The sequence below is a fragment of the Sordaria macrospora genome, chromosome 1 (genome assembly GCF_033870435.1).
Source record: "Sordaria macrospora chromosome 1, complete sequence".
NCBI classification, from domain to species: Eukaryota; Fungi; Ascomycota; class Sordariomycetes; order Sordariales; family Sordariaceae; genus Sordaria; species Sordaria macrospora.
In genome coordinates, this window is record NC_089371.1 from 3,140,521 (window position 1) to 4,096,215 (window position 955,695).

Here is a 955,695-nt window from a genome sequence, read left to right on the forward strand (position 1 = left end):
CGTCTCAGGTGGACATATAGTATCGCGTGGGTTCTCAGAGAAATTTGCCCGATGTACGGTAGCTGTCAGGCCAAACTCGGAAGAGAAAGTGATGAATAGGCTTCGAGGAGATCGAATGCCATCCAATTCACGTGTTCGTGTCTAGCAGCGTGTCTTTACTTCCCCACAGACACCCCTGTGGGAAGGAGCGGCTAGGCTGCAGGTGCAGGTGCCCCTTGCAAATTTGGATTATTGGCGCAGTTGGGGACCGGCCGGCGATATTTGAAGAAGCCATTTTTTTTTTTCCTTCCTCGGTCTTGTCTCGTCGCGTACCTCGAGCTTTCAACTTTTGTCGCAGAGGTATTCTTCCTTGCATCAAATTTAAGTTGCAGAATTAGAAGCAAGACTCAAATCTACCTCCAGGACCATCGGGATTAAGCGCGCATCTATTCTATCGAGCCATCGCCCTCGGCCTCTCCGCCTTTTTCATACAAACTTCCAGACTGCCAGACTCGCACCAGGCAAAGTGAAAGGATAAACCTAGCCAGCGTTGTGCTTCCACTCCCAACCAACAACGCTCAACTTCCTGGCTTCAACTAGCATTTCCAGGAATCTTCTGCAGGTACGTGATGTCAGTTGTGACAAAATTCCATTGCGATGGCATGTCCCGGCTGCTGTGCCTCTTTCTGTGTTCCGCCTGCCACTGCGGTGTTGTTTCCTACCCGAACTCTATATGCGCCCGGGCGCATCTTACACTATCCCACCATTCCCAACGCTCCAATTGCGCACTCCCGTCTTCACTCGTCGTCCAGACACGACCTGGAACCTGGCTGTGCTTTTAGACGCCATTCCCGTGGCGTTTCTCCAGGCTCGGCGGCATGATGCTTGTCCCCAACCCTAATCCCGGCCCGCCTGCCATGCCGTTCCGCAAGCACCCCGTCGATAGCCCGGAAGCCCCAACACCAGGTACCCAGCTTGGCTACAGCCTGCGTACATCGCGATAAATTCAACACCCATGCTTTGCTCATTCATGTGGGCCTGTTTCTTATATCTTCTTCATGGATTAGACCATCGCTTTAGGCCTCCGGAACCCAGGCCGTGTTTATAAACACGTCTTGTTCAGCATAATGATTTCTAACTGCCGTGTAACCTACAGAGCTACCAGCCCTGCGCCTCTACGATCATCCTTGCTCCGCCCACGAACGGCCTCCATCCGAATTTGCTTTCGACGCCAACCCGTTGTCCGTAGTGACAGGTCTATAGCGTCGGTCGGTCAAAACAATATCAGCTCTACAAAATATCGCTTGATTACGTTCGCTCGGAATTCGTCCCCTCACCTCGCGCTATACCACAAAATCCCTTTGAGGCGGCCTCTTTCGGGAAGAGTTACACCACATCATCCGGTTCTTTGCCCGGGCCTTCCACCTGAGAATTGGTATGTCATTCTTTTCATCGTCCATCCAGGTACATGCTGGTACAAGCTGCTCGCCATCGACACCTGTACCTCTACACCTGCGCATAAGCGTGTGGCTGTCCACCGAATCCACGGTCGATCCCTTCACTTGAGCCGGTCCAAAGAGTTCGATTTCGAACAATTGCATGACTGCATCTTGAAGCCAAGAACATACCTGGATTTCGCTGACACTATGTTCTGGATCAGGGATTCCACGCTCCCATTCGGTACAGGTAATGCAAACCCACAGCGGCCCCAACTCATCTAATACTCAGACAAGGAGCCGGCACAGTTCTGATCATCAATGTTCTAATATCAAACGTTTTCGGCGTTGATATCGAACGGTGACGTATTTGCAGATACTAACATAAGCGTGTCCAGCGCGTCACAGCCGAGTACAGACCCCGGCTATCCCCAAAATTTCGTTGAAAGGTAAGGTACGACGTACCTGTATGTAACAAAGCTCAGCGTCCACCTGCATGATAACCCTTCTGCCCTCGCACGTGGCTGCAGCAGGGGCTGTCCACCACCACTCGCCCTGGCAGATTGCCCCTGAATTGGTTCCTCAGGTCGAGGCACGAATTGAGGATTGCATTCAACCAAAATCGAAGCAAAACAGACACTGACCTCTTCGTTATAGCCACAGAGCATTTACTTTGGGCGCCCATTTTCGACACAGAGTCGCAAACCCGAGACTTACGGCATTGGTATGTGTGTGCGTGTGTGTGTGTGTGTGTGTGTGTTTTTTGTTTTTCACTCCGCGCTTCTACACCGGCTTTGCGGTGGTCCCCAGATTGCCGTACCGTTTTCTTGCAGGGGCTGCGCAATCCAAGGCAAAGCCGTTTCAATCTCGGCAACGTTCCAGTCTAGTGCCGCCCTTGGACATTGCATTGAGCTTGGAAATTTCGGTCTAATGTCCAATGCCGCTGCCACTTGATTACTATTTTTAATAGTCGAGAAACCCGCTCTTCAAAGCGCATTCACAACAGACTGTTTGCTAATGTCTTTCTTTCCCCAGCTTTGCTAATCCTCACGCCAAAGTGTAAGAGTCGTCTCCTCTCTCTCCTTGTCAACAAGTATTACCATCCGTGCATCCCGCTGAGCCAAGGTTCACTGCAAAGAAACAACTAGAGAACTGCCCAGGCTGCCCCTACATTACCTTGAGGTATCCGTTCGCCGTCGCGTCCTCCCGTATCTACAATCAGGATCCCTTCAGCTGCCCAAGGCAAGACAAAGCTTTGTGAGTACTCAAGAAATCAAGAAATCCACCACCATACGCGGTCCAGCTGTCACCAGGCCGGTCGCTCAACGTTCCCGCCTTCACACATCCGTTTGGCAAGGATATCCGTCTGTCAACAGAGCACAGCGTCCAGGATGGCGTCCGACGACTGGCAGGGCCACATGTTTGGTTTTGTCTCTCTTGCTAACTGTTCCCATTTCTAGACGCATTTACCGTTGTCCTTTTACGCAAAGGATAAATCACTAGTCATGGGATTGTCAATGGCTCATCGTCAGGCCCCGGGCCAGTATAAGGAAGATCCCGGCCATGATTCGGTAAGTCATACTTTACTTCGTCTTCACACATTTTCCGTCACAAAACATTGCACTATCCACCAGATCTCGTAAAACGTGGCGCGACTGGGAAGATGCCGTATTTCATGATCAAGTGTCAGGCGTCTAGTGACGCTGTTTTGCGGTAGACTCTGCACCCCGACGTGCCCGTGGCAGGGGCTTCATGCTGCACTCCCAGTATCATCATGTCGGATATGTGCGCAAGAACCGCCATCATCATGATAGACGTCGACATCGAAACATCAACGTTTGAACTTCCAACACACCCCTTATTGTTTTATTCCTTGTTACCTACATCGTTGCAAAGTTGCCGCATTTGGACAGGGGTCCTGGTCCAAGTCAGGTACCCAGGATCACAAATGTTCCAGAAAAATCGGGTGTCTGTCGAAAGCCTGCTAGGTGCGGGTGCCATTGACTGCTGGGCAGGGCTTCTGGGAATTGCAGGGGGTGACCTGTTTCACCACCAGCCAGGGCGTCGGGAAGTATGCGACAAGGGCTGTGCGTCGATGTCGGTTGCGCAGTGCGCTATCATCAACACCGTGCATCTCTGGCCTCAGGCTCGGGTCTCACGTTTAGCTTTTGCACTCCCATAACTTCCCATCACGAAGCATCATGCTCTGCCGGTTTGGCCTGACGGAGGTGATTTGGACGAGTGCGGCGGTGGAACACGAGCCAGCGAGTCACCGCAGGAGGTCCTGAGCCGATGGTGGAAGCAGTACGCAAAACACATAGGGCCGAGCTGGACAGCTGTCGGAAAACTGCAGAATAGCGCAAATGTCCTTGGACAATTTAGCGATCATTTTGCTGATTCTTGTCGGCTGTCCGCCTATCTGCACCCTGCCCACAAGCAACGCATGCGATTTTGCACCATGCGCATTTGCCGGGTGCTCACAGCGGATTCGCTGCTTGCTGAGTGGTACCTAGAAACCCCAAAGAGCAGCCTTCCCGGTGGGGGTACCGGCCAGTGTGCAGAGTCGCAAACGCAGTATCGCAGTCTGCTCGAGATTGACTGGAAGTCTTCAGCTGCTTCCTCCATAACGGCGGTGTGGTGGCTGGGAATCTCCAGCGCACAATGGCCGCCCACTGCCCAGTGTCATTCACTCTCTGACGACATGGCGGCCGCCTATCATCAGTTGGCTTTCTGCTCGGGCACGTGGTCAATCAATTTACAATCCTACAAGTTGAGGGAAAAGAAGGTCCAGCGATCCGCTTCCCGAGACGCAGGCTGCGCCATCGCGTTCATTTCAAACACCTACGGATTAGTCAGTTCTCACACGTCTCGAGAAGCCTCGTGCGACGGTCTCGCCATGTCAAGCGTGTCACGAGTGATAGCGCTTGGCCGTGATCGAGTCTGTTCAGAGTCATTTGAGTTCTTGGCTGGTGGAGCCTAGCGGCGATACACGGCCGAGTGGTCCCGGCGCTCTAACTTTCACACTAAAGCCTCTAGAGAGGTGGGGCCGGAGGAGAGCGGGCTAGCCAACCGTTGACAAGTCGACGCGCGACGTCGGGTCTTTTCATCGTGTTTTTTTCCACCCTAGAGAGGTCCCACCGAAAAATCTGACAGGGGGCGTGATGGTTAACGGCGACCGACTGAGCGCGATGGACCACAATGGCACCAGCAGCCAGAGTTGCGACTCGTGCACCCGAGTCACGGTCAGTATCTGCCGCACATGGTGGACATCAGAGTCTTTTTTTCCGCGTGCGGCTGCAAGCGCAAAGCGTGGTCTGTATGCTGTACGGCGGTAAAGCAGATGAGGCGGCTGGTATCGAGAGTTTGGTTCGCATTGGTGTTTCGCTGCCAAACATGGGCTTTCGCTCCAAGGCGACACCAATTCCGTTCCTTTGTGGCTAGTGGCTTTCCAATGTTCTCGAAGCCATCCAGGCCGATTCATCAGGACAAGGGCCCTCTGAGGGTGACTGGGGAAAATCGGGAGGTGCATGGATTCTCCAAATGGCCAGTCGGGGCAGGGATCCGCGCGTGGGATACGGGACCCGCATGCACACCGCCCATCCTTGCCCATGCAACCGAAAAACGATGGAAGCAACGTCGAGAGACACGCCAAAGACACCTCCAGTGAGGAACTCCAGTGAGGGAGCGCCAAAGTCACCAGATTCCTTCACCACAAGAGCCAAAGAGCCGAGTCGCATCCATCGAAAGCCATCAAAGTCGGTTCTGCCAGAGCGCCGCTAGGGGTTTGCCTCCAATGGCAGAGAGTGGCTAGCTCCGGTCACCGATACTTTGTTGGGCAAAGAGTGGTGCTACTCGGCCTCTGCAGTCTTTTGTATCCTCGCCATCATTGGCCACTTCATTAAAAAAACACTCGCCCCCTGCTCACGTTTTCAGACCATGCGTTGTCCTACCTCATCCATGATCCATACACACCTTGCCGATGTCCTCTTCACCTCACCGGACGGCCTCTGGCACTGGGAGTGATATGGGCCGGTGCGCTTGTGTCTCGTTCGGGGCCGTCAACGGCCTAGTTCGCTGAAGAATGACCGAAAAGGGAAGTTTTCCAATAGCTCTTACGCTTCGACCGTGTGTCTATATACCAGGCGCGAGCAGTCAAGCCCAAGCGGCGCAGAGTGAATGGGCGGGAAAAATAAGAGCCGCTATGCACACAATGCTGTACCTTACACGCCGTCGGTACGAAACGGATGAAACGCTACGGTACATCTGTCAGTTACAAGTGTGTCTCCAATGCACCCACCGTCTTGCACTTAATTTTTTTTTTCCAAGCGCAAAATTAGACGGTGTCTGTCCATCAATTTCCCGCAATCTTCACTCGTCCATTCCTTTTCCTCCGGCCTTCACCTTAGGCTGTGGCCCACCTGCCTTTTCCTCGACATCGATTCTGATCCTTCATCCTGGATCCCCACAGTCGCCAGCATTTTTTGCAATTTCCCCCCTCACATCAACAGGCAGCGGTGTGAGTTCGCAGAACAAAACCATTTGGCGCATCCTTGCCTGATCCAGTGGACAAACACGCTCACCTTTCCTTTTTGCGACCTCCGTCACAACAGTTCGGGTTAGTGTTTACTTTGGCTTCTGCACTCCTGTCCGTCGGTCAGCCCGGGGTATTGTTCCTGGGTTTGCGCAATACGACGCTGCCACTGAGAGAAACCCAGTGGGAATCTCGAAACTTCGGGTGTTGATTCCGATACCTCGTCACTCCACTCGTGGTTGCGTTGATCCTGGGAGCTGTGGGCTGCAAGTTCGCTGCCAGTTGCGGTGCCAGCCAGAGGCCCCCCGTCACGGTCGCAGAGACGGTCCCAGACAGTCCCCGTCAGTCCCAGTCGCCCCCCCCCTCCCTCCAGCCAGAAAGCGTTCGGTTCGGATGCCGTATGGAAGGAGGGCCTTGTCCTACTACAAATCCCACACCAAATTCCCGAGGCTAGCCCGCCTCACCCGTTGATCCTCGTCGTCGCTTTTTTTTCTGACGGGGCCCCTGAAAAACACCAACATCCCCAGTCCTTGCAGCTTTCTTCTGGTCCTCGCAAAGAAAAAAAAAATATCCCGAGACGCGTCACCGTGCTCCAGGACACATGGTTGTTTTTCCAACATATGACCTTGTATTCTGAAATCTAATGGTTGTCTCCTCTATGCAGCATCACCCCCATCACCAACAGCAGGGTCCTGTTCCTCCCCATCTACAACACTCGAGACCCTCGAGCATTGTGCACCAGCAGCATCACAACCAGGCACCTCAGCAACCGCCTCAACACCAGAGTGCCTATTCTTCGGGTCACTCTGTCTATCAGCAGCCGCCTCAGGCCAACAACACTCAGGATCATCTGCCTTACTACCCGCATCCCAGTCCCTACAGCACCCCTGGCGCGACAAGCGGATATACATCCGCAGGTAAGTTTCTTCGCCGTCCTGGCCCTGGCTTCCCCCCTTCTCTCTTTCACGATGCTTACGCGATCGCGCAGACACCGGAGACATGATGGCTACGTCGATAAGGCCCCCCTACCCGCCCATGACCTCGTACCATACCCCTCAGTCGAACTCGCCAGCATCCGTCGCGTCGCCTTCCGGGCATGATCAGCAAAGGAGCATTTACGGACAAGCCCCCTCGCAGCTACACCAGCAGTCCATGTACTATGGCGCTCCTCAGCACCCGCAGTACTCGTCGATGCCGGCGCAAACTGCGCCCTCGCCGTATGCGCAACACCCCCAGCAGTCCCACCAGTCGATAGCCTCCCAGCCCAGCATGATGATGTCTCACACCGCGCCGCAGCACCAGACAAGCCACCAGGCGACGCTGAATGCTCAGACAGGAATGGCAACGGTCAGCCCTCGCCAGGGCAAGATTGAGACTCAGCACGGTATGAACCATCAGATGCAGAGAAACAATGCCCCCGTACCGCTCGCGGGCGGCGCGCCGTCGACTTCTCCCCAGAACGGCACGACACCCACTGGTTCGGCATCTGGCGTGAACCCTAACGCTGCTCCCGGCCCGATTCCCGCCACAACACCACTCGTCGTTAGACAGGATCAAAACGGTGTTCAGTGGATTGCTTTCGAGTACTCTCGCGACAGGGTCAAGATGGAATACACAATCCGCTGCGATGTGGAATCGGTCAATCAGGATGAGCTGTCTTCCGAGTTCAAGACGGAGAACTGCGTTTACCCTCGCGCGTGCTGCCCCAAGGAGCAGTACCGCGGCAACCGTCTGCAGTACGAGACTGAGTGCAATACCGTCGGCTGGGCGTTGGCTCAGTTGAACCCGCCCCTCAGAGGCAAGAGAGGACTCATTCAAAGGGCGGTGGACAGCTGGCGCAACAGCAACCAAGATCCGCGACTCAGATCCCGCCGCGTGCGGCGAATGGCCAAGATGAACCACCGCAACAAGGCCGGTTCAGCAACCCCCCATCCTGCCCACATGGCCGGTCCCACCGGCGCTGCTGGCATCTCGACACCGGCAGCAATGGGCTCCAGCGGCGCTGCTGCCATCAACAAGCCCGGAATTAATAATATGGGTACGTCGATGCACCATCACCATGCCCACGATAATGGAAACGCTCAGGGAGGAGGAGACGAAGTCGGTATGTTTCACCAGATGGCCTAATGCGCGAGTTGTTGCGATTCAGTGTGATACCTCATTTTCAAACCGATTGTTTAAAACTGCGCCTGCCTTGTTTGGTTTATGTTATGGGTCTTGGGATATTCTGTTTTTGTCTTTCTCTTTCAGACTTGTTATATACCGGCTCGCCAACGCAAGTTGGCGAGCTCTGCACTTGGGCGATACTGGAGATCTCTGGTATAAAGAAAGATCTGTACATTACGATAGTTGCGCGTTTGCTGTTGTTTAGTTTGTTTTGCTGGTTTTCGGTCGTCGTTCAGTCGTCTGGCTTCTGGCAAACGTTTTGCATTGCATTTTACTTGCAATCGCATACCCATCAGCATCGCTTGTCACATATTAACCAACACCATCATCACCCACACATCTACTTGGCCCTCTGCGAAACAGGGGGGCATTCCCGAGTGGCTGGAAAGCCCCGAAATTGCTGTTACTTTGTCTTTACCGCGCGCATTGCCTGGGGGTTGTTACAGATCTGCGAGTTGACGTTGCCGCGCTGGCTTTCGGTTTGAAACAGCATCACACTCAATCGCACTCTCAAGTTGCAAGGCTAACTGGTCCATGCCGTCGGGTCTGGCCTATCCAACACTGGGATCAATACGCTAACTCGTATTTCTTTGCTTTTTTTAGGCGATGGTGAGTACGGTGACGACCAACAGCACCACCACCACCATCATCACCAGGCTCCCTCCCAGGGTAGCTCGGACGAAAGACCAGCCCAGGTTTTCTCCAACCACGGCTCGTATCCCAACGGTGCGCCATACGGTTCGTCCGCAATGCCTTCGATCCACGACACCCTCAGTGGCTCTCCGCATGCCAGCGGTGCCGGTCCTGTCACCGCTCGTCGCACAACGACCCCCGGCCGCGGCACCGCCCGTGATGATGAGCCCGAGGATCTCTTCCCCGACATTCCCGAAGCCAAGAAGCGCAAGTTCATCCTGGTCGAGGACAGCGACAGGCATAGCCGCCTCCGCGTGAGAGTCACTCTCGACGGCGTCGACACTCGCGAGATTCCCGACAGTTTCCGCAAGGGCGCCAGCGTCTACCCTCGCTCTTACTTCCCTCGTGAGATGCAAAGCCCTCCTCCGAGCGCCACTGGCAGCAAGTTCTTTACCGATGACTTGAGCGACGTGGAGGATGACGGTACCACCGACACGGAGGGCCGTCGCGCAGCAAGGGGTGCCAAGCGGAACGGCAGAGTCATGGTCAAGGTCCCGATGGGCGAAAGCCAGGAGGGCGAGATTGCCATCCCCCGTATGAGGAAAGCGTTCCGTGGAAAGGAGGTTCGGCTCAATGACTTGGGCTATCGCATGGCCTGGCTCCAGAGTAGAGTATTTGCCGGAAGGACGGTATTCTTGCAGCGTGCTTGTGAGTCTTTCCCTTTTACGTTCCCCTTTCATTCCATCTACAAGAAAGTTTACTAATATTCGCCACCCTGCAACACAGTGGACTGCTACCGCAACAAGACCCGAACCGCCATCGAAGGCATGATGCAAGACGTCAAGACGGCTGCGCCGCACTACGAGACCCGCGTTGGAAAGCGCAAGTGGAACGAGCGTATGCGATATGGCGAGAAGAAGGAGGAGGAGCCTTAAAACGCCATCACCCTCGACAAAATCGCCTGCACCGCATTGGCATCGCACAAACATGACCTTTTTCAACATCGATCAAACAACACCACTCTCAAAGACAATATTTACACACAAACAACGTTTCATGATGAAGAAGAAGAAGAAGATTAAGATCAAAGCGAAGGATGGAAATGGATATGGAATGGAATGGAATTGATGTATGGATGGATGGACGGATGGGATCAGTCGATCGATCGATGATACGATCGATTCCGATTGATTCTTCGACGCAACCTGACAATCACCGACAACTTATATTATGTATATGACAAAAAAGGCAAAAGTACAAGAATTCATGTAAAGCAAAGAATCGAATTGATGGTATAAATTTGGAATTATGTCTATCTACTGTGGTCTATCTATAAGGGGAGATAGAAAAAAAAAGGCAAGGGTACGATGTGTGTTTGGCATCGTTTTGTTTAGAATGAATGTTTGTATCATCAACATCTGGATGCGATTGCGGTTGCTTGTTTCCATGCCTTGGCTACCTCATCAACTTCTGTACATACCTACCTACCTGTCGGTTGATTTGTTGATTAGTGAACCAAGGTAATCCGTCGTCCTTGTAGGTCGGGTGTTAGTTATACTGTACATTAAGTATTGTTCCTGCTGTTCGGGATCAGAGTTCCGAGTACTTGATTAATGGTGTCGTGATTGGAGCTTGTCAACCTGGAAATGCACATGTAGATTCTGTTACCTACCTAGCCTATGGTAAAGGGTACCTAGGTAGGTACTCTCATGTACTCCGTATTCCTTTCCCCTTTCTACTATTCATATGTCTTGCCCTTCCGAACTCGTTCGTCTTGCTTCTCACTCCTTTCAGGTACCTAAACATTCATGGTGTTGGCATGTCGTCCGTCCACCTTCGCTTCTTAGTACTCGTTTGTAACTAAGTAAGTAGAATCTTTGTTCCCGCCTTCCGATTTCTTTCCTCAATCGTCGCCAGGTCCCTGAAATCTACATACTTACAGCCCCAGCCGATTTGTAGCGTGCGTACGGCCGATACCGCACCTCCCTTTTCGCTGCCTTTGATGTTTCAACGCGTAAGAAGGAAGTGGAAGTGGAAGTGGGTGAACCGAAACCGGGACGGCCCGTCCGTGCCTGCCTGTCTGCCTGTCCGCTTTGTTGGTGGTGGTTCCTGTTGGTTCCAGTTCCAGGCTGGCGCAGAAAAGAACCGAAGCGCCTATTTGTACCTGCCTGTGCAGTGCTCCAAAATAGACAAAGGACGGGAGGAAGGTGCGGCTCAAGGGAGAGAAGGTGCGGCTCGTTCGGCCGGTGCGCGGTTGAGAAAGTGGATGCCTAGAGGGAGATAAGTAGGCATGGAAGTAGTTGTACCTGCCCTGTACGGCAGTGAGAAAGAAAGGGTTACAACAAGAGTGATCGATTGATTGTGAAACATGTTAGTTTTTCATGACGAATTGTGCAAAGCGAAGGAGGATGAAAAAAGAAAAGTGCCACGGCACCGACGCCAACTGAATATAGAACTGCGGAAGACTTTTGCTGCTGTGGTAGCATGTCGGCGATGTCCCAGAAAATGTTTTGCTATGCTTCCCTATGGCCATGTAGGTGCCGTTATGTCCATGGTCCATGTGGTCTGTCGTAATGTTCATGCTTGTGATGGGCATGTCTTTAAAACTTCCCCATGATATCATCAAGCATAGCATTAGTTGACTCGAATTACTAAGGTAGCTACCAAGGAACTGCGTACGTAAAGGGTATATATAATATTTCTATTGGGGGTGAGGGAGGCGAAGTTCTGGTCGTGGTGATGTGACCAGAGACAAGAGTCCGAGGAATGTCTGGAAACACCATTACCTCATCCATCTGTCAAGCCAATCTTGGGGATCTTTCTCTACTGGTCCGCTGCTCCCCTCCCTACTCTCCTCGGCATCTCCTTTCAAAATTGAAGTTGTCTTCATGTTCCTCCAACCACAGGGTATCCTTCAAATGTCCATGAGAAAAAGAAAATGAGAACTGAAAACTCAAAACCCCTACTAATACTGGCTGAAAAACGTCCGCCAAGCACAACTCCTTGACTTGCTTCTCTCAATATCCCATATGGCTCGCTGGGGCTTTTCACTTAGCCTCCTGATCCTCCAACTTCAGTTCCTCAACCTTGAGCTGCTCCTCAAGAGCATCTGTTGTAGGAGCTTCGACCTCGGCCGCGGTGGTAACATCAGTGACAGCGGCAGGAGTAGCAGGAGCAGCGGCAACAGCAGCGGCAGAAGAATTATTCTCCTCCACTAGGTCAGGCCGCCATACGGCCTCGATGATGCTCATCCGGCATCCCTTGGGTCTTGTGACCCCCTGTGTGACGAATTGCAAATCAGTAATCATTCCGAGGAAAGCAACCCAGCAAGTATACTCATGCAGGATGTGATGTTTTGAGCTGTGACATACCTTGAAAACAAACCCATCACTAGCAGACTTAAACAACTCCCTGAATTCAACCTCGGTACGCTCCTGCGCGTTGAGCAGCGCCAACATGACCAAGTCCATACGACGCATGACGGTCTCATCCCAAGGGTTTTCCTGACCGGGCTCGAGCAGGCAGTGATCGTTGATGATGACGCGGGCACCAGGCTTGAGGGCGGGAATCAAGTTCTTGAGGAGCTTGACGGCGTAGGGGGTCGAGTAGTTGTGCATGATCCAGCGGAAGAAGTAGACTATAGCTGTGAGTTAGTGAAAGGGGCTTGGCAAGAGCGTAAAAAAAGAGGCCACTCACCATCAGCATCCTTGATAACCTGCTCCTGGAAGAAATCATGAGCCATCAACTCAATCCTCCCAGCAACCTGCCCATCCTCGGAGATTGGCTTGGGCGCGCTTTCCACCGTCTTGGCCGTATCCTGCACCACAAACTTCATGTTCTTGTACTTCTTGGCCAAGTCCACGCACACAAATCCGTGCGAGCCACCGACGTCCACGAACGTGCCTCCCTTGGCATCGATCTCGCTAAAGTCGTAGCCGCCACCTTCAACATCGAGCAGGTACGAGACCTCGTAACCCTCGCCGCCGGTAAGACTGACCATAGCCTTGCCCATGCGCCGCGCGCGCGCCGGGTCCTTGCCGAAAGTGACGAACATAGGCTCCTTATCGACCGTGTCGAAGGCGAACTGGAAGCCGGCGCGGGTGAGCGAGGTAGCTTCCGGGTGGGTTTTGAGCGCCTCGAGCACGTGGGCGGCAGCCGGGAAGATGTCCTCGCCGTTGAAGGCGACCCAGGCGTGCAGATCGCCATCCTCGGCAAGCACGCGGGAGGCAGCTGTGTGGGCGATGACGCCCGGGGTGGGCTCGCGGAAGATGCCCTTGGTCATGGCGAGGCGGAGTACGCGGGCCAGGTTGATGGGATCCAGTGACGTCTTGGATTGGAGCTCCGAGAGGGCGATGGTCTCGGTGGCAGGGAAGAGTTTAGCTGAAAGATGTTAGATATTTGGAACAAGGAAAACGATGTACTTTAACCGTAGACTTACCAATGTCATAGTGAGTGATTACTTGCAAGGCAAGGACATCAAGGAACTAGGGAGCCTGTTAGTCAAACTTGATTACCACCGGTGAAAACAGCTCTCGCCAACTTACCTCCCAAACACCCCATCTCAGCGACTCTCGAGGTCCATGTGCAAGCAAACCCAGCTCCCTGGTAGCGAAAATAATTTCCTGTCTGCTTTTTGAAATCTCGGCGGGGAGCTTAGGGAAGTCCGCGGGAGCATCAACGTCGAAACCTGGCATGGGGAGGTTGTTCTCCTTCATGTACGCCTCCAACTTTTCCGTTTCCTTTGCGATCTTTTGCGCGAGCGTGATCATCCGCGAGGTTGACGTCTGCTGCCCCTGCTCATCAGGAGGAGGTGTATGGATTCCCGTGGTAGCGGGCTGAGGCTCCTTGGGCTTGGAGGATAGTGATGAAGAAAGAGCCGAAAACGATAAACGGTTTTGCTTCTTTCCGTCATCGTCGGAGCCGGGCGACGGGCTGCGGTTCAGCCAAGAGCCAATCTTGAATTTTCCCATGATTGTAGTTTGGTTGCCTTTCGATGTACGTGGTGTCGCTTCAAAGCCGAAGTTGAAGAAAGGTCGAAGTGACACACGTAGTGCTCCAACGGCAATAAGTGGATATAAGTATTAACGAGGAAAAGGTTTCGCCAGCACGCCGACCCTGGTTCAAAAACCGCAGCTTGACAAGTGAAGTGCCTGAGATCATAAAGTCAGCCATTCACTTCTCTCAAGTGGATAAACGTGAATGGAAGAGAGGCCCATTGAAGCCACACGTCCGTAGGAGGTTGAGACGGAATAAGCGGGCCAGATCACACCATGGACTAGTTCCCCCCAGGCCGTACATGACAAGAAGCACGGTTAAGGCCATAGGTATGAAGAGACATGTCTTTGTTATTCCGCAATTGCATGGGTTTGAGATCCAGATGCTGCCCGGCTCAAGCAGGGGATGACATAAAACAACCAGGGGCTGCCGAGTGGTGGTATAGAAATGCAACACGGTATTGGATCAAACAGGGCAACAAAACAGAAACGGGAAGGTAGAATACCTCTGAATAAAAACCAACAGGTTGAGGAGCAAGAGATATTACTCTTGACTAACTATATTGAGAAGAATGGCGTTGTGTTGAGGCCGTGGTTGAGTGTGCAGTAACCTCGGTGCAGCCGTGGTATGTACCGTGAGGACTGCTGCTGTATGTCTGATGGCTGTCTTCTGGCTGTCGGATTCTGCTTGGGTTCGGGCTTGGCCAGGATATCGACGTCGAGTAACACTTTGACTGGCTTGGGTTACACCGAGGTCACCGGCTCCGTCTCGTTGGGAAGCTGATTGCCTACCGGGCCGGTCGCACGGCCGTATGACTTGTCTGTCAAACCGCACTGCTGGTATCAAGTCCCGGGACGTTGGGGACGTGTTCGGTTGGCGTGGTGTTTGTCGAAGCGATGGAGAGGGAGGGAGGCGTGGAGTAATAACTGGGCTGGTCCCAGGCTGTCGGTGTTGATCCGGCGTCACTATGCGTATCCGGGAAGGAAGAGAAGGAGAGCCAGTGAAGTTTGCCGGCGAGACTGCGGGTATAAGTCACACAGCAGGGCAAGCTCCAGTTCTTGTTATGATGAAGGCAAAGGCGAATAGGATCAGACGGCAATGAACAGGGCAGACCCAGGCTATAGAGACGGGCTTCTACATGGCTAGAGGCTAGCTAGCGGAAAGGAGAGGAGTCGCTCCGGGAGGAGTCCGGAGGAGGGGGGAGTCCATGAGGAGCCGTGGTCCGTGGTCCGTGGTCCGTGGTCCGTTACCCATGGAGGAGGCAGGTGGGAGGACCGAGAGAAGCATGGTGTATGAATGGAGGACCCAGAGAGTTCCCAAAGATTGCAAAGCTGCATCGATCGATGGATGGCGGTCCTGCACGACACGACAAGGCCATGCCCTCCATGTGAGCAAACCATCCCTTGTAGTTATTACCAACGGGGGAGCGCATGCAAGCGGGCGGCTCCATCAGACCCATTCTCCCGGCTTGTAAGTCTCCATTCGCCATCCTCTGGTATATCCATCTCCATCTCATCTGCATCCAAATTCGTAGCCGTAGGACCGGACTCCGGAGAGTTGGAAGGGTACTGTAGATACGGAGTTGCTGCCATGGGCCGAGGTGATGTTGTATCTCCCGCGTCCAGGGACTCGTATTACAGACTCTGGAAACATAGCCGAGGGGGAAGCCGAAGGATGGCATTGGCGTTGCTCGAGCCGAGTGTGGGAGAGGTATGTAAGAGGGGTTGCTTTAGACGGCCACTGGCTATCCAAATCGTCGGAACAGCGCCCTCCCAGCCCTTGAGCTACAGCGACTGGGTACAGGCTACCTAGTACAGTCCTGGGTGCAGCCTGTGAGGAACCTCGAAAATCAGAGGTGGTGGACACTGGCGGCCCGTGGCAGAAACGTGGGGAGTGAAACCTCGCTGGCCCCTGGAGATGGTTCTTGTGGTTCCTGTGGTTCCTGTGCCTGGGACCTGGCGTCTGGGATTTGCGGACATTGGACCGGCTTTGGATCTGGGACCTGGAGGTGAGACCTGGAGGGAGTGTCTTGACGTCTCTAGGGACTTTGGCAACCTGACCCGATGACGAGCCAAATGGACGACATGTTGTGGCAGATGAGCTCTCACATTGTTGAAATTTGAAGCAGGACAAGAGAAACACGCATCGTTGGACACAAACGGTGCCAAGGTGAACAAGAGCACTTTGCAATGTGCAGCGATATGATGATTGACGCCGAGATGCTTTTCCTTCCCAATTGCTGAGGTCGGGAAAACACAAGAGCGACCAAGCAGGTCGGAGATGGCTGCAAAGAAACAAGATATTTGATTGGTCAATCAGCTCTGATAACCCCCACAGCCCTGAAATTGGCAGTCCACTCGACACCATTTTGGTCCGCCAAGCGTGATGCCCCGCATAACCACACATCTTCCTCCTTCCTTCCTTTCCCCTGTGCCCTGGCGTGCCTGGACAACAAGGTTCTCGCTGTTTGTGTCGTTTTAACTCCTTCCTTGATGCCATTTCTACCTATGGAAATCAATGGGAGTGAATCGCTGTTCAGTGATTTTGATTTTGGCAGGGACCTCCAGGACTGCGTTCCTCAGCTTTCGGGCAATGACCGACAACACTCAGAGCAGTGTTGGGCGTTGGTGGTCGCCTCTTCATTGTATTATTTATTGACCACGAATACCCCTACGGACCATCTCTTTCGGCAATGGATCTTACTGGGCGGCCGCTTCGTGTGACCACACCAGCGGGATTCCCTCCATTATGGTCGACGTTATCAGATTTTTGCAGTGAATCTTTGGGACGTTTGGCGGGTGGCCCCCTCAGTACGCCGCAAATGTTCACGTTACGGCAGTCAAAACCGCCATCAAGCCATCAAGCCATGTCTCAGCCATCTGCTCTGCTTGACAGCTGTCAGCACGGCATTAAAGGCAGCTTTCCGTCTCCATGATAAACGTCCAGCCATGAATGTTGAGTTGTGGTGGCTTAAGGCAAGTCAAGTCGGAAACATCAAATAACCTACAATGGTGAACCACAAGGACATCTTCGCTACATTCTATCTGTAATACCTCCGTCCTATCACACAAACACATTACCGCCGTCCTCTCATCATCCAAAAAGCCCGCATCGGACAAACATATCACAGCACACCAAAGTACGGTCCAAATACCACAAGGGAAAAACAGGAACAAAGACACCATCACATAAGGTGGGATGAAGGATTCTTCCTTCTGTTGTTCCCGCTTTTTGTCACGGCTGCTTCCGGCCCAGTGCCATGGAGAGGGAACCGCCTATCGAAATCGGCCTGCTATCCTATATTCGCTGGATACTGGCCATTTTCCATCTCCCATCTTCTGTTGGAATCAAGTGAAACTGGAGACCAAGAACAACAGGATAGACTCTCGGTCAAATTTCCAGTCATGAGCTGAAATGCTGTTCCACAACCGAGCAAAGAGCATCGCCTGTTCCAATCGCTCGAAACAGGCCATCAAGGGCAGTCAGTGTAGACTACACGTGGAAGAGAGATCGCTAAATACACTAGTGTCCAGTCCCATGTGGGCTCGTAGGGAAAAGAGATATCCATTCCCAAAACAGAAAGGAAGAGCTTGCCCACAGACACGGCGCTCATCCATCCATCCATCCATCCATCCATTTCACCCACTTCATCTCCGTTAGGTTCTGGTAAGTATCCGTTTTCTTCTTTCTCAAGTACCTACTGTAATCAACCACGCTGGCGATGTGAAATCGCCGATAATCATTCCCATTACCTAGTGTACATGTGCCCATCAGGGTGTACACTCCATAAAAGATGTATGCCGTCCACCGGCACCGGAAATTTCCAAGGTAACGGTGGAATATTACCCAGGCACCAGGACGACCAGAAGATCAATGACAACCGAACGGCGTGAGAAATGGGAGAATGAACAGCAGCAGTAACAGGTACACGTTCGTCCACATCCCGCAACCGTCTAACAGTAGGTAGACTCTCAAGTCCCGGGAAATCTCCCCTACCCGAACCCCTAGCCTCAAGTCCACATGTCGTCAACAACTTCCACTTCGGCGACGATGAGAGCTGAAGGCCTGAAGCGATCCCCGGGCCCGGGGAGGGAGGGAAGGGGGGGGGGGGGGGGGGGGGGGGGGGTCTATAAAATCTTCCATCTCTCAGAGGCTAGTCTCAACGCTACTGCTCCTGTTGTGGGGAAACGAATGAGCCGAACAGAACTAAAAGAATTTGCATTTTATGATCGTGTTCAGCGTAGCCGAGCGGCTGGCCGGGGCCCCCGGCGATCACGGCAACCACGGCATTGGTCAGACGGAGATCCCTCCTTTTCTTTTTTGACGAATTGGTCAGTTCGTCATGATCTCGAACCGAACGACTCGACCGTTCGACTACGCAAGCCATACCTTTGTGACCGTGACTTCTTTCTTTTGCAAGCGAACCTCACAACCTACAGGGGGCCTTGCCCTGAATGAGTGCCCTTCGCTCCTTCCCAATCTGTTTCCACACACCACACCACTGTCTGCTGACCTACACGATGGGGGCGTGCTCGGGCTCGCATGATACGAAAATGCGGTGTTTTCAACCCCGACTTGGTATTGTCCAGGTCTGGGAGGTGTCTTAGCTAAGGTCAACATATATACCTCTCCGGCTGCATTTTGTAGAGCTGATATATAACGTAGAGATATGAAGAGGTTAATACACTAGAAAGTCAAAGTGATGTTTATGTACACTACCCAAGGAGAGCAGAAAGAGGGATGATGGGACCGATGGGTACCTAGGTCTAAGCGATGACACCCTCTACCTAGTCGTGGTAGTGTACAGGGGCTTTACAATATGCTCGGCGTTCACGCTAGTTTCAGAAAAGGGGGGAAGGGGGAGCGAGGGGTGTTGGAGCTGATGACGAACGACCAGTCCAGTCTCTCGGTAGTTAATCATGGGTGGTGGTGCTGGGTACCGTAGGTAGGTCATGTACCGGTAGATCGTGAAATGCGAGTGTAGAATGTGGCAGGAAGAAGAAGAAGAAGAAGAAGAAGAAGAAGAAGAAGAAAAGAAAAAAAAGGAAGAAGAGGGAGAAGAATAAGGAATGAGAATGTCACTGACACTGTTTTGGTCTTGAGCCTTACTGACTTCCATCAAAGTCGGATCTCTGGCCTACTAGGTTTCCTTTATTTGGTTTTCTCGTTTCCTTTCCACTTTGTTGTCACTCACCAACAGTCAAATAGCAAGAGAGTGCGAATGATATATGGGCCTTTTAGGGATGAAAATGCAATCCGCAAAAATGGAATTTTTTGACCGGAAAAAAACGTCGCCAGTGGTATCTTGAACTTAGGAGAGAGGCTGCACAAGATAACGGGGAAGAGAACATCAACCAAAGAGGAAAAGGCCACCTGTCCTAGTGTAATCCGGATCCCCATCCGACATATCCATCCGTCCAGTCCAGACCATTTCCAATCCCATCATCGTCAAACTTGAGCCACCCAAGCCATTCATCCATCCATCCATCCAGCCATTCGACGAACCTACCATAGGTATCAAAATACTCCTTTCAACTTCCCAAACCCTTCATGCATCCCAATCCCAATCCCATGTCCCATCCCATCCCATCCCATCCCATCCCGATAATCCCATCCCGCCCCATCCCGATAATTCTCACACGCCTTTTCCCTCAATAACCGCCCACCGTAGGCTTCTGCCCGTAAATAATATGCAGCGGCATATACAACAATGCCGAATTATCATGATACGCTTTCCTGACCTGGATCAGAAACATCTCAACTTGCTCTCTACTCCACCTCAGGCCCCTGGTCAGGGGGCCCAGGGCAATAGCCTGGATACCATCCAACAGAATCGTGCGCCAGTACAAGCCCACCGTCTTCAGGACTTTGTTCTTGGGCCAGGTGCCGATGGGGATCTGCAGGATGCGCTCGGTCACGTTGATGAAGCCGGCCTCGCGCATCATCTGCGCTAGATTACCACCAGCCGCGGCGTGGAAGTCGACGCCGAGGGCAGCGAGTCCTTCGCGCACTAAGGCCCAGTATTGGGCCATGGGGTGGTCGGCGGGCATGGGGCCGCTCATGGATACGGGGAAGTGCACGACTTCTTGCATTTCGAACCAGCCGCCTGGTCGGAGGTGTCTGTGGTAAGTGTCGAGGTTAGCAAAGCTATTTATGGGGAAAGAGCCAAGGAAGGGAACGGACGCACTCTAATGTTCGCCTCATTAGACGAGGCCAGTCCTTGATGCCCATCACCGTGTGGCGAGCGTGGATATAGTCGAAGTAGTTTCGTGGGTGTAGCCATCTTTAACTTGCTGTTAGTTCAGAATCACTTGTCATGCATGATCTCTACTGAAGATGGTTTCGTTGACTTACGGGCTTCTGTGATATTGGTTAGTAACGTCCCTGTAGTAGTGAAAGATGGTCTAGGGTAACCTACTCGATATCATCCACCATAAACCGCACATTAGGCGGCACCCACTCTGGTTGTATTGGACTTAGGTCTACGCCGAGGATGTTTGCGCTCTCGAAGATGTCACCCACTGTTGGAGAATACGCGTGTCAGCCTTTTGCCTCGTAGTCAGATGGAGATGCCTAACATTGGTTAACTCACTCTCAATGCACCAAATTCCTGTCCCCGTTCCAATGTCCAGAATTTCTTGGGGATGGTTCCCGATCGGTGCGTAATACAGCCTTCCGCATAACATCTTCACCATGGCGTGTTTCATGTCTTCTCGTTGTTGTCTGTTCAGTCTGCGTTAGCTGAGCTGAGCCGTATTCAGACTATCTCGTAAGAACATTTCCACAGCAGATTTTCTCGACACTTGTCTGATATCTGCAGAGAATCAGGAAAAAAAGACATACTCAACATCATCATTAGGAAAGTTATATCGTCCCTCACGGAACCTGTGATAGCGCCTCCCATTCTCATAAACATAATCGCGAATACTCTCGGCCAGCGACGTCGAACATGTCGTGTTGGCGTCTGATTCGTAACCCGCGTCCGAAGCCATATCGTCATGGTCGATGATGATATTCCCGTCCTCGGCCGCTTGCTCTACAGCTGCTCGTTCTTCTTGCTCAACGTCAAACCCTTCGTTACCATCTTCTTCTCCCGCTGCCTCTTCTCGGCCCCGTTTCGTCGCTCTCAGTGCCGTGTGGTATGGTGACGGTGACAGTAGTAATCTCGACGCCCGGTCGGCTGGCGAGCTGGGTTCACCTGAGGGAAATGGAGATGCGCCATAAAGTGAAGGGGAGTTTGTCGTCGATTTGGAAAAGACCGTGTCCGCACGAGATATGACGGAATCGGTGCTCTCCTCCAGATCTGGATTATGGCTCGTTATTGGAGCATCGTCGGCTCGAGGAGACTCTGGTGCTGTGGTTTCACTGGAGGCGAGGATGACTGCTGTGTCCGCTTGCGCAACCGTGTAAGCGGGGGACTCGTCCACCAACGCCTGCTGGGCTTTCGTCGAGCCTTTGTCGACTCGTGACGAGATCGATTGGAAATCTGGCTGGGCCAAGGTGGCATCGTCGCTGGCTGATGAGCTACACTCGTTCTGCGTTCGGTTCTTTTTGGGGGTCGAGACACCAACAGGCACAACCGGATCACCCTGTATGCGCGCCATCCTGGACGCCGAGTACACAGCAGACTGCGAACCTGGGAAAAGTTCCTCTCCTTTCTCGTTTCAAGGGCGGCGAAGGGGACTGGTGGGTTTGGACTGCAGGACGGGGATAAACCCAAGACAGCAGCGACGGGCTACCTTTTGGGCCAAATGAGGTTGCAGCCCGTTATATTCGCCTTGACCCTGGCAGAAGCAGAAGCAGAAACAGAAACAAGCAGCAACAGCAACCGCTCCTCAACGTCCGTTATGTCTGTGGGTCTCAAGTGCGGGCTATGTGGTCTCGAGTAACACGCGGACCAAACGGGAAGCGTTGATTGCTCAGCCGGGACTTGTGTATCGCTGTTAGGACAGAAGAGCCTGTGTCCCGCCAACGGCCAGCAGCATGCACAACAAATCCGTCCTCTGAAGGGGTCCGAAATGTTGTCTGGCGTACTGTGTAATGGTTCTGTACCTTGGCACGCCTAGCCACGGTTATACGAGCAGTCGTCAGGGAAGACTGGTAAGGAGGAAGAGAGAAGCTCTCAGGATATGAGAGACCACTTCTCACTGTGAAACAGACCTAAAAATCGGATTTCTGGGGACGAGATTTGCAAAGTGTGGTGAAGACTATTTGAGTGTAGGATAGGTAGGCCGTGGCTTGTGATCTGGAAACGGGAAGCAAATCGTGATTGCTGCGGCAGGATGAAGGGTCGTTCAGACCGAGATCCAAGGTTCGTACGGTTGGTGGCCAGTGGTCTCAGCGTATGTTCCACACAAGGGAAGCCCAAGTATGTGACCCAGTATGTTGACCAGGATGTGAGCACTGATTTGCTGTCCAGAAAGCAATCAAAGCCAGTTAATGAAAGTGGCAATCGAGGAATTCGTCGCGAATGAAGCTGTATGAGCTCAGATCGTAGAATACCGCCAGGGCGAGCGAGGAATCTGTGATGATGAATGAGTTTGGACTCGAATTCGAGAATGGTCAACTGCCGATGAGCTTTGTCGTCCGCGTGGTGGTTGGGATGAAGCCGAACAGCTGCCTAAAAGCTTGCACTCTGCTCAATGGCAAGCAAGATGTGAAGGGGTGAAGTTGGCAACAAAAACCAAAAGGGCAAACAAGATGAGTGTTGTGGAAGTTCCAAGATCAGTGGACCTCTCTGATGACTTCCTAGTCCTTGGTTAGTATGTGGTCTGGACCCCCCTTGTGTTTTACGGCCAAAGCTTAGCAGCCGGGTACAGAATACACAGTACCAGGCTGTTAAGGGAGGGTGAAAACTGAAGATAATGAATCGATCCCTGACATATAGGTATGTAGCGTTGTAGAGGCGGCCGGGAGGGTGTGGGGGGAAGGCCAGGATAAGGGGGGTTTAGCAATTCTTTCAATCTTCAACTCGTCAAACCCCCCCACTCATTCTTCAGAGAAAGCTTGTCGTTGTCTGTTTCTTCGTCCGTTTAAGGTGCTTATGAACCATCAGTACGGTTTCATCCCGGTGTAATTCTCCGTCGTGTGGATCTGACGTGAAAGATAATGGTGTAGAGGTGTGCCTCAAATACGGCGATGCGGTAGGCGGATGAGGTGGCCCGGACAAGCCACAGCGCACTACCAAAAAAAAAGCCCCCAAAATGGAAGAAAGAGAAACACGACAGAGGAAAGAGGAAAGCCACAGAAAAGGGCCTCTTGATACTGGCTAGAGGTGAAATCCAACAGCCAGTCAGACACTCTGAGTTCAAGGGCCGCATGCTCAGTTGCTTGGAATTTCAGTTATGGCCGTGGATGGCAGAACTAAAGTCAATTCGATATCGTGTTACCCCAGGCTAACTTCAAGTTACCTTTGGGACGCACTGAAAATGGAATGGCCGGCACCGCTAATTGCTCTCTTCAGAGGTGCTGTTAGTCGAAATCAACCGCCAACGACATCCTCGCTGAATGATGGTGAGGAGGATTCGCAACAGTGAGACATCCGGAGGACCAAGCAGAACATGTTCCAACAGTCAAGTCCTTGACCTTGGGCATTGCAGGCATATGTATTCTTCACCTCGAAGCGGAAAATGCCGGCCTCCAATGATGAACGAGAATGAGAACTCTGGAAGCGGGTTAGCACTTGGCGTCGCCCTTTGTGAGCAAACCACTGGATTAGGTAGGCCATTCCGCTTTGCAGGTCCAGAGAGTTTGCTTGTCGACCCGAAGACGAGAGGACGAGAGGACGAGAGATCATGGCCAGTCGCGAACCCAACGCAGTCGCATTCGAAGTCTGGGAAGGACTTGGAGGAACGCGTGCCGCCGTCACAGTCTTCCATCTACCTACCCGATTCCTATCCTGATCTCTTGCAATGCTGAAGATGCCATCCAAAGGTGCAATGGAGACCATGAAGTTTCGGGGCCTCGAGACCCTGCCAAGCTCGATCTCTTTACGGCCATGTAACTTGTGGAACGCTCTCGACTTAATGGTGTATACTCTCTGGGGTACAAAGATTGAGGTGTACTTTAGCGTTAGTGTGTAATCCGGAAGAGCAGGATCTCACAGAAGGGGTCCATGTGGATGCCGGCGGAATCCATCCAGGTCTTGTTCCGCGCACCTGCTCTGGTATTCTCGGGAGTGGCACGGCCATGACAGGTCAACGGTAGGTTGTGATTCAACAGGCAGTTCGTTATCGGAAGAAACGGCGTCGCTGTTCTGTGACGGTCATTTGGTGGGGGGGAGTTAAAAGAAAGGCAAGAGTCAGCAGTCTTACACAATTGTAAATAGCTGGACTTGGATGCGCCTGCTAAAGTTGTAGTACTGTAGTCAAGCCACAGCGTTCCTGAGCCTGCCTCCTCTCCTTCGCTCAGGCCAATCCCAGCTCGAGAAAGCGGGGCCTTGTTTAGCTTCAGCCTCACTCCAGCCCCAGCTTCCCTTCGTCGTTCGTCACTTGCATTCGCTGGACTGGAGCCGTGCCCCACCCGACAGGCAGAGCAAACTGACGTGGAGCTGGAGCCTTGTTCCTACGTACCGCTGTGGTTGGGTTGCTAGCAGTGACAGGTCCCGCTCCAGCAGCAGCTACCGTGACGAACCACAGCACTACGCCAACCGTTGGGGACTGACGACACTGAGAATACCAAGAGTATCCTCCAAACAACAAACTGCCCCTCAATCACCACCACATCAGCAACACGAAACCCCGTCGCGAACCAAGTCGCCGCCGAACCCACGATACCCAAGAGTTTGATAGCCCATCCACACATCACAGATACTACACATCATGGCGGACGCTGCGTTCAAGCCGGAGAAGGACTTCTCCAAGGAAGTCGACAAGCAGCTCCCCGAGGCCGAGCAGTTGGCCCAGGTAATTACAGATTCCCATGTTTTCCACCGCCGTCTTCCGATCGCATACTGATGATGATGATGAAACAACCGTGCAGACAGACATCCAAGCCGCTATCGAGCAGCTCTCTGTCCTCGAAAAGAAGACGCGCCAGGTAAGCACCCTTAGCCACATATTCAAGTCCCCGCCTCCTCCAAGCTGACCACGCGCCCACGAACGACAGGCTTCCGACCTCGCATCGACATCCCGTATCCTGATCGCTATCATCAGCCTTTGCAAGAATGCAGGCGACTGGAGCTTGCTCAACGACCAGACCCTCGTTCTCTCCAAGAAACATGGCCAACTCAAACAAGCCATCACCAAGATGGTACAGACCGTCATCGACTTCCTCCCCGAGACCCCGAACCTGGAGACTAAGCTCTCCGTCATCGAGACTTTGCGCACGGTTACCGAGGGCAAGATCTTTGTCGAAGTTGAACGCGCCCGCGTGACCAAGATTCTCTCCGATATCAAGAAGGAACAGGGCGATCTGAAGGCTGCGACCGACATCCTGTGCGAGCTTCAGGTCGAGACGTTTGGCTCCATGGACAGGAGGGAAAAGACGGAATTCATTCTGGCTCAGGTGGCGCTTTGCATAGAGAGCAAGGACTGGACACAGGCGGGCATTCTCAGCAGAAAGATCAGCACCAAGTACCTTTCGCGCAGGCCCAAGAAGACGCAAGAGCAGCTCGACAAGGAACAGAAGGACAGGGAGGCCAAGAAGGCCAAGGGTGAGGAGGTTTCCGAGGAGAAGGAGGATGATGTCACCGACCTCAAGTTGCGATACTACGAACAACAGATCATTTTGGCCAAGCACGACTCAAAGTACCTTGACGTCTGCAAGCACTACCGCCAAGTGCTGGATACCGAGGCGGTAGAGGAGGACCCCGCGAAGCTACAGGCCGTAAGTTTATCTGATCACCTCGTATTGCAATACTCGTGTACTAACATGTCTTTTTTCCAGGTCCTGCAAAGAATCATCTACTTCATCATTCTCTCTCCCCACGACAACGAGCAACACGATCTCCTCCACAGAATCCACAAGGACGCACGAAACGCACAGATTCCCCAGGATGCCGAGCTATTGAAGCTGTTCACCGTTCACGAGCTCATGCGCTGGCCCGAGGTTTCCAAAATCTTTGGCCCACACCTGTGCAGCACCGAGATCTTCGATTCCGAGCCCAACCAGTCGGCCGACGATAAGGCTTTCCAGCGTTGGCAGGACTTGCGCAAGCGTGTCATCGAACATAACGTGCGTGTGGTAGCCAAGTATTACACGCGCATCCGCGTGGAGCGTCTTACCAAGCTTTTGGACTTGACTGAGGAGGAGACGGAGAAGTACATCAGCGAGCTCGTAACGTCCAAGACGGTCTATGCCAAGATCGACCGTCCGGCGCGCATCGTGAGCTTTGCTAAGCCGCGGGATGCGGACGACATCCTGAACGAGTGGAGCTTCAACATGAAGAGCTTGCTCGGCCACCTGGAGAGGATCGACCACCTGATTACCAAGGAGGAAATGATGGCAAGAATCCAACCGGGAGCAAAGTCGTCAAAGAAGAGTACCAAGGAGAAAGCTGCGGCGCGCTAGAGAAGCTCAAGCCTCCTTAGTCCTCTAACCCCTATTGTCGTCAGAAACGGATACTGATCCTAGGGCGAGGCGAGAGGCCGCCGAGCCATATCACCCCCTCGCCGCCATCTTCACGGCAGAGACTCCGTCGGCACCTACCAAGGCTGGGTGCATTACAGCATAAAACAATCAGCTTTGTATGAATAGACATGACTACTATGGAACAAAGGGGCATAATTATACGTCACTTATATCAAGATGGCTAGGAGCAGAGTCCTACTACCAGCTAGAACCAGTTCTTCAGCATGCCAAAAGGTCCAGTTGATTCTTACCGAACGATGCCGTACGTTGTTGTATGTCATAGAAGATAATGAAAGATGTGAAAGTGCTTCATCCTCCACGATTATCGGACGCACAGCGAACTGTGAAAAATACTTGAGTGGCTGCCTTGAGGCTCTGCGTGATCTCTCGTTGTGAAACTGGATGCGTGCAGAGCTGACCGGGCCGCTGACATCAGGCCGGCCGAGCCACGTGCCCGGGCCCCCGCCCCGAACCCCCGGCAAGATCGGCATGTATGTTGGCCAAGACATTAACCAATAACCAAGGCAGTACCATAGTCGGCGCTGCCATGTCATGCCATGCCAGGACGGGATCAATGGATTCCTCCAAATGCACATCATGGCCACTGCCGACTGACGGTTTTGAACCTTCCGATGTTGTGATCTGAAGGGCTTCTCTACGGTCGTTACTTCTGTCGAGGTTCATCTATCCGTAAGTGCAGTCTTCACATTCAGAGATCGGAACACACTAACACCATCACAGCATATCCGCTTCCTCATATTGATAATCCGAGGTGTCACCCAAAAAGCAAATAAACAGCCTACGGTGTCACAAAAGTCCACGTTGACGTTGCCCAAGATGGTCATGACAGTGACAACATCAACCGGAAAGCGGGTGACCATGTACTGCCTAGGCAGCCTCACGTTCGTCCCCAGCGAGGCAGTCAAAGACGAGGAGACGCATAAGCAGGTACTACAGCGGCTGGCCGAAACAAATGACTTTGCGACAGCCATCCGGACGTGGTTCCACCTAGCCGACGACGTCAACGTCCCTGAAGCCGATGAGTACGTGTACCATGCCATTGCCAGCGTGAAGCTGTCACAGGTCCAGAGGGCGGTGGATGTTGGCGGGGCGAAAGGGATGCATGGTTGGTACAAGCTGGAAGGTGGTGATTTGGTATGTGTTGCTGATGCTGATTTTCCATCGGGGAGCCCCTTTTTCTTTGTTTACTTCCATTCCAGTACATCTTTTCTCTCCTCGATGTCTCCATTATTTCCATGCAAAACACGTACTCACTGCTAACTCTCACCTCACTCCAACTCTCCAGCTTTCTCCACCACCACAAGCAGACATAGAATCTTACATCTCCATCTTCCATCCCTCAACAGCCACAGCCTCGGCCCTCACCGCGTTCCAGTCCAACGCCAAACGCTCCTCCATCCGCCTGCGCTCCGCCACCTACCTGCTCTCCAAGCGCTACATTGCCTCCGACTGGCATCCCCTCGGCAACCAGCTCATCATTCCCAAGACCAAAAAGGACAGCAAGACCCCGTTGCCATGTAACCCCTACTTTGATTTCTGGGCCTGGTCATGTCGGAACTTGGAGTGGTGCGGGCCGATACCTATTTCTTCTTCTTCTTCTTCTTCTTCTTCTTCTTCTTCTTCCTCCAGTAACAGCAATGGGAAGGAAGAGACGCTGCAAAATGAGAACGACAACAACAAAATTATCCTTACCAACCCGCGCATGTCCCACCACGTCCTGCCCATCTTCATGCACCACTTCGGCTGCGCCGTCCCTTCCCACGAATCTTTATGTCTCCTCAAACTTTTCGCGAGGGGACGTTCCATAATCGACATGGGCTCCGGCAACGGGTACTGGACGTTCATGCTGCGACAGTATCTCTCTTCCTCTTCTTCTTCTTCCTCCTCCTCCTCCTCTTCGCCATCGTCAGAACAAAATGTCTACGCAGTAGACAACAACCAATCCGAGTGGCGCGTAATGTGGATAGACGACACCATCGTCGCCGACGGAATTAAATGGCTTCGATCCACCGCCCAAAACGGCGGCGGGCAGGATATGGTTCTACTTTTGGTGTACCCCATTGTGGGAGGCGACGGGAGCGCAGCGGGTGGAAAGGAAGGGGGGTTCACGAGGGAACTGATGAAGGCTTACAGAGGGGATACGATTGCCGTGGTGGGCACGCAGAATGGGAATGGGTATACGGGGTTTAAGACGGAGACGATGGATGAGTATATGGAGCGCGAGTGGAAAGGGGAGGGGTGGAGGAAGGTGGTGCAATGCCCTTTGCCGAGTTTTGCGGGGAAGGATGAGGCGTTGTTTGTTTTTCAGAGGGGGGAGGCGTTGGGTGCTGGCGGTAATGGTGCTAATGGAAGTGTTGTTGGGGTTGGGGCTTCTGGGGGGACGGAGGGGACTGGGAGTAAGCCGAAGAAAAGAAAGAAGAAGAGTGGAAAGAAGAAGAACAACAACAACAACGGGGTGGAGGCGGAGAATAAGGGTGGGGAAAATGGAGAGGAGGGGAAGGAGGAAGTGGAAGTGGAAGGTGGTGATGAGTGAGCGAGCGAGTATCCGTGGATGACGGACTGCGGCTATAGAAGTTGAAATATCAGCTGAGACAACAACAACAACAACAACAACAACAACAACAACAGAGAACACAGATACAAAGGGAAAGATATTTCCTAGCGAATAAAACAAATTAAAGGGGATATGTCTGGTTCACGCACTACTATTATTACTATTCGTGGTTGCCTGCAATGGTGGTCCCCCAATATCTCTCAATTACACTCACAGCGAGATATTGATTTCCCCTCTTCCTGAAACTATGCCTTCGTATCTCACGATTACTCTCCCCTCCCCTCGACCCTCTCTGCCCTCTTCTTCAACCCGTCCATCCACACATCAAAGCCCCTAATAACCTGACTCCCCGCCGCGGTCTTCACCACCGGCGCCAACACTCCGTAAAACGTCTCCCAGCACTGATACGCCGTCTCGGGTTCATCGTCTGCGGCAAAGGGCGGGTAAACCTCAACAAACTCCTGCACGCGCTCGCAATGGAGCATCCAGCTCGGCATGAAGAGACTGGGGCGGGTCTTCCAGGCGATGCGGAAGCCGGTGCGGCGGAGTTGGAGCTTGTTTTCGGCTGCGACATTTTTGCCTTTGCCTTTGCCTTTCGTGTCGGTAAGCTTCTTTTCTTTCTTGGCGGTAGTAGCAGAAGTGTCGTCTTTATCGACTGCATCTTCTTCGACAGAGGGAGCAGCAGCGACAGCGACAGTACCATCACCACCCTCGTGGGATTTATCCTCTGCAACTACCATCGTAGCCTCAGTAGTCGCAGTCTTACTCCCAGTCCCATTCCCATTCCCACTTCCACCAGCACTGGGAAAACGCGCAGCTGACCCGGAAACCTCCGAGACATCCACCTCAATAACCTCGTCAATCCTCTCGAGACGACTGACTTCCAGCGCAGTATTGCGGGGGCTGCTGTCCTCTGAAAAAGGATCCATATGGACGTGGAAAGTGAATTTGGTCCCTAGGCGAAGAAACTCCGGGCCAACAAGGTTGGGGAGGGCCTGGTGGTCAGAGGAGGCGGAAGATGCCCCCGAGGAAGAGTGGGAGTTGGTGGTGGAGAGGGTTCCGGGAGCAGCAGCAGGAGCAGCAGCAACAGCAGCAGGAGCAGACTCAGCCTCAGGCACGGGCACAGGAACGGGTATGTCTACCGGCTCCCGGGGTTTGCCGGCCTTGGGTTTGTTGGACTTGTCCTTATCCTTCTCGGACTTTGACTTAGCCTTTTTGTCCTTGGGTTGGGCGCCGTCATCTGGCTGAGCGTCTATGATGCATTTCCTGCAGTAGCGGTTCCATGATGGGTACTCTGATGCTTTGAGAAGAACTTCAAGACAGGCACGCGGCGAGGCCTTGATGTGCGCCGAGCAGGCTATGGTGAAGGAGTTGGCTCCGAGCTGCCCGTGGGTGGGAGTGGGAAAGGGGCCGAGGGACCCGGTGGCGGCCGTGTTAGGCGGGATTGAGGGTGAAGGTGAAGCCATGTTGAAGTTGGGAGGTTGAAGGGATTAGATTTGAGGCGTCAACAGTCAGCGCCGTTAACTTGGCGTCAGGTTCGTGACGTTCGATGAAGCAGAAGACAGTCTCTTAACTGGGAGTTGTCAGAATATGTACCTGGCTTGCTGGAATACTAGCAACATACCAATGAAGCAAGGACCTCTGATGATATCGAGTTTGCTGGTTATGTAGTCTACCTCTAACAAACCAGGCGAGGTCGTACCCAAGGGAAGGGGGTTGTTTGATGTTTAGACCATCCAGGGAGCTTCAGCGCGCGGAAGCCGTCAGTGCAATCAGTGTTCGTAACGGCAAGCCTCGGTTCTTTGAAGGTGTTTTGTACGAGTTCGGCTACCTATGCCACCAAGCAGAGATTGTCTGATTCCGAGAATGTGCAGCAAGATACGAGCGGCCGTGCATGAGAGGGGCTAAAATCGTCATCCCCAAAGTCCTGATCACATCCTCTGGGCTTGTGAAGGTTGTCGTCTGTTGTTAGGTTGTGTGGGAGTTGAGTGGTTGGATGCACTAACAATTACACGTGCCAAGCGGAGGTGTATGGTGTTGTTACGCAAGAACAACGCTAACAAACACTAACAAACCAACTAGCGTACAAGGCCACTGCAGAACAACGTCCAAAATGAAACGGAATGGAAACGGAAACAGGTATCAAATGCGTTGACTACGGCGATTCCGTTCGCGAAGAAACAAGAAGGAAACAAAAAGACAGGAAGATCAAATCGAAAGCGTGAGCCTGGATTTGGACCTGAGCTTCAATGCCTGGGCCACCTGCAAGATGCATCAACCGGACCACCATCACCGTTACTGGTGCACCGGAACCCGTGGACCAGCGTCCCACTGACTGTCTGTAAAAGATACAGTCAATGGAAATGCTGGTTTGTTTTGTTAGTTAACTACCCCTAGCAGACTGGACTATCCCCAAACCTCACAAAGACAAAGCGTATTGGGTAAGTACGAACCAAAAAGGCATTAACAGCATTCAAACTGGCATATACAATGTAATATTGTGCGTTTATTGTAGAAGGGAAGGGCTCAGTTAGACATGTAAACGCCTAGGACAGTTGACTAGAGGTCTCGAGCTAACAGACAGACCAGTATTGGACTGTGGCTAACACCTTCCCTATATAACCATAACAGAAAGCGTTAACAAGTGGTATCTCCTTGTTTTAGTGGAGGGCGTCCCTGCCCAAGGATTCAGTGGCACCGGCGCCAAGTTCTCTGCTTTTGTGTTCCTTTGACGAAACAACAACAAAAATGACCACGGCGAACCTTCCAAAATGGCCGTTCTACGACATCGCCAGACGACCATGGATACCTTCGCAAGCGAACGGTGAGGCTTGGGGGCTGACAGAACAGACAAAAACGCAGATAATTAATTGCTATCAACAACAAAAACAAACACCACCAAGCTTCGGAACCATGCCCTGGCCCAGCAAGCGACACGACCTCTTCCCTTAATACACATAGCGGAAGTTTGGGTTCTCCTTGTCCGTCAGATCCTCAAACGCATGAACCATCTTTGCGTCGGCAGCCTCTTGCACGCCGGCAGCAGCGAGCTCATCCCGCTTCTTGTTCTGGTGCTTGAGATAGAACCGCAGACCGATAATGACCACGACAAGCAGGCTGTAGCAGCCCAAGTGCGTTGCAAAGGCAATGAAGTACCGTGGCTTGTCAGAGTCCAGGAAAACTTGGGGTCCTATTCGGTTCGAATCACAGTCAGCAAAGGATCTTCACCCTACTAGGAGAGGAGACAAAAACAAAACTTACCAATGGCATTTCCGGTGGCCCAGATGATAAAGTTCAAGGCCACGGCAACAGACTTCTTGGTCTGCCCACCCACGTTCCGCGAGAGCATGGACAAAGCCAGTGTCTGAGCGGACCAGAAGGACAGGGTGATGTAATAACAGATGACCAGTCCGATCTCCTGCGTTCTGGTCACCCTCGGCACCGTCATGAGACAGATGGTGCCGATGAAGGACGGAATGCAGAAGCCCAGCATGGTCAGCAAGTTCTGGTTCGTCTTCTTGACAATCCACACGGAACCCAGCAACACCATGATGATATAGAAGCCCAACACCATGGCCAACAACTGCGTCTCGAGAACAGAGAACCCAAAGCTCTTGATGATGAGGCCCTGGAAGCTACCGAGGCCGCTAGTCGGGAGCGTTGTGCACAGCTGGACGAGGGCATATCCCCAGACCTGGGGGTCCTTTAACGCTTCATAGACCTGCTCCTTCTTGAACTTGCGGTTCTGCACGCCTGTCTGGTTGGACCGCACGCGCTCGACCATCAGCCGCTTGTCCTCCTCGGTGAAGCACTTTGCGCGCATGGGCGAATCCGGCATCCACCAGCCGACAAAGAGGCCGTAGAGGACCGAGACGATGCCGTACGACAGGAACAGCCATTGCCAGGACTTGAGGGGGCCGGTCTTGATCAGCGAGAAGCAGTAGGCCAGGAGACCCCCGACAATCTGCTGGGCGCCGTTCATCATGTACCAGTACGTCACCCGCGAGGCTTGCTCCTCGCGCTTGTACCAGATCGAGGACAAGATGACAAAGGCCGGCTGGCAGGCGGATTCGAAGAGACCCAGCAGCGTGCGGACGACCACTAGACCGAGGAAGTTCTTGCAGAGGGCCGTGCAGGCCAGGACAGTACCCCAGGCTATGATCATGAAGCTGAGATACTTGGCGATGGGTACGCGGGCGATGATGTAGTTCTGGGGATACTCGACGACGAGGATGGTAATATAGATACACGTGGTAAGCCATGAGTACTGAAGGAGTAACGATCTTGTTAGTGGCAATGATCACTGGTTGAGACAAGGGGTTTTGGAACGAGAAAGCTGCGTCAACACACCTGCGGACCATGGAGACCAGTGTCATCGATGATGCCCATGATGGAGGAGAAACTCAAGGTCCCTTTGTCGATGGCCTGAATGAAGTAGGTGGTGATCATGATGGCGAGCACTCGTTTGTCGATCAGCCTGCGCAGACGACTATTCTCCTCTTCCGAGATCTCGAAGGCTTCTTCGGCGACATACTTCGCCAATTCTTTGTCGACCTTGTCGTATCTTTGCTGATTCCCCTTATCCAGGTCTGGAGAAAGAGTCCTTTCAACCTCGTCCAAGTCGTGCTTGTCGTCGACTTGCTGGATGTCCCTGTCTGGACTGACCGCGTTTGGTTCGTCGTGTTTCGACATATTGAACTTTGAATCTGTGGTGTCTTGAGGATGAAGCGAGTCTCGACGTCCAAGACAGGTCAGCATAGGGATAAAGAAGAGGAGACGGAGGATAAAGCAACGGTAACATCGTGGAGAGACAGAATCTGGGGTCTTATCAGTCTTGCTGATCCGGCTTATACCCTATGGGGAAGCCTGTCCTAACTGCAGACCAACAGACCCTGACCATGCGATTCCTGGTGTTCATGATCATCCTTCATCCTGTTCATTGTCGACCTTTTCCTTCTTACTGGACAGTCCCCTTCGATACACACCGGTGATATGGGCTAAACCTACCCCGAGTAGGGGTTTACTTGGAAGTTGGCTGGGTCGCTTCCAGCCCCCAAGGACAGTGGTCTCGCCATCGTGGGGGTAGGGCTGGATGGGGGGAAATAGTACCGGTCTCACTACCGCAACGTTGCTTTCACAGCGGTCATCTTTCGAATATTGGGGTTTCTTATTGAACTCAATGGCTCATGTCTTTCATAACTTGTTCCCCAACACATTCTTTTAGATGTTGACTATTAGGGAAGTCTCTGAGGTCAATTATCCCTCCCTTCGCAAGCCTGTTCTGCGGCCCTCAAGTTATGATGGACAGGATGTGTCAGCCACGAAAGGTATCACCTCCTCGACACAAGCCCAGCAGACACTCCTGTTCCCGGTCTGAAAAGGGGCTGCCCTCGAGTCTCGGTCCGTTGTGCCCCGGACAGCACCCTCTAGCACCCTTCCCCGCAAACAGCCAGGCGACTTCCCCAGCCTTCCCCGCACGCCATGAAGCCCCTGCCGACACTGCTTCCTCTAGCGTAGCGGCTGACGAGTCACCTGTGGTGATCTCGGGGTCGTTTTCACCGAGCTCCTCCAACCCTCTCAGTGCAACTCTCTGCCATGATATCCGATAGCGAGACCTCACTGTCATGGAGATTCTCCACCAAGCAGAAAAGATCTCGAGAATAAGAAGTGAATGGGTCGCTCTGGCAACTCGTGGGTATCCGGTGATTTGCATGAAGACCCTGTCGACCTGTCTGAAAGCTAAACACCATCCAACCATCACGGCTCGCAGTTCTTGATCCCACCACTACACCGGCACGACATTGTCACTACATATCAAACAGTGCAGACAATCTAAACACCAAACTCCTCCAATATGCCAACAGAACTTCACGGAGTCAAGTCTGCGGACATCGACTCCAACATCAGGTTGTTAATCGACGCTCTGGTCAACATCAAAGACAAGACAGGCGAGTTCCTGCTCACTCTCGAAGATGGCCGTGTAATCGACACCAAGGGATGGAACGACTGGGAGTGGACGCACGGCATCGGTCTCTACGGCATCTGGCAATACTACGAGCTCAAAGGCGACCCGGACTGCTTGCAGATCATCGAGGACTGGTTCGCCGACCGGTTCGCCGCGGGGGGTACCACCAAGAACATCAACACCATGGCCGTATTCCTCACGCTGGCCTATGTGTACGAGCGCACGGGGAACCACACCTACCTCCCCTGGCTCGACAGCTGGGCCGAGTGGGCCTACCACGACCTTGAGCGGACCAAGTACGGCGGCATGCAGCACATTACTTATCTCGAGGTCAACGACCAGCAGCTGTGGGACGACACGCTCATGATGACGGTCATGCCGCTGGCCAAGATTGGTCTAGTGCTCAACCGGCCGCACTACGTCGAGGAGGCCAAACGCCAGTTCCTCCTGCATATCCAGTATCTCTTCGACGCCACGTCCGGCCTGTTCTTCCACGGCTGGGAGTTCAATGACGAGAAGAAGGGCGGCGGGGGCGGCCACAACTTTGCCAACGCTCGCTGGGCCCGCGGTAACAGCTGGCTGACCATCGTCATCCCCGAGTTCATCGAGCTGCTGGACCTCGGTCCCAGCGAAACCATCGGTTCCATTCTGCGGAGCACGCTCGAGGCGCAATGCGAAGCCCTCAAGTCTCTGCAAGACGCAAAGTCCGGCTTGTGGCGAACACTGCTAGACGTGCCGGAGAGCGAAGGGTCGTATCTCGAGGCGAGCGCCACGGCCGGGTTCGCGTTTGGCATCCTCAAGGCGCTGCGGAAGAAGTACATTGTTGGCAAGGAGTACGAGGACGTGGCGGTGCGCGCGCTGAAGGGGGTCTTGGATAATGTTAGCGAGAAGGGTGAGCTCCTGAATACGTCGTTTGGGACGGGCATGGGCAGGGATTTGCAGCATTATAAGGATATCCCGATCACTAGTATGCCGTATGGTCAGGCGATGGCGATCATGGCGCTGGTGGAGTTTTCGAGGAGGTTCATCTAGGGAGAGAGAGGCAAAACAAAATAGAAGGTCATCGATAGAGACGACCGGTTTGCGTCGTTGTCTATGCAGCTCCAAAAGGTGGTTGAAGGAAGGCGTTCGTTGCGACAAAGGGGTTGGTCAGTGTGATAGATACAGACAGAACACCACTTTATTTGTGTATCACAACGACCATCGGAGGCTTTCTCGACCTGGGACGCAAACACCAATCACGAACGGCATCACAAAAAGAAAAGGAAAAAAGGAGAAGGGAAGATATGGGCGCTGATAAATGTTCGGGCGCCAACTGCCCTGGATCGAACCTGGGGCCTGTCGTTCCAACTCAAGCTACCGGCCCTGCCGTACAAAGACCGAGCGAGCCTTACTAAACGTGTGCTACCACTACACCACGCGACCATCTACTAGCTGTTAGGTTGTTGATTACCATTCGCAAGAGGATGGTTATATACCTATTTATTGGTTGTCGTCATACCTTTCCTTGGTATGGTAGCTGGGAGATGTGAAGGAACAATCCATTCGGCAATGATACGAACGAGAGATTATCGCTCCTGCCTTGATCCGGCACGCTGGGTCATGACATCTTGTAACGGCGTGTGGAAGGTGCACTTCCATTTGCAGAGCGAGACGCGTATTTATCTGCCCAACGGACCTGACATGCCTCCTTTTCCTCTTCTCCTCCACAAGCCGTAACTCAAGCATGTCGCCATCACTGGAATCACTTCGTCCCGCTGCAATCTGCATCCGTCTGACAATCCCCCGGTCTCTCTAGCAGGCTGCAAGACCTTCGGTTTGCGCTTTCTGCCCCATCCGCATCTCTATCGGCCGAACCGAGTCCCACCGTGTGCGGTACCCGTCCGGGAATTGCCGCCGCCTGGTTCTGAGAGGGCACTTGAATACTACGACTTATCTCTTTCTCCTTGTTCACCTCTTTTGTTTCTCCGTCTTACTCCAGACCTTTTCCTCCTTCCTTCATCTTTTCGCCAGGAAGTAGAGAAGAAAAGGCGAACGACCAAAGAGTCCGTCTTTGCCCTCCAATCGGGATTACGCACACCTGGGATGTATTTGGACTAAGGCCGCTTTATCTGTGGAGCATAAATGATTTCGACTTTGAGGTCGGAAAGATCATGATAGGTATTCGCTGGGGGTTGGAAAAGGCGACTTTTCGATTCGATGTTCTGCCAGTAACCCTTGGAGAATGGAGACGACTGGCCCTAGCTCCGGGATGAGTCCCCGTTGAGTCCAAGGCCGGACTTAGACGAGCCAAGACGGCCACTACGACCTTAAACTACGATCCTAGGCTACTACTGTGTCACAGGGTGTACGAAGTGAGCGTCTGTTTGACGACGAGGATTTGTTGGGGGATTTGCGAGCATCTAGGGGATTCCCTGGGGGGATTCTCAAGTATCTGGGGGATTTTCACCTGTCAGTCCCACAGGTTCCGCAAGCTTTACCACTTCAAGCAAACTGATGTTCTGATGCCTGGCTATAGCACGCTTGTTAATTGCATGCTTACTGGTGATCAGAGTGTCCCTCAGATATCTTGAGATATCTTGGTTCGATTTGGTAATTTGGATGCATTGCGGGTGGTACGACAAGAGGTCAAGAGCGAACCAGACACTCCAGGACGCCTAGGATGTTAACAGGGTCTACGGGGGCAATGGTGCCTTCTAATATGTAAAAACCCAACAACCCACGGTTGTTTATGTTGCATTACATAAAGAGTCAGCACTAGACCATTCTCGAACCTGGCTCCTGGGAACTTCCACTTCATATGCACAAACTCGGGGCACGATTTTAGAGGGACAGAACGGACGAACTTCCCGGTATCCCGGTCTCCTTCCCGTGGCGGGAGATTGGAGGAGCAAAACATGGGGTGTTCCATGCTCCTCTTTAACACAATCCCTTTAAGCCTGAAGAGTGTTTCCGCTACGGCCGAGGTGGTATTAGGCGGCCAAAGCACATGACGAAGAGGCAGAACGTCGTGGATAATTTCGGAGGAGTTGACCAAAAATAAACAAAAAGACACTGAGTTTCCCACCTACCAACTCGTCAATTCAAACTCTGCAGTAGTTATTCAAAGCTAACCACGTCGTTAGCACAGTAACACCCCAAGAAAGGAGAAAATGGACCCCACAAGCGGTCGAATGATAGGCCATGTTCTCTGTTCGAGCGTCTGTTCCCAACCTCCATCGTCTGTGTAACTGTAAGGTATGCCTCCAAGGCCAAATATCTCTCCGAATATCCCTTGGGGTGTGTTTTCCCCATCCCTTACTATGAGAATGTGACTAACATAAACAAGTCAATACAGTTCCATGCCGTCCTCGGACTCGTGAGGCTCGGGTTCTTAATTCAATGACATCTTTCGGACTCTGAAGAAAATTAATTGCTTTGCGTTCAATGGTCGCCGAGTTCATTGGTCTCAACTCCTCTCGCCAGGAACCAACCGCATGTCCTGGGACTCCTTGGCGAGCTTGGGTAGCAAAGAAGCAAAAGACTGCAGGGATCATAACACTTGCCGTTCCAGAACCGATACTCCTATGCAGAGTATCATTGTCTATGTCTCGGTACCGCGGCCTATACCTTCTGGAAGCCCGAGCAGCCAATACGCTCCGTACGCCACGCGGTCATTGCCGTTATCAAGTGCGCTTAGACCTTCGCCAACTTCGCTTCCTGTTCCTACGCTTAGCTAAACATAGGATAGAGGCGTTTCCATGAGGTAAAACCGGCAAGACGGTTTCAACGGCAGGTATGTTTTTGGGTCTAGGAAACGTGGAAGTATGCAAAATTCGGCAGAGTGGCCTTCGCTCGGACCTTCAGGAATCGGAAGAGGCCGTGAAGCGAGTACGAGCCGAGAACCCGCAGCATGAATACATGATCAAAGGTGAGAATGTAATGGGCTCGAAGGACAAGATGTAATTGTATAAAGGTTTTGGAAGACCGTCTGTCTGTTGATCTTGCCTTTATCAGTGTTCCCCTCACCTCCCCAGTAATCTCAAGTCGATATCCTCGGAAGAGATCAGGCCCGCCATCATGCATCTTACATCCGCTCTTGCCCTTTCGGGAGTTCTTGCCAGCACGGCATCTGCCCTGAACCTTCCCACCTTCAACCAGCAAGCTATCGACTCCGGCGCGGCTCTCGCTACTCTCAACAAGCTTGCCAGCGCAAACGCCTACAAGAACTTCAAGGGGTCATGCAAGGCGAACAAGGTCAAAGTTAGACAGGAATGGTATGTATCCACGCATGGAAAGAAGCTGCCAAAGAAAAACCACACTAACAGCATTCTAGGCGTACTCTCCCTCCTGGTCAGCGCCGCCAGTTTATCAAGGCTGTTCAGTGCATTCAAAAATCGCCCAGTGTCTTCCCCGACATCGAGGGAGCTGTAACAGGCTACGATGACTTCACATGGATCCATCTGATCAACACCGTCAACGTCCACTACTCCGGCTTGTTCCTTTCCTGGCATCGTCTCTTTATCCACCAATATGAGAAGAAGCTAGAAGCCTGTGGCTGGAAGGGTACGTTCACTTCCTACCATTCCCCTTTACTACCACGCACGCACAACCAATACTAACATTCCAATCAACAGGTGGTCTCCCCTACTGGGAATGGGGAATGGACACCAAAGACGTCACCAAATCCCCCGTCTTCGACGGCTCCGACACCTCCCTCGGCGGCAACGGCGAGTACATCGCCCACGAGGGTCTCACGATGCCCATCTGGCCCGACCGTGGTCCCACCAACCTTCCGGCCGGCAACGGCTCCGGCTGTGTAACCAAGGGTCCCTTCGGCGGCATGCAGACGCATCTCGGCCCCGTCGCTCTTCCGGACTACGGCTCGCCGACATACTCCTCGGCCGCAAATCCCACGGCCAAAAACACGCGCTGCCTCAAGCGCGACCTGAACACGGCCGTGCTCCGCACCGAGAATACTTTCCGCAACTCGACGAACCTGATCCTGTCCTCGCCCGACATCGAGATCTTCCGCGCCGCCATCGAGGGCGACCTCCGTTACAACAACGACACGCGCTACGCGCCCTTCAAGGACGCCAAGAGCGTGCATTTTGGCGGCCACTTCACCATCGGCGGCGACCCGGGCTCTGACGCCTTTATCAGCTGCGGCGACCCGGCCTTCTGGCTGCATCACTCGCAGATCGATCGCATGTGGTGGATCTGGCAGAACCTGGATTTCGCGAACCGCCAGGGCGTGTTCGGGACGCACACCATCTTGGACCAGCCGCCTAGTGACAACGTGACGGTGGAGGAGTTTTTGGATATCCATCCTGACTTCCCGTCGATCCAGATCAAGAAGTTGATGAACACTGTCGGGGATGAGCCATTGTGCTATGTTTACGCTTGAAGAGAGGGACTCGGAAGGAAATGAGGAGGATTGGAAGACGATGATGATGGAGATACCCGTTGTAATGATGAAATAGACCGACCAGAGATTGCTGTGTCTGACCGCCACATACGAACTATAGAAGCAAAGTACATACATAACCATAACCTTGAATATGATGATCGATTAATGACTAAACATACGTCCTCCGGGCTTTGCCAACCTTGGAATAATTGTGAGATTATACTTGTGCTTTGATGGACCATACCTGCTGCAATGCACACGCAAGGTTGTCTTCAGCCAGCACGACAAATCGTCCAGAGAATTTACAGTGGCGTAGCTTAACTACGTCAGTGGAATGGATCTTCCACGCGGTTTACTGTATACTCATCATTCCTTACACATTCATGAAGGCAAGAACCCGGCAGTAATTTTCAGCTGCCTTCGGAGATGGTTATCTTCCTCCTCCGAAACAGACCACCAGTAACATGTACCTGACATCCATGAGCAAACTCCAAATTGGGTGTGTTACACCACCATCTTTCTATATCAGTTAGGGAATGTCTCAACGCCTCCTTATGATTCCGATCCGGTCCTATGTAGGCCACTATTAACGGCCGCATCAAAATTTGCAAATGTATCTCGGTATAACCCATTCAGCCATACCATAGGGGAAATTACACGCTTTACATATCATCGTCACATTCAATGTTAGCAGCTCAGGTTCAGCCAAAGAAGTATGGTCTGACCTTGTCGTCAGTTCTATTCGCGCGACATCCGAGTTGGCCTCGTTCCATTCTCAGGTTTGGCCATTTGTTCCGGTAGTACATGGCCTCATGACTAGATATTTTACACCCCCCCAATGGCACACACGAGCTCCCACAAATCAATAAAATGAAAGCGAACCTACTTAGACACTAACACACAGGTAAAAAGAAAATACGCCCCGAGGTAGATGATCATAACGAAACCTAGGCATCATTGCGTCAACATAAGACCAAACCCCGCAAAGAAATCCCATCTAGTAACTGTATAGAGTGTACGACGCACGCTGAATGTAGGGCAGAATATTGTCCAATGGAACTGTTACCGATGATGCACCAGGCACCAAAACCTAGAAAGTAGAAAGACAAAACTGAAGCAGAAGAGAAAGGGTGAAAGAACAGAACCGAAGAATGTGCGAATCACTCAGCTGACTCCACGAACCAGTGAGCGGACACTACTCGCGCTTTCCAACTCGGTGTCGCTAGGTCGTGCCGCCAACTCCTTGTGGTGGATCATCGTATCAACAACAGCGGGCGGTTTCGACCTATATGTTCCCAAGCTAGCCAAAACGGCCACCGCCGCCACTGCCACCATCAGGAGCATCTGAAACCTGAACGCGTCCGAGTATACCGTCTTGACCAAAGCTTGCTGCTCAGGGGGAAGCATGAACACGGCCAGCGGGCTCCTGTGAAGCTGGTCGAGGACAGTCGCAGGAAATCTGCCAGCCTCCGTGGCAGGACCGAGAGATCTCTGCAATATGTCGTTAAAAATAATGGTGCAGATGCCTAGACCCAGCGAGCCGCCAAGCACTCGTACCTGCGCAACGGCTCCTTGTGCAGCGGCTAAGTCTCCGTGGCGAGCCTCGATAGCCGCGATCATGGTACAGGCGGCGAAGCACAAGCCGACGCCAAACCCATATATGGCCGTAAACCCCAGTATATATCGGATATCACCTCGCTCCGTCGTGTGCGAAAACCCATATACCAGTCCCAGCCCTATCACCTGGAGCGAATTCCCGGCCGCAAGAGTGTGGCTTGTGAGGTTTCGTTTCTTGGAGATGCTTCCGGCTAGGGTAGATCCGAAGGCACAGGAGCCCAACATCGGGAGGAGATGAATACCAGCTCGAAGGGCGCTGTCGCCGTAGATGACTTGGAATCGTTCGGGAATTTTGATGACTAGGGAAATATAGACAAGACCTGTAAGAAACGTGACTCTACACCGTTTAGTTAGCGCAAATTGCATACGACCAAAGTGTTGTCGTGATGTGTTAAAAAAGAACACCGGGAGCCAAGACATACATGATGGTTGATAGATAGACGCGGCCTGTCGCCAATCGCACGGGGAAGATCGGCTGAATGTGATGGTTTCGTCCGTAAAACAGATACGTCTCCCAGACTCCCAAAAGAATCCAGCTCAACCCAGCTATCACCAGAGACCAGATGATGACTGGGCTAGACCACTTCCACACGTACGAGCCAGCTTCTTGTACACCAAATACCAGAAGAATCGAGGCTACAATGAGGAGAAAGTTGCCGAGAAAGTCGATTTTGCGGATGCCCGTCCATCCTTCGTATTGTTGTCGTCGGTCGTCCGGCCAGAGCGAGTAGATACCTATGAGGGCGAGCGCGCCGCATGGGACACTGTGATGAACCCGGTTAGAAAAAAGAAATGTCTCAGGTTGTCATCAACTTGGAGAAGGAAGACCAACTTAATCCAGAAGATGCCTCTCCAAGTCCATCCAGCCGAAATTCCGCCTCCTAGCAATGGACCCAGGACGTATGAGATGGAAAGGGTAATGCCGACCAGCGCGCCCACCATCTCGGGCTTACTGGGCCCTTGCTCGAGAAGACAGACTTGCGCTAAGCTGTAGAGTCCCGAGCCACCAATCCCTTGAAGCGCTCGTGCTGCGATTCTAAAAGGCAAGTAGATTGTGTTAATGGTGAAGCGTCTGGGACTGAGTAATTCGGGATCTAGCCTACAGTTGCTTCATAGACCCGGCAAGGGCACACCAGACCGAGAACCCAGAAAAGAAAACCCAGGCAATGGCGAGAAGGTTTCTTCGACCGTAAATATCGCTCAATTTGGAGAAACCGACGGCGAAGCCTATGTTTTTTTGGAATACAATCAGCAATATTCTCAGCAATTGCTTACTCCGCCCATTAAAAGCAATGTGGCAGCAAGAATCTCACGTGGAGCAAGTCCGGAGAGGTACTCACTCATGTATGTTAAGAGATATCCTAGAATGGTCCAAGGAGCATCTTGAGTATCACCTAAATCCAGCGATATTGAAACCAAGGCAGTCGAGACGATGGATGTGTCCAGGCACGAGAACATGAGACCGGCGCATATGCTGTGAGTGGTAGGTGTCAGCCAATCTCATGTCACTGGCAATGGAGGCGGATACTAACGTGAAGGTGAGAAGAACCCGGCGAACTGGCGACCTTGATGCATGTTGATCTATGCCCGAGTGTTCCTCCTGTGTTTGTTGATGTTTTTGTTTGCTTTCATTGGACACTGTTCGATCAGTCCTGTGAATCTCCTCGGTGATGTCTGAAAGGGAATGGACGTCATTGTTCTCGTTGCTGTCATGGCGATATGATGGAAGAGTCATGCTGAGAAATGTAGAAAAACAAAGGAAAAGACTTTCGAGGTTATCTCTGCGAAAAGAGTCAACGAAGAGACAGGTTCGGTATACTCCTCCGAGTTGTTGTGAATTCCTGAGGCGATGGGTTTCGCTGACTGGCTGGAGAGCAGGGAGAACAGTTGGTCATCCCGCGAACCGGAGGTGATGTCAAGCAGGAAGACTACTTGGGTGGGCGTCAAGCACTTGGGAAGACTCTTTTTCGAGATGGAGCAAAATTCGTGTCTATGGGGTAGGATGCGCGTGTATGGTGCCTTCCTCGTCAAGGTAGGTTTGATTTGCTCAGAGTAGAATTGTGGAAGGAGCAAGAGAGCAGTAGCAGCCCGAAACGACCGACTGTGAGGAAACTTAGAGTTAGCGCTTCCGTGTTGAGGTCCAGCCCGTTCAAACCCTTTGACATCTGTCATGAATGCCCAAGCCTAGGATGCCAAGTCAAATAGGAGCAGTTGGACACCACATAACTAGCCCGTAGTTATTGTACTGAGTCATCTTTGTCGTCCGATGTCCCGATCGTTGTCCTGCGCCATCATGTCGACAGGCATCACCAGTGCAAAAATAACAAGCTATGTAAGAACGGAAAAGGGTCTGAGACATACCTGGGTTATATGATGGACTTGGTTCAGGGTGGTAAAGTGTAAGATGATGATTTGGGTGTGGTGTTGAAGCTTGAATGGGTTGAATTTCTCCGTCTTCCAGCTATGCCGTCGTCGCTTGTTGAATCTGCCCTGTGTTTAAGAGAATTCGTTCGAGGAAAGCTTGACGAATCACGAAAGGAGTTACGTGTACATCACAGAAGAAGGAAAAGAGAAACGAAGGAAGCCCGACCGTACTCCCAACGGTTGGTTTCGCTTCGCCTCACCCTAGGCTGACTGAGTGACTGGACTGGCTTTCCCTCTTCAAACCAAAAATGACTGACCTCAAAGTAGTCACACAGATGATAACCGGCCGATGACGGGTGTCGTGCAATGTGTGACGGCACATGTATAGACAGGCTGGGAAACCCCCTCCTTTTTCGTTTCTCTTAGATGAAACTTTCCTTGTTGACTTTGCCCCGATGTGTGTGCAAAATGTGAAAGTTCCCGTTCTGGCCCTGACGAACTCCCCTGGTTGATTTCCCTTTCTGAGTTGGGAGAATTTCCTCTGCACTTTCCTTTCCATAAAGCCTTCCCGTCCAACGACATGGGATTTACTCAGCTGTTGGACCTTCCAATTATGAAAGTCAGCTTCCTCGGCTGAACCTTTATGGCACAAGAGCTCTTTCCCCAGGAATCAGTAAAAGTCCAACACCAAATCTTACTGCCCACCATCACTCGTCCGTTGCCAGCACAACACAATCCCGGGATCAATAAAACCCCGAGCCGCCACTCGACCGAACGGAAGAATCTTTCACTTCGCACTCTTCTCCGCTCATATTCCCTCTGCCTCCAGGCGCCCGAGTCATTGTAACATGAGAAGTGTTTCCAAGTGCTACATGCCCAACTCACACCAAGTAGGACGGCCAGCCGGCAGCGGACTGGACTAGCGAGCAATGTCTGGACAAGAACAAGCGAGACACTTGTCTCCTCTCTGTGCAAATAGGGAAACGGGCGCGCCCAGGTCGTACGGCAGGCTGAGGAAGGGTTAGTGAGGCAAGATTTGATACCAAAGCGTGTAATGTGTGCCAGTGTATGCGACCTGGATGCATGTCTCGATCATGGTGTTGGGTGCGGACCACCCACCAGGAAGGATTAGCTCAAGCTCTGAAAGCTGTGTAGCAGACGACTGGAATGGACTGGTATGGGATACACTCACCTTAGGGAGCCCTGGAATGGTTTTGATCCCCGGATTTCTCTTTCTCACTTCTCGACTGGGGCTGAACGGACTGGTCTGGTCTGTCTGGTCGGTGGCTGACAAACCCCTACCTTGCTGTATGCGTGCGACCCAAGACCTGCATGTCTTGCAGCGTCAAGAAACGGGTCAAGGCGGGTAGATGCAGGATTTGTGTATGTGATATGCAGAGAGTAAGCCTGGCAAAGAGCCGTTGAGCGGGACTGCGGGATGACGAGGGTGGAGAGCGGCCAGCAGAGGTTCAGGGAGGCCAAACAGGACGGTTCCGGTCCACTCAACCCTTTTCACTCAAGCCTCAAGCATGCGTACCCGATTTCGGTATCAAAGAGAGAGAGCACAGCAAGCAAGTCTTCCCCCTTAAAGCTCGTCAAAGCCCGATACTGTACTACAATGCCCAAGCTTCAGACACGCATTTGTCTATGCGCGTACATCAGCCATTAGAAACATCCTCATATCGATTGCGCTCCCCAGTGTCAGAGGTAGTACGGAGGATAGCACGAGGGATACAACAACAGATACAACCCCATCTGCTACACCTAATCGCCCTAGTATTCGTACCGGCTGACAAACAAGAGAATAGACACAACATCGAAGAAGTCAAAGCAAGCTTCCGGCTACAACGAAGAAAAAAACAATTCCATAGAACCATTTCACGACAGGAGAAACATGCTGCTAAAACCGTCAAAAAGGCAGGCCTAAACACCACAAGATCCAGCAGGAACCCCTTTAGCTCTACCGTCTTATATTCCTCATGTATGTTTGGCTCGCCCTACCATATTCTAACCTCTATCATTTTGTTCCGGTCTGGAACCTACGCCAGACAACGTTGCATCCATCTTTTCTCTTTTTGCCTCCCGTCTCTCTTCTCTCCCTCCCTCTTTTCCGCCCTTCTTGCACTTTGGGCCGAACTTGGTGAGTGAGTACCAATACTGAGACCTGTGGAACAAAGAATGGGGGGTTGGCGTTGGGATCAACCCTTATTCGCACACATACACACCTAAAGAGTAGAGACAGAATCAGCCTATCAGGTAGACCACCCAGCTAGTATGTATCAAGAGAGCAGCGATGGTCTGTTGAAGGTTGAGTAAGGGTCAGCAGTAATGAGCGCTCTTCTCCTTCCTACCTTACCGCTGGTGCTAGCGCGGCCACATTGTTGCCGGTATGTAGGTAGGTATCGTCGTAGTCGCACAAACAAACAACATTGCCCAATCTCGCATAGAAGAACGTTTTAGAATTCTTCCAATTTTTCATGGCACCTTTCTTTACCCTGGCATGTATCATGCTACTTCTTTGTGACCTCTCTCTCCTCTCTCCTCTCTGGTCTCTCCGGGTGCTTCGGAATTACATACAGGTTCTAGCCTTTCACCGGTCTCAGGACACTCACTCACCCACTCACTGCTGCTCCCCTGCCCTCCCGAGACGCCGAGAGCACTCACTACACTACACTAGGTACTCACAAGCGTTACTCAACACCTAACCTAACCTAACATAACCTAAAACCAATCTAAGGTAGGTAAATAGGTACAAATGCCCGAGCATGTAGGAATGAAACCCATATCTTACCTACCTACCTACCTACCTACCTACCTTTCCAAAAAGGTAATCACGCCCATTGACCACCTCTACCCGCCAACAACACCTTGTCTAGCACACGCAAACGAACGGGTAAAAAAAAGCAAGACAGCTCACATAAGGACCAACGGCGCACCACACCACACCACTGCTGACTTTGACCTGCTTTATCGATCGTTTCGAGTTTGATCGAGTTTACGAAGTATGTTTGTTTGTTTCTTTGTTTGAGACACCAGATTCGGTCCACGCACGCATAGACGGACAGAATAGACGCCCGACGTTATCCGGTTGGAGTTGTAGGTAGGTACTTTCCATTGCCTGTGTGATGCAAACAAACATTGTATGGTTCTCCGTTCGATTAATACACCCATCTCAAGTCCTCATAACCTCTCACTCACACCCTCAAGCCTCACCATGCCTTACATCATCACATCAGCATACCTTACTACCCTTCCCTTCTGATTTCCTCTTCCACTTCCTCCTCCCATCTCAAAAGACTGGAACACGAAGACTGTCTGTCATAGTAGTAGGTAGGATAGAAACTCTTGTTAGATTTCTTCTTACTGAGAGAGGGAAAAAATGGGGTATCGAAAATAGTACATGAATCGAAAAAAAAGGCATGATACATGTAAGTAGGTAGGTAGGTAGCCTGGTAGCTCCACACACAAGATGTTAATACAGATAACGGCAAAAAGAAGACAAGGACCAAAAAAGAAAAAAAAATTCAAGAAACAAAATAAAATAACACCTCGCTCAAATCCCCCCCTTAAATGGGGTCGGTAACCTGTCGTTGACCCTCCAAAAATCGCCTTTTCAAAACCCTCACTGCACCAACCGGCTAGCTATTGAAGCCTTCCACCCCTTATCTTTCAATCCTCCGAGTTGCCATACTTCTCGCTTTCCATCCATTTGAAGGTTCGCTGAACCAACCCTTGACCAACTGAACCGACTTGCCTGCTCGACCGAAAACTCAGTAGGTATTAGAAACCATTAAGTATCTGATCAATATCGAAAAAAATGGGTATAAATGATTTGTTTTTCGTGCCCGGTCGTTCGATGCTTGCGCCACCGCCCTGCCCCCCACCCACCAAGAAACCAAGAAAAAAACCAAGATGCATTTAGAAGAAGAAAAAAGCAGAGAGAGAGGATCGGTTACTGCTGTCCATCCTCAAACCCTTCCAAAATCTTCCTCGCCATATCGATCCTCCGCCTGTACATCCGACTCTCCACACTGGCCCTCCCATTCTCCGTCAATCCCAACACACACTTGCCCAGGCTGGCCACCAGTCTCTCGACAAGGTACTTATCCTCGCGCAAAAGAGCCTGCAGAGCCGCCGAGTTGCTGTTGGGATGATTGTTGAGACTAATACTGTTGCTGGTCAAGCTCGAATCCGATCGCTGATTCTGATTCTGATTCTCCGATTCCGGTTCCTGTTGCTGTTGGTCGGATACACTCGCCGTCTCGCTCAACAGCACACTCGAGATACTCCTGAGCTCCTGGTCCGGCGTCAAGTAAACGGTTTCGGGGGTCGAAACGGCGGTATTAGTAGCCGGCACAACGGTGCTGGCGGTATTCCCCCTGTTCTGCTGCTTGTTCGGCACCAAGGGGAAACTGCGATTTGTCCCACTCCCAGCTGAGCCGATGGAGGAGACAGAAGGACGGTGTTCGAGGGTGGGAGTGCTGGCGGCAGCTGAAATCGCACCCCGGCGTATGAAGAGTCCACTGTTGCGGTTGTCGTTCTGCTGAGTATCTGGACCACTTCCTCCTTCGTGGACCGAAAGGTACGATTCGCGGTTGCTGCAGATGGTGCCGGTGCTGGAGCTTTTGATGTTTGATATTGTTGAGCCGCGGGCACGGCTGTTGGTCCTCGAGTTACCGGTCCCGGCGCTGAAGGAGGCGCTTTTGCGTTTGCTTGTACTCTCCAGCTCGGGGTTGAATTCGTCCTCGTAGGGATACTCTTCGTACACCTCCTCGCTGATGGCATCATCGGCTTCGTTGTAACATCTCCTGGGGCGCCCTTCTTGAGCCGTTCGGAATGTTTCGATGGTCGAAATTGAGTTGACGCTTCCTCGCCTGCTTCGAGAGTGGAAGTTGATGCTCCTACTATCACTGCCACCACCGTTCATCCGTGTGTTTTCGTCGGTAACAGGCCCACGGGTGGTTTCGACCGAGTCCTCTGACGTGTAGCTGGTTTCACTGCCTCGCCTGGCCATGCGTTGTTGGCTCAGGGTTCCCATAGCGCTGTGCAAGAAGAAATGTTCGTAATCAAATGCATCCTCACGGTCTTCATGAGAGACTTGGTGTTGAACAGTATCGTGATAGAGCGATTCGCCACCAATGCTCATCTGATCGTCATCCAGCTCTTGCGCATCCTCGAATTCCTCGTCCCCGTTTTCTGTAAATGCGTCATAGTTGTCTTCCTCTTCCAAAAACATTTTCTTGTTAACAGTTGCCGAGGCCGGTTCAGGGAAATGGTCGATGGCTGACTCGAAGCTGCCCGATATATCGCCCTCCTCCTCCGCGTAGGAATCCTCTTCGCTATCCAAATTTCCTCGCAGATGGCCATAGCTTCCTGGGTGCTCGCCATCAAGACTCGAGTCTTGCTCGCCGTTCCATGGGTTTCGTTCCAGAGTATCAGGCGTGAAGATTTCCGAGTTCCTGGCCGAGGGCGTCTCAGTAAACCATTGATCGACTTGAGCATGGGTGAACGGGCTAGGCGTCCTAAGGCTTTGTACGCTCCGTCTCTTGATGCTATCGACCCGAGCCTGTTCCCGTAGACTAGATATTTTGCCCTTAAGATCTTTCATCTGATGTTTGATGTCTCGCATTTGGCTCGTCGGAGCGGGGGTCGAAAGTATGTCCCTCGAGCTTCCGCTACTATGGTCACTACCGTAAGCGGTCCCATGGTAGGAATGAATGGGGCTCTCGTTCTCGTCATCTGGAGCGGTTCCATCCGGTCGCAGGGCCTTCCCCGTTAGTATATTGTACGTCTGACGGTGGGCGTCGTCTTCCCAGTCTCCTCGGATGGCCTCTGCGCTTTTCGACGCCGTTATTGATTGCCTGTTATTTCCTCCGTGAGAACTCATGGCACTATGTGACCTTTGGATAGATATCCGATATGGCAACCCGTTCCGCATCGCGATATCGCTAGTCATTCGCGTATGACCAGAGTAGTTGGCCGAAGATGAACGGTGCCCGGTGATTCGGTTAGAGGCAGACGCTGCTCGCTGAGGAGGTGAGGGTGTGCCATCGGATGAAAGGGAGGGAGCAGTGTAGTGAAGCGAACTCCGCGCGCGGCTCAGGTTACCCTCCATAGTCTAGACGAAAGAGTCAGTTTACACATCCGATATATGGGACGAAATTACAAGTAGTGACGTACGGTTAACCTCTTCTTCGCATTGGCCAGAATCGCCTCTGCTCTTCGGCTCAAGGCAGTCGTCGAGTACGTCGACAGCCTGTCACCATTTTCACTTTCCACAACTCCCAAGCGATTCCGATCTCGAGGTATCGTCCCCTCAACATACGAGGATGCCATGCTTTCCTCATCGTCACCCTGGAAAACACTATCATCTACACTAGCCGCATCATCTATGTTGATGTCGGCAAGGAAGGCTGGTCGGTCCTCCATAGTTATGGTTGTTATCGTGCTGGTACTCTCGGTGCTCATCCTCCTCTCTTTTTGGGCGGTCAAACTAGGCTTCAGCCTCTTGGCCAATCCCGACTGGCCCGTCACGGGTGAAGTTGCCCGCAGCACGGCATCGATACTGTCGTTCCTCCTATGCGTAGCTGGACCTCTGCGGCGAGTTGGCGAGGGTCGCCCGATAGTGCTCTCCACCTCGGTAACTTCCCCGATATCCGAGAGGATGGTTCCATTTCCGTATATTATGGGCGTGGTGGGTGTCAAAGGAGCCGACGATCCGTATCCGTTTTGCTGCTGGTCGTATCCCAGTTGCGCCGAGTTGACGGCGAACATCTTGTGCAAGTCTGAAGTGGCCGTGACAGCAGCCTGAGCACTCTTCCACATCCTGAACTTGGACCTGATGCGGGCATCGATCTCGGAGTCGGGGGAGTTGCCGTGGCCGTAGTACGGGTCGTCGGGCAATATCATGTCCGGGTTGGAGAGCGTGGGCGATGCCGGAACAGACGACGAGGGGGAGGTCTGGGACTGGGATTGTGGCTGGGATCGTTGTTGTCGGAGCTGCCCACGACCGGGGGTGTGAAGGTTCGCCGTTTCCATGGTGGCCGGCCGAGCTGTTATAGCGGCCATGGCGTACCTATGTACAGCTGGTCGGATCGGGGATATCGACGGTGCAGGTGCTGTGCGTTTAGGGCGCTGCTGCTGCAAGTAACAGCCTGCGGGATCACGGCAGTGGTGGATTCAACGGCAGCGCCTTCTGGGCCGTCGAAAATGTCAAGATCCACCTCCACCAAGAACGGCGCATACACTGGGCACGCCCACGTCACTCCGCTCGGAATCCCTCAGTCAACCGATTGTCTCTCCAACACTGTTTGTTGACTTGTCACCACTCAAACGCTTCTTTTCTGTTTTGTCACTTCTTCTTGGCCTCCGGAGGTTAGTCCCGTATGTTGTGGCTGATCGCGTGTGTCGTACGGGAAAGCCGGGTGCGGTGCAGGCGCAACGCAGGCGCACTATGCGTTTGTTTGTTTGGCGAAAAATAGGCCCGTTGTTCACTTCTCTTTGGTGGATTTGATGGTTTGTTGCGTCTGTCCAAGCAGCAAAGGGCAGGTGGCAATCGGAGAGGCGCCGCCGAGTGCTGCGATATGCGGTAGGTAGGTAGAGGTACGTTTTAAGGCCCTATCCGAGAAGGCGCATAAAAGGGAAGTTCCAGCTGATAAAAGTTGACTCAGGTGCAACTCGCGATCCCATCAAAGTTCCAGCTCTTCAGTTTATCCAAACAAGAAATCGATACCAAGGTCAAGCTGCAAGGCACTGTACGATGAACGAGTGAAAGGAACAGTCGGTGATTCGGTGTTCGATATTCGAAGTTCGAAGTTCGACATTGGGCGTTCGTCAAAAGTGAGCCATCCTGCGACGGCTGCGTGGGTGAGACCGTTGATCGAGAAAGAGTAGAGGGTAGAAAGGTATTGAAATTGGATCAATGAAAAGGACCACGGAGCAGATGCCCGGACTTTGCAAGTGTCACCAGTCCACCACCGACACGTACGTCAGGTCTTTTGCGACAGAAAAAAAGCTGGAATGGCGAATCAGGGCAACGACAACAACAACTGAACGGGTGCGGCTTGAGCAAATCGGTAGAAATTGGATTTTGCAAAATCCTCTCTCCCGTCACCCACATGGAAGGAACTCGACAAACTCCCCCCAGCACAAGCAAAATGGTTAGCCTCTCTTCCCCCTTCTGGACCGTACCCTCCTTAACTTTTGGGCTCTCTGTCACGGGAGATTGGATAGTCGGCGGGAACCACTCTTTGACTTTCAACACTCTACGAAATGGCAAGGATAGGGGCTAATACAGGGGTTTATCTAACGGAAGAACCAGGGGGGTCCGAAGAAAACGTGGGCGGCGTCATCCATCCAACCCCAGTCCCAAAGTCTTAATCCAGTCGGATTCATCGAGTACCTGAATGACAAGCACATTTGACCGTGGGCGCGGTGACATCCTTCGTGGGGCTAATAATTTCTAGGGGAAAACTAGGCTCGGGGAAGGAATTTCACACACCTTTAGCACACTTATGAACCGACCAACCAGATGAAAGGGACTGTGGGATTCGGCCATATTGGTGCACCACCCGTCACCTATTGTCACCATGGGATGGGATGGGAAGGAGAAGAAAATTGAAGGCAAAGAAAGAGCGGGTGAGTCGTCAAGGATCACTGGGCCCAACGGCCAATGACAATAATTGCCAGCTGAGCTGAAGAGCCGCTGAAGAGAACATGACAATGGGGTAAAGACTCCGTAGAGAAGATCTGGACTCTCTTCACCAACAACCAAGTTCCTGGTTTCAAAACCTTCCATGATCAAATTGGAACATTCTATTTGCAGATTGGCTTGCCTCGGTAGTTGGTAGATTCTGTGCACCAGGCTCAAGCCACTTCTTCATCATCTTTCTCTGTTCACGATCGACCATTACCACGTTTTCCGTCCATCGGGTCGGTCCCGTCGCCCCCTTGACCGCGATGTCGAGTTGCGCAACATCAAGCAGTATCACCACCGCAATCACATACCTGCCGGCGATCCTCCTCTCTCGTATGCAAGTCAACGATAACATCATCTGTCGTGGTTGTAGACCCGGCCGTGGTAACCTAGTTAATTGATGTGGAGTCGGTCCCTACTCACAGGCACTTCACAGAACGGAATTCCAGATGAACACCCTCGGGGACACCATCGCCAACGCCTCGGCGCCCAATTGGCCAAGCTTCCACTTGCGCAACAGCGCTTCGGCACGATCCCGTTCTGCTGTCAGCGTTCTGCTGTCAGCGTTCTGCGCCTAGGCTGCCCCGGGGAACTCTTCTAGCGTATGTGTGGAAGCACACAAAGGGGGCAGCCGTTGAAGAACCCCTTCAAGTGCTCTATGGGATGATAAAAACGCCGGTGCGAACTGATAGAGGTAGTGTACAGTAGAACATGTAAAACATCACTGACAATTAGTACGCTACACAAACAGGACACTTTCCCTTTCAGGTCATCTCCCAAGGCCTAAGAACAAATGTCTCCGAGATTCGAACTTGTACAGAAAACAACCCGGACCAGACATATCAAAACCGACCCCAACTATGTACAAAATTAAGCATGCCTCCATTTCTTGGACCCTCCAACTGATCTTCTTTGTACAAAGCCACGAAAACGAAAAGAAAGCAGAAGGGAAAAAAAGGCAGAGTCGATTCCTTTTGTCCCATCCTTGGACCTTGCGGCCGATGTACCACAGCATGGATTCGTCGAATCATGGATCAGGGGTTTTCACGCCATTTGCCTACCAGCCACTGCGTCGAGACAGAAAACTTGAGACCATTCCAGGCATGAATGATGAAGCTCGGGGGTCTCAGCTTTTCTGTTTGTAGGGGTGTCTAGATACTCTCACTTGCTCCAGCTCCAGGGACACCTCCCAAAGATTTGACACACCTGAACTCCCAAGTCCCGAGACTCCCAAGACTCCAAAAGAAGAACACAAGAGAATAGCAAGAAGAAGATCGTTCGGGCCCCGCCTGCCCGCTCAAAACAAAGATCGGCAGAAAGAAGTTTCCACACGCCTATTTCCAGATTTCATTTCCATCGCTTCTTAGTATCCACGGGTTCGAGATTGTTGGGAGATCGTCGGGAAGATCGAAGACTGAATGGAATGGAAAGTGAAGAGCGTGCAAATGGAATTTGACTTAACTCTGAGTCTTGAAACATGCATGGCAATTCTGATCAGGGATACATCGACATTCTCGAGCCCGAGCAACATAAACTTAGGTACACCTCTGCATGGATATAAAAGGGTAGCGTGGTTTTTGGCAAGTGGCAAGAACTTTATTTTTCTCACAAGAAAAAGCTGGTTTTGTCCCCTTTCGCCCCTTGTTTCCTGTAGACATCTTGTACCACGCTACCCTTTTACATCCATGCAGAGGTGTACACGCGGATGTGTTCATAGATCATCAGCCTGCACCGGTGGCGTGGCTAGAGGTAATGTATGTTTCTGCTCCAGCCTCCGGCTACTGGGAGCAGTGTCGTGAATCTGGAACGGATGATGGGATGTCCTTGCTACAAACTCAACGGCAGAGATTAGTTTAATGCGGACAAGGTTGCCACGAGTCGAATCCGATTCGCTCATTGAGGGCAAGCAGCCGCAAGACAATAGTAGCGACGCTGTTGTACATTCTTTTGTTGTCGACTCCATTTTCCTCTTTGTTTTCGAGGGAGGAATTCAATCCCGGGATGATAATTGGCAGGCGACGCTAAAAGTCAACACCAAGGAGAAGAAGCCAAGTAAACGGATGAGAGCTGTCAAAAATCCTGTGTCCTCAAATGGGTCTTCATTCATATTAACGCCCAGTAACGCTTCAGACGCTAAATACCTCAAAATCTAAAGGCATCATCCTTTTTCCACGATCCAAACCCCATAGAGCTCCATACATTTTCTTTTTCTTTTGCCTGTCCTACAGAGACCTCTCTGTCTCCCGTCCTCCACTGCCGAGCCAATGGCCAATTACCGGCGTCTAAGGATATAGGATAGGAAACGAAAAGATGTTGAAGTTCTTTTGTTTTCCCCTGAACGCCGATGCTGTTTTCCTCAAATGTTCGTCACCCTTCGGGTATCGCAAAACGTCATGAATTAGGCCTTCCTGGCTCATGCAAGTCTTTGTTGAAAGACGCCTACCACCCACCGGTCTGACCACCTCTTTATGAAATGTCTCTTTTTATTCATAAACTCCGAGGCAAACAAGACCAGATGAAACACGTTGGATATGTCTAAACCCAACCGTACGCCCATTGAAAATGCCAAAATGAAAAGAATCTAAAAAAAGATAGCCAACAAATTCATGAGACTATATCAGCAGGGGCAACCAAGCCACCTGCGAAAATAGTTGTCCCAGTTTAGAACTTGAGAGCCTTAGGCTTCTCCCAGCTGAAGGTCTGGTTGGTGCCGAAGTGGCCGTTCTTGGCGGTCTGGAGGTAGATGGGCTTGGCAAGGTCGAGCTCCTTGACGATGACACCGGGGCGGAGGTCGAAGTTGTTGCGGATGATCTGGACAAGCTCATCAGAGGTCTTGTCGGAGGTGCCGTAGGTATCGACGTAGATGGAGAGGGGCTCAGCGACACCGATAGCGTAGGAGAGCTGGACGAGGGCACGGCGGGCAAGACCGGCGGCGACGAGGGACTTGGCGATCCAGCGACCGACGTAGGCAGCAGAACGATCAACCTTGGAGAAGTCCTTGCCGGAGAAGGCACCACCACCGTGGGCACCCCAGCCACCGTAGGTGTCGACGATGATCTTACGGCCAGTGAGACCGGCATCACCCTGGGGACCACCGATGACGAAGAGACCGGAAGGCTGGATCTGTAGTAGGGATAATGTGTCAGCGACACTGCCACGGTGGCTAGATCAACAGTTGTTTTAACTTACGTGGTAGACGGTCTTCTCATCGAGGTACTTGGCGGGGATGGTGGCCTTGATGATCTTCTCAAGGATCTCCTTGCGGAGCTCCTCGGTGGTGATCTCGGGAGCGTGCTGAGCGGAGATGACGACGGTGTCAACGCGGAGGGGAACAACGGCGCCATTGTCGTGCTTGTACTCAATGGTGACCTGGGTCTTGGTGTCGGGGCGGAGCCAAGGGAGGGAGCCATCGCGGCGGGCAGCGGACATGGCAGCGTTGAGCTTGTGGGCGAAGAGGAGGGTCAAGGGGAAGAGCTCGGGAGTCTCGTCAGTGGCATAACCGAACATGATACCCTGATCACCGGCACCGAGGTTCTCGAGACGGTCGTCAAGGTGAAGACCCTGAGCGATATCGGGAGACTGCTCCTCAATGGCAACGAGGAGGTTGCAGGTCTTGTAGTCGAAGCCCTTGGAGGAGTCATCGTAGCCGATGTCCTTGATGGTGTTGCGGACAACCTTCTGGTAGTCGAGCTTGGCCTTGGTGGTGATCTCACCGAAGACCATGATCATACCGGTCTTGGTGGCGGTCTCGCAAGCGACCTTGGAGAGGGGGTCCTCAGCCAAGCAGGCATCGAGAATGGCATCGGAAACCTGATCGGCGATCTTGTCGGGATGACCCTCACCGACGGACTCGGACTGTAAGAGGCTGGGTTAGCGATTGGCCCGGTCATCGGCATATGCAGAGTGTCGGCAAAGACTTACGGTGAAGAGGAAGGTTCCCTCGTTGTAGTGCTTCGCACCGTTAACACCGTTGGTGGCCATTGTGTCTGATGTGGTTTCTGGGAAGAGTTAGCAAAGTGCGCGTAAAAAAAGAGAAACAAGCGCTGAACGAGTGTACCTCGAAGAGGAAAGGTGTTAAATAGACAATATGTGGATGCGGCTGCAGGAGATGCAAGAGGACACGGTCAACCAACTGGTCTCCCGAGGGCAAGGTAATGGGTAATGTATGGTATAATAAGTTCGGATGGCAGAGAGAAAAGAGGTGGTAAAGACTACAATCGCGACACTTCACGTTCAGACCAGATGGTGTTTTGACCAAGTAGCCTGCACAATGGAGCTGCAATTGCCTTGTCCAGTATGTGGAAGATGCCTCAACTTTTTTTTTTTTTTTTTTTTTTTTAGAGGACGCGAGTTTGACACGTGGGGAAAGGGCTCTTTGGGTTAGGATTGTTGGAGTTCGTCTTGACTGAAAGTGACTCACCTTCTGGTTGCGACGAAGCAATTGGCAGAGGAAGCAAAACCTACAAGAGGGAATGAAGAGAGAAGAGGAGGAAGGAGGTTGAAGACTAGGAAGGAGCGGAGTTTATGTGAAAGAGAACGGGGGAGGTGCGGGAGTATTTGAGGAATTTTGCATCCAGTCGCGGGACCCTGATGGAAAGGAGGCCGGGTCTCGGGCGCCAGAGACGGGATGGCGGGGTAACGAGAAACTTCAACTCCGAATTGTTGTACAAAAATACAGATTGTGTCAGGGCTACTAGGAAGAAACAGGCAGGAGCTGGGCGGGGCTCCCTACAATGGCGAATTATGCGCGGGGATCACGGCAAGAAAGATGGACCATCTCTCCATTTTACACTTTCACGTGTAGGCACTAGCATCATTTAGCAATTAGCCATGATAAGTGACAGCGGGGAGCGGGCAGGAGGAGGATGGATCATGATCTTGGGTTGGGCTCTCAGGCTGGCGGTTGAACCCAAGGTGCACTACAGACAAATGTCCGGTATCACGAGCTTGATCCGACTGTTTGGATATGCCCGAATCCGTAGAGGTTCTTTCCATCCATTGTGAGGCATCTGAACATTTTGCGGCGGCACGCAACGGCTCAGCGGCCGAACACACGTCGGCCGACCCGAATATTTTGTAGCGCACCCCGTGCTGTCTTCAGCCGGCCGGGTATCGTGTACCTTTGTCAGAAGTCTGGATGCAACATCGGACCCGCTCTTTTGGAGAAGGAGAAATTGCGCCATCGCAGCCCTCTCGTCCGACGACTCTGGTGCCTTTTTGGTGCCTTGCCCTGCCAGCCCTGCCCGCGCATAGCTCCCAAACTCACCGCATTTAACGCCATTGACATGCTGTGACCCCACTGCGGGGCAGATGCCGCAAAAAATTGTCGAGGCGCGCTTCACCCGGCAGGCATGTTCCGTGGCAACGGTGCCTGCAGCGCGGCGGCAGCGCTATCAGTATCCGTATCAGAAGTGGAAAGTTTGGCGATCGAGCATCGAGGCAACCTTTTCGTCACCAGTCGTATCATTTTCCATTGACGGGCTTTTCCTTGTCACACAGCACACAGCATCCCGAACCCGAAGAGACATCGACGACTATTCCACAAAGCTCCGTTCCAGATTTCAACATCCGAACATCCAATCCTTCCACCAGATCACCCCCCCGGTATCACCGTCGTACATCCATTTCCCGTCAGTAGGGCTGCAGCTCAGAGTTGACAAGCAACCCCTCCTACTCTCCACCATCCGTATACGAACATCCTAGACGTCGGGGCATTATCGCAGCCATGAGCAAGTACGGCGTGATGGTGATGGGCCCCGCGGGTGCGGGAAAGGTAGGCTAAACTTCTACTCAACGGCAATTTCCCCATCTGCACTCTCCACAGGATCTCTAACACGGCTCGGTGTACCAGTCCACCTTTTGCGCATCGCTTATCACACATCTCCAACTCAACCGACGCTCTGCCTTCTACGTGAACCTCGATCCCGCCGCCGAATCGTTCGAACACACACCCGATCTCGACATCAAGGACCTGATATCGCTGGAGGATGTGATGGACGAGATGAAGCTCGGTCCCAACGGCGGCCTGATCTACTGCTTCGAGTTCCTCATGGAGAACCTCGACTTCCTGACTGAAGCGCTGGACTCGCTGACGGAGGAGTACCTCATTATCTTCGACATGCCCGGACAGATCGAACTCTACACGCACATTCCGATCCTTCCTACCCTCGTCAAGTTCCTCACAACGCCCGGCGCCCTGGATATCCGATTGTGCGCCGCATACCTGCTCGAAGCCACCTTTGTCGTCGATCGTGCGAAATACTTTGCGGGTTCCTTGAGCGCGATGAGTGCCATGATCATGCTGGAAGTCCCACACATCAACATCCTCAGCAAGATGGACCTGGTGAAGAATCAAGTGAGGAAGAAGGACCTCAAGAAGTTCATTACACCGGATACCTCGTTGCTGCTTGACGATCCGGCGGACCTGGCCAGGAAAAAGGCCGGCGAGGACATCCCGGATGAGCAGTACGCCGATCCCCAGGACAAGAATGCTATGATGTCTGGCGCCTCGTTCAAGCGCCTCAACACAGCTGTTGCGCAGCTGCTCGAAAGCTTCGCCATGGTCAGCTACCTCAAGCTGGATTGCACCGACGAGGACAGTGTCGGGTCGATCCTCAGCTACATTGATGACTGCATACAGTACCACGAAGCGCAAGAACCACGGGAGCTGAAGGACGAAGAGTTCGATGAGCCTGAGGAATAGTTGGAAAAAAGTGACAATCAGGAATGCTTGGAACGGAGAGAGTATCCAGACTGGAGCCGAGCAGTATATGGATATATGATCACCACATGGGCAAAATGGACAGGAATTCTGCATAGCGATGGCGTCGGGAAGAAAATACAAGCTTGGCTCACCAGAGAATGATTGGGATAATGGAGGAAAAGCAATAACGATCTATATGTTCTTTCCCACTTGACTACCAAAAGGTCATGAAACGGTTTTCCAACGCGAGATCACCACCTGTAACATTTATGCCCTTGATCCCATGTACCTTCGAGGTCGTAGTTCTCGGACTTTGCCTGACAGGAAACGCCGTAACGCCATGGCATATGCGATATTCCAACAGTCAGCCACCCTCCAACTTTTATCGTCGTATCGTCGTCATCTCGTCCGTAAAGCCAAAAATCCAACCCTGCTTTTCCTCCTCCATCTCTCCTTTTTCTCGGTCGTCCGTCGTCGTCGTCATAGTCATCATCCAAGGTATCGCCATCGCCTCCTATTCCTCTTTCCCATCCCCCTTCCACTCTATCATGACACCCTCCTCTCCGCCACCCCTTTGTCGTTCTCCCCACTACCATATTTCTCATCCTCTCTTCAAGCGCTTAAGGGCGATCATACTTGGCATGACCCCTCGCCTTATCCTGCGCCTCATACCTCTGCCACTCCGTCATGAAGAAGTTCCAAATGCCCAATCCGTACCCGCTCGCTTTGCTCGCCCAGAACATGGCATCGCTCGCGCTCTGCTCCACGCCGCGTCTGTACACCCAGCTCGCAACCGCCGCCATGCCCGCCCAGAACACCAGCGTGAACGCCAGCCTCGTGAAGAACATGAGCACCCGCCGCATCCAGCTCAGCACCTGCAGCACCATGACCAGCAGCAGCAAGACGCCCGCGAGAATGACCACGTCGGGAGAGGCGTAGATGTAAGCTGTCAACCGCTCGACGAGAGGCTGCAGGATCGGAATCAAGGTGGAGATGAAGGCTTCGATCGTCGACATTATGTGGCGCTTGCAAGATTGGAGGGTGGAGTCCGGGGAGAGGAGGTGCTGGCGGGCGAGGGAGAGATAAGGGTCGGGGAGGACGCCTGTGGTAAAGAGGAAGGGTCGTGGTTAGCGGACGGGACTGGTGAAAGAAGTAGGAGCGAGAGGTGGCAAGGGATGGCTTTTGTGGTTATTTGCGCTTGCGCTTTCGACTCTTTGAGAGAAGAAGAAGAACAGTGCGCGCGCGGAGCGGGACGGGGTTATAATGAGGTTGGACGGGAGCGCAAAGGCTCCTCTTAACGAAGCGCAACGTGGGACTTTGGGCTGTTTTGCATCTTGGGCTGGTGAAGATGGAGCCTGGGGATGTGCGACAGGTTGGAGCAAAGGCATGACGGGCGCAAAACTTACCAGTAAGAAGCTGGAGAGCCCACTCAATGGGGAGGTTGAACGGATCCATAATGTCTGATGCAATGATCTTGCTGTGTGGCCTGTAGAGATTGGTTTGGTGGTCGCGCGAAGCTTATGAAGCTCTAGCAAATTGATATGGAAGCAAAAGAAAAATGTGAATGCGATTTGCGATTTGCGATATGTTGTTGTTTTGGAAAGGAAAACGTGGAGGGGCAGTTGTGGTGACTTAGTGTCTGGGAAGTGAAAAAGAGCTGCGACGGCATCGTTAGCGATTTCGTGGAGCGGAGGCGGGGGGCTTTATCTTATCAATTGACCAGGCAACGGAGGAGAGTGTGGGGCTTGGGTTGTCACTCCCTTCCCCCTCTTCTTGTCATTCTCTCGCGGGCACGACTTATTATCTAGTTTTGGTAGAACGTAGTCGAAAAATTCATCATTCATTCAATCAATCATTCATTCACTCGCCAGGCTGCCCAAACAGGCTGTGAAGAGAGATGTATGGCGGAAACAGCGTTTGAAGCCCAACTTGCCAACTGAGGATGAAGGTAACCCCTCAATTCATGGTGGGACCTGAGTACTACGTGTGCGCTTCTAATGGGACTATGGGAGCTTCGTGGAAGAACATTTGTGCCTAATTGCGGCTTTCCTAACTCAGCTCTTCAAGGTAACTTGTGAATGTAAATCCGATGGTTTGTTCGATCCAACTTCCATGCGACCTCTTTTAGGCCCTTGAGTTTGGGGTAGTCCGCGGGAGGTAGATAGACGGGAGTGCTTACATTACACAAAAACCAGCCTGGCAAAGGAGCAATGCCAATGCATCCGCTATGGCTCTCAGCTGAAATCCATAATACTTTATAGTGCAGACATGCCGTCGACTATCATTACTTCATCTTCATTGCTTTCGTCCATTGTCTGCTCTTAGCAACTTCGTTGTTGGGGTATCTCCGCTCTCCATGCCCTAAGAACGACTGTAGAGCATCTACAGTGGTCCAGTCAGTTCCTCAGTTCATGTCGGCATGTCATGTTGTTGTAGCTTCTTGGTGACTCATTAATATCTATTGTACAGTAAAGTCCATCGACTATCAAAACTCCCCTCTTGAATCAGATGCAAACCACCTCGAGCAACTATTCCGCATCTCAACCATTGTCTCATACAGTTAACAAGCAAATCTTGCGCTAAACGGCCGTGAGGAAAATACAGACCATCTCAAATCCAGCCAAGGCACACTGCCCACGATTTCGTCAACCCATGGGGCATCGAGCTCGAACAAGTTCGAACTATAGCTGCTCATGCATATCGTAGATAGTCGCCCCTGACCTCCTCGCCCCTAAAACCGTCCCTTAACATAACAAAAATCCAACTCTTCACATCGGGGTATCCTCCTCATCTGCCAGCTGGACGGTGAAGGGTGCCTGGTTTCCCTTATTGTGCCTTCTTCGCGTTCCTGCTCTCTCGGAACTTGGCGATCTCAACCGCCACAGCCTTATCCACTCGCGTCTTGAGCTCCGGGCGGTAGCCAAGGATAAACAAGAGTTCGAGCCACACAAATAGAGGAGCGAGGAAGATGGCCTGAAAGAGGTTGTCCAGGAGAGCCGGGGCACGGCCTTCGAACTTGCCGTGGCCGAGGAACTGCGCCAGCCAGCTCACGATGTGGACGACAATGGCGACCTTGGTGGTGGAGACCGGGTCGGCAATGCGGAGGTAGTTGGTGAAGGCGCACGAAGCGAGGCAGATGAACGCCAACGCGGTGCCGGCGACCGGCTCGAGGAGGACGTAGAGTCCGCCCCATGTCAGGGCCGCGAAGGTGCCCAGGTTTGGCTCAAGGTAGGGGACCTGAAGAAAGGAGGGGAGGGTGAAGAACGGTCCATAGTTGGAGGCCTAGGTTTGGCGTGTGAGAACGGATGAATGACGGCGAGAAGGGAGGCTAGGGGCGAGGATTCATACAATTTCAAAGGCCGAGAAGAGGATTAAAGGCACACATATCATGTGGATGATCACGTTAACATGATTAGAGTGGTAAGCACCATACTGCAGGCGGGGAGAACAAGTTAGCAGGAAGCTCCAATCTGCGGTTTTTCAGACAAGGTGAAGAGCAAGGTGAAGTGAATGAGACAAGCAAGGGTTGCCCAAGCAGGCCGAAGAAGAGCATGTAAGTAGAGGTTTGGATCTCAGGTAACAAAGCTTACAAAGGTGAGCTGTTTTTCTAGGTTGAGGGACATGATGGGTTTGATGTCTCGGAATTGCCCAGTATGATTAGGCTGGTTCTGTAGACAGTCTTAGAGGGCTTGAGGTTTTATATGTGAATGGATGGCGAGATCTCCCTCAGTTCCGTGAGACCCGAGACAGAAGATTGTGAGTGGATTGTCAAGACGAAATGAGTCGATGGCGACCAGTAACGGAGGGAATGAATCAATGCCACATGTATATGAACGAGCAACAAGCGGAATTCGCAGTGTTCTAGAAGCAGAGCGTGCAACTAATGAAGACCAAAGTCTGGAAAGAACGGGATCTGGTGATGTCGGAGTCTGGTGTTCCACGTTGAGGTTGCATAGGTACGTAGCCATCTTCTTATTCTCAGAGGGCTAAAAGCTATGCCTCGGATGTGGAGTCGCCATAACAAAACAAGTTAAGATACCGGCCCACCCCCGCAACTCGATGGCCACAGCGCTATCGAGTGTTGACAGGCGGGGGACGTACCTGTCAGTGTTCCTACAGATGGTGAGGTCAAGGCCAACTCTGAAGAAGAGGAAAGCCAACAGCCGATGAAGATGGCGAGTGTAGAATTAGGGTGTTTTTGTGAGTCAATGACTTCAAAGTTCTTGTTTCACTGCTTGAACCGCCAAGTTGTTTGTGCGGGTGCGATTCATAAGGTAGCTTCGCCCTCACCAATCCTTGAGGTCTCTCTTCGTCCGTCACATGCTAGAACGGCAAGAGCCACACTACATACCTCTCTAATCAAGCTTCCTTCCAGCTACAAAGGCAACCAAAACGCCGGGGGTTGAACATGTTTGACGCTTCTTCTGTTTAACTCATTACAAACCCGTAGCACAGAAAAACTGACCGTCTAAGCATCTTGCGCCTGTGATATGATGGAATCAAGCTCAGCTAAGACCGCTTCCGTGTGGTCAGTGCTGTTCCTTGCAGATCGTGCACGAGCCATACAATGGTAAACGTCAAGGGACGGGTGGCAGGCAAGGCATGGAAGTCCCGAACCGCGTCCGCGGCGGTCACTGTGTTCGAGGCTACCGCTTCCAGAACCTCCAACCTTTGTTCCATCATAATCTTTATCCATTTCGTCAGCCTTGCTCTTCCCATCACCAAGTTATTTCCACGAAAGCGAGTATCCATTCGACAACTCCTAACCATTACCGCAGCAATACACTAGCATCCTTGCTGTCGATTTCGCCCCCACCATCGTCCCATCCCGACACGCGACTCCAATTGCCCACGTCTCGACAACACTGCCGCCGCCGTCGCACTTCGACACGAGAGCCGCGCGAAGGCGTCCCGAGGCGCATAATCCCTCCCTAGGGCTTCGAATTATTGACGTCCATTTTCTACCGACGACACACCGAATTCAATAGCACCAAACCGTCACAATGTTCTTCCTCCATAACCTCGAACGCCGGGTTACCCTGCATCCATCCTATTTCGGCAGGAACATGCACGAGCTTGTGACGACGAAGTTGGTCAAGGACGTGGAAGGTACATGTGCCGGTGATTACTACATCATCGCCATCATGGATGCGTTCGACGTTAGTGAGGGTCGCATCCTCCCCGGAAACGGCCTGGCCGAATTCACTGTCAAATACCGTGCTGTGGTTTGGAGGCCGTTCAAGGGCGAAGTGGTTCGTTACCTATAGCCAGAACTCTCCGTGTTCTCTCTGTTCGGGTTTTCTAACAGAAACCGTGGCTACAGGTCGATGCCATTGTCTTCTCGATCAACCCTCACGGTTTCTTCTGCCAAGCTGGCCCGCTTTCCATCTTTGTTTCCTCTCACGTACGATGAAGCCCTCGTTCTCTTCTACTGTGCCCATGCGGTGCCTTAGACAGGAGCTTTATTGCTGACACAAAGATTATAGTTGATGCCCGAAGAAATTCACTTCGATCCTAATGCGACGCCTCCTCAATTCACCAACAACGCCGATATGGTTATCGAGCCCGGTACACACGTGCGCGTAAAGATTGGCGGCTTGAGAACCGAGTTGGGCGAGATGTATGCCATCGGCAGCATCAATGGAGACTTCCTCGGGTCAGTATCATTCCTACAGTGGAGGTTTTGATTGTTACTGACCAGTTCTTCTTCAGATGTCTGCAAGCATAAACGACTTGCAAGATGCAACGAGATTATCTCAATACAAAGGGTATGGAGTCCCTCAACTATTTTGAAGTACTCGTTCAGCAGAGTCCGGTCGAACCCGGGGGCAAAAGCTCTCTGGGGTTTATATCGACGCACGTGGTCGGCTACTGCAGTACTTTGCCCGGTCAAGAAGAAACTCTGTTGGGCAAAGCTGAAAGCCACCCATACCGAGGGCCGTTTCAGAATTCTTGCGGCGGTTTTCGAAGGATCATGTTTGCCCGTGGCTGCGCGTGGGCGGCAGTATGATCGAGCCCCATGTTGGATTACACGGAGGGAGTGTGGCGGTAACATGCCTAAGGGTTTCCAAGGAGATGTTGATGTTTCATCTGAAAGAGACTCAACGGGGTGGGTATTTTTGTCACGGTTTACACGGGGTGCGTAAACCCTTTGTCTGTGGCGTTTTGAGGCATTATTGGGGCCACAAGCGGCGCCTGGAGTCTATTGACGTTTTTGTCTTTTTTGCAGCATGCTGTGTTTGAGTGTGAAAACCGGTACTTGGACGAACTGATGTTATAGAAAGGCTGGGCGATATGAAGGCAACGCCGCCATTGAGAAACAGGTATAGAATAATGTCTTCAGAGGTTTGCGAATCTCGTACCTCAAATCTTCTCGAGAAAGAGTTGACTTTAGGCTACTCGTCAGGGCTTGTATAGCCTTCCACTTCCCGCCCGAATGTGGTCGTGCTGGAACACCACAGAGAGCATCACTTGCGATGGGACACTTGACTTAATACGCGGGCACGACGTTCAGTATCACAAGCGAGGACTCAACACGACGCCTCGGTTTGTCCCGGACATCTTGACTCGGAACCATCCGGTCCCGGGCGGTTATGCCATGCGAATACGCGATGATACCAACGAGGTGGGATGTGGTGATGGCTCACTTACCGTGGGGGGGTTATTTCCCATGTCAAGCTGACAACTCTGCGCATGCCATTCGTGATCTCATTCAGTATTCACGAGGACCCTTAGACACCATGAGCTTAACGTCTCCATGATCTTCACTGAAGCACAGAGGTTGCGTAGCGGTGAAGCCGTGGGAAAAGAAAAAATGGAAGAAAGAAAGAAAGGGTAAAGAATTTGGGGGAGGCCCATTCACCAAGGCACCGAGCTATCGCTACCTCTCCATCATGAAGTTGCGATATCTCTTGACTATTCTGGTTTAAGAATACTATGCCCGAAAAACAGCGGGTAAACCCGAACAGATGAAGGTAACAGTGGGGGCCATGTTGGCAAGAAAAGTCTCCATCAACAAGCAGACCTGAGACAGGAAGTTGAATGGGAGTGCGGGCATTGCACCCAAAAGAAACCAAACGTTGAAGCCCAGCAGATCTTCTTTCGCGACCGAGTTGTCGATACCCATATCCTTACCCAGACCGTCCGACACCTCCACCTTTCCCTCTATCTCGCGCAAAAAATCGATAACCATATTAATATCCAGATCTTGGAAAACTTGCGCAAAGATAACTTGAGAGGTGTCTTATCAACACTGCAACGCCGAGGCTCAGGCATCATCACAGATCACACATTTCACATTCTACCCAAGCGGAGTGGCTTCCGTGCCGTCCATGTGCCGCCGCCTTTTCTACCCCATAGTTTCCTCTCTATCACACGTTTTAAGACATCGCTACACTTACTACCGTGATGGTAACACAGCAGGAAAGCCATCGATATTGTGTTACCACCACTTTTCTGTTGTTTTGAATGAGGACGGGAGGGATGTGGGAGGATCCGTTCGGTAATCATACATATGTCTCTTTGACGGCTGGCGCCTGTTATTGCTGTCATTGCTGCCAGGACCCGAAGAGGGGCTTGAGGGGGTGTAGGTAGATCGTGCTGATAGGCGTTGACTTCATGTTGCCGAGTTGAAGACAAGTATGTAGGTAGGTATTTTCGTTATGGTTTGGTTCTTTGATCAATGGCTCAGGCCTCAGGGTGTCTTACAACAAACATCCCTTCGTTGTGCTTTTCGCATATCTACATACCTTATGTATACACTTACACGATATACCCCTAATTCCTTATATTGGTGTACCCGACGTCCGCATCCAGGCTAAGTACATCAATACTTGGTACATACAGTGCATCTCAACCACCCGCCCGGCCCAGATCCCGCGTCCCCAATGGGAATAGCTTCCAAACCCCCAGCGCAGCGTAGCAACCTCCCCTGCTCCCCAACTCCTCCGAAAGTACATGATTTCCCATCCCGGCCACGCGATTGACTGTGCTTTCCCATCCGCATCATCATCGACAATGAGAGCGACGATTATTGGGTGTGCCTCGTTCCCATCCTCTCAATCAACGCGGGGGTCTTCACACTACATGGAGGAGGCGGAACTTACGGAGGGTCGATACCAGTCCCCATTCGATTCGACTGCGAACTTGGACATTAATGAAAAGCGAAATACGGGATACCACGTATAATTCGTCGGTATATCACACTGCACTACACACCCTCTTTTCCTCAGGTGTCACAAAGCGGACTTCAAGAAAGGGATATTGATACATACAAGCCGTAGCGGCTTGATGAGAGGGGCACGGGCACGGGCGATATCAAGACGGAAATCTGGATGCAGTCGACTTTAACCTTCGCGCGATCTAACCCAGTCTTTCTTCGTTTGAGGCTTCATGATTTCGCTATCTATTCTGGAGACGGCAACACCACCCGCCCCCCCTCCAGTCGACAACATCATGTCGGCAAGCCTACTAGTGGTTTCCGGTTTCTGTTTCGACCTCTCCGAGTTTCTATCAATTCCATTTCGGATGGACATTTCATCCACTCAGATTTGTTGCCAGCGCCCGGCAAAGAATGATTCCGGTGCCGAGATGCTAGGTATTGTAACCAAGCTCCGTTCTCATTGCTTTTCATCCTTTTCCCACCTGGCTATTTAGTGTGTATTTGGTGCGATCGATCCGGTCCCGAAGGAGCAACAATTCTCTTTAGAAGACATTCTAGCGCCAACAAGTGTTGTTGGTCTGCTGTATCGGTATCGGTATCGATCGAAATTGAATCGGAAACCTGCTATTCCAAACTCCTCATGGCATGGCATAACCAGGCTCTTGGGCCACCTACCTATCGGAGATCACCCACTCACGATTCATGACGAAGAAGAACAGAAAGAAGAAGAAAAGGCTGTCACAGGCCGCAAAAGCGGAGAATACTACCATATCAAGGAAGGAACACGACGAGATCAAGATCAAGATCATGAAAAAAAAATACCACCATACTCATCACAAATTTCAGAAAATGTCGGGCAGGTCGAAGCAAGGATCACCACGTGAAGGAAGTGATATGTCAAATTCACTGTGCGTGCTGCCCGACACTGTTACTGGGATGGTAGGTAGTACCTACCATTGCGCAACAAATGCGTAGGTAAAAACGTGCTGGCGAGGCGAGAGGCAACCGAATCGAGAATGAACGTAAAAATCTGAATTTGGATAGACATCTCCCAAATACTATCATGGACGACTTTACCCCAAGTATGACCTGGAGTTGCGAATGCGGAAGCAAAGCCGCCATCTCCCAGATGCTCCAGGCTTCGGACCTCAACAAAGTCATATCGCACTGTTCCCCGTGTAAATTCTCGGGATACCACCCCTTTAAGACCCCCCAAGCTGTCTAATCCACCAAGCTGAATGAGCCGAATGAACCGCCTACCCGGGCCGGCAATAATGGCGAAGCGCCGCGAGGATATCTCTGTCACACTCATTGCTCACTCCATGCATGCTTATTTAGACCAAGCACAAAGCACAAGGCTCTGGGGTAAGCCAAACATGGAAGCCACAAGCCATAAACCATCCTCATTCGACCCGCCAGCCGCCAACCAGAATATGGGGATAGGTGGTATCTACTGATGATGTTGACATTGGTCGGAGTGATCTCCCAAGTACCGGTACAGTGTGTTCGACACTATCTCTTACAGCTCTTACAGTTCCACGCAACTACAGCTCTACGTGAGTTCAGCTTCATTACGACGAGTGATCAAGGTGACTTGTCAAGCTGAATGGTGGCTGGTGACTATTGATCACTGACCGATTCTCGAGTACCGAGAACCAGATACGACAGACAGATAGACAATGTTCTCTATTCATGTTTATGGGTTATGCAAGCAAGCTAAGTGAAGCAACATCAACCTTGACACCAGACTCCAAGAAGTGAAGTGTCCCAAGTCACGCGGACATCCGTCACTCAGTCAGTATACGCAGCATCTAATCGTTTGCCCCCACCAAACATGAATCACAAAACTAGCCGCCAAGGTTATCATCTCCCCCTTCTCTCCTCGCCTCTCCTTCAAGCGAGGGAGAGAAAAGAAAGAAAGAAGGAATGATCGACACTGTCGACAAATCACATATGAGATATTACAGTTGCCGTTCTTCAGATCTTTCGTATCAAGATCCTCTTGCCTCCTTGAATCACGAACTTCAGGCTAAACATGCAGGCAAGACCGAGGACCAACACTCCTGCAAGGAATGCCACGAGGGCCCTGGAGCCGTGTTTCGAGAGTATGGCCTCTGGGGCGGGGTTTCCCACTAGTGTTGCAAAGCTGGAAAACATGTATACGAAACCAAGCCAGGTGCCAATTGTCCTGGAGGAACACAGACCCCTGACGCATTGCACTGTAAAAGAGACAGAGAGGAGTGTCTGTCAGCCATGTGAAATCCAAAGTACTTTGCATCGCAGACAAACCCGTGCTTAGATAAGCAAGATACCCCCGTTTCATTGTATAAACGGAACAGGAGGAAAAGATGGTGACTTGACTGGGCTGGACTGGGCTGGACTTACCGCCAAGAGGCACAAAGCTTCCAGTGCCAACTCCCATCAACACAGTCACGACAAACAAGGCCGGCACTGCCTTTGCCCCAAAGGGCAACCAAACGACCAATACCACGAGCATCGTAAAGATGTTCATGATGATGATAGTGTTTACTGGGCCTAGCTTCCGATCGGATAACCATGGAGGTATCGTTCTCCCAATAATAGCACCGCTGTTCGTTCGGGTGAAGAAGCCGTTTTTAGGTTAGCCACAGTACTTTTCCAATTATTCACGACCAGGAAAATTTCGACCAATCGGATTGCAGCACTTACAAGTTGTAAGTCATCATCAGGTAGAACTGTTTATCGCCAAAATTGGTGGAGACGGCGTATGAGGGAATCGATCCCCACTGGCTGAACAAAACCATTTCATATGCTACGCAACAATGGTGATTGTTTCGTTAGCTATGGTATGGCTCTCGGTAAGAGAGAAGAGAGAAACACCAAGCTGGTGTTGGTCAGAGTGTCTACCAGGTAGTAGACGGGGGGGACATACCGAACATGCTAACGCAAATTAGCCAGAATTTCGGGGACTTGCTCATCTCCCTGAACGCTGAAAAGTCCCAATCACTGTCGGCCTCTGCGCCTGTTTGTTGTGATTCATTTCTCTCCACAAGCAAGTTCCCAACAGTCATGAAGGCCATTATAATGCCGGCGAGAATGAGGACGCCCGTCCTCCACTCATATCTGTTGAAGAGCTCTTGGAAGACTAGTGAGAAGAAGATGCCCCCAATCGCAGAGCCTACTGTGACACATCCCGTGGCAAGACCTTCTCGTACCTTGAACCACTGGCTTACGACAGTGAATCCTACCGTGGTAGGGGCAGCTGACAAACGGGTGTACGTTAGCTGACATGATGAGGAAGAAGGGGGTGACCCCCAATTTTTGTAGAAGAAGAGTACATACCGGCTGATATTCCAGCGACTACGAAGCAAGCCATGAACTGGCTATACGTGGTCGAAAAGGCCAGACCGACGAAAGAGGCAACATAGATCGTGCTGCCCACAAATAAGAGTATACGCGGTCCGAATTGGTCGTAAAGGATCCCGCATGGTGCGGCGAAGAAACAGTCAAAAAATCCGAAAATGGAGATGATCCAGGAAATTTTGCTCTTGGAGTACCCTCGAAGTTGATTTTGTTCCCACTCCGTCTGGAACAGCCCGATGCTGCTGAGCAGCCCGTAGGTGGGAAGGATCAGGCAGAAACACCCGATCACTACTTTCCAGGGTCTCCAGCCATGGTCGAGGTTGGTGATGGCTTTTTCCTCGTTCGCTTCGCCTGCAAGGGTGCTTCCACCTGGGGTGCTCGGAATCCAGGAACCTGGTTGTTCCTTCGAGATCGTTGGTGCTGCGCCGCGGGGAGCCAAGATATCCGAGGTCTGTAGTCTGAATCGAGTTTCCGAGATCGTGGTCAGATATCACATTTTGAATCGACATTTCTTCAGAAACATGTGGGATCACAACAGATTCGGCGCCGAAATCTTACTCACTCTGGATCGAAATCGTCTCGGGCGTAAACCTCAGAGGTTGCACCCTTCTTGGAGGACCAGTCGGAGCCCGACATTCCTGTGGAGGTATAAAGATGACTCACAGGATGTCCACGTTTGATGAGATGAAGATGGCTCACTTCGTGTTGTGTGTGCTTGTTTGTTGAGTGTTGTCTTCTAAACTCTTTGCAACGAACCGAGCTAAAGACGACGGAGTGTCAGGCACCCGATGAACACAGGACCGTAAAGCGCTTTTGAGGAAGAACATCTTGCACGATAGTCGGCGTTATTTCTGGAAAGACTACATTAACAAGAGGCAGTGCGCAGCACAGAAAACAGGTAAGAATACCCCGTGCCTGCATTATAGCCCCACTGACCACTGAAATGAAAAGGAAGTTGGAAGGAACGAAATTACAAAGAAGTTCAGTCAACATACTAATCTGTGACTGGACTCCAAAATCCGAGTTTCGTGGGCAGTCTTTGACAGTCTCTCCAGTGAGTTTGATTCCGTTCTGACCGACGGCAGCCTCCGAGATGATGGGATAAGATGGCGATAATGGTAATCTTATGGAATTTTTGGACCATGAGACTTATTTCCTGTGCGTCAAGTTATCAAGTTTGATTGTATAACTGCCTACCGGATTTCCCCGTCAAAGTACAAAGTACCCCCGGACTATCGGCAAACATCAAATGTGAGCGAGCGACAGGTTACCGGCACTTCGGGCGCGTTCCAGGACGGATGGAGGCTAATTCGCAGATTCTTCCAGATTCTTGATCTTTGTTGCAGAAGCAAAAAGGATTGTCGGTCCTCCTCGAATCTCGCACGGAGTCAACAACCTCTTCGAGTCTCAGAACCTGAAAACCAGCAGGATATCCTTGATACCGCAAGACTCCCCTGCTTTTAGCTGGCTGGAAGGTTGGTCTTGAGACGCATGTAAAGAGTCCCAACCCAGAGCGTCAAAGATTCAGTTGGTAGACTTGAGCCAGGAAGTTCTCAGTACACCCTGGGAGTGGAACAAATTCCAATCTGCTCGTCTCAACCCTGACTTTTCCTTGAGGTGACAGGGCTCTGTCTGTATCAGCTACAAACTTGGGTGTGTGGATGAGACGGCCAACCCCGTGGTAAGTGACTGAAAGTGGCTGTTCGAGGGTGAATAGGAGACGGGATCATCAACCATTGCCCCCCCCCCCCCCCCGGGCCCATTCACTTCCTCAGGTTCGAAGAGGAATTCCGAAGATAACCTTGAAAATCTTAAATTCAGAAGGAATCTGCACCTCGTGACCCTCCTCTTCATTTTTACTCGAACATAAAAAGCAGAGTGTCCACCGCCTCCAGCAATCCAATCTCAACTCTTCAGTAGCGGTTCCTCAACACAAGGACCACTTCTACTTGGTGTTTTCAACCAAGCAGCGCTCACCGCAACCCTCACGTCCTCGGTTTTTCAATCATATCCAGAATCACAATGCTTTCCAGAATCGTCCGACCCAACCGGGTTGTTCGTGGCCCAGCATTTCGGCCGACGCCCGTCTTATCGCGAATGACCGGCTCCTCTCCACGTCTTCAAGCCCAGGTAGCCGATATCAGCAAGGGCATCGACACGGCTGGCCGCCCTCTCCCGGCCTTCGTCGGTAACCCCAAACCCCAGACGGAGCCGTCTGCTGTCGGATCGACGATCGACACCCCGCCGCTAGTTACCCCAGGTGCCGTCAGACTCGAGAACATTCTCGCAACTCCTGTCACCTTTCAAATCCAGAGGGATCGTGATGAGTTTTGGCGCAAGGTGCCTGTTTGGGCACATGTAACAGCCAAGGACTTCCTTTCATATCGCTGGAGTGTAAGTAACATGTGATGTACACTGTCCCAGCTGCATAAGCCAGCTGCCCACGAGTCTTCCTTGCATTCATCGGTCGGAGATGCCCTCCTGCTAACTCTCACAAACTAACAGATCGCCAACACCGTACAGGGCACAGCCAAGCTCTTCAAGTTCTTGCAAGCCGTAGTCCCAGAGGAGGTGCCTCTGGACAAGCTAGGCATGCAGATGCAGTCCCGTGACAAATTTATCAAGGACGTTCTCGATGGTGTGACTGCTGCGACTATGGCAATCCGGATGACGTGAGCTCCATTCAGCCCTTGCATATCGGGAATTTCTTCTTTTGCATCAAGCTAACCACACGTGGGACAGACCATACATCCTGAGCCGCGTCAACTGGCAAGATCCTCGCCACGACCCCATTGTCCGGCAGTTCTTGCCAATGAAGTCAATCATGCTTCCCGATCACCCAAAGCTCACGCTCGACTCCCTCCACGAGACTGCCGACTCGCCCGTCAAGGGTCTAGTCCATCGGTACACAGACAAAGCCCTATTTCTGCGTAGGTCTTCCCGTGTTTGGTGCCGCCCCCGCCAAATAACGCCCATTCTGATAGCGAACTTTGACAGCAACTTCGGTTTGTCCCACATACTGCATGTTCTGCACCCGCTCTTACGCGGTTGGAGCCGACACCGACACCGTAACAAAGGCATCTCTGAAGCCGACCCGCCGACGCTGGGAAGAGGCTTTTGCCTACATCGAGAGCCGACCGGAACTTCAAGATATTGTGGTGTCTGGCGGTGACGCGTACTACCTTCAGCCGGAGCAGCTGACCCTCATCGGCGAGCGCTTGATTAGCATGCCCAACATCAAGCGGTTCCGGTTTGCTTCCAAAGGACTAGCTGTAGCGCCGACCCGGATTCTGGACGAGTCAGATGGCTGGGTGAATGCCCTCATTGACATCTCCAACAAGGCCAAGAAGGCCGGAAAGTCGATGGCGCTACACACCCACTTCAACAATCCCAACGAAATTTCGTGGGTCAGCTCCGATGCCACCCAGAAGCTCTTTGAGAATGGTGTCATGGTCCGTAACCAGACCGTCTTGCTTCGCGGCGTCAACGATGACTACGAGACCATGTCAACCCTCATCCGCCAGCTTGCTGACAACAACATCACTCCGGTAAGTCATCCCTTTAACCAACGTTGTGCGAGTGTCTGTCTGCCGGATTCTAACGTCAAAGTCAGTACTACGTTTATCAGTGCGATATGGTTGAGAGGGTGGAGCATCTTCGCACGCCCCTCCAAACCATCTTGGACCTAGAGGCCAAAATCCGCGGGTCAATTGCAGGTTTCATGACCCCCTCCTTTGTCGTTGACCTTCCTGGTGGAGGAGGGAAGCGGCTGGCGTGCTCCCATCAGAACTACGACCGCAAGACGGGCGTGTCAACCTTCATGGCTCCCGCTGTCACGAGCCGGGACAAAGCCAACAAGGTCTATGAGTACTATGACCCGGTAGAGTAGACATGCTGCCGGGAGTCTCGGGAGGGGTAACCACGCCCTCAATATGGAATGGGCGATTTGACTGGTCATAGTTCAAGGGGGGGGGGGGGGGGGGGGGGGGGGGGGGGGGGGGGGGCATATGGCGTAAGGGATTGGAGTTTTTGGCTTCTAACTGCCACGGTCACGGAGGTTTATTGATAGCGTAATCAGGTTGCCGGATCTTTCTTGCCATGTTGGGAAGATTCTAACTTGCAGGTGACACAGTCCATCGTGGGTTATCGATGAGAGTTCTAAGCGATGGAGGGTATGCCTTGTCATCGAAGCTTGATGAAGGCAAGGGAGGAATTCGTCGATTTTTGGAATAGTGGCTGGAGGATATTGTGCATTCTCGGCAAGCACCACAACTAGACAATATGTGCTAGTAGAATGCGGCTTTGCAATTCGATAAGAAATCCTTGATAGCGAAATAGTAGCGCATACTGTGCTGTAAGGTGTTCTGACAAGAACTGAGGTGTGGTGTTGTCTGACAAGGTAAAGCTGTTGTCGTTTTAGACTCGGCGGCTCAAGAGGCCCGCCCGTTGGTCTAATGCCGCGTGGTGTTCGATTCCAGCTCAAGCATTTGAGGTTGTTTGCCATGACCCCCATCCCCAGCCTGCAGCCTATTGCTTCTGAAACAGAAACAAAATGCGCCTTGTTCATGCTTGCACAATGACCGGTCGCTCTTTTATGGGGGTTATGTCAGTAAGCGTTTTCATCTTTTGTTGAGGGCAGCATTTCTTGCACCACCCCTTTTGTCTTCGCGCACCTCGGTTTGACTCCAAGCACCGGCCTCCGAAAGGTATACTAATGTTCGCGATGTCGAAATTCTGGAAACATGGTGCCAAAAGCCAATCGATAGGTTACTTTCATTGGGAGTAGCCTTTGGAGCTATTTCTTATGCACCATCGACGGATCATGCTTGCAAAACTGGTAAATTTGCGAAGTTGCCGAAGCCCAGTCGGACACTATAAGTTTTGGACGCCTTTTCAAGGGCGCATTGCTCTGGAAAAAGTTTTGAAGTCGTACTATGAAGCAATAAGTGCTCTGAAATGGATCTGGAAGATCACACGGCACTGGCGTTGATGTGTTTACAGTCTTGAATGTGTTGGAAGGCGGTGCATGGAGTAAAAACGAGGTGTGTAAAAGCCAAAAGTGTCAGTGCGTCAAGCAACGCTTTTGCTTGAACTGCTCCCCTCGGTATTTCGGGGTAAGTGGATCGATTTGTGATCTGGAACCATCGGCTTTCGGCCGAGTCTCTTTCAAGCTGTTGTGAAATGTGATTGCTCGACGATGATGCAGTTCAATGTTTGTGTGTTCAACCCGCAATACAGTCGTTCAGACTGCCTACCACCGCTAGTCTGCGGAGATTTTGTATCCCTGACAAGTAGCAAACAAGGAGATGATTCTGCCTCGGCGTTCTGATTTCCCAAAAGTTGGTCAATCAGACGTGGACCACGCCAGTGGGAAGGTATGCATGCTGTTGTTCCTCAAGATTCGGTCGTTTCTTGATACAGGCCCTGGCAGAAGTCAAAGAGGCGAGGCATGTGCTGATGTTCATCTACGGAACTGACGTCGGAACAGTTTTTCTGGTCGTACTCCAACAACAGAATGATCCGACAGCTCTGTCACTGTGCCCTCTCCTGTCTTTCGACGGAAGTGACAAGATATTTCGTCGACGATGTGTTATCATGACAATGCTCCCGTTTCGATTACCTCAGCAAACAAGGGTTTTGTAAACCCTGTTCGAGAGACAGCATGTCCCAAGCCATCTGGAAGCAAGAACTTTGGCGGTCTGTTGGCGCAAAAAAAGGAGGGTTCTGGTAAGTCTTTGCGAGGACCGGCGTTTACGAAAGGAGCCGCTCGCATGACTTCTCCCATCAGCCAGGCAGTGAGACTGCCAGTGATTCGAAGCAGGTATGAACATTATGCAAACTCCATCTTGTTGGCAATGCTGACAATCGGGTTTGCATGGTCTGAACATCGATGGAGGTATCAGATGGGAAAGAGAGGGAATGGTGACTGATGGATGATCCCTTCTTGTCTCTCTCTCTCTCTCTCTTGTTGTGTTTGTTGTGCTGTGTTCCGTGCTCTGGACCACGCCGTTAAGCAAGCCTTGATCCGGTTTCCGTAAGACGTGAGAGCTGATCTGTGTGTGTCCGATATAGAGATTAGAGCTAAACATCATCCACATTCTTGACATTGTCAACATGTCAACAGGGGCCCTCAATTGCATGGGTGATTGATGATGACTGAACCGTTTGGTACAACCGAACCATGGATTGCTGCTTGATCGACCTCCGAATGATGCATGGGTGCGACCTTGAAGCCGAAGTTCGCCGCTCTCTTCAATAAGAGAATGCTCCCACGGGCTTTGTGTAACTTGTTATGGCCGCCAGCCGAGTCTGCAAGGGCCCGGGATATGGACAAGCCAGTGTATCCGATATGGTGCTTCAGTTCTCGAAGGCGATGTACCGGATCTCTGAAGGCGGCAATGCAACGGCGATAATCATTCGGAAACCAATGACGGGAAATAGCGCTGAGAGTTGAAACGGACGTGCCTTATACATCTCAGCCTAAAGTCGCCAGACCTAGGCTACTGGCGCCGCTGGTCTCGTCCCATGGTTCACATGAAAAAAGGAATGTCGATAGGCCATACTGAATGACAACAAAGGTCGAACACGTTAGGCCTGGGTAACCCGACGATGCGGTTGCCGTTCTTGACCACCCGCCTGCCGTGTCACTATTCTCCGTCCCTATCAGAATCCACGTGTTGTTGCTCTTGGTTCTGTGGTTCCGTGCTGGACCGTCATTGTGTGTTGATTTGTTGCGTACGGTGTTATTGATTCGGCTCGTCAAGTCCTGCCTTGACTCCTGAAAGGCTCGCTTCGCGGTGGTTACCAGGGACCCTGATCTGTGCACCGACCAGCGGAAATGGCGAGAACAAAACCAGGGGAAGGGAAGTCACAACAGCTGCAGCCACCCCCAAGCGATCTGTTTGAGATAAACACGACAGCGCCCGAGAAGCCTGGATTTGCCCTCTTGGTTTGCTGAACCCTTATTTTGCAGACCCCGATCTGTCAGCGGCACCCGAGATCGCACGCTAGGGCAAAATGCGAGACCCGATTGCGGGAACCACCGAACGGGAACGGAATGAGACGGGATGTCAAACAGCGACGGCGTCAACTCGTTAGATGCTCTTCTCTGTGGTCTGGGGAAAGGGAGGAAGGACCCGGGCAATTGCTGGTTTCTGGAATCGCGAGCGGCCGCTTGAGAGAAGGGACAGCAGAGACCACAGTGTCTGCGTCTTGTGATGAGCGGGTTTAACCGTGTCTTTCCACTGGCGTCTTTCATTAGTCAATTGAAGTGGAAGAAGTAAGAATGTTTCAGGGACAAACTTTGGGGCGTCACCGTCATGTTGATCCAAACCGTACGTCAGGCGCGAAGACGGTGAGGACGGTGAGGAGAAGGCGCATTGACGACCTGGATGTTGCTAAAGTCCATGGCATCTGCTGGCACAGCCTGTCTTGCAGCTTGTAAGAGCGAACTGAGGTGCGAAGCTTGGGTTGAAGGAAGAGACAGGAGTCGAAGACGAAATCTGTGTTGGATTGTCCAAACTTCTTTCCCTCTCTAAAAATTGTCGCCCACGTCAAATCATTCCTTCATTTCTCATTCAGCATTTGATACACTGCAGCCCACGCCGCATACCTAACCCTACGTGTCTTCCTCGAGCTGAGCTCAACTTGGAGTCGTCGACGAGCTCCTTCCAAACACGCCATTTCTGTTGATTGCTTGGTCCCGAACACTGGCACCGAATCACCGCATGATATTTACGTTTGAGACCCTCAGACTCTCAGAGGACCCCCTTGGGTGACATCCGCCCACCTGTTTCGAACTTGAACCCGAGAGTTTGGAAACGAGGAGTCCTAGACAAAAGAGGAAGGGTGGATTCAGGACGAGCTCATCTCTCATCGCAGAATAATCTCAAAGTGTTCTTTCTTTCTTTCTTTCCATTTCTCTTCGTCCTCCGAGTCCACGCAATCATCCTAGACCCACTACTATCGCTGTCGCGCTCTCCCTGGGCCATCCAAAGTCAGCTGCACCCGAGTAAAGCGAACGACTGGGACCTCGACCAGAACCCGACTCCAGATCAATAACGACAAGACCCTTGAAGAGGAAACGATCATCGACGGCAACTGCCTCTCTTCATCACATCCATCACATATCGGCCTGTGGACGGATAATACCGTGGCGGTTTGGATCATTGGATGCGATAGAGGTATTGCTCCATTAACAAATTACGAGCAGAAGCCTGAAGCGATCCCCTCCCCATTTTCTCCACTATCGCCAGTCCTCCACAACCTGAAGCGATCTACCTGGCCACTGCTCCCACCACTGAATGCACACAGCGCCCGCATCCGCCGCCATCACGTCCGCCATCCGCCATCCACTGCGGCGCCAGAGAGACTTTACCCGCCTCTGTCACAAGTGAAGCAGCAACTCAGCGGTCTCCAAGCACTGGACCACGTATCGAGGCGCCGATTCTCCTTTCAACCTATTCAGGAAACATCAACTGTCATCATTTTCGCCGCCGTCTTCAACGATCAACGACGACAGCATCTTTCATTGAGCGGACAGAACCGACACATCAGCGGAAACATCGGTTAGAAGCCCAGTCCAGCAAATTGGACTGATCGCAGTGACGAGTAACCTGCCTGTCTCCCCGTATCTGGGCTCGCTGAAGTGTGCTGTTTTCGTATCTTCTTTTTATTATTTTTGCGGAGTGCGGAGTCCATCTGCGCTATCTGATCCGGGGACAAGCCGACAGTGTCATCGGCCGACCCAGAAGATTGACGACGAGCCAGTTCATCTCGAGGCTTCTGCTTGTCTAGCCTCTTCTATTCTGAGATTGCCGTTTGCGGTTTCGCTTCCTCTTGGCCTGGCAGCCCACCTTGATCCTAAAACTGGGAGCAGCCCACACAGAAGCTAGGAGGGCTAGGAGGGCTAGGAGGGCTAGGAGAGCTAGGAGAGCTGTGGGAGAGCTAAAAAGGTCTGAAAAAAGGGACCTGGACCCTGCAGGAGGAATAACGACGGACGTGGAGAAGAAGAGTTAGGGAACATTTCAACGTCTCATCCGGTGCCGCCGTCAGGATACCCATCACATTAAATCACAGCCTCGGTCTTACGCTGTTCAGGCTCAATTGGCCGTGGTTACTACGCTCGCGACGTGATTAAGCTGGCTGGGTGGTAGCGAGGTAGCGAGATGGGCAGCCTTGCAGTTGGGCGGGAGTCTCAGGGCGCTATTTCCGCGGCCGCCTTCGTGGTGCCAGATGGCCAGCAAGATGTGCTACACGTGCCTGCGAATGGCATTGGTGCCCTTGACGCCCTGCTGGACCTCGATGACATGTCTGTCGACCGCAGCTTCTTCATGCCCCTGTCTCTCCTGGAGCCAGAGGATGGTCCGGCACGGTGTCCGCCAGGGGATCCGACCCCGTTCGCTGGGGCAGCGACACCGACTCCGCCAGATCATCATGCTCGCCAGCGCCTAGAACAGCTAGACGATGAGCCCCTTGTTGAACCATGGGCGTACGTTCCTCAGACACCTTTGTCGATAGACAGCAGGAGCCCGCGAGATTTTGCCTTCCACCTTCCCTTCAGGTTTCTCCCCAATACAAAGCAAGATCAAAACACCAACATCGGCACTTTCCTCGACGACTATTCATATCCTCATAGCGGCAGTAGCGAGCGCCATCTACCCAACCTGGGCCTAGACGAGTTCGGTCCATTTCACCTTGGCGTCGATCTTCCAAGGAGTCCTGTCTACCGCTCATTCTACTTGTCTCCCTCAGCTTCGACAACAAGTCTCGCCTCCGAACCTTGCACATATCACCATTATTTCGATAATTCCGGCAGCGGCATCTCGAGCATCGAACACGGTGCCATAATGCCTGGTCCTACGGCTGTGGCTTCGGGTGATGGAGCTGGGCCCTCGGAACCCTCTGCCCGGCCTAACTATACTACCAAAACTATCGCTCAACGGCGGCTGCGCCGGCCGCACTCGGCTCACAGCGAGCAGTTGGCCCGGCTTCCCAGTCCCTTCTTCTCTCTGTGGTCAAAACGACACCATCATCAGCATATGGACCATAACGGCAAGCCGCAGCAGCCGTTCGAGTATCCGGGACAGAGTTTCACGGACACCAAGCCGACGATACACAAGCGATTTACCCATTCCAGATCTAGCAGCATTGGGACACGACAAAATCAGGCCAATGCGGTTCCACAGATGACCCGGGAAGAGTTTGAGGCTCTACCATTGGCAATACAGCGCAAGGTGCGTACCCGAAACTTTCACTGAGAAAAAAAATCCTCAAACTCTATATCTGATGCTGGCATGGAGACTTGATGTTCAATGCGTTTTGAGCCAAGTCCTTTCCCAGTTTCATTGTTTTTTTTTCTCTGGGCATCACCCCTCTCTCGCCTGCCCCCTCCCGCTATTGGTTCCTGCAGCAAGTGCTAGATCCTGCATATTTCATACAAGGCATGTCCAATTGGAAGCCCCCTCGCCTTTGCTTCTGTCTGGCAATGACACCCACCCGCGTGCACCACCATCAAAGCATCACAGCCGCCCCGTTAGTGATTGGGGAACACGGCAGGACGGCGGCCCTGAAAAGGTGGGGAGCTAGCGCCTCGAGGCGTTGAAGCCATCTGAGCTACCCCAGAGATTGGCAGAATTGGCAGACCGATGGCATGACCGTCCCCGCCAATAGTTGATATTACCGGGCCTGGATGGCCTGGTCCAGCTCTTCTATGAGCGCTTCTCGCGCCTCAGTAAGCACCTGAGATTTTGCTTCTTTGGGGCTTCTCATGCCGCATTGGTTGATGAGCAAGTGCCTGTCAACAAGGGCAAATCTCGGTTGGCTTTCATTTGGCCAACAAGACTGCTTTCAACGACGGCGGTACTTTCCCAGATCGCATACTCTTTCGGTCTTTCTCCGGCTACTGAAGCGAACAGCGCAAGCGTCGGCTCCATAGGATATTCTCTTTGGCAGCTTGACCTCAAAGCAATGCTTGCCGGGATTGAGCAATGTTCGACAGAGAAGGTGGTGCAGCGTCTCGTATCGTTCAGTGAACACGGGGCGTCTTGTACCTGGACAGGGATCATATTCCAACTCACTTCCGCGCACTTGCAGCTTCATTTGGCTCTCAAGCATGCAGGTCCAACGCCTGCTGGCCAAAGCTGCTCAGGGACCCCTTGCCATTGCCCATGCAACCTGGCCGGCTTCGTCGTGTCCCTCCCGCTCAAGCTCCCAAAACTGCCCGTCATATGCCGGTGATCCCTACACGTTATATTAGACGGCTTGATCAACTTTCCTTATGATTTGGTTTCTCGAACCTGCTCTTGTTTCTTGAAGCCCTCGCTAAAACAAAGACCTTAACAGTACTTCTCAACACTCGAAAGGCTGCGCTTTGCTCGCGAGTCTTACCTCATCGACGGTATCACACGACACTACGACGACATATCCAACTACAAACGGCAAAAGGGTCATAAACAACAAAGCCGCTCGGAGCAGATTGTCAGCCGTAACGGGCGGGGACCATTAGGAGGAGAATCAAGCCTGCCATCTCCTGTTCTCGAAATACCACAGGAATCTATCGAAAACATGCGTCAACAAGAGTTAACACGGGAAGAGCAGGTTGCTCTTGCAAGGCGTCTCCGCGCCAGCGTCATTCTGGATGCAGCAGACGAGGCTATTTACAAGATGAACAGGAGGACCAGTGGTCACCCGACTGTGAATAGGGAGGGCCTCACGTCGTCACATTCATCTCAGCAAACTACTTCGGAGCCCAGAGACGGCGTTCAAAGCCGTGTTGAGCAACCCACCAGCGAAGAACTTCCTCAATCGTTTTATGATAGCTTTCGATGGCTGGAGGAAGAAGACGATCTGGACTTGCGTCTTTTCCTAGACGACTACCATGCCAACCTGAGGGACAGCCTTCCATCCCCAAAACAAGCGCGACCGTCTTTCCGCAGGCAAATGTCTGTATCCAAGCTTCCATTCGGCCTATCTTCCATGCCTACCCCGACAAGCAGACCAGGAAGCCATAACGCCGTGGTAACTGGGTCGCCAGCACCTACCTCGGCAGGCAGTGTTGCTAACTCAGAAGGACATACAACCCGGAAGTCGCGCACTCTATCGCTCATCACACCAAAGCAAAGCCCACATGAATCGGTCTTCGACCCAGCTGCAGCCCATTACCAAGACCCTGAAGCTCGACTGAAATTACGCGTTTATCTGGCCTCTCCTCAAAAGTTCGACGAGGCTATCGAGTTTGGCTTCCCGTCCATGGACGCGCATGGTGCAGGGCCTATAGTCCGTACCGAGTTTATGGAAACGCCCCTCGGTCATGTTCGAAGGAAGGTCCAATCGACGCAAAAAGGAGAAGATGCCTGGGCCATAGGTACTTTCTTGGCTGATGACGACGACGAGCATGTTTCTCTCAACAGCGATCAACCATCGCTTGCGGATCCTGAGTCGCCCAAGACACCCCATGCATTTGAAAGCAGACCCCATCCTCAACGCGCTACGTCGAGTGATCCAACATTTCTAAGGGACTCATGCGGCGTGTTTGCGGAGGGAGCTGGAGGATATGCTCAGGCGCCCGCAAACTCTCGCGAGATGACACTGCGCATGACGCTAACACGTCCCGATTTGCGGGCGCATGAGAACGAGATCTACGGATGGCAACAAAAGCCTGTGTATCGAAATACCCGCAAGTCGATGTCCTTGGGCGGGTTCGAAAACAAGGGCATGTTTTACGGGGAACCGATACTCAATGAAAGCTTGGAGAACCAAGCAAGCACCACCTCGGAGAAGGGAGTCATGAAGCGAATCTGGAAGCGGGTTCGACGGACGTAAGAGGAGGACAACCAAAACAAAAGTTTCTCGCCACGACTCTTTCTTAGATACATACTAATAGGTTCTACGAGAGGTTGAAGAGAAGGGGTGAACCACATCGCAGGAAACCGACTGCAACTTTTTTTTATCTACTTTTTTCGAATGCATCAATGGCCACTGTACTGCGAGGCGTTCCAATGGGTATTTGGCTTTGTATTGATGAGCATTTCAAAGGCTGGCGAGGAGTTCTTGGTGTTTTGCTTTATTCATGGTTATAATTTTACACGACGCGTCCATTCATCGCGTGCCTGGATCACCCTCATGGTCCTTACGGTTGAAACTACAATATTCTAGCTGGCGACAGCATCAACAACCAAGCTTGACAATGTCCAAGCCAATCCCCCTTTGAATATATCTCTGTGGCTTCATATATTTCTATTTCAGATGTATCCAAGCCGCTTACTTTGTCGAGTCTCCCGCTTTTACCGAACCTTCTTTTTGCCCCAACCCTGACGGCGCGGATGGAAAGACGGGAAGGGAAGGGAAGAGAAATTGAGGCTGAGTAGTACTCGACTACGTACGAGACATTCTAGAATAACACGGGACGCACGGACGAGCGATACACGGGACGGGAAGGGAAGTTTAAAGGGCGACACGGGATAGAAAGTGAGAGAAGAGATGGAAGCGAGCTGCCCAAACGTCAGTGCGTTGCGGACGTACCATACATATCACACGGTGATATTCCTCAGCACTGTATTGATTCCATACAAGTGCGACTGATGAACAAAATTCAACCCAAATTTTGGTTCCTTACTTTACTTTACTAAGTCGCTCAGTTCGCGGGTAAAAGTTGAGGTGTGTTCTGAAACGGGCCGTTTAGGTTGTTTCGAACCAAGTAAGTTGAATGCTTGGGCGGATGATTAGTGGTGAAGTTTAACGACTACGCAGTAGGTATGTTGACGGAGACGCCGAAACGTCCGTCATGTCTGTTATGGGAGTCTGGTTAGGCGGGTAGTATTGCATTTGTGTCATTTGTGCATTTGTGCATTTGTGCATTCACGCATGTCCTTTCCGTTACGAACGAACGAAATGTTTCCTTCCGCTTTTGATATTCGGTGGTTATTTGGTTGATATTAATTACTACTAGACTAACAGGCGACGATCTCTCATGCATTCATAGTTCGTATCACACAGCCAGCCAGCCAGCCAGCCGTTGCAACTAACTCTTCGGGTTCATACCACTCACTCACTCACTTCAGACGACTTCTCAGAACTTGTTTACTACCTGGTATCAGTAAGGCATTGAGTTAATGGGTTATCACTGGTTGGTAGTAGCGTAGTGGTGGTTTATGCAAGGGAGACGAGCTGGACCAAGACATGATGAACATTGGCCGATGCGATCTTCGAGAACTAAACTTTCGTTTTTTTCCGTGTTTTTTTTTTGACCCGTTGGGGAAAGGGAAAGTACCCAGGTATCTCTCGACTTTCCTTCCATTTGTCATTCATCATTCATTGTAGACACTCGGTTCTCGTTCCTCACTCCTTCCTCGGATCTTCCGAAATGTGACATATAATAAAGAAATGGGGAAGGAGCAAGGAATAGATAGAAACAGTCACGAACAGTTAGTTATCCATGGGAGGCCCTAATCAAAGAGCACGGCAGGTAATCAATCGATCGGAAGAATGAATGATTTCTCGTCGTCACAGTTATCATCCCACGGCAAGCTATTTCATTCTCGTGTTGATCTTGAAACTTTGGCTCTACCACTGCAAGTATTCCGAGACCGAGCGGTTGTCAGTGAGAAAGAATAAAAAAGATTGTGATCGTCATTGAGTCTATGTGCCTACCCACCTTGAGGGATAAAGACACGAAAAGAGAGGGAAAAAACAAAAGAAAAAAGAAAAAAGAAAAAAGAAGGCAAAAAAAGACGACAACCACCTGATGGTCGATATAACGCTACTAAGACGATAACGACACCATGAAGTTTGGCTATTCCATCTTCCACATCTCCTCCACTGGTACCTACCATAATCCGTTATATCTTCTAAGAACCGAACCACGTTGAAAGCTACCTCTACCTACTACCGGTACCTCTCTACCTCTACCTCTATCCAACGCGCACAAAAACAAAAGTACTAAAATCAACGCTCGAGAGACGTGATCGCGTCGTTGTTGTGATACACAGAATAACGCAATACCTAACTACAGTAGGTACTTCAGCCTCTTCCCCTCGTTCTCCTCGTTCTCCTCGTTCTCCTCGTTCTCCTCGTTCTCCTCGTTCTCCTCGTTCTCCTCGTTCTCCTCGTTCTCCTCGTTCTCATCCCGCTCCTCGTTCTTCCCGATCTCACATCCTCTTTCCCCCGTTCCCCTCGCAAGACACCACCAACCAACCAACCAACTAACGTAACCCACACACAGCTTTTTAACATTTTCTCTTGTATCCATCAATTATCCGCCGTACCACCCTACTTACTTCTCATATTCTGAATATATCGTTAATTGCACATAGTAGGTAGGTAGGTAGGTAGGTAGGTAGGTACCATACACATGGCCCATTTACCTATTCACCGTTTATCCGAGTTCGGAGGAGGTCCAACGTCCAATCCTTACCAAAAGTCCTCGATTCCATCCCATGTTGGATTAAAAACAACATTTAGCGCACTTATTTCATCTCTCATTTCCCGAGCTCCCAAGCACTCGGGTCCCCTAGCACCAGGTCCCCGGGTCCGTGGTCTCGGGCGACCCGACGGGAACATATATTGGCCGGTCGTCACAGATTGGGAATAAAACTAGGGGCTTGCTGCTGGTATAGTTAAGTTGATTTTGCACCGTAGGGGTGCTCGAGTGGCTTTCATCACTGACAAACAACATCCTGTCATCGCGCACACTCCAAGATCCGACTGAACTTTGGAGTGGTTTCCGTGTCAAAAAGATGTGTATGCGCAATTGTGAAGTTATGAGGGATCTTCGCTAAGAGATGACGCAGTTCAAGATTCCAACTGAACATGTGAAAATGCCTGGGTGAGTTTATATCAGTGGACCTAACAAACATGCGTATTTTTAGACGATTACTCCATCTTGTAATTTCACCAAAATCATATCCTCTTCCCCGCATGATAATATAAGATATGTCCGCCCCTTGTCATAGTAAATAGTAAAATTGTCATGACCATCCATTGCACTAGCCCCTTATCCGGCCCTTTTCAATGAATGTGGAATCCATACGGTGTCGACTTGCCTCCCTTTCCTTCCTCAACCACCACCACCTCTCCCTTATCCACTCTAAAGTCCTACTTCAGAATCTGCATCTCCTCGCTTCTTTCTGGGGCGAACCCCTCCTTGTAGCGCTCCCACATCTTCTCCAGTTCCTTCGCGTACAGAGCGTGCAGCGAATCAATCTCGCTTGTCTCCAGCTCGCTCTCGGCCCTCTTTGTGACCCTGATCGGCTTGCCGACGACAATGTTGAGGGGCCGGCGATAAGGCATGAGACCCACATCGTAGTTGAAGATTCCTCTTCCGTGCAAGAACGGCAGAGTGAACTTGAGAGTCCGGAGCACAAACATCTGGAGCTTGTGCAAGCTCGGATGGCTCTTGGGACTGACCTGATCGTATAAGTCGTTCTCGCCGAATGCGAGCACGGGGACGATGTCGGCGCCAGTCCGCATGGCCACCTTGACAAAGCCCTTCCGCTCACCGAGCACGAGGTGCAGTGTGCCAGGTTGAGCCTCCAGCGATTCCCGAGCACCGCCAATAACGATGGTCACAGCACGGCCCGCACCGTGACCGTCACGCCCGCCGCGGCTGAGAATATTGGTGATTGACTCCTTCGAAACCGAGCGAAGACCCATGCTAAGAATGTAATCACGGTAAACCGGGATGCGGAAGTTATTGTCCAGGGTAAGCAGGCTGTTGGTGATACCAGGGAATTTCTCCGAGAAACCTAGGGCCTCCGTGGCAAATGCGGCGAAGGCGCCATGTGAGATGATGCCGTGAGGGTGATAACCAAAGATGTACTTCCTGTCAGCAGGAAGATCGTACGTCTTGTGCAGCTTAGCTGGGAAGTAATCCGCAAAGAAGTGCCAGATTCGCGAGTGTCGGAGCCGCTCTGAGCGGAAGCGCAGCTTTCCATCAGTTGCTGCTTTGCTAAGCAGCATATGAAGAAGATACGGAATGACCAATGGCCAGAAAAGAGGAATGGCGCACAGGAAAAAGAAGAAAGAGACGGTTGTGGCGATACTCAGCGAGTGTAGCAGAACCGCCAGGGTCTGGAGTCGTCGCTGTAAAGGAATGTTGAATGGTGCAAATCTGATACCGGCGGCCTGGTAGGCGTTGGCTCTATCACGCTCCAGTTGGGCCAGCTCGTTGTCGTCGCCCTCAAAGTACAATGAAGGATATTCGTCCCATATGGCTTGTTTCTCTCGTTCGGCATCGCCATCTGCGTTGCTGGGCCTCTCTCGAGCTGTATTGTCATGGAATGGGAGGATGGTCATCCTGGTAGGCTTCTCGGCTGGCTCCTCAGGGGTGCCCTCGACCGGAAGATCGTCAACGTTTTCCTCTGTTCCCTCCTTCAGACCACCTTCCTTCAGGCCATCCTTGAGTGCATCAGCGTAATCGATACAGGTGCTCGGTGCTGTTCCTGCCTTCTGCGAAACCTCTGTCCGCGGAGTGTCCGTCCCGAGGAGACCATCGACTTGAGTGGACGAAGGCGAGGTTGGGTTGGTAGTTGCTGGCTCCGAGATCGAAAAGTCGGCGGACTCATCCGTCACTCCCTTGTTGCCATTGTTTGACATGTTGGCCGGTTTTTCGTTGGAGACTGTAGTGTGCAGTGAACCCGACGATGTGCTGCCGGTGGCAGTGGCAGTAGAAACGACACTGGTTAGAGGCTTCAGGTCGGGTATCTTTACAGTCATTAGCGGGTGCGTCATGGGAGCATGGATTGTGGTGAACCGAAAAAGTGAGGTCACTTACAGAAGTCTTGGTGTGTAGCCTTTTCTCCTTCTTGTCTGCCGAGGGGCCGGAAGCCTGGCCAGCAGCGGCTAAGGCCGGATCGTGACGAGCTGCGTTTCCATCGACCACTTTTAGCACCGGTATCTCACTGCGAGCCGCTTTCTGGCTGTTCTTCTTGTTCTTCTTGCCCGACTTCTTCTTGGAAGAGGAGCCGCTCGGCGGAGGAAGGGATCCCGAGACGTCTGCCATGGCGAGATATGTGTGAAGGGAGTTCGAGTAGTTGATTACTCACCTCGGTAGAAAGAAAATCAAGGGGCGGTCCTTGACTGAAGGATGGACCAGACGGGTTTTAATGAGGCGTGGTCAGACTCCCCCTCGATCTTAGCTGAGAAGTACCCACAGGCAGGCGCGGTGGCAGGAGACGGTCAGATGTTTAGAGTTGGCGACTGCGAACGCTGTCAGGCTTAACGTATGGCGAGAAATGGTGACGCGCCTTCCTTGCTCATAGAGTTCATACAGTCGACATGGGGCATTAAGCATGCAGGAAACACTGGGCAGGTGGCAGGTGCAAGGACTTGGATGGCCGGACAAGAAAGAAGCGGAAGTGCGAGTGCGAGTGCGGCGAGGGATTCTCCTGATTTAGCAGCCATGGTCCATAAAACAGACAGGAGACAAGGAGCACAGGAGTCATGAGGAAGCTATGATGGGAAAGGTGGAAGGTGCTATGAATCGGTCCTCTCACATCTGAAGCGGAAAAGCAGGAGTGAGATGAGGCGCATGTTGAGAGCTCATGATTGTACACAAGTACAGCAACGCACATACCTTTCTTTAAAATTTGGAACTTGGCGGGGCAATGTTCACATTTCACCAGTCTCTCTTGTAGTCGAACAGATGGGACCAGCCGAGGTGAGCGATGAGATGCTCGAGTCCGTCTGGTGGTTTCACAAAATGCATGGGCATCAATGAATGGCTTGGTGTCCGGCAGCTGCGAGGGGTTGATGTCCATGACGCCCTTGGAGCCCTACCGGCAAGTGCAACTGTAGCTTTTGCAGGTGCCACTAACTGCTACACTAGCTTTTGCAGGTGCTTTATTGTTAGTGTTATACTTGTCAGGTGCCTATGACGTTTTCGTTGTGGGGTGGCTTCGGCAGGGGCCAGGGTCCCGAAGGCTCCCGTCTCTGCTGCTCGTTCCTACCGCGAATTGCCCGGAGACCTGCACGACATCAAGCACCCCGGAGCCGAACAGAGTGGAACCATTCTTCGGCCTCGAAGAGAGCTTTCAGATCGTTTCATATGTTTATTCACAGCTCTCTTCATGGTCATTGTACGCAAAGGATGCATTCGAGGGTTCGAAGTAAATTAGATGGAATACTGGGTCTACCCAGAACCTCAGGAAAAACATGACCATGGCTCATCTGTCTCAACGATGACACCTCAAATCTCAACCGTAGGTGACCAAGTGCAGTGAGCTTATAGGTGACCTGGAACATGATCGAGTGCATGCCTGCCTTCCATCCTGACATGCAGTGCGCCTGAAATCAGACATCATTCATACGATTGTTACTTATATCTCTCTTGCCTTTCGACACTCGCTCGTTTCGTTGTCCCATGTTTTTTATAACTTAACTCTGTTCGTGAACTGTTTCTCATTCCGTTTATCCACCCCATAAACTGTTTGACATGGCAAGGCAACACGTGTTTGTCAGACAGACAGACGAACTGTCATAACGACATCATACTTCACCTTGGCCTGAACTCAACGTGGATAAGTACCATCAAACCACGGTTATGTTGGTTGACCGCCGCTCACTTGGAGCCGCCGGTGCTACCATTTAGTGATACGAAACACCAAAAGACGAAGATCCAAAAGCAACACATGCGCAGCAATCCTAGATTCCCTACCAGACGCCGCCTGAACTACGTCAAACCTATCAAAACGCCGTGCCGGCCTCCTGCTCTCCCGACGTTAAAAGATGAGTCCTTTTTGCCGATAAAGGTCCCGCCGGTGTCGAAAAGCCAACATGTCCCGACAGGACAATCACCTTATTCTCCACTACATTACCCCCACCAACCTCCATCCATGTTCCATAAAAAATGGATTGTTACTTTCCAGCAACTCCCATCATGTGCTGAATCCATGCCTCACTCGCCCAAGCAGCGACCTCCGGAGCGAGTTCGCGTTCCTATTGCTGTGCTGCAGGTGGGGGTTCTTGGGTCTCGGTAGGGACATGTTGTTGCTGATGTTCTGGTTGATGTTGCTGATGTTCTTGCTGGTGCTCTGGCTGATGCCCTGGCTGATGCCCAGGTTGATGGTCTGGCTGGGGCTGGGGCTCGGGCGGGTGCACAGGCTGATGCTCAGATGGGTGCTCAGGTTGGTGTTCCTGCTGATGCTGGAGTTGGTGCACTTGATGGTTTGCTTGCTGGTTTTCCTGAAGATGGTGTTCTTGTTGATGCTGGTGAAGTGGGTGTTGTTGCTGATGCTGCTGATGCTGTTGCTGTTGCCGAAGCGTCGTGACCTCGGCAGTCAGGACAGAAATATGCTGCTCATGATTGGTACACTTGGCCGTCAAGTTCGTAAGAGTCTGGTTCAAAGAAGAAATATGTTGCTCATACGCGTTGACCTTGGCCGCCAGCTCTGTAGTGTTTTGATTCAAAACAGAAATATGTTGCTCGTGTGTGTTGAGCTTAGCTGTCAGCTCGGCATTGGTTTGGCTCGTTGCCTCCACCATAGACTGCAAGTGTTTGAATTTGTCCTCCATGTGCTGTACGTAAGACCATACACCTTGCTCACCAGCGGCAAAGAGGTTGTTGCCGTCGACCACACCGGACCTATTAGGTCCAGGAGGTCCGCCCGAAGCACGACTCCGTCCACGAGCTGCCGTTTGTTGGGTTGCCGGAGAAGTGGGCGCACTAGTGTTGCCTTGGGTCGGATCTCGGTCAGCAGGAGGGTATTGGGAGCGCCAGGCTTCTTCAACTGTTGGTGACATACCGTGAGATGGCAGTGATAACCCGGAAGCAGCTTGTTCCGCTGGTCTGAAATGGGGCTGCTGAGGTGCTGGTGGCCGTTGACGTGCGAGGGCATCGTGACTAAGAGCCGTGGGCGGAGCTGCCCCCGGGCTTAGAGGTTTAGGGCTCTCCGTCATCCCGGTCTGCGAATACATGGTCGTGCCAGCTGCGCTAAGGGGCATGGTCGATATACTGGTGTGAGGAGTGTGGTTATTAGGCACGCTCGGAGAAGCAGGCGGGCCAGCGGACCCGCGATCGACGTTTGGAGGATAGAGACCGCCCGGTCGAGGGCCTGCTGGGGGATAAGTGCTCGAGTGAGCAGCATAACCTTCAGGGGCTGTTTGGCCCGGTACATGCTGGGCTTTGATGGCCGGCAAACTTAGACGACGGCGTTCCTCCTCCGCCGCAGCAAGTTCACCCTCAGCAGCACCCTCATACATAACATTCGACAGCCCCGACTCATCAGCTCCGGTCGGGTTCACACCATCGTAATCCCCATCTTCGAAGTTTCCCATACTGGGCCTGCGACCGGCACAACCACCAGCGCCTTTACTGTGTCTCGCTAACGCATCCCCACGGGCAAACTTCCTATCACACTTGGGGCATATGTGCGGCTTCTCGCCTGTGTGCAGTTTGCTGTGGCGCTTGAGATCGTGTAATCTTCGGAACCTCATCTGGCACGTAGAACAAACATAGGGCTTTTCTTGGCTATGCGTGAGCAGATGGCTTTTGAGGTTGTGGTGTCTGGTGAACTCGGTGGAACAGTAGGGGCACTTGTGCTTCTTTGATGAGCCTGGTGACCGGGGCGTCACATCCGCACCCTGAGCATTCGGTATCGGCATACTCATTCCTCGAGAAGGAGGGGCCGGCGCTGACATAGGAGCGCCGTGCGGAAGGACTCCGGGATAAGACAGTGATGATGGAGGTTTGTCTTGAGGTTCCATCTGCGCATCAGGCTGTGGCGCATAAAGCCGCTGATCCTCGCGGGAGTCAACGTCCATGGGCACAGGACTGTTGACCACGTCGCCTGACGGGTTGGCAAGGCTTGAGGCGCTCGGTGCGCTTGGCTGGTTGACATCCTTGAGCTCATTAGGAACTGCACTTGGTGCTGGGATAGTAACGGCGCTCAGTGCCCTAGCAGCAGCATCGGCGGCGGCATCCAGACTCGACATTGACGGAGCGCTTGGCGCGTCGGGTGGTCGGGCCAGCCCCGACGGCGCTCCGGACATGAGGTCGGCCAGAGGGCTATGGGTCAGGTTTTCAGATGCCGCCACGGATTCGGCGTGGTGCTCCTCATCTCGTCGGCGTCTCTCCTCATCGTGGTCGGCGGTACCATTTAGAGAGGGCGGAGGTGACCTAGCGAAGCCGACCAAGCGGGCGATTTTCGAAGGGGACAGATCGCCAGGAGAAGAGGATTCTACGGAATCCGGCGATGGCGGGGTCTCCTCACGGGACCTCTTGAGCGACTTGGCCCGGGAGATCTCGGCGGCGAGGGCAAAGGCGGCGTCGGCAGATGTGGCTGTCGGCGGTGCTTCTGGGGCGGACGAGGCTGCCGCGACCTGGAGCTGTGAGGGAGCGGGCGTCGCGAGAGGAGTCTCGGTCGCCACGAGATGCCCTTTTTCTGAAGCCATGAGGTCGCCTGAAGCTCTAGACGACGTCGCTTGAAGCCGACCAATCGAAGGGTAAGATGGTCCAAATAATTATATGGATACACTGCTATCACGTCTTAAAGCTCACCGTCGTCGAGGCAGCATCACCAGGCGATGATGTGTTGGAGGCTTTGATGTGTGGCTGGAGAGCGTGGCGAGAGCTCCAGGTTGGAGACTCGCGGCGCGGCTTGTTGGAGGAGTCGTGGATAGTGATCAGTGGCGGCTCGTTAGTCGTGTGCGAATAAAAAGCACCAACTGGAATTTTGGATGCTGGGGCCACGTCAATGTGCGGGATGGAGAGCTAGACAGAGAATGCAATGTCTACGGCTAGCAGTCGAGTGAAGCTCAAAGCTCGATCGTATTGACGGCAAGAGCACGCTGTGTTAGGGAGGCGGAGGTGGAGGTGGAATCCAGAGCTGGGGGTGCTTCCAAAGTGGTGAGCCTCAAATGCCAGCGGTTGAGAGGAAAGGCTGTGCCGGGGGACCGTGGGGAGGAAGGGAAAAAAATGGGCTGGGTTGTGTGGACTGTGGAGGTGCACAGCTGACAGGCCGCCAAGACGAAGGGAGTGGCCGAGGTGGCCCCACAAGAACTCTTTTCCGTCCAATTGTACCTGACTACCAGCTGCTGTACTGATCTGACAGCTGGTGTTCGCAGCCTGGCGTGTCTGTCTACAATGTGTGCACCTTCAAGTTCCGTCACCTCAGCACCCCATCGTTGTTCAGCTCTTCAACCACCGATCATCAAGCCAATCGGTCTCAGATGGAAAGCTTACCTATAGCCATCTCATTTACTCGAATACGGCTTCCTCCTGTACGATATTGATCGGACATGATCATACGTCTTTGACTGGCCTCTTGGCGCTTTATCAGCAAAATGCCCTTCAATCTCTCCAAGTTATCGATCTCATCAACTACCACTCGGCGCTCCACTAGCTCAAGTGGGCCCGTTGAATGAGAAGCCATTGAACGCAGCACTGGACTTCACTCATTGTGCAAACGACGACATAAAGCTTTGAGCGAACCTCACGGCCGACAAGAAGTTCCATTGACAAAGATTGTTCGGGCCTTCTTTCCCAATACGCATTCATGGCACATCCCCGGGAGCATCAGAGGCCAAGATCATTCATCGCTTACGGCTCAGCAGTGGCTGTGTTGTTTCGTGTTTGAATCCTCAGCTGAACACCACCACCAATTCCATCACAGCGCCGAGGCGCCACTAGGAGGTATCGCGAGATCAAGTGGCGCAGGCATCCAGTAACGTAATCTCTTTGCTTAATGTGGAATTACGTCAATTTTGAAGTTTCCCTCCCCCGTCTCGATGACACCGACTACAGTCGAGCTTTCTGTGTCAAGATAGACCCTCTTACTGATAATCTTCAGTTGTAGGCCGTCATGGGATGTCCGTGAACGAGGCCGTCTCCCGTATACGCAGTTCACTGACACTTTCCGCGGTGCGGCGACAGGAAGGCTTTCGGGGATTCGCTTGGTGAAGAGCCGTTTTCTTATTTGCTTGATCCGAGCATCATGCAGACCCAGTCGCCTTCTTGCTCGTCAGAAGGTAGACGTTGGGAATGACTTCGCTACATCAGTCAGTATTGAAGATGATGGCACGCGTGGTGTTTGGCAACTCTCGGTCATGTCCTTGAGTAACGCTTCGACACCATTTGCATTAGATGCGTTGTTTGGCCCACATAGCTGATCAAGTCTACAAACCCAACCACGACTTTATAGACCTGATTAGTACTCATACGCTCCAGGTTTCCGCATCAACTAACATGAATCCTAGATGCCATGTCGGCACGACCATACTTATCCTGTAGACTAACACTTGAATCAGGTCCCTAGGGCTCCTCGTTGATGACATGAGGCTTGGACTACTTTGAAGAAAGCCCAAACTGGCTCACCCTGAAGGCAGATCCGGAGTAGAGACAGAGACCAGAGATGATGGTGTGTTATCCATACAGCTGTCAGTCTGAATACGTTTGATGTGAAGAAGCAGGAACCGAAAGGAACGCGTATTTTCTTCCATGCTTATGATTTGGAATATCCACTTATGCCCTTGAGCCTCTGACCGAGGAAGTTCAGCTATGGATTCCAAATGTATCAGAACTGATCGGCATTTGTCAACGGATCAGAGGGACCAAGTTTTTTTTTACAAGTGGTAGCTCCTTCTGAGTACTGTGAGTACTGTCAAATGTTGCGCCCGGCCCCAATACCGAGTGCACAGAGATGATGATCGGCAAACACCAAGACTGGCCAGACTCCGGGCGATTGTTGAACATGTCGGACAACAATGCGGGATGTGTCCGATGCCAACCTGGGGTTTAGATATCTTCACGAGGTCGATCACTCTTGGGTCTTCATCGCTTCGACGATCAAATCTTGTTCTTAACTCTCGTTCATGCGAATGCCAAAGGCATCAAACCAGCAAAGACACTCCTCACGCTATTGATAGTCAATGATATTCAGAACTGTGGACAACTCCTCATCTTCCCTGCTAGCACGATCGTGTTCTTCGATCCATCGTACGGGGCTCGGGCGCCTTCTAGCATTCCTGACGATCTGGGGATTGTTTTGTTGGACATCATCTGGGCCATCATCTATAGCGTTCCAGCACCTCGACCTGTCGAAACTTGGCGTAACTTTTTGATTTCCAGTGAATGCCAAGTCGGCACGATACAGTGGAATGTTCCCGGGTCGTATGGATGTATTTCAACGGTTGCTATAACAATGCCAGTGAGCCGCTTTCATGAGCTGGCATTCAGCCGAGATTAGGTGTCTAATCAACCTAAAGCTGGAGCGAGAGATGGCTCGCAGGGTATGTAAGAGGTCGATTAGATGACGGTAGGTTCTTCAACTCGATGGTGTTGAGTTTCCAGCCAAGCTTGACACCCATCCACCGAAGGATACCTATACATAGTATACTCCAGGATGTGTTGGACCGTGCGATTTGAGGACAAGGAAAACGCTTGAAGAAGTGCATGAAAGAGAAGCCCTTCATAAAAGAGAAGGAGAAAAAACAGCGCAACATCCAGCAGAACGTCGTCATTAGGCAAAATTTGATGTTACGACTTAAGGCAAGATAAAGAAACAAACAAGAATACAAACCGAACTTTATGATGATCGTACCTGGATTCGTCCGATGTCACGTCGTCGGGTTTCCCGCAATGTGCCTGTCATCCGAGCGTTTCTCATGCAGTTGAATGCTGGAAAGTCGGACGCAAGCAGCGCATGTTGTCAACCGAACTGACCGCTGTCATCTCTCCTTTCCGACAACCACCCAACATCGACAGGTCTGTAACGACAAGTGACGGAGACCTCTCGCCAGAAGTCTTGGAAACTCGTACAGCAACACCGTCTATTATCAGTAAAATGTCCCAAGAAAAGGGAGGCGAAAAGACAAGCTGATGAGGTTGTTGTTGGATCGTAAGTCGACCCACCATTCCCACCCTGCCCACAAAGGCGGAGCCAGCTTGCGAATGCACACTAAGTCATAGTAGGTTAGTCAGGAACAGAAGCCCTTTTGACACTATTCAACAGGGATTCAATTGACGATGAACGGGATCAGGCCAAACCGTGCAGGCTATCCGGGCTGTACCTACTCCTGCTATGGACAGTCACCCACCTTTTTGGAGCATGTGAAAGAAGGCCGAGAGAAGCATTGATTGACACAATTTCCGGGGCCGCCTTTCTCATGGAGACAAGCATGGGGACGGTCAATGCTATCGGAAAACAGCCCAGAGAGGATGGCTCTCTCGGCTGTCACAGTCACCGCCGGGAAAGACAGACAGAAACACATTTCTCGGCACTTCAAGCGACGGGGAGATGGGTCGGCAAGGTCTTGTCTTGGTACAACTGGGGGAGAACCGGGAAGCCCTGACTTTATACGAAGCATAGTTACGTAGACTTTGCGTATCGAAGAGTTGGCGTGAGGGAAACTCACTGCTGAAGACGGTATTCCAAGGGATGTCCACTTCATCATCGTGCTTGCGCGGCCGCAGGGCAGTGGCACAGCGTAATGAAACAAACATCGAAGGGGTGGAAAGTTGCTGATGGATGGATGGCGTCGTCTCTTCCGTCGTGATGGAAAAATAGAAGCCTCTGAGTCTGGCCAATCTTGGCCAGTCTCCAATCTCAGTTTCCCCCATTTCCCTTCGCCCATGCAGCCCATGATGGAGGGTGGTCTTTGCTCATCTCCTCCCCTGTTGATAAAGTGAGACCCCAGCTCGCCCAGCAACACTCAACAGAGCTCCGGCCAATCACAGCGAACGGTTCCTGATTTCTCTCTCGCCAAAATCCAATGCCTGCGGGTGCGTTCTTGCTGAAGTTCCCGGTTCCTGTGCCTTGCAGTAGCCGCTCTGGTTGGGTTGGCACACCAGGCACGCCTTCCACACAGACAATGGGACATTGTTGTTGTGCTGGGCCGCTGCCACCCTCCTCCTCTCGTGGCATTCAATCCACCCCCCGGCTTCCTGGAAGCGCAATCTCGCCAAGGAAGAAGGGATCTCCACTGGCTGCCCAGCGGTCCGGTGGGAGACCGTGGGAGGAGGGCAGGCGCGTCCAGGGCAGGTGGCCCGAACTGACAGACGAACAGGAGCCAGACCACCAACACGGGAAGTTCAGTTGGCGAGAGGCCCTGGTTGTGGTTCCCCAGACACTGCCTGTTCCTTGTTCCTGGCAGGAAAGCGCCTAGGGGGTGCCCTGTCACGGTCTTCATTTCGCTCGAGTCACTTTCCTTTTCCGCCCGGCGAATGGAGCCCTTTGGAGCCCATTGACAGAAAGAGTCTTCTCCCGTCCCACCACAGCCCACCGCTCGCTTCGCACGCCTTCGTACCACGCCGGTTAGGGTTCTAGGTCTGTCCAAGAAGGGGGTACAGCAGTCGCTAGTACCTGGCCTAGTGGTGTGTACTCACGTCGAGGTACTACTTGAGCCCGCCTCCTCCACTTTCTCGTGCTCCGGATCTTTCATTCCCTTGGACGGTTCCTTCAACTTGCTTGTTTCCACCTCCCACATCATCGGCGCCCTTTCGCTTTTTTTCGCGATCAGGATTTCCATCCAACAGAGAGTCCTCGATTCTCTACCACATTCCTTTGGAACAACAGCGGTGTCACTATTTTAGAAACTCGGATTAGGTTGTTGTCTAGTCTAGACGCCCATCCAGACCAGCTGGTAAGCAGCTCTTGTCAAGAACCCACTCTTCGGCGCGGGCGGGATCTGGTGTGTCTGGTTGAATGATCCCAGACAATGGCGATTTTTCAGCGCGATCAGCCCTTTTTGTTCGCCTCAAAGAGATCCACGAAGGGTCCAGCGCCAGCCAAGTATCCAAGTTGGAAAACAAAGACTGACATGGACGGGTTGAATAGTTAGCAAGCATTCAGTTTTCTGTAAATAAAACCCGTTACACAAACCCGAGAAACCCTGTCCTCGACAACATCATCCCGCTTCAAAATCAGTGAAAATGAAGGGAATTATTGGACTCGCCCTCGCGGTCGCCGTTTCCGGTGTCGTCGCCCAGCCTCACAACCACCACGGCCACCATCACGCCAAGAAGCACACTCACGCCGGAGTCGACAAGCGCGCTGATGCCGCCGCCGCCGGTACTGTCGTGGTCACCAAGGTCGTTCAGGGTCCTACTGTCGTTGAGTATGTCCTAGACGGAAAGAAGGTCGATGCCAAAGAGGCGGAGCAGGGCATCAAGCAGGGTGGTTACGTCGTCCTTGGCTCCTCCAAGCCTTCGTTCGTCGCTCCTCCGCCCGTTGTCTCGACCTCCATCGCCAGCGTTCCCGGCGGTGCCCAGTTCTTTGAGCAAAAGACTAGCAGCACTATCTCCAGCTCCACGTCCACCTCGTCGTCCACCACTTCGAGCATCCCGACCACTTCGTCGAGCCCTATTCCCAGCTCGACCTCCAGCGAGCCACCCGCTGCCACCTCGTCGGCGGCTCCTGAGAACCCCTCTGGCGGCGGACTTGACAGCAAGTTCCCCAGCGGCAAGATCAGATGCGACCATTTCCCCAGCGATTATGGCGCCCTCGGCGTCGACTGGGTTGGCTTGTCCGGATGGACCACTCTTGCCAAGGTTGGTAAGCTCATGAAGGGCGTTGCCATCAACAACTACGAGCAGCCCATCACCGGCCCTTGCCAGCCGGGCATGCTGTGCTCTTACGCCTGCCCTGCGGGCTACCAGAAGACTCAGTGGCCCGAGGAGTCCCAGGGTGCCACTGGTCAGTCTATCGGTGGTCTCTACTGCAACAGCGACGGCTACCTTGAGCTTACCCGCGAGAGCCACCCTACCCTTTGCGAGCAGGGTGCCGGCGGTGTTTATGTCAAGAACATGCTCCCCAAGAGCGCTGCCATCTGCCGTACCGACTATCCCGGCAACGAGGCCATGGTCATTCCTCTCGAGACCACCCCCGGCGGCCAGTACCCTCTCACCAACCCTGTCTCGTCTACCTACTACAAGTGGAAGGGCCAGTCCACCACCGCTCAGTACTACGTCAACAACATGGACATTCCTGTCGATGATGCCTGCACCTGGAACTCCAAGACTTGCCCCGACTGTGCTGGTAACTGGGCCCCTGTCAACGTCGGTGTTGGCAAGAGCGACGACGGCATTACTTATATCTCTATCTTCCCCAACGCCCCTACTTCCACCGCCGTCCTCAACTTCGACATGGAGATCAAGGGTGATATCTCTGGAGAGTGCTGGCTTAAGAACGGCCAATACTCTGGCAACAACGGCTGCACGGTATGCTCTGCAATGTTTCTGTCCCCTGTGTTATCGCAAACCGCTAACAAGATGAATAGGTCGGCCTCAGGGAGGGTGGCACTGCTACCATTGTCCTTAAGCCCCGTGGCGAGTAAATGTGGTTGGAATGAAGATGTGATAAGACGTGAAATGGGAATGGGTGGTTTACATGTACATGCTGGATTTCTTTACCTCGTCCTTCTGTGCCGGCCTAGGCAGCAGAGTGGGCGGGGTCCTTTTATGTCGCTTTGGGGGTCTTTCTTTGCTCGGCCAGCTTTGACAATCTAAAGAAGGAGGCAGAGCTATGGAAAGGCTCGTCGCATTTGGGTGACAGTTCTTTTATAATCTTAGATGTGTATATTTGCTATCTGCTGTTTGGGCATTTTGGATGGAGATGTGGGACTCGGGTACGTAGTTAGAAGATGAGAGGCTTTTGACGACCGGGCTCGGTTCCACGAAGCGTACGATGTAGTGTACCTAAGGGAGGCGAAGCAATGGATTTTCTGACTTTGAGCGCGATTCTGCATTTCTTTGGAGTGTTGGACATTGATGAAGTCTTTGTTGTTCTTTGTTGTATATGTCCTGCTATTGTGTTATTGTGTAACAGCACGAGTCCTATGGAAGAGCGGCAACAACCGAATGGACTGAACGGGAACACAAAAAAGTAGGGTAAAGACTGTGAATTGTGAATGTATGCCAGAGGCTCTGTGTCAACCGATGATATGGTTGCTGGAGGTGTATACGACCCATCTCCATGAGGTGTGCTTTAGACTGAGCGATACAACCTGGAAGTCCGCCGTGTGATGGTTGTTAAGACACTCCCCTGGAGGCCCGGAGTGTCCGGATCGTGGCACAGCTCCTGGGGCTGTTCCAAAAGACGGGATCTCAATGTTGGACCTGAACGAACGCCCTTGTGCGGGCTGTTGGAGCTTCCCTTGCTTTGCTTCTGACAATTCCAATGCACTGATGGCAGTGGAATTCGAGATGCCCGATGGAGAAGCGTTCCGCTGGGCGATCTGCGACAGGGAACCAACAAAAAGGCTGACGCGGAGCTCAAAGTGGCGCGACCGGTGATGGGGCCAACTGCTATCCGAACTTGCTTCGTCATTGGCGGGTCCCTCCCCCTAAACTGACAGGCGTCTCAGCTTGCGGCACAGGCAACAGGGCAGCATTGCGGCTATCAGACAAGTTGCTTCAGACTGCAACTCCATGTCAGAATTGCATTCTCGTCCTGTTCCGTTGTCTTCTTCCTCCATGTCATATGCAGTATCCGCAATCAACAATTACCATTAGAGCTTCGTATAGCTTTTCCATCCCATATCCAAGTGTCGACCTCCGTTTGCTATTCGTAAGTACCAGCCAGCACCACGGCCCGATAACCTGACAACATCACGTCCCCACGCGCCGCCCGATGCCCCTCTCCCGCCAGCCCGCCTTAGCTAGCTTGGTTGTTGACTTTTGCGCACGCAACAGATATCTCGACGACTGCATCGCCAGCTACTTCTCTAACCACACACTCGTTCGCTTGACCCGTCGACACTCACCCCACGATAAACACGCTTGGCGAAGCTCTCCCCGAATACAGTCAACAAGTTTCCGCTTCATGATTGCCGGACTTAGAAGCCCCGAATCATGAGGGTCAGGGGAGCTCTGCAGGCAGCGGCCTTGCTGGCGTCTGCCCTTTGGGCATCACCCCTCCTAGCCAAGGACCACCCAGACTTCAAGACAACCAAGCTTGATACACAGCCCAACAATCTCAACTACTTCCAAGGCTCCGATACCATTCTTTTCCATGACCCTCACAAGGCCAACCTCTGGCGCTCCGATGACGCCGGCGCAACATGGTCCGTGGTCAAGGATATCCCCGACGGCAAGGTCGCCCGGCTATACATGCACGACTTCGATCCGAAGCGGGCTTTCGCAATCACCGATGGTCGTAAACACTACCGCACCACGGACCAGGGCAAGACGTGGAAGAAGTTCGAAATCAATGCCGAATGGGACACGGAGCGGTACGATATCCTGCACTTCCATGCTACGGATCCCGACCGCATCATCTTCAATGGTCTGAACTGCCTCGGCTTCCTCTGCGAGGAAGTGTCTCTCTATACAATCGATGGCTTCGACACTCCTGCCAAACCTCTTCGCCCTGATACTCTTGGCTGTTGGTGGGCCAAGTCTAACGCCCTATTTACGACTGGTGACTCCGACCTCGACAAGGATCGCATCCTTTGCATCATTATGGGCGTCGATTCGATTTTCACAGAGGACCGCCGTCTGGTCATCTCGGACGACTTCTTCAAGGCGGATAAGGAGGGGAATATCCAAGAGTTCGAGCCAAACCTAGCAGGTGATAAGCCCGTACGTGGTGTCGTCAATGTCGCCGCTGTGAAGAGGTACTTCATGGTGGCTACGACATCCGCCAACACCGACGAGATGGCGCTCTTCATCTCCACCGACACCAAGAAGTGGCAGCGGGCCATGTTCCCCAATGCACACGATGACCACGATCACAAGATTGTCCAGGAAGCCTATACTGTTCTGGAAAGCACAAACTACAGCATCCAGCTGAACGTGATGACGGGCTCAAAGTCGCAACCGATGGGCATTATGTTCACCAGCAACTACGATGGCACCTATTTCACCGAGAACCTTGAGTATACCAACCTCAACATGTACGGCCATGTCGATTTCGAGAAGATTGCCGGCATTCAGGGCATCTTCCTGGTCAACAAGGTGGATAACGGCAAGGACGTGGACGAGAAGCCTAGCACAAAGAAGAAGCTCGTGTCGGAGATTACCTTCGATGATGGTCGGACTTTCGAAAAGGTTACTGCGGACGGCAAAAGGATTCATCTTCACTCGGTTACCGAACTCAACAATGTCGGCCGTGTCTTTTCAAGTCCCGCACCTGGTCTGGTCATGGCCAACGGAAACACCGGTGATTACCTCGAGGATTACTGGGATGCCAATCTTTATGTCTCCGATGATGCCGGTAAGACGTGGAAGAAGGCATTGAAGGGGCCACACAAGTACGAGTTTGGAGATCAAGGGTCTATTCTTGTGGCCGTCCGCGATTCAAAGGAGGAAGACGTGTCGGAAATCAGCTACTCGCTTGACCATGGAGAGAATTGGGTCGAGGAGAAGCTGCCCGACGATCTGAAGATTCAGCCTTGGATCCTTACAACCACTCCTGATTCGACTACCCTTCAGTTCGTGCTTATTGGCAAGGCTAAGGGTGCCTGGCAAGTCATCCATATCGATTTCGAGGCGCTTCACGAAGCCACCTGCAAGGACAGCGATATGGAGGAGTGGCATGCCCGGGTTGACAAGGATGGAGAGTCTACCTGCATCATGGGACACACGCAGACCTTTCCCCGCCGCAAAAAGGATGCCAAGTGCTTCCTCAAAAAAGAGTTCAAGCTCGCCGAGGTGGAGACCAAAGACTGCGACTGCACAGACCAGGATTACGAGTGCGACTACAGCTTCGAGCGAAATGACAAGGGCAATTGTGTGTCTAAGGGACCCATTCCTATCCCAGAAGGTGCTTGCAAGGATGGTGATAAGAACGGTAAATTCATGGGTACTTCCGGCTACCGCAAGATTCCCGGCAACACCTGCAAGGATACCAAGGACACAAAGGACAAGTATAAGGATGTCGAGCGGTCATGTGGTGATGGTATCGGAGCCCCACCAGAGGAGGCTACAGGTGAGCTCCAGCAGGTTGACACCAAGGGCAAATTCGGCCACTGGACCCAATGGGAGAAGCACTATCTCGAGAGAGGCGAGTCTAGCAGCGACTCCAGTGAGACCATCATCATGAGAGGCAAGAACCGCACAGTTGATGATTCAGGGCCAAAGGCTGGTCCGATCTGGAGGACCACGGACCACGGCAAGACATGGGAGAAGATAGACTTCTTCAAGGACGAAGAGGTTATCAGCATTGTTCCCCACCCTACAGTCAAGGATTGGGTCTTCTTCCTTACTGAAGGCAAGAAGCTGATCTACACCCCTGATCGTGGCAAACGCTTCCGCACCTTTGACGTGCCGCAACCCGCCGATCTTGAGGCTGCCGCCAACGGTATCTTCCCGCTTATCTTCCATCCTGACAAGCCAAACTGGCTCATTTGGTTGGGTAAGAAGTGTGAAAGCAAGAACGACTGCTACCGGGTTGCGTACGGCACCAAAGACGGAGAACGTTGGGAGACCCTTGCCCGCGACGTCTACCGGTGTGAGTTTACGGGAGCGGAGGCCTATGGGCGCAAGTACGCAAACCGCGCTTTGGAGCAGATTCTCTGCCTCAAGCACGAGAAGGAAGGTGCCAGTGACAGTGCCCTGCAGCTTGTCTCATCCAACGACTGGTTCAACAAGGATGAGAAAGTACGCCTTAAGGATGCCAAAGAATTCGCCACCATGGCAGAGTTCATTGTTGTTGCGACCGAAGATACGGAAAAGAAGACGTTGCGGGCGCATGCGTCTCTTGACGGCGGCCTATACTCCGAGGCAAAGTTCCCCTTCGGATTTGAAGTTCCTCACCAGCACGCATATACTGTCTTGGACAGCTCAACCCATGCCGTCAATCTCTTTGTGGCTACTAAGATGGAGGGCGACAAGAGTCTCGGCACAATCCTGAAGAGTAACTCCAACGGTACATCGTACGTTGTCAGCGTGAAGAACGTCAACTGCGACCAGTATTTCTACGTCGATTTCGAAAAGATGGTTGGCTTGGAAGGTGTTGCTCTCGTCAACGTGGTCGCCAATCCAGACGCCAAGAGCAGCGCGCCTCAAAAACTTCAGACCAAGATCACGCACAACGACGGCGCCCAGTGGGCGTACCTCCCTACCCCTAGCAAGGACGAATTCGGCAGGTTCCCGTGCTCGTCCAGTGGCACTGAGAAGTGCGCACTCCATATTCAAGGTTACACCCAGCGCAGGGATCGTGGTAAGACGTACTCATCTGAGGGCGCCGTGGGCGTCATGTTTGGATGGGGTAATGTGGGTGACTCCCTTGGCCCGCTTAAGGATGCCGACACTTTCATGACTACAGATGCTGGCATCACCTGGAAGCGGGTCAAGAAGGGCAGATGGAACTGGGCTTTGGGTGACCAGGGCTCCATCATCGTTATGGTTCCTATCAGGGGACAGAAGACGGACACTCTCGAGTACTCACTTGACCAGGGTGCTACTTGGAAGAAGCACACTTTTTCCAAAGAGAAGGTTGATATCTGGGACCTAACCACCACGCGCTCTGGCAACTCCCAGAATTTCTTGATCTGGGGCGAGAACAGCGACGGTTTGTTCACCACCAAGATCGACTTCACCAAGTTCACCGACCATGTTTGCAAGTACGATCCAGAGAACCTGGGCAAGTCCGATTACCAGATCTTCTCCCCCAAGCATCCTCTCCAGCCGGATGGATGTTTGTTTGGACACGTTTCTCAGTATCTCCGCAAGAAGCCTGGCTTGAAGTGCTTCAACGATTTCAGACTCGATCCGCTGTACAGCAAGCAAAACTGCACCTGCACCAGGTCTGACTTTGAATGGTTAGTATTTCTGTTCCTTGCTTTTTCCCCCTTTTAAATCCATCAGATCATTAACATGACAAACCCCTACAGTGACTTCAACTACGAACTCGACAACCACGGCCAATGTGCCCTCGTGAAGGGCCTCAAGCCCCAAGACCCCAAGCTCTGGTGCAAAGAACATCCAGACGAGATCGAGTACTACGAGCCCACCGGCTACCGCCGCATCCCACTCACCACCTGCCAAGGAGGTGCCGACTTCGAGAAGCAAGCCGCCGTCCACCCATGTCCAGGCCACGAGGACGACTTTGAGCGCAAACACCGCATCTCGGGCATCGCCATCTTCTTCGCCGTCGTCCTCCCCGTTGCCGCCGCCTCCGCCATCGGCTGGTGGGTCTACCGCAACTGGGACGGCAAGTTCGGCCAGATCCGTCTCGGCGAGCAAGGCGCGTCTACCATGGAGTTCTTTGATGCCGATCGACCCTGGGTCAAGTACCCCGTCATTGCGCTTAGTGCCGTTGTGGCGCTGGCGGGTGCCATGCCGCTTGTGCTTGCTGCCATCTGGAGGACGGCCAAGAACACGGCGCAGAGATTCGGTGTCGGAGGCGGAGGGAGAGGTGGGTGGAGCCGTCTGGATGGCGGTGGTGCGTCGAGGACGTTCAGGACGCGGGATAGCTTTGCGAGGGGGAGAGGAGATTATACGATTGTGGATGAGGATGAGGGGGAGTTGTTGGGGGAAGAGAGTGATGAGGAAGTTTGAGGTGTGACATGTCGAAGACATGAAGTGAACTTCTTTGGTGGAAACGCGGTGGATGGATGGTTTGCGTTAGTGAGAGAGAGATGGTGAGATGGATGACTGGTCAAGTGGTGGCGGTGGTTTGGCTGAGTGTTTATGTACGGATACGATGCGATGTGATGTGATGTGATACGATGCGCAACATGTAGATTATGGAACTGGATTCTTTTCGTTTCGTTTATTTTACTACGACTGCTCACCTAGCCGAAGGACAGCAGCGCTGGCCTCCTTCTGTCCTCTTTCAAGGTTCATTCCGGCACGTTGGAGCTAGCTACTGGTTTGACAAGTCTGTCTATGTCTGAAAGCGAATTGGGATGGATTAAGAGAGAAAAGGGATGAATGGCCACGGTGGCCCGGTGAGTGAATGGGATTAGAGTAGACGTTTGCTGGATAAAAGTTGAGTAGAAAGACATCACACTATTCGAACCGATAAAACACCTGGAAGTCTTTATATCTATCACATATCTGTTTCAGCAGTTACATAGACTGGTGAACTGACATGTGACATAGACATGTACATAACTTGATGTGCTAAGAACTTGTCTGGCTCTTTCTCAACCCGATATGGAAGATATTACGGGAAATCATTCATTAGCGTCGAAGTGGCTGAACTGAAGCGTATTGGGCGAGATGTCATATTTATTTTTATGTTCATGTTCTTGTTCATGTGTTTATGTTGCCTGTATCTTTCCTGAGCCTTCCCCCCCCCCCCGAGTGTCTCTTTTCACTGATGTGACTGTGGCTATACCAAAGGAACTGGACATCTGATATATTGAAACCCAGATATCACTTCATGGTTTCAGCGTTCTTGTTACTTCTTCTACCGGTCTTTGTATGATTTACGTTAATTGGTTGCTCAAGTCTCTTTGCTTTTATTATCGTTCCTCTCTTCTTACGTTATTCTGCAATCTTATCATGCCCCCAATGTTCTCTTCACTTCTTCCTGAAGGTACTTCAGGCCTCATTTGCTGTGGCCTTTTTGAGGTAGGTACATGGCTACCTAATACTTTGCAGTCATATCTATTCAATCGTGATATTCTCTTTACCAGAGTGTATACCTTAGCTTCCAGATCCTCAACCGCCGCCGTCCTTCCAGATTTAAGATTGCCATATCTGTTAGTACCACCATACATACTGCCACGAGCAAGTCAAGACAACAATCAGCAGTGACCACCATTTACCAGAGAACTCTAGTTTGCATACGGACATAGCATCCTCACAAACCTTCCTTCCTACCTACCTACCTACCCTCGTGCCTACCTAACTACCTATGGTAGTCGCCACAATCATGCTCCGTGCTCACCTTGTCTTGCCTTGCCTGTCCACAAGCAATTTACCACGGTCTATCACGGGACCTACAGCTTTACAAGGTATATCTATACTGAGTTTCTTACACTAGGTACATCTGTCCATCCATCCATCCCACCGCCCAGCTCACCGTCAAATTCTCGGAAGCAGACGAGCCAGGCCGGACAAGCTAGGCCACACAAAAAATCACGTGGCCGAACTTTCCGAACCTTCCTTCCTTCCTTCCTTTCTTGGGTGACGGGTCCAGTCTTTTCCCTTTTCCAAGCCTCTCTAGGAGTTTTTCCGTCACCGTAGGTTTCAAGCGAGAATTTGCGAAGAGTGTTTAACCCTGGTCTGGCGAGTCTGGCGAGTCTGGCTAGCCCCAGGGTATGCTACCCAGGTATGTAGCCAGGTAGCCAGGGCTCCCACCGCCCAGTTGAGCCCTTGACTTAACCCAGGTCCCCGGGAACTCCGAGAACTCCGCTCCATGGATGGATTGTGGATTGTGGATTGTGGATTGTGGATTTTCTTTTAACTTTGTGAGGTGAGGTGAGGTGAGGTGAGGTGGTTTTAAATGGTGGTTTCGCCAGTCGGGACTTCCTCCGATTTTTTTCACTAGTGTATTCTAGGGGTCTGTTTGTCTGTCCTACTGTGTAGTGTGGTGTAGTGGTATGGTGTAGTGGTATGGTAGGGTCCAAGACAGACAGGCATGGCCCGCGGTTACCGATTCTTTGGGTGAAGTGGATGAAGTGGATGATGAAGTGAGTCCAGGCAGGCCTTCTTTGGTATGGTGGAATGGTGGAATGGTGAAATGATGATTGGCGGCGGCGGATGGAGTAGGGCGGATCACGGATTCGAACGGATTATGAACAGGTAGGGCATAGCCATATGGCACGGAACGGAACATTGTGGGAGAGAGAGTGAGACTGTTCCCAAGAGGTGGAATATGAACAATACACATGGTAGTATGTATGAAGGGTGAAGCATTATGCATGAAAGACCATGCAGTAGGTTGGTCAAGACTTGGAGGTGAAGAGACATGTCGGGCTGAAGCTTTAGTTGACTTGATATCCATCATTCTCATCCTCATCATCGTCGTCGTCGTCACCATCTCCATCAATACCATACCATACCATATTTGGCAATCCGGGTACCAGACACAGATACAGCTCGAGGATTGTCGGACAGTACTTAGTGTAAAGCAGAATCACCACACAATACCACATCACAAACCCCATCCGCCATGATCTGGTTGGTAGGGAATAGTACCCAGCAATGCGAGAAGTGGAGAGTAGAGATGGCAATCTTCCACGGCTCCACGACACTACGAACGACGGTAGATGGATGATGCACTGCTTAATCCGAAATGTGGAATCGACACTGTTGATTCGAGCGGTTTTCATCCGGCCTTCCTGCCTGCCGGTGGAGAGGATGTAAGTAGGTAGGCAGGCCTACGTAGTAATCAACTTGCAAGGCATGTTTTGCTCACCGCGATTCCCATTTTTCTGTATGCATGCATTGTGCATGGCCGGGTCGGCAGTATGCAAGCATCACTCGACGACGACGACGACGACGACGTCGGTGTCGCTAGGGACTCATGCTACGCTATGCTACAAAGGGCCGGTTCGTTTCCGGGTGTCCAATTCGTTCTCGAGTCGGTGTCGGGTCCATGTCTGTTGGGCGGTGGGTGTCGTCGCTGTTGGACCGCAGATGAAGAATGAATGAATGAATGGCAGTGGCAGGGAGCTAGGGTCCGGGAGGCCGCGCCCGGAGACCGGGGTCCGGGTTGGTTCAAAGGGCACTTCGGGATCCACACTGAATTTGACGAAAGTTCGGCGGCGCGGCGGCGTATGTGTGGGTGCCCGGGGTTATTAGCAGGCCCGCTAAGACGTCGCTAACAGAGCGGTGGGTTGAACGCTTAACCTATTCCCAGCTAGCTTCTAGCTGTTGGGGTGGTGGGGGACAGGCGCCAGGCACACATAGACTCTGGGCCTTGGGGCTCTGGGAGCCTGAGGAGGAAAGAGGAAAGTAAAAAAGGGAAGAAAAAAAAGAGTGGTGGCCGGCTGGCTGGTCAGCCTCCTCCAGCTGATACGGTAGTTATGTTGGACTTCCCCGGGCTTCCGGGCATCCTCTCGCCGGCTGGCAATGGGCCTGGCCACCGGATGAATTCCATGTGCCCCGTTGAGTGGTGCTGCTGGTTGGGATGAAAGGGCCCACTCTCACCACTCCTCTGAGGCTCTCTCACAGAGTGGGATTGTACTGTGTAGAGGTAGGGTGAGCTGTTAATGGAGTGATGGTGTGTTGTCGCTGCAGTAGCAAAGTTGTAGGTTGAAACCGTCCAAGTGACCTACCGAGTACGGTTTGGTTATCATTGATGGTAAACATGTTGACTGGTTACTCGATCACGCACGCATCTCACTGCGTGAGGGAAGTGGGTTGAAGTTTGTTGTCGAAAGGCTTGATGGTTTGCTAGTTCTAGATGATGCGCGCCAACAGTGCCGCGGATGCAAGAAGACGAGCTACCAGTTGTCCCAACGCCGATACCACACAACTATTTGCGGGGTAGGAAATCCGGTGTTTGATAGCCTGGTTCAAACACATTGTAAGCGTGCTGATTCGGGGAGTAGTTGCCGCGAGTCCAGTCTCTGGGAGGTTTTGATGTTGGTGTAGAGGCATGTCGTTGAATAGATTGATATGCTGATGAAACTGAATTGGGATCGTCATCAGCTACCTTAGGAGACCCGGCAATTGTCTACAGCTCCTACGGCTTTGAATAGAACTAAACTTATCATAGGGCCAGAGTGATCAGGGGAAGTTCGGACTGAAGATGTTTGGCAACTTCCGTTGACTTACACGGACAAAAAAAAAAGCTCATGGCTTTGAGCAGTGACAGAATGGAAGCCAGAGAGTTGTGTTTGGCAAACAATCTGATAGCACAACTTGGTCAAAACTGATGACTCTCTTTCTTCAGTTCTTTGGCGTATTTGCCTCTAACTTGCCCAGTATATCTTTGAAAATCTCGATCAAAACTATCAACAATTCCAACAGCGCTTTCGCAACCTGTCCAAGCACCAGACACTGGACAGTCAGCAAGGCGTTCTCGTGTAAAAAGTGCCCTTGCCGCGACAGTATCAGATATCTTTTCTTCTGTGCTTCAGAGTTTTCGCCATTATTTGCTTCTTTCAACTGATCAGTCCTATCTCCCACAATTTCTCCGGTCCCGAAAAGTAAAATCGAACTCCGACTTTTTGTGAAAGGCGCCAAGCAAGTTTGCAAAAGGGCAAAAAAAGGGAAACAGCAACCACATCACGAACCATCATTGGGCGCCAAGACTCGCCACTATACACAACAATCACAAACTACGTAAGACAGACATGCAACTTTGCAAGAACAAAAATATCTTACTACTACTACCTTGAAAGAAAAAGTGAGGTCAGACAGATATAACTGATCGGCGTTTTGTCGTAATTGTCCGGCGGAGTGTCTGAGTGTGTGAGTGGAAGGAAGGAATCAGACTGTATATACACAGTAGTGTACCTACCATAATATCTAGACGCGCCTGTCCGCCATACATACATACACTACATGCGCGGCAGAACAACAAGGTTGCGGCACGGAAAGCGCCACAGACACGCATAATTAACCTTGATTTGATTTCTCGCCGACAAGCGACCATGTCTGATGGATGGTACCATGGAAACAGAATATCCAAAGTTTGGGAGGGTGTTACTGTACATAGAAAAAAAAGCTGTTGACGTTTGCTCACTTGCATTCTACCATACACTACACGTGCATTTGCTGCTGGGCCGCAAGCTCACATACCTACCTACCTACCTACCTAGAAATGGGTTTTTAGATGAACTCTTCCATCTTTTCCATCGGCCATTGACAACTTCATCCGGCTTTTCTGACTTGCATTAGGTATTCCATCTATGCATGCATGTGAGATGAGACGACCAGCGAGCAGCGACGCTCACGCACGGCCTCCTCCAAACTACCTCGCAGCCCATACGATCCCGCGTTTTCTTTCTACGTCTTTGGTTTTTTGTTTCCCTCCCGAGAGGGGCAGGTAGGTAAGAGGGCAAGGAGGGTCTAGAGGGACAACAAGAGGGTAAAACACGAAAAGGAAAAAAAAAAAAAGGGGGGTGACATTTGACAGCAGTGTACACTAACACAGAGCAAAAGAGATGGAGGGGTGGAAATGATGGTAAGAGGTTGAGAGGCTCCGGCTTTTGGGGAGGCTTGATGGAGAGAGGGGCATGACAATCGGAACACACAAGCCACGGAACGGCCAATGACAGATAACAGGAAACCTGCAGGTACGCTCACGGACTGTGAGGGATCTGCAATGGTAGATGAGAAGAAGAAGAAGAAGAAGGGAAAATGAGACTTGTTTATATGGGCAGTTACATGACCTATCTAGTATCTATCAATCCGTGTACATGTCATCTTTGTTGTGTATATTGCGTCGTAGTCAGCGTTCTTCTAAGGATATGAACGATCGAGGAGTAAAGATGGAATACGGTCAAAAGTAAAAAAAAAAAGATGTGTAACATCACATACTATACGAACCTGAAGCAGAAAAGGAAAAAAAAAAGTGAAGCCACCATCAACACAGTCGCAGTCACATCTGTTGTTTCAAAGGCGGTCAACAACCCAAAAGAAAGGTAAATCAACGCCAGCAACGCAGGTACGGTTACCAAACAGGCAGGTAGGCACGTATTGCAGTAGATACCTGAACCGGTCTCCGTCCGGCGTCCCCCGTTCCCCGTCCCCCGTTGTGTCCGTGCTGCCCGTGCTGCCCGATGTCTGTGATGCGGCGAGAGGGTAGTACTGTAAATGCAGGCACCGCAGGATAAATATGCACACTAAAACAGAACTGTCACCTGCATCCGCATTTTGTTTGGTCCCTGTGAAAAAGCCTGTGAATGAACGACGGAATACGGGGACCGTCGCCCGAGCAGACCACCGCCTGCATGACAGAGAGACACAGGCACTGTTCACGACACACCCCCAGAGAGAGTGAGTGGTTGAAGTGCAAAAGCGGGGTGTTTGGATAAATCAAACAAGAAACACAAAGAAAATAAAAAAATTTAATCGTTCCAAAATCAAAATCGAATTGCTCGTTTCCATTGGACCGCCGTATTGCTCACGGTGGGTGGTACTTGATAGGTAGGCTGGTAGGTTAGACTGACCTGTTCAGGGCTTTGTTGGGGCTTTGGGCGGGGGAAACATCCAAACAACACACAAGAGAGAATAGGTACTGTAGGTATGACTTACGATGCCATCATAATGGGGCAGATGCAATCCCAATTTGTCCGTCCGTGACGTCTTCTGTCCACTCCCACGCCGGGCTCGAAAGCCCAAACAGCCAAGTGGCCACATATGGAAAGCAATAGTTCGAAAAAAGGGACGCCATTGTCAGTGCCTTTTCTCATGTCTTGCGGCCTCGTCGACCTTGATGCTATTGGGTGCAGTCATCTGAATGGAGATGCTGTCAAACTCAATACCGTAGCCGAACAACTCGCCGAATCCTTCGATGCCATATCGTCATTTTCCATCAATCTTTCTTGGAAATGGCCACTGTCAGCATCACCGTACAGTATCTCTCCGTAGTGCTGTACATAGTGGTGGTATAGTCCAGCTAGCAAAAATGCCTTCATTCACACAAATGGATAATCTTAATGCTCTTTAATCCATTCGCCCCTTCGTTTCTTCTTCTCCCACAACGCCATACACAATGTTTCTCGTCTCCCACTTGGTGCACCCTACCGTCCAGCTTACCTAGGCAGATACTCCCACCCAAACTCCGTCGCATCGTCGAAACAGTCCCAGTCCTAAGAATGGAAACATGGAATATTCTTTCCCCCCACCGAGTGCACCACTACGGCGTAGACTCGTAAGTAGACATTTCACAAAAGTCGGAGGTCAAACCGATTCCGGTAGCGAAGCCCGTGAGTGGGCGTTTTCCGCTTCTTTTCCTTCTCAGGCATCATTCGGCCGACTGATGGCCGGGGCAAGAATGGCAGAAATGGAAGGGTTGGTGGGGTGTCCGCTGTTTTTTCCAGGATCCATTGCTGTGTGCCAAGTTCTTCCAGAAGGCCGAGAGAAGGACCTGCGACGCTGATGAGCCCTGTTCGGCTGCCCTGCCTTTGTGGCGCGAGACCGTACTGCTGTGAACTGGAATTGTAAGCGCAAACTTGCCCATGTTTTAATCCACTGTAAACCCTTCCTAGGGTAGGTTTTCGTATCCAGCAGAGTTACAATTCATTTCCCGCGATATTGGAAGCGAACCCGACCTGGTCAACTGGTCTCCGTTCCCCCCAAAAAGCGTTGTTGTGCGGAGATGGATTGCCGAAACCGAACGAATGGACGGCAAAAACTCGAAATCCCGTGGCTTGAAAGGCTAGCAAAGGGCAGACCCCATTGCGTATGTATGTGTGTGTATCCGAGGGGAAAATCGTCGATTAATTTGGCATAAAGTATTTCGCGTGTTTCTCTGTTATGCCCAACTATGCGGTTTCCACCGGCCGGGGAAATATGATGCGAGTGATACGCTCCGATTGACAATTCTGAGACTGTTGTTGTTGCGGCGTACGTCCTTGATGTACCTTCTCCTTCCATGTTCCGGACCGATAATCAGTTCCGTTTCCTCTGTTGTGTCTCCAAACTTGGGGATTACGAGCATTACGTAACCGATCAACAAGTTGATGAAACGGAACAGAAACAGCAATGACGAGATGATATGTTGCTGTTGCGTGGAGTCAAAATGATCCCGAGATGTTTTGGCTCCCAATGACCCAATCTTACACAGGTAACCACGCAAGTGTAAATAAACAAGTGAAGGTATCCTTGACCCAGCGTATGTAAGGTACGGCGTTTTGTATAGCCAATGCTGACAGGATGTTCCCAGGAGCAGGGAGATGGTGGTACTCGCCTGATTGCGTATCGTAAGGTACCGTTCGTCTGAAGTGGAATATCAAGCCCACACCGATTGCCTTGTTGCATCCTTTGGTACTTCTTTGCAGTATTCAGTCGCGCCTGTTCTCCATGCCACTGCCGATTTCGCATCGAGTCATTGTTGGAACTCGAGCTACCCCATAGCTCCTTAGCAGATCTCAAGCTTCCCGAATTGACCGGCGTGCATTCTATCACCACTCTTATCTTTATCAGCGGGTTCTTTGAGAGCTGGATCGCCGGAAAACGTGGATGAAGTGGGCGACCCGCAAAGGTCGGTTGAATTCAGAAGACCTTGACCAACCTAATTCAGGTGCCCAGACCCTTGAAATCTTCCAGAAGACCCATCGCCAGGGCCCGGGGAAATGGCTACGGAATGCCTATTGGTCAGATCAGGAAAGCGTTCCTGCGCTAGTGGAAACGTTCGCGATGGCATCTGGGACACGCACAATGCAACAGCGCCGGAGAACAGTCGTCCTTAATGCTTTACCGTTAACCGAGTGTGTTACTACGGTGGAATTGCAGCGACACCTGGGGTTTCATCCAATTCCTCCAGAAGCACATTGCCTGAACTTATCATGAGTTTGATATAACATTTACCGGCCTTATCCCTTCGAGGGCCGAGGCGAGCAGCCCGCATGTACGGTCGCTGCCGTGAGGACCGTATCGGAATCCCTGCCCTTATTCCAGTTCCTGATTGCTCAATGGCTCGGTTCGTATGGGTCCATACTCCGTCGTGGTCTCAGTGCGGACAGGATAGAGACTGTGCTATGCACGGTAAAAGGTTGCGTGATATCTTCCCCGCCCATCATGCGATCCAACTGGAGATACCAGAGCGAATTGTCCACTGATTATTCTCTCAATTGTTCGCCAGGCCGGTAACTGCTGGCAAAGCCTGTGCTCTGAGCATTGCTCCACGTTGACCGCTCCACTGACAGACCGCCGGCTCACCGTAGAGGTATTTGAACTGTCGGCCTTTAAACTCGTGCGGACCGCATCGAGGAACGGACCATATGTGGAGGCTGTTCGGGCCGTATCCCGGACCGCTCACTCCATCTTTGCCATGCTTCAATCTGGAAGCAATACTGGGCAAACCTGGAGACCGGACGCTGATGAACAGCCATGGACTAGCTATTTTGGCAATTACGATGCGGCTCGGGATTTGAATTGGTCTCATGCTCGACGTGATACGCAGCTGGCTCACATGGCCTGCCTACGCCTCCCATTCTCGCCCCGGTCACCCGATATTACAGACTGGTCCGGGGTCTTCCACCTCGATGTATATCCGCGGCCCGTTGGTAACGGTCCGGGGCAGGCTTGTCCATGGACACCGGCTGCCGCAAGGGTCCGCCGAACACACCGTATGTTTATAGGGCTTGCTATGGCCTGTATACCGGTAGTTGAGCAGCTGTAGCCTGTAAGTAATTGCTGCCGTCCCACATGCAAATAAGTTGATGAACAGACTTTGAAATGAGGGTAGCGGTGGACCCTGGAACCCGTAATCGGTCATGGCGATGTTGATCCGAATAGCCTTTGAAGGGTAAAAGCCCGATCCATCAAAGAAGGGCATTTCTACCTTGGTATCGTGCGCTGTGCCTCCAAGCTGTAGTGGGTTTGGGCGACGCAGTTCGCCTCAGTTGTGATTGAAGACGTCAGGAATGTTTGAAGCGATTCAGAGCCTCACTTTCCAGGCTGGCGTGTAAATCCCAATGTCCAACTGGCGAGCCTGCTAGTTCAGGTAGATCAAGCAGCTTGCACAGTTTATGTCGGCGGTGGCAAACAAAGCTGATGATCCGATTCGACACAGTCATGATTTCAGACCAGGTTGGTTATGCCCATGTGTCTTTGAGCGGGGGATTTGTTTGACGAGCGTTCTCGGCGTACTTTGCCTACGATAGACGCCAGTGCAGGCGAGGTCGGTAAAATAACTTGACTGTAGATATGCCGTCTGATTGCGTGAGTTGCTATGCGTCGAGAGCAATCATGAGACAAGTGGCCTCAAATGTCGTCCCTTCTCCGTCACTGCGGGCCAATGGTCGAGTTTGGCATCGCATTGACATTGTTTACGACACCGGGTACATTCACAATGGTCAGGAAATGTCCCAGGCAACGTCTGTGGGGGAGAGGGTAGCATCGCTTTGGATGATGGAGGGTGTAGATGATAGGACCAGCCTATCACAACAGTGAGAGACGGCAAACCAACCTTATCACAAGCTTGCGTGAAAACCCTGCCTCTGTACCTGCAGATTAGTGCGTCTGTTCTTTGCAGTAGCGCATGTGCAGATGCAGACCGCCTGCAAGGTACAGAAACCATCACCAGTTCTGGCTGCGAGTGAGATCAAACACCAGAACTTTGACAATCCATCCAGACCACAATCTAGCTATACGCAGTGTCGTAGAAGAGCTCCTGGACTTGACTTTGTGAGTTGGGATGCGAGGAGCATCCTTTCGTTCATGAATAGTCTCCCTCAAGCAAATCTCATAATGGAGCAGGTCGTATGGGAAACAAAAGTCCTGATGACCGGTGTCAAGCACGCAAGCCACGCAAAGCACAGCGAGTCGGGCTAATGCGATCATACCGTCCCATGCATTGAAGACAGTGAAGGCTGGGAGATTAATCCGGGGTAAAATAATGGAGTCCGGCCGATGCTACCGAGAATGTCGAAGAAGTCTGTTTCGGGTCCGAGCGAGACCGTGGGCAGCGAGTCCAAAGTCGGCCGTGGGTGTGGAAGGAAGGCAAGCAAATGACTTCTAGAAGGCGGAAATCCGACCGGCAGCACTTCCGCCAACTGCTTCACCTCTGGAAGACTGGCCTCTGGGTGTGAGCGGGGACCCAAAAAGCCAGCCGTCAGCGGCCAGGCGAGCCAGGCTCCCAAGGTCCCCGGGCTAGCAGATACCTATCTAGGTTAGCCTTCATGTACTGTGTAGCAGGCGGTCAAGGCGGTGTGAAGATGGAACCTGGTCTGAAATACGAGGGTAGCAATTGGGGCTTTGGGGGTGCGCTTGATGAAGCGACTGGACTCGAAGTTGAAGTTTCTGTGAAGTTGTGGATGTGATGACGGCGTTGCTACCCACTGGTGCTTGCCTCGAAAATGGCATTTCAGAAGTTTGAAAGACTCGGAAGGCTTGAAAGGCGTGAAGGGCTTGCAGAAGCCTCGTGGTTTGCGAGGTAGGCTGTGGGCAAACCTCGGGGAATGTTTGGCATGATTGCCATGTTGATTGTCAGATTTGCAGTTTGAGGTCCGATTTTGAAGAATTTGAAATGCTGCTCGGGCGGATGGCCAGCAAGGTGCGCACATGCTTTGCGGTGCTGCTCCGAGTGCTGGGTGCCTGAGTTGTTTCTCTCGCTAGATTTGCATGTCGATCGCAGTCCCGGCGTCCCACCATTCCACTTGCAGAGGATTCGCGGGGTTGTTAGGGAAATGAACCTCTCTTTCCCATCCAGTCCGCCTCGCACACTCGCCGCCGATACCTTGAGAGGAAGTCGCGACTCACGAACCCTACCGTCCGGACCGGACCTCTGGCAAAGATCCAGAAGTCAGTTTCCCGTCAAACCCGTGTTCGCATCAGAACTTTTGGACAGCTCGAGTTTTGGTGGTGGGAGGAAAGTGCTAACACTGCAGTGCTGAATGGTCGACATGTGCAATCTCGAGTAAGATGCTGCTTCTGATTTGACGACACCAATCGAGTTTGCCACCGTGACTGCCCAGTAAAGTTAATAGCGTTGTGGTCCAATGTGATGGAAAACTGCCTGACACCACAATCATAAAAAATCAAAGACACGAGATGCGGAGGGCCGGCTACGTACCGCGCGGCGCTCACCTCTTTTTGTCACAATCACCGGCCTCAATTGGTGACGGCGCGTCTTGACTGGCGGCAGCAAATAGCAATACATTATCGACCGGGTGATGATGCATCGGAGGGGCAAGTCTGGCGAGCTATTCGTGACGGCCCCGTCGTCCGTGTCACTGCTGCTATGAGCCTGTGCTGCCGATACCCTCGAGATCCCGTAGTCGACGGTCACTACTGGTTCCCTCGTCGGTGCTTATGTGGCCACATCCGTCATCTCTGTCCATCATCACGCCCGATCAATATGCTGGGTTACAGCGTACCTGCGTGAGGTCTCCCGGTCGTTTCATGTGTTTTCCATCGCTGCGACCACTTGGGAACGGCGGCCGCGGGGGACAGTCTCTGTTTGGCTGCCAATCGCACACACCTTAGCGCTGAGACGTGCATTATCACTGCCCCGCGCGCGAGCATCAGGGTCGTCGTGGTTGCAGCATGAGGCGATTTTTAAATTTCAATTGAACCTCAAAAAGGTGCAAGAGCGTATGTCTCGAGTTTGGGTTTGCTTCTTCTGATGAGTGATGACGGATGGTTGATGCGTGGCCGGAAGGCAGACCCCGCTCAAATATAACAGACCGGGCAGCTACGGGGACGGAACCGGGTCGCAGCTGAGGGTCCATTTTGCGGGAATCCACACATCATATTTCAGGCACGCCGACCCGATTTGCTTTCAAGCGAAGCCAAATGAACGGGAGATCCGACGGCGGAGCAGCAGCACCGTCATTCTTTCTTTTGTGTACTTGTCACTCTGCCACAATCATCTCTGAAAAGTCTTCACGTAGCTATCACTTGATTCAACACATCTGTCAGAGGCAGCCATTTTAGCGCGGCAGCTGCTCAGTGACCATGCACCAAACAAAACACTTGCTTGAGTTTCAGCTACTGCGTATCAAAAAGTCGTAGAGTATAGGGCATGGTACATTACACTACGGCTTCATTGGTCTAGAGGTCATCAACCCAATCAACCTCAATTATCCCACCTCACCCCACCTCATCCACACCATCCGACACACGGCGACACCACCGCATCTCTGTGTCGTCGTCGCTGCTTCCTTGCTGGCCCGCCTTTTGCCCGCGTCCATCATTTCGCTGAAGCAGTGGCGGGGACAGGTGGGAGTTGTCTCGCAGGCCCTGGTGCTAGCAGTAGGTATCTTTGCCTGGCTCCCCGGCTCTGGCCTTGGGATCCGTATGGACCCATTAACCTAGCAGCCCATTTCCCTTCTCGCCCATTTTACTCCAGAGCTCTGTTACCGACAATACGACCCATGTATGGCTCCGGCCGGGATCATTCAGGCTCAAATTTCGGTAATCTACACAGTACAGGCCATGTTCCCAAGCCCTTGGGCCTTCTAGACAGAAGTGGTGGACGGCGACAACTTATTCGGCGTGGGATGAGCGTGATCCATCAGAAGCCCGTTGCGTGAGCGTTGTCGAGTGTCCTTCTCTTGGGCTTGACCGCAGAATCAAGAGGAGCCTTGACCTACCTGTACAGCTCTGCAGCTCTCTGCTACCACACAGTAATTCCTAGCTGCTCCACCAAGCTACACTTCTGCAGGCATCGTGAAGCTCACTGTCCAGACTGTGAAGATGCTCGCACCCCGGGTCTCGTCTTGCCACAACAACCCCCCAGTTACCGGAATACTCCCGTCTGCCGTTGGCTTGGACCCTATTTGCTCTGCTTGGAGGTACCATGCTAACCTATAAGGCCCTGTAGACCTGTGTCATGGCCAATCCCAGCTCCGTCTGGACCAATTCTCGGCCAGACAGCCAGACGCACAATCACCGTATTAAACACAGTGCGGATGCTCACGGTTCGCTGAGAATCGGACGAACTTGGGTGGGTGCTCATCTGAACTCATTGTGTACGCTTCGCTCCCAGTTGCCCGGATGAGGACGGGAACCCAGAGCCTGGTGAAACTGGAGCGACACAATCGTTGTAAACATCGGAGCCATGATGGCAACCACAGCAAGAAAAGCACGCACGTACTGGATGGGAGCCGAGCCTCTCAACGGGCTCTACGGCCTCCGTGCCTTCTCGTTGCTCAACCTCGGTCCTCACTCCGAGACAACCGGAGCAGTCAACACAGCGAACCAGGCCCTCAGCACCCGGACTGGAGGTGAGGTGACCGGCGCAGGTGGTGTGGTGGTGGTTCGGAGTGTGCGAGCACCACAGCGAGCTGCTGGCTTTCACTGGGGCCGCTCAATGTCGTCGGCGACACTAGAGAGCACTCGGGCCTGCAAGATCGCTGTTCACGGTCCACTGGGAAGCTTGGGTCGAGGTACCCGTGTTGTGGTTCGCTCTGTGGTACCCTTACTCAGGCCGCTGGAGGTGGTGCTGCTGCTTGCTCGAGTCCAGAATTAGAATAGTACCAGAAGTGGACTGGCGGCTGTGCCTTTCCTCTCATCCAGACAAGCTAGAGTCCACCCACACCCACCAGTCGTCTCTCATGTTGCCGTCCACCGTCCACCTCTCACCCCCAGACATGAGGACATGGGTCGGGTGGGCACGGTGGGTTCCTGAACTTCCCAGTCTGTCCAGTCCAAGGTGCCTGTCACCTCCAAGCGAGGCCAGCCAGTATGCATTCCGACTAGTGTCGAGTGTACGTAGGTACATGGCCCTCTGGTACGCACCCACATGTACACCTCCCAGCCAAAAGTGCGCATAGACCGTACCCGGACAGTACATCCCGGGTGGTGTGCTGGGCCCTGGTTGTCCTGGGGTGCGGTGTCGACCATCCCGGCTTGCCCAGTCTCACCAGTCGAAGCCGGTTCCTGTCCAGCGCCGTTGCATCGTCTTTTGCCCGCTGATCTCGGTGGGACTTACTTATCCTCCCAGGGTCCCCGTCTCCACGCTTCCTCTTCCTACTCTCGAGATCGGCATATCTTGTTCTTGGACGTGTGGTGTATTTATTCCTTTACTTATCGGTCTCTGCCCTCTTTTTGGATTTCGATATTTTGGATAACACTCCTTCGTTTCCATCTCATATTTACATCACCACTTGGTCTCAGTCAATCACTTCACCATTGGCACCAGCTCGACGACAATTCAAGCTCTCGATCCGGTTTATGTACAACGACCTATTAATCTAGACTGCCAGCCTGTCTTTTTCCCGGAGGAAATCAGTCAACACCATCATTAGCCCTTGACGGCACGAAGCAATAGCAACAAGACGACGCGACATCTATATATACATACATATTCAACTACTTTAATATATAAAAACCCAAACGTCAAAGGCATCCATCGACCGCCTCAGTTACAAAAGCTACTACCTCTTACCTGGTTGGTACCAGCGCTTAACAACTTGGAAGGAACAAGAAGCTAACGGCAGGAACAGCACACTATAATAAAACAGTCAAGATGGAAGACATCATGGCCCAGCCCTTCATCTTCTACGAGTCAGACGCCAGCCCCGAGAGGCAACAACGGCAGCACATCTTCAACCCTTTCCCCTACCAGATGAACATGCTCCCCGTTGTGCCCCCGGTGCCCTCGACGCCCATCTACTCCAGACGCAACTCGGGCTGCCTCCAGTCACCAATGCAGCACAAGCCGTTCCTCAACCTCGATGCCATCACTAGCATGCCTATTCCTCAGGTGCTCACGCCAATGGCTTCTCCCCAGCCCATTCACGCCAGACCCGCCATCAAGCTGCAAACCGAGATGGGCGATTATTGCGGCATGCCGCCTAGCCCTCCTCTGACGCGTTCCAACAGTGCCGCCAGCAGCCCACGCAGCTGTGACCTGCTCCAGACTCCGTGCAACCCAATGGTGTCGGGAATGGACGGCTTCGAGGTCAAGCCTGCTGGTCACGAAATGAAGCCCTACTCTCCTCCTCTTACGCCTGGTATGTATTTGTCTCCATTTTTTTGCGCTTCTATTTGAGTCTGTGCAGCACAATTGGAAAGAGAAGGAAGCGAACTGGGAAGTTGCAAGCTGGGCTCCGGTGGGTCGGGGTGGAAAGCGGTGACGGGATGAATGAAATGTTGGCTGCAACTAAAAATGCCGGGCCTGATAACGTGTTTCAAGAGGAAGCGGGATGTGGAGGCCGCTGCAGCAGGCACGACCGCGGCGGACGACTCGGATTGCGCAACTGCTGGTCCAAGCAATTTTCGGGGGCTGAGCTGACCAGGAACCCCAAATTTTTAGTGTACCTTCCCGACCAGGCCCGCATCCAGGTTCCCATGCTCCCCTCCAATGACCTGAACCTTAACACGCCAAACACCACGGCCAGCGGCCTCCTTACTCCCACTCCCACCTACAGCACCTTGCTCTCGCCTGCCGCATCGCCGCTCGTCCAGCCGGCCTCCATCTTCCCGGTTCCCGTCGACGGCGTCTGCGATCCCCGCGAGCTTACCGTCGGCACTGTCAATTCCACCCTTGCTCCCGAGTACTTCCCCACCATCTACTCGCCCGACGAGGAGGACCGCGACTACTTCTCCCAAGGCATTGCCCCGCAGAGACTCGCTACCCCCTTCGACTACTCGTTCAACCCCCAGCTCACTGCTGGCCTCCCTGTCTTTGACATCCTCTCCGTCTTGACCGACATCGACTCGGAGGACGAGTCTCCCTTCACCAGCGGTGCTTGCTCCCTGGTTGAGAGCTCCCCCAGCATCAGCAGCCGCTCGCGCTCCAGCTCCGGCGCTGCCTCGCTTGACCAGTCCAGCCTCTTCTGCGACGAGCTTGAGGACATGCACGACGTCGAGTCTGTTGAGGACGACTGCTGCTCTGACAACGAGTCCCGCCCCAGCAAGAGGGCAAGGCACGCACGCAAGCCCACCATGGACGTCGCTGCCGACAACCAGACCGCCAGCGCCGAGAAGCAGACCCAGGCCGGCGAGCACGCCCAGCAGGCTGCCAGCGCCGAGCCTGAGAGCAACAACACGTCCAACGCGACCACCGAATCCTCGGTCGAGGCCGGTGAGCAGGCGTCGACGCCCCTCCCCGTGCCTACCAACCGCCGCGGCCGCAAGCAGTCCTTGACCGAAGACCCTTCCAAGACCTTCAAGTGCGACATCTGCAACCGTCGTTTCCGCCGCCAGGAGCACCTCAAGCGCCACCACCGTTCTCTGCATACTCACGATAAGCCTTTCGAGTGCAACGAGTGCGGTAAGAAGTTCTCTCGCTCCGACAACTTGTCCCAGCATGCCCGTACGCACGGCTCTGGCTCGCTTGTCATGGACTTGATCAACGATCCCGAGCTCATGGGCATGCACCACCCCGGTTTCATCCATCATCCGATGATGGGTCCCGCCCTTACCAGCGAGGACTGCCACACTTTTGGCAAGGTTCTCTTCCAGGTTGCCTCCGAGGTTCCTGGCAGCGGCAGCGACTCTTCGGATGACGGCGAGTCCAACAAGAAGAAGCGGAGGAGAGGCGAGTGAATAGCCTTCACTGCGCTAATCTAAACCCCGCTTGTTCACTTCTTCGCACACTCTTCCCCATTAATGACGGTCTTCGCAGTGGAACGGAGCCGTCCTTATTGATGTTAGTCATGAACCATTACGAGATTCATTGGCCGAAATACCCCCAACCACAGGCGCTTTTAAGGATCAAAAGAATTATAGAGAGAGAGAGGGAATACTCCTCGATGTTTGTTACGAACGATGGATGCGCAATATCGGACGCCCATTCACCACACCTTTGGAAAAGGTTGGATTATAAAAGGGCGTTTATAGGTATTGCAAGATTCCCCCGGTCATTTTGGGTTTTGGTGGATTGGAGGAGAACAGCAGTCTCTCTGTCTCAAGGCGCACACAGCAAGTTGTTTTTTGGAGTCAATACTCCTTATTATTTTTGTTACAACTTCCGATGTTTTCAGACATTTTTAATCGTTCGGTGGACGGGGCAGCTGGCTCAGCCGTCTATCGCAACACTTTTCTTCATACTTTTCTTCTTCTTCTTCTTCTCTCAACAAAAAGGCTGTTGTCTCCCTCCTCCACATCATACTCATGGCATCCTCGGTTTGCAGGATATCGTCGTTAGCTTAGCATCAAAGACTCGGGCCAGGCGGTCTGGGAAAAGAATAAAGGCATACAAAATGCACATTGAAATAACTTTTGCTTCCTCTTGCATTCTTGGTGAATCTGAATCTCGCAGATTGAACAATATTTTGCTGGTCTTCACGTTTTAAAGGTTCTTGTGTCGAGCTCGTTAGTGCGCTCAGCATGACCTGTAGAGGTAGGTAGGGGAAATGCCCGCTGTTAATGCTGTACTTATCAGGTTGTCCTCGATACGCCAAAATTCCGGTTTCAGTAAGTATCTTGCTAGCGCAACGCTGCGCGAGTGTTATCCCCACTGGAGTTGCAGCGTGTGAATTTTTGATAGTTGACCAGACGATGGACAACAATTTATCAAAACATTATTGACAGTCACTCCAGGTGAGCATGTCTCTACCCCGTGCTCAGTCACAGTGCTAACTAGCCGTAGTGTCATCTGTATTGGTGGGGCCTATAGTAGAGCCACGATACCCTCCAAAGTCGCACATTCCAGGGTCTTGGGCTGTCGTCACCTCACCTGGTGATATCCGAGCACTGGACGGAAAGATCACGAGAAGAAGGGGCACCCGCGGAGTCAGATTTGTCGTCAAATCTCTGCCCATGATGGCCAATCCTGCTGCTGCTCCTTCCCCTCCAGCTCAAGGAGGAGAAGGGCTGAACGTCATCGCCCTCATCTCCGGCGGCAAAGACAGTTTCTTCTCCCTCCTCCACTGTCTCGCCCACGGCCATCGCGTGGTAGCACTGGCAAATCTACACCCACCAGAAACAAACCAACATGGAGAACTGGAACCGAATGATGAAGAAGAAGGGACGGCGGAAGAAGAGGAGGATCTGAACAGCTTCATGTACCAAACCGTCGGCCACCAAGTAATCCCCCTGTACGCCGAGGCCACAGGCATCCCGCTGTACCGTCAGCCCATTATCGGGGGAGCTACGCAGGGGAAGGATTACTCGCATTTTTCAGGGGTATCAGTATCAAAGATCGGACCAGGAGGATCAGGAGGATCTGAGGCTGCCGTCAAAGTCGAGAACAATGACAACACAGAAGAAGCAAAGGCAAAAGGGAAGGGCGATGATGAAACAGAATCCATGATCCCCCTCCTCCTCGCCATCAAGCGCGCCCACCCCGAAGCAAACGCCATCTGCGCCGGCGCCATCCTCAGCACCTACCAGCGCACCCGCGTCGAGTCGGTAGCTACGCGCTTGGGCTTGACGCCTTTGGCGTTCTTGTGGAAGTTCCCCTTTTTGCCCGTCCCGTCTCATTCTATGGATGCGGACGCGCAGCTGCTAGATGACATGGCTGTCGCAGGCATGGAGGCGCGCATTATCAAGGTCGCCAGCGGCGGGCTGGATGACTCGTTCCTCTGGACTAACGTCGCGGACCCGATGGGCAAGGCGAGGATCACGAGGAGCATGCGAAGGTTTGGCACGGCGTCGGAGAAGGGGGCGGTGATTGGTGAGGGGGGGGAGTTTGAGACGTTGGTGTTGGATGGACCAGGAACGCTATTTCGGAAGAGGATTGTGGTGGAGGAGAAGGATAGACGGATTGTGAGGGAGGGAGGAGGGTGTGCTTGGTTGAGTTTTGGAGGTGCGAGGTTGGAGGAGAAGGATGTCACTGATGAGAAGAATGAGGCTGTTGAGGTCAGGATCCCGGATTTGCTGGATGCTAGGTTTGTGAGGGTGTTGGAGGGTTTGAACAAGAGTGCTGGCGAGGAAGAAGCTGAGAAGCTTCTCGCTCTCCTCAGCTTGGATCCCAAGCAAGGCTTGTCGAAGCAAGAGGGTACGTCTTTGCTAGGACTGCCTCAGAGTCTCAAGGACAGCAAACTCCAAAAATGGTGTTTCTTCGTCAACCCTCCTTCCTCTGCCGGTAACAGCCGCACAATCGAGACAGAAACCTACTCACTAGTTTCCCAAATCCGCCAACAACTCCAGCAGCTCAACCTGCCTCCATTCGCCATACTCACCTCCACCATCCTCTTGCGAAACATGGCCGACTTCCCCGCCGTCAACACCATCTACGGCGCCCTCTTTGACGCACCTAACCCTCCATCCAGAGTCTGCGTCGCCTGCGGTGACTCCCTATCTGCCCTTGCCGGCGGCAATGACAGCAACATCAACATCAACATCGCCATCTACCTCACCGTCCACACCGGCTTCACCAACAAGTCCTCCAAGCCCGACCAACGGCGTCAAGGTCTCCACGTGCAATCCCGCTCATACTGGGCTCCCGCCAACATCGGCCCTTACAGCCAAGCCATTTCGATTCCTCTCGCCAGTCTCTCATCTTCTTCACAGGCCTCCTCCTCCTCTTATAACAATGATGACGGTCCAAAATTAGTCTCCATCGCGGGCCAAATCCCCTTGGTACCCGCCACCATGACCTTGCCTCCCTCGGCCCTGCCGTCCTCTTCAGACGTGGAGTCGCAGCAGCAGAGACAGGCGCTAAACACCCAACTCGCCCTCTCCCTTCAACACCTCTGGCGCATCGGCGTCGAAGTGGGTGTGCAGTGGTGGACTAGCGCCGTGGCTTATTTCCCTGCCGACCCTTCCACCACCTCCTCCTCAGACTCTGCTTCAATGCTAATGAGCGAAAAAGCCAGACTGGCTTACAAAACCTGGCAATCTGCCCATCAGTGGCGGTTTGCCAAAGTCTCATCCGACGGCGATAACTCCAACTCCGACTCAGATGGAGAATCGGATTCAGAGGATGAAGACTCCGACGCAGGCGGCCCTGATCTCTGGGACAGAAAGTTCAACCCCTTATACAAATCCTTTGCCGTCAGCAACTCTTCAGGACAAGCGTCTTCTTCCTCTGGGGAACCCAAGCTGCCTGATTGGAGTATTTTATCGAACAAGACCACGACCAACAAAACCAACAAAAAGAAGAAGGGGGTAATCCCGCCTTTTTTCGCCGCGCAGGTTTCTGAACTCCCCCGCTCCGCGGGCGTGGAGTGGCACGCGCATTTGGGGATTGCCAAGGCCAGCTCCAAAAATGTGGAAGTTTTGGAAAGTTTCCTGGTGGATGGTGATGGTGGTGGTGATGGTGATGGTGGTGATAATGACGATGAGGGGAGGAGAGTGGTGGTGGAGGTCCATCAGACTGTTATTCGCTCTCCGGCTTCCACTTCTTCTACTTCTACTTCTTCTTCATATGAAGATGATAGTGACGACGAGGAGGACAACGTTGATGGATCCAAAAAAGCTACGACGGGACCTGCTATTCTCCAGACTATGCTGGTCGAGAGACACACGACAACGTCATCGTCATCTTCGGCTCCGTTCAAGGGACTCGATGAAATTGCGCGGTTGGCCGCTCGTCGGTTGATGAGTTCAGAACAAGGAGAGGCAGAGAAGGGGAACCCGTCAGTGTCGGTACGTTACGTGGATACTGGGGTATACTCCTCCGCCGGGCCTGACGGTGGTGTACATGTACCTGTCGTGCCGTGCGCGTCGCTCTGGAGCGGAAATGGGGATAAGCTTGCTTCTGTGACTATCTATCAGAGTGTGTTTGAATGAGTACGGGGTGAAGATGACTTGGAGCAAAACAGAACGGGAAAAGCAGTATGATTAGAGTACTACATAGGCACGCACTTGTATGGGTGAAACTTGGTGCTTGTTTTAGTTTTCTTGAACGTAGGCGTGGGTATATCGTACCAAGGGTCAACCTCGTTGTGTTCACTTTTCTCCTCAAAATGACAACTCGCCAGGCAGGGCCCGAAGAAAAAGTACTGACGGCACCAAATTCAATGTCATCATCTCGCTGAACACATCAGGTACCATACAGCAATACGTTCACATATCTTTCTCTATTCAAAACACACACCATACATACATCACCGACATATGTCCCAAGAGTTGTGATGATGATGAAGAGTGGGGTATGTGCCTTGAAAAGAAGAGAAAGAAAGCTACAACATATGGGTATGACACCGTAGAAGATTGAATGATTAGATAGGATGAAAATTTCGTCCCGTGCTGACATATCAACAACATCTAAACAGCAAAGAAGAAAGAAAAATGTTCCAAGCAAATGAACAAACAAGAACTAACACCGGTTCCTTCCCGCTTATAGAGACATCCACATGGAGATCCAAAACCCTTCCACAACCAAACGCCCTTTTTATGAGTTGTTGAAAATGACTTTTGACACCCCCCATGCGTGATTTTTCTTTTTTGAACACGTCTTCAAAAAACTTAAAAAGAAAAACAATCAAACAGAATGGTATCATGTCATTTACAAAGGCTTGCCGCCAATGAACTCGGACCACCTGCGGACCTCAGAGGGGATACCCTCGGGGCGGGGCAGCTTCTCGGCCATGCACTGGGCGAAAAGCATAGCGGTCTAAAGAGAGAAGGGAAACGTTAGCTTCAGTCGCCAGGAAACGAAGGGTCAGTAGTGAGGCTTACCTGGGGCTCCATGAAGAGAGGAACGCCGAAGTCGACGGCGTTACGACGCATGACGTAGTCAACGTCGAAGATGGTCTTGCCACGGGCCTGGGCAAGGTTGAAGACACCACGGATGTTGTTCTTGGCGAAGACCTCACGAAGGGCACGCTTGTCATCGGTGGGGAACTCAATGACCTCAACGTCGATCTTGTTCTTGGCAGAGGACTCGAGGAACTGCTTGACCTCGTTGTCGGCGGCGTAGAGCTTGTAGCCGAGCGGGCTAAGGTAGTCGACGATGGTGGTCAACCAGCTCTTGTTGAGCTCACCACCGAAGAGGAGACCCTCACCGGGCTCAGGAACGCGGAAGTTCATGGCGGACTGGAGAGAGGCCCAGTAGGCATCAACGAGATCCTTACCGAAGCAGGCCATCTCACCAGTAGAGGCCATCTCGACGCCGAGGAAGGGGTCGGCACCGGCAAGACGGGTCCAGGAGAACTGGGGAACCTTGGTAGCGAGGTAGTCACGCTTGACAGCCATGAGATCAGTGGGCTCAGGGACGTTCTTGCCGACAAGGGCCTTGGTAGCAGCATCGATGAAGTTGACGCCGAGGACCTTGGAGACGAAGGGGAACGAACGAGAGGCACGGAGGTTGCACTCAATGACCTTGAGGGCCGGGAGGCCACCCTCGGGATCATCAGCCTTGATGATCTGCATGTTGAAGGGACCAGTGATCCTCCAGGCCTTGGCGACCTTCTGGGCGATCTCCTTGACGCGGTCCATGGTGGTCTGGTCAAGGCTGGCGGGAGGGAGGACGAGGGTGGCATCACCGGAGTGGACACCAGCCTGCTCAACGTGCTCAGAGACAGCGTGGAGGATGAGGTTACCCTCGGAGGCAACACCATCAACATCAATCTCCTGGGCGCCCTCGATGAACTTGGTGATAACAACGGGGTGCTCGGGGGAAACGTTGGCGGCAGCCTCAAGCTTGTCCTTGAGGTCCTCCTTGCTGCGGATGACGGTCATGGCAGCACCGGACAGGACGTACGAGGGACGAACAAGGACAGGGTAGCCAACCTCCTCAGCGAACTTCTCAGCAGCCTCAACGGAGGTGAGCTCCTTCCAGGCGGGCTGATCGACACCAATGCTATCGAGGATCTCAGAGAACTTCTGTCTGTCCTCAGCACGGTCGATATCGCGGGGATCAGTGCCGAGAACGCGGGCCTTGCCAGTCTCCTGGAGACGGAGGGCAATGTTCTGGGGGAGCTGACCACCGACAGAGACGACAACACCAGAGGCGCTCTCGAGCTCATAGATATCCATGACACGCTCGTAGCTAAGCTCCTCGAAGTAGAGCTTATCGGCGGTATCGAAATCGGTAGAGTAGGTCTCGGGGTTGTAGTTGATCATGACGGTCTTCTCGCCCATGGCCCTGAGGGCCTGAGTGGCGCTGACAGCGCACCAATCGAACTCGACCGAGGAACCGATACGGTAGACGCCGCTGCCGAGAATGACGGTACCCTTATCCTCGAATGTGACGTCGTGGGTAGAGGCGTTGTAGGTGGTGTAGAGGTAGTTGGTGTCAGCGGGGAACTCAGCGGCCAGAGTATCAATCTTCTTGACCCAGGGCCTGATGCCGAACTCCTTTCTAGCAGCGCGGACAAGGTCCTCAGTGCTGTTAACAGCCATGGCGATCTGCTTGTCGGAGAAACCGAGCTTCTTGGCCTTGAGGATGTGCTCCTTCTTGAGGGCCTCGAGGCTGCCAAGCTGCTGCATCTCCTTCTGGCAGTCAACAATGTTCTGGAGCTTGTAGAGGAACCACTTGTCGATCTTGGTAAGCTCATGGACCTTGTCAACAGAGTAGTTCTCGTGGATCATGGCCTGGCCAACAGCCAACCAGCGGCGGTCGGTAGGGTTCTGGAGCTCAAAGTCGAGATCCTCGAACTTGTCGCCCTGGAACCCGACAAAGCGGGGGTCAACCTGGCGGATAGCCTTCTGGAAAGACTCCTCAAAGGTACGACCGATGGCCATAACCTCACCAACCGACTTCATGGCAGAGCCAATGTCGCGCTTGACGTGCTGGAACTTAGACAGATCCCATCTGGGAATCTTGGTGACGATGTAGTCAAGCGAAGGTTCGAAGTTGGCGGTGGTGGTCTTGGTGACAGCGTTGGGGAGCTCAGGAAGGGAGTGGCCGAGACCGATCTTGGCGGCAGTGTAGGCCAGAGGGTAGCCGGTAGCCTTGGAGGCGAGGGCAGAAGAGCGGGAAAGACGAGCGTTGACCTCAATGACACGGTAGTCAAGGCCATCGGGCTGAAGGGCGTACTGGACGTTGCATTCACCAACGACGCCCAAGTGACGGACGATCTTGATGGCAGCGGAACGGAGCATGTGGTACTCCTCGTCGCTGAGGGTCTGGGAAGGAGCAACGACGATAGAGTCACCAGTGTGGATACCGAGGGGGTCGAAGTTCTCCATGTTGCAGACAGTAATGCAGTTGTTGTTGGCATCACGGACGACCTCGTACTCGACCTCCTTCCAGCCCTTGAGGGACTTCTCGACCAAGATCTGGGGGGAGAGTGTGAGAGAGCGAGCAGCCATGTTGCGGAGCTCCTCCTCGTTGTTGGCGAAACCGGAACCGAGACCACCAAGGGCGTAGGCAGCACGGACAATGATGGGGTAGCCAATCTTGTTGGCAGCATCGAGGGCCTCATCGACGGTGTTCACGGCGATGGACTTGGCGATGGGGATGTTGATCTCCTCAAGGGCCTTGGCGAAGAGATCTCTGTCCTCAGAAAGCTCCAATGTCCTGACACTGGTACCGAGAACCTTGACACCGTACTTCTCGAAGAGGCCGAGCTTCTGCATCTGGACACCCAAATTGAGGGCGGTCTGACCACCGAAGGACAGGAAGATACCATCGGGCTTCTCCCTCTGGATGACGTACTCGACGTACTCGGGGGTGACGGGGAGGTAGTAGACCTCGTCGGCGAGGGAGTGGTTGGTCTGGATGGTAGCGATGTTGGGGTTGATCAGCACGGAAGCAACACCGGCCTCCTTGAGGGCCTTGAGCGCCTGAGAACCTGGATGGGTAGAGTATGGTCAGTACCTCGGGCTGTCTATTTGTTTGTTTGTTTGTTTAATCGTGTAGCGAGTGAACATACCCGAGTAATCGAACTCGCCGGCCTGGCCAATGGCAAGACCACCGGAGCCGATAACAAGCACCTTCTTGACATCAACATGGTCGCGGGGCTTGATAACGCCGCTCTGGATGTAAGCCTTCGCATCGGGGGCGGGCTGGGAGGCAGTAGCCGCGGAGGCAGAGAGCCACCTCTTCTGGGAGGACAGCCTCTGGGCGGCGTTGGCCTGTGTCTGGAAGATGGAGGTGTTCTGGGCGCCGGAGGTGAAAGCCCTCAGCTGGGACGCCTGGACGGGGACCCGCCGACCATGGCGGAGGAGAGCAGGAGCTCGGCCAGCCTTGTGCACGGTCGACAGCATTATGTCCGATATGGGGGGGGAGGTGTTTGTAGAAAGGGGAGAAAAAAAAAAAAGACTAAGAAAGGCCTCGTGAGAGCGGCGGGGGGCCCGATGTCTTGTATATCAACAAACAACCTTCGTGGGCAATGATAAGCTGCTAAACCCCGGATTCTGGCCAATTGACTCAATCTCGGGTCTCCCGTCCGTGTTTTCGGATTTTCGCGCTTTTAATTTTGGCGGAGGAGGAGCTGGAGAGGTGGGACGGAAGGAGGGACGGAGCGCGGTGACTGGTTCTGGTGGCCGGCGGCAGAGACGAGAGAGACAAATAATTCCCAGAACCGGCCGCTGTGGGGAGGGCCGATAAGAGATAAGGCCGGCGGCAGGGTGGATTGTTGGTGGACGGGTGTGACTCTTTCACCAAACAGAATCGACGATGAGGCCCCAAATATCCACCATGCTCTGCCGGGCAATGGCGGGCAATGGCGGCATGACGGGCTGGGAACAAGTGAAAATTTTGGAAAATTTTCAAAACGGGCCGCGTGCCAGCTCGGTGGGTGGCTTCCGACAACGGAAGCGGAGATCTCAGGCCTGCAGTGCTTCATGGATCATGCCCGGCGCGGTTATCGCATTTTGCTAAATTCCCATTCTTGTCCCGAATTTAAGCTCACCCACCCGGGCCAGACTAGTCCAGTAGATATCTTGCGACAAACATGAGACTCGCTCGTCAACCGTTATGCCTGTTCAAAAAGACATCGCATTCGAGAGGGTGAGGTCTGTCTATCTCAATGCCATCCCAAGTATAAACTGGAGGCTGCATGTGTCATCTGAAGTCGCTTGTGCTTTTTGTCCGATGTTCGCTTATGCACGCCATGCCCTGCGTCGCTCTCCCAGGCAAGCCCCTAAACAGGCACAGGCTCGGGACGGCACTGAGACGGCTAGTACCGAGTCAATGGTTACAACGACCTCCAGCTCCAACCTCCAAAATTGACTCGACGACACCCAAACCCTGCGAAAAAAGTTGAACTACCTTGGCGGTGAAACTGGCTGAATTGGGTGTAACAGAAATATCATTGGCCAATTGCCCGTTGCTTGAGAACTTTTTGGCGGGAGAGGAAATTCCCGCGTGTTATGTGATTGGTTTGAGTTATTGCGGCCCCACCCTAGTCTATTCGGCGATAGTTTGATGCCTCCATTCCGGACTTGTTGGCGATCCTCAGAATCCCCTCGCTTTTGACGTGACTCTGCGGCTGACTCAACTTGAAGCGCCTTGCTGATACTCCTGCTCTTGATTTTAATTCCTCAACCAGCCGCCAAAGTTCTCCTAGGGCGCATTCTTGTCTGTAAATCGCCGGTGAACAGAAGGCTTTGACTCACACAGAGCGGATTTCGACGGCTGTAGCACGGGAACCCTACTGATATCAATTTTGCTAGCTCACAAGCCAACCCCATCCTATGATCTCACAGTACTTCGGGGGTCCATACTATTCCGGAAGCTTATTCCATATTCACTCACGTCCCTGGGGGAACATGGATGTGACCGGCGCACATGGAAGTTGGAGGTGTGGTTGCCGGTTGGTGGACTCCTGAGGCTTCCACTTGGTGTAAGTCAAGACCTCTCATTGGGGAAATGCAACCCATTCTGAGCTGTGACTCAGAAACAAAACTGGACATCGAGTGCGAGTCCATCTCCAAAAGCTGATGCCAAATTCCCCTTTCTGGAGACACCCATGATGTCAAGCCCGTCACCCCAAGACGTTGGCACATGGCCAAATCCATCACATCGCGTTGTTGTTCCAGTGCGTGGAGGATTCCCAAATCGCCCAGGCCGGGCTCAATGGGAGCAAGGGTAACCCCACTGAAGTTCACGGTTGCAACAAGGCCGGGCCCGTCCTCACCCCGCCCGCGGCTTCCGGGGCACATGCTTAGCCGGCCGACGGTGGGGACCAGAGGTCTGCCAGCTGGCAGGTCTTGGCATTACCAAAATGCTAAGCTCACTGAGCACAGACCATCCCCCTCGCTGTTTCTGGTCCCTTCATTGCTGAGCCTGGCACTGACAGCTCAGGCAGGGAGCACCACCGCATCCTTGGCGACGTCGATGATAGCTGCCCATCGAATGCATCGCGCATTCTCGACTCGTTGCTTTCTCTGTGATCATCATCTTGCTTCTTCTTCTTCTTCTTCTTCTACTTTGATGGATACCCTGTTTGTTGACATTCTCCAAATCAATCATCCATACACCCAGATATGTGAGGCTTAAACAGCTGTTGAAGCTTTAATACCCACAGCTCTTTAATGCGCCAGCCATCACACCCCTCCCTCTCACACCACGGCGAGCTATGAACGATGATTCCGAGCCGAGCTTCGCGGCCCGGCAGCAGCAGCGCATCCCGCCACACAATTCCGATGGGGAAAGCAGCCGGCGCAATCCTATCGACGAGCAATCGCCCGAGCTGAACAGCAGCGGTCGAGATGATGGTGATGATGACCAGACGTCACGGCAGGAGAGGCGCAAAGCGGGCCTCAAGAAGAAGCTTCAGTTCATGAGCCACCTGCAGAGAAACCTCGACATGATCTTCTTTGCCTATCTCTGCACATTATACTATATGGAGTACGAAAAGAACCTATATCTACCTGGCCACATTAAAAGCATGACGGTGATCGCTGACGATAATCTTGATTTCTCTTTCCGTTACAGATGTTCCTTTCTCCGCCTGTTCGTACGCATCATCCCACACTTCATGTTCATCACCCCGAAAGAGGGTCCCGTCCTCTTACCCGCCGAACGTCCTCATGTCTTTGCCATCCTCGGGCCGAACTTGGTATGCATACTCGCACATATCATCTCCGCCCTACCGACCGCCGGCGAAGCGACGCGCGGGTATTTACACGGGGGCGTGATCGTCGACTTTGTCGGGCAGAAGCCACCAGCCACGAGGCTATGTCTGTTATTCTTTGATGCGATGATACTGGCTGTTCAGTGCTTGATGTTGGCAATACATACGGAGCGGGAGAAGCTGCGCAAGATTGTGAACCCCTCGTTACAACCTCTCTGGCCTGGGCCCGGCCAAGCTGGACAGCAGGCGGGGACGCCAGGCACCCAGCCGGAGGCAACCCAAACTTTGGATGCGGAAGAACGCGGAGTGAATAGGGAAGACGAGATTGCTATCGGTGATGGAGATGGGAACGAAAGAGGTCCCCTAGTGGGAAATAACCGTGGTGGTGAAGAGCAGGATGATGAACAGCGACTGGGGGCCAACTACTCGCCAGCATCTGCCGGCATAGACTTGTTTGACGTTATGAGGTCAGGCAATGCCAGTGTCGGCAGCTTTCATCCAATACACGCCGTACGGACGGTAGGGAATGATTACCAGACTGCTGCGGCGTACTCGCTCCAAAGCTTTGGGTATCATGCGGCCACCGTTGCTGGTAACCGGGGAGTTAGAGGAATTGCTAGGATTGCAAGTAGAGCAGCCGGAAGGGGGACATGATGAGACAGCATTTGTACAGACTAATACTTAGTGCCGAGACCAACCAAAGCGTGCATGAAAATAATGAACTGAGCTTGGACAAGCAACAACAAAGAAAGCATCCGGTTTATAAATTCTTCACGCTACCTTCCTTCCCACATTACCAACGCCCGTACCCTTGACTGAGACTACTAGATCGGTCGTCTCACCGTCATCATCAACATCCCTTATGCCCCAGCTAGCCGCTCCGAACTTCTTCAAGTCCCGTGCTAGCCCTATTGTCTCCTCTCTGGCTAATACTTCCCTGCCTAACCTTAGGCGACCCACATCTTCCGATCCCATCGCCATCAGTGTAAGCAACGTCGGTGCCGACACATTGCTGACGCAACCTCCCTGTGCAATAACCTCCAGCAGCTGGTACGCGCACCTCGCGCCGATGTCTTCGGGCACAACGCCACCCTCGGGCGGCGCCACCACGTCGGCCGAGTAGAGCACGCCGTCCGCGCTCGACTCCGCCACAAGACTAAGGCCGAAACCGATACCAATCTTCTTCTTGGCGCCGCTCTTGTCGCCGACCAGCGGCGCCGGGTCGTACTGCGCCGCCACGTGCACGTCCGAGACCAGCTGGTTGAGCACGCCGCGCGCCGCCGTGATCATGCGGTTGTTGTGGGACGCCGACACGCCCGTGCAGTACGCCACGCCGCGGATCCTCCTTATCCTTCCTGGGCGACGGTTGAGGTGCAGTGTCTTGGGCAGGCGAACCTGGCTGGCGAAGCGGAGCTCGACGACACCACCACCGCCGCGGCCTCCGGGACCGGAGCACGAGCGCGAGAGCACGCGCAGCTCGATGCGCGCTGGAGGGATGCCGAACATGCCGTACAGCGGGAGCACGGCCGTGCGGAAGGAGTCGATCGAGATGTCGCCGGTGAGATGGGTGGCCGAGGTGATGACGCCGGGGCCAGTGAAGCGGACGTTCATGTGGGCTTTGGAGAAGGGCGCGAGCAGGGCGAGCGGGAGGAGGAAGTAGGTGATTCCTCGCGTGTTGTTGGCGGGAAGGCTGTGCTCGACTACATCGCCGACGGCGCCGGCGTTGACGCCCGCGACGGTGCCGGTGATCAGACCGGGCTGGTATGTGATGGTGGTGCCCGAGTACGAGACATCGATGACGGAACCGTTGGTAATGGCCTCGATCAGACGCAGGAACGAGACTTCGTGGGGGGCGAGACCCGGGTGTGTGGCACTGCTGCTGCGGATCTTGGAGATGTGCACCGGGCGGCCGGTGAGGGTCGAGAGAACGATCCGTTCCGTGAAGGCGCGGTGGCCCGTGAAGCGAATGAATTCGGTTTTCTCGCCCGACATGGTAGGCGGTTGTCGAGGGTGTTTGAGTTTACGCTGTCCCGGGTTGTTTCATGTGAAAGGTGTAAATCCTAGACTCGTGTAATTTTTCGTAGGCGATCGCGCCCCAAATTCGTTGGACGGATGTCGGTGGTGATGGAGTAAATGGGTATGTCGCGGTTTTGATGGAATTTGGTTATTGACTGGAAAGCTCCTAGTTGGGAGCGCCTGCAAGTGTCCCGTTCCAATTCGTTTTTCTCCAGAATTTTTGGAGGATCCCGCTGTTTCTGCCTGGCGGTGAGACAGTACTTTACGCTTATCAACCCTCTGCAGAGCCGATAAGAAAAAGTCACAGCGGCAGCAAGCGCATGGTGGGGCCGAATGATGGCCACTGTTTCTAGGGCGTGCTGCTGTAGGACAAAGTGGAAGTGCCGCCGGCTTTCCATCACGAAAAGTTGACGAAACATCTCCAAGCTCTAGTTCATCACAACCTTCAACCTCCCGCTGTCCTAGCGTCCACTTCTCCAATTTTCTCACTGTCTCTCGTGATTACCTTCATTCATTCTTGTATATTATCTTGAACCACTCGACGCACGAAGCCACCTCACCACACCACCGATGCCTCCCCGAACATTTGCGCTTGACTTGAGTCGAACGAGCAGCTATGTTTGCCAGTCCTGCATCGCCAGTATAGGACGAGCCCGCCCGAATCCACAGCCATGGCTGGCAAGAAACGCTTCGAGTGCGGCCCGCACCGCTCGCCGACAACGTGCGCCGATGACAACTAAACAGATGGAAGAAGAGCAACAACAAAGGTTCCAGGAAGCCCTCATACGGGAGGCGCAGAAGGAGCCAGCCGACACCGACGAAGGCCCGACCGAACCCCTCTCGGTAAACTACTTCAATGAAGAAACTGAGGGGCAATATCGACAGCTACGCGATGGTGCCGAGTTCGGCGCCGTCAGTGGCGGAATCGACAGCGAGATTTCCGAGGCCATCAACGACTTGGAGCAGAAGATGGTCCAGACGATACAAATGCTCAACAGCTTGGAGAAAGTTGGGGGCTCCGAACAGGACAAGGCCGAGGAGCTACGAAAACAGTTTAAGAAGATTCTCAGGGACAAATACAAGGGGAAGACGGGTCCGGAAGGCGAGTCATACGGCGTTCTGCGCATTCCAGGCTTCAGCGGCGTGCGGCAGCGAGCCGTCGCCAACCTAAACTCCTTCCTTGCGCGCGACAGCGTTGTCAAGGGCGGCGTACCCAAGCCAAAGGATCTGTTCGACTGCTGGAAGTACTACTCTGCAGCACGGAGTTCATTAGCCACCCAATGGAGCAACGTGCCGCGGGAGGTCTGGGATTTTCTGTGGATGATTTTGTCCCACGAAGGGGAAGGCGTAGAAAACCCAAACCGGATGCATCACATCTACGTTCTGGCGAAGGACATGCAAGCTGCGGGGGTGGTGCTGAGAGACTCTCAACAGCTTCTTGCGATCGAGGCCATGTTCCTTGAAGGCTGGCAGGAGGAGGCGATCGAAGCCTGGAAGAAAGCCGTGGTTACCATTGGCTCCAAACCAGAAACATTCAAAGGGTACTACGAGTTGGGAGTACGCATGTGCAGTCTCCACGGAGATACCGACCGTGCGATGAGGGCTGCGGATACTCTCCTCAGGTCCTCGGAATCACCCAATCCTCGCATAATGATACCCATCGTCCGGGCTTTGGCAGCAAAGGAGGAAAGTGCCGAGGAAGCATGGGAAGTGTACAGGGATATGCGAGCGCTTCTCGGAGACACCATGCAGATCGAGGACTACGATGAAGTTATCGCAGCCTTCTTGGCGGTAAATCACGTTGAACATGCCCTGCAGGCCTTTGTCGACATGATGTTCTCCGGCCCTATGGATATTCGCGGCAAGACAAGACTACCGACTATCGTTGGCAACCATTTCTTCCTTGGCAAGTGGCTGAAGAGGTTAATAGGAGCAGGAGATCTCGACGGAGCGTACAAGGTGGTTACATTCTTACAGAATAAGGGAGTCGCTGCGTCGCCCATTCAGCTCAACGGCCTGATCGGCGCTTGGCTCAGGACAGAAACTGCTGATAACGTGGAGAAGGCTGACCAGTTGGCTTGGGCCATGATCAAAGCCCGTCTGGACTTTGTCGACCTGCGTCGGCGAGCTGCCGCGATGGATCGGCCAATTCGTCTCGTACCCCGTGACGGAGAACCGACACCGGATGAGTACGTTTGCACTACAAGAGCCACGGTCGAGACCTTCTCTCTTCTTGCCGAGAACTACAGCGCTCGTGGCCTACACGACGACCTTGCAGAACTCTGGACAGCGTTCGAGATGGCGGAGCTTGGACCGAACAGTTTCATGATTAACCAAATCATCAAATCGTATACCGAGAGCAAGGGGCCACAGGCGGCAATCGACTTCTACGAGCAAATGACCAAGATACGGCACGTGCGTCCCGATGCGCACACTTTCATCGCGCTCTACAACACGCTCTCGGTGAACCGGGTGGTAAAGCGAGATAACCAGCTGGCGGCAGACGACGCCGTCATTGGCAGGCAGTTCTTCCAGGACATGGTCAGGATGGACTGGAAGTTCGACTCGGTCGACGAGTACACCTACCTCCCCCGTTCCGTTCTCTTCTCCATGCTCAAGGCCAAGGATCATGCCGGCATGATTATCGCCGCCCGAACCATGAAGGAGCTTTTCAACTACTCGCCACCCGAGCAGCTTCTCATCGAGCTGGCGGCAGGAACCGCTACGCTCCGGGTGCAAAGCAAGCGTAACGTGGAACGCATCATGGAGGCCAGCAGGCTCATCGAAAGCTTGATCCGGAAACACTCGCAAGTTTTTGCCGACCTTGGAGGAGACCCTGCCAAGATGACGACACAGGAGAAGGACAACCAGCTTTGTGCGGTATTCGAGGAGCTGGTCTTGATCAAGGCGCATGCCGCGAACGCGGAGAGGAGTGCCGTGAACAAGATCCTTGCCCAAGCTGCTGAGGAGATGAGCGTGTTTGATATTGTGTTTACGAGGGATCCGGCGGTGATTCAGAGGCACAAGAAGCTGATGAAGAATAAGGATGTTCAAGATGATGTCGACTGAGAACAGTCTCATGTACAACAGAAATGTAACAATGTAACATAAAGTACAATACAATATACCCCCCCCCCCCGAAAGCGCTCATCGCTTCATTGGATACTCACAGTACAACCATTATATGATAACAACTTGTCAGTGCGTATAATATTACCCTGTCTGATTTCTTTGCAAGACGGGATAGAGCCGTGTATGCAACCTGTTTGTTTTAATCATGGTCCTCCTCGGTCAACCCAGGACACCCATCCATCTCCGCATCCTCATACTTAGCCTTACACCAAAAGCAATAATGATGCTTGTCGCGCATGTACAGCACCAAGCGCCGTAGCCGCTCGTCAGGGCTAAGAGCGTTGAACTCATCCAGTTCCGGATCCTCTTCGTCGAGGTCCTCTGCCATCACGTACGTGTTCCATGGCTTATGAACGGCGCCAATATCCTTACCAAGAGCATGTTTATCGTCCATATCCAGCTCATCGTCCACATATGTAGGCAATCGCGTAGAGGAAAGCATACTGCTCTGCTCCAGGTCATACGGCATCCTGCGCTCGCGCTCGGCCTCCTCGCGGGAGCGGACGAGACCGCGGTAGACTACCGGGATGGCCCGTAAGGGCCGGGACGAACTGGCACCAGTCTTCTTCTTCCTCCTCTTCTTTTCGCGAGAGTCACTGCCATTTTCGCTCCCATCCTCCCTATCATCATCATCCCGCTCCTCAATTTTCTGGATTCCCCCCTCTTCACCACCCACCTCATCCCCATAATCCTCATCCATCCCCTCCGCCACCTTCTGCGCCGCGTGTACCTGCCTCTCCAGCCTGGCTTCCTCCCTCTCCCTCCTCACCCGTTCACGGTACCCTTCCTCATCCACCTTCGCCTTCTTGGCCATCTCCCCGGCCGCCTCCGCCGCCTCCCGCATTTTGCGCTTCCGCTCGCTCTCCAGCCCAATGCCTTCGCGCCCATCTTTGATGCTGATCTTGATAGGCTCCGTTCGCGCTTCCGAGTCAGTTGACTTGGCGCCGAGCGCTGTACCGGGGACGAAACCCATTTTGGCCATCATTGCTAAACCTTTGCTTTTTGCTGTGACTCCAATCACTGGTGCTGCAGCTGCAGGCGCCGGTGAAGCTGATGCTGATGCTGATGATGAAGAGGGAGCTGCTTTTGGTGAAGGAGCGACAAGTTTGTCAAATAGAGAGGTTGACAAAGCGGCTTCCCGACGGGCTTCCTCTTCGGCTGCTAACTCGGCTTTGGATTTGACGCGGCCGCGGATTTCTCCTTCGCGTTGGAGACGGAGGCGACGCTGGAGGGAGGTTTCGATTGGTTTCCCACTTTTGCTTTTGCTGCTGGAGGCTGTGGTAAAGGTGGGTTCGTCGGTGAAGGTCATTTTCATGTAGTCGTCTTCCGAGTCGGAGTCCGCTGCCGCTGCCGCTGCCGCGCCGTTGGTGGAGGGGTCTTTGGTTGTTGATGACATTTTGGGTGGTTGGCGAAGTGGGTGTGTATATTCCAGAGGCTTTAAGATTTGTGCTTGTACAAGGTGGGGTGACTTTTGGTTGTGAGTTTTGACGGAAAGATGAGGTTGGTCTGGAATGTTGACGTCTTTGGTGAGTGTGATATGTTGGGTGCAAGTTTGGGTGAATGGCAGCTACAAAAAATTGGTGGTAAATAATTGCCAATGCCGTCCCGCATTGAGCACGCTCGAACCATCCGATCTTGAACTTTATCTCCCTCAATTCCAAGTATGCACCACGGCATATATCGAACACACCATGGTTTTTACTCATTCGCATTTCGTTTACCATTCAAGACCACGAAATGACTGAACTTGTCTTAGCTTGATACTTAACACATAATTGGCCGCTGTTTCTCCCAGTTTGACAATTGGCGACTCCGCACAGGCAGGCCAGACGCAAAACAACAACGCCCTTTTTCTCCGTGGTTTTCCTTTGGTTTTTTTTGTTCCTATATATCTCGAGTTCACCATTATGCAAATGAGCATGCCGATACTGGCTATTCATCTTATGATCATTCTAAAGCTTCCGAGTGCTGGTGGCCGCCATAGACACGCAGATCGCCTCGTGGTTCGCTCGTTCCGATACAGTATATAAACTTCCCGATACCCCGCCCGTTCCCTTTCTTTTATAAACATCACCATCTCTCGAACATGTTATACCAAGCAGCGCATTCTTATGACTCGAAAACGATAGAGCGAGATGCTTGAGTAAGATGACCGGATCTCAAGAGGAAAATGTCGATGAACGAGCTCCGTTGCTTAGTACCATTCAGCCAAGTCACAACAGAACAAGTGAGCCAACCTCCAGGGTCTCCGCAAAAGCAGCATGGTTTTCTCGTTCGAGAAAGAAATCCATCGCTCTAATTTTATCGACAACGTTCGCTTCTTTCATCACTATTGGTGTCTTGCTCTCCGTCATTGTTTTCCGAGAGGGAAAGGTAAGCATACCTGACCCCCCGAATCATAAGCCACTTCACCACTTGTTAATTCCCAAAGTCGACTAACAACTCATTTTTAAATGAGAACAATAAACTTCACCTACCAAGCGTCAACCTCACCTACACGAGTTACGAGGGCATCCATCTCTCTAATGGCGTCAACGCTTTCCTAGGGATGCGTTACGCTGCCCCTCCGCTTGGAGACCTACGTTGGCGAGCACCAGTAGAGCCAAAGAGGACCGATACCGTCGAGAAGGCTAACCAGTTCGGCCCAATCTGTCTCAGAGCTGGTGCTGGCGCGCCTTTCCCCGGTCAGGATGAGGATTGTCTTTATGTGAACGTGTGGGCTCCAGCGAATGCTACGGAAAAGTCGAAGTTGCCTGTTTGGGTGTTTATTGGGGGAGGCGGTAAGTCGTTGGAATTAAGATGCTTGGATCTAGGGAGGAGGGAAGAGATACATGTTGCTGACTTTTTCTCTAAGGTTACAATGCCCTCACCAACGCTAATTGGAACGGAAGCGAGGTTGTTGAGAAGTCTCGCCACAACATCGTCATGCTAGACTTCAACTATCGTGTTGGGATGTGGGGGTTTCTCGCCAGCCAAAAGGTGAAAAATGACGGTGACTTGAATGTCGGCTTGCTCGACCAGCGAATGCTGCTTACTTGGGTGAAGAAGCATATCTCTGCGGTATGTTATGACGTGGATTTCCTCCCGTACGACTTATCACCCGCAGTCTAGACTGACCTCACACATCGACAGTTCGGCGGAGACCCCGACCATGTAGTCATCCACGGTGCATCAGCAGGAGCAGGCTCAGTGGCGATGCATTTGTTGGCATATGGAGGTCGTAACGATAATCTCTTCGTAGGTGCCATGTCCGAGTCGCTCTTCTTCCCGGCACAGCCATATGTAAACGAGCTCGAATATCAGTTCGACCGTTTAACACAGCAGGTTGGCTGTTTGAGTGTCGAACCAGAAGAGCAGCTCGCTTGTTTACGGAACCAGGACGTCATCTCCCTGCAAGCAGCTAACCACGCCCAACATTTCCCTGGCCACGAAGGGCCGCTCTTACCCATATTCTACTGGACTCCGTGCGTGGACGGTGACTTCTTGCAGGACCTCCCGTACCGGCTTATGCGAAGGGGTCAGTTCCTGAATGTGCCGATTCTTTTCGGCACCAATACGGATGGTATGTGCTCCCATGTTATCTATCCAATAGTCCAAAACTCTGCTCTGTCTTCGAGTTTGAGTACAATCTCACTAATACCACCCTCCCAAAACAGAAGGCTCAGTATTCGCCCACAACTCCCTCACCCCCTCCGACTTCACCAACTTCTTCACAACCAACTACCCCCGCCTCACCCGCTCCGACGTCGCCAGCATCATCTCCCTCTACCCACAGCTCCCTCCCCTTCCAAACCGCAACCCCTGGTATCCAACCACCAGCCTCGCCTACGGCGAAGCCACTTTCATCTGTCCCTCCAATAACTTCCTCGACGCTTTTGTTTCATCATCCTTCTCCTCTTTCAACCTGTCCAACCAAGGAAAGGCCAAGTCAAAAAAAGCCTTTGCCTACCGCTTCAACGTCCATGACCACGCCCTCCAGACCGCGGGTCTCGGCGTCCCTCACCTCTTTGACGCGGCAGCCATTTTTGGGCCAGATAACATCAGCGGGTTTGGGGCCGGAGAGGAGAGTTCTTACAAGACGTATAACAAGCCTGTGGTGAGCATGTTTATGGCGTACTGGATTAGCTTTGTGAGGACGTTGGATCCGAATATGTTTAGCGAAAAGGGAAGTCCGCAGTGGGAGGGGTGGGATTCTCATGTGCATGGGGATGACGACAAAAGTAGGAAACGGCTGTTGGTAGAACTGGGGAATACGAGGATGGGGAAAGTAGGGGATGGGGAGAGTGATAGATGTCGGTTTTGGGAGGCGCTGGGGGACCGGTTGGAGCAACTTGGACGAGGCTCGTGAGGTATTCTTGTGACTTTATTGGCAAATTCCCGAATGGGTTGAAATTCGATATCTTCGGAAGGTCTTAATACAACTAGTTTGGATATAATCATAAGTGCCATATGTGGTCATTTCCGAGTGAAGAGCAACTGAAATAAACACAGGATGAAGAGCTAATCAAAGATTGACAAGTGGATGAGGAAAATATGAAGAGAGGAAAGGAACAGCGAGGAGAACGGGGAAAAGGAGGAAAAGGAAAAAATAACAACTGAAAGGGGCAAATCGGGCAAGAAAAAAAGAGGGGCAAATAAATCAACAAGAGGACGGAATCCCTCGTTTTTGGCAAAATGTGCAAAAGGAAAACGAAATGCGCCAGCCGCGAATCGAACGCGGGGCCCATCGATGGCAACGATGGATTTTACCACTAAACCACTGGCGCTTTTTGTTGTTGTAATTAAAATAAAAGCCAAGAAGTTGTATTCAAGAATCACACGCGAAAGAAACAGGATCTTTTGCAATGCTATACTTGGATATCTTTTCCCATTTACAAACCCCGTTCGTCTTAGTTCATGCTCAGTTGATCTCTATTTTCCTTCACAGCGCCCAAAAAAACGCCAATGCGTCCATTCTATGTTCTCCATGTTCTTCATATACTCCACGAATGTGGGTCAAGAACGACTATCGCCGCAATGGGAACCAAGCTCTGTGATCTATTTCGATCAAACCCCGAAAATGGTATTGCCTTCCTAGCAGCCGGAACTGTTCGTGACATTAACTGGCCACACGTCTCCTCAATCCACGTCCATCGAGTCCTATTCGGGAGGTGGAGGCGGTGGTGGGCGATGTTCGTTCAGCCTGACAGCAGCAAAACGCTTAGCAAGTGGTTCATCCGTCGAGTTGTGGTTCCTTTGCATCAATGGGTGGTGGCTGAGGTGGGATCTGTCAACCGAGGGGGAAATAGCATCCTCAGTTCTGGGGCGCTTGGGAAGTCTCTCACCAGTGGATTCCAAAATCATGTGCAGAGTCCTCCACCCCTCTGTGGCCCGAAGTTGGAAGGCATCGGCAAGGTCATGTTGTGTTGCTACGCGGCAGAGGAGTGCCTCTTCATCCTACAAGAATGGATCAGTATCTTGTCTGCAAACAAGCAGAAATGTGGTGAACTAACCTTGGATAGCACGCTCATTTGGTGGATGAAGCAGAGCAAGTGGAAGTTGCTAACGTCGAACTGGTCGGACTTTTGGTTCACCTTAAGAATCTTTGCTACTGCCGAGGCTTCCTGGGCTTCCCCAACAAATTCGCGGTTGGCGATAGGGAAGCCGTCGTTCGTAAACACCGGCTTCGGACTTTCCGGGAAACCGTGAGTCAAGGTGACGAACAAATACTCGACCGGGAATGCGGGCTTCGCATTCTCCTGGACGTTCGCTCCGTACTCGTTGATCTTGCGATAGAACACTTCGGGGATGTATCGTGTCCTGCTGACCGACCCATCGTCCTCCTCCTCTTCGCGCACCAACATTTGACCAGGGTCCGTGGAAGGTTCAATGATGTCAGCCCTGACCATCTCAACCGCATCATTCGACATTTGATATGCTGAAATTGAGATTTCACCCTCCTCGTTGCCAGAGATGACACAGGTCACAAAGTTGGAGCCGAACCGGCCTGTATCGCTCCACTTGGTAGCCTTCGGATGCTGTGCCTGGAACCTCGCCGCAAAACAGATCTCCTGAGCTGCGAGGAAGTAGGAATCGGTGTGTCTCTTGCAAATGGCGCTTCCGTCACCCTTGCCAGAATCGAGGAGATCCGTCCAGATTACGCCCACGGGTTCCAAACCGCACAGCCTCGCGACCTCGTTAACATCCTTCTCGTTTTCCCAGACATTGAGAGTAACACCATCGATTTCATCAACCTGCGGCGGCTCATAGATGGCTTCCACGACAGCCTTAACACCGAGCGGAACAACGTCGTACTCAAGATATTTGCCGTAGAGGATACCAAGCCGTTGGCATCCGGTCATACGCCAGGGGTTGAGGAACTTGTCGATAATCTGGGGCGTCGCAAACTCGACGTGGTCCACCATTCTGAATGCCTGGGGCTGGAGAGTGATGGCGCTGGGCTGGCATTTTGTGCAGATACCTTCAGGCCACTGAGGATGACCGGATGGGCAGTCTCGCTTGACTCTGTAGTAGGGTTCGACAAGAGGAGGAATAAACGAAGCACCAAGCTCGGGTCTGTTTGTTGCGCCGTTGATTTTGCGAAGGTATGCGTGTACTGACATATACTTGATCTTCTTCTCTTCGAGGTACTTGGCGTTAAATGGATCGAGGGGCATGCAGTAATCACACATGCCCTTGGGTCCATGGCGACACATCTTGTGATCGCGCCCCCTTGGGATCTTGCCGCCGCGCTTGTCTAGCCGATCATCCAAAGGTGACTGCCTCACCGTCTCCCACGGGTTCTTGATATGTTCATTCGGAGACGGCAGCACAGGCGGGTCGATGGGCAGGTCTTCTGCAGGTAGGATCGGTTTGCCGTTGAGGCGGTTTGTAGATGATAAAACGCTGGATTTGGCGGCTTCGCCGCCGTTGCCTGGACCGTCGGCCGCGGCATCGTTGTGCTTGTATGTGACGAAGATAAGATCGCCATGGCTGTTTTCGAGGTCGCTAGTCAGTGGTCTGACACACACATGGCAAGATTAACGGGAGAGATTCAAGGGGAAAGCTTACTTGAGTCCAACCTGGCCGACCTTGAACTTTGCTACCTCGCTGAGATTCTTGGCGTCGCTGCCGGTCGGATGGTTTGAAAGTGTAACTGTTTTCGGGTCAACGGTCGGGGGAAGTTTGGGAAGAAGTTGACGCCCAAGATCCGCAAAGGTGTCATCTTTCTCGACCGTCAGGCGGAACATGCCATCGGGGCCGCGTAACCTCAACAACATGGTGGGCGGGCTGGGTTGGGAAAAAGGTGACGTCGGGGCGGGTATAGGGTCCGAGGGATGCGATCTAGTTTGTTGTTGTTGTTGTTGTTGTTGTTCGGCTTAAGATTCCAGAATATGGATTTAAATGTGTCGCAGGCGAGATGTGGAACTGTATGGATATGACTATTTGCGCAAGACCTTTATACAATGTTACGCCAGGTTCTCAGACTCGGGGTGAAGACGTAACTGGTGACGGGAACTGGGTGCCGTGGTGATCGGGAAATGCAAGTGCTGGTGGATTGTTTAGCAGGCGGGAACGGGATCGAATGGCGGGGAGCTCCAACGCAACGCTGCACAGATAGCTTCAGGCGTTCGTCATACGTTGTGCCTGGGCGGCGGGAGTGCTGGGGCGTGCTGGGAAGTGCTGAGCAATCGAGGCATGGGTTTCCAGAAGAGCCAAGAACTCCCGGTCCCACTGCACGTCGAAGAGAGAGAGGGAGATGGAAATGCCGGCCGGCAAGCCCCTCCCCCCACATGAGTGACGGAAGCGGGAAAGGGGCTGCCGCGGCAGGCACTGGAGGCATGGGCCCCTGCCATTCAGATGAAGCCAGCGCGCGCCAAGGCCAGAAGTTCCATTGTCAAGCTCCCCTGCCGCGGTGCACCGCTGCAGTTGTCAAGGTGTTCTTTCCAGGCACGGGCACGGCACTTTTGATAAGGGAAGCTCGATTACATTGCCGTGACCAACACTCATTCATACAACCGCAAAGGCAACTCATCCACCATCAACCCTGCACGACGACAGTCTCCACGCCGTCGCCTCCTGGTTTCACTCTAGTCGCTCGATTCCTTCTAGAGTAGAGAATACAGACTTCATTTCTCGTCAGTCAATTGACACACACTCCATCCCGAAACATGTTCAGCCTCGACTGGCTTCCCGACTGGCGGGGGCTTGTGCTCCCCTTCGCCTACCTGATTGTCCTAACGGGCACCTTTATGACTTTTTCCACCATCTACCGCAAGAGGAAATTTCGTATGTAACTCCCTTTCCCGTAAAGTCGTATGCTTCCCTGGCCGGAAATCTAACGTTGTTGATTCTTCCAGAACAAAGCGCAAACCTCGCACCATGGTTCGGTCCTCACCTCCAGCGCAACGTCTACCTGTCACTCCTCCACATGGAGCCCGAGAACGGATCAGAGAAGGCACCTAAAGTTCCCGAAAGCGTGCTGCGGGCGGCTCTCCTGCGCCGCGCCGTCGAAGACATCCACCGCATTATCCAGATTCGCGCCGCCAAGGCCGCCTGCAGCTCTCTTTTGCAGCGTGGAAGCATTGGCGACGACCTGTGGCAAAGGTTCCAGCGCGCCGAGAAGGAGATGGAGGAAGAGCTTCGTGATGTTGTTATGGAGGTATGTGCTTCTTTGCAGAGGGTTACAATGTGGATATTGGAATCAGAAATGCCATGCTAACACCAAACTCTTTCAGGCCAACGCACTCGCTCCCAACTGGGGACAGAGCATCTTTCAAACCGCCAACGAGATTGCTGCCAACACCGTGCTACGCGAGCGCCTCGACGAGATCCAGGCTCAAGTGGACCAGGAGAAGGAGTGGTGGGAGAAGCGCAGGGCGACCGTCAGGAGCGAGTTCATGAAGGAACTGGAAGGAGAGGAGACCGGTACTGGCACCCCTCTTGACTCCAGCTCGGTCGCCTCATCGCCGTCGAAGAAGAAGGGCAAGAACTAGAAGTCACGTCCTAGCGATCGGTGTATGAGAGCGACGTGAGCATCTCTCAGAGTGATCCGGAGGTAGCTGTACAATATGGTTTGTGAGGTACGGGAGGGCAGGGCAGCGTGGGGTTTGTTAGGCAAGCAATTGCATTCTTCCATGGCGTTTATGGGGTTGGGACCTGCAGCAAAATATTCGAGGTTACACTTTTTTGCTTCTTCAGGTCGTTTGCGGGTCTTGGTCGAGATACACTACAGCCCACAGCGTCCTCGGGTTTGGGATGATTACGTAGAATTCAATACGTATGTTGATCAATACAGGGATCGAAGCGGCCAGGTCCCAACTTGGATGGTTTGAATGTGGTGTATTGCGCTGTTCTGCGGTCTAGGTATGTATCGATATCACCAAGCACCAGTGCCTGTTTGGTAGCTGACATTCCTAGAAGTAGCCATCTAGACCTTTCCCAAGCGAATCATTCGGAAACAATCTTGCCCGTCTTAATATTCCTATCCCTCAGCCATTGCAAACACCCACTGTCAACCTAAAAATACCAGCCCATCTTCCTCCTGATCTCATCCAACTCATCCTCCGCTCTTCTGATCCTCCTCTCCGTTTCCGCAATATCCTCGTCCGTCGTCCCTGTTGTCGACCTCAACAACTCCGAAATGTATGCCGATATACCCGGTCCTTCGTTTCCCATGGCCATAGTAGGCGAGCTCATGACCTTCGAGAGCGCCTCTTGCTGATCTTTTTGTTGTCCTTTTCCTTGCCGTTCCCACTGCCCACCCGTATCCAAATCCGTGTCAATCTCCATAGCATCCTCATCATCCTCATCCTCATCCTCATCATCGTCAACGTCAACGTGACCACTCTCCCTCTCTTTCAGCCCCCTACCCATCTCGCCGATGTTCAAATCCAATCCCATGATACTCAACGAAGCCGCCGAAGGCAACGGACTCTCGCACCCCCTCAACCCAATGAACCGTCCAATCCGCCTCCTCTTCTCCTCGACCCCCATGCCCGCGGGCCACGACACCGGGCAAGGGTAGTGCGCCGTCCACTGACATGGCGTGCGCTGGTGGTAGAAGCTCGCGAGGCGGTCGAGCTGGTCGTCGGTTAAAAGCCAGAAGTTCAGGAGAGTCTGGGGAAACTCGGGGTGGACGGTGCCGGAGGTTAGTTGGACTAAGGGGGCGAGGGGGAGGGCGAGTTGTTGGAGTTTGCGGGCGAAGATTGGGGAGAGGTGGGAGTGGCGGGTTGTCAGGGTTGGGTTTGGCTGTGGAAGATGGGAAGAAGAGGGTTGTTGTTGTGAGGTCTGTACAGGCTGGGTTTGTGACGTTTGCGGCTGTGTTCCTGTCGAGTCGTGGGGAGGCGGTCGGTGGCGACGATGACCCTGGGGATTGGATTTTTGGCTTGGGCGTTGTTGGTTAGACATCGTTGGTTGTTGCTGTTGTATATGATCCTTCTTTCCTCGAGGGAGGAGTAAAACGGGCTTGATTACCACCGTTCCGTTCTTGTTGCGAGGCAAAATTATTATCGAAGATTGGTGGCTCGGTTGACTTGCCCCCCCAGATCGTGATTTCCGGTTCAGTGACTTTTGACTTTTGGTCGAGGGCCCAAGTCAAGAGGAGGAGCCCAAGGGGTTTAAATACTATGTATGACAAGTAAAACCTGAAGAGAGGATATGCGAGATGACAAGTAGCCGGTGAATGACCCTCTCTTGACTAACAGGTCTGCCCAACGTCGACGCTCGTTTGCGAGGAGGGGAGTGACTGCGATCCGACTGAAGGTTTGAGGAGAACAGAAGAGGGGCGGGGGTTTGTAATGAGTAAATAGGTAGGCAGGTAGGTAGGTATGTATCGAAGAGCATACAATAACTGCCGTAAAGTGGAGGCCTTTTTCTCTCTCGTCTCTTTCGTCGGTTCGGTTCGTGCACCCGTCGTTATCGCGGCAGAGGAGGATAAAGAATAGATAATCGCGAGCAGCAGACTGTAAGTATAATGGTTTCTTTTCTTTTTGGCTACTTGGTATGGTATGGTTCTCCCACAATGGACGTTTGTGAAGAGGAAGGTCTACGGGATAATTGATGTCCTGCTGTTTCTCGCTGTAGTGGAAAACCGACGACGACGGACCTTTGGACACAACGAACGAAAGGAAAAACGAACGAGAAGCAACTTGGCAGGATGTTGATGAAACTGCCCAGCCAAGGTAACCGCAGCCCTCTTGTAGATAATACGCACGAAAGCATGTCATTCATGCCTTTGGCGAGAAGGCAGCCGCTGGGGACTACCAGAAGCAGCAAAGGTAGGCGGCAACACTGAAAGCTGGGATGCCGCCCATCTTCTTTGTTTGCTTTTTTTTTGTGAATCGATGGCCTTGGTCAAGTCGTTCAATTCACGCTAGCCGCCTGTCCTCCACTTTGTCTCTCATATCAGACTTGAATGAGGTATCGGTATTATCTAGAGGGCATATAAGAAAGGCGCCAATCTAAGACATTGTTCGGGCTTCTCGTCGAAAACAACGTGAATGAGATGAATGCCAGTGACGGTAACAATGCTTTCTATTTCCCCTTTCCCCACGCAGCCACGGAAATTGCCAAACATAGCTTCTCATTCCATGCACGGCCAAATATGAAACATTCGAGACAACAAAGAACGCGAACGAAAAATTACCCAGACGCTCTCGGCTTCCACGCTTTTCTTCCATCCATCTAGCCGCTTTCCAGCCACACCTGCCTTTTTCCCGGTGGGAAATCACAATAACCACTTCACCTTAGCAACATGATCCGCCTTCTTCCTGCTCTGCTTGACAAAGCCCATTAACCTCAGTTCCGCCAGTCCGCGATAGAACCGCACCAGCGCCTCCCTCTCACCCAGTCCCACATCTGAATCCTCGCCCACCAGCGCATAATACGCCGACCAGAGATCCGCCACGTTAACCAACGATCCCGTCTCAAGGTACAGTTGATACAGAATACACGTCGTCGGCAGCGTAGCCGACAGCGTCCCTGTGGTTTTGCTGCAGCATTCACACCCGAGATATCCATGCGGCCTCGTCAAAGCCCGCTCAAAGGTGGTCCCCGGCCGCGGAACAAAGACGTCCCGGTAAGGAGCCTCGGCGTCGTACGCCCATGCTTGGTGCAGAAACAGGCTGTCGATGGGCTCGCTGTAGATGTGGTGGGTGAGTAAATCGACGAGGGAGTCGATGGTCTTGCCAAAGGCCTTGTCTTCTTCCGTTAGCTTGGCCGTGTCCTGGCTGAGCTGGACCTTTTGGGCGACGACGGTTGTGCGTAGGATTTTGCTCTGGGCGGTGAATTTGCTCTTGAGGGATTGTTGGCCCTTCTCTCGGGCTTGCTCAGCTAGGGCCTCGATCTCGTCGCGGATTTCGGTGAGGGAGCTGATGAGATCCTCGGCTTCGTCCTCCCAGCCGGGCAGGTCGAGGTCGGGATTACCGGTTTGGATGGCAGCCAGTAGGCGGTTAATAAGGGCGGGGACGTCGTCTGCTCCTAGTCTTTTTATGGCGTCGATGGTGGGAGTTAGATCAAGCCCGCCGGCGAGAGCAGATACGTAGAGGTCGGTGAAACGGCTGGGAACGAGGTCCATGCTTGTCAAGAGGTGTAGAGAACGCAATAGCTGCATCAGGTAGTCCTGCTTTTTCTGCCGCTGCTCAACCATTTGCTTGACGAGGTAGCCGTCATCTTCGACGAGTGACTGTGCATGGTTGAGCTGTCTCGCGTCCACAGCGGCCTCGACATGTGCCTTGAACGAGTCAAGCGTCCGTACAGCCTGGAGGTGCTCAGGTTGGAGGAGCTGACGAGTGAGAGATTTTTCATCCGCAAGCAGGACACTTAAAGGGTTTGCGTAAAAATGGCACATGTAGGCGTACTGAACACCACAATGTCAGCCATGGTAAAAGTTGCAAGGAAACTATCAACCAGACTGACCTTAATAGAGCTGATAAACACCCGGATACCAGCAACCTGATCCCGCTGGCGATCCAGCAGATTCCTCAATAACGCGGGCCCTAGTCGAAGCGTCGCCTGCGTCCCAGCAATGGCGCTCTTGAAGACATTATCAAGTACCAAGTCTGCCTGGACGACATCGAACTTGGCACCGAACAGTTGTCGGGCAGTAGATTTGAGGAGTCGCGCCTGAAACAACTCGACCGAGGTAGCGATGCCGAAGAGTACGGAGAACTGGATGCGCCCCTGCCATGAACTGTATCGTCCAAACCTAATTAGCTACGCTGCCCCTTCGAGAAAAGCAACCGAGCAAGAAGAGTGTCAGTTTAACTTACTGGAAAAGAGCAAGCAAATCAGTCAACAGCGAGCTCTCAAACGCCTCGCTATCCTCGAACGCCACAATAACTCGCTTCAATGGATCCTGCTGTGAGCTAAGAAAAGCGTGTAATCCCTCCAGGTCATAGTCGAGGTACTTCCTGCCATCCCGACCAAAGGTAACCTTGGCGTCTTCGTCCCCATCGCCGCCGCCGCCGCCGTCACTAGACACTTGCGCAGTGGCGTCTCTTATCACCTTTTTCAGCGCTGCCTTGAGGTTCGGCACCCCGGCCGCTCGTAAACGGACGAATCGGGCTTGTGTGGCTTTGCCGAGAGCTTCGGAGAGTTGCTCGAAGAGCAAGTCTTGGGAGGCAATGTTGGGGCCGGTGATGATGAAGCCGGCTGGGATTCTTGTTCCTCTTGTTCTGTTCTGTGTCAGTGCCAGATTCTCTTCAACTAAGTATGGGGTTGGAAAGGGGTCATGGCCACTTACGTATCACCCTCAGCATCGCGGATAAACGAGCTGACATCCTCTAATGTCGTCCGGTTTGCCTCTCTCAGGACATTCTTCACTCGTAAAAACTCAACGTTAGCAATCTTACCCAACAACACAGCACAGCGCAATTCAACTCCGTTTTACCCATCAAACCTCCTTCCCGAGAAATGAAACTCCTCGATAAAACAACTCATCCCCATCACAACCCCCAACAGGACCCAAAGAATCACACAAAAAAGACAAGAGAAATAAAACCCACCTTAATCCGTCCATCAAGAACCGGCCATGCCGTATCAAACACCTGCCTCCTCAACGCCGCAGCTTCCACACTCTCCTTCCCGCCAAACAGTGGAGGAAAGGCAGCAGCAGCAGCAGTGGTCGTCTGCGCCCTCTCCATCTCCGCCTCACCCTCTCGTACCACTTCCGCGGCTGCGGCAGCAGATGAAGAAGAAGCGCGTTTGCTGGTAAATTTCCGCCTCTTCACTGGCCGTGCTTTCTCTTGCTGTGGAGAGCCACCGTGACCTGCCGGGGCGAAGATGTAGACTGCCTGTTTTTGATGAGTGTGAGTAAGTGCTGGCAAGAGGGGTGTTAAGTAAGGAGACATTAAACCTACTCGGTTATCATCGTCCTCGAAGAGAGCTGGGTTGTCGTCGTGTGATTCTGCCATTGTTGTGAATGGCGACAGAGTTCAGTTGGTTCACTGAAATCTACCTGGAATTGTGTGTGAAATGTGAACGTGATTGTACCTATTCAAAGTGTACAATGCGGAAGATGGACAGAGCTACTATTCCCGTGCAGTTTTCGAGCAGGTAGAGGCAGGCAGGGTACCTATACTGGAAGCTACTCGATGGGTAGCTTCTGGTATAGTTACGATCATGAAGGAACCAAAAATAATGGAAGGAAGTTCAGGGATGTTTGTTCATGTAAAATGGCGTTGTCAACATCTGCCACGAACTGGGTGAAGGAACGCGTCTCAAACAATCCCCGTCAACCGTTCTGGAGGGAAGCTGCGAGGGCCATGATCCCAGGGCAGGCCAGGGCGGTCGTTCTTACTGCTGGAGGAGCGCTAAACGTACAAGCCACAGCACCTCATGCGCCACTAACAATCATGCTCTATAGGTATCAATAACAACCCCTGTGGCTTCCCCCGCGAGCCCAGCAATTCGCCGTCCGTGACAGAACTCGTTTGGGTTGTTTACATCATGATCAAAACATTGAGCAACGGGAGTAATGTTTCTAATTAAGATATTCCATGTCGTTGTCAAATCACGTCTGTTACCATTCAGCAAAAGCGTTGAAGATGGCTCTCGTTAAGTATACTCACTGATTCAATTGGTAATACTACTGTATTTCATTAAGCAAGTAATCTTAACTATACCCTCACAAATCTCGTCATCAAAACCAGCCGAGCCCTCGCGAACCGGGACAACCGCACTCCATCCCTGTCTCGAAAGATTTGACCAAATGGCTATTTAGCATCAGATCGATCTTTGCCTTGTTCTCGTGCCTTCTTCATTAAGGAGCGGGCCGTAGCCAAATATAGAAACATGGAATCAAAGAAGCCAAGGAGCAAAGCTCAAACAAAGTACCAAAGTAGTAACTGTATGGTCTCGAGACGCCTTCCTCTTTCCTCATTTTCTCCGTCCCCCGTAAGTGACCAAGAAAGACAGACCCCGACAGAGATTTGTTGAAGAAAGTCCAAATGAATCGTAATCGTTGAAGTGCCTGTCTGTGCCCTGCTCATCATCTTTTGTTCCAACACATCTCGCATAATAACCTAGGTTTTCTTTCCCCTTTAGTGATACCGTTCGTTGAGAACCATCATCGTCATCATCGTCGTCTTTCTTCGCGTTTCCAGACATTTGTAAACAACCAGACACATGAATGCAAAAAAAAAGAGGCATGAAGGAGAAAACCCCAAAGGAGAATAATAAGGCATGCCTGTATTTTCGTAACAACGAACCAAGCCCCCAACGAAGAACAAACCTAAACAAGAACACCCCCAGATAGTGATTTGATGATGACGAATGATTTCGGCACGGATGTTGCGAGAGAGACCAAAGAACAGAAATGAGATAGACACCAGACAGACGTACGGAATCAAAAGGGGAAAAAAGAAACGCGCAAAACCCCCACCAACTAGTTAAACAGAAACATCATCTTCTTTCTTTCTTTCGCTGACTTTCTCTCTCTCTCTCTCTCTCTTTTTCTCACTTCCACATGACCATGACCTGAATGCTTATCAGCACTCCCATCGACACCTAATTCCAAAAAAGAGAACATCATTGCGCCCACTTTTCCACCTTCTCTTGAGTATTTCCGTATTTCCTACTAGAGCCTTCCTACTCGATAGCATATTCAAAGCGGCCGACTATAGACAGTTCCGCAACAGAGTCCTTATCGCTATTTCGGACACAGACAAAAAACTCGGAGCTTGAATGTTTCCTCGTCTTTGCGGATCGTAAAAGTCGGAATTGTCGGGGACCGGGGCGCACTCGAGAGACATTTTGATACAGCGACCGCACCGGCCGCCGTCTAAGGGATGCCGTTCACACTTTGCCCTTTTCTCTCGGCACCAGCGGCATGGTATCGGCCTCCCAAAGGCATTCAGTTGTACAGGCTGTCCGAAAACACCGACCACTAGCCCTCCTCAGGCAGATGCTTCAACCGCCTCAGAAGACTTTGCCTGTATTACCTCCCTCATTAGCTCATGTCTCGGTGTCAGATGACTCGGACATTTTTGGGGACAGATGCAACATACCTCTTCGGTCTCTGGCTTCTCGGTCTTCTCGTCCGCATCCTTCTTCTCATCCGCATCCTTCTTCTCATCCTTCTGCTCGACCTTTGCTTCGGCCTCCTCCATCTTGGAGTCGCCATCCTTGTCCTTGGGGGCCTCCTCAGCCTTGTCAGACGTGGAAGGCTCTTCGCTCTTGCCCTTGGCGCCGTTGGTCTTGCTGGTTTCCTCCTTGACCTCCTTCTCGGCCTCCTTCGCCTTTCCATTGACGCCATTAGTAGTGGCTTCCTTGTCGGCTGCGGGAGCGGCGGCGGCGGAGGCAGCTTCACCGGCTAGAAGCTTGTTCCACTTGTCCAAAAGTGTTTGCGAGCGGGGCTTGAACTTGAACTCCTCCTCCTTGGGAATGTTTTCGAGCTTAAGGATGGCCTTGAGCACCTTGTTAATCTTGGTGGCCCGGATGATGCTGACTTCAAGATCTGGGAACGCTTCCAGCTTGGTTAGGAACTCAGACATGACCTTCATCTCCTCGGGCTTGGGCTCCTGATCCCTGGTGAGCAGGCCCTTTTGAAGCTTGTGGCGGAGGAACAACACCTCACGCTGTTCAATCGTGACATGTCAGCAATCTGCACCCTTTCCAAAACCAAATATCCCATGCGTCAACGTACCTCCTTGCGGGTATGCTTCTCCTCAGGCGTGAGTTCTTGCTCCTTGGGAGTAGCAGCTTCCTTCTCACCCTTCTTCTCCTCCGTCTCCTTGGTCTTCTTGGCCGGCTTAGCCTTCGCGGTCTTCGCTTCCGCTGCGGGCTTAGCAGTCTTGGGGGTGGCGGCGGCACCGTTCGCGGTCTTCGCGGTCGAATTGGTCGTCAACTTTATCTTGGGCTTCTTGACCGACTCTGACCGCTGAGGAGTTTCCTGTTCCAGTTTTCCAATAGTTAGCACATGTCAGCCACCTCTTGCACAAACGCAGCTGTGGCTCACCTCTACGGGCTCCTCCGCCTTTCTCTTCTTGGCCTTCTTCTTGTCGGTCTGGGGCTGCTCGTCGCTCGCATCGGCCATCTCGACGTCCTCATCCTCGCTGACAGCGGCCTTGGACTTCTTGCCCTTGGGAGTGGCAGCAGCCTTGGCGGCCCTGGCCTTCTCCTGCTCAATCAGCTCCTCCTGGAAGCGCTGCAGAACCTCCTTGTAGAAAGATAGGGGATGGGTCTCGGCAGCCAAGTGGTACGCTGCAGCAAGGTCCTTGCGCATCTTGTCCATCTTCATATCCTTGATGGCCTCGGGATCAAGCTCGATGAGCTCTGTGTTAACCACCCAGCCGCTATAATTCGAAGCAAAATCGCTTTGGTTAGCTGGGAATCCAAAGTAGAAGCTAGGTAGACCGGATGAAGAAGGTCGCGCGGCGACTGCCAGTCCAAAACTTACAATTCGTTGGTATGAAGATACATGACGGGATACGTGCGATCGTGTGCTCTCTTGCCGCCGTCGGCAAAGTCTTCGCGGTAGGTACCATCGGGACGCATGGCGGAGACGGGTCGCGACTTGATGAGCGACTGGGGAAGCATGTCCTCATCGCAGATGATAACGGGCCATTGAGGGAAGCCCTTCAGCTTGACATAGTAGTGATCGCCGGGCTGCGCGTCGAGGTGAAGCAGCTTCGCCTTGGAAGCCTTCTTGTTGAGCTTGGAGCCACCGCCGACGGACTTGCGACGGCTGTTCGAAGACTTGTTGCTCTTGGACGTGGCGGCCGCGGAAGCAGCAGGGCTGGCATCGTCGGTCTGCTGGGTTTGCTCTGCCGACTCGGGAGCAGGAGTCTGGGCGGCGCTGGCATCGGCCATTTCGACGTCGGATTTTTCTGTTTGGTCTTGTTCGGGCTTGTCGGTGGCCTTGTCGTCGGACTTATCGGCAGGCTTGTCCTCGGTGTCTAATGGATAGGCGAAGGTGATGATTAGTTAAGATGTTTCCGAAGGGATGATCGCGGATGGGCGGTTGGGTGGATGGATGGATGACGACGGACGGTGAATGGATGCCTGGGTGACCGGGCGGATGGGTGAATGGGTGAAGAGTGGTGGATTCTTAGATACCTTGGGCAGCCTTGTCCGACTCTTGTTCGGCCGGCGCTTCACTAGTAGGCGCAGGCGCCGCAGTCTCAGTAGCACTGGCCGCCTTCTCCTCGGCAGCGTTGGTAGCGGCAGCAGCTTCCTCCTTCTTTGTCTCGCCGGCTTGGGTGGTCGCAGGGGCAGGCACGGCCTCCTTCTCAGCGGCGGGTGTTGGCGACGCGGCCGCAGTAGCCGGCGCGTTGGTCGTGGAGTCGTCAGACATGGTAGAGGAGGTAGGTATGTGATAGGGCGGCGGGTGATGGTAGAATAATCCGGGTGCAGCGGGTGGCGACGTGATGTCAGAGAGAGCTAGTATAGACGGGGCCGTGGGTGATGGTGATGGATGCCGCGATGGTTCAAAGTCTGATTCTTTCCCTAGAAGAAATAAAAGACAAGGAAAGGGACACGACGCGTGGTTGCGCGTGGGGAATTGGATTATGGATGGCGGAGTCGAGGCTACCGAAAGCTTGTGGTTCGGCTTGTTGGTGGCTATCTACGTCAACGCGCGCGTGACTTTTTGTTGATGATGCGATAAGCTTCCCAAGGTAGCGCTGTTGCTGTTGCTGTTGAGTTGCAGGTTGATGGATGACGATGAATAGGTATGGATGGGCAACGGCAACCGTGGACAGTAATGATAAATGGAGGGACGGGGCGGGTCACAATGCGCAGAAGCTTGGACAATGGAGAGAGGATGGTCGAAGGGAAGCTTCGCAGTTAGTGACAAGTCCTTGGTTCTCTTTTGTCTTCGCGAAAGAGAGAAATTATTTGAAGGTGACCCGGGACCTGGTCCGAGCGTCGCCTGCCTTCTATGGAACTCTAGTGATGTCTGTCTTGCGGCTTGCCCGCGGGAGGAGCAAGGAGCCGAACGGCCGGAGCTGGACGCTGTATGGAGGGATTGGCAATGCCATCGGTTCTGCCTGGCCGACCGAATGTCACTTTGCCTTCCTTCGCTCCATCACCACCGTCACCGTCACCCACTCACAGCATGTATAGAGATATACGTGGAAGAGAGCTATACATCATCACATCATAGTAGCAGGCAGGTAGGGGTTAGAAGTATACAAGAAGAACCCATGTTCCCGCCCGCCACCTCCTCATGCATCAGACCAGATATTCGCCGAGATCCCAAGACTCGACGCCAACACAACCACCATCCACCGCGACCTGCCTGAGTGATCCCTATAGATGTTGCCCATCCGAGTTGACCCAGTCAACCATGAATCCACAGTTGAACTGTTGTCCCCAGATCGTCATCCTTCATTCCCCTTTCCATCCAAGCACAACCCGGAACCCCCATCCCAGCCCAGCCCCAAACATTCCCAGACAGGCCTCTCCCCGACACCCTCACGCAGCAGCGGTCGTGAAACCCCGCACCACTCCGGACTTGGGCCCTGAAGCTGACGCCCTGAGCACCACTCGGCCTGCCAAAACCGCCCAGCACATGTATCCGCGAATCGATGTCGTGACGACCTGGGTTGCTAGAATAAGTAGCATAAGATAATACATTCTTGTTGAACTATTGCGTCTGTCCCATTCCATCCACATCCACTTACACCACACCGCCTCAATTAGCAGAGAGAGGGGTTCACCAAACACTTGCCTTGCATTTGCCATACATAACACACGTAATCAGTCTCGCCCCCATCACTCGTCATCCTCCTCCTCCTCCTCGCTCTCGTCCACATCCATTCCCTCCTCCACCATGACCGAGAACGCAGGATCTTGATCAACACCCACATAGCTGTCGCTCATCAACATCAGCTTCAAGTCGTGGCGACCAGGCGTAGGCACCGTGAATTCCAGCCTGACGTTGAGTTTCTTGCCAATGGTGACGCGCTTGATTGCCAACAGAGTCTTGGAGCTCTCCTCGCCAACCACCAACCACCAGTTCTCCGTCTTCTTGCCGGGGTAGAACGGAGCGTGCACCGTAGGATCGAACTCCTCATCCTCGTCGACCTCGCGCTCGATGTTGATCTTGAGGTAGGCAGGCTCGTTCGCCCGGATGTTGTCCTCGTCCTCAAGCGCGAACTCCAACGAGACGTCGGGGTACTTGTTGTTGGTGAACTCGGCAGCCTGGGCCAGCTGGGCCTGGGAGAGACCGAGCTCCCTGACCAGAGAGGCGTAGTCGGGGTTCTCCTCGGGGTTCATCTTCTCCATAAAGTCGAAGATGTCCCGGATGTCGTACTTGTTGGCCGTCTTGATCACCTCCGTCGTGAAGTTGGGAATCTGCTTGAGCGGGCTGTCCCGATCCCACATCGCTTGCACCACCATCTGAGACATCTCCATGGCGTTCATGGCGTTGAGATGGCCATCCGACGACAGAATGTCAACAGTAGCGCTCAACAAGCTGAGCACCTTGGTGAGGATGATCTCCTGATCCTTTGCAAGATCGATGGGGAGGTTCATCCTGGAGAAGTGGGCCTGCAAGAGAACGAAGGCCTTGAAGTGAGGGGAATCGAAGACAGGCTCGGCCATCTTGACGGGAACGCTTTCGTAGATGCGACGCAGAATGACCTCTTCGTGTCTTCTGATCTGGATCGCTTCGAACTCGGTGGCCGACGTCACGATCTCGAGGATACCCTTCAGCTTTGTCTTTGCAGTCAACGAAAGAAGGAATGTCTGCATCGTAATGTACGAGATGTTGTAGTAAGCAGCAATCATAGCAGCGTTCTGAGGGGCAACAGTGCCGTCATCCTCGTCAAAGTCGACAATCTTGGATTCGGCCAGGTCCTTGAGGGTAGCCTCAACCATGTCGGAGAGATACTGACTGAGACCGTCGTGCGTGGGATCTGTCAAGCTGTAGTAGCTTGGGTTGGCGAGCAGGCGGCGGTAGAAGTAGGTAAAGGTGGCCCAGTTGATAGCATCTTCACCTGACTCGATCATCTTGGTGCTGATTTCCGTCACAAAGGCATCGTGAAGGAAGTTGTGCAGATGAGACTCGACAGGGAGGGCTTCGTTGAGGAACTTCTTGTAATACTCCCGCTTGACCGCAGGAACCATCAAGACACCGCAACCGCGCCCGGCCTTGTTTTGCAGGAGAGCCTTGCCAAACATTTGCAAGACCTCGCTTAGAGGGTAATCAACATAGCGATGCTCCCTGCCCTCAAAATACTGGGTGCCCATGACAATTACCAAATGAGCCGAGCAATCAAGCTCCCAGCACACATCACGAGAGGCGATCAGCACCTGGATGGCCCCATTGTTGTATAGATGCTTGACGATGCGCTTGTCATTGAGGCTCAGGGCTTCGTGGTAGTAGCCAACACCGTGCTTGAGTGCCTCCGCCAATGCCGCCTCCTGGACGCGGTCGAGGAGCTTCTGGATCTGCTCAACCTCGACATGAAGGAAACGATCCTCGTCGTCATCAGCCAAGCAGGCGGTGAGGATGTCTCGTGCCGTAGCTCTTGTTTGCTTCCGGCTGGGTACGAAGATGAGAGCGGGCTGATCGGGAGAAAGCTGAGTTACGGCCAGGTAAGTAGGCTTCGCCATCGCCAGCATGAGGGACGGGAAATGGGGAATCGTGTATGACTGGATGTGCAATTCCAAAGGAATGGGTCGCACATGCGGGCTGAAGTTGTAAATATCATGCTTCTTCGCGTCGATCCACTCGCCGACATCACGAGCATTGGCAAGAGACACACTGAGACCGACAATCCTCAACGGCAATTCGGTTTGCGTCCTGATGTAGTGCATCCGCGAGACGATGATCTCGTAGACGTAGCCCATCTGACCACCAAGCAAGTGCAGCTCGTCAGCGATAAAGAGTTCTACCGTCTGAACATTCTTTCTCCTCTTCCACTGCCGAGACAAAACGTCCCACTGAAGCGGTGTGGCCATGATCAGGTCGCCCTGCTCCAAGAGCCTAAGGTCAGTGGTCGTCTCTCCCGTGAGCTTCACAATGTCCTTGCCACCCCGAAGGTTACCAAATCGCTTCTGCCAATCCGCGAACCGCAAGTCCACGAGCTCCTGGAAGGGTGCAATGTAGACGGCACGGCCCTGTTCCTTCTTTGCCCAGTGGCGCAGCAGAGCAAACTCGGCGCAAACAGTCTTGCCACTGCCCGTTGGTGAGCAGATGAGGACGTTGTTGTCGGTCTCGTACAGGGACTTGAAGGTCTGCGTCTGCACCTTGTTGAATTGTTGCCAATCGGGATACAGCGCAGCATAGTCCTTGGCCTTCAAAGCATTGACCAGGAGTGGCTGCAGGTCAAGCAGTTCGGTGTGAGGGGGAAATCTCTCTGGGAGAATGAGCTTCCTGAATGACACAGGCAGCCGAGTCTCGGAATGCATCCATCTGTCGGAGATCACAGAGATGAAATAATTGGGGGGCATGGGCTCAGTAATGGGCACGGTGAACTCAACAATGTGTTCGTTGGACTCGGACTCCGCATAGTCCTTGCGCAGGATAAACTGATCGTGGAAAAGGATGTCTTCACCATCGCAGTCTTCGACGACAACCCAAAAGCTTTCGGAAAGGCCATGGATATCGACATCCCATTCGAAGTTGGGTGTGATCGCAAGCTCAATGCGCAGCATCGACCTAGTCATGGGCTGCACTTGGGCCTGGACCTCGACCCGGGGGAATTTGGCCACCAGGCTGCAAACAGTCTTGCCTGCCTTAGGAAGTCCGAGAAGCTCGCCCATCCGAGGAGGGTCCAGGTCGAAGTAGCTGGTAAACGGCACGTCGATCCTTTCAGCCTTCCTCACGATCTCAATAGGGCAGTTAGGGAACTGTCTTAGCGGCGACATTGTTGGCCACATCCTCTTCTCGGCCATCTTGCACAGGTTCAGGGCCAGCTTAGCAACTGATGCCCATCCCTTCTTGATAGTAATCTCGAAGATAGCCCGAAGAATACGACCGGCGGATTGTGTGACGTAAACCATGTCGGCCATAAGAGCGAGACCGTCCAGCTTCAGACGAGAGATGTACGCTTGTAGCAATACGTTGATCTTTGCGGTAGGTTCTTCGATGCTCTCCTTGACTGGGATGGGTACCTTTGCAAGGAGTTTGGCCAATTCCAGCTTCTCTTCTTGACGAACGGGAATGTACTTGAACTCGGCGCTCTGGGCGAAAACACGGAACAGTTCGACATCGGTGATGGAGGGTTGAATCAGCTTGTTGTAGGTGTCCATCGAACCATAGGTAATGTAGTAGTGCGAAGCGATGCGGCCGAGTTCAGTGGACTGAAGCTTTCCAGTCTTCTCGTCGTACTTGATGAGATTTGACTTCTTCAGCACTGTAGCAGCGGAATGTATCAGGTCAACACGTTTCTGCTCCAAGGCTTCATCATCCTCGTACTCCGCTCCAACTTGATACAGACCAGGAGAACGGAGCATACGGACAAAGAGATAGGTATAGCCTAGCCATTCTACACCTTCGTCACGGCTCCTGACGTTGCCCAGCACGATTTCGGCATTGAGGTTATCAACCAGCTTGCTAGCGAATTGACTCTCAATAGGCAACTGCTGGTTAAGGAGCGAGAGGTAGTACTGCATCTCTCCCTGGGTGGTAATGATAATGCCTTCGCCATAGGTGTCGAACTGAGGGCGACCGGCTCGACCAAGCATCTGCAGCACATCCTGAGGGCTGAGCTCAACCCAACTACCCTTTTCGGGGGAGTATACTTGTGTGCCTTTGATGATGACGGTATGGGCTGGAAGGTTGACACCCCAAGCAAGGGTGGCTGTGCACACAAGGACCTGGATATGACCACTAGCAAACAAATCTTCGACATCGGTACGATCAGCACGGCTCATACCAGCATGATGGATACCGAAGCCATAGGGCAAGATATCCTTCAGATCGGTGTTGTTGACAGAGTTGGAGGCTTCGCTCAAGACCTCCCTAGTTCCGGCGTCGTGCTTCAATATCTGATTGATGGTGTCCATTTCAAGCGCCTTGTCCCGGATGTACTTGGCGGTTTTCGCTGTCTCCTTTCTGGAATGGACGAAGATGAGCATCTGGTTGCGATTCTGACCCACGTGTTCCAAGACCTTCTGATAAGTGATGTCATTCATGGTCTTGAGCTGCTTGATGGCCTTTCTTTCCGTAACGCCGATGAATTCCTGGCGGAGAGGGCAAGGACGGAAGGTTCCGTCGAAATGGAACAGACCAGTGTTGGTGTCAACGCGGAGGAAGCTCGCTACGTCGCGGTAGTTGGGCAGGGTGGCAGACAAGCCCACTATGCGAACCGGCTCACCAGTCTGCTCTGTCTTACGGATGGTTCTGCTGACGATGCTTTCAAGCACAGGACCACGGTCATCGTGGAGAAGATGGATTTCGTCGATAATAATCAGGCGGACGAGGTTGGTGTAGGAAAGGTCGGTAGCCTTTCTCGTGATGACATCCCATTTTTCAGGGGTCGTAACGATGATCTGCGTTTCCGAGATCTGCTGCTTGGTGAGTTGGCGGTCACCAGTGAGCTCGGCCACCCTGATGCCGAATGGTTCGAGACGCTTCCCAAAGTTGCCGACCTGTTCTTGGACCAAGGCTTTCAAGGGCGCGATATAGACGATCTTGAAGGCGTCCAGATCGATCTCGCCAGCTTCGTTTCTGTTCTTGCCGATCTCACGGAGGATGGTAAGCATGGCCACGTTGGTCTTGCCAGAACCCGTAGGAGCGCAGACAAGCATGTTCCCATCGTCACCAAAGGCAGTAGGATAGCACGCTGACTGGATCTTGTTCAACGACTTGGCCGTGCTGAAAGGAATCTGGGCCCACTCAGGCATTTCCGAAATCGGGACATGAGCGTCGCTGGGATCGTTGCGCTTCTTTGGTGGGGGCACATGGATTTCTTCATAGCCCTTGAAGGTGCGCTTTGTCGAACCCTCGGGAAGTCGCACTTTGGGATTGGTCATAAGGTGGTTGCCCTGGTCGAATATGAGGTTCTCCAGGTTTATCAACTTGCGCGGCTGCAGGCCTCCGACCAGCTGTCCCTCAGGACGCTCAGGCTTTTGGCCTTCCTTATCAGCAAAGGCTCCTGAGTCGATATCCATCTTGATGTCCATCTTGATCTTCTTCTGGCCGTCGTCGGTCTTGCCTTCCAGCTCGTCAAGAATCCAGCGCAAACCCTCCGAAGCCATCTCCCGCTTGATGGTATTCTTCTCCTCCTCGTTCTCAGCTCTGGCCAGCCGAGTAAGCCATACAACCTTCTCCCGGTTGGCAATGAGTTTTTGCACAAGCTCGTGGTGTTCGTAATCGAAGAGTTCCATCAAGTCGTTTTCAATGTCGCGAAGCTGCTTTTCTTCACCACCTGGCTCGTCGGGCTCTCCGGACAGAGTCTTGAGCGCGGACATTGTTTTGTCGTGCTGAATATGTGCGTCGGGATATAGCCGACCAATCTGACGTTGTAACCAGAAGGCATCGATATCTCTAGCTGGGATCGAGTTGTCGTCGGATTTGCTCTTCTTTCCTTCCGGTGCTGAGTCGATAACCATGGCCTCACCGCTTAGAATATCTTCCACGGCCTCCTCCTGACCTCCCTCACCATCGACCACTTCGTTGCTGTCAGGACGCTCTTCATCCTCTGCAAAATCCTCCTCGTCGGAAGACTCCTCCCGAACAACATCAACCATGCCATCGTCATCCTCGTCGTTCTCGAAGTTGACCGCAACACCCTGGCGTCCGTCGATCTCGTCATCTCCTTCTTGCCTGGCATCGCCCGCATCCTCGTCTTCGTCTTGGGCGTCATAATCCGTGATCTTCTTGCCGAGATTTATGAGCTCGTTGAACTGCTTGGGTCCCATCGAGACGCCAAGAATATCATCAACCTCCTTCTTCTTGTCGAAATCTTTCAGATCATCGTCCTTGAGATACTCGAGTACCGCATCAGCCGCACTGCGGACGACCTCATGGGGCACGTCGCCCAAGTGCTCGGCCACGATGGTGAGGATAAGGTTGAAGGCATCGCGGGTCGGCTGCGTTCGAGGGCGGTAACGAAGACCTTCGATGAGCGCATCGGCGCCAGTGAGAATACCTCCAGCTCTTGAAGTGGACTCGAGTTTGCCCTTCTTCTTCTCTCGTTGAAGGATATCAGCACCTTCTCTTAGACTGCCCCGCTCGACATCGGGCATGGCGCCCGCCTTCTTGGGCTTTGGTGCTGAGTCGCGGGCAACTCTGGAGCCCATATCCTTGATGGACAGACGCCCGGCTAGGGACTCGGGGTCTCCTGTGGCCTCATCGGTTCGCCTCGTGACGAAACGACGGTCCGCCTGGAGGACCAGGTTGGACATGGCCGAATATTTGTATTGCGATACATCGCGGTGGTGGTCCGTCATCTTGTCGGTTTGGCGGAGGAAAATCTATAAAAATGTTCCGGGGTGTATATCGAGGTCGAAATGGAAGTCGTGACGGATAAAAAAGAGATTCAATCTATGATATCTTCGACTCTGTCGTTGGGGTAAAAACGTGCTTGTTCTGGCGTGCACGCTGTGGCGATAAATTAGCCCGATCCCGCCCCAAACCAAGCGTTGGTTTTGCTGGCTGATAAATAGGGTTTCGCCAGGCGCATCGATGGACGGAATAAGAATCGGGGTTCGGCGGAAACAGAGATGGTGGGTTTCCGACAGAAATGCTGTCGCGGTTGTCGCGAAAGGAAAGTTGGAGTTTGGCGTCGGGAAAGGTTGAGAGGCGTGCGAGGCGTGCTTGCCAGCAGCAGGCAGGAACTTGGCTTGGTAGGTGCGGCAGAGGTGTGGCTCCAGTCATGACGGCTGGATATTTTTATGCAACGCTGTATCGTCTCTCATTGGCTGTGCGCACAGTATGTAAACACCCTGAAGCTGGAGCTTGACATTGCTGTCAGAGTGCTGTTAGTGCATAAGTGGAGACACCGCAGAGGATATAAAGGTGCACTAACAGCATGGAGGTCGGTAGGCACAATCATCAACACAACCTCAACCCGGTACCGAGCGACTTGAGATGGCAGGAGCGGTTTGATCCTCCTATGGTCTTGAACTCCAATCTACAGCCTCTTTTACTCCAATACAAGGGGTGGAATGCGTTTACTTGTGCGCCAGTTGAACAGTCATCTCAATGCCAGATGCGGAAACACCTCAGCCCACCCACACTCTTTTATGCCCGTACTCCTGACATCACGCCAAGCTCGTCGATGATCACAGTCGTTTACATACTGAATCGAGGGTTGTGTGATGACTTCCTATGAAGTGGAAGCTAACAAATTCGACCTGAGACAAGGCTGAGACCATTTACAAGATGGATTCCACTCAAGAGACGCTGGAAGCTGTCCAGAAGGTCTTACAGCCATACGTCCGGCCTCGCGATGAAGTCGCCCATATCAGACGGATGTTGACACTTCACCTCAGTCCGGCCTTGAAAGACGGAGCATCGCTAACAGAGCCCTTGTCTCTCGTCGATTCAAGTGAACCACCCTCGTATCCACAAGAGATTAGAGGTCCATATAGGGAATATCTCGAAGCATTGTGCGCGAACATCAAAGTCCGTAAAGAATACCAGGCACTCTCACAAAAACACAGTCATCCTGAGGTTCCCACCCTTGAAAGCACAGAAACTCAACCTAGTTATCTCCTCAACCACCTTACCAGCCTCAAAATCCAAAAGAAGCAACAAAAACTTCTGGTAGTTGAGAAGAACCTTGACTGCTTGAGACAGAAGCCGGCAGCATCACCGGACTTCCTAGACCACCAAAGACTCTTCAGAGATTGCAGACCTCTTACCGAGGTTCCAGCTGAGGTCGTCAACTCGCTAGCACTGGAACAAACATCTGAGGACATCACTACGTCAAACAGTGTCCAGCTCAAGGGCCTCATAGACACTCTGGAGCATCGAACTTTCCGAACAAAACTATCACTCAAGCAGGAAGAAGATCTGCTCGAGAAGGCAAAAGTTCCCTTTTCCGCCATCCAACCCGAAAACATCAGTCCACAAGCAAAGCTCCAAGCATTGAATGCTAGTCGTTCCGAGCTGATCAACTGGATCGAGACCGAACTAGGGAAAGCATCAGCAGGAGATGACCGAGATGGAGGAGGATCTCCTGCCGGAAAAGATGTCCTTCAAGCCAAACGGGACCGAGATCTCGCAGAGAGAACCAACCTTCTCAGCCAGCAACTCGCCAGCATCAAAGACAAATACACCAAGTACCTCGCCGAACGCAAAGCCCTCCTAGAGCTCATCACCACTCAACTCCACTCCCTGCCGCCATCCTTCAACTTCCCAGCGATTACTACTTCCTCCTTCCCTCCTAGGACGATATCCCCTGAACGATCCTCCTCAACACCAGCAGCAGGAACAGCAACAGACACGCCGCCAACTCCAGTCCCTATAATCGACCACCTCCTCACTCCAACCCTCACCTCCCTCCTACGCCTCTCGCACGAACACAAAGGTCTCCTGGCCCACAAATCCCACATCGCCACCTTACTCTCCAAACAACTGAAGGAAAACGCCCAAGTGCTGGATCACTTGGCGGAAGAAAGCCAGTTGCTGCCTGCTCAGGCCATGGCAGCAGCTGCACAGAAGAAAGATCACAATGCTTCCAGCATGATGGCGGATTTGGTTAGGCCATGGGTATCAGCCGCCGACGCAGCCAAGTTCTCAACGTTCGAAGTGGTGGCGGAGAAAATCGAGGAAGGGCAGATGGCGCTGGAGGGCTCGATTCGCATGCTGGGGGAGGCTGATCGGTTATTGGGTCATGAGCCTAAGGGGCAACAGCAACAGCAGCATGAGTTGGTTGAAGCAGGTGCTAGTGGAGGGGAGGAAGAGGATGATGAGGTGGGCGACGAATCGGATATATGGCTGGTCGAGGGACAGAAGTCTTTGGAAAGGATAAAAACAAGTGGAGTTGAGAAGAGACATGATGAGGGCGGTAGGAGAGGAGAGAGGAGCACTGGCCAGCTCAAAGGGGGTAGTAAGAGTATATGGGATATGTTGGACGTGGATATTGGCTTGGAGAAGGGTGGGTAGTCGGAGACATGAAAATCATGTGGTGCTGCTGCAGATATTACGGAAGACACTTGTGGGCGAAGTGAGAATAGTAGTGGTGAAGGCCTGTGTCAAGCATTCGACAAAAAAGTCTAGGACTAAAAAACACCGAAACATGACCTAGTGAAATGTAAATGACCTGCCATTTTCTGTTGCCCAAACCGGAACTCCGAACCCAGTGATGTCGCCTATCTTTGAATTATCTGCTTTATCATACCCTTCTTAACCCCTTTAAATCTAGCCGTTACCTGCCAGCCAGGATGCCCGATATCCGTAGCGAGAGGTCCAGTATAGATAAGTGTTCGTCTGCACCGTCCACCAACCTCTTATCCACCTCCGAGAACACCATGACGATCTTATTCTTCTGTACGTCTGGAATCATCTCGTCGTAGACCACCGCTTGGTAGAGCTGCGTCATGGTCTGTCCAGCACTCCACCCATCCGCCACCATCTCCTCGACCACCTTGGCGACCGCCCGGTACGTATCCGCCCCAGCACGGGGCCGCATCGCCTTGAGTAGCCTCTGGATGGTATCGTCAGGGATGACACCGGCAATATCCTCCACGACCTTGACGGTGACCAGCTTGGCGTCCACCTCCATCTCATCGCCCCCTTCTCCCTCTTTTTGTTCCCCGTCTTTAGCTGTAGCTGCAACGGCACCGACTAACCTCGCCGCACTCTGCAAGTACGTGATCGCCTTTCTCAAATCGCCCTCGCTGCACTTGATCAGCGCATCTACGGCACCCTCTTCTAACCCGACTCCCTCGAGCTGCGCAATCTCCTCCAGCCTCTTCTTGGCGTTCCCCTGGTCGAGACTCTTGAACCGGAACTTGCTGCAACGACTCGCCAACGGATCAATGATGCGGGTGACGTAGTTGCAAATGAGGCAGAACCGCGTGATCTTCGAGTATGTCTCCATGGTGCGGCGCAGCGCGCTCTGGGCGTCTTGCGTCATGCTGTCGGCCTCGTCGAGGATGATAATCTTGAAGGGCGGGCATGGGTAGCGCGCCTTGTAGGCCGCCGAGGGGTTGGTGAGCTGCATACGGGCAAAGTCTTTGACTTTTTCGCGGACAATGGAGATGCCGCGCTCGTCGGAGGCGTTGAGCTCAAGAACGCGGGACTTGATGAGTTCGGGGCCATAGAGCTCCTTGGCGAGGGCGAGGATGGTCGAGGTCTTGCCCGTTCCTGGAGGGCCGTAGAAGAGCATGTGTGGGAGCTGTAGGGTTTTTGAAACACATGTCAGTGGCTGAAAATTCCGCCATTGTGACAAGAGATGGAAATTAGCAGGTTGGACAAACGTTGGTAGCTTGTAATGTCCTTTGGAGAACGGTAATAGTGTGGTCTTGGGCTGTGACATCGCTAAGGGTCTTTGGGCGGCTGTGACGTCGTCATTAGCTACATTAACCACAGGTGTTGAGTTTGATAGCTCTCGCATACTATTTCTCTACCCAAGGTTGTGCCCTAGGAGTTTCCTTTGTCTGTTTCTCTGGGTTGGAAGTGCCATTCGCAGCAGCCGCCTTCCTGGCCTTGAGGTCGAAAAAGCTAGCCATGATAGATCTTGGCCAGTAGAGTTGTGAAAGTTATCCCACTGTACGTCTAGAATTATACGAAGATGTCGGATTATTGTCTTTCTGTCGGCAGTCGAGATATCGTGACAAGGTATTGCTGAAGGGAGCTCGTGGTGGTGATAGTAGGAACTCCAAGCAGCACTTTACGCGATCACTGGAAGAGAAACCGCGTTCGGGCGCGTCACATTATATGGGTCCTTCACAATTAAAGTGGAGTCCTTAAGACTCCCACCCCCGGCCGTCCGCTAGAGCTCCGAATGTTGGGGTTGCGTCGGTGCCTGGAGCTTCTCCACGTCAGCGGGGCGGGACCGGGGACGGAGACGGGACGGGGGAGTGAGGGATCCACCCGGGCCCTGCACTGCAGTCTGTTTGACCCCTCATCCAAGGACCCTTCGGACTTTGGTTGTTTCTGTATTCGCGTGTAATCAAAAGTTTACCGCACACGGAACCTCAAGAGAGGTAAATACAATCCAGCCCCGGTTTGTTTGTTGGTTTGGTACAAGAAGCCAAAGCTTAACTGATATAGGAAAGTGTTCGGCTTTCTATCGGGTACCTGTATTGTATGCGCCGCCGTAGGGTCAGATTTTCTATCCTATTGGGTGCTTCCAATCGGCACCAAATATCTACAAACGAAAGTTACAGGGTTTCCATTCTCCTTTTTTCAGGTACTAAATTTTGTGTTTGTAGAGGATCAGTCACATCAGGCATTCCCGACAGCTTGGAGGACTCAAACTCTTAACGGGGAACGATAGGAGTTGGTGGTGGACTCTGGTAAAAATACGTATAAGGGCTTCCTGTTACAGGCCGGGACGATGCCTTACTGCACGATACCGTGCAATTCAATACTGGGGCCGTTTGTTAATCTGGCTCTCCGATCATGGGCCGAACAGGCAAGTTTTGGAGCTCTGATGGGGCTTTCAGAGACGGGAGGAACTGCCCTCCGTTTGAAGCGTCATGGAAACAATGGCAAGCGCTTTAGGACTCTAGATATGCCCTTCTCCGTCTCCTTCAAAGCTTTAAGACTGGAAGTTATCAGCCTACAAAGACGCTCTCATCTTTTTGGTTGCCCGCTGGCAAGTGAAACTGCCCTGCCCATGATGCCTCCTGAGAAAAGCAAGTGCAAGTTTGAGCAGCAATGGAAAAGCTGTAATTACACATGACCGTCGCACGTCTAGGTGCCTTACAATTTTACGTCGTGCATTACTGCACCACCCGCTTCCCGTCGTTGACAAGTTCCTTCTTTTCGTTCGAACTCGTCCCTGCCCCGCACTCAACCTTCTTGCCTGAACTGGTGTTGTCTCGCTCGCTGCTTCTCAGTTCAACCACCGATTGCTACCTGAATTGGTAGGAACAGAGAAAACAAACCATCACGCATCGTCGCTCCAACAAGACATTCGGATAACAAAGACTTGGCCTTGCACCTAATAGGCAGCTACCCGGCCATTTAATCTCAATTTCGCATAATACCATCATCGACCACTTCGCACGACGTGAACTACCTGTCCGCCAGTGTTTTCTTCACGTCCAATCGCGGTCCCCATCAACCACCTACCATACTGTTTACTACCACTCAGCTTGCCCGTGGGTTCAAGGGTTCGCGATTTCGAGTGGCCCATCCCACTCTCCATCTTTTACCACCTTGCCACCTCGATGATAGCTAAGACTTGGTGAGCTCCAAGTCAAACAGCAACCATGGACCAGTCTGTATTTCGCATCACCAAGGTAACATTAGTCGACGTATCCCACCACTCCTAGTCGCGACACCAGGGATCAGGTTCACCATAGGAGAGCTTCCATACTGGTGTATGCTAACTTGACTGTTGTCAACGATAGGAGCTTAGCGACCTCCAGAAAGACTCGGATTTGTGTAAGAGCCTGCAAAATGTCTCCGGCTCCGTCAGTCAGTAGCTAACATCATGTTGTGGTAGCTCTTGCGGTCGCCTGCCGCGATGTCGATGTTCGCAATGTTAAAGCCCTAATCATCGGGCCGCACGAGACACCCTACGAGTTCGGCTTCTTCGAGGTACTGGTGATCACATATGCCTTGGAGGGATTCAAGTCTCGCTGACTGCCCGATAGTTTGCTTTCGTCTTCAACAAAGAGTACCCTCGCAAATCTCCCCAGGTTCAAGCTACAACTACGAACGAGGGCCGCACCCGCTTCAACCCAAACATCTACGCCAATGGCAAGGTCTGCCTGTAAGTCAATCATCTTCTGACTTGGCCGAAGCCTTTGGACACTAACCAGACATTAGTTCGATATTGGGGTAAAATCACTGTCCCTCTGACAGCCATCCGTTTGATCTGGTTTTGGGACTAACATGGCACAGAACATGGCGCGGGGAGCGTGGAGAACAGTGGTCTGCTGCCCAAGGCCTCGAGTCCATTCTACTGTCTATTCAAAGCCTGATGTCCATGAACCCCTACGAAAACGAGCCGGGCTTTGAAGATGCAAAGGAGGCTCACGACAAGAAGAACCAGAAGAATTACGTACAAAAGGTAACTAGAGTTTTTCGCGCTGTTGAAGTGTAAGCTAATATGCGCCCAGATCCGCCACGAGACAATCCGCATCTCGGTCGTTCATCGACTGGAAGAATACCTAGGCATCAACCCCGACGGCACAGTTACGCCAGATAATGCCACCGGGGAGATCGTTTCAGCGGCCTCAACCGAGAGTGATATGGACACGTTGGACGAGGAATCTTGTGTCCCATTCGAGCCTTTCAAGGACCTTTGCAAGCGACGGTTTCTCTGGTATTACGACTCCTACATGGCCGCCGTCGAGAAGGGAAAGTTGGAGGTGAAGGACAACGAGTCGTTCGCCAGAATGCCCTTTGAAAGTCACGGCAACGGCATGGAGGGTAAATTCAACTACACGGAGCTGGAGAAGAGACTCAAGGCTATCAAAGCAGCCCTCGACGTCGAGACAGAGAGTTGGGCCGCAGAAGGATTACAGGCTAAGGCTCAGGAAACCACTGTCGCCGTTAATCTGCAGAGGCAATTCGAGCAGGTCGTGGAGCATTTCAAGCGCAGGGATCTGGCGCACAGCATCGAACTCGTGGGTGGCAATCCCTTTGTCTGGCTTGTGACCTACTTCGGGAAGCCTATGACAAACCTGGACGGTGGCCTGTTCAGAATCAAGCTTTGCTTCAGCCCACGATTTCCCGAGGAGCAACCTCGGGCGAGGTTCGAAACCAAGATCTTCCATCATCGCATTGCCGCGGACGGTACACCCTGCTACTATGCGCCACCGAGCCGCCGTGAGGATGTTAGGACGCACCTCGAAGCCATCATCGATGCTCTCGAGGAGGAGAGCCCCCCTTATGACCCACGCACTTTGGTCAACCCCGAGGCATTCAAGTTGTTCTGGGGCTCCGTGGATGACCGCAGGATGTACAATCGGCGTCTTCGCCGGTCTGTTCAACAGTCAATGGAGTAAGACCCCTCTTTGGTGGTTAGACCAAACAGCATGTCAGGCACTAACACTGTTACCAGAGATTTCTAGGACAACAGTTGACGGCAGCGTTAAGAGGATCCGAGGGGTGTTTGAATTTATCCGCACATACTTTGCATGGCTGGCATGGTTTCTGGTTTCTCTCTCAAAGAACTTTCTGTGGCGTTGGTAAACCAATAAGGGTGTGGAAATATCCGGGGTTCAAAGGAACGGACAAGGTGTCTAGCAGAGAGGGTCAATTTCACGCATGATTAATCCCGGATGCAAACAGGTATTCGATGTGCGGTAGGGCAAATACGAGGAACAAGCCTACCAAATAATGTTAGTTCGGTAGAGAAGTGAAGCGTGAGATAGCGAACATGGGTTAGATACGAGAGTTGTGTAAGAATGGAAGTTCGAATAATTTGCAAATTGTGCAGACCGAATATGAGCAAGATACGACGGACAATTGTGACAAAATCTACGTAAATGAATTGACAGCTTGTCCCGGCGGGAAGTATCTAACAGAAGCATCCATATCTTAATCGCTCGCTGAAGTTCAATATCTTAAGAATCCCATACACCATGATACCCTAACGCCGTGCTATACCATTCCAACCGTCAAATTCCTTCAAAGTCTTTCACGACCCAAAATTTACCGCTTGGACCCTTTCCTACCTGTCCCCCTATCAATTTTGTCTCTTCCAGGTGTATACGGCGCTGCAATGCCAACCAACCTCTGCGGTTGCTGATGTCGTGGTAACTGTGGTCCTTGTCCTTGTCCTTGTCCCTGCGTATCCCCTGGTGTCTGTTGCTGGCCTGATGATGTATTGGCATATCCTTCTATCCCGGTTACCGTCGTCGGTGGCGTGGTGGTCCTATCCGCTGCTGTGCCTGTAGAACTACTACCCATGGTAGTATCTCCCATAGTATAACCAGTTCCACTTCCACTTGTACTTCCACTGCCGATATTCCCTCCTCCTCCTCCTCCTCCTCCTCCTGGTTTCGTTGTTGCGGTTGCGGTCCCTCGGAATTCATACACCCCTCCGGGACTAACAACCGCAGGTACCCCCAGCGTAGGCGCCATCAGCTGCTCCTGGTGCAGCTTATCAAGCGACTCGCCCACGACGGCGTACTGAGCCCAGTTGATAGGCGGGCAGCGCACGACGGTTTGCGGCTTGGGGAGGGTGCGCCATGTTTTGGAGAGGTCCTGTGGTTGTTGTTTTGCTGTTTTCTTGCTGACGCGTTCTTTCTTCCTTGCTGCTGTTGCCATCTTTCGTCGGTTGCTGTTGTTGTTGTTGCTGTTGATATTGTTGTTATTAGAGGTAGGTGTAGATGAAGTGTTCCCAGCGCCGGTGCCGGACATGGAAATATCACCGTCTTGGTCGTGCCGTGGTTCTGAGCTTGATGAGGTTTCTTCTTCATCACCTTCATCACTGTTGTCATCACTGCCTTCCGATTTCATATCCTCATCTGCATCCTCGTCTTCATTCGCATCCTCATCATTGTCACCATCGTCGTCATCATCACTACTCCCATCGCCATTAGCTCCAGGTCCGTTAAGCAATGGGTCACCATCCATCCCAATTCTCCCCGCCGACAAGTCAGCAACGAAGGCCCCCGGATCCGAAAGCGCAGCAACCTTGGCCCGGTTCAGCGCCTGTATGTCGACCGTGGCTCGCTGGCGCTGCAGCTGCAAGATGGTGATGGCACTCTTAAGTGCTAACACGTCCGGGTTGTCGTCGAAGGCTATGGGCTGCGGTGGCGGCGGCTGGATGCCAATTTGGTCTGGTTGTGAATGAGTGAAAGTGGGTCGGCCTTGTGCAAAGATGGGAATGTTTGTGTTGTTGTTATTATTATCATGATTGTTATTGCTTGACAAGGGTGGCGTTGGTGAATGTGATGATGCTGATGCTAATGCTGATGATGAGAAGGCCGTATGGTGTTGTTGACGATGTTGATGCTGTTGGTTCGGACCATCTCCGTGACCGGGACTGGACAACCGTGCCGATTCCTGAGTCGGGGTAATGGGGCTAACGGGAGGGCGGGTCGGCGAGGGCGCATCATTTTGTGGGGCCTCCGCATCAGGGGCCCCTCCGATAACCCCGGAAGTCCTGCCGCTTGAGCCGATCGAGCCGGTGGTGGCCCCGGCGTCCGACGGGACGCGGCCTGTGGTTATTGTGAGACCCGGCATGAAACCTATTGGATGGGTGCACGATTTGCGCCCCGGAGAAAGATATGTTTGTTTGGCTGTGAATCCGCCCCTTTTCTTTGTCGTATAGGATAGGGGAAAAGGGGCCGGCCTCGAGCGGAACCGCAATGGTCAATCAGTCTGCTGCGGCTAGATAAGTAGCCTGGCTGCCTGGAGATTTCAGTCCTTGTACCTAAAACACCAAAGAGAAAGTCGCTGGATGTCGTGTAAGTTGTTCTGTCAGGTCCTTTGCTGTAAATTACGGAGCGACTGGTTCAAGTTGGATCATCCCATCATCATTGCAGTAACGGAGGCAGCTGTACCCTTGTCGACGGGCGTGATGATGTTCAGGCTACAGTGGCCAATCCCTGCGTAGAGAGGAGTGAAGTCGGGAGGTTGATGGAGAAGATGCCAAAACCGCCATCTGATTATGTAATCCACACACTCCAGAAAGGAGCCCGTTGTTTTTGCCCCGCTATGACTCTGTCTTGGCGGGACGGGAATGTCTTGGACGTCGTTGTTTGGTTGCCGATGGACATTCTCCAGTTTATAGATTATTCAACAATCACAAAGATGGCCACTATCTACAACACAGCCTACATCGTCTGATCCAGTCGAAACTCGGCAGACAGCGTCGCAGAATGCAATGCTCGAGTGGCCATTCCCTTTTCCGAGACGGGCCGCATGAGACATTTTGACCGTTGGTATCCATCTGTAAATGCAATGGAAGCTTCGTGGACTGCAGCCAGTATGTCTTCTCTTTCCCATCGTCTTTTTCCTTTCTTTGCTTTTTCTCCCTCTTTTTTCAGGAAGCTTGACCTCATCCTGCCAGCTGAACACCCCCCAGTCTCCGACTGCATACGGACAGTCGTAAGCCTCCTTCAATTCTGGCACCCTACCCTCACTTACCTGTGAGCCCGTCTCTCTCGACTCGAAAGGTCATCGACCATCCACGCAATTAAGGATCATGTTTGGGGCCTCCATCCAACATCAACCACTTGGCCAGACGCCACAAACGGTAAAGAGGTTGGGCGAGTTACTGGTTTTAAAAAATCAATGTTCCAGAGCCTTGTGTGATCCTGTTCCGGAGGAATGGGCAGACTTCCCGTCCAAGTGCTGCACCAACGACGCCAACTTGGACTGCGTTACGAATCGGGGCTTTTGTCTGGCTTGAGGAGAGGCCAGTAAGAAGGCGCCTCGGCTGCATCCAGGTCGGCTTGCATTCATGTTATCATTTCCAAGCGGGATGGTGGTCTTAGGGCTTTTCTTAAAAGTCAAACGTCGTAAGTCGCTTGTGTTCTGGTCGCTTTTCATAATAGTACCCTCAGTATTGAAAGCGCTGGGTAAGGCGTTGTTTCACGATTAACAATAGGAGAAACTACCTGCTGATCACCGATACAACCCACATGGCTTCCATGTTCAAAATACACGGAACACAACCCTTTCGGGCAGCCCCCGATCCCGCGGCCCTCAAGCCGAGTACGGTTACTGGCTGTCAGAAGTCGACGAGATAGTCAGTCTCATATCAATTCGCACATGCAACCGCTCTCACCACCATGCAGCGGCTTGCTTTTGACTCGCTAAAGCGCATGCTGTCTTGCGCCATTCAAACGTGGAGCTTAAGTCTGTATAATTCGTACACACTGCGTAGCACTGCGTTTTAACGTAGTGTACTCGGTAACAGGGCACTTTGGCCAGACCCGCTTCAGCCTTCTAGCCATCGGGATTTCTTCTAGACCATCGGTTGTTTCTGCGGACACGATCTGATAAGCATGATTCTTTTTCTTCCAGCACGTTCATTTCTGCTTCTATTCGTGTCTATAGTCCGGACTTTGTCGTCATATCTTTGGTGGTAGTCGCCAATAGTGTCTTCGCAGATATCGTATCTTTCATCTGCCTTGACGGCCGCATTTATTTTCCGACTTGAAAATCTCGGCGTAATATTTTCAGAACTACATCAACACTGAACACTCCAACTCACCAAGATCGTGAACCACCGTTCCCACAGAACTTTGACTTGCCTTGCATCAAATCAGGTCTGTTGATACCGCATGAGATCATACCCCAGTCGATGTTTCTTCACTGACCCACACGACAGGATCTTCACACTTTCGCAAAAACGTCCTCCGAGGGTTAGTCACTCGAATTTTCAGTCCATCCGAGTAGCCAAAAGGCAATATAGCGACGAGATAGTACGATGCCCTCGTGTTAATGATGGACTTCATCCTATCCTTCCCGATCTCGGATACAGGCCGATTTCTTCACGCAATTCCCTGATGCCGCCCTGACGACTCAGCTTTTTCCAGATACGGGCAGCCAATGTTTCTGATATAGGCTTCTCCGGTGTCTGTCTTGTGGAACCAAACCTACTGTTGCTGCGGTCTCGGTTTTAAACTGAGCTTGCCAGATTGTCCTTGCAAGTGGGTGGCCGGGCGTGGCCTAAATCCTTTTTGTGGGCTGAACGGCCGGTCGATTGGACATATTTTTACACCACCAGGAGGAAAACTTCCGTACCTTGAGAGGCACTTAGACAGGAACGCTTGTCAGTGAAGCCGGCCATACAAACCATCGACTGGGTGCACCTTGGCACTTGAGACAGTGTCAGATACTCCAACGAAAAAAGTTCCAAAGATGTCCAAACCCGGTAGTGGCAGCTTCCCAAGACGGGACGACGACGACAACAACATCCGCTCCATCCAGAAAACAGCCACAAGCCGCAGCGGCAGTACCTCCGTCTCCTCCATGTCGAAAACCACTACCCGCAACACCACCGTTACCACAAAACCCACCAAATCCGGAGGAGGAGGAGGCAAAACCAGCGGCAAGTTCTTCGGTGGACTCCTCCACAAAGTAGCCGACTGGGCCTCGACCAGCGAACCTTCCATGCAAGCCCTTAACCAATACAAGCAAGAAGCCTTCCAACGTGCCGGCGTTTCACCCAACGACACCGATCCTCACACGAAACTTCACGCGCCCATCGGCGAGATCCCCGAGGACGCGATAAGGCCGACCACGGGGCCGACGCCGGAGGAGGTGCTTATGCGGAAGAAAGCAGAGAGGAAGAGGAGACAGATGGAGGAAGAGCAACGGAGGGGGAGTATAGCTGGAAGTGGGAGTACAGGTGGCGGTGGGAGAGGATCTATTAGGTCGGGTTCAATATCGTCGTCGACTATGTCTGGTGGTCTGGGGTTCGGGGCTGGGACTGGGACCGGGACTGGGACTGCTTCGTCGACGGTTGGGTCGGGGTCAAGTAGGAAGGGATCGGTTTCAGGAGGGAATAGTGCTGTTCCGTGGGACACGAGTGGGTGGTGAATGGGTGTATCGATGGCTGTGGCATATTCGGGGATAAGGTGTGACGGGCTATGACCATGCATAGGTATGTTCGGTTATGGGAAAGGTATGGATTTCGTTTTCACTATAACTACATTAGTTGACATCGGTAATTTGCAAGAGAGGCGTCGAGATCGTCATGGTTGTCTGGATACCCTTGGAAAATAAAATGCTATGCAGAACATCGACCAGGTCTGGGTCGATCATGCAACCACCTCAAGTCGGTGATTTACTCCCGGGGCCCCGAGTAGTGTACCGAGCCTCCATCGCCCGCTGTGCGACCAACTGCATCGTCACATCCTCAAGAAACCTACCTTGAGAGTGATCGATAAGCCTCAAATATCCTTCTGTAAGCGCTTGCGTCTATACTACAGTAAGTAGTATAGGTATATCAGAAACCTTTCATGAACCGCCACTGCGTACGTATTAGTAACACGGTCCTACCATACCTTCCATGAAAAAAAATGCCCGATCGAATATCGATCCCAGCAACATGGCTCTGCCCCAGCGTTTCTCACCACGCGACGAGACAACCCCATGACCCCGATCTGAACAATCAGGTGCTTAGATGAATTTTGGAACAATGCGCAAGATTGTAGGCAACCGACTTTCGTTTTAGTTCTGCGGAAAGTTGGTTCGAGACGCACAGAAGCACCCTCTAAGACCATGGGTGATTGACCAATCGGGTATGAGCGTGGAGTTGGGATCATGACGTAGTTGGTTTTTTGTCCACTCCTGCTTTCCATCCCTTGTCGTTCCTTTCACTTTGGAGAACTGGAAAGACTTAATGGAATCGAGACCTACCCCAGTCCATCTTTGATGATATTGCAACTCTCCAGCTCTTGGATCCTGCAATCACTGCCAGAAATAAGCTTGTAACTTGTTCGGCATTAGACTCGGACATTGCATCTACCTATCTACTCCAACCCGCTCACCATCATGCAAATGCTTGGTTGCTGATCCATTTACTTACATCCTCACTTTCCTTACACTGCATACCTATCAATGTGTGTGGTAGGTTGTAGTAGTTTGTAAGACGCTACATCTACACTTCTGAGACGGACCTGCAATTTTTCATCCGAATATCAATACTTGAGAGGTCAATACCACCTTCTACACACCCCGATCAAAACGTAACTTGGATTGATACCAACGAACGCTACCTTGCCTGCGGGTTGCTACCTCACCACGATGAGCACCAAGAACTGGCCTCATAACGGCCACGGCGCCGAGCCCCGGGACCGGGATGACTTCGCCGGCCGCTCCTCCGTCGACCACCACCACGAACCCGACGAGCACACCCGCCTCCTCCCCAACCGGGTAGACAGCACCGGCATCCCCTACCTCTCGCCCGACGACCCCGCCGTCTCGCCCTACAACCTCTGGACCGTCCGTCTCGTTCGCGCCGTCACCGTTGTGCTTACCTGCCTGACCTTCATCTGGTGGGTGCTGATGCTGGTGTCGGTCTTCGTGACGCCTCCCGGTTTGCACGCGCGGGGGTCGCCCTTTTTTGCGTTTAGCTATACTACGGTTGCTCTGATCACGCTGATTACGAGCTTGCTGTTCTTTGCGGTGCCGAGTAAACCCGCGCGGGTGGTCAGCATTGTTACGGCGGTGTTGTTGCTGGTGGATGTGGTCATCATGTTGGCGGTGGAGAAGACAAGACATGAGGAGTTGTGGGTGGGCGTGGCGAGCGTGATTTGGGCGACGCTGATGGCGGTTTGGGCGGTGGCTGCTGATCGGACTGTGCAGGTAAGTCTGTTTTCTTTTGGGGGGTCCTCTCTTTCCCCCTTTTAGAATCTCTCAGAAAGAGAAAGCCCTTGGGTTCGTTGATAGACTGACACTCGACCGACATCACAGTGGGGAAAGACTGAGGAAGAAGAACGGCTCACCGGCCGCCCGGAGACAAGGCGTACACTGTTCGAATGGGTACAGGTGCTTTTGTCCAGCATCATGTTGACGCTTGTGTCGATCGTGGTATTGCTCACCACTTGCACCCTCACGCTTCGTGCTCTGGACGCGAGGGTGGCGCCACCGGGCGAACGGTACTGGGTTGACGAGGACAAGTACCAGATCCATCTGTTCTGTTCCGGTCCCAAGTTGGATGCTCATGGAAACAGGACGACCACCGTGCTCTTCGAGGGCGGCGAGGATGCAGTTGAGCATGGGCTCTGGCAGTTTGCTGAGAACGCGGTCAAGAACGGTTCCATTGCCAGATATTGCTTTGCTGACCGGCCGGGTATCGCCTGGGTATGTTAACCGAAGTGTCTTTCTCCTTTCTTCGACTCACGGACTGACCAATTTGACTTGATAGAGTGACGCGGCCCCTTCACCACTCTCTGTGAGCATGGCATCTGATGTTTTGAGCGAAGCGTTGTCTCGCGCAGGGGAGGATGGACCGTATGTTATCCCCCATAGACCCTCTTTCTTGCTTTATTACTGACAACATTCTTTGCAGTTGGGTACTCGCCAGCGCCGGCATCGGTTCCTTGTATTCCCGAGTCTTCAGCTCGCGACACGGCCAAGAAGTGCGCGGCCTTCTGATGATCGATCCCTTGCACGAAGACCTTCTTTACCGGGTCGGAGCCCCCGGTCGCGGCTTCCGTCTCTGGTTGCAAGGCGTCCTCTCCCCATGCGGCCTGGACCGCATCCCCGCCGCCATCCTCCGAGGCCGAAGCGCCAGGGACCGGATTTACGGCGGGTCTGCCTATCAGTCCGGAGGAGTAATCTTTGCAAAGCTGCAGGAAAGTCTGGTTGCCAACTCGCTCACCCGGCGTGATGTGGTGTCAAGCAGAACCATCCAGTACAAGACCACACCCGTGGTGGTGGTGACGTCTGGTGTGCAGATGCGGAAGGACAGCGAATGGGAGAGCAAGGTATGTCATGATGCCCCAATAACCCGAGGCATTTTCCCAACGAGCATTGCTGACGTCAACGTTTACCATGCACAGCAACGAGATCTAACCCATCTTACATCGAATCTGGAGGATTGGGACATTGTTGACCAGGCACCTCACCAAGTCTGGCGGACTTTAGAGGGACGTGAGATGATTGAGAAGAGACTGAGGAAGTTGGTTCGCTTGTAGGGCGATGCCGGCCAGTGCTGATATTTCTTTGTTATTTTGTTGTCGCTATAATGGCACCGCATTTGTTTCATTTTCGGTTGAGGTTGGCTTGGTTCGGTAGCTGGGTTGGCGATAGGGGAAACTCTTAGGTTGCTTTTATTTCAGGGTCGTTCCTAACGTCTTGGCCGGACTCTTAGCACCATCGTCGAGCCTATTTAGTGGAGATTATATGAACAGCGCAAGCGTACTGGGCGGACCTGTACAAGATAATAAACACAGTCCATCTCTGTTTTCTTTCTTCTTTCGAAAAACCACCTCTACTCCCAGCTTCCATCAGGGATACTATAGGGACACACAGCGAATAACACGGCCAATAGGTAGTGAGCCATGAGTTCTGATAATTTCACGAGCCAAACATGCGCAGGTTTATTGCCAAGACTCTGACGAAGAGGGGTTCCATGTGGTGTGGAAGGGGGACAGAAACATCAAGGGGCCTCTCATATTGTCCAATATTCTTTGTCCACTCTCGGGTCCTCACGCCATGAGGATGGTCTCCACTCGTTAACTGAATGTCTCCCCCATGGAGGAGTGTTCGATGCTCTCAGCCGCTGTCCATGATCTTCCTCTGCTGCTCCTTGACAATTACAAAAATATCAAGCATGCATATGCGGAGAAGAGGGCTGGTAGTACAACAGGCAGGGACCTCTAGATAAGTCGAGCTTTGTCTGGAAGAGGTCCTGGCCCCTTCCGATATATTGAGAGAAGTGGGCTTGTGGGGGACGACTATGTCTAGTATACACATACAGTATGTGTGTATGGATGCCATTCCCCGTGTGTGCGCAAATGCTGTGTTCAAGCGCCTCGAACTAACCTTCGTCCCATATGATGTGGAGGCTGTTGTGTACAAAGCTTCCACATCCCTTCCGTCCTCGTTCCTGACGAGGGTCCCAAACATATCCAAGTGACGGGGCACACGTGTTATTTGGATGCAAGCCGCGGCCGGGCCCCTTCCGTTCGTAGGTAGCCCAGCAGCAACCAGCTTCCTTGTGTCGGGCTGTTCCGTGCAGAAGTCCTTGCTCTTTTCCCGTCTCTGAACTGCTGTGCCTGACACTTCCCCTCGACGTACATACCGTGAGACATGAGAAGGATCTCCGCTGCTTCTTTTTTTCTGCAGGCGCCCTGGCAGTGATCTTTTTTTACTTTGATTTAACGTTGCCGGGTAGCCCAGGCCTCATGCCAGTAGGAGAATGCTAGGGAAATGCTAGCCCAGTCCCATCCATACCTTATTGTTAGAAGCAGGTCTGGAAATTGCACTCCGTCGTCGTGGCGGGGCCCGTAGATCGCTGTTGTCCGCTGTTGTTGCTGCTGCTTCCATTCCATGTTCAGTTATTGCTGTTAGGGTCCAGTTGTTTTATCCCACCCGACCCAGGTACGTACCAGACAAAAAGTGCAGGGACAGATTACCTGCACCTTACTTGGGCGGTGGCCCTGGAAGCCCAAACTTACAAGCCCAGCAAACACCCAGGGACACCTGCCTACCCGACGCACCGGGCCGCTGGCATTGAGGTGACTGGTCCCGTCTTTGGACACCCGACCGCACTTCCACCGCTGCGGACAATGACCGCCCAAGCACAGGCGACACCACGCCCGACCGCAAGCCCAGGTTCCCTTCTCCAGTGCTACCAATCGACCCGTCCTGCCCCCGGCCACCTCCACGCCCTTGTGGCCGCCGCCTCTCCAAACCCCGACAATAGCGCCCCGACATCTTGATACACCTCTTGTACACCCACGCAGCAGAGAGGCACTCAGTCGGGTCCCGTCGTCTCGAGCGTCAGCCATCGTAATCCCGTCCCACGTCCACCGTCGTTACGTCCACTACCTTACTTGTCCACCGACACCGACCGTCACCGTCCACCGTCCACCGCTTATACCACGGCCGCCGACTGATTGGCGCCGACTGCAGCGCGCACGCCGTGATCGTGATTCCAAGTTCGACCAGCTCGACCCATTCATCATCATCCCGTGGCATTCGACGTCCTTTCCCCGACCGACTGAGACGATTGCCCGATCCTTGCCCTGCCTGGCCTGACCGAACAATCTGGCCAGCCCCCGAGTTCCCAAGCAACACAACCAACGACCGCGAAACGCATTCCAAGCCCCTGTCCGCTACACCGGCCCGGATCATCACACTATCCCTCCTGCCGCTTGACACACGATTGAGTCCACGTCAACAACCATCTACGCCCGTCTTCCCATTGAGGCGGCCAACTCCAAAGTCCTTTGTTCGTCCGTCGCAACTAACCCCCTAACTGTCGAGCTCGCCCGAGCGCGCTGGGCAGTTACGCGCACGACTACAGACCCGACTGGCGAACCATCGCCTTGTCGCCGTTGCGGTGTCGTTTTACGGCATCTGGCAATAGGAGGAGCAGCTTGCGGTATCCCTTTCGTCTCGACCAAGTGGGCTCGAGCCCCCGCTTGATGTTGACGTACGCGCCTTTGTCCGCCAATCTACATCCATAATTCGCCGCGATCGTGATCGCAGCCCACCTATCTTTGGAAATACATCGGAACATCAAGAGCCTGGGTTTTTCTGAACTCCGTCAAGGAATCAAGGGTCAAAGAACAACATCGAAATGGCAAGCTCAGACTACGGCGGCGGCCCCGTGGGCGACCGCGAATTCACCCATGGACATCCACAGGGGCACCCCCAAGGCGAAGCTGCGCAACGGAGAGAGGACGAGCATCTGGATATTACGCAAACGATATCACAAAACGGCGCCCCTACAAATGCCCACTTGGCTCGTATTCCAGGATCGCCTGCGCTGAGCGCCACCGATGCTACAGACCTCGAATCGAGACGCAGTGGAGACAAGAACAGGTCAAAGCCAAAGGGGTCGAGGACAGCTAGCGGACAAGTGCGAGTGTGCAAGAAATGTGGCGAACCCTTGACGGGCCAGTTTGTTCGCGCGCTCGATGGGACATTTCATTTGGATTGCTTCAAGTGTCGCGTGAGTCCCTGAATTAGCCGCCCGGTGTGGACTTTCTAGCTAACCATCCGATTGCAGGACTGCGGCCAAATTGTTGCCTCCAAGTTCTTCCCCGCAGACGACAATAACGGCGAGGGTCAGTATCCCCTTTGCGAGACGGATTACTTTCGCAGGTTAGGACTGCTGTGTTACCAGTGTGGCGGAGCTCTCCGGGGGTCTTACATCACAGCACTCGATCGCAAATACCACGTCGACCACTTTACCTGCTCGCTATGCCCGACTGTCTTCGGCGCTCAGGATAGCTACTACGAGCACGATGGACATGTCTACTGCCACTACCATTATTCGACGCAGTACGCCCAACGTTGTAGTGGCTGCCAGACTGCCATTCTCAAGCAGTTTGTCGAGATATTCCGAAACGGCCAAAATCAACACTGGCATCCCGAGTGCTACATGATACACAAGTTCTGGAATGTCAGGTTAAATCCCCCACAAAAGGCTCTTGGGCCGGTGCCGGATGACCCTGCTGGTCGTGAACTTGTCCGGGACGAAGAGGAACGCATGGAAGAGAAGGTCTACCGTATTTGGAGCGTGCTTTCGACTTTCGAAGAGTCGTCGGCAGCTTGTATATCGGATATGCTTCTCCATGTGAGCAATGGGGCGTATGTCGACGGTGTCATGGTAGCTAAAAAGTTCATATGGCACGTTGACATACTGTTCCATTCAGCGGATAGGCTTGATGCTACCATGGCAAGGCTGGATATGACAGGTGAGAAATATTCCACGGTGCATGAGCACATCCCCGGAAACTGATGATGTTGGCTGATGAATAATAGGCCTAATGTATGGAAGAGAAGCCAAGCTTCTGTGCAAGAAAATCGTGGCATTCTTTTCGCTACTTTCCAAGACACAGGATAAGGGCACCCGAAAGCTTGGCGTTACCCAAGAATTGTTAACACTCGTCACCGGCCTAGCTCATTACCTAAAGCTCCTTATTCGAATCTGCCTACAAGGAGCGTTGCGGATCGAGAAGGAGCGCGACACCGCCGAGGGCCTTTACGGTTTTCTCGACGAGCTCAATGATCTTGAGGCGCTGAAGACCGAGGATAATTCAACGACGACGCTTCAGCTGACCTCCGGCATGGCTCGCCTATCGGCTTCCGACTCGGACTCGTGTACCCTCTGCAAAAAGCCGATTGAGGACGAGTGCGCAAAGAGCGGCGAGAAGAGGTGGCATATCACGTGTGTCAACTGCTCACGTTGCCAGAGAGAACTCGGCCGGAGTCTACAGGATGCCCGGCTGAACCTTTATGATTCCAAGATATTTTGCAACAACTGCGAAACATACAGCTCGGATAAGGCGCCGCCGTTCGAGCGTGTGTCCAAGCTGCAGCAGTATATGTTCCTGCTGCAGGTAGCACTGGCCAGATTATTGGAAATCCTGCGAATGCACGGTGCCCTTCCGTCTGCGGCCGAATCAAGGGGCCATAATGGGAATGATGCCGGTGAAGGCCGCCCATCACTGGATGGTAGACAGAGAGGCTTTCCCGGGGGTGATCAGTCACAACATCATCGAGAATCGTCCTATGAGAGCGCTCTTAATGATGTCAAGAGGCTGAAGAGCACCCGCTTGGATAAGCACCTTTCGTCAAGCTTTAGGAAAGCCCGGACGTCCCGAATCATGGATGGACCCGAGAGTAGCAGTGCACAGCCCGGGTCCGGGCCTGGTTCGGGCATCAATGGCGGACCGGCCAATGGCAGAAGAATGCGGATCGAGGAGGATATGGGAACCGGTGGCGAGGACCACGATATGATGTTGCCTAACCAGGACGCCCTGACCCTTGCGGATATCCCTCGGATCGTCGCTGCTGAGCAGGCAAGAGAACAACGGGCAGGTCCGCCTAGTAGGCAGGAGCTACTGCGTTCTCCCGCCACCGAGCCTTCATTTGGCGGTGCGTCCTCGGGCAGTGGACACAAGCGAAGCTATTCCGACAGCAAGGGTGGGGACCCGCGCGCTGCTGGCGAACCATCGCCTCAGCGTGTTGGTAGGAGATACTTCTCCGAACTCTCGGCTTTGGAGTACTTCATCGTTCGACATCTTGCCGTTGTTACCATGGCCCCGATGGTGGAGGGTGAGTTTACCCTGGTAGAACTGATCGGACTGATCGAGACGAGGAAAACGCCCAATTTCTGGAAGAACATCGGCAAAGCTTTCCAAAAAGACGGACGGAAGAAGAAGGGTGTGTTCGGCGTACCACTGGAAGCTATTATCGAACGGGATGGAGCCGAGTCCACAGACGGCGTGGGGCCCGGGACATTGAGAATCCCGGCAGTCGTTGACGATATCCTATCTCTCATGAGGCAAATGGATCTTTCGGTTGAAGGTGTCTTCCGGAAGAACGGCAATATCAAGAAGCTGGGCGAGCTTGTTGAGAAGATCGACAAGGAAGGGAACGTGGACCTCAGCGGTAACAACGTCGTCCAGGTGGCCGCCCTGCTAAAACGATACCTCCGAGAATTGCCTGATCCGCTCATGACCCAGAAGCTCTATCGACTCTGGCTGGCAGCCGCGAAGATCGCAGACGAGGACAAGAAGAGGCAGTGTCTCCACCTGATATGCTGTCTCATGCCCAAGTGTCACCGCGACTCGATGGAGATACTGTTCTGCTTCCTTAAGTGGGCCGGATCGTTCCACCAGGTCGACGAGGAATCAGGTTCCAAGATGGACATCAAGAATCTGGCGACTGTCATAGCGCCCAACGTTCTGTTTGATAGAACCACGACGTCCACGTTGGGTAGCGACCCGATGTATGCGATTGAAGCAGTCGAAGTTCTAATAGCCAACATTGAAGAGATGTGCTTGGTGAGTTTTTGTTTTCTCAATGGTCCGGTTCATGCAGCATTTGCTAACACGCGTCCTTTTTACAGGTCCCTGATGAACTCGTACAATACATCAGCGACCCTGCTTTCCTAGACGGAGAGCTCACCACAAAGGAAATTCTCAAGCGATACTCTGAGCGAAACACGGGCGGTTTCGGCTCGCGACAGTACGCCGATGTCGTCGAGATCGTCGGCCGGCACGAGAACCCCAGTCGCCCACCACCACGCAGGGTTGAGTCCGACCCGACGTCGTGGCAGCAGGAGACCAGCGTCCGGACGGTAACCGAGAACGCGGCATACCTCGGCCCTGGTCCCGCTGATCGTGGTGGCAACAACAACGGAGGAGGAATGGCGGATCGGATGGGAGGCCCCGGAGGAGCCATATCACCACAAAAGCGTGGAGGACCCGGGCCGATGGGACCACATCCACTCTCACAGTCACATGGAGATGGTGGTCCCGGTGGGTTCAGCAATCATCCTCCAGGGCCGCCTGGTGGACCACAACAGCCTATCCCGTACGGTCCCGCACCTGAACACGCGGCGCCCGCCGGTGGTGGTGGTGGCCCTGGTGGTCCAGGAGGGCCAGGTGGAAACGCGATAGGAGGCGGAGGGGATGGGGTCGCAGGCGGCGGCGACTATAATCGTAATGGGCCGGTGAATGGACAGCAGCAGCAACAACAGGGAGGAGGAGGGCCGAGGAAGGAATGGCGGAATTCTGGCTGGGGCAGGCCAAACAACGGGGTGACTACTGGCACTGCATGAGCAATGCATGAGCTCATACCTCACCTGTCATTGTTTTGGTTGTTTTTTGGGAGAAAGAGGAGGAGAGGGCTTTAGTAAAATTCCGGTAGCTGGAGGAGGAGGGAAGTGGTGATGGATGTTCCTTTTTTGGTTTTTGTGTGTGTCGGGTATCGTTGTTTGATATCAATCTCAGAGGGTCTTGATTCTCTTTCTTGGTTGGCTGGTGACGTCCAAAGACGGAGGAGGAAGAGGAGGTTTAGTACTCGGTCTTTTTTTTTTTTTTCTTTATCAAGGGGTTTTACTACTACTTTTTATCTACTTAACTATAGGGAGAGAGCGACTTTTTCTGTTTGGCTTCTCGGGTTTTTCTTAAAACTTTTATTCATGATCCTTCTCATCCCTAACCAGACTTGGTCTTTTCGTCGCCCAATTTTCTACTCGGTGTGAAACGACATCATTTCTGGTTGGAGTCTTATTTGAAACACAAATACGTTTGTGGGGAGGAGATACCTAAGTGTAAACGGAAAATTCGTAGTAGGAGCCAGATATCGTACATACGCAATGGCGTGCGAAATATCAAATCTGGACTTGCTCACAGGCACCAGTATCAAGCCTTCTGGCTTGAAGATTCACGAAAGGTATGTACGCAGTTCCCTCATATGCCGGGTTCACCACGTCTGGATCATTTCCCAGCATGCTACCCAGAAAATATTGGCCATATATATATACTTGAATGTCATTCAACTATTGTCATTAGAAATTATATACGCCGACGCAGATAGCACGCTGCGTTCAAAAGGCAAGGCCTGACACTATCAGCCTCAACAGGCGCTTGTCCAACCTTTCATACACAGTTTTCATGTCTTCCATCAAGATTTGCCTGCAAAGTTCACCCTCACCACCCTTGAACCCTCTCCACACGCCTCTCTCTATTGCAACTTCTCCCCCTTCTGCTGGTCCAACGTCCACTTAACCGACCGCCTCACCGCCTCATCCAGCGGCACCAGCGGCTTATACCCCAACCTCTTCTTCGCCTTGGAAATATCGTAGTACCGCGTCATACAGCTATAGATGATTCTTTGCCTGTTGAACGTCGGCGGCTTACGGATGATCCCGAAGAACACCTCGCTCAAAAAGCCCAGCACGATACCGACGTCCCTCGGCAAAACCCACACGTGCTCAGTGCCGTGCGGGCTACCGGCAGCGTTCCACACGGCCCGGCAAAAGTCCCAAAAGTACACGGGCGAGTCGTTGGTGATGATGAAGGCCTCGCCGTCGACGCGCTCGTGGTCGAGGGGCGCGATCTTCAGCTTGGAAGTCTGCAAAAGGGCGACGGCGGCCAGCAGGTGGCCGTGCGCCACGTTCTCGACGTAGGTGAAGTCGAAGAGGTTGTCGTTGTCGCCGACCTGAACCGAGGTCTTGCCGTTCTGGTAGAGCTTGATGAGGTGGTACAGCGTCATGGTGTCGCCTTCGCCCATGATGCCCGAGGGACGGATGGAGCAGGTGAGCAGGTTGGGGGCGGCGGCGGAGCGGTTGGCTTGGAGGACGAGCTCTTCAGCGGCGGCCTAGAGAAATGCGGGAGGTTAGTCTCGGGAGAGGTTTCTGGTAGCTGGAGGGGGGTGGTAAGAAAAAAAAAAAAAAGCACCTTTGTCTCGGAGTAATACTCGCTCTGCTGAGCTCCGCGGATTACGGGCCAGCGCTCGTCGGCGTTAATGAGATCGGACTTGTTGTCGCTCATCACACTGGCGGAACTGGTGTAGACGAGGGCGGTAACGCCCGTCTGCTGGCACGCCTTGATGATGGCGGCAGTGCCGTTGACGTTGACCTTCTTGAAAAGCGCATGGGAGACGCTGTCGTTGGACTGGGCGGGAGGCGACGCGGTGTGGACGACGACCTGAGGCTTGACCTGGTTGAAGATCTCTTCGAGTCTGGCGGCGTCGGTGATGTCGGCTTCGAAGTATTGAACACCATCCGACTCGGGGCGCCGGTTGCGCGTGCAGCGAAGGTCGATGACGCAAACGGAGCAGATGTAGTCGCGGAGGAGCACGCGGACAACGTGGTGGCCGAGGAAGCCACAGCCGCCAATCACCAGGACGGAGCCAAGCTCCGGTTTCTTTTCTGAGGCCATCGTGGGAGGTGTGTGGGTGTATCAAGAAAGGCAAAGCAATGAATAAAACTTTGGGAAGGAAGAAGAGATGGACTGAAAAAAGTCAATTGGAAGAGTCTCTACCTAGTTCTAGAGCAGGGGAACGTTGGGCACTCCGGATGTAGTGTTGTCCTTGAAGATGGGGGGACAAGGATGCTAGTGTCAACAACTGGGAGCTTGAATGGCAACCTATCAGGGGTGCCATAGTGTCTTGGCCAGCCAGCGAGGTACCAACACGGCGACATCTATGAGAAAACACCATGACCCCTTTTCGGAGGCTGGATTTTAGGCGGAACCAAAGGGCAAAATAAACGACCCTTGTTGTCCATCAGGGTGGTCGACGGGATGCGGCACGCGGTGGATCTGAGTGGACAGTTAGCAAATGGGACCTTGCCGAAAGGTGGAGCCCTACCCCGCCTGTCATCCAATGCGACGCGTGAGACACCCGATTTCTCCAATTACTTTGTCGCGCCGCAAGTCAACAATGCTCCTTTGTCCTCCCACACTCTTTTTATTTCCATTTCATCACAACCTGAACCACTTCAGTGCCAGGCAACAACCCCCCATCCTCGGCGCACCACTCCTCATAAGCTCATGAGACGGCGCAATCCAAATCCACCTCTCAACTTGTCCACAGTCCAACCCATTCCATGGCACCCGACAACCACAGCCTAAACTGGTGCCCTGATGCGGTGCGATGAGTAAAAAACCCGCGACCGAGATACTAGTCCATATCACAGCTCCTAGCAGGTCAATAGATGACGTGAAATACAGAGCGCTCGCCAATGCATATCACGACTTTGAGCCCACCACTCGAACATCAGTGTTCAGCAAGACGATCTCACCAAATGTCGTCCCTGACCAGGCCGTCGTACGGCTTCAGCCCGTTGGAAATAGGTCCCTAGGGCCTTCGACCCAGCTACACCAAATCATTCGGTCGTCTGGAGTAGCAGGATCCGTCGAAACCCCAGTGCTATCATGGCGCGACGCCGCGAACAATTTTGGATCGCCCAGATTGCGGATGAGGCGTGATCAGCCTAGCCAAATTTCACAGCCCAGCCAACACTCACAGCCTACTCAAAATTCGCAGCTTTCATGGCAACCGCCGCCAAGTGTTGTCCAAGATTCACTGCCAGACAACAATGTGACTTTGTCTCAGTTTTGCACTCCGACAAGGCTGTTGGAGGACTATTTGCATCCAAGCGATTCCAGTCAATCTCTAGTCGCGTCGCCAGTCGTTGAAAGGGCACCGAGGGTACAAGAGTCAACAGCTGCGCGGGTCCAGAGTCAGTATGAAGGTGACTCTACATTCCCTACCATCAGTCCTGTCTCGCAGCGCCGGCAGATGGGCGGTCACCAGTCTCGCGTAGCACCTCCACCACCGGATTCTTCTCTCCAAAGGAACAGCCAGGGACCTCCTGCGGACAACATCCAAAGGACCTCCAGTCCGCCGGTCAGGGCTGCCGAGGAGCCTCACGTTTCAGCGCCATCCGAAAGGAATTTATCATGTCAACAAGTCGGCAGGCCCATATCAACGACACGAGGTCCCCCCATACGTCAAGCACCAGCCGATCCTCGAGCAAAGATTATACCTCTCTCCCCAGTCGTAAACGCCAACAGAAAACGCCGCCGACCCTCTCGAGACAGCGAGTTGATGATAGCATCATCACAGCCTGCTGCCCAAGAGCGAGTTCTACCGGCTGATACTATAATTACCAAAGGACCGTCCAAGCCATCTTTATCTTCCCCCCGTAGTGATTCCGAGCCACCGCCCAAGAAGCGACGCCTTACATCTCCCGAGCCAGCATCAGCGCCAACGCCATCGTCACGAGCTGCAGCTGCACCCGCCTCATTGACATCTTTGCACGCCCCCTCGTCCTCTGCAACCCCAATCTCAGGCTCAAGCACCGGCAAGCACCTTGCCCGATCAACCAGCGACATCGGTCCCCGACAAGACGCCGTCAAGTCCCACCAACTCGCCGAACGAAGCGCCCGCCTCTCCTCCGTCCTCGAGCTCTACTCGCCATGTCCCCCGACTTCCGATCTCGCATTTGATCTCTCGAAAGTCGAAGGAGAAGAAATACGAGTAGACAACACCTCCCTAATAACCCCCGTGCTCGCTAAGCTCGCCGCGGACCTAAACCTCCCCAAGCGCTTCCAGCCCTCTCTCCAGACTCGCGACTTGCGCCCCTACGAGCGGGGCTACTGGCTGGTGGACTGCATGTCGTGGGACCGTGAGCTCAAGGAGTCGTGCTGGTCTTTTCTGGCCGACTACCTGGGCGGCGGGGCGGCGGGGTGGGGAATCTGGTGCACGCGGGACGAAGGGTTCACTCGTTTGCGCATGTATTGCTGGGGCGCGGTGGTGGGGCATATGCACCTTGTCTTGTACATTATGAGCAAGCGCGAGGTGCTGTATACGGGGATGGAATGGGTAGATGCGGACGGGGAGGTGGTTATTCGGATGGAGCCTAGGCCAAGGCCTGTGAAAGCTACGGGGGTGGGCATGCTGAGCGCGAGGTCGAGCTCTTTTTCGGGGGTTGTTTTGGCAGGTTTAAATGGGCGTTGTATCTGATCCTGGTCTTAAGTGAGCTTGAGTCGGGTGTTGCGGGTTCGAGAAAGTTGAGGGAGTTTTTGGATCCTGTAGTTAGCTGCAGTAGTGATATTGGAAAGAACCGAACTTGACATTGGCACATAAATGCTTTTTGCATATACGTGAACTCGAGTCCCTGCCGTGTAGTGAGCTTCTGACATAGTCTCTAGTTGGTCCTATGGATACCTAGGCTCCATTACCCTTATTTATCCATAAAGTACCTATTCTGGCATTGCTTCCCTTCCCAAACAACCCTTATAAGTACATTTCTGTGGACGGCTCAAACAATAAAACCAACTGCGACGGAGCCTCTGCACCGGACGCCCTGCTAATTGTGTGATGGATGAAAGCTCATAGAGGTCTCTCCAAGCCCATACAAGTTCACATGAACCGAACCGGAAACGGGGCGTCGGAGGGCGCGATAATCACGCCTAAGCAGCATATTGAGCAGCAGTAGCCTTGGTCTCACTGTAGTATCTCTGCTGGTCGACTGCGCAGTTATCGATGTAAGGCTGGGTGATTCAAACATTTGTTAGCACGACGGTCCAGTCTGGCAAGAAGGCCGTTGCGAACGGCGGACAAGAGCCCTGTCACAGTGTACGACAGGTAAAAAGGAGGGATGCAACGACTTACCTGTTTCGCCGCAGCATCCATAGACCTCCACTCCTCGCCCAAAGCCTTCATTACTTCCGTTGGCGTGCCGCCGGACTGGAAGACGCCCTCCTTGTTCTTTGTCATGACAAACCACGAGAAGGGAGTCCTTGGGCGCTTGGGAGCGCGATCATCGGGGATAAGGTGGACGGCCTTAATGGCACCGAGGCGCTTCAAGCGTTGACGGGCATGGTTGGCGGCAGTGATCTCCATGGGCGTCTTGGTGCGCACCCACGCTTCCCGCGCGGCCACGGCGTCGTCGTGATGCTTGACGGCTCTGGCTTCAAGGACCTGTGTTTATGAAATGGACCGCAGTTAGCAAAGATAAAACAGGAAAGAGCGTGGTATAAAAACTCGGGAACTAGCAGAAGGGGGCGGCAGAGGAGAAACAAAACGGCATGGAGCTACAGAGGGGCAAGCTTTACCTCCTTCTCAGCGGCCGACAACGCATTGTAACCGACAGCGGCCTTTCTCATATACTCATTCCGAGCCGCGCGATCATCGTCTGGCTTACTGATGGTGCTCAGGTGATCCCTGAGGTACAGGGCCCAAGCGCTACTGAAATGAACTTTAGGCTCCTCCTTCAAGAACGCCCGCTGCTTCAACAGCTTGATTGTGAGCTTCTGCTTCTGCTCCTCCGTCAGCACTGGCTTCTTCCTGACCGGACCGGGCTTCTTCTTGGGCGCAGCCTCCTTCTTGGCGGCAGGCTTCTTGGTCTTCTTCGCGGCGGCACCCGTAGCGGCCTTCTTGGCGGCGGGCTTCTTGGTGGCGGGCTTCTTGGACTTTGCGGCGGCGGCGGTGGAACGAGTCGACTTCTTGGTCTTGGTGGCCGTAGCAGCAGTGTCGTCCGATTCGGCGGCGGATTGCCTGGAGAAGGCTGAGCTGTAACCGCGCTGCTGGAAGACAACGGCGCCGCGGCGAAGGAAGCTGGGAGCAGCGGAGGTGGCAGTGGCAGTACGAACGACCAGCGTGGTACCAGCGCGCAGCTGACGAGCTGTCGCGAGCGCGATTTGCGAGAACATGTTGGGCTGTAGCAGCGACGGTGAGGTCGGAGTGAGAAGTGGTGGAAGGGGGGGAAGCTGTCGCGGTGCGGCCCAAGCAGGAATTTGTCTTGTTGCAGGGCCAATTGCACAACGAAGTGGATGACGGGAGTGAAGCGAGAATGACAGACGAGAGAGTCCGGCTGGCAAGTGGAAGGCCCCGTTTCAAGCGGGAATGGAAGCTGCCCTGGGGTGGGACGCGAAGATCAATTTTAAGCAGGAATGGAGCCCACACGGCAGATGGAGGGGGAGGGCTCGTGCCCAGGCACTTGTATCAACACTTGCAGGTGTGCCTGTTTGGAGCGGTACGTAAGGAGGCAGGTACCGTGGACGTTGTTTCAGTTCCTCACCCGGGATGTGATTCGATATCGTGGGAATTCTTGAAAGAAATTCTCAGATCACGAAGAATTGGAGTGTTTTTGGTCGATTGGAACGGTGTATCTCCGTTCGTTCACTCAATATGTGTATCTCTCTACCTCTAGGTACTTGAAGGTTATGCCATCGTCAAGGTGGACATACGATAAGACAGCAGAGTTACAGGTAATATACGTCACATACCCTGACCAAGCTCCACATGTTTGACCTCAACGGCACCAGTCCCCTGCCTCAGCTTGAGCGTCGTCCTCCAGCTTCAAGTAATCGGCGGGGGTGAAGCTTCCGCGAGAGCTAGGTGTAGCAGCACCCGAGATTCAGTTCACCATATACGACACACGTACATACACAAAGACAGAGTCGAGCAGTAGACGTGGATGTACCTAGCAGTAAGTAGGCTCGATATCTTCGCCGGGCCTCTCTATACATGTTGATAGTCACCTCTACCCGACTGTTTTGAGTTGCGTATAGGTCGTGTACTTGCACAGGTTTGTAAATCAAAACTGGAAGCTGTCAAGACTCAAGAAGAGCAAGGACTAAAAAATGGATCATGGAAGTGCACGGTTCCTCTGTAGTGTGCCTATGGAGTCAAAGCCTTGGCGTTTGGGCAAATGGAACCACAAGCAATGGAAGTCCTGGCTGGGCCTGCTGGGCTCGCGCTGGGGTGGCCACTCAGTAGGGGTAGGTTCCCGGCTCCCGCAAAGTTTCATCATCCAACTGGAACTTCCGCCTCGACGGAACCCAACGCTTCTTTCATCTTCGTTCCCTTCTCCACAGCCCGTCTCACGTCTTTTCAGTTTCTGACCAAAGGTCACCGCACCACCACACAACGCCTTTCCGACCTTGGAACTGACGCCCATCGATACTACCGACCGAATCATACACGACGGAGGGTAGCCGAATGCGCAAAGACCCTTTGATACACTAACTGTGCATACCACGCGACTCGAAGTACATCTCACCATCAGTGACATTGCTGAGCCAACGTTACTACCAGCAGTATGGCTCGGCTCAGGGACTCGCGCTCACCATCTCCTGCAGGAAGTCTCTCTGCGAGAAAACGAAAAGATGACGACCGCCGTGACCGCGACCGTCGCGATGGCCCTGTCGACCACCGCCGCCGTTCTCGCAGCCCCATAGACGTAAGTCATCCGTTTCCCCGACCCGCATTGCCCGGCTGCCCTCAAGAACCCCAATGGCTGACACGTTTGATATCCATGCAGCGCCGATATCGCGACCGTGGACGAGATGGAAGGGACCGCGACTCTTATCGCCGTAGGGATCGATCTATAGACCGCCGAGACGACGACTATTATCGCGGCTCACGTCGGGATGGCGACCGCCGTCGATCACGCGATAGGGGCCCGGACAGACTCCGTTCTCCAGACCGGCGTAGAAATCGGAGTAGGGACCCGGACAGGGAGTACCGCCCCCGGCGAGACGACTCTCGGGATCGGGTTCGAGCTCGTCGCGAAGGCACTGCTGAATCTTCCTCACACCGTCGTGATGACGTTCGAGTACGCGACCAGCCCAAGACAGGCAGCGCAGCAGTCCAAGAAACCGAGGTGAGTTGCGGAAACCTCTCCGAATAAGTGACACCTTGTCCGAACTCTTACTGACACAGCCGCATTCTGTAGCCAGCTAAGTCCACACCAACCCAACCGCAAACAGAGGCGGAGAAAAAGGCTGAACGACTACGCAAGCTTCAAGCGATGAAGCAAAAGCATGCGCTTAAGGAGGCAAAGGAGGCAGACGTAACCGCTGGGCTCACTAGGAAACTCTTCTTAGAGATGGATCAGAGGGCTAGTGGCGCCGTAGTCGGCAGCGGTGCTAACAGCCCTGCGCCTGCCAGTCCGGCAGCCGCCGAGTCCCCGGCAACCCCTGCTCCCTATGTCGGCAAGTTTGATCCTAAAGCCATTGCCCGGAATGCTAAGCCAGCGCGTGCCAGTTCCCCGGTGAGGTTAGGCGACGTAAAGCTGGGTGATGTGAAAGTAGGTGTTCCGGCGGTGGTGGCGAGTACAGCCGCCCCTGGCAAAGTTGCTGCATCAGGGAAAGCAGGCTTACTGCAAACTGGAAGGCCCATCAGCACATTCGGCTTCAACAAAGCTGCCGATGCTCTCAAAGCGACGGCCAAGCGGAAAATCGACATGGGCGATGAAGAGATCATCAAGCGCAAGCTTGTCAAACTCCCTGATCTGGCCCTCGAGAATGCTGACGATACCCCATATGCGGACGACGATGTGACCGAAGAGGCGGAGAAGGATTTCGACGTACTTCTTGCCGGCACCGAGGAAGACCGCGCTGAGGCTCAAAGGCTGCTACGCGAGCGGCGTGAAGAGCAGATACAGAAAGAGAGCATGGCAATGGAAATTGACAGTGTCCCTCCCAAAGTGGAGGCTACAGCCGAGCCTGTGGCGCAAGATTCGACAGCGATGGATGTAGACGACGAAGTTGACCCCCTCGATGCCTTTATGGCTGGACTTGAGCAGACAGCCTCTAGCGAGGAGGTGCAAACCAAGATCGATACGCTGGCGGAGAAGAAGGGCAACACCCCGCCCGAGGCCTACTTCAGTGATGACGACTACGGCTACGAGGCAGATGGGACCGACCCTACTTCCATTCTCGCTATGGCTTCCAAGAAGAAGAAGAAGGATATCCCCACGATCGACTACAGCAAGCTCGACCTAAATCCTATCCGGAAGAACTTTTGGGTTGAGCCGTATGAGCTAAGTCAAATGAGCGAAGAAGAACTGGCCGAGTTGCGATTGGAGCTTGATGGCATCAAAGTGTCCGGGAAGAACATCCCCAAGCCCGTTCAGAAGTGGTCTCAGTGCGGCCTCACCCGCCCCATTCTCGACACTATCGAGAGCCTTGGGTATGAAAAGCCTACGCCAATTCAAATGCAAGCCCTGCCTGTAATTATGTCAGGGCGTGACGTGATCGGTGTTGCAAAGACGGGATCTGGTAAGACAATGGCTTTCGCCCTGCCGTTGCTCCGCCATGTCAAGGATCAAGACCCTGTTACCGGCGATGATGGTGCTATTGCGCTTATCATGACCCCGACCAGAGAGCTCTGTACGCAAATCTACTCGGACTTGCAACCGTTTGCAAAGGCTCTTAAGCTTCGCGTTGTCGCTGCGTATGGTGGAAACGCCATTAAGGATCAGATTGCTGAGTTGAAGCGCGGTGCTGAGATCATCGTAGCCACACCAGGTCGTCTCATCGACCTTCTTGCGGCCAACGGAGGACGTGTAACAAACCTCAAGCGCGCTACTTATCTAGTCCTTGATGAGGCTGATCGAATGTTCGACATGGGTTTTGAACCCCAGGTCATGAAAATCTTCAACAACGTCCGCCCGGATCGCCAGACTATTCTCTTTTCTGCCACCATGCCCAGGATTATCGACTCGCTAACCAAGAAGGTGCTGCGTGACCCTGTCGAGATCACCGTGGGTGGACGCAGTGTCGTAGCACCTGAGATCACACAGATCGTTGAGGTCATGGACGAGGGTAAGAAGTTCAACCGTCTGCTGGAACTCCTGGGAGAGCTCTATGCGGATGACGACGATGTCCGTTCTTTGATCTTCGTGGAGAGACAAGAAAAGGCTGACGATCTCTTACGCGAACTCTTACGGCGTGGCTACGGTTGCATGTCTATCCATGGAGGTAAAGACCAAGAGGACCGAAACTCGACCATTTCTGATTTCAAAAAGGGTGTGTGTCCCATCCTCATTGCAACCTCGATTGCAGCCCGTGGCCTGGATGTCAAGCAGCTAAAGCTCGTCATCAATTACGATGCTCCTAATCACTTGGAAGACTACGTTCACCGCGCCGGTCGTACTGGACGCGCCGGTAACACGGGCACGGCAGTCACCTTTATCACCGAAGAACAGGAGAATTGCGCATCTGGCATTGCCAAAGCGTTGGAGCAGAGCGGCCAACCCGTTCCAGACCGTCTGAATGAAATGCGCAAGGCATGGAAGGAGAAGGTCAAGGCTGGCAAAGCGAAGGATGCTAGTGGGTTTGGCGGCAAGGGTCTTGAGAAGCTCGATAAAGACCGTGAGGCCGCTCGCATGCGTGAACGCAAGACCCACAAGGCGGAAGGCGAAGAGGACGATGTTAAGGAAGACGCCCCTGCAGAAGATGGCGAGAAGAAGGACAAAACCAAGGTTGCCATCCAGTCCGCCGTATCTGCCATTGTCTCGCGCGATGCCTCCAAGGCCGAGACGGAGGACAAGACCAAGATTGCCATCCCCGTGGGTGCCGTTAAGGCCGGACATCACGCAAGCAGCGGAAAGAGCGGAGGAGCTCTCGACAAGGCTGCGTCCGCCATCAGCGAGATCAACGCTCGTCTTGCCCGGGCCGGTCAGCTCCGGCCTGGTCAGCCCATTGACAACAAGGGTCCCGACGCGGGTGCGTTCCACGCCACTCTCGAAATCAACGACTTCCCTCAGAAGGCTCGTTGGGCCGTCACCAACCGCACGAACGTTGCCAAGATCCTCGAAGCCACGGGAACCTCGATCACCACGAAGGGCAATTATTACCCGCCTGGAAAGGAGCCAGCTACTGGGCAAGAGCCGAAGCTGTACATTCTTATTGAAGGTGATACCGAGGTCGTCGTTGGCAACGCGCTGTCAGAGCTTACTCGTCTGCTTAGGGAGGGCACGATGGCGGCAGCTGACGCTGAGAGCCGTGCTCCCGCCAGCGGTAGATATACGGTTACGTGATAATCTGGAAGAACGGTGGACGTTGGAAGTGTATAGATCAACTTTTCAAACTGGGACAAGTATTACGATGTGCATTTGTCCCAATGATGGTTTGTTTGGACATGATGGTACATGGCTACTTTGATACTTACACATGATGCGAAGAGGTGATAGTTGCCCACATACATAGTATATACCTAGTACCACCACTCAGTTTATCATAGATGCGAAATAAATTGATGCCTCTCGTATTCAACGCTCAACCTTCCTCAATAACCAACCCTTCTGGCCAAACGAACAAAATGCTCTGCAGCCCATGCCTACAGAAACACGAAAAAGCTCTTGATAATGAAATATATACTAACGAAATAGAAAAGGAACAAGATATACGAAACCGCGAGAGAACCACTTCGCCAAAACATCACACCCCGCCCCCTCGTCAAGCGTCCGGAACGACCCACCATGAGGTAGGTAGGTATGTTTGTCAATCATCAAATCAGCCCAAAGCACCACGCACCCATTGCCTGCCAACTTTCAAAGCCCCAAATAATCATCGAGCAAGCAGACAAACAACAGACAGACAGACTTCCTACCTAGTTGTAATTCCTCGCCTCCAAAGCCTGGTCAGCAGCCCTCCTCGCCCTCTCCTGGTCACTCTCCTCTTTAAGCAGCGCGTCGCGCGTCATGGCCTTTTGTGCTCGCAGCTTTTTGGAGAGGTCGGCTCCTGACCCTTGATCTTTTTGGAATCGAGCCTGTTTGTGTTGTTGTGTCAGTGTGTCAGTGTGTCAAGTCAATGGAGTTGGTGAGTGAATGAGTGCAGTGGTGGGTGAGTGGGTTTGTAGCTTCCATCCCGCGATATCAACGAAAAGAAGAAGGGATCACGGAACGATATGGGATGGGATGGGATGGGATGTGATGTGTTGGGAGTTGGTGAGTTGGTGGGTTGGTGAGTTGGGGGAAGGTGAGTTGGGGGAAGGTGAGTTGGGGGAAGGTGCGAACGAACCATGGCTGCTTGAGCGGCTTTGCTCTTTGGGTCCTCGGCTCCGGCTCCTCCTCCTTTTGTTTCTGATCCTCCGAGAGTCCTGCCGCCGGTCGCCGTCCTCGTGGTTGTTGCCGCTGGTGGTACCGGAGCGGATGTTTTGGGCGCGTTGACGGTTCCGTAACCACCACCACCACCACCACCACCGGCCATTGATGATGCTGGTGCCGGACGTGCTGCCGCCGCCGGTGTACTGCCGCTGCCACCTAGAACGCGGCCTTCGCCTCGGAAGTTACCGGAGCTCTTGCTGAAGCAATTCCCCATTTTTGATTGTTTTGGTTTCTGGTTCCTGTTGACGATTGGTATTACTTTGAAGTCGGGAATGTAAATAGGTCAGGTGCTCGAGTTGTACTCGCGGTTCGGAATCGCCCGGGAAATGAGGTTGAAACTCCTGATTATAAGCTATAGGTAATTGATTTTTCGCAGTGTAATGAAGAGTCCAAGTATATATATGGGTCACGGTATTTGTTTGGGGATCGTGGTTGAAGGTGAGATCACGAAGTGTGGATGAGTGAGGTTGGAAACGGTCGAGGTCGGTGGGTCTTCGGTAGCGGTCTTGGTGGTCTTGGTGGTCTTAGACCCCTAGAATAGTATCCCGAGCGTCACACGGCCCTGAGCCAAGAATGGGATGGAATTAGCGGGCTAGTCAGTACTGGAGCAACACGACAGACTGTACTTTGTGTGGGCAAGCGACGGTGGCTTTCGGTCGGTGGTGATGTTATAGAGATGTCTGGATTCCAGATTTGGGAAGCTGTTCAAGGTCCAGCGGTTTGGTCAAATAACAGGCGAACCCTTAACAACAGTCGCTATCGAAGCCGTATCGGTTTGATGGAGGACGTGAGCGATGATGCTAGGGGAAGAAGTAATGGCGAGGCTCACATGTTTGGTTGAGATGAAAAGAAGAAGGTAGACCCTCGATCATCTTACCACGTGGTAAGAGAATGGAAAAGAATGCCGGGACGGACCGTGAAGCGTGGTCATGAATTTAGATGATGGCCCGGGGCCGGCGGAGCTTCGAGGGCCGGGTGGTGCCCGCTGCACGGCATACAGTTGACATCGATGCTGACCCAGAGTAGCCGGCTAAGAGCGTGTTCAGCAGCTCCTGAAGTTGGGCTTCTGAATCGATTTTGGTACTTCGGGGATGCGGCTACCCTGGCGTGGTTTTCCGAATTAGTCCTCCTTGGCATTGAATTCAGAAAGCATTGGCCACTTTTTCAGGATCCTGAAATTCTTCCAGCCAAATCCATTCATCAACCCTTTGCGATCCTGAAAAATTGCACGAACCATTTCAGAGCCAAGAAATTTTTGGACCAACCACAAAGCGTGCATCATCCCAAAGTGGGTATTTGGAGTTCAGGAAAGTTCAGAAGCCATTCAGGACTCGGAAAGGTACTTCGAACGAGTGACTTCGTTCAAAAATTAGCCCATCTCGAAAGGAAGTACCTGGCACGGACCACAACCGTTCAGAAACCAAGTTCAGGAGCGAGTGAACAACGCTCTAAGAATATTGCCACATGAAGATAGTAAATCGAGGGCCGCCGAGATTCAATTCGTTCCAAGTTTCCAAAGGCCTTCTGCGCACGAACGCTGGTTCCCCCACCTCATGTGGTGGGTCCCCGCTTGCAGGATCCCAGCCAGAAAGGTGCTGAGGTACTGTACGTTTTGCAGGACAGGCTGAGCCGCGGGAGGCATTCTGCAATCCGATATGGGATGATTTTATGAGCTTATAGGTACTGTATCCGTTCAGGTTCTCATTGGGCGGAGAGTTTATATATGCTCGGCACAGTATCTTGATACCGGACGAGCTACTGCATGCTGTGGTCCTGGGACTACCTATCAGTATCCCCATGTACTGTATCCATCTTCAAGACGACTGACGAGGTCTCTGGTGCTTGCCCTGTGAGCACCAGTTAGGAGCCGGTAGTGTAGTGTAGAAGCATATGGTCCTCTCCTTTGGTTGGTGCATCATCCGCGCAAGAGATGGATTGGAACAATGGAAACCGTTCGCCAATGCCCTGGAGCCGCGAGGACCTCCCGTCGCCGTCGGAACCTGCCGTGACAAGTGGAAGCAGCCAGTCAGCGAGGATGCAGGATGGTGAATGCAAAAGGCAAGGGCAGGGTGCGCACTTTGGAAGGAAGGTCGAGAAGGGAGCCCCACGTTGGTGACAGCATTTTTCTGGGCCGAACTCCGCTCCCAGCGCGAAAAAAAATTGATGCAGCAAAAAAGCTGACCAGGACAGAGCAATTGAGCATCACAGGCTGCGCCTTCCACATTGTCCACCACTTCCATTCAGGTTTCGACTCCGTCCCCTCACTGCGGTACCTTGATGGTGCCCTTCGTTCAATTTGCGCCCGAGCTCAAGAATTGTCTGTCGCCTGCCCTGCGCACCAACCTGAACCCTAGGTCGTCGACCCCCAAAAAAATAACCCAGAGGACGTAAAGACGCACGCACCCTTCGCCGGTTGCCCCAGCCAGAAGCAGGGCCCAAAAACCCAAGGCCATCAAGGTTCTCACCCACCACGAGCAGCTTTCAATCCACTGTCACCTTCCATCCAGCCATTCCCACTCGATAGACCACCCCATCACCCGTCTGAGTCTCGACCCGCCAATATTCCAGACTTGCGAGCCCGGGCACTGCTTTCCGCTCAATTCTCTCCGGGCACTTGTCCACAAAAGCCCGTTCTTCTTCCGTCAGATCGCCGTGTCCGCCGCTCAAACTCGGGGCTGGCCAAGCTTTCGACCATCCGGACCCGAGCCGCTCTCTCGTTCTCTCACAGGCCTCTCAGCGTCTCCATACCCGAACCCCATATGGTAGCCGCTAGCCGCTAGCCAGTCTCGTCCTCGCTACTACCAACACGGTCGGATTATCTTGCCGTACAGTACTTGATTTTCCAACTGTCTTCAGTTTCACGCGCCCATCACGTCGCCTTGTTTTTTTTTCCCCTTCTAGGTGACGAGGGTAGAAAGACACCAAACCTTGGTGCGAGTGACCACCGGAGTGACAGTTTCTTCGACACTCTGATTCTGATGTCGATGACGTCTCCCGGGCTCCCCTAACTTTACCAAATCCCGAAGCACGCCGCTATGCGCCCTGACCATCACGATTCTCGGAGCGACATGGACGGCCACTTCGGCCACCGGCCCGCGAATCACAGCCAGAGTCAGAGTCAGAGTCAAAGCCAGAGCCAGAACAATAACCATGGCCATCACGGTTCTCTCGACCTTCGCTTTCAGTACTTGATGGACTCCTCCCGTCAACGACACACACCGCTCTCCTCCAATCCGACACCCCAGATATCTCCAACGGCCCACGATGGTTCTCGCATACCCACAAACAACACCGTCGGCTACGAATCCCACGATGATCTATGTGTTGATCACTGCGAGGTCCTTGGCCTCTATCAAGGTGGCTCTCAGTTCCCAAACCACCGTGGAGTTACGGCCAATTCACTCGGCCACTGGTCACGGAGATACATAAATGGCCAGGATGCTTTGCTTGATACTCCTCATGTCGACCTTTTCGCCCACAACATCACATCAAACGACTTCATGCCCATGCAGCAATTCGGTGCCTGGTCCCAATGGCAGGGCCATCAGAGTCAGCGATCAATGCAGGAGTGCGGAGATGATTGCCAGTCTAACGCCGAGGACAGTTGTTGCGACAGCGAGTGTGCCATGACTGGCAAGTGCACTAACGTTGCATGTGCCAACGGCGAGGACGTCTGCGTAGACCAAAGCTGCCCTGAACGTTCCATGGCTTTCCCCTCCGATCTTGTCGACGGCGCCGCCGCGCTCTTATCCATTAATCATGGATCTGACATGCTCGTCCAGAGCTTCAACTTTAGCAGCATGGGCGGCATGAACAGTATGGGTGGCATGGGCAGTATGGCGAATATGGGTAACATGAACCATATGAACAACATCGGCAGCATGGGTAACATGAACGGCATGGGTGGCATGAGCAACATGGGCAACATGAACAACATGAACAACATGAGTGGCATGAACAATCTCAACCACATGAACAGCCTCAATGGTCTCAATCAGAATAGTAAGCCGCCATTGCTGCCCGTTTTTTTCTCTTCTTTGTCTGTGTTTTAACTCACAAGCGCTGATTTAGTGAATCAAGTCATGAACGGCATGAACCAAAGCCTTTCTCGAAACACACAGCAGACATCTCTGTTGTCTCCTAGCTGGCTTCCGAACCCGTTAGCTAATATCACGAGTCATCTGCTGTCAGCTCACGGAGACGGAGAGTCGTCGAACTGCACCCGGCCGTGTCTGTTAGACGATCCCCAGAACTATCCCAACTGTCATATTCCTGTGGCTTTTAACGCCGCCCAGTTTGGACAGTACAGCTCTGTGGCTAGCGATTTTCAGGCAAGCCAAGCCTTGCAGCAATGTGGGTTTGAGGCGAATGATCCTGCGGCGTATATCAGGCACTTCAACACACAACACAGGCAGTATTTTACGAATACCGAGCCAAACAAGAGCAACAACAGTAATGGCCAGCTCGCTCTGTCTAACTCGACCTCTGGCTCCGGAGGTGTGCGGAGTAGCGGAACGTTGGCAGCAGCCGAGGCATTATCCTCATCTCCGGCCACTCCTCTTGATACATCTGATTCGGGGGCATCCATGAACACGCCTTCTCCCCTCACACCGGTGTCGGAGGCAAAGACCCGGGCTCAGTCGCCCTCTCATACACGCAGCTCATCGGCAGATACGTCGGAAACCAGCTACAGTGACAAGATGGATGGGGATAATGACGAGCACAAGTGCCTATGGCGGGAGGATAATGGGAAACTTTGTGCCCAAACTTTCACAGAGGCAGGGGATCTCTTTGATCACGTCTCGAATGTACACATCAAGCATGCATCCAAGGGTATTTATGGGTTCCTCTGCGCCTGGGACGACTGTCCGCGGAGCCACCCTGGCGTGCACGGCTTTCCACAGAGGAGCAAGATCGAGAGGCATATGCAGACACATATTGGTCGTAAGTGGTTGTACGCTTTACTATTCGTGATCAACTCTAACGTGTACAGATAAACCGCATGTTTGCAAGATCTGCCACAAAGGGTTCTCGGCGAAGCAGGCTTTGACTCAGCACATGTACATCCACTCTGATCAAAAGCCGCTGGAATGCAACATCTGCTTCAAAACCTTTAGATATCCTAGTGCCCTCAGTAAGTTCTATCACAGGAGTAGTCTTTCTTGTATACCCGTAATTCTGACCAGCACTCTTTTAGCAATGCACATGCGCGTCCATTCAGGCGAGAAGCCGCTCCAATGCCCCATCTGCGGCAAGAAATTCAGCGAGTCTTCCAACTTATCCAAGCATAAGCGTACCCACGAGGTCAAGGGCCGTTTCAACTGCAATGTGCGCGGTTGCTGTCGCAACTTTCACCGCCAAGATCAACTACGCCGCCACATGAAGACGCACCAGAAGGATATCGTCGATGGCCGAGTGGTCGACATGTACGCTAACCAACTGCCACTGCCCGCTGACTTTGACTTCCCATCAAAGGAGGGATCAGTAGATCCTACAGTATTCAGAGACGAGTCTGTCGAGGTTGGTGACGAGGGGAGCCATTGAGAACACGACCAGGAGAATGGTATCACATTTTCTGCGGCTCCGGTGCTCCCGGCGTCCAGGCGTACCCAACCGAATCTTTTCTTTTCGTGGTGGATGAAGTCGGATGGAGGGTGACGGGTGCTAAACTCTTAGGCTCATTTGAGCAAGGCGCATTGGCGAACGGACAACAAAGCGGCGTGGGAAAATTCTGTTTCTTTTGCATTTCCTTTCTTTTCTCCTTCTTCTTTCTTCTTTTCGCTTTTTTGGCATTGCCCTACTCGAGGGCTTTTTTGACACTGGTCATTTAGGGGGCTATTATGAGGGTTTGTTTCGTTTTCAAGACAAGTTTAACCGGGCTCGTGGTAAAGCATACGACGAGCACCGAAGCAATGAGCGGAGGAGAGATGTGGTGTCCCTCGTACACCGCGGACTACAAGCTTGCGGAGGATCCGCTATGAAGAGATCTGCTTGCTTGCATCTTACGCAGAGAGTAAGGTGTAGTATCGCGGTGACGAAGCAAGAATGGGACAGAAGTGGATGATCGGGAGGATTTGAGAGAAAGATACCCCAAAACAATCAATCGTTTCTCCCGTGCTTGTCAAGGATCGTTTTGCTCATCAGTGGCAATCGTCTTCGAACTTATTTGCTGAATATTCATTGCAAAAAACTTACGCTATGTTGACCTTGTACTTTAGTCGGATACTGTTCTGTTATGTGATCAAACTCTCATTCATTGTATGGATCTTGACGGTCAGATAAGTATACCAACCAAATGACAACTTCAACATCATGTTTGATAGTACTGTGGTAGTCATTTAGCGCCGAGCTTCGATAGTTCGACTTCGTTCTAGTCAATCTGGACGTTCTAGACAGCCGTGATACCTTACGCATACTGCTCATGGGTCTTCGAGGTGACCACCTCACGCTCTTCCAAAATCGAAAAATATATTATATAAAACTGACCGATTCCAGTGGTATTATATCCTCTCCAGCACCAACAACACTCACTTCTCCTCACCGTCCAACGAGAAAGAAGAGCGACAACACTCACATTATACAATCTGTCCAGATATCCAGAGACCCTCAGATCCAACAAACGAAAGAAATCCTCAACTCAAGATGTGCGGCCAATTGAAAACCAAGTTCGAATGCCCCCAATGCGGCACCCAAATGTCTACCAGCAGCGAGAAGCTGACGTGCGCAACGGCAAGTTCCTATGGCGGCTGCGGCAGCACCAGCTCCAGCAACAGGGAGGTGACCAAGAAAGCCGACAATGTATGCTCGAGCTGCCGGTCGAAGAATGTTAGGGAGTTTATTGCGAATGCTCTTGGTCCAGTCTATGGAAAATCGAGTTAGGTTGGTTCGTTAGGGTGATGGGCAGACTGGAAAATATTAAAGAGAATTGAGTTTGGTAAGTTATCGGGACATCATGGAAAGGGTGGAAGGAATTGATGAGCATGGAGACATGGAAGTAAAAAGAAGGAAGGGAAGGAATTAAAGATATTGGGATTAAGAGGGAAGGTGTTGTACTGGTAAAGTAGGATACGATGGTACATCGAAGGTAGTAGGTACGACAGACACTAATGGAAAGAACAATCAATATAACTGGTCTACCTGCCCCATACATGCTAGGCACTTCTAAAGGAAATTATGGAAGAATGACGCAATGATAGCCACCTACCTGGGAACACCAGTAGTATCACCATTTGATTTGTGTTGGCTGTGTCTTCGAATCCTGAAACTTGATCACCAACCAAGCAGAAATACTCGAGTAGAATGCAAGGTACTCGCCCCTCTGTTACATTTTGAGTACGCTTTTCATTCCATTTCCCCTTGAACAACAACATGATCGGCTAGGTCGGCATTCTTCTGAGCCTCCTTACAAGTGAAGTTGAAACAATTCACACTCGCACTACAATGGTGTACTGTAATTGTGGCTTGGAAACCATCACAGCTGATGATCAGCAGGCTCATGATCAACCACACAGCCAGGCAGCCAGACTGAGCAGCTTCAGGGAGAGACCACTGCCGATTTATTCCCGGAATTGGCACTCGATTCTACGGCGCTGCGGCACGGCCCCGGTTTCCCGTGCGTTGCCTTGCCTCCCGTTCCGGTACCCGTAACCAAACAACTGACCATGCCAAGACTGGGGAATAAACAAGCATATAAGTGTCGCGGTCCACCCATCCATCTCGTCCGTAAAGTAAATCTGTAAGTGACACTTACTTACCCATCACCCAAACAAACAAATCGCCTTCCCAAATTCCATGAAGAACCTCCTCCATCAACACCAACAATGTCCATCGCAGGCTTCCCCTACCCCTTCGTCACCGGCGGTCCCGCCTACCGCTCCAAGGTGCTAGTTCCATCCGAAGAGATGGACGCTAGAAACTCACGAGAGCCGGATTCACACACCAACCTGATCGGTTCCGACTCCGGCTCCGGCTCCGGCTTCGGTGCCGCGGCTGCTCCGGTCATGGTGAAAGCCGCTGAACTAGGCGCTCCCTTCCTTCGTCTACGGGGCATATCATCCGCTCATCTCCCGCCCTCCGCCGGTCCTCAAGAAGAGTTGATCCCCTTTCTGGCTACCCTCTTGAGGGAGTCAGTCCCCTTTATCGATTCCGTGGCGCCCAAGTCGGCCAAGAGACCTCAACCTAGTACCGATCTTGGCACCGCAAAAAGCGAATGGAAACCACTGAAGACAAAGTCATCAAAGGTAGACAATGATGGCAGCACGACAGTATCTCTCTACGAACGCACCCTCTCTGCGCCTGAACTGCGCGCCATTGAGCGTTCAGCCGGCATGGCAACCAGCAACACCGACGACTCGGAGACGTGGGCTTGTCGGCGCAGCGTGCACCGCGACTCAAACGTTCCGAGGGATGGGTCAGCCAGCTGGGGAGAGTTCGTCACTTGCTTCAAGGACAAGCATGTTGAGTGCGAGGAGGCGTTTACACCGAGTATTGTGGGGACAAGGATGTTGCGGGACTACGATGTTTCTGGCTTACAAGTGGATGATGAGCACGGGGATAGGTATGGAAGCTTTAAGATGAAAGTGGTGGAGGCGAGACACAAGATTGGGGTTAAGCCGTTGCTCAAGGACCGGGCGTTTACGGTGTTGCAGGTTACTTGTTCGCTACTTCCTCCGGGACGTGGAAGTGCCGCCGGTGTGGGGAGCAAGTGTGAAGACAGCAGCGAGATTTTGGTCATGAATATCCCGGTGTCGGACGTTGAGAGCCTTGCCACTACTACCACTTCTTCGGTCGAAGGCAAGACCGGCAACAAGGAAGACCCGTTTCGAAAGGATGCTGTAAAGGGATCGTTTGTCAGTGTCGAGCGAATCAGGAAACTACCGACAACAGAGAATGACGGCCAAGCACAGATCGAGTGGATTATGGCCACGGCCTCTGACGCTCGAGGCTCGCTTCCTGGATGGGTACAGACCATGGCGGTACCGGGACAGATAGCCAAAGATGTGACGCTGTTCCTTGGATGGGTTGCAAAGGAGAGGGAAAACAAGGGGGGATTGGTGGCGTGAAGGGCGGCATTTCAAGTTCTTTCGGCTGTAGGTACAGGATTGTCAAGTGATGCATGTCAATGCATACGAGTTTGTTTGCAATAGATTTTCCAATGGGTATACCAGGCAAAGGACGGCTTACAACTTTTTATTGGTATCCTGTCAACGCTCAAGCTGCACTTGCTTGATCACAACAGTGCCTTGACCCTATCCACAGAACCATGTAGTTACTCTCTATCCGCCCAGCTCTGAATGATACCCTCAGGGGTGGCATCGTAGTGCTTGAGCGTGACCTTGCCAGTGGCCTCGTCAAGATAAGTGTTGGCCTGGACGAACACCTTTCTGGGCTGCTTGTTCTTCAGGACGACATCGCGAACCTTGGTGCCCCAGTATTCCAAGCCGACGCCGGACATATCAGTGAAGAACTTGGTACCGACCTCAACATCAGCGGTCGACTTGTAGATGTGGATCTTTTGGAGCATGTCTCCCACAGCTGTCCCGAAAGTTAGCTAATACTGTCAGTTATCGCATTGCAATGGGAGCTAACATACCCTTTCTACCGGCGGTCAGAATCTTGGAGCGATCAAGCTTGATCTCCAGATCGGAGAGGTCCTCCTTCTTATAATCAAGCTTGCAGAAGTCATCCTCGGCCTCAAGGAAGGCCTTGAGAATGGCGAAGCGAGCCTGGCAATGAGGCTGTCCCCACTTCTGGCTCTTGGGATCCCAAAACTCGACCGAGCAGAGGCCAGCGCGTGCCATGCTGAGGTAGGACGCATACAGAACATCACCAGCCTCGCCATCCATATCAGTGGTTCCGTCACCGAAACCAAAGATCTTGAGAGCTTGAAACTCGCAGCTCAGGTGCATGGCAACGAGCTCAGCACGGCATTCTTCGTAAGCGCCAGCAAGACCACCGAACACGGAACCCCATGTCTGACCGGGCTTGTACCAGGTCGTCACGGGCTTACCAGTCAAGGGGCTAATGGGCGGGTTAGTATGGTCGAAGTTATACTCTCCAGGAGAGGTCTCCTGCAAAAGCTTGCCACAGCCATGGCCTTGTATTCTGTCAGTCATCCACTCTCAGCGGCAAAAGGACAGGTGGCACCATACCAGTAAGCTCGTGAAGGCCAACCTGGACCTCAAAGGCGGCGTCACGATACTTCTTGTAAATCTCGAGATCACTATCGGCGATGAAGGGAATCTTCTCATCAGGGGCCTTGGCGCTCAAGACATTACCTAGAACTTGGTTAGACGATGCGGGTGCCACAATTGAGGTGAGATCGTGAACGTACCCAAGCTGACGTTCTTGAAGCCTTCCTGTTGCCTGATATCGTCATAGTTGGGGCTACAAGCGTGTTAGTATCATTCTAGGGTTAGAAAACTCCTGTGTACACATACATGTTGATACCAGCAGGGATCCCAGATCCTGTTCCAATTGTTAGTGCTCCGTCGTTTCATGGCCATTCCTCTCGTCAAGTACTACTTACCGCAGAAGGTCAAAACTTCGAGAGAGGTGAAATCAGGAGAGAGGAACTTGTCCTTCTCGAACTCCTTCGACCACGGCAACAGGGGAATCAAGCTGGGCGCAGACCTAACCAGCTCTCCAAAAGCACGTGTCCTCTCCTGGTTAACAACGGCAGCGAAACCCTCCCACTCGCCACGAACACCGGCCGGGTCGCGGTAGGTCTCGATGAAGCCAATGTTGCACTCCACCATGGGACCTTGGTCGCGGATCCAGTATCTCTGGGAGTCCTTGAAGGCCTCAAGAGAACCCTCCTCAAAGGACTTGGCATAAGCGGTATGCATCTTTTGTTGAGTCTCATTCTCGGCGTTTTCAGCCGCCTTCTTGGTGTACTCGGTAATGGCCTTCATCTCGGCCGCATAGTCGCCATAGACCAAATTGATGGTCTTGCCCTCAAGAGGGCCCTCGGTAACCTTGTACTCGGTATCCTTGCCAATGTCACCACCCTCGCTGGGGATGGAAGTAACGGCGGAGGCAATCAAAAGCTCAAAGACACCGTCCTTGGTCTTACGCAACCTGGTGTTCTCAGGGAGCAAACCGGTCTTCTGCATCCACTTGGCAACAGCGTCAATCTCATCCTTGGTAATGCCAGGAGAGTCAGGGTAGTAAGTGGTGAGGTGACCCTCGTCAGTGAAGCCAAGGTGCAGAAGACCGGGCTTGTCGGTCGAGAAGATGGCACCGTTGGTAGCCTTGTAGTGCTTCTCGGCCTCGGGAGAAGTTGAAGCCAAGGAAGCAAAGACCTTCTCATCGCAGCGTGGGATGAACTTGGAGTCACCAAAGCTCTTGTAGTTTCCGCTGTTGCCGAGGAACTGGGCAGCATACTGGAGGAAGGCATTCAAGCCGGCTTCATCAACGCCGGCCTTCTCGGCCAGACCCTTCCAGTCACCTCCGGAAGCCTTGTGCAGAGCAATGATGAAGTCATAGATGGGCTCAGACTCGGGAGAGACCTGGCGCAGAACGATGCGGTTACCAGCAAAGGAAGCTCTAAATTCAAGTAGACTTGGGTTAGCAAGACAGGCGGGCGAAGATGATGTGGAGGGTGTAGGGGTCCAAGATCGTGGGAAGGGGGTTTTGTTAAGAGGACCACATCAACTTCCACGAGTCCACTTTAAAGTTCTATGCAGTGTGTAATTGAAGCATACATGCACTTACTTGCTGATAAAGTGGGCGTAGCGCTTCTGCTTGTCTGCCAGGGCGTCAAAGTGCTTCTCGACCTCGAGCCTGACGACCGAAGGCGGGGCATCGGCCAGGTACTGGGAGAGTTCTTGGGCGTTCATGGTGAGGGGACTGCGGAGACTGACACCGAGACTGAAGTTGCGATTCAGGTACAGCTGAGAGCTAGAGCTACCGTAGCTTGTAGCGGTGGTGTTGAGTCTATTCCTGGGAAAGGCAAATGCACGTCGGGCTGGCTGGGCCAAAATCGACGATAATCTCAGACTTTGAGATCTGAAGGGTTGAGAGAAACGCATCTGATTTGAGGCCAGCTAGCAAAATAAGACAAGATGACTGACTGTCCGATCTCTCCAGTGCAGTTACGCCGGCTTCTCCAGCAGCCCAGCGTTCGTTATGCACCTTCCGTCTACAAACAAGCCTCTCTTTCGTTATCGTTCGATAGGACGGCCGATAAACTTCCCCGCGCACTTGCCTGAACCGTTTCCAGCCGACTCTCCAACTGGCTGGTCGTCCCTTCCCCACGCTGTACGAATAGCCAGTTCACTTCCGTTTGAAGCGGGGTATGTAAAAAGCTGAAGCAGCGAGAATAGCAGGTTCCAGCCTCAGTCTTCTGTGATTGTAGGATTTCAATCTCCCCCGTCACTTCCTCACCAGCCACAAATGCTAACCAAAACTGGAACAACTTGGCGGATCAGACCGTGGCCGCCGCGGGGCTCCGGACGACGGAGGCAATCGAGCCAACGACCCATCCTGTTGTCAGGTTGAGGTTGGATCGAAGAGAGGATTTTATAGAGCTAGCAAATCCCCACAGCGTAGGTACGGTAGTCAACAGGGACTTCGTCCGAGCATCGAGACACCGATGACCCCCACGTAGGCTGTACAAGAGTTTAGCGTGCGAGTTCAGCACGGTAACATTCTGTGACTCCTGGTGAAAGTTTTCCGGTCCTGGAGGGGCAGATGGGCAGATGTTTCGAAGCAAGTGGGAAACGTCAACGTCGATCACCGTTCTTGCATCACCCAAGAGGGTCTCGGAGGGGATCTGCTGCGCCTTTAAACGCAGTCTTGTCCTCTCGGCGGCGGGCGTGATGACACCAAAATCCCCACGTCAGGTACAAACTGTTACATACCTGCACTACAGCTTGCCTACTCACAACCTTAAGCGGAATTCCGGAACGGGACGGGTCGTTGGGCTTTGCTTGAAACTGCGGATGCCTTCAGTGCCATGCTTTTCGAGACGAAAACCAACAATTTCTTCGGGACAGGCTTCCGTCGAGCTTCACATCAGCTGCCGAGAGTGCCCAATCTTGACAAGGGTTAGGTGTATGTCTACGGCGCTGCAGAGGGGTGTACAGTATCACCATCCAAATCCCATCTCTGTCCAGCCACCAGCCGGTGAAAGGATGGACATTGACAACAGCTCCCACCAGGCCCCGAGCTCAATTTCTAAGCTCACGGCTTGAGTGGCGGGAACTGCGAAACCTTAAACTCATGGTCCTCGCACAGTTTGAGAGGCGTGAGTTACTGCAAGGGCAAACTGTCTTCGAGTGTCTGCGAGCCGCCGCGACGTCGGCGGTTGGGAGATCGTGATATAGCAGGCCGGTAAGCAGGAGACATCCAAAAGGGCAAGTTACGCGAAACTCGCTACGCGGCAAAATTAAGAACTTGCTTTTTGGTGTTGCTGAATTTGCTTTATTCGAACATCGGGATACGACTGTGCCCCTGGGGAGAATGTAATGGGCAAGGCATCCGTGATCAATCTCTGTAACGGGTAGGCTGTACGTCCATTACTGTCCGATGTCGCGAACGATGTAAAAGGTCCAAACCCGTACTGTTCAGTGAACCATACGACGGAGGTGAGTCTAGTTCTACTGCTTGGACAGTGACACTGACAACCCCACGTGCTCCTCTATCGTTGCATGCTCCTGCACTACAGCGCAGTGTAGCAAGCGGCTCCAGACCAGACCCGCGTGACCATTGAGCAACCGCACTTCCTTGAGACATGTCCAGATCTCGGGCACTAACTCCTGGGTCAAGATGCTACCATGGTGGGCGAGTGAGAATCCGAGCCCGGCTTCATTTTCAGCCAATCCTTCGCATCCCGCATGACTGTTTGGGAAGGACATTGCTTCCATCCTGGCATGTGTTTGTGCTACTTGTGCAGTGTGGTACTGTCGGCGGTTTTCTGAGGCTCACAAGCGCAAACAGTAACACCTCAGATCGCCAGCATTCCTCAACCACTGATCAGTGTCGTGATACAAGACCGACAGCTTAGCAGCGTGGTTGCTACCCAGTGATCACGGCAACTCAATCTAGCTATGTTACTACAGTGATCGGGAGAGATTTCGCTTTTGGGTTTCCAGCTCCGCAGCATGAGAGCAGCCAGTGACCAACGCCATGCGGAGGGCATATGGCTGTACCCAGGTTCGAAACCTTTCATCAAGACGACCGGGCCAAATTCTTGTCGACGAAGAGATAGCCGCGGTGGTGATACTGAGTTGTTGGTTCGATGCCATTCCCAACACTCGTGGCCCTTGTTTGCTCCTGTCGCGGAGACTAACATGGGCTTCCGGGACATCCTATTTTTCACTAGCTGTTCACTAGCAGCAGCCTGGATCTCGGGAAGCCGCTCGGAGTCGGGTGCGACTTTGGCTACACTGTATACGTGTAGGTAGTACACTGAAGCCCAAGTGGATCTTGATCCCGAGTAAACTTTGAAAGGAATCCGCTCTAGCAAAGTTAGCAGCGCTAAGATTTGGGGGGCACGTCGGATACTTTTCTGTCTCCTTTTGGTGACAGATCAGGACCCCTGCAGTACGTTGTTATACTTTTTAAAAGACCCTAAGGGGTAAAAACTGCACCTTGATGAAGACCCGTTTCCAGGGCACCCCTTCGGCCCCCTTCCAGTCTTGGAGAGAGTCCTGCGTGCTTGTAGCGGAGTCCAAAATGAGGAAAAGCCAGCCGAGTCCCACAGCAGTATTTTGGAGCCGTCATCAAACCCGAGCAGTTTGAGCAGGGATGCGGTAAATCATCGTCACATCACGAGGGCAAAGAGAAATAGGATCAGGGGATATATCTAGAATACGGATCGTTAATACTACACTTTGCCGACCACTGACCGCCTTTCACAGTTGCTGCGGATTGCTGTTTGATGGCATGTTGAAGTATGAATCCGATGGACCTCAATGGTTCGATTTTCCTTTCTTCTGGTGTTTGCGTTTGTTCGGTGAAGTCGGAGAGGCAACTCAGCAAAGGAAGCTCTGAACGAAGCCAGAGGTCGGTAAGAGCAAATGGAGAAACGATTGGCCCGCCTGCCGAGCAATGATGTAACCGGAGCTGCTGGGTTCGTTTGATGTTTCCAATTCCATGTTTGCACAAGGGACGGGGTTTCTGGGGATGTTCCCCGAACCTCGAAAGACAGCCACGATTGCCAGGATCAGAACCCTCAAAAGGAAAACCACATACTGTAAGTGAGGGATCCAGATTTACATCTTGACCAATGTGCCTCTAGAGACCTTTGATTGGCCGTTCCCACAGATTTTTCACTGAAAACCACGACAGTCAACGTTAATAGCTTGGACTTTCCAAGCACAACATGATTGTTTCTTAACAGGGCAAGTGTTTGGTGATTCTTGCCATTCGGCAACACAAGCAGGAGCTATGCAAGGATGCTCGATGTGTCTTCCGTAGCTGGCTTACATGAAGCATACTGCCTCCCTGTACCGGTAACTTACACTCAATACCCCAGGACTGTAAGTGGACAACGGTGTTCAACTTCTCAGCAAACTTGTACGCGCACCATCCGTCCATCACGATTTTGTCTTGGGGCTAGGAGGCTTGTTTTCCCTTTTTATCAACATTTTCAAATTCTGTATGGAGCTTTTGAAACAGTTCCCACTGGCCAATGTCATCGGTTCCTGTTTTGCGTGAACCCCCAACTTCATCGACCGAATCTCGCGAGTGTTACCCCCACGCTAGGGCAACTGCGTGGAGAAATTTTCCCAAGCGTACCCCAGTTCCATGTCCGTCCCGCAAGCACTGGCATCCACCGCCAGCAGCTGATCCGTCAACGCGGGTATGTCGTAGGTATGTACCTTCCATACACTCCCCCCGTTCTCTTTGGTCACCTGGTCCAATCGTGCTTTCCACTTTGAATTCCTTGCATTCTTGCAGATGTTGTTTCTTTTCGCCGCTGGCCCACCCTTTCGTAGTGGTTATTGCCCGTCGTCAAGGCTGCAATTTCTTCCAGATGAGGTTCTTGGTTTGACCATCGACGCATCATTCAATCCCCCAGTATCGAAACAACCAACAACCCAGCAACAAGCACGGCATGGCCACTGGATCGCACAAATTGCCTGTGACGTTACGGGACTCCAACGTTTCGACGGCAGATGATGATCACCTCCATCCTTCCGCCATGATCCATCCACTTGATCAGCTTCTTTAAACAGCTGGACCCCGTCACCGACCACACCCCGGCATGCCCGGGCCCGTCCCGCCGTGAGCATTTTAAACACCAAAACAACATCGAATACGGCAACCCCTTTCCGGGCACACTGCAAGCACATGGGCATCTGATCGTGACCAACGTGTTCTCAAAGCTCCCGGCTCCGCCATCCCGGCCCGTCCATGTCTTTTGGGTTCCGACTTCCGGTCGGGAGGGAGCCGCCGTAGGTACCTTTGCACAATGGGTTGCTGAGTTCGCCAACATTCCGTGCTTGGGGCTTGTCATCATGGATCACCCCGCTGATTGACGCTTGGCAGGTAGCTGTCTCTGATTCCAGGGCGGCGGGCAGGTTGCCTGATGCCCAGTTTTGCCAACGTGCCTCTCCTCCAGTGGTTGGCTGCCCTGGACTGCTAGCCGATGCCCCGGATTTCGTCCCCAAAATCCCACGATGTCCTTGTTCATAGAGGGATGAACTGACCGTAACCCCCGGGTCTGTCTCTTCTACACTTCTCAAGATGACAGAAACATAGAGATAGCCACTTGCAAACTCCTGTAGATACAAGGGAATTTCGCACCGTCGGGGTGACCGAGCATCAACTGTGCAAAGGGTCAATATCAAACGTTTCAATGACAGGCTTCGTCGCCGGCATCGGTATCCCAGCTTGCAAGATTGCTATGGGCCAGAATAGAAGCAGCGAAAAAATGCTGCGCTGCTTCTAGAAGTCGGCCGTCTTGCATTCTTCCCCACAACACACCCACCAATTTCATCCCACGCTTCTCTCCAGCAGAGCCTGCGCCCGAATTCCAGACGAGCACGCGAGGTACATGCTGCTGAGACCTCAGCTACATTACAAGTACCATAGACTCACCCCCTCCCATGCTCTGGTGGAGTGTCGCCGCCATGCTTTGGCAGCAAGTTCACGCAGTCACTGATGGTGTCAGCTAGAGAACCAATAGGATGAATCTCTTAGTGAGCCTTTTCAAAGTGCCAAGGGGCCCTCGAGTTAGATGAGCAAGCAACAAGAGGAACATGTACTCCAAGTACTCGCATGTACCTTTCTCTTCCTAGCCTTGTACCTTGTTGAACTCCCACTTGCTGCCGCCGCCAGTTAGGTTTTTGGGGGTGGGATGAAGTCCTTTGTCCGCTTGCAGTCCCAGCCCAGAGGGCCACTCGCCCAGCGGAAGTTGAGGATTTGCGTTACAGTAGGTTCTTCTCATCATGTACAGTGTACCCCAGCCCAGCCCGTCACCTGGCCAGTTTTACAGCCAGGGTGGAATATGTTGGGGGATGATGGCTACAGGGTATGTATGACTTACACTCTTGTGTCTCGCTACACTCCGGTGTATATAAACTCACGCACCGGCATCTGTCCGTCCCCCTTTCTGGCTGATGCTCTTTGTCTCTTGAAATCTCTTGATCTTCACTTCTTGCATTTGTCACTTATCACACATAGCATGGCATTATTCCACTTCAAGCTGTAACTCCAAAGACGTTGGCTTGCACCCTGAAGCATCGACATTGTATCGATACTACCATCGCCGGCAGTTACATACCCAACTCGACGCCCCATTTTGTCACATTCAACTATTACAAATAACAAGTCATTTACTCTCGGTCACCCCCAACAATACATATCCAAAATGCTTTCGTACAATACCCCTATGTCGGTTAACGGTCAGAACGCTGGACCGACCGGCGGCATGTCAGCGCGACTCCCAGTAAAGAATGTCGGAAACATCGCCTCTGTCAATGGAGTGTCATCCAATGATGCAGTGTCAGGAACGGGACGGCACAGTCCCAAGGAGCAGCATATCTGGCTGGTCACCGGACCTGCTGGATGCGGCAAGAGCACGGTGGCAAGGTATCTTGCGGAATCTCTACATTGGCCCTATATTGAGGGTGACGAGGTATGTAGTGATGCGCTTTCCTCTGTTGTGTTATTCCAACTAACAAAGTCAAAAAGTTTCATCCATCAGCCAACATCGAGAAGATGAGCGCCGGTATCCCCCTTACCGATGCGGACCGGTGGGATTGGCTCACGGCTCTCCGCGAGGCTTCAATCCGGGCTCTTGATCAGGGCAATGACGGCGTAGTTTTGACGTGCTCTGCGTTGAAGCGCAAGTACCGTGATGTCATCCGAGTGGCTCCCTACTTCACCCCGAATCTCCACCTTCACTTCATCTACCTCGATGCGTCTGAGGAGATCCTCCTTCAGCGAGTCCTTGCGCGCCAAAACCATTACATGGGTGCCAACATGGTTCACAGCCAGTTTGAGGCTCTTGAGCCACCAACGTCCGCCGAGACGGACGTGATCCCCATTGACGTGAGCCGTCCTGCCGAGGTGGTTATGGCAGATGCTCTAAACCAGGTTCTCCATACGATTGATGGAATCCAGATCCAGAAGGACCAATCGCAATGAAGGCTTCGATGACCTGCATTGGGGGTCCAAGGGATGGGAAAAGGAGATACAATGCACAACACCTGCATATGGCGCTAGGCCCTTGAGGTTCTTGAGCGGCCTGTTTGCCCCACCGTGGCACGGCATTATCTTGGGAGTTTGCTTTTTCACGTTGGAATCTTTTTGGGGGGGGTTTTTTTTATTCGGGAGTCATCTGTTTCATCGGGCGTATTTGCTTTGGATGGGATCAAAGGGATATGGAAGGGGAGATTCGCGCACTGGAAGCGGACCTGGATATTTTTACTAGCATTGTAGGGCACGGCAGTTCGCCAAAAGCTTTGGACTTTTTGGGTTGGCGTTCATGGGATGCTTTGCACGCAAGGAAGCCGGAGCAGTTGGATCATCGTTATCATGGAGGGATAGCAATATTTTGGGGGCGAGTGCGTTGCCTATGCATCTTAGGCAAGCGATGGCGAAGAGTATCGCAAAGATATGGCTTGGCTTAAGGAAGTAAACAAGCACAAAATGAATAAATATCAGTTCATGAACAGTGGATTTGCTGTCGAGCTCCCCGTATGTTCCTTTTACTGCTTCTCGTACATCGGATCGGTCCACACGCAAACCCATTACCTTGATCATCGCAGGTGTGTCACTTTCGCATGTGCAGATACATGCAACCAACAGACGATACACTCTTGCCAAAGGGACTGTTGGTGAGGATACAGTGTGTATACGTGATGCGCATATACAACATGACCTCACAGAGTTCATCGTTTTCTTGCATTTAGCGATGGATCTTTGTACTCTGCCTTCTTGTTCTCTACGAATTCAAACGACCTAGTTAACATCCTTTTGAACCATATTGCGTTCACTTGAACATTCCGAGAAAGCCAGGATACTGGCCCGCCTCATGGCTGACAACATGTGCTTCTGAGTCCGAGAACAGTTCATCATAGTCAATTTTTGGCGGGATGTGGTCTAAGCCTTGGATTGAATGCCATCCCTTATCCAAATTGGGCTGATTTGTAAGTTTAGCGGTGCAGTCAAGTGCATATATCTCATTGATGCTCGTTGGACTGGAACAGTAATACGACATGAGATGGAATACAGTATGATAATACAGAGTATGGTATATTACAAAAATCTTATCGGTAATCTTTGGTTTCCATACTCTAAATGTCTGTCGTTAGACGATACCATAAACATTCACACCAGAAGCCATTCCTGATTCTCATAAACAGTAGGGTATCCGTCTCAAAACACCATCCCTCTTGATGCCGAACCGCTAACCAAGTAAGCCACTCCAGTATTACTCAAAAGCAAAACATTATCGACTTCCAAGCTCTATACCAATCACTCGTATCCATAATCTTCACCTTACATCACCACCCCAGTCTACATGCCTTTACTGACCCTCACACCTTTTACCCATCTAATCATGGGTGATAAGCAGGCTTAGGATCAGCCACATACGGCGGCGGCGGCTCAACCCAACCGCCATCCCCATCCGGCACCGTCATATTGTCCATTGGAATTGCCTCGCCTCCCTGTCTCTGTGGACCAACCCCAGCATTATTGGAGCCGCCTCCTGTCCTGCTTCGTCCAGCAGTACTAGCACCAGCACCAGCACTAGCACGAGAAGCAGCCCGTTCCTCGGCCGTCAACATCTCCCGTAGCACCTGCTGGCGGTCCTTAAGCTCCTTTTGTCGTCTATAGCGAGGTAGAAAAACGCCGAAGAAGAGGATGATGAAGAGGAGGAGGACGAGGAAGACAGCTAGGGTTATTATGTTGGTTCTAGTGAGCGTTTTGCGTTTTGTGAGGGAGTGGAGGTCGTGGTTGAGGTTGAGGTTGAGGTTGCGAGAGACGGAGGTGAAGGTGAGGAGGTTTTTTGCCCTTCGCAACCTTGGGGCGAGTGCGATTGGTGGCATTTTTGTTTTCTTTTTTGCTCTTTGCACTACTATTTTCTTCTCTTCTGTTGGCTGATTTGATGGTTCGTTTGTGTTATCGTCCCCCTGACGACGTCATTCGTGTTTTATCGCTCGTTCCTTCTCGGGGAAGTTGGCGATGATGGGATTGAGAAGATGTCGTTTGATTGAAGTGTTCCGGGGTCCCTTCGAGATCTGCATGTGTCGAGTGATACACCGTTGAAACAAGACGTGGGAGTAAGTAAGTTAATCGGTTGAAAGCGGTTGTTGTTGGTTTTGTTCTTCCCACGGTTAGCTTCTTGCTGCCTTTCGCACCCATCCGTAGTATCCGACTAACGTAAGACTACCATTGTCCGGGCTATGCTGTTGTTCTTGCCTCCTTTTCTGGCGTTTTCATTTTCCGAAGATGACGTTGCTGGCGAACAGCCGATCGCCAGCCAGTAAGTCAGGCAAAAAGAGGCTGAGGGAGAGTCTCCAGACTAGAGCATGTGATTGTTGGTAAGCACAGCCTCACTTGGGCACCATTCAGTTACCTGTTTCACTGTTTCACGATGACTGATCTGGGTGCCAAGAGTTTTTTTTCCCTTTTCTTTACGCCCCTCTCATTGCTGTTGCCTACCTATATGACCCGAATACAGACACTGCTCTTACCTATGCAGTGAGACGGTGAATGGGCAGCCGAGCCGTCATTGGGAGAGAGAATGGATGCGATTGGGTAAGTCGGATTCGGAGTTATAGAACAGCCCTTCCAGATGTACGGACATTGCGAATACCGAGCAAGACATTGAAGCGTTCATCAACGCTATTTTGCTGATGCTCACTCCCAGGGGGCAAATGGCCCGAGACAACATGGCGAGTTACAACCGTCCATCGTGAGCGAAGAATGAATGCCGAGAAGCTTGTGTGACTTAAGAGACGGTCCGGGGGCTTGCGGGTAAGATGTGAGTGCGGGTCGAGTTACACAAAGTTCGCTTATGTTCATATTGTCGGCAAAGGATACCTTTCTCTTGGCCTTGATGAGTGATGATGAATCGGACAACTTTGTGAGCTATTCCATACATACCCTGGATCGAACACTGTATAAGCCATCGGAACTGCGCAGCCGAGAGATCTTCCACCCATCATTAATGAACTCCAGTCGCACTCACCATGGCTTCATCAAAAGCTGTTGAAGTTACATTTAGCGAACTCGAGAAAGAACCAAAGAAAAGGACGAACCCCCCCCCCCCGCGCATGTTTCCTTGGAATAATTTTGGACAATATGATGCTACCCCCCGGAACCCGTCCATTTTGTCTTGGTTGTGTTCTTGGTTCCCCCGCATTTTTCTCACCCAACCATCACCACCCCTCCTCGCCCGAACCCAATTCCGCCCATCCATCCACATCCAGATATGGACGCCGAGACATAAGAATAACTTCCCGCTCAAGCTGACCTGACTAGCTGGCAAGTCCACAACAAAAAGGGCCTAACATCTTGGCCAATGTATTCTTGGCTTGACATCAGCTGTATCTCATAGCTAAGAGCAGGGGATACCTTACCAGTAACCTGTGAATAAGCAGGACGTAGCGGCCCTTTTCCTCCTCATTCTGCGCTTTAAGAAGCTGGAAGGGCTTTGATCGGTGCAAATGATCAGAGGAAGAAGCATGGTTACCTGCAGGAGAAACAGATTCCAGATTTCTTCCAGCATACGTATGTAGGTATGTCGGACATACCTAGCGCAAAAGCATCATCAATCTGAAGCTTCACTGTCGGTACGACGTACGTGAGGTTGGTGAGGTACAAAGAGGTACTTGGCAACCGAGACAGTGTTACCCTTCGGTACATCTTCCATGTCTCCTGCAATACCTTCCAAGTATCGGTTGTTTGATCCGGCGTGCCGTATTGTTTAAAGTTGCGGAGTGCACGAGGGCCGACGGAGATCGGGGTTCTTCCTACGCAGCTTCGTACTGTTATGGAAAAGTAGCAATTGTGATGGCAGCCTTGCAGTTGTGCCTCTCGACTGCTATCACAACTATATAAGACCACTTGAGCGACCGAATTGCCAGCTTCGGTTACTTATATCCTTTTGGAACATAGCCTAGTGATGTAGTGGTCCGCCAGCGCCATGACAGCAATTAACAAAGAAAAAGAAAACAAAAATGGGGGACAGTGATATTGCAACATTGATCCCGATACACATCCGAGGTGAACGGCTCAAGAGTTCGTCATGCGCTTGCTGTCTCGGCGTTTACTCTGTATGTGTGTAGCTGAAACTTTAGCGCAGATATGAGAGGGAACGACTGGATGCGCCGAAACACAAACATCGACCAACTTAGCAGGCTGCTCGCGATTATGCCTCTAAGGAGTTGCGAACACTGTATGCGTGACTGGCCTGACAAACATCTTCAACAAGTCGGTGCATGGGACATAGTGGTTGAAAAGGGAGTCGGACACTGGAGTATTTGAAACTGATTTCTCTTGAGCAAAACTTGTCTAGGTAAAACAATGTATGCAATGTGTAGAATACGCCAAGGGGTAATCGGATGATGCAAGCAAAACAGTGACAAATGACTATAAACGCTGGGTTCTAATGACTTTTTTTTCCTCAGTTGACTGCCAAACAACTTCACCTGAGATGCATGACCATAACATCAGGCTCTTCAACAATCGACCTCACCACGTCCGCCGCCCTGGCCATGGTTGCCCCATCAATCACACGATGGTCAGCACTCCAGCTGAAGTTGCAGATCTGCCTTCGCAAGATCTTGTCTTCCTCCCCAGGCACCGTCGAGAATGCCGGGACAGTACGCATGCGACCGATGCCGAGAATGGCCACCTCCTTCTCCACTATTACCGGGGACAGGTAGGTGCCTCCAATGCTACCAATGTTGCTGACGGTGATTGTACCGCCAGACATGTCCTGTGGCGACAGCTTACCGGTTACGGCTAATGACTGCAGGCGGGCCAGCTCGGCGGCGATGCTCAGAATATTGAGGCTGCCGACGTTTTTAACGACGGGCACGAGCAGGCCGGAAGGAGTGTCCATTGCCACACCGATGTTGTGCTGGCTGCGCATGATGAGGGATGGCTTACCATTGCTGTTGCTGTCGAGGTCGACACGAGCATTGAGGACGGGGTATTTGTAAAGCGCCATGCTGACGGCCTTAATGACGAAGGGGAGATAAGAGAGCTTCTTAACCTCGCCCTCGGGAAGGCCAGACTTGGAGAGAACCTTGTTGAGGCGTGCACGCAACTCGACAAGGGAGGTAAAGTCGACTTCGTCGGCGTAGAGGAAGTGCGGGATGGTTAGCGACCGAGTCATGGACTTGAACATCATCTCCTGCGTCCTCGTGAGAGGCACCGTAGTTTCTGTTTGAGGGCCTGAAGCTGTGGCGGCTGGGGATGAGAACGCGCTCGCGGCGGCAGCGGCAGCGCTCACACCTGGCGTGGTTGGCGTAGCACCAGAGGGGGACGGTATTGACGCAGAGGCCTTGACTTGCACAAACTTGTAGACATCCTCCTTGAGCACCCGTCCATCCTTGCCTGTCCCAGTTATTTCAGTGATGTCGACGTTCAGGTCCTTCGCCAAGTGCCTAACAGCTGGAGTCGCCAATGAGGCGTGCTTGCCCGTCTGCTTGGTCACTGGCGAGTGCGAGGGTGCTGGCGTTTCCTGTGCCCACGGTGCCTCGATAAATGCCTGTTTGAGTTCGGGAGCAATAGCTTGCGGCGTAGATGTTGAGATAGCCTCCCCCTTGATGGCCTGCTGTCCTTCTGGGGTAGAAACAGGCTCGGGCGGTGTCAAAGCTTCCGCCTCCTTGTTCTCCGGATCGCCCTCGATGTCGATATCGACAAACGGCTTTCCGACCTTAGCCATCTCGCCCGCATCGTAGTAGAGCTTCTTGACTACACCGGCAAAGCGACTGGTGATTTCGACCGAAGCCTTGTCACTCTGGACTTCGCACAGCGGCGAGAACTCCTCGACTCGCGCGCCGGGCTCGACGAACCATTGGATGACTTCGCATTCGACAATTCCTGGGAATAAGTTAGCGCACGGTTACAGACAAGGTAGACCAGGCGCAGTTAGATCTAGACATACCCTCTCCAATATCGGCAAGGAGGACCGGCTTGACGACTTGAAGCTCCCTTGTGGCATGGAACTGTCTTCTTGTGGAGGGCTGTTGGGCTAGAGCAGACGACCTCGAGTTCGGGGCAAGGGGACGAGTAGCAGACGAAGTCGTGGATGGTGTTGTCGTGGCTGTCGCAGTCGGCGCAAGTCTGCTCAACCCCCTCCGACTAAGACGCCACAATTCTTGCCGGCCGACGGCGCGGGAGCTCTGTCGCAAAAACATGTTCTTCATGTTGCAGACAAGTCGTTTGAGACGAAAGACCCAAGCGCAAAAGTTTGTTTACTTTGAACAGAGACCGGAGGGGATCTCGCAACTTGAGGGATCACATCTCGCTCGAGACCAGAAAAAAAGAAAACATTGTCCCCAACACTCTCCAATGCTCTACCGCGGCTTGCCGCTCTCGGTGTCCAATAATTTAGCAAAGGGAAGGATATGACGGGTGTCGTTACCCCAATCAACGTCCTCAATCGATCTGGCGGGGTGGCTTGCTACGGCTTACAACCCTCGAGTGACGTTCGGCCGAGAGAACCTTGAAGGCTTGGCCAGGAACATCCCCCGTGGATAACCGAACCCCAGCTTTTATCAGATTTTATCTGCGGCAGGCACAATGCAGGCTCCATTGTGTTCCTGGTTCGGCTTGTGCCCCAGAAAGCCGCACGGGCTTGACCCCAACTGTGTGGTCCAGGGCGCGGGGTCCATCAAAGCTCTTGGTGGGGTAGCAATGCTTGGCGCGTGGAAATTTCTAGGGACGGCGCGCTGGACAGACTGATCTGACATCAGAAGGACCGTGACAGGAGCTTCCGGGAGAACCTTGAGAGCCAGAAACATCACGAATCGACCCGTTCCCGCTACACATCATGCTTAGCCGCGCAACAATAAGAGCTAGGACGACAGCTAGCGCCTGCCTCCTATGCCAATGGAGATCCTTCAGTGTATCATACCAGAGACTTGCCGATAAGACCCCATCACCACAGCAAACCAAACCGACGACACCAGCATCGACACCAGCTCCAGCCCCTGATGCTGCTTCGAAAGATACCGCTCCGGCGGCTTCCACCGTCTCACCCATCGAGGTCCTCAGGGAAGCTGGCCCTCTAGCCAATGCTCCCAGAGCCTACGGCAAGGCGCTCGATACCTTCACGCCAACCCACCTGTCGAGGCCCATTGGCATGCACAATCCCCCAAACACCGGAGAGAACACAGGCATTGACACGCGCACACTTCAGCAGAAGAGGGACGACTTTGTCAACTATGAGAAACATCTGAAGAAGCGGGAGATGCTGTGAGAAACCCCGTCCCAACCTTAGCTTTCCATCTACGTTATGCCCTCAGCTTGACTGACCATGCGCGCTCTATGACAGCAAATCCAAAATCTCCCGCCCCTATTTCCGCGACTGGCGCAACATGCAATTCCATAAGGGCAAGACCTTCCTCGCGCCGCCACGTCTTTTCAAGGCCGACCTCTCCCTCTACTTCCCTAACTTGCACGGCCGAACCCTCGCCAAGGACGCTGCTGCCAAGGTCGCCGACACCACACCCCTTCTCGAAGGCCACTGCTCCGTCGTCACCGTCTTCAGCAGCATGTGGGCCGAGAACCAGATCCGTACCTTTGTCTCCCCCGAAGCCAACCCGGCCCTCCAGTCGGTCTTGCAGCAGAGCGGTGGGCGCGCGCAGCTGGTGCAGGTCAACATTGAGGAGGACGCCATGAAGGCGTGGTTGGTCAGGTTGTTCATGGGCTCGCTGCGCAAGAAGGTGAACCAGGACGACTGGAAGAGGTATTTTTTGGTAACAAAAGGCATCACGGACGAGATCCGGGAGTCGATTGGCTTGCTGAACAGCAAGGTCGGCTATACGTATCTGGTTGATCATAACTGCCGGATCCGATGGGCGGGCAGTGGTGATGCGGAGGGTGATGAGAAGGAAGGCCTGGTCAAGGGTGTCCAGAGGATCCTGGATGAAATGACTAAGGAGGGTGTTGGGAAGAACTATGTGAGGAAAACAGCGGCTGTTCCCGAGTTGAAGACACAGGAGACTGTTACGATGCAATAGGCAAATCGGTATACCTAGGCGTATACACGCGTTTAGATCATACGGATGTCATGATCCATTGCCCAGCTAACCATATCAATACAGCTCTTGGTGGTAGGGATATGGACTTGATATGCTCGAACAACAATCTTCAACTACAAAGGGGATATTGAGCTCGTGAGCAACCATACCGGCTCATCCGGCAACGAGACTGTCATGTCCAGAATGCCATGGAATGCCATGGACAAAACACAGCGGACAGTCTTGATCTGTTCTGGCTAAACCAGGCACACCTATACGCCACGGTTATATTGGCAAGAATACCCAGGACTTTCTCCTGAATCTGTACATTGTATTATTATTCTGTAAAACCACTTCCACACCTGCTTGCCTCGTAACGCCCCTGAACGCCGTATTCCCGCCATGCTTTACCAACACAATACGAAAGCCCAAGACTGAAACGGTTGGTCATGTACAGCCGCTTTGCAATATGGGTCTGGGAAGATGTGATCCTGTCACAACTTCCAGAATCCGTAGCCAGCGCCTACCATGGAATGAGTCGCAAGAACCATCCCTCTGGAGTCACTTTCTGCCCATGCACCCAATTCTTCGTTACCAAGCTCTTACACTTTCTGGCGTTCTTCATCCTGCTCCGTCCGCCCTCCGCCGCTCCGTGCCGCCGCCAACCTTATGAGAAGAACCAAAACATCAAAAAGCAAAACGCAATAAACGACCCCATGATGATCCCATCCCTCCTCTTCCTCGCCGAGATCCTCGTAATCAGCGTATTGATCCCCGGCACCTGGCTCGCCGCAAGAGTAATCCGCCTGTTGATGTGCGCCAATCTTTCCCTCTGCGAAGCGAACGAGTCCTGCACCGCGTACGCCTGGCTCAGCACGCTGTCGGCCACGTCGTGGCTGCGGTCCAGCCTGCCCCGCTCGTCCAGCATGTAGTCGGCTTCGCCCTGTTCCGGGTTGGCGGCGCGGTATGCCGAAATATCGTCGCGCACGCTGCCCAGCAGGTTGGCGCGCGTGCGGGCCGACTCGAGCGTCGACCGCAGTCGGGAGAGGTCCCGCCGGTGGTCCAAGAGCTTGTCGCGCAGGAGGGAGAGGTTGTTTTGTTTCATTGCGGAAGGGGACGGGTCCGAGGTTAGGATGCGGGTGAGGTGGGAAATTACGGATTCGCGCTGAGTGAGGCAAGGGGTCAGTGGTTTTGGGATTCATGTGAGCCAGCTCCAAGGGGCATGTGAAGCGTACCTTGTCCAGAAGCTCCTGTAACCTCGTTTCCGTCTGTCTTTCCTCATCTGTCGGTTTCGGTGGGATGTTGGTCTGGTTCGAGAACTGGGCGTATGTGTGGAGGACCATTTCGGTCTGTCCAAAAGCGTTAGTCTCATGCCCTTCCCAATTCCCAGCGCCTATTGCCAGTCCAGTCGTACCTGTGTTTCGAGCGAGCGGGCTTGTTGTCGTAGTTGGGCCCAGCCCTGGTTTGAGGATGTTGTCGCCGCCATGATGTAGTGCTGCTCCTAAGCTATTGGGGAAAGACTGATAATTTTCGGGACATGCAATTCGCTTTGGTTTTGTGCAAGCAACGGGTTTGGAAGAATTAAAGGCGGCGCAGTTCAGATCTACAAAAATTGTCTTGGTAGTGTTGAGCTTCGTTGTTCAGGAGAGATCAACACCTAGGTAGCCGAGGGTCCTCAGCCAGAATGGAAGTGGTCGTGATGACGATGTTAAGGAAAGACATGTGGCTTTGTTAGTAGGCGAAGTTCAACCCCCTAATGGAAGGCGCCACAGTTACATACTCACTGTATCGTAGCCGCGTGGACCGACTGTTCAGCTGAGCTGCAGCAGGACAATAGAGCTGAAGATAGGGCTTGCAGCGCATATGACCCAGCGGCAATTGTCACCTTGAGCCAGGTGTCAATGCCCCGGCTCTGGCAAGCTGATGCACATCTATTGGTAGGGGTCTAGGCCAAGCGTGACATCAAGGTTCATACAATCAACACGCCAGATGTCTCCGGACCACACCTTTCGCCCGTCTGAACAGTGACAGACATCGATAATATCTGAGGCCAAGGGAACTGATTTATACCCTTGACAGTTGGGGTGATGTTGTCATCCTGCATAACTTGGTCGTGAGCGGGACAGCGCAAATAGAGACAGGAAGGACAAGATATCCCAGGGTTCAAGGGAAAAGAAGCCGGGTAAGGGTAACGATCATATGGGACCCATATAGAGTGAAAAGGGCGGTAACTAAATGGGCTCGTATAGTCGTCATATAGGTTTACTGGTATGTGCGTAGAATGTGCGATAAACATCGACGCAATGGAGAGCGCAGTCGCACAAATCACACATAAATATCAAGGGTCGAACATGCGGCAGGCGCAACGAATAGCATCCGTAGGTATTGATCTTCCGCTCTTTGGACGGATCCCTAATCGCGTGGTTTGGTGCGATATCAGGAGTAACAGGCTATCTGCGAGAGTCGAGTGCCTTCACGAGCCCCTTGTACATTGCCATGGGACGTCCCCAATGTCGTTCATGAGATCGAGTTTCGCTCGTGGCCCGTATCCTCTGCAAAACCTAAAGCCGTATTTTATCTTCCTGATGACTGTAAAACCCTCATTACAGACGCCGTAATGGACCCGAGAACCGTTAACGTCCAAATGCAACTGGCCGAGCCATACCGCGAACCGCTCCCGTATGCACTCCCCTAGCACCCAAGCTCATAATCTACCACTTCATCTCGTGGGGCTTGTCACCCTTGCGGAGGGTGAAAGAAGAGGCGAGGTAGCTGGCGAGGAACTCGACCTTCTTGATGTTGGCGATGAGGGCCTTGTCGATGGCCTTCTGGTCGGCAACGCGGCTGCTGGAAACCTCCTTCTTCTGGATCACAATGTCAGCATTTTGCGCCCCGTCTTCCAGCCTCTCGGACATGTGTGGTCGTACCTGGGGCTTCTCGCCCTGCTTGAAGAAAGCCTCCTCACCGGCCTTCTCCTTGGACTTTTCAGCGGTGAAGTACTTGGGCTGAGCAATCTCGTTGATCTTGGCCTCGTCGATGCCAGCGAGATCAACCTTCTGGGAAGTGGCGATGACGTAGCGGGCGTTGACGCGACGAAGGGGAACACCGTTGATCTTGAAGGGGCCGGTGACGAGAAGGACACCCTGGTCGAGAGCCTTGAGGAGGACGACGCGCTTGCCACGGAAACGGCCAGCGAGGAGGATCAGGACGGTGCCGGGCACGAGGGTGCTGCGGGGAGACCACTGGCGGATGGCCTTGCGGACCTGTAGAGAATGCGTGTTAGAGCTTGTCGTTTTCGCAGAGTTTGGAGTTTTGGCAGCCTGTCTGCCTCTTGTCGCCGCCTCCATAAGATGCACTTGGTGGCCCCAAAGTCCAAAATCGCAGCATGTGCTGCTGCCCTCCACTCGCGCCCCAGTTGCCCCCATCTCGGCCGCCAAATCGATAACCGCCAATTCGGCCGCAATTCCACTAAGTGCATCTCGCGATACTTCGCCAAAATCGTCGCAGGTCGCCTGGAAAACTTGTGCATGCACGTACCTTGCGAGGCTGGGCCTCATCCTCAGCAGGGTACCATTTCTGGGCCTTCTCGGACGAGTGAGGGACCGTCCGGGTCGCCTTGCCAAAGGTCTTCGTCTGGGGAGCTGCCGCGGACGACATTGTGTGGACTTTGGCTGGGTGGTGAGGTTAGTGCAGAATCGTCGTCAACTTCCTGACTGCTGCTCGAGATTTTAGAAATGTTGGAGTGGCCCCGGTTGTGTGCATGTTACGAAAAGACCCAAACCCCAAGCTAACCGCATTGGGAATTTGCGGGACCGGCCACCTTTGGCAGGCGGCAGCGCACGGACCACCTCGGAAACGGTAGGGTTTTCCGCCCTCCCTGCGATTTTGCGCATCCACACCTCTCAGATTTTGTTGGATAGCGAGAGCCTGAAGACCGCGATCCTCTGATACTTGTCGTGGTCAAGCCCTACTCACCCAACGTCCTTCAAGCTCGACGTCAATCACATTCAAGATGGTACGTACGGCCCTACATGTCCGACGGTGGTTTGGGCACTGTTATGCTGTCAATTTCATCGATGTCATCTTTGGCAATTGCTGCTCGTCGCAGATGATCCTATCTGCAGCGATGTCGCAGTCGCCAACTGGTGGCAGTCTTTGAGATTTTTGGCGACGAAGTGCACTGGCTAACTTCAAAATGTTGCAGTCTTCTGGAAAGGTCAAGGCCGGCGCTCTCTGGTCCAAGAACAAGGACGAGCTCACCAAGCAGCTCGGTGAGCTGAAGACTGAGTTGGGTCAGCTTCGCATCCAGAAGATCGTCTCTTCTGGCACCAAGCTCAACAAGATGTACGTCGATTCCGCACCCGCCGATCTACCGCGAACCACGACCACACCGAGAACGTGATATGGGGGACTTGGACGAATCTCTTGGGGAATATTCGGGACGAATGAACGGGTTCGCTGACAGGCGCATCTCTTTACAGCCACGACCTCCGCAAGTCGATCGCTCGTGTCCTCACCATCATCAACGCCAAGCAGAGGGCTCAGCTCCGTCTCTTCTACAAGAACAAGAAGTACCTCCCTCTTGACCTCCGCGCCAAGCAGACCCGCGCCATCCGCCGCCGTCTTTCCAAGGAGGACGCTTCCCGCACTCTTGAGAAGACTAAGAAGCGCGCCACCCACTTCCCCCTCCGCAAGTTCGCCGTCAAGGTACGATATACAATGCGCCGGCTGTGGTGGACGGGAGACGCACAAAGTCCCCCTCCAATCTCAGCGGTTGCCGAATGCCGATCCGAGTAGGAAGGACAGGAGCCAACGCTAACATGTGTGTTCCTAGGCCGCTTAAATATGTTTCTTCTGGGGTTAAGGGGTTGGTTGTGGGTATCTAAACAGGCGGCGCGGTTTTGAAAAAGGATTTCGCACTCGACACACTGCATCATCAATGGAGCATGCTTGAACGGGTTTTTGGGTGCTATCAACGAGGTCAACGAAATCTTGATCCGGCTAGGTAGCTCCATAGCTGCCGAAAATGAATGCCACGGGCTGAACCACCACCATCACCACCACCGCGGACGGACCGTCCTGATGATACCCACGTTGGATGCCTGACGATTCCCCCGGCCGGATGCTGTTCTGTTCGAAGATTGCACGAAGGGGGCTCATGGTTCGGGTTCCACTGTGCCACACAACGGCTCCTTTTGGGGATGATCGTTGTAGCCAGATACACATAGTTGCCTAGAAAAGAGCACGGTTATCTGGATGGGAATCTTTCAGGGTTGCTTCGAGAACGAATCTGTCCTTGGTCCTGTGGCTGCATGTGATGATGTCCTGCCGTTCTTACGGTCTCGGAGTGAAGATCGTATTGCTATTATTGCCTTTTGTCGGCCTTGCATGGATTGTGATGCATTCCGGTCATTTTTGTGATGCCCATTGTATACCTCACGTTGAGACGTATCTACTTGAATTCCGTGCCTTTCCAGGCTCTTTGCTATCTGTCCATCTCATGTCATGTTTGTTGACACACCCCTGAGTCCCCTTTCATGGACATTGTCAATTGTCTTGTTCAAAGTGTAGAAGCACCACGCCACATCTCACACAACAAATTGCATACTAGCAGCCATGTTAAGATAATATGTACTACATGGAAGAGGATTGACACTTGTTTTCCATCTGAAGTCTTACTAGAAAGTGTTTTGGACCAATTTATGAACATTTGACAGCGAAGGACAAGTCAAATGGACTATTATTTGACTCTGACCGCCCGGCAGAATGGCAATGGGATGGCACTAGCGAGTCTTAGCGTGATGCGTGCCAAGCATGGACCAGGTCTGTGTCTCTTGTGATGAGGTGGTGGAAGCTCCAACTGTCCTCTTGTCGCGGGCGCATTGGGATTGGACCTCCACCAGTCCGTCAATGACAGCGAACCTCTCCAACAACCTGCACCATCGCGAGGAAGCACAAACCACCAGATCAAGGCCACCATGTCGGCCGATTCCCTAGAACGTCTCGCTGTCGCGGGCAAGGGAGATAGCACTCGCACATTGTTGCGGGTGATTATCCTCTTGCTTATCGCCGGTGCTGCTATTTCAAGCCGCCTGTTTTCTGTTATTCGTAAGCTTCCCGGTCCCCAGCTTCCTTGACATGGAACATGCGTGGCAGAGTGAAGCTCCGGACGAGCTGGGCAGCGACATCACGAAGACCCTCAACGCCGTCCTTCGAAGCTATCATTTCTCCAAAATGTTCAATGGGCTCCAGCATTTGGACTCCTTGACTTTATTTATGCTCATGAATGCTAATCGCTTGCTTGCAACCAGGTTTCGAATCTATCATCCACGAATGTCAGTTCCCGAGCTTACAAGCTTGCTTCCTCCCCCATCCACAACACCAACTACCACTCCGGCGCCGCAACAATATCGACATCTTTACGAAATCGCATTACTAACACCCATACAGTCGATCCTTGGTTCAACTTCAGAGCGACAAAATACCTGGTCGCAAATGGATTCTACAAGTTTTGGGACTGGTTTGATGACCGGACATGGCATCCCCTGGGCCGCGTCACCGGAGGCACTCTCTATCCCGGCCTCATGGTTACCAGCGGTGTCATTTACCACGCCCTGAGGGCCCTCTCGATCCCCGTCGACATCCGGAATGTCTGCGTCCTCCTCGCGCCTGCCTTCTCAGGTCTTACTGCCTACGCCGCTTACCTCCTCACCAACGAGATGACCCCGTCTTCGTCCGCCGGTCTCCTTGCCGCCATCTTCATGGGCATTGCCCCCGGCTACATCTCTCGCTCGGTTGCTGGCAGCTACGACAACGAAGCCATTGCCATTTTCCTTCTGGTCTTCACCTTCTACCTGTGGATTAAGGCTCTGAAGCTCGGATCCATGCTCTGGGGAGCTCTTTGCGCCCTCTTTTACGGTTACATGGTTGCTTCCTGGGGTGGTTATGCCTTCATCACCTGTCTCCTTCCTCTTCACGCCTTTGTTCTCATCTGCATGGGCCGCTACAGCACTCGGCTTTACGTTTCGTATACCAGTTGGTATGCATTGGGAACATTGGCCAGCATGCAGATTCCCTTTGTCGGTTTCCTGCCCGTCAAGACCAGCGAGCACATGCCTGCTTTGGGTACGTTAACTTGATTAGCCATCTTTTCGAGTCTATGACTAACACTTGGCAGGTATCTTTGGCTTCCTCCAGCTTTTGGCTTTCCTCGACTACGTTCGCTCGGCCATTCCCAGCCGCCAGTTCCAGACCTTCTTGTGGGTCTTTGCTGGAAGTGTCTTTGGCGTTGGCCTTACCGGTCTTGTCGTTGCCACCAGCGCTGGTTACATTGCTCCCTGGGGTGGTCGTTTCTACTCCCTGTGGGATACGGGATATGCCAAGATTCACATCCCCATCATTGCCTCAGTCTCCGAGCATCAGCCCACAGCATGGCCCGCCTTCTTCTTTGATCTCAACATGCTCATCTGGCTCTTGCCCGCTGGTGTCTATCTGTGCTTCCAGAAGCTGGCTGATGAGCACGTCTTCGTCATTGTTTACGCCTTGTTTGGCAGCTACTTCGCCGGTGTCATGGTTCGTCTCATGTTGACGCTCACCCCGGTTGTTTGCGTTGCGGCGGCCATTGCGCTCTCCACTATCCTCGATACGTATCTCAAGGCTAAATCCCCCATCCCGGAGGAGCATCTCGTTGAGGAGTCTAGCGACAGTACCCCCAAGAAGGCATCAAAGTCGGGTCTTAGGGCGTCGAGCAAGCCGTACATTGGAATCTATGCGACCTTCTCCAAGGTCACCGTTGCTGGTGCCATGACCGCATACCTGTTGCTGTTTGTCGCTCACTGCACATGGGTCACCTCGAACGCCTACTCGTCACCTTCGGTCGTCTTGGCCAGCAGGATGCCTGATGGTAGCCAGCATATCATTGACGACTATCGCGAGGCGTATCAATGGTTGCGCCAGAACACGAAGGATGATGCCAAGATCATGTCTTGGTGGGATTATGGCTACCAGATTGGTGGCATGGCCGACCGTCCCACACTTGTCGACAACAACACATGGAACAACACACATATCGCGACTGTCGGCAAAGCCATGGCCTCCCGTGAAGAAGTCAGTTATCCCATCATGCGCCAACACGAAGTCGATTATATCTTGGTTGTTTTCGGCGGCCTTTTGGGATACTCTGGCGATGATATCAACAAGTTCCTCTGGATGGTTCGCATTGCTGAGGGGATATGGCCTGACGAGGTTAAGGAGCGCGAGTTCTTCACGCCTCGCGGTGAATACCGTGTCGATGCTGGGGCTACTGATACCATGAAGAACAGCTTGATGTGAGTACAAGCCCTTTTCCATAGTCGCCTCATATACTAACTATTTCACAGGTACAAGATGTCGTATCATAACTACAACAATCTCTTCCCCCCTGGACAGGCTCAAGATCGCGTCCGTGGTGTCCGCCTTCCCGATGACGGCGGCCCGGTCCTCAACAGCATCGAGGAGGCTTTCACGAGTGAAAACTGGATTATCCGTATCTACAAGGTCAAGGACCTCGATAACCTGGGCCGTGACCACGCTTCTGCTTCCGCATTTGAGCGCGGTCAGAAGAAGAAGAAGGTGATTAAGAAGGGACCTCGCGTCTTGCGTGTGGACTGAGAGAGTCTCATGGACGGCGCATTTGCAGATCTATAGATGATTTTAAAGTTACTTACTGTTTTAAATCGGATGGGTGAAAAGAAAAAGCCGGGGTGGCATTGTACAAACTAGCGTGTGCATTGGAGTGAATATGGATCCTTTATATTGACTTCATTGTGAGTCATCTAGTCCTCCCCTTCTGTGAAACGAAGATGAATACTTTTATGTGATAGGGACTCTTCAGCAAACACTTTGGACGCGACTCAAGTCATTTCCCCTTTCCGTCGGCGGGCTCACTGTTTTCTGTGTTGTTGCGTGTATTGACCGGCCAAGTGATCCTCTGGGTTTTCGTCCGAACCAGATTTACAGACCATCATTCTAGACCATTGTCGCGTCACTATCTTTCCGAGAGTATCAGCTATCAACGCGTCCTGCTTGAAGTCAAAAAGATTACTTTCAGTCGCGTCTACCCCCGCCTGGTCGTGAACTCACAACGTGACCTCTTTGCTCTCCAATTTTCAAAACCGTCTTCCTACCCTCACATCTCTGCTGTCTGCAATACACGGACAAGTCTTTGGAATCACAATCTTTTTAACCGCCCGATGTACTTTTTTCTCATCATTCCAGAGGATTTCAGATCGTTACAATTAAGGTACACCCTGTAAGTACGCGGTGGAGTCCCCCAACGGTTATTGACATCCTACGCACCTTCCGTTGCCCTCGCCGTCCCCTCTACTCCTTCGCTTTCCCTTCACATCATCTCGTTTCTACCTCGACTCTTGCAAAAAAGGCAGTTGAGCCATTTCTTTGACTTCTGTGTCAGGTCCCCTCTGTTACGTCATTCTTGTTATTTCCCTTCGCCTTCCTAATACCTATTCATTTGCACGCTTCTTTGCGTATACGTTTTCGCAGAACTAACTCCGCGACAGAACAATCATATTTGCATTGTCCAGTTTGAGATATTTGGCGCGTAGAACGTTGTGAACCAAGATCACTGCCCGGTCAGACGTGTGGCGCGGTTGACACGCGACGAGGTGAGTAATCCGGGCCGCACTTTTAATCTAGAGTCGTTCCTCTCGCGAAACACGACCGCATCGACACTCAAAATTGTGTGTGCCGTGCGTCTTTCACAACTCGTTGAACAATTTGAATTGGCCCACGTTACTTCTTGGTGTCGGTGGACATTATTGGCCGGTGTCATCGGTCAAGAAGCTCACAACTGCCGCCAGGAGGCCCAGGCTTGACCCTTCACTTGCCGTTTCGATCACCTCCTACACGAAATCGTCCACTTTGGTGCCAAATTGCAAGCTAACAACACAAATCGGCATTACCAGCAACGGCATAACTCGCAACCACAGCAATCTTCGCGGCGCCACCATGCCTCGCAAGAAGCGCGCGTCCATCGTGGACACCCTGCTCAGCGTCAAGGGCGTAGCCAGATTACTCCGGAACATCAAGCTGCAAGATCCTTTGGGGACGGACACTACTGTGGCTAGTGGCTCCAACAGCATTGAGGAGTGGTCTTCCACCGATCGCCGCTCGCGACGCACCTCAGAATCCCCAGGGCGCAAGCATCGTCATCAGCGAGGGGGAACGCGTCCCAAATCACACCACCCGGGTACCTGGCCTGAGAGCCCTGAGCCCCGGGATTTCGAAGATGTTTTCCAAGACGACAAGTCCGAGTACTAGGATTACGAGGACGACACATCTTTGGAATATCCCTCTTCAGATCGACACGGCCACACAAGCAGAGCGGTTCTCGAGTCCGATAGTCGCTATGCCCTCTTCCAAGACAGTCGCAATGACTTCGCTGAACCTTCCACCGGCAGCCAATCCACTCATCGTACGCGAACCACCGTCCAGTCTCCCACCCAGCGGGCTGCTAGATCTGTTGCCTCCTCTTCTCGAAGCGCCGCCAAATTGGAGTCACTACGCAATCATAGGGGCCATAGACACAAGGTCATGCGCGAAGATACCGATCTTGAGTCTTCCGACTCGGAAAGGTCGGCCACAGGCCAGAAGACGTCTCAGAGTAGACAAAAGGACGACGATAGATTCATTCACGAGTCTGTGCCTGCTTCTGCAGCGGAGACGACCAACACCAAGAAGGGGCCGCTGAAAAATTATGACAGCAATTCAGATGACAATGAACACCCCACAAAGACAGCCCACGACGGTCGTTCTTCCATCCGCCAGTTCACAAAGCAGCTGCCGCGCCGACAGGTTCGCTTCGTCAAATCCAATGCTCATCTTCGTGGGTTGGTTAACGACAAGCTGCCACCGCCGAAGTACGAAAAGTTTGAGGCCCATTACCAGAAGATCTTGGCCCAAAAACAAAACCAGGGATCGAGTGCTTCAGAGAAATCTGAGTTCCGATCTCCGAAAACGTCTTCTGGTGCACACCCAATGTCATCTCAGTCCGCAGTGGCTCAGTTGCTTACAGCTCCTTCATTGCCTACTTCACCAGTCTCCGCGGAATCCCGTGCACCTTCTCAGGCCACTGCGCCCAAATCTAAGGCGGGGTCTGAAGTATCAGTCTCCGCGAGATTACCTTCCGCGTTGCGCACAAATACTTCCACTACGGCTGGTACCATTTCGTCGCCATGGGCTTCTACTGCTTCTTCGCCCACGGTGTCTAGAGCGCCTTCTTATACATCGACTAGGGCGCCATCTCATACGGCTTCTAGAGAACCATCCCGTGCTTCTTCTAGGGCTTCTTCTCTTACAGTGTCCAAGGCTCCTTCTCATATAGCCTTTAGAGCTCCTTGTCGTACAGATTCAAGTGTTCATTCTCGCACAACTTCCAGGGCACCAGAAGCCCAACAAGGCGGCCATTATTCCTTCATTGCTACTTCAGCCGCTTCTTCTGAGAAACCAAAGCCTAGTGCTCGGAAGAGTACTTTAAAGCCCCCGGATTCTGCCAAGTCCCCTCATCCAGACTCTACTAAGGCTGCATCCATGTACAAGAGTCCGGCAAACGAGAAGCATCCGCACAAGCAGTACAACCCGCAGGTTAACGAGGAACCGAGTGAGCTGGCCGGTGAACATGCTGATGAGCATGTTGACGAGCAGCTCGGTCAGCACGCCGACAAACAAGCCAATGAGCAGGGAAGCAAACAACGTGGCCACCAGGCCAAGTTTTTTAAATCAACGAGCAGGGAGACTACACTTGGCGGGCATGAAACTGTCCCAGACGTTGCCAGCAACGGGAACAGCGAGGTCCGTTCCAATCAATGTCACTTACAGGGACTTCTTCCTGAGGTCTATGATTGCAAGTACAAAACTCGACATTGCTACGCCTGCAGTCGTCCCAGGGACATGCGGTATGTTGAGTTCAGAAACAGGTTCTTGCGGGGAGAGGAACCGCAGCGTAGCCTTTGCCGCACCTGTCGTCGGTGCCTTGAACGGAACGAGGAATTCAGCCTGGTCCCTTACAGCACCAACAAGAGGACGCTCAAGGATATCAAGGGCTTTCACTGGTGTGCGCAATGTGGCACTATACGATCCCATAAATTCCATGAGCATTACCCTTCAGGAATCGACGTCCCTCCTCGTCATCAGCTGTGCCATCCATGCTGCAACTTCGCCAAGTTACCTCCTAAGAACATGTCTTCCACTTACAAGCCGCGTAAGCCCGGCGACGACGCCAGTAACGATAGCAAGAAGCGAGCAGGTGGTGATCAGAAAAGCGAGACCGGAAAACCCCTGGTAAGTTCAGTAACGTCTTGTCGAAGCGAACTTCACTAACAATACAGCAGCATCGGCGTCAGGACATCGGATCAGCTAGTGAAAATGGCCCTGCTGTGGCCACGTCCCTGTCTTCAAACATCCCAGCTGAGGAAGCGCATCCCACGAAATCTTCGACACGTGTCATTAGCCCTGGTCCAGGTCATCAGCATCATCCCTCGAAGTCTCACGCAACCAGCGAAACATCTGCGGCGCAAACCGGAGCTGAACGCTTATCGCAGGCCCAAACCCCGAGACCTGCCGTCGATTCTACATCTGTCAAGTACGAATCTTTTGGTGGCCTAGGTGGCTTCAATGCAGAGTCATGGAAGATTCCAGCTGATGACTCTCCTCCCCCTCAGTGCAAGAGGTTTACCACCCACTCTAATGGTGGCCAAAGTGACGAGGGGCTGTTCTACGAGGATATACATGTGAACTATCATGAGATCCTTCGCCAGAATCGCAACAAGCATCATCGTAACCGCTATGATGTCAGCTTACCGGAGATATGGCTCACATCTCCCACTGAGGAAGCCCATATCACGCAGCCAACCGTGATCTTGGAGGAGCAATGCCCTGGAAGATCCCTCCACGATAATCTTCCTCGGTTCTCTGTGAATGATTGTCCCGCGCGTGATCGTTCAAAGTATCAGCGTCAGCCATCAATGCAATCAGAGGCAAGCAATCTAACCGTACGCCCCTTGGATAATGACTTCTCATCCTGCCGCAACAAAGAGAACTACCCAGATTACCCTCCTCAGTATACTACGCCAAGACAGTTCCATTGGCCGACTGAGCGGGAAGAGGTAGACGAAAACCAGCCCAAAGGGCTTTCCGACATGTTTTACGAAACAGATGAGGGCAAATGCACCGATGCCTGGTTTGCCTCCATGAGCAGCTGGTCAGAACCGAAACGCAACGCGAAATCTCAGGTTGAATCGACAGACAACTACAAAACTTGGCCTCCCGGCTCCTATGATACAACGGAGCGAGCGGCTCATGAGTACCTAGGAAAGCGTCGGTCCATAAGACAAAGTGTCATTCCCGGTTCACCTCCCCATAGCCATGTGCGCAAGGCCAGCGACTCCTTGTCGGTTGAGACGGTCGCTCTGTGGCAGGGCGTTACTCCAGGAGCGCCTACCGCGGAGGTTACAGAGCCAGAATCCCCAGCTGGCGAAGAGGTGAGTGAAATTGCTTGTTGCATTCATCATCCTCGTAAAAAGGGAGCGAAGAAGGGCAGCGGCTCAGCTGCGACGAATTGCTAAATTCTCATTTGTCACTTTTCCCAATCATTCCCTCCACCACTTCTTGCACGTCACTTCCTAGCTGAGTATCCTATTTGTCATTTTCACTCGTCTTCCCAAGTTCTTCCACTTCTCATAACCCGTAGCCATGCGGCTACTATAATGTTTAATTCTGTCTAATAATGTACACCCGACTTCCACCCCTAATCCTTTTCCTTCACCCTTTGCTACACGTACCCTTTATGTTGGACGGTCATTGCACTCTGTTGTACCGAGTGGTGGGACACCATTCTTGTTGTGCACTACTTTCACATATTTTCCTTGCTGTTTCCGGCACGGGTGATGCGACACGATGGTACATCCATCCGAGCTCCATGCCCTTATGAGGTATGTCCGTGAGGGAAGTAGCGGAGATGTACCAACCTTTTACTGAGCTGGTAGGGAAATCAAGGGACCGTCACAACAGTGGCATTGAGTCTATTATATTGATGAGAGAGGCACAAGGAGGGGTCCTAGGGTTTGGCAACCCAATGTAGTAGTCGCGGAACTACTGAGTCTTGTATATGGCAGAGTACTACTACGTCGAATGGTTCTTAGAACATCCCTCATTGATAGACACGAAACAAAATGACAATGTGGCAATTGTCATTATCGGACTCTCCATCAAGTACTTGGGAAACTAGCGAGTGGCGAGCGCTATAGACCTCCAGTTCACATTCGAAGCAGAATAAGTATCCTAGCAACGCTAACCAATCAGTCGACTCGTAAGCCGTAGCATGGCTTATAACAATGCGTTACGTGACCCCTGACGATACCAACGAAAGAACAACCCAAATCGTTCTCGTCGTTGTAAACTTTGCGCAATCGTAGAGTCAAGAGTAGTATTGTCATATACTGACTTTGTTGCCTTCTAGTTTTTGCCTAAATTCGCAGCCCCGGAGCCACTTGGCCCCAGAGCCCGGGAGCCGCTTGGAACCATAACCGAGGAGCCATCTAGTAAGAGAACCCGGGAGCCACTTAAGATTGGGGCCTGGGAGCGCCGCCATGGCCCCTACTTTGCAAAGAGAACGGGCAGGTTCTGGTAGAAGTGCCAATCAGAATGTCACAGTGTCAGAGCGTAAGTTTCAATTCTTAATCACGAGTGGCCTTGTTTCCCTTTCAGTGTTTGATAACTGACTTTTGATAGATATTATATTGGCGGTTCGGATCAAGGGATGAGGAAGCGCTTACGCATTGAAAGGAATAGGAGAGTGAATATTGAGGAAGGAAAAGGGAAAAGAGAAAAGAACAAGATCAGGAGAACCCAAATTGGGTTCAGAGTTTAACTGGTCTTGAGTAGGTATCCCGGTACGCGGATGTTGCTTTATTTATTTGCTTTCTTACACATGGCTTGAAGGACAGGTAGGTAGAGCCCGATTACGTACCATAACCTCCCTTGCTAATCAGGTTTCGCTATTTGTTGCTGGCATAGTGACAGAGACAAGAGACTGTGAATGGCGGGCGTAGTAGGATGGAAGAGCAGGATGAAAGCCCATAACGCGACAACGTATGTAGAACTAGGAAACATGCTTTTTTTTTTACCTCTTCACAATAGCAGCTGGGAAAGAAGGAGATAGTGTTTATTGCTGAATTGCCTGTTTAAAGAGCAAATAGTTGATGACCCAGCCCACGCTTTGGTTTGGAATACCACAACACCCTTTTTCCACCATCCATATCATTGACCGGTTGCTATGAGTAATGTGATGTCTGATCCATCGATTCCCTTCGGCCCAAATGATGATAACTAACAAAATAACTGACAACAGAAAACGCTCTCAAAAACGCTAGAGGTCAGTTGGTGTAATTACCAAAGCCCTGCTCTCGAATAGATAAAAAAAATATATATAAAAAATATCCATAACCGAAACTCGCTTTTGTTTTGAAGACCACAACACCCCAACCCCTACGCCATCCCTATCATTTTCTCTCGTACCTAATACTTTGTAATATCTGAAACAGCCATGTACTTCCATCGCCTGCAATGATACAAACTAACCAAACCACTGACAGATGCACATTCATCATGTATCCATGCCATGCATGAACTGACCATCTTTGTTGCCGTGTCATGACCCCATCTCTTCCTAGACATCGGCACCTGTTCCTGTTTGCGTTTGTGCTGCTGTCCTACTACTAGTTTCTGCAAATGTCGATGGTGGACCTTGTGGCTGGGTTCGAGATAAGGAGAGAAGGGCTTGCTCGGGAGTTGGGAGGTCCACGGCTTGAAAGAGTTGTTCGAAGCGAGCTTCTTGTGGTACCTGTTGCTGTTGTAGTCCTTGTTGCTGCTGCTGTTGTACCTGCTTCTGTGGTTGTCCCGAGTGCAGTGATATTAGCGGTAGCTCCTTTTGCCCGAGCGGTAGACTCCGCGGCTGTAGCTGTTGTTGTTGTTGTTGTTGTTGTTGTTGTTGTTGTTGTTGTTGTTGTTGTTGTTGTTGTTGTTGTTGTTGTTGTTGTTGTTGTTGTTGTTGTTGTTGTTGTTGTTGTTGTTGTTGTTGGAGATGCCCTGATCCTTGTTGTGGCTGTTGCTGATCCTGTTGCTGTTGTCCTTGCCGTTTCTCTTCTTGTGATTGCAATTCACCGACGGTGCTATCTCTATCCACGCTGGCAGTCACACTCCGCGAAGTGGAACGAGCAGTGGTGAAGTCAAAGTTACGGCCCTCGGCCGCCCTCTTGGCCCGGGCCTTCAGACGCTTGACGCGGCCCAGCTGCCTGTTCTCTTTGGTAGCTTTATTCAGCTGTCTGCTGATAGTGGCCTTGCTGACGTTGCAGTTGCAGGCCTCCTTGAGGAACTTTTGCATGTCCTCTATCAATGCATCGTCATTGTCCTTGAGCCACTCGACAAGTTTCTGTTTTGAAGAGTTTGCAAATGTTAGCTTGACAAGCCCATGTTTCTTAAGGCAACCCTACAATGGTAGCAGAGGATAGCTAGCACACTCTCTCGGACGAGAGACATTACGCACCTCGAGGTTTTCGGCCTTAAGTTTCTCGGCATTCTTGCTGACATCGGGTGGTGGTGCGATCTTGCCGTTGGCATCAAATTCATATCTTCTTCGCCGAATGGTACGCTCATCAAAGCCCAGAATAAAGGCGATGTCATGGTTGCTCAGTTTGTCCTTGAGAGTCAGCATCCTTTCGAGAAGGACCCTCTGGTCCTCTGTGAATCGTTTGCCCGTCATAATGGCATAACCATGCAAGGAATTGATAGCTTGTAATCAAACTCGGCTGGAATTTCAATGGACATGCCGATTGCGAAGTGCGTTGTCGTCTGGTAGCGCGATGCTCGTGGTAGCCGTGAGAGTGACACCCAATAAAGTCAAGCAACGAACCGAGCGACAGACGTTGAAGTGCTTATCCCCGGACAGACATTCAGTGGGACGGGCTTTGGACGGGCTTGAACGGGGTTTGCCCAGTTGGATCGTGCGGCGGCCTGTCCGCACTTGCAGATGTGGAGGGTTTGAACACATCAGTGGAGTGGCTGTCGTACACTCCATTTTAGGGTTAGGGTTTATCACCAGCCCATTCCGTGACGAGCATTGCACCCCAACCCTGAATTGTTCCTGTCAAAGGAGCCAAGGAATTCCGTAGGCACGTACTCCTATATCATCTCTTGGACAAGGGAAGGGACTGAACAGCATACTAAATCCTGCTTCTACCAACAGATAGTCAGTAGTGGTCTTCATCTATGACCGGGCCAGGCAGCACCATTAGACCTTTGGACCATCAAACCGGGGAATCTACCACTCACCCGGCGCGACTTTACGAGACGCTTACAAGTCGCTCACTACTGGTGCTTTCTGAGTCTTGAAATAAGATAGTCGAGACAAATGCACCGAATTCATAACTTCCGAGGCGGAAATCGGTCTGTGAAGTCTACTGATTGTCTCCTGTCGACTTATGAGTATGTTATTAGGTGGTAAGATATTCAACATTGTATCACGGCATGTGAGCCAAGACAGCTTACCACGTCCCACCTTCTAGACCCCAGATGACCAGTTGAAGTTGTGCAACACAGTACTATGTAGTAGATGTCGACAGCCCGTCGAAGCCCAACCTGTCAGTGCCCCCACCGGACAACGACCCACACAACCCTTAATCGCCGCCATGTAAGGGGAGTATCCAAGAAGAGCGGGGTACTCCGAAAAGAGCTCCTGAGTGGTATGTGCTGCTTAGTCCAAGGCGAGTGCAAGGGAGAGACTGATAAAGACGTTTGTTGGTTAGGTGCTTGAGCTGTTGGTTTCGTGAGAGCTCCTCCTCTACCGCATACATTTGGGCATGACAGACTATATACTGCCGAGTTGGTACAGTTACCGGATCGAAGAAAATGATTGTCTCGTGGATTGCAGGATAATTTGATAATAAGCTTAAAAAGGTAAAAGCATCTCATGTCAAAAGTCAAAGCCTGGGGGTGAGGTGGAGCTAAACTAAAATAAAGCAATGAGACGAACCGCCTGGGCGGGTAGGGCTGCACTAACAGAAGCACTGACCCCTGATTTGGCTGATGTCAACCAGAAATTTGGTGCGGGGAACGGCACAGAATTCTCCACTTTCTCCGCATGAGTCTCCAAAACTCACGGCCAAGCCCGTCGACGTCATGCAACTTTCAGACAGAAGACGGTCAGCTATCAGACCACTTTACTTACCCCACCACACCCAACCCCGGCCCTTCATACCCCTCGTCTGATAGTTCAGCATAAGGTGCCCAACAGCGATCTGTCGGCCCCTTTATGCCACCTTCATCCAATCATGGAGAAGGCCAGAGAAGCCAAAGATCATGACTTGTTAGGCCGGGGCAGCTGGTGTAGCGGGCCGTCAATCTTTCCTCTATCTAGACTTCCGAGCCAAGCACTATGACATGTCGTCGAGGTCCGGCAGACAAGGAAGACGGGCCGCCAGGGAGGGCTCTTCAGCTCTCAAATAAAGGCTGAAATAAGAGGCCATCCTCACTCACCGGGCTAATCCTATTGTCACCATGTCTCTCAACCCGTCTCACCATCCTCACGTGTCCCTCTTCCTTGGCGACACCACAACGACCTCATCAAGCACCTAGAAACTAGAAAAGGCAGCAGGCTCTGCATCATCCAAGTAGCCCATTATGAAGGACGTCGATGATATTCACCGTCCCATGCTTAACAGCCTCCAGAGTACCTCAGCCAAGATGAAGAAGGTTGTCCTCTCAGTCAATGCTGGGTCCTCTTCCGTCAAGATCTCAGCCTACAGCGCCCTCTTCGGCCAAGCACCCATCCAGCTTGCCGAGGCCCAAATAAGCGGCCTGACCGCACCACCCGCCACCCTTCGGTATACACGGCACGGTGAGAAGGTGATTAAGGACGAAGAAGTCAAAGACCAAAAGGTGTCTACCCAGGCAGACGCCTTTGACATCCTTCTCAAGACCTTGATCGACGACGACGGCGTGCCCGAGATCAGCAGCAAGGAGGATATCGCCTACGTCTGCCACCGCATCGTCCACGGCGGCGACTTTGTCCGCCCAAAACTGATCTCGGACGAGACCTACCACAACCTCGAGAAGCTCAATGACCTGGCGCCGTTGCACAACTCTACATCCCTCGTCATCGTCCACCGCTGCATGGGCGATCTGCCCAAGACGACCCTCAACATCGCCTGCTTCGACAGCCAGTTCCACCACACCATCCCCGAGCACATCCGGACGTACCCCATCAACCAGGACATCGCGCGGAGCAACCACCTGAGGAAGTACGGCTTCCACGGTATCAGCTATGCCTTCATCACCCGCGCCACCGCCGAGTTTCTGGGGAAGAAGGTCGAAGACGTCAACATCATTGCTCTCCATCTCGGCTCCGGAGCCAGCGCGTGTGCCATCAAGGACGGAAAGAGCCTGGATACTAGCATGGGACTGACTCCCCTAGCTGGACTTCCAGGCGCGACAAGAAGCGGGAGTGTCGATCCTAGGTTAGTTTCCTTCTTTCTTTCTCCATAACCTCCATGTCACATGCATACTAAACTCTACCTCCCTTCTTTCCCCTCTTCAGTCTCGTCTTCCACTATGCCAGTGACGTAGGCAAGCTCTCCCCGGCTTCCACAAAGGAACTGCACATCTCCCGCGCCGAAGAGATCCTCAACAAGGAATCCGGCTGGAAAGCCCTAACAGGCACCACCAACTTTGGCACCATTACCGCCGCCTTGGACCCCTCTGCTTCTTCCCAAAACTTGTCACGAGAAGAAGTCGCCAAAATGCGTCTAGCCTTCAATCTCTTTGTCGACCGCATTTGCGGCTTCATCGGCTCCTACTACGTCTCTCTCGGCGGCCAAGTCGATGCGCTTGTGTTTGCTGGCGGGATCGGCGAGAAGAGCGATCGACTAAGGGCGGCTGTCGTCGAGCAAGTGGGCTGTCTCGGGTTTGGACTGGTCGATAAGGAGGCGAATGAGACGAGGGTGGGACAGGAGCTGGATGATGATCATGCTGTTATTGAGATTGCTCCACAAACCAAAAAGGGAGGTCATAGGGTCTTGGTGTGCAAGACTGATGAGCAGTTCGAGATGGCGAGGGCGTGTGCGGAGGATGGCGAGTTTTGGCGATGAAAGGCGAAGTTCAAGTCGAGGGGTGGTAAACAGTGACGCGGTTGGAAGAGAGAGAGACTGGTTTTTTGACATCAGATCGTTTGGACAAGCTTAAGCATGCCGGCAAGCAAGCACAGATGCCGGCATTAACCGCACGTGCTCCGAGATCCGTTTTTTTGTGGAAAAAGAAGGTTCAGACGAAACAAAACGAGACGAAACGCCTAGTGCACTTACTTACCTGCGTCCTATCCTCTGCGAGGCATGTTTACCTAAGAACCAGCTCCGGTCCGGGAGGAAGTACCCACCTCATACATCTGTGCAACTACTAGTGTGGTGTGGGCGCAGGACCCTTTACGAGCGACAGACGGGAAAACGACGACACACATCCCTCCATACTTTGATGCACGGTCGCCGTCTTATACGCGAAAAGGGTTGAAGGGCAGCTTATCTCTACATTAACATCCTTCCTGCGTCATTTCCTATATATTATGACCTTGGTAGACATCATTTCAGAAACTGGTTAGTTCAGTAGCAGTTTTCCCGAGGTTGTTGTTGAGAAAAGACTACTACATGCGGCACGAGTGTTCGGGGGACAGGCAAGCTGCCCACCCTTCCCCGAGCAATGAAAGGTTGGATCCTGGGATGCTTAAGAGAAAAGTGCAAATAAATGTCAGGCCTAACAATTAATTTCGCAGACGCTGCGGTGGACGCACATACCGTGCACTAACGTATTGTTAGTGTGTAGGGAGCTTTGTATGTATTCTGCGGGCAGAAGACACTATGACACTAACCGCACTTTTTAGCGTGAGCCTTGCTGTAGGGAGAGAGAGATGTTCACGATGTGTTGGCTCATTAATGATCAATCCCGCGTCATTTTGGCTTTGACCGCGGTTTTTTTTGGGGGTTTTTTTTTTCCCGCTGTCTGTGTGCTACAATGCTACGCTTTTTGAATATGTCCCCTGTAGCCAGAAGTCTCATCGGATGTCTGCATACCAGCATCTTTCTACGATGAGATGACAAAAGAAGCAGTGTGTATATGGACAATTCGTAAAGTTTGATATCGGCCTTTGCACTATATAAGACGGTCGTGTGTATTGTATCACCAAGAAGAGGATATCATTGCCAAGCAACCCCTAGAATGGATCAAGAACCTGAACAGTAAAACACCAAGCCACTCACTCCATACACCACGGCCACCATCCCAACCGGTTTGTTTTCGGATAGATGACAAGAAAAAGAAAACAAATCGCCCCCACATTGCGCCGTACCCTAAACAAATATGCCTCTGACCGTTTCCCGTGTTTCCCAGTCCCAGTCCCAGTTCATGTTGATGATTGAATGCAAGAAATAAAAAAAGGTCTCCCCCATGCGTGTACGTGACCTCTAGATAGTAAGTGTATGATCCCAGACAGAAAAGCTTTTCGACAGGTACCGGCCCCAATATGACAGTGCATGCTGCGGCAACACAAGAGCATAAAATAAGGGTTGTTTTGTACCATTCCCCATAAGATCCAAGACAACGGAAATGTGAGAACCCGCGTCAAAAAAGTATCGCGCGCAGCGGGAACGTCATGTGTGACATCAAACACGCCTGTCAGCTGGCAGTGGCGAGACACACGATGCTCAATCCTCCGAGAAACACCGACGCAGAGCTAAAAGAAGAACAGGGTGATATTAAGATGCAGACTTGACTAAGAAGACCCTTCTTGGCAGGCGACTGCCATAGCTAGAGCGTCCAGCCCGCTACTCGGTGTTGGCACGCCGATCGAAGGGCTCAGAAGAGGGAGGTTGAGTCCACGCATGTCCCAGGCACTGCCAACCCCAGGTGTGAGTGGTAGTGCGGCTGGGCTAGCGGCACTGGCGACGGTCGTTACTGAAGTTGTTGACTTGGATCGGGAGGACTTTCCGGAGGAGGAAGACTTGCGCTCGCCAGCCAGAGATGGCCGGGTAGATGAGCGCGACTTGTCCTTGTAGTGTGTTTCCAAATGCTGCTTCATGTTGTCGGCCCGTGTGAACTTCTTGGTGCAACCTTGGAAGGAGCAGGGGACCGCCTTTTCGGCAGTGTGGATCTTGGAATGCCTCGAGGCGTGGCCAGACGTGGTGAAAGTCTTCTCGCAGCCGTGGCTGTCCCGATACCTGCACGGATACCTCTTGCCGGTCCTTTCGGTGGCAGCCGGGCTCGCGGCATCGTCCTCATAAGACATGGATCTGCTGTCGCTCATGGTGCGCGGCCTCTTGGCACCGATGTAGCTGTGTGCGTCCGAGTGGTCCTCATAGTGCCGAGTATCGATAGGGTATCCCCGGCTATAGTCATAGATGGGGGTCATGGGAGAGATGGGCTCGTTGCTCATCTGAGAGTCATAGGAGTCGGATCGAAGCAGCTCTGGGGTGTTTGGCGACGACGAGAGACTCCTGGTCAAGGTGGGATGATAAGGTTGTCCAAAGCTGGATGGCGCACGGTAAGGCATCGGCTGGTATTGGACCTGGGGGGCTTTTTGAGGCTCATCATCGTTGAGGAGCTGGACAGTGTGTCCATTGGCGTCCCTGGCGAACATGATGGCGGTGGTGGTAGCGTGCAAAGCAAAAAGTCGGATGACGAGGATAAAGATGGGGCGGAGACGGCCCAATAATGTCGACTCGGCGGAAGGCGGAGGATCGACGTCGGTGGAAAAGAGCCGGATGGATCGCAGGAGACCAAACAGTTATAAGCTGATGGGGAAAATAGTGCTCTAGCCGAAAGCGGGCGCAGCACGCAACTTCGAAATGACCCTAGCAGATTTCGGGTCGGTGTTTGGTTTGCTTCCGTGAGGCTTACTGGAAAGGCGGTGCAATGAAGCTAAACGCTTAGGTAAGAAAGCCCGCGCTGAAAACTCTTCTCTGTCGGTTGCCGAATGTTGGGCAAAAAAAGCTCAAAGCTCTGACCACAGATGGTTTCCCTGGTAATGGATGGTTGGTGCAGTTGGTCGGTAAAGCTAGGACCGATGTCTGTTATATCGCATGTCTTGTGTGTTGTTGTTGTTGTTGTTGACTGGATTGGGTAACTGTATACCTCCTGAGGGGATGGGGCGGAGAAGTCGGCGGCGTCTGTGGACGGATGAGACGGACGGTGAGGATACGTGAATTCTTTGTAATGGGGTACTGTAGCGAGCGGAAGGTGAAGAAGGCAGGAATAAAGAGGAGGAGAGGCTGGATAATAAACCCTTTTTCATGAAGCGAAGGAAGGCACGGAAGGCAGGGGACAACGGGAGTTAATAAAGGGAGGCACGATGAGCTGCTCGGTCGGTCGCTCAGGCGGGCTGGCGGGACATCCGACATGGGAAAGTGACCGGGCGCGCTCAAACCCCATTCTCAATCCGTCCTGCATCCTGGGAACCCACTTGGCAGTCCATCGCGCAGGGGGGTGTTTCCTAGATTGTGCTATTGTTTCCTTTGGCGGACGGCCAGCGAGCGTCGCGAGGGGTGCGAGGGGCTGCAGGTTGAGCAGCCGCCAGGCGTGAAGATCCCTGCCAAGTGGGCAGCTACGAGCGACGGTACCTTCCAGTGTGTTCCTCAGACCGTGAAAAGTCAGGTATTCGGGCAGGTACCGGACAGGTACCTCCCATCTCCCTCCACTGAGTGCTCCAGCGCTGATGGGTAGCACAGTACGAGGGCGCATCCCGCTAAACCACCGTCTTCAGGGCAAGAAGTTGGCACTGTCCGGCCATCGTCCAGGCATCGCATCGCCGGTCCATCGCATCGACCATCATCGCCTGTCTCTCCACTCGTCGCTTTTCCTAGCAGCACCTTGGCTTGCGAGACGGTCGATGACCTGGGCGAAAAAACGAACGCGAGTACCCAGGTCAAGAAATATTGAGTGATGACCCCGGTAGAAAGGGACTGGAAGCGTACAGTCCCAAGTAGCACGGAGGCATGTCTACATTACACGCAGCAGCGCTATTTTGCAGGGCTTTGTGCGAATACAGACATCACACTCAAGGCTGCGTTTGGAAATATGCAGAAAAAAAGGAACGATGACTGTCTGTTTTGTTTTTGTGTAATTGATCATGTCAACTCCAAGTACTAACAGAGTGAGGGTCTTCCCGGCGGTAATGGAGTGCTCTTGTCACAGTTGGGTGCCGTAACATAATCATTACGCTTTTATTCCCGTTTCTGACAACAGCCAACCTTTGAAAAAAAAAAAAAAAAAAAAAAAAAAAAAGCTTGCCCACCCCGCTTACGCCTACAGTATTCCTCCAATACTCTAGTCTTCAACCCCTGGCTGATATCCCGGCGGCATGCGTCGCCCTAGAGACCTATTCAGCCTAGCCTCGTACTGCAAAATTATACGTTGCCCCAGGATATACGAACTGGGAACGATGACGAAATTCTTGCTACGTCTTCCCCACGACCGTTTATCCTCTCCGGCGCGGCAATCGTTAGTAGGGCCCTGTGGACGTGGTCCTCTTCATCTCCCACGGCAGCGCCATATGGATACCAGCCAGGTACTATTTCCCAGATAGTACGTATGTTCCGCCCACATTCCAGGGTCCTTGGAGTTGGAGTTGAGGAGGCCGTCCAATGTGGGTGGGATACGGAACTTGTTCGGGTTGGATGGCTGTTGGGGATGGGATCGAAATCGAAGAAGAACCTCTTTCTGGTTGAGTTGCAAAAGACAGCTCCACGGGTAAGGGAAATCGCATTTTTCGCACTGGCACTGGTATATTGCTAACTCACTGTATCGGCTCCGGAGACACGGATGGGTGTGGCTTTGATTTGCACATCATCGTGGGGAGCGTCTAGGGGAGGAGCAGATCAGGAACATCAGGAACACGAGACCGCAAGGCCAACCCGCCTGTAGCACCTCAGAATACTGTGGCCTTGGTAGCAGACACACGCACGCACGCACGCACGCACGGGGGCCCGGCGCCCGGGGGAAGGTAGTTGTATGATCTCCCGTGGGATGCCCGATTGATTGGCTCCTGGCTTGCGGCTTTGGGTATCGCCAGGAAACCAGAGATGCGAGTCGGTATCTCTTTTTTGCTGGAATCCGGATCACCTCCGTGCCCTCCCCCCAGTTCAACCCCCCCAATATCACAACTGACATGGCACCGCCTGGACGGCCATGGTTGACAGGGTGTTGGACGATCATCATGGACATTTCCAAACCGAGTCAGCATCTCCTCGACAACGCCTTGTTTAGGTGCCAATGCACGCTTCACGCGTGCAGGGATAGCTTCCAACGAAACTAGGCTGCGGCAGCTTGAAATTTCGGAGGGAAAGCCCGTTCAGCATAGTGCAATTCCTGTATTGGGCCCATCTGGTACAATATCACATTTCAAGTTACCTTGAATGTAGATAGTCCAAGAGCCCCTATTGCAGTCGCCAAGGGTATCCCAGACCTTGCTGTCAAGACGACTTGGGGCTCAAAGAAGCATGCGGCTAGCGTGTCGCGCTCCGTCCCCTCCGCTCCCCATCCACGGCAGCCGACAACGACGCTACAGCTGGCGCAAAAGGCCAATGTTGGGAAAGAAGATGGGATGACGTCAGCGGCGGCAGGGCAAGGATCTCAGCGTTACTGTATATCTCCTTGCGACCCTGGTGACCGTTGATCGGTGTGGATGATACGCAGTCGGCAGCTTCAGCAGGCTCGGCCGCCTCCAAAGTCAGGCACGAGACCCGTAGGGGCTACATGCACCGTTATCATACAGACCAAAAGCGGACACACTTGACAATGCGGTATCTCATCCCGTAAATATCGTCAATTTCCGTCTTTTCTATACTGACACCTCTCTAGTGATAGTGGGATTGGGGAAGCTTCGCCTGCTTGCTACCTTGGCGTGACCATCAAGCTCCTTCTGCACAGCACACGTAGGACCCCTGATAATGGAGGGGCAGGCCACACATGTTATCAATGCAGGGTTCCGTTGCTCGGAAGACAGGATGTTTGGTTACCTACCCTCAGATTCAGAAATCGCACAGTTACAAGTAGGTGAATATGCACGAAGGGAGACGGACAAAGGCAGGGATAGACGCAGTCAAACCCAGGGCCCGGAGCTGCCAGCCAGATGTTCCCGCTTGTGTGTATCTCGCAAGTAGACCTCACAAAAATCACTGGCCTGCCCGGGACCTACATACCAGACCTACATAGCCGCATCAAGCTTCCGAACCCATTTACCCCTGAGTTGGGAGGCAGTATCCTTGGAATTTTGACTCTTGATCCCTTGTTGTTGCCCAACGATAGGGGGAATCGCCATTATGCATAATAAAAGGGATGGGAAAGTGGCTGTTGGTGCTGAGACAGATAGGCACAAGGGGAAAATCACGAGGAGCACAGCAAAGACAAAGCTTGGTAGACGGATGGATTCATGGATGCTCGGGATCGAGCGATTTGGTAACGTGACAGTGACAATCCCGGGATCACACGGTGTTGGTTGTCACGGTGGTGCCAAAGAAATAAATTTGTTTATCTCTCTAGCGGTGTAATGCATCATATTTTTCCCGGCCTACATATATATGTATAATATACTAAGGCTATCCAAGGCTACTCAAATACGTACTCTTGTGTAAATATTATTTGCTTAGAGAAGGATAGGTTTTACTATATAAAATTAATTAAATTCTGATTGCTTCATATTACTTTATTATATTTATAACTAATCTACATTAATTACCTTATACGCTACCATAATTAATATTGATTCTTAAATAATAGAAGAAATAAATAACAGTTATATTAAATTTAAAGATATTAAAAAAGAGTATTAGCGCCTTAATTATACAATCTTTTAGTAATATATTAGGGAATTCCTTACTAAATTCCCTACTCAAATCTTTAGCCTTGTAGACGACGAGCTCTTTAAAGCTACTAAAGTAAGGTAAACTTTGCTTGATAGTAAAAATCCTCTCTTTTCATTGTTTAAGAAGTTATTTAACTTATTATATAGATTTAGAAAATAACATACTATACAAGCTATCAAACTTATAATAGTACAAACCTAATGCAATGAATAACAATTCTTTAGTACTATTCAAACTTTTATTTAATAATTACCTTTCATTTTAAATTCAATATAACCTTACAATTATCTTATAACTATTTCTAAATTCTTTTCCGTAATATAGTTGAATAGTAGGTGACTTGGACTAATAAACAGCGGATAATATTATAAAATTGCGGCCAAAATCCTTATTCCTACAATAAGCACTAGGTCTTTTGCTACGTTAACAAACTCCATATGACAGGCTGGGGTACATATGCTCAGACGGCCAAACCTACAAAAGATAGAACGATGTTCTGCTTGCAAGGCAGAACTTGGAATGCACACTATGTAGCCAATGCCAACTTGTGACACTCTATATAATAATAGTAGTTATCCTTTATATTAGCTTTTATATTAAATTGAACCTTTATTTGTATTGGTAATAAAACCTCGGCTACTTTACGTACTCTATTATGAAATAGGAAACCTTTAATAAGTTCAAAATATTAATACGCTGCTTCTATTATTAGGGGTTTAATAGGTATAACAATCTTATAAATTTGCAGGAAAGATTTTATATATTTAACAAGTACTGTCATGGCGCTGGCAGACCCGTACATCACTAGGCTATGTTCCAAAAGAATACAAGTAACCGAAGCTGGCAATTCGGTCGCTCAAGTGGTCTTATATAGTCGTGATGGCAGTCGAGAGGCACAACTGCAAGGCTGCTATCACAAGTACATTATGAAAGTATATTACAGTTAACGAAAAGGTTATATATTATATAAGGAGGAGTGCTATTATTAGTTATTTTTCTTAATAAATTAACCAATAAAATGATGAAGTTGTTGTGATGGCAGCCTTGCAGTTGTGCCTCTCAACTGCTATCACAGCTATATAAGACCACTTGAGCGACCGAATTGCCAGCTTCGGTTACTTGTATCCTTTTGGAATATAGCCTAGTGATGTAGTGGTCCGCCAGCGCTATAACAGTTATTAATAATTACTTTTAGAGAGTATTTTTTCAATTAGCTATTTTATAAAAGTGGGAAAGGCCTTATTGATTTAAAGTAATATATAAATACTTTAGATTAAATTATATTGAATAATATTATTTAATATTCATATTAACAGGAAGATTTAATTAAGATTTAAATTTTCGTAGATTAGTTTATTTTAAAATTCTTTCTTCCGCCCTTCTTATTAATTTATTACGTTATTATCAATATTTTCTCTATTACTGTTAAATTCGTTCATCATGTTTGAGTTTATAATATTACTATCATTAATATAGTTTGCAATAATTGTATTTCTTTTAAGTTTAAAGTTGAAAGAACTTCCATATTTCAAATCAAAAGATTTTATATAAATATATTTATTAGAAGGTTAATAACAACGTAGTATTTTAGTTTGTAAAAGACCATTAAATTATACAGTTTTTATATACGTAGTAAGATTCCTATAGTAATAGTATAGCTATAGTAGAAAGTAAACGACGATACTCAACTAAGAAGAGTACAATAAAGTATACTTTTTAGCAATTTAAACGTTATAGTAATTAAAGTTTGAAAACTTATTTAAATATATAGTATATATATGAATGGCGTAGATATTAGTAATTAACTGTACGCTAGTAATATGTATAGATATTGCTATCGAAAGGGTTGATGAATAGTCTTGTTTTATGATTTTTATTTAAAAATTATTATTATTAGTATTTTCCTAATTTAGTAGGAGATTCGTTTCAGAATTACTTTTAAAGATATGAAACGGTTAGAATATTAAGACTTTTATATATAATTGATTGACAAACTTTAGTACGCTTTTAGTATTCAAGTTACTTTGTGGCAGCTTTCAAAAATAAAAGTTGAGAATATTAAATATTTTATTAAAAAGGATATAAGAAAGTAGTATCGCACGAGGATCGAGAAGTTAATATAATATAGAATGTATACTAGCGTTATAGTTTGTAAGGTGAGAATTTATTAAATAGGAGAAGCTATTTCTAAGTTTAAAGAACTATTTTGTGTACGTATGATTTATAAATATGAGTATTACAAGGTTAGAATTATAATGTAGTAGCCTACTTCAAGCGCATATGCTATCGCTAGTTATAATTTAGAACCATACCTCAACGCATATTACTATTACGTATAAAGTTACGTATACGCTCACGGACTAGCGCTATAGGTTCGCGCCTATATGGCTAGTCCGCTATGTATATTAATTTTCTTCTCGTTCGTATAACAACGTATATTTTACTATACCGCTAACGGTACCTTCTTATCGCGTAATAAATTATTATATTTCATTATTGCGCTACGTGCGTAATACTATTAGTAGGAGAAAAGTTAACTATATCGTTTCAATTGTATTAATCAATGAATTAATCCAAAAGAATTCGTCCTTATATATTTAAAATTCCAATTGTGATTCTAATTGGCGAAATAAGTAATTATTCAACTAAATTTTAATAAAAAGCCGCTCGTACTCTCTTACTCTCTTACTTATTTATAAGTGTTTAATCTAGTAATTAATACCTACCTATTAAATTATTTATTGAATTTAACTTGCAATTAAGGGTTTTATTACTATTATAGTTATTAATACCATTATAATAGTTATTGGTCCCAAATATTAAAATGATTTAATTACCTTCCCTTAAGCACTCGAAAGCTTTTATTACAAAGTATAGAAAGCTTTAATACCTATTAGTTAAACTTATATATTTGCTAGCTTTCTAATATTTGAAATTTCTTTACTAATTTTCTACTACTTATTTTGCAATGATGTAATTTTAATCAAAACTGACGCTCGTAACTTCAAAGAAGACTTCATTATCATTAAAAAAGAAGTTGTTTACTTTTAAACTTATATTAAGATTTTGAATTATAAATTTACCTATAGAGAAAAATATATCATGATTATTTGTACTTTAAATTTACTTGTAACATGAATTACTACAAAGGATTATATGTAATAAATCAAAGTATTTAACAATTAAATTGCTACTTTCAAAACAAGAGTTTAATGACTATTATATTTCGTTTACTACCGTTCCCTAATTATAAAAAGACTATTCTTAAAAAATCTTCTAAATTCATTTATTTCATTTTAAAAATGCCTACTTTACGTCCAATAAGTTCACTTTTATTTAAATTGCCTCCCAGGTTTACTTACTCTTTATTTCCTTCTAACGTACTTAATAATTGTAATATATTTAGTAATAATACTTCTAATTTAAATCTTAATAATATTAATAATAGTAATAATAGTTATAGAGTAATATTATATATTATAGTTATCCTTACTTTTTATAGTAACACATTGTTGATCGAACGCACTGTAAAATATTATACTTAATATATATAAATAAAACTTACTTAAGTAAATAAATTCAAAACTTTCTATCAACAAGTGTCCTAGATTCTCCTTTATTACCCACTCTATTAAAAGTAGCCTCTTTAAAGCTATCAAGACTGAATTAAAAAAAATAATCTTCGGCAAAATTTATAAGTAGTTTATTAATTTCCCAATATTTGATAAATTGAATAAAAAGTATAATAATATTAACGTCGTTGTTGAATTCCGCTACGTTTTTAAAGATTTTTTAAAACAAAATCGTTACTTTTGTTAATGAGTATAAGTTAAATAACAGTATAAAAGTTTGCTACTTATATTAAAGAATTGACAACTATATTCGGCTCGGTTTTACTTACTAATTGCTCTAATTAATCAATACTAAATTTGATATGTAATTTGAAACTTCCTACAATTCAATTAAAGTCCTAAAAAGTAAAAAGTAATATAAAAAGCAAACTAACTCCTTTTACAAAACTAATACTACGAACGCTGTTTCCGCTTCTACTAATACCTCTATATTTAAGCTCACTGTAAACTAAAGCGGCAACGCTATAGATTTTAAAAGTTATAGTCGAAATAAATATCAAATATTTCATATAATTAAAGCCAGCGTTTTCGAATACTATATAAAAACAAGTGTGATAGCAGCCTTGCCGTTGTGCCTCCTGACTGCTATCGTAACTATATAAGACCACTTGAGCGACCGAATTGCCAGCTTTGGTTACTTATATTCTTTTGAAACATAGCTTAGTGATGTAGTAGTCCGCCAGCGCCGTGACAAAGATAAAATAGAGGATTTGTAAAAAGCTTTATTTCTATACTGTTTTAGAATTATTACTTCAGAATTTGATAAAGAAAATGCAATTTTAAATTGTTATTTTATTTGGATGATATTTGCTAAATAACTAGATATTATGAAAAAGTAAATTTTTTTTAAGTATGAAATCCGATTGGGTTATGCCTCCTGTCGGGGAAAAAAATAGCGCATTACACCGCTAAAGAGATAATCTTAATATTCTAATCCACTATGAGCTAACATAGTAGGTAGGAGACAGCAAAACGACGCTACGGGATAATAAGGACCGCAACTGACCCATTTCTTCCACTTCAGCTTCCTCAATTCGCGGCTGTCGGTCTTCGTTGCACCACAAACGCCGCGGGCTGTCCACAGAGCTACCTACCATGAATCCTGAATGCAGTGCCGATGAGACGAGCCAATAATCGGAAAGTTACCGATCGAGGTACCTGAACCCTGCGCCTCATATGGAAAAGCAGCAGAGGGATGTGGTGGTCCCTGTCCGAAATGGACTCCATCGGAGCCTCAGCAACGTCTCTGCACACAGACGGATCAACTTTTCTTGGCAGACTGTAACTGGACTGTACATCACGATGGCTTCAAGATGGGCACGGTACTTGGGGTCCATCCGACACAGTATGCATGCGTTGATGTGCTATGGAAGCATGGGGTAGGCTACTGTTCAAACAGCAAGCTGGCGATACATTTGAACTACACGTGTATTGCCGCCCCCAACAAGCTATTCACACTTCACGGGGCTTGGTTGATACTGTACGCAGACCAACTTCAATAGCATGTTATGTAAAAGCAATCGAACCACGGCCGCCGCGGATCTCCAAAGGAGGAATTGGCTGTCGTTGAATTGACAGTGCGTAGGAAACCAGGAACGAAAGACCCGACCATCCAAGATATATCAACAACAACATCCGGGCGCAACGACCACAAACAGGAAGCGAAGTGTCATGTAAATACATTCCTTACAAACAGCCAAGAGATCATCATCATTTGATTCAACCTCGGACCACCCGGCTTCCTCGAGGTTGAGGATGCGCTGCAGTCAAGGTTCGCGTAGAAGTAGCCAAGGAGGAGTTACCCTCCGGCAAAAAGCTGAAATAACTACGTCGGCTATGGCTCCATTCGTACCGACATTACACAGCTGAAAACGCCCCGCAGTAGGCTTGAGTATCTGAGTGGTGGACGCCATTGTTGTAGCAACCATTGTTTTGTTGTCTTCATTTCCCCTCTTCTACAAGTGGTGGTTGGTGCCAAAAGACAAAAGCACAGTCCGCCGTCCCCTTCCCCGTCCGCGCCCCGTCAAATGTCTGTCCCCACCTACATATTCTCCGCACCTGAAAACCCCAACTCCTGGTAGAAACGGTCGTATCTGCTAGCGCCTTGACTACTGTACACATCACCTCTTAAAAGTTTGTTAGTCTGGCTCTTGCCCCATATTTTCTTACAGGGGGGTGACAGGGGAGTTTGCAAGGCAGGACAGGTCTATCTACGTGATCTAATTGGCTGAAATTGCCTGATCTCAAAGTGAGAAAGAATTGACAGATAAGATCTGACTGCCCACGTACAAACTTCTTATTTTAGCTCACGACTGCTGATTACTTAAAAAATTACTAAATTATCTAAATCTACCTACTATAATAAATAAAGTTAGAGAGTATTTACAAAGTATTTGCAAAGTAGTTGCAAATACCTAATAGTATCAACTAATTATGTTTCAAGATCATAACCTATAATAAAAAAGTAAATTACAATTTTTAATTAAATTAGAAAAATTCCCTAAATTACCTAGCTAGGCTCCCATACTTAAAAAGGCTTGCAAATACTAGATTTTGGATAGAATCTAAATCTAAAATCTTCAAACTGAAAACTTATTCGCTGTATAAACTACTTTCTTACATGTACGCTCTTATTAAAAAGCTTATTATAATATCACTCTTCACCTTTTTATATATAACCCTTCTTCTTCCTTTATATACTCTTTTAATTTTACCTACTTTTATACTTTTTGAATTTCATCTACTTTAATACTCTTGCAATCTAACTTACTTTTATACTCTTTTATAACACAATTTACTAGTCACTCTTTAAATACTCTGCCAGCTCCTTTAAATTATTAACTCTTCTCAATTGTAGTAAGAAGATTAATAGTACAATTAAAATAGTAATACTAATATTAATAACAACAAAAACTTCGTTTATATTAGCGATTTAAATTACAATTATAGTATATACAGTAGTAAAATAGTAATTTTACTATGTAGCACCCAAATTATATTGTCACAGAGTCACGTGTAACTAGCACATCATGTGCGTAAGCACGTGCGCTGATCCCAGCTCCGAGTATGGCCTTCGTGCCTTGCCCTATAATGCCAGACCTGCGCACACCTCTCTTCTTTCGTCCTCGTACAACTACGCATATCTATTCTAACCTCTAACCTTGGCCTTGCTCCGTGATATATACGGCCTTTACAACAATAATTCAATTCTTTATAAGTAGGTTGGATACGTTGCGCTTGATTTACTATACTTGGTAAATCATATAGTCTACTATTTAGCGTTACTTATAATTAATCTACTACTACTGCAGCTTCATTGTTATTTGTAACTATGATTCTCCGCCATCAAAAGTTTAACCCCGCTTTTATTGAATTATTATTGACTATAAGGCAACTGCGCGCCGCTTTTGTTACTATTGTAAAAACTTCTATTATGATTTTTTCTTAATACTCTTATATTAATAAATACGTTCTTTTTATTATTGATTAATTTTACTAAAAAGATCCGCGTAATTGGAAACGCTGGTTTCTGATTAAGGGGTGCTCCAAAACGAAAATTAACAACGGCAATCGACTCGTAAGAGGTTTTTACCCCTCTCATAATATCCTACGACGTGCGTAGCAATAGCGTTAAACCGTCATTACTAATAATGTCACAGGTTGGCATTGGCTATATAGTGTGCATTCCGAGTTCTGCCTTGCAAGTAAAACATCGTCCTATCTTTTGTAGGTTTGGCTGTCTGGGCATATGTACCCTAGCCTGTCATAAATGACAATTAATAAAAGTACTTATAAGTTCCAAAATAACATCTACTACCCTTTTCTAGGCTTTTCTAATTATAATAACCCTAATACAATACATATCTCTCAAATGCAAAAGAAAACTTTACAAAAACAATAAAATATTGAAGAAGTATATTACCCATATAAATGAAGCTACGAATTACGTTGCTGAAGTGGAGGAAAACCGTTGTTAGATTCGAAAATTGCTTCTCGAATTTACAAAAGTTTTCTTCGCGTAGAAAAGTAGGCCTTTAATACTCAAAGGAAATAAAATTAAAAACTAGCTTGTTATTAGGAGGAGTTTTACTAATTTTAACAAGATTCTTTAGAATTTAAAAAAGGTGTTATACTATTTCTAAAAGAAACAAATATAATCGTTAAGGTAGTTGCCCCTAATAAAGTTATTATTATTACTATTTAATCTTTCACTACCCCTCTTTAGTTTATTCCATTTAAATTGGAACACTAATTTATAATTAAGAAAATTAATTTCTCAACTATCAAAGCTTTAAAGTCGAATAACAATACTAAATAGTATATTATTAATATTTTAATTTATTTGAAAATATTTGTTAAGGCTGCTATTAAAATAAGATAAAATAGTGATTACGTAATCGTTTTCTATGAAGAAATATAAAATCAGTATTCAAAGAATGAAGTATAAGTATTAAAGGTTTTTAGTAACAGAATAAACTATTATTACTACTATCCTAATTTTAATTAAAGAAATCTTTTAAGTCAATTTCGACGAATTAAATGAAGAACCCATTATTTGATTTATGAAAAGAATTATGAAATATTCAAGGCTGTACTTTGAAAGAAAAGAATTAAAGAGAAAGGAATATTTTTTTTAGAAAATAATAATAGTAAAAGTTACTATCTACTTCTAAGAAAACTTATTCTTTTAAAATAAAAACGTATGTTATTACAAACTGTTTAATATTACAATACTTATTTAATAATACTTTGAATATTAAAGCTTTTATTATATTAGCTGTTGGAGGAATAGCTCAGTTAGAAAGATCTGAGCTTAGTTTACCTTTGATGTCATTTGAAAGGCCGTGGGTTCGAATCCTGCTCCTCTCACTTTTATCCAGTTTTTAAAAAATCAAATAGAATTCTCCCCGCCTTCCTAGTCATAAGAGGCGTTAAAAATAATGCCAGGCTTACTTTAGTTCTTAGTTTACGCATGAGTACATGTGATTAGGCTCGTGTACAAAATTACATCCTTGGGCTTGGTAATATTAGTCACGATATTACTAATCCAACCAATAGTAATATTAGTCACGATATTACTAATCCAACCAATAAGGATTCTTAATATTAGAATCCTAATAAAATCCAATTGACTAATCGCTATCTCTCTTACTAAAAATCCCGGCCTTACAACGCCTTACAGGCAGCCTACCAGCCAATTGACGAAAAACTCCAGTACTACAAGTAAGACTCCTCCTCCACCACCCTTGAACCCTGAAGATAGGATAAAGAAAGAATCACCTGGCGCATACTCTAGGCAACCAAAGCGTAAGGTGGGAAGAAGGAAGGGGGGTGGGGAGGGGGAGAAGAGAAGACGGGATCTTAGTATACTAACTAATCAGAAGTAACGAAGTTCACTGGAGCGAAAAGGAGATAACGATAAGAACGGACGACAAACATTAAAGCAACCACGGCTCCCCGGGCTCCCATGGTGAGATGGGATGAAACTTCGAACTTAAGGTTACGGTTGGAAATGGAGAAGCTGAGAGTTTTCATCCAGTACTCAATAATACAGTTTTTCTCTAGACTAAGAAAAGAGGTAGCACCGCTTACTCATTGTAGACTATATAAATAGTTCAAGCGTGATAAGACAATATATATATATATATAATCTCAAAATATTATGCAAAAAAAGAAAAAGAAAATAATAAATTATTCATAACTTTTTTACAATATTAATATGCAATACTAAGGAGCATAACAGTACTAACAAACCGATTCGGCCTATTAACGTTAGGAAATTTAGATTTATATAAATAACAAGAATAGTATAGTAACAAAATGAGAAACTATAATTAAAATCTTATAGATGTAATAAAAATTACAGAAGAAATAGTCAAAAGAATTTCAATCCTCCAAAATATTAAAATTATAAAAAATACTAAAATAACTTTTGACTAATTTAATAGGGAATGATTAAATATTATAAAGAAATCATCCCATACCAGAAAAAGAATTAAAACAAGAAAACGGATTAATAAAATATAAAATATAAAATACTAACAAAAGACGCACAACGAACGTAGTAAATTTAATTTAGTAATTAAATACTATATTAATGAAAGAAATGGTTGGAAGTTATAGAACAAAAACTGAGACTTATTTCGAAAATATAGTAAATATTATAGTATAATTATATTAATAGAATTTTAGAAGGCTTTAGCTAATTATAGTTACTAAAACAGTCAATTCGTCTTCGGAGCTACTATTCAATAAACTCTTTAAAATTCCCTATTTTAAGATTTAATGAAAGAATGCGAAAAAACCTTATAACTACTAAAGCAAAGTAAATTTCGTTTATAAAGTAGGGTTTTGTTAATAATAATTATTTCATTATATTATTTACTAAACTGACTATAGTTATTAGATAGTGAACCACTTATTATTATTAGTAATTAAACTTTGAAAAAGATGTAAAAGATATCTTATCAAAAATAGCGCTAAATAAAGCACTAAGATTAAACTAATACACGAATGAATTTCTAAAAATATATAAAGAACTATTCCAATAATAATTGTCACGGCGCTGGCGGACCACTACATCACTAGGCTATGTTCCAAAAGGATACAAGTAACCGAAGCTGGCAATTCGGTCGCTCAAGTGGTCTTATATAGTTGTGATAGCAGTCGAGAGGCACAACTGCAAGGCTGCCATCACAATAATAACAACTTTCGCTACAACAAACCTCCGGTTTGAATGCTTCCTTTAACAATTTAAAAAAGCTAAAATCATTATTTTTAAAAACTCTCAAAAAATAACCGCCTAATAAAAATTTAGTGGATGTATAGTGGCTGTTTTTACTTGTAAATAATATTAATAAAAATTTCAAAGCTTTTATAGCTGAAAAAACTAATAAAAATAATGAAATTCTTATATTTATTTTTCAAAAATTAAATATATATATTGTCTTATTACGCTAAACTATTTACATAGTCTACCCAGTGGGTATGCGGTGCTGCTTCCGTTCGTAGTCAGTGAGAAAAACCGTACCGTAGCCGGATGAAAACCCTCCGCTTCTCTATTGCAACAACGCCGTGTCAACACCGTGCCTTCGATGTTTATCTTCCTCTCGGTATGACCTCACTATCATTCCCTAGGCCCGATCTTTGATTCCGCTGCGTGGTCCCCCGACCGTACTCCCGCTCTCCAGAATCAAAGATCAATCTGAACTGCCCAGTAGCCCTTCTGCTTCCTTCGCTTGTTCGATCTCCACTGCCAGCTTGTACTCCTGCAGTCGTCCCAGTCGCAAAGCCCAGCGAAGGATTCGTTCCGTCCCCGCCACTGTCTCGAGTTCGTCGAGGAGTTGTTCAATGTTTGTCGGTCACGTTAGGTCTCCCCATAACTATGTGTCTTTCGTTTCTCTACATTCTAAGACAATATGTTCCAACGTCTCATTCGCTAATTAAAAATGTATAGTTGTAGATAAAATATTAGATTGAATGTAATTATTTAGTATGTCTAATTAGAAATGCTTTTGAAAATGCGATTAAGAGAAGATGGGGGGTAGTGCTAGAGAACTATCTTCTACAGTTGGTATATTTAATACATAGTGTGACGGCGCTAGCAGCCAGCGACCCACATGTGGGTCCCGCTGTCGCTGGTACGACCAGGGTATTTATTTGAGTTTGAACGCTTGTATCTAGTTCTTTTCCTTTTTTCTTCTTCCTATCTGAAATCTTCTATCATAGATGAAATCTTAGCTTTGCCTTCGACTCTTTCATACTGTGCTCTTGCACATAGAACACTAGAGGCGGTTATTAAAGTTAATAGTGGGTATACTAGCTTTTTACTAGTTTACTCAAAGTTACAATTACAAAATAATATATAGGATATTTAGATTTTAGTATGGGAAACTAATTGATTTACTATAATTATACTGTCTCTGTTCTTAGCTCTGTAGGCTTCAAATGCGTAATTTTATTAGTTTTTACCCCTGTTACCTCCTCTGTCCTTCCCTCCAGCTTTGTACTAAGTTAACGAACTTACTAAGAGTGATGTGTATGTAGTCTTAAAAAAAGACAAGGACCACATATCTTGATACCGCTGTATTCTTTTTGATACTAGGGTGAATTTTTAGTCCAACGGCTGAATTATGCGAAGGCTCTCCAACAAATTTTCCCCGATGAAATGAATCGAGATGGACATGTGAAGAAAGAACTCGAAGCACAATGAACAACCTTACCTACACCCAAACTCGACTCATGAGACCGAGATATCGGTTCGTTCATAATAGCCCATCACCAAAGACGGATATAGTCAAGCATTTACACCCAGAGTTCAGGGACAAAAGCTCCGGCCGTGTGTGAGGGGTCGTGCCGGTGGTCCAACTCCGCTGAAAAAGGTCCCAATCACACGGGAGTAATGCGATATCGCGATCATGATGAGGGTGCAAGAGCCTTTTTTTTTGTACTGTGCAAATATGGTACACCCCAATCCGCTACAAAAGGAACGGACAGGGAGTGCCTTCCGGGAATGCAACCAAGAGTCCTTTTTTCCCTTTCTCATGACCTACCCTTTCGCGGCGCCTTCCACTGCAGCCGCCACGTCTCTTTGGCTCCCGTTTTAGGCGAGGGGAAGGGTTCAAGGGATCGCAACCCCGAAAAGCCCGGACACAAGCACAGGCACATATCGATATATGGACGCGACACATACCTTACATATATGCGCACACTTGTGTTAAAAGGTGGTCACGGTCGCCGGTCCCGGTCCCGGTCCATCAAGCACCGACTGGGCAAGGTAACATCCATGCCGTGTCTGCGCGTCTTTCTTACATGGCAAAGTTGGGGAGAGCAGATACCGATACCGCATTAGAGGTAGTCGATGCGAAAAAAATGCTATGTTCTCAAAATGTGCGGAATGCGAGCGTTCTTTGGGTCCCTTTTTGCGTGCGCGGTTTCAAGTTTCCTTGGAACAAAACTGGGGCATCGCACATGGGCGGAAATGACAAAAAGGCTTTGGGAATCGGGATCCAGGGTCTTCCATCGAAGTCTGACACAGGCGGTCCCGTCAGTGTGAGTGAAGGATGAACGCTACCACTATGACGACAGATCGAGATTTTGGGCCTGGATCGAGACCTTTTGCATCAAGACCCTGATTGACCGGATCCTGCCAAGTAAGCGAAATGCGGGAAGCCCCACTTGGCCTGCGAACCGTCGGGGGCCGTGGCAGTGTGGCACACTGGCACACACTTTTTTTTTTCCAGTGCGTTTGCAACCCGAGCAGCAGGCTCACTCCCCACAAACTGATTGGATTGGGCGGCCATTTGGGGGCAGGCACACCAGGGCACCACAATTGGCACCAAATCTCACATAACAACCCATGACGAGGAAGGAACCTTCAACTTTGGGAGGGAGGAAATACCGCTGTCACCTTGTCACCATAGCCGGGAGACACGACACTGCGGCGGGCCACACACTGAAAGCAACGATCCAATAGGCCGAGCAGTCGGAGACTGCACCGGAATATTTCTCAATGGTTTTCTGGAACAAACCATCCATCCATTCAGGCCCCATGGTGCCATGCCTCCACTGCCCTGCCTCTTCCTCCTTCTTCCCATCCACGACGATAGCACCCGGCCGACACACACCCATCCTCATCCCGACCGACACTTTGATGCCACCCTACCGCACCGGCTCGGCCAACAGCCTCGGGTAGACAGGTGGGAAAAGGGACCAAGGGATCCGAAGCCGTCGCAAGCGATCCCGTAAGCGGTTACCCAATGCGGAATTGAAAACGCGCCTTTTGTTGAGATATCGAGATCTACTGTGCGTACATAGTATATGACCCGTTAAAGTGGCTTTTGTGGAAAGAAGGGTTCAGCTCAAAGTACTGCGTGTGTCAATGGCGTCCATCAACGCGCCTTAGCATTTCATCCCTTTTTTTGTGAGATTGATGAGGACGGCACTGCTAGCTAACCCTTACAGCACATATGGATCGCCGAGGAACTGATGGTACAGATAGCTCTATTGTAGATATGCGCCCACACATCGGCGCCGTTGACATCGGCCTAGCTGTCAACTTAAGACCCTGACGCCAACACGACGACAGGACCCTGAAAGCTCGTTCAGATCTCAAGATAAAAGTCTAACAGCACAATAAGTGCACCCATCGTGCCTGGCTGGCCGTTAGACCATTGGCCGTTAGTCATGAACAGGTACGTTCTAGTGAGTCTTAAGTCAGCCGCGCTACATATACTGTAGGTCCGGGTATGTTACCTACCCCATACAGTATATCCGCCTCATACATACATCCAGAAGTGGAGTTGAATCGCGATTCTCCAAAAATCCAGAATGTTTACTTTGGATTGGGCCGAGGGACAAGCCAGCTGAACTTACCAGCCTCTTACGCTCGCTTATCTCGATGCGAAGCGCAAAGAGAGCGTCTTTGAAGCTTAGCGTAGCTTACAGAAAGGTCTTTTTGGGTAGTGGGCTCATATCGCAAAGAGATCGTAAGATCACAACCCGTAGTGTACACTAACGACCGCGTGCAAACGAGCAGCACCCGACATGGAATCAGTCATGAATACGGTATGTATGACATGTACCGTACTCGGTATCTTCACCTGTAACATGGGGCCCAATCGTTGCCTTGTTGCCCTGGATATACAATATGTAAACAGCAACGGGCCCCATGAGGGGCGGGCACTTGGCAAAAATCAGGGACGGCGCCGGAGCAGCCTCTCCGGTTGCACCTTACCCATTCCAGCCGTTGCCGGATACCTGTAAGGTACCTACAGTGGATGTGGATGGTGCTGACAGCCTCTCAGCTGTTGGCTTCCAAATGCTTACCATCATCAATCTCGCTGGCGATGCGATATGCTGCAAGTTCCCTGCTGCACTCCTTGACTCCTATGCACTGCACTAGGAAATCTACGCCAACTTCTCCAGGCAGGAGGGGTACCTACACATCTGGGGACATCTCATCTGCACGTTACACGGCTGGTCCCTGGAAACGGAGAGGAATGTTTAGATTCACGGTTTTGTGAAATCAAGGAGACGGGAAGCCGGAAGTGTCAGGCGGGACTGGCTTGATGGTTACCTCTGTTCAATCAATTTCCCTTTCTATCCTCCGAGAACGATCCTGATATCAGGAGTTCACCATGGTGTGCTCGCACAAAACAAGGCTGCATTCCCGAACAAGGACAACACCAGCTCCAGCATCAGCATCAATCAGCATACACGATACATCGCACGTTCGTTCATCATGGCACATCATCATCATGAAAGTGCGGTCGACGCAAGATTATCTGAGGGTCCTTTCCCATCGCCGAGCAACGCCTCCGGCCGATATTAGCTCTCCCAAGATGAAGGGGAGCTGCGCCCAGATTCAGCCTGAAGTAGCACAAAGCGATGACGAACCGCCACGCCTTATTGCGCCCATCATGGCTTGAACAGAATCGTTGCGCAAATGGGCAGGCAGGGTGGTGCGTAAAGCGTCGACACTTCGGTACGTACCGCACCCCTTGCAACTCCATCAGTGGCGCGCGCGTGGCTCGTGACGTATATATATTACTCAAAGTAGTTAGGACTCAAAAATGTGTTCTTTTCCGTTTTTGGCAGTATTTTACACGTAATATAAACGCGTAATGTACGCAATATGGGAAATATTTGTGTTGTGAATATGTTGTAAAAAAAAGGTACATAGTGTAATATTTTTAATAATAGTATATTTAGAAGTATAAGAAAATAGAAAGGAGGAGGAAGTAGATAGGATAAAGTATTAGTTTTGATCTTCAACAAATAATATAGCTTAAGAGTAAGCGTATTGCATTAGATTAGTAAAAGTTATAAAATTGATTCTTATCGATACTATTTCCTTTTTTTATAAAAGATTTTTTCAGAAGGTATTTTTTATTTTTCTTAAATTAAAATAATATATAAGATTGTTTTCCGCTTTCAATTTTAGAAATAATACTTAAAAAAACATATTGCTAAATTTATTGTTATTATTATTTATATATAAACATAAAATGATGTAAGTTTAGAAATATATAATATATAAATATTAATAATGTTAAAAGAGTAGAAATATAATTTTTCTTATAAGTCTAGATGCTCAGTGGTGAGCCTTAGCTGTGTACCAAAGTATATTAAAATACTAATACCTACCGATAAGAATGCAGGCGGTTTGGTTTGCCAGATCCTTATATTTGCCGTTCGTATGCAAGCTTAGCATAGAAGCAAATAAAACTTTCTTTCAATTACACCTGTGATAGCAGCCTTGCAGTTGTGCCTCTCGACTGCTATTACAACTATATAAGATCACTTAAGCGACCGAATTGCCAGCTTCGGTTACTTGTATCCTTTTAGAATATAGCCTAGTAATGTAGTGGTCCGCCAGCGCCATGACAGTAATAGTAGTAATAGTAGTAATAGTAGTAATAGTAGTAATAGTAGTAATAGTAGTAATAGTAGTAATAGTAGTAATAGTAGTAATAGTAGTAATAGTAGTAATAGTAGTAATAGTAGTAATAGTAGTAATAGTAGTAATAGTAGTAATAGTAGTAATAGTAGTAATAGTAGTAATAGTAGTAATAGTAGTAATAGTAGTAATAGTAGTAATAGTAGTAATAGTAGTAATAGTAGTAATAGTAGTAATAGTAGTAATAGTAGTAATAGTAGTAATAGTAGTAATAGTAGTAATAGTAGTAATAGTAGTAATAGTAGTAATAGTAGTAATAGTAGTAATAGTAGTAATAGTAATAATACTAATAATATAAAAATGTTTATTTAAAAGAAGTTTAAAAGTGTGTAGGAGAAACGCAAGTAAACAAAAGTATAAATATTCTAATTTTTTAATTATTTTTTGGTTTAATAATTCTACTAGTAGTAATAGATATGATCGAAATTAAGTAGTATCCAATAACTCTAGAGTCTAGCGTATAATACTTATATTTCTTTATAAATTACATCTAATTCTATTACAAATAACAGAAATCGTTTTTCTAAATAACTTTAAGTAAAAATTAATGTTGCACAAAATTATATAAATAAATAATAATATTATTATATAGTATTATATCAATACATTTGTCTTTATTCGGTATTGTATTTGATTGCCAGTCGCTAATAGACTCTATATTACGCAAAATCTTTTCCAACATTTTAAATATTTTATCGAACGGGAGCGGAGAGCCGTGAAAACGAACCTGGCGCTTGGCGTTGCAGGGGGTGTGGTACGTACTAAAGTGTCGACGCTTTACGCAAAGCCGCAGGCAGGGCAGGTAAGGGACGATACGATGCCCTGGATGATCAAGGGCAGCAGATCTTTGGCCTTGATCTAATCCAGCAGATCACCCCTTCTCTGAGCCTTCTTCAGCGGGGCCTGGAATATCGGGCCCGCCGATCTTTGGAAAACCCGTACCGAGAAAGCAGAACATGCGAATCTGTCAAACAAAAAAACGGCACTTCGCTCATCGTGTTTCCTCAAAACCACCTGAATCCGATTTTGCAGGAGCTGATGTTAGTAGACATCGAACATGTTATTGATCAAGCAGTCAGTATCTTATCATCTCTCACTAAGGGTGAGCTTCTCACTCACCTCAGCCTGATGCAGAAACAAAACAAAGGCTTCGATCATTGTTGCATGCAGCGTTATCCAAGCGGCTAAGGTTCGCAAAGGCCAAGGTGGCAATCTCATCTGATCACAGTCACAGTCTATCAATGATACTATCAGGGTCAACCGGTGAGGTTAATCGCTGTGAGTGAACGCGTATTCCCTGGTGGGAAAATGTGATAGCCAGTCAGTTGTAAAAGTACTCGCCCTAAAGCCAATGCTATTTTCAAACCAGATCCTTTCACAGCAGTATTACTGACACTGCAGTTCAACAGAAAATTGGTGCGCCCTCCTCTTTCACCGAACGCAGTCGCTGAGATGGAGATCATTAAGATGGCTCCCTGCGTGCGCTTCTTGGGGGAGTCATCAACACCCACTACACCCTTGGCGGCAACACAGCATAATGGAAGGAGAACCGTGATGACCTGCTGTTGAAATATCGCCTCTCAAAAGTCTGCACAAATTCCTGGTGCAAGTAGTGTGCTTACCGAACCAGAAACTCTCGTCTCACTACACTACACTAGCTTCGATGCAACAGATATCCAGCCCGATATCTATCGGGGTCGTTCAATTCCCTTTATTGCCGGTGACCGGCAAAACGGAGAAAGGGCAGGACGAGCAAAAGATCGCTTTTCATTAAGATTACCATGTGCGAGCCATATTCCCCATGTCATGCACACTGGCATGCGACGAAACGGATAGGTATGTCTTTTTCCTCCTTCTCTTTCTTCTCCTCTTCTGTTTCCTGGGCAGACCATACAACATGCTTGTATGCTGTGCATATACACCACCAACACTGCTACCCCCTCTACCTACTAACTCTCGTCTCCGCTTCGCCAGACATTACTGGCAAAGCAGTGAAAGATTTGTAAAAAAGAGGGTTGTCTCGGTTGCTCATCCAATAAATTGTGCGGGAGAGATGTCCGGGACCAGTCTCAACAGAAAAAAGAAGGGAAAAAAAGGCAGAAAAGCATAACATACCTAGCGTTCTGGTTGACCCCTTTTTTTTTCTTACCCCTCTTTCTAAGTTCTTTCTTGGTGGATGACATTTATGTTTCTACGATAACGACAGCAGCTCGGCAGGTGCTCGGCTAGCCAATGCTATAAGCGCATTTGCGCCTTTTGTCCTCCATAAACTAGATGCGGAAAAAAGGGTGTGATTGAAGGAAAAGTATTCAATGGCGCAGAATGGAATGAATGGGGTGTTCGGGATGCCAGACTTGGCTTTCCAGGGACCTCCTGTAGTAAGATCCCGTTTTTGTAAGTGTAGTGCAGTCCAGGAAAAATAGGTAAGGGTTGCAAACCATCATGTAAGGGTTATCTTGGCAGTGAGCGTCTGATAGGGAACAGAACGGATGAAACGGATAGAATATTGGATGGGGAATCTCCAAATGTTGACACTCGAATGTCGGATTGGCATGCTTGCATCTAGTGTACGTATCCCGTCCAACCCATAGGAAAGCCCAGGTAACTTTTGCTACCTGCTTACAAGTTTTTAGAAGAGAGTTCTCGATCTACAATTGAGGAACCCTTCGTGCAGACTTTACGAACACATCAGAAACACTTCGCTCGGCATAGCCATAGCCATGGCTATAGGAAAGGTCCAAGAGACGGGAACTGCGTAGAAGAAGATAACTTCTATTCTACGGCAGGCAAAAAAGAGGTACAGTAGGTGTGATGACGCTCCCCTGGCTCCCTTGGTTTTCCGCTACATGTAACGCCCCACGTAGATCTCGATGATGGAGTGACAGTGAAACGAAACTTGTTCGCAGGAGCCGAGCCGAACAGATAGTTTACACAACAAGCGAAAAAAAAAAAAAAAAAAAAAGAGAACCAGTTGTTACGGGGAACGGCTCGGCTTGGGCGGCTTCGTTGCAAAGAGACAAGCAGGGGAGGACGGCAGGAATTGTGCACCTTCCTTCTACTAGAATACTTGCTCGGTACTTACTAATGTCAAGTCAAATGTAATGTGGGAAAGAGCGAAAAAGGCCATGCCTTGCAAAAAGAGAGCAAAAAGAAGGAAAGGGATCCATCAGAGATCGAGATGAGCTTCTCGAAGAAGAACCAGTCAGTCCGGTCAGTCCCCGCTTCCCAATTCCCCAAAAGGATCATCGGCCGCACAAGGCACAAGGCACACGGCACACGCAACTAAACTACAAGGAACCCGGAATGCATCAAAATATGTACCCTCCTGCTGGCCTGCTGCACACTTGACCCCTTCTGACCCTTTTTCCCCCCTTCTCTTGTCTCCAACCCTTTTGACCCCTTCGTTTGACACCCTTGGACAAATGCTGTGAGACTTTTACGAGAGAAAATTTGCGAACACCGGGCAGCACACCACTTATTCATCGGGGTACCCAAGCTGACCGAGCAGGATGGTATTCTTGCGCTATGGCTCCTGTGGAACATGGCAATTTTCAAGAATACCATATGGACCTGCCGGCCTATGGGGAGTCTATGCACCAATATGGAAGATGATCAACCATTTTTTCGTTCAACAACTTCCCGTCCCGCAAAGCTCAAGAGCAAGGCGAGCAAGGTAAAAAAAGCAGGGTCAATGCGGGGCCCCTACTTATTCTATGGCAGTTTGTTTTTCGGTTTTTTGGGGTTTGCTTTCTATCTTTTTTTCCATCCTATTTTTTACCTTGTGTTTTTCCCTTTGTTGCTGGCAGTGGACTGTCATTTCTCGTTACAGGGACTTCAGGGACTATAGATAAGAGATAAGAGAAGCTCCCCTCTGAGTCCATTTGCCCTTTCCTCTCAATCATGTATGTGTTGCAGGCCAACGACACCCTTACCACTTCGTAAGAGACCCCCTGAACCTACATGGCACGATAAGATGATTCCTTACTTTCTACGTTCGTGGTCATACTGACCGATAAATATGTCGTGACACAACCGGTCTGGGGTCTGCAGCTTACTGGATTAAAAGACAACAAGACAAGCAGCGGCAGGCGCAACTGTTGTTTAGGTAAGGACCGCCGGTACTTCTGCGTGTCTTTGCTTTTGTGTGTGCTTGAAAAACATGCCAGGTGAGTGAGTGTCAGACGCACACACGCACGCACGCCCGATTGTCAGACATGATCATGCCGAGGGGAACCATACCGTATACCTACATATCTCAACTCGGGCCGTTCGTTCTTCGGGATCCAGGTGTGCCGAGTTAAATGAGACGGGTACCGTTCTTGTTCAAGGACATAATATGGGAATGCGAAAGTCCCCGGGTTTTCGCGTAGATTCGCCACCAGTTGTGGTGCATGAGGCAGATGGCTCATCCCATCTCCTATGCTTTGGTTGAGGTTGACAGCAGGACATCAACTGCAAGACGATCAGATCGTGAATGCACAGCAACATTGTCAGAAACACGGAGGAAAGGCGTGGCCACGAATGGAATGGGATGACTTCCCTGAACATTTTCCTAGCAAAATAGCTCCCCAAACGCCCAATCCGCGATATAACAATGATCTAAAATGACATGAGTTGTGAAGCTCAGCCGAGCCGTTCTTGGCTCAGATCTCACTTCAGCGTGAATGAGTGATCAATCACCCGTCCCGACGTATTGAGATTGGAAACAGGGTTTGATTGCCGGTGTGTGCGCTTTCATCCACCGGTTTGTTCACCTTCTCTGAGTACGACGATCACTTCGTCGCTCCGGTATCTTGTCTCTTGGCTGCGGGCAATGCAGGCTTCTTGAATTCACCACCACCACCCGAGTTGCCAACCTGGGTAAATGTACCACCCTTGAACCAGCGATCCTCATCTGCTTTGCGCTTCCTGCTCAGCTCGGACTGAACCTTTGGATCAACGAGTTCCAGGCCTTGCATGGGTGTAAACGCCAACGACGATACCGTACCGGCCGTGGCACTGCCGACCGTGGTACCGACGCCTGATGTCCGCAAGCCCTTGCTGGCAGCCAGACTGATGTTACCGATGCCGCTGCCGCCGGCGGTAAGTCCTCTGAGAGATGATGCAGCGCCGCCATTGAGCGAGCTGGCACCACCCCAGCCCTTGCTCTTCGCACTGAGCTTGGCACGCGTGCGCTGGTCGATTTGCGTGACCCGCAGACGTCCATCGTCGCGCTGACCGATCATGCCCATGCCGGCAGTGGAATCGCCTTGACCATAACCAACTTCATTTTCCTCCTTGCCAAATGCCATGCGGTTCTGAGCCTTGCGCAGCTCCGTCATGGCCGTAGCCTCCTTGGCTTTACGAGCTCGTCGGCCACCACGCTTCCTGCTCGGCTTGTCGTCGGGTGCCGGGAGAGCGCGCGCGCCCTTGCTGTTCGGCTTTTGCTGCAGCTTATCCAGGCGGTCCAGGCACTCGTCCTTCAGTCGCTCGCCTTCTGATCCATCCCTGAACTGGTGGAAGCAGTCGGTGCGCGCGCACATGACAATCTTGTTGGCAAACATCTTCATCGCCTGCTTCTTCAGGTCTGTTGGGATCCCACGAACGATGTCTGACTGATAGATGAAACCCTGCTGTCTGATACCGACGTTGGTAGCGAGAGCAGAGCTTGTCTGCTTCTTAGAACCCCAAGCCGGGAGGTTGCAGGCCGGGGTTTTGGAAAGACCAGTAAGACCACCAGCCTGGTTGAGGAGCTGTGCTGCTGTGAGGGACCCAATGAGAGCCGTCAAGTTCGGCGCGAAAATGTTCATGCGAGACTGTACGTACTCAGTGAGGGTCTTCTTGGCCTTGTCAAGCTCGACCACCATCAAGCACGCTTCTGTGACGCGCTGAACCTCCTCCTCGCCCAGAAATTGGCCTTTGGAAACCGTAGCTTCCACCGTGACAATCATCAGTGTTGGCCCATCCAGAACCGACTTGAGACTTAAACCCAAGGGGTTGTCGGTGGAAAGTTGGAGCGCCTTCATGCTCTCCGAGTCCATCGGAGAATTGCCCAGGATTGCAACGACCTTGCAGTATTCGATAGGGTTCGGTAATAGCGACTCGAGCGCGGCGAATCTGGCGGAGAAGTGGTCCCTCACAAACTTGTGGACAAGCGCCACCTCGCTGTCTATCAAAGTAGACAGCCTATTGGCGTTCGTCAAGAGGTTGTATTCCGGGTGGTCTTCGACATGGCCAAAATCGTTGGCCTGCGCGGGTTGTGCTTGGTAATGTGCGATTTTCTGCAACGTTCGATCCAGACTGTCAGGGCTATTGCTCAGAAAAGATGTAAACGCTTTTCCATGTTCAAAGGGAGCACCGCGAAGGGGTATTAGGGGACTAACCTCGAGTACTGGCTTCAGAGAATTCATAAGAGTAGCGACAGTTCGGACGTCCCGCACTCCTCCTAAGTGCATCTTCTCAACCTTCGCCTTTGCTTCCTCGGGATCTTCAACAGCATTTGAGTCGTCGGCTCCGACGCCACCCATAGCCTCGTCTTTATCTTCACCCTCACCCATGCCTTCATCCACGTCCTCATCGTTGAGTGGTACGTGTGCGTCGTCCACGCCTGAGTTTCCAGCCGGAACAACACCATCGTCTAGAAGACCATCGCCATACTCCTCGCCGCCGGCCTCGGAGCCAGAGTCCTCGAAGTCCTGGAGGAGCTCGTCGAGAGTAGAGGACATGTTCGCAAAACTGCTATCTGGGCAGGATATTCGGCGCTCGCTCGGATGGTTATCGGTTGATTTCGAAGAAAACAGATTGGATGTTGATATAAGCTGTCGTGCGCTTACGAAACGGGTGGGAAACGTTTCGCTGTGTTGTCGACTTGGGTTGTTTTTGGAAAGATTGGAGGCAAGAGACCGCGGCGTTGCATCACGGCCTAGACCTGCGCGAGTGGCTTCTTGCCTGCCCGTTGCCCCTGTACACAGTGCGCTTTGACTCTCTTGCGCTGAGATGTACTTCTAGTTTGCTTGACATTGCCCCCTCGGCAGATATTATACAGCCTTATCCAGCGGCTTCTATGGGTCTTACAGGGCAATCTGCCCGCTAAAGCAAGGAAAAGGGCTTAACTTGGAGCAAGTGCCTACACTGTGCAACTTTCAGCCACGGTCCATCAATCGCAACGCGTCCTTGTCCTGGCTGGCTGTTGTTGCGTCAAGGTCCGAAATCTCATCAAGAACTAGACCCTACAACACCACACCAGCTTCGTCAGTTCGTCACTTGTTACGCCCATCACCACAATGGAGTCATCACGCGGCCCGCCAAGGGTGAAAAACAAGGCCCCGGCGCCTGTGCAGATTTCGGCCGAGCAGCTGTTGCGCGAGGCCGTCGACCGCCAGGAAGTCAACCTTCAGACTCCCACCCAGCGCTTCGCCGACCTCGAGGAGCTCAAGGAATACCAGGGTCGCAAGCGCAAGGAGTTTGAGGATTATGTGCGACGCAACCGAGTTCGTCTTTCGAATTGGCTCCAATATGCCCAATGGGAGCTAGAACAGAAGGAGTTTGCGAGAGCCCGATCTGTGTTCGAGCGCGCTCTGGACGTACATCCCAATAACACCCGTATGTTCATCCACTTGAGCTGTCTATGTGCGTCGTGGAAGCATCAGTTACTAACTCGAGTACTTTCACAGAACTCTGGATCAGATACGTCCAAGCAGAGATCAAGAACCGCAACATCAACCATGCCCGCAATCTCCTGGACCGCGCCGTCACGCGGCTGCCCAGAGTCACATCTCTCTGGTACCAGTATCTCTACGTCATGGAGATGCTCGGCGACATTCCGGGCACCAGACAAGTCTTTGACCGATGGATGAAGTGGCACCCAGATGAGCAGGCGTGGAGTGCTTATATCCGTCTAGAGAAACGCTACGGCGAGTTCGACAGGGCAAGGGAGATCTTCAGGGCCTTTACCGCCGTCCATCCCGAACCGAGGACGTGGCTTAAATGGGCCAAGTTCGAGGAGGAATACGGAACCAGCGACACGGTCCGCGAGGTCTTCCAGACCGCTATCCAGATGATTGCCGAAACACTGGGCGACGATGCCGTGGACGAAAGGATATTTATCGCCTTTGCCAGGTACGAGGCCCGTCTACGGGAGTATGAGCGGGCCCGTGCCATCTACAAGTTCGGCCTCGACAACCTGCCTCGGTCCAAGTCGATGACGCTACATGCCCACTACACCACATTCGAAAAGCAGTTTGGCGACAAAGAGGGCGTGGAGGACGTTATTCTCACCAAGAGGAGGAGGCTATACGAGGAGCAAGTGAAGAAGAACCCAAAGAACTACGACGTCTGGTTTGACTTTGCGCGGCTGGAGGAGAGCGGAGGAGACGTCGACCGGACCCGGGAAGTCTACGAGCGAGCCATTGCCCAAGTACCGCCAACCCAAGAGAAGCGACACTGGAGGCGATACATCTTCCTCTTCCTCTTCTACGCGATATGGGAGGAGAGAGAAACGAAGGATATCGAGCGAGCCCGCCAGATCTACGACACCTGTCTGAGCCTGATCCCCCACAAGAAGTTCACCTTTGCCAAGGTATGGGTTGCCAAGGCGCACTTCGAGATTCGCCAGGGCCAGCTAACGACAGCCCGCAAAACCCTCGGCCGCGCCATCGGCATGTGTCCCAAGGACAAGATCTTCAAGGAGTACATCCTCCTCGAACAGAAGCTCTACGAGTTTGAGCGCTGCCGCACCCTCTACGAGAAGCACGTCATGTACAACCCGGCCAACTGCCAAACATGGATCAAGTGGGCCGAGCTGGAGCGCGGTCTCGACGACCTCGAGCGCACCCGCGCCATCTTCGAGCTCGCTGCCTCACAGCCGATCCTGGACATGCCCGAGGTGGTATGGAAGGCGTACATCGACTTTGAGGAAGAAGAGGGCGAGTACGAGCGGACGCGCGCCCTGTATGAGCGCCTCCTCGAGAAGGCCGACCACCCCAAGGTCTGGATCAGCTACGCCCAGTTCGAAATCAACATTCCCGACGAATTGGAAGAAGAAGAAGAAGAAGAAGAAGAGACGGAGGAAGAGAAGCCGGTCAGCGAGGAGGCCAAGGCACGCGCGCGCAAGATCTTCGAGAGGGCGCACAAGAGCATGAAAGAGCGCGAGCTCAAGGCCGAGCGGGTGTCGCTGCTCAATGCCTGGTTGGCGTTTGAGAAGACGCACGGGTCGGCGGAGGATATCGAGAAGATTCAGAAACAGATGCCGAGGAAGACTAAGAAGAAGCGCAAATTGGAGGATGATACTTGGGAGGAATATGTCGACTACATCTTCCCGGCTGATGATCAGCAGACCAAGAACTTGTCGACCCTGTTGGCCATGGCGAATGCCTGGAAACAGCAAGCCGCAGGGGGTGCTGCTGGTGGCGGTGCTGGTGGTGATGAAGGGGCTCAGTGAGCGGGTGCTTTAGTGTAGGAGATAACAATACTATTTCCGTCTGTGGACAAAACGTCCGTGTTTTTTTTTTTTTGGAATATAAAAGCCCATATGTCACGAGTGCTTATCTCTACAAGGATGCTTACCTCTTATGTCCCTCTAAACTCCCGCCGCGTAGGACAACCAGACCATACTAGACAAGACGAAACGCCATATGCAATGACGAAACCTTGAGCGCCTTTCACTAACTGCTTGGCAGGTGATGTATTGTTGTGCACGATTGATTGCGACTTCGTATACGTTGGCTTACCTTCGGAAGGATTGGTTCCTCCTCGGTCGTCGAGTTTCACGGGGTCCTTAGCGTTAGTATTCTTTGCATCGCCGGCTCATTAGACATGGACGGTCTGCCCCGGTAGGTTAGAAGAGTTCAGAATTCAGGTTCCTTGTATATATCCAAGAACATGGAGGTAACTCTCTTTCTTCTCTCTCTATATATAGTATGGCCATATCTCATCATCAGAGGTATACATTTCGTTCATTTCGTTGTTTTTATATCATCATCCTTCTCGTTAAAAAAATCAGAAAATTCGTCGGGAAACATCATGAAACCCAACCACCCTCTTGTCATCATCATCGTAAGCAAGGAAATACAAACAAATTGGAAAAGAATCAGAAGAGGAATGGAAAACATCCAGCAGCCACGAACCGCCCCCTCCAGTGCTCTTCCGCTGACAAAGTATGGGGAAGAGGGTATTGAATGAGACAAATAGGGAGTGAACGATGGTAATAAGCGGCGAAGAATAAATGCCGAAGCCCGAACCGTGCGAGTGTAGGTTACCGACCTGCCGACGTAACCACAGGCGCATGCTTGATACCCAGCGAGCCCGCCAGCCAACCACACGCCAAGCATCGTGAGATCCAAAATCCGTGTGTGTGACTTGGGAACCAACCAACAACCCGTGCGGCGTATCTCCGTTTCCTGTACCATAGAAAGACCGCAAAACCCGAGCTGGCACCGGCAAGTCGGCCGTTCTCGGCATTGACCAACAACCGTTTTCCGATCGATTGTTTCGTTGTTGCAGTGCTTCGAGTGCGCGTCATTCTCACAGCTTCTGTCTGTCCGGCGACATTCCGACATCCGTGCCCGTTCAGTCGCACAACGCAAAAACCTGCTTACAACCCATGCCAAGGATCGCCACATTTCCCTGCATTCGGGCCTTTCCGTCTCTTTTTCGGTTCAGCTACGCAGCGGGGACTGCGGGCCGGACAGCAAGCATCTCGTGTATTTTCTTAGCGGCGGTGATCTGTTTTTCGCAAAAGCGGGAATTAGTCAACTGGTTAAAGCAATAGATTGGTAACTTTCATGTATGTGATAAAAAAGGGAAGTTTCGTGTCATCGTAACCAAAACGTGTTTGAAGTAACACAGCAGCAGCAGCACCACCGTAAGTAAGGCATCAGATCGAAAGCTCCCCCCGCCCTCTCCGATCCGTTTTTGCAACGCTCAGTGGTGGCCAGATCTCATGTCGGTACTTGAGGTACCAGGTAGTGAGATAGCAGAAGAAAGCGGAGTTGGATGTCGCGCAAGTGTAGGAAGCGCAAGTAACAGACGACAAAGCGGACAATGGCAAGTCTCGCCCCTCTCAAGTCCTGCCAGGAGTGTTTCCCGACGGAGGAGAGGGAGCGCGAGGCATGACGGCGCCGTATGGATTCCCATCAGTGTAATGGGGACCATCCTCCAGGTGTGTCGCCTTGGGCGGCGCTGAAGAGGACCAGTTGTCAGCCTTGCGTCTGCCGAAGTCGACAATGTCACCACGGCCGTCCCCGTCAAAGTCATTTGCCTGGTTTGCCATTGCCCGCAGTCTTTCGAGCCGTTTGCGGTGCCTCTCCTCTTTCTTCCTCTTCCACTCGCGCGTCTCGTGCATCACCTCGCGAGCCTCCTTCATCTCCGAGATGGCGCCCTTGATGCCCAGAGCCGCGATGCTGGCTGATGCGGCATCCTGCAGCACCGCTCTTTGCTTCAGCTTCTTGGCATCTTCCGGACTCAACTTCCCTTCCCTCACTGCCTTCTTACGTACGCCGTGCTTCTCCACGCTCTGGTAGATGTTGTAGGCAGCGTGGATGGTCGCCACAGCTGCCAAACCTGTAGTGATCATTTGCTTACCTCTCATTTTCTTGGTCCTCTTTCTGTCCTCATCTGAATCTCCCAGGTCGGATGAGGAGACTGATCCATCGCGTCTTCTCGCCACCGTTCCTCCTCCCCTTGAGTGACTGCGGCTACGACCGCTTCTGGAGCGCTCGTCGTCTGAGTAGTCTCGGTGCCGGCGTCCGCTTCGAGAAGAGTCTGCGTAGTCGTCGTAGTGTCTGCGGTCGTGGCGGTCGCGCTCATCGTCGTCTGGTCCGTTTCCAAGGCCTAGCTTGGCAAGGCCCTTGCGCGCTGAGTCGACGACGCTGCGGCTGCGACTGCGATGGCGTCTATCGCGTGAGCCATCGCGGCTGTCATACGAGTCCGTGCTCCGGCGTCGGGATCTAGATCGGTCGCTGAGCTTCTTGGCAGCGTATGTCCCGAGGCCGGCAGTCGCGATAGCGGCAAGCCCACCGGGACCCTTGGAGCCTGAGCGGGCACGAGATCGCGATCGAGAGCGACCGGTCTTCTCATCCTCCTCAATGTTCTTCTTTGAACCATTCAGCACACGGTTGCCAAGCAGGCCACCGATGACAGATTCGGCCAAACCAAGCTTGCTGCCCGCCTTGTCGCCCTTCATGGCAGCATCCACAGTAGCAGCACCCGCTGCGGCTGTAAGGATGCGCTTGGCCTTTTCTCCCTTCCATCCACCTGGCTCCTTAGAGACACGGAAGGCTTCGGTGGCACCAGCGATGAGGGAAGCCATGGCAGCCTTCTGGATCTTCTTGGCGGGATCGCCCCCGCGGGAGCGAGATCGCGAACGGCTGCTGCGACGACTCCTGACACTTCTAGTATCAGATCTATCATCTCTGCCGCTGCTGCCTCCCGCCAAGGCCTTCAAGGTGCTGCCAATACCAGCAGCGGCAAGGGCACTCTCGAGGAAGTTCTTGTGGCCCTTGTTGTCCTTGGCACTGACTTCGTCGTCGTTACGATACTCTAGTCTGCCATCACGTCCTCTAAGAACCAATGGGGCCTTCTTTTCCTTATGCTTGTTGTAGAAGTCCGCGCCTTGATAGCCCGCAAAAGCTCCAGCAGCACCGATAGCGGCCGAGGCAAGAACGTTGCGATGGACATCGGAACCATGGTCCTTGGCTTCCTTGCGGTCGTAGAGCTCCTTTCCACCAATGGCGATGGCGGCGCCGGCCAGCGCAGCGATAAGCTGCTCCTTGTTGCCCAACCGGGACTTCTTCTTCTCCTCTCGGTGGTCGTAGTCGTAGTCATAATCCCGGCCGGAACGGGACCGGTGATCATCGTGGTCGTCATAGTAGCCGGGATCGGCAGAGCGGGCGCGGCGCATATCCCGAGTAGAGTATCCGGGCGGAGGGAAGTCACGACGGATCTCCTCGACGGAATCCTCACGGGGGCGAGGAATCAAATCGTGGTTGACGTTGAGGTATTGGTCGGCAGCGCCGCCGGTGTACCGAGGGTCTCTGTCATCGCCGCGGCGCTCCTCGCGGTAGTAGCGTCTTGTGGAACGGGAGCGCTCCCGGGCCGGGTGATCATACGGGTCGTATGATGCCATGTCGAAGTATGTGGTGTTTTTGATCAGTGAGACAGTTGTCGTTTGTTTTTTTCTAGATGATTGTTCACAGATATGTTGGCGTTTTCTTGAAGTGGTGAAGAGCGGGGAAAGTGTTGGGAAGAGGAAGTAAGAGAAAAAAGTGGCGGGAATCCTGCGAGCTGGGCGACAGTAGTAGGGCCAAGCAATATATGGGAATGATGTAGATCCTCTTACTCGTCAGGTATGCCGGGCTGGTCAGGTCATATTCTTGGTAGGGCCCCGCGCAAAGTGGTATGGTAGAAGTGGGTGTACTGAGTACCTTTACGTAGCAGTCAACGATGGGCTGGCCCCGCTCCAGCTTCCTTGGAAACCTGACCTGCTGATGGTGTGGGTTTGACCTCGAGGCTCAGTACCTAACTTTTCCTCGTATCACACGACTTCAGGCGTTGTCTAACTTTTTGGCGTACATACGGCAATCAGACTGGTGATGTCTTTTGAGAAGTGAGAAGTCCAAAGTGACTCTTCAACTGAAATGAGATGAAAGCACAAACCAACCGGGGAAACGCCTTGGACATGAGATGAACATGTCGGCCTCCCCTCCTCAACCGAGGCAGTCGAGCCCTCTTCGGGCGCAGTCCGCAGACTGTGTGGTTGACTCGCTGGATGTGGGCGCCATGCTGTGCGACTGGGCAACGACGTGGGCGGACTGAATTCCTAGGGCGCGGCTTTCATGGCCTTGACGGCACTCTGTCGCACATCGAGCCCTGTCCTGCCAGTGATGCCCGTCTGCACCCAGCACCACCTTCTTGACCTTGTCGGTGGGACCGGGGCCCTATCGTCATCAGGGTCCAGAGTGGGCGGTCCTCGCCTTGTGGTTGGTGAGAAGAGCACGAGAGAAGACTGCGGATGGGCGGCTGAGCAGATGGCAGGCCCCACAGAAGACCAGGGGAGGAAACCGTCCAAGCCGACCTGACATGTTGAGACATCTATCTCAGGGCCGATGAGAAGATTGAATAAGAATCTTCATTCCTCTTTCGACGGAGACGTTGAAGTCAGAGTCATTCGCTCGGGTAGTCCGCTCATAGGTGTCCCCAAACATGACGACGATCGTTCGGATCTTTTTCCATGGCGAATGTCGATTCCTTCTTTGGGTGGGCCACCAACATTCCAAACTCCAAAGCTACCCCGCCATCGCACAAAGTCTCTGAGCTGACCGTATGGTAGTCTTACACTCAACCCTGACTCCGAACCACTGTCTCGCTGGGATAATCTTGCGCGCCATTTGTGGAAGACCTTTGACAGCTGGAAATATAACTGCCGTGCAATGGTTGGACTGACTCTCTCTCTCTCTGTCTCTGTCTCGAACTGCCAAGACCAAGCAAAAGTCAGCCAGCTGCCTCTCGGAACGAAGCGGGGCGAGGCAACGAGGAGGGACAAACTTTGAAGGCAATGACGCAGTGCCCTGGTGCTAGTGGTAGTGGTAGTATCAAGTACCTCGATGGCCCGAGTGGTTGGTGGGGTGGCGCAGTGTGTCCCCTGTGACAGCCCGTGATCAAGCAGACTCAAAGAGGTACACTACATGTTGAAAAGGTCGGGCAGCAATTGGTTGTATATCGATAAAAATACAGAATATAGACTTGGCAACTGAATAGACCGAATTTGATGCATTTGAGAAAGCTTCGGGCTCAAAGGAGTCACGTTTCCCGGATGGTTAGCAAAAGGTTCGCTTTGGCAGTGTTGTGGTTTGCGCTTTGTTCGTCAGTGAGATGATGTAATGCCCCGCTGACCCTTGCATATGCTACTGCGCGTTAGTGAGCTCTATGATGTTTCGTATTGTCAGGTACCGATCACTAACAGTGCCCTTCTGATGCTGGGCGTATCAAGACGTGGCCTCCTGTCAAACCTGCAAAGGAAACAACGCTCTTGAGGCTGCGGCAAGAACATCTTGCTTCGTGAGATTTGATATGCTACCTGCCTGTAAAGAAGGGACGAAGCTGGTGATGTTCGCGTTTGAAGACGCCATCAACTACTCTAGCCCTATCCATGCATCGAGGATGGCTAGTCGTTAGCAAAAGTCGACTTAATGGGGGCACATAACATTTTCAAAAGTCAGTCAACATCAGTCCAGGGCTGCTGGCGAGAAGTCAAACAGCCTCCCATAGTATCCAATTCTCCCTGGGGTGGTTGCTGAAAGTCTATGGTAGTAATTCAAACACAAAAAAAGGTCCATGGGTATATACTTAATGCTTTCCACCCCCTGCCCCCTTTCCAATACACACTGGGGCTGGCCGCATCGCACCAATAACCTAACCTAACCGCTTCCTCCCGATGTGGTTCATCGTCAGATCGACCGTTCCAAGCATCGAAGGATATTCTTCAGGTCCTTGGGTTTAGTAGTCCACTTCCCCACTCAATACCCAGCATGCGAATCATCCCCTTCCTCTTGGTCCCCCGGCTGCTGTCCCGGTTCCTTCGTCGGCGACCTCGAAGCCGACATCTCGCCTTCCTCCGGCTTACTCCTGTTCTTGTGGTAGTCATCCAAGTTTCTCAGACACCTAGTCGTATCACAAAACAGAGGGAGAAGAATGTTAGCCAGGCGGAAGCTCTGCCAACCGGTCTCCCAAGAAAGAAAGAAAGGAAGAAAGGAGAGAGAGGCAACTCACACTTTCATCTGAGGATCAACCTCCTCCCCCAACTTCTCCAGCTCCTCAATCATCTTCTGTCTCTCCTCCATGTGGACTGCCATGAACTCAACCAGCTTGTGTAGCAGCACGCCCTCGGACCGTTGCAGGTTTTCGCAGCCGGGTACAATCTTACTGACGGCTTCGAGGCCATTGCGGATTTGCGTTCGTCGCTTGTGCTCTGTTTTTGATGGGTCTTGTCAGTCTACTGCTGACCTTTTCTTAATTTCGAGCCATGCGCCAAGTCGAGTTTCGAGGTTGTTGGTAGAGCTATGATATGATGTGATATGGCATGCGGTAAGTAGGGGGTATGGAATTTGTTTGTAGTCTTGGAGGTGTTCATAAGTCTAAGTAGTAGGTTGTTCCTTTCCCCCAAGATGTAGCACGTACCGGATTGAATATGATTCTGTTTCTTTTCCTCCTCCGTCAACCGGGGTCTGTCATCGACCGTAACCATGGTAGCTGTTGAAGTCCAAGTCTCTGTAATCGATGATCCTGCTGTCTGTCGCAAATAAAACTTCGTGCTTTTTGCGAATATTGTTGGCAGCGCCTTTACGGAAATATTGCGATCGATTCCGAGCGCTCTGGGAACGGAATACAGCGAGCGTGTTGGCGATAACAAGGTACCTTACTAGAAGGAGGTGCGTAGTGTAGTAGTTCGGTCGAGGAGAGACGACATGGCTAGCGTAGGCGATTTCGTGACATGTGATCACGTTTTAAAAGTCCCTGGCCCCTGTTTGGAAGGACTGGTCGTCAGGGGAGGGGATGCCTTGCCCTATGATGTGTTCCGATGCTCAAGCACCTTGTCAGTCTTGGCGAGAGGGGGCGCCACCACCCACACGCACACATAGAGCAAATCCATATTTTAGCGATTTGGCTATTTTATATCGCTTTGTACAATGTAAATTCATTGTTTGACATTGAAATCTGGCCAAATCTAGTGCAAAACGTTGATATTATCATGATTTTAATTGTATATTTGTTTATTCAAGCGTTTATATTATGTACTCAGCTGTCGATATAAAGTATTATTTTAATACCCGCTAGAAGGTATTGATTGTAATGATGATTATAAATGGCGAGTACTTATGCGATATTAGTGGGATTGCTAAAGTCATTAAGAGGAGTGTTTGAAGATATAAATGTACTTTTAGCAGTGTTGGTAAGGTATTTTAATTGTTGCGGACCTTCTAAAATTCGCGAAAGTTTTGGATATAAGCACTGGAGGTATGTTTATATTATGTTACTCTTTTTATTATTATATAGGTAATTGATATCGCGAAGGAAATTATAAAGTTGTTTGTATTAAAATCTGATTTATACTTTGACGAAATTTGTATTTTAAAAAAAAAGCTTTCTAAACTTCGTTTTACTTATCGGACAATAACAATAACAGTAATGTAGCCTCCTCTATTAAATTGAATGCTTCCAAACCCACGGCCGTAGTTAAACCCCGCACCAGTTAAGCTGGCGTCGCTCTGATACCGCTTTAAACTTTAACTTCTACTCCTAAGCACACCTATTCTCAATTTATATAAATATAATTTACTATTATAGGATCGTATATAATCATCGGCTGTAACAACAGGCTTCCTACTATTAAAACCGCAGGTTATTAATAAAAGTAAAACTCGAGTAAAATAATAATAATAGCGAATTTAGCTCATAGCGGTTTATAACTAGCCTAATTACTAAAATCAGAAACCAGTAAGCAGGTTATGTATAAGAAATAATCAAATATATTACTATAAAAACGAAGCACCCTATCTCTCTTCATAGTATTACGTATATCGCCACTGTAAATTATAATCGTCTTATTAAAACTATAGTCTATAATAAGACGATCTCTGATAGCGAATATTTTAATACATTTAGTAGTATTAACAACAAAGAGGTAATAAAATTGTGCCTTTACTACCCTACCTAATATTATACTTTTATTATCTTGCTCAAATTTCAAATAATTAAACTACCCACAGCCGCGACCATATCTACAAAGTCGCTACTATCCTATTGCTATAGAGTAATAGTATACCTACTACTCTCTTCCGCAATCTTATAAATACCTTCATTACCAATCGAACCGCTATACGCTTCTAAACTCCTATTCTAATTAACACTTTTATTACTACTGCCCTAAAAATCCAATTATTGCAAAGGTCACAGACTCCCGGCAATAAAGAGCTCAAATATATTATGATCAATACTATATTTGAAGAGATTGAAAATAATATTGAAGAAGACCGTAACCAGGAAAGGCGTACCGGACACAAATCTTGTAGCACCGCGTACTAGAAACTCGCGCAAATATCAATATATAGTTTTGGTTTTAAATTCAAGAATTATGATAGAGCTATCGGATATCAAATATATTATACTCTAAGTAGCAGTAATACTTATTATAATTTTACAATTAAAACATTGGTAAGTAAATACGAACAATATTATTAAGGAAGATTATAATTACTAACTTATTGAGTAAAATGATACGAAAAATACTTAGTAATAAAGCTGCTACTTCTAGCTCTAACTCCAGTAATAATACTAGTAGCAGATATAAAGAAACCGGTAGTATACTAATTTATATTGGTATTATTAATCATATTAATAATAGTTATAGGAGTATTAATATAGAAAGTTTTCTGTACGTAATAACAAGAAGTCTATTATACTTCTACTCCTATTAATTATACTGATACTATGACAAGGACAGTGTTTTGAGCTTGGAACAGTAGTTCAATTCCGCTGATAAACTACTTTGGTCTCGAAGGCCTTCTTGATCCTTTCAACCTCTAGGGAAAGGCTGGGCTTTAAGGCCTTCTTATGCTAAAGGGAAACGGTACCTATTCAGTACGTACGGGTCCTTGTTACCTGAGGCTCCAAAGCACCTAGCGATCTGCATACATGTAGGTCTTTCTTATATGACACCAGGAGTATAGCATATTCCCGTATGACACCAGGAGTGTAGCATATGTCCGTGTGATACTAGGAGTGTGGCATATGTTCGTGTGACAGATACCCTCTATACTTACTACACTAATAGTATTTCCCTAGCTACTTATACTTTTTACTCTTCTACCCTCTTTCCTACTTAGTAAATAGTTCTATAGCTAATACAGCTGTAATGAATAATCATAACGTAATTACTCTCCCACTAATAAATAGGGTAATAACTATTAATTCAATGGTGAGCCCGCTTTTTAAATATTTTACTACCGCCTTCTATAAGTAATTGACTAACTGCAAAATTCTAATTACGTAGCGTACTAACACTCTTCTAATCTCCTTTATTATTACTACTACTACGTCTATTATACTCTTCGAAAAGCGAATAATTGTGCTACCATCGATTGCACTACTATCGATTGTACCACTGTCAATAACTCATAAAAAGAACGTCTCATGCCCTACGGAAGGCGGAAGTAGACGTTAAAAATAACAACAAAAAAATAACTCATAAAAAGAATGAAAAGCACAAATATAAAGAAAATAATAATATATATAAAGAAGCTATAAAATGATAAATCTTTCGTCTCCTTATATTATTAATTACTAAATTACATTCGTTGCTACCACCTCTCTTACCTTCCAGCCAATTAGTACAGAAGCTTATTGCTGAGTTCTTTAAAACCTTTTATAAAATTTACTATATTAAGAAATTTCTAATAATAATAGTATTAATAATATACAGAACTATCGCCACTTTAAAAAAGAATTTCACAATACGGCTATATCTACGGATATACTATCGCTCAAAAAGCAATTACCAAAATAATTCCAGCAGCTAAACTTCTTTACAAAACTTCCTCAAAAAAGAGCACAGAATACTAGCAACGTAATTAAACTATAGTAAATATACCTTCTCTCCCCTACATCTGAAAACCTAATTAAATAATATATTACTTAATGCTCTAAATTTACAATTTAATACTACTTTTAAAATAAGCATCGCTAAAATTTTCACTTCCATAGCGGGTAGTACTACTACTAGCGATTCTAGCGAGCAATGACCTGCCGAATAATTGAATTGGTTTATAAGTAAAAAGGAAGAGCTATAACATAATAATATTATTAAATAAATTAATCTATTTAATAGGTTTTATATCATTTACCATATTTCTAGCATTTTTAATATTCGTAATACTTACAATACATTTAATATTGCTGTATAGATAAATATACTTTTTATTATTCAATATAATCACTACTTCCCACCACTTCCTACTATCTCCTACTACTTCTCTTCTTATTGTTGGCCGGTTACATTACCTATCGCTTTATATTCAGCTATTTCATTAACTTATAATCTATTATAACTTTTATTTACATCGTTAACATACTCTATCGCCAACTTCAAATTTTTAAAGTAGCTACAAATCTATTACACCCTATACCTAATATCCTACGATAATTGCTTAAAAAAGATAGCGAACTCGTCGTTTAATAAGCTATTGCTACCCTCATTACAGTACACTCTTTTAAATTGCTGCTTCAAGTTGCTAAAGTATACTTCAATAGAATTAAACTCAGGATAATACAGTAGCAAATACTGTAATAAAACCCTCTTTTAACTATATATATATTAGAATTCAATACAAAAGTACTAATTGTCACAGTGCTAGCGGACCACTACACCACTAGGTCATGCTCCAAAAGGATACAAGTAACCAAAGCTAGCAGTTCGGTTGCTCAAGTGGTCTTATATAGTTTGTCCCGGAAGAGGCACCCAAGTGCATTCTGTGACACTAATTAGCGTTATCTATTATTAAAATAGGAAGGATAGCTCAGTTGGAAAGATCTGAGCTTAGTTTACCTTTAATGTCATCTGAAAGGTTGTAGGTTCGAATTCTGCCCCCCTCCCCCCCACTTCTATTCAGTTTTTAAAAAATCAGATAGACTCTTCTCCGCTTTCCTAGTTATAAGAGGCGTTAAAGATGATGTTGGTCTCACTTTAGTCCTTAGCTTATCTATAAGTACACGTGACTAGGCACGTGTAGAAATCTCTTCTTTGAGCTTAGTAATATGAGCTGCGGTATTACTAAGCTAACTAATAGAGGTTCTCGGAATTAGAACCTTAATAAATTCAATTGACCAATCGCTATTTCTTTTACCAAAAATTCTCAGCCTTACAACGTCTTACAGACAGCCGACCGGCCAATTAGCGGAGAAATCCAGTACCACGAGCAAGACCTCTCCTCTTCCACCTTTAAACCTCAAAGATAGGATAAAAGAAGAATCACTCGGCACATACTCGAGACAACTGAAGCGTAAGGTGGAAGGAGAAGGGGAGGGCAAGAGTCTTAGTATACCAGCCAATCAGAAGTAACGAAGTTTATTGGGACGAAAAAATGAGATATTGATAAGAACGGACGACAAACATTGAAGCAACCACGGCTCCCCGGGCTCCCCGGGCTCCCAAGGTAAGACGGGATGAAAGTTTAGATTTAGGATTACGGTTGAAAATGAAGAAGCTGAGGGTTTTCATCCAGTATTTAACACGGTTTTTCTCTTTGACTAAGAAAGGAAGCAGCACCACTTTCCCATCGGGTAGACTATATAAATAGTTCTAGCGTGATAAGACAATATATATATACCGATGCCCAGCCGTCGTCGCCGGTACGACTTATTATTTGATATAGGTGGAACGTAGTTGAAAAAATCATCATTCGTTCATTCAAGCCAATACCACTCGCTGCGGGTGATGGGTCAGTAATTACGTATATATAATAATTCTGTACATACCGATTTTTAAAAGTACGAAAAAATAGTGATGCTTTAAATTGTGTATGTAGGTCAGGCTAGATGCCAATTAATATGAGGTAGACAGGAACACCGTATCAATCAAAGGATACATTTACAAATACATAAGTACTCATGTTGCGTCAGGGAAATACCTAAAGTACGCTTTTAAACTCTAATGATACACAAGGTCCAGAAAACCGCCCAAACAAGAAAGAAGTGATAATGTACGCAGGGAGTCCAAAGATCGAAGATAACCCATCGCCCCTAGTTAGCTCCCTCAAAAATGCAAAATGAAGCATGTCACTATCCCTGTTTTTCTTTTCTTGTCGCACCACCTATGAACCCATGCCACGATCTTATCCCGGACCATTTTGTTCTAGGAACGAAAACAAAACGCTGGTCTGCTTCGCTCAAGTATGTCAGCGATGATTTTGCAGGTTAACGTCGGTCCATCACAGTAAAGAAATATCTGGTGTAAAACAAAACTTTTTCATGTTGATAAAAGAAGAGAAATTTAGAAAATGAAGAACCCCGCCGCTTTTCCCTTTTTTGAGTACCCGCGTGCAAGTATCGTTGACGTCTTTTAGAGATCCGAGAACGGAGTAAAAATACTACTCCCAAATTGGTGATGCAGAGCCACCAAGTGAATTCGCCCGAGGACACACAAGTTGAGCCCCCAGCCACATAAAGGTGAAGGGTTCCTCGCGACCGAAAAAAGGGAGAGCTGACTACCCAACCTCCTTTAGAGGCCATATTGGCATCGCGTAGACAGCGAAATTGAAAGAACCAGTGGCAGCATGTTCCTTTGTCGACGCTTCATCGCCAATCAAGCGACTTCAGAGATGGTACCCCAACTGAGTCGACAGAAACTCGCTTCCTATGTTCGTCGTGTTTTTCTTCTGCCGTATAAAATGTTCCACACCTCCCTTCGCTGTCGTCGTGGAAAAAAACAAAAACAAAACAAAACGCCATTTCCCAATGTTGAAATACGCATGTACCGACGAGTGTATCATTCGATTGTAGGATGAGCCAATGGAAGATGGACGGAACGGGAAAGGCATAGTATCCTCTTCGTGAGAGGCAGATGGTAGGCACTGTATGAGTAGTTTTATCAGCGGTCAAAAGCTGACCAGGACTGGAGAGCCATTTTCTCTTGGCAGAGGGAGAAGCCACGATCTAGAATCACCCTCAGCCCTGTACCCGACATGGCATCAGATCAGGTTTCGGCCTTGTACCCAACAAAGGCAAATTTAGGCAGACCCAGAGCGATCAGCCCTCAGTGCGTCCTGGAAATGGTGCTGGAGGAGCTCGGGGGCGGCGCGATCTTGAGGCCAAAGCTTCGGGATATCGTTGTTGAGCAGGATATTGTTGTAGTACTCAAGAAGATACTTCAGGCCCTGCTTGTTCGAGACCTCCTTTGACGCATCCTCAAGCGCCAGAGTACGGAACTCCGAGTACACCTTTTCATTGAAGTTCTTGAGGAGCAACTTCGACCAGAATTCGTAAAGGGTCTGCATCTCCTTGGGAGTCTCGCCACCGGTAGCCTTTTGATGCTGAGCAAGAGCAGCTTCGCGAACGGCGGGGTAGGGCTGGCGATCCATACGAACATTGGCAGACTCTGGGCTGTACTGATCAAGCCAGACCACAGTGTTCGCGCCATTCTCAACGGCCGCACCATTGGTGCCATTGCTTTGCTCGTGACCCGAACCACTGGACTCATAACCGGCCACAGCGGAGGCTTCGGAGGAGCTCTGACCTTCCTTGTCGTCATATGCAAGAATAACGACCATCTTCTCAACAGCGTTATCGGGAAGGTTGGTCAAGCTCTCGAGTGTAAGCGCAGCCACGGGGGGCGCGAACTCAGGAACACCCGCCGACAACTGCTGATGACCATTGACAGCAGAGCCGTTGGTGGCAGGGTGGTAGTGCGCGGGATTCACGTATCCGGCCTGGAACATATGACCCTCGGGGTAGCCGGCGTACGGGGCTGCCGCAGGGTAGTTCTGGGGAATTACGGGAGCACCGTAAGCGGCCATCGGATGATACGGGCTTTGGTAAGGAGTATAGTTCGTCGGTCCGTTGTGGCGGAGATGCTCGACGCGGTCTTCTTCCCGCAGAACAAACTTGGACCATGAATCCTTGCTGCGAAGTCGTTCAACGCCGTCTTCGCCAACGACATACTCAACCTTGTCGGAGAGAGAGCACGCGAAACGAAGAGACTCCTGATCCTGGCTAAGCTCGCGCATGCGCCTGAAGCTCGCAATCACGTCCAAGAACACCCAGCCGGAACCATCCATGTGTTTGCGAAGGTAGGTGTCCTTGCAAAGGTTCTCGAGCGAGAGATAGTACTCGACCTGGGCCTTGATAACAGGGATCATGGGATCGTAGACCGGATAGTACATATACGGCACAGGGTACTGAGGAACCGAGTATTCGTTGGGCTGAGCCATCCTCGGGGCGAAAGCGGGAGCAGATCCGTTGCGGCCAGCATTCTGGTTCGAGCCAGTCCACTTGCCTCTGCCTCTAGACGACTGACCGTAAGAGCCGGAGAACTGACCGGTATGCTGGGGCGGGGAGTTATGCTGGCGTGACTGGTAAGATGAGTGGCCATATTGACCGTTGCCGTTATAGCCAGACTGGTGAGAGCCAGAGGTGCCATTGTGACCGCCGCGACCGCGATATCCACCACGACCACGCTCGGGACGGCCTTCGCGGCCAGGGTACTGCTGGCCATTCACACCGTGATGAGCTGAGTCCTTGGCGAAGTCGGATCCCTTGTGATGACGCTCATGAGAACGGGAAGACGACGACGGTCCTGCCTCGGAGGTTGCCCCAGCCTCATTCTGTCCTTCCTTGACGGATGATCCCTTCTTGGTGGCATTCTGAAGGGATGTTAGGTTCTGACTACCATGAAGGGGGTGCGATGTGCGATGCACAGCAGAGTGGTGACGATTTGGACTTACAGTGGATGTCTCAGCTCCCGACTCGCGAGCTTGCTCGTTGTTCGCGGAAACCGACAGCTTGCGTGCATCCTTCGAGGAGGCTGCGTCGGCAGAGGTACGCTTGGAAGTATGAGATTGGTTGTTCGCGCGTGGGGGCATGTTGCCCTCACGAGGGCGGGATCCAGCACGCTTGTGTCCGTTGGGACCGCCGGTTGCTGGCGCCCTTTCGCTCTGCGAAGTGGCGTTTGAGCCATTGGTGGCGTTGGTATTATGCGGCCTTGTAGACCCTTGCTCACGACCACCCCGAGCTCCGCCTCGAGTCTTGGAACCGCGCGGTGGCAGCGGCGTGTTGAAGACGACGGTAGGCTGAATGTCAACAGCAACCCACGTCTTCTTCTTAGAAGATCCCGAATCCTCCTGAGATTCCTTTTCGGCAGTCTTTTCCTGAACCTTTTCCTTGGGGGCTTCGGTGCTGGTGCTGGCCGCAGACTTGGGGTCAGGCCACGAGGCGGCATCGGCCACTGGAGGCAAAGCAACCGCATTCTTGTCATCCTTATCCACACGCGCGCCCCGGGGACCATTCCTGCGCTGATGTTGATCGGCAGCTCTTGGGAGGTCGGCGGTCTTCTTGTGAGGCTTGTCTCCGTTCACGCCATTCACGGGCGTGCTTTGGCTCTCGCCGTCTTGCTTCTTGGCATCGGCGGAAGCATCATCGGAAGTAGGAGCAGGCGAGGTCTTCAGCTTGGCGGCCTGTGCTTCCTGTCGCTGCGCCCAAATGTTGACAGCGGGCAATGGAGCTTCAGAGAGAACGACCTTGGGCGCCTCCTTGACCTCCTTCTCCTCCTCGGCTTGTTGCTCATTCTGAGAATCTTTCTCACTGGCCCGGGCCTTCTTGCTCTTCCGGCCTTTCCTGCCGTCTGTGCTTTCATTTGACCGGGAGTGGCGGCTTACAGACCTGGAAATCTTGTCCTCCGACTTCTGCTGAGGCTGTGCTGGTGCCGCTTCATTCTCGCGAACGGTCTTAGTGGTCTCTTCGGTTGCTGGCGCGGCAGCGGACAAGGGCTCGGCATCCTGCTTCGACTGTTCGGCAGAGGGTTGAGTGGTCTTGCCGGCTTCGGAAGCCTCGGTGACCTCGGCCTCATTGGGGGTTACTGACGGTACGGCAGCGGCTGATGGCACATCGTCCTTGGTGCCCGGCTGAGTAGCAGCCTTACCCTTCGCGGCTTGCGCGTAGGAGAATGTTGTGGCCGACATTTTGGTTTTGGCGGGTGCGGGGCGTCAAGAAGTTGCAAGACGATGGATTGATCGAGGGGAAGCTCGGTCGATCGCGGGGAAACTTGGTGTCGGTCGCCTCGGCTAGACTGCTCACTGAGGCTGTCTGCGTTAATCGGATGTCCGGAGAAGGGCGAGATTTACCTCTCCTCTCTGACAATCTGCTGACGGCGCTGAGGCCTTTGACGATCTTGAGCGGCTACTCGATGTCGAGTTCTGCGGGGCAGTTGTTGCTAGAGTTGGACTCGGTTGGACGTTTTTGTCCCGATCGAAGTCTGAGAGAATGTAGAGGTTGCCGAAAACAAGGAGGGCGACCTTTGGTGAAGGTGTTTGGTGACTCGACAGCAAAATTCTTGCCGAATGCGCACGGGTACACGTTCGGAAGAGATCTCGCTTGCGGGGCGTCCAACAGATGTCAGAGCTGTCTGGGCCTCGAGAAGATGTTTCGAAGGTGCAGGCTGTTGACGATGGCGACCAAGGATGCAGACGAGGGCGAATCAACCAGGAGGGGAAGGAGAGCAGAGGAGAGCAGGTGATGGCACGCCTGGTGTCGAATGCGAAGGTGAATGTCTGCAGTCCTGCGGGCGTCCAATAACAGGTTGCTGGGTCCACAGAGAGATTTGAGATATAACCCTAAAGATGGCAGCCTCGGGATGCTGTCTGTAGGAGTAAGATTGGTAAGAAATGGGGTTGGGTTGCGCGGGGAGGGGAGAGGGTTGGTTAAGGGAAAAAAAACAAAAAGGAAAAAAAGTATTGGAGGGGGACTGCGGTGCCTTGCCAAATCGGACCGGCAACTGAGATTTGTGTGTGGAATAAATTTTTCTTCGGCTGCTGGGTGAAGTTCTGCAGTAGTAGTGGGGATGGACAAGGAAGGCCCGCCGCGTACCCGTACCGTTTATAACCCACGAGCAATGCTGCAATTGAAGTGCCAACCTATCCACTCACGCCGTCGTACGAGTCCTAATCGATTAGGTAGGTTTCGATCGGGTTACTGTGTTGCCTGAACATGGAAGAGTGAGCGAGGAGAATTGCCCGCAGCTGCTTGCCCTGGTGCCAAAATAACAGACGGGAGGGTTTGTGCGGGGAGGGGAAGGACGGGACGGAGGGGAATTGGAGGGGAGTCGTGCCACGGTTAATGCAGGCCCGTGTACAGGTACCAGCCACCGGCAACAAGCGATGTTGTGAGCCACCCAAGCACGGGGCAGCCCGGACCCGGACCAGAGGGATCCGGCACCCTGTAGGTAGAGGGGCACTTCAGTCAGTTTACAAGTGAAGGGGTTCGCGGGTTCGATGTTTCAAACTTCCAGCTTCCTCTTTCGAGTCATGGACACTGGTCGGGATTCCGATGAGCCATATCAAGGTATATATACCTCCGCAGTCGACGCCGCCCGGGGTACCAAGCCGTCGCGGTTGAGCCACTCCGTCAGCCTGAAATGTCCAGATGGTACCGAACAAACTTCCATCAATCACGTTGATCCTGTGAGGTGACGCTAGTCCCGCGCAAATCACCAAGATACTTAATCCCAGGTTAGTCGCGAGGTGAACATAAAACAGCTATATATAAAGATGATGAGTTAAGCGTTCACCCTTTTCTTATGACCCGAGTCTAACGACACCTGTTGATGATAACTCTTTTACTTATGCCATGCAAAATAGCGAGTCTACTTTGAGCAACTAGTAACGGCTTCGATCAACGCAACCTCTGGCACTTCGTGCAGAAAGCGTGCACGAATCACTCGCGGGCGGTTGCAAACGCAGGACACGCCGTTCACTGGCCTCTGCTTTTGCTGGATGTTCAAACGGTTGCCGAGGCCTACACGCAGCTCCATTCTCGACGGATGGCCCCAGCCCTTCCGTGAGAAGGGAAACCTGGCCGGGCCGAACGGGTGACAGCCACTGTCCTTGACTCGACGCTTTTACAAACGCAACATGCCGACAACGGGCGGTAAAGAAAGGAGTGTTCGCTTGATGATTTTAGACGCGGTACTCTCAACTGATGGAGTACCACTGGCGATCACTTCACATATCGAGCTACTGTAGCCCAAAAGTCTCTGATAAACCACAAACTCTGCTATCCCCATGGTTACAAAGTTTCAACTCCAGGGCCAGGGCTACTGTGTCCAATGGGTGAGCGAAGCCCACCATCTTGTCAACACCCGTCTATCTCACATATAAGCAGTGGGACTCATATCCGATGTCTTTGTTTCTAACTTGTGGGTAATTTTTTCTGGTCAAGCATTCATATACCGAAAGAAAATAAGTACTCTACAAAAGGTGAAAATCGAATATTGCAGGAAGGTAGTTAGCCAAGGACATAATAAATCATCAATATGTGATTAGAAACTACAAAACCACCGGGTACACAATTTACACTAGGTACATGACGCACCGTGCCCTTAAATAAAGTAAACAGACAATCCATATAAATTGCTCATAGGTTTGAAAGTCTAATTCAAATCGTACAACCTCTATGGAATTTCAATATGGTTTGCTTCCATGTAGTGGCCCAAAAGCACGGCGGGATGTCGGATCTTCCAAACGTCACGAGGTGGGTTAGGGTTATGCTGCCCGTGCCCCTGCTCCCAACTGCCCACTCTCTGACACGACAACGATCTACAAGATGGCAAATGGGCATCGAGGTTCTCCATACGTGTGATTCCAGAACTCATAGAGAGACACGACATACCAATCGGCCAGTGTTGCCTCACTACGTAACGGATCTACCCCAACGTGAACCATGAACTGACTATACCGTAACTTGGTACGAGTCCAGAGTGATTTGTCCCTCTAGCAATGCTGCTCCATGTCATAAAGGAGGCAATAGATTGAAGGATGCCTCATCTTATTCCTTGATATCTCTGAGAGCAAGAAGATCATCTCGTCCCTAGGTACATACAGGGCTCTCTCTACTTGGTACGGCACATGCTGCCGTTGCGGACGAAGCGGAGTGGACGGAGCTTGGCGAGGACAAAGCGAGAAACCGAAATCTCCGATTCCCAATGACCCCTGCCGCGCCCTTCTCCTCCTCGTCTCAAAGACCTCGCCCTGCTGGGTATGCCGCTTGCAAACTTTCCGGTGGTGTTTTTGGCTCATGGCAACGGTAACTTCCAATCCTTTGATTCCTTTCGCAAGACGAAATGCCAAGCTTGCAAACCGCATATGTAACTGCCACTGGAGTTGAGTCGCTGACTGAATTCCCTCCTTTACCCCGGACTCCACGTGGCTTCCGTGGATGCTCTGCCGGCCCGGGGCCCTGGCGCTAGCGGGACTGGAACCAATGACGGCGGGTGCGTGACCCCCGCGAACCCCCGCCCCGCCCCGCCCCGCTCAACTCGACTCTCGTCACATCTTCATCCCGCTCCCCGCCAGCCACGACAACAAGCCCTCCATAACGCCTTGCTACCCGACTGTGTACATTCTACGTTGCTCGCCGCCGCGTCGCGCGTGCACATATGCCCGTAAAAATGTCGTGTACAACCCACTACGCGAAGCGATCGACCGATGGAGGCAGAAGACACAACGAGAAGCTGGAGTCTGGAGAGGTGCGATGGGATCGGATTGGATCGGCCTGGATCGGATCTGATGTCGGAGTGGTAGTGTAGTGCAGATCTGCCAGATTTGTTATACCATCCACTAGCAGCAACGGCGTAGACCCGCGATCTGGAGACTGGATGGGGGAGATCATCGTTCGGTGATTCGCTGGGAGAAGATGTTGGCAAAACGACGTCCGTCTGTCTACATATATTCTATGCTGAAGGCGCTTTGAGACGTGGTTAGCAGACCAGGGAATTACTTCGGCCCAGGGATTCGCACTAATCGTGACGTGAATGTTGGAAGTATGAAGCTTGCAACGACAGCATTTGGACAAACTTGTGAGCTCACCATACCACTGGGACTGTGGCTCGGATTCCATTTCCATTAGGTTTCCGAATGCGCGGAGAGGGTGCAAATGACAGCCAATCGGATGACCCCATTCCTACGACATGCTGATGGCCACGATCATCCCCAGGAATCTTTAACAACTCGCCGGAGACTTTGGTGACTGACATGTGTTTCACTGCGGTTCATGGTGCCGTGACGAGGTGTTGCTGCTGGTCGTTCTGCGAATAACCGGACCGCTCGATGAGTGTTCGCGGCATTGGTCCATTGGCTTTGGCACCCCGCATTTCCAGTCATGGGACAGCGTGGGTGTAGGTAAGAGAGTATGGCAAAGCCTTGCCCTATACGCCTGTTTTTTCAAGTTGTTTATCAGTTTTGCTGCCGCAATCCATCTATGTCTGGTTTTCGTTTACGGCAAATGTTGGGATAGAGCGGAGAAAGCGGGTGAACCAACAGCGGGCGAAAATGATATAATGTTAAATAGGGTATCGTCAATAGTTGTCGAGGGGGTTTCGCACGAGGCTGGGCATTGCTTCGTTCGTCAGAAAGAATCCTTCGGCAATTTGATTGGTGTCCATAGAGGTCAAGGTTTGATCGGACTTGTGGTGTCATTGGGCCATAGCCTAACAATTTGTTATTGCGTCACTCTTTCAGAAAATGGGCGAAAATTTGCTGCAACTAGCTGGCTGGCAAAGAACTGTCTCGTATCGTCCGTGAGACCTCCTTGGCCTTTGTATTTAGGTGTTGATGACGAGGAGCTGCTGCATCGGCGGAAGAGCTAGTTGGTGGAAGCCCAAGGTTGTTGTCGGATATCATTACGGCGGTACATGCACCGGTTAAGGGTCAGGGTTTTGGAGGGGGCGCGCTTATCCGTTACTTCGAGGAGAAGTCGACATTTGAAGGACCTGACGGTGTCGAGAACTGAAAACAGAGTTGTCGTCGTACGATGAGCGTAGCCGTCGTTCGCCGGAGCAGGATGTGGGTATGGAATGGCTAATTGTTCGGTATCTGCCTGTACGTCAGTGTCTCTGCCTTGATGAAGGGTAAAGCTCGAAGGAATTTCATCGTGGAAGCATTACATTCAAGAGAACATACCTTGTCAATGTCTGCATTTGCACAACCGTCTTGGAGGAGGCATCACCACAAGATCGGACAACACCATCAACTGCCCTGCAGACGGAGATCATTTCTGCGCCTGTAAACAATGCCAATTTTGGCCTAGAGGTAGTATATTCAATCCCAGAACTACTGCCATCAAAGACATATCAAGTATCATGTATGCACCTGCTTATAGGGAAGCGGTGGTTCCTGTGGGGGCAACATGACAAGGGTTGGACGCCACTTCAGCAAGCAGGAACCATTAACCGAAACATCGGTGCGCGGATCCACAAATAGGGCTGACCAATGACATATTATACAATCGCCAAGCTTAACTTCACGGCACATAAAAGTTGATATTCAGATAAAAGTTCAAAGTGATGAGAGATGTGGTCTTTGCCGAGCCGTTTTCAATGATCGTCGTGATGACTTCATTCGCCCCCTCGGACGATGCCCTCACACCACACCCGCTGAAGGGTTCAAATTACCTTCTGAGAGAGCCGTTGGAGCTTCTGGCGTTGGGACCTGGGAATCCAACTTCCAGTGATCAGAACTACCGTAACCAGACTTCATCGGGCGACTGACGACCCTCCTTTCAGGCTTCCCTCTTGCTAGGGCAGTGATGATCATCTCAGCCTCTTGGAATTTTCCGCTGGAGCTTTCCCCCTCAGGTAGCTGTCCCACTTGCCCTAACGATCACTTGCCTTATGTATTTCTTCTCTCTCCAGGTGCATACGTGCCCATGTATCTCCCCGCCAGACCCCGATCAGAGGCGAAGCCTCCCGAATCTCCAGCCCAAACGCGTCCGAGACGCGTCTTACAGACCGCGTCCACAGGTACGCGTCACGACCAGGGCGCGCCTTCCTCAAACGCGTCCATCAGCAGGGCGCTCCTTCCCTAAGCGTGTCTGCGGAGAGGGTGCTCCTTCCCTAAACGCGTCTTTGGGTAATCAACCCCAACCCACGAACGATTGTGGGGCCCAGGTAAACACCTTCTCTCGTGCGCGCCTCTCTCCCATTCTTCTCCTCTTCTCTTTCTCTTTTCATCTTCAATCAACCACAATTTTGTCGCTAGACTCAACAACTTTTTGTCGCAAGACTCATCTGATTCACCAACAACAACTGCTCTTTCTCTGCTTAGCCAGATACCACTTCTCAACAATCAACATTTCAGCAACATGCACAACTCAAGCAAGAAGGAGTTTTCTCTGCTGGGCGCCTTCCTCATGGAGCTGCTCTGGCTTCTCAGCACTTTGACTTTGCGCGCCATCGAGCTTCTCGACTCAACTCTGTTGGGTCCCGCTCAGAAGGTCATCGTCAAGTGCGTCGCTCAGTTTTTTCGTCGGTCCGCTCATCTCCATTGTTGACGCCGTGACTGGCACTCACCGTCGCTCGGCAATCAGGCCGCACGAAACTCTGACGACACTCGCCACTTTCCTGTGAACAACCATCATCGACCGGCTGCACACGATCACAGCGCCATCAATCCACGACACGGAATCTAGTTGCAGCTACGTCAGCTGCGCCACTCAGACCTCTGACGACGACTTCCCCACCTGGACTATGCTTGAGTTCCTCAGTGATGGCCTAAACCACCTCGCTGAGTTCTTCAACGCTGGTCTCAAGTCTGTCACGTCACCCTTCGAAGGCAACATTCTCACGACTTTAACTCACTCTCTCGTCGCTCTGCCAAGCACACCTGTGCGGAAGCAGTGCTCGCCTACCTACCAGCAGAAGAGCACGAGCCCCTCGATTTTGGATTGTTCCGACGATGACGCGGCCTAGAGCCCTGCTGATTCTGATGGCCCCAATCTCGACAGCCTTTCTGTCTGCTCGTCGTTCCATGCAACTGAGGAAGAAGACTGGTTATCTGACCGCTCCTTTTTCAACAGCCCAAGTCCCGCTGGTAGAAAGGAGAAGGAAGCACGCGTCGCAAAGCGCGGGTCAGATTGCGGCTCCGACATATCCATGCTTTCGGATAGAGAGAGGCGTCAGCGATGGCGCCGGGAAAACGACGAGCGTGTACGTTAGTACGCGGCCGATCGTCGTGACCGGGAGGAAAAGCAGCGCAAGGCTCGGGTCGCATTGGAGGCCCACTTGCAGCGTCAACGAGACGCTCGACAGGCTCCTCGGGGCCCTAGAGTGATTCGAGACTCGATCTCGGGCCGGATCTACACGAACTAGCCAGGTAGTGTAGTTTTCCGCGACGGAGAGTGTAGCATGGTCCCGCACGCCGGGTGCAGACTGTGCGCGCTATGAAGGGGCAAGAGTGTGGAGTTGGGTACCCAGCGCATGGTGAGGCGTAAGGAGTGAGTTCTTTCAATCCCCAATCCGGTCTGTGACAAATTACTAACAAATCTTTTCAGCCGCCAGTGGAGGAAAACGACTTCAAGATCGGACCGCATCGGAGGAGCTGGAAGGGCGGGGCGGAGGACTTATACTGTGAGGTGGAGAAGCCGGGCGACAACAAAGGCAAGTCCCCCTTCCCCAGAAAAAAATAAAGCACAAAAAAAAAGATCCCGCATACTTAATAGAGGAGTTTGGAGTTTTGGCGTACTAACCATAGATGGGTTGTGGGTTCCGAAGTCGCGCTCATTTTCCCTCCCGATCACAAGTGTGGGGTAAAAAGGGTAGTGAAGTCGGACGTCTATGCCTCCACGTGGCACTACCTGGAAACCTAGGTGGCCTTTGCTGCCTAGGGCCAAATAGACGACGCATGGTGAGACTTGGTGGGCGGCGAGGGTGAGGAGAGGGGGCAATGATGTCGTGCTGGAAGGGCTTGAGGGTGGGAAGGGAGGGTGTCCGGGTGCCCGGGACTTGGGCGTTGGGCAATGGGCGATGGGATTTGGCTTGATAGATCGATAGATAGCACAGACGAATAAAATAACCTTCCCACATCTTCCTCCCTGTGTGCAAAGGTGCCTTGCCTTGCTCGCGACGACTGACAGCAGAGTGATGTGGGCATCATGGTTGGAGTGGTGTGGCAGAGAACAAGATAGGTAGGCAGCGAGCGGTATGACGCAGGATATCTACTGGTGGCAGCAGGATATAGACAGCAGATGTCCATGATACAACGCTTTCCCTATACTCGCCAGCTCTCCATCCTAGATGAAGTTTCCACGTCTAGGAATCAGGCTTGGTTCGGCGATGATGGGCATAGGCATGGGCATGGGACAGCCATCCGCTCGTAGAGGCGTAGGTCGTGTCACTACTACTCTGGACTCCCATGGAAGTTTTCGTTCCAGCGGTTGCTATGCCAACGCCCTAGGCTGTGGATGTGGATGTGGCTTCGAGCTTGTAATATGCTTCACCAAGTTCCGAACGAGGTTCCCTCCCTCCCACTCGTCCGGTCCGGTGCCAGCAAGCACAGTTGCTTGGAGGCTCCATGCCAGCAGCGTAAAGTAAGGTATGTTCCACTTGGAACAAGGCTGCTTGGCCTCAAGCCGTCCGTCCCCATGCTAGAGCGACTCAAGCACGGGAACATAGGGAGCGTAGGTAGTCAACTGACTTGGTGATGACGTGTAAGAAATGCAGCAACTGCACTGAAAAGGGGTAGAGACGGAGGGCAATGTAGAAGCGGCGGCCGGAGAGGGAAAGGCGGGAGAATAGGCAGGGGGGGGCCTTGGGGATATGGCCCAACAGTAGTCTCTATGTCGCTGTCGGGTGTCCCCAGTATTTCCGTCGAGTGTACACTTAGATGGAGGCTTGTGTAACGCCCGTGTCCGTCAGGGACACAAGAAGGCCATCTGCTGAATCGTGAGCTATGTTGGTTGTTGAGCAAGGCTTGTTGGAAGTCGTATGTGTGCGGGTGTCGAAGACAATGGCGATGGGAATAGAGACTGCGAGTCTTCTTGACGAGAACGACTTGTATTATTTACGGCACTATCCACAACCCATACTTGACAAAGCCTGCTTTTAGGTATACACGCAATCCGAAGACGCATTGTCGGGGCACGAACAAGTCGTGAATGCGCTACAACACTGGAGAAACATACAACCAAGCGGGCTACCGCAGGCGTTACGCCCACCATATCCCGTCCCCTTTGACCATCTACCCAGACATCCAGGCGGCGGCTCTGCGGGCACCGAAAGACGTCGCGACGCGAAGACCATCCGCCCCCATAGGGAAGTAACTGACTAGGTACCAGATCAGAGCCGCCATCTGGACGAGGGCGGAAAGAAGGGTGAGGATCGTGCTGTGCAGCTATTTCGAAACGCCATGTTAGTCAACCATTGGACCCCGGACAGCGGCCAAGGCCAACTTACGCTAAGAGCAAAGTACATGGTAAGAATCAAGGAACCAAAGTAGGCCGAAGTAAAGGGCAACCTTGATCCAGAGGTCAGGTGCTTAAGGTACGCCCATGGTCCCATCATAGCCGCAAAGGACGTGATGAAGAGTATCGAGCCGAGTGTCCATCTGTGGAGTGGGTACCGCACACGTTAGCTAAACATCCATAGGTGACAATCCGATCTGCCCCTTAAAGTGTCGATGATGCCTGAGTCATCCAAGTGCCGGATGATCAGCCTCGTAGAGTCATCGGGCCGCCAACGTGGTTAGAGCATCATGCGAATGTTGTGCATACGCACCATCCAACGGATGGAGCGACGGGTTCGAGCGTATATTGCTGAGTCAAGTCAAGCAACGGGATGGGAAGAAGGGGGGGGGTCAGACTTCCAGGAGGGGGAGGCAGGGCTTGGAGAAACAACTTGGTGGAGGGGAGGGGGAAGGCTGTGAATAGCACAAGGACAAGCACTTACAGGATCACGAGTTTGCGCGGCTTAAGCGATAACACTGGAAACAAGGCGAAGGCCAGGACGAAGCAGGCCAGCGCGCCCAGATTGCAAGCAGCGAAAATCAACATGCGGTCCCACCGACTCACTATTGGGCACGAGTTAGCCTTGCTGTTGTGACGGCGATTTCCCAACTGGACGTGAACAGGTATAGCCAGGAATATGAAACCGCTATGCCATCCCCATCCCTCTCAAATGCTCTGCAACCTGGTAACTAAGACACGGAGACGCAAAAGCGGCACATGTCCTGCAGTGCAGATCTTGTCTGCAGGGTTACGGAGGGCAAATGCTGCAAAGCACAGCAGGCAACATGGGACAGACGAGCAACTGAGCCAGGCAGAATGGGGGTAGACTCACAAACAAACCAGCCTTCTTCCTCTTCCCGACGGGTAGGTGCTGGGAGAGCAGCACCGGGGCCTTCAGTCGTTGGTAGTTGAACATAGCCACCATTGCCAAAGGGGTTGAGAGACTTGATGGATGATAGTAGACCGCGCTGTTGGGACGTGTTGATAGGAATATCCGGTTCTCGGCGGGACCATCCTAGAGAGCCCAGAGAGTCCCGGAAAGATGCCGAAGCCATGATGCCGAGAAGAGGGGATGTCTAGGGTGTCGGTAGTATGAGGGAGTGGGGGTGGAGCCTCTGTGAGATGCGAGAGATGCGGTCTCGTTTCGTCCAGGACCGCAAGTTGGCCAGTACTATAAACCGATGTAAAGATAGAGTGTCCAGTGACCGTCTTTACGAGAACGGTTACTGACAAACAAGGCCGGAGCTGACTTGTGATAGATCGGATGGAAAAGGGGGGTGTAGATGGTCGAGCAAGCGGTGCTATTGGATAACGGTGCCGGTGAGGGTGGTGCGGTAAAGTGAGATACGCTCGCAGCGGGTAGGGCGACTGACAGAAGCGACCGCAGGCTGTATCCGAGAAGGAAGAGTTAGCTGAGTCTTGATGTTTGATATCAGGGAAGAGGCAATCAGGCGACCACCAGGCGGCCGGAGGTTGACAAGATCAAGACCCACGTTTGGTGTTCAGATGATACCGCAGTCAAGCTCGCGGCACCAGCTCTGGAGGCTATCGGCCGCAAAAATAGCAGGTTTTGGCGATCTGTTTCAGGCCCTTGGCTCCCAAGTGGAAATGCTGGAAACGCCTGGGGGTCGTCTGGGGGGAGAGTTCCGTGTTTGTCGCCGCCTTCCGACGCGGTGTGCGTGTTTGACAGTGTCGCTAGCTAGGGATGTGATGCCTGGCACACGCTGTCGGCAACTCGGGTATCTTGGAGGGCTGGCTGGCTGGCTGGCCGATTAGTGCAATAGCGGTAGGGTGCGCGGATGTGTGAAGGTGCAAATATTAAGAGAATATGGATGGTAGATAGGATGGTCGCGTATTGGGCAGGCGGTGGATGGGACAGCTCAAATGCGCGTGTTGGGGCGTGTCGCAATGGTGACAGGTTGATGCCCTACACAATAATGCTGAGGTTGCCCGGAGTGGAAGCTTGCTGGCTCTAGCCAAGTGGAAGTTGGCCAGCTCTCCGCCAGCTAGCGGCGGCAGTGAGGTGGGACTGAATGCGCATGCAACGGCCTGATCGGACGCAACCACAGGCTTGACATCTGTCTTCTGATTGGCCCGTATACACCATCCTTGCTCCACAAGGTGATCACGAACCCAGCTCGTAGGGTGGCATCCAAAGCGACATGGGAAGGCATCCACTCACCTCACGCCGGGCTGCTCTAGCGATAGCATCTCTCCAAAAGTTGAACCCCTTCGTATGGAGGGGCAGTCCTCCGCCATAGGTCGCCATGAGGGGAAGCAGTCCTACAGGGGCAACCAATGTCGAGAATGTTGCACAACTTGCTCCAGAGAGACAACCTTCAGTCGACATGACTTCCGATGTGATTTGCGGCAATCAATCGTGCTCGACAGACGGCAAAGGGAAGCATGGAATTCATATGAATTGCATGGGCGTCTCCTTATTGACGGTCTTGCTTCTCTTGACCTTCGACGTCAGCAAGGGTGAGGGGTCCATGGGCCAACGTCAGATCTCCGAGACTACCTACCTAACCTACAGTACACTACAACTTCACCACCACGCCTCGCTTGCCTAGCGCAGTCTTACTAGGTATGGGAACTGGAAAGCAGGCTCTGATCCTGATAGCGACGATGGCTCAACGTCTCAGATGACACTTGGCGCGATAAGACGGCGATGGGGATGGAGAGGGCCATGGCTTTGATCTGTCGCTAAGCCTCCCCTTGCTGTTCAAGAGTCCTACATCGGCTGGCTCCCTCGCCTGCTGGACGACGGTCTGACCCCGGGTTTCTCGGTGAGTGGCCCTTTCTGCCTCGGAATTATCGTGCCGGTTGTTATCCGCCTGAAGGGAGACATCTTCTTGGAGGAGTTAACGGTTACGGCCGAAATATACTCGATAGGACGCGACGTGCATGGCATATTGATGGTTTATTGGTATGTGTATTGCCGAGCTCACAAAACACGTTCGTATATGGTAGCTCTAAGCGCAGCATTATGCACTAGGAGATTCTGTGTTTCTAATCCTGAAAGTTTAGATACCACCCAGAGTCTTGATAACTCAGATCGGATAAAACAGTCCGGGTCTGGAGTAGATGTAGACCGTGGGAGCATGGGTCGTGAACTGGGTGTGAGGTTGCCATGATCAACGTTTTCGGATTGGTGTGCCTTAGTGTCTCACCCGCCGAGTCACGCTGATAGACAGATGCCCTCCATCATGGCAGGATGCTCTTCGCCCATCTTACCTTTACAAAATCTCCCATCTCCTCCGATGCTCCCGATCAGCTAAATCACCCCGAAAGATGTCGAAGGAAATCCACAGAAAAACCGGGCAATGTTGAGTCGCTTGCATCTTGATTTCTGCCATGATTCCAGCCCACCCTTTTTGACCGATAAGGTCAGCAGTTATTGTCGACAAGCCATCGGTATTGGAATGTGTGGGTGGCCTCGTATACACATCTTTGCCCTCTCCTCGGTCAGGATCAGTATATAAGATGTTGATGAGCCGCTTGGATATCATGGGCTTTCCGTAAACCTTCGTCGTAACCCGAACTATTCTTCCACTGTAATTCTTGACCTTTTGTTGCGCGGTCGCATAGATTTTGGTCATCCATCTCTAACTACCCGGCAGCGCTCACCTTGTCACTGTCCAGTTACTTCAGACGCCACCTTCATTCTCCCATATCTCAAGTTGCACGAGCCTCAACCAGATTCAGCCAGGCGAACATCAGTGCTCCACTGTACGCCCTCTCCACAATCACAAGGAAACAAGAGACATCAGACATCGGGCAATTAACCAACCGAGACCGGCATCCATTTGAACAGTTTTTATGCGGGACAAGAAGGCCGTGGTGTCTCAGAGAGCATTCCGGATCTGGAACATATCAACAAGTATACACAGGCAGATTGAGAGGACACAGCGGACTCACAGGGCAGGACACAAGGCCACGCAACCGCCCCCATATTCAACAGCCTGGAGACTATCTCGCTTATACAGGGTTCCGTGGGTTGCTCCAATCAGTAATCGAACCTGGGCTGGGCAGTCAGCTTATAGGGACTCACACCCGTCATCAATTCTTGGGGGCCAGCCTTGTTAACCTCAACGACAAAACAGTCAGTTGTGAGCATTGGAGGTCGATTAATCAACAACAACATTGTCAGCAACCGTCACCTGGCGGAGAGGCAGCGGTCGACAGCGGTCGACAGAGTACGAGGTCCAGACCGTGAAAGGAGATTAGGACCCGCGGACGGCCCGGGGATCACCTTGACTAAGACCCACTTTGGATCGGTAGTGTAAGTCCGAGTCTGGGGATGCAGCATCCGGATTCAAGCAAGTACTTACCCCAAAGGCATTGCACAGAGGTTGACGGTTGATGGATCAGTTACGGCGCACGCTTTGAGATCTCGTTACAACCCACCCACAAGACACTCCCCAAACCCTACACAAGACGGTCGGAAAGACCAAGCGAGATAGTTACCCCCAAGCACGAACTCCTATTGTCCGGTGGATCATTGTTTTGCGTCTTAGTTATTCATCGCCGACACGCCGGCATCTCTTATACATCAGGAAGAGTTACCACAACTCTCGCCTCACAATACTGGCACAGCACAGTGTGACACCCTTTGGCGGAACACAGGCAACAAGCGTCTTCGGGTGGTGAGCATTAGGAATTGCGGAATACGGATCGAGCCTCCACACACTATCTGAGGATATCCTCTTCTCCAAGCTCTTGGCCCTGGTATTTTCCCCCGTTCTCATCACATCTCAGGTCTTTCTTCTCCGTTCCCTATTGCCTACCTCTCCCCACTCTGTACCCCGCCTCTTTCTCTGCTCAAGACCATCATCCTGCAGGGCGCTCGAGTTTTCACCTCTTTTGATAAATCACCACCATCTCCAACTGCATACATCTCAAGACTCGTCTTCTCGAACAGCGAGCCAAAAACATCATTCTTGGGCAATCCTGTAATCGTCAGAAGTTGACTCACGCCTTACGCAGAAGTACGTGCAACTCAGCCTGCCTCAGCCGCCGCTTCCGCGCTGTATTCCGCTCAAACAGCCCGCAGCCAGCCAGCCAAGTTACCGCTCGAAGCGCATACAAATTGTGCTCGAAAAGGACAGGCTCCTCTTTTTGAGGTCGATGCGCTTGGCCTTCTAACGCCTTCCATTCGCCTACCTAGCACTGTGTGCACAGACTTGGTTGAACAGCCATTTTCACAACGCCTCTCGAACCGACGGAATTCTCAACGCGCAAACCTTCTCGTCTGGTTGCGAATTCCACCCACTTCAGCCCCCTCGACCCCCTCCCTCACACTCTCCTACACCTCGCGTCAGCATTTGTTGCCTCCTGGGGCCTCTTGGAAGTGCTAGGGTTGCGCAAACCACTATTACCGCAGAGGACGGATTACGATTACCGATATACGAGTACATTCCATCTTTGTGGCTGTACGTACAATACAAGTTTATACCGGCCGGCCGCCATTACACAGCCTGTAATAGGACATCCAGTGCCTCCGCTTTACCGCCTTTCTGTTAGTCCCCACCTTCACCCCAAAAGTTTCCCCTCTCGCAGACGGCGGCGCTTTCCACTTCTTCGCCCATCGCACACAACTTTAACCCAAGACGGAGTTGATTCCTTCCTCTCCTAACTCATTCTCCTCCTCCCTTCACCTCGCTTCTCCCTGCCTACCGCTGTCTGCCGTCTGCTGTGATGCCTCGCGCCTGCTTTAAAACATCCACTACGAGTTAGCAACTTGCCGCTTCCTGGTGTGCTGCCGTGTACTTAAACGGGACGTTCTGCTGACTCATCCCAGTCATTGCCCAACAGAAAAGGCCGATTGAACTGAAACTCTGAATCTCAACCGCGAACCACTCACTGCAATCACTGCAACCTGCAACCACTTCGCACCCCTTGTCGCTTTCGCTCTCCGTTCCTATTCGGCGACCGAAGCGTAGGCAAGATCCGACAAAAGAAGGCTGCGTTTTGACAATCGCTTGGCCCTTTCTTCCTCTTTCATTGCATTGCATTGCCTTTGTTGTCCTTCTCGGCGACTCGGCTCCCTTGTCTTCACGGGCACCCGTTGCAAACTTCTCCGAACATTGCCAAAGACAGTTAGGCGGCTACACACCCAACCCGACATTCACCCACATTCGCCCACAACAAACCGTTCACCAACCGCCGACTTCGACAAACCTCGACGATACGGTTTTTTATTCCTACGCAATCCTTGCAAGCGCTTTCGAATGAACTGGACGTCATTAATCCCCAGTTCCAACCCAATATCTTGTCCTCAGACCACCGCGACTTAGCGGCACGTCAGCCTTAGCAGCTTGCTCTCTCCTGACATCTTCCGGCATCGCTCTGAGCCAGCCTACCATCCCTACTGCCGCACCGAGTCACGCTCAACCTCGCTGTTGTTCGGTTGATTTCCATCTCCACTGTATGGCTGGCTGATTGCCAAGGTAAGCTCTTCATACGTACAATATTTGGTGCGATGCTGGGGCATGTTGCTGACGCTTCTGGCATTCTAGAGCCTGCGTTACTTACAAACTCGTTTACGCGCCACATCGTTGGCGTTGAAAATCATAGACATCCAAGCCTCCACCAATACCCCTCCGAACAATATGGCACAACACGGATTCCCAATGGGCGGGCATAGCGGAGGAGGCATCGACCCAAACGACCTGGCTATGGGAGGCAACTTTCATGGCTCGTTCCAAAACAACTACCTTAACCACACCAACAACCCAACTAGCGGGTACTCCAGCGGCTCAGCTCTGTTCGGAGACGACGAGCTCCTCGATGGTTTGAACAGTCCCAGTGACCCTCACGTCGGAATGCAGGCTCATGGGCAGGACTTCGGCGGAATGAACGATGTTCATGGCATGAACTTCCCGGACTCTTATCATCAAAGCTTGCCCATCAGCCAAGCCCACACGAACGGCTACTCGAGCACACCCGATGGCGATCCGATAGCCTCGCCATTTGTCCACAACTTCTCCCATTTCCGCCAAATGCAGCACCCGCAATCCTTCGGCACATCGCTTCAGTCGCCCATGTCATACGCCGGGTCACCATTAGCGAATAATGACATGAACAGCGATGGGACTGACCCGAACTTTTTAAGTGCGAAAGCACGTACCAGAATACCGCAAACTATGCAGCGCAAGTCGTCTACCACACGCAGCCCACTTACACCCAAGGCGATAGATATGGCCGGACTTTCGGTGAACTCGGGATCATTTGGCCCTCAGCCCATCAGGACATCAGGCCCCCACCATGAGAAGTCCCACTCCGCGCAGTGGATGCAAACCCCACAGAGCCTGTCCTCGTTTCCTGGGTCCGGTTTCTCATCGCCTCTTCAGGCAGGCCTTCATGGGCCCCATGCGCAAATCAACGACATTCTGTTGAAGGGCGGCACATCCATGCCCGCCAAGCTTGGCACCACGACCTCATCTGTGTCAACACAAGAAGCCAAACGGAAGAGGAGGCGCGAGTCACACAACCTCGTCGAGAGACGAAGACGTGACAATATCAACGAGCGCATTCAAGACCTTAGCAAGCTGGTTCCTGCCCATCGTCTGGAGGATGAGAAAATTCGCAAGGCAATCCAGAATGGAACGCCCCTTTCACCCACGCTTGCGGGCATCTCAAGTCCTTCTCAAGCCACATCAGCCCTAGCTGGGCCTGGAGCAAGACGAGCTGCTGGCAGCACGGCTGGAAACATCACAACAGGCCTGCCGATCGAGGAGAAGGACAAGGGCCCCAACAAGGGCGACATTTTGAATGGTGCGGTGAGCTGGACCCGAGATCTCATGTGGATGGCCTACCTCAAGATTCAACAACAAGAAGAGCTCATCAATGCCTTGTTGGAGCGTGGGGGTTCGGTACCCTTTGAGATCACCGATGATGAGAAGCGGATGCAGACGGAGCTCATGGAGGCCATTGCCAGAGGAGAGGACGGCAGCGGGAAATCCCGGGGATTCTCGTACTCTCGAACGGCTGGCACTGGCCTTCGTGTTCCCCATCATACGGACTACAAGGGTGAGCCCTTGAACACCAACGGTGTGAATGGCGAACACCTTTCCACCAGTCCCGCCCACGGTGGTGCCGAAGGAAAGTTCAACGACGGGCTCGATGCCGGCGACTTCCTCGATTATGAGGACGACGGTGCTGATATGGAGTTCAAAGAGGAGGATGAGTATGGAATGGACTTGACTCAATAATCGTAGGAATCAGATTTGTTTGATCGCAATGATGGTGTGGATTTTCGGTTTTTTCTTTTATGCGAACGCAGGGGGGTCTTTCTCATCTCTTTACCATCTCTTGGAAGCTTATGGATATATCATTTATTATCTCCGGCCGTGATCATCATTTGACAGGCTTTTACATCCCTGATTTGCATTTTCATCGCAGCGGCACATGGGGAACGGGGTCTAGGTACTTAGCATTTCACTGGTCGTTCAGGGATTGAGCACGAATGTGGTTTGGCACATGGGCGTACAGACTGGGTCTTGTTTTTTTGTTTCGGGTTTTCGCTTCTATTCTTTCAAGTGTTTTCTTTTCGTCGGGCGGAGCATCGTGTGTACACGGAGGGCATATATGGCCCTAATCACTCAGCGTGGTGCAACTTGATAGCGCAGAGGGATTGGGTGTGCGTGATTTCATTGAAGTATCATTCTTACCATTAGCCTCTTCGGCTCCATCTCTTCTGGTGTTATGTCTGCTCTCGTTTGTTTTTACGGTGCTGGTCACTCTGGCGTACTACCCGGTTTTCTCCTGCTTATGACGATTATACCTCGGGCGCCTTGGGGATTCCATCGCGGTAGCATGAAGGAGGAGTTGACTCTGTTTCTCAACAATTATATCCAGCACAATCATGACAATCACCGCTCTATTCCATCGGTTCATTACATTATCCTTTTGCCCGAGCTTGATGACTGCCTATGATGATATAGATCACTGCAGTGTGCCTCCAATTTTGACAAAGCCGAGCATTGCATATCCGGAGCTGTCGGGCAGTCCATTCAGAGGACCGATTGCCAATGATCCTGCTGGTGCCCGGGTACGTATCATAAGGGGACCTCTGTTGAGTGCCCGGATACGGATGGGCTGTGGCAGTTGCTTCCTACCTAGAGATACCAAAGTCGAGGAAGGAACGAGGTTGCCTAACAAGGCAAGAACGTCAGCGGTCGCTCCATGACATACTATCACGCGATGGCAATAACCAACGCATCTTCCATTTCATAAACAGCAAGTGTAGGCTATGAATTGGCACTGCCAAAAACCTTTCGCTTTCGAAATTATTTTGTTCCATCACAAGTACTCTCTACCACTCAGCAATCAGCTATCTTACCGGCATGGCAGCAAAAGTATGTGTACATACTACAGAGCTATTCTCCTCCCCTTCCTTGTCGATTTTCTTACCAGTGTCTAGTACACAACAAATACTCGCTCATGGCCGTCAACAACGACCACGCCTCCTTCCGCTTCATGTCCTCCTGCAAGGCAATCCGCTCCAGCGCCGACCGCCCGTTGAAGTACTTCCAGAACTGAGGCCACGTGTTGGCTACCCGCTCGTCCCAGTCTTTGGTCCCTCGCTGAGCGGTGCCTGATCCGGAGACGGTACGTGCTCCTGCCAATCCTCCGGGTCTGCCAGTTGTAGTTGTTGTTGTGCCGGTGCCGACGGCGGCAGTGGTGTTGTTCGCGGGGGATGGGATGGTTGTGGAGTCATTGCCTGTGGCGGTATTTGCACCGCTAGGAACATTAAGATTGTTGTTGTTGTTGTTAACATTGCCAGCCCCAGCAGCAGCAGCAGCAGCATCCTCCGTCCCTGTGCCTGTCCCTTCCGCGCCAGCAGCATCAGCAGCTCCGGCCTCAGACGCAGCAGCAGCAGCAGCAGCAGCAGCAGCCGCCACCGCCGCCGCCGCCGCCATCTCACCACTCCGCCCCCTCAACCTCCTCTCGATAGCACTCAAATACAAGCTCTCCTTCCCCGTGGCCTTTTTGGCATCCAGGATAATATGCGGGCTCATACCCAGCAGGTACTTAGCTTGGTTCACGCTCGGGTGTCTCGTCGCCTGCGGCACGGCCTTTCTGGCATGCGCCATGGCCCGCTCCGCGAGCTCGCGCGCCGCTTTGTCGGCTATACGCTCCAGTCGGGCTTTTTCTGCGGCCTGCTCGGCGGGGGTGGGCTGGTGGTGCGTGGAGGAAGTGCCGGTAGAGGCGTTGGTGTCTTCGGATATGGTGCGGGTGAGCTGGAGGGTGGGGCGGGGTGGGTTGAGCGTGTTGAGCGTGTTGGTGGAGGTGTATGAGGCCGTGGGCGAGGAGGAACGGTCATTGCTGTTGTGGCTGTTTTCCTTGTGGGGGTTATTGGTCATGTAATCGCTGGTTCCGAGGATGAGGGTCGAGAGCGAGGTGGTGGACATGGGCGAGATTAGAGTAGGGAGGAATTCGTTGATAGGGGTAGAAGCTGGTTGGTTTCGGGAAAGGGTGGGTGAATGCGAGATCGACAGGTCACGGAGAGTTGCGGACGAGGAATCGAGGTCCGAAACCGATGTCGAATCGGCCGTGAGAGAGAGGAACCCAGATCCGGCGAAACCTGCTAGGGGACCCTCGCTGAGTGCCGCTGCCAACACGCTGTTACCAGACCCTCCCATATCACCACTGTTGTCCGCCGTTGTTGGAGACAGCATGTCATCGTGGTTGTGGCCTCGATCCGCTTCCCGGCCCCTATTCTGTGCTTTCGCCTTCTCATGTGCAATCTCCTCTGCCTCGAGTTCATATTCAACCTCATATATGATCTCCGGCCAGACCACAACGTAAGCGAAGGTGCAGAGCTGGGTGACCCATCCGCCACGCATCAACCACGCCAGCATAGCCATATAAAGAGGCCGGTGAGCCTTACTCGGACAGTGCAGTTTATATGGCCGCGGTGCAACGCTCAGCTCGGCCAGGAAGTTGGGCAGCAGTGGCGAAAGTGGGAACTGTCTCGCCCACTGGGCAGCTGCTTGAGGAAGCCTGCGCAGGTCGCAGTTGGGGCTCACGATGTACATGTCGCGGCCGTGCAGAGGCGGGATAGCGATGGCTCGTCGCCAGAAGATGAAATGCTGGGCAAACCTCCGCACCTGAGCGGGCGAGAGGATACTGCTTGCCTGTTGTTGCACTTGATGGAAGGACAAATTAGGCTTGCACCGACGTACAAACTCGATCATGGCCTGTGTGGTAGGGTCAGATTCGGGCCCCAGCAGTTCGTTGATGACCTTTTTCTCTTCCGCCATCAGGAGGAGCGCAAACGTCTTGTCCAGATATTCGGGCTCCTCCACGCTCTCGTCGGCTTGCAACGAGTTTGCTGTCGTCAACCACAGACCAAGCTGTTCCTCCCCTTGGCCGTCCTGAGGCAGATCGGACACATGAAATGGCACAGGAATCTGCACGGAGTGAGTGACCACACCTTCGATGGTCTCAAGCTGGATGGCAGCAATTCTGTTTCGTGATATGGCGTCGTATATGTCCTGCATAGAAGCTGCCAGTGAAGAGGTCGATAGGATCTCTTCCCATAACTGGCTCATCCTTCTCTCTGGTTCACAGACAGGCGTATTAGCAGAGTCCAGCGATGGAGCTGATGAATGCACTCACTGTCTTCCCGACCCTTGTCCTTCAAGGCTAGAATCTTCTTAGATTCTTTCCATATGAAATCACTCCTCTGCTGGCAGTACTTATATGCCTTGTTGACTTTTTTGATGATATGCGTGTAGAGTATGTCGACAAGGTCGGCAACCTCATGCCTCTTGGGGTTCAAGATGAAGACAAGGTTGAACATGGTCATGGAACTCTTCTTGTCTTCGGCCTCTTCGGTTGGTTTGACATCAGGCTGGTCTACATCCGAGGGGCCTTTGTCACTGGTCTTCGTGGGACCGTCCGTATCTGTTGGGCCGGAGTCATCATGGTCTCGCTGTTTTTGCTGCTTCTTGCTCTTCTTCCGCCAGACCCCATTCTCTGGCACGTATATGGGATACGAAACGCAGTAGAGAGAATCCAGGGAAACCTGGAACAAGCGTTTGTGATAGGCCCTGGCCGGAGTCAAAATGTTTTCCAGATCCTTCGTTGGAAAACCAGCAACGTGCTCCCAAGGAACGATTTGAGTGCCGCTCTCGGTAATGAGATGGTCGTCGTGGTTCCATTGTGCCAGCTCGGACTCCTTTAACGGCGACGAAGAGGTGGCATCGATGCCAACGGCATGGGAAACTGGATGCAGAAGGGCCTCGTCTTCTTCGTCCAGATCGTCCAGATCATCGCCATCTCTTGCGGCTGCTGTAGCCTGTGGTGGCAAGACGTGGGGAGGATAGTGGAAAACAAATCGCGGACCGTCCCGAGAACGGTTGATGACGAGAGCAACAGCGAGGAAGTTGTCGGGGCTAGGCAAGACGGGGTACGCCATTGTGAAGCTTTTCGAAGGTTGTCTTTTTTCCTCGTCGTTTTCCCCCTCAGTGATGGCCCGGTGATTCGATTTGATTACAGCCTATAGCACCTGATTGCACACAACTGGAGACCTCGTGCAAAGTGGATGTGCCTATTTAAAACCACATCGATCTGAAAGGCCAAACTATGTCATTTCTCAATGCTGTCTGTGTCTGTTCTAGTTGATATCCTTTGCTCATTCTCAGACCATGGTCGCTGAACGGTACTTGGCGTGTCTCTCTTACTGCCGGACGTGAGTGAGTTGTGAACTGTGCAGCACAAGATGGAATATTCCGATTGCCGTAGTCGCAGCTGTTTGGTGAAACAATGATAGCTGAATCTGATGCCTACTACCCCCAGCGCAACTCGACTGGACTGAATGGTGGGCAAGGTGACTCGAGTGAGGGGCAGATGGGATGACGGCCAAAGCGACGTCAGACGGAAGGAAAGCCGAGGCGGTTTGTGACACCAAAAGCTGCAAATGACGCGAGGGGCGCAATGACAATCCGCGATGGAAAATCAGGGTTGAAACTCCAAGGGATGGCTCGTTTGCGATTCGACCGTTTCGACCTTGTGGTGATACTGATGGGGGTCCAGGGTGGCGGTAGTTGTTGGGTCTTGGCCAACCGCAATCCACTCCTCTCTTTCGTTGAATCGTTCGCGACTTCACGTGCTGTGCAACCCCATGCAGTGCCCGTGGGCGGACAGCGCGGGCTGGCGAGAATCCATGACATTGATAGGAAGGTACGTACCACTAGGGACCATTGACAGCACTAGCCAAACACGGTTAAGCGATCCAGACTAGTCCAGTCAGGAACGTCCTTGAAGGGACCACCAGGCACAAGGGACCGCGGGGGTTTTGGCGTCAGTTGGGGTCAGCGTGGTTGGCAAGGTTGACTCGTCGTAATTGGGGCGGCAAGCGGCCCCATGTGTTTGTTTGAAGAACTGGGGCCCGGCTTTGTTGGTGGGGATGGCGACTTTTGATGAATAAACCCGAACGGGCAGCCACAGCCAAAGGGCAAGTGATCGTGTGAGGAAAGCCCAACGGACGGGATTTGATCATCGTCTTTACCGGCTTTACCAAACTGGCCTCACACCGACGCATCATCCAAGGTCAAGTGTTTCGATAACCCTCCTGCCTGTCCAGTCTTTGACGAAGCCAATCCCTCTTCATTTTCCCATCTGCAGTGCCAATCCTTCCCCCATTGACCGTCCTGAATCGGCCTAGAGAGATACAATAGGTACATACATAGAAAGAATTACTGGCCTGTAAACAACCCCCTCCCCTTTTTTTTATCTCCGTGGTCCTCCTTTTCTTGACATCCAACCTGCTGCTCTTGCTCCTGCATACCCCTACGCGCATAACGTCTGTCAACATTTCCTACTGCATTGCTACATCATCTAACGCAAGAAAACTTGAGCAGATTTGTCCATTGAACCGAAACGCGAATTCCATCACAGCCCTCTGCAGCCAATCTCCCAAAGAGGACACACACATACAATCCCCAGCAAGCCCGAGTCGGCCTTGCGATTCCTACTGCCACCATGGCTGTCACAACAGAGAACGGCACCCAGACAGCCAACGGGCCTGTTGAGCATCACATTCGGTACATCCCCTTGGCCTACTTAAGCGAGGACTCGGAAGCCACCGCCCGCCGCCTCGTTCTTGCCATTCGCCCCGACTGGGAGAGCGCCGATTCCAACGTCGAGTTCGTGCGCTTCACAGATGGCATCACCAACACACTCCTCAAGGCAGTCAACAAGAAGACCGGCCTCTCCAAGGATGAGGTAGACAAGGAGGCCATCTTGCTCCGCGCTTACGGAAACGGCACCGACCTGATCATCGACCGCCACCGCGAAACCCAGAACCACGAGCTGCTCATGCGCTACGGCCTCGCCCCCGAGCTTCTCGCCCGTTTCAAGAACGGCATGATGTACCGCTTCGTTCAGGGCTCCATGACCCACCCTGAGGATTTGCGCAAGCCCGTCATCTACAAGGCCGTGGCCAAGAGGCTTGCCCAGTGGCATGCCGTGGTACCTTGCATTGCTGCCCGCACCGGTCACAGCCGCAGAAACTCCAAGAACACCGACTTCGTTGTACCATCCGAGGCCCTTGGAGATGCCGAGTTCCAGCATGTCATTGACAATGTCGCGCCTGGAAAGCCTCCCCCGAACGTCTGGACTGTCATGCAAAAGTGGATCTTTGCCCTGCCAACAGATACGGAGGCGCAAAGAGAGCGTCAAGCTGAGTTGCAGAAGGAGCTTACCAGAACTGTTGCCGAGCTGAGTCAGCGGCCAGGCTTGGGTCAGAATGAGGTGAGTACCATGTTTTCTCTCTATGTCTTCCCGTCTCAACGTGACGGATTAGTTTGGCTAACACACTTCACGCAACAGCTCGTGTTTGCGCACTGCGATCTCCTCAGTGGCAACGTCATCGTCCTTCCCAAACCCCAACAGACACCCGCCGAGAACAACGGCGTCACCGCTAAAGACACGACCACGGACGTGACCTTTATCGATTACGAATACGCTACTCCCTCACCAGCCGCCTTCGATCTTGCGAACCATTTCGCTGAATGGGGTGGCTTCGACTGCGACTTCAGCGTCCTTCCCACCCGCTCCCAGCGCCGCGAATTCATCACCGAGTACATTCGCGCCTACTATGCTTATAAGAACGAGCAGAACGGCACCGCGGCCGATTTTGACGAGGCGGCTGAGGTTGACCGTCTACTAAACGAGGTGGACGTCTTCCGGGGCTTGCCCGGATTCTACTGGGGCATTTGGGCGCTCATCCAGGCGACCATCTCCCAGATCGACTTTGACTACGCCTCCTACGCCGAGACGAGACTGGGCGAGTACTGGGCTTGGCGCGCCGAGATCTCGGGTGATCGTCAGCGCGCAGGCAAGGAGATCCCATTGAGGGAGAAGAGGTGGGCTCAGGAAGAATGAGTGCAAATCGGCAGAAAGATAAATAAGATCTCACGACATCTGTTTGCATACACAGAAAAAGGAGGAAAATAGCGTGGGTGGGCAGGCATGGCGTGTCAGGAGTCGGGCTGATCACAATCGCCTATACATGCGTGCATGCATTCTTTTTCGGTTCTATCTCACAAATTCTTCCCTTCATGTATTTACTACGGGAGGGCTCTGTATGGGAATAGGGGCGAGCATTCAACATTGGGCTCACGGAGTTGTTTTTGTTTAGCATGGATTAGATACCTCATCTCAACAGTCGGTCAGTAGCTTTAGTTAGCGCGTTGAACATAATCATATTTACCAAAGAGACAAGCTTTGGTGCTTGAATATTTGTCAGTTCGTGATTCATACTGACAACTTGGAAGACGGCCAACCCAAGCGGGAAGAGTACTCACGAAGAAACGACAGTGGATTGAACTTTGATATTTGATTTATCTACGCCAAAACCCATAATGGGTGAACGGGCAGTAGCTTCCAGACGCCCATTAGCTGTCCTGTTCTATCCAGTTGTTGAAAACAATATACAACATCGCCGTGCCCGGTTTGACGCCATTCATGACCCTATAGTACCCTTTTTATTCCTGCCGCAGAAATTCATTGTTGTTGAAGCAATTAACTCCTCTGACCACGCATTGTAGCCAGCCCCTGCCACTTAAATTATAGGCTTTCTGCTCCTCCTTTGCCACCCTTCATAACCTAACCTATTCGTCCTCAAGCACTTTAAGCAGACTTGTAATATTTGCTGGGCACAAACGGCATCTTGGTCACCACAGCCGGCCTGGCCTTTCCTCTCACAAGAACCTCCACCTCGGTCCCGCTCTTGTGCTGGCCATCCTTGATGTACCCCATCGCAATGTTCTTCCCCAGAGTGGGGCTCGGGCACCCGCTCGTAATCCTGCCAAATTTCGTGGTCGGGTCTCCCTTGGCCACAATCTCCGCGCCTTCTCTGGCGGGAGCACCGGTGACAATAAAGCCCACACGACGACGGGTGACGCCCTTTCCTCCCTTGCTCTTGGGCGTCAGCTGGGCGGCGATGGTCTCGGCGCCGTAGTAACCGGCATCCGCCTTGCGGCGGTTGGGCGGGATGATCCAGCTCAGCGCGGCCTCAACGGGCGACACGCTCTCGTCCAGGTCGTGTCCGTACAGGCACATCCCCGCTTCCAGACGGAGGGAGTCGCGCGCGCCGAGACCGGCGAACTGGACCCGCTCGGCGCCGCCCACGCTAAGCAGCTTCTCGGTCACGGCAACGGTCTCGGATGGCGGGATGGAGATCTCGAATCCGTCCTCGCCAGTATAGCCGCCGCGGCTAATGAGCAGCGGGGCGCTGGTCTTGCCATCGAGTTTGACCTTGCCGTAGACCGACTGGCCAAAGTACAGCTGCTTGAGATCGGTGGTGCCGTCGAGCGCATCAGCCAAAACGGCCTCCGCCTCGGGTCCCTGCAGGGCTACGAGGCCCCAGCCGTCCAGCTGCTCCTGGCTAACCTCCAACCCGGACTCCTTGGCCTTGGCCAGCTCCTGGTCAAAGTACTCGTTATCCTTCTCGCGGCAGCCGGCGTTGGTGACGACGTAGAACTTGTCCTCGGCCAGCTTGGTGACGATGGTGTCGTCGACGATACCACCGGACCCGTCCGCCTTGAGGAGGACCGAGAGGGTGCTGTGGTGGACGCCGAGCGAGGCCAAGTCGGAGGGCGTGACGCGCTCGAGGAACTCGCAGGCACCAGGGCCGGAGAAGATGCGCTGCACCATGTGGCTGACATCGAAAATGGAGGCGTGTTCGCGCGTGAAGGCGTGCGAGGCGCTCACGGACAGGCCCTTGTACTGGACGGGCATGTGGAAGCCGCCGAAGGGAACCATCTGGGCGCCGTGGGCGAGGTGAAGGTCGTAGAGGGGGGTCTTCTGGAGGGCCTCCGATGAGGCGGATGAGGAGCCATGACGGGCTTGCTGGGTCTTGGACGAGAGAAGGGTTGCGTTGACGGCTGTGGTGCGGGAGACGTTGTTGCGAGTGGTGGTCTGGGGACGGAGAGTGTTGAGAGCGCGGGTCGTGCGCGATACTGAGCGCTGGGAGACGCGGGTAGCGCTTCTGATGGCGTTAGCCACCGACGCCGACTTTAAGCTCTGCATTGTTGATGAATTGGTGCCTTGTTTGGACAGGCGCTCTTGTTAGCAGTGCAGTTGTTGTCTTTGGTGTTGTCGTCGTGTCTCGTGTGACGTCCAAGTTGGGATCTTGGGGATTCGAATGCAACCAAGCTAATGAACACAGAAAGTGAAGTAACGTAAACAATCTACACAGGAAAAGAAAAGTTGCAATGCAAACTGGGAAAGTACAGTCATAAGAAGTTCAGTCACTGGATTGAATCGTGGTCTGTCATCGTTGCCGATCCTGGCCGAGACCGGGGGTCGAACACCCGAACATGCCCCACTCGGCTAATAGCCCGGCTACCGTTGCTATGGGGTTCCCTTTTGTTTACTCATGCGGGTTGGCCCCTTTTTATAGGGCATTCCTGTCCATTTGCCTATTCATTACGTACTGCTCCAGGAAATGACTCGGGCTCCAACTCGAAGGCCTAAGTATCCAAAACGATCTACTAGAACCCCCTTCCAGCGCGTTTTCTGGCCGGTTTTACCACAGCACCCGACTTGACCACTTTCTTGTCCTTCGATGGGGCCGCCTTCTTCACAAGCTGAAGCTCTTCTTCCTCGTGCAGCTGGTCCTCTTGTCGCTTCTTGTCCGCTGCCATCTGTGCCTCAATCTCCATTTTCCTGTTGAACTCCGTCTCCGTGATCCTCTTCTCCCGTGCCGAATATCCTTTCTCCTTGACCGAATAGAACACACCACCGAGATCCGCCAACCAGTGAGGGTCCACCGAGGTGACCGTTGACATGTACTCTTTACTTGTGAGGATAAGCTCGTGGTACACCACATAGTCTGGCAAGAAGCCCAGTCCATAGAGTGCACTGGTCGGGTGCAGTTGGACGGTGACACTCGTCCTCAGGTTGATGTACTCGCCGATGCCCTTGACCTTTGCTGCCTGGTGGTAGTAGCCAGAGCAAATGCACTTGCGAATGACATCCCAGTCGGTGCCGCAGCTCATCATCTTCATATTCTGCATCTTCATAATATCCAGAAGCTGTTCGCGAACTTCCTTGGCCCGACGAAGCGACTTGGAGTGCAAAAAGTGTCGCACGCACCAACCGTCGTTATACCCGTTGGCCTTCCACTGTGTGTAGACGTGCAGATAGGTCAAGTGGTCCGATTCCGGTACAAAGAACTTCTCGCGAGCCGCATCTGACTCTTCTTGTCGTTCCTTTGGCCGGTAAAACACGTTGGGAACGGAGAGCATCGAAACAATGGTGACCATTTCCTCGCTGCATCCGTATTCCTCCGACGTGATGAGCAGTTTGGCAAGAGGCGGATCCATTGGGAAGGCGTTCATCTTGCGCCCTAGGTCGGTGAGCTCTCCAAGGTTGTCTAGTGCGCCCAACGCCCACAAATCGAACAGCGATGTGCTGATGGTATCCTGAGGTGGAGGATCCATAAAGTCGAAATCAAGGAGGTCTTTGACACCGAGCGACTTGAGGAGCAGAACGGTATTGCTCAAGTTCGTTCTCTGAATCTCCGGGATGGTCTGCATGTACATCTCATCTTTGAAGGCCTTCTCGGTGAACAGATGATATGCTTGACCAGGTCCAGTGCGACCGGCGCGACCAGCACGCTGCATGGCGTTCGCTTGTGAAATAGGCGTAATCTGAAGGGTATCCATACCCATTCGTGGGTTGTATACCTTGAGCTTGGAATATCCTGCATCAACCACGTACATGATACCATCCACAGTCAAACTGGTTTCCGCAATATTCGTGGCCACGATGACCTTTCGGACTCCCGGAGCGGCCCTGTCGAATATCTTGGCCTGCAAGTCTGCGGGCATTTGACTGTAAATGGGAAGAATACTGAGTTTCGGCGGATCGTTGAGAGCATCTAGCCGCTCGCGGATGAGCTCGCAGGTGACCTCAATATCTTCCTGGCCGGTCATGAAGACGAGGATATCGCCTGCTGGTTTTCCCACATGAATCGCTAGAACTTGCTGCACAGCCTGGTCCACGTAATCCTCCACAGGTGACCGATGGTACATGATGTCCACGGGGAAGGTTCTTCCGGGGATGGTGAACTCGGGTGCGCCGCCATAGAAGTCGGAAAATCTCTTCGCGTTCATCGTCGCAGACGTGACAATTAGCTTCAAATCACGGCGCCTTTGGAGGATTTTCTTGAACAATCCCATCAAAACATCCGTATTTAAAGCTCTTTCGTGGGCTTCGTCCATGATAACGCAGGAGTAGCGGTCCAGGTCTGGTTCATTCAGCGATTCGCGTAGAAGAACACCATCCGTCATGTACTTAATAACCGTATCCTTGCTGGTACAGTCCTCGAAGCGGATGGCATAGCCTACCGTGCTGCCAAGCTTCACCTCCATCTCCTCGGCAACACGCTTCGCTACACTCATAGCCGCGACTCTCCTGGGCTGGGTGCAACCGATCATGCCCGTCTTGCCGTAACCGTCCTCGTAGAGAAACTGGGTAAGTTGTGTCGTTTTACCAGAGCCTGTTTCTCCAATTACAATGACAACCTGATTGTCACGGATGACGCGCAGCAGGTCTTCTCGTACAGCAAAAGCAGGAAGGAATTCGCGCTGCTCTCTCAAGGACTTGGTTTGGCTGAAATTGCTGGCACCCTCTTCCTTCTTCATATGCTCACTGAACTTGTTCATGTTTTTGCTCTTGCCGACCTCCTCCACCGCGATAGGGAGGGCGCTGTCGGTATCTTCCTCCTTGACTCCCATCAAGTTGCCTAGAGCAGTTCCCGCTACCTTGGTGGCCTCCTGCGCCTGTCTTTGGCGCTCGCGTTGCGTCCTCCTTTCCCTGACCACCTTACTTCCTTTTCGAGCGAAGACAGCCATATCACTCTGAGAATCGCGCACGGCGGGGACAGGGTCCAACTGCTTTGTGAAGATGGTTCGTCCATCCAGGAAAGGAGGTCGTAGGTCGTGCACTAGGAGATGCACTCTGGTACCCTCCTGGTCGTCCTCGAAATCTTGCCCCAGATCCCTCCTTTGCGCGACGCCTGAAGTGAGCATTCGGTTTGTCTCCCAGGCGTCGACATCCTTTTGCTTCTGTATCTGCCGTGCGCTCATACCGCGCGCCATCTGCCCGATCTTCTTTTCCGCCAGGGCCGCCTCCCTTTCCTGAGCCGCCCAAGCGCCTTCATCGCCGAAGGGGTTGTGGCTGTCATCACCAAACGTGTGACCGCCGAGGTCATCGTCACCGCCGTACCAATCTCGGTCGAGGGCATTGGTTGCGTCGTCGTCGTTTACGCCGGGTTTGGGGCCGTCAAACTCGTTCTGCCGAGGTGTCTCTCCGCCACCATATTTGGACCCGACACGAGGGGTGGAAGCTCGGGAGTTCAAGGACCCATTGTTGCCATTGGTACCCCTAGAGCCCTTGTGTGGCGCGCGCGACGGGAGATCGGAGAAACGGTCATCGGAGCGAAGTGGGTTGAAATCGATCTTTCGTCGTTTAAAGGACCGGTCGTCATCATCGTCGTGACCCATCGTAGCTGAGTTGTAGATGTGCGGGATGCCAGCAGCCCAAAGTGTTGCGTGGAAGAGTCGGTTTGCGATGGTTTGTTGACATGGGAAAACTTCCCGAGTACCTCGCTAACAACAGGACAGCGACCAGAGTCCAGACAGCAGCACCTTGCTTGGCGTGGACCACTGCAACGGTGGACTCTGTGTCTACGATAAGATAAGCCCCGCCATACGGCCCCACTAAAAAGTCCAATTTCACTGGCAAAATCGGTCAGGTCGCGTAACTAAAATTTGCCCGTAACTTTCGCTGTCTCGTCCTGTTACTGCCGCCCCGTCGCAACACTCAGCACCTGGAGAGTTGGACCTGTGGCCCGCAGCACCACTTTTTACCTTGGTTCTTTTTTTACCGGCAGAATTTTGCTGCTTTCCTCCCGCAAACCGTGCTCGACATATCGCCCTTACTGTCGCGACAATGTCTATGATCACGACCACCGCCTGGGTGCCGCGAGGCTTTGCGGCGCCCTTCCCCACGAAGTACACCTTCGACGAGGAGGAGTTCGAGCGCATTGCTGCCCTGGCCAAGCTTCAGCTTGACGATGCCCAGGAAGACTTGGACGAGGCCAAGGCGAAGGAGGATGAGGATGCCATGAAGGTCGACACTCGTGACGAGTATGTGCCGGCGGCTATTTATCCCGATCTAAGGCGCAACGCTAACTGGACCTTGTAGGATCGAGATCGACGACGACCTTAAGGAGTACGACTTGGAGCACTACGACGATGACGATGACAACGCGGCCGAGGCGCAACAAATGGGCATGTTCGGCAACGTGAAGTCGCTCGCCTACTACGAGTCTAACAAGGAGGATCCGTACATCACGCTGAAGGAGGAGGAAGAGGACGACGAGGAACGCGAAGATCTCCAGATTCTGGCCACCGACAACCTCTTGCTGGCCGCCAAGATCGAAGACGAACTCGCCCATCTCGAGGTCTACGTTTACGAAGACGCCAACGACAACCTTTACGTTCACCACGACATCATGCTTCCCGCGATACCACTATGCCTCGAATGGCTCGATATCCCCGTCAGCAAGCCGAGCGTCGACAAGGATTCTACTGGCAACTTTGTCGCCATCGGCACGTTCGACCCCGATATTGAGATCTGGGATCTCGACACCGTGGATTGCATGTACCCCAACGCCATCCTGGGTCAGGGCGGCAACCCCGAGGACGAGAAGAAGAAGAAGAAGAAGAAGAAGTCCAAGAAGGCCAACGACGAGTACCACGTCGATGCTGTCTTGGCCCTCGCTGCCAACAGGAAGCATCGCAACTTGCTAGCGTCCGCCTCTGCCGACAAGACGGTCAAGTTGTGGGATCTCCACACCACTAAGTGCGCCAAGTCCTACAGCTACCATACCGACAAGGTGTGCTCGCTAGCCTGGCACGCGGTTGAGTCGACAGTGCTGTTGTCCGGTTCTTACGACCGCACCTGCGCCATTGCTGACATGCGCGCGCCCAATGAGGCGCCCATGCGTGTGGGTGTTGAGAGCGACGTCGAGAACGTCAGGTGGGATCCTCATAACCCGAACTTCTTCTACGTCTCAACCGAGAACGGTATCATCCACTACTTCGATGCCCGTAACGCCACCAAGGATCCTGCGGTTAGCAAGTCTGTCTGGAAGCTCCAGGCTCACGACGAGTCTGTCTCTTCGTTCGATCTCAACCCCGTCATTCCCGGATACATGGCTACGGGATCTACTGACAAGACCGTCAAGCTGTGGAACATCAGTGCTGAGGGTCCTTCGCTCGTGGTGTCCCGCGACTTTGACGTCGGCAAGGTCTTCTCGACAACATTCGGTCCCGATCCCGAGGTTGCCTTTAGACTTGCGGTTGCCGGTAGCAAGGGAACCGTTTCCGTCTGGGATACCTCCACCAACGCTGGTGTCCGCAAGTTCTTCGCTCAGAAGGTGCCTACCAAGACCACTGAGGAGGAAGTTGAGGACAAGCTTGTTGGCGTCAACGACGTTGAGGACAGCAGCAGCGAGGACGGCGAGGATGATGATGACGAGGATGACGAGTCCGGTTCTGATCAGGACTCGATGGAGGAGGATGAGGAGTAAAGTGCGGGATGTATGTGTAGCTTAGGTTTGGAAAAACTGGTGTTACGGGATATGAAAAAGGGTGTCTGTCGCATACCATCAGCTGCCTTCTCACTGTCTGTTGACTTTTCTTTTTCTTTTGGCGGTTATGGGATCTTGGTGGCGTACCGGTTACTATATACAAGAAGGGTAGAAAGTTCAATCTTCCTATGATAACAACTGTCCGTGGAACTACTCACGCTGCAGCCATGTGTGACTTCAGAATCCGTTTAAAATAATGGCCTTGTGAGTTACGGAGGGAGATGTTGAGTAACTCGATAGTGACTGCAAACCGCATGTTATTCTTAGCAACGTGCTGGGGTTAGATCATTGACCCCGGGCGCCGTTGTTCCGCCCTTCTCGAGGGATGCCTTGGAATTTGCAGAATAACGCCGTGTACGAGATGATTTCTTAGGCCGTCGAGAACCATTGGAAGTTCGAGTCCCAACAAGCAGCAGCAACAAGAGGCCGACAAACACTTTCCGATCCCCAACATCGATTTCCGCCATATCAACCTGAGTCTCAGTCGGTACTTCTCCCACATCCGTAAACGGGTATATAAGGTAGCCAACGCTATTTGGCCGACTTCCAACAACCCCCAGCTGTTGGTTCCACCGTTGGATTCCTATCTGATCCAACCGGCCGGGGCTACCGGGTCGGTAAAGGCACTTCTCCCGCGTTGGTCTTTCCGGTATTCAATCATGGCTCGTCATTCCTTGAACAAGCGTCGCAGGGAACATATGCTGCCCGGATATCATGCTGTTTCCGGCAACATCTTTTCAAGCGATTTTTTTCCCACGATAGGAAGACCTGTTCAGTACTTTTGCGTTCTCGCTTTTCAAAGACCGTAGGCCATACGTGTAGCATAAGTCACTTCAGCTCGGCACAAGCTGAGTGCGCCGTATGTGACACAAAACCGGGAGGTATCTTGCATTATGCTGTGGACATTATCTGCACAGCTAGCCAGCTGCTCATGTCTCTCGATCCGACCCGATTTACCAAAGAAGAAATATGCTTGCGGAATAGAGGGCATGTTTTCATATCTGTCGACAGTCCGTTTGACGATGGTCGTTGTCGAAGATGATGAATCCACAGTTCACCGACGAGGACAAGGGTAGGCTGTCTATGCAAACGTATAAGCTACCTACATTTGAGGTCCTTTAAAAACCCCAAGAAGCAGCAGCCGAACATAAAATGCCCTTTCTACACTAACCATCACCAAGAACTTTACTGTCTGGACAACCTCAAAAGGCAAAACGAAGGCCGTTCTCGAAGCAAAAGTATTCCAATGCGGAGAGAAACAAGACTCCAATCAAGACCCTGTCCATCATCTTTAGCGTCGTTTCAAATGCAAGGAACAGGCATCGCCTTGAAGTTTCCACTGGATCCCTCGCCATCGCTGAGTGGACGGAAGCGCGTGGGGCGTTCCTAGTGTTGCATGGACCTGGGGTCCTTGGTGGGCCATCCGCAATGTCCGCGGGGCGTTGACGATTTCCCGTTTTTGCTCTTTCGGGGATGAACGACCGCTGGACTTGCTCCGAGTCCGTTGACTGATGGGTGGATGGACGGAACTCGTCTTCTGACGGGAGCGAGGGGAGGTGGTCAGTAGACACGGCATGAGTGTTTGAAACATGCGGCAGTGCACAAGAGGAAGGTTGGTTCTATGCAACCCTCGCTGTTGCCTCACACACTGATCAAATCACAGATGACATTGAATGAACAAGAAACCATTAGATCTGATGTGGTTTCAAACAATCATCGTCGCTCTTCAATAATATGAAAGGACTCCCCCAACAAATGCATAACGTTAGGGTCGAATTAAAATTTCGATCTAGGGTAAATGGTCCTTTCTGAGCGGGGGCTAGCTTGGTCTCGTGGAGATGGGTGAGGATGACGGACAGAAACCTTGTTGATGGGTCCAACCAGCAAGCCCGGCCGGGATGGAGCAATCTACCGCGAAGCGACAGAGACAACTTTTCGGTGAAGCACACGGGTACTGCAACAAAGCTGTCTAAATCCCGTCAACGTGAGCGTCCATCATCTGTGCATAGTGTGCTTGCGAACGTTCCCATTCGCTCTGGAAGTTTCCTAGTGCTGCCTCTGGCTCCGATTCTCGTTGAAAACTCTAAAAACCTACCATCTTCCGACGTCCAAAAAAAGGGGTCGGCCGGCGGCACTCCAGGGTGGCACGGGTGGTTGAAGCGACCTTCCGGATTCCCATTGGTGGGTTGCAGGGAGCTCTGACCAAATGGCCAACAAGAGACCGCAAATAAAGTTTGTTGACCCACTGGCCAAGACACGAGCATGGTTCCTGGATGGACACCTTGTCGCTGGATGGGTCTCTCTGGGGCCTCTTGGACTCTTTAGAGGCCACATGGGGGCAACCAATCCGCTCAATCAGCATCCTTTTGTGCCTTTTTGCCGGCATCGAGACTGCATTTTCGAACAAGAAAGAGAGACGAACGAATCCTCCAACATTCCTGGCCGATCACTGCGACGCCCGTCGTGGTAGCGCACCTGTCTGTAAGGTAGAGATGTAAGTACCACCACGCAGGAACGGCATGTTTCAATGCGTATCTTCACGTAAGAGTGACATGAAGAACCGTGCTCAAAAACGGCTTATACACAGGTAGGAGATACTTCCAAGAAATCATCATCTCTGGCAGCCGGATCCAGGTAACCTGACGTTACAATCGACGGCGTCTGGCCCCCGCAGTTTGTTCTTTTCCTGGCCTTTTTCCCCGTCCCGCCAGTTCAGGCGTTGCAATCCTTTTATTGACGAGCCATTTTGGGAAGACGTTTGTCCGCTCCTTGCTTTTCTCTTCGTCCCTTCCCTTTTCTGCCCTTTCTCTCCACGCAACTTCCTTCCTTTGAGAGAACTTGTGTCCTCATCACGCTCCTTCGTTGACGGGATATCCTTTCGAGAGTGAGAGCCTCATCTTAGATCAGGTGTCCTTGTTCGGACTCGAGAAGCGGATTCTATCCCACCACATTCATTTCCCTCATTTGGTTTGCAGTTTCGTACCATCACGCCTTCCTTTCCCAACAGCAACAGTATATCCTGTTTAGGAAGACACTCCCTACTTCCAACAGGACTGCCCATACATCGGGCCGCACTACGTGCCACTGACAAACGGACGAGTTCGACGCATAAAGAACTCGAGTTTCCAACGACACGGAATATCTACAAAGACCATAAAGGACAAGGACTTGGATCTACGACGTACCCTAGGCTGTACAGAACAATACATGCTCTACATAGCAGCATTTTGAATCACGCACATACAACGACCCGTACTCCCGGATTGATTCCGTTTCCGCCTTTCTTATAGCAAATACCGATCTTTATCCCTGGTTGACATCACATCTGTTGTTCATCCGAGCTTTTAAACACCATCAGGTCGCAGCAGCTACCAACGTTGGGTTTTGGAACATTCAGTCTCATATTCATTTCTGCATCGATCAGGCATCGTTGCAATCGGCTTCACTTTTCGATCACCGGTACCCTTCACCGCGGTTCAAACCAGTCATCTGAGCTCGAGCCGAGACACCCCAGAGAGGCAAACGTCACACCTTCGCCCACCACTTGTTGGACAAGCTACCCTGGAGTTATCCGTCCTTCACTAATAACCACCCGACCGTTTTTTGGGTTGGCCTTACGCCTTCCCTTTTTCAGAAGGCCTCGACAGAAATCCTCTGAAGGACACGATATTCACCTGGATCTCAGCACTGCCTCTTATTCCTTCAAGTCCGTGAATTGAACCAGTTTTCGAGATGGCTTCATCTATCTCACGAGCGTTCACGACCCGGCGGATCAAGCAATTTTCCCAGTCGTCCGAGCCCGACCACCCGATCCAGCCAAGAAGCAACCTCCAGAAAGTGTCGATGGCCAACTTGCGCCATAAGATCTCGGCCCCTGTCAAGCTCATCCACACCACCAACGTGCTGGCATACAATGCGCCAGATCTTTACCCCCAGTCTGCTACTTCAACCAAGTCATCATTCCTCAAGTCCGACGACGACCTGTCCGACAGCGCAAATACTCAAGCTTCATCTCCTCCCACCAGCCCGGATATCGACCAGGCCCCGGATCGCTGCCTGTCTCCAGAGCCGAATCACCTCTCATGCTACTTCACAACTGAGAACTCGACGACATCTCCAGTTGCCACTCACAAGCCATCACCGTTGACCGAGGCCCCTTTCGTCCCCTCGCGCGCGCCTTCCCACACCAAGAAGTCCTACGATTCGCGAGTACGTGAGCAGTCAGTCGCAGGAAGGAGCTCGGTACAGTCGCAGCGCACAATTTCGACGAAAGCAAGCTTCAATTTCTCCCAGTCGCGATCAAGGAGCACCTCGGTGTCATCAGTCAGCACCCCGGCATCTCCTTCATCCTACCAAAAGAAGCGGCCTCAAATCTCGGTCCCTCCCACCGTCAGCCAATACTCGGTTCCCTCTGCTACAGCTTCGCCCGCTTCACCGCCGAGGCAAAGGTCCCAACGACAAGCCGAGATCGTCGAGTCGCCAGCTCGCAGCCACAGGGCAGAGTTCTCGCAGTCTCACCACCCATTCGGACAGGAATTGGCCCAGGTGACCGAGATCGCCGAGGAGTATGGTGTGAAGGAAAAGCTGAACGAGTTTGCGGTGGAGGAGCAGGAGATGGCGGCTATGGGACTGTGCAGGTTCAGCGCCGATGATTACCTGAAGGAGATCAAGGGGTTCTTCGTCACTTTCTATGACGTCGAGCCTATCGAGCCTGTCACCCCGGTGGCTGCCTCAGCTGCGGCTCCGGCTACTGCGTGGATATGATGCGCTTGGTGAAGTACGTTTATGACGATTCTGGGTGTTATCATGAGGACACCTCAAATCAGGAAAGGTGTCGAGCTACGATAGACCTCCTCAGCCACTATATGGGCCAGTTCCAAGATCAGCCTCATTCGCAAACGAACAGTGTCCCTTGGGCCTGTCATACTCAGGGCTAGTCGTTATACTTCATGTCACTCTTTTCAAAACCATTACCCACAAGGGCTTTTCAAGAGAAGGTGACGACAGATGGATGGATGCATGGAAAACGGCGAAACGGCCATGGGAAGGAAGATGCTATGTCATGTTACTTTTTATGTTTTTTCTATGTTGTACATTATGTGGAATCGGGGGTTTGGGGCGGTTGGCGGTCCAGCTTTGGTTTGATGTTTGATACCTCTTTTGCTCGTGCGCCGGATAGTTGATCTTAAGGCGTGGGAATATTCTATTCTTTCTCTTCTTTTCGAAACTTGAGACCATATTGATCAATGAACTAGTGTCATATTGGTATAAGTAATGTACGTTCAACGCGTGGAATCAAATGCAGGGGAAATACGCTTGCGTATACGGCACTCGTACCCAGGTCATCGTCACTGTTTCGTTCGTCATAATCATACCTTGGATACTTTCTAGAACACAGCTCTTACGCATAATGAGGCATAACTCGAGTAAAGATCTTGAAACAGATGCATATGGCCCTGATCGCAGTCGAACAGCCAGGCCGGCTTGGACCACAACCTTCAAAAGCCCCCGGAGCAGCGGAAGAGGTCCACATGACACCGGAGGGCCGGCTCGGGCCTGGACTGACAGGATTCGCGCTGTCACTGCACAGGTCCCGTTCATGCATGACGATCCGTCATAGTCTTCATTCTTGGCTGTTGGTCAATGTCCACGGCGTATTTTGTCTTTGGCCGAGAAGTATTTGAATGGCTATGATTTGGTCGGCTATCTGCAGATAATCATACACAATGCCAAATCAAAGTTGAGGTAGACAACACGCAGTGTCGATTCTGTTCTCGTCTTTCAGTGACGATGTTTGTGGGCTTGGACTTGTGTGCATTCCTCTGAAGGGTTAGGGTTGTGTACCGGTAAGCTCCCGACTTGGCAATTCCATTACATACAGCGCCTTCGCCACCGCAAAGGAAATGTCAAGGGAAGTTAATTCTTCTTTATCCATCCAACAACATCACGTCATACCGATTTCAAACCCGGCATTCGCGTTTTCCCCTTTGCGAACGACATTAGAATTACGCGAAATACCAATTTCACTATGGACGACACCTCTGCGCCCCCACCAGAATCGACCACCGCGCCAACAGCAGAACCCGCCGCTGCTGCACCACCTCCAGTTTTCTTCCGTGCCGGCAAGAAGAAGAGAGCCTTCCGTCAGCGAGCCGATGAGACGGACGCGGAGCCAACAGTGCAGACAGATTCATCGGCGACCATCAATACCAGCAACGATTCGACAGCCACAGGCCAGGCTGCTACTTCATCAACCGAGCCGGCAGTTTCTGGGACAGTTGCCACGACGACGACTACAACGATAACAGCAGCAGCGAAACGCGATGAAGATGTTAAAGAAGGCGGCGGTCTGTCCGTAGCGGAAGTGCTACGGCTTCGGAACGCGAAGAAACACAGACTAGGCGGCGTCGCCTTCCGAGCTGGTGACGAGTCCAGCCCGACACCGCAGAATGCCGAGCAAGCGATGGTTCTACACGACGGCGCCGGAAATGGAGGAGGAGAAGTGCAAAAGGCTGCGATTCTCGGAGGAGTCGCCGAGCGCTTTGCGCCGCAGACCGGTATGGTCGGCGAGCTAGTCAACAAACACATGTGAGTACTACCATTACATTGTTGGGAAACTACGTCCTTTTCCGAAGGCAGCGGCTGATCAAGCAAGGGAGGAATACATAGAATCCGAGCTGGCTAGACGAAAGCGGCTCGCCGCAGAACACCGGGCACAGCAAGAAGGAGGACAGAACGGCGGCGGCAGCAGCAGCAGTAATGCGACGACGACTGGCATGACGAATCTCCTTGCGGCCGATCCGACGCTGAGCATGGGCGGCGGAAAGGTCGAGTCTCAGCGAGCTCTCCATGGCAAGCTGATGGAGATCGATCTCGGCGAGGAAGCGCGCGCTCGCAATATTGCGGAGACGGAACGCGCGAGACGCCGGCTCGAAGGCCAGATCCTGGAGGAGGAAGAGGATGCGGATGGGCGTCGCAAGAAGGTCCGCCTTGGCCCTGACGGAAAGCCGTGGCGGTCGAGGAATCGCAGGGATAGCGACGCCCTGAAGCGGGATCAGCAAGTGGAGGAGTTTCTACGCGAGAACAGACGTGAGTTTATGCCTTTGCTATCATCTGTTAATCAACTGCGAATGCTAACTGCGGCTATAGTGGACGTTTACGACGTGCCCTCCGACCAGCCCGAATATGCCACCAACATGGACGACGACGAGATGGCCGCCGACGATCGCATTGCCGAAGAGTTCCGGCGCGACTTCATGGACGCCATGTCGCAGAGACACCGGCGCAGAAGACCGGCTGTCAACGCCACCGCCAGGCCTTCGGCCAGGAACCAGGACGCCGAGATCCTCAAGGGTCCCAAGCTGGGCGGTAGTCGCAATGCCAGAGCGGCTATGCGGGAGAAGTTGCTCAGGGAGCAGGAGCAGTCGAAGAGGCGCTGATGATTTTCTTCTTCAAGACTGGTACTATGAATATGCTTACGCGAGTTCTGGAAGACGAAGAAAAGAGTATGCTTACCATCCAACACACAAAGAGTTCAGGCTTCACATACGATTCATGGCCGGAGAGCCTGCAAAAGGAAGAGAGAGCATAGGTAGTCTGGCACTCTGGAATCTGTAGCTCCGGTCCTAGCGGGCACTTCAGGTATGTATTATGTATCGTGGAAGCAGCGGCAGCGGTTACGAGCAAGCAAGCGTCGTCAACATTAGCGCCCGGCGCTTGGGTGGAGGAGGTTTAATAGTTTGTTATCATGGGTTCACACCCGCGACATCTCAGTTATCGTTCTGCAGGAGTTTGGCCTACTCGGTCACTGCATGTGTAACGAGGCGGCGTCGACTTGGTGAACATGGGCTCAGTCATGATCCCGTCCTGTCTCTTCCGTCACACAACCACCTGCTCAGCGGCTGTGTTATCTTCCCTTTCACGGATGGAGGAAGCGGCGGGAAGGTGCAGTATCTTGGCTGCAAATTTCATAAGTTCCACGTGTTGGTTTGTAGTAGCCAGCTAATCAATAAAGCCGATGGCAGTTATGAAGGCAATGATCACAAAATGGTGATGGTGAAGCCCACACTGCGTGTCCACGACATGAAATGAATAGGATCAGCAAAACCACAACACCCCACCTCCACTCTTAAACATAAACTCGAACCCCGACGGTGACCAGTCAGCCGCACTCCTTGGTGCAGTTGACAGTGCTCACAAGCCTCCTTCACGGTGCTTCAAGCCATCCCTTTTGCACTGGCCTCGGATGCTAGTACATAGCCGTTTTACTACAGTGTAAGGATCTTCACAGCCGGTTCTCGTCTGCCTGGCCTACGGCGCGTTCAGTACTCGGAACAGTCTCTTCTGCTCTGTCCTGTTCACATCTGCTTTTGCTTCCTCTCTCAACTTTCCGTAGGTACATCTTCGACTGTGGTACGGATAGGTATGTCATACTAGTTAATCAATCGATTAATCAATCCATCTCTCTGTTGTGGAAAACACTGAAGTAAGTAATAAGAACTAGACACGCAGTTCGCAGTCTATGTCATCGAAACGGAGTCGGACAACGAATCGCTTTCTCTCTTGGCGCCAACAGTCCTCCTGCGGCGGTTGAGGTTAAGGTTGCGGTTGCGACTCGACGTGCTACTTGCTACTTTGCGAATGGAGGGGCACAGCCGAACTGAACGGCGGGAAAGGATACTAAATCGGGTGCTGGATGTGTGTGTGCTTCTCTCTCTCTGCTGTGTCGGCTATCACAAACCGAGGAGATAGCCGGTGTTTGTGTAAGACTGCTTGATCCTGTCAAACAGAATGAGTGAGTGTCGGTTATATTCGATAGCTGAAGACCGTTCGTCGACTCTAACAGCCCACCAAGGCTAAAGTCGCAATGAATTCCCAATCCAGCTAAGCACTGGTGGGGGAATGTTGTCGATCACTAGGAAACAGCGTTTCATGGGTTATGGATATGTGAGTGATACCTACCTACCTTACGATTTTTATGTGAGATTGGGGAACGACGAAAGAGAGAGAAAGGAAACTACCAGGCTGCTGCGCCCACATACATACCCTAGGTATGGTAAAGAAAGGAAGGAGAGGAGGAAGAAACGAAAGCGCAATCCTGGCAGTGCCTCTTGCCAAAGGTCATCATCTGTCGGGCAAGTGGCACACACATTTCACGCTCGTCGCCCGAGTGTTGATGCAGTGTACCGAAAATTGAGACCTCTTCTCATGAAGCAGACCGAAACAAACATGGCAGGCACAGTGGCACAAGGGGGATAAGAGCGAAAGCTAAACGGGTAGGTAACTGGCTCAAGTGACCGAGAAAGAGAAGACAAGGGGAAAGAGGGCAAACGGTACTCTCGAGAGAGGATCTCTGAATCCTTCTCATATCCCACGGAAGACTGGCATTGGGTGAATCGATCTGACACTTGTTGTCCCCATTGATTCAGCTGAGTGGCCTTCCATCCCACCATTTTTATCATTTTGATGACTTTCCTTAGTTTTCTTCCTTCCCCTCCTCCTCAACCCCTTGCGAGTGTCGGGGTGTGCTTGATGTACAATCCAAGCCACTGCACCAACAGGCTACACTAAGCAACAGCCCGTCCCAGCCCAGCCCAATCCATCCCGACTTTTCGTTGGCCCCCCGCCGCGTTTGTGGCCTGGCCTGGTGGTGTTTCCTCTTGGGAGTTCTCGTTTTCCTATCATATCATCCTATCCTGCCTATCCTTTGCTTTGCTTGCCCCCCTGTGGCCCTGTCCCACACATTATTTGTCTGTGGATGGGAGGTGTTGTACTGTTGTACATACATCCAATCCATCCAATCCTCCTATACGGATAGTTGCTCCTATCCCAAGTTGGTATTGGTGCTTACTCCCGGGCCTCGTTCGCTCTTGCTGCTGCTCCACAAACCCCGTCCTTCTGTCTTACTTACGCACGCCTTCGCATCCTTTCCTTCGTGCGCGGTTCTGCGTGGGTTGTCCACTTTCTCTCACTTCTTTCTTTCTTTCCATCTGGCATCTTTTCAGCTGCTGGCTGTTCTCTTGACGGTGTCAATATTTCTGTCTCTAACCGGGGCCGGCATCAACGAAGACGGAAACGACAAATAGTGATGCGTACATCGATAACTACGAGGCGCCTTTCCTGAAGAAGCGACAATTCCCACGAGAGGCTCTGAGACTCGGAACCGATCAGGAAGGAAAGTCCTGGAGAAGAAGAAGTCGGTATATCATGCGAATAAGTGCGGTCAAGAGCTGGCTGCTAGCCGCACTCTCGTTGGCGAGGCCCGCTGCTTCACAAGATCCTCAAGCTGGTGCAGCTAGGGGTGTGTTTACGTTTAATCCATATCGAGGCTTCATCGACCCCAGAACTACAAACCTACCTGGAAAACCCGCGGTAATTGCACCTCCGGCAGATGGCATCGAATTCCAATGGAACATTACGGACAACGCCGAACTCAACGTCATCACTCTATATCACACCCCGAAAGCGACAAAAGACGAAATTAAGACGATGTCGATGCCGCTGGCGAGTAGCCCTGGTGTGAAGGATGAAACGCCTGATGGGTCTGCTCGAACCGGAGGTAACCCCTTGTCGTCAAATATTCCGCGTGACTCTCTCGGTCTTACAGGTAAGTCATACAAAACCCACTGCAGGAGTCTCCAAGATCCAGTCTATCATTACGTGTGAACTGGGCAAGGTGGAAATTGGATATTGATGCTGATCCAAGGGGATGCATGAACAGTCACTCGAACGTCTGCAGCAGGAGGCACATTATCAATCGATTTTATGTATCAACTTGTTGAAAAATCCCCGTATGGTAATTATTTGTATTTTGAAGCTGCTTGGACGCGGAACGGGAGGAACGGCAGGAGTTACAGTCGCCTTTTCAAAGTATTTTCAACCGATGGCAGTCAATCGGCCGCACTAACGGCAGCATACAATGATACTTTGCTCCAGGAGGGAAATCAGGGACCGGCCTTGGCTGAAGAACAGGACAAGAAAGACCCGACAGGAACAACTGGGACAAGCAAACCAACTAAGGCATCTTCTACCGATTCAGGGCCGGCCTTAGCCACCTCTACCAACACCAGCGGCGAAATCAGCGCCACCGCAACGTCCACCAGCTCCAACAGCGACAAGAAAGGTCTCACCATTGGTGCCATCGTCGGAATCGCCATAGCCTGCGGTCTCATCGGCCTCGCCCTCATCGGCGGCATCGTTTTCTTCTGCCTTCGCCGACGCCAGAAGCAAAACGCTCTCGGCGGGGGTGCCAACCGCGGCGTGCCTTACGGAGGTTTCGCCAGCGGCGTCGGTCGAAACGGTGGCGACGAGCTCATGTCCGAGAAGGAAGCTAACGCGGGCGTGATCCACGATGTGACGAGCTCGCCTAACTCGCCTTACTCTGATGATGGAAACCACCAACAACACCTCATAGGAATGGGAGGTATCGGCGCTGGTACCAGCAGCAGGAATAGCGGTAGTGTCGTTATTCCTAGCACTGGTTCCGGCATTGCCCCTCATGCTGTTCTGCCTGGAGTAGATTCAAGATTAGACGGGGATGGAGGTAGCCCGGTTTCGAACACCCCGTCCCACCACATGCAACAGCACGATCATCAATCTGGAAAGTCGTATACCATGTACTCTGATCATCAGTCCGGTGGAGGAGGAGGGTCGCCGACTACTTTGCACAGCGGTGCTGGCGGCGCACCATCGCTCACACATGGGGGAGCAGGCACTGAAAGCAACCGGGGTAGTCTGATCAGCCAGCAGCAGCAGGGCAGGAGCTCGTTGACGCCGTATGCTCACTTGATTGAGGAGGGGATGACGGAGGAGCAGATCAGGACATTGGAGGAGGAGGAACGTCAGCTTGATGCGGCGATTGAACAGCATGTAGGAGGGCAGCGGGGGTCTAGGAACCTATGAACGAACGCCTTGGAAGGGAAAAGATGGAGAGAAATGGCGGCTCGAGGAGGGGGTTGATATGACGAATCTTTGACGGTTTTATTCTTCATTGTTTATCTTGAGAAGTTGCATATATCCAGATCAATGATGGGTGATGCTAAATACCTGATGCTGACGAATGATCAAAATCTTTGATCGGTAACTCGAGTGTTAAGATGCCCAGGAGTGACTCGAAGAATGGGAATGCAACAAGGAAACTGAGAAAACATACCGTATCGTATCATCAGAGCACGAACTGGTTTTTTTTCTTAACGATCTCCGTAAAACAAGACAATGGACGGGCAACATGCGTTCTGAACACAAGATCCCAGATTTCGAAATAAGTATTTTGTGTCTTGTTCAGACGACAATCTTGCTGGCACTGAAACTAGAAGATCATCAACGGCAGACTGATGTGCCTGAGTTCCCTTCGCTGACGCCATTCCCGAAGCCTAACCTGTAATGCACATGAAACCCGGAGATAACGATAAATGGCCATTAAACATCCCCAAAGTGCGAATCTTCTACATGTTCCTGGTGTGAATAGTTCTTTTTTGAAAACTCGCTCAACCTAAACCCCGCTCCTGACTCCCGCATCACTCTTTCCGGTTACTCTCTACCTCGAGAAGAACCTCCCAACCATGTTGCTCGCGATATTACCAGCAATGTTGCCCGAGCTGAACGCAGTTCCAGCAATGTTGGAAGCCTGGCTGAACTTGTCGCACCTCGAGAACGCAAGCGAGTTGGTAATGGTCAGAACCAACGCAATAGCTATATCACCCCCCATCAACAACTGATCAGCATGATGCCCATAGAAACATAAAACCCGCAGCAACAACAGCCCTAGTACGCCAGTTAGATGTGAGGAAGAGAGAGGAACATACCAACAAGAGGCAGCCAAATGAACTTCAAGCTAAACAGCGCCACAATAGCCAGCACCACCCACAGCAGCGGCTGCGCATAGATGGCCAGCCAAAAGAAGCGGCTATCGGTCGCGTTGATGATCTTGGTCCCCGGCTCGCTGCTCTCAAATACCCAGTGCGAGTCGCCCGAGTTAGGGTCGACCTCGTTCCACCAGCGCAGGCCCACGAGTCGGCGGCCGGCAATGTTCTTGAGGTAGTAAAAGTCGCCGGCGAGGAGGAGGATGGTGATGATGAAGATCATGACGCTGTTGTAGATGGACCGTGGTTAGCTACCCGTTTCGTTTGTATGTTCTCATAGTCGATGGTCGTGGCACTTCAGGGACTCTTGGGTTCGCGCTCCTCCTTCGTCTGTGATTGTGTGGATGGGCAAGGGGGGCAAGTTGAAGATCAGACGCGATGGGCGTTTAAGCGGGCAGACGGGGTTGCTCTTACAGATTGTCGGTAAATAAGAGGCCAAAGAGGTAGACGAGAAGACTAGCTGTTGTTCGCGATCGAGGTTGTTAGCAATCGTCTCTTGCAAGCAGATATCGTGTACTCCGTCCTCCGTCTTCTCTTTGTATTCTTCCATTCGTCGTTCCCCCGTAGACCAAATCTTCCTATCAATCCTGACCGTAACGGCGGGTTGCTTCTCGACACAGACCTCGAGCTGTCGACAAAAGGAGCTAGGGAGAGGAACCGAGTGCACCTACAAGATCGGAAGGCGAGGAACGTCAGGAGCGTAATGGGATGTGAGCTCAAGCGCCAGCTCAAAGAGCCGGGGGTCGGCGTTGCTTCCATCATCGGTAGATAAGGAGGTGACCTGGTTCGGGTTCGAAGGTCGTTCGTCACAGTGTTTGTCGTCGTGAGGTTGTTTGGAGAGAGATCGATAAAGCCGTTCACACGATGCGTAACTGCGCATGGAGGTCAGAACACCTAAGCTCCACGCTGACAGACCGTATCAAACAGGAGCTAGGGTGCAGTAACAGAACCAACTACAGTTGGTAGCGCTACGAAGTACTGGACACCCGGCTTTGTCTGCAAAATTACTGTAACAGGGATGTACCTTTTACCCGGACCCCTGACTTGTCTGTTAATGCACTATCGTTGCCGCGTTTCCACTACGACAGGACTGATGCCGTACTGTTCTTGCGTACAAGGACAAAGCTTCCTGGACTCGAACACTGAAGAATATGATGTCTTCTTCCATATAGCTGTTCATGAGCCTTCCAAGCTACTTCTATGGATGCCGATGAGGCTCTCCGCGAATAGCCTCCAAGCTGCATCGGGAAGTACGGAGGCCGGTTAAGTTTAGTGGATATAGCGCCCCAGCCGACAGCGGCCCGAAGCTACAGCTCCGCGCCGGTGCTACGTCACATGCCACAATTTGACTACCATTGAGCTCAACTCCCCCTTCTGTTGACATTCTCCCCTTTTCATGAGTAAACGGGCTGTGGTCACTAATTGAGATATCGTCGGCTCGATTATTTCACGCATTAACTTTTTTGAAAGTATTCTACATTGGAAAACCTGGTTGAGCCGGCACAACTCAAGAATCACCAAGTCGGGCAGTTCCGCTCGCAACAACATCCAGGCATACGACAGAGTCCACCCGTTAACTTGAACTAGATATCATGGCTACTTCTTCCGTCCTCCGTAGGGCGTTGCTATACGGTGTGGTCTATCTAAGAAAGAAAGCAAAAAGACTCTGTCACATACGGTCACTAACTCAGACGGTCTAGTTCCCGCGTCTTCCCAGAAGTTTATGACCAAGTCACTCTCCTTGGCTAGTGACAATATCACATATGATCTTGAGGACTCAGTGACTCCTGCAAACAAGCAGACCGCTCGCACACAACTGCGCGACCACCTGTCTTCACTTTCGAACAAGCCGGCTTCCATTGGAGAGCTTGCTGTACGCATCAATGCTGTTTCGACCCCCTATGCGCTTGATGATCTAACCACTCTCGCAAGCGCTCCGAACCTCGACGCCATTGTTATCCCAAAGGTCAACAGTGCTAGCGACTTGTCCTTCGTCACCGATGTCATCCGTCACGCAGCACCCCAGCGGCATGCTTCAGATCCCACGGCACACCCTCTCAAGTTGATTGCCCTGATCGAGTCAGCCAGAGCGGTGATGGATCTGCGCTCCATCTGTGCTGCGTCGCCGTATCTGAGTGGCCTAATTTTTGCTGCTGAGGACTTTGCCTTGGACCTCTCCATTACGCGAACACCAAGTTTGGCCGAGTTCCTGTACGCCAGAAGTGCCATTGTGACTGCAGCCAGAGCATATGATCTCCCAAGTGCCATTGATCTTGTCTGTACCTCGTACAAGGGCCCAGAGGGTGTAAAGCGGCTAGAAGAGGAGTCTCAGAATGGCAAAGAAATGGGCTTTAATGGAAAACGTGAGTTACCCATTCTGAAGTCCCTTTCCTCATGGCGACTGTACTTATGTAATGGGTATTCCTCACTAACACTTTGGCATAACAACAGAATGTATCCATCCTAGCCAGGTAGAAGTGGCCCAGAGATTGTTCGCCCCAGGAGAGGCCGAGGTTGAGTGGTATGTTCGTGTCCTTATTGGCGATGACAAGGCCTCTGCAGAGGGTCGAGGTGCTTGGACCTTGGATGGAAAGATGATTGATGCTCCTGTGGTTGGAAAGGCTCGGGCCGTAGTTGACAAGGCCGCAAAGTGTGGAATGGACATTGAAAGCATCAAGGCGAAGTGGAAGAATCAGAAGCCGGAATGATGGCTTCTACAGGGACGGGCCACATCTCAGAACCCGCTCGGATCATTCCACATCCTCGGTAGCCGGGCATCTTGATCCCCTATACCCTGCTCGTAATGGTCTAGTTCGAAATATTCAGGGTCCTGGACCTGGATATGTGCGGTGTGGGTTGGAAGTGGGTGCTGACCGTACCACGCGGTGTCCGGAAGAAGCATATCATTGCCATCGGGATATGAACCAAGGCCGAGCTGCTGCTGCTCCACACTTTCAGTCAGGTCAGGATTACAAGGCTGTAATTCATCCATTTTTTCATTGTTGGTGGGATTTTGCAAGGCTTCTTGCTCGATCCTGTTGATGTAATCTTCCATGCTCTCACGAGACGGTTCCTGTGTAGGAGCGTGCAAAGGCTGGGTTGAAAGGCATCCAGGAAATCCAGGAATATTATCAGCAGCAGGCCGCAAGGGGGTTAGCCGGTGAGAAGGCATCGCAGCCTGAATTCTGGAAGGAGGGAGGAGTTGCGTATAACGGCCGACCGCTTGCCGAGCAGAAGGCTCCTGGTATGTTTGCCAGCTTTCTTGGATAAGCAAGTTATTCGCTACTACAAATGGTTGAGAGATGAGCCTATCCTCCGCATTGCAAGTAGCCCAGGCTTGTGGTGGAGGCTGGGAATGTGGCCGCGGTGGTGGACCCATTGACCTTGCTGCTGTAGTATTGGGAAGAGGCTGCCGCTGCTCATCCACAGGCCTTTTGTTCATATCCGCCGACGTCATTGATTCTTCGGCCAGCATGGACACACGTTGTTTGAGGTTTCGGTTGTCATCCGCTGTCATAACTGCAGAATCTCTATACTGGGGTATTGGCCTTTTTGCGTGTTGGCGATTTTGAGCAGTTTCTGCATCAAAAGATGTTTGGACCTGAGCATCCTTGTATACTATTCGTTTCCGTGGATGATGCTCTACTCTCGAAGTTGGTCTGATTTTTAAATCCTCCAAAACCACATTAGGGCTCTGCATTTTCCGCTCTAGGAGGACATCCTTCCTAGCAGAACTCTGCAAGTTTCTCTGTGGTCTCTCCGATGTGGAATAGTCGGATGCTGGCGCCCTAGGGTTTGGATCTCTGTCACTTATTGACCATGTGAAGTACGTCGTGGATCTGCTGCTCGGATGGGTCGGTAGGATATCTCTTCGATCATCACGTCGTGATGAAATACTAGAGCCTGGCTGGTGGAAAGACGCGTGCGAAGGCTGTCTGGTGGAGGCGATGCTTCTACTAGGCTGGAGTGAAGTGGTAGGGGAATTATGTATTTGTTGCTGGCGGGCAACAGAAGGAACGTGTCTGGCCGCAATCTCATGGCGCGGTTCTCGACGAGTCCGGTGGCGTATTTTTTCAGCTTCGGCTCTTCCACTGTCGGCCCTCCGTGTGAAGAATGCAGACAACTCCTCCAGTTCCTTATCCTCCGCCTGTTGTTTTCGGCTTCTTAATCTCGGCTCCACAGCTCTTGGGTTATGGTCAAGGTGTCTCGGTAAAGTTTTGATCTCCCTCGCTTTGGAGCTTTGATGATGGGGAGGGCTGTGGTCGGCTCGATGGACATGATTGTTTGACCGTTGCTGTGACTGAACAATATCAGTATATCAACATAACTAACGATCATACAGTCACCCACCACATGTTGATATTCACCCTGCTTGGGTATTTGAACACCTTCTAAAGACCGATTGCTGTCCTCGCGGCAATGTTCTTTAGTCTTCGTCCATCTCTTGTTTCGGTCTACCTCTGGCTTGTATTCGTATTTGTCAGGTCTCGTTTTGTGTCGAGATCTCTTTTCAAAGCGAAGAGCAACTGGGCTATGGGCTTCTCTTGGGTGCGCTGGCTCAGGCGACTCTGACCGTGTTCTCTTTTTCTTTTGACTAGCCTGCTTGACCATGTGCACTCGCGGCGAGATCTTTTCAGGTCTGTCCTCTGCAATCGGTTCTGGGGGACGGGCGCGAGTTGCTTGTGACCGCTGCAGCCATGACTGGACATAATCTGTCTTTCCAGGTTGGCTAGCGGGCACATCGAATTCGTCTTGATGGCGATGGCCTTCTTTGCTTCGCATCCTAGCAGACGTGTGGTGGTAATGATCGCTTCTCCCTTCGTGTCGATGACGAGCATGGTCCGATGTTCGACGTGATTCGTGTGGGTACTCGTCTCGGTCATGGTATCGGAAATCCATATGGCAGGTCGAGATTAACAAGAAAAGACGCCTGAAAGGCTTTAGCGATGGTGAAATACGGCGGGTAGAGTCCTGGTGAGCAAATGAAAGAGTTTGGAGAGCTGTACTCGGGTGAACATGTCCTAACCCCGAAGACAGGAAAGGACGGCGAGCGCCATCCAGGCCAGTGAGCCAGACGTGTGGCCTCTGAAGGAAGTACCTTTCATTTACGACGCAACTACGATGGAGATGTCTCTCGGCAGAATCAATCCCTGTCCTTGCAATTTCAGATAGCTAATATGTAATGTTGTATTTCCTTACTGTTCAACTCTTTGTGACACTGGAGGATTGAAGCTCACACAAGCAAATTTCGGTCATGATTGTGTCACGAAAGCAATGTTTTCCAATGGAGTGCGTTCCTGACCAAGATTGTATGAGTAATTTGGAAGGTGCTCACCAGTCGAGGTGTACCTATGGATCTGGAGGAATGAGCATTTATCCATATCTAAAAGCGCACCAGCGGTCAGATGTTTTGTCGTCTCTGAGTCGAGCTTGAACCGTATTCCCCTGGACATTTTGACAAACTTCAGTCATCGCGATAACTTTGAGTTAAGAAGACAGTGAAGAAAAGAGTCCTCGACAAAGTGTGAAAGAGTGCAAAAGGGTCCGGTATCCGCGTACTCTGTTGAATCCAATCGCATACCGGCCCCCTTTGACAAGCTCCTTCCCACGATATGATGGATCCGGATACAGTTACTTCCTGCAGGTATAATTAGAACAATCCGTTTACTAAGTTCTTGAATCGATTTAAGTGGAAGTCGACGCAATTGAAGCCTGCAAGATCTTGATGTCATGCACAGCACAATGCTCGCCGCATCAACGGTGTTGACGTTGTTGGTGGAGACCGGCAGGGCATCTTGCGACTCCACGAGATGAATCATGCAGCTGTTCAGTTGAGGCAGATCAGCCAGTAGGAAATGAGACCGAAGTGGATCTCACAGCTGACAACCCCGGCTGGCAAGGGAAGAGAATCTTGGCTTTGCCCCAGACCTCCACCTCCAGATCTCACTGGCGCGTCCGTTGGTTGTTGATGTTGATGCTATTCCCACCGTACCACCGAGGTTCTCACGATTTCTTCATGATATAATAGTGCCAGTGTGGCCAGATTATACGGTCAAAGGGGTCAATCAAGGACTTCCGGTATCATAGTCGAATAGAAGTCACCATGACTCCAGGACTCTGCAGTGAGCAACCTGCAGGTTGACAGCCGAGGACCCATCGTTGAGGCGAGGTTGAGCTCTGGGAAAGTCGACTGGAAATCCTCAGAAGCCTCGAGGTGAAAGACGCGAAAACCCGATAGCTCGGCCGGGTGTCTTATAAAGGAGCCCTGGAGTATCTCACGATTCACGTATCACCCAGCTCGTCAAAACACATATCGACTTATGAGCACCTGTAAAGAGTCTGTGTGCAGGATCGGTGTACGGAGTTAGAGGAGATGAGCACTTCTTTTCTCACCGGCCCTGAAGATAGACATTACTTTACACCCTGCCACATGCCTCTAGCGTCGCCGTAGTTCAGATCATGGTGTCGACGAGGTAGACCAGACATTCTCCGACTACAACGTGTAGACAACCCCGAAGTTCCTTTGCGCAAAAGCGTCGAATCTCATCCCATTTCTCCTTTAGGCACACCCTGCAGGCGACGAAACCGCAGTCTGACTGTCTTCCATCTCACGAGTATCAGAAATCCAAAGGAAGAGGAACAGAAAGCCATGGCCTGTTGGTCAGTTTGCTATACTGGGTTCTGTTGAGCGATTGCGGTTTGGAAGACTTCATCCGGTGTTGTCAAGCGGTCTCGATGTACCAGCAAAGTACTCTATCTCCATCTTGCCTCTGTCCCCACCGTTCCTTTCTGCCAGACCGGCCATAAAACACATTATCAAACTTCAATCTCTTCATCTCCATCATCAGACCACAGGCTCGGAATCCCTTCGCCAGCTGATGCTACTGTTTGCCTTCATGAACAGTCACAGCCCCCAATCTCAGGGACTTCTGCGATACCCACATGTTGCGTCACAGGGAAATCTTGGCAGCAAATTGGCAGTCCAAAGTCCCATTTGCAAAACCCCCCGTTTGTGTGTTGAGGCTGAATACAGTTTAGCGGGGAAATCTGGAGACTTCAGGGATCAAACAAGGGCCGGGCCCCTTTGTTGGACAGTCAATCGTTATCGATAAGATTTCCCCCACTTTTCCGGTGGACCGCTGTCCGCAGAATCAGGCTGCCCTGGTGACGGGATAAGGCGCTTGACCCCTCGATTTTGTTGAGAGTGGAGACCTGCATGACCATAGCCGTAGAGGTGTCTGCCGTCTGCCATTGACGGTCAGCAAGATGGCTTCAAGAGCCGAGAGGAAAACAGGAGGCCGTTTAGAGGAAGCTGAGTCGGTCTAGACGGGTTTGAGCGTTAGAAAACTGCTTTATCTTTGTTCCATCCCAACTCGGTCAAACACGGGCGAGGCAGGCTTGCAAGGGCGCCATTCCCATTGAATCGAGGGGTGAGGGGCGGGGGCCAAAGATGACGAAATGTGACCACGATGGCTGCCAGGGACGCGCTGTTCCTACAGGAACCCATGCACATTGCAACACCGATGAAGGTACCCATCAACTCAAGAAGGGGCAAAAGAGGCAGAGAGGGCAAATGGTTGAGACCTGAAGGGCATGAAGAGCTTTTCGGAGCTACCTAACTCTGCGTCCCCTAGCTAGAATTACCATCTGGGTTTAACAAAGCAAGCCAGCAAGTAGCCGTAGTCGGCGCAGCCTGCCCCCCGAGCCCCCAGTCAAAAACACGGGCATGCTGCTGAAGTTGACGAATTCTCTGTTTGATGGCTGTTTGGGCGCCTAACCGCGTTACCAAAGGTCACCTACCATCGCCATGCTGGTCGAAACAGGTCCTTGACATCAAGAACCCCGTCTCAGAGGGCCTCTGTTGTGTTGGGACAGAATGGCGGAGGGAGCGTGTTCGCGCCATCTCAAAAACATGGGACAAACAAAGACGGAGGCCATCAAGGTGACGTTATCTTGCTTTTTCAAATAGGGAACAACTGGTAGTCTCAATAGGTAAATGGGACGACTGACGCAAATCCCTGCGGGCTGTGTACTGGAGAACTTTCCTTCGATCTGCTTGGTTCCTCCTGCAATATAAACGATGTGGATATCCCGCCAACCAGCGCACCCTTACCAAGCAATCGTCCCAATACTACCAGCCTTGACCGACCAGCAGATTTACCTTGCCCCGCTGTTTACGGGGCGTTGTTGGTTTTCTTTTTCTTCCCCTACTTATTTTTCAAGAAGAACACGGGTCTGATTCCAATCTTCTTCCTTTCTCACAACTTTCACCATCTTCATTCACCTATCTGTGCCTATCCAAGCTCAGATCTACCATTCGTAAGTCGCGACTCCCATCTCTACTTCTATCAAATCATCGCCACGAGCGCGAATCACAGACTGTTGTTCAAATCAATCGCTTCGACCTGACCTCGCCTCGTACCTTCCGTCTTGCGGTCACGGCTGCCTCAGCAGGAACCGCGCTTCATTGCAATGATGTCGTGCGGCAGCTGCGCTCGAGGCAGTAGAGGCCTCGCCCGGATGCATCTCATTTGCGCTCTTCTGCTTCCTTAGAAGCATCAAGCAGGATCACGACGTCTAACCATTCGCAGATCTTCAAACCAAACTTCATACCACATCAACTCAGCAAAAATGGCTAAGCTTTTCGTCGGGTATGTATTCCATGCGCTGTGTCTTTCCATGGCACATCTTCCACATGCCATCATAGCTAACAATTCGCAGCGGTCTGTCTTGGAACACGGATGATAACATGCTCCGTGCCAAGTTCGAGGAGTTCGGTGCTGTTGAGGAGGCTGTAAGTTCATTCACCATACCCGCACTACAGCACGTGCTTGCCGACTCCGCCATGCAAACCATTACTAGTCATAACACAAGTAAGGATGCCCATGTACTAATTAAACCTTTTCGCTTCACTCAGGTTGTCGTCAAGGACCGTGATACCGGTCGCAGCCGTGGCTTCGGCTTTGTCCGTTACGCCAACGATGCCGATGCCGAGAACGCCATCGCCAACATGGATGGCCAAGAGTAAGTCCCCATCCGGAACATGAACATTGTGCGGGCGCTGACACTCCAAACTAGGTTCGATGGCCGCAGAGTCCGCGTCGATAAGGCCTCTGACCGCGCCGGCGGTGGCGGTGGTGGTGGCTTCCGTCAGGGTGGCGGTGGCTACGGTGGTGGCCGCGGCGGTTACCAGGGTGGCGGCGGTAGCTACCAGGGCGGCGGTAGCTATGGCGGCCAGCAGTACGGTGGTGGCCAGGGCGGCTACGGCGGCCAGCAGTCTTACGGCCAGCGTAGCTATGGCCAGGCTCCCCAGCAGGGCTACCAGGGCGGCCAGCAGCAGGGTAAGCAAGACACTCAACCTTCAACAAAACCTAACGAGAACATGATACTGATGAGATAAAGGATATGCAGCTCCCTATGGCTCCGGCTACCCTGCCGACCCCTCCCAGCAGGGCCAGCAGTACCCTCCTCAGGGACAGTACTAAGCGGCGATTCGCGCCAAACCTCGTGCTAGCTTAAGATGGGAGAGTGCAGCGACCTGAACCAACAGGCGGCACATGACGCATCATTGCTGATCCTCAACTGTGGGTCAATGATTTAGAGCTTGTCTTCCACGGAAGCACATCTCGTGCGCCATCTCCCGACGGACCGAAACCGATACCCTACAGCATGTCTTCTCCAGATCAGAGAGCTGCTGAGCGACTTCTTGAACGCCGATACCGTCCGATTTTCATTTTCCTTTGGCATTGATTAATACCCCTTCTTCGTTCCCGACAAACGTGGGAACTAGTAATCTTGATTCCCATAGACGGCGAGGACGAAGCAAAAGAGCAAGCGGATGAAGATGGAGATGGAGGCTGAATTACCGGGTGGATAGGAACTTGTGTGGCTGGTAACGACGATATGACTTTGAATGATCTCGAAAGGCATGGGCATGAGCGAGGTATCGAAACAGAGCGATTTGCGGGCTAATAGAGCCAAATTTGCCAAAGAGTAGCGCGGGGAAAAGCTAGAGTGGTTGATGGAGGAGAAAGCATCTTCCCATATTTTTTCCTTTCAAAAAAGAGTTTGCGGACTTCCTTCCGGGGATCTCTTCACACTACTTCCTTCTATGATGTCTTCTCGGTTTCCTCCTGCTCATCTACGCTGCCAGCTCTTCTGAATCGGTGGTGGTCTTCGTTGTCGTGTGTTGGTCCGTTTACCTTGACAACCCCGGTCGCGGTATGAATCTCATCGGTCGCGTCGGCCTTTCCCTCACTCTTATACCTCGCGGCCACCGCCCTCACCCGGTTCGACAGGTCCTTCACATGCTCGTCGCCGCTCTCGGGACTCAGCTCATCCAACGCCTTCTCTAACCCCCACAGATAATCCCGGTTCAGACCGCTCGGCCCTTTGCTCCGATAGATGTGTTCGGCAAGCTCCTGCGGATCTTGCGGCCCCGTAAACTGGGCGTTGTCAGGCGTGCCGATATAAACTAAGGTTTGGATGGGACCCTTGTGCTCTGCTGGTGGCAGCAGCGCAGGGTCTACGTCGGAGGCCGGGTGGAACGGGGTCCAGTGAATCGTGTACCCGTTGATCTCCCGGATGTCGAGGTACTCTTTCACTTCGGCAACGCGGTCGGCCTTGATTCGGTAGGCCACGCCCCAGACCTTGGCGGGTGCCGAGTCGTGGTGATCGGCGAGCGAGGCCCAGTAAGAGCGCTCGATCAGTGTAACGACGCGGCCCGGTGCGGAGGGTGTGCCGCGGTGGTCTTCACTGTAAGAAGGAGAGAAGGAGAGGGAATGGTTAGCGGTCTGATGGACACGTTCGGGCGAGATTAGAATAGGGCATGTGAAGAAGCGAAGACGGAAAGGTTAAAGGTGAGGATTGTGTGTGTAGGTATGTGCTCTGGGATGTGTCTATCACTCGAGGAGGGGAGATGAATTCTCAACATCACGACAGGAGGTTGGTCTCGGGTGTTCGGGTGGTTATGAAAGTATTTACCTGGCCTATACATAGTTAGCGTACGAAGTTAATGTGACAAAGAGCAGAAGTCACTCATAGTCACCGAGAGAAACCTTGAACTAGAACACAGAGGCCAAAGACGTACCTGCCAAAACCGGCGTACGTAACCTTCTACCCATCCAGGAATCCTTCTATCTACACCATATTTGACACTCGGTTAGTCTCCATCTACCTTGGACGCCAGCACAACGCTGCTCTGGGGTGTCACATGAGATTGATCTGAACTGAGGTTGCGGTATGGGGACCGGGCAAGGGGGAAGTATGTACCAAAATGTGGAGGCGGCTTCCAGATCAAACTCCTGTAAGACTCGGTTAGTTACCGTGACTAGAAAGAGACCCCAAGAGTCTCAAGGCGGTATGATCGGTGAGGCGGGTTTACCCATAGCCAAATATCCAGAACTCATCTTGCTTGCTTGGAGGTTCTTGGGCCGACATTTTTGCTTCTCCTGGAGGAAAGTTCTTGGGCGAGTGGGATCTACGAGCAACGGAGACAAACAGCTTTTGACCGAGCTCTTAAGAAGTTTCTGTTATCAAACTCTCTGGTGCCTACACGTGGTCGTTCATGAAGATCAAGTCTAAGTGAAGGGAAGCGTCGGAGTTGTGTGTTTCGGAGACGGAATAAAACCAATATCAAGGGTTAGGGGAATAGCTGTGTCACAGAGCTATCATCAAAGTAAGCCGCAAGATAGCATTGGCGGCATTCGGCACCCAAATCTCCGCATATAAAGCTCTTGCACTAACAAGCTGATCTACTATGCGATAGCTACCGATAACTGTATCTGGAGAAGGATCCTCCATCTCAATCGGGTCCTCTCTGTTTCATATTTCATTCACGAGCCAGCGATAAATCTAGTGACGTTTGACGAATACCTTTCCGTCTTCCGTCTTCTCAAATGACACCGGCTCGCGCGGCAGACGCTGATGTCGTTTTCTCCCTTGAGACCCTCATTGAGTGGTTTCCGTTCGAACCAAAGGCACGGAAAGTTATTCTGTGTCTTGATCGGCAGGCACCCGCTTCACGAAACGTGAGGTTCGGAAGTTGCACGGCTCCAAACACCTCAACACCTGTCAGCAACAATCCTCCGGCCTGAACTCGCGGTTCCGTTCGGTATAGCACCGCCCTGCTGCGCTCCCATCGGACTCCTCGCGCATGTGGACCTATGGTAACTCTGGATGGACCCAAGGGAGCGTTTGGACCAGCATTATGTAAAACACAACAGAGAGTTGTGTTCTTGAAAGGTCACAGTGCCATGTTGCAAGCACCGCTTCATGGCCCATGGTGACATTGCTGTGCTACACAGATTCAGCTACAACTAGATTCTCAGGATTAAGTGTAGCATTCACCGCGCCATACGCATTCAGGAAGACTGGTCATCATACAACTGCTAGCGACACCCAAGAGAAAGACGCTCCAACGCCCAGCCGTCCAAGCCTTCCTCGATGTTACGAATACCAGTGCGGACCATACACGATACGGACGGATACACCGCACAACGAGCAAACTCCACAGAGGACCCTTAGCTAGCCCGATGAGGCACGATAGCGTTGAACCACGTTGGACGGGTCAACAGACCCATGTGGACTTGTGGAATGGGGCTAAATTGGAGGACTGGAGAAGGGGAAAGTTGAGCTCTCAGAAGCTCGTTCCTTTTCCCGACCGACAGATCCAGAGATCCTCCAGAACAAATCCGGGATCCTCCCGCTCTTCTCTCGGATTCTGACCATCGGACCCTGAATCGTGAAAGCCGTCTAGCGTAACCAGCATTGGGGTTGCGGTCTGGCGTTGCGGCTGAGGCGATTGGGCACGTAACTACCTAAATTACGGATTGCCTAGTACATCCCCATACTTCATACGTGGATAACGTAGGTGTCAAGGAAAATAAGGTAATCTGCTTTCTTGTAATCTGGGAACTGGGTCTGATCCAGCGACCGAACTACTCTGCCCATCACCGACTCCTTTACTCCTTTTTAAGTTCTTTGCCCTGCTACCAACACTACATAATCCTTGATACCCTCAACGGCCGGTGCCTCTCTTTCCCAGACGCTCGCTCCCTTTGCTGTCCTCCCGCCCTCGTGTTCCATACCCCAGCATCCCCCCGCCTTCACCTACGACAAACACATCCTGGACTTGTTTGCGACGGCGACCAACGATTTGTGTCGACAACTTCAAGCTCCCGTCTTGATTGACAGCAACCATGGCCTACAACAGATCTTATAACCCCGACGAGCTTCCCAGGTGTGTATGCCCTTTTTCCTGCGACATAAACCGCGTAAACGTCCCCCTACATTCTGCATGTCCCCTCGAGAAGGCCGGAGAGCCCCGCACCCGTCCGCCAAATCATACAGCACCTTCTTAGCCTGTATACGTGTAAGTTGATCGTCTGCTGACATTCTGCTCCCAAGATTCGCCGAGCCAGAACCAAGAGTGAGCAACCCATATCTCTATCCAGCTCCATCGCGACGAGTTCGATGGAGTCCAGCTGGGTCGCATACTAATATCCCCATCAACGGTTGACAGAAAGGAGGTACCTCGCCTGCTCCGCCTCAACAGGCTCCTCAAACAGCGCGATACGAGACCAAGCCACCACCTCCCCGCCCCGTCGAACATCGCAACACCGGTTTCGACCAGCGTCAGAACACCGCCTACGATCAACGCCAGAACAACTACGTAGAGCCCCAGCGTCAAAACACATATCACCAACCTCAAAACGCATACAACCAAAACCACTACGCTCCCGGCCCCTCAGCAGACCCGCACCGACTATCACCGAGAATGCAGCAAGGACCGCCACCAGACCGCTACGGTATGAGCCCGCCTCCCTCGGCGACCGGAGGCCGGCCCACTCATCATAACCTTCCTCCTGTCTCCTCGCGACCGCCCCCAAGCCCGACGACCCGAGATGGCGCCGACCCTACTCTTCTTCCCCTGTTCAGGGCCGTCGATAAGGATGGTGAGTTGTTCCGATACCATATGCACCCTTCCGTCGTATGTAATGGCCGCATTCTAACCGCAACTTGCGCCTCTTCTCCAGGTACCGGCCAGCTCTCCGAAAGAGAACTCTCCGCGGCACTCGTCAACGGCGACTGGACCGCCTTCGACCCGCACACCGTCCGGATGATGATCCGCATGTTCGACAGCGACCGCAGCGGCACGATCGGGTTCGAGGAGTTCTGCGGGCTCTGGTCCTTTTTGGCCTCGTGGCGGACGCTGTTCGACCGCTTCGACATGGACAAGTCGGGCAACATCAGCCTTGACGAGTTCAACAACGCGCTGGTGGCGTTCCGCTACCGGCTCAGCCCGCGCTTCGTCGAGCTTCTGTTCCGCACGTACGACAAGCGCGGCGACGGCGTCATGAGCTTCGACTTGTTTGTGCAGGCTTGCATCAGCCTGAAGCGCATGACGGATGTGTTCAAGAAGTACGACGATGATCGCGATGGATATATCACGCTGAGCTTTGAGGACTTCTTGACGGAAATCTTGCGCCAGCTGAAGTAAAAAGGGCAAGTTGGTCGGCTGTTTGGATGACGGTTCTCTAGCCTCTTTACTCTAATGCATTTGGTTAGGCCATTTTGTACCATGACTCCCCTCTGAGTTGATGTTTTGTTTCCGGCGCACTACCAGCCCTGTTGTTGATGAACGCGAAAAAAAAATCCATGTTGAAGGCTTACCTGACTGCTGGGGCAGCTCGAGCACATCACTGTTGTTGCATCGCTTTGTCATCCTCTGTTTTGAATTGGTTTTGCATAGCAGGAGAGGACATGATCACAGCCTGCTGCGCAGACAGCGTTGTGAAGCTCGATACCCTGCGATTCATGTTTATCTACAAAGTCGTCCGGCATCTTTTCAGCTTGCATCAATATCGCATAGTTCTACGGTTCATATCATTACCCCTTATCATGAAAATATTGTGTTGAATGTCCACCTCCAAAGCTCCTCTAAGCCTATGCGCCGTTTATCATGCTTTCCAAGCCCTCTTCGGCAGTAATACGATACACTTATTCCATTCTCCAGGTATGTCACGATGCCCAACTTAAGCTACAACACCTGACATAATGGGAGCTCGGAGTAACACCGAGCTGGAATACACAAAACCGTACCGGGTAAATTACCCGCGTAACAAACCTACAGTACTGCCGACGACATAGCTGCATGGGATGGCCCCGAGACCGATCCGAGCCAGACCCGAGAATGGACAGCAAATGGTGCAGAGGTGCAAGGATAGCTCTCTCACCATGCCCTTCATCGTCGTTGGCGACAAGGACAAGAGGTACCGTAACAGAGCACAATACCTGCCTGTCCCTTTTCTCGTTTACTAGTAGTATGTAACGCTCGTTACGTGGAAGCTAGAATTTTCCAGCGGAAATAGAAGACGGGCAGGATGTGACGAAAGTGGACAAGCAGACCGAACGGGAGCTACCTGGTAGCGCACTTCTTTAGCTTTGAATTTGATCGATGGACCGGAGGACCGGAGGTGAAAAGGTCGGCTGAGCTTTTTCAAGTAAGAAAGCCGCCACAGCAGAGGGACAAACTGCTGCAGGTAGAAAGAAGGCTTTGGAAGGGTGACTCAAAGTTTTGGCTGAGTCTTCTCCTTGTATGTATATCCACCCTACCCTGCGTTCTTCGGTGCCAGTTTTGTTGATGACGGTCACAGGAGTCAGATGACTCACAGAATGTCTTGGTTGCAGTTGAGTTTTAGGGTCATAAATGATGTTCGAGAAGCTTGCAAAGTAATGTCGCCATGTCGCCTTGGAAAGCTCCGGTTTTGCTAAATTTGGTCGCTCGCATAACCTTTCCCTCTCAAAGAGCTCTCTCTTCCGAATTTCGCAATCAAAAGAGCTCTTTGACAGAGCTAGCATCTGGATTTGAGGTCGTTGTTCGCAGGGTCAAGGTCAGGTACATGGACAGGCTGGTACCTACAGGAAAAGAAAGCAGGCGATAGAAATTTTATCGAAGACGCTTCCATGCATTGCGACTCTGCTTGCTGCAGTGTCATCCGACTAAGCGGGGCTGCGCGAAGCATGATGATGCAACGACAAAGTTTAGATGGGGCTGCCGGGCAGGCAAGGTTGACCGACCGTTAACGTAAGGTAGGGTACCTTATGTATGAGTATTGTGCGTACATAGCCGTACTGTACATGCTGCGGTAGGTTGATAGCGGGTTCCCACGCGGATATCCAACTGCCATGTTACTGTGCTACCGCTAAAAAGCTGTGCAGTAGCCGATCGAGACTGGAGGTTGTCAATATCCAAGATCCAAGGAGGGTCGGGTGTTCGACGACGGATACACTAAGGTAAGTAGTATACACTACACCAGGACTATCAGAAGGAAACTGCTGGAAAAGAGAGAAAAAAGTAAACTAACCTTTAACTTTTGAAGCCCGAGTTTCGTTTTATGCTGTGAAGTTGTTTTCAAGAGCCTGATTAGCTCGCGTGCATGCAATATACGTAATAAAGACTACTAAAGTTATACACCATTAAAACGTAACTAAATTTTGCCTACTCTATAACCATACTCAATTTGGTATAATTGAATAAGGTTGATATAAAAACTATTAAAGATTACTAAAAATTACTATATTATATAAAACTCTATTTTGTACTTTTGTAATAAGTATACAAAATTACGTAAGTAAGAATAAGCTATACCCTATGAAGTATAGCAAACTACTTATCACAGGTTGGCATTGGCTATATAGTGTGCATTCTAAGTTCTACTTTGCAAGCAGAACATTGTCCTATCTTTTGTAGGTTTAGCCGTCTGGGTATATGCATTCCAGCCTGTCATAGTATGTTCTGCTTAAACGGTGGGTTTGATTCCCGACCGTGGCAATTTTGAGAGCGATTTTAGAATACTCTTATGGCACTTAGTCGAGCGCAGCTCTTAAGAATGCAATGACAATTGAGAACTATGTATGCAAATTGAAGAGTACTGAAATGCCACGTATTGGCCCATTGAAAAATGTCCAACTTAGCGGAAATTTGCATTTTCAGATAGTGCTATATAAGCCGTCGTATTGCGATAAATCCTCCGCAACATTGTTGTCCTTGGAAATAGGGCTGGGGCCGGGGCCTTATCTTGAAGATTATTGAAAGATAACTTCGCTTTAAGGAAAGGTAGTATCACAAGTTGGCATTGGCTATATAGTGTGCATTTTGAGTTCTGCTTTACAAGCAGAAAATTGTCCTATCTTTTGTAGGTTTGGCTGTCTGGGCATATGCACCCCAGCTTGTCATAATAGAAGTAAGGGGAGCAGGATTCAAATAAACAACCTTTTAGATGACACTGAAGGTAAACCAAGCTCAAATCTTCATAACTGAACTATCTTTCTTATAAATTATATAAATATATAAATATATAAAGGAAGAGTAATTAGTAAAAAGAATGAGTTAATTTTTAAAATACGTAGAAGAAGAAAAATATCAAAGTATCAATAATTTAATGGACTAAAAGAAATACGAAGCTTAAAAAAGAATTAAAAAATGAAGTTTAAAGCATTTTATATTTACTTAATTAAATTCAATTATATTTGTTCCAATTTTTAAAATAATTCTAAAAAAGAATCTTTACTTCTAAGTTTTCTATCCCTAATTAATTCCCAAATAACTTCTTTAAATGACTATCTTGAAGAACCGCGCTTTTATATTCTATTTATTTATGAATTTTAGACTCATATGGATCGTTGCTGCAAAGTTAGTATTTACCATTGGATTTCTTATATTTTACTTTTTTCAAGAATCCTATTATTATAATTATACGTTCCATTGCTTCGTATTTGCTTAATATAAATTATTTTTATAAATTGATGTACGATAGTTCTTTTTGAGAAGTAGTTTTGTAAAGTGCTAATTAGCGTTAGTAGTTTTTTACTCATTGCTTAAGCTCTTCTTTTTATTATGGGGCTAGTGCCCGTAGCTGAAATGCCTGGCAATCTTGCCAGGCGAGTGCTCCACTCTCGCGGCAGGCAACATTGGCCTGTGCGCGCGTACGTCTCTTCTTTAAGACAGCCGGCCAGACTGCCCAGACGGCCAAACCTACAAAAGATAGGACGATGTTCTGCTTTAAGGCAGAACTTAAAATGCACACTATATAGCCAATGCTAACTTGTGACACTTCCTCCCCTTAAAGCGAAGTTATCTTTCGATAATATTCAAGATAAGACCCCAGCCCCGGCCCTATTTCCAAGGACAACAATGTCGCGGAGGATTTATCGCAATGCGACGGCTTATATAGCACTATCTGAAAATGCAACTTCCCGCTAAGTTGGACATTTTCCAATGGGCCAATACGTGGCATTTCGGTACTCTTTGATTTACATATATGGTCCTCAATTGTCATTGCATTCTTAGGAGCTGCGCTCGACTAAGTGCCAACAAGAGTATTTTAAAATCGTTCTCGAAATTGCCACAGTCGGGAATCGAACCCACCGTTTAAGCAGAACATACTATGACAGGCTGGAATGCATATACCCAGACGGCTAAACCTACAAAAGATAGGACGATGTTCTGCTTGTAAGGCAGAACTCGGAATGCATATTATATAGCCAATGTCAACCTGTGACAGTGTTCTTTTCTCTCCTTCTTTCTTTGTAGAACTTTATCGATTCTTTTGGCCAGCATCTATGTCAACTATGCTGTACCTTTTACTCTTTTTTTGAAGTAGTGTGTTCGCTCCATTTGAATAGTTTAATAGTATTAGAAAATATAAGTATACTTACGAAGTTGTCATTTGCGTAGTCGTAGATAGCCTCCTATACGGTTCATAAAGAGAAAGTGGAATGAAGTATACTAGCTAGCGTAAGTATAAGAAATATAAATAAATTACTAGTATTAGTATTGCTAGTAGTAGAAGGAGAGCTAGCAATAGGAGCCAATTGTAGTTAAAAATCTCTATATTGTGACGGCGCGGCTCAACCGCTGGTTAGCATTGCTCCTATAGCTGCATGATTCTTGGTAGTGCATAGTATATTCTTTGCGCCGCAGCCATCCTTTGTATTCTAGTTCTTCTTTTTCCTCATCTTTGGATCTTCATTCAATAATAGGGTCATTGTCGCTTTGCCGCATTCCTTCTCTCTATTCGCCATGACATATATTACTAAGAATCACTATATTATTAAGAATCTCTATATTACTAAGAATATTTCTAAGATTAGCTATACTACTTATTACTATATTGAGTAGTCTTATATTAAAAGAGTAGTAGTTGTGATGGCAGCCTTGCAGTTGTGCTTCTCGACTGCCATCACAACTATATAAGACCACTTGAGCGACTAAATTGCCAGCTTCAGTTACTTGTATCCTTTTGGAACATAGCCTAGTGATGTAGTAGTCCGCCAGCGCCGTGACAGTAGTAGTTATTAGTTTAATTAAGTTAGCATTATATCAATATATTAGTAATAATACAGTTATAAATATTAAAAGGGATTATACTAAGAACTATTTAGTAGTTTAGTAAATAATAAACTATTATTTGGGTACTAACTTATTATCAACTTGGTTATCATTATTTGTTATTATTATTTATTGTTTGCTGCAATGCTTTAACTGGCCTATAATAATAGCACCAGTATAGAGATGCTATCGTGAACTATGCACTTGTAGCAGAGCGGAGCGGAAGCGGTAGGAAGTACAACGCCAGTGCTGAAGGAAGCAGCGTAGTACCAAAGACAATATAGGAATGTTATAAAAGAGGTCTTAAGAGAGAATTCTGCTTTTAAGACAGAAGAGCACAGTAGACTTTGCATTGTGAGAAACAACTATTATGATGAGCTCTGTACTATAGAAGTAGATTGTATTATATTGCTTTAATTGTGCTTGCTTGCTTGCTTAAGAAGTGACTAACTAAAAGAGAGAAGTTTTTATATACACAAACGTTAAGTATTTAAAACCTTCCAGAGTGTAGGAGCTTCTGTAAGTTCATAGGAGTACTTGTAGGAACACTATACCATAAAAGAAATAAACTGAATCTATGAGCTTCTGGTACATTCCATGGTGATAAATTAGTCTAAAAGGAATGCTAAACAAGTTAGAGAATCCCAGAATACAGTGACAAAATCTTTGTATTCTAGTACGTTCTGTGGAGGCTAAGTAGACTAATTCTATAAAAGAAATAGTTCAATTAGCTTTCTATACTACAAGGTAGTACAAGGCAGTTACAAGGCACAGTACTAGCTACACGTAAACATTTATAATACATATTGTAGTTATAATATAAAAAGCTTTTAATACTATATTAAAAAACTATATTATTATTATTCTTATTCATAATAATTATATAGTCCTATATAAAATAGCTTGAAGCTTCCACTATACTATATTCCATTGAAAATAAGCCAGTTTTTTTTTAGTTTTATATACTAAAATTTCAGTATAAAGGCCATATTCTTGCAACGAACGACCTACCCTCCCAGGCATTTTTTTCCAATAGACTTGCACATATTTTACACACGATACACGCGAGCCGATCAGGCCCCAAGCCCCGCCGCGTATGTGTATCATCCCTTCTAACGATGCGCGAACAGACAGAATGTAAGGTACATATCGTTTCGTCGTCGAGAAGCAGCTGAGGATAGCCTTCATAGCGAGACTGCGCGCCGTTTTGTATACTCGAGTCAGGTTGTGACCGGTTGTAACAACCGGGATACATATCCCGTACTCATCATGCGAGAGATATATTGGATCAGGGTATGTCATGGATCTCAAGTCATGTCTCTGGAACTGGCTTGTCACGAGCCTTTCGTAATCAACTTGTATTTCTGACACATGGAGTACACTACTGTATAGGTTGCTGAGCGTTGTTCAACCGTTTGAGTGTACCCACCGTAGATAGGTAAGTAGAGGTTTCTATTGTTACACAAGTAGTCAGTTCTCTTCAATTCCAACCCGCAAACTCGGTCCTTTGTTGTTCGGCCTGGCATAATACAGATGTCGATACCACACCTGGTGCAAACTGGAGAAGACTTCATCGGCGGTCGTCACAGCACTTTTCACCCCCTTCGCTTAGTGATTTGGTACTGTGCGGAAAACGACATTGTCCTTGAGAGATGAGGGCAAAGCCTGGCTCAGCTGGTGCCTTGGAGGTCTCATCTGAGAAATGCAGCTTTCCCTGGTTTTGGTGACCGTGATGTGCTTCCCAAAGCTCTGGCTGCTGCCCATATCCTGGGCTTTCACATCACGGTGCTCCACCCGGGCGGCAGAACGAAACATTCTAGACTCGCAGGTCGAGATGTAGGGCGAGCGAACGAATCGCGGCAGACCAAAGGAGGAGAAAGCTGGACCCAGACAGGAAAGACAGAAGAATGTACCTTCTAGAGGTTGTTTCGGATTGTTTGGTCCTATCATTCTTGCCAACTTCGGAGGAGCAACTAGTTGTAAGGTAGTGTACTTCCAGAACTTGAACTGAGCTCCCATATCGCAGGAACGGCTCGCTGAAAAGCTTGTCGATTCAGGAAGCTACATCTGCGTAGCAAGGGGACAAGGATCGCCGAATGGACGGCAAGGAGAAAATGACTCGCCTGGATTGGAGCTGCTGCTTTTGCCATGCTGGAGGTGCAGTTTTGTAGGTGCTATCACTGTACATCCAGTGCCGTCTAACCCTTGAAGGCCCCGCAATTTGTAACGCTGGACTAATCCCCGTCCACGTCGTTCGCGGGAACCCTTGACCCCACAAACCCACCGTCAAGGAAGGATCCACCCCTCAGTTGCTTCAGCTTCAGGCAAGAGCAGTGCAAAGTGCCAAAAGTGCGTGCAGCTTCTCAGTCATCGCTGCTTGGACCATCCTCTGTCAACTCCGTCGACCTTGCATCTGCTCGGAATGAAAGTCCTGTCTCAATTCTTTTTATCAAATCCAAGTCAGCCGTTTCCAATACACCAGTCCAGAGGTGTTTATCATGGACCCCGATGACACTTGAGATCTTCATACTGTCTTCCCGAAGCTCTACGGAGTGGCTTGACCTCACCCCGGGGTCAATGCTCTTGTTGTCGACATTGGAAGGAATGGAACAGCATTGACGAGCAAGGGAAGCTCGAGTTCCCAGCTACCCCCAGCTCCGGTTGCTCCATCAGCTCCATCAACCCCATCCAGAACCCGGCGCCCAATCATCGCCATCTGTCCGTCTCGATTGACCGATTCCCCTTCTGGCAATGCTTCTGACAGACACCCCCAGCAACCCCCCTCCCTCGACCGGGACTCTGCCCATCCGACGCTCAATCGAGTCAAGCAACTCGAGACATGCCCCAGCCATCAACTGGCAGGCCGTTCCTCATCCAGCTCCTGGACATCACTCCGTCACCTTTCCAGCGCATAGCAGCGCCATACATAGCCACCGCTGCGGCCATCTGCTTTCATGGGGGCCAAGGCAGTTCGCGACCTCCCGACGGCCAGGTGCTGTCAGTCACTACCTACTACGACAGCTCCGTGTGGGTGGGAGACGGCTATAGTGACTGACTCAGCGCAGACCCCTTAAAAGGCAGCCCGAGGTACGGTAGCATTGTTCCTGCTACAAGCTCCCGTCACCTTTAATCGGCCAGGGAGTTACTTTTTGGCTGAAGTTGGGATGCTTGGATCTACCTGCGATGTACCGTCTCGCGAGCCTTTCAGCCCGTTCTGGCCGCTGGGAAATCAGGGACAGTCAAGCCAGTTCTTGACACAGCATTTGGGCGCTCATCCAGGCACCCGTGGCACCAAGGCAGCTTCGAGTCGCTAGGAAACGCCGGATGCCCATCCAACATTGCCAACGTGGGCTGGAGGTCCCAAACAGGAGGTTCGCCATGATCGTTCAAGTCCCCCAACTGGTCGAAGGCGGCACCCTTGAAAGCCCCACTCCAGCTCGAGCCTAGGCTTGGTCATTGGTCTCCTTTGTCCCCCGTCCAGTCGAGCAAGTGCCCGCTGACGCTTTCTTCTGTTCCCTCTCCCCTTGCCTCTGTTGTCCCTGACGACATGCCAAAGCTGTCACTCCATGTTCCTTTTCCCTTCAAGCCCGTGGCTATCCCGGCTATCTCACACTTATCGTTATAGCATTTTGATCATTACAATACCTCGAGTCTCTTCCACTGGGAACTCGAGAAACTCTGTGGGTCCTTGGTATCATGGTGAGCCATCGGGGGCGATCCCGCTCCGGCATACTTTGGTAGTAGGACAATGACAACGGAGCGAGGCGCCCGCTGGCTGCCCCGTCTTTCTGAGTTGCCAACTGGGCGTCATATTTGGGGTATCGGTGAGGTCGGTAGCTAGCGGTACAGCGCTGGGTGAGAACATGGCCAAGTACCGCAGCTACAGTACATATGGTACACCACCGTTTTCTGATAGGAAAGCGTCCAGGTGATCCATTGTCCTTTTACTGCCCCGTCTCCCCGTTTCCTCCGTCTGAGACCCCATCTCGATTAGTCGAGATACCGTCAACAGCTTTGCGGTAGGGACAAGCAAAGGTATCCCCAAGATAGGTTCGAATGGGATGCGGGCTGCTTCCGGTCAAACCTAACAACCCAAGTACTCTTCGGTGCTTCTTCCTTGTTGCCCCCATTGCCTCTCGAGCCTCTCTGGCATCCCATATCAAACTCGCCCATCTCATACACGCATACCCTTACCTGACCAGACTTGGAGCTCCAGATACCTACCTCCTGGTCCTTTTCGCACACCCCCCATCCCTTCAATCTACGCTGCATGTCAGGATTGAATCGTTTCCATACCCTTTCCATACCAGGACCTGGGTTTCTGTTCTCGTTATATGGACGGCGGTTGTTGTTAGCCCCCGTCCCGTGCCCATCCATTCGAGTCGATCCCGCTGCCCTGCTTTGGTTTCATTCCTTTATTGTTAAAGGCTCTTACAACCACCGCCACCACCACACCTCACCGTCTCCCACCTTTCCTCGAACATCTTCTTGTTACACACCTACAACGACTCATAGCTTGAAGCCTCTTGTTCCCATGATCAATACCTGAGAGCAATCCACCCATACCACCGTCAATTCCGTGGGCGACAGTTGCGAAAGAGAGTCGCATCATAGAATCCGATTCCAAAACACCGATTGAGTAGCATTACTACAATACGATACGATACGTCGCGATACATACGTATAAGCCTTATCAGCAGTTATCGCTCATCATCCGCCGTCCCAAACACTCTCGACGACATCGTATGGTGGGGTATCACGGTATTCAATATGCCACCTAGGACATCCCTAACTTCTTCGTTCTCGATCACCGACGCCAATAATGAGGTTGTCTGTCCGTTGCGCAACCAAGATGGCTCAAGCTGTCGCAAGCGCTGCATAGGTGTAAGTTGCTCACGTTCAGCCTATCCAAGCTTACACCGCCTACACCGCTATCAATCAAAACATCACCCGTCACTTACAACCCTTTTGGTCATTATCGTTGCACTTGGCATGCCATAGATAGATGGGATCAGCTGACGGGTATCATGATATCTAGGAGAAGAGATATCGCTCTATGCAGGAGCACATTCGTCGAGCGCACCCGGAGCACTACATCTCCAAACTTCCTGCGACCGAGGAGAGCTTTTTGCTCATGATCAAGACCCAGCCAAACGACCGACCTCAAAACCAGCCAACTTCAGGCCCTTCAGCGCATCCAGGCCAAGCAAAGGGGCTTTCGCATGCCTATCATGGAGATGGCTCGAGTGCTCCGGGGACACCTCGAAATGGCGAGGAGCAGTATACAGGAGCTGCACTGCTCCCTGCTGCAACCGCCCTTGCACAGCTACACAACCACAAAATGGAGCAAGGCTGGGAATCAGATAATGTAAGTTGGATGATTTGGGTTTCACTTTTGTATCAAGCTGTCTCCTTCCAAGTCATCTTCGCTCTGCTAAACGATGTCTTGTGCCACAGGACTGGCATTCGGATCACGAAGGGAAGAGAAGGCCGAGGTCATCGATTGAGCTGCCCCCAATACACCTCACAAACGCCGATGTGACGAGCGCACCTTACTCCGGTTATGACTCGGGAAGACCAAGAGAAATTTTACCTTCAATCTTATCAAACTCGCCCCCCGGTCGATCATCAACCCTTCCGCCACTGCATCGGTCATTAGGACCCACTCGCACTCGAAGACAGTCGATATCCAAACGAGGCCGCCAAGGCAAGAGATCCAAAGGTGCTACATCGGAATGGCTTCGTCGTTTACAAAATGATAGCCAACATGAACTTCTGCGGCCTGGAGGAAGCGATAGGAAAGCTTTGTCCGCCGAGCCTTCGGCCGACTTTGGCAAGCGCTGGGAAGATCTCATCGATGCAGCCACTTCAGCTACGGAAGACATAGACGAGGATAGGACACCTGTGAGTTCACAAGGCCCTTTAAGATTCAGTCCATATCTGACGAGTCAGATTCCCCGTTCACCTGTGTCGATCCATCGATCATCTTTGCCTCCTCTCCAGCAGCACCACAACTATACAAGTTATCAAGCATCGCCGCTGCAGCAGGCGCTCACCCCGCCATCGTACAATCCTGAGGCTACCGATGCCTTCCCATCGGTCGAAAGTGGTGAAAGCGGGGAGAACTTCCATATTGGATCCCGAGGATTATCAAATTCATCCCCAAGCTACTCTTCGCAGAATACGCAAATTTACTGCGCTGCGTGCCGGGAAGTATCTTTACTTCGGGAGTCATATGCGTGCACCGAATGCATATGCGGCTTGTGCCGGGCATGCGTCGATGTCTTGATGCTTGAACAAGGAGCCCGTCGGAAGTGTCCGAACTGCGCTACGATAGGGGGCCGCTTCAAGCCGTTCCAACTTGATATTAGGTAAAGACATTCAGATTCTCAGCTGGCGACCAGGTGCGATAGTCGCCTTCCTATCTCATACCACTTCTAGGACTGCACAAGCTCGGTGTCATGAGAGGGAGCTTTCATATGGTTGGCACCAGCTCTCCAACGGATCGAATTCATTCGGATATTTCTTAACGGTAAGGGTTTTGACTTCACATCCATCACTCGGCAGAAGTATTCATCGACTTCTTAGCGCAGCGTATGATGGCCGCGTCGCCGGACGCTCCCCAGGCGATATACTTCCTTCTCTACTTTCTCCCAGGATACCCATCGGACGTTCTGTTCCGCACAGCCTTGCATATATCACCACGAGGCTTCTCTCACCCACGCATTCATCATATGGAGTAACAGGGGGCGCTTTTTTGGGGTTTCCTAGGGGTGGTTATCAGGCGCGTTTTTGACATCCTTTTGTTTTCCTTCATGCTTTCATAATGAGATTTCATTGCATTCAGTCGCTTTGGAGGTTGCTTTTTCACGGTAGTACAGGACAAGGTTGCAAGCTATTTTGGCATGAATACCGCCATTTGTCTAAATGGGGTATACTGGGGCTTTTATGTCTCGAAGTCAAGGAGACGATTGGCAGTAGTACAATCTGGTCAAGGGTACTTGCTTTCTAATGCTTTTGATGACTGCTTTGTTTCTTGTAGGTTACTGAAACAATACCAGTTGGTTTTGATTTATGTTATGGGTGTATTGCTTTTCAAGTCCATGCTGATGCCAGTCGTATGGCACATGATTGTGTTCCTACTTCTTTCTGTGCTTCTGGTAACGTGACAAGATGCTTCCTTCAAGTCCGGCCAGCTTCCTAAGCTATATGCCTGGACAAAGAATGTGCCAACGCTTTCTCATGATGTTCAAGCCGCAGCCCTTTTATACTCAAAGAGATACGAATGGTGGTGTCCCTTTCTGTCCCGTATTCGTCCAGTTCAAAGAAAAGAAAGGCGTGATTCCACCACCACTGACTGCCAACTCAACAACATTAATGAAGGCCTGAAAAATCCCGCGTTCCATGACGCTACATTCAAATTACAGGTCGAGCCCCTACTCAATAATCGAACATTTCTGGCAGCAGGTCGGTATATATACCAAACATCCAGCTCCTTACATCCGAGGAACTCATGGGCTCCCATATGAGTTGCAGGTGTAGTGGTTCATACCACTGCCTTGGAACCTGTAATCCGGGAGCACATGGGTTCACTCCTCAATTCTAGCAGGTAACAACCCTTTTCCACTTTCCGCCTCATCGTCCTCCCCTATCCTTTTTTTTTTTTGAACCCTGTTGAGTATGTTCCTAGCTGGGCAATGATCTGGCTGGTATCTTTCTTTTGTTGAGCTACACGATCAATTTCTGGTGTGCCGTTTGTTCAGATGTGCTTTGGCTTGGCAGTATCACCCAAGATGTTGTCTACTGGTTTTTGGATGGGCTATTTGTCTTTCTTTTCTTTGCGGGCGCTCTCTCAGTTTCAAGTATGGAATCAACATTGCAGCTTGCTCTGTTTAAAATGCTGTTGTCAAATGGAATTTGGCCGTTTCAGCTTTTCGCCTTTGACGGGCTTCTTCCGTAGAATGACTCCTTCCCTAGAGTGCGTATTGAGCTACGAGGAAGGCACGACTGCTGTTCAGTGTCCACAAGGAAGGAGTCTGGAGCATCGCCTTGTCCGCCCCTCCCGTCTGAAGTGACCGCTTCACTTCGTTATCTTCTTCTAATTCGAATCAACAACATCGTCAGGATCTCGAATTTTATCATATTTCCCAAATAGAACATTTTCTATTATATCCTTCAGTAATTCGTTTGAGCAGACCCATTCTCGCCACACTAGCACTCGCATTGAAAGACAATAGCATCATTTTCAAGTGGTCATCAGATCTCAAGGTTGTCCATGTTCTCAACGCAAGAATCTTAGCGCACTGTTGCACAAAGGAGTTCTATCTAACCGTACCCCAAAATCCAATGTGGGAATGGTGTGCTTCGACATTCTTTCTTTTCTACGCTTTCCTTAACCATGAGAATTTGCCGGTTAGTACCACGCGAGAATCCGGGGCAGACGAGCCTGCCCGCAATATGGGTAAATTCCAGGCAAAATAGCATGCTGAGACTGGGTCAAGGTTCCATCAGACTTCGGACCGCGTTTATATCTTTGAACCGAATGCAATATACTTTATCAGTCCTATGGCTTGCTCTTTTCTCCGGAAATTCAAGCCCATCGGCTTTTCCGTGTTACCATCGATACCACGTTTTCACTTCCATACTATACACAACCCAGTTTCCACACCACATGACTTGGAAGGTATTTTGAAGTGCAAAGCTGTTTCTATGAATCTTATTGTTGTTACCGACCATCGCTCTTTAAGTGTTCCAGCCCAAAGGCCCGCCTTCCCGGTTCCAGCGGCCCATCGACCTGCCTCTCGGTCGATCGGGGTCCCAAGATCACGTACTGCCTGGACCATCTTGTTCCCAACATTTTCTTTCTGGACACTCTTGAAAGATTCCCGGTTGCGTCGTCAGCTCAGTCATTTAGCCTGGATATTTTTTGACTGCCGTTTGCAAGGCACGGCGTACCCTACGACCCTAGACTGTGAGCAAGTGTCCATTGTAGAAGCCTTAACGGGGTCTGTCATGGTCTAGGTAGATCAAGCTCTGCGATCTAGCCCTGGCTATTATTGCTCGCTCGTCATAAATGCCATGGCAGATCTCATAGCTGGGGGAATGAGCATACCTAGGTAATCTTCAACCTAACCAGCGATGTCGGTAGGGTAGGGTCACTTCCTCCCGACCTGGCGTGTCGTGCTATTCCTATCCGTGGGTGTATGCTCGTACAAAAAGTCTCTGGGCCCGTCCCGAACGGAAGTGGATGTGATAAGGAATTGCTTGTTTTCATTTAACTTTCGACTTCAATCCTCGTGTTCGTCCATTGCCCTCCACCACTCCCCAAAGTCGTCGATAAATCCAACTCCAAGCCACCCGTGGGTGCTGCAAGGAACACCTCTACGATCTTACCGCTTTCGTGGGCCTTCAAGTTGGTTTGAGAAACCACTTCCACACATCAACCACGTTGACAAAATCCTCGAGGCCTTTTCAGACTTGGTACCCCTTGGATCCATGTTGCACACCATGTGTTGGTGACAACATCAGCCTTGCTAATGCAGGCATCCGAGCCGAACAAGGGGCTTTAGGAAAGTTGTGTTGAGACTGAAGCGCCGTCACCCGTTACACGCTCTTCGTATTTGCCCCGACTAGCTCTTTGAGAACACCCATTGCTGGCCTTCTATTCCCTGTGTATCCCGAGAGTTCAAGTTTATTTTCTTGACCGCCAGGTTCCGAACCCCTGGAAAGGGAAAGAGTATGAACTCATAAGACGATAATACGGCATTTATCCCCATCTTTTTTTTTTTTCTTTTTCGGCAAGCGCTTGGTTCCTTTTGGAGTATTGGACACTACTCTGGGACACCCAAAGTTTACCAGTCGGCCATTTCAGCAACGCCAACACATTTCGAGGTTTCTTGCCGTATGAAGAGTCTTGAGACTGTATCTTCTGATTCCCTGGAATACCCACAAAGGCGGCGAAGGGGGATCAACAGACGCCGAAAACCTGACCTGCCATGTTCCGAACCAAAGACGGGGCATTTTTGACAATTATCAACAAACACCTTCATCCTTACCAGTCGGACCATCACCCAGCGAGAATACTTCCAGTACACCTTGGGTTAACCGCCAGAACCGGCCTGGAGAACTCAAGACAACGCTGCAACCTCCCGAAACCGAACGAAGTGCGGTTTGTTTCGCTCCCGCAAAACATCTGTTTTTGCCAGCCGAATCTTAAAACTCAACCAAGTGACGTGGCAAAGACCGTTTGCTCACGTTTCTTTTCTCTCTTTTCGGTTGACCAGGAGGCTGGCGGTGTCAACCTTATCAAACCACAACGACCTCAACTTGGATACTAAAAGTACCACGACTTGATTGCAGTCCCGAAACTTCCAACAACGTCGCAGCAAATCAGCTGAGACAGCAAGATGGCCAAGGGAATTTTCTTCATGTCATGGGAGCTGTGGCAGCAGATGACCTTTGTAAGTGAAGACACCATCACCACGCTTGCCCCTCCCCTTTCCTGAAAATCCCTATTCAGAAAATGCTAGTTTGCTAACAATCATCTCAAGGCACTTGCCGTAGCAATAGTGGCCGTATTCTGTGCCGGACTAGTCAAGCTATGGTGGACGAACCGCATCGTACGAAAACAGGAGATCTTGGACGAAGAAAAGAAGGCGAGGATCGATGACATGCGCAGCACGGGGCTCCGGCCTACCTCCTCCAAGCGCTTAACCAGCTCCATCCCCTTCGGAGTCCGGGCAATCCAGAGCGGCGTCCAAGTTGACGGCATATGGATCTCGAGACCGGCCACTCCTACCGAAACAACAAAGCTTACCTCAGCGGTGACGCTGGTAAAATTGGATACGGAGCAACAGAGGAGGGAAAAGACGAAGGCGGTAGGTGTCACGACAACGACACAAAGGGCTGCCACACCCGACGGTACATCACTCCTGCAGAGACTCACGGATTCCGAGTCATTGGAGAGTAACTCGTCAGGGGCAATCCTCCAACCCATCTCGCGAGAACAGAGGCACTATTATCCCCATCGCCACGCTCCGCGAGCTCCCCATGCTTTGAGCGAGGACACCCTCAGAAGACTCGAGGGTCAAGATAGAGGAGCACAGGCGCAAAGACTAGCAGCCTATGACACATACGTGGCAACCTCCTCCTCCCAACGACGGCGAGAGATCCGTGGCGGTGGTGATAGCCATCAGCAAAGCACCGGTTCTGAATCAGGCGCCTCATCCTCTGGTTCCGCTCAACAGGGATTTACGAGAAGCGGGAGTGGAAGATCTTATAGCTCATCTAGCGGTGGCGGCGGCGGAGGAGGAAGAAGACTGTATGAGCCAAGAGGAGTCGAAAGGAGAGATACGGCCGCCGTCCGTAATCCCTTTGGCACTTCCCCTTCGCATATGACGTATCAGCAGCAGCAACAGCCACAACAACACCAGCAGAATGATGAGGCAGAGTCTATTATCCCAACCCCCAAGCCGACGTTCGGGCCTGGAGATTTGCATTTCACCAACAACAGGTCTGCTGCTCGGAGGGTCAATGATGGGTTTGAGGTCTTGCCTGTTGGAAGGCTTGGTACACCGGGCACCGAGCGCAGAGCGAATCAGTATCATTTCAACGATCTGGAAGCGGAGGAGGGCGTTGAGGAAATTGGCTATGCACGGGGAAGTAGTGTGCCTGGTTATGGGCGGAGGTAGTGAAGAGCACGTTGGCCTCTCCAGCAAATTGCAACAACACTGGATATGTAATCATGAGGTTTTTTTTGCTGGGTGTCTCCCTGATCGAAAGAGAATGGACGGTTGTTGATTTTGGATGGTCATATATATGACGGCGACGGAAGGGAAGAGGCGTCAGGGGATCGGGGGTGAGCAAGAATTGTACTTCTTTTTTTTTTTTTTTTTTTTTGGATAGTTGTTGTCATTGGAAACGTTGTTTGGACCAAAAGCCTGTTCCGCAGTCTCTCATGCGATCTGACCGAAGAGTCGCTATTTTGTGGTCGAAAATCGGGATGGAAACCGGTGATCTAGGCGAGTATGTAGGGTCAAGAAATCGAAGTCCATATGATCGAAGGGCCACGGTTACAAACATCGTCGAAGAGCTTCGTTACTGTCAGGTTCGACGAAGAAGATTGTGATGGGGGTTTAAATAGCAATAACATGTTGTCTCTGTATCAGTATACAGTTGGTTCAAAGAGATTAAAAGGATGAAAAGAGGTCAAAGTGGTGAGTGTGAGAGATGTCACGATATTGACGGGGAGTACGGAATTGGCATGAATTGACGAACCCCCAGGGGTAGCGTTGGAGAATGGACCCCACCGTGGGGCCCATTCTCCAGTGCTCCACTGAATCTAGGCACCGGCTGCGGGGCCTAGCACCCCCATGCTGGGCTGAATTGGTCATCTAGGTCACATGTTAGCGTGTCGCTCTTCCCCAATTTGTAGGACGCGGGTCGCGCTCTTGCCTTCTGGTTTTCGCCTCTGTCAACATTTCTCGTATCTTTAGCTCCAGTTCACGTCGGGTTTTTCTGTTTCGCCATTTCTGCCTTGTATTTTTGTGGCCTTCTCCAAACTTTCCCGCTCGCTGCCGGCCCTGCCATCGTTACCCCCCAAGAAGCCCAGAAACTGGTGCACCGGATATCACGATGTCGAACAACGAGGAGTACGATGAGTCCGCCAATATGGAGGACGATAGTGGGATGCCAAACCCAGGCGCCCCAACACCACTTTCTGCTCTAGAGGTAAATATACATTTCTCAAATATGCGATTTCAGCCTGCAAATTACTAACTGGGTTTCTTAGGGTGTTGCCGGACTTACAAAGCGTGACATTCAGTTGATTGTTGATGGAGGCTTCAACACCGTTGAATCTGTTGCCTACACCCCCCGTAGGGTACTGGAGCAGATCAAGGGCATTTCGGAGCAGAAGGCAGGGAAGATCTTGGCAGAAGGTAAGTCGTTTGGATTCGAGATACTTGCGATTTTATTTTAGGAATTGCCGATGTACTGACATTTCTATCAAGCGTCTAAACTTGTGCCTATGGGTTTTACCACTGCGACTGAGATGCACCAACGCCGCAGCGAACTTATTTCCATTACGACTGGCTCCAAGAACTTGGACACACTATTGGCTGGTGGTATCGAGACCGGCAGTGTTACCGAAATCTTTGGAGAGTTCAGAACAGGAAAATCGCAGATCTGCCACACTCTGGCGGTGACATGCCAGCTCCCTTTCGACATGGGAGGTGGCGAGGGAAAATGTCTCTACATCGACACCGAAGGCACCTTCCGCCCTGTCCGTCTCCTCGCAGTAGCCAACCGATACGGTCTCTCAGGAGAAGAGGTTCTCGACAACGTCGCCTATGCAAGAGCTTATAACTCGGACCATCAGCTGCAGCTCCTCAACCAGGCCGCAGCCATGATGTGTGAAACCCGCTTCAGTCTGTTGATTGTCGACTCGGCGACGTCACTCTACAGAACGGACTTCTTGGGCCGTGGCGAACTCAGTTCTCGTCAAACCCATCTCGCAAAGTTTATGCGCACTCTTCAGCGTCTTGCCGACGAGTTTGGTATCGCGGTAGTGATCACGAACCAGGTCGTGGCACAGGTCGACGGTGGCCCGTCTGCCATGTTCAACCCAGACCCCAAGAAACCAATCGGTGGCAACATCATTGCGCACGCCAGTACCACTCGTATCAGCCTAAAGAAGGGTCGCGGAGAGACGAGAATCGCAAAGATCTACGACAGCCCCTGTTTACCAGAGAGCGACTGCTTGTTTGCTATCCAAGAGGACGGTATTGGGGACCCCACCCCGAAGGATATGGAGAAGATGGGGCAATAGTCCCCAAGTGTGATGGCGACACCGAATCAAACCAACACGAGATTCATACGATAATGTAGGAACACAGGGGACTGATGATATGGCTATACGAGGGCGGATGTGTGCAAAAGGTAATGGGAGTTTCAATGGACATAGCGCGTTTTTATTGTTTGCATGGGAGGATAGCCTGGCGTTACACATGTCTGATAGGACTGGTAGAAGTTTGGAGTTTTTAGTTAAGTTATCATCAACAAGGGAACTTAATTTTTTCCAAGCTGGTGCGCGGACTCTGAAGCTGTCATAAGTCTGTTCGCCTACCAGCCACTGACCAGACCAGAAGGCGCTTCTCGATGCTGGGGTCGAGCAATACAGGTGTGGTGTTCCTAAAATCATAGGACTGTAAAGCTGAAGTTGCTGTCGTCCATATTGGCGAGACACCCTGCCACGAACCACATAATTTCGTGAATACAGGAAGAGAGAGTGAAATTTATGATCTGTTGTTTGAAGGTGCAGCTTGAGCGTTATCATCCATTGAGCATTGTCAAGTGCGGTGGAAGTAGTGGTTGTCAAGAGATCGGAGTGAAAGCTTTCACTTCCAACCTCCTTTGGTGTGACGTACCTTGTCCCCTATCCACCTAGTCACACTAGTGGTTGAGGTTTCCATAGCATAGAGCTCCCCACCAACCAACGCCAGCGATTGAACGACCCGCTGCAACTTCGCTTGTAGCGTTGCGCTGTGTTTGGGAACTTGAACTTGCCGGGCGGCCAGAAATTCTGCCCTGGGCATCACAGCAAAAGCAACAACCGCGTTTGCATCTTCAAAAAGCGCGACAGCAACCCCTCGGCCTCCCCATACCACACCGAATGATACCCATGGGAACAAGATGAGCGCAAGGGATTTCGAGATTCTCTATAAAGAGACGCGCCTCAACCTCGAGCCGTCCACGTCGTCGTCGATTGTCCAGATCCGCGTCGGATCGCACAACCAGAGCTCCTTCAGCAGGTCGACAACAGCAAGCGCGCGCGCGATCAACGCCGCCGACGACGAGAAGGCCTACCGAGTCCGTAATCTAGCCACCACCTCATCAGTATACTACCGAAAGCACCATGCCTCGCCCCGTGGATTCCATTGGCGGGTCCTTGAGAACGACACTGTCCTGAGCATCCGCGCCGCCGATGTCTGCAAGCCAAACCACCACCAACACAACGATACCGACGCGCCCTTGGTCCTGAACCTGCGCTTCCCCTCGCCGATACGAACCTCTTGCATTGGCTTCTCTGATCCAGAGGCCCTCGATGCCCTTTGCGTCCATGTCGTGGACCAGTCCAATCAGCTCCACACCATCACCATTCGCCCAGATCACTTCAGGAAGAGGCTAGCAACCGATGGCGGGCTCGGCGAGTTGTGCAAGTCGTACTCGCCGTCCGGCTTTGGCTTCAAACAGCCACACCGGCTCGTGGTTGTGAGTCATGAGCAGATACTTGTCACAATGCATGATGGAGGAATAATCAGATTTGACAGAAATAGCAGACCAAACGGTGGTGAGCACATCTGCATCCGCATTGTTGGACAAAACAACTGCTGACGAAAGTTCTATAGCAAACGGCAACCCATGGAAGGAGACCATCTACAACGTTGCTGGATGGGGACAGAGCTTGCAGAAGCTGGTTCCTTTCAAGCGAGATCCGACAGTGCGGTACGGCAACACCAACATGGAGCTAACAGCAGCTACGTCAACAGCCATCACGAATGTGGGCATCGATGGCGCCGCCTTTTTGTTTACCATTTGTCTGGATCACCGTATGCGCGTGTGGGATGTGCGGACGGGCCAGATCATGTACACGGGCGACATTTTGAACGCTAAGCGCGATCCCCAGGATATTGCCCGATGGACCATCGACCCTTCTCAAACCAACCTCATCCGTATTATGGACAACGGCCCTGGCCAATGTCTGGTCGTTACATACTCGCCAATAGGGTCTGGCGAATTCAAGTTCTGGAAAGTCAAAGCCAACGCCCAAGGATCGATCCATGTTGCCGACTGCTTCCCCGAACAAAAGCTGGTCCCGGCTAGCCCATCCTCTCTCGATATCTGGACCTTGGCCGACTTCGCTGTCGCGCAACAAGCAGAGGGGCCTGAGCTTTGGACACTGTGGAAGAACAACATCACCTACCGGGTCCAGAAGCTCCAGGTACACCCAAGCAGCGTCAGCGGACCTTTCGATGATGGTTGGAAATCGGTCAATATCGAATCTTCGACAGCATCTGCGCAGACCTCGGGGCCGTGTGACCCCGTTGATTCGAGCGAGAAATGGTTGGAGCTTATCTTCTTCCCGGGCAGGTTTTCCAAATCGACGCTCGAGACAGCACTACTGATGTATGAAAAGGGCCTCGGAACTTACAAAGAAGGCAATTCGAGATCCAACAAAAGCATCGCAGAGTCGATCTGCTCCGTCCTTGGAGCCACCACAACACTCGATCGAAGCTCCGTCGGAGGGCTGGATTATGAACAGTTCAGGGGTACGAGCGAGACCCAGTGGACACGGTTTTGGCGTTTGCTACTTGAATTGGACAAGCAAAGGGGCGAAGCACTATCCTTGGTTCTCGATTCTGTGGATGGAATGATCTGGGTTGCGTGTGCCGATCTCTTGTCTGCTGTCAGGCAATGCAGCGACCTTGACCGAATCTATCACAATATCGAAACTCCCAGCCAGAAGGATCAGGACGTCGCCGCCTTGGTCTCAGCTGGTCTAAACTTTGTCGACGTCTTCTCGGACAGCATGTTGGAGTTGAGCAGGGCGGCTCTACGGGCTGAGCTTTTCGAAGAATCATCACTCTCGGATGCCGATCGTATGCAGCAGTTTGCCGACAAGGCAGGGTTCTGGCGTCAAGTTACCGAAGAGGATGTGGCTCAAGTGGCGGAAGCCCTGGGCCAAAACTTCCAAATGGTTACTCCTAGGTTGTACGAAGATTTGTTCGAGCTGATCACAGCGGCCGGTGATGGAAACTCGCAGGAATTGCGAGCACCATTCACAGCCTTCGGGCGGAAACTGGTTATTCGAACAGTGCAGGAGACGATTGAGCTTCATTGGAGGATACTCTTCAGCCAACTCATCCTTCTGGTTCACATGGAGGAAGAGATCGAAGACGAGAAGATTGCACTACACGCGAGGTTCGACGTAGGCCTAGTCTACCGCAAACTGGTTGATGCTCTTAAGCGGCTCGAGCATCTCCGGTGGATGGTCAAGACAGAGCTTACGATCCCCGTACCAACGGCCGATCAGTCTGGCTCAGCATCACCCGTGGCGAACCGTGGTAAGCAGGAGACATATGCCATCACTGCCTTAGAGGGACTGATTGGACACCTCCTGGGACTACCAGAAAGCCATGGCGAGCCTCTGTTGTCTAGCATCACTGATGTTGTTCTTGACATCTGTGCTCCGACCAGCTCGACCGAGCTCGACAACGGTATTATGCAATGCTGGCTCTTGAAGCAGGGCCGCCCTGACCTCGCGAAGGAGCTTAACCCATTCGCTCAGCTAGACCCCTTTGCTACTTACATCCAGGGTCGTGTGTTCCTTGCCCTCAACGAACACAGCACTGCCGCTCAGTGCTTCAAGAAGACATCAGTCGGCCTAAGCACAGAGCGCACGAATGTGCACCGGCATAGCGCTGGCCTTCTCGACGACACCGAGTGGAGGTTGCTTTACAGCGGACTTCCCAACTACTACGCTCACGTTGTGAACCTCTTCGAACGTCAAAAGGCCTATTCATACGTCGTTGAATTCTCCAAGCTTGCTCTGCAGTTCATCCAGGACAACCAGGATGCTGAGAATACCAGCAGCCAGCGGACTAAGCACAATGATATCAAGACCGAAATGCTTTCCCGCCTCTTTACCGCCTCCACGGCCATCTCTCAGTTCGACGTCGCGCACTCCACTCTGCTTTCCATGACTGACGACGAGGTGCTGCAAAAGTCGTACCTCCGCAGGCTCGTCGAGAAGATGTGCGAAGCCGGCCAGAACACGGAGTTGGTCAACCTGCCCTTCTCCGGTCTGCAAACCATGGTCGACGACACCCTGGTCGAAAAGTGCCGTCAAGTCCGCGACGTGCTCAACGGCGTTCCCTACCACCAAATCCTGTACGCCTGGCGCGTCAGCCACAACGACTACCGCGGCGCCGCCTCCGTCTTGCTCGACCGGCTGCAGAAGCTCAGGCAGATGGGCGAAGGCGACAAGGTCGGTGTCAGCGGGGAGGACGCGCTAGATACGCAGGTGACGAGACAGTACCTGTTGCTCATCAACGCGCTGAGCTGCGTCCAGACCAAGGGAGAGGCTTACATCCTCGAGGACATCCTTTCCGACGATGATGAGGACGACCAAGACGTGAAGCCTAACGGAAAGAGCGGTGGGGATAACCTAGAAGACCATCTCGACGACCTAATGGAACGCCTCGACACCGCTGATGATATTCCCGAGCAGCAACAGCAACAGCAGCAACAGCCCTCCAAGAAGAAGACTGGTGGAAGGACCACCAGGGCCTCGGCAGCGGCTGCTTCTTCGACTTCGTCCGAAGCTCAGCAGGAGGAGGACCGTGTCCTCGCCCAGAAGTTGAGGCAGTTTGAGTCCGCTTCCGAATCCTTTTCTGGCGAGTCCCGCAGGAGGCTGCTTACACTGGCCGACATCCGGAAGCAGTATCAGCAGGAGCTGGACAGGATCGTGGCGATCCAGAACAATCAGTTTGGATTCACGGATGGGTTTGACGGAGAAGATGGGGACGTTTTCATGTCGTGAGCGGCTCCTTATGGGAGGGACCGAGTTGATCTAGCATGTTTGGCTTGCCCCTAGTTGCTTGGCTGCTTCATTGTAATGCTAGAATATGAGAATTTATCGAAATCATGGAGAAAAAAAGGGCGGAAAAGGAACAGCCGGTTACGAATTCTATGCCTTTGTTATGTCTCAATCACATTGTTGGGAGTATCGGTTTTATTTGTGGTATGAGCTGAGTTTTTATGGTGATGTTGAGCTACATGTTTGTCTAAAGTTGACTTGAGGGCGCCAGCCAGGAGCAAAGGGGTCTCATTCGCATAATGAGTAGCATAGGATAGCATGTACAGGTTCGACTAACCAAGTCTTTGCCCACCGTATTCACCAACAGATTATATTGAGGTTCCTTCTGTTTCGAAAAGCCAACGCCGTGCAATGCTAGATAACAAAATATTTACGTTAAGCAATGGGACCTTGAGACTCCGTATTCGCAGACAGTCTCAAAGATTCCCGCTAAAGCCTCCCTTCCTCCCCCCAACCAAACAACAACCAAATGAACCGCTACCGTCTTGCGCGCGCGCATTCGCTGTTACCATTTCGACACTTCTTGTCTGTTCGTTCCGTTGATCCTCCCAGTCATACCCGCATTCTCCTCCCCAATATCATTACTATTTCATCATCGGCCATTGTATATAAGCCACACTCAGGTTGATTCTTCATTCAGCTTGGTTTCGCTCGGCCGCTCGTTCCATTTGGGAAGTTCCATTGAGGTAACCTAAGCCGCAGATATCCCCGCAAGCCTGTTATCGTTGGGAGGCGGCGCTGGTAGAGCGTTTTGGCCGGGAGGGGCAGCTGCCGCAGCAGCCGCGATCTCGGGGGCTTGTCGGTAGAGGATGATCTCCGACTGTTTGAAGTACCGCCGGGCATCTGCAAGCTGTTAGCACTTGTAAAGGTATATGCGTGGGGAATACCGGTAAACAATTACCTTCGTCTATGAGGACCAGGCTGAGGTAGTATCTTGTGGAAAACTTCTTGTTGACGTCACGGAAGGTGGGTGTGAGGTCGAAACCGCCTAGGAACAGTCGGATGGGAATGGTCTCTCCTCTTGATGGCGAGCCGTCCATGATCTACACATCCAGTTGGTCAGCATTTTGTCGAGGGAAGGTCAAAGATTAGGGGGTGAGATAGGGGAACACATACCTCAAACCGCACCAAGGTCTCGCTCTCGTTGTACTGGTTCGGCGCAACACCCGTTGTTTCGCGGCGAATGATGCTGAGCTCCATGTGCTTGATCTTGAGCCGCACAAGCAAGAAGTAGATGCGGCCCACGATGACATCCTTAAGATGGTACTTGCTCTTGCTGTACTCGAACTCGATGTGCAGACAATCCTCGATACCAACATCCATCTTGATGCTGCTGTTCATCTCGGGCGGGATGCGGTAGCTGTAGACCCAGATGTCCTTCTCGCGGATGACATCGGCCATGCGGCGCGAGACGGTGACACGCACAAAGTAGCGCAGCTTGACGTTGATACCGTTGTACGACTCGTATTGCTTCTCGACGTTTTTGAAGTTGAAGTCGAAGGTCTGGGGATGTTGCAGCTCGCCCGGGGCCGCAAGCTCCTGCACTAGCGACAGGAACTCGTAGTGGTTCCCGCGATCGAAGAACATCTCTATTGTGCCGATAAACTGGACCTTGATGCCCGTGTGCTCCAGCCTCTTGCCGTCCTTGGGCCGCACCGTCACGGCGCCCTTGACAGACTCGCCGTCCATATACAGCGGAGCCTTCTCGCGCCGGTTCTTGTCTAGCTTGACATCCACCATGGATCGTTCGTCGGCATCGTCAAGGACAATGTCGATATCGACCGGCGTTGCAAAGAAGTACGACATAGTAGGCTATGATGCTTCGTGTGATTATGGTCGGGTGGCTATAGTCCTGGCGCGCTGTGTTGCGGATAGGAAGGGGACGTCTTGGTCGGGAATCAGACTGCGCGATGCCAATGGTCCTGTAAGTTGGACCGGCTGGTGGGTAGCTTCGGGTTGGACAGGCGACACTTTAGACAATTGATGCAATTAGTGACAGGAACCGCACGAGGATATTATAACTTCAGCATTTGTTAATTGCTGACATACGAAATGCTGACGACAGACTGAAGCTCCAGGCTCACTCGTGATGTTCGGTGTAGTGTCGGTGGTCTCTGGGAACAAGTTAGCTGTTACTGATGCAGTGGTTCAGATGAACCGGCGGCAGCTTGTAGGTCGTCGTCAGCGGCACTGCTTGGTCGGTCCCTCCTTGTCCGGGGGGCGGTGTCTGTCCAGTGCCCACTAAGCGATCCGGACTAGAGTGGGGTGTGATTGCCGGCTGAGCGCCAACTGAGCATCTTCCGGCAACTGGAGCTGTGCAAGTGCAGCTCGACTTACTTTTCGCTCTCAACGGCATCTGAGCTCAACTCACGGTCCGTCCTCACCACATGGCTGCTGGCTTTCAATCCACCTTGGCGATCAACCACCAGCAGGGGGTTGCAGAAGACTTTTGGTTCAAGGGTCGCAGCATCATGATATCAAGAATGATGATGAGATGTGTATAATTTTGTCCGTGATGCCAATTGAGTTGTGAGGTAATTAGAATATGCCTCTGTCAGTTGACCATACCGAATATACAACTAGACCGATACTCTACGTGCAACCTATGAATAGCCTCTAGCACCCGCTGCTGGCTTTTGTAGTGATGAATGTCGCAAATCCACCATGACGGGCCTGAACAAACGCGTTGCTGGACGAGATGCACGCGAACACAGTGCAGGTGAGGAAAGGTGAGGCTGGAGCAGGACCAAGAGGCTGACCGGTACCTGCACGGGCCAGGTTTACCCCACTTTGGCCTGTTCCGCCCCGATTTCGACCAATGGTAGCATTCACCAGCCCCTCTGCCCTAAGGCAGGCAGCGCGGGCGGTCGGCACACACAAGTTGAATTATTCCGGGCGCCCCAAAATCGACATTTTTCTTTGGGTTTTGCAACCTCCCAGTCCACCTCGACGACGAACTGACCACCCTCACCTCCTCACCCTCCGACCGACGCCAAAATGCGCTACATCCACAGTGAGGAGACCCTGGAGGTCCCTGAGAACGGTACGTTTGCGCTTGATTGACGTTATGCTGCGATATCTACGGCCCGAGCGAAAAGAAGACGGCTGAGGCGCGGGCTTGGCCAGGCGAAAAGCGAGCGACCGACAGACGGCAACCACCAGAGCGGAATTGGCATGGGAATGGGTTGATGGAAACAAGGACTTTGGGTTGGCTGGTCGCAACGTGGAGGATGGACGATTTTCGCCCGCCGGCCGAGCTTCGAAACCGAAACGACAATGTTTGGGCCTGTCGCGTATAAGCTGCAGTATCACTAACGCCACTTTTTCCGGTTCACAGTCAAGGTCTCGATCAAGTCCAGGATCGTTACCGTCGAGGGCCCCCGCGGCAAGCTCGTTAAGGACCTCAGCCACATTGCCGTCAACTTCTCCGTCATCAAGAAGGGCATCATCGGCCTCGAGATTCACCATGGCAACCGCAAGAACGTCGCCGCTCTCCGTACCGTCCGCACCCTTATCAACAACTTGATCATCGGTGTCACCAAGGGCTTCAAGTACAAGATGCGCTACGTCTATGCCCATTTCCCCATCAACGTCAACGTTGAGAAGAACGCCGAGACTGGCAACTTCGAGGTCGAGATCCGGTATGTCGCGGAACGAATTCTACACGCGGAGGGATGGTGATAAAAAGGCGTTGCATATGCGCCGAGGAGGAACAGAGGTGCTGACTAGAGTGTTTGTGCAGCAACTTCATCGGCGAGAAGATCGTCCGCCGCGTCGTTATGCAGCCCGGTGTCGATGTCGAGATCTCCAAGTCCCAGAAGGATGAGCTTGTCCTCTCCGGCAACTCCCTCGAGGGTGTCTCCCAGTCCGCTGCTGATATCCAGCAGATCTGCCGGGTGCGCAACAAGGATATCCGTAAGGTACGTTGCAAAAGCTATATCCCCGGGGCTATATGGGCTGGTTGAGCAAAGCCAGCAAACGATGGCCTTGTTTTGCTAATACGGCTTGCAGTTCCTTGACGGTATCTACGTCTCCGAGAAGGGCAACATTGTCGAGGACCAGTAAACGTGCGGCTCGGCATGGGTTTCTTTGTGCTTTATGGGTCTCACCGGAGTGGCAAGGGTCTTTGGCATTTGCATGTTTTGTAGCGTAAGGGAAAAAATTCGCTACGGGCAAAATGGGCAAATCTTTTGAAGAATCACCCCCCTTTCTCGGGTTCTCGCCAATTACCTAGCATCAACGTCTTGGGAGGCGCCCTCCTCTTCCAGCGGGTGACTGGAGAGGAGAGACGGGCATGTCACATGTGTTCTCCTTGGACCAGGAAAACGCAACAGCAGAACATAACGAGAGAATACCCAAACACAACAACAAAACCGAGCATCGAGTGTGTGACGACCGTACATGTCTGGGAAAATGGGCATCACGAGAGCGCCAAAGAAAGATGTTGGGGATGATTCTGTTTGCTAGGCTGATGGTCATATTATACCCAGACTAACTCAGTAGATGAGCCAGTCGAAGAGTCTCCCAGAGACCAATCTATAATGATCTACAACTTTGGATAGCCTCTCAACATGTGTGGTCTCCGTGCCGAGGGAACCATGTTATAAAGACATAGGACGTGATAACGACCACTTCTGCACAATTCAGGGGTTGTTGCACGACCCTTGTGACTATGCCCGAGTTCACAATTTTCTATCATCATCGTGGACATATCACCTCTTCATTTCAACCAGATCTTTCTCCTTTCATTCTTTCAGTTCATGCCATACATACATACATCAAGTCATTCATTACACATATCCGCATCCTGATTCTCACCATCCTCATAATCCTCATCCCGGCCACTGCTACTTCTTCCCTTCACTTCCCTTTTCTCTCTCCCTCTCCCTCTCCCTCTCCTTCAAATCAGACCTTGCTCGCTCAAAGAACTCGCTCGCTGAATTCATGGAGGAAAAAAACCTCCACATCCTCCACTTGCCCCATCATTCCGCATCGCAGGGAGACCATCCATCCTATATACCAAGGAGCTTTGAAAAAGAAAAAGCCTTTGAGAAAATCCTCCTTGAACCGCGCCTAAACCCGAGATCATAACGCCGTGAAACACAAAAGCATGGGGTAATCGTTGGGAGGGGGCATGAGAACGTTGTGTGGATGATGCTGAGAAACCCACACAAGCGCTCGGGGTCCCTGAGGAAGTGGATGGATGAGTGGTGATGGCGTGCGTTATATAGTAAAGAACCGAAAAAAAGAGATGAACACAGAAATGGGAAAGTTGAGAGTTGGCGGTTGCTCGTCACTTTTGTCATCTGTCAGGGCATGCCGCATAGATGCTGTATTTAAGTCCGTAGACAAGTTGAAGTGCGTCGGCTGCAGGGGGCAATCAGTCAAGGCTGGGGGACCGAGTTCTTCATCCCCTCATAGGGCCCGGAGATCTCGAAATGCGGCGCTGACCAGGAGGCGGCGGAGGCACGGAACTAACGCGCGACACGCGGGTCGTCGTCCTCGTCACTCTGCTGGCTGTCCTGGTCCTACCAGCACCGCCAGCGCCGTGAGCAGAGGCAGAGCGCGCAGAGCGCCGAGTTCGTCTATCGCTACTGAACGAGCCTATTGTGTTTCCAAGGTCAGTATTTCGATTTGCGACTCATTTCATGCTGCGTTGGTCGAAACTTACTAGGGCTTCCGCTGGAGGTATAGTCGGAATAGTAATAGCTGCTATTCTCGCTCCTGGACTTGCGTCTCGACGGCTCCTTCTTCTTGTCCTTCTTCATTCCGAGCAGGAGCCAGAGCGTACCGAGCGCGGCTCCGGCGCCCATAAGGCCTTTACCGCTGCTCTCCTTGCGCACAGCCGCTCCGCTGGGACGACCACCGCCGGCGCCGGTATACCAAGAGCCGTGGGAGTCTCTCCGGCCGCTGTGGCGAGCATACCGCTCCTCCTCGACGACCGTCTCTTTAGTCCGCTTGTTGCCTGCTCCGATGCCGAATATGGCCAGAAAACCGTGCCAGAGACCGCGCACGATGCAGCATGCGCACAGTAGAAGAAGCAGAACAACACCGGCGAGTGTGCCAATAACAATACCCGCAATCGCTCCTCCGCTCAGACCGGTATCAGCCGTGCTGCCACCGGCCGCTCCGCCAGCCGCTCCGCCTGTGCTGCTAGCTGTAGCACTGGCTGCGGTTCCCGTCGCGCCGCTGGTAGGACGGTAGGGGGCGCTGTACTGGGTCGTGTAAGTGTGACCGGCCAAGGTGCTGCCCAAGAAGGGGGCGTCGTTGGCACCCTTATCAATACATTGTCCGGCGTATTGACACTTCTGCGATGCGGCGCAGCAAATGGTGCCGCATGCTGATTCTCCGAGACCAGTGTTAGGAACGCAGTCGGGACCGCCCGTGGGTACAGCTGCAAGCAGAGTACTGTAGATGCTGGTGTGGGTCTGCGTCAAGGTGTCGGTCCAGATGGAGGTCACCCATTGAACATTTGCCTGTGGCTCTGGCTGTGGGTAGGGAGCTGCAGACGCATACTGCGGTAGCGATGCGCAGGCCAGTAAAAGAGCTGAAAATAGACCCAGCGGCGATTTCCGGGACGCCATGGTGAGGATTGCTATTTGAGTGACAGGCTGTTAAAAGTCGCGGGATTCCAGTACGCAAGTGGAGATGCGCCGTCGCCGATTGTCGGTCGGTGTGAATATCCCGGTCTGCCGGAACGGGGCCCGCTTTTGAAGGTCCGGGCCGGGGCTGGATCGGGTGGACCGTGCAAAGTTCCTGCCGATCGGATCGTGCTAGCTGCTTAGCTTCGAAGGGCTGCTGCTTCTTTCGCGTGTCGGACTGTCGGTACGGCGGTGAGCGGGGTGGAGCTTCAACAGTGGTATGCAGATGCACTCAGCGGCGCAGCGGTCGCTCCCGTCGTCTGGCGTGAATCTGAGAATGTGCGTGTGTCGGGTGCTGTAACTTGAAAACGGCTTTCAACCTGGGCGTTGTTGTGTTGTGTTGCGCTTTTCGACTGATTTGCTGCTCGTCAGGCTTCTCCGGTCTCTTCTGGGTGAATCCAACAGTACCACTGATTGCAATCAGGCCCTTCTGGTTCTCGTTTCCTTGTTCTGCTGGGTTGCGCGGGTGCGCCCTAAAAGCAGTGTAAGCTCAAGATGAGCCACAACTGAGTTAGGTCGGTGATGAAGGTTCAGCGACGGGAAACCGACTGAGTGAGACCGAAATTCGCGAACCAGTTCCAGACTCCAGTGACGAGACTAGGAGAACGGAAAAGGAAGAAAAAGAGGGAAGAGGGAAAACGGGAAGATGCAGCAAGATGCAGCCTTCGTCACTGCAGATTTTAATACCTACCCTAGCCTTGGTCAAGGTCCACGGAGGGCCTGTTCGGGGTGGTCGGGCGGAGGATGGTAGTTTGCAAGTGGGCGGGACGAGCGAAGAGCCAAGCACTTGTGGGCGGCCAGGGCGGGTTGTGTGCAAGGTGCGGTGCCATCGTTTTTGGCTTCCCAACCTCCTCGCAAAAAAAAGTCCGTCGACGGCACCACTCGTCCACTCCAGCCAGGCACACTTCTCGATCCCGCCCGCGCTGAGAGGGCTGACCTAGACTTCTCAGCACAGCACCGTAGCACCCAACCCCTCGATTTCCTGGAGCGACGGCTAGTATTCCCTGGAAGAGCAACTGCTATTCGTCACAATCCTTTTCTTTCCTTTCAGGTCCATCTATCAATCAGCGCTAGCGAATGTCTTCACTGACGCTGCTTCTGCCCTGGAGATCCAAGGGTTCTCGCAAGGGAATGTCCGGATGAAGATAAAAAAACAAACTTGGTTGTTCCGATTGACTGGATCTTGTTCGTATCGAAACATCCCATGTTATATTCTTCTTGCATGAGAGGGTGGATATAGAAGCTGTAGGGTTGTCTTGGGTCGGTCTGCCTCGTACATATGGGTGGAATCGCGGTGTTTTTTTGGCGGTCATGTTTCGACCTCTTTGCCCTTGTTAAGGGAGGTCCAACTTGCTGGGACGTGATTCCACTCCGCGAGTCCCGTTGACGGTCCCATCACCCACTCGATGACCGACGGCGTCTTTGCCCTGTCAATCATGCTTGTTCCTGCGTAAGCAGTACCGCTTATTTTGGCGGCGTGCAAGTACCCTGCGCCCTCCCAGGACAATCTTCTGAAGTCTTCTCAGTAATAACGGGCCGTCGTTCGAAGCATGGCTGGCCATGTGCAGGTTATCGGACTATGTGCGAATATTGCATGAGCTTATCCGTCCAAGCTATCAGATACCTATGCAGAAGAAACATGGCATCATCAACCGGCAGCTGGATAGGCACATACAGTAGGGCGGTGCGACAGTCAGTGGTGCCAAGAGATGCGTCTTGGCATCATTCATGATGGCATCTTTCCAAAGCCTCATCACTTGCCCGAGTCGGCGTTAGCCAAGATGAAGTTGTGAATCGAATTCTGGTGATAAGCTGTAGCAGGCTGTATATAGGTAGGTGGAGCTATTGGCCATTTGTGAGGCTGGCTGACGGGTTCGTATGGAGAGACCAGACATCTTGAACAATATTGTTCAAAGTTTGGTGACGAAACTCAATACATGTGCCAGTGGATGAGTCTACGACTAGGTAAGAAGAGAAAGATAAAGTGCAACAAGGGGCTCCCAGGAAAGGCGACCAATATATATACTAGAGACTGAGGTACCACTATCCTCTAAGAGTGACGAGAGCGTGGTGCAAGACCCGATGGATGACTGGAAGTGATTGCTTCCAACGTAGTTCGTTGTGAGCTGGTGGGTTCCAAGTTCGTCACTAAAAAAGCTGGGGCTGATGGGGAAATGGAAGCTGCAGGGAGCTCTCCTTGTTGCGCATCATCGAGGTTCCCTTGCCCGCCCGCACCGCTGGAAGTGGCCGCTGCGGCTACGAAACGCCTGCGCATTCCCAACACCTCGCATGCTGGAACCTGCCGCCAACATCAATGCTTCCTACACCTCAGACCAGCCCGTCATTTCGCCCGCCTTGCCAAGAAGCTCCATCGTCAACTACACCACTCATAACCTACAACATCCCCGCGTCGAACCGACAAGGACAGTCCTCAACCACGCAGAAGCTGTCTTGAGCTCTCCGACCGGGCGCATCAGCTTCGACACCTATTCATCATGTCCCTCGACCCTCCAACCTATCTCGCGTCGCTGCAAAGCAATATCCGCCAAAGGCCAATCCCGTGGGATGGCGCCGTCCGCGCCGGCACTCTGACGGAGGAGCAGTTGGCAAAAATCCGGGCTGTCGATAAAGTCAAGCGGGATGTGCGCAAACAAGTCATCGAGGCCGACCTGGATGGATACAAGACACTTTTCGCTGGCAAGAATGATAAGAGGAGCGTGCTAGAATTAGCGTCCAAGCGACCAGACGTGTGCCAGTACCTCCTCGTCTTGCTCAGCGACTTGCTAGACAGTTGGTTTCCCTTCGTTTCCTACTACCCGTGGCGGGATGCTCGTACACCACCACTATGCTCCTTCCACTCGTTCACTTCTTTCAATGTTTCCCGTAGCAACTGCCAGAAGAGGTGATCACTTTGGCAGTGACGTCGCATAGCGATGTATATACCCATCACTCCATTTCACGTACCACCATTTGGCGACCGTCGTCTAATATGATGTATCACAGATGTTCCCGCTCTGTCGAAAGCCTTTTTCGCCTCTGAAGATTCCAACCCCTACAAGAACATCCTGCCGCTGCTTGCGCATTCGAACAACACCGAAGACCCGATCCCTCTTCTTACCTCTATAGTTCTCGTCCGTCTCATGGCTTGCTCCAGAGATGAATCCACACCTACAGCCGAGAAGGCTTTGCCTATGCTATACAGTTATCTCGCTTCCCTAACCAAGAACTCGGACGCCGGACTGCAGGATATTGGCGTCCAAGAGTACTCGCAACTCCTCTACAGCCGCGTCTGCAGACAGCAATTCTGGAAGCAACGCAGCGAAACCGTCGGGCCGCTGATCGACATCCTACGTGCTGCCGCTGGTGTTTCCGGCGGTGATGCCTCAGCCAGTCTGTGGAGTGGTACTACCAACCCCATAAGGAGCGGTTTTGAACCTTCGGTTGGTGGGGGAGTCGGTCTACAGCTCCTTTACCATGTCCTTCTTGTCCTGTGGCAGATGAGTTTCGAGGCTGCGGATATTGGTGATGAACTGAACGAGTAGGAAGGCCCGTTTGAGAAGAATGAGTGAACAAAGGCTAACAGATATTCTACCACAGCGAATACGACATTGTGCTGCTTTATACCCACCTCCTCCGACTCTCGCCAAAGGAAAAGACGACGCGACTCCTCATCGCGACGCTTTACAACTTGCTGTCGAAGAACCAGAACTCCCTCCTCCCTATCGCCGTGCTTGCTCGCCTCCCTCAGTTGCTGCAGAACCTTTCAAGCCGACAGTTTACGGATCCAGATCTCGTCGAGGACCGAGACCAGCTGCGGGAGCTTGTTGAAGAATACACCAAGACCAAGACAACATTCGATGAGTATGTCGCCGAGGTCAACTCGGGCCACCTGAGATGGTCACCTCCTCACCGCAGCACTGTCTTCTGGGCGGAAAATGCTCGCAAGATTCTGGATTACGAGAATGGCGAGATTGTGCGCAAGCTGGCCGAGATTATGCAGAAGCCCTGGGAGAACGACAAGGCGGTGCTGGCGATTGCGTGCAATGATGTTGGTTTCTTGGTTCGCGAAGTGCCCGAGAAGCGAAGCCAGCTGGAGAGATATGGTCTCAAAACACGAATCATGGAGCTCATGGGCGAAGCTGATGAGAATGTCCGGTGGGAAAGCCTGCGTGCCCTTGGTGGATGGTTGCAGTACAGCTTTGACACCAAGTGATGGGTGGGCATCAATGTTTCAGGGATTGGGATGGATGGATGCATTGCATGAGAGCTTTTATGTTTACTACGACTACCGCATTCCTATTAGTGCAAGAATGGTTTCATGACGAGTTCAATGATCGATGGAATGGCTGGGAGGTGAGTTGCTACGAGGCAGACGAGTCTTGGAAGACTACAGAGTCATCAGCTCATGGCTTGTGTACTTTGCTTACTCCCAACATCGTCTAATCTGTGTTACCTATGTACCCCTCTTGTTCTGTTCGAGTTTTCCACTTTGAACTTATTAGTTATGTCAAACTTGTAATTGCTGCCAAAATATTTGACCATCGAGGTCGTTAATACGATACCATACCCTCGAGACCAGCATATCACCCTATTACGTAACCCCCATACAGTAAAGGCATGAGCTACCCCACTATACACCTTTCCTTATCTTATCAGTCAACATCGACCCCGGGCCTTGTGACATCACACTGCTAGCTGAGCTTCAAGTCGCGAACACGCAAAAGAGGCAGCAACACGCGACCAACAAAAACAAATCACAAACCGAGCATCTCGAAACTGTCACTATGGGAAGCAAACGAGTAAGTCCTTGGATCCTTGATGTTTATATATCGCCCTGCATGGACGAATTTGGCGAGTGTACAGACTCCCGTCAGCTCTCCACATTTGAGCTTGTCACACAAGCTTAAGCTTTTGGCAGCTAGCTGTCATATAAACGAAGTGTTTTGTTGGTTGTATACACTCTGAACACCATTCTGCTAACTTGAGTCATCAACTGGCAATTGGCTGACAATCCTTATTAAAGGTTTACTTTCTTGCCCATGGCAGGGTTCAAGGTACGATAGCCTAGATACGTGATACCTAGGTCTACTTGCCATTTCATCTCGGCGGCCATTTAAAAGCAACCAACAACACTGATTGGTTCGGGGTTGAAAAGCCTCTCGGGATATCGTTGACTTCCCTTAATGATATTTTCTAACACTGAATATGACAAAAGGTGTTTTCTACCGGTAAGTTGAGTTTGGACTGGTCATTCTATCTCTGTTTTTGGTTATATGTTTGTTTATTTTCTGCCTGGTTTCGTTCATTTTGTCGCTGCTTGTTCCCATGTTGTTCCCATGTTGTTGCTTTACTGACTTGTACATCTCGGCTCTTACATTTTCTGATACCTCCGCAAGTCTTTATCAAAATGGGTTTCGGTGTCACTCACTTCATCATTCTTCTATTTACAAAACTACCATAACTAACACTTACATACCTACCTACCCACGAAAAAGAAAATTCACGGCCAACAGAGCCCAAGAACTCAATCTAACAGGATGGGTCCGTAACCGGTCTGACGACAAGGCAAGTTACCACCGACCGGCATCTACATTCTACATTCTACATCTATAACCTGGACTTCTCTCTCTCTCTCTCTCTCTCTCTCTCTCTCTCTCTCTCTCTCTCTCTCTCTCTCTCTCTCTCTCTCTCTCTCTCTCTCTCTCTCTCTCTCTCTCTCTCTCTCTCTCTCTCTCTCTCTCTCTCTCTCTCTCTCTCTCTCTCTCTCTCTCTCTCTCTCTCTCTCTCTCTCTCTCTCTCTCTCTCTCTCTCTCTCTCTCTCTCTCTCTCTCTCTCTCTCTCTCTCTACTTTCACCATTCTCTACTACCTACCCTTATAAATTTTAATTACTCCGATCATTCTATGGGCTCAGGTCTGGGTCCCAAATCGATCCCGTGATTTATCCGGAAGTTTGAATAACCGACCAAAACACTAACTAACTGAGCGTTTCGCCTTGTTTTCAATCATTACAGGTCGAAGGAGAAGCCCAAGGAGACGAAACTTCTGTCTCCCAGCTCATCAAGGACTTGAAAAAGGGACCGACTCACGCGCTTGTTTCGAAGCTTGATGTGGAGGACAAAGAATTGGTGGATGGAGAGTCGGAGTTTGAGGTTAGGAGGGGTTAAGATGATTTGATTGAGGAGCAGAGATGGGCCATGTGCTTTGACACTGGGAGTGGGAGTTGATGACTTGAAGAACAAGAGGTGTCTTGAAACTTGATGATGGCGAAGTAATGAAGGAAACAAACATATCAATGCTGCGGAAGACAGCAGCAACTGGCTAAACGTAGGCTCCCGTGGACCTGATGTGTGAAAAGAACACGGGGCACAAAATTTAACACATTGCTTCATAACTACCCAGTTAAGCTGATTCATCTACCTTGTCAAATCCAAAAACAAAGATAAATACGAACATCATTATGCTCCATATGCTATCCACAACACCACAACCACACACCTAGTGTGTTCCAAACTCAAGCAGTCTACCCGTCAGACGGTCGGTCCTTTTCATAACGTGATACTAACAAAACAGCTCCCCTGACACCTATAAATTCCTAAAAGTAGTTCCTCCGCCACAGCTATTACTTTTCCTCAGTCCTTGGCTCTTGCGCTGTAGTGGTTCTCCTTTCCCTATGCGTGTTATCTCGTGCTTTTTTCCCACTTTCTCTCGCCTCTATAAAACCAAGGCTGATTATTGATAATACTGTTGAGTGGATATTATGCTTTTTCTTTCTTTCTGCTTTTAATGCGCTGTCTCTGTTCATCTCTTGTCTCTTTCACTGACTCTCCGACTGTCTTGCCGCCACAAATACAACCATCTAAGCAAACGTCATGGAAATCTCCTTCTCCTTTCCAAAGTTGTCGTCATCATCAAAGTCCGCCCAAGGATTATTAGCCGCCGGGAGAACCGGTACCGTCTGCGCTGACTTGATCTCCGGTCTCGCCGGGGCTGATGCCGAAGCCGAAGCCGAAGAAGCCCCATAACCCGTTGAGCTTGCTGTATTTCCATATGACGACTGCCTGTCGCTGGCAGCACTTGGCTTGGAGTGAGGGGGAGGAGACGCTTCAAATGCCGTGTCAAAAGTCATTTGGATCTCGGCGTCATCGTCATGTTTACCAGCACTGTAACCGTAATCATCCGCTCCGAACCCGCCTCCCCCGAACCCGCCCTTCGTATAGCCAGCGCTGTAATCGTACTGACGGGAGGAGCTTATTGATGGTTTGGGTGATGAGTTCCAAGCATTTTCCTCTTTGCGATCGTTCGACAACGAAACGGTAGACTGGTGCCTATTGTTGTATTCAACACTAGAGAACCCTCGATACGGCGGGACCGCCCCGAGGCTGGCACTCCTGGTCTCCCTCAGGTGGTCTCGCGTGCCCTTTATTACCGGCGCCGGCGGGCCGAGAGGAGGCGGCACGTCCAGCTTCATGGGCGGCAGGGTGCTCTTGATCTCCTTAAACTGAAGGATATCCTCATTAATGCCGCCACCGTTTTGGGAGCCGTTCTTTCCTTGCTGTTCCTTGGCCTCCTTGGCCAGCTCGGCGCGGATGGCGTCGACGTCGAACAGCACGCCGTGATTATTACCATCCCTATCCTCCGTCTTTCCGCCGCTCCCGGACGCGCCACTGCCTCCCGCTTTGGTCGAATCCTCGTAAACCTCCCATTCCTGCCTCTTTGGCTTCTTCTTGAAGAAGCTGAAAGCGCCGCCGCTCTTACTGCCCGATCTTTCTCTCCCCTCCCTTTCGAGCTCCTTTCTCGCCTCTTCGATTTCATTAATGAGTTCACGCTGCCTCTCCTGGTGGTTCTCCGGATCTGGCTCCTCGATCTCGACGAACTCGTCGTTTTCGATCATCCAACCGCATTCACGAAGCAACCGCGGCATCGCCGTACGGTAATCCATGTGACCCACCACGAACTCGGTGACGTCAAAGTTTTCTACCCCGGCAATCCCCTCGATGGGGGCAAGACCGCCAATCCGCCTGATACCGCCGTTGGTCAAACGGAAAAGGTACCCCAAGATCCAGTCGTTGCGGTTATATCCGTTGACAAAGCGCCCAGAGACCACGGCGCGCGCACGGAGGTATTCATCCGTCTTTACGACGATGGGGCTGCCGAAAAGATAAACGTTCTGGACGAGACCAAAAGCGCCCTTCCTGGCGAGTTCCTGAAGGCAGGAGTAGATAACGCGGCTACCCAGGGAGTATCCCACAAGGGTGACGGGGCGGGTACCCAAGTTGCGGTCAATAAGTGAGTCCGCGAGAATGAGACCAGCTGCCGTGGCACGGTCGAGGGATACAGCCCAAGGGTTATCAATTAGATAGGAGAGCTTGGTAAGCACGACTGGCAGCTGAATGGCAGACATCAAGCCCATTAGGATGGTGCTGCCCAGGAGCTGCTGGAGACCTTGGGTGAGGGCCTACGAACGAGTCAATACCACTTCCCTCCGTCATGACTAGTTCGGAAAACGAGCGCTTACCTCTGTGGCCAAAATATTAATGGTATCTCCCATACTCGTCAACATTTCCGGCTCCCAGAGAACGGAGTAAATATCACCCATCAGCGGATCCACCGTACTGAACGGCAACCGGACGTCATCCACCTTTCCCGTCATCCATCCAGACACCGTCACGATTAAATTAACCCGCTTATTGTTGTGTAGAGGCCTATACTCGAACGTCTTGACGGCGCCCGTTCGCCTATTTGCCGCACGGACACCGATGATGCTACCAGATGCCGCGGCCGAGGACGTGATGATGGCAGCACCTCCGGCGCCAGCAAGGAAGCCGGTTGTTCCACCAACACCAATCGTTGTGAAGCCGGCAGCCAGGCCAGCACCGATCACAGGGGCAAGCAGACCGGCAGACAAGCCGATAACCAAGCCGCCGCCGACAGTTGCCAGGCCCATCATGATGTAGCGTTTCTTGAGGGCCATCTTGCGTCGGTTCTCCTTGTGCTCTTCTTCGTTCCAGTTCTCCTTCTCGACAGCCTGTTGCATCTCCAGGGCGTCTGTCACTTTCTTTTCGAACCGGCAGATGTCAACCCAGGGAATCTCCAGATCCTTGGCGACTCTCTCGAGTAGAGTTCTTGACCTAGCGTCGTAGATGGAATCCGCAACAAGGACGAGGAACAAGTCGCACAGTACCGTCCACCTTAAATCGATATCAATCTTTTGCGAGGTTGGCATCTGCGACGGCATCCTGACGTCCTCGGTCAACTCTGACTTGTCTTCCATCGAGTAGGGTGGTGGGGGCTCCGCGGGCGATTCCGAGTCAGGAGACTGGGGCATCGAGTTGGGACGTGATGATTTCGCCGTAGATGTTGTCGAATCTCTTTTGCTAGCTTCGTCGGCCATGGGATTCTTGACCCTTGCGTTTGCCATGAGCACTGGGGTCAAATCCTGAGGCATGACGCCGTGCGCAGCAAGCTGCTCAATCATGATTTGCTCGTCCGGGCTGATGTCCATGTGCGAGTACAAGCGCATCATCATCTTCTGACTCCACATCTTCATGCTTTCGGCGGCGAAAGTGACTTCCTTCTTTGGCTTGCTCCTCCCTTGCTGAAGATGGTCCACCTCCTTTACCATGACTGACAGTTCCAGCCTCGTCAAGCCGACATACGCAATCCTTTGGCCCTCTGTAAGTAGCTCCTTGGTAGCCTGAAGTTGGCTGACGGCGTCACGCTGTACGTCGTCTTCCTCTGCCACGCCTGTGCCTCCCCCCGGGTCTTTAAATAGATACTGAGTGTTCTCATCCATGCTCGTCTGGGACTCGGCGTCGTCGTCGAGGAGGACCCTGGTGTATCCCTTGCCTGCACCGCCCAGTCCCGCGTATTGGACCTTCTCTTCCTCCGAGTCCTCGTGTTCTCGTGCAATCAGCTTGTTGTCGTCATCGTAGATATCATAGGGCGCATATGCCGGCATTTCCTGCCATTCGTCGTCCTCGTCCTTCTTCTTCTCCTCCGGGGGCTGGTTCAGAGTCAGCTGTTGATGGGAGAAGCCAGACGTGCCAGCTACGCCAAGAGCCCCGGCGCCCCCCATGGCGACAGTGCTAATCTCGCGGCGATGGCCCGGAGGTAACTCTTGATCTTTCCTGACTTCGGCTATGGCCAAATCTTCATACACGGGTGGCTCATCCGCAGCTGCTGGTTTCTTCACCGACGCGACTGTATGTTCTTGGGTGTTTGTTGTCTTGGTATCCGTGGTTAAAGGCTCGGACGGCATCTCCGGAGCTTTCGAAGTGGATATGCTCGGATTCCGAGAAGCCGGTAGGGCTGTCGAGGATCCGCCTTGTTGGCCATCGTGTTCGCGTTGAGCATCTGAAGAGAGTTGCGGCGCCCGCGCATCGCTGGTTCTGTTTTCGCAGTCCAGATCGGGCTTGTCGGATCCGTTCTTATCGTGGCTGCTGTGGGCGGCGATGTTTGATTCCTGCTTGTCTGAACCCTTATCTGTGGTCGTCGTCTGTTCGATACCTTGCGCGCCATTGTTCGTGGGCTTCGCATCCTTGACCGAGGCCGTCGTTTCCGGGATCGCGTCTGGTCGTGGTGTTGCAATCACAGGGGCTTGGTATTTCCTAATGGGCAAGCCGAAGTCGTCGAGCTCAGGCGGTTCTTGGACGGGCGCGGCATCGTTGCCAGGTTGTGACATGGCTGTGGCATTCTTTTGTTGTTGCGTAGAGTCAACCCCGGCGTTGACCCCAGTTACCGCGGCTTGTTGGTGGTCGTCGCCAGCCGGGCCTGCACCGAGTCCCGGCATGGCGTGTATCTCTATCGAACTCGGTCACTGTGATGAATTGGTGGCGGCCCAAACACGCGTGTTGGGCTGTTCCTTTGGCCGAAGTCCAAAGACCAAGTTCGGATCGAATTGGGAGTAACCGTCGGGCTGGATTGGCGCAATAAGTCGGATGATGCGAGAGGAAAGTTGAGACTGGCGGGGTCTGGACTCTGGACGGGATGGCGTTCTGTCACGGTAGTACACTAAGGTACAGACGGAAGCGTAGGTGTGTCGGGCTGATGCGGTCCCGGGTGCGTTTCAAAGGATGGAATGAGGTGCAGTGGGCAGCAACTGGACGCAATCACCTGCCTGCACACATCCATCGACATTTTGGCCTGTCACTTCCGCTTTGGAGTGGAGATAACGTACCTGCTGCCCGCTGCAGTCTCCCCACCATTACCCCTGTCTCAGGTTTAAGTTCAGGGGGCAAGGGTTCGTTGACGGGAGACATTTCCTAACGCGCGTCGCCTAAAATCTCCAGAGCATCAACAACACAGATGCCAACCTCGGTCAAGATATACCGAGATGTTGAAATATCCATCAGTTTTACGTAATGTCGAACCAGGGTTTCCTTACGGCTCGCTCTCAGGTACATATTGTCCGAATTGTCAGTTCTTCGCTCCGGACCTTCATAGAGCATGGCCGGGTTCGAACTCCGAAGACAACAGGAAGCAGGTCGACAACGTCGTTGTCTGGTCCGCTAGGTGTCAACTCAGGTAGTTTCGTTAGACGCTCAAAGTTGTGACAATGAAAAGCCGACCGCTTTGTATGGCAGGTGGGCTACATTGTGTTGGATTCGGCTTATTGTTCTCACAGGCTCGACGATCACATATTAACGGCTCTTGTCTTGGGAACTTTTTTGGTTCTCTCGATTTTAAGTTTTATGTTCATCACATCATGAGCTTATACGATGGCCAACTATCTATGTACAGCCGGGTTGGTTTGTTCTCATCATCTCCTGCTCCCAAACACCCACATACTTTTTCTTACCCGTTAATTTTCACTGACACCTTTTAGATATAGACGTAGCACAGCGGATCTCCGGTAAGGGTATTCATGATATCCTTGATAACCACCGGCGGGAAGTCAGGGTGGACGACGATGGATTCGTCTACCGTAACATCCGGGGTGGGTGGGCTGTTAAGGAAGGTATGGGTTCCAGAAACGTTGAACAAGCGGTTGGCGGGATCCAAATTCTGCCAGATCCACCATACGCGGTCGATTTGGCCGTGGTGGAGATAGAAAGCCGGGTCGCCGTTGGAGAGGAACACATCACCAGCGGGATCACCGCCAATGGACATGTGGCCACCAAAGTGCACGCCTTGATCGCCGACGAAAGGGGCAAAGCGCGGGTCATTATCGAAGCGAACATCGTTTGCCTATAAGGAAAGGAAAGCGACGAGTTAGCCAGTGGTCTTCTGACCATATAAGTGAGTGACTGCTTGGAGAGAGAGGCCGGACGCACCAAAGCAGCCTGGAAGATATCAAGCTCGTTGCTCTGCAGAATCAGGTTCGTGGTGTTGCGGAAGTTGGCGTGTTTATGAAGAAGAACGCTGTTCAGATCACGCTTGAGACAGCGCGTGTTCTTGAGGTTAGGGTTTTCCACGCTTGTGTAAGTGGACGTTCCCCAGTCGGTAAGCAACACGGGGCCGAGGTGAGTCTCCAGACCCCCGAAAGGGCCCTTGGTGACGCAGCCACTACCGTTGCCAGGAGGATATGTCACAGCCGGGTACTGGTCGGGCCAGAGGGTCATGTTGTAGCCCTCATGAGGAACGCGGTCACCGTCAGCGCCAAGGGAAGCGTCCGAATCGTCGAATACGGGCGACTTGCTAAGGTCTCCTTCGGTATCAAAACCCCATTCCCAGTAAGGGATGGGACCTGCGAAGTTACGGTTCATGATTAGTATATATGGGAAAGGTTACTGTGGTTTGGACGAAAAGGAAGTAGACATACCCTTGTACCCACAGGCTGCTAGTTGCTGCTCATAGGTGTGGAGGAGGTAGCGATGCCAGGGAAGGAATAAAGCCTGTCACATATACGATTAGAGACCGATCGGTTGCGCCGTGAGGAAGGTTATTTACCGAAAAGTGAACCTCAAAAGTTCTGTTTAGATGGATCCATTGGAGGTCTTCATAGGCCGAGGTAGTTCCCTCAACTTCTTGGAAAACACTTGGTTTCTTCTGTAAGCACTGAACGGCGGCCACGTACTTTCTCCGCTGGCCAGGAGGGATTGTGCGCCTATGTTCTCAACCGTGAGTATTTTTATTTTAGGCAAATCCGCTGTTGCGGCTTTGGTTGAGAATACTGATTATAGTACATACCATTCTTGCCTAACTTTGTAGTCAGACTTCTTGCACTTTCCCTTGAAGGCCTTCATGGCATTCTGGGTAGCAATCTTGTTGAGAGCAGCGAGAGCCGACCCCGAGTCAATGTCATGCTGACTGAACTTTGGCAGATTCAAAGCAGAGGCAGCTCCGGCAAGAGCTGCCGAAACGCAGATGACGGACTTGATGTGCATGATGGGCGACCTCACCTCTCTCGTGAGTTAAATCTTGGAGGTGATGGGAGAGGCGAAGGAAGATACTGGCTGACAGAAATCATCTCTCACGGGTGCTTATATACTTTCAACAGAAATTGTTTTTAACTATTTATTTCTGTCAAAGTCGGTATGGCCCCGTTGAGGTCGGCCCGGCCCCGTCTCGTACTCGTTCGCGACCTGAGGCGATAGGACGCCAGAAGGCATTCGCGTGTGGACAGATACCATGGTACTGTGTAAATGCGAAGCTATTTCTGCATGATCTTACCACCTACTGGTAGCCTATTCTCACGCTCGAGACTTGGCTTGTATGATCCTCGCCGTGTTATTGCTGGGGAATAGCTCAACTAGTGAGAAAAAGGAAGAAAATGTGGGTAGGTTGGCATCTGGACTGTCTAGAGGCGTGGGTAGCGATGGCAAGCGAATCCCAAAAGAGTTGGTATTGTGTGGTTGAAAGTCTGTGCATACAATCGGCCGTATGTTGCTACCACCATCAAGTTGGCTGCGGCCGCTCTACCAAACTATTTGAACTTCTCATGTAAAAATTCGTACTCATAGTAACCTTGAGCGGCCTTTTCATAAGAGTCTGATATCCTTTTCTCCTTCAGTCAGAATGCTTCTTCATTAAAAGGTCTTCACGTAGTCAAGGGGCTGGTCTTCGACACTGTTCATGATGAGGTTCTTACACATAACACTGAATATGGCAGCTCGGCAGCTAGTCGAAAAGACAATAGCTTCCTTTGAGGAAGAGGAACTTGCCGGCGATGGTCCTTTGGGTTATCTGCTCCGAGCAACTCATCCAGTGTCAGCCAGTCCTGTTCATGACAACACCAGCAGGGGTTTCTGGGCTTACTCAACAACTACCACCTCGGCTGTGATGGACTACCCTTTTCAAGTTTGGAGGATAGGAAAACACACAAAACAAAGTAGCGCCCCGGGATTTGCCCCCCTGCAGCGGGAGCGCGAGTCCGGGACCTAACCGCCCGCGCGCCCACATCGTCCCTCGTCGGGCCACGGACCCGGGTTCGAGAATGGCTTAGTGCTATGCAACGTCACCAAACGATATGTCTTGGAGGAGACAAGCAAGTACCGTTGTGGCGTTTTCTCAGGTACTGCATATACCAATTGGTGCATATTTATTTAGCTACAGAGTCCTACAAGACTGCTGGGAGAGCGGTACGGGTTCTGCATATCTTCTGTTTAGTGCACAGTACTCCAACGGCTTGAATTACATGCAAAATTCGGGGTAGGAATTCACTTACCAGCACCATGTTCCGAGTTCCTGCCGGGACAGCTGCATACAGTTCACACCGCACATCTGGCTATCGCATCCTCCCATCGCTGCTTCTAACTTAAGTCACAGCATACATCCTGAACTGGTACTGTAGAAATAGCAACCAAAAATTCGTGGGAGAGCAGAGCCAGGAATCGAACCCAGATACTTGTACCCCATCGGGACCTTGGGCCACATGGCTGAGATTTATCCACCAAGATCGCTCATCATGTCCTCGACCACCGTACCGTTCCTGCCGTCCTAATGAACAATCTTGTCTGCCTCGAATGTACTTCCACTCATACACGCTGGTCATCTTTGAATTCTCCTTGTATTCTACTAGATCACGCCTTATCTAACGAAAGGCGCCTTTGAGAAACGAGTAAAGGTATATACACATAACGTACCATGCAATGTACCCCCTCTCACGCTTCAACTGAGAGGACCCCCAAGATGGAAATCCACAAGATTCCCATTACCACATGCCAGCAGGTGCCAGGTAGCTATCCACCTTCCTCTTCTTGGCCCACTTTCGGCAGTGCCAGGCCTGCCGTCTTTTTTAATGATCATGGTACCGGTATCCGTGAACCGAACAGTGGTGACAAGATACCGCCTTGGCATATATATCCGTATGTCGGTATTACAGGAGCGGGCAATGGTGGCGCACGGGTTGATAAAAGCCGTTCCCAATGGTCATTGTTGCAGCCCTATCACCCGCACCCATAATAACTCCATTTATTCGACCCCTAACCGGACGATTCACTCCTCCTTGGCAGCCGCCTCCCCTTGACCCTGACCCTCGCCGGCCGCACCATCTCCACCCTCCGCGGCGCCGCCGGCGGTTTTCTTGCGCCTCTTCCGCTTAGCCTTGCCCTCCGCCGTCGATTCCGCATTTACGTCTGAGGGTTTCTTCGGTTTTTGTTGCTGGTCTGATGGCGATTTCTTCTGCTTCTTGTCGTCTCCCTCGTTCTTGGCCTTCTTCCTAGCCAGGGGATTTGGCTGTTTGGGGCCGTAGTTCTTCTTTTTCTTCTTCTTCTCCGGTGCCGCGGAACCTGCGTCTGGAGCAGCAGCATCTCTCAATGACTTTTCCTTCTTGGCTCCCTCGCCCTCGGCCTCGCTGTCGGAATCACCGCCTTCGGAGGCTTCTTCCTCTTCGCCGTCTTCTATCTTTCTCTTCAGTGGCCTTCTGATGATACCATCCTTGAACCTGTAGAGCGTGTTAGTATTGGAGAAGGTCGGGAAGGTGTGCGTGGTTGACGGTTGGTGAAAACTTACTTTTGACGCTCCTCCCTGTCTCTGATTTGCTGTGATGCGTCCGACATGGGCTCGAGGATCATGACACTCCTGCGGCAGTACATCAGTGGCGTAGGAACCACCGACCTCAACCTGTGCCTCTGTTGAAACGAATAAGTCAAGTTAGCAAACGCTCTTTATGTTCATAGAAAGTTCCATTTTTCTTTCCCGGAACAATGACTTACCAACCACTCATCATTGCTCGCCACCACATAACGGAACTTGTTCTCCCCTTTACCCTTGGGGTCGACAACCGAAAGCATGCACTCGCGCTCGGTCAAAGGGTCCTGGTCCATCATATGGCCGCAGCGTCTCCTCTCAAAGGTCTTGGCGCGCTCGATGGCAGCGGGCACGTTCGGGTCCCGGTCGGGGCCGGGCTTGTTCTTTGCGTACAGGGCGCGGATGCAGCACTGGGTGATCATGGGCTTGATGTCCTTGGTGTTGAGCGTCTTCTGGAACAGGTTCATGACATCAAGCTTGACCGTATCGAGCACGATGTCGCTAGTCAGGAGCAGCTGATAGGGCTGACGGAAGCCAAGCTGCTCGAACGAGCGCATCAGCTTCTTGTAGGCCTTCCTGCTCTTGCCCATTGTGAGACTGTTGGCGGGGTTGTAGTCGACTGGGGTACTCTAAAAATGTGTGTTTGGTGGTCGTCGAGAAGGATGGACGGCCAAATCGAATTGGGGAATAGGTGAAAAAGTGAGGTGGTTGTATGGGCAGTGAAGTGAGGTCAGATCGATGTTTCCTCTGATGAAGGAGGCCCACCCTCGTCTGTCGGTTTGATGTGGAAGGAAAAACCGAGAAGGAGACAAGAGGTGATCTGAGGAAATGACCCAAATCTCTCAAGAAGACACAAAAATGAATGACCAGATAGTCTCTAGTCAAAGATCAGAGTCGTTTATGAAAAAGGACACGAAAAGTCGGTCCAATTGTCGTTGTCTGCTCCCAACTTCCGTTCACAACCAGATCTTCATAAAACTTTCAAATTGACTTCCTAGAAAAATTTCCAGGCAGGCAATTGGCCCAGGATGTTTTGGCAGCTTGGGTGGTCCGAGCGTAGCGCAACCCCCCATCGTGGAAAAGCATCGAAATGCCCCACATCCCGCTCCCAGCTGCAGCCCCGAACCTGCGCTGAGCAGAAGCCCCTGCGTGCGCTGGAAGCCAGAACATGTCCACTTGTCAGCCGCATTGGACCCTTGACTTTGGAGATCTTCCTCCCACGTGCAAAACATCACCCCGTTTCCGTTTCCGAATGCAGTGCAAGATAACTCGGCTGTTGCAATAGACGTACGTATAGATCGATGTCTTTGTTTCGATATGGGCTGTATTGTCTGCGTTCAACAAGACGGTCGGTACCAGCTGTACCTATCGGACACACAATCCGCTGTTGCAGGGGCAAGCCTATCTAGAGTAGAGAGACACAATGGTACCTCTGCGGATAGTTCTCTCTTTTGTCTGGACAATACCAGCTTTCCCAGGGAAGCAAGAAGTGCAATGTTGCCTCTTATAGAGTTAAGCTGCCACTGATAACCCACACCAAACGCCGTCTCGCTAACTCATGGCTCGATCCTCACTGCCTGCCGCTTGCTTTCCATCCACCTCGCCTCTCTGTCTACCATGAGGTTCCCGCTTTGAAAACCAACACCTTGAAATGTATTCCTCAGAAAACCAATATGTAAGTGTGGAAATTGCAAGATAATATGAACGTACAACCCAAGAGAAGCCGCTCAAAAAGTAGTAGTAAGCAAACCAAAACCTATCTGGAAACTCCATGCTGTGTAGGTCATCTCCGGTAAAAACAGCAGCCATCTTTCCTTTTGTCCCGAAGCCCACCCCTCCAAAGAAACCCAACAAAAGAAAACCCATATCTATAATTCTGCTTCGAAAACGAAGAAAGGCAACGGAGAATGTTCAAACAGTAACTGGTCGTCAATCGTTCCTTTTGCAAATAGCTGCAACGACGCTGATATCGTCTGGCTTGCCTGTCAAAATTTCCCATGTTAGTCATACCGTACGATCCTGTGTGGCTTGGGGGGAGGAATCAAACTTACCACCTTCACTGGCAAGACCTTCTTCAATAGCATGTTCCATAAATGGACTCTCCGCGTACGGATCCAGAGCAATGGCCTTTGCCGCTTCCATCAATTCCTCCGCCACGAAGCCCATCATGCCAGCATCGGTGTCTAGCACGGTCCCCCGTAGAGCGCTCTTGGTCACCTTCACTTCACCCGCCCTCCATTTGTCTATGCACTCGCATACCTTCTCCGAGATTTCATGGGACCAAAGGTTGTCGATAACGCCATCCGACATGGCGAGTACAACATCTCCTTCCTGTATTGGCACCTCGTCCACCACCGCAATCGTACGGGGGGTATCTGGACTGTTGGTGCCCAGTTGACGCGGGCAATCGAACCAATGCCACTGCTCGGTCGACTTGTAGACGATTTCCCGTGTTGACGGCCGCACAACCATCACCTGCGAATCGCCAAGGTTGGTGACGTAAAGCAACGGCTCCACATCGCTTCTTCCGCTGTTGTCCGTTTTCTTAGTCTCCCCCTGCTCTTTAGCGTCGCCAGTGCTATCGGCGCTCTGATAAGACGACCGATCCCCATCTGTCAGCTTCGTGACACCTCCACTTGCGGGACCCTTGTCAGACTCAGCAGCGTCCTGACCGGGTTCTCCCAGCTTGCGACGGTAATGTAGCTGTGCGCCCGCGACCGTCGTCGTGCCTTGCCAGTCGTTCGGTGATGCCGTCGCTTCCATTGTTTGTTCGTACGCTTTTTGCAAAGATGCGATCGGGTCGGGGCGGTAGGCGTCTCCTTGCCGTACGGCGTCCTCGAAAACGGCGCTGGCCCAAAAGTGTAATATCAGTCGGGACCAGAGGCTGTAGGCGCAACCGGGTTCATGTCGGTTAGCAATCTGTAAGTGACTCTCCAACCCCGGACGACCGGGACGGCAAGTGACGTAAAAGAATTCCCAGCACCGTCAACGGGAGAAAAGGGCCGAAAGAAAACTTTGACAAGAGGAAAGGGGCGGTAATCGAGGAATAGGACTCACCCAGCATGCCCTCGGGGTCGTGTACTCCATGCGCCCACGCCGTCGTTTGCGCAAACGAAGTATTTGCTAGCAAATACAGCATCGTCGCCATTGGTATAACCTCGTATCAACTTCCCATTGACATAGGCTGCGCGGCGGTCTCGACTGCGATCGTGCGTACTGAGAGGGTCGCTGAAAGAACCAGAGGGTGGCGAGAGAAATGGTGGTGGGAAAGGACGTGGTGGTCGCTTGGCGTATAGACCAATGCCGGTGTCGAAGCGGAACGGAAGCTTGGGGAGCTCTTCCTCGGCGATGCCGTCCTCATGTAGTCCAACAGGTGACTGCTCGTCATGGCCAGCTTCTTCAAGGCCAGGAAGTGTTTCGGTTGGCGCCGTAGAGGATTCCTGAGCGATCGTGGGAGAGGGACTGGCGCGGGTTGTGTCATTGTCGCTGGGACGAAGCGTTGCCAGCCCTGAAAAGAAGCCGGCACGCTGTTGCTGCCATTGAGGGTGGCATGGCCATTCCACAATGACTCGTGATCGTGGTCCCTCCCTTAGGTTCCGAAGGCTGGTTTTCGCGATAGAAGACGATAGTAAGACGGGCACAGCGCCCCGCGGGCTTGCGTGTGGTATCGAGGCCAGCAGTCGGGGAGGTAGTCTCCTCATTCCAGTGGCGCGCGATCGAAGTGATTTATGGTGATGCTGAGGGGCAGCATCCGAGGAGAGAGGAAGAGGCCCTGTGGAGGGGTATCGTAAGGTAGTAGTACGTAAAGAAGGAGGGAAACGAAGGGCTCCAAGCAAAGTGCGCACGGCGTTGGTTCTATGTCAAGGAAGACTCCTGACCTGACAAGTCCAGAAACGACAGTAAAGAAGGGAAAAGAGTCTCCGGGTCAGAAGGCATTGGATGGAAACTTTCAGGTTGGTGACTGGTGGTCCTTCCCAGATTTCTTGCCCTTTTGGGGCGCCTGGAGGGACGGTTACAGGCTCGGCAGGCAGGGCTCTGCACTACACTACCGCAACAGCACAGGGGCCCCTTATCTTATCGCACATGAATAGGTGCCCGCCTCTCGACGCTACTGCGTGAGCATATGTAGCTAAAAACCTACTAAGAATCTCGCCCTGCTAATAATACCACCGAACGGCATTATTCACCGGAACATCGGGAATCTTTCCAGGGGCTCCAAGGTTGGTAACCATGCAATCCAAATCTGTACGGAGCGTGGGCCGTCGCCGTGTACTGCGCGTAGCATGCAAGTGTAGGCACGAGCGGATCGTTTCTGACGGGATTACCCCACTGTTAACGTTACCTGCCCTGCCGCATCTGGTGATGCCTCTTCGTGTCCAGGAACACTGGTCAGTCTGGTACTGTGATAAGCTCGAGTAGTAAGCTGAAACTGCTCAAAACATCGTTCGATTGTGAATGGTAGCATCATAGAAAACGCGTTTGAAACATTTCAGTCAGGGTCGTCCATCTTGTTGTGCCTGAGAATGTACAAAGTCAAGTTAGCTTCATACGAGATGGAATCCCCATTTTTTGCACCTAGGATCGGGAACGCCCGTTAGCCTGACTCGTCTGATCGACATGAGACGAAAGGCATATTCACGACTTCTTCCGACTATAAAATTTGACATTGGATACCTCCAATTCCCGGATGGTGGCCGCGCCTTATGGTACCCAAAAGTCTAAGATTGAGTTTCCTTGATCACCCCCACCAAGATAACTAGACGCTATCCAAGAACAGCTTGCAAAGCCTAAAAGGCTTCTGGTGATGCTAACCCAAACTTATCCAAGAGAGCAAGTCGAAAAGGAGACAGCATATGACAGATAACAGGAACGAATTATTAATGTATTCAACACAGCTTTATCAAGGGTTTTAAACCCGCACCTATCCAACACGCCATGACTTATGCAAATCTGCCACCGATACCAACAGCCAAGGATTCCTCCAACATGTAAATAAACCAATGACTTATACAATCCCCATGCCATCTATCACTATCCAAAAACCCCATGCGTATTCTGGCAAATAGTATTCCTAAACAACCGTACGCCAAACAATGCACCCAAAAACATTTAACTTCGAACAAGTACTCGCCTCTGTTGTTTCTGAGCCCAGATATGATTTCATCTGCCCCCCTCAAATCCTTAATTGTCCTCCCAGCATGAAAGATCTGGCCTTAGTATTGCATGCGCCCTGGTGTTGCCGGCCTGCCGGGCATCCCGCCTGGCGCATATTGACCGTTCGATGTCGACTGAAGCATAGAATATTGAGCCTGACTGTTTTGAACACCGACATTGTAGCTCGAAGGAGACTGAAGGGGGTGAGAACCATGTGACATATCCATGGGGGAACTTGCCCACACGGCGCTGCCTGCTCCGTATCCTGTGGCAGTGGGGTCACCGAGGGTGTATGAGCTTTGCTGCGCCAGGAGCTGGGACCGAGGTCTGGGCTGGAGGGATCCGTAACCAATGTTGGGCTGTAGAGGCTGATTATACCCCATATGATTCATGTGCCCATTATCCAAGCCATTCATGCCGAATCCGTACACAGAAGCAGCACCGTTGCTCACCACTCCTGGGTTGAAATGCCCAGAAACACGATGTGCCTGCTTCTGGGCGTATGCGGCCTGCGCTGCCCGTTGTGCTTGTTGATTTTGCTCTCGTTGTCGTTGGTCAATGGCGAGCGCAACAGCTTGACCACTTACTCCTTGCCGCATCTGCGCTCTTTCTCTTTCCCTATGCTGTATCGCACCTACGAGGCCGGCTTTCGGTTGGGGACCATCCTTATTCCCAGCCATCGCAATCAATGGAGTTCCAGTGACACGAGCGACATATTCTTGCTCACGAGCAGAGAGATGAGACGAACCCTCAGCACCTGACAAGATGGCTGCCGATCCACGACTTGCCGGGCGCGCCGGTGTAAGCAGTTCGGCAGGGCCACGACTTGCTGGGCGTCCTGACGAGAGTAGGTCGGCGGAACTGTGCCTCGAGTGGCTACCACCGTAGGCACCAGGTCGTCTCAAGGGAGATGAGGGGGTCGCTGCTCTAAAGTCGGTGATTGTTTGAGACGACGGGCTGCGCTGATGTACAAGGACGGGAGTAGAAGGAGCGGCCGCGCGTTGTTGAACAAACTGTTCCGGGGAAACAGCATTGTGGGCTACAGTAGCCTTCAGACCAGAACTAGGCTGCCACGGAACAGTTCGGCGGATAGTATCATCCGAGTCTTGGCGGAAGTGAGAATACGAAGCACCAGGTCCCGGTGACTTTCTACCGGTATTAGGAGAAAAGGACCGGTTTGGCTGTGCGCTGGATCCCGTGGGCTTACCGGAAGAAGTCTTCATGGCCGAATAGTTGAAAGTCGGCCCAAAATTGATGTCAATCCCAAGATCAGTCTTCCCACCGTTGCTGGTATTTCCGTCATCTAGAGAAACCGAGCTATCACCAACGACTTTCAAAACTCCAGCACGTGGTCGTTCTCGGTCTGCCGATTCCTGCGTGTCCACGGATCTGTGGGTGCTAGCGTAGTCCGGGCTCGCTGTAGATGCGGCATCAATGGACCGGCTGTCCGAATAACTTTGCATGCTGTTTTGTCGTTCAAGCATACTTAACCACAGACTGGCATCTTCAATCTGCTGGTCAAAGCCTCCGGCCCCCCGCCCCGACCGAACTTGCAGTGACGAGGCAGAGTCTTCAGATAAGCGACGGAGGACTGGCGATCCTGGTGGGAGAGGTTTCCTAGTTACCGGTGGGGATCTTCCTGGCATATTGGATCGCGGTGGTCCTTGGTTATGGGGTGGGGTACGTCTGCTCTCAGTTGTTGTTCCTTGGTAACTCGTCATCGGGGGAGTACTATCGGAAGAACGGATAAGGGAAGCCGTGGAAGGGTGTTGGGGTGATCTCATGTGTGGCGATGTAAGCCCTGGGGAGGGACCGGATGGGCCGTTGTTCGTCGGCGAAGGCGATGTTAGAGCTTGACGAGTTCCAATAAAATTAGCATTCATCCTCATGGGTTTGACGCTGGCTTGTGGCTGTACCGCTGGTTGCCCTTGTGATTGGCCTCTGCCTTGTTCAGGGTATCTGTCAAAATCGTTTGGGACCGCATCCGAAGGCAAACCGCCTTGTGTGGCTATCTGCGATAACGTCGTGTTTGACAAACGATTGTGTGCTCTGCGCATCTCGGGTGAGTGGTAAGGCTTTTGTTGCGGTCGAGAGCCTGCACTATGCGCGAAGGCTGGTGGAGCGTTGACCGGCTCTGGTGTCTGCATCCGTTGAATTTCCTGGAGGTCGTTGGTTACCTGGCTCCTCGCGGGGCTTTCGTCCTCTGAGCTGACTCTCTCGGGAGTAGACGCCAAATCACTAGCAAAAGTCCTGGCACGCTCGGGGCCTCGCATATTGGGCTGCGGGGCTCCGGGACCATCCAATCCATTGGCAGATGCAGCGTTAGCAAGTTGTGTATCAGAAATGTTGCGGGAATGGCGAGCATGTCCAGCCATTGTCGATGATACGGGCTCCCGGTTGGGGTCCGGCGGCGCCGAGTCCGTCCTTTGGGTGGGCCTGGACAGTGAGAGAGACCGAGATGATCTGACGGAACTGCCCTCCTCCGCAAAACCTACACGTGGTTTAGAAGAGGACGCTGGGTTCTGGCCAAAGCTTAGCCGCTTGCTGCTGCGACTCGCGCTTCGACTGTGACTCCTAGGCGCATCTTCAACGGCATTCATGCGCGTTCCTGTCAGTTCCTTCATTTTCTTCTTCCACTGCTGCTCGGTCCACGCCGAACTGCCCTCTGTCAGAATCAGGCTGCTGACATCGAGAAGTTCCAAATACCCATATCGCTTGTGCTTGGGCATGGCAAACATCAGAGAGCGTGGGTCAAGCACGCTAGCGACTAGGCGGCCAGGGCGGCCATATAGTGCGAAAGTATCCCAGGTAGGAAACAAGAACCGGAGTAGCATCTCGAAGCCGGAGACAGCGGGGTGAACCTCAGGCATGATGAAGACGAAGCCTTCTGTCGACGATGGCGGTTCCGAGTGGATGGTGATACTTCCCTCAATCTTGACAAGTGTCGAACCATCAATCAACGCCTTTGCCTGTGGGTAAATGGCATACGCTGCATAAGCGTCGGTAATGGAGGCGATCGGTTTCGAGTGCTTCTTCTTCTTTTCTGCGTCCTTCCTCGAGTCGTAAAATTTGATCTGACCTTTCAAAACCGGACCGTGAGAACGATCATACGGGGAGCGCTTCTTGAACTCCTTCTGGGCCTTTTGGACTTCTTTCTCGCTTGGAGGCTCGATGACACACCAGCAGCGTCTCCAGGGGACACCAGCTCCAAATCTGACCCGCACCCATTCTTGGATAGGTGCTTTCGCTCGTTCCATGATGACGCCGATGTTGTTAAGGGATTTGCCCTTTCCAGCAATCAGAGCCCCCGTATAGGCTTCCTGGAGGGTCGAGTGCTCGAAGATGGCCAACCGTATGCCGGACGTCCATTGGATCAAGGAATGATGCGAGTTGAAATGAAGCAAATATCGGTTTCTCCCAGCAGTGCTGATGCTGAGAATGTTCTGGAGGGGTTGTTCGTCGCTTGATCTCGTCGGAAGTGACTCGATCTACATACTTGGTTAGGATGACAATATAGGCAGGGAAACATCAGCAAAACTCCACATACCATTTTGATGGAAGCGTCTGTGAGGTTGATGAACTTGGGGAGGACCTCGCCGTCTTCTCCAGCGGCATCAAGCTCGGCAGCATCCCAAAGAGAGAGTACTGTGCCCACCAACTGGGCAAAGCACTCTGTCCATGTTCGGTCCGGATTAGGTCTCCCCTCTGATTGGGGTTAGTTAGGGTTAGACAGAGTATGGGACGAAGGTGAAGAAGACGCACTTATATCCTGGTCATCCAGCTTCAGGAAGTATCCTTCCTGATACAACTTGTTCGCATGACTGCTGAGCAAAGCGAAGATGGGCTGGAGCTCCGGAATGATCTCTTCGTTGCTTTCCATGAGGGGCCGCTGTGAAGGCAATACCATAGACAAGGGTCGTGAATTGCTCCGTTGTCTCCCCGTAGGACTTTGTGTGAAGGAATCGTTAACAGGCACGGTAGAGCTGACGACGGCAGGCTCTGGTCCTTTATCGAAGGTAGGCGACGGTCTATCGGGTGAGGGATCGCGAGAGTCTCGAAGTTGAGGTGGTGATGGAGCGGGAGTTGGGAGAGAAACGGTCGGGGAATCCGGTTTGGGGTCAGGGTCGTCACGGACACGGAGATCGTTAGGGGGTGTCGGGGTCTTTGAATCCCTGTGGGGTGCCGAGAATTGGGATATAAACGAGAGGACTTTGAATGACGTGCCAGTAGTCAGCATTAATAACGTACGAGATTTGCACATCCAGACACCCATGTACAGTTGTAGTAATGGCTGGGGAGCGGAAATCAGCCCTGACGCAAACGCCGTGGGATGTTCAGAGCACAGCGGCGATCCAGCGAGTTTGGGTAGTAGGTAGGGCAAAGAGGGAAGAGTAGCCAAGTCTAACCAAGTCTACCAAGGTGCCCAGCCCTCTTTACGGGTGACCGGGTTCCAGATTGGCGCTGACCAACGTGGACACGCGCCCTCTTGTACTCCCGCCTCTCTTCCACCGTAGGTGCAAGTCGTAGGGAGCTAACGACGAGACATTTGATGGATGTGTGTGACCGCTAGGAACGACACGGGCAGCGGTGCCGGAGGCCGAAGGAGGTAGGTGGTGGTGGGTGCGGTGACGATAGGAATAGCATGGGCATGATGGACAACAGGAGGTCCGGGAGCTGCGTAGAGGTACCTCTAGCGAGCAGGTGACGGGGTATCATTACCATGCGAAGGTCGAAATGGTGCTGTGATGGTGGTGGTGGAGGCCGCAGCAGATGAAGGGAGAGCAGCTGAGGGGCTGCTGTTGGGGGTGCTGAATCAGGACAATTTGGGGAACGTATACACACCTCGATTTCGACCCATCTTGTGGCCTCGGGACGAAGCTGGTACCTAAGACAACTTCAAACTTTGTACCGGCTGCTCCGTCGTATAATTTTAAACTTCCGATTGCGATGGCCGTGCGACACGGGCCTCCAAAAAGTTAAGAGTGCAACTGGATTTCTTCTCCAGGTAATATGCTGGGGTCGTCGTGAAGCCGATATGGCGAGCAAGGTGATCTGGTAATCGTAGTCGGGAATAACTCTGGCTAGTAAGGACAAGAGGAGCTGGAGATCTCGGGGTAGTGGGGAACACGCGGCCACAAAGATGAAACAAGAGGAAAATCGAAGCAGTTGAAGAAGTTGAGACGGAAGTCGAAGGAGCAGAGGTGGAACGGAATTTCTTTGTTTTGGACTTTTGGTGGCCCTGGTTGCTAAAAGTTGTATGGATGGATGCTTTATGAGCTTCGTATCGAGAAAAAAAGGCGTGCTGCGCCAAGGGTCCAATATACGGAGAGATTCAATGCTTGTGGATGGAGGAGGAGGCTCGGTATTCTTAGGTCATTGATTGTTCTGCTTCCACTGTAACTCCATTGGCAATGTTGGCGGGTGGGGATGCGGGATCGTCGGATGGAGATGGTGCTTGCCCTGATTCCGTACACACTCTGGGCACTTTGTCTTCGGTTGGTGCTGTGCACTCTGTGGTGCCCGTCCAGTTCCGGTCGCCCTGACGTCTGTCAGCAACGAGAGGTCTCCCGTCCCACGTTGTCTGTTTCTGTGCTTCCGCTTTCTGCTTCACGGGCTCGTCTCCGAGTTTAGGAGCACTGAGATGGAGAACCCTGGTAAGTGTGTCCAGGGTATAAAGCTCGTCGGCGGCTACTTTGACAGCTTGATTGCGTATCGATTGTCCGCACTCGAAACTGCAGGACCCGACTATCCGGGTATTGACTGTTGAGGTCCGTGTTGAGGCCCTGCTTTGCTCCTGTTGCCGCTTTCAGGGTCGCTGCTCGGCCTCGTCTTCGAAACGTCGGCGCTTCGGTTCAGTCAGCTCAGGTCAGCATAGACTTGTCGTCGTTTTCGTCGAAGACTTTTTTCCTCGCAAACACTGAATGCGTCCCTGTAGAGCCTGTATAGTTCGATTACAGTCTCAGCAAGCAACTCCTCGAATTTGGTCTCCGGGGTCTGGTGGATGATGTCGTCGTCGTCACATGGCGGCTTGGCGATGCGAAGTGGATAAAGACCAGCCAAGTCTGGCCGGTTCTCTTCGCAGCTGGGGACTGGGGTACGTACCGGGCAGGGAATGCTTCAGTTGGCGTCAGTGCACCGGAAACGATCCCCTAGGCGATTAGAGTTGTTGATAACGGACACCGACTCTCTGAGTCCTCCGCATCTGCCGAATTTTCTGCGGTAACCAAGGCTCTTGAATTTCCTACCAAAAAGAACTAGACGGGAGTCAAGGAGAGCAGATGGTGATTTGGAAGACAGTTAGAACTGCTTGGTATGCAGTGGTGGAAGGAAAGAGAGAGAGGATGGTGCCTTGCTGGAAGAAAGTGCCTGGCTGCATCACTCACAAAGCGAACGGAATGTATCGGGGGAGGCCCGGGCAAGAACGAACAGTAAGAAGCAGGGACCTGACTACCTCTACAAACAGCCTCGACGACAAAAGCGCCCGCTATCAAATCCACCGTGATTTCACAGGTCATACTTCTACCCAAACCTCCCGTCTCGGTAAACTTTCAGCGTCCGAGTACATGGAGCATGCTGCGCTGCGCAAGCATGCATAACCACAAGCACTCTGCGGCAATTGCATATGGCTCATGATTTGGTAAAGTTCAACCCCGAGTCTGAAGGCTCAGAGTCTTGAATTCTTCACAAACTCCAGAACCCCTCTCTCATCGGTACAGCACAACTGCCTATTCCGTACCTACCACTCACTCTCTCGGCAAACCCCCAGAGACCGAATGCGATACGTGTGGGCAGGTCGCTCATCGGAATCCAGCAGGCTTTTCCCCCATCTAGATTTTGACGGGGAGCCTCAAGTCTGCTAACATCGCCAAGTACACCGTCCTGCAAGCCAAGTGATCGACTCATGTGCCGGTCCAGTACATTGAAGCTCATCACATGAATCCATGTACCGAAGCTACTGTACAGAATCCGATTACGGACCTTTCTGCTTGGTTTACTGGCATCGTGTACTGCTTATTTGACCGTCTCCTCCAGGGCAGAGAACAGTGTTGAGCATCGAGCTCTAAAGGACACAAATCGATATGTCCATAGAGTTGTGATAACAAGGTAAACTTATGTGTCGGAGGCGCTTGGCGCTTCATCGGTGACGCCGTAAAGACTTGGCGATTGAACAACGCCTAACCGCTACAAGGAGGATACCTAGACGTTTCCAAGCCTTCCAAGCACGGCATCTGTCTTGTTGACTCCAATGATTAACTACACCCAAGAGACTCAAGAGTGGCTGTGCAACCCTCTTATTAACATCTGTACGCGGGCTGGTCTTCTTGGAGGTTTCAGCCCGTTGCATGTTTCGCAGGTGATGTGAATTCTGAGCAACAGAAGCTAAAGAGAATACGAGGCTTCGATGAAACAGGTGATGCTTCACAGTACATATGTTAGGGCTTATTAAGGTACGGTTGCAGCACTAACCAACTTCGTAACGACTAGACCTAAGTGATGTGTGTAAGACAACAAATACGATTCTATAATACCACTATATGGCTCCATAGAGGTAGTGTAGGTGCTAAATTGCGTCGGGAGATTCGACAGTCAACTGATCTTGCTCGCCTAAAGAAAAACTATTTCTCACCAAGATTTCGGGTTGCAGACGGCGTCACTAGAACAGTCCAGTCTTCGGACGACTATTTATTGGACATCCTTGGACATGCTTGGACCAAGCACATGTTTACAAAACACTACCTATAATTAGTTCTATGAGAAGAGCTCATGTTGAACATTAGTGAGAAGACATGGTTGAGCGCATCAAGACGGGGGAATTCTCAATGTTCAGTGGTATGCGAATTCACCCAAGCTAAAGACAATGAAACACTGGAAGGATTTCATGTTAGTTCGAGACCTCTAATCAACGTCAGTGATTATTTCTTAGCCCGGTTGATGTTTTGATTCCATGACCAAACCCTTAATTTTGATATGAGTATAGCGCTCAAGATCTCGACGATGTATCTCGGTTGATAACTGGGAATTCAACGTCTTGTTGCTCTGACTAACAAGCCAAGCTGGATATGTCTTATTCGGGGTGTACCTAGGTTATAATTCAGCCAATCTTGAAGGAAGTCTCTGAAAACTACTCTAGAAGGCCGTACACTAGTATGTACGTCATATAAAAGGTGATGTTCAAACTTGCACGCAGAGACAAAGATCGATCCTCGACATATCTTAAAGTGACCGATGTCAAGAGAAAAGGCCTGGCGCATGACACAGACACTACCTATTCATCTGTTCCTTGGTCAGGCCGCGTTTGCTGTCATAGGCTCATAGCAAAGGTAATTGGCCCGTCCTGGCAAACCATTCATCGTGATGGCACTCACGCTGTCTGGATCGCAGACAGGTTGAATCCTGCTTTCGGACAGTGAGGTTTTCAAAAGTGATTCAAGACATCATGGCAGATTCAAGTTCCCATGATTCAGCGTCCATGTACACTCCATTCAACCCAGTAGACGGGACGGGTGATCCGCACATGGTTCACAGAGGTGTTCCTACCTACTTGACCACACTCCATGGCTGAAGCGGATGAGACCCAGATCTTTGCCCAGTGGGTGTACATACATACTCCCGCTGATGGCGGGACACTCGGGGTGAGGTAGCACCCCAGAGGCTGAAGAGTAGGTAGGTACCGAACTTGAGAGATCCTGTGTAAGTCGTGTAACACGAGCCCGGAAAGTTAATTTTGCGATTTTGAGCCTTTTCGTTGACGTTGGAAGCTTGATTGAGCCGTGTCCACCAGCTGCAGTGTCACAACCGATCACACTTGGGATTGCCCAATCCTTCAAAGGCTTGTAAGAACCCAATCGCAACTTTCGGGAAGCAGTTATGACGATATATACTCAAAATCTTACTCTTCTGCATTCGACCCTTGGTATAACCCGAACAAGGCCACTTGCCTTGGGACGAGCTACTTCGACGCCTGTGGTGTCTTTGGGGAATCTGACAACGGAGTGAGAGCTGAACGTGGGTAAGTTAGGCAAGTGGTGAATACATACCTTACGGCGAGTCAAATGCAGGCACAAGAGCGGATGTGTTCTCACGGTAGGATGAAGATTACTGTGAGGTATTAATATCAGAACAATACTGACAGGATACGGTTTGGGGGGCACCGCTTGTGCAATAAATAGTATGGTTTCACACTCACTCGACATACCAAGCTCTCTAAGCTGCAGTGAAAAACAGCAAACGGTTCTTGATCCTTTGATTCGTTCACAAGAAGCTTCCTAGGGTTAAATCCCTACCAAATTGACGCGGCGCAAACAAACATCCAGGCTTTCGCTCGTCGGCATCCAAGGACTTAGGACTGTTGAGATGAGATTCTGCACTTGCTGGACGAAGGACCTGTCTGCTCATGGCGAGCCCAACGGTGACGAGTACTGTACGTATATTGACCGGGAGGCCACCGATGTTCCTCCTTCAAAAATCGGCATAACGTTTTTGAACGACAACGAGGTCCATGCTCTGTCACTGGTGACAAGCCGAACCATCGCGACAGGACTGATGGCAGTGCCTCCAAGCCTTCTTCCATTAGCTATAGCCAAAGCCACACCCGGAAAGAACCACAACCTCCCGAATCGGACGCAGGTTTTCTGTGAAAATGGGCGGGCTGCGACGACCGCCTTCTCTTTCGTGCCGAAGCAGAGGTCAAGCACGCAGTTAAGCAAGGGATGATGGTGACCTTTGTGCTAGTCCCGATATGGTGTTTCGTTCTCTGCCGACTCTTCACTGACCGATCACCATTGGGGAGCGAATTGCCCAGGAAGGCGCGATGAAATGCAGATGACTCGCTCAATATCCAGTGAGTACACTTAGGAAAAGCAATAAATGGCTTTGCGTTGCTGTTTGCTCAGTGGTTCTCAAGGGAGGGCTTACATAGAAGAAGGCATTCGGCGGCTGGTCAGAGATATCTGGCTTGTTAGGCCCGAACAATGGTCAGCGGGCAAGAAAGTGAGACGGGCGGAATGCTGGTGTCTGGACCAAATGAACAAGCGCATGCGCACGCCCCCCCCCCCCCCCCCCCCCCCCCCCCCCCATGGCCGATTCTCACGCGACCATTGCAAACGAACCTTGCGGTTCCTCGCTGAGAAGAAGAAGAAGGAAAATGTTGACTACAGTATTGATCGAGTCAATTTTGATAGGTCTCGAGAACCCCCCTCAAGCGTCTTCCCCTCAGCAGATCCCCTATATGCTCCCTTTCTTTTTCTCGAGGGCTCCTCCCCGCCCTGTCTGTGGTGGCGGGCCAAGCAGGCGATTGTCACTGTGTATTTACAGCACAGTCTAGATGTCAAACCCGGGCAACAAACGAACGGATCAATGCGGCCGTGCTATTAGCGGCTTCATTCTTCGGCCTGGCAGGCTCTCCATGGTTTCCGTTTGTTTCTTGAGATGATATGTCTCCCGGGTCCCATGCATGGATGTCTTTGTGATTTTTCGGTTTTGGGAGAGTTGAGGGCGTGATGAGTGTTGAGAAGTGTTTGTTCGCCGCGGTGGCCGGAACGTGAACCGGCAGGACTCCGTTCGAGTCCCGTGTCGTGTTGCTCCACCTGTCCAGTCTGAAGTGGACCCGAGCATATGTACCTCCACAGTATCGGCATGCACGTCTGGTACGGTGGTACGCTACTAGGTACATCTCCCCGCTGCGCGCCGTACACTTTTTGTCATTAACGCGTCTTGTCACGCACTTTCCCTTGCACTGCACCGCACCGCACCGCATTTGTGAACTTCGTTACGCTGCACTGCACTGCACGACGCACGACGCATATGCGATTATTGTACACTTTTAACGTTACGCTAGAGTTAATACTGCACCACACCTGGTTCAATTTCTGTACTATCGCATGCCTTAGTACGCTTGCCCCCCTAGCAACCGTCGTCACGACTGGCTATTATTTTTTTCCTCTCCCCAATTTCGTTCCTTTTCTTAGACGCGCCACACGAGTTCCGTCAGAGAGCCGTTTGGCCAAAACCATTGTCGTTGCCATTGCCCGTGGAAAGCTGTCCGCGCTACATTCATACTGCCCGCACAACCTGACGCCCTCGACGGTCCCGTGGCGAAGACACACCCGGAGAACCGAACGTTTACTCACGCCCGCTAGCTAGTCTAGTCTATTCCCAGACATTCCCAGTTCCCTCGGCCTGCCCCGATCCTTCGCATATCTCACACTTCTTGACGACTTTCGCGACCGCTCTGCACAGCTTCTTGATCGGAAACACCACTCTAGCTTTCCCAACCACTTGCCTTCTCCATGATCGAATGAAGAAACAGAACAACCACACTACCTTCTCGCAGTAGTATCGAATATATGCTATTACGATAGCGGCGATCGCCTTCAAGAGCTCCCCTCCTCTTCAGATATCGCCATCGGCCCAGGGCCCTTGCCGATTCATTGGCAACCAGCTGGGTTGTCCACGCTCAAGTGTGCCGGGACATTGGCCTTGGATGCTTTCCCAAAACTATCATGATGGACGATATTTCAGACTCCCAGCTGGATGCTACCCAAGACGCTACCCAAGATTCTACCCAAGGTGAGCTTCTTCCCGTAATCCCTACCCTCTGGCATGTGTGATTCTGTATCTCCTTGAACTAACCATCGGGACTTGTTCTGGCAGCCACTCAACCGATCCTCGACCCTCGCCGGCGTGGGGAGCAACACTCGGGCTTTTCTGACGAGACCCTAGCTGATATAATATGCATCCTTATCCCGTATACCGCTGCCGCAAGGGAAGTGGTGGCCAATGCCCCTCCCGAATTCGTCATGGGGCAGAATGATACACGCCAAATCCACATGGACTTCGGCAACGACGACGAACACACGTACGCTCTTCCGGCTACAAACACCTCGGAGCAGCATCTCGCCTTTCGATTCTCGTCTAAACTCAAACAACCGCTCGAAGGCTTTGTTTTTGGACGGAATATCGCAACGTGTGATGTCACCGTCGACCAAGAGCTGAAAAGTGTCAGCAACAAGCACTTCAAGATATACTTCAACGAGCATGGCATTCTCATGATTGAAGACATGTCATTGATTGGCACGTATGTAAACGGGAAATTGGTCCATTCAGGAAAAAAGCGTCAGGAACCGGATCAATATCCTAAAATGTGGACACTGGGGAGCGGATCGGTGATCGAGATTTACAGTTCCCACGCAAAGAAGATTGACGCGGAAAGGCGTCGCGAAGACATTCAATTCCTGGTTAGGGTTCCAAACCGTCATGGCAGACACGCTGAGGCCTACAACGAAAACTTGATCAGATACTTGCAACGAACAGAGGTGGAAGAGGTGGATGTGAACAAGACGATCGTGCCTGGACCAGGGGGGCGGGTAAGGCAATGTCCAAATCCGAGTCTCGGTGCATCTTCTGACACTACACAATGCAGGTTGATATTTTCAGAGACTCTCCGCAGAAACCCAGAGCCCCTGTCATTGTCACGCGTCAGCTGTCGCCATCATTCATGTTTGGGTACGGCGGCGTGAGGACATGGAAGGGGTCCGACAAGTACAACTTTGTAGGCAAAATTGGACAGGGTGCCTTCGCTACAGTGTATATGATTGCCGACAGGATGAATGGACGTCTGTATGCCGCCAAAGAGCTCGAAAAACGGAGGTTCATGAAAAATGGTGTGCTCGACCAAAAGGTCGAGAATGAGATGAAGATCATGCAAACAGTTTCTCATGTAAGTCATCATATCGACTGGATGCTAGAGCTGACACTCCATTTGCATCAAACCGATTTAACATGGCTAACGTCCCAATCTAATCCACAGAAAAACATTGTGCAGTTCAAGGAGCACCTGAATCCCGATGATAAACACCTTTACATAATCATGGAGTTCGTCGCTCAAGGTGACCTGGCAAAGTACATCGGCGCAGAAGGTTTCTTATCCGAGCCAGATACCAAGGAGATAGCGACGCAGTTGGTGGACGCTCTTGCATATCTGCATGCTATGAACATCACTCACCGCGATGTTAAGCCTGACAATATCCTGATGCAATCCCGGGATCCGCTAGTCGTCAAGCTCACAGATTTTGGGCTTTCCAAAATGATCGACGACCACGAGGCAACATTCCTTCGGACGTTCTGCGGTACGTTGCTCTACTGTGCGCCCGAGGTTTATGCAGAGTTTGATGAGTACGACGTATTTGGCCGGCGACAACGGCGTCCAAGCTACCCGCGTCCACCTCGTCGGAATCCGCGATACGATCATAAGGTCGATATCTGGTCCTTGGGTGGTGTTCTATACTTCGCCTTGACCACTCAACCACCATTCCCTGCTACAAATGGTGTCTCTCACACTGAGTTCCTGCACCAGGTCATGACAACTGTACCCAACTTCGACCCACTCATGGACGGGAATGAGCGCGAGACTGTTTCACCCAAGTGCATCGACTTCTTGTCGCAGATGCTCCGTCGGAGGCCTGAAAACCGAGCTAAGGCAAAGGATTTGCTGAAGCATGAATGGCTTTGCACCTCAGATGTCGCGCTGTCCTGCTCACAAGACGGCGGAGTAGATGAACAACTGGAAGCTGGAGCGTCTCAGCTGAGTCTGAGAGACGAATCGGCGGCTACACCAAGAGAAGACGCAGAAGGGGATGTCACCGTTCCGAGTGATGGCGACTGGCTTCAAGAAGAGCTGATCGATGACGAAGGGCATGTCAACGACTTCGAGCATGACAAAGTGAACTATGTCCACAGACCTGCCACCCAAACCGAGCGTTTTTTCGGTGAAGTTGGCCAGTCGGCGCTGGGGAGCCAGGGGGTTGTGGCCCCAGAACGCTTGAACCTGCCCACTACGCCAACTATGCCAACAAACGTAGAAACTCCCAAGCGGTTCAGGTCCAAGATGGAGATACCGGACAGTCAGGCCAACTCTGACGATGAGGAAGAAGAGACTCCGAAGCAAAGTTATCCAAACATGCAGGGGTCACAGCCGCTTCTGGCTGGTTTACGTTCTTCCGTCTCGTCCCACGCGAGCAGGTCAGCCGACGCGGTGAACGACGTCAACTTGGGGGGCAATTCGCAAAGTCTGGAAGGTGCTGAGAGCAGAATGGGCCTACTCGATATGAAGTCCCGCCATGTTACACCGTCGACTGACTCGACGAGAAGCAAACGGAAATCTTCCTTCGCAACAAACACCAATTCACGGTCGTCGATTGAAAACGAGCCCGTATCTAAGAAGCGTCGATCTAACAGGAGGATCAGTTCGATTCTGAACCGGAAGGAAGCGCCCATCGAGAACGAAGATGAGTTGCTCGCCGAGATGCCCAGGGTCCAATCTCATACACTCCAACCACAGGGAAAGTCAATATACTGGCACAATGAGGACTCCTCTACCGCTCATCTGAACTATCCTGAGATGACAATTGCACAATGGAAAGCCTTCGAGACGGCGGCTGAGAACAGGAGCAAGAAATATGGGAAGAAAGAAAAGTTTACGCCAGGGGAAACCCCATTGTGGGCTCTGGCCGAGAAATACTTTCCGCCCATGAGCAAGATCCAGGCAGAACAACCTTCTTTATGGGAATTGGCAAAGGAGATGGGCATTGTGACAGATATATCTCAACCAATTATGGGACCGTTACAGAATGGGGGCGACTTGCAATCATTAAACGAGTCCATACTACCTGGCATTTCGGTCAAACTAAGCAAGTCGATAGTCACCTGGGGTAGGTCGCCAGAGAACACCGAAAGCTATCCCGACGAGCCGAGGATACCAGAATGCGCGTTGAAGATCATGGTTTGGAGGGAAAATTTCAATCCCTCCAAGCACCTTCGGCCCTGGGTTCCTCACTTCGGCGACCACATGGACTTGTATTTCTACGTAGCCACCAAGGCACCCGATGGAATCTTTGTTAACGGCAAACACTTGGCTTCGAACGAGCCCAAAAACCGAAACAGCATCTGCAAGAATTGGATGCGGCTCTACAACGGCGACAGGATTATCGTTCATGTCGACCCCGACGACGACGGCACTCTCGACGACAAGATTGAGCTTATCTTCAACTGCAACTATGGGGGCAGCAGTGTCAGCCGACAAGACGCTTCTGAACACCACAAAACGCCAGAGCTGGTGAGTACAGAGACAGCCAATAAGCTGGACACGGCGTGCGTCAAAGCCGAGAAGAACAGCGAGAAGTGTCGTCCCTTCCTGGAGATGTACCCGCTGGATACCGCGGATTGCGAAGAGCGCGAGGCGCGCCTCGAGTGGGAAGTAAAGTTGTCGGAGAACTTTCAGAAGCAGATTCGAAAGGCCCAGAGGGCCATGTCGCTGACCGGAAGCTATTCCTCTTCTAGTGGCTCCTCTTCCGGCTCGCGGCGGTCCCCACAGATGTCATGGATCGGAGGTCGTATTTGACTGGAGTTTTGGTGGTTTTCTTCGTCTTTGGATATATAAAGGTGGCTGTCATCTGGGGATGGAAAAAATAAATGATCAATTTGTAGGTGTATGGTGTATCCATCTTTATCTACCTTTGCCTTAAGTTGCTGCCCTAAGGAGTTAGTTGTCTTGGTGTCTGGGTTTCGCATCGTGCAGTGCTACATCTATAAATTGAGGTTCTTTTGTAGCGGGAGCAAGACTGATGCCAAACTGGCAGAATTATATCCCAGGAATATAACCGGCCGCCGAAGCGTACATGCCGAGTGAATCGAAATACTATGACTGACAGTTAGAAGTAAGTACCTAGATGCCATCATTTCCACCATTCCCCCTCGTAATACCACAACATGTGAGAACGTTTCAAACACCAAGTCGTGAACAGCAACAAGTCATGCGACAAGCAGGTACAGTCCATCACCACTTCCGGAAGTAAAACACTCCGAGCCCTGACTCCATCCAGACAAGCCAGCAGCTGCCGGACCGTACCCTCTTCCCTTGCTTGCTTGCCACGGCTACCATGCCACTCTCACTCCTTCATCCGATCTCAAGCCCAACCCTTCCGTGATGACGATACGCAAATAAGGGACCTGGTTAATCCCTTTGTTCCTAGTAACAACAACAACAACAACAACAACAACAAGCTTGGTCAGACGGCACAGTGGTCTGTCTATCCACAAGGGTGCTCATATGTTCATAGAATAGACAGTTATATAAAGAAGGCTCGCTTGCTACTAACATAACATGGAGGTGAATGAAAAACACCAAAACAAGAAAGAAAGATTCATGATCAACCGCTATATGGACATTATGGACTTCCTTGCTCCTAAGAGAGTGATCCAACAGTAGGTAGAAGAGGTAAGATGAAGACGACCAACCGAAAAGGGAACGAACACGTGGAAGAATATTGAGAAGAAGTTATAAAAATAAGAATAGTAAAAATAAACCGCCGACGATGTCATATCCGTGCTTTTTAACCAAGACGGCCAAAATGCCAACCCGTTCGTTACCTGGAGTCATGTGTGCCTACTTTGGACACTCCCGTTCCTTCCATTCCTTCCTTCGGAGAAATGGGCTGCTCACACCCTCCACCCAATAGCCCCTTCTTCTCAACTCACGTCATAGGTCATTCTCAACGAGGCAATCTCAAAGTCGCCGGTACCGGATCAAAGACTCCCGCCATGTCCATGGCCGCCGTGACCATGACCATTTCCGTGGCCGCCAGTAAGGCCATCATCCCCCCACCCCAAATCCATTCCACACGCCTCTATACCTTCTATACCATCCATGTTCCCCATCGCCATGATCGACTGTAGCACACTATCGGGCGTCATACCATCACCACTGCCCACGCCAATGTTCATACCCATCCCGTGGGTACCATTATTGTTGGGGTCACTCCCAGTGTGGTGGTGATGGTGGTGGTGGTGACGCTGTGGCTGCTGTTGACCGTCAGACATCGTCCTCGCCAACGCCGGGTTCGTCCTATTGCCCGGCGCTATCCCGACGCCAGGCATTCCGAAGATGGTGGGGTCGAGGAAAAACCCGACGGCTGCGGCGGGGTCTGGATTGGTGTCTAGAGCAGTGCTGGTGGCGGTGGTGGTGGTGGTTGTAGTGACAGTAATGGGGACAGTGGTAGCGGTGGTTGTAGTAGGATGCGAAGAAGAGCCAGGCGTCACGGGACTGGTGCTGTTGTTATGGTTGTTCTCAAACAACATGGAGGAGGACCCTCCTGATCCGCTCATGTGTCTACTGCTGTTGTTGTTGGGCGCCAGTCCATGCCCTTGTCCTTGTCCTTGTGCTTGTCCGTGTCCGTGTCCCTGTCCATGCCCTTGCTGGTGATGATGAGGATGGTGGTGTGGTTGTTGATGCATTTGGTGATACATATGTTGATGATGGTCCGAAGAAGACGTGCTGGAATTGGGCGTGTGCTGGTTAGAGTTTGGTGAAGGAGTGGACAGCGGGACGCCGTTGCTGCTTCCGCCGGTGTCCCTATCGAGAGGAGGGTGGGCATGGTAATTTGGAGGTAGCGATATGTTGTTGGGCACCATGCCGTGAAGAGACGTGGCAAAGGGTAAACCGTCTGTCCTGGCAGGACCATCCCCGTGTTGGCCGCCGGCTGGAGGAATGGGATTTCGTTGCTCGGCTGACGATGACCAATCTGAGGCGGTATTCCTGCTTGAGCCTGGGAGCTGAACGAGAGGGTCGTTCAGATCAACGGGTTCGACTAGGTTGGGAGCGTTGGCGGGGTTTCCGTCGTCTTCAACGGTTCGGAGAAATTGACATTCCTGGCGGTAGATGTTATCCTGTGTTGTCTGCGTCCCGAGTCCAGTCCCCGGATTCACGTGAGCTCGTGATGACTGCGGATGTTGACGGGTCTCGTTAGTATGTCTAAATCTAGGGACATGTGGAGGATACAGCTCGCAATACTCACACCATCGCTACTTCTGCAAAAGGCGTTTTTGAGCTTGGGAACCTTGGCACCCAGAGCTTCAAGGTCTACATCAAGCTGTACTACAAAGGACTCGGTGAGAGGATTCTTTCGCTTCAATGCGTTCATGGCTGATAGCAGAAACCGAAGTGAGTCGGCTACCTGGCTATCGTCCGGCCGGCTTTTGAGAAACTGGACGAATACTCTTGCTGCAACATAAAGACAAAAGGAGATAAACGGATTCAACTGTTCGAGAAAAGAAAAAAAAGTCAGTCCAACGACGGATAATGACCAGGGGGAATGAAACGTACCCTATCCAGGTCAAGGTGAGAGGCCATCTTCATGATGCTTGCAATCTCGTGGGCTGAGGTGATACATCTCATCTTACACTCAGTACCGACGCTGGCAGGCAGGTTGTTTGTCTCTGCCTTGAATATAGCTGCCTGATGCAGACAGATAGTCGACGTGTGAATGCACATATTCGTGAAGACGACGTTTGGATTTCCCAGGCCCTGCGGCAGTCTAAGGGAAGATGGTATACAAAGCGAGACGTTAAGGAGGATGTTGTCCATGTTTCTGTGTCTCTTCCAAAATTCGCCATTGAGGTCATGATCTCGGTCGTCTTGGTCCGGCCGGTGGAGGTGGATGAGGTTCCTGCCAAAGAGGTACGCCAGGAGGATGACACCGCCAAAAGACGATAACTTACCAGGACCTGTGTTGACTGTCACGTCATGCAGGCTCTGGGTCTCCTCAGGACGACTCAAGTCGTAAGCCTCGTCGGAGGCTGGAAGGTCAGTAAGAATGTCTTTTTCGTCAATGATCATCGGCCAACCCGTCCCGATGCTGGCGTAACGGTCCTGACAGAAGGCCATCCAAAAGGTCCGTCGACGCTCTTCCTTTTCTGTCCAATCTCGGGCGGGCGGTAAGCACTGTTTTACCTGCAAGCCAGCACCATCAACTCGATGGAGGTCCATCCTAAAAGAGAGTGAGTACGTGATACAAGCTGGGGCAGGGGCTTGTGTTGAAACTTGACCTACATCTGGCATAATCGTACGGCTGAGCCTGTACTCATCCACGCTCGCGGGAAATACATCCATTTGAACTCGTAGGATGCCAGCAGCACATGAGTCTGGCAGTGTGACACAGTTATCATGTGCTCTCCAAAGCCCTTGATGGTATCCAACTCCAAATACTTCCTGGCCCTTCGGTAGAACAATTCCTTGAGACCGAGGAACCGCTCTGTGACGGCGCAGGCAAGTGTCCACATAGCATAGCGTAAACACACTGGTGGTCGCTGATTTGGGGCCCTGCGATATAACGCGTGGTCAGCAAGCCCATGTCTAACTTTGCACTGTGCGAAGAAACAAAACATAGTTGCTGGATGCCCCTGATGGTTGGCCAAAGACTTGAAGAGTTGGGCAAGTTGTCTTACAGATTCATCGCATGGAAGTAGCGGGCGCGATGTATCATGGGAAGGGAAGGATGTATCTTGTCAAAGTAGACTTGGTGCCTATTCCAAAGTTCGTTAGCAGGATTAGCAAGATAACGGGGCACTCACTCCTCGTAAACATCGTGAGAGTGACTTACAACTCGTCGATGGTCTCCTGGGACGGTAGCGGTTCCTCAAGTTCCAGGCCTATCATTTCCCAGGTAAAGTCGCCGCCCATACTGTTCATGCCCAGTCCCAAGTTGTTGCCCAAGTTGAAGTCATCCAATCCTCCGCTGGCCGAATCGCCATGAAACTGCCACTGATCCATACCGCCCCCAGTTGCCATCCCACGCGAACGGTCCGGAACGTTAAAGTTGGCGGCGGCAGCAGCATGTTGACTTGGTTGGCTGGGTCCACCACCATCGATGATATTGGGTGCTATTGAGGTACCCTCCGCAGCCAGTCTCGACGCTTCCTGCGTCTTCACCAAAGCCTCAACTTGCTCTGCGAGCAAAAAAAGACGAGTCAGCAAACGTGCTCTCATAACTGAAGCCACGGGACGGACAAGACGGTTTGTAAAACAGCGCACTTAGTTTTTCCGCCAAGGCCTTGAGATGACCCTTCTTCGGGCCACTCTTCTTTCTCCTCTCATCGTAGGCGCACACATGGCCGAGACGCGAGCAAGTACTGCAACTTGGCTTTGTGCCATCGCACTTGAGTTTCCTCCTTCGGCATATCTCGCATGCCAGTCTTTTTTGCTTTGGGGTACTAGAGTTCGCCCCAGCAGTCGCACCCCCTGCAGTCCCTTCCATGTCGGTGAGCTTGTCGTTGTGGGCGTTCGATGCCATTATCGTATCCGTGGAGTTGGAGGATGAGGATGCCATGTCGAAATTACGTGATATGAGGCGAACAAAGGACTTAGGTCGTCCAAAGAGCAGCGAATTTCTTAACGTTCTGCTTGACGGCTAAGAGAAGCTCATTGCTGACTGCGGAAGATGTACAGTAAGTGCACCTGCTTCTGTCCAGGCAGCCAGACGAATACGCAATGGTGAGAATCGAGGCAGCCCGAAGTTTGAAGTTTAAAGGTTCAAGTCAATCGAACGAATGATACTGTTGCTGCTGTCTTGAGCCACTTTCTGAGGTATAGAGCTTTCGGTGACACTGAATAGTCCTGCCTCTGAGCGGGATGGTGTTGGAGCTGTGGGTCAAGTAAGCAAACGAAGACAGGTCGACAAGTGGACGGCTGATCTGATGTGGGTTGAGAGGGCAGGAATTAGGGTCTGGAGTACGAGAAGCTTACCTACCTTGGGTAGCTACGTCGAGTCTACCTATCGTTTGTCCGGATTGATAAAGTAGTCGAAGCGGCTTGTGAATGTTGGTTCAACAGAGGAAGGATGTTTCCCCACCGATTAACTTACAAACAAAACGTTCCGTCGTTTGAGTGGATGGTTGGCCGCGGCGGCCGTTGACCATGAGGGAGCGTAAACTCCTAGGCCACCTAGACCCAGGCACGTCAGGGCCAATCTAGAGCCAGATAATGGTAGTATTCCGGCTACTTCCGTTCCCTTGTACACTACAGAATACCTTGCCTACTGGACCTGTGGAACGCTCTGGCTGATGTGAATGGGTACCTCAACTGCTACCCTGTCTATAGACTAAAATGTGGATGACTGTTAGGGAACGGGATCTAGAAGCTTGGCAACACGTTAACATCAGTCCCCGAAGCCATGCCCAGCTGGTATGCGCCTTTGGCTACTGCTACCTACTATAAAGTAGTCTGTGGTCTCCTCGTCGCCATGCCTTTGCCAAGGTCAGCGTTATTCTGACAGAGTGTCGTACAAGGCGTGGAAGTGGCTCAGCTGGTCACTGGCACTTCCTGTTCAGGCTGGTTGACCACGGGAAGTCGGGTTTGGTCCCTTATAGAAATGAACAGTGGCCCGAAGGGTAAAGCGCTGGGCTCTGCTACTGTTGATGGCAGTGTTTTTGTGCTTGATGGATACTCGCAGACGAGATCATCCAATAACTCCAAGGGTATATAAAACTCGCGGTATGTGAGGGACGCTCGTCGCGTGTAGCCTGAAGGCGTGCTTTGCTGGAATTGTGTACTTGACACCTGAACCCCTGATATTAGCGCACTGCGTATCCAGTCTGATCATCCCTGTTGTGGCTAGATTATTAATAGCTCTGCCCAATCCAATTCGACGGAGTTCCCCCCTTACCTGTCGAAATCCGGACTTGGATCCGCTGCGGCTTACCCTTTCTCTTACCTACCATATAGCCTCTGAGAACTCTGGAAGCTTTCTCTAAAGACACTGGAATAATTCGCGATCGCTTGAGAAAACAGAAAGTCAAAGCACGGAAACGATAATTCTTTAGCTATCTGAATCATGAAAGTCACCAAAGACCGGTGGGTTTGCACCCACGGTGTAGATCCGGGGACCCGTCTCTGTTCTCCCGTCTTGATAGCTGTCAACGTGCAGCCATATGTATATTTCCCTGGTTCCCCCCGGACGGAACTGCCTTGACTCTTCCATCATTGAGATTTGGCGGTCCGGTGGTCTTCCATCACGGTTTCCGCTTGGCAGGAAGAACCTCGTTGTAACTGCCTATTGCGGTATGTCTCCCAACAAAGCCTCTGGATCAACTCAGCCGAGACCGACTGGATCCGGTAAGTTGGACACCCATTGATCACTCTCGTTGCATGCGTGGGGTATGGCATAGTCCATCAGCTGTATGCTACTGATGCGATCAATCCGACAAGGCATGGCCAAGGACGAGTTTTGGCCTTTTGCTGTTGGACGGCGCCCATAGCGCGCTCATTCTACTGTTAAGCGCCGGAAAACTTGTAGAGCATTACGCTCTGCAGAGACTGCTCACTTCCTATCAGTGTCCACGCCGATGATGCGGAGTACGCCTAGATCACTGTAAGCAAGGCAGTATCTAGTAGGTGCCCATGCCACTGCCTCACAAGCACCGGCTGTCTTGAAGGTGTGGACATGCTCGCCCGTCTCTGTATGAGTAACTTCCAAGCTACCACCTATTGAGCGAGTTAGCATTCTCACTCATGAGTGGATGGCCAAAGAGTAGCTGACATACCTTCTTCGCAGCCACCAACCACATAACTACCATCAAATGTGAAGCCTATGGATGTGGTTAGCAAACGAAACAACTCGGGCGAGCAAACTGGGTAAGGTACTTATGCTCTTGACGGGCCCAACCATGCGGGTTACTGTCCGCTGGCAGATCCAGTCTTTGGTATCAAACAAGGCAATGATGGAATCGGCGCCTCCCGTTGCCAGGTATTTGCCGGTGGGAGAGAGCTCAGCCGTTAGGCAAGAAGCCGTATGGCCTTTGAGCGTGAATTCGGTTGGCTCGCCCTCTGGGACGGCGTGATTAACATGCAGGACAGGTTCAAAGTCAGGGTAGGACAAAATGCGTATCCTTCCTTCGCTGGTGGGCAGGAACACCTTGTCGCCACTCCAACAGAAGGCCATCTGGTTTGTACCGACCGGTTGATGGTGGGTCGAAACGATGGAAGACTGAGAGGGCAGGATGTGGAACAGATCGCCATTCTGAACAAATGGGTCAGCCTGTGGACTTCTTCTGGGAACTCTGAAAACACCTACCTTGCTACCAACGAGTAACGAGGATCCATCAGGAGCCCAGGCCAGGGACGTGGCGTGTCCAGAAACCTTGACCTCGTTGACACATGCCTTGGTCCTTACGTCCCAGATCTTGACAGCGCCATCGCTGCTGACGCTGCAGAGCTCTGCATCCTTGACGGGATTGAAGGCGACTTTTTCAATTGGAGCAGCATGACCTTTGAGTTCAGTTGAGAATTTGACATTGGGCTTCTCGGGATTCCAGACGCGAAGTGTCTTGTCAATAGCACCAGTGGCAATAAGAGTTCCCAACGGGTTCCATGCTATTGTGCTTAGGCTAGGTAGTAACCACTGTTAGCCATGAGGATACATTAACATGGATGAGGTGTAATCAAGATAGGCGAAGTACCTGTGATGGCTTCCACCACCGCCCCGAGGCCCAGAGGTGGTGTCGTTGTAGGACTGGCTCTTCAAAGGTCCAAAGTATGCCGGGAACTTATCCTTGGACAAGCTATATCTGGGGCGTAGGAGCGGCGCCATGCTTTCGTCCTAACTGTTTGTCTTCAAGATGAGCTGTCAATTTAGTGCAGCCTTTTGGGTACGTCCGAAAGACCAAGATGGTGGAGGTGGCTATAAATGTGGTTAGCTGCCTTCGTACTGGGTGAGGCTAAAGTCGATTGTTTCAAGTCACAGATCGAAGAAAATGATTTGTGGGCAGGTAAGTGCAAATGGTATGTGCCGCACAGGTCGGTGGACGAGAACAATGGCCTCAAAGGATACCTAGTGAGAAAGGTGTGGAGGGAGGGGCATGCCTGGATGGATGTTGAGTGAAGAAGTTGAAGTTGAGATGCCCGCTGCTCTGTTGTTTATCCAGTCGTTAGGTCGGTGATGGATTGCATCGCAATTTGCTGTTTATGCACTAACGCAAGGTACATTTGATACCTGGGGGTAGCTGTTTGCAGGGAGCTGAAAGCTGCGATGCCGGACGCTGGGGCCCTCAACCGACACTAGCGCGGCGCCTATAGCCGCCGCTTACAGCATGTACAACGTGGAGGTACTTCCCCACTCGATACCTACACAGCAGGTACCTTATGTATTGCTCCCCTGTTCGCGGAACGCCCCGTCCCCAACTTAAACGTCCACCAGAACACCAACATCCAATCCCGTCCCGACGACCTCACTCGGCACACCACCACCACTACCTCCACTACGGGACTCGGAGCCCACGAGCACACCTTCTGCCCAGAGTGCCATTCCAGGCTCGACATGATTTGACTCTACGATCGACAACAAGCACCGAGGCTGTTGATGCGCATGAGGCCGCCGTGAAGGCATCGGCTTCAGAAAGCCATGTACTGGCCCATTGGAACTCCCCGGATATATGCGACAAGCGCCAGCTGCCCGCCATCCTACCCTCACCTCTACTCTCACGATGGGTCACCAGCCCCCGACCAAAGACCTACCCGGGACTCTTTGTTGTTCCCAGGTGCTGCCGCCGACGGTTACGATTCCTCGAGTGTCCCCCCTACGCCGATCACTCCGGTGACACCCTTCACACCGGCCATCAAGTCCGTCGAGCACGACTATTACGATGACGGACAGTCCGAACCACCATCACCGCCTCCTCCAGAACCTTCTCACTCCAATGCTCCTCCCAGGGAGCCGATACTGGCTCTCCGCGTTGCTAGAGCTGGCCACCTGTTCGCCGTCATCACCTCAACATCAATGACCATCTGGCAGACAAAGGTATACTCGTGTGACTATGCCCTTATCCTTCCCTCGGCTTCCCACCCCGCTAACATATATGTTAGCCAACGGTAGTTCTCGCTGTGGTTGTTCGATCCGAGGCGTCACTAAAATCCTACGGTACCAATACGAGCTTGATGCTGCGTCCGGACGCCGCCATATTTGTCGTGCGCACTAGCCTGGGCTATCTGATCACCTACTCTTTGGCTACCGACGCCGACTCTCGAGTCTACAAACCCCATTTTTCCAGTCATACCAATGTTCAGAAACGGCGGCAAACCCATGCAGGCGGCCCAGGAGCGGTAGCTCCAGATCAAATACTCTGGGGCCCCGGTGAGGGATCGGGAGTAAGGGATGTCAGCGTTCGTTTCCGCATGGTTATCAAAGTTGACGCAGGCATTGAGAGTGCTTTGGCTTTGGACGACGAGTTGGTGGTGGCTACACGGAAACCTGCGGCAATTCAATGCATCCGATGGACCCCGGACAGCTCCGGAAATCAAACCACCACAGAGCTATTGAGCCGCATGGGCTGGGTCGACAAAAAATTCATGGTTTGCAAGATGACACATGACCGCCGCATGAACTTGTCCACATGGGTCACCAGCGACGGCAAAGCGTACGCTGTCCAGCGCATCACTACCAGCCAACAGGATCCCGATACGAACCAGCTGGCCGACCCCAAGAAGCTTTTCAAAGGCTATTGCTTCTATACACCTCAGACGCCTGGTGAACAAGCCATACGTTGCGTCGTCAACGCCGTCTTTTCCCTAATTGCTGTAGGCTGCGCAGATGGCAACATTCGCGTGTTTTCAGCAAAAGATTACTCCGGAAACATTCCGCCTTCTCACGTCCACAATCTCCCTGCTTCAACCAACACATGTGGCAGGCTTACAACCCTGAGCTACTCCCCTGATGGTTATTGTCTTTTTGCTGGCTATGAAAAGGGATGGGCAACATGGAGTGTGTATGGCAAGCCACTGAGTAACAGTTTCGGGGCCGATCATTCCATTGCTAGTACAGCCGGGGAAGAATGGATATCCGGAGTCCTCGACGCAGCCTGGATCGGAGGTGGCTGTGAACTGCTGCTTGTAGGCCGAGCCCATGAATCAATTTGGCTGCTAGAGATGGCACGAAGCGCAGTAACCGGATGCTACAACTCTGCGAATCTCTTCAGAACCGTGCTTCAGAGCAATTCCAGCGTCATGGTCTATAGGGGATATGACCTACCGGATCTTACATCTATCTCGGCCGAGCCTGGGCTGTGGCATACAGCCAGGATACCAGCTAGCTATCTGATGAACAACTGGCCAATTAGGTGTACCGCCATCTCCAGTGATGGTAGATATGTTGCGGTTGCTGGCAGGAGGGGTCTGGCTCACTATAGCGTTAACAGCGGTCGCTGGAAGACGTTCGCGAATGCGGATGCGGAGAACGAGTTCCATGTTAAGGGCGGCATGTGTTGGTACCAGAATATCCTGGTTGCTGCCGTGGAGGCTAATAGGAGCTTCGAACTCCGTCTCTACTCGCGGGAGGCATCGCTCGATAGCCCGAATGTGCTACATACTCAGGAGATGTCAGCGCCCATTGTCCTGATCACTCCCTCTGGCGAAGACTCGCTGCTCGTTTATACTTACGACAACCTCCTCTACCATTTTATCTTTGCGCCATTCGGTGGCACCGTTAGGCTGGTGGAAGTTGGTCACATAGCCTTCCATGGCATCATCCGATCACCCGCGCGAGTTCGCGGCCTAAGCTGGATCCTGCCCGAGAGCCAGTTGTTAGACGGAGACCCATCCCAAGACGTGGCTCATGCCTCTGTATTGTTCTTGGTAGATGGCAAGCTGGTACTTCTTCGACCCTCGTACAATGAAGGCGGTCTTAAATATGACATGCGCGTCATTGCGAACAACCTCGAATTCTACGTTAGCATGAGGGACCAGCCATTTACGGGCAGCGTCCTAACGCAGCACGAAAAGCAGATCTTCACTGCTGCGGCTGATGACAGTTTACGCAATTCGCTCTGGATTTTTGACGGTAATGAAATCAAGGCCTGGACAGATGTCGAACCAGTTTTGAGGGCCATCTCTGGAGAAGCCACGAGAGAGCTTCCACCCATGACATCCATCCCTATCGACTTCTATCCCTTATCCGCTCTTCTCAGCAAAGCTATAGTACTTGGCGTCGAGTCCGATCTCATCCAACGCCGTGATGTCAGCTTCTCCTTCTTCCGTTTCTCAATACGGGTAAGCCCCCAGATATCACTTCAAAAGATGAGCAAGATCCTGCTAACACCAATAGACACACCTCTTTTTACCAGATATACTACGGTTCTACCTGAGTAATAACAGACCGGTTGAGGCGTTGCGATTGGCTCAGCAATATGAACACCTCGAGTACTTTGCACATGGACTGGAAATTCTTCTGCACCACGTCCTGGACGAAGAGGTAGATGTCCATCCTCCACCCGCTCCAGAGCATGCCATCCTCCCTCGCGTGCTGTCGCTCCTCTCATCGTTCAAGCAGTACTTGGACATTGTAGTGCAGTGTACCCGCAAGACGGAAGTGCGTTCCTGGCGTACTCTGTTTGCCTATCTCCCTCCACCGCAGGAGCTGTTTGAGGAGAGCTTACAGCGTGGCAGCCTTAAGACTGCTGGCGGCTACTTGCTCATCCTCCACACCTTTGACGAACTCGCGACAGCAAGTGAGCAGAGCGTGCGTCTCCTAAGCAGAGCTATGCGCGAGGGCGACTGGGAGCTGTGCAAAGAATTGGCACGGTTTTTGGCCGCGCTCGATGAAACGGGGGACACGCTGCGTGAAGCAATGGAGCTGGCAAAGCTACGAGTGAAGCAGGAAAGTGACTTGGAGGATGGGCATGGCAGCGTAGGCAGCGGGCTGGGCACGATGCTTGGAGTTCCTCAGGGCGGCGGCGTGAACGGTGCTTCCAGCACCAGCTCGTTGACTTCCAAAGGGATCACGGGTAGTGACTGGGATGCTGACAGGCGAACAATCAGCGATGCCGGCAGCGTTGTCAGTGCTAATCGGCATGAAAGCTGATGAGCGTGGCCATACGAAAGCCGGGTTCATGGGAGTTGGAAAGCGGGTAGTTGATTTTATTTTGGATTATTGGATATCCTGGCTGAGGCGCTCAAGATCCTCCTACAAGAATATCAGCTTATGGTAGAATGGGTTCTGAGCGCGAGACAAAGGAACACGATCTGTCTCACGAGAAGACACAGACAGTATGACAACACAGACTTTACAGAAGCCGGGAGGTTTCAAGATAATTTAGAACAGCTATAATCACAGGCGACTGAGGTTGCCTTTTTTCAAGCATATACTATTCCATAATCAGGCACAAACTCTATCAGTGACCATCATGGCGTCTAACTAAGTAAGCTGAGAGTAACGGGAACAGATCCGGATGCTTCCCCAACTGTATATAGGTAGGTACCTTACGTTCAAGTACTTCTATAATTTCATACGCTGTGTCGTTGGGCTGACTGGAGGCCGACGATAGGGACTGCTGATAATGAAGAGCAGGGGCCCTACAACCCGCCCTGTGGAGACTACTGCAACGGCGATGAACCCCCCCCCCCCCCCCCCCCACCACCAAAAAGAGTCCCTTGTTAGGCGCCAGAGTCCAGACCCCCCACCTGCACTGCCCTGCACAGGCGGCCGGCTTTGAACCCCATTCCACCTGAACTCCCGTCGTCAAACCGTCGCAAAAAGCATCACAATTCCTCTTCTGCCTCCAACATCTTGTCGTCATTGTGCCTTGTGCCAGCTCAATCCCAACCTCCCACTCCCCCCATCTACGGCCCGGCGCTCTCCCAGTTCGGTCCAACAAAAGTTTCAAACGCCGTGACCCCACCCCCCGGCACCCGGAATTTTGGCACTCGTTGATTCGAAGCGCCAGCCGACGGTCGTTTCGCGCGCCCGCACTTCCTTCCTCCCACCAACCCTCCCTTCCTGGAGGTTTATGCGCCGAGCATAGACTTGGTTGTCGCCGGCCATGGATGACTTTGTGAGCGAGTCTGAGAGTGACTATGCCAGCTATTGGCGCGACTGGGTATGCTTTTCTTTTCTAGCAATCGTTGTTGTTGTTGTGATCGTTCGTTACTACTACAGCCAGTCAAAAAGTTCCCAATTGTCATGCTAACACATTGGTTGCGCGTCTGGCTGCATAGTTCATCTCCTCGCGAGGCAATGAATACTTTTGCGAAATCGACGAGGACTACATCACCGATCGGTTCAACTTGACCGGGCTCAACACCGAGGTCCAGTACTACCAATACGCCCTCGACCTCATCACGGATGTCTTCGACCTTGACTGCGACGATGACATGCGGGAAACAATAGAGAAGTCTGCTAGGCACCTGTACGGTCTCGTCCATGCTCGATACATTGTCACAACCCGGGGTCTTCAGAAGATGGTTAGTAGTAGTAGTCTGCTCTTATTCCTATTCCCATGTGTATCCATGACTAACAAAATCTACTCAATCAACAGTTCGAAAAGTACAAGAAAGCCGACTTCGGCAAGTGCCCGCGCGTTATGTGTTCCTCGCACCCGCTCCTGCCCATGGGCCTCTCAGACGTGCCCAACTCCAAGCCCGTCAAGCTCTACTGCGCGCGGTGCGAGGACATCTACAACCCCAAGTCGTCGCGCCACGCCGCCATCGACGGCGCCTACTTTGGCACCTCGTTCCACAACATCTTCTTCCAGGTGTACCCTACTTTGGTACCCGGAAAGAGCGTGGAGCGCTACATCCCGCGCTGTTACGGCTTCAAGGTGCACGCCGCCGCCGCCCTGGTGCGCTGGCAGAACGGCCAGCGGGACGAGATGCGCAGGCGGCTGAGGAAGCTCGAGGTCGAGAGCGGGTTTAAGGACGCCGAGGACGAGGCTGAGCTTGATGATGAGGAGGAAGACGAGGAAGAGGAGGAGCTGGTCGCTATGGAAGAGGTTGAGGGAGGAGCCCAACAGCAACATGCGGCCGCGGCAGCGGCAGGTGCGCTAGGTGCAGGTGCGGCGACAGGAGGCGTTGCTGCCGGTGGTGAAGGTGTCCATTAGAGAGGGGTTGCTGATTGGGTTGATGGAGAGTATTGGAACTCGGAAGCCACGATGGGAGCGCGCGACGAAGCCGAGGACAAACCTGACCGGCATGGCGATCCAGTTCACTGGCTGGACCTTGGCAGACCTATCAACTACGTGGCTGGAATGCTGCCTGAAGGGCTGCGACATACTTTCGGGCTAGGAGAGGATTCTGAACAGCAGGTTAAAGTGGAATTTGTTGATGATGATGATGATGAGGAGACGGATTAGGCGAGAGACGGACGGAACGGGATGTTTTGAGTGGGTGGTGGGTGGAATGCATATACCATACAGTATTGAGTAACAAAGTATGAGTACAGGATGTTTCTTTTTTTTTCTTCTCTACCCAGTTTCTGCATCCCAAGGGGCAATTACTCAATAGCGGACTTCGGAAACGATGTGAATAAGGTTGGGAGAGAAAGAGCCATTGATAGAGAGTTTTTATATTCTTTGGAATACCTTAGCTATTTGTTTTCCTGCTTCCGTCCGTACGGTCGTCTTTCAACCCGCATGAATTGCTTCTCTTCGTTTATGCCGAACTGCTCCCCCGTAACGGCCAATAAACCCGGCCTTCCTCTCTTTCAAGGGGTATGAAATCATTACTCGCGATGAATGAACATCAAGATCACCTACATACCGTAGTAATTCGCGAAATAGGCAAACGCTCCATCCCCTTTTGAGCGCCTGCAGAGGGCAGAAACCTGTACAGGTCAAGTCGGAGCCTGTACATTGGAACGCACGTAAGTTAGAGTTTTAGGCGTTGTCCCCGAGTCTTCACTACCGTGACAGATGCGTATGCTGGTGTAGCTGGCTTACGGAGCGCCGACATATGTCCTCTGTAGGCGCTCAAAGGGGGATGGGACGCTTGCATATTTCGCGAATTAATACGGTATACAGTATCTGGGGGACAACCTGTCTCATGGAGCATTGGAAACCCAGAAAGACCAGACCGTCTGTCCAAGCGTACGGTTGAGTAAATATCCATACAAAAGCGTCACACGGCTACATGCACTCACTCTATGCATCGATTGTTACTAGAAAAGTCCGTAAAACTTTTTGGAGAATCTCAATCGATGTGCACAGGCTTCCCTCGAGAAGTTAAAAATATGTATGATGGGATAGGTTCCTCATTCCCGTGCTGCAAAACGCCGCCCTGAACTTTATGAAGAAACTGTTCCAAAACCCTATGTAGGTAACTGTTCTAACATAACCCTGTGTTGTTTTCCCCAGAATCCCTTCCCTGAAACAGAGGAGTAACCGCTTTTTTGTCATCAAGCCCAGCCGCCCGGGCCAGGTCCTCCTTTCCGGAAATGCATTTCTCAACTGCCACCGCAAGCCCAACTACTCACTCATATCTGATTGTCATGGACCCCCCCATAAGCCGTATCAACCCGTTCTCGTTCATCAGCATCAAGCGATGGTGGTTTCCTCCCCGTAATACCAGGCTGGTCCGGTCCCACATTACTTTCCAGACCGGTGCCATTACCCCGGTGTACCACGGGGCGTCCATAACCGCTCCCATGGTCCAAGGAATCAGGACCCAGCGCCTCCTCCTCGTCTCGGGCGCGATAGTACTCGCCAACGTTATGGTCAGTCGAGTAGCTGTAACTACCAACACCCGCCCAGAACGCCTTGTCGCGGCTGCGCGGACCCCAAGCCCAGCCAGCACCTTGCGAAATAGGCAGGTGGTAGTAGCGGAAGGCGAAGAAGGCGGAGACGAGCCCGATGATGTAGCCGAAGAGGATATCGAAACCGTGATGGCGGAAGTCGAACCAGCGGGAGGATGCGATGAAGATGGACGCGAACCACGGGATGATGCAGATCAGCAGCAGATAGAGTGGTGGCGCGGCGGCCTGGCGGCGCACGGCGGCCACCGCGCGCGTGTGCTGCGCAAGACGCTTCTCCTCGACTACGCCGCCGCTGCCGCCCGTGTAGGTGCGCCCGCTTCCTGACCCTGCGGGACCCCGCGAAGCCATCTCGTACGATTCGGCCCCGCCCATGGCGGCCATGGCGGTGTTGTGGCGGGTCCGCGAAGGGAAGGCGGAGAAAGAGGCGGCGTCGACGTTTGTGCCGGAGGGGAGGAAGGGAATCGTGATGGCGAACTTGCTGGCGATGAAGAGCGAGAGGTAGACGAGACCTGGTGGGATTTGGTCAGTCAGTCATGTACTAAAATCACCAAATATTGCAGAAACCGTTAGTACTCACCAGCTGCTGCCGAGCTGGAGTGACCGCTGGGGTAGCTCCTGAACCCATCATCCAAAATGGCCTTGTTCTTGTTCGTGCAAATATTTGCGCTGACCAACTGCCCATTCATGGTGGCATTGGCAAACCCTCCAACGACATACTTGGCCGCATTGGCGAGATCGGGCTTGCATCTCGAGAGAAGATCCGGTCGCGGCTTTCCGTAAAGGTTCTTCATGCAATTCGTGATCAACCAGGCTGACGCTATCGACAGAGCCAACCCCAGGATGCCAATATGCAATTCCCATAGCTTTCGCTTCCAGATCATGGCCTTCGGCGTGCCCCGAGGGACAGTGGAGCCGGGGACGAATATCAGCGAAATGATGGCGATGAATAAGATGGGAGCGAGCACACTGATGACTGAGGCCAACCAGACGGGTACCGTTTCGTTTTCTGTAAAGGGGAATCTGGAGGGTTCGTACGTCTTAGCATCACAACCATAAAAAAAATGGCCAAGCGAAAACTGGCCGAGAGAAATCTTTCTGGTTTTACATACGAGATATTGGGATCGTGTAGCGAAAACGGTCTCTTGTTCGGGGTTTTCTCCCCAAGAACATAGCCAATGGCTGCGGCAACAGCGATAATGACCCAGTCAAAGACGTATGAGACCACCACCACCCATCCTCCTTTCTTCCTCTTTGGCCCGCCACCCCGGGCATGTCGTAGATCGTCCATCATCAGCGTCGTCGAGGTTGGTGTATAGGCGCCGGTGTGTGTTGGTGAGAACGAGCGTGCGTGTGCTGGAGGAATAAGGAGGTCTTCTGAATCGTCGGGCATGAGGACCTGAGGATGATCCGAGGGGTAGTCGGATGGGAAAGGGAACCTCAACGGGGAGCAAAAAGGGACGGCAGGATGAAAGGTCGGGTCGGGTAGTGCGTCCAGTGACTGCGCAGTCCAGCTGAGTGAGCGAGTCTAGCGGTCTGCCGGGTCGCGTTTGCCAGCCGGAAAGAGCGTAGGTAAGCAATAAGGGGATGTTTCAATAGGCGCAAACCGCAGCTGAATGTAAGGATGAAGCGACAATGAGAGGCGACCAGGCTATAGAAACCTAGGGCTGTCCGTAGTGTGGTTGGGAACCGAGATGATACTTTGGGAAAGTAGTACCTGGCTTGGCCGGAGAGGTACAGGCACCGCCGCTCAGTCTAGCGTGAAGATCGGGAAGCCGTGACGGTAGTACGCACTCAGTCAGTATACCTCTACGGTAAAGATCTGATCTGGCGCGTGCACGTAATTCGTATGAATGTGCAGTGGACGGCAGAGCAGGTTGAACAGCCGGTGATCAGTCTTGTATCGAACCTGTCCGACAAGAAAAACAGTTTCGCCCAGAGATCAACGTCCACGATGGTCCGCCCAAGACTTCTAAGCCTCTTTCCAAGACCGCGCGTGTAACGCCAACAAAGAATCCCACGCCTGTTTCCACTTGCTGGTTGGTCGCCGCACTTCTGCCGTCAAACCGTCTGCGTGAGGTCAGTTGACAGGTCAGTACTACTTACTCCCAGAAACAATGCAGTAGGGTAAGAAATAATAAACGAAATTGTGGGCGTTGAATGAACTTAGTATGGTCAAGAGCGGGTGGGAAATAAGAGAATGGCAGCAGCTTCCTCGTGTGAGATTCAATGCTCGAGGAAAGTTAAAACAGAAACCAACGATTCTGTAACAACCGATCATTCAAGGGGGCATTGGCGGGCCTGGCCACCCCCGGTCCAGCGTAACGCTGCATGGAGAACGCCCATTGGGGAACCATGCTGCGGCCCAATAAGCAGGTACTTCTCCCCAGCTATTTGTTAGAGAAGGGGTTCAATCTTTGCTGAAAGTACTGCAGCGAAGTGCGATGCATTTATCACGGTCAAAGCCCGAGGCACTTGTCATGGTGGAGCAGTTTTCTTAACTGTCGCGTGGATCCCTTCCCATTCAATCTCCAAAAATATCAGACGGCCCTGGCCCCTGGACGGCCGAAACGCTGGAAACAGTAAAAGAATGACGCAAAGTAACCTCACCTTATTAAACTCTACCGAGACTACGGGAGATACTCTTCAGATACTCTTCACCAAGGGCTCGACAAATTCAAGCCACCTACCTTACGGGCTATATGGTCATTTTCTCTCCCTTGATCTTGTAATATAGAGAGATGAGACGGAACCTCCTTCTCAAAAGTTGAGCCTCATCCCTTCGGGGCGTTTTGATGCTAGGCATGTTCGGCCGAATTGCGGGCGCATACCGAGACGCTGTCATGATGTGTGCCCTTGCGCAGTTGGTAATCACTGCAAAGATGCCACCGCTGGAATGCGTAAAAGAATTCCCATTGCGCTGCAATCTGCACTATCTTATACACTTCCCTTTCTCTTGACCATCCCGCAATATTCAAAAGGCGGCGTTTACAGGACCGGTGACAAATCTGAAAGGGCGAAGGAGGTCGGCATTATTGTCTTGCTCCTTGCATAAGGAATAAACGCGAAATATGATTGGACGACTCGTCCGATTTCCAGACGGTTTCTTTCATCCCATTGTTCCCAGCCATAAAAACAAAGCACATTCTGTCAGTTCGTGGTCAGCACATAGCGACCGAGTCGAGCGAACATTAAGTCTAGAGGTAGTCTTTCATACATCCCTGAGGTCATGTCCCGGTTGATAGACAGAGCTGCGGTCCTAGCCAGGTCCCGGAACTGATCACCATCAAGCGAGTATCGCTCGGTCGGGAGTGAAGGTATAAACTAGGCAGCACGGCTGATCTTCAACAGCCGATGCTATCAGGCCAAGTGACCCCGTATGACATCCTTCCAGTACATAAACTGAGCCCTCGAACTGCCGGCCTGCGAACAAATGAATACGTTTTACTACATAGTGTACAAGATGGTGGGTATATAGCCCAAGTTGAGCACAGCAGGTTATTGTGTTTATGTAGTCTTCTTGTTCCTCCGGACACCCATGTTGCGGACCCGGGGAGTAACCACCCACTTGTTGATGTTGGACTTTCTGCGTGTCTTGAAACCACCTTTGGCCTAGAGAAGAATAAACAGGTAAGGCGTCTGTTCTGGGCAAGGAGAGGATATAAGGGGGCCAAACTTACGGGTGTGCCCCAAGGAGAGACAGGATGCCTGTTACCCTTCGACTTACCACGACCACCACCGTGAGGATGATCATCTACCGAGCCGTTAGTTGCTTCTGCTCGCTTGACAAACTAATGTTTCCGGGGGTCTACTCACTTGCGTTCATGGCCAAACCTCTCACGGTAGGCCTGATGTTGAGCCAACGGCTTCTACCGGCCTTACCCAACTGTCTGTAGTGATGCATGATGTTGCTGGCAATACCAACGGTGGCGCAAGCGTCCTTGCTGACCCTTCTGATTTCTCCACTCTGCAGTCTAACGTTGACGAATCTGCCCGTCATAACCTTTGTACCATCCTCACGAGTCTCCTCCTCCTTGGAAATAATGGTCGCGTATGTTCCGGCACTGCGGCAGAAAACAGCCTTGCCGTCCGAACGGGACCCAACGCAGAAGATCTGGGTTCCGACCGGAATCATGGATATGGGCAAGCAGTTGCCTCTCCAGCATGTTTTCGCAGCCAGAATACCGGGATCAACGACACCGCCCATGGAATCGAGCAGGTCCTGGGGAAGACCGGACCGGTAGCTCTGCACCACGTCTCCAGCCCTCATGCCATCCGCCGCAACGATATAGCTCTTCTTCCCTGTGGCCTCCTCCTTCACCAGCGCGATATGCGCGCTGCGACCGGGATCGTACTCGATGCGCAAGACTGTGTGCGGACCCGGAGTCCATCGTTCAAAGTCGACCATACGGATTCTTCGCTTGTGACCACCACCGCGGTGTCTGACGGTAATGCGACCGCTGTGGTTACGACCACCCTTCGACTGGCCCTTCTTGGGGAAGGTAAGAGGCAGATACGGCCGGCCCTTCCACAGATGATCGTTGATCGGGCGCTTCAAGTGACGGATACCGGGCGTGTGCGGCTTGTAGGTCCTCATCATGCCGGCGTCCCGGACGTAGGGAGTTACTTTCTTGGCCTTGGCATCCTTTTTGCTGGTGCTGATGGTGGTGGTGGTGCCGGTGCCGGTGCTTCCTGATGGGGTGACGGCCTTGGTGGCATAGCATCTGGCGAGGGTGCGGCCCAGCACGGTTTGGGCAAATGAAGCTGTCCCCCCGAGGAGAGGTCGGAATTGAGGCTGCAGCATGGCTGCTTGATCGCTGTCGGATATCCCAAGCTCCTGGCGATGAGCTCTGGGAAGGTGGGGGTGCTGGAGGGGACGATTGCTGCGATATCCAGCAACCGGAGTGCGACGTCCTCGCAGGCTGCTCGTCGAGGTTCCCGTCGTCGGCTTGTCGAATGGATAACTGCTTGTGGAAAATTGCTCGGCTGATGCGCCAATCACAGCATCGCATTGGTCGCAACCCCGGACTGTTGTGGCTGTTGACAGTGTGGCTTGTGTGTTGCAGCCACGAAACTTTAGTGAAAGAGCTTTGTTTCTTACCAGGGCACTGCAGGGGAACAAGAGCTGCAAACAGCGCGCCAAAACGCGGGCGCGGGAGGAAGCGACCAGTCACCAGCGCGTGAATGTTCGTTGCAGGGGCCTGGTGGCCTGAAAGAAAGCGCGGCGCGGGGAAAGAGCGTGCATCGTGCTCCGTTCCTTCCCAAGGTTTGCGGTCTTGACAGAAGTGGCCAATCAGAAGCCGGCTTTGACCGGTTGCCCTGCGGTTGCCAGTGTTGACGGTGGATTGACGGCAAGGGAGGGGACGTGGCCGGCGCTGGCCCTGCCTTCCTTCACTGCGTGTTTGAGGTGCGCCTTTGTAGGTACCTCCTGCTTGCTGCAAAACACAGGCCCAAGTATTTCCTGGCCGCTTTCTCGACTCCGGATTCTGCAACTCGACAACTAGCACCCATTTTCCTGGACGCACAACAACAATCGACATTCAGCAACAACAGCAACAACAGCAACTTTCGACTCCGGTCATTGAAGTCCGCATTTCTTTGGCAATACAACCTTTTCCGACTTTTGCTTATTCGACAGCACGGCATCCTAACCATTCGGCGATTTAACGACGCAGAAAGCAGCAGCAAGAGGTGCGTCTGACAAGCTCAACTGCACGGCGCGTCATCACTTTGTTGTGGTGTTTTTGTTTCCGGTGTTTTGGACTTTACGGTTCAGAAGCATCACTGCACTAGTGAAGGGTACTTTTGTCCCAGCCCCAGCACGTCCGATCAGGTACCTGGGTCGGTGTCCACACGCCCGCTCCGTCCACTGGCACTCCAGCCCCATCCACTGGGCTGCACTGGCACTGGCACCTCCACCAAGACCTTCGCAAAAACAAGACTTCCACTCTTCTCTGCACGCACCTCGTAAACATTACATATCTCCCTTTCCCGTCCGCCAACTAGCCTTCCCACTCCGCATCACCAGGACCCGCAAGGCCACTGCCATCACGGAGGCAACCCTCGGCCTCGATCAGTCAAACTTCCGGACGTCGCCATCGCGTGTTTACTTCTCGACCGTCGTCGCCAATTGGGCAACATCCCGATTAACAACAGCACACATCGTTCACGGTCACAGCCAGCCTCCTGTCGCGGGACCCAGGGTTGATCTCCGGCTTCAACAACGTGCCGACAGCGACATCACTGCCGACCGCCGGTGTCAATCCTTCCCGACATCTTTGGGTTTTGCAGTCGGTACGTCTACTCCCATTGCTGTCCGTGTTCACAATTCCCTCGTCGTTCGCGTGAATCCTTCCTCCGTGGCAGGGATCGATCCTTCGATAAGACCCGGCCTCTCCACCTTGAACTTTACCAATAACGAACAAGCCAAACAGCTAGCTGACCTCAGTCAGTAGACACACTTCACATCAATTCCTGTACCAGCATAGGATCAGGCAAGAATGCCGAATCTTGTAAGTTCTCCTGCGCAGTGTGGCATTGTCGTTCATTGATGCAATTGGCTGTCCACACCTTGGTTGTTTGTACTAATACAACCCCAACCCTGCAGCGTACGAGAAACCCGCGTTCACTCGCGAACGAAAATGACGAGAACAGCACAGCAGCTACGACACGTATGACGAGGGCCAAGGCGGCCACTCTCCACGTCGACGAACTGTCCATGCCCGCGAAAACCATGCAGACCAAGAAGACGACAACTTCGACAACCACCGCCGCCACTACCACTCGTACTGTTGGCGGTAAGCGGAACGCACTGGGCGATGTCAGCAATGTCACCAAGGTCGAAGTTGCGGGAGCGAAGAAAGCGATTGCGAAGCCCGGTCTAGTTTCGAAGGCGGCCCAGCCGAGTGGTATCCAGAAGAAGACCACGACTGCTACGAGCCGTACTGCGACTGCCGCCCGCCGTGCGCTATCCAACAAAGAGCCCAACAAGACTGGCCCCAGTGCCGGTGCTGGCGCTATTCCGGCCAAGCGCAAGCCTCCTCCGTCTACGACCAAGCTCGGCTCTACCAAGGAATCAGTACCCGTCGAAAGTGAGCCGGCCCGCAAGAAGCTTCACGTCGAAGAGCCCGAGAAGAAGAAGGCCATCAAGACTGAGGTCAAGGAAAATACTGCTCCCACCAAGGCTGCGAAGCCGATCGCCGAGCCCCCCGCTCCTGTCGTTCGCGATGTCGTCCTTGCTCAGCCAGTGTATCCGCCAGGTGTTAAGGACCTTGACACTGAAGACCTCGAGGACCCCCTTATGGTTGCCGAGTATGCGACGGAAATCTTCGAGTACCTCCGTGACCTCGAATGCAAATCCGTGCCGAACCCTCAGTACATGAACCACCAGGACGACCTCGAGTGGAAGACTCGCGGTATTCTCATCGACTGGCTCATTGAGGTCCATACTCGATTCCACTTGCTGCCCGAGACGCTGTTCCTTGCCGTCAACATCATCGATCGTTTCTTGAGTGCAAAGGTCGTCCAACTCGATCGTCTTCAGCTTGTCGGTATTACCGCAATGTTCGTTGCCTCCAAGTATGAGGAGGTTCTCTCCCCTCACATCGCCAATTTCCGCCACGTCGCCGATGATGGCTTCACTGAGACCGAGATCCTCAGCGCGGAGCGCTTCATCCTGTCGACCCTCAACTACGACCTTAGCTACCCCAACCCCATGAACTTTCTTCGCCGCATCTCCAAGGCCGACAACTACGATATTCAGTCCCGTACCCTTGGCAAGTATCTGATGGAGATCAGCTTGCTGGACCATCGCTTTATGTCTTACCGCCCCAGTCACCTCGCTGCTGCTGCTATGTACTTGGCACGCCTAATCCTGGACCGCGGAGAATGGGTAAGTTATATGTGGATTCCTCACTGTCATATTATCATGTGGCTGACACTTGTGATGACAGGACGAGACCATCGCGTACTATGCTGGCTACACCGAGGAAGAGATCGAGCCCGTTTTCCAACTCATGGTCGACTATTTGGCCCGCCCTGTTATTCACGAAGCATTCTTCAAGAAGTATGCCAGTAAGAAATTCCTCAAGGGTATGTCGAACCAACCGGCTTTAGCTTGTCTCGTAATCTTATTCTGACATCTTTGTAGCATCCATCCTTACTCGCCAATGGGCCAAGAAGAACGCCGTTCTGTATGGCGTTGTTGACGCCGAGATTCCCCTTGACCAGCTCAAGGACAGCCCTGTTGACAAGCTTCCTTAAGCTTATCTGGGTGCATCCTGCGTCCACGGGCTAGCATTTGGGTTCTGACCTATGCAATATCCTCAGGATAGGCTACGACGCGGTTGGATCTCGCTGGCGTTTGACGACACATCATGAAGCTATAGATGACGGTATGCCTTTTGTCTCTGAATTCAATGGAGACTGCGTTCGTCCAACTTTTCTATTCTCACCCAAAAAGCATTCTTTCACCTGCTTGGTGCACAGGGAGCTGGTTTCAGGAAACGCGGCGAGGGATATTCACCTGGCCCGCACTTACGGGCCGGCTTTTGTTTTACCTTCATATTATTCGGCATGGCAGGTTTTTGTTTTTGCGCTCCTCCTTATTCACACACACAAACTTTTCTTTGCGGTGGCGCTAGGTGTCAAGGGAAATCAGGGGGAGGCGTAGAGGTATCTCTTTATTTTATGGTCCCTCGTGCAGAGAGGGGCTTCAAAGGCATGGTCAGGTTGCGGTTTCTCATTATTTACCCCCCATGGTTCGGCACGGAAGTTATCATCACCGTTCTGTTGCTGCTGCTCTTTCCAGACATGGGATTCTGTGCGCGATCAAGCTCGGTGCATGGTATGGTTAGTCCACGAGGGAAGATGCTTGTCATACATTGTGTGATAGATATATGAAGAAACGGCTTTAGCGAAAGATAAAACAACGAAAATGGTGCTCCACTGGGAGGCAATGAATGCATGGCATGGGAAGGTTCCTGGTGGTAACAAGGGGGGCAAGCACTACTGTACATACATACACTCTGTCGGATTACCAAGCCCTCATTTGTATGGACTGTTATTACAGTCCGAGGCACATGGAATGGAAAGCATAAGCATAGAGCAAGTGCCTTGGCAGATATGATCCTTCGTTGTGTTTGTATTAGTTATGAGTATGGTGTTCTCGGGATGGAATGGATCAAGGTTCTGGACAGTAGCGATACCCATGACATTATGGATGGAAAACGATGATGACAGGACAACAATGTTAGCGTATTCCTACTTCCCTTGGTGGAAAAGGTCTCCATATGCCCGGTTGAGACTGTGGACGCGAGTGTCACCTCCTGTTGGAGGCGTGACATTCCAGTCCATTCCACAGCCTGGCTTTAACCTGGAACTGCGCAGTTTGGTTCGGAAAATTATCTCATTCCAACGTGAGGGTGATATTCATGTTTATCCTAAGACTGCTGGGCTGGTTACTGTACACATTCCTGAGGAGTATCTTGAGTGGCGCCGGATACTGCGCTCTTCGCACATTGCCCTAGTTCTTGAGCGAGTCGGACAAATTACAACCCATGAAGGTCATGTCCGTAGGTTCATGGGCGAAGGCATCACAATCGATGTTTGGGGTGGACAGTGACCTCAATTAGATGTATGGACTTGGTCAACAATCCACTGGATATCAGAGCCGACCTTTCTCAGCTAGTATTCAACCTCTTTTCCTTTCCCTTCTCCAACTGATAATAACTCCGTCCCGTCAACTTACCCCTCGGTGATGGAAACATGTTTACGACAATTCTTCAACTCAACGACCACCCACCTCCTCCAGGCCTCTACAGGTCCCCTTCATTTCCAGCCTCTGGATATATGTCATCCCCCATCTCATTTCCTCATACTACCCACAGCAGAACATCCATATCTTCTTTCATCTTCGTTCCTGCCATCTTCGTTCCTTCCACCTACCTCTACTTCCCCACCCATCCATCACTTCCCCTCGCCCCTTCCAGCTTTAATACCCTTCACACACTCCCCAACAACCCCCTCTAATAACCCAACCCTTACCCCCTTCCCCCTCAACCATTTCAGATTTTCTCTCTTCCTTCTCTCCTTCTCCTCCTTCCCTCTTTCCTTCTCCTCCTTCTTTCCCACCTTTCCTTCCTTATTCTTTTGCCCCGCTGCTTCCTTTTGCGCCTCGAGTTCAGCTTCTTTACGAAGGCGGCAATCGGCCATGCGAGCAAAGCGGGCTGCGGTGGGCGGTGCTGGTGGATTGTTGTTGGACTTGCGATTGGGTTTGGGGTTTAACTTGTGGTTTAGGTGGCCGCCGCCTGTGAGGAACCAGATGAGGATTGGGAGGGTTTCTTCTGAGTCTTTTTCTGGAGACTTGTCGTCGTCCTTTGGCGGAGGGGGAGGGGGGTTGGGTGTTTTAGGTAGTTTCTTGGTCATGGCGCCGTCTTTGGCTTGGACCTTGGGTTTATTGTGGGAAGGGGGTTGAGGACTTGAAGTCCCTTCCACATTATTGTCGTCGCCAGGTGGGGGAGGTGGTGCTGTGGTTGGTGGAGTTGGAGGGGGCTGGGGCCATGGATCATCATCATCCAGAGGTAGAGGCGTTGATGGACGTGGGCTTTCTGGGAGGTGGGCTTTTGTTTCGTGACAGTTGTTCTTCGACTGGCTATCGTCCTCGGGAGAAGGAGAAGCTGGCGAGGCAGTTGGTGATATGGACCTGGATAGCGGTGAGGGTTGCGGAGTGTCTCCAGTTGTCTCGATCAAGGCCGTTGTGGCTTGGGCCTCAATATCTCTGGTTGAAGTCTCATGGGACACTGTCCCTTCAGGTCTGATTTGTTCCTCCAAAATGTTTGGCTTTTTAGTCTCTTGGCTTTTGGCTTCCTGGTCTTCAACCTCCTGGTCTTTGACTTCGCGCTCCGAAACCTGTTGGCCCTCGACCGCCTTGTCTTCAACCTCCTGATTATCCGCGTCGTTGTCTGCGGAATCCTGGTCTATCGTATCCTGGTCCTTTACCTCGTTGTCTGGAGACTCCTGCTCTAAAGACTCGGCATCCGCAGCCGTCTGAGCCAGATTCTCTAGCCCACTGTCTACAGTTGAGGTATTGCTGGCTGTTGTTTCTCCCACTGAAAGATCCTGGGCTGTGGCATCTGTGGCCTTAGTTCCGTCTTGTTGAGCAGTGCCAGATTCGCATTTAGGTTTGTTATCTTTAGGCTCTTTAGACTCAGCTTCGACCTGCTCATCTTCCGGGTCCTCAGCTTTGGAATCCTCAGGCTTGTCCTTGTGGTGCTCATCATCTTCGACTTTGTGATCGTTTGCCTCTTGACCTTCCGCCTCTTTATCTTTTGCGTCCTGGTCTTCAGCCTCTTGGTCATTGACTTCCTTGTCTGTGTATTTTCGGTAGGTAAACTTCTGGTCTGAAGACCCGTCGTTCGCAATCCCGTGAGCAGTGTCTCCTCCACTATCCTGAGTTGCGGCTGCCTCGGCTGTTATATCTTTAATTGTAGAATCCTCGGCTGTCTTATTTTTGTCAATACTTTCTTCCGGTACAAGAACTCCAGTCTCGGCATCTTCCGATTCGGAACCATCGAGCTTCGCTGGCTCCGCCTGGAGACCCTCATGTCCCGGGCCTTCGAGGTTGGCATTATGGGATCCATCGTCTTGGTCCTTGGCCTCGTCGGACTCGACCCCTTCTTTTCCAGCATCATCTGGTTCCAAGTCTTCGGGTTCGGGCTCGGGCTTGGTATCGTTTCTGTTGGTATCCCCGGGTTTGGTATTGTCAGGTTGAACAGCATCGGGCTCAGCAACCTCCGCTTTATTGTCCTCGGGCTTGAGACTTTCAGGTTCAGCATCCTTATTTCCCACTTGTTCGTGCTTGAGATCCTCAGATTTGGCGTCTTGGCCTCCGATATGATCCGGCTCATTATCTGCTTGTCCAGCATTCTTTGGTTTCAAGTCTTCAGGTTTGGGGTTGGCATCCTCTTTGCTATTCCCCTCGCTGATATCCTCGTTGGTTCCTCTGGAACTGGTATCGTCAAGTTCATTGTTGGAGGCCGTTGCATCATGCGGCGCTGTTGAAGTGTCCCTTGCCGGGTCTCCTGTGGTGGTAGCGGCACTTGTGTTGCCGTCGATTGCAGGCATAGCCTCCCCATTTATGTCCTCTTGGGTTTCGCTGGCCATTGTGTGCTCTTTTGACAAGATGATAGTAAGATAACAAACAATGGTGTTGCTAATACACTCTATCGTGAACGACTCTCCATAGACTCGAGGCAGGCGTGGATTTGGGCGAGCTTTTAAGGAAGAAATCCAACGCATGGTCCGACTCATGAGCTTATATTAACGAAGGTGTAAACATGGTGAAGTGAATCATTGTCATATTCTTCGACGTTGTTTGCTGTATGTGGGGGACATAAAAACCTCAAGTTGATCCCTTAGCAGCAGACCGGTGTAACCTGCTCCATACCCGATGCCGTATGCAGTTGTCTATATAAAATGGATGACACATCTCTCTCGAGACTATCTTTGCCCACGTATAGTGTTCATCCCACTGACCACTGGATTGTTTGCATCCTTCGTTTTCCCTCGTCGGTATCATCAATCATTTATACATGCTGCCATCTAAAAGCCGACCTGATCCATTTCAAACTCCCCAATTAGTGTACTGCACCAACAGAAACACGCTGGCCAGCAGTCATGTCCGTCAAACTGAGCCGACATGAGTGCCGTCGAGAAGTCATCATCATCCTCCGCTTGGCCGCCCTACACCTCGAGACAAAGCTCCTGACAATAGCCTGATGAATCGGCTGCTTCATGACATCGCTCGGTCCATAGGTCGGGATCATGGATGCGTCGGCAATGACGGACCACTCGTCTGACCCGAATCCTGCCGAGTCGGTAGCAACCACCATGTCCACCACACTTCTCCTTACCCCGCGTGTATGCTGATAGGAAAAGGGCATGCGCATGGTCGACATGTTGGCGTCGAAGTTGATGGGCCCGCTACCCCGTCTCCGATCATTCCAGGAAACCATTTCCGTGTCCTCAAACTCTTCCAGGTTCGAAAAGGCAACGTCGACTAGGTCGAAGCCTGGGGAGAGGGGGGTTGCCGCGAAGCTCTCGCTCCCGTCTTCGTCGGAGGGAACGATCAAGATGCTGCTGGGTATCATGATAACCTTCGTAGACGTGGTTGGTGTGTATCCGTTTTCGTCTTCTTGCCGGCTTCGTTTGCGGGATCGTAGTGTCCGCGAACTGACCCTGAAGGTAGCGCGGAGGGGTGTGGGTGGTGCCTCGCCAGGTCTTCCCAATGATCGCTCAACCGCCACACATCCGTTAGATGCCTTTGGGGTTGTTGTTGTTGTTGTTGTTGTTGTTGTTGTTGTTGTCGTCGTCGCCAGATGGTTGGCCGCGTAGTAACCAAGCTCAGGGCCGAGTTCTGCGTCGGAGAGCCGGGTCCTGAAAGAGCAGGGGTCGTGTCTTTTGGCGAGAGCCACGATGGGAGTAATGGGTGCCGGCGAGTCTAGAGGTACTGCCCTTCCCTTTTCCTGCTTCTTGCTTCTAATCCTTTTCCGGGACATGAGACGCCTCAGTCTGCTGTTGATACTGTCGGGGTCTGTGGAGGGGCTGAAGGAGAGTGCCATGGTTGCTGAAGTTGGATGAATGCAATCCCAGAGAAATCTGAGGATCTCGTGGACTTGTTCTGTCGAGGTGATGGTGCCGGTGGGCTGACGTGATGAATAATGTCCAGCGAGGTATTGACCTTGCTTTCGCTGGCTGCAAGAAGGGGTATATTGCATTAACTCAAAGGTTTGAAAATGTGCTGAAGACGTGGTGAAAGGTGCCGGCACCTGTACTTTGGAGCTGTTGTTGTCTCGGTGTTTGCTTGCTGCGTGACTGTCTAATTTGAAAGGAGGACCGGTAGGAAATGGGAGAGGAGAAACTGTATCCTTTATGCACAGGCAATAATGTATGGGGATGAAATCCAAATAGTTTGGTTCTGGGTATCGTCGTATCCAGATTTCTGCGGCGCGCGTGGCTCAGCAAGCACAGCTGAGGGCGGATAGCGTAATCGTACGTCTCCAGTTGCCTTATGCTGCAGATGAGGTTTGTGCCGTTGAAAGTTCGTGACCAACGCCCAGTGTGCGACCAGCGCTCCTTATGGGTAGAGGTTCAGGTTTGTTCCTTCCTTCGGCTGAGATGATGTGTCTGGTGAATGGAATGATGGAGAGTGGGAAGGAGAAGTGTAAGTGCAACCAACTGTCGATTTTGAGGTTGTTTCTCTAATTCACTCTTTCTTTAGGGCCGGACGACGTCATGGAACGTCAGACAAAACGTTCCACTGGTGGCAGCTGTCTCTCAAGCAGTCAAGCTCAGCTCCGCGCGACGGAAGACGGAAGTCAAATGGAAGGAGGAGGGCGGAAGAAGAAGCAGAAGGTGAAGCTGCACAGAAGCTTTCCAGACATGATGTCTATCCCATGAGGGGCATACTGCTTGCTTCGTGCTTACACGCGTCTCTCTTTAAATAACAAGGCGACATGGGCACTTGTAACCCACTCGTGTAAAGTGCACCCCACATAGGAACGTCTGGGCCAGTATCCGACGCTTTTGGCCTTTGGGACGCAGGTTCACCTGACGAGGATACATAGGGAGGAGGGTGTAGGTATGTTGCGTTGTTGAGCAAGGCGTCGGAGTAAAGACAAGAAAGTGGAATGACACGAACCATGCTGAGCTTCAGTTGGTGCCCGACACATACAACCAAAGTGACCACTCGGTTTACAGTGTGAGATGGGCTATTGAAAGCATCCTCAGCAACGAGGCGGCGGACCAAACAGAGGCGGCAAAGGCGCTCAGGAAGTTGCAAAAAGTTGTAACATTCAGCTTGACAAGCTGAGGTGTAATCACACGTTCCTCCCTTGACCTTCTGGATGGACAGGAAATCCACAGAAAATCAAAAAGTCTGAAAGCCCGCCGGGCCGGGCCCTTCGCGTCACCGCCTTGCTGTCGTTGGCCCCCGCAGCCCCCCAAGGCTGGGCAACTCTGTAGCGAATCCAAGACGGCCACATGTATCTGGACCAAATGCTAGCTTGCAAACTAGCACTACAGTAGTCAGCAAACCCGCGTGCGTGTTGAACTGGCGAATGTCAATCATGTGGCTCATCGTGATCGTGCAAAGACAGAACAGACCTTCGTAAGTTTTCTTGCTGCTCCGTGCTTTCCCGGCCAAGCCAAGAGATACCGGAGCACGAAGCGGAGATCGGGACCGAATAGAAGGGTCTAACCAGCCGGGAGTCAGTACGTTCCGAGACCCACACCGGGCCCCGCATCGGGGTAGTTCAGCCCCACACCCCCACAGTCGACGGGAACACATAAGGGAACAAGATATCTGAAACAGTTTTGAGACATCACAAGCATAAACACAGCATGAGTTAGCAAGAGACAGCATCAAAGTTCTCAGCATGACATTGAGGCTTTTTTTTATTACTCGAGATAAATTATTGTAAGTAAGTTGTCACCCTTAATTGACATCATGATTATGTAGACTCCGACCACACCGGACATATCATGATATCACCACCCAAAAAAAAAATAGAGCAGTCCAAAATCAGTAAGGATAAGACACCGCTCGAGAAATATACGCTTCCAGTTCCAACAATGAAGGGAGTCTGATAATCCCATGCCGCTTTTTAATAGTTCCAGCAAGAGAGAGACGAGAAACAAAACCCCAACCAAAAGATATACCCCCAAGCGCCGGGTTGGTTCGCGAACGACAAGCCGCCGTTGAGTTCCCAATTCCTAATTCCCATTTCCGATTCCCAATTCCATTACTCCTCCGTCTTGACATGTCCTCATTTTCCTCCCTTCTGTCTTCCAGAGCTCGCGAGGGTCGGGGTTCTTCCTTTTTTTCATGAACATCAAAGTCGTCCCTTCTTGGCCGTCAATGCCCCGGTAGTAGGTATGCAGGCAGGTAGGTCTCAAACCACACACACTCCTTTTCCTTGCTTCACAGCACCTTCTCAAAAGGACCGCATCTGCATCTTCTCCTCCAGACTGCAAAAGTACATATCGTCCGTCGGTCTCGGCTCCAAGACATTGGCGAGCTCCTGGCGGCCGGCCTCCTCATCCTCCTCCTCGGGTTCCGATGGCACCAATCGGATGCCGAACAAGGAGCTGACGCTGCTTCCCGCGCGGTTGAGCGTGCTGCGGCGGCTGGCCGTCGAGCTGGCTGGCGATACGAGCCTTTCCACCTCGCCGTCTGAGCTGCTAGCCCGGGACGAGGTCGACGATGAGCGGGACCGGCGGCTGCGCAGCGAGGTCCGCAGACCGTGAGGAGTGAGGCGGGCGGCGAGAGACTGGAAGCGTGAGTTGTGCATTTTGGGCTGTGATGTGCGGTTGGTTTTGGTGTTGCGAGTCGGTATCGTCGTAAAGAGTGTGGAGTAACTCCGGTGGTGTGTAGTGAATGGCAGTGTCTACTGACGGCAAGGCGTAGAACGAGTGATAGATGTGTATGACTTGGAGCAAAATCGGTTCTCTCAAGTGTTCAAAAGTCGTTCAAGACCAGGGTTTCTTTGCTGCTGATAATGACTGGACTGGATGGAGGTAAAACCAAAAGAGAGTAAGGTGACAGAGACAGAGACGAAACAACAAGAAGCCTGCTCTTGGATCGTTCTTTTATTCAGTCAATGCACCGGAGATGGGAAGGTTGAGAAAACTCGACGGACGGCGAGCTCGAGCTGACGAGATAAAAGAACAAAAGCAGGACTCGGAGCAGAGAAGTGTGCGAGACTGGCTTTAAGTAAACCAACTTTGGTAACCGTCTCGATGGCAAGTGCAAGGGTACCTTGACTCTCAACTCTCTTCGATCCGCCCTGGAGCCGGGGAGTCGCTCCCAGGGGGTTCTGTTCGGAGTCGTAAAAATGCAGCTCCTTGCCTGGCTAAAACGGTGCGCAGAGGGAAGGGATGATGGATGGCAGAACAGGAGGAAGTGCGAGTCCAGGAACGACGAGGCAAGCAAATGGAGACCGCTACGACCCTGCCTTTGTGACTATCGCATGGAACCCGAGGAACTCTCCTCTACTAAAGTCAGGCAAGGGGATATGGGAAAATTTGAATCGGTCATGCATTCCATGAAACAGGACGGACTGGACCAACGGGTCCCGGGATGGAAGAAAGTGATTGTTATGCAGGGAGAAAGAAACCAATCGTCAACCAAGCCAACAGTCCAAACTCTATTCTTCAAGGGCACGCACAGAACGCCAACACAAATCATGATACCAACGCGAATCATATTTGCGAAATCGTGATATCATCGGGAGAATTCACTTGTCTGCCCTTTGCAATGCAGTGCTCGTATCGAGAAATAGTACATGAGCACGGGTACGGGGATGAGGACGGGGACGGAGGACAACGTCGGGGATAGCCTCAAAGAACGATGCAATCATGCATAAGATGGAAGGAAGTCTGGCCAGACTCCTCGCCCAGACCACCAATGCATCCCAAGTGGTGAAACAAGTTCCGAATCTTCGCCCTTTCCCTTCCTTTGCCCTGTTCTAAGCGGGACCTCTTTGAAACCAGCACAAATCGCCAGGGTGACTTACGCACATGATTACCAACAGATTAACGAGAGGGATGCACGAGGAGATGTTAGTGCTTCCCACACATCAAGTGGGGACGGCGCACGTTTGAGCGGTTTCAGTGGTGTTGACAGAGCGACGCTAGCATGTGTTTCACAAGGGACATCACGAACGACCTCACCCTCGCCTCTGTCAGTGCTACCCATCCACGCTCACCTTTTTCCCTCAGTTCTTTTCAAAGTTTTCTTGCCATCTGATCAGAGCCTTAATTCGTGACGGTAGAACATTAGAAACTCGGTGTCGGACATGTTTCCGAAGGCATAACCTAAGCCACCTCCCTCGTGCGTGTGCATCACTGCGTAACATCACAACCTTGAGCAACCCCACGGTTTATTGTTTAGCATTACTGAACATTGTTTCTCTTACAGCCCGTGACTCCATGTTTTCCACCCCATCAATATCTATCTGAAATATTCAAAATGTTCCCTTCCATGTCTACCGTCAATAACAATGTAACAATAGTATGTATGGCAACGGGAAGGAGGAAGAGCATTGAAGTCGTCAAATGACAAAAGAAAAAGCGTCTTGAGTTGCAACAAAAGGAAATCAAGAAACAACTACGCAACGCCTCGGCTTGCTTGATCATAAGAAGACGCAACATGTATGCACAAATGGAAATAATAATAGTCAGAGATCTTCTTTCCCCATAACCTCTCGTCGTCTTTCAGATATTCAAGTCATTCAATAAGCCCCCGAGTATCCTCCCCCAGAACTTCTCCCTGTCCCCCCTCCTCCCCAATCCGTATTATTCTGGCCCCGTCTCATCGTCGCGCTCCTTCGAATGCTGGCCACCCATACAGAATCATCCAACATCGAGCTGAGCTGCGCGGGACTGACGGAGCTTCCGCGCTTCGAATTACCGCCAGGACTTATTCCGCCGTTGTTATCATCAAGAGCACCACCTGGGCTCAGTCCCATGCTGCCCATCGTCCCTGACCCGCCGCCCCAGCCACCAGGCGAAGGCGCGTTTCCTCCTCCGACGCCTAGAGAGTCGTGCAATTCGAAGCTGTAGGCGTGCGTGTTGCGATGTGATGCAGAGTTGGATGACTTATTCGCCCGGGGGCCCGCGAGTGGATGGCCGTACGAGGTATCGAAAGACGAGAGATCAGCGCTCACCCCGGACCAGCTGCGGTGATGAGCGCGAGCGTCGTCTGCCGACAAGAAGGATGCGGCCCCGCCGGGACTTAGTGCAGTGGAACCAGAGCCGAATGGATTCGTGGAGCTGGATTCGAAAGGATTCGTACCGCCAGCTGCACCGCTGCCGCTGGCCCTCGCGCTGTTGTTACCGTTGCTCTCCCTGTTTTGCTGTTCATTGTCTGATTGTTGATCATTATCAACGTATATTTCTGGCACGCCAAGCTGTGGAATCGCCGTGAGCCGAGCTGACCGCTTGACCTCCATGTGGCGTTTGAACTTGCGAGAGTAGTAAATCATGTCGAAGAAACCGAGGACGATGCGGCGCTGTACTGCTTCATCAACGCGCTGGAGACGTGCGCGGCGACGAAGGAATTCCTCGAGACTGTAAAAAGAAGCATTTGTCAGCAACTCGTTGGGTATTTTGCTCGCCTTATGGAGTCAAATACATACCGTAAGCTCTTGCTGTCGTTAATGATCTTGTAATGTGCGAGAATCATAAGAACAGCGGTAAAGGAGATGCCCCTCTCCGAATCCGCAGATACCATAACTTCCTCAAAGAAGATGTTATACCGTCGTCTGCGTTCCTTCACCTTGGAGACATCGATTTGTGATATTCTCTCGTTCAGCTTTTTGAGATCCAAGCTGGTTTGAAACTGCGTGGTACTGATGATAGAGGCATGTCTGATGCTTGACGTATCCTCACCACGAACGTCTTCGAGGATTTGGCGCACCGAGTCACGGCTGTCATAAATGCGCATCTCGAACACGCCGGATAGCTCACCGAGGAGGCGGGGGAACGCCTCCTTACTGATGAACCCAGTTCCTGCAGGGTCAACACTGCGCCAGGCTTCCTTGAAGCGTCGAATTTCGTCCCGATCCACCATGGCAAGCCCGCTTGTCCGCTGGTACACGTACGAGAAACTTTCGTAAATCAGCGAAACGAACAAGTTCACAAAGATGTACATGCTGATGATGTTCCACGCGATGAAAAGAGCACGCGCCCACGCGGTGCTACCGCAATCGCTGTCGGAGAACTCAACGCCCTCAACACAAAGCGGCGGTTTGATCTTTGCAAAGTCTTCCATAACCGCATTCCAACCCTCTCCGCAACTGAACCGGAAGAGTAGGATGAGGGCATTCGGCACCGTGCGGAGGTTGATATTGTAATCAGTTTCCTCTCCGAAGCGGGTGAGACTGAACGTCTGTGTAAGTGCAATCGCAAACACCAGGAAGAAGACGAGCCATGTGGCCAACAGGCTTCCGATAGTTGTCAGGCTGGCGGCAGCTGTCTTGAACAGCTGGTCGAGAGCATCATTCCGGGGAATGAGCATTAGGACAATCGCCACCAGAAAGAATTTGTGTAACTGAATGTACGTGTCCAGCTTCGTGTTGGTCATGAAGAGAATCGTTGTGGCGAATGCACCCGTAACAGTGACGAGGGAGAACATGTCCCAAGAACTCTTGCGGAAGCGGCTCCAGCCAAGCCCCACGATCCGAATCACGATGTTGGCGATGTAGATGAGAGTGAAGAGTAAGAACACGGCGTCTCTGGTGTTTGTCCACCAATCTGGCTCGCTGTAGAATTCGGCGAGAAGGAGGACGAGATGGAAGACCAGAACGCTTGTGATGGCTACATACCATTTCCCGCGCTTCTCGATGGCACGTTTGTGACACCATATCTTCCACTTGTTCTTGCTCTCGTCGTATGAGCTTTTTGACGGCGAGATTTGGCGGAGAAGCTTCCGCAGCTCGAGCCAGGATCTTTGCTCGGCAGTCAGAAAAGCAACACCTGTCTGTTCAGTATAGTTTCTCATGAAGACGGAGATAAAAAGCGTCAACACAAAGACTGTCGCCAATAGGTTGAAGACGACCAGGAACAACGCATTTCCCTGGCCATTGAAGGGAGCCTCGGACTGTGGCTGCAAACCCCTGTCGGTAATGGCTTGAAGAGCGAAGGACACGTCGACCCAGCCCTCCTGGCTCACAATCTGGAAAAGAATGAACAGAGACGAGCCGAAATCGTCAAAGCTGAAGTATGGGTTCGAGACTGATCTCGGAGCCAGAACGGGCCAGTCGTTGTTGTAAGGAGTGCTGTTCCATTCACCAAAGCAGTCATCCAGTCTGACTATTCCCTCCGAGCTGTCGTTGCATGAAAGCAGTTTACCGTGGAAAAGGTTGACACCGTAAATAGCAAAGGGAATAAGGAGGGAAATGGAAACGAAAGCAGCGCTCAAGATCTTCCACCCGCCGACAATAAGGAGAGAGTGGAAAGTGTCCCTTGCACTTTCGCTGATGTTGAGCAGGCGCAGGGCCCTTAGTGCTTTAAAGGCGCCCACAGCTCTAGACACGGCTCCATTTCGGGTAAATAGAGTGATGACGTTGATCCAAAGAGTGATTAGCACAATGGCGTCAATCACACCCCAAGTGCTGCGGAAGTACGCATTTGGTGTCCAAAGGAAGCCATCTGCGATGACTTTGATGAGAGCTTCAACGGTGAAGACAATAGCAAACCCCGTGTCTGCCCAGACGAACCAGTTGAACGCCGTTTTGCCGTACTTTTCGAAATATTCCTTTTGGTACAGGGGTGTGGTAATGCAAGCCAGCACCACCATGGCCACAATGGCCGCATAGATAAGAGTCGAGAAGGTGTACCACGCATACGTATTAGGGGCGTCTCCCTCAGCTCGCTCAGTTCCCCGACCAGGGCCGACCAGGCGTTGGCAAAGACGTCGTATGGGATTTTTGGGTGTGAAAATGAATAGCGATTTGTTGTAGTTGGGGTGGCGCATCAGGTACTCTCTCTGTGCCCTCGCGCGGCGCTTTGTGGCATTCATCGCCTGGGCTGCCATAGTCCGTGGATCGAGATTCTCACCTAGCCCATCTAGATTGACGTTTGAGTAGAAAGGGTTGGGCTCACGGCTAGTGAACAGCGACACGAATTTTCCCCAAGCAGCGGAGAGTATCCCGGGGGTGACGCCATCATATTGCATGGTTTTACTACTACCCAGCTGGGAAGTTGGCTGACCATCGGGGCCGCTTTGCTGGAGAGGGTCAATGTCGTCGTCAAGGAAGTCGTGTACCACAGCCTCTTTCAGAAGCATCTCCATCATAGCAGGGCCATAGTCGAGCGGGTCCCTCTGTTTTTTTGACCGGCCAAAATTCAAAACTTTTGATAATGCTAGGTTGCTCGAAGCAGAATGACCCAGCTCTTTGCGCTGGAGGAATGCCTTGACCTGTTCAAGACGCTTGACATCCTCTCCGACGTCAAAGTTTTCTTGAATAACGGCAATGAACATATTGATGAGAATGAAGTAAGCGAGAATGAACCAGCCGACGAGGAAAATGGCGCCAATCCAAGCAGTGTGCAGATGGTGGGTGGCGGCAGTGACGCTGTAAAGAATGTCGGTCCAGTTCTCACTGGATAGAACCTGATACATTCCGAGGAAACAGTTGTAAATGGTGTTAAACGGAATCCTGATCGGCTCCCCGTCATCATCATATCTCGGCAACTCTCCACGGAACAATTGCGCCGCGAAGATGGCCATCAAAAAAGTGATGAGAAAGACAAAAGACATCAGGTTACCGATACCAGTCACGTTTCCGAGAACAAGCCGAATCAATTTCCTTGTCATGGGAATGACCATGACCACGCGGTAGACTCGCAGGATCTGGAATGCGGTAAGCCAATTGTAGACTTGGCCAGAATTCCGGATAGGGGGGATGAGGATAATCGAGGTGGCCACAGCAAGCCCAAGGTCAACAAGGTTCCGTTTCCTACGGTGGAAGCCTCGGATGTCCGCAGCCAAGCGGATGATGATTTCGACGTCTAGCAGAAGGGTGACCACAGGCTCTGCTATATTGACGAAACGCTCTCGGCCTGACCTCATCCTGGCGCTGCGGAGAGACTGTGCCAGAAGTCCAAAAGCAACGATCAAAATCCACAAAGGCTTTGTCCTATTGTATATCCTTTGCAGCAATGTCGGTCTACGCATGGCATCGTCAACTCGAGATGCAACCATGCCAGGAGGTTCATCCGCAGTAAAAGCGCTAGCCTTGGACTCTTCTCGGATGACTTGAAACGACGACGTGATGACGGCAATTAGCAAATTGGTCATCCAAAGCATCATGATGATAATGCCAGCACCATAAAAGAGGGCGGACGGGAGGAAATCCGAGCTAATGGTGTAGTACATCAGGTCCGAAAAAGTGTTGGCGCTCATGATGACAAACACAAGCTCAAGAGAATGGCCGATGTCATCGAAGTTGACCGTTCCATTGAAGGGATTTTCTTGCCGGATACATATGGACCCTCTCGGACATATGAAGCCCTTGGCACGCAAAGTCCCGTTCTTCAAATCAGTTAACGACTCCTTTTCGTCGCTATAAACCCAAGGCATGGTTTCACCAGTGGCGTTGTCGATATGGCCTCCGCAGAAAGCAGAGTCGGGCGTATAGGCTGCTTGAAAGTCGGTAGGATGATCTGGATCTATCCAAAGACATTGACGACTCAGACTAGACTTAAAACTCTGAACGCCAATGATGGCGAAGAGAAGCCAGAAGAACCCCATCAAGAAGGACACTCGAACGAGCAAAGGCGCGGCCTTCTTTAAACTTCGCAAAATGATCAAATTGCCCTTCGTAAGAGCAAGTAATCGAATGATGCGCAAGCAGCTCAGCATGCGGAAGACGTACATATGGTGCTTGCTCTCAAGACCAGTGACGCCTAACACGAATGATATCCAGAAGGAGACAACGGCTACGAAGTCTAACCTGTTGAAGCCATGGCGTAGGAATGCACGGCGAGCCAGATGGCGACGCTGTTGATCTTCCAGCGTTTGGATTTGACTTTGGGCCATGGTAAAGGATCTTGTAAACGGAGCAGGCTCAAAATGTTCTGGTCGGGGTTGGGGTTGACGGACCGATCTTTGACGCTGAGGCCGGAAGATGACGCGATACTGTTCGGCCATCCTTTCGCGAAAGCGGCGTTTGTTCTTGGCTTCTTCATATTCAGGGGCGTTGATGATGAAGCCAGACACAATAATTCTTGCTATGAGTTCGATCGTGAAGATGACAAACAGGACAAATATGGCCCAGTCTATCCTGGTGCTACCCCAGCGCTCAGGGCGGCCGTTTCCATCAGAGAACACATCGGGTGCGGCCTCGACAGCAAGTAGGACGGCTTGAAGGACGATTAAGACAAGAATAAATGGCTCGGCCCATGGGTTGACCAACAGATCGCAGAGCCATAAGCGCAGTGGATTATCAGGTGGGAATATTCCCAGCGACTTGCCCTTGAGCGGATTGTTCCTAGGATCGCGTGACCGAGGCCTGAAGGCTGGGTGCTGCTCTGGATAAGCATGATGCGATTCGGGCCGCTTTTCGGTGGGAGTTTGTCCTGTTTGTGACGGATATGAGGTGTCAACCAGCATGGGGCCTGATGCGTGGCCCGGCCGTGGGCGTTCCATACTCGGCGAGCGTGAGCGGTCCCGTTGTGTTTGCTGGTCAATCAAGTCACCCTCTCCACTGATCATGACTACACGCTGAGACATGGCCCTCATAATGGAACCTGCCCTCGACAAAGCGCCGCTTGTTGATAGGGACCGAGATCGGCGTCTATCATCGGGAACCAAACTGTCTCCAAAGCTCCGGTGACGGTCCGCGGTGAAGTTGTTTTCCAGATCAAAACCAAGCATGGTATTGCGAGGTCGCGAGGAACCATTACCCAGATCAGAGACAGTCTGGAAACTATCCCTTGGTGCTGCATCTCCTTCCGGGGCGTCCAAGCGACCGATGGGCTGGGCTGCCGGCTTCAGAGGAACACTATCCGACTCTAAGGAATCCGTATCGGTACGCTCCTCATAATAGGGGTGAGGTACACTGTAAGGATCACTGGCACTAGGCATATAGGAAGCTGAAGGGGGCAGCTCATGACCATGGCCAGAAATATTCGGAGGTAGGGCGAACTGAAGTGCCATATGGTCGATTGGCGAATCAGCGGCGCTTCGGTCGTCGCGGCCGGACGGATAGGGGTGCTCCCAATATGTTGAGAGCCCAGGAAGGTTGGCGGACATGGGAGCAGTTGAAGGTGAGGGCATCTGAAGTCCGGCTTCCGAGTTGCGGACGTTATCGTTGGTTTCGCTAGTCCTTCCACCGCCGCCCTCTTGTCCCTCTGGAACCGGCCGTAGATCGCGTAATGGAATGGACTGCTGGTGGGAAGTAGAGGACACCGAACCCCGTCGGGGCGAAGTTGATTTATGGTCGCTCATTTTGACAGATCAGAGTTTCTGTATGATTTCTGGGCAGCCTCTGAGTAGAACACCCCCTTTTGTAAAGCTCAGCGCAACACGCCACGGCACTTGGAACATGTAATGTCAAGACTTTTGAGCCAGCATTATATGAGAACCGAGGGACCTTGAGCTGGCGTGGCAGCCATGGACCTGCGCGCTTGAAGTCGGACGAAGCTGACGGCTACGTAGCAATGGCAAGGCGCACTGGTCGGGGCGATATCGAATGTAGCAATGTTCCCGTCTCCCGACAACTGCCGTAGGTCTTGAAGGATCGGCTTAACGGTATGGGTTCCCTTGGGGAGGACGGCGGCCCGGGAAAACGAATGTAATAATTGCTCGACGGCTCGGTGGATATTCTCGATTGCTCGGTCGATCGTTCGGTTGCTCGTGGGCTAGTCAAAGGCGTAGTTCGACAAGATATGCGCAGAGGTCGAGGAATTGAGTATCGCGGAAAGCAGGGCAACGAGGGGCGCAGTCAGGGGGCACCAGCTGGATGTGGCAGTTGGAATCGCAGGAATCGCAGAAATAGTATGAAAGCGGAAGTGTAGACCACCAGGTATAGAGTAAATGTAACGAGCGACAAGTAGGATAAATAGGATGGTGAGCGCGGGGCTCTCTCTTTTTCCTCTCTATGTGTTATGCGACTAAGCTGGTTTGAGGGTCCGGGTTGTGACTGAACGTGGATATTGTTGGAGTGTGTTTAAACAAAAAAAGAACGGGCAAATAACAAGGCCAAAGCAATGCTTGCGACGACAGGGTCCGTAGTTGTGCGGCTGTTTGCGGGGATGATGTCCTGACGATGTTGATTGGGAGGGTGTGAGGTCAGCCTGGCTGAGGATACTTTTTAGATGTCGAGGGGAAGACGATGTTCATCGATTCTAGAAGTCCATGTTCAGCGTCGAAGTGGTGGAAGTGGAAGCTCCTCTGTCACGTTCTCGCCCCGGGGATTCCAAACAGTGGACGCTGCCTGGGGTTCCCGTCGGTGGGCCACTGTCCAGCCGCAGTCTCTGGGCAACCTTAGCACTCGTCAAGTCAAATTCCACTTTGACCCGCGTCCTGTTCCTGGCGGTCATTCTCAATCCATCCTAGCGTGCTGCGCGGCCACAGGCGCAGCCCAGGTACAGAGCCGGTGATAGGCAGGTTCGGCAGGTACCGTCGTGGAGTGCTTGTATCAGGGGATTTGCCGTCTTTTTTAACGGGCAGCAAAGTGGAATCAGCAGCGACCAGTTTACGAACTGCCAAGGTAATTTACAATACGCGTACAGCATGCGGTGCAAAAGTTCGAGAATCGCTAAAGTCAGTAAGGCCCCACCTGCCGAACGTGAAACATGAACGATGGTGGCATCCCTGAGAAATCATGGATGACATAAGCAAAGTGGAAGTGATCTCTCAGCCCTGCGCCTGGCAGGTTGAAATCCACCCTCTGCCTGCCGCAGCGGGTGGCCCAGCTATCAAATGCCGGCCCCGTTGCTTGATGTATGGTTACAAGAAAAGGTACGTACCTCCACTAGTGTACATAGGTACGCACTGCACGTCAAGCGCGCCCCTAGTTCCCGGTCCCGCGTAGTAGCAGGCCACGGCAGCGCAGCATACTACCCAGCACTTCAATTCTATTACGCAGTAGACGCGCCGCGACGGGAACTTGAACTTGGTCGTCAGTTCAACCGGTGCTTATCACCAAGCCCACCGCCACAAGAGTTTCCCGGCTCTCTTGTCAGGCGACCAATTCATCTCCATCATCAAGTCGACCGAACATTCAATTCCAATCACCCCGACTCCAGATTCATCTCCATAGCAAAAGCTCTGCAACTAGCTTCGACGCCGATCCGACTTCCCAACGAGTCGACGTTAACCTTCGACTTGGTCTTCGAGACCACGCCTCGCTTCCGTCTCCTCGACCACGAAACCAAATTATCGCCGTACCCATTGACGCACATTCGAGACCCATCTTCACGATGCCGATATCGCGGAAGCGGGCCCTCCAAGAGGCCGACACCAGCAACAATGCGCAACCTCCAAAGGAACCATCTGTACTCCATCGCATAAGGAACATGTGGCAGTTTGCCAATCTTTTCCAGTTCATTCTCTTATTCGGAAAGGCGCTCAAGCTGGACGACAGTCTTGATATCGAGGTATGGCAGGAGATCCAACATATTGGCAGGTGTTCCGAGCTGACATGTTCATTGCGACAGGACCTCGAGGCCGAATGTCTAAAGCCAGGCTCAATGGTCCTCCAGGACATTGGCCTCGGTACCCTCAAGTTCCTCTCGTCCCATCGAGGCCTCACGTACGTCGACGGAATCTCCACACTCCGATATCTGTCCCACCGAGTTTGCTTACAGACAAAATTAGCCACGACGTGTTCGAAGAATACACCCGAAGACAGTTTCTCGCCAAAGCTCCTGAAAAGAACCCTTTCGGAACTGAGGATCTGCCTACCAAGTTTGCCGACTTCGACGTCTTTACAAAGGTATGAAATAGTGTATAACGACAGCTCCCAAGATACCACTCTCCTCGCCGTTCAAGATGATACTAATGATGGGCTATCTCTAGATCCGTGTACTCCAGCAGATGAGCCAGCTTGTCATGTGTACCCCCGAGCGACTTCGCGAGAGGACAGAGGAGCAAAAAGATATGGACCAGACCAATTGGGTGCGCAGTCTTCCCTTTCTCGACAAGCGCTTTTTTGCTAACGAGATCTCTAGCGAATCGAACCATATGGATGGGACAGCGAAGATCGTACCTACTTCGTATTAGATGATAACCGCATCTATCGATTGACCGAGGCCCCGGCCCCCGCTCCCAAACCCAAGAAGAATACCAAAAAGGCCAAGGCCGTCTCCCGAAGCAGCAAAAGACGTCGCGTCTCGGCAGCGGTCAGTGAGGATGGCGATGCTGGCGACGAGGACTCTGTGACAGGGCAACCAGATAAGCCTGAAGACGACGGCCTTGGCGGAATGAAATGGGAATGCCTCGCGGTCTCCTTGGACGAGGTCCGTCAATTCCTTGCCACTATCCAGAGATCCAAGGATCCAAATGAGAAGATCCTGCGCGAACAAATCCAGGACCATCTCGTCCCCATCCTCGAGAAACAAGAAGAGTCCAAAAAGCGGAAACAGCTGCAACGAGAGAAGGAGCTCCAGGCACTGGAGAAGATGGCGCACGCCAAACGATCCAGCCGTATTGCCGGCAAGCTAGAGCAACAGAAGGCGGAAGAGCAGGCCCGGGAAGAGGAACGCAAGCGCCGAGAAGAGGAGGCTGCCAGGCGAAAAGAAGAGCAACGGCAAGCCAAGATGGAGAGGGAGAGAGAGCGCCGACTCATGTCAAGAGAACAACGACTGAAAGAGCGAGAAGTTCGCCGTCTTCAGGCCGAAGAAGAGCTGGCGCAATTGTCCGAGGACAGCAAATCCGTCGGCTCAGGGCCCGGTCGCATGTCGGAGCGGCACCGACAAGCAGCGATTGAAAAGAATCGGAGAGCTCTACAGGAGCTGCAAGATGAGGAAGATGATTGGATCTTCGATTGCATTTGCGGTGTATATGGGCAGGTCGACGACGGGACACATAGCGTTGCCTGTGAGAGGTGCAATGTCTGGCAGCACAGCAAATGCCTGGGTATTGCCGAACAGGACGCCGAGCAAGAAGACTTCCATTTCATCTGCAGCTCTTGCCGCCGAAGTGAGGCAGAGAAATCCCAACAACCCCGGGTCATCAAGCTGAAGGTCAACCGCCATGCTTCATCGTCCCCTCCTCCTCACCAGGCGGCCAGTGACATCTCCCGGTCTCAAGCTGACCGGCCAGAGCTTGTTGTCGAGCTAAAAGCTCGGGCGGTGTCTGGATCGTCTACCGATCGTAGTAGCGAGGAGAAACCCCGCTCTGGGTCTCAGGATAGCCCATCGGAGCAACAAGAGGCAGGCACCGAACCCACCACTCTTCCCGGTGAGAAGAAGGGTACGGCCAGGCCGGTCACTGCGGCGAGGTCTGTTGGGAAATCGCCAGGGCGACGGGAGATGAACCCATTTTCATCGCCGCATCCCACTCTGTCTCCTCCTAACCAGTCACCCGGCAAGTTGAGAGCATATGACAGCATATTTGACCATTCTGCACCCTTTCCTGCTGTTGGTCGCGAAAACTCGGCGCATCTCAGAGAGGAGGGCTCACTGCCTGTGTTGCCGCCCCCTGCCGGAAACGGTCGTTGGACCTCTCCGTCAAAGCAACCGCAACGGCCATCTTCGCCTCTGGGAACAAAAAGCTCTCCTGCCGCTGGCGCCAGAATAGTGAGCACGCCATTGCCACAACTTACCCCTGTGCAACCCGATCCCCACGCCCGGAATGGAGCCATGGACCGGTCATCACCCTTACCGCCTTCCCGTGGAGGGCTATCGCCAACCAAACATTCGCCGCCTGTACCGCCGCGCCATCAGGTGAACGGCTCTGTCAGTGCTGGAGCTTCCCCGTCAGGGACTGGTCGCGCCACCCCAGTCTTCCCCCCTTCAGCAGCTTTTGCCCCTACCCCTCAACAGCAAAATCTGGCACCGCCGGTGAAGCCGGTGAAGCCCGATGAGCCGGCGAAAGCGCAGCCACAGCCGTAGAATGTGCTGGTGCGTTAAGTCGTATTCATCGTCAGCTAAAGGACGAATGACTGCCTTCGCGGCCACATGTTAAAAGAAAAAGTATCAGATGAACATAACACAAGCTAGTGGCTGGTTTTGCCCTGCCATTCGTGCCAAGTCATGGAAGCCATAAAATAGTAGCGTTCGACATTCGGCAATTGTTTTCCTTTGGAGGGACGCCCGATAACCACACAAAGAAGCGATCGAGGGCCCAGCAAAGCCTCCCGCAGACTGAGGGTCCGCGGTGACCTCTCGGGCCCTTGGGTCGGGACCGATAGAGGTCAGTCTTCTTTGACAGTGTTTGTCAGAGTCGAAATCGAGGGATTGGCCCATCAGGGTTGAAATCTTGCATAGTATTTGCATCTTGTATCTGAACAGGCAGTCATTCTCTGTAGATCACAGGTCAGCAGCATTAGTGTAGATGGATAGATACAAAAATGAATTGGACGTCATGAGAAGAGGATGATGGCAGTCCTTGGGATTACCAAACTACCTGTCATGTTGGGTCCCAGACACCGGAATTACCGGCAAGTGGAACTCATCAGGATGATGGTCTCGCTGAGGATGTAGAGTTCGTCGTGAGACCACGTATGAAAATTGCTGAAACTGTCGTGAAGAGGATGATGAGAAGTGATAGATTGTCCCCATAGCCGACAGCTCGCACGAGCAGCTGCCTTGGGCTGGGTGTGGATTTCAGGGGTCCTGGTCGGCTGGGATGATGAGATCTCCAAAGATATTTGTTTTGTCGATATTTCTCAAGGGCTTCACGATACCACTGCCGTCCCTAGTCCAGCGCCACTCCACCTGTAGCTGGGAGGTATGTGATAGACACTTGCCGTGATGTTTATCGTCCGACTTCACGATGCCGTGTATCTCAAACTTGGGTTCCTTTTGTTGAATCACTTATTTCCCGTTCCCCTTATTTTTCTTTTCTGGAATGCATCTAGAGTTAGACGAAAGGGACCGCCCTTGAAATCCTACGTGCTTCCACCTCCATTGAGTTTGTGCCAGGCCGGGCATCTTTCTGAGATGGAAAAGAGATGCTCACCTTACCCTATTCACATGTGCTTATGCTATTGGCTAGCTACCGTATAATCATCCCTTTTGGCTCCATTCAGAAACAGATTCATGATTAGTTTCCCTTTTATCTGTCGCGTGCTCCCCCTCCCTTTCCGCCTTTTCAGTTCCTCACTTAGGTTTCAAAGCCAAGTCTCTGGCTTCAAGGTTAGCCTTGCCCCAATGATGGACGTTCGCTCCAAACAGAAGCGAGTTAGAATCCGGTGCCTTAGACATGGGCAAGGGGGTTGGAAGGGAAATGCTAGTGATGCAGCTACCCGACGCCATCTTTGGAGTTTATCGACATCCCTCCAGTGAAATTGCCTACCAAGTTTTCCTTTGCTTGCTTCCGTGCCTCCCCTCGACAGGGGTCGGTAGCAGAGCGGCCCAGAGATATTTCAGATTCCGCACTGCCCAACATGCGCTGTTAGTTGAAGATTTATTTGTGCACGTTGGAAGGGAGGGTGGACTAGAATGCATATCCAACATGTTCCGTGCCTTCGCCACCAACCGCGGGAAAGCAGAGCAGCAGGTTCATCATCTATGCAGCCCGCCTACACACCAGGGCTACACACCTCATCTACACCGTAGTTTATGGCATGCATACTAACTACCCTGTATGCCAGATCTGGGATGCAAACTTGGCTTACATGGCTTGCCCGGCTTGCATACACAGCATAGCGGGAAGGATCAAAAAATAATTATAATACCACAAATTCTGGTATTCTTCTCAGCCTCCATCCCTGGGGTTCTAGGGCGTATAGAACCATCCCTCCCTTCCCTGATCTTGACCTTGGCAAAAAGAGCTGCAACTGATGACCGCGCCCAACGCCAGTCATGTGCCAACCACGGGACGTAGATTGGGGAGTCGACACTCAAGAAGAGAGATAGCAGCAACCTTGTTAGCCCGCTCCCCGGATCTGGATGTAACACTTTCTCCGATGAAAGAAAGCCGCAACGCCATGAAGGTCCCTTAGCGACAGGTCACTAAGTACCTGCTCATGCCGTTTCCGGGAGTTGCCGGCACATTCCAGTCGAAACACTTTTGGACCCTCAACCAAGCAAGCCCGCCCTCTCTTTTCGGTGAACACTCTCAGTTTTCCCACTTGCCGCACCTGCGAGCGTACTGTAGTTTGTAGAAGCCGCACCGTATTCAAGCCCCTCTTCCGACCACTGTATGCCACTTTAAAAATTGGGACACTCTCAGTTCCCTAGGACGGAAAAGCCCTGTAGATGGTTGCGGCGTTCGTTTCGTCGGCTGGGTGCTTGAACCCGTGGAGCAGAACCAAACAGTCGATGGCCAGGGACCCCAGAGAGACTGTAGGATCTAGAGCTTCACTGGCACGAAAAGGGTTCTCTCCCCAAATCTGCCATCACATCCCTCCCCTTGGAAGTTTTTGCTGCCGGCTCACTAACCCTACAGCTTGTCTGCTCCCCGGAATCCGGGACCGGCCAAGAACAGTTGGTCGAGGCTCTGCGATCCCTGTGACACAACGGCTCAGTGCCTCTGGAAATAGACATGACCATGGATCATTCCCAGGTAGCTACCGCTTCTTCTCATTCAGATCCCTTCCCTGGGCACGGGTACGTCAGGTTTGCCAGGTCTCCGTAAGAGCAACTCGCTCCCACACGGCAGCCGCACCCCCGTTAGCCCCCCATCCCCATGATGCTGCCCGTGGTTGCTCTCCCAGCAGAGTTCCCTGGACTTCGCCCAGGTGGCTCTTCCGAAAGCAGCGTTCTCCTGGATGCGGCAACAAGTACGATCGTAGACCAACCGCACCTCCAGCAACTAACAATGTCTAATAAAGAAGTCATGAATAAATACATGCTCTTGGTCTCCCCGCCTTTCTTCTTTCTCCTCGTGTGTGCCCCATCAAAAGAGTGCTGCTCTGTCCAAGCCAACAAAGGTAGTCTCTCCTTGCAACCCCTTTTTCCTCCCATATCATCCAGAGCGCGGGAGACCCAGATCACAGCCGGTCAACAAGCATCCGGCCACTTCTCTCCCATACGCACCGACCTGTGTCTGTCCTGCGGTCGAGCTCTCACAAACAAAGAAAGGAGGATAGGTACCGCAATCTCTTCCAGCACACAACGCGAACCACCCCAGAGACAACATCCCAGACAGCTTTTGCATCTGCATCGTCCTGCAAGACCGGGTAGGAGTTCCGGGAGTGGTTGGAAAACAGCGGTAAAGGTGTTCGAACAGACGGACGCACCACATCGACATCTCCTTCTCCATCGGCATCCAAGAAGCCCGACATTTCTTCCAACCTGAGAGAGAATTCCGATTGGGAAAAACAGGGCTTGTTTGTAAAGAGAACAGAGAAGAGACAGATAGGAAAGGCATCTCATCCTTGCCAGGAAACGAGCAGTTGCAACAACTCTTCGCTTTGCTCATGTCAAAAAGCCCGAAACAGCTCGATATATATCACTCCTGTTCCGGTACCAAAGTAACGGGATCACTTCCTCTTTGGTCATCCACTCCACGAGTCATCCACTAGGACAACAACAACAACAACAACAACAACAACAACAACAACAACAACAACAACAACAACAACAACAACAACAACAACAACAACGACAACAAGCCTTGATATCAACAAGAGCAAGCTGGTCTCAGATAGTCCCTTGCTTCAGAAGAAGAAGAAGAAGACGGCGACGGCATAATCGACCCCGGAAACGAGACGTCCTCATGAACCAAGAGTACCAAACAACGACATCGACCCTCGCAATGGATAGGCGCACACCACCTTCCCCTGCCCCTTCGGGGATAAGTCTTCATCATGACTATGTTCAACAACATCACCCAATGACCTTTCCCTCACAATTGTTGGACAACATGGCGCCAACAGTGCCCTTCCAGACACACTCGCAACCAGGGACGAGATACGGAACACCAGTTCCCCATCCTTTATCACACTCTCAAAGCTTCGACACCGGGCTTCAACAACAGTACCAGCGTGCCATCAGTGTCCAGCCTGTAAGATAGACATCACATCTCCCCGCCCCTCGTGGCGGTCCTGTATCCATGATAAGCTGACATGATGTTGGGAAATCCAGCAATATCACAACCAGTTGTACGGGCAGGGCAACAGCCCATATGGCCCCATCCCCGAGGTAAACTCTTTCCCGATCTGGCTTGAACTGGGGTTGTGAGTGGACGCTAACGTGGTATCGTACCCCCTTTCAGCCCTACAGCACTCCGGCGACGTCCCCACCAACACCGGCACGACATGCCGAGCTTATGAACAGCAAAATCAGGAATTCCCCCCTCAGGAATCTGACCCGCAGCTCCAAGATCGAGAAGAAGGCGCCAAGGAAAAAGAAGTCGACAGCGGAATCGAAGAAGCTCGAAGGTAAAGTGGCAGCCCTGTTGCTCGACAAGCCCCTAAGCCAGCAAAAGGTTCCCGAAGACCTGGTGATCACCAATATGGAGGAATACGTGAACCGAGCGAAGGAGGCGCGACAACGGGAGGTGGAAAGCGGCAAGAACCCGGGCAAAGTCAAGCGGCCGATGAACGCATTCATGCTGTACCGCAAGACGTACCAGGGCGTGGCCAAGGGCTGGGCGGACGAGCACAATCACCAGGTGGTGTCTCGGGTGTGCGGCATGAGCTGGCCGATGGAGCCGGAGCAGGTGCGGGAGCAGTTCAAGGCGTGGGCGGAGAAGGAACGCGAGAACCACCAACTGGCCTTTCCCGACTACAAGTTCACGCCCACCAAGCCGTCCAAGGCGCCCAAGTACAAGGACGGCAACGAGAGCGAGTGTTCGGACCCCGAATGGGACCCAACAGGCAACATGCGGTCGCGAGCGCTCACGCGCGCTCGCTCGATGACCAGGGCGTCCAGCGATGACTTTGACGATCATCCGCAGTATGTCATGGGCCGCTTGACCTATCCGCCTTATGGGTACCCGGCGAGCAACTATAACACCATGGCCGCTTTCGCCGGGCACCGGTCCGCCTTTGAGTATTCCAACCCGGGCAAGGCCATGCCGGCGCCGTATGAGCCGCACACCGGGGCGCTGCGGGACGGGTCGTACTATGAGGCGCAGGTGCACACGCCGCCGAGACATCTCCATCATGGCATGTCGGTTGAGGATATTGTAATGCGTAGGACGCCATCGCCGACCATGGCCTACTCTGGAGGACACTCCCACGGGTTATCGATGTCCAAGGCCGAGGCGCACAGCCTGAGCCAGTACAGCTACCAGCCCATGTTTACCGATCACTTCACGGCCAGTCCGCCGCAGTACGACCTCCCAGCGCAGCAATCACAGCTGTTGAAGCAGGAGCACTACGACCACCAGCATGAGCAGAAGTATGATGCGCATCTGGAGCAAAAGTACCACCATCATAGTCAAGACTCGCAACACGAGCAGAAGTACGATCCCTACCACCACGAGCACAAGTACCATATGCTCGACGAGCCGCGCATCGACCCATCGCTAGAGAATGTGTACACGACCTCGGCCGGAGCGGGCATTCACAGCATGATTGGCAATGACGGCGGCGGCGGCGGTGATAACAAAAAAAGCGTCATGACGCAGGTAACCACCTCATCGACACAGAGCGCATGGCAACCCAACGCATCGGGATCATCCGGGGGAGCCGGGCCCATGGCTTCGGGGGCTGATAGCGACAATGGCAGCAGTAGCCAGTTTGTTGACAGCTTCAACATGTACGAGGACGACCCAAACCCATTGGATGGACTGAGCAAGGGCGACTGGCATGTGACAAGCGTAGACCCTCCGCTTCCGGACAGCAGCCACTTTGACATGAGCTGGATGACGGACCAGCCTGCTGTAGCTGACGCAATCACGGTGAAGACGGAGCTGGTCAGCCATACGCCGTGAAAGGATGGTCGCGGGTACAGTAACCTGGACGACCCATGTCAGTTAATGTTTTTAGACGATGATAATGCTATCTTGGGAAAAAGGGGCCATAGCCACAATGGCGTGGTTAAGGGAGGCCGAACAAGTCCTTTTTCACATCTCCCTCTCTCTCTCCCTCGTCAGGAGTAATGAACTGGAACGAGAACAGGACACGGGACAGGATCTAGGATGAATTTACAATCAATCATGGGTACAGGACACGGAACGGGCACAGGAAACGGGGTTTGGGGTTTGGGGTCTTGGGATTGGAATTTCTGAAATTTGGAATTGCGAATAGGCATTGGATGGATCATGGATTGGATAAAGATACCTTGGATACCACAACCACACACACCCTCTTGGATAGAGAACCCTTGTATGTTTACCACATGGCGGCGCAAACACACCATTGTATTTTGAGGCTTTTGAGGCTTGAGGCTTGTATGTGCTCGGGACCGAAGCATGCAAGCCAAGCATCTCTCGATCTGGGATTTCTTATTGTACTAGTAGACCCTATCATTTGATCTGAATGTAGACAAAACTCACCGACTTGGAGCCACGGCAGCAAACAGTCTATACCAAGTAAAGGTATGTGTACTGTATCTCGTGCGCCTTATCTTCAAACATGCTCATCTGTAGGGTTTCCCGTCCAGCTGCCGTCTAAGCCGCCCTACCGTCGTGGTGGTGGTGCCTTGCATTCAGAATCAATCTCCAGTCATGATTTGTCAATTGAATAGAAAGTAAATAAATAACATGATGCGGTGGAGGTGGCTGTGGTGTTGAGCGGGAGGCTCCGTGTTGAACGTCGGTGACGATGACGAGCACGGCGGCCGCGACGTTTCCGGCATGTGGTTGTAACGATCAAGGGTTGTGACTTGGAGAGTTGAAGTCATCTTCTCCCTGCGAATCCATGGAGCCGCAGTTGGCACCCTAGCACCGGCTGACGTGCGATACCACCCTACAGCCCCGCTTCGTCGGCTGAGCTCGATACTAGCATACCTTCAAGCTAGTACTGGATATCTGCAACTTCTTCCTACTTTTTGCAGACAGTTATGCGACCAAGCAAATAGCCCATCATGACCCTATTACCAGTTACACACGGTACCTTGTAGCTTTGGACGTCAACATCGAGCACTTGACATCGACAATCCATCATCTACATTCCAGACACCTCTACGGCCAAACCGCCTGCAACCGAATCTGCCCCATCCCATACGACCCAAATCCCGACACCTCTTACGCTACGATTGTATACTTGAAATATCGTCAATATGACGTGGATATCCAAAACCATCACCGTCTTTGGCGGCCTTCTCCTCGCCCATGCGTAAGCACTCCTCCCTTCGTTTCCCTAATCGCGTCGGACCCTGGTCTTCTAAATACCATGTTCTACGCTACTCTGACCGGTTGAAATCTGACAATCTGGCGCACAATACAGATGCTACTCGGCCCAAGAGCACGCAGCACTGCAATCCTTCAAGGCAGCGGCCACGAGCACACTCACCTCGTCCACCCCGGTCGCATCGTCGCTACCTGTGGACATTGCCATCGAGACCATCGTTGCGACCCTAGTTACCGTGCTTGGTCTGGTTCTGGGAACGCGCCCGCTTCGGCCGATTCAGTGGCGCGTCTGGGCCGGCAAGATTGAGCGGGAAGGCGAGGAAGGGTTCTTGGGCAACAACGGAGAGGTGGAAAAGGACTACATGGGCAACCCCTTCAGCTATCTGGAGAGTAGACCCAGCTTTGTCGACATTCGAAAGCAGCGCAAAGAGTTTGCCGATTTTGTTGTGAAGCAGTGAGGAAGGTGCCCGCGGATGGATGGGATGCCATCGGAGCCTCACTACCTACGCCAAGTTGGTGCTTTATATTATTACAGACCATGGGGTATTTACATTGTTGCGGTTTAATTGGAAGAGGATATTTTTATGACATTGATAGGGTACTTACCCGGAGGTATGTTCGTTATCTGGGCTCTGCGATGGTCACGTGGAGCAGATGCTTCAATAGAGGTATCTTGATCCACGGTTGTTCAAACTGCTCCTTCCCAAGTTGTCAGGCGTGCACCAGTATGATGGTAGGATGGCTGCTGCCTTGAGAGGAGGCTCCTGTCGGAACATGAAAAGTCATGCGCACCGAGGCGTCCACTCTCGTTTGCACAAAATGCTTTTCTGATGGAATGACGTGGAATCCAACTAAACTTGAACGCACGCACTTTCAAAATCCCTTCAAGTAGTGATTCTATTTACTTGGTGCTGACCGCCCCCATCCTCATCCAGCAGCTATCACCAGCATCTGGTATCCCGTCTATTATTTGTTTCCTTCCGCCGTCCCCCTAGCCCCATATCTTCACCCTCTCTCTCGTCGATACCACCAATGAGAGTGTGAGAGTGTCAACCTCTTGACCATGAGTTCCTCCATTCGGGTCAGTAGTGACCCTTCGGGCCGCTCTACTGCTTCACCAGCGCCCACCCCTTCAAGCTTGGTAGCATCCACAACTGCTTCACGCCGTCCACCTTCGAGTTTGTCTCGGGCCTCTCTGCATCGGCGAAGTGTCACTTCGTCTTCACGTAGAGATGTTAGCGGCTCCTCTTTGGCCCGCCGCAGAGGAAGTGCTACTAGACCATATTCTACGCCATCTGGAACCCCACGGCCTCGGGCAGCATCATCCCGTCAAAGCCGGTATCAAATACAAAACACCTTTAGACATACTGCCTCCGTAGCCTCTGAGAGACCATCGACAATATCTTCGTCATCATTCCGGTCTACCCCGCCTGGCTTGAATTTTAGATCTCCCAGACCCGTGGAGCCTCTTTTCTCATCTACCTCTTCACCGCGACGCGAACTCCAAAGCTCTCCAACATTGCCCACTTTACCAAGAGCACCGATGAGAGATCTTCATCCATCCTCTTCTGCTACGCCGACGACCGCGAGATCTTCGACTTCTCACCGTCCTACCTATACTGCCACTCTTTCTTGTCACGACGAGGCAGAAGAGGAGAGGTACAGAGAGCAGACCTCCGATGCTCTGAACGAAGTCATTATGGCTGTCGATATGAACAGAGATGGAAAGGTCGGATGCGCATACTATGTCGTCCTTGATGAGACTTTGGTCATCGAAGAAGACGTCTCTATGGGTGGGATCGAAACTGTGGCCACTTTGGTGCTCCAAGCGCAGCCAACGACTATCATGGTGCCAAACAGGGCTCCCCAAAAACTTACCGAGTTCCTTGAGAAGGATGCGCAAAAGCTTGACGAGGACGATGCCACCGAAATTCGAGGGCTCTATATCCTTCGCCATCTTGTCAGCGCAGAGTTTGACTATGACGCAAACAAAGAAGCGCTTTTGGGGCTTTACAACGATGCGTGTTCCGGAGATGGGATGTCGCCAGGGGCAGAAGACGAAGACGCCATGCATTGCATTGGTGGTTCAAGCCACAGGCGACTGATGCGCTTAGAGAAGACAGTCAATCTCGGTAGCCATCTTTCGATTGGTTGTGCTGGGGCCGTGTTGAGTGACCTTGAGCGTCGCCGCAGCACTGAATATCTCGCCCCTGGTGCCGAGGCACCAATCTCTTTCAGAGTCAAGGCAATCACCATGAGTTCACAGTCAGATGTGATGCTCATAAGTGCAGACGCCTTGTTGTCGCTACAGATAATGCGAACAGAGCTTCACCCAAACCCGCAACTCCAGTGCCTTGGAGGCTCCGAGAACAAAGTCAAGGAAAGCCTTTCCATTTCCGGGCTTCTCCAAGCTCTAGCAGGAACGGTCCAAGGAAAAGCAAGACTCCGTCAAATGCTCTTTCAACCGAGCCTTGATGCCGATGTTATCGAAGAGAGACAGACGAGCATTGCGGTCTTTCTCCGCCCCGAGAACAGTGATATTGTAGCAAGCATACGGAGACAGTTGAAGAAAGTCAAGAACATCAAGGCCGCATTGCACCATGTCAGAGGCGGTGTTGACAGAATCAGAGGGCAGTTGTCCCTTCGGATCAACGACTGGAGGGCGCTTTTGCGGTTCACAATGATCGCAACCCAACTACGGGAGGACATACGATCCCTTGCGGGAGGCCAAGATTTGAGCATCTACGCAAAGGTAAGTCAACATGCCACCAGTGGGGTTGGTTGGATAACCTGCTAACACACATGAATTCTACCAGCTCCAAGACGATATTGACACCCAGGCAATTCTCCAGGCTGGAGAAATGATAGTGAACACTATCGACTTCAAATTGTCACAAGACACGGGCCGAACGGAAATCTTACCAGGCGCCAGTGAAAGATTAGACGAGCTTAAGGACGACTACACGCAGGTGTTCCAAGAGCTTTCCGATATCAAACGAGAGGTATTGGCGCAAGTCCCAAGATGGGCTGTCCAATATGTCCAGGAATGTACTATAGTGCCCCGGCTTGGGTTTCTCATTGCAGTGACCCTAAACCCTGATACGGGAGAAGGTGCTTTCAACGGAAGGGGAGTTGCAGATGACGAGTGGCACCAGGTCGTGACGGACCATCAACGGGCCTACTACAAGAACAAGACAATGGTCGAGCTGGACGGCATATATGGCGATTTAACTGCAGAGATTGCCGGTGAGTTTCCACGAGAGCAAGCAGTTTAATCCAACTCCATTACTGACAGTCATCCAGATGAAGAAATTGAGGTTGTAATCAAGCTGGCAGCGGCTGTTTTTGAGCACGAAAATGCTCTGATTCGCGCCTCGGAAATCCTGGGGGAGCTTGACAGCCTGCTTGCGTTGGCTTTGGCTGCAGAGAAGTTCAATTGGGCGCGACCAAAGATGACAAGCGAGAACGTCCTTGACATTGAGGGCGGACGTCACCCTCTCCAAGAGCTTCTCGTCCCGTCTTTCATCCCCAACGACTGCTTTCTCAAAGGTGGTCGCGGATCGGAAGACAACGACGAGGTTGATATCGCAGGTGTCGAGTGCGAACCGAAAGAGTCGTCCGTCTTGATCTTGACTGGCCCAAACAGCTCGGGAAAGAGCATCTACATGAAACAGGTTGCCCTAATCGTCTATCTGGCACACATTGGGAGCTACGTGCCCGTCACACGTGCGACGATCGGAATAACGGATCGGATCTTCACACGGGTCGCTACCCGAGAAACTGCCATGGACGACGAAAGCGCATTCATGACCGATCTCAAACAAGCAGCCTTCTCCACCAACTTTGCAACCCGGCAAAGTCTCGTACTCGCAGACGAGTTCGGGAAAGGCACCAGTATGGACGCCGGTGCGGCCATCTTGGGAGCCTATATTTACCACTTCCTCGAGATGGGGGCAGATCGCCCTAGGGTGCTCGCGAGCACACACTTTCACGATGTGTTCAAGAAAGGATTCCTAAAGCCCGAGGAGGGCGTGGCGTATGCTCACATGGAAGTTCGACTGGACCCCGAGGCCAAAGATGTTGAAGATCGAATCACGTATTTGTACCGCCTTGTCCCCGGACGCTCTGAACACAGCCTGGGACTTATGTGTGCGGCGATCAACGGCATTGAGGATCGTGTGTTGAAGAGAGCCCAGGAGATTCTAGACATGCTTGAAGGAGACAAAGACATTGATGAGGTCTTTTCGAAACCCAGTGATGAGGATATCAAGGAATTGAAGAATGCGGAGATCGTTGCTAGGCGGTTTCTTGCCATGGAATTGCCAGAAGAAGGGAGTACTACCGTGAATGGTCGTTCGGTTCGGGACATGGTTCGGGACATCTTGGTGATCGAGGAGGATGAGGGAGAAGTAGGCGATGCTGGATCCGAGAAGTGAATAATCCGGTGTAAGGTAAGGTAAATGTGAATCTGTAATAATAGTGTAGTTGTGCATTTAGATGAACGAGTCACCTAATATAAAATATAATTTTTTTTTTAAGATTTTCAACTAATAAGCAACTCCACACAACTCGTGCAGAAAAATCTTGAACCGAGTTCTGGAAGTATCCCGATTCCTATCATTTTGAAGATACCTAGATTCTGCCACCATCCATCGTCTACTATACAACTATCAAGGCAATCGCATGCTCGCTACTCTTCTCACTCGGGTATCATAAATGCCACGCTAATGCTCCGTCCTCATCCCGCTCTCTAACATATCCACCATGTTTCCCCGTAACAAGCCATAGAAGCCCGCTTCTTGCTTGCTGTTCTTTCCTCATAAACACATAACTCATACATTATGTCCTGCCTGCCCGCCGCGCAGTGCAAAGCGTCCGCTTGCCTCTCTCTCCGCTCTATCTCTCCTCCCTTATATACACCGTCAAGACCTTCCTCCAAGCCAACATAGCGCATCAAATCACCTACGCAAATACCACCCCAGCGACAGCCAAACACACAAATGCCGATACCCAATGCAAAAAGGGTAACGATACCATCACGCTCTTCCCACCAGAACTGAGGATCGGCCCCGGGCCATACGGACTCGAATCCGGACGTGGTTTGTTGGAGGCCGGAGCGGAGGTAGCCGCCTCATCGGCTGGCTTGGTTGATGAGGACTGCGGCTGGAGCGTAGTGACGCTGCTTATGCTGGTGCTGCTGCTTTCTGGCGCGGAAGTGAACGCATCTGACGGGGAAGCAGTGGTGCTTGGCGCTGATGAAGACGATTCGAGCGTAGTTTGTATGCTCGTTGACTTTGTCGTAGATGCTGGTGGAGGAGGCACATCTGCGGTAGTCGCCGTCACCGGCGGCGGCTGTACCGTAACCAGCGTCGTAGGCAAAGGCTGGTGATGGACCGTGGTGGTCACAATAATAGTCGGCGAAGGCGGAGGAAGGTTCTTGACCAGCCTGCTAGCCCACGCCTCGGCGATCTCAATCTTCTCCTCGGGTATCGGCTGCCGAATGGATCTGCAACCGGCTTCCATGATGTTGATCAGAGTGTCGTCGGCGCGGCGGAGCTCGGCTTCGCAGTAGTAGGACATGCAGGTCAAGGCCAGCTCGAGGAAGATGCCCCTGCCTGAGAACTTGCACATGCATTGCGGGTTGTCGGTGCCGCAGCCGGACACGTTGACGCAGCTCTCGACGCAGGAGGGGAAGACGAATGCTGCTGGCGATGTTGAGGATGATGATGTGGGTGATGCTCGCCCTGGAGTTGTGTAAAGGAGTGACGAGCTGGCGCATAAGAGCGCAAAACGAATGATGCTGTTGTTTGAGATCATGGTTGTTGTTTGGTTTGGCTTCACGAACGGATGAAAGAGCGTGTGTTTGATGTGGTCGCGAGTGAGCTCCTCAGACGGGAGCGGATGAGAAGGAGTGAGGTTAAGTAATACCTCTCAAAGAACATGCATGGTGCCTGGAGGGCGCAGACAGACGAGAGACGACGAGGTTGGTGATAAACAGTGAAGGAGAGACAGACTCCGCAAGCGGAAGAGACAGATCAAGAGGAGGCTAGGAGAAGAAACCGCCAGGTGGTTGGAATCGGTTGGAATTCTCGGTGACATTCCAATGCCGCTGGCACTCTTCACGATGGCTTGGATAGGCGGGAAACATACTTGGCCGCCCGTTGGCATGGAAGACGGAAGACTTGTCTCACTTGGTCAAGCCCCCGAGGGTTCTTCCATCTGCGCGATCGCTTGCCGTGGAGGGGCGCGTTGCCCAAGATAGTGGTGCTGGTGATGGCGCTCCCATTCTGAAACATGAAAGAGCAGGGTCCGGATCTTGATGTTGCCGTTTCGAGAAAGGGCAGCCAATCATTCAGGTTTTCCAATGCAACGTCGTTAAGGTCGGCTAAGGACTTGAGAGCCTTGAGCGCGCTCATTTGAGTGAGACGTATTGGCGTCATAGTGTGTTATATGAGGTCGTCTTATGCACTTTTAAAAGGTAGGTCAGTCGCTCAGCATATTTGTCCAAATAGGGAACGAAACGAGGGTATTCAGAAGCCTTGGATGGTGATTTGAGAATCAAACATGGAGTACAGTCTTTCAAGTATGTAGTGTATTGATCTGTATCCGTGTAAGTGACCGTATTGGAGTTTGTACGCGGATGACATGCCCCGGATCCGCGTGGGGTGTGGGGAATTCCCTTCTAGTCTAGGCCTCGGACCCGGACACTGTGTACCGCGCTAGCCACAGTGCTGTGAACCTCGTTCCTGACGGTATCGTGGGGAATTTTTCTTATCGTGGGTTACGATAAGCCCAAAATTTCCCCGTTCCAAACACCACTGATCCCGTCATCTTGCTAGGACCGCAAGCTGGTAGGAAACAACAAACCGCCCATTTTCAACCTCCACCCACTCCTTCCTTACCTCGGACCGGCCTCAGATTTCCCGACGACATGGCGCCCACGAAGCCGAAGAATAAGTCTCAGAAAGACAAGGCGAAGGCTCGCGCCAGAGGCGCCGCTCAACCCTCGAACGTTAACGCCAGAGAATTGCTCAACAATGCGAGCGCGATGCTCGAGGTCGGCGACATTGAAAATGCGGCACAGACAGCAAAGAACGCATACAAGGCTATTGGTGAAGACGGAAAACTGGCTGGCGCCGCTCTCTCCCTCCTGGGCCATATCTACGTCGAGCTCGGCGAGATCGACGCTGCTCGCCAGTTCTTCCTTGCTGCAGTCAAGACAGATGAGGATGGAACGCTCCCCGAGGATGTTGCTGGCGGCCCCGAGAAGTTCCTATGGCTCGCGCAGCTCAGCGAAGAAGGCGGACAGGACAGTGTTTCCTGGTACGGCCGGGGTGCCTCTGCTTTGCGCCTCCAGATCCAGACTCTAAGCGACGAGCTCGAGAAGAGGCCCCACGGAAAGGAGCAACAAGAGGCGCTCATTACTGAGAAGAAGAGACGACTAGCGGCAATCCTCTGCGCCGTAGCGGAGGTATACATGACCGATCTGAGTTGGGAGGAGGACGCCGAGCAGCGATGCGAAGCTCTCATCACCGAGGCTATCATGCTAGCACCCGAGCTGGCCGATACCTGGCAAACCGTCGCCAACGTTCGCATTTCTCAAACAAGGGTGGATGAGGCCAAGGAGGCTTTGAGGAGGAGTATGGCGCTGTGGGAACACCTTGACCCCGAGGACCCCAACGTGCCACAGTTCCCTACCCGGGTGAGCTTGGTCCGACTACTGATTGAGGTTGGAATGGAGGAGAAGGCGATCGACGTCGCAGAGCGCTTGATCATTGAAGATGACCAGGCCGTGGAGGTCTGGTATCTAAGTGGTTACGGCAGATATCTTCTGGGCGAAAAGATCAAGAAGGGAGAACTGCGAGCCCCTGAAGGCGAGACGTGGCAAGATATCTGGCGCTATTCACGCAAGTACCTCGCCCAGTGCCTCCGGACATATGCGGCCATCGAGTACGAAGATGAGAGGCTCGGAGCACACGCCCAAGAATTGGTGGACTCTATCAGGGGTGAGCTTGGTGTCATTGGTGCTGAGGACGATGATGTTTGGGAGGATACAGATGTTGAGGAGGACGAAGATGAGGAGATGAACTAAAAGGGCTTTGTCTCGTTTGTTTTCCAACTATACCGCGTTTAAGTTGAGGCGTGTTTTTCCATGCGAATTGTTTACGGCATATCCTGGAGTCTGGGTAAAAGGGGAAAAAAGTAATGTTCGGGATTGGCTTTTGAATGGGTTAGGCAACGCGTATACTTGAAGCGAAATAGAGCGTATACCAGCCAACAAACAATTAGATAATTTGGCGAACAAGATGCTGGGCTTTGCGATTTGTCCAACTTTCCTAAACCGTAAGTTTCTGGACCTCCTCCACAGGCATGTCATCATCGCCTTCCAAGTCCTCATCACCACCCTTAGCCAAGCCCCTCTCCCAGAGTTGTTTTCCCGTGAGCTTGACGGGCTCCTTTATCCTCGCCTTCTTCATCTCGGCCGCCTTTTCATCCTCCTCCCTGATCCTCTGCTCTTCCAGCTCCTGCATAAAGTCGTTCCTCCACTTCAAAAAGGTTTCGCGATTGACAGGAGTGCCCTGAAACTTCTTGTTCTCTTCGCGCTCCGCAGCCTGCGCGGCCTCCTCTTGCGCCTTGATGGCAGCATCCCTCCGCTCTACTGCAAGTTGCTCCGCGGCATCCTTCAACGTCGACACAACGGTAAAGATCATGGCCATCCCCAGGTTCTCCTCAATTGTCTCTTGGACGCCTTCGAGCAGCTGGAGCCTATCTTCGGCAATGTTTATGAATTCGTGGGGCGGCGCATTTGGGGCAGGCGCAAGCTCGAGGGAAGGTGGCTTGTCGGGATAGTCTTCGGGGTACCGCACGGTAAGGACCATGCTTGGTGGTTCTTCGGCTTTGTCATCGGGGATATCCAGGGCGATAGTGATCCTGTACTCAGTATCTGAGATATCTAGACGAGTCGAGCTTGGATTAGAACAGACCCATGCCTGGACGGCAGCCGAAGTGGGCGAGCAATCGAACCTTGGATCTCATCTGGGAAGATGGAGTCGAGGACTTCCCTCTCCTCAATTTGTTCTTCGCGGCCCATTATGCGTAGTTCGGTATGGGGCTTCCAAATCTTGAATGTATGGAAGACAGAAAGCGTGAAAGGGCTCCTTCTAGAATGGATGCTGGCAATGTTGACTTTCAGGCGTTTAGCGACGAGGAGGGGCACTCAGACGGCAGTGACTGCAGCGTGCAGGCCAAACTCCAAAATGCGAGCGCGGCTCAATCCATGGTGGGGTCAGCTTGGGTTCCTTGTTATCAATGGACAGTTCCAGACAGTGTCAATCCAGCCGCCCCACCACAGGACCCCGGTAGAGCTCCTCACCGCCCGGCAGTTGCTAGGATGCGGATCCAGAAATTTTCAGCGGAAACATGCTGCAGAATTTCCAATTCAGAGGCTTCAGATACAGGGCCCTCCAAAGTTTTGGTTTCTGAATACCTGCACTTCCCTCCATCCATTCCTGCTCGACCATTACAACCTTCGAACCAGCACCCACCCGGAAACCAAATCAACACAACCCCCAAATCGAGAACAACCCTTCATACCCCGGAACAACACATACATCCCACATCAACAATGGCGACTAAGTCGTCTTCAGCTGCCGCTGCCAGCGGAAAGAGAAAGGCGTTCGGCAAGCACAAAGACGATGGCCGCACGAAGGCCGCAAAGACCAGCTCTGGCAAGAAGCACATCAAACCCGAAGTCGAAGACAACGAGTCCTCCGATGAGGGATCAGACCTCGAGTTCCACACCGGAGAGAACACAGAATCCACGCCCAAAGAGTCTGGCAATGACTCCAACCAGGCCAAGTCTGGTACGTCGCCTCTCTTTACCATATCTGGTCCATGACAACCGAACCTCACTCTGTTCATCGACTAACACAACGCAGGCACAAGCTCCAGAGAGGCGCACGCGAAGCAAAAACAAATCGCCCTCGAACGCAGAAACGCGAAGCCTCTGGCCGATGAGGTGCACCGTACCAAGAAGCTGTGGGAGAAGCTCCGTCGCAAGTCGCATGTACCCAAGGAGGAACGCACACAGCTCGTCGAGGAGTTGTTTACCATCATCACTGGCCGCGTCAAGGACTTTGTCCTGAAGCACGATGCTGTCCGTGCTGTCCAGACCGCCGTCAAGTACGCCACCCCGGCTCAGCGCAGGCAGATTGCGAAGGAGCTTCAAGGAACCTATGCCCAGCTCGCCGAGAGCAGGTACGCCAAGTTCCTGATCGGCAAGCTTCTGGTGCAGAACGACAAGGAGATTCGTGACCTTATCGTCCCCGAGTTTTACGGCAAAGTTCGCAAGCTCATCAATCATGCTGAGGGTTCGTGGATTCTGGATGATGTCTACCGCGGTGTTGCGACCAAGGAACAAAAGGCCAACCTCCTTCGCGAGTGGTACGGTCCCGAATATTCTCTGTTCAGGCAACCCAAGGGCACCGAGGTCATCGGCGATCTCTCCCAGATTTTGGCCGACGACCCCGCTAAGAGGACAACGGCGATGAAGTACCTTTTCGACATGGCCAACGGCCTTATTCAGAAGAAGATGACTGGTTTCACCATGCTCCACGACGCCTTGCTGCAGTACTTCCTCAACCTTAAGCCCGAGACCGACGAGTTCAAGGAGTTCTTCGAGACTATCAAGGAGGACGAGGGTGGCGATTTGCTCAAGAACATGGCTTTCACCAAGTCGGGTGCTCGTCTCGTGTGCTTGCTCCTTGCGCATGGAACCGCCAAGGACCGTAAGCAGCTGCTCAAGGCCTACAAGGATACCTACCAGCTCATGAGCGGTGACACCAACGCCCACACCATCATCCTCGCCGCCTACGACCTTCTCGACGACACAGTCCTTACATCCAAGACGATCTTCTCCGAAATTCTCGGTAAGAACGACGAGAACGAGCACATTGCTTTCCTCGCCAATGACCTTAACGCGCGCACGACGGTACTATATCTCCTTGAGGGCATGTCAAAAGCAGTGTTCCCCGCCAGCCACGCTACCGACCTCGAGATTCTGAAGGAGATTCACAAGATCCGCACCAAGACCAGTAAGAAGGACCCTGAGGTTAGGCGCAAGGAGTTGGTGACGGCCATGTCGCCTCAGCTGCTTTCGGCCGTCGCGAGCCATGCCGCTGATCTGGTATCCACCTCTTTTGGCTGCCAGTTTGTTACTGATGTTTTGCTGTCGGCGACGGGCGACAAGAAGGCCGCGTTGGAGGCTATTGCCTCTACTGCTGGTGGCGATCCCAACGCCGAGGCGGACGAGGATGCCTACCAGGCCCTCCCCCCTCACATCTCGACGACCATTCACGGTGGCCGCATGTTCAAGACTCTGATTGCTGGGGGCCGCTTCGACAAGGCCTCGGGTAGCATCCAGAAGTGCGACCCCCCGCTCAACTTCGCCGATCTTCTCTACCCCGTCATCAAGGAGCACATTGTACAATGGGCTACCGGCCCCAGCTCCTGGACGGTGCTGGCCATGCTCGAGGCTTCTGACTTCTCCTCGAAGAAGGAGCTTCTCAAGACCCTCAAGTCTAACAAGAAGGAACTTACCAAGGCCGCCACCGAGGCACCAGCGCCGAAGAAGGAGGAGACCGAGGAGAAGCCAAAGGCCAAGAAGGGCAAGAATGCCTCTGCCCCCAAGGGCAACCAGGGTTCCAAGCTTCTCTTGGAGAAGCTTGAGGCTTAGGTGTGGAGGAAATTGTAGGAGTCTCATGGTTATAGTGACAAAAGTGGACGGTGGGCCACAGGTTGACTAAATACCCCTTTTCATGTTATTTCCTTTGCCAAAATGCGACTTTGTTGGGCCCCGCGTAATTTGCGAATGATTGATAGCCCTGTTTACATATCTCGACATGATATTTCTGATTGTATAGAGAAAAGCTTGTTTTGGAACCTCCCTAATTGCTAAAATGTGACACATGATACAGCTCGAGAGGGTGTTGAAGCGTGATAAGTGCATTCAAGGCTCAACTAAGCCTCACGCCAAATTTTGAAACGCCATGCCGGATCTTGAAGGCCTTCTAAGCCTAAGGATCATCCTCTCAACTACTTATACCGAAAATTTCGAGTGTCCGCGACACCTCTCCATACCACAACACGGCGTTGCGAGAGGCAAAAGTGCTGTGCAACATTTTGACTGCGGTACCAGGACAAACATGTTGTCGAGTTCATCATCACTTGAGAGCCAAGTGGCGTTTGGAAATCGGAGTAGAGAAGGAAGCCGTCTGGTGGCTACACCCGTGCAAGGCCGCGTCCACCGTGGTGCGTCGGCCAGCTCATCGGCCAGCCATTGAGAAACGGCCTTGCGAAGTCTGGTGTTCTTGTAGGTTAGACGAGAGTTTCTGAACGGGCCACCAGCGGTTGGGTGTCCTCGGTTTGCGTTTCGCCAAATTCCAAAACCTCTCTTCCTTCTCTCTAAAGATCAGACGAGACGGAAGACTTGAAGCCGGCATCAACTCTCGCTGACCAGGTTCAACTTGACGGAGGTATGAAATTACCACCTAGTGTCCGTAACGCCTTTCATCCCAACAGTCGGACCATGGGGGGGTACCTGCGCTCCCTGAACGTCTCCCGATTTCCCGGGCACCAGTGGGGAGACCACGGCCGAGGCTACACGCGAGTGTCCCGTCGCTCCTTCCCAGGTTGGCCTCAGGTTGCCTTCACTTGCTCTTTCCACTTTGGCAGCTCGTCCCCCCCCCCCCATTGCTGGCCGTCCACGGGTGCCACTTCATCTTGCTGTTTGCTCTCCGCTCGTCCTTTCCTTCCACGTTTCCTTTCCATTTCCTCCTCATCCTCCAGGGAACACTTTTCAGGTCGCAACAGACTTCAGCTTGACTGTAGCTGTCGCTGGTTCCAACGTGGCTTCGACTCTAGCTTCGCCCTGGACCTCGACCTCGGACTATCTTGTACCCCAACGCCTTCCTCACCAAACATCAACGACAATTTTCAGGCACGACCAGCCTCTCGCAACCGACCGAGTAGCAAGAAGCCATGGACTCGAACCTGTCCAGAAAGCCTCCTCCCTTGCGCCTCTCAGAACAAGCAGTCCCAATGGTCGCTCAAAGGGGCATCAGTGGCGGAGACTGCCCGAGGGGATACCAGTGGTACACTTGCAATGCGATCGACGGCCCTCCCTATGCGGGCTGCTGCGCGATGGATCCCTGCCGTCCGGAGATGGCCTACGAGTGCCCAGATCAGTACCAACCTGGTGGTGGTGCTATCACGTCCTCAACCATCGTCATTACCAGTACGGCAGATCATGGCACTAGCACAGTGACTCAAATCACCACCATCAGGTCCTCTGCCGACTCGGACCCCGCCCCAACTCTGACTTCCCAAGCGTCATCAACAAGCACCGCTGTGAGAGCTTCATCAACCGCCAGCGCAACAGCCACTGTTACCCCTGATGCGCCGCCCACTGTAATCCACAAAGACCTTTCAGTCGGCGCGATAGTGGGAATCGCAGTAGGATGCTCCCTCGCCTTCATTTTCTTCGCTATTTCCGTTTGTATATGGTGGGGTCGTCGTCGCACAAAGAAAGATGAGAAGAAGGACAGCGCGGACACTGCGAACGTTTCGTCGTTTCTCGGACCAACCGACCTGAATAACCCAGCCGGGAGGGGACAAGATAAGAACATGTCCCAGTCTGGCTCCCGTTTCCCAGGTGGGAGCTACCAACCGGTTCCCACAGGTACTCCTTACGAGTACAGAGGTCAAGGTGAGTGAGCCCTATCCTCCAAACCGCCAACCCAGCCCAGTGAGCCAGTAGGAGTTTCCTATACTAACCATAAATCCTTAGACCTGCCGAGCTCGGGATCCACGACCAACACGAACTGGCCAGGCTCGCCGATGGACTACGAGAGTCATCGTTTCAGCGGAGCGACCACAGCGAGCCACAACAGCGGAAGCTCTCCGGCCAGCCCCAACTTCCCATCGCGAGGTGCGTCGGAGCTCGACATCAACCAGGGGCACCAGCAGGGTGGATGGGCGAGGTTCGAGCCCATGCACGAAATCCCCGAGCTGGACGGCAACGGTATACCACCGCAACACTCCTAAGGCCCGAACAACTAGCGAGGACTCGCTCTATTGAAGTGAGCAGGGAGACACTATAATTTGGCCTTGAAGTCGGTAAAGGGACGGGTTTCTCTCGTCTCCCCAAGGATGAAAGTAAGATGCAGAGGATGAAGGCCCTAATGGGCCTGGCTGGGTTGGCAAGCATTTGCATTTCGGTTGCGGCGTGCTCGGGAGTCATGCCATATGCATGATATGCAGTCAGGTCAATTCAGACCCAGTTCTTCGTATCCCCTCACCGCGCGCGATTCAGGATCATCAGCACAAGGGTGCCTCTTGAAGCCGATGCCTCTGTTTTCGTATCCACGAATAACAAGCAAGGGCGCGAATCTAGGGAACCGGTTGCAGGCCATGGCTCGTGGTGGAGTTTCTCAGGGGCCCATTGTGTGCTGCCACACAGGAAACGGTCAAGAATGCGAGACTTCCACGAGAGAAGAACGAGACGATATTGAAGGAAAGGGCTATGGCTGAGCATCGGGGGTGAATTGGGCTGTCAGTCCAGGCGTATTAATGGCGCAGGTGAGGGTAGGTACACTTACTCCGACTCATCAGGATAGTGCCCTGGCCCTAACCTCGCCTGGAATGCAAACCAACCGTTTCAAGGGAATCACCCGAAGGACTGGAAGAATGTAGTGAACAAAAAATAAAAATCATAGACGGTCTATTGATGAAAACTCGGCCCTTGGACGCCGAACCATGCATTTTTCCCCCTTCCGTGACGAGTCCTGACAACGATGATGATCCATTCAGCTAGTGGCCCGCAAGTCTTTTTCAAAACAAATAACCGGTTTCCCACACACACGCTGTTCGATCATCTTCCCGAGAGGACAGTCATGTAATAGTATCGTAAAAGTCGTTTTAGCAGAAATAGAAACAGTGAGGACAAGAACAACAAAGAAAGCAAAAAGCCTAACCCACATTACCAAAATTGCCGTGACTACAAAAGCACTCTTTCAGGTGTGCCCTCCTAGGTGCTCATGAGTTTGGCCATCTCGTCCAGCAATTCTTGTAGGTTCTCGTCATCAATCTTGTCCGCCAGCGAGGGGATCAGCGTCTTGCACTCGTCGGCACTATCGCAACAGAGTGATCCTATATTATATCCACAAATGTCAGTCAGTCATATCGTTTCGTTCACTCAACAAACAAATCCAACCCGCTCGCTTCCCCCCCTCAAAAGGAGCAGAAAGAAAAAGAAAGGACATACCAATCTGCGCCCTCTCAAACTTGGTCAGCTCCTTACGCGCGCTCAACAAGCGCTCCACAGCCTCGACGTTCTCCTTCTGCTTGAACCGAGCAAACGCGTCCAGGTAGTCGAGCGTCTTGTTGAGCACGTCCGTCTCGTTGCGGTCCTTGCGGTCCTTGCGACGCTTAGTCATGAGCGCGTTGATGACGAGCGAGGCCTCCGACAACGTGAGCGTGTCCACGTCGTTGAACTCGCCCAGCTTGAGCACCGCCGAAGCCTCCTCCTCGCCGGGCGGGGGAGGCTTGGAACGCGAGGTGGGGGCGTGGTGTTGGTCCGACATCGTCCTGGTTCTGAGGGTGTTCGTTCACTTGTAGGTGTGTGTGTGTTTGTTTGATTTGTCGTCTGGGGACGGGAGTGCGCGCGCCGCTCTGGCTGGTTGGCTGGCTGGCTGGCTGATCTGGCGTTCCGGAGAGAGAGACGGTATTGCGGATTGATGATTGCTACCTGAATGGAATCTGCTCCAAGTTGCCGGTACGTTTTGGCCGGCAGTGATCCCCCTTGTGTTTCTTCTCTTGCTCGTCACGCCTTCGACGTTGGGGTTGCGGTGTCTTGTCCTACTGAATCTTCTAATTCCAACTTCCACGCTATAGTTCTCGCGGTCGGGCGCTGCTGCTGGTACCGGATGCGCTGTTCGAAAATCGATGATTTGATGGTATTGCAAGGCGACTGATATAATCTCTTTCGGGCGCTGAAGTGGTTGTCGGTTCGTCCTTCTGGCTGTTTTTACAGATATGATCTGGTGTTAAATGGTAGAGGTTGTTGCGGACATGGCATTGTCACTGGGAGGTTCCAGGTTGGGGTCGTAGTTTGCCGGCCTGTGCGGCCACCGCATTCTTTATGCAAATGGAACCGACAGTCACAGAACAGCGACATGTTAATACACACGGTGTAAGATACCGAGATGCATATTTCACAATTTACCGGTATCATTACCACTAACGGCCTATACATATAAAGCACAGCGAAAAAGGTGTTTACAACTATTCTCGTTTGTAAATCAACCCAGCTCGCATCAGTATTGATCTAAAACTTGCACTTAGCCATGATTTCGTATTTATATCTTTTGTCATCTACGTTGTGTGCGGAATATCTGGGACCTCGTGGGTATTCCATGCCGAGCCAAGCGTTTACACCTCATCCCATCATGACATAACACTCGGCGCTCTGTCCTGCAGACGGAATGAGAAGGACATGATGGTTGTTCAACATACGAGTTACTCTCCCCTCTTTGCCCAAGGCTGCCCTGTTTCACTTCCGCTTTGTCCCGCCGCCCGGACTGTCTTCTTCATGAGGTCTTGGACAAGTCGATGTGCCGAACCGGGCGTAGCTTTTTATAGCTGCTACTCTCCCCGCAAAACTGCCTCCCAATGCATCCACGACCTATACGTGCCGTCCTCTTTCAACCCGACTATCCGCCTCGCTCTTCCTAAAGACGCCACCATGCCCCAAGCCCGGACAGATCGAGGGTGAACAACCCAGAATCGCGAACGCTCCCAGCCAGACTGTGGAACCAGAGGCATAATAGCCTCGGCAGTTGTGTGAAGGGAATCCCAATCTCATCCATCCTCTCGCCTTCGTCATCCTGCCTACAACGCGGAAAAGACAAAAAGCTATGCAAAAAATGGTTAGCAATCAGCCGGGCCCAAGTGAGGATGAGATCAACAACTGGCGGGGCAAGAACTTAGGGGCAAGAACTTACGTTGTTGGTTGCTGCGATGGCGATGCTGTCCTCGAACGGATGCCAGCTCATATGGAGAATCTTCTTATTGAAGTCGATTTGGTCGGCGTCTGTCTCCTTACGCATCCTTTGACCCTGGCCTGCCGCTGCCGGGCTTCCAGCCCGTGAATTTCCCTTCTTACCACCGTTAGCTGTAGGACTTGTCGATGAGTTAATGGGTGTCGGCACCCCAACTTTCTTGGCTTTGAACGCCGACTTATCCGCTTGCAGAACAACCTCCACCTCCTTGTCGGGATCCGATGGGTAGATCATGAAGTTGTTGTTGTAGCTTCCCGTCATTACGTTCTTGGCGTCTCCGGAGAACACAACCTCGAATTTGTCAAAGATGCTGTCGTTTTCGTAAGTGTCGCAGAGTCTCGGCCTAAGGTGTTCGTGAATGGGGATCGTCTTGACTGGCTGTCGCTCCATGTTGACGTCCCAAATCTTGACTGTCAAGTAGTCGCGAGAAAGGATATACCGGCCGTCGTGGGAGAATCGAACGTCGGAGATGGAAGAAATGATTTCAGAGAAGAAAGACCGGGACGATGGGTCCTCTTCTTGCTCGAACACTGTATTTGAAAAACGAGTTGTAAGCGATGGTCAGCGGCAGTTAGAGGAGAAAACTTTCTCCAGATACGGTTCACCAAAGTTCAACGTACTCTTTGCATGCTGGTCGCACAACGCCCTTTCGCGCATGTCTGCCAGCTTGATTGTGCCCTTGGAGCTGGCATACATGAACCAGTTGCAGCTCAGAGGGTGGAATTCTGCGGCCGTAATGACCTCTGTCAATTCCTCCATGTTCGCCGGCTTGATGTCCACTATGTTGAAGCTCTGGTCCTGGATGTTCAGGTTCCATAGGTTGATCCGCAAATCATCGCTGCTGATGAACGTCTCACCATCGCTGTTGACGGAAATGCTGTTGATGTGGTACGCATGGGCATTGGCATATGTTCTCCTGGGGACGGCGGCAACGACTGTGTCGTGGTGGGTAAGTCTGGGGAGCTTGAGATCGGCGGGACTGCGAAAATGGGTATGAGGTAAGGCACGGGGTGCGCCTCCACCGCCAGCTGCGTTGGCAGGCGTCAAATCGTGGGATAGGTTGTTCTCGGCGACCACCTTAAGCGACTTCTCGAACACCTTCCATAGCTTGATCGTCTTGTCGTTTGTCGAGAGAAGGTAGTGGGAGGCATTTTGTCTCCTGCACCACTTGATTTTGTTGATCTTTTCCTCGATTTCAAGAGACTTGAGGTAGTCGAACTCGGGCTCGTGGGACTGGAATTCGGTATGGAACTTGTATTCGCAGGTTTTTTTCTGCCGACAGGTAAGCAAGATGTAGACGAGTGACGGGCCAGCAGGTAGGCCGAAGGGGAAAGGGGGGGTTCTGCGACTCCACTAACCGTCTCGTTCCGTTCGAATAGCACGACTCGTCCACCCTTATCACCAGTCGCCAAGTAGTTTCCAGTGTGGTCAAATTCTACCGTGGAGATGATATCGGCTGGAGAAGGCGGGTCAGCATGGCTGAGTATATTGATGACGTGAGGAGGGGCATTGACGGGCTCCTGGTCGAGGGACCCGTCGTGGGATGAGGGGTGGGTCGTACCTTCGGTGATATCTTCAACATCTCCCTTGTCGCCGAAGCATCTGTAACAAAATCTCAGCACGGTGAAGTGGGGCAAGCACAGGAAGACGAGGCGATGTCTCGTGCAAAGAAAACCGATGACGGGGGAAGGCGTAGGCAAACGTGCAGCGGAGATCGGACCCAGACGCGGGCGCGGGTGCGGGCACAGGAACAGGCACGAGCGCAATCGCACAAAGACGGACGCTCGCGAGGCGGAAATCGACGGGGATGGAAAACAAGAGGGGAGGATTCAGGGAGGAGTTGGACTTACTGGGTGAACTTCCATGTCGGAGAATTGGTATCTGTTTCCACCATCTTCAACGATTCCCGGGGCCGTGGGCGATTAGATCCCCACCTCTACCAGATATTGGACAAGGGCGACGAGCGGACGGAGGGACGGACGGGCGACGATGGCAAGGGACTGCGTTGCCAATGGCGACGATGGACAAGAAGAGATTTCGCGAGCTCGAGGCGCGAAATCAAGGGATGGCGGAGAGACGGGAGTTGGAGATCTGAACTGGAGAAGAGGTGCCCAACAGAGCCCCGGGTCAATACAAGTAGGTACGCTGGGTAGGTATGGATGTTGTTGCAGGGAGCGTATGTATGGATGAAGGTAGGTAAGGGTCGGGCAGGGAAGGACGAGGAGGGTAATAAGCAGGCAGTTGTTTGTTTGGTGGGTGGGTAGGTAGGCACGGTAGGTAGGAGTAGAAGTTAAGGTATGTATGTACCTGGCTAGGTGGTGGCCGATCGGGTGTGGTGGAAGCAGAGCCCGACCCGAGTGGTAGTAAGACGTAGGGCGACGGGAGCAAGGCGACGGGAGGTAGAACGAAGGTACGGTAGCGCAGCGAGGGCAGCTGGGCGGAGGAGGACCTGGAGGGACCGGGATGATGGAGGGTGTGAGGCTCAAGGGCCAGACGTATAACAAGGTAGAGGTACTGAAGCGATTGAGGTGCAAACCCAACTGAACTGAAGGACGTGTTTTGTCGCAGCGATGGGGCACCGACCGAGCGATAATCTGACGTTGCTTCCTGGGGGAGCTGACTACTAGTAGACGTGGGCCAGCTTCGTGCTGCAGGTGCGCAAAGCCAAGTGAAGATGCGGGGTATGTCAGGTCGAGAGCTGTATGCGTAAAATGTTGTTGTTGAAGGTCAGGTTGTTGCCTTTGCGAGATTGAGCAAAAGATGGTGGATGGAGATGGAGATGGATGGGCCGAGACGTGGGAAGGAGCAGCGAGAACGACGGACGACCTCTTCCTGCCGGGCAGTCAAGAGCTTTGATTGAAGGGAATGACGAGCTAGTTAGCGAGGTACAAAGTGGGCACTAGGTAGGTAGGCGGGCGTTGAGGTACCTTTTACTGTGGTGGTGGTCAGGCTGGCCCCTCCCTCCCGTCTTCAACATGGGGTCAGCCCATGCCCTGGGCTCAGTTTCACGGTCATCCAGCCAGGCCTGCTGCCCGGTGGAGGGTCCCGTTCAACAGGGCAGCTTCCGCCAGTGAGCAATTGCGGGGTCCATTCCATCCCGGCGACGGTAGGTATCTACAACTACAACACATGTTACCTTTGCACTATCTGAGGGTATTACACACATATCAATTACTGGAGAGGCGTCCTTTCTCTGAACCAGCTGGCTATTTACTAATCGTGCACGAGGTAAGGTATGGATCAATATATCCCAGCTCACAGCGATGGTCGATGGTCTCTCAACGGCATCATGGGGTTATCGTGTCCATGGCCTGTGTTGGTGTTGCCCTGTATGGTAGTGCCGTCGTTTGTTTGTTCAATTGCCTTTGGAGCCTTTGTTATCATCCAATCGAATGACAGCTTCCGTCATTTTGTTCACAACTGCCAACTTATCTCGGGACCGGGCTTGACGGGGTGAGACGGGTACTTAATCCACTAAGAGATATCCGGCTGTTTGATTTCGCAACTGGACACCAAAACGTGTCGGATTTGATTGATATATCTATCTCCGAGATGTCGTCTGAATATAAAAAGCCTGAAATCTCCAACCGCTGCTGTAGCCGCACGGCCAATGCCGAAAGACACATGTTGCATGAATCATCGGAAAAAAGCACGTGTAATGAACCGGGCCTGCCTTGAAACTTCGGGCCTAGGTATCTTGGACGTTGCGGATCCTCCCCGGGAGCCGGGACTATATAAGTTGCTTGATACCCACCCTCCCCCCGTCCGCATCATGGCTCCGGACCGGGCCAGGACATCCTTCGTCTTCTTGGACTTTCGACAGGTGACAAGGGCCTCCACATATTGCAGTGGTGTTGGGCAGCACGTTGCTGCTTCTTGGTTTCCTTTCTTTTCTTCCTTATTGCTATCTCATTGATACACATCTTTCTTTCTCAACTCTCCCGCTTGCACCTACATCTATCTCAAAACTTGGTACCGGATACATACAGCCACCGGCCATCACGCTTTACGGTCAAAGATGGAAAGCAAAGGGGCCATGCCTGAAAAGGCCAAGGGCAAAGGAAAGGATGTTGGGACGTCGGAGGAAACAGGCGTTGCGAGTGATGCTGGGGGCGGGGACAATCTGCTTTCTCGCATCGGCAAGTCAGCAGCATCACTACCTTCAGCTTTGTTTTCAAAAGAGAACATGGCCGGCGCAGTTTCAGGGCTAGGCAATGGTGAGAAGGGAGAAGGCTCACGAACGGCGGCAGCAGCAGCAGCGGCAAGGGCCACGGAAAGTCTTGAACGCGTCGGTGAGAGTTCTGCCCAGCTTCACTCTGCCTCTCATGGTGCCGAGGCCATCAGGTCAGCCCAAACACAAGAACATATTGCCACGCAAGAAGCTTCTTTCGCCGCCTTTCTCAACACCACCGAGCCACTTACGGCACCCGAAGGATCAGTTGGATTGGAAGGGGGTTGGCATATGAGAAGCAGTGATCCGAGCTCAACAGTACCAACCATGAACGACCAATGGACTCATTCTCTTCCGGCATCCACTGTCGCCGAACAGGAAGCTCGCGATGGCATGGAGGTCGTAGCATTGCTCTCGGGCGATCTGAATCTGGATGCGGAGCTCGCAGGGCCGGAAGAGGATACGATATCACCGGAAGACATGGCTAGCTTGCGCAAGGCTTTATTCGGGAACGATCTCGACAGCAGCACATCACCCATAGCGTGGGATCATGCGCTCAACTTCATCCCGCCCTCCTTGCTAGGGTTTGATGGTGTTCCAACGGCGCCAGATACGAGGGATTTGATGGGCACGGAAGACATGGGCGAAGGCTGGGAAGCATGGATCAATCAGTGGTCTCGTGTGTTGACCGGCTATCACGACGAGGTTTGGGGAGATCTGGGCGCTCTGGTGGAGGAAGCAAAGAAGGAAGTGAAACAGCTAGAGGAAGTTAAGCCGGGCGAAAGGCCGCCGGAGCCAACAGCTCTCTTGCGGCTCCGCGCCATTCTCGGACATTTGCGGGGAGCATAGGAACCTCGTGTGCCCTCCATCTCGGTTGCCGGGAGTTGAGGTACAAGTAGTCGGCGTGCCATCGAGCCCCACGAAGAACAACAAGCATGATAAATTCATATGAGAATGCCGGCGGTGGGGTTCCAGCTGAAAAAAAGAAACAAGGATCATGGGCAAGGGGATCTTGGACTCTTGTGGTCTCTGCTGCAAACCTTTCGAACGAAACCCTTTTGCTCATTAGTATGGGCGACAGGCAGCCTGGCAGGATATGGAGCGTATGGATCGTAAGGATCGTATGTATTTTACATACCCGCGGGGCGACCCCGTACTGTGTGTGTGGTGGTTGCTGTGGCAGCGGTGTTGAGTGCTTCACTGATTCGGCCAACAAATGACATCACTGAATGTTACACAAGTGGTGGAGATATAGGAGCTGTGAAGCTATCGTCTAGTTCAACCATTCCAGGTACCCTTACACGAACCAGACAAATGCCTTTTTGAAGGCTTTTGTTACTACATTTCAACACCCGATCGGCTTTCAAGGACTGACAACGTACACTGAAAATTATGCTCACACCTTTCAATTACTCACTTCACGCGATCCTTGCTGGCTCCATTCAATGCAGAGAACATTCAGCTCTGTTAGCTTACACACAAATATAGCCTGTATTAAAGACACATCATTGGTCAATACGGGCTTTTCTCAGAAGCTCTTGTCCTACAAGTTTTCAGTGACAGTACGGGAATACCGACCGGTCTCGCGGGCACCAACAAGCGCTTGCTCGTAGCTGAGAAGATGTGCCAGCGCAACCAGCACCCAGTCAGCCCGCCCGCGATGGTGGGCTCGCCAAGTCCTATCACGCCGTACCAACCACGATTTCCAGCCTCCCGGGTTCTAAAATGCGCAGGGTTGCATCTCAGCTTTGCATATAGGCTTCCCACCTGGATGCTCTGGAACTCGTTCGCACTCCTCCTCAGAACTTTCATCTGTGGCTGATCTGAGCTGCTGCTGCTGCTGCTGCTGACCGACTTCATCCGGAAAGCCTCATAAAAAAAAAGATCGGACGACGGGGGCTGGTACCAGACTCATCCCAGGCTCAGCTCTTATCAAACCATTTCTAACCGCATCCTTCTTACCGACTTTTACAGTTTGGTTCACCTTCCAAGCAATACAGATTTGCCGTCATGGATAATCAGCAGTCGCATTCCCGTTTTGAGACATGGCAAGCCTTTGTGCTTTCCTTCCTGGTCTTGTCCGTCCACGCTCAACAACCGTTCCTGCCCGTTGAAACAGCGAGGGCAATTAGCATCAACGACGGCAGCAGCAACGTACTCGAAAAGCGGCAGGGATGCATCTCCAACTTCTTCAGCTGCTCAGGAGTGGGAGCTGCCTTCAGCGACGTATGTTGCCAGTACGGCTACACCTGCGCCCTTGATCAGAGCAACCAGCCGGCCTGCTGTCCTGTAAAGTATGTAAACAACAATATTATAGTCATACCGAACTCACTTCAAGGTTGAGTGATGAACACCTCATGTCGAAGTCCTCACTAACACCTCCCGCCCAGTGCCGTCTGCACCGGCACCGCCCCCGCCGGCTTCGCCGCCCCAAGCCCGACTGCACCTGTCTCCTTCGTCGTCAACCCCTACTTTTCCTTCCCCTACGTCGCCACGTACTTCCCGGACGCCGAGCAGTGCTCTTCGGCCGTCAGCCAATGCAGCGCCAACTACGTTGCCTGCAGCGACAAGCTGGACGGTCTGGGCGGTCAGTACGGCGTCACGATTGTGGTACCCGGCGGCGAGGGAACGACCGTGGGTGCTAATGTCGGGACTACGGTCGGGCCTGAGAGTGCTTCTAGGATTTGTAAGTCTCACCTGGCTCTCACCTCCCCTGCTGGTCTTCGGACAAAAAAACTTTTAATTCATTTTCTTCGTGATCTGGAGCCGGACGTGTCGCTGACTGTTTCTTTTTTTTCAACGTCAAAGGCAGCAGCTTGTCAAGCGTAGCTTGCCACGGTCTAGAGAACAACATGTGCTCAATGACGGCCACAACCGCCAGCGGCTTCTACTTTGGCACGGGTGCGCCTAACCGCGCGTCCTCGAAGAGAGGCTTTACCGGTCTTCTGGTTGCTGCTGTTGTGGTAGCGACGGTGTCAGGTCTTCTCTGATTCTGCACTCTCGGGAAGGCGCTTCCCCCTATCGGTATTGAGATGATCGGTGATGGACACTTGAGAGGGAAAGTAACGAACGAATGGAGTGATGATGAGGAAGTGCGAAAGAGGTGCCTTCAACGAGGCCAGTACCTTTCTTTTCTCATTTTGTGGGTTACGATATCAACGAAGTCATGAATAAATCCAAGGAGTCATGAGATCAGATACTTTACTACCTTCATCTGTACGTATGCAATCATGATTAGCAAGATTTCAAAGTTTGTACAAAAAACGATCACAAAATGCGAAGGTGATGGAGACGTTAAGTGAATGCCAAGTCAAAGCGCAAGTTCACGTAAAGATGAAGAGTGAGTGACCAAAACTGGATGGGCGAAAAGACATATATATATCGCAAGGCACAAAATCAAAGCCAGCAAGGAAAAGAGGGACATTATGAAATCTCCAAAACATAGCAGATTTTTGTAGCCGCTTGTGTACGCCATCGCTAAAACTCTCAGAACCCCAAGTAAGCTATATAACCGTTTTCCGATATCCATCTAGACTGACAACGAAAAGGGCAACAAAAACCAAAAAAAAAAAAAAAAAAAAAAAAAGAGCAAAAGGTAAACAAAAGGGAACTTGTTATACCCGAGCTAGCTCCCCATTACTTCTTTTCCTTTTCATTTCACATCCCTGAGTACCTGGAGGTGTTTCCCGTTTGACTGCTGCCTCGGGAATTGTCACGACCAATTAGTCCAACCTCCGCCACGCTTCCTAACAAATCAGGCTCGTGGCCCTGCTCAACCCTATTTACGTTCCCCTGGTTCACGAACCCGTAACTTTCGTTCAACCCCGATCCCGTCCTGGATCCCGTATAGGCGTCGCCGGAACTCAGATCTTCGCTTACACCAATTGAGGAGCTAGAGAGTCTCTTTTGCGAATTAGTGCGTTCGAAGGGGAGGCGTGCAGACACGGCCAGTGATGAGGCGGGCCTGGTCTGGTGCTGTTGTTGTTGTTGTTGTTGCGGGCCCCCGGATTCTAGGACTGGCAGACCCGGCGGTGGTGTGTTACTAATAGGGCCGGAGCCGCTGCGTGTGTGATGGTAAGAATTGCGCTTGGAACTTCTCCGCGGCGGCGAAAGAAGAGGGGACGGATCGTTGTCGGCCTCATTCGAAGTCCGGTTACCGCGGCGGGTCACTGTCTGAGCCCTACTTGACTGGCTAACTGTTGCGAGGCCCGGTTCAGCAGGCAAATTTTCCGAATCGTGGTATGCTTCCGTTTCGTCTCGTGCGTCATCGTTGGTACCCTCTGCTGCCCTAAGAGGCACCGCTTCTGCTGCTGCACGATCTGCTGTGTCCCGGTCTGCATTGGTCTGTCGCACATTATCCTCTTCGTCGGATTCAATCGGCCCATTACGGATCACGCCCATCGCCACTGGTATCCCTTCTGGCGGCGACTCATCCTCATAGTCGACCGCTCCGGTACGCATGGCTGGTGGCATACGCGCACTCCTCACCACCTCGAAGCCCTTGCCCTTCTCCTTGCTACTTCTGCCGAGAATGTTTCGAAGCCATCCAGCTGCCGAAGCCATTGGCCCGGTTGGGTCAGCCGGTCCAGTTCCGAGCTTGCGGCTAGGCGCGTCCGAGTTGAGTCTTTCTCCCCTGAGACCGTAATAATAATCAACTTCACGTGTGGTGTAATCGGTCCTTGGAGGATAGGCAATCATGTAAGGACCAGGGGTGGCACTTCTCGACATTTGAGGATCAAACTCCGCGGCGTCGTTGAGCGGGGCTCCTGACTGGCTAAGGCGTTTCTGTGACCAGTCGGCGCTAGTCCATGAACCACCTGGTTTGGCACCGGGAGAATACGCGCTTTCAATGGTTGTGCGTCTTCGAGGTGGCCTGAAGTAAGGGTCGACAGTCGGCATGCCAAATGCGCTAGGAGACCGCCCTTGGGCTTGGGCAGAAGCCGCAAACGAGAACGTGCTGGCCTCTCCAGGCGTAGTCGGCGTAAACGACCCATTGTCGAGATTTCGAACGGCCGTGTTAAGGCTGACATCCTCAAGCCCAGACGAGCTATGGCGATGATGCTTCGTCATAAGCCCTATGCTCCCCGCCGACTCGCTCCGTATGCGGCCTGGGTTCATAACATAACCGGTCTTGAAGGTCTCATCCGTGTCGAGCATCGCCGCACTAGAGAGTTGACTATGTCTGATGGGGCCACCAGCAGGCCTGGCCATACGGCGTGACAACTGGCGCATTCCAAAGATCTTTGAGAGCCCGCCCCTAGACTGCCCTCGAACGTCATCTCCACCAGCTCCCAGCAGCCGTGCTACAACTTCGACGATGGTTTGGACTGCGTTCAAGAAGAATCCTAGAACGAGAACGCCGGCGTGGATAACAAGTATCGCGTAGCCGACCCAGCCCTTTGGCCCTTCCTGAACCTCCAGCGACGGCACAAAGGCCACCATCATGAGTATACTGACAAGACGAAGCCCAGAGAAGAGGGTATGATATGCGTTCATCGAGGTTGGTGAATGGAAAGGGCGGAAGGCATGCAAGGTCAGTATCTGAATAATCTCGCAGATGGCAAGGAGGACCACCTGTGCTACACCAGCAGGCTGGACAGCTCCGATGGCAATGCCTCGAAGAAAACTCAGGAAAACCGGTATAAGCGCGAACGCCGCCGCCTCATCAGAGTAAGTGTTGTAAAGGGGCCCATAGAGAAGCACCGTAGGGAGGTCATCGAAGAGAAACGCTCTTGGCCTCGAGGTAGCAATGAGGTGAAGCAACCATGCGGCAAAGCCAATGATGAGAACCAAAGTGACAACTGCCAGTGCGACTGTGTAAGCTGGAGAGTGGGTTGCCACCACTAGTTGAAAGGTAGATAGAGCAACGATGGGTAGCAGGAAGTAATTCAAAACAAGTCTGACGATGTTGCCCAGGGTAAAGGGGAGGTTCTTGTGTCGGAGATCTTCCTCGGGAACGTGCCTAAGGGAACGATACAGCCACTTGACCAAGAAGGCACCCTGGGTAAGGACAAAAACGGCTCCGATGATGGCCATGAGCCACACCATCATGCCGGCCCAAATGTCTTCGACCTCACCCACTCCCACCAAGTGAGCAAGCCGCTGAAGTCCGTACTTGCCCTCGGTAAAATAGATGCCATCTCGGAGGCCTATCCACCCAGGACTGTCGCTCACAAAGCTTTGATTAAACATTAGTGCTGACCATGAGCCCTGGCTGACGATCGGTTGGTAAAAACCCGGATAATTGAGGGTCAGGCCGCCGGTGAGCACGACGAACTGTATGTACTGGAGGCAATCTCCAAAACCTGGCGTGACCAGGCGCAGCAGGTCGGGGTCACGGCCGTAGTTGGATGTCCAGTGGAAAACATCGCTGGTGCCCCATGGACTGAAGATGGCAGCGAAGATGGTGGCGACTCCGACGAAGATGAGGACTATTAGAGGCAGGAACTTGAGCATCCAGGCCAGATTGCCTAGGTCAGGCGTCACGGTGGCCGATACACAGCCGATCTGTGTACTTCCAGAATCTCCGTAGACGATGGAGAACTCGGAGGCAAATGAGCTGAAGGCATAGGATGAATAGAAGTCTTTGATGTACGTCACATAGGGAAGATCATCCCGATTCGTTCCATTCGTGCTGAGAGCATAGTCAGCTAATGAAGTCACAAAGGGGACAAGGACAAACAAGGCCAAGTAACGGGGTCCTTTGGCCATTGAAGGACGAGCGAGGTTGAACCTACCTGTTAAAGTCCCACACAGGACCTAAAGGACAAACTCCGTGCTTCAACGATTGGTTGCAAAAGTCGGTGCGTTCCGTGGCCTCATTATACGTGAGAACATTGATGTTTGTGAAAAGAGTGGTGACCTTTGGGTTGCTCGACTCCGGTTCTGGCACGGCGACAATCTTGCCATCGTGTTTGGATGTGTCGTTCCAGTCCGGACTGCCGGGGGCGGGGAGCATGATGTTTCCAGAACTAGCCACGCCGGTTACGTTCCCCCACATGGTCAGCTTCAGTGTGTGTCTGTCGTCGTGGTCATCGAACGAGGCATCGACAAAGAGGGGCACCCATTGTAGACGTGTCGGCTTGTCCATCTGGTAGGACTTATCCAGGCAATTGTCAAACGGGATCAGAACCGCCGTAGCGGACTGTACCCAGAGCAACTGCAAAGCCAAGAGAAACAGGCATCTCAACCTGCCTGATAGCCGCAGCAGGAGGCGGCTAGAGGTATGTGAGCCAGGGGTTATGCGTGCACTTGGCCTTGGGCCGTCCTCGTCCGTGCGTCCCGTCCTCCATGACTTTGGGACCGTCAACAATGGTCCCGACGGCCGTTCGCAACGGACATCGGAACGGCTTGAGGCAGGATTGGATGAGGCGCCTGAGGACGTCATTTTCTGAGATGTCATGTCGGCGCAGACGACGCAGCAGCCGGCCGGCATGTGAGCATCGCAGACAGCGGAACCTGGACAAAGACTATCCAGAACCTGAACACTTCCATCATCCAGTTCCAATTTTCGATTTGGCGCAAGAGCTGCGGATGGCGCAAACCAAAGGTCGAAGGGAGAAGCCACCGGCATGGTTGACGATGACAGACAGCAGTACGGCGGCAATTGTCTACATGCTGTACATATTGAGGAATATTGGAGTCCTTGGGAATCGCGGCAGTCGTCGTCGTGTTTCGCTTTTCTTTCCCGCCTTGGTCCTCGTCCTCGCCCTGGTCCTTGTTCTTCCCGTCCCCGCCGTCCCCGCCGCCGATGTTGATCGTGAGGCTGGTGCTGCTGCCGTGGTTGCGATTGCCGTTGTTGGAGTTGCGATCGAATGTATTGGCTCTTTCTTTGACGTCGTCGCAAAGGCGGTAGCCGGAGACTATGTCGTTGTAATTGATCTGGTGTTTGTCGCGATTGCCGTTGTGGTGGTAGCGATTGCTCTAGTAGGAGCACCTCAGTGCTGGAAATGTGCCCAAACGATGCGCCACCGTGGGGCGCTGAGCTGGAATCCAATGGAAATCGCTCTGGTCGGGTGCAGGAAGACGGTGAGGCCCAGATTTGGTCCATCAGATGCCCGCTGATAGAAAGGATAGATACGAAAGAAGCTTCAAATCTCGATGTTGGAACGAAGTAAAATGGGTCTGGAAAGTAGGTAAGGAACAGGCATACCGCAGTTGGCAACCTAGGTCGAAGGAACCTAACTGAAGAAACCCAAGCGGTATCGATTATCGGTAGAGGTATCCATTCAACAAGTTCCAACCCCGGCACACCACTCCACGGCTCCAGCGGCAGCGGACGGTCAGCCGCTTATAGGTAGCACTGCTACATAATGTAGGTGTTGAGGTTCCATGAGAAGCTTCCGGCCTGCCACTCAGTCAGTGCCTGCGTACCTTGGCCAACTTCCACTTCACTGTTCAATGCGTCTTATCGTCGCTGATACTGTGTACATTGGCAGAGCGAAAGTGGAACACCGAGGTGGGCAGCCACGCAGAGGATCACCACACCATGGCCGAAAGAGGCAGTGCCCCCAGGGGGCCGCAGCAGCTACTGTACTAGCCAGCCAGCACAGCGGGGCCTGTCCGCCATCATCTCGATGTTTGGCCGTCAGGGACCATGCTTTAAACATCTCTTCCTTCAGGAAAAACAAAAAAGTATGCTGGCATCAATGGACACCAAAATGAGGGATCTAAGTCTTTACTACCTTGGGAGCCATATTTCAGGCTCACAGTCACTTTTCTCGACGCCGATATTCGAGCTCCTTAAGGTATTAGGACAAAGAGAAATGAGCACAAGAAGAGGAACTTGACGCCCAGATAACCCGCCGGGCCAGAGGCTGACGAAGGACACCATGTACCCGCTAAATAAACTCGGAAAATCATTCGCACGGTATGCATCACACTGGGTCCGTCTCGTACCCTAATGACGTTCTTTTCCGATTGGAAGAACAGCGAACACCATCTTGACTCTTTAAAAACAATGTCTACGTCTTTCGAGACATTCTGCCATCTGGATTGTGCTGTGAGTACATATATCCGTTATTAAAGATTCTAACCACCTTCTTGATGAGTTGAACCAACTGCATGGTGTAAGCAGCCACTCAAATCTCAAGCTTATGCACACTACTAAATTGTGGAGGTGGAGTTTCAACCAGTTGGTGCGCGCTTCCAAGCTCGCCAAGGTACTTACGTACCGTACCTATCATCACTCCCGCCTGCAAAATTCACGACCTTCAAAAGTGAAGCTTTTTGAATACGAACTTGCAGCTTGACAATCATCTTCACTATGTCGTGCCGCTGAACTGTCATGTCAGTCATTCAGTCATATTCACACTCAATGGGGCACCCTCAACCGTGTGACACATACAAGGGAGTCTCATGCGAAACGTTACAGTCTATGTCGAGATGACCTCAACTACGTCCCGTTACACTATGCTTTCGTCCAGCCATGTTCAACCTTCTCCCAAACACACTTCCCAACACGGCAGTATATGTCCATCATTAAGCCTATTCCTTCCTCGAAATATCAACCATCCCCCTGCTGGGATACACCTTCATGGCGACATTTGACAAGGACCTGGCCAAGCATTCCCTTACTGTTCGTTTCACCATCTTCCTCAAATGTCACCTAGGTTTTCGGCACCTCTCCGAACCAATATCCGACCGCATCCTTCTCTCCTTAAGCCCTCAGGTAGTTAACTTCCTTCTTCCTCTTTCGTTCCCATACGGACGTCCTAACAGTTGAGATATTACACAATGATACTGACTAGCCTATATACATATGCGGGTCTGTCGTGTGCTAGATATTACTGCTTTCCCCACTATCGACGAGGACGGGTTACGACTGCTGTCTCGTTTGTGACAAAAGAAGCTTAATTCGCCTTTCCAGTGAAGTTACTTCCTCGGGACTGATACCACCGTCTTCCAACTGGTCCTCCAGCGCGCCTTCGACTACGTAGTTGTCGAGCAAAGATGCCTTTCCCATCCTTCTGGCTAGTGTCTGCGGGTTAACGTGAAGCTTCAGCGTCAGCCTATGAGTTTCGCAGCCCAGAGGCGTACTTTCCAGTGGTAAGAGGTTCGTCTTGAGGCGTTGGATCTTTCTCCTCTGAGGCTTATCCGCAAGTGACCGTTGTCTCCGTATTAAGTAACCTTTAGGATCATTCTTCGGCAAAGCTGCCTCAGTGCCCTTCTCATCGTCCATAATAGATGATAAGTCGTCATCAGTCCTCGGGTTGACAGGCTTTCCGCCGCTCAGCATATCAGTCAGACTATCTGCTCTGGGTTGAGCTATAGTTCTCCGCAGTGCGTCGTCGTTGTTGGCTCTTCTGGCGGTATGCTGGCTGGGTAACCCTATGAGTGGCTGGTTGGGCCTGGAAAAACCACCGTAAGCATTCAGGCCCGTGCTTTCGGGTTGTTCAAGCTCGTGGATATCATTCGTCTGTCTTTTTCGTTGCCGTTTAGAGCTGCCTCCGCCAAAAGAAAGTTTGGACTGTACCATCCCAGGGCCTCGCCCAGCATGAGTTGGATATGAGCGCCTACCCACTGGTCGTCTACTATGGCCTTGTGTTGTATACGAATATTGTTCCACCGCCATTGTTGGGGTGTTGTTGGGTTGATTGGTAGGTTTGGAAGGTGATTGCCCGACATTCAGCAGCGGATTGCGGAATGGGGTCCTTGTGGCCGTGTAGTTGTTCTCAATCGCCGGCAGGGTACTTCGGGGAGGTTGATATTGTGTGTTGCCTTGCCATCCTGACACTTCCACTGGCGGTCCTTCTGAAGGCGGTTCTTCATCTGGGATAGCATACCCAGTTCTCCGAGTAGGGCTGCCTAGGTTTTGCTGTGTCTGCCGCCGAGGGGCCACCAATTTAGCAATCGTCCACGGATTAAGGCCCTCTTTTGAGTGATCAACAAGTTCGTCATCAGTTGGGGGTGTTGTGAGAGCCGTTCCTCTACCAGGCTGTGTTTGGACGTCGAAATCATCGTCTCCATCGCTAAGGGCACCATCACCCGCAGGCATGTCGACAGACCATGTCTGCACTAAGGGCGCAGTACTGGCAGTGGATGGTCTCCTGTTGTTGCTCGATGGGGTAACTGGATGGTTGCTTTGGGATCCGGCCTCAGGCCCCTTTGCTCGTGTAGTCTCAACCTAATATCTTGTTAGTACATTAGCAGTTTTGTATGTGTCATGTAGTGTTCACCTGGGGGGTTGAAACGTGCTGATCAGCCATCCTGTTATTGCATACATCTACACCCGCTTCCCTTGTTCTGTCCCCGCAAGAACGGCCGGTCTCACTGTGGTTGGTGGGATAGATTGACGATAAGAATTCCTCAAACTCTCGAAGAACTAAGTCTTCGTCATAGAAGAGAACGTCGTATTTGGATGGTTCCACATTGGGATCATAGGACCCAAGAGGGCATCTGATATTTAGTCGTATGAACGGGCTTCCAGAAAGCTTTGATAGGTCTTCAGAGGTCAAGGATCCTTTGAAAAGCTTCTCGAAGACGGCCTTCAACCTCTTGGCGGTCCCTTGAGTGAATGAAAGAGGTCGAGAATCTACCGAGATGAAAGAACCCTTGCAAATCTTTCGGGTATCAGCCGCGGAGGAGGGGATATAGGCTTCAAATACAAATTTGGATGGCTGCTCAGTCGGGGGAAGACTACCGTCCTGTGTGTTTCTCGTCTCATTGTCGGATACAGGGAACGATGAAGTCCGAAGCATGCATTGAGCTGCCAGTTCCCGGCCCATTACCTGAACAATAGCGTCTTTGAGGGTGGCACCAGAGGATGGAACATAGGACCACCATTGCTTTCCTCCAAGGACCTTGAAAGACAACTTGACCTGCGGTCTTGCTAGAGCGTAGCACTCCAAGAGGCCTTTGATCTTGAAGATGGTCGCAGTCGCTTCACTGATGTCTCTCTTGTGCCTCACTGGAAACCCACGGAACACATTGGTGACGCAAACAGAAGTGCCGACAGGAGCAGATTTATGTCCACGAGCAGCTGCGACACCTTCTCTCGAGAGTTGTAAGATGGTTGCCACGGGCTCAGCAGATGTTCTGGTGCAGATTGCAATTTCTGCCAGAGCAGCGGCGCTGGCCAAGGCTACGCCGCGAAACCCAAGGCTCTTGCAACCGACAGTCTCAAGGTCTTGGAGTGATATGAGCTTGCTGGTATGTCCTGATCGTCCAACAAGGTCGAAATCGCTTGGACTGATGCCAGCGCCGTTGTCTCTGACTTCAACCTTGTCCAAGGTGTTTGGAGAAATCAAGATATCGACAGCTGTTGCTCCGGCGTCGATTGCGTTATCCAGCAACTCCTTGACGAGAAATATGGGCGAGGTTATGACCAGACTCGAGCCGAGTAAGCGACTGGTGTCTTCGGGAAGGCGGGATATGGGCATCGCGGAAACTCCAGGGACAATTCTAAGGATGGATCTAAGGATAAGGGGTGGAACTGACCACCTGAGTGCCACAAAACAAATAATACGGCATGAAGGAATGGAGGGGTTACGGGAAAATCACGAGGTAAGTAGTCAATAGCATCAGCCAGTTCAGTCGGGGGAGTGGTGCTCCCTATCTTCCTACTAGCAGTGTTGTACTGAGGAAAAGGTGGTCGCAGACAGATGATGATGATGCTAGTGAAACCGACTCGAATGTAAAGGAACTTTGAAAGGACAGCAAAATTTGCAAGCAGCGTAACGTGGAAATTTCATAGGATTTGACCCAAAACAGAAGGAGCGACTGCTCAAATATCTGAAAAGGGAAGTTACGAGACGGGATGTGAATTAGTATTAGGTAGTAGGTAGTGACACATAAGCTCCATGCAAAGGTTGCTCCTTCCTCACAAACTCTAGCACACACAGGAAATTCGTCTTCTGCCTCCTTCCACTCCTCGCTTGAGGTTCATGATCCCCACTGGGAGTGATGCGTACATCCATGACATCTTTACCTAGTGTTGACCCCTCAGGTATGCACCATGGACATGCATTTAGCAGTCATCCTTGCGGACGACAACGTTCCAGTTGCCCTCGACGAAGACCTGGCCCTTGACGCCGTCGTCAACGGGGGTTTCGCCCCAAATATCCTTGCAGGCTTTGTCCTTGGAGTCCAGAGTAAACTGAGCAGCCCAACCGATGGAGCTGTACGAGTCGAGTGACTTGACCTCCGGGTTCTATAAGGCGATGAGAAAGGTCAGCAACCGTGTCGAAGATTGGAGAGTCATCTCCATCACCGTGAAGACAAAGATACCACCTACATCGTTGCACCAATAGATAGCGCTGTCATACGAGCAGCTAACGCGACCGCAGTTGCCGGGGCCGGGTCCGTTGGCAGGCGCACCAGGGACACTGTTGAGGTGTTTGATGCCATCCTGGGTAGCATCCTTCCGGGCATAATCAAACCCAGTGCAGACGACCTTCTCGACCTCGTAAGAGCTGGAGGACTCAGCGGTCGCAGGGAGCACAGACTTGTTGGCGATGCCAAAGTCATGGCGGAAGTTGGGGTTGGCCTTGTCGAGAGCATCGAAAACCTGCTGAATGGTGCCGGTAACGTTCATGGTAGGGCCATCTGGACGGGCCTTGACTTGCCAGGTGATATCCTCGATGCGGTAGCCGGGAATGGGGCCCTGGGCCGATTTGGCATCAGCAGCCGGCAGGGCGCTCGAAGGAATAGCCTAACATCCGAGTATCAGTATGGCTGTGTGCGAAAGGAGCCACAAGCCTGCCAACGGGAGCTCGTACCTGAAGAATGGCCAGAATGGCTCCGGAGATGAAAACCGAGGATCGCATTGTGACGATATTGACAGTAGGGCTGTGTTGGAGGTGGGAGTAAGGAAGCAAGATGGTAGTGGATGGCTAGTACAGGAGCAGGGAAGATGATGAGGAAAGAAATTCCAGTGCCTCGAAAACCAGGGCAGGCCCTATCTTTTATACCTGAATGGCGACGAGTCTGTGGATGATCCTCAGCACTTCCACTCACTTGTATTTGGTTCAGACGACCCTTCCGTCATGGAATTACCGTCCCAACAAAGTTCTAGATCCATCATACTCGGCAGGACGAGCAAACAAATCACGTCCATCTATCCCGCTGTTTTTCTATTTCATCCACTCAGTTTCCACTTTTGAATGACCGAACGCATTCATCTTGCGTTCTGGCCCAGGGCCATCACTTTGAAATGGGATAACATTGGTTCTAGGGCCGTCTTCCTCGGCTTGTTGGGGCCTAGATGCAAATTTCATCTGGTCTCGGGGAGATGGACGTAGGCAAACCAGTCTTCGTCAGCCCGTAGGTGTAAAGCGAGCACCGGCCAGGATCCAAAACGTAGAATTAATCCCCAACTGGCAGTGACCAACAGATATTACTCCAATCCTCGACGACGCAAGGGCAGCAATCATTCTGGAATTCATCTCCATCTTCAGCGGCTCAGTGTACTCAGCAGTATGATGGTAAACCGTGGAAGGCCCGGGAACTCCACTGGACGAGATATATGTGATGAAAGCCAGAGCCGCCTCTCATTCCTTCTGATACTTCTGATTCTTTGCCGTGTATTTCCGCCCTGTGGTCTCTTGAAGCTTAATTCATCCTTCCCCAGGGTTCGTGACGGATCGGATTGCAACACCTGACTTGACTGGTTAGCACACCGTCTCTCAAGATAGATGAATGCGCATACCTCTAGTCCACGGCATACCCGTCTTCCCAATGGCAAGGTGGACCACAAATGGTCGGCATATGAATACTTTACTCAGAATGGTGTTTGTACTTTGTTTGGGTCGTCGTTGGCTGTTGTCTGCTTCTAGTACTATGATTTACACTAACATTACTGTGTAGCCAAGACATAGGCCAGGCACCTTTGTCCGCTGGTTACGCTAACGCAATGTTACGGAGATCATGAGTTCCTGTGTTGGACATGGATGTGACTGACACTAACGCACTAACACCACCCCTAAGGAAGCTGACCTGCTATCGCATTTACGGTACCACGTGCCTACATGTACACTAGTTACATAGTAGGGTTGAACGAGACTGTCTTGACTCTTGAGCCTCATTAACGACCTCAAGACTAGAGTATGCAGGATGACGGGGACAACATGAGAATACGACCTGAAGGTGAAAGGAGGTTGTTCATCCTCGCTTACAAACTCTCAGAGACAGTAAGTAGAGTTCATCCTTACCTAAGTTGATACATACCTACGCGGCTCATTGGAAGTGTCATCGGGAGGAAGACCTGTTCTCGTCATCCGTCCTGTCACGGCAAGCGTTGGCATAGAAGAGCCACAGATAAGATATGTAGATAATATCCGGGAAGTCTTCGTATAGGTTCGGTTACCGCAAGGCGTTGAGAACGGTACCACGATAGATAGGTGTCGCCATTCGTGAAAGGTAAGCCCTGCCTTGCCTTCCACGGGAAACTAACCGCTCCGCATTGGGGTGGGACCAGCCGCTGACTCTCTTCCAACGTTATGCTTATTCAGATGTGAGACCCCCATGTTTACCGCGGCGTGAATGCCGCTCCTCTGTACCGGGCAATGTGAAAGTTGTGAACCATCTAGCAAATACATCCCTGCTAGAGGTGTACATGTACGGTTGGGAGCTATGGTATGTACACTGCGGTGCTGTAAATGCCCCGTACCTGACTCCGTAGCGTCCGTACCAAGCAGGGCAGCCAGCCCACTTGAGTTCATGCTCCAGGTTCCCCTCCTCCCCGGATATCACAAGCTCTAGACAAAACACCAACTCCCAAGCTCGTCATTAAAGGAAAGCTCCGAAGCGCAACTCATCGCAAGAACCGCCGATCCCCTCGTATATACCAGACCAGATTTTCGAGCACAAAACCAAACACACATACACACAATGGTACATACCAAGGGACCCGCCCCGCAGCACCACGACGGCAGTGGCCTGCGCATCGGTATCATCCACGCCCGCTGGAACGACACCATCATTGAGCCTCTTCTCGCCGGAACCAAGGCCAAGTTGCTCGAGTGCGGCGTCAAGGAGTCCAACATCGTGGTCCAGTCGGTTCCTGGTTCATGGGAGCTTCCAATTGCTGTCCAAAGGTGCGTCACAGTCCAGCTCTCCTTCCCTTCACCCCGCCCCCGCATTGCTTGCTGCTTGCCAGCTACCTCTTCTTCTCTCCCTCCTTCCTTCCCTCTACACCACCCCTTGCGCCCGCGACTTGGCGGAGAAAGGCGCTGCCACACGTACAGCTTTTATGAAGAGCGGCTAACGGGAACCCACTTCACGACAACAACAGACTCTACTCCGCCTCACAAGTCCAATCTTCCTCGTCCGGCAGCGGCACATCCGCCGGCGACCTCCTCGGCAGCTCCACGGCGGACCTCGCCTCGCTCTCCAACACCGCGTCGTCCGCCGTGTCGACACAGCCCTTCGACGCCCTGATTGCCATTGGCGTGCTGATCAAGGGCGAGACGATGCACTTCGAGTACATTGCCGACACGGTGTCGCAGGGCCTGATGCGCGTGTCGCTCGACACGGGCGTGCCCGTCATCTTTGGTGTCCTGACCGTGCTCACCGAGGAGCAGGCGCAGGCGAGGGCCGGTCTCATCCCGGGGAGCCATAACCACGGCGAGGACTGGGGTCTCGCTGCTGTCGAGATGGCTGTCAAGCGCAAGGATTGGGCTAATGGCAAGATTGAGTAACGGTCGATCATGCATGCGGGTCCCGAAAAGGGATTTAAAAAGATATATATATACAAACAAACGATACAGAGACAGCTATACCGGTCATATAAGCTTCATATAAAGGAAGAGATATCACATCGAGCATATATGGGGGAAACTAGCACTGATACCTACTGGACGCGGGGAAAGGGAACCGACCAAGAGAACTTTTGTGACACGATCTTTGTGACACGATCGATGCTTCCCGTAACTTTTTACTTTGCAATATCGGAAGACAGATCTGGTCTCGTCCCAATGGGAGGATACGGCGCTTCCACAAAGGGTGGAACATCAAGCCTGTTCAAGGTACGCTCAATGACAACGAAGACGAGCGATAATGTATTTGACCATACGTGACATTTGGAATTACTAGATTACTGATGGGCTGTATATGTCTATCGTGAATCGTCCCCCAAGCAGTTCGAATGAATAAAAGTAGCAAAGACAATTGAACTCCCATCTCGCCCGGTTATACAAAATCTCCCCTTTTTAAAGTGATGCTGCATATACAAATATGTTCGAACCTACAACTTACATCCCCCCGTCCGTCCTTCCTTTGTCTTGTCACGCGGAGCCCGAGTATCCAAGAAACAAACTGCCCAATCACCCACTATCCAACTTCGGTCCCAGAAACCTTAACCAAACGGTCCATGGCAGACGGCATATCACTTTTACATGATTAGTGTGCCGGCATCACCGCTCACTGACTTCTTCCTCTTCCACAGGGACCTCTTCTTCTCACGCTTGGCCTTCATGGCTTCCCATCCCTGCTCATCGTCGTCGTCATCCGAGGCACTGCCAGACTGCTTCACGGTAACAGTAGGCTGGTTGGCCCCCGACATGGTCGAGGACTTGCGCATATGGCTCGCCCCCAACGGCTGCACGACCGGCATCGGTGGTAGAGCTGGAGCTGCCATTTGGGATACGGGTCGGTAGCGGCCAGGAAGGCCAACGTTGCTGCGTTCCGACGGCGCAATTGACGGCGCGTAGCCTCCTGTGACCCGGATGGATGGGGCAAAGCCAGCAGGCTGTTGAGGATGGATCCAAGATGCCGAGCTGGGCTGAACCATGCTCATGGTACGCATCTGGGCATCACCCCGGGGGGGAGGCACATCAAGCATCGACTCGTTGCCCATGAAAGAGTGACGCATATCAGGTCCGCCCAGTCCTAGGCCACCAGGAACACCAGACATTCCAGGCATTTGCGGCAATCCGGCGAACCCAGGCATGCCGGCGGCGGAGCCTATGCTTCCGATGGAACCTGTGGCCATATGCCCTTCTGGGCGCGGTGCTCCAGTGCCGTTCTGACCCGCCATCATCTGCATGAATTGCATCTGCATTTGCATGAACTGCTGCATCTGCTGGGTCATTTGAATCTGGGCTTGGTCCCCAGGCGTCATCAGGTTGGGCTTGTTGGGGTACATCATGTGCGGAGGAATGCCGGCAATCGGGTCAAAGGTGGCAGCACCAGAAATGGGCCGTTGATCTGGTATATGAGGGCTGCCCCGTCTCATCGCCCTCGCTCTTTCTTCGCTTGCAATGACACCAATTAGACCACCAGGAGGACCACCCGGGTTCATATTAATAGGAGCAGGGCTTCCTCCTCCCAGGCCAAAATTCTCCCGCGGATTGTTGCGAGCGAGACCGGCACCGATGAAGGGGTCTTGAGGCAAGTTCCTGGCAAAAGCTGGGAGGTGGCCGCCTGCCGCCATTGCTCCGCCAGCTGCAGACCCTGGCCGTTGATAGCTAGGTTCCTGGGCGGCGCGGAGGTTAGGGTTCGACATCATGGTGCTCAGACGGGTCGGAGGTCGGTTCTTGCCCGGAAAGCCATGGGCGGCGAGAATGGCCAATGGAACTTCCTCGTCTTCATCCGAGTTATCAGACGTGGCTGGCCCAGTCGCAGGGTTCTGCAGATTTGGAGTGCTGAAAGACATCTGGAGGTTAGGCCGTGGCATGGGTGCGTTTGCCGACTCTCCAGTTACTTTCATCATCTGCTGTCGGTAAACGGCCATGTGGGCTTCCTGCTTCTTCCTTTGCTTTGCTTGCTGCTTTGCCTTTTCCAAATCATCCTCCTCATCATCATAGTTGTCCTCTTCGTCTTCCTCGCCCGCAGCGCTCTGGTCTTGGTTTCTGGCAGACTCCATTTGTCGCTCCCTGTCCTGACGTTCCTTGTCCTTGCGATACTTTTCGAACTCGGCCGGAGTCATGACCTTGTTGGCCCCTTGCGACTGCGAGTTTTGGGCACGATTGCGGCTCACTGTTGTTTCGTATGCGTAGCTGTGGTTGGTATCGAAAAGGCTGTCGTCGTCACCCAGAGCGGTGTCCTTGAACCCAGAGGGCAGACCGTTTCCACCCCTGCGGTACCGTGAACCAGAAGAAGGGCCAGATGTAGATCCCGCAGCCCTTTCAGGGGCATCCATATACTTGCTCACAGTAGATAACGAATCCATCAAAAGCCTTGCCTCCTCATCTTCACCCTCACCCAGTTCTGCGTCCGAGTTCCGATGTGCGAGCAACGGCTTTCTTGGGTTTGATTCCGGGGATGCGCTTGGTCGGATTGCCTCGCGAGCCAAGGGCGACATGTGACGAGACAGAGGAGAGGCCACCTCTTTGTTTCGGGGCGAATGGGGAGGGCTGGTCGGTGAGAGGAGCTGGTCGTTGGAGTGCTGGCTAGTCCACGACGGTTGCGCGGGCTCAACCTTTGCGGTTCTGTCAACCTGAATAGGCGACGGCTGGCTGAGACGGTTTCCAGTCAAGGATCTCGGTCCCAAGCCGGGTTGTGTAGCATGGCTGTTCTGGTAGTTCTGGCTGTTCTGGTTGTCCTGATTGTTCTGGTTGCCCACCATGGAGGCCCTTTTTTCGTTTCCAAGCACCATCTTCCCAAAGTCACCCCCCAAGTCCATACCAAGGTCGTCGTCCACTCTGGGTGGTGTCACGGTCGTCGAGGTTGAAGTAGTTGTAGCCCTTGGTCTAGTAGGCGCCAAGACGTGATTATAGTCCTGGGCTTCGGAACTCAGGTGCGGAACTGGCTCTTGTTGGGCCGGTACGATGGGTAGAGGCTTCTTTCCTCCCCCGAAAGAAAATGTTCGGCCGGCAGCCTTCAAGAATCCACCCGATGAAGACTTGGGAATAGGCGGGACCGGTACATCACCAGAATCAGCGGATGATGGGGCAGTGGAAGAGTTGCTATGGCGCGAGGAGTTGTCAGTCGAGGTGGCCTTGGTGGTGCTCGAGGATGCGCTTCCCCTTTAGGCAGTTAGCCGGTTGACTCGGTAGGTAACAGGAAGGGACGTGAGGGTGTAGAGCAGGGCAACGAGGGAAAGGACCAAGGTTGCGCGGGTGTCAGCGGGAGGAAAGCAATGACTCTGCTCTTACCTGTTGATGCCGGCGAACAAGTTGTCGTGATGTATGTCGCTGCCACTCGTTTTGGGCCTGGAAGGGGTCTTGCCTCCCAACCTTATGGTCCCATCGAAAGACTTGCCAGCCTCGTGGAACTTGTTCCCGGCGTCGGGGCGCTCCAGGACACGAAAGGACGACTCAGCCGGAGCATTGTCAGCGTTTTCAGCGGTCGACTTCCGCCTTCCGAACGCGACCGAAAACCTAGGCATATAGATGTCCGGGGGCGGTTTTCTGAACCGGCTATACAACAAACAAACGCCCTTTTAAATCCGCCCAGTCAAGGTCCGTTAAAGAGGGGTATAGCCTCTTTTTTGTTGTTCCGGCGTGCGAACTGCGATTTGGCAGTGGGGCTTGACGGGCTGTGGGTATCGTAGAAGGCGCCGGTGACGAACGCTGCTGGCCTGGGAAAGCGATATCTTTCTCTATAGGTCACAATTCGGGTTTCTCCTCCTCGATGGCGGAGCGCACTAGGGATGAAAGATATCGGCAACCTGCAGGATAAAGAGGGCCCAAGGTTAGCAGCGGACGACAAAAGGTGAGTGCATCAATGCGAGTGCCCGAACTGTCGCATGAAAGCTTGACTGTCGTGGTAGAGTCTTGTGTGTCCAGTAGGGGAAACCGACGAGCGGTGCTGGAGTCTATGGAGGTCGGGAAGGAGGACAATTCCGTCAATTTCTATCGCCAATCGCTAATCCCCCCAATCCCGGGGCTGGCTTGGACTCTTCAGGTGATAGGGTGACATCCGTTGGCACTGGCGCAACCCAAATCAAGGAGGGAGCGCAGCAGGTACGAGCAGACATGGTGGCGCGTCCTTGTACCTGAGGTAGGCTGGCTGCCCTGCCGGCCTGTCCTGATCCCAGGCGCATTCAAAGGGGGCATGGGGTGGGAAAATCCCAGGTAGTCCAGGCACTCCAGGCACTCCAGGCACTCCAGGTGCATAATTGGTGGGATGTTAAGTAATGCGTACCGGCAGCAAACTACAGCCGCCGTCAGACCCAACGAGAGACAAAAAGTTTGCACTTACGAAAACTAGGGGAAATGCCACCGATTAAGACAGATTTGTGGCATATGTCTCGTGCTCTGTCGGTATTTTCTTTGAACTCGACAATTCTTTTCTGTATGTGTCGGTATGGCAGTCGTCGGTGGTTTTGCTGCTTGGATCTGCACTTCTGACAGCACCCAAAGGCGAGCAGTGTTGGCGAAGGGGGTTCTCCGGAAATCGAAAAAATTGTTTGGGTGATGCTGGGCGAGCCGAGCCGGCGTCAACGAGAGTCTCGAATCGGGGGGAGGCGTCGATCAAAGTGGAGAGAGGTCGGGGCGAGTGAAGAGGTCTGGTGATGCACGGCGAAAAGGGAAGACGGATTCCCAAAAGTGAAAGAAAAAGTCAAAATCCCAAAAAGGAGGTCCAAAGAATGAGGAAGGGGAAAACAGAACTAAAGAGACAGGATGGGATGGATCAGGTACAGAGTGAGTTCGGGTGACGGAGTGCTATGTACAAAATAGGGGAGATTGGCCGATTGACACGATTGGTGGGGCGGCGTGGTGCGTAAACGCAGTTGGTAATTTGGGGCAGTGTTCTCTGTTATTGTCCTCCGTCCAGGTCGTGTTGTTTTGCTGGTGGGCTGTCAGGTTCTGGTCGTTGCCGTTGCTGTGGAAGTTGGTGAAGCACTCTTCACAACTGATGTGTGCGACACGGTAGAGCAGTTTTAGAGAAGAGGAAAAAAGAGGCAGAGACAGAGGTTGAAGTTTTCACAAGGAGAATGAAACCGAGAGAGCAGAAACAATGGGCTGGATGACTGGATGGAACGATGGAAATGGAGATCAAAGCACAAACTGAAGAGTAACCCCAGTAGCGAAAAGAGTGGAACGGCCCGAGTTAGCATAGCAGGCAGAAGCTGGAAAAGCAACTGGAGACTTTTTTTCTCTCTCATTTTTTTTTTACCTTTCTATTTTACCCGTTTTCCTTCTACACCATCTACAGCATACCCGCTCATGTGTAGGGAAGCACACACTACACGCGTCCCGGCAACCTCTACCTAGTGTACATTACCTTACACTACAATTTCAACACCAAAAATCAATGGTCATGGGTTGGGATGGATGCCGTGACATGGGTTAATGGATCTTGGACAATTACGAAGTGGGGAGTCGGAGGACTTTCACAGGCACTAAACTGGCGATGGCGAGGTGACGGCGAGGATAGCGCCCTTCTGTTGGCGACTCGCCTGACAGCGCTTCTCACCTACTTGTTACCACTCACCCCCTTGTTGACCTGATCATCTATTTTTTCTTCCTTCTCTTTTACTCTCTCTCCCTTCAAGATCCCTTTCAGCTTTTTCTGTGTTTCTGCTTTTGGCATGCTGGCCCAATTTGTTTGGAACTGGCGGTCATCCATTAGGGTCATCACCTCAGCAGAGCGGGCTCAGCTGCTCATCAGCGGCTTTGTCCCCTTTGGTGGAATCGGGTTCCAGGTCGCTATACTTGGCAGTCGTCCGTCCATCACCACTCACCAGTCCGGTCCCGCCCTCTCCCTTGTCGAGCTGTCAGGCCCAATGGGTCTGGTTATGGATCTGGATGGATCTGGATGGGTCCCATCCCACCCGCATCCACAGAGGAAACCTCGTTCCCTTTCAGTGTGTTCCCTCGGAACATCTTGGCGAGCATCAAATAGTGTTTTGGAGGTCCTGCTGTGAACTCGGAACACGCAGAAGTTGGGAGGGAACCATTAAACGACAAAACGCAAGCACATGGCCTGCTTCACGGCAGTCAACACTCGAGAGGCACCGCAAGAAGCCGGCGACGATCTTTACCAAGCAACACGTGCATGACGTCCACGAGAATGTGTGGATGCATGAGCGGCATGGGCCTGCTGGGCCACCTTAGCAAATTGGTGGGTATCCAAAATTGGGTAGCCCCGTTGTGGTGACTGCTCCGTTGTTGAATTCTTCGTTTTCAGCGGGCGCGCTGCTAGCTGCCATGTGCCTGGACTGGGGATGCGGAGAGGATCTCCCAAGGCCTACGTATCGCACTCACATCCTTTGCTCTTTTGGGTATTTAACAAGACTGCTTTGCAGCCATTAGTTAGTGGCTCTGGAGGATGCTGTTTCTATCAGGCCGGCATTTGTTTACACGTGATGCATCGTGTAAACCAGTCTCGTCAGTGCACATGTTAATGGTCCATCATTTCTATTCGCTGGACTTGACGCACGTCCATAAGAAAGGTGTGTAGTGTCTGTTACCTGGCCTTGGAACATGGAGGGGTGAGTCCAAGTACCGGTAGGTATTAAATTATTACGTCTCGATATATTAGCATCATATTCGTTCTTCACCGCGACTGTCCATGGCGAGATCCCAGCCGAGCTGTGTAATTCAACACGCCAAGTAAAGGGAGCACTGGTCAAAAGGCTTATTTGTAAGGGACAAGGAGGGAGTTCAGTTCACGTGCGCATAGTCCTATCGGAGTAAATGGGAATTGTCCTTCGCTTGTGAGATTTCGCTCGACATGATGTCTTCTGTTGTCTCCCAACGACAGGGGCTGTTGTCTCACTCTTTCGTCGTTGCCCGCTCATGGATGATGGGCCGAACCACCAGCTGTTTCCCCACGGCCGTCCCACAGACAGAATCTTTATACGGGTTTTGAGCCCGAGCGCCTCGTATATACACCACTTGATTCCGCAGGAACACGTTTTCTTGTGTTGTGGATGTGTGTTGTGACTGGTAACACTATATGGCTGCGACCTCCTTCCTCTTGGCTTTTAAGCCTTAAAACTCTCCTGCCACGGAGGATGAAAACGGTGAACAAGCTGGCCCACCAGCTGGCTAGGTAATCTTCCAAAGTATGGAGCATATACCTATATATTCCTTGCACATGCGAACATGGTCTTGCGGTAACGACACCTTTTTTCCCTGGAATTCGGCCGTGCTGCCAGCCAAATGCCCCTAAGACAGCCTCCCTCCCCGGCATCCGGGACAATTTGCAGGAACATGACCCCAGACATGTGTGGTACGGTGTGGTGCAGTGCAGTACAGTGCAGCGCGTGGATGTACAGTACCTACCTGTGTTGGAGAGACTGTCAGCAGCAGCGCGGAAGGCTCGTCGACGGACATCTAACCTCTAGCATTATCCTCGCAACGCCGACCAGATTGATGTCATGAATATTGAAGGTCGCCTTGGAATGGCGAACACCCGTTTGGAAATATGAAATATGAAATTCACTACCCTCATTAGGGGCAGAACGAAGGCGCATCTGTCAACCCAGGAGACTTCCATGATGGGACGAACTTGCGGGAGCGGGAAGCCAGGAACGATGGCTCTAATGTAGGTAGTATGGTACTGTGTAGCTGCGTATAAGCCGCCGAAGAGGGCTCCTCGTCCGGCCTGGCCCCACCCGTTCCGGCGTGCAGTGATTCAGCAATGCTGATTCACCGGGACGGGAGCACAATACGATGGCAGAGAGAAATAGTACTATTTCCACTCGGCAGGCACTAATGTACAATACAGAACCTAGGCAGTGTACATACTCTCATTGCCTGACGCTGACGTCGGCGGTTTCCCAAAAGGCGGCAAGGAGTGTAGTGTAGGTTGGTGCACAGTGTGTATAGTAGCGTGACGGTGCAGTGCCTGGCGCGAGCTGCAGATCGGGAGTTTTAAATTCCATTCCGATTATGGACATGGCTGTACTTGGCGGTTAAAGGAAAAGTGAGACTTTTTACCAACCCCCTCTTATAAAAGAAGGGGAAATTTTCAATAGGACAGCGAAATATTATAGAACATTGCTAATTGATTGCATATTAAATCACCTATTAACTGTAAGCAAAATCTCTTATTGGTGTTGTAATTTTAGATCTTTTAATGTAATATAATATAGTACTTTCTATTGTAAATCTATAGAAAAAAATTAAGTAATCTGTATATGTATGAATTATTTAATAGGTAGTTAATTTATTGTATAATACAGATCAATTTCAATAAATATTTTAAAACCCAAAAGAAGTATTTGATAGGTATAGAAGTACCCGTATATATTTCGCTACTCATAATCAATTTAATACCTTTTGTAATAAAAGTACGAAGCTACTATTTATTAGAAATACTACTACTACTACGGGAGAGTTGCGTATATTAATAAATTATTATATAAAGTTCTTACGCGAGTTTGAAAAATTTATTATATTAAAGCGCTCGTCGAAAAGGTTATATTTATTAACTAGCGCTGAAGAAATCGCTACTATTACTTACGTAATGTTTCATTTCTAAAGTAAATTCCTCGTATTATATAAAATAATTATAGCGGCAGTAAATCAATTGTATTCGTTATAGGGCGTTCCAACTACTTATAATTCATAATAACTAATATAATTCTTTAAAGACTATTTACAATTCAAAATAATAATTTACTATATTATTAATATTAAGTAATAGTTTCAGAAATTTATTAACGTGTGGCTAGTACTGTGCCTTGTAACTGCCTTATACTATCTTGTAGTATAAAAGGCTGATTGAACTATTCCTTTTATAGAATCAGTCAACTCAGCCCTCACAGAACGTACTAGAATACAGAGATTTTGCTACTGTATTCTGGGATTCTCTAACATAAAAGTAGCTGACTCTTTATTAATAATACTAACGATTTTAAGTTATAGCCAAATTAATTAGCTACTTTTCTTATATAAATTACTTATAACTAATTTACTATTTACTTCGTTATTCTTTTAATACAATTACTTTTATATAATAATCCGCTATATACTTTGATTGTATTTTCATTTTATTATAATTTTAAATACTGCTTTTATCAATATTATACTTTTTAATCATAATTTCTTATTAATTAAACTATTCGTTAACAGACTTTTTATTTAATTCTGTTTGCTACCATGCCCTAACTAGCCTATAATAATAGCACTAGTATAGAGATATTACAGAGGACTATGTACTTGTAGTACAGCGGAGCAGAAGCGGTAGGAAGTACGACAGCAGTACTGAAGAAAGCAGCGTAGTTGCAAATACAATAGAGGAATGTTGTAAAAGAGGTCTTAGAAAGAACTCTGCTCTCAAGACAGAAGAGTACAATAGACCCTGCACTGTGAGAAACAACTATTATAGTGAACTCTGCACTATAAGAGTAGACTGTATTATATTGCTTGGACTGTGCTTGCTTGCTTAAGAAGTGACTAACTAAAGGAGAGAAGAGGCTTTTATATACACGAACGTTAAGTATCTAGAAGCTTTTGGAGTGTAGAAGCTTCTGTAAGTTAATAAATATGACAAGGGCTGTATTCAGGGCTTGGAACAGTAGTTCAAATCAGCTAATAAACTACTTTAGTCTCAAAGGCCTTGTTGATTCTCTCAACCTCTAGGAGAAGGCTGGGCTTCGAGGCCTTCTTATGTCAAAGGAAAATGGTACGTACTGGGGTACGTACCAGTCCTTATCACCTAAGGCTCCAAAGCATTTATCTAGCGACCTGTATACATGTGGATCTTTCTGAATGCCTTTATCCATTTTCCTTCTTCCTTCTGGCGTCAGCCTCTGCCCGGGCGTCCTGCTTCTGCTTATTTAGCGTGATTGCTCCTGTGATGATGGGGTAGCTTTGTGATGATGTTTAGCGCCGTCAGCAGTTCTGAGGTTGGCTCGTTTAGCCTAGTAGCGTTGCGAGGGTTTGAATAAGCCGTGCCTGTTGGCTGAATAGTCTGGCCGAGGCAAGGCTGGCAATGTATAGCGAGGCTGGGTTGATGCCAAGCATTGAGGCTCTATTGAACTTCAAACCCCAGAGTGTAGGCAATGTCCGTGTGACAATAGAAGTGCTTGTAGGAGTACTATATTATGAAAGAAATGAACTGAATCTATGAGCTTCTGGTGCATTCCATGATGACAAATTAGTCTAGAAGGAATGCTAAACAAGTTAGAGAATTCTAGAATACAATGGCAAAACTTCTGTATTCTAGCACGTTCTGTGGGAGCTGAGTTAACTAATTCCATAGAAGGAATAGTTCAATCAGCTTTCTATAGTATAAGATAGTATAAGGTAGTTACAAGGCACAGTACTAGCTATATATTAACAAATACATAAGTTATTGCTTCTATAAATAAACTTATTCTTAAATTTACTACTTCCATTCTTTGCTATTTTAGTATGCAAATAGTTACATTATTATTCAAAAACGAAAGTACGCTTATTGATAATAACGATAACGAAAATAATAATGTTATTATTAAAATAAAATATAATAAGAAAAATAACAGGGAAGAGAAAAAAAAAAGAGAAAGAAGAAAGTAATTAAATATTACTACTACTCTTATATATTAGCCGCCGCTTATTCAACTCGCTTACCATTCTTAAACCTACTACTAAACTATCAAAACTACCACTATCTATTATATTAGCAACTACTCTATTTATACCATTTCACGCAACCCTCACTTTCGCATTTATTATATCACAGTTGAAAGTTCTAAATAAAATACTATTTTAAGATATTATAAAATTCGTAAAAAAAAAAGGCTATAAAACTGTACATAGAGTAAGAAAAGCAGTTATAAATACTTTAGTAAAAAAAGAAAAGGTATTCATACTCACACTTATACCTATACTAAAGAAGGCATTAAAATAGGTACTTATACTAAATTAATAATGCGATTCGTCAGTGTATTTACTTTTTACTTAATTGAATAATACTCTAAACTCTACGATTGCATTATAGGAATAAATATCGCTATATAGTATAATAATTATTATGGCGCTGGCGGACCGCTACATCACTAGGCTATGTTCCAAAAGGATACAAGTAACTGAAGCTGGCAATTCAGTCGCTCAAGTGGTCTTATATAGTTCTAATAGCAGTCAAGAGGCATAACTGCAAGGCTGCCATCACAATAATGTAAATACGTATTGGTCAATTTAGTAATATAATACTATAGAATCTATCCTATAATATTTCACTATCCTATTAAACAATTTCCTCATCTTTTATAAGAGGGGATTGGCAAAAAGTCCCACTTTTCCCTTGACCGCCAAGTACACTACAGAACTCTCGAACGCATCGCGACTCAAACACCCTTCTCCAAGAACGGTACAGATGACCTTTTCTGCAGCACGGAAGGCGTTTTCGCGGGGTGCAAGGAGGCAAGGGGGTTGCTTCTAGCTACTCGGGTATCATGGAAGGAGCACTTTAATAATGTTACCAGTTGGTGAACCCCCATGCCTTGTTTATACCCAAAGTGTTTCACCCTCCGACCGTGCAGAGTGCCATGGATCCACGCACTTGATCTGGGACAACCACTCCTCTCAGGGCTTCGAGCTCGTTGTTGATGAAAGTCAACATACCTCCCTCTATCTGCTACCGTACCTGCCGAGCCTTGCTTATTGTTCCATACCCATGTTCGGCATGCTACCATATTCGGAGCACCAATCCCTTCTTCTGTTCCCTGCTTCTTTAAGGTACCTCGGGGTGCTCCGGGCCATGACGGCATGAGACTGCCAATCTGAGAACATCGACATTGCCGTCAGAAGCCACCACGCCGGCGTCCAACATTTCGGGCTGTAGGCCGTCCGGAAAAGATGGAGGGTGTGTATCAGACAGGTCACCCCATCTTCAAGGACAAAGAATAGGCCCGACCGGGGCCCGGAGCGCGGCCGAGAATCCGATGCACCGTCACCGGTCGCTGACTCGATAACGACCTCCAGTTCGCCGCAATGGACCTGGATAACACGGATCCATCTGAGGCGCCATGGGGACAACCACAACAAAATCCAGCCAACAAAAAAAAAAAAAAGGTAACATGAGTGAAAAAGTGAATACCCTCAACTGCTCGAGTGCGCAGAGTTTTTGATTCGCCAACAAATATCGATTTTTTCATCCACCTTGCCCATTGATCGACCCCAAGCGGGTTTGTTTACTTTGGCTTGGGATCCATTGTTGTTTCATCTTCTCTTCAAGGACCCTTGTCTCTCAGCCTTATCTCTCTCCGATTCTGATTTTATGTTTTGACTCGGAGCTCCTTCCTTCGGTCTTTTTTTTTTTTTTTTTTCCCTTCCACCATTGGACTCTTCAACCTTCAACGACGACTCCGGTGGAAATGGCATCTCCAAACTACACACATCCACACCCAAGCAGTCGCAGCGGCCCGTTTCTCTGTCTGCAAGAGCCACAACCACCGGCACCTAAAGGACATAGCGCGCTAGCATTGCTCATCAGAAACCGGCCTGTCGTATCACTACCAAACCCTCTGAACCCTTTCCGTGACGATGAAGAGGCTCTTGTAGGTCTTGGGGTGGAACGGAGATTAACGGACGATGAACCTCCACGCCGGGATGAGCGGCGCATGAGCGCTGTTCTTAACGCGCCTCATATGCGCAGTATGCGCCTGATCGGAAACAGCAATCCTCGATATCGATGGGAAAGATATTGGAAAACCGAAGATGAGCTGGCGATTATGAAAAAGCCCATGTTAGTGTTGCCCGCAAAAATCCTTGCTCAAGCCGGTAGACGCTGACGCCCTGTTGTAGCCGTGAATATTATGAGCGTTGCAACTACCTTGTTCAGCAGTATCTATACATTGATAAACTTCTGGATTCATCCTTGCCTCATGACCTACTCAATGAGTACAACGACCTCCCGCCATGGGCTTTCCGCGGAGGTCTTGAGGCTCCTGCTACCACGCCGCCGACCAACGGTGTCACTGCAGAGCCCGCCCCAACTGTCTCCAAGACTCGCAAGATCAAGCGAACGCCCAAGGACATCTACCGACCGACCGAGACCACTCCCCTATTCAGTGACGATAGCAACGCCGTCGACGACGAGGATGGTGATCAAGTCGCTAGCCAGGGTACACGACCTGAGATCCCATGGCTTGAGGATGACGATGTTGACAGCTCCGCCTCCATCGTGACTTTGGCTATTTACATCAACTTTGCAGCCAACGCTATCCTTCTGGCTGGCAAGCTTGCGGTGGTCCTGTCCGTCCCGTCTGTCTCAGTGTTGGCAAGTTTGGTGGACGCGATCCTGGACTTTTTGTCGACTGCCATTGTATGGATCACTACATGGTTAATCAGCCGGCAAGATCAGTATCGGTATCCCATCGGGCGAAGAAGGCTGGAGCCTATTGGCGTGCTTGTCTTCTCCGTCATCATGATCACGTCGTTTGCCCAGGTTGCTCTTGAGGCCATTCAACGTCTTATGTCAAATGACCGAGAGGTTATTCAACTGTATGCATCCTCAGCCCCTATCCACCTACCTATTCAAGATTGTTTTCGTTATGATGCTAACACGCGTTTTCGAAAAGTGGCGTACCGGCCATCGCCATCATGTTGAGCACCGTCGTCATCAAGGGTATGTGCTGGCTTTGGTGCCGTCTCATCAAAAACTCCAGTGTCCAGGCCTTGTAAGTACCGCCCCCCTTCCAAGATGAAAGACACCAAGCTTACACGTGATTCCAGGGCCGCGGATGCAAGCACCGATGTTATCTTCAACGCCGGCTCCATCGCTTTCCCATTAAGTCAGTCTTTCTCCTCTTGCCCCATATCCCCGTTATTTTATACTTGCAGACCTCTAATCCGGTTCATATAGTTGGCTTCTACTGTCACATCTGGTGGCTCGATGCGCTCGGCGGTTTGCTGCTCTCCCTCGTGGTTATCTTTAACTGGTCTCAAACATCCGGAGAGCACATCAGACACTTGACGGGCTTTTCCGCCACTGCTGATCAACGCAATATCTGTAAGTGCCTTGGTTCCTATCAGCGAGGAGTCATCTTCCTTACTAACAGCTTAAAACAGTGCTCTACTTGACCATGCGCTTCGCAAAGACGATCAAGCAGATCCAGGGCTTGCAAGCCTACCACTCAGGCGACAAGCTGAACGTTGAGGTTGACATCGTTTTGGATGCCAGCACGTCACTCAAGGACAGTCATGATTTGGCGTGAGTACACACTTTTCGAAATCCCCTTTCCTTCCCCATTGTTGGGAATGTTTCTGATGACTGACGATTCGAATTACCTGGACACAGTGAAAGTCTCCAATACGTCATAGAATCTGTCCCCATCGTTGATAGGGCGTTTGTCCACGTCGACTATGCCAGCTACAACCTCCCCACTCACATGGAGCAGCAACACAATTAGCTAAGCTCAACGCAGTGAGCATGATAGGCTCACTGGAGTTGCCGAGGTGTGCCTTGTGTCCTCATAATCTACACTCAGGCGGGCCCGGTTCATTGTTCAGGTTTGAGAAGCCATCACTTGAAGGTTGAGCGGACTTCCGGCATGTCCGAGTCTTATGCTCGCCTCAGTTCTCAGTGAGTCCGGCTGTTGGCTCGAGGGCGTTAGCACGTCTCTGGAGTTTGGGAGAACGGCGACCGTCTGTCCTAAAGCTGCTAGAAACTCACCTGTGGGTTTAGCAGGCGATCATGTTGCCAGGTGGTTCCCTGAATGATCAAGTGGCAAAGCCGCTCAAAAGAGAGGAAATCACCAACTTGCTTAGGTTGCAAGGCAATGACCACACATCAGGCACGTTGATGGTCAAGAAGCAACACAACCATGGCTCAATTATGGTGGGCAGAATTGCATTGGTACTCAGTCAAGTTGAGACCAAACTGTGACTGAAGCCAGATGATGACGAAAGAATGAATAACTGTATATTACGAGAAAATCCTGTGGGTATTTTGAACCCCGAAGCGTATTACATAAAAATTGCATTACATAGCTTGAAAAGAATACCCCAATCAACCTTAATCTCCAAAACCTTAGTACGGGATACCGTTCGTCAGAAGCTGGAACTGGTCGTAAAATCCCGTCGAATAACTGGCGTAACTCTTCTTGATAAGATCCTTCATGAAATCGGCCGCCTCGCGCTCGCTCTTCTCCAGCACAAAACGCTCCTTGAAGTGCTTCACACTCTCAGGCTTGAAGCATGGCAGGCCGCTGTCCATCATCAACAGAACAATCTGTGACAACTTCTCCGTATATTGACGAGAAGCAAGGAAGGCTTTGATGCACAGCTCTTCAAACCACTTGAACGACTGGTGATCCGGACTGCCGCCCATCACAGCAAGCATCTCCGATGTCAGCTTGAACGGGGCACGCTCGAACTTGATACCGCCAGGAGCAATATCGAAACAGAAACCAAAATCAATGTGAAGAATGTGGCCGGCATCGTCAATCATGATGTTACCGTTATGTCTGTCCTTGAACTGCAGGAGGAACGAAATGACCGAGTATGCCGCCATACTCTTGACAAAGTTGTTCCGGGCTTGCTGGAAGCGGAGGGAATCCTCGTTGCCATACTTGGAAACGAAGTAGTCATAGAGCCCGTTGACAGCCTCTCGTCCCAGCATGTCTCGGGAGATGGAGTTGGGAAGCACGTCAATGACACCGCAGCCGGGGGCTGTGGCCGTTACGCGGTAGGGGAAGACGAAGACATCAAGGCCAACGGTCTGGAAGATTCCTCGGAAGGCGGCAATCATCTGAAGGGCCAACACATCTTGACGACAATCATCACCGACCTTGAAGATGGCCGATTGCCATACCTCGATGGTGTTGGCCTTCGCCGCATCGTTATTGCCCGCTTCCGATTCTTCGATCATCTCCTCGGTCTCTTCCACCCCTCCCTTGGATTTTTGGATACGGAAAGTTGCCATGAAGGGAGCCTTTGCGTGACTCTGCAATGGCTTGCCTGACTTTCGATCGATGCCGATGACCACGCCATCTGGGTTGCTGGGCAGGTAGACGCCCACCTCAACCTTAATGTTGCGCAATTCCTCCTCGATCTTTTGCTTCTTCTCCGGCTTCGACTTCTTGATGAAAGGCTTGAGCTTGCCCGAAATGCTTGTCACCTCATCGAAGAAGGCAAATTCGCGTTCGTAAAATTCACGGTCGACGGTAGAGAAACTATCTATCATGTGGCCCATGACTTTGTCAAGGGTTGGTTTGATCGCATCGGGCTATGTCACATTAGTACACCAATCCTTTTGCCGACTAAACCAAGAATAAGGTAACTTACGATAGTAGCATCTTCGTCTTTATAGGCATTTGCCTTCATGTTCCAGATGATCTGATGCGCGAACAGTTGCGAGAACTGGGCCGTCTCGAGGATATAGCGCTCAACGTAACCCAGAGCATCATAACGAAGGGTCTGCACAATCTGTGGGACATAGAAGAACGTCACGTCAACAGAGTGACTCTCCAGTGCCCTCATAGCGTACTGGATCAGATACGGATGATTCCGGTATGCAGGCAGGAAGTATGTAATCGAAGTGATAGGGTTAACCGGGGCCCAGAAGAGAAGGTACTGAAATGGAGAGGTTAGCAACGAGTACAAAAACACAGTCTTACTGGCACTTGCAGCAAACAGGTGCACATACCTTGAGTTGAAAGCTGACATCTTCGGGCAATGAGCCGTCAACAAGTGTCGCCACCGCTTCGGGCTCCTTGATTGCCTTGGAAGGGAAATTAAGGAGAAGCCATCGGACTTCTTGCTTGACTCGCGGATATGGGAATCTGCTAGCGAGATGCACAGCCAACGAAGGAGATTCGAGCCACGCAATCCGAATAAGGGGGAAGATGGCGGCCTATGCAACGGTTAGTTATTACAGTGCCCTTACAGCTAAGATTCACAATACGTACCTCTACAAGATTCTTATTCGTATTGGTATGATGGATTAGATGGTGTGGCGTCTTGAGCGGCTCACCCAGCGGCTGCACCCAAACAATCAATCGCGACTGCTCATTCTCTAGAAGCAACTGCAGCAGTCTTTCCTTGGAAGCCAAAGACTTCTTGCCCACAGTCTGTGCTCCAACTGTTGTAGTCATCTTCAAAGCCATGAGAACGTCTGATATCAGCGTGATTTCTGTCTTCAGCTGCAGTACGTTGCTACCGAAAGACCAGCATGGGGCGGCGCAAAACCAGCTCAGGCCCGCAGAAAGGACCAGGTCCTTCAGCCTCCATTGTGCTGTGGTTGCCATGGTCGTGCTCGTGGCGAGAACTCGTAATCCAAAGAGTACAGTCTGGAACCGAATCTCTCTGGCCATCGGGTGAGGATGAGAGAGCTTCATCGCAGTCAAGGTCACTTCCAGGAGACGGAGGAAGATCTGCTGGGTATCCAGATTTCCAAGCCGCGTAGCATTGTAATGGCTTGCAAAGAACTGTAGAAGTCGGGTGTGAGGTGCGAGAACGTTATGCACCAGTTGCTTACGCTTTGCAACGGACGCCGCGTCAGTGGGAGCAAATTCTTCCTTCAAAAAGAACGGATCGGGGTTGCAGATGGTAGGACTGAAAAGACCGAGTCGCTTTTGGATGCTGAATTCCCACTGCTGGGCTATTTCGGCCAGGATTCGGGGTTCCATCCGCGGGTTCTCGTTGATCACACCCAGCCAGAGAGACACTCCCAGTTTAATAGACTGCTTCGTGAAGATTCCGAACGGGATGCTGACCAAATAATGGACGATGGAGCATTCATCATTCGTACTGCGACAGAGCAAAGCAGCAGCACGACGTAAGATATCTCTAACATCTGTAAGCGGAGTGGCTTTGCGACTGAGCACGCACTTCTCAATATGAGCAAGGGCTGTTATGGCGTCGGTGCTGTCGCTGGTCGTCGATGGGAGAGAAGAAGCTGCCATGTCAGGGCGCATGAAACCCTGCCATTCCAAGCTCCGGTCTGGAAGTGCCTCCGAGTATCGATATTCCTGGCGCTTGGTGTACTGGGCCATGAAATCAGATGCAGTGTTGATGCGGTAATCTCCCAGCACATCAAGCAAGGCCAACCTCTGATCTGTCGAAGGGATTGCTGAGCCAATGTCAACAGCAAAAGACCGGCCAAGTGACATGTGCCCATAAGAAGCATCATCATCAAAGTCAGAAAGATAGGTTTGCAAAAGGCCCTTGACATCGGCAGGGGCTATGTTAATAGCGCCAGTGAGCCACTCCTTTGCCTTTCGATGTAGTCTTTCGAGTGTGAGGTGTCTGAATTGGTAGTCATGAGAGAGCTCAACGGTAACGTTACCCCTGGACGACTTGAAAATAGTTCTTGGCTCATACCGATCTGTCTCGGCCTCAAGACAGCTTGTCCACATGAGGGAAAGAAGTTCAAGAAGCGCGAACAGAGATGACCTCTGGCAAAGTGCCGACGGGATAGCCTTGATGATGCGGTCTGCACAGCCGAAAGCTGCCTGTTGGACTCGGTCTATGCGGTGACAGCAAGCGCAGAAGATTCTCGCAAGCTGGCCAGCCGCATACTGGGCCGAGAATGTCGGGTTGGAGCCACCGAGGGCCCTATTCAGGTATCGGGTCATCACGGCGTCCATGATACCGTCCATCGTACGACTAACTTCTCCGCGGCGCATGCTCGGCTCATTGAAGTATGAAAGAGCCTTGGTGCAATCACCAGCATCCGCTCGCAAGCTCTCGACGAGGTAAGCGGCATTAAGGAATATCACTTTGCGATAACTGAGCCCCTTGATCTCAGCTGCCCGGGACGGTATCAGCCCTGAGAGAGATTTCTTCTGCAACGACTCCCGATCAGAGCTCTCGCCTCTGCGCAAGATAGGGTTGAGCTCAATATCACTTTCATCTTGTTCTCCGCGGCTGTCCAATACCAGGGGTGGCGAGTAGATAGCCATGACGCGAAGCTCATCCGCATAGCGTTTGCCACGGTCTGTCGAGGGCGTAAAGCCGTGAACGACTATGTTGAACCACGAGTCGCGAAGCAGAGCATATGTGTCATCATCTGCATCGCCCCCAAAGCCAATGTCATTGGCATTGGTAGACATGAACAAGGCAAGAGGTTGGAGCAGTTGTGCGATCTCACGAGCGGCAAGCTCCATGTCGGACTCCTTGGCGCTTTGAGACGGAAGACCGTGGGCGTCCCCCTTGGAGATGATACCATCCAACAAGTGCTCCAGGTAGATGCTGTAAAGGGGCGAGTCACGATTGATGTTGCAAGCAAGGTAGTTGCGAGCTCGCGTAATCTATCCAGATAGTCAGCCTGCGTGCGTGTGACGCGTAAAAGCGGTCTTGACTTACGGCATGCAATATTCCCTCCCTGTTTTCCACCACCGCATTGTGAGCGAGGGCGGCGTAGTGCTTGAGCAGGTTGCGGAATTCGGACTGACTGCCACTAATAGCGAGAGTGGCAGCACCGGTAATGATACGGGCATCAAGAGGGCTACTTAACCTGACGATTTTCTGGGCGAGCATGGATTGAGCAAGGTCGGTGATCTTGACATCTTTACAAATACCAGCAATTTCGCAGATTGCCTGAACAACATTGCCCTGAACGGCAGAGGATTCTTCCTCGCCTGAAAGTTGAAGGGAGATGGCGCTTCCGGCCGATTGCCTGTTCCCGTATACTTCGAGAGTGTCGTTTCTGGTTTCACCGCCGTTTCCATTGGTCGTGGACCGCTCACCACTAGGGCTAAGAACATTGCCAAGGGTGTATAAAGTCGTAATGACGGCATCCTTTGAGAGCATTTGCAAAACAAAAGCGAGGCACTTGGAAGCGACCGTCACTGTCTGGCTTCTGTATCCGCCCTGGACAATAAAGCGTGGGAGGAGGCGGCTGACGTTGGCGGCATAGCTGGGAATGATCCTGCACAGCAGTGCCATTGACTTGAGCACTATGGAAGCCAGATCCTCGTCTACCATGCTTGAGGGATCGCCAAGGGTGTCTTCGAGCCAGGGCATGAGTACATCGCCGTCGGCCACCTCTTCGTTCAGGGTAGCCACATTGAGGTAACTGATTAGTGCGGCGCCCTTGACAGCAAAGGCGAGCCTCTGCTTGGCGGGCGAAAGGCTGTCGAAATCGGCACTCGATTCCAGATCAGTCATCTGGTCCATGGCAACCGTGGCGTATATTTCCACGGAACGGGAGTCGGCATCTCCAGTTTTATCAGACAGCGGTTGACGCAGGCCATCACCCGACATGAGGATGTCCAGTACGTGGGTAGACCGTAGCGCCTCGGGCTCTGCAACCAAGAGAGAGGTGGCAGCAACAAGCAATCTCATAAAGCTGCGTTGCAACAGCAAGGCCCCCAAGGGCCGGCCAACCTCGTCGTAATGGCGTAGCGACCGCCTCCAATCTTTGGCATAACGGTCGTGGGAATGAGAGTTGCGAATGACGGAAAAGGCAGTCTCTACCGCCACCAAAAAGGGCGGGGACAACAGATCACGCAACCGCTCGATCAGGCTCAAGCGGCCCCCAGACTTCCAAAAATCTGCCTGCGCGCAAGCAGCGTCCAAAAAGCCCAACAGGGCAACGGTAATGGTAGCGGTCCGGATGGCATCGTCAAGTGCAGCCGGGCCCTCGTAGTTGGCCTCGGTAAGAGCCTGGGTGACATGGGCACAGGCGTTGAGGAAGGCCCAGATACTGTCAGACACCTCTTGCTGGACGTGAGTTGCGTGTCTTATACCAAGAGCCAACAAAGCAGCGGTGACGTGATGGCTGAGGGATTCGGTTGGAGACGGCTCAACTTCTCGGAAAAAGGGCGAGAGGGCAAAGGCTTGAGAGTGCGAATCCATAAGATAGGGGACCAAATGTCTAGTAAGCTTCTGTGCGCTCTGGGCAGTCGTCAAGCTAGGAGCGGCCTTGCAGAGAGCGAGAAGAACTTCGTATTCCTTGATAGTCTAGACGCCAAGTCAGCGAGCTGTTCCACATGGCTGGGCGGGAGGCAGATGGGCGTTGCCGTTTTACCATGGGGATGCGCCCAACATCGGGCCCAGCAGAGGGCATCGAAGACGGAGATGATGGTCCACGGCCATTGACGGCGCCTGAGGTAGAGTGGCCTTGCTTGACCGAGACTCGGCATAGCTTGTCAAGGTCAGACTGGTCGAAGGACGCGGCCGGGTTGGAGGCTGACAAGGCGGCGATTTGTTGCAGAGCTTTGGTCCGGATATTGCGGGCCATGGCGAGCGGCTGAGAGTCGGGACCGGAAAACAAAGAAAGAGAGCAGTAATCGCTCAGACCGAGACGGGCAGGGTGGTCGGAGTCGTTCAAAATCTGAATAGGGGAAGAGGAGGATTAATGCGATTACAGTATTAGATTTCCGTGCCTCCGGAAAAAGCACCGGCAGATGGACAGATAGCCACTAGAGGGGCCTAACAGCAATGTGCAAGTGAAAAATCTGCGAGATAAAATACACTTTAGCAGAGTTTCAACAAGTCGGAGGGTAAGGGTGGATGTTATTGTAGAGGTGATGGCGGTGATGGTGATGGTGATATAGGAGACATCAAGGTGCATTTGTGAGGCACCTCTACACTCGAGAGATACCGTCATGGAGAGCCTACCTTGAAACTTTCCCCAATCTTCTTCCATGCAGCCAGAAATTGGAAGACGAATAAAACGAACCCTTATTCTGGTCGGGTCTGAAAAGGGTCACTGGACTGGCGACGGGGAAGATGGGATGTTTGAGCCAAGCAGAAATACATGGACCAGTCGTCGTTAAAGGGGACGATGGCGCGTTGACGTTGAGTCGCAACTGCCCAAACAGTACGCGGCCATGCAATTCCAGGAGTCCAGCTGGGATATTACACTCCAAATTAGGGGTACGGTACGTACCGTATTGTCAGAGAACCGTGATGGCAGCGGTCACGACGGAGTCCAGGCTTCAGGGCTGTCAGGGGCAGCCAAAGCCCCACTAAATTTACAAGATGCGGCTTCCCTTCCAAGCTGGCACCGCACAAAAGCGCCCCACTTTCCACCCTTCGTCCCGTTGTTGCCCCAGGCTCCCAGCAGGGAAAGAGCGGCCCTACGAGCAAAGCTGTATTTACGATACCGTACAGGTTCTGTTTGCTTGAACATTTCCAAAATCCGAAGCTGATTCTAGAGAATCTACCACGAGGTCTCTATCCAAACTACCAGTAAGTGAGCCGCAACCTGGAAATTTTGATTTGCATCCGACTCTCCTTCCGAGCAATTGGATTGTAGTACAATGTGTGAGATTCAGAAGAAAATCATCGAACATGTCCCACCATCAAATGCAAACATGACTTACGTTGACTCGCTAGAGATCCTCATATCACATAGGTATTGTAAAAACATACCGGCACCTGCTACTACTGTGTAGGTAGTTAGCCTGAGCTGCCCTGGTCCATACCCGTCAGTGCTGTCCCCGCCATTGCCATCAGGCGGCTGCACGTTGACGCGTGCAAGCTATCAGAGGTCGGGGCTAGGCGAGAGCTTCAGGTGCTTGCCAGTTGCAACCTCCATCATCAAACATCAACATCACCACCCACCTCATCATCGTCCACGATTCCCCGACAGACACCCTATCTTTCGCAAAATACGCCAAGCTCCTCCGACTTCATTTCTTCCGAAATCCATCAACTAATAGCATCCCACAACTGCAACCACAAAAGGATTCCATCATGGCTGCCATGTTCAGTCAGAACCCCCTCATGAACGGGCCCAACTATTCCTTCAACGATGCGCCCAGGGCAGCAGCTCCCGAGGGAGCGCGGCAGCATCGTTTTGACCCGTAAGTGTGCATCGCTGCTTGATGTTGCGTCATGGCCCTTATAGTGTGAGTCGCGCAGCTGACGGGCAGCTTTACAGATACACGGACAACGGCGGTTCGACGCTTGCCATCGCTGGCGCCGATTTCACGATCATGGCCGGCGACACCCGTTTGACATCAGGCTACAGCATCAACTCGCGATACCACCCCAAGCTTTTCAAGATCGGAGGCACCACAGCAGATCAGAAGGACGCCACCATCGTCTTGTCCGTTGTTGGCTTTGCAGCGGACGGGGAGGCCTTGAAAGAACGTCTCGACGCAATTTGCAAGATGTACCGCTACCGCCACGGCAAGCCTATGAGCGTCAAGGCATGCGCCCAGCGCCTCTCGACCATTCTGTACCAGAAACGTTTCTTCCCCTACTACGTCTATGCCATTCTCGGTGGTCTGGATGAGGAGGGCAAGGGCGCTGTCTATTCCTACGATCCCGTTGGAAGTTACGAGAGGGAACAGTGCCGTGCTGGCGGCGCGGCGGCCAGCTTGATCATGCCGTTCTTGGACAACCAGGTCAACTTCAAGAACCAGTATGAGCCTGGCAGCGGTGTTGGCCATGCTCTCCAGGAGCGCGAGCGCAAGCCTCTAACACGGTCCGAGGGCGAGATTCTGGTTAAGGATGCTTTTGACGGAGCTGTTGAGCGCCACATTGAGGTTGGTGACGGCTTGCAGATGATGGTCATCACCAGGGACGGAATCGAGGAGGTTCTGCTCCCATTGAAGAAGGACTAAACGGTTCAGACCGGTCGCCAGGCTGGTGAATCTGCTTTTGGGGGCACCTCCGCATCCGGCACTTTACTGGGAATATATCCGTGGGCCTTGGCACCGCATGGCAGCTTGCCGGCCTCGTTCGAGCTACAAAGCAGAGGAGCTGAAAGCTGGAACGGATGAGGTTTTCCGGGCAGGTTGCTTGGCCGGAGCGAGCGAAGGGAATCGAATGGCGTAGACCAATCGGCATGGACGGATAATAGGGCTCACGGTCCAAATCCAGGTAGAAGGAAGCCCGATCCGCGCACATTATCTTTGCTCCTGCATGAACGGTTTATCAGCGGCCAGGTGGATGTTTCTGGCGTTGCGGGAGTAGATAAGTATTGCATTGGTCCCCAGGTAGTTATGAGATTATGATATTCGTTTCTGTCCCTCTTAAGGGCTCTGCTAGGTGTTTTGATGGTGTCACCTATCTTGTGTGCCTCCGCTAGACAACCGGCCTACAACTTATATGGGCTGTACGGGTCAGATTTCCCAGCTGCTTTCCCAAAACAAACTCCACGTTCAAAGTTTATTGAGCTTTGTTGATGCCGTGACCATCCGATGTCTGAGTGTCTTACCCCTCACGGCCGGTCTGTGACTTGGTCAAAGACCAAACTCGAGAGTACCGTATAACTCACCAAATCTCATTTCAGGTCAGGCATATTCATGCGGATTCGGGCCTGTGGTGTTAAACATCGACCAGGTGCGTTTGGTCCCCCTTCCAGCGCCGCGCGGCCTTCGAATGTGTGCAAGTTAACGTGGATGACAGTGTCCTTCAGTTTTTACTAAGTGGACAGATGCCGTAGAAATTTGGGGCGTTCGTTTTCAACTTCCAAGGATATCAGGCGTAATCTGTGCACTTGAGGCACCTTTGGCAATGCATATGCTCGAATTCTCTGCTAAACCCAAAACCCCCAAGGTGCTTAACACGTAGGTATATTCTGTCGGTGAGGCCTTGGGGGTTGGAAACGAACGCCCCGAGTTTCTACGATACAATTGCTGGTGTATGCTAGCTGACTGGGCCTCTTCCTGGCAGATTTCTGCCACACCGTATAAACTGGAGAAAGTCGTAAACCCTTGCCAGCCAGATACACCTGAAAGGGTGTCAGATACTGCCCGCTGTAGGTACTCTGCAATGTCCGCTCTCTGCCGTGCGAATGCCACGCAAAAGGATAGGGAGAGCAATGATTCCAAGCGGAGGTCTGTCTGTACACACAGCCTTTCAGCTGGGTGCTAAGTTGCAGCGGACCCTCAAGATCCCCCTGGAGGGTGAGAAGACCAGAAATCAGTCTTGCATAGAGATTACGGAGCACATGAAATGTATGATACAGATCCCCCAAATAACCCCAAATCACATCCGGCAAGGGTTTACGGATTTCGCGAGTCTACACGGTATGAGTTGTGTGAGCTTATGTGGAACCGATGCTACCGGTAGGTAAAGGCATAGCTGGTTGTGAGCCAAAACATCCCATGATACCTAAGTCGTTCGAATTGGTCATCATCGTGAACCGGAGCCTTGGGTGATTTGGTTGATGAAGGTGCCCATGCCGCAACATATCTGAACACGAGCGATATCCAGTCGCAGCCGGCTTAGCATCTGCGTCGAATAATGCTCCTTTCCCGACTTGAATGATCCCTCTCGATCTTCTTTTTGGTGTTTGCCTTCCATACTAGGTACACTAAATTCTGTTGGCTTGTTTCGACACCGAACATGCAAGCGATGACGAAGGAAGAAGGCAAGGCCCTCATTGCACGAGAACATAACCGTTGGTCAAGCTGGCATGCAACACTACACAAAGATTGATTCAAGGGGCGACCGATGACTGTAGAAATCCGCTGCTGACTCGACGATTTTTGTCACTCCACAGAAAGCAACGGTGTGTTGATTATCATGATGTGATGGCGGTTACAAAGGCGAAGGACGTCGGGCGAGGTCCTTACATATGATCGCTAGTGCATAGCCACAGCTGATCTGCTGAAAGTGGTAAAACGTGGCTGGGCAGCTCCAAAATCGACTCTCAGCTGAGCAGTTCGGTTACTTGGGGGTTGTGGTGCAGCTTAGGACTTGTTCTTAACCCCCTTTTTATAAAGAGGGGAAATTTTTCAATGGGACAGCGAAATATTATGGAACATCTGGAATATTAGGATGTGCTATAGAAAATTGACAGTAAGAAGATACAACGCCTGTTTAATACTACTACTAATTTTTTTTTAAAAAAATTGAAGAAAATTTAAAAAGAATAGAGAGGCTCTAATAGAGTGATTTCGAAAGTTGCATCAATTTTAGCTAAATCGTTAGTGAGATATTTTAGAGTTGTTTATTTCTTAGTCATTAAAGCGCAACTTCGTTTGGCAGGTTTGTGATACTGTGACAAGGGCAGTGTTCTGGGCTTGGAACAGTAGTTCAATTTCGCTGATAAACTACTTTGGTCTCGAAGGCCTTATTGGTTCTTTCAACCTCTAGAGGAAGGTTGGGCTTCAAGGCCTTCTTATGCCAAAGGGAAACGGTACCTATCTAGTATGTACGGGTCTTTTGTCACCTAAGGCTCCAAGGTATCTAGCAATCTGCATACATGTAGGTCTTTCTCGTATGACACCAGGAGTGTGGTGTATGCCCGTTTAACAGTGTGGCATATGCTCGTTTGACAGTGTGGCATATGCTCGTTTGACAGTGTGGCATATGTCCGTGTGACACTTGGACTGTGGGCAATGTCCGTGTGACAGATACTAAAATAATAATCTTTAATATTAATGTAAAAGTCCAGAAGCTATCATTCGCCTAATTAGGGAAAAGTTTTTTTTAAAACTTTAAGAGAAATATCTTTATAACTTTTTCTTACTTTGCAATTTTTAATATAATTTTTGAAAAATAATAAACGTAGTTACAGATATTAGACCTTATCTATTAACATCTTTCTATATATAGTATACGCTAACATTTCAGATTATCCTATAATATTCCGCTGTCCTATTGAAGATTTCCTCCTCTTTTATAAAAAGAGGGCTGAGAAAAGTTCCAGGCCGCACCACAACCCCTAAGTTGGTTCGTTGGTCGTCCAGACTCCACGCGCATCGCGAGTGGCTTGAACTAGTGTACAGTAAGTACATGTCGCGCGGTGCAGTACCTACGCAGGTAGTACACTAGTGTACACTACGCCGCGGTGGCAAAGACGCCTCGGCCAACGTGTTATTTTGGGTCTTTCGACGTCATCCACACCGTTCTTCTGAGGCCCAATGAGCAATGACAAAGTACATGGCCCTCCGATCAATATGAGAGACGATACATACAGTAGTGTATGTGGCTTCTCCTCAATTGCCATTGACTGATTCCGAGACGAGGGAAGAGAAGAGTTTTGAGGAACTATCGAAATGCTTAAGAGGGTCCTCTGCGCAACCGTCCGGAAGAAAGCGTCCAGAAATTCTTCATTCGCTTAGAGACACATTGTTCCTTTGATACATATCTACACTATGGTCCTTATCTTATCAGCTTGATGCAACAGGGGTCCTCCTTCTACTATGCTCCTAAGCTGTGTACTGTACCGGCAACGTGGGACCGCTACGCCTGTAGAGAGAGTATGACACAATCCAAGCTCCTGCCTTGGATCCCTCCTGTACACTACACTAAATGCAGCCGGACCTTGGCCCGCTGTGGCTTTGCCCCAACCGTCATTCTACATAGCTCGGAGCATGCTGCGATTCTCACGATGGAGTTTGGGAGACACAAAGGTCGCGACAGGCGTATCATAGCTGTCATGGGTACCCGCGAGCCTCGATGACGTCGGAGCCAGCCTTTTATGGTAACACTCCAACCCCTTGACAGGTCATCACCAGGTACGTAACCATCCACTCTGGGCAAAAAGAGACCTCAAGCTTGTGAAAGGGCAAGTAGGATGTTAGGGGTAGAGGGAGTTGTGCACTTGCCCTGTTACTCGATGCACTTGCCTAGTATGCGAAGACTTACAAATCATCTACCTTAGTCCCAAACATGATCCAGTTTACCACCACAACCTTCCAAGGTGACTAACTGCATATAATAATGCACCACGCCAACCGAGCTCATGGAGAAATCCAAAATGCATAGCCAAAGCAAGCATGTGGTCGTGCTCTTTTGTTGATGGGCAAGCTGCGGCTCTGTCTGACCATGGTTACAAGTACGTGTGCCTAGCTCGCCGGCTGCCGGGTATTCCTCTCTGTGAGCATGAATCCTGCCATGAACCCTGTGGTCTAGACCAAGACTGCGCAACATGGAGATTGCCTGATTAGGAAACCTCACATCCAACCGACTTACACTGGCAGAACGGGGAACTGACGATCCCAAGATTCCGGACTTCGCGAAACGACACCACACTGGAGCTATCCCGCCATGTCGGAATATCAAGGCCGGCAGGAGCACACCAAGAGTCGAGTGGCAAAAACGGTTTGCTCCGTTGGTTTATCGAACGCCAGGGCTCAAAGGACCCCCGCCTGTCGATGCATGAGAAAGCATGTGTACACTACACTAGTGTAGCATGCCACATTCCCGGTCCAGAGATTCCCATAGAGCTTAAAATCGGATTCTCAAGCCCCATTGCCCCCAGCCCCGGCACTCTCTCATTAGCAGAAAGTTTTTCTTGCGTATCGGCAGGACGTTGTCAAGGATGTTTTACGCCCCAACCCATCTTGCCCTTGCCCACATGGCCTGTCCATCTCGCTCATCGTGTTCATCTTGCCCTCTTTCCCTACACGTTCCCACTCATCAAGCTCCATATCTTCGAGCCCGGTGTGTCGACTGAGGGTCTCGTGTGTCCGTGTCTGGCCCAGATCGTCATCCGGATTTCCAACATCTCCGTTGGACAAAGGGGGCGCCTGCCATGTAACCCGTCTCACTCACTGGTTACCAGTCCACCTTTGCGAACACCCCCGAGCCGCCACGGTACCCTTCAATGCCTCCTCAGCCTCCCGTAAACACCCCATACCCACTATCCTGAACATGATTTTCATCCCCACCGCATCTGGCATGCTCTTCCACCGTCCTGTCGCTGCATATGCGCCTTGCCCCTGGCCTGTCCGGCATACACAAGCCCTACACTACATGCCGAACAGTTGCGACATCCGAGACTTTGGCCACTTTCTGCTTCATATTGTGCAGATCTCATGTCCCCTCCTCTCTCCCAGTTGGGTCGTGTACCTAAGCTCAGCTAAGGATGCCAGTCGGTCGGCATCGCCTGCCTCTCCAAGCTTGCTTATTGGTCCTTTCGGAGCTGGCCTAGCTCCGAGAAGGAGATAAACCGCCGAGGCACCGTCTTTTGTAGGCCAATATGAGCACCAGCCACAAGGGGAGGAGTAGGGACTCTGAGAATAAACCCCCATATGTAATCTTGTGCCTCACGCCACTCTTTTCTTCGGCACTTCGCCCGTTCATCGTCACGTTATAACATGTACTTGGCCCCAGGAGCCTTGTCAAATTGTGGTACCTCGGGCAGAGAACCTGGAAAAGCGTCGTGAACCTTTCAAGTGAATGCCCTGTGTTGGCTATCATCCCTTTTGCCTCGTCGATATACCCTGGCCTTCACTCCTCCCCCGCCTCATCCTCGCCGGTAAACCTTTGCTAGTTATAGCCTAGCCCGCTACACGGACAACCGAAAAGTCCATCTGCCTCGGAGGCTTGCTGGCCTATACCTTCCGTCGTTCCAAATTACCGGCTTAGGCAGGAAGAACCCAGAGGAACAGGTACAGGCATTCAAGGACAAGCTTGACAGATGGGGAAGGCAAGACGAGCAGGCTGCTAACGACACCCCCTGCTTCCGACGATCCGCTCCGAGCAAAGGTTTTGAAGGGCAAGGGCTCTGGAGCCCTCGCAACCCACCCCCACGGCCCGTCGTGTGTCTTAAATTCCTTCCCCTACCTCCCTCGATACAACGTCTTGGACGTTGCTGAACCTAGCAGCTCGGCATCTTTCCTGATTGGACTTGCCAAATCTCTCCCATCGTGGCGTATTTCGGGGAACTCTAAGCCTCCCGTGCACGGCAACGTCGTTTCGCACTTGGCTATTGCCAGAGTAACGACCGAGCTACCCAAGTCGGTCCTGGCACTTCTTCTAGGGACCCCTCCAAGCCACGACACGCTTCGGAGCCACTTGCCCTGAGCGTTGTCCTGAGAGCTAGTTGACTCGCGTCCGTTCGAGAAGCTCTTACGTATCATCGAACACGACAAGTGGTTTTTTGCTTCGTGTTCTAGCTTATCGAGCTGACCAGGAGCTCGGTGTTTTGAGAAATCAACAAGAACCCAGTTACACCCGATTCGTTGGGTACCCATAACCATCCTTATGGGCGATATACGAGATCAACCCACTCCCTCAGAGTCCCCAGAGCCCGCAGAGCCCACGGATTCTACAACAGCTACAGCCGGCTCGCCGCCAGCCATCACCAGCCAATATTTAGGCCAAACAGTTTCCGAGAGCGCAACCATGTATCGTCCGGTGGGTGTTCAACAGCAGCAGCAGCAGCAACAACAACATCATCAGCAGTATCAACAGCAGCAGCAGCATTACAGCAACGGGCCTCATGGCTTCTCTGCACAGTTGGATACACCGTCACAACATGGACTCAGTCGGGCAGGGCTGTTCAATATGGGAACCATGGCCAGTGCTCTTCCTCATGTGTCGTATCGACCGCCACCGTACAGCCCGGGCCAACAACCGAGTTACAACTCCCTCGCTGGCCCATCTTCAAATATGGCCAACCAGATGGGGATGGCACCCTACGGCTCCCAAGGAAACACATCCGGGTGGATTGGAGCCCAACAGCAGTGGTATTTGTCGCAGAATATAGGACAGTATTTTGGCCACCCAATTTCGCCGTCTCCGCAGGTCAGCCTGCCTCAAAGACCCGAGTATGGTTACCATTCCAGTGGTGTTATCGTTGGACAGCAACCACACCCGAATGCGCATTACTATTACCCGCCGGGGGCTTCTTTTGCCGGACAGGCGTCGCAGGCTCATGGGCAGACGATACCGGGACATTATGCGACACGAGGTACCCAGCTGGATGCCACACGCTCGGTGCAGCCGCAGTATGGAGCGCACGTGGCTCCCGACGCTGGCTCCGTTGAGCCAAGCAATGGTAAGTTGATGATGTTTGTTCATGTATTTTTTGAGAGGTCAATTCTGATTGTGCAATAGGGTCCGTGGAAGGCCGCCATAATCTGGTACGTGGGCCACCGAGGAAGCCTAGGCAAAGCGGTAAGTTCCCCCCATGGCCATTTCTTGAAGCATTTGGCTCCGGAGTGGTCGAAATCTGTAAGGATGCGGCGGCTAACGTGGTCCATGCTATCTCTCAGGACACGCGATTTGGATAGGAAATCTCCCTCCACAAACCAACTTGATGGAACTCGTCCATCACGTCGTCAAGGAAGCGCCGGGCCTCGAATCCCTCTTTCTCATTTCGAAAAGTAACTGTGCCTTTGCCAACTTTCAAGACGAAGAAACATGCGCTGGCGCGCAACAGAAACTCCATGACTCCAAGTTTCAGTCGGTACGACTCGTGAGCCGGCTGAGGAAGAGTATGGTGGAGGGAGCCTCGGGTGTTACTGCACCCACCGGTCCGGCAGCATCAACACCTCCCGGATGCTCGACACAGAATGTCGGTGGCTCTCGGGAAGGCGCGGGTGGTACAGCGCTGAACGGCAGCACGGAGCCAGCGGCGGCGGCGCCGACCAAAGGCTCAGATGCATCGGAGCAGAAGAGTAACGGCGGACCAGCGCCCAACGGCATGCAAGGACTGAAGGACCGGTACTTTGTCCTCAAAAGTCTGACAGTGGAGGACCTCGAGCTGAGCGTGCGGACCAAGGTGTGGGCCACACAATCGCACAACGAGGAGGTCCTGAACAATGCTTTCAAGGTAAGAAGCTGCATTCAATGTTCAGCGTGAAGATCCCAAACATAAGCTATTGGATTATGACAGCTTGAACGCAGCTGACACGACGGACAGAACGCAGATAATATTTATCTGATCTTCTCGGCCAACAAATCCGGAGAATACTTTGGTTATGCGCGCATGACCTCACCCATTGACGACGATCCGGCGGCTGCTATCGAGTTTGCGCCCAAGGCTCAGCCATCAAGCGAGGTTGACTTGCCCAAGGCAATTCCTACCGAGGCGACTGAGTTCGCGCCCAAGGGACGTATTATTGATGACTCGGCACGCGGTACCATTTTCTGGGAAGTGGTGAGGGAGGAGGAAGATGCGGGCCAGACCAGTCAGGAACAGGACGGTACTGCCACGGACGCCGGATTGCAGAAAGCCTTAGATGAAGACGCGGCGAGTGTCAATGGTACGGAGGCTGTCGGCGGGGAGTCCAAGGCCTGGGGAAAGCCGTTCAGTCTTGAATGGCTGTCGACAACGAGGCTGCCATTTTATCGGACCAGGGGTTTGCGGAATCCATGGAACTCAAACCGTGAGGTCAAGATTGCGCGGGACGGAACCGAGTTGCAACCGGGCGTGGGCAAGAAGCTCATCAGTCTGTTCAACCGGAGCCATATTCCGGCCCCGAGCCTGATACCTGCTGTACCCCGCCTCCATCCTTTCAACCCCATGGTGCCAACGACACTTCCTGGCGTATCCCCACTTCCAATGTCCACGCCGGCCCCCATGATGGCTGGTTACCCTCCGCCGTTACGTTCCCCCGTCTACCAACCTTAAGACACGCCGAGTACGGTCCCACATCGCCGTCGGCCATGGGACGGGTGAGGCCGGCTCGTGTGTACCTGGGATATCGTTTGCTGCACCAAGTACACTAGACTTAGGTAGCTTTAACACATTGTTATTACTTGGTCCTGTTTTGCTAGGTATAGTGCAGCGATTGTATTGGTGGAGGTTGTCATCCGCATGCTTACAAAGGAGGAAACGCTCGAAAGCTCAGGGCAAATATTGGAAGAGACATCGATAATACGGCCAGTTTATCGTCGGTCCTCACTCCTCAGTTTCCGGGATTGAGGTGGTCTGCACCCATGCAGATAACCCATTTCGAAGACGGCAGACTGACGCCAGATTGGCAGAAAAAGGGGGAAGAACATTTGCTCGGAAGCCACACTACCTTTGTGGCCGATTCAACCTGAATCTAGTTGCCCAGGGCCAACGCCAGCGCAGCATTTGGTAGCAGAACTTTTAGTGTGAGGATGGTCTCATGTTGTTGTGTATGGAATGGGTAAGAGAGAGCAAGGGACCTGGTCATGGTCGTGGTGGATACTCGGTATGCAATTAACCAACTGGTTGGAATTGCATTGGTAGCCGAGCAGCCCACGGCTGGCAACAACGCATGTACCTAGCCTTTGTAGCGATTGTTTCGTGGTGTAATGTTCCAAGTGTTACGAAAGCAATGTTACCTTGGCGTTGAAATTCCGAGACCGAAGATTGCGGCTATCTCTGGCCCGTGCACAGGCACGCAGCTGGTTGACCAAAGCAGGTTGCGGTGCAGTGTGGAACTTTCTAGGTTGCTCCCGAAGGCGTGCGATTGGCCTCGCACCATCTAGTACACACTTGGGAATAGCTTCATTTGTCAAGCAGATTGTTTACCTGCATTGCACCTTCGTTGACGATCGTCATCCCATGGAAGCGCAGCTTCTCCAACAGAGAACTTCAGTGAATTCCAGTGAATCACAGTGGGTTTTCTAGAATGACCTGGTATGTGTTCCAAATGCTCCTCCCACCTTCTTCGTGATGCCCGAAGCTAGGAGAATGAGAGCATCACAATGTAAGATGGGAAGCAAACAACGCTCTCGCTCAAGTATAAATCTGGGCGGTGTTTCTCTCTTTTTGTGTCGTCGTTCTCTGTTCAGCAGATCAAGATCATCAAGCAAGCTAAACAATCATTCTTAACGCTCTCAACACTCTCAACTCTCAACACTCTCAACTCTCAACGCCCATCTACTACACTCAGCATCAGCTCAGTGCAGCATCATCAATCTCAAAACACAACAGCACACGCAAAACCACTTCTACTCTTTCTACACACCCACATCTAAAATGGCGCTCTTCCCTCGTGGCTTCTACGGCTCCTACGGTTCTGACCCCAGCTTCACCAACCTCTTCCGCCTCCTCGACGACTTTGACACCTACACTCGCGAGGTTCAAGGCAGCACCCCGGAGGCTGGCAGCCGTCGTCACACCCAGCCCGCCCGCACCTTCAGCCCCAAGTTCGATGTCCGCGAGACCGAGCAGACATACGAGCTTCACGGCGAGCTCCCCGGCATTGATCGGGAGAACGTTCAGATCGAGTTCACCGACCCTCAGACCATTGTGATCCGGGGCCGTGTTGAGCGTAACTACACGGCCGGCACCCCTCCCGCACAGGTCGCCGGTCACCTCACCGAGAAGGGCGAGCCGCAGAGCCCTGCTGCTGTCCACCACGCCACCGTTGAAGACGACGTCGACGAGGACAACCGCTCGGTGGCTACCACTGCTACCGGTGCCAACAACCAGCAAGTCGCCCAGCGCCCAAGCGCAACCCAGACCGAGGAGAAGCCCAAGGCGCCTGCCGAAAAGTACTGGGTCTCTGAGCGCTCCGTTGGCGAGTTCTCGCGCACCTTCAGCTTCCCCGCTCGTGTCGACCAAAACGCAGTCAGTGCCTCTCTTAACAACGGCATCCTCAGCGTCACGGTTCCCAAGGCCAAGAAGCACGAGACCATTCGCATCGCTATCAACTAAGCGCGACGGGCGCCCGGGCTTTCTCTACTGCAAACAAAGTTCGGAAGAATTCCCTGGAGGAGAGTCAGTCAGTCAGTGTCTTGCGTGGCATGGTGACGGAGCATTCACTTCGGTATTGCATTGGTATGGCGCCCTGGTTTGGTTGGTTTGGAGCCCAGATATGAAGAAACATTGATGAGCATCGTCGGCATTGTTTTCTGCTTTGTTAGCGTTGCAGCTAGGAACCACTGGAGATTACGATTCAAGCGAGTTGGAGGATCATGAGGCTCATCGGTAGTTACTCGGGCAGGCAGTGTAATAATAGCCTTAATAACAAAAGGTACTTCCCTAGCATGGTTTCCCCAGCGTACATTTGGTGATGTGATCGTGAAACGTGACCTTAACGTTGAGCAGTCGTCGTGATGCGTTTGAGACTGGCCGGTTCATTTTGTTGACCTAAGCAGGGAGGAGGCACAACTAAGAATCTGGACCAGCTGAAATTCGAGCACGTGTCTCCCCAGTAACATACATCAATGAAGGCTTGCTCACATCCCCCCACAGCTTCATCCTCTCACACATCCGCGGTCTCGAGTGACGAATGTCTCAATCCGCAGAGATATACATGACTACACGAGAGTTAGACGATACTCTGCCATCGGAATGGGGGAGAGGGGTAACGCACCGTTATTGCCGCGAACAAACGCATCACCGTAGCTCCGCCTCTTCACGCCGTTGATATACTCCTCTGTCTTCTCCAGGGCAATGTTCATGTAGCCATCAACAGATTGCAGCTCACCTGTACCACCCAATGCCCCCCACCCCAGGCGTCCTGTTAGTCAAGTTCCGCATTATGTCTGCCGAGAGAAGAAGGATTTGGGATGGGAGAGAAGACGGTGGTTTTCAGAGCAAGTGCCGACCGAAGGGAGGAGGATGAAAGCTCTCACTGACCCTTGTAGACGACGCCAGAGTTCAGCTTGACAGTGACGGGGTTGCCGATGATTTCGCTCAAAAAGCCCGAGGGGTCTTTGCCCTCACCCTGAGACGTGGCTCCGTTCTCCATGGTTATCGATCGATTGATGTGACGGAACGAGCTCGGCTGGAAGAGGTGTCAGTAGTTGAATCGGGAAATATCAAAGTGGCGGGCCAGGTGGGGGATGATTGACTTTACTTGAGTGAGTGACTGAGCAGTAGTGAGAAGGACTGTATTCTATTGACGCGGGGAGAATGAGAATTGTGAGTGGGATTTCAAGAAATGAATGGTTCTTGTTGTTGAGTGACTTGGGGTACAAACCTAGAGGCTGGCAGGTATTCTTTTTGGCGATGAGTGTTTGTCCCTGCACGTTATGGGGGTATGGTCGGTATTGATGTTAAGCAGCGTGAGGCCCGTGGGTGGCCCGCAGCGCCCGCAGCGGAGGAGGTATTGGGTACCTACTGCCGCCAGTGTGACAGCGACGACAATCCACAGAACCTTCACATGGTACATGCATGGCTTAGGAGAATACACTACCTAGTGATGGAAACATACAATCACCACCACTTCACGACCGTTCTTTGTGGTTATTATCACACCATCTCACTTCCTGGCAATTGTTTCGCAATCAGCTTTTGGAGATCTGATGTCAGGGGCGAACGAGTACAAGGCTTTGACAGTTCTTGTGTCTGGGAGTCGAAAATGGCTGCAAGAGCGATGAGGATGATGAAGGCGAATGGTTGTCGGCCAGGTTTCAACATGGGCAAACGGGCACCGCTCAGCCTCTATTTTGAATCTTTGCCCTACTGGCTATAGTTGCACCCGTCACCGACCAAGGCCAATCAACTCATTCCATCTATACTTTGAACACCTCTAGTCTCATCTCTTTGGATGAAGGCGAGCCTGGTAGGTCTGCGCTTCGCACGTATCTTGAACTTCGAATATCCCGCTGATCGGTTTACTATTTAATAGGCTGTCTCCAGACCATCGTTTACTTGCTCAATCAAGCAACGATTTCAAGCTATCCTCAGTATTTACCACCTAACAGCTCAAGTCGTCACGAGATGGGTGGTTCAATATTTACTTCCGGGGACGACCCCCTACACACTCCACGGATGCCGCCCTATGTCTATCACAAAGTCAAAGCCGCATGTCACGCTGCCCTACGCACCATGTTCCTGTGCGTCACCTCACCCATTGAGGGTCCCGAGAAGAAGGACTACGGAGATCTCGACATCCTCGTGGCCATGGAGACCCGCCTTGTCTTTCCAACATCTCCCCAACGTGATGTTCCCAGAGGAGTGGAGGAGCTGGCGGCTGATATCAAGGCCGCCTTGAACGCGGAGCGCTCCATTATCAACCCATATACGAATTCGATGCACCTTGCCATTCCCTGGCCCAAACACGACTTCCAGCCCGAGGAGGAGAGTGACGACACGCAGTGCTATATCCAGGTTGATATCAGCATCTGTAAGAACATGGACCAGATGTTTTGGGTATGTTTCATTTCAGGACCTCGTTCTTGATGACGAGGATCAAAGCACCTAAAACACAAAGAAACGCGCTGACAATGCCCTATTGGCGGCCAGGCACTTTTCAAGAGCGCACATGGCGATGCCTGGACTCTCCTAGGGTCCATTATTCGGCCCTTTGGTCTCACAGCTGACGATGAAGGCCTCTGTCTGCGGATTCCTGAGATCGAGAAGCTGGACAAAAAGAAGGCTAGGGTGCTCCTGACCACGGACCCCGTTGAGGTACTGCACTTTCTCGGGATGCAGGTGGAAGGGTACTGGTCCGAGCCGTTTCCAACGGTTGACGTCATGTTCAGCTACATCGCTACCTGTCGGCTTTTTACCGTCCACGAATCTTCACCTGATCCTCCTCCGGACAACAACAGCACAACGAAAAGGAACATGAAGACCCGCCCTATATTCCGGAAATGGGTCGAAGACTTCCTTCCTCGCCTTGGAGCTGATGGTCGGTTCGAGCTGCAGGGCCAGAAGGATGTGTCCGACACCAGTGACCTCCGAGTGCGCGTTCGAGATGAAGCCTTCCGGGCTTTCAGCGTTGAGCCTATTTATTGGGCGCAACTCAAGGACTGGCGGGTGAAGAAGGAGCCCGAGGCAGTGAAGAACCTGATAAAGTCGGCAATTCCAAATGACCTCGACCCCCAGTTTAGAGGCAACCTGTTGAGTGCTATCAAGAAGATTGTGATGCAAGACAGCAAAGAATACGGCCTGATACCCAAGATGTCACTCCGGGACGACGAAGGCTTCTACGACAAGGATATGACGCGGGCCTTTGTGGAGGAGAACTGGGAGGAAATAGGTAAACTGGCTTTCAAGAAATACAGCGATGCGTATTACGCAGGACTGCAATCGAAGAAGCTCAAGAATGCGCGTGGGACCGCAATCCAATCGCAATGATACCCGCGCGTTGCTGTCATTGAGAGGGTTTCGAGAAAAGGACAGTGTCGGGTGCCCGCTGCTCCAGCGGTTCATCCCATCTTTTTACGAGTTATCTTCAGATCGTGCGTGGCCCCTATGTCACGATTGCAGACTTGATCCAGCACAGCGCGCAGTAGACATTTTGGTAGATTGTTATCGTTAGCAGTTTCATTGACTGCTCCCTTCCGTGCAGCATCGTACAGTGAAGAGTTGCTAGATATCCAGTGCATTGTATCCCTAGGGACTGTCTTCGACAGCTCCAGGTTGTCTGCATGATTGAGAGCTATGAAGATGAACACAGCAAGAACTTTCAACGCGTTCGAATAGCAAACCAAGCAAAAGCGCCACATTACTCATCTCATCATAACTCGTTTAATCCTGGCCAACACCTTCCGCGTGTATCAGAGGCCCCGTTAACCATTCTTTTGTGTAGGCGTAAAATAACCCGCGTGTCACAGGGCCAAAGGACAAAGTCTGGCCTCGCTTGAGGCATGGCAACTTGCACCATTTGTCTTGACCCCTCTCTAACCGCTGTCTTATCATCGCACAATCCGGACGCCCAGACGATGTGTTGCATAACTTCAGGTCTCGAAAACCTACCTCTAGTGGCGTGGCATCATAACTCGTTCAACAAAGTATAACTCGAGGGGATGTCAAAGCCTTGATCGGCCAACAAGCTTATTCCACACGACCTCGTACGGTTGACAACCTGATAGCAGCTTATTCAGGTAACTTGAAAAACACTCCTAGGTTGAATTTACCAACCTTCCTCTGATCTCTTCTGTCAATACTTCCAACTGATATCACAGCATCTTAGCTAACGCGTCTGGCCGTGCCACGCTTTCGCTCTCTGGAGGGTCTGACCAGCCCCTTCTTCATGAGCCTTCTGCGATGCTGTCGTTTTTGCTCCCAAGTGTAGTTAGAAGTATCAACCTTGGTGATGTCGACGCCATTGGCAGCATCCCACATGTCGGCAATCCAGTCCGTAACGTCCAGCGTAGCCTGGTTGGCAAAAACTTTTCCCTTTCCTCCTGTAACCCATTGGTCAAGCTTAACCGGAATCGAGTATCCCCATACCGGATCATCAGGGGACCAGTTACATGGCTTGCCAGGATAGCAGTATTGCGGTCGGCAGTACATGGAGCACATGGTCGACTCTCCAATGTACCACAACGTTACAAGGAACAGGATGAGCCCAAGCAAGGTGAGTTTGAACCTGGGCCGTCGCTGATACAACTGGGGAAGCGGCAAGTGAACATAAGTCACTTTAGTGTGCCCAACAGAGGAATCATCCTGGCAGGCAGAGCACACTGAGACGGCATCTCCATTGTGGTGACCAGGATCCTTTGCGTCAGCATTGAAAACGGATGTTTCTAGACGCTCAATCCCCTGCTTCGCGGTTCGGATTCCGAGGAGGCCTGTCTTGAGCGACTCACTCATTCTTTTGTAGAGCTCGATTTCATTTTCTCCGTCTATGGTTTCGTGCTTGGAACCAGCCTTGGAACCAGCCTTGGGAACGACATTGGCCAAATGAGCCGGACCATGGACGTTGTCCTTCGATTCGAGTAGATCAGCTAGGTCATCCAGAGTGGAATCCTCAATCTGGTTGATCCGATGGATTTCAAACAGATCGTCCCTCACAGTTGGTGGATTGGCCGAGTTGGCCAAGGGAAGAGGCAACTGTGAAAGCGATTTGGAGCGTCGATGCGGTCGAACTGATGATGCACGATCACGCGTTCTGTCACCCCTAGCAGACAGAGTGTGCTTTATCTTCCTAGGCGACATGCTTCTTTTCCGGCCCCGGGCTCGCGAAGAGGCTCTGCTATGCGTGACACCCTCAGGACCTTGGGTGCTTTCACCGCCAGAATGATGGTCCGTGGGTCTGACCGACGTGAAACGTGATGGTTCCTCCATATCTTCAGTCTTGATCGCGGTCGTTGGTCGGGTAGAGACGCGCGCGGGTGGGAGAGACTGTCTCGAAGCTTCGCCTCTGTTCGGCTTGGGCGTTTCGCCAGGTGCTTCATATTCCTCCTCGTCATCCAAGTCCGGAGATACTGCACGCTGGGAGCCCCTTTCGGATTGATTTTCCATCGGCGCGAACAAGCTCATTTCGCCGTAAATGCGTTCCGTGGGATCGGACTCCGACTGTGCTAGGTTTGACCTAGAGCCTAACGCTGAATCAACAGACGGGTCTCGGCGCAATCCAGTGAAACCGACACTCGGCCTGACGTCGCCTTTAGCGCTGTCGAGCCTCTTGTTCCTGAATGCACCTTTCAATGCTCGACCTTGATTGCCAGACTGGTGCTCGACCTTATGCAGGGCCTCTCCTGTTGGTGAATCGTCCCCAGTTGCCTGGTGCTGACGATCCAGTTCTTCCGAGTTCCGCTCGCCATGTGAATCACGACGAGCAGTAGCAGCCCTTTCCTGATTATCTTTATCACGAGCAGATTCCACCACGTAGTTATCAACATCATTTTGATCCTGAGGAGCAACAGCGGGTACCCCCATGTCACATGCCGGTATGGGGGCTTCCTCTGGCGTCACTCGCACGTCTCCATCTCGTGGCTGGCTCCTGCCGCTTGACATGCTTCTCCGTACCGGGAGCTTGCTAAAAGCATCTGACATGCGCAGTTTGTCGCCAGATGCGCTGGTCCGGGCAGATTCTTTACTCGATTTTCGATCAATCTCTGAGGAGGGGGGCCGGGACGGGTGCTCTATATCGTACTCGATAATGCCATCCAGTTTCGAAACGATTGGGGTCTTTCGAAGCAGGCTTCTACTCTCTCGTGCGCGCAACTCCTCGAGTTTAGTGTTCGTACGGCTCGACTCGCGACCCCTGCTCAGTTGGTTTGACCGTGTTCCTGATCCTGACTCCTCGTCGGGAAACATGGAAGCTGCCTCCATCTCCAAAAGTCGAATCTCGTCGAGTTTAGGATTGCTGCGCGTCAGGTTTGGGAAAGGGCTGTCAAAAGTCTGGAAATCATCGGCGGCGACATCCTCTCCCGCTTTCCTCTCAGAGCTCTTGGTCCAGTGGGCACCGTGATTAGGCGGCACCGTGGCCGGTCTTGTGACGGGCTCAGCCGGCGTGACGGTAGATGTCTGAAGAAGGGCAGAGTCACCAATCTGTTCCCAGCTGGGAGATTCGTGTGTCGAAATACCGCTGCTTGCATCGTGTCGGACGCCCGAGAGGCGGCGGGAAAGCCAGTTGCCGCGAGAGTCAAGGCTGCTCCGACTCGTCTTACGAGCCAGACCTTTACCCACCTCGGCGATACTCCTAAACTTCGACCGTGATAGGATACTGTTGGCGCGTGAGGCTGGCCTTTCTGGCTCTGCCTGTGCCAGGGCGTGCTGACGTAGCTTTTCGTCTATGTCACTATCAGAGACATCGCTCTGGACCGAAAGCGCACCTGGGCTACTGGCCGACATGAAGGGTTCGTCACGCCCTGAGCCGGACACCTGGCGACTGAAAGTTGTGGGGGGTTTCTTGTGCAATTTGTTCCTGGTGGAAGAGCTGCTGCGAGTACGCCACGTCCGAGGGGCCGGACTTGGAGTACTCTGGGCAGCCTCCTCAGCTTCGACTTGTTTGTAGGCGTCAGTGAGAGTGTATGGGGTGCGTGTTTGCGAGGGCCGTTGCTGCTGGGTTGGTCGTGGAATTCTTGTAATGGCGGACGAGGCGTGCTTCGAGTCGGACGACCCAGAGCTAGCAGGACGGGATTCGGCAGCGTCGCCTCGACTGGAGGCTCCATGGTCATCTTTGGATTTGGATCTTGAGAGGGACCATAAGCTCGACCGTCGTGAGGGGGTGTTGCCAGCACGAGAAGACGCGAAGCGGCCGTTCGCCCGGCTGGCCAGAACATCGACCCCATCCGAAGCGCTGCGTTCCATCTTGCAAGTGCGACGTCGAGTATCTCGTCAGTATGCCCCCAGCCCGCGGGGTATAAAAAGAACCGTGGTTATAAGCAACTGGCCGCGAATCCGATCGAGGGTGCGACCTGGCGCGACTGGCGCAAAGATTGGAGGGGTTCGACGTGAGATCGGTAAGGTCAAGTGAACGGCAGCGGGCAAGTAGAATATAGTCTGTGGCGGATTGATGGCCGCTCGTCCAAGTTGAATGGTCGCTTGAAGTCACTAAAAGGTTGGAGAAAGAGCCATCTCAACGGCGTGCGAGAGTTGGGGGGTTGTTTCAGTTGGGGTGATGGCTGACGGACACGAACAAATAAATGGCTGTAGGTTGTGCTGTACTCCCGTTGCGCATGCTGGGGTGAGCAGCACTCAGCTGGACGGGTTGAAGTGCTGGAGATTTCACTGATTGCTGCTTAAATCCACGATTCCAGGAAGAAAGAAAGGGCGCTGCTGAGAATCCAAGACGTTATCCGGTCCGGCCGTGTACTATTGATAGTCTGCGAATCGTGCTGCCGACGCGTTTGAATGGACGATGAGAGATGCGCGGATGCAATTGCTTCTTGAAAGCTAGCTGGCTAGGTACCTTGTTGCACGCGAGTGACGGATGCGCGCAAGTGGGGTGGGGCATCATCGCAACTGTGCGCTAAAAGGTACCTGCCGCCTGTAGTGTAGTTGTATAATGAAAGTAGGGGCCGAAAGGAAGGCACTTGAAAGTTACGTAAATACATTGAGTATGTTTCTCGGGTTGTAAACGCCAGGCGCCAGGCATTGCTCTCCATTGGGCTGGAATTAAAACATTCGCATTGGCAGCGTACCTTGCAAAAGTCAAAAGTCGTCTTTCTACCGTCGCCAATCCGCGATATGAAGCTAAATACCAAAAGAGTCGAGCGCCCTCTGCGAATGGGAGGCGGGCGCACTAGCGCCAGGTGTTTTGAGGTAGGTACAACTGTGTGTACAACCAATACGCGTAACGTAAGGTAGCTAGGAGAGATAGTGTACGGTGATGTGCCTACCTAGCACAGCACGTGCGAGAGCCAGGGTCGGGTGCCAATGTACCGTACGTACATGTAAGGCAGTGACTTAACGTGGTTAGAGGTAAATGTTTCCAACACCCCGCCGTCCCGTCAAGAGGCCCTCCAATCGGTCGCGGCCCCCGGTCTTCAACCCAACTTGGTTTGCATACACCGAATGCAATCGGCATTTCATGAGGCTGTCGGCAGCATCTCATCAGGCTCAATCATTGATAACAACAAGGGTCACTGAGACACCACTCAAGCAACGCTGCGTGAGCTGAATGGTAGACGCGGTTTATGGACTGACAGCCTGGCGGTTTCACAGCCGGGTTATCTGGGTTCACATGACTGGAGGTATCCCTACAGTGTACACTACCAAGCGAGTAATCGTCGAGTCAATTGAGCCTACCCACCTCTTTTAACCTGCCCATAACATAGCACACATCTACCACACCACGGCATTTCCCATACTAGTGGACAAAGTGTCGATCTAGACACCAGACTACCTCTTCCACACGTGGTACCTTGTTGTTAGCGCCCGCAGATGACGAACATCCCCCAGCCGATCCGGCCTCTTGGGCCATGGTATGTTGCCAACCCATCCCAGCCCATCCCCTTCGCCCTCCTCTGCCATCTACCTATCCCGCTTCCCCTCATCCCGTCGTCGTTGGGTGGTGGCCGGCGCCACTCCGCGTAAGGGTGTGGAAAGGTCGTCCATCATCGGATGGCCTCTCATCCCTCTGCTTCCGTCTGTATGCACTGCGCCGTCTCAACCACCTCCGTCCGCTCCCTGCATGGGCCAGTCCTGTTTCTGTTTCCCGAATCCCAGCCCCCCTTCTCAATCTCCAAAGCCGGCTCGCCCCCTCCGCTCCGCTCTTGACAAACTCACCCCAAGGCTAATCGTTACGGTTATATCCCGCCGCTGTTCTCAGTGAGATTTACTCGTCCTCAAGGCATGCGTTGGGCTTCTATCGGTGCCTAGCCAATACCTGTCGCTATGCCGTTCCTTGGTCTGCGCTCCAAGGCAAGAGTGTCCCCGACGTGTTGGAGGTTGCAGTTGCAAACCTGGTCCTCCGGCTGCCCCGGCTGAGAGTGGTGATCACTGGCGATGAAACATCTCGCCCTTACTTTGCGTCGGTGCCCTCTTTGGATCTTTCCTACCACCTGGAGTGTGTGGAACTGCCTGCCGAACTTGATTTTCAGGCTCGCGACTCACACCTACTCCATGTGCTAGAAGCCCAACACAACCAGTTGTGGCCAGACGTCGGAACCCGACCGCCTTGGAGGGTGCTTGTCGTCTATGACCCTCGGCCGTCCCAGAGTGAGGACAGGCTGATGCTCGACATTGTGCTTGCCATCCACCATTCTCTTGCTGATGGAAGGAGCACAGCCATTTTCCAGGCCAGCCTCTTAGACGAATTGAACAAGCCATCAGCCCGTCTCTCGTGCCTAGAGGACCACGTTCTACGGATGCCCGGCAAGCCTCATCATGGACACATTCTGCCACCCCAGGAGGAGCTCGTCAAATTCACCACGTCTTGGAGATTTATTGCTGGCACGTTGTGGAATGAATTCGCGTCGGGCTGGCTTCGCAAACCAGCGACCGACCTTCCATGGACGGGTGCACCGGTCAGATCTGACCCTTACCAAACCAGACTCCGTCTGGTTACCATCCCTGCAAAAGCTGTGTCACAGCTTCTTGCCAATTGCAGGGCGAACGGCACCACACTCACCCCTTTACTTCATGTGCTAATTCTCACATCTCTTGCTCGACGCTTACCAGCAGAGACAGCCACGTCGTTCCAAAGCTGCACTCCTATAGACCTGCGTCCCTTTGTCCAGTCCGGATCTCATGTGACTGATGCCGCCGATTTCTTTGGCGTACTGGTTACTTCGGCGTCGCACAGTTTCGACTCTTCTCGTGTTTCGGGGTTGCGGGAGCAAGCAAGCGGAGAGATTATTTGGAGCCTTGCTCGAACCTTGCGTCAAGAACTCAAAGAACGGGTCGAGACAATTCCTCAAGACGACATGGTAAGTATGCTTAGTTGGATTACCGACTGGCGCACTTTCTGGCTTAACAAGGCGAACAAGCCGCGGGAGTCGACATACGAGGTGTCCAACATCGGATCGCTGCGAGGCAGTCCGGAGGACACTGCCAATATAATGGCAGAAACTCGTTCAAGATGGCAGATATTACGGTCTGTAATGTCGCAGTGCGCCATAGTCGCGGGGCCGGCTCTCTGTGCTAGCGTTTCGGGCGTTATAGGGGGCCCCATAAGCATTGCCCTGAGCTGGCAGGACGGTATCATTGAGTCAGGACTTGTCGAAGGTGTAGCTCATGATTTGCAGTTATGGATGGACCAAGGCGGCCCAGTGCATGGCCAAAATTTGCCGTAACATGCGCTGCCGCGGGGACTTGGTGTTACTGTCACGGAAGCGAGATCTTCTTGCTGATCAGCATTTGGGATTTGGAGGCTTAAGTGGACAAGCAACCACCTTTCTGTACCATAATTCGTAAGCCTCTTGTAGAGCATCCGGCTACGAAAAAGAGTAAGTACATGAGCTTGACATGATCATGGAATGAGCTTGACATAACGATGTTACTTTGCTCTTTAGCAAGTATATCTAACCATAGAGAGGAAGAGTTTATGCACCCTAACCCTCATTCATTTTCCCTGTTCAGACGACTCGTTCAATCTAACTCCGGCTTGTTTGTTACGGTAGTCGGTACTCCGAGCGTATGTACTGGACAAGATCTATTCCAAACTGTCCCAGACCTCACAAGTTGTACGGACTGGAAAGCATCAACAATATTCCTTATAGCATATTGAAGCTCCGAAATTACGTATCCAAGTAGATATAGACCTTGATTACAGAACGAAACGAGTCAGCTAGATATAACAACTCCTGGGACATTGGACCGACGGCTTGAGCTAACAAACAAACCAGTATTGGACTGTATAGTACCCAGTAAGTGCAAGGGGCATGTACAAGTATGTAGTATACTTATTGGCGGGGTTTTGGCAGTCTTGGCGCCCTGAGTTCCGGGTCCCGCTCCAGGGGCTGCCCATCGAGGTTCCATCCGGTATGGAGCTCTGCCGCGCAACCGTGGGGCTTCCGTCCCCGAAATTTTTGGGTAACCTTGAAGACCGCACGCAGTCCCGCGCCAGCTCGCGCCTAGCCAGGCCGCAATCCGGACGGCAGACCACGACCCATCGCCGGACCAACCCAATCCGCTTGTCCGATCTTCACGCGGCTGCTCCGACGACGCCGGTCGACCACCACCACACCTCAAAATGACGGCATCCGCGCTGACCAAGTGGCCAACGTGCCTGGCATGCTTGCGCCGTCTTGCGCAACCTTTTGGTGCCACTACTGCCGCCAGTCACGGCGAGCCCCGCGCTCGTGCTGTACCGGTGGCCCGGCCCATTGTCCACATCCAGACCCGTGCCGCGTCAAACCGGTTGCGCCTCCAAGACCAGGGCGTGGTTGTCCGCCTGCTTGAAGACATTCCCAAGTTCGGTCGCAAACGTAAGGACGAAATTCCCTTGCTGGGACTGTGCAAGCTAACTGGGACCTCGTCATTGCCAACCAGATGCTATCTTCCGCACCGAGCGCGGCCGTATGCGCAACGAGTGGTTCCCCAAGAACAAGGCAGAGTACATGACGCCTGCTCGCTTCCAAGAGCTCGGCCTCACACGCGATGCCATCGGCGAAGTTGACCGCACCTTTGTCATTATGAGCGCCCTCGAAGCCGCTACCAGAAAGGCGCCCGAGGAGCTAAGGATGGGAGAGGAACCGGTCCCGGAAATCCAGACCCCCCAGGTCAAGGTCCAGGACGTTACTGTAATGACCCTCCCAGCTCTTCATATCCTCCTGCTTTTCTGTGCTTCAATGACTAACGACCGGTGCTAACCCGTGTGACTGCCAAACAGCCCGAAACTGCTCACGCCCTGCTATCCGAGCTCATCCCTGACACCCTTACCTTCCACCGCGAACCCGTGCCGATTCCAGTTCCTCAGCCGAAGCTCGCCGAGGAACCCAAGATTTCGCCTCTAATTGCCAGGAGTGCGCCGACCCCCACGCCCCAGACCCCTTCCTCAACAAAGGCTGAGGGGGCCATCTTTGGCTCCGTCTCGAGCACCGATATTCTCAACCAGATCAAGGCTCTGATTTCTGGCCATGAGGATGCCAGCCGCATTGTTCTTAGACCATCAAGCGTCAAGATAGTGGGCTTGGCTGATGGCAATGATCGCATTACACATCTTGGCCGGTGGGACATTGAGATCGCGGTTGCTACGGGTCTGACTGTTCGCAAATCGGTCCAGATCGTGCCCAGCGCCCAGTGAGGACCGAACGTCTTCCACCTTTTCATGTAGCCCGCACATATCACGCAGCCAAGAGGTTGTGTGCTGCGGATGAGACAACAACGCCTTCATGCTCAAGCCAGCATCTTAGCTACCCATGTATGTGTCTTGTACACTAACAGACTTGGCCCGTCCTTCCATCCTTTGTTTACTCCCCCCAACCATAATGTGAAGATGGATGCACTGTATTATTTGTACGATATCATACTGAAGCATACCAAAACGTTAATGATGCGAACTCACATGCTGTGCGGTCGAGAACACCCGGCAGTCATTGTCCCATGGCCACGCCAAAGTGTATGCTGGGCCAGAATGATGAATATATCCCAAAAAAAAAAAAACCATGTTCTTAATGTTTCCCGCGGCCCGCACTCGACACAGCACCGCTATCCATGCCACGCACTCGTGAGCAGTCATGGTAACAGAAAGCCCGCGCTCTCCTTAGCTCTGATCGGCTTTCGATCTTACTACCTGTCATCCTATCTCGCAGTTGACGTCTATACTCCATAGTAATTCCCAGATTCTACTCTTCCTAAAATGGTTGCTAACGATGGCATTCTGTTCTTGTGTCCCGCCCTGACCGCAGCGGGCATACAACCCGTCAGTATACATTTTGAGATGCATTCAAGGCCCTATCAGAGAGTCTATCTCGTTGCGAACCTCAGAATGAGACTGCGATGGCTGTAGAGTAGCCTGATCGCTTCCTGCGGCCATGGTCCCGCTACCACCCTCCACTGCAATAGCGTTTGTTTGGTGAGGGGCGTCCTGCAGAGCTACATCTAGAAGCTTGTCTGTGGGTGACATATGTTTTTGAGCTGCAGTCGCTGGTGCTGAGTTGTTGTTATTGTTGTCTGCCGGAACTGCACGGAGTGAGTTCGTCTCACTTGCGAGGGCGCTTTCACGACCTCTCGACGATGCGCCAATCGCAAACGGCAGGGTCTTCCTGGAACCCGTGCTGGACCGACGACTCTCGAGACTTTTGGACAGTGTCTTGCTGACGCCTTCGATCCCTGACGGCGTGCCTCCACGTCCAGTGAGCCCTCGGGCTCTGGAATCGGCCATTGCTTCGACATTGTTTGCCGCAACAGTGCTCTTAGCCAAACCTGGAGTGGACGGGGCCCCGGACTTGTCTTCAACAGCCTCGATCAAGTACCATCGTAGGCCATCGGAAAGGTCGAACGGGTTGTCATTCTCGTCTTCGTCAAGAGAATCCGTTTCTCCCCTGGCACCATCTTTCCTCGTCTCCCCTACCTGATCATGTTGTAGGGATTTGGATAAATCGACCACCCGCTCTTGGATGCGCATAATTCGGGCAACAAGCCATTCACGATTGCGCAAACGATGCGAGTCCTGCTCGCGTAAAAAGTAGTGTGGAAACCCGACGTTAAAGGCAGCCCAAGCGCCCGTCGACTGATTCCGCGTAGGCAGGAACAAAGCAAGGTCGCCCTCCTTGAAGTGTTTGAAGGCAATCTTGTCGTGAGCCTCTTTCTGGAAGCTGTGTGCTTTCTCGCGGTACGCTCGCGCTTCTCGTTGCAACTTTCGTGCCATATGCTCGACGTCTTTGACACGCCGGTACACCGCATCCGCAAAGACATCCATGTCAAACGACCCGAACGAGCCCATAAAGGCCCTGTACTTTTCCAGTTCAGCCTCCGGAGTTGCACCACTCATCCATTGCAACAACTCCATATCCGCATTGTCAGTAACGGGCCGGGCCTTGAGCGTACTGGAACGACGGAGTGATGAGCTGGGATCTGAATCATTCGGGTTCGCAGCTGTTGCCGATGAGCGCTCGGATCGGGGTATTTTCTGAACGTGCATGGTACCATCCTCCTCACGGGAAATAGAAAACCCAAGCCGCTCAAGCAAACGAGTAAGGCGGTCGTTCTGTGACCAAAGACGTTGTGTTAGATCCTTGGCACATTCTGTGCGTGCATCAACCCGCGTGGAGAGTTCCGATAGCTGTGTCTGGGTTTGATGAAGCTTTGCGTTGAAATGCATAACCTCTTCCTCCAGACTCTGCACTTGGGATTTCCGAGCAGCTAGTTCCTCTGTCGTAGTAGCGAGCTTCTGTTCCTCGTCTTCTAACTTTTTCCGCATGAACTCGGACCCAGTTTCTCCATCGGCAATTTTGACCCGAAGTTCGCATAACTGTTCACGTCCATGGGCCAGTTCGCCCTCCATGGCAACCACCTTCGCCCTTTCTTCCGACAGTTTTTCGCGTAGGCGCAATGAGGCTGATTCCTCCGACACAAGTCTATCCTTGGTGGATTCCATCTCCGAACGAAGCGTCTTAATGTCATTTTGCAACGTGTCCACGTTGAGCTTCATGAGGGACATGTCCCCCTCCACGCCTTGCTTTGTGTTTAGAATATCGGCAGCTTTTCTGGTGATTCCTTCCAAGAGGTCAGGCAATTCCGCAGGAACGGCATCAGCAGGTGCCAAACGTTCCCATATATCCTCAAGGGTCAGTTTGTGCTTTTGCCTATCCTCAGTCACAGCTTCCAGTCGCTTGTTGAGCACTCTGATCTCCTCATTAGCAGCTCGAAGTTCGACATCCTGCGCCGCGATACGCTCCCGTTGTAGCTTTGCTTCATTTCGGAGAAACTCCACCTGGCCATCCGCTTTGAGAGACTCATCCCGTCTTTCGCTGGTAAGCCGCTCCACCTCGAGCTCAAGAAAGTGAACCTTTTCATTGTATGATGCCTTTTCGTTTTCCCGTGACTCGCCAAAGTGTTCGATTTCGTCTTCTGTGTACTCAAGCCTGGCCTTTAGCTGCTTGACCTCTTCTTCGAGCGACTTTCGCTCCTCTGTGAACTCCCGTTTGAGTGCTTCCATATTCTGTAAGAGATCCTTCTTGGTGGAGTTCGCTTCGTCCATTTGGCCTTTTAGGTCGTTATGCAGTGTCGTTAATGCGTTGATCTCTCCCTGTAGGGTTGCGCACCGCTCCCTCTCGGTGCTCAGTTCGGTCTCCAGTTGCTGTGTTCGTTGAATAAGCGTGTCGAGTCCATCTGATGAGCCCCCGCGGTCGTCAATAATACGGGGTGATCTAAGGGAGCTAGATGAGTCGTTGTGGTCTAGAACTTGCTGGCTAACGTTTTGAAAAAGGCTGCCAATGTTCGGCCTGGAAGCCTGCGTCTGCCGATGAAGTAGATCTTCTAGCCGGCGTACTCGGCTTTCCGCAGTCTTTAGTTTACTTTCAAGCCTTGTTTTGTCTGCCTGTAAGGAGCGGAGCAAATCATCGTCACCTCGTACGAGCAGTCCGCTTCGTCCGAGAGCAGTCTCGTGGACGCTGCCATTCTTGAAGGCTTTCATCCGCCTTGACTGTTGCCTTGTTGGGTTGTCCATGTCTGCAATGAGCTTTTCGATTTCGACTACAAGATCGGAATCGGTCTTTTGGTTTCGCAAGGCGTTGAAGAAGTCGTCCAGATCATTTCTCGTCATCAGGGGCCATTCGCCATCGTCTCCTCGAAGGTTGATTTCGAGACTTGGAACCTTGCTGTCAGCCGTCGGAGTTTCAGGACCAAAAATGGCCCCGATTGACTTATGCCAGCGTCGCCTCCTTTTTGCCTCTTCTTCATGGAAGACAGCCATCTCATTGGCAAGTGTAGTTGAATCTTGTTTGACTTTGTCCAGCCACTCCCGCCGCTTGACGGCCTCTGCCACATACGAGGCGTACAAATACGGTATCTGTTGGATGAGCCGCAAATGATCGAAGGTAGCGAGTTCATCCTCCTGGCCAGCCCCGGAGATTTGGGATTTTACGCTGTGGCTATCGCTTGTGATCTCGGTGATACTACGCATAAACTCGATGGATTCGGCGGCGAGGCTATTTCGCGCCTTGGTGGCGTAGCACAACATATCACCCATTTCTAGTGCGCGCTTTTGAATGCTAGGCAGTAGCCGCTCGGTGTGGTGTGCCGCTGTTTTAGAAACTTGAAGAAGCGTGTCCCGGGTGGAGCTTGTGTACTCTAAGGTTACATGGTAGTCGTTGTCGATCTTGTTGGCCAATGCCTCAATATCCTGAAGAAGGTGTGACGATTCGCCGTCATGGGATAGGGCCGAGCGAGACATGGTCGCCTCAAATTTGTGCATTAAAGTGTCAGCGTCTTGGAACAAACGAGTTGCCGCCTTGTCCAGGTTGTTGATGCGATCCTTGAACCTGCGCAATGCAGAGGGGGCGAGTTTCCCCGCTTGCCGCGCGTGTTCCAGATCAACAAGGTCTTCAAGTGTGCTTTGTCGCTGTGTTGGACGCCCTTTCCAACCACCATGGTCACGGCACGTCATGAACTGGGCCATGCTGGACGAGATGGCGATGCCCCGGGCCAGCGAAAGATATCGATCCAAGCCTGTCGCCAACGCACTGTAATCGGCCTGTGCTGATGTCGACCACTCCTTCAGTTCGACGTATTTGTTCTCGAGCCCTTTTACGGCGTTCTCCAGATTTGCTACAGCGGCATCCAGGCATCGTAGCATGACGTCCATCTCTGCATAGCGCTCCCGCGTGGCGGCGTCCATCCTCGCGCAGTCCTCCACAACATCAAAAGCCCAGGCACGGCGTGTCTCGAAGAGCTTCTGCCATGCTGGGATGGACCGCGTGTCCTGGATAGAGTTAGGCGGGCTCGGCGCATTGTATCGGGGAACAGGCAGTTCGGATATGGGAGGCGGCGAGGCCCCGGGTTGGGGTGGTTGTGTCAGTCGGCTGTCATATATGTAGATTTCGGTCTGTTGGCCCAGCGTTAGATGCGACGAAGCACAGCGCTCTGACAAGATCATCTAGATGTGCGAACCTCTGGCTGTGTCGGCTGCCATCTGAGAGACTTTCCCTGGGGTGTCAGGGCGATCAAGCACTCGACAGGAATGGAGCTCTGGCTAGCCACTGATTCTTTGAGGCCATCTAATCTTAAGGGACGTCAGCAAGTGGTAAACCGAACGCTACGCATTCATGACAAGTGTCACGTGAGAAAACGATGGACTGTGGGCACTGGGGGAGAGGCGTACGATGTGATGGTGCGACTGTTAATTTCAAGGCGCTGGCCCGTATGGGCGATCAACACATGGGTAACCATTTTCACGCATGCTTCTCAAGTCGCCTCCACGGTGAAAGAGGGAAGCAGCCCGAGTCGGCGGACCGGATGGGGGTTGATGAGTGTGAGAGCAACGCCGAGTGGTCACGTAGAATCGAGACAGGTTGGCGCCGGATGGAGTGTTCTCCGGTCTGTGATGGCGGCCGTCGGTCGGCGGGTGGAGGGTTGGACGTCGACGTGGGGAAGTGGGTGGAAGTGGCAGACTGGCAATGGATAGAACCAAGCAGTCCCCGGACCCTGTGGAGGCCAGATCCGCAACGGCCCTAGCACCCCGCTGAGCCCGCCCAGCACCGACACCAGGGGCAGCTCCCGTCCAGGACGCTCGGTAGCTGCCTGACTTCCTGCTGCCAAATCTGCAACGGATGCACTTACCTTTACCTTTATTCTGTATGTGGATTCTCCGTACATCCCGTCTAAGGTATCTCACGTTGTCCACTGCCTTACGTGGTACCTACCTCTCCTATCGATTATAAGTTCCCTACTTCCTAGATGCATGTCAACGTCAAGACTCTTCTCTCTTGTAGGTGATGCCCCCTCTGCTGTCTTTCAACCTACACTAGTGTACAAGCAGTTCACATAAGCATGGAGTCGGGTGCTTTATGATGATGCCACAGGGGGCGCTCAGAGCTTGAACACCCAGCCAGCTTGGTGTTCATCATTGTTTTCTTTTTTTTCTTCCTTTTTTTCTTTTCTTTTTTTGACCAGGATGCCAGTACAACTACCAGTCGTGGTTGCTTTGATTTCATGAGTTGAGCCGCCCTTCGCTTCAGACGCGTCCCACGGCGTCCTACGCGCATATCCATATCTAGCAGTCCACTTCTTGGCTTACGCCTGTAGTGAAGTTCTGCCTCATCCACCCGGACCTGTTCTGGAACGAACTGTAGGTTGTAGCAATCTGGACCGGCCTTTCTTTCACCTTCAACTTTGCAAACTGCGCCGTACATTCTACCATCACCATTCAGCTGTATCTCCCCAGTCGCCTCCAAACAGCCGCGACGCTCCACTAATCGGCCATGTCGGCTCTTATCCACGATCCAACCCCTCGCCTTTCAGAGACGGAGGAAGAAGCGCTGGCACTCTATGACAGACTGCAGGAGCTACGTATTCAGATAGGCCTTCTGCAGGCCCAGCAAGATCACTCCAACCCACAAAGTCAGCAACTCGATGTATCCCCCCCTCGCCGCGGTCTTGTGATGTTTCTGACCATGGGCGCTTCATAGGTCCTACATCCTTTACAGGACATACACAAGTGGATGAGGCTCGCACTGAACTACTCGAAGCAAAGGCGGCTCTTGAATTGCGGGACTACGTTTTTGAAAGCGCCATTGTGGTCCGGCCTATACTGAGAGCTGTTCATGGCGGAACTCAGGCTTCCCCGGTAGAACGGTCCGTTTTCCACTGTGGTTAGGATCTGCCATCGCTTTTTCGGATATCGCTGACGTCTGTTTTTTTAAAGTGACATCTTGCCATTGATCCAGCGGCGGGATCAAGTATCTGCCAAAGCGGCTCAGCAAGCTTCAGCCTCGTATGAAGTCAGAGATCGTATGTTGACACTCGAACTTAACCGTATCCGAGTTGGTCAGCAGAACGCGACATTGGCTTCAGAACTCTTGAGATTGTCAAAAACTACCGGCGCTACTGACGTAGAAGTGGATGGAGCCACCAAGCTTCAAAGACAGCTGGATAAAACGAAGGGTGAGCTACAGGTGAGCCGCCAGAGATGGAAGACGATCAAGGGAGCTACGAGCGTGCTGGTAGCCGGCAGCGGCGTCGATTGGGTCCGAGATGAACGACTTCGAGGTTTGGTCCTCGACCCGCCGGATCTGCCCACCAAAGGCCAGTAATGAAAACAAAAAGTAACATGCCCGGTACCTCCAAAGAGCCACGACCCAGTATGGCAGTCGAGAGGTTGTGGACAATCGGTCATGTTGGCACGATTCTTAATGCCCCATTTGAACAGCCAAGGACAACCCATGATTACAAAGTAGCCATGTCCGAGTCACAAAGTCATGCATACTATTGCCGTTTGCTGTGAAACGACTCTGGCTTGGTGAAGCTGGCTGGATGGGCGTGGAAAGCATCCAGGCGCTTCGCTTCAACTGGCACAAGGTTGTTGGTATGCTCGAGTCCCGCTTTCGACGACAATCGATACCGGGCTTCCGCTCTTCTTCTGGGAAAAGCTGGGTTTGCATTCAGCGGCTGATCATTGTTTGCGGAAAACAAAGTTGTCCTGTTGAAAGAATAAGCGCCAAGCAACAGGCCTTACTAGTACAGTCGAACCCTCTGATTCTGCATGTAATCCAGACCAGAAAATTCTATGCAATAAGTGACATATATGCAGTTCCTGGACCCGGATATTGGCGTGAGCAGGGGGTTCCAGACAACCAATTCTATGCACTAACTGGCGTATATGCAATATCTGGAGTATGCAATTTCAGGGGGTTCGACTGTAGTACTTGCTGTGTGCTATCTGTCCCGATTTGGTCGGCGCCATGCTCTTCCGCCCACTCTTCAAGCATGTTGTGATGCCATAATGTTCCTGAACAAAGGGGGCAGCATCCCGAAATTTGTATCGTATCTTCTTGGTCGGAAAAATAAGCAGCGAGGAGAAGAAAAAAAAAAGGGGGGAGCAACCGCACCATGCAGTAATGGGTGACGAACCTTCACCAAGCGAGACTGTGGCCGTTTCTGGGGTGAAACATGTCATGGCTTGATGGCCGTGTCTCCGCATTACAAGGCCGCCCGGATTCAGGTATTGTATGGTAGGTACTCCGTTCCATATACCGTCAGTAGTCTGGGTGGTACGGATTGTTCTGTGGTACCAATAGACAAGCGTAGCAACTCGAAGAAGGGCAGGCTCTGCTCGCCGCTCTCCATGTCTCGCAGCGACGCAGAACCGAAGGACGCGAGTGGACGAGAAACGGTGCGCCAACAACAGCTGAACTGTGGCTGACATTGATGGCGTGGGACTGTTAGCAAATGTCCGCACACCTCAACCGCCTCCTCGCTGCAAGATCAAGAGGCCCGTCTTACCTTAGGAGACGACTGCTAAAATACCTTTGGTAAACCAACACTGGCCCATGATGTTCAATCCTACCTGGGCAGCTTACATAGACTCGCTACCCTTGAACGTATCCATGACATCCTATGTGAACAGGCCAGGGAGAGATGATGAAAACGGCGCGAGATTTCAGGCCCTCCTGCTAGACTTGAGAGCCACGGGAAGCTTGGTCAAGCTGCGGGTCTCATACAGGTCATTCCAAAGCCCTTGCAGAGGAGCTTCGCGAGTCGAAACGAGGGCCACCTGGCGGGCAGTGAGGCCGTACTGGGTATGCTCATCAGTACTGGGTATTTCACATACCCAATGGCTATTTGATCGAGGCAGGGCGGTTCATGGAATGAGGGAGTGCAGCCCATCCCCGAGTGACCAGGCGTCCTCTTGGTGTGTCCATGACGCCCAATAACAAGCAGGCGTTGGCGACAGGGCAGCCTGCCATTCCCAAGAAAGAAGATACGGACGAGAGCGACGATGGCGGGTTGAGTGTGAGAGAAAAGTGACGGGTGTGTGCCAGCCTGCCCAGTGTTCACCTCGTCCAAAAAGGCCAGCACCTCATGGGACGGAAGCCGGGCGCTCGACCATGTCCAAGAAAAGCACGGCAGCCGACTGCGCCGAATGCATCCAGACCAGACCAGACGATGATGGGGTTGGGACGTATGGGATGGCAATCAAGCAAGTGACTGACGGGAGTGCCGCGACGGGAGCCTGTCAGAAGATGGGAGTGACAGTACCTGCTCTAGGTGACGCGGGTAGCCTCCATAGAACCGGAAGCTGGATTGGGCTGACCCTGGCTGGAGCTGGAGAGTTGGAATTGGAATTTGGAACTGGAACTGGAACTGGAACTGGGAGCTGGAAATTGGAATTGGCACGGGCTGCACTGGAAGCTGGCAGGCCGAAACCTCAAGCGCTCCGCAGTCCACACCCCGGAAGCACGAGCCAGGTAAAGTACACAGTACGGCCACACGGCGCAGGTGGGCAACATGGGGCATGTACTGGTACTTGCGTTGGCGCTTGACCAGCGCCAGGCCGCCAGCCATTGACTGCAGTGCAATTGAGTGGCCCGGTCCGAAGAGGGATGAATGAGTGGGTGCCCTCGCCTCCCTCCCAAATCACGCTGCAAAAATCAGCCGGCCGCTGCACCCTTTTTTGTTATGAAGAAGGAAGGTAGGTTCCCCCGCCCCTTCAATCAGCCGCCCATAGTAAAATACCAGGCAAAGCGTCGCCCCCTCCTCTCTCTCACAAAACTCCCTCCTCTTTTCCCATACAAACGAAGCGCACCGCTCACCACGCCCAACTCGATACCCATTTTCCCACGTCCATTGCACGCGTATGTGAGTACCTCCTTTCCTCAGCCAACACCAGCAATTTCACAAGTACTCGCGTCCATCTGGCATTTGACCTTTTGGCCTTTGCCTGCCTCTATCCAAGCGGAACTGCCATTGGGCCCCATGCAACCGGCCAACCTCGCTGCCCACCTCGCTGTTGCCATCCAAAACGAAGCTGGCGCACGCTTGTTGCTTTGCGCGTCGGTGCTCAGCACTCCCAAGCTTGAGAGTCTGCGCGTCGCCGTATCCACGCAAAGCTTCCATAGGACCTGCCACCACCTTCGCACCACGCCGGGAGCTCACTTTGCGCTGCCCACACACGTCTCCGGTCTCGCGTCAAGAAAAACATCACAACGTACCGCGATCGCTGACCAGGGTGGCACAATCTCTCAACAGCAGCATCACCACGCATTCAAGCACTTGCATTTTCAGCAAAAAAAACAAAAAATCAAGTACGTTTGTCGCTTATGTGGCATTCATTGATGCTTCAACATTGCATTACGCCTGTCCTTTTCATCAGCGGTTGCATGCCAATTGTCTCGACAGCTTCGAGTGCCGTACTCGCGCGGGCAAACGAGCATATACATCCGCATCTTCTGCTCGTGTCTTTTTGTTCACTGTGCAGCTTGTCTGAAGTCGGACAAAACCGCAGTTTACTACCGAGACTCCTAGACTCCATCAATCATTTCACATGCGTTGTGACACGGTCTCAATCGATGGCTGTTTACTAACAATATTCCTAATTTGCAGATCAGACAATATGCCCAAGGCCGCCGCCAAAAGCAAGACCACCGGCAAGGTCGAGAAGCGCCGCGCGAAGAAGGGTGAGTTGTCGCAACACAATACTTCCCCTACGGAGCGCTCGATACGATGCTATCCCAATCACATATCACCAGCAGCAACCTGGTTGCTTGTCTTGTATGGTCACGCTTCATGACAAGGCCCGCATGCAACGCTTGCGGTGGCCTTCGATTGCAGCTGATAACAAGACATACAGGTGGTCGCTCTTGCTGTTTCGCAGCTCGTTGTTGCTGACTTGTGCTATTCAAGACCCCAACGCCCCCAAGCGTGGCCTCTCTGCCTACATGTTCTTCGCCAATGAGCAGCGCGAGAACGTTCGTGAAGAAAACCCCGGCGTCACTTTCGGTCAGGTTGGCAAGATTCTTGGTGAGAGGTGGAAGGCCCTCAGCGACAAGCAGCGTGCTCCCTATGAGGCCAAGGCTGCCGCTGATAAGAAGCGTTATGAGGACGAGAAGCAGGCTTACAACGTGAGTCACCCCAACGTTATCCTAACTCTACTGGCAACGGAAACTGATCATGAGGCGCATAGGCCGAGGCCGACGAGGAGGAGTCTTCGTGATTGAACCCTTCTCGCCGACTCGATTGCGCTCGCGGAATTCAGTCTTGAAAAACACGTTGATATTTGACCAGAGCAAGACACTGCGATCAGCAAACGAGGCTTTCTTTATTTGACCTTGTATTTTGGGACGGACGGTGTTGTTACGGTGCCACGGGATTTCCTTTTTTACGCCATGGTTTGCACGAGCTTTGCTATGATCAAGGGACAAAGCTATCCCTCCATTGGGGGATCGAATCAGTCAGCTCATTCGCTGGCTAGCTTGTACAACAAATCTCAGTTTTGATATTCGGGAACAGGTGCGCACGCAATGGCAGGGGATCAAGAGTTGCCATGGATGGACTTGAACGATTGCGCGGTCAACGATGATGTATCGCCCACGTCGTATAAGGGTTCAAATACTGGTTGACGCTTTTTTTTTGGGGGGGGGGCGCGGAACTGGTTAATATAGGCTACTGCTCGAATGATCAAACAGTCCCATTTGTCGCGGTTGCTGTTGATTGACGCACGACTATAGACTTCTTGCTGGCACAGCTATTGCTAGAGGCCTCGCTAAGACTGTCTGGTATGCCTCGGTTGGATGCGAACGTCATCGTTCTTCTGGAGCTCAATGGTGAGAACCACTACTGTCCGGTCCATGGATGGAGATGCAAGTGGTATCGAGGGCTAACTGAACTATTACAGTCGACAAAATGCATGCGGTTAACTGCGAGCTTTGTGGACAAGGGCCTCCCTTACTACACTGCGAATGGCTTTCACTTAAAGAACTGAACAAACCAAAATGGTTCCATGCATGCGATACTAGCTAGGCTCGACGAGGCAACAGATCCTGGGCCATGTCTACATATTGCTCTTCTCCTAAACATGCGGCCCATTTGCCGTAAAGAGCGGTGTTTTGCCCTTTGGTCGCAGTCATTGACTTCTCACCCGCTATCGTATCCGCATGCATTTCGTGCAGCACATCCCAGTCACACACGGAAAGCCTCCCCGTCCACGATATCAGCTACAAACTGGGCATTTATGGATTTGTCTCGCGCAGATCAAGTCCCACGAGTTCAAGGCTTTAGACCTACTGTCCCACTGATTTTGTGTACATTGGGCGCCAAGTAGGTCGGTTAGGCCAACTAACCGCAGCCGAGAATCCTGCATGGTCAACCGGCTGAGACTTTGTCCCTTCTGATATCTGAGTACGTACCTACCTGTCACTCAATGGTCTCTTGTCGAGGGCGCCGGTGTGCAACCCTTCGTCCCGCCTTGTGTCGCGGTCCGACCCTCGTCCGGTCATCTTACATGTCTATACGCTGTTAGCACTCGGATCTCGCGACATCAACCCAGCCATACTATTAGGCAGGGTATAACCAGTCGTGGCAGAAAGGACAGTGAGGTGGGCAAACACTTCGCTCAATATCAGCACTCGAGCCTGGTTGGCGGCGCTGCCTGATTGACCAGTCCTGGCAAGGAACAGCGCCAAATCCTAACCACCCATTATGAGCCATCCGATTTCTGCGAACTAACTCTCCAGTGCATACCTTGTTGCCGGCCACGGCTCGGTTCGTCGATCAAAGCTCGTCCAGTTGTCTACAGGCTCACTTCAGCGTCATGGATCACGCCAACATCGGCATACCTCCCCAGACACAGCTATTTCAGAGTTGTTGCCATGAGGCCGAGCGAGCTGCCATTGTGGCCGCGGCGTTAGATCAACTACGGGAGGCGCTCCCGGAGTCATTCCACGGTCACCTCATCGCCTTGGCTGGGGGAATTCGGGATTCGAGCAGGCGGCTCCGCGATCTCGCCAATCATTCCCCGTCTCACATCGAGCGCGTCCCTCTTGTCCTCAGCTACTTGGATATCATTTTGCCATGCTTGTGTCGTACCCTGAACGATATTATGGGTTATTATGAAGATAGAACCCTCACTCGCGAGATCCGGTGGCGGAAGATGTATAACCAGATGACAGAAGAAGCCGGGGGTGTTCCACTTCCCCAGCGTTTTCTTCTTTACAACAATTTTCTGGGCATGTTAGGGTACCTTCTTAACAGGTAAATGGATATCTTGACGGGCGATTATGCGAGAGTAATTGCGCTCTAACATTTGTCTAGGTCTCCGAGCTTCGATCCGAATGCACTTGAGACGCTCCGTGGCCATCTTGTTGGGCTGAGAGAGAAACGAGGGATCCGTAAGTGGCCTAACTTGACCTTCTTTGCCTGTAGGGACAACTAACATCCATACGCAGCCCCATCGCCACAGCAAGTTGACTCCGTCAGTCCTGCCGAAATAGTATCTTTGGCAATCGTTCCCGATCCAGTCTGTATCGGCCTCCAGCCTGATTCACCAGCTTGGATGCTAATTACACAGGATCAGAATGCACATTGGGCCGAACAAATATTCTCGCTCCCACTAGCCTCTCGAACTGTGCTCAAACATGTCAAACCGTGAGTACTATACTACATAAGAATAAATGAGTGATCGCATCTGATATATTAGGGCGTAATAGGTCAATGGCATGCGGCCCATTCTTTCGACGGGATCAACTTGCCATACCTCTAGAACCCAAAGTTCTTTTCCGGCGGTGAGTCTATAGTTCTGAAGTCTTCATTCGCCGTGTATCTGAACTGTCAGCTACCTACCGTTACCCGGCTTTGTGTGAAGCAAACTCTGGATCTGTTGCTTCGTGCTCGGGTCAGCAAGGTTCAAAGTTGATGTACTGACAGAGTCGATCCAGGCCTTTCGACAACGAGAAGACGTCCGTGGTGGCGTACCTCAACCCGATCGACCAAGCCCCTTACCTTCTTATCCGCAGTCTCCAGGGTGAAGTAGCCTGGTTCTCTTCCTATGGGGTTCACGAGCTTTGTATTGGGCGCGAAGGTAGCGCGCTGCAGCTTAAACGTTGGAGCCGTTCGGAACAATGTAGCAAGCTGTGGGCGGCGTTTTATTTTATCACATGGGAAGGTAAGCTTTCCGTGTTGCAACTACCTATTTTACGATAATGTGGGATCGGTCCAGCTAATCAGTCACATATCTTCAGAGATGGTGCTCTTCTATTGCACTTTTGTCGCACTCAAGGCTCGCAACAGGCTAACTGTCCAAATTGCTCCAACCGAGTTCCAATTACAAAGAGAGAAACGGCTCTTCCAAGCGTACGTCAGAGCCTAGGAAGCCTGATCCGGGCACTACTGACTTGGAAGTGCAGACAAATTGTGGACGACGGGTACAAGCACTCGCTAGTTGTGTACGAGGATCAGCAAACCCATGGCATTCGTCTTCATGCTGCAGTATGGGATGGTGAACTCAAGCAATGTCCAGTTTGGACTGCATTTGGTGAGACGAAAAGAAATAAAGAAAACCATGACTCTGTTTCATGGGTGCTAATACGAATGCCACTAGTAACGGCCCAGTCACAGTCTTCAACATGGATCAGTCGGCGTTCGAAGCATCGTGTTTGGTTGAGAAACATACAGCTTTATGTCTTTTGTAGGAACTACCGACAAGAAGTTCAGCGGCAAAATAAGTCCAAGGCATTCGAGATATATTTTGTGACAGAACAAGGTACGTCTCCAGGGGGCATATACTGTTACCCTGACTTCACAATTTCAGTTTCACGGCTAATGCCCTTTCCGTCTGGGACATAGGCGCCTCCAAATTCAAAGAGGCCTTTTCAGCTATGGAGCTATCCGGAGGCTCATCCGGAACCCCAGAGACCGGTACGGGTCCGTCGGGGGGATGAAACCAACCAGCCCCCGCATTGTTTGAATGAAGTGTACCTTCTGGAATATCGTTGTGAGCGGTGTGTGCCTGTGAGTGATGACTTTTGAGCTGGGCTTGCTTCGTAGGAGCAAATCTCCTCGTCCTGTTTCCCTTGGCAAAATGGCGGATGAGATAGCAGCGTACAGCCGAAATGAGCTCCTCATTATTCTGGGTAACTCACAAAGAAGCTTATTATCTCAACCAAGAAACGCACTTTCCATTTCCACGCTCCCTCGAGAGCTACAGGAGCAGTTGTCGGCGTGGTGGTAGCCGTTTTTCGACACGAGGCTAATAGAGACTATTCTCCCAAATTTGCTGAACAGCACTAGTCCCCTGACCAAGTTGCACTCGAAGTGTTCTTAGGTTCGCTGGCCTAAAGTAATGTAGCTCCATGTGGTATTCATATGTGCTAAATAGCTAGTGGTGGATGTCATATTCTTTGTTTTAGGTGTCTGACCCACTTGTAGTTTGACACTCATTTTCCCAAATTGGTTTCCTTCTGGGTTTGACATGTATCAGTGAGGTCTGTGGGGAGGCAGTGCAAGGGCGTAGCTCAAAGCTAGCCTCATGATCTGTGTTGCCTCTCTTAATTTACTTCGGTCTTCGTTGAGGTAGTCAGAGCGGGATAAACAAGCTGGTATGGCGGGCTTCACTGTATACAGAGGTAGCGAGGAGGAATCATGTATGGTTGCCCATTTCTACCCAGCCCTACATTGAGTTCTGGCCTTGCTACCTAAAACATATCCACAACAGGTCATGTCGAGGATGAATAGGCCACCTGCGTATTGGTTGCTTGCTATACATCGTATCAGGAGGTAGGTAGAGTCGGTCGAGTCGCTTGTGGCAGCTGAAGGGGGTGGATATGTGTGGTGAAGAGTGGAGTCATAACTAGAGGTCAGTTTGATCCCATTCCCACCGCTATTGCAAGCGTCCCATACTATCTCGTCCCACGAGGTCTGCTGGGTAATGGGCGTGCAATACAGCCAACACGTGCCCTATCTACACGTACTGGCCTACCTACAAGCGGTGTGATACTCCCGTATGACTTTAAGGTCTGGATAGTACTGTAGTGGCTCGAGAGTCGTCGTTAACTTCAGACATATCGGCATCCTAGTAAAGCCAAGCAGTTTATAGGTAGTTTACATAAATTTCCAAGGTATCAGCCCAATGGTCCCACCAGATCGGTCATGTCGAAGTGTTCTCGATGCCTTGGATTTTTCAGAGAAGCGTGGATGCGGTGCCCAAGGTAGGTACGTACGTGCATGCCTGCCCCGTTCTCAGGCACTGAGGATCGGGTTAAGACTAGCCTCTCAAAACAGCCGCTCTCTAAAGGACCGAGAGGACCTCTTTTTTTCAATCCGGGTAGTAAGCGCCAAGCGCCAAGCCTTAGTAAGTCTTTTGGATAGTTCTTTACGGCGCTAGCCGAAAAAACGCGGATCTGAGTGAATGAGACTAGTTGAGACGCCTAAATCTACTGTATAATTTGGATAAATCTGCAATACCTATATAAATATGTAACTCAAACTTCTACGTTGCTATGCCTAGCTAGGTTAGCTATACAGTAATTTGGTGGGTGGTGATATTTATAAACTTTATTATTAATAACTACTAGGATAGCAGCCTTATAGTTGTGCCTCTTGACCGCCATCACAACTATATAAGACCACTTGAGTGACCGAATTGCCAGCTTCGGTTACTTGTATCCTTTTAGAACATAGCCTAGTAATGTAGTGGTCTGCCAGCGCCGTGACAACTACTATTATTATAATGTTATATTGTACAAATTTCTACAGCTTCTTTTATATGTCGATATAAATTATAATATTGAGGAGTGTTATAGGAAGAGTATATACTAACTAGCAGTTTATCTTATATAAATGACAATTGAAATTGTTGATTTAACTAATTTTCTGGTAGAAGTCAATATATTTATATTACGCAAAGAGTAGCTTTACAAATAATGATAATAAATGTTATAGCGCTGGCGGACCACTACACTACTAGGCTATGTTCCAAAAGAATACAAGTAACTGAAGTTGGCAGTTTGGCTGCTCAAGTGGTCTTATATAGTTTGTCCCAGAAGAAGCATCCGAGTGCATTCGATGACAATATCTATTTTAATTAGTTAATTAATGCTATTAACGAGACGCTCTCTTATTTTGAAGAAAACTACCAGACGAAGTATATAAATTAGATATTCAAGAAGATTATTAACTATAATTATAATATTTTTACTAAATTATAATATATTACCAGTTTTGCAGGTTTTGATTTAATAGCTCGCTAGTAACAATACGCACTAGAAACTTTCAGTAATAAAAAAGTAGTTACTAAGTATAACGGCGACTTTCGAATCAAGTATAGTTTGCTCTATTAGTACGAGACTTTGTAATTTATTCGTATTAATAAGGAGTTTGAAATTAAATATTATATTGACTGTTATTAATATTTGAAACTAAAGAAAGTAAAAGTTAATTCTTATAGTAATCTCTTGCATTAATTACCCCTACTAATTTATACATCTTGGCAGCTATTATCTAACAAGTTCCTACGTATTTATAAAGAGCTTAACCTTAAAGTAGTTCTTAATAAGTACTAGTAGTATACTCTATAAATAAAGAATAAAAATTAACGAGTCCTTAATACTACACCTCTTCTACTTCTACTACTAGCGTACACTATAATCCTTCTTATAATACCTTTGTGCAACTAGTAAAAATAATAAAGAGGATCATAGCTACTTAAGCAGTAGTATAAATATAAATAAAGTTGCAGTGTTTTAAACAGATAGCTTCGTTACTACTATAAAATATATAAATTCTTACGCAGCGATAAGTATTGTTAAAGAACGAATTAAAAGTAGACAAGAGAAGAGTACAATTAGTACTACTATCATGAGTATTATAATAATAGTTGAAGAATATTGAATAAGCGCAATTATAGTAGCTCTTATCCTCTTTACAATAATGAGCATAGAAGTAAAGATATAACTACTAACAACTCGTAATAGCTTTATGAGAATATAATTATAAATATATATTACTTTCTTCCTCCATACCCGTATAGTATAATATATACTAGAGAGTTTACAAAAGCCTATTAATACAATTGTCTGTATAGAATTGTAATTAGTAATACTCTTTCAACGTGCCCTAAAACCTTTATTATAGTAGTTAGTAATAGTGGATATTGATAGTAATTGTACTTTCTTACGTATAATTATCTAGTTATTGAAATTATTTTATTTTATTTATTCGTATAGAGTTAATTAACATTTTGATAATAATGATATATATATTTCAATTTGTAATAAATTTATATGAGACTAACATTTGTAATATGGGGATTTTGATCACATGTTCATTTGGGTACCGTAGATTTATCCAAACCATATAGTAGATTTAGCCAGAGCGGGTTGAGAAGGCTCGTACGTAGTTGGGGCTCATTCGATTTGGGTCGGTCATTGCGGTGTCCAAAGCCGTCCCCCGCTCAGGCTCCCGTCAACGAAACCCTGTGTGCCATGTCGTGGGTGGTGCAAGTGGTTCCAATGACGGGATGCGGTTGATCGCCAAGCTCCAAATCCATTGAATTGACTGCTCAATCGTCTCCTTCTTTCCTCTTCCAGCTCCTACCTTGCCCCCCCTGCCAACGCTGCCCCACCTTTGCCCACCTTGCTGGCCTGCCAATTAACCTGGAGCTACCTACCCACCAGACCGACTGATGACGGGACCCTCTCTGCCCCTCCCGGGCCTCTTGGACTGAGCTACCAACGCCGCTCAGGAGAGATTGGGTTTAAATTATCTCCTTGTTCTTCCTTCATACAAATTGTAAAAGCTCCCTCGTCGTTACTCATCCTGCTTTGACTCTTCATTCTCGTCATTCATCCAGTTATTCTTCAATACCTACCCTATCCACACAAGCGCCCAAACATGGAGGTTCAGACCGTCGAGTTCAAGCCATTCACCGACCAGAAGCCGGGCACGTACGTCACCACCCTCGTCCGCTCGTCCCCCTAATTCACCAGACACCTCCCTCCCCCCCGCCCCTTTCCGCCTTGTCACTGCTACATCTGTTTGCATCATTCGAGCTTCGGTCGCCCTTGAACGTATACCGAACAACAAGACTAACAAACCATATTGGGACCGCCATCACAGCTCCGGACTTCGTAAGAAGGTCACCGTCTTCCAACAGCCACACTACAGCGAGGCTTTCATCACCAGCATCTTGCTCTCCATTCCTGAAGGTGCCGAAGGTAGGACACCACACATGTCTATACCAAGCTTGATACAGCAAAGCTTGTATCCAAGTGGGCTTTAGAAGCTGACCAACTGACACGATCAACCACAGGTGCCTTCCTCGTCATCGGTGGAGATGGCCGATTCTACAACCCCGAGGTGATCCAGCTGATTGCCAAGATCGGTGCCGCGTACGGCATCAAGAAGCTCCTAATCGGCCAGGACGGTATCTTGTCGACCCCTGCCGCCAGTCATGTCATCCGCAAGCGCAAGGCGACAGGTGGCATCCTCCTGACCGCTAGCCACAATCCTGGAGGTGAGGAGCATTCCCCCCTGCAGTGTCTTGGCTTCACGCCGTGCTAACACTGCTTTAGGTCCCAAGAACGACTTCGGCATCAAGTACAACCTCGCCAACGGTGGCCCGGCGCCCGAGTCGGTCACCAACAAGATCTACGATGTCTCCAAGAGTTTGTCTTCGTACAAGATTGCGAGCATTCCCGACATTGACATCTCGACCATCGGTACCAAGACGTACGGTGACCTCGAGGTCGAGGTGGTCGATAGCACCGCGGACTATGTCGAGATGCTCAAGGATATCTTCGACTTTGACCTGATCAAGAAGTTCTTTGCCACTCACCCCGATTTCAAGGTGTTGTTCGACGGTCTTTCGGGCGTGACCGGACCGTACGGCAAGGCCATCTTCCAGCAGGAGCTCGGCCTTGGCTCCGAGTCGACACAGAATTGCGAGCCTTCCCCCGACTTCAACGGCGGCCACCCCGACCCCAACCTTACGTACGCCCACAGCTTGGTTGAGGTCGTGGAGAAGAACAACATTCCGTTTGGCGCAGCCTCTGATGGTGACGGAGATCGCAACATGATCTACGGTGCTGGCGCTTTTGTGTCGCCCGGCGACAGTCTGGCTATTATCGCTCACCATGCCCAGCTCATTCCCTATTTCAAGAAGAACGGTGTGTTTGGCCTGGCACGCAGCATGCCTACTTCGGGAGCGGTGGATTTGGTTGCCAAGAAGCAAGGCCTGAACTGCTATGAGGTCCCCACTGGCTGGAAGTTCTTCTGCGCCTTATTCGACGCCGATAAGCTTTCGATCTGCGGCGAAGAGTCGTTTGGAACGGGCAGCAACCACATCAGAGAGAAGGATGGTCTCTGGGCCATTGTGGCTTGGTTGAATATCATCGCGGGATTGGGTGTTGCCAACCCCGGAGTGGCGCCCAGCATTAAGCAAATCCAGAAGGATTTCTGGGCCGAGTACGGACGTACCTTCTTCACCCGATACGATTACGAGGACGTGGATTCGGAAGGTGCCAACAAGGTTGTTGGTATCTTGAGGGATTTGGTGGCGGATCCTAACTTTGTAGGAAGCAAGGTTGGAGGTAAGTCTTGGGACGATTGCCCGCGCCGAACCGTTTTACAGATACTAACCCGAGATCCCTTTCTGCCAGACCGCACTGTCACGGAAGCTGGAGACTTCTCGTACACCGATTTGGACGGCTCAGTCTCTTCCAACCAAGGTCTGTATGCCCGCTTTTCCTCGGGCAGCAGGATCATCGTTCGCCTGTCCGGCACCGGTTCCTCGGGCGCCACCATCCGCTTGTACATTGAGCAGCACAGCACGGATCCTGCTACATATGATATGGATGCCCAGGACTTCCTGGCGCCTGAAATCAAGATGGCAACGGAGCTCCTCAAGTTCAAAGAGTTTGTTGGCCGTGACGAGCCGGATGTGAAGACATAAGTTCGGCGTTGATGTAGGTATAGGTATAGGGAGCCAGCAACGGCTGGGTAGAGCTAGTTCTCCGTTGAGGTCACGACGGTGCAGACAAATTAATGTAATTCATGTGTGTATCTCTTTGAGTGTGTGTGGTTGTGTGCGTATACGGTTTGGGTGGTGGCCATGTCGTCCTGGTCCCGTTATACAAATTGCTGATCTAGTCCTTCTGAAAGATGGCAGACCGGTAATACCTAGCCTCTGCAATACTCTCTAGAATGTCCTCCTTTGCCGTATGAAGTCCTTTTTTGGCTGGGGCTCCCGAGGCGACATGAGGGCACCAACAGCGAGCAGCCTCCTTCAAACTACTTACGTCCAAGATGCGGTAGTGCAAATGATCGACGACCCTGTTATAGGGCTCCTTGCGGAGAAAGGCGCGGTCCGCATGCACGCTGTTCCCGGCCAGGAGGGCGATGCGCTTATTCGGAACATACTTCTGAATATAGGCCAGCAACTCGTCTGCTGCCTGTTCGGGCGTAACAGTAGAGGCTAGGACGGCGGCCGTTAGACCACTATCGCCGTGAACGCGGGTACACCACTCATCCATGGCATCCATGCGCGCCTTCGTCTGGTGGATGACGGCTCCCCAGCCTGTAGGGTCTAGGAGGTTGAGTTGCTCGTCGGTAATGAGGCAGTAGATCTCGATGATGGCATCTTGGTCCGGATTGAGACCGGTCATCTACTTGAACGGTGCATGTGAGCGAGGTGAGACATTGGCGATGAGAAATGCGATCAACAAGAAGGGGCTGGCACTAAGCACCTCACAGTCGATCCAGACCAGGGCACCTTGGTTCTGCTGCTGGGCGGCCGCGTGCGCGGCTTGCGGTTTCGCCACCATGCTTGAATGATTTTTGAGGATGTTCGGCCTGAGTGACCTCGCCGGCAACCGTTGACTTCTTGTGGTGGTGGTAAGGTGTCGTTTCGTGGAGTGCCAAAACGACAGGCCTCTAGTGTCGTGTCGGGTACAACCGAACAAGGGCCCGGTGGGGAGTGATGTTCGACTCTGTCCAGTTAAAGACTCTTGTTGTACCGGCAGTGGACACACGGTCACACCGAACCGCGCACCAGCCGGACACGAGCCGGACTGCCTGCGCCATCGTCATCCCGAAGTGTCGAGCCTTGGGCCACCAACCTGTTAAACGCCTATCAGTATTGGATTAACGGGCGGTAGAGTACAGTGGTATCGGGGTACCTTTTTTTTTTTTTTTTTTTTTTTTTTTTTTTTTTGGTCTTATAAGCTCACTTCCAGCCTTAAGACCTTCGCATGGGTAAAGGTCACAGTATATTTTAAGCAGACGAGCGACAGGGTAACCCTCCGGTCGAGTGTCTCCTAGGTACCCTGGAAGCCCCCGCTCGGCTCCTCCGGTCCGGGAGTCCAGCCCTGCCAGCATTGTGTTGGGCGCCGGCACGCCCGGTACGAAGCACCCGCTCAAACAGGCAAATTTCAGGATGACAGTACAGTACTCGACCCTAAGACCCAATACTTCACCTTCTACAAGGTAGTCAAAAGCAACATGAGGGAATGGGTCAGCTCTACAGGCTACGAGCGGCTTTGGATTCGTTAAGTACTTGTCGCCCTCTGCAGACCTCTAGGGCTGACATCGTTCATTGGCGTACGTAAATCCGGTAAAGCGTGCCCTATCACCTCCGCCTGCACATCCATCGGTACTATCGTCTGGCGCTAGCATAGTATCAGAATGTACTGTGTATGCACACGTGTAAGTACCTGCTGAGTGAGGAGATCGTTGTTGTGCTACCTACGGTAGAGGTAGTCACGCTCCTTCCTCTCTTCACCCTGATCCTCCCCTGTTCCCGCAACCAACCTATTTCACTTTTTACTCCGTTCTACTTTGTGAACAGCCAGCAGCTCCTGAAACTCGCAAGCTGTTCCGCGGCCGATGAACATGATGGCGACCAACCCGCCTCGTATACTCATTATCGGCGCCGGGTCTCGCGGTCGAGCTTATGCTCGCGCCATTCAATTCTCAACCGACGGCATCGTTACCGCAGTAGCGGAGCCTAACGAGTATAAGAGAAGGCAATTTGGCCAAACCTTTATTTGGGCATCACAGGCTGGGCCGTCCGATGGTGCCCAGTTCGACGATTGGCGTGCCTTTGTTGCATACGAGAAGGACCGGCGAGCCCGGATTTTGGCCGGCGAGAAGGATGTCCCTCCTGGCGTCGATGCCACCTTTGTGTGTGTTCTGGACGAGATGCACAGGGAAGTCGTTCTTGCCCTTACCAAGCTCGGGGGTCTGCACATCATGTGCGAGAAGCCACTGGCCACGACTCTGCGTGAATGCGTCGACATGTACGAGGCACTACGCACCAACACGAACGCGAATAGGGAGCAGATGGTCTTTTCCATAGGCCATGTTCTTCGATACAGCCCCCATAACATGCTGCTCCACAAGCTACTCCTCCAAGATCGGGTCATTGGTGATGTGCTGTCCGTTGTGCATACTGAGCCCGTCGGTTGGTGGCATTTCACCCACAGCTACGTCCGTGGTAACTGGCGTCGAGAGAGCACCTCAGCGCCGAGCCTGCTGACGAAAAGCTGTCACGACATCGACGTTTTGCTGTGGCTTCTCTGCTCGCCCCCCTCTTATAGTGCTCAGCATGGCCAAACTCCCCATTTACCATCCACCATCAGCAGTACGGGCTCGCTGCAGTACTTCAAAAGGAGCCGCAAACCGACCGCCGCAGGAACGGCCACCAACTGTCTATCCTGCCCTATCGAGTCGTCGTGCAAATACTCGGCGAAGCGCATATACCTTACCCAGGACGAGTTTGGCTTGGACTCGCACAATACCGAGTGGCCTGTCAACGTCGTTGTCCCCGATATCGAAAGCTACCCTGACAAGGACATGGCAAGGGAGACGCTGCTTCGCGAACTGGGCAAGGATTACGACGCTACTACCCCCGCCGTGGAAATTGAACAGAGGAACTGGTTTGGGCGATGTGTTTATGAGAGTGACAACGATGTGTGCGATGAACAGGTTGTCACCATTACGTGGGATGACGATCCCATTCCCAGTCTTCCGAGCTTCTCGCGGGAGTCAACTCGGAAAGACGTATTGCTTTCGGACCCCGCACGTGGTCGTGGCTCAAAGACGGCATCTTTCCATATGGTTGCTCAGACGAATAAGATCTGTCAGAGATACACGAACCTGTACGGTGTTGACGGCGAGATCTTTGCGGACTCGTCCACCATCACGATCCACGACTTTCGCACCGGGGAAACAACCACCCATCACCCTCGAAATGAGGACCGCGGTCACGGAGGTGGGGACCTGGGACTGGCGCGCCAGTTCGTTCTGGCTGTTGACAAAGTCAAGAACCATGGATGGACTACCGACAGGGCACAGATGGAACTGGTCGGTTGTACTCTAGAAGAAGTGATGCGCAGTCATGCCATGGTCTTCTGTGCGGAAGAGGCAAGGAAGAACAAAAAGGTAGTCGATTGGGGCGAGTGGTGGGCAGAGCATGTGGAAGGTAAGTTGAAGCATGATACAAGCTAGGTCTCGTTCATACAGCGCGATGGGGGTGTACTGCTAGCTAAGGGTGCTCTTGCTCCCAACCGCTACTGCTTAAGTGTTTGCTTGTGGGTTTGGTAACAAAGGGATAGTGTTCTTTGCAACGATCAAGTGCGTGTAAACGGCGTCCGTCCTGTGGGAGTACCGCAGACCAGATGAGACTCATTATCTTCAATCAGGAAAAGACGAGTTGCAGGTGGAAAGCTGGCTTCAATCATACCATATAAGCGCCCCAGTCATTGCTTGGTATTTCATGTCCCGGCGGGTTACTTTCCCTTACTTGATGGCGGCGTAATCTGGATGAGCCGAGTCCTTTGCCCGCTGCCATGGAGTGGCCTTTTCGACCAGACCAGACCAGATCAGGCCACACTCCTTTTCTTAGCCAATGAATGAATGAATGAATTTTTCGACTACGTTCTACCAATACTAGATTTCTTAGCCAATGGTTCACCGCCGTGGACGACGTATATCATGGCGTACGAACGTATTAGCCTCAGTCGACTCTGTAGTTGCCGAGTTCCCAACTGACATGCCTAGAATCTTGGGACCGTCATCGTCCTGTTAACTGGCCACTTGGTCGCCTCCAACTGTCTCGGGCAGCAACTGCTCCAGTTCGGCATCCTTCACCTTGCCCAGTCTCGAAGAGCATGCATGCTTTGGAAGATCTACACCAAGCCTGGCTGGCTCTAGTGCACTCGTCGAGAACCTTATGAGGCTTTAAGCTCCATGGCGTCCACCATCCGAGCAGGGTATAATTGAAGAGAGGAACGGGCAGTTGATAAAAATGTCTCGTTAGCCACATCCCGATACGCACGAAATTCCATAAAATGCATATCAATCTCTTGGCGTGTGCTCTACTCGGCACTTGAATATTCCTATCAACCACTCTCTGTGCGATGACGTCTGCCACGTTGTTACTTGCACGCGGCTACGTAATTACGTGAATGGATCAAATGTGACATCCAGGCTGCCGTAGCATGCCACCATACCAACCTAGTTTAGGTTCGGTTCACACAGGCTAACGCAAGCTGGTGATATCCCTAACTCCCTACGTCTTAGGTGTCTGGCGGTACCTACCTACTGGTAGCTCCTGCCCCTGGCCCTGTGGTCCCGTCCCCGTTCGTCCACACACGGCATCCCATGATGCGTGTCGTCCGGAGACGGTGTTGTATGAATGGAGGGAAGTTGCCTGTGACAAGGACCCAGTCCTCCTCCACCAAGACTCGCATGTCTTCCACCTTTGTTCCCAAATCCATCGTTCCTCCACCCTGAATTCCGGGACAGCCTTCTTTTACCCCCCCCTCTCCTTCCGCCTGCCATCCGCCTGCCGTCGAATTTCTGGCGCTTCAGCTCGCAACTACAAGTGCACGCGCAAGCCGCATCGCATCGCTGGCTTGAAACCCGAAAGCCCACACAGCCACTCGCGGCACCCACCTGCGCACCCACTATATACCCAACTCCCTGACTCTCCGGCGCCCGTCCGCCCGCCCTTCGACCCATAAAGTTTCTTGGCTTCGACTTCCATCGCCAATCCTCCCCCTTTTCCTCCATACCATACATACACTGCTGCAGCGAACCGCACATCCCCATTCTCTCCTTCACATCCCATACCGATCGACCAGACGCCATGGATTCCGCGCAGCAAAACAGTAACGTAGCAGCAGGAGGAGGAGGCGGCAGCTGGGGTGCCTTCCTCAAGGTCTGCCTTCCCCGTCGCATATACACTGCGCATTAGATGATGGGTCGCTGACTCTTCTGGTCCTGACAGTCCATCGCTTCCTTCAACGGCGATCTCGCAAGCCTGACGGCGCCGCCCTTCATCCTTTCAGGCACCAGTTTGACCGAGTTTAGCTCGTACTGGTGTGAGCACCCTCCCGTCTTCGCTGCTCCTGCCAAAGAATCAGACCCCGCCAAGAGAGCGCTCCTGGTTCTCAAGTGGTTCTTGACCACGTTGAAGCAACAATATGCCAGTCGAAGCGAGCAATATGGCAACGAAAAGAAGCCTCTTAACCCCTTTTTGGGTGAGCTTTTCCTCGGCACGTGGGAGGATGAGGCAGGCGTCACCGAGCTCATCAGCGAGCAAGTAAGGTGCGTACATCATCAGCCTCATCAGCCTTGTGTGTCCACCAGTGCTAATCACTCTACACATGTAGCCATCATCCGCCTGCAACAGCCTACAACATTACCAACCTTGCGACCGGTGTCCGACTTGAGGGTTACAACGCCCAAAAGGCCTCGTTCTCCAAGACAATCAACATCAAGCAGATTGGCCATGCTGTCTTGACGGTCCCGTCACCGACGTCGGACCAGCCCGACACTTTTCTCATCACCCTCCCGTCTCTCCATATCGAGGGCTTGATCTTCGGCTCTCCTTTTATCGAGCTGGATGGTGCTTCTTACATCACCTCTTCTACCGGATACACCGCCAAGATCGATTACAGCGGCAAAGGTTGGCTGTCCGGCAAGAAGAACTCGTTTGTCGCCTCACTGTATCCGACGGGTAAGGAGAAGGAGGTGATTTACAATGTTTCGGGCCAGTGGACAAAGTCTTTCGAAATCCACTCCGGTGCGGCCAAGCACAACAGCAAGAGCACCCTCGTCGACTCCTGGGATCCCGAGAAGCAGCATCCTACTCCTCTCACCGTTGCCCCGATCGAAAAGCAACACCCTCTGGAATCCAGACGAGCCTGGTCAAGGGTCGCCAACGCTATTCTCAAAGGTGACCTTGAAGCTGTGGGCCAAGAGAAGAGCAGAATCGAAGTTGCGCAACGTGAAGCGCGCGCCAGGGAGAAGGCCGAGGGGCGTATGTGGCAACGACGATACTTCAGCGTCCACACAGATGCGCCTGATCGCGTATTGACTCAGCTTGGTCCTACCATTGGACTAGCTGAGCATGGCGATGCGGATAAAACTGGTGGACTGTGGCGGTTTGACACGACCAAGGCAGAGAAGGAACGTGGCCAGCCGCAGGTTAGCGACGAGGAAGCCTCCAAGATCGCGAAGGAGCTCTTAGGGCAGTGAGGTTCGTGACAACTGCGCTCCTGGTGATACTGGGGACCGCCAGTTTCCGACACGCTGGTATGGCACAAAATCAAGTGGTTTGACAACATAATATAGTATCATTGGCATTTATAATTTGGGCACGTTTGCAACAAGCGTCGGTGGCTTCCCCGCTTTGCTGTTTTTTTTTTTCGTTTTTTTTCCGATCACTAGTAGCCGCGAAATGACCATCCCAGGCTCAACTGTTACAGCCAAGATATGAACGAGTGAGCATGGAGTCATGCAGGAGAGTCAATGCTTGTATTAGGCGATATATGTGCAGTTTACGCCGAGTAGGTTAATGAGTGGGTAGGTACGTTTTGACTAGTGCAAGCTCGCAGCTAAAGCTCGAGGTCCGCGCTTTATCTATACACCTTATATGCTTCCCGACACGATATCAGATGTTTGCTTACCGCTCACCAATGCTGTGTTCCGGGCTCAAGTGACGCGCGTGCGTCGTATTGCTCTGTACATTTGGTCCGTCTTGTGAAATCTGATGCCATCCGATATGTCCTAGCCAAGAGCCACACCGAGTCCCAGCGTTAGTTCCTCCCGATGCGGTTGAAGTTCATGAATTCTCGCGTTCAAGTTCATAAAACAGCAAATAGACCTCTCGCTGCATGCCCAGTACGTCGCGGGTACTTGCTTCTTTGACCTTGTCGTCACTGATACGCCACCATCGGTTGCTTGACTTCTGTCGTTTAGATTTCGCACTTGTGCTGGGTATCTTGTTGTTGGGTTTCGATCCGGCTGTGTCTGGGCTGCCAGCGCGAGAGGACGGCTTTGAGGCAATTCTGCTCAAGGTTGAGCGCGCTGATGCGGCCGCAGATCGTAGGCTATTGGTGTCGATATCCCTTTCCCGAGACGCCAATGCTGATCCGGACTCGTTGATAGGCATGACACCGCCGTCTACTCCTGGTGTAGGAGCCTGTCCGGATGCGGGCTGAGTGGCTTGTGCCTGGTTGGTATTTGAAGGGGAACCGGTGTTCATGTATGCTCCGGAAGGCTGAAAGGTACCGGGATTTGAGAAGGGTGGATATACATTCTGTCGTCTAAACGACTCATAATGGCCGCTATGGTGATTGCCCTTGTGCGTCACAACGCCGAGAAGCTTGTATTTTCTCTGCTGAAGAAGGCCACCAAGAGGTAGTTGCTCCGGAAACGCAACCTTCGCAAGATTTTTTTGAGAGAAGTTGCTCATGTCGTAGATCGACCGCGAGAGATGGATGGCCAGGATCCTGGGAAATCCTGTCATACGGATGTGCCGAGCTATTTTCCGCTTAGGAGCATAGCGAGGATCCGGCAACTCGACGCCCTCTGGTGCCTTCTCAGGATCAGTCCCAATAGCTAGCTCGAGGCTTGCTAGAGCAGCGCGGGCTTTCTCCCTTGAAGACTCTGACGTTGACCGCTGGATATCTGCTTCGAGAACGGCCTTTGCATGCAGTAACCGGCACTTTTCACACTTGAAATCCTCGATGTACTCCGTTTTGAACATGCCGTCGAAGCATGCGTTCAAGGTTGTCGTAGCAACATGGGGGACGTTTAGTGTCAAGGTGCAGAATGTTGATCTAGTGGACCTCGGTCTGAAACCACAAGTCAGGCATTCAATTTGGGACTCAAAGCTCCCTTCGAAGGGAAAACCTTCTTCTCCTCCGTTTTCGTTGCCGCCGTCGGGGACCGCGCTCGCGGTCGGCGTCGCCGGTTGATCTGCGTAATTGGCCTTCTCACTGGCCAGTGGAGGTAAAGGCCCATCCAGAGCTGCACTGTCTGATGTCTTGCTGACGAAGGATACGTTCGCAGACGGTTGCTTGGCTGCACGCATAGCATAGCTTCGCGCTCTTTGCCCCGCGTGGTACTCGTCGCAAAGCCTCTCGGCCACGACCTGAAGAAACTCTTGGGCGTCCTGTTGCTGTCTGCTGATCCGCTGACCAAACGCAATCTCCAACGTCTTGACGAAGGGCGCGGCCGAAATCGTCTTTTTGTAAATCGGTCTCTCGTTCAAGGCGTCAAGAATGTCCTTCAAGCCCTTGGTGACTATACCCATTTGGAGTCCTTCGGCTTTCCACTCGGGTACATCCCCACGGACTCGCCATTTGCTTGTCTCATCGCCATCGCCACCACTACACCAGACATCGCTGGGGATGATCTGCGTATACAGCCCTCCGCCGTCCAGGCTTCGACGATGCGTCTCCCGGATAAGGTATAAACGGAGGTCCCCAAGGCCAGCGAGAGCCTGGAGAACTGAGTTGATGAAGCAATCGTTTGCCGGGTTGACTAGGCCCACTGCACCATTCTTCTTGGTCGAGAACACGCTGGTTGAGTTAGCCGACGGGTCGTTATCGAGGAAATAGGTGGGACCGAAAACGTAAATCAGCGTGATCGCGGCGAGAGAAGCACCAGCTGCGTAGGCGGCTACTGTGAGTGTCTTATCAGGCATCCTTTTGTGCGAGAACGTGGTCCTGCCTTGCGGCAAGCGGTGGTAGGCTTTAAGGCGCTTTGGGATTGTAACAGATTCGGTTGTTGTCCAGCGTCACACGGTCAAAGAAAGCTCTCGGGAAACAAGTAACAAGTCCGGAACCAATGGTAACATCAGGAGCTAGGTCCGGTTGCAGTAACGCCGACCAATGGAGACACTTCCTGTGCTGTGGCACGGCTCAGTGGTGGGGCCTTCCTCAGCCCCCTACTACACTTGAGCCCTGGTGCGCTGGAAAGTTCGTTTACTCAGTGGTAAAGGGAAAAGTGGGACTTTTTACCAACCTTCTCTTATAAAAGAGAGAAAGGCTTTTTTAATAAAACAATAAATATTATGGGACAGATCGTTAAGAGTTTTACTAATAAAGTAACCTATTTGCATTTATTAAAACACCTATGCCTAAGCAAGAGAAGATGCGGGCCCACTTGTCACAACGCTGGCGGACCACTACATCACTAAGCTATGTTCCAAAAGGATACAAGTAGCCGAAGCTGGCAATTCGGTTGCTCAAGTGGTCTTACATAGTTGCGAAGGCAGTCGAGAGGCACAACTGCAAGGTTGCCATTACACCACTAGAGGTGATACTATAACGGAATCCATATTAGAGATAGCGCGGTCCGTAGACTCGTATCGACGCGCTTTAGCGCAACTGTTCGATTATATTGATTCAATTGTACGTAAATACGAATTGCTAAAAATAAATTTGCAAAATAAAATTTTAATAATTGATTAATTAAAAAAAACTGTTTATTTTTTAAATTAATATTATAATTCAACTATTAAATAAGTTGAAAAGAATAGTTCGTAAGATTATTTGTTACATTTATATCATTTTTATAATGATTCTTTTGTTTTAATAGAGCATTTGATTGTTAAAGATTTTTTAAAATAAAAATAAATTTAATAAATACGATTATAGTTTCGCCGCCAAGAAATTACCTATTGTAAGAGTTCTACGAGGTATACACACAGGTAGGCCTTAGTGAAAGTGATAATATTCAACAAAGAGGAAAAGGGAAGTCTATGCCAGTATGGTATGGAGCTTACAGCTAAATACACAAGAGAGGTGCGTATATCGAAGGTGCTAGAAACGCCAAGGTCGAAAATGTGGTTCGTGCGGCGCACCCCAGGAGTGCACCCAGTCGGAGGGCAGGCCTGGCTTTCATAGAGTTCAAGCCAGGCAAACATCCTAGGCGCCAGCCCCATGACACCTATTAGGAAGTTGCCGGGCCAGCTATTTGAAACATTTAATTCGAAGTAAATTTTTCAAAACCTATTGTTACGAACTTAAGAGAACACACGGGCCATCCAGGGCGCTGGTAGCACAACTAACCCAGAAGGGCTAGACTGTGCAACCCCAAGGACGGAAAGGCTCCCGAAGTGAGCCAGCGAACCCATCACCACATACTAAGGGTTCACGTCTACGTGAACATCTAGAGACAGATATCTCGCAGTAGGGCGAGGAGTATAAAGGGACGACTGGAGAACTCAGATTGTCACATAGTTCGACAGTAGTCAATTGATCATTATCACCAAGACCAGTATAACGCTACCATACTTGTTGTGAACCTTTTCGTTTCACGGAACGTCTACTGATAGTTGTCTACCTTCAGCTATCCCACTTAGGCAGATCAGACTGCCGTTCGTCACACGTTGACTACTCCCTTTTAGCCTATCTCGGATAGTACTGAAGGTATCACCATGTCTTCTCGCATCGACAACAGCAACACCTCGGAGCCCGGCCTCATGAGCACCGAGGCCACCAACCAGCTCCTCCAGGAACTGCAGAATCGCATTCTGCACCTGGAAGCGCAGCTCCAGGCAGCCACTATGGCCGGCAACGACGAACCCGAGGGCGATGAACCGACGGGCCCCCCTGTCGAAGGTCCGACGCTCCCTAACAAGAACGTGAAGATCGAAGCTCCCCGACAAGTTTGGAGGTCAGCAGGATAAACTGCAGGGCTTCCTCCTGCAGATGCGCACCTACCTTGACTATTACCCCGAGAGCTTCCCGACTGAAACCGACAAAGTCATCTTCACCGGAACCCGTCTCAAGGACAGAGCACTCACTTGGTATGAACCCGTCCTCCAGGACTGGTACAGTCATGGAGACCGAGCCCAGGAGAACACCAGGCAACTTATGACGAGCCTTCAAAAGTTCGTCGACGCGCTCATTGGTGTGTTCGGAGAGCATGACGAGGAATTGAGAGCTCAGGAGAAGCTCCTGCACCTCAGGCAGATCACGTCCACCTCGGCTTACGCTACGGTCTTCAAGCAGTACGCTGTCAAAAGCAGATTCAATAACGAAAGCCTCATGCAGATGTTCTATCGAGGACTGAAGAATTCTGTCAAAGACGAGCTGTACAAGGAAGATCGCCCTAGCAGCTTCGACGAGTACGTGAATCGTGCCATTCGCATTGACGACCGCTTGTGGCAGCGCAGCCAGGAACACCGCAACCCTCCGCTTCGGCACCAGCAACCTGCTCGTCAGAACCAGTCCGAGCCTAAGAAGCATTGGGGACGGAGCAAGAGGCAGGAGGATGGCGGAGACCCTATTGACATCGGAGCAGTACAGGCTGGCAAGGAGCGCCGTGACATGTCCCAGATCAAATGCTTCAACTGCGGAAAGAAAGGACACATGAAGAAGGATTGCCGTGCCCTCAAGCAGCTAAAGTGGGAAAAGGCAGAAGCCGCAGCAGTAGAGGGAGCACGGTAGTCGAGATCGCAAGCGCTGAGTACAACCAGGATGACTTGGAAGATGCTATGGATCGAGCTATGGATGCGGATCCAGACGACCAATGGCAGGAACCCCAAGGACCCGATCACAAGGATCCCCGACAAGCCGTCTGGCAAAACCCGCCGCGAGGACGAACTACCACCCAGACCTACCGACCACCAACCTGGGAAGAGGTCAGCAGCATTACGTCTATCGACCGCGGACTTCTCACGCTCGCGCACCTAGCTAGCACGTTCCACGCACCACCTCAAAGAAGAGATGCCTACGACTACGTTCAGCCTTGTCGTTTTGGACACAGGACACTGGACCACCCCCTTGGAAGATTACCACCAGAAGAGCCAGGGAGGGGAGACCTGGGATGACTTTTGGAGGAAACGACCGATTACTATCGAGGGAGAACCAATGGTCACATGGGACCAGCTCCCGGACTCGATGGAAGCTTATCGGCCGGTGGAAGGAGACACCGCTCAACTCCACCCCCTCCACGCCGCGCATTATCGCGTCCCATGGTTCCAGTGCATCACTCACGGATGCCATGAGCACTACGGAAAGAAGAGTGACAGCCGCTTCTGGCCTACTAGAAGGACGGACACTCGAGGACGCCCCAAGCCAGTCATTCGCACCTACAGCAGAGGCAAGCCCGAGGAGACCCTCGTCATCGACGAATGGTTCGCGTTTGAACTGAGACCATTCGGACAGCAGGAGAACCCCCTGCTCCTGCGGATGTTAACCGCCCGACCACGCAATGTATACATGTGCACCGCATGGGGAAACAACGACCCCCATTAGAGATGGTGCCCGGTAGCAGACTGCCCTATGCACATGAAGCAGAAAGCCAGGTATTACGAATCGCAACTCGCGCACCACTTGCGACAGGTCGATTCGGACGACAATACAGAAAACGAGAAAGCCATCCATTTGGCTTGGTTGCAGGAACGTAGCCTGCTGGACAGCTACGAGCTTGAAATGGAGGACGCTCCCCACAACTACAGCCAGGAATTGGGAAACGGCTTCGGGCCTTCAGGGAGGCCCGACGAAAACTAAGTCCCTGGATTCGAAGAATCCTCCGGCGAAGCAGCCGTCGGAAAGCGAAGATCCAGGACCCCGTACTACAAGGGGAGGTCGCCGCTGCAGAAGAAGGAAACCAGGACCAGCGACTTAAAGTCGCGGCACACTGGGGAAACTACCAAGCCCTCGCGCTGGTAGGCTCAGGGGCTCAGTTGGACCTTATCTCACCAAAGTTCGTCAACCAACTGAGGATCCCTTGGAAAAAGAAGAAGGCTCCTTTCGTGATAAAAGGACCCTTCAAGATCCAGATCGCGAAGAGGGAAACACTACCACTCCCTATCACGGTGGAAGGAAAGACGGTCGAAGTTAGCTTCGATATCATCGACATGAGGCCATCTAAGGACATGATTCTAGGACACCCATGGCACACAGTATACGACCCAGACATCAGTTGGAAGGATGGTGGCCACCTGCGTCCTAGGACGCACCCAACCGCTGATGGGAAACCCGGAGCACGGAAGGAAGCAAGCCGCGATGGCAATGTTCCTACGGCCCCGCCGCCAGCAGTACAGAAAGTTATGATTTGTACTATTGATAAGAGCGGCAAGGTTACGGAAGAAGGGTTAGTGACGTTGGTAGAGGTATCGGCAGTCAACGCTCAACACAAGTTCGACTATTACCAGAACCAACAGACGGAAAAGCCGAAGGCGAAAATTCCGGAAGAATATCGCGGACACCCGGCTTTCGTCAGCAAGCATCTTGAAGGAATACCACCACGAGGACCGTGGGATCATGAGATCAAGCTCAAGGAAGGAGCTAAGCTCAAGTTCTTCAAAGTATACCACACCAACGAGAAACAAAACGAGGAGTTGAGGAAGTACTTGGACGAAAACTTAAAAAGAGGGCACATTCGGGAATCCACATCGTCAGCAGGGTACCCCATCCTCTTCGTGCCGAAGAAAGATGGAAAGCTACGACTTTGTGTTGATTACAGGCAACTGAATCAAGAGACCGTGAGAAACAATTATCCCCTACCTCTGATTTCGCACATTCGAAATCGATTAGGAGGAGCACGATACTTCACGCGCCTTGATTTACCCGTTGCCTACGCCCACATTCGAATCAAAGATGGCGACGAATGGAAGACAGCATTTCGCACACCCTACGGACACTACGAGTACCTCGTTATGCTTTTCGGGTTAACCAATGCACCTGCGACATTCCAATCCGTCATCAATCACGCGATTCGACCCTATCTCGACAAATTCGCCATTTGCTACCTGGATGACATTCTCATCTACTCCAAGACTCTCAAAGAGCATAAGGAACATGTAAGAAAGGTACTGGATGCACTACACCAGCACAATCTTTCAGTTAACATGGAAAAGAGTGAATTCCATGTGAAGGAAACCGTGTTTCTTGGGTATCTGATCTCGGAGAATAAGGTCAGGATGGAACCAAGCAAGGTGGAAGCCGTATGGAACTGGCCTGTTCCTAGGAACGCGACCGATGTACGCGGATTCCTTGGGTTTACCAACTTCTATCGCAAGTTCATACGCGATTACGGAAAGATTGCCAGACCGCTGTACGAGCTTACCAAGAAAGAAGTCACCTTCACATGGGGAAACAAGGAAGAAGAAGCCTTCAGGGCAATCTGCGATGCAATTACCGCAGACCCGGTGCTAAAACTTCCAGACCCAAGCAAGCACTTTGAAGTCGAAACCGACACGTCAGATTACGCAATCGGAGGACAACTGGGACAGCGTGACGATCAGGGAAAATTGCACCCTATAGCTTTCTTCTCGAAGAAACTAGAAGGGCCCCGACGCAACTATCCCATTCACGATAAAGAACTCAGCCATCATCGAAGCATTCCAAGAATGGAGGCCGTACTTCAGTGGCACCACACACGAAGTACAAGTCTACACCGACCACAATGACCTACGGTACTTCACAACCACAAAGGTGCTTAACGGCCGACAGACGCGATGGGCCGAGTTCTTGTCAGAGTTCAACTTCAAGATCAACTACAAGAAGGGATCGGAGAACGCTCGGGCCGACGCACTCAGTCGGTGAGCTGACCATGTGAAGGACGTGGCAGAAGCCTTTGCACCCTTGTTCCAGAAACAACCAGACGGATCACTCGTACACCCCCTACAGGAATGGGTAAAGTGTTGTGCCGTTTATCGGGCCAAACTGCAAGGCCCCGGTTACCAAGCTACCATTGCCACTCCTGAAGAGCGGCAGAAGTGGGAGAACAACCCAGAAGAAGGTGTCGTCCTCCAGAACGACAAGCTATGGTACCACGACAAGGTCCTGGACTCGTGGGCACAAGAAGTGTGTTGATTGTGTTAAGCTCAGGAGACGAGAAAGGAAAAGAAATGTGGAGGGCTAAATACAATGGTGGTGTGAGCTCCTGGACCCACATAACAAGGCCAGCGAATGGCAGAGGTGGGACAGGCCCCACCACAACACGCCCCCGTAGCCCGAAACAGCTCTCAGGGGTCCATCATCATGTAAACAAACAGACTCCCATGGTGTTGGGATCAACCCATGGTTATAACCTTCTTTCGAGCCTTCATCCATGGAATCTCCTTCTCCTCCAATCCCAGCAATCCTACGAATCTTGCGTGCTTGTCCGCTTTCAGTGGTTTTGTCAATCCATCCGCAATCATATCCTCGCCCTTGATATGTAAAATGTCGACCTCTTTTGCTTCCACCTGTTCCATGATCCATTTGAACCGTACATCTATACATCGGTTACGACCAGCATTGTTTCGATTCAACACCCGGTCCCTGGCGTTCTTGCTGTCCGTGTAAAGGATTTTCAAAGGCGGTTGGCCGTATCCCAGTTCCTCCATCACATGTGCGATCCACTGAAGTGACTTGGCTGTTGGAACAAGGTTGGTAAACTCTGCAAGTATCCGAGTTCACTGGTTCAAAGCCCAATCCTCTCAAGATGGGCAATAAGATATTAAACCAATAAAGAGGACTGGCTGTCAATTCATACAGAGCTCTTCTTAGTAGGCAAACCAAGCGATTTACACCCCCTTGGTCCTTTTTCCAAACCAGTCGGTTGCTCCACGTAATACCGCTTTTCTGCAGGTATGGGGGCGTTTAATAACGCCGTATTGAAGTCAAACTGATGGCACTCGAGGTCCAGGACTGCCATGGTGCAAGGAAGATCTTTACGCTCGCTGCGTTTGCCACAGCCGAGTAGACATCTTCAATATCCCATGAGCCTTGCTCAAAGTTGCCACAAGCCACCCATCGTGCCCTTGGGTCCATTGTCTTCAAGTCCAGATTTTCTTTCTCACCATAAACCCATTTCCCAGGGAGGACTTCTTCCATGCCTGGTTCAAAAGGAACCAGACCATAAACACCCCTCTCCTCCAATGCTGCCAACTGCTTCTCCATAGCCGGCTTCCAGTATATCTCGAAGTTTTCGCGTTTCTTTGCTTGGCGGTAGTTCTTTGGAATGGAGGATAAATGAGTCTCAAGATCATGCATCATCACCTTAACCGCCGTCAAACACAGGGTCTCCCCTTTGTCAAGAATCACTCCCCTCTCTGGAAGACCATGGTAAAAGATAGGGAGTTCACTAGTGGGTTTGTTGTTGCTGTCGACGACAATTTGCTTTTCGGTTAGCGTACCCGGTTGCGGTGCCGCCTGGCGTCTCGGTCTCCCCGTTCTTGTCACCTCCGCCCCCGCAGATGCGGTAGATTGGTCCGTTGTCGGTTCTTTCTCTGCTGACAGCCCCCCTTCCGACTCCGGCAACGCCTTCTCCGACTCCGTTGTCGCGTGTTCTAGCTCCGTGGGTGCTGATTCTCAGTCCGTCGTTACTTTTAGTTGTTGCGTGATTCTTGGTGGTTTTGACGGAGTATCCTGGAGTGGATCTGGGGATGAGAATGCTGATCTGATCTGGTTTTGCCTCGGTGGGATAGGGTCTTCTTCGTCAAGATCATGAGGGTTAATATAGGGCAAGTTATCGAATGGCTCAAAGTCGTCATCGTCATCGAAAGACTGGAAGTTATCCTCTTGGTCTTGCTCAGTTGAGGTCATCACATCTTGGTTCGCATATTGCGGGGTTGCTTTTCAGGACACTCGGGGTTGTGTTCCGGGTTCTTGTAGTTCCAACCTCGGAACGCTCTGTTGTTCCCTCGGACCCTGGATTTGTCTCGACGATCCTAGAGGAATTGATGTCGGGCCTAGAGTTGAAGCCCGCGAACCTAGAGGGGTTCGGTCCGGACCCAGAGGTTGTTGAGTTGGGCCTGGTGACGGGGTTGACTCCTCCTCGGAGGAAGTTGTTTCTGCTGATGTTTTCGATGGGGCCGGGGATGGTGATTTGGGTTCTTCTTGTATCGTAGGTAGTGTTGTTATTGTTGGAGATGGTTGTTGAGCTAATTCTGGCGCTGGCGTTACACTTGGTGATGGTGTTGGAAGTGTTGAGATATGTTTTGTCGGGGTAAGGCCTAAGATTGAATCAATCGTGTGTTCCTCCTGTTGTTGATCCGTCATGGTAACCGCTTTCTCTTTTCCTTGACTCCTCTGTGTCACCCACCCATGTGGCTCAGGCGTAACACTTGGTCCATTTATCAGCTCCTCGGGTTTGGGACGTTTTGCTGTAATCCAGACTTCCTTTTTGCTCTGCAGAACCTTATCCACCTCCTCCATCGACTGGTCTGAGAAGAATACACTATGCTTGACGGCCCTCTCCTCTTCTGACTGACTACATACAGAAAGGATTAGGGTTTTTCCAGCCCACGGCCACGCGAGCGCCTGACCTAAGAAGCTTTTTTTTCCCGCACTTATGTACCTATGCCCAGCCGCCGTCGCGGGCACGACTTATTATCTAGTATTGGTAGAACGTAGTAGAAAAATTCATTCATTCATAGATGAATCTTCAAGGAACCTTACGGCACTCGCTTTGACCAGTTGTTGATATTCTGGGTCCCAGATGTAGAAGATCCTCCCATTCAAGTCTGCATAACCAACGAAGTGGCCTCGTCTCGAATGCTCCGCCCATTTGTCGCCTTGTACCCTTCTTTCTTTCTTGATATGGTAATATGCCGTGCAATAATACGTTCGGAAATGATGGATACTGGGCTTCGGATTCGGGATGCCTGCTGCTCTGCTGAGAACTTCATGAGGACTGATGTACTCTTTGTTGGATTTTGTTGGAAGTATGTTCATGACCCTGACTACCGCATCGACGACCAAAGGCCATAGTACGATAGGGGTGTCGTGCTCGATTATTGTCGCTCTTGATTTTTCCATCATCGCTCTTCCTACTCTTTCTGGTGCGCCATTCATCCACGGGGTGTGTGGTGGTGTCTTTATGACTTCAACCCCTTTTTGTCGTCCTCAAGCCATGATTTCACTGTTATGGAACTCCTTCGTACCAAAGCCAAACTCTGTGCCTCCATCCATCCCCAGAACCTTTACCTTCAGGCCGGTCTGGAGTTCAACCCATCTCTTCCATTCCTTAATGGCTATCAACCCCTCGCTCTTCTGTCTTATCATCTTTACCCAGTGAAAACCGGATACCATGCAGACAAAGTGCACGACGTGCTTAATCCCCATGTGACCTGCAACGTTGTGGCTCCACGTATCGATCCTTACGCACTCAAGTGGTCTCGTCGCAACTGGATTTGACACCTTGTAGACAATGCCGGTTCCCTTACTTCGAAGGCACGCATCACAATTCGTTTTTCCGATATTTGACAGGGTAATACCCGCGTCACGGCAAGCCTTTATGACTTGTTCTTTTCCTGCATGCATTAGTCGTTTATGCATCGTATCGTAGTTGATAGACGCTAATAAGGCAAGCCTTGGTGCTTGGGCCTGATATCTCTCGTCGATATCTCTCGGTGCCATTGTCGGTAAGATTGGAAGGTTGGCTATCCAGTTGCATTGTATCTCTTCTCCCATGTATTTTCCCTTATTGAATTTGATCTTGTTCGTCTCCATGGACCAAACCATTCCACCATCCAGTAACCCGGTTGTCGTGAGAAGGTTGACTGGTGTTGATGGCGATAAAATCGCATCTCTGATCTCGACCGTAATCTGTTTGCCAGATATGGTGGGGAGACTCAGTTCCACGAGACCCATATGATATGATTTAGTTATCTGGCCGTTACCGACTTGGTGACTGAATGAATGAATGAATGAATGGATTTTTCGACTACGTTCTACCAATACTAGATAATAAGTCGTGCCCGCGACGGCGGCTGGGCATAGGTACATAAGTGCGGGAAAAAAGCCTCTTAGGTCAGGCGCTCGCGTTGCCGTGGGCTGGAAAAACCCTAATCCTTTCTGTGTGTTTCCATGACGGTCGGTTGGTTTGGCATTGCTCTCGCAAAGTTTGCTGACAGTAAACGTGATGTCAGGGCGGGTGCCAGATGATAAGTAGTTGAGGCAGCCAGTGCTCTTGATGTAGGGCTTCTGCAAGTCAGAAAACCTCCTCACCCTCGTGGATCTTGAAGTCCGGAGGCCAGGGTGTCTTTGTCGGGTGAAGGTCTTGTCCTTTGGCGAGGCCTTTTGTGAACTTGTCGATAATTGTCTTGGTGTACCGTTCTTGTGAGATAAACACGATGCGTTCAGTTCGAGTTCTGACGATGTCAAAGCGTAAAAAGGTCCTCACTGGGCCCAAATGTTCGATCTTGAACTTCTTTTCCAGAGTTCCTTTGATGTGGGTAATAATCTTGAGGTTGGCTGCTGCCACGAGGAAGTCATCAACGTAAAGAGCCATAATCGCCCCCAGGGTATTGCTCACCAGGAGTCACAAATCTGCATCTATGGGTGTGAAGCCTAGTGCTTTCAGGACTGGCAGTAAGGTCTCAAACCAAAAGAGGGGGCTGCGTTTTAGTCTATACAGGGCTCGAACCAGCTGGCATACCCATGTGTGACGATCCTTCTTTTCGAGGCCAGTCGGTTGTTCAACGTAATACTTCTTGCCATCCTTGGGAACGAGGGCATTCAAAAAGGTGGTGTTGGAGTCGTATTGTTCGCATTCGAAATTGTTAATGGCCATGATGCAAAGGAAGAGCCTCACACCGACCGAATTAGCGACAGCGGCGTAGATGTCCTGCAAATCCCACCTATCGTGCTCGAAGTTGCCACTGGCCACCCACCTGGCTCTGGCCATGTGCTCCTTCAAATCGATATTGTGTTTCTCATCGTATACCCATTTGCCAGGTAAAACGTGCATTTCCCGGTTTTTGTGCTACAGGTTCCGTCATGTACTGGCGGCTCGCCCACTAGGCGATTCGATTATAAGTGTTGGGCCGCGTTTACGCTATGGGCAACACATGATTTACAATGGCAGTAGGCCTCGGTTTGCCCTCGGATTAATGGTTTTGGTGGACAATTAGGGCACTGCTCTAAATTTTGTATGCTAGACTCACCGGTGCGGCACGTCTCATGCCCTACGGGAGGCGGAAGTAGACGTTAAAAATAACAACAACAACAACAACAACAACAACAACAACAACAACAACAACAACAACAACAACAACAACAACAACAACAACAACAACAACGTGCATTTCCCGGGTTCGCTTCACCAAATAGTAGACTCCTGCATCCTCCAGGGCCTTGACTTGCTTTTCCATTGCTGGCAACCAGTATGATCTGTAGTTGGCCATTTTTACGGCTTCGTTGTTGTGGTTCTTGGGGATGTTACGGTCCGTCTTGACAGCAGCAAGGTCATGAAGCATCTTCATTGCTGTGAGGCAGTATTCGGGGAGGCGAGTCACACAGCTAGCCTCAACGATTCCATAGAAGAATGCAGGGAGTTGTAGACTGGGATCTACAACGTTGTTGTTACTGTCAACTGCCCGTTGGACATTGTACTTGAACTCAGGTGGCTTGGCCGCTGAGCGACGAGGTCTGCCTTCGCTTACCTCTGGAGGTGCCGTGGCGGCTTCCTCAGAGGGTTGGCTGCCTTGTGTCAACTCTGGCTGCGCTGATTCATTTGCCGGTGTCTCCAGCGGTTGTTGGTATTGATCCAGTGAAGGCGGGTCTGGAGATTCTCATTGTGTAGATTTGGGAGACTTGGGTTCGAATCTTGCTTTCTCGAAAGGTAAGTCGGGTGGCTCTTCTGCTGCGTCTTCACAAGTGTCTTCGAACGTATTGTTTGGGCTAGGATTCTCCTCGTTGAGGTCATCGAGGTCGATAGATCCGTCCTCCTCTTGTTCTATAGATCGCATTGGTTGGTCGGGAGGCAATGGTACTGTTGGTTGGGGTTCTGGAGACGATGGTCCTGGTTCTCGAGATCTCGTGGCTTCTGGAGTGAGGTAGAAGAAGAAGAAGAATGAATTTTTCGACCTAGTTCTACCATGGAGTGAGGTAGTGAGTCGGTGGGAACTCGAGTACCACGTCTTTCTCTGCAATGGGGTTGAACTTGTTAGTGATTTGTTTCGAACGAGCTGGGGATGAATGAATGAATGAATGAATGAATGAATGAATTTTTCGACTACGTTCGAAGGAGCTGGGGAGTCTACGGCATGTGGCTTTATGCCAGCAACGGTGATCCAGTACTGGATGCTGCTGTCTGTGACGTCCCTGATTTCTTGAACGGTCTGGTCGCTAAAGACGACGGCATGTTGGAGAGCTTCCTTTTCTGAGGACTCTGACTGGTCTTTCTCAACGAACTTTACGGCACTGGCTCGAATAATCTGGCCAGTCTCGGGGTCCCAGATCCAGTAAATACGGCCATGGGCATCAGCATATCCGATCAGACGACCAGGGCGGCTTCGTTCCTCCAACTTCTCACCTTTGGTGCGGTTCTGGGGTTTGATGTAGTAGTATGCGGTACAGAAATAACTGCGCAAGTGCCTGGTCCATGGCTTGATTTCATTCTCAGGGTAACCGGGGATGGCTCTGCAGAGCAGTTCATGTGGACTTTTGCCTTCTGGATTTGCCTTTGAGGGCATCAGGCTCATTACGATAACAACGCTTTGAACAACGAAGGACCAGAGATGGGGTGGGATATTGAGGTCGATCATGAGGGCTCTAGAGCGCTCCATAATGATTGCTCCAGCTCTTTCTGATTTACCGTTCATCCATGGGGTGTGGGCGGTCGTCTTGTAGATCTGAACGCCCTCCTCGTTAGCCCATTTGTATAGTTGACTATTCTGAAACTCTTTGGTTGGAAGCCTCCATTCTGGTCCGCCGTCGAGTCCAACGACTTTGACTTTAAGACCTGTCTGGAGCTCAATCCATTTCTTGAACTGCTTCAGTTTGGTAAAAGCCTCGCCCTTGATTGTACAGAAGTCAACCCAGTGATGACCAGAGGCTTCACAAATGAAGTGGACACAGTATCGTTGTCCTAGATGGTTCGGGTGGTTGTGCTGAATGACGTCTCCACGAATAAACTGCACCGGAGTAATCGTTGTGACGGTGTGAGCGTGCTTGAGCATTGTATCTGTAGCCTTTGCTCTCATACAGCCATCACAGAAGTGATTGTGGTTGTTGCTGAGAGTAATGCCTGCTTCCTGGCAAGCCTTCATAACCTGCTCTTTGCCTGCGTGCATCATTCTCTTGTGCATGGTTAAATAGTTCATAGATTCCAGCAAAACGTTCTTGGCCTCGGTTCTTAATTGGTCGAAATTGTAAGGCTGGATAACTGGCAAGACCACTAGTTCATTGACGTAGTTACACTGGATGGCATTCTTCTGTAGGTTAATCTGGTTGGTCTTCACGTCCCAAATTAAGCCGCTTTCCAGAAGGCCTTTGGTTGACAGCAAGTTGGCTGGAGTTGAAGGGGAGTAAATGACATCTTTGATACGGACTCGAACGTTCACATTCGTAGTGGTTGGCATCGTCAACTCGACTGTGCCAATATGGTATGATAGGGTAACCGTGCCGTCGCCGATAGTATGCTTGGCTGGTTCTGGGAGGGGTGGAAGGTCTGTACACCATCTAACATAATTGAATCCCCCGAAAATGTTTTTCTTGGCACCCTCTGTTAGTCGGTTGTTAGAGGCCAGGCCAAAATTACCCTGTTTTGGTGCAATGGGTGCCTTGGAGCTACCAGTGGCCTAACCCACCACTTTTTCATCGGTTTGAATTCGGGAAGATACAATTCGAACGACAGTAACAACAACTACAGCGGCGGCCTTTGGAGAGTCCACCGCCGTCTCGTCCCTCACAGCCGATAGCTTTTGAAACCAAGCTCTTCAAAAGTACATCGAAAAAGAAAGAGCGCTGGAGAGATGACAGCTCGTCGGGGGGCGAGCGACAACCACTCTTCGAAACCTCCCCCTTAGAAAGCCGCTTGCTGGACCCAAAACGGCTGGGCCGCATTCTAATCGGAATTTTCTTTTCGATCCATTTTCATTTCAACATCGGAAAGGAAACGACGGCGATCTCCTTGGACAATATACACTTTAGGAACCTCGCAATGCCAGGGACAGGAATAGGAAAATGAAGGCTTTTGGGGCCTGGGGTTTTTCAAAACCGCACAGAAGTTAGGATTTTTCCAGCGCACGGCCACGCTAGGGTCCGACCTAGCTGACCTATGGGGCTTTTTTCCCGTTTCATGTACCTATGCCACGCCGCCGTCGCAGGCACGACTTATTATCTAGTATTGGTAGAACGTAGTCGAAAAATTCTTTCATTCATTCAGTCATTCATAACATGATTGAAGATATTGGATCCACAACCAGAGTCGTAGACTACCAAGTCTTTCATGGGGTTTGTTACCTCAGAACCCTGTTGGACTTCAGTGATATCACACGTTGAGTGTTGCATTTGGTATGAATCAACGTGATTTGATTTTGCTGTGGGCTCTAATGAACATCCTTGTGGAAGTGAGCAAAGGTATGGCCTCCAATGCCAAAGTTGCCAAAGGGCAAAGCAGAGCCGGTAGCACCAGTGGTCGCCAAGCTCGTGTTGGTTGCTCCAGTCGCCGCGGTAGTGCCAGAGTTGTTGGCCTTTTTCTCGATAGCATCCTTCTTTCTGCTCCAGTTGGCGGGAGCCTTATCAGGGTCACACCACCAGCAGTCAGCTGTACGAGGGTTGCGATGATGATCGCAAGAGAAGTGCTTGAAGTCGTCACGCATGGACTGGCCGCAGTCCGAGCAGGTAACCTGCTTGTGATTCGTACGGTCCTTGTCACTCTTGTTGTTTGAATCCTTCTTATCGTTAGTGCTGGCAGTGGAGGTTGTCTTCTTGACTTGGACGGTAAGGTTAGTCATGCGAGCCTCTGTGTTGTCAAGGGTTGACAAATGAGAAAGGAGTTGAAGGGCAGTGAGCTTGTCTTTGGCCATCTCTGCTGCCCAGAACTTGGCATCGATAGTGTACTGGCGTTTGACCATGTTGTAGAGATTGAGGACTTCAACCTTCTCGTTGATTTTCAGACCACACTCAGCGACGCGCTTGCGCAGAAGATCATAGCGAACAAGGAAGGAGGCCATGGAATCGAAGTTGGCACGACGAAGGGAGGTGTACTCTTCGAGGATATCCGCGCGAGCCTCGTTGGTAACCTTGCCAACGGTCTTGCGAATGAGATCGTAGAGATACTTGGGGTCAGTGCTGTCTTGGTCCCAGCCGTTGATACTGAGGGTAGTCGTAACCTTGTCATCCTTGAGGGTGGCTTGAATGCTCTTCATAGCCTTGGCTCTGTCGGTACGCCAGATCTTGTGCTCATCAGGTTCCTTAACCTTGTCTGGCTCAGTGACGTCTTTGGTGACATACTCAAGAAGGTCGGCGCATGCGAGCTCACAACGCAAGGCGCGGTTCCAGTTGGCAACGTTGGACTCGACCTTGAGGGGGATGAGGAAGATATCTCGCCCATCGTGTAGTCGTTGTTAGTCATTAACAGAAGGAAAGGTAGAGGGGTGTTGGCTGGTGTACTTGACGGGCCGTGAATGGTTCTCAGGAAGTCGGTCGTCTTGGTTGACTTGACGACGTTGACTAGACGTGGGGGGTTCAATCGCAGTCGTGTAGCGGTTGCTAAGATTACTTGAATGAGGTCGATCGCTTGCGACGTTACTCGAGGGGTACTGTCGGTCGCGATGCAACGTCGAGGGCAATATTGGGGGTTTCTGTCGGTCGCTGGCGACGTCGAGAAGGAGAGGGTATCGCTGGCGCAATTAAGTGTTGACAATTGTTGCGTCGAAAGGGCTCATAACCTGTGAATAGGGTGAACGACCACGAACGAATCCAATGATGATGATGTATTGTTGTGTTCAGACTGTGCAAGTCTGGAGGTCTAAAACTATTGCAAGGGAGGTCCCTATGAAGTGGGGCTATGGCCGGCCGAACGTGACACGGGACGCCTCCAACACAGTATATATATATATATATATTTATAGTAAATAATTTTCTTCTATTAAATACATTATTTGATAGAACTTGTCACAGCGCTGGCGGACCACTACATCACTAGGCTATGTTCCAAAAGGATACAAGTAACCGAAGCTAGCAATTCGGTCGCTCAAGTGGTCTTATATAGTCGTGATGGCAGTTGAGAGGCACAACTGCAAGGCTGCCAACATAGAACCTAGTATAACGGGGACAGTACAATTTATACGGGTGCTAATCCCATAATTGAATCATAGTTCTGCAAAGAAGGAAAGGTTTATCTAAAAAGCGGTTCTACCGCAGGAATAAGGGTTCAATGTAGGCGGCACCGGCGGCACAGCCACGGCGCCACATATCAGCACTGGTCGTAAACCAGAGCTACAGTTCCCGGGCGACGGCGTCATGACATTTGCAGGCAAATATTCCTCAAGAGGCTTAGTTGCGCTGTACATGACTTGGCGCTAGGAGCTTTCCTTGTTACTAGGTTCTGTAATACTCTTTACAATAGCAACCTTTAATCAGTACTAAGGTAAGTAGTATGGTACTAAGTATAAGGGCGTTAGTAAGTATAGCTAGCCGGCGCTGTTATATTACCCCCCGCTTCTATGAAAAATTCATCCGCGAATTTTATAATAATATATAAAATTGTTCTCCTACTTATCTAAAATCCTCCTTAGTTATTGTATTCCTTTGGATCTTAATAGCTCGTTATCCTTATATTCTTCGAAACTCTTATTAAACGAATTAATTAGTTATTTAAATAGGCTTGGGAAGTCCGAATGAGCTTCGTGAAATCCTTCAAGCTTTTACAGCGCGTATTTATGTTTCGAAATTAAATAATATTCCGGGTTAAAGTCCTAGCCTTTTGAAGTCTTATAATCATGGAATTTCTCGTACATCATTTTTAAAGTTGCTATTTCTATGGATTTTTCATTCATGATTTTTATTTCGTCAATGTTAATTAGTTCCAGGTATTCACCGGCCCATCCATACAATGGATTATTATCATGCTGTTTTAAGCAGTCTGTATGAGATGTATTGGTGCTTTTTTATTTTTAAAAAGCTCGAAATAATGAACCTATTTCATTATCTCAATAATTTTGTGGTAATTGCAAATAGTAACGAGAACCATCTTATTTCTAAAGCGAAAAAAATGTAAATTAAACCCGGTCAATAAAGATAATTCGTTTCCAAATATCGAAATTAGAATGATATGGTTTTGTATTCAATTACTGGGCTTAACCTTCTTTTAACTTTATAATTTAGGCGCAAGTGATTTCCATAAAACCATAAAGTTTACTAATAAGTTACTAAGTGTATTTTTCACTTAATTATTCTATATATAGCTTTATAATCCTTTAACAATTTATCATTCTTACTCGAAAGGTATTCATATTTGGTGGCTAAACAATTCTATATAGAAATAAGCTATTACTATCCTTAATAGGTTATTTTAAACGGTATTAAACGTGAAATTTACTTCAAATTAATTATTTCAATGGAAGGAAACGAAAGAATAAAATCGTTAGATTAATGAACCGTTTGTAACCACCATTTATTTAATTGTTTAATGATAGTTAGTGGTAGTGAGTTTCTATTTCATTCTTACAAGCTTCAATATCATATATTGTCTTATCACGCTAAACTATTTACCTAGTCTACCCAGTGGGTATGCGGTGCTGCTTCCGTTCTTAGTCGGTCGGAAAAGCCGTGTTGTTGAATACTGGATGAAAACCCTCACCTTCTCCATTTTCAATCGTAACACTAAATCCGAACTTTCATCCCGTCCCACCATGAGAGCTCGGGGAGCCGTGGTTGCTTCGATGTTTGTTGTCCGTTCTTATCGTTATCTCCTTTTTTCGTCCCAGTGAACTTCGTTACCTCTGATTGGCTGGTATACTGAGACCCCCCCTCTCCTTCTGCTTCGGTTGCGTCGAGTATGCGCCGGGTGATTCTTCTTTCATCCTATCTCCAGGGTTCAGGGGTGAAGGAGGAGGGGTGTTACTCGTGGTACTGGATTCCTCCGCCGATTGGTTGGTCGGCTGCCTGTAAGGCGTTGTGAGGACGGGATTTTCGGTTTCAGTGAGAGGGTTAGCGATTGGTCAATTGGATTTATTAAGGTACAAATTCCGAGAACCCGTTCCAATTCCGAGAACCCTTCTCGTCGTATAGTATTAAGTGTTAAAGTATTAATAAATATAAGACATTGACCTGAGCTCTTTCCCAGTAAACCAATATAAATCCATACGTTCGGTTACCTCCTAACAACTCTTTAATTAGGAGGTATTTTTAAATAGGCGAGGTGATATTATTCTATAATCCCTCGACTATTTGACGGAACACATATGGTTATGGGGAGACCCAACGTGGCCGACAAACACTGAACAACTCCACGACGAACTCGACACAGTGGCGGGGCGGAATGAATCCTTCGCTAGGCTTTGCGACTGGGACGGCTGCAGGAGTACAAGCTGGCAGTAAAGATCGAACAAGCGAAGGAAGCAGAAGAGCTACTAGGGAATTCAGATTGATCTTTGATTCTGGAGAGCGGGAGTACGGTCAGGGGACCACGCAGCGGAATCAAAGATCGGGCCTCGGGAATGACAGTGAGGTCACACCGAGAGGAAGATAAACATCGAAGGCACGGTGTCAACAAAGCGTCGTTGCAACAGAGAAGCGGAGGGTTTTCATCCGGCTACGGTACGGTTTTTCCCACCGACTAAGAACGGAAGCAGCACCGCATAGCCACTGGGTAGACTATGTACATAGTTTAGCGTAATAAGACAACATATATATATAAACAATAGAATTCACTACTACTGTTTAGGAAATGTAATTAGTGAAATGAATGAGAAAAAAATAAGTAATATATTATAGTTTTTAATTAACGGTAACGGGAATAGAGGCGTTGCTAGTATTAATTTACCATTGCGGACCTAAATACGAAACTCTATGAATTACATCCGGAAAGGACGAAAATTCCAATGATTAATTGTATTTCCTAACCAAAATAGAAGTTCCGTTCCTTATATACATAAAAACAGACATTATTAAATTATAAGCTTCCTGTTTCCCAAATAACATTCTATATATTACAATATTATATTGTTTCTATATCGCAAAGAACGAAATATTGGTATATATTATTTTCGGACACTTACAAACGGAAGATTAATAAACAAAAAAAGCAAATGAGTTACAAATTTCGGGAAAATTATAGAAGCATTTTGATAATGGTAAAAAAGCGGAGCATATCTTATCGTAAGTACTAAAATTTAATGAATTAAGAAGATACTAATTAGTAATTGAAACGCCCACTTTCCACCGTGGAGGCGCTGAGGTCGGGCCCACCAAAGGTGTCACAGAAAATCCGCACCAAAGTTCGCGCAGTCCGTAGGCCCACCGAAGCGACGGAACTGGAAGGAGGGGCGGTTCTGTCTATCCGGGTCCAACGTGCAAAAACACGGACCACCTTACTAGGCTCAAAAAATTTAATTATATTACTAGGGTACTGTTTTAATGGTAATAAAGTTATATGCCCCTGACTTAAAACAACGCATCAATCGTCACGTGCATCAAAAATTAAAAATCGCTAAATTGACCGCTTTAATTCAACAGTCATTTTGGTCATTTTTCTATTATTGTACAAGGTTTGATTGTTGGCCAGTAATTGAGAAAGTGGTTTTTGAGGGTGTGCAACCGTAGTTACGACCGTAGCAATTGAGAATTCTTTAAAAATCGGCAAGTCAAATTGTTAACGCTACAATAAAAATGGTGACGAGAAGAAAGGGGAGGCGATGAGAAAAAGGGAACATCTAAAGTGGTAAAGTTTTTTATATTACTAACAGCCCTAGCCCTGATAATAATTAGGGTACTAAAATGTTTGGAAAATGACGGCAAATATGTCACAGCCGGGTATAAGTTGGTCCGGCCTCCCGTTGAGCAGGAATTCCGATTAAAAAAACCTGACGTATGAGTCTTTAGAATAGACAAGGCGACTTTTTGATTTTTTTTTAGGGGGGTTTGTTGTTGTTGTTATTTTTAACGTCTACTTCCGCCTCCCGAAGGGCATGAGATGTGTGATAGCTACCGGAATAGATACAAGAAAGAGCCCAAATCCTCCCTCTTTAACCCCAAAAACTAGAGCGCAAACCACGGCTTAAAGCCAGATAAATTCGTTGCCCCCCAAAAGAGATACCTTAGTTAGGGGCCCCAATCAGCATTTGCTGCTCGGGCTGAGCCCTCCTGTCCACGCCCGTGCACGGACTCCCACAAATCCCGTAGCTGATTTGAAGTAATAGAGGTCAACGCCGTTGGAGGGAAACCTCAAAGGGAGAAACCTCCAAAATTGGTCCGCCGTCCTCCCTTAGTTGAAAAGGAGTTAGTCGATGTGGTTGTCGATATCATTAAGGATCAAAGAAGATATAGCAATTAGAATGCGGCCCAGCCGTTTTGGGTCCGGCAAGCGGCGTCCTAAGGCAGAGTTTTCGAGGTGGTTGTCATTCAATGCGGCTTGTGCCCGGTGAACGGTACTATCCTCGGCGGCCTTTCATCTTCCTGGAGTAGTAAATATTGTCGAAGAGCTTGGCTTGGAGAGCTACCGGCGTTGTCGTAGACGGAGGTCAACTCTCCAGAATCCCTCCGCCGAAAGTCGAAATGGTGGGTTAAGCCACTGATAGCCCTAAGGCACCCAAAGGCACCGAAAAAGGGTAGTTCTTGGCTTCTCCGCTAACAGCCAACTAACAGCAGGTGCCAAGGAAAAAGTGTTTGGGGAGGGGGGGAAGGAGGTGGAAGGAAGAATGGGCGTTTCACTAGCTCTCTTAGGCTCTATCCAGCTAGCTCCGCCTAAGGAACTACTATTTTAGAGTTGAAAGGGGAATATTACAAGGTGCTAATATACACCTAACAAACGATTACGTGACTAGAAAATATGAATATCAAAATACAAATAAAAAATAATAAAATTGTTAGACACTCAGTATTGAAAAAACGGACCCGCTGCGAAAACTGGTATATTAGAGTAATTGAAACCTATTCAACTACCATTAATAACAGGGCGGGTAATACCCAATTTATTTAACCAATTAAGCATAGCATTCAATCACGGCGTCGTTGCAATAGAGAAGGGGAGGGTTTTCATCCGGCTAGGGTACGGTTTTTTCAACCGATCAAGAACGGAAGCAGTACCGCATACCCACTGGGTAGACTGTTGTCACGGCGCTGGCGGACCACTAGATTACTAGGCTATGTTCCAAAGGATACAAGTAACCGAAGCTGGCAATTCGGTCGCTCAAGTAGTCTTATATGGTTGTGATATCAGTTGCGAGGCACAACTGCAAGGTTACCATCACAACTATGTAAATAGTTTAGCCTGATAAGACAATGTATAGAATGGAATTTCTTTTCAATACTAAGATATATTGAAATCTCTATAGCAATTGATATTCATCAAGCTTTCTACTTTGTTCCAATAGCGTTCAGCTGTGAAGAATTAACGACCTTCCGTATTCTGTTCGGGGTATTTAAATATAATGTACTACCTTTTGGGTTATACGGGGGACCGTTATCTTTTGAATGGTTTATTAATGATATTGCTACATCGTATTTAAATTCCTAGAGTATATATATTAATAAGATTCTAATATTTGCCAAAGATTTAGAATTTTACACAAAGTATGGAAAACTGGTTTCAATTACTTAAATGTGGGCGGTCAATAGACAAATACTAATAAATACGAGTTTTATATAATTCGTACGAAATCTCTTGGATTTATCATTAATGTTAATAGCATTACCGTCGACCACAATAAGATGTTAATGATGGAAAACTAGTTTATTCTAGGAAATTTTGAACGAGTGTAAGCGGTCTTCGTGTTCTAGAATTATTATAGAAGGTTCAAATAAGAATTTGAATGTATGGCTAAATTGTCAAATCGTTTAATGAGAAAAGATTGTGTATTTTAATAAACTGAAAATGTCGATAAGTATTTATTGAATTGAGGAAAGCATTACCAAGTGTATCGGTACTAATTTACTACTATTATAAAAATAAAAATAACATGAAAACTAACGTATCCGATAGTATTTGTACCGGAGTTTAGTATAGAAGAAAGAGGGGTCAAATAGCAAAAAAGCCTAATACTCCGTGGCCTTCTACTTAAAACTAATACGGACTGGAAAGGGCAGCGTCAAAGACACTCAGAAAGACGATGCCGATCTGGCGCACAGTACCCAAATAGATCCCTTTCTGGCTAGCCGGCATCACCCCGAACAAGATCATTGGAATGAATGAATGAATGAATGAATGAACTTTTCGACTACGTTCTACCAATACTAGATAATAAGTCGTGCCCGCGACGGCGGCTGGGCATAGGTACATAAGTGCGGGAAAACAGCCTCTTAGGTCAGGCGCTCGCGTGGCCGTGGGCTGAAAAAACCCTAATCCTTTCTGTGTGTTTCCACCTTTATTCCAGGCCTCCTGACCCCGGGAGACCAAGCACCTCTGCGAATGGCAGTGGCTTGTCGTCCGGGTCGGGGGTTTTGGCTCTCGCCACCCTTATCCCCTGGTAGCCTCCTCCTCCTCCTAATACCTGGACGTGTGTGTATCCCTGTCCTTGAGGGCTTGAATCCTTGTGAGAAATGTTGCGTAGCTTGTGCCGAAGGCCTTCGGCGTGTCTTCTGCCGCATTTGGGTTGCGGTAGGTGACTAGTGGTCATACGAAAAAGTGTCCCGGAACGCCTCGGGGGGGGGGGGGGGGGGGGGGGGGGGGGGGGGGGGGGGGGGGGGGGGGTGTTTGAAACGCTCGTGATAGGAGTGAAAGTCCCAGTGGCCCGTTCGTTCTCCTACCCACCTCGCTAGGTATTTGCGTGGTAGTCCGAGGTATGGGTTGTTGTCCTTGTACCATGGTTGGTCCGGCCACTGTCTCGAGTTCGTCGTGGAGCTGATCAATGTTTGTCGGCTACATTGGGTGTCCCCATAACAATGTGTCTTCCGTTTCTCTACATTCCAAGACAATATGTTCAAACGTCTCCTTCGCTAACCCGCACCGGCAGTACGGTGTTGTCACCTCCGGCACCCTTCTCTCGAAGAGGAACGCCCGTAAGCCCATTTTGCCCGTTCTGATTTGCACCAGGAGTGAGCTCATATCCTCCAGAGGTAGTGCGGAGATGACTTCTCATCCGTACTGGGCTATGTGTGGTACTGCAGTGTGGTTCCATCGAACCGCGCACGCGCCTCTGCGGCACTCAGCTTCTTCCTTTTGCTCATCGCCTCGGCCAGCCTAACATGCCACCTCGCTATCCACTCTCTCCGAGTTGCCTCTTCCAACCACCGTTTCTTTCTACCCGACGTGGGCTCTGTCACCTCCCGCTGCGGTATCGGGATATTTCAATAAATTGGAAATTGAATTATAAGGCGTATACCGAAATCATAAAACGGAAAAGAATTACTGAAATGAACGTCCTGACATAGTTAGTAGTAGAAATATAAGGATATTCGTTTACGTAAGTTTGTGAAAGCGTGATCCTACGAGAGATACGACTGCAAGACGAAGAATTACAAATCAAAGTAATATTACGTGTAAAGAAGGAAAGGGAAATAAACAACGGTGGCATCGTAAATCCGGACATATAAGACTGGTTCTACTACCCGTGTCCACCTTCCCGATCCAAAAGCCCTGTCAATAAGTAGTAAGATAAGCTACCTTCCATCCGATGTATCACGGTCAATTGCCCAGTAGCCAGTCGGTACCCTATCCAATTGTATTATAATATCACGCCCCCCCCCCCCCCCCCCCCCCCCCCCCCCCCCCTTCGGAAGCAAGGTTTAACCCTAAAACCGAAAGAAGAGAAATAGTAAAACGAATAAGAGGCAATTAATCACTAGTTATATGAAAAAAGAGTTGAATAAAGTCGAAGCCAAATGTTGCAACCTTATATATAATCTAATTGTATCGTAATCCTTAAGTATAACCTCCCCCCCCCCCCCCCCCAATTGTATTCGAACAGGTTACTTTCCCAATAGAGGCTAAATGCCATTAGGTCCTAGTATGTATTCGTCAATAATTTAGACTATTGTTCAATACTAGTATACTACGCAACCAAATTCATCAGCCATTAATTACTAATACTTTAACTTTTTTCATTAACTCCTACTTTTTTCCTTTTAATTTGCTCAATCCTTCTACCGTTGCCCCTTCCTCCGGTTTAATATTATCCTTGTGATCTTTCGCAATGGCGATATTTTATATTACTTTTCACTATATTTATAGTTGTTTCGGCGGCCCGGATTGATTTAAATCAATTTTACAATAAAGTTGCAATTTTCTTTTTGTATTTTTAAAATTGCTTATTTCATACTATTCTAAGTCCAGGTCCTATCCTTTCCAAAATACTTGATACTTCAATTAGTTATATACTAATTTATTTATCATAATGTCTTCAGCTCATATTTCTTTTTTTTTATTAATAATTTCCCCTTTTGGAATTACTTTATTCTATTTCAATACGGGGTTTGCTGAGTCCATTTTAAATTTACTTTTATAGAAGATTTGTGACTCTCTTCAAATATTAGGTAATTTAAATATAACAAAACATTTTTTTGTACCTGCAATGAAGTAAAGGATTCTTATTTGCAGAAAATTAAGTTTATTGCTTAGGCAGTCCGTTGAAGACCTTATTCCCTATCATAAAGCTTGGCTATTCATAGTAGTAGTTTGCTTATTTTGTTTACTTTTCCTAGATTCGGGTAACTCCCATTTTTTGGCAAATTCCTATACTTTTTTCAATCATTGCGTTAGTTTCCTTTCATTCTCGCGGGGTACTCCGCATGTCCAGTACTGGAACGCCTCGGGGGGGGGGGGGGGGGGTGGTTGAAACGCTCGTGATAGGAGTGAAAGTCCCAGTGGCCCGGTCGTTCTCCTACCCACCTCGCTAGGTATTTGCGTGGTAGTCCGAGGTATGGGTTTTGTCCTTGTACCATGGTTGGTCCGCAAGGCTGTGCGGTTTTTTGCTGGCCCAGTATAGCTCTGGGTCGGATTCGGGCGGCAGGGTCCATATAACAGAAGAATTTTTAGCGCTAAGACGGCTACAGGGGAACTAAGCCGCTTTAAGAATATTTATTACAATTTACCCTACAAGTAACGAGACATAGCAGCAAAGAATTGGTAAATAGCGACCGGAGAGTGGATCCCGCGTCGCTTGTACGATATAAGTATTGAAGACTGGGTTCGTACGTATGTATCTAGGTCTATCTCTTTTCCTTCCTATTTGAAATTTTCTGTTATAGGTGGAATCCTAGCTTTGCCTTTGATTTCCCATTCCGTGCCCTTGCAGGTAGTGGATATTATTTTCGAACTTACGAGTACTTTTATTAATCGTCATTAGTAACAACGGTTCAACACTATCGCTATATTCGTTATACAATATTGTACAGGGGGTAAAAGACCCTTACAAATCAATTTCCCTTATTGGGGTTCATTTTGGAGCACCCTTCGACTAGAAATCGGCGTTCCTAGTTTCAGCGCCGTTAACTATAAACTTCCAGCAAGTAATGGCAAAATTATTGTAATAATATATCAGATAATAGTAATAACCATAAGATCATGAACGTAATATACCAAGTTAAGTATATTTGTATAATTAGTATTAATTGGCAATGTAAGTTCGCTATTAAATTGAGGCAATTAAATATAATACTTGCTCCCTTGGATAACAGTGGGCGCTTTACTTTCTTCCTTATGTATTTCCGGCTCCGCCCAAGGACATTCTATATTCATAATTATAATTTGAATTAGGGCATTTAGCAGTATACAAGATAATATCAAAGTCTTTAAATTATAAACTGGCTAATTATCAAACAGATTGAATTGACAAACTTTTTAAAATGGGTGTGACGAACGGCAGTCTGATCCGCCTAAGTAGGATAGCTGAAGGTAGATAACTATCAGTAGACGTTCCGTGAAGCGAAAAGGTTCACAACAAGTATGGTAGCGTTATACTGGTCTTTGTGATAATGATCAATTGACTACTGTTGAACTATCTGACAATCTGAGTTCTCCAGTCGTCCCTTTATACTCCTCGCCCTCTGCGAGATATCTGTCTCTGGATGTTCACGTAGACGTGAACCCCTAGTTTGTGGTGATGAGTTCGCGAGCTCACTTCGTGAGCCTGGCTCCCTTCCCTGCCTCCTGAGCCTTTCCGTCCTTGGGGTTGCACAGTCTAGCCCTTCTGGGTTAGTTGTGCTACCAGCGCTCTGGTTGGCCCGTGTGTTCTCTTTAAGTTCGTAACACGATGCGTCCCCTCCCTAGCCGACGTCCTCGACGGCTTGTTGGGCTTCTCACATACTCTGTCCGTTCTTATTTTTCATTATCTCCCATCGCTATTCTAGTTACCGTAAGTTCTCTTCCCTTCCATCCCTCATCATATCGTCCTCACGTGTCCAGAAGCGTCCGTCTAAGTTGGCGTCCAAGCGACGGACATTACTCTCTAACATCAAAAAGTTTGGAGCCATCGTGATGCCTTGCTCATACTGCGCCGAACGTAACCTCTCGTGCAGGAAGCTTTCCGACGATGCAAAGTGCAGCAAGTGCGTTCGTTGTGCGCGCCCTTGTGAAGAGTTCAACACGGATGCTGGGCGTAGGTCTTCGGTCTTTGGAGTTTTGTTAGTTTTCCTGACCTTTTAGCAGTAGCGCGTGTTTCTGCAGCGCATGACCGGGTGATACAAATGAGGGCTGCCCTTTTGCGGGAGATCGACGAGTGGTCGCGGAGTATTGACGAGAATCTGAAACAACTTGGTGCGCAATCGAAGGATCTGAAAGCGCAGGTGGCGCATTTGTCTGGTTTGGAACGGCAGCAACAGGACTTGGCCTCGCAGGATCGCGAGTTGTCCTTACGTAGTATGGCGGAGTTGGAGGCTTTGGAGGAGCAAGAGAGGACCACCGGGGAAGAGCCTGAACCCTTGGAGGATCAGCTAGTTTTGGAGGCTACTTCCTCGGTCCTGGTACTGGACGTCGATTGGTCTTCCTTCGACATGTCGGCCTTCCCTTCTGATTGGCTGGAAAGTCCCTCTCCCTCGGCCGGTCCAGGTTTCTTCGGTGAAATTCCTCCACCTTCTCAGGGCAACTGAAATTCTTAACGGGTTCCCATGTATTATCTTTGGGACCAAATCCTTCCCACTTGATGAGGTACTCCAACTTCCCTGCCTCGATTCTTGAATCCAAGATTAGCTCCACATCCCATTCTTCTTTCTCGTTTTTGACGCTAACGTTGTTGTGGATTTTAGCGTTCTTGGGTGCTGGTTCCAATTGCGAGACGTGGAATGAGTGCAATCTTAGTTTCATAGCGTCAGGAATGTCCAACTGGAATACTACGTCTGAGATTTTCTTAATCCTGAAAGGTCCTACTCGTCGATCGTCGAGTTTTTTGCTGGGTCGCTTCGTCCTAAGATTTTTAGTGGATAAAAGGACTTTATCCCCCTCCTCAAAGCGAGGTCCCTCGAGCATTTTCTGGTTGTAGTAGCAACCCATTTTCTGGCGCACGAATTCCAACTCGGTTTTGAGTTTGTCGTGAAGCATATGCAGCTTTTGGGCCTTGACTGAGGCTCTAGGAACGTTTGAGTCTGGGCCTTCCAGTAGTTCCATCTCGTATTTGTAGTTTGCAAATGAATGAATGAATGAATTTTTTGACAACGTTCTACCAATACTAGATAATAATTCGTGCCCGCGACGGCGGCTGAGCATAGGTACATAAGTGCGACAAAAAAGCCTCTTAGGTCAGGCGCGGCGCTCGCATGGCCGTGGGCTGGAAAAACCCTAATCCTTGCTGTGTGTTTCCACCTTTATTCCAGGCCTCCTGACCCCGGGAGACCAAGCACCTCTGCGAATGGCAGTGGCTCGTCGTCCGGGTCGGGGGTTTCGGCTCTCGCCACCCTTATCCCCTGGTAGCCTCCTCCTCCTAATACCTGGACGTGTGTGTATCCCTCGTCCTTGAGGGCTTGAATCCTTGTGAGAAATGTTGCGTAGCTTGTGCCGAAGGCCTTCGGCGTGTCTTCTGCCGCATTCGGGTTGCAGTAGGTGACTAGTGGGCATACGAAAAAGTGACCTTTGTAGTTTGCGAAGAAAGGTGTTACCTTCGTGGTCACTGTAGGTGCGGTATTGTATGCCAATTGTGCCGTGGGTAGTAGTTCTACCCAATTGCTTTGTTCGAAGTTGACATAATTCCTTTAATATTGTTCCACGATCTTGTTTATCCTTTCGGTCTGTCCATCCGTCTGGTGGTGATAGGCTGTTGACAGCTTGCTCTTGGTACCAAGCTTGGCCATCAATGCTTGCCAGAATTTGGATACAAATATGGTGTATCTATCTGTGATCCATTCCTTCGGGCATCCGTGTACCAAAGTAATGTTCCAATAAATCACGTCTACGAGTCTCTCCGCTGACCATGTTTCCTGGTATGGTAGGAAATAACTCCATTTGGTCAGTCTATTCACTACTACTAAGATGCTGTCGTACGCGACTCCTGTGGCGGTGTCGGTAGATAGTGGTAACTTGGTGATGAAGTCCATCGTTACCGAGTTCCACGGTCATTCTGCGACTTCCAGGGGTTCGAGAAATCCGTATAACTTGTTTCTTGCAACCCTGGCTCTGCTACATTGCTCGCCGGCCTGCAATGTTCGAGCCACTTCGTCGCTCATTTTGGGGAAGTCGTAGTGTTGCCGTATCCTAGCTATAGTCTTTGCGATACCCATATGTCCTCCGATCTTGGACGCGTGGATATTCTTGATGAGAGCTTTTTGTTGCTCCAGCCATACGTAGGCCTTGTTATGTGGGTCCATGAGCTCACACCACCATTGTATTTAGCCCTCCACATTTCTTTTCCTTTCTTGTCTCCTGAGCTTAACACAATCAACACACTTCTTGTGCCCACGAGTCCAAGAGGTTATGAGCCCTCAGCATGCGATCGCATCGTATTGCATCGCTGCGCGCAGCTATCACGAGTATTGGGAACCCAGAGAAGAGATAAACAACGAGCGATGTCACCGAGCGCGAGTCCCCCAGAGAACCCCAGAGAACCCCGCGTTGTCCCAACACCGAGTGCGCATCGCTTTAGCGACCAGAGAGCTTCGGCACTGTTGTCAAGCGACAAGAGATTAGAGATTTTATTCAAGACCAGATATTGTCAAGCGACAACGAGATCTAGAGAACAGAAACCGTTATACGACTTCAATGAAGATTGTCGGTAATTCGAGACACGCACAGTCCCTGAGATTCCTATCAAGTCAGAAACAGAGAACACAACCTATGCGAGTACAAACAACTACCTCTTTATTCGAAACAACGAGAATTCCGGCGCCATCTCTTTCAACGCCGCCACTTTGATTCCCTTGAAGGGCGAATCCAACCTTGACGCCTGGGCGCGCGCACTGAAGGTTGAGCTTGCCTCCCAAGGCCTGAAACCATACGTCACCAAGAGTATTCCAGAGCCCAAAGTTAACGACAAAACCAAGGATGAAGACGAGAAGCGCCTTCGCCAGTGGATGATGGATCGCGCTAAGGCGATGTCTATTATTCACTCTACCATTCGCGACAAGAAGGTCCAGAACGTTCTGTCTATCAACGGCTGGGACGAGGATAACGACGACCCAAAGTATCCATTCGATTTCATCAAGAACAGCATTTCCAGTGTCACCAATGAGGCCAAGAGCGATGTTCTCGACGAGTACCAGACCATCAAGTGTGCCTCCTTCGCTACCTTGGAGGCCTTTCTCATGCGCTGTCATTCATTCATTCATGCGCTGGCAGTCTCTTCGCAAGCGTGTCAAGGACGTCGGCTACAAGATCGACGACACTGTCGAGCTTACCAACCTTTTCAATGCGGTGAAACACTCCTTTCCCAACGAGGCTTTATTGTGGGCCGCTGACATGAACAAGAACGAATTGACTACCATAACCTTCCTGGCGAGGCTCTCTACCCTGGCCAACACTCAGAAGAACTATACCAATATGGTTGCCGCGAAGGTCGAGGTTAAGACGAAGGATTCCACGAAGGAGGTTAAGACTGAGACCAACGGAGATGAGCGTGTCGCCTGTGACGTCTGGCAAGAAGATCTACAAGAATTTGAAACATTTTCCATGTGGCCATCATCGCGTTCCCGGCACTCCCGACTGCTGGTGGTGCGATCTCTACAAGGCTCCTGATACCTGGATCAACAAGAAGAAGGCGATCGGTTGGCTCAAGAACACCGGAACCACGGCCGCCATCGCGGGCAACAACAGCAACATCAACAACCCGCCTACGATCGCTGGCGTCAACTCCAACCTGATCTTTGGCCTGGGAGGACTGTCGTTTGACGAAGATCTTGAGGAGGATTTTTACTAGAGCTCCTGACAGGTGTAGAACCTATTCAGACAGATAGCGTTCAATATAACTTCGTCAAAGTCCAACAAACTCCCGAGGCAACAAATGTGAATAGAGATACCGTGCTATTCGATAGCGGATGTGGATCCAATATCTTCAACGATGTGAAATGGTTTACAGAGTTACAGCCACTCTCACGATCAATCAGTCACCAAGTCGGTAACGGCCAGATAACTAAATCATATCATATGGGTCTCGTGGAACTGAGTCTCCCCACCATATCTGGCAAATAGATTACGGTCGAGATCAGAGATGCGATTTTATCGCCATCAACACCAGTCAACCTTCCCACGACAACCGGGTTACTGAATGGTGGAATGGTTTGGTCCATGGAGACGAACAAGATCAAATTCAATAAGGGAAAATACATGGGAGAAGAGATACAATGCAACTGGATAGCCAACCTTCCAATCTTACCGACAATGGCACCGAGAGATATCGACGAGAGATATCAGGCCCAAGCACCAAGGCTTGCCTTATTAGCGTCTATCAACTACGATACGATGCATAAACGACTAATGCATGCAGGAAAAGAACAAGTCATAAAGGCTTGCCGTGACGCGGGTATTACCCTGTCAAATATCGGAAAAACGAATTGTGATGCGTGCCTTCGAAGTAAGGGAACCGGCATTGTCTACAAGGTGTCAAATCCAGTTGCGACGAGACCACTTGAGTGCGTAAGGATCGATACGTGGAGCCACAACGTTGCAGGTCACATGGGGATTAAGCACGTCGTGCACTTTGTCTGCATGGTATCCGGTTTTCACTGGGTAAAGATGATAAGACAGAAGAGCGAGGGGTTGATAGCCATTAAGGAATGGAAGAGATGGGTTGAACTCCAGACCGGCCTGAAGGTAAAGGTTCTGGGGATGGATGGAGGCACAGAGTTTGGCTTTGGTACGAAGGAGTTCCATAACAGTGAAATCATGGCTTGAGGACGACAAAAAGGGGTTGAAGTCATAAAGACACCACCACACACCCCGTGGATGAATGGCGCACCAGAAAGAGTAGGAAGAGCGATGATGGAAAAATCAAGAGCGACAATAATCGAGCACGACACCCCTATCGTACTATGGCCTTTGGTCGTCGATGCGGTAGTCAGGGTCATGAACATACTTCCAACAAAATCCAACAAAGAGTACATCAGTCCTCATGAAGTTCTCAGCAGAGCAGCAGGCATCCCGAATCCGAAGCCCAGTATCCATCATTTCCGAACGTATTATTGCACGGCATATTACCATATCAAGAAAGAAAGAAGGGTACAAGGCGACAAATGGGCGGAGCATTCGAGACGAGGCCACTTCGTTGGTTATGCAGACTTGAATGGGAGGATCTTCTACATCTGGGACCCAGAATATCAACAACTGGTCAAAGCGAGTGCCGTAAGGTTCCTTGAAGATTCATCTATGAATGAATGAATTTTTCTACTACGTTCTACCAATACTAGATAATAAGTCGTGCCCGCGACGGCGGCTGGGCATAGGTACATAAGTGCGGGAAAAAAAAGCTTCTTAGGTCAGGCGCTCGCGTGGCCGTGGGCTGGAAAAACCCTAATCCTTTCTGTATGTAGTCAGTCAGAAGAGGAGAGGGCCGTCAAGCATAGTGTATTCTTCTCAGACCAGTCGATGGAGGAGGTGGATAAGGTTCTGCAGAGCAAAAAGGAAGTCTGGATTACAGCAAAACGTCCCAAACCCGAGGAGCTGATAAATGGACCAAGTGTTACGCCTGAGCCACATGGGTGGGTGACACAGAGGAGTCAAGGAAAAGAGAAAGCGGTTACCATGACGGATCAACAACAGGAGGAACACACGATTGATTCAATCTTAGGCCTTACCCCGACAAAACATATCTCAACACTTCCAACACCATCACCAAGTGTAATGCCAGCGCCAGAATTAGCTCAACAACCATCTCCAACAATAACAACACTACCTACGATACAAGAAGAACCCAAATCACCATCCCCGGCCCCATCGAAAACATCAGCAGAAACAACTTCCTCCGAGGAGGAGTCAACCCCGTCACCAGGCCCAACTCAACAACCTCTGGGTCCGGACCGAACCCCTCTAGGTTCGCGGGCTTCAACTCTAGGCCCGACATCAATTCCTCTAGGATCGTCGAGACAAATCCAGGGTCCGAGGGAACAACAGAGCGTTCCGAGGTTGGAACTACAAGAACCCGGAACACAACCCCGAGTGTCCTGAAAAGCAACCCCGCAATATGCGAACCAAGATGTGATGACCTCAACTGAGCAAGACCAAGAGGATAACTTCCAGTCTTTCGATGACGATGACGACTTTGAGCCATTCGATAACTTGCCCTATATTAACCCTCATGATCTTGACGAAGAAGACCCTATCCCACCGAGGCAAAACCAGATCAGATCAGCATTCTCATCCCCAGATCCACTCCAGGATACTCCGTCAAAACCACCAAGAATCACGCAACAACTAAAAGTAACGACGGACTGAGAATCAGCACCCACGGAGCTAGAACACGCGACAACGGAGTCGGAGAAGGCGTTGCCGGAGTCGGAAGGGGGGCTGTCAGCAGAGAAAGAACCGACAACGGACCAATCTACCGCATCTGCGGGGGCGGAGGTGACAAGAACGGGGAGACCGAGACGCCAGGCGGCACCGCAACCGGGTACGCTAACCGAAAAGCAAATTGTCGTCGACAGCAACAACAAACCCACTAGTGAACTCCCTATCTTTTACCATGGTCTTCCAGAGAGGGGAGTGATTCTTGACAAAGGGGAGACCCTGTGTTTGACGGCGGTTAAGGTGATGATGCATGATCTTGAGACTCATTTATCCTCCATTCCAAAGAACTACCGCCAAGCAAAGAAACGCGAAAACTTCGAGATATACTGGAAGCCGGCTATGGAGAAGCAGTTGGCAGCATTGGAGGAGAGGGGTGTTTATGGTCTGGTTCCTTTTGAACCAGGCATGGAAGAAGTCCTCCCTGGGAAATGGGTTTATGGTGAGAAAGAAAATCTGGACTTGAAGACAATGGACCCAAGGGCACGATGGGTGGCTTGTGGCAACTTTGAGCAAGGCTCATGGGATATTGAAGATGTCTACTCGGCTGTGGCAAACGCAGCGAGCGTAAAGATCTTCCTTGCACCATGGCAGTCCTGGACCTCGAGTGCCATCAGTTTGACTTCAATACGGCGTTATTAAACGCCCCCATACCTGCAGAAAAGCGGTATTACGTGGAGCAACCGACTGGTTTGGAAAAAGGACCAAGGGGGTGTAAATCGCTTGGTTTGCCTACTAAGAAGAGCTCTGTATGAATTGACAGCCAGTCCTCTTTATTGGTTTAATATCTTATTGCCCATCTTGAGAGGATTGGGCTTTGAACCAGTGAACTCGGATACTTGCAGAGTTTACCAACCTTGTTCCAACAGCCAAGTCACTTCAGTGGATCGCACATGTGATGGAGGAACTGGGATACGGCCAACCGCCTTTGAAAATCCTTTACACGGACAGCAAGAACGCCAGGGACCGGGTGTTGAATCGAAACAATGCTGGTCGTAACCGATGTATAGATGTACGGTTCAAATGGATCATGGAACAGGTGGAAGCAAAAGAGGTCGACATTTTACATATCAAGGGCGAGGATATGATTGCGGATGGATTGACAAAACCACTGAAAGCGGACAAGCACGCAAGATTCGTAGGATTGCTGGGATTGGAGGAGAAGGAGATTCCATGGATGAAGGCTCGAAAGAAGGTTATAACCATGGGTTGATCCCAACACCATGGGAGTCTGTTTGTTTACATGATGATGGACCCCTGAGAGCTGTTTCGGGCTACGGGGGCGTGTTGTGGTGGGGCCTGTCCCACCTCTGCCATTCGCTGGCCTTGTTATGTGGGTCCATGAGCTCACACCACCATTGTATTTAGCCCTCCACATTTCTTTTCCTTTCTTGTCTTCTGAGCTTAACACAATCAACTCACTTCTTGTGCCCACGAGCCCAAGACAACCTCATTGTATAGAAATATGGTGATAGTCGATGGTGGATCTGCATCAAATATCTTCAACGATGTCAAATGGTTTGCAGAACTGTACCCTTTACCAAGGTCAGTGAGTCATCAAGTGGGTAACGGCCAGTGACCTAGGTCTTATCATATTGGGGTGGTTGAGTTGAAGCTCCCCACAACAACAGGAGACTACATCTTGGCCCAAATCAAGGATGCGATATACTCCCCATCAACGCCAGTGACGACAACAGGTCTTGTTGACAGCGACATGATCTGGGATATGGGAACGAATAAGATTACATTCAACAAAGGGTGTTATCAGGGACAACAGGTACAATGCCACTGGGTGAATAATCTTCCTGTCCTACCAGTTTTACTACCAGAAGAGATTGATCAGAAGTACCGTCGTCAAGCACCTGGCCTGGCCTTGATGGCTACGGTAAGCTACGACATAATGCATGGCCGACTGATGCATGCGGGAAAAGACTAAGCCTTGAAGGCTTGTAAGAATGCCGGTATAAAACTGGCTAATGCTGGAGCTTTAAAGAACGAGTGCGACGCGCTGAAGCAACTCACCAAAGCAAGTGCGGTGAGGTTCCTGGAGACATCTCCACAAGAAAGCCAAGAAGAAGAAAAGCTTGACCACGCGGTTGTCTTCTCAGATCAATCTGTTGAGCAGGTGGAGGAGGTGCTGCAAAGCAAGAAGAAGGTGTGGACAACGATTACTGACAGCCAGCCAAAGGAGCCACGAACGGCTCAACCAGAAGACTCAACACCGGAAGTAATACTGGGCATTACTAAATCCAACGCCACAATTACTACCCTCCCCACGCCATCACCAAGTACTATGCCGGCACCAGCCACCCAGAACACGACTCCCCTCCCCGATGCCCCGATAACATCATCTCTGAGCCCGACGAGCCCATCCCTAAAATCGACAACCCCTTCTATAAAACCAACCAGTTCACCTGTAAAACCCATCAAACCCAGTAGTGGGACCGGAGGGCACGTCACCCGGAGAGGATTCGAATACGCCTACACCGACAAAAGAAATAATGCGGGAGCTATGGCAGTCAACACCACGGGGACCAGTAACAACAGACGAATCTAATATCCTGCAATCTATTGAGCGAGATGAAGGGGAGGGGGACCTATCATTTCAATTTTTTCACAATGATCAAGATATACTGCAACCATTTAACAACAATGGGGATAGCGATGGTGAGGAAAAGGATGAGGAGCACGAGGAAGACCTGCCTTTCGACGAGTCGTTTGTGAACTCGTCTTTTGTTGACCCTCACGATATTGAGAAAGAGAAACCCGGCACCGGAGGTTCTGGCAGAGGCACCAAACCAAGCCCTAACAACGACAGCCTCTGGCAGACCCCGGAGACGAGCAGCACCAACATCAGCAGATATGACCAATAAAATGAGGGTAATTGAAAGTAACCGCGCGGTTCAGAGGGATGAACACGGCAATCCAGTGGTTCCCTCTTTCTACTTTGACTTACAAGAAAGAGGGGTTATTCAACAAAGCATTGAGCTGCTGTGTTTGACGGTGATTAAGGTGATACATGATCTCGAAACTTCCCAAAATGTTCCTAAGAACTACAATCAAGCCAAAAAGCGACCAAACTTCGAAGAATACTGGAAACCTGCTATGAGGAAGCAGGTTCAAGCTCTGGAGGACAGGGGAGTCTACGACCTGGTCCCAGTTACCCCAGATATGACGGTCTTGCCGGGAAAGTGGGTTTTTGATGAGAAAGAAAAGCTAGAATTGAGAACGAAGGAGGCCAGAGCTAGATGGGTGGCGTGTGGTGACTTTGAACAAGGCTCTTGGGACACAGAGGAAGTCTATGCTGCGGTGGCCAACGCTGCAAGCGTTAAGGTATTTCTGGCTATTAAGGGGGTTATGGATCTGGATCGTCACCAGTTTGACTTCAATGCTGCGTTCTTGAACGCCCTGATTCCTTCAGAAAAAAAAGTATTACGTTGAACAACCAACAGGACTGGAGAACGGACCATGGGAGAAACGGAACAGACGGGTCTGCCTGCTTCGAAGAGCACTGTATTGCCTCAGGAGGAGTCCACTTTTTTTGGTTTCAAACACTCCTGCCCATTCTGAAAAGTCTGGGTTTTGAGCCAGTCAGCGACGATACTTGCCTATTCAACAACACAAAGCTGGTGGCGAGAGCGGAAACCCCTGACCCGGACGACGAGCCACTGCCATTCGCAGAGGTGCTTGGTCTTCCGGGGTCAGGAGGCCTGGAATAAAAGTGGAAACACACAGAAAGGATTAGGGTTTTTCCAGCCCACGGCCACGCGAGCGAGCGCCTGACCTAAGAGGTTTTTTTCCCGCACTTATGTACCTATGCCCAGCCGCCGTCGCGGGCACGACTTATTATCTAGTATTGGTAGAACGTAGTCGAAAATTTCATTCATTCATCCTCCGGCTTCTGCTACGCAATGGGCTGGCTCGAGCGCATTGAGGGTCCCGACGCCATCCCTTCCTTCTTCCACAATCGCATGGGCCATCGGTATTATACCTGGAGAAAATGGGTGGAAGCTCCCATTTTGGACGGCAGAGCTACTTACGAAATTGAGGCTGCAGTCCCTGGCATGCTGTATATCGTCTTGTTATTGAGGAGCAAACATAGAAAGATATTATTATCCCCTTTCTAAAACTTTTCTTTTTGAATTTTGGGTCTCTAAGAAGGTAATTCAAACTCCAAATACTATATTTTGTACAATAATACAGCAATTTCTATATGGTCTTGACAAATCATTTTTGTAATCTGAATAATACCGGATTTAACGTTGCAATAAAGTTTAAAAATACTATTATAGCTATCATCTAATAAAGTCTCAGCTTTTTCAAAACTTTGAAAAACGAATTCGAGTTAAACAAGTTTGAGATAGGTTGTATTTTAGCCCTAAATAGCCCGTTGGAGACGGCCAGCTTATTGCAGGCAAAGGATAAATAGTAAATGTGATTATATGTAATTCCACGAAGGAGAAATGGTATTACGAGCAAACGGTAAATCATAGATCTGATTATGTATAATTGTACGAAGGAGGAAAGGAAGCGAATGTGACGAATATTCAAAAGGTTTGCCTTATACAAGCCCAGCTGTGGTCCCACCCTATCGGGTAGGCTTATAGCAGCGGGCCGCTATTGGCCACACTAATAGCGCCAGCAATTTAGAATATTTTTAAATTTAAGTACTAGTTTACAAATAGTAATTCACTAATTATATATATAATATTAGTTTGCGTTATAATACTTATGAGGAGACATGGAGTCCATAGGAAATAAGACTCCTACATCACTTACTACGTAAGTTTATGACAACTTGAGTAAATTGCAAGTTCCAAGTTGCATATAGATTTACTTTATTAAGTTCCCGCCGACTTTCGGTAAAGACTCCTTAGTTTTGCGTTGGGACTATTTAAATTGATTCCGGAAAGTCCGTTACTTTTTGCTAGTCTTTTCTCTGGATTATTACAATACATATAACTAAATTTATGTACGAACAGTTCTATTTGACTATAAAGGTCATGATGAGTTTGGACTTTAATAAATAGTACTTGAATAGTAAACTTCGAACTTATTTAAAAATTCCTTTTAAATAATTCAATCACCGGATTCCTGACCCACAAAACGCGGCCCGACCTTAATTTTAACTCTATTAACTTTTAATCAATGATATTAATAATTTTGTTAATATCCCGCCTCATTTATTAAACTTATTACTATAACGAACTTATCTAATGGAACTGTACAACGACAATTATAGAATATATCGAACTTTATTATCGTATTTCCCCCAATCAAATAGATTGAAACTCAATCAATTCAAAACAAAAAGGTCGCGGAGCGTTGAAACTCTGGTTCTTGGTCGTCGACGACGGCAAAATCATGCTTGACATCAGAATCGTGTTCAGGACGTCCGACTACCCTTATATACCGTCGCGGGCACGACTTATTATCTAGTATTGGTAGAACGTAGTGGAAAAATTCATTCACCCATTGATCCCCGGTGTTAATAGCCCACAAGACGCTCGCACGGCCTGGGCGGAAAGACTTATGAAATCGCGAAGGACATCTTGCGTGTACGAGATTGGAGGCCTCAACCCCACGACAACACCACCGAGCAGCTCAGGAACGACATGCACGAGCTGAAGAAAATGGTCGCTGGCATTGCAAAGAAGCAAGCGACCCCCCCCCCCCCCCCCCCCCCCCCCCCCCCCCCCCCCCCCCCCCCCCCCCCCCCCCGAAGACTTGGGCTACCATAGCCGCAAACCCGAACACCCACTCGACGGGCCTGAAGAGATCCCACCTTGCCCCGATGGGCACCCAAGTATTCGTCCCCCTTCGAGCCGAACAATGCCTCACAAGATGAGAAGTCATCTCCGCACTACCTCTCGAAGGCTATGAACTCACTGCTGGTGCAAATTAGAACGGGCAAAATAGGCTTACAGGCGTTCCCCTTCAAGAGAAAAGTGCCGGAGGTGACAACGCCGTACTTGTCACGGCGCTGGCGGGCCACTACATCACTACGCTATGTTCCAAAAGGATACAAGTAACCGAAGCTGGCAATTCAGTCGCTCAAGTGGTCTTATATAGTTGTGATGGCAGTCGAGAGGCACAACTGCAAGGCTGCCATCACAGTGCTGCCCGTGCAGGTTAGCGAAGGAGACGTTCAAACATATTGTCTTGGAATGTAGAGAAACGGAAGACAAATGGTTATGCGGAGACCCAACGTGGCCGACAAACATTGAACAACTCCACGACGAACTCGAGACAGTGGTGGGGGCGGAACGAATCCTTTGCTGGGCTTTGCGACTGGGATGACTGCAGGAGTACAAGCTGGCAGTGAAGATTGAACAAGCAAAGGAAGCAGAAGAGCTACTAGGGAATTCAGATTGATCTTTGATTCTGGAGAGCGGGAGTACGAGCGGGGGACCACGCAGCGGAACCAAAGATCGGGCCTCGGGAATGACGGTAAGGTCATACCGAGAGGAAGATAAACATCGAAGGCACGGCGTCGACACGGCGTCTTTGCAATAGAGAAGCGGAGGGTTTTCATCCGGCTACGGTACGGTTTTTCCCAGCAACTAAAAACGGAAGCAGTACCGCATAGCCACTGGATAGAATATGTACATGGTTTAGCGTCATAAGACAATATATGTATAACGATAATTTATATTGAAGCAAGTAGTTTAAACGCAACAGGCCTTATTATACAGTTGAACGGAGCAATTTACCCAACGCTAAACTTATTATTGCGTTGACCCAGAGCTATACTGGGCCAGCAACAAACCATACAGCCTTGCTGACCAACCATGGTACAATGACAACAACCCATACCTCGGACTACCACGCAAATACCTAGCGAGGTGGGTAGGAGAACGAACGGGCCACTGGGACTTTCACTCCTATCACGAGCGTTTCAACCACCCCCCCCCCCCCCCCCTCCCGAGGCGCTCCGGTACTGCACATGCGGAGCACCCCGCGAGAAAGAACACTTGTTCTCTTGGGTTCGTGGGCACAAGAAGTGTGTTGATTGTGCTAAGCACAGGCGAGAGCGGAAACCCCCAACCCGGACGACGAGCCACTGCCATTCGCAGAGGTGCTTGGTCTCCCGGGGTCAGGAGGCCTGGAATAAAAGTGGAAACACACAGAAAGGATTAGGGTTTTTCCAGCCCACGGCGACACGAGCGCCTGACCTAAGAGGCTGTTTTCCCGCACTTATGTACCTATGCCCAGCATCCGTCGCGGGCACGACTTATTATCTAGTATTAGTAGAACGTAGTCCAAAAATTCATTCATTCATTCACTCCCGCGAGCCCCTTGCCCTGCTAAGAGGTAGGAAATGACGGGCTTTTCAGCATCGATTCTACCCAGGCGGCGGCAATAATATCGATAACAATTACGGTAATCATGAGTGATAGGAGCAGTATTACTACTACAGTCCATATTAAAACACTTGCGAGGGTGACAAACAATTTAATTATGAATGAATGCATGAATGGATTTTTCGACTGCGTTTTACCAATATTAGATAATAATTCATACCTGCGACGGCGGCGTGGCATAGGTACATAAAACGGGAGAAAAGCCTCATGGGTCAGCTAGGTCGGACCCTAACGTGGCCGTGCGCTGGAAAACCCTAACTTCTGTGCTGTTTCAAAAAGCCCTTAGGCTCCAAAAGCCTTCATTTTCCTATTCCTGTCCCGGAGATGGAGGAGGAGGAGGAGGAAGGAGGGGAGTGAGGGGAACCGAACGCAGTAGTTAGAAACAACAGGGTTTTCCACCCCCGGGAAGGTGCCCGAGGGTTTTTTCCCGATTGATGTACCTATGCCCAGCCGCCGCCGCGGGCACGACCCATTATCATAGATTGGTAGAACTAGGTCGAAAAATTTATTCTTCTTCTTCTTCTTCTTCCTATTCCTGTCCCCGGCATTGTGACGCTCCAAAAGTGTATATTGCCCAAGGAGATCGCCGTCCTTTCCGATGTTGAAATGAAAATGGATCGAAAAGAAAATTCCCATTAGAATGCGGCCCAGCCGTTTTGGGTCCAGCAAGCGGCGTTCTAAGGGGGAGGTTTCGAAGAGTGGTTGTGCTGTCGTCTCTCCGGCGCTCTTTCTTTTCGAAGTGCTTTTGAAGAGCTTGGTTTCAAAAGCTATCGGCTGTGAGGGACGAGACGGCGGCGAACTTTTCAAAGGCCGCCGTCGTAGTTGTTGTGGTTGTTATTGTTCGAATTGTATCTTCTCGAATTCAAAACAATGTAAAAGTGGTGGGTTAGGCCATTGGTAGGCCTAAGGCACCCATTGCACCAAAAACAGGGTAATTGTGGCCTGGCCTGTAACAACCGACTAAGAGAGGGTGCCAAAAGCTTTTTTCGGGGGGGAAGTTGAAGCAATAATCAGGGATTGGGGTATATGGGCGTATAAACAGCGTATAAAGAAATGGTTCGTATACTAATTCACCAGGCTTTCCAATATACCGCAAAAGTGATATTGAGAGGCATCTGGCCTAAATAGTTGGTGGTACCTAGGCTTAAGTATATATCAAGTTCTTAACTTATATATAAGCCAAGAGGAGCTCCTCCAACCGGTTGAACACTGTTGGCAGCACCATGGGCACTGTTAATAACACCACAAACGAACTTTCGCAAAAGCTTGCTTCTGTGCTTCGAGTTATATTCAGTAACTTCAACGTGGCAATTGTCTAGAATAGGAGAGGCCCAGAGTTCCCTACGATGACGTTTGCCTCCTTCTTAGGACATTCACTCTTAAACTGGCGCTTGAGGGGGCGGTCCGCATTTACTCGGCCATCCGCTCGGTGCACGGGCCGCAACAACCTCATGGGGTTGTTGTGGCCAGTGCACCGCACCTGCACCCCCACCCATCTTGATCACTTCTATTTAAGAAATACCAGTACGATAGTAATTAGCGATTGATTCGCCTCTTCCATTACTCCAAAGTAGCCATTTGGAAACGAATACTTCTCTTACGCGGTCATTTATATCAGTCAGACCGAACTAGCTTGTTTGCAAGAGAGGGATGGGTTATCTCTGCCCGATGAATCGCAAGTGGCAAATTAAGAATTTTGAACCAACAGTGTTTATTGTTTTAGCCTTTGCTTTTGAGCTTTTCTTTGAAAAGCTACATATATTTGTAGTAAAATATTCCACTTTCCAAAAAAGCGTACTAATAAGAATCAGTCTGACCCTGGATGGCAAAGTTGTTACTGATTGACTACCACAGCAGGAAAGGGGGGTGCGTAGCCTGTATTTTGATTGGACGGGATATAGTGTCTAATTATCGTACACTAATAGGAACCGGGCTGATTGAAGAATGCTCTAAATACGTCAACAGCTTCAACTAACCTTTCACCTTCAACTAGTTCTCCGCACCCATTTCAGTGGAAGTAATAAGAATCCATCGCCACTACCCCTCCGGACGATAGCCTTCCTACAGCAATATACCTAAAGCGGCAACCACTAATACACACGGAACTAAGCCGTGCGTCGCACAATGGTTGATACAATTAACAAATACTTACAGGTCGGTTGCATAAAACGAATATAACAATTTGTTGGAGGTGTCGCGTGTCACGTGCGGCCAGCCATGGCTCCCTCTGGCCATGGCCCCACCGCACAGACCTCCCTTGCCCTACTTTTAGACCTCCAGACTTTACACAGTCTGAACTCTACATAATACATCATCATTGATACGTTCGTGGTTGTTCACCCTGTTCACAGGTTATGAGCCCTCTTGACGCAATCTTGGTCAATCCTTAATCGCATCAGCGATACCTTCACCTTCTCGACGTCGCTAGCGACCGACAGAAACCCAGCATTGCCCTCGACGTTGCATCGCGACCGACAAGGCAATCCCCCCAGATAATCAACCTCAACGTTGCATCGCAACCGACAGGCTATCCCTCGAGTGACGTCGCAAGCGACTGACCTCATTCAAGCAATCTCAGCAATCGCTACACGACTGCGATTGAACCCCCCCCCCCCCAACCTCTAGTCAACGTCGTCGAGTCAACCAAGACGACCGACTTCCTGAGAACCATTCACGGCCCGTCAAGTACACCAGCCAACACCAACACCCCTCTACCTTTCCTTCTGTTAATGACTAATAACGACTACACGATGGGCGAGATATCTTCCCTCATCCCCCTCAAGGTCGAGTCCAACGTTGCCAACTGGAACCGCGCCTTGCGTTGTGAGCTCGCATGCGCCGATCTTCTCGAATATGTCACCAAGGACGTCGCTGAGCCAGACAAGGTCAAGAAACCCGATGAGCACAAGATCTGGCGTACCGACAGAGCCAAGGCTATGAAGATCATTCAAGCCACCCTCAAGGATGACAAGGTTACGACTACCTTCAGTATCAACGGCTGGGACCAAGACAGCACTGACCCCAAGTATCTCTACGATCTCATTCGCAAGACCGTTGGCAAGGTTACCAACGAGGCTCACGCGGATATCCTCGAAGAGTACACCTCCCTTCGTCGTGCCAACTTCAATTCCATGGCCTCTTTCCTTGTTTGCTATGATCTTCTACGCAACCGCGTCGCTGAGTGTGGCCTGAAAATCAACGAGAAGGTTGAAGTCCTCAATCTCTACAACATGGTCAAACGCCAGTACACTGTCGATGCCAAGTTCTGGGCAGCAGAGATGGCCAAAGACAAGCTCACTACCCTTCAACTCCTTTCTCATTTGTCAACCCTTGACAACACAGAGGCTCGCATGACTAACCTTACCGTCCAAGTCAAGAAGACAACCTTCACTGCCAGCACTAACGATAGGAAGGATTCAAACAACAAGAACGACAAGGACCGTAAGATCCACAAGCAGGTTACCTGTTCGGACTGCGGCCAGTCCATGCGTGACGACTTCAAGCACTTCCTTTGCGGTCATCATCGCAACCCTCGTACAGCTGATTGTTGGTGGTGTGATCCCGACAAGGCTCCCGCCAACTGGAGCAATAAGGAGTCTATCGAGAAAAAGGCCAACTCTACTAACACGGTCACTACCGCGGCAATTGGAGCAACCAACACTAGCTTGGCCGCCTCTGGAACCACCGGCTCTGCCCTGCTCTTTGGCAACTTTGGCTTTGGAGGCCATACCTTTGCTCACTTCAAGAAGGATTTTCATTAGAGCCCATAGCGAGATCTAATCACGTTGATTCCAGTAACTCAACTGCAAAGTATCAATTACAGCATTCAACGTGTAATATCGCTGAAGTCCAACAGGCTCCTGAGGCAACAAACCCCATGAAAGACTTGGTAGTCTACGACTCTGGTTGTGGCTCCAATATCTTCAACCATGTTAGATGGTTTACAGACCTTCAACCTTTACCAGAACCAGCCAAGCACACCATTGGTGATGGCACGGTTACCCTATCATACCATATTGGCACAGTCGAGTTAACAATGCCAACCAACAAGAAAGTCAACGTTCGAGTCCATATCAAAGACGTCATCTACTCTCCTTCTACGCCAGCCAACTTACTATCAACCAAGGCACTGCTTGAAAGCGGCTTGATCTGGGACATGAAGACCAACCAGATTCATCTCCAGAACCAGAAGTGCACTATTCGATGTGATTACATCAACGGGCTGGTAGTGCTTCCAGTAATTCAGCCGTTCAACTTCAACCAGTCTAGAATCGAGACTAAGGACGTCATGCTCGCTTCTATCAACTATTCAACTATGCACAAGAGGATGATGCACGCAGGAAGAGAGCAGGTCATGAAGGCGTGCCAAGAGGCTGCCATTACCCTCAGCAATACCCATGATCACTTTTGTGATGGTTGTATACGCGCAAAGGCTACTGATACTATACCCAAGCATGCGCATACTGTTACAACGATCACTCCTGTGCAGATTATCCGTGGAGACGTCATTCAGCACAACCACCCGAACCATCTGGGACAACGATACTGTGTCCACTTCATTTGTGAAGCCTCTGGTCATCACTGGGTTGACTTCTGTACAACCAAGGGCGAGGCATCTACTAAACTGAAGCAGTTCAAGAAATGGATTGAGCTCCAGACAGGTCTTAAAAGTCAAAGTCGTTGGACTCGACGGCGGACCAGAATGGGGACGGGACTTCCAACCAAGGAGTTTCAGAGCAGTCAACTACACAAATGGGCCAACGAAGAGGGCGTTCAGATCTACAAGACGACTGCTCACACCCCATGGATGAACGGTAAATCAGAAAGAGCTGGAGCAATCATCATGGAGCGCTCCAGAGCACTCACGATCGACCCCAACATTCCACCCCATCTCTGGTCCTTTGTTGTTCAAAGCGTTGTTACCGTAATGAATCTGATGCCCTCAAAGGCAAATCCAGAAGGCAAAAGCCCACATGAGCTACTCTGCAGAGCCATTCCTGGTTACCCCAAGGACGAAATTAAGCCATGAATCAAGCACCTACGCACCTACTTCTGCACCGCGTACTATTACCTCAACACCCAGAGACCACGGCAAATGAACCAGCTAAGCCAGAGCAGGCACAAGGAAGCCAACCCTCTGAGGAACCCGCTCCGGCAGTATCTCCAGAGGTAAGCAAAGGCAGACCTCGCCGCTCAGTGGCCAAGCCACCCGGTTTCAAGTACGACGTTCAGCGAGCCATTGACAGTAACAACAACGTTGTTGATCCCACCCCGGAACTCCCCACCTTCTTCCATGGCATCGCGGAAGCGAGTCGTGTGACTCGCATCCCCGAATACTGCCTGACAGCCATGGAGGTGCTTTATGACCTTCCTTGCGCTAAAATAGACCGTACCATCCCCAAGAACTACAACCAAGCTGTCAAACTGGCCAACTACAGATCATACTGGTTGCCAGCGATGGAAAAGCAAGTCAAGGCCCTGGAGGATGCAGGAGTCTACTCTTTGGTGAAGCGAACCCCGGAAATGCACGTTTTGCCCGGTAAATGGGTTTATGATGAGAAGTACAATATCGACTGGAAGGAGTATTTGGCTCGAGCGAGATGGGTAGTCTGCGGCAACTTTGATAACAATAAATGGGATCTACAGGACATCTACGCCGCCGTCGCTAACTCGGTCAGTGTGAGACTTTTCCTTTGCATCATGGCCATCAGCGATTTTGAGTGCGAACAATACGACTTCAACACCGCCTTCTTGAATGCCCTCATTCCTAAGGATGGCAAGAAGTATTACGTTGAACAACCGACTGGTCTTGAAAAGAAGGATTGCCACACATGGGTATGCCAGTTGGTTCGAGCCCTATATGGACTAAAACGCAGCCCCCTCTTTTGGTTTGAGACCTTACTGCCGGTCCTGAAAGCACTAGGCTTCACACCCATAGGTGCAGATTTGTGCCTCCTGGTGAACAATACCCTGGGTGTGATTATGGTTCTTTACGTTGATGACTTCCTCTTGGCAGCAGCCAACCTCAAGATTAGCACCCACATCAAAGGAACCCTGGAAAAGAAGTTCAAACTCAAACATCTGGGCCCAGTTAGGACCTTTTTAGGCTTTGACATCGTCAGAAATCGAACTGAGCGTACCGTCTTTATCTCACAAGAACGATACACCAAGACAATGATTGACAAGTTCACGAAAGGCCTCGCCAAAGGACAAGACCTTCACCCGACAAAGACACCCTGGCCTCCGGACTTCAAAATCCACGGGGGTGGGGAAGTTTCTGGTCAGCAGAAAGCCTACATCAAGAGCACAGGCTCGTTAAACTACTTATCCACTGGTACCCGACCGGACATCATGTTCACCGTCAGCAAACTGTGCGAGGGTAATGCGAAGCCAACCGATCGTCACCTTACCGTGATGAAGCACCTTTATCGCTACCTGACTGGCCATTCAGATCTGGGTATTGTTCTGGGAGGACGCTTCTCACCGACTGCTGGCCGCCTCGATCTGCAATTCAGGGCATATGCAGATGCCTCTTTTGCAGACAACATTCCAGACAGAAAGAGTACAGCTGGGCACGTCGTGTTCCTTACCTGCGGTCCCATCCACTGGAAATCTAAGAAGCAGAGCCTTGTCACAACCAGTACGACAGAGGCAGAGTTCGTGAATCTGGTCCCCACAGCGAAGTCGCTGGAATGGATTGGAAGCATGTTGAAAGACCTGGGTCTTGGAGTCAACACCAACCAGATCCTTGACACAGACAGCGAGAATGCCAGGAACCGGGTGTTCAACGTAAACGTGCCGGCTCGTAACCGCTACATCGATATACGATACAAGTGGTTGATTCAGCAGGCGGAAATGAAGGCAATCAACGTGATCCATTTGGCCGGGGAGGATATGCCAGCAGACGGATTGACAAAGGCATTGAAGGCGCATAAGCACGCAAAGTTCGTGAAGTTGATTGGCCTTGTCCAGCAGAAGGTTCCCTGGACTTGAACACAAGGGAACCACCACCATGTAAACAAACACCATGTAAATAGGATCTCGACTCTATTAGAGAGTCTTTCGGTCTACGGGGATGTGTTGGAGGTGTCCCGTGTCACGTGCGGCCAGCCATGGCTCCCTCTGGCCATGGCCCCACCGCACAGAGACCTCCCTTGCCCTACTTTTAGACCTCCAGACTTTACACAGTCTGAACTCTACATAATACATCATCATTGATTCGTTCATAGTTGTTCACCCTGTTCATACAATTAGAACTATAATAACGAGAAAGGGAAGTAGAGAAGCTGAATAAAGGCTACCTTATCAAACCCAATAGAGTAAGAACAAGAAAAAAAATCATCCCGTATGAAAAACTTCTCATCCTTGATCTTTCCACCATCCATCCAAAATCTTCTGCTATTTTGTACCCAACGAACAGAAGAAATACCGATCGGAAATCCCAGCTTGAGAATTCGCAATAAGAATGGTGCGTGCGCGTTCGACATATGTTGTATAACGCTCATCCGCATTGGAGTATCCTCTGTCCTTGTGCTCCTCCGCAAGACACTTCAAATCGGGGATCGCTAAGAAACAAGAAACTTCTGCAAACCCCTCCGTATCAACTAAGCATTCCCGAGAAGCGGCATAAGCAGCATTTCACCTAGCCATAGCCGCTATACGGCCATTTGCTGATTGTCTTCCAATAATGTGACCGATAATGGCATAGCCAAGACTAATACGGAAGAAAGCCCTCCTCTTAACCTTGGACGTAGGACCTTCCAAGCGTCTGTATTCTTTGAACAGAGGAGTAAAAGCTACTTCCGCAGTTTTGTCATATGTCAATCGGAAGGCTCCGGGCACTCCGAGAATGGCTGAGCCCCAGGGCGGAGGCCCCAGCCAGAGCCCCCCGCACACAGGCCCTCCCCCCAGAGGCGGACCCCGACCTCTACTGGCGGACCCACAGGCCGCCATACCTCCAGGACACCCCCTGGCACCACAACAACCCCTACCTCGACCTCCCGAGGGCATACCTCGCGAGGTGGGTAGGGGAGAAGACTGGCCACTACGACTTCCACTCGTACCACGACCGCTTCAACCACCCCCCCGAGGCATACAAGAACTGCTTCTGCGGAGAACCCCTCGAGAAAGGGCACTTCACGCTCTGCCCACTCGTGACCTACAAGAACCCGCTGGCGGCGAAAGACACCCCCAGCGCCTTCGGCACGAACTACGCCACCTACCTAAACAGGATACACAACCTCAAGGCCGACGAATACACCGGCGCCCGCACAAGGGCGGACGGCAGCATCTACGGCATCAGAACGATCAGGCCGAAGACCCCAGACCCAGACGACGAACCACTACCCTTTGAAATGCCGGGACTCGCGCCGGCAGAGCTGGAAGGGATCAACTACGACGGACGAACGGTGGGAAGGATGGAGGAAGACACGGAGACGGAGGAGGAGGGAGAAGGGGAGGAGTGAGGGGGAGGGGGAGGACCGGGCGACAGTAGTTAGAGACAACAGGGTTTTCCACCCCCGGGAAGGTGCCCGAGGGTTTTTTCCGATTGATGTACCTATGCCCTGCCGCCGTCGCGGGCACGACCCATTATCACAGATTGGTAGAACTAGGTCGAAAAATTCATTATTATTATTATATGTCAATCGGTTCTTTTCAAAATCTTCTGGATCTTTTGAAAAAGAATCCAAGGTTTTAGCCAACCATAATTCTGCCTGTGCCTCTTTGAGAATGCGAGATTGTACATCCGTCCACACTGGTGTACTGGCTGAGAGTGATTGAGCCTCCTTGTAGTAACCGAGTTCCGAATAAACGGATAAAAGCTGAATGCAGCTTCGAAACGTCGTCGTCCAACCGGTTTCTTGGAAAGCAATCGGTGAAAGGAGGCCTAACGCGGCTTCAAAATTGCCTTGAAACCGGTGCAGTTTCCCCTTCGCATAATTTATCTTCCAGTCCGTTTCGGATGGTGGACTGGTATGAACGGGCGATAGTAGAGATTGTAGCTGCTTTTCCGCTTCGTCTAATTGTCCCTGCTCTATACAGGTTCGTGACGATAGAATGACGAATTCTGTAAATTGTCTTTTGTTCTTCGGAGGCGGCGGTAATTTGGGTGTGTTTCCCCTGATTATATCGAGTTCGATTTTTCTTAGTTGGATGTTGATCGTCCATAATTTCGACGCTTCGTATTTAGACGCTAGTTCTTCGGCGAGGTGAACGAGTTCAAGCTTGGTTACCATATTACCAAAGTTCGACGCCGCTAGGAAAACCCCGATAATATAGTGGATCTGCGTCTTGCTGCATTGGTCGAAAGATATGTCTTGGAAGCACGAGCCTCTATGAAATTTTAGACCAGGTGATAGTACGATTGGCCGCCCCGTAGAAAACTAAATTATGAATTAGTACACAGATTTAAAACTCATTAGGAACGAAAATCCAATACATACTCTTCGTCGTACTTATCAGTTGGGTACGTATGAGCAATAAAGAGAAGGGCTTTCAGTTCATATGTAGGCAGACAGGAAGTGACGATCAAATCTTGTTTGATCACGTCTCTTGATTTGTGATTGAGCTCAAAGTCATGGTTCGACCACCGGAATCGATTATGAATAATTGACTTCGACGTAGCTTTAATAGCTGGGTTCCTGTTTTGGTTGAGAAGCTTGTTCAAGATCGAATCCAACTTTTGGATATCTGGGACGTGAGCGGGGTATGAGAAAACAGGTTCCTCAATCTTACTCCCATCCTCAGACAAAAGCTTGGAGAAGTGACAACCCCGGTAGAGGAGATCGCCATGTATACCTCTCTTAGGCAAGCATGTCATCAGACGTAGCAGCTCTTTGCCAGCGTCCTCACAAGCTGGACAGCCTCGCGTATGACGTAGTAACGAACCAGTACTTTGGTAAGAGTTACTACAATAGCACCAATGTTGTCCCGACTGAATTGAGGGGCTAGAAGTTTGCATGTTGTCGGATGTGGAAAACGATGTACGACCAAAGGGTTAATGTTGAATAAGCGGGGTGAAGTAAGAAAGAGCCGCATACGTGGCAGATCATGCACGGGCCTCGGAAAGCGACTCGAATCACGTGCAATGACCGAATTGAAAATTGGATAGAGTAAGGAATTTGTGCTACCTATAGAGGGTAGTTTACAGCCTAGTGTGATGGCAGCCCTGCAGCTATGCCTCTTGACTGCCATTGCAACTGTCTACAACCACTTGAGCGACCGAATTCCCAGCTTTGGTTACTTATATCCTTTTGGAACATACCCTAGTGGTGTAGTGATCCGCCAGCGCCGTGACATTTATTACTAGAAAGAACCAGCCTTAAGGTTAGAAATAACCATTTGGCTTAGTGACCAAGTGGTTAATCAGGTAGTTCTTTATTTGCATTTGCGCTGGTGATCTTGTTCGATTCCTCCTCGTGACTACCTTTTTGAATTCTAATCCTGAAACCACCTCGACTCGCGGCCCTGCTACCGGAAGACGAACCCTTCGAATGTTGTCCCTTGGGTTTTCTATAGCAATGAACGTTTTCGCTTTGCAATAGCCTTTCAGTGCACAATGAGTACTCACTAAATTCCCTTGTTAGATACTTATACTAAATATAATCAATATCAAAGCAATCTAAGAAAGCGCTGGTTAAATCTCGAGATGTGCGGTGAAAGCGATCGGTTCCGCTGGACGCCGGCTGTCAGACTAGGATGTTGATCTCTAAAAGCGATGTGATGTGTCGTGCAGTAAATTGGATAATAGAGCTAGCTTCATTATTGGGATTGTCTGAGTAAGAACCCTCATCAGACTCCATGTTGAAAATAAGCTTGTATTACCGTATAATAGGCCCTCAAGAGGAGGAGGGTTGCTATAGTAACGACTATACTAATAGAATATTACGAGAAATAGAGAGCACCAGTATTATACTGTAAGCCATCGAGGAGCATAGTAACAAGTAGATATACATTTTATTAAATGCTTTAAATTGTTGCAAAAGTGGCCAATTTTCGATATTTTGTGATTTATAGTCGTGTTGTTACATGTGTATGAATGAATTTTTCGACTACGTTCTACCAATACTAGATAATAAGTCATGCCCGCGACGGCGACTGAGCATAGGTACATAAGTGCGGGAAAAAAGCTTCTTAGGTCAGGTGCTCGCGTGGCTGTGGGCTGGAAAAACCCTAATCCTTTCTATATGTTCCAATTTTTATTCCAGGCCTCCTGACCCCAGGAGACCAAGCGCCTCTGCGAATGGCAGTGGCTCTGTTACATGTGTAGAAAGTGGCTGCATTATAGGAGTGGCCAGAAGTAGGGTCATAACTAGTAGCGGTTCTTTCGGTTTATAGGAGTATGTTAGTAAGTCCCAGCTATAGCATTTATAGCATCGATGGCTCTACTCGTACCCTGGCCTGCCCACTAATCTTCTATACCTCTAAACCTTCCGCCTACTCTTCTCTCCCCTATAGCATTATCAATCCACCACATCTATCAATCTGCTGCTGTTTTTGTTGTTAGTGATCTTCCACAATGTCATGTTCTACATAAGACAAAGATGCCAAGGATGAATGTAACAGGGCACAAACGACAGCTTGTGGGCAGGGAAGACAGCTTTGATGTACAATGGTTAAACGCTTTAAGTTAGAGCTTTGAATGTAGCTCTGATATGACTACTGACAGACTATCGACGTCCACGGTATCTTTGACGTTAAGTCTCCGACACTGAACTTCGACTCGACGTGTCACACGCCACTCTCGACCGAGTACAACGATTACCGGAACACCAATAAGGTCCGCATCCTTAAGCTTCCAAGGCAAGGATTTTTGGCGATCATCAAGAATGATGTCTAGCCGCTCATCCTGGTCCCCGGAGCCGTCAAGAATACGCTTGTAAACCTCTACAGCATCGTTGTAGTGGTCTTCAGCAAATACGACAACACAGGTGTATGGGGCAATGGCAACAGGCCAGTTCAGGCCTTTATCATCGGCTAGGTGTTCAGCCACGGCGCCCATGACACGTGAAATTCCGATTCCGTGGCATCCCATTTGCATGCTCACTGTCTTAGAAGTCCCGCTACCCCCCGGCGACGTTTTGGCCTCGTTCGGACTGGGTGGCGGCAAAGATATTTTTGCGTTCAACGGCTCCGAATACCGAGTGCCCAAGTGAAACGTGTGGCCCAGCTCCATCGCCTTCTGAACATTCAAAGTTCCAGAGGAGCACTGTGGGCAGTCATCCCCCGTCCGGATTCGGAGGAAGTTCAAAGCTTTCCCACCGCTAGTGGAAGATCCGTGAGACTGAACATCCACTCTGGATGCTCCTGTTTTGACAGCGTCTGGCCACATGGAGAGTGATGTGCCTTCCAAGGTGTCCGAGAACGACGGCGGAAGTCTGCTGTCGAAAAGGTTCACCAGTCGTTTTGCTGTGACGTCCGGACCTTCTGTCGCCGCTGCCCACAGTTCCGTGGCGTCCGAGACTCCAGCATCAAGGTCTGGTACAAGAGATTTGACGGCATAGATGTTGATATCAGTGGTTGTGTACTGGCGCACTTCCCCGGTGCCCGCCCTGCTTGTTCTCGTTGGATACCAGACGTTCACGAGTGTAGATCGGTCTTTGGTAATAGCCCGCCAAACTCCGACATGATCAGCTTGACAGGTCTCATGTGCAACCCTGGTAGTGGCTATTTCCTCGTTGATAGTATAGTCACAGCTTCCACATGTGATGACACTGTCCTCACCGAAGGGCGAGGGCAAGTGATATTCATGGCTCAGGTCGCCGCCCATATCACCAGAACTAGCCTTTGCCGCTAAGACTGGGAGCTTCATGTCGTTGAATATGCGAGAATAAGCTCCCCGGACTTTCTCGTACGTGTCCAGCGCGGACCTCAAATCGGTGTCAAAGGTGTAAAGGTCCTTCATGGTAAACTCACGCCCACGCAGAAGTCCGTGACGTGGGCGCAACTCATCTCGAAACTTGCGGGTGATCTGGTAGAGTCGGAGCGGTAGATCCTTATACGACCTTACGGTCTGCGCGACCAGATTGGTGATCTCTTCCTCATGAGTGGGAGACAACAGGTAGGCACCGCCTTTACGATCCAGGAATCGGAAAAGCTACCATGGCATTCGGTTAGCCCAACCAAAGGCCTCTAAAGGCTGACGAACCGAGCAGAGAGTATGGAGAACGCACCTCAGGTGCGATATTTTGAAGTCGCCCGCTGCGCTCCCACAGAGCTTCGCTCGAAATGGAAGACAACGAGACCCTAGAAGCCGCTGTTGGTTGAAGGTGGGTATGAGTAGCTTGGTCAAGAAAGCAACGGGAGAGCACTAACCTAGCGACTCCTCCATGTGCTTCGCGACCAGTCGCTCCACCTTGTCCTGCACCCTTTTCCCTAGAGGCAGCATGTGGAAGATACCTGCGTGAGACTGACGAAGGAAGCCAGCGCGAATGAGCTTTGAATGGGCATCTTCAACACCGGGGACGGCAAAGCCTCCGCTTGGAATCCAAACTCTCGAAAGGCGGGGGATGGAACGCGGCAGCATCGTTTTCACAGATCTGGCTGGCACATTAGATGATGACTCGGTGATACGGCTGAATGGACAGGTGAATACTTTTACACTGGTACGGATATATATTTTGGTGGTCTGTCTTTCGTTTACACGGGCAGCATTGCGACGTCGCGTCGCGTCCCGCTGGTTGATGAAAAAGGCAGTGGATCGGTACTTTTGCGCACTCACTCCCTCCAGTCTGCTCAAGGCTTTAAGTCTGCCGGTGATCAAAATGGTAAAAGTCGTTTGGTGTCCTGAGACGATAACTTCAAACCCAGCGGTACATGGGCGAAAGCGGCTCGAGCGGCTACCCAAAGGTACATACCTAGGTAAACAGAGGTACCTATGTTTCCCACCGGATGGCCACTGCTTTCTTTTTTTACCTTTTTTTTCTTTATACAGCGTCGCCGGCGCGCGCCGGGTTCTGACCCGCAACAGCGGATCTTTTGCCGAGCAATTGGCGGTGGTGCTAGAGTTCAAGAAGTCCAGAGGTACCTCAGGTTCAGTGGTGTAGGTAGTACCTCAACACCGATAAGTACTAGGTTTCCAGCTGCTCACCTCGGGCTAGTAGTGCCCGGTGAGCGGGATCCGTTGAGGCGGCTCAGGGTGCGCCGGTCGCGGTTGCAGGTTCCTCTGGAGGCCTTGTACAACTAGGTACCTCCACCCGCCCCACCTGCCCTGCCCCTGCAAGGTGCACGAGGGATCCGCTAGCGTGCATGATCCAAACACTTTTTTTTTTTTCGCCCTCTTCGTAGACGGCCTTTTGAATTACAAGCCAACCTCGAGACAACTTGCGCCGGCCCACTTTCCATTATTTTTTTCGCCAAAAACGAATTCAGGAGATATGGGCTCATTCAAGGGACCGAGACAAAGAAAAAGGAAAGGCACGGGGCCGGCTTTCGACGAAGCAGCACTCGCTCAACTCACCGAAAAGCTCGACAAGACTCTCGCCGGCGCCGACACTGATCAACAGCCGTCACCGAAGCGCAAGAGACCGAACACCACAGCCGATGATCGAGATACAAAGAGACGCCAGAAAACTGTAGTGGACACGAAAGAAGGGCAACAGGACCGTTCCAGGAAAGACCAGTCCAACAATACAACAAAGGAGGTTCTGCTGGAGGAAATTTTGGCATTGGGCGGAGACGAGGATGATCTTGAGCTTGTCGCCAATATCGATTCCGACAACGAAGATGGACCCGGCACGAAATCTGCTTCGGCGCCCGAGAAGTCTCTGGATAAGTCATTCCAGGATGAGTTAGCAAAGTTCGCCTTGAGCCTCGGCTTCCAGAACATACCCCGCGAAGATGACCTCGAAAGTGTCTCGTCTGAAGGCCCCGTTGACGAGGAACAAGACGATGACGACGAGGAGGAGGAGATTGAACAGAGCAAACAAGACGACAGCCAGGGTCAGGAGCAACCTCAAGCAACCCCTGCCATGGTAAAAAGTGAGAGTACAACAACCGTTCAAGACGCCCCACGCGGGAAGCAAGGCAAGAACAAGCTGGTTAGTTTGACGTTCCCGCTGTTGCAGACTTACCTGGAGGTATGCTAACTTGACTAGGTTTTCGAGCCCAGGCCTGACTGGCATGGCCTCAACCTTGAGGGCCTACCTGCTTTCACACCGTCTGCCGACGTCAGGCAATATGCTTCAGCAATCGCCAGCCTCAAAGCTTACGCGGAGGCCCTGTTGAAGGAGGACGCGGCAAAATACAGTGCCCTCCAGGCCTCCAGCTCCACTCAGAAGTTCATGTCAACGATCATGTCTTCCGGCACTTTGTCCGACAAGGTATCTGCCTTAACCTTGTCGATACAAGAGTCTCCCCTTCACAACCAGAAGGCTTTTGAAAACCTGATCGGGTTGGCCGGCAAAAAAAGCCGTAGCCAGGCACTCGCTGCCCTGGGCGCTCTCGTCGATCTGCTGGGCAATGGCTCAGTTCTTCCAAGTAATCGCCGTCTTCGTGCGTTCAACATGCAACCCGCGTTGCTGGCCGCTTTACAGGATCAAGCTGTGCTGCGTTGGGTTCAGGGCCAGAAGCTTCCTGCCAACCTCACTGACTCTCACTTGATGATGTGGGCATATGAAGACTGGCTCAAATCAGCGTATTTTCGCATTATCCAGCTCCTCGAAATCTGGTCGGCTGATCAGATTGAGCACTCGAGAATGCGTGCGCTGGAATTCGTTTTCACTTTGCTCCGGGACAAGCCGGAACAAGAGGCCAATCTGTTGCGACTTCTTGTTAACAAACTCGGTGATCGCGAACGGAAAATTGCATCTCGAGCGTCATACCTCCTCTTGCAGTTGCTGAACGTTCATCCTGCGATGAAAAGTGTTGTGATCAGCACGGTAGAGCAAGAGGTTTTGCTCAAGCCAGGCCAGAGCTTGCGCACCAGATACTATGCCATCATCACCTTGAATCAAACCATCTTGAGCACTAAGGAGCCCGCTATCGCAAACACACTACTCCGAATTTACTTCGAAGCCTTCCTTTCCTTGCTCAAGACCGGCTCGTTGGGAAACCTGGAAGCGCTCAGTCCCGAGGAAAAGTTAGGCGGCAGCAACAGGAAAGCCAAGAAGGGCAAGCACAACCACACCGAGACCACTGCCAACGAGCAGGATACGACACAAAAACTTGTTTCTGCACTGCTTACTGGCGTCAATCGTGCGGTACCCTTCACTACCGCCGACGACGAGACCATGGAAAAACACCTCGATACCTTGTTTCGAATTACCCACTCATCGAACTTCAACACCAGCGTGCAAGCACTTATGCTCATCCAACAGCTCGCTGTGACGAAACATCTTGCTGTTGACCGATTCTATCGGACATTGTACGAATCACTGCTGGATCCCAGGCTCGTCACGTCATCGAAGCAAGCACTGTACATGAACCTACTCTTCCGTGCCTTGAAGAATGATGCCGACGTCCGGAGAGTGAAGGCTTTTGTCAAGAGATTGGTTCAGGTGCTCAACCTGCACCAGCCGTCCTTTGCATGCGGAGTGTTATATTTGATTTCTGAGTTGGGGAACACGTTTCCTGACCTTCAATCGTTGCTCACTGTGCCCGAGGACAACGAAGATGACGTGGAGGCGTACAAAGATGTCAATGACGATGCGGCTTTGCCTGAAGATGCGCCAAGTTCCCGTCGTGCCGCCGGCTATGATGGACGAAAGAGAAACCCCGAGCATAGCAATGCGCACAGAAGCTGCTTGTGGGAGTTGGTAAGTGGCTATCAGAACTCTGAATCCATGCGAAACCAGTTTACTAACAGAAAAACACCAGACTCCCCTCCTGTCTCACTTCCATCCATCCGTTCAGGTATATGCCAGTAATCTTCTTGCCCGTCAAAAGGGCCTGCCGAAGCCGGACCTGGCGAATCATAGCCTCATGCATTTCCTGGACAAGTTCGTCTACCGCAATCCCAAGGTTACCGAAACCAAGCGCGGAAGCTCGATCATGCAGCCGGTCCTCGCTACCGGTGGCGCATCCCAAACTGTCGTTTCCAGCAAAGATGGCGCCAAGAAGCAGCCTTCTGTCAACACGGCCTCATTCTGGAATCTCAAGCCAGAACAGGTTTCCGCCGAAGATGTTTTCTTCCACGAGTACTTTGCGCGTATTGGCAAGCCTGGGGACATGGCAAAGGGCAAGAAGGCGTCCAAGGAGAAGAGTGGTCCGGACGGCGAAGAGGAAGAGGAAGAAGCCGAAGACGAGATCTGGGAAGCATTGGTCAATTCTCGACCCGAGGTGGAGGGCGACTTGGACGAAGACGAATCTGACCTCGGGATGGATGGCTATGATGACTCGGACGAGGAGATGGACACTGGCGACCTTGATATGGGTGACGCTCGTAACGACTCTGAGGGATCTGACGATGATATGCCATTTGAAGGCATCTTTGATGATTCGGATGACTCGGAGGAAGAGGCAGCGGCGGATGAGAGCGCTAGTGAGGAGGATGCTTCGGCCTCGAAGAAGAAGGGCAGACTGAGCAGGAAGGAGATGAGGGGTCTGCCAACATTTGCCTCGGCGGATGATTACGCTGAGATGCTGGCTGGCGAGGATGGCCTAGCTGACGACTAGTTGGGAGAAGTGTTTCGATTCTGGTTTGAATAACTAGTTACCCTGTTCAGCTACATGCCCAATCAAGACTGTCGTTCGTCTTATTGTTTGAAAAGGCAAGGAGTCAAAGCAGTGACCACACTGACTGGAGTAACCATGGTGTTTTGATGCTTGCTGGAGATGGGGTACTTTGCTAATACGGCACGGATGCACTGTAAATTATACGGGCCTACTTGTAGACTTCAGCATGTTCAGACGAATTTCACATGGACTTCAATTGGCGTTGTTTACAAACAATCTGACCGGCCAACCACCGTCCCCCCCGGGACAGATGTGACGAGGAGTTGGAGGTGGAGAAGTGGAGATCATTAGCCAGGGTTATGTATCGGGTTTGAGGCGTGGAGAGGCTGTGGGTCCGTCGGCATTGTGCCGGACAGTACCCGGGGGCCGGACGTCTCAAGATTCAAGCCAAGACGGCGATAATGACCGGTAACGTGATAAAAGCGAACTAGGTAGTCAGGGTGAATTTCCTTTCCTTCCAACGTGTAAATACTTTGGCCCTAACCCAACGCTGTCAAGATATTGACTTATTCGCACCTACTTTCACTTCTACACGAGCCGTTGCAGGGCAGTCAAGCGCTCGCATTGTAGCCACTGCTGCCGCTTTCGTCCCATCTTATTCCATCTAGTACCACGACTCGACCCATCCGCAGTCGGCGAATTTGGGGCAACCTGAACCGGAGCTGCGCAAAGGTGGGTCCCGTTGTTCCGTCGCTCCGCTGCACGCACGTATCGTGAACTCGATTCCTGACTCTTTTCAGGGTCGTTTTGTGGGTACGGTTACGGGTTGAAGAGTGCCTGACAGACCATATCGGTACGCGTTGGCGACATCTGTCGCAGCACAGTATCATCGGGTACTTGACGCTGCTATATCCTAGGTATAAGACAGGCCGCTGATCTGGAACAAAAGGGCCCCAAACGGCAGCAACATGTCCTCTCGGCTTGCATTCCGGTTCACACGCCGCCGTCCTGCTCAGTTTTCACTCTCGGTCCCGGCTGGCATATTCCGCATCACGACACCTTGCCGGCTGTCTTCGTCTGCCAGTCACTTCAGTGAGCCGCCCATTTCCCCCCTTGGCCCGTCATGCCTCTGCTCTAGCGGCCTTGCTGACTTCACGGCCGGCACTTTGCCGCCTTAGACCCGGCCACTCCCCCCACACCGCCGGTTAAGCCTTTCTTCGTCCGGGCGATTCTGTCTACCCTCCGCTTTTCCTTCGGTGCTCTGTTTCTCACAACACTCGGTTTTGTAATCGCGGCCGCGCCTGCCTACGATACCATGGTTGCCATCACTTCGCCGCCCAGCGACGCCGAAACCGTCTCTCTGTTTGTCCCCCAGGATGACGACGCCCAGGCCAAGGAGGATTTCATCAACTCGCATCCCCTCACCCTCACCCTAAGGGCCAACCCCGACTACATCGAGTCACGCCCACACATGAAGATTCCCGAGGCATGGCGAAAACGCAATCTGACGGGTGGCGTCCTCATGGGCCCAGGAAAGGTAGTGGTCCCGCCCTTCAGCTTCTCTGAGCAGACGGGAAAGGACTTTGTGCAGATATCCCACGTTGGTACTGATCTATGCGGTCACATGGGCGTCATTCATGGTGGTTTTCTGGCTACGATGCTCGATGAAGGACTGGCCAGATGTTGTTTCCCCGTGTTGCCTTTCAACGTCGGCATGACGGCCAAGTTGGACATTAACTACAAGGCTCCCGCCATGGCCGACCAGTACCTCGTCTTACGGGCCACTACCGTCAAGGTCGAAGGGCGAAAGGCTTGGGTGGAAGGCCACATCGAGACACTCCCGTCCAAGGAAGGAGAGGAGCCGACCGTGCTGGTGACAGCAAGCGCCCTCTATATCTCCCCCAAGCAAGCAGCGGTACGTTGAAACCTCTCCACGGCAGGTCTGGGGTCTGTAAAGCTAATTCTCCAATGAGCAGACAATGGCAAAGGTGTATCCCGTCAAATAGTAGCCCATAGGGGACACTGTGCCTGCAGCCTGCCTTATGGCTCCTAGAGGAACATCTGGCCCGCTGGGGCTATGGGACGTACAGGTATCAAGGGGCGGGAAGTACGCAGTCGAGTGAGTGCTCTGATCGGGCTTGGTGGCCCCGGACAACGGTGGAGTTCCGGTATTACTGCATAGACAAGGTGGGTGGAATAGATACACTAGAGTAGGCGCACTTGGATTTTTGGCCTATATACAAGCTTTGTAGCAATTCATACTATCCTATAGAGCGAATTCTCAAAAGACAAACGGGATGAAGAAGTGGATGTAACGTCGTGTGGTAGGTAGGTTGTCAAGTACGATAGTAAAGGTACCCAGGTACTGCGGTACTTGGCACTGTCGGGCCCACTTCTGTCACAGAGAGAGCGATTGCGCAATTGCTGAACCAAGTAGGCGGGACAATACATACCCATCGGCTTTTACACCGGACCAAAACTAAGTGGTAACAACATCAGTAAAAGAGTCATTCGCATCTTTTTCTCCTCCCCCTCTTTATCGCCTATCTTTGCCTGTTCTCTTACAAGCGTCAAAAACCTAAACCTCATTACAACTAAAGATCACAGTTGCCGTGAACAGTCAACAATGGCTACGTGAGTCCAGTTCCTCTCCCGTGCATTTATCCACATTTTGCCAGAATTGCGGGGCTTCCGGGCCAGGTTGACAGACAGACTGACTGGGACATATACAGCAACATCACCTGGCATCCTTCGCTTTCGCGACATGAACGCAACCAGCTGCGTGGCCAGCGTGGTTTCACCATCTGGTTCACAGGCTTGTCGGCGTCGGGAAAGTCGACGGTGGCAACCGCCCTTGAGCAGCATCTCTTGCACATTGGCCTGGCCGCCTACCGGTTGGATGGCGACAATGTGCGTTTCGGGCTGAACAAGGATCTTGGTTTCTCGGAGAAGGACCGCAATGAGAACATTCGGCGCATCGCAGAGGTACGTCCAACCCCAAGCTTTAACCCTTTTGTCTTCAAATTGTTTGCGGCTCTCGTGCTTACTCCCTTGGAAAATTTCCCCTTTCAGGTAGCCAAGCTTTTTGCCGACTCTTCCACGATTGCTCTCACCTCGTTCATTTCACCTTATCGCGCCGACCGCCAGATCGCGCGTGACCTCCACGCAAATTCGACACAGGCTGGAGACGACCCGCTTCCCTTCATCGAGGTATTCGTTGACGTTCCTCTTGCCGAGGCCGAGAAGAGAGATCCCAAGGGGCTGTACAAGAAGGCCCGCGCTGGAGAGATCAAGGACTTCACGGGCATCTCGGCGCCTTACGAGGCACCCGAATCGCCTGAAATCACCATCAGGACAGACCTTCTGAGCGTGGAGGAGTGCGTCAAGAAGATTGTAGATTATCTGGCCGAGGCCGGTCTCATCAGCGAAACTAAGGAGACGAGATAAGGCTGAACTGGGAAGAGGATACAAGCACCCCATACCTGGGGACCCAAGATCAAGTGTGCGTGAAAGCTGAAGTCATTAACCGAAACCACGAGCGCATGTGTTGTCCTTGTCAGGCACTTTCAAGGGGAGAACACCTATCTAGTAGTGCCTATTGTCGACAACGTATAAGACACATGGTCCGTGAGAGTCACGCCCAGGGGCGCGTATCTGGCCATCCACCGCCGCCATTGCTGTCGCCGCCTCCGCGTGGCTCTGAAATATAACCCAACCGTTTAAGGAAATTCGAATTCATAATACACATAAGCCGTGTACTCATTGCCATCACCCGCGGAATAACCCGCGGCGGCCATTTCCGACGCTAAAGAGGCATCGTCTTTGGTAACTCGCCCTCGTTTGTCTCTCCCGAAGGCATTTCCACCGAGGTACGAGTATGCCTTGTCCAAAGCCGTTTTGACCTTGTTGGCCTGCTTGGGGGTGGTCTGCCACAGTGTCAGCGTAAGTTGCAGTATCGTCATCCTCGTCGAAGCCATACCTTGACAAGAGCACACACAAACTCCAGCGGCAAACCGTATCGCAGCACCGTCTCGACAAAAACACGTAAAGTCAAGACGTGTGCCCACACCATGACGCTCTCACTCCAACCTGACCTTCCCATGTGCAAAGCTTCGCCCCAGACTTTCTTTTCTTCCCTGGCCATGCGCTCAAGCTCGCGCTGTTCTTCCTCCTTCCCACCTTGGACGTGCTTGTATTGGCGGGGAGTCCACTTTTGTTCGCGACATTTGTGCAAAAAATCGGCACTGGTTTTCTTGAAGGTGGTAACGGCAAATAGGGTGAACTCGTCATCTTGGGCTATCTGGAGAGCCGACCTGGGTACAACCATATCGGCGATGGTTTCGTAGCTCCGAAGGAACTCTTTGCGTGCGCTCGACGGAACCACAATTAGGTGTGTTTCAAGATATTCAGAGTCTTGAATAAGGACGTCGGGCTGAACTATGGGCGTAAGGGACTTGGTTGCGAGGTTGCCGCTGAAGAGCAGTCAGTGCCTAGCGGAGTAACCGAGAAACGGGAAACAATTAGTGACTTACGTCTGCTTCCTCTGCAATGCAGCTAAATTCGTCTTAACGGTATTATACTGGTTGAACTTGGCCTTGACGTCGTTATCGATGTTTTGAATCTCTTTCTGCAGGTTCTCGATCAACTCGCCCAAGGGCTTTTCGGCTCGGTAGCGAACCTTGTTCCACTGGAAGGAGCAAAGATAGCTATCTGTGGGCTCTGGGCGCTGTTAGCATGGTCGGCGTAACAATGGCGCCGTGGGTCCCGCGGGGAAGAAATGCTCACTATCGTTCACCATCTTCTGCTGCGATATCTTGTCTTCATCCCCGTCGAGAATGCCTGCCAGAGAATCGGCCACTTTGGATACTACTGCCTCACAGGCGGCGTTGAGCTTTGTCAGGTCATCGGCATGCTGCACCAAGGCATCAAGTGTACCGATCTTGAAGGAAGGTATGGAAAACTTGAGTATCTCTCCATTGTCCTGGCCAATGGTGGAGCTGAGCACGGAGAGGGGCTCGTCGTCGAAGATGCGGACAGGAAGAGAGACGAGGGAGTAGCGAGTTGGCGGTGCCATCGTGGGCGGCTCCTCGGGCACCGAAAGTGATGCTTATGTGCAAGCCTACCACAGTACCGGGAGAGATTCGCTGTCGTGATGGTGAAGCTGGACTGTATATGCGCAACTCTCGGCTGCGATGGTGAAGGAGCTGCGTTGACAAGGAGATGGTGGAACTTGTAAGCAGACTGTCTATGAAGAGATGAAGGGAATGGCCAAGGAGGCATGCGGCGGCGGCAAGCGATGAGAAAAGGTGGCTAGGTGGATAGGACTGTTATTGACAATGATGGGTGATAGATCCAATGTCTTGATGGATGATATTTGGGAGGTTCAGAGTGGGGAGCTGCCGAGCTGGCTTCTCTTGTGGCCTACGTAGGAGGGGACGGGAGGAGGTGATGCCGATGAGTGATCGCACGCGCGGGAGCTAGGTACCTCTAAATCCGGTACCAAAAGACAGGCAGGTAACTTAAGCTCGGTCCTACCTAAACACGAGCTAAGAGATAACCTGATAACTCAGACCGAACCTACCGCTAGATGGTACAGCACTGCAGGCATGAATTACGTATGCGCTTCTAGGCACGAGGTGTGGCAGGGTGTGCACCAGTGGTACACATTCACACGGTACCAGGTATGGTATGTAAGTTACCTTTGATACACCTCCGGGCGTTGCAACACTGGAAGCGCACGACGATGAAACATATGAAGGTCAAGTATTCGAGAAATGTCCCTTCCGTTGTGAGAGAGAACAGAATACAGGTAGTAGGTAGGTAGTGTGATGTCCAACATTTCCATTTATCAGAGAAAGTTTATCTGTACAAGGTGTGAGATCTAGTATTCGTTTCCACCCGCCATCTCAATACCTACGTCCTTGAAGGGGTTCTCAGTCGCTGCTGCCTCCAAGTAGCAGCATACTTAGACACGGATACTATCGACCAGGAAGAGTGCCCTCGAGCGCCTGCGAGCCAACTGTCATCCCCGCACGCTTTTACCCAAGCAGACAGCCCGACCACCAAGGGCCGGCAGACTATACATTTCCGCACAACAACACTCCAACCAGACTCGATTTTCTGGCGACAACCACCCTCACCTCTCGCCCATCGTGACCGAGCGAGGAGGCCGAGTTTGACCGGCTACTAGAGCGCTGCAAGCAACATCTTCAAGAGTGCAGGCGCGTACCTTGATCGAAACCTCAACGCAGCCGCGGTGTCTGGCGTCCCTTCCACATAGCGACAACCTAAGTTCCAAGACGGACGGATCCAAAGCGCGCCATTACAGTTTCCATTGCCGTGCCCATCACTCTTTACTCGTCCATGGTGCGACCGGCCAGCTCGCTGCGACTGTTGTCAGTGTACGCGACCGGCACATCAAGTCCCGCTGCGCCCTTTTGATCGTCCGAGAGCACACGGCGGATTGGATCTCGCGGGCTACCTCTCCAGGGTGCCTATCGCGCCTACGCTTGCTTCTACTCGTCTTCGCCCTGTCCGCGCCATCAAATCGTCCGCTCCTGATCTTGCGGCCGGTCACGGACAATCATTCGAAGGTCGCCTCGTAATATGTGAATAGCAAAAGAGCTGTGCACTTTTGACCTTAGTCTCTGCGGCAACAGCAGCATTCATCCGCCCTGGGATCTCCGGCTCTCAAATCCAGGTTCCCTCGAGTTTCCCGCTAGCAGCCTTTACTGCCCCGGTGCCGCTCGAGCTTGTTCCGCCGGCAGATATTCCATGGCTACAGCCTCAGGTAGGCCAGAGCAACCCTTCGTGCATCTCGCCTCCTTATACCTGGTGCATTTTGCTGACTGGCTGTCATTTCGCTCCTACAGGCCCAAAGGCTGTCAGGCCAGCCGGTGCCACTGTCTCCGCACCAGCTCGGCATACTCCCACTCAGAAGGTGACTCCTGTCCCGGTGCCAAAGCCGGGATCCGTACCGTCTCTTCCCCCGTCTGCGAATCAGGCTGTGGCTGTCGAGAAAGCCTCCAATGCCGCCAGTAACTCGGCAACTGCCACCGCCGTCCAAGGCGGCTTCGGCCTTCTTACCCCGGCCGAGTCAAACCTCCAGGACGCCACGAACGGCCCCCACCGAGATGGTCGGATTCGGAACCCTGTCCCAAGCAAGCTCAAAGGAAAAACCGATGGATCCAAGGGCAACTTCAGCGTTATGCACATGGGGGTAGCTGGGAGGGCCGAGCCAACAGAACGAGATGCTCAAGCAAAGCGTACGAGCGAGAGCACGGAGCTGGCCGCCAAACGAGCTTTCGAGAACGGCTATGTTTCTCATAGGAGAAGCAAGTTTGTTCAATTATCGGATGATACGGTTGCGAAGCCTTTCGTCCCAGCCACCACAACCGCGCAGGTGCCTAGCTACATGTCGGCCCGTCAAACTCCCCTAAATGCCGACGAGACCAAATCAGAACAAGCTCGGCTTTTAACACTCCTCCGAAGCCTTCAACCGCTCCTTGTGGTTGATCAGATTTGCAAGGCTCTTGCTTTCTTCGGAGGCATACCTGGTGCTCCACCGCCCGCGAACGGTGAGTTTCCCCAAAGCGCCGAGGCGAATGGTTCGGGAAGCTTGTTTGTCGGCTGGATAGCCGAGATCTTTCCCAAACTCGGAGGTAACAATGGGCAGCAAAATATGGCCCCTGTTCGCCAAATGGATGGACCTGAACCTGTTCGGCGGAAACGGGGAAGACCAAAAGGAAGCAAGGCCACCAAGGTGCGTAAGGACAAAGGCTTGAAAAAGGGCCCTAGCAAGGACACCCCAGACCGGACACAGAGAGAGGCCGATGCTGATGGGAATTGGGTCGACGTCGAGTACGGCGATACAAGCGCTCCTGACGCGGTGGATGCTAATGTTATGCTGCTTGCCCAAGCCGCAAGCCCTCACCGTGAACCAGCCCATGTTGAAGCTCCAGGGATCACGCAGCCAGATGCGGCTACCAGCCACGTAACAGCGACTATTCCAGCGCGTACCATGCAGCATCATGGACCCGGCACCGAGGGTCTTGTCACCGAGAGCCCGGGGAACATGAAGAAAAGAGGCCGGCCTAAGGGGTCAAGAAATCGCCCAAAGATGTCCGATGCGTCCGTTCTTCCAAGACAGTCAGTCCAGCCAGCGGACAATTCCTACGCTTCTGCTCAGTTGTCGCAGGCAACTGAAGGTTCCCAGCCCCAATCGACCAATGCTTCATTTACTGCCGTGAATTCCGTAGCTTCTGCCAACTCGGCCAAGAAAAAGGCATCGCGACCAAAAGCTTCCGCCACCAAGAAGCAGGTGGACGGTCCCGTAGGAACGGACAGTTCAGGGCCAACGCTACAGACCACGGTACCATCTGCTGCTAAACAACAACAGACAGTGGAACTGAATGGCAACCCAACCCAAAAACAAGTTCAGCAGAACGTTCACTCTGATCAAGGATTACAGGTTATACCAGTTGGTACGGTCCCAGCTCCAACAACAAAAGACTCTGCTCGGGTGCCTGCCAGTGTGGGTCAGAAGCGAAAACGGAAAATTGCAAAAGATTTTGGTGCCATTGACAGCATCAACGGGACCGGTTCGACAACTCCATCCTCCACCGCGGTTACGTTGCCAACACCATCCACTCAGCCGGGTTTTCAATCCGCCACTGCAATCGCGGCAGTGGGAATCCCCCCTGCGAAACGCCAACGAAAGAGCAAGGAGTCGAGACCTAAAGGGAAGAAGTCGAATGATATGACAATCCCAGATTCATCCGAGCCAGCGGCCTCCTCCAAGATGAAAGCTGCCGCTTCCGCGCCAGTGCCCAGTCTAAATCAAGCGCCTGCGACCACCCCCGCTACATTTCATATGGCGCATGGAATAGGGTCAGAAGTGACTCCTGTGTCGTCGTCAGTGTCCCTCGAACAAGTTATGCCGTTAGCTCAATCGCCGCAAGGTCACTTCGACGTTCAGTCTCCGACGATGGAGAATTACGAGGCTCAGCTACAGGCGCAACTGGAGCTGAAGAGCGATGCTGAGTCGCAACATCATAGCCTTGCTCCAAGACCCATAGTAACCAATCATCTTCAACAGCAACAGTCACAACAAAGACAACAAAGGCAGCAGCCGACCCAACAACAAACACGGCAGCCGTCACAGACGCATACGCAACATCCCTTGCCACACTCACAGCCTCACCCTCAACCTGAATCATCAGTACAGCAACCCCAGCCACAGCGACCGCAATCAATTTCACAGCAACCATCGCAGCATCACACCTCTGTTTCACAGCCAAGTACTCAAGGACAATTACAAGCTCACCAGTCCCAGACCCCGAGCCCCATGATCTCTCAGCAGCAGAATAAGGCAAATCATCATTATACCCAGTACCGCCCCTCAACATCGCCATACAGTCAAGGCCAACACCAGCATAACTACTCATCCCCTCAGCAGCAGTCTCAAAACTTTACTGGACAACAACAAGCCCAGGCAACGCCACAGCCTACCCCAGCGCAACAGTATTCAAACACTCATCAGTTACCGCCATACGGTTCTGGTCAACAGTCGTACCAAAATAGCCATAGCCACTACAACGGAACTCAGCAGTCAGTGGCTTCACAGCAGCGCTATCAGCAACACCTGGCCACAGGTACAACGACCGCAAGCGCCTACTCTGCTCACCAATCACCCCAGTTCGGGGCTTCATCAACAAATGCCTTTAGTTCTGCAGACACTGGTTACCGAGGGTCTACTGGGAGTACCAGCAACCCAACCTACGGGTCACAACAGGGTCAGTCGTCAGCGCCATCTGCGGCTTCGACGTACCGAACTAGTAGTACGCATAATCTCGTCCATCAGTCACCGTCTTATAGAACGAACACTGGAACAACGCTGCATCGCTCTTCAAGCACAAGCCACCCGACTAGTCAAGGGATTCAAGCCATCAGTAACATGCAGTCTTTTGCCGGGACGAACAACACCGAGTGGGACTTTTTGAACCCAAGTACCCTCGAGAGCGCTGGAAGCCAAGGGGCTTTGGCAATGAGCGGCGCCGGGTATGGTATGAATAGCGCAGGTGTGAGGTCAACTTCAAACTCAGGGACGCCTTTCACTGCGAGCACCATGGCCAATTTTGATGCTTCAGGGCTTCCATCCCTAGGAGGCAACAACAGGTATTTTGAACTTGGACGGCGATAAGTCATTACTCTACCTCGCCGTCCACATAGGGAAGGTTGGTTATTCCCACCCTTGCTCGACGACAGGGGCTCGGACTTGGGGACGACGAATCTGAGTGAAACGCAGTACAACGTAATGTTTGGTCCATATAAATGTACTATGATATTCGCGCTCGGCAATGAGATCGTTTGACGGTTTGTTCTGGCCGATCTCGCTCCAAACAGCGAGCAGAAGGGTTTCAAGGAAATGCGAGTTGTACTGACAACACCGCGGAGGCTTCTTATTTGTTTTCCTATCTTTTTCCATCTGTCGGGATATCAAACGTGGGTGTGTCATTGACCAGCGACAGAGCGCCCAGTTCCATAAGCGTACGATAGATTTTTGACAGATTCAGAGAGCAATTTGACTGGTCTCCTGTACATCCAATCACGCCATCAACGAGGCTTGTTTCTGACAGGATTGCGTCACCTGGAAATGGTGGACTGAAGACCATAGCGAGATATCAACATGAGCAGGAGGAACCCTCGCCTTATCCAATGCACTAATGGGTGTCCAACTCATTATGTATATGTTGTGATCATCTACTGGCTCGAAGGAGAGCATGTTTCTTCGTGTACTCCGGTCCCGCGTGCTATGCATATGTTTTGCCGCAAAGAAATGCGACACCGGGAGAAAGGGGGACCCCTCAGACGATGTTTGAGGGAGATTTTGCAAAATGATGGGCCATGTTTGTGCCTCTAGGATATATTCAAAGGCAGTGGCTGCAAAAATAAGACTACATTGGAGGGTGAAGGGAAGACAAGGCAACAGGTGAGTGTATACCATTGTGTAAAAGAGAAAACCAGAATCTAACGCCTTTAAATGCTTTTAGTATAAGTACCCCGGTACAAAGTGCAACAAAACAACTTTGATGAAAAAACGCCATGGGCATCCGCCTGATGAAGCCGTCTCGGTTTGCGCTGAACTGAGGCTGTGTGGATAGGGGAACGAAAGTTCAACATCGCAAGACGTCAAGTACACCCCCTCCTTATTTGTGCCGCACTAGGAGAGCTCCTGGGGCAAAACAAATGAATGAACTGCCAAGTTCACTCATTCTAGAACATCCTCCTCGATCGCCTCAAGGTTGGGTCGTACAGACTCGGGCGCAATAGTGCCATACCACCACTGGTCCTCCTCTTCAAACCCGTCTTCGCAGATCAGATCGGTGAATATTTGGGCGTTGCGCTTAATATCAGAGGCACGTTCAACTATTTTCCGTTCCAGAATCAGGGCTTCGGCGGTTTCCAAAAAGATTTTTTGCAGTATCGGGAGGTCGGAAAGCAACAGCTTCAGCTGGTCCCGGGCCAGTGGCCCCATAGGCCTACCGGTAGACAGGCTAGTGTTGAAAACGAGATTGCTCATCGGGTCTCTGGTTGTCATACCGGCATCTCCAGATATCCGAGCATTAGCCGCCACCGCGTCTCCTAACGGATTCTTTCCCATGGTGAAGGAAGACTTTTTGCGTTTCAACCCCAGCATACCCCGTCGTTTCTTGGGTTCTTGCTCTGCCGTGTCGCGTGTGATGGAGTTGTACCAGTTATCCACAGCCGCCCGCCTTGTATTGTACCCTTTCACCTCCCATATCCTTTCCACCTCTCGGAGACCCCCAATGCACAAAATCGCAACGTGCACCTCATCCGGCGGTTTGTCCCTCAAGTAGCCCCTGATCGACCTTTCAACTCGGCCAACATACGAAGGCGGGCGGAGGCGCCGGCAGAATGAGGAAATAACTAAGGGAAATACCTCGTGTACTCGAAGTAGCGTCCTGTCATCATACAAACTCATAATTTGTGCCTCTATGGGGTTAATCGTGTAAGGTTCTTTGAGAAGGCCCTTGCCGTCATTTTGGGCGAGATATTTGAGGTGAAGATCCCGATAGGTCTCGAAAAAATGAAAAATGGTGAATAGTAGGGGGATCAGACGCTTCCGCATCCGTTCCCTTTGAGGTGCGAAAGACCTTTTCTTTTCTTCCGTGTTCCGGAGAAACAGTTCCCGCGATATCCACTCACACATCAGATACGAGAGCTTGGCAGCCACATGAAGCCTGTGCCATATCCCGCATAGATAGTGAAGATTCAGGGCCGATGGTGAAGGGGCCGGATATAGTCGTTTGGCATAAGCCGGGACGTGATTGTCGAGATGATGTCGTGCGATAGGGGTCTCGTTGAGCGATATTAGAGCATGTAGCGACCGTGATGTCAGTCGCAAGTTGAGGATGTCGGAGAGCGGGAGAGAGGCAATGATCTCGACTTGTAGCTCGGGAGGCAGACAGTGGAATTGGCGATCGAACGAGGTGCTCTGCCGGACCAACGGCTCTGTGGCCGAGAAGCGACGTTCGCCATGATCCAACGAGTTGGAGCTAGATGGCGTCTTGGCGTGGAACTTTCGAAAACTGAGGAAGCCTTTCTTCTCCGGACGTTTCGGCTCGCTGGCCCTGGTTGCTGCATCTTCGGTTTCGGGATGGTGGGCACCTCGTAAAGGAAGAAGGAACTGTGAGGGCGGCGCGACAGTGGTAGATTGCTGCGTAGCGCTTGTCTGTGGCCGATTGATCTTGTCCAGATATCGCTCCGAACCAAATTCGGTGATGTGTAGAGGATCCATCTCTCCGGGTGTCTGCAAGCTAAGGAGGCGTCCAGGGTCAAGAATGAGTTGAGAAGAACCAGGACAGGCTAGAGAGATGGGTCATGTGTGTGTGTTTTTCGGGGCAGGCGGCACCTCCTCCTCTTTTACCGATGCCGCGACGATCCAGCCGTGATGGTCGATGTTATTGTGTCGAAGGCGCAAGCTGGTCGCAGTTCAAACATGGTGAAGCATCAGTGTCGAGGAGCAAAGAGTCGAGGTTGACGGGCAAGGAAGCACGGCCCTTTCCACAGTAGGGATCCACCAAAGCCGTGATGTCGTGAAATTGAAGTCGTCGGGACGTAGGAGCGGGCAGTGACGCTGCTCGAGGTTCGGTCGGGACCGGGCAGTCTTGGTCGCAATCGGGCAGGTTCGCGGTTCGCAAGTGGGCACTGCGCGTCGATCAGGGTGAGGTGCAAGCAGAGTTATGGAAACAGGCGCGATTGGGAATGATTGTCGAAATGAATGGTCAGGGCAGTCGGTGATGTTGGTCGCAACTGGTAGTAGGCGAAAGGATGCCCGTCAGTCAAACGGCGAAGAAATCGGAATCGGGAGACCACAGGAATAAGCTTGCTACCTCCTCGATCTAGGAGACCCTCCGACCCTCGTGGAGTAGTTGGGATGCCGGGACTCGGGAAGGGGAAGACGGAATTGGATCAAAGGTGGATGGAGTAAGTATGTGTACGTGGGTAGTCCTGATGGAAGTGGAAATCTGGAGGACCAAGGTAGGTACGGGCGGGGACCCATTCTGTCTACTGTGGAGATACCTGTGCATTGTGGATGCCGGGTGGTTCGTAGCAGGAAGCGAAGTACCTATCGCGACAGATACACCTACCGTACTCTGCCGTGGGGTGCTCCTTTCTCTCAGTGGCCGGCCACTCTACTGGAGAGAAGACTTGTTACAAAGAACCGACAACAGAGCGAGCCAGAGCAAGTACAAGTTCTGAAAGCTAATATAAAGCTACTGTAATGTAGATAGTGGCCGGTATGTATGCGATACGGGCATAGGTTACCTTGATGAATGAAACGGACTGAACGGGCGTGTTGGTCCGTTTGGATCACTCCACGCCACAGCAGCAACGACACATGCACCCATGGTGGTGCTTGCTACCATGGTGAGTTCGCGACGGAAATCCGGGGTAGTTAGGTAGTAGATGGATCCTACTGCTGCTGATGTGGAGGGCGCCCAGGCCGAAACTGGAACTCGTTGAAATGTTCTTTTGTTACCTTCGCTCCTCGAAAGACTGCTCGTTTTCACAGCATCAGGCCGGGGCCGCTGAGATTCGTAGCCGTAGGACCACCGACGTGAATTTAAGTTCGCTACCTTTGGCTCCTTGGCTAGGGTCCCGATGGTACGTATCTACGTACACCAAGTATGGATGGACCACGGCGCTTTTGCCGGCCTAATAGTGGAGAGACACTTGAGGTCCTGTCGGGGCCACTTCAGCGCCTGCAGGATGTTCCACACTATGCTACACTACCTGAGTGTGTATGATGGATTCGACGCTACGCCATGTACATCTGATAGCGCCCTGTGGGAAGAACAAAGACGAATATTGCGGCCGAGCGCGAGGGCAGGACACAGGTAATCTTCTAGGTACAACGCAGAGGTACCGTACGTATATCATCTATCAAAGATTCCCGTCCTCTTCTTGTCGCAGGCAAGCTGGCCGTGTACATGCCCTGACAATCTGACAGAAGGTAGGTAAGGTACCTATCCCCGAGGCCGCTTTCTTCTTCTTCTTCTTCTTCTTCCTCCACCTCACGAGTCCATCAGTCCCGTCGTGCAGTGTACCTATCCAGGCTGTATTACCTCTACGCTACATCCAAAGCTGGGGGGCCTGGCTTGCATGTGTTATGAAGGGGCACTTCATCCCAACGTTACTTTGTGGCACTATGGGCAGCTCGCAATTTAGCCGCGGCCAATTAGAATATACCCAAAACACCGAGCTCGGGAAAATCACACTGCCTACGGACAACACTCCTGGCAGGTCTCGGGGCCTGCGCCAGGAATGGAAAACAAAATAATAAAATAATTGCACCTACACACACACACCTCTATGTACCCGTATTAACACCACAGACGTCGCCCAACCTTCCTGCCTTCATGGCAGACACTCATCAACAGATTATATGCCTGTTCTCCTGCAACTATACAACCGTGACGTCTCAATCGAAAGGAAAGCCTCGAATCATGAACTGATGTTCGTGATTCAAGTTTGGACTCGACTTGCATAGCGCAGCTTACATATATATGGTAGTAGCTGTACAATGCGTACAATCTTCAGCCACAAATCCACCACGGCCTTACTCCGGTGATTTGTAGCACTCTTCTCCCTTCGGACTTGACCGTCGTGTCTTCGTTCGAAGCTCTCTTCGCGGCCGTTCTCTCCCCGCGGTTTCTGCCGGTGCCGTCCCCGTCACGCCCGATGGGGCCGCAACCCGTGCTTTGTGAGCACCGGCATTTTTACTCATCTCCCGAGGCCGATTCGCATGCTTGGGTTTGCGTCGTGCTTGGCAGGCTTGTTGAGTAGTCCTCGTGAGATGTTGATGGGACACCGAACTCGTCTCATTGCCGTTGCTCGCCAAACACCCACCAAGTAAAAGAGTCAACGTTACACCTACCGGCAGCATGTCAGTCTTCCAGGTACTAAACAGTCAAGCACATGATGGCATTGTGTTTCGGGGATTAGGATGGTTAAATACCTTAGCACCGAGATCTACATAATCCACGGGAGAATGCAAGGCGCTTTTTGGCTTGTGCAATCTATAAAAGACAACATCGACAAGCTCGAACAAAAGTGCCGCCTCAAAGCGATCAAGAGTCGCTTACTGGCTCCAGCGTTGCAAGCATCCCATGAGATACGCCATCACACAAATAAACGATCGACAGCGGCTCTTTTCTTCCGAGCTTACACCAAGGTCTTCGCTCGCTACCAAGCGGATTATATGCCCACTTAATATCATATCCCCCTACGCTTTCTACCGTAGCCTGGTCTTGATGAACAAACCCAAAAGTGACGACATTTGGACAGTGGCTGTTGGGCAACTGGCAGTGATGGGGACCCCAGCACCGGGTTTTCTTAATGCTGCACTTGGGTTAGAGACTGGATTGGAACTTGAAGGTCAAAAGTATCCAAGGCACCAGGTTTATTCTGCCCGTGGGAGATGCGCCAACTGCTGACGAGTCTGGTGATCAACTTGAAATGGATGGTCAAATTTAGAAGACAGTACAGGACTAGCCACTGGAAAGTATCAGCAAGGCATAGATTGACAGCGTCCCCATTAAGGAAACGCTTGGTTAGAAGTGGCATCATCACTCAACGTCTCCATTCTAGGCGACGCTCTGAATTCTTATCCCATAACGACAATTACATTCTGAAGAGCCTCCCACACGAGGCCAAGGGGCACCCAACTGTAACAACCACATGCTGGCTCCTTTTTCTAATTAGAGGTTTTGTGTGTTGATGGGAAATATACCAGGTTATTGCGCTGATTTTACTTCTACAGCGGTAGACGGCTGAGGTGGAGTATATTTCTTTTCAAGACCTTTCCCATCCCGAGTTATATTAGCATGACATCAAGTGCCATAGCCAACGCATCTGAGGGAGCTTTCGCCCAACTAGAGCTTCTTGAAGCCCGACTTCTAGTATTAATTAGAGGCCATACCTTCGTGACATGGCTATCGAGACATCCCAACAAAACACACTGTCAGCTTGCTTAGTTTCTTCCAACGTGCGTGTTGACAGTCAGCGAGCGCTCGACGGTCCAGACGGAGACAGAGACGCACTCGTCGCTTCATGGAGGCCATCATCATCATCATCATCATCATCAGTCATCAACGCCATCCACCAACTCTCCCCTCGTCCCACCTCTCCTTGCGTTCCTGCCGCAGGTAGTATAGCTTCTTAGCCTCCCGATATTTCCTGACCCAATCGTTGGCCTCCCGCTCCGACGCAGGCACATCATCCCCACCGCTATCAAGGAAACTCTCCTCGAGAGCACAGCACACGGCCTCTTGTTCCTGTAAGCCCTGGCTGAGCCGTTGGTATAGCCGTGTCGGGGCAAAGGGGGTGAGAGCATGGTCCATCTCGGCTTGTTTGGCCCTCCACTGGCGCTCGAGAGCATGGGTCGACAGAAGCTGGGCTTGGGTCAACGAGCGCTGGTTCGCGAGGCGTGCTTCGAGGTTCAGCAGCTGAGCTGCCCGTTGCACGTTCTCGGCCAGCGCGGACTGCAACGCGTCATGCGACGCCTGCAAAGAGGGGTGGATGGTTTCCGGTGAATGTGTCAATGCAGAGAGAAGCGATGGGTTGGAAAGAATCTCAGCGAGATCTTGCTTGCTATCCAGCAACCAGATGGCGTCAGCCACTGAAGTATCGATCCAAACATTCAGACGGAAAGACTCACGACTTGTCCTGCAGGAACTTGGGCAGCCATTGCTCGCCGGGGTCTGGGATGGGTTGCCCGGCGGAGGCCGAGCCTACATGTTGAAAGCCATCGGCACCGGGACCCCCTGTCTCCGGACGTTGGAGGAGCCGTGGCGACGGCGACGTTTCCGGGGTATTTATGCTTGTCGTCTCGTGGCTTCCTGATGGCTTAGGCGGTGGAAGAGGTGGTGTGTGAGAATACATCCTGTTCGTTGTTTACGGCTGTTTAGGGACAGCCGAATTTGCTGGTGTTTTGAGATCCCAGGCCAGAGTAACTTATATATATATTTATATTTATACCGGCCATGGAAAGAAGAGATGAAGTACCTGGTCTCGCGCAAGAGTATGTTAGGTACCTCCCGGCTTTTAACGTGTGTTATGCAGCCAAGGTAGATGCACTTCGTAGTAGGCTCAGTCTACTAGTACGGTAGGCACAAGTAGTCACGCGTAATTGTGTAATGACCGTACAAGGAAGCGTGCTAACATACGCTTACCGGTACATAACGGACTCGTAGCGGAAACCTTCGACTTACGTCATCAATACCGTCCATCAACTCCATGGCTTTTTTAGTGGCATGTGTATACAGATTACAGTAACCGCTCCATTGCTTGTTATGAAAGGAAATATACATAAAGTAGCTAGTGCTCAGTCGGCTATCAAATGCGATTACCACATATTATATTCTTTTGCCATTACGATCTACCCTGCATCCAGCCCAGCCTGCTATCTCAAGACTAACAGCCAACTAACAACCATATATCAACTAAACCAAACCGAGAAGGCCGGTCGTCCGTAATTCGCGCCATGGATTTCCTCATATTCGCCTTACGCGTCAAGCTCAACATAGTTGGCGGGGAAGAGACCTGACGCTCCATTGTAGTGGCCAAACCACCAGTCATCATCGGGAAACTCCAAACCCGTAATCGTAGCTCCTTCGGGGAAGCTCAACTCTATACCAATTCATTAGTCACTGCTAGGCCTTCGATTTCGGCGTCTTTTATACACCAGGCTTGCGAGCATCACTTACCATTATCTTCCGCAGCCTCGTAATCAAACTGCGCCGTCGCTGTTGGACCAGCGACTTGACCGGCCGGAGTTGCGGCTGCTCCCGCTCCGGCCTGCGAAGGTACAGCAGGAGCTTGAGTTGCTGCTGCTGTTGGGGCCGCACTGGAAGCAGCAGCAGGCTCATCGTCTTCCACTACTTCCACGTAGTTGCTAGGGAAGAGTCCACTCTCCCCTTGCGCGTTGGTTCCCATCCACCAGTCGTCATCCACCATCTGAATGTTGGTGACATACTCACCTTCCCGGAGATCAATCTCATTGTCCTCGGCCTTCTCGTAGTCATACTGTACCAAAGCACGCTTGCCGCCGTCTGAACCAGCCTGCTGAGCCTCGACATCGTGACCGAGAGATTCGCTAGCAACATTCAGGGCGGCAGCACGCGGATCGTGACTATCCTCCTCCACGGGGAGGTCCTCTTCTCTCGGTAGTTCCTGCGGAACGGGCACCGGACGGGGTGGCAGGCTGCCCGCTGGCTCCACCTCAGGCACTGCGCTCCGAGCAACTGGGACTGCGATGCGGACAGGTGAGGAAGGCTCTTCTTCGTGTGCACGGACTTCTTCTTCCAGCTCTCTTTCATCGTTCTCTTCCTCGGCGTCAGCAACAGGAGGCCGGGATGGCAAGCCAGGGAGAGCAAAGCCGCCGGAAGGACGGCTTCCGGTTGGCAGGGGCGGCGGAGCATGCTCTTCCTCGCCAGAGGCGAGGACAGGAGAAGGCACACTTGGTGCGGACCGTGAATTCGTGTTGGCCGCCATGGGTGCTGTATCCTTGAATCTATCGCGCAGGGCGGATATGCCGCCAGCCGGCGAGGCAGGCGCTTCAGGCTCCGATTTCTCTTGCGAGGCGCTGCCTCCGGTGGTGTGTGTTTCAACACCACCTCGGCTGTAATTGGGTGCCTGCACCGCCCAGCTCTTCCCAGCATAACCGCTCTTCCATTCGCTCCCACTCTTCTGGGCAGCAATAGGGGCAGCGGTGGCAGAGGGCGTGGACACGGGTGCAACTGCCCCGCCTTGCTTGGCCTTTTTCTCGGCCCAGATTTGGGCCGGCGTCTTGCCTCCCTGGTCAGCAAAAGTTCTGCTAGCAGCCCCAACAGGAGGCACGGCGGGAACCGCAGGCAAGCCGTAACCGAGAGGAACCGGCGTAGGAGCTTTGGTGCCGGTAAATGCAGCGCTGCCCACAAACTTCTTGGCAACCTTGGGCTTGGGAAGTTCGGTCAAGCGTTCTGCTTGCGTGAATGCGGCAGTCCTCTCTGCCAGGCTCTTGGGTGTCTCCGATTCTTCGGGTTCAGCGGGACGTTGTTGAGCCTTTGCGCGAATGGCAGCGATATCAACCTTGCCCACCGGTTCGTATGCTCCCTTCACAGTGGCAGGCCGATCATCTTGGGTCTTCTTTGCTTGGGCGCGGAGAGCAGCAATATCAACCTTTCCAATGGGCTGGTAGCCACCCTTGACAATGTCCTCCGGCCGGTCATCTTGCTTTTGGATTCCCTCAGAACGCGAGTCATCTTTGTTCTTCCTGAGTTCGGCAATGTTGACCTTGGTCGGCTGGTAGGCAGACGCCACCTTCTCCAGCTGGGTTCGAGTGACTGGCGGAGCATCGGCACCCCAGCCGTCCTCGTCCTCGCCCCCACGATTCCGGGTCCGCGCCGCAACAATAGGGTTGAAGGAGCCGGCGGATGTAGAGGTAGTCGGGGTAAACACGGGCTTCTTGGCAACGGGAGGCGGGGCAGCGGCTGACACGGGTGCCGAACCGCCGGCAGTATACTTGGCGCCTGATGCATCAGCGACCTTTTGCACAATGGACTCGGGAGAAAGATCTCCGTCGGAGCGTGCTGTTATCTGAACGTGGTAGCCGTGAAGGATCTTGGAGACGGCGGCCAAGTGGCTGGTAAAGTACCCCTTTGTTCGCTCGGGGACGCCACCGCCGCACCAGGCGATCAAGACGTTTTTGGGGAGTCCACTGTTGGGGTCCTTGACTTTGACGAAGGCGAATTGAATGCGGCCTTCGTTGAAATCCTCGATCAGGTCAGAAAGCTCACCATCTGTGATGACGAATGGTTAGTCGGGGCCATGGCTAAGGTGGTAAGGAGAAGTTGTGGGCCGGCCTGGCACTCACCGCCAGTGCTTTCGACCTTCAGGATGCTCTCCTTTGCCCCAGAGTCTTGGAAGGCATTCAGAAGAGGCGCCTGGACGGAAAAAAGGGCCCAGAGGGCGTAGGTGGAAGATGCTGAAGATGGCGCAGGGCCGTTGACGACGCCCTGATAGCTACTCTTGATGGAGGGCCCATTGATGGACAGGTTTAAGGAGGCCATGGTGGGCAGAGTGGCCGGCTGTGTGGAACGGAACGGATGGGTAACGACACAAAGGAGCTGGGGTTGAACAATCGGGAAGGTTGTGAATTATTGAAAGCTGCAGCAACGGCTACGGATTGTTGGTGATGTAGACGTCGGTCGGATCGGGGTTTGGGGATCGAGAGAGAGATGGAGAAGGTCCGGGTGTTGGAGGAGATGCATGGACGACTAGAGGTACGCAGCGCTGGAGTTAGGCCCAGGTACCTCTCTCTACTAAGGTAGGTAATGGAGGTGGAGCTTCAACTGCGCAACATACGTCAATAGGTACGTACACTACAGTATACACTAAAGGTGTGCTTGTGCTGGCCGGCAAAGTCTGGGGCGTTGCGATGGGGACTTCAGTTGCACCCAACGGCATGGCAGCTTCGTACGACGTTCGAGGCGGTGCAGCGTACCTGGCAGGCGAGCTACTGTGTAGATAGTTCTGGTACGTAGTGTAGACGGGACGGATCGATTGGCTGACTGACCGACTGCTTCCAACGAACCCTGTTGGCTAGACCGGCCTTCCCTTGTAGTGCAAACTGATGTTGAGGAGGGTAAGGAAACGTAACGAGTGATACAGCAGGTGTAAGATGCGCAAAGTTACGAGGTGAAAGCCGAGCAGACAAGAGCGAACAATGTGTGTGGTAGAAGCTTTGTCATGGTTTGACTCGTCCTGGTTTCACCCGAAAGCCATAGCTATTGATAGAAGATGCAAAGCTAACACTGAGGGGTGCAACCCATCGTTTGTTACATATATAAGAGATATGTGCTATTGCGTATTGGTATAACTCTTGCTGACCTACACGGATCCCTTGTTGCAGCCGCACATCCTACACTTTACACGGACCCTTGAATCGGCTTCAAGTACCTTCACGCAGCATCTAACAAGCAAGGTACTTCATGAGGTAGCCAAGTAGTACCTGCGTTCCATCGCCTACCCAGAGTGGTAGGACACCACACAAAAGTACCTGCTAGACCACGGCATCACCCATCTCTACCCATCTTTAACCTTTTTCGACAGTGACAGGCAAAAATGGCTTAGGTCGTGGGTGTTCAGACTGCGGTATCCTGAGATAAAAAGGAACAGACCAACAGAGACCATGAAAGAGCTTCAAACTAGTCATAATATTACTCAAGAGTATTAACGTGAACCTGACCCAGTCAGGGCCCTTCTTCCCCTCCGATGTCTCTTGGTAAAGAAAATCGAGGTAATCGCTAATCATTGCCCAGTGCTTGCACACATATCCACAACGCCCCTTAACCCTCCCCCAACCAAGAATATGATTGACCATCAAATGAGTATACTGCCGTCCGCTGACAGACAACAACCCATGGACGGTAATATCGGTGGTCAGGGAATTTGCCGTTGCCAATCCAGCTGACGAATCTTGCGGCCATCAATCTCGAGTATTGGTGTGTCCGTGTGTTGTGCGCATGTGTGTGGTATTGCGCATGCATTGCGCCCATGTTGCTCCAAGAGTAATTTCCCTTGGAGATTCGTGTTCAAATCCGTCTTCAACGGTCAAGATGGCGATGCCTGTCCTCACTCTCTTAACAGCACTCGGCGCAGCATTCGCAGCAGTCAGCGCAGCATTCACAGCATTCGGCGCCCACGAAGCAGCAGCAGAGAGCCGCGATGCACCCTTTGAAGCATCCGTCCCCGCCGCTACTCTGCTGAGGAGGAGGCTGTTGTTGATATTGCATTTGACCTTGCGGGGGGTAGTAACCTTGTGGGGGAGGCTGACCATAAGACTGTAATCGATCATAGCCGGGTTAGCTTTTGCGGTTTGACGCAGTGGACTTGTCGACTAGGACTCCAAACTGACCTGCTGGGGGTATTGGGGATATCCCTCCTGAGGAGGCGGCGGTCCATATCCCTGTGGAGGGGGGCCTTGTTGGTAGTATTGTTGAGCCGACATGTTGGTTGGTGCTAGGGTTGATGGTAGGCACTTCAGGCGCGTAGAAGCAGATAGGTATTACGATTGCCACCAGATTAGGGAAGTGAGGATCAGGCGGTTGCGATTACGACTACTGCGATGGGGGTGTTTGTGGTATGTATATCGGGGTGGCCGGGGACGCAGACGGAGGCGGCACTTGACGAAAAAAAAATACGGGCAGGTGAATAGAAGAACGTGAACGCGGGGCGGTAAGGCGGCGTTTGGACGCGGGAGCGATGAGACGAATATAAATACTCGGGAACGGGGGCGGATGAGATGATGATGGCTGACAGGAGACAGACGCAGGTGCAAATGGAACATGGATGGCCGCTTTTTCGTTCCAATCCGCGGACCCTGATAACCCTGACACCTCAACCTGACACACTGCACCTGACACTGACTGCAGCTTCCGGGAGCGGGAGCCCTGCGCCTTCGAGCCGACCTTGCGGTCGGCGTGGCAGCGATCCAAGCCCGCCAAGAGCGTCCAAGCCCGAGTTAGTGGACTCGTGGGTAGCGAAGCGCCCTGATGTGCAACAAAGAGTGGAGCGGAGCGGAAATAACGTGCCGATCTGATCAGACGCCCAGCTCCGGCAACGTCTGTCGTCTCGTCGTCTACAGTGGACAAACAGCAGCATAGCGTCTTTTGACTGTTGGTTGGACCAACATGGCTGAGAGCTGTCGATGCGATGATGCGACTTCCGGTTATTAAATCTTTATGGCAGGACGGGAAAAACACACATAAGCAAACAGTTTGTTTGAGTAGCTATCTGATATACATTTGCACTATGTCTACCTAGTAAGGAAATCTATAAGCCGGCACTATACACAGTATGTAGATACCTATGTTTCATATTACTTCTCATACGCAGCTGCCCTCCTTGTTCTGCCTCCTTTTATTTATCTGAACTACAACACAGCGTAAGTGAATGGATTATGGTTCCATCTACCTGCTTGTTAATCTCCTCAAAAAGTAACTGCTAGGATTAGGCTGTGGTCGTCGGATGAACATGTGAATGCATGGTTTTCCGAGAACATCTCCAGCACCAGGTGGGGTGGATCGTGGGTGGTTCTCGTTCTACTGTAAGATACCGTACATGGACTGTAACAGCAGTTGCGTTTCCTCTTGGCCCGAGCCGTCAACTCCACAACAAAGCACACGTCAATCACTGCAACCGGGGCGCAAGCCGGCCAGACTCATTACTGTGGAGAAATTGTGTACCTGCATACACACTACATAAAGCCATCTATGTATATAGCCAGTATTACGTTTGTTTGACACCAATACGTGTGGTTTGGGTGGTTTGAGTGCTTGTAGGTCTTGCGCTAAGTAATGTACAATCGATACATGTGGTGCGTACTATAGTGGCCTGCACCTTACAGGTAAAGCGCACCGGCGCCGCGGGGCTCGCCCGAGAGCCACGAGGGGCAAAGGCCGAGTTCGCTGACGTTTTTTGGGCCATGGATGATGGATTACTGTACCGCTACTGTAAGTAAACTCGCCGCCAACTCGGTATATCCAACCAAGCGGTCCACATTGGGCACTGGGGAACTTTCAGGTTCCTTACCAAATCCGTTTCTCTTGGTCACCATCCTCAAAATACTTGGATCATACGCGCGACACCGATACCCGTGATAAACAGTCACCCAACCAGACCTCCTCGAAACTCTCCCCGACCAGATCTGAACCGCGCGAACCCGCATCATGTCGACCATCAAGGACATCACCAGCATCGAGGCCTGGAACCACCATGTTTCGTCGTTGCCGCCATCCACCCTCCTGATCGTCTCCTTCCACGCGCCCTGGGCGGCGCCCTGCGCCCAGATGGCGACAGTGCTCAAGACATTGGCGAGCGAATACCCCGTTACCGAGCCGCTTTCCACCTCGTGGGTCTCCATCGACGCCGAAGAACTGTCTGACATTAGCGAAACGTACAACGTAACGGCCGTTCCCTTCCTCGTGCTATCGCGTAATGGCCAGGTCTTGGAGACGGTCAGCGGAAGCAGCGCCGTCAAGGTTCGAAACGCGATCGAGACCCATGCCAACAAGTCGTCGGGCGCTGGAGCTAGCGAGAAGACATCGGTCGCCGCAAATGGCGCCGCAACTGTTGAGGGCCAGGCCGGCGACGTTGTGCCTCAGGACCCCGAGAAGCAAAAGGAGGAGCTGTTTAGACGTCTGGGTGACCTGGTCAAGGCCGCCCCGGTCATGCTGTTCATGAAGGGTACCCCCAGTGAGCCCAAGTGCGGCTTCTCGCGACAGCTGGTTGCTATTCTCCGAGAAAACGCCGTCAAGTACGGTTTCTTTAACATTCTAGCCGACGACGAAGTACGACAGGGTCTCAAGGAATTTGCGGATTGGCCTACTTATCCACAGCTTTGGGTCGACGGTGAGCTAGTGGGAGGACTCGATATCGTACGTGGACCATATTCTGTGACGTCCTACGGAAAGCGGACTAACTATGAATACAGGTCAAGGAGGAGCTGGCGAACGACGCCGACTTCTTCAAGCCATATAGTGTCAAGGCGAACGGCGATGCGTCTGCGGCGCAGTCCTAGGTTTCAACATGCACGGAAGCTTCCTTGCTGGGAAGGGAAACCGCTGTATATATATTCTTGAGCGACTGTCATGTATGTCCCATCTGGCTTGGCCTTGATCAGTCTCTCAGGTACCTGCGGCTCAAGATGATGCAATGGAATACTGGCTATAGAAGGCCGGTCACAATACTAATTCCACGAAAAAAAACAGCCTAAAGCACAAGACTTTAATGCACAGGGATGGAAGGGGCTGGTTGGCCGAAGACGAATTAGGACCACTGCTGAGATAAGAGACGGTATTGATGAGTCACACAGCAAGATACCGCTAAGCGACGTTCATGGTTTGTCAACGGTTAACTGACTGCCAGGCATACATACCATGACGGTGTACGTTAGAGCAAGGTGTTGCGCTTGTCGCCGGATCGAATAATGTAACATTTGTTTTCCTGCCTGTACTCCCAAGTGGTCGCAATAGCAGGGCAAACTGCCCAGTGGCCATGGACGGTCCAATAGTACTGGTTCTGTGTGAGCTTTGGTTCGCTGGATATATGCTGTTTATTTACTAGATACCATTATTTAGTCTTTGGTGATGCAATTTTGGCAATGCGTGGTAGGGACTGAAGGAAGAAGACGGAATGAGGCGCTAACGAACATACAGGGGTGTCTCGTGCTCGACACGTTCGGTCTTTTGTTGCAATACTCTACTCGACTGCTTACTGGTCGAGGGGAGTGTTCTCGACGCGAGGTCCCGTCATTTGCTTACGTTCAATAACCGCTGCTACCTAACCAATCTAGCTTTTATTTTGCTTATGACCCTACCCCTCCTCAATTCTTCCTGCCCACGATAAACGGTCGACCGCATGCATTCGAGGTCGTGTACCTGGACCTTTCAGTATTATAAGACTGCTATGTGCTCGTGTCACCCTACTTTAGGACGGTAACCTGCAGATATCATGAGGCTTCGACAAAGATCAGGCAGCTGCCCACAACGTTCCCTCAGCTTGTCCCTTTTTGAAAAGCCAACTCCACCACAATCAACTCGGCTCGGCCCCCTCTTCATCGGAGACACCTAGGTGATTGCCCGATCAAACGCGGTCCCTCACATATCTGCCCTGGTGCCACGATCCTTCAGCGCCGAAACCCTCTTTCGAATCAGCTTATCCAACGCGGCGGATCATGACGCCCACACCACCGTCGACAACCTCCTCGGGCGGCCGCTCCCCCGAGGAGCAGTATCGTGTTGTCCGAAAGCGGAACAGAGTACCGCTCAGCTGTTATCCTTGCCGATCAAGAAAGTGAGCCACTCCATCTTCCCGTGGACGGCGGTCTCTATAAGTTATCCCTTGACTAACATAATCTGACCTAGGTTGTAAGCATCATGACCAGTAACTCTCTGAACGGCCCTCCCCGTAAGACCGTCTTTGATGATGCCTGGTTGCTGAAAGAATACAGAAAATGTGACAGAAATCACCCTTGCGGAAACTGCACCAAACGAGGAGGGACAGATGCCTCGTGCTTCTATGCCACGCCGCCGGCCCGGAAAAAGAGTCAGGGCCAAGCAAGCGCCTCTCCCGACGACATGCAGAATCGCATTGACAGGCTGGAAGGCTTGGTTCTGTCACTTGTGCATGGTGGTGCAAATATTGAACTGCCCCCGGCCGCTGCTGCTGCAAACGCTGCGGCTCCAGCTGGCGGACATGCTAGAGGACAAGGTGCTGGCTCGACGACAACTAGCGGCTCTTCGGCCTTCTTACACACCGACGAAGACGACGGCGTTATGCAAGATGACGAGGGCGAGAGTGACATCGACGATGGGCTGGCAACCTCTCTAGGCGTTCTAAAGGTGGATGCTGATAGGGGAAAGTCCATGTATATTGGACAAGGCCACTGGCATACCGTTCTGGCGGACATTGCCGAGGTTAAGAACTACTTTGCGCTTCACAAAAAGGACCTGGAGAAGAGCTATGAAAAAGTGATGCTCAGCAAGCCACCCACAGCTTGCGAAGGCCTCAGCTTTCTTTTCGAGTCAACACCTGCTACCCAGGTCGAGCTGAGGGCCGAGTTGCCTCCCAAGTCGACAGTCTTGACCCTTTGCGGAAGGTACTTCAATTCGATGGATAATGCCGTTAATATCATTCATCCACCCACCTTCCACCAGCAACTCCGCAATCACTGGCTGGATCCGTCTCGGACACCCATCATGTGGTTAGGCCTGCTCTACTCTGTCATGTGCTTGGCCATGTTGAGTTATCACAAGGTTGGCGACGAGCCGCCTGAATGGAAGGGCCGCACACTTGAAATGGCAACCGAGTACCGACTCCGGACAGTTCAGTGTCTCCGAGTAGGTGATTATACGAAGCCGACCGAGTATACCGTGGAGACAATGATCCTCTACCTCTTTGCCGAACATTCGTCCCGGTGGGATGCCGACGTCGGCCTGTGGTTGATTATGTCACAGGTCACAAGAATTGCCTTTCGTATGGGCTATCACAGAGATGCGAAATGGTTTCCCTCTTTTACCCCTTTCCAAGCTGTAAGGCCAACCCTTCTTTTTTTTTCTTTTTTTTTCTTTTTTTGTTTACTCAAACTAGGACGGCTGTACGCCGTTTGACGGGGGACTCTTACATGACTTGCTTAGCTAATTCTCCTGCTCGCTTTTTTTTTGCTTTGCCGTTTAGGAAATGAGAAGAAGAACGTGGGCATTAATTAGGATGTGCGACGTATTCTTCTCGCACCAGCTCTCTCTGCCTACCATGATCTACGACCACGACTGCGACACTGACCTTCCACACAACTTGGCCGACGAAGATTTCCAGCCAGACACAAAAGTGTTACCCCCACCGAAACCAAACACGGAACCTACCAACATCAGCTACATGATTGCCAAGGTCAAGCTCGCACTGGAGCTGGGCAACATATTGCAGGCAACAGGTCGTATTCGAAATCCGGTACATTACGATGAAGTTCTTCGTTTTGACGCGAGACTGCGTGAAATCAAAGCAAATTTGCCTCCACACTTACAGTTCCAACCCCTCTCGGGTTCTCACGATCCGTTAACGCTAATTATTGCGCGGTTCAATATCGACATCCTGTTCCAGAAAATCATCTGTCTTCTTCACAGAAGGTACATGTCAAAGGCGACACAAAACATCAGATATAACAGCTCTCGGCTAAGGGCAATCTCAGCTTCCCTCGAGTCCCTGGGCCATCTGGCAACGCTCCACCGTGAATCACAACCAGGAGGTCGGTTTCGCTCCATCAAGTGGTTTGTGAGCTCTATCGCAACCAAGGATTTCCTTCTTCCCGCCATGCTGATCGTGCTGGATCTACATTATGACAACACGTTCCGCCGAACACAAACCGTACCAGCAAGCCCTCCTTGGACTTCAGAGCAACGTGCCGAGATGATCAAGAGCCTTGAAGTCACCCGCGACATCTGGAAAGGACTGGCAGATGAATCCATGGAGGCTCTCAAGGCATTCAAGGTTCTAGAGATCATGCTGGACAAAATCAACGGCATACCATCCTCCGAGTATCCTGCCAACGCGACCGAGATCCCGACAACGGCAGAAATGACAGAGTTCTCAGACCCAGTACAAGAGATGCGGCCAGAGCACTCGGCTGCTATAACGTTGGGTATGCTCTCAAGCGGTATAGATGCAAGGCCAACCTCACCAACACGTGCGGCACAAAGTCTTGAGGGGCCCAACTATTCTTTACTGAACATGAACCTCGGCCCCGACCCAGCGACTTCTGGTGCAGGCTCCTTGAGCATGGGCCTGACGCCAGATTACCTAAGTGACACGATGGCTGGAATCGGCGACACATCTCCGTTATCGTCACTGTTTGGTGCTGGGATGGAAAACAGTACGCTGGACTTTACAACGAACTTTGATTGGGTGGGTTCACATACGCTATGGACATTGAGGGAAACTCCATCTTGCTAATGGCGGACTACAAACAGAATTCCTTCGAAAATTACACTCAAACTGCGCACTGGGGGACTGACCAGCCCTTTCAATTCTTTTCAGGAAACGGCCCTGACCAGCCCTTCTTTCCAAATAGTGAGGAGAGGCAATGGCATGGCAACGGCTAGTTCATAGCTTGGGTGTCGTTCGGTGCTATTTTTTTTGGTTTTTTGGGTTTGTGCCAAGCACACAATTTGTACAGTGAACCTCCATGAACTCCTCTCACCAACTGAGCCAATTTCAAGTTTTTCGGATTTAAAGTGTCGAGCTTAAGTGTTCCTTGGCCAAGGAAGGTCTCTTCTTGCTACGGATATGGCTCAGCAAGTGCCTTTGAATGAGATGGTTAATCCAAATTATTGACGGTTTTCAGCGTAGGATCGTTCGATCGGAGCAGAAAAGATTGCTGTGGGATTGGAAGGAGTGAGGGAATCGTCGTGAGGTACACTGAAAGCATGATCACATGAACAGATTAAAATGCAGAATGTCTTGTCGTGCAGGGTTTTCAAGCAACTGTAGGTACGTCACTGTCACTGTAGAAGCAAGCGGCATTCTGTCTTTTTTTTTCTTTTTTTTTTCTCTCACTGGTAGCCATCTACAACCATAAGCAGGGCCGAATAGATAGCGACCTAACCGGAGCTTTTGCTCGGTATATATCAGGTGAGGTTGCGATGGATGGCTGCGCGTACAAGATCTGATACACAGTCGGCATTCGATTCTTCCCCGCAAATCGCCAAACACCGTTACAGCCGGCCCGTGGTCGGCCGGATGTTCACCAACACTGTGGTATTCGGGCCTTCTACCTCATTGGCCTCCCCACATTTACGATTCCCTTACCATAGTCTAGGTCTTAAAGAATCTGGGGTGTGACGTCTGGGGTCACCACGCTGAGCCAGAGATGCGTAGATGCAGTGGCCTCTCCATCATCACCGAACACCACCTCCGTCTTGTGTAGCCAGACAAGTGGAGGACCTCACGAAAGGAGCCTCACATTCCGTGGACAGTTCCAAGCTTCCGAGGTAAAGGCGTCGAGAGAACCTTTGCATACACCCTCACTCACACAGTTTCACGGCCCGAATTGGACCTGGACATGGAGCATGAGGCGTCTTGGAGGACTCAGGCTCCCTCATCGCTTGAGGCTTAGACATCTCAAGCTCGTCATTTGGCTGGCCAATACAGGCTGGTCAAGTATCAACTTTAAGGTCAAGATGGCATATAAAGAAGGTCTGGGTCGCCGCTCGGAGAGAATGGCGGTAAGCTCTACTCACTGACGATAAGACAATACCGACCTCCGGTCTTGAATAGGTATTGACGCTTCAACTATCACTGTTCACCAAAATGAGGCTCCAGAATCAACTGAGTGTTGTCCTCGGACTATTGCTCTCAGCAGCAGTGCAAGTCGGAGCTCTTAAGTCTTCCGAATGGTATGGAGAATGGCGTTGACTACATGCGAACATATGGACTGACAAAATTATCTTGTAGGCGAAAGCAATCCATATACCAGGTCGTGACAGATCGTTTTGCTCGGAGCGATCTGTCAACCAGCGCGCCATGTGACACATACCAGCAGGTCTACTGCGGCGGGTCATGGCAGGGACTGATCTCGAAGTTGGACTATATTCAGGGAATGGGATTCACTGCTGTCTGGATTTCACCAGTCGTCAAGCAGATTGATGGAGTTACTAAAGATGGGTATGCTTGACCCTTATGAAGTGCCGGGACCGCCATATAGCACGTTACAGATACTGACTGGACAACTTCAAACTCAGGTCTTCTTACCATGGCTACTGGGCTTCGGATATTTGGTCCTTGAATCCCTCATTTGGCACAGCAGATGACCTCAAGGCGCTCTCCAAAGCACTTCATGACCGCGGCATGGTAAGATTTTCCCTTTCCACGTCTGACCGAGAAGTACACTTGAGCGGTTGAGATGTGACTGATCAAGAAGTTAACATGGTGATCAGTATCTCATGGTAGATGTGGTCACCAACCACATGGCGTACTTGGGCTGCCGCTCGTGCGTCAATTATCGGGGTTTTAGTCCTTTCTCTTCCGTAAGTGGTAGCAAGTGGAAAGCAAAAGAGTGGAGGGAGATGCTGAGAAAGACCATCTAGCAATCTTACTATCACTCCCCATGCACCATCAATTACGATAACCAAACCTCGGTTGAGACGTGAGTAAATCAACCCCATTCTCTGTCATCTGCTTCGTCATTAGAAATTTGATTAGGCAGACACTAACGAATGGAATTCAGATGCTGGCAGGGAAGTGATGTTGTCAGGTACGTTTTTCCGTCACTGTAAGACAGTAACACAACGTGTTTGTGAAGTCAAATACCCAATCTTTTGGCTTCACGAGCGGAATCCGTTGGTCTTACTAACGTCCTATACGTACACATAGTTTGCCAGACCTCAAGACTGAAAAGTAAGCCGAAACTGTGCCGCATGCCGTTGATGAAATTCGCTAACACGATGGCCGCAATAGCGACGACGTCCGCAAGATATGGAACGACTGGGTGTCCAAGATCGTGTCAACGTATAGCATGTATGTGTCCTCCTTTACCCTTCTGTCATGATCGTGACGGACAAGGCACTATCTTCTGGGCGTTAGTTAACCCAAATGCCACAGCGATGGGCTTCGAATCGACAGTGTCAAGCACGTTGAGAAGTCCTTCTGGCCAGGATTCGAGTCCGCTGCCGGCGTGTACGCAATTGGAGAGGTGTTCCAAGGGGACCCAGCGTATCTAGCCCCATACCAGAGCTACATCAGTGGGCTCTTGGATTATGCAAGGTAAGAGGAAACCAAATACTTCTTAAGATCTTTCTTGGGATTCTTGCTTACCAGGGTGATTTTTGTCCCATACAGCTATTATTGGACAGTAAATGCATTCCAGTCGACAAGCGGCAGTATTACTGCGCTGGCCAACGGCATCAACACACTCAAAGCTGCTGGTATGGCTAACGTCCTGGCATATTTCTCTCGTTCACACTGATGATATGGTGTAGCGATTGACCTTAGTCTTTATGGGTCGTTCCTCGAAAACCACGACCAGGCGCGCTTTGCGCATAAGACTAGTGATATGGTGAGACCCTCAAGCGTCAGCTTCTAATACCTGCTAGATATCGTGGTTCGTCCAGTTGCTGACATGGGAACTCTCTCTACCGCAGGCTTTGGCGAAGAACGTGAGTTGCTCCTTCCCTCAGGGATGTTCGTTCCTGGCTGCTCTTGCTGCTTCATATCTGGGAACACTTCCGTACCTACTCAAGGTACATTTACTGACACCTCCGACAGGCAATTGCCTTTACGATGCTCAAAGACGGTATGTACACCTTGCTTCCAGTTGCACACGTGGTATTTGACGGGCTTTCGGCTGATAAGATCGAATTTCTTCATCTGTTGTAGGCATTCCGATCATCTATCAGGGACAGGAACAGCATTACGCGGGCAGTGATACTCCATACAACCGAGAGGCCCTCTGGCTTTCTGGGTATTCAACCAACTCAAACTTGTATACGTGGATCAAGAAGCTCAATCAGCTTCGCACCCATGCCATCAGCAAAGACGACAGCTACCTCTCATACCGCGCATATCCCATCTACTCCGACAGCCACACCATTGCCATGCGCAAAGGATCCTCTGGCAAGCAAGTTGTGGGCGTCTTCACCAATGTCGGGGCCTCATCCTCCACCACCGTCACTCTGTCTTCGTCAGCGTCGGGTTTCAGTGCAAACGAGCGAATTACCGATATCGTCAGTTGTGATAGCTTCACCACTAACTCAGCAGGCAGCATAACCGCCACACTTTCTGGCGGGCTCCCGAGGATCCTATATCCGACAGTGGTTCTGAGCGGCAGTGCGATTTGTTCTTCACTGTCAACTCCCACTTCAACCGCAAGTACAACGTCGTCGTCGGGTAAGCTTCATATCTGGGATTTCTGCAACCGAGAATGGTGCGCAATAGGGCTAATGAAAATACAGCATCATCATCCTGTGCTGCCACCGCGGTGCCCATCACCTTCAACGCGCTGGTTAGCACGTCCTATGGCGAGACAGTCAAGCTGTAAGTCCCGATTACGTCTCCCGTCGTCCCGTGATTTACATACCCTTTTAACCCCTGCTATACCGAACCATTGCAGCTAATTCAGGAGTAAAACATCGTATAGAACGGGCAACACGGCAGCTCTCGGTAACTGGAATACCGCCAACGCCGTGACGCTGGGCGCATCACAGTACACCAGCAGCAACCCGCTGTGGTACGCATCTGTCAATCTCGCGCCGGGTAGTGTTGTGCTGTACAAGTTCATCAAGGTGAGCAGCTCAGGGACGGTTTCGTGGGAAAGTGACCCCAACCACACGTATACCGTGCCTTGCGCAGCCGCCACGGTGTCTTCGACCTGGAGGTGATATGATAATTATGGTGGTGCCGATGGAGGGAGATGGAAGGAACAGGTGATTGATATTGGTGGTATGTAACAAACAGTTTAGGGGGAATGGTAAAAGGGGGCATGGGCAGTTGAGGAAGTTTTGAACTTTGTAAATATTTAGTCATGATTGTGAAGGGCAAAGTCGTTTCATAACTGTTGCCATAGCGCTGCCGTGGCATTTGTACACCTATCACAATGCTCCGATTTTGGGTATTTGACTGGCTCCTCAAACCAGATGCTGTTTCCTCCAGACTTTCAATATAAATGTGATTACATTAGGACAAGTTAAGAAAGAGAAGAATACACCGCTTGACCTAGACAATCATCCATTCTCATCCATATACCCACACATGGCTGTCTCCTAGGTCTATTGACCCGTGAGCCCGAAGAACTCCTTGGCTCTCTTCCAGTACGCTTGCCGATCGGGGGAATCCGTGGTGTGAATGCAGTCCGTAAGGTAGAGCAGGTAGCCCTCGTCGGTGCCCTTCCTCATCTTGGCCTTGACGTCGTCCGAGCATTTTCTTTCCAAGAACCAAACGGCAGAGTTGAAATTCTGGAAATCATCCGCTATGACGAGCTGCAAGATCTCCGGCCCTGACTTGCCGTCGATTGGCAAGTTAAGAGACTGCGCATACTCTTTGACAAACTAGATAGTCGTATTATGAACGGTCAGCCCAGGATGCATGTACACAAAGTAAGATTGATCAAAAGACTAAACAAAATTGGGAAGAGGGGTAAGTGACTGACTTCTTCCCCCATCATATTCGCAGTGCCTTGGGCGGGATTTCCCGGGAGCGGGAAGTGGTTCATCCTGTACTTCAAGTCTGCACTCTCGAGGCCAATGAGCGACAGCACCATAGCAATCTCGCCTGTGGTGCGCCGCTCGAGGGACTTGATCAGATAGGGAGCAGCCTGCTCCGGGGTTCTGCACTCATTATCGGCTGTGGTTCCTTTGCAAGTGGCTGAGAATCCAGGCATGATGGCTTTGATAGCATCCAGAGCATAGATGGACTGAGGTTTCGTGTCGACAGCACTGGCAACTTGAAGCCCAGCAAACAGGGCGGTGAGAGCGAGCTGGGTACGCATTTTTATGTGGATAGATGAACGAGAAGTCGTTGATAGTTGTGAGTGAAAAGCGAGGATTCTGTCTGGGCCGTCAAGGGCTGATATTGACGAGTCGGAACGAGTATGTGAGGGCTTCACCGGGGTATCGAGAAGGAATACCGATGAGGGGGAAGGAGAAGAGGAGGACGAGGAGCCTTTGTCCAGCAAAAGCGATGGTCGACGAGTTATAAGCAAAAGAATATGGAAAAAAAAATATGATGGCCTTACTTCAACGTCTTGACGACCAATTGAGTGGAGGATCAGTCCCAAAAGGAGCAAACGGGGGAGTGAATGAAGGATTGGGACCACGGGCCTATCAAGTTGTCAGACAAGTTTGGACGAATGTGAAGGCCTAGTAACATGGGGAACTGGTGCCGGGGGCCTGGGTAATCACTTGCTAGATATAGCCTCATCCATGAATCGAGACCAGTAAGTGTACGTACCAACCTGCGCTCCATCCAGACTTCGTTCAACCCACCGACGTCCGCACAAGCCGCCGCAGCCCATGACAAACAAACCCTCCTGACAACGGGCTTTTGTTAGGCCCCACGCAGGCTCTTTGTCACTCGAACTTGATACATGGCACCCGAACAACTGGCGCTTGTTTCCTCTTTGATTCCCGGCCGTTGTCGCCAAGTGCTCACACAATTAGATCCCGCATCACCAACACTTCCGCTCGAGAGAGGACTATGGCGTACCACGACGCATGACGCCTGGCCTGTCGAGTCTGACGGCTGATTTTCTTTTTACGTCGGCAATCCCACAGCGAGCGGCGGCCGGCGTACAATGTCCTACAATGTGCAACCCATTGTTTCGAGCCACGAGCCTATAGCAAAGGCGAAGACGTCCCGGGGGCGGCTTTACCCCTGCATGGGCTGTGATGACATGTCTGCCAATCAGCATCGTGTTTCACCTCTTCCCGGGAGGCTTGGAAACCGCGGACCCCAGAAACACTCGCACTTTGTCACGGTAGCATCTGAAGACGCCGTACTGGTTGGGACAAAAACAAAATTGAAAGGACAGCCCCCGAGCCAACAAACCCAGCTTCTACCAATCTGACCATAAAACATGGCTCGGGAAGAACCCACAAGGGGCGCATGAGCCATTGCAAACCGTCGGACTATTTTGCTCACATGGGGTGACCGCAGGATTGCTCGGGCGAATGTGGACACCACGTTCAAACAAAGACCTGGCTTGCATTGACTACGAACCGACTACAACACAAGAGCATTGTACTTCGCAATTCTCCGACTCTTGAACGCCACATGTTCTAGACTACTGTGCCGTCTCACCAAAGCTGATGAAACAAACCTGCGGTACGTAACGGGCCATTGTCTCGTTCACCTTTTGAAAAAAAACTCAGAATATGGAATAAAGAAACCGAATCGATCACATGTGACTCTGGTATGCATGATGCTCGATTTTTGAGATGCGATAAACACGCCTCTACACGTGTAGTGTAGGAATGACCGTCACTGTAAATGATACCTAGAATTTCTCTGTACCTGGAAACCACTCCGTTGGAGCTTCTCTTTAAAACCTTCTTTTTGGATATCTTTCACCCCAACAACCCCCATTCTCTCCCCTTCTCTCGTCGCTTAACAATCGTGATATCTTGCCCCTCCTGGTGGAGCACCCACACCCTGAGATAAATACTGCAAAAACGATGTTTGAAAAGCAAGGTAATCTAAGGAAACTATTTCGAGAATGTGTGCGAAATCGACCGAAACCCTTTTACCCTTCGTATTTCAGATTGATCGCAAACAAAGCTAAAACCGACACATTCTGTGCCCAACTAGGCTCACGGGGCAGCGGGAAATCGAGGGTCATACTCCTCGTAGTAAGAATCCTCTCCACGGGATCCTCGCTGTGTTTCCTCTCTCATCACGGTACCGTGCCTAGTATATGCCACGGCTGGAGCGCCGCGCGAATCCGCGGCATAAACAGGCTGCTCGCTTTCAGCATATGGAACGGAACCGTAAGGATCCGCGTCCCGATAGGCCCTGCGTTCCACGTCGTGGAAAGATTGGGCTGCGGCTTCGCGTCGCACGGGGCGCCGGATCAGATACTCTCCTCGCTCGTCCCTCACTTGCACGATCTCATATGTGTCGGCAGGCGGCGCCGGCGGCGGTGGCCGTGAGTGAGCCCGGGCGTCCACCGGATTGCGAAAACACTCCGGTCTAGCGGTGTGATCATGATCATGATACTCCGACCGGAAAGGCCGGTCATATACCTCGGTGTCAGCGCGCCTTGGGAAATACTCTGGCACAACTGTTTGGGAACGATAGCGACTATACTCCAGCTCGTCGTTCAGGGGAGGTGCCCCAGCCCCAGGAAGATAGACCGGCGCAACCTGCTGCATCAACGGACTCCGATCTCTTCTCGGCGGCACCGACTGGTAACTAACACCGTACACCGGAGACCTCGAACGCCTGGCAACCTCATCGTAGCGGTTATAGATTCTCGTTGGAGGTGCGGCGCCCGAGGATGTGGCCATTCCGTGCTCGACGGTGTAAGTGCGATCACTCAAGTCTCTATGTTGGTGAGCAACTGCCGAAGGATGCCCTTGGTGCTGTAGATTCGGCACTTCCTCATGTCCAATAACTGACGAGGCTTGCAATGCCCGAGTGACTGCCATCAAAGGTCGTGGAGGCGTGCGAGTTGCTGGGTACTGAATTAATGAAGCTTCACGCGGCCGATCGGGATTTTCTCCAGCACCAGAGTTCTGGTACGAGGAATGTGGCTTGCCGGACTCGGTCCTGCTTGTACTCCATCCCCGATTCCACTCCTCAGTTCCCGCCTCAACCGGTTTGGATTCCTTGAAGGATGAACGGGCACTCTCCATGACTGGCTGAAGATTCCCACGCCTGTCCTGGTTATCCCTGCTTCTGATGTCATATGCAACCGAGCTGAAGTTTGGTTGTTGCTCCGGAACATAGCCATTCTGAGGAGCATCAGAGCGGCCATTGTTGAGGGTAGGTAGGACCATGTTGCCGGAGTCTCTGTCAGAAGGATGATTCGTCAAGGAATATTGCCGTGAGGCAGGAGAGCCACTGTATAGTTGTTCACGGCCGGCAAAGCCGTTTATCCCAGGTCCTGGAAACTCGATCTGCCTACCCCTAGACGGCACTGGGTAAGGTGAAGGGTACTGTTGAACAGACGAAGGACGGGTTTGAAAGAGCTGTGGCAGAGCCTCTGCAAGCATACCCCTTTGAGGCTCGCCACACGCTTTTAGTCTCGAGAGTGTATTGAGATTAGGGAGCAAAACCATATCCAGCACCCAGTCAAGCAGTGGGTGAACTCCATGGGCCTGCATAGGTTCAATATGTTTGGATTGGAAGTGATTGACCAGCTGCGGGAGAGAAAACGTCTTTCTCTCTTCCTCTACGTGCGCCGCATTTCCATGTCCAAGATGACAAGCTTTGCAAACCAGACCGTTCACGTTTCGCACAGGCCGCATATCCTTATTGTTGGAGAGACCGTCAATGAACATAGCAAAGGGAGGAGCCTCACCAAACCTTGCGTGAAACCGCTTCACGAGATGGTGTATCGTGACGAAGACCCTAATGCTGCTTGGCAGATCTCTGATGGCCCCAAGACTGTTCCAGATTTCGCGCGATGAACGAGCAACTTCCTCCAGCCTGACATGGTAGCCGTCGTGGTATCCAGGAGGTTGGATTCCAGGGTACGAGTTGTGAGCATTTGCCTGGAAAGAGTTGTAGTTGTAGGCTTGTGCCGCAGGTGACGGTGGCCCATATACTTGTGCCGGCTCGCTCGCAGTGTGGGGAGGGTACGGTATAGCCGAAGGCTGGTAAGGCGCATACAAGGGCGGCTGAGATACATAGGGCTGCTGCTGCTGCTGCGGTGGTGGTGGGGGCGGCGGCTGTCCATAAAAAGGCTGTTGTGGAGCAGGGGTATAGGGGCCTGGGGGGTAGGCTGGCGGAGGAATTGCCTGATATTGCTCTGGATATGGCGTTGTATGATATCCAGGTGCTGGGTATTGTTGATAGGGAGGAAACCCGGCGTGTCCATTCGTGGACCGGTAGTTGTGGCCCTGGGGCAAAACAGCGCCTCCCAACTTACCAACAAAAGGGGGTCGGAAGCCGTGGCTGTGAGGTGGTTGTTTGGAGGGGCGAGGATCAGAACGGAAAGGAGGGTACTGCGGCCACTCTGCCCTCCAATGAACAACGATAGTGCCCAAGCTGAGAGCAGTCGTGTGCTTGGCTGCGTAGTGCTGGATCACCCCCTCAAAGCCAAAAGTTTTCGAGTTTGCGTCACACCCATTGCAATAGAAAAGTTCCTTGCGGTATGACTCGGTATGAGGCTTGACCTTGGTGTCGAAAATCCACTTCATATTCTCCAAGGTAAGCTTCTGGGTGAAGGGGCCTTCCGGAGGATCAACCGGGACTTCCCGGCCAGCGGAGCGAGCAGTAGCGGCCTTCTCGGCGACCTCTGCGTAGAAACGTTTCCGTATGTGGCAAAGAACATCAACGGCGAACTTGGCGCCATTATCCCTTGTGACTTTCTTGCCTTTGCCCCAAGTCTCACGGATTGCTTCGTCAGCTAGACCGGCTATCCTGGCACGCAATGGCGCTTGCGTCTCTTCCCATTGTTTGTCGATGAACTCCCTCGCCTCCTTGGTGGTTGCCAAAGTCGCCTCGAGTTGACGACGCTCGGTGCGATCCTGCTGAACCCCATCTTTAAGCACAAAAAGTTCAGGGTGCTGGTGTTCTGCCTCGCCTCGTTGGATCAGGAGTCTGGGTTTAAGAAAATCCCAGTCCTTGTCTTGAAACGGAAGGACAATCTGCATGGCCGCTTCAAATGCAGGAAGATGTCGAAGGACATCGGGAGTAAGGGGAGGATCCAAGAGTAAAGCCCGTCGCTCAATCTCGGCCTTTCTGATTGCCTTGAGCTCAACGACCTCCTCAGCGGTCCTTTCTGGTCGTTGTTGAGCAGAGGCCTGCGTTAAGGCTACTTGTGCTCCGGCTGCGGGTGGAGCAGTTGGATAAGAGGTTGGTGATGCGGCAGGCGTTGCGGAGTTTGGAGTCGGGATGGAGGAGGCCTTGTTTTTAACATAGCCTGGATAGTATTCCGTACGCATCCTTGCGACACCACCTGACACGTACCATTTCTCCCATTTTGACGCTTCATTCTGCGCGTTCTTGCCGCGGTTATTGAGGCCCTTCATCCATTCGTCCAGGACACCAGGACCGAGTGCTTGGACGTCGTGGAATTCCTTGGTCACTTCCTCGACGTCGCTCGGGGAAAACAATTTTTGTTTCTCCGTGTCAGGCGTGTTGGACGGCTGAACACGGAGATCGGGGGTTACGTAGGCGAACGGTATTGCCTGTAGGACCGCGGAAGGCACGGACTGAGAGGCCATGAGATCGATTTCCTAGACGTATTAGCCTGTTGTGGGATCCTCCCGATTTTGGAGTAAACATACCTTCATCGAGGTCGTTACCAAGCAGCGGCCGCAGAGGCGACGAGCGAATGGCCAAATCACAGCAACACCATCCAAGCCCGGGCCTAGGCAAGGGCCAGGTGTTGCAGAAGAGCTGTCGGACTGGGTAGGCGGTTGCTTGTTGCATTTCTGACACGTTAAGGAGCAAGCAAGCCGCCACATATCGATCTCGGCCATGGACCGAAGGGGGGCAGGCATCTGTGGCCAAAAAAGCCGCCTGGAAAGCTGCCAGATGACATTTGGCTTAAGAACATCCAAGGGTCTCTTGCCGGCTGGAAGAGGAACTTCTCTGTTGACCAGTGACGACGAAGGATCAAGATAGAAGTTGAACAATTTGTTAACGCGTAACAAATTGCCCAGTGATCGTGGGGGGCAGAAAGTGAAGATGTGATGCCAAACCTCAGCAGACAACTGAGACTTGTCCCTTGGCAGCTTGTTTAATGTGACAGCTTGTCCGGCTTGTTCAGCGTCATCTTGCGCCAGCTTCACCTTCTTGACGCCCGCACTAGACTCAGAATAGTGCTCGGAATCGGCAGCATGCTCGCGAGTCTGGCGCTTCCCTAGCAACGACATTTTTGGGGCTTCTGCCATGCCGACGTCCGTCTCTGTCTGGCTTGGTACGGCGAGCGCAGTACTGGCCGCTGTTGATGGGCGAGATATCTCTACGGAGTCATTGCCATCTTGATCATCCCTCAATTTCGGCACCGAGCCCAAATGAACGTCTTCTCCATCCCCAGTCATGGTGACGACGCAGACGAGTACCTTGGCTGACGTTGCTGAACAAAAAAAGGAAACGATGTGATGACAACACGGACGGCGGAAACGAAAAGTATGTAGAGGTAGTATAAAAAAAGAAAGAGGAGAAGGACGGAGGTAATGTAGCAGTAATAGCAGTAACACTTGTCAATGGCAAGGACGACAACCTCGACAGCTCTGTAAGGTTGAGGAAGATCGGGTAGACCTAGTCCTTGCACACTGAGGAAAGCTTCTTTCCTTGAAAGGACGAAGAAAATGGGGAGAGTCCAGACGAGCACAGAGCTTCCTTTCTCTGTCGGAAGCTGAAAGCCAATCCACCGCACGGAAACGAGTCAACTCCAGTTCGGCGCCAAATCAGATGAAGGTCCGCGGATTCAGCGCTATCGTCGACGACTACCTAGATGTACCTTGCGAGTCTTGCGTGAAGTTAGAAGTGATGGATGGGCGAAGTCGGCCGGGGTGGGTAAAGGTATGGTAGCTTTCCTGCCGTCTGCGTCAGCTTCTGCCTTCAGATGACGGTGAGCGTGGTTGAAGGGCGACGGGGTGGAGAGGACTAGCTGAGGCTGAAGGTGAGCTGCTGAGGGGAAAGGGTGAAAGGTGAATGGATGGTGAATGGCAGAGGGCGCGGGGCAGTATTCGCACGAGACAGCCGCACTGCACCAGACACCAGACAGCCAAGCGCAGCCGCGATTGTCGAAACTGCTGACCGTGTTGTGATGGTGCTCGTGGCCGCGGCCTTTGCATGCACCTTGACAAGTTTTGTGGGAGACGAGAAGTGCTAAGCTTGGCGACCAGAAAATGACCTTGAGGGTGGAAAAGGTTGTGGTCAAGGAAGAAGTGAAGAAATGTCCCGTCGACGTATCCAGTAGGCAAAAGCACTTGATTGAAAGAAGTGATTGTTCGCGGCAGGAACCCTAAACGCAAAGGCTACCGTTAGGTACCTACAAGTTAGTAAGGTAGTGTAGTGCCTCGCTCCTGCCTGTTCGTCCGCACAGAGGCACCCCCTTGCAGCCAAGCCGTTACCAATTTCTCCATCTGCCTTGTGGCTTCCCGTATCGCTACCTACACAGTAGACTCAGAACATCATGGTCTGTGCGCCAAGACTCTTCGCCGGTTGCAGCCTGGCTTGTTGGACTATGTGGCCCGTGTGGTACGTGTCAGTGACTCTCCATATAATGTAATTGTAGGAAGGCACAAAGCAGACGGTCCTTCTTCTGCACGTTTCCTGCCTTTGACCACACACGCACTCACTGTAATTGCGAGTTCTGCCTGCGGGTGAAACTGAACTCGATCAAGTCACAAGTCATGATCGATATTAGGTGATGAGCACCTAATATGTACATTTACCTACAACTAGACATGTGTATTGACCAACACAGGTATCCTGCGCCCCGGCTTGGATGTCATACACGCCGTTAGTTAGGTACAGCACTCTGTCTCATCTATCCAGAACATCCTCAATTTGCCTCCTGAATGGGGAATGTCGCCGTTCACGTAGGTATACAACACCCTTTTGCTGAGCGGGACGGCAGAACAGGAGCTAGCCAGCAGGGACCTTTTCGAATCAAGATTCGTGAAATGAACAACACACAAAACCAAAAGTACCTCCATCGAGAACTGCCATAAACCCTTTCTAAATCTGATCGGTTCATAATACATACACCAGTCGTACTGCTGCTGTCAGAGTCGGCCGCCTCCCAAGGTCTGTACATGTAGCCTGAGGAAGGGTAGAGCTCAGCCTTATACAACCTCGCCAATGATCTTGGCAGCCTCCCGGTACGTCTGGAGCAACCTTTCGCACTTCTCACGCTCCTTTTTCACTGCATCATCCTCGTACAGCAGCTCCTCAAACATCGTCTCCTTGTAAAGCTCGCTAACAAGGCGGTTCTGAACCACATCCTTGCAGTGGTTGACAAGCAAATGCATGATCGCCTTGGGCACCTGATCTGCGATGCTTTCGCGTACAATGTTGAAGTAGGAGCTGATCAAAGCCCGGATCAGCTCGGCTTCCATAGCCTCGCGGTCTGTCATAGCCGGCTCGCCGTCATTGCTCTGCTAAAAAAAAAAGGTTAATACAGAGCACACCAAAAAAAAAAAAAAAAAAAAAAAAAAAAAAAAGGTATGAAAAAAAAAACCTGGGCAAGGCTTTTAGTGAATACGGCCAACTTACAAGCTCAGTACCCTTCACATTGCTGACATAGTCCATGTCATCATCCACTCTTGTCGACTGCGTAGGCGCCCGCACCTGTTTCTCCTCTGGGCGTCGCATGCTTTGGCTAAATGTAGGCTCCATAGGCTGGTTGACGTGGCGTCCAATGTTGCCGCTGTGCGAAGGGCCGGGAACAATGGCTCCGTCCTTGCCAAAGAAATAGTTCAAGAAAGATTCCTTGGCGTTACCCGCGCCTTGCCCTCCGTTAAAGCGAGAAGGAGAATTCGATCTGGCACCGTTCAAAGCGCTCGCGATACTGCCGGGGCCGTTATCCCGGACAGCCGGCGACATGCTGCGGGCACTCTTTCCAGTCATCTTACGCGCGTGGACGTTGTCCGACTTTTCCAGGGCAGTACCTTCTTCTTCCCCTTCAGCAGGGGTCTCGGTGCCATTCGCGCCATGCTCCTTCAGCCGTCTCCGTTCACGTCTCTCGCGCTCCTCTTGAATCAAACGCTTCCTCTCCCTCTCCTGCTTATTGCTCACAACATGGCTCATTGCTGCAGCCGCGCCGAGGAAGTTGGGATGGTTAGTGTTGATGTAAGCCCTCTGGATGGAAATTAGCGACTCGACATAGTTGGACGCGGGACCCAACCGTTCCCTAAGCAAGTCAGAAACAACTTCAATGAGCTTGGCTTGCATCCTGGGAAACCTCGATAGCTCGGTCGAGCCACAAGTGTGACAAATCTTGATGAGCTCCTCGTATACCAACTCTACGCAGCGCTGGCTAGGGGGCTCGAGAAGCTTGATCTGGGGCTTGACAAGGAGATCGAAGGCCATCTCAGGTACAAACAAACTAGGCCGGGGACCAGTCGAGTTGCGAATCGCGGTCCGGATATCGAGGGCGGTTAGGTTGGAGGTGGGGTCGATCGATTCGAGAGAGCTTCCAAAGACCGAGTTGAAGATGTAGTAGATACGGGCACCGCCGCAGAGCTCCTTTGTCGAGATTTCCGTCGAGGTACCGTCAATGGACGCAATGAAGGATGACGCAAACCTGGTCATGAGCTGCAAAATAAGGGAACCTCGGTGCTCCTTGCCACTGAAGTGCATGTCCCCGTAGCTTGCCAACTCCTGCTGGGTTTGGCCCATCAAAGTATTTAGACGAGCCTTGATATCTGGGAGGCGTTCGCGAATATGAGCCATCAAGGTAGTATTGAGGGTCCTGGCGAGGAACTGGGTTCCGCAACGGGTGGAGATGTTTCGGTACGCGGGATGGTGCCTGAAGAAATCGGACTCGGACTTCAAGGCCTCCTCCATGGGCTTGTTGCCTTGGATATCCTGCTGCGATCTGTTGACCACGCCAATCCAGCCGAGCTTGAGCGGGTAGACCCGACCAGACAGGATGTCCAGGGCGTTTGTGCCGTGGTCCATGAGATCGACTTTTGTGAGGACACCAATGGTCCTCCGGCCCATGGGATCGACATGTCTGGCGAGCTTCAGGGCCTCCGAGTTCACGATGTCGACGTTGGCGGGCGAGACAGCCAAGACGATACTGTTGGGCTTCGCAATGTACTCGGAGATGAGGTTGCGCGTCTGTTTCTCAATGTCTGTGGGCTGGTCTCCAATGGGAACCTGGGCGGATACATGTTAGACCAACTTATGACGACATGTCCACCAGAGCTTCAAGCGGCGTACCTTTGTGAGACCGGGCAAATCAACGAGCGTTAGGTTCAGAACATGAGGAGAGAAGATTTTTAGGTTGATGGGCTGGCGGTTAATTCCCTTGTTGGTACCCGCAACTCGCGCTGTCTCATTTTCGATTTCGCGCTTGACGTCGCCAAAATCGGTGAATCTCCGATTCGGGATGTGGTGAAATTCTGCCCATTCGTTGCGGCCAGCAGCATTTGGGTTCCTGTAGCTGGGATGGGTCACATCTTCGGTCTCGTCGTCGGCAGGGACATTGATGAGCTGAAGAATGAGGGGCCTTCGAGTAACGATTCCACTGCCGCGGGGGAGGAAGTCGCGACCAACAATGTTCTCGAGGACGGACGACTTTCCAGCGGACTGGGATCCAACGACAACCTGTCATGGAGAGCGAGGATCGTCAGCATTCTGGTGGCGGAAAAGGAAGGGAAAAGAAGGACAACGGGACAGATGGGGACGGGTGCATTGGGAAGATTGGGACAAGGAGAGGTTGCGGGCGTGGAGCGGAAAGATGAAGGTGGTGGGCGGTTATTGCGTACGATTTGGGGCAGATCCAAGGAATCGTTTCCGATGGTGTTGAAGACCAAGTCTTGCAACTTGTTGACAACGCCCAACAGGTCGTCACCGAGAGCAGCCATGACGACGGTTGAGCAGATTAAAGGCCGAGAATACCAGTCGCGTTTACGAAGCGCAAGCGAAAAGGTGGGCGGGAGCCGGAGTTGGCGCAAGTTGTGAAAACGGTCCCGAGGTCGGGCAGGACGAGATCACGGTTCGGGTGGTGGTCGCGCGGGCGGGCTGGGGGCGTATGGGGTGAGTAGGCTCCCGGGTCTAGCTAAGGGATCGGGTTGATGGCTTCGCCGATTCGGATGCCTAAGTAGATAGTATACACGACGAATGCTAGGTGGTTGGCGGCCGTGCGGGCGGGTGGCAGCTGAGGAGAAGAGGCTGGCGACAGGAATCCAAGTCGGGCAGGTGGTTTTGGATCAAGCCGGATCGGCTTCAGGATGGGAAAAGAATTTACGAGCAAGAAGTTGCTTTGACTGGACAAAGGCGCAAGAGGCTGCTGGCTGGCTGGCTGGCTGGTTGGCTGGCGGGACAAGGCACGAGGCGATCGATGATCTGTCCAAAGTGCAGCGAGTACGTACAACTGAAGAGTCCAATGCAGCACACTGACAGCTCGAAACCCGAAGCGATGAGGGATACCCTCAGCAGGTGTCGCGGCGCCCCGGTGGTGAGTGTGGATGTGGATGTGGATGTTGATGTGGATGGGGGGGGGGGGGGGGGGGGGGGGGGGGGGGCGCTTCCAGAAACTCCAAAGCGTCCGTTGCACACTCACACAGAGAGAGAGCACTGAATGGCAGGGAGGGGTCGGTTCTTTGGTCGGGTCGAGTCCCAGGTCCCCACTTTTACTTGGTCGTTAGTAACAGTTCAAAACCTCGCTCAAAAATGGATTGTGTTGGTGCGTTGTCGTCGCGCCTGCACCCAGCCATCGAACCCGACCCGGCCTGATGAACAGGTTTCTAGGCCTTCATGCAGCGCTCCCTTTCCAATGCCGTGCCCGACAACCTACTCGGTCTGGGTCTGTGACTGGCTCTCCAAATGCTGGACTTTTGAAGCTCAACTGAACTACCAAACATGCCACTTTTTCCAGTCTACAGTTCAGGTTGAAGCCGACAGCGGGGATGGCGGGATGGCGGGGATGACCAGGCATGACACGGTGCATCTTCTGGCTCGTCCATTGATCCGAACAATTCCTTGGCTCCCGACCGGGCTGCGGACCGCGGGCTCTGACAACCCAACGGCGGGCGGAGGGCCGGAGGCAGAGACCTTTCGAAGGTCGTCCACCACATCTCGCTGGCCTGCCGAGTTTACTGCGTAAACATCGGAGTCTGTTTCCGGGACGAATCCAGAACCCATCCTTTGATAATTCCCTACACCAAGACAATGGAATCTGGTGCGTAAGTCTATAGTCCCGACTGCATCTCCGTTCACGATGTACTTGTACTGTCCACGATAATCTCTAGTGGTACCTAGGCATTATCTGCTGCCGTCTTGCGGGACCGCGACCTTTAATTTCAACGCTTGTCCAGCGGCACTAACAGAGCATGTCCCTGTTAACTTCCAGTCAAAACGCCTACACTGTTAAGGTAAGCGAAACCTTGCTAGAGTGCCGAATTTCAGGCGCAATTCATCCACATCCAAGCAAGACTTGTACACATCGAATCCCAAAACTGCAGACGCCCTGGAAGAGAAGGAAAAACGCAAGGGAAGAAAAAACGGCCAAACTAAACAGAATCATCACCATCACCGACTTGAAAATATGAGTACCTTTGGAAGTCCTGGCGCCTTGCCAACAACAAAGCCCACTCCGTAAGTCCACGACCCAAGGACGGCATATTCTGCACTCAAGGCTTATCCAGCTGACCACCAACAACATCTCAAGGCCCCAGAGAGGCAGTTTTCCCCTGGATCATGACGGTAAGGATTCACCACTCAGTGCATGTATACACTGGTCTCGATTCTCACTCATACCTTACTGCTCTCTAGGAGAATGCAAACACGTCATGACGACCTACCTTGCCTGCATCAAGAGGGTCAAGGGAGTCAACGAAGATGAATGTCGGTCGCTGGCAAAGGCATATCTCGCATGCCGCATGGAACAGTGGGTTGGCAGCTTTGAACTCTCCCTTGGACGTCTCTGTCTGGTCCCGCGCTAACCATGTGATATTCAGCAACTTGATGGCCAAGGATGACTTCAAAAACCTAGGCTTCAAAGAAAAAGAACCGGCAAGCACGCCCAAGCCGGCTGCTGAGCCTGAAAAGGGCGTGAAGGGAGAGTTGCAGTGGTGAAGAGCCTCGAGTTGCGACCACTCAGCGTTGCTTCAGTTGAAAAACATGAGGAAGAAAAATGATCGTTTCTTTGGCCTTGCTTTCCCGGAACGGTATCCGACTTTGCCGACGTCTCCTTTCATTTCTCCAAGTCGTCTTGTCTTCGAGTTGTCCAAGCTTCAGCGAGTAGCACCGCGAACATCTGCCACCCCTGCCATCAGCTAGCGCCAACCCTTTGTGCGGAGGCACTTGCCTTCTTGTCGATCTCCTCGAGCGGGGCGGGGGACCATCACCGTTACGGCTCCGAGTTCACCGTTTCACAAGTCTGCTACCGGGTCGGCCGCATCGATCCGTCGCACTGAAAGAGAACAATAGCAAGACAACGTGGAGCTCGGCATTACAGTAAATGTCTTCCGGAAAGCTGGATAAACATCCACCGAGCGTACAAGTCTCAAGACGGCCCCTTCTTGATTCCCCATTCTCCTAAAAATGCCGTTTTGATATTGACCAGGATCTCGACTTTCCATCTTCAACTAGGTCTTGCCGTTGTTTCGAACTCGATGCCGGTTGTAGTCAAGAGTGAACCTCGGCTACTCTACAATCACACTTGTGACATCTTTAACAGACCAAACACCCTTACATCACGGCAATCATCCAGTACACTGTAGTTGCCTACCTCTAACTGATTTGAATGTACTACAATCATCTGTTGTGCCTGTGTCTGGTGGATCTCTGCACCTTACACAGATATTCCAGAATCCCATGTACTACAGCAGCCAGCGGCAGTCAACCAAAGCAACATGAAAATGTATCAACACGCTAGGCATTGTTCACCCGTACATAGCCTCCAAAGCCAATGGGCTTGGAGGTCACGAATGTTATCAAGCAGTCGACGTTCCTTCACCACCTGCCAACCACAGCATGGCTCATACGCAGACACTCTGCCGTTCCTCCGAATCAACAGCAACACCCGAGTAATCTTTCAGGGCTTCACAGGGAAACAGGTTTGAATACACCACCGTCCCCTTCATGAATCTCTTTTATGTACATCCAAGCTAACGAGGTTCGGAACTTCCAGGCCACAGCGAATGCTAAGGATTCTTTAGCATGGGGGACCAAGATAGTCGGTGGTGTGACCCCGGGCCGCACCGGAGAACATATCGGGCTTCCCGTGCTACCCTCCGTACGCCAGGTTAGAAACAGCACTCGCAAACAGCTCTCTACCTGCTGACTCGGCCTGTCATCCGATTTTGAAGCCCAGAAAAAGCTAACACTGGCTTACAGGCCATGGAGCAACTGAAGCCGGACGCAACCGCCATCTATGTTGCCGCTCACCAGGCTCCGGGGGCTATCGAAGAGGCCATCGAAGCCGAGGTGCCCCTTATAGTAGCTGTCGCTGAGCACATTCCAGTTCATGACATGCTCAGGGTAAGCTCCTCGCACAAAGGGCTCGACTGTACTTGGCCATCATGTACTGATACTTGGATACCTAGATCCATTCCATACTCAAGACTCAGTCCAAGTCTAGACTTGTCGGTCCTAACTCTCCCGGCATCATTTCGGCTGTAGGGAAATGTCGTATAGGTATGCAAGCAGTCTTGAGGGTCCAGACAGAGCATATTGCGGATGGGATATGTGCCACTGGTAGAGGAGAAGACTAACATGCCAATCTCCCCTCGACAGGGTTCCAACCATTGCCATGCTTTTCGCCTGGACGGGTGGGCATTGTAGCCAAATCAGGCACTCTGAGTTACGAAAGTAGGCAGTGCTCTCCTTTTCCCAAGGTGGCTTTGGAGTCATCCTTTGCATCAGGTTTCTCGTCTTATACTAACCACCGCTCGCCTTATAGCCGTGGCGTCAACAACCAGGGCGGGATTGGGTCAAAGCCTGTGCATAGGTGTAGGCGGTGACATGGCACCCGGGACGGACATGGTAGAAGCGTTGAGTGTCCTTGAGAAAGACCCAGACACTGAAGCCATTGCTTTGATTGGCGAGATCGGAGGAACGGGAGAGCTTGAGGCTGCAGCTTGGATCAAAGAGTACTACTCTCGCAGTGAATCCCCCAAGTAAGCCAGCCATGCAACCTACTAAACCATCCCCCCTCCGTACTCGGTATGCCTACGGGAAAGCTAATATGTTGCATGGCAGGCCAATTGTTGGTCTTATAGCCGGCGTAAATGAGGCACCGGGCCACATCATGGGACACGCTGGTGCTTTTACGTTCCTTGGGGAACCTACTGCCAAGGCGAAGATCACAGAACTCGAGGAAGCTGGTGTGACCCTGGTGAATCACCCTGCAAAGATAGGCGACATCCTCAAGGCAAAGCTGCAAGGCACGGGTGGGCTGGGCACGACGACCGGATCTAATCCTTTCGCAAGCGGCACCCAAAGGCGTCAGCTTCACTCCATGAGAGGGCTTGGATGGCGTCCCCTCGTAGCCGGTCCATTCGTCCACAAAAAGCCCCAGCATCAACAGCGACGGAGCATCTATCTCGAGGCGAACCAGTGCTTTGATGAGCTCCGCGCCCGCGGCGGGATCAACTGCGGCCCCTATTCCGGCCACGGCACCCGTCGTCTTCTAGCGGTCGGCATCGATCGCTCAGCACGGTCCCCGGCCATCCTGGTCGCCCCTTCTATCGAAGACTGGATAGAAGAGGCCCAGCGTACCACCGCACCGGTCAAGAGCTTCCCGTTCGACTACCGCCGGGGACCCGACGGCCTAGTCATCGAGAGAATAGCGAGCCACCTCCAGCTGAGCAACAAGGGAGACAGCGCGGTCGACTCGCTCCGCCGGCTCATCAAGACCTTGACGAATCTCTTCTACGAAAAGGAGGGACTCCTCCTGACGACGCACCTCGTCGAGCGACTCGGAGAGATTAAGGTCGTCCACGCCCGCTTCGCCTTCGACCAGGCCAGCTTCCGCAACGGCACACCCCCGGACAAGATCAAGGCCATGCATGTGCGCGCGACTGACGATCCGGCCGAGATCGAGGCCGAGCGGAGCGGCATCGTGTACGTCAAGCTACCCGGAGAGGACGTGACCATCGGGACGTTGGTGAACGGGGCCGGACTGGCCATGAACACGGTCGACGCTCTGGCGGACGCGGGCGGGAAGGCGGCCAACTTTTTGGACACGGGCGGCAAGGCGACGAGCGAGACAGTGAAAGAGAGCTTCAGGACCATCTTGCAGGACCCAAGGGTCAAGGTGGTGTTTGTGAATATTTTCGGAGGATTGACGCTGGGTGATATGATTGCCCGCGGCATCATTATGGCTTTCAAGGAGCTGTCGCTTACGGTTCCGGTTGTGGTGAGGATCAGGGGTACGAATGAGGAGGAAGGGCAGAAGATCATTGCGGATAGTGGGCTGCCGCTTTATGCGTTTGATGATTTTGAGGAGGCGGCAGCTAAGGCTATTGAGCTGTCTCGTAAGTAGATGGATGGCTTGCAGACTGTCAGGTTGCGGTATGAGTTCAATAGAAGATGTTAGGGCGCAAACTTTTAACCAGAAAAGTGTAGATTAAGATTAGAATTCGTTGCCTATGTATCTCATGATCATCATCATGAATGACATGAAGGATGTTGTTGTATCCAAGGCGGGCATATATATACATGATTATTTCTCGTGGTCGACCGTATACGAAGCAAGTCATAGACGCTTCATGACGAACATCTTTGTTATGTACGAGACAATGATGTTTTGTTGTCCCCTGGTAGAAGCCGATTTGCGCTTCCCTTCTTCGCCGGGATGGATGGCCGCCTCCTGCTCCTTTTCGTCCAGGCCGAGAGACTCCATCTGACGGAGTTTCCAGCTTCGAAGGAGCCACACTGTAGCGAAAGAAGGCACGGTTAGTAAACGCGGGTATTGGATGGGATGGAGGGGAAGTTAATAGGTATACTTACTGGACAAGAAGGATGCAAAGAACATGAAACCAGTGAAAACTTGGACATCCAAGTAGACGCCTGCTCCGATCATGTCCCGCTTGAGACTCAGTCCGATCACTTCGGCACTGTATTATTGTCAGGTCGGTTAGCCATCGTATTTCCTTATTTTCACGAAAACCAACCAACCCATAGATGGTAGACATGACAACTTACAATGTGGAAGGGAAAACCAGGATGATCCAGTATACGGAAAGAGCTGTACAGAGTCCAAAACGTCAGCCTTTTGACTTTGAGAAGAAAGATTAGCCGCTAGCATGGTTGGTGACACTTACCAGCGGGCAACAACTGTAAACCAACAACCTCGGCTGCTACAGGTCCCACACATGGCCAAAGAATGCCGGCTACCGCACCAAAGAGCGCGTAGATGATGAGCCCGGCGTAGTATTTGCCGGCGAAGATCCACAGAAAGAAGGCAACTATACTAGCAATGAGCGTGCCTATTCCAGCGACATTCATCCTTCCTAGCCTGTCGCTGAGGAGGCCGATGGCAGGTCTACCAAGCGCTTGGGATACTGTGACGAACAGAAAAGACGAGATGTGATGGTTAGCGTGGATGAATAAGACGAAAAAAAACACAATCTGCCAGACTCTTAGAGCAAACAAAAATGGGTGACAACTTACAATTGAACATAGCCGAGGCCAACGATGCTTGATCGCTGGTGAAGCCAGCTTGGATAGCATAATCCGCAATGGAGAAGACGACGATGATGTAGCCAATGATACCAAAGAATCCCCAGCCGACAAAAAGCCAGTACTCAGGCTGGAAGAAGAGGTCCTTATGGAAGGCTATGTGCTTGGCTCCCACGGCCTTGTTGCGGTCCTTCATGATCAGACAGACGCTGCCGTTCACAACGAAGCAGATGATGGCCAGGATGCGGAATGCCCACTCCAGACCGAGATTCGAGATCATGGCATTGGCTCCCAAGGCGTAGGTGAGACCACCGAATCCGGAACCGCCTGTTGCCAGAGCGTTGGCGAAAGAGCGCCGCTTGGTGAACCATTGCGGGACAACCCCGACGGTGGCTGTGAAGCAGAAACCCAGACCAAGGCCGAAGCAGACGCCTTGGCTCAGAAGAAGCTGCCAGGCATGGGTAGAGAAGGAGGCGCCGATGAATGAGCCGCTGTAGATTGCAAACCAAGATATGGTTAGCAAAAAAGGGTCGATTTTGGTGGAATAGAGGGAAAATACACCTACGTTTCGAAGACAACACCTATAAAGAGTGTGGCCCTAGTCCCTAAAACCTTAATACTATGTGTGGCAAGGGGCGACACAAGAAGAGCTGCAAGAACAATACGGAGTTTGTTAGCGGACTGTATCTTCAGTTATGAAAGGCATTGGGTACGAAAAGCGCACCTATTGACACCGAGAGACCACCAATGAAGGCAAAGAACAGAGGTGACGCCCCAATAATTGTACCGGATCGCAAGTAATAGGATAGAAAGACGGCATATGACTATATTGGTACAACAGAGTCAGCGGTGGTCCTTTATATACTTGTTGTTGTAACAGGCAGCACGGGGAGGAAGACCTACCGAATTGAGTCCCCACGTATGCATATTCACAAGCCATACACCCAAGACCACCACCCTATGTGCAGTAAAATGTCAGTAAACTTTGACCTACGGTGGAAGATAGTATGGTTGTAGCAAAGACAAGACTAACCAGCCATATCCTCCTTCCTTGAACTCAACCTCTTGGACAGCATCACTGTCTTCCGCCGGACTTTCATCTGAGAGTGACTTGGAGTCGGGTCCAACTGCAGTTCTGGCATCGGTCCTGGGAACTTGATCGGATGGCGAAAATCCTGCATCCTGACGAGACGACGCCGGAGCCGTCAAGGAGTTGGGGCCCAAAGTCATTCCTGTCTCTTTGACTATGCCCACAAAGTGTATGTAGTCGGCAAGAAAGGTACTTGGGTTTTCAGAGGGAAGGGGAAAAAATATAGAGTAGCAGGCAGGTGGAGCCTAGGATGAAACAGAAATTAATGGTACAAAAGGGCAGGAGCAAAGGCCTTGATATCACAACATCAAGAGAATGAAGTCTTACACCCCTGGTGGACCGGACAAGCTTTGATGTGTTGGTTGGTGGTTGTTGGTCTTAACAACAACAGCAACAAGGCAAAGTCCGAATTCTAAGTAGGAGGACAGCGATGGTTAAGGACCTATCTGAAAGAAGACGGCAACCCAACAGAAATGTCAAAAGATACGGTGAAGATGAGAAGAGTGACGGAACTGACGGTTAGGTCTATTGCCCATCCTGCTCGCGCTCGACCGGGGAATCGGTTTCCGGGAAGAGAAAGCTTTTAAGTAAGTGGAAGCACGCTCTTCACTAAAGCAGCCAGGTCCCCCGCTTTCAGATCGGGTTGGGGCCTCTAAAAGAGCGGAATCGGTGGCCATCCCTACGGATATAATCCTCATTGTAGCATGTGCTTGACATGATACAACTCCTCCAATGGCCCGGTTTACATTGTACACTACCATAACTTTTTGTTTTCTTTGTGCTTGTTGGTAGATGATGTCCGGTCCGTCCGTTCGAGATTTGCAAACACCGAGTCAAGCCGAACCTGAACCGGCAAGGACATCCCGAAACCTCTCTCACCCGCTTTTTTTTTGTTTGCTCCGGATCTCGTGCGGATCTCGGAAATGGGTGGAAGTGCCCCGGTCCCCTTTGTCACAAGACAGGACCAAGATGCTGACCATGACCCTGGAGGTGAGCCAGGATGGATGAGTCGCCCACTCACTAACCCCTAGCTTGAAGCCCCTTGTCTGACACGCTCAAACTAACGATCCTGCTGCATCCTCGTTCCTTGACCATGAAGAGAAAGCAGAGAAAGGCAATGGAAGGATGCAAGTGTGCGGTATGCCTGCAGTGTTGTGCGTTCTCTTTCCGCTTGGCTTTCCATTTCTGGGGGCTTATTCCCGGCTTACTACCCGCCATCGTGGGCTTGACACCCAAGATTGACAAGGCGGCAGGGCGGCACGCGGGGAGAACAAGGGGCCACACATCCGCCGTCACTGCTAATGTAGGGGGCAAACAGAGAGCTGGTCAACTGCTGTGGTGGTGGTGATGACGATAGCCCTATCCACCAAGGATCGGCCATCTTTTTCCTTCCAGAAGGCGGGGTTCGCAGTGTGCGGCTCTTGTGGAAATGCACAGTATAGTGTACAGCAGAATGCTGCTTGTGCTCCTACCGGCACTTGCATCAGATGGACAGTTTGAGGGCGGGATTGGGCATTGTTGTGCATCGCGTTGATGAAGTTGTGAATGAGGGTGTGGTGCTGAGAGATGCAGAGGACGGGACTATTTAAAAGACATTGGACCTGGAGATCATGCGGGGGAGAAGGAGACGGGATGAAGCGGAAAAAAAGAGATGACGAGACTATGAGATGAACCATGGATGATGAGATCAAGGGATGATGTCTTTGCGTGGTTGACATCCCGCAAGTGTTCGTTCGCATTGACCATCAAGGTTGTCGTTACCGTCTTATACCCCGTTGTACCGACATCACGAGGGATTACGCTCGATATTACGATACGGTGTATCGTTACGTTCTTCGTATGTTTGACCGCCGTATTGCCCCTTTGCAATACCACGAGGTCTTCACATGACTGAAAAGTTAAGCGTTACCATGTGAACTCCCTGCGAACGTAAGAATTTTGGGTATCCCGTAAACCTGTGAATTCGAGTGAAGCTGCGGTGAAAGCGGAATGCAACGTCCTTGGGACATTTCAGCTTATTGGAAGCTCAGGATTCACATCAGATTCACGCCGCGCCCAGGCACACTCACATCTTCTCCAGATTACCACCTTGGGTGCCGACTAATAACGGGGTACTACATCCAGTATGAACATAGTACGTGTCAGGCTTTTGACGGTCAAAGTTACACAATGGTGTTACGTATGGAGGCGGCCAGAAATCATGCCCTAACGTGTCAAGAGCGTGTCTCGGTGTTGTCTTGGAGCGGTGCAGCCCGACCGACGGATGCTCGACCTGACGGGAGCTTGGAGCCTTCAAAAGTCCCAACCAAGCAACAACAGCTGCACAGCTGCAGGCACTTTGTTTCCAGCTACGCGGTCCGCGCCCGTACCGTCGCTGGGGAGACCCCCCTTCCACTTCCGTTTTGTTTTGTCAATTCTCGACTAAGCCATCATCCGTCCAATTGCACGGCAGCGAACTGCTTGGAACGGATACCGTTTGACCGTGACCACCTCCCTCCCGCTCATTACTTCCATGTACCTATTCACGGTCCTCCTCCTCCCTGCGATTGACCTTCCTTATACCCTCCTCTCCTAGATGTCCGGGCACATCCCGTCACATTAGACTGACCTAGAGTTTTCCTTTTGTTGTTTATCTTCTAGCACCCTCCCCAGGCCGTCAGTCCTTTTTTGGTCTTTTCCTTCATTGTCAACATAGTCTCCTCGCGAAACAGGTTTGAGATCTGTCAAATCTTTGTCTTCCATTTGTTTCTTTGCATCGCGACGGGGGCTGGGACAACGTGTGGGTAGGTACACGAAACGTAAAACAACAAGAACAGGAAGAGGAACGGCGCCAGCACCAAAAAGACAATCACAACAGATACAGAAACGTCGTCTTATTTTAACAGTGATTTCGGTACTTTTTACATACTCCTATAACACCAGCGACCAATTCCGCCTAGAACCCTCGACTCCTTTTTAGACGACCTGTCCGGCGCTCCACCTCGCCAGCTAGAACCAGCCAGGGACCTCCAAAGGCTCACTCCGCTTCTGACAGCCTTCGACCACCAACCCTTTCCTTCACCGTCTCTATTTCCCCACTCCTGGCCATCATTGACGATCGACATCCCGCCATTTCAATAAATAAGAAGAGATAGGGCAGCAAAGCACCCTCTGCGAAGGGGGTCACCTCTCGCCCGCCATGTTTGCCCGGAGTAACTCGAACGAGCGTGCCTCGCCCAAAAAGGGCTCTCCGCCATCGCCTTCTTACATGAGCAGCGAGCAGTTTGGTACGCCGTTCTTCCCGACTATCTCCTAGGTGCTAAGCACTGGTGGGGGGTGTGGACGTGTTTTGTTATGGCCTGTCCCGCACTAACACAAACCACAACCATCCAGCCGCATATCTTAAAGATCTACGCTCCAGTCGACTCAACAGGCCTGGTGGTGCACGTCCACTGCCCGCTTCGAAGCGCGATACTGCCTCTACTGCTGCTTCTGCTGCCAGTCCCTCGCCTAGCAGCCGCCCATCTTTCACAACCGGCCCTCGCGTCTCCGAGACCGCCTCCTCTCCCGTCCAGAATGGCACTTCAGAAGCGAACAATGCGTCCAGCCCGACTCGCGAGCTGTCCCCTGGCCGCAACTCCATGACCGCCAGCGTTGGGTCCAAGTTTTCAAACGTCACCCGAGGTAGGGATTACTACCCGGACGGTCCAACCCGGCCCTTGAAGCCGTCAGAGGTGGTGCCCTCGGCTACTTATATCGAACGCGGCCAGAGATGGATGGAGAAGGAGGAAGCAGTTTCTTTGCGTAAGGCTATGGAGGACATGGACCTAAAGGGACACAGCAAGAGCGCCAGCGGTGGCCCACTGGTCAGGCCGGATGTTGGCGCCGGCTCCGGCTCCGGGACCGATGAGGCTCCAGAACAAACTGAGGAGGAAAGGCGTCTCTACGAAGCCGCGCTGGCTGAGGCAGCTGAGTTGGTATGGCAGCACGAAAACCCCGGGAAAGAAAGGCCGCCCGAGCCAGGCACCCCATATCGCTATAGGCCTCACTTGCGCAAAGACAGCTACGCCCATGCCCGCACAGCCAGCGTCAAATACGGGAGCGACGTGGCCCCTACTGGTCTGGCCAGAGGTACGAGCATGTACTCGATGTCAGGAAGTTCTTCGGATGGAGATGAAGCAGCACAAGGATCAACTCGAAGCCCAGTATCTCCCGCTTCAGCTCGCCCGCTGCCTTCTAGGCTGCCGGAGACACCCAAGGCGAGCCACGAGCGTATGCGAGACGGCTCCCCGGAATCGGGTAACTCCAAGTCGTACAGCACTTTTTCGGGTAATAGTGGTTACGCACGGAGTGGTTCCAAGAAGAACATATTTGGTGAGCCCCAGAAGTCGTTCCCAGGTGAAAAGATTTCGGAGGAATCAGAGGCGCGGTCATCATCTTCTAGCCTGGATAACTTTGCACCAACCAGAACTCCTGAGCAGCTGGGAGCGAAGCCCAAGAACCCCCTAGGTCGTGTACAGTTCGCCCCTGAAACGTCACCGGCAGCGGATGGCATTGCGTCGTCCCCTCCCAAAGACGGCCGATCTAGGTACGAAAAGTATGAGATTCACCGCAACCCTGTCACACAATCTCGCAACCCCCAGTACACTACCAACGTACGCCCCGCTCTGCCCTGGGAGAGAAAGAAGGCGCCGGTGCAGGAAGAGATTCCTCGAAAGCACGGCATGGAGATTCGCAGCGATGAGATACGGCAAGCCACAAGCATGAAGCTGAAAGACCGTAGCGTCAAGCTACCCACGCCGTCTGCCGTCAGTGACAATCCCGGTCGACCCATCGTAAGCTTTGACAGAACATGGAAAGCTCCAGATGAGGCTGCTGATGATACGCCAGAAGGACCGTCGAGATTCGGCAAGAGTGACGACCGCTCGACGCCGCTCGTCCCTGGACGTTTCCGCACCCAGCAGTCGCAGCAACCCCAAGAAGAGCCGCTGCAGCCGCAACACCAACACCAACACCAACAACAGCAGCAGCCGCAACAGCAGCGAGCACTCCCGCAGCAACCCCAACGATCACAACAACAACAACAACAACAACAACAACCAAGACAGCAGCCGGGCTCGACGCCGAACGTCCCTGTTATCTCTGTTTCGAATGGTTTTTCAACCCCACCGTCGTCGTCGTCGCCAACAAGACGCCCACTCCCAGTCCCAGCCCCACCCAGTATTCAAATAAATGGGCCGTCATCTTCATCATCTTCTATCCCTTCAATATTTATTCCCTCAATGTCTGTCCCCTCGATCGCTGTCTCAGAGCCGGCTAAATCATCGTCATCATCATCTAATATCCCCCAGATTGTCCTCCCCGGCGGATCGGACGATGATGGACCTAGCATTCCCATGATTGTCACGCCCGACGACAAGCCCAGCAACACGGCCAACAGCAGCAGCTCTCGACGCCCGCTTCCCACCCCGGGATCCGGAGGTCGACACATGCCAGCTCGGCCGCGCAGTCACTGGTCACCGGCCCCCAAGCCAGCAGGCAGCCGCGCCACCGCTCGCTGCCACGAGTGCGGCAACTTTATCGAGGGCCGCTTCGTCTCGCTGGCGGGGATGACAGAGCGCTTCCACCCGCAATGCTTCGCATGCTACTCATGTGGCACGTCACTCGAGGCGCTCGAGATCTCTCCGGAGCCAGATGAGCACCGGGCGGCGCGTCTCGAGCGCATCGCCCGACGGGCCGCGGGCGAGCACCTCCCCGAGACTCCCGGGCAGACCATGGCCGAGGACGGGGACGCGCGCCTCCGGTTCTACTGCCACCTGGACTGGCACGAGCTGTTCGCGCCGCGGTGCAAGCACTGCACGACACCCATCATGGGCGAGCACGTGGTGGCGCTGGGCCACCACTGGCATTTCGGCCACTTCTTCTGCGCCGAGTGCGGCGACCCGTTTGAGCGTGGCATGACGCATATCGAAAAGGACGGCTATGCGTGGTGCGTGTCGTGCCAGACGAAGCGGACCGAGCGCAGGGCGCCCAAGTGCAAAAAGTGCCGCAAGGCGGTCATCGGCCAGTACATCAGGGCGCTCGGTGGCGAGTGGCACGATGAGTGTTTCCGGTGTGCCGACTGCGGAGGCGGGTTCGACGATGGGCAGATCTTTCCCAGGGAAAGGAGGGCCGGTTCGGTGCCGGGCGAGATGGTTGTGCTTTGTACTGGGTGCATGGAGAGGGAGTTGAAAGCATAGGCAGGCATAGGCATAGACATATACGCATAGGCATAAGGAAGTAATGGGTTTGCTTTCACACTTTCCTGGGGACTTGGTACACAACACAAAGAAGAACATAGGACAGTAGGACATAGGATAGGGATATAGGAGGGACTTGGAAGTCTTAGCATTGCAAGGGGTGTTTTTTTTTTTCTTCAGCATAGCATTTGGAATCAGGAGGAGTTGCTCTACATTTCCTTTTTCAGCAGTCGATAGTGTTTAGGGATATATATGTACGAGTATCGAATTATTTAATAATATCACAAATAATATCACACCAAAACAACGAAATAACCTACCATAGGATGTCATGGTTGTGTGACTATCTCGGGTTTTTGTCTTGAACTTGCCAGTCTAGTAGCCTACGTAATGGGCATCACGGATGTCACGGGTGAATCAGCCTCGGGAAGATAAGCACGAAAGTGACAACATCCCACAGCGCTCGTGAATGGCCATCGGAGCTGGACAGGTGGAGGTGGTAGCGAGCAAGTAACGACTCTGTCCATGGACAGCATATATATCAATGCAGCGAATGGGTTGACTGGCTGAGCAAGGGGCAGATTTGATAGTTTAAGGCCATAGATTCCTGTTACGTTGATATCACACGACGCTCCAGAATGTACAATTCAAGCACTTGTTTGTTTGTCAATCTGCTTCTTCCATCATGGGTCGAACAAGGGCATATACAAGGTAAGATCAGGAATTAGTTATGGAACGAAACGGATCAATTAGACACCAAAACACACCTAGGAAGGTTAACCAGAGGTCTCGAGTTAACAAAGCAGTATCGGTATGTATGTACATGCCACTATCACGAGGTTTTGCGATGTTGTCATAACATCTGGAGGGGCAATCGAAGGGGGGAAAGAAAGCGGTAGAGAATCCTAATGCCAGTTCTAAGATGCCGTGTTCACGCCTAAAAGATAAAATATGCCGGCAAAGCCAGCAACAGCAGCAGCTGGCGTCCTGTCATAGTCTTTTGTAAAACCCTGAATCAGATGTCCCTCAAAAGTCCCTCGGCCCCCTTGGCCCCCTTGGCCCCAATAATGTTGCACCCTCCAAACTCCGGTTCTCCTAGGCATCACCTAATGCGCGCGTTGGAAACAAAAAGCAGAGAAATGCGTGCGTGCGTGCGTGCGTGCGTGCCGCCAGTGATAGCTGGCAAAAAGTCGTGATAGTTTCGTAGCCTCGTGTCCAATGATCCTCATGTCACAATTCTGAAACTCCTCGGTTCCGGCCTTGCCCTGTCTGTCATGGAATGGGCTGTTCACCCGAGCCACATCGCTGGAGATCAAGTCACTGGGTTTTGTCGTTACGCTCGCTAACGTGAATCTGGGCGGTTGTAAATTTTTCTTGTTTTTTTTTCCTTCTCCTTGTGGTATGGGATCGTCTCTTGTCTAGCAGCCGCCGACCTGCTCTTGGTGGACTTCCAAGCAATCGCCGTCCTGCATCTCGAGCTATAGTATTGTGGTAAAAGAAATGGTCAGCAAACGGGTTTCCGGCGTGGTTGTTGAGTGCTTCTCGTCTGCCATACTGTGATCCCGGGCTCGGAATAACATCACCACACTCGATGGGTGCATGTCAGATTTTACTCACAGTGTCTGGGGTATCCGTGGGCTGTACGCGCTGGCCTTCGAAGAGGAATCTAACAGAAGCCAACGTCTTGCCCTGGCGTTCGCAGAACGCGGTCATCAGCTTCTCCAGCTTGGTGCTGCGCTTGATCTTGAAGAACACCTCGTTGTTATTGTCGGTGACCTTGATGTTGAGATGCTCAACGGCAGGGGCGGCAGCATCGGCGCCGGAGTTGTTGCCGTTCTCAGCGTTGTCCGCCATGTTGATGATTTATGATTTGGAGTTGAAGATGTTGAGGTAGAAGTCTAGTCGTAGAAGAAGTTTCGTCAGTGAAAACTGGACGGGGCGAATTTGAACAATTAAGATGTTCGGAAACACTAGATTTCCAGGCTGCGATGGAAGCAGAAGAGTGCGCGGGTGCAAACGCGCCAGATAGACTCGTCCTGCCCGTGTTGTCGTGGGCAACAGAAACACGACGAGATGGAGCAGGAATCGGTGGAGGGGCAGCGATGGCCCAGAGGGGAAACGGGCTGTCTTACCGGGCAGGCGTATAGCTGACGACGATTGATGGATGGTAAGTGTCGAGGGATTGCAGCCTTGGAATTTAGTCGAGTCAAGTGTGTCCGGGAGGATTAAAGAAGTGGAAGGCGAGGTGAACTACGGCTGGAGGGACGCGGTTTGTAGGTTGGGTGCAGAAGACACAAAGTTCAGGTGGGGCCAGCCTTGAAGCACCAATATTTTGTACGAAACCTTGATGACTACCTCGACCTAGGATGGAAGCTTTTTTGGTAAACCTGAACCGGTTGTCAACTTGAAAAGTAAGGCTCTGCTGGACTGCGGCAAAGCAATCAACACCCGTGCCCAATTCTTTAGGTCATTATGGGACGAAAAGGCCGAGGACGACCAGTCTCTGAAGGTATTCGTACACCAAATTGTATGCCCGCCAACTCCCCAAGTACTTCACTGTCCATCACTTGGCACTAGGTACCTTCAGGTCAACCATTCGAATACCTTTTGCTTCCTTTTAGCAGACCACCTTGTGTCCCGCAACCATTATAATAATCATTTCCTGGTAGACTGAATCCCTCGTTTGTTGTATATTTCAGCGTCTGTGGTAAGACTGGTTGAAAGAAAGTACAGCCAGGCCGGCGCATTGCTGTTGTCTGTCGGTGTTTCCGATCCGGAGAGTTCCTGACATCATCCCTCCTCGCCGTTTCCTTCACTGATACGCGCGGTAGCTGGACTCACCTACACTACAGGTCAAGAATGGGGTACCGAAGCACCGGGATTGTTGTGGGGATTCCAAGCTTGGGGAGATCCTCAATCGTCAAGTCCACTCGGATCTGCTGTTCTTGTGAACGATAAAAGCACAAGCTGAGGAAAAGCAACTAGTTCTTCATCCTTTCACGATCCAGCTTCCCAACCAGACGGGCTTCTTTGCTGTCTTAATTCAATACCATGGTGGGTTTTAAGTGCAGTGCCAGCTTTGCTCTCCCGTCTCCCTCCAAGAGACTCAGCTTCTTCACGAGGCACTGCTGACCGTTCACGGTGCTTTACCAGACATTGCAAGACGACCTCGCGACCAATCCGCCATGCCATCCTCGTGCGGTCAGTTCCACATTTCCTCTGATCTTTTGTCATGGATTTGAAGATGTGGCGTGCTGACATGCGACTCATATGCCTGCAGTGCGCGATACAAAGTGAGGACACCGGGCTTGACTCCTGTATCGACCAAGACTGGCAGTTTGCTGACCTCACATCACGCCGTAGATTGCTTGAACAGAAACGGATTCGACGAGAGCAAGTGCCAGAAACTGGTCGACGCACTTTACGAGTGTTGTAACGCGTTCTACGAAAAGAACGGTGACAGCGCGTCAACGGTTAGCTGCCCCAAGGCGAACCTGTTAAGGCTCAAGATGGAACAGAGAAAGAAGGCTACATGAAGGAACACATGAGGAATCGAAATGTATCACTTGTCCAAATATGTCCACCTAAACGCCCCGTGAAGGTGTTAGGTAACTTTGACGGAAAGTGCAGTATTCCTCTGGGCGATCCTTGAGCACGCGAGAGACCTCATGGGCCTGAACAAGAAATGAAGGTCTTGTTCCGAGACTCTAATAGGAATGCCGTGGACATTGATAGAGAAAAAAAAGAAGAAGAAAAGAGCAAAGATTTTTTTTTGGGTTGGTCGCTTTTTGTATCATTTTCTTGCACTGGTGGAGGGGCCTGAGTTTGGGTGGAGTCGGGCTGATATGGTCTTGGCAAAGAGACCCACATTCTGCCGGCCGCAGATCCCAATCCTGCCCTTTGAGCCGCAATGGAACGCGTCGTGCGGACGGCAAGCAAGTTGCTAGCGGCAGCTGGAGCTTCGACGTGTGTTTGGAAATTCCATAACGTGAATTATTACAACATGATTACCTTTCTTTACGTAGGCGCATACAGAACTAAACCTATTTACTACACAAATCAGAAGCGACCTCGTGCTCTCATTACGCAGCTAGGTGTATAAGCAACGCCGGCATTGATTGATCAAAATCGCCGAAAGTGGGACGTCATCTTACCATACCTGTGCTTCTTTCTGGAAGGAGCTGTCGACGAACGATCCGCCCTCCCCCACCAAAGAACCCGCGACGCGCCTACCAAACAGTCCTTACAGAATTACACCAAATCACCACTTGAACCACGCAGATACGGAAACGACCAAGGGCGAAAATGGCACCCGCAGTGGTGAGCAGCAACCCATCCTTCTTTACGCCCAAGTCGCAGTGTTCATTTCTTCTGATGCGCAATCACTACAGGACCCTTCCGTCACCTCAGACGCTAGCTTCTCTTTTGCCTCGAAAAGCGAAAGCCCAGATCTAGGTTCGACCATCACGGAGCTTCGAATGCCCCAGACCAGCTAACTGCTAACACTACGTGCGCACCCAGGACTTATACCTCCTCCCATGGCCCAACAGCCGTCACCATACCGGCCAACCGTCATCCGAGCCGGCGACGAAGTCGAATTCTTTTCGGGCGAGCTAGACCGCCACCTCACCGACCTCAGAGGAACCACAGAAGAGAAGCGCGCCCAGGTCTTCCAGCTTGTCGACTCTTACCATGCATACTCGAGGAAAAGGGCGGATCGGCTCCGCGAGCGCCAGCCACGCAAACTCACCCTCCGCGAAAACGAAATGGACATTGACGATAACGAAACCGACGACCTAACCGCAAACTTCGACGAAGAATATCGGAAATCAGAAGAGGAGGCGCAAACATGGGATCTCCTTAGGCGCATGCTGCCCCTGGAGTACGGCCAAGACGAAACATCTCAGTTGAAGCGACACACGAAACCATCCGTACAGTCACGAAACCATTACTGGAATGATTTCATGCTGTCCGACTCGTTGGCAAGGGAACAAAAGGTCGTGCTAGAGTGGCTCCAAAGCAGCGCAAGCCACGGACCGCCAGTGGACGACATTGTGAGCCACCTTCAGGAGAGCGCAGAGAGGGGTGACATCCTTGCCCATGGCTGGCTTCATACTCGCACCAAGATCAAGTTGCAGAAGAGCGTGAACGGTTACCAAGGACCGCTTGACCCAAGGGCATTTGGCTTTGCCGAATCACATCTCAGCTCCAACACGCTCGTCACTCAGCTCGATCCCGATGCTATCACACGGCAGGCTCGCAGGTTGGAAACCCAGGATGACTTTTTCGAGCGCGCCATCTGGTTGGGCTGCTTTGAAATGCTACGTCGTGGCTATTCAATGGCTGAGATTCGAGAATGGTGCTCTGTGAGGACGGAGCTATGGAGAGCTGCGTCCCTTGCGCCCCTACCGCTTGCGAACCCGGAAGACGAGGACCAGCCCGACTTTGACCCGCGGTCGCTGGTTCTATGGAGGCGGATGTGCTTTTCCACCGCTCGGGATGGTGGAACTAGTGATTACGACCGGGCGGTCTATGGCCTGCTGGCCGGTGACATCGCGAGTGTAGAGAAGGTGTGCGAGACGTGGGATGACCTGCTATTTGCTCACTATAACGCTCTACTTCGAACGCGGTTCGACTCGTATTTGGTCAAGCACGGTGGAGACGAGGCTGCTAGGGCCGCCCAACAGTTCCCTGCTTTCAACGCTGTTTTGCATCACGGAGATCCGCACTCAGTCAGCAAGAGGCTCGTTACCCTCCTCGAGACGGATTCGAGGACGAGCACTGAAGCTACAAGGCCATCCAAGGCACTGCAGGGTGCCATTGTTGCCCATGAACTCGGCCGTTATTTGACTAACCAGGGACTCGTCCTGGCGAAGCACGCAAACCAACGATCAAAGTCCAACTTGATCCCTCCAGTTGACCTGCAAGTCCCAGATGATCTTAATCACCCTAAATACTTCAATCTGTCGGACCACAACAGCCTTCGTGTGCTCAGTCACGTTCTCATCATTTACACTACTCTCAACGGGCTCAGCGAGACCCGTATCATTTCCGATGTCCGTCAAGAAGCCATGGAGAACATTATCGCAGCCTATATCAGCTACCTCCGCCTCGCCAATATGGAGGAGATGATACCACTTTATTGCTCCAAGCTACACGGCCAGCGCGTATACGAGGCGCTTAGCCGAAATCTTATCCACATTCTCGACAACGACGCACGGAGGGTGCAGATTTCTATTATGAACAGACTAGGCATCAGTGTTTCGGAGTTTGTCAAGAGGCAACCAGAGGTTTTCCTTAGCGATGTCAACGACCTTTCACAGCCCTGTGAGGCTAAGGGGAGATTCAAGGTGTTGGAGGACGGCCCGGCCACACTGAAGTACGGCCGTATAGTGAAGCCGGATTTCTTTGGTGACGACGAGGAGGAAGAATTTGACACAGAAGAGGGACATATCATCTGCTCTCTGGAATGGCTCATGCTGACCGATGCATTGTTCGTGGAGACATGCTCATATGTCATCAGGGCCTACAAGTATTTCCTAAGTGAGTGTTTCCCCATTACTGCCACTACTCGATCTTGCAGCAAGTCGCTAACATCTTACAGAACGCGCACGCTTGCGTGCTGCCCGTGCACTCTCTCAGAGGGTGCCAGCCCGGGAAATCATCCGAAGGAAGACCGGAATTCTGGTCGGGGGAGAGGAAGATGGCGGCAGTATCGAATGGTTCTCCGAGTTCGCCGCCAGTGAGCTGCCAGAAGAGTTGCTCGCGCGTTACGCTGGTGACAAGGACGCGCTCGTCGCACACGTACGAAACATGTGGGAGCTTGAGTGTCTTGTCAAGGCGCTCGACTCGATGGAGACCTTGTCTTCTTTGGCAGGTCTCGCCAGAGAGTAAGTATTTCCAAAAGACAACAACTTGGCGTTGATTACTAACAAAATACTACTAGGGATAGCACCAACTCCCGTGAAATGTGGCAGCATACAAGCAAGGAAGTCCGCGCGGCCAAGGCATGCATGCAACCAGTTCTAAAGGGGTGGTTGACAGAGTCTATTCGGCGTAAGTTTACTCCAATCATATCTCATCGTCGGTAGTGGTTTGGTCTAACGCGTGTTTCTCTTAGCCGATCCCGATTTCCAAGCTCTTCGCGAGGCCTACATCCCAGAGACCGTGCTGGCCCTCGTTAGTTCTTTGCACTTCGCCGGCGCCACTCTCTCCCGCGACTACTTGCTCGAATGCATGGAGCTGGCTGCGGTTGTCGCTGAGAAGGGATCAACTGCTGCTCAGGAGTTCGTCAAGGCTGGCAGGATGAAGGAGCTTGTAGAGGCATTTGCCTCATGCAGCAAGGCACTCGCTATCTTCGCGAGCGAAAAGAAGGCCACCTCTAAGGAGACGAAGAAGATCAGGGAGAACGGTTGGTCTCGGGAGCTCTGGTCTGTCAAGCCACAATAGGGCGCCTTTTGTGTTGCGAAGATCCTCGAGATAAATCCAGCGCCCATTTTCTGGTGGTGCTAAAGAGTTGGACATGTGTGAGGGACACTTGAATACTTCACTGTACGAATCATGATGGATTAGAAAGTTAAGGTCTGGACTACAGGTGGAATAATGGGGCAGAGGAAGTCTACTATGGATTCATATGTATCATACAGATGGCGTTGTGGGGAATGTGCCTGCGAAGAACACACTTTGTTTGCATGACGATCAACGCCTTTTTCTTAAAAGCATCAGTTTGGCGACAGCCTTGAGAAGGATAAGCCGTACATCCAACGGGACTCTTGCAAGTCTACAGGTAATCAAAACAGTGAGTCTGACAACACACTGTGGTTTGACGACGAAGGAGGGGGGCCATCCCATGACTTATTACCCATGTGGTTATAGCAACCCGCACATCCATCCACGTTGTACAAGGTAGTGTCTGTCGTTGAAATGGTAAGAATCTTGACCCAGTCTCAAATGACCACAGGTTTCCCGAAGGATGATGACACTTACTCAAGTCAAGCGTGCTGTTTCGTAGTACATGCGCCATGTCCGGGCATAGACAATTGAGAAAGATGGTATGGAAGTTGTTGTAGATTCGGCAATTACGGCAGGTTGTGGTGTAGTTCCCACTGAAGGGGGAAAGAACGAGTTAGTTATCATCGTCTGGCTGGATGGAAAACTGCAGAAGTATATCGCTGGATGGTCCCTTCCACTTACCTATCGTAACTCTCCAATGCCCCATTTCTGTTTCCAACGCAGAAGTTGAGATCCAGCCTATGACCGACGAAGCAGCATGTTAGGAACCCAAGTATCGTAGTTTACCATCGACGTTCAATGGGACAACGGGTATAGTCGAAGACTGACCAGGTGTAGTTGTACCCGAATATGGCAACGTCGTCGTTCAGACAGTTGCACCCCAGCCAGTGGCTGTCGTGGAGACTTGCGCCCGTGATAATGCAATGACTGGCATACCCTCCGTTCGGGTGCTGTTGTGCAGAAACAAACAAGAGGCTGCCTGTGAGCAATAGAAAAGCGGCGATGCCGCGGAGGGCCGATAAGGCGAGGCGTGCAATGCTGGTCATTGTGAGCTCGAGTGTTTCCGACAACGGTGGGTAAGTTCAGCAGAAGGGGAAAATCTGCGAATAGTAAAAGTAAATTGTCCGAATGTAAGCCACTCAGGAACTGAACGATAGGTGAGTATTGTACTGAACCAGAGGCGAGGAAGAGGGTCTCTTCATATATCACCACACCCTGACAAGGCAGGTGCCTTCCGTACGTGACCAACTTTCGTTTGGCAAGAGGTAATTCAGGGGCAGGCACGACTGACCTAGTAATGAGTAAATCTCCAACTGTTCGGCTTCTATCCCAGCCATGTTTGCCCGGAGTGTTTCAAGAAACACCATCAGTTTTCTTTTCCTTGTTTTCATCAAATATCACCAAACCACCGCACTCATCATAACCAACCCATCCTTCATCCACCGCCTTCCGCATCTCCTCACGCAGAGGCTCTCGCTCCCCGGTCACGGGATCCCACTCCCACCCTTCACGCATCCTGTTTGTCGCACGACCTCATCAGTACTGAACGAATGACCTGTGGGAAAGAAGACGAAAAGCAAAGGAAGTTCTTCAAACAAAAAGAAGGAAAACAACGTACCAAATCCACCGCAAACATGCTCTCAACTCCTTATCCCGAGGCAAAACCCTCATCCATTCTGGCTGAAATTCCGGATGACGACCCTTTCCCTTCCAGTCCTCTGCCCGACCGAGCAACTTGTCCCGACAAAAGATCCGCCACGAGTCCAGAGCGTACGGACCCTGGGTGAGATGGCCAATTTCCCAAGCGGATCCGATGGCATGTTCTTTGGCAAGTTTGAAGGCGTTGATACTAGTATTATCACCCTCATCTCCTCCCCGTGACACTTTCCCTCCTTGGTAATAGAAATCATCAGGCTCACATCCAAACTCCTCTCCAACCTTAACGTCCCTCGCATCTCCCACCCTCGGGTAATTCTTTACCCCGTACCTCTTTTCCCTACAAGGCGGACACTCAATCCACATCCTTGCATACTTTTGTATGACAGCGCAACGATTGACTGAAAGCCCAAGGGGGCGGATGAGGTTGATTATCTCAGCGGGGTCGGCACCGGCGAGCGCCTCGGGAGTAGGAAAACGAGCCATGAGTTGGCGGAAAAGAGGAATGGCCACTGTACCCCGGACTTTTATGAGGAAGGTTACGACTATGAGTAGGCGGAAGGGGTCGGAAGCTAGTTCTTCTTGGATTAACCCGAAGCTGGGGGCGGAAAGGGGAGGGATGGGCAGGCGGGAGACGCCGGGCGGGGGGTATTGGACCCTTTTCGTTGGGGAATTCTTCTTGGATGGAGAGATTTTGCTTGTTAATTTGGGTGAGGGTGGTGGTTCAACGAAGAAGGGCGATTTGTAGGTGTGTTTTCCCGTAATTATCGCAGTAGCTGGTGCAAGAGAGACATCGAAACTCAACTTGTCTGCTACAAGCACATCACCGAAGGCGGCGCCGAGGAGTTCGTTGGGGGGCGAGGGTGAAGCAAGACTACGTTGTGGACTCCGAGTGTCGGGATGACTCGTATCGTCTGGTGGAGTTGAGTGTTCAAGGTCGGCGTCTTCTTTTGACCCTGAAATCTTTTCTGATTCTCCGTTGCCCTGACCGCCCTCAGCTGGACGGTGAACAACCGTGATCAACTGGGTCGGCGATGCCGCCTTGACTTCCTCCTGATCTGGCTCATAGCCCTTCACTGCTTTTCCACCATCGCCAGAGACACTAATCTTCCGCTGGCCCCTCGTCCTTCGTCTATTCGTTTTCGTAGTATCATCATCCTCTGCCCAAAACCGCGAGACACCCTTCCTCACCGCAGCCGTCGTTGTCTTCTTCGCCCTCTTCCTTCCATCTGTTTCCACGATTTCCGATGTAATCTTTTCTCCCCCAACAACACCTCCTCTTCTCTTGCCCAGAACACTGCCGACCCTCACTTTCATAACCACATCCAAAAACGGTAACAAGCACAGCTCATGACCATCCCTCACACTTTCCGGCCTTGATGATTCCCGTCCTCGCTTCAACCTCAAAACCTGATAAGCTTGATCTCCCAAGGACTTGGCACAATTCATCATCATCTCCCATTCCTCCATCCCGCGCATGAGACTCATTTCCACTAGTCTGCGGACTTCAACCGCCGGTGCGTGACCGGAAGTGAGTAACGAGGCGAGGAATTCTCGGTCTACGGAGGGTAAGGAGTCGATGTCGAAGGCATCGAGAATGTCGTGGGCGTAGGCTGGGGATATGGTGTCATTATATGGGAGGTGAGGGACCTGATATTGGGATTGGGATTGGGATTGATTTTGTGATGGCATTTGGCTGGCTGTTTTTCATTGGAGGTTATTGGTGGTCCATGTGTGATTTGAAGCAATTGTAGAGCTTAGTTGAGCTTGGAAATGTTACGATGAGTTCGGACTCAAGTTGAGGTTATCTGTGAGTGAATGCAAGGGCCTAAGGGGTGAGACCAAGCTTTTGTTTGGAAGGCGAATCAATTGCCAAGCCAGGAGCTTCCTCTGTTGTACTTTGTACTGACATACCCGGAATCTGGCCAGAAAAAGACTCGCAGTATACAATTGTGAAGGTGAGAATCTTCAAGCGCATTCTGCCTTTACCATCGCAAAGGGGAGGCGCACGAGAGGCGTACATTATAATGCAGATCTAGCCGACAAAGAAATGGTTAGACCCTTGGCACCCGTCAAGAATGCCATTGCCGTAATTCCCGTAGCCTAATCCACTCACATGCAAGCCCAGTGTCACTTGTCATACCCAATATCATTATACATGTTTTAACATAGGAAATAACGTCTAGGATGTATTTAAGACCGGAAATTTTGATTTATACACTCTACGACCATCTTCATGTTCAACCCACACGCCGCACGTCCCCGCATTGCCCACGGTTACCGATAGCGCCCCTGCCCATTCCCTTTTCGTTTTGCTCTTTCTGACCGACGCGCAAGAGGGAACACGGGGGAGCAAAATTTCGGCAGCAATAGTATATGATACATACACAAAAAAAGATGGGGGAAAAGCACGCACGTCTCACAACGGGTTATTGTGTGAATGTCATGACTTTGCCCTTTGTTGTGGCAATGCTAAATTAGTGGCGGGTAGCGGACTCCTTGGGGGGATCGTAGACGATCTTCCTCGACTTGAGCCAAGCCCACTTGTAACGCTTAACCCAGACGCTCATGGCGAAGAGCACAGAGGTGACAACCAGAACCTTCATACCCATGCGCTTGCGGTCGTCCATCTCGGGCTCAGCAGCCCAGTTGAGGAACTCAACAACATCCTTGGCCATCTGGGAGGTGGAGGCGGGGGTGCCATCCTCGTAGTCGACAAGGCCGTCGTAGAGGACACGGGCCATGGCGATACCGGTACCGGGGAAGTAGGGGTTGAAGTTGAGGCCGGCGCCAACGGTAGCACCAGCGGGGGGCTCATCGGGGTAGCCGGTGAGGAGGGAGAAGATGTAGTCGCAGCCACCGTGGCGGGCCTTGACAATCAAGGAAAGATCGGGAGGAAGGGCACCGTTGTTGGCGAAACGGGCGGCCTCGTCGTTCTTGTAGGGATCGGGGAGGTAGTCGGAAAGCTTGCCGGGGCGCTTCTCGATCTCGCCCTGGTCGTTGGGCTCGGTATCGTACTCGTTCTCCTCGGCGAGAGCCTTGGCCTCATCGACGGTCAAGATGGTGCCGACAAGCGAGCGGTAGGGGACACGGCTGAGAGAGTGGCACGAGGCGCAGACCTCACGGTAGACCTGGAAACCACGGCGAAGACTACGGTCGGGCAAAAACAAGGTCGTGAGCTAGAGTCATTTTGAAAAGGGAGGCGCGGCCTCGGATAGGCTCGGTAGGGGTGGTGGTTGCTTACGCCTGGTGATCGAAGGTCTTGAACCACTGCTGGTGGACCCAGGGGTACTTGGAAGCATGGAGACTGCGTTAATGGTAAGCCTTGTGTCATTCCATGCCCAATTTCAAGCTAATAGTCGAGCTCGGTCGTATATGCCTCAGAAGTCGTGAGGCAGACCTCGGTCCAACGGCTAGAACGGAGGGCGTCGGGTCGGATCGATCGCGGGGGACTCACCCTTCCTCAGCCGGAGTCATGGCGGAAGCGGATCCATAAAGATGGTAGTACCAGGCGATCGAGCCGGCGGCGACGGCGGTGGCAGCGGCGGCAGCGATGTTCAGGCGGAGGGGAGACTCGGCAGCGGCGCCGGAGCTCTGGGTGGAAGCCGAACGCTGCCGGAGGACGTCCGTTAGCTTTCCTCGAGGAGCGCGAGAGTATTCATGAAGGAGACAAGACAGGATGGCTCGGCTGGGGGCGGGGACGGTCGGGCGACTAGGTCCCGGGCCGGGAGCTCGCAGTAGGTGGACGGTAGCTCAAGCCGGCCCAGGCCCGGCCGGTCGAGTGGTGATGCGGCTGAGATCTAGGCGTTGGAGGGGCATGTGGACGAGGACTTAAGATTGTCGAAGCAATTCGAGACGCACCTTGGCAAACTTGAAGGCGCCATTTTTCGCGCTGGCAAAGGTGCGCGTCGAGCGCAGGGCGGTCCTCGCCAGCATGGTGGGCAAGCTGAGCGAAGCTTTAAGAAAGTATCGCGGGTTCGGGGGACAAGGCCAATTGGGTTGGCAATGTCGATGACAGTATCAGGTCTGGCGGGCGGGAAGGTCGAGCAGGTCCGTCCAGGTGCAAGGTCGGTCGATTCCCTTCACGTAGCGTCGTAGGACAGGACCGTAGGTTTCTTGAATTTCGGGAATCTTAGGAACACTGGCCATCTGATTGGCTGGGCCAATCACCGCGCAGCCTTTCGAGCTTTTGCACTCCCCTCGGCCCCGGCCGATGGATTTTCCGCACTAATTTACCTCATTCTGCCCGCGGGTCTCAGCGCTCTCAAGAGCACTCAAGCACTCCAGACTTCAGCGAGCCCAATCCCGGCCTGCAAGTTTCACAAGCAACCAATCTCCAATCCATCTGAGCTGACAGCTGGAGCTGGCCATCAGCATCAATCAGCCATCAGCATCAATCCAGCCAGCCAGCGTCGCCCCATATCAAAAACGTCCAAGCTCCCGCACGCCGCCGTCCGCCCCTCGTTCCATCTTCAGCTTTCACGGCGACCCAGGGTCACCGGCTCAACCTGGGGAAAGGCTGCCAAGACAAATGTTTTTGAAGCTATCCATGTACCACATACGCATGTCTTGGCTCCGGAATCGCAGGTGAAGCTCAACTTGTGTCACCACAAAGACCATCACGGTTCACGCCAACACATGACCACAATTGCATACAAGCAAAATATCCAAACACAAATGGACCTACTAGGGTTGGTGTCGGTTGATTACGGAGAACATCATCAGAAACATTGCAGCGACTTTTTTTTTTTTTTTTTTTTTTTTTTTTTTTTTTTTTTTTTTTTTTTGAGATCCCAACGCCCCTTCATCTCTCAACTCCTTTATTGTCTTATTGACCATTATGAAGATGTATTAACGCACACTCTGGTAAACAAACAAAAGACACCATATGCAGAAAATGTTAACTTTTGTATTTCCCATCCCCGCGCCAGCATATATTATCCCTTATCTGGGATCCAATGTAAACCCATTAAATGACCCGTGAACCATAAAAGCAAACAATACCAGGAAAAAGACATGAATTTTAGTTCTTGTCAAGGACCTCCCTCCTCTTCTTGACGGCCTGCGCAAGAGTGTCGAGAGTGGCGACGGTATCCTCCCAGCCGATGCAGGCATCAGTGATAGAGACACCGTACTTGAGACCGCACTTGCCTTCCTTGGGCACCTTTTGGTTACCTATGTGTTTTGTTAGCGAACAGCTTCATCGTCCACACAGTTATATGCGGAACAAACTTACCCTCATTGATGTTGCTCTCAATCATGACACCCATGATACCGGTCTCGCCATTCTCAAGCTGTTGCGCAATCTCCGCGGCGACCTTGGGCTGGTTCTTGTGATTCTTGCTGGAGTTACCGTGGCTGCAGTCAACCATCAGGCGCTGGCGCAAGCCGCTCTTCTCAAGCGCGGCCTTGGCCTCGGCGATGCTCTTCGCATCGTAGTTGGTGCCCTTGGTACCGCCACGGAGGATGACGAAGCAGTCCTCGTTGCCAACGGTTCCGACAATGGCAACGACACCAGGCTTGGTGACGGACAAGAAGTGATGGGGGTGACGGACAGCGCCAATGGCATCAATGGCGACACCAAGGGTACCGTCAGTGCCGTTCTTGAAGCCGACGGGGAAAGAGAGACCACTAGCCAACTCGCGGTGGAGCTGGGACTCGGTGGTGCGAGCGCCAACAGCGCCAACGCTCAACAGATCGGCAAGGAACTGAGGGCTGATGGTATCCAGCATCTCGCTGGCGAGAGGCATGCCCTTGGAGGTGAGGTCGACGAACAATTGTCTGCTCAGGCGCAAGCCCTTATTGATCTGGAAGCTGTTGTCGATATCGGGGTCGTTGATCAGGCCCTTCCAGCCAACGGTCGTCCGAGGCTTCTCGAGGTAGGATCGCATGACGATCAACAGCTCATCCTTGTGCTTCTCCTTCTCCTTGAGCAGCAAATCGCAGTACTCAAGCGCAGCCTTCGGATCGTGGATGGAGCAGGGACCGATGACTACTAGTAGCCTCTCCTTCTCGTCGGTACCGTTGACAACGGCGACAACCTCCTTGCGGCCATTGATGACAGTCTGCTTCGACTCGGCGGTCTGGGGGATTTCGTGTTGGAGCAGGTCGGGAGGGGTCAGCGGGTTGTAGCCGCGAACTGGATTAACAGTCAGTAAGGAGTCGCAAGTGTGGTGAAAAGGCAGATATTCTTCTTCATTGAACCAGACAAGGTGATTACTTACTGCGCCAATCCTCGCTTTCGGCCTGGTTGCCGACATTGCGGTTCTCGATGTAGAAATGTTGCTAAAAGTTCGACATGTGAGTCAATCCAGTATAAACACAGGCGTTGGCAGGCGTGGGGCCGCCGTCTTTTGTAAGTGGGCATTACGTACCGACATGTTGAGGACTTGTGATTTTCTTTGTGTCTTGGAACAAGCTATGTGTAAAACGGTAGATGAGAACGGGAACTAGCCAGGAGAACCCTCGACTTTTAACCAAACGGACTTCGAACGAATACTATGAGTCAAAGGACAGAACCCAAGGTCTGTGGGGGAAGAAAACCATGAATCTTTTTTCAACGCCGCCGTGGTGGCGGCAAGGGGACTCGACAGCTCCTGTCCAGTATTGGGAACGGAACCTTAAAATTTAGGAGGGGCAACCAACCTGCAATGACACCACGCTCCCTCAGAGGTACCCAATACTTGTGGTTGGACACGATCCGAATACAATAACGGGTGCCGGTGCAGCGGGGCGCAAGTAGCGATACCCAGGACTGTTGGCAGCGCTAGGGGTCGTCGTTGGAACGCCCTACCCATTGTGGGTCAGCCGCGTGGGGTCATTGGGAGAGAAAGGCCGATCAAGGAAGCCAAAGTCCGGGTTCAAGCTGACGACACAAGAATTCGAAAAAGTCTCACGGAAATCACGTGCAAGAATAAGCCTCAGGTTTCTCGAATAAAAACACCAAAGGTCTGAGCAGATAGAAAGAGAGACACCGAGTCCGTACGCCAAGGTACAGACAGACCTGGGTAAGGTAGGGGTTTGTGCACTCCAACAGGACAGTGACGGCTATGGCCGTGTAAGAGTCAGACACGGAGCTATCCATCCATATCCACCGCCGCCGCCTCTTCGTCTAAACCAATGACAAAACCCCGAATGGTGAGCACGCTCGTTCAAGAACGAGTGATATCCAGGAACAAAGTTCACCATATTTCCATCTTACGTCTCATGCTCACGAAACAGTGATCCTTCATCCTCTTGTGGAGAGACACATCGGTGTTATTGGCCGGCCCCATGTAGTGGATGGTCCGTCGCCATGGAACTGTCGTGGAAGGAATATGGAAGGATTCTGGGCGACAAGAAAGGTTCCATACGAAGAGCACAATTGACATGCATGCGTCCGGCCTTGCGCCTCCTTCTAATCAGACTCCCTGGTGAAGACATCGGCCTCAAGAATACTCGCCGGGCAAAGCGACCTGGGTGACGAAGCCAACTGCCAAACGGCCCTTTGATACTTTGCGGGGGACCCACTTGGCCCGGTGTCGGCGCTTGAGCACCGGGTTCAGGTTGCACGCCTTTGGGTGCCCTGTTCTTCAGACTTCAAAACGGTAACTATCTGTTCACAATGCCCGGCAATGACATCGAGGACCTGACTGTCCATGGCATTGAACAGGTTTCGATTTGTCAATTTCTCTTGTAAAGCAGGGCTCTACTAAAGTTCAATTACAGCCTCATAGTTTACACCAACATCCAGTAGCATGTCGACCAGAACAACGGACCAATGGCCGATGGTCAATGGCCAGTTCAATGGCGGCATTGGTTGGATTGTTGGACAGACACCGGCCCAGAGCCAACTTTTACCCGAACCATCCATCATTCGTCCTTGAGAGGGTGCAAAGCATCCTTCTTGAACTTCTCGATGCCATTGATCTTGCCATAAACCCACTTCAGAGCCATTGTGCTGACGGTCATCAACACCGCCGAGAAGGTAAACAACAAGACTCGTTGCCAGGTATTGAGGATCTCGAAAATCGGGTACGGATACCTATCACAGTGGTTAGACATCTAGGCGAATCTCGAGGGTTGCAAGGAAAGGTATGAAGGTTTCCGCCAAGGCCGCTGCCTCATCTCGTCCTTACCATCCGTTCTTGGAGAAGCAGAGTTCAACCCAACCCCAGTAAAGGAATGCTATGGTCATACTGATAGTCATGGCACCATATCCTCTGACTGTCCACGGGGGGCTCAGCAGCATCAAATCTAGCGTCAGCATGATGGCCGGCATAGCATGGAATCCTCTGTTAGGTAAGTGTTTGTTAGCCCCAGCACCAGTTACACCAGTTTGGCACACAACCGATAGATGACAGCCGCGGTGGGTTTTCATACACATCCGGAAGAACGGGAATGGCCATATCGGGCGGCACAACCAGGTTCTTATTAATGGCACAAATGCCCCAGTAGAGTGTGCTTATAAGAACGGCCAAAGGTGCAGAACAGACCGAGAGGACATTCTTGATCTTGAACAGGCTCGGGCTCAAGGTGAGATCCGCAAGCAAGCCAACTGCAAACGTGACAAGTGCAAGACCGAGGCCAATGATGGTCAGGAACTTGAAGTGCCCTCCATAACCGAGATGAAGCTCCTGCGGGAACAGCTGCAGGTAAGTGAAGCTGGCCATGAATGAAGCCATGCCCAGTGAGTGTATGAGGGCGGAAAGACTCCGCGATGGAGAAGTGACACGCTGCAGGGGATGCCTTGTCATAGTTGCTGGCGCCATGGTGAAGAAGGGGATATGGGTGACGGTAGAATACAGAAGGAAGAACGAGCCGAGTCGAAGTTGATATTTGAGGAATATCTTCAGTGAAAGACGGAGTACAAGTGTTCAAGAAAAGAGACAGGAAACAGTCTCAGATGATAAATAACGAACAGGAAAGCAAACGCAGAAAACCTGCTTTCACGTGCTGGGCGTGAGGCGATCCATGACCGATCGTGCCGGTCTCCGCCAGCTTTGGACGTTGTTTCATTTTAGATCGCATTTTGCTCACCTACCCTGGAGAACCATCTTCGAAGCCCCACTTTAAACCTCCCGCTGGCGACACAGCGGGAGGACACGCAGGAACCGTCGATCTACGCCTAGAATTATAGTGACCCGTTCCGTGTCGCGACAGGAACATCCCGTCCCATCTACTCTTTACACGTCCTCTCGCGCCACGACCACATCCACCATCTCCAGGCGCAATTGACTACCGTGGTTCTTAAAGACACTCGACGCTCCTTCGATAACCTTTAAATTTCTGAACTGAGTCTTTCCAACCGAATAACGCCGACCGAACATCAAAATGGAATCGAATGAACCAGAAGATGACGTCAAGTCGAACAAGCGGACGCATGAAGAATTCGCAGAGGATGTTAAACAGGATGTTTCTGAAGATGGTGAGTTGGCTTGACCCTTTTACCATCAACCCAATTGCCCGTAGCAAACATCCAAAACCACAACCGCTGACAACGGTGCGTTGCCATGCAGATAGCTCTTCCGACGATGATATGGGCCCCCAGCTGCCCTCGGCCGAGGCGCCCAAGAAGAAGCGCCGCATTCTTCCCTACGAGAAGCTGTACCTGAAGGCCATGCCCAAGTCTGCCCGGTATTCCAAGTCATTGATGCACAAGGAACAATTGACTTTTCTCACCATGACGCCCATCACCGACTTCCTGATCACCACTTCGATCGACGGCGTCGTCAAGTTCTGGAAGAAGGTCACCGGAGAAATCGAGTTCGTCAAGGAATATAAGGCTCACCTCGGCGAGATCAAGTCTGTTTCGGTTAGCCAGGACGGTCGCAGCTTTGCTACAGCCGGTGCCGACAAGACCATCAAGTTGTTCGACGTCAATGCCTTCGATCTTCTCGCCGTCCTTCAACTCGACTACGTACCAAAATCCGTCTGCTGGGTGCACAAGAAGGGTGCCCCTCTGCCCATCCTAGCAGTTTCCGAGGAGGAAAAGCCTGTCATCCATCTCTACGACGGACGTGGTCAGCAAGAAAAGCCGTTTCACACCATCAGTGGATTACACCGGAGTCCAGTAGGGATCATGGCTTTCAACGACAGATACGATTGCGTAGTGTCGGCAGATGACGGGGGCATGGTGGAATATTGGCAACCGAGTGGCTCCTACGAGAAGCCGGAGTCGGTCTTCAAGTTCAAGAGCGCAACAAATCTGTTCGAATTCAAGAAAGCAAAGGCTGTGCCAACGTCCCTCACGCTGTCTCCTGACGGCAGCCGATTCGTCACCGTCTCCTTCCCAGATCGCAAGATCCGCATCTTCGACTTTGCTTCCGGAAAGCTACAACGCACATACGACGAATCTCTCAAGGTCGTGGAGGAGATGCAGCAGGCTGGTACCGCACTACAGAAGCTGGACGCCGTAGAGTTCGGCCGTCGCATCGCGCAAGAAAGGGAGATCGAGTCGCCAGCACTACGGAACAAGTTCAACGTTGTCTTTGACGAATCAGGACACTTCATCCTCTATGGTTCCTATCTGGGCATCAAGGTCCTCAATACCTACACCAACCAGGTCGCCAAGGTGTACGGCAAGGAGGAAGGGTTTAGACCCCTTACTCTAGCGATTTACCAAGGCCAGCCTCAGAAAAAGGGCGTGACAACAGTTGCCATGGCGGCATCTGCCAACCCACTTCTACAGGAATCGGAGACAAGAGACCCAATGCTAATAGCAACCGGCGTCGGCAAGGTTCGCTTCTACATGTTCACAAACGACGAAGAAATCTCCAAGTCTACCAGAGACGTCCAGAACGAGAAGCCAACCGTATTGGGAGGACCCAAAAAGGCTGAGCAGAAGAAGGTGGTCGAGACAGGGCAGTCGGCCGTCATCCACACCACGTACGGCGACATCCACATCAGGCTTTTCCCGGATGCTGCCCCCAAGGCCGTGGAGAACTTCGTTACGCATGCCAAACGTGGCTACTACAACAACACCATCTTCCACCGTGTAATACGGAAGTTCATGATTCAAGGTGGTGATCCTCTTGGGGACGGAACAGGCGGCGAGAGTATATGGGGCAGGGAGTTCGAGGACGAGTTCAGCAGCTTGAAGCACGACAAGCCTTATACGGTCAGCATGGCGAATGCTGGTCCTAATACTAACGGGAGTCAGTTCTTCATTACGACAGAAAAGACGGTAAGTTTCGAGTCCAGGCTCTTCCCCTCCTAGTACGTGTTCGATGCTAACCTAGAGAACAGCCATGGCTTGACAACAAGCACACCATTTTCGGTCGCGGTGTCCAGGGTTTGGATGTCATCCACCGCATCGAGAACGTCAAGACGCATAAGGACAAGCCAGTGGAGGATATCAAGATTCTCAACATAGACATTATGTAATGTCTAGTGATACCCCGGACCGCAGCGGATTGTTTCTCTATTACCAGCGGCGGAATATATAGGATTCAACATGACAACGCTATATAAAGGCAACGCTAACTTGACCAAAATTCCCGTCCAGTGACTCCAGTCTCACCAGCTCTCCGAGATCCCAACTTCTCTCTTGATTTTCCTTCTTGTGTTTGGTTCCTTCCCAACCTGTACTTGTCGAACTATGCGGGTCCATTCATCATTCTAGGCTCCATGGACTCTTTCCCAAAATCATCTCCACCAACCTCTCCCGTTCCGCACTCTTCTTCACCAAACCCCAAAACGTATTCATATCGCCTTCTTCCCCATCCTCCTCCGAACCCTCATCATCACCAAAATACTCACTGCTACCTTCAGATCGCTCTGCTCGCTCCTTCCCCGCCCTCTGCCGGTTTTTATCCCTCTGAATCCCCCTCCTCACCAACTCGCCAGGCGATCCAAACTCCACCACCCGACCTTTATCCAGCACCAGCCCTTTATCAAAGTCCGCCACCGTCGACAACCGATGAGCAATCACCAGTACCGTGGTGCCGGTGCTCTCGATGCACTCGCGCAGCGAACGCTGGATGGCCGCGTCCGTGTCTTGGTCGATGGCCGACGTGGCCTCGTCCAACACCATGATTTTGGGGCGGGTGAGCAAAGCGCGTGCGAGGCAAACGAGCTGTCGCTGGCCTTGTGAGAGGTTGGAGCCTCCTGTGGTGATGGGATGGGAGAGGTTGGTGAAGGGGTTGTTGACCTGATGGTTAACCGTGGCGGTGCTGGTGGTTATGGCGGAGAGGGAGGGGGAAAGCGGGAGAGGAAGGAGAGGGGCGGGAAGGGATATGGGTGGTGGGGAGGGAGTTTCTCCTTCTGGTGATGGGGGCTTGGGTACGGGTGCGGATGCGGGTTGTTGTTCAACTTCGGGGAGGGAGGTGACTGGTGTTGAATCTTCTGGATGACGATCGAAGGTGAGGAGATCCAAGGGGTTGTTGTCGTTGGTGTCGAGGATGAAAGGGGTGATTTGGACGCCGTTATCACCCAATGTTTGGATGTCGTCGAACATGTTGACTTCGGCGGTGGCGGGCTCGACTGTTCTGGGACCCATGACCGGTGTGTAGAGTGATGGTGGGTAACTCGTATTGCTGTAGATTGAACCGATCAGATTGACGCGTCGTAGTGCGTTGTATATCTCTGTGTCGTCTAGACGGCCTTCGGTGTCCAAGTTGGAACGTAGGGTGCCTCTATTGATTAAAATCATTAGTATCCGAACCAAAGAGAAGGAGAAATCGAGTTAATTCGCTTACGAGAACAGGAATGGATCTTGAGGAATAATGACGAGGCTCTTCCGCAGTTGTGTTAGCTTCAAGGTGGAAATATCAAGCCCATCAATGCGGATTGAGCCTCTGCTGGGTTCCAGAAGACGGAAAAGAACCGCGGCAAGCGTTGATTTGCCAGCGCCTGTTCGCCCAACGATCCCAACCCGCTCGCCGGCTCCAACACTGAAGTTAAGATCGGACAAGACGGGCTGAAGATCGCGGGCATACGAGGCCGTAAGGTTCTCGACTTCGATTCTCCCCTCCGCTGGCCAGGCCGCAGGGGCGTCCAGACCTTGTTCGCTTTCACGCTCAACCTCAATATACTCCAACACCCTCTCGCATGAGTTGAATCCCAATTCCAGCGCTGTCAGGGCCTCGAGTAGAGATGTAAGAGCGGACGTGTACCGGAAGGCAAACGATAAGCTGAAACCCGCGAGTGCAGCGTCCACACCACCCAGTGCTACGGCACCGGCCACGATTGTGACGAATACGGCGCCGAGCATGCCCATGCGAAAACCTATCCATCGCTTCAAGAGCTGCTGCGACCAGTTCGCAGAGCTGTTGGCGTCGATCAGTTGGTACAAATTGTTGGTGTAGGACTGGGTGCGTTTGAAGGCACGGATAGTCGTTAAGCCGGACAACACGGAGCTGAACTGATCGTAGATGGGGGAGTTAGAGACGGACTTGAGGCGCTTGACTTCCCTGGCAACGTGTATGAAGTTGTTGGCGATGTATACGTAGAGGGCGAAGAGGAGTATGACGAAGAAAAGCACCGAGAGGGAGACGGAGGAACTGTGTAGTTCAGGTCAGTAAAGACACAGTGTCACTTTGATATGGCATGATGGAATGTGAGGCATGATATACGTACCAAGTGACGACGATGATCATCAGTAGAACGGCTGCTTGTATGAACGTAAATGTCGGGGTAGCTAGCGGTTTATCGACGACTGAAATATCTGACGTGAAGCGATTCAAGATACGACCTGCCGGGACGGTTTCAATCCATCTGATGGGCGTCCGGAGAATCGTGTGTGTTAGCTGTTGAAACAGCTTCCTAGAGGCTCTCATTCCGATGAGGGTAAAGGTAACATCGCGGGCAATTTGCGACACACCGACGAGGAAGCAAACTAGAGCATATGTCGAGATCCCTGTGACACCGAATTAGTTAACTCTTCTCCAGTATAATATATATCTGTGTCTTCGAACTTACAAAAGCAGATACTGAACTTGGGAGTGCAAGCAGTAGGATTGGTAGCAGCGTATCCTAAAGTCATTTGGCTGTAAGTCTGATGATACTGAGCCGTGAACGGCATCTTGGAGTTTGCCTCAACAAATGCGGCTCTTTGAGCAAGCTCCTTGAGACTCCAGGTACGAACAATACCCAGACCGTGACCAACAAAGAGCACAGCCATGCCTAGAGCCCAGTTCAGGGCACCACCGCTGGCCTTGTAGTATGCCTTGTACACGTCCCATTTGACCCATCCAACAGCCCTCTTCTCCTCGCGGGTTTGTCTCCTCTCGAGGCCCATCATGGCTGAACTGGAAGATGAGGCTAGTCCATTGCCGTCAGGTCGAGCCCATGGTATGCTACCAGGCTCGAATACCGCCGTCGTAGGCGTCAAGTTTTGGTTTTCGGGAGCGTTGTACCCGACGGACCTGAGGCGCCCGCCCCTGAGACGCACCACACAGCTGGCGTATGGGTGAACAAGATCGACATGATGGGTAGCGAGAATTCTCGTCCTTCCGACGGCCAACCCTCCCGTCAGCGCCTCCTCAACGATCAGCCTGCTCACATGCGTGTCCACAGCGCTCAGTATATTATCCATCACGATGATTCCGGCACGCGAGTACAGGGCGCGGGCTAGGGCTATTCTCCATCTTTGGCCACCGGACAACGAGACGCCTTTGGGCCCAACTCCTGTTTGGTCACCATCAGCCAAAAGCTGCAGATCTTTCTCAAGGGCACAAGCGCAGAGAACCTTTTGGTAGCGGAGGCGGTTGAACGGGAGACCAAAGAGGATGTTGTCCCTGACTGTGCCACTTTCGATCCATGGAGTTTGGGACACAAAGCAGGTAAGCGAGGGTATAATCCAGTCTTGGTCTCGGATATTCTCGTCGTTGCTCGGTTCCGGCGCAGAAGGAAGGTAGATGTTGCCGGCTATGAGCTTGACTTCGCCGAGAATTGCTGCGAGGAGTAGACTTTTGCCAGATCCGGTCTTACCCGCAATGACACTGAGCTCGCCTGGTGGGAACTTCACGTTGATGTCCGTGAGCATGGTATGTGCCCCTCGGGGTGGTGCCTGAGCATCTCCAACCTCATCGGTATCTTCAGGTCGAGGCCAAGCCACGGTAGCATCCTCGAAAGCGATCAAGCTCCCTGGTTTGGTGACCTCTTGCTTGTCCTGACGACCAAAGTATTTGTCTAGTCTCGAGACACTTGCCCACGCTTCGAGCAAGTTGATTTGTACCTTGCGCAGGAGTGACACTGCATCATCCAGCTGATCAAACAAGCCGAGGGCCGTGAAGATGACCGAGGCTTTGATGTGGAATCTCTGTTTCCATACATAGACCGTGAAGGTGACGCCGGCGAGCAACAGAGGTGCAATGTTGACGGTGAAGAAAATCAGACACTTCCCGAGTGCCACTCTCCAGTACTGCTTGAGCTCATCATCTCTGCTTGCCAGGATCTTGTCCTCCCAGAAGTCTTCAAGGGCCGAGTATCGGATCTGGCGCATTCCCAACAGTGCCTCGGCCAGTAGGTGTGCTTTGAAATCTCGGATTTGCATCAAACCAGAGTTCTGGTCTCGTTGTTTCCTTGAGAGATGGAGATTGAGCGGTATGGCCAGACTGGCGGCAGTCAGCCCAGAGAGGACGGGCAACCATCCCATCAGGCGGATAAGGAAGGCGCTAGCGAGAGCAAGTTTGAAAGCGGCCATGGGCAGGTCGCTGTTGCACTGACAAAAGTTGGTGACGCGAGAACTGCATGAAGTCCAATGTTAAAGGAACTGTGCACCAGAGACGGAAAATGGAAGGTGCATATCACTCACCTGTCAACCTTCAGCAGGTTGTAAGCCGATTGTCCCTTTTCCTCATCCTTTTTCTCTTTGGCTTTCAGCAAAGTGTCCGGCTGGTAGTTTCCATTCACATTTCCATTCTGTCCATTGGGTTTCGAAGACCCATTACTGTCCTGTCCTGAACTGACGGTATCGTACTGCTTGAGAGCTTTGGCAAACACCAGAGTCTGCACCAAAGACTCAAGAGGAATATCCATTCGGCTTTCGGTAATCCATTTCAGCCAATTCGTGGCACCGACCTGCAGTGCTTGGGTAAAGAACAAAGCAAGGGCCCAGACGAGCAACAAGGGATCTTTGGGCGAGCTCTGGGTCCCCCTTTCGATCTTGGAAAGGAAGTTGTAGAGCACGATCTGGGGAAATATCGACAAGATGGCAATCAAAAAGGCCAGGGCCCATTGATGTACCAAGTTGCGCGCATTGAACCGGAGCAGTTGTTGCCAGAAACGACCTGGCTTCTTGTGTTCGGTGAAATCTTGCTGGATGTTTTCCGAGCGCGTAATGAACTCCAACCTGGGCAGATCTGCGGTTTCCAGTTGTCTCTCCTTTGCGGCATTGAAAATGTTGAGGTTCCAGGAGAACGACAGGAGAGAAAGGAGCGACACCGCTTTTTGCTGGTCAACAACTTGTTCCCTGTGATAAATATCCGGACGTCGGGGAAACGAAGCAAAGGCCACTGCCGCAATCAGAAGCCCCAAAATTTGAATGCCGTAGAGATTCGCTGAGGCCCTGTTTCCCATCATATCCCTCCCGATGAGCAAGCTAATTACTGTAAAGCCATGGTTGAAGGACAGTAAACCTATAACCAGCAGTGAAGAGATCAAACCGAGTATCGTCATACGGAACCTTATGTGGTAGTGGTTTCTGGGGGGAAGAAAAGCACACTGTAAAAACAAAAGTCCCTAAGCCATAGAGTTAACCTTCTTGACTATTATCCAACATGACAACGTTAACGCCTGTATGGAATGGCTACATACAGTTATGACTGTCCCTGTCCACGAAGGGGGAGTATCCCAATCTGATTCCTGTACCAAGAACGCTCTGCGCGTTCCAAAATCGAAGCGATTCACTAGTTCGATCGTCAGTGATGCCTCTAGACTAATTAGCACCCCTAACCAAAGCGAGATTTTAGCACGGGAATCCGTTAAGGCCTTTGTCGATGCCTCTGTTGCTTCACCATTCCGGTCTTGATAGTGTGCTGTATCGGCCACATCTCCACCAACAAGCTCATATTCTCTTGAAAGACCCCGTTTTCTGGCCAGCAGGTGCTTGAGTGTTGGAACGGTAAGGAGTGCAACTGAGACGGGTATTGCTATGTTAACCACATCTGGGAGCGGGGAACTAGTCAGCATGCTGAAGTTTTGATGATCGGTATTTGTGGGCATTCAGTGGAGGTATCGATTGTCATGTGTTATAGGAACAGGGCCGAGGTAGCAGGTGGTACTAATAAACTAATTCATTACGCCAGGCTATGCTACTTATTTATCTCAGAGTGTATTGATAGTATCAATACCCTTCACTATCCGAGTGCAATACCAATTGAATCTTTTGGGGATGTGTCGATGATGTGGATCTCCGGTGCTAGTTGAATCAAACCGATGCTCCCAAGAGGTGTCGTTGTGAATGTCGATACCTTTCTCATCCCGTCTGTCCTTCTTCAAACGACCAAGTCCCGTGCTATTCAGGTTGTCTTCTTCACCCTTCCTCATGACCGAGAGCCCATGACAATGCAATGTCGACTCGTCCGAAGTTTCCTTTCTCGACTGACCACGACCTTGACTTAGCCGCTGACGACGGTTCCCATGTTGGGATGCAGTGTTTGTCCACTGAAGGCACTGCTGTCTTCACTGGCCAGGAAGACTACCGCAGTGGCAACCTCACTTGGCTGAGCAGGACGACCCAAGGGGGTGGATCCGAACTGCTCCTGGTTCTCCCCCTTCATGGTCGATGGGATGAGAGGAGTCCAAACGGGTCCAGGGGCAACAGCGTTGACGCGGATGCCTTTTCCAGCCTGCTGATTGCTCAGGCCGCGAGTGAAGGCCACGATTGCGCCCTTGGTGGAAGTGTAATCGAGAAGGTCGGGACGGCCGACGTAGGCATTGATGCTGGCGTTGTTGATAATAGTGCTGCCGCGCTTCATGTGTGGCAGAGAGTACTTGGCCAGGTAGAAGTAGGGGTGAATGTTGGTATTGAAGGTGTTGATCCACTGGTCTTCCGAAAGGTCCTTGATGTCATCGACTACCATCTGGTAGGCGGCGTTGTTGAAGAGGATGTCGATTTGGCCGCCGAATGCCTTGACAGCCTCATCAACCAACTTCTTGCAGTTCTCTCTGTCGCGAAGATCCGTAGAGACCAAGTAGCACTTCTGACCGTACGCCTCTACTCTCCTCTTGGTCTCCTGCGCATCCTCCTCCTCTTCGGGAAGATAAGCGATGAGCGAGTCGGCTCCCTCCATAGCAAAGAGGATGGCGCTTGCACGGCCAATGCCAGAGTCGCCTCCGGTGATGAGAGCCTTCTTGCCCTTCAGCTTGCCAGCAGCGCGGTACTTCTGGCTCTTGCCGTCAGCGGTAGGAATCTCATCCCACAGAGGCTGCGGGTTGGGCATCTCGGTCTCCTTGCCGGGGAAGCTCTGATGAGTGACCGGAATCTTGTGGCCTACCGTCGAAGAAGAAGAGGTCAGAGCATGCCCGTAGCAACAACATGAGACGCATCAAGCTGATGCTCATGGAAGAAACTCACCACTCTCGAATTGTCCCTTGTCAGTCATTTTGGCAGATGTTCTGGTGGTTTTGCTGAATGTGTTTTCGGTTGGTTTCTTCGGTGAATGATTGAGGAGAGTTGAAGTAGCTCAGGTTTTTGGAGGATATGTATCAACGAGAACAATGCAACTAATGTGCTTTCACTCTTTATACACCACATCGTGTCGGTGCTCCAGCTTCTTTTGTTTACTTTACCTGTGCATATGACGTATTGACTTGTTGCTGGAAGAGAACGGCCGTCAACATCGATGACGACACGGAGAATGGACTCCGGTCATTGTTGCCAATAGATCGCCACCCTGCGCGCATCAAAGGGTCACTGATCGGAGAGACGGCCAGTGCTGCACCGCGCTTGCCGTGTTACCGTCCATACCGCCTTCCGTAGTCCTCAATTGTGTAGGCATACGGGAGGACGTAGTTTCCAGTTCGTGTTACATCTCGATGGGAAAGTGAGCCAAGAGCGCGCAAAGACGTGAAATCAAGAAGCAGGTACGAGTTAAAGACCCACTGGTGATGTTATGACAGGAGAAGGTGGGGTGTTTAGCCCCACACGGGAGGGCCCGGAGCTTTCCCGCCCGGTTGGCCCCACATTGCGGCTTCCACAAACGGGTCTTGGCAAAGAACTAGTCCCGCTTTTCCGGGTTCACTCCCGATGTCACAACGGACTGGCCGAGTCCGGTCTTCGGGTTCGGGCCCGAGAGAACAACCGTTTACCGTGTAAATAATGGAGAACCTCACTATTATCTCGGTACATACTAAGAGGGTGTTGATCACAGATGCCGGCCTGCGCCAGATCCTTAGTGGCTTGCCGTTATAGCTCCTTCGCTCTTTTCGTTCTGCATCCCCTTCCCCCTAAATCATGTCCTCCGACTTCTGCAGCCCTGGCTACCTACTATACTTCGCACTCTCCGTATAACCCCAAGCCCCAAAAAGCGGACACAACTTCCTATTCTCCATATTCTTCTGAGCTTCCGCCCACGTATTCAACACATCCCTTTCGTCCAAATCGAGAAAATCTACCGCTTCTTCATCTTCCACTCCACTCCAGTCCAATGCGTTAGCTTGCGCGGCCAGCTCTGCATTCTTTTGTGCTACGGCGACTCGGGTCCTTTCCCATCGTCTGATAAGATGGACGATCAAGTGCGAGGGTGGAAGATCAGGTGGCAGACAGAGATGGGTGCGGATGAGGTGTAGAATGGAAAGGCCGATTGGGGAGAGGTAGTGGGGGTGAAGTGTAGATGGTGAAGAGAGCGTGATGGAGGAGGAAGAAGAAGAAGAGGAAGAGGAAGATGGCAGGGGTGGAAGATGAGAAAAGGATGAAGAAGCTGATGAAGAGGAGAGTGAGAAGCTCTGTGAGTCTGACAAATCGCTTGTGTTATCTTTTTCTGCTGTCTGCTTGTTGGAATCATAACTGGCGTGGAAGGCGGTGGAGTATGCTTCATATGTTGCCTGCTCGGCTTCAGCGATTTCCGGATCTTTTGTAAAATCCTTGGGTGCTTCGAGTATCTTCGACCCAGTGAATGGAGGATGACGCCTGAGTGGATCAGGAATATTGCAATGACGGAAAACATCAAATTTGGTGGGAAACGGCGATAAGAAAATCGGTGGCTCGCTTGGACATATTTTCTCACTTGTTCTGGGTTGCCCTGGGCGTCTTTTCCCAGCTACACGCCCAACGCGGCGGGAGTTAGGCACCGACGTGCACCCCATAATAAATATCTTTGAATGGGTGCCCCGTAAGCTGTAGTTGTCGTTTTCCCCATTCACTCTGTGATGTACTGGGTCCTGTTGATGGCTCTTCGAGTGGAAATTTGTCGATGGGACTGATAAGAGTGCTGTACGCAAAGGACTTTTTGCGGATGTGTTTTTGTTATTTATTCTTAGTAGTCGGTTACAATTACGTACGTTTATGTTGAGCATAGCCTCTGAGCTACCAGTAGCTTCATTGTCTTATGCCTAGTAAGGGCTGTATATTTGATGGAGAACAGAGGTGGTGAAATGTCATAGAGAATAAAAGAGGCTGCCGGACTGCCTTCAGACCTCTGAAACATCGGATACCATGTAATGCGGCTCGAACAGTAGATAAACGCAGATTCAGGATTTGAAGCAACTCTCTTGTTCTGGCGACTCTTCCAACGACAACAAGGTGATTGTTCGCTTCTAAAAATGTGTTTCGTCAAAGAACGGGTCTTTGATCCGAGCGGATTTCTTTGTCATCGGTATCTGTTGACAGAGATGGTCAAGAGCGATTATAAAGCAAACCACATTCTTCGTATGGAAAGCTGCTGACAGATTCCTGTAAGTGATATTCGTCCTTTAGTACCGTCAATCACTTCAGACATCTCACGCTACCTCGAACTCCTGCTTTTTCCTTCACCTACGAACATTCAGGCGAGAATGAAACTCACCAAGGCCACACAGGACAACCCCATCCAAGGAACTCTAGCGGTCTGGACTTGTCCTGCCCCCTGCTATCAACATAGAGAACGTGAGATACAGGACAGCCGTCGAGGGCGAGACACTGACGAACCGAAGGGATGGCGCCTCTTCTTCCTCTCATCTCATTGGAAGAAGCTGTGCGAGATCCCTCTGAACATGAAAACTAGTCGATGCATGGTCTGCCAGCTGCGCGACTGGGTACTAGAGACCGAGGCCCGGAAAAAGGCCACTTTGGCAGCTAAGAGCTACGGCTGGACTGTCTTGGAGCAGAAGCAGCTTAAACAACGCCGAAAAAACACCGAGAAAATAACAACAACAACAACAACAACAACAACAACAACAACAACAACAACAACAACAACAACAACAACAACAACAACAACAACAACAACAACAACAACAACAACAACAACAACAACAACAACAACAACAACAACAACAACAACAAGAATGGTGGTAGAAGGGCCAGGCGCGCAAGCTCTTACCAGCTGTACGGTGAAGTACTACAAATACTGCCTGCTGAAGAGTTCAATAAATATGTCAAGGGCCGTCCAACTTCGGTGGTATCTCACGAGCCGAAGCAGGATAGGCTCCGGAGCTCACCGCCGACGCGACGTCGGCCACCACCCCCGAAGCTTTCCCTTGTCATCCCAGCAGGCCGAAGTGTACCGTTGGTATACCCCATCTCGCCAGTGTCCACGGTTCGGGAGCCGAGTTCTCCACCCCCATATGAGGAGTGCCTTTCTCCGCTGTCCAAGCCTGGTGAGGATTGCCTCCGGCCGTAGAAAAAAATAGCTGCCTGGATTATAGCCGGCCGTTTGAAGCGTCGTCGTTTGATCCACGTAGTGGCAGTCTAGAGCCGAGAACGAGCAAGCGGCTCTTCGGGATATCCACAATAGGTTTATATCATAAGATGTCCTGCAACGTCAATGGATGACGAGTCCCGTTTTCTCCCCCGCCGTTGCCGCCATGTGTGAAACGTTTATTTTTCATCCGATACCCAATGGTCTTAATGAAAGGCAGGGGTGATTTAGAGTTAGCCGGTCATCTCAAGTGCTAAGACCGCGATCTGCCGTTGACGAGATCGAAGACTTGCCGGTGGATTACACGTGTAGTAGCAAGCGGTGGGGGTTGGATCTAGGTAACTACAATGCATATCTCAAGGCTTCTAGTTTTTCTATACTCTCATTCGTCAATACATATGCATGCCCTTAAATCTCTGCAAGCGGCTTCGTCAGTGGTGAAAATATGTGCATATGATAGCATACGTATGCCTGTGAACTGGACCGGGCGGTTGTAATGTGTATGTGTCCTGATGTAGGTACGTAATGTACGTAGGAAGACCGGGTGACAGGGCCTTGATGTCTTACAATGTCGTCGTGAAGTCTAACTCGACGACAGTCCGTAGGGCTGAAGGGTGTTGAGTGGGGCATCATCATGGTGGAGGAGATAATAACGGGGGGAGAAGCCTGCGCTCACATTATCTTGGACCAATAAGCTTCATGGTATAGCTTGCCGCGGCGTGCGCCTCCAGATCATCCCAAAGATGGAAGCTTTAGCCCACCAGTTCGTCACTGGGCACTTTCAAGATGGCTAGTCTGAGGAGGGGACTACACACTGACCACCTTGGGTTGGCGTAGATAGTTTCTGAAAGTAGACAGAGAGCAGTTTGTCAAAGAAGGCCCATAGCAGCAACAACAATGACGGACTAGGACTGGGCAGCAGTATGTACGACAATGATCGCCTGTGAGTCAATGCCCGACCTGTCCCCTTCATTTTCCTCCTCAGGCCCGTCCAAACCGTCCTCAGGCTGGGGCAAAGGTTTCGCGACGCAGCGGCTCAGATTGGGGGCCCAGTTCCTCCCCTGTCTGTTTAGCGTTCTCGATATGCAAAGTTCTACCGGGGCCGATTTACATGAGACCATATTGCGCAGGTATGCTCAATGATTGGCTGTTTTGGACCGTCAGCAAATCAGACTCGGAACTTCTCACAGGGGCGAGTATCCTATTTGGGACGCCGACTTTCATGCCTGCCCACCGCGGTGGCTCAGCGCCTGGGGTTTGACCAGCAAGATACTCGCGATGTTACACCACGATGTTGAGGCGCCCCGCACGTGCTGCGCATTCTCACAACCCGACACTTGTCGAGATGAGCTGTCCTCTGGATGTTTTATAGGACTGGAGTCGCCAGAACATGGCTGAAACCCACTGAAGAGGTCACTGTTGCAGCTCTGATTGTGGCCATGTCCTGCGCCGCCTTCACCTTTCCCTCGATTGAGAGAATATGTATGGGTTATGGCCTCATAGGAAACGCAGTGGACAAGTGGCCGTGGGGAGGAAAGGGATACCCAGACTTCCACGTCACGAACGAACATCCCAAAGCCGCAAATCGTCTGCCATACGTCCAGGTCGTCCTGCGTTTCCAGAGGTCGGCTCGAGGTCGGATGGTGACCCCAAGCAACAGCGTCCTATTTCTGATTTGCGTGTTCGGGAGGGATCTTCTGGTTTCCTTTGAGCGTTTGTCGTCAACTCCTACGCATCCCCGGTAAACGGGAAACGGAGAATGACGAACGGGCAACAGACAAAGAAGTTGACTGCGTACAAGGGATCTTGGCTGTTCTTGACTGGAAGTTGAGGTGTGAAGACGCGAATGAAGTGCTCACCGTTGGTATCATCCCCATGCTTACCATGCTGATTTTCCCAGTTCTTGGGATAGCCCTGCGAAAAGTCCTCGTTGCGGAGATTGGGTTTGCTAGTCAAAGACTTCCGGAAGACTCGCTGTGGTCCCGAAATAAGGTGCATCCAGACAGGGCTGACATGGGTTTTTGGGTTGGTCATCGGGGAATCAAGGGACACACTGCGGTGGAGCTGAGATGTTTGGCTGAATGCGATTGGCTGCTGGCCGGCAGAGTAAGCACGGCGGGTACAAGCTGTCAATGTCTCGCTTTAACATCGCCTAACCGGCATCACACATCATGATCAATGCCGCAGCAAACAACAGCCTCTGGGAACTGAAAACCAATGGTAAAACATGGCGGGACGAGGGAGACACTCATAGAGTGACAGACGGGGCTGCCATAAAAAGAGATCGAGTGTGGCATTGGCACCGTGAACACGTCCAAGCCCAAGCACAGGCGCTGGCGTGGGCAAGAAGGAAGGATCCGCGCTTCAACCACTTCCATCCAATGGCGGGGACGCTAACGTGGAGCTGCGCCGCTTGACCCACACGAACCCCGGTCTGTCAGCAGGCAGCAACGTTCGGCCTCGCTCCATTCTCCATTTCTCATCACCCATCCTCTCCCCAGCTTCGAACTCCGTGACCGTCCGTCTCGTCCCCGTCCGCGATCCCTTTTCCTCCCTGGCAATCCCACCACAGCGTCCCCCTTTCATCCCGTTCCCTCTCTTTCCTGCCTGTTGATCTCGTCTAGTGTTTCTTGCCCAGGTCATTCGGACTGGACTTGATCAGTGCTATTGTCTCCATTCAGCACAGTTTGAACGACATACCCCGACTTGTTAGCCAAGTACAGCAAACACAGCCTGCTATTGATACCAAAGCCTGAATACCAACCCGATACCCAACCTTTCTAGGTTTCTTTCCAATCCCACTATCTCTACGCTACCACAACTTTCCCCAGGATCCATCTTTCTCCTCTTCGGATCGTCGCCTCCATCGCCTGCTATCGTGATCCTATCGACGGCGCCTTAACCTGACAACAAAGCCTTGACGTCCGCTATTCCAAGATATCCCAGACTTCGGTCAAAGTCGCCGAGCTGCCAGGTATTTGTCGGCTCGTGCTATCACATCAAAGTAAGATATAACCTTTTCGCCTGCTGGCGACTATCCCCCCCCTCCCCCGACACCCACCTCCACAATCCTTGGCCAATCCTGTCCTGCCTCGTCTTGATAGGGGGCAAGCAGAGTGTGGGATATCGTTGTGATACCTCCGGTGAAGCATACTTCCACTCCCTGTGACTCACTCGACGTTCTCGGTCTCCCACGTCCATTCTTTACCTTGCAAGCCTTCGAGAGCTCATGGACTGACCAGAGAAAACAGTCGGCAACATAGCCCATCAACTCCACACAACACAGCAATCATGTCGAACCCTCGCAGGAGACCAGCGGGTGGCCTGACCCTCAAGACCAACGTGCTTCTACAAAAGGGTGCTACCTTCCACTCTCCCAACTCTCCCGCCTCTGGGGACTCTTCCGAGCGGGTCTTCGTCCCGCCGTCGCTCCCTCGCCGCTCTCACACCAACTTGGACGATGTTATCGACTCCCGCTGCCGCCGTGTTGCCCTAACTTTGGACGCCATCACGAGACAGTTGGCCTCTTCGAACGACACCTTTGTCTCGGCTAAGCAAAGTGGCGAATGCATTCCTCCGCCTCGTGGGCTCCTTCAAAGAAACCTGGATTCACCCATCATGCCCCAGGAGGCCGAGAACGAGCGCCGGATGCTCCGTCCACGCACACGCCGCTCATCTCGGCACCACGATTCCGACAGCGGTCTTGGAAGCTCGATTGCTTCTACTTCCGAGAAGGATGCCTCTTGCAAGGCCAAGACCACCAGGACTTCGGCTGTCACCAGGTCCGCTGCCGCTCGCTCAGCATCGGCACTCAATCTTCCCGGCCTTAGTGACCGTGCTACCAACCGCATCGTCGAATACGTCTTAAAGCCTCTACTTGCAAAGCCGGCTCTGAAGGAGTTCCACTCGCTCGTGCTCGAGTGCCCCAAGAAGATTCAGGATAAGGAGATTTTGTGCCTAAGAGATCTTGAGAAGACTTTGATTCTTGTGGCTCCGGTAAGCGAAACTGTTGATCCACTGGACGTTAGGATGACTACTTACCGTGCGCTACTTTTAAAGGAGAGGACCAAAGCTGCAGGCTCATACCTCGATTTCTGTCTCACGACAATCGACTGCCTCCAGGCTACCGTCCAGCACCTTGGCGACCGCGAACTGACTCGCCCTCGCGATCTCCCCTACACCAATGGATATTTTGTTGATCTCGTCGACCAATTCTACAACTATGCTCGTCAGATTGCGGAAAGCAACAAGACCAAGGATGGCGCCAATGGCATGGAGGTTGATCCGTACGACTCTCTCTTCTCTTGCAACTGTGTGGCTTGCGCTGACATTTACTTTAGCACTGATCAAATCAAGATTCACGGTGGCCCTCACATCAACGGCAGGCTTTCGGAACTGGTTCGCGTGAAGAAGAACGGACAGGCCATCTCCCTGGCCACTGGATTGCCCGTGGACCTTTGTGAGAAGGCACCGGAAAGCCCGGTCAACTTCAAGCGCTCCCAAAGTGAGGAGGCTCTCGATGAAGAGGAGGTTATGCGTTCCATGGCTCGCCGGAAGAAGAACGCCAGCCCTGAGGAGCTGGCGCCGAAGAGGTGCCGCGAGCCTGGTTGCAACAAGGAGTTCAAGCGTCCTTGCGATCTGACCAAGCACGAGAAGACACATTCGAGACCATGGAAGTGCCCGGTCAAGACATGCAAGTACCATGAGTACGGCTGGCCAACCGAGAAGGAAATGGATCGTCACCACAACGACAAGCACTCCTCGGCCCCACCTATGTATGAGTGTCTCTTCAAGCCTTGCCCTTACAAGTCCAAGCGCGAGTCCAACTGCAAACAGCACATGGAAAAGGCCCATGGCTGGACGTACGTTAGGACCAAAACCAATGGTAAAAAACCCAGCACTCTTCCCAGCTTGGGGCCCGATTCCGGCCATCCCACTCCTCAGCTCCAGAACATTGGTACCCCTTCGAGCGACCGCAGTATGAGCATCGCCACTCCCTCTGATGATTGGAACGCTGGGCTGTACCAGACCAGCATTGAGTTCCCTTCATATGCTCCGGAGTTCAACTTCAACACCATCCCACAGCAGCTTGAGCTTGACTATTCACCCATTGACAATGGTACTCCATTAACGGATGCTGGCATGGACCACAATTCCGCTTATCAAGACCTCAACGAGTTCACGCTCATTGATGACATCTACGGCGCGACTATGCAACTGCCCAACCAAGTCATCTCTCCCTTCTATCCCAAAGACATGGGACAGCATCTCGGCGCGTACACCGCACCTGAGCTTTGCCAGTCGCATCCTGCCCATATTTCTCCTATTGGACAAGGAAACACGATGCTCTTCACGCCCCCTACCTCATTGGGCGAGATTGATGAGGGCTTTGATGATCAAGATTTCTCCATGGGTAACTGCAATAATGTCCCTGGCGACTTCATCTTGTATCCTCCCACCACCGGCGCCTACTCAAAACCCACATTCACTGAATCGCTCTTCGCGAACGTGGACATCCCGAGCTTGGCTGCTGGCTATTCTCAGCCATCGTCTCAGGACATCTTGCACGCTTATCAAGGTGACTGGACTTCGCACGACATGAATGGCTATTTCTAGGTCAGACATGATGGGGAACCGTAATTCACTGTGCAATGAGGCTCTATGCGTGCGAGTGGACCCGGATGCTCCTTGAACCACCCACAGAGTACCGGTTGGAAACTTGGATGCACTGCCGATGCCAAAAATGAAGATGTAGAAGAATGGTATGTCAGTCAATTCTACTCAATGAATTACTGGAGGAGGGATGGGATTTGATTTATCAGCGGGTTTGAATGGGGTTTAGCGATTTAAGGACTTGATATCCTCCTGTTATATTATGATGTAATGAATGCGAGCCTACGATCAAGAGGCATTCCAAGGTGGCAGATGCAAAGACGCATTTGCGGAGGAAGGGCAGAGAGGTGTGTTTGGCTGTTACGATGTTATTGTATTTAGGTACCTAGGCGAAAACAGTCCCTCCTTCCCACTTCACATACATTCCCAGATGGTTGAAATCGTGGTGCGTGCTGAGGTCAGTAGCTAGGATTGCTCAAGGTTGGAATAAACACATGGTATGGTGGTATCCGACCACGAACTGCACTTCTAGTATCACAGTCTCTTCCGTAGTTATCGATAATCCAAATGCGTTGCTCTTCTCACGACCTGTATTGACTCCATGTGACATGCCTTTGGTTGTTGAGGTTGCTAATTTCAGCTTTCTCTCCGTACTTGAATTTCACTGCGAGATGACAGCAAGTTGATGCCTACACGCCTGCTCAGGCCCCTGTTCACTCAGCCGGACCGATGGTCATTGGCGCCGTAATCCGTGTTCCACTCACCGGTAGAACTCCACTAAAGTTCGGCCGACATGGTCCGTGCAAATGAGCTCCAGTCCTTGCAACTTATGGTGGGGTCTTTTCTCAGCCTAGAGCAGGAGCCACTTTTGCACCTCCTCGGCTCCTCTGATCCAAAACTTTTTCTCCTCCACACATCTTTTGCTGCTGGCTGGTGAACTGAACGAGCCTTTTCACGACAATTCAGCGCCGCGCCGCGCCGCGCCACGATTTTGTTCCTCGCTACGCAACGACCAACGTCTTAAGAGCTCGCTCGAACCGACGGAATGATCTGAGCGTTTTTATTTTTGTTGGATGCGGGTGGTTTTGTCCTTTCTGGATTAAAACCATCGCGCTCGGGAAGTCGGTCGGTCGGTCGGGTCGGATCGAGTTGGACCTGATGGAGAGGAGAACCAGGAAGCAGAGATGACGGACGGATGACCGACGAACGGAATTGGCATGTTTGCTCGCTACTCGCTGACGTGGCCTGCTCGCAAGAGCCTGCTCAGTTCAGCGGGCGCAGCTGTTACTCGGCCCTTTCTCCACGTCCTCGTCGCGTCATTCTTCTGCTCCCCCTCTCTCTGCCTCTCCTGTCAGATACCCGACTCAACCCGACCCATCACGAACCGACTTCCCCCTCTACCAGCATCTCAAGTGGTACGTTCCCTACTACTCTCTTATTCCCCTTCTTTCCATCCCCCACATCCCATCCAACATCCCACCCCGTATACCATGATGATTTTCGCAGTTCGCGCTGCAACCCTCCATAATATTGTAATAGGAAGAGCCGTATGAACCTCCTCGGATCTAGTCCTGTAACAGGGATGGGACCTCTTCGGCTGGCCCTCTACCTAAGCTTGTCCCAGAAAGCCGCTTCTCTTCGGGGAAAACGCCTGCATCGTCATATGCTGGCGGGTATCTGGAGGATGGGGGGTAGTGTTTGGCTGGTGGGGTTGGTGGTGCTTATAAACTGGGTTTCTGAAGTATACAAACAAACACATTTACACGACTTTGAGCAATTTTGCCGAATTTATCTGTTTGTGGGACTTTCAAGCTAACTTTGCTTTCAGAGATAGGTTGTTGACACGTTCATTCCCCTACGAGTTAATGGTTGTGGATGATGTGATGGACGATAAATCTGGGGCATTGTCGCGTTTCGGCATTCAAATTGCTGCGGTGCCGGACACAGTTACAGAATGATTTAATACTTGAGAATAAAGATGATCTCGATACATGCACATTTTCCAAGCCCATGATTCGCGAAGTGTTGAAATGATCTTGTCCCCAAAGTACATCCGCATTTCAAGGTTGCGGCAATCAGCGAGGCATCTAAAAGAATCATGTTCTAGCGGTAATCAGATTTGATTTTGGTCTATGACGAGAATGGCTCTAAATCCGTATAAGACGTAGGAAAGTAACTTGAGTTTAAGATCAATCCTCGCTTTGTAACTTGCATGCCTTGTTCGTCCGCACCTTGATGTGCTTAGATTGATTGGAAACGCCTACACGCCACCATACCACTTCCCCCTTTTTACCTTTCTACACACTGAAACATAACTCTACTGTACACTCACAGTCTCCTGTGCACACACCTTTTCAAGGGTTCGTCAAGTGACGACGGATCTACTTGGCGAAGTGAAGGTCATAGCCCAACCACTTCCTCCGATTGACCTCGGGAGCGGTCAAACCAGGATATCCGTAGGTCAATGGCAAGAAGTAGTACCAGCCAAAGGCGACGAGGGCCATGATAACCGCAGTCGCGATCCAGGCGCCAGCCATGCTCTGGCCAGCAAGACGCTCGCGGGCGCTCAAGCGACGCTTGGTAGTAGGGGCGACCTTCTTGCTCGACTTGCTGGGGTGGTAATCAGGCTCGGCAGAGTCGGTGCTAAAGAGGAACTCTACAACCGAGCCAGTAACGAGTGCCGAGGCAAGATGAGCTGGTAGGTAATGATGCAAGAAGAGTTGACGGCCCATAACGAAGAAGGGGAAGTAGTGAGTTGCCCAGGCGAGGAAGAAGAAGCCTGTCGAGTTGTACAGGCGAGAACGGGTACCTAGAATGTATTGATTAGCTCTGTGTTTCTCATCGCCGTTATTCAAGATTGCGAGGGTTACTTACGGCGATCCATAGCATCAAGTCCACGGCGGAGCGAGAACTGATCAGCCAGAACAATGCCAACATAGATAGCCAGAACACTGCTAGCAAGCCACCAGCCAATGGGGTTACCAAGGAAGTAGATCTGCTGGCGCGTTTCGTTCTGTGTCCAGAAGCTCACACCGCGCAACAGGAAAGGCCACTGGTACGGCAGAGAGGCATAAGGATGGCTGCTTGTGAGCTGGTTGTTGTGCCAGAACATGGACCGCTGCAGCTCGAACCACTTGCGCAGGAAGGGCAGGGTCTTGACCTTTTTCTCAGGCTTCGCGCGACGCGGATGGTCCGCGGGGAGGGATACGATGTCCTCAACAAGCCAGACGTTGGAGCTCTGTGCCAGTTGCTTGTTGCCATTGATCTCCTGCTGCTTATGACCCCATTCCGGAAGTGGCTTCGAGTGAGTCCACATGGCAACCTTGCTTGGGTTGTGGATCAGCTTGAAGTGGCTGGAGATACTTTTGAATTCCTGGTTGGCCTTTCCATGCTCGATACGGATCTCAAAAAGAGTGTCAGCCGCGCGGTCACCGTAGGCATCTCCAATGGAAACAGTGGTGAATTCCTGGTTGGTAGGATAGTAAGGAGAAGCAACGTCGTGTGAGAGCAGGATGGTATCCGTGACGATATGGCGGAGTCTGACGAGATCATGGTTCTTGATGTGGTGATCGAGCTTCTGATCGTCCGGGCCAGGGGGGAGGATCTGCCAGTAGTTGTTGGTATCGTTGAAGGGATAGCCAGTCACCTGCTGACCCTGGCTAGAAACACGACCATCGTCGTACCTCAGCGGGTACTTGTCCGGGTGGCTGTGAAGGTAGGCTTTGGTCTCCTTGTGCCTGAGGCTGATGGTGTCATAGTAATCAATGGTGACAGCGTTGGCGAGCATAATGTTATCACTGAGGGTCTCCTGGAACTCAGGAGTCATGAAGTCATCGCCAGGTCCAGAACGAGTAAGGATCGAGAAATGAACCTGGAACCAGAAGAGGTAGAAGATGAAGGGCATGATGATCAGACCGAAAGCCCTAGCAGCGAAGTGCTTGCCAAACTGGGGCAGAGTCAGAGCGCCACCGGGACGCTTGATGTCCAAAAGATCCCACAAGTCGATGCAGACGGCAGAGCCAATGGTGATAAAGGCGAAGAGGCCGACATACTTGGTAGAGATATCGCAAGAAAGGGCGAAGCCAGTCAGGATAAGCCACTTCCACCACTTCCTGGAGAAGGGCTCATGCCTGAGCTTATGGAACTTGATGTAGCAGAGCAAGCTGCACGCCATGGCAAAGACAAGGGTGGCATCGAGGAGGATCAGGCGCGTCTGGCCAATGTGGGCGTTGTCAAGGAGGACAAGACCGGCGGCAATCAGGCAGGCAGGAAGGCTGTAGCCTGACTCCCACATGATCATGTAGACAACCGAGACGGTGAGGGCACCGAGAATGGCGGGCAGAGAGCGGAAAGCAACATAAGGGACCTTGTTGCGGATGTAGGAATCGCCAATGTTCTCGAAGTGGAAGTGGCCATCATAGCCGACCAACCAGCCCATGAAGGCAAAGAGAAGCTTGCCAAAAGGAGGGTGGACATCGAAGAAGTATGTTCTCTCGAGGTAGTAGGACGCGAACTGTGTGGCGGCACATGTCAGCCATGGCCAATGAATAGATATATGGTTCGCTCGGGTTATCAAGGTACCTACCTTTCCAAAATGGACTTCATCGAAAACGACCTCATCGGGATGGCTGATGCCCCAGAATCTGGTAAGGAAAGCCAAGCCGGTGATGAGGCCTAGGGCAAGTTTGTATTCGAGTTCGGAGCCGGATTTGGCGGGAGCGACGGCATTCGGAACTTTGTCGATCTCGACATCAGAGGAAATGCCATTCTTGGCTTTCTTGGTCAAGGCTGGCACGTTCCTCTGGCGTAGAGTAGCCTCGGGGATTGCTGTTGTGGAGGCCATGGCGGCCGGTCAAAGTGGTTATGGACTCAGCAGAGGCCTATTCGACAATTGATTATGACGGTGTTAGTTGCTAGAAAGACGAAGATGGGTGGACTGGAGACTCGTGACGTACCGGCAAGAGCAAGACTCCCGTACTCTTGGGCGGTTAAGCGTGCGGGATTGAACCGGCCCGTTAGCCTGTAATAGGTCTTTTTCAAAATGTCGCTGACGGGAATACAGAAGAGAACTTCGGCCGCACCGACAGCAAGAGACGTCTTAAACCACGGGACGCGAGAGACGGTGGAAGGTGGAAGTTGCATTTGCAGAGAACAAGGTGGCCCTACGACGGGATCCAATGAAACGGACAGCTGGATCGTCTCGAGACGGGTGGACAGGGGCTGCAAGGCAGAGAGGGTGAGAGGGAAGAGGCTCGAGGGCAGAGGAGCAGGGTTGCGGGAGCGTGAGGTGCAGCAGGTTGAGGTACGTAGGCGTAAGGAGGTAAAAGTGGCAGCTTTCCAGGTTCCCGGCCAGCAACCGTGACAGCGCGACTTCAATCCAATCTCAATTCGTAAAGGCGGGCAGCGGTGGACCCACATGCGGCACAGGGGTTGGCTGTTTTTGGAGACGCTTCAGTCCTCATCTCAAGCTGTTCCCCGGAAATTGGAGGATGGTCCAAGCTCCTTAGCTTCCACAGCTTGACAGCGGAAGCAATGACCGAAGGTGTTGGACTCATTTCGGCGCGACACTCTTTGTTCCAGCATGGACCTCTACGGCCCGGCCCAAGTACATGTACCAGGTACAAGGCCTCTGCTAACCGGCGACGGAATGCGGGGTTGGTGCCCCGCGAACCCCTTGAGAATCGATACTGAGGGAGTCCGAAGAACGGAGGTGTTGAGGTCCATTTTGTAACAACATTTTATCGTTCGGTAGGAATGACTGGACTCTGCATCCACAGTGTCAATGAATATGCACTTGTAGCTGAGACGAATAGTGCATTGGTGTAGCAGCCGTGACCGTGACCCACAAATTGTTTTTCCATCTCAACTGACCTGATGTTTGCCATTGCTGCCAGACGTGCTTCCAGAGTGATCTTTTCACCATCCAACTCTTCGGCCGCCATCTTCAGAACAACCAGTTCCGTTCAGAACATCTACCGCACAGTCACCATGTCTGCCACTCCCGTCTTCTCCAAGGACGCCGCTCCTCGTACGTGCTCCAAGCTATACTAAGACTCACCACCGGCCGGTTCAGTCATGACTAACCTGTCTTGAACTCTATCTAGCTGCTGGCCCTTACTCTCACGCCATCAAGACCCCTACTGCCATCTACTGCTCTGGCCAAATCCCCTGCGACTCTGAGGGCAACCTCGTCGAGGGCACCATCCAGGAGAAGACCGCTGCCTGCATCAAGAACCTCAGCGCTGTCCTCGAGGCCGCTGGCTCCTCCATCGAGAAGGTCGTCAAGGTCAACGCCTTCCTTACTGACATGAGCAACTTTGCTGTAAGTGTTGAGTGATCGATTTGACTATATAATATATACTAACCGCTCTTCAGGCCATGAACGAGGAGTACTCCAAGTGGTTCACCCACAAGCCTGCTCGCAGCTGCGTTGCTGTTCACCAGCTCCCCAAGGGTGTCGATGTTGAGATTGAGTGTATTGCCCTCCCCTAAATGCACATAATCAGCAAGCAAGTAAAAACAGGGAAGCGGCGTTGGTTTCGTTAGCTACCCCTACGAATGAAAGATGAATGAATTTGACTGTATCCTCCTTCTGAATGACGGCATTTTGAAAATGGCACCTGTGACGTTGATTTCGCCCACCCACAACGTTCGACGCCCATCCGTTCCCTTCCCAATGATCCGGTCCCCGGGGGTGCCGGGATCTCTCGGTTGAGGCCGATCAGACCCGGACATGCCAAGCATAAATTGCACCGGTCTCCCATTCCATTGCTTCTTCAGTCCTAAGTAATTTTTGGTTTGCATCGAATATCTACCTGGCAAAAACGTATATACCTGCTTGCAGTGATCATTATCATATTTGCGTCAATAGGTACGTGGGAAAGTCGTAGACCTGAATGCTCGTTGATGGGTGGCAGTTTGGTGTCATCTGTATCGAAGCAAGGAAACTGATTCGCTAGCAAACTGTGCAGTATAAAGTATTTACACCACAACAACCAACACATAAGTAACGTCAGCATCAACCTTTATAAAGCTCGGCGTCTCCCACCTTCCAGTTTTTATCATCTGCGAAAACTCAGCATCAACTCCACATACGACTCGCTAGCTTACCACAGAATCTTAATCCCATCCTCATCCAGAACATTTCGCCGGAGAAGCCGTTGTCAAGCACGGGTACCTACATCTTCACATCTTGACCTGCTTCCAAGCTGTGTCATCAAGCTTCAAAGCTTGCAACCGAGACAACCGGCATACATACACGGTATAATTCCTTTCAACCTGCATCCGGCATTCCATACACCATGTCCAACCCGCCAGTGCCTGTCAGCGGCAATCGGGGCGATGCGAAGCCCGATACCAGCGGCCAGTCCACGTTCTACAAGGTGAGTGCCGGGTGACCCCATGACTACTGTCCATATCAAATCAACTAACATGAACCTCCAGGTGGTCATGACCCCGGTCATATTCGTATCTTTCCTCCTATCGCTGGCCATCGTGGACCTCAAGTACTCCATGCACCGCTCTCACTATCACGCCGAAAGACGGCCTAGCAGGCTACCTCCATGGCTTCATCGCATAGTGTACAAGTATCGGCCATACCAGTACACTGCTGTTGACGAGAACGGCAAGCCGGTCGAGGACAAGGACGGCTATTATCACAGCAAGCAGCGGAAACTCATGGCTATGGAAGCCGACGATGCCTTTCAGATGCGGCGTATTGTGATTACGGGTCTTGTGCTTGGGGGCATGGTTGCGACATGGGGAGCTTGGTGGGCGTTGAACTGGGTGTTGGCAAAGGTCTACTGGACATGAGGAGTTGTCTCGGGCTATCCAGGCACGTGGAGCGAAAGAGGATGTGCCTATTCCGTCCTTCTATGAGGGTATCGTTCGGATATTGAGATTCTTGTGCATCTCATGTGTCAGCCTCTCGAAATTTCTGGTCAGGACTATTATAATGCTACGAGAGCACACAACACCACGACACCACCGAGGAGAACACAAAGACATCAGTCTCAATGAACGACCGCTTCTGTCCCGATGTCCGCCCGCCTTTTCTCCGAATCACCAGAATCCCTCCGCCAAACATAGTTCATCCACTGAAGAACCTGCTGCCTCCCATCATCCTCCCTGGTATACTCCTGAATCTCCTCCTCCGCCACCACGAAGCCCTCACGCTCATACAACCTTCTCGCCGTTTCCAACTGCCTCCACGTCGACAACCTGCACTCTCGGAACCCCGCATCCCTCACAAACCCCATCGCCGCGGCAAAAAGCTTCCCTCCAACGCCCAGCCCACGAGCTTCCTCATCAACAATATAAAACCGAAGCCGACACACCTCTTCCCCTCCCTCCTCTTTACGCTCACCAGAGCGGTAGAAATCGCCATCGACGTAAACGACGCCTACTATCCGATCTTTTTGGTTTTCTTGGTCTTCTCGAACTTGAACGGCGGACCATACTTGGCTTCTCCCATGCGGCAGTTTCATCACGACCTCACCACCATCAGTGGTGGCAACGGCATCCTCCTGCCCCTCTTTGTTGTTGGATTTCTGAGGGCCCTTGGCGACGTCGTCGCCGCCCAACCGTTTAAGGAACGGGACAAGGCCAGAGGCGATCCCGGCTTCGGAGGAGGGACCCCATCCGGCGAAGGAGGAGTAGAAATCCATGTGCATCTCGAGTGTGCGGCCTAGGATTCCGGGGCGGTAGCCGGGGAGGATTTGAATCGTTGGTTGGGCTGTGGTTGGGGCTGTGGGTGACATTGCTGTTTGGTTGAGGACGAGGCCCTGAGTATGACGTGAGAGAAAGGGCGTTCGAAGAAAAGGGGTGATGAGATGGGGGTTGATAGGTTTTTTCTCTTTGCCTAAGAGGGTGGGTGGTTCTGTCTGATCTGGTGTTACTGGGATATTGTTCTCGTAGTGGAGGTTAGTTTGCGCCGCCAGTTGACCATCCCACTGGAAAGATTGTGAGAAGCATCATATAGGTATCTAGGAGCTGTCTCGCCTAAATAACGTTTTTTCTATCTGTTAGCAACGATCTAGGAGTGAGTCATACCGAAAATCAGTCATGGGCCCCATCATAGTGATATTCATGTTCCCAGCACATGGGCATGCAAGTGAAGAGAACCCCCTTGTCCCGGCTCTTCAACTTCCATTTGCAACAAAGCTTAGCAATCCCTCAAAAACCAACAAAGTCCGACATGGCAAATGAGGTTGAAGATTCAGGCACCATTGTAGGTTATATATTAGATAAGCAACACGAGCTGGATACGCATGCTTCGTGCGCTCTCGTAGATAATTACCTGATACACGTAGCTGATATGGGGTATGGTGAGTCATTGACCATATCCCAAGCGTTCGCTCACAAGCCCACGGCAATTACTGTGTAAACCTGCGCAGTACGGTACTACAAATCTACCACCGCACCCGCCACCGCCGCCGCGATTCAGCCGGCCGGCACTTCCTTCTCGAAAATCAGACGACGAGACAGACGGGACACCCGTCCCGCGTCGCGCCTTCCCAAACTAGCCCGGGCCCAGGCAGCAGCAGGCAGCAGCAGGCACCAGTGGGCATAAGGTCCGTTCCCTAGCCCCTCTACCACAACGGGTCCAAGTTCTGCGTCTATATGGCGCAGCGGTTCTATGTGCCGGTCCCGTTGATAAAAACCGGGCAGGTGCGCGGTATTCCGTGGTACGGTTTTCGTAGGTCTGCAGCTGGAGCAGTGTCGGTTCGGTCTGACCAAGCCTCACTGGGCGACTGAGCTTTTTGTATTTTTTTACTGTACTGGGAGTAGTTGAGGATGTTGGGGATGCAAGTTTTGCGATTTTGTCCTTGGGTTTGGGGTTTTGCAACGGGGTTGGGAAATCTGGATTGGTTGTTTTGTTGTTGGAGGTTGTTGGTTGATGCGAGGTGGGAGACATGTGAAGGGGCATCTGCGATGGGGTTAGAAGGTGATCACTGCTCCAGCTTCAATTTGCTTGACATGTTCTACCATCTTGCGCCATCACTGTAATTTTATCGGAGTATTGATCTTGTCGTGGTCGAGGAGTGGTTAACTTCCTCCGATTACATGAACATAAAAAAATATTAATGGAAGCAACGTAAGTAAATACCCGTCATGCATCAATCACAAAGGGTCATATCACATGTAAAATAAGATTTCCCGGAGGTAGTACCTGCGTTCCTTTCCGCATAATGCTCAGCAACTGGCGCAAAATGTTTGAGTGAACTAACAGAGCCTGATGAACAGTCACTAGATACCAAACAGGACACCTCAGGGAGGCATTACATCATTACCACGGATCTTATTGTCCATTGCGAGACCATGGTTCAGCCCGAGGGGTTTCTGGATGTCTCACCAAGAAACAACGCAAGTCAGAAACAGCCAGGGTCAGGCTACCCCGTCAACTTGGTAGCGTGGAGAGCGAGACGTGAAACCCGGTCTGTAGGAAGGTAAAGGGAAGGAAACCAAACAGTTAAATCGAAGAGATATCCGATAAGCGAGAGACAAGAAAGACAAGGGAGGGGATGGACAAAGGGAGTGTCTACTCTTTCCTTTTCCCTTTTTTGTCCAACTTCGATCGCCTCTGCTCATGGGGTTTGTCTGTGTAGATTGCTGTCTTCACAGAGTTGTTATCTCAACAGGTTTCTCTTCTTCCTCTTCAAACGGGCATTCGTACCGCCTCTGTTGAATTTCAAGGAAAGTACCTATACGATTGTCCACAGACAGGGAGAAAAACCAAGGGAGAAGGAGATGTTCCTTGTCCTGCCTTGGTGTATGTTTGGATTTCCGAATCCTGACATGGCGCACAATGGATCTTCCCTTCAGACCCTCTCAAGGACACCTGTTACATAGGCAGTTAGTCCTCTTCTTGGTCCTCTTCCCTTGCCTTGACTCACCTTCTCCTTCAGGGGTCCTGTTCACCATCAAAGGAATTCTCCGTGTTTGCATATGACATGATGTCCTCACATATCTCTCTCCCGCGGTTGGCGGGGTCTAGATCTGCTACCCTTGTCTAGTCGCTGGTGAGTGGAAGAACGGGCTCCTTTATTCAGAAAGCCTCCAGATTCTACACTACTGGGAAGTTGAACCATCCGGCTAGCTTAACGGACGGTTGATGGTCCTCTGATATGAAAGGTGAGAAAACAAACAAACGAATCAATAGAGAGGGAGCAAGATGACGTGCATTCCAGGCGCTAGGGTAACGCCGGGCTTTTGAGTACATTGTGTGGTTGGTTGGCGAATCCAGCCTCAAGCCAGGTACGGTACCACCAACTTCATCCCTTGCTTGCGATTCGGAAGCGGTTTCGAAGATTGGCAGGTCAGGTCGAAACCAACAACCGCTGAGTAGCCACGACGAGCTAGATCTGAACTCGGAGAAACCTGTTGGTGAAACATAAGTGATGCCAACATGAAGGGAAGGCACGATACAAGCGGATGAAGTGATAGTCATATGGGCGAAAAAAAAGCAACGTAAATTGCGTGCTGTTTAGTTGCTGTTGAACAATAACATCGTAGGAACATCCCCCAGCCATGATATATCCAAGTAGCTCTAAAGTAGTAGTAGACAGATCTTCTGTCCGTGTGGCCGATCTGTCTGGTGTCAGATGGTAGTGTACGCCCCATCCATGAACGCTCGCTAGCCAGTTTCCTTTCCAAAGCAAGATTGTATATGGCAGCAAGAAAACATGTAACCTCCAACTCCCGAAAATGCCCGTGTAAATGGTCCCGATCCCATGGTGTAGGTAATACACTCGCAATGGCATGTCTGCCCTCATTTCCCTAGACGCCTATTGAGTTCCCACGCTGATGAGTACAGTATAGTAGTAGTGCAAGCAAAAATAGCAACGTGGACAATATCAGGCCCCACGGCGAGAAATTAGTAGTGGCAAGGAATATGACAGAGTGGGAAATGAAACCTCGAAATAAACAAGGGGAATTTCAACCACGCCAAGTCCCGTGAATCCCGCCCTGTCGATTGCTCTTGGATTTGAGACCCACATCTCCATTAACCATCAAGCTTTTCCATCGTGTGCCGACGCTTTTGCGATCTTTGCCCATGCTGCGCACGCAATCTTGCCAATCGGTTTTTGTAAGCTTGAGCTTGTCCAGCACTAGCTCAACTAGAATGCAATCTTCCTCGGAACTCCACGGCTCCCCGTCGGCTTCTACCACTACGTCGGTCCCTGGCGCGGTAGCTGGTTGTTGGCGCTCATTCTTCGCGTTGTTGGCGCGCAGCGCGTGATAATCTGAGCGGTCGAGCCCTAGGGGGATGACTTCGGGAGCTATGCGCGATCGTGGGGGAGTTTGTGGTCGGTTGCCAAATGGTGGGAGGAAGTGGGTTTGTGCAAGAGGTGTCGTTGCTCTTTGTTGTTGTGGTTGCTGCAGCTGCAGTTGCTGCTGACCTTGTTGCGACTGGTTTCCGCGCTGGTCCACGTCACTATCTTGGTATAGATCGGAGTCTTCTTCGCTGTTTCCTCCCCGCTCGCGCCTTTCGTCAAATGGGCGGTGGCGCCTGTTGAGCTCCTTTAACGGAGGTGGCCGCTTAATGATTCGCTTGCGCTGGGAAGGCTGATTGGCATTCCTAGATCCGTATGACTCGGAGGTTTTTCTTGCGCGCAAACGTAGCTTGACTGGAGGCATCGCGTGGGACATGGGCGGGGTGGGTAGTTGACCATGGAATGTCGTTTGGGGAGTAAGTGGTTGCGTTGCGATCGGTGCACTCATGGCGCTGTGCTCGAGAAATGGATCGGAGGAGGTCATGAGAAACTGCAGAGACCGAGATGTGGTGAAGAGGTTGTTGAACTCGGCGGAAGCAGGCGCCTGCTTAGGACTGGCAGGAGGTGAGACGAAGAGAGCCTGCTGAGGTCGTGTCTGTGGAAGTTGCGACAAGTCGCCGCCAAAGGCTGAAGGTAACAGCATCTTGGGTAATGTGCCGGTCGCAGTCTTCAAAGAGTCACGATATGTTTGGTATAGTGTAGGCGTCTTGAAAAACTCCAACCCCCAAAAATGTAAGAGGAGGAGTATTGTACACAAGCGCGCTCGTATCGTTCTGGGATCGAGTGTTGAGGTGGTTTGTGCCTGCGACAAGCAACGATGAGCGGCGCGCGCAAAGGGGTTTGTTGATGTTCGTGTTGCTAGAAGGAAGAAGCTTCTGTTATGCGCGGGAGGTTCGATTCCGTAGCTGATCGAAAGTGGAAGTTGAGGCTGAAAGCAGGAGGCACCGCGATAGGTTAGAAAATCTCGTTCAGGGTTGTTGTTAGGTTGTAGGTAGAGAAGGTGAGATGGGGACGATGGGGATCTCAGAAGGAAGTGAAGAGGTCCTGATGAGGAATAATGCGCCTAATAAGACTCCCCGAGTGCCGTCAGGGTGCACAGGGGACATGCCCGTTGGCCTGCAGTCATAGAAGTGGGTCGCGAGCGGGCCACATGATGGGGCGAGCAAGGGAGCGCCATGCTCTGAAAGCTCATTTTTACCAATGAAAAGTACCAAATCCGCAGATGTGCCCCACCTAACGCTTTTCAGTGTCACCTCACAGCTTGTGCCTTGGTACCTCTTCCTCTTCTGAGCACCTTGACGAACATCCACTCGTTCGTCGAGTTTGGAGTTCAGTGCTAGACGCGGGTTGAGTATATTTGGGCTGTTACAGCTTCTTTTGTTCTTTGATGGACCGCATTCCAGAGCACCCGTCTCCTTCTCGCAGCGCAAAGCACCAGAACTATCTCCATCCATGACCGAAGCTGGGGGTCAAGAGGACCATGGGAATGAGACACTTCAGTCACAAGGGGAGCTTGACTTGACTTGACCTTCAGCAAGCTCTCAGGTATGTCAAGCAAACTGTAACGTCGCCCGCGGGATTGATCTTGTCAGCCATGGCCAACCATCCAAATCGACCGATGGTGTTGATCGAGACGGTTGGCACCACAGCTTGTGTTGGCTGCGATCGAAGTCTACAGCAACCGGAAAAGCTGGGTCGAGTTGGCAAGGGGGAGATCTAATCTCGGCCGGCGAGAATGAGCAGGACATGGAGGCCGGGAAGGTGTCGGGTGCGAAGGGAGCCGAGCGGGCAAAGACACTTCACCGTCTGTGTCACTAAGTTGGACGAAGTTGGAAACGCGTCCGATGCCAACCAAACGCGATGCAGACGCGTGAGATCAAATGGAGCAATTGCCCAATGAAAACACAACATGGATTGAGATGAAGGGTGGGAGTTGTTTGTGATTGGTTGGGTGGCTTACACATCCAAACGATGGCCGGACAATCAGTCAGGTTACATATGGTGATGTGCACCGACACTGCACTGAGACCACAAGGTAAGTGGATATGTTCAGGTTGATGAGTGTCCCTCTGATGCGCCCTCAAACCTTTCAGCCGATAGCCCTACTACCTAACCTTCAGCTTGTTTGGGTAGTGGCGGTCGTTCGTGCCAACCGCCAAGGCGTGGGTTCAGATGGCGTGAAACACAAGACCGCACCGGAATTTCGTCCGTTGACATCTCGGAGCCTCAATCTCGGCACCGGTTCCGAAACCACGCCCTTCACCACAACTAACAGCACTTGGCCCGCCGGCCGACAAACATCGTCTACTCTCATACTTTCAGCCCTTAACGGAAATTAAGAACTGATATCTGGACAGGGTATCTGGTGGCGACTCGAACACTTGACCAGGGGTAACGGGAAACCTTCAGCACTTTCCAGGATCCCAACCTTTTCTCCCATCTTCTTTCGTCCCACTTAGCCAGGTATCCGAACCCTTTGTGCTTGTAAACCCGGGTTGACAACCAAGTGAATCACCAAGCTGATATGACTCTTATTTTATCTCTCAACAACCCGAACTCCCTTTGCGAAGAAAACAAAACCTGAGCCATTGAGGTCCTCATAAACCTTAGTGTAACGACCCAAACCTTGAACCAGCTTCATCTTGAGCATCCGGAACGGACCTTAATGGGGTACAGAAAAGTCACCACCCGGCTTACCACATACCGTTGTGATTGTACCCTATGTCCGTCTCAGTGGGGCTCAAGGGGGCCGAGTGGCCACGCTTGTCATATAACTGCAACGATTTACGGCCAGGGTTTGCTTTTTATATCATGGATTGGAATCACCGCGGAGAACAAGAATGCATCTTCCAAGAGGCACGATATCTGTTTGAGCTGGGCAAAGGTATTGCGAAAACAGACCTTCACACTGGATCGCATCTCTAGAATGCTCAGGTTCACATCACCACTCCATTCACAGTTGTTCTGGAACCTGAAGAGCGAGTGCTCTGAGCATCAATCCTACGTAAAACGCAAAAGAGCTGAAGCCAACCAAACGACAGGACGGGAATCCAAACCTTTTCTCTTCACCTTGTAACTCATCCCAATTTGAGTCCTTTCCTCCCCAACACCCGTGATGCACACAGCACACATTCACCACCCACGATAACCTTGAAGAATAAATCCTTTCTGTTCCATGATATAATAACCTCGATAACCCCCCAGTTTGCAATTATTGTTTTTCCCCCTCTGTTCTTTGTAAACCGTATTTTGTCAACCATCACCAACCCGCTCTATAGAACCCACTCAGTCTTTCTTCACCACCTCATAGTCGACAGTCACTATTCCTTAGCCGGAGATCTTGTCACGTCACCATGGAGTCAACTAGCAGCCACGACACTCACACCAAGTGCGCTGGCACAAAAAGAAAAGCCAATGAAATTACCGGAAACACTGGCCGCAAAAGACCACCTTCGCATCAGGGATGGGAGAAGCGATTTGGAAAAGTGCAAATGTGCGACATATGCAACCGGAGGGCACACGATTTTCTCCTCCGCTGCTTAGTTTGCCCATTTTATGTCTGCAAAGCGTGTGTCTTTGCAAACCAGCTGGAGGGGGACGGAAAGCATTTCGTCGACATTGCCGGAACGGACTGGAGTCCTATCATTAAAGACTACCCGGCACGGAAGCGCGCCGTCAAGAAACCACGTGCTCCCGCTCGCTATCAGCCAAGCCGCCCGAGCACAACCTCTTCTTCAGTCACAGCCTCACCTTCTCCTCAGTACCAACTGCGACTGCCCTCTTTGCGCACACTTTTTCCTCCCGAATACTTCCAACCCCAACCAAGCGCCACAATGCCTCGCCATCAAGAGGATGAAGACGAAGACAAGGACTACATGCCAGACGAGGAGTACATGCCTCGTGCCAAAAGGCACAAGTCGATAGCTCGAAGCACCAGCCAAGAAGAACCAGCGGCTACCGACTCCCACTATTCCGAGTCACATGGTGATTCTGAAGAACTTGACGCAGCTTTCACTGCCGCTAGTTATCGCCCCAACCCGCGCAGATCAGCGACAGTTGCCATCGATCGCATGAGCAAGACCAGTCGCACTTCGAGACAACCCCATCGCGTAGAGGAGCAACAAGAAGAACATCCTGGCACCCAGCAATCTAGAACCAGCCGCACTCTACAACAAAGTCAACCCATCGAAGAACAACAAACTTCTCGCAGACACGTCGCAAGTCAAACCAGCCGTGCATCACGTCACGTTAATCTCGCCGAACCGCAGCAGCAGGATCACCGCCGTGCCCCGCAGAGTCAACCCGCCAGCAACGTTCCCATCAGACCCTCCCCTCTGAGCAACATGTCTCTACTCAGGGATTTCCAATCTCCGTCGATTGAACTAACTGCCGCGTCTGGTCGACCTGTTCGCGCCGCCGCAATCTCGAGGAACGCAGATCGTATGAGCAGACAGACCCAGGCCGGCAGTTCATCCGCTGCTCTCACTCCCGTCGAGGAGGAATTCATATCCGATGCACCTGGACGACCAGCGAGACGCCCCATCTCCCGCGAGCAACAGCGCAAACAGAACTCCATCATGGTTCTCTACAGAAGCATCTTCGACTCCAAGCTGAAGGAATTCCCCGTTCTTATGACCTTCGAGCCGATCCCCGACACCTGGAAAGGACCACCCTCACCCCGCGCCAGTCCCGCTCCTCCCGCCGCTCCCCCAAACACCCCGAGCCTCAACCTCTCAATCCCTCAAATTCCCGAATTCGATGCCTTCCACCAACGAAGTCTCACCTCGACTCTCCGCATGCAAACCCCCTACGGCGGCCCCGCGCTTCCCACCCCTCCCCTTGGTTACGAAAGTTACTCCTTCCTAAACTACCCTCACACCCAGCCTCGAACCAGCGTCAGCGGCAGCAACACCCAGCACAACAACAACTACAGCTACCTGTCAATGCCATCAGACGTCTTCGGCCAAGCCGTGCCCTCTCTGCGCACCACCCCCAGATACCACCCGACCAACGAAATGACGCCCGAGCAACTCCAGCGCTACCACAACGATCGGCGGCTGTTCGTTAAGATGAAGGCCGCCTGGGTTGACAACGAGAAGGTGCTACGTCTGCGACAGAAAGAGGGAGATGCGAGTGCGCTCCGGACGCTGTGGGATGTGGCGCAGGTTTTTCGGGCGAGAAATCCACTGAATCCGAGCGCGGAGAGTATACGATGGTTTGTGGATTTGAGGGATTCGATTTTGAGGCCTACCAGGTCTAGGTCTAGGTCGAGGGGTCGACGAAGTCAGAGACCGATTGGCGAGAATGCGAGTGGTCCTGCTGAGGAAGAGGAGGAGAAGGAGGAGGAGGGCGGCCACGATAACCTCGAAGACTTGATTGACGCGGCAAACTCGATGGCTGAGGATGAGGATGAGGATGAGGCTGAACCGGAGCCTGAGCCTGAGCCTGAGCCTGAGGCGATGGATGTTGACGAGCCTGAGCCCGATGAGCCGCATCAGCAGCAAGATAATGAGCATACGCATTTGCCGCAGGCTAACAACCACGACGACGACGATGATGATAACTTCCTTAACCTTAACCTTGACGGGATGGGACCAGCATTCAGAATGCTGGTGGAGATGGAGCAGCGTCAACGACGTCGTGCACGTGAAGCACTGCTGCAGCTGGAGCAGGAGCATCAGCAGGAGCGGGAGGAGCATCAGCAAGAACAGCTGCAGCAAGAAGAGCCACAGCAACAACAGCGAGAAGCTTCGGTAAGCTCCAAGGGAGGGTTCGGTATCAATGACCTGATTAACTGATCCCGGTTACCTGGCAACCAAGTATGACGAGGTGTCATACTGGTATCAGCAAATCTTCTTTGTCGTCAACTTGCTGGTTTTTTCTCTCTTTCTTCTCTTTCTTACTATCAAAGGCAACAGAAGTTTGTTGCTTGCGCTTTGGCTTTCGGCGAAGATACCCACTTTTGCTTCAGCCTTGTAGCCTTTTATCGTCTTTTTTTTCTTTCCTTTTCGCTCTATTATCATGGCAGCACGAGGAGAGATGACAAGCCTAGTAAGGACGACATGATGGGGTCACGGAGGAAATGACGAGGCATATTGTCGGGGAACAGAGGGGTAATAATGAGAGCAGACAAGCATGCAGGAATGAAATGAAGGAATGGAAGTTGGAACCTCTCTTTTTGTGGCCTGCGTGACGTGTATTGGAGTGTCGTGATCGTACAAGTATATTTGATCACACAATAAAGACCGATATAACGAGTGTTATACGGCCTATAAGGAGCAAACAATGAATCAGATGCAAAATTGACTCAAACGAACGCCTTCTCTCTCATCGTTATACTGTCACATTTTTGTCTAAAATCCTTCTTAACATCAACTATACACTACACTGTACAGAGCCAAGTGAGTTGTCTTTGATCACCTCTCCTCAGGCTGCAACAACTCATGCCCTGTAACATCAATATATTCCTCCCCGCCTTCTACCCCCCCCTCCTCCTCCTGCTCTTCTTCAGCGAACACCCTCCTCTTCTCCGGTCCGCGCTGCACAAACTCCACCGGCTTGACCACAATCTTTCTCATATGCACATTCACATCCGCCAGCTCGACCGTCAACACATCGCCCGCCCTCATATCGCTGAGCAAGCTGAACCCAGCCAGGTTCTCCAGATCGATCTCCGCCCACAAGTCAAAGTAATTCAGCTTGCCGCGCACGCACGAGTTCTGCGTGTTGACGACGGTATACGTGAACTTGTCCGGCACCTGGCCCTTGGGGCCCTCGTCGAACCGCCACGCGCGCACCAGCGCCTGCAGGATCAGCTCGTTGCGGCCCTCAAAGTTGGCCAGGTTCTTGGCGTGGCGCTCGCGCACGCGCAGGGACGGGAAGACCTTGTCTTCGAGGTGGGAGGCGGTGAAGGGGAGGCCGAGGCGGGCGGCTTGCTTGTCGTTCATGGGCGGCTTGAGGTCGTACTTGTCGAACGTGCGGGTGACGAGTGCCTTGGAGGAGCCGCGCTTGTGCTCCTCGAGCAGGGCGGCCTGGATCTGCCAGTGCACGAGCAAGTCCGAGTAGCGGCGCAGCGGCGAGGTGGCCTTGGTGTAGATGTCCACGCCCATGGTGTAGATGAAGGTGGGCGTGGCGGCGATGTCGTGGCCGCCGAGCAGGTTGCGCAGTGTGCGCGCCTGCTCGATCGAGGGCTGCTTGCCGGCGATCAGCTGCGGGTAAATGACGTCCTGGGTGTAGGCGCGGAGGGCTTCCTCGTTCTGGGCGGCCAGAAGGTTGGTCCGGTAGGGGATGGGGATGCCGCGCTCGTAGCACCACAGGGCCGCGATCTGGTTGGCTGTGCCCATGAGGTCGTCCACGATGGGGTGGAGGCCGCCGCTGAGGGAGTACTTGACGGAGATGTAGGGGTCGTTGGTGCAGGCGAGGAAACCGCTGGGCGTATGCTCGATGCGGGCATTCTCCAGCGAGAAAGAAGCGTTGGGGGAAGGGAGGAAGATCGGCACGCTTCCCTTTTGTACGCGGGCCTTGTGAATGGCGGCGGCGAGCTTGGAAAGAATCTCGAGGTCCTTGACATGCTGCTCCGACAATTCGTCCGATTTGGTCATCTTCCTTGTCGGCGCCTCGTCCCTGGCAGACGGAGGGGTGCCAACTTCCAAGACGACATCGGGAATCGAAACCTTGGGGATGCCGGCGTCCACGGGCCCAACCGCAGCCGCCACATCCTGTGGGGTGATATAGACGACCTCTCCTATCCTTCCTGGAGTGACCTTGTGGTCAAGGAGGGTTCCTTCCTCGTTCAGTCTCGCACTGAATGTGAGAGAAGGACGACCGGGAGCCAAAGAGAACTCCTCGACGACGGCTTCATCTGAAATCATCTTATCCACATGCCCTGGGAGATAACTGGTCTGGGTCATGAGAGCTGCTCGCTTAGCGAGCGGACTGTCAGGTCTGATTCTCGACGTCGGATCGGCAATGTGTACATGAATCCAGTACTCTCTCTCTTTGTCTGTTCTCTCAAGCGAAACACCATCATCGATCTCCTTCGCATCTGGAGCATCGATGCAGTACACAGTTGAGGCGGAGAAATCCTGGCGGAGCGGGGCAAGTACGTCTTCGGCAAGCTCAGCTGGCTGTTGCTCCTCTGGGCTCGGCAGTAAACCGCCCGCCCGGTTGACCTGAAGGCCGGGAAGACGCAGGCTATGACGGGCATGGATTTCCCAGGGCATGAGCCAGCCAATTTCTTGCAGGAAGGTCCAACCCACTGTAGCGTCAAGTACCTCGGCATCTTGGTATCTCCTGAGGGCACGCAAGACGGCGGCACCGATCCACTGGTACTTTGAGCTCCGCGGGAAAACATCCGAGGCTGCCCACATGTGAATGACGCTGATGACAGTCAAAGCATCCCGAGACCAGGAGTAAGTCGAGGCCGGGAGGACTCTGGTGGTGGGACCGAGCATTCCGTGGCTTGACCACTCGCGCATTTTCCGGCTATGGTCGATGGCCAACCGAGCCTGCTTCAAGACCGGTTCCAGCCTATCGTGTTCCCTCCGTGATTTGCGATCCAGGAGCTCGGGGCTGTAGTGGTCGCGCACCATTCTCTCAACCCGAGCGACGTTCTCGATATCAGACTTAGCGGCAACGTGGAAGATGATTGAGCTTGGTCCGGCGGTGCCCTGGCCGAGTGAGTGGAAGAAAGCATCTTCGAATGAAAGGACGGTGTAAACTGCGTACAAGGCTTCTGGAGGGAAACCGCCGGATGACTCCTTGAGCTTGGGAGGGAGAAGAAACTCGGCAATCTCACCCAGCGTCATCAACTGCTCTTCCTCAGGAATATGTCGATAAGGGCTGCTCAAGCGCTCAAGGTTGTTCTGATAAATCTCCGAAGAGGTGTTTTGAAATTCGAGCATCTTGGTGATTAAGCCGGCACCGTGCTCACGGGTCGGGCCTGCACGGAGTTTTTGGAGCTCAAACATGACGGACATATCACCAACGGTTGAAGGCAGTGCATCAATGACGGGCTGCAGATCGGCCGGATTGCTGATGAAGTTCTTGACGATGAAACCGGATTTGGCGTTGGTGCTGGCAAACCACTTGCCAGTGACTGCGTAGAAGTGATCAATGCCATTGAAGGATCCCAAGCAGACGGCGAGAACGCCAATGCCCCAGTCCTCGGACTTGAGTTCCAACAGATCACCGGCTTGAACTCGAGGGGTGACCTGAGTATCGATCAGATCTTGATCATCGATCTGGACAGTGGCATTGTCATGATCGATATTGTCCATCTCAAGCATGTGGTCGGATCGCTTTGATGTAAGTGAGTTGATAGACCGGCCTGGAAGGGCGAAATCCGAGGGTATAGAGTTAAAGGGTTCTGGATTCTCAGCTTCCCATTGCTTCAACCGTTGTCGAATGGACAGGTTTGCAGACCTTTTCTTTCCAATTGGTTGACTGTCTTGAAGATACTGCAAGTCCTGTGGCAACGGCAAGCTGAAGTCCTCCAGAGCCTCATCTGATATCTGTATCGGTGTCTTCTTGCCGAGTAGCAACCTTGAAGTGGACAGACCTTGTCGCCTTTCATGAGAGAGGCAGAGGGTGATGCTGCCCCATTGCCGGACTGGCTGTGATGCTGCTGGCGATGATGCCGGCGACGATGCTAGCGTCGACAGCGTTGAGACCCGGCCTTTACGGGCATTTAGGGCAATGTGCTGCCCTGCCTCTTTGCGGGAGAGACATTGCCAGCAGACATATGGCTGACGGCCAGCTGAGCGCATCATACTTGCAGCTCAATGTATTTGTCGATAATTTGAGGCTGCGGATATCGAACCGTTGACCTGGTCGTCGACGTTCGGTTTCGAAATTTCTTAACGCGGGTGTGGCGTTCTCCGCGCCAATGGCCTGTGTGTGGCCCTGCAGGTTGCACGCGAACTCAGATGACTTTTTTGGTCCATTTGGATTGTCCACACACATAACCCTAACCCTGCATGGGCTGGATGGCGATCATTCAATCCTGATATCAAACACTGCCAGCCAGCGAGCCAGCTTTCTGAGACAAGCGAAAGCTCAAAGTCAGCACAGCACACCGACCCTTCATAGCATGCGGCATTGATGGAAACCGAAATAGAACTTGCTAATTATACACGGCCCTTGAAGCTCATGGAGATGTACCCGTTTACCCCGAATTCTCCAAAGAGGTCTCGACTTTCTTGGTAGCACTTGGCTTTGATAACCGATAATCCACCTCCGGACTCACTCCTCGATTGTTTTCATGGGGTCAGCCTAGGCTCTGGAGATGCCCAGAAATCCGAGTTGCTTGTTGCGGCTTGCGAGATGAGAAACACTGGGCAAGGTCCAGAGAAAAGCAGGCCAAGATAGGGAGATCAGGGCCCAGACAATGCTTCGTGGAGTTCCTATGAAAGTCCTCGGTAGAACTTTGGGGCAACAGTTCGTCGCCCTTGTTGTTCCCGATGTTTGTTGAACTTGTGCCCCAGTCCCATCATGGATCTTCAAGACCTTGCTGTCGGCTTGTCACAAAAAGTGCAATCAGAGCAAGTGACCAATGGAAGCATCCCCCAAGTGGAGTGGCCGAGCTCTTATGCAGGTACGATCCACCCGCTGTTTTGGAGAGCTCGAGAGATCCGCCGAAGGATCCGCATTGCCAGGAACCAGACCCCGCCTCTGTTCCTTCCCATTGTGTGTTGATATCTTTTTGCTTTGGCTCCCCGGCTTCACAAGGCTTCCATGTCGCAAGCCAGCAAAGAAGCACCTTGATGTCCGCCTGGATCTGAATCGTAGACGGAGATATGGGGTAGAGCGTACTCAGTTGTGCACCGTAGTCGTCAGCAGCAATATTAGGTTGTCCGCCACAGGATCAGCGGATAATCTGCCCATGGGAGATGTCGAGCGAGAGGCTGTTTAAAATCATGCCCCCTCAGACCCCTCGAGGTTTTCTTTGATGTTGTTGGCAGTTTGTGAGACAGACTCGAGAAATTTGTGGTGCAAGTTGATTTTGTTTATACACGCCACCATGAGCCTCTTTCCCCTAGGCAGGTAGTTGCCCATGTTTGACGAACTGTGTGCTCTTTTTGCTTCTTCTAGATCTCAATGGCAAATGCAAGCCAAGATCGTGAACGAAGTGTGGTAAAATGTGGCTGTTTCAACTGGCCATGGCGGGAAACTTTGCTAATATCGCTTATTTAATTTCCCAAGGCGCGTCTCTTCCTGGCTCACATCGGACAAACCATCAGCAAATCCCTTGATCCCCTATTCCAACTTGCCACTGCTTGCTTGTCCAAAATAAGGATGCTCTTCGCGGATCCTGATTGGTCTTTTGGTCACAATGTCACTCAATTGACAGGAGAGTGTGCACCCAGGTGGAGCCCAGCAACCACAGCGTAGCGTACCTTCCCGCTGGGCGTGCTGGGCGTGTGTCTGTGTGTACGGCGTACCTGCTTATTCTGTGCCTCTGTGCTGCAGGCGTTCCTGGCTCCCTCGGGCAAGCTCCCACCTTTTCTCGTCATCGCACTGCAACCGTGACCTCCTTTTTTCCATCTCCCTCTTTCCCACACCTTGTTCTCAAAAAGTCCCCGCGCTAGAGCTTCGCCAATTTACCAACACCACCACCACACACCTCCAGACCCTCGCTGGCCAAATCCACCCAGTTATTTCGCAGGATGTTGTACTCATTTTTGGCTTGTCTTGCAAGTGCTCGACGCCCCTCTATCCCCATTATCCGATCATCGCCAAATGAATGAAGCCAAATTGGTCTTCCAAGATGGCGGCCTTCTTCGTGATTGCACGCACCCGGGCTTCCACCTTCAGGTACGAGGCACAGGTACCGTGTTTGCCCATGGTGCCGCATATCGGCTCTACACAGGATCGTATACGTCCAGGTACCATGGTCTTGTACTCCTCTGTATAGTAGTGCGCGTGTATGTGATTGGTCTGCCCTCGAATTGGCGTTGAGTCCTCCGAATATCCTTTCCCGCCTCGGACCTCACCTGGTCGTATACCATCACGGCAGAGATAAGGCATCCAGGGCAGCCAGCACCACCGGCGCCAGCCTGTCGAGATGTTGCATGTTCATATCACAAATGAGGCATGGTCCCCCTTTCATGCACCGAACCTCAAGATGGAAGCAATTGTGAGGGATGAGGAAGAAAAAGACGGTGTCCAGGGACTGGGTGTCGCCGGTCTGACGGGCCAAGCTCTCGCTCTCTAATGAAAGGTCCACATCCAAGGGTAAGAGTCGTATCCACCACTCACCAAAGCGCGGGCTCACCGTCCACTCGCCGGACAGGCTGAGGACAGGGATGGTCGGGGGACCTGAGAAGCGCAAGGTGGTCTCCTCTCCGATGGGCGACATGAGCCAGGCTCCCAGGGCCCGGAAAGAAAAACAAGGAGAGGACGGGGAGGACGGGGGTGGACGGGGTGGATGATGAGGAGGAGGATGAGGATGGATCGAGCTTTGTGGCCGACTGGCTGTCAAAGTGTCCAACAGATGCTGTGCTCTGTTATTCGCAGACGACATGAGAGGAACGACGGGTCTTCACTCTTCAGATGCCTCCCGTCTTCTGGTTGTGCAAGTTCCATTGTGGGCCGCATCAGGAACCACCAGGAACCAAACTCTCTCAGGATAGCGCCCCAGGGGTCCCATGGCGACCGTGACGGACGAACGAATGGCGCCAAGTTAGAACCTAACCAAGTAAAAGTGGCTGCCACCGACTGCCACCCTCCCCGGTCTTGCAATGGGTACTAATATTACTGCCGTCTCTCCCGTCTGGCCCGATCTTTTCTTTTGCTTCCCCTTTCCCTTCCTTCACCTGCCCAACGTGCGTGTTGATATTCAACATCGATAGCCTCTTTTGCGCTTTCGATCTTACACTCTTTTTTTCTTCACCACACCACCGCTTCACTCTTTTAGCGGGCATTCGTTAATCAACGCCAATCGCACGAACTCAGCATTCTGCGATAATACACCTAATCACCACCGACAAAAAATACACACAGAAGGAGAACCAGAATCAACATGAAGGGAACAATCGTTGCGGCTGCGGCCATCCTCGCCGGCGGCGCGAGCGCGAACAGAGTTCACCACCGTCACCTTCACCAGCCCTTGTTCGAGAAGAGGGTTCACAACGACACCGAGATCTGTGTCCCCGGCTGCACCACCATCTGGACCACCATCACTGGTCCTGCCGGCCGTATGTTGACCTCAAAGAAAACTGTCTGTTTGCTCGGAAAAATTAACCTGTTGCGCAGTCTACACTCCTCCCGCCACGGCCGTTCCTACCACCTCCTCGGTCATCACCACCAGCGAGGCCCTCCCCACCCTCTCCTCCTCCTCGTTGGTCTTCTCCAACACCTCCTCGATTGCGGTCCCTAGCACCACCGAGGTTGTCGTGGTCCCTACCACCACCTCCCAAGGCCCCATCACCGTGCCCACCCCGATCCAGCAGACCTGCCCTACTCCGGGTACCTACACCTTCCCCGCCACCACCGTGGTCCTGACCGAGACCAAGACCGTCTGCGGTGCCTCCTCTACCGTTGTTCCTAGCGGTACCCACACTCTTGGTGGTGTCACCACCGTCGTCGAGACTGCCACCACCGTTGTCTGCCCCGTCGCCACCACCAAGACTGCCGAGAATGGTGTTGTTACCAGCGTCGTTGAGCTTACCACCTACGTCTGCCCCAGCGCTGGTACCTACACCATTGCTCCCATCACCACCACCGTCACCGACAGCGAGCCCGTCACTGTTGTGGTCCCTGTCGTCGAGACCTACTGCCCCGGCACCTACTCTGCTCCCGCCGTCGTCACCACCGTCACCGAGACCAACGTTGTTGTCTACTGCCCCTTCACCGCTGTTGAGCCTCCTGTTCCCTCGACCCAGGCTCCTGAGCCCACCTCCGAGCCCACTTCCGTCGTTGCTCCTCCTCCCGTTGTCTCCGTCGCTCCCCCTGTCTCCGAGGTCAAGCCTTCGGTCACTTCTTCCTCTGTCGCCCCTAAGCCCACCGCGCCCACCAGCAACCTCGGCGGCAAGGGTGACAAGTGGGCCATGACCTACACTCCCTTTACCCAGGACGGCCAGTGCAAGCCCGCTGCCGACGTCATGACCGACATCAAGGCCATTGCCAAGGCTGGCTTCACCACCCTCCGTGTCTACTCTACTGACTGCGACACTCTCCCCAGCGTCGGTGCCGCTGCTGAGGCCACCGGTCTCCGTCTCATTCTCGGCATCTTCATCGGCACTGTCGGCTGCGAAAACGGCTCTCCCGATGTCTCTGAGCAGATCGCCGCCATCAAGTCCTGGGGCCGCTTCGACATGGTTGACCTCGTTGTCGTCGGTAACGAGGCTCTCTTCAACGGCTTCTGCTCCGTTGGCCAGCTCACCGATCTCATCCACCACGTCAAGTCTGAGCTTGGCAGCGCCGGCTACTCTGGTCCTTACACCACCACCGATGTCGTCTCTGCTTGGCAAGCCAACGATGTGAGCTCCATCTGCAACGCCATCGATGTCGTTGCCTGCAACGCTCACGCCTACTTCAACGCCAACACTTCCCCCGAGCAGGCCGGTACCTTCGTCGCTGGCCAGCTCGAGATTGTTGAGAAGATCTGCAACAAGCCCGGCTTCGTCATGGAGACTGGCTGGCCCACCGCCGGTGAGTGCATTGGCAAGGCCTGCCCCGGTCGCGAGCAGCAGAGGACCGCTCTTGCCGCCATTAAGCAGGAGTTGGGCAAGAAGGTCGTCTTCTTCTCCTTCACCGATGACCACTGGAAGCAGCCCGGCTCTTGCAACTGCGAGCAGCACTGGGGCTGTGGTGAGATCTTCGGTGCTCAAATCTAAAGCGTGAAGAAGATATCAGGATTGTATAAATGAAGCTGTTGGTTACGGTTGGATATAGAGGATGTTCTTTCCCATTTTCTCGTTCTTCACTTTCAGGATACGCGTCTTGATTTTGGAGTGATGGGAGGGCGGGAGAGAGGTAAATAAATGGACACTTTTTTCAAACCTTGCACGTCAAAGTCAACTCTTCTGTTTTCTTGGGCCCCTTCTCCAAGTATATATATAATATATGTTTCCTGTACCGGCGTTGTCTGTGTCATTGCTTCCCACAACCTGTGCGTCTGTATATGTAAGAGATATGTATACATTCAGTCCCAGTTGATCAGTGAGTCAGTCCGTCCGTCAACTCTGGGATCAACACACGATCCGATCATCCCCCACGTTGCAGGCGATCGTCGCGACCGATAGCCTTGTCCTTCGCATCCCTCAACGCAAAAATGGAGATGTGCAGATCAGAGTCCGGGGAAAGGACACACGGATACCCTGGGCTTCCTTCCAGAGCTGACTGGCTGGCTGGCTGCGCGTACATATATACATACATACATACATACGACAGTCATCTCTTTCACGGGTCAGGACCAGATGGAAAAGGGAAACAAGGTTATAGAATCACGAACGATGCACGGAAAAGTGGTCTTCGTTTATCTTTTACTTTTTACATCTACATATCTTGAAGATCATGTTCGGAAAGTCGATACACTACGGACGGTGCTGTGCGGTGCGGTGCACACACACTCGCGCACACAACAATGCTGGTCTCCTTTGTAATTACTCTCGAGGTATATGTTCTGCTTACTTGCTCATATGTTTATAATGTCCTATGTTTGTCTTTTCTTCTGTCGGTAAATAGATAACTAATGCTGTATGGTATGTTCAGCTGTATATTTACGGTGTGGGATACGATGTATCTATACGCTATTACCACTACACAAACACTTGCGAGCATATGAGAAAATATCTTGTGATTAGTTGACCCGAAGCTCAAACACTTGACACTACCAGTTTTCCTTCAAGACAACGTCATCGCTCTCTTCAAACTTCCCGCGCAGGCAAGAAAGACATAATGATATAGTGGCACATTATGAACATCGTAACTAACGGTACTTACGTGCACATCGTCAGCCCAAGGGTATCATGCATAAAGCGATAAATTATTCAGTCCAGTGGAGTAAATAGAGTAGTCAACTATCATTCACCACAACACCACCCACAACTACAACCACAACCATGCCGTATAGACAACATCGGCACACAATCCACAAACCATTCTCAATTGATAGGCATCAGCTCTACACCGCATTAGTACATACGACCACACCCACTGGAAAACTCGGGATCCCGTCCGCTCTCCCATAGATAAGTCAGTGAGGGCCTGACTAGTAGTTGGGTCGGCTGACGACCAGCGAATCCCAGGTGTTGTATGTTCTTTCGCATTTTTTTTCTAGCTCATTTACCTCCTATACAATATCCTTTTTTCCCCTTCTTTGTTGCTCCCCTTGCTTTGGACATCACGATTGCGCTTTCTTGACATGGCCAACCTGAACGTCATTCGTCATGTCTAACTACAACCTACAGCCTCCAGAGTCTGGACAACGGAGGAAACCCAGAAGATGGTCACTCTCCACAGGCAACGAGGACCCTTCAAAAGCTGACAGAAGCTTATGTAGTTCTTGGTATCTCCACGGCGTCTCCTCTCGTTCCTGAACGTTGACACCATGTGTTTCCCGCTAACGGGATCGAGAGATGGGGTAAGTCCCTGCACTGCGGGGGAATGTGGGGGTGTTCTTGCCCGGTTCTAGGTCCTCCAGGGCCCGAGAGGGTTCTTTCCGGGAACGGGAGAAACTATCTTCGCCCTATCATGATCCTTTTCATCATTCCCTTTTTCTCTCTCTTCCTAGTGTATGGCGTCTATCTGTCATTTAAGGGTTTCTAATTGTGGTATCAGCAGGGGCATCCGGCACTTGCCACACTCTGTCATGTTGGGGAGTTGCATACCAAGGATATCTTGCGGGTTCGGGGAAACTGAACCTCTCATCTCCAACTTCCATCATTAACTCAACGCAGCAGCAGAAAATCAGGCTGATCTGCGGATGGCATGGTAAATACAATACACTGTCCCACAATGACATGCGGTGCTGCCGGACAAGACATTGTGTAGGCAAGATGAACAAGTGGTTAGTAAGCTTTATGTTAAGCAGGACTATTAACATTAGCTTCGGTCATATTAATGAGTTCCTGCTTGCCCTCATCTCGGTGATGCTGATCTCCTCTCCTTCTCCGAATTATGGCCTTGGATTTCCTTCCTTGACCTTGTTGACGAAGCGGTGATTGAAAACGTTGAAGTATAGGTGTACTTGCTACCTGAAACCCTTACTGTTCTTGTGTGGAGTTATCGTTCTTGTCACCTACTCTTTAGAAGTCCAGAAGAAAAACAGCAAACATGTCGTTCAACCTTGAGTTCAACACCTCCTTGTCTTGCCACTTCTGCACTTCGAGACTGGACAATGTTTCCAGACTATATCCGGAGAACATGTAATAGTATCAAACTAACACTTGATTCTTCTCCAGGTCTTGTAAGGTTCGTCCCAAAGGGTGATGACTCCAAGGTCCTCATCGGCGAGCCCGTTAATAACCAAGTCGACGTCGGTGCCGCCGTCCGCAAGGGCGAAGACGTCGAAGTGACCGTCTACTCCGGCACCTCCGTTCTTGACGCCGGTTCTCCTACCGGCAACAAGGCCACCATCGGCCGTATTCTGTCTCCCGTTACTGCCCAAGAGGCTGGCACCATCCGCTGCATTGGCTTGAACGTGAGCTCCTCCCGCCCACAACCTCTCTCTACACCACCCAAGGTGCTTAGATTTTGGAGCTAACCAATTTCTCCAAAAACAGTACAAGAAACACGCCAAGAAGCCAAGATGTCCATTTCTGAGATTCCCACCCTCTTCCTCAAGCCCGCCACCGCCCTTGCCGACCCTTACCCAGCTCCCACGCTGATTCCCAAGCACACCATCGAGTCGGGCTCAGCCGACTACGGGTCCGAGCTGGCCATCATCATCGGCAAAGACTGCAAGAACGTTTCTGAAGCGGAAGCGCTCGACTATGTTTTAGGTTACACCGCCAGCAACGACATCAGCAGCCGCGCGTTCCAGTTTGCGCAGACGCAGTGGTGCTACTCCAAGGGGTTCGACGGCAGCTGCCCAATTGGTCCTGTGCTGGTGAGCAAGGAGGTGATTAGGGATGTGGGCGGGTTGAAGTTGAGGGGGTGGAAGAATGGGAAGGTGGTGCAGGAGAGTCCTTTGACGTGAGTTATTCCCTTTACCCTTTTCCGCGTTTGGGTCGGATACTGACAGACGATGGATGCAGCGACCTCATCTTCTCGGTCCAACAAATTATCAGCTTCCTGTCTCAGGGTACCACGCTGCCCAAGGGCACCATTATCATTACAGGCACTCCGGCTGGTGTGGGCTTCGCTAGGAATCCCAAGGAGATTTTGCATGATGGTGATGAGTTCGTGGTGGAGATCTTGCCGCATATTGGCAGCTTGTACAATGTCATGAAGAACGAGCAGTAAGAAGAGGATTTTGGTATGATGGATGAATAACGAAAGGTCAGGCCCATCGACTTTGGATTGGGAATGATCAGCTATGTAGAGAGCAGCAGATATGAACCTTCGGCCATACCCGGCTTGCACAAAGCTGGTCGGTCTATGTACACGCTTCCTGCATCTAGACTATCCCTGTAACCTGTAACATGGATTATGTACACACCTGTGAATTGACATGGAAGAAAGGTACGCGGGAATGACAACGACAGGATGTTTTCGGATACTGTACCTCACCTGGGTTGCTAATGTTGCCAACCGTAATGCGGTACCGTAAGTGGTAACTGCCCGCGTAGTAAATCCTTTTGGCTAACCTTTAGGGTGAACAGTGTAACATATGGATGACGTTGGAATACAGTGAGAGATGGAGGAAAATAATACTTGGGAAGTAGAAGTAGGAGTGAGACAGTTCGGGATGGATGTCAAATGTCAGTTTACGACTCTTTGTTGTTGTTGTTGTTGTTGTTGTTGTTGTTGTTGTTGTTGTTGTTGTTGTTGTTGTTGTTGTTGTTGTTGTTGTTGTTGTTGTTGTTGTTGTTGTTGTTGTTGTTGTTGTTGTTGTTGTTGTTATTGTTATTTTTAACGTCTACTTCCGCCTCCCGTAGGGCATGAGACGTGCCCTAACTGTCCACCAAGACCATTAACCCGAGGGCAACCCGAGCCTTGTTCGTTAGACGGGGGCGAGGAGCGCGGGGAGGAGACAAGTTACAATGGGGTTGATTTCCAAAAATGACAATATATAAATGATGAGAAGTCATGCGCAAAATCGCGATTGACGCAAGAGACAGACCACATGACAACCAAAAGCATGGGCACGATACATGTACGACCCTCCGCTGAAATATTCACATCCACAACACCCACCGGCGTTGGCATGGCCTCCCGTCAGTTATCCACCTTAAGCATCCCACGGCTTTTGCGCCCTCACCATGCGCCACCTAGCGTTAGAATGAATCTTGGCTTCTCTAAACTCTCGGCGAATAGTAGCGGCGTAGTTGGTGATTTCCTTCGGGGTCCATCCAAGGTAGTTGGGCATGAAGTAGACAAGGAAACCCTCAACGTCATGTGTCATCGCCACAGACTGGTAGAGACCCAGCTGCTTCATTTTTGGGTCATCAGACCAGGGAGCGGCGGGAACCTAGATCTCAGGGTCAGCTTCAGCTCGTCTCAAGGGCTCACGGACAAGGAAAGTCTGACATAGTAATCCTCGGACGTAATGTTGGTAAACCCAGCATTCTTCAATCCCTTTTCCATCGTGTTTGAAGAAACCACGTTGAATTCGGGCCCGGTCTTTCGCCCAATCTCTTTCCAAATGGCCTTTGCCAGCACCTATGGTTCATAAAGTCTGGGAATTCACATAGGGGGCACGACGTCATATATGTCAGACCCGGACGTGGAGAGTGATTTTACAGTCATTTCATATATGATTACTTACGACATGAAGTCTAAGCAATTAGTATCCTCTGACTTGAGCGCTACAATACCGCCGTCTGGAAGCTTGAATAATGGACGGGCAGAATATGTCCCTCAATTCGGTCCCAACGCCTTGGTCTTTCTTTTAGGAGGGACCGCATTTGACAAAAGTTTGCAGGCCGATCATCTGCTAGACTTCGGAAACATAACCTTTTTCGACCCGAAAACTAGGCAATTGATGTGGCAAGCCACAAGCGGTGATATCCCTCGGCCTCGACAAACGGTCTGTATGGTCGGTGTTGTTGGGTCGGCTGGGACATATAAATTGTGAGTTTGTCTAACAAAAACCCATAGTAACCCAGACCCAATTACTGCCTCCACTCATTTATCGTGCTCGCTCTCTTCTCCTTTCATATCTCCTTCATCCACAATAACTCACTTACAACCTAACCAAAATCCAGGTTCGTCTTCGGAGGCGCCGACTAAACCTCCTCGAAATCCTACGACGATCTCTACGTTCTAAGTCTCCCCGGCTTCGTCTGGTTCCAAGCCGCCGAGCGCTCAGTCGAGACCCGCGCCAACGCTGCCTGCGCGCTGATAGGAAACCATCAAATGCTGGTCGTAGGCGGCCACGACTTTACCTCGGGTCCAGCCAACCGGTACTGGCAGATGCAGGATCCATTCCCGCAAGGACTCGGTCTCTTCAACATGACAGCCATGAGCTGGGTTAAAGATTACACCTACCACGCCGATGCACAGGCCTATAAGTCTCCTCAGGTGGTGGAGGACTGGTACAAAGGGAGAGATCTCTCTTATATACCGTGGTCGTCTAACAACGTGAAAGATATATTTCTGGCGAAGCCTGTCTTGTTCGATAACTCGAATTCGAACTCAACGGCGTCTGTTGGTCCTACCACGACAACTACTTCTGGCAACAACAAAGTGGGCCGAATAGTCGGTGGCACGGTAAGAGCTTTTGTTGGCACGGCAATCCTCCTATCATTGATCTACTACGTTTGGATTAGGAAACCGACACCGTCATCGCTCATGGATCCGGGATCTCATAAGGGTACACTATCATCCAACAACACCAAAACCGAGCTTTCGACGGAGCTGCTGGTGACAGAGATGCCCGTATCGCTGCCGGAACTTGCAAGCCGCGAGCAGACATGCGAGCTTGACACACAAAAGAGAATCTATGAACTCAACGTTACAAGCCGCACCTGCGAGCTTGATGCGCCGAATCGCACTTGTGCTATCAATGTGACGAGTCAGATCGGCAACCCATAAACAACAGGTGCGGCGACGTCCGGGGAGAGTTAAGAGTTCATTGGAGCGTTTTCAAGATGGGGGTGAGACTCTATGCCCTTCACCGTGGAAGTAGTGGCCCTTCTCCCAGCTTGATTCCATCTTTCAATCATTGCACACATGTTCTAGTATAGGAGCTTTTAAAACTTCCATTTCTAAGACAATATTTTCAGCCTCTTCATCCGACTCACATAAAGCATATTCGCTGCGGTGTTACCAGTACAAGGGGCAGATATGGTTTCGCTATCTAGGAAAGAGCAACCTGGACATGAAGATCCGAGTTAAGTATTAGCAGGATTGCCCTGGTAAAAGCATTGTTCCGTTTTGTACGCCCCACCAGTTGTACAAGAGAGAGTCTAGACTTCAAGTGTCTCACTCGGTTCCGGGGGGTTGGTACGACCTAAAGATATAATCCAAGTTCACTTCAATTCGTTTCTAATTTTTCCTCCTTAGCTCTCTCTCAGTCCTCACCTTTCTGCTACCGTTGCTTCAACCTTATTTCTCCTTCGCAAGTACAATCTGTAAGCCACCATGGACGTGTTTTCATACTCCTCTACCTGGACCTCGCGAGTACTACAGTCGATCTGTTTTACATTTCTCGCTCTTTCCGCCATCTTCCTACAACTTGCTTTAACACAGCGCTTGGACAACCCCCCAGCCAACAGGCTCCTTCGTAGAGGGTACTCACGAGGTATGTATCATACGTTCCGCTCATTGGACAAGACCCCGTTTATGCTATGTTGCCCCAGTTGCTGAGATGGGAGGCTTTCCCATTTCCAAATGACACAGCAATCGCCCTCGGACATTATGTATACATCGACGGCGGCGAAGTGTCCCAGCTACCGGACAGCTTAAACCCCGTCGGCCCTGATCCGGTGAACTCGACGCTCTCGATTGACATTTCAAAGTCGTGGCTCACATCGACAGTCGAGATCAAAGCGACGTCCAAAGCAAACGACGGGCCGGTGCCGCTATCCGACCAAGCCCTGCGGGCCGACCCCAGCGGCAACGCCTTCTACGTCATTGGAGGGCCTCATATATGTATATAAATATATGCGGCTACCTACCCGCCAGTAATCGCGAGAGAGGTCTATAGTAGAGGAAGAGAAAGGTCTCTCTTACTGAGTGATCGCCTACGTAGTGGATGTCAGTTGTCCGGGCAGATAGGCAGCCATCTCATGACAGACCACTCATTTTCATTGCACCGTTGCAGATACATTTGGTGCGTGACTGGAGGCCCTTGAGATATTTGAACACAGGAAGACACTCTTATAAGGCCCGGCCGGGTTTGAAATGAGGGCAACCTCAACATAAGAGCTTCTCCTAACCGTGCTGCTGACCATGAACAGTTCAGATTGATACTAGCCAGGAAATATTATTATTCTACTTGCTCATTCGTTCTCTGCTTTCCCCATGCTCCCAGACTCCAACTCACTAGAACAGTCCCACTTCTCTTTCCCCTACATATCCCATCCCATCCCGTCCCGTCCATCTATCTCCCTCCCATCTGAAGGAGAGAGATACCAGTATGTACAACGAGATATTCGACGTATTGTACGTTTTGCTCCCACCTCACCCATTCCTTTTCCTGTTTCTGGTTCCAACAATCGACACATTTTTTTACAACTCTCTCTCTCTCTGCATTATTCCTGTGACATGCGACTGACTGACTGACTGGCAGACAAGCAAGTAACCACTTCCATACCCGCAGCGCAACAAAAGGGGAAAGAAGAACAACGAAGAAAATTCAAATGACCCCGCAGCCGAGAGAGCAAAAGAAAATAAAAGGAGTACACAAGACCAACCACACCATTGTGGGAAACGCCGAGGTTTGAATCGCCGTGGAGTGGGAAAGAAAAAGGTTGAGAGATGGGTTAGGAGAGAAAGAATAGCCTAGCAGGTTTGCTGTGGCCTGCTTTTTCCCCTTTCCGATTATCTCCTCCAACCTTCGACTTCCTTCTCCGTGCACGACGATCATGCAAATGCATTGAAACCAAATGTACAACGCCAAGTTTTAACGCCAAAGCTTGATGAACAGAACAGGTTGAAATCCGAAAGTGACAGTGATAGTGTCAGAGTTAACCCTTCGAAGACGATGGCGGAGGAAGATAACTCGGGTTTCTTAAAGCCCCCGAATGTGAACCATTTGATCGCCATCGGAAATCGGAAGAGAGCAAAAACTGTGATGGGGGTTTGAACTGGTGGTGGGAAAATAGCCAGTATAGACATTGTCTAGTAGACAACCCCTGAAGCAGGAGCAAACAACTCTTTCTGTGTGTGTGGTAAGGTCCACGCGTGGGTATGCAAGGTCGAAACAGGGCCGACAATAAAGGGTATCCAAAAAGAAAATCAATCAACTCGTTCGACCACGGACTGGCTGGGTGGCTGACTCGCGAGGAATGCGTGCGTGTCGGCGGATTCTGTCTGGTCTTTTGTTGGTCTGGTGATAAGAGAGGTCCCGTCCCTTACATGACGATACACTCCTTATCATCCTTGTCCGCACTCTTCCTGATCTTAGCATTCCGAGCCGGAGCGACCTCCATTGGCGTTCCTCCGCTGACAGCCGCACGGATAACTGCTAACCGCTGCTTGGCACGCTCGTCGCCTGCCTCGGCCGCCTTAACGTACCAGAGGTTGGCTTCCAAGATATCCCTTCGACATCCTATGCCCATTTCGGTGAAGTAGCCAACAGCATATTGTGCTTTTACATACCCTGTTATGTCCCGGTTAGCTTTTTCTCCCCGCGACCTCATCTTTCAGACGTGGTTAGCGTCCACTTACCAAGCTCTGCGGACCTCTTGGCCCATTCATAGGCCTCCTCTTCGTCCTTTTCTAGGATGGGATCAGCCCCAACCAGGTACCAGGCGCAAAGTCCCATCATAGCAGCAGCGTGGCCACGCTCCGCGGCTCCCGTGTAGAAGTGGACGCTTAGAGCAGGGTCTCTTGGGCAGTTGAGCTTTCCATGCTCGTAGGCATCGCCCATCCTGTAATTGGCATCGGGATGGCCCAGGTCGGCAGCTTGGGTGAACAGCTCAGCGGCATAACTCTCGTCCTTGAAGATGTCGTCGCCATAGCCTGTCTCGTACAAGCATCCAAGCTGATACGGAGCGGCATTATAAATCGCATCTGCGGATTCGGTGGCGAGCTTCAGCCACTTGACACCCTCCCTATACCTCTTCTCGCCCAAATCACCCGACAGACAGGCCTTTCCTAGCCTTGTCATGGCGCCAGGGTGCCGCTTGGAGGCTGCCGTTCGCAAGAATTGCACGGCCTTGGCAGGGTCTTTACGACAACCCCAGCCAAACTCGTAGCACAAAGCGGTGCGATAAGCGGACTCTGCGTGGCCATGCTTGGCAGCTAACACGAACAGAGGGAACGCCGAGTGGTAGTCCTCTTTCCCCTTGTTAAACATACCCGAGGCATAGCCGTCAGCGAGGTAATACTGTGCAAAAGGGAAGCCGTTGTTGGACAATTTCTGTAGGATGGCCCGCGCTTCCCGCACTAGTTCGTATGGCGAGGATTGGTTGCCTTCTGCGGATAGGTTTTCTGAAGATCGCCCAGGTTTGAGATTCTTAGACTTCCCGAGTTCGTCAAAGTTCAGACCCTGCTCCAGTGCTGTATTGATCAGAAAAACGGCGAAAGAATACTGAGTAGACAAGTCAGTGGTCTTCTTGACATTCTGCCTGTACATCTCCAACGTCTTTTGGGCGCTGAGAAGAGAAACATTATTGCCAACTGCACTGCGTAGCTGGGAGTTGTCGAGTTTGAGGGGTGCCGGTGCCGGTTGGGGATATGGAACGTTCAATAGCTCGGCAAAGGATTGCGGTCGGTTATCAGGCGAGTTTCGAGAGTTTGCGGATGGTGTTCGGTTTTGTAGACCGGGGGAGTGCCCCCGAGACCCAAAGTCCGAGTACACCGAATATAAAGACTGCGGACGTGGCACTGAGCTTCTCCTGTTGAAAGAGTTGGGGGTCAAGTGACGGTTGATGGCACTACCGGTATCACCGAGGCTGGAGTTTGACCGAGCTCTTGGGTCCTGGTCTAGGGCTATGCTAGCCGGCCGTGGCAGGAAAGCAGAATGATGGTAGGCAAGCTGGGGCACCTGCTCCGCCCGAGCAGAGCCATCCTCGAGGATGGAGCTCTCAGGAGAGACATCGCCAGAGTTGTCTGGACAATCGGAAGCCTCGATAACGCCAGACACCGAGCTCGCGCTGGTTGCCGCCGACGAACCGTTCGAGTTAGGTTGCTTAGACGTGCTAACGGTGGTGTCGGACTCTCGGCTTCGACGATTGGTGACTCTTCCGTGGCTCGCTTGCGAAGAATCGGATGGGAGATCGTCCTGGCCAGAGGCCTCTAACTTCAACCTGGCCACGCTGGGCAGTTCTAGCCCCGGCAATGGCTTCGCAGAATCCTGCCATGCTGACTGCGATCTCGGAGCGCCCTGATAGCTAGACATCTCTTGCCTCGGCTGTTCGTGTAATGGGGTATGGGGCAGAGGAGTCGGAGCATCTGGGGTCGCGGGGAGGGCACGATCTGTTTCGATATTGGCGTTGGACGGTTGAACCCAGTTGTCGGGTTGGAAGTTGACCTTCACGGGCGAGATAGGCGACTGGCGGATCCGAGGCGATTCAGCCAGAGAGACACCGGGAAGAGGAGGCGCGTTTTCATTCCATTCGAAGCGCTCGATAGAGGCAATGGCGGGCAAGGCTGTCGTGGGAACAGGTTTCCTACGAGGGCTGGTGGTTGTTGAGGTCGGCGACGCAGCCGGTGATGCAGAGACAGCCGCCATGACAGGCGGCGGGGGGTATCAAGGTCGTCTGGTACAGTAGGTAGTCAACTGTCAAGTCGTATGTAGTCGCAATGCCTGCAGACAGCTGCAGCCTGTCGGACTGTCTTGTCTCTGCTTCCGTCCTTGCTGAATTCGCTGTCACCTTCCACTTGCTGCAGTCGCAAGCATATGCCGTACTCGAATCTCGCGGCTAAAGCTGTGATATGTAGGGATGGAGATTATGCGCTGTTGTTGTAGTTGACTTCCCCTCTCCAAAACCCAAAAGGCGCTGTAGCAGACCGGAGTCGCAAGGACTGGGAGGGCGCCGGTGGGTGTTGACGGGCAGGATCCCGTTACAGACAAGACAGCCAAGTGGGGATGGCTGGAGAAGTGCTAATTCGCAATAGACGGGAGCCCAGGGAGCGAGTACGCGCAGACAGTCGACAGGGGGACGAGGGGCGACGGGGGGCCGTGACCGCGTGAGGATGATCGTACTAAGTATTGGGTGATCGCGTGGGTGGAGGAGGACTCGTGGATGGTGGAGAGGGCGACTTGGTGATCTTTCGGGCAAATAAGACAAACAGCTTCCCCGGCTGATGCGCGTCGTGGTCTGTTGCCTTTGGAACCTTGTGTGAGCCTTTTGAAGAACCTCTGAGCCTGCCTGGGATGTACGTACAAACTGACACACGAAAGTGGGAAGTGAAGGTTGTAGCGAGCGACAGGGTTGACAAGAACCTCAGGGCGACGATGACAGAAGAAGGTCACCTCAGCGAGCGTGGATGTCTCTTGTCGGGGGTTCGGTTGCAAGTGGTTAAGTTGGAAAAGACCCAAGGGAATTAATTGTGCCTATGTAACAAGAAATTAAAGCCAGGGCGGTCAAAGAAAAGAAACTATGGACATGTATGGGTAGTGTAAAATAGGCCAAAGTCCAAAACGCCAGTCAACTCAACATCCAGAATAGAGACCGGAGGCGAGACGTTATGTTGTGAGGCTGGAGGTCCAGGCGTTGTGTATCGTGGTGGCCGTGGTGGATGCTCTTCGGTGGTTTTCCTCTTTGGTCTTTTGCAGTTGGACGCAGGCAGTGTGATGCAGTGGACTGATGTTGGGGTTGACGGGCAGCGGTTGACGGGTGAACTAAAAAGGAACACTTGCAGTCGCAGAACGGGAGAGCAACACACAGCGCCGCCCAACACTGAAAGAGGAGTCCACGGAGACTGGAGATCGGCGTTCGGTCGCCAGAAACATTTGAACGAGCCAATCCACGGCAGAGTGGAAGCTCCGCATCGTTCGACCACCTGCGCTGCCCAGTGTGGGAGCATTGGGTGCTGGGTGGTCACGACCTGGGGTGGCCCTGCAGGGACAGACTGTGCAATGCAGACGTGAATACGGGCGGGCGAACAGGCACCCGGACTTCCACTTCCATTAGTGGTGTCCATTACATCAATTCATTGCGAGCTAGTATCAACAGAGTAATCCTGTCACTCACTGTAAAAGGCCTTACCGTAGGTATTCAAATCTGCCCGCACATACATTAGGTTTCGCTGGTCACGCGCATCCATGCCTCTTGTTCTCCCCTTTTCTCTTGTCCCATCCCCCTTTGCTTCCACTTCCAAAACCTGAGAGGTTGGACAATGGGCTGGCTGCTCGGGTCACGGCGGGCTGGTGCGTTGCAGAATTACAGGATTACCTAATAACTGCCTACCCAGAAGGGTGCGCAGCAGAAGTGGAAAATGATACTTTACCTCTGTTAAGATGGGATTCAATGAATGCCAATCGTCTCTCTTGCTTCAGGCACGAGGCAGACGCCTCTTCAGGACCAACAAGCTTCATCCGTCTTCCAGTCGGTTGAAGTCCCCCGTTATATTCTACTTCTCACGGCGATGCGCTTGTGCTTGATTACTGGCTCCTTGGAAACTCATTAGGAGTATGTACCTTCATGACTTATTCACTCCTTCCTTACCTCATCGGCCAAGAAATTGTCCCTTCCCCCGGTGAACATAACAGTGTGCTATTAGCAGCTACTACCGGCAACCATCAAGACCCCGGCCCCTCTTTCCAAGGCCTTAAGCAACTGGCAAGATCGGAAAAGGCAAGAACAAACAGGAAATGCACATGAAACTGCCATCCATTCCACGCCTCCACCTTCCATATCCTGTCTTATTCCAGGAATGACGGATGACGATGCCAGTCTCTGCTTCGGTCTGGATCGCCTGTCTGAGGACATTAAGCTTTTGCTTGTGCAACGTGCTGGCTGAAAAGGCTTGCATCATCTTGTGGCTTGCAGGACCTGCATCTGGGGGCACCATTCCTTCTTCTCAAACCTCCCCTCCATTGGCTTTTTCCTCGCCCCTCAACATCTGAGGGCGACGACAGACCACCCTTGTGAACTACAAATATCGCCTACACATACCAAGAACGCTTTGCAGCATCGACAGACCCTTGGCGTCTCCCTGGCTGCCTCTGGCTATTCGATTCCGAGACAAGACGGCGGGCGGCTGAAGGACTCTGGACATGGACAACTTGGGCAGCCCAGGCTTCATTAGGCAGGTATCGTATCGCGTCTGTAACAAGGCTGGCGGCACAGCCAACATTGAATCGCCAAGCGAAGATGAGTTCCTGAACCATTGACACCCATCAAGATTCGACAAAGAATGCACAACCACCTTGGCAGAGAAACAAACTAGTGAAGATGAAAGTACCATCTCCTTGGGAAGTGCTACGCTACCTGCGCCGTAGCTGGGCCGATGCACTATAGGTTAGGTACCGTGGGGCCAAATAAGCGATGCTCTAACAGTGATGGCTAAGCTAATAATATCCCAGGTGACGATGGCTTCTTCGTACGACAAAGGTTACCGCCAAGCTGGTAGAGGAGAGACAAAAGGCGACCTCCATTGCCCGGCCCGCAATAGCACACGTTACTCGCCAGGCATACCTCCTTAGGCACAGCATGCCGATTTGCGAATTCATACACCTGTGGTCAAGCCCTCAGTTCAGCAAAACGTCGTAGGAGGTCGTTCAGCTCCATGCAGCCTCGCGAGCAAACTGGGAATATTCTGTATCTGCTTTGGTCAGACACGGCGTTTTCCAACGACCATACAGCGACAGAGCCATACACTTTCCCAATACCAAACAGCTATTACGGCAAGGCACTATCGTGGCCTACGTATAGTGTTTAAAAGGGCAGTAAGCAACCTAGCGCATAAGCTTTTATCCTCCCGCGGTTTGCTTTCTGCAACAGAGACTTTTCAGGGTCTCGGTCTCTAGCCCATCATTGCTACTGTGCGGAGTGCCCCGTTACACAAACTCCATACAGGAGCCAGACGGCCGGGCTGCCGGGCTTGAAGGTCCCCGTCCAGACTTCCACAATCATTGGTTCTCACAAAATCTTGAAAAAATCTCATGGGTTGGTGCTGACAATAAGGGCCCTTTAGTTTCTCTAGCTGCTGCTCAGGGCTGGTGAGAATGGTGGCGTTTTTCCACTTTTGGGTGGGACACCACTACCAGTATATCGACCGCAACCCAATAAGCCGAGCGATCTTCTGCCGCTGAACGAGGACGGCGGGGTTAGCGTTCACGAACTCGGGCTTTGTAACACCCCACGCTTCCTCCGTGGCCTTGGGACATCGTCCCGTTTGTCCGTTCTTCCGAGCTTGGTATAGGTAAGTATCATGAAGTTTTCTGTACGATGCTCCTTTTTTTTCACAGGCACATAAGACCGGGGAGGATATCACAAAAGAAAACCCATGAGCTGTCGAATGCCGGACTGGAGATGTTAGCGCTGCTCTGATTTCGCCAACGACATCGGGTAAAATGTGCTCCAGCAGAGACGGTGAAAAAAAGACACCCTAGCTCAAAAATAAATGAAATGCGGCTTGCGTGAACAATGAGAGGACATCTCTTTCACTCACAGTCAGCGTAACTTCGTATTGATAGATGGGTGTCAAGGTCAGCGTGACCACCACCACTTTGACGCCCATCCCGCGCAATACGAAGCTGACGGCTTGCCTTTTTAGGGAATTGGGAAAGGACGTGATCCAATCACAATATTAGGCAACTATTTGGTCCTACACAACCCCCCTTCTTTCATGACATTGGTCGTCGATATTTCAACACGTATAACGCACGCTCAAAGACAGCGACTGGACAGAAGAAAGCATCACCAGCTCTTCAATATTCACACCAATATCGCTCGCGGAAAGGCTTCTTTATGTGAGTGTGGCACGTATCCGGATACTTGGGCTTTGAGAAGGCGAAGAGTCCATGTTACACTCTCAGTTTTTCACTTCGTCAACATTTAAGCGCTAGAACTAGGCCAAGCACACGTTCGTATGTACACTTGCATCGTGAGGACGGATACGGGTGCCGAGCGGCAGCGTTTTCGGCTTCACGGCGCTTTACCTATGACCTTGCCTTGTGTGTACAAGTGAACTAAATGCTAGGCTCTGCAGATAATTCGAAACATTTGTTGGTTCGTTGGGGCCGCGAAGAAGGCGTCCCGAAAGGCGGTTACCAACTCGTTCTGCAGTTGCTACATCCGGGCCCGGGCAGATAGACTGAAGGTTTCCGCAGTAAACACCTACACTGGGATGGGGTTGGACAAGGCGACGGAAGGGATGCAGGATGGTGGCTTTGACCAGCGATCAAACTGACCGAAGAAGATCTTTGGTACTTTAATATTGACCCCATGGGGATCTGTGTGAGGTCTTGCCTATCTCGCACGGCTGGAGACGTTGGAATATCTGGGGATCGCTACCAAGAGTTGATCCATCTCATCCTGTCCAAGGACTTCAACCACACGATGAAACTCCTCCCAAGAGCAACACACAAAGCACGCCGAGCGAGCGGTCATCTCAGATATTCGACCGCCGCATATGTATGGACGTGACATCTATAAAAAGGAGTGGAGAAAGAAAAAAAAAAAGAAAAAAAGGAGATCGGCGCTCCGTTCAACACACTGGGTCTCCTTGAACTTTCCCCCGGTCCCCGGCCGTTTGCCCAGTCAAGCCGGGGGAAAACGTGGGTATCACGTCTTGTGAGTTGTGACGGGTGCCCATGGAGTTCATTCTGCTATGGATTCCAGGGTCCAAAGTCCAGTGTTTTACAGTGGGGACGCAAAGCGAGATTGACGCTCCGGACGGCGTCATTCGATGGAAAATCAGCGAAAATGAGGTGACCCCGCCTGATCATGAACGACTGGTAATTGTAAATTGAGGAAGAGAAGGTGGGGGGGTGGGGGGGAGGACACACCGGATATGAGACCTCATGCCATCCATCTTATTATTGTTCACCGTTCAGAGATCCAAAATGGCTGATATTGAAATAAAAGGGGGAGTGTCTCACGTGAATCACAGAACTCAGTGCTCATCTACAGTACAGAGTACCAAGAGGTAGCTCACGTGGAGAAATCAACGGTGCCCTGTGGACCCGAGATGGATGTGCCCCGCGTTATCCCGACATCCATGACGGAGAATATCATGCCGGGCTCGGCTTGTTGATGCACATACAGTATTCTTTATGCATGCACATTTGTGTCAAAGCCGCATTTTGAACTTTGGGGAGACGGCGTCCGGAAAGAAATACACAAACTTGTCATGGAAGTTAATCGGAAACTGCAGTCAACGGGCATTCCGAGGATATCACGGATCGTGGATAAGTAAGTGTGGACCACTCGCCGGTTCGGGCTGTGCTCAGTGCTCACTCTTTGCGCCCCGGCGATGATTCCCAGCCGCAGCTGGAGCTCAAGTCCGGCCGAGCACTCCGTCGCCGGAAGAGCTTTTACACAGCTCTCGATCAAAATAAAGAGTGTTTGTTGAGTGAGAGCAACCGGCGCCAGCATTTGAGCGCGGTGCAGCCGCTCAATCCACCGCTGGACTTAATTTCAACGTCGCCCCAAGACTAGACTGAGTCCGCGGTAGTTCACGATTGGCAAGCAATTGAGAAATGAAATGAATTGATGTGCCCCGTGGCCGAGGCATCGATTTATTGATTGATGAGAAAGGGAGAAGCATGCATACCTCTACAGTGGGGAGTTCCGCGATGTTCCAGAAGCGCACCGTGCCATTCAGCGGCGGCCGGGGATTCCACTCTGGAGTCGGGAGAGAGCGCAGAGCGCAGATCGCACAAAGCGAAGCCACCGACTGTACTTGTGGTGGCAGATCATCAGACGAAACAACGGAAACAGGCAACTGCTTCTCCCTCCCTTCACCAGTCTCTCTTCACCTTGGAACCAATTCATGCCAACGGCACGGCATTGCTTCAACAACCCGTGTCAAGATGTACATTGTATCGTCATTGTCGTTTCAAGACTGTCCTTTGCCGTGCCGTTCGTAACTACGTGTAACCTGTTAACCTGTTCCTGGATGCACCTCATCCAATCTCTCTTGCGCTCTGGTCTAGAACGAAACTAGGCCATTTGCCCGTGGGGTTCCCACTGCCATCCCGGTTCAGAGCTGCATCCCAACAGGCACAGCGAAGGCGTTGTTGGGTGTAATTCCAGAACCTGCTTCAGAAGCTCTTCACAACTCTCTCTTATTGAGTTTTTATTCAACAGCTCCGGTCACTGCTGCTGAGATGATGCTTTCCATGCTTTCATGATAATCACCGCTGAACCATTTGTAGTCGACCTCATCCTCCACGTTTCCGTCCGTGTCCCGCATATTGACATGTCCCGCTACTGCATGACCAAAACAAGTACCTGTAGAATCTGTGCTTGGTTGCATCGACCCTGACTGCTTCCCGCCGTCCCAAGTATTCCCTAGCACCTGACGCAAGCACTAGGAGAAGATGCCCGGCAGCTTGTCAAGGCGGGCAGGGACCATTACGCTGGAACGGTCCGCTCTGCAGAACATCGAACATCGAACATCAAAGACTTTTCTAGGGCGACCATGACAGCTCCGGGCTCTGCGAATCTTTGGCCACGCGCTGGCGCGGTAAAGTTCCTGGAGGGGAGGGAGGCTCAGGAGGGTACCTGGGAGAGGAGAGTGGAATCGAGGGATCTGGATTGAAAAAGCGACAGACGGAAAAAACAACGAGCGGGCTGGGCGAGGTTAGTGCGCAGCTGATTGCCAATTCCAGGTTCAGTCGTCGGGTTTCTCTTCCTTGGCTCTGGGAAACAGCCAACAATACGGCCGCATATCATTGGTCTAATTGGGTGCCTGAAAGAGCGCCTGCGCCCCCCCCGTCTCCTGAGAAACACCGTCAACTCTGTTTCCAGGCCTGCCAGGGCAAGCCCAGTATTCCAACCTCGTCGGTTCCGCATTGCAAACAATTGGAACTGGGACGAGCCGCCTCTCGTTCACAAGTTTTGTAAGTCGACTTTTTCTCCATACCTCACCTTCTATTCATCATGCTGCTATTTGGTAAAGCCTGATTCGTGCAAAAGGATAATCCTCACTTTGGTGCTATTGGTGGAGGCTTCGTCTTGTCATTCCCTGAAGAGCCGGCCGACTGCTTTCCAGTTGCGACGCGACAAGTGACGTTGGCTCTCCTACGACAAAACCGTCTTTGCCAAACATACCAGCGAATCTTCGGCCTTGCCATCGATCCCGGGCTCGCTAACCGTCCAGCTTCATATTTAGTAGCATCATGTCTCTTCCTCAGAGGCCGGGGGCGTCGCCTTCGTATGAGGAGCGACGCAGCTACCGGCAAAGCGGTTCGCGCCGCAGTCGACCACCACCCGCCGATGTCGAGGCCGGATATGCCCCACGACCAAGCCATCACCGACAACGTGTACCATCGATATCTTCATTTCCAGAAACGCTCCCGTCTCCAAACCCCAATGTCGAAAGGGACCCTCTGTCGCCGTCCCCCGAGCCCGGGCATGTATCCGGCATGCCTCAGCGGAAGAGGAGTCTGATTCGACCGGAGCGCCAAAAGATTGGAAAAGACCATCCCAACTACCACTACAGAAAACATGCGGCCAACATGAACACCCTGCCGTCTTCAACCGGAAACGACCCGATTTACGAGGGTTTGGAAGGAGTGACGGACGACGTATCGGGAACTGGCTCGAGGAACGACGACAATATTTCCGAGGAGTCGCCCCCAAGGAGAAAGCACTCAACCAAAACCCGGGTTATCGAAACTGAAAAGTCGGGCGATGAGAGACGACGTCGGCGGAAATCGGATACCACGAGACATGGCAAGATCGTCAAGGATTCAAAGGGAAAGCGCGCAAAGCCCGGAGGACTTCCACCGCCGAGCTTCTGGAACGTCTACTGCGGATTCATCACCTTCTGGTGCCCTGGTTTCGTCCTCAAGTGCTTCGGCATGCCCGAAAAGGCCCAGCAGAGGGCCTGGCGAGAGAAGATGGGCCTGATCAGTATTATTCTGCTCATCATGGGCTTTGTCGGTTTCATCACTTTCGGCTTTACCCAGGTGGTTTGCGGTAAACCTCCGCTCCGGTTGCGCATCAATGAGGTTGGACCCGGATACATGATCTTCCACGGATCTGCATATGACCTCACCAAATCTCACCATCCTCCGGCTGAGGGTATCCCTCGCCGCCAGGACGGTTTGGGTGCCAACATTATCTATGACTTGCCTACACGTTACGGTGGACAGGATGGCAGTTTCCTGTTCCAGAACGTCAACGGCAGGTGCAAGGGTCTCATCACCAAGCAAGAGAAGTCCGATGTGCCAAGCGATAAGAGCGGCAATCTGGCGTGGTACTTCCCTTGTACCACGTTCAACCAAGACGGTTCATCCAAGCCCAACACCACGATACCTTATTACCTGGGCTATGCCTGCCACACAACCAAAACCGCCAGAGACACTTTTTATCTAGGCCTTAACGAGCCCGCCGATGTCTACTTTACGTGGGACGACATCAAGAACAGCTCTCGAAACTTGGTTGTCTACTCTGGCCACGTTCTCGATCTTGATCTGCTTCACTGGTTCAACGACACTCAAGTCACGATTCCCAACCGCTTCAAGGAGCTGAGGGATAAGAACACCCCTGGAAACCAGGCTATTCGCGGACGCGATATTACCCACGCCTTCCAGTCGAGCAAGGACAAGCAGATTGCCGAGTGCTTTGAGGAGATTATCAAGGTCGGTTCGGTGGACACTGAGACTGTCGGCTGCATTGCGTCAAAGGTCGTTCTCTATGTGTCCCTCGTCCTTATCCTTGCAGTCGTCCTCGCCAGGTTCGTCTTGGCTCTAATCTTCCAATGGTTCATCAGCAAGACGTATGCGGCCGCTAAGACCTCCCAGACGTCTGACCAGCGGAAGCGAAACCGTCAGATTGAAGACTGGACCGAAGATATCTACAGAGCTCCCCCAAGGTTCCCAGGCGAGGTTGGAAGCAGTGTCGCTGGAAGCTCAGATCGTCAAAGCAAGCGCAGCAGTGCTTTCTTGCCCACCCATTCCCGTTTCTCTACTGTCTACCAAAATGAGCGCGGCAATAGGAAGTCCGGACTCCCTACGACCATGGCAAGCCAGAACGCCGCTGGCCAGTTGCTTCATCCAGGAGCGATGTACGGCCAAGGCAACGAGAGTCGATCGGAATTCCTCAAAGACCCTTACGCATCAAGCAGCAGTCCCGCAGATGGCCCAGGCCCTGCCGGTTTCATTCACGAAGCTGTCGTTCCTCAACCACCTTCCGACTGGATGCCCTTCGGCTTCCCTCTGGCTCACACTATTTGCCTTGTCACAGCTTACTCCGAGGGTGAGATGGGTGTTCGTACCACTCTGGACTCGATTGCTATGACGGACTACCCCAACAGCCACAAGGTTATCCTCGTTATCTGCGATGGTATTATCAAAGGCCACGGAGAGACACAGTCGACCCCCGATATTATTCTCAGCATGATGAAGGACCACACAATTCACCCCGATGACGTCGAGCCATTCTCTTACGTCGCGGTCGCGACCGGTTCCAAGCGCCACAACATGGCCAAGGTCTACGCCGGCTTCTACGATTATGGCAATAACTCTGCCATTCCTCTGGAGAAGCAGCAGCGCGTTCCTATGATGTGCGTCGTGAAGTGCGGTACTCCTGCCGAAGCCTCCAAGTCGAAGCCTGGAAACCGTGGCAAGCGTGACAGTCAGATTATCCTCATGTCCTTCCTCCAGAAGGTCATGTTCGACGAGCGTATGACCGAGTTGGAGTACGAGATGTTCAACGGCATGTGGAAGATCACGGGCATTTCTCCCGACTTCTACGAAATTGTGCTCATGGTTGACGCTGATACCAAGGTCTTCCCCGATAGTCTCACGCACATGATCTCGGCCATGGTCAAGGATCCTGAAATCATGGGTCTCTGTGGCGAGACCAAGATTGCCAACAAGCGAGCAAGCTGGGTTTCCGCCATCCAGGTGTTCGAATACTTTGTCTCTCATCATCTCGCCAAGGCTTTCGAGTCCGTCTTTGGTGGTGTCACTTGTCTTCCCGGATGTTTCTGCATGTACCGCATCAAGGCGCCCAAGGGTGGTCAGAACTACTGGGTCCCTATCTTGGCCAACCCGGACGTCGTCGAACATTATTCCGAGAACGTGGTCGATACCCTGCACAAGAAGAACCTCTTGCTCCTTGGTGAGGATCGTTACCTCAGTACCCTCATGTTGCGCACGTTCCCCAAACGTAAGCAGGTGTTTGTGCCCCAGGCCGTTTGCAAAACCACTGTCCCCGAAGAGTTCATGGTGTTGCTCTCGCAGCGCCGCAGATGGATCAACTCGACGATTCACAATCTGATGGAGCTCGTTCTCGTCCGCGATCTCTGCGGTACCTTCTGTTTCAGTATGCAGTTCGTTGTCGGTATCGAGTTGGTTGGTACTCTTGTGTTGCCTGCCGCCATCGCCTTTACTTTCTATGTTGGTGAGTAGCCATCGCCCCCTGAAGTTTCTTCCCTTTTCGAACGACTCAACACTAACGTGTGATAACTAGTTATCATCTCGATTGTTAACTCCCCGCCACAAATCATCCCGCTCATCCTCCTCGGTCTCATTCTCGGTCTCCCAGCCATACTCGTCGTCGTCACCGCCCACAGCTGGTCCTACATCGTCTGGATGCTCATCTACCTGATCTCCCTGCCCGTGTGGAACTTCATTCTGCCCACATACGCCTTCTGGAAGTTCGACGACTTCTCGTGGGGCGAGACGCGCAAGACAGCCGGCGAAAAGTCAAGCAAGGGTGGTCACGGCGAAGCTGAGGGAGAGTTTGATAGCAGCATGATCACCATGAAGCGCTGGGCCGAGTTTGAGCGCGACAGGCGTGTCCGGAGCACGTACTGGGCCGGCTCGAGGGACAATGTCATGTCCGGAGTAGGGGGCAGTAATGGCTGGAGCAGCCAGCCGAGAGGCCACGAGCAGGGGAGGCACTTTGACGACTACTTTTCGGATGCTTAAGTTTTGATGTGGTGTTGTTGTGTTGTGTTTAAAGTACCAAGAAGTTTGTCAGGAGGTTTGGTGATTGTTGGAAAAAGAAGGGATGGGATGATGTATTGAACAAGCAGCCCTCTCTGTTTCTTTTCACATTCATCGTCATCATCACGGGACAAGGCGAATAAGATATTAATGTGTCAGTTTATTGGTTTTGTTGATGGGTTTTGGCAGCAGGCGGGTTTTGTTAATAAGGTTAAAACTCTTAGACATCATTGTTATGTGGAAAAGAATCAAGTACTTCTTTTTGGCCTGCTCTCTTTTTTTCCTGATTTACCTATTCCTCGGGCTTTGGATCAGTCGTTCACAACCCTCCCTTGCCTTCGGAGGGGATCGATCATCTTCGCTTCTTGCAAGACCTTAGAGGGGTAGTCAAATATGTGTTCATCCACTGGACACCGCCGCGCTGAATCGGCGAGGAGCAAGAAAAAACCGCCACCCTGCACGCACAGACTAGAACTAACATACATGTACGTTTTCCCATTATTGCATGTAGCTATCCGAAGGCAGACAAGTGGCAAGCGGCAAGCACACACAACACAACATACAGCAGGCAAGTTGGTAGGTTGGTAGGCCAGTCAGTCTACAATCTTAATAGCCAAGCGAACAATGACCCTATCCATTTTTTTCCGCCTTTAAATCGGATACCAGATTGCGCAATTACAGGATGGGTGTAAGTATGTAGGGAAGTGGTTGTGTATGAAGGGGATGGATGGATGGATGGATCAACTGTCTGACTTTGACTGACTGACGCCTGTTCTTGTGTGACCTGTGCCATGCCGAGGGGATATAGGTAGCTGGATGGCTGAGGCAGGCAACATGACATATAAAACCCAGGTGATAATGTTGGGGGGGGGGGGGGGGGGGGGGGGGTATAAAAGCGAGGAAGGCAGAAATCTGGGTGTGTGTGAGCCTTTGTGAATGGTGTGGTAAGAGTTGGTAAGTGTTTACGGATGCGGATAGTACCTAAGTAGTAAAGTATAGGTATACAGGCACAGAGGCACAGACCGCGCGGCGGCTGGTCTGTCTATAATACGGGAGATGTACCGTAGGCCCGTAACTTGAAGGAACGCAAGAGGTTCGTTGTGGGACAAACGTGAGCTAGGTAGTAGTCTCCAAGCATGAACGATTATCTATCTCTGTATCACCGCAGAAGTTTTGGTGCGAACTTTCTCATAAAACATAAAAAAAGGGTTGAGAGGTGAGTTGAAATTTGAGATGAGTCGCAGGAACTGATCTTGCTGAAGCAACAGTGATAATCCAGAAACAGGATAGTGACCGGTAAAAGAAATATTGACCGGCGAAGGTAAGCAGGGCGAGCTTTGGGGTCCTTTTGAGGTGATTTGTCACATTCGAGACTCTTTTATCCGGTCGAGGTATGGGGTCGAAAGCTGAGCTGTCTTTACTGTGAAGAGCCATGATCGATACAAAGTCATGAGCTGTCTCCACGAAGGTCGCTAATGCTGGAAGCATCATCTTTTATGCGCCGAGGCCTTCCGTCGTTGCGAGATTCCACGGTATCGTAGTGTCTCTTACATGTTCTCTGGCCGTGTGCATGAGGGTGAGCCCCCGCGGGTGGTAACTCTCTGCCTGCCCTCGCTCACCTATATGATATGATCTGACGGAAGCATAATGGCGTAGGGTAGGAGACGGCTCGTCGCTAGGTGCGGCTGTTGAAGTAATCCGAACCTGGAAGTGTCTCGCATGGTTGAAAAGAGCCGGAAAGAGAGACGGCCGAGGGCGACGTGGTGACTCTGACTTTGGCCAGTGAGCAACCAACCTACCTTATCCTTGGGTCTCTCTGTTCCCCACACTAACGAAGTCTCCCGGGCTTCCAAGAATCCGGAACTTATCTGGTGTGCTTGTCTGGATGGTACCATGGTGGTGTTGTATCGAGCGAGGGAGTGGACGGTGCACAGACGCTGAAAGCCATTGAGGATTCATCCCGTCGGGATGCAGCAGGTGAGTTCCCGGTATCGCTTATACCTACCACTGTTAGTGATGGCCAAGACTATATGTGCTGCTTCTTAACATACCAATAACAGAGATCACAGGACGGGCGGGATACAAGGGTGACCTTTGTCAACTGACTTCATCCTGGGACGGTTCCGTTATCCCGCCCCCGCGAGCCCGCATTCTCACACGCTGCTGCTGTCATGTATACTTTGCATCGCATATTCGCATTGGATAATCTAACTGCACCCCCAACTGCACCATTGCAGAGGCTTTCCATTTGTTGAAGAAACGAGATGGGAGAGCCGAATCCGATTCAGACCTTTCCCACTTCCCCTCCTCGGGTTCAGTCAAGACAATACTGACTATGAAACAAGCTCATGCGTACCTACTACCTTTTTCATTCAAACTTCACAAGGACCTTTCATCGATGATGAGTTGAGCCGGTGGCTCTCGCTGAAGTCGGAATGGCAGCTGTATCTGTCTCGGATTCCTTCCTGTTCTTGATGTCACTGGACAATTCAGCGCGGGAAAGATGTCAAATCAGTCCACTCAACACAACAGTTTGCTTGTCAAGTGCAGTGGAAGTGAGAGACGCTGCTTGGTTGTTTCGCACTGTGGAGATTTCATGACACACCTCACCGGCTGGGGAAGCTACGGTCGGTGTGGTGAGGTGGCTGCCGCTGCTCAGCAGGTCTGTCTGCAGTGGTCTCTTTTGTTTCTCTTCAGGCTCCAACTTGGTTTGGGGGTCAGGTTGGGATTTTTTATATCATCGGATCCTTAACACCTTTTTGCCTATCTACAGCTATCAACCGGCTATTTACTTGAAGAGACAAGTACTCTAGGTACTTCCGAGATGTCTTTTGAGTTGCCGTTGACAAGCGCCCTATCCGCTCGCAAATGGAAGCGCAGTAACATCTATGGTAGACCAGCCCGCGTGAATACGACTTCGATCGGAAACAAGAAGGCCTGTGAACAGTGGGTCCCGTCCCAAGTCTATCTTGGTTATTCGAGTCCAATCAAACATCAGATCTGGCCCGTCTCTCTTCCCAGACTCCCAGACTTTTGGGGTCGTTGATGAGCTTACCAGAGAGCCGGCGCCCGCTCATCAGGATCCCAAAGCAGGGCAACCAAGGTTTGAGACGTCCAATTGCGCATTGTGCAGTGGCATCCGCTCAGCGAAAAGGCAAGGCAGTAACCCAGCTTCCCATTCAAAGATCGCTCCCGTCGGTTTGGGCCGTTCGTTGGTCGGCCACTGAGAGAGAGGGCACTCACTCACTGCCTGCACCAAGCACTGCAGCACCACCTCCACTGTCTGCCCTGCTCTTATAGTAACCACCTGTACACCACCACCTTCCTTTCTGAACCGCCCGCACACACCACTGGCTGCTTGCCTGACAAAGAAACGAGTCCGACAAGAAGTAAGATGGACGCGACTCTTCCATGAACCGAACGAGCACTGGGACAGACGCTTTTTTTTGGAATTCCATCTAGCGGGCTTTTCTCTATGAAAGTTTAGACGACAACCCATCCAGCTACTCCGATTTCCATCCCATCTCCGAATCCCCGTTCGTCCCTCCGAGAGACACGGAACTTGACGAGCCCAGCCGTCCCGTCACCCTTCTGCCCCCGATCCGGGCCCAACCGGCCGAGCCACCCTTCCATCACTCGACTTGCCAGTGACGGGACCTGCACACTGATTGCCAGCCAAACAGCGGCTGAAGCTGAACTGGCATGCAGCAGAGTGAAGTGCGCGACTTCCATGACTTGGACGCACCAGGCCAATCCACTCTGTTCCAGTGCGTCTGCCCCTCACAGTCGCGACCACGCCCGATGCGCCCCATATATTGACGACCTGTCCATTATAAACAACTTTATCCGAGGGACTCCCGCCTTACCACCCACCAGTTGTCGCTATGCGCGACACAAAGATGCGGAACGGTAATCGATCACACGTATCCCACGCTGTTCACGGTACTGGCGCCTTTACCGACATGCCTACCGGAAACTCGGCTGTCGCCGGGTCTAGCTGGCCGACCACCGTCCCCATGTCCACCATCCCGGACGAGGCGGATGGGGTAAACTACCAGTACCACATGGCAAGCCCTCAAGTATTCAGTCAACCACACAACAACCACGTGTCTGAGAGCGGCAGCGATTACGAAGACTTCGAGGATGAGGAGCACCAACAGCAAGACGGGCAAGGCGATCAAGAAATGGAAGAGCACGACGACAACGACGACGACGACGACGACGACGACGGCCATGGCGAACATGAGAGCCTGTTCTATGGTCACCACTATCTGAGTACCGATCAAATGCTGGCTCATCATCCACAGCCCTCCTACTACACTGCCATGGACGGTTATATTTCCGACGACGTCGACATGTCCGATGATGCGGGCGCTCCCTTGGTGAACTACTTGCAAGTGGCCAACTTACTCACGAACGACATGGATACCGATGTTTCAGACTCGGGTGGCGAGCATGGCTTTCCATATGAGTTGAGCATGGAGCCCGACAACGAGGACTCCGTTAGCATGGCCTCCTCTTTATCGGACGAAGAGCAGTTCTCACAGTACCCTCCTGCTCCTCCAGCTCCTTTCACACCCTTCACCCTAGGCTTAGTCACCCAAATGCTGGCAACAACTGGGCAAGGCTGGCCGCCTACGACGACCGCCTCACAGGCAGATGTGATAAACAACATCAGCAATACGATGCACCCCCAAGTCCCACCTACAACGTTCCTTGATACCTTTCCTCACCCAACTCACGGCCCCAATTTTCACAGCATGACCAGTCTTGGTCCAAGCAACTACCACTTAACCCAGCTCTTATATCAGTGGGCCCGTCCAGATCCTCGAGAACAGGGTGTACATCTGCCTAGGGGCCCTTATCCACGGCCCAGCAGGATTGCAGACCTCGGTGCCCAAAAGCTTTCGCAGACGCGCTACACAGACCTTGCTGGAGACCAATGCGACTTTCAAGGGGTGAATTGGGAAAGGTTAGGAGTGACCAGACAGGAAGCACGGCAACGTCGACTCCTGACTTATAGGAACTATGTCAATGTGCCGGAGTCTGATAGGTGGCACGTGAGTACTCTTCACAGTATGCCCTCGCTCGAACATGTATACTTACTGGCGCCACAGGAAAATTGTCCCGATATTAGCTTGTCTTGCACCGATAGTTTTCTCCGATTCAAGCGTATGGACTTCAAGTCCAATATCAACTTGTCGCACTTCCAGCTACGAAACATCTTGGCAACGACATCACGTACCAAGGTCTTTTATCCCGGCTCCGGCGCTGTACACCAGTTCAACCCAGTCTCGGGGAAAACCCGAGTAATCATGAAACTCGGCGACGCCCAGGGCTCACACGTCTCTACCATGGCTGCCGGCCACGGCTTCCTGATAGCGGGTAGCTTCAACGGTGAGTATACACTTCGCCATATGGACTCTGACGAACCAGACTCGTCAGCATGCCACGAGGGTATCATTACAAGCAACCAAAGCGGCATCACGAACCACGCCCAAGTGTATCAGGACCGGAATTCTGACCGACCACTGGTTGGCTTTGCGTCGAACGACGCTGTCTTCCGCGTCATGGATATAACCACCGAAAAGTGGCTTTCCCACGAAGTTTACGATTTCCCACTTAACTGCACGGCAGTGTCTCCAGACCGTCGCCTGCGTGTCGCTGTTGGAGACCATAAAAACGTCTTCATCACCACGACCGAGTCGACCCTGGGAGGTGGGAAACCCCAGGTCCTTCAGGAGCTCTCCGGTCATCGTGACCACGGCTTCTCTTGCGCCTGGGCAGACGATGGATGGACAGTTGCCACGGGTTTCCAGGACAAGGCAATCAAGATCTGGGATGCGCGCCGCTGGACAGACAACAACGGATCCTCGACGCCAGTATGCACCATACGTGCCGAGATGGCCGGAGTCCGGAATCTGCAGTTCTCGCCGATTGGCAGCGGCAAGCGTGTGCTGGTCGCTGCTGAGGAAGCGGACTACATCAACATCATCGATGCGCAGACCTTCCGTTCCAAGCAGACAGTCGACGTTTTCGCCGAGATTGGTGGTGTTTCGTTTACGAACAATGGGCAGGACCTCACGGCGTTGTGCTACGATCCCACACGAGGAGGTCTTCTGCAGTTGGAGCGGTGTGGGATGGGTCAGATGACACAGGATTTCGACGAGCGAGGCTTGGATTATCGATACTATGGGCGGCACATGGGAGGAGGCAGCGACTCTGACTGGCCGCGGTCTTCGTTCACCGAGGAGAAGCGCATCAAGGATAGTGTGGTTTGGAGGGCTCAAAGGCGCGCGGCGCTGGCTGAGTTGGGGCCTTTCTGAGCTTGATCAGAGAATCCAAAATGGGTCACGATCGAAGTTCTATGGAACATTCACAGAGAACTGTGGTCCCTTCTGCGACGGTTCATGAGTGACGAACATACAAAACGAACGCCACGGTCAACAATTAGGCCGCGTTTACCCTCTAGCGAGCTCGGAGGCTTGTTTCATACCATTAACTGATTACGTCTGTCACGAAAGGATACATTACGTTCATCCGACAACATGGAAGGCAACACCCCGGAAGCGTCATTAAAGGGCGGAAAGCTTTGTGCTAAAGATAGTATGGAGCACTAGGTGATGCTTGGCTCTACTAGCTTTTATCTTCACAGGCTGGGAAGGAGTGTCTTGGAAGCAGCGACCATCGGTACACATTCGGTATTCGGCAAAAGAGAATCATTACCCTGTCAAAGATGGACGACCTCCATGTTCAGTTCGATGTCTACCGTCATACGGACCGCGCTATTTACTTACTATACCGGGCATTATCTTTTTGATAGGACTGACGAACAGCGAAGGGAACATGGTGTGCGGTGTTCGGGCACTTCAGGGGAATTCAGAGGCGTTCGTTTTCAGGACTGAGAGCAAGGAAGCCTCCCGTCAGGCACGAACAGGCACCTTCATCTTCATTGGATCGCTCTTCTCGTACTATGGGATGGGAGGAAGAAAGGCAGCAACAAGGAAGGAAGGAGTTACGAAGTGTTTCATGCGCCGCGAAGGAAGGAACTCACCAACGCATATATGAAATTTTTATCGTGGAAAGCGCGCGTGTCAATGCGTTATCCTCTCTCTATCACAGCATACAGTCTCAGTTCGATTGCCATTTTTTGTTAGCGCGTTAACGATACCTTTGTTTCTCTCTTTTTTTCGTTTACGTTCGTTCGCATTTGGTTCGAAATTTGGGTTCAAATTTCCACGGATATATCTTGTCGAGTGTCTTGTTCTCGTGGTCCGTCTTTTCAAGTTCCCTATCAATATGTTGGCGGGCGCCGGGCAAAGCAAAGCAAAGCAGCAAGGTGAAGTAGGTGCAATTTGGTGCATTTGGTTAATTCCGAACTATACTACTTGTAGGTACCTACGCACATCATTATCAAGCAAACACGATGGTCACTGAACACGCGATATCATTAGATCCTTGCCTAGTTAAATCTTATAGGAAGTAGGCACAAGGAAGGAAGCTGTGACTGACTGGTCCAGCTTTTTCGTTTCCCCTAGTGTACTACCAGGAGCACGCCTGCCTGTCAGCATTGTCTCTAGCTCGTCTGCATCAAGATCACCATCATGATCGTACATTTGCCTTCTTCAGTTGTCAAGACACCAACCGCCCCGTTGTTTTCAAAGAGTCAAGAGTAAAAGACGCTCGGCTTCGAACAACCTGTAGTGTATTAAGTCAAAGAATGGTAATCCGGTTGGTTCATCTAAGCTTACGACGAGCTCGGCATTTTTGTCCCTCCCGCCATGTGAGCCAATCCATCACAGGATCCAGAAGGTTTTGAATATCACAAGTGAGTAACACTCAAAAGAGGATTCATTCAATTAACTCAGGAACCAAAAAGGTATGTACAACAATGAATCAAAAAATGAAAATTTGAAGACCAACTACCGACCGGTAAGCCAAAACCCCACTTATATCATGCCTGTGAGAAATCCATACCTACTCTTCTATCGCTTCTTTTGACTACCCACCACCGATATCACGTCCAGACAGAGACAATGAATGGACTTGATATTGTAATAACCGTTTTCCTCTCTCTATGGCAGTAGACGCCTTTTATCTTAAGTAACTGCACTGCGCAAACCAACCTCCCATTATCCCTAATTTGTATTCAAGGAGCAGGGACGAGAACCCATGGAAGCTCTACCTATGGTAGCCCTTTAATGTGCGCTTCTTCTTCTACCAAGTGCCAGAAGGGTTACTTTTTATACAATCAATTCCATATTAATCCAACACATTACCAGTACCTATCCAAACCGAACCAAGTGGTCCAAGGACTGTACGTGATATCCTAAGTGTATCACTGGCCAAAGGCAAGAAAGAAGAACCATATCATATATCCCTCATCTTGGAAGTAGCATACGCCGCCACCAACGAGCTGATAGCCCCGATGAACATGCACACAGCAATCGCGTTTGGCCCGTCCGTGTTGGCCTGCTCGCTGGGATGCGCGTCGGTCGCCAGCTCCGGGCTCTTGCCCGGCTCCAGGACGGCGAAGACAATGGTGCTCATGAAGGTCGCGATGAACTGCGGGATGGTAGTGTAGATGTTGAGAATGCCAAAGTAGATGCCGCTCAGCTCGCCGGTTGAGCTGTTTCCTCCTGCGGTGGCGGTGGCACTGCCGTCCTCAACAGCGCCGACGCTAGCGCCAGCAGGCTCGTTGACGAAGCGCATCTCAATGGAGCTGGTGGAAAGTCTCCTGTAGGAAGGGTTGCTCGCGACGGCCCCTGGGGACATGGGGTCGGGAGCGCCGCTGAGCTTGTTGACTTCGACTCCTAGGAAAGTGGTGGGCGCCCACATGGCGATGCTCCAGGGGATGCCGCACAGGGCGACCAGGACGGTGGCGAAGCGGAACGAGGCGGCGAAAGGGGTCAGGAACATGGCGAAGGCGAACATGAGGTGGCTGGCGATCCAGGCCGAAAGCAGGTCAGGCTTGTACTTGTTGACCGTCTCGACGAGGCCGGCGATGCTAGCGGGCGGCCGGTGCGTGAACGTGTTGTCCTCGGGTGCACGGATGAAGGGTGGCAGGATCCAGGCGCTGATAAAGGTCACGGTCGAGTATACCGTCAGGGCGGTGCTGCCAATCCGGCCCATGTCGCCCAGGGCGTCGCTCGAGCCCTTGGCGTCGACGGGCACATCGTAGCGGAAGTAGGTCTCACCTACCCAGGTGCTGCTGTAGATAATGAATGGGAACCAGCCGATCCAGGACCAGAAGACTGCATAGCAGATGGCGCGGATGCGAGGAGGCAGGGTAATAAGGGTCGAGACAATTTGGCGTACGACCTTGAAACGACCAGAATGACGACGAGGGTCGGGCCGGACAGTGACAAGAACCCGCTCGGTCACTGCCCAACACGTTACGGAAGAAGTGACCAACATTCCCAGAGCGGCGATGACGGTGAGCTGCTTGAACTGTGTATCTCCCAAAGACGTACCAAAGAGCCCAAGAAGGTCGATCGCTCCCATGCCATAACCAATAATATGCCCAAGGGAACCCATACGACTTGCTAAAGCAGTGTTAGAATGATACGATGCCCAGAAGGTAACCTTTCCTTAAAAAAAAACTAAAAAAAACTTACCCCATGCTGCGCCGCTTTGTTGTTTTTGAATCGGCAGAGTATCTACAACCAAGCTTCTCGCGCAAGACATGACTTCAAAGACAACATAGGTTAGTACGATGATGCTGGACCCCAAGGGCACAAGAGTGAGCCTTACCGGCGTTGATGGCAAAGTCAACGCAGTAGAGCGAGAGGACAGCAACAGCAATGGTGCACGCTCTGGAATACGTCGGATCCCAGATGAAGTAGGACACTATCTCCTTGGTAAAGCCCAGGGCCATGAGAGCCAATGCTGTGATGACGGACCCAATAATGATGACAGGCCGCCTCCTGCCCCATTTTGACTTTGACTGATCCGCGATGACGCCTATTATCGGTTGTACTATCAAGCCAGATAAAGGACCGGCAACCCAGACCATCGAGGTTTGGCCCTTCGTAAGTCCCAGAGAGAGAAGGTAGGGCGTACAGTCTGAATAGCACCTGGTTAGCAACTGTCTCCAAACTCCAGGACAATTATCACGGTATCCAATACTTACAGGTCATCTCAACACCCCATGTGAAGCTGTGAACAGCTAAACGTCAGCAACCGCAGATCCTCCGTGTTTGTCTTGTTTTCCGTATATACTAACGTGATGCCAACCGAGACGCATGTCAACAAAAGCATGCGCATAGTCTCCGTACTCCCCTTCACCGATGGCGTCCCCCTCCATGTTGACATTTCGACAATCTCTCCTTCGGAGTCACTACCACTGTTGTTTTCTTGTTCGCCGGAATCCGCCCACTGATTGGGACACAAGCCCTCCTCCTCCTTGCAATAGCGGTCCGATGGCTTTTCCCCTTGGTCAGACGGATTACCCTGGTCTGTCGACAACTCGAAATCGGGAAACGGTGGTGCTGAGGTCGGATATATCGGCCGGGGCCCGAAAAGCACAGAGCTGTGTTCGGGTGTCTTGCCGTCTATAGAAGCTATCGAATCAGTCATTGTGCCGTTGTGATTTAGGACATGGTGGGCGCGCATTGCGTCCATATCGAGGGTCGAGAGAGGGTATGTGCAGTTGCTGCTGCTGCTGCTGCTGCTGCTACTGCTGCTGCTCCCCGATACCGTACGTATGGTGTTCGTCGTGCCCATGGAGTACGGCTTCTGGGTCTTCAAACTAAAGGAGCTCTGGTAGGTTATTTCGCTTACCTAGCAGATGCGCATTACACTAAGCGGGCTGCCTATCCTCAACCGAAAGGGATGGGAAGCGCAATGTGAGGAAAGGTCGGACTGCCGAGCGTGGGATACGGTTGCGCCTACGGTCGTGGATCGTGCCGCATGCGGTTCAGCCGTTGTACACGCTTTCCGTCTCGGTCTCAGTTGGGAATGAGAGTTGGTGCTGTGTTGGGAGCACAAGCGATATCACCTCAGGGCGAATTATGCGGCGCGGCACTCAGTTAGGGAGGGTTGAGATAAGGGATATTGAACGAGGGGATTGAAAAGCAAAGAGTACAAGCAAACGAGGTAGGAAGTGAACGAAGAAAGCGAGTGAGGTGGTCAGAAACGACGGATGTTTAGATCTTCGTTTGTCAAGATGGAAATGTTGCAATTCAAAAAAAAGTGATATGCTTGTCTGTCTTATCAGGGGATGGTGTCAAAGTAATGGAATACTGTCGCCCAGCCCTGCGAGCCCCCTAGAGGTACTTAATGGGGTACGCTGTTACGTATCAGGTACGGTTCCTTTTGTTACCTTTACGTACGGGGTTCGTATAGAGGGACAGCCCAGAGTTGCCCAGAGTCCATTTGGTCGTCGGGAGTGAGCCCCGGCGCGTGGAATTTGGGGGAGGGGGGGAGTGTTGTATGAATAATGGAAAGGGGTGACGTATCCTCAGTGTCGGGAGTTGACAGGGATCTAGGTGGTGATGGTTGCTACGCAGGGGAGAGTCACCGCAGCGCATATAAAGTCACAGCAGGAGATGTCAGTCTCCCGCTTCTGATAACCAGGTATGTAAGCACTTCAAATCCATTTACGGCGGCGTTAATATCTAGTAAAACGTTGCGTTTCTGTCTGCTCCCGTTGTACATACACTTGCACCTGGACCCTGAAGGACCTGGACCGTGGATATCAAATCCGGGTACCGTACATTTGGATGCACTGTCGATACCTTACACAGCACGGTAACTTTTACTTGTGTCTGAGCGAGGGGACATTTCATCTGCACCGTACCTTGCAGATCTGGAACGCGCTCCGACACGTGCTTCAGGCTGAGATTGAAGCAGATCACCGTTTGAATTGACATGGAACATCTTCCGGAAGGATGGGAAAGGGATATCTTCAAGCGGAAACCCAATTAGAGGTTATGACGACAGTGGTACAGCGGTACTTGGCTGCTTAACTAAAATCCGGCCTGGGCCGTTGGCCGTCACTCCGACAGGCCGATATCCGACTTGAGCGGGTCGGGGAGCCCCGCCGCCCGCAGAGCTGTTTGCTGGGAAACCCTCACTGTCCACCAACTGGTCGATCAACGCGGGACGGAACCGGCGGGGGCACCCAGTCACCATCTCTTAGCTCCGATTCAGGAACGTGGGCCTTTTGGTCGCCTTTGCTGGTCGGGCTCCATTGTCCTGGATGCGCCAAATCAGGAAAATTCCGACTTCCACATTGTACCCGTGCATCTGCCCGTCCAGGACAATCTCCATCGTTGCTCCCGACGTCCACTTCCATCCGACCCATATTCCATACCAAGCTACGGTTGTCTAGTGTCGTCCGAGGTATGTCATCCAACCCCGCCAACCCACCTTGTATACTTGAGTCTTGTCCTGGTACTTGACTCTACTGGGATCTCTTCTTTTAAGTCCTGCCCGTATCCAGGAACTCTCTCTTTGTTTTTAAATCGCAGACTCGACTGACTGTTCATCCTCTCCAATTCCAGTCTATATACCCTCGACCGACGCCTACCTCTCTCTCTCTTTGCGACTTGATATACCCAACCTTTTTTCCGTCCTCTACACTACATAGCCCATCATGGATTTGGTAAACCAGTTAGTCATATCCTCTCGACCACCGCTGCCCGAGTTCGATCCGCCTGCCTGTCGCCTTCCATCCCACACCTACAATGGCCAGTAAAAAAGGCACACAAACTGACGTCCTCCAAAGCCTCGAAGGCAGACTTCTTTTCGCCGTCCCCAAGAGTGAGTCACGACATAGCATACCGAGTGCCCGGCCGAATATCTAACGCCACAATCTCTTGCAGAGGGCCGTCTTTTGCAAGCCTGCTTAAACCTCCTCGAGGGCGCCGACATCCAGTTCCGTCGCGAGAACCGTCTCGACATTGCGCTCGTCAAGAACCTCCCCATTGCCCTCGTTTTCCTTCCCGCCGCCGATATCCCCACCTTCGTTGGTGAGGGCCGTGTCGACCTCGGTATCACTGGCTACGACCAAGTTCAGGAGCACGATGCCGGCGTCCGCGCCGCTGCCCGCGCCCGTCGCCAGAGCGGCGAGTGGAGCGCCCAGGACGGCGAAAAGGCTAAGCCCCAGGGTTGCGATACCGTCATGGACCTCGGCTTCGGCGCTTGCAAACTCCAGGTCCAGGTTCCCGTTAAGGGCGAGTACGCCACCGGCAAGGACTTGATCGGTAAGAACATCGGCACCAGCTTCGTCCACCTTGCGCAAGAATACTTTGCCCGTCTCGAGCTGGAACAGGAGGGTCTTGTGGATGCCAATGCCTCCCAGTTGGCCGGCCGTAAGCTCAAGACTCAGATTATCGAGCTCAGCGGCAGTGTCGAGGCTGCCTGCGCTCTTGGTGTTGCCGACGGCATCGTCGATCTTGTTGGTAAGTAACTCATTCCGCATTTCCCGCGCTTCTCCCCAATCCTGATGCAGTAACTAACACATATTCTCCTAACAGAGTCTGGAGAGACCATGAAGGCCGCCGGTCTCATGGCTATCGACACCGTCGTTTCAACCTCCGCCATCCTCATCAAGTCCAAGGCCCCCAGCAACCCGGAGATGGTTGACCTCATCGCGGCCCGTATTGGTGGCGTTATCACCGCCCAAAAATACGTGCTCTGCCAGTACAACGTCGAGCGCACCCGTCTGGCCGATGCCACCAAGATCACCCCCGGCAAGCGCGCCCCTACCGTCACCTCGCTCGAGGCCGAGGGCTGGGTTGCCGTCAGCGCTATGGTTGAGAAGAAGCGTATCGCTACTGTCATGGACGATCTCACCACCGTTGGTGCTACTGATATTATCGTGCTCGACATCCACAACACTCGTGGCAGCAGGGCGTAAGAGGTTGGGAATGGAAAGGGAAAAAATGGGATTTAAAAGAGTAAAATATAAAAATGGAGATAAAAGCGTTTTAATTGAGTATATCTTGAAAAATAGATCATATCTTTGGCCAGACGAAATGATACAGTGGTGATCTTAGCTTACTAGTTCGGCGCACGCAAGGCGACCCCTTTTAGGTAATGAGAAAAGGCGTTGGCGGTTGACATAAGGCCGAGCCGCCGACATCGTGAACAAGTTCAAATCATGTACGCGGGCCAAAATATCCACATAGAAACATGGCGGAAGACCTACAAGCTAACCAATTATTGTCACGGCATCTAGAATCATGGGTTGACGCTCAAGCAGGTGTAAAGATGATGAGGTATTAAATATGGGAAGAAAGGAAAGAAGGATGCGATGAAGCCAGTCTACGTGGGGTGGTCGATCGGAAGGGGTTCTTGTATGCAATAGTGGACGAGATGGAAAAGCCCAGGACTGGATGAAAACTAATGGATCTATTCGGGTGCTTGCATGTTCATCATAATTACGCTCATTCTCACATATACATTGTTATTTCCTTTCTCGCCCAGAAATACCTCCTTAACAGTTACCAAGTCACTACCTGAGGACCACCAAAACGGTCTATAAGCACACAAAAGACAGCCAAGACTGCACTGCACTGCAATGTAAGAAAGAACAATCCGCCAGAAAGCGGTAGAGACAACGAATACCCATCAAGTATATGTACAAAGTGTTACTGAATCGTTCTGTTCCTTCCTCTTACACAATCAAGTACCTAGTTCAAAAAAAACAAGGACATAAGACAGGCCATCTAGTAAATCGGCCTTCCCTCAGTCCACTTCCTGAATCCAAACCTACCACCGCCGCCGGCCCTCCTCGTAGGCGGATGAGTAGGAGTATCATACGTCTGTTGTTGATCCTCCTCCCCCTTCACCACCTGCTGTTGCTGCTGTTGCTGCTGTTGCTGCTGTTGCTGCTGTTGCTGCTGTTGCTGCTGTTGCTGCTGTTGCTGCTGTTGCTGCTCCTCCACCTCAGCCTCAGTCTTGACATCCGGGCCCCAAGAAACTCGCTGGGTGTTGTTGCCGTACTTTAACCGCCTCCTAGCCTCGCCGCCCGTGATCCCAGGTCTGCTGGGTCCGATCCACTCCCACGCGCGGGCGATCTCACCACTGCTGCTCTCGCGCTGGCCGGTGCGGACGTTGCTGTTCTGCTCCACGACGGCGGCCACCTTCTTCCATACACGCTCGCGCTCGGCGAGGCGGTGGACAGACCGGAGCACGTCGTCGCGCAGGTTGGGCAGGAACAAAAAGGCGTCGTCGTCGCCGTCCGATTCGAAGGCGATTTCCTTTTGGAGAGCGAGGCGGTCGAGGACCTGGTCGACCAGACCGGGGATCTGGCGGGCGACGGCGCGGTGGGAGCGGATGGCGTTGCGGCCGTAGATGAGCGAGAGGAGTGAGAGGATCACTCCACCAATGCTGAGTCGATGTCGAGCCAGTCCAAGTTTGACGGATCGGCGGAGCGCGCAGGAGTACGAAAGGCGAGCGAGAGAGCTGGACGATAGCTTGGTGGTTGGAAAGCCGGAGGCACCTCTTTTCCTAGTGGTTCGGAAGCAACCGGTCTGGTCAGTCCAGGCGTGGTCAGAAAGAGTTTTTTTCTTGTCTTTTGTTGTCATAACACAAATTGTTCAAAAAGTGAAATATTTCTTGGGGACTTACTCGTAGTAGGAGTCCGTCACGTGGACTTCAACCTCATCCCGAGCCTTAACTTCTCCCAAGGCCGCGGCCCAAAGTTCCTCAAACTCTTCGGCGGCCATCCGCTTGCTCCGCTTCTTGCTCAGAGACTCCTTAAGCTCTTGCTCGTCGATCGCAGGGCTCTCCAGAGGCTTACCCTCGGGCTCCAAGGGCTCGCCGCACTCGTACTTGGCTCTGCGGTCCCGGAGCTCCTCAACGGCCTTGTTGGCAACGGCTTGAACCTTGCGCGCCTTCTCGCCGTCGGGTTCGCATGTAGGTGGCAGGGGCACAAGACCTCCAAAAGAAAGCGGGTGAGGCTTAAGAACGAACCCTGGCTCGCAACGGGCAATGAAAGCATCGTAGCAGTACGCGTGCGGAGGGCACGGTTCACAGTCGGGTTCGAGGAACGGACCGGCCCATTCCGGGACCTCAAAATCGTGGAGGCCAATCTTGTCGGTTACTTCTGTCGCCCAGTCAGGCAATTTGACACTTCTCCCGACGATCTGGCGCGACTCCCGCCCAAGGCCGCAGTACCCGACCGCAATCTTCTCCTGCCGGTACCAGCCTGCGTATGCGACGATAAGAGTGGTAAAGAGGACCCACAATGGAGTAGTCAGAGGGCTTCTTCCCTTACGACTGACTGGCTTGTTCCTTTGAGCAGCCAGAGCAGGGTTGTCGATCTCCTCTTGCATCAATGCCAGCTGCTCATCTGGAGTAAACTCCTCTCCCGTCTCAACATACGATGAGTCCGCGACGTAGGATGAGTCCGCTACATTCGACACCATTGACATTTCCGAATACCCGGGTGACCTGGGGGTCTTTGGTGTAGATTTGCCATAAGGCAATTGGTATGTCCTGACCGTGGACGTCGAACTAGGCTCGTAGCTCCTGATCGATGATGTCGTGTCGGGTGCCTCTGACTCCTCGTATTGCGGGCCATCCGTTCGTCTTCGCGAAGCGACAGTGGAAGGAGTTCTGTTAAAAGTAGAATCAAAACCGCTCGTTTTGCGACGGTGGCTCGGAGTCTTCATGGCCGACGAAGGGGGCGCCGGAGGGCTCCCGGCCTGGAAAGGGTTGTCATTCGTGAATACGCTCGCGGTCGCGGGGGTTCGCTTGAAGAAATCGTCGTCGGATTCATGCTTAACAGCCGGCGTCGTACGCAAGTTCTTACCGAGCGTAGATGGTGTTTCTTGATAGGACGTTTCCTGGAAAGACGTCTCTGCTTCGTGCCCTGTATCATCCGACTCGGAAACACTCGGCGCATGAGATACGTGCGATGCTGCAGAGCGGGGCACCCTCTGGCTCGTAGTGCCACGAGCAGGTGCTGGCGTCACAGGCGCGTGGCGGCTCTCTGGGACATCCTCCTCCTGCTTGACTCTCGATACCTTGCGCGGCGATCGCGAGCGACGGGTGCTTCGAGAAGGAGGCGGCAGCTCTTGATCGAAGTCGGTGCTCGCGGAGCTCTGAGTGTCAGCATTGACAATACCTTTGCTAGACCTCTTAGCAGTGCGGCTTGCTAAATACTTCTTGGATAGAGGCACCACATGCTCATTGAACAAGTCGACGAGCTGGCCCTTCTTTGCCGTGCTGGGATATGGCACCTGATGGGTGACGAGAATGGAGCGCAGGCGCGGGACGGTCAGCGACCGAGGGTCGAAGCCCGGCTGGAGATAATCAACGTTCTCAACGTCGGACATGGTAACTGATTTGGGACTCGGTAAACAGTTTCGAGAGGATGCTGAAAGAGATGTGAGCGACCGTGTAGCTTCCGGGTGTGGTAGGCGACTAAAGATTGCCGATGACGAGCGTCTACCGAATCGAATGCTGATCGGAGCTGGAAGCTTATCGAGCGTGTCGTCGAATCGTCGCGCTTTTGTTCGACAGCACAAGCAATTAACTTGCTTGCTGTTGGTGGTTTGGTCTTCAATGAATGCGATGACTGGAGTTCAACAGGTTCCTGTCATGCGCCGACAAGGTTCAATACTGAAGCAGTGAAAGATATGATGGATGAAAGGGAAAAACGAGGAATGTTTGGTTATCGGCCAAGTGGTCAGACACACGCAGGCAGCTCGCGGGAAACAAAAAGTGTAGTGACGAAAGTGGAGAGGTTCTGGTTGTTGGTGGCAACCACAGACGCTAGCAAAACACGACCCTGCCTGTGATCACCCGAAGGCCTCTTGGAAGTTTCGAAACGTCCAGTAAAGCGGTACACTAGTGTTCGAATCAGCACCGCCACATGTGGCGCAGCTTCCTTTATAAGTGCTCCTTTGTGTTGGTGTTCACACCACGGTTCACCTTGATATCATTTCAAGGCATGTCACACGATTACATCACTTCATCAGAAAGTGCACGTCGCAGCTGACAGAAGTCACAGACTGTCATCTCGTTATGGCATCTCGAATTGGAATCCTTTGGCATCGCCACGTTCTAAAACCCAATACCTTTGCTATGTTACCAGTCCTTTGGTCCCGTCCCGAATCCCTTTTTGAACCGCCTGAAACACCGAGCACCAATATTTTTCACCCTACAGCACGAATAATAAATGCCAGAGCCATCGGAAAGCCCTCATGTCACGATGAGGCCATGACACCCGATAAACGAGTAAGGAACTCATTCCTCATCGTCGTCGCTATCCATCACTACAGTTCGCTTTCTCGCTCTGGCATAGGAGGCCGCACCACCTGAAGCTTTCTCTCGAAGTTGGTCTGAGCCATCCCCACTACCAGCCCTTTTCGAAGTCTCGGTGACCTTTACACGTTCTGAACTCCCCGTTCTCTTCCCCGTATCTGCGCCGTCCGTCTGTCTCTTAGCAGACAGAAATTCGATATCAGGCAAGTCGTCGTCTCCGTCAGTGGTGTCCTGGGTTGGGGGTATCTCTACCGGCACGTAAAACGGCTTGGGCTTGGGCTTCTCTGGCCTTGATACCGCTGCGGTTACTGGCTTAGACTGGGATGCAAAGGGGTCGTCATCATCATCATCCGACGCGAAGGGATCTGATACCCGAAGCTTGCGTCCCGTTTTCGAGGGCAGGGAAGACGTGGCTTGACGTTTCTTGGATCCGGCAATGTGCTCGACTTCATCTGCTTCCTGGCCACTCTCTAGGCGCGGCCTCTTCTTTTGCCGTGTCGTTGACGTTCCTCCTTCTGTGTCATCCGCAAAGGGTGGCACGGGTATCGATTCCCAGGAGGACGTGTCTGTTTCACCGTACGGCTTAGTATACCTGTTGGCAGGGCTTTGAGACTTCGCCAATCTCCTAAACAGCTTCAAAGCTCGCTTGTGGTGTTCTCCGTGTTTGACATTAACGGTTTTCTGAACCACTCGTCTAGATGATGAATGACGGTACCAGTCTATATCCAATTCTTCCAGATTGGATTGTCCCAGGGGTACTTTTGTATAGTTCCTGCGGAGCTCGTTTTCTTGCGACTTGCTCAGCAAAACGCTTTCAAGCTTGGGCCTTTCAGCAATGAAGTCAGTTTCCTTGGGCGCAGGTGGTTTGGCAGGTGGTTTGGCAGTCCTCGCTCCAGCTTGACCAAAGAAAGAAGCCTTGATAAAACCTGTCTCAACACCGTCAGGCATATTGAACTTCTTCTTTGCCGGCTTTTTCTTTCTTGCGGCAGACTTTTTGGGCTCTGGGAGTTCTGGATTTTGTGAGTTCTCAAGTGGAATCTCCACGACCTTCTTTTCCACCTCAGGTCGTATATCTCGTGGCACGATACGGGTAGAAAGGTCATGGCGAAAGCTGAAGCGGCTACCGTCGCAGATCATCTTCTGCATGGTTGCGTAGTTGTCCTTCGCCTCGTTGAACTTGTCTTCCTCTTTCCCCTTCATCAACAAGAGGACAATGTTACCCGCTCTTTTGCGGCCGGTACGACCCATACGCTGAAGCATCCGGATCGGTGACGCTGATGCATCGTAGCAAACGATGAGATCCACCTGGCCAATATCAAGACCCTCCTCACCGATGGAGGTTGCGACCAGAACGTTGTAAACACCGTCCTTGAACTTCTGAATTGTCTCAATCTGTTGCTTCTGTTTCATGCCCTCGCTCCTCTTGGAATCCGCTTGTCCGACGAAGACTGTAGCCTTGGTGAGGGGCTGGTTGTTGAGAATCCGTACAATCTCTTCGGCACTGTCTCGGTATTCACTGAATACAATGGCTCTGGTGTTGGATCCTTCGCCGGCATCCATGAAGTGGTTGACTAGCGTTTCGCACAGATACTCCAGCTTTGGGTGCCCGAGAAACCCATCAATCTTCATCCACCCCTCAATCATGTTTATCATCTTCTGGAAGTTCTCGTCCTCGAGGACTTGCCGTTTGAGCTTTGAACCCTTTCCTCCTTTCTCCTCCTCAGTGCTGCGGAATTCGGCCAGATTATTGTAGAACGGTTTGATGCCATGGAAGTTCAGCAGTTTGATGGAATGCGCCAAACTCTGGAGAATCGCAAATGTGGCTATGACACTGAACTTGTTTCCTTGGTTTACGTGTTTACCCGGACCCGCCATCCAGTCATTTCTGGCTTTCATCAAGCCGTAGGTAGTCAGGCTCATGGGGTCCCTGCCGTAGTAGATATTTTGTGAGCTCAGCTTGGTGACAAGGGGTTTCAGGGCCTTCGAGAACAAGTCTCTCACTTCCATCATTTCGTCAGAGGGGTCGAATGTTATTGTGTTAATGTCTCTCGAGTGCACATATTGGCGAATGTCGATCGACTCTTCGGTTCTGATCTCGACGTGAGAAATTCCCAGGTTATCAATAACATCTTGTACGCCTTCGAGAGACGATCCTGGTGTTGCAGTCAGAGCAAGAATCCGAAAGCTCTTGGAAAAGCGTCTTAGGAATTCGACCACCTTGACGTACGCATAGTCTCCGGTCGCACGATGCGCCTCGTCAATAACCAGCAGCACAATCGACTTGGGATCAGCATAGCCCTTGGAGAGGTCGTTCATGAGTGTTTGAGGTGTCATGAAGAACAAGCGTTTTGTCGCCCATTCGTCCTCACGCAGAACAGGAGGGGTCTCTCCAGTTAGAAGGGTCGCCTGAGATCGCGGGATGCCCGCTATGCTGAGACATGCCTGAACTTGTTGTGAAGCCAAAGGTTTCGTGGGGGCCACAAAGACGGCCTTTGCGGTCTTTGTCCAGCGGATATAGTTTAGCATGATGGTCGCAGCAATAAAGGTCTTTCCCAAGCCTGTGGGGAGGGCCACCAAGGTGTTATTGAACAGGCCATTTTTGACAATGCTGAACTGGTAGTCGCGAATAGGCCCAAGATTCATCGGATACACCCATGTTTTCATTTCTTCCAAGTCGATTTCATGGTGAGTGGGCTGTTCTGGGGGCATATCGGCGCGGAATGGTCGATTCGACACCGCTTGCGGAGCGGTTTGCGCTTCCTCCTCCAGTGTGCCACCCCATAGTGTCGTCTGACGCAGATTCTTACGCTGGCTAGACGGAGCTTGGAGTGAACGAGCCGCCGTCGCCGAAGCGGCCGGCTTGCTTGCTGTTTTAGCGCGCCCTCTAGCGGTGGTCTGGCCCTGCGATACAGTTGATGTATCAATCCGTCTCGCGGGATCGGATATTGGCCAAGCTTGTGTTGATGATTTTGCGGACGAAGCAAGCTGATTGCTGTTGCTGGTATGATGTGGTGTGACGTTGCTGGTGGCCTGGGTAAAGGCCAACATCATATCCTCGTCAGGAATATCGTCAAAGTCATCGCCGAATTCATCGTCGTCCATGGCTTCTGCGATGTGAGGTTGTAGGAATGAAAGAACAGCAGGAGCTTGGTTGGGGTGCGCCGTTGCTTGACCTGTTGCAGTTTCTTTTTGATATTCTTTTTCCTTCACAAAATGACTGATTCAACGAAGGTTATTTTCTGAAAGTGAAACAATAGGTCACCGTAACTAGTCCGTTTGCATCGGTGATCCGATATCGTTACATAACCCCGGTAAGTGAGGTCACGGTGTGTGAATAAGGCAGGACGCGTCGCTGTTAATTGATGAGTTATCCCTTGACGCGTTCAATCGCCATAGCACGTGAATTGGTGTAGGCGGTGCCTGGGCGGCTGGGTGCTGTCGCCTGGGGGAGTTCGCAGCAGAACAGCCCGCGTCACCTAGAGTGGGGCTGTTGCATCCTGGGTGGGGCAGGTTTGCGTCAAAAATCCGATGTCCGTCTCTTGAGGCCCGCTGGAAGCCTGGCGCACTGGACTGGTCGGGGCTTGGCTCACCGTGACTGACTGCCTTGCACGCTGCTCCTCCACTGCCGCCGCTAAGGTATTTCCTTTTTGGAGGCCGGGGCGGGCTAAACCTTCTTTCTTCTCCAATCCGTCATCGAAACATTCTTCAACACCTGCACTTCTCGACTCTCGCGTCGTCAGGTGGCATTCGGCATCCAACCTCCTCTTCACTCGGCTCCCGACCGGCTGATGACTCTTGCCCATCCTCGTACTTGCCCGTTACTCCAGAGGTAGCAGCTTCCGTACGAACATTGAAACAAGCGACCACGAGCGAAGCGGCAGCCTTCTACTTCAACCTCCGTGCCATTTAACCTCCGCCGCGCGGTCTTTGTCGCCCCACCTCCAAGCATCTCTTACTTTTCTCTTTTACATCAAAAAATCCCTTTCGAAAGAAGAGAAGCGCATCTACCTTCCAAGCTACGTGTTCTTTGACACCTCTTCGGACACTCCAACTACGGCGTCTGAAACCACCCAGCGATTACCTCACCAGGTCGGCATTGGCCGCCTGTTTCTAGCAGGCTGCTCTCCCGCCTGACGGTGAAACCAAAGGTAAGCCTCGGTTCTACATTCAGTACTCTTCACCAGTTTTCGATCACGACCGGAACCCTGACCACGAGGACAGCGTAGAGCTCAGCGAACAAAGCTCAGTGAACAAGACCACCCCGCAACTCCACGACTCATCGTCCTCTCAACAACAACTCAGCGAGAAAGAAGAAAAAACAGGGGAAAAAACTCACCCGCAATCCACAACACCGTTCTCTCTTCAGACCCAGCCAACATGGCGCCTCCTACTGGTCCTCGTGCGGGCACCGGAAGGGCTCCTCCTCGTGGACCCCGAGCAACAGGCGGCGGCAGTGGTGGTGGAATCCAGAAGCGTCGCGCCAACCCGAGAACTGACCGAGATGGAGATGTGTCGATGGATACTCCGGCTGGTGGCTCTGGCAGGGGCGGGTCGGCTTCCGGTGGTCGAGGACGTGGCTCCAAAGATGCCCGTGGTGGAAGAGGTGCGGTGAACTCCCGGACATCATCCCGGGTTGTGCAAAACCTACAGAACTACGTTAGCGGAGGTCCCGTCGGCAAAACACAGTCCAAAAATATGGCAACACTCAAGATTCACGGCATGAGCAACAGCAAAGCCACCGGTAATCCCGATGGAGGGCTGCGATCCCTTCTCACCTTTCTGGAACGAAAGGCTTCAAAAGACAAACCAATTACAATCGGCAAGGTATATTCTCCCATCTATGGACCTCCCCAAGCGCGCGATATTTGCAACTACGATAAACGGTGTGTTCTAACCCATCAATAGAGCATTGTGGACGGTGATTATGTTTGGATCACAGTCAGGAAGGATGATGCCCCGGAGATCTTGAGGCTCAACGGCTTCACCTATGCCGGTGCACCCCTGACGATTACGGAAACCTCCGAGAGGATGCCTCGCCCCGAAGACAAGATTTCCAAAGCTGCCGAGGAGACCAAGCAGAAATTGACTTCTGTGCTAGCTAGGCGCTACAATCCAGAGTTGAAGCTGCTTGACTTATCTTCTCTTGGCACAGATGCTATCCTCAGCAGCATGGGCACCTTTAATTCCAAGGATCTGGCCGAAAAGGCCTTCAAGGTCCTGGTGGTTCTTGCTAGTCAACAGTACAAGACCGCTTCCGAAAAGCGGGAAGGCATACAAGCCGTTTCCCTTGCCAGCAACGGCCTTAACGACGTCGTGCAGGTCTTCGACCTTGCTAAGTCACTCCCCGATATTAAGAGACTTGATCTCAGCAGCAACAATCTTGACAGTCTGTCCAAGATCGCGAAATGGCAGCATCGCTTCCAGCATCTCGAAGAGCTCCATCTCACAGGCAACCCCATCACAACCCAGCCCGACTTCGTGGCAGAACTCATCAAATGGTTCCCATCGCTCCAGAACATCAATGGACAAATTGTTCGCAGTCCAGAAGAAGTTGCCGTGGCCCTCAAGGGTATGCACCCTACGCCACTGCCACAGTTCCCATCCAATCTCCGGGACGGAGAGGCCAACGTGGCGAGCATCTTTGTCCAAGTATTCTTCCCCATGTTCGACACTGACAGGGCTCGCCTCGCTGCCGAGTTTTACGATGACGACTCGTGGTTTTCGATCCAAGCCATCGCCAACTCGGGTCGTAACCTCCCCTGGAAGACATACCTTAAATACTCTCGGAACGTTCACAAGCTGGGAGAGAAGAACCCAGCAACGGTGCAACGACTCTTCACTGGTGGAAATCTGATTGCGGACATGTGGAAGGCGCTCCCCAGTACTCGGCATCCAAGCATGGAGAACCCAGGTGCATGGCTAATCGACTGCCACACCTTCCCCAACCTCGCAGACCCTACCGGCCACGGCTTCGCTACGGGATTGCTCATCACCGTCAATGGCCAGTTTGAGGAGTCCGATACTACAGAAAACCTTTACGGCAAGCGCACCTTCACGCGCACCTTCATCCTCGGACCTAGCAAGCCGAGCAACCCCCCGCCGGTGCACCCATACCGGGTCATTAGCGATCAACTCACACTTCATGACTGGACACCCGCGGAGTTACCTGCTGTACAGGCCCCTGTCATCAACCAGGTCCCGCAGGCTCCGGTTGCCAACGCCATGCCTCCAGCAGGACCTGTGATTCTGGACGACGTTACAAAGAACCAGCTCATTCAGGAGGTCATGAAGCGGACTGGCATGACGGCAGAATACTCGGAGTTGTGTCTCAGCGGCACTGCCAACTGGAACTTTGAGCTGGCACTCAAGTCATTTGAGGAGCAGAGGGCGAACCTGCCACCCACGGCATTCATCAACGCTGTCTAGGGGACAGCAGAGGCCACCAGCATTCGTATCGTTTGTTAGTTCATGGTGAATCAGCGCCAGTAAGGCAATAACCTCTACTTTGAGGAGTTGGAGACTAAGGAAGAAGAAAAATCGTGAAAAGCCAAGGAAAGCAGGAGGGAAAGAAGATGGGAACGAAAAGGGTTGTTAAGCTCGACAATCAACTTTGTACAATACTTGCATTGCATATTACCTCAAGGGAGCAACGGAAATGGGTCGGTTAGCGGAATTCTTATAGGGCGGTCACTTGACAGCATGCTTTTTCAATTTGATACCTGAAGCTCTTTGGGACTTTGGCCAAAGAGCTTCCATATTTACGAATTTCATCATCATGGTCTCTTCTTTTACTGATTCGGCGACGATGCCTCTTGGTGAAGAATGCTTGAACATGACTGTTACACAAACCTTTATGTTACATAGGCCCAGTACCCTCACCACCACGAAAATGTCAACCACGGGTGTGATGAGTAGGAAATCACAAAGCTAATGAGATCTCAAAGCCGCGCGCCATTCTACGATTGGGTTCTGGTGGTGAACACCTGATGCTTTCTCCGTCATGCGAAGTTTCTTTCTTGAATACCTACTCCACTGCCATCCCGGCAGCTGATCGGTACCTGCATCTGTCGATCTCTCATAGGGCGGCTTTGAGCTTTTGGCGAAAGATGCTGAGTGGCTCTGATACGCGTGAGCAGTCATCACCTGCTTGGCCTCGCCAATGGGCGGCGGCAAGAGCTTCATCGGATGGGGGTGAAGTGGGCTGTGTGGGCGGGCGCTTATTGATTTGGGTTTTTGTCACGATGTGAAACGAAAAAATAAAAAAATAAAACGACATTTTCTCTCCAGTCAACTCTGAGTGAGAAGCCAAGAATCATTTTTGGTTTTACATGGGGAATGACGTTCAACTTGTGTTTTTGCGCTTTTCGCTTTCCGCTTTCCGGTGATCTGTGATCGGTTATCTGTGATCGACGCTCTATTCTAGTGTAGTGTAAGACGTGCGTATGTAATCAAGAGATGAGCGGGGACCTGTCATTCTTCAAGCCTCTTTAATGTTGAGCCAGGTTGTTTTGTTTTCCCCAGAGCAAGCCCGCCGCGTTCATTCCATTCCATTCGTCGTGGAAGTTTGATTTCTATTGATCCTTTCCAGACGCCAGGACGCCATTTTTTTCGTCTCGCATTGCATTCCCGCTCATGTTGTGCGGCACGCAAAAATCGTGTACACACTAAGGAGCGTGTGTGTAAGTTTGTGTGTGAGAGAGACGACTGTACATGTCGTGTAGGTAGATGAGAATAACCTCAAGGCAGGAGCCGCGAGATCGGCGAAGATTTGGAGAGAAAGTAGTCTGGGTAGTAAAAACAGAAGCACCTCAGTGCTTGGCCAAGATCCTCAAATCACACAAACTCTCAGAAGCTGAGAATGGAGCTGTTTACTTGTCACATTCCCCTAGCAACAGGAGTTTGCGCGCAAGCCTGTCGACAGCTAGGTGATGGCAAGTTCTCAGAAATGCATCTTCTCAGGTCTTATTGCCATGGCATGTTGGCCACCAAGACTTTGTGATGGCGCGCATCCATTCCCAGGCCGGCTGCCAGGCTGTGTTGCCCAAGGCCCCAAGGTGATGAATGTAAATAACAACTTTGAAGGAAGACGGGATATGCAGTGAACTTCTTGACCTAGCACGACGACTTGGCCATGATCTTGCAGTCCAGTTTTATTCAGGAACCGTGGCACCCGTCACCCACACACGCACTGCGCCGTCAAAATGCACAACACTTGCATGTGCAAAGTTCCACGATGGGAAGGTCGTGTACCTCGTTATAGCATAGAGATAAATTGCTGACAGGCTCGCTCGCAAAAAAATGGCATTGCAAATTCGTATTTCGAGATTGCGTTGGTATCATGGGAATTTGCAGAAAGAGGCAAACGTCATCTTCTGGATATTAAGTACATTATCTGACAATTGTAAAGGTCCATAACTTCCCTGAGGCTTTGAGGGTTTGCTTGCCTCTTGGTTAATTGCTTTGCCGATCTTGCTTGCTTGGCTGGAAGGCTGCTTGCTTGTGCTTGCTCGGCCTGTCCCCGAACGGTTCATTAAGGGGGCACTCTTGGTCTGTGCAAATAATGATACGATACGATACGATGGGATGAACTGGTGGTTGGTTTGGTGGTGGTGTTCCATCCATCTCCGAAAGCTCGAGACTTTCTCAGTGTGACAAATGAGAAAGGATGATGTGAAAGAAAGTGGAAAAGGACAGGCGAAGAAAATGGACCCCACACTCCCACACTCCACTGAGGGTGTGCTCCACAGCGGTCCTGCCAAGACCGTTGGAAGGTGGAGAATTCGCCAGGGACGCACCAGGAAGGTGGTGCTCTGTGGTGTTTCATGTTCTGGCGAGGGGAAGTCGCGGACATGGGCACGAGGCAAAGGTGAAGGAGCCAAAAAGGAGCGATAGCAGCGAGTGAGGCTTCCATGTCACCAGCAGGGGCAGAAAAGGAACAGAGGCGACAAGAACCAAGAGATTATTTTTTCAGTTCTCAGACGAAGCCCAGTTGGCAATGAGGAGTTCGTCGGAATGATTGCCTGAGTTCGGCTCCGGTTTTTCTTGTCATTCTGAGCATGGGGCATGGGCGTTGACTGCGCTCGGATGCTTCTCAACCTCGCATCGACTTGCATGCTGCAGTTGGTTGCTTCGCTCTCGCATAATTCTGGAAGGAGATGCTACACCACGGTGAGAACATGGTCAAAACATCGATATATCTCACCACACTAAACCACCCGCAACGGCATGGCGATCTTGAACCAGAATTCTTTTTTTCGGAGCTCGGATCTGGATGACAGGCAGCCTATCGACGTGAATGTTTGACGAGTCCTGTTGATTTTGTTCGCTGAATGTTTGTCATTGGTCCTGATCACGACTCTTCTATGGTGTACCGGATTGCCCGTTCCAGTCACGATGGATGGAGGCCGTTCACTTGTTCCAGGGTCCTTTCGCCTCTTTTTGCACTGCATCCCCATCTCCACCTGCGAGGAAGCAGGTCCCAGACCCAGCCGCATCCCGGTCTAGCATCTGCGGAGAACATCCACAGCCCATCCTGATAATGGATCAGATATTCCAACGACAGATAGTCCGTTCTCAACACTACCTAGTCATAAAACCCATCACGCACCACTGCACACCATGCCTCTGGGCGAATACACAGAACACGCAAGCTCGCCAGTGACAGGAAGGCTGGAAATGTACCCAAGCGCAGCCGAGGTAGCAGCTGGTCTGCTCAGAGTTACCCAGAGTTGCACTGCCAATTTTTCTGTTTGCGCCTGAGCCCCTTTTCATACCACTTTGATGTACTCAACTGTTTCTGACATGTCCCGTCCAAGACCGGCTACCTCCCCCCTGGCCCTGGCGCCTATGCAATCCCAGGTACCCCACGCGAAACGATACGCGCAACGGATCAAGAGTCCCCTGCCAGGCACTGCGCCGTCCCCTGCTCGGTCCCCTGTCCGGGCCCCCCATTGGCGCCTCTGATTCGCCGACTTTCACAGAGAGCGCCATCTTTTCCCTCCCTGCCAGAGTGCCAGATGCTCCGAGTGGGCGAGTGCCTCGTCCGCACAATCTCCCCCATTCTCGTCTTGGTCCAGTCGTTCCATTGTCTCGGTCCTTTCTGTGCCGTCCTTCTCGTCGAGTCTCTACCGTCTCTCTCTCTCTCGACTCTCCGTCCGTCAGGCCTGGTCTCACTACCCTCTCTCCTGTTCTTTTCGCGTTTTTGCTGTTTGAGATCCGGTTTGTGGTGCTCGACCCGACTCCCTCCTCCTTCTCCTCCTCGAAGGAAAAGTTTGCTACGAGACCTTGCCTTGTCTCACGCTGAATGAGCCCATGAAATATCTCCTTGCATCTGCTTGTACGACGACAACAACGACGACCGACGCTAGCACAGAAGCATTAATGTGCCAGGGGCTTGCGAGTACCACCAGATTTTAGCCAGAGTGGAAACTGACCAGATTCAGTCCAAGAGTCCGCTTCATATCCCCCGATCCTGCGATACAGAGTTACAGACCCTCGTTTCTTTCCGCAACACAACCTGATCCGGCCACCTGCGAAAGGCCCTCTCTGTTTCCCCATCTTCCTTCTCGGAAACATCCCACAGGTGTTCTGTCGATCAACAATTCTCCTTTGATCCGACAAGGGCCGACCCTCTTCGACTTCCAGAACACATCATTCATTGTCCTCACTTTCTCTTTGACCAGAGACTTACTCAACATCGTCACCTGTCACTCATTTTCTTTCATCATTCTCTGCGAGCTCATCATGTCGCTATAGCCGGCACAAAAAAGATACATCAGCAAAGACACTCTTTCCTCCGACCCGACAGATTCACCCTAATATCTACATCATTCTCCCCGTTCCGTACGGGGAGATATCTGCCATAACAGCAAAATGACCCTCCCCGAGCCGGAGGTCCCGTTGACAAATGCGTGCGCCGTTGTTTTCGAAAACACGCTTTATACCTACTCGGCCGACGCGTTCCAGTCACTATCGTTAATGCCAGGCGCGAAGTGGAAGAAGTTGGACCAGGGCGAGAAGGTCACGGGCGGCGTTTGCGTAGGAGCGACAACAGGCACGGCAGCGACATCTTCACTCTTTGTCGTTGGCGGAAAGGGACAAACGGAGGGCTACCAGGGTATCCAAAAGTACTCGTACTCGACAAAGAAATGGGAGTCTATCCAGTTACCAGCCCCGGTAACACAGAATCGGTTGCTACACGGCGCCGTCTATCTTAACGCAACGGATTCCATCATTGTCTACGCTGGCAACCAGGATGGTTCAACTGGCCCATCCACGCAGACATATGCCATCGGCGCGTCGGCACCGCATTATGTTCGATCGTTCGAGGCCAACGTACCGCCTGCTATCAACCCGATTCTTTTGCCATGGTCGGACAGCGAGGCTGTCATGGTCGGCGGCAGCACCTCGAACACGCAGGTTATGCTATTTAAGCCTGAGACAGGCTGGAGGGACTCGGGAGCAACTCTTGCCGCGCCGATAGCGAAGGACACATCAGCGATCAAGGCGGCATTGGTGCGCGGCGATGATGGATCACAACACCTTTTCACCTTCGACATGACACAGTCACCCAACGTAGTGCAGCGGATATTATTGACTACTGGTCCCGAACAACCTATTCAGAACGCTGGGCCAGCAAAGAAGCGGGATGTAACAACACAGGAGGACGAACAATCGCCCAGCGGAAAGAGAGATGTGCTAAACGTGCTGACCTGGCCGCAATACAACGCGACTCTGGCGCCCACTAGTACGAGGAGTAATTATGCGATTGCACAGGATGGTAATGGGATGGTTGTGTTCGTGGGAGGAAATTCGGAGGAGCCTTTGGGCATGTTCAACGCCAAGGGCAACTCTTGGTATAATGCGACGGACATGTTGGTGGAAAAGAAGGTGAAGGTTCTCGACATCACCTCTTCGACAATCTCGGAATCATCAACAGCAACTTCCACGACTGCTTTGCAGACGACCTCTACGAGTCTGGCGACGTCAGAAGCACCGACGACACTGGTCACCGCCACGGGCACCCTCACCACAGCTTCCTCGGTTTCTCCTGTCAGTGTTGCTACTGCAGCTGTTAGCAGCAGTGCCGAGGGTCCGAAAGACTTCAGTTCCAACACCCATATTATCCTTGCTGCGGTGTTGAGTTCAATCTTTGGACTTGCCATTGTCTTGTTTGCCATCTACTTCTGTATCAAGAGGAAGGGTAAGCAGCAAGCACGCAACCAGGCAGGCCGTGCAAGGAGCGGGAGCGAAGGATCTGGAGGATCTGCGTACAACGAAAAATCTGATTACGGATTCCCTCCAGATACGAAGGGTCCCTTCCGTGGACAGGGACACCAGGCCCAAGATTCATATGGCTCCTTGTCGTCCCTGGCTATGATCGGCGGTCGTGGGAACCAGCAGAAGCCGGGCCGTTCATCGCCTGGCCATAAGCTAAGCATCAGCACCGCCTTTGGCAAGCGCAACTCGGACGACAGCACCTTCAAGGCATTCAAGAGCACCATCAGCAAGCCGATCCCCGTTTCCCAAACCATCTCCGCTGAGCCACCACAGAATCCATTCTTGGCACCACACGAACGAGAAAATAAGGAAGTCTCTTTCGCACCCACCCCAGCTCAGCCGATGCCACGGAATCCTGCAGCGGCTGCCACCGTAGACCCCGAAACTAGGCGCAGCTCCGGATGGAACCGCTACTGGTCCGGCGGCTCGGCCCTGAACGTGATCGGACTCGGCAACAACACCAACAGCGCCGTGGTCAACCAAGTCTCCCAGCGGACCACCGTGGTCTCGGACGTGAGCTCCCACTACAGCGAGCATCCTCAGCACAGAATGACTCAGGACAGCGCGACAGTGCCCCCGCTTCAGGTCTACGAGCCACGCATGTCCATCAACCGCGTCAACTCGGGCAGCCCGACCATCAGGCAACACAACCACCATGACGAAAAACTCTACGAGGGCATGAGTGGCCAGATCGAGATGCCCCGCCCCGTTAGCGGAGTCAGCTCCATCTCGGGTTACTCGAGCGGTATTCCCGCTTCGGTCCACGATACCTGGGACCCGACCGAGTTCACGAAGCCGTGGGGCGCTGATCGCGCGCCTAGCAGCGCGTATAGTGCTAGTATCTACACCACGCCTCTGGCGCCTGCCGGCGGGAGGGCGCCGTCCCAGCTTGCCCACCAGCAGTCACAACAAGGACCACCACGGCCGGGTCAGCAGCAGATAGTGCGCGATGACATTAGCTGGCTCAATTTGGGAGATCAAAATGGCCGGTGATCGGGTGTGCTTCCGTCTATCCCTTTTCTCCTGCACCAAAAAGTCTGGCCAGCTGCTTGTCTATGGTCGTTGTTCTTGTTTCTCTGTCATCATTGTTTGTTTGTCTGCTTTTCTCGTCACTCATTCTTCCGGCTGTCCCGAAGGATAAGATCACACTCATATCCTGTAATCGCGGCGGATCTCGGGTTTACCTATTTTTTCACAAATGTTTCTGTTGTTGTTCGTTTCGCCCCCTTTGAGCGCGCGCGTGCGGTGCACTGCACGTATAAAATGGTTATGAACAACACGCCTACGCCATTAACGAACGAAGAGGAGGATGGGGTGGGATAGGGAGAAAGGGGGAAAGAATTGTATTGTCTGTCTTGTTTTGATGCCTGTGTGTCTGTCGTTTCGGATACCCTGTTAGTATTTGTTGCTGTTTGTTACGGCGAAGGAAAGAAAGCGGTCTTGAGCGGATGTTGTAGTTCTAGGTCTGAGTGAGACGCAGGTGGAAGGGAAGAAAGAAAGATGGTCATGTTGTTGTCAAGTTAGTCCATGTAGGTTGATCCGGCATCATTCATCATCCCATCATCACTAAAAGTCAGTCTGGTTTTTTTCAGCGTGTTGTCTAAGCTCATGTATATTCGTTCTTCCGTCTTCTTTTCTCTTTTTCACCAAGTTGATTTTTGTTGAAATTTCTTTTTTTTTTTCCTTTTCGTCGAGCAAGCATTTTGGTAATGCATTACCTTACCATTGTCGACCCGGGTTTGGTCACATTTTCTCTTCTTCATCTTCCATGTCAGAGTAGGCGTAGCGGGCAATACTACATTTCCATACTAAAACTACTATTCAATCCACTGGAGTGAATGCAGCTTGGTGAGTCAAGGACAATAATATCGTGAGACACTGCTACGTATACTCAATCACGGCTCAAGTTGCCCGGTCTACCCCATCCCCATTCAATTCAAACTTTGGTACCTGTCTAGCAATCCTTGTGTGTCAGTCTCCCCGTTGTGTTTCGAATTACGATTGCGTAACAAGATCTCGGTTTCCTTAAGGAAAAAGACGTGGGTGGGCTGGCTGTCAGTGTTAAGCGACTCAGGTCTTCTATGCACATAGAACTGAGTCCCCTTAAAGCACATAACCCCCATCTTGCATCCCTTTATGGAACCATTGTATCCCATTTACATAGATTTCCGAGAGTTGTCACGATCCGAACTCTATGCAATTCCAGGGGTTTCTACTATATGTATGTATGTACGTGCTTCTGTGACCACCAACGAGGATCCAATGGGGTTTGAGGAGGCGCACGATGTTATGCACAATGCATCTGCTGGTGGGACCCCCACCATTCGAACATGGGACTGCGTGGAATGGTGCGGATGTGTGAATCTCCTTTGGCGGTTGTTTCTTCTGTTCCATCCAATGGTCATCTGTCCTGCGTCAAGCTGAAAGTTCAGAAACGCATCTGGCAGTTTGATGGTTTCTTTCTTTAAAGCTTCGAAGGTTCGGATGTCTTGTCTCTGTAGAATGCTTCCGATAAGGTCCAGTGCTCCGTCATATCTGGATAGGATCATGATGGACCTTTCTAGACGAATGTACCTACCGACCTTCTACCAAGCTATCTCTATTAGGCAACTAAAAGCGCAAGCGAAGAGCAACGTCAGATTTGACAGCTTCCCTTCCCACGTGCCTTCGATTCGCAAATTCGATTTCTCGTCACATTGAATAGAAAGTGGAATGGATCTGGAAGGTGTCACCTCACCTAGCTTCCTAGCCCGTGAAGCTAACAGTCGGCCCCACTTCCTAAGTAGTCCGGGAAACCGCCAGCGTTGCGGACCGACGAGCTGAGGTGGAGGAAGGAGTGCTCGTGTTGAAGCGAGGTTTATAGCAGCTGTCTCGCTATTTGTTGATTTTTGGTTTGAAAAGGGATAGTGAGTGGGAAAAGTTTGTCAGATGTCAGACGGTTCGGCGTGTTGTCCAGGCCGGGGTCCCCTCGTTTTTTACTTTTGGCTTTTGGGGGGGGGGTTTTATAGCGTCAAGTTTATCGGCTCGTGCTAGAGAGTATCCAACGAGTCGGCGGGGGCGGGCGGAGTCTAGATCGACCCTTATTCTCTGCCTTCTTTCCCCCACTGCGAGTGGAGGAGACGCTGGGACGCCCGGGCATAGACGCTGTGACAGTGGTGAAGAGTCCCACACCGGGTTACCTAATACTTCTTCTATCCAACCGACAAGAGAGCGTCGACGGATACCTACACTCAAGACTTCTCTATCCATACGCATCCATCCAAAGGGTCCCTGGGAGAGCTACCAATCATTGGCGCACATCTTTGATCATCTTCCGCCGAGTCGCGCAAACCTGATCGCAAGCGAGCCCGAAACCGTTCGTCTTCGGCAATCCATCTCGGGTCCTTGCTAGGGTACCGCCAAATTACGGAGTCACCAAGACGGGACTCACCTGGCCAAGCCTCAAACTCTTTCGAGACTATACGGCCCTTCCAAGCGGTCATCCGTCATCGCACTGTCGATCAATAAACTGCAAGGCAACTCTAGCAGCACCGGCTGAGAAATCCAAAATCTGAGCGAGATTCCTAACAGCCTGGCCTGGCTTCGACGTTTCTTACGTCGGTCGACTCTCAATTGATCACCCAGCAGCCCAGCCCCGTCTCAAAACTTACTGGCCTGCCTCCGCTACTCCAGACGAGAGGCACCCCTAGCCCCGTACCCGTTCCCGTACCCGCACCCGCACCCGTGCCGGACAGCCGGCCGTCCCCGAATAATCTTCAATCCGGACTTCACATCGAACAAGGGCCCCGGAGGGCCTAGCCGGTGGGCGTGATGGACTCCTCGTCGTGGAGTGCCCCGGACCACAGTCACAGTCACCATCAGGCCCTGCATACGGCAGCCGACGATGACTTCCACCAGTTCTTGGATATAAACAGCATTGGCGATCTCTCTGGCGCCTTGAACTTTGACTTCCACGACTTTGCGACCGATCACCATCCGGGTCACCATGCTGGCCACCATGGCGCTGACCATCTGCTCCATTCTTCGGGGGGTGAACACTTGGATACCCCCATGACCGGTACTGACATGTCCATGATCTTGTCGCCGGTAGACCACGCCATGCTCCAACATCATGCGCAGCAACAGCAGCATCAACACCAACAGCAGCAGCAGCATCAGATGCCCACCATTACGACGACTGCCCCATACCAGAATACCCCGACGACCTTGATACAGCCATCTACACCCTCGGAGGCCGTCCTCAACTCCATCGATGCTCAGATCCAGTTCCTCCAGCAGCAAAAGCTACATGCTCAACACCAGCAGTTGCAAGAGCAACAGGCCGCCTTCTTTGCTTCTCAACAGAACCACATAGTTCCTCCAACACCTCAGAGCTTGGAACTTACTGCTGGCTCTAGCCAGAATTACTATGCCCAGTCGACACCATCTGACCAGCACAACTCCGGGCGACAGCAGCAGCAACCGCAGCAACAGCAACGGCAGCAGGCCATCGACTACAGATACACAAGGATCAAAGACCAGCATGATGTAGGTCTAGAGAAGTCTGTGCTGTCCAAACGAGTAGCAGGTTTCGCTGACCAACCGTGACAGATGTCCTTCACCCCATTGGTATCACCGGCTGTCACGCCGCTGGAGACCCATTTCCCTGTCGATACGCCTTTTGCCGTTCCCGGAGCCTACTTCAGTCCCCTTACCTCGCCAGCCTTGCATGCGCAAAATGACTCTTTGGGGATTATCGACCAGAGGCTGGGCATGATGAGCGGGAACTCGCCCAGAGAGATGGAACTCGAACCACCTGCGCTCTCCCAGGCGAGCGTTAGCCCAGGCGACTTGGCTAGGAAGATGCGCAAGAACGCAGTGAAGGCCAGAGCGAAGAGCGGCGCCGGCATCAAACAGTCTCCCATCTCGAAACCCATACGCAGAAAGACGGCTACCACCCCGATGCTTAACCCCCAAGCTTTGAACCAACTGATCGAGAATGCAGCACCAAGTCAGGAACGCCAACAGCCTCCTATGCCGTTAATACAGACTTCATCTTCGTCCACAGCTGGTGTAACTGATTCTGAGAATGGATCAATCTCCCCTGAGAACCTCAATGATGTTGTCTCGCCAGTTGAGATGCCTCCGCCACCCCTTCCGAAGCCTCGCTCCGCCAAACCATCTCCTTTTCTGGCACCTCAAGCGAGTAATAGTGCTGTGCCTATTACCCTCCAGCCGGGACGACCTGGAATTGCCTCACCTGCAACACCGGCGTCACTGATGAAACTGAGCTCGCCGAGCAATCGTAACCCTTCTGCGGCAGGAACTGGGTCTCACGATCCAATGGATGCCGACCATATCGAAACCTTTGAGCTCCCGGATTCCATCAACTTCTCGTCAGTACCAAAACCCGCCCCTATAATCACCACTCTTGGAACACCGGCTCTCAATCCTCTCCAAAATGCCGCGCCGCCTCTACAAACACCAGGCCCCCCACCACCACCCTCTCCTGCGGTGGCCAAGCCTCTAGCACTTCCTTCCGCCGCTCTTCCCAGCCCGAAGCTGAAGCCCGATACCGCAAATAGCTTGAAACGGACACCCCAGCTTTTGCCCATGGGAAGACACAGCAAAAAGCGCGCGAGCGTGAGCTCGATCCAGATGTCCCCGGCCCTTCGGCCCAAGATCTCGCCCAGCATCAAGCCTCTACTACCAGGAGGATCATCAGGCGCCGAAGATGCAGCATCGCTTTTGCTCGCTACGAAATCCAACTACCAGCGAATTCTCGAGGGCAACACCGTTCCTGGCGTTTCCTATCCCAGCGAGCTTTCCACCAACCTCACATCGAAGCGGACGTCACACAAGATTGCGGAGCAAGGCAGGAGAAATAGGATCAACTCGGCGTTGCAGGAAATCGCTACACTACTTCCGAAAGCCCCCGCCACAGAGGGCAGAGAGGGGGATAACGATGGCAATAGCAGTAGCGGTGGTGGCGGTGGCAGCGGGGGTGCTGACAAGGAAGATAAAAATCAGAAGGATAAGGATAAGGCTGGTGGGGGGATACCGAACAGCAAGGCGAGCACGGTGGAGATGGCGATCGAGTACATCAAGCAGCTGCAAAAGGAGGTTACTGAGGCGAACAAGAGGGCGGAAGAGGCAGAGAGGAAGTTGGGAGAGATGAAACTGCACGGCGGTGCCGTGACGGGGTCCAGATCACCCGCTGCTGGTGATGGTAATGGCTCATGTGCTTCAAACACGGAGGCTTACCCGGTCATCAACGGGGACCGGAATGCTGAAGATGGCGGTGACGCGATGGATGAATAAGGAATGACGTGGGGATCGGTTGAAAGAGGTTCAACACACGCACACACGCACACACGCACAGGGGTTATCTTTCAACATGTGCGGCAAATGATAGGTGTACAAAGAGGCGGACGGGTGTGCAAGTGGGCAGTAAAAAGGTTGATTGTCTTTTGGGTATAATCATGCGCGTGTTTAAAATGGGCAAAATTGGTCCTGTTTTCATTATACAAGCAAGGTACGTTAACATGTCCCGTGGGTGGGTTCTGGAGATTTAATCAAAAACGAAAGCGGTTTGTGTCGGATATACCCCCCCCTAAATAGGAGTACGCAAATAGAAATAATTAGGGAGTCATGATGAGCGGGAGGATGGCACTTGACGGGAATAGGATTACACCAGATTATCGTATCTGTACTGGGGATGATGTTTGGGATTGTCCTAGAGAGATGTTTGGCTTTCTGGTAGTAGGGTGCGTGTCTGTGTCATAGCAAAGTGCTTGTCCGGTCTTGCCCATGCGGATAAGGTGAAAGTTGGATGAAGGCTCGTCATATCGTCTACCCGTTCTAAGGCCTGACCAACGCCACACTGAGAAAAGGGCTCGTGGTAAATCATATGATGTCCAGTTTTTATCGCACAGGTTGATCATCTCTGTTTGGAAAAGGAGATCGCTTCATCTATCATATGCAGCGGTAGGGGAGATGTGGGAAGATATATGAAGAAGGATTTACTTGAATCAACATTCCTCCCTACCCCATAGCGTCTTGAAAACTGAATCTTATATCCTCTTTACTCCCGTTTGAACATAACAAGCAAACCACTTCACGAACACGAGCAAGCAAGCCATTAATCCCCAAGCAGCAGCCATGGACGCACAAAAACCAGGAGTTCCTGGTTCAAAACCCCCAAGCAGAATTCCTCCCACGTCTTCCACGCCGGTTATTAACTATTCACGACCTCTTTTTGGCCATTCACCCTCCTCCAATAACAACAGCAGCAAGCGACCAACTCGAGAGGAGAAGGGGAAGGGCAAGGGCAAGGGCAACGAGGTGGTGGTTATGGAAGGTGAACGACAAGATATCTCGGGGAAGAACCAGCCCCAGCCCCAGCTTGAGTGGAGAGATGAAGATGATGGTTATGAGGAGGATGACGAGGAATGGGGAGGTGATGAAGAAGATGAGAATGACGAGAACGACGATAACGATGGTAACGCAAAGGTAGAGGAAGAGGAAGAGGAAGAAGAGAGTGACGATGAATACACTGAACTCTTCCAGGTTCTGGCAAATATAGCGAGAATGAAAGCTTTTGATGAAAGGATGAACAACAACAACGAAGGGCGGGTTGGTTCAGGTGGCGTGGTGGGTTGGTATCATGGGGTTCGGTATTTGGGTATGGGTGAGTTTTTGAAGAGGTTTGAGGAGGGTGGGGATGGTGCGGATGGGGATGGTGCGGATGGTGAGAAGTCATCTGACGAGGAAGGAAAGGAGGAGGAGGGAAAAGAAAAGAAGGAGCTGGATGATGAGCAAAAGGAAATTGGGGAGGGGAAGGAGGGAAAGAACGAGGTGGGAAACGGGGGAAGGAACGATGGGGAGGAGGAAGGAACTGGAAATCAGGAGAAGGGGAAAGCGGAGCAGGAGGGGCAGAAGGAGGAAGAGGATTACGTTCTTGTCAAAGTCCCAGGGGAAGAACCCGATTCGGATGATGAGATTTGGTGCTTGCTTGAAGATAGTGAGGAAGAGAAGGGCAGCAAGAGTGACACTGAGGGCAAGGAAGACAAAAAAAGCGAGGAGGACAAGGAGGACAGCAAGAACACTGATGACAACAAGGACAGCGCTGAGAGACACGGCGACGGCTACAGCAGTAACAGCGACAACGAAGACGACGACGATCACGGTTCTGATAATGACGAGTGGCACGACTGCCCTCTTTGCCACCCACACCTCAATAGAACAAACACCTCAACCACTACCACTCCGACTTTCCGGCCACAGTTTCGGCCAAAGTTTCGGCCGACGTTCCAGCCAACTATCTGGCAACAACGACAACCACAACTACGATCCCAACCACATCTGCAGTCACAACCACAACTCCAAGACCAAGAACAACAAATTCTCCACATAAGCCCACACGTCGACATCTTCCAAACCTCTCCCGCATCCTACACCATCCAACTCGCCATTCCCGGCTTCAAGCGGCGGGACGTCAGCATTGCTTATGATTCCAATGTGAACGTGTTGACCGTCAGCGGGGTTTTATATCGGCCTGTCTATCCTACTGAGGATTCGGATTCGAATTCGGATTCATCATCATCTTCTTCTTCTTCTCTTGATTCTGATTCCCATTCCGGTTCTGAACGCGGGACACAGACAGGTGAAGATGGACGTGGTAGTCCAAATCGCGCCTCTAGTACTGGCCAGGCTTCGAACCAGCCCTCACCAAACCAGGCCTCAGCAAATCGGGCGGCCTCATCCTCATTTCGGGAGTCAAGATCCGACTTCGAAGCAGACCTGGAGTTGTGGTTAGCTTACGAGCGCAAGTCAAGATTGGGGGTACCTCTGAGAGTGTCGGACTCATCAGACTCAAAAAACTCAATTCTATCTGAACGTGAAGGTAAGAAGGAAAAGCACGAGAAAGAAGATGACGGGGACAGGGATAAGGATGAGAATGACGACGGCTACATAATTACCACCACCACCACTGGGACTGACGCTAATATCAACCATTCTCCGGACCTGGCTGCAGAAGAGGGAAGAATTCCCATCGGAAGGTTCTCAAAGAAAATTTACTTCGTTGTCTACGCATCAACACCTTCATCACCTCTTTCGTCTACATCTGGGGAACAGAAGAAGGTCAGGCGAGTGGACTACGAGCGGCTAAAGGCGAAGTTGGAGGACGGGATCTTGACTGTTGCTGTCCCGCTTGTTGTTGATGAGGGTGAGATGGAGAACGAGAGGACGGGAAGACAGGAATAAAGTGTCTGTGAGTGAGGTGGTGCTTTGGGTGTTGGTGAATGTGGTTTCAAGTACGTCGTAAGAGAGATGGGATAGCGGTGCCCATGGAGAAGGGCTGGATGGTTAGTGTAGGAAGATTGCTGTTGATAATAGTTCTAGTGGTCAAGTAAAAGGGGTGTTTCCACGATGGAGGGATGAGAATAGGATTAAGAGAAACTTACGTCTCGCTTTGTACGTGACAGTGATGGGCATCACACTGGTAAGGCATAACGCATTAGACTACTCGAAGACACAACGTGGCCCTTGACATTTCAGAACTGTATCTCAGACGACAAAGGGGGTTTAGACTGTTTGGTTGACAAATTACTATATAATAGATATCGCTGAAGCTTCATCCCACATTCTTAAACTCCGCAGCTAAACTACCAGCCTCAAATCCTGCTATATTTCATTTCATTACATCGAGCAGACCACCCGTCTCTCACAGCCCAGCGAGCACACCCTGAATACCAGGAGTAGCGGCATCCTCTCTCTTCTGCACAAAGGCCTTGAAATCCGCCTTTTGCAACTTCTTGCCCGACCCACCACCGCCCGCTGCACCTCCGACGGCACCGTTACCACCACCTCCACCAGCACCGCTACCCGTAGACAAAAACTTGGATCGCTCGCGAAGGGCTTCGGGTCCAATAATGAACAGATAGCCAACCTCGGTAAGCAGCTCGACAATAGCTTGCACCTCCTTGGTCAAGGGCCACTCCTTCATCGTCGACACATACTTGGCGATATCCTTGGTCACCATCAAGCCACCGGTAGCGTTGACCGAGAACTTCTTGAAGTGCTCAAACAGGAGCGAGTGAACGGCCAGAGCAAGCTCTGAGCTGAACAGCTCGAGGTTGTGACCGTCGATAGCCAGCGCCGCCTGCATCGCCACCTTGGAAGCCAAGAAGGTGCAGATGGCCTGGCATGTGGGCGTCTGAAGGTCGACGAAGCCTTCGAGGTCGTTGTCGCGGGGCCGGTAATCCGTCTTTTTCTGGCCCGCCAGGATTTTGGCGACCCAGTTGACGGCCACGTCCATGGTGCTCTTGAGGACGGCGTTGGTCTTCCGCTCCGTGGCTTCGATGGCTTGCTTGGCTTGGGCCTCCATGCTGCGGCGCAAGGCCGTGTTGGACTCGGCAAGCCGGATCAGCACCGTAGTGATGAAGCGCGACATGAGGTTTGTGATGGTGACGGCCGGCTTGATGTGAGGGAGGTAGGAGAGGTCAGGTTCCGTCTTGATGCTCTCCTGCGACGTGGCCATGTCCAGGGCGGCATCGAGGGCAGTCTCAACGTAGAGGTGGCCCATGCTGGTGAGAAGGAGGTTGAGCAAGACGTTGATGTCCTTGGGGGTTTCGCTTCCTGAACCCATCTCGAGCGTTCTACGCACGCTTTCGGCCAACCAGGCAATCATGCGCTTGGCGTTCTGTACGCTCAGGCGGCCGTGTTCCTCTGAGACTTCGATCTCGTTCTTGTTGCTGCTGTTATCTTGCAGACCGGCAACCCTCAACATCATACGCTTCTGGGTGGGCGTGAGGTCCGAAGAATCAAGACGCTCCATGTAGGCGTCTTTAGCGGATGCCAAAAGCTGGGTGCCCGATTGAGTGATCGCAGCCATAAAGCCGGACGGAGCCTTCTTCCTGCGTGAATGGTACAGGGTGAACTTGAAGAGCAATGAGTTGTATAATTCCTCCAGACTCTTCCTTTCCCTGTCGATATATGAGTTTTGAAGTAAATAGGGGATGAATAATTCCTCTAGTTGCTGATCAAGCGTTTGTGATATCTGCGCCGAGCAAGGTTCTGGGTGCTCTGTGAGACCATGAGTCTTGAGATCTTCAACCAAGGCACCAATGTAGGATCTTGACGCATGCAAGGAGCGCAGGTAGGCCAGTGAAGAAATTGTTGTCGCTTTGTCCAGGAGCATTTCCAGTCGTTGCTGGATAGACTGCTGGAAGACACGCTGGATAAACTTGATGAGCACTGTCTCGTAGTATGGGAAGGCACGCTTAATGATAAAAGACTCCTCCTGCATCACGATCTTGACCTCATCAACGAGGGATTGAAGACTGGGCTCGACACCTGGTGGGTCGGAATCAGGGTCAGCCAGTTGCTCCCACATCTCGCCATCGGTCGTAACCTCGTCGGTGATGAGCTGGTCTCGGTCGATAAAGAACTGGTGCTGGTTCACAAAGGCGGCAATAACGCTGGCACCGCCGTGAAAATCGTAGAGGACCTTTGCGCATTCCATCATGTCGTCGAAGTTTTGCCGTCGGTAACTGTTGTTGAACTGCTTCAGAAGGTCTTGCTCGAGATGCTCGCAGAACTTCTCGAGAGCTTCCCTGGTGTTGTGCTTCCGCGTCGCACCCGTAGTGCCGTTGGTGATACCGTTGGCACGGAATCCACCTGTTGCCCATGACAAAGGGTCTAGTCTTTGACTGATGCGCATGAGCTGGCGAGCAATGACGGCGCAACGAACCTTGTTCTCGGCACCGCCCTGTCTCTGAATCTCCTCGAGCGAGGTAAGTTGGCCTGTCTCGGAAACCTCTGTCCAGCACTGAATCAGGAAGTTGGCGTCCTGCGCCTTCCTCCGTTTCCTATCCAGCTCCTCCAGTTTCTCTCCGATCTGGACAGCAATGTTTCCTCCGCCATCAGATCGGGCGTGTCCGTTCATGGAGCCGCTGTGTGTGCTGGGGTTGTTGAGGGTCAAGTCGAGGGCCTCGAACTGGGCCATGGACTGGTCCAGCTTCCGACCAAGGGTGTCGAGAGTCTGGTCATGTTGGATCTCTGCTCGTCGAACCTGCGATAAGAGCTCCGATTCCTTTTCTTGCAGCTCCTCGCTCAGGGCGCCCAGCTGCGACAGCGCATTCTCGAAGGTCCGGATGAGGGGCTTGGGATCAAAGGGGGTGCTCGCGCTCGCTAGGCCGGAGCGGCGGTTGGCGGGGAAGGCAGTATCGGAGAGGGAGTCGACAAAGTCGCGGACAATAAAGTCTTTGCTGGAGAAATCGTCGATGTTGAAGCTGGGGCCCTTGGGGAAGAGCCCAGGGCCGGGGGACCTCGTGCGGCCGGGTCCGCCGCGTTCCATGGCGGCGTGTGTCACCTGGCAGGCAGACCGAGAGAGCGCATCAAGTTGGGTTTGGGATTAGGGTAGGAAACGTTGCGATTATCGAGAGCCAAATTTATCGAAGTTGTATTGGTTGTCAGTGTAATCATAAGTGCATTCGCGATGCTGCTGGTGTTGTTGTATCAACCCATGCCGTGGAGTTGAAGGTATTCACAACGTCGAAGGTTGGCTGGTCACCGTCAGGCCTGGGGTTGGAGGTGTAGTGGGTGTCCAGGGGCTGTACGGGGCAGTTCCAGAGGGGTGTCGCGAGGATATCCTTCCCCTGTCGCGTACCTTTGTGGGCACGGGTTGGGGAATTGAACCCACCACGCCGACGTACATATCCATTTGTTGAATATGCCCCACTTAATTTTGGCCCAACTTCAGTCTGGTCCCTACGCTTTCATCAGCCACAGTTGCAACATTGTAAGGACAGGTTTTTGGTGGGGAGCAGAGGGGAACTTTCAGATGTTCTTTCCCGAAATAATCTGACATCAGACAGGGATCTCGTGGCCGTTCCGAGGGAAGCTGCCCAGTGGTCTTCTTGGGATGATTTCCCGCTACGACGACGGTGCTACGGTAGCTACTGGGTATGATAGCTGTAAGTAATCAGCAGTTTATGGAACCATCAGCAGCCTGCACTTCATCCGTTAGAACTTCCAACTGGCTCCATTCTTTTCTTGCCGGTCTCTTCCTTCTGTTCTCCCGTTTTCTGCGCAACTTTGACCTTCGGTGGAAAGATAGACTCTGAACCGCACTTATCATTGTCTCTTCAACGCTCCTTCTTTTTTATCGGCCGTATATCCTGCAGTTATCCCGAGACCCGCTGTCGTCCGAACATTCATCCCGTCATACCGTACAGATCGCGACAAGTCGTCCGACCGAGGTGTGACGAGGCCCATTGGAACAACCGTTGCGCGACAGCCTCCACTTCAACATGTTTAAACCACGAGAAATCGAGGCCTACCGGCGCGATGAGAAACTCGGTCACAAATTGCTTACCCCCGAAGAGAGGATTAGGCTGCTCAAGGTACGATTGCTCCCGCCCTGTGCGTCATGTTTTAAGAGAGCTGACTGCTAACCCTTTGGATAGCCCTATCTGCCTTCGCCCCCATTGCACCCCTCCGAGCAAGCCAACAAACGAGCAATGGAAAACGAACAGAGATGGGGAGTACGGCGCTTTCTAAAGAGACACTGGCACCTACTGGTCTTCACCATCGTACATGCCATATTCTCGCTCTACATCCGAATCCGCCAAGCATACCACCAATTGGGCAACAAAATCTCCTCCGTATATCGCCATCATCACCGGGCGCCCGATCTGATTTACAACGATGTCAAGGACCTCCGAAGGCTGCCAAAACACCTGAGTGTCATCTTGACCTTGGACGAGGACGCTAGGGGCGGTACCGGCTTGGCCAAGCTGATCGAGGAGGCTTCGGATATTGCTGCTTGGTGCGCTAGTGCCCGTATTCCCCAGCTATCCATTTATGAGAAGACCGGTACGTGGATCCCAACCTGGGGTGCTATCCCAACTCCAAATCTAGGAAAGAAGAGACTAATGATATTCTCCCACGTAGGAACATTGAAGGGTTATCTTCCTCGCGTCCACAGGTCCATGACACAAAAGCTTGCCGCATACTTCGGACCGAACACTCCTGGCATTGGGATTAGAGCACCTCACTGCCCTTCGATCGAGACGGCCCCAACTCTTGCCGCAAGCCGTATCGAGAATGATGGCCTCAAGCACCTCTCAGTCATGATTCTGTCAGCCGAGGATGGCCGCGACTCTATTGTTGATCTTACCAAAACCCTCGCTGATATGTCCCAGCGGGGTAAGATCTCGACTTCGGATATCACAATCGAGCTAGTCGATGCGGAGTTGAGCGAGAGTGTCATGGGCGAACCGGACCTCCTTCTGTTGTTTGGTCCCCGTGTTGAACTGGTTGGCTATCCTCCATGGCAAGTGCGCTTGACCGAGATCTCTCATGTCCAAGACAACGAGGGGGTCAATTATCAGGTCTTCTATCGGGGTCTTTTGAAGTATGCCGGCGCACAAATGCGCTGGGGAAGGTAGAACCGAGCGGTGCCAAGTCGTCAGTGGCGGGAACCCGAAGGCGATCGAGTTTATCGGGTGACGCAGTGGTTGGATTCGATTGATGGTTAACATATGCTATTTGATTATAGACTTAGGACTATGTAAGCGTACGAGCGGGGGTATTCATCAGTTCATGCCTGTTCGATGGGTGCATTGGAAGTTGTGTTTAACTGAAAATTATTATCTGCTACTCGGGTGAAGATATTCATGATTGAGCTCGGGACAGGAGAGATCTGGGAAAGGAAACCAATCACCTGGAAATGATTCACGACCCGGGCTGACTGACATCAGAAGAGACAGTATTAGAATCTCATAAGTACACTAAAGAGATCCAAAGGTCAATCCAAAAGAACAGGATTGAAATGGTCGGGCCAGCACATGTGCCTGTGTCAGCCACTCATGACGTTACGCTACGATACAGCCTTGTGCTAAAGAGCTGAGATAAGAAAATTCAGCCACATCTTAGTGGGGCTCTCAGTTTACTGTGGTTTAGCCTTGCAGTTGCCGCGTAACAAAGTTTCACATCATTCGCCGAAATTCGTATTTTATAGAAGGTGAGTCGAGCTTCCAGAGTCACAGGACACTCCACCATTTCGTTGAAGACAGTAGTGCATCAGGTGGGTTATACCAGTTCAACTGACCATGTCTCAATCAGAAAAGGTAAACAAGGGGAGTGGGGAAGGGAAAACTCAAGATATGGCCATTTTCAGCCCACCCGTAGTTCGTTCAGGCGCTGGCGCCCTCAACCGGGCTCTGTTCACAAAGACTGTCAACTTGGCCGCCGCCGCCGTCAACGATAACCGTCTTATTTCCAAGTACCGAAAAGAGCTTGAGCACAGCAAGGAGCTCCTGCGCCAGGAAAGACTGTCTCCTATTGTGAACCACCCAGACAAGACCCTTGCCGACCAAGGAAAGAAGTGTCTGCTTCTTAGCCCCAGCGTCAAGGCACCAGGTTAGAAAAAAAAGGTCATTGCCAATAGAAACAAATTTCGAAGACTAATTCTGTGTCTTCTTTCCTTCCAGAACCAGACACATGGGGAACTGCTCTCAAGGAAGGTGTTGAGAAGAAGGAATTGGATGTCATTCCTTATGAGCTTAAGCTTGACTATGACTACTGGTCATATCGTATGAAACCTGAATTTAATCCCCAGCTTATACCAGTCACCTTACTAACGTTCACAATAGACGATATTATCACATCTATTCTCCCAGAGGAACTCCATGATGATATCCCCTCCGGCTTCAACACCGCCGGTCATGTCGGTAAGTGAAAGTGGACACCTCCTTGCAGTCTGCTCAGCTTGTTCTAACATGAGATCCAGCCCACATGAACTTGCGGGAGCGTTATATTCCCTACAAGAAGGTGATCGCCGAGCTCATCCTGGACAAGACCCAAAACATCCGCACCGTCATCAACAAGGTCGACAACGTCGGAGCCGAGTCCGAGTTCAGAACCTTCCAGTACGAGGTCCTGGCTGGTCCCGATGACATGCAGGTCCAGGTTACCGAGAACAACTGCGTCTTCGAGTTTGATTACGCAAAGGTGTACTGGAACAGTAAGCTGGAGGCCGAGCACCGCAGGCTTATCAACATGTTTGAGCCCGGCGAGGTCGTCTGCGATGTCATGGCTGGCATCGGCCCCTTTGCGGTTCCTGCTGGCAAGAAGGGCGTCTTTGTCTGGGCTAACGACATGAACCCCGAGAGCAACAAGTATATGCAGGTAGCTATCAACAGGAACAAGGTATGATGGACTCTTTTTTCCATACCCACCTATCCTCCTTTTGGTTTCTTTCGGATCTAACCCAGCATACATACATGCAGGTCTCCCAATACGTCCGCCCCTTCTGCCAAGACGGCCGGACCTTCATCCACCACGCCGCCGACTCCGTTCTCGAAGCCCACAAGGCCAGCGAGCACGTCCTGATCGCCCCCAAGCCTCCCTCGCGCGCCAAGAAGGCGCCCAAGCCCGAGCCCAAGCGCGTCGACATCCCGCCCACCATCTCGCACTTTGTCATGAACCTGCCCGCCACCGCCATCGAGTTCCTCGGCTGCTACCGCGGCGTGTACGCCGGCCACGAAGACCTTTTTGAAGGTGGCAAGCTGATGCCCATGGTGCACGTCCACTGCTTCTCCTTCAAGGCCGATGACGAGACGCCCCGCAACGACATCTGTGAGCGCATCACCAAGTATCTTGGGTTCAAGGTCAAGCCGGGTAACCCCGACGTGGAGGGCGAGGTGGCGGTCCATGATGTTAGGGATGTCGCGCCGGCGAAGAGGATGTTTTGCGCTAGCTTCAGGATTCCGAGGGAGGCTGCTTTTGCTAAGAGGGATTAAGGTATCAAAGGGGCGTCTGTTTGATGGGCGACGACGACGCATGGCATTCATCAATTCGATTCGCTCTCCTCAAGTCGGTGATCTCGGACTAGCTAGGAAAGGGTGGATGGGTTCCTTTTCTCGAATACTAGGTACCGAGACGCTTGGAAGATGTTCTTCTTGTTCATCGACGGAGGACCTTGTGGCATCTACGTCTACTGGTCACCTACAGCAGTTTCGTGTCTATGTATCCTGTGACTACGCTGTAAGCTGCTTATGAAAGGGAACAAAGTTCAGGAGACGCGAGTCGAGTCATTTGAGGACCAGGGGAAAGTCGATACAAAGCTTTATAGCTAATGAAGTGAAGCTAGCGGCTCATCCCGCTGCCTCGCCGTTCTCCAGAAGTCGTCCTTGTTTCGGTTTGCTTAGTAGTCTCTCCGCCCCATCCCGGTCTCGTCAGAAAAGGCCCGGGCTCTTGACTTGTGACAGTGATATGTAATGATGTGATCGATGGGCACACTCTTGGTGTGTCGTTTGAACGAATAGAACCACCCGCTAGTATCATCTCCACCTCAACTTTGCTCCGACGGTACTGGATGGAGGAAGGGAAAGCTTGATGAACGATAGACAGGTACAGGATTTGGGATCCTTGTTTCCCGCCTGGTTGCTGGCTTTTCGTGTTTTCTTTTTCTTTTTTTTCTTCGGGGTTAGACCATCGCACTTGCCTACTTATGATTCGTTTCTTTTTCCCGTTTTTGAAGTCGTCATTGACAAGTAGTCGTTAGCCGTTCCTACCTTAGGAAGACCCATTCTTCTTCTACCTGTGAGCCTCCTTCTCCCTATCAGTCGGTCAACATCTCCGGTTAACGGTGAGACACGAATTTCCAATTTTGAACCTATTCAAGGATTCCACTCGTCTTCTTTTGCCTTCTTCTGCATGACCGTCGAGGGATCTGGTTTTTTTTATGTTGGCTTTGTCTCCGAGTAGTCTACCAAATGAACCTGTTTGGCCATGCCACGAAGTCGAACGGCGTCGCTTGGCGGTTTAGCTTTCCCTTTTCCATCCCGCCATCCACATCGGTACTTGGGTCAACTGGTTACCCATGTTAATGCAGTATCGTCCTGTTTCACGAGTGCTTAGACAAGGAAGGAGTTGGGGAGGCTGGGCTGCAAGAGAATTTTTTTGGAATTCTTTTTTCACTCTCCTTGGTGGCTTGAAGACTTGGGTGTCGGTTGTTGCCTCCTCTTTTTGTTGAGTGGGTGCAGGATGTGGTGAAGTCGTTGACGATACGAAAAGCCGAGCCAGGGAAGGAACCACTCAAACCAAAGTTACATTGACCTAAAAGTCAAGGCCCGGTGGCTTTCACCCATCCAGAACGTGTCCTAAAAACTTCCACTAATGCACTGCCGGAGGAGCCTCCTTCCCCTGCTGTTGGCAACCTTCAGTTCTTTCCGAGACGTCCTCGACATGTGTGGACGAACTCACTTTGCCGATCAGTTGCAACTGAAAATATAGGGCAGGTGCAAACGAAAGCAGGCAAGCATTGACCAATAAGTGACCTGAATTGAAAAGTGAGACTTGGATTACGTTCTGAACCGCTACTTCCGCGTTGGAAATTGACCTGACTAGGTCTTACAGTACGAATACTAGCGTTGTGAATGCTCAGTCATCACAACTGGACTCGAGAAACTCAATGCCGCCTTCATGCCCAATAGGTACGTGATCCAAATCAATGACATGTCACCCTGTGGTCATCATGCCTTTGGGATTCTACATTATGTAAGATTTATAGAACACTTACTTTTATTCTACTCGAGCCTCAACTTGTTTGCCGTTCTGATTCGAGAGCATGTACGACACCCAGCGGATTCAACCTCCGTCCGAACCGACGGGTGAGCCCGCGTGTCGTTGAACTATGTTTATGTGTTCCTCGAAAGGCGTCTAGGTGTGTAGTTGATTTTTGTGTTCCTGTGCGCATCGGCCCGAGGGTTGGTGGGAAAGAAACATACCATTACCGTACTTGAAGCTATAGCAAGTAAGTCTGGATTGGATAGGGGACGGACATCTCGATTGATTAACGAGGCGGGGTGGGGGTCGTCGTTCAAGATTGTGGGTGAAGAGGTTCGAGCTTTCTTGGTACCGTAGATAGATGGGCGGTCACCTATGTGGTGTCGATGAAGCGGGTGGTGGTGGTGTGGTGGTGGTCGTAGAGATTTAGATAGCTTGCATGTCTCGGTCAACGCATGGCGTTTCCGCCAGTGCTACTCTACTTACACATAGGTATATTGCAGTGTGTGGAGTACACTCCCTCGGCGTGTGCGCAGATACCACTCAGAGATGATGTTTCTAGCCATGTAATGGTGTTGTTGTGCTTCGTGAGACGTCGGAAATTCCTTGTTACGTTGGTGTGATGGGAATTTGATGGATTTGTCGATATGCAGGACCGGTAAAGGTCAACGTCTTACCGCGGAGTTGACTGCTTATGGTTGATGAATTACATACTAGTTTGGGATCCAAGAAGGTGTGCGGTGCGTGGGGTCAACGAACGGTTCTCGAATCATGGGTTACACGGAAGCTATAGCTCTTCAACGTCGAGATGTCTAAGACTTGCGGGCTGGCTAGCTTGTTCGGTTGAAGAAGACAGTACTTTTGTAACGCATGCTTGGTCAATGAATGCTTGTAGCAATTCACGTTCGATATTCTCCTTCCGTCTTTGTCATCGTCGTCGTCGTGAGCTCTTCTCGCTTATCAAGAGCTCTTTCTCAACGTCCGTGATGTTCAACAATCCTTGCGACAATCATAGAAGGATGGAAGGATGGACAGCTCCCCCAATATTTACCGACCAATAGCAATCCGAAGAGAAGGCCAAAAGAGGATATGTGCGCGAGTGAATGGAAGTCAAGGTAAGGAAAGAAGAGGGGAGTTGCTAGCTAGACAAGATCTCTGATAGGTCCGGAGGGAATCTCCCTTCTCTTAGGATGTCACATTCGAGACTTTTGAATAATATTCAGCCCAGGACAATAGGAGGGTAGGAACCGATGGAACGAGACTCCCCCGGAAATGCAGCCAACGGTCGATGAGGCAGGTACATCGTGGTTGATGGATGGCAGGGCGTAGTGGTATACTACCTAGGATGGACACATCCGCGGACCGAGTTCGCATACCCGCATGTCTTTGTGCTTCGTTGAAGCCAGTTATCTAACAGTGTACTGCATGTACAGTCGTTCGTGGAGGGTACGGAGAAGTATCACATATCACATTGCATGCAATAATAGGAAAAAAGGGACCATGTATGTACTGACAAGGAAGGAATGAGGGAACGTTGGCTAGATGCAACGGGATACCAACTTGGTGGCAGGGTAACGACCCGAGTGCGGCGATTAGGGACGGACGGGTAGGAGTTCCCCAACTTGCTGTGGATGTCTCGAAAGACCGGTAAGACGTCGAATGTTGACCGGGGGCGGGGGAACGAACGGACGGTAAAGGCAAAGCAAGATAAGGCAAGGGAAAAATGAAAACCTGAGGCAACCCGTTTCCCCCTTTGCTTGACAACGTTCCAGAAGGACAACAAAGAATTGAAACTGCTGATAAGGGAACAAGGGGTCCAGTACCCTTCTGCCTCTTCCCGGTATCTTTTCCGATCTCATCTGTCAATGTTCCCTTGCTTCCCAGTGTCCTGCTTCCGTCCCGCTGGTGGTCATCAAGTCCTCTTCCGGGATGGGAACAATGAACGGCTCTGGGCAGATTGTCGCGTCCATAAAGTCTTATCGGACCTAAGCATCTCTTAAAGGGTGCGAGGATGATTGGCCAGTCACCGATATCCAATCGCTTGAGACTGGGACTGAGTGCAGGAAGTCAACACAACCAGTGGCCATAGTCGAGACTAACGTAAAGTGGTTTAACGTCTGGAATCGAACTTCAAGATAAGGAGCAATTCACCGGCCAGATGAGGCCTCGACTCCCCCTTCCGATAGCGAGGTACTCATGTACCAATGACAGAGATAGAGCTAGGTCATTGCACCACCTACACCTTGTGAGGTTCACTGTACGTCAAACGCGTGGCTGGGAGAATATCAAAGATGTACTCACCAGAGAGAGGTAGGTAGATAGTAGGTACTCAGAGCCGCAGTTCTCGTAAAACGAGACAAGCCTATGAGCACCTCTCTTGTATACCCGCTTAGCGGTACTTCAGACCTGCAAGAAAAGATAGGCAGGATGAAAGGACCCGTCTGTGATGACATGAGTGAAGATACTGAACTACATGGAGGATGTACAGGAACCTAATCAAAGGAAAACGTTGAAACCTTACCCATTACCTCAAACCAAACTTTAACCTCAGGGTAGGTGGTCAATCATCGCTCGCCCAAATCTGTACGACAATACGCAGTAGATCGCCGGACTCCATTATTTCCTCTGAGCCGTCAATTCGGAGGAAAAGACATCGTCATGGTCAGTCCGTAGTAGCACCGTGTTGATATCTTGATAGCAAACCCCTACGTAGGAGTTAGAACGTCAGACCCATTATTGGTTTAGACCTTCAAACAGGCACGGTAAATGGGGTGATGTCGTCAGAGGTCCCGACCAGTCGGGTCCCCGTGCTGTCATCCCATGTCTGGTCAACCATCGGATCGACTCAGTTCGTCCGAGCTATGAGCCGACTTGCCAGTGGTCGCCTTGTTTACTCCACGACGTCCTTCATTAACGGTGACTTGGCAGTCGGTTGAGGTAAATGTAGGTATATCATTGCCAGATCCCGTCATTGTAGTCTTGGGATTCGAGATTTCGATTTACCCTCTGACGACATCGGGTTTGCTCTGCTGCTTTGTTTGGTCGTTGATCGGTAACAGCAATCCCTAAATGGCAAGTAGTTTTGATCGCCATTATCAACCCTCCATTCCGGCCCTCAGTGGTTGTTGATCTGGGATTATCTGAAACTCCACTTGAGGTTGCTACCCTAGTTGGAACAGGAGGGGTCTACCTACTGGAGCTCGTGGAGGTTGCCTTGTTGATCTATACCTCGTAGGATTGACATGTTGCTTTCCCGTGTAACTTGCGTGAGCGGGCGATACTTGCCGCAGGGGAGTAGGTACACTTACAAGTGAGCTCCTGTAGTCGATGTGTGCTCATGTCTGTTGCCAAGTCATGCCGTTATATATCCGAGGTGGAAGATCTCTTCACGACAAAAGGTCTTCATAACGAAAACGATCCTCAGTCCCTCGCTTCCGAACAATTCATCTTGCCCTGAGGTTCATTGGCAGTAGCAGAGAAAATGAGACCTCACAATGTCCATCGTAGATTCGGATGGACTTGCAGCTTGTCATTCAGACATTGCATCGCGGCTGCAACGTGCCACTCCTTTCTCCTCGCCAACGACAACGCAGAAGTGCTTTATAGGCGAAAGACTGGAATTGAGAGCAACTCAGTAAGCACGTAATGAGCCCGCAGATATGGGTGCCTTGTAACAATCAATCCAGGCAGGCTTTTCTTGCTTGTGATAGCTCAATGTTGGTTAACGAATGAAGCTCCAGCGGACTGCTAATTGGTAAGTAAACTGTAATCAAGGGGCACCTAGCGGCTCGAACCCCTCGATGTAGCTGCTCGTAGCATCGGAGTACGCTAACCATGTAAGTAAGACAGGAAAGGCAGAACCAGCTCCCATGAGGCTTGCGTGTTCAAGACGCAGTATGATTGGCACCTCAATGCTTTAGAGATGTCTCCTTTGGGTCCTTTGAAGGTTGACAGATCTCAGAGCCGGTGTTAGTTGCTGTTATGTAAGGCAATGCCGACAACTGCTTTAGCCAGTTAGGGTTGATGAAGAATTACGGGTAAGAAAGGGGTTGTTGACGTCGTCATTACCCCATATCATCTTTACCTCCGTCCTTTGGCCGATAGCGAGCGTAGGTACTGCGTAAAACCGAGGGATCACCAAGTCCGCTCAGCCGGTTAAAAGGGAGATGGAAAAGGCCGACGAATACAGCAAAGAGCAGAGTCAATGCAAATCCATTTTGGAAGGCTGTGTATAGCCGATCGGTTTCATCTGGTTTCCCGGGCCCAGCTCTGTTGCTCCACACATTCCGCAATTTAACGCCCCGTGGTACAGGCACTGCATGGAGGGAAATATGGAGGGGTGGAGTTTCTGGGGATCAAAGTCCGGGGTAACCGCCTTAACAGGTCAAGAGATTCGCTCTCGTGACGACGGATTCCCCCAGGCTCAACACCATGATTTCCCCTTTGGCAACCCCCAAGCCCATGCGCTGGTCTGACGGGCGTCGGGCTCACGGTCTGTCTGGTTGCGCCGGGGCGAGAGGTGCCAAATCACCGCGAACCACTTGTCGTGGGTTGCGAGAGCGCTGCTTGCTGCTTGCTGACTACCGGTACAACCAACAGGTCACGAGCATTTCCAGATACTCCATTCATATACTTGGGGGGGGTTTCAGGTGTCAAAGGCGGGGTAAAACAGACTCGGGAATTGAGTTGGTACGCCCAAATATTCATCGTGAATGGCGAAATGGCTTGATGCGTGTCAGCCCCTTTCAGATGTGCGAGATGGCCTGCCGTCGATGATGCCGTAAAAGCCTGGGTCGAGAACAAATAAGCCCTCTTTTACACGCTTGCTAGGTGACAGGGCAACATGGAAACATGGAAAGAATTACCGATTCAAAGCAAGGGGCCGTGCGATTCTTTCTTTTCGGCAACACCACTGGACGCATTAATAACGGTGTTGACATTTGACGCGGAGTGACGGGCTCGCCGGGCGGAGCCATGATGGCAGCCCATGATCTGGCACATCCAAGCGTTGCCATCCGGCCGAGGGAGATCCTTTCTTGACAGCGGGAGAAGTCGGAGCAATGCAGGTAGATGTTGCTTGAACGAATGCTTTGAACATGCCGTTCCGTCGGCAGGTCATGCTCGTCCAAGCATATCACGTGCCAGTGGAACCTCAAGGTGACAACAAACCACCTCATGGATAGTCTAAATGCTGAAATTGCCCGCTTGGTTGCATGCTTCTTGGAGGTCCTGGTCGTTCGGTTTTCTGGAAGGAAGGAATTCGGAGACGAAAGAGGAAGTGTCGAACTTAGTCCAAGCGAGGCCGGGGGGCGAGGCTGTTCCCTTGGCTCCTCTCGCCGTGGGCCCTGGAAGATCATGGGCGGTACCTGTCCAGTGGTTCCTTCCTTCTAGACTCTCAGGTACCGGTACTTGTACATTGCAGATGGAGACTAAGCTGCCCTGTGCTTGAAGAATCGAACTTCATCTGGGGTGAGAAGCGACGAAGGGCAGCCAATGAGATGCTGTCAGTTGGCCGAAATGCTTTCAAGGTTGAAGTTCAAATTTCCTTCTGGATGGCCCTGATGACCAAAATGACCTTTTTCGAGTACCACCGTACACCCCCATGACGGTCCGAAGCGCGGGGGTTGCCGCGCAACGTGATGGCTATACTTGAAGAACTTTCTTCACAAGTTACGGCACGGGGGCGGTCTTTGAAAATTCGACTCATCCGCCCGATTTTCGTCCCGTCTGTGCTGGTGCGGGGGTCGCAAGGTACGGCGCTCCGGAATAACTCGAGATCGGGGCTGTCGTCGTTCAAAGCCAACGTGTTCAACCGACCTACTTGTAGGATCCGACCACTTCCCGGTGTAGATCGAAACTCTGGGACCGGTGAGCAAAGAGGTGACTTTTAGGGCCTTGACAAGTTGACGGAGGGTGGCATCACCAATTTCACTGTTGCATCCAAGAACCGGCGGACGACCCGACCAAGAGATTGAATCGAGCAAAGAAGGCATGGAACGCCGCACAGGCGCAATGCAATTTACTAGGGGACCGAGGATCGAGTTAATAAACGAGAGCATGAAACCAATGCTGGGAATCCCGGAATTCCCATTTTATGGACATTTGAACTCCCGTCCGTCCTCTTGACTAAAAGAAAAACAGCCGTTGACCAAGCAGAGAAGCCGAACAAGGTCACACGGGCGTTGCGTGCCTTAATTGCCCCCTGTCCTTCATTCCATTCCAGCCGGACCATCCAGAACGCTTGGGAGGTTCAGCGTGATAAAGCGGGCCAACCGCAAGCCTCCGTCATTCTCAGGTGGCTTTGAGGCTCACCCAAATGGAAAGTCACCAAATTCACCAAAAACTACCCCCGTCAGTGTCCGCCGTGCCCGCGTTATCCCCCAGAAAACTGGAAAGCGGCCTTCTCACCTCAACCACGCCATCTCATCTTGTAGCAGGGCTTCCGCGCTTCAACGAATTTTCCGTCCCGACTGAGGCGGAAATTGCTTCATCAGATCTCGGGCTCGCCTGCCCCTACACTACTGTACTTGAGAGCAAGCTTGCTCGAGCTTGTTCCTGTAAATGGATGCACGGGCACTCCCAGACCGCCTCCGCTGCCGTTGTCTTTCTTCTCTCGAGCTTCGGCAGCACACGGAACAGAGCAGCATTGGGGATGGTTTTTTTTTTCTTGCCTAGCTCGTTTTTCAACCTGGAATCCCTGTTCCATTTTCACGTCGTCCCCCAATCGCGAATCCCCGAGCGACTCTGGCAGGCTTTTTTGGCCGCTGTACCCTGGTACTTGCTGGAATTGTAATTTCATCTCTCTTCCCCGGATTGTTAGTACCGTGGTGAGGATGATTCACCACGGTGACCAACACTCAACAATAGCCACTCACCTCATGTTCCACGCGTCACGAAAAGTGTGGACGAGGCTGGAAATGAGATGGAAGTAGGTATAGTAGCAGGCCGTTTGCGAACTGTATGATAACCTGGGCCAACCGTCGTGCTGTTAGCCCAAAGCTGTTGAGCACTGGACGAGCCGTTCATCGCAACTCGAGGCCCAGAGAGGATAGAAAAGAATGGTGTAACCTTTGACCCACAGGCGGTTCTCCGGTTTTCGATAGGAGTGATCGTTCGGACCCGGACTCTGAACGCCTTCCACCTCCATTGGATGTCAAGCTATGCCATGTAGCTGCCTTGTTTTGCATGCTCAGTTTAGAGGTAGACATCTGGAGAGCTTAAGACCGGTAGGTAGGTAAGGTACATGTATGCAGGTAGGTTGAGCACACAAGCCCAAGAGTTAGATCTGTATATATCGTCAAAAACAGATGTCAAGTGCCCATTGCGAGCCTGTAGCTCAGCGATGCTACCATCTTCTTGGTCATCATCGTATGGCCAAATTGTGCGACCGCTCGCGTACATTTGCGCGACCTGATGACAAGCCGTCTATGGTATAAATCCAACATGCCACCCTCGAAGTACCGGCTGTTGTGTATGCCTTCCCGATTGAGAACTGTGTCGGCGGCGGAACCCCCATGCTCTGGCAACCTCAGAAGCGACCTTGGTTGCCAGACTTCTAGAGGTGAAGTGTACTTGCCCGCTCGCTGGAAGATACCTCTAATGAACGGTACTTACCCCCAAAGCAACCTACAACATACGCCCCCCGTCGACCAAGCAGCGAAGGAGCCCCTCTCACTGTCTGGCCCCGACCCAACCATCCCACGTTCTAAGTTCTGCCGCACACTGTTGACAGGGGCGGCCGGGCAAGGGCCTGCCTACCACGGACGACCACGGGCATTTGATACCCACACCCGCTTGCTTACCTTTTAGTGCCTTTTCACTTAACTACACCCAACTTCCCTTCACACTGGACCGGTCACCACACACCTGCACACCCTTTCAAAGGAACTTCTCTTCTCCGTCCACCACCTTGCGCAAACTCCTCCCCTCTGGCCTTCCCGAACCCGGTGCGCTCGCTCAGTGCTTGAGCTTCTCTTGTTTGTCCTTTTTTTGCCCTTGGATCCCCGCTAGTCCATCGTCACCTTAACAGCCGAGCCCTGTCACCTGTGCCAGCCTTGCCCCGTCTTTTCGCGACATGCCCATGTCCCATCTCGATTGACGGCGCTATTCTTGCACCCACCACGAGCCCTCTTTGTTCGCGAGACTCGCTACGAGACCGAAAGCAAAGCGGCGACAACCCAAATCTTGCCCCGGACCCCGACATTGCTTCGCTTCACCTCCTGTCCGAGGAATACTTATGACGGGCTTTTCTGGTCGCACGTTGGAGAAGGATTGAGAAGGTGGCTTGCAGGTCACCAGGATTTTTTTTTTTTCAGAATTTTCAGCCATGGCCGTCGTCATCACGTCTGACGACGACACGTTTTTCGGGGCGCCCTTGCGTCGATCTCAGTCGCAGCCCAAGTTCAACACAAAACGCTCGGGTTTCCACACGTCGGCGTCAACCTCCAGGCTCAGCGACATCTATCACCACTCGTCAAAGGCCTTCGACCACTCGGCCCCGTCTTCGGCGCCGTCCTCCCCTCGCGGCATTCACCTCGAATCATCCGAACTATCGGATTCTTCTACGCCTGTCACGAATCCCTCTCTTACATCGGACAGCGATGACGAAGATGTATTAGAAGCCGCTATTTCGAGGAGAGGCTTTGGGGGCCGCCTTCCGCATTATGAGGAGGATATGGGTTACTTCAACCATGTGGAGCATTCGGGACCCCCACCCAGCCCACGAACAGATCAGTCGTACACTTCCTCGCCGTCTGGAAATGATACGTCTACTCCCACTTCCCGTCCGGAGAGTCCGGAGCTGGTTTATGAAAGGGCTGAGGACGACATAGCGATTAAAATACAGCCTTCCAGGCATGTGGACTATCTCTCGCACAACTGGCGCGAGGAGGACATCTGGTCATCTTGGAAGCATATTGTTGCTAGAAGGGGAGATTATGCCAACTCGGCTCGGCTAGAGAATGCCTCTTGGAGAACGTGGATGAAGTCTAAGAACAACCTCGGCACAGTTTCTCCAGAGACGTTGAACTGGTATGTTCTCCGGCTGGCTTTTCTACCTTCGCGTTCTGGGTAACTGACAATTTCACAGGCTGAAAGATTGCGATGTGACATGGCTATACGGGCCCTTGCAGACCGGTGCTTCAATACACTCCAACAACTCGAGTAACAATAGTGCAAGGATGTCCAAGACAAACTCGTTCGCGAAAAAGCCCATTCTGAAGAAGAGGAGCATGTCGGAGCTTATGCTTCAGAGATCTCTATCCGCTTCATCACTCGTCAAACAGGCGGCGGCAGCTGTACAAGCGCAGCAGAAAGGATGTCTCAAGAAGACAGGTCGACGACCTGGTCTAGACCGAGCCAACACCGATTTTGTCACATTCCCATTCTCCTCGCGCGGCCTCAGCACTGACAACAGTCTGTTTCCGACGGCCGTGTCTTCCGGTCTTGTATCTCCTAGCGGTGAGCGAAAGCACATCCACTTCAACGAGCAGGTAGCACAGTGCATTGCTGTGGAAATCAAAGGGGATGATGATGAAGACGACATCGAGCCCGAAATCAACTACAACAGCGATTCGGATGACGGCGCCATCATGATGAAGCGGACTAAAGGGAAGAAGCTGAGACCTGTTTTGAAGAAGACAAAGAGTCACAGCCACAGCGGTGGAGAGAGCAAGACAATTGCCATGCTACCCTCAACTACCCTCAAATATCGGGAGGACACCCCCGAACCAACGGAATCGGCCATGAAGCACAGCACTGGTGTGTTTAGGGGAACAGTATTGTCCCCTTCCTCATCTCAGGAGACGTTACGTCCGGCCAAGAAGTCCGGCAGATTTTTTGTTGACAGCGATGACGAGGAGGATGAAGACGATGAGGAACCAACGTCAACATGGTCCTCTGCAAAGTCCGCGGAAGGATCGCTCGGCGGACTCCGACGTTCAACTTCGTCTGCCAGTCTTTCAAAAGAACCAGCTGGCATGAGGAGAACCGAGTCGGGCATGTTCATGCCATACGAGCAAGGCGAAAACTCGAACAGTGAAGGCCTTCTAGGCCGGGTCATTGATACGGTAAATACGGCCCGGGACATAGTCCACGTTATCTGGAACGTTGGGTGGAAGAGATAATCTACCACTTGGCTAGACCACTCTTATTAACCAAATCCATTTTCCAGAAGGAGGCCACGGCGAACAAACTAAACACGCAACGATTTCGACTCGGCTGAGGTTTTCCAATCTGGAGAACACTGGAACACAAAACAATTCCGCTCGATGGGCCACCATCCAAACATCGCATCTGATGTTAGAGTATGGCGCGCAAACGTGGATCCGGAACAACGACCACGACGACGACCTGCCTGCATCATCATTTCAGAAGCGGCAACAACCGCAGATATACCCCGGAAGGTCTCGAAGGGCCTTCCGGTTGCATTGATCACGACAACGCGAAAGCATGCATTGGCCATGGTGTTATAAGGTTATTTTAATGGTACTTGGCTTTTTGTTCTTTTTCTTTTTCTTTTTACCCCTTTCTTTTTCAAAAGCCACTCGGTTCAGAGCTGGCAGGGAGAGAGCCTGGCGCACGAAGGAATGGACTAGGTGTTTGCCATATCGATCATCAAACAGTCAATGCCACTTTCCAAGTTGTGTCTTGCGTTGCGTCTGACTATGGGTTCGGTTCGGCTCGGATTCGGGTTTCCGGTAACGGGTCGAGGAGGCTTATACAGCAGGCTTTTTCGAATTTTTACTTGGCTTTGCTTGGGTGTTGGGGAAAGACAAAAATCTGCAGAGGGGAGAAAACCGATATTTTGCGCTTTATGGCTTTGGATATTGCTCCTTGCCCTCAGGCGGATAAGTGGAGCTAATATGGTCGGGAAATCAGCTCGCAGGACCTGAGGGTGGCGTTCGAGCGCCAGGTGCATTTCCACGGCGTTGGACGGAGAAGGCAAAAGGAAATAAAAGCGCGTCTGGCGCTGTTTTGCGCGTCAACTCATCCTAACATTCATACCCCCCTATCCATCCCTCGGAGGCGGCGCAAGCAATAGGTGGCCGCAGCATTCTTATGCCCGATGCTCTGTAGCGAGCGAGGGTCTAGTTATGCGGCTGAGAGTAATTGAAAACACCACTGTACAACATCTGCATAGTAACAAACAAAGGTTCTAGGCCATAAGTAAAATTTCGAACTGCAGCTCAACCTTGTGAATTCTGGCTCATGAGGGTATCTTCATGAAATGTTAGTTTAAAATGGTGTTGTTCAATACCGTACCATTCAACATGGCATTCGATGCCAAGCCTGTACAAAGGTACTTTCTGTACTGCCAGCTGGCGGGGCCGCAGTTACACGCTGAGCAAGGGCCGCCCAAGCTGATGAACGCGTGCGTGGGGAGCTGCCTGGTTAGTGGGCACCTGCGTGTAGGGAGCTCCAAGCTGCCCGCCTTCAACTTGCTACCCACTGCCGCTGACGCCGCCATAGCTGCTACCTTGCCAGGCTAACAACAGTGAACGAACGCCTCCACTGACAACCCATTCAACGTTAACATCATCACCATCATCTCAACCCGTCGTCTTCCAACCTCCGCCGTTGCCTTCCCCGCCGAACATATCTCTCCCTCGCAACAATCTATACAGCTTCCCGAAGTGTCTTTGGGAACCGCCGAACCGCACACCGAACATCGAACACTCCTCCATTCAAACCACTTGATCGATCATCATGGATGCGCTTGTTGCAAGGTACAGCCGTCCGGCCTACCAGCAGAATGAGCTCTTCTCGGAAGAGGAACAGCAAGACCTTTGCGAAACCCAGCCTCCTTTGTCTCTCAAGTTCTCCATGCCTCCAGTAGCTCATGTGCGTCTCCCTAATCATCCCCCCCCCCCCCCCCCCCCCTCCTCGCAGTGCCCCTCCAAGTACCCCTCCGGCCCCTTCCTCCTTCTGTTTGCCCTATCCCAGCTCGCTAGCCAGACCCGGTTCGACGACGGTGCCATGACGACGACGATGATGATGATGAATGATGATAGCAATAAAAAGCTAACCACTGTAACAAAACCAGCCCTCCTCCTGGCTCCGCGCCGCAACCGACGACCGCGCCAACCCTTCGTGCCCCATCAAGATTGCCCACGGCACCACCACACTGGCCTTCCGTTTCCAAGGCGGCATCGTGGTGGCGACGGACTCGCGCGCCACGGCGGGTAACTGGATCGCCTCGCAGACGGTGAAGAAGGTTATCGAGATCAACAGCGACCTGCTGGGCACTATGGCGGGCGGCGCCGCTGACTGCCAGTACTGGCTGGCGTGGCTGGGCATGCAGTGCCGGCTGCACGAGCTCCGGCACAAGCGCCGCATTTCCGTGGCGGCCGCCTCCAAGATCCTCGCCAACCTGGTGTACCAGTACAAGGGCATGGGCCTGTCCATGGGCACCATGTGCGCCGGCGTCACCAAGGAGGAGGGCCCCGCGCTTTACTACATCGACTCGGACGGCACCAGATTGGCGGGTAACTTGTTCTGTGTCGGATCCGGTCAGACTTTTGCGTATGGTGTCTTGGACGCCGAGTACAGATACGACTTGACGACAGAGGAGGCGCTCGAGCTGGGACGCAGGAGCATTTTGGCTGCTACACATCGTGATGCCTACTCTGGTGGTTTCATCAACTTGTACCACGTCAAGGAGTCGGGATGGGAGAGGCACGGCTTCAACGACACGAACCCCATCTTCTGGAAGACCAAGCTGGAGAAGGGTGAGTTCAGCAACGTCACGAGCGACTTCACCGAGGATGTTTCGACCCGTGTTTAAGGGAGGAAGGAAGAGAGGATAGAGAGAGTAGTGAATATGGATCGCTTGACTGACCCGGACCGAATGGACGGATGTTAGTGAGGCAGAGGCACTTTAGCCAGCAGCATACTACACATAATGAAGAAACGATATCAGCTTCCAATGGGTCCCCATAGCGTTCTAGACTTTTACAGGCAATGCGACACTGACAGAATGAATCAGGTTAACAAGGTCAAATGCCAAGTTTTTGACGTATGTGGAAGTATTGCACAACAGAAGAAGGGTGGTCAAAAGCAAAGTCCCGACCTCCAATGTCTTCAGAACCGCGCTTGAAGGTCCTTTCTAGCCCTTTTCAATGTCCATAATCATACACTACGCTGTTGACTTCCGCTATCATACAGGTGAACTCTTATTATACAAGATAAAAGCAAGGATACCAAACGCCCCAGACACCCATCACCCATGCACCCAGCATCTGCTCCTTTTCAGCCTACCAGTTCCTGTTTTCTAGGCTCCTAGTCCGACTTCGATCAACGCCTCACATAAAAGGGCTTCTCTTCCGTCCCCAAGATCCCGCCCTGCTCGCCTGTCGAGCTCATGCTCCACTTCTTAATTGGCAACATATCCAGCTTGCTCACCCACCCGGCCCTGTACATCTCGGACCCCGTCCACGCAATCATGGCCGCGTTGTCCGTACACAGGTTCACAGGCGGAGCCATAATCCGAATATGTCCGAACCCGCGTACCTCCAGCACGCGCCTCAGCACATGCCTCAGAAACTGATTGCTCGCCACGCCGCCCGACACCACGAGCGTCTTAACCTTTTGGGCTTCACCCGAGTGCTTGGCCTGCTGCTGGAGCACCATGACGATGCGCGAGGCGAGGTGCTCGAAAGCCAACTGCATGACCGCGCGGGCCAGGTAGCGGCGCTGCTCGATCTGGTCTTTTTCATCGAGGGCCGGCGAGAGGAGAGGGGTGTTGGAGTCGTCCGAGGTGGCCGAAGGAGCCAGGGCGGACCCATTGTCGGACCCCTCCTCCGGGGAGACCTCCCGCGAAAGGACCTGGTCCCGGGGATTCTCGTACGAAGAGAAACTGTCCAGCGTGTCGGCGATGCGCTGCGCTTGCGATCCCAGCCCGGTAAAGTTATACTCCATCCTCCTAGAGGCGTACAGAGGCGGCGAGAGGTGCCAGCCGTAGGGCGAGTTGTGCGGCTCGATCTCGGCGGCCCGCGTGGCCGGCGGAGTGTACTTGAAGTTGTACTCCCTCTCGTCGGCACCCGCAGGGAACCTGGGGAAGGCGAAGCGCTCCAGCGCGGCGGCGTACATGACGTTTTGGCCTGATTCCAGGACCGAAGCGGGCAAGATCTTGCGCGCGGCTTTGTCGAGCATGTCGCCTAGCGCGATGTTATCGGTTGTGCACTGGATCAGATGTGAAGTGAGAGAGGCAGAGTAGACCAGCTGCGTGTGGCCGCCGGAGACGAGAAGGTTGAGGTAGGGATAGTCGAGACTGGGGTGCTGAGCCTCTTCTTGCTTCTTCGATGCTGCTGCTTGCTGTTGTTCGGGCTGTTGGCGCTGTGCCCATGGGGATGATGCGAGGCTGGGAGCAGCGGAGCGTTCGAGAGCTTCGACGAGCTGCGGCGTCAGAGCGTGCGCTTGCATGTGATGGACGCCCACGATCGGGATTCCCCAGGCCAGAGCGAGACCCTTGGCTACTTCCATGCCGGTGGCCAAGCTGGTGGGCATGCCGGGCCCCCGGGTGACGGCGATGAGGTCCGGCTTGATGTGTTGCTTGGGCTTTCTCATTGTCTGGTAAGATTGGTTGCCTGAGGGACCAGCTTCGGGAATATGTTGGATGGCTTCCTGGACCAGGGTTGCGAGATGGCGCTGATGCCACTCGACGGCGACGGCCGGGTGGACACCGCCGAATTGGCGCTGGTCCGAAGTGATTTTTTTGTTGAAGAGCAGGTGGGCCACCATCTCGGGTTCCTTCTTGGGGTTCTCATTGCTGTCGTAGCTCTTAAGGAGGGCGACGCATGTGTCATCGCAAGATGTCTCGATGGCCAAGGTCAGAAGTTCTGTGGGGCGGCGCTTGATCGGCGTGATGTATTGAGGGACGTCCTGGTCCGGGTGAGTCCTGGCGATATGCATGTTGGATGTTGATTCTGGTATTAATATTTGAGCGGATGTTGGTGTTGGTGTCAATGTTGGGTCATGAGATGTGCTCATGGCTCTCGGGAGAGATGCTCGCTTTATGCACCTTGGCTGTTGACGCCGCACTTGTCGGACATGACTGGTCCTGAGACTTCCTCTTGCTGTCCATGCTCGTAGTCCACCACCGTGGAGGAATTTTAGCTGCCTCATATTGACTTCTATCGAGTCTTCTTTCCTCTAGAAGGCTCAATACGTTGGCAGTAATCGAGTGTCCACCGGTCGACGCCTGCCAAATCGGGCTTCCGGCCGAGGAGCGACGATGATGCTCCCTTGCGATCAAGACCGCGCTTGCCTAACCTCTGATCAGAGATTTCAGTAAAGATCCTAATATTGCCCTTTGTAGCAAAATGTCACTTCCTAGCCGCGAGGTTCGTCGACTTCAGGGCGCAGGTGATGTCGACGATGGAGTGAGTGAGTACCTTGATGGGTGAGTGATGTTTGAGAAAGAAAAGCCTTGACACTCGCTCTCAGCTGGCAACGACCACTAGTCAACTGTCAGGGTTAGGGGTGAGCGCTCCTTCCCCCTTCCCCCTTCCCCCAGCTTCTTGCAACGACATCAAGTCAGCCAGTCTACGTTTCGCCTCTTGTTTTAACTTTGTCATTAGAACGTTCTGTTCACTGAGCATATTTTCACTTCTGGACGTTATGCATGCTAGTAAGTGTTTGCTTGAACAATTCTATGGTATCTTCTTTGTAAGTGGATTCACCTGCCTCCCACACGAACATCTATGTTCAAGTCTTCTGATATAGACCCATAAGTAGTCTCTGATGAAGAAATCGAGTGAAGTCGAAAAAAGGAATTGGACACATGAAAGCAATAATTATGAAATCCCTGCGCCTGATATGCATTTATAACCCGAAAACTCCTCCAGTATATCCTATCCCTTCCGCGATCAAGCATCGCCTGCATTCAACTTCACCCAGTTGGTATACCTGCACTGACAACCTCCTGTACCTCCATCCATACCGCCAAAACTCGGATTGAACGTCGCGCCGGGATTGATCCAATCACCCGTCTGGTTCATGTTATTCAGAATAAACTTGGTATCGTTCATCAAGATTTTGCCCCCAGCTGCGACCCCGCGACTAAACGCAAACTTGCGTCCCGGGATCCCACCATGGGTATCCAGCGTGACTGTGACGGGGTATGGGAAAGAACCCGGGCGCGTGCTGTTGTTGCTCGCAGCCCCGCCGTTGGATTGCGACCCAAGCAGGCGGGTTGCGTTCACCTGCCCCGTCCAGATTTCCACTTTGTAGCGCGCCGAGAGCCAGGTGATGACGAACTTGGAGTCGGAGGCGGTGGAGCCGCCGACGCGGTCGGACGAGGCGTCGCCGCTGATGTAGACGGTCTTGTTGAAGTAGGTGTAAAAGCCAAAGTGCTCGGTCGGCAACCCGCGGTCGAAGAGGCGGAGAGGCTGCTGCGTAGGGAAGGGCATGAGCAAGGCTGGAGCCCCGGTTCCGTCGGGATTCAAGACTGGTGGGATAAAGGAAAGATCGATGGCGCCATTGGATTGCCGCCTGTTGAGCTGATTGGAGGCAGAATCAACTTCAGGGTCGCGACGGGCGAGCATGCTGGGCCCAACCGAACCATCGAGAGTGCGAAGAATGCTGATGTAGAACGGAGTCGGTTCTCCGGCTTTGCCTGCCGACACAATACCATCCGTGTTGTTTCCCAGGAAGTACATATCTTGAAATTCGGGCGGAGATGGGCGCGGAATAAACCCAGCGCTGGGAGTTTGCTGGATCTGACGACCCAAAAGTCTCTTGAAAACCGAGATGAAGCCCATCGGTTCACCGCCCGATTGTGGGCGTTGTCCCCTCGTCTGATTTGCTTCGGTACCATTAGTAACGGAGCTTTTGATGCTCCCAGTTTGGGACGGTGAAGCAGAGGCTTCAGCATCCTTAGTGGGAGTAGGCGTAGGGATTGCCTGGCCTGTGACATTCCACGCTTGTTGTGTGCTGTTGTCGTATTGGATCTGGATAATGAAATTGGGCTGATCGGCAGCAAAAGGTTCCGCCTGGGCAGTCTGGTCTTTAGGCAGAGCACAACTCCAGAAGCGCGGATCCTGGGCGCATGAGGTATCAGTAACAGAGTCGGTGCCAATGACTGTGGAGATGCCGGTAGGAATTGGCGGGAATTCTGTGAGGTTGAGCCAAGGCGAATAAGGGGCGGGCTTGCCAGGCTTGGGACGTGACAAGACGACCCCGAGAGCCACAGCGAGGGCTATTAGCCCGAGAGTCACAAGGAACAAGGCCAAACACCACCGCCTACGCTTCCTGCCTTCCCGACCGGGCCGACCAAAGCAGCCATTTGCTGGGATACAGCCACGTCCTCTCCACAATCCACCGACCTTGCGTGCCATGGCGTCCTCCTTCTCATTGCGGCACCGTTTTTCTTCGGCCTTCAGCCTTTGAGTAGCGGGTGCGAAGGCACGGAGCGGCGGCGCTGGGAATTCCCTATGGTGGACCGCAGGTCTGGCTGGAGGCGGCCTTGCAGGAACATGGGGCAAGTCGATCGCGCCTTGTGAGGTCATCGTCTGTGCCAGACCAGGAGAAACTGGGCCTGGAGACGGCGGGTACATGGAGTTCAGCGGATGAGTGGAAGGAAAGACTGCTCGATATCGGATATTCTCGGCGGTCTGGACATTCCGGGCACTTTGGTTCTTCTTCGGGGGCGAGTACGGGGGAGGCAATTCTGCGGCCGTCGGTTCGTTCTCCTCGATCAATATGCGTGCTTTCTCGGCATATGATTGCGGTTGTTGAGCCATCGGTGCTGTTGTCGGCATCGCTGCTGCTGAGGAAGAAGATGCTATCACTGTTGACGATGTCGCAAACGGGTTGTAAGAAGAGGAAGAAGAGGCCTCTACTTGCGAGACATCCTCAATAACTATCATGGGAGGTCGATTGGCCCTCACGGCACTTCCCGTGGACCCCTGAGCAAGGGCATTGTTGTTGGGAGACAAAGACCCATTGTTGTTGCCCGTCTTCCACCACTCCTGTTTGTCGTCCTCCTCTCGAATGCTAGCAACAGGGGTCTTTGACATTACCGGGCTTTGTGTGAATGGCGAAGTAATCTGATCCCACCAGCCTTGTTGTGACCGTGCGGTTAATGTCGCAGACACAGGGCTCTTTGCTTTGATGATGGACCTCTGTCGCGTTGCCACGGGACTTCCATCCTCCTCGAACAGAGTAACCGGTGTCGCCATGTCGTCATCCTCGTCGCTGAAATAGGCTGTGGTCGTAACTCTGGGTGGGCGCGGTTTTCCATAACCCATTGGAGTGAGTAGATCATCTTCATTGTCGCTGAGATAGAATTCCGTCGCGCGGGTATCTCTATACTTGTTGGGCACCGCAGGGACAGCCGGCACCGTGCCAGCACTGGGACCTGCTGTCCTATACGAGTTGATGGTGCATTGGGAATCCGGAGTGTCTGGTGACCAGACTGAGACGGGTAGTTTTCCTGTGGGAGGCGGAGAGAAGTACTTGTCGAAGTCGACCGGTGTATCAACGACGGCAGTTTGTGGACTGATGACGACATTCGAGTCTGAGGGCATGGCGAACCCGATCATGATACCGCCAACACTTGGTGAAAGCTCGGCCGAGGTAGGTGTGTCTACCGCAAGCCGATCCATCCTCCTCTCGATGGGAGTAGCGGAAGCTGGACTGGTCCTCTTCTTCCTTAGCCAAGCAAAAGTCCCGATAGATTCGTCAGAAGCCATTCCTTCTAGTGCGTTCAGGGCAGCCGCGTCCACAAACTTTCCCTTTTCGCTGGATCCCTTTCCTTTGTTCAGGGCCTCCTGGTGGGCTAACTGTTGTTGTAATTGCTGCTGCCTCAGCTTGGTCATATCTGTAATCACCTTGATGCCAAGGTTGGCATTCTGTGCCTTTTGTCTCTGACGGGACTTCATACGCCTGATTTTCTGCATGGAATGGCGAGCCGTCGAGAACGATGTGCGTTGTGTTGACGGTTTCGTCGTATAGTTGTTGTTGGTGCTGTAAGGGCTGCTGAAGGTCGGAGTGAGGGGAGTGAGCTCGCCATCCTCCTCTTGAATCGGGGTGAATGGCTCATTGTCGGACCAATCCTCCCATTCCTCCTTCCTGTTGTGCACCTTAGTGTGATGTGATGGGCCGGGACGCGCCATCGGGCCGTTCATGTTGACAGCCATCGTGGTTAGTGTAGTGTTGGGTAAGTCGTTTAACTCATCAAAGAGAGCGTGAATCGCCGGGAAGCTCGCGTGGGACTCGGATGGCCAGCAAGCGAGTTGTTGATAAAGAAATCAAGTCGAAGTTCCTGTCCTGTGACCAAAAGACACAAAGACTTGTTCTGTCCCAGAGGTGTGATACAAGAGTGAGTTTGCCGTAAAAGTCTCGAAGGATGGACGGTTGAGTGGAACTAAAAGATGGAACAATAGGAAGTATGTGACTACCTATTCACAGGACCTGCCAAGTACTGCCTGAATAAGATTCGAGATCGGACTGAATCAACGAAGGGAGAGAGTGTGCTAGTGTGCAAAATAATTCGGATGAAAAAATATCAGAATGAATGGAAAATGGGTTCCCTCTCCATCCCGTGGCTGAGGCAGAACCGTAACAAGAAAAGAGTGTTGAAAACCTGACACACACAGACAGACACACTTTGAAAACAACAACAGCAAGGTGAAGCAAAGGAGGAAGAGGGCGGCCAGTCAGGCAAAAGAGAGGCCATGTCTCTTGGTCATAACGGATTTCCAGTCATTTCGTCCATCGTGCCAATTGTTACAGGGCATGCACCACCAGGCGCGCCGAGTGGCCGGTCGCCTCATCTGGACCTGCGTCTCCCCATGTCTGCTTCGTCGTCGAAGGAGCTGTCGTCGTCGAGCAAAGCGCCGTCGTGGAGAAGGTTTGGCGCAGCCGAGGAACGATGTGGTCTGGAATAAGCGCCGCCATGTTGCTTCGCTGGTGATGGATTGGCTGGAAGCTCCAGGCCCTGGCAGCTCTTGGCATCTGTCTGTCGCAAATTCTGCCTCTCGTTGGTCAGTCTGTGTGGAGCTCAAGGCAAACCACCGCCTGTGTCCGCCTGTGACTCTTGGCGGCGGGAAGAGAGAGCAGGGCATTTCCACTTCCCGTCCTTTTCCACTTCCTCCACGATCCAAATCATCATCAAGCACCGCCATTGATTTTTGACCCAATGGTTCCAGACCAGCGACTCCACTTGCAAACCTCATCTTGTCTCTCTTTTTCTTGACCGTTTCACAATGAATTATCGGAATTGTTGGAACGCGCTAGAATATCAGTCATAGACGCGATGCCGTTGTTTGACGCTGGGATCATGAAAGTCCAGAACCCAACCTTCAAAGTGTGATGGGAACTTCCCGTCCGTTGTCCGTCCTTTGGCTGGCTCGCCATCATCACGTACAGCGCAGTACGCCCAGGGCACAGACGGGATGACACCTTGAGGTTGCGGGTTACTGCACTTCAATCTACCTGTGACTGCAATCCCCCGCCATAACATGCTTGCTCTCTTACGCTGAGTGTCGAGCCTATGTGATGATAATGAAGATGTCTTGCTACCTAACAAGTGTGGTCGCACATCATCTCTCTTTTGGAAGCTCATAGTTGCTCTTTGCGGTGGTCGGTGGTTTCAGACCCTCTTGCTCTCGGGGCTTTACAGATCCGTTGAGGTTGTCAGTGTACCCATCGGATATCACAATCATTTCCTTTGGCGGATGGCTGTCTCTGTTTTCGCAGCCAGAAACCTTAGGAGGGGGGCATCTTTAGCATCGCGGCTTGCGAGGGGAGATTACTGTCGAGTGCCTCCTCTATCGAGATGGTCCGGTCCGTTGGATATGAGAAGGAGTCACTGTGGAGACATTGTGTTCCCTCTTCAAAGCCCCGGGGTGGTTGGGTTGGTACTTTGAGATCCGAGTTGAATGGAACCACACTTTGTTTGGTTCGCTGCACAAAGTTCCTCGCAAGTCAGTCGCAACACCGGCTGGACGTCAGCTTCCCCTCACTTTTGGTCACCCACCAGCAATCGGTTCGTGGCCCATCATTGGTTTGTGCCTGCCAAGGGCGCCAAGCTTCATGGCGTCAGGCCAAGCTTTTCTGCCAAGCTGCCAAGATATCTCCCCTGCTTCAGACGTCATCTTTCAAGACGACAAGACGACGTCTGGAAAGTAAAATTCATCAAAATGGCACAAGTACGATCTTGTTGTGAGAGCGAGTCGGGTTTCGAACTTCAAGATATGGGTGCCGAGGAGGGCCTCACACGTCAAGATAGTACCTTCCACCAGAGCGTCAGAGGACGTATACACTACATCTCCTGCCTGCTCAGTGACACGCGTTGACCTGGACTCGCGATGATGAAGGGAGGCCACTCCCCTCAAGGCTTTACATCTTCACTGCAAATCTTTTGTTATATGGAAGAAAACTAGATGATCACATTGTGGAAGTCAAAAGGTCTTGAGTGTGGTTATGTGGATAACAGATTGACTCGATCCAATCTATGATCCAGCTGAGTTCCGAGAGGCAATGAGGCACTCAAGCAGACCTCATTTTGGCAAGCGGCCTATGTATCCCTCTTGGATTAGCTCATATTTACTCCTCCCACCCCCATGATCTCCTTGATATCATGTAGCAGGCATTGATTCACCACCCTGCCTCGGTAAGATATCTAGCAACAAACACACTCCTCTCCGCAGCAGCAGCAGTTACACTCCTCAACAAAGCCGCCGCGCAATGCTCCTTCCGTAATCATCTCGGGCTGTGGCTCGGTTGTCTGAGAGCGTGACGTTCGGACTCCTGGTTAGTCTTGTTCATCATCAACCTGTCTGCAAGGAAAGGCAAGGAAAGGCAAGGCGACGTACAGGTTGCTGGGAAACAATGGCGTCCTGAGGGGTCACCATCTCCATTGTTTGTTGCGGCTGAGGGGCATTGTTATCGGCAGAGTAAGAAGGCATATTGAGATTTGAAATTTAATTGCGGGGCAGAAGCTGATAGTTATCGTTCGGTCGTGTCAAATTTCTTTTATTGTAATGTTTCTGGGGATGAATGGCTTGGAACTGCTAGGTCAGTGTAGTTGTGGTTGTATGTGAGACGGGAAACGAGAATATGTGAGAACGAGCGAGATGGGGCGGATGGATGGGGTCTTAATCAAGCCCAGCAACTTGTGGTGACAACTAAGCAAGAACGAACAAGGTGTGTGAAAGACTTTGCATTCAAATAATGAAATCTATGAATAGCATTGGCTGATTGCTCCTTCCCTCCTGGCTGTCGGATGGTCGGCTGACACCATATTAGTATCGAACTGTCGATGATGTGGGCAGGAGCGACCCAACCAACAGGCAACTACTACTCCCGGGCTACTTCCGTGCGAAGAGAGAAGTGGAAGCGATATCGGCATTTGGTGCTACCTTCCATTGCCGGTGACCATCACGTACTTTTCAGTAAGCGAGCATACAAACAATTAGTTTTGGGTGGTTTTGGTGAGATTACGAGCACGAGAACCGTGAGATTGAGAAAGCAGATGAAGACATCTGCCTACTTACACAGTAGGTCCATTGTGCAAGATACCACCGTCCCCAGTATATGTGTTCAGAATATTCTACCCAGAATCTGGTATGTCGGGAGTTCGAATGCTGCTGAGGTCTACCTGTTCACAGTTTAATGCTGTGCTCAAGTATGAGATTTCTGTTATTTGACTTCCTGCTATGGAAATTTCGCGGGAGGGTGAGCTTTGGTGTCTGATGTAAAGAAGAAGTTAAACTCTTTTCTGGCACTGCTTCGACGATTCACCAACTGGACGTTGCAAACTCCAAGCGAATAGTGGAAATCTCGTCGGCGTCAGGAGTCAGTCATGGTCAATTTTGAGTGATAACCTAACGACATCGAGAAGTTGGACGAGCGTGGCTACCTAGGAACCTAATGGCCAATTGAAACTTCTTACACTGCATCTAGCTTTACACCTTGAGTGAAAACCAGTTAGGGTTTATGTACCCACTGTGTAAAGTCTCTTTGAAATGGGGAGTGGCGAGTACTACTTCAGCCTAGGCGTTTTGCAGGGTCTATGTGTTCAAGACCTTCTACATCCAGCAGTAAGGTATGATCTACCCTAACCCACTTGCTGGCAATGAAGGTTTGACCACCAATGATGTAGGGCATGAGTCTAGAGAAGCTACCAACCTGTCTGGTGAAACAAGAGATGTAGTGGTTTGCCGCAGTTGTGTATCTGGTATGATCTCCAAACAAAGTAAAGTTAATAAGAAAGGAATCCTTGTTGGTTCAGAGCCAGGCTGGAGAGTTGACTTAAAATGTACCGGGACCAGGAGTCGGGAATGAATTCTTCCACCTCCGTGATGCCTAGTCTACGGCTGTGAAAACACCAATGCAGCTAGGCCATGGAATCCTCATCGAAAGGGTGGTCTCATCTTTTTGCGGGGGCTGAACATTAAGATCGGTGTTCTGAAGCTTCTAGTGGAAACTCGCACATTCAGAGGAGCTACAGTGTCCTCTCATTCGACACCTGGGTGTCTGGAGGAGTCAAGGAAAGTAGGATCGTCAAGAAGCCATTCGCCGACCGGTTCATTTTGTCGTGGAGTTGCGAGGAGGGGTCTGTTACGCTCTCTGGGAATAGGCTGAAGATCTTGTAGGCTGTGGAAAGGCCCTAGCATTGTTCCATGACAAGCGACTATAGTGAACGGTTTCAGGTTCCTGGGTACCGTAGCCATGGCCAAATCTGAGTTGATATCTGAAGGTCGAGAATGCCATCTCTACCATTGGTTACCACCTGTCGCTCCAAGAATGAACACTATCGTCATTAGCATCGTCTTAGGTTCCGCGGTAGCGATTGAGATGGCGTGCTATGGGGTACCCCATAGTCGTCAATAACTCTATCTCCGTTGACGACCAGGTTTGCGCGGGTGCTGGAATGGTGAAACATTGGAGGGGAGACAAGGAGATTTGACCCCTTTTAAATTGCGTTAACCTGAGATCGAGTAAGAACCCACCTAGCTGTGATCAGCATCACCACACCACCCGCATCATTCTTCGGTTCTGTCTTAGACAAGGGGAGGGAAAGAATCGCCCAGCGAACCAACACCGCGCCAGTCTTCCGTAGCGCCGGATCATAGCCAAGAGATAGTCACCTCAAAACAGGGGGGCGTTGATCAATTACCTTTCTGTTGTGCAATCGGCCGAAGACAGATAACCAAAACATGGTGCTTCGTCCCACATCCCGAGGTTTTCCTGTAACCATGATGTCCCCTGGCCTGGCTGAGAAGGCGGTTTGGAAAAGCAGAAATGAATTTTCAGTCAGGTCAGTAAACCGTTTGGGGAAAAGTTGGAGGTCTCCCTCAAAACCCCCAAGTTGCTGTCCTCAAGCGCTTAATTTAATTGGTATTGTGACATTACCATTGGCTACGTCCCGCTGCGTTGAGCCGGATGTCGAAAAAGTCGAGTCGAAAAGGGTCCAATGCCCAATGCGCTGCTGCCCGCGGCACTAAGGCAATGTAGGCAAGTCAAGTCCACGCCCGGCATCCCTGCCACACTAGCGCGTCTCCCCCTTTCCATGCTTGGGAAGGAATGAGCCTAAAGACGGTGAAGGCATTCGGGAAAAGGATTGGGCCTTCTGCGAACCGCTATTAAGATGCGTTGAGGACTCCAACTCGAGGTGAAATTGCGCGATCCCATCACCGTTCAGGTATCGCAGCTACCTTAGTCGCAAACCACCATGAACCGTAGTGTAGAGCCCTGGAAGGAGAACAGGGGTCGCATAACAGGCCCTGGGTGGTGCCCTGCAGTTGTCGGGGGATTCTTGGCGTGGGTAGCTGTTGAAAAGCTGCCCGCTAGAAAAAAAAAAGTTGTTGATGGAGAATGCCCCTGGAATTTCTGGGGCCGGCCGGGGGGTCGCGATGAGGGTTGGGGACAGGAGGATGGGAGATTCAAAGTTAGAAAAGCTCTTGGCTTGTTCGGTCGCTTCCACGCTGGCCATAGCGAGTGGACGGGACAGGGCACTTCCTTCCTTCCTTCATCTGAAGTGAATTTCCTCCACGGGCACTGGAATTCTTCCATAGCTGAAACGTCTTGTCTGTCTTAACGGTACAGACTCGCTCTCCCACTGAAACACCCACCCGACATGCGTTGAATACCTCTAAATCTTTCCATGCTTTTTTACTTCTTTTCCCCATCCACCGAGACGACGACGCGCATGATCCAAGGACCCGTTAGGTAATCGGGCACGGCGAGCGATCCACTGAACGACACTGCCCGGCATACAGCCGAATCCATCTTCAAGCAACCAAGCCAGGTTCAAGGTTGGCATTCTCCAGCAGCAGCCTGCGCGCCCTGCAACCCAACCCGAAACTCGGACGTCTCGAAGACACACCGGGTCCCCTTTGTCCCATCCCACGAATCCATCCGTCCACATCCCCCTTCTTGGATGACCTGACCGGATCCTCTCGGTTGTACCGCACGACCGTATTCGATATTCGATAGTACACGCTGTCTACCTGCCTTGGGTAGAGCCTACCACGGACACCCATCCGACGCTCATTCAGCACAGCAGCCACCAAGGCCAGCCAGCCAGCCTAGCCCACCGTAACCACCACAACCGCTACGTACCCTACCGCCCGTACCAATACGGTATCTCAACTCGGGCGGCCCTCCGTTGCAACGTGGATTCAGCCGTCACTTTGTCAGTTCCGTCGGTCAGCCTCTGTCTGGGCCCTTTGAGCCTCCCCCAGCAAGGAAGCCCAGCTACCCCCTACACCCCTGCGCGATATCACCAGAGGGCCCATAGTGCCACCTGGTGAAGTCGCCAAATAAATCCGCAAAGCTGGCTACCCTTTCCCCCAACGGCAACGGGGCATCGTCCTCCTACAGCGACCGTCCGGCCCGCTCCCATCACCGAAGACGCTCGTCCGCCGTTAACCCTCCTAGCGAACTCCGATTGGACAATCGCCGATCTCCTTCGGCTCTCCTGGGGGTTGAGCCCCATAACGGCAACTACGACCCCAACAGCCTCTCGCCCATACCGGGTACGTGTTCTTCTTTTTGTCCCCAGCCCTGACAGTGACGGGGTCCCTGTTGACCTGTTGGTTCCTTGCCCTGTCCCACGTCCGTGACAAGACCAGCGGTCTCACGGTCGCCGTCTCACTCCCACTCGTCAGGCCGCTCGCTAGGCACTTGTCCGATGTCATCCGCTGCGTGTTACTGACTGTCGCTTGGTCCTTCCGTCCGCTCTAGGCACCCCAAATACTACAATGTCGTTGTCCCGCAGCCCCTCTCCCGTCCCCGGTGGAGGCTGGGCGAGTCCAGGCCTTACAAACAACCTCAGCCCGAGCGGTCGATCGAGTCCTACCAAGGCTTACGCCGGCGGATCCAACGGGACGCCCGTCATGTGGGAAAGGCAAAAAAACATGGGCGGCCCCGCATACCAGTCCTTCTCGACACAGAATCAGGGCTTTTTTAGCCGCCACATGCGCCGGATATCCAGTTCGCTGCCCCGGTTCAGGCACGAGAACACCCATGGCGCAGAAAGAGAGAAGATTGGGGTCGAAAGTCGATGGTCCGGCCTGAACATGCCGCGACTCGGCAGGATACGAAGCCTCCCGGGGAGGATGAGCAGGAGGACCAAGATGCTGATAGTCTTTGGCCTCTTGTTCCTGCTAGGATACATCATCTTTTATAGCACTCGTGAGTTTATCCCATAACCCCCCGGTTTCGTCCGATCGGACAGTGACCTAACATACGAAAAGCTCTGGTATACTACTACCGAAGAACATCATGGCTTGGTGGGGGTCAAAAGTTCGTCATCATTCTGGCGGCCAACGTTGGCGGTGGTGTCATGGAGTGGAAGGGCGCCAGGGAATGGGCGATCGAGAGGGACTCGATCCGCAACAAGAAGAAATACGTTGCCAAGTGGGGATACGATCTCGAAATTGTCGACATGAGCACCAAGAAACGCTATGCTCACGAATGGCGCGAGAGCTGGGAGAAGGTCGACTTCGTCCGCTCTACACTGAGAAAGTATCCCAAGGCAGAATGGTATGTTTCCCGCTCTCCCTTTTTTTTGTTTTTTTGATGAATTTCCGTAACTAACTTCTTGACAGGGTTTGGTGGCTCGACCTTAACACCTTCATCATGGAGCCATCGAAGTCTCTGCAGGACCATATCTTCGACCACCTTGAGGATGTCACCTACCGCGATATCAACGAGTACAATCCGCTGAACATTTCCCACCCCCCGGCCGACCCTTATCTCGACGAACTCTCGAAAAGCCCGATTGGAGATGGCAACCCGAACTCGATCCACCTCATGTTGTCGCAGGACTGCTCTGGATTCAACTTGGGTTCCTTCTTTATGCGCCGCGGCACCTGGACGGACCATTTGCTTGACGTTTGGTGGGATCCTGTTGCTTATGAACAGAAGCACATGGAATGGGAACACAAGGAGCAAGACGCTTTGGAGCAGCTTTACATTGCGCAACCCTGGATTCGCAAGAGCACAGCCTTCCTTCCGCAGCGCATGATCAACAGTTTCCCTACAGGCGCTTGCTCCGAAAAGGGCACTGATACGCGCATCCACTACGACCAGAAGGATCGGGATTTCCTAGTCAACATGGCCGGTTGCGAATGGGGCCGTGACTGTTGGGGCGAGATGTACAACTTCCGCGAGTTGAGCTATTACCTCAACCGGTCATTGTGGGAACGCTTCAAGGAGGACCTCCTTTGCTGGATCTGGTTCAAGATTACCGGCAAGAAGGTCAAGTTTTAAGACGCGTCACCTATCGTCTTGAAACCCTGATGCGAACGACACGATACTCACGACGTTTCTATTCGATCGCTGGAAGTTAAGGTCGTATTGAGCACCCCACGGTACGCCGCCAGCAACTAGAGGTGGTTTAGCCGACAATGGCAACACTACGTCTATAATCAAGTTACTTCCTACGTTGTCTTTATATAATTCTGTATACCCCCAATCTTGTATACGACTATCACATCAAAATGAGTGATGTTTGAGGAAGGAGGTTCCATATCTCATTGCCGGAAGAAGAATTTATCATGATAATGTTTTGTTAGCAGAAGTTGGCGGGGCACTTTTCTCTTCCCACACCTGTTCCCATTGCACTTTGGTTACTCACCAGAATCGTACCTGCCGGTGGGCGGTTTGATCTATCGGGTGTGACTTCTCATCTTAAAACTTATGTATGGGGACGAATAATGATTGTCACGTCCGACGCCGGGTCCTCCTTGTGTTTCTGTTCTGAAGTCTTTACGTAGACTGGAGTGACAGGAAAGTTTTGGCGCCAAGAGTTACGGACTTTACTATGGCTACACATATATGGCATTTGTACGAGGTAACGGACCTACGCAACGTTTGTTACTCCTAGGTAGGCAAAAGAAACATAAATCAGTGGGCAGGTATAGAGACATATACAGGTGCATGGCCCGCGTTTCACTCTCTCATATGGATGGATAGACTCAACGTACTAAGGAGACACAACCACAACATTAAGCCAGTTCAGGTTCCACCGCCGCAGATACCGCACATATGTTTGTTACTCGATACCTTCCACGAGCCCTGAGTTGATTAACAAAGCCGTCCGAACTCTGACGAGACCACAAGTTACGACGACCCTGTCAAATCTCGCGTCAACCTGCTTCGAACAGTTGGTATGCCCAATCAAGATGGCATTTCGGAGTTGGACTCCGCTGCCAATCTTGTGCTCAGTGTTACAGAGTGATACACTTGCTTTTCTGCAGGTACACGTTCCCAAAGACAGGTTGACAGGAAGGAGGGTATCACGAAGCACTGGATACGATGCAGTCATCACAGAAGCCAACGCGCATCTGACAGGCTTCCGAGTTTAGTCTAGTCTCACTTCCCGACGGCTTTCTCGTATTCGATTCGCCCAAGGCATGTGGCGCAAAGAAGTCATCGTCGACCAAGGTGGCCATGAACAACACTATACCTCCCATGATTCTGAGATAATTCAACGGGTCTCGCGGGTGTCAAATACAGTATAGCTTTCTGAGCTTCTCTCACTAATTTGCCTGCGTGGTGGCTGTGATGTCAGCACTGTACACTACCGACGTCCCATCGTTGGAGGTTAGTTAGGTAGAACAATGGACAGAGTCTAGACCGTCGACTAACATTCAAGCAAACTGCACTAACAACCAACAAAGGCGACAAGGTGCTGACAAGGTGCTGACACCCCCACGTGCTTGTTCTTCTTGGGTTGTAGGGCAGGGCCTTCTCGGCAAAGCCTACCTACCTAAGCCTTTTAAAGAATTCGGACAACCTAACTACAGGTACCTATGAGATTGCAGTACTAGACTGATAGACTTGACTACACTGGCCGACTTCGGGGGCACAGGGGGAAGGAAGGTTGTTGTTGTTGTTGTTGTTGTTGTTGTTATTTTTAACGTCTACTTCCGCCTCCCGTAGGGCATGAGACGTGCCGCACCGGTGAGTCTAGCATACAAAATTAAGAGCAATGCCCTAACTGTTCACCAAAACCATTAATCCGAGGGCAAACCGAGGCCTATTGCCGTTGTAAATCATGTGTTGCCCATAGCGTAAACGCGGCCCAACACTCCCAGTCTAATCACGTCTCATGCCCTACGGGAGGCGGAAGTAGACGTTAAAAATAACAACAACTCCCAGTCTAATCGCCCAATGGGCGAGCCGCCAGTGCATGGCGAGACCTGTATAACAAAGGAAAAGCGGGGGAAGGAAGGTGCTCGGTAGCAAGCGGTTTGCTGCGGTCTGTGTGTGCAAAGTGCTACGTTCTGCTGCGTCATTTGCCAAGATTCGTCACTTACCTACAACAAACACCAACAAGGAAGGACATCTCCAACTTACCGATGAGTTACACTCGAGGAGATAACGGAAGCTCGCTAATAACATAAACATAGAGCATACAGCCGTTCGAAATGCTGTCCAAATAGTTGTTTTCAGCGGTTATCGCGTCAATTTGCTGGGATAGCTCAGTGTCAACCCGTAACCACTTCCTGCCAACCAACCCTGCCTATCATTCACATGCGAGTGAATGAACTCATAGCTTCGCGGAGCTCAGCGATGAAGCGATTAACAATGGGTGTTGTCTGAAGGACAGACGATACGAGTTGTCGCGATTCTTTTTTCGAGGTGATCAATAGACAGACAGTCGGGTGGCTTCTGAATGGCTATCAAACTTCAAGGCCTCAGGAGAGGTCGTTCATGGACAAACCCCGAAGTCCAAACTTTGGTGAACGGAAAAAGTTCATATCTGCTTGTACACACACGGCTGAAATGCACATGAGCAGGTAGGTATGCACATTGTCATTGCCTTACCACCGAAGCATAGGTACAAGCATGTATAAGCACACCTGATCCGTTTTTCTTTTCCCCAATTGTTCAACAATCTCGTGAGACCTCTCTCTCTATTGTTCTCGTTCTTAGCTTTGTTGTTGTTGTTGTTGGGCGCGGTTCGGTTCGAAAGTTGAGTTGGTTTGATGAGATTCTTTCAGAATTCACCCACCCTAGTTTCTTTTCTGCTTTATTCTTTCTGGCGGCAACACACAACGGGCGCTTATTTTCTCCCTTGGAAAAGTTTCTCTGCGATTTATTAAAAAGTTGCCCGCTCTTTGACTCTCACTCGCATCAGGGCGAGGGAAGATAGATGGGTTCTTGACGAGTTGTCTTGTCAACAATATCAGTGCTGGTCACCTACGTTGCCACAACCTCGTGATTATTGCTTTCGAGCTTGTCTGTCTGTCTGTCTGTCTGTCTGTCTGTCTGTCTGTCTGTCTGTCTGTCTGTCTGTCTGTCTGTCTGTCTGTCTATCTGCTCTCTTCTGGATAGCTTCTTCTCTTCTGCTTCTTGATGGCGGCTGGGTCGCTTGTTTTGGTTTTAACTTGAACATATCATATCCTCTTTTTCTTGACGGGTAGAGATAGGAAAACCCACATCAAGCTAGAAACTACTTACACCATATCGAACGTTCCTTTCACCTTACGGTAACAAAAGTCCTCATCCCGAAAAAAACGAAGATATCGAACTCCCAATCATCACCGATAGTACCAATGCTTCCCTTCGCACCCGCGGCCTTCGCGCTCCTCACAGAGAGAGACAGTCCCCGGCTCCCCGTACCACACGCACCCTACCACTTTTCCTCCTCCTACACCAACTCGACCACCCCCTCCTCCAACTACACCCTAGTCGACCTCTTCAACGCCCAAAACTTCTTTTCCGAATTCGCCTTCTTCAACGGCTCGGACCCGACCCACGGCTTCGTCCAATACGTCGACCACCAAACGGCCAACAAAACCGGTCTGGTCGGGTACACGCCCGACGGCGTCATGTTGGGGGTCGACTACATCAACCAGATTTCTGCCAATGCTTCACCCCCGGCCCCCGGCCGACCTTCGGTTCGCGTATCCTCCAAAAAGACGTATACGGAGGGTCTGTTTGTGGCGGATATCTATCATATGCCTTCTGGGTTATATGACCATGACGACGATTCTTCTTCATCCTTCAGCTCGTTCTCCTCCAAAGACAAGAACGCCAAAAACAAATCCTCCTCCTGCGGCCTCTGGCCCGCCTTCTGGACCTTTGGTCCCTCCTGGCCTTCCTCGGGCGAGATCGACATTCTCGAGGGCGTAAACACGCAATCGACAAACTCCATCACGTTGCACACGTCCGGGACGAAAAACACCAGCAAAAAGGGAGCGGACGGTGGAGGATCGTGCAACATTTCCAGCACAGGATCGATGTCGGATACCAAGCTTGCGGCTGATGATTGTGCGAGCAGCACTGGCTGTAAGCAGGATACTACTGGAGGGGATTCGACTGGACAGAAACAGAAGAAGGGGACGGGGAATTATGGGGTTGGGTTTAATAAAGGAAAGGGAGGGGTTTATGCTGTTGAGTGGTCGAGCGATGTTTCTGGGTCTGGGAACCACGCGAGCGGTGGTGACAGAAAAAGAGGAGGGGGGGAATCAACAGGTTCCATCAAAGTCTGGTTCTTCCCGCGCGGATCCGATCTGGCGACGAAACTAGCCGGGAACACCACGACGACGACTACCAAAGCGATTGCATCTTCCTCTTCGGCAACTAACGCGACCGCCGGCGGCGTTGTTTCTTCTGCACCGGGTGCGGATCCTTCAAATTTCGGAACGCCGCTGGCCGTGTTTGTATTTGACCGCGGGTGTTCGATGGTGGACCATTTCAAGAACCACAGTATTGTTTTCAACACGGCGTTTTGCGGAGACTGGGCGGGTGCGGTGTGGGATAAGGACGCGACGTGCAAAGGGTTGGCGAAAAAGTGTGAGGATTATGTGGGCGCGAATCCGGGTCAGTTCAAGGAGGCCCATTGGGTTGTCAATTCGATCAAGGTGTATCATCGACATGGCAGGAAGAGTTGATAAAGGTAGGTTAAGAAGGGTATGTCTTACTTTAGCATCGGTTGGAAAGGGGAATGGGGGAGGTTTGGGAAATGACCTGTTGGATAGATCTTGATACAAACTCGGCTGGTCTGCTGATTATTTTTGATACCCATTTGTTGCCACGCTTTTTGTCCTTCGTAAATATATCTACTTCGTTTCCTTGCCTCGTCCTGTGGATATTGCATGAAGTGCTCGACATCTCTAAGCACAGTAAGAACACCTTGTGAGTATGTTGGACGTCACTTCCATGCCCATCTTCGTATCCGGATTGATAACTAACTCGACTTACAACATACGACATAGATAAGACCGATATATCTTAGAGAGAACCAGACCAGTGGTGTGGCGTACTCTCCATATGTATTGTCAAGGTTGGGATACGATATCTCTCCCCCAGGATCTGTGATGTCACATTCCTTTCCACAGAGCCTCTTCAACATTGCTACACCTCAGCAAGCGCCGTCGCAAATTGCGCCCAGGTCACTGTTTTCGAAATTTGGATGAACTTATCCCCAAGGCGATGAGAGGCCCTCCTCTGCGAGACGTGGTCTGGTAAAAGTTCCAACAGGCGCACTTGAAGATGAATCAGCTTCTCTGAACTCTCAATTTGGCCGATGAACTTCCATATGAAGAGGTAGTCGAATTTGGGACGTTTTGCTTTGTACTCGTCGTTGAATTTCTTGAAGAGAAGCTTCATGTCCTGAACCTTGGGCCTCACAGGAGGCTGCTGACTGAGGCCAGCAGGAGCGGTTCCCATGCCTGCAACGGGGGCTTTCTGTTTCGTAGTACCGGTCTGCTTGGTCGTAGCAGATGGTCGTGTCTCTGGGGCAGAAAGCGCTTTCTTCGCTTTGGCGACAGGTAGCTGTTTCCTGCTCTCGTGAAGCTGCCGACTCGAGCTGACGGGAGGTAAGTCGAATTTCGTTCGCTTCGGGTTCGCTCTTTTCTCCGCCTGGGGCTCCGGACCCGTGAGGTCAAGTGCTGACGGCAACGCTTTTCTTTTATGTGCAGCTCTTGTCTTCGGAGCTGCCTGGACTGGCAGGTTCGAGTTGGTACTGTCGACGGTGTCTTGAGGAGACCTCCATGGCAGATCGAGTTGGGGCGCTACAGTTGTCAGATAATGTGTATGGCTGTGGAAGGGACATGGCAACTTACCTGCTTCGATAAGAGGCACGTTCGTACCGCTTGTTGCTGTGGTTGGCGGCTCCATAAGTCCCATGAGGTCGGCACGACGAGAAAGAAGCTGTCTTAAGAAGTCCATGGCCTCATTAGAGAGTTCTGGACGCGGTGCTAGAGTCTTCTCCAGTTCTTTTTGGAAAGTAGAGAGTCTTCCGTCCGTCTGCGTCTGTTGTAGCTGCAAATTCATGACCTCTCCTCGCAGAGCTACGAGTGTCTCGAGAAGGGACTGGTTCTGGTCTCGGACGCTCTTCAAGCCTCTCACGGCTCCGTCATGCTTGACGACAAGATCCGTCTTCAGGCTCGAGAGCTTGTCGTCGAGATCGGAGAGGGCACGGCCTGCTTGTTCCTTGTTCTGCCTGACATCACTTTCTAGTGCGGAGATCCGGCCTGGAATGGGTTTGAGATCTCGAAGGAAGGTGAAAATCTGATCATGGGTGGCCCTGAGCTCGCTAGACGATGCTGTGCTGGCCTCCTCCTGACGGACATAATTCTGTTGTAGGGAGGTGATGGAGGCTTTGAGCTGGTCAAGCTTTTCGAATACGGTCTGCTTCAGGGTTTCGACGATGTGAGTCTGGTATTGGGCGCTCAAGTAGCTTGCCCATACCTCAGGAGAGTGCTCATCGATTTCATCTAGTTGTTCCTGGTCGAGGTCTGCTTCCAGATCGGGCTCGAGTGGTGAAGAGGCCAGAGACGATTGTCTCGAAGGTTGCGTCGAGTGTTGCGAGGGTTGGGAGAACAGCGAGGACTGAGAGCTGCCATTGGTACTGGCGGTTTCTTGAGACCACGAATGGTCGTTAAAGAATGGCGAGGTCAATCGCGATGCCGAAGCCATTGGCGATCATAGATTGGCTTCTGTGCGATGTTGAAGATCAACTTTCACGCTAGACGGGAGTTTGGAGCTCTGGCCGATTAAACGGGGGAAGGAGGAGGAGGACGACGTAGGGTTTGGACCCACACGTTCAACACAGAAATTGTGCGAAGGAACAAGCAAATTTCCAATGGAAAGTTTTATCCAGGAAGTTGCGACTCTTGTTGCCAATCGACGATACATGTGGCAGGTGGGACATGGTGGTGAGGTGCACCTTCCTTCATTTCTCCCAACACATCCCACCTTCCCTAGTTTTATCCACTACAACAACCTGGAAGCGATGCCAGAGTCATGCCTCTTGCCAAGTTGTTCTTTCCCAATTTATGTCACTGAGGATTTACCCACGCCGATACCAAAACAGATTTTGAGCCCAGGCAAACCGCCATATCATGTAGCCATCAGATGCCAACAACACGACTACATTTCACATCCAGCACCCTCCTTATTCTCTTCCATGCTTATCCCTCCCAAACATACTCCTGCTTCTCACCCTCCACCAACTTCCTCAGCGCCATCCCATAATCGCCCGCATTCGGCGTCCTCAACAGCGTATGAATATGAAATTTGGCCGGCTCCTTATTCGTCAAGAACACACCACTATGGTGATCAAACTCGACAATCACCACGGGGCTCTGGATGCGATAATAAAACGCATCATCGTCGCCGTACCCACCAATCCAGCAGAAATACGTCTCCTTATCGAACCAGTTCCTAATCTCCCTCAGACGGATCTCCCTAGCTTGCGCAGGCAGGTAGAGCAGGTACTGCTCGAAAATGCCCTCCACCAACCCTTTTTGGCCAGGAGTAAACTCGCCAACGGAAACACCCTCGTACGGAACCATCCTGTTATCCCGGTACGCGCCGCACAAGTGCCGCTGGTCGTCGTGGTTCCACCGCCCTTTGGGCATGGCCGGGTCGCGGAGGAGCTTGTACACCTGTGCCCGGCTCTGCTGTTCGGCAGAGAGGGATTGCATCAGTTGCAGGCCCAGCTTCTCTTCCTCCTTAAGGATGCGGGTGCCCTTGTACGGCCCCTCGTCGATCAGGTTCGGCTCGGCGCCGGTGAACCAGGGGGAGATGACCACCTGGGTTTTGTACAGGAAGACGTTCAAGCACAGATGGTGGCCGTAGAAGGAAAAGCCCCAGGGCTGCGAGGCCGAAGGGCCGGAGGCGGTTTGGAAGAGAACAAAGTTGTAGCTGAACTCATTGCATACGCGGGGCGCTTGGACTAGATCACCTAGGAAGCCGTTGATGCGCATGGCGCCGAGGGCTTTGGTGTAGCCTTCGGGCGAGAGTGTGGATTTGAGCACGGCAAGGACGGCGTCACGGACGGAGGGAGAGACTTCGTCGAGGCGGATGCCCTTGTTGCTGAGCAGGAACTCGGGGTTGGACCAGGTGCGCCATTCGGGGGAGTCGATGTGGTAGGTCACTGCTGAGCGCTGCTGGGGCGTGAGGTGAGAAAGGAGATTGGTGGTGGCGGAGACAATGGAGTCAATGGGCATGCCCTCGTCTTGGAGGGTGAAGAGATTGGGGCGGACGGTCCCTGGATGTTTGTGCAAATAATATGTGAGCTTGTGAGACGAGATGTGTTGTGTGAGAATAGAAGGGGGTGATCTAACCGTCGTTGGTAACTCCCTTGAAGGGATCTTGGAAAAGCTTCCTCCAGTGCAGGTAGAGGCCGTGTAGCCATGGGGGATTTCCTCCCTCGATGAACTCTTTTGCGTATTCATGGGCATCTTGCTTTTGCATAGCTGTGAAGCGTGGGATGCTTAGGTCCGGGAGGTACTGGCGATACTCGCCGCCATGGCCGCTGTCACTGACCATCTTGGTGGTGATACTTTTTAAACCTTCAAGCTTGAAAGGTGAGGGAAGGAGCTGTAAAGGTCGAGGATAGACGACACCGGTCCGTAGTAGTATGAAGTTTGCAGGTGATGTCAAGACGATGGTTGAAGAGACGGGATGTTTTTGAATCCTCACAGACAGACAGTCGTCCACAAATGAGAAGATGTCTTACATTTAAACCCCATCCCCCAACCAAAAACATTGTGCCTGGCCGGTCCAGAGACGGCGGGCAGCGGCTGAACTGTCACCGATACCATACCGTGTCTTTGGTGAAACTTTGACCCGGTTTGCTGTGCTCAACGGGAGTGTCAGCTTCGTCATTGTAGAAGAGTAGAGAGAGGATTGGCGTCAACCTAAGTTTGGTGTGTGGATATCGGAGATATTAGCGGACAGCATCCCCTCCCCCGCACTCAACCCGCCCCATAATTGCCCCTTACCCCGGGCTTTTCCCCGGTTTGGTGAGCTTGGGATGACCTGCTACAGCGGTTATATATAGAATGTGAGCACGTGCAGAGGTCAAATCAATGTGGTGCGAAGATTGTATATTGTGTAGAAATCTGTGCCAAGAGAACATGCCGTTCTATAATAAGTAAATCTCGCACTAGAATTATGAGTAATTGACCATACAACTGACCTGCTAGATTATATAAGATAGGGTATATTAATACTTTTAAAAATCCTTATTTTTGATACCTCCTTAACTGTACTAAGTAATATAATCAGAAAGCTAGTAATAGATAAAACTATTTTTAATTTCTTAACATTTTTGATATTGCTTCAATAATTACTTTAGAAGGTATCGCCTGCTATTAACTGCTATTTATATAGAAATTTTGCAAATATATTTTTTAAATATAGTAGATCTCGTAATCTAATAATTAAAACGTTAGGGTTTAATTATATTATATACTGACAACTATCTTTAAATTATACTTAATAGTATAATTAACGGATTTTTTTTTAAATACATAGTCAAAAATCACAAAGTTTAAATACTACTAGGACTACTCTTTTTATACCTTTTTCCTTTCTACAATAGAAACTAAATAAGAGCCTTTTATTTTATAAAAATTCTCTGAATAATTATACAAGAAGGTATCTTATACTTATAATAATACTTATCTCCCTTTTTATTATCGTAATTGTGATAAGCTCCTAGAAAAGACATTCCAATACCGTAGGAGAAGATGAGAGAGCTCACGTCGGATGAAAAGAAATGGTGGTTAGAAGAGGCAATTCAAAGAGAGTAGATAGCGAGGTGGCACGTTAGGGTGGCCGAGGCGATGAGCAAAAGGAAGAAGCTGAGTGCCGCAGAGGCGCGTGCGCGGTGTCATGGCTTGGCGCCATGCCTTCTGATTGGCTGCATTACCTACATGCCTCATTTGTTGCATTTACCTGTCGGACCTACTTTCTATTTCATTCTTGTGTTTAGTCGTGCCAGCCAGACTCGCATTTCCTCCTCTTCTCTTTTACTCTCCATGTGACGAACGGCAGTCTAATCTGCCTAAATAGGATAGTTGAAGGTAAAGACTATCAGTGCTGTTCGGTGAAGCTAAAGAGTTCACAACAAGTATACTCGTATACTGGTCTCAGTGATAATGATCTATTGTATGTGTTGACTACTGTTGAACTATCTGACAATCTGAGTTCTCCAGTCGTCCCTTTATACCTGCTCGCCCTCTGCGAGATATCTGTTTCCTGATGCTCTTCTGAGCCCATAAGTCTATCTAATATGTGCCTGCGCTCAGTAGTTAAGGTGATCAGTTCTAATCACCCTGACTAGTTGCGCGCCCTGCTCCGACTGGTCGCTTGATCAGTTAATCATCCTGGCTGGACTGATCAGCCTTCCTTATCCGTGCGCCCTGGGTCGTGGTTACACTACTCAGCCGTTTTGTGGCTGGTTTCGACCCGGCGGCCTGGTTGGTCCGTGTATCTCATAAGTTCGTAACACTCCATAGTTAATTATTTATTACATTCGTTAGGTTATTCGTGCGCACTGCCCTTGAGACCTACGTACCGTAACACGCGGTTTGATGGAACCACGCTGCAGTACCACACATGGCCCAGTACGGATGAGAAGCCATCTCCGCACTACCTCTCGAAGGCTATGAGCTCACTCCTGGTGCAAATCAGAACGGGAAAAATAGGCTTACGGGCGTTCCTCTTCGAGAGAAGAGTGCCGGAGGTGACAACACCGTACTGCCGGTGCGGGTTAGCGAAGGAGACGTTCGAACATATTGTCTTGGAATGTAGAGAAACGGAAGACACATGGTTGTGGGGAGACCCAACGTGGCCGGCAAACATTGAACAACTCCACGACGAACTCGAGACAGTGGCGGGGATGGAACGAATCCTTCGCTGGGCTTTGCGACTGGGACGACTGCAGGAGTACAAGCTGGCAGTGAAGATTGAACAAGCGAAGGAAGCAGAAGAGCTACTAGAGAATTCAGATTGATCTTTGATTCTGGAGAGCGGGAGTACGGTCGGGGAACCACGCAGCGGAATCAAAGATCGGGCCTCGGGAATGACGGTGAGGTCATACCGAGAGGAAGATAAACATCGAAGGCACGGTGTCAACACGGCGTCGTTGCAATAGAGAAGCGGAGGGTTTTCATCCGGCTACGATACGGTTTTTCCTACCGACTAAGAACGGAAGCAGCATCGTATACCCACTGGGTAGACTATGTAAATAGTTTAGCGTGATAGGACAATATATATATAATATTCTTCTAAATGTCAATCCAAACAATTTAATTTTTAAAATTAACTAATAAAATAATGTTGCTAAAATATTTAATACGAGTATCGTTTTTAACCTTCTTAATATTATAGCTAATTAATTAGCGCAAATTAGAATACTAATTAAATAAATCAAAAAGCTTTAAAAAGCAACTTAATTAATAATATCTAAAAATGTATTTAATTATCTATTCGTAAAAAGTAAAAACTTTATTTTAAAGCTTCTTCCAATTAACTTTCTTATAAGAATAATTCTTAATAATAATTTAGTAGTTTTAATATTCTTATCTAATTATAAACCTAATTTGGTAAATAATTATTACAAACTTATGAGAATACATGGACCAATCACAGCGCCGGTAGCACAACCGGCCTAAACGGGTTAGGTCGTGTCACCCTCCCAGGCCAACAAGGACAAAGAGGCACACGCACGGGCTCACAGTGAGCCACAGCTCACGACGAGCCACTGCTCACAGTGAGCCAGGAGGGCATCGTGAGCCACCACGCATTAGATAGACCTATGGGGCTCGACACGAGCATCCGGAGACAGATATCTCGCAGAGGGCGAGCAGGTATAAAGAGACTATGGGAGAACTCAGATTGTCAGATAGTTCGACAGTAGTCAATAGATCATTATCACCGAGACCAGTATTGCAGACATACTTGTTGTGAACTCTTTAGCTTCACCGAACAGCACTGATAGTCGTTACCTTCAACTATCCCACTTAGGCAGATCAGACTGCCGTTCGTCACAATAATAAAAGAAGCTAATAAAACGGCGGGTTAAATAAAAATAAAAATTAAAATGCTCTAGATTTAAACCATACTAAGTGTGACGGCTGGCACCATCTGGGCTGTCACATGCCTGCCATCAAGGCTCCCATTCACATAGGTGCTATTCAATTAGGTCATCCCATTCACGGGTTTAGCTGTTACTGGTTGTCGCCTGTGGTCTGGGTATAAAACTCAGCTCTGGCATCGAGCCTTCCCTTTTGGGATTCCTTCCCTCTTCAGCTTCTTATTCTTAGTCCAAGATAATCAAATCGTACACAACGTGCCCTCTGGTTACGCCGTGACACTAAGTTGGATAATTAAGAGAACTAGCGGAATTAAAATATTCTTCATAGCGGTCCTAACTTAAGTATTAGCAGCTGGGAGGTTGGCATCAATTTCAATAAATTCTATAATATTCTACTAAAGCTAATGATCAAAACCAATATAAGTATTTAATTTTAAACTACTTACTAGCGCCGGGAATTTTGAAAATTTAAAAAACTCTAACTTTGATAATTATTTAAACTAGATTTGCCTAATTTCAATATTAATTATATATAACTACAAGCTATAATCGTTTACCTTAAACGTAAATACTTTTACTCAAATAGCTAATCTGCAATCTTCTTCAGCATAATCATACTAATCTACTTAAAATCCAAATTCAAAAATATTGTTATAATAATTATTACTAATAATTATAATATACTATTATTATCACAGGGCAAGGCCAAGGTTAGAGAATAGATTGGATATGCGTAGTTGTACGAGGACGGAAGAAGAGAAGTGTGCGCAGGTCTGACGATATGGGGCAAGGCACGAAGGCCATGCCCAGAGCTGGGATCAGCGCACGTGCCCATGCACGTGATGTGCTAGTCACAGGTAATCCTGTGACAATTATTCTACTTAATTTACTGTAATCAATGATATAACTAATAAAACTCTTAATTATAAAATATAAGTATGTATAGGGGTTAAATCAATATGGTAAGAAGATTATATATTGTATAGAAATCTATACCTAATAAATCCCGCACCAGAAATCTAAGTAATTGACCGTGCAACCGACCCGCTAAATTACATAAGACAAGGTGCATCAGCACCCCTGTAAACCGTCATTTCTGACATTATGGTCAGGGGTCATTTTTAACGACTGCCGTTCGGCATCGCCCACGTTTTCCCGCGTCCTCTGGATCTTTGTATCTCCCAAAACACGTTGGTAATATGTGGAAGAACAAGCACACGGAAACACCTACATTGAACCAAACCCATATTTTCATTTTCTTCACTCTCCAAAACCTGCCTATCATATCCTGATTATCATACTCCCATCGCTCACAGTCATGACCGTCCTTTCCCACCTAACAACCCGGTCATCATCTTCATCAATCACTTTCTCCAATACCGCGCCGAAGACAAGCCGCCACTCATTGGGCCCTGAGCTCGAGCTCCAGTTCCGATGATGAAAGCGCCACCAGAAAGGTCCGGGTTCAGGTTCTTGTATGATTATGTGTACTATTCACCTTCCTCCTGAGTAGTAGTAGTAGTAGTAGTAGTAGTAGTAGACCCTTCCCCCGTGCCAGTCTTGGGAACCAACGCCCACCAAGCACCACACGAACACTTCCTCTGCTGCGCCAGTACAAACGTGAACCCGGGCTTGGAGTGATTACCAGGGAAGTCTTCCATAACCGATGCGCAACGGACGCAGCGCCGCCATTGATTGCTGGGGTTCTCGGCGGTGGCGGTGGTGCTGTTGTTGCCTCCTCTGTTGGTAGCGTTCGCGGTGGCATTCGCAGCTCCAGTGGCATTGTTCCCACCAGTTGCCTTGGAGTTCCCACCGCCGCTACCACCACCGCCCGCCGGGGTAGATATCCCGCCCTTAAGGTTGGGCGTAGATCCAGCAGCGCCGAGCTCAATCTTTATGGAGATCCCGCCGCCGCCTAGTGCCAGGGTATTTTGATTCGGTGTTTGGCCTTCTCCAGCACCAACGGCACCTCCCCGTTTGACGTCCTCTTCACCACCAACGCCACCACTGCCCCCACCGCCACGGGCGGCATCCCCTGACGAAGTAGTAGGGAAAGTAATCTCCCGCCTTGTGAAAACGTCAATATACTTACGCCTAGCCTTTCTCGCCGCCAAAATCCTCGGGTTTTCTTCGATATCAAGAATCTCATAGTTGGCAAAGTACAGCTTAGCCGGGTCGACGTGGCTCTTGAGCACAGGCAGGGTTTGTGTGAAGAACTTGAGGAGAACCTCGCGGAAGCAAGGCGGGGGGTTAGCGCCTAGGAGCATGTCGAGTTCGCAGTGGGCTTGGGCTTTCTTGATGAACTGGTCTTCTGCGTTCTGGGGCTGTTGATTCTTGTTTTGTTGCGGCGATGGATGTTGTTGGGGTGGTTGTTGGCTACCAGATTGGCGCCGGGAGAGGCTCGTTTGGTAGGCTGTGCGTACGTCCTGGGCGAAACCCTGCAGGATCTTTTCAAATTCCTGAACTTTGATCAGACACGCTTGGGCGGAATGTTGCATCTTTTGGTAGGCGAAGTAGAGGCTGTCGGGGAGGACTTTGCCACCGCCGCTACCGTCGTTGTTTTCGGTCTTAAGGCGGCTTGCTTCCCAGTAGCGAACGGCGCGGAAGCTCATGCCTTCGAGATGGGCTAGTCTGCGGCAGGCGGCGGTGATTAAGCCGCGGGCTGAGGAACAGCAGAGGAGATGTAGGGAGACATCACCGCGAGCCTTGAGGAAGTTGGCCAGGTCGGGAAACCTTTTTTGCTCGTTCAAGATGCTCATGAAGGCTGGGTCATCGGCGAGGTCGAAGAGGCAATCGACCACCCACCCCATCAGAGTATGCGCCCATGTGACGCAGCCGACCAAGACTTCGACGACCTCTGACTCGTCTAGTGGACTGGTCCCCAGACTCTTGGGAGCGTTAAGCGAGAGGCTCACGAGGACGATAAAGTTCCGGACCTGGAGTATGAGGAAAGATAGCTTTCCTTCATAGGACCTAGGCCGGAACTCGCCACGGAAGCTCATGTGACTGAGGATGCTAAGACACATTTGCAAGAAGGGGTTCCGAATCAGTGAGTCATTAAGAGCCTCGTCGGAAAAGTCAAAATTCATCTTGAGAAGGTTGACTGTACCTCTGACCCAAGAAGCCGCAAACTCTATTTACACGTATCAGTATATGGCAGTTCGAGTCGAGAAACTCAAGGGATGGTCTTACGTGGATTCTCATTGAAGGGACGGGCCATCGCCAGGATATCATCAAAGTTGTTGGATGCAGTGACGGTTGAGGATAAAGCAAGAATCAAGGCTGCCATTACGGCGCTTTGCTGGGCTATTGGGTTTTAGTCAGGAACATTCCGAAACAATTTCCGAGGTCGAAACTCACCGTCTTGTAACGCAGTACTGGGGTCTGCTAATGTGTATCGCATGCTATTCCATTTGATATCCCAGTCATCGGATATTTGAACGTAAGAGCAGTTAGTAGGCGAGAAGGCAACCTGAAGACCTGATAAAATAGGAGTGGTTAGCAGTGGCCCACGAGTGCTCAAGGGCGGTATAGAGGCTTACATGGTGTATCGTTGGTGTATTGGAACCCTACGTCATGCGGGCTGAGGACACGATGAACAATATGCTCGTTGAACATCTCCATCATGGTAACCCTGTCGCGATACTGGATGGTGCCATCGCTGAAGGCAAAGCATACTACCTTGCCTAGATACATGACCTGAACAGAAACCACAATTTTGGGTATCACAACCGAGTCCAGTTTACGTAGGCGGGTCATGGGCTGTTTTAAGGTTAGCGGCTTGTAGCACAATTTTGTCATTGTTCAAGAAGTCTTCTTACGTTGGGATTTGTCGTAATGTTTCCGGTGTTCAGTTGGGCAAAGGCCGGGTGTAGAGTCTGTGGCTGCTCGCTCACGACTTCCCACCGATCGATAACACTGGTAGGCTCTTGCTCGTACAGAGAAGCCCCTTCAGCTGGCAAGTGAGAGCGTACCGTGAGAACGACGGGGTTATAATGTGCCTGTAAGTTCTTGTCTTTGGGAATAGACGGGAGGAATTCAATATGGGACAGCTGAGACATGGATTCGTCCAGCACTGGATCGTTTGAATCGTGTTGGAGCCAGGGTGCGACGGCCACATGGTGCTCTAGCAGAGATGGCGTCAAATTCGCGTTTTGTGGATGTGACTGCTTCTCGGAAGCCTTGTCATTTCCCCATGAGATCATGGCTGTGACAATCCGCAGTTGCTTGGAGGCCGTAGCAAGGGCGATCAGGAGAGTGTTCCTGTCGTTGCAAAGAGCGGCATGGGTAATTAGATCGTCCGAGGAAGTGATGCTCTCTAGCTCAATGGCAGTTTCTTCGACGCGACCGTTGTTGTTCTGGAACACCAGTCGGAGAAGACCGTTTGTGGTGATGGAGATCAAGGCATTTCTGTTGGTATTGGGATGATGAGGGCCCGTAGTCATTGCGTACGAAACCTCATACTTGTACAGCCCATCGCCCAGGGCTTTGGCATCTTCGGGCTGCACCCATACTGCAGATCCGTACAGAGCGTTGAACGGTCTTGGGTTGAATACAGGGAGCCAGTAGCAACCGACCACGGCACGAAGGTCGTCAACGGAGTCAGCATCCCACTTCCGGGTTATAAAGGGGCGGTTGAGCATAATGGTGAGGTTGAGAATCGTGATGCGTCCGACAGCGTCAACGACGGCGAGCTCGGGAGCCTGTGTGTTGGACCAGGCCAGATGAACTATAGGACCAGCCGTAGTATGCATAGGGATAACGGCAGTACTATAGACGTATGGTTCGCTCAACTCCCAGCCGGCATCCTCTGGACGGCACCTCAGGAAGCGAAACTCGACGGAGCGGCCATCCTTGGTGATGGAAGCAATGGTGCCCTGTCGTGACCACGCAATGGCCTGATGGCAACCATGGGTTCTCAGATCATCCAGCCGTTGGCGTAGGTGTTTGGAGGGCATGGGCCTCGAGGCAGACAGGCCATCCAAGGCGGTGTCCACCATGACAGAATCGCCAAAGAGATCGACATCCACATCGTCGAGGTTCATGGCCGTATCCATGTGTTGGACGTCCATGGAGCTTCCATCCAAGAGCTGGATGGGTATGTCGTGGCCACTCATTGTTGTGAACTTTGCAGGCTTCCACTAGTATGGGTCTTGAGTACCCCCGGAGTCTCTTGACTCTCTTGACTCGCCAAGCTTGCCGTGGTCACCGTACTGACCATACCCTCGCGCCAAAATCCGATGTCCAACGGTAAAAGCTGTGTGTGCTAAGAGGTCGAATGTGGCAGATGGTGTTGCAAAGTCGTACAAGTTGGGACGTCTCCAAGAATGAGAGGCGGCGATGGGGATGAGAAGCGCCGTATAGAATTATTCAAGAAAATGTCTCCAAGTGCCGTGATTTTATATACTGTAGAGTTGGTGTAGTCGTGCCGACGAAATTTGGACCGCGCGGGAAGCCTCGGTGCCGGTCGAGAACCTGGATTGGATGGCGTTTGTATGTGCAGTTTGCAGGAACTGTGACAACGGCCGAGTAACTGAACTGAAGCCAAGGTAGTGAACGTTATCTTTAATCCCTTTTAAAATGTCCAAACAATCGGGCTGTGTTAAACGAGACCGAAGGGAATTGCGAGTTATTCAAATGAGGCGGAATCGGTCTTTGACATAGTTGTGGTCTTGAGAGCAAGTAGAGAACAGAAGGAAGCTTGGGATGTTAACAGAAACAAAGCTGCAGTGTCGTTGCCGAATGAAGCTCCAGTCCCCATTTCGGTGATCGCGACAGCTCGCGAGGACAGTACTGTACGATGCAGTCACATTCCAGTAGGCACTGTGTCTCCACCCAGCCCGTTGTTACGTACAAGTAATGCTGGTGTAACGCCTCGTAAGGCTTGGCGTTTGTTACCGGGGATAATCACAAGCCTCCTCAAAGTCTCTCTAGCCACGTGTGGCTTTCCCTCCCGGTTTCCGCAGCCATTCTGCGGGCTGTCCCCAGGAGCTGTTAAGGTAGCGCGGTCCCTGATCCGTGGTCCATGGGGCGGGAGGGCGGCACTACCTAAGAGCTGCAGGTGGGTCCGCCCCGTTGCTTGTGTTTCCCGGCAACCGTGCAGTGGCAAGAACTTCAGAGTTCCTTTGTTGTGTGGAGCCGCCTTGTTTTCTCGGGGGCTACCTTGGCTTTTTGCCTGAAGTCTCACAAAGTGTTGCAGTCTTACCTCTAGGTGAATATCCGCACGTCGATCTTGCTTTTCTATCATATTGCACCTTTTTGCGCTCAGTGCGAAGATGGGACGGAAGCTCCAAGTCCTCAGCAATCAATGTACTCTTTAGAGGTCTCTAACAGGAGGTACCGTGCATGCTGATTGGGTTGGCTTTGGGCTTTGAAGTCCCCCATGTCCAGATCTCCTATTATACCTTTCTCAATAGCGACATGCTTAACCCGGTTTACTCTTTTCTCTTTTCTCTGTCGAGGTGCATGATGTACTCATCTGAAAATTGAGGTGAAGCATTCCTCGGGACTCATGCTAGAGTCGTCGTTACCCGACCAACAGGTGTTGTTGTCTTTGTCTCTTGCGCATTCTCCGGATGAACAAGGCTGTCAGATTCCAGCTCTGTCATTGCCAACCTGTCCCAGTCTCACTCTCCCCAAGTGTCCAATCGTGTTGCACGCTAGAATCTCCTTGCGCACATGCAAGCCTGCCCGCAACCTGTAAATCGTACTTTCCCATCTCCCCCATCTGCCCGTTCCTCGCGCTTGGGCTGCTTCCGATGACCTACCGGCTGCATAGAACGCTGGGGCATCCATTCCTCCACCAACAGCAGCCAAGGACTTTTAGTGTGCAGGTGGATACTTGGACGCAAACCGCGACCTTCTCAACTCACCATTGAACCTGCCTTCTCTGCATTTTATTGTTCAAGGAAGGCGTCTGTCCGCCATCCGCAGCCGAACGGTACAAGTGCGACTTATTATTCTTAACAACCATTCCGGAGCTCTGCGTACCATAGCGCCCTCTTTTTCCAAGTTGCAGGACCTCAACTTGAACTCACCACCAACTTCCGCCCATCTCTTCATTTATAACGACGACTTAGCAAGCCCAGCCGCCCAGCCGCCCAGCTGCCTGCTCTCCTTTGTCCTCCCCCATTGAGACGACGGCGACAACGACCTGGATCGAACTTGCCCACCTGGGCGCAAAAGGGCCTCTCCCAATTCGGCCATGACATAGCATCGCGAAAAGCAAAGCAACAAATTGCAAACCGCAACCCCTCGTCACCACCAGCTCGTCTGCCCAAAGCTAGTCACGCTCAGACACTGCAGGGCACTTGGAGAAGACGTAGCAGCAATTGAGCCTTGCAGCGGGACACGCGCATTTAAAGGCAGCAGCTATGGACTGCCTGCGACCCAAGAAACAGTCCGACTCGTCCTCATCTGGCTCTCTTCCATCCTCTCCGCTCTCAGTTCTCTCTCAGTCGCCTTCTCTGCCTCCCACGCCTCTGCTACTCGATGCCTCGAACCGATATCCCTCTCCTAGTTCCAGCTCGATACCCTCTGGCAGCGCTTCCCCCATGAAGGGACCAGATTCTGACGCGGCCCAGGAAATCCAGGTCCGCACAGATGGACCTCCTCCGACGAAGCGTCGCCGCACCGCCGCGCCGCCAAAGCCCCGTACCACAGAGCATATCGATCTTGAAAATCGAGTGGAAGAAGCCGATGAGAACCTCGACAGATTATTGACGGCCCTGCGGAGGAAAAAGAAGATTGTCGTCATTGCTGGTGCTGGCATATCCGTCTCGGCTGGTAGTAGGTCTCCCCTTACCCCTTTTATTTCACTTTCCCTTCAACATCTGCGCGCCTTGGACATCCTATGACGCGCCATTTTTTTCTCTCGGACCTCACTGACGCGCTTTTTCAGTCCCTGATTTCCGCTCGTCAACCGGCCTCTTCGCGACGCTACGCGGTCAGCACAAGCTGAAGGCGTCTGGAAAACACCTTTTCGACGCGTCTGTCTACAAGCACGATGACTCTACCGAGTCTTTCCATACCATGGTGCGCGAACTAGCACAATTGACGTCACAAGCGAAGCCCACGCCATTCCACCACATGCTAGCCTCTATGGCTGAGGAGGGACGGCTACTACGACTCTACACACAAAATATCGATACACTAGACACCCAGATGCCACCGTTAGCCACCAACGTACCTCTGAACGCGAAGGGTCCATGGCCGGTTACCGTCCAACTTCACGGTGGGTTGGAAAAGATGGTGTGCACAAAGTGCAGCCACCTAGAGCCCTTCAACGCCGAGCTTTTCGAAGGCTCTGAGGCTCCTCTTTGCGCAAGGTGCAAGGAACAGGATGAGGTACGGACGACATTTGCCGGAAAACGGAGTCACGGCATTGGCAGGCTACGGCCCAGAATTGTCTTGTACAACGAGTACAACCCCGATGAAGAGGCTATCGGAAACGTCTCAAAGGCAGACTTGAAAAGGGTTCCGGATGCGGTTATTGTCGTCGGCACAACTCTCAAGATTCCTGGTGTTCGAAGGCTCGTCAAGGAGATGTGCCAGCTGACCAGGAGCCGTCGGGATGGTATTACAGCGTGGATCAACATTGACCCCGAACCTCAAGGAGCGGAATTCAAAGACTGCTGGGACTACGTGATCAAGGGGAAATGCGACGATGTAGCTGAATTGGTGAACCTACCGAAGTGGGATCAGCAGGATATCGGAGATCCTACGACATGGCTGGTGGATGAGAAGAAGGAGAAGAGATTGGAGGCTACACTAAGTAAGAACAGGATTGACGTTTTGCTTCAGCGCAAGCGCAAGTCCTCTGTGTCAGATGACGAGGACGAAAAACCGCTTTCGAAGGTGTTGGCAAAGAAGCAAGGCGGAATCCCGACACCGAGCGCGAGCCCTAAGCCTCGTGCCACGCTTCCTGCACGGAAACCGACGACCAAGACCACAGCGAAACAGAGCATTCTTACCTTCGGCAAAACCACGTCCTCCAAGGAGACGATCCCTGTCAGCACTATGATTACCACCGGGCGTAAACCCTTGCCTGGCTCTGCTCCTCGGCGCAAGCCGCGGCAGACAAAGAAGAAGGTGGTTGTCAAACCCCAGAACGCCCTCAACCGGACATTCAAGGCCACGAAGGCCGTGGCCGCGCCTGGGAAGGAAAACGCGAAGCAGATCCCTTTTGACCCTGATACGTCTTCGGATCTGTCCTCGCCGCCTCGCGATTTCGACAAGGACGTTCCTACAGTGCTCCCATCCCTACGACCAACGGCGATGAAGGTTTCACGTCCAAACATGACTACGAGAAGCAGGTCTAGGACACCCAGTGTTGGCTCGAGCCAGTTGGAAGCACCAGGGTTGGGTCGGGAAATCACACTTACTATCTCGCCCAAGTCGAAGCCTCGGGGTATAAGCCATCTAATTGACTAAGGCTTGGTCAAAACGGATAGCGGATGAAGGCTATAATTGCTTGAAATTTTTAGAACGGGACGGGCAGTCTTGACACGAAAATAATGGGCTGTTTGGGGCACATGGTTTCGCTGGAGCCAAATGATATCAGGTAAAAAGCATAACGGCGTTTTACTCCGCTTTCCCCGTCGGCGTGGATGAAGCGACGGACAGCGGATGGTTGGGTTGGGTTGTTGATTGTGAAAAGGGTTCAGTTTCTATTCTTTTTCTTCTGTCCTCTCTTCTGGGAGGTGTACGCGAAGAGGATGGACCCAATAGTTAGGTCACCTCATTTTATCCGCGTCGTACGCTGCTAGAAATACACACAAGAAGCATTTTCATGACTTGGGATTGATCTCATATTTCAAGCCGGCGCCGATGGTGTTGTCAGTAGGAAAACAAAAGTGCTATTCCCGTCGTATATTGGAATTGCTCGGCACAGTTTCCATCATCATTCCCTCTCATATCGTTACAATATATGGGAAGGCTTTTCAATCTTCCATCTCTTCCACCTCAAGTATACCCTCCAAGGCATACATACTTGTATAATCAGGGGGCGCATCGTCATTATGTGCCGCGGCACGCGCTTGATCCCGCGAAACCTTTCCACCCACAAGCGACACACCAACCATTGCGAAGATTTTCGGCACAGCTGCCAGAGATGCCCCTCCAGTTGCCGGAGCGGAGGCCATCGCTACAAGCGATGCCGCGCCGCCAAGTAGGACTGTGCCGACTGAAGCCACGTATGACTTGCTGAGACCATTTTCCAGTTCCTCTTTCTTCTTCTGTTCTCTCAACCTCCTTTCGGTGTACATCTTCTCCCATTGCAGCTGAAGTCTCATGGACCTTTCCTTCTTCTCGTTCTGTTTTGCGACTAGAAATTTCCGTTCTGTGTCTTGGGCTGCACTTTTCAGTTCTTCTTCCAATTGCTTTAGTTTTTCCTCGATAGCCGCTTTTGCCTTGTTGATTTCCCTAAGAACCTCCAAACCAGCTGCTGTTTGGTCCAACGTCTTTCCGTCGATCACTTCTTGCTGCAGATCCACGACGACCCTGTAGTTCGGGCCCTTGACGAATCTTGCCAGCAGCTGCATCGCCGATTCCTTGGTGTTGTCATGTCGGCCTACGTGCGTTCCATGCTCTCGAACCATCTCACCCCAAAACCCGTCTTCTTGGAGAAGTTGTGTCTCCCGCTTTATTGACTTTTGATTAACGCCAGCCATGTCCCACATGGTGGAAACCAAGGTGACGTTCTTGAGGGCATCATTCCCGCACACCTTTTGGAAGACGGCGAGATTCTTCCGTGCTGTTCCTGACAAGCGATTGTCGATAATGCGATGCAGATATAGAAGTCCGTTCAGATTGATATCGCCTCGGTACAGGTTGGCGAGCCAGTCTGAGATCTTCTGTAGGACATCGGCGTCGCTCAAATTATCGTCATCAAAGCCCGGGGTGTCGATGAGATTGACTGACGGATGGTGAATGATAGTAAGAGTGCATTTTCACGTCTTTGGTGCCTACGAAACTTTAAGTTAGCTTAAGCCATGTTGAGGTTATGGAGTTAACTCACAAGATCTGAGGTCATCGCCGACAACGATGTCATCCCTCCCAACGCAACATTTGATGAAGTTGCTTTTGCCGGAACCTGTCACTCCCATCACCGCAACATAGATCTCCGTCGGAGTGGACATGATGGCTGAAGCGCTTGAAAATTGCCGTGAGTTTGGGGTTTCGGGGCAAGTTCCAGAGGAATCCGCAATATACCAAGTAAAACTGTGTCGTTGGTGTACAACCTGGTATAGGAGTTGTCCTCTAAAGTGTAGGGATGAGATGTGGGAAGAAGGATAGCAGAAAGAAAGAGTGGGAAAGGTCCGGACCTTTTAAAATCATGCGATATGTTCACTCGGCCCTCCTAGTCGGCTACGCATCGTTCCATGATAAGTTCCTGAAAATATCATCGCTGAGACCAAAGAGACGCCCGAATTGCGGCAGTGGTGATGCTTCTTCCTCTAAGTGCCGACCTTCTTCGGCGTTTGAAGCGGCTCTGTTCCCTTGTCACGACGAATCATGAAGCCCGGCCTGCTAAGGCGTCCTTGGATTGGCGGAGCATCGTTGCGCAGCCTGACGTTCCTCTTCATGCCCCCAGTACCTACATGTGTGGCGTCCATTCATGATCTAGAACGGCACTCCTGGATGCCTTATTATCATGCATGAATGTTCAGCTTCATCATGGTGCGCACGAGGGTTGTGTGCATGAGTCCACCTAGCCTAACCCCCAAGGCATATTGAACAACTCTAGAACCAGTTTTGAAGTTTCTATCTCATGCAAGTTGATCGCCGCTGTTATTCTAAGTATGAGGTACTGGCTCACCATCTTGCTACATGTGCTGCTTGAGAGCAGGCTACCGGAGATGCCGGATTGAGGCTTTGAAGGGAGACCACCTCTATGATAAGAAGAGACAAATCAGAAGCTAAGATCTATGACGGGCTACAACTTACCGAGGAGTTTGATTCGCCAATATCTCCGGTCAGCCATCACCTTGATGTCCCGCCCGCTTCAAAGTGCAGCCTGGTCCTTGAAGTAACAACACACTGAGGCCATTCATAGACTAACTAAGCAGTGTACGAGTTACCAACTCACCAGATGATCATACATACTACCGATGAGAATTACTCCCTGCTGAGATTGTGAGATGCCGTCAGGAACCAGTGCAATGGTGAAGTTAAAGCCCCTGATATTGACTCCTGACGTTCAGACGCGTACATACTAGTATGATGACCACCACCTGGTTGTATGGAGGAATGCACAGAGCCTAGATGGACATTAAGTCGTATACCAGACAGTCAAGATCTGCCAAATTCCAACAAGCAATATTCAAGGCAATATACTTACACTACGTCAGGTCAAGTCAACTTCGAAAAAGCCTTACCCCTTCGCTTTGCATAAAGTTTTATTATTGACCTCTAGGCACACTGCCTCCCTCTCCTCCCATCCCCTCATTGCGAAATATGGATCCATTTTTAGGATGTTTTAAGCGATAGAATCTTCCCTAGCCACCTTTAGGCGTGTTCGATTGGACAAGCCACGTCCTGAATCAAGTCTGGTGAATGCAAGCATTGAGGAAAATCTCAACGGTGAGCGAGTGTCGTCTGCGTACATAGTAAACCTCAAGCTCGGCTAATGGGGAAAGAGTCAAGGGCACATGAAGGGCTATGTAACAGCAAGTATAATTAACCCATCCGCTGCACCTCTTGGCGTGCTCGTTACACAGTAGAATATACATTTCACTTGCTTCAATTCCTTCACGACACCTCTAGGTAGCAGCAGCCCAACTGCACTCTAATCCCGCTTGCCCCATTTGAAAATGCAGTTGGTGAACGATCCCGGGCATTTTTGATAGTGGACAGATACAAGTAAGTCCGAATGTGTCTTCCTATAAATTAGAAGACAGCCTGCCTGTCTATCTGCTTCTCCTCCCATCCTTGGCCATCCTCATTTCACAAACCACATCAACCATTCTAGGCTTACTAAAGCCAGAACCAGACAAACATGTCACTACCGTCAGAAGACAACCATCCCCCACCTGGCCAAGTTAAAGCCAACGAAACTCCTTCAGGGCCACCATCATTTCTATCATCCAGGGTGGAGTCCCCGCCAAGTATCAGACCCAGCGCCGAAATGATGCGCCTGTTTTTGGTCCCTCAACGACCCCCTCGATTCGGAAAACACCATTTCCGTCCTCCAAAGTCGTCCCGTCAACGGGCCAATTGTTACCATTCGCCAACTTCGTGGCGACCTCAACGGCCCGCGCGAGCCGTATTTCCGCCACAAAGTCACGTCCACCGGCGGCGACGACGAAGACGACGACGGGGACGAATCGCCGTCGGCATGGCACCCGATTTCGAAAGCCCCGGTATCCGTACCGGGGGTGTCAGAGCTCAAGGTCAAAATAGTACCCTTGGGCTGGTGGGTGGGGGATTGGGGCGAGTATCACGAGCCGCACGCAGAGGATACGGAGAATCCCGAGGACATTGACGAGAGCGGAACGTTGATATACTGCTACTGTTGCCAAGAGAGCCGGCCTAGCAAGGTTTACGAGGACTTGGTGGTCAAGGCGGGCAGCTCGACGACGACGGGCTTTGTGACGATTCATGATTACGTGACGGCGGTGCATCCCTGGCTGATGGGGTTGCGGGACGATCTTCGAGGGGCATTGAGTGTGTTCGATGGCCAAGTGTTACCGAAGGACACGAAGTTGGTGTTTTTGTATGGGGTCTCCCCAATATCGATGTTGCAACAGAGAAGTCTAACTACGCTCACAGCTACCCTTTTTGAAACAGAAGAAGAGAGGAAATGGAGAGGAAGTCGTAGTGTAGGCCGTCTAAATGATACACAGATAACGATGGACAGAAAAAGAACAACAACAACAACGCGCTCTCAGACCGATCATAATATTGCTGAAGTTTTAACTCATGACAAACGCTTCCTTTTTTAAGACAACAAGAACAAACAGACCGGAAGAAAATGACATCGGTGATGCTTCTTTCATGGATATCATAGCAATGTTCTCTTCTCTCCTCTTATCTCTCTCTAAGTTAAACTGTAACCACTCTCAGAAGCTGAGTGGGGCAAAAAACACACAATAACAACGCACGGTTCCTTCTCTTTGTCTTTCCATCAATCATCATCCCCTGTCCTCAATAAAGTGATCCTCGAGTGGTTTACAAGAGGTATCGAACAGTGTGTTTTCTTTCCCTTCTTTGTACGCTTTGCAGGACCGCAGAAGCGACCAACCATGTTCCATACCCCTTCGTTTTATGTTGTTGTTGTTGTTATTGTTGTTGTTGTTGTTGTTGTTGTTGTTGTTGTTGTTGTTGTTGTTGTTATTGAGATAATTGGAGAAAAGAAAAACCAAAACTGTATCAGGCATCGATGTTGATGAGTTGCCTGACTAATAGGTAGTAGAACGCTTGCTTGCGTGCCTTTCGTTTTCTGCATCGGCGCACGCGGTTTCTTGCACCAACCACACATAACAACAAGGATAACTATCACCAGCAATGGTAAGATAATGCTGAATCAACCCTTTCCTAAAACACGCGCGACCTTTTGTAACATAAAATAAACTCCTCATCACAGGTATCGCTTGTTCCAAAGCAACACCACCACCGTGTGCTGTGCTTGTCAACTCCCACATGTGGATAGGGGAGCGGAAAAAAACAAAACAAAAACAGAACAACAACCCCAGTCGAGATATCTAAACCCGTACGCCAGACAATGCAAGAGCTGAGTAACAATTATTGATGGGGGAAATCTTCATGGACCAGAGTCAGCCCTTAGTAAGGCCGTTGCTGCTGAGAGGGACTGCGGCTGCTCTGCCACGAGTGACGGACCGGTGCTCCCCTGTCGGTGTCCCTACGATGGCGATAAAAATTGAGTCGATCGCCGTTCTCGTAATAATTCGGGCGCCGTTTAGGCTCCTCACGTCGCTCTTCGCGCCGGTCCTCACGGCGGTCGTCGCGGTAAGGGTCACGAGATCTTCGGTCGTCGCGATCGCTGGCAATCTCGCCATCTTCCAGATCCGGGCGACTTGGCTTCTTCAGATTCTGAGGTCTGTCCTCCTTGGGCTCGGTATCCTTCTTGCAAAGGTCGCCGAACATACGCTGGAGTCGCCGGCCCGACACCCTGACTTCCCCAATCGGCCAGATCGAAGAAAGGAATTCCCTGCATATATCGTTAGCCAGTGGAAATAAGCAAAATCTGACTGCGTCTGCAGACTTACCAGAACTGTGGCTCCAAGCCATCCAGCGGGCTCTTTTCTTCCAGTTGCTTGAGAAAGTTGCCAAATGCGCGAATCTCTTCTCCCAATATTTTGGCGCGTTCTTTGGCCGCAGGAAAACGTTCCTTAGAGTACATGATTCGTTCCATGTTCGCTTTGAGCGGCCGAAGTAGAGACCAAACAAGTTGGAAGTTGTCCGAGCTATCGATCTCGTCGTTGTTCAACTTGGCAAGTTCATGGAAGCGCTCTACTGCCTTCTGCCTGTCTCGCTTCCATTTCTCATGGGTTTCGGGGTCGACCTTGGGCGCTTTGTCCTTCTTCTTGTCAACTTTGCTATCTGTACCACGACGTTCGTTTTCTACACGACGATGTTTCGAGCTGTGCTCTTCGTAGTCATCCGCGTACTTCCGTTTGTGATCTGGCCTGGGGGTTCCGCGGTCATTCGCGGTGCTGAGAGTCCGGTAGTGATGGTCCCTGTGAGGAATAGACTTCTTAACGCCCAGTGGTGCAGGTGATCCGGAGATGGAGCTAGCTTCACCGCGGCGATGGCCGTTGTTTGTGAGAAGCTTCTTGCTGCGATGATGGTTCTCAACTGCCTTCTTAGCAGCAGCGTCATTCGAGTGCTTGGCCAAAAGAACAGACAGGAGGTACTCGGACCTTCGGACCAGATGAACAGCACCGGGGGACTGAATCCCTACCGCCTCTGTCTTCTTTCGTTCTTCCCGTTTGTCAACGCGATGCTCCTCCAAGAAGAACTTGTCATGCATCTGCAATTCAGCATCGTCCCTGATTTGCGTCCAGGCACCGAATCCGTACCTGTCGATTCCAATAAGGAGCATGGCATCCTCACGTGCACCCCAGTCGCAAGTATATGCGGCAGCCTTGGAAGCTTCAGGAAGCCTGAAAGAGAGGACATCGCTACACTCCCGAAGGACGCGGCGCAGAAGTTTGAGCTGAGGGGGGCGCTCCACAACAGTCTCTGCGTTGACCTTCCGTACCTCGCCGAAATCGACGAGTACGGCCTTCTTGTCTTTCTTCGCTAGTGGCTTGCCGGCCCTCGCTTCTTCTTCGCGAAGTCTCTCATTGTTCGCATCTACAGCGCGGCGACTGATAATGACAAGGTCCTCGATGATAGACTTCAGGAAGTCCCGGTCTCTGTCACTCAGGCGAGCATCTTGGACAACCTCTTCTTCGCGGTCGTCCAGGGAACCGTACCTGAAGAACGCCCTGATAAGATTGCGGGTTTCCTTCTCATTGAGAGGGCGTTTAGGATCGGAAAGCAATGCACGTTGCTCTTCGAGCTCCTCCTGCTCCTCCCTCTCGCGTTGTCGCTTCTTTGCCAGACGCTCAGCCCGATCGTTTTCTGCGCTCTTCTTCGAGCCTTTCAAGGCAGCTTTTCGGGGAGCATTTTCCTCGATAGTCTTCGCCAAATACTCTTCTTCCTTCTTTCTGTTTTCCTCCGCCTTGATGGCAGCAAGCTGCTCGGTTGGAATGATCTGATCCCAGTCAAGGGCGAGATCGTCGACCTTGACGTCGGTAACCTGCATCCAGTTATCCCAGTCGATACCACCACTGCTGAGGTTGATCTTGTCATCGACATCGGTCTTGGTGACCTCGGCATTCTCAAGGATAGCATCGATATCGAGCTGCTCCAGCTTCTGCTGGTTGCTGGACTGTTCGAACAGGTTCTGGGAACGCATCTTGAGGATCATCGAGATATCCTCAGCAGTCTTGGCCTCATCCATCTTGAGGCCGCGCTCCTTGAACTGCTCCTTGAGGGCCTTGCCTTCATCTGTTACACCGGCCTGGATGGTAAGATACTCCAAGAAGAGCTTGTTGCGAGCACGCTTCACAACTTCCTCTTCAATAGTCTGCTTGGCCACGAGGCGGTAGACATTGACAGGCCTCTTCTGGCCGATACGGTGAGCTCGAGCCATAGCCTGTAGATCGGCCTGGGGATTCCAATCCGAGTCATAGATGATGACAGTATCAGCCGTCATGAGGTTGATTCCAAGGCCACCGGCACGAGTAGACAAAAGAAAACAGAAATCGTCGCTGCCCTCGGCGTTGAAATGGTTGATGGCCATACGTCTTGGGCCAGCAGGAATGGTACCGTCAAGTCGCTGGAATTGATATCCGCGAACACGGAGATAGTCACCCAAGATGTCCAGCATCTTGACCATCTGACTGAAGATCAGGACACGATGTCCGTCCTTCTTGAGCTTCGCCAGCAGCTGATCAAGAAGCATCATCTTGCCACTGCTAGTAATGAGACCCTTGATTTGGTCTTCACGGCGGGTGCTTCCGTTGAGGACACGCTCCTCGGCACCCTGAAACATGTACGGGTGGTTACTGACTTTCTTCAGCTCCATCATAATGTTGAGCAAAGATTGCTTGTGGCCGTTACTCGCGTCGCTGAGGGCAGCGTAGTTGCGTGTGAGAATGTTCTTGTAGTAGTCGAGTTGCACGTCAGACAACTCGACTCGGATGATTTTTTCGGTTTTGGGGGGGAGATCCGACTCGACTGTCTCCTTGGTACGACGGAGAATAAAAGGAGCGATTGACTGATGCAACTCGCGGAGCTTCTCTTGAGTCCTGATACGCCTAGCCTCATCTTGTTCTTCATCAGTCGGACCTTTGCTGTCGGCAGTGGACAGCGCTTCAAGCTCTTCATCAATGACGACTTTGCCCGGGTTAAGGAAGTCGAGAAGGGCTGAAAGTTCGGCCAGGTTGTTCTGGATGGGTGTGCCGGTGATGAGGACTTTGCAAGGAACGCCGAAGTTGTTGAGCTTGATGTAGAGCTGGGACTCTCGGTTCTTGAGGCGATGGGCCTCGTCAACAGCAAGAACTTGCCATTTGATATTCTTGAGATGATCCGCATCGGCCAAGATGTAGTCATAGGAAGTGACCAAGACGTTGAACTTGGTCTTCTTCGGGTTACCATCCACAAAAAGTTCGTAATCTCGAATGTTGGACCGGGCTGCCTCCGGGCCAAGGTAGACGACGTAGTTGATATCCGGAGCCCAATGGTTAAAGGTATCGCACCAAGCTGGGATGACACTGAGAGGCGCGACGACAAGGAACGGTCCTTCCTGGCCGCGTTCATTCCGTAGCCAGCTGAGGAACGAGACGCTTTGAACCGTCTTACCCAGACCCATTTCATCGGCTAAGATGACATTGTTACCGCGGACCCAGTTGAGGGCAAGGAAGTTGAGGCCTTTCATTTGGAACTCACGAAGCTCGCCGCCCTTGATGTAGTCAGGCTGCTTCTCCAGCTTTGTCATCCTCGAACGGGTATCGGGGTTGGTCTGCTTGCGATCAGACTGCCATGAACGGTTGGATCGGTCGATGAACTGGTCGATCTTGTCCTGAGCAAGCTTGGTGACCAGAGACTCAGCTTCCCAGGTGCACTCGTCGTACTGCAGGCCCTTCCACTTGATGTAATACTCGGTGCCCTCATCGCCATCTCTGACTGCCACAACGCGTTCGACCTTTGTGTAGTCTGCGAGAGCCTCTTGTTCGCGTTCTCTGTCCAAGTACCACTGCTCTTTCTGTTCCGGACTGATGTCATCGCCACCGAATTGCATCTCCAGTTCGTACTCAACAACCTTCTTGTAATAGTTTTCGAGGCGGCGAAAGCCTCGGAAGCCTGCGACAGTCTCGGTGGTTTCCCAGGTGTTGTGAGAATGTGATTGGCCCTGCCATTTGATGAAGTACGCGAAGTCGTGCCTTGTGGCATCCACTGTGATCTCGACACCCTCCTTCGGACGATGACCGAGGATCTTCTCGATGTATGGGGAGTTGTCCTCGGCATTGGCAGCCCAGTAGTTGGGTGTAAGCTCGGAGTCTTCCTCCTCGTCCTCTTCCGCGTCGCTCTCTTGGTAGGCGCCAGCCGAGACCTGAGCAGCCCGACGGCTGGACCATCTCTTTTCGCCGAAAGCCAAAGCAGGGTCTTGTTCTTGTTGCCTGCGGACCTTCCTCTGGAAGCTGCGGGCTTTGGCGCCTCCGTATGTGTCGGAATCGGAATCATCGATGGAGGGCTGACGAGCAGGGGTGCCACGCTTGGAAGCTGGAAATCACGACAGGTCAGCAGCGGAACAGGATGACGATGAGTATGACGGACGAAAACTTACGAGGCAACGAGCGCTCAACCCGACGCCTTTTCGCTGGCTTTCTAGACACTGGTGCAGCATCCGAGTCTGATGGTTCATCCTCTTCGTCTGAGTCGACCTGTTTACTCGGTTAGGAGAGGCGAAACGATGAGAGCTCCAGGTTAATCCACTTACAATCTGGGCGCGGCGTTGTGTAGGGCGCGACTGTTGCGAGCCGTTAGCATGATACACCAGATCAAGGACTGCGGGATATTCATACACTCCTCCTCAATCCATACAAGGCAGGATTCTCTCTAATGTAATCATCCTCTATGGCGTGGGCGACTTTGCGCTTCACGGCGGTACGGGACGACGAGGCAGACACGACTTCGTTGCTCTGAGCAGACCCGGGGCTATCGGGGGCGTCAAAGTCTCCATCATCTGACGCGTCGACGTCGTCATTACTTGCTGAATCGGACGCTTCCTCGGGCGTCAACTCGGGCTTTTGTATGGGCGAGGCAGCGTCGTCGTCGACAGGCTGGTATGACTGGGCGTCGGCGTCGTCATTTGGGTCGGCCTCGGCGGCATTAACGTCAGAAAGGTCGCTCGTGCTTTCGTTATCGTTGGTAAAGTTGAAGTGGCTGTCATCCGCCGGCGGTGACACATGCCCGAACACCGGACCGGATTCGGGAGATGTCGACATTTTGAGATTTAGACGCGGAGGCTGCCTGCTGTAAGACGACGATGTCAGCCAGCGGTACGCGTCATTTACGGATCACTACTTGGGGCGATGGAAAGAGGCCACTCTCGCGACCCGGAATCATCAGAGAAATCCGGCATCGGGGCAGAGGACGACTCTCAATGATGATTGTCGCATTGGCTCGCGTGTAAGTGATGGAGGCAAGGCTGTGGATGATGAGGCGGACGGCGACGACGATTGAAGTCGCGTGTGGGCGCGTGGAGGGCACGGGAGAGCAGGCCATGGTCTGGGGCAGCTGTAGAGACGATATTCATCAAGAATCGACGGTCTGGCGACCTCTACAAGCTGGTAGACGATGGATATCGAAGGCGACGAGGCCCGCTTCGATGGGCGAAATGATGGGGAAAACGCAAGGCGATACGCAGGGCAGGGCACGCAGTGGGCAATGGGCCGTGGGCAGTGGGCGGCAGTGGCAGGACTCACAAGTCATGGAAGAATTAAGAGCCTCCAGGCAGCAGACTGAAGGGCGAATCTTCAAGTCCGAAATGGAAAATCGCAGTGCCGGAGGAGTGGTGGTGGGGGAAATGGTCAAGGCCGGAGACCCTGGGAGGGGGCTGGCAGTGGTGATGGTGTAGCGGAAAATCGCAGTGATGGACGGAGGAGAAGAATCCATGAAAATGGTGAACCAGAACCAGCAACACCAGTGCGCAGTGGGCCACTGCCTGGCTTGTGCTTCAGACGAGGCCCGCTTGCCCTCAGCTCAATGCTTGCTCGGCTCCGAGCGCTGATTGGTTGGGGCTTTTGGAAGCGACCTCCAGAGTGTGGGGCGTCCCTACACTAGCACAGCAGGCTCTCAGGTTCTCAGCTGCTGCCAAAAGCTGGTATTGGAGGGTTCAGCTCTGTAAATACAGAAACCGAAATGTAACGCACGTCTTGTGAACTTACGTTTTTGAGGTACCACTTCACTCTTCTCTTTGCTGGACGGTACCTAGCACCAGAAAGTACACTTGCCCAATGCAGTCAGATGGGCGCTGTCACGATCCTTGCCGTTCTGCCCGCCACAACGCACGGATTTCAATTGTGTGACGAAGACCTGTAAGCTCAATCTTTCTTGTAAGTTTAGGTCAGAAAGGACGAATGAGAGGAAACAAACCAACGCGGCTCGAGCCTGGCCTTGCCCTGGTCGGATGTAGTTGCTGGAGCTTGCCAACTCGTTGGTTGCCCACGGACTCCGATCGTGCCCTTCCAGACGGCGCGGGCGGTATGAGGCAGGTGAGATGTGTGGCCGATTATTCGATCGGTTTGGAGGTAGAGGTATGGTTTGTTGATCGATCACGAAGAATACCTACCTCTAGAGATGGAATGGTTGATAGATCAATGATTCAGAGAGGTGTTGTCGTGGGTTGATGGCACATGGACTACCTTGTTGGTGCGACTTGGGGAAATCAAAGAGGTGGTAAAGGATGAAGAAGGACGACAAGCTACGTAGACGGCGCTCGGCTTTTCTAGGTAGGCATGTTGGCCTCGAGGTGCTATTATTCTTTGTCAGCTCCGGCGCAGGTGCCAGCCATGCACTGGTAGAGGTAGGTATCGTCTTGGTGCCAGAGCAGGTTGTCACACCGCGAGCACTGGACCGGCTCCGAGGTGAGGTGATGTTCCCGCCACTGGAGTTCCGAAGAGGGCATAGGTACAGCAAGCCGACGCAGGCAAGCCAGGCCGACAATATCTTGTAAGTGACTGTGCTGCGGGGCCACGTCTATCCAAGCCAAGATTCCACCTTGAACGAGATCCGAGAGCCGCAAAAACTGCCATGAGAGAACCATAGGTAAATAATCAAAAAGATGTTGTCCTCGTCTCGTGCCTAACTCACTACCGAAGAAACTACCAGTTTCAGAATCCCTTGATATTTTGAGGACGACATTGTGGTGTCCAAGTGGGTAGAGCATCCCTTCCCCCAAGACGCAGCACGGCAGATACGTCCAGGACGGGGATGGACCCACCCGATCCCGTTGCCGCTGAAGTACCAACTCAGCTTCACTTAACTGCTAATCTCATCACCTGGCATTCCGTTGCCAACTATCCGCAACGTCTTGCATGGCGATTTCAGCTTCTGCTGTCGACAACGCCGCGTAGCATAAGCTACCTCGGCCACCTAACTCGGACCATATTGTTGTGAGTTCCTGCCCGGCCAAGGTAAAGATAATGTACGTCCGTCGATGGGTAGCCATCACAGCTTCGGAAGTCCGGTTTGACTGCGCGGCCATCAGTAACCCTGCGCCTCTCTGCACCGTGGCTGTTGACGGCATCATGCTGCGAGAGATTTCCTTTTCGAATATCGATACGGTGGTGGGAGGACTCCGCGTCCTGTTGCCAACCCTAACACATGCACCTCCGCCCACAGAACTTCATGACAAACTTGATGTCGTCGACCATACTTGCATCCAAACAAACGATACGCCGCCATTGACAATTTGTTAGGAGTACCAGAGACATGCTGAGATAGCGTAGGCTCCAACCTGCTCCCTTGTGTAGAGATGGGTCGGATGTGATTGCCCACGGAGAAAGCAATGATCACTTGCAAAAGAGAGTAGTTTTGGTAGCGAATCTACCCAGCTATCATCCATCGTCCATGGTGTAGTCGTCCAGTGAAGCGGTGTGTATATGTCCGGCAAATGGGCGATGTAAAGGTTGTGTTCAGCAGAAACCGAATTATTTTGGCCGATAACCAGAAACAACCAAACCTCAGCAAAGATAGCACACAATGTTGTAAACTTATCCATGATGCCATTTGGGTCACTGTACCAAAGTACCTTTAGACAGAGATTCTGCTGAAAGGAAGCGGAAGCTCGAGGGGATGCGGAAACGGAACAAAGAGACAAGAACAATGGTAAAATCTCAATGTACACGACCAGCCGCAACAACCCTTGAACAATGTGTAAACAAGAGCTTTAGTTAGGTAGTACGACCACAAGTTTAGAGAGCCTCGGGGATATTGAAGATAGCCTGAGGTAAAAGACAAGATGATGGAGAGAGAGAGAGTAAGGTAGGGGACGTATGGAACAGCGGGAACAGTGGACTTTTGGTAACCTATCAATCGTGGCATATTTCAGCTTACACTGAGCTAGCCCCTACCTTGTTGCCATGTTGGTTTAGCGTTGACTTTAACACAGGGCAAGCGGGGTCTTTTTTTCGCGATTTGCCCTGCCCCTCCTGCCCTCCACACACCAGACTCGGCGCACGGTGCAGCTGTCCTGACATTTTTTCGAGACGAGGACATTGTCCAGAAACCCGCAACCCGACGTCGACCCACGTTGCCTCTGGAGAAGTCGTGTCAGCCTCCTCCGCCTTGTTTGGACCTCTCCACTCTGCTGGTAGCATTCCGAGACGTGCGGCACCTTGAGAATTTCTCCCCCTCCCCCGTTTCCCGTTTTGCGCCTAGGATAGCGGTCCGCCCAAATTTACCCATCTCGACCAGTTCGCAAAGCGAAACCACAGACAAGATGTCGGACAAACTCACTCGGTGCGTTCCCAACGATTAAGGCCGCACGCATGTGTGCGATGCTTACAGAAGCACCGGCCGCGACTGGCCTGCGCTGGTTTGGCCGTATGCGCCGTCTTATGCCTGTCCATCTTGCTGACCACACCTGTTTCGTGTCTATAGTATCGCTATCGTCAGTAGCGACAAGTGCAAGCCCAAGAAGTGTCGCCAGGAATGCAAGAAGTCATGCCCCGTCGTCCGCTCCGGTAAACTCTGTGTAAGCTCTCCTCCCTCGTCCATAGCCCTCTTGCGGTATCACGACCAGGCAACTAACTAACTGCTCTCTAATAGATCGAGGTAATATCTCTCCGGCCCCCTTACGATCCCCGTGTTTTGCGCGACAACATCCTCCTGACATCCGAGTTATAGGTGGCCCCCGAGTCGCGCATCGCCTTTATCTCCGAGTCGCTGTGCATTGGTTGTGGTATCTGCCCCAAGCGCTGCCCCTTCGGCGCCATCACCATTATCAACCTGCCCACCAACCTCGAGAGCCAGATCACCCATCGCTATGCCGCCAACAGCTTCAAGCTCCATCGTCTTCCCATGCCCCGTCCCGGCAACGTTTTGGGTCTCGTCGGAACAAACGGTATCGGCAAGAGTACCGCCCTCAAGATTCTTTCCGGAAAGCTTAAGCCCAACCTTGGCAGATACGACAACCCGCCGGACTGGGAGGACGTCATCAAGTATTTCCGCGGTTCTGAGTTGCAGAGTAAGGGAAGATACCTGAATGGAAGGAGATCAGAGGGTTGACACGTTTGCAGACTATTTCACCAAGCTCCTTGAGGATGACCTGAAGGCTGTTGTCAAGCCCCAGTACGTCGACCAGATCCCCAAGGCTATCCGCACCCCCGATAAGAGCGTCAAGTTCCTCATTGAGGGCCGCCGCTCCCTTGACAACCTCGACGAGGTTCTCGACACCCTTGGTAGGTTCAACATGCTTTGCGCTTCATAACTTGGGTGTTTGGACGCCATGGCTGATTCCGAATAGAGTTGCGCCATATCTACGATCGTGATGTCACCCTCCTTTCCGGTGGTGAGCTTCAGCGTTTCGCCATCGGTACCGTCTGCGTTCAAAAGGCCGATGTCTACATGTTCGACGAGCCTTCCTCGTACCTCGATGTCAAGCAAAGATTGAGCGCCGCCCGCATCATTCGCTCCCTCCTCCGCCCCGACGACTACGTCATCGTCGTCGAGCACGATTTGTCCGTCCTCGATTACCTCTCCGATTACGTCTGCTGTCTCTACGGTCAGCCCGCCGTCTACGGTGTCGTCACCCTTCCTCACTCCGTCCGTGAAGGTATCAACATTTTCCTCGACGGTCACATCCCTACCGAGAACTTGCGTTTCCGTGACGAGAGCTTGACCTTCCGCATCGCCGAAGGCACTGAGGAGTTCATCCAGGACAAGACGCGCGCCTTCAAGTACCCTGCCATGGAGAAGACCATGGGCAACTTCCACCTGTCCATCGACGCTGGTTCCTTCTCTGATTCCGAGATTATCGTCATGATGGGTGAGAACGGTACCGGAAAGACCACCTTCTGCCGTCTCTTGGCCGGTGTTCTTAAGCCTGATGGTACCAAGAGGGTTCCTGAGATGAAGATCTCCATGAAGCCCCAGACCATTACTCCCAAGTTCGAGGGTACCGTTCGCCAACTCTTCTTCAAGAAGATTAAGGCTGCTTTCTTGTCTCCTCAGTTCCAGACTGATGTCGTCAAGCCCCTCAAGCTTGATGATTTCATTGATCAGGAAGTCAAGCATTTGTCCGGTGGTGAACTTCAAAGAGTTGCTATCGTTCTTGCTCTCGGTATCCCTGCTGATATCTACCTCATTGATGAGCCTTCTGCCTGTACGTGAACAGTCTTCCCCCTCACCTTTTGGAATGCATTGCTAACCTCCCTCTAGACCTCGATTCCGAGCAGCGTATCATTGCTTCCCGTGTCATCAAGCGTTTCATCATGCACGCCAAGAAGACCGCCTTCATCGTCGAACACGATTTCATCATGGCCACCTACCTTGCCGACCGCGTCATTGTCTTCGATGGCCAGCCCGGTATCGACGCTCACGCTAACAAGCCCGAGTCTCTGCTCACCGGTTGCAACACCTTCTTGAAGAACCTTGATGTCACTTTCCGTCGTGATCCTACCAACTACCGCCCTCGTATCAACAAGTTGAACTCTCAGCTCGACCAGGAGCAGAAGCTCGGCGGCAACTACGTAAGTTTTCATCCTGCATCAATCTGTGGTTTATCCGCATGCTGCAACCTGATACTGACATGTCTCTTTTTCCACAGTTCTTCTTGGACGATCCCGAGAAGAGCAGTTAAAGAGGGCATCTCCAGGGATGTTCTTCACAAGAATAATAAAAACAGCGGCAGAGGCAATACCCAACACCACCGCCGCTGTTATGATGATGCATCGGATTCCGGCGTTCTAGGCGTCCAAAAAGAAAACGGCAGTTCCTCCATTCATTGCGGCGCCAGGGATGATGGCGGTAGCGGTAGCGGTAGCGGTAGCGGCGGCGGCCGTTCTGGTTCAGAATTCGACGCCTCCTCCGAGGATGACGAGCCGGATGATTAACCCCGGCGGCGGCAGTCTGTCCCCTGTTGCCTGGTCCTACAAAAAGAGAAGAGAATTCCCCCCGTCACATTTTGCGCTTGTCATTTTTACACTGTGTTTTGACGAAACCCTTGCTTGAGGGTTAACTATAACAACGGACGCGGGGGAAGCCGCCTATTCACCTAGGATGGTTGGACTTTTTGTAGATTGAGAGGCAACGGGTCAAGCAGGGCGACTGCCGCCGGGAGGCACTCTTGAAACCCAGCGACGATTTCGGGAGGGCCAAAGGGAAAAAGAATGGGAAAGGAGGAGGAATGAGATGGGAGGCAATCGATCGAACTGAGTAGTTGTGATCTATACACGTTGAATTTTACACTGGCAACATACAAATATCAATTCTACTATGTTTATTGATCGCCACGATGTCACGAGATCCTGTACGGAAGAAGTATACCAAAGATGACGCAGAGAACCATTCTGAACGTAGAGTATTGGGCCATAAGAAGCACAAACGATGACTAAGACGAGAAGGTAGAGGCCGTCATGATTCATCTTGGAAATAAACTGTCATGATTAGAGCGTGAAGGGTTTTTCTTCATATTTTTACTTTTGTCTATTGTTACTGTTGTCTTTTGTGGACTCTTGTTCCATTTCTTGTTATTTCCCCTCGCTGTTCAGTTATTTATGCCTCTTCCACTTCATTCATCTTTACAGGTGAACTGACTAACGAAGTGAAGGCTTAATTGAACGTACGGAAATCAGTTGACTGACCTGATAGACAAAATGATATGTGTGATCGTCTCCCCGCCATTAAGTAGACGACGATTCAGTGAAAGAGACGAGAGGAAAGCTAAACTCACCAACCAGTATGTAGGACCATGGACACATAGTTATTTTAAGTCATTAAGCATTTCGACCCGCACAAATATTGCAACGAAAGGATATTGTCGACTCACCGAGCGAGCGAGCGATCATGGATGGCGCGTCGTTTTAGATTGCCCCGTTGTGTATCCAAATTTTCTCTTTACGCATGCAATTTTTTCTACCTGGCCAAAGCCGAAACGAAAGACCCGATGTCGACAATGCTCTGAGTTATAAAAAAAAGACAAAGAAGAAAAAGGCAAGTACAGGAAAAAAGGACTTTGCTATTGATGATTAGAGATGGGAAGTGGTGGTGGTAAACACGTACGAGAGTACTTTTAGACTGCATATATAGCCATCCGGACTTCCCAACGCTTTCAGGCGGAGGTCAACATAACCCATCCGTAACCTCGACAATTCCTGGCTTGGAGCCAGGAATTGGACGGAGTCAGGCACTTAGTCCTCCTCAATCTCGCCCTCTTCGCTACCCGCACGGACAACAGCAGGCGGCGGTGGCGTCTTCTCCTTCTCTTGTTGCTTTGGAGGCTGTGGCGACTTGACGCCATCAGAGGCGGGGTTCGTAGCCTCGACCTTGACGGCGGGAGCGGTGGCGGGAGCGGCAGTAGCACCGGCGGCAGGAGCAGCGGTGGTGCTCGGCTCGGTCTTGACTCTCTTTGCCGGGGGCCTGCGGTCATGGTCGTCCTCTTCGGGGCGCGCGCGGCGGGATGAGCTGGGTCTCTCGTCACCATATGGCAGCTCATCAACATCGCGATCCATTACTCGCCTGCGATAGATCCTTTCCCTATCCTCATCGCGACTGCGTCGTTCCCGGTCATAATGGTTGAGCTCGTCGTGACGAGGGCGGCGGTCGTAATCACGGTCGCGTTCACGCGAACGGGCGCGGTCTCTATCCCGGTGATCGCGGTCTCTCTCCCGATCTCTGTCCCTGTCTCTCTCGCGATCACGGTCACGTTCACGGTCTCTGTCCCGCTCACGATCACGGTCACGGTAGTCACGACGATCACGATCACGCTCGCGATCGTGATCTCTCTCTCTGTCTCGAATAGAGTCATGGTGACCATCTACTGACCTGCGGTCCGAAAGCAGGCTCTCTGCCATGCTGGACTTGCGGAAATTGCGTTCCCGCTCGGCGATTGCCTTGCGGCGGTCTGCTTCGTATGGATCGTGTTCTGGACTGCGGCTCCGAGCGGAGCGGGCACTGCTGCGGTGAGAGCGCTCACCCCTGTCCCGGTACGAGTCGCCGCGATCACGACGGCGCAAACGGTCTCTTTCGGCCTCTTCTTCCTTTTCTTTCAAGCGGCGAATATGCTTTTCGAAGGCACCGCGGCGAGCCTCGTCCGAAGTGACGGCCTTGAACTCGTCGCTCTGAGCAATGCGGCCCTCTACCTGCTCGTAAGTATCATTGACCGTGATGGGAGGTTCCAACCTCTTAAGGTACGAACGAAGATCGTCCAAGGCCCGACGCTGCTGGCGTTCGGAATGCTTGTCGTCATCTGCTGAGCGTTTGGCCTTCTTTTCTTGAAGCTGTTTTTCGCTGGTCAGATATTTGTTCCCGAATTCCGTGGATGTAGGTCACTTACACGCTCGAAAATAAGCTCAAGAATATCGCGCTCAATGTTAGCGGTGCGGCGGTCATCTTTCACAATGGCTTCAAACTCTTGGAAAGTTGTCTTGGGAGTGACCTCAAACCGTTTATCCTGTCATCCTTCGTTAGTAGAGATTCGAAAGGAGCCATACGCTCAAGCGCACTCACATCAATGACATCCAGGACATCATTCCTGGTGGTTCTCAAAGCACGTTCTTCTTCCTCGACAATGTCCCAGAATAATTCCATGGGGGTCGAGCCGGGTTGGCCTGCCATTGCCAAGTACCTTTCGTCATGTTCGATAAGAGGATAGATCTTGGACCACTTGGATCCTGCTTTGATCTTACCATCCTTCCTCAACTCGGCAAGAAGAGCGCAGAAATTGTCGCGGTTCTTGCGCTCCTTGCGGTGCTTCTTATTCTTCTCCTCTTGCCTGGAGTCGTTGAAGGTGCGTTCCAAAGCCTTGACGTGGTTTTGGAAGACGGTCAGAATGTCATACTTGCTGAGGGACTTGTACTTCTCATCCTGTTGGAACTCTGCAGTGCTCTCAATAGTGCCTTGTGCCTCGGACCACCGGGTATAGGGCTCCAGGTCAAGCTTAGGGAGAAGCTCAATCAGACCGTCCATAGCACTCTTGCGCAATGCGATCTGCTGGTCCTTGTGTGCCTTCCTGAGCTCAACACGGTAGTCCTCGAACAGCTGGCGTCGCTCGTTGTCGTCATTGGTAGATCGGAAGATGGTCTCGCCCTCGATCATGGGCCGAGCGGTCTTCCAGCGAGTGTAATGCTTGATTTCCGGGTGGCTCCGAAGCATCGTAGCGAAATCGGCGCGCAGCTTGGTTAGTCTCTCCTTTGCACGCTCCTTGTCTTGAACAATGACATCATGGCAATACTTCTCGAAAGCGGCCTTGCGATCCTTTGGATCCTTGATAGCGCGGTACTGAGGGTCCTTGAGGACGACTCGAAGGGTTTGTTCCCAAGTCCAATCGGGCTGGACGCCACTGCGTTTCAGGAGCTTGACGAAGGCAGCCTCAGCCTCCTCTGGCGTCGCATATTCGGGATCGGCGGTCGCAGGAATGAAAGCTGGAGCAGCATTGTTGTTGCCGAACGTCAACTGGCGTGACTCTCCCAGTGGCTCTCTGTGATCGCGGTGGTCACGATAGTCGCGATGGTGGTCACGATCACGATCCCGGTCCCTATCCCGATCGCGATAGTCCCGATCACGGTCCCGATCACGGTCGCGGTAGTCACGGTCGCGGTCACGATCACGGTTGTCGGGGCGGTAGTTATCGGACTGACCGCCTCCATATCCACCCTGATGGCCACCTCCGGGAGCCGAAAAAGGACCGGTAGGAGTACTGTTGAGAAAGATGTTAGTTACTGACGCTGTCTGGCTGAATACGCGAGGGTCAATGGACTTACGCAACACTGGTCGGCGTCGTAGTTCCAACACCAAGAGCCTGCTTATAGATTTCAGGCATCTCCCACGAGCTTTGCTTGGTTTCGGTATTGTACCAGTACTTTTTGCCGCCCTCGGCTGTGTATTCTTTCCATGGCTGGTTGGCAAGCGCACGCTGGAAGACTGTTAGTACTTCGTTTCGACCACGGGCGGAGAGCGACATCAACCTACTTCGGCGGGAGTCATCAGCTCCTCCGGCTTAGTCCATTGCGTGACCCTCGTCAGGGAGTTGTAGTAGTACACGCGTCCATCAGGCGTACGGTGTTCTTGCCAGGTCACGCCTGGCACCGGGAACGGCCCGCCGGGCAGGGGATTCATCGTGGTTGAGTATGTGGTCAATGATGAAAAGATATATTCCTTTCCGTCAGTGTTTCGACCAAGTTGTACGGTGGGTGTCGGGGGTCAGCCAGCGATGCGGTCGTGGGGTTGAAGACGGGAAAACTTGAATTGGAAGAGGACCCTAAGAAAATGCGCGACAGCCCAGGCGAAAGAATGACGGGAAAGTGCACGGATCCACTGCAGTTTGGCAGTTTGACAGTTTGGGTGAAGCGGTTCAAATGCCAAGACCGCAGCCAGGAAGTGCGTTGCACGGGCCATCTCAGCTTCTGTGGAGCCGCGAATTACTCTGGTTGTCATTCCAGGGTCGCCCCCGGCACTCCAGGCTTGTCGCTGTCGCTGGTCTAGAAAGCGGCCGGCCGGGCCCTTGCCGTTTATTGTGGACTTGCGGTGTTACTCAACCTCGCCAGTCGGTCTCGGTTACCTTAACACCGGCGCCAGATCCGACTACCTACGACTCCTGAATGCCTTCATTGTAGTTCTTTCCATATATCAGATCTGCTTGATCAAAACGATTTCAAGCCGGGATATATTTATCAACTTATAACTGGACCAGCAAACACATCCGAATTAGCAGGGAAGGTGTTCAGTATTATCTTCTACCCTAACCGGCAACCAAAGTACTGAGTGGCCTCACACAAAAACCCAGGAGAGGCAACGACTGGACCGACGACACTCACTCATATCTGCATAACACAATGGCTTATAACATGACTGACGACGATGACACTCACGATGATGGCCGAGCATTTCTGGAACAGTCCAATTTCAGTTACATCATTCCCTCCGCTACCAATTTCAAGGCAGACGTAACTTCACCACCAGACTTGCTAGAAGGCATCGGCCAACGAGATGTGCTGTTTTTCGGTATGAGGTTGGCATCACGTATCCGCACTGCTCTCTCACTTTACTCATGCCTTACCTGCAGATGAAACCGCTGATGTCTATCTTGTACTCCGTACCCCTCGCCGATATGAGGAAACACTACGATCTTCACTATCCCGTATAGTCGTCACGTTAGAAGCTCAGATTGTGAACGGACATGGATCTGACCGGGAAGGCCCTCCGGCGTCTGAGATTATCTACACCGGACTCGTTCCAGACACGACCGATGCCATAATCCTGAGTACGGGGGAGGAGGAAAATGCAAAGGAGAAGGCCGAAGAGGATGGAGACGGCAAAGCGAATGACGGAAGGGATTCATACGTCTACGCCGTCTGGAAGATGCCTGTCTTCGTATCGCGACCAAGGATGAGACTACAAGCACCCTCGATCGTCTTTGCAGCAACTGCCGGCTTGAAGCTTCTCGACCCCAGGAAATCTCGAGATATGGTCGACGACGGCTATATGCAAAGCTGCGCACCAGCAGGCCTCAACCTTCTCGAGTCCTTCGCCGACGACCCAATGCTAGGCGGTATCCAGCCCCGTCTGTCCGCTCTCCGAGTATCCCGCGTAGCCCCCGTCACGCAGACAAAACAACCACTACGTCTATTCAGGGGCATGCAGAGCCTCAGACTTCGAGTCTTCCCCGTTGTCCACACGCGAGTACGTTTCGCGCGGCCCAACACCAGCCCACCGAGTCCAGCCCTGATCGCCTTGCTCGAGGTGGACTTCACCCCCTTCTTCGACTGCGAAGCCGCCCTACAAAAGATCGACTTAGCCGTAACCGACGGCACGGTCGACGACCTCAACAGCCAAGACCTCATGGCCCTCCCCTTACACTGCGTCGCCCACGACCACCTCACCTTCCTTTACCGGCTCGCCCCGCGCCAGCTCGACATCATCAGCAAGCACCCCTCCCGCGAACTGGTCATAACAGTCGAGGTGGCCGTCCTCGTTCAGCCCGAGGGTGGCGACCCTTGCACCCCGAAACTGACCATGTCCTGGACCACACCTTTGGACTTCACCTTACCCGTCAACCCAGGCTTTGGCACGCCCATGACGAAGCCGATCGAGCGCCGACACAAGCCCAGCCAGCTGTCTATCTCAGGCGGCGTCGACTCGATGCCGCTCGTCTCGCCCTCCGTCACCCGCCCGGACGCGCTCCCCTCGCTCGAGGCCTCCATCACCACGCAGCGCAACTTCGAGACACCCATCCCGGACTTTGGGATAACCGTGACCTTCGTCGGGCCCGACCGGCCCGTGTACGCCGGCGAGGAATTTGCCTGGACCGTGTTCGTCGTCAACAGGACTAAACCAGAGAGTGCCGCCTCCGCTGCTTCTTCGACAACAACAATGACCAACGGCACCAACGGCGGACCCAACCGTGACACCATCATCACAACCCGCAGCAACAGCATCAGCATCGCCGCCGCTGCCTCCGGGATTCCTGCCGCCATCCTCACCACCCCCTCCAACACCAATAACGCCACCTCCGGAACCTCCCCCGCCTCCTCCTCCCAGCGCAGGCTGGCGCTCTACGCCCTCCCCAAACGCCGGCGCAACGAGGTCCGCACGCACCGCGCCCTTTCCACCGCGGCGCCCTCCAACAAGCGCGACCCACTGATCGCCGACGCTGTGCTGGACGATAACGTGGTGCACGCGATGCAGCGCAGCAGCGTGGTGGACAGCACCGAGGTTGTCTGCCTTTCCGCGGACGCGCGCGTGGGGCCGCTGGTCCCCAACGCGTGTGCGGTGGTCGAGTTGAGGTTTTTGGCGCTTAGGGAGGGCGTGCTGGGGATCGAGGCGGTGAGGATTGTGGACTTGGGAAGTCAGGAGCATGTGGATGTGAGGGAGTTGCCTGTTATTGTTGTTAGGGCTGGGAGGAAGGATGGGGATGAGAAGAAAAAAGGGGGGGAGGAGGGAGAGGCGGAGGGGGAGGGGGAGGTGTTTGAGGAAGTGTCTGTCGAGTAATCAGATGTTTTTCATCGGCGGTAGGTGGTTATAATGTTGAACTGGTTATATGGGGCGGTATTTGTTACGACAGACGAAGGCGAGAGGTAGTTAAAAGGTTGGTTGGTAGACCGAATGGTCAAAGTAGTAGATATTTAATGATCATTTGTGATGTTTTATTAGAGCTATATGCCGTCGAACAAGATTTTAAACAATTGTAGCGATGGACTTGGGTTAACTGACTAATCGGCCACGGTTACAGTTCTCAGTTGCAGTGGGAGTAAACAATCAAATTGATCCACGACCTGTTACTCTCAAAACATCGTGGACGGCTACTCGGGCTGATGTACTTGCTAGGGGCCATGGGATTTATAGTGACGGTCCAAGTTCCACTTGAGTGTTACTTGCTTGTTGAGCCTAGCCACTCACCCTGGTAATTCAAACATGGTCAACTACCAGACATGTTCGAAGCAGTTCACGACCAGATATCGAATAGCATACCCGGGGTCGGAAACAGGGATGACGGAAGCATAAGAAACACATAAAGCCACTGAGGCGACCACCACCCTCATCATGTGAGGGTGAGTGGTAGAAGTGAATGGAAAATATACGAGCCAAGTGCCCAAGACGAAATACGATATAAGCTAGCTTGACTGAAGACCTCGACAGAGAAGTTGTGTCACTGTTGATACGACAAAACAAGTGTACATCCGCACCTAATTTGAAAGACATGAAAGGGTAAAAAGACCAAAAACTGACAGGAGGCAGTACATCGATAACAAGAGGCAACGTGACGCGAGAACGTGGAAGTGGTGGGATATAAAACGAGCATTGCCAGAAAGATGATAATCCAATTTGAGAAGAGCGTACCCTAAACCGCTACTTGGTACCAGCGTTATCCTAACAATTCCTTTGCTAACCGAATGCGACCAAGGAAAAATTTGCATTGGGAAAGCAAATAAAGGGGGGTCATAAAAATCCCAACAAGAGATGAAGCGAAGAGAGCCAAGTGCAAAGAAATACAGAATTCCCTCCACCGCGAAAACAGGGTATAACACTCGTAGGTGACCAAGAAACCTTTCCCTTCCATCTTATCTCCTCGAACCAAGCACTGCAGTGCCGAGATCCCTCGTCCAGCAACCCCAGCATACGATATCGCCAGGAATCGTATAGCTGATATAAAAGCCATAATAACCACAAAATTGCCAAACAGCCGAGTATCCGAGTGGGCAAGAAGCATATGTGTACAGCCGATGGGCACCTTCGTAAGTTGTGGGGGAAAGAGAGTAGAGACCCGGAGAGCCGGCTGAGCAAGCACGCCAACAAAAAGAGGTATCATCCGAAAATTAAAGAAAAAAGAAAACCAACAAACATGGAACCAGCCCTCCACCCCCCACAGACTCCTCTATAATCCGATACCGGAAAACCCGAATGCTACAAACCCATTGCACGCCCGCCCAATAGAAGGTACGCTCGCCTCTCCAATAATTCGAATACTGGGGTATCTCTGAAACGTTTGAAACTCGGAAACTATGAAGAAGGATGACCGGGCGGAAGGCGTGTATTTTCAGCAATCGTTTTTCCCTCCTGGGATAAGACAGAAGTGTCAAGTATGGTGCTGTATCAAAAGAACATGTCTGGCCACACCGCACCAACCGCGCACCTAGCAAAGCGCCATCTTCGTCTATTGTGGTTGATTGGACCACCACGTAGCAGTTTGCTGTTGCTGGGTCCAAGGCTGCGAAACCGCCGGGGATGGCGCGCTCTGCTGGTGCATGTATTGGCGCGGAGTTTCAGCAGAGTACATCCCCTGTGAGGGAGCACCATAGCCTTGGTTCATGCTGGGCATGGTCGAGTAAGACATGTTGTTTGGCTGAACCTGGCTTCCTGAACCCGAGTGTCGCAACTGAGGAGCAGGGGATTGCTGAGAATGGGGCTGTTGGGGCTGGGCAGTGTAGGCTGAGTAGCTGTGCTGCGGCGTCTGGGGCGTCGGGGGCCACATCTGTGAATTTGTATAACCGTAGTTCTGACCGGGTTGTGGCATGCTTCCGCTAGGAGCTGACGAAGAGTTTGTTGCCTTCGAGCTGTTCTGAGCTGGAGCTGGAGCCATACCTCTCATTGTACCTTGACTGGCCGAAGCCTGTGCATGGATGGGCTGCGAGTAGGGTGCCGCCGTCATCATCATTTGAGGGCTCTGGTTTGGCACGATGGCAGGTTGCTGTAAACCAGAACTAGGGGCATGAGACGATGCGGCTGGCCGGCTGGTAGGGACAGCAGATGCCTCGGAGCCGACCGGCTGGCCTAGATTCGCGGCAGTGGCTTGATCGTGAGGCCTCCGCCACAAGGTTTGGAGGTATTCACCACGCATCTCACGTTGCTGGTTAACGGCCCGGTTGAACTCGGCTGCATGGTGAGCTTGGGCGTGCAGATCAGACAGAGGTGTAGTCTGAGTCCGGTCCTGGTACGGAGGACCAGTGATCTCCTGTCGCGGGCCAGTCTTCAGAATAGTCGAGTAGTCCCGGCTCCTGGTATCATTGTAATCTGGTCCTAGTGTTATTACGGGCATTCTGGTCGAGGTTGCTGGCGGCGGTCCAATCATACCTGGTTGTACGAGGGGCTGCGGGGCGCCGTAGGGGCCTGGGTTCGTGTTGTAGATGATCTCCCCGTGAGGTCCTCCGAGCATGGAGTTCTGGTTGGCTTCGGCGGCTGCTTCCCGGGCCTTGGTTCCCCCAGGTCTCTTCTCCCCGGCCAGATCAGCCTCGGTGAAGCCTTGTTTCCGTGCCTTTGTTTCCCAGTAATCGTCTCTGACGCGGCGCCCGTTGGTAATAACTCTACTACCAAACTGACGGAACATGCTGCGGGCCGTGACGATGGCAATCTGGCGCGACCTGTACGAGAAAGGCAAGATCTCCTGGTTCACAAGGTCGTCCTTTTCCTCCTGGTTCGCTATGATCTTGTACAGTGACCTGTTCTTGTTGAAGAGCAGGTATGAGTCGCGGTAGCCGAGAACTCGGGCACATTCGGTGGCCAACATGAAAAGCTTATCGCCTCGGTTGGGTACTAAGAACGTTCGGCATCTGTATTCACGATTTCCGGTAAGCTGCCCATTTGGCATAACCTTCTTTTCACCGGCCTCATCAATCTCCCTCGGCAAGTATTCATCTCCGCCAGGGCCAAGCTGGTCGGTTGTGTGGTCGCGAACGGTCGGAAGGGCTTTCAGGGTCGTCTTGGTCGGGGTCGTCTTGGGCGGCGAAGCCTGGAGAGGCGTGGCTGCGGGGGCGGGCGCAGGCGCGGGGGCATACGTGGATTTCTGTGTCGGGAGAGGGAGAGGAGCACTCTGATTCTGTGGTGTCTGTGGTGGAAGTGTCTGCTGGATAGACGGCGCAACGGGGCCCTGGCCAACGGGCTCGGGGACACCCCCAGATGGTCTGCTGGACTTCATCGGTCTTCCTCGCTTTCTAGGCTGCTTATCACCACCTGTTCGGGGCGCAAAACGGTGTCAGCGTGTTCAACGGCAGCACCTCGTAGCACGACTAAACATGTAACAAGGGGAAAGGGGCACACCGAATTGCAGACGAAACAGGTACACAAGATCAGTCAGGATGGAATGCACAACATACCGTCATCACCAGTAGACCCTGGCGGTCCTGAGTATTGATAATCGTCGGGAGAACGCTCCCGTTTGAGAGTCCGTGGTGGCTCGCTCAAGTCTGGTCGGATGCGCACGTCAGTATTTCACATGCAAGGGTATTGTGACAGCATTTCCAGATGAAAGAGAGAGAAAACGAGATTGCAGAGCGACTGGCAAATCTATTGACGCGACGGGGATGAAGTGCCTAGACGCGAGCAGTCCGCGAATCCCAGCGGCGCGGTGGAGGTCCGACTTCCACTTCCATTGCGCCCATGCCCTGGCGCTGGGGAGCGGGGAGGGGGGTGTTGGTGGATGCCGAGCGGGCGGGTTACTTGCGGGGCAATGACCTGATCATGGATTGTCGCAGTCCCCATCCAGGCGGCCCCAGGCCAAGGCAGCGCATCTCTGGGCCCGCAGGAAGCACCTGTAGAATGAAGCCCCAGGCATTCCCCGCATTCCGTGGCCTGGATGCCATCCCATCGCCGCAGTAAAACAAAGATACGGACGGAGGAAGATGACAATGAGATATCGCTGTCGTCAAGGTTCCGTCCGAATTCCGTCGAAAGGGTCCTGTCGGCATCGAAGTCGGGTCGATATTGGACTGAATGAATGAGTGGATCCACCCTTCCCCGGGCCTCGTCCGGGACCAACACCGCCGTCATGGTTCACGCACACGCACCGCTCACGCAGACGCAAACGTAAACGCACCCGTGGCACCCATCACGCAGTCCCGGTCGCAGGGGCAAGGCGCGCACCCCGCAACCTCAAGGGACCAGCGACACGGAGCTACACGGGGGGTAACTGTTCGGGAGATATTCCAAGACCACCAGGGCAGGGCAGGACAGGGCAGACACTAAAGAAAAAAAAAAGTGATGGTGGCATACCTGTGTTGAGCGCAGCGGGATTGATCGTTGCACTATCAACGCCGTTTGGCTGTGCTGCGTACATGAGTGCAGGCGACGTTAACCACGTCAACGGGTCTGCGAAACGACGTGTCTTGATATAGTTGGGTTGGCCGGGGTGGTGGAAGCACTCGCGCACTGGAGGAGGGGTGTGAGGTGTGAGGTGAGCGGGGGAAGGAGGGACCAAGGGGAGGGCCCAAGGGTCACAGCCGAGAGTGAGAGTCTAAAGCTCTGATTTGGATCTGGAATGCACGCGCGCTTGGTGATGCACTGGGTGATGCAGAAAGAGAGTTAGGTTGTGCATATGGGATTTGCAAACTGAAAGACGCACAAGAGTCAAGTAGGTAGCCGGACATGTGAAATGGTTGGTTGGCGCAAGTCAGAGAAACCACGAGCCGACCAGTCGGACGGAACTTGTTGCAGTGATGGCACGGCGAGGGGGGTAGAAGCTGAAGGGGGGACAGGCTGGGGGACAGGCTCCAGATATGATGATAGGTAATGGGGTTCGTTCGCCTGGTCGAATCACGAATGAACAAAAAGGGAACAAGAGGCAAGAGGATAAAAAAAGGTCGGGGGAAAAGATGTACGTAAGTCCGGTAGAGTTCGGTTCGCTCAGTCAGCTTCCATGGAATCTCATGTTTCCGGGTCCCGCCGGGCGCGCCGTCGGGTGTCTCTCGCTTTCAGTTTTCAAAAGAACTTAAAAACTTGTAACTTTCACTTTCATGCTTGGACGGCACGCGGAGTGATTCTTGATGCGATAAACTATGTTAGTTCCCCCGGGGTGTCATCCCATAAAAAAAAAAGAGGCACGAGAGCGTGATCCAGGCCTTGGCTTCAAACATATTGATATCAGTTTTTTTCACTTCCATGTTTCCAAGTGCGGTCGCCATGTCCCTTCCATGATCATTGCTCGCGAAGCAAAATGAAATGCGCAAGCGCACATGGATTTGGGTCCCATCAGGCAAGTGCAGGCGTAGTTTACAAGGTGGGGCCTTGGCATGTGGACCGCCTTCTGCAGGCAGTTGCAGCCCATGTTCCAGGCTACCCCCTGTCAGACTGGCCATCCTGGACACAGAAGTGGAGAGAGTGCGAACATGGGCATGCAAGGGAGGGGGCGTGTACATAGCAGTCGCCAGGCCACTCATGACAAGGCAACGTCGCGATGTGATACGCAGAGCATCCAGTAAAGCTCCGAAAAGCTGCCTGGATGATGTCGTACCAAGGCGGGCAAGGTGAGATCAGGTCAAACTCGGTCTGCTTGGTAATGGGGTACTAAGTCATATGCCCCAGTATCTCATCTTGCTGTTGGCTGTGGCGGTTCAACCGAATGAACGGGCGGGCGCGTGGCGGGACAAAGACGAGTGGAAAGCTGGAACCGAACTGAATCTCTGTTCTTTCACCGCCCAGATTAAAGTTTAACCGACTAAGCTAATCTCGACGTGGTAGCGGTTGCAGTGCCCGTTGGGAAGGGTCCAAGTGCTGGAGGAGGGTGGTTCGGGGCGCGAGGTGTGGTGGATCAAATACCAGTGCCGCGTCAATGGGCGAGATGGACGGCTTGGACGGGTACACTACTGGAGATAACGGTGAGGATGGGCGGGAAGCAGTTCTAGCAGTCTGGAGAAAGCTGGGGTTCATGGGTGATGAAATGCATCTGTACGGTTTCGAGTGACAGCACCAGCAGCAGCAGCAACAACAGCATGGTTCATCAGCCCGGCCGTGTTTTGTCCAGGATTGTCAAGCTCGGTTGGCTCCCACACCATTGCTGCCATTGTCTTGATCCGACCCGAGGTGCCTTTCCTTGGTAGCATACATTGCGCTGTTACAATCTGAATATGTTGATGAGTGCCTTACCAGAGCCTACCTATATGGTTCCATTATGACAATAGACGAGGTGATATCAATGGCGAGCAAGTCGATAGCATCATATTTGTGTTGGTACGGATATCCAAGAGCGGCATCAACTGCTTGTGCCAAGGCGTGAATGGACTGCCATCGCTCCGTGGTCCTTGTGGCCGCTATCGAGTATGACGGCAGGGTGACTGTGCAACCTTCACGTGGAATTGGAGGGTGCGGAACAACCTCCTGGGACGGGAGCTGGGTATGCTGTTGGTGTGGACGTCAACTCTGTGAGACCAAGGGCTTTCTCGGCAAAACTGTCGAATGATGCAAAAGCCCAAACCACCTCCATGCGTCCAAGCTGCAAGGAAGCGGCGGAATTGGCCAAGCTTCAAGGTACACTTTACATCCTGCACCTTTCCCTCGCTGCATCATGACTATAGGCATATATGACTTGTGAAAGACGACATATCATGGCCCTGATTTTCAAAGAAAATGTCTTCAACTGCAAATCGAAATGGTTTCAAGTTCCGTGGAACAAATAGAGAACGAAGAGTATGCCGAATATGGCCGCAAAAATGTCCGCAAGAATCCAGGGAGGGAGCGTCACGCCGTCAGCTCCTGCATCGTTTATAATATCACAGGACATGACATGAATCCTACCCTGGCCTGGAACCCCTCCCCGCTCGTAATGACGAAGTGCTCTAGCCATGACGAGGGGGGTGACCGCATCTGTTGAGAAGAGACATGGGGCAAGAATCCCTACAAGCCACGATGCTGAAAAGACACCCAAGGCTTTACTGTGTAAGCGTACTTGGTTAAAGTCAGACGAAATGTGACTAGGTATTTGTATCTGAGTTTCTGGAATGCAGGATCTGCTGTATAAAAAATTGTAGTCACAAGCACATACTCAAGTGATGCCTACCCGCTACCATAGGTATCTGCCGCTATGAAAATTCCGCTCAACAGCCTCAGAGAAGAGCAATCTATTAAGTCGCAAAGCATTCACTTACTGAGAATGTGAGCCATGACAAGAAAAATTCAGCATTTGGTGATCTCGAGCTTTTGTTTGGGGAAGTCTCGAGGGAATAATGAAGTGAAGTTGTAACTTTCAATGGAAACCAACCTATCAGAGACCCACTCTAACACGCCGAAATCCACATGCGAGGGCAATCCAGGACACTCTTTCCTTCGCACGGTCTCCCACAATGCATGTCAAAAATACCGTACCGGACGTGACACTTTCATCAATGATGTCGCGATTTGACATTTCTAAGTCTAGAGCACACCTTATTCTGGTTTATGCCTTTGATACACCAGGCCCAAATCGCATCTCGGGAAAATTGCCATCCTGGTGATACCAGCCGGTTCATGTCTCAGACGCTTGATGTAACTACCTCTAGAGACCTCTTGGGTGTCGAAGGTGTAAGTGGTTTACACTAATTGATCGCTCTCACCTCGACGTACCAAGCGTTACGGCTTGGTATGTTCAAAGTTCAGCTTTATAGAGCAGCACCCAGACGTCAAACTCTAATCTACACACCCCTCCAGCCTTTGTCGACGTGCAGATTGCGACACAAATGGTTAGCAGGCCGCGCCTCCCTTTCTGATTAGCTCAGTGGGGGCATGTCGCTTTTTTACAATCTTGGCTGTGCCTTCCACTTTGACTTCGAGTTCGGCCTGACAAGCGGAATGTCTCTGATTGTTGAATGCACTGCCGACCTCTTTTGCCTCTCCTTCTCCTCTTTTTAGTAACTGGGGCAGAATAATTTAGATACGAACTCGACAGACGACGGTGTCCTTTTACGCCTCTCTAAACACGAACAGGCAAGTCATGGCGATTGTTCTACTTTACCAGCAATGGAGGAGCTGACCAACCCGGTCCGTAGCTGATTTCTTGCGACCGACTTCCCTGGCGAGTAAACTACGCGTTGCCATTGGTCAAGTCAAGCTCTCGCACAGCGTCCTGCGCGTCAGACAACCAGGGTCGTCTTGACATCCAGCAATCCCGAATGGGTGTGATTGCCGGATGGCTCGAAAGCGGGTATTTGATGCTCACTCCGAACGAGCAACAAAAATCCGACTAGAACCGTAGCCCATGGTTTCTACGCAAGCAAGGCCTCAACTGGGCTTGAATGCGGGATTTGAAACTCAACCGAGTGGGAGACGTCCCGTAAAGCCGTCCGAGACTCGAGCCGACCAGATGAGGTCAGCTCGGAGTGCTCTCCACGATCTGCACTCGCAGGTCAGCCGAACATCTTGAACAATAATATTCTTCAATTCTGGTACGCATTGGCCTAAATTTCATTTCACAGTAGCTTACAATCTTGTCTGTATGACATGCGATATTATAATCTGACTACAGCATGACCCGACGACTATCGGCAAAAGGTTTGGTACTGGGCCCAATGCCGTGCCTATATACCCGCATCTCTTGTTCCAGTTACAACAACCCGAATAAGAACCAACGGGCCCCGGACAGTAGACACAGCAGGTACTTTGCTGCAGATGGAAAATCGATTCCCACGAGCATTCAAATGTTGGGTAGAAAACGCTGGAACCGCCGACGCATGCTCGGGCCATACGAACATGGTACATTGTACCGGATTTCATGTCTCGTTATTTCTTCCATCGACGTGGGCTATCGAGGCGGTACAGCGGTTCCGAATATCGCAAAGAGGCTTCATGACAGTAGCCCGCTTCGCGTGGTGGATACCGTCAATATTTAGTGTACATGACAATTGCCTTTCCACTGCTCACATTGGCACCAATGCTGCAGCCGAGTTCAGAATGTGCGTCTTTTAGTCCCCGTGCATTTTTGCCTGTCCTCCCCGGTCACTAGTTATCTCAGTTTGGATCCGGGCGCCGCCAAGATCACGACGACCAAGTGACTTGCCGTGCATTGGTGCGCGACTTATGGTTTCAAAGATCTCCGGATACTCGCCAAGTTCCCTTGGCGGATGCGCGGTAGAGTGAGTGTCAGTCAAGACAGGGGCATGCTCATAGGTATACTTTCAGTGTATGCCAGGTGCTCAACTCGATGTCGACTAGATCACGATGTATTATAATTAATACGGGTTATTAAAAAGTAATATGATAATAAGCAATTGAATTCCGTAAAGTCTTTTATAGTTTTAATTGAAATACGTAAACGAAGCTTTCTATAAAATTCTAACTAGTTTTTATATTTATTGAGCCTAAAAGCACTGCTGGACGTCATTTTTATATAATTCTTTTCATATATGCTAATATAATAATATGATTTACAAAGTTCCTTTGCTGAGCGCTCTATTTAACTAATTAAACGGCAATTTCATTACTTTTAATTCTTATATTACTAGGAACCTTATTATAATACTAGCTTGTGATGTGGTTGTACTGCACTAGCTGTACATATGCTATGCCAGAGCTGGTGTCATAGCCCAGAGTCATGCACTCACGCACTGGCTACATGTTATACAGTTACGTGCAGTCTCACGTGCACGCGCACGAACTAGCCTGCTAGGCTCTCGCCTATATAGCCAGTCCTCCACGCATACTTCCTTTTCTCTCCTTTGTACAACAACGCATATCTTACTCCATCCTTAACGGTGCTCTCTCGCTCCGTAATAAACCTATTGTATATCTACTAAGTTGTAATGCTACTAAGTTTATTAGAATTTTGAAAAAGCTACTTACGAAGAAGGGGCTAAAATACCGCGGAAACTTTAAATAACGGCTGTATTATCTAAATAAATTATGACTTTAAGTGTGTAATAAAAATTAAATCTACTACAACTTTGAACCTGTATCGGGTACTTTCAACTTCCGTATCGAAGATTTTTGCTTATATAAATTAGTTATAGCTGCAACTAGTCTCTTTAACGCTTTAGAAAATAATGTATCTGAAATGAGTATATTCGCTGAGGTTAATATTATTTTCTACTTCTTTAGAGAGGTAATTTATTGTTCAACTATTCATTTATTGCTATATACAATAATATTAATATAATCTAACTATTCTAAATATTTTATAAAATCTTTAATCGTCTCCTTTTTAAAATAGTAGTTCCTTAGACAGAGCTAGCCGGATAGAGTCTAAGGGAGCTAGTGAAAGGCTCATTCTTCTTTCCATCTTCCTCTCTCCCTTTCTTTTCCCCACTTTCTTATTCTTTTTTTTTTCTCCAGAAAAAAAAAGAGAACAAGAATTTAAATTCCAAAAACTCATCCGTTAGATTTCTTTCAAATCGGAATTCTTGCTCAACGGGAGGCCGGACTAACTTATACCTGAGTAAAAAATATCCGCCGTCATTTTTCAATTATTTCAATCCTTTACTTACCTTTAAGGTTAGGGTTATTGGTAATGGAAAAAACTTTACTATTTTAAAATTTTCCTATTTCTTATCGCTTCCCTTTCTTATCGTTGCCCTTTTTATTGTAGCCTTAGTAATTTAATTTGTCGATTTTTAAATCTTTTTAAATTGCTACGGTCGCATCCACGGTCGTGTCTACGATTGGTTTTCAAAGCTTCTTTTTTATTTTTTTCAACAACCACACGGTCGCTCAGCTCGCAAAAAGTGTCAAAACGACCGCAGAATTAACGCAGTCAATCCAGCAATTTTTGATTTTTGATGCACTAAACGGTTAAGACGTGGTGTTGATTCAAAGAAATAATTGTCAAATTTCCATCCGTACTATTCAAACTATGTGCTAAGTAATGTATATATATATGTTATCTTATCACGCTAGAACTATTTATTTAATCTACCCAATGAATAAGCGGTGCTGCTTCTTTTCTTGGTCTAAGGGAAAAACCCTGTTGTTGAATACTGGATGAAAACCCTCAGCTTCTCCATTTTCAACCGTAATCCTAAATCCGAACTTTCATCCCGTCTCACCATAGGAGCCTGGGAAGCCGTGGTTGCTTCGATGTTTGTTGTTCGTTCTTATCGTTATCTCTGTTTTGTCCTAGTGAACTTCGTTACTTCTGATTGGCTAGTATATTGAGACTCCCCTGCCTCCCCACCTTACGCTTCGGTTGCCTTGAGTATACGCTGGATGATTCTTCTTTGATCCTATCTTCAGGGTTTATGGGTGGAAGAGGAGGGGTCTTACTTGTGGTACTGAATTTCTCCGCTAATTGGCTAGTCGGCTGCCTGTAAAGCGTTATAAGGCTGGGATTTGTTAGTAAGAGAGATAACAATTGGTCAATTGAATTTATTAAGGTTCTAATTCCGAGAACTCTTATTTGTTAGCTTAGTAATACCGCAACTCATATTACTAAGCCCAAGGAAGAGATTTTCTACACGTGCTTGTTAAGATGCATCAGCTCACGTAGTTCCGTATCGCGTAGTTGGGTACAAATGAATAAATAACTAAAGCTAAAGAAGAGAAGAGGAAGAGATTGAGAGCTGAGCTCTAGAGTGCATCCTCACATGGGAAAAGCCCAGATTCTGCCAGTCTCTACCGCTTTTCTTATCTAATCTCATAATATGTGAGAGTTGCGGGATCCATATCGTCACAGTGCCTAGTAATGCGTATCTATGGATAAGCTAAGAACTAGAGTGAGCCCGACATTATCTTTAACGCCTCTTAGGACTAGGAAAGTGGGAAAAATTCCATCCGGTTTTTAAAAAATCGTATGGAAATAAGGAGAGCAGGTATCACGGGTGGACTCGACGTTGGGTATGGGTATGGATATGTGTAGTTGTACGAGGAGAGGAGGAAGGAAGTGGTGTGCCAGCTAAGCCTTATATAGAGAGCATAGCTGAGTACGCACAACGTACGTGGCACGTGGACATGTGCGTACGCCAGTCAGACATGGTCTAACTATGATGACCTGCGTTCGGCAGGCATCACGTGCTGCACCCATCACAGGCTAATCTTGTGATAGTAGGATTTAAACTCACGACCTCTCAGATGACACTGAAGGTAAACCAAGCTCAAATATTCCCAACTGAGCTATCTTCCTTATTTTGAGATAAAATATGGATTTTATTCATAGGATTGCCTTCGAGCTAACTATGAGAATTAATTCCTATATCGGGATTCGATATTTTTAAGAGTAAATCCTTTTTTTAGCAAGTGCGCGCTATAATACTAATTTGTAATTCGGGTTCTAACCTATTTAAAAAGTTAAATACTTACGGATTTTCAATATTAGTAATACGCAATCATATTACAACTTTGAGTATCGAGTAATTTAAAATATTATAATTACCGTTCCCGGTCTTATAATGTTCTTCAATTTTAATATTATATAAAGGTGTAAACAATTATGAGAGAAAGTTAGCTTAAGGAAGTTGTAGTGCAATTCAAATACAATATTTGTTGTGGTGGGGCCTGTCCCACCTCTGCTATTCACTGGCCTTCTTATGTGAGTTCATGAGCTCACACCACTATTATATTTAGCCCTCCACATTTCTTTTCCTTTCTTGTCTCCTGAGCTTAACATAATCAACACACTTCTTGTGCCCACAAGTCCAAGAATATTAAAGCTAAAAAAAGAAAGAGAGGAAAGGTGTAAAGGTGAGCTGGCTGTACGAGGTTAAGTAGGTGTACGCGCTAAGCTCTCTTAGAGCTGAGTAAGGCGTGCCGCGAAGGTGGCGCGCTCTTACGTAACCGTAATTCAACCTCTTAAACGCCTCCTGGGTGACTATAGTCATCCGGGCTATAATAGTAAAAACTATGCTAAATTAATTATTTTATATTACTATATTTATAAACCGATTCTTATTCTTCTGAGCTGTTCCTGCTGTTTTTTATATATCTTGTTCTTGTCGAATAAGTCTCCAGCTGGCTTAATATTTGTAGTTTATAACTGTATAACTTATATACCTTTATTCTTAAGGTATTACTTTACCTAATACTATTAGGAACTATAATTTATATAGCAGTTCTTCTCTTTCTGCCCTTTTCGTAATTCAAGAGTAATCCTAAAACTGAAGCTAAAAGCTTTAAATAGACTACTATATTTCAGAACCCTAGAAACCTTTTTAATCAAAGTACTAATTTGTATAAGATCTCCGACATCAACGTCTATACTCTTAGAAAAGTAATTATTTCAATTCAAACAACGGAAATATACTTATAAGATATTATATCTTTTTAAAGAATCCAACTTTTTTTCAATTTCAAATACTAATTTTAATTAAAATTACTTATAAAGAAAGTTTACTTCGAACTATCAGGCTAGTTGGTCCAAATTCTATTGAAAGTTTTATTAAATCGGAGGAAGAAAATTTAGAACGATTTATTGCAGCCTTATAAAATATTAAGTAAATTTAAAATTGTACGCTTATCAGACTTTGTATCGCCGTAGGATAAGCGTAAATTCTACAACAATAAAAATAGTATTTGATTCAGTAGTTATTAAATGAAGAAAAGAAGGGTTTTTTAAATAGAAAGTAAAAGGTCAGAAAAGAATAATAGAATTGAACTTCAAAATTACTAATAGCGAAACTGTATATATATAACTTAGCTTCCGCCATCTAAAATTAGGCTTCAAAATTATTTCTTTTCTTCAAAAGTTTAACAAAATAGTCGAGGATAAGCTTCGGCTAGTAAAAGGTATTTATAAATTAGAAAACTTTAATTTTGGTAAACTAATCAATGTGATAGCAGCCTTGCAATTGTGCCTCTCGACTACCATCACAACTATATAAGACCACTTGAGCGACCGAATTGCCAGCTTTGGTTACTTGTATCCTTTTGGAATATAGCTCAATAATGTAGTGGTCCGCCTGCGCTATGACAATTAACAAATAATTAAATAGCTATAAAAAATTAACATTAGCGTTTATTAGAGCTCTAAGCCCAGGGGAAAGAGGATATAGCTGTAGAAGTCGACTTTTCGGGTAAACGAATAAAGTATTTAGAGAGTTTAAAAAGAGGGTTAATAATATATCACTAGGCTACTGGGTGTACATAGCAGTAAGGGTAGAATAGAGTTTAAGATTGTTGATAAGGGGGAAAGGAGAGCTTGTAGACTTTAAGGTCTGCAGGCATACCTAAGTATTAGAAAGATAGGTGGCCTGTGCAAGGTCGGCACTAGAGAGCATGCCTCAGCCTAAAAGGCTTAGCCAGGCCTATAGGCCGGGCACTATATCTTTAGGCGCTAGACCCCTTACATAGTTATTCTACCGAGCTTAACTATTTAGCCTAATATATTATAAAATATTACTAACTAAAAAATAAACTGCATTCTTACCAAATCAAGAGCTCCATGCAAACTCTTTACCAACGCCATTAAAATCTATACTTGTATTAAATACGTTGAAGATAATAACGCTCCAATTGATAAATACTACCCTAAAATAAAGAAAGAGATTATCACGCAATTTAATACGGATTGCACCAACTTTAGCTACGACAAATATTCCAGCAATATCGAAGCACTTTGCCAAAGCATTAACGAATAAATTACTAAATTTTTCGAAAATAATATTAAGTTTACCATTAATAACCTTAGTAAGATACGTACGTTTGCGCAAACCAACCTTTACTATTATCTAAAAAAGAAGCTAGAAAATGCGCTTATTAAATTTAATAATAATGATCTAGTATTGTGACAACACAATTTTGGGCATAGGCAGAGCTGGGCTAAAAGAAGTCAATGTGAATAAAAATCAATAAAGCTAAAGAATAGAAAAGAGGAGGTGGCCGAAGGCCGGCGAACGAGGTGCGCCTCAAAATAGGGTACGTGAGTTCTGCCGAGCCTGACCGCCCAAAAGCCGCCTTAGATGCAGCTAGCCACAACACCAGTGCCATGACAGGTATTCGCTGCCCTCATTCTTATTCGCGCTAAACTATTCGCCCTACAGTACTACAATTACAAAACTAGCATTGATAAGTAAATTAAAAGTATACTAATTCGTATAAGATATTTACATTGCATTTAATTCGCCAAATATCCTTCCAATTAGGATAGAAATATTGTTACGTATAACGTCTCTTTCAATAGTCGTAATCCTCTTTCACGCATTGTATCCAAAATATAGAATAAATTGAATATTATTAAAGAAAGGTATAGCTATACTATAAAGGATCTACACAATAAAGTTCTCAAATTGCACTTGAAATCAAAAAATACAAAAAAAGATTTGGCGCCACTTCGTTAAGTTTCTACTCTCCGCGCTAATACAATACGTAAATTCACCATTAGCACTTCTATTCAATATAAATCTATATTCAATTCTATTCGCTTTAACGTTGGTATTACTCTTCTACGCTATTTCTTACTATTCAATAAACGTTTTCAATACACTTACTCTTCCCTACTTCAAAATTGGATAAACTTCAACGATTTTCCTTCTAGCGGTCGTAAATACATTCATTATGACTATAAAATTAATTTAGTTAACGAGAATAATACTAATTTTATCGAAGAGAGTGAAACTACAATATATATGCATTACGTTTAATACTGATATTAATAATAATTGGAAATTTGTATACAAATGCGTATTTTAAAAGTTTTAATTAGGATAATTAGATATTAAGTCACAAATTTGTAAAATATACAAGACTCGTATATTAACGGTAATGATTTATATAAATATATATATATATATATATATAATTATTCATAAATAGTAAACCACATTTTTCTTTATGAATTAAATAAATTAGAAGTATTAAGTAATAATATAAATCATATTTCTATTCAAGAAATTGGAAAGCTATATTAATAAGTTTTCTTTTATGGAGAGATTGGCGGATATTTAAATTTGCATTGTTAATGTTATTGGTACTAAAACATAATTTGTTATTGATATATATTTCAAATATAGTTGAATTTTTAAAATCAAATTACATAGGAGAAGTAGAAGTAATCCTAAAGCTTTTAAGCCTCAAAACCATAAATAAAAAGAAACTTAATTCTATTTCGCTACTTCTTTTTTTTCCGGCCTTCTTTGACTTAAAATTATTATTATTAGTAATATACTACTTATATCAGCCGGGTTAACGGATTTTACCGAGAACCTACTCCAATAAAATAATATACTTGCCATTTCTTTACCAATTTTACTTAATAATCTTCGTAAAAGTAGTTTACGAGGCTAAAATAGTTAATATACTACTGAGGTTATTTATGGTAAGCTAAATACTTTTTACGATTTATATTTACTCTACAATACTAAGAGTTACGATAATTTATATAAACTCTCTAGTAAATATAATTATACTTCCTATACTATCCAAAGTAAATTAGATACTAGAAGAATTCTACAACTTTTCTTATTAATAAAAAAACCTTTAAAATTAAATAATTAGAAAAATAATTGGACGTTTTCAAAAATAATTAATTAAATACCCAAAAACCCTTTTCAAAGTCAAGTTGTAGGAAACGCGGATGTAAATTCTCCGCGCGCCTATTTAATATTAAATTTCTTATAAACTATTTTCGGAAATAGGAATATAAACATTATCAGTATTGCAGAAGCGTATAACGATTTTAGGAACTATATATATTAGTTATACTTTAACTAATTCCATTATAATATTAAAACGATAAATAATTTCGAAAACGCTTTTAAATACGTTATTTTTTATTTTAATATTGCGAATAAAGAGAGTATAGTTAATACGGATACGCTAATAGCTAGTTAAATTGGACGAAAATAATTTGAAGTACTCCGTAATTTAAAGCCGGATAGTATACGGTTTAATCTCTTTATATAGGAATCAAAGGTCTATATAAACAAAAATCTAATCATAAATAATATGCAGCTTTGATATAACCTTTTTGATATTCTTCTTACATATAAAAATATTGATACTCTTAATCAGAATATCCTTACCAACAATATTAATAAAAGTTTTCAATTTTAGCTTCTTAATTCAGTTCAGTAATAGCTTGAAAGGCGGCCGTGGCGGTGGTAGTAATGGCAGCGGTAGTAGCGGCGGCAGCAATATCTTTAATTGTAAATTGGACAAGGAGAATAAAATTGTCTAGGGTAAGCGGAGCTAAATACAAAGTAAGCGGAGCTAAATACAAAGTAAGCGGAGCTAAATATAAAGTAATTAAAATAGGGAAATAGAAAGTAAATTATAAGTTTACAAAAAAAGGAGTAAATAATGAAGTAAAAAAACCTTTTTACCAAATAACGTTAACAAAGAACTAGAATACACATTCGGCTTAAAACTAGTAAGTAAGCGGCTAAGTAATAAAATTCGTTATAAAAACTATAATGACTTCCGTAAAAGAAATAAAAAATATTAATATCTATTATAATAAAATTAGTAAACTTTCTTCTAGTTTTTAAAAACTTTCAAATAGTAATTTTAGTGCTATTAAATGCAATTAAAAAATTTAAGCAATCTTCTTCAACCCTTATACTCTTAGAGAGCTAGAATTGCAACGTTTAAGAATCGTACGCGGATTGTATCTACTCGCTAAAAAGTTAAAGAGGTTCTTATAAAGAACTAAAGAGGTTTTTGGCTATATTAACGTTGTTTGTTAGCATCTTTCAATACTTTCGCTGCTGAGTCGATCGACCGGAAAACCGGCGATTTTGGGAGTATTCAAGTTTTTGCGAGTGTTCCAGCGGAAGTACTAATACTTGGCGCCAAAACTGTAGGTTGTAGGAGGAAAGATGTTTCCACACCCTCGCATGAAGGGCAAGCACATCCTTGGAGAAAGTAGGGGATTGATGAGCTGCCGAGATACCTACATGCGATGAACTGTTTCACATCACAAGGGTCGGCTGCCTGGCTGCCTAGGCACGATATCGCTCCATCCGGAGGAAAAACCTGAAAAGGTTGACTCATTCCTGCAAGGCAAGTCAGAACTCGAGGTAACGGCAGCACAGCTATTCTGGTCATCTGCCCCGTTTCTCGCTGCTAAGTTGGCTTTTCCTTGTTCACGAAGCATATGAACACTAGAATCGGCCGGTCAACCTGCATATTGAAAGTTTCATCACAGTCGTTGGTATGCGATCCGGTAGAGCCGAGTCGACGATGAATAACGTTCCATGAACACCGGGAAATTCCCATCTCATTCGAAACGGTCTAGAGCCCAGGGCGGAAGATTGGAAAAACGATGGTGTGGGAGAAGCGGCGCGAGGCCTCGTTGAGGGGTGGCCTTGGGAGCTCAACCCTTGACTTGTGATGGAGGTGAGGGGCCGAGCAGATGGTCGAAGCCAGGAAACCGTGGAGCTAGGGAGCCAGGTGGTGTGGTGATGCATTGCAGGTGGAGCGGCAAGGATGAAGGCGATTACAGTCATGTCCCCTGCTCTAGCAACCCCAAAAATCTGGCCCAAAGGGTTGCAATTATAGGGGGTGTTGCTGTAAGTGGTATCGTGCACAGACCACACCTTCTCTGAGCCGCCTAAAAAAATGCACTAAAAGTGGCTCGCCAAGCAAAATCTGCCCTCTAACATCCCCGCGTTTTGCATTTCACCATACAAATTTGGAGCAACCCCCTAGATCTGCTGTTGCTAGTTGCTGAATTGCGCTTTTCCATAGTAAAAAGACGAATTTCCTTCGAGGTGTTGCTACAACAGGGGATGTTGCTCGTAATGAGGGTTGTTCGAACAGGGGACCTGACTGTAGCTGCAGTTGGACTTGGCATCACTCAGGCAGATGCTGATTGGTATGTTGTCTGCAACAGCGGCAAACAGCTGACGCAGACTGCAACCTGCAAATCACGAACCCCATGAGATTCAGTTGACGACACCCCGTCCACAACCCACACTCCCACTGCAGCGACCTCCACCACCACGGCGTGGCAGCCGGGGTTGTCAACCCCAGCTCTCCATGCGGACTCCAACCCTCGGAACCTTGAAGTGGACGTCCCTTGTGAGCGAGTGTTCTGATTGTGGGACCTCTGGGTTCCCTTTATCCCGCGTGGCCCGCGTGGGTAAACTTCATCCAGGTATCCTCATCCGAGATAGCAGAACACAAGCTGACATGTGGTAGTCAGGTCATCAAGAGGCTGATGCGGAGGCCAGTGCCAAATATCTCATCTTCGGAAAGAAATCAATAACTTTGGGTGCATGTCAGCATCAGCGCTCAAATCTGCCATATGCTCCAGAAAGCAGATGCCAATGTCATACAGAAAGATGTGAGCGGAAACTCTGCATGTGAGAGAATACAACGGTAAGCGAGAAAGGCTGGTAACGTTGCCCTGTCATAAAATCAATTTTTCTTCCATCCTCACTATACGTACGCTAGGTACTCGTCAGGGCTTGCAACAGTCTATCTAGGATGCCATCGCCTACTTTCAACGGCCAAAGCAACTTATCGAAGAACCTTGGAGGAACATATAACTTGATACCTGAAGGTTTCCCTCGAGTATCCCGCCACATAACAGAAACTTAAGTCCAGTATCCGAAGGCATACATACGCCATCTATTTTATGGTATCGAGAAGTAAGCAGCCCAACTGGATTTGGAAGTACACACGGTAGGTATTCGATAAATTCCAGGACCCTAGCATCAGCGGTCATAAGCCTGCACCCTCTTCTCATGATGGTGCGTCTACACTACATATGCAACTCTTGTGCATATTTTGGCTGCATGTCCCAACATCCCTCGCTGATCCAGTGGCTCGTCGCCCAACATCGGAAAGGAATCATTGGAACGGCACCGCACGGCACAATGGATCTAACATTTGACTCTTCGTTTCTTTTGCTCTCCCGCACTTCTGGAAAATCAAGCCTTGCTCGCTTCTTCCCCCAGTCATCCCTTATAGCTACCCCATCTTCCAAACTGGTACCGCGAGCTGTTAGTTGCGGTTGCCGCGATACCCTCATAAAAAGCAGGGTGGAGTTGAGCAGATCTAGGCCAAGATGCTGTACCAGTGTAGTGTACCTACGTTAACCATCTTATGAGCATCTGTCCGGATACCACTGTACTGAATTGGGGTAAGATTTGCGCGAGTGATGGACCGGTTCTATCACACACTTCCATGATGTTAAGCTTCTGTCGGCATCATATCCTATCATGATCTCGTCTTTGCTATTTTTGGCATTTTCAAGGCAAAGAAGCAACCTCAACGTTCGCCTGACGGACCCAAAATCGTCTCCCCTACTGTGTCTTTTTCTCCGATGGTCCTGGCCAGACCAAAATGACCTTGGCTATACTTTGCATGACCAAAGTTGGTTGTAACAACGAGCACTAGTCTAATCTCCTAGACGGAAAAAATGACGAACGAACCGACAAGCCAAGAAAACCTTGGAAGTGTACGCCTCTTGCATCGAGATATCTCAGACTAGACAAGCCTTCCATTACTATTCCCATGGGTGGAATGCAAGAATCAAAGGGATATCGTGAAGCCTGCGGTACCACGAAGCACAGACTGCCTGCTAGTCCACCAGTGCGGTTCGGTCTTAAAAGGATGTTAGTAAATGGGTTACACCCGACTTGACCGACCTAGCGACCCCCTTCCGCTCCCCCCTCCATCTCAACAACCCCTCCCTAGCTACTTCATAGGCGAGACCAGTGCAGCACATCTTGGTGCACACACCTTCAAGCCTCTACGTACCATTTCCACTAACATTTTCGTCACATCCTGACAATCTTAGAATGCCCCAAGTCCATGTCTCAAGTCTTCCTGGAAGCGAGGGAGTTCCGCAGGCACCGCACGTCTTTGGGTTGTGATGCATCCCATCCCCTAGTCACAATCTGGAAAAAACGGCCGGTTGAAAGGGCGAGTGCAGATCATATGATCCAGGGTCGATTTTGTTAATTTGAACTGCGCAGAAATCAAGCCAAACGGCCTACCTATGGTGACCGATTCCCCAAAACTTCTCTTACAAAAAGCTGTAAAGTGTCCGAGCGGATCGGTAAGAAGAATTCAACGCAGATAGATCAAAGGGCCGACGTTACGGGGTCAAGGGGCCCACCACCACCACCTGCCTCGCTCATATCAGACCGATGTGCTGGTCGTGTAACACGAAATACATACCGAGCAAGCACATGCAGATGATATTGGCAGTTTGTCGGAGTTCTACTGTATATAAGATGTGTGACATGATGGGGGCATGCATGACCGGCTCAGCAGGTCTTGTGGATGGATGGGTGGGCGGATGGATGACGAGCTCGATAACGGCTCTACACTATGGGGCTGATATGATGGAATGCTGCTTCTTGATATCGATTCACCTTGGTGCGACCATATTGTCAGTCAAGACCGAGGAGACAACCGGGGAAAGAAGAGCAGAACGGGCAAGTGGAGGTCAATCCCGTCCTGCCTGCCACTCATGGCCTCTCAAAGTCGGAGATGTCTGAACGGACACGGGTAGCTGAGCTGAGTAGGTCTATAGAAGATAAAGTCACAGTTTTCATGCTGGATAACACTCTCCTCAATCTATCATTGACGGATTGCCCGATAGGATCAAGCATACCGCATTACAGCCAGATCTGATCTGATCTGATCTGAAAAGGCCAAGAGACTCTGCGTTCACAACATTCACACGGTAAGCCCGATAGATTATGTGCAACATGTGTCTCTTGCGGTATAAGCCATCTATTTCTAGGCTTGGAGGGCGTGTCGGTCAGGGCGATTTCATATCCCCATGTCTCCACGTTTCTCTACACTTACGGGTGCGTGCTTGCTGGGGGCCGCTACCTATGTGGGTGCAGGTATAAGGTGCCCAAGTCTGAAGTTCGAGATGTACAGCTCAAGAGAGAGAGTGTGGTGTCTGGAGTACCTAACCGGGTCGGCTTTTAGGTGCCCTGTACCCTACCTGTATGTACGCTGTAGAGCTGTAGGGAAGTGAGGTGTGTGTGAGTGGGCCGGTAGCCGGCCACCGAGATGAGATGATTGATGGTGATGGGATGGCGGAGAGAGACGAGCGGCGGGAGCGTCCGCCGTTGTCACTTGTTGGGGAGTGCACATGTCGCCCTGTATTTTTGGTATGTAATGTGGATGTCTTGGTGTGTAACTTGGAGCAGCCGAGCAGGTCCCAGTGGAGCGGCTGTGAGGCGCGTCTAAGTCAAGCGCAGATCGGCCGCTGATTGGCCGGACAGGCGCCCCCACCTTTACCTAAGTCCTGGTTCAATAGTGCAGGGCAACCACTTTCCATCGTCCATGCGGCGGCAGTGGCAGCCATCGCCAAAAATTCCATCTCCAAATCAACAAACAACGAAACTTTTCTTGCGCCCTCTTGCAGTACCGCCCCGGCCGCCTTCGACCCGACGGCAACAACTGCAACCATGGCCAGCTTAAAGAGATCCTTCGAGTCCGACCCGTTCGCCCAGAACATTTCGAGCAAGGTCTACGTGCGCTCGACCAAGAGTGGCAAGGTGCAGAAGATTGTGCGCGAGGTCTACCTCCGTCAAGATATCCCCTGCTCGTCCAAGCTCTGCAATTCCTGCCTCAAGATCGCACCCAGAGATGCCGCCAACCGGCCGATTCCCTTCGTCCTCTCCGAAAAACCCGCCGGCACCAGCGTCTTCACACAAGGCCACTACATCGTCCCCGACACCAATGCCTTCCTCAGCGCCATGGACCTGTTCGAGCAGAGCTCCGCCTTCTACGATGTCGTAGTCCTACAGGTTGTTCTCGAGGAAGTCCGCGCCCGCTCGCTGCCGCTGTACAACCGACTCATTAGCTTGACCAAGAGCGAAGACAAGCGATTCTACGTCTTTTTCAACGAGTTCCGCCTTGAGACCTACGTCACCCGCGAAGAGGGCGAGTCCGTCAACGATCGCAACGACCGCGCCGTGCGCAAAGCCGTTAAGTGGTATAACGAACATCTCTCCAAGACATCCAAGAAGGCACCCGCCGTGGTTATGCTGAGTAATGATCGCGACAATCTGCGGAAGGCCAAGGAGGACGACATCCCGGCCTACTCTCTGGCGGACTATGTCAGACAGCTCAAGGATGGCGATCAGCTTCTGGACATGATCCCCGAAGTGGAGGAGCGTGATGCTCTTATCGAAAAGAAACCCGGACAGTTCCTTTACCCCGAATACTACACACTGTCCAAGATGAACACGGGCGTCAAGAATGGCTTGTTGCACCAGGGCATCTTCAACGTCTCGCCTTACAACTACCTGGAAGGCTCCATCAGAGTCCCTGCGTTCCCCAAGGCGCTACTAATACTGGGCAGAGAAAACATCAACCGCGCTGTTGACGGTGACTTGGTTGTGGTGGAAGTTCTGCCAAAGGACCAGTGGAAGGAACCCTCAACCAAGGTCATTGAGGAGGAGACTGTCACAAAGAACGAGAACCCAGACACAGAAGAGGGATCGGACCTGATCTCAGAAAAGGAGCGCAAGGCGCTGCAAGAAGAGGCGAAGCGGACGTTGGCCAAGACCACCGAAGGCCATGCTCTGCCAACCGCAAAGGTTGTTGGTATAATCAAGCGGAACTGGCGTCAGTATGTCGGCCATATCGACCAGTCTTCAGTCAGTTCGTCAGGGCAAGGGCGGAAGCAAGACAGTGTTTTTGTTATCCCGATGGACAAGAAGATTCCCAAGATCCGTCTACGCACCAGGCAGGTCGCCGAGCTCCTTGGAAAGAGGATTCTCGTCACGATCGATGCTTGGGACAGGACATCTCGCCACCCGACCGGTCACTTTGTCCGGTCTCTTGGTGAGCTCGAGACGAAGGCTGCTGAGACAGAGGCTTTGTTGCTTGAGTACGATGTTCAGTATAGGCCCTTCCCCAAGACTGTCCTTGACTGTCTCCCCAAGGAGGGTCACGATTGGAAGGTGCCCGCAAGTATGGACGACCCAGGATGGAGAGACAGACAGGACCTCCGGGACCTTCTTATCTGCAGTATCGATCCTATCGGTTGTCAGGATATTGACGATGCGCTCCACGCTCGCGCTCTTCCTAACGGCAATTTCGAGGTTGGTGTGCACATTGCTGATGTGTCCCACTTCGTGAAGCCCAACAATGCCATGGATACCGAAGCCAGCATTCGTGGCACAACTGTCTACCTGGTCGATAAGCGTATTGACATGTTGCCTATGCTGTTGGGTACTGATCTCTGCTCGCTCAAGCCCTACGTCGAGCGTTACGCTTTCTCCGTCATCTGGGAGATGAACTCCAACGCCGACATTGTCGGCTCGAGGTTCACCAAGTCGGTCATCAAGTCTCGTGAGGCCTTCAGCTACGAGCAAGCACAGCTCCGCATCGACGACGCTTCGCAACAAGACGAGCTTACCAACAGCATCCGGACGCTACTTGAGCTCTCCAAGAAGCTGAAGCAGAAGAGGTTGGACGCCGGTGCTCTCAGTCTCTCGTCCCCCGAGATCAAGGTCCACATGGAGTCCGAGACTTCCGATCCCATTGACGTCAAGACCAAGGAGCACCTGCCCACCATGTCTCTCGTCGAAGAGTTCATGCTTCTCGCCAACACCAGCGTGGCCGCCAAGATCTACGAGGCCTTCCCGCAAACCGCCATCCTCCGTCGCCACGCGGCCCCGCCCAAGACCAACTTCGACGAGCTCGCCAACCAGCTGCGCGTCAAGAAGGGTCTCGACCTCTCCGTCGAGTCCTCGCGCGCCCTCGCCGACAGCCTCGACCTCTGCGTCGACCCCAAGGAGCCTTTCTTCAACACGCTCATCCGCATCATGGCCACGCGCTGCATGATGTCCGCCGAGTACTTTTGCTCCGGCACGCAATCCTACCCCGAGTTCCGCCATTATGGTCTCGCGTCCGAGATCTACACCCATTTCACCTCGCCCATCCGCCGCTACGCCGATCTGATGGCCCATCGCCAGCTCGCCGCCGCCATTGAGTACGAGGCCGTCCACCCGGCCGTCCGCTCGCGCGGCCGCCTCGAGGCTGTGTGCAAGAACATCAACGTGCGCCACCGCAACGCGCAGCTGGCCGGCCGCGCATCCATCGCTTACTACGTCGGTCAGGCTCTGCGCGGTAAAGCCACGGAGGAGGACGGCTTCGTCATGAAGATCTTCAGCAACGGCTTTGTGGTGCTGGTGCCGAGGTTCGGCATCGAGAGCTTGATTCGCCTGCGCGACCTGGCGGAGCCGGAGCCGGCGGCGACGTACGACGCTGAGACGTACACGCTTACGACGTCGGGGAGCAGGGAGGTCAAGGTGGAGCTGTTCCAGAAGGTTAGGGTCAGGGTGACGGATCAGAAGGATGAGACGACGGGGAAGAGGGGCGTCAAGATGGAGCTTGTTAGTACTTATTAGTAGTAGGATGATGGAAAAAAGTTTGAGTAGAGTAGAGTAGGTCGGGTACTATTTGGGAATACCCGTGATGATGGAATTTTGTAAAGCAATAGATGGTTTTGATGATTTCAATTCTCGACACATTCGCGATATCACTGCGGCTTGTGGTTATACAAGTACATTGTTATTGCCTTGTGAGCTAGCTACCGAACAACATGTTTGACTTAGCGGTGACTCGGGAGGAAGCCAGATGCATCCATCTTTCAGGATGTTTAGCAAAAGTAGATTGACTAGCAAGTCACGGCCTCAAGTCTTTTTGTTAGAAAAGGTATACATAATCAGACTATATTTGACCTATACTCTGCCTGCCTGCCTGTCATCCTTTTGGTTCTTTCCCACCTTGACGCCAAAACGCCTCTTCACAAGGATGTGTCCAGTTCCGGGGTGTTCGTTGTTGGTTGTCTTGTCATGTTTCTGTGACATTACAGAAGAAACAACAAACATGCTAACTCATTACGACATTGACCAACCAAAAAGAAAAAGAAATGCTCATCAACAACAACTGACTAGTGTGAACAGACAAAAAGAGGGGGGGGGGGAATAAATCGCTTTACTGCATCTCAACATCGGGAGTCGCCGTCTCCTCCTCGTCTCCCCAGAGACCCTCCAGCTTGAACTCCTTGGCCCACTCGGTCACGATCACCTTCTGATCCGCTGGCACCTCCTCAGCGCCAGCAGGCTTACCGCTAGCAGCAGGAGCAGTAGCAGTGGCGGTACCAGCCACGGCCAAGACGGGAGCGTCGTTCCAGCCCTGGATACGGCCATCGCGCCAGTCGGTCACGACAGTCATGGCAGCGGCCTGGATGTTGGGGATACCACCACGTCCGAGCCTGCCGCGCTTGCGGGCCACCTGGACGAGGAAGTCCATGGTGGGATCGCCGTTCTTGGGGTCGCGGAGAAGAGGAGGGAGATCGTACACCTTCATCATCTTCTCCATCAGCTCGGAGCTGTGTGACAGGCGCTTGAGCAGCAGCGTCACGGCGGGGACGGGGTCCTCGATCTGCTTGGGCGGGATGGCGTTGAGGAGCACCAGGTGGGCGTGCGCCTCGGTCTGGTTCTTGGGCGTGAAGGTCGAGTTGCCGGCGGTGGAAGGGAAGACGATACCGGGCGAGTCGAGCAAGGTAAGCTTGCTGTCGATCTTGACCTGGCGGATCGAGGTGGTGACACCGGCCTCGGCACCGGCCGGGCAGGCGTTGTGCTGGCCACGGCTGTTGCTGAGGCGGGAGAGCAGGGCGTTGATGACGGATGACTTGCCCACGTTGGGGTAGCCAATGACGCCGACCTGGATGGAGCGCTTGAGGTTGCGCGAGACGGCGTACGACTTGAGCGCACGGAAGAGAGCCGCACTGGTGCTCTGGACGGTGATGTCGCGGTGCTGGAAGGTGTGGGCGTTGGGAGCAGGGTTGGAGGCGCGCAGCGGCAGCGTGGGGAAGTAGCGGCGCAGGTGGGTGAGCCAGCCGCGGAGGACCGCGGGAGGGATCAGATCGACCTTGTTGAGGATGAGGATAAGACGCTTGCCACCGTGGGCAGCAGCCATGACGGCACGCTCGACGTCCCTCGAGCGGGTGCCCTCGGGGTCGCGGGCGTCGAGGACGTAAAGGATGACATCAGCCTGCTCGACGACCTGCTTGAAGACCTTGTCGAAGGCCTTGCGCGAGGAGGCACCGCCGGGAACCTCGATAACGCCGGACTGTGTGGTTTCGCCATTGGACTCGTCGTCGGACTCATCGTCATCGTCCATCTCATCGCCGCTCTGGAGCTCGCGGTCGTACTTCTCGGCAGCTTTCCTGGCGCTGGCAACCAGGGCAGCAAGGGGGTTCGACTCGTCCTCACTGCCGTCCTCCTCCATAGCATCGTCCTCGTCCATCAGGTCGTCATCGAACTGCTCGACATCGCCGTCAGCGTCGGTCTTGGTGTCCTGGCCGGTCTTGGCCGCCTTGGCCATCTCACGACGCTTCTGTTCCTGCTCCTTTCTCCGGATGCGGTCCTCCTCGATCTGGTTCAACAGCTTCTCCTTGTAGGGGAAAAGGTTGGGGATACCGGGGTCCTTCTTGAGCTTGGAGCGCCATTCTGGGTTCTTCTTGGCGAGCTTTCTCGTCTTTCTCTGCTTCGCGGCCGAGGCCTTCTGGATCTTGTTCCTGAGGCGCGTGGGGGTGCGCTTCGATGTCGGCTCTGTTTGTTGGGCGTAAGGTTAGTTGAATGAATTTGATTGGAACAATGAAGTGCTGAACTGTGAAGACTGGACTGACTTTTGGGTTTTGTTATCGACGGCATTTTGAAGATATGATGATGCTCCTGGAACTAGTGTCAAAAAAGGATGGACAAGGAGGAAGGAGAAAGGAGGATGAATGGGACAGCAAGGTTAAAGCAGCAAAACCGGTCGCTACTATGGGCGGCTGTACTGATTGATGGCTGTTAAAAATTATAGTGGAGGAGCGGTTTGTGCCACGGCTGACCGCCTAGATAAACTCTGATAAAGCAGGGGTCCGCCGTGTTAGGATCCACCAAGATCCAGAAGTCCCCGCTTTTGATGTGGGGTTACGCGTGCCTGTAAGTTACCGTCGTATTGTATGTTCAAGATATGTTTCATCGAACATGAAATATAAGTTACAGAAATGTTATTGCCCGTGATTGCGCCTGTTCAATTACCAATAAGAAATACTAATGATATATTGCTACTCTCTACGCAAGTAACTTGCATTGCCTCTCCAGAAACAAAACTTTAGGCCGGTCCGTCTCAAAAGTCAAACGCTTGTCTGCCATGACGATCCTCAAATCCATCGGTCCGTCTCTCAAGATGCAGTTCCGAATGCCATCAGTCCCGTCATCGAGCACTTGTTCATACCACACATGAACGTTGTACACCCTCTTGAGTGTTTGAATCATTATCGATTCAACGGAGCACCATGCTCTCTCATGTAGCTGATTGTCGCTTAAACTGATAATGGCATTGCATTGTGCAATGATCATTGGCAGAGCAGACACTCCTGACATAGGGTCGTCTTGGTCGACGCAGACAAAGTCCTGAACCAGAAGAAGCATGTTAGCATCGAACACAGAGCCAAAAAGGGGGGTGTAGGTTAACATACCACCCAGACACCAAGCCTATCCCGATTTACATGGGGGTGCATCTTCAAAAACTCTTCCGTAGCCGCAATCATCCGTCGATACTGGGTGTGTTGGCGGTCATCCGGTGTCTTTGCGTTGGCCTCCTTGTTAATCCATCGGTAGGAGAAGAATATCAGATAGTCTGCTGAGCTTTTGGGATCACTATTATTTCCAGGGGTCTTCGAGACCTTGAACTCCTGAACCAAACCGTCGCTTGACCGTGGGAATCTGCCAAAGGCCAGAAAGTCCGAGTACGGCACAAACTTTAGGACGTCAAACATAGCTTTCTTATCAAGATCTTCAGCTAATGACTCTGCATAGACCCGTCGGAGTTCTGATATAGATCTATCCGGATCGCCGCCTCCAGCAAGAAGGACAGGTCGCAGCCGCTCTTGGAACAGCTCCCGATATCCCTTGCGGAGCTTTGACTCCTTGTGTAGCAGGCTCAAAGTGTTGAAGTCCTCCATGCCTCCGGATTGGCGGCAAAGGCCTTCAAGGACGATGTCTTGCGCCTTAGCATCTCCGGCAAAAGTTGCGTAGTCAAGCGCGTTATAGCCGTGGCCATCAGTGACGCTCATGTCCGCACCGGCATCGATGAGCTCCCGCAGGTACTGGCGATGTTCGTCAGAGGGTTCCTTGCAAAAAGCAAGGGCAGGCGTGCATCCGTCATGGGAATTGAACTGTTGCAAAGCCGCATCTCGCTGTCCATCGAGTAGAAGTGCCCGTCCGTAAAAGAAACGGCCCATGGCCACTACATTCACGTCCTCGAACGTCCGAGCCAGTATCAGGGCTTCGAACGCAGCACGAACTGCCTTCTTTGCGTCTCCTCGTGCTGAATGGCAAAGAGAAAGACGGGAGAGACCGATGGTTTCCCAAGTTATTGCATCCTTCAACCACTGTTCTCTTGTAGCACCATCCAGATCTTGCGAATCGATTGTATCCTTGATTTGCCGAGACCGTTCAACGCGTTCAAGTAGCTGATCTGTCGCTAGTTTCAGCAACGACTCGTCCTGACACTTTTGGGACAATTGATAGTTGACCATACCGAGGTTTCCAATCGGCCGGCAAGCGAAGCGCTCTGCCTGGAACTCCTTTGCCGTTTCGTACTGGATCCGCAAAACACGCTCTGCATCATCCAGCAGGTCCATGTGCCGATAGATGACACCAAGCTCGCCAGAGGCTTCGATCCGCAACTCACTCGACGCTGTCATAGCCATTGCTTGCTCGAGAAAGTCCTTCGCCTGCTCATACTTGCCAAATCGTCTGTATGTGCCACCGAGCTTGGTGAAAACGAATTGCTTGTAACGGTCACCGTTCGGGATCGCACTAGAAGCAACCCCCGATTCGCAAAGAGCAAGCGCACTGTTGAAGTTACGCAGCGCCATCTCCAGGTTTCCGCTACGGGTGTACTGTTGCCCTTCTTCCATCAACCTCTCAAAGGAGCGGACTGCCTCCACCATGTTGGCGAGCGAACAAGGTGGCTGGCTTCCCACGTCCCGATATTGCTTGTAGGATTCCCCATCCGGAGGCCCAAGCACCGGGGCATCTTGTATGAATCCACGACTGGAATCGAAGTAGAAGAGGGTCGCGTGCAAAGCGTCCGAAGGCACCTTTGTTCTGTGCAGTACACCGGCTCCGACAGTGTAGCGCATGTCGCGAGTATGGAGGGCGGTCTCGACCTGCTTGATGTGAACAATCTTCCCGGTATTCTCGACGATGGAGTAGGACTGGTGTGGCACATAGGCTGTACCATGGGTTTTCCCCGTGCCGCTCCAGGAGATCCGGTATTGGGCATAGGGCGTGCCCAGCGCACACTTGGCTTCTGGGTCGGTAACAGCATATTGGTGATCGCGGCCCTCGCCTGCAAGGATCCAGCTTTGCGCAAAAGGCTGGTGTGAATGGATAGCGAAGTCTTGATTTCCTCTGTGACCATCCGGCAGCCAAACGTGCAGCCGCCAAAGCTCATCAATCCTGTTGTCTTTGATGAGACTACATAGAGGGACGCTGAGGAAGCCTTGTGCACTACGGGATGCGCCCGGTAGAAGTGGCGCGAGGATTGGGTCGGTAACGGCGTCTCTGACAAGTCCCCATACAAACTCTAGGTCAACGCCATCAACAGGCTGGTTCTGTCGGGCCTTGTGACGCAACACTGCGACGCCGAGTGCGAGATGAACCAGTTGCCACGATGCTTGTGACTCGGGGGAGTTATCTTTTGTTTGAAGAACCACATTATCGAGCCATTCTCTTATCGTGAAGTTGTCCCTCTTTGGCTGAATGCTAAGTCCGATGTTTGAGATGATCGATCGTGCGTGTTCCGCAATACTTTCAGACACCTTTGTGGCAGCGATAGTCCCGGTGATAATCTGGGTGAGCGCCGCGCGAGAGACATCAAGATGTTGAGCATCTTGGTCTTCATTCTCAAGCTTCTCCGTAGTCATGACTGCTGAGAGCGGGCAGATGTCAGCAATGTCATGGAGACAATTTTCCAAACTCTCACTGCGACTTACTGGGATCGGACGAAAAAAGACCACTGAAATTAGCTAGGGGTATCCAAAAGGTAACACAGCGTGAGATCGGGTATCAACCAAAAGTCAAGAAGAAGGACGAGGGCGAGGACAACAGGGTATCTTTTCAGCTGTTCATGGGTTTTTGGATAATGTCAAAGGCAAAAACCCAAAAGCCTGCCCGATGACCAAGAGTCCAAGGCATAATTCCCTTTCGGTTGTAAGCGGCTTCTGACCGTCCATTGTGTCTGAGATGTTACCAATCGTGCCACACCATAAGAGTGCTCAGCCTCGGAGCCTTCCAACTAACGAGGCAGGGCAACGGGCTCAATTGGTTACCGACAGCCTATGTCAAATACGTGGCGACCAACGCCCCGGAAAAGCGGTAAGGGGCATATTGACAAACTTTAATTGCCATTCACTCTTCATTGCCATCCATGTCAGCCTTGAAGATAATCGGCGTTAGCTGCCTGAGGGCTGATCTGATAAGTGTCTTGGTGTGACAAAAGATGGATGGATGGTGTTTACGGGTCGAATGAATGACCTTATCACCGGGGGCCAAGCCAAGCCCCCATGTGGTTTGGGGTCCCCCGCAAGGCGGCCGCTGTCGGGATAACGAATGCCGATGCGGTGCGAAAGGGTTAGGGTTCAAGCCGTCCTTGGCTACCGATGCGGTCCGCCAAACACCGAGTCATCCACGACGTCTGCCGTGACTCTTGACAATCCGGCCCCGTGCCAACCGATTCGACCGCCGCAGCTGACTGTGTCGCTCGCCCTTGAATCACTTTGGATTATTTACATAGCTCAGACAATAAGCTAGTCCGTAAGGAAAAGCAAGTTCAAGGTATGATCAAACCCGCCATGACTAATCGGCCAAGTTCCGCTTTTATGCTTCCAACTTGAGTGTCCCATCTTAAATCCGCAATGCGCAACGAGGGAATTATGCTGAATTTGTTACTGACGGTTAATCTTCGACCATATTGTAGGCACAATGGGAAGAACCATCATAGATACAATGGGCGCGGACTTCTCCGCGCCGCCTGTTCAGGTCACATTCGATGGCCTCCTGTTCGACATGGATGGCACCATCATTGACTCTACTGCCGCTGTTGAGAAACACTGGGAGGCGTAAGTCTATCTTTCTCAAGTTGATACTTCGATAATCAGTGGTCATGTCCATTTTCATGACCCCAACGTGGAGATACAGTCGAGTGTCTGTCCAGCCTTGGGAGATGCAGACGGGCATAAGGCAAAACGAAGAAGATGGGATCCCATATTGCCTATCCATTCCTCATTTTCAGAGACTTGCACTCGTATTGACCATTATTGAGACTTACTGACACCTTTCCAATGTACACGTAAACAGCATCGGCAATGAGATCGGGGTCTCGCCCGAGGTCATTCTCCAGTAAGTCAATACCACCCACCACCACCACCACCATTTCACCTCCCAGTCACTCAACGATTACCCAAGTTTGTCGACTGACAACTGCTTCTCCTATACTTTAGAACCTCCCATGGCAGAAGATCCATTGATATCCTCAAAGAGCTTGCCCCGGAGAAGGCAACCATGGAGTGTAAGTTAGCTTGAAGTTCGGGCCGGAAGCTGACCTGCACCATGTCAGCCAAAACCAGGAGACAACCAGAACTAACAACACCGAGCCATACCAGACGTCCAATACATGGAAGGCCTTCTCCCTAAGAACTATGGCGATGACGCGGTCGAGATTCCCGGTGCCCGCACCCTTCTCCAGGAGTTGATTGACCGTAAGAAGCCATGGGCCATTGTTACTTCCGGGAGCCTGCCGCTTGTTTCTGGGGTAAGTGATTATGCTTTTGTTACGCCTGGTTTACTTCTCCCATTGATATCGGTCACTCACTCAATCACTGTTCCGTCCGTCTTCTTCACTCTCACATTCTTGCCCACTTGCACATCTCACTCCACAGAAACCTCTCTCATTTGCCATCCATCTTGATGCCGTTTCTTTCAAGTCAATCGCCTCTTCACTCGTGTTCTTTGTTGTCAAGGATCCTCTGTTACTCCGTCCAGTTCATTCACTTCCTCGTTCAACTTGCCGCACTTCTACAAATGTCATTTTGTTAGAGGCCCTGTTGCTATCCCGCATCTGCCCGTTGCACTTACATTCCTGGACATTTGTTTACACACTCTGCTACACGCGCACTCGTCTATACATCCGTCGAAATGCACTTCTCCACACACTCTTCTGCGCAGTTACCTTGGATGGTTTACGCTTCTTATTCTTTACGCACCCGTCCCATCACTCTCCTACATCTTCTCTTACGTTCTTCCTGCACTATATACCTACTTGCCCTTCCCTTATGGTCATTGTCCTCAAGCATCACCATTCTGTCTATTGTGTCATTCTTTTCACCCGCCCTTCTATAACCACTCACCCACCTTGAGCTATTCCCAGTTTCATCTTTCATCCATCTCTTTCCCCACCGTTCACTCCTATGCTGATCTCTTCCCCCATCTCTCTCTCTCACATGCTCCCCATACCTCTTACTCCGTTCTCAACCGCTCGCTCGCGATGATAAACCCACCTCAACTATCACTATCACCCTTCCAAAAGCCCTTCCAACTCATCAACCGCTCAAGCTAACCTTTGTCCCCCCCCAAAACAGTGGCTAGACGTCCTCTCCCTCCCCCATCCCACCCACCTCATCTCCGCTGAATCCGTCCAAAACGGCAAGCCCGATCCCGCCTGCTACCTCCTCGGCCGCGAGCGCCTGGAGCTCTCCAGCCCCAACGCCGAGGTCCTAGTCCTGGAAGACGCACCGGCCGGTATCCGCGCCGGCAAAGCTGCAGGTTGCAAGGTCATTGGTCTGGTCACGAGTCACACGGTCGAGCAGGTGGTGGAGGCCGGACCGGATTGGGTGGTGAGGGATCTGAGCAGCGTGAGGTATGTGGAGAGTGAAGACGGGAAGGTTACTTTGGAGATTAGGGATGCCTTGGTTTTGATGAACTAGGGCGGAATGACGGAGAAAGCGTTTATTTGGGTCTTGTGAGACCGTGTTGGGGAGGGTCTGGTGTGATCGTGGTAGATTCGGGTAGATTAGATACCTTTAGACTTGGTTGAGTGTCGGAATGAGGCGGGATGTGTTTGTTATCTAGAGGTAGTGAGATGAAAGTTATGTAGAGGTAGAAGGGTTACCTGGTGGCTTATACATAGAAGGAATTGACTATCTAAACCGTCTGGTTGGAATCTGTTTGCAGCAAGCCTTGTGCTCATACAGGTAGGTACCTTCCGAAACACAAACCACTTCCCAGTATATCAAGGTAGCAAGCGAATCTGCTCCGAAGAGAGTAAAATCATTTATATGGGTATTCGATTATAAGAATGAAATGTGCTGAATGCATGTCTGGCCGGTGGCCAAGAGTCAAGAGCGACTGAAAAACTGCACACTGGCCTATTCCATGAGGTTGAGCGAGAGAGGATTGCTCGGCGAGTTGATTATCACTTTTCTTGCTTACCTACGGGAGGCTTGACACGGGTGAGCTGAGATTAACGAGAGGACTTCCTCACTGATTTGCACCACCGATTGAGCACTCTCTTACCTTTACTCTTTCACTGTCGTCAAAGAGAACTAGAAGGAGATAAATACTCCTTGAGCGAGATTGAAGCGCTCTTACTCTCCCACTGTCTGTGAAGTGCAGGTAGGTAGGTAGGGTACACCTGAAGTGAGGTTGAACCTCTCTTCTTCACACTTTCCATCTCTTTTCACATAGCCATATCACGATTTTGGTTAATGCCTAGACATCGTTACACCCACGCCTAAGTAAAGGTAGGTAGACTCGCCTTCCCCTCAAGATGTAGGTACACTGAACTCCCACCCCCGAACTGGTGGACTGGTGTCGTACGAGACAAAAAGCCCCCAACCCAAGGCTCCGTTCATCAGACACCCACCCAGATAGCCAAGACAAGATAATCTCAGGAGCCAGACACGCATACAGGCATCCAGACAAACAGGCATACGAGAGCAAAGACATACATACATATAGATCAGACACACAGGCAGGCAGGCAGAGAGACAGACCGACAGACACACACACAGATTATCAGACACTAGCACAGCTTTACTTTCAAAAAAAATAAGGGTTCAAGACAAGACACACAACTAGAGACGAACCAGAGACGGGAACCAAGACGAACAGGTGTTAGTGTTCCGTAGCCTGGCCTCGCTCATCAGTCTGGTATATCCGCTCCCGACTGGAGTCTAAGTCAATCAGCCTGGTCCAATTTGCGTTCGTTCGCTCGCCTCACCTGGCTGTTTCTCAAATTTCCAAGTAGGCCAGGCAGCTTGTCTCAAGAAAAAGGAAGGATGAGAACAAAGTCAGTCAACCCGGGATTTTGGGGCTCGTTCAGATCATCATCTTCCCTCGAGCCGAAGGCCCCTTTTTGTCAACTCCGGCAGGCGCAACGAAGCTTCACTTGTTTGAATCTTACCTAGCCTTCCCTCATCCAGCTGGTCCATTTCTCAACCGAAACCGAGCTTTCCCGTGATATGTTGACGCTGACGGCATGTCCGCTCGTGTGTCCACCTCACCTCCACACCTCTTTCTCGGTCCTTGGGGAAGGAAGGTCGATTTCGTCAACGAGCAAAGTGAGTAGCCTTTTCATCTTAGTGCCGGATTTCGGTCGGCGAGCTTGATATCTCGGCTGAGTGGCTTGTGGGCACACACCACGTCTCCATTGACAAAACAACCTTCACTCCCCCGTTTTCTTTACATGACATGGCACGATTCCCTTTTCCTTTGTCGCATTTAAAAATTCATGGTTCTAAGCTGATGAGTCCAGAGTGTGGGTTTCCTCTCTGTTCCCACACAACAATCCAAAGCGCTCGACTCGGAGAAACAGCTGTGAAATGTTGTGTGTCACCACACGGTAATAGCTAACTCTTCGTCTTTGGTTTTTCTTTGCTTGCTTTCTTGCTCTCTTGCTTACCTGTTCGCCTACCTACGATCATGAATCCAAGACAGAGAGCAAGACAAGGCAAGAAACAACAGACCCCAGCCACGTACGATGCTCTCTTCTGAACCTAATCTCCTTCCTTGGCCCCCTGGTCTGTTTTTCTGGTGGTCCGCGCTTTCTCAATTCCCGACAAAGTGTCCGCATAAGACTACACCACACATTTTGCAGGGACAAACGAGTAATAAAGCCACTTTTGAGTTTCCAATTTGAGGGAGTCCTTTGTACACTCGATAACTTCTCGACCATCTCGGGTATTCCCTGTACCGACTTGGTACGTGTTCAACTTGAGACGAGTGTAGATCGGTCCTTGTGCAAAGAAAGTGGAACTAGGGGTGGCGAATTACAGACCACATAGTATGGGAAGAAGTGGAAAAGGGACACAACAAAAAAACTAAATAAAAAAAAACTTTTGCTGCCCATTTTTAAGATGCCGAAACAGAAGGAGAGATTCGGCCGAATCCACAACGGCAGTTGATTTCGCCTCCTCCGCGGGAGGAGGTTACATTCTCACTTATCACAACGAAGTAGAATTTTTCTCTTTGGACCAGCATGTCAGCGAGCGAGCAACACAAAAACACCGCACCGCACCGCAAACTTGCGACAACGTGTAAAGTAGTGTAGTGTAGTGGATAGGGGGAGCTCACGGTAGAAGGTTTGTCAGGAAATTGAGCATCCGCGGCATGACGATGGTCATGTGAGTTGAACCAAAGTTGCCAACAACACCGCGACCGACTCACCCAACCCGCCAGACGTAAATCCTTCAAAGTTCCAACCAAGGTTGCGGTCTACGAGTTCTTACTGCTACCGTGGTTTCCGTGTCTCCCCGCAAAGTCTCTCCCTCTTGCTCTCCAAGATCCCCCCAGGCAAAGCGAGGATCGCGAGCCGCGGTTCGTTTCCGAGAATTGCGAGTCTAATGCCGCCGCTTTCCTATCGTCTTATCGGTAGTCAAGGGTTATCGTAATCAAAGGAACTCACTTCCTTGACCAAAACCGCAAGATGACGACTGGCGTTCCCTCCACTCAATCTCCCGAACGGGGGCCCCGAATGCCCTCACCGCCTGGCTCCGTTCTTCTCCACGACAGTCGGGTCCAGCAAGAAAACGAAAACGACTCTGGTGGTTCCCACAGGGCATGTCGTCGTTTTCCTGTTTTGAGAGCTTCACCCAATCCCTTCCTCCGTACTGTGCAAGGCACCTCGACGTTTACGAAGTAGCGTAGTCACTCTGCCGCTTTCCACTCGAGTCCCATTCCAAGTGTGACACGATGATAGGTGATGGGTAGGCGATCAGCTCTTGGCCTGCTCCTGTCTAACGTGGGTTGAGCTCTTTTTGGCCTCCAGGCCGAGGACGTGAGAGGCAGAGGAGGATACTGATCATCTACCGGTCTCCATCTACCCAGCCGAAAGCCAGCTAACACCCCCGTCCTCATGTATGTAGCTAGCCAGGTATACTAGGCAGCCGAGTTGTCAGGCAGTTGAGGAGAGGTGTGTACACAGCACTGTGTGTCTCCCCTTGTCCAAGTCAGTGTACTTCTTCCCAGCATCCATCATCGGTCGATTCATCGCTCACCACCCAGTCTCCAAAAAGACTCGTCAATGTCCATACCCCCCCGCGTACCCGCCGCTTCGAAGCAGGGAATGTGGGAAGGGGAAAGCTCTCTTATCTGCCATTCGTCAACCGCCTCGAACTCCTTGCTGAAGATGGTGTCATTGGTGACAGTACAGGCATGGCCAATGCCGCCAACCTTTGTGGCTTTGTGGGGAGCAACATGAAGGGGGGTAGGTCACATCCGGATACTCCCCCCGAGACAGCACTCAGAGACCGTTTTCTCCCTCCACCCAGTTGCCCATTTGCTGTCTTTTCTCTCTTTCCT

At 51.5% G+C, this 955,695-nt stretch overlaps 243 protein-coding genes and 1 non-coding gene across 244 annotated transcripts; 128 read left to right on the forward strand and 116 right to left on the reverse strand.

Annotated features, from left to right (window-relative positions):
* The first annotated feature begins 288 nt into the window (after positions 1-288).
* On the forward strand, positions 289-10,348 carry SMAC4_04305 (uncharacterized protein). The gene is made up of 8 exons (XM_003350953.2): positions 289-1,414; positions 1,640-1,864; positions 2,073-2,139; positions 2,451-2,672; positions 2,876-6,863; positions 6,935-8,050; positions 8,716-9,453; positions 9,532-10,348. The coding sequence occupies exons 5-8, from the start codon at positions 6,590-6,592 to the stop codon at positions 9,678-9,680; spliced, it is 2,277 nt and encodes a 758-aa protein (XP_003351001.1). The 5' UTR covers positions 289-1,414; positions 1,640-1,864; positions 2,073-2,139; positions 2,451-2,672; positions 2,876-6,589; the 3' UTR covers positions 9,681-10,348.
* Positions 10,349-11,448: 1,100 nt separating this feature from the next.
* On the reverse strand, positions 11,449-13,967 carry SMAC4_04306 (uncharacterized protein). The gene is made up of 5 exons (XM_003350954.2): positions 13,290-13,967; positions 13,184-13,229; positions 12,442-13,125; positions 12,117-12,382; positions 11,449-12,023 (listed from the first exon to the last, which is right to left on the reverse strand). The coding sequence occupies exons 1-5, from the start codon at positions 13,713-13,715 to the stop codon at positions 11,793-11,795; spliced, it is 1,653 nt and encodes a 550-aa protein (XP_003351002.1). The 5' UTR covers positions 13,716-13,967; the 3' UTR covers positions 11,449-11,792.
* A 5,372-nt stretch (positions 13,968-19,339) lies between these two features.
* On the reverse strand, positions 19,340-22,931 carry SMAC4_04307 (uncharacterized protein). Its single transcript, XM_066090089.1, has 5 exons — positions 20,584-22,931; positions 20,333-20,463; positions 20,159-20,261; positions 19,928-20,023; positions 19,340-19,860 (listed from the first exon to the last, which is right to left on the reverse strand). Exons 1-5 carry the CDS (start codon positions 21,342-21,344, stop codon positions 19,392-19,394), a joined length of 1,560 nt encoding a protein of 519 aa, XP_065945612.1. The 5' UTR covers positions 21,345-22,931; the 3' UTR covers positions 19,340-19,391.
* Positions 22,932-24,417: 1,486 nt separating this feature from the next.
* Positions 24,418-26,632, forward strand: SMAC4_04308 (uncharacterized protein). Its single transcript, XM_003350956.2, has 4 exons — positions 24,418-24,644; positions 24,721-24,777; positions 24,847-25,566; positions 25,627-26,632. Exons 1-4 carry the CDS (start codon positions 24,561-24,563, stop codon positions 26,248-26,250), a joined length of 1,485 nt encoding a protein of 494 aa, XP_003351004.1. The 5' UTR covers positions 24,418-24,560; the 3' UTR covers positions 26,251-26,632.
* Positions 26,633-26,813: 181 nt separating this feature from the next.
* SMAC4_04309 (uncharacterized protein) lies at positions 26,814-28,864 on the forward strand (the record flags this gene model as incomplete). Its single annotated transcript, XM_003350957.2, has 4 exons — positions 26,814-27,000; positions 27,052-27,465; positions 27,617-27,848; positions 27,896-28,864. Exon 4 carries the CDS (start codon positions 28,034-28,036, stop codon positions 28,862-28,864), a length of 831 nt encoding a protein of 276 aa, XP_003351005.2. The 5' UTR covers positions 26,814-27,000; positions 27,052-27,465; positions 27,617-27,848; positions 27,896-28,033.
* A 124-nt stretch (positions 28,865-28,988) lies between these two features.
* Positions 28,989-30,455, reverse strand: SMAC4_04310 (uncharacterized protein). The gene has a single exon (XM_066090090.1). The coding sequence runs from the start codon at positions 30,349-30,351 to the stop codon at positions 29,152-29,154; it is 1,200 nt and encodes a 399-aa protein (XP_065945613.1). The 5' UTR covers positions 30,352-30,455; the 3' UTR covers positions 28,989-29,151.
* Positions 30,456-31,694: 1,239 nt separating this feature from the next.
* SMAC4_04311 (uncharacterized protein) lies at positions 31,695-34,001 on the reverse strand. Its single transcript, XM_003350959.3, has 3 exons — positions 33,236-34,001; positions 32,147-33,152; positions 31,695-32,075 (listed from the first exon to the last, which is right to left on the reverse strand). The coding sequence occupies exons 1-3, from the start codon at positions 33,641-33,643 to the stop codon at positions 31,834-31,836; spliced, it is 1,656 nt and encodes a 551-aa protein (XP_003351007.2). The 5' UTR covers positions 33,644-34,001; the 3' UTR covers positions 31,695-31,833.
* A 738-nt stretch (positions 34,002-34,739) lies between these two features.
* Positions 34,740-35,882, forward strand: SMAC4_04312 (uncharacterized protein; the record flags this gene model as incomplete). Its single annotated transcript, XM_003350960.1, has 1 exon — positions 34,740-35,882. One exon carries the CDS (start codon positions 34,740-34,742, stop codon positions 35,880-35,882), a length of 1,143 nt encoding a protein of 380 aa, XP_003351008.1.
* A 2,964-nt stretch (positions 35,883-38,846) lies between these two features.
* Positions 38,847-40,399, forward strand: SMAC4_04313 (uncharacterized protein). Its single transcript, XM_003350961.2, has 3 exons — positions 38,847-39,106; positions 39,166-39,395; positions 39,467-40,399. The coding sequence occupies exons 1-3, from the start codon at positions 38,910-38,912 to the stop codon at positions 40,234-40,236; spliced, it is 1,197 nt and encodes a 398-aa protein (XP_003351009.1). The 5' UTR covers positions 38,847-38,909; the 3' UTR covers positions 40,237-40,399.
* Positions 40,400-40,930: 531 nt separating this feature from the next.
* On the reverse strand, positions 40,931-44,190 carry SMAC4_04314 (uncharacterized protein). Its single transcript, XM_003350962.2, has 5 exons — positions 43,389-44,190; positions 43,197-43,330; positions 42,689-43,083; positions 42,279-42,620; positions 40,931-42,193 (listed from the first exon to the last, which is right to left on the reverse strand). Exons 3-5 carry the CDS (start codon positions 42,796-42,798, stop codon positions 41,404-41,406), a joined length of 1,242 nt encoding a protein of 413 aa, XP_003351010.1. The 5' UTR covers positions 42,799-43,083; positions 43,197-43,330; positions 43,389-44,190; the 3' UTR covers positions 40,931-41,403.
* A 2,508-nt stretch (positions 44,191-46,698) lies between these two features.
* SMAC4_04315 (uncharacterized protein) lies at positions 46,699-51,623 on the reverse strand. The gene is made up of 2 exons (XM_003350963.2): positions 50,401-51,623; positions 46,699-50,338 (listed from the first exon to the last, which is right to left on the reverse strand). The coding sequence occupies exons 1-2, from the start codon at positions 51,286-51,288 to the stop codon at positions 48,173-48,175; spliced, it is 3,054 nt and encodes a 1,017-aa protein (XP_003351011.1). The 5' UTR covers positions 51,289-51,623; the 3' UTR covers positions 46,699-48,172.
* Positions 51,624-55,004: 3,381 nt separating this feature from the next.
* On the reverse strand, positions 55,005-57,604 carry SMAC4_04316 (uncharacterized protein). Its single transcript, XM_003350964.2, has 4 exons — positions 57,336-57,604; positions 56,837-56,913; positions 56,105-56,770; positions 55,005-56,038 (listed from the first exon to the last, which is right to left on the reverse strand). The coding sequence occupies exons 2-4, from the start codon at positions 56,894-56,896 to the stop codon at positions 55,577-55,579; spliced, it is 1,188 nt and encodes a 395-aa protein (XP_003351012.1). The 5' UTR covers positions 56,897-56,913; positions 57,336-57,604; the 3' UTR covers positions 55,005-55,576.
* A 702-nt stretch (positions 57,605-58,306) lies between these two features.
* Positions 58,307-59,791, forward strand: SMAC4_04317 (uncharacterized protein). The gene is made up of 2 exons (XM_003350965.2): positions 58,307-58,688; positions 58,767-59,791. Exons 1-2 carry the CDS (start codon positions 58,641-58,643, stop codon positions 59,616-59,618), a joined length of 900 nt encoding a protein of 299 aa, XP_003351013.1. The 5' UTR covers positions 58,307-58,640; the 3' UTR covers positions 59,619-59,791.
* A 447-nt stretch (positions 59,792-60,238) lies between these two features.
* Positions 60,239-61,201, reverse strand: SMAC4_04318 (uncharacterized protein; the record flags this gene model as incomplete). Its single annotated transcript, XM_003350966.2, has 2 exons — positions 61,025-61,201; positions 60,239-60,720 (listed from the first exon to the last, which is right to left on the reverse strand). Exons 1-2 carry the CDS (start codon positions 61,071-61,073, stop codon positions 60,239-60,241), a joined length of 531 nt encoding a protein of 176 aa, XP_003351014.1. The 5' UTR covers positions 61,074-61,201.
* An 883-nt stretch (positions 61,202-62,084) lies between these two features.
* SMAC4_04319 (uncharacterized protein) lies at positions 62,085-63,411 on the reverse strand. The gene is made up of 3 exons (XM_024655643.2): positions 63,209-63,411; positions 62,967-63,050; positions 62,085-62,900 (listed from the first exon to the last, which is right to left on the reverse strand). The coding sequence occupies exons 1-3, from the start codon at positions 63,239-63,241 to the stop codon at positions 62,445-62,447; spliced, it is 573 nt and encodes a 190-aa protein (XP_024510919.1). The 5' UTR covers positions 63,242-63,411; the 3' UTR covers positions 62,085-62,444.
* A 661-nt stretch (positions 63,412-64,072) lies between these two features.
* Positions 64,073-65,305, forward strand: SMAC4_04320 (uncharacterized protein; the record flags this gene model as incomplete). Its single annotated transcript, XM_003350968.2, has 3 exons — positions 64,073-64,870; positions 64,942-65,022; positions 65,105-65,305. The coding sequence occupies exons 1-3, from the start codon at positions 64,622-64,624 to the stop codon at positions 65,303-65,305; spliced, it is 531 nt and encodes a 176-aa protein (XP_003351016.2). The 5' UTR covers positions 64,073-64,621.
* A 5,158-nt stretch (positions 65,306-70,463) lies between these two features.
* SMAC4_04321 (uncharacterized protein) lies at positions 70,464-71,757 on the reverse strand (the record flags this gene model as incomplete). Its single annotated transcript, XM_003350969.1, has 4 exons — positions 70,464-70,570; positions 70,691-71,020; positions 71,101-71,579; positions 71,684-71,757. The coding sequence occupies 4 exons, from the start codon at positions 71,755-71,757 to the stop codon at positions 70,464-70,466; spliced, it is 990 nt and encodes a 329-aa protein (XP_003351017.1).
* Positions 71,758-72,862: 1,105 nt separating this feature from the next.
* SMAC4_04322 (uncharacterized protein) lies at positions 72,863-75,093 on the forward strand. Its single transcript, XM_003350970.2, has 5 exons — positions 72,863-73,515; positions 73,627-73,793; positions 73,864-74,051; positions 74,119-74,669; positions 74,735-75,093. Exons 1-5 carry the CDS (start codon positions 73,144-73,146, stop codon positions 75,008-75,010), a joined length of 1,554 nt encoding a protein of 517 aa, XP_003351018.1. The 5' UTR covers positions 72,863-73,143; the 3' UTR covers positions 75,011-75,093.
* A 6,846-nt stretch (positions 75,094-81,939) lies between these two features.
* SMAC4_04323 (uncharacterized protein) lies at positions 81,940-85,037 on the forward strand. The gene has a single exon (XM_066090091.1). The coding sequence runs from the start codon at positions 82,687-82,689 to the stop codon at positions 83,941-83,943; it is 1,257 nt and encodes a 418-aa protein (XP_065945614.1). The 5' UTR covers positions 81,940-82,686; the 3' UTR covers positions 83,944-85,037.
* A 1,601-nt stretch (positions 85,038-86,638) lies between these two features.
* On the reverse strand, positions 86,639-89,119 carry SMAC4_04324 (uncharacterized protein; the record flags this gene model as incomplete). Its single annotated transcript, XM_003350972.2, has 2 exons — positions 86,639-88,821; positions 88,892-89,119. 2 exons carry the CDS (start codon positions 89,117-89,119, stop codon positions 87,214-87,216), a joined length of 1,836 nt encoding a protein of 611 aa, XP_003351020.1. The 3' UTR covers positions 86,639-87,213.
* A 1,191-nt stretch (positions 89,120-90,310) lies between these two features.
* Positions 90,311-93,507, reverse strand: SMAC4_04325 (uncharacterized protein; the record flags this gene model as incomplete). Its single annotated transcript, XM_066090092.1, has 2 exons — positions 90,311-91,790; positions 91,860-93,507. 2 exons carry the CDS (start codon positions 93,505-93,507, stop codon positions 91,054-91,056), a joined length of 2,385 nt encoding a protein of 794 aa, XP_065945615.1. The 3' UTR covers positions 90,311-91,053.
* A 4,510-nt stretch (positions 93,508-98,017) lies between these two features.
* On the forward strand, positions 98,018-101,352 carry SMAC4_04326 (uncharacterized protein). Its single transcript, XM_003350974.2, has 3 exons — positions 98,018-98,694; positions 98,889-100,270; positions 100,330-101,352. The coding sequence occupies exons 2-3, from the start codon at positions 98,984-98,986 to the stop codon at positions 100,384-100,386; spliced, it is 1,344 nt and encodes a 447-aa protein (XP_003351022.1). The 5' UTR covers positions 98,018-98,694; positions 98,889-98,983; the 3' UTR covers positions 100,387-101,352.
* A 550-nt stretch (positions 101,353-101,902) lies between these two features.
* Positions 101,903-106,552, forward strand: SMAC4_04327 (uncharacterized protein; the record flags this gene model as incomplete). The annotated part of the gene is made up of 2 exons (XM_024655644.1): positions 101,903-105,813; positions 105,886-106,552. The coding sequence occupies 2 exons, from the start codon at positions 101,903-101,905 to the stop codon at positions 106,550-106,552; spliced, it is 4,578 nt and encodes a 1,525-aa protein (XP_024510920.1).
* A 9,343-nt stretch (positions 106,553-115,895) lies between these two features.
* SMAC4_13061 (uncharacterized protein) lies at positions 115,896-116,246 on the forward strand (the record flags this gene model as incomplete). Its single annotated transcript, XM_066091242.1, has 1 exon — positions 115,896-116,246. One exon carries the CDS (start codon positions 115,896-115,898, stop codon positions 116,244-116,246), a length of 351 nt encoding a protein of 116 aa, XP_065945616.1.
* Positions 116,247-120,629: 4,383 nt separating this feature from the next.
* On the forward strand, positions 120,630-121,040 carry SMAC4_04328 (uncharacterized protein; the record flags this gene model as incomplete). Its single annotated transcript, XM_003350976.1, has 1 exon — positions 120,630-121,040. The coding sequence occupies one exon, from the start codon at positions 120,630-120,632 to the stop codon at positions 121,038-121,040; it is 411 nt and encodes a 136-aa protein (XP_003351024.1).
* A 460-nt stretch (positions 121,041-121,500) lies between these two features.
* On the forward strand, positions 121,501-124,728 carry SMAC4_04329 (uncharacterized protein). The gene is made up of 4 exons (XM_066090093.1): positions 121,501-121,961; positions 122,017-122,526; positions 122,829-123,260; positions 123,298-124,728. The coding sequence occupies exons 2-4, from the start codon at positions 122,040-122,042 to the stop codon at positions 123,660-123,662; spliced, it is 1,284 nt and encodes a 427-aa protein (XP_065945617.1). The 5' UTR covers positions 121,501-121,961; positions 122,017-122,039; the 3' UTR covers positions 123,663-124,728.
* A 553-nt stretch (positions 124,729-125,281) lies between these two features.
* On the forward strand, positions 125,282-128,194 carry SMAC4_04330 (uncharacterized protein; the record flags this gene model as incomplete). Its single annotated transcript, XM_066090094.1, has 1 exon — positions 125,282-128,194. One exon carries the CDS (start codon positions 125,282-125,284, stop codon positions 128,192-128,194), a length of 2,913 nt encoding a protein of 970 aa, XP_065945618.1.
* A 280-nt stretch (positions 128,195-128,474) lies between these two features.
* On the reverse strand, positions 128,475-132,559 carry SMAC4_04331 (uncharacterized protein; the record flags this gene model as incomplete). The annotated part of the gene is made up of 3 exons (XM_066090095.1): positions 128,475-129,020; positions 129,086-132,144; positions 132,226-132,559. 3 exons carry the CDS (start codon positions 132,557-132,559, stop codon positions 128,913-128,915), a joined length of 3,501 nt encoding a protein of 1,166 aa, XP_065945619.1. The 3' UTR covers positions 128,475-128,912.
* A 2,052-nt stretch (positions 132,560-134,611) lies between these two features.
* On the forward strand, positions 134,612-136,120 carry SMAC4_04332 (uncharacterized protein). Its single transcript, XM_024655645.2, has 2 exons — positions 134,612-135,146; positions 135,234-136,120. Exons 1-2 carry the CDS (start codon positions 134,875-134,877, stop codon positions 136,024-136,026), a joined length of 1,065 nt encoding a protein of 354 aa, XP_024510921.1. The 5' UTR covers positions 134,612-134,874; the 3' UTR covers positions 136,027-136,120.
* Positions 136,121-136,143: 23 nt separating this feature from the next.
* SMAC4_04333 (uncharacterized protein) lies at positions 136,144-137,537 on the reverse strand (the record flags this gene model as incomplete). Its single annotated transcript, XM_003350981.2, has 1 exon — positions 136,144-137,537. Exon 1 carries the CDS (start codon positions 137,362-137,364, stop codon positions 136,144-136,146), a length of 1,221 nt encoding a protein of 406 aa, XP_003351029.1. The 5' UTR covers positions 137,365-137,537.
* A 362-nt stretch (positions 137,538-137,899) lies between these two features.
* Positions 137,900-140,515, forward strand: SMAC4_04334 (uncharacterized protein). Its single transcript, XM_003350982.2, has one exon. It carries the CDS (start codon positions 137,959-137,961, stop codon positions 140,455-140,457), a length of 2,499 nt encoding a protein of 832 aa, XP_003351030.1. The 5' UTR covers positions 137,900-137,958; the 3' UTR covers positions 140,458-140,515.
* A 138-nt stretch (positions 140,516-140,653) lies between these two features.
* On the reverse strand, positions 140,654-141,916 carry SMAC4_04335 (uncharacterized protein; the record flags this gene model as incomplete). The annotated part of the gene is made up of 1 exon (XM_003350983.2): positions 140,654-141,916. One exon carries the CDS (start codon positions 141,914-141,916, stop codon positions 140,660-140,662), a length of 1,257 nt encoding a protein of 418 aa, XP_003351031.1. The 3' UTR covers positions 140,654-140,659.
* Positions 141,917-142,105: 189 nt separating this feature from the next.
* On the forward strand, positions 142,106-144,969 carry SMAC4_04336 (uncharacterized protein). The gene is made up of 5 exons (XM_003350984.2): positions 142,106-142,893; positions 142,979-143,300; positions 143,375-143,580; positions 143,653-144,082; positions 144,177-144,969. Exons 1-5 carry the CDS (start codon positions 142,669-142,671, stop codon positions 144,866-144,868), a joined length of 1,875 nt encoding a protein of 624 aa, XP_003351032.2. The 5' UTR covers positions 142,106-142,668; the 3' UTR covers positions 144,869-144,969.
* A 246-nt stretch (positions 144,970-145,215) lies between these two features.
* On the reverse strand, positions 145,216-145,286 carry SMAC4_13062. The gene has a single exon. It is a non-coding gene; the product is annotated as a tRNA-Gly (tRNA).
* A 120-nt stretch (positions 145,287-145,406) lies between these two features.
* Positions 145,407-148,064, reverse strand: SMAC4_04337 (uncharacterized protein). The gene is made up of 4 exons (XM_024655646.2): positions 147,571-148,064; positions 146,013-147,492; positions 145,845-145,956; positions 145,407-145,702 (listed from the first exon to the last, which is right to left on the reverse strand). Exons 1-4 carry the CDS (start codon positions 147,777-147,779, stop codon positions 145,698-145,700), a joined length of 1,806 nt encoding a protein of 601 aa, XP_024510922.1. The 5' UTR covers positions 147,780-148,064; the 3' UTR covers positions 145,407-145,697.
* Positions 148,065-148,420: 356 nt separating this feature from the next.
* Positions 148,421-149,731, forward strand: SMAC4_04338 (uncharacterized protein). Its single transcript, XM_003350986.2, has 3 exons — positions 148,421-148,788; positions 148,860-149,161; positions 149,238-149,731. Exons 1-3 carry the CDS (start codon positions 148,671-148,673, stop codon positions 149,493-149,495), a joined length of 678 nt encoding a protein of 225 aa, XP_003351034.1. The 5' UTR covers positions 148,421-148,670; the 3' UTR covers positions 149,496-149,731.
* A 264-nt stretch (positions 149,732-149,995) lies between these two features.
* Positions 149,996-150,909, reverse strand: SMAC4_04339 (uncharacterized protein; the record flags this gene model as incomplete). The annotated part of the gene is made up of 1 exon (XM_003350987.2): positions 149,996-150,909. One exon carries the CDS (start codon positions 150,907-150,909, stop codon positions 150,019-150,021), a length of 891 nt encoding a protein of 296 aa, XP_003351035.1. The 3' UTR covers positions 149,996-150,018.
* Positions 150,910-151,875: 966 nt separating this feature from the next.
* SMAC4_04340 (uncharacterized protein) lies at positions 151,876-155,339 on the reverse strand. The gene is made up of 6 exons (XM_003350988.2): positions 154,860-155,339; positions 154,506-154,793; positions 154,244-154,317; positions 153,771-154,175; positions 153,418-153,691; positions 151,876-153,358 (listed from the first exon to the last, which is right to left on the reverse strand). Exons 1-6 carry the CDS (start codon positions 154,911-154,913, stop codon positions 152,228-152,230), a joined length of 2,226 nt encoding a protein of 741 aa, XP_003351036.1. The 5' UTR covers positions 154,914-155,339; the 3' UTR covers positions 151,876-152,227.
* Positions 155,340-155,569: 230 nt separating this feature from the next.
* On the reverse strand, positions 155,570-159,816 carry SMAC4_04341 (uncharacterized protein). Its single transcript, XM_003350989.2, has 6 exons — positions 159,058-159,816; positions 158,399-158,897; positions 157,958-158,294; positions 157,646-157,891; positions 157,008-157,577; positions 155,570-156,932 (listed from the first exon to the last, which is right to left on the reverse strand). Exons 1-6 carry the CDS (start codon positions 159,293-159,295, stop codon positions 156,897-156,899), a joined length of 1,926 nt encoding a protein of 641 aa, XP_003351037.1. The 5' UTR covers positions 159,296-159,816; the 3' UTR covers positions 155,570-156,896.
* A 745-nt stretch (positions 159,817-160,561) lies between these two features.
* Positions 160,562-167,346, reverse strand: SMAC4_04342 (uncharacterized protein; the record flags this gene model as incomplete). Its single annotated transcript, XM_003350990.2, has 1 exon — positions 160,562-167,346. One exon carries the CDS (start codon positions 167,344-167,346, stop codon positions 160,717-160,719), a length of 6,630 nt encoding a protein of 2,209 aa, XP_003351038.1. The 3' UTR covers positions 160,562-160,716.
* Positions 167,347-168,280: 934 nt separating this feature from the next.
* SMAC4_04343 (uncharacterized protein) lies at positions 168,281-170,008 on the forward strand (the record flags this gene model as incomplete). The annotated part of the gene is made up of 2 exons (XM_003350991.1): positions 168,281-168,931; positions 168,980-170,008. The coding sequence occupies 2 exons, from the start codon at positions 168,281-168,283 to the stop codon at positions 170,006-170,008; spliced, it is 1,680 nt and encodes a 559-aa protein (XP_003351039.1).
* A 117-nt stretch (positions 170,009-170,125) lies between these two features.
* Positions 170,126-172,031, reverse strand: SMAC4_04344 (uncharacterized protein). The gene is made up of 3 exons (XM_003350992.2): positions 171,464-172,031; positions 171,325-171,403; positions 170,126-171,242 (listed from the first exon to the last, which is right to left on the reverse strand). Exons 1-3 carry the CDS (start codon positions 171,574-171,576, stop codon positions 170,271-170,273), a joined length of 1,164 nt encoding a protein of 387 aa, XP_003351040.1. The 5' UTR covers positions 171,577-172,031; the 3' UTR covers positions 170,126-170,270.
* A 485-nt stretch (positions 172,032-172,516) lies between these two features.
* On the forward strand, positions 172,517-175,081 carry SMAC4_04345 (uncharacterized protein). The gene is made up of 6 exons (XM_066090096.1): positions 172,517-173,316; positions 173,428-173,461; positions 173,523-173,617; positions 173,674-173,792; positions 173,885-174,092; positions 174,142-175,081. The coding sequence occupies exons 1-6, from the start codon at positions 173,287-173,289 to the stop codon at positions 175,030-175,032; spliced, it is 1,377 nt and encodes a 458-aa protein (XP_065945620.1). The 5' UTR covers positions 172,517-173,286; the 3' UTR covers positions 175,033-175,081.
* Positions 175,082-175,500: 419 nt separating this feature from the next.
* SMAC4_04346 (uncharacterized protein) lies at positions 175,501-177,370 on the reverse strand. The gene has a single exon (XM_003350994.2). The coding sequence runs from the start codon at positions 177,218-177,220 to the stop codon at positions 175,682-175,684; it is 1,539 nt and encodes a 512-aa protein (XP_003351042.1). The 5' UTR covers positions 177,221-177,370; the 3' UTR covers positions 175,501-175,681.
* A 2,478-nt stretch (positions 177,371-179,848) lies between these two features.
* Positions 179,849-180,529, forward strand: SMAC4_04347 (uncharacterized protein; the record flags this gene model as incomplete). The annotated part of the gene is made up of 1 exon (XM_003350995.1): positions 179,849-180,529. The coding sequence occupies one exon, from the start codon at positions 179,849-179,851 to the stop codon at positions 180,527-180,529; it is 681 nt and encodes a 226-aa protein (XP_003351043.1).
* A 765-nt stretch (positions 180,530-181,294) lies between these two features.
* On the forward strand, positions 181,295-184,030 carry SMAC4_04348 (uncharacterized protein). Its single transcript, XM_003350996.2, has 5 exons — positions 181,295-182,299; positions 182,408-182,797; positions 182,862-182,947; positions 183,006-183,423; positions 183,499-184,030. Exons 1-5 carry the CDS (start codon positions 181,739-181,741, stop codon positions 183,631-183,633), a joined length of 1,590 nt encoding a protein of 529 aa, XP_003351044.1. The 5' UTR covers positions 181,295-181,738; the 3' UTR covers positions 183,634-184,030.
* A 1,056-nt stretch (positions 184,031-185,086) lies between these two features.
* SMAC4_04349 (uncharacterized protein) lies at positions 185,087-190,933 on the forward strand. Its single transcript, XM_003350997.2, has 4 exons — positions 185,087-186,620; positions 186,678-187,368; positions 187,436-189,462; positions 189,528-190,933. The coding sequence occupies exons 1-4, from the start codon at positions 186,246-186,248 to the stop codon at positions 190,239-190,241; spliced, it is 3,807 nt and encodes a 1,268-aa protein (XP_003351045.1). The 5' UTR covers positions 185,087-186,245; the 3' UTR covers positions 190,242-190,933.
* A 15-nt stretch (positions 190,934-190,948) lies between these two features.
* On the reverse strand, positions 190,949-192,464 carry SMAC4_04350 (uncharacterized protein). The gene is made up of 2 exons (XM_003350998.2): positions 191,866-192,464; positions 190,949-191,785 (listed from the first exon to the last, which is right to left on the reverse strand). The coding sequence occupies exons 1-2, from the start codon at positions 192,346-192,348 to the stop codon at positions 191,150-191,152; spliced, it is 1,119 nt and encodes a 372-aa protein (XP_003351046.1). The 5' UTR covers positions 192,349-192,464; the 3' UTR covers positions 190,949-191,149.
* Positions 192,465-192,995: 531 nt separating this feature from the next.
* SMAC4_04351 (uncharacterized protein) lies at positions 192,996-195,053 on the forward strand. The gene has a single exon (XM_024655647.2). The coding sequence runs from the start codon at positions 193,064-193,066 to the stop codon at positions 194,936-194,938; it is 1,875 nt and encodes a 624-aa protein (XP_024510923.2). The 5' UTR covers positions 192,996-193,063; the 3' UTR covers positions 194,939-195,053.
* Positions 195,054-195,098: 45 nt separating this feature from the next.
* On the reverse strand, positions 195,099-196,828 carry SMAC4_04352 (uncharacterized protein). Its single transcript, XM_003351000.2, has 3 exons — positions 196,033-196,828; positions 195,590-195,898; positions 195,099-195,468 (listed from the first exon to the last, which is right to left on the reverse strand). Exons 1-3 carry the CDS (start codon positions 196,627-196,629, stop codon positions 195,388-195,390), a joined length of 987 nt encoding a protein of 328 aa, XP_003351048.1. The 5' UTR covers positions 196,630-196,828; the 3' UTR covers positions 195,099-195,387.
* A 1,192-nt stretch (positions 196,829-198,020) lies between these two features.
* SMAC4_04353 (uncharacterized protein) lies at positions 198,021-201,746 on the forward strand (the record flags this gene model as incomplete). The annotated part of the gene is made up of 3 exons (XM_003351001.1): positions 198,021-198,161; positions 198,243-198,584; positions 198,657-201,746. The coding sequence occupies 3 exons, from the start codon at positions 198,021-198,023 to the stop codon at positions 201,744-201,746; spliced, it is 3,573 nt and encodes a 1,190-aa protein (XP_003351049.1).
* Positions 201,747-202,318: 572 nt separating this feature from the next.
* SMAC4_04354 (uncharacterized protein) lies at positions 202,319-204,453 on the reverse strand (the record flags this gene model as incomplete). The annotated part of the gene is made up of 2 exons (XM_066090097.1): positions 202,729-204,453; positions 202,319-202,477 (listed from the first exon to the last, which is right to left on the reverse strand). The coding sequence occupies exons 1-2, from the start codon at positions 203,026-203,028 to the stop codon at positions 202,319-202,321; spliced, it is 459 nt and encodes a 152-aa protein (XP_065945621.1). The 5' UTR covers positions 203,029-204,453.
* A 1,138-nt stretch (positions 204,454-205,591) lies between these two features.
* On the forward strand, positions 205,592-209,176 carry SMAC4_04355 (uncharacterized protein). The gene is made up of 4 exons (XM_024655648.2): positions 205,592-206,816; positions 206,886-207,758; positions 207,808-207,948; positions 208,012-209,176. Exons 1-4 carry the CDS (start codon positions 205,850-205,852, stop codon positions 208,356-208,358), a joined length of 2,328 nt encoding a protein of 775 aa, XP_024510924.1. The 5' UTR covers positions 205,592-205,849; the 3' UTR covers positions 208,359-209,176.
* Positions 209,177-209,456: 280 nt separating this feature from the next.
* SMAC4_04356 (uncharacterized protein) lies at positions 209,457-209,693 on the forward strand (the record flags this gene model as incomplete). Its single annotated transcript, XM_003351004.1, has 1 exon — positions 209,457-209,693. The coding sequence occupies one exon, from the start codon at positions 209,457-209,459 to the stop codon at positions 209,691-209,693; it is 237 nt and encodes a 78-aa protein (XP_003351052.1).
* Positions 209,694-210,634: 941 nt separating this feature from the next.
* SMAC4_04357 (uncharacterized protein) lies at positions 210,635-211,876 on the forward strand (the record flags this gene model as incomplete). The annotated part of the gene is made up of 1 exon (XM_003351005.1): positions 210,635-211,876. One exon carries the CDS (start codon positions 210,635-210,637, stop codon positions 211,874-211,876), a length of 1,242 nt encoding a protein of 413 aa, XP_003351053.1.
* A 29-nt stretch (positions 211,877-211,905) lies between these two features.
* Positions 211,906-214,846, reverse strand: SMAC4_04358 (uncharacterized protein; the record flags this gene model as incomplete). Its single annotated transcript, XM_003351006.2, has 7 exons — positions 211,906-212,348; positions 212,407-212,910; positions 212,966-213,091; positions 213,148-213,200; positions 213,254-213,281; positions 213,343-214,361; positions 214,530-214,846. 7 exons carry the CDS (start codon positions 214,844-214,846, stop codon positions 212,083-212,085), a joined length of 2,313 nt encoding a protein of 770 aa, XP_003351054.2. The 3' UTR covers positions 211,906-212,082.
* Positions 214,847-220,388: 5,542 nt separating this feature from the next.
* On the forward strand, positions 220,389-221,948 carry SMAC4_04359 (uncharacterized protein). Its single transcript, XM_003351007.2, has 2 exons — positions 220,389-220,902; positions 220,959-221,948. The coding sequence occupies exons 1-2, from the start codon at positions 220,636-220,638 to the stop codon at positions 221,412-221,414; spliced, it is 723 nt and encodes a 240-aa protein (XP_003351055.1). The 5' UTR covers positions 220,389-220,635; the 3' UTR covers positions 221,415-221,948.
* A 617-nt stretch (positions 221,949-222,565) lies between these two features.
* On the reverse strand, positions 222,566-223,732 carry SMAC4_04360 (uncharacterized protein). The gene has a single exon (XM_003351008.2). It carries the CDS (start codon positions 223,319-223,321, stop codon positions 222,830-222,832), a length of 492 nt encoding a protein of 163 aa, XP_003351056.1. The 5' UTR covers positions 223,322-223,732; the 3' UTR covers positions 222,566-222,829.
* A 2,040-nt stretch (positions 223,733-225,772) lies between these two features.
* On the reverse strand, positions 225,773-227,723 carry SMAC4_04361 (uncharacterized protein). The gene is made up of 2 exons (XM_003351009.2): positions 227,395-227,723; positions 225,773-227,330 (listed from the first exon to the last, which is right to left on the reverse strand). The coding sequence occupies exons 1-2, from the start codon at positions 227,654-227,656 to the stop codon at positions 225,925-225,927; spliced, it is 1,668 nt and encodes a 555-aa protein (XP_003351057.1). The 5' UTR covers positions 227,657-227,723; the 3' UTR covers positions 225,773-225,924.
* Positions 227,724-228,213: 490 nt separating this feature from the next.
* On the forward strand, positions 228,214-229,710 carry SMAC4_04362 (uncharacterized protein). Its single transcript, XM_003351010.2, has 2 exons — positions 228,214-228,707; positions 228,787-229,710. Exons 1-2 carry the CDS (start codon positions 228,283-228,285, stop codon positions 229,472-229,474), a joined length of 1,113 nt encoding a protein of 370 aa, XP_003351058.1. The 5' UTR covers positions 228,214-228,282; the 3' UTR covers positions 229,475-229,710.
* A 1-nt stretch (position 229,711) lies between these two features.
* On the reverse strand, positions 229,712-231,181 carry SMAC4_04363 (uncharacterized protein). Its single transcript, XM_003351011.2, has 3 exons — positions 230,889-231,181; positions 230,710-230,823; positions 229,712-230,639 (listed from the first exon to the last, which is right to left on the reverse strand). The coding sequence occupies exons 1-3, from the start codon at positions 230,958-230,960 to the stop codon at positions 230,142-230,144; spliced, it is 684 nt and encodes a 227-aa protein (XP_003351059.1). The 5' UTR covers positions 230,961-231,181; the 3' UTR covers positions 229,712-230,141.
* Positions 231,182-231,839: 658 nt separating this feature from the next.
* SMAC4_04364 (60S ribosomal protein eL6) lies at positions 231,840-233,194 on the reverse strand. Its single transcript, XM_024655649.2, has 3 exons — positions 233,012-233,194; positions 232,402-232,737; positions 231,840-232,338 (listed from the first exon to the last, which is right to left on the reverse strand). Exons 1-3 carry the CDS (start codon positions 233,129-233,131, stop codon positions 232,186-232,188), a joined length of 609 nt encoding a protein of 202 aa, XP_024510925.1. The 5' UTR covers positions 233,132-233,194; the 3' UTR covers positions 231,840-232,185.
* A 265-nt stretch (positions 233,195-233,459) lies between these two features.
* SMAC4_04365 (uncharacterized protein) lies at positions 233,460-235,173 on the forward strand. Its single transcript, XM_066090098.1, has 2 exons — positions 233,460-233,818; positions 233,956-235,173. Exons 1-2 carry the CDS (start codon positions 233,670-233,672, stop codon positions 234,269-234,271), a joined length of 465 nt encoding a protein of 154 aa, XP_065945622.1. The 5' UTR covers positions 233,460-233,669; the 3' UTR covers positions 234,272-235,173.
* Positions 235,174-235,228: 55 nt separating this feature from the next.
* Positions 235,229-238,578, forward strand: SMAC4_04366 (uncharacterized protein). The gene is made up of 5 exons (XM_024655650.2): positions 235,229-235,582; positions 235,786-235,809; positions 235,925-236,599; positions 236,652-237,801; positions 237,853-238,578. Exons 1-5 carry the CDS (start codon positions 235,453-235,455, stop codon positions 238,121-238,123), a joined length of 2,250 nt encoding a protein of 749 aa, XP_024510926.1. The 5' UTR covers positions 235,229-235,452; the 3' UTR covers positions 238,124-238,578.
* Positions 238,579-239,479: 901 nt separating this feature from the next.
* SMAC4_04367 (uncharacterized protein) lies at positions 239,480-243,093 on the forward strand (the record flags this gene model as incomplete). The annotated part of the gene is made up of 4 exons (XM_003351015.1): positions 239,480-239,678; positions 239,832-241,810; positions 241,861-243,009; positions 243,052-243,093. 4 exons carry the CDS (start codon positions 239,480-239,482, stop codon positions 243,091-243,093), a joined length of 3,369 nt encoding a protein of 1,122 aa, XP_003351063.1.
* Positions 243,094-244,695: 1,602 nt separating this feature from the next.
* On the reverse strand, positions 244,696-246,519 carry SMAC4_04304 (uncharacterized protein). The gene is made up of 2 exons (XM_003350952.2): positions 246,072-246,519; positions 244,696-245,957 (listed from the first exon to the last, which is right to left on the reverse strand). Exons 1-2 carry the CDS (start codon positions 246,285-246,287, stop codon positions 245,196-245,198), a joined length of 978 nt encoding a protein of 325 aa, XP_003351000.2. The 5' UTR covers positions 246,288-246,519; the 3' UTR covers positions 244,696-245,195.
* Positions 246,520-248,203: 1,684 nt separating this feature from the next.
* SMAC4_04303 (uncharacterized protein) lies at positions 248,204-249,677 on the forward strand (the record flags this gene model as incomplete). The annotated part of the gene is made up of 2 exons (XM_003350951.2): positions 248,204-249,039; positions 249,120-249,677. The coding sequence occupies 2 exons, from the start codon at positions 248,204-248,206 to the stop codon at positions 249,667-249,669; spliced, it is 1,386 nt and encodes a 461-aa protein (XP_003350999.1). The 3' UTR covers positions 249,670-249,677.
* Positions 249,678-251,032: 1,355 nt separating this feature from the next.
* Positions 251,033-252,853, reverse strand: SMAC4_04302 (uncharacterized protein). The gene has a single exon (XM_003350950.2). It carries the CDS (start codon positions 252,201-252,203, stop codon positions 251,340-251,342), a length of 864 nt encoding a protein of 287 aa, XP_003350998.1. The 5' UTR covers positions 252,204-252,853; the 3' UTR covers positions 251,033-251,339.
* A 24,193-nt stretch (positions 252,854-277,046) lies between these two features.
* SMAC4_04301 (uncharacterized protein) lies at positions 277,047-279,383 on the reverse strand. The gene is made up of 2 exons (XM_066090088.1): positions 278,880-279,383; positions 277,047-278,777 (listed from the first exon to the last, which is right to left on the reverse strand). Exons 1-2 carry the CDS (start codon positions 279,219-279,221, stop codon positions 277,290-277,292), a joined length of 1,830 nt encoding a protein of 609 aa, XP_065945623.1. The 5' UTR covers positions 279,222-279,383; the 3' UTR covers positions 277,047-277,289.
* A 195-nt stretch (positions 279,384-279,578) lies between these two features.
* SMAC4_04300 (uncharacterized protein) lies at positions 279,579-282,032 on the forward strand. The gene is made up of 2 exons (XM_003350948.2): positions 279,579-280,098; positions 280,170-282,032. Exons 1-2 carry the CDS (start codon positions 279,780-279,782, stop codon positions 281,933-281,935), a joined length of 2,085 nt encoding a protein of 694 aa, XP_003350996.1. The 5' UTR covers positions 279,579-279,779; the 3' UTR covers positions 281,936-282,032.
* Positions 282,033-283,555: 1,523 nt separating this feature from the next.
* On the reverse strand, positions 283,556-285,619 carry SMAC4_04299 (uncharacterized protein; the record flags this gene model as incomplete). Its single annotated transcript, XM_066090087.1, has 1 exon — positions 283,556-285,619. The coding sequence occupies one exon, from the start codon at positions 285,617-285,619 to the stop codon at positions 283,556-283,558; it is 2,064 nt and encodes a 687-aa protein (XP_065945624.1).
* Positions 285,620-287,695: 2,076 nt separating this feature from the next.
* Positions 287,696-289,005, reverse strand: SMAC4_04298 (uncharacterized protein). Its single transcript, XM_003350946.2, has 3 exons — positions 288,670-289,005; positions 288,262-288,460; positions 287,696-288,153 (listed from the first exon to the last, which is right to left on the reverse strand). Exons 1-3 carry the CDS (start codon positions 288,734-288,736, stop codon positions 288,009-288,011), a joined length of 411 nt encoding a protein of 136 aa, XP_003350994.1. The 5' UTR covers positions 288,737-289,005; the 3' UTR covers positions 287,696-288,008.
* A 5,112-nt stretch (positions 289,006-294,117) lies between these two features.
* SMAC4_04297 (uncharacterized protein) lies at positions 294,118-299,093 on the reverse strand. Its single transcript, XM_003350945.2, has 3 exons — positions 296,985-299,093; positions 295,629-296,903; positions 294,118-295,574 (listed from the first exon to the last, which is right to left on the reverse strand). Exons 1-3 carry the CDS (start codon positions 298,215-298,217, stop codon positions 295,272-295,274), a joined length of 2,811 nt encoding a protein of 936 aa, XP_003350993.2. The 5' UTR covers positions 298,218-299,093; the 3' UTR covers positions 294,118-295,271.
* A 7,519-nt stretch (positions 299,094-306,612) lies between these two features.
* Positions 306,613-309,782, reverse strand: SMAC4_04295 (uncharacterized protein). The gene is made up of 5 exons (XM_003350943.2): positions 309,021-309,782; positions 308,360-308,915; positions 307,970-308,090; positions 307,478-307,628; positions 306,613-307,415 (listed from the first exon to the last, which is right to left on the reverse strand). Exons 2-5 carry the CDS (start codon positions 308,580-308,582, stop codon positions 307,263-307,265), a joined length of 648 nt encoding a protein of 215 aa, XP_003350991.1. The 5' UTR covers positions 308,583-308,915; positions 309,021-309,782; the 3' UTR covers positions 306,613-307,262.
* A 4,269-nt stretch (positions 309,783-314,051) lies between these two features.
* SMAC4_04294 (uncharacterized protein) lies at positions 314,052-316,375 on the forward strand. Its single transcript, XM_003350942.2, has 2 exons — positions 314,052-314,587; positions 314,705-316,375. The coding sequence occupies exons 1-2, from the start codon at positions 314,142-314,144 to the stop codon at positions 315,741-315,743; spliced, it is 1,485 nt and encodes a 494-aa protein (XP_003350990.1). The 5' UTR covers positions 314,052-314,141; the 3' UTR covers positions 315,744-316,375.
* Positions 316,376-316,823: 448 nt separating this feature from the next.
* SMAC4_04293 (uncharacterized protein) lies at positions 316,824-320,087 on the reverse strand. Its single transcript, XM_003350941.2, has 3 exons — positions 319,156-320,087; positions 316,904-319,096; positions 316,824-316,846 (listed from the first exon to the last, which is right to left on the reverse strand). The coding sequence occupies exons 1-2, from the start codon at positions 319,955-319,957 to the stop codon at positions 316,941-316,943; spliced, it is 2,958 nt and encodes a 985-aa protein (XP_003350989.1). The 5' UTR covers positions 319,958-320,087; the 3' UTR covers positions 316,824-316,846; positions 316,904-316,940.
* A 795-nt stretch (positions 320,088-320,882) lies between these two features.
* Positions 320,883-323,276, forward strand: SMAC4_04292 (uncharacterized protein). Its single transcript, XM_024655642.2, has 2 exons — positions 320,883-322,293; positions 322,372-323,276. Exons 1-2 carry the CDS (start codon positions 321,523-321,525, stop codon positions 322,924-322,926), a joined length of 1,326 nt encoding a protein of 441 aa, XP_024510918.1. The 5' UTR covers positions 320,883-321,522; the 3' UTR covers positions 322,927-323,276.
* Positions 323,277-323,673: 397 nt separating this feature from the next.
* Positions 323,674-325,236, reverse strand: SMAC4_04291 (uncharacterized protein; the record flags this gene model as incomplete). Its single annotated transcript, XM_003350939.2, has 1 exon — positions 323,674-325,236. Exon 1 carries the CDS (start codon positions 325,072-325,074, stop codon positions 323,674-323,676), a length of 1,401 nt encoding a protein of 466 aa, XP_003350987.1. The 5' UTR covers positions 325,075-325,236.
* A 302-nt stretch (positions 325,237-325,538) lies between these two features.
* SMAC4_04290 (uncharacterized protein) lies at positions 325,539-328,704 on the reverse strand (the record flags this gene model as incomplete). Its single annotated transcript, XM_003350938.2, has 1 exon — positions 325,539-328,704. Exon 1 carries the CDS (start codon positions 328,554-328,556, stop codon positions 325,539-325,541), a length of 3,018 nt encoding a protein of 1,005 aa, XP_003350986.1. The 5' UTR covers positions 328,557-328,704.
* A 117-nt stretch (positions 328,705-328,821) lies between these two features.
* On the forward strand, positions 328,822-330,867 carry SMAC4_04289 (uncharacterized protein). The gene is made up of 2 exons (XM_003350937.2): positions 328,822-329,201; positions 329,260-330,867. Exons 1-2 carry the CDS (start codon positions 329,005-329,007, stop codon positions 330,647-330,649), a joined length of 1,587 nt encoding a protein of 528 aa, XP_003350985.1. The 5' UTR covers positions 328,822-329,004; the 3' UTR covers positions 330,650-330,867.
* A 3,574-nt stretch (positions 330,868-334,441) lies between these two features.
* Positions 334,442-335,473, forward strand: SMAC4_04288 (uncharacterized protein; the record flags this gene model as incomplete). The annotated part of the gene is made up of 1 exon (XM_003350936.1): positions 334,442-335,473. One exon carries the CDS (start codon positions 334,442-334,444, stop codon positions 335,471-335,473), a length of 1,032 nt encoding a protein of 343 aa, XP_003350984.1.
* Positions 335,474-336,637: 1,164 nt separating this feature from the next.
* Positions 336,638-338,748, forward strand: SMAC4_04287 (uncharacterized protein). Its single transcript, XM_003350935.2, has 3 exons — positions 336,638-337,297; positions 337,365-337,798; positions 337,859-338,748. The coding sequence occupies exons 1-3, from the start codon at positions 336,738-336,740 to the stop codon at positions 338,146-338,148; spliced, it is 1,284 nt and encodes a 427-aa protein (XP_003350983.1). The 5' UTR covers positions 336,638-336,737; the 3' UTR covers positions 338,149-338,748.
* A 2,167-nt stretch (positions 338,749-340,915) lies between these two features.
* Positions 340,916-342,791, forward strand: SMAC4_04286 (uncharacterized protein; the record flags this gene model as incomplete). The annotated part of the gene is made up of 2 exons (XM_024655641.2): positions 340,916-341,315; positions 341,430-342,791. The coding sequence occupies 2 exons, from the start codon at positions 340,916-340,918 to the stop codon at positions 342,608-342,610; spliced, it is 1,581 nt and encodes a 526-aa protein (XP_024510917.1). The 3' UTR covers positions 342,611-342,791.
* A 174-nt stretch (positions 342,792-342,965) lies between these two features.
* Positions 342,966-344,431, reverse strand: SMAC4_04285 (uncharacterized protein). The gene is made up of 4 exons (XM_003350933.3): positions 344,241-344,431; positions 343,984-344,029; positions 343,513-343,796; positions 342,966-343,399 (listed from the first exon to the last, which is right to left on the reverse strand). Exons 1-4 carry the CDS (start codon positions 344,329-344,331, stop codon positions 343,245-343,247), a joined length of 576 nt encoding a protein of 191 aa, XP_003350981.2. The 5' UTR covers positions 344,332-344,431; the 3' UTR covers positions 342,966-343,244.
* Positions 344,432-344,888: 457 nt separating this feature from the next.
* SMAC4_04284 (uncharacterized protein) lies at positions 344,889-346,297 on the forward strand. The gene is made up of 3 exons (XM_024655640.2): positions 344,889-345,201; positions 345,270-345,932; positions 346,021-346,297. The coding sequence occupies exons 1-3, from the start codon at positions 345,162-345,164 to the stop codon at positions 346,275-346,277; spliced, it is 960 nt and encodes a 319-aa protein (XP_024510916.1). The 5' UTR covers positions 344,889-345,161; the 3' UTR covers positions 346,278-346,297.
* A 6-nt stretch (positions 346,298-346,303) lies between these two features.
* SMAC4_04283 (uncharacterized protein) lies at positions 346,304-347,086 on the reverse strand (the record flags this gene model as incomplete). The annotated part of the gene is made up of 1 exon (XM_003350931.1): positions 346,304-347,086. One exon carries the CDS (start codon positions 347,084-347,086, stop codon positions 346,304-346,306), a length of 783 nt encoding a protein of 260 aa, XP_003350979.1.
* A 4,571-nt stretch (positions 347,087-351,657) lies between these two features.
* On the forward strand, positions 351,658-353,088 carry SMAC4_04282 (uncharacterized protein). The gene is made up of 6 exons (XM_003350930.2): positions 351,658-351,888; positions 352,161-352,220; positions 352,291-352,363; positions 352,487-352,593; positions 352,648-352,910; positions 352,972-353,088. The coding sequence occupies exons 2-6, from the start codon at positions 352,201-352,203 to the stop codon at positions 353,052-353,054; spliced, it is 546 nt and encodes a 181-aa protein (XP_003350978.2). The 5' UTR covers positions 351,658-351,888; positions 352,161-352,200; the 3' UTR covers positions 353,055-353,088.
* A 590-nt stretch (positions 353,089-353,678) lies between these two features.
* On the reverse strand, positions 353,679-355,150 carry SMAC4_04281 (uncharacterized protein; the record flags this gene model as incomplete). The annotated part of the gene is made up of 2 exons (XM_003350929.2): positions 354,953-355,150; positions 353,679-354,324 (listed from the first exon to the last, which is right to left on the reverse strand). The coding sequence occupies exons 1-2, from the start codon at positions 355,006-355,008 to the stop codon at positions 353,679-353,681; spliced, it is 702 nt and encodes a 233-aa protein (XP_003350977.1). The 5' UTR covers positions 355,009-355,150.
* A 1,073-nt stretch (positions 355,151-356,223) lies between these two features.
* Positions 356,224-359,506, forward strand: SMAC4_04280 (uncharacterized protein). The gene is made up of 4 exons (XM_066090086.1): positions 356,224-356,809; positions 356,977-356,998; positions 357,092-357,524; positions 357,606-359,506. The coding sequence occupies exons 1-4, from the start codon at positions 356,769-356,771 to the stop codon at positions 358,067-358,069; spliced, it is 960 nt and encodes a 319-aa protein (XP_065945625.1). The 5' UTR covers positions 356,224-356,768; the 3' UTR covers positions 358,070-359,506.
* Positions 359,507-366,970: 7,464 nt separating this feature from the next.
* Positions 366,971-370,277, forward strand: SMAC4_04279 (uncharacterized protein). Its single transcript, XM_066090085.1, has 4 exons — positions 366,971-367,846; positions 368,001-368,330; positions 368,420-368,866; positions 368,915-370,277. The coding sequence occupies exons 1-4, from the start codon at positions 367,733-367,735 to the stop codon at positions 369,335-369,337; spliced, it is 1,314 nt and encodes a 437-aa protein (XP_065945626.1). The 5' UTR covers positions 366,971-367,732; the 3' UTR covers positions 369,338-370,277.
* Positions 370,278-373,010: 2,733 nt separating this feature from the next.
* SMAC4_04278 (uncharacterized protein) lies at positions 373,011-375,126 on the forward strand. Its single transcript, XM_003350926.2, has 2 exons — positions 373,011-373,422; positions 373,513-375,126. Exons 1-2 carry the CDS (start codon positions 373,369-373,371, stop codon positions 374,650-374,652), a joined length of 1,194 nt encoding a protein of 397 aa, XP_003350974.1. The 5' UTR covers positions 373,011-373,368; the 3' UTR covers positions 374,653-375,126.
* Positions 375,127-375,135: 9 nt separating this feature from the next.
* SMAC4_04277 (uncharacterized protein) lies at positions 375,136-377,055 on the forward strand. Its single transcript, XM_003350925.2, has 3 exons — positions 375,136-375,691; positions 375,753-375,900; positions 375,973-377,055. The coding sequence occupies exons 1-3, from the start codon at positions 375,596-375,598 to the stop codon at positions 376,788-376,790; spliced, it is 1,062 nt and encodes a 353-aa protein (XP_003350973.1). The 5' UTR covers positions 375,136-375,595; the 3' UTR covers positions 376,791-377,055.
* A 598-nt stretch (positions 377,056-377,653) lies between these two features.
* SMAC4_04276 (uncharacterized protein) lies at positions 377,654-381,849 on the forward strand (the record flags this gene model as incomplete). The annotated part of the gene is made up of 2 exons (XM_066090084.1): positions 377,654-378,311; positions 378,370-381,849. The coding sequence occupies 2 exons, from the start codon at positions 377,654-377,656 to the stop codon at positions 381,561-381,563; spliced, it is 3,852 nt and encodes a 1,283-aa protein (XP_065945627.1). The 3' UTR covers positions 381,564-381,849.
* Positions 381,850-381,920: 71 nt separating this feature from the next.
* Positions 381,921-383,759, reverse strand: SMAC4_04275 (uncharacterized protein). Its single transcript, XM_003350923.2, has 4 exons — positions 383,670-383,759; positions 382,737-383,590; positions 382,522-382,663; positions 381,921-382,463 (listed from the first exon to the last, which is right to left on the reverse strand). Exons 2-4 carry the CDS (start codon positions 383,424-383,426, stop codon positions 382,312-382,314), a joined length of 984 nt encoding a protein of 327 aa, XP_003350971.1. The 5' UTR covers positions 383,427-383,590; positions 383,670-383,759; the 3' UTR covers positions 381,921-382,311.
* Positions 383,760-384,520: 761 nt separating this feature from the next.
* On the forward strand, positions 384,521-386,088 carry SMAC4_04274 (60S ribosomal protein uL6). The gene is made up of 4 exons (XM_003350922.2): positions 384,521-384,663; positions 384,958-385,261; positions 385,363-385,540; positions 385,632-386,088. The coding sequence occupies exons 1-4, from the start codon at positions 384,618-384,620 to the stop codon at positions 385,683-385,685; spliced, it is 582 nt and encodes a 193-aa protein (XP_003350970.1). The 5' UTR covers positions 384,521-384,617; the 3' UTR covers positions 385,686-386,088.
* A 217-nt stretch (positions 386,089-386,305) lies between these two features.
* On the reverse strand, positions 386,306-388,774 carry SMAC4_04273 (uncharacterized protein). The gene is made up of 2 exons (XM_003350921.2): positions 387,292-388,774; positions 386,306-387,224 (listed from the first exon to the last, which is right to left on the reverse strand). The coding sequence occupies exons 1-2, from the start codon at positions 388,202-388,204 to the stop codon at positions 387,028-387,030; spliced, it is 1,110 nt and encodes a 369-aa protein (XP_003350969.1). The 5' UTR covers positions 388,205-388,774; the 3' UTR covers positions 386,306-387,027.
* Positions 388,775-390,394: 1,620 nt separating this feature from the next.
* SMAC4_04272 (uncharacterized protein) lies at positions 390,395-392,474 on the forward strand (the record flags this gene model as incomplete). Its single annotated transcript, XM_003350920.2, has 3 exons — positions 390,395-391,051; positions 391,265-391,799; positions 391,859-392,474. The coding sequence occupies exons 1-3, from the start codon at positions 390,757-390,759 to the stop codon at positions 392,472-392,474; spliced, it is 1,446 nt and encodes a 481-aa protein (XP_003350968.1). The 5' UTR covers positions 390,395-390,756.
* Positions 392,475-392,989: 515 nt separating this feature from the next.
* Positions 392,990-394,426, forward strand: SMAC4_12834 (uncharacterized protein; the record flags this gene model as incomplete). Its single annotated transcript, XM_066091096.1, has 5 exons — positions 392,990-393,060; positions 393,285-393,315; positions 393,477-393,489; positions 393,757-393,826; positions 394,274-394,426. The coding sequence occupies exons 1-5, from the start codon at positions 393,046-393,048 to the stop codon at positions 394,424-394,426; spliced, it is 282 nt and encodes a 93-aa protein (XP_065945628.1). The 5' UTR covers positions 392,990-393,045.
* Positions 394,427-394,854: 428 nt separating this feature from the next.
* Positions 394,855-399,051, reverse strand: SMAC4_04271 (uncharacterized protein; the record flags this gene model as incomplete). The annotated part of the gene is made up of 2 exons (XM_003350919.2): positions 394,855-396,717; positions 396,778-399,051. The coding sequence occupies 2 exons, from the start codon at positions 399,049-399,051 to the stop codon at positions 395,119-395,121; spliced, it is 3,873 nt and encodes a 1,290-aa protein (XP_003350967.1). The 3' UTR covers positions 394,855-395,118.
* Positions 399,052-399,482: 431 nt separating this feature from the next.
* Positions 399,483-401,587, reverse strand: SMAC4_04270 (uncharacterized protein; the record flags this gene model as incomplete). The annotated part of the gene is made up of 5 exons (XM_003350918.2): positions 399,483-400,448; positions 400,535-400,947; positions 401,023-401,095; positions 401,151-401,307; positions 401,391-401,587. The coding sequence occupies 5 exons, from the start codon at positions 401,585-401,587 to the stop codon at positions 400,083-400,085; spliced, it is 1,206 nt and encodes a 401-aa protein (XP_003350966.1). The 3' UTR covers positions 399,483-400,082.
* A 1,620-nt stretch (positions 401,588-403,207) lies between these two features.
* Positions 403,208-405,150, reverse strand: SMAC4_04269 (uncharacterized protein). Its single transcript, XM_003350917.2, has 3 exons — positions 404,357-405,150; positions 404,154-404,272; positions 403,208-404,085 (listed from the first exon to the last, which is right to left on the reverse strand). The coding sequence occupies exons 1-3, from the start codon at positions 404,759-404,761 to the stop codon at positions 403,638-403,640; spliced, it is 972 nt and encodes a 323-aa protein (XP_003350965.1). The 5' UTR covers positions 404,762-405,150; the 3' UTR covers positions 403,208-403,637.
* Positions 405,151-405,176: 26 nt separating this feature from the next.
* On the reverse strand, positions 405,177-407,872 carry SMAC4_04268 (uncharacterized protein; the record flags this gene model as incomplete). The annotated part of the gene is made up of 3 exons (XM_024655638.2): positions 405,177-406,153; positions 406,223-407,055; positions 407,229-407,872. The coding sequence occupies 3 exons, from the start codon at positions 407,870-407,872 to the stop codon at positions 406,101-406,103; spliced, it is 1,530 nt and encodes a 509-aa protein (XP_024510915.2). The 3' UTR covers positions 405,177-406,100.
* A 948-nt stretch (positions 407,873-408,820) lies between these two features.
* On the reverse strand, positions 408,821-415,317 carry SMAC4_04267 (uncharacterized protein). Its single transcript, XM_003350915.3, has 3 exons — positions 413,088-415,317; positions 412,873-413,030; positions 408,821-412,813 (listed from the first exon to the last, which is right to left on the reverse strand). Exons 1-3 carry the CDS (start codon positions 413,596-413,598, stop codon positions 409,385-409,387), a joined length of 4,098 nt encoding a protein of 1,365 aa, XP_003350963.3. The 5' UTR covers positions 413,599-415,317; the 3' UTR covers positions 408,821-409,384.
* A 4,623-nt stretch (positions 415,318-419,940) lies between these two features.
* On the forward strand, positions 419,941-425,383 carry SMAC4_04266 (uncharacterized protein). Its single transcript, XM_003350914.2, has 5 exons — positions 419,941-420,893; positions 420,978-421,401; positions 421,483-421,690; positions 421,747-422,043; positions 422,134-425,383. The coding sequence occupies exons 1-5, from the start codon at positions 420,827-420,829 to the stop codon at positions 424,720-424,722; spliced, it is 3,585 nt and encodes a 1,194-aa protein (XP_003350962.2). The 5' UTR covers positions 419,941-420,826; the 3' UTR covers positions 424,723-425,383.
* A 16-nt stretch (positions 425,384-425,399) lies between these two features.
* SMAC4_04265 (uncharacterized protein) lies at positions 425,400-429,969 on the reverse strand. Its single transcript, XM_066090083.1, has 8 exons — positions 429,905-429,969; positions 429,190-429,798; positions 428,759-429,104; positions 428,604-428,681; positions 428,209-428,478; positions 427,483-428,146; positions 427,175-427,417; positions 425,400-427,100 (listed from the first exon to the last, which is right to left on the reverse strand). Exons 2-8 carry the CDS (start codon positions 429,482-429,484, stop codon positions 425,907-425,909), a joined length of 3,090 nt encoding a protein of 1,029 aa, XP_065945629.1. The 5' UTR covers positions 429,485-429,798; positions 429,905-429,969; the 3' UTR covers positions 425,400-425,906.
* A 987-nt stretch (positions 429,970-430,956) lies between these two features.
* SMAC4_04264 (uncharacterized protein) lies at positions 430,957-433,041 on the reverse strand. Its single transcript, XM_003350912.2, has 5 exons — positions 432,612-433,041; positions 432,227-432,539; positions 431,797-432,172; positions 431,697-431,741; positions 430,957-431,637 (listed from the first exon to the last, which is right to left on the reverse strand). Exons 1-5 carry the CDS (start codon positions 432,740-432,742, stop codon positions 431,474-431,476), a joined length of 1,029 nt encoding a protein of 342 aa, XP_003350960.1. The 5' UTR covers positions 432,743-433,041; the 3' UTR covers positions 430,957-431,473.
* A 310-nt stretch (positions 433,042-433,351) lies between these two features.
* SMAC4_04263 (uncharacterized protein) lies at positions 433,352-437,275 on the forward strand. The gene is made up of 3 exons (XM_066090082.1): positions 433,352-433,948; positions 434,014-436,191; positions 436,247-437,275. Exons 1-3 carry the CDS (start codon positions 433,553-433,555, stop codon positions 437,000-437,002), a joined length of 3,330 nt encoding a protein of 1,109 aa, XP_065945630.1. The 5' UTR covers positions 433,352-433,552; the 3' UTR covers positions 437,003-437,275.
* A 345-nt stretch (positions 437,276-437,620) lies between these two features.
* SMAC4_04262 (uncharacterized protein) lies at positions 437,621-439,016 on the forward strand (the record flags this gene model as incomplete). The annotated part of the gene is made up of 3 exons (XM_003350910.2): positions 437,621-438,017; positions 438,136-438,381; positions 438,456-439,016. Exons 1-3 carry the CDS (start codon positions 437,961-437,963, stop codon positions 439,014-439,016), a joined length of 864 nt encoding a protein of 287 aa, XP_003350958.1. The 5' UTR covers positions 437,621-437,960.
* A 51-nt stretch (positions 439,017-439,067) lies between these two features.
* Positions 439,068-439,268, forward strand: SMAC4_04261 (uncharacterized protein; the record flags this gene model as incomplete). Its single annotated transcript, XM_003350909.1, has 1 exon — positions 439,068-439,268. The coding sequence occupies one exon, from the start codon at positions 439,068-439,070 to the stop codon at positions 439,266-439,268; it is 201 nt and encodes a 66-aa protein (XP_003350957.1).
* A 792-nt stretch (positions 439,269-440,060) lies between these two features.
* Positions 440,061-442,897, reverse strand: SMAC4_04260 (uncharacterized protein). Its single transcript, XM_003350908.2, has 3 exons — positions 441,775-442,897; positions 441,243-441,685; positions 440,061-441,174 (listed from the first exon to the last, which is right to left on the reverse strand). The coding sequence occupies exons 1-3, from the start codon at positions 442,053-442,055 to the stop codon at positions 440,387-440,389; spliced, it is 1,512 nt and encodes a 503-aa protein (XP_003350956.1). The 5' UTR covers positions 442,056-442,897; the 3' UTR covers positions 440,061-440,386.
* A 955-nt stretch (positions 442,898-443,852) lies between these two features.
* On the reverse strand, positions 443,853-445,610 carry SMAC4_04259 (mitochondrial 54S ribosomal protein uL2m). The gene is made up of 3 exons (XM_003350907.2): positions 444,479-445,610; positions 444,343-444,416; positions 443,853-444,274 (listed from the first exon to the last, which is right to left on the reverse strand). The coding sequence occupies exons 1-3, from the start codon at positions 445,464-445,466 to the stop codon at positions 444,170-444,172; spliced, it is 1,167 nt and encodes a 388-aa protein (XP_003350955.1). The 5' UTR covers positions 445,467-445,610; the 3' UTR covers positions 443,853-444,169.
* Positions 445,611-445,950: 340 nt separating this feature from the next.
* On the forward strand, positions 445,951-450,060 carry SMAC4_04258 (uncharacterized protein). The gene is made up of 5 exons (XM_003350906.2): positions 445,951-446,956; positions 447,118-447,174; positions 447,270-448,553; positions 448,615-448,753; positions 448,812-450,060. The coding sequence occupies exons 2-5, from the start codon at positions 447,163-447,165 to the stop codon at positions 448,922-448,924; spliced, it is 1,548 nt and encodes a 515-aa protein (XP_003350954.1). The 5' UTR covers positions 445,951-446,956; positions 447,118-447,162; the 3' UTR covers positions 448,925-450,060.
* A 568-nt stretch (positions 450,061-450,628) lies between these two features.
* Positions 450,629-452,824, reverse strand: SMAC4_04256 (uncharacterized protein; the record flags this gene model as incomplete). The annotated part of the gene is made up of 1 exon (XM_003350904.2): positions 450,629-452,824. One exon carries the CDS (start codon positions 452,822-452,824, stop codon positions 450,629-450,631), a length of 2,196 nt encoding a protein of 731 aa, XP_003350952.2.
* A 189-nt stretch (positions 452,825-453,013) lies between these two features.
* On the reverse strand, positions 453,014-454,852 carry SMAC4_04255 (uncharacterized protein). The gene has a single exon (XM_003350903.2). The coding sequence runs from the start codon at positions 454,435-454,437 to the stop codon at positions 453,298-453,300; it is 1,140 nt and encodes a 379-aa protein (XP_003350951.2). The 5' UTR covers positions 454,438-454,852; the 3' UTR covers positions 453,014-453,297.
* Positions 454,853-456,654: 1,802 nt separating this feature from the next.
* SMAC4_04253 (uncharacterized protein) lies at positions 456,655-457,011 on the reverse strand (the record flags this gene model as incomplete). Its single annotated transcript, XM_003350901.1, has 1 exon — positions 456,655-457,011. One exon carries the CDS (start codon positions 457,009-457,011, stop codon positions 456,655-456,657), a length of 357 nt encoding a protein of 118 aa, XP_003350949.1.
* A 1,568-nt stretch (positions 457,012-458,579) lies between these two features.
* SMAC4_04252 (uncharacterized protein) lies at positions 458,580-465,674 on the reverse strand (the record flags this gene model as incomplete). Its single annotated transcript, XM_003350900.2, has 2 exons — positions 458,580-459,790; positions 459,859-465,674. The coding sequence occupies 2 exons, from the start codon at positions 465,672-465,674 to the stop codon at positions 458,953-458,955; spliced, it is 6,654 nt and encodes a 2,217-aa protein (XP_003350948.1). The 3' UTR covers positions 458,580-458,952.
* Positions 465,675-467,650: 1,976 nt separating this feature from the next.
* On the forward strand, positions 467,651-471,158 carry SMAC4_04251 (uncharacterized protein; the record flags this gene model as incomplete). The annotated part of the gene is made up of 5 exons (XM_066090081.1): positions 467,651-467,827; positions 467,888-467,982; positions 468,048-468,165; positions 468,249-468,347; positions 468,401-471,158. The coding sequence occupies 5 exons, from the start codon at positions 467,651-467,653 to the stop codon at positions 470,282-470,284; spliced, it is 2,373 nt and encodes a 790-aa protein (XP_065945631.1). The 3' UTR covers positions 470,285-471,158.
* A 1,866-nt stretch (positions 471,159-473,024) lies between these two features.
* Positions 473,025-476,520, forward strand: SMAC4_04250 (uncharacterized protein). The gene is made up of 3 exons (XM_066090080.1): positions 473,025-473,118; positions 473,863-474,344; positions 474,425-476,520. The coding sequence occupies exon 3, from the start codon at positions 474,609-474,611 to the stop codon at positions 476,217-476,219; it is 1,611 nt and encodes a 536-aa protein (XP_065945632.1). The 5' UTR covers positions 473,025-473,118; positions 473,863-474,344; positions 474,425-474,608; the 3' UTR covers positions 476,220-476,520.
* An 839-nt stretch (positions 476,521-477,359) lies between these two features.
* SMAC4_04249 (uncharacterized protein) lies at positions 477,360-478,449 on the forward strand. Its single transcript, XM_003350897.2, has 2 exons — positions 477,360-477,564; positions 477,676-478,449. Exons 1-2 carry the CDS (start codon positions 477,509-477,511, stop codon positions 478,034-478,036), a joined length of 417 nt encoding a protein of 138 aa, XP_003350945.1. The 5' UTR covers positions 477,360-477,508; the 3' UTR covers positions 478,037-478,449.
* Positions 478,450-478,548: 99 nt separating this feature from the next.
* SMAC4_04248 (uncharacterized protein) lies at positions 478,549-482,090 on the forward strand. The gene is made up of 3 exons (XM_003350896.2): positions 478,549-480,330; positions 480,395-480,824; positions 480,882-482,090. The coding sequence occupies exons 1-3, from the start codon at positions 478,642-478,644 to the stop codon at positions 482,012-482,014; spliced, it is 3,252 nt and encodes a 1,083-aa protein (XP_003350944.2). The 5' UTR covers positions 478,549-478,641; the 3' UTR covers positions 482,015-482,090.
* A 122-nt stretch (positions 482,091-482,212) lies between these two features.
* On the reverse strand, positions 482,213-483,708 carry SMAC4_04247 (uncharacterized protein). Its single transcript, XM_003350895.2, has one exon. It carries the CDS (start codon positions 483,393-483,395, stop codon positions 482,541-482,543), a length of 855 nt encoding a protein of 284 aa, XP_003350943.1. The 5' UTR covers positions 483,396-483,708; the 3' UTR covers positions 482,213-482,540.
* Positions 483,709-484,509: 801 nt separating this feature from the next.
* On the forward strand, positions 484,510-485,670 carry SMAC4_04246 (uncharacterized protein; the record flags this gene model as incomplete). The annotated part of the gene is made up of 1 exon (XM_003350894.1): positions 484,510-485,670. One exon carries the CDS (start codon positions 484,510-484,512, stop codon positions 485,668-485,670), a length of 1,161 nt encoding a protein of 386 aa, XP_003350942.1.
* Positions 485,671-485,829: 159 nt separating this feature from the next.
* On the reverse strand, positions 485,830-486,753 carry SMAC4_04245 (uncharacterized protein). Its single transcript, XM_024655637.2, has 2 exons — positions 486,603-486,753; positions 485,830-486,531 (listed from the first exon to the last, which is right to left on the reverse strand). The coding sequence occupies exons 1-2, from the start codon at positions 486,667-486,669 to the stop codon at positions 485,915-485,917; spliced, it is 684 nt and encodes a 227-aa protein (XP_024510914.1). The 5' UTR covers positions 486,670-486,753; the 3' UTR covers positions 485,830-485,914.
* A 450-nt stretch (positions 486,754-487,203) lies between these two features.
* On the forward strand, positions 487,204-490,203 carry SMAC4_04244 (uncharacterized protein; the record flags this gene model as incomplete). Its single annotated transcript, XM_003350892.2, has 2 exons — positions 487,204-487,441; positions 487,517-490,203. The coding sequence occupies 2 exons, from the start codon at positions 487,204-487,206 to the stop codon at positions 489,310-489,312; spliced, it is 2,034 nt and encodes a 677-aa protein (XP_003350940.1). The 3' UTR covers positions 489,313-490,203.
* Positions 490,204-490,616: 413 nt separating this feature from the next.
* Positions 490,617-491,737, forward strand: SMAC4_04243 (uncharacterized protein; the record flags this gene model as incomplete). Its single annotated transcript, XM_003350891.2, has 2 exons — positions 490,617-491,347; positions 491,425-491,737. 2 exons carry the CDS (start codon positions 490,617-490,619, stop codon positions 491,735-491,737), a joined length of 1,044 nt encoding a protein of 347 aa, XP_003350939.2.
* A 611-nt stretch (positions 491,738-492,348) lies between these two features.
* SMAC4_04242 (uncharacterized protein) lies at positions 492,349-493,928 on the reverse strand. The gene is made up of 2 exons (XM_003350890.2): positions 492,901-493,928; positions 492,349-492,785 (listed from the first exon to the last, which is right to left on the reverse strand). The coding sequence occupies exons 1-2, from the start codon at positions 493,217-493,219 to the stop codon at positions 492,664-492,666; spliced, it is 441 nt and encodes a 146-aa protein (XP_003350938.1). The 5' UTR covers positions 493,220-493,928; the 3' UTR covers positions 492,349-492,663.
* Positions 493,929-493,962: 34 nt separating this feature from the next.
* Positions 493,963-496,970, reverse strand: SMAC4_04241 (uncharacterized protein). The gene is made up of 6 exons (XM_024655636.2): positions 496,546-496,970; positions 496,257-496,297; positions 496,054-496,151; positions 495,316-495,967; positions 494,639-495,225; positions 493,963-494,549 (listed from the first exon to the last, which is right to left on the reverse strand). The coding sequence occupies exons 1-6, from the start codon at positions 496,587-496,589 to the stop codon at positions 494,526-494,528; spliced, it is 1,446 nt and encodes a 481-aa protein (XP_024510913.1). The 5' UTR covers positions 496,590-496,970; the 3' UTR covers positions 493,963-494,525.
* A 1,515-nt stretch (positions 496,971-498,485) lies between these two features.
* On the forward strand, positions 498,486-500,282 carry SMAC4_04240 (uncharacterized protein). Its single transcript, XM_003350888.2, has one exon. The coding sequence runs from the start codon at positions 498,714-498,716 to the stop codon at positions 499,713-499,715; it is 1,002 nt and encodes a 333-aa protein (XP_003350936.1). The 5' UTR covers positions 498,486-498,713; the 3' UTR covers positions 499,716-500,282.
* A 392-nt stretch (positions 500,283-500,674) lies between these two features.
* On the forward strand, positions 500,675-501,856 carry SMAC4_12074 (uncharacterized protein; the record flags this gene model as incomplete). Its single annotated transcript, XM_024655635.2, has 3 exons — positions 500,675-501,160; positions 501,257-501,552; positions 501,675-501,856. Exons 1-3 carry the CDS (start codon positions 500,877-500,879, stop codon positions 501,854-501,856), a joined length of 762 nt encoding a protein of 253 aa, XP_024510912.1. The 5' UTR covers positions 500,675-500,876.
* A 558-nt stretch (positions 501,857-502,414) lies between these two features.
* On the reverse strand, positions 502,415-506,439 carry SMAC4_04239 (uncharacterized protein; the record flags this gene model as incomplete). Its single annotated transcript, XM_066090079.1, has 2 exons — positions 502,415-505,500; positions 505,604-506,439. 2 exons carry the CDS (start codon positions 506,437-506,439, stop codon positions 502,524-502,526), a joined length of 3,813 nt encoding a protein of 1,270 aa, XP_065945633.1. The 3' UTR covers positions 502,415-502,523.
* A 2,244-nt stretch (positions 506,440-508,683) lies between these two features.
* Positions 508,684-511,246, reverse strand: SMAC4_13063 (uncharacterized protein; the record flags this gene model as incomplete). Its single annotated transcript, XM_066091243.1, has 2 exons — positions 508,684-509,991; positions 510,044-511,246. The coding sequence occupies 2 exons, from the start codon at positions 511,244-511,246 to the stop codon at positions 508,684-508,686; spliced, it is 2,511 nt and encodes an 836-aa protein (XP_065945634.1).
* A 292-nt stretch (positions 511,247-511,538) lies between these two features.
* On the reverse strand, positions 511,539-512,805 carry SMAC4_04238 (uncharacterized protein). The gene is made up of 3 exons (XM_003350885.2): positions 512,585-512,805; positions 512,101-512,517; positions 511,539-512,016 (listed from the first exon to the last, which is right to left on the reverse strand). Exons 1-3 carry the CDS (start codon positions 512,630-512,632, stop codon positions 511,834-511,836), a joined length of 648 nt encoding a protein of 215 aa, XP_003350933.1. The 5' UTR covers positions 512,633-512,805; the 3' UTR covers positions 511,539-511,833.
* Positions 512,806-514,271: 1,466 nt separating this feature from the next.
* SMAC4_04237 (uncharacterized protein) lies at positions 514,272-515,902 on the forward strand. Its single transcript, XM_003350884.2, has 2 exons — positions 514,272-514,900; positions 515,098-515,902. The coding sequence occupies exons 1-2, from the start codon at positions 514,695-514,697 to the stop codon at positions 515,501-515,503; spliced, it is 612 nt and encodes a 203-aa protein (XP_003350932.1). The 5' UTR covers positions 514,272-514,694; the 3' UTR covers positions 515,504-515,902.
* A 49-nt stretch (positions 515,903-515,951) lies between these two features.
* SMAC4_04236 (uncharacterized protein) lies at positions 515,952-520,886 on the reverse strand. Its single transcript, XM_066090078.1, has 3 exons — positions 519,948-520,886; positions 518,900-519,414; positions 515,952-518,770 (listed from the first exon to the last, which is right to left on the reverse strand). The coding sequence occupies exons 2-3, from the start codon at positions 519,130-519,132 to the stop codon at positions 516,196-516,198; spliced, it is 2,808 nt and encodes a 935-aa protein (XP_065945635.1). The 5' UTR covers positions 519,133-519,414; positions 519,948-520,886; the 3' UTR covers positions 515,952-516,195.
* Positions 520,887-527,966: 7,080 nt separating this feature from the next.
* On the forward strand, positions 527,967-530,037 carry SMAC4_04235 (uncharacterized protein; the record flags this gene model as incomplete). Its single annotated transcript, XM_003350882.2, has 7 exons — positions 527,967-528,371; positions 528,431-529,129; positions 529,207-529,305; positions 529,361-529,419; positions 529,491-529,637; positions 529,697-529,838; positions 529,926-530,037. The coding sequence occupies exons 1-7, from the start codon at positions 528,001-528,003 to the stop codon at positions 530,035-530,037; spliced, it is 1,629 nt and encodes a 542-aa protein (XP_003350930.1). The 5' UTR covers positions 527,967-528,000.
* Positions 530,038-530,106: 69 nt separating this feature from the next.
* Positions 530,107-537,873, reverse strand: SMAC4_04234 (uncharacterized protein). The gene is made up of 7 exons (XM_024655634.2): positions 537,194-537,873; positions 536,601-537,030; positions 534,935-536,533; positions 532,537-534,879; positions 532,275-532,481; positions 531,914-532,201; positions 530,107-531,854 (listed from the first exon to the last, which is right to left on the reverse strand). Exons 2-7 carry the CDS (start codon positions 536,811-536,813, stop codon positions 530,658-530,660), a joined length of 5,847 nt encoding a protein of 1,948 aa, XP_024510911.1. The 5' UTR covers positions 536,814-537,030; positions 537,194-537,873; the 3' UTR covers positions 530,107-530,657.
* A 181-nt stretch (positions 537,874-538,054) lies between these two features.
* Positions 538,055-539,969, forward strand: SMAC4_04232 (uncharacterized protein). The gene is made up of 2 exons (XM_003350880.2): positions 538,055-538,383; positions 538,461-539,969. Exons 1-2 carry the CDS (start codon positions 538,274-538,276, stop codon positions 539,146-539,148), a joined length of 798 nt encoding a protein of 265 aa, XP_003350928.2. The 5' UTR covers positions 538,055-538,273; the 3' UTR covers positions 539,149-539,969.
* Positions 539,970-542,564: 2,595 nt separating this feature from the next.
* SMAC4_04231 (uncharacterized protein) lies at positions 542,565-548,552 on the forward strand. Its single transcript, XM_003350878.2, has 5 exons — positions 542,565-542,997; positions 543,144-546,266; positions 546,326-546,385; positions 546,484-547,043; positions 547,134-548,552. Exons 2-5 carry the CDS (start codon positions 545,471-545,473, stop codon positions 547,842-547,844), a joined length of 2,127 nt encoding a protein of 708 aa, XP_003350926.2. The 5' UTR covers positions 542,565-542,997; positions 543,144-545,470; the 3' UTR covers positions 547,845-548,552.
* Positions 548,553-548,983: 431 nt separating this feature from the next.
* SMAC4_04230 (uncharacterized protein) lies at positions 548,984-550,165 on the forward strand. Its single transcript, XM_003350877.2, has one exon. The coding sequence runs from the start codon at positions 549,168-549,170 to the stop codon at positions 549,846-549,848; it is 681 nt and encodes a 226-aa protein (XP_003350925.1). The 5' UTR covers positions 548,984-549,167; the 3' UTR covers positions 549,849-550,165.
* An 89-nt stretch (positions 550,166-550,254) lies between these two features.
* Positions 550,255-551,145, reverse strand: SMAC4_04229 (uncharacterized protein). The gene is made up of 4 exons (XM_024655633.2): positions 550,991-551,145; positions 550,776-550,923; positions 550,510-550,623; positions 550,255-550,453 (listed from the first exon to the last, which is right to left on the reverse strand). The coding sequence occupies exons 2-4, from the start codon at positions 550,885-550,887 to the stop codon at positions 550,431-550,433; spliced, it is 249 nt and encodes an 82-aa protein (XP_024510910.1). The 5' UTR covers positions 550,888-550,923; positions 550,991-551,145; the 3' UTR covers positions 550,255-550,430.
* Positions 551,146-551,179: 34 nt separating this feature from the next.
* On the forward strand, positions 551,180-553,253 carry SMAC4_04228 (uncharacterized protein). The gene is made up of 3 exons (XM_003350875.3): positions 551,180-551,703; positions 551,770-552,293; positions 552,387-553,253. Exons 2-3 carry the CDS (start codon positions 551,862-551,864, stop codon positions 553,221-553,223), a joined length of 1,269 nt encoding a protein of 422 aa, XP_003350923.2. The 5' UTR covers positions 551,180-551,703; positions 551,770-551,861; the 3' UTR covers positions 553,224-553,253.
* A 122-nt stretch (positions 553,254-553,375) lies between these two features.
* Positions 553,376-557,238, reverse strand: SMAC4_04227 (uncharacterized protein). Its single transcript, XM_003350874.2, has one exon. It carries the CDS (start codon positions 557,127-557,129, stop codon positions 554,058-554,060), a length of 3,072 nt encoding a protein of 1,023 aa, XP_003350922.1. The 5' UTR covers positions 557,130-557,238; the 3' UTR covers positions 553,376-554,057.
* A 1,159-nt stretch (positions 557,239-558,397) lies between these two features.
* On the forward strand, positions 558,398-560,557 carry SMAC4_04226 (uncharacterized protein; the record flags this gene model as incomplete). The annotated part of the gene is made up of 2 exons (XM_003350873.2): positions 558,398-558,745; positions 559,093-560,557. Exons 1-2 carry the CDS (start codon positions 558,705-558,707, stop codon positions 560,555-560,557), a joined length of 1,506 nt encoding a protein of 501 aa, XP_003350921.2. The 5' UTR covers positions 558,398-558,704.
* Positions 560,558-561,456: 899 nt separating this feature from the next.
* On the forward strand, positions 561,457-562,853 carry SMAC4_12605 (uncharacterized protein; the record flags this gene model as incomplete). The annotated part of the gene is made up of 3 exons (XM_066091072.1): positions 561,457-561,691; positions 561,756-562,006; positions 562,096-562,853. The coding sequence occupies 3 exons, from the start codon at positions 561,457-561,459 to the stop codon at positions 562,507-562,509; spliced, it is 900 nt and encodes a 299-aa protein (XP_065945636.1). The 3' UTR covers positions 562,510-562,853.
* Positions 562,854-562,952: 99 nt separating this feature from the next.
* Positions 562,953-568,254, reverse strand: SMAC4_04225 (uncharacterized protein). Its single transcript, XM_066090077.1, has 3 exons — positions 567,529-568,254; positions 567,318-567,429; positions 562,953-567,252 (listed from the first exon to the last, which is right to left on the reverse strand). Exons 1-3 carry the CDS (start codon positions 567,594-567,596, stop codon positions 563,152-563,154), a joined length of 4,281 nt encoding a protein of 1,426 aa, XP_065945637.1. The 5' UTR covers positions 567,597-568,254; the 3' UTR covers positions 562,953-563,151.
* A 59-nt stretch (positions 568,255-568,313) lies between these two features.
* On the forward strand, positions 568,314-571,809 carry SMAC4_04224 (uncharacterized protein). Its single transcript, XM_024655632.2, has 3 exons — positions 568,314-568,766; positions 568,835-569,000; positions 569,071-571,809. Exons 1-3 carry the CDS (start codon positions 568,628-568,630, stop codon positions 569,456-569,458), a joined length of 693 nt encoding a protein of 230 aa, XP_024510909.1. The 5' UTR covers positions 568,314-568,627; the 3' UTR covers positions 569,459-571,809.
* Positions 571,810-571,891: 82 nt separating this feature from the next.
* On the forward strand, positions 571,892-573,835 carry SMAC4_04223 (uncharacterized protein). The gene is made up of 5 exons (XM_066090076.1): positions 571,892-572,003; positions 572,394-572,449; positions 572,748-572,821; positions 573,048-573,265; positions 573,400-573,835. The coding sequence occupies exons 3-5, from the start codon at positions 572,758-572,760 to the stop codon at positions 573,403-573,405; spliced, it is 288 nt and encodes a 95-aa protein (XP_065945638.1). The 5' UTR covers positions 571,892-572,003; positions 572,394-572,449; positions 572,748-572,757; the 3' UTR covers positions 573,406-573,835.
* An 886-nt stretch (positions 573,836-574,721) lies between these two features.
* SMAC4_04222 (uncharacterized protein) lies at positions 574,722-577,482 on the forward strand. The gene is made up of 9 exons (XM_066090075.1): positions 574,722-575,393; positions 575,454-575,530; positions 575,588-575,786; positions 575,849-575,923; positions 576,077-576,303; positions 576,380-576,491; positions 576,545-576,672; positions 576,739-576,900; positions 576,984-577,482. Exons 1-9 carry the CDS (start codon positions 574,954-574,956, stop codon positions 577,076-577,078), a joined length of 1,515 nt encoding a protein of 504 aa, XP_065945639.1. The 5' UTR covers positions 574,722-574,953; the 3' UTR covers positions 577,079-577,482.
* A 3,433-nt stretch (positions 577,483-580,915) lies between these two features.
* On the forward strand, positions 580,916-583,253 carry SMAC4_04221 (uncharacterized protein). The gene is made up of 5 exons (XM_066090074.1): positions 580,916-581,080; positions 581,253-581,350; positions 581,446-581,649; positions 581,708-582,724; positions 582,794-583,253. The coding sequence occupies exons 1-5, from the start codon at positions 581,028-581,030 to the stop codon at positions 583,084-583,086; spliced, it is 1,665 nt and encodes a 554-aa protein (XP_065945640.1). The 5' UTR covers positions 580,916-581,027; the 3' UTR covers positions 583,087-583,253.
* A 26-nt stretch (positions 583,254-583,279) lies between these two features.
* SMAC4_04220 (uncharacterized protein) lies at positions 583,280-584,041 on the reverse strand (the record flags this gene model as incomplete). The annotated part of the gene is made up of 2 exons (XM_003350866.2): positions 583,880-584,041; positions 583,280-583,798 (listed from the first exon to the last, which is right to left on the reverse strand). The coding sequence occupies exons 1-2, from the start codon at positions 583,955-583,957 to the stop codon at positions 583,280-583,282; spliced, it is 597 nt and encodes a 198-aa protein (XP_003350914.2). The 5' UTR covers positions 583,958-584,041.
* A 309-nt stretch (positions 584,042-584,350) lies between these two features.
* SMAC4_04219 (uncharacterized protein) lies at positions 584,351-586,958 on the forward strand. Its single transcript, XM_003350865.3, has one exon. The coding sequence runs from the start codon at positions 585,018-585,020 to the stop codon at positions 586,638-586,640; it is 1,623 nt and encodes a 540-aa protein (XP_003350913.2). The 5' UTR covers positions 584,351-585,017; the 3' UTR covers positions 586,641-586,958.
* An 899-nt stretch (positions 586,959-587,857) lies between these two features.
* Positions 587,858-589,858, forward strand: SMAC4_04218 (uncharacterized protein). Its single transcript, XM_003350864.2, has 3 exons — positions 587,858-588,354; positions 588,424-588,743; positions 588,809-589,858. Exons 1-3 carry the CDS (start codon positions 588,283-588,285, stop codon positions 589,674-589,676), a joined length of 1,260 nt encoding a protein of 419 aa, XP_003350912.1. The 5' UTR covers positions 587,858-588,282; the 3' UTR covers positions 589,677-589,858.
* Positions 589,859-590,262: 404 nt separating this feature from the next.
* Positions 590,263-592,449, reverse strand: SMAC4_04216 (uncharacterized protein; the record flags this gene model as incomplete). The annotated part of the gene is made up of 1 exon (XM_024655630.2): positions 590,263-592,449. The coding sequence occupies exon 1, from the start codon at positions 592,129-592,131 to the stop codon at positions 590,263-590,265; it is 1,869 nt and encodes a 622-aa protein (XP_024510907.1). The 5' UTR covers positions 592,132-592,449.
* A 3,277-nt stretch (positions 592,450-595,726) lies between these two features.
* On the forward strand, positions 595,727-595,948 carry SMAC4_04215 (uncharacterized protein; the record flags this gene model as incomplete). The annotated part of the gene is made up of 1 exon (XM_003350862.2): positions 595,727-595,948. One exon carries the CDS (start codon positions 595,727-595,729, stop codon positions 595,946-595,948), a length of 222 nt encoding a protein of 73 aa, XP_003350910.2.
* Positions 595,949-596,298: 350 nt separating this feature from the next.
* Positions 596,299-597,852, forward strand: SMAC4_13064 (uncharacterized protein; the record flags this gene model as incomplete). Its single annotated transcript, XM_066091244.1, has 1 exon — positions 596,299-597,852. One exon carries the CDS (start codon positions 596,299-596,301, stop codon positions 597,850-597,852), a length of 1,554 nt encoding a protein of 517 aa, XP_065945641.1.
* Positions 597,853-600,793: 2,941 nt separating this feature from the next.
* On the reverse strand, positions 600,794-601,105 carry SMAC4_13065 (uncharacterized protein; the record flags this gene model as incomplete). Its single annotated transcript, XM_066091245.1, has 1 exon — positions 600,794-601,105. One exon carries the CDS (start codon positions 601,103-601,105, stop codon positions 600,794-600,796), a length of 312 nt encoding a protein of 103 aa, XP_065945642.1.
* A 2,840-nt stretch (positions 601,106-603,945) lies between these two features.
* Positions 603,946-605,462, reverse strand: SMAC4_00052 (uncharacterized protein; the record flags this gene model as incomplete). Its single annotated transcript, XM_066089372.1, has 1 exon — positions 603,946-605,462. The coding sequence occupies exon 1, from the start codon at positions 605,449-605,451 to the stop codon at positions 603,946-603,948; it is 1,506 nt and encodes a 501-aa protein (XP_065945643.1). The 5' UTR covers positions 605,452-605,462.
* A 1,243-nt stretch (positions 605,463-606,705) lies between these two features.
* On the reverse strand, positions 606,706-607,113 carry SMAC4_13066 (uncharacterized protein; the record flags this gene model as incomplete). Its single annotated transcript, XM_066091246.1, has 1 exon — positions 606,706-607,113. The coding sequence occupies one exon, from the start codon at positions 607,111-607,113 to the stop codon at positions 606,706-606,708; it is 408 nt and encodes a 135-aa protein (XP_065945644.1).
* Positions 607,114-618,293: 11,180 nt separating this feature from the next.
* SMAC4_09667 (uncharacterized protein) lies at positions 618,294-619,345 on the forward strand (the record flags this gene model as incomplete). Its single annotated transcript, XM_003342821.2, has 1 exon — positions 618,294-619,345. The coding sequence occupies exon 1, from the start codon at positions 618,944-618,946 to the stop codon at positions 619,343-619,345; it is 402 nt and encodes a 133-aa protein (XP_003342869.1). The 5' UTR covers positions 618,294-618,943.
* Positions 619,346-621,754: 2,409 nt separating this feature from the next.
* Positions 621,755-622,138, forward strand: SMAC4_13067 (uncharacterized protein; the record flags this gene model as incomplete). The annotated part of the gene is made up of 1 exon (XM_066091247.1): positions 621,755-622,138. One exon carries the CDS (start codon positions 621,755-621,757, stop codon positions 622,136-622,138), a length of 384 nt encoding a protein of 127 aa, XP_065945645.1.
* A 1,603-nt stretch (positions 622,139-623,741) lies between these two features.
* On the forward strand, positions 623,742-624,053 carry SMAC4_13068 (uncharacterized protein; the record flags this gene model as incomplete). Its single annotated transcript, XM_066091248.1, has 1 exon — positions 623,742-624,053. One exon carries the CDS (start codon positions 623,742-623,744, stop codon positions 624,051-624,053), a length of 312 nt encoding a protein of 103 aa, XP_065945646.1.
* An 11,836-nt stretch (positions 624,054-635,889) lies between these two features.
* Positions 635,890-636,300, forward strand: SMAC4_13069 (uncharacterized protein; the record flags this gene model as incomplete). The annotated part of the gene is made up of 1 exon (XM_066091249.1): positions 635,890-636,300. The coding sequence occupies one exon, from the start codon at positions 635,890-635,892 to the stop codon at positions 636,298-636,300; it is 411 nt and encodes a 136-aa protein (XP_065945647.1).
* A 566-nt stretch (positions 636,301-636,866) lies between these two features.
* SMAC4_13070 (uncharacterized protein) lies at positions 636,867-637,568 on the forward strand (the record flags this gene model as incomplete). Its single annotated transcript, XM_066091250.1, has 1 exon — positions 636,867-637,568. One exon carries the CDS (start codon positions 636,867-636,869, stop codon positions 637,566-637,568), a length of 702 nt encoding a protein of 233 aa, XP_065945648.1.
* Positions 637,569-638,239: 671 nt separating this feature from the next.
* Positions 638,240-639,532, forward strand: SMAC4_13071 (uncharacterized protein; the record flags this gene model as incomplete). The annotated part of the gene is made up of 1 exon (XM_066091251.1): positions 638,240-639,532. One exon carries the CDS (start codon positions 638,240-638,242, stop codon positions 639,530-639,532), a length of 1,293 nt encoding a protein of 430 aa, XP_065945649.1.
* An 824-nt stretch (positions 639,533-640,356) lies between these two features.
* Positions 640,357-641,004, forward strand: SMAC4_13072 (uncharacterized protein; the record flags this gene model as incomplete). The annotated part of the gene is made up of 1 exon (XM_066091252.1): positions 640,357-641,004. The coding sequence occupies one exon, from the start codon at positions 640,357-640,359 to the stop codon at positions 641,002-641,004; it is 648 nt and encodes a 215-aa protein (XP_065945650.1).
* A 3,127-nt stretch (positions 641,005-644,131) lies between these two features.
* On the reverse strand, positions 644,132-646,333 carry SMAC4_08454 (uncharacterized protein). Its single transcript, XM_003346880.2, has 4 exons — positions 646,134-646,333; positions 645,854-646,077; positions 645,712-645,794; positions 644,132-645,635 (listed from the first exon to the last, which is right to left on the reverse strand). Exons 2-4 carry the CDS (start codon positions 646,062-646,064, stop codon positions 644,169-644,171), a joined length of 1,761 nt encoding a protein of 586 aa, XP_003346928.2. The 5' UTR covers positions 646,065-646,077; positions 646,134-646,333; the 3' UTR covers positions 644,132-644,168.
* Positions 646,334-646,869: 536 nt separating this feature from the next.
* Positions 646,870-650,252, forward strand: SMAC4_08455 (uncharacterized protein). Its single transcript, XM_066090798.1, has 3 exons — positions 646,870-647,577; positions 647,635-649,293; positions 649,355-650,252. Exons 1-3 carry the CDS (start codon positions 646,915-646,917, stop codon positions 650,150-650,152), a joined length of 3,120 nt encoding a protein of 1,039 aa, XP_065945651.1. The 5' UTR covers positions 646,870-646,914; the 3' UTR covers positions 650,153-650,252.
* A 354-nt stretch (positions 650,253-650,606) lies between these two features.
* SMAC4_12880 (uncharacterized protein) lies at positions 650,607-652,410 on the forward strand. Its single transcript, XM_066091129.1, has 6 exons — positions 650,607-650,652; positions 650,711-650,884; positions 650,953-651,005; positions 651,102-651,244; positions 651,331-652,067; positions 652,129-652,410. Exons 4-6 carry the CDS (start codon positions 651,121-651,123, stop codon positions 652,156-652,158), a joined length of 891 nt encoding a protein of 296 aa, XP_065945652.1. The 5' UTR covers positions 650,607-650,652; positions 650,711-650,884; positions 650,953-651,005; positions 651,102-651,120; the 3' UTR covers positions 652,159-652,410.
* A 236-nt stretch (positions 652,411-652,646) lies between these two features.
* On the forward strand, positions 652,647-653,641 carry SMAC4_08456 (uncharacterized protein). The gene is made up of 3 exons (XM_003346882.2): positions 652,647-652,786; positions 652,885-653,137; positions 653,225-653,641. The coding sequence occupies exons 1-3, from the start codon at positions 652,779-652,781 to the stop codon at positions 653,597-653,599; spliced, it is 636 nt and encodes a 211-aa protein (XP_003346930.2). The 5' UTR covers positions 652,647-652,778; the 3' UTR covers positions 653,600-653,641.
* Positions 653,642-653,730: 89 nt separating this feature from the next.
* On the reverse strand, positions 653,731-655,806 carry SMAC4_08457 (uncharacterized protein). Its single transcript, XM_066090799.1, has 4 exons — positions 654,938-655,806; positions 654,685-654,871; positions 654,132-654,624; positions 653,731-654,078 (listed from the first exon to the last, which is right to left on the reverse strand). Exons 1-4 carry the CDS (start codon positions 655,224-655,226, stop codon positions 653,872-653,874), a joined length of 1,176 nt encoding a protein of 391 aa, XP_065945653.1. The 5' UTR covers positions 655,227-655,806; the 3' UTR covers positions 653,731-653,871.
* A 142-nt stretch (positions 655,807-655,948) lies between these two features.
* On the forward strand, positions 655,949-661,015 carry SMAC4_08458 (uncharacterized protein). Its single transcript, XM_066090800.1, has 2 exons — positions 655,949-656,942; positions 657,025-661,015. Exons 1-2 carry the CDS (start codon positions 656,927-656,929, stop codon positions 660,351-660,353), a joined length of 3,345 nt encoding a protein of 1,114 aa, XP_065945654.1. The 5' UTR covers positions 655,949-656,926; the 3' UTR covers positions 660,354-661,015.
* Positions 661,016-661,036: 21 nt separating this feature from the next.
* SMAC4_08459 (uncharacterized protein) lies at positions 661,037-663,687 on the reverse strand. Its single transcript, XM_003346885.2, has 2 exons — positions 661,697-663,687; positions 661,037-661,579 (listed from the first exon to the last, which is right to left on the reverse strand). The coding sequence occupies exons 1-2, from the start codon at positions 662,970-662,972 to the stop codon at positions 661,422-661,424; spliced, it is 1,434 nt and encodes a 477-aa protein (XP_003346933.1). The 5' UTR covers positions 662,973-663,687; the 3' UTR covers positions 661,037-661,421.
* Positions 663,688-665,941: 2,254 nt separating this feature from the next.
* Positions 665,942-667,821, reverse strand: SMAC4_08460 (uncharacterized protein). The gene is made up of 2 exons (XM_003346886.2): positions 667,398-667,821; positions 665,942-667,330 (listed from the first exon to the last, which is right to left on the reverse strand). Exons 1-2 carry the CDS (start codon positions 667,619-667,621, stop codon positions 666,829-666,831), a joined length of 726 nt encoding a protein of 241 aa, XP_003346934.1. The 5' UTR covers positions 667,622-667,821; the 3' UTR covers positions 665,942-666,828.
* Positions 667,822-668,010: 189 nt separating this feature from the next.
* On the reverse strand, positions 668,011-670,788 carry SMAC4_08461 (uncharacterized protein; the record flags this gene model as incomplete). Its single annotated transcript, XM_066090801.1, has 3 exons — positions 668,011-668,368; positions 668,446-670,518; positions 670,593-670,788. 3 exons carry the CDS (start codon positions 670,786-670,788, stop codon positions 668,244-668,246), a joined length of 2,394 nt encoding a protein of 797 aa, XP_065945655.1. The 3' UTR covers positions 668,011-668,243.
* A 1,127-nt stretch (positions 670,789-671,915) lies between these two features.
* Positions 671,916-673,065, reverse strand: SMAC4_08462 (uncharacterized protein). The gene is made up of 2 exons (XM_003346888.2): positions 672,636-673,065; positions 671,916-672,561 (listed from the first exon to the last, which is right to left on the reverse strand). Exons 1-2 carry the CDS (start codon positions 672,680-672,682, stop codon positions 672,207-672,209), a joined length of 402 nt encoding a protein of 133 aa, XP_003346936.1. The 5' UTR covers positions 672,683-673,065; the 3' UTR covers positions 671,916-672,206.
* Positions 673,066-674,326: 1,261 nt separating this feature from the next.
* On the forward strand, positions 674,327-675,704 carry SMAC4_08463 (uncharacterized protein). The gene is made up of 2 exons (XM_003346889.2): positions 674,327-675,156; positions 675,213-675,704. Exons 1-2 carry the CDS (start codon positions 674,449-674,451, stop codon positions 675,297-675,299), a joined length of 795 nt encoding a protein of 264 aa, XP_003346937.1. The 5' UTR covers positions 674,327-674,448; the 3' UTR covers positions 675,300-675,704.
* Positions 675,705-676,130: 426 nt separating this feature from the next.
* On the forward strand, positions 676,131-679,918 carry SMAC4_08464 (uncharacterized protein). The gene is made up of 4 exons (XM_066090802.1): positions 676,131-676,573; positions 676,645-677,811; positions 677,957-679,177; positions 679,243-679,918. Exons 2-4 carry the CDS (start codon positions 676,657-676,659, stop codon positions 679,372-679,374), a joined length of 2,508 nt encoding a protein of 835 aa, XP_065945656.1. The 5' UTR covers positions 676,131-676,573; positions 676,645-676,656; the 3' UTR covers positions 679,375-679,918.
* Positions 679,919-680,499: 581 nt separating this feature from the next.
* Positions 680,500-683,646, forward strand: SMAC4_08465 (uncharacterized protein; the record flags this gene model as incomplete). The annotated part of the gene is made up of 16 exons (XM_066090803.1): positions 680,500-680,667; positions 680,726-680,935; positions 681,013-681,121; positions 681,208-681,297; positions 681,358-681,416; positions 681,498-681,524; positions 681,644-681,667; positions 681,728-681,787; positions 681,872-682,033; positions 682,109-682,194; positions 682,249-682,325; positions 682,411-682,425; positions 682,535-682,562; positions 682,646-683,155; positions 683,221-683,302; positions 683,406-683,646. The coding sequence occupies exons 1-16, from the start codon at positions 680,582-680,584 to the stop codon at positions 683,644-683,646; spliced, it is 1,866 nt and encodes a 621-aa protein (XP_065945657.1). The 5' UTR covers positions 680,500-680,581.
* Positions 683,647-683,774: 128 nt separating this feature from the next.
* Positions 683,775-685,121, reverse strand: SMAC4_08466 (uncharacterized protein). Its single transcript, XM_003346892.2, has 2 exons — positions 684,414-685,121; positions 683,775-684,312 (listed from the first exon to the last, which is right to left on the reverse strand). Exons 1-2 carry the CDS (start codon positions 684,750-684,752, stop codon positions 684,034-684,036), a joined length of 618 nt encoding a protein of 205 aa, XP_003346940.1. The 5' UTR covers positions 684,753-685,121; the 3' UTR covers positions 683,775-684,033.
* Positions 685,122-685,585: 464 nt separating this feature from the next.
* Positions 685,586-690,448, reverse strand: SMAC4_08467 (uncharacterized protein). Its single transcript, XM_066090804.1, has 2 exons — positions 690,217-690,448; positions 685,586-690,165 (listed from the first exon to the last, which is right to left on the reverse strand). Exons 1-2 carry the CDS (start codon positions 690,430-690,432, stop codon positions 686,572-686,574), a joined length of 3,810 nt encoding a protein of 1,269 aa, XP_065945658.1. The 5' UTR covers positions 690,433-690,448; the 3' UTR covers positions 685,586-686,571.
* A 1,877-nt stretch (positions 690,449-692,325) lies between these two features.
* Positions 692,326-695,527, reverse strand: SMAC4_08468 (uncharacterized protein). Its single transcript, XM_003346894.2, has 4 exons — positions 695,380-695,527; positions 694,832-695,218; positions 693,161-694,768; positions 692,326-693,045 (listed from the first exon to the last, which is right to left on the reverse strand). The coding sequence occupies exons 1-4, from the start codon at positions 695,476-695,478 to the stop codon at positions 692,731-692,733; spliced, it is 2,409 nt and encodes an 802-aa protein (XP_003346942.1). The 5' UTR covers positions 695,479-695,527; the 3' UTR covers positions 692,326-692,730.
* A 1,444-nt stretch (positions 695,528-696,971) lies between these two features.
* SMAC4_08469 (uncharacterized protein) lies at positions 696,972-697,760 on the forward strand. Its single transcript, XM_003346895.2, has 4 exons — positions 696,972-697,210; positions 697,284-697,318; positions 697,388-697,502; positions 697,573-697,760. The coding sequence occupies exons 1-4, from the start codon at positions 697,161-697,163 to the stop codon at positions 697,688-697,690; spliced, it is 318 nt and encodes a 105-aa protein (XP_003346943.2). The 5' UTR covers positions 696,972-697,160; the 3' UTR covers positions 697,691-697,760.
* A 709-nt stretch (positions 697,761-698,469) lies between these two features.
* On the forward strand, positions 698,470-701,164 carry SMAC4_08470 (uncharacterized protein; the record flags this gene model as incomplete). The annotated part of the gene is made up of 7 exons (XM_024655946.2): positions 698,470-698,673; positions 698,748-698,861; positions 698,954-699,097; positions 699,163-699,253; positions 699,353-699,427; positions 699,519-699,735; positions 699,818-701,164. The coding sequence occupies 7 exons, from the start codon at positions 698,470-698,472 to the stop codon at positions 701,100-701,102; spliced, it is 2,130 nt and encodes a 709-aa protein (XP_024511738.2). The 3' UTR covers positions 701,103-701,164.
* Positions 701,165-701,309: 145 nt separating this feature from the next.
* On the reverse strand, positions 701,310-703,875 carry SMAC4_08471 (uncharacterized protein). Its single transcript, XM_003346897.2, has 4 exons — positions 703,275-703,875; positions 702,233-702,732; positions 701,884-702,123; positions 701,310-701,494 (listed from the first exon to the last, which is right to left on the reverse strand). The coding sequence occupies exons 1-4, from the start codon at positions 703,469-703,471 to the stop codon at positions 701,316-701,318; spliced, it is 1,116 nt and encodes a 371-aa protein (XP_003346945.1). The 5' UTR covers positions 703,472-703,875; the 3' UTR covers positions 701,310-701,315.
* A 1,903-nt stretch (positions 703,876-705,778) lies between these two features.
* Positions 705,779-709,549, forward strand: SMAC4_08472 (uncharacterized protein; the record flags this gene model as incomplete). Its single annotated transcript, XM_066090805.1, has 2 exons — positions 705,779-706,597; positions 706,704-709,549. Exons 1-2 carry the CDS (start codon positions 706,510-706,512, stop codon positions 709,547-709,549), a joined length of 2,934 nt encoding a protein of 977 aa, XP_065945659.1. The 5' UTR covers positions 705,779-706,509.
* Positions 709,550-710,267: 718 nt separating this feature from the next.
* Positions 710,268-711,463, reverse strand: SMAC4_08473 (uncharacterized protein). Its single transcript, XM_003346899.2, has 2 exons — positions 711,167-711,463; positions 710,268-711,027 (listed from the first exon to the last, which is right to left on the reverse strand). The coding sequence occupies exons 1-2, from the start codon at positions 711,401-711,403 to the stop codon at positions 710,968-710,970; spliced, it is 297 nt and encodes a 98-aa protein (XP_003346947.1). The 5' UTR covers positions 711,404-711,463; the 3' UTR covers positions 710,268-710,967.
* A 1,318-nt stretch (positions 711,464-712,781) lies between these two features.
* On the forward strand, positions 712,782-712,985 carry SMAC4_13073 (uncharacterized protein; the record flags this gene model as incomplete). The annotated part of the gene is made up of 1 exon (XM_066091253.1): positions 712,782-712,985. The coding sequence occupies one exon, from the start codon at positions 712,782-712,784 to the stop codon at positions 712,983-712,985; it is 204 nt and encodes a 67-aa protein (XP_065945660.1).
* An 869-nt stretch (positions 712,986-713,854) lies between these two features.
* SMAC4_08474 (uncharacterized protein) lies at positions 713,855-717,458 on the forward strand (the record flags this gene model as incomplete). Its single annotated transcript, XM_003346900.2, has 6 exons — positions 713,855-713,869; positions 713,941-714,004; positions 714,071-716,092; positions 716,154-716,439; positions 716,496-716,605; positions 716,670-717,458. The coding sequence occupies 6 exons, from the start codon at positions 713,855-713,857 to the stop codon at positions 716,996-716,998; spliced, it is 2,826 nt and encodes a 941-aa protein (XP_003346948.1). The 3' UTR covers positions 716,999-717,458.
* SMAC4_13074 (uncharacterized protein) lies at positions 717,330-718,107 on the reverse strand (the record flags this gene model as incomplete). Its single annotated transcript, XM_066091254.1, has 3 exons — positions 717,330-717,654; positions 717,743-717,799; positions 717,890-718,107. 3 exons carry the CDS (start codon positions 718,105-718,107, stop codon positions 717,330-717,332), a joined length of 600 nt encoding a protein of 199 aa, XP_065945661.1.
* Positions 718,108-718,414: 307 nt separating this feature from the next.
* On the reverse strand, positions 718,415-720,673 carry SMAC4_08475 (uncharacterized protein; the record flags this gene model as incomplete). Its single annotated transcript, XM_066090806.1, has 2 exons — positions 718,680-720,673; positions 718,415-718,577 (listed from the first exon to the last, which is right to left on the reverse strand). The coding sequence occupies exons 1-2, from the start codon at positions 720,407-720,409 to the stop codon at positions 718,415-718,417; spliced, it is 1,893 nt and encodes a 630-aa protein (XP_065945662.1). The 5' UTR covers positions 720,410-720,673.
* Positions 720,674-720,989: 316 nt separating this feature from the next.
* On the reverse strand, positions 720,990-722,784 carry SMAC4_08476 (uncharacterized protein). The gene is made up of 4 exons (XM_003346902.2): positions 722,579-722,784; positions 722,175-722,329; positions 721,962-722,024; positions 720,990-721,867 (listed from the first exon to the last, which is right to left on the reverse strand). Exons 1-4 carry the CDS (start codon positions 722,651-722,653, stop codon positions 721,195-721,197), a joined length of 966 nt encoding a protein of 321 aa, XP_003346950.1. The 5' UTR covers positions 722,654-722,784; the 3' UTR covers positions 720,990-721,194.
* A 723-nt stretch (positions 722,785-723,507) lies between these two features.
* SMAC4_08477 (uncharacterized protein) lies at positions 723,508-725,286 on the reverse strand. Its single transcript, XM_003346903.2, has 4 exons — positions 725,092-725,286; positions 724,942-725,002; positions 723,954-724,856; positions 723,508-723,892 (listed from the first exon to the last, which is right to left on the reverse strand). Exons 1-4 carry the CDS (start codon positions 725,095-725,097, stop codon positions 723,741-723,743), a joined length of 1,122 nt encoding a protein of 373 aa, XP_003346951.1. The 5' UTR covers positions 725,098-725,286; the 3' UTR covers positions 723,508-723,740.
* A 638-nt stretch (positions 725,287-725,924) lies between these two features.
* SMAC4_08478 (uncharacterized protein) lies at positions 725,925-727,712 on the reverse strand. The gene is made up of 3 exons (XM_024655947.2): positions 727,079-727,712; positions 726,835-726,990; positions 725,925-726,740 (listed from the first exon to the last, which is right to left on the reverse strand). The coding sequence occupies exons 1-3, from the start codon at positions 727,465-727,467 to the stop codon at positions 726,569-726,571; spliced, it is 717 nt and encodes a 238-aa protein (XP_024511739.1). The 5' UTR covers positions 727,468-727,712; the 3' UTR covers positions 725,925-726,568.
* Positions 727,713-727,902: 190 nt separating this feature from the next.
* SMAC4_08479 (uncharacterized protein) lies at positions 727,903-730,263 on the forward strand. Its single transcript, XM_066090807.1, has 3 exons — positions 727,903-728,123; positions 728,215-729,881; positions 729,944-730,263. The coding sequence occupies exons 1-3, from the start codon at positions 728,030-728,032 to the stop codon at positions 730,079-730,081; spliced, it is 1,899 nt and encodes a 632-aa protein (XP_065945663.1). The 5' UTR covers positions 727,903-728,029; the 3' UTR covers positions 730,082-730,263.
* A 47-nt stretch (positions 730,264-730,310) lies between these two features.
* On the reverse strand, positions 730,311-735,220 carry SMAC4_08480 (uncharacterized protein; the record flags this gene model as incomplete). The annotated part of the gene is made up of 5 exons (XM_003346906.2): positions 730,311-731,331; positions 731,395-732,198; positions 732,275-732,554; positions 732,617-734,385; positions 734,454-735,220. 5 exons carry the CDS (start codon positions 735,218-735,220, stop codon positions 730,311-730,313), a joined length of 4,641 nt encoding a protein of 1,546 aa, XP_003346954.2.
* Positions 735,221-736,257: 1,037 nt separating this feature from the next.
* Positions 736,258-739,073, reverse strand: SMAC4_08481 (uncharacterized protein; the record flags this gene model as incomplete). The annotated part of the gene is made up of 2 exons (XM_003346907.2): positions 737,217-739,073; positions 736,258-737,132 (listed from the first exon to the last, which is right to left on the reverse strand). The coding sequence occupies exons 1-2, from the start codon at positions 737,242-737,244 to the stop codon at positions 736,258-736,260; spliced, it is 903 nt and encodes a 300-aa protein (XP_003346955.1). The 5' UTR covers positions 737,245-739,073.
* Positions 739,074-741,874: 2,801 nt separating this feature from the next.
* On the forward strand, positions 741,875-748,086 carry SMAC4_08482 (uncharacterized protein). Its single transcript, XM_066090808.1, has 4 exons — positions 741,875-743,482; positions 743,730-744,474; positions 744,538-744,764; positions 744,819-748,086. Exons 2-4 carry the CDS (start codon positions 743,770-743,772, stop codon positions 746,092-746,094), a joined length of 2,208 nt encoding a protein of 735 aa, XP_065945664.1. The 5' UTR covers positions 741,875-743,482; positions 743,730-743,769; the 3' UTR covers positions 746,095-748,086.
* An 80-nt stretch (positions 748,087-748,166) lies between these two features.
* Positions 748,167-751,733, reverse strand: SMAC4_08483 (uncharacterized protein). Its single transcript, XM_003346909.2, has 3 exons — positions 750,677-751,733; positions 748,966-750,604; positions 748,167-748,900 (listed from the first exon to the last, which is right to left on the reverse strand). Exons 1-3 carry the CDS (start codon positions 750,932-750,934, stop codon positions 748,473-748,475), a joined length of 2,325 nt encoding a protein of 774 aa, XP_003346957.1. The 5' UTR covers positions 750,935-751,733; the 3' UTR covers positions 748,167-748,472.
* A 63-nt stretch (positions 751,734-751,796) lies between these two features.
* SMAC4_08484 (uncharacterized protein) lies at positions 751,797-752,695 on the forward strand. Its single transcript, XM_003346910.2, has 3 exons — positions 751,797-752,119; positions 752,196-752,413; positions 752,467-752,695. The coding sequence occupies exons 1-3, from the start codon at positions 751,966-751,968 to the stop codon at positions 752,581-752,583; spliced, it is 489 nt and encodes a 162-aa protein (XP_003346958.2). The 5' UTR covers positions 751,797-751,965; the 3' UTR covers positions 752,584-752,695.
* Positions 752,696-753,154: 459 nt separating this feature from the next.
* SMAC4_08485 (uncharacterized protein) lies at positions 753,155-753,903 on the forward strand (the record flags this gene model as incomplete). The annotated part of the gene is made up of 2 exons (XM_003346911.2): positions 753,155-753,473; positions 753,535-753,903. The coding sequence occupies exons 1-2, from the start codon at positions 753,393-753,395 to the stop codon at positions 753,901-753,903; spliced, it is 450 nt and encodes a 149-aa protein (XP_003346959.1). The 5' UTR covers positions 753,155-753,392.
* Positions 753,904-753,979: 76 nt separating this feature from the next.
* On the reverse strand, positions 753,980-755,041 carry SMAC4_08486 (uncharacterized protein). The gene has a single exon (XM_003346912.2). The coding sequence runs from the start codon at positions 754,848-754,850 to the stop codon at positions 754,104-754,106; it is 747 nt and encodes a 248-aa protein (XP_003346960.1). The 5' UTR covers positions 754,851-755,041; the 3' UTR covers positions 753,980-754,103.
* A 2,987-nt stretch (positions 755,042-758,028) lies between these two features.
* Positions 758,029-759,009, reverse strand: SMAC4_08487 (uncharacterized protein; the record flags this gene model as incomplete). Its single annotated transcript, XM_003346913.1, has 1 exon — positions 758,029-759,009. The coding sequence occupies one exon, from the start codon at positions 759,007-759,009 to the stop codon at positions 758,029-758,031; it is 981 nt and encodes a 326-aa protein (XP_003346961.1).
* Positions 759,010-762,199: 3,190 nt separating this feature from the next.
* Positions 762,200-764,164, forward strand: SMAC4_08488 (uncharacterized protein; the record flags this gene model as incomplete). Its single annotated transcript, XM_003346914.1, has 1 exon — positions 762,200-764,164. The coding sequence occupies one exon, from the start codon at positions 762,200-762,202 to the stop codon at positions 764,162-764,164; it is 1,965 nt and encodes a 654-aa protein (XP_003346962.1).
* Positions 764,165-764,721: 557 nt separating this feature from the next.
* On the reverse strand, positions 764,722-768,229 carry SMAC4_08489 (uncharacterized protein). The gene has a single exon (XM_003346915.2). The coding sequence runs from the start codon at positions 768,134-768,136 to the stop codon at positions 764,783-764,785; it is 3,354 nt and encodes a 1,117-aa protein (XP_003346963.1). The 5' UTR covers positions 768,137-768,229; the 3' UTR covers positions 764,722-764,782.
* A 2,960-nt stretch (positions 768,230-771,189) lies between these two features.
* SMAC4_08490 (uncharacterized protein) lies at positions 771,190-773,849 on the forward strand. The gene is made up of 2 exons (XM_024655948.2): positions 771,190-771,562; positions 771,621-773,849. The coding sequence occupies exons 1-2, from the start codon at positions 771,388-771,390 to the stop codon at positions 773,201-773,203; spliced, it is 1,758 nt and encodes a 585-aa protein (XP_024511740.2). The 5' UTR covers positions 771,190-771,387; the 3' UTR covers positions 773,204-773,849.
* Positions 773,850-774,992: 1,143 nt separating this feature from the next.
* SMAC4_08491 (uncharacterized protein) lies at positions 774,993-776,073 on the forward strand (the record flags this gene model as incomplete). The annotated part of the gene is made up of 2 exons (XM_003346917.2): positions 774,993-775,377; positions 775,782-776,073. The coding sequence occupies exons 1-2, from the start codon at positions 775,331-775,333 to the stop codon at positions 776,071-776,073; spliced, it is 339 nt and encodes a 112-aa protein (XP_003346965.2). The 5' UTR covers positions 774,993-775,330.
* A 45-nt stretch (positions 776,074-776,118) lies between these two features.
* SMAC4_08492 (uncharacterized protein) lies at positions 776,119-777,277 on the forward strand (the record flags this gene model as incomplete). Its single annotated transcript, XM_003346918.2, has 2 exons — positions 776,119-776,504; positions 776,567-777,277. 2 exons carry the CDS (start codon positions 776,119-776,121, stop codon positions 776,772-776,774), a joined length of 594 nt encoding a protein of 197 aa, XP_003346966.1. The 3' UTR covers positions 776,775-777,277.
* Positions 777,278-777,702: 425 nt separating this feature from the next.
* Positions 777,703-778,058, reverse strand: SMAC4_13075 (uncharacterized protein; the record flags this gene model as incomplete). Its single annotated transcript, XM_066091255.1, has 2 exons — positions 777,703-777,942; positions 778,002-778,058. 2 exons carry the CDS (start codon positions 778,056-778,058, stop codon positions 777,703-777,705), a joined length of 297 nt encoding a protein of 98 aa, XP_065945665.1.
* Positions 778,059-778,455: 397 nt separating this feature from the next.
* SMAC4_02765 (uncharacterized protein) lies at positions 778,456-779,507 on the forward strand (the record flags this gene model as incomplete). Its single annotated transcript, XM_003348219.1, has 2 exons — positions 778,456-778,544; positions 778,742-779,507. 2 exons carry the CDS (start codon positions 778,456-778,458, stop codon positions 779,505-779,507), a joined length of 855 nt encoding a protein of 284 aa, XP_003348267.1.
* Positions 779,508-779,909: 402 nt separating this feature from the next.
* Positions 779,910-786,162, reverse strand: SMAC4_02766 (uncharacterized protein). The gene is made up of 3 exons (XM_003348220.2): positions 784,970-786,162; positions 782,307-784,910; positions 779,910-782,238 (listed from the first exon to the last, which is right to left on the reverse strand). Exons 2-3 carry the CDS (start codon positions 784,312-784,314, stop codon positions 781,991-781,993), a joined length of 2,256 nt encoding a protein of 751 aa, XP_003348268.1. The 5' UTR covers positions 784,315-784,910; positions 784,970-786,162; the 3' UTR covers positions 779,910-781,990.
* A 5,357-nt stretch (positions 786,163-791,519) lies between these two features.
* On the forward strand, positions 791,520-796,535 carry SMAC4_02767 (uncharacterized protein). The gene is made up of 2 exons (XM_003348221.2): positions 791,520-795,109; positions 795,179-796,535. The coding sequence occupies exons 1-2, from the start codon at positions 791,878-791,880 to the stop codon at positions 795,637-795,639; spliced, it is 3,693 nt and encodes a 1,230-aa protein (XP_003348269.1). The 5' UTR covers positions 791,520-791,877; the 3' UTR covers positions 795,640-796,535.
* Positions 796,536-798,902: 2,367 nt separating this feature from the next.
* SMAC4_02768 (uncharacterized protein) lies at positions 798,903-803,330 on the forward strand. The gene is made up of 3 exons (XM_024655502.2): positions 798,903-800,717; positions 800,775-803,047; positions 803,112-803,330. Exons 1-2 carry the CDS (start codon positions 799,542-799,544, stop codon positions 801,981-801,983), a joined length of 2,385 nt encoding a protein of 794 aa, XP_024511381.2. The 5' UTR covers positions 798,903-799,541; the 3' UTR covers positions 801,984-803,047; positions 803,112-803,330.
* A 150-nt stretch (positions 803,331-803,480) lies between these two features.
* On the reverse strand, positions 803,481-806,382 carry SMAC4_02769 (uncharacterized protein; the record flags this gene model as incomplete). Its single annotated transcript, XM_024655503.2, has 5 exons — positions 803,481-805,202; positions 805,275-805,346; positions 805,411-805,722; positions 805,790-805,815; positions 805,883-806,382. 5 exons carry the CDS (start codon positions 806,380-806,382, stop codon positions 804,028-804,030), a joined length of 2,085 nt encoding a protein of 694 aa, XP_024511382.1. The 3' UTR covers positions 803,481-804,027.
* Positions 806,383-807,060: 678 nt separating this feature from the next.
* Positions 807,061-809,633, forward strand: SMAC4_02770 (uncharacterized protein). Its single transcript, XM_003348224.2, has 5 exons — positions 807,061-808,002; positions 808,164-808,272; positions 808,388-808,422; positions 808,485-809,063; positions 809,139-809,633. The coding sequence occupies exons 2-5, from the start codon at positions 808,256-808,258 to the stop codon at positions 809,519-809,521; spliced, it is 1,014 nt and encodes a 337-aa protein (XP_003348272.2). The 5' UTR covers positions 807,061-808,002; positions 808,164-808,255; the 3' UTR covers positions 809,522-809,633.
* Positions 809,634-810,008: 375 nt separating this feature from the next.
* SMAC4_02771 (uncharacterized protein) lies at positions 810,009-813,408 on the reverse strand. The gene is made up of 2 exons (XM_003348225.2): positions 811,237-813,408; positions 810,009-811,116 (listed from the first exon to the last, which is right to left on the reverse strand). The coding sequence occupies exons 1-2, from the start codon at positions 812,946-812,948 to the stop codon at positions 810,333-810,335; spliced, it is 2,496 nt and encodes an 831-aa protein (XP_003348273.1). The 5' UTR covers positions 812,949-813,408; the 3' UTR covers positions 810,009-810,332.
* Positions 813,409-813,637: 229 nt separating this feature from the next.
* Positions 813,638-816,981, reverse strand: SMAC4_02772 (uncharacterized protein; the record flags this gene model as incomplete). The annotated part of the gene is made up of 1 exon (XM_003348226.2): positions 813,638-816,981. The coding sequence occupies one exon, from the start codon at positions 816,979-816,981 to the stop codon at positions 813,862-813,864; it is 3,120 nt and encodes a 1,039-aa protein (XP_003348274.1). The 3' UTR covers positions 813,638-813,861.
* A 310-nt stretch (positions 816,982-817,291) lies between these two features.
* SMAC4_02773 (uncharacterized protein) lies at positions 817,292-820,626 on the forward strand. Its single transcript, XM_066089838.1, has 3 exons — positions 817,292-818,027; positions 818,106-818,703; positions 818,785-820,626. Exons 2-3 carry the CDS (start codon positions 818,257-818,259, stop codon positions 820,303-820,305), a joined length of 1,968 nt encoding a protein of 655 aa, XP_065945666.1. The 5' UTR covers positions 817,292-818,027; positions 818,106-818,256; the 3' UTR covers positions 820,306-820,626.
* Positions 820,627-824,751: 4,125 nt separating this feature from the next.
* On the forward strand, positions 824,752-827,749 carry SMAC4_02774 (uncharacterized protein; the record flags this gene model as incomplete). The annotated part of the gene is made up of 1 exon (XM_003348228.2): positions 824,752-827,749. The coding sequence occupies one exon, from the start codon at positions 824,752-824,754 to the stop codon at positions 827,149-827,151; it is 2,400 nt and encodes a 799-aa protein (XP_003348276.1). The 3' UTR covers positions 827,152-827,749.
* A 2,090-nt stretch (positions 827,750-829,839) lies between these two features.
* SMAC4_02775 (uncharacterized protein) lies at positions 829,840-832,458 on the forward strand (the record flags this gene model as incomplete). Its single annotated transcript, XM_024655504.2, has 2 exons — positions 829,840-830,685; positions 830,749-832,458. The coding sequence occupies exons 1-2, from the start codon at positions 829,969-829,971 to the stop codon at positions 832,456-832,458; spliced, it is 2,427 nt and encodes an 808-aa protein (XP_024511383.1). The 5' UTR covers positions 829,840-829,968.
* Positions 832,459-833,298: 840 nt separating this feature from the next.
* Positions 833,299-835,404, forward strand: SMAC4_02776 (uncharacterized protein; the record flags this gene model as incomplete). Its single annotated transcript, XM_066089839.1, has 1 exon — positions 833,299-835,404. The coding sequence occupies one exon, from the start codon at positions 833,299-833,301 to the stop codon at positions 835,402-835,404; it is 2,106 nt and encodes a 701-aa protein (XP_065945667.1).
* Positions 835,405-835,765: 361 nt separating this feature from the next.
* On the reverse strand, positions 835,766-838,584 carry SMAC4_02777 (uncharacterized protein). The gene has a single exon (XM_003348231.2). The coding sequence runs from the start codon at positions 838,496-838,498 to the stop codon at positions 835,865-835,867; it is 2,634 nt and encodes an 877-aa protein (XP_003348279.1). The 5' UTR covers positions 838,499-838,584; the 3' UTR covers positions 835,766-835,864.
* Positions 838,585-838,875: 291 nt separating this feature from the next.
* SMAC4_02778 (uncharacterized protein) lies at positions 838,876-841,003 on the forward strand. The gene is made up of 3 exons (XM_003348232.2): positions 838,876-839,546; positions 839,610-840,018; positions 840,097-841,003. The coding sequence occupies exons 1-3, from the start codon at positions 839,454-839,456 to the stop codon at positions 840,591-840,593; spliced, it is 999 nt and encodes a 332-aa protein (XP_003348280.1). The 5' UTR covers positions 838,876-839,453; the 3' UTR covers positions 840,594-841,003.
* A 166-nt stretch (positions 841,004-841,169) lies between these two features.
* SMAC4_12596 (uncharacterized protein) lies at positions 841,170-843,322 on the forward strand. The gene is made up of 5 exons (XM_066091070.1): positions 841,170-841,566; positions 841,638-841,739; positions 841,800-841,877; positions 841,937-842,355; positions 842,436-843,322. Exons 1-5 carry the CDS (start codon positions 841,257-841,259, stop codon positions 842,946-842,948), a joined length of 1,422 nt encoding a protein of 473 aa, XP_065945668.1. The 5' UTR covers positions 841,170-841,256; the 3' UTR covers positions 842,949-843,322.
* Positions 843,323-852,119: 8,797 nt separating this feature from the next.
* Positions 852,120-855,893, forward strand: SMAC4_02779 (uncharacterized protein). The gene is made up of 2 exons (XM_066089840.1): positions 852,120-853,746; positions 853,805-855,893. The coding sequence occupies exons 1-2, from the start codon at positions 853,043-853,045 to the stop codon at positions 854,838-854,840; spliced, it is 1,740 nt and encodes a 579-aa protein (XP_065945669.1). The 5' UTR covers positions 852,120-853,042; the 3' UTR covers positions 854,841-855,893.
* A 308-nt stretch (positions 855,894-856,201) lies between these two features.
* On the forward strand, positions 856,202-857,721 carry SMAC4_02780 (uncharacterized protein). Its single transcript, XM_003348235.2, has 2 exons — positions 856,202-856,557; positions 856,760-857,721. The coding sequence occupies exons 1-2, from the start codon at positions 856,423-856,425 to the stop codon at positions 857,498-857,500; spliced, it is 876 nt and encodes a 291-aa protein (XP_003348283.1). The 5' UTR covers positions 856,202-856,422; the 3' UTR covers positions 857,501-857,721.
* A 73-nt stretch (positions 857,722-857,794) lies between these two features.
* SMAC4_02781 (uncharacterized protein) lies at positions 857,795-859,839 on the reverse strand (the record flags this gene model as incomplete). The annotated part of the gene is made up of 1 exon (XM_003348236.2): positions 857,795-859,839. The coding sequence occupies one exon, from the start codon at positions 859,837-859,839 to the stop codon at positions 858,010-858,012; it is 1,830 nt and encodes a 609-aa protein (XP_003348284.2). The 3' UTR covers positions 857,795-858,009.
* Positions 859,840-860,343: 504 nt separating this feature from the next.
* Positions 860,344-863,918, reverse strand: SMAC4_02782 (uncharacterized protein). Its single transcript, XM_003348237.2, has 2 exons — positions 862,041-863,918; positions 860,344-861,755 (listed from the first exon to the last, which is right to left on the reverse strand). Exons 1-2 carry the CDS (start codon positions 863,853-863,855, stop codon positions 860,583-860,585), a joined length of 2,988 nt encoding a protein of 995 aa, XP_003348285.1. The 5' UTR covers positions 863,856-863,918; the 3' UTR covers positions 860,344-860,582.
* A 2,172-nt stretch (positions 863,919-866,090) lies between these two features.
* SMAC4_12840 (uncharacterized protein) lies at positions 866,091-866,904 on the reverse strand. Its single transcript, XM_066091101.1, has 2 exons — positions 866,535-866,904; positions 866,091-866,446 (listed from the first exon to the last, which is right to left on the reverse strand). Exons 1-2 carry the CDS (start codon positions 866,625-866,627, stop codon positions 866,342-866,344), a joined length of 198 nt encoding a protein of 65 aa, XP_065945670.1. The 5' UTR covers positions 866,628-866,904; the 3' UTR covers positions 866,091-866,341.
* A 2,800-nt stretch (positions 866,905-869,704) lies between these two features.
* On the forward strand, positions 869,705-873,400 carry SMAC4_02783 (uncharacterized protein). The gene is made up of 4 exons (XM_066089841.1): positions 869,705-870,701; positions 870,910-871,359; positions 871,422-871,710; positions 871,776-873,400. The coding sequence occupies exons 2-4, from the start codon at positions 870,927-870,929 to the stop codon at positions 872,437-872,439; spliced, it is 1,386 nt and encodes a 461-aa protein (XP_065945671.1). The 5' UTR covers positions 869,705-870,701; positions 870,910-870,926; the 3' UTR covers positions 872,440-873,400.
* A 2,332-nt stretch (positions 873,401-875,732) lies between these two features.
* SMAC4_02784 (uncharacterized protein) lies at positions 875,733-877,073 on the forward strand (the record flags this gene model as incomplete). The annotated part of the gene is made up of 1 exon (XM_003348239.1): positions 875,733-877,073. One exon carries the CDS (start codon positions 875,733-875,735, stop codon positions 877,071-877,073), a length of 1,341 nt encoding a protein of 446 aa, XP_003348287.1.
* A 463-nt stretch (positions 877,074-877,536) lies between these two features.
* Positions 877,537-879,102, reverse strand: SMAC4_02785 (uncharacterized protein; the record flags this gene model as incomplete). The annotated part of the gene is made up of 2 exons (XM_003348240.1): positions 877,537-878,195; positions 878,247-879,102. The coding sequence occupies 2 exons, from the start codon at positions 879,100-879,102 to the stop codon at positions 877,537-877,539; spliced, it is 1,515 nt and encodes a 504-aa protein (XP_003348288.1).
* Positions 879,103-879,241: 139 nt separating this feature from the next.
* On the reverse strand, positions 879,242-881,346 carry SMAC4_02786 (uncharacterized protein). The gene is made up of 2 exons (XM_003348241.2): positions 880,755-881,346; positions 879,242-880,678 (listed from the first exon to the last, which is right to left on the reverse strand). The coding sequence occupies exons 1-2, from the start codon at positions 880,957-880,959 to the stop codon at positions 879,597-879,599; spliced, it is 1,287 nt and encodes a 428-aa protein (XP_003348289.2). The 5' UTR covers positions 880,960-881,346; the 3' UTR covers positions 879,242-879,596.
* A 4,173-nt stretch (positions 881,347-885,519) lies between these two features.
* Positions 885,520-890,431, reverse strand: SMAC4_02787 (uncharacterized protein). The gene is made up of 5 exons (XM_024655506.2): positions 888,337-890,431; positions 888,058-888,277; positions 887,876-887,995; positions 887,708-887,821; positions 885,520-887,648 (listed from the first exon to the last, which is right to left on the reverse strand). The coding sequence occupies exons 1-5, from the start codon at positions 889,630-889,632 to the stop codon at positions 886,006-886,008; spliced, it is 3,393 nt and encodes a 1,130-aa protein (XP_024511385.2). The 5' UTR covers positions 889,633-890,431; the 3' UTR covers positions 885,520-886,005.
* A 790-nt stretch (positions 890,432-891,221) lies between these two features.
* SMAC4_02788 (uncharacterized protein) lies at positions 891,222-893,947 on the forward strand (the record flags this gene model as incomplete). The annotated part of the gene is made up of 2 exons (XM_003348243.2): positions 891,222-892,168; positions 892,416-893,947. Exons 1-2 carry the CDS (start codon positions 891,889-891,891, stop codon positions 893,945-893,947), a joined length of 1,812 nt encoding a protein of 603 aa, XP_003348291.1. The 5' UTR covers positions 891,222-891,888.
* Positions 893,948-894,456: 509 nt separating this feature from the next.
* Positions 894,457-896,290, reverse strand: SMAC4_02789 (uncharacterized protein; the record flags this gene model as incomplete). The annotated part of the gene is made up of 2 exons (XM_003348244.2): positions 895,533-896,290; positions 894,457-895,430 (listed from the first exon to the last, which is right to left on the reverse strand). The coding sequence occupies exons 1-2, from the start codon at positions 895,651-895,653 to the stop codon at positions 894,457-894,459; spliced, it is 1,095 nt and encodes a 364-aa protein (XP_003348292.1). The 5' UTR covers positions 895,654-896,290.
* A 2,222-nt stretch (positions 896,291-898,512) lies between these two features.
* Positions 898,513-905,333, reverse strand: SMAC4_02791 (uncharacterized protein). Its single transcript, XM_003348246.2, has 5 exons — positions 904,111-905,333; positions 904,026-904,055; positions 903,873-903,969; positions 899,743-903,808; positions 898,513-899,684 (listed from the first exon to the last, which is right to left on the reverse strand). Exons 1-5 carry the CDS (start codon positions 904,531-904,533, stop codon positions 899,297-899,299), a joined length of 5,004 nt encoding a protein of 1,667 aa, XP_003348294.1. The 5' UTR covers positions 904,534-905,333; the 3' UTR covers positions 898,513-899,296.
* Positions 905,334-907,866: 2,533 nt separating this feature from the next.
* Positions 907,867-911,007, forward strand: SMAC4_02792 (uncharacterized protein). Its single transcript, XM_066089842.1, has 7 exons — positions 907,867-908,050; positions 908,192-908,285; positions 908,360-908,777; positions 908,830-908,991; positions 909,057-909,914; positions 909,971-910,281; positions 910,359-911,007. Exons 3-7 carry the CDS (start codon positions 908,612-908,614, stop codon positions 910,389-910,391), a joined length of 1,530 nt encoding a protein of 509 aa, XP_065945672.1. The 5' UTR covers positions 907,867-908,050; positions 908,192-908,285; positions 908,360-908,611; the 3' UTR covers positions 910,392-911,007.
* Positions 911,008-911,360: 353 nt separating this feature from the next.
* On the reverse strand, positions 911,361-915,035 carry SMAC4_02793 (uncharacterized protein). The gene is made up of 5 exons (XM_003348248.2): positions 914,720-915,035; positions 914,512-914,663; positions 913,259-914,447; positions 913,086-913,202; positions 911,361-913,029 (listed from the first exon to the last, which is right to left on the reverse strand). The coding sequence occupies exons 1-5, from the start codon at positions 914,864-914,866 to the stop codon at positions 911,941-911,943; spliced, it is 2,694 nt and encodes an 897-aa protein (XP_003348296.2). The 5' UTR covers positions 914,867-915,035; the 3' UTR covers positions 911,361-911,940.
* Positions 915,036-915,204: 169 nt separating this feature from the next.
* Positions 915,205-917,737, forward strand: SMAC4_02794 (uncharacterized protein; the record flags this gene model as incomplete). The annotated part of the gene is made up of 2 exons (XM_003348249.2): positions 915,205-915,751; positions 915,813-917,737. The coding sequence occupies exons 1-2, from the start codon at positions 915,583-915,585 to the stop codon at positions 917,735-917,737; spliced, it is 2,094 nt and encodes a 697-aa protein (XP_003348297.1). The 5' UTR covers positions 915,205-915,582.
* A 284-nt stretch (positions 917,738-918,021) lies between these two features.
* SMAC4_02795 (uncharacterized protein) lies at positions 918,022-922,896 on the reverse strand. The gene is made up of 3 exons (XM_066089843.1): positions 922,232-922,896; positions 921,337-921,426; positions 918,022-921,193 (listed from the first exon to the last, which is right to left on the reverse strand). Exons 1-3 carry the CDS (start codon positions 922,293-922,295, stop codon positions 919,401-919,403), a joined length of 1,947 nt encoding a protein of 648 aa, XP_065945673.1. The 5' UTR covers positions 922,296-922,896; the 3' UTR covers positions 918,022-919,400.
* A 17,328-nt stretch (positions 922,897-940,224) lies between these two features.
* Positions 940,225-943,179, forward strand: SMAC4_02796 (uncharacterized protein; the record flags this gene model as incomplete). Its single annotated transcript, XM_003348251.1, has 1 exon — positions 940,225-943,179. The coding sequence occupies one exon, from the start codon at positions 940,225-940,227 to the stop codon at positions 943,177-943,179; it is 2,955 nt and encodes a 984-aa protein (XP_003348299.1).
* Positions 943,180-943,494: 315 nt separating this feature from the next.
* On the reverse strand, positions 943,495-945,609 carry SMAC4_02797 (uncharacterized protein). The gene is made up of 2 exons (XM_003348252.2): positions 945,468-945,609; positions 943,495-945,390 (listed from the first exon to the last, which is right to left on the reverse strand). The coding sequence occupies exons 1-2, from the start codon at positions 945,490-945,492 to the stop codon at positions 943,769-943,771; spliced, it is 1,647 nt and encodes a 548-aa protein (XP_003348300.1). The 5' UTR covers positions 945,493-945,609; the 3' UTR covers positions 943,495-943,768.
* Positions 945,610-945,841: 232 nt separating this feature from the next.
* SMAC4_02798 (uncharacterized protein) lies at positions 945,842-949,014 on the reverse strand. Its single transcript, XM_003348253.2, has 3 exons — positions 948,834-949,014; positions 946,308-948,769; positions 945,842-946,242 (listed from the first exon to the last, which is right to left on the reverse strand). Exons 2-3 carry the CDS (start codon positions 948,762-948,764, stop codon positions 945,901-945,903), a joined length of 2,799 nt encoding a protein of 932 aa, XP_003348301.1. The 5' UTR covers positions 948,765-948,769; positions 948,834-949,014; the 3' UTR covers positions 945,842-945,900.
* Positions 949,015-949,488: 474 nt separating this feature from the next.
* Positions 949,489-952,038, forward strand: SMAC4_02799 (uncharacterized protein). Its single transcript, XM_003348254.3, has 6 exons — positions 949,489-949,674; positions 949,817-949,958; positions 950,197-950,238; positions 950,340-950,407; positions 950,502-950,650; positions 951,477-952,038. Exons 2-6 carry the CDS (start codon positions 949,822-949,824, stop codon positions 951,819-951,821), a joined length of 741 nt encoding a protein of 246 aa, XP_003348302.2. The 5' UTR covers positions 949,489-949,674; positions 949,817-949,821; the 3' UTR covers positions 951,822-952,038.
* Positions 952,039-955,695: the final 3,657 nt, after the last annotated feature.

Excerpts from the sequence above, each read along its gene's own strand:
- SMAC4_04305 (XM_003350953.2), top strand. The coding sequence starts at position 6,590 with ATGGTTGTCTCCTCTATGCAGCATCACCCCCATCACCAACAGCAGGGT. Across the intron at positions 6,864-6,934 it reads AAGCGGATATACATCCGCAG|ACACCGGAGACATGATGGCT; the intron begins GTAAGTTTCTTC and ends GCGATCGCGCAG. Across the intron at positions 9,454-9,531 it reads GGTATTCTTGCAGCGTGCTT|TGGACTGCTACCGCAACAAG; the intron begins GTGAGTCTTTCC and ends CCTGCAACACAG.
- SMAC4_04306 (XM_003350954.2), bottom strand. The coding sequence starts at position 13,715 with ATGGGAAAATTCAAGATTGGCTCTTGGCTGAACCGCAGCCCGTCGCCC. Across the intron at positions 13,230-13,289 it reads TGAGATGGGGTGTTTGGGAG|TTCCTTGATGTCCTTGCCTT; the intron begins GTAAGTTGGCGA and ends CAGGCTCCCTAG. Across the intron at positions 13,126-13,183 it reads AATCACTCACTATGACATTG|CTAAACTCTTCCCTGCCACC; the intron begins GTAAGTCTACGG and ends AACATCTTTCAG.
- SMAC4_04307 (XM_066090089.1), bottom strand. The coding sequence starts at position 21,344 with ATGGCGCGCATACAGGGTGATCCGGTTGTGCCTGTTGGTGTCTCGACC. Across the intron at positions 20,464-20,583 it reads TTTCCTAATGATGATGTTGA|ACAACAACGAGAAGACATGA; the intron begins GTATGTCTTTTT and ends CAGACTGAACAG. Across the intron at positions 20,024-20,158 it reads TTTATGGTGGATGATATCGA|ATGGCTACACCCACGAAACT; the intron begins GTAGGTTACCCT and ends AGCAAGTTAAAG.
- SMAC4_04308 (XM_003350956.2), top strand. The coding sequence starts at position 24,561 with ATGGCGGACGCTGCGTTCAAGCCGGAGAAGGACTTCTCCAAGGAAGTC. Across the intron at positions 24,645-24,720 it reads AGGCCGAGCAGTTGGCCCAG|ACAGACATCCAAGCCGCTAT; the intron begins GTAATTACAGAT and ends ACAACCGTGCAG. Across the intron at positions 24,778-24,846 it reads TCGAAAAGAAGACGCGCCAG|GCTTCCGACCTCGCATCGAC; the intron begins GTAAGCACCCTT and ends CACGAACGACAG.
- SMAC4_04310 (XM_066090090.1), bottom strand. The coding sequence starts at position 30,351 with ATGGCTTCACCTTCACCCTCAATCCCGCCTAACACGGCCGCCACCGGG.
- SMAC4_04311 (XM_003350959.3), bottom strand. The coding sequence starts at position 33,643 with ATGCTGACCTGTCTTGGACGTCGAGACTCGCTTCATCCTCAAGACACC. Across the intron at positions 33,153-33,235 it reads CTGGTCTCCATGGTCCGCAG|TACTCATGGCTTACCACGTG; the intron begins GTGTGTTGACGC and ends TTACTCCTTCAG. Across the intron at positions 32,076-32,146 it reads GGCCACCGGAAATGCCATTG|GACCCCAAGTTTTCCTGGAC; the intron begins GTAAGTTTTGTT and ends CGAACCGAATAG.
- SMAC4_04313 (XM_003350961.2), top strand. The coding sequence starts at position 38,910 with ATGCATCTTACATCCGCTCTTGCCCTTTCGGGAGTTCTTGCCAGCACG. Across the intron at positions 39,107-39,165 it reads GTCAAAGTTAGACAGGAATG|GCGTACTCTCCCTCCTGGTC; the intron begins GTATGTATCCAC and ends ACAGCATTCTAG. Across the intron at positions 39,396-39,466 it reads AGAAGCCTGTGGCTGGAAGG|GTGGTCTCCCCTACTGGGAA; the intron begins GTACGTTCACTT and ends TCCAATCAACAG.
- SMAC4_04314 (XM_003350962.2), bottom strand. The coding sequence starts at position 42,798 with ATGGTGGGCGCGCTGGTCGGCATTACCCTTTCCATCTCATACGTCCTG. Across the intron at positions 42,621-42,688 it reads AGAGGCATCTTCTGGATTAA|TGTCCCATGCGGCGCGCTCG; the intron begins GTTGGTCTTCCT and ends GGTTCATCACAG. Across the intron at positions 42,194-42,278 it reads GTCTATCTATCAACCATCAT|AGTCACGTTTCTTACAGGTC; the intron begins GTATGTCTTGGC and ends TAAACGGTGTAG.
- SMAC4_04315 (XM_003350963.2), bottom strand. The coding sequence starts at position 51,288 with ATGGCCGCTATAACAGCTCGGCCGGCCACCATGGAAACGGCGAACCTT. Across the intron at positions 50,339-50,400 it reads ATGCGAAGAAGAGGTTAACC|ACTATGGAGGGTAACCTGAG; the intron begins GTACGTCACTAC and ends TCTTTCGTCTAG.
- SMAC4_04316 (XM_003350964.2), bottom strand. The coding sequence starts at position 56,896 with ATGGCCACCAACGGTGTTAACGGTGCGAAGCACTACAACGAGGGAACC. Across the intron at positions 56,771-56,836 it reads AGGGAACCTTCCTCTTCACC|TCCGAGTCCGTCGGTGAGGG; the intron begins GTAAGTCTTTGC and ends AGCCTCTTACAG. Across the intron at positions 56,039-56,104 it reads ATGAGAAGACCGTCTACCAC|ATCCAGCCTTCCGGTCTCTT; the intron begins GTAAGTTAAAAC and ends TCCCTACTACAG.
- SMAC4_04317 (XM_003350965.2), top strand. The coding sequence starts at position 58,641 with ATGAGCAAGTACGGCGTGATGGTGATGGGCCCCGCGGGTGCGGGAAAG. Across the intron at positions 58,689-58,766 it reads GCCCCGCGGGTGCGGGAAAG|TCCACCTTTTGCGCATCGCT; the intron begins GTAGGCTAAACT and ends TCGGTGTACCAG.
- SMAC4_04319 (XM_024655643.2), bottom strand. The coding sequence starts at position 63,241 with ATGTCCCTCAACCTAGAAAAACAGCTCACCTTT. Across the intron at positions 63,051-63,208 it reads TAGAAAAACAGCTCACCTTT|TATGGTGCTTACCACTCTAA; the intron begins GTAAGCTTTGTT and ends CCCCGCCTGCAG. Across the intron at positions 62,901-62,966 it reads TCTTCTCGGCCTTTGAAATT|GCCTCCAACTATGGACCGTT; the intron begins GTATGAATCCTC and ends CGCCAAACCTAG.
- SMAC4_04322 (XM_003350970.2), top strand. The coding sequence starts at position 73,144 with ATGCTTTCCAGAATCGTCCGACCCAACCGGGTTGTTCGTGGCCCAGCA. Across the intron at positions 73,516-73,626 it reads TCCTTTCATATCGCTGGAGT|ATCGCCAACACCGTACAGGG; the intron begins GTAAGTAACATG and ends ACAAACTAACAG. Across the intron at positions 74,052-74,118 it reads AGACAAAGCCCTATTTCTGC|CAACTTCGGTTTGTCCCACA; the intron begins GTAGGTCTTCCC and ends GAACTTTGACAG.
- SMAC4_04323 (XM_066090091.1), top strand. The coding sequence starts at position 82,687 with ATGCGTCAACAAGAGTTAACACGGGAAGAGCAGGTTGCTCTTGCAAGG.
- SMAC4_04326 (XM_003350974.2), top strand. The coding sequence starts at position 98,984 with ATGAAGGGAATTATTGGACTCGCCCTCGCGGTCGCCGTTTCCGGTGTC. Across the intron at positions 100,271-100,329 it reads CTGGCAACAACGGCTGCACG|GTCGGCCTCAGGGAGGGTGG; the intron begins GTATGCTCTGCA and ends CAAGATGAATAG.
- SMAC4_04329 (XM_066090093.1), top strand. The coding sequence starts at position 122,040 with ATGGAAGACATCATGGCCCAGCCCTTCATCTTCTACGAGTCAGACGCC. Across the intron at positions 122,527-122,828 it reads CTCTCCTCCTCTTACGCCTG|TGTACCTTCCCGACCAGGCC; the intron begins GTATGTATTTGT and ends CCAAATTTTTAG. Across the intron at positions 123,261-123,297 it reads CGAGTCTCCCTTCACCAGCG|CAGCCGCTCGCGCTCCAGCT; the intron begins GTGCTTGCTCCC and ends CCCCAGCATCAG.
- SMAC4_04332 (XM_024655645.2), top strand. The coding sequence starts at position 134,875 with ATGAACGATGATTCCGAGCCGAGCTTCGCGGCCCGGCAGCAGCAGCGC. Across the intron at positions 135,147-135,233 it reads TGCACATTATACTATATGGA|ATGTTCCTTTCTCCGCCTGT; the intron begins GTACGAAAAGAA and ends TTTCCGTTACAG.
- SMAC4_04334 (XM_003350982.2), top strand. The coding sequence starts at position 137,959 with ATGCCTCCCCGAACATTTGCGCTTGACTTGAGTCGAACGAGCAGCTAT.
- SMAC4_04336 (XM_003350984.2), top strand. The coding sequence starts at position 142,669 with ATGACCGGATCTCAAGAGGAAAATGTCGATGAACGAGCTCCGTTGCTT. Across the intron at positions 143,581-143,652 it reads TGAAGAAGCATATCTCTGCG|TTCGGCGGAGACCCCGACCA; the intron begins GTATGTTATGAC and ends ACACATCGACAG. Across the intron at positions 144,083-144,176 it reads TTTCGGCACCAATACGGATG|AAGGCTCAGTATTCGCCCAC; the intron begins GTATGTGCTCCC and ends CTCCCAAAACAG.
- SMAC4_04337 (XM_024655646.2), bottom strand. The coding sequence starts at position 147,779 with ATGTTGTTGAGGTTACGCGGCCCCGATGGCATGTTCCGCCTGACGGTC. Across the intron at positions 147,493-147,570 it reads GTCGGCCAGGTTGGACTCAA|CCATGGCGATCTTATCTTCG; the intron begins GTAAGCTTTCCC and ends CCTCGAAAACAG. Across the intron at positions 145,957-146,012 it reads AAATGAGCGTGCTATCCAAG|GATGAAGAGGCACTCCTCTG; the intron begins GTTAGTTCACCA and ends CCATTCTTGTAG.
- SMAC4_04338 (XM_003350986.2), top strand. The coding sequence starts at position 148,671 with ATGTTCAGCCTCGACTGGCTTCCCGACTGGCGGGGGCTTGTGCTCCCC. Across the intron at positions 148,789-148,859 it reads CTACCGCAAGAGGAAATTTC|AACAAAGCGCAAACCTCGCA; the intron begins GTATGTAACTCC and ends TGATTCTTCCAG. Across the intron at positions 149,162-149,237 it reads TTCGTGATGTTGTTATGGAG|GCCAACGCACTCGCTCCCAA; the intron begins GTATGTGCTTCT and ends AAACTCTTTCAG.
- SMAC4_04340 (XM_003350988.2), bottom strand. The coding sequence starts at position 154,913 with ATGGCAGAATCACACGACGACAACCCAGCTCTCTTCGAGGACGATGAT. Across the intron at positions 154,318-154,505 it reads TTCTTGATGGACGGATTAAG|AATGTCCTGAGAGAGGCAAA; the intron begins GTGGGTTTTATT and ends TTACGAGTGAAG. Across the intron at positions 153,359-153,417 it reads TGTTTATCAGCTCTATTAAG|TACGCCTACATGTGCCATTT; the intron begins GTCAGTCTGGTT and ends TGTGGTGTTCAG.
- SMAC4_04341 (XM_003350989.2), bottom strand. The coding sequence starts at position 159,295 with ATGTCTGACGACTCCACGACCAACGCGCCGGCTACTGCGGCCGCGTCG. Across the intron at positions 158,898-159,057 it reads GTCGGACAAGGCTGCCCAAG|ACACCGAGGACAAGCCTGCC; the intron begins GTATCTAAGAAT and ends CCTATCCATTAG. Across the intron at positions 157,892-157,957 it reads AGGCGGAGGAGCCCGTAGAG|GAAACTCCTCAGCGGTCAGA; the intron begins GTGAGCCACAGC and ends AAACTGGAACAG.
- SMAC4_04344 (XM_003350992.2), bottom strand. The coding sequence starts at position 171,576 with ATGGCTAGCTTTTTCGACCTCAAGGCCAGGAAGGCGGCTGCTGCGAAT. Across the intron at positions 171,404-171,463 it reads CAACCTTGGGTAGAGAAATA|CCGCCCAAAGACCCTTAGCG; the intron begins GTATGCGAGAGC and ends ACGACGTCACAG. Across the intron at positions 171,243-171,324 it reads GGACATTACAAGCTACCAAC|CTCCCACACATGCTCTTCTA; the intron begins GTTTGTCCAACC and ends AAAACCCTACAG.
- SMAC4_04345 (XM_066090096.1), top strand. The coding sequence starts at position 173,287 with ATGGACCAGTCTGTATTTCGCATCACCAAG. Across the intron at positions 173,793-173,884 it reads GCCAATGGCAAGGTCTGCCT|CCATCCGTTTGATCTGGTTT; the intron begins GTAAGTCAATCA and ends TCCCTCTGACAG. Across the intron at positions 174,093-174,141 it reads AGAAGAATTACGTACAAAAG|ATCCGCCACGAGACAATCCG; the intron begins GTAACTAGAGTT and ends ATATGCGCCCAG.
- SMAC4_04346 (XM_003350994.2), bottom strand. The coding sequence starts at position 177,220 with ATGCCGGGTCTCACAATAACCACAGGCCGCGTCCCGTCGGACGCCGGG.
- SMAC4_04348 (XM_003350996.2), top strand. The coding sequence starts at position 181,739 with ATGAGCACCAAGAACTGGCCTCATAACGGCCACGGCGCCGAGCCCCGG. Across the intron at positions 182,798-182,861 it reads ACCGGCCGGGTATCGCCTGG|AGTGACGCGGCCCCTTCACC; the intron begins GTATGTTAACCG and ends TTGACTTGATAG. Across the intron at positions 183,424-183,498 it reads ACAGCGAATGGGAGAGCAAG|CAACGAGATCTAACCCATCT; the intron begins GTATGTCATGAT and ends TACCATGCACAG.
- SMAC4_04349 (XM_003350997.2), top strand. The coding sequence starts at position 186,246 with ATGGCAAGCTCAGACTACGGCGGCGGCCCCGTGGGCGACCGCGAATTC. Across the intron at positions 186,621-186,677 it reads TGGATTGCTTCAAGTGTCGC|GACTGCGGCCAAATTGTTGC; the intron begins GTGAGTCCCTGA and ends ATCCGATTGCAG. Across the intron at positions 187,369-187,435 it reads GGCAAGGCTGGATATGACAG|GCCTAATGTATGGAAGAGAA; the intron begins GTGAGAAATATT and ends GATGAATAATAG.
- SMAC4_04350 (XM_003350998.2), bottom strand. The coding sequence starts at position 192,348 with ATGGCCTCAGAAAAGAAACCGGAGCTTGGCTCCGTCCTGGTGATTGGC. Across the intron at positions 191,786-191,865 it reads AGTATTACTCCGAGACAAAG|GCCGCCGCTGAAGAGCTCGT; the intron begins GTGCTTTTTTTT and ends GCATTTCTCTAG.
- SMAC4_04351 (XM_024655647.2), top strand. The coding sequence starts at position 193,064 with ATGAGTAAAAAACCCGCGACCGAGATACTAGTCCATATCACAGCTCCT.
- SMAC4_04352 (XM_003351000.2), bottom strand. The coding sequence starts at position 196,629 with ATGTTCTCGCAAATCGCGCTCGCGACAGCTCGTCAGCTGCGCGCTGGT. Across the intron at positions 195,899-196,032 it reads TGTCGGCCGCTGAGAAGGAG|GTCCTTGAAGCCAGAGCCGT; the intron begins GTAAAGCTTGCC and ends TCATAAACACAG. Across the intron at positions 195,469-195,589 it reads TGGATGCTGCGGCGAAACAG|CCTTACATCGATAACTGCGC; the intron begins GTAAGTCGTTGC and ends TGAATCACCCAG.
- SMAC4_04355 (XM_024655648.2), top strand. The coding sequence starts at position 205,850 with ATGCGCCCTGACCATCACGATTCTCGGAGCGACATGGACGGCCACTTC. Across the intron at positions 207,759-207,807 it reads TATGCAGACACATATTGGTC|ATAAACCGCATGTTTGCAAG; the intron begins GTAAGTGGTTGT and ends TAACGTGTACAG. Across the intron at positions 207,949-208,011 it reads TAGATATCCTAGTGCCCTCA|CAATGCACATGCGCGTCCAT; the intron begins GTAAGTTCTATC and ends GCACTCTTTTAG.
- SMAC4_04359 (XM_003351007.2), top strand. The coding sequence starts at position 220,636 with ATGCTTTCGTACAATACCCCTATGTCGGTTAACGGTCAGAACGCTGGA. Across the intron at positions 220,903-220,958 it reads CCTATATTGAGGGTGACGAG|TTTCATCCATCAGCCAACAT; the intron begins GTATGTAGTGAT and ends AAAGTCAAAAAG.
- SMAC4_04360 (XM_003351008.2), bottom strand. The coding sequence starts at position 223,321 with ATGCCACCAATCGCACTCGCCCCAAGGTTGCGAAGGGCAAAAAACCTC.
- SMAC4_04361 (XM_003351009.2), bottom strand. The coding sequence starts at position 227,656 with ATGAAGAACATGTTTTTGCGACAGAGCTCCCGCGCCGTCGGCCGGCAA. Across the intron at positions 227,331-227,394 it reads CCTTGCCGATATTGGAGAGG|GAATTGTCGAATGCGAAGTC; the intron begins GTATGTCTAGAT and ends ACTTATTCCCAG.
- SMAC4_04362 (XM_003351010.2), top strand. The coding sequence starts at position 228,283 with ATGCTTAGCCGCGCAACAATAAGAGCTAGGACGACAGCTAGCGCCTGC. Across the intron at positions 228,708-228,786 it reads CTGAAGAAGCGGGAGATGCT|CAAATCCAAAATCTCCCGCC; the intron begins GTGAGAAACCCC and ends GCTCTATGACAG.
- SMAC4_04363 (XM_003351011.2), bottom strand. The coding sequence starts at position 230,960 with ATGGCGGCGACAACATCCTCAAACCAGGGCTGGGCCCAACTACGACAA. Across the intron at positions 230,824-230,888 it reads CCCGCTCGCTCGAAACACAG|ACCGAAATGGTCCTCCACAC; the intron begins GTACGACTGGAC and ends GCTTTTGGACAG. Across the intron at positions 230,640-230,709 it reads TACAGGAGCTTCTGGACAAG|CGCGAATCCGTAATTTCCCA; the intron begins GTACGCTTCACA and ends TGCCTCACTCAG.
- SMAC4_04364 (XM_024655649.2), bottom strand. The coding sequence starts at position 233,131 with ATGTCGTCCGCGGCAGCTCCCCAGACGAAGACCTTTGGCAAGGCGACC. Across the intron at positions 232,738-233,011 it reads ATGAGGCCCAGCCTCGCAAG|GTCCGCAAGGCCATCCGCCA; the intron begins GTACGTGCATGC and ends CATTCTCTACAG. Across the intron at positions 232,339-232,401 it reads AGCAGGGCGAGAAGCCCCAG|AAGAAGGAGGTTTCCAGCAG; the intron begins GTACGACCACAC and ends ATTGTGATCCAG.
- SMAC4_04365 (XM_066090098.1), top strand. The coding sequence starts at position 233,670 with ATGTTGCAGTCTTCTGGAAAGGTCAAGGCCGGCGCTCTCTGGTCCAAG. Across the intron at positions 233,819-233,955 it reads GGCACCAAGCTCAACAAGAT|CCACGACCTCCGCAAGTCGA; the intron begins GTACGTCGATTC and ends ATCTCTTTACAG.
- SMAC4_04366 (XM_024655650.2), top strand. The coding sequence starts at position 235,453 with ATGTCGGCCGATTCCCTAGAACGTCTCGCTGTCGCGGGCAAGGGAGAT. Across the intron at positions 235,810-235,924 it reads CGAATCTATCATCCACGAAT|TCGATCCTTGGTTCAACTTC; the intron begins GTCAGTTCCCGA and ends ACACCCATACAG. Across the intron at positions 237,802-237,852 it reads ACCATGAAGAACAGCTTGAT|GTACAAGATGTCGTATCATA; the intron begins GTGAGTACAAGC and ends ACTATTTCACAG.
- SMAC4_04304 (XM_003350952.2), bottom strand. The coding sequence starts at position 246,287 with ATGACGGGCAAACGATTCACAGAGGACCAGAGGGTCCTTCTCGAAAGG. Across the intron at positions 245,958-246,071 it reads TTAAGGCCGAAAACCTCGAG|AAACTTGTCGAGTGGCTCAA; the intron begins GTGCGTAATGTC and ends TCTTCAAAACAG.
- SMAC4_04302 (XM_003350950.2), bottom strand. The coding sequence starts at position 252,203 with ATGTTCGCCAGGGACGCCAATGGACACACTGTCCAGCTCCTCAACGAT.
- SMAC4_04301 (XM_066090088.1), bottom strand. The coding sequence starts at position 279,221 with ATGTCCTCTACTCTCGACGAGCTCCTCCAGGACTTCGAGGACTCTGGC. Across the intron at positions 278,778-278,879 it reads CTCTGAAGCCAGTACTCGAG|AAAATCGCACATTACCAAGC; the intron begins GTTAGTCCCCTA and ends CGAACGTTGCAG.
- SMAC4_04300 (XM_003350948.2), top strand. The coding sequence starts at position 279,780 with ATGGAGTCATCACGCGGCCCGCCAAGGGTGAAAAACAAGGCCCCGGCG. Across the intron at positions 280,099-280,169 it reads CGTACATCCCAATAACACCC|AACTCTGGATCAGATACGTC; the intron begins GTATGTTCATCC and ends GTACTTTCACAG.
- SMAC4_04298 (XM_003350946.2), bottom strand. The coding sequence starts at position 288,736 with ATGGTTACGGTCGATGACAGACCCCGGTTGACGGAGGAGGAAAAGAAA. Across the intron at positions 288,461-288,669 it reads ACAGAATCATATTCAATCCG|AGCACAAGCGACGAACGCAA; the intron begins GTACGTGCTACA and ends CATCAAAAACAG. Across the intron at positions 288,154-288,261 it reads GTTGATCCTCAGATGAAAGT|GTGTCTGAGAAACTTGGATG; the intron begins GTGAGTTGCCTC and ends TGATACGACTAG.
- SMAC4_04297 (XM_003350945.2), bottom strand. The coding sequence starts at position 298,217 with ATGTCGGCCACAACATTCTCCTACGCGCAAGCCGCGAAGGGTAAGGCT. Across the intron at positions 296,904-296,984 it reads CGGGAGCTGAGACATCCACT|AATGCCACCAAGAAGGGATC; the intron begins GTAAGTCCAAAT and ends ACATCCCTTCAG. Across the intron at positions 295,575-295,628 it reads ACAGCCCAGAGTCTGCCAAT|CATCAAAAGGCTACCGGTGG; the intron begins GTTCGTATGGAT and ends GCTCTTGCTCAG.
- SMAC4_04295 (XM_003350943.2), bottom strand. The coding sequence starts at position 308,582 with ATGGCTTCGGCATCTTTCCGGGACTCTCTGGGCTCTCTAGGATGGTCC. Across the intron at positions 308,091-308,359 it reads GGAAGAAGGCTGGTTTGTTT|TGAGTCGGTGGGACCGCATG; the intron begins GTGAGTCTACCC and ends CGTGCCCAATAG. Across the intron at positions 307,629-307,969 it reads CCGCGCAAACTCGTGATCCT|ATGGACACTCGGCTCGATAC; the intron begins GTAAGTGCTTGT and ends CCCACTCCACAG.
- SMAC4_04294 (XM_003350942.2), top strand. The coding sequence starts at position 314,142 with ATGGCACAACACGGATTCCCAATGGGCGGGCATAGCGGAGGAGGCATC. Across the intron at positions 314,588-314,704 it reads TCGCCCATGTCATACGCCGG|CCCACTTACACCCAAGGCGA; the intron begins GTCACCATTAGC and ends TACCACACGCAG.
- SMAC4_04293 (XM_003350941.2), bottom strand. The coding sequence starts at position 319,957 with ATGGCGTACCCCGTCTTGCCTAGCCCCGACAACTTCCTCGCTGTTGCT. Across the intron at positions 319,097-319,155 it reads GGACAAGGGTCGGGAAGACA|AGAGAAGGATGAGCCAGTTA; the intron begins GTGAGTGCATTC and ends TCTGTGAACCAG.
- SMAC4_04292 (XM_024655642.2), top strand. The coding sequence starts at position 321,523 with ATGGCTGTCACAACAGAGAACGGCACCCAGACAGCCAACGGGCCTGTT. Across the intron at positions 322,294-322,371 it reads CAGGCTTGGGTCAGAATGAG|CTCGTGTTTGCGCACTGCGA; the intron begins GTGAGTACCATG and ends TTCACGCAACAG.
- SMAC4_04289 (XM_003350937.2), top strand. The coding sequence starts at position 329,005 with ATGTCTATGATCACGACCACCGCCTGGGTGCCGCGAGGCTTTGCGGCG. Across the intron at positions 329,202-329,259 it reads AAGGTCGACACTCGTGACGA|GATCGAGATCGACGACGACC; the intron begins GTATGTGCCGGC and ends TGGACCTTGTAG.
- SMAC4_04287 (XM_003350935.2), top strand. The coding sequence starts at position 336,738 with ATGGACGACACCTCTGCGCCCCCACCAGAATCGACCACCGCGCCAACA. Across the intron at positions 337,298-337,364 it reads GAGCTAGTCAACAAACACAT|GGAGGAATACATAGAATCCG; the intron begins GTGAGTACTACC and ends TGATCAAGCAAG. Across the intron at positions 337,799-337,858 it reads GTTTCTACGCGAGAACAGAC|TGGACGTTTACGACGTGCCC; the intron begins GTGAGTTTATGC and ends CTGCGGCTATAG.
- SMAC4_04285 (XM_003350933.3), bottom strand. The coding sequence starts at position 344,331 with ATGATGGAAGCAACGCCGACCCCCGGCTCTTTGAGCTGGCGCTTGAGC. Across the intron at positions 344,030-344,240 it reads GTTCCTCGCCTTCCGATCTT|CTAGTCTTCTCGTCTACCTC; the intron begins GTAGGTGCACTC and ends CGCGAACAACAG. Across the intron at positions 343,400-343,512 it reads CATTTGGCTGCCTCTTGTTG|CTATTGCGTTGGTTCTGACC; the intron begins GTATGTTCCTCT and ends GGGGTGATATAG.
- SMAC4_04284 (XM_024655640.2), top strand. The coding sequence starts at position 345,162 with ATGGCTACTTCTTCCGTCCTCCGTAGGGCGTTGCTATACG. Across the intron at positions 345,202-345,269 it reads CCGTAGGGCGTTGCTATACG|TTCCCGCGTCTTCCCAGAAG; the intron begins GTGTGGTCTATC and ends CAGACGGTCTAG. Across the intron at positions 345,933-346,020 it reads AATGGGCTTTAATGGAAAAC|AATGTATCCATCCTAGCCAG; the intron begins GTGAGTTACCCA and ends GCATAACAACAG.
- SMAC4_04282 (XM_003350930.2), top strand. The coding sequence starts at position 352,201 with ATGGCTAAGCTTTTCGTCGG. Across the intron at positions 352,364-352,486 it reads TCGGTGCTGTTGAGGAGGCT|GTTGTCGTCAAGGACCGTGA; the intron begins GTAAGTTCATTC and ends CGCTTCACTCAG. Across the intron at positions 352,594-352,647 it reads GCCAACATGGATGGCCAAGA|GTTCGATGGCCGCAGAGTCC; the intron begins GTAAGTCCCCAT and ends ACTCCAAACTAG.
- SMAC4_04280 (XM_066090086.1), top strand. The coding sequence starts at position 356,769 with ATGGCCTACAACAGATCTTATAACCCCGACGAGCTTCCCAG. Across the intron at positions 356,810-356,976 it reads AACCCCGACGAGCTTCCCAG|ATTCGCCGAGCCAGAACCAA; the intron begins GTGTGTATGCCC and ends TCTGCTCCCAAG. Across the intron at positions 357,525-357,605 it reads CAGGGCCGTCGATAAGGATG|GTACCGGCCAGCTCTCCGAA; the intron begins GTGAGTTGTTCC and ends CCTCTTCTCCAG.
- SMAC4_04279 (XM_066090085.1), top strand. The coding sequence starts at position 367,733 with ATGCCACCTAGGACATCCCTAACTTCTTCGTTCTCGATCACCGACGCC. Across the intron at positions 367,847-368,000 it reads GTCGCAAGCGCTGCATAGGT|GAGAAGAGATATCGCTCTAT; the intron begins GTAAGTTGCTCA and ends CATGATATCTAG. Across the intron at positions 368,331-368,419 it reads AAGGCTGGGAATCAGATAAT|GACTGGCATTCGGATCACGA; the intron begins GTAAGTTGGATG and ends CTTGTGCCACAG.
- SMAC4_04278 (XM_003350926.2), top strand. The coding sequence starts at position 373,369 with ATGGCCAAGGGAATTTTCTTCATGTCATGGGAGCTGTGGCAGCAGATG. Across the intron at positions 373,423-373,512 it reads TGTGGCAGCAGATGACCTTT|GCACTTGCCGTAGCAATAGT; the intron begins GTAAGTGAAGAC and ends AATCATCTCAAG.
- SMAC4_04277 (XM_003350925.2), top strand. The coding sequence starts at position 375,596 with ATGTCGAACAACGAGGAGTACGATGAGTCCGCCAATATGGAGGACGAT. Across the intron at positions 375,692-375,752 it reads CACCACTTTCTGCTCTAGAG|GGTGTTGCCGGACTTACAAA; the intron begins GTAAATATACAT and ends TGGGTTTCTTAG. Across the intron at positions 375,901-375,972 it reads AGGGAAGATCTTGGCAGAAG|CGTCTAAACTTGTGCCTATG; the intron begins GTAAGTCGTTTG and ends ATTTCTATCAAG.
- SMAC4_04275 (XM_003350923.2), bottom strand. The coding sequence starts at position 383,426 with ATGTCGTACTTCTTTGCAACGCCGGTCGATATCGACATTGTCCTTGAC. Across the intron at positions 382,664-382,736 it reads AGACCTTGGTGCGGTTTGAG|ATCATGGACGGCTCGCCATC; the intron begins GTATGTGTTCCC and ends CTGGATGTGTAG. Across the intron at positions 382,464-382,521 it reads CCTGGTCCTCATAGACGAAG|ATGCCCGGCGGTACTTCAAA; the intron begins GTAATTGTTTAC and ends AACAGCTTGCAG.
- SMAC4_04274 (XM_003350922.2), top strand. The coding sequence starts at position 384,618 with ATGCGCTACATCCACAGTGAGGAGACCCTGGAGGTCCCTGAGAACG. Across the intron at positions 385,262-385,362 it reads AACTTCGAGGTCGAGATCCG|CAACTTCATCGGCGAGAAGA; the intron begins GTATGTCGCGGA and ends GTGTTTGTGCAG. Across the intron at positions 385,541-385,631 it reads GCAACAAGGATATCCGTAAG|TTCCTTGACGGTATCTACGT; the intron begins GTACGTTGCAAA and ends TACGGCTTGCAG.
- SMAC4_04273 (XM_003350921.2), bottom strand. The coding sequence starts at position 388,204 with ATGGCGTCCCGGAAATCGCCGCTGGGTCTATTTTCAGCTCTTTTACTG. Across the intron at positions 387,225-387,291 it reads TACCTCCAGCGGAAGCCCTA|GCTCGTTCAGTAGCGATAGA; the intron begins GTAAGTTTCGAC and ends GAAACACAATAG.
- SMAC4_04269 (XM_003350917.2), bottom strand. The coding sequence starts at position 404,761 with ATGGGCAAGAGCAGGAAGGCCTACAAGAAGCTGATGCGCTCGTTCGAG. Across the intron at positions 404,273-404,356 it reads CGAGCAATGATGAGTGGTTG|AGGCACAGGTTGAGGTCGGT; the intron begins GTAAGTCATTGT and ends TCGTTTCAACAG. Across the intron at positions 404,086-404,153 it reads GACAGGGAGGAGCGTCAAAA|GTTCAAGGATGGTATCATCA; the intron begins GTAAGTTTTCAC and ends CACGCTCTACAG.
- SMAC4_04267 (XM_003350915.3), bottom strand. The coding sequence starts at position 413,598 with ATGGGTGTCTGGATGTGCAAATCTCGTACGTTATTAATGCTGACTACT. Across the intron at positions 413,031-413,087 it reads GCTGGATGACCAGGATATAA|AGGGGAGACCTAATCCGGAC; the intron begins GTGCGTCTTCTT and ends AACCCCAATCAG. Across the intron at positions 412,814-412,872 it reads CAGACGCTTCCATCAAAATG|ATCGAGTCACTTCCGACGAG; the intron begins GTATGTGGAGTT and ends CCAAGTATGTAG.
- SMAC4_04266 (XM_003350914.2), top strand. The coding sequence starts at position 420,827 with ATGATGGACGATATTTCAGACTCCCAGCTGGATGCTACCCAAGACGCT. Across the intron at positions 421,402-421,482 it reads GACATGTCATTGATTGGCAC|CGGATCGGTGATCGAGATTT; the intron begins GTATGTAAACGG and ends GACACTGGGGAG. Across the intron at positions 422,044-422,133 it reads TCATGCAAACAGTTTCTCAT|AAAAACATTGTGCAGTTCAA; the intron begins GTAAGTCATCAT and ends TCTAATCCACAG.
- SMAC4_04265 (XM_066090083.1), bottom strand. The coding sequence starts at position 429,484 with ATGGCATCCTCATCCTCCAACTCCACGGATACGATAATGGCATCGAAC. Across the intron at positions 427,418-427,482 it reads CTCACCTTGACCTGGATAGG|TTGAATCCGTTTATCTCCTT; the intron begins GTACGTTTCATT and ends TTTCTCGAACAG. Across the intron at positions 427,101-427,174 it reads TTTGCAGAAGTAGCGATGGT|TCATCACGAGCTCACGTGAA; the intron begins GTGAGTATTGCG and ends CAACATCCGCAG.
- SMAC4_04264 (XM_003350912.2), bottom strand. The coding sequence starts at position 432,742 with ATGGCGCCGCTCCTACGCCCCAGATATAGCTTGTCCAAGGATAAGTTC. Across the intron at positions 432,173-432,226 it reads CGTTACTCGTTGGTAGCAAG|AATGGCGATCTGTTCCACAT; the intron begins GTAGGTGTTTTC and ends CCATTTGTTCAG. Across the intron at positions 431,742-431,796 it reads TGGGCCCGTCAAGAGCATAA|GCTTCACATTTGATGGTAGT; the intron begins GTACCTTACCCA and ends CCACATCCATAG.
- SMAC4_04263 (XM_066090082.1), top strand. The coding sequence starts at position 433,553 with ATGTACTGGCCCATTGGAACTCCCCGGATATATGCGACAAGCGCCAGC. Across the intron at positions 433,949-434,013 it reads TGACCATCTGGCAGACAAAG|CCAACGGTAGTTCTCGCTGT; the intron begins GTATACTCGTGT and ends CATATATGTTAG. Across the intron at positions 436,192-436,246 it reads TCTTCCGTTTCTCAATACGG|ACACACCTCTTTTTACCAGA; the intron begins GTAAGCCCCCAG and ends TAACACCAATAG.
- SMAC4_04260 (XM_003350908.2), bottom strand. The coding sequence starts at position 442,055 with ATGCCCGACGATTCAGAAGACCTCCTTATTCCTCCAGCACACGCACGC. Across the intron at positions 441,686-441,774 it reads CTACACGATCCCAATATCTC|ATTCCCCTTTACAGAAAACG; the intron begins GTATGTAAAACC and ends CGAACCCTCCAG. Across the intron at positions 441,175-441,242 it reads CTCCAGCTCGGCAGCAGCTG|GTCTCGTCTACCTCTCGCTC; the intron begins GTGAGTACTAAC and ends AAATCCCACCAG.
- SMAC4_04259 (XM_003350907.2), bottom strand. The coding sequence starts at position 445,466 with ATGCTGCAGCCTCAATTCCGACCTCTCCTCGGGGGGACAGCTTCATTT. Across the intron at positions 444,417-444,478 it reads AGGTTTGGCCATGAACGCAA|ATGATCATCCTCACGGTGGT; the intron begins GTGAGTAGACCC and ends ACGGCTCGGTAG. Across the intron at positions 444,275-444,342 it reads TCTCTCCTTGGGGCACACCC|GCCAAAGGTGGTTTCAAGAC; the intron begins GTAAGTTTGGCC and ends ATTCTTCTCTAG.
- SMAC4_04258 (XM_003350906.2), top strand. Across the intron at positions 448,554-448,614 it reads TCCTGGACCGCGGAGAATGG|GACGAGACCATCGCGTACTA; the intron begins GTAAGTTATATG and ends TTGTGATGACAG. Across the intron at positions 448,754-448,811 it reads CAGTAAGAAATTCCTCAAGG|CATCCATCCTTACTCGCCAA; the intron begins GTATGTCGAACC and ends ACATCTTTGTAG.
- SMAC4_04255 (XM_003350903.2), bottom strand. The coding sequence starts at position 454,437 with ATGCAATATACCCCTTCTTGCAGCCAGCGAAAGCAAGGTCAATACCTC.
- SMAC4_04250 (XM_066090080.1), top strand. The coding sequence starts at position 474,609 with ATGAACAGCAAAATCAGGAATTCCCCCCTCAGGAATCTGACCCGCAGC.
- SMAC4_04249 (XM_003350897.2), top strand. The coding sequence starts at position 477,509 with ATGACGTGGATATCCAAAACCATCACCGTCTTTGGCGGCCTTCTCCTC. Across the intron at positions 477,565-477,675 it reads GGCCTTCTCCTCGCCCATGC|ATGCTACTCGGCCCAAGAGC; the intron begins GTAAGCACTCCT and ends CGCACAATACAG.
- SMAC4_04248 (XM_003350896.2), top strand. The coding sequence starts at position 478,642 with ATGAGTTCCTCCATTCGGGTCAGTAGTGACCCTTCGGGCCGCTCTACT. Across the intron at positions 480,331-480,394 it reads ATTTGAGCATCTACGCAAAG|CTCCAAGACGATATTGACAC; the intron begins GTAAGTCAACAT and ends GAATTCTACCAG. Across the intron at positions 480,825-480,881 it reads TTTAACTGCAGAGATTGCCG|ATGAAGAAATTGAGGTTGTA; the intron begins GTGAGTTTCCAC and ends ACAGTCATCCAG.
- SMAC4_04247 (XM_003350895.2), bottom strand. The coding sequence starts at position 483,395 with ATGATCTCAAACAACAGCATCATTCGTTTTGCGCTCTTATGCGCCAGC.
- SMAC4_04245 (XM_024655637.2), bottom strand. The coding sequence starts at position 486,669 with ATGGGCCGCGAAGAACAAATTGAGGAGAGGGAAGTCCTCGACTCCATC. Across the intron at positions 486,532-486,602 it reads CTTCCCAGATGAGATCCAAG|ATATCTCAGATACTGAGTAC; the intron begins GTTCGATTGCTC and ends CGACTCGTCTAG.
- SMAC4_04242 (XM_003350890.2), bottom strand. The coding sequence starts at position 493,219 with ATGTCGGACCAACACCACGCCCCCACCTCGCGTTCCAAGCCTCCCCCG. Across the intron at positions 492,786-492,900 it reads GTTTGAGAGGGCGCAGATTG|GATCACTCTGTTGCGATAGT; the intron begins GTATGTCCTTTC and ends GATATAATATAG.
- SMAC4_04241 (XM_024655636.2), bottom strand. The coding sequence starts at position 496,589 with ATGGTGGAAACAGATACCAATTCTCCGACATGGAAGTTCACCCA. Across the intron at positions 496,298-496,545 it reads CCGACATGGAAGTTCACCCA|ATGCTTCGGCGACAAGGGAG; the intron begins GTAAGTCCAACT and ends ATTTTGTTACAG. Across the intron at positions 494,550-494,638 it reads CCATCGCAGCAACCAACAAC|CTTTTTGTCTTTTCCGCGTT; the intron begins GTAAGTTCTTGC and ends TTTTTTGCATAG.
- SMAC4_04240 (XM_003350888.2), top strand. The coding sequence starts at position 498,714 with ATGGAAAGCAAAGGGGCCATGCCTGAAAAGGCCAAGGGCAAAGGAAAG.
- SMAC4_04238 (XM_003350885.2), bottom strand. The coding sequence starts at position 512,632 with ATGCGATCCTCGGTTTTCATCTCCGGAGCCATTCTGGCCATTCTTCAG. Across the intron at positions 512,518-512,584 it reads CCATTCTGGCCATTCTTCAG|GCTATTCCTTCGAGCGCCCT; the intron begins GTACGAGCTCCC and ends CTCGGATGTTAG. Across the intron at positions 512,017-512,100 it reads CTATCTATTGGTGCAACGAT|AACCCGGAGGTCAAGTCACT; the intron begins GTAGGTGGTATC and ends ATCGCCTTATAG.
- SMAC4_04237 (XM_003350884.2), top strand. The coding sequence starts at position 514,695 with ATGGTACATACCAAGGGACCCGCCCCGCAGCACCACGACGGCAGTGGC. Across the intron at positions 514,901-515,097 it reads CTTCCAATTGCTGTCCAAAG|ACTCTACTCCGCCTCACAAG; the intron begins GTGCGTCACAGT and ends CGACAACAACAG.
- SMAC4_04236 (XM_066090078.1), bottom strand. The coding sequence starts at position 519,132 with ATGCCTAGGTTTTCGGTCGCGTTCGGAAGGCGGAAGTCGACCGCTGAA. Across the intron at positions 518,771-518,899 it reads TTGTTCGCCGGCATCAACAG|GGGAAGCGCATCCTCGAGCA; the intron begins GTAAGAGCAGAG and ends AACTGCCTAAAG.
- SMAC4_04234 (XM_024655634.2), bottom strand. The coding sequence starts at position 536,813 with ATGGCCCGCAATATCCGGACCAAAGCTCTGCAACAAATCGCCGCCTTG. Across the intron at positions 534,880-534,934 it reads GGGAGGGAATATTGCATGCC|ATTACGCGAGCTCGCAACTA; the intron begins GTAAGTCAAGAC and ends CTATCTGGATAG. Across the intron at positions 532,482-532,536 it reads CGAATAAGAATCTTGTAGAG|GCCGCCATCTTCCCCCTTAT; the intron begins GTACGTATTGTG and ends ACCGTTGCATAG.
- SMAC4_04232 (XM_003350880.2), top strand. The coding sequence starts at position 538,274 with ATGGCTGCCATGTTCAGTCAGAACCCCCTCATGAACGGGCCCAACTAT. Across the intron at positions 538,384-538,460 it reads CGGCAGCATCGTTTTGACCC|ATACACGGACAACGGCGGTT; the intron begins GTAAGTGTGCAT and ends GCAGCTTTACAG.
- SMAC4_04231 (XM_003350878.2), top strand. The coding sequence starts at position 545,471 with ATGGGCGATATACGAGATCAACCCACTCCCTCAGAGTCCCCAGAGCCC. Across the intron at positions 546,267-546,325 it reads CTCCGTTGAGCCAAGCAATG|GGTCCGTGGAAGGCCGCCAT; the intron begins GTAAGTTGATGA and ends ATTGTGCAATAG. Across the intron at positions 547,044-547,133 it reads TCCTGAACAATGCTTTCAAG|AACGCAGATAATATTTATCT; the intron begins GTAAGAAGCTGC and ends CACGACGGACAG.
- SMAC4_04230 (XM_003350877.2), top strand. The coding sequence starts at position 549,168 with ATGGCGCTCTTCCCTCGTGGCTTCTACGGCTCCTACGGTTCTGACCCC.
- SMAC4_04229 (XM_024655633.2), bottom strand. The coding sequence starts at position 550,887 with ATGGAGAACGGAGCCACGTCTCAGGGTGAGGGCAAAGACCCCTCGGGC. Across the intron at positions 550,624-550,775 it reads CTCTGGCGTCGTCTACAAGG|GTGAGCTGCAATCTGTTGAT; the intron begins GTCAGTGAGAGC and ends TGGGTGGTACAG. Across the intron at positions 550,454-550,509 it reads GTTTGTTCGCGGCAATAACG|TCATGTATATCTCTGCGGAT; the intron begins GTGCGTTACCCC and ends ACTCTCGTGTAG.
- SMAC4_04228 (XM_003350875.3), top strand. The coding sequence starts at position 551,862 with ATGGGTGGTTCAATATTTACTTCCGGGGACGACCCCCTACACACTCCA. Across the intron at positions 552,294-552,386 it reads ACATGGACCAGATGTTTTGG|GCACTTTTCAAGAGCGCACA; the intron begins GTATGTTTCATT and ends ATTGGCGGCCAG.
- SMAC4_04227 (XM_003350874.2), bottom strand. The coding sequence starts at position 557,129 with ATGGAACGCAGCGCTTCGGATGGGGTCGATGTTCTGGCCAGCCGGGCG.
- SMAC4_04225 (XM_066090077.1), bottom strand. The coding sequence starts at position 567,596 with ATGGTTACCCATGTGTTGATCGCCCATACGGGCCAGCGCCTTGAAATT. Across the intron at positions 567,430-567,528 it reads AACAGTCGCACCATCACATC|ATTAGATGGCCTCAAAGAAT; the intron begins GTACGCCTCTCC and ends ACGTCCCTTAAG. Across the intron at positions 567,253-567,317 it reads GGCAGCCGACACAGCCAGAG|ACCGAAATCTACATATATGA; the intron begins GTTCGCACATCT and ends CTGGGCCAACAG.
- SMAC4_04224 (XM_024655632.2), top strand. The coding sequence starts at position 568,628 with ATGTCGGCTCTTATCCACGATCCAACCCCTCGCCTTTCAGAGACGGAG. Across the intron at positions 568,767-568,834 it reads AGATCACTCCAACCCACAAA|GTCCTACATCCTTTACAGGA; the intron begins GTCAGCAACTCG and ends GGCGCTTCATAG. Across the intron at positions 569,001-569,070 it reads CAGGCTTCCCCGGTAGAACG|TGACATCTTGCCATTGATCC; the intron begins GTCCGTTTTCCA and ends GTTTTTTTAAAG.
- SMAC4_04223 (XM_066090076.1), top strand. The coding sequence starts at position 572,758 with ATGCCCAAGGCCGCCGCCAAAAGCAAGACCACCGGCAAGGTCGAGAAG. Across the intron at positions 572,822-573,047 it reads GAAGCGCCGCGCGAAGAAGG|ACCCCAACGCCCCCAAGCGT; the intron begins GTGAGTTGTCGC and ends GTGCTATTCAAG.
- SMAC4_04222 (XM_066090075.1), top strand. The coding sequence starts at position 574,954 with ATGGATCACGCCAACATCGGCATACCTCCCCAGACACAGCTATTTCAG. Across the intron at positions 575,531-575,587 it reads GAGAGAGAAACGAGGGATCC|CCCCATCGCCACAGCAAGTT; the intron begins GTAAGTGGCCTA and ends ATCCATACGCAG. Across the intron at positions 576,492-576,544 it reads GAGAAACGGCTCTTCCAAGC|ACAAATTGTGGACGACGGGT; the intron begins GTACGTCAGAGC and ends TTGGAAGTGCAG.
- SMAC4_04221 (XM_066090074.1), top strand. The coding sequence starts at position 581,028 with ATGGAGGTTCAGACCGTCGAGTTCAAGCCATTCACCGACCAGAAGCCG. Across the intron at positions 581,081-581,252 it reads ACCGACCAGAAGCCGGGCAC|CTCCGGACTTCGTAAGAAGG; the intron begins GTACGTCACCAC and ends CCGCCATCACAG. Across the intron at positions 582,725-582,793 it reads TGTAGGAAGCAAGGTTGGAG|ACCGCACTGTCACGGAAGCT; the intron begins GTAAGTCTTGGG and ends CCTTTCTGCCAG.
- SMAC4_04219 (XM_003350865.3), top strand. The coding sequence starts at position 585,018 with ATGAACATGATGGCGACCAACCCGCCTCGTATACTCATTATCGGCGCC.
- SMAC4_04218 (XM_003350864.2), top strand. The coding sequence starts at position 588,283 with ATGGATTCCGCGCAGCAAAACAGTAACGTAGCAGCAGGAGGAGGAGGC. Across the intron at positions 588,355-588,423 it reads GCTGGGGTGCCTTCCTCAAG|TCCATCGCTTCCTTCAACGG; the intron begins GTCTGCCTTCCC and ends TGGTCCTGACAG. Across the intron at positions 588,744-588,808 it reads CTCATCAGCGAGCAAGTAAG|CCATCATCCGCCTGCAACAG; the intron begins GTGCGTACATCA and ends CTACACATGTAG.
- SMAC4_08454 (XM_003346880.2), bottom strand. The coding sequence starts at position 646,064 with ATGCTGCCGCGTTCCATCCCCCGCCTTTCGAGAGTTTGGATTCCAAGC. Across the intron at positions 645,795-645,853 it reads GCACATGGAGGAGTCGCTAG|CGGCTTCTAGGGTCTCGTTG; the intron begins GTTAGTGCTCTC and ends TTCAACCAACAG. Across the intron at positions 645,636-645,711 it reads TTCAAAATATCGCACCTGAG|CTTTTCCGATTCCTGGATCG; the intron begins GTGCGTTCTCCA and ends ATGCCATGGTAG.
- SMAC4_08455 (XM_066090798.1), top strand. The coding sequence starts at position 646,915 with ATGGGCTCATTCAAGGGACCGAGACAAAGAAAAAGGAAAGGCACGGGG. Across the intron at positions 647,578-647,634 it reads AGCAAGGCAAGAACAAGCTG|GTTTTCGAGCCCAGGCCTGA; the intron begins GTTAGTTTGACG and ends TAACTTGACTAG. Across the intron at positions 649,294-649,354 it reads GAAGCTGCTTGTGGGAGTTG|ACTCCCCTCCTGTCTCACTT; the intron begins GTAAGTGGCTAT and ends GAAAAACACCAG.
- SMAC4_12880 (XM_066091129.1), top strand. The coding sequence starts at position 651,121 with ATGTCCTCTCGGCTTGCATTCCGGTTCACACGCCGCCGTCCTGCTCAG. Across the intron at positions 651,245-651,330 it reads TTCGTCTGCCAGTCACTTCA|ACCCGGCCACTCCCCCCACA; the intron begins GTGAGCCGCCCA and ends TTGCCGCCTTAG. Across the intron at positions 652,068-652,128 it reads TCTCCCCCAAGCAAGCAGCG|ACAATGGCAAAGGTGTATCC; the intron begins GTACGTTGAAAC and ends TCCAATGAGCAG.
- SMAC4_08456 (XM_003346882.2), top strand. Across the intron at positions 653,138-653,224 it reads ACATTCGGCGCATCGCAGAG|GTAGCCAAGCTTTTTGCCGA; the intron begins GTACGTCCAACC and ends TTCCCCTTTCAG.
- SMAC4_08457 (XM_066090799.1), bottom strand. The coding sequence starts at position 655,226 with ATGGCACCGCCAACTCGCTACTCCCTCGTCTCTCTTCCTGTCCGCATC. Across the intron at positions 654,872-654,937 it reads GCAGAAGATGGTGAACGATA|AGCCCACAGATAGCTATCTT; the intron begins GTGAGCATTTCT and ends AACAGCGCCCAG. Across the intron at positions 654,079-654,131 it reads TTGTGTGTGCTCTTGTCAAG|ACCACCCCCAAGCAGGCCAA; the intron begins GTATGGCTTCGA and ends ACACTGTGGCAG.
- SMAC4_08459 (XM_003346885.2), bottom strand. The coding sequence starts at position 662,972 with ATGGATCCTCTACACATCACCGAATTTGGTTCGGAGCGATATCTGGAC. Across the intron at positions 661,580-661,696 it reads CAACACTAGCCTGTCTACCG|TTGAACGTGCCTCTGATATT; the intron begins GTAGGCCTATGG and ends AACGGAAAATAG.
- SMAC4_08460 (XM_003346886.2), bottom strand. The coding sequence starts at position 667,621 with ATGTATTCTCACACACCACCTCTTCCACCGCCTAAGCCATCAGGAAGC. Across the intron at positions 667,331-667,397 it reads AAGTTCCTGCAGGACAAGTC|CAAGCAAGATCTCGCTGAGA; the intron begins GTGAGTCTTTCC and ends GTTGCTGGATAG.
- SMAC4_08462 (XM_003346888.2), bottom strand. The coding sequence starts at position 672,682 with ATGGACCGCCGCCTCCTCAGGAGGGATATCCCCAATACCCCCAGCAG. Across the intron at positions 672,562-672,635 it reads ATCCCCAATACCCCCAGCAG|TCTTATGGTCAGCCTCCCCC; the intron begins GTCAGTTTGGAG and ends GATCGATTACAG.
- SMAC4_08463 (XM_003346889.2), top strand. The coding sequence starts at position 674,449 with ATGTCGACCATCAAGGACATCACCAGCATCGAGGCCTGGAACCACCAT. Across the intron at positions 675,157-675,212 it reads TAGTGGGAGGACTCGATATC|GTCAAGGAGGAGCTGGCGAA; the intron begins GTACGTGGACCA and ends CTATGAATACAG.
- SMAC4_08464 (XM_066090802.1), top strand. The coding sequence starts at position 676,657 with ATGACCAGTAACTCTCTGAACGGCCCTCCCCGTAAGACCGTCTTTGAT. Across the intron at positions 677,812-677,956 it reads CTTTTACCCCTTTCCAAGCT|GAAATGAGAAGAAGAACGTG; the intron begins GTAAGGCCAACC and ends TTTGCCGTTTAG. Across the intron at positions 679,178-679,242 it reads TTACAACGAACTTTGATTGG|AATTCCTTCGAAAATTACAC; the intron begins GTGGGTTCACAT and ends GACTACAAACAG.
- SMAC4_08466 (XM_003346892.2), bottom strand. The coding sequence starts at position 684,752 with ATGCGTACCCAGCTCGCTCTCACCGCCCTGTTTGCTGGGCTTCAAGTT. Across the intron at positions 684,313-684,413 it reads CGAATATGATGGGGGAAGAA|TTTGTCAAAGAGTATGCGCA; the intron begins GTCAGTCACTTA and ends ACGACTATCTAG.
- SMAC4_08467 (XM_066090804.1), bottom strand. The coding sequence starts at position 690,432 with ATGCCTGCCCCCCTTCGGTCCATGGCCGAGATCGATATGTGGCGGCTT. Across the intron at positions 690,166-690,216 it reads TGGTAACGACCTCGATGAAG|GAAATCGATCTCATGGCCTC; the intron begins GTATGTTTACTC and ends TAATACGTCTAG.
- SMAC4_08468 (XM_003346894.2), bottom strand. The coding sequence starts at position 695,478 with ATGGCTGCTCTCGGTGACGACCTGTTGGGCGTTGTCAACAAGTTGCAA. Across the intron at positions 695,219-695,379 it reads CCTTGGATCTGCCCCAAATC|GTTGTCGTTGGATCCCAGTC; the intron begins GTACGCAATAAC and ends TCTCCATGACAG. Across the intron at positions 693,046-693,160 it reads ATGTGAAGGGTACTGAGCTT|CAGAGCAATGACGGCGAGCC; the intron begins GTAAGTTGGCCG and ends TTTTTTTTTTAG.
- SMAC4_08469 (XM_003346895.2), top strand. The coding sequence starts at position 697,161 with ATGAGTACCTTTGGAAGTCCTGGCGCCTTGCCAACAACAAAGCCCACT. Across the intron at positions 697,211-697,283 it reads CCAACAACAAAGCCCACTCC|GCCCCAGAGAGGCAGTTTTC; the intron begins GTAAGTCCACGA and ends CAACATCTCAAG. Across the intron at positions 697,503-697,572 it reads CTCGCATGCCGCATGGAACA|CAACTTGATGGCCAAGGATG; the intron begins GTGGGTTGGCAG and ends TGTGATATTCAG.
- SMAC4_08471 (XM_003346897.2), bottom strand. The coding sequence starts at position 703,471 with ATGACTTTGGGCCCCAACTCCTTGACGGCTCCGGCGTCGTCTCGTCAG. Across the intron at positions 702,124-702,232 it reads GGCCTCGGCTATGTTCAATT|TATCCCAAGCGCTTGGTAGA; the intron begins GTAAGTTGTCAC and ends TGTTCGTCACAG. Across the intron at positions 701,495-701,883 it reads TTTACAGTTGTTGCCCGCTG|TGTGGCTCCTTCGAAGCTGG; the intron begins GTAAGTGTCACC and ends CTTTCGCTACAG.
- SMAC4_08473 (XM_003346899.2), bottom strand. The coding sequence starts at position 711,403 with ATGGCGGACAACGCTGAGAACGGCAACAACTCCGGCGCCGATGCTGCC. Across the intron at positions 711,028-711,166 it reads CCACGGATACCCCAGACACT|CTCGAGATGCAGGACGGCGA; the intron begins GTGAGTAAAATC and ends ACAATACTATAG.
- SMAC4_08476 (XM_003346902.2), bottom strand. The coding sequence starts at position 722,653 with ATGCTGGCGAGGACCGCCCTGCGCTCGACGCGCACCTTTGCCAGCGCG. Across the intron at positions 722,330-722,578 it reads GCGCCTTCAAGTTTGCCAAG|CGTTCGGCTTCCACCCAGAG; the intron begins GTGCGTCTCGAA and ends GTCCTCCGGCAG. Across the intron at positions 721,868-721,961 it reads AAGACCTTCGATCACCAGGC|TCTTCGCCGTGGTTTCCAGG; the intron begins GTAAGCAACCAC and ends GCCCGACCGTAG.
- SMAC4_08477 (XM_003346903.2), bottom strand. Across the intron at positions 724,857-724,941 it reads CGAAAGCGAGGATTGGCGCA|TTCGCGGCTACAACCCGCTG; the intron begins GTAAGTAATCAC and ends CTGTTAATCCAG. Across the intron at positions 723,893-723,953 it reads TGAGAGCAACATCAATGAGG|GTAACCAAAAGGTGCCCAAG; the intron begins GTAAGTTTGTTC and ends CAAAACACATAG.
- SMAC4_08478 (XM_024655947.2), bottom strand. The coding sequence starts at position 727,467 with ATGGCGCCAGCAACTATGACAAGGCATCCCCTGCAGCGTGTCACTTCT. Across the intron at positions 726,991-727,078 it reads ATTCCCGTTCTTCCGGATGT|AGGATTCCATGCTATGCCGG; the intron begins GTATGAAAACCC and ends CTTACCTAACAG. Across the intron at positions 726,741-726,834 it reads TGCTTCTCCAAGAACGGATG|GTATCCGTACCCGATTTTCG; the intron begins GTAAGGACGAGA and ends CCACTGTGATAG.
- SMAC4_08479 (XM_066090807.1), top strand. The coding sequence starts at position 728,030 with ATGGAATCGAATGAACCAGAAGATGACGTCAAGTCGAACAAGCGGACG. Across the intron at positions 728,124-728,214 it reads ACAGGATGTTTCTGAAGATG|ATAGCTCTTCCGACGATGAT; the intron begins GTGAGTTGGCTT and ends GTTGCCATGCAG. Across the intron at positions 729,882-729,943 it reads TCATTACGACAGAAAAGACG|CCATGGCTTGACAACAAGCA; the intron begins GTAAGTTTCGAG and ends CCTAGAGAACAG.
- SMAC4_08482 (XM_066090808.1), top strand. The coding sequence starts at position 743,770 with ATGTCGAACCCTCGCAGGAGACCAGCGGGTGGCCTGACCCTCAAGACC. Across the intron at positions 744,475-744,537 it reads CTTTGATTCTTGTGGCTCCG|GAGAGGACCAAAGCTGCAGG; the intron begins GTAAGCGAAACT and ends CTACTTTTAAAG. Across the intron at positions 744,765-744,818 it reads AATGGCATGGAGGTTGATCC|CACTGATCAAATCAAGATTC; the intron begins GTACGACTCTCT and ends CATTTACTTTAG.
- SMAC4_08483 (XM_003346909.2), bottom strand. The coding sequence starts at position 750,934 with ATGGCCTCCACAACAGCAATCCCCGAGGCTACTCTACGCCAGAGGAAC. Across the intron at positions 750,605-750,676 it reads ATGAAGTCCATTTTGGAAAG|TTCGCGTCCTACTACCTCGA; the intron begins GTAGGTACCTTG and ends GCCGCCACACAG. Across the intron at positions 748,901-748,965 it reads ACTTGATGCTATGGATCGCC|GTACCCGTTCTCGCCTGTAC; the intron begins GTAAGTAACCCT and ends AATACATTCTAG.
- SMAC4_08484 (XM_003346910.2), top strand. The coding sequence starts at position 751,966 with ATGTTTGCCATTGCTGCCAGACGTGCTTCCAGAGTGATCTTTTCACCA. Across the intron at positions 752,120-752,195 it reads CTCCAAGGACGCCGCTCCTC|CTGCTGGCCCTTACTCTCAC; the intron begins GTACGTGCTCCA and ends AACTCTATCTAG. Across the intron at positions 752,414-752,466 it reads CTGACATGAGCAACTTTGCT|GCCATGAACGAGGAGTACTC; the intron begins GTAAGTGTTGAG and ends ACCGCTCTTCAG.
- SMAC4_08486 (XM_003346912.2), bottom strand. The coding sequence starts at position 754,850 with ATGTCACCCACAGCCCCAACCACAGCCCAACCAACGATTCAAATCCTC.
- SMAC4_08489 (XM_003346915.2), bottom strand. The coding sequence starts at position 768,136 with ATGATGCGCTCAGCTGGCCGTCAGCCATATGTCTGCTGGCAATGTCTC.
- SMAC4_08490 (XM_024655948.2), top strand. The coding sequence starts at position 771,388 with ATGAAGGGAACAATCGTTGCGGCTGCGGCCATCCTCGCCGGCGGCGCG. Across the intron at positions 771,563-771,620 it reads CATCACTGGTCCTGCCGGCC|TCTACACTCCTCCCGCCACG; the intron begins GTATGTTGACCT and ends CCTGTTGCGCAG.
- SMAC4_02766 (XM_003348220.2), bottom strand. The coding sequence starts at position 784,314 with ATGGCGGCTGTCTCTGCATCACCGGCTGCGTCGCCGACCTCAACAACC. Across the intron at positions 782,239-782,306 it reads CAAGAGGTCCGCAGAGCTTG|GGTATGTAAAAGCACAATAT; the intron begins GTAAGTGGACGC and ends GGGACATAACAG.
- SMAC4_02767 (XM_003348221.2), top strand. The coding sequence starts at position 791,878 with ATGTCTCTTCCTCAGAGGCCGGGGGCGTCGCCTTCGTATGAGGAGCGA. Across the intron at positions 795,110-795,178 it reads CGCCTTTACTTTCTATGTTG|TTATCATCTCGATTGTTAAC; the intron begins GTGAGTAGCCAT and ends TGTGATAACTAG.
- SMAC4_02768 (XM_024655502.2), top strand. The coding sequence starts at position 799,542 with ATGCGCGACACAAAGATGCGGAACGGTAATCGATCACACGTATCCCAC. Across the intron at positions 800,718-800,774 it reads CGGAGTCTGATAGGTGGCAC|GAAAATTGTCCCGATATTAG; the intron begins GTGAGTACTCTT and ends CTGGCGCCACAG.
- SMAC4_02770 (XM_003348224.2), top strand. Across the intron at positions 808,423-808,484 it reads TCTTTTCGCCGTCCCCAAGA|AGGGCCGTCTTTTGCAAGCC; the intron begins GTGAGTCACGAC and ends AATCTCTTGCAG. Across the intron at positions 809,064-809,138 it reads CGGCATCGTCGATCTTGTTG|AGTCTGGAGAGACCATGAAG; the intron begins GTAAGTAACTCA and ends TTCTCCTAACAG.
- SMAC4_02771 (XM_003348225.2), bottom strand. The coding sequence starts at position 812,948 with ATGTCCGACGTTGAGAACGTTGATTATCTCCAGCCGGGCTTCGACCCT. Across the intron at positions 811,117-811,236 it reads GTGACGGACTCCTACTACGA|GAAAAGAGGTGCCTCCGGCT; the intron begins GTAAGTCCCCAA and ends CCGAACCACTAG.
- SMAC4_02773 (XM_066089838.1), top strand. The coding sequence starts at position 818,257 with ATGGCGCCTCCTACTGGTCCTCGTGCGGGCACCGGAAGGGCTCCTCCT. Across the intron at positions 818,704-818,784 it reads AACCAATTACAATCGGCAAG|AGCATTGTGGACGGTGATTA; the intron begins GTATATTCTCCC and ends ACCCATCAATAG.
- SMAC4_02777 (XM_003348231.2), bottom strand. The coding sequence starts at position 838,498 with ATGGAACGCGGCGGACCCGGCCGCACGAGGTCCCCCGGCCCTGGGCTC.
- SMAC4_02778 (XM_003348232.2), top strand. The coding sequence starts at position 839,454 with ATGTTTAAACCACGAGAAATCGAGGCCTACCGGCGCGATGAGAAACTC. Across the intron at positions 839,547-839,609 it reads AGAGGATTAGGCTGCTCAAG|CCCTATCTGCCTTCGCCCCC; the intron begins GTACGATTGCTC and ends CCCTTTGGATAG. Across the intron at positions 840,019-840,096 it reads ATCCATTTATGAGAAGACCG|GAACATTGAAGGGTTATCTT; the intron begins GTACGTGGATCC and ends TCTCCCACGTAG.
- SMAC4_12596 (XM_066091070.1), top strand. The coding sequence starts at position 841,257 with ATGTCTCAATCAGAAAAGGTAAACAAGGGGAGTGGGGAAGGGAAAACT. Across the intron at positions 841,567-841,637 it reads CCCCAGCGTCAAGGCACCAG|AACCAGACACATGGGGAACT; the intron begins GTTAGAAAAAAA and ends CTTTCCTTCCAG. Across the intron at positions 841,740-841,799 it reads CTATGACTACTGGTCATATC|ACGATATTATCACATCTATT; the intron begins GTATGAAACCTG and ends CGTTCACAATAG.
- SMAC4_02779 (XM_066089840.1), top strand. The coding sequence starts at position 853,043 with ATGGCCGTCGTCATCACGTCTGACGACGACACGTTTTTCGGGGCGCCC. Across the intron at positions 853,747-853,804 it reads TCTCCAGAGACGTTGAACTG|GCTGAAAGATTGCGATGTGA; the intron begins GTATGTTCTCCG and ends ACAATTTCACAG.
- SMAC4_02780 (XM_003348235.2), top strand. The coding sequence starts at position 856,423 with ATGGATGCGCTTGTTGCAAGGTACAGCCGTCCGGCCTACCAGCAGAAT. Across the intron at positions 856,558-856,759 it reads CCATGCCTCCAGTAGCTCAT|CCCTCCTCCTGGCTCCGCGC; the intron begins GTGCGTCTCCCT and ends TAACAAAACCAG.
- SMAC4_02782 (XM_003348237.2), bottom strand. The coding sequence starts at position 863,855 with ATGGCTGTCAACATGAACGGCCCGATGGCGCGTCCCGGCCCATCACAT. Across the intron at positions 861,756-862,040 it reads AGGACGCCATGGCACGCAAG|GATCCGCGCTTCTGGAGTTG; the intron begins GTCGGTGGATTG and ends TCATGCGCCCAG.
- SMAC4_12840 (XM_066091101.1), bottom strand. The coding sequence starts at position 866,627 with ATGCCTTCTTACTCTGCCGATAACAATGCCCCTCAGCCGCAACAAACA. Across the intron at positions 866,447-866,534 it reads CCATTGTTTCCCAGCAACCT|ACAACCGAGCCACAGCCCGA; the intron begins GTACGTCGCCTT and ends TCACGCTCTCAG.
- SMAC4_02783 (XM_066089841.1), top strand. The coding sequence starts at position 870,927 with ATGTCGTTGTCCCGCAGCCCCTCTCCCGTCCCCGGTGGAGGCTGGGCG. Across the intron at positions 871,360-871,421 it reads CATCATCTTTTATAGCACTC|CTCTGGTATACTACTACCGA; the intron begins GTGAGTTTATCC and ends ACATACGAAAAG. Across the intron at positions 871,711-871,775 it reads AAGTATCCCAAGGCAGAATG|GGTTTGGTGGCTCGACCTTA; the intron begins GTATGTTTCCCG and ends ACTTCTTGACAG.
- SMAC4_02786 (XM_003348241.2), bottom strand. The coding sequence starts at position 880,959 with ATGGTCAGTGACAGCGGCCATGGCGGCGAGTATCGCCAGTACCTCCCG. Across the intron at positions 880,679-880,754 it reads CAAGGGAGTTACCAACGACG|GGACCGTCCGCCCCAATCTC; the intron begins GTTAGATCACCC and ends ACAAACATCCAG.
- SMAC4_02787 (XM_024655506.2), bottom strand. The coding sequence starts at position 889,632 with ATGAGTGGCCACGACATACCCATCCAGCTCTTGGATGGAAGCTCCATG. Across the intron at positions 888,278-888,336 it reads ACATTACGACAAATCCCAAC|CCCATGACCCGCCTACGTAA; the intron begins GTAAGAAGACTT and ends ACCTTAAAACAG. Across the intron at positions 887,822-887,875 it reads CAGTACTGCGTTACAAGACG|CCCAGCAAAGCGCCGTAATG; the intron begins GTGAGTTTCGAC and ends AAAACCCAATAG.
- SMAC4_02791 (XM_003348246.2), bottom strand. The coding sequence starts at position 904,533 with ATGTCGACATCTCCCGAATCCGGTCCGGTGTTCGGGCATGTGTCACCG. Across the intron at positions 904,056-904,110 it reads TGTATGGATTGAGGAGGAGT|TCGCGCCCTACACAACGCCG; the intron begins GTATGAATATCC and ends GGCTCGCAACAG. Across the intron at positions 899,685-899,742 it reads GGCTTGGAGCCACAGTTCTG|GGAATTCCTTTCTTCGATCT; the intron begins GTAAGTCTGCAG and ends CGATATATGCAG.
- SMAC4_02792 (XM_066089842.1), top strand. The coding sequence starts at position 908,612 with ATGCCCCGTCCCGGCAACGTTTTGGGTCTCGTCGGAACAAACGGTATC. Across the intron at positions 908,992-909,056 it reads CGAGGTTCTCGACACCCTTG|AGTTGCGCCATATCTACGAT; the intron begins GTAGGTTCAACA and ends GATTCCGAATAG. Across the intron at positions 909,915-909,970 it reads CATTGATGAGCCTTCTGCCT|ACCTCGATTCCGAGCAGCGT; the intron begins GTACGTGAACAG and ends ACCTCCCTCTAG.
- SMAC4_02793 (XM_003348248.2), bottom strand. The coding sequence starts at position 914,866 with ATGAATCCCCTGCCCGGCGGGCCGTTCCCGGTGCCAGGCGTGACCTGG. Across the intron at positions 914,664-914,719 it reads AGCTGATGACTCCCGCCGAA|CGTGCGCTTGCCAACCAGCC; the intron begins GTAGGTTGATGT and ends ACAGTCTTCCAG. Across the intron at positions 913,203-913,258 it reads ATGTCCTGGATGTCATTGAT|GATAAACGGTTTGAGGTCAC; the intron begins GTGAGTGCGCTT and ends GAAGGATGACAG.
- SMAC4_02795 (XM_066089843.1), bottom strand. The coding sequence starts at position 922,295 with ATGTACGCAGCACAGCCAAACGGCGTTGATAGTGCAACGATCAATCCC. Across the intron at positions 921,427-922,231 it reads TCCCGCTGCGCTCAACACAG|ACTTGAGCGAGCCACCACGG; the intron begins GTATGCCACCAT and ends GCATCCGACCAG. Across the intron at positions 921,194-921,336 it reads AGGGTCTACTGGTGATGACG|GTGGTGATAAGCAGCCTAGA; the intron begins GTATGTTGTGCA and ends CGCCCCGAACAG.
- SMAC4_02797 (XM_003348252.2), bottom strand. The coding sequence starts at position 945,492 with ATGCCGTCGATAACAAAACCCAAAA. Across the intron at positions 945,391-945,467 it reads GTCGATAACAAAACCCAAAA|AGCCGACATCGAAGCGCACC; the intron begins GTCAGTCCAGTC and ends CCCAACAAACAG.
- SMAC4_02798 (XM_003348253.2), bottom strand. The coding sequence starts at position 948,764 with ATGACTACGGAGAAGCTTGAGAATGAAGACCAAGATGCTCAACATCTT. Across the intron at positions 946,243-946,307 it reads ATAGGCTTGGTGTCTGGGTG|GACTTTGTCTGCGTCGACCA; the intron begins GTATGTTAACCT and ends CTTCTGGTTCAG.
- SMAC4_02799 (XM_003348254.3), top strand. The coding sequence starts at position 949,822 with ATGGGAAGAACCATCATAGATACAATGGGCGCGGACTTCTCCGCGCCG. Across the intron at positions 949,959-950,196 it reads GTTGAGAAACACTGGGAGGC|CATCGGCAATGAGATCGGGG; the intron begins GTAAGTCTATCT and ends ACACGTAAACAG. Across the intron at positions 950,239-950,339 it reads TCGCCCGAGGTCATTCTCCA|AACCTCCCATGGCAGAAGAT; the intron begins GTAAGTCAATAC and ends CCTATACTTTAG.